General features: G+C 36.1%; 4 protein-coding genes and 2 pseudogenes across 5 annotated transcripts; 2 read left to right on the forward strand and 4 right to left on the reverse strand.

Annotated features, from left to right (window-relative positions):
* Positions 1-125870: 125870 nt before the first annotated feature.
* On the reverse strand, positions 125871-126310 carry LOC129504605 (ubiquitin-conjugating enzyme E2 D3-like). The gene has a single exon (XM_055317383.1). It carries the CDS (start codon positions 126236-126238, stop codon positions 125909-125911), a length of 330 nt encoding a protein of 109 aa, XP_055173358.1. The 5' UTR covers positions 126239-126310; the 3' UTR covers positions 125871-125908.
* A 91857-nt stretch (positions 126311-218167) lies between these two features.
* LOC129504608 (pre-mRNA-splicing regulator WTAP-like) lies at positions 218168-220090 on the reverse strand. The gene is given in 4 exon segments (XM_055317385.1): positions 218168-218560; positions 218562-218931; positions 218934-219074; positions 219638-220090. Coding segments are annotated over 4 exon segments (1185 nt in total). The 5' UTR covers positions 220089-220090; the 3' UTR covers positions 218168-218337.
* Positions 220091-285272: 65182 nt separating this feature from the next.
* Positions 285273-957753, forward strand: NBEA (neurobeachin). Of its 2 annotated transcripts, XM_055317362.1 has the most exons (58): positions 285273-286071; positions 365461-365692; positions 369204-369304; positions 369545-369640; positions 374794-374915; positions 376436-376562; positions 385172-385291; positions 387955-388101; positions 407309-407506; positions 408186-408319; positions 426877-426985; positions 436985-437137; positions 438287-438455; positions 442311-442390; positions 443096-443158; positions 443249-443346; positions 447407-447499; positions 469602-469710; positions 476896-476977; positions 477857-477980; positions 478802-478994; positions 480744-481760; positions 483725-483942; positions 487156-487309; positions 495465-495645; positions 497997-498127; positions 502004-502111; positions 508149-508317; positions 509742-509837; positions 527326-527764; positions 538843-538997; positions 541231-541357; positions 562126-562253; positions 603095-603156; positions 623496-623560; positions 652871-652979; positions 656592-656758; positions 718645-718769; positions 734416-734559; positions 754583-754719; positions 831503-831620; positions 831939-832041; positions 836964-837079; positions 849679-849791; positions 866336-866476; positions 876688-876807; positions 888465-888617; positions 905888-906055; positions 923652-923714; positions 924036-924125; positions 926571-926763; positions 928543-928614; positions 930699-930854; positions 931372-931542; positions 950787-950888; positions 952768-952964; positions 953958-954109; positions 955904-957753. In XM_055317362.1, exons 1-58 carry the CDS (start codon positions 285772-285774, stop codon positions 955992-955994), a joined length of 8901 nt encoding a protein of 2966 aa, XP_055173337.1. In that variant the 5' UTR covers positions 285273-285771; the 3' UTR covers positions 955995-957753. The 2 variants fall into 2 exon arrangements, with proteins under 2 accessions (XP_055173337.1, XP_055173338.1); XM_055317363.1 differs by lacking the exon at positions 923652-923714.
* Positions 309407-309971, reverse strand: LOC129504594 (chromobox protein homolog 3-like; annotated as a pseudogene).
* MAB21L1 (mab-21 like 1) lies at positions 757301-758380 on the reverse strand. The gene has a single exon (XM_055317364.1). It carries the CDS (start codon positions 758378-758380, stop codon positions 757301-757303), a length of 1080 nt encoding a protein of 359 aa, XP_055173339.1.
* Positions 957754-1001761: 44008 nt separating the features above from the next.
* Positions 1001762-1002524, forward strand: LOC129504516 (40S ribosomal protein SA-like; annotated as a pseudogene).
* The last annotated feature ends 21897 nt before the right edge of the window (positions 1002525-1024421 follow it).

Here is a 1024421-nt window from a genome sequence, read left to right on the forward strand (position 1 = left end):
AAATCTTTTCTTCCTATTTTCCTTGTCAATCATTTCAGGTGATGCAAACTTCGTGACTGTCCCCAAAGCTGAGAGCCACATTCCACCACAACCTCCCACTCAATGCCACATCACAACCAGTCTGGGAGTAAATCTTGCTAATTCCTTCTTCTTCTTTTTTTTTTTTTTAAGATTTTGTTTATTTATTCATGAGAGACAGAGTGAAAGAGAGAGAGAGAGAGAGAGAGAGGCAGAGACACAGGCAGAAGGAAAAGCAGGCTCCATGCAGGAAGCCTGATGTGGGACTCGATCCCAGGCCTCCAGGATGAGGCCCTGGGCTGAAGACAGACCCTCAACCGCTGAGCCACCCAGATGTTGCAATCATGCTACTTCTCCTCAACATTTCTCTTTGTAACCTTCCCTCACTACCTTCCATCAAATAGCCTCAATTCCCATTAGACTCTGTGATTCTAAATGCAAATTTTAAAAATCCATTTTTTCATTCAAGTATAATTAACATTGTGTTATGTAAGTTTCAGGTGTACAAAATGTTCAATAATTCTACAAATTTTTTAAAACCCAATATTTTAAAATAATGTCCCCCTATTTTTCTTTGCCAAACATCTATTCAGCATATATCTTAGTTTGGAATCTCCCCAACGCAGAGCTTAAGGAAAAATCCGGGTACAAGTAGTTTATTTGGCAAGTGATCCAAAGAAGCAGATCATAGCTCTGGGGAAGCGAGGCAAGGAAAACAAAAGTCAAATGAAGAGCCTTTTAGTAAGTGAGTTACCACCGTGGGCAACTGTACCTCACTCCAGCTGGGGTCCTTGTGAAATACTGCATTTCACATCCCAGAATTGTCCCACCAGGGACCAGTTATCCACCAACTCCTATCTCTCATTGTTTGAGACTTATAGCTGAGATTTTCTGAACTCCCCCAGAACTTCTGGCCTGGCAGGTACACAAATAGTGTAGCCAGAGAACATCCTGCAGCAGAAGCCCCAGACGCTTGAGGGAGAAAGTCCTCAGTGTGGTTGGAAACTGCCCACCAAAGCTGCAGGTGACCTTCCGAGAAGCTAAGGGGATGTAGACGGTGCTCCTGCAATGGTGCCTCCTACAACATGCTCCTGAATCACCCCAAATGCTGAGCTGTGCACACAGTAGGTAGTTGTGTTTACCAAATTGATATCCAAATATTCTTTCCTCTTTTATGCTCTATTGAATTATGATGCCTCCCTGTATCTTTTCTGGAATACAACCTTTAGCCCAATCATTCACTTACACTTTTTTTAATCTGTACAAAAAGCTTCCTGTCTCCATTCAGCAAACACTTGTTTTGAACCCAATTATCTCAGTGCTCTTCTCTCTCTTATGCACTGTCAAGGCAATTTACTTCAAATGAGCAAATAGCTCCAGCTCATGGCCTTGCTTTTGAATCTTGCAAAAAGAAACGAGGGTATCTTTCCCAACCACAGGGCTACATCAAGGGTTTTTCCTTTTTCAGAATTCTAAAAAAAAAAAAAAGTTTTAATTATTTCAGATTCACATTATTTTCTACATCTTCTATTTACATAAGAAAAAATGAAACATGTTCTTTTATACATTAACCTCTTACTCAATTGGCAAATATGAGGGCAAGAAATTTCATTACAGCAAATTGTTGGTTTTATATTTAAATCACAGTTGCCACTTTGTGAAAGAACTTATAGTAGAATTCAGACAGAACTAGAAAAAAAATCAAGCATTTATCCCAAATCTGAGCTATCGTCTAGAAACTCATTTTGTCTTTCATATTAGATACCTTCTTTTTCCTGCCATATCATCCTCCTCTAATAACCCAGGATGGTTTGTTAACCCCAGGTTCTGGAAGCTGTACCACCCCATCAATCTCCAAAAAGTTTTTCCACCGACGGTGACTTTTTCAAGGTAACTATTATATCTAAGATTTTGGGGTGCAAACTTGTGTTAGGGATTCAGAGACACCAGTTCTCACCTTCTGGTATGGCCAAAGTACTTCCTCTTCTCAAAGGTTGGAGAAGTCACCTGAAGGCTATTGATGGGAATATGCTATGGTGTCTTCTGTCTGACTCATATTTGTAATGAAGCTGCTTTTGGCTTGCTGGCAATAAACAGGACATAATCCTTAAGGAGGTGTCAGAGAGGCTCCACTAATTTATGTGGCAGGACCCAATCTCATGTGAGGGTTTATAGAGAAATGCACATGGAAGAAAGTGTGCCTGGCATCTGTTACAGAAGATAGCTCAGGAAAAAGTAGAGAAATGCCTTATGTGAAGAACATATATCCAGACTTTTTTAACTGACAAGGATGACCGTAGTAGAGAATGAGGGAGATCAAGGAATAACAACCACAAAAGCCTAGTGTGGCAAATAATGATGCATTATATACTTTCTGGTTATTGTCATAGCCTCCAAACGTTCCCCCACAGCAAAGCATGACATGGATAATTTACGTGCCTATTGAAAGGAATCTTCCAAGCATGAATGGCTGAAGGATTATAATTTCTTCCCCACCCCCCGTCATCATAGGTCTCCCAGAGGTCGTACAAATAACCAGCATCCTTTCATCCTAAACACTACTAAGCCAAGGTTGAGATATGAGCCTATTAAATCCGGTTTAAAAAGAATTTTATTTTGCCGATGATCTCATTTATTAATTGCTGACTGCTTTTAAAACCTTCGGTGGGAGACAAAGAGACCTTCAAATCCTTTTCTCTGAGAATTAAAGCTTTCATTTACGGAGTCCAGATGGGCTGTACTTTAAGTAGTAAAGTTCAAATGCTTTAACCACCAACAGACGAAGAGATATTTTACCCAGGGTTGTTCCACAATCGCCACCCAGTCGTTCTTCCAGCCTGGCCAAGTTAAGCATCAGTTTAAATCAGATTTACTCACGGGACCCTCGACCATCACGATCAGCGCAAGATACTAGGGAGTTTAGGAAATGGGTCTATTAAGTGACAATTAAAGCTGCCAGCCTTGCAGAGCTTATTTGCAGCTACCTCGATCCCCGGTGGACAGGCGTGTGTGGCCGCGGGGACAGCGGGGTGCGACAAGGACGTCAAGGACGGTCAAGGATGGTCAAGGACGGTCAAGGACGCGCGAGCCCCGGGGAGACCCGCCTCGCTCTCACGTCCGGGGCCTCGGCCGCTCCTCCGGGCAGGGGACTTCGGAATCGCCTCCTGCAAGACTGTTTACGTCCCCCTGAAAGTCCTAACATTCCCCACGAAGGCATTTAGCCGGTCGGTTGCGGAAACGTCGGCCAGACTGGCGTTCCCCGCGGTGTGTGCGGCCGCGGGCATCCCGCAGGACCAGGCGCTCCCGGCTGCCACCGAGCAAGCAGGGCTTTTCATGGAGAACGGGCCTGCAAGAGGCTGCCAAGTCTTGGATCATCCATGTCCTTCGATGTGGTATTTTTACTTCCAGGGATTTATCCCAAAGAAATAGATACCTGCGCAGAGATTTACCAACTAGCACGTTTGCCGCAACATGAGGCATGAGCAAAACCTAAAGCAAGTTTGTTGTTTCCAAGCCCCGCACCTCATTCTCCTTCACCACCACCACCACCACCACCACCCCCGCCCCCCGGGCCAGGCCGGTTTTCCTTTCCTTGAAAAAAGCCTTGAGTGCCACTTCCTCTTAGACATTTACCTCAGGATCTGTGCCCTCCGCAGGACCAGAATTCCCAAGATCCAAGCCCTTCTTCATCAAACCCCAACTATGTTTCCCCATTCCTGCAACTTCATGCTCGCTGCAGTCCTGTGGGCTAGAAAAATCAGACACATTCTTCATTCTGAGGTATTAATGGATTAATGTTACCCTCTACTGGGTAGTATTCTATATTTTAAAATGAGATCCTCCTGAAGACAATGCTTTCAACCAAAAATGGGATTATAGCAGGAATTTCAGGCTCTACATAAGCTTGGCAGTTAGTATGGGCTTAAAATTCTCTTTAGAATATATTTTCAGCGTGTGTGCATGTGTGTGTATGTGTGTGTCTTATTCATTACGTTTCATTATGGAAAGATATTCAAGCTTATTATAGGAAGTGTTGAAAATAAGAAAAAGTGAAAGGAAGACAAATTCATCCATATTCCCTACGATGCAGAAATGACATTTTTTAACATTCTATTGTGTTTCTTCCCAGTTACAGTAATATGCACAAATGTGTTTGTTTTCTGGAGTCATAATTACCCATGTGTGCAATTTCTGCATTCTTTTTTTCACTTTACACTTTTATTTAAGAATGTCAGAATAGTTCCACCCCAAAAAGGCTTTACAATAGTATATACCCTTTCCTTCCACTCACCATTTTTCCTGCTGAGAATACTTTAAAAGCTTGCCTAGTCTTTCTGGACTTCTTATCCTCTACAATCTCTAGATTCAATCTGAAGCCTTCGCCATATCTGGCTGGTAAATACATTTCCCAAAATAAAAGCCCTCTAATCTACTTCTAGAACAGGTATGTATTAAAACAGTGTGGATACAGTGGACGCAGGACACCAGCAGGAAGTCAAGGTCATAGTCTGCAGGAGTGGGAAGAGCCACCCTACCACAGCGCCCCTCATGTGGTTGCTTAAGGAAGTGGGCTACAGTCCTCACAAGAGCCAGCCTCTGCACCCAGCTGTTATAAGCATCTTTGAAGCATCTTTGGAAGCACCTTGTGATAGCACCCAAGGGGTACAGAAACTCTCACGTGCCCCACGGGAGGCTCATTCCTACTACCAAAAGAAGTATGTATCTTCTCTCTACTTCTTTGCCCCTCTCTTCACTCAAGGGCTTCAACTCTACTTAGCCACACCTACTTCCTTGGCTCACAGACAATGTAGAGTTGGGGGCCCTTGTGGTGGTTGTTGATCTGGTGAGCACACTGACATTTCTACCTGTGCTATTTCTTTCTAGTGTTGCCACTGACCATGTACCAAAGGCTAGCATTTACCTTGTAAAATCCTACTTGGTAACTGGTAATCATTTTTATTGCAGCTTCAGATTAAATTTTAAAAGTACAGCCAAATGTTTCTTAAGGAAACAAGATGGAAAGATCTAACATTGTTAGAATCAGACCAATTAGTCATATTTTTTTGAATAGTGTTCAAAAAAGACATTACAAGGAGAATGGATGAGAAGGGATGGGGGGAATTATTAGACCTGAGTTGATACAAGTATTTTATTTGTAAGTAGCATGTCATTTTACTAATGGAATTGAATTACATCTAACTTTCCTATAAATGTTGGTTTATATTAAATTGAAACATGTTATAAAGAGCTTTTTACTGTTTTTGAGCAAGCAAGACTGCCCTGCTATTAATAAACACTTGTAAGGAGTATCAGATTTCCCATAACTAACAATACGATTATCTACCCAGAGACTTGGAAGGAGCTAAATTTGCAATGTCTGATGATTGGCATGCTAGCTTGTCTTTCACACAGGATACTAAGCACGTAGCATGGTAAAACACTAGGGGAAAAGAGCTGCTTTTGGGATTCACAGGAAGTCAGAGCTTTTTTCTTGGCAGTGACATCTGTGTGAGTCATTGAACTGGCCATCATTATTCTTATTGATCCCCAATCCAGGTCTATTCAGCCTTCTAATAAAAGCAGCTGAAGGGGATGGTCAAATCAGAACACAGAGGCAGAGGGAACTGAAATGGCCGAGAATATGCACTGTTATCTCCATAAGTGACCTAACAGATATGTAGCTCAGTAGAGTAAAATGAATGGTATATTTCCTTTTTCCATTCTCTTATTAGTCAGAAGAAATCTAGGAAATGGTATAAATCTCCATTTTCAAAACAAATAATTATTCCATTCCATTTTTTATAGGTATCCTTACTTATTTTTGTCCTGTTTCTATAAGCTTTTTCTCCATGAAGAGTTCCCTGTTAAAAATGTTATTGCACATCTCTCTAATGAAAGTATTATTTCAGCTTTTTCATTATTCATCATTTTATAGGATGAATTGACCTCTTCAGTTGTTGTAAAAGTGATGCACTTATATATTTTACCACTCTAATTTTTTTTTTTTAATGATGCATGAAGAGATGCCTGAAATTCTTTTTTAGAAATTCTGGGAAATGAGGGATTTGGAGGAATTATTTAAATCACAAATGGTAAAAAGACCCATCATTTACTGGTTAAATGTTGGCATGCTTTAATAATGTTGCAAGGTTTATAGGTTCTGAGACCCTTACACTGTCTTTTTTTAAAGGCATAAAGTATGTTCAGGGCTTGCCCTTCCCCAAATGATTCAGGATTAAGTAGAGAAGAGCAAGCCTCTAATCATGGGCAGACTTCAAAGAGAGTCATCTTCTGACATCTTCCCTTGGAACTGGTTCCCAGCAAGCAGCCATGCTATGGATCTTTCAATGTCTCAAAAGACACCCACTCAATCACATTCACGTTCAGTGCGTTTGATTTTTTTCTTTGTAGAAACCAATAACTATTAGCACTTAATCTGAACCACACAGTAGCAAAAACCAGAAAGACAAGATAGATAATCTGAACCTCCTTCATTAAGCATTGGTTCTGTCAAATTTCAATCTTCATACTGATTTCTCTTTAATCCTTTGTAACACTTATAATATTGCACCTTGATTTTCATTTTGTGGTTTCAGGATAGATGAGTCTTAGGCCAAACCCAGCCAACCAACACTCCCAGCACCTGATCTAAATATATGCCATCCTGTTATCCCTAAAATAGCACTCTCTTGAGATCAGGACTATGTTTAATTCACATATATACAGTAAGGCGCAATAATTGTTATGAAAGAAGGGAGAAAAGAGACTGGATCTAGACATATAGAATAAGTAAATGTGCCTCATTCAATGAATTTTTGAAACTGCGTCCTTGTTCACATATCATATGTTGGATTCTTTTTTCACCCAAGAAAAGATTGTAAGAAACTGCCAAAGACCATAGACTACAGTACTGATGTTGGTAGAACAAAGACCAATAGTAACAATGACAAAAATAGGATTTATACCTCAAAGCTCTTTATTCTCACCCTTATATTCCAAATTTTTTGACATATCTTTATTAAGACTACTACATGTTTCCACTAGCACTTTCTTTTTTCATCAATAATTGATTTTTTTTGGGGGGGGGAGTTGTAAGTTCAGAGCAAAATTGAGAGGAAGGTACAGAGATTGCCCATAGACTCCCTGCCCCACACAGGCATATCCTCCTCATTATCACCCTCCTCCTGGGGAGTGGCACACACATTATAATCTCCCAAGGTCCACAGTGTACAGTATGGTTCATTCTTGGTGCTGTATATTCTGTGGATTTAGACAAATGCAAATTGACATGTATTCATCATTATGGTATCATACAAAATATCTTCACTCCCTAAAAGTCTGTTCTCAGACTGTTCATCTTTCTCTCAACACGAAGAAACCTCTGATTATTTTTCTCTCTCCATAGTTTTGCCTTTTCCCAAATGGCATATAGTTGGAGTGTGCAACCTTTTCAAATTATTTTCTTTCATTTAGTAATATACACCTAAGTTTCCTCCCTGTCTTTTTCATGGCTTGATAACTCATTTCTTTTTAGCATTGTCTGGATATACCACAGTTTACATATCCATTCACTGACTGAAAGACATCTTGGTTACTTCCAAGTTTTAGTAATTATGCATAAAGCTGCTATAAACACCCGTGTGCAGGTGTTTGTTTAGGTGGACATAACTTTTCAACTCCTTGGGTAAATACCAAGAAGCATGATCACTGGATCACTTGGTAAGAGTATGTTCATTTTTCTGAGAAATTGTCAGACTTTCTTTCAAAGCGACTGAACCATTTTGCATTCCTACCAGCAATGAATGACAGTTCCTGTTACTGTACATTCTGGCCAGGATTTGGTGTTTTCGGTTTTAGGGATTTTGGCCATTCTAATAGGTAGATAGTGGTATCTCATTGTTGTTTAATTTGAATTTCCCTAATGACATATGATGTGGAGCATATTATTATATCCTTCTTTGTCATCTGTAGATTGTCAGATGTGTTGGCTGTCTTTGGCACATTGTTTTAATTGTGTTGTTTGTTTTCTTATTGTTGAAATCTAAGCATTCTTCATATATTTGGACATATATCAGATGTGTCTTTTGAAAATATTTTCTGTCAGTTTGTGGCTTGTCTTGTTATTCTCTTGGTATTATCCTTGCAAAGCAATTTATAATTTTAAGCAAGTTCGGTTTATCAATGACTTATTTGATGGATTGTGCCTTTGGTGTTGTATCTGAAAAGTCACTCTATACTCAAGGTCATCTAAGTTTTTTCTATGTAATCTTCTAAGATAGTTTTATAGCTTTCCATTTTATATTTAGTTCTGTGATCCATTTTGAGTTTTTTTTTTTTTTTGAAGCATGCAATGTCAATGTCTAGATTCAGTTTTTTGCATGTGGGTGTCCATTTGCTCCAGCAGCATTTGTTAAAAAGTATATCTTTGTTCCATTGTATTGCCTTTGCTTTTTTGTCAATGGTTAGTTATCCACATTTATTTGGTTCTATATCTAAGCTCTCCATTTTGTTCCACTGATTTGTCAATTATTTCTCCAGTACCACAGTCTTCATTACTGCAGCTTTATAGTAGGTCTTAAAGTTGAGTAGCATCAGTCCCCCAACTTTATTCTACTCCTTCAACATTGTATTAGCTATTCTGGGTCTTTTGTCATTCTATATAAAACTTTAAATCAGATTGTCGATATTTACAAAGTTAGTTCTGGGATTTTGACCGGGATTACATTGATTCTCTAGAACATATTGGAAAGAACTGATGTCTTGACAGTATTTAATCTTCCTATCCATGAACCTGAAATATCCCTCCATTTATTTAGTTCTTTGATTTCTTTCATATACTAATATTTTAGTTGCAAAAATCCAAAGATATTGTTGTATTTTTCTTTTTAAAATAAAAGCATCCTCAACAATTAGCATTTTAATTTTTTTAAATTGAAGTATAATTGACATCTAACACTGTATTGGTTTCAGGTGTACAAAATAATTTGATATTTGTGTATATTGCAAAATGATCACCACCATAGGCCTAGTGGACATTTGTCATCATATATGGTTATATTTTTTTTTCTTGTGATGAGAAATTTTAAGACTATTCTTTTAGCAACTTTCAAATATACAATACAGTACTATTGACTATAGTCACCATACCATACATTACATGCCTATAACTTATTTATTTTACACAGGGAAGTTTGTACCATGTGATCCCCTTCAAGTCTTGAAAAAATGTCTATTTCTTGACATTTTATTTTGTAATGTATTAACTCTTAATTCATAAAGATACAATGGGGATCCTATTTTATCAAAATAGGATTTTTTAATATATTAATATAAAATGAAATTGCCACTAAGCAACTATGAAAAAAATTCAAAGACATTAAGTAAACATGATGAGAAACAGTATGTTTATATAATCTTGAAGTATCTCCCCACAACATACTTTTCGATTTCAGAGGGGATAGCAGTCTATTTACAGTGGTAGATACCACTTTAAACAAGTGATCAAAACTAACATCAAGAGTGAGACATATCAACATTGTGTTTTCCCCAGTGTGATGCACTGGAAAGGATGCAGTATCACCATTGTGATAGTCTTGCCAAAGATGCATAATCTGAATTTGATATGAAGAACATACAGATAATCTCATATCAAGGGAGATTTTACAAAATAACTAACTGGTATTCTTCAAAAGTGTAAAGGTCATGAAAGATAAAGAAAAACTGAGAAATTGTCCCAGATTGGAGGAGACTAAGAAGTCAGGACAACTAAATACAATATATGGCTTTGGGCTGTATTCTAGATCAGAAAAAAGATGTTAGTGAGACAATTGAAAAAATTGATCTATAGGCAGGTTATAGTATCTTATGTTCGTTTCCTGACTTTGATCATTATACTAAGATTATGTAAGATGTTTACATTTGGGGCAACTGGGTGAAGGGTATATTGGATTTTTTGGTACTAATTAGCTACTTGTTTTGTAAGTCTGGAAGTATTTCAAATAAACCATTAAAATTTTTAAATAAAAAATTCTAAAGATCTAGGTACTGGATTTCAATGCATATTTGTGAGCATTTAATGCATCTCTGAGAAAAAGGAAATAAAGATCACAAAGTTGCTTGCATTTACTTCAGATCACTGGGTAACTTGAACATTTTGTCATTTTAATTAAAGAGAGAACAAGATACAGAGTGGCAGAAAGACACCCTACATTGGTATGTCTGCATTGATGAAGCATTTCAAACAGAGCCACAGCTTCATTGGGAGCCACACCAAAGAAGCCATTGCTGTCCTTGTCACAGCCACATCTATGCTACCAGAATCAAAGGAAGGCTTTTCTCCGATTGGTTGGGTCAGGCTGCTAATTAGGTGGAGGTCATGGATTGGATCCACTATCACAGCCTGCTGAGTATTACTCTGTCTCTTGGCATTTTGCTGATCACAGGGAGCCAGGTAAGAAAGCTTGACTGCTCCAGTGCGAGGCCAGCTCTACTGTAAAGAAATAATTAAAACACACACCCTCCCTATGGCTACCTTTAAATATAATGGACACACTTGAATAGAATCCCTGTCACCTAAATATGACTCTAAAAATAACTGCACCAGGGAAGGGATCCCTCATAAGATTCACTTTTCCCTGTTGAACCTATCATTAGGAGACCTGGAAGGATTACATTGATTGGCCTCCTATGCAATCCACAGACACACAGAAATTCTTGAGAGCTCGGTTATGTTAGCAGAAGGATGTGATAGCTTTGAAGGCATGTTCTCTGATTTAATATCTCTTAGGCAGACACCAAAGTACATAAAGAAAGAAGCTTGCTCCTGACAGACATTCTTCACCTTTCGCATTCTAAGAACTATTGAGAAGGGGGTTCTTTCAACATGATTTTTCCCAAGCCTCATGTTTACTAGGAGAGCTTCTCTAAAGTACTTAGGATTTCCAACTTGGAGGGAAGCATGAGATGGGAAATTCTCAGCTCCAAATATCAGTAAATTTTAGAGCCAAAAGCAGCTATGGAAGTAGAATAGGTTTAACCATATGATTAATTTTGGAACCATAAATAAATACAGCAATCAGACAGTAAGTTTACCTGCATGATGAAGTTAAAAAGCAAAGTTAGTGGGCTTCACTCCCTTCCACCCCATAGTTAGAGGAATTCAATCTATTTATGTCAAAAGTTATTTCTCAGATATTTTTTTTTAATGTGAGGATTTGTGAACGTAACAGGGTTAGATGATAGGGAAGTACCTCTGAGTGGCAATGCTGCCTCCCTCTCTCTTTCTCCACTGAACAGTGGATTTTCAAGTTCTGGACTTACTGGGCAGAATGAGGTTTAGGGGAAAAAGCAAACAAACCAACAAAATGTTTCTAATCCCTCTTGCTTCTCCTGATACCAATGTACTCAGTATATCTCAAGAAAATCAACTGTTTCACTAGGTTGAGACTTGCTGGAAGTGTTTTGTGATAACAAATCAAATAAAAACTAGAAGCATATTTTCCATCTACAGTTTGGGAAACTGGAGTCAAACCACTGTTCTGAGTAAAACTGAGGACAGCTACAGAAATCAACGTGAGAAAAACTAACAACTGTGGAATAGAAGGGAAGTAAAATCCCTCAAGACTCCAGAACCACTGGGTTGTAAATATTTCTAAACCCAGGCTTAAAAAACAAAGATACCAGCCCGTATTTTACTAAAATGGTTGTGTCATTTTTAGAGGAAGCAATTCACATTCAACCACTCCATCTTGATCTATGTTCTCCCATGGGCAGACTTGAATAGACATCTCTGTGTTCCTTCTAACAGACTTTAAGAGTCCAAAGAATAGTCTAATTTTATATTTCTATCACCTAATTCCTTTACCAGCTATATCAAACACAGGAACAAGCAGTCTGAATTATTTTTCTCTCTGGAAATAGTTATAAAAGTTTATTTCACTACACATATATACATTTTTTCAGGGAAAAGTGGGGGAAAACATTACATATAACACATTGGTCCATGAAATAAGATACAACATTGCTGTCTCTGAGAAAAGCATAGAATACGTTAAAGGCAAAATTATCCATGATGCTTGTTAAAGGATTGTTAAGGCAAACTTTATTCAGGACCTTTGCAATACATGCAGGGATCACTGACATGGATTTTATAGTAAGAGAGAATGCTTGGGGTCAAGTCAGTATATAGCTAGGAAAAGTAGAAACTTTATAGCCAAGAAGCTAGGTAGAGGGACAGTGGATGAAAAATTATTAAGAAGGTAGGGTAATTTTTGCTAACCTAACCTAACAGATTCCTAAAGGCAGGCCAAGGTGCTCAGATATTATGTGGGGGGTAGTGAGGGGGAGGAACCCAATTAAGGGTGATCCAATATTAAGGTTGGAGGAATCTAGCTAAGCCAACTTAGCAGGATTCACACCTAGCACGGACCCAATGCAGGGCTCCATCTCACCACCCCGGAGGTCATGACCTGAATCGAAATCAAGAGTCAGATGTTTAACTGACTGAGCCACCCAGGCATCCTACATATTATTTCATTTAAAGTAAAAAGTATGACTATTATTTTACAGACGAGAAAGTTAATCATCTTTTTTCTAAAGATTTTTTTTATATTTTAAAGATTCTATTTATTTATTCATGAGAGACAGAGAGAGAGAGAGCGAGAGAGAGTGAGAGGCAGAGACACAGGCAGAGGGAGAAGTAGGCTCCAGGCAGGGAGCCCTACGTGGGACTTGATCCCAGGTCTCCAGGATCAGGCCCTGGGCTGAAGGTGGCGCTAAACTGCTGAACCACCAGCGCTGCCCCTTTTTTAAAGATTTTATTTATTTATTCATGAGAGACACACACACACACAGAGGCAGAGACATAGGCAGAGGAAGAAGCAGGCTCCATGCAGGAAACCTGATGCGGGACTCAATCCCAGGACTCTAGGATCATTCCCAGCAGGCGCTAAACCACTGAGCCACCCAGGGTTCCTGAAAGTTAATCATCTTAATAACATAATGACCTTTGTTGGAAATAGAAGTGATTTTACAACCTTACTTTTATTTATAAAGATTTTATTTATTTATTCATGAGAGACACGGAGAGAGAGGCAGAGACAGGGAGAGGAAGAAACAGACACCCTGCAGGGAGCCCAATGTGGGACTTGATCCCAGGACCTTGGGATCACACCCTAGCCAAAGGCAGACGTTCAACCACTGAGCCACCCAGGTGCCCCTAACAACCTTACTTTTAACCATGGGACTGACCAACCAAAAGAGCTCACATACAGACAAGTGCATACATAATCCCTAAATACACCCAGACCCACAGAATCAGATTTCCAGGACAAGCTCCTGAGAATCTATAGTATTATAAAGCTCCCCTGGGAAGGGGGAGGGGTTCTGATGCCTGCATTCAGTGACAGAATTTCCCCCACCATAGGAGAGAGCCCAGGGGAGAAGTGATGTGCCCCACACTGCCTACCTACCACTTTGAATGCATGCCGGACCCTTCTCACCATGAGACACAGAGATGCTAGAGGGACCAACAAAACCCACCAAAATGGCATAAAAACTACTTCAAAATGAAAACACCTGCACAAACATCTAAGAAAGAAATCTCTAAACTTCCCTTGTTTCAACAGAGTTTTCTGAAAATTCAGCCTCCACTGAGGGATAAGCCTAATCCTTAGCACCTAGAAAATGTGAGGATTCTGCTGCCATAAATCCCCTTGAGGGAGCGTCCAGTAAGGAAGGAGAATGACCATCAGTACCAGTACCTGGATGAGAAAATGTGTAAATGTGTAGCAAGCCTTATCAGAACCTCCCATACTTTCCCACTGAAGCTGTAATCATCAACACCTGACTATTATGCTTATATATAAATCTCTATCCCTGCTTCTTGGAGAGGTAGTCTTTCTGGAATACTGCTGCATGCATGTGTAATACAGTTGTCCTCTGTCGATTAAAATTAAACTTGATTGAAATTTCAGATTGTCAGTTAATTCACAGGCCCTAACCATCACTACTCAGACCTTAGTTGGTAGAGGAAAATTTTGCCTGACAGACTTCCAACATCACCAAGCCACAGAACTGACCTTGCTACTCCTCACCAACAGGACTCCTATAATAAGAGAAAAATACAGCCTGATTTGTTTAAGTCACTACTAGTGGGATATTTTCAGCAACTTAAAGCAGAAAGGAGAGCTATCAATTCACCCTGCTCATTCTTTTGAGCCAGGACACAAGATACTGCAACCCCCTCCAACCAATGTAACAGGAAAAGTCATCATTTTGAATTGGACCCCAGAAAAATTGTACCAGAAAGTGCAGTAGCATCTGCTCTAATCTAGGTTTTAACTCCTACATATCCCACTCCATGAACTAATACAAGTTAGCTTCTTGTACTTGTTCCTCAAACAATCCAAAGCAACCCTGGATTTATCTGATAAAATGGACAAGAGATTTTTTAAAACACTGCCATGGTTTTAATAAACTCCTCGTGTGGCTCAGTCAGTTAAGTATCTGCCTTGAGCTCAGGTCATGATCCCAAGGTCCTGGAATTGAGCCCACATTGGACTCCCTGCTCAGTGGGGAGTCTGCTTCTTCTTCTCCCTCTATCCCTCCCCTTGCTTGTACTCTCTCTCTCTTAAATAAATAAATAGGTACTTTAAAAAATACACTCTTTTGTCTAATTCTTCCTGTTATGAAAGAAAATGTTCAGATACAGAGGGTAAAACTATGTTTTCATGATTAAATGGCACTTTCTTCCACAAAGTCCTCACTACGTTGGGGAAGTTTAGAGCTAGGGGATGGTAAAGGATGGATGGAAAAACTAAAAGGAGTCTTTGGGATGAATGCAGGTTTCTTCCAGAGTCCACAGGAGAGGAGGAGGCTAAGGTAGGAGTGAGCTGAGTTCTCAGTAAGTGGGTTGAAAGACGCAGGATGAAAGGATAGGAAACAATGAGCACCACCCTCAGACCTGTATCCAAGTGGAAAGGGTTCATGAACTTTGAGAAATTAAATGGGAACTTGAACTACAAAGCCCAAACCTTTAAATGAACCTGGCAGTTGGCAAGACTAAAAGAATATTTTCAAATTATAGAAGCTATGTGGAAACTATTCAAATCTTAGTATCTTCATCCACAGAATAAAAGAATGGAAATAAGTGGGTTTCAAGATTCTCTCAGCTCTGAGATCTCATAATTCTATAATTTGTCTTCACAAGAGGATTCTGACCATAGCTGTTCAAGTTAACTCCACATCTCTTCCTCCAGCCTGAAAAAGAAAGTCCATGAGCTTGAAAAAGTAATTCTCAAATTATCCCCAACAGAATAGCAAGTGTATTCACTTCCAGCCCAATAATTAAGCCTCATAAATCAACAGGTTCAGTAATTCACTCTGTAACTTTTTTTAAAGCACCTGGCATGTATCAGACACTGTGGGTGTATCCAAGATGCAAAGAGAGATAAGATACAACATCTGTTTTTAAGTTACTCAGTTTAGCTCAAGCCAACAATTTTTCCAAAATCTATTCCAAATATTATTAAATAAATGAATGAATAATTATGGTAACTCTGTAATAATTATTCTAAGAGGAAGATTCTCCTCCTCTTCCTAGCACCCTCTAGGTTGGTAATATAAAAAATGTTTTATTCTTGTCATTCCTCTGGCTGGGAGTTTGTGTCTTGGCACCCAATTGCCAATAGTGAGAGTGTGGACCAATGTTTGATGAATATCAGAACAGGGCACACCTACCCATTCCAAATGCTTTCTTGCCCAAATACAACTAAACAATAAAGGCTTACGTAGTTCTTTGTTAAAAGGTTCAGGAAATGTTTCCAAAATCTAACAGAGTAGGGAGTGATGGTGATGAATGGGATCAATGACTATACCACTGGCCACCTCACTCTCTTTAACTCCCAAAAGGAAGTGGCTCTTCCACCTAGTTCATTCAAAGATGTTCAGCATAGATGGTTCATTGTCTTTTCCAACTCTGTTGCTTCCTACTGTCTTCACCCTTAAAGCTGCATCCCTAACCACTGACCTAGAATTACCGTCTCACCCCCAATCCCAGGGTATCCCATACATTCCTGATAAGTAAATAAGTTTCAGAACTCAGGTTAATTTCTGTTTCTGACAGATTTCACAACCTTAGGCACCCACTAAATAGCAAATGCTTTCTCCCAGACATAATTTCTGTTGGCATACAAGTGAAGAAGTGGTTTGCTAGCTCCACTCTAGGAAATGATGAGCTCATGACCTTTGGATGTGGGTAGGTGTGAAGGGAGATAAAGAGTAAAATTTCCTTATCTTAGAGTATTCATTTATAACAGTAACAACAACCCTAGAAAAAAGAAATATAGTGGGTTAATTTCCTTCTATGGGCAGTGTGTATTTTTCCTACTAACATTACTTTAAGAGTTAGTGCTTATATCATCCACCAACTGAGAATAGAGATGTACAATCAGTTATTGATAAATAGCCCAAGAAAAGAGTGACTTCATTTGTTAAGATCAAGAAAGACTTCACAGACAATGTGATATTTAACTTGATGTTTGAAGGAAGTTCACCAGGAACAGAGGTGTAATAAGGGTAGAAAAGCTTGAGGTCATGTTGAAGGTAAGTGGAAAATATGAGCAAGGCACAGAGGAATGAATCTGCCTGGTGTGTTGAAGACACTATTAAAAGTTAGCCATTTTCCATTAAAAAAAAAAAAGTTAGCCATTCTAAAAGTGTTTGGAGGAATCTTAGACCTGTTGTTTTTCCCCCAGTCACTACTCTATGAAAAGACTTCTGAAGGCCTACATTACTTTTGAGAAGTAGCAATAAAAAATGCTGAGCTGATCCCGAGCTAACTTTATAAACATCCTCCTAGTGTTAAAGTTGTCTAGAGGATAACAGATGCAGAGTCAGGAATAAAAGAACAAAGCCGTGTGCAACACACTTTCTACATTCTATGTCCCAGATGAAAAACATAAAATCCAATCCCATCTGTCATTCTGTAGCTTCTTAAAGCAAATGATTTAATCTAATCCTTTTTTTCCCCTTCAAACCACATTTAAATTGAAAGGAGGAAAGGAAGGAAGGAAGGGAGGGAGGGAGGGAGGGATGGAGGGAGGGAGGGACAGAGGGAGGAAGGAAGGAAGGAAAAGAAGAAGGAAGGATGGAAGAAAGGAAGGAGAAAAAAGTTAATTAGGGGACCACTCTGTAGGATGTGCAAGATCAAAGAGTCTATAATACATCAGGAAGGAAAATATCATGGAAGTAGAGAGAGACTATGAGAAGTACCATAGGAAAAGCACATCTAAGAAATGAAGGATGATATCTAAAGAGAGGAATCAGTGAAGACCTCGTGAAGGAAGTAGCAAACAAGGGCATGAAGCCTGGGCAGGAGTTTAGCAGGTGAAAATGTGAGGGAAAGGCAATTCAAACAGAAGGAGTAGCATACAGTAAGAAAACCCAAGACGTGTGGAGTTGTCCAATAAAACTTTCTGAGATGATGGAAATATCTGCATTGTCCAGTATGGTAGCCACCAGCTACATTAAACCACTGAGCACTTGAAATTTGGCCTGTGCAACTGAAGGACTGAAATTTTAATTCTATATAATTTTAAGTAATTAAAGCTTAAATAGCCACCATGGGAATAAGCAAAGACCAACCAAATGAAAACAGTCTAATGCTATTTACTCAGAATTTGCTCTAGCAAGGGAGTCAGCCACTATCAATTGTATTGGCAGAGATTCAAAGGAAGGCAGAGGAGTAGGGAAAGAAGCTTTACAATCAAGAAAGGGAAAGCTCCAAGTATGCCCTGATTGGAGGCTATTGGCACAGAGAAGCTGTAAGAAAGCTAATTATAAGTGTGGCATCCTTTGTGTTTGATTAAGGATGCATATTTGGCTTTCTCTAATTGGTCCTTAAGTTAGAAGTGGGGGTTAAACTCAGAGAGGCTGTCAGTTGTGAGTCAGGCCTTGGCCATTTGGAGAAGTTGTTACAGGGCTTATTGTCTGACTTCCTGTAGTGTTGCCATAGATAGTGGTCTGACTTCCTGAAAGTTTCACTTATAGATCACAGGCTGGCTTCTTGGGCTGGTTACTGTAGACCATGGGTTGGTCTTCTAGGCTATTATCTACACATTGTGGTTTTGAGTTCTACTTTTATAAATGGTCTATCCGTTATCTGCATATTTGCTCTCTCATTACTAATGGCCAACAGCTACTGCATTAGACAGTACAGTTCTATAGTCACAAGAAATTCAGTTGGGTGGAACACAGGATGTGTTTCAGAAGACAGTAGGAAATAAAGCTAACAGAGGTAAGACCAGAATGTGGAAACCAGTGTGTTAATATAAAGAATTTGTATTTGTTTCAATATGGATAAAGTATCATGGAAAATTTGAGGAAGCTACATGATCACAGTTTTGCTTTATAAGGATTAATCCAATTTTAATATGCAAAATGAAACTAAGAGGAAAGCTCCTGGAAACAGAGAGATGAGCTCAGTATCCTGAAACAGTTCAGGAAAGAGGGAATGAGGTTGCAGGATTATAAGAATGTAGATGGAAAAGAACAGGGGTGAAAATAATCAAATGTATAATATGAAGGTCTTGAAAACTGATTGAATATAAGGAATTTTTAAAAAAACTTTCCAAAAAATAATAATAATAATAAATTAAATTAAATTAAAAAATCTTTCCAAGGGATTTTTGAGCCCAGAGAAGATGGAAGATTATAGATCTTTTAAGGACTAAGGAAGTGAGGAAATAACAAGGTTGGAGAATAAAGTGCAGGGAGAGTAAACAATGAGAGTGAATTTCAGACTAGTAAACCTCAGCAGATTGAAAACAAAGAAAAAATAGGAAAAACAAATCTGAAGAAACCGAAAGAAAATATGCCTTCAAACAAGAGAGAGAACCTAAAAAATATTATTAAAGGGATATGCCAATCCTAAATTACATTATTTCATTAAGTAAGCAATTATGCATTCTACTTCAAAACCACAAATTATCTCTGAGAGACAGTTTTCAGATGGTTGTAGTTATGTCGGAAGAGTTCTGTTCAACATAAGCAGTAATAACAGATGTCATTTTTAAAGAAAAAAGACCTGATTTTGCTCTCTGCTCTGCTTCCACTTTATTAGTTAATTAAAATAAATAAATTTAACAAATGCCCTTAGTAATTATTTATTTATAAAGTCTTTATAAAAGAGGATGCTCACTCTTTTCAGGATTGTAATCAAAGAAATATGCTCCAGCTTCACAAATGGAGAGACTGACCATTCCTCAAGACTTTGGGATCAACTAGCATCTCCTCTTCCTGGTTAATTAGTCCAAATTGGTTCACAGTAACTTTGTCTTCTCATTTCATTGTATTCTTTACCTTGGTACTTTTATTTCAAAAAAATATTCACATTCAAGTTTATCAGCTCCCTGTTTAGGTGACACCCAAGCAATCAAGGCTTTTCCTACTGTCACCCTATTCACCTCCCACCATAGCTATCATTGTTCCAACGTCTCAAGTGGAAACTAATCAAAGACAGACCAGATTGTTCAAAGACAATTGACAAGATTAAGAAAGATGTCCCCTCCCAACTGGTCATTGCAGTATGAGATTGCAGAAGGCAGGGACTCCTGCTTGATTCACCACCATCTATTCGGTCCCTGATACAAACTATTGCCTCAAAACCACTTTTGCTGAATGAACTACTACAAAGAAACAGAAAGAAAAATAAAGCTACAAAACAGGGTGAAAAACTCAACGTAGGCAACAAATCCCCAACGATAATTACCTTGTTCATTTATTCATGTATTTGCTGGGTGCCCACACACCGGTCAGAGTATGCTAGCCACATGCCTGATATACAGAGATAAATATTATATAGATCCACCCTCCAAAAATACATTAATTTAAAATCCTCGTCATCTATAGTTTGTAAAATCTATGTAAAATTGACAATATATCATGCTTAATTCCTGTGTTGCTTAATGTATAGCATTGCACAGATAAAGTATCCAAAATCTTTACTGGAAATAAATAGTGCTGAAGGATACCAACGTCACTTACCAAGAATGCCTCGCCCTTCCTATTTTCCAGATCTCTCACTCGATGGTTTTTACAAAAGATTTGATCGAAAAGGTAAAATCACAACTCAGGTATTTTATAATCAGAAAGTAAAGGTACCAGGTTAGAGAACATGGCTTCTAACAGGCTCATAGCAAAATCCAAACAAACTAAAAATCGAATCGAAATTCCTCATCCCACTAATCCTCCAAGTGAATCTTTGGAGACCAGACATATAATTTCACTAGCATTAAGTTTGCCAGCATGATTTCCTCCAACTTCATCTCTCCTTAAAATTAAGATACTCTCTAAAAACCAAACTTAAAGAAAAATTGAATATTTAATCAATTGTTATCAAAAATACATACTTCAAGAGAAGTAATTAAGATGTTCTGATAATAAATGCAGAATAATAAAATTGGGGTCATTTATCTTTGGCTGTCTTTTCTTTCTACATTCTGAATAATTCAGATAGCAATGCACTCACAAACAGAATTTGGTTTGAGTCTGTCCACATATTTTCAGAGCAATTTTAGTTATCACCGGGGGTAATATATGCTAATCTGGAGTTGAATACAGCCTCAGGTATTATAACATTCTTGTTCTCAACCTGAAGGAAAGGCATTAATTAGCCACAGTTCTGATTCCCAAAGCCAAAATAGAGTACCTCACTGTTGTGGTGATCCAGAAAACATTAGTCCTATTGAACATTTTCAAAATTCCAAAGGAGATTCTAAAATTGGATATCATTATGAAGGCAATGACCCACTGCCTTCCTCAGTGGTAAATTCTCTCCCCGGGATTTTTGCCAGCCTGGCAAAAAGATCAATACAACATTCAGATAGATTTATTTCCAATAGACAAATAACTCACATATGGGAAAGTCACTTAATGCAATTCTGAGCTTTCAGACTCCTCCACATCATTCTGCTCCCATGATTGCATTTCTTGGAAGCAGGACAGTCCTTAAGGGAAGTCGCTGAAGCCCTTGGATGACCCTTCTGTGTTCTGATCCACTGTTCAGAGTGCTCTGCTTCAACCCTCCTTTGAAATCCCATCATATGAATGAATGCTTATCTATCCCCCTGGGAATGAGGTCAGCACTTTCAGGGAAACAGCATGTCTGGTAAGTTCAGGAGAAGTGGATATTAGGTTCCTTCTCATTTCAAAGAGACTATCTATATCTATCAGGAGGTTTTAGGCATGGGGAACAACCCAACTCAGGCTAATGTAGGGAGAGAGGAGACTTAATCAAAACACACCACAGGACTGGGGAGACCAGAAAACCACGCCTGGAAGAGAAACAAATACAGACCCTTTCTTGCATAGGGATGAATCATCATGAAAAGAGCATGAGGGTATTGCAGAAACAGCCCTCCACATCTACCCCCTTACAGCCAGCCTGCTAATGCAAGCCCTGATTCCTCTTGGCTACACTCGGTGTTGTGATCCCAAGCTGGAGTAGCTCTCAGACCCATGGTAATACCAGAAGAACAGGACAGTAACAGCATATGAGCCCAAGGTGAGGCATAGAGAGCCATTCCACAGGCCTAAAATGAAAACAAACATAATGACAGGAGCAGAATTGATGCTGTGAAAAGCACAATGAAGTCCAAGACACAGTTAACAAAGGTAGTTTATTCATAAATTTACAGCAGGAAAACTGGCTCTGTCCTCATTTTTTTTTTATTTTTTTTGGTCTCAATAAGGGTTCAAGGGTGTCAGAAGGAGAGTAAGCTTTATCAAATGAAAATAGGAAATACCAAGAGCATGTCCAATTGGGAAGCATTCTATTAAAGTGATATTTTTGGAAGTGGGGAGATTTTCTAATTGGTCTTTAGGCACACCTGATGGTCTTTGGTTAGATGCAAAGGGACAAGAGACATTAAAAAAAAGAGAGAGAAAGGGTGAGAGATTTTTCTGTGCTTTTTATGAATCAAGAGTGGGTCTAGGTAGTCAAGAGGGTGCTTTTACAGCAATAGTCCTCATGATGAGGTGACTACCAGAACAGGCAGTTTCTCAAAGTTTAGGAAAGAAAGTGGGTCAGGAACCAAGGGTGTCCTCACATAGCACAGATACAAACCAGAGGATGCAGGTGTCAGGTTTCACTGACAATTATTTTATAGCAGCTATCTGCCACCTCACCTGGATTTTATATTACTCCAGCCAGAGAGGCAGCAGCTTTCCTCAGGAAAGTATCTTCATCTTCCTTGTCTTGCCTGGGTTTCCAGATATTCCTACTGCAATAGTCCCATCACTTGGGATTATGAGCTCCTGGCCAATAAGAACCACAGATGGCTTTGTTGCTTATGTTTTCCTCAATGTGGTCAGAGAAAGAATGATTTGACATGGAAGTAAGATGCTACACAAAACATGTGTTATGTGTTATGGACTGCATGTTTGTATTTTCCCTCACCAGAAAATTCTTATATTGAACCCTGATCCCAAGTGGGATGGTATTAAGAGGTAGAGTTTTGGGACATAATTAGGATTAGATGAGCTCATCTTGCTTCCTCTCTGCTCTCTGCCACATGGGGCACAAGTCAATAGTCTGCAAGTCTAGAAGAAGGGTCTCACCAGAACTTGACTACACTGAACCTTGACCTTGGATTCCCAGCCTCCGTAACTATGCAAAATAAATTTGTGTTGTCTATAAGCCACCCAGTCTACGGGATTTCTGTTACAGCATCCCAAATGTACAAAGACAATGTGTTTGGACTAACTACCATTGAAAGGATAAAAGACATCAGGCAGCCCCTGATACTGATCCAATAATACAAAATTACAGAATCATTCTTCAAATTGACCTGAGGGTACTAAAAGAATTCACATTAATAGTTGATCCTCTATCACCTCTCCTGGTACTACTGTATGTGTACATGTGTTGCGTGTACAAGCACAGGCACATTGAGGCTAAGAATCAAGGTTGGAACGGATAGAAAGAAAGGAAAAAAAGAAAAAAAAAACAAGAGCTTTTTGTAAAATAACTGGAAAAAAAGTTTGTGCTTTCCACATAGCTGGATGTAAATATGCATATTTGGTTCCTATTTAGCTTAGGGTAAAAACCAGGTGATGATCATTAGCTTTTTACCACATTCCTCATGAAATTTCCCAGCCAATGTTTTCATGCATAATATATCTTAAATGCTGAACACCAATCTCTTTGATTAAGTGCCTCCTACAAATAACAAAAGAGAGAGAGAGAGAGAAAGATATGTAAAATTGTTCAGCCTGTCCACTTGTGAAAATTAAAATTCAAACTTCTGGGAAAAAGTATCTCAATAAAATGCTCATCACACTGAGAGTTTTAAATAAATATTAAATATCACTGTATATGAAACACCTACATCTTTGAGAGAAAGGACCAACAAAACCACCTATCAATTCAGCAAGGTTTAATATATAGTTTGAATGGCATGTGTATATTTTCTCTGATATTTTCTGAAAATGTAGAAGAGAATGTTAATTTTTCCAAATACATTTTCTTTTGCTTCCCAGCAAAAGTGAGCTTGAACAAAGCAGCTTTCCATCTTCTTTTTTTATTAAATTCGCATCTGTACACAAATTGTCCCTCTCATTTGGAGTTTCGGAGTTCCCATTATTGTTGCTTTCTCTTTGTTGTTTTGCAATTGCATAATGTGATGGTTGCCTTGGTAATAGAAAAGTAGGCTCAAACCTTTTCAAATCATAACCATCTCTATTCCATGCTATTTATTGGATTTCATTCAGGTATATTCTCCTTTCTATTTTTTTTCTCTTTATGAATTTAAAGTTACTCCTTTCTTTGTCATCCTAATTTCCATTTCCTAAATACTTCTCAAAATGCGGATATTTCTTACCTTTTCTATTCAAAAGGAAAATCAAGCTCATGATTTTATATGCAATTGAAAAATAGACACTTACATTTGCATTTCAATCAGTGTTGTAAGTGAGCACCATATCCCAACTACACACACAACTATTCATGGTTACCTTGTCTGTGAGCTACACTGGTGTGCAGATTCTAAGTGGACTATGGTCTGGGGAGCAGGACAATTGGGAATGGTGGAATTGGGCAACACCTTGTCAGGGAATTCCATGGAGCCCTCAGCCAGCTTCATTCTGTAGGTGGACAGAACTGCTGGGAGCAATTGGCCTATGCTTTGAACTGCTGTGTGACTAGAAGTAAGGTTCCTTCAGTGGCTGGTCAAATCTCTCTTTTTTTCACGGGTGGTTATGGAAAGAGGCTGCACCTTACGTGTAAAGTAATAAAGTTCCTTAAGACACCAGGTTCTCATTTGCAGCCCAGGGTTGAACACTTAGAGTGGGAACTGGAACTGTCCAGAATTGTGCCAATAACTCATGATTATCAGCATATCAGACTGATGAAATTATAAAATTTTAATGAAGGAGGAATTTGGGATAATTTTGTCCAGGACATCTTTCTTAATCTAAGAGAGTAGATCCCGAAATTTCCATACAGTAACTAGGAACTGGGTTAATGGACCACTTAAATCATATGTGAAATGTAGGCTGCTTGTGTGTGTTTCTCTAAAGAGAAAGTCTAGGGCTCTTTTCACATTCTTGCAGAGGCCTATGATAAATGTAGCCTAAGTCACAGCTTACCTGGGACAGTGACATTTATGCTCGTATCCTGGTATAATTATTAATAGTGTCCCATTTCATTTTCAAAAGTTTAGTTTAGTTGATAAATTGTATGGTCTCTCCACTAATTTAGTACAATGTTCCACTTCCACACAAAAACTATTGTATAGTTGAAAGTTGCTGTGAGAATAAATCTTTAAATTTCTCGCCACACATATATAACTATGTGAGGTGATGGATGTTAATTACCCTTATCATGGTAATCATTTTGCAATATATGGGTATATCAGATCATCACATTGTTCACCTTAATCCTACACAGTGTTGTCTGTCAATTATATCTCAGTAATGCTAGGGGAAGAGTGATTAATTCTGAGAAATAATTTTTTCCCTTTAGAGGTATATATACTCTGATTTGAATTTACCTGCTGATGTCAGGAATTGGCTTTGATTATAGTTTTTAATATAGAAAACAAAAGGAAATCTCATTTATATACCACTGTCTTGGATGTTTCCTAGCACTTTCTCAAGAAGATAACTGGAAAAATAATTGGCAAACTGATGATGCCCCTCCTCTGCTTTAAATCTTGTACTTGTTCTCCAAAGTTTGGGGAGTCAAGTTTAAATTCCCTTCTTAAATACACAGGCCTTTAATTACCTCTCTGGCTTCATTCTTCCCATTCCTGACTCATGCTCTTCAAGGCAGTCATTCTCAACTCTGGATTTCCCCACCACACTGCTCTTTCAGGCCTCTCTTGCTTACAAATGATGTCCCTGCTATTCTCAGGGCCCTTCTTTCTCTTTTTCCTTTCAAAATTTATCTCAGGCATTCCCTCCTCTAGTGAATTTTCCTCTACTCTCCAATGAATTAACTACTTCATTTTGATATTTGTATAGCATCTCTCACATAAAATCATCATGTTTAATATTATAATAACCACGTCTTGATAAATAGACTATAAATTTCTGGAGAAATTGTTCCTTGTGATAGTCCCAGCATCTAAGACCATACCTGACATGTACTTGCTCTTAAATGTGTGTTGAATAAATGAATGTATACATTTTGACTAAACAATTAAAAGGAATGAGGGGAAAGTGTGGGGAGGTAGAGGGAAAGGAACATAGGCGTGAGAAAAGATGGATTTGTGAAGAGAGGAAAATATTTAAGAATATTTACCCTAGGAAAAACAGGCTATGAGATACCCTATTTTCACATATGTCACACATTATCCCAAATATAAGAAGGCATATTTGAAGAGATGTGCTAGAATTGTATCAGAAGAGTATCCCTAAACATCAAGAAATATTTTTACCATAATGGTGATGATACAAAGACTTCCTTAATATGTTTTTTAAAAATGTTATCCCAAAAATACTTAAAAATTAGATGAAAGACCATCTTGCTCAATAGTTTGGGTAGATGTGTGAGATGGTCTTATATGGTCTCACAGAATTTTAGAGTTGCAAATATCAGTGACTCCACCAACCTGAGCGAGGACAGCAGAGTGGTAAGAAGACTTGCAGTCTAAGAGGATTGTTTAATCCTAGTTTCACTACTTTCTTCCTACTTACTTTACTATTTAGTAGTTATATGGTTTTTATTATCATCAACATTTATTGTCTCACATATAAGGAAACTATGGTCCTGGGAGACACAGTGACAGATCCAGGGTCATATAACCAGTAAGTGGTCAAGCTAGGACTAGAATCCAATATTCAGATGTGCATCTACTCTGTCCATGACAGAGGGGCTGGGAACTAAATGAACCAAATGTTGTCTAGCTCCTATACACTACAGTAGCATGTTAAGTGATAAACTGCATTAGGAATCAAAACTGGAATCAAGTAACCTGTAGCCTTTATTAATGAAATGATTAAAGATCCGTTTTTGTTAGCCTAACTTTTTTTTTAAAGATTTTATTTGTTTATTTATGAGAGACACACAGAGAGAGAGAGAGAGAGAGAGAGAGAGAGAGAGGCAGAGGGAGAAGCAGGCTCTATGCAGGGAGCACGACACGGGACTTGGTTCCGGGTCTCCAGGATCATGCCCCGGGCTGAAGGTGGCGCTAAACCGCTGAGCCACCCGGGCTGCCCAGCCTAAATTTTTATACAAAAACTAAACCCTTTTCTTGTGGTAGGTTATTTGAAACCCTCCTTTCAAGCCCCCCAAAGCTTTCACATTGCTTTCTTATTTAAAGCTGGGACTTTTTGGGGTGCCTAGATGGTGCACTCATTTGAGCTTCCAACTCTTGGTTTCCACTAGGGTCATGATCTCAGGGTCTTGATATCAAATCCCACATTGGGCTCCACACTTAGCTAACAGTTTGCTTCTTCCTCTCCCTCTGCCTCTACCCCTCCCCCTCCTCATGCTCTCTCTCTCTCTCTCTTTCTCTCTCTCTCTCTCTCAAATAAATAAATAAATCTTAAAAAAAAAAAAAAAAAGCTGGGACTTTTTAAGGCAATTGAAAGTTAAATTGTCATTACAACCTCCAAAAAAGAACTGAAAAAAATTTGGCTTTCCAAAATTTATTATATTACATGCAAGAAGCTTCATATCTATTATTTAGAAAAAGTTGATTGATGGAGTATTTCTGCTTCCACCTGGATGCTTGATATCAAGTAGATCGAGGGAAAGCCATGTGACTATAGTTCACAAAGTCTGCTTAGGATACATGTGTGCTTTGTTAGACAGCTGGAGGCCCAGAGCTAGGAGGTTTAATGTTTAATATTTTTCTTTTGCTGAATACATTTGGAAAGCGATTCCTAGCCATCTTTTCAAATCTCATTTTTACTTTGTAAATTTTTTTCTTCCAGAAAAAAAAAATTGTAGCTAGAATTTAGCTATAAGATGGAAACTAAAAGATTATAAATAAAAATCATAAAGATTCACGGAATCATTAATCCATTTGTATTTATAGAATTCATGTGTCTCTAGTATTTTTTGAATGATTATTTCACAGCAAGAGTGGTGGTTTTCTCTCAGTTATCTCTGTCCTCTAAAATTCAATTCATAGTCATCTTTTTCTTCCTGCATTGCATGGATTAAGTCTTCTGCTCCAGTGAGAGGGACTTTTTTTAAAAAAAACCTAATGACTAGGTGATTGCAAATCTTGTGCTGCTATTAAAAATAATACCTCATTTTGGGCTGAATATTAAGAATTTGCACTGTGCTTGCTGTTTAAAATATCTTTTAAATGTCCACAAGTGAATTAAAGCCTTATGTTCAATCATGAACCATGAGATTAGTTGGTATAACCAATGTTCTGCAACTCAAGACCTGAAAAAAAATAAAAAGACTGTAATTCAAAATTACTGTAAAGTGTCTCACCTAAACTAAGCTCTTGTATTTTCTAAAGACCTTGATCACATTAGTTACTCTATCAAAGGGTAAAACAAAAGACAAAATAATTCCACCCACATACATGATTATTTTATAAAACTAAGCAAACTTTTAAGCCAGGTAAAATGGATTTTAGCTACAGAGAATGTCATAAACTTAAGTCTCTTTTTAAAATGAGAGTTGAGTTTTTAAAATTTTTTAATAAGAGTTGAGATTGTGTTTACATATCAGTACTTGTTTATATTTTGAGTGGATTTCTGGTTCATTCAGTTAAGTACTCATCATTTCACACCAACCACAGTCTATTATTATCAAGCAGACTACTGCTTGATCTATTATCAAGCAGACTACTCCAAGATCTTAATTGACTTGAAAGCCAGCCCATTCCCACAGCATGGGTTCTTACCCAATGACACTCCCACTGTGTGACAAAAGCAGTCAATAGGATCTGGATCTTTGCTACTCAGTGGAAGTCTGCAGAATGCAAGGTAGACATTGTCTGGGAGCATGCTAGAAAAGCAGAATCTCAGATCTTACCCTGAAGCACAATCCACATTTTAACAAGATCCCAGGTAAATCAAATGCATGCTCGGTAAGCTTTGAGAAGCACTGATGCAGTTTATTAGCCCGAAAGCATAAATTTCTTCCCTGATTGCCCAAAAAATATCTAGGAAGTAAACTGCACAAATTTTAGGAGAAAAAAGTTTATGACATCTACCATGTGCAACTTTAGACTTTACCTCATTTAATCTTCATTAAAAACCCTGCAAGGCAGTTTATTGCCATTTTTATAGGGGAAGAACTAAGCACCCTGTTAAAGATTACACAGCTAATAAATGTTGGAACAAAGATCTTTGGATCAGTCAGGCTCCACACTCTTCCTATCTCTTTTCCATTATAGTACACTACCCCTTATCTTGTTCATTTTTTATACCACTTGGAACCATTAAATGTCTTCAATAGGGGCCTTAGATTGAACTTTATCATCAAAATCCATTTATTAAACTCACTTGGTTTGTCACTGCTGTTTTCGCATTTTGCGTCCAAGGCTGTCCTGTGTTGATTATATTTTCAATGCAGCAAACTGAGCTGTTTGTCATACTGCCAAGGTCCATTGATGGCACATCCCTTACCCTTGACCTCAGAATTTATCTTTTCAGTAATTTATGGATGCAAATATTTTCAAGGTTTATTGCAGATAAAATGTTCTCAAATCTTATTGTTAAACATCATGGTTAAAAATTACATACAAATCCTGCAAATGGTCCCACTAGCTCCATGAGTGAGAATTATCAATGTTTCCTTTTTTAAAAAAATTTATTCATGAGAGACAGAGAAAGAGAGGCAAAGACACAGGCAGAGAGAGAAGCCGGCTCCATGCAGGGAGCCCGACATGGGACTGGATCCCAGGACTCCACAATTACTCCCTGGGCCAAAGGCAGGGTCTAAGCTGCTGAACCACCCAGGGATCCCTCAATGTTTCCTTTGGAGGGGATGTATATGACATAAAAAGTTCCATCATGGTCACCAGTCAATGCCAATGCCCCTCACCACCTGAAGATATATTGCAATTCAGTCATCCAGCACATTAGATTCTGGATCCAGTTTTCAGAAATCTGTGGCACATAAGATAAGAATTTCTTCTAGGGAAATCATAGATTTCTGGTGAGTAGGCTGCATCTTGAATTTAAATGTCTGAGTTCATTTTTTTTTTCTAAAAAAGAGTCAAGTTCACCAATGAGTGAACTTAGAAGCAACCAGTCAAACCTATTATATTCTTTATTCATAATAAAATGTTCTATGGCAACAAATGAGCAGTCACTCAAAGATTTACCTTCTTTTTACAGGCACTTGATTATAAGAGGAAACAGGTAAAAGTTTAATTATTTTCCATGTTCATGCCATGGCTTTTAATGCCTCCTCTCTTTACCTATGGGAACAAGATCATCATTGCCTTTATATCTAATCAATTTCAAATAACTCAGAACCATTTCAGAGACTCCCTTTCTAAGGTCAGTTCTTCTGGAACTACTTCTAGTACTAATTTCTGTGTCAATTAAAAAAAATGTATAGATTATTCTTCTAAATTGGGTTCTTATACTACCTCCTTCCTTTACTTACTAAGCTAATGCATATGAATAGACAGGTATTATTCCTAGACAACCTTTCATACCTTCTCTAGTGATACCATATTTTGGCTCAGCCTATATGAAAGTTCCTCTCTTTAGTTATGTTCATTAATATAATAAATATATGTAACTCAAGTATCAATTTTGGAGTGATTTATTAAGCTTCATGTTTTGAGCAAACCTTTCATTCCTAGTAAGAAGTCAAATTGTTTCATTTATGAAATGAAACAGGTATATGTTATCTTCAACTGTAATCACTGCTTGTAGATTAATTCTAGGTAGTAACATTAATAACAATAAAACTTATATCAGACATAGCTATTTACAAAGTAATTTCACATGTTTTAGATGCTACTTCAGGTAGTTCAAAAATTTAAAAATATAAGTAAGAAGATCAAAAAATGTTTTCCACTTCGGTTTCCACATTTTAGACATCTGAATGAGTCTAAGAAGATAAAAATATGGAGCCACTCTAGCTGAATGTTCACTTGTGCACATGACGGTCCCCTTAATAAACAGTTATTGCTGCAGAACAGTGAAGTGCTACAATTGCCTTGTTTATTCAAAGCAACACAGAATTCTATTTTTAGCTTCATTCAAAGTGAACTCAGAAATGCAAATAGAGATTTGAGCAATCAGAAATGCTTCCTGTTGCCACTAGAAAAGTTGAGTTCCTGATGAAAGCAGCTAGGTCAAGTCTCTATACCGAGTAGAAGCTAATCATTCCATAAATATATAATTTAGCTTCAAGTACAACAGATCCCTATACATTTTGAAGTTCTATATTTAACTTTGGATTTCTACAGCCATTGAGAACCATCATGATTTTAGAACCACTTACTTCTCCACTCACGGACAACAGTGCATCTTATGTGAGGAAAAAGGATCCCTAGCATGCTGTTTGTGGGAATTAAAGCTGGCATGACCACTGTATGAAGGAAAACAGCATGAAGTTTCCTTAAAAACTTAAAAATAGAATTACCATATGATTCAGTAATTATACTACTGGATATTTACTAAGAAAACAAAAACAAAACCACATTAATACATGAACCCTTATGTTTATTGAAGCATTATTTATGTTAGCCAAGATATGGTAGCAACCCAAATGTCCATCCATAGATGAATAGATTAAAAAAGATATACCTCTTATATATACATACAATGGAATATTACTCAGCCATAAAAAAGAATGAAGTCTTGCCATTTGCAACAATATGGGTAGTGAAATAAGTCAGAGAAAGACAAATACCATATGTTTTCATTCGTAGAATTTAAAAAACAAAACAAAGAAAAAAAAGAAAGAAGATAAACAAACAAAAAAAGACTCTTAAATATAGAGAATAAACTGGTAGTTGCCAGAGGGAGATTAGTAGGGGGATGGGTGAAATAGATAAAGGGTATTAAGAATACACTTATCATGATGAGCACTGAGTAATGTTTAGAATTGTTGAATCATTATATTGTACATTTGAAACTAGTATAACCCTGTATGTTGATTATTCTTGAATCAAAAATAATAAAAAAATAAAAATACAAAAAGTGCATCTTAAATATACACATTTATGATAAGAGAGAGCACCATTTATTTGCCTAGTAGTATACTAGGAAGGCAAATATTAATCTATTAAATGCTGAACAATTTCAACTCTCCCCATAATCACAAAAAAGGTTTGACATAAGATAAAGTGCTGATTTAAAGAAAGAAGTGTTGAAAAGTGACAGCCCGGTATCCAGGGTCACAAAAAGTGCTCTGACAAGAACATGGTGGACATTTTGTGGAATACCCAGAGACTCTCTTTGTTAAAGCCAACCTCAAAAATACTTATTTCACAGATGCTATTGGTGCCCACCCAGATGTGCTTCTTCGGTGCAGTTTATTAATTTCCCAGATGTGTGGGTGTTGGCTACTCATGGCTCACACCTCATTTGGCTCTAGAGATTTCCCTTCACTGGGGGAAGCCAACTGACCTGAAGATTTCTGGGAGTTGACAGTCTCCCTACAGAGGTGGTCCATAGCCAATCACAACTGACTTGAGGTATAACAGTCCGACACCCTTACTTCTGAAGTAAAACCATATCTGTGGTACAATTCTTGCTCCCTGTGGAATTAGGCTAAGGTTAGATTTCTCCTGAAGCTGTGTTTTTGCCTTGCTTTTTTTCTGCTCCATCCTGCTTCCCTCAGTTTTTTACAGGTTACTCCTAAAAGCACACCCTTGATAATTAATTTACATAAAAACCCTCATCTCAAGCCTCTCCTCTAAGGACACCTACAAAGAAGCACCTCATACTCTTAAATTTTCATTGCTGATGACAATTAAAACTGGCACTAAAATGTAACATGGCATAAATAGATCAATGGGACAGAATAAGGGGACTAGAAATAGATCTACAGTCCTATGACCAAATGAATTTTAACAGCAGCATTAGAACAATTCAGTAGGAAAAGAAAAATCTTATCAAAAAATGTGCTACAATAACTGCATAGCCATATGTGAAAAAAGGTGGACTTTAACCCCTATCTCATGCCATATACAAAAATTAATTTGAGATGGATAATAGACCTAAACATTTATAAAATACTCAGAAAAATCTTATGAAAATACTATCTAAAAAATCTATTAAAATTATAATCAGGGTGGTGGATGGGAAGAAGGAAGGAAGCATTGATGAAACAAGACTGGCAGAATGCTGATAGTTATTGAGCTGGGTGATGGGTGGTTGAGGGCTTATAATACCTTGCTTATACATGTACATGCATGTGTATAAACCCATATATGGTGAATTGATTTTTCAACAAAGATGCCAAGGGGAGCGAATAATCTTTTCAACAAGTAGTAATAGAACAACTAGATATCCATACAAAAAAATAAATAACAACCTCCACTGACATCCTACAAAAATTATTTCTAAATCATTTTCAGACCTAAACATAAATCCTCACACTACAAAACTTCTAGAGGAAAATATAGGAGAAAACTAACGCAACTTCTGCATCGCAAAATTCCTAAGATAGGATACAAAAATATGAACCATAAAAAAATTTGATAAGTTGAATCTTATCAAAATAAAACACTTCTGCTCTTCAAAAGTCACTGTTAACAAAATGACAAGGAAGCCCAAGACCAGGAAAAAATATTCTCAGTATACATTTCTAACAGAGGACAAGTATTCAGAATATATAACAAACTTCATAATATAAAAGCCAAAAACCCAATAAAATCATAGACAAATGTCTTGAACAACTATTTCACACAAAAAAGATATTTGAATGGCCAATAAGAACATGAAAAAGATATTGAACATCATTGTCATCATACAAGTACAAATTAGATTGTGAAATATCAATATAACCACTAGAATGGCTATTGGAAAAAGCCTAGGGGTGTCTCAGTGGCACAGTCAGTTAAGTGGCTGACTCTTGGTTTTGGCTCTGGTTGTCATCTCAGGGTCCTGGGATAGTCCCACTGAGTGGGGAGCCTGCTTCAGGATTCTCTCTCTCCCTCTGCCCCTCTGCCCACTGCACACATGCTCGCTCTCTCTCTAAAATAAATAAATAAATCTTAAAAAAGAAAATGCCTAACATTTCCAAGTGCTGATGAGGATATGGAGCAACTAGAACTCTCATGCATTGCTAATGAGAATATAAAATAGGGAGGAGGGGCAAGATGGCGGGAGAGGAGGGTCTCCAAATCGCCTGTCCCCACCAAATTACCTAGATAACCTTCAAACCATCCTGAAAATCTACGAATTCGGCCTGAGATGTAAAGAGAGACCAGCTGGAATGCTACAGTGAGAAGAGTTCGCGCTTCTATCAAGGTAGGAAGACGGGGAAAAAGAAATAAAGGAACAAAAGGCCTCCGAGGGGGAGGGGCCCCGCGAGGAGCCGGGCTGAGGCCGGGGCGAGTGTCCCCAGGACAGGAGAGCCCCGTCCCGGAGGAGCAGGAGCTGCACCAACCTTCCCGGGCGGGCGGAAAGGGGCTCGCAGGGAGGTGGAGCAGGACCCAGGAGGGCGGGGATGCCCTCGGGCTCCCGGGGACACTAACAGACACCTGCGAGCGCAGGGAGAGTGCTCCGAGCTCCCTAAGGGCTGCAGCGCGCAGGGCGGGCCTGGAGCAGTTCGGAGGGGCTCGGGAGCGGCTCCGCGGAGGGGGCTGCGGGGCGGGAGCGCGAATCCCACAGCGCAGGCCCCGGAGCACAGGGCGCCGGGACACAGCCCGGGATCCGGCCTCCCCCGGGACAGGCAGAGGCCGGGAGGGCCCAGGACAGCGAGGACGCTCCTGCCCGGAGCTGAGCAGATCAGCGGCCCCGCCCCGGAGCCTCCAGGCCCTGCGGACGGAGAGCCCTGTAGTTCCTGCGGAGGCTGAATCCAGGGCTCCAGAGTTGCCATAGCAACTGCGGCTGTTCCTCCTGGGGCCTCACGGGGTAAACAACCCCCGCTGAACCCTCCAGCAGGCAGGGGCAGAGCAGCTCCCCCAAGTGCTAACACCTGAAAATCAGCACAGCAGGCCCCTCCCCCAGAAGACCAGCTGGACGGACCAGTTCCAGGGGAAGTCAAGGGACTTAAAGTCTATAGAATCAGAAGATACTCCCCCGTGTTTTTTGTTTTTTTTTCTTTTTTTTCTTTTTGATTTCTGATTGCTTCCCCCACCCTCCCTTTTTTTTCACCTTTCTTTCTTTTTCTTTCTCTTTTTCTTCTCTTTTTTCCTTTTTTTTCTTCTTTTTCTTTTTCTCTTTTCTTTCCTTCTCTCTCTTTCTCTCCTTTTCCCAATACAACTTGTTTTTGGCCACTCTGCACTGAGCAAAATGACTAGAAGGAAAACCTCACCTCAAAAGAAAGAATCAGAAACAGCCCTCTCTCCCACAGAGTTACAAAATCTGGATTACAATTCAATGTCAGAAAGCCAATTCAGAAGCACTATTATACAGCTACTGGTGGCTCTAGAAAAAAGCATTAAGGACTCACGAGACTTCATGACTGCAGAATTTAGATCCAATCAAGCAGAAATTAAAAATCAATTGAATGAGATGCAATCCAAACTAGAAGTCCTAACGACGAGGGTTAACGAGGTGGAAGAACGAGTGAGTGACATAGAAGACAAGTTAATGGCAAAGAGGGAAACTGAGGAAAAAAGAGACAGTCAATTAAGGGACCATGAAGACAGATTAAGGGAAATAAATGACAGTCTAAGGAAGAAAAACCTACGTTTAATTGGGGTTCCCGAGGGCGCCGAAAGGGACAGAGGGCCAGAATATGTATTTGAACAAATCCTAGCTGAAAACTTTCCCAATCTGGGAAGGGAAACAGGCATTCAGATCCAGGAAATAGAGAGATCCCCTCCTAAAATCAATAAAAACCGTTCAACACCTCGACATCTAATAGTGAAGCTTGCAAATTCCAAAGATAAAGAGAAGATCCTTAAAGCAGCAAGAGACAAGAAGTCCCTGACTTTCATGGGGAGGAATATTAGGGTAACAGCAGACCTCTCCACAGAGACGTGGCAGGCCAGAAAGGGCTGGCAGGATATATTCAGGGTCCTAAATGAGAAGAACATGAACCAAGAATACTTTATCCAGCAAGGCTCTCATTCAAAATGGAAGGAGAGATAAAGAGCTTACAAGACAGGCAGGAACTGAAAGAATATGTGACCTCCAAACCAGCTCTGCAAGAAATTTTAAGGGGGACTCTTAAAATTCCCCTTTAAGAAGAAGTTCAGTGGAACAATCCACAAAAACAAGGACTAAATAGATATCATGATGACACTAAACTCATATCTGTCAATAGTAACTCTGAACGTGAACGGGCTTAATGACCCCATCAAAAGGCGCAGGGTTTCAGACTGGATAAAAAAGCAGGACCCATCTATTTGCTGTCTACAAGAGACTCATATTAGACAGAAGGACACCTACAACCTGAAAATAAAAGGTTGGAGAACCATTTACCATTCAAATGGTTCTCAAAAGAAAGCAGGGGTAGCCATCCTTATATCAGATAAACTAAAATTTACCCCGGAGACTGTAGTGAGAGACAAAGAGGGACACTATATCATACTTAAAGGATCTATCCAGCAAGAGGACTTAACAATCCTCAATATATATGCCCCGAATGTGGGAGCTGCCAAATACTTAAACGAATTATTAACCAAAGTGAAGAAATATTTAGATAATAATACACTTATACTTGGTGACTTCAATCTAGCTCTTTCTACCCTCGATAGGTCTTCTAAGCACAACATCTCCAAAGAAACGAGAGCTTTAAATGATACACTGGACCAGATAGATTTCACAGATATCTACAGAACTTTACATCCAAACTCAACTGAATACACATTCTTCTCAAGTGCACATGGAACTTTCTCCAGAATAGACCACATACTGGGTCACAAATCGGGTCTGAACCGATACCAAAAGATTGGGATCATCCCCTGCATATTCTCAGACCATAACGCCTTGAAATTAGAACTCAATCACAAGAAGAAGTTTGGAAGGACATCAAACACGTGGAGGTTAAGGACTATCCTGCTAAAAGATAAAAAGGTCAACCAGGAAATTAAGGAAGAATTAAAAAGATTCATGGAAACTAATGAGAATGAAGACACAACTGTTCAAAATCTTTGGGATGCAGCAAAAGCAGTCCTGAGGGGGAAATACATCGCAATACAAGCATCCATTCAAAAACTGGAAAGAACTCAAATACAAAAGCTAACCTTACACATAAAGGAACTAGAGAAAAAACAGGAAATGGACCCGACGCCCAGCAGAAGAAGAGAGTTAATTAAAATTCGAGCAGAACTCAATGAAATTGAGACCGGAAGAACTGTGGAACAGATCAATAGAACCAGGAGTTGGTTCTTTGAAAGAATTAATAAGATAGATAAACCATTAGCCAACCTTATTAAAAAGAAGAGAGAGAAGACTCTAATAAAATCATGAATGAGAAAGGAGAGATCACTACCAACACCAAGGAAATACAAACGATTTTAAAAACATATTATGAACAGCTCTACGCCAATAAATTAGGCAATCTAGAAGAAATGGACGCATTCCTGGAAAGCCACAAACTACCAAAACTGGAGCAGGAAGAAATAGAAAACCTGAACAGGCCAATAATCAGGGAGGAAATTGAAGCAGTCATCAAAAACCTCCCAAGACACAAGAGTCCAGGGCCAGATGACTTCCCAGGGGAATTCTATCAAATGTTTAAAGAAGGAATCATACCTATTCTACTAAAGCTGTTTGGAAAGATAGAAAGAGATGGAGTACTTCCAAATTCATTCTATGAGGCCAGCATCACCTTAATTCCAAAACCAGACAAAGACCCCACCAAAAAGGAGAATTACAGACCAATATCCCTGATGAACATGGATGCAAAAATTCTCAACAAGATACTAGCCAATAGGATCCAACAACACATTAAGAAAATTATTCACCATGACCAAGTAGGATTTATCCCCGGGACGCAAGTCTGGTTCAACACTCGTAAAACAATCAATGTGATTCATCATATCAGCAAGAGAAAAACCAAGAACCATATGATCCTCTCATTAGATGCAGAGAAAGCATTTGACAAAATACAGCATCCATTCCTGATCAAAACCCTTCAGAGTGTAGGGATAGAGGGAACTTTCCTCGACATCTTAAAAGCCATCTACGAAAAGCCCACAGCAAATATCATTCTCAATGGGGAAGCACTGGGAGCCTTTCCCCTAAGATCAGGAACAAGACAGGGATGTCCACTCTCACCACTGCTATTCAACATAGTATTGGAAGTCCTAGTCTCAGCAATCAGACAACAAAAAGACATTAAAGGCATTCCAATTGGCAAAGAAGAAGTCAAACTCTCCCTCTTCGCCGATGACATGATACTCTTCATAGAAAACACAAAAGCCTCCACCCCAAGATTGCTAGAACTCATACAGCAATTTGGTAGCGTGGCAGGATACAAAATCAATGCCCAGAAATCAATGGCATTCCTATACACTAACAATGAGACTGAAGAAAGAGAAATTAAGGAGTCAATCCCATTTACAATTGCACCCAAAAGCATAAGATACCTAGGAATAAACCTAACCTAAGAGGTAAAGGATCTATACCCTAAAAACTATAGAACACTTCTGAAAGAAATTGAGGAAGACACAAAGAGATGGAAAAATATTCCATGCTCATGGATTGGCAGAATTAATATTGTGAAAATGTCAATGTTACCCAGGGCAATTTACACGTATAATGCAATCCCTATCAAAATACCAAGGACTTTCTTCAGAGAGTTAGAACAAATTATTTTAAGATTTGTGTGGAATCAGAAAAGACCCCGAATAGCCAGGGGAATTTTAAAAAAGAAAACCATAGCTGGGGGCATCATAATGCCAGATTTCAGGTTGTACTACAAAGCTGTGGTCATCAAGACAGTGTGGTACTGGCACAAAAACAGACACATAGATCAATGGAACAGAATAGAGAACCCAGAAGTGGACCCTGAACTTTATGGTCAACTAATATTCGATAAAGGAGGAAAGACGATCCACTGGAAGAAAGACAGTCTCTTCAATAAATGGTGCTGGGAAAATTGGACATCCACATGCAGAAGAATGAAACTAGACCACTCTCTTGCACCATACACAAAGATAAACTCAAAATGGATGAAAGATCTAAATGTGAGACAAGACTCCATCAAAATCCTAGAGGAGAACACAGGCAACACCCTTTTTGAACTTGGCCACAGTAACTTCTTGCAAGATACATCCACGAAAGCAAAAGAAACAAAAGCAAAAATGAACTATTGGGACTTCATCAAGATAAGAAGCTTTTGCACAGCAAAGGATACAGTCAACAAAACTCAAAGACAACCTACAGAATGGGAGAAGATATTTGCAAATAACATATCAGATAAAGGGCTAGTTTCCAAAATCTATAAAGAACTTATTAAACTCAACAGCAAAGAAACAAACAATCCAATCATGAAATGGGCAAAAGACATGAAGAGAAATCTCACAGAGGAAGACATAGACATGGCCAACATGCACATGAGAAAATGCTCTGCATCACTTGCCATCAGGGAAATACAAATCAAAACCACAATGAGATACCACCTCACACCAGTGAGAATGGGGAAAATTAACAAGGCAGGAAACAACAAATGTTGGAGAGGATGTGGAGAAAAGGGAACACTCTTACACTGTTGGTGGGAATGTGAACTGGTACAGCCACTCTGGAAAACTGTGTGGAGGTTCCTCAAAGAGTTAAAAATAGACCTGCCCTATGACCCAGCAATTGCACTGTTAGGGATTTACCCCGAAGATTCAGATGCAATGAAACGCCGGGACACCTGCACCCCGATGTTTCTAGCAGCCATGTCCACCATAGCCAAACTGTGGAAGGAGCCTCAGTGTCCATCGAAAGATGAATGGATAAAGAAGATGCGGTCTATGTATACAATGGAATATTACTCAGCCATTAGAAACAACAAATACCCACCATTTGCTTCAACGTGGATGGAACTGGAGGGTATTATGCTGAGTGAAGTAAGTCAATCGGAGAAAGACAAACAGTGTATGTTCTCATTCATTTGGGGAATATGAATACTAGTGAAAGGGAATATAAGGGAAGGGAGAAGAAATGTGTGGGAAATATCAGAAAGGGACACAGAACATAAAGACTCCTAACTCTGGGAAACGAACTAGGGGTGGTGGAAAGGGAAGGAGGGCGGGGGTGGGGGTGAATGGGTGACGGGCACTGAGGGGGACACTTGACGGGATGAGCATTGGGTGTTATTCTGTATGTTGGTAAATTGAACACCAATAAAAATTAATTTATTAAAAAAAAGAGAATATAAAATAGTCCAACTATTTTGGGGCAAGGTTTTACAGCTTCTTATAAACCTGAATACACACTTACCATACAACTCAAAAACTCCACAATTATGTATTTATCCCTGGAAAATGAAAACCTATCATTTTAAATAAATATTTTTATATGAAAAAGCACAGCAATTTTACTCATCATAGCCAAATCGGAAGTAGTTCAAATATCCAGCAGTTAAGAACTGGATAGACACATTGGCGTGTAGCCACACAATGGGGGAAGAGAGTGGAGCAGAGATGAAACACCACTGGCAAAGAGTTATAGTCAATGAAGCTGGATAACAGAGATATGGGGTTTCATTATACTATTCTGTTTACTTTGTCTATGTTTGAAATTTTCCATGATATTTTCAAAAATTATAAAAAGCATTTATTCATTGACCTAGGAATTTCTCTTTTGAAAAACTTATTCTTAGAAAACAATTGAAAAGAGGAAATACACTACATGCATGAAAATATTCATCTAATCTGATTTACAATGTTGGAAAAGTTGACAAGAACTCAAATATATACAAAGAAGTGCTCAAGAACACGTATTTCATAGGATATGATGCAGATGTTATTATAATCTATTAATATAAAAAATAGCTAACATTCATTGTGTACTTTGGATGTGGTAGACCCCGTTTGAGCACTTTAGTAGACTTAAATTATTTAATATGAATAATATGGAAGAACAATAGTTCATTTTAACAAGTATTACCTGTTACACACATGACTGTGCTAGGCACTAAGGAATGTAAGAGTGAGCAAGAATAAATTATCTTAGTCTCATAGAACTTTGAAAAGCCTATCAGAAGATATGAATAACTAAAGAAACAATGACAAAAAGATAAAAAATGAAGAAACAATTACAATGCAATGCAGTAAGTGCACTGAGAGGGGGAAAAATGCTTAACTTTTGCTTAAAGCAGCAGAGTGAATGTGTAAGTGTATTTTCTCCATGGCAGCAAGTATTTAACTTCTTCAAGTGATATAATTACAAAACTATTTCATTTTAATCTAGAATTCCCTTCATTTTGCTACCATATTTTTGGTGTAATATAATTAAGTCACATTTTTATAAATCAGTTTAGTAGGGAGTAGGGTTTGTTACATATAATTTTACCATCATTTTTTTAATCGAACTAGTTTGTCAAATCTTTCTCAGGCTTCTGCTACTAATCACTGTTAACAGAAAAAGTATTCACTGGTCCTAATTCTCCATATACTGAAAATCTGATCTAGTTACAGGAGTTCTCAACCTGGCTTCCTGTTAGAGTCACCACAGGAACTTTCAAAAGCTAATGATGTCTGGACCCCACCCCAAGCCAATTGAACCCAAATCTCTGAAGGAAGGACCCACTGATCTAGTGGAAGGGTCATAGGTCACTTTCTCCATTTTTACCTAGGTTTCTGTTGAGCTCTCTCTATTCAGGAAGTTGGATTTCCATAATTATTCCATTTTTGGCTGGGAAGATAATTAAATTTACTAATGTAGATACTTTGAAAACTGATTAAACAAAATATAGGTTTTTTATTCATTTCTCCATATTATAAACCCATCTGCTCTGAGGAGTGTGCATTTTAGATGGCTTAACCACCCGCAGCACTGAAACAGGGTGCCAAGCACAATTAAGAAAACAAAATTAGTTATTTTCTTCAACAAGGATTTCCATCATTTCTCAACACACAGAAAAAAATAGCGTATGCAGAGAATGTAGAAGGCATGGGACCTAAAATAGACATCAGAGCTCAGAGAGGTGGTTACAACAGGCTAACGTGTGGATGGTCCGTTGCCAAGTAAAATGACAAAGGACGATTCTCCTGGTCCATTTCCCCCACCTGTCCTTCCAAACATCCTGTGTGCCAACTCATGCTTCCACATGAAGAACTGAGATGACTCAAAAAAAAGAACTAATTCAGAGGGGTGAGTAATGTCCATGTATCCTCATTCTTTGTGAGCTACTTTCTCTTCTTACCTTTATTTTCCCTCCCTGGGGTGCATGGAAGTGGATCATGCAGCTGCTGGCCCTCTTCTATGTTTTATGCAGGTTGTTCTGGAGCATTTTGGGGAGTGCTCATGTGGAAGGGAGGGATAATAGCAGTTGAACTTGCTCAATACAGTACTTAGCACAGTAACACATGCATGTGGATGCCTAATAAGCCATGGAGTAAAATTAGCCTAATTCTGTTCAGATTCCTTGTTTCATCAGCCTTTGGGGAGACAATGATAATTAGTTGAAATAGCTGGAGAATAACAGTTAATCATAGAAAACCAATGCAGAAAAATTACCAAAAACAAATTGCCTTTGCCTAAGGTACATTTCTATCTGAGAAAAAGAGCAAGATTAAACAACCTTGAAGTCCTACAAATCTTGTGTGCCAAAATGTTGGGATTTTTTCCCCCCTTCTTTTTAGTATAATCACTCTGGGTGGACATTTGACTCAAATTCTCAGATGGGTCAAGCTTTCCTCTGACCTTATCAAATAATTAATGTGAGATTTTTACAGAAACCTTCACAGTTTATTTTATGCATTAATGTGAAATATAATTAAACGCACAGCAATGACTCTCAATTAATTGCTCAATTCTTTCAAGTGTAGAGATAATCACTTTTTCTTAAATACATAGACTATTTTTGATACATTGACTTGCATGATGTTCAATAAGGTAATTAAAAACAAAAGGAAATAAAGCAAGCTTTGTCTAAAATAATGAAACCATTTTAGCTGCTTGTGTTCAAATTAAGCACTTTTCTGAAATTGAAAAGTATGATTAAATAGAGTATGGTCATAAAGTGTGGGTGGTTAGATCCTCAGAAGTGCAGAATAGGGGATCCCTGGGTGGCTTTACGGTTTAGCGCCTGCCTTTGGTCCAGGGCGCGATCCTGGAGTCCCGGGATCGAGTCCCACGTTGGGCTCCCGGCATGGAGCCTGCTTCTGCCTCCTCCTGTGTCTCTGCCTCTCTCTCTCTCTCTCTCTCTCTCTCTGTCTACCATAAATAAATAAATAAATAAATAAATAAATACATACATACATACATACATAAATAAATAAAATCTTAAAAAAAAAAGAGAGAGAAGTGCAGAATAGTTACAAGCTGTGCTTTTCCCAACCTGGGCTGCCCTTTAAGGTTTGTCAAATAATTAAGATGTCAGTAATGGAAAATCAGCGCCTGGGGTGCCTGGGTGGCTCAGGTGTCTGCCTTTGGTTCTGTTCATGATACCAGGGTCCTGGGATAGAGACCCGCATCAGGCTCTCTGCTCTACGGGGAGCCTGCTTCTCCCTCTGCCTGTGGTTCCCCCTGCTTGTGTTCTCTCTCTCTCCATAAAATAAATAAATGAAATCTTAAAAAAAGAAAAGAAAAGAAAATTAGCTTCACGGTAAAACTCACACTCAAGGGAGAGAAACTTCATACATTTCAACTATACAGTGGTACTAAAACACAAACCCAAAGAATTTTAGCTGCAACGCATTTAAGTTTTTTTTCTAATTTCCATGCTGTCATTTTGTAACAGTGATCACTTCCAAGGGATGCACTTCACATTCCCACACAGAGTAGGTGTGGGAACTCAGGGCTGCCTCTGCCTGCAGGCTTCTTCTACCCTAGGGTTGCAACTCTCCTCTTGAAGAGACTCAGGCCTGGATGGCTGGAACTGTGCTCTTGTTTCCCTTTACTTGTGTAAAACTCATCAGCAAGATTCATGGCAGCTTTAGCTTAAGGGCTATGCAGAATTATGACTTTGGTTCTGCCTCCCTGTTGCCTTTTTATATGATCTTTAATAAAGTAGTATATTGTAAACACCAAGCCAAGTAAGGCAAGCAGCCTGCGTTTGTGGAGCACCTGTCACTGCACACCTCTAGGGTGAGAAAAACAGGAGTAAGAGGCACACCCACAGGATTGCTAATCAGTGAGCCAAGAGATGTAGAAAATGAAATATATGCCAGGGAGCCATCTGCCTTTGACAGAGAACTTGCAACCATGTCAGCAGTGAAAATCATTTCAGAGATGCAGGCTGAAAATCAGCTCTGACCTCTCAAGAGCAAGGATCAGCATCACTTCTGCTACAACTGGTTTAACGTAACCCCCCCAGGTAATGTTTTCAGAGTTCTAACTTCTTTTCATTTGACTTCACACATCCTTTTGCCTTTGAGATATGAAATACACTGGACTTCCTGAAGCCTGGCTTTCAAAGGAATGGATCTGAAGTTCTTTCTCTCTCTCTCTCCACTGTGTCTTGAAGTTTAAAGGCATACACACTTGGCTCTTCGAGGATGACTATGGGGCATTGTATTCGGTATTTAAGACATCGATTGTATGAATGGGCCATGCCTTGAACTACACTTGACAGGTGTCAGCCGGGGTGGAGCTAAAGCCAAAAACCTAAAATAGTGAGATTGGTCCTGCAGAGTTTACACAGTATCTGCACAGTCATTGTCCAAAAAAGTTTGTGAAGAAGGAATGAACAAATGAATCAACTTGGTCCAAAAAGCTAAGTGGCGCAATCACCCACCACTTACCATTTCCACATGCCTGGGGTTTAGCTCTATACATCTGCTTCAGACCAGCTTTTCTTTCCCTCTATATCTTCATAGTAGATCTCCAGGCCTGGGGTTCTTGTTTTTCAGGCCTGCAGTTTCTCCCCGACTTTTCCTGAAATTCTTCCACACCCTCTTTGCCTACTTCTCCAGAAGGCCAGGAGCTCCTTGCCCTGAGCCTTTCCTAGTCCACCTCATATAATGCCTCCAAAGGGACCGTCTGAAGATTTGGTAAACCCTTGGCTTATGCAATTCAGATTAACCTAAAATAAATCAAGTCATAAATCACAGTCCCTGTCAGTGTCAATTTTATTTCTAACAAATGTATTCCTAACAAGCCTCTCATATTATCCCATTTTAAACTATTTTAGGTTGCTTTTATGAAATAATTTATTACTTGAGCATTTTAAAAATAATGGTAGCATTTATCTTTTATAAAATCCATAGTCTATGTGGTTGCTATTTTACCAACATTTTTAAAATGCTGTTGTCCATCTCTTCCCTAAAATGTGGCTCCAGTTCACAGGACCCTATAGTGCATTGTAGGGAAGCCTCCACAGAGCCTTCAGAAAATAGAATCACCGGAGTATTTGGTGGCAGAGACAGACATATGACAAGACAATTTCAAAAAGCTGCACCTGAACTGTCGTGTAAGTAATGCATTGAGCAGCGTTCTTTACTTTGATTGAACAAGTGTGCTTTGAGAAGAAGTTTTTTTAAATGTCAAGCATCAAATTCTTCAAACAATTCCACACTTCCTTGATTCTGATTCCAATTTTCATCTGGAAATCAAACAGAAGAATCTATTTCAAGGCAATATCTGTTGCCTCAAACAGATACAATCAGAAAATGACATCCAACAACTGTATCATTTATGCTTTGGAGTCGATGATGATTCCACAATGGTGAGCCATTGATGAGAAAAGAAGAAACTCAGCTTCCCAGGCTGAGAATATACTTGGCTTATTCAGTCAATTAGGAGTTTTATATCTGAACCTTAGCTTTCACGTGGACCCTCATCTTTTTAGTTGCTTCTCTTGTTGGTAGCAGGGAAGGTTCCAGCTCAAGCACAAACATGATTCAGCCCTACACCAGCAAGCCTGGGGTTAGAGAGGTGCAACAGGGTTTACTTGCATGAAGGTTTGGGGACACTCAGGCTGGAGTTGAGGGGTAGCAACAATTAATACTTGGAGGAAGTGGAGAGGTTGTGGGAGGGGCAGAAGTTTGATTCAAAGATAAGAGGCGAGTCATTGGACTGGAGGGAAGCACAGTGTGACAGTCAATAAGCTCCATTTTCCTGGGGGTCAGTCAAAAGACTATGAAAGAGAACCGATGAAAATCAAAGGGTCTAGATTTTTTTTTTTACTACAATTTAAATTGGCATGAAGAGGGCAAGGTTGTCCCCCATATTTGTGCCAGAAGCTGCTCCTTGCATTTCAGAGCCAGAAATTGATCAAAAATCTTCTGTAAAATAGGAACAACAAGAAAAAATACAACTTTTGCTGTGCTTATCTGGCTGTTGGCAGTGAGCTAATGCTTTATGTACATTGTGTTTATCTAAGAGATACCAGCAGTCTCCACTGCAAGAATTCTCAACTTTAGCCTAGGCACCAAATGCAGCATCTACACATAGCTCTGGCCATGTATGAGAGGGCCTAGTAGCAAGACATCTTCAGTGAATTTCAATGCCAGAGATGCTGAATTTGATAACTGGTAGTAGCCAGCCTCCAAGAGAGCCCTCAATGATCTCTCCTTCCTGGTATTATATGTCCTTGTATAATCCCCTCCCATGTTGAGTAGGATTGACCTGTGGAACCAGTAGAATATTACAGTAATGTCAGTGTCTGACTTCCCAGGATAGGTCATACAAGACATTGTGGCTATATATTTTTCTTCTCTCCTGGATCACTTGCTCTGTGAAAAGTCAGCTGTCATGAACACTCGAACAGTCCTATAGATAGGATACATAGTGAGGAACTGAGAGCTCTTGCCAAAAAGCCAGTGATAGTGCGGGGCTTCCTGCCAACAACCTTATAAGTGAGCCATCTGGGAAGCAGACCATCCAGCCCCAGTCGAGGCTTCAGTTGACTTCATCCCAAGCCAAAAATTTAACTTCAGCCTCATTAGTGATCTCAAGCCAGAACCATCCAGCCTAGCTACTCTGCATTCCTGACCAACAAAAATGATGCAATAATAATTGTTAATTAATTTAAGGTACTTAGTTCTGGAATATTTTGTTACACAGCCATAGATGACCAATATTGATTTTGGTACTCTCATACTTGAAGATGAGGTACCAGAGTAACAAGCAACTAAAAATATGGAAGTGGCTTTGAAAAAGACAGTGGGCAGAAGCTGCAAAGACTCTAGGGAGGGTATTAGTGACAGCCTAAAATGTGCTGAACAGCCTGCTGGTGGAAGCCAGACTACCTTTGAGGAGGAGATGAGTGGGGGATTAAAGGAGATAGACAGCTTATTGGAAACTGAAGATAAAGGGATGCTTGTTATATAATGTGAGGAAGTTTAGTGACACTATTTTATGCAGTTATGTGGAAAGGAGAAAGTGTATCATGTCAAGGGGATGACCTAACTAAGGAAATTTCAAAGCAGAGTGTTGAAGGTGCTGCTTGGGTGCTTCTTGCTTCTTAAAGCAAAATGCAAGCATAGAGAGAAAAGCTTAAAGGAATGACTTTTAAACAAAAAGGAGCCAAGGACATTCTGGTTTTGAAGAGTGTCAGCCTCTCAAGCTGACTAACACTGCTAAAATTCAGAATAGCTTCCAGGCAAAGATGAAGTCCAAGACATTACTAGAAAAATATGATCTTGCAATAAATCAAGGGTGTGGCAATAAACACCTTTGTTAAAACTTCATCTAGATCTAACATGGTGCCTCAGAGAATTGTTCAAACAATAGGGCTTCTAAGAAGCTTAAGGATGAATTTCTTCAACAATATCAGCAGAAGCCCAAGAGAAAGGACTTAGCTGAAAAAAAGATTTGCAGACGTGGCTTTTGTCTAAGGGGCCCACAAAGTTGTTAAGACAATTATATTGGCAGAAACACCACTAGCTTGGACTAAAAAGAACAGAAACAGCACAAGATGAAAACAAGGACTTCAGACTTCCAAAATTCAACTTCCAGCAAGCAGGCTTGAAAGCGTCACAGCTACAAACCTGGCTTACTTTCTTGGAAAAGGATGAGTGACTCAGAGAGCAAAACCAAGAGCCCAGAGGGCAGATCCAAGAACCACACAGAAGCAGGATTGCATTCTAATCAGGCAACTTCCCAAATATACCCAGCTAGATTTGAGACCACTGACATTGTACACTCCTTGTTTTCCACGTTTTTAAATGGAATGGCTAGAGCAGTTATTGTACACCTAACCCACCACTGTCTGTTGGGGGTATTCTGGGGAAATAGCTTGTATCTTTAGGTTCACAGGTGTTCAGATCAAAAGCAACTGTATTCAAGGAGCCGTACTTAAGAAACTATATCTGAGAAGCTGGTCTGTCTGAGCCTGATTTAGGTGATGAGATTCTGGACTTCAAGCTGAGTTTACAATAGAATGAGACTTTGGGGGATTTAAGGTGCAGTTTGAATATATTTTGCATGTGAGAGAGTCATGAATCATTGGGGGCCAGGAGGTCCATTTTGGACCATAGTAATCTCCCTCCAAAATGGTCCCCAATGTTCTCTGACTCCTGGAATTTACATCCTGTGTAATCTCCTCCCATACTGAATAGGGCTTACCTATGTAACCACTAAGATATTACATAAATGACAGTGTGTGACTTCCAAGGCTGGATCATAAAGAACTCGAAGCTTCTACTTTTACCCTTTCTCTTGGCTCACTGCCTTAAAAAAGTCAGCTTCCATATTATGAGGACATTCAAGTAGCCTTATAGAGAGGATATGTGGAAGAGAAAGTAGTATGTTAATGTGCTGATAAACACTTAACATCTGGCTTTCCAAAAAAATCATGTGTGTGTAATTTTATCATTATAAAGGATGTATAGAACACAATTTACACTTTCTAAAGTCTAAACAATCAACAAAACAATAAATCAAGTTCCAATTTGTAGTGTTTGCTGATATCCAAGTATAAATATTCCCACCTGACAGATACCAAAATAGTATCACTGAATGCAGAGATAAGACAAGATGAAGACGTGCAATAGAACACAACCCCATAATATTTCTGCCATACAGATACAAAAGACATAAATAACCACAAGGGCATCAACTAAAAGGAAAATGTAGGAAGTCATGAGTTTTGAGTATTTATTACCCTGAGATTTAATGCAGTTTATTTAAATTTATTTAGTTTAATTTCTAATAATGGTTGTATTTCACCATTGGCTTACAAACATTCTTAAAATTTAACAATTAGCTCTTTTTAAAAAATATTTTATTTATTTATTCGTGAGAGACACACAGAGAGAGGCAGAGACATAAGCAGGTTCCCCTCAGGGAGCCTGATACAGGACTCAATCCCAGGACTCTGGGATCACCATCTGAGCCAAAGGCAGATGCTCAACCACTGAGGAACCCAGGTGCCCCACAATTAGCTCTAAAAAGCAGGTTTGAAACAGCTTCAGTACACCACTGAACTGAAAGCTCCTGTCAACAGCTCTGTAAGTGAAACTCATGGAAGCAGACCCTCAAGCCCCAGTCAAGTCTTACAATTACACAGTCCAAGCTTACATCTTGACAGCAACTTCATAAAAGACCCTGAGCCAGCTAAGTCACCCAGCTAAGTCACCTCTGAATTCCTGACCCATAGGCTCTGTCAGATAACAAATGTTTACTGTTTGATCCATAAAATATTGAGGTAAATTGTGGCGCAGCCACAGATAATAACGTATCAGCAGCCGTTCCAGTCATAGGAGACATTGCCACTTTGAGGTAGAGGAATACAAGAGAGAAATTGGGAGCCCTTAGGGAAGTAAGAGAAAAACTGGATGGGGTGTCCTTGGCACCTCAGCAGGCATAGGACTATTTGGGGGAAATTCAAGAAGGAGCTTGAGTTTTTCCAGTGGTGTTTTTATTTTCATTTCACCAAAGAAGTAACTGAGTCTCAGAGAAGTTAAATAGCATAACTAAAATCACACAGTCAATAAGCCAGGCCTCAAGGTTAGAACTCAAATCCAAGTCTATACTCTACCAGGAGATTGTAACAAGATTTTTAAATAAGGAGCTGTTGTTTCTACCTTATAAATTTAAAAATGTATTTTTGTACAGCTATTAACCAGAGCTGAAATTAGAAAGTCTTCAAGTTTCAATCCACTATATTCAAAAAGACTAAAAATAGGGATGCCTGGGTGGCTCAGTGGTTTAGCGCCTCCCTTCTGCCCAGGGCATGATCCCGGAGTCCCGGGACCGAGTCCCACATCGGGCTCCCTGCACTGAGCCTGCTTCTCCCTCTGCCTGTGTCACTACCTCTCTCTCTCTCTCTGTGTCTCTCATGAATAATAAATAATGATATAATAAATCTTTTAAAAAAGAGCTAAAATAAAATAAATAAAATCTTAAAAAAACTATGTAAAATAAAAGACTAAAAATAAAAGTTAATATGAGTATAAAATACAATCGTGTATAATTGTTAAATTTTGTAGGGTAGAAAAGTAAAAATTCAGAATTCAATAGCCTTTCTATATTTTACTAGTTTTTCTAATTCACAGTGAGAGGCAAAGAAGCAGGTAACAAACTAAGCTTCTATGGCCAATAAATATAGATAATATTTTTTAAATTTATTACAATTCTCACTTGTTCAAAATCAAATTTCTTTTGGGCCTTATCCAATTTGATCCAGGATCAGTGGGCTCCTATTAATTTGCATGATTGCCTCATATAGTATTAATATATTTCCAAGCTCCTCAAATTATTCATTTTAACAGCTTTCCATAAGCACTTCAAATGAATAGCAACACAGCTTTGTTTTCCAGATGTCATTTCATGGGTCTGAATAATTCTACCAGACTTTTATGATTACATCAGTTCAGAATAGCAAAGAACAAACACCAAATTTAACTTGGAACAGTTTTAACAAATGCCATATTCACTTTTCCTCTTAAGATTTTACTATTTATGTATTTGGTACAATAAATGCAGTGATGGAGTTTCCATTTAAAAGGCCTGGATTCAAAAGCCTGGGATGCTCTCTGGGACTAAGTTTGGGAAATAGTAACCTAATGGCCCACCCTGAGAGGTGGACTATAAATGTGATGATTTGAGAGATAGATTGTATCCAAAATCCAATCACACAGAATGTGGTTGCAATCCAAACTGATTAGGGTAGGTAGATTAAGGTCTGAAGAAGATTGTGGCCAAAGGAAACTGCACCTAATCAATTGTACCATAATTTGTAGGAGGAGCTGAGATGGTCTTCACAAGAGTCTGGAAAAGGGGAAGCAAATATTCAGGGAATCAGGTGAGGATTCTAGGCAGTTTATAGCATAAAATACCTTCAGTCAGAAGCTAGAGAATGGCCTCTTTCAGAAATAAAATGGACCCTTTCTTCTGGATTGGTGATCCTCAAACATTTTGGTTGTAGGACCCCTTTAAAGCTTTAAAAATTATTGGGGTGCCTGGATGGCTCAGTTGGTTAAGCATCTGAGTTCAGCTTAGGCCGTGATCTCAAGATCCTGGCATTTAATCCCGAGTTGGGTTCCCTGCTCAGTGAGGAGTCTGCTTCTCCCTCTCCCCCCACCGCCCCCCACCCCTCGCCCAGCTCATTCTCTCTCTCAAATAACTGAATGGAATCTTCTCTTTTTTTAAAAGATTGTATTTATTTATTCATGAGAGACACACAGAGAGAGAGCCAGAGACAATAGAGGGAGAAGCAGGCTCCCCACAGGGAGCCCAACGCGGGACTTGATTCCAGGACTCTGGGATCATGATCTGAGCCAAAGGCAGGTGCTCAACCACTGAGCCATCCAGATGCCTTAAATGGATGGAATCTTAAAAGAAAAAAAAAAAACATTAAAATTGTTGGAGACCCCAACGAGATTTTCTTTATATGAACTATATTTGTAGGTATTTACCACAATAGGAATTAAAAATGAGAACATTTTTAAATGCAAAATATGTAATCATACAACCTATTAGTTGTCAGACTGATGACATCATCACACATCTTGCACTCTGGTAAATTCCACTGTGTATTCATGATAGAGAGTTTAAAAAGCAAATTGGCTCTAAATATTACTATAAAAATAGTTTTGACCTCACAGACTCCTAAAAGGGTTTCAAAGATGAGAAGAACAACTGACAATTAACTGTCCTAGAATGTGTTGACTTTCCGTGTGAAATTTTCTACAGAAGAGAAAGAAATTTATGTTATCAGAGGTCTACTCACCAGCCATCTTTCTCACTAGCATTCTGATTTCTATGCCAGATGGGGGTGACTTGACTTGGGTGCACGGTCTCCTCAACTCTAGTAAAACTGCCTCATACTTTCTCAATGTTGGTGCATCATAACACTTCCACTTGTAAAACTCAAATTCAATCTTACTCTTAAACCTCACTGGTCAGGACTCCAAGAAACATGTTAAGTCACATGTTCACTGGTTGGAGCCACTGAAGAAGTTACAGAAAGGGAGTGTATAACCTTACTGAGCACTTACATATCCCAAGTTCTATGGTCAATAGTTTTCATAATATGCCATTAATGCCCATCACAACCCTGTGAGATAGGTCTTGTAATCTTCCTTTTAGCAATGGACAAACTGAAGGGTTAAGACTGCACTAGATCATACTGGTATGTAATAAAGCTGGAATTTGAACTTTTTAATATTCATAATTACAATAATAAATGGCAATTGATTATACTTGTGAGTGGGTCAAAACATTGCTCTAAATACTTATGTGTGTTATTTCTTTCTCACAGCAATTCCATAATGTAGATACTATAATTAATTTCCCAATTATACTTGAGGAAACTGAGGCACAAATAGGTTGAGTGAAATATGCAAGATTACACATGTTGGTGGAGATTGAATTTAATTGAACTCAGACAGTCTGACTCCAAAGCCCAAGCTCTTCACCCCTACCTTCTATTACTTCTATCAGTCTTCCTCATTCTCAAAGCTACACTCTTACCCTCTTATGTATTATCTCTCTGGAAACCTCCAAAGGAAAGACCTCACAAAGAGACCCTGTTTCCTGGTTGCAGAGTATAAGCTAAGGCTAATCAGATATAATAAGATCATTTTCATAACACAAATGTATATAAGTATTGCAGCAATAGATATTTAGGAGTAGATACATTAAATATCCATATGTTATAAGGAACAAACCTAATAGAACAACCATTGATTAATTTAACAAAAGCATTAACGAATAAAAAGTAATTTTAGCATAGGGAATCCCAGACTCACAATTACAAAGGAACATGAATATAATGTAAGTAGAAAGGGCAGAAAGACTATGAACAGAGAGAATATTTGAACCCACATTGTGCTTCAGGCTACCTCCACATTATGAAGCAAGGATTTGGGCTCAATAGGAATAATTTCAGGGCACTCTTCACTACCTGTCTCAAAAGTACAGGTGAGGCTATTGGCCAGTTTTTCAACATCCCTTCATTTCCTTATGTACTCTAATTCTGGCCAGTTATAAAGCTGCTTCACTTTTTATTAAGAAAAAAAAGAGATATCACTATTAAGACAGAATTAAGAACTGCTCCTTCAGCAATGAATTTTTGCAAAAAAAATACAAATATAGAATTTTTTAACAGGATGACTGAAATTTTTCTTTTTTTAAGATTTATTAATTTTAGAGAGAGAAAGAGAGGGAGAGAGTGTGTGTGTGCATGAGTTGGGGGGTGGGGCGGAGGGCGAGAATCTTAAAGCAGACTCCTCACTGAGCATGGATCCTGACCTCAGGACCCATGAGATCATGACCCCAGCCTAAACCAAGAGTTAGAAGCTTAACCAATTGAGCCACCCAGGTGCTCCTATTCTTAAAGGTATAATTAATATATTACACTTTGTTTTCATCTATATGGCTATTTATTTACCCATTTGCCAAACTTGATGATTTAGCGCTCTGAACTCTTGCCAAATAAAACTTCATTTTTATTGGTAATGTTTTCACAAGTTCTTTTTTTTTTAATTTTTATTTATTTATGATAGTCACAGAGAGAGAGAGAGGCAGAGACACAGGCAGAGGGAGAAGCAGGCTCCATGCACCGGAAGCCCGATGTGGGATTCGATCCCGGGTCTCCAGGATCGCGCCCTGGGCCAAAGGCAGGCGCCAAACCGCTGCGCCACCCAGGGATCCCCACAAGTTCTTTTAAAGACATTTGGGTAGAAAGATGAGCTTAGAAGTAATTCCTTTGATATTCTTTGATAATTTCATAAAGAAAGAAATTTGGAATTTGCTTTTAAACTAAAAAAAAAAAAAAAAAAAGTACCAGTCAGAACTGGTTAAACTCTCCTGACATTCTAGACATTTGAATACTCTTCTTCCAACCTAACTCACTTTGCCCTAATCAGATAGAGACTTCACTTCAGAGTTGATCAGGAGAGTTCATGTGCCACTGTACTGCTTGTAATACGTTCTGTTTGCATGTAGTTGTAAAAACAAAAACTCTCATTCTCTCTCTCTCTCTCTCTCTCTCTCTCTCTCTCTCTCTTTCACCATTCCTCCTCCTGTCCCTTCTTCCCACTCTCCCTTGGTCTTCTGAGCACTTCAGATATTCTGTTCTAATGATCAGTTTGCTTACTGGTTATAAAAATGTTCTGCTCCTATTTGGAGAGAGAAGCTAGAGGTAGAATGCTATCTTGGATTCAGCTGAACCTGATTCAACCATTTTCTGACATAAGCCATATTATCAAAATTTATTTAATAATGATTTTTAAGCAACAAATACATTTAAAAATAGTGCATGATAATTTGGGTCACATTTTTTTACTGCTTCTGTTTTAGGCTGATACAGATATGGCCAGGGGATTGAGGAAAGTTAAAAAAAGAAAAGAAAAGAAAATTGACATGAAGTTTTAAAAATTAATCAACACATTATGCCCACATGCTTGTGTATATGTATGTCAGGCAATAAGTGGCATATAAAACATTGGACAGCATGAACAACAGAATTCAGTATGCAGATCATATAGAGAATGTACATTTCAAAATGTTAAACTGAGTTTGGTTGTGTAATTAATTATCCAAACAGCAACAGCTGATAGACCCAGAATAGAAAGAGTTCAAAAGAACTAGGATAAACATGTAAGAGTTTATAAATAACATCCATCTGTTATTAGTTATATCTCATAGATGGAGCAAATCAACAGTTCCTCATATCAGTTACTGTTTGTCCCAAAATATCTCTCTTGCCAAAGCACCTTGGTACACAGTGATTGAAGATAAATAGGCAGAGAGAGTACTCTTCAATTTTTAGTTTGTAACATTTCTAGATGATGGTATGTTTTCTCTCCTTCCTCCTTTTACAACAGGCTTGATATGTTATCTTTATCTGAAACCACAATGCCAACACCAAAAACTGAAATGATGGATGTAACGGGTCAGAGTCAAGCATTTTTCAATCTGTTGTGTGAAACTTCTGGGTCCCGACACAGTTGCAGAGCCTGAAGCACTAGAATTCTACAGGAAGGTTAGGGACGGCAGTGCCTGCAAAAAAGAGCCAGAGGACTCAGCAGCAGAAGAGATCATCAAGGGACTTCTAGAGAATTCATGGAATGAAAAGATTTTAAAAACATTGACTTAGTGGATTCTATTCTAAATCAAGGTCTTGCCTCAGCTTCTGCTAAGTTTTAGGTCCATGGTCAAATTATTCTCTTCAACTGGTTTAACTCAGACAGAAATAAAATTAGTAGCGTCAGTTTTCTCAGAGAGCATTGTTTAGAATAGTTACTACTGGGACATCTGGTGGCTCAGTGGTTAAGCATCTGCCTTTGGCTCAAGTCCCACATCGGGCTCCCTACAGGGAGCCTGCTTCTCCCTCTGCCTATGTCTCTGTCTCTGCCTTTCTCTCTGTGTCTCTCGTGAATAAATAAAGTAAAAAAAAAATAGTTGCTACTTGTGAAAAAGTTTAAGCTTTAATGAATGATTGAATGAATGAATGAGTGATTCAGAAAATAGATGCTATGTGAGAACATTGCAGGAGGACTGGGCTAATCAGTCCAGGGCAGAGGTCTTAATGCTGATGAGCCTCCAACAAGCCTTGAGGTGTGGTTAGAATTTAAACAGGAGTGATGCCTGGGTGGTTCAGTGGTTGAGAGCCTGCCTCCAGCCCAGGGCATGATCCTGGAGTCCTGGGATCGAGTCCCACATCGAGCTCCCTGCATGGAGCCTGTTTCTCCCTCTGCCTATGTCTCTGCCTCTCTCTCTCTCTCTCTCTCTCTTTCTCTCTCTGTCTCTCTCATGAATAAATAAATAAAATCTTAAAAAAAAAAAAAGAATTTAAATAGGAAAGCAGAAGCTGGGAAAACATTCCAGTCAAGGAAAATAGCAGGATGGAGGAAGGGAGACAACGATCTAAAAGACGTGTTGGAGAAGCTAGGAAGACCAATGAAGTTTTGCTCTGACAGCCTAACACTTTTGGAGCCAAATAAATCTTTCAAGAGGATGATATTGAGTTTTCCTTCCTAGACTTCTGATTTGTAACTCTTTGACACTAGAAACCATGATCCACTGAATCTCATGAAGAATCACATTACAGACAGAAGTGTGGAAGATACTTCTGAGAGCATAAGCACTAACAGCTAGAGTACCTATAACACTAAAGAGGGAAATTTGTACTTACCATAGTTGATGCTCCCTGTGCTTTCTATGCAACATGGCCATATATTACCAGATGCGAAAAGAGATTATTTTTCAAGCAAAAAAAACCTTGCCAAAAATTGGATTAATAAAGCATTAGTGAACTATTTTTATGGTATCTATTATCTAATGACTAATAATTTATCAATGAAATTTTTATCATCTCGTTTAGCCCCTAATTTATTTAGATACAAAATAAAGGAAAATGGTATATATATGTTGAAATTTTTTCCTCTTTGAAATTGATGTAATGGCGAGATGAGTGCTCAGAAGACTCTCCATTGACCCCTCCCTTTTAGAATGAGTGGGGCCCTTCTATCATCAGCAGCCAGATGCACAGAAGATATGATGTAACACCCACCCACCTGCAGTCTCATAGCATAGATCTTGATGCCTTAGGGGAAGTGATTTGTTCCAACTCCAGGGTATTCACCATATCTTAAATGTGATTAGTTTTGGTCTTCACTATTTTTGTGTGTGGGTGACATACACATAACATAAAATTTCCCATTTTAACCATTTTTAAGTATACAGTTCAGTGACATTAAGTACATTCACATTGTTGTGAAACCATCATTACTAATTCCAGAACTTTCTCACCACCTCAAAGTGAAATTCTCTATCTCTTAAGCAATAACTCCCCCATCTCCCTCTTCCCAAATGTAAGTGACCACATTTCTACTCTCTATCTGTATGAATTTGACTATTCCAGGTACTTCACCTAAGTGGAATCATATATTAGTTGTCTTTTTGTGTCTGGCTTCTTTCACAGAGCTTAACATTTTAAAGGTTCTTCCTTCGTGGTCTTTCACAGCCTTAAACATACTTTATCCATGAAGAAAGCCATGTTCTTTCTTAAGCACGTGGAATTGGTTTGTATCTTAGTATATATAGAAGGAATAAGGGCTGTATACTTTTGAAATAGAAACAGAGAGAGCTGGTCAGTTGACATTGCCTCCAAGGATGTGGGCAATAACCTACTAATGGAATCCAGAAGTAGTAAGCAGGAGCTGGGGGTGAGAAGGGTTATGGATGTTTCCCCTCAACCATCCAACTTGCACATTTATATGTTTCTCAATGAGGGAGAAAATTGAGACTTGATTTTCTGCTGGTATATCCCTATTATTACAACTAAGGAGAAGAGAGTAATGGAGAAGCACATATTTCTTACCTGCCTTGTCAAGAAGTGATTTTCATCTTTTCTGCTTATAGTCCATTGGCCCAAACTAAGTGCAAAGGAGCTTGGAAAATGCCGGGAGACATGGATTTTTGCTGATCACCAAGTATCTCTGCCATAACCATCATATTACGCTTGGAGTTATTTAAGGAGGAAAAGATTGTACTTTCCTTTTGATATTATGGTCTACACATACCATGTTCTTGTGTTTGAATACACACAAGATAACAGCAAACCCATGAAACACAAAATCTATGTCTTCAGTTCTTATCTGCATTCCAGGTTCCCAAATACTCTGGAAACCAAAGTTTCTACCAATAACTAGTCCAATGGAAACAAAAAAAAAAAACTGACCTAAACTAAAGTGAGGCAATTTATAAAAATATGTGGACCTAAGGATTTATTTAAAGAGTTGTGAGCCTGAATAAAACATATATGAATTAGGAGTAAGAACAGGGACTAAATTGGAGTAACAATTTAGATATATTCAATTTGTCCCTAAGCTTTTAGTCATCTGTCATGTAAATCTATTAGCCAACATTTATTATTTCCTGTGTAAGAAGCATTGTTCTAAGTGCTTTGCATTTATTAGCTCATTTAAGGTTCTCAAAAAATCCTTTGGTGTGCTATCATCATCTTCATTTAGCAGACATGGAAACAAAGTCCCAGAAAGCTTAGGTAAGGCCACCCAGCTAAAAAGGGCAGTTAGGGATAAACACCAGGTAGCCTTCCTCCAGAAGCCCCTACGTACTATACTACATGGCTCCCACATCATATTTAAAATCACATGAAGAAAATCTCTTCCCAAAGCAATATCAGTAAAATGACAGTATAGTAGTTTTCTACCATTTCCTCCAAAAGAACACTGATTTTGGACAATCACTCACAGACAAGGATTCCTTTGTGGAAGTCTGACAGTCCAATGGAGAAAGTTCAGGAACATCATTGGAGCTAAATAAGATCCAAGATGGGGCACACTGAAGAATGTTAGAGCAACACTTTCATTTTACCTATTTTATCCTTCCCCTATGGTAACAGAGCTCAATGCAAGAGAGACCTCCTCTGTCCATGATTTTTACCACAGGGGAAAATGAGGGTGTGTGCATGAACTTCTGGCTTTCCTAGCTGTGTGAGACACTGCCCGGAAGACCCGTTTCTTCCCCATCCCACTGAGAATACTAAGTGGCAAACTGTAGGAGTGGGAGGTAGAGAGCAGCTGGGAGAATAGCAGCCAGGACTCAGCATGGAACATATCAAAGGACACGTGTCCTACTTACTGCCTTACAGATTCCATCAGGATACCTGCTTAAGAGCCACTAGCAATGCCACACCTGCTGATTCCCCCAATTGGCTTATGGACACCTCAGTGTTCTGAGTACCTCACCTTAATGACACCCTCCCCCTTGGCCAGCTCTCTCTGTGTGTTCCTGAGGGCAAAGGTGGAGAGAAAGAGCCTTTGGAAACAACTAGTGAGCACGTGCAGAACGTTAGCCGAAATCTGCAGTGTTTGTAGAAAACACAAGCTTCAGCACTCAGTATCACCCTAGGGAAACCAGACAAAAGGCTATTGGTGCCCAGCCTGGCTTTGCACGATTGACAGAAGGCAAATAATCTTACAAATTCCCCTCCAAGTGGAAATAAAAAGTGTGGAGCAGGTATCCACTGGAAAGGTCTGAGAAAGCCTCAGAATCCCTAACAGGGAAGATTCTAGAAGCCAGTCAGTAAAGACTGATGGAGGTGACTATTTCTATAAATGCCAAGACAGCAATGCAAGTCTTCAAGGAACATGAAAAATCAGGAAAACATGACATTGCCAGAGGAATAAAGTCATTTTCCAGTAACCAACCCCACAGAAAGAGAGAATTCAAAATAGTTGTTCTAAGCAAGCTCAGTGAACTATAAGAAAACGTAGAAGGCAATTCAACAAAATCAGGAAAACAATATATAACAAAATGAGAAGTTTAAAAGAGAAAGAAGTCGTAAGAAAGAACCAAGCATAAAATGAAAAATGCACCAAACACCAGCATCATCAGACTGGATCAAGCAAAGGAAATAATGTGAAGACAGGTCAATTGAAATTATCCAGTCAGAGGGGAAAAAAAAAACTGAAAATGAGTAAGGAAAGCCTACAAGAACTACAGGATTCCAGTAAGAAAACAATCTATCGGGATCCCTGGGTGGCGCAGCGGTCCCAGTGCATGGAGCCTGCTTCTCCCTCTGCCTGTGTCTCTGCCTCTCTCTCTCTCTCTCTCTCTCTCTCTCTCTCTCTGTGACTATCATAAATAAAAATAAATAAACTTAAAAAAAAAAGAAGAATCTATCCATCACTGGAGTCTCAGAAGAAAAGAGAGTGAAAGGAACAGAAAGCTTATTTAAAGAAATAAGGGCTGTGAATTTCCCAAATCTGGAGATTTGGACAACCAAGTTCATTAAGATTGTAGGTCCCTCCAAAATTTTAGCTTCAAACCATCTTCTATAAGATACACTATAACAAAATTGTCTAAAAACAAAGACAAAGTGAGATTTTTAAAGCAGCAAGAGGAAAAAGATTCTCACATACGAAGGAACCCTAATAAAGCTATTAATGGGTTTCTCATCAGGAACAGAAGATTGTGGCCAGGTCAGGAGAGAGTGAGATGATAAATTCAACATGTTAAAAGAAAAAAAAAACCATCAATAATACTTCATCCAGGAAAGCTTTCCTTCAGAAATAAAGGAGAGATTAAATATTAAAGATTTTCCCGAACAAGCGGAGGGAGTTAATCACCACTAGATCTTCCCTACAAGAAATGCTGAAAGCGGTTCTTCAAGCTGAAAAGAAAGGATGCTAAGTAGTAATATGAAAACTTACCAGACAAATCATCACGTTGTATACTTTAAATATATTACAATGTCATTGGTCAATTATACCTCAGTACAGCTGGGGGAAAAAAGAATTTGCTGATTACCCGTGGCACCTTTACTCCCCCTTGCCATAGCACTTACTTCGAGAGTCTCCATTTAACAAACATCTCCTGAGCACCAATCATACATCAGTCTCTATTGAAAGTATGGGAGTAAAGCCCTAAACAAAGCAGACTCAATTGTTAGGATTGCCTACTACTTGTTTGTGATTTTCCATAGTAGTTAAAGTTCCAGGATGGCAGAAATACAATCTTTCTTATTTGCATCTCAATCTTCAAAGCCTAGTACTGGGTTTGATATATCATAGGCTATTCATAAGTATTTGTTCAATGAATATTGTTGAATGACAAAGGCATATATCACTTTAGCATATAATAGCATATAATAAATCTCACATCCTCAATTAAAAATGCATTTCTTTCATTAAACTCTGCTATTGTGAAATAAGCCAGTGATCACCGAAAACACCTAAATGTTCCCTGATAACAAAAATTCATACATCTTTGGTGTCATATGGATTTAGGTGCTACACCAAAGGAAAAGGGGGGAAAAAGTATAAGGAATATAGTTAGAGAAAATCTACTTTATATTTCCCATTCTTTCCCCCTTCTGAGAAATAAGCCTTGCAGCAGCCATCACACAGATAAAAAGGATGTCCAAACATAATATACATATCTTTTAATATCAATTATGTGACACCATATGGCAATATTTCTCTTTACCCAAGTCTACGTGACACCAAAGATGAGTGTTAACTTAGAAATATGCTTTGGGATTTTGATGATTCATCCAACAGGGCCCAAATCTTCCTATAGTTGTTCCTCCCACAACAAAGGTGGAAAGTACCCCAAATTCACCCAGCTAGAACTCTGCAATAAACAGAGCCAAAAAGCACATGTTTCTGGTAACCTAACACAGTTAAGTTCCTTCCCTGTAAGAGAATCTCTTTCCAAATTCCACTTCATAAAGATGGGCCTAGAGACCATGCTACACACCCATCAGCCGGGCACACACAAAGGCTCACCCATACTTTCCTCATTTTGTACTTTAACTCTGGCTTTCACTTTTTATTTTTCCCTATTTCTCTTCTACCATTTTTTGTTTAATGGACCCCCTGTGAGCTCTTCATGGACATTCTTAAAACTAGGAGGAAAACTGATTACTAAGATTTATGAGGTTGTGATGATTTATTCACCTCTCAGGGAAAGAGGCAATCTATCACATTTTGAAAGGTAGGACAATCAAGTTCTGCCTGTATTTATATGATATCATAAAGCTGTTTTCTTGAAGAACGACTAAGCTACTAACTTAAAGATGAGGCTGCCTTGTTCTGGGCAGAAGTTTTGAATAAAAAGGTTTTAGAAGCTAATGTATTTATTCACCACTGAGGACATTTTCAGTGGAAAAGAAACTCAATAGTGTGATTACATTGACTCAGGGTTACTTACTTCTAAAAAATTTTGTAGTTAGTGGCACCTGCGTGGTTCGGAGATTGAACATCTGCCTTTGGCTCAGGTCATGATCCTGGGATCCTGGAATCATGTCCCACATTAGGTTCCCTGTAGAGAGTCTGCTTCTTCCTCTACCTATGTCTCTGTCTCTTTCTGTGTGTCTCTCATGAATAAATAAATAAAATCTTTAAAAACATTTGTATTTAAAATCAATGTAATTAACATAGATCTGTATTATTAGATTCAGAGGTTGGATTTAATGATTCATTAGTTGCATACAACATCCAGTACTCATTATTATTTCAAATGCCTGCCTTAATGCCCATCACCCAATTACCCCCTTTCATCATTCCCCTCCTCTCCAGCAACCCTCAGTTTGTTTCCTATAGTTAAGAGTCTCCTATAATTTGCCTCCTTTTCTGTTTTCATTTTATTTTATTTTTCCTTCCATCTGTTTTGTTTCTTAAATTCCACATATAAGTGAAATAATATGATATTTGTCTTTCTCTGACTTATTTTGCTTAGCTTAGTATGCTTAGCTTAGCATACCCTCAGGTTCCATTTACATCTTTGCAAACGGCAAGATTTCATTCTTTTTAATGGCCAAGTAATATTCTTGTGTGTGTGTGTGTGTGTGTGTGTGTGTGTGTGGAATTTGTCTTTTTCTGACTGACTTATTTCACTCTGCATAAAACTTTCCAGTTCCATCCACATCAATATAAATGATAAGATTTCATTCTTTCTGATGGCTGAGCAATATTTCATTGTATATATACCATATCTTCTTTATCCATTCATGTGTTGGTGGACATCTGGGCTCTTTCCACACTTTGGCAACTGTGAACATTGCTGCTATAAACATTGGGGTGCATTCAATGTTACTTAACTTTTTAATAAATCCTTTTGGGCCAGCATTTTCTTCTGGACTCTACCATGGGTCAGCTCATGGAATTCCTCACTTGGGAATGGGGAAGGTAGACAGGCTGGCTGCCACCAGGGTATGGTCTTTTCTCAAGGTCCTTCCTCCTTTCTTTTGGAGGTGATTCCAAACACCTCTCAATCTGTTGTGCCCAAGATTGCGAATCCAAGAAACCACCAAGGAGCAGACACTGATGCAAGCGCACGAGGGTTTATTTGCAAGCTTGAGCTTGGGTCCAAGTATACTCGACACAGCGGAGCAGGGACTTGGACCCCGAGGTTAAGAGGCGTAGCAGTTTTATAGGGGTCAGTGGCCAATGAGATTGTAACACACACAGAAAGTTGCATAGTCATGTCGGTTCACACGCAGGTGGCCAATTGAATTACAACCTACCCTATAGTGACTGTTTGAACTAGCCTATCACTCTGGTCAGAATTGGTGTGCAGGTTTGGCGGACAAAAGACAGGGTTTACATTCTCTGGCTAGGGGTTCCACATTCCTATATGAGCCGGCTTCTGGTAAGGGTGTGCTCAGCGGCTTGACTAGGATGGGGGAGTGCCTTAGTTAGTCCTGCTCTGCTTGTCCAGGGGTAGGGGATTTTTGTTAAATTCCTTGGGTCCCACATATCAAGGTCAAAGGCCAGGTCAGCTCACCTCTTCTTTCTGCTTGCAAAACCTGAGATTCTCTTTCTCAGAGCCTCTCTGCCTCTTCTGGCTCTCATGGCTGGGTTTTCTGGGCCACATTTGCAGAAAAAAAGATGTCAGATTGTGTGGCTATTTCCAGGAGAACAGGAGAAAGGAATGGTCCCTTCACCTCTTGTACTGAAGTTTAAGCTCCAGTGAGGCCCACCTGTCCAAGGCATTGGTGCCTACTCACAAAGACTCCTTGCTGGCCTCAGGTTCTTCTACCTCTATCCCTTTTCCTTGCTATGCTCCTGGTGCACAGTTCATGGCAAGAAAAGCAGAAGCCAGGCTCTGCTCCCAGCTCAGTTCCTGGACCAGTCACACTAAGATGTTTACCAGAGAAATAAAGTCCTGTTTGTTCACACACACACACAGTTTCTTATTTTTCTGTATTTTACAATCTAACAGATTACAAACTTAATATTTATCTTTAATACATCTTAGCAAGTTTGCCTGTTTCCCAATCTAGTTTCTTATTTACTATCTATATTTAAAATATCCCATGAATTTTGTCTCTGTCTTGTAGGCTATCAGTTCATCTATCTATAAATTTTATCTAACCTTTTTCTTCTTTTCAGAAGAATTAAATATTTTCAAATATGTATCAAACAAAACAGAGATATCACACAAGGTACATAGCAATGAAAAATCTAAAGAATTAAGAAGACGACTTTGAATATTTGAATGATGACTGAATTGTTATCATAGATCCCATCTGATTATAGATCTACAGGTCACAGCATCTAGCAGTTATTCCATTAAATAGCTCCACTGAACTGATATTTGCTGCCCAATATTTGCTTCTTCAATAATCTGAGTCACTTTAATTGAATTCTGGGTAGAGCCATCAGGATGATATTCAACTGAATTTTTTTTTTTAATTCACCAAACAGTTCCTAGTGTTTGTCTTCAGTCAAGATTTGATTATTTGATTTAAGAGAATATTTGTCAAGGAAATCCTTATTCACTATAGCAGTGATGTCAGGAGAGGACTTCTCAGTCCAAAGAGAATATTTTCACTGATGGACATCATAGCCTCAACTTCTTGCCCCACACAACAGCACCTGGATCTGATGCTCTGTATTCACACACACAGAAACAGATACCACACCAAATGTTCCTCTGCTCAGGCACCCAGTGACAGGCAGTGTGTTCTCATACACACTTTTTTACTAAGCATCTGCTGTGGGCTATGTGCTATGTTAGATGTCATGGGTTCCCTACCAACCAGGGACTCACAGAAGCTCACAGGATGATAGAGAAACACTACATAATTATAACAAAGCATTAAATTGCTAAAAACGAAATTGAAGCCTTCCCAAACTGAGAAGTTCAAAATCTGGCTACATAAAACCAAGAGCCTGAGTCATGTCCATTTCTGACTGTTAGCATTAAAGGACTTTCAATCTTTTACAGAAGAAAAGGGATATTGTAGGAAACTCCAAATATGAATGAAAGATCTATTTTCAGTACATTTTTTAAAAAGGTATAAGAAGTATAAAATATGAAGCTAACTGGTCAACTCTCACACTCTTGAGAGCTTTCTACTTGTGTGTACTAGCCCATCACAGCCAGTGCTTATATTAGAAAACAATCTGATAAGTGAAACTCTACTAAGATGTTAATGGCTGGTAGGCTAAGACATCATCATACTGGAAGATTTGCATACTAACAGGTCAGTCAGAAATAAAAGCCTGAATGCACTATAACGAATTACTAATTTTAGATTAGTAAGCAGTGTATGAGTTTTATCTCTACATCTGAATATTCTGCCCTGATTTGTTCACAGTAAAATACTCAGGCATTCATCAACTCTATCCAGATGATACACTGGTCAAAGCCACATGTATTCAGAAAATAATCATTTGGTAGATCACAGTTTTTAATCTAAACATTTGTGATACGGAATTCACAATAACAAAAACATATGATCACTTTATGTGAAACTACTACCATCAGAAATCACAGCAATCATGGGGAAATTAGTTGTATTTTTTTAATGTCCTAAACCATATTTATGTTTTCCATTTTTCCATTTCACAAGAAAACTCAAGGCTCTGATAAGGCAACTTTTAAAGAAATATCTTAATATATTCACACCCTTCACTAAGTATATACTTATATGCCTCAACTAAGTATAACCTTTGCATGTGGTAAGATGTCAGCCTTTAAACAGCAAAACTGCAGAGGAGAAGCAGCTGATAGTATATATTTCAAGCAGCTGCTGCTAAGCAAAAATGTAATAAATGCACTCAAGATGAAACTAATGGAGTAAAAAAAATCTTTTGATTTAGAAAGCAGAGTTCTCTAGGTACCTCTCAGATCAGAAGTTCTATTAGCGTTTTTTATAGGTCATCCACAGCCAAGGGTCATCCAGAAATCCCCTCCTACAATAAACTGAAAGAAGCTGCCCAATTGTACCCCTGGAATATCCAAAGCCCAGTCATACTTGTGCTGGGAGTTTGGGAGGGTGAGCCCAAGGGTGAGGTGGGTGAGTCAGAGTCCTCAAAACAGGAACATAAAGGAGATCAAAAAACAACTTTCTAGGACAGTCAGAGTTTTAAGTCTAAATCAAGTGTCTGACCAGTCTTAGCCATAGAGGTGAAAACTCTATGCAAGACATTGGGCTGGCCCTCCAACCACCAAGACAGGAGCAGAGAAGATGTGCTAGAAGAAAAGCTGACACTCCCTGACTTGGTTCTTCCTTGTACCCATGACCTTCACTGTTGGGGGTTGGGGAGGAAGCAAAGACAGAGCAGATTTAAACAGAAGGCGGCCTTCTAGGCAGCAGCTTCAGAGAATTCACTTTGAGAGAAAATGGCCCCAAATTAAGATATGGAGTGGACATTAGTGGGTAAAGCTCAGGAAGCCCAAAGAGATAGAGTGAATATTAGACTTCCTTCAACTTGGTTCAACACATTTCATTTCCCAAAGTGCCATTTTATTTTGGTTTCAGTAGAACTTAATCTCAAATGTAAAGATTCAGTTCATTAAAACAGCAACACCTAATGCTCTCTGAGGCTAATTCAGATGGTTTCAAACCTTCAGCAAAACCCTTTTAATAGTTTCAAGCAAATTACACATCAAAACTGCTATTGGGGCTGCCTAGCAACAAAGCTAATTGCATAACATAAATTCACTGCAAATCCTTGGAAAAACAGATCTTTATTCAAATATGAAAGGTCCTCCCCTACACACACACACACACACACACACACACACAATTTTAATGTGTGGTTTGGAAATATCAGACAGAATATCCTATTAGACTATCATGTTTAACACACTAATTTATGTGAAAAATCAATTTTCCTCTGCAAATTGCATATTCATCATGACTAATGCTTAATAAATCTCTTTGTTTACCTTTCCCACTCCCTCCATGTCATAACATGTTTTCTGATTTGTGAACTGGAGTTGATTTCTTTCTAAACCATAAAGAACTCCTTATGGCAACATCCATGGCAGTATCAGCCCTGCTGGTTAGTACCAGCATCCTATTCATGGCACTGGCTTTGCTGGAAAGCCTTCAAATTAGCCATGTCAGAACTCATTCTTTCTGGCTTATTCTTCTAAGGATAAAGATCATAGTCTTATTTATTCTGGAAAAGTATTTGCTTACATGCTAACAAATCTACAGTAAAAATCAAGAATATTCATACCAATTGCTGCTGGACTATTTTTTTATGAGTCAGATTAATCCTAAAACCTCATTAATTTTACTATCATGAATATTAATAGATCATCCTATGGTAGTGATTGTGCCTTCATAAATATCAAATACACTTTAATGGCATGTTCTCTAACATGAAAACAACACAAAAGTAAAATCATATTTTATTATAGCCTTATAACAATTTCTATATAAGGCCAAATAAAAATGTGACCAGTTTTTATTTGGAAACTTTGAAGATTAGGTACTCTCCCCTTCAAGCTACAAGTTTTGAGATGTGATGATAAGTAATTAATGCCCTATTAAGTCATTGTGCTAAGGATTCATTAGTATTCAATAAATACTCATTGATAATAGTTTTTCTACTTCTCAGTATATATTAGCACCTAATAGCTTTCATTTATTCTTTATTACTCACTTGAAAAAAAGATTATAAACAAGCTATTTTATTCCTCACAGTTTCAAATACATGAAAAACACTTTGGTGGGAAAATGACTACTTTCTTTTCTTTTAAAAGTAAGCTTTGGAACTTAATGTACCAGTTTTTCTGAAGCCTGCATATTGATCTGCGGAATTGTTCATTCTGCCTACGATCATTTAATTATATTTTAAATCAGTATGGAAGCTTCTCACTATGTTGTTTTAATTTATTACCTCAATCTGTACTAAAGATTTATAAGATAACCTCACCCCTCCTATTCTGTCATGAGTGATAAAAGCTTAAAATAATCTATTAGGGAAATGCAGCCCCAGACACCTGAGTAATGCTCCACATTTTAGAGAAATTTTACATATACAGAATTCAGAAAGCAAGATGTTAATCATCCCTATGACATTTCAGAAATCCCCAATAAGTGACAACATTTTCTATTTGGTAAACCGAACAAGGCTCTTAAGAAACAATCACCATACACCCTGGCTAGACTATGAAGAGCCAATCTCATCAAGAATAGACAGACCAGCGTGTAAAAAAAAAAAAAAAAAAAAAAAAAAAGAATAGACAGACCACTTCTGGTGAAACTTTAGGGAACTGTTTTCGACCACAACAGTGGGAAAATAACTGGACCTGGTGAGCAAATTGGAATTGGCAGAATATGTCAGAGCCATCCCATTCAGTAGTACTTATTACAGTACTAAGCATAGCCAGAACAGTAAAAGGCTATAGGATTTAAAATTAAAAAGTCAACATAATGATCTCTGCCATTCTTGAGGCTGTGATGAAACAGTCTGAAACACTCTTAAAGTCAAAATAAATATAAGCCTATTTCCACTCTCAGAATAGGCCCTTTCTGACACATACTAATCCCAACAAAGCCCTTTCTGACACATATTAATACTAGACTTCCTGAGTGCTTCCTGTAGCTACTGCTGTCCTATCTTACAAACTGTGAGGTCAGCTATGCATTCCAAATATCTATGTCTCTTCTACATAGTGCAAGTCCTTTATAAACAATTACCATTCTCAACCCATCACTAAAAACAAGAATGTGCCCTACTGGAAGAAAATTGTTCAATGATGTGAAGATCAGCAGCACAACCTGAACAAGAGGCTGACTTTGTTAATCCCTGGAAAGTTAGTGAGAAAGTGGATATTTTTAAATCAAGAAAGAACGATTTTGCTTTTTGGTTTGGTCACTGCTGTGTTTCTTCCTGTCATGTTTCTTCCTGCACTATGCATTTCCTCCCGAATCCATATGAGAAGTTCTATGCCAGGGGCAATAGGGCAATTTAACAGAGAGTTCTCTAGAGTAAGATGGTTTAGGTTTAAATGTTGCTTCCACAATTTCTTTCTAATATTTTGGAAAAGTATACATTCAAGATCCTCTTCTATAGAATGGGGGTAACTAACAACACCATCTTGTAAGTTTGTCATGGAAATTGAGAGAGAGCACATAAATTTCATGGCACAGGGGCTGGCACACAATCAATACCCCAAAAATATGGTAATTACTACTGCTTTACACGTGTAGATGCTCAATAAATGCTGATGGGGTGGACAGATGAATACATTGTTGAAATAAAAGAAAACTTGGTGCCTACAGGCAAATAGCTCAGTTGATGCAGACACAAGTCTTCTATTCAATCTGTTCACCATCATTTATCTGTCTGGAAAGATTATTAATACCAGACACATTGAACCAGAAGATATCCAGAGAAACACCAGCCCTGCAGACCACTGCAAGAGAATTGGAATAACCCAGAGGTTCATTCCTTCCAGTTCTGGGTCTAATATGCTAAAATTTTGAATTCATACAGTGTTTTGAAAAGTTTCCCGTAGAAATTCCTCAATTCAGGGGAGTTTCCTCACAGTCTTTCAGTACTGGAGATTTAAAACCACCTAAAAATATTTTTTTTAGATTTTATTTATTTATTCATGAGAGACACACACAGAGAGAGAGAGAGAGGCAGAGACATAGGCAGAGAGAGAAGCAGGCTCCATGCAGGGATCCCGATGTGAGACTGAATCCCAGGACTCCAGGAACATGCCCTGGGCCCAAGGCAGGCACTCACCTGCTGAGCCACCCAGGCATCCCTAAACCACCTAAAAATATCAGGCTAATAATGATGTATGTCTCATTTTTATCATGAAGCACTGGCACATAGGTATTATTATCTCTAATTTACAAATTAAAGTGAGAAAAATTTTTGATAACTTGTCCCAATCATATATCCAGCAAGTGGTAGTCAGGACCCAACCCAGATCTTAAATCATCCTTGTGGTGTGATTTGACCACTATTTCAACAAAAAGATATGTTCAATACCAGCAGTGTGTCAGGCACTGTTTATGTACTATGGATATAAATATTATAACATGACTCCATCAAGATGTTTACAATTTAGGGGTACTTGGGTGGCTCATTTGGTTAAGCAGCCCAACTCTTGATTTTGGCTCAGGTCATGACCTCAGGGATGTGGGATTGGGCCCCACATTGGGCTCCATGATTAACAGGGAATCTGCTTGAGATTCTCTCTCCCTCTCCTCCTGTGCCTTCCCTTTCTCATTCTCGCTCTCTCTAAAATAAATAAATACTTCTAAAAAATGTTTATGAATTAGTAAGAGACAGAGAACTACACTCAAAAGCCCTCTTCCATATTCTATACAGCTTATGAAAAAAGTGGATACCTGGGTCCCACCCCAGAGCTCAAATTTAGTAAGTCTGGGTTATAGGCCAGGAATCTGCATGTTTAAGTCTTCTTGGGGGTAATTCAGACCACACTTGGAGACAGGTTATAATAAGGGCAAGTTGAGAAACAGAAAGGAGGAGTTCCTTGGAATGTGATTCCTACACTGGGGATTATAGGACCCACTGGAGTTTCCTAAGAAGAAAAGGTGGGAACAAAGACAGAACCATTCCCACAGAAAAACAGAATTGGCCAAACTTTTGAGAGATAAAATTCATTTGTGAAACTGTGGCACTTCAGTATAACTAAACTAAAATGGAATAGAGGAGAAAGGGTTCAGAGGAAGTAACCCTAGAGATAGACAAGCTCAGACCCCTGGAGGCCTGTGGACTAGGCCCAGAGCTGGAGAACATAGAGAAGCCAGGGTAGCAGGGACAAACCAGAAGCAGAAGCAGTTGGTATGTGTGTGGGCTGCTGTCTCCCCACTCCTCAGATCCTCAGTTTGTACTATCTACAGAATTGCGGGAGTTTATTCCTGAATAGTTAGATTTCCATTGGAATGACCTGTTTCTGTTAAAATGTGTCTCTAAGGAGGGTTTGAACCAAGCAGGCTTCAACATACAAAGCACATATTTTAAGATGAAATGGTGAATCTCCAATTGCTTTTAAGTCAATACAACCTACAAAGCTAATGAAAGTGCAGCAAAGGCAAGACCCAATTAGTAGCTCTTAATCTTCTGCACTTTACCTCACAGATCTGAAGTTCTTTCCCTCAAGTATGCTGAGCACATGTAAAATCCTTATATCAAAGACCTTGGACTGCTCAGAGGCCTCCTTAATCTAAACTGCTGTTGATATTCCCTGGGCTGCGAGTAGAAAGAGCCAGCCTCTTACACCATGTCTCCTCCATTTCAGTCTTGCAGAATAACATCGGGGCTCGATAGTCTTTGGGTTGAGTCGAGTCAGAGGGACGAAATGGCTCTATTCAAGCCACCTGTGAGACTAGGAAACAACCAGGTTAGACTCTCTGTCAACTGGCTACAGGAATCCTGTCACATCCTCTCTTCTCCCAGGAAGGGCCAGAATAGAAGACTCCAGGAAGCAGGCGACATCACCTCAGAGGTGGTAGCCCTCTGTCTCATGGTGTTTCTCAGTAGGACACTACTGTCTTCTTGTTTTTTCTGGACAATTGTTTCTTTTGTAAGACTTTACCATTTACTCTAAAATTTTAGTCATTTCTGGGGCCTGCATACTAAATGCCAAAAGTGATGTCCTTTCATTATGCCAACCCAAAAACACTTCCCATGTTTCCAAACTCTCCTTAATGGCAGTGGCATCCCCCTGTAGAAAACCACTGAGTAGAATTTTAGATCCCTGGAGGGGATCTTCAGTGCCATCATGTTTCCCCATCCCCATCTTGTAGAATGTGAAATCTTTTGCAGACTTTTTAAGTAGGAAGAGGCCCAGAACTCGATTTTCATGGCTCTCAGGCAGACATCCCCCAAATCTCAGTTCTGTCAAACTCTAAAAAGAGTCTTCAACTTCCCTCTCATGTCTCTCATTGATATCCTTTAAAAACTCTTTCTTGACCACAAAGAAATATAAATGTCTAGTAACTTCTCCCTTTGGCAATATGTGTCAGCCTACCTTTTCTCAAACTTAAGGTACTGGCTGGCCCTGAAGCCAAAGGCAAAATCTATGCTTGGAGCTAGAAGAAAACCTAAGAATCGTCAGATGGAGAGTAGGAGCAAGATGAAAAGGAGGGAAAAAATACACACACACACACACACACACACACATATATATAGTATAATGTATGTACATGTATATGGAGAAAGCTAACATTAAGAGCTACTCATTGGGTCTCACCTTTGCTGCACTTTCATTAACTTTGTAGGTTGTATAGACTTAGCAATTTGAAGATTCACCATTTCATCTTAAAATATGTGTTTTGTATGTCAAAGCCTTCATCCTCATGAAGTTTGCCAAGGATAAAACAATAACTTAAAAACTTCTAGAAAGGTGAAAAAAACAAATTTCTTCAAAGGAATAATAATCAGATTGACATCATAATTTTCATCAGAATTGAGTACCAATGGTACCAGTAAATACCACTACCTAGGAGGTAAACAAAATCTTCAACATTATTTGGTGAGGCAAAATATTTTGAAGCTAAAATTCTATATCACTCAAATGAGAAGATAAAATGAAATGCATATATATGTATATATATATGTGTGTGTATATGTATATGTATATTTGTATGTACATATATATAGGCAATAAAAACGTTTACCTGCTGTACAAAAAAATACTCCAAGATGTGTTCCACCAAAAGAAAAAAATGGAAAGACTAGAAAGACTTTAGTTTCACAATATAACCCAGGAGTTCAACAAAAAGAAATGAAATCCTGCATAACCAGCCATACAGCACACCTAGAAATCTACTGGCCTTGGTGCATCCAGGATGCTTTAGGACTCAGTATAAGGAGGCTACTCCCAGAGAGAGGAGGGAGAATGGCTCCCTGTCTTGGCCTCTTGTTCACAGAGGGGTGCTGATTCCTTCCTCCACGTGCAGGGTGTGCACGTGGTCACAGAGATACACTGATGAGACCAAACTCTTAAAATTTTTTGATGATTTGAGCTTCCTTCACAGAAAACTTAAATAACAGTAACTTAAATAATGTAGGAATTAATTTTTTTCTTATAAAATTAAAAAACCCTGTGGTTGGCACCCCCTAAGGCTAGCCACTGTAGTAGCTCAATGGAGTCCAGGTTGAGGACTCCAGGAATGCCTAGCCTCATGAGCTTGCTAAAGTCTTACTGCAATATATTAGGCAAAAAAAAAAAAAAAGGAATGAGAAAAAGGTCAAGGGACAGATGCTAACTGAGTTTGCTCTCCCTGGGGGCAGCCCGGTGACTCAGCAGTTTAGCACCACCTTCAGCCCAGTGCCTGATCCTGGAGACCTGGGATCAAGTCCCATGTAGGGCTCCCTGTGTGGAGCCTGCTTCTCCCTCTGCCTGTGTCTCTGCCTCTCTCTCTGTGTATCTCATGAGTAAATAAATAATAATAAAAAAAACCTCAAAAAAAAAAAAGTTTGCTCTCCCTTAAAGAACTGTGCACAGATTTCCTCCAGACAATTTCCATGTACATCTCATTGAGCAAGCCTCTCTCCTGGTCTGTAACAGAAGCTAGGCAATGCCATTTTTAAAAAACTAGGTATAGTGCCATGCCAACAGAATTATAGTTCTACTAGTAAGAAAAATATTATGTAAATAACTCAATTTGGGTATTTCTTTTTATAATAGGTTTTAATTTTTATAGCAATTTTAGGTTTACCAAAAAATTGAACAGGAAGTACAAATTCCAATACATGCTTCCGCCCTCACCCCTAACACACAAGCACTCAATTTCCCTTATTATGAACATTACTGTGGTTTGCTTGTTACAATTGATGAATCAATATTGACACACTATTATTAACTAAAGTCCAAGTCTTCATTAGGGTTCACTCTGTGTTATGGGGTTTTACTAAGGTATAGTGTCATATATATGCCAATTTTTTTAAATATATTAGAGCCCACAAAGAAGTGGATGTGACCTAAAATTTTCTTGACCTCAATTAAACTCTGCTAAGAAGACCATCTTAAAAAAAAAAAAAAAAAAAAAAAAAAAAAAAAAAAAAAAAGGTCTTTTTATTTCAACAGTGTGGTAAGCAAGTTATACAATATCTTAAAAAAAAAAAACAAAAACCTTTGTGTTACCATGAAAGAAGAATGACAAATAATTTCTCTAAAGGGCCTGACAGTAATTTTTTTTTTCAGATTTAATTATTTACTTGAGAGCGAGAAAGAGGCACGTGTGCCAGTGGAGGGAGGGGCAGAGGGAGAGAATCTTCAAGCAGACTTTGCAGGGCTCAATCTTATGACCCATGAGACCATGGCCTGAGCCAAAATCAGGAGTCAGATGCTCAACCAACTGAGCCACCCAGGAGCCCCAGCCAGTAAATATTTTAGGATTAGTAGGCTGGATGTCTCTGTTGTAATCTACTCAACTCTGCCATTATAGCACAAATGCAGCTATACATAATACATAAAAGAATGATACTGGCTGTGTTTCAGTAAAACTTTGTTTATAGACACTGCAATTCAATTTTTATATGTTTTTCATGTATCATGAAATATTATCTTTTGATTTTCTTAAATGATCTAAAATTGTAAAAACTATTCTTAGCTTACAGGTGTACAAAAACAAGAACTGGCCAGATTTGGTGCATGGACTACGGTTTGCTGGCTTCTGACATAGGAGAAAGTTAGAGACAAAGTACAAATGATTTAACTTCAGATTTGCAGAACCAAAAGTAAGTTTTATAAACCTTTATGTAAAAGTAGGCTAATGTTAGTACTGATAGAAATGAAGAAGTTAAGAAGAGATGGGCCTGAAGGTAGGCAATAAAATTTTACTTGTGACTTCATAATTATGCAGCATTTGAAAATTTTCTTAATTTAAGAATAATTATAGTTAATACCTATAGAGCGTTTTTTAATCCATGGAACATGGAGCTATAAAATCATAGAAGAGCTAGTAACATCAGCATGATAGGACTTGCTGAACTAAGTATGATCAAGTGTTAACAGAACTCTTACGAGGAACCTGGGAGATTGTGGAAAACTAAAATGACCAGCGATGGACTCAGGGAGGAGTTGGCATGGATCATAAAGGATCCTAGGATATAGATAGCAGATAGCATAAGAAGGGCATTCCAATGCTGCAGTGAACATGAGAATGAAGATCTGGATTTCACTTCCATTACACATATACTCAGAAGTAGGATTGGGTCATACGGTAGTTCTATTTTAATTTTTTGAGAAACCTCTAAACTGTTTTCTACAGTGACGACACCAACTTACATTCCCACCAACAGTACACAAGAGTCCCCTTCTCTCCACATCCTTACCAAGACTTGTTACCTCTTGTCTTTTGACTATAGACATTTAACAGGTGTGAGGTGATATCTCATTGAGATTTTGATAAATGGATAAAGATGTGGTATATCCGTTATATCACACACACACACACACACACTATATATATATATATATATATATATATATATATATATATTAAATCATGTGTGTGGTTGTATGTATATACACATATATATATGATATATGATACACACACAATGGAATATTATTTAGCCACAAGAAAGAAGGAAATCCTGCTATTTTTGACAACATGGATGGGATTTGAGGTTAAATAAGTAAGACGGACAAAAGAAAGACAAATACTATATGATCTCACTTATATGTGGAATCCACAAAAGCCAAAATCAGAGAAACAGAGAGTAGAATGATAAATAAATGGGGACAGAAGGGTGGGAGAAATTGGGAGATACTGGTGAAAGGGTACAAACTGCCAGTTATAAGATGAATAAGTTTTCGAGATCTAATGTACAGCACAGTGATTATAATTAATAGTACTGTTTTATATACTTGAAAGTTGCTAAGAGAGTAAATCTTAAAAGTTCTCACCACAAGAAGAAATGGTAATTATGTGACATAAAGGTGTTAAATAATGCTACTGTGGTAAGCATTTTGCAACCTATATCAAACTAACACGTAGTACACCTTAAACTCACACAGTGTTATGTGTCAGTTATGCCTCCTTACTACTGAGCTTAAAATTCCCTAAGGGGGAGGGTGGCATAAATAGCAGGGGACAGATAATCAATCAGTCTTCACAGAAGAAGAGTAGAAGGTCAGGATAGGCATTCTAGGGCTGCAGGCCTGGGACCAGCCACTAACTACACAGCTACTGTAAGAGGTTTGTAAATCTAGCTGAGTATCAGGCTCCTGGCAGATAGACCAAAGAGTACTCCTACACATCAATAATAGTATTTTTCAAATGTATTAACTTCTATTATAATTATGTAAATTCATATTGATTTAAAAGTATTCCTAAATTCAATTATAGTATCTTATATTTTCTCAGGAAGTATTAAAATATAATTCCTTCATACTTAGAAGGGTGCAATCTTTTTAATTGTGAAAATGAGATTCTCATACTTGAAAAGCTAAGAGCTACTGGGTTAATAAGTTTTGGGGGCTACATTCCCTGACTGCAGTGTATTGAACAAAAGGTAAGGGAGGCAAGGAATATGGAGCAGCCCAGGCACACCATGGAAAGCTAAAAACATTCTTCTGAGTACTACTTCTATTAAAGAAAAAATCGAATAAACATTTTATAAAAATGAATGAGAAAGTTATGTATTAAAACTTCTAAACTTAAGATCAATTTTGATAATTTGTATTCCTAGAAGACTATTTCTGAGAAATAGAAAATAGAAAGTTATCAAAATTGATTTTAAAAGAAATAGAAAAACTGAATGTTCTTTAAACATAAACAATACTGAAAAAGATAACATTCCAACAGAGCTCTCCTTAAAAGAACGATAATTCCTATCATATTTAAACTGTTACAGAAAAGTGAAAAATACAATTTTCCAACTAATTTTTCAAGTCTAGCATAACACAAATACACAAACTGGGAGACAGTGCAAATACATAGTACTTTAAACAATAATAAATTACTTTCACCCTTCTATTAAATAATAATAACTAAGGGGGGAATATCCTAGGATGTTTTAATATTAGAAAAACTTCCATGAACAGATTAAAGGAAAAAAGCTTGCAGTGTTTTTTTTTAAGATTTTATTTATTTATTCTCAAGAGACTAAAAGAGAGAGGTGAAGATATAGGCAGAGGGAGAAGCAGGTTCCCTGCAGGGAGCCTGATGCAGGACTCAGTCTTGGGGTCCCAGGATCATAGCCTGAGCCAAAGGCAGATGCTCAACCACTGAGCCACCCAGGCATCTGACTCAGAGATTATTTTGAAAGATGATAAAAAACATTTAATAAATTTCACTTCACTTTCATGATGGAGGAATTATATCTTAGTACTAATTGATTGAGCAAATATAGGATAAGACACCATAAATGAATTCAATAATACCTTTAAATGAATTTGTCTTTCCTTAATCACAAAAGCTAATTTGATAATGGGCAACAAGCAGAAGATTTCAGCAAACAGAGTGAAATGTTAGAAGAGTTGCTATTAATTTCAAGAATAAAATAAATTCTGCATACCCCACGTGGTGCTAAAGTGACAGAAAAGACCTCTAAATCTCAATTTTTTACAAGAATATAGGTTTACTGCTCACATCTCATGACAATCACTTGTCAAATTTGGCTTTGCCCCACATCATTTTTTTTGACTCAAACATTCACTTCCTTGTCCTTTGTCACACAAGCACATTAGATATCTGTATGAAGATGTTCATTGGAGCATTGTTTATAGTAACAAACTTTTGGAGTAATTTAAAATCTATCACCAGGGGAATCATTTTAAAAAATTGGTAAACTCCTACTATGGATCAAGGAAGTTTATTTTTAGGGATTGATAAGATCTATGAATGCTAAGAAAAAGGTCTGGAAGGTTACATAGAAAACAATAGAAGTCATTCTGGGCAAGTTGTAGAACTGGAGAAGGGTGATGGAGGTATTCTCTTTTCTTGCTTTACACTTCAACATTGTTTAAACTTATTGTAGAGTAAGCACATATTACATTTTATTTGAAATTAAAGTAAGAAATTTAAATATTATATATCCTTGTATCTTCTTGTCTTCTTAACTTGATGTGTACTTCTGATTGCTTTATCAAGTTCTTGCACTTCTTAGGAGATTTTATATGTTTTCTGCTACATTGTTTGTTACATAAAGGTTTAAAAATGATGGTAACATCTTGTCTTTGTAGATTATATTCTTCATCATAATATTATCACTTTCTATATCTCATTTGTCTCTTTGAAATTTGAATTCTACATTTTAGAAATGTGTATTGTCACTCCTGCTTTTATTTTGTTTGCACTTGTTGACTATACTTAGCCTCTCACTTTATTTGTACCCTTTCCTGGTTACCTTGATACTTCTCCCAGATATGATATGGCATTGATCTAAAAAGTGTAACTGAAGCCTGAAACTTCAGTTTTAACAAAATCTTGAAACAGTGAAGTATGATTCAATTTGGTTCTTCAAGAAAGAAAATGCTTAGCCATTATGTCTCATTTGACAAGGAAAATGCTAGTGAAGTTTTACACACTTGTTACCGAAAAATTTAAAATAAATATATGCATATTCTTTAACTTGGTATTAGAAAGTTGAATTTCTGTGTCAGCCTGTTTGCTCCCAAGAGAAAAGAACAGCCCTAATACATGAGTTTGCTTTAATAGTTCTAAGAACTGTTAATTTGTAACCCTGACTCAAGACTTTTCTATAGGAAACTATATATTTAAATTGTTTTTTATACTTAAAGAAAAAAAACTATGTGTTGTATTATGTGGTAAACCACATTTGAAATAGGAGGTGAATTTCAACTACCAATTTATATGTCACTATGAGGTCACCAAACTAGTGCTAATTACTCCTTTAAGGGAATGTGCACGTTTTCTGAAAATAAAACACATTACAATTTTTTTCTCCCAGTATAAATTACTTTAAAATAAAACACAAGTGATTCTAACAGACTAAAACACAGGCAGAGCCTCAATTTGCCATATCATTAAGACTAGAATGACGAAAGCAATAATTTAATATTATCTTATGGGTTACTTTCACAGAACCTGCAAAGGATGAAGAATGGAAGTAAGAAAAAGAATCATGGACAGCTCTAGCCCTCTTTCACATTAGGATTCACACCTGCTAACAGGGTAGCTAAGTTAGAAGAAATTCAAGTACTATACAACACACTCTACCAAAAAGTCTTGTCCCCCAGCAAATCAAGGTTTCATGATCATATCTGAATTTGTATTCAAGAGCAAGATTATATGGTGAACTAATCCTCTTTCAAGGTCCAGGCACTGTGAAAGACACTAGAATACAGGAGGACACCTGTAAACCCCACCCTCCTAAACTTACAATTTAATATTACCCAGCTTTGTTCTGTTCAATATGGTAGGTAGCATCAGCCAAATGGAGCTGAGCTTCTTAAATTTTTTTCTTTTTTTAAGAGAGCTTCTTAAATTTTAAAAAATTTAAAATTCAATTTATCAGTCACAATGACCATATTTGAAGTATAATTAGTCAAATGTGGTTAGTAGCTACTTTTTGGGCAGTGCAGATAGAGAACATTGCCTTCATCGCAGGAAGTTCTAATATATATACATGTATTATTTTTATATTATACATATATATATTACATAATGAAAGGAGCCTGGTTCTTGAATAAATCATCATGAAACCAAACACCCCATAAACCTGGACATTTACCGTGGGATCTTATGTGAAAGAGAAATAAACATATTTCTTGAACCAACTATATTTTGGGGTCTCTTTATTACAGCAAGTTTAAAATTAAGTTTTATCTCAGCTGTCATCAACTCTACTTTCATACACTCTTCTATTCCTTTAACCTTAATTAAGGCAATCTATGCCCTTGTATCTGTCCACTCCTCCATCCCAGAGGATAGCCATCCATTAAAATAATTCCCTCTATGGTGTTAATGACTGAATTCCAATGGCTACTTAAGTATTGTGTTAACCTCTCACAGAATCTTTTTTTTTTTTTTTTTTTTTAAGTAATGGAGAAACCAGAAAAAGGGGTAGGAAGGAATCTCTGATGGAGAAATTTTAAGCATTAACCACACAATGGTAGAGAGATAGGTTGGAGTCTGAAGCTTTTTTGTCATTTCCCCCCTACATTCATAGATGAATCACCTATATATAAGGGCGGCATTCAAATTCAGGATTTAGTTGCAAAATATACTCATGAGGAGAAAATAAAGGCAGAGAAAAATCCATTTCTGTGTTGTCTCTTTGTAAATTCTCAGAGAGTTAATACTGAAAGGGGTAATCCAACTCTTCTCAAGCATCACCATTCCGTGGCTACAAAGGAGGCCATGTTACATTTATATCCTTGTTAGATCCATGAAGGAATTTGGCAAGAATTTCAGGTATTTTAATAAAGTACCACACCTTGCATGTAAAAATCGCTCGATAAATATTTGTTTGAACAGTCCCCATGAGGTGCCTTAAATCCTTGAATTAGTCCAGTCAGCCAGTAATCTCTTTTGATCTGAGTCAAGATGCTCTCACTAACTAGCATTTTTCTCTGCAAGAATCTACCTACCAAAGGTCATAGCTGTGGCCCAACTTTATCACCACAATAGCCAATACAAAATGAGGAAAATCTTCTTCTCCTCTGTTATACTTAGGTAAGGTGGAGGGGCCCATATAGCAGGTTTGTTAGGTTCTCTCCATTGACCCAGATGCTTTGTTACTGAGCCTGAATCTGGTTATATTGGCCAGATCTTATGGGGGAGCTCTCTCACAAGGATTTCATCATCCCTTCTGGCAATGTGACTTCTACTGGCCAACTCCCATCCTCACCCCCCAGCTCCCTTCCTTGGGCCCACCCAAACTGTCTAAAGTTGATGTGGTTCAACTTATATTTTTCTACAAGAGGCTACTGAGCCTCAACCTAAGTCTTACATTGATTGTGTCTTATAATAGCTGTTGGTCGATAATGACATAGCTGTGCCTTACAATCTTGGTCAAAGTTGTTCATATTTTGTCACTTCAGTTAAGTGATGGGCACTGCTATATAAGGATATTGAGTTGAACTGCCATTTAGGATGTCTTCGGGAAGATTATACTATGATTCAGCTTTGATATGAAATGCTATTGTGTACAAAGAAAGGAACATAAAAAAGCAATGGAACATAAATTTGATCTTAGTAAAGCAAAAATTTGTCATTGGTGGATGACTGAAATTTATATTTTCTTGCCAAAACAGCAACCAAGTTCTTTGTAGGAACTAAGAAAGTAGTACACCCACAAATAAATGAATCTATGTTACATTTTGTTACTGAGATATGTGGAAAAGAACTGATGACAATCACACCCAAGCAATGCATGTGAAGGCAGGAGAAATGGCCAAAACCATCAGAATGGATGAAGAAAATTTTAAAGCAATGAGAGGGTAATGTGTGTGACTCATGCATCCAGCAGGACTAGTATTATGGTACAAATACTATTTTGTCAGACATTTCCTTCTGACTTTGAATGGGAACTACTTAACTTCCAGTACAAGTGATTTAATTCAGAAAAACACGAAATGGAATTTAATCAAATAGGAAACCCTAATGAAACCAGCATGTTTTGAAATTACATTATCAATGCCATGAAATCAAGAAATCAAAATTGTGAATTTGGGTAACAAAGAGTAGCTTATTGCTGTAATACTGTACAAGATTACCAATGGCCAAAAGTTTGACTCCATATTTAACTATAGGCCACAAAAATCTAAGAACATGAAATTTCCCCCAAAGAACATTAATTCCTCTCAAAAAAGATGCACAACAGCTGAGCAGATGGAGGACAGGAGACTAAACTCCATCAAGGAGGACCAGAAGCGCTGAGTAACCCATCAAGCGTTAGTTTTGGAGGTTTTTGAGACATATGTGTAAACAATTATAGCAAGGAATAGAATGATAATATCAAACTTGTGGTGGATTGAAAGAAAATCCCAGAGAAAATAATGGAGAATTCCTTAAGAAACAATGCATCATTAAGGCTCGTGAGGGGGGGGGAATCCCTGGGTGGCGCAGCGGTTTGGCGCCTGCCTTTGGCCCAGGGCGCGATCCTGGAGACGCGGGATCGAATCCCACATCGGGCTTCCGGTGCATGGAGCCTGCTTCTCCCTCTGCCTGTGTCTCTGCCTCTCTCTCTCTCTGTGACTATCATAAATAAATTTAAAAAAATTTTAAAAAAAAGGCTCGTGAGGGGATAGAGAAAGATATTGTAAAGGAAAACACAGGTGTTGATAATTCTGAGTCAAAAGTTATTGAAGTCAGACCCTGAAAGAGAAGAGTTTTAGGAATACTTTAAGCAATCCATTTCATTTTACTTTCCTTCATAAAAGAAAGAGTGATACCTGATTTTTTTTAAAAACTATGTTAAGTCTAAAAGTCTCTTCAGTATCTTTAAGCACAAAATAAATGTTTAAAAATCAGACAGATGCATTGTGCCATAGTTTAACTTAAAATGTTTTATCTTCCTTAGTAGTAATGAGATAATGTTGCATCTTTGAATCAGTGGCACCTTCAATTTGATGAAAAATAATGTACTTTTTGGCTCCTTGCAGTTCTTGTTAGTTGTAACAAGTTAGACAACCTCAAGTATGATTAAGAAGTATAGCCATTTTCAGTGGTGAAAATTAAACTCCAAACCCTCAATCCTAACTTTGCTGAGACTGGCTTCTCCAGGCATTGTGTATACACATTCCAAAGGGCAGTAGTTCTCCTTCAGCACCAAACCATGGTCTCCTATAATACGGTTCTCCTTAAAGAATGGGATTATTTGGTAACAAAATAAAATATCTCTTAATAGCCACAAATACACCAAAATAATTTACATTTTTTCCTTTGTTCAATAAGCATTTTATATATGTTCTAGATATGACACTAGCCAACTCTCATTTGAAGCAAACTTAATTTTTGGTATGGTCTTGCTATTTTTACCCTAACTCACCATTAGTCAAAATATTAAACCTCAAGATGTCTAATTAAAAAGGCATATTTTCATAGTTTCTTAATCTGTGTAAGAAATATAATCAGGTGAAGGCATAACAAAATGTAGTCATTCTTTCATCGAATGTCATGGTGCTCTCAGAAGCAGCCTGCTGACAAGAACGATAAGGCTATTTTTAGCACATCACCTTTTTAGAACATTTGTGTTTGTTAATTATGACCATTTGGAGCTCACAGATGGTATATGAAATTGTAGTGTTCTGCTTTAGATAATGAGGATGGTGGTATAATAAATAAATCATTGTGAAATCAAAGGACATAGTTGGTGCACAGCATGGTGTATTTGGTTATTTATTACACACAATACCTTGGTTGTTAATAGTGCTTTATACTTGATTTCTAGCCACCATTGCATCTGCCACTCTGGTCTCCCTTTGACATGGCTTCCATCATGTTACCTCTCTCTTTATTCCCTGTGGTGTCTTCTTTTTGCTGCCCCATCAATCCTGAATTCCTCATTTAGATTCCAAAGCTCCCTAATCAGACACAACTTTGCCAATTGAAATATTTTCCCATAGCTCCCAACAGGCAACTTTCCTCCAATTAGTATTTCTTCACCCTGGTTCCCCATGCCTTCTGCTCATTGCCAGGCATAGTCCCTCTGATGGTCTCCCCACGTGTAATGCCTATTTTCCTTCCTTCTGCCCAACAACACTCCACCAGTAGTTATTAGCTTAGATCCATGCTCCCACAAAGCATGTGTTTACTTCACCAAGTGTTATCATTATCCCCCCTGAATTCCAAGTGCACAATAAGTATCATATAGTTTTACATTAATTGGTCCCTGATTATGTCACCATATAGGTCTTAGCTCAACAAGATGGCAAGATGCAAGTAATGGAAAGATGGAAAGCCTGGCATGCTCTTACATGGCTTTTCCACCACACCAAATGAAAATGCAGGGAAGGATGAAGAACAGATGTTAATAAATAAATACCTGTTGACTGTCTGACTAATACAGAATCTCCGGCAAAACATCAAAAGATAATGCTTGTAGGTTCCTTCTCTTAAAATAGAGGAAGCTGAATATAGCAGCTGGTATAGTATAGAATGTTGACTCTAATAATATAATAAAACAATGTTCAGAAATTTACCTTTCTGTAAACTGCCAGCACCTCTCTAAGCTTTATGTCTCAGCAATCTAATGTTCCAAGGCTCAAATAATCAATTTTACAGTTGAGGCTTTCCAGGGCTAAGGAAGACTGTGCAACCAAAGAAGGGATCTATTTTTTAGAAACCATTAGCTCTTTGTTAAAATATTCAGTGCCTCATTTCATGTTGACTCAAGTATTTGGCACAGTGTTTTGGTTATTATTATTCACTTAACACTTTGGTAGTCCTACCACTGGGATGATAAAAATCACATTCATACAATGAATTATCAAATGTTACTTGAAAGCAAAGAATTAGATTTGATTAGCTACAAAGTGATTTACAACCGGAAAACAAATTTTCAAAACAAAAGTTTACTATGAATTAATATAAACAAAAAAAGAGAGGGACGATAAAAAACCCAAGTTAAAAGAGGTTCAGGAAATTGTCAGTGAGATAAAAAGTAACTTACAAATTGTAGCATCCATTTGTCACATTGGGTCTTGATAGGCTATGTCTCAATGGCCTTAATTTTGCTGATGTAAAAAAGATGGGGAGCCCCATAGTCTTCCTAGGTATGTGTGCATTCTTGCTGAGCAAACTGAAAGTGTAAAATGCATACTCTGTGGGTGATTGATTGCTTGAGAGAAATTAATAAATTGTGTGTATAAGAAAAATCAGAGACTAATCTATTAAAAATCTAATTGCTTTTTAGCATTCCCTACTCAAAATTTATCCTAAGATATCAATTTATTTGATAACTTTGATATTTTCCGCCTCAGAGATTTCAGATAATGAAGGAGATACATTGAATTTCAAGGTAGGTAGAATTTATTTTATTTCATTAATTCTCTGCTTCTTTTTTCTTCATGTTAATTTTTTCTATAAGTATTCACACAAATTTTGGGTGACTCTCTTCAACAGTTATATTTTTATTCAGCCTTTGAGAAACACTAGATGAGAACCTAAGTTGTGGGCACTGAGGATACCAACAAATAAAACAATTTTTTATATACAAAAATAGCACATGAGAGAGTTTTTGTACAGTTGAATGAAGGTAAAACTGCTGTTCCAGGAAACTAACTTGTGCAGAAGAATTTTTTGGATAATCAGGACTAGCTAAAGTGCTACTATTTCCCATTGTCTCCTGTGTGAACATACATATATTTTTTCTGTATCTCTCCAGTCATTCTTTCAAAGACAAAAGATTCTATAAATGGGATAACAGGTACATAAGCGTGGGTGTAATTATGTCCTAATAGAGGTTTCCTTGTCTATAAGAATTCTGATGACTGAGTGCTTGGTATGTGGTTTGTTTTCTAATTACAATCAATCATTTTTTTCCTTGAAGTCATTCTAGTAACACATCTCTGCCATTATTTTTAAATCTATAACAAATCATATATTTTGTACTTATTCAGAAATGTTTTTCATTGAATAGCTCTCATCAAATGCTATTTTAAAGAAGATGCAAACAGTTGTGTGATCCCTAGGGTTGGCTTCACTTCAAATAGAAATGAAATTAATCCCATTATGCCAGTTAACCCATCAATGATTGCTGTGGGGAGGGCTAATCTTAAGCCTACATAAAGAAGTCAATTGCTGGTGTTGGTAATGGATCCACATCCCCATCTATAATGGCTTCCTCATACAGTTATTCATTCTTGAATTTCCTTTAATAAAAGACGGTTTTCATTTCTAAATTCCTGTTAAAATGCAAATAGTTCTGGAAGAGGCAATATACAGATCTAAGTTCACACAAGAGTAAAAATATCTGTTATCAACGTTTATCTGAAAAAATTTCCTCTATTGCACAGCTGACTCTAAGAACTTGGTGGAATCCATCACAAAAGGAGGAAAGGATGCAAGCAATCTGGGATGTGCCAAGGACAAATTTCTCTTTATTTGCAGTCTTGCCTGCATTCCCATTGACTGGAAGGTTAGCAGAATTACTCCCCAAAGTTTTTAATCCTAAACCCTATGCTCCGTCAGTTACTTGAGTCTCAGGCAGAGATTGCAGCTGATATCCAAATGAACATGTATAATCAAATCTTTACAACAATTATAATTTGCTGTATATATACTTGTGTTTAAATTAAATGTTGAGGCACCTGGGTGGCTCAATTGATTAAACATCTGATGGGTTTTCAGCTCAAGGTCATGATCTGAGGGTCATGAGATTGAGCCCAGCATTGGGCTCTGGCTTAGTGTAGAGTCTGCTTGAGATTCTCTCTCTCTCTCTCTCTCTGCCCTTCCCCCTGCTCAATCTCTCTAAATAAATAAATAAATAAATAAATAAATAAATAAATAAATAAATAAAATCTTAAAATTAATTAATTCATTAAGTGTTTAATGACATTTCTAAAATTCAATCCATAATGTAAACTCAACCCAATTACCTTTCTGACAAGTTGGGGAAAAAAGAAAGTAAGCCTCCTCAGATGGTCTTGAATTCTATTAACATTATCTAGGTTCTCCAAGCTATGGAGAATGAACAAATGAATAAGTAAAAGACAAAGAAAGAAAAGAGCATGAAGAACAGTGGAAGCAACCTGGTGAGTAAACAATCTGATTATAGTAAAATCATTCACTGTAAGTGACTGTTCAACAGCTATATAGGCTTTAAATAAAATTAAAGGTCCTTTGCATCAGACCCTTCACTTGGTAAGATAAAATATGACGTCCAGAATGTCTAGGAAGAGTGATGGCACTTGCATTAAAAAGTAGCACCTTCCAATCTATCTCTTCCAATAGTGTCAAGTGAACCTGCTTTGGGTTTCAGCCTTCTTGCTCATCACAGTGAGAAGGTCTGAGACCAATGGGGAATGATTACGTGGTGGTATAAGACATTATTTGAAAAGCCCTTGTGTTTCAATGTGTTTGCTTTCACTGGCTTGTGGAAAATGAAAAGATTGCTATTATGTGGTGCTCTGCGGTGAAACTTCTCATTTCACAAGATATACATGTGTGAGTTTCAACCAGAGGAGTTCTAGCTACACAAGTGCTAACTACTCCATATGACCTAACCTCTGATTTATCACATAAGAAATAATGGTCACACTCTTCATAAAATACAGAACAGTTTTTGCTGGCTAGGGTTTATTCTACACAGGAAGAACAAGAGGGAATTTGATAGAATCATAGTGAGAATATTCAAACAAAATAATTACTTGTCTGAATTATTCAGGATAAGAAATTTCTCCCCTTAAATAATGGCTTTACCAGGCCTATTTAAATAGCCCTATCACTACTTCTAAGTGAGGCTTTATTTTAACAAATCTAAAAGACTTAAGGGAAAGAGGGTTAATTTTTTAATCACTAAAGAAATAACCAGTTAACTAAAAACAATGAAATAAAATGCTGAAATACACTTACATAGCAGAAAAAAATGCTCATTGAAGATATAGATGTTTCAGCACCAAGTAACATAAAAATATTTTTGGCCTTAATTTACCTGGAATCTTTTGCTGTCACTTAAAAGACTTTCATGTAGTCTAAATCAATTTCTCACAGTCCCTTGGACCATTTTGTTGATTTTTGACATCTCACATATGCAAAATCATTTACTCAAAGTGACTAGAGAAGTGGAAAAATTAGAGTTTCATGGTTTACGAATTGGAATTTATACAGATTTTACAGCTTTGCTTTTAAAGAAAGGAAAATGTTTTCTGCAGTTAAGAAATCACTCCAACAGATGGGCCTATCTCCTCTATTTTTATTTCTAGTTGGCTTACGGGTGAATTACCCTGGACATAGTTATAAATTTGAAATTATAGGAACTGCTGAGGGATGATTTTTTTTTCTGCCTATAAAATACAATGAGGACACAGCTGCACCATCTAGAAAGTGAGGAAAGCTAAAACCATAAAAATAATACTATTTCCTCTTCCTTGTTTTGGATTCAAGCTCTGAAACAAGAATGAGCTTATCTGGTTTCCCAATATTTATAATGATTAATCTAAGGCCACATTCCCAGAAGAGTAATGAGCCAGTCAATTACTTCGGTGTGAACCCAGGATTTCTGCTTAAGTGTAACTTTACGAATAGAAGTATCAAACACCCAATAAAGCATGGTAGAGGGTATCTTTTTATACTGAGGTGGGAAGGGTATGGAAGGAAGCAAAGTATGAAAGGAATAACTGGTTGATATAACTCCACTGAAAAGAGATCTTAGGATAATTGTGAATCACCTACTGAATATGAGTCAGCACTGAAATTCTATCTGCTTATCTTACTATATATATATATATATATATATATATATATATATATATGTTTGTTGGGTTCTTATGTGTTTTACCTGCTCCGTGCTCAGACTGTAACTACTTTGTACATTATCTTCAACAAGTTATTCATTAAGAGCTGATTCCAAAAAAATTTTTTTTTAAAAGAGCTGATTCTTCTGATATCTGATTTATTTCAGGGCTACCCATTTCCCCACTATCTCCCAATTATCCTATATGTTGGTGTCAGTAGACCTCTGAATAGCCATTTCCTTTTTTCTTTTTTTTTAATTCAAGTATAATCAATTAATTTTTAATTAATTCCAGTATAATACTGTAAGTATAGTATTATATTAGTTTCAGGCTTATAATATGATGTGATAAGCTTATAATGTATGTGATACATTACTCAATGCTCATAATGGTAAGTGTACTCTTAAGCCCCTTCACCTATTTCACTCACCTCTGCACCCACCACCCCACTGGCAACCACCAATCTATTCTCACATTTAAGAGTTTGGTTTTTTTTTATTGTTTGTTTGTTTGTTTGTTTGTTTGTTTGCTTTCCTTTTTTTCTTTGTTCATTTATTTTGTTTCTTTTACTCCACATACAAGTGAAATAATTTGGTATTTGTATTTTCTGACTTATTTCACTTAGTTATACCTTCTAGACCCATCTATGTTGCAAGATTTCATTCTTTTTTCATGGCTAAGTAGTAGTTCTGTGTGTGTGTGTACATCACATACCACGTCTTTATTATTCAACTACAGATGGACACTTGTGTTGCTTCCATATTTTGCCAATTGTAAGTAATGTTGCAATAAACATAGAGATGCATATATCGTTTTGAACTAGTGTTTTCATTTTGTTTGGTAAATATCCAGCAGTGGAATTACTAGATATTTCATGGTAATTCTATTTTTTAATTTTTTGAGGAACCTCTATACTATTTTCCACAGTGGCTGTATAAATTTACACTTCCAACAAGAATGTACAAGGATTCCTTTTTCTCTATATCCTCACCAACACTTGTTACTTCTTGTGTATGTGTGTGTGTGTGTGTGTGTGTGTGTGTGTGTGTTTTAATTTTAGACATTCTGACAGGTGTTATCTCAGAGCTGGTATCTCATCATGGTTTTGACCTGCATTTCCCTGATGATGAATGAGGTTGAGCATTTTTTCATACGTCTTTTGGCCATCTGTACATCTTCTTTGGAAAAATGTCTACTCAAATCCTCTGCTCATTTTTAATTGGATAATTTAGGGATTTTTTTAATGTTGATTGTGTAAGGTATTAATGTATTTTGGATATAAAAATATCCCCTTATCAGATATATACTGTGTACTTTCATCTCCTATTAAGTCTTTTTGTTTTGTCAGTGGTTTCCTTCACAGTGCAAAAGCTTTTTTATTTTGGTATAGACCTAATAGTTTAATTTTGCTTTTGCTTCCCTTGTCACAGGAGACAGTCTAGAAATGTTTCTATGGCTAAATTCAAAGAAATCACTAACTATATTTTCTATAGTTTCAGATCTCACATTTAGGTCTTTAATCCATTTTGAGTTTATTTTTGTGTGTGCTGTAAGAAAGTGTCCGTTTTCATTCTTTGGTGTGTAGCTGTCCAGTTTTCCCACCACCACACCATTTTTTGAAGAGACTGTCTTTTTCCCATTATATATTCTTGCCTCCTTTGTCATAAATTAATTGACCATATAAACATAGCTTTATTTCTGGGTTCTCTATTCTGTTGTTGATCTATGTGTCTGTGTAGATCTATGTTGATCTACGTGTCTTTTTTTGTGCCAGTACCATATTGTTATGATTTTTTTTTTTCCTCGAGAAGGCTTAAAGTAATTACACAGGGAAGGAAACTCAAATAATGGCTTACAAGGGAGTAAGATAAGTCGTGATTCTTCATTGGTACCTGACCTCAGTACCCAAACTGCCTTAAACCAGCCCTTCCAGACAGTGCTCCCAGCTGCCCGCTGGCTAGGAGGCTCTACAGAAGGCCTGAAGGCAGAAGTGGGAAAGGGCTTATTTGCTACAGTGAGAAGGGGCTTAAGTCAGGACTGCAGACCTGGCTAAGAGTAGCAGCTGTACTCCCACACCCCCAAGACTTCTATCACATTTACAAATACATACATAAATACAGCTTTGTAGTATATCTTCAAATCTGGAATTGTGATACCTAGTTTTGTTCTTCTTTTTCAAGATTGTTTTGACTATTTGAGTCTTTTGTGGTTCCATACAAATTTTAGGATTATTTGTTCTAGTTCTGTGAAAAATGTTGTTGGTATTTTGATAGGGATTGCATTAAGCCTACATATTGTTTTGGGTAGTAGGGACATTTTAACAATAATAATCCATGAGCATGGAATATGTGGCATCTTCAATTTCTTTCAACAATACTATAAAGTATTATAAAATTTTCAGAGTACAGGTCTTCTACCTCCTCAGTTAAGTTTATTCCAAGGCTATTTTTTTAGTCCATTTGAAAATGGGATTATTTTCTTAATTTTTCTTTCTGCTATTTCATGATTAATGTATAAAATATGGACTTCTGCATATTGATTTTGTGTCCTGTGACTTTACTGAATTCATTTATCAGTTCTAATACTTTTTGGTGGAATCTTTAGAGTTTCCTATATGCAGTACCATGTCATCTGCAAATCGTATGTTTTACTTCTTTACCAATTTGGATGCATTTATGTCTTTTTTCCTCTGATTGATGTGGCTAGGACTTACAGTACTATGTGAATAAAAGTGGTGAGAGTGGATAACCTCATCTTATTCCTAATCTTAGAGAAAAAACTCTCAGTTTTTCACCATTGAATATGTCAGCTGTAGGTTTTTTATACATGTAGGTATGTTCCTTCTAAACCTACTTTGTTGAGGGTTTTTATCAGGAATGGATGTTTTACTTGGTCAAATGCTTTTTCTGCATCTATTGAGATGATCATATAGGGTTTTTTTAAAAATTATCTCTTGTTAATGTGATGTATCACATTAATAAATTTGCAAATACTGAACCACACTTGTATCATTGGAATAAATCCTACTTGGTTATGGTGAATGATTTTTTAATGTATTATTGGATTTGGTTTGCTAATATTTTGTTGAGGAATTTTGCATCTATATTCATCAGAGATATTGACCTATAGTTCTCTTTTTTTAAATAGTGTCTTTATATGGTTTTGGTATCAGAGCAATGGTGGCTTCAGAGAATACATTTGGAAGGTTTCTTTCCTCTTCTATTTTTTGGAATAGTTTGAGAAGAAGTATTAACTCTTCTTTAAATATGTGATAGAATACCTGTGAAGCCCTCTGGTCCTGGTCTTTTGTTTGTTTGGAGTTTTTTGATTATGGATTCAATTTCATTGATAGTAATTGGTCTGTTTCAATTTTCTATTTCCTCCTCATTCAGTTTTGGGAGGTTATATGTTTCTAGGAATGTATCTATTTCTTCTAGGTTGTTGGCATATGATTTTTCATAGTATTCTCTTATAATCCTTTGTATCTCAGTGGTGTTGGTTGTCGTTTCTTCTCTTCCATTTCTGATTTTTATTTGAGTCCTTTTCTGTGTGTGTGAATCTGGCTAAAGTTTTATCAATTTTGTTGATCTTTCCAAAGAAGAAGCTCCTGGTTTCATTGATCTATCCTATTTCATTTATTCTGCTCTAATCTTTATTATCTCCTTTCTTCTACTACCTTTGTGCTTTGTTTGTTCTTTGCCTTGCTTCCTTAGTTGTAAGGTCACATTGTTTGAGATATTTTTCTGCTTGTTGATGTATGCCTGTACTGCTATAATTTTCCCTCTTAAAACAGTTTTTACTGCATCCCAAAGATGTTGGACTGTCATATTTTCATTTGTCTCTATGCATTTTTAAATTCCCTTTTTGATTTCTTGTTGATCCATTCATTGTTTAATAGCATTATATTTAAACTTCATATATTTGTGTTCTTTCTAGATTTTTTCTCGTTATTTCTAGTTTCATATCATTGTGGTCAGAAAAAAATGCATGGCATGATTTTTTATTTATTGAGACCTGTTTTGTGCCTTAACATGGTTGATTCTGGAGAATGTTCCACATGCTCTTGAAAAAAATGCATATTCTGCTGTTTTAGGATGGAATGTTCTGAATATATCTGTTAGATCCATCTAGTGCAATGTGTCATCCAAAGGCACTGTTTCCTTGTTGATTTTCTGTCTGGATAATCTGTCCATTGGGTGTTAAAGTTCCCTACTATTATTGTATTACTTTTAATTTCTTCCTTGTTGTCTATTAATAGTTGCTTTATGTATTTTGTACGTGCTCCCATAAAGGGTGCGTAAATATTTACAATTGTTAGATCTTGGTGGATGGTTCCCTTTATAAATATGTAGTGTTATTCTTTGTCTCCTATTACAGTCTTTGTTTTAAAATCTATTTTGTCTGATATAAGTATTACTACCCTAATTTTTTTTTGCTTCCATTTGCATGATAAATGTTTTTCCATCCTTTCACTTCCAATCTGCATGTGTCCTTAGGTCTCAGATGAGTATTTTGTAGACAGCATATAAATGAGTCTTTCTTTTTTCATCCATTAAGTCATCCTATGTCTTTCAACTAGAGTATTTAGCCCATTTACATGCAAAGTAATTATTGATAGGCATGCACTTATTGCCATGTTGTTAATTGCTTTACAGTTGATTTTGTAGTTATTCTCTGTTCCTTTTTTCTTTTGCTCTCTTCCCTTGTGATTTGATAGCTTTGTTTAGTGATATGCTTGGATTCCTTTTTCTTTATTTTGGCACATCTATTACAGGTTTTTGATTTGTAGCTACCATTAGGTTTGTATATAACATGCTATGCATGTTTCAGCCTATATTAGGATATTGGTTACTTAAGTTTAAACTCATTATAAAAATACTAAATTTTTGCCTTCCACATTTTATGTATATGATCTCACACCTTCTTTTATTATCCTTACTTATTTTGTGAATCCTTTGACTGATTTTTATAGACATAATTGATTTTCTGCTTGTGCTTTAAACTGCATATTCATTTTATAAGTGATTAACTTATTTTATTATTATTATTATTTTTAAAGATCGTATGTATTTATTCATGAGAGACAGAGAGAGAGAGAGAAAGAGAGGCAGAGACACAGGCAGAGGGAGGAGCAGGCTCCATGCAGGGAGCCTGATGTGGGACTCGATCCCAGGACTCCAGGATCACACCCTGGGCCAAAGGCAGGCACCAAACTGCTGAGCCATCCAGGGATCCCCTAATCTATTTTATTATGTTTGTTGTATGTACCTGTGAAATTTTTCCTTTCCTAATTTTCTTACTCCTGATTAGGGCCTTTTCTTTCCACTCAAAGAATTCCTTTTAATGTTTCTTATAAGGCTGGCTTAGTAGTGATAAGTTCCTTTAACTTTTTCTTGTGTCAGAAATTTTATTATTTCTCCTTCTAATTTCAGTGATAGCCTTGGTGGATAGTGTAACTAATTTAAATGCAAGGAGAAATGGACAAATTCACAATTATAGTCAAATATTTCAATACCCCTGTCAATAACTAAGAACAAGGCAAAAGAAAATTATATCAAACAAATGACCTAATTGTCATATTTAGAATACACCATTCAAAAACAATAGGATACACATTCAAGAGCACATGGAAATTTTGTCAAAATAGATAATATTCTAAGTATTAAAATAAATGATTCTCAGTAGAGTCATAAGTACACAAGTAATGGAAAGTATATCCCCTAGCTAAAATGAAATAAAATTAGAAATCAATAATAGAAATAGATCTAGAATATTCCAAATGTTTGGAAACAATACATCTCTAAATAACCAATTGATCAAGAAGAAATCAAAAGGGAAAATTGAAAGTATTTTGAACTGAATGGAAAGGAAAATACAGCATATCAGAATTTGTGGGTTGCTACTAAAAGAAAAACTACGTTAGAAATTTAGAACGATCTTAAGTCAATGATTTCAACTTTTACCTTAAGAAACTAGAGGAATAAAAGATGCTCAAAGTGAGCAGAGGAATGGAAATAAAAATCACAGTTGTAATCAATGAAATAAAACAGAAAAAGATTCTGGTTTTTTAAGACCAATAAAATTAATAAATCTCCAGCTAGACTGATTAGAAGAAGAAGTGTGAAGACACAAATTACCATTGTCAAGAATATGAGAGCTGACATCACTACTGATTTCACAGATGTTAAAATAAGGAAATATTATAACAACAATTTGAATTAAAAAGACAAAGTCTTGGGGATCCCTGGGTGGCTCAGAGGTTTAGTGCCTGCCTTGGGCCCAGGGCGTGATCCTAGAGTCCCGGGATCAAGTGCCACATCAGGCTCCCTGCATGGAGCCTGCTTCTCCCTCTGCCTGTGTCTCTGCCTCTCTTTCTCTCTTTTTCTCTCTCTCCATGTCTCTCATGAATAAATAAATAAAATCTTAAAAAAAAAAAAAAAAGACCATGTCTTTGAAAGACACAGAATATCGAAGCTCACTTAAGAATAGATAACCTGGGGATCCCTGGGTGGCGCAGCGGTTTAGCGCCTGCCTTTGGCCCAGGGCGCGATCCTGGAGACCCGGGATCGAATCCCACATCAGGCTCCCGGTGCATGGAGCCTGCTTCTCCCTCTGCCTGTGTCTCTGCCTCTCTCTCTCTCTCTCTATCATAAATAAATAAAAATTTTAAAAAAAAAAAAGAATAGATAACCTGAATAGTCCTGTCTTCTTTTCTAATTTCGTTGTTATAGTAGAATACACATAAAATTTACCATATTAACCATTTTTAAGAGAACAGTTCAGTAGTATTAGATATAATATTTTATTTATATATATATACCACATTTTGCTTATCCATTTATCCATCAATACACACTTGGGTTGCTTCCACATTTTACCTATTGTGAATAACACTTCTACAAATATGGACATACAATATCTCCTTGAGGGATCCCTGGGTGGCGCAGCGGTTTGGCGCTTGCCTTTGGCCCAGGGCGCGATCCTGGAGACCCCGGATCGAATCCCACATCGGGCTCCCGGTGCATGGAGCTTGCTTCTCCCTCTGCTTGTGTCTCTGCCTCTCTCTCTCTCTCTCTCTCTCTGTGACTATCATAAATAAATAAAAATAAAAATAAATTAAAAAAAAAACAATATCTCCTTGAAACCCCAATTTTGATTATTTGGGGTATATACCTAAAGTGGAATTACTGGATCATATGTTAATTCTATTTTTAACATTTTGAAGAAACACAGCACTGTTATCTAATGGCTGTACCTTTTCTAATTCTCATCGATAGTGCACAAATATTCCTTCTCCAAATCATTGTCAATACTTGTTATTTTCTGAGGGTTTTCTGATAGTTAGCCATACTGAGTGAGAAGTATATTTCATTGTAGTTTTAATTTGCATTTCCCCAATTATTAGTAATGTTGAGTACCTTTTCACATGCTTATTGGCCATTTACATATATCTGCTTTGGAGAAATATCTATCCAAGTGCTTTGCTTGTTTTTCATTTAGGTTGTTTGTTTCTTTGTTGTTGAGTATAGGAGTTTTGTATACATTCTAGATATTAATCCCGCATTAGATATATGGTTTGCAAATATTTCCCCCATTTATGTAGATTACCTTTTTACTCTGTTGATTTTGATGGACAGGATTTTTTAGTTTTCATGAGGTCCAATTTGTGTATTTGTTTCTTTTGTTACCTACACTTTTGGTGTTATACCCCAGAAATCATTCCCAAAGCCTTGAAATCTGAAATCCATAAAATTCTTGCCTTATTTATTTTCTTGTAAGAGTTTTATAGTTTTAGGTCTTACATTTGAGTTTTTGATCCTTTTAAACTAAGTTTTATGTGGTATTAGATAAGAGCCCAACATTTATTTATTTATTTATTTATTTATTTATTTATTTGCATATGAGTATCCAGTTTTCCCAGAACCATTTGTTGAAAAGAGGTTCCTTACTCCATTGAATGGTCTTGACACCCCTGTCAAAAACCATTTGGCTATATATGGTTTATTTCTGGACTCTATTACATTCCACTGGTTTAATTTGTCTGTTTTTATGCCAGTATTACAGTTTGATCACTGTAGCTTTGTAGTAAATTTTTAAATCAGGGAATGTGAGTCTTCCAGTTTAGCTCTTTTTTTTTTTTTTTTCTAAATCGCTTTGATTATTCAGAGTCCTCTTGAAAAATTTTATGAATTTTAGAATGGGTTTTTACATATCTGCAAAAAATGTCATTACAATTTTGATAGTAATTTCATTGAATCTGTACATTATTTTGGGGTAGTATTAACATTTTAACAACAAAAAAAATCTTAACAATATTAAGTCTTTCTATCAATGAGCATGGAATATGTTTCCATTTATTTGTGTGTTCTTTAATTTTTCTCAGAAATATTTTTCAGTTTTCATTGTATGCCTTTCCTCTCCTTGGTTAATTCTTAATATTCTATTCTTTTTGATGCTATTATAAATGAAACTGTATTTGTAATTTCTTTTCAGATTGTTTATTGTCAGTATAAAAAATGCAACTAACTTTTGTGTTATCCTGCTACTTTGCCTAATTCATTTATTAGTTCTAGCAAGTTTTGTGTAATTTTTAAGGTTTTCTATGTATAAGATTATATTATTAATGAATAGAGATCATTTTACTTCCTTTCCAATTTGGATTGCTTTTATTTCTTTTTCATGCCCAATTGTTCTGACTAGAACTTCTAGTACTATGTTAAGCAGAGTTGGTGAAAGTGAGTATCCTTGCATTATTCCTGAGCTTAGGGGAAAATCCTTCAGTCTTTAACCATTGCAATATGATGTTTACTTGAGTTAGTTAAATACTACTTTTATTATGTTGAGGTAATTTTCTTCTATTCCTAGTTTGTTGAGGGTTTTTATTATGAAAGAAAGTTTTGAATAATAGCATTTTAGGAATAAATCCTACTTAGTTATGGTGTATAAGCCTTTTAATGTACTGCTGAATTAAGCTCATTAGCATTTCATTGAGAGGTTTTTCATCAATATTTATAAAGTATATTGGTCTGTAGTTTTCTTATAGCATCTTTGTATGACTTTGGTCAAGTTCCAGGGTAATGCTGGCCTCATAGAATGACTTAAGAAATGCTTCTTTCTTTTCATTTTTGGAAGTTTGAGAAGGGTTGGTATTAGTTCTTCTTCAAATATTTCATAGAATTCATTAGTGAGCCATTAGTTTAAAGCCTCTTCTCTGTTGGGAGATCTTACCACTTACTGGTCTATTCAGTTTCTATTTCTACATGGTTTACTATTTGGTTTTGTGTTACTATTAGGTTTTGTGTTTCTATGAATTTGTCTATTTCATCTAGGTTATCCAATTTATTTCATAGTACTTTCTTACAATCCGTTTTATTTTTGCAGAATCAGTAGTAATACTTTCACTTTCATTTCTGATTTTAGTAATTTGAGACTTTTCTCTTGTTTTCTTTTCTTTTTTTTTAAGATTTATTTATTTATTTATTTATTTATTTATTTATTTATTTATTCATGAGAGACACAGAGAGAGGCAGAGACAGGCAGAGGGAGAAGCGGGCTCCAGGCAGGGAGCTCGACTCGGGACTCAATCCCTGGTCTCCAGGATCACACCCCGGGCTGCAGGCGGCGCTAAGCCACTGTCCGCCACTGGGGCTGCCCTCCCTTGTTTTCATAGGCTATCCAGCTAAAGGTTTGTAAATTTCATTAACCATTTCAAAGAACCAACTTAAGTTTTCATTGTTTCTCTATTGTTTTACTAGTGCCTATTTTGTTATTCACTGTTTACTCTTTATTATTTCCTTTATTATTCTAGGTTTGGGCTTAGTTATTCTTTGTTTTCTAATTCCTTAAATTCTAAAGCTGCCTATGTCTTTTTAACAAATTGAATTTGTAGGTTAAAACCTTCTCACTAAGAGACTTCAGGCCTAGACAACTTCAGTGATGACTTTTACCAAGCATTTAGAGGAGAAATAATACAAAGTATATATAAACTTTTCCAGAAAATTAGAGAAGAGAGAATAACTCTCAATCAATCTAGAAGACTAATATTCTAACACCAAAATTGGGCAAAAATATTAAAAGAAAAATAAACTACAGACCAATATTTCTCATGAAGTTGCAAAAATTGAAAAAAAAAGTTAGAAATTGATTCCAACAATGTATTAACAATCAAAACCAAGTAATTAGCTTTTGAATATCAATCATGTAAGTCACCATAATAACATTAAAAAAATAAAACCATATGCTCTATAGAATAATTTTTCCAACCCAACATCTATCATAACAACAAGATTCTCAGCAAACAAGTAATAGAAGTGAATTTCTTCAACTTGGTAGAAGATGGCTATACAAAACCTACTTAACATTGCACTTTATTGTAAAAATTGAATGCTTTCCTCCTAAAATCAGGATTAAAATGAGAATATCCATTGTCATCATTAATGAATCACAGAGCTAAAGGTAAAACAGAAAACTATCAACTTCCAGAAAAACAAACATAGGAGAAAATCTTTGCTTAATTTGGATTTGGCAAAGATTTCTTAGATTTGACACCATAACCATGATTTATGAAAGAAAAAGATGATATATTGGATTTTATCAAAATTTATAATGTATGCTCTTCAAAGGCACTACTAAGAGAATAAAGACAAACCACTTGTCTTGGAAAAACTATTTAGAAATTCATATAACTGAAAAAGGACTTGTATCCAGAATATATATTTAAAACTCTCAAAACTCAATAAGTAAACAAAACCCAATTTAAAATGGGCTAAAAATGTGTACACTTCTCCAAAGGAGATGTATGGATGGCAAATAAGTATGTGAAAGATTTTTTTATAAAACTTTAATAATAAAATCCAAATACCTTAAAAAAATATGTTCAACACCATTAGTCCTTAGGCATATGCAAATTAAAACTACAATAAAACCACCCTAAATGAAAAGTAGATGATACATGCATCAGAAAGGACACTGAGGAACTAAAACTTTCATACACTGTTTGTAGGATGTAAAATGCTAAAATCACTTTGGAAAACTGTTTGGTAGTTTCCTAATCAGTTAAATATATACCTAACCCATGATCCAGCCATTCCATACATAGGTATTTACAAAAGAAAAATGGAAGCATAAATCCATATAAACACTTGTATCCAAAAATTCACAAAAGTTTTATTTGCAATAGCCCCAAACTGGAAATAACCCAAATGTCTATCAACAGGGCAATGAATAAACAAATGTTGATACAATGATATACTTTCTACTCAGGAACAAAAATGAATTAACTGTATATATGAAGATAACATAAATGAATCTCAAAATAATTATGCTGTACATAAAAAGTCAGACAAAAGAGAGTACATACCACATGATTCCATTTATATAAAATCCTAGAAAAATCAAACTTATTTCTAGTCATGTTAAACAGATTAGAGGTTGATTGAGGGAAGACAGGGAAGAGGAGGAAGGGGGATTTACAAAAAAGTGCAAGGAAACTTTTGAGGAAGATGGATATGATTTTATCCTGATTGTGATTATAGTTTCACAGATAGATATAGATACACATCAAAATTCATCAAATTGCACAATTTAAATATGTACAGTTCATTGTGGACCATAAGTCCAAAAAGCTATAAAAATTAGAGCTAATTTTAAGAAATCAATAGATCATTAAGGGTAATATTTTAATAGTTATTTTTAAATCTTCACTATTATATACATAAAAGCAATCTTTTTGTTTTTCAAACAGGTAACACACATTAAGTTACTTTGAATTTGCTATGTGAGATGAACACATATATTAACAAATTTAAAGAAATATGTCATGTTTAGGAGACAAACGAAATCTTAAAATATAGATCTAAGTGGGATCCCTGGGTGGCGCAGCGGTTTGGCGCCTGCCTCGGGCCCAGGGCGCAATCCTGGAGATCTGGGATCGAATCCCACGTCGGGCTCCCGGTGCATGGAGTCTGCTTCTCCCTCTGCCTGTGTCTCTGCCTCTCTGTGTGTGTGTGTGTGTGACTATCGTAGATAAATAAAAATTTAAAAAATATATATATACATAGATCTAAGTATACTTACAGCTCAAAATGTACCAAAAAATGTTTTGTTTAGAATACTTGGGATCTTCATATTTGGGAAAAAATAATCAACTGCCTTATTTTTACACATATTATGTTCTATTTCTAAACAAATACAAGAGTGACTGAGTGACTAAGTCATGAGTTCTATGATCCAAATATATTCAGAATCTCACTGTTTCTCACCACCTCCATTGTTCCCACTCTAGTCGAACACCATCATCTGTCCTCTGGATTATTACAATACTTTTCCAACTGCTCTTCCTTCTTCCCTTGCCCTTCCTATCCTCTATTCTTAACACAGCCCCCCAGCAGCTTATGTCATTCCTTTGTTCAAGTATAGCCAATAGCTTCCTCATAGAAGTGAGAATTCTTACAATGGTTTTCAGGGCATTATCACACTCTAATCATGCTGGGCTTCTTTCTGCTACTCAGATATGCCCACCACATTTCTACTTCAGGTCCTTTGACTTGCTCTGCCTGAACATTTTTTAGCTTGCTTCCTTTTCTTCTTCAGAGGTTTCCCAAATATCACCCACCTTCACTCCCTACCTCATTCTCTGCCTTGTGTTTCCACATAACATTATCTGATACACTATGTATTTTACTTATTTAGTGTACTGTATTGATTGTACCAAAGACCCTAATTATTGCTTTGGCCCATAAAATGCAAAGAAAATGACAATGAGGAAGTTTCAAGTCTTCAAGAGGCATAATGCACTTGGCTTTTCTCTTCTGCTTTCACCATGAATAGAGACTTGGCACAGATCAGAGCTGTACAAATGAGCAAGCCCAGGTGAAAACAGCCAAGCTCAACTCTGACAGCTCTTAGGTGCATGAGAAGTAATAATAAATAATGGTAGTTTTAAGCTGTTAGGCTTTATGGTAATTTATCATACAGCATTATTGTAGCAACAGACAGAATATGTTTTTCTGTTGTCTTTATCTCCCAATTAGAAAATAAATTCCATGGGGGCAGGAATTCCTCTCTGTTTTATTTCCTGTTATATCCCCGGGGTTTTTAAAAGTGCTTGACTCAGAAGACTGCTTAATAAATGTTTCATGAATGAATAAATGAATGAACTCAATATAACTCAGTAGTCAATATAACTATTACAGGTGCTCAGGTGAGGACAAACCAAGTGAAAGATGGATTCATGAGCTTTGCTTATCTGTTCTCTTTCAACTGCTGGGCTTAATATCTATTAATTATTTATTGCTGTGTAACGAGTTACTTCAAAATTTAGCAGCTAAAAACAATAAACATTTATTATCTCATAGTTTCTGTGAATCTGGATCTGAGAGTTGTTTAAATGGATAAGTTACCTTTCATGAGGCTGCAGTCAAGGTGTTGACCAGAGATGCTGTTATCTTAAGTTTCAGAGGAATGTCTCACAATATGGCAACCAGCTGGCATCCTCAGAGCAAGTGATAGAAGAAATAGCTAGAGACAACACTGAAGACATAAACAGTTGTTTTTATATACTACTCTCAGAAGTGTCATCCCATCCCAGAAATGTGGGATGAATATGAATCAATAAGTTTAGCCCATATTCAAGGGGAAATGACCACCCAAAGTCATGAATATTAGGAGTTAAGAACCACTAGAGCCTATCTTAGAAGCTGCCTGCCACATGCACAAAAAGGCTCTCAAATCCCATTTTTACTTTTTTTTTTTAAGATTTATTTATTTATTTGAGAGACACAGAGAGACGGGGCAAAAGGAGAGGGTCTTCAAGCAGACTCTCTCTTTTTTTTTTTTCAAGCAGACTCTCTGATGAGCACAGAACCTAATGTGAGGCTCGATCTTACAACCCATGAGATCATGACCTGAGCAGAAACCAAGAAGTGGACACTTTAACTGACTGAGCCACCCAGGCACCCCTCAAATTCAATTTTTAAAAGGACAAGATTTAAATGATAACTTTTCTGCTTGATTTTTTAAAAAATCAAATTTGCATCCAATGCCATTATTGCCTTTGATAATGTGAGTCCTCAAGAGATTGGAAAAATCTGAACATTAGATTTCCTTGCATGCCCAAGATTTTAGAGACAAGTATTTAATTCAAGGATGATCAGAGCAGTGTGACTTAAAAGTATGGAGTAGAATTTCTTGACAATTTTTTTTCTCTTATGAAAACTAACCTTTCACTATCAGTCATTCATCTCATTTGGTCCAAAAGCTCTGTTTTCAAGAGTTAACAATTTCATCAACTAAGAATCTCTAAGTATTAAATTATATCTAAGTTAAGAGCATTATAGGAATTAAAAATGTTATATCCCTGCCCTCAAAAGCTCAGAGTTTACTTGCAGTAAAATATAAGGAACTCCAAGAGGGAGGGAGAGTCCCTAAATGATCTTCAGCAAAGTGGTCCCTTTTTGTTTAAAAAATAAATGGCAGGCAGCCCCTGGTGGCTGAACGGTTTAGCGCTGCCTTCAGCCCATGGTGTGATCCTGGAAACCCAGGATCCAGTCCCACGTCGGGCTCCCTGCATGGAGCCTGCTTCTCCCTCTGCCTGTGTCTCTGCCTCCCTCTCTCTCTGTGTCTCTCATGAATAAATAAATAAAATCTTTTAAAAATAAATAAATATAAATAAAAAATAAATGGCTAAAATAGTTACTAAGTATTTATCTTAAAGGATTTTAAAGTAACTCTTCCATATCTCTATGCTTATTTGGGTCATGAAAAGAGAAAAGAAATTCCCCTAAAATAATACTCCCATTTCACTGACTCTTCTGGCAGGAGCAGCAGGCTACCTGCCACCACCAGGCTCACGACTTCACATTAGTTAAATTATGACTGTTCTACTATTATAATCTTTAGTTATGCAGAATGCCAAGAAAGTCAAAAACATCATTAGGATAAACAAGTGAAAAGTAGAAAAAAAAAGTCTAAATCAATGCTTATCCATGAAAAAAAAACAAATGATGCACATTTCATTTTTGTACTGAATAAATGTGAGTCCACTCATGCATTGGCACATAAACGTACTGGTCTGATCAAATAAGCTCATCATGTCGGAGACATCAGCACCCTCTAAACAATACAGCCAATATATAGTTGCTACAAAAAAAGATCCTGTAGCAACTAAGTTTTATGATCCCCAAGTATGAGTTCCACATCAGTAGGGTATACAGTCTTGGGTTAAAAGGGCAGGGACCCTACCAGATGAGAATGGAATGATGCAAGGGAGATGGAAGTTACTGTTATCAGAGGTGCCTTGTCTTACACACACACATACACACACACACACACAATCTTTCTGAAAATCAGGAAAAGGAGAGAAAAATAATCACATATTCTGTGGACATACATGATTTTATTTCTCATAAGACGATAAATTCCCCTCAAAGGACTACTCTATTTATTTAAGTTGTGGAGAATCATTAAAATCCTGGTTGATAGAGAAGATATGGAGAGCTATGTTCACTTCCATAAGACTTTCTAATGAGACTACATTAAGCCAACGAAGCACTTACTGCATGAAACCATCAAAAAAGTACCTTCTCTTTAATTGAACCCTACCATTCTTACCTCAATAGAGTAGTATCCGTGAGATTTTTTCCTCACATTTTTAAAGAATCTATCTTACACTTCTAGACAGAAAGAATTTATTTCTTGAGTGAGGAAAAAAATTAAGAAGTAAGCTCATTATCTGTGTAATTCAAGCAAAATTAAAACAACTGTACGTCAATTATCTGACCAAGATAATAATCTTCACTCTCTGCTTCACTTCACCATGTAATGTGTCTGTTTTCTAAAATATAAAATTTTAAAAAATAATAAAGTATTAAAAATGCCTACCTCATAGGAGTTTATGAAAATTAATGGAATTTAAGTTAGGAGGAATGTAATTAGATTGCCTGGAATTTTGCTAGTCCAGCTAAATTAACACTAGAGCTTTTTCAAAAATGTGCCACAAGACCCATGAGGTTAAGGAGTACAATAGCTACTCATGGCCTCAAGTACAAATCGCCTCAAGAAAAGGTCCTCTCAAGTCAGGTGCAACCCCTTCTGTAATGCACATGACCAGTCACCAGCTACAGGCTAGTGGAAAGAATAGTCTCCATCTCATTTACCAAAAATTCCTCCTGTACTAAATCAGTGAAAATGTACTTAGTGCCTTGTGTGAAGGAGGGTCTGCTCACGGAGTAGTTAAACTCAGCATTGTATCCCTGCTTAAAAACCCTGACTTTAAGCTGTGTGTTCAGAAACTCTGTAACCCTTAACATTTGGATCAATCAGAATTCCTAAAAGCCTCCGCTAACAACTTTGTCCTACAAATTACTGCTTCTTCTTAAACTACATATCACAGCATAAAAACTAATAATGTTACAAAATTATCCTTGGTTGGATTAATGAAAACATTCATATGACTCTCTGAATGCTGTCTTTGGACCATGAGCTTGGAAATTTTTACACGTTCTTTTATGTTTAAGAGTGAATTGGATACTGGTCTCAATTCTGCATTTGAAAAGTTTGTCTTTGACTTCATGACCAGGGGCTTTTCTCCTGGGGTTTTCTAGATATCCATTAACCCTTGACATTTTAAACAAAATTTGGAGTAAAAGATAATAAAGAATTTGTCTTGCTTTGCATTGGGTTCCTAACACGTAGCTTTTAAAACTCAGAAAGTCCTGAGTGATAAGAATGTCTTTATTATTCATGAGCCTGTTAGATCACACTTGAGTTTCTACTAATGTGATGACTCAGGATGGAGGCTCTTACCAGAAAAAAACAGCCATGTGATTGAAGGCTGTGGGCTTGGACCCAGCCCAACTTCTGGGGTAGGAAGAGGGCTATAGGGTTCAGCCCTATGGCCAATGATTCAATCAATCATGCTCATGTAATGAAATATCAAAAAGACCCTCTGGACACTAAACCATAGGTTAGTTTCCTGGTTGTAGAATACATTGATGCATCGATGTGGAGGAGGTGATGTACTTTGACTCTGTAGGAAGAAGACAATCAAAACCTATGTCTGAAATTCTCTCAGATACTGCCCTAGGAGTCCTTTCATTGGGCTGGTCCTCAATTGTATCCTCATTTGTATCCTCTATAATACAATTGTGCTTGTAATTACAACACTTTTCTGAATTCTATAAGTTGTTTTAGTCTAGTGAATTATCAAAATCCCTAAATTTGTAACCAGTTGGTCAGAAGTATGGGTGGCCTGGGGTCTCTGAGCTTGCAATGGGCGTCTGAAGGGAGGAAGCTTTGTGGGGATGGTGCCTTTAACCCTGTGGAGTCTGACAGTAACTCTGGATGGTTAACATCAAAATTGTACTACAATACACTAAGGATTCATATCTTTTGTCCGATTTTCAAAGGGCTCTTTGACCCAAATAATTACATTAAAAGCAACTGCTCTACAGAATCCTAAGCCAAGAGTTTTCCAAATGAAAGAAAGGTTCTTAAAAAGAGAACTAAGAAGCCTCATTTAGCTATGAAGAACAGTCAGATGGCTTCCAAAACTTACAAAAGATGGCTATTAAGTCATCAGAAATACTGCAGCTGCTTAAAAGCCAGAATAAGGCTTAAATCCTCTCCTATTTTAAACTTTCAAAATGAAAAAAAAAAAACATTAAAATGAAAGTGGAACACAAAGTTTCCCAACACAGAAAATTCAATATCTAACTTTTAATCTTTTCTACCAATACTTTCTTCCTGCTCTATTCTCTAGAAGCCTTCCCACTCTACCCCATCTCAGCAAATATAACACCAGTTGTTCAGGCCATCAACCTTGAAATCATACTTGTCTCTTGTATTTTTTTTTATGCCCCACGTCTTCAAATCCTTCAAGATGTATTCAGTAGCAGACAGTATCTCATCTTTTACTGCAGTGGTTCTCAAATTTTGGTCCATGAATTCCTGGGAGTCCTCAAGATGTTTATAGGGTCCACAATGTGTCCACTAAAGGGACAGCCCAAAAGAGTAAGCCCATCATTTCAAGGGAAAAATTTTCCTAACACTCAAACATTGTTTGGCTTTTTCTCCACATTGATGCTTGCAATGATGATGCAAAGACAATGGTGGATAAAACTGTTGGTGCCTTCACACAAATCAAACCAGCGGCACCATATGGTACTAGTGCTTTTGAATTCCTCACTGCCACACACTCAGAGAAAAGGAAAGGAAGAGGTAGTCAGTTTCATGTAAGAATGCCCTTAAAGAAACAATACCAATTTTTAATTTTAATTTTATTAAGTATCAACCTTTGAATAAATGCTAAATGACAAAATGGAAAATATACATCAAGCACTTTGTTATATACAACACTGAAATACACTTGTATAATTATTTGTCACAAACTCAACCAACCACTTTTTTCATGGAACACCACTTTGATTTAAGAGATTAACTGATGGGGATCCCTGGGTGGCTCAGCGGTTTAGCACCTGCCTTTGGCCCAGGGAGCGATCCTGGAGTCCTGGGATCGAGTCCTGCGTCGGGCTCCCAGCATGGAGCCTGCTTCTCCCTCCTCCTGTGTCTCTGCCTCTCTTTCTCTCTCTCTCTCTCATAAATAATTAAATAAATCTTTAAAAAAATAAGAGATCAACTGATAGACAAACTGTTGTTCACATTGGTTATTTGTAGATATTTTCTTGAAAAATGAACAAAGTGGGCCTGTTACTTCAAGGAAAAGAAACCACAGAAATTGGTGCTAATGGTAAAATTGAAGATTTCAGAGGGAAATTGGAATTTCTGAAAGCTTAGATCTATCACTGTGGTCTTAAAATCTTCCCAATGCTTGCCTAAAAAAATTTTTGATAAGATTGGTGATGTTATTAGTGAATACGATTTTCATATTGTACAGTAAAAAAGTGCATCAACTTTTGGAAAATCTGCATAACTTAATATTCAGTATTTTCCAAATGACTACTTCATGATGTTCTCTAATCAGGCATGTGTAAAGATTTATTCACAGTGTGAAACAGACCAATGGGTTTTAAGGTAACAGAGTACAAAAACTTCACTGACATAATTTCAATGAAACTAAATTGCATATTTCAGCTATCCTTGAAGAACTATTACTTACAAATTTTGGTAGAATATCATAGAATATCCACTACTAATGGAAAACTTCCATTTTCCAAGTATATAGCTCTATAAAAATAGGTTTTCTTCATAGACTTCAATCAGAACAACATATCAAAATAGATTGAATGCAGTAGCAAATATGAGACTCCAGCTACCTTTAATGAAGCCAAACACTAAAGAGAGTTGCAAAATTCTAAGGCAAGGCCAATAACCTCACAAATTATTTTTCTTTTGAAAATACATTTATTTTTCTTAATAATATTGGTATGTTATAGATCTATTACTGCCATTTTTACATAAATCAATAGACATATATATTTTTTAAGAGAGGGAGAGAATGAGTGCATGAGGCAGGGGAAGGGCAAAGGGAGAGAGAGAGAATCTCAAGCAGGTTCCAAACTCAGGGCAGAGCCTGAGTCGGAGCTTAATCTCAGACTGTAGGATCATGACCTGAGCCAAAATCAAGAGTCTGATGCTTAACCAACTGAGCCACCCAGGCCCCATCAATAAATGTATTTTTAAAGCCCTCAGCTTTAATTTCTAATATGGTAAATATTGATAGATGTAATCGACATCAACAAAAACTTTTTGCTTTCTTCAATAATTCTCAGGAGTGAGTATAAATAGGCTCTGAGACCAAAATGTTTGAGAGATATTGACTCATTATTGCCACTCTGTTCGAAGCCATTATCATCACTCTCTGAATTTTTGTGCTAACCTCTCACAGATCTCCCTGTTCCCATCTTGTTTCTTTGCACTGTATTCCCAAACCACATCCAGATTCTCTTTAAAATGTAAATCAGGTCATGTCATTCCTCTGATCAAAATCCTCCACAGGCTTCCTTCCAAAATCGTTTAAGGCAGAGGGTGAAGTTCTCATTGGCCTACTAACATTAGCTGTGATCTTCACTCATATTTTGCTATCACGTCCTCCTCACATCCACCACAGCTGCACAGCCACTGTGGTTCCCAGAATAAAACTAAGTACGCTACCATCCAGCTCTTTCCTCAGGTTAGAGCTCATATTCTTCACGTATCTACACAGACTGTCTCTTTGCCTGCTGTAGGGCTCTGCACACACCTACCTCACTTCACTGACGTCTTTCAAGACCAGTGTGCCTTCTACAACTGCTAAAAACCACAACTCTCCTTGTCCTGCTTTTTTTCCACCACAATTATTACCATTTGATACACTACCAATTCTTTCTTCAGTGTGTTACCTGTTTCCCTCTAGTAAGAGGCAGGAATCTTGCCTGTTTTCTGCATAAGTTATACCTGGCACAAAATAGGTACTCAATGTGTATTTGCTAAATGAGTAAAGGAGTGAGCAAATGAATGATAACATATGGGGAGGGTAGAATGTCTCCAAAAGTTCCAAAGAGCTGCAGTCTAATCAAAAAGATTCTTTGGTGGTATCGTGGAGTAATACAATCTTCTTTCAGTCTTATCCAGTCTTATACTAAGCAAAAGACTAAGCAAAGTCATGAGCCTCTCTGCATCACATATTTATGCATTCCAGTCTGATGACCAGCCCACCCTCTAGAGGCTTCCCCTGTATCCAGTTTCTTGGTTTTGTTCCTAGCTTTGTCAGTGAATTCTCCCAGCAGTGATCTGCCACATGTCCATCCCAGCTTTGACCTCTGGGTGCACAGTCCTACTTCAGGCTAGATACCAAGTGTGGCTTCAGAATCACAAGGTTGGAGATGACAGTGGGGGTGCCATGCAATGTTAGCTTCCAGCCATTCTGAAAGCTGGACCTAGCATGCCTCAGAACCCTGCTGAATAGGTTGCAATACTCACAATACTCACAGGTTGTTTGTTGTGATAGCTACCTGCCCACCTGGACTACCTGGAGGACTTCTTACTGCTTCTGCTTGATAAACATCCAAAACTTTGGCCTTAGCTGGATTAGCCAATAATACTGTATTTCCTCTCTCTTTATCTTTTTTTTTTAAGATTTGATTTATTTATTCATGAGAGACACAGAGAGAGAGGCTGAGACACAGGCAGAAGGAGGACACAGGCAGAAGGAGGCTCCCATACAGGGAGCCCAATGCAGGACTCAATCCCAGGACACCGGGATCATAACCTGAGCTGAAGGCAGACGCTCAACCACTGAGCCACACAGGTTCCCCTATCTTTACCTTTTAAAGGGTTTCCTGAATCACACTCCACCATGTTCTATGACTCTTTATGTCGGTCCCTAGAGCAGTGCTGTCCAACAGAACTTCCTGAAGTGATAAACATAGTCATCTCTGCATGGTCCAATATGATATCTACTTGCCAAAAATGTCTGGTGAGCACTGAAAATGGGACTAGTACAATTAAAATTTTAAATTTAATTTAATCTTAATTAATTTTAAATTTCAACAGTCACATCTAGCCAGTGGCTACTACATTAGACATTGCAGCCCTAGAATTACAGACCAGCCTCACACTTCAGATTCTTCAGAACTTCTAGTCTGGGACCACAGAGGTCTTTCTCTACCTGCCTTAAGTCATCCAAGACATTAACTTAGGCTTTATAATGCAAAAGCCATCTGCATTTTAACAGTGGCCTCTTAAATACCTTATGGTTCAGGGATGAAGGGAATAGGAACCTTATATTGAACAAACAAAAAAAAAAAAAAAAAGAACTAGTTTCCACACATGGGAGATTAGAATTGTCACTAGGAAATAAAAACTTTTAACTTTCTCCATGACTTCCTTCCACTCTGAATTTGTATTTGCATCAGCTTATTTATCACTATCCACATCAGAAAAAGTATTTGGTTTATTACTCTTCTAAATCACTCTTGCTTTTTTTTAAGCAACTGATCCTCTCTTTCTAGTATTGATGTTTTAATGGATGAATTATTACCACTTTTCCAAAGTTAAAGAAAATTGATCCAAACATTTTAAATGTAAAAATCTATATATACAACCATTGAACTGGAGAGATGAAATGTCTATACAAATGAAACAATTAAAAATGAATTTACCAGAGGTCATCTGAAACCTTATTTGGATATTCAGAGCATATCCAAGGACATATCTATACAAAGAATTTTTTAAAGATTTTTATTTATTTATTCATGAGAGACAGAGAGGCAGAGACACAGAGAAAGAAGCAGGCTTCCTACAGGAAGCCTGATATGGGACTCGATCCCAGGACCCTGGGATCATGACCTGAGGCGAAGGCAGACCTTTAACCGCTGAGCCACCCAGGTGCCCCTATACAAAGAATTTAAGTCACATTCCAAGAAATTATACTCTGTCCCTTTAAGATTTGTATATATTATATATGTGCATATACACATATATATGTAAATGGATAAACCAAAACAAAGAATTCTGAAAGTCCTTTATGCTGAATGATATAAATAAAAATCATGACATGAGGAGGCCCGAGTATCTTACAAACACTCACACACACGCACACATAGCTGATTAATGGAAATAGTGATGATAGTAAAACAGCACCCTGTCTTTACCCATTGATTGTTGAATTTGCCAGTAGTTGAAACAATCCAAAATGGTGAATGATGTCATCCTGTCACTTGTCTATCCCCCTGCTTCCCTGGAAATTTACTTCTGCTATAGCTATTATTACCACTTTCACTAGGAGCTCTCTTTTGATCCCAGAGCTCTGTTATTCTCATCATCCCTGAAACTACAACTTTGGAGTCAATTTATTACTCTGCATGCTCTCTGGATGCAATTGTTGGAAATGAAGGAGCATGTTAGGAAGGAAAGTCCAGGGAGTGTTTTCAGTTGCTGGGGTGCTGGCTAGCAGAGGACTTTCCCTAAAAGGGGAAACTTTGAGCTATATCTTCAGGAAGAAAGCCCTTGGGCATAGCAGCAAGACATGTGTGAATATTTCTTTATCATTTTTCCAGCAGCTTCGCTACTTTTTATTAAACAATTTTATGGAAAAAAAAAAAGAGGAGTTCTACCTACCTAATGTCTTATTATCCTCCCAACAACCCAAGGAGGTAGTATTGGTTATTCCCCATTTTACAGAAAGATGTGGAGTTTAAGCAACAGGCCTAGAGCCCCCAGGCTAGTAAATGGTGGAGTTAGTTCACAGAGCAAGTTGACTGACCTGGAAATTGCTTTCCTCCTCTAGGCGGATTATCTCATCATACAAATAATGTGCATGAAGGTCATTAGGGGTCATCTAAGTATCTTGCTTCATTTCCTCCTGTCTTATCATATGACTGAATGAAGAGAAGGAACAGCTGGGTTAATTCCTAGGCAGCAACACCCAGGAGAGCTTTCAACAGAAGTCTAATTTTATATGAAAATGCTACAAGATCACTTATGGCAGAGACATCCCCCAAATGAATATATCTTAAAGTGAACACATCAGCAAATTATATTCATGTTTAAGGAAAAAGGTCTTGTAAAGACACACCCTCAAATATGCCATTGCATTTCTTTGGAATGTGTTCAGGAGGTGAAAATAGCTAAAGAAATTGGCCAGTGTTCCTTATCACACGATATTCCTAACCATCTGCTGCATGTGCTTATGAAGATGGTACTCGGTGCTTAAAATTCTCATCAAAGAAAATGTGAATAACCAGTTTACAACCTGTGAGAAAATGGGAAAAGGATGCCTCCTTCCCACAGCCACGAGTTCAGATTTACAGTTAGCACGTGTAGCTGTGGGTGGCTGTGCTTGTTTCTTAAAAGAAGATAATTGCACACACCACCAAATAACAAAACAAAAGGGGAAAATGTGTGTGGGAGGTGGGAGTGAGATGTTAGAATAATTTAATTACTGTCAGGTGGTCCTCAAGCTGCACTAGGGGGAAAAAAGGCTTTGGAAACAAGATCTATTACCCAGAAAACAATCTAAGCTTCCATCTCTGCTCATTTTTACCAAATGATCTCAAAGTTTTCAAGAATTTAACAAACTTTAGATTGATCTATGAGGCAGTTGCCTCTTGCTCCGAGCACAAAGCTAATGAGGTTAAAGTCCCAAGTTCAATTAAGGCCCTCACCGCTAATAACTTTCACTCTATTCTAGGACTACTAACTGCATATTACACACTTGTGAACACTGGAACCACCATTTATAAAAACAACTCTCTAGCCTCCTATGAACAGTATGTGTGGCCCAAGGTTCAGAGAGAGACTGGAAATTAACCATCTATTTACATGAGGCCCAAAGAAGAGGCAACTCATCTTACAGGGGTAATAAGGAAAGTGAAAGCAGCCTCTACAACAGAAAGGAGAGGCTTTTAAAGAGAGAGAGAGAGAGAGAGAGAGAGAGAGAGAGAGAGAAAAGACGTGTCTCCTTTCAGCCTAACTAGGACCTATGGTCTGTGCCAGACTTAAAAGGCCTTCAGGTTTAAGGATGGCATAAAATGTATCACAGGTATAGCATGTGGCAGGCTTGGCCTGTGCCCTGCACTGAAGAGATACAACAGGAAACAAGATCCCCCAGGGTATCTTGCAGGGTACCCCTAACCTGTGAGAGCTCAGAGGCCAGAAGTAGAAGAAGACTTGAGGGAGAGGTCCCTGTGTGCTAGAGGCTGCTCAGACATGAGCCCTGCAAGGAAGGCATTCCATGTTCTGGGAGTGGCCTGGAGCTGGTGTCAGTATGGACGTAGCAGTTCCGTGACAGTGACGAAAGTTGTAGCAGCAGCAATGCTCTGGTGAGCTCAGGAATGGACAGCCCTAGAATAGCAAAAAGCTGTCATGGAAAGAGGTAACCAGGTCATTTGGGACAGGCCTTGGCTAAGAAGCATGGTACATTGATTCAAATCATCTTTGGAATGTCAGCCAGCTGAAATATAGGCCAGCGAATAGAGTCCTGAATCGAGAGTACTGGCCTGATGGACTGTCTAGCTCCACTCCCTGCACCCCGCCGTAACCATCTCCAAACCCCACGCTCCAGCTTTGCCTCAGAACTTGAAACCAGTTGAAGAATACAAATACAATACATACATACGTATGCACTGTGCATACTTTGCGCAATGGAATAAATACACCCATCACTGCTCGCTGTCAACATGATCGCAGATGTTGGCACTAGCCATCAAAGTGTTAAAAGGATATCACAAACTAGTTATAACACTGAGGCCTGGGCAGCCCGGGTGGCTCAGCGGTTTAGTGCCTGCCTTCAGCCCCGGGTGTGATCCTGGAGACCTGGGATCAAGTCCCATATCAGGCTTCCTGCATGGAGCCTGCTTCTCTCTCTGCCTGTGTCTCTGCCTCTCTTTTTCTCTGTGTCTCTTATGAATAAATAAAATCTTTTAAAAAAATACTGAGGCCTGTGCATCTCTGAATGAACACAAAATTGCAACTGTCATCTTGACACACTACAGAGTTAATTACATACTAATAAAAGACAACAACTGTTATACTATTACAGTTACTGAAATCCAAATGGCATTGTTTGTTTGTGAATTATTGGATTAAAGATATTAGGGCCAGTGAATTAACCTTTGCATTCCTTTTCTTATGCACAGCACAGTAAAGTACTTGTTTACTTGGCATGCTCCCTATTAGTCAGGGAGAAGTACTTGGGCTGAGCCCAGTCCCTTGGTTACAAGTACGTCATGCACCACACTTACACCAGGAAATACAGAGCTCTCAGGAAGTGCATTTGATAATGAAGCACTGAAAGCCAAAATTAGACAATAATCAGCATTACTCTTCATCCTGAAATGATGCAATCATGTTTTTGATGCAATCATTTTTACAAGGTAGTCAAGTGGTAGAGATCGGCATGGTGGACATATTAGATCTGTTTCTTAGCTTTGTTGCTGGCTGGATGATTTTAAACAGCCAGGTTTTAATGACTTCCTGGTGTTTCAGCTTCTCTTTTTGAAAATCTCGGATATAGCCATCAGTGGTAAGATTTGTAAGTTCATATGGTGGCAAATATTCTGGACTATAGACTCTTTAATGCAGGCCTTAATATTCGATTGATGTTTTCTAAATTATTAACAATGGGAGACTAAATGAGCCCTATTAGTCACTAGCTGATTGGACAGGCTTTCTCGTTGTTCACTACTAGCGCTCGTACGCACAGAGATATGAATGACTGGCCCAAGATCACTTACAGACTCACACGGAAACGCTGGGGTGACATTCTAGCCTTTGGAGACTATAAGCCTGCCCAAACAGGACTACCTCAGTAACGCACCCTCTCCTTCTACCAACACAAAGAGAAAAACAGCTTTGTTAGATCTTCAAGATTCTGAGGCTTATTTCTGATTACTTGTTTTTGGCAGGCTGCATAAATTCCAAAGAAACAGTGCTGAAATTGAAGAGATTTTCATCTTCATTCCTAGAAAATTCATAGGAATTATTGTGTCTTGTGGTGGATGAGTACAGCTGGAATTCTCTCTGTCCTGGAAAGCACACAGCAAATATACTGAGGCACCATTCCCAGGGAACCATAGAATCCTATTTCGGTCCCCTAGTGATTTACAATCTAACACTTGAGTGACTCTTGCATTAAGAAACTGTTAATGAGCGTGTAGGGTTGCACAGGCTCTGAAGTGAAAAGAACTGAATTTGAGATCTGTCACTTACTAGCTGTGTGATCCTAGGCAAATTGCTGAACCTCTCTGGACCTCGGTCATTATAAATAACTATTCCCATCGCTCAGCCTTCCTGTAAGACCCAGATGAAACCAGGTATATCATGAGAGGCTCTGTAAACCATACGACAAATTGTACGTTACTCATTACTATTTCTTTTTTTTTCCTTTTTTTTTTTCATTACTGTTTCATAGATGCTTCTTTTTGTTAATCTAGAAGGTAGACATCTAAACTGCAGGGAAAATGTCCAATTTAAAAGCAGTAATTCTAAAAGACATAACTGCAAATTGGAATGAATGCCAGTATGATAGAGTGAGTGAAAATCAAATCCTGGATTTAGCTAGGTGTCCAGAGATAACAGTGCACACCAGGAAGTTAATAATGTCTTTCTGCACAAGTGTGTTTAGAAAACAAAAGGATCTGGCTCTCAGTTCTGGTGTCTCCAATATCAGAGTGATTTTTGACACCCAGAAATGATAAGAATTGGCATTTGTGCAATGTCTATCACATTTAATTATTTTTTTCTTTAAATTTCAACCCTATTATCTATTCCATAGGCAAGTTTGGGTCTAAAAATCTAATGTATAGGTCTAAAAATCTAATGAGACAACTTTGCAGATGTGTTTGTGTGAGAACTACCGCTATGGGTAGAAACAAAAAAAAGGCTGAAATGTTCAAAGTGTGAGACCCTCCATAGCAATGGGCTGTCGGCAAATTTATGCTTTCCTATAAACCCGGGTGCCTTCTCTATAAAATAAGCAATTTTGTGGCATTTTTAATGGCCCAGTTCCTCTAGTCATTAAGAAACAAATTCTTTATGGATTTTAGTACTTTTCTGTTCAGAATAATTATGTATTTTATGGGGAAATATATACAGAGTTGCCATATATTTCTCAGGTGTCTAGTTAACAACCTTTCCCTTGTACAATTGGACTGCTGGTGTCAGTTTGTTGGAAAAACCTTCATTTTTTTTTTTAAATCTTATCTTCTATCTCTCTCTCTCTCTCCTTCCCTTTGAGTCTTCCTGACAATCTTTGCAGCTCTCCTGACACTGAAAAATGGAAAACAAATGGGGCCCCATCTCTCCTTTCAGGTCTTTGTCGAGTTACATCTGCAGAACCACCAGGGGCAGAATGTAGGTCCCAAACACATTTTGCTCCTCTAAGAAGGGATATCTTTGCCTTTCTGCACTGCAATCAAAGGGAAGCTGCTCCCACAGAAGGTCCGGTGAGGCATGCCTCTGGCTACTGTGCCCAGTTCCTTCCTCTGAGCAGTCTGTCTCCATGGAGACAGACATGTAGGAGAAGAATCAAGATGGGGCCAGGTGGGGACCAGGAGCAGCAGGGGAGATGCCAAGAGTCAACAGATGGGAAAAACCAAGAAACACTAAGTGGGAGCCTCAATTGTTTGGGGGAGAGAATTTACCCTCTAGCTGATTTTAAAAATATTTCCTCATCTCAAAATAAGAAAACAAACAAGACTGTCCTTAGGTGAGTAAAACTAAAGCTTTAGCTGTTCACCTCATTTCGTATAATTTCCTCAGGGTCAGAATATTCTGTAATAATCATTGCAATGTTTATCCTTGTAGATCTGCTTGATTTTCATTAAGCAGCATTAGTGAGCAAGTAGATGATCATGAAAACTGTTGCATTCACTTGGCACATGATCACATCCCCACTTAAAGCCCTCGTCAAGTTGCACACATGATATGATCTATTAAGCTCTTGGCTTTCTCTAGCATCTCATTAATTTCAGAGAGTGATTTCTAATGATCACATTTCAGAAATTGTCAGGAACATTTTTCTCCTTTTGTTGCTTGTCACCAAGTGAGAACAATCATGTAATGACACCACACATTTCAACATGCCTTTTCCTAATGAGTCTTTAGGGGGAAATTCAATTTATGGAATTAAGAAAACAGTCTGCTACTTCCCATAACATCAAAAACATAGGAACATAGCTTTGCATGCATAATACCACATGACTATAACGTCGCAATGGAGCAGTTCTATTCTACATAGAACTGCTACCCCTGTTAATCAATAGAAGTACAATATTGCTTGCAAATGCTAAGATAAAGTCTTCAATAACATATAATTTGTTCCCACTTCTAAGAACTGAGGAATAAAAGGGAACTGTAAAAGATCAAAGCACAAGGTTTCAGTTTTGCCTCTGAACAATTCTATTACATGCCACATGTCACAGAAAGCAAATGTGCTCAACAGTACTTTTAAAAGTAGGAATATGTTCATTTTGCTCCTCCGCCACTCAGGATTAACCTTAGCCATTAGTATTGTTCTCAATATAAAACAGTGAATAATAATCAGTGCAGGAAAAGTAAGGTACTAAATGAGGCACCTTTATCTAAAACCTTCTGTCCTATGAGACTGAGTGTGACTTACCACTTGGGACGTGAAGAGCCTGTGTGACAGCAAATGTCACGGTAGCCGAAAGTGAAAGGAAAGTGATAGTCCCAACCACATTCCCAAGGTGATGCTTTTTAAAGAGATGCCCTTGAGTTTATGTCAGTGACACAACACCTTTTTTATGATATTGCAGTGCCATTCTGTTACACTGTGAAGATTCCTTGGATGCAGCCAGACCTCTAATATTACAAAAGGCCTAATAATTCATTTACTTAGGAAGTACTCTAACAACCAAGACATGAAAATAATCTAATTTTTTGTGCTCAATGTTGCAGTTTAGTTTAATTCATAATAATCAAAGTCAGTCCTTCTGTATGATTTGAGTCAAGTGACAAGATCTACATGCTCCAAATAGAACTCTTTTGTCCACCAGGAGTCCTATTAGAGTTAACTGTAGATTGACATTATTTCCAGAAGAACCCTAATAAACTCAACATTCCAGAGGCACCTGGGTGGCTCAGTTGGCTGAGTGCCCAACTCTTGGTTTTGGCTCAGGTTATGATCTCAAGGGTCAGGGGATCCAGCCCCCAGTAGGGCTCTGCACTCAGTGGGGAGTCTTGAAGATTCTCTCCCTTTGCCCTTCCGCCACCCATGCTCATGTTCCCTCTCTCCTTCCCCCCCTCTCTTAAATAAATAAATAAATAAATAAATAAATAAATAAATAAATAATTCTTTTAAAAGTATTAAACCTAAAATTCTATCATCAAGAATTAATTGAATTTGGGTAGGAAAAAACAAAAACAAAATGGTTAGCTGAATGAAGATCCTTCAGGAAATATAACCAGAACAAATAATATAGGTAAAAAGATATTGAGATTAAGGAAGAAAGATAAACAGTTACTGAATGCATGCCATGTACACAGAATTGAGGGCTTTCCATGTGTTATATTTTTTAATCCTCAGAATGAATTAGTATTGCTCCCAAATTACATAGTAGTTCACACAGCCAATGAGGAGCAAAGCCTCAAATCCAGCTCTATCGATAAAAGAATACAGGTTGTCTGTGGGTGTGGAGAAAAGTCTGGAGAAGGTACAGTGCATGAAGCGGTCACGGGGACAGCCAGGACAGTAGTAGGCTAGGCATCAGAGGAAAAAGCTCCAAGGCAAATCACACCTAAGGGATGACTCAAATGGAATCCCAACAGTGGCTCTGCTTTATATCGTGATCATGTTTAAAATTTTTGAAGAACAGAGGGGAGAGTGAGTCACATAGAGGAAATTACAAGTGTGCTTCAATCTTCAGATATTTAAAAAATAGTAATTAAATGCTCTTAGGGGGGTTATTGTAAAAATTAAGTGAGGTAGTGCTTCTGAGTGTGATGAGTGTGTGTATAGAAATGTGATGTGTGAAAGTGTATATGCATGTGGGGGGTGTACGCATATGTCAAGTTCTGTGTGTATGTGTGTAACTTATCATTGCTTTATGATCCTCTACTCACTCACCTGGGAAAATAAGCAACTCTACTTAAAACTGTCTACCTACTCTGAGCCTGCCCCTTAGAAAATGAACAGAGCTGTGCTAACTGGGCTCCCTTTAAATTCAAAATGGGTACCCAAAAAAAAAAACCCAGCAATTCTAGCATATATTTTAGAAGCAAATTTTCCCCAAGGGGTCCATTTAACGCCTTTTTATATGCTTTCTGACCTCCAATATTCCCTCTAATCCACTCTAACTTTTAACTGTTGATCCGAGTTCAAGCTAGCTACAATCATATAGGGATCACCTCTACCTGTATCTATTCCCAAATGTTCTGCCTTTCTTCCTGTAACCTCAGAAGAAGTTTTTATCTTCTCATCAAAGGCTAACTAACACTTTTATGCTCTGGATCCCAACCTCTCCTTCCTTCTCAAGGATTTCTGCAACTTTAGTCTTTATTACATACATCAGCATGCAAGCATGCTCTAAAATTCCCACTTCCCACTTTAACAAGTGTTCCTGTGATCTTGCATCCCTCCCCAAAGACTGCTCATATTTCTCTGCCTTACATTACAGCAAAACTTATGAAAGTAGTTCTCTAATATTCATTGCCTCTGTTTTCACTTCTAGTCATCCTTTTGACCCCTTCACTGGGACTTCTGTCTTCCCTTCCAACCCACCATGCCTGCTCATAACCAACCATCAACAATGTATGTAATACTAAGGAAAATCTTCATTTCTTTGACCTCATGTTATTCTCAACAGCAGTCTATGGAGTTAGCACTCTCTTCTCCATGAGAAATGTTTATCTCTTGGCTTTCATGAAACCGACTCTTTAGGTTTCCTACTATCTCATCACCCCATTCTTTCTCAGTTCCTTTCCTGGCCAAAACACAAATATATCAAAACACAAAAACACAATATATCAAAACTTATGGCAGGCTGAGAAAGCAATGCCCAGAGGGAAATGTATAGCTTTAAATGCCTGTCTTAAAGAAAAGAAGATCTCAAATTAATAAACCTGACATTACAGAAATAAAAAAGATTACAAAAGTATACTATGAAAAATTGTCAACAGTTTCTTTTTATTTATTTTTTTTATTTTTATTTATTTATGATAGTCACAGAGAGAGAGAGAGAGAGAGAGAGAAAGAGAGAGAGGCAGAGACACAGGCAGAGGGAGAAGCAGGCTCCATGCACCGGGAGCCCAATGTGGGATTCGATCCCAGGTCCCCAGGATCGTGCCCTGGGCCAAAGGCAGGCGCCAAACTGCTGCGCCACCCAGGGATCCCAACAGTTTCTTTTTAAGATTTTATTTAAACATGAGTGACACAGAAAAAGAGGCAGAGACATAGGCAGAGGGAGAAGCAGGCTTCCTGCAAGGAGCCTGGTGCAGAACTCGATCCCAGACCCCAGGATCATTCCCTGAGCCAAAGGCAGACCTCAACCACTGAGCCACCCAGCCTTCCCAGTCAACAGTTTGATAACTTAGATAAAATAGTCAATAGTTTGATAACTTAGATAAAATAGGCAAATTTCTAAAAAGACACAAACTATCAAAACTTAAGAAGAAATGAAAATTTCAAGTGGACTTATAACAAATAAACAGACATAAAGAATAATATTAAAACATACTACAAAGAATGCCTAGGTTCAAATGGCTTCACTGATGAATTCTGTCAAACATGAAAAAAAAGAATACCAATCCTTCACAAACTCACTCAAAAATATTAGAAAACACTTCCAATTCATTCTGTATGGCCAATATTTTACTTTTGCTCAAATCAGAAAAAGACAACATAAATAAAACAAAATTACATCTCAATGTCTTGTGAATACAGAGGCAAAAATCCCCAACAAAATTTTAGCAAACTAAATTCAGCAATATGTAAAAGGACATACACCATTACCAAGGGGATTTATCTCAGGAATACAAAGTTGGTTCAAGATAGGAAAATCAATGTAATAGACCATTTTAATAAAATAAGAAACAAAAATGACATGATCAACTTAATAGATGTGGAAAAAGCAGTCAACAAAATCCAACACCCTTTCACAATTAAAAACACTCAATAAAGTAGGAATAGAAGCAAACCTCCTCAAGCTAATAAAGAACATCAATGAAAAATCTACACCTAGAATCATACTTAATGGTGAAAACCTGGATTGTTTCTAAAATCAGAATCATAACAGGGATTTTTTTTTTCCTGATTTTGCCCCTTTTATTCCATGTTGTACTGTTTATATCCAGGCAACAAAAGAGAAGCAATAGATTTCCAAATTAGACAGGAAGAAATAAAACTATTTGTGTGCAATGTATAAATGATGACAGCAAAGAGGCAAAATACATGATCAGTATACAAAAAATCAATTATTTCTATATATATGAACAATGAGCAATTTGAAAATGAAATTAAATAATCCCATATATAACACTGTGAAAAAGAAAAAAAAATTCTTAGATATATACTTAACTAAAGAAATTTAAGAATTCTACATTGAAATCTACAAAGCATTACTGAAAGAAATCAGAAAAGATCTAAATGGAAAGATATCCCATATTCATGGACCACTAGACTTATTGTTAAAATATCAGAAATCTCAAAAGTGATCTTCAGATTCACTGGAATTCTTAAAATACTGTCTTTTAGCAGAAATTGTCAAGTTGATCTTAAATTCATATGGAAATCCAAAGTACCCAGTACAAGCAATCCTGGAAAAGAAGAACAAAGACGGAAAACTCATACTTCCAATTTTCAAGACTTATCACAAAACTACAGTAATCAAAACAATGTAGAACAATATAAGAATAGATATGTACATGGATTCAAAAGAACAGAGAATCCAGAAATAAACTCATCATGGCTGATTGTATTTCAAGGCTGCCAACATAATTCAAAGGGGAAGCAATAGTCTTTCAATGGTACTAAGACAACTGGGTACCCACATACAAAGTAATGAAGTTGGACTATCTCACTTATATACAAATGAAATCAAAATGGATCAAAAATCTAAATGTATGAGCTAAAACTATAAAACCGTTAGAAAGAAACAGAGGAGTAAATCTTCACGTCATTGGGTTAGTCAATGGTTTCTTAAATATTACACCAAAACACAAGTGAGAAAAGATTTTAAAAATAGATAAATTGAACTACATAAAGTTAAACCCTTTGTACTACAAGTGATACTACAAAGAAAGTGAAAATAGAACCTGCAGATTGGGAGAAAAGATTTGTAAATCATATGTAAACATCCTTACAAAATATATAAAGACTCTTAAAACTCAGTAATAAAAATATAAAAGACATTTAAAAAAATTTATTTGAGAGAGAGAGCACAAGCAGGCGAAGGGGCAAAGGGAGAGGGAGAAGCAGACTCCCTGCTGAGCAGGGAGCCTGACATGGGGCTCCATCCCCCCCAACCCCCCAGGATTTTGGGATCATGACCTGAGCTGAAGGCAGATGCTTAAAGGACTAAGCCACCCAGGCACCCCTATAAATGACATTTTTAAATAGGCCAAGGATTTATGGTATTTTTTTAAATTTTATTTATTTATGATAGTCACACATAGAGAGAGAGAGAGAGGCAGAGACACAGGCAAAGGGAGAAGCAGGCTCCATGCACCGGGAGCCCGACGTGGGATTCGATCCCGGGTCTCCAGGATCGCGCCCTGGGCCAAAGGCAGGCGCCAAACCGCTGAGCCACCCAGGGATCCCTAGGCCAAGGTTTTGAATAGACATTTCTCCAAAGAAAATATAAAATTGGCCAATAGCATATAAAAAGATGTTCAAGATTTTTAGTCATTAGGGACATACATATCAAAACCACAATGAGATACCACTTTCTACTCGCTAGGATGATTAGAACAATAACTTCAAAACAAAAACAAAAACCAGACAATATCAAGTGCTGATGAGAACACAGATAAACTAAAACCCTTCTTTTTTGTAGGCAGAAATGCAAAATAGTACAGGCACTTTTGAAAACTGTTTGCATTCCTCAAATTGTTACAAAGGAATATCACTTAATAAAAAGAGCAATGCTATACAGAAGAGATGAATCTTGAAAACATACTAAGTGAAAGAAGCCAGTCACAAAAGACTACACAAGGTATGGTCCCATCCATTTAAATGCCTAGAACAGGTAATCTATAGAGACAGAGAGCATATTATTGATTGCCAACAATCAATATTGATTGGGAATGGGACAAAGGGTAGTGACTACTTAATTGTATAAGATTTTCAGGGGAGGGTGAAAAAATGTTCTAAAATTTTATTTTGGTGATGATTGCACAACTCTGTGAATATACTAGAACTATTGAATTGTATATTTTAAATAAGCAGATTTTGGGCAGCCCCGGTGGCTCAGAGATTTAGCACCACCTTGGGCCCAGTGCGTGATCCTGAAGACCCGGGATCGAGTCCTGTGTCAGGCTCCCTGCATGGAGTCTGCTTCTCCCTCTGTCATTCTCTGTGTGTGTGTGTGTGTGTGTGTGTCTAATAAGTAAAAAAATAAAATCTTGAAAAAATAAATAAATAAAAGAAATAAAACTTTTAAAAAAAGAATTAAATGAGCAGATTTTATGGTATGTGAACTATATCTTAATAAAGGTGAAAAAGTAATCTGGGAGCCAAATGCCACATATTTAAAGGGGAAAGACACAAGATTCCAAGATAAGATGCAAAGCAAGAAACATATGTCACTTAAAAATATTTCATCTGGGGGCAACTGGGTGGCTCAGTGGTTGAGCGTCTACCTTTGGCTCAAGACATGATTCCAAGGTTCTGGGATTGAGTCCCACATGGGGCGTCCCGAAGGGAGCCTGCTTCTCCCTCTGCCTGTGTCTGCCTCTCTCTGTGTCTCTCCTGAATAAATAAAATCTTAAAAAGAAAAATTTCATCTGTTGGCAACAAGGACTAAGAGTACATTAATCTTAATTTGAAATGTACTGATAATTCTTACACAGAAAATAATTCATAAATTATATGAAAGAGCTATATATTCATGGACCCCCTTCTTAAAAGATTTATAGGTAGAATGAAAATGAATTCAGTTATAAAAACACTGAAAGCTTTCTCCTAGGGCTTGCATTGCATCCTCAAGAGACGTAAAGATTACATCATAATAAAGATGATTATAAAAGTAGAGGGAAGGTTGGGTTGAGGATTACATCTAAGTTTGCCCAAAACAGCAATTCCAGGTTATTGCCAAAATATCTATGAAGATATAGTACTTTAGGCAAAATATAGATATCCTAGTAGATATTTTTTTATGTACAAGGAATTTCACTGGTTTGTATTTTTTTTTTAAGAAGACATTTTTTAGGGCACTTCTAAGTTCACAGCAAAATTAAGCAGAAGGCATAGAGATTTCTACATACCCCTTGTCCCCACATATGCACAGCCTGCCGCACTGTTAACATCCCACACCACAGTAGTATGTCTACTACAATCAATGAACCTACATTAACATATCATTTCTACCCAAAGTTCTACCCATAGTTAAAATTTTGGTTCACGCTTAGTGTTGTATATTCTATGGGTTTGGGAAATGCATAATGGCATGTATCTGCTATTGTAGTATCATACAGGAGAGTTTCATTGCCCTAAAAATCCTTTGTGCTCTGCTTATTCCTCCCTCCCTCCCTACAAACCCTAGCAAACACTGATCCTTCTACTATCTGCACAGTTATGCCTTTCACAGAATGTCATAGAATTGTAATCATATAATGATTAGTCTTTCCATCAGCTTCTTTTACTTAGTAATATGCCTTTAAGCTCCCTCCACATCTTTTCAGGGTTTGATATAGCTCATTTCTTTTCAGCACTGCATAATATCCCAACATCTAGGTGTACCACAGCTTATTTATCCATTCACCTTGCTTCTAAGTTTTGGCAGCTATAAATAAGTTGTTATTAACATTTGTGTGCAGGTTTTTGTGTGGATGTAAGTTTCCAGTTCATTCGGGGAAATGCTAAAGAGAGAGATTGCCGGATTATATACTAACAGTATGTTTAGTTTTTATAGAAACTGCTAGAATTTCTTTAATTTAAAAACTGTGAGATTCACAGCCTGAGTGGCTCAGTCGGTTAAGCATCTGCCTTCAGCTCAGGTCATGATCCCAGGGTCCTGGGATCAAGCTGCCTGAGCCCCTGCATGGGGCTCCCTGCTCCCTGAGGAGGCTGCTTCTCCCTCTCCCTTTGCCCCTACCCCTCACTCATGTGCTCTCTCTCTCGTAAATGAATTTTTTAATCGTTTTTTAAAAACCTGAAAGATTCAGACAGAAGTAATAAGTTTATGTAAAGGGGAAAACATCTGTTCTAAATCATATTGTCAGATGACAAGAACTCAAATTCTTTTTTTTATTTTTTTATTTTTATTTTTTATTTTTAAAGATTTTATTTATTTATTCATGAGAGATACAGAGAGAGAGCCAGAGACGTAGGCAGAAGGAGAAGCAGGTTCCCTGCAGGAAGCCCAGTGTGGGACTCGCTCCCTGAGCCGCGGGATCACGCCCTGAGCCAAAGGCAGATGCTCAACCGCTGAGCCACTCAGGTGTCCCAAATTATTTTTTTTAAGATTTTATTTATGTATTCATGAGAGACACACAGAGAGAGAGAGAGGTAGAGGCAGAGGCAGAGGGAGAGGCAGGCTCCCTGCAGGGAGCCCGATGTGGGACTCCATCCTGGGACCATGGAATCACGCCCTGAGCCGAAGGCAGACGCTCAACCACTGAGCCAGCCAGGCGTCCCAAGAACTCAAATTCTAAAAGAGCTTTAAAAGAGGGAAATTCTAACTTCAGACTTTTCTGTACAAGTGCTGTTGGTCATTTATGAAAGTGGAAGACAAATATTCTGGGAGATGCAAGGGCTCTGACAAGCTGTTACCCAGGTAATCTTTCAAATCTACTTGAGATGAACTCCAAGTTTGATCAAGCAAATTAAGAATTCAAGCATGGAAAACTATTATGTAAGAAGAGGGGTGATAAATATCATTTTCCCTGTCCTGCCTGATTAGAACATAATCCTGCACTATAGGTTCTAAAGGACTCTGTACCTCCTGGATGACATTCGTCACAGTTGCTGGTGTATACATGTTGTTGTAACTGCTTGATCTGTCTGTCACCCTCGCTACTAAAAAAACTCCTTTTTTTCCAGTAATTTAAAATTTATTCCAGCTATAATGCAGGTTATTCTGACTTTAAGGTAGCATCACATGGCATACTTCTGAGTCCATTTCCGAGATACTCTGTTGTACTTATCCCTGTCTGTTTTATAGATCCGTGCAATCTCTGGCACTAGGGGGTCATCTGGGTTTGGATCACATAGCAGTGAACAAATGGATAAAAGAACGTTAGAAATAGTTAAAGCAGGAGACCACTGTGATCTTACAATATCGAGACAAATGCCATTACTGTTAATATTTGGATGATAAATTCTTGTTGTAAATGCAACCTCAGGTGGTTTGAAGGGGTAGTCTGTAGGAAAATGAATTGTCAGAAAGAATACACTACCTTGATATGGGCTGTCATTAGGTCCCATAATTGTGGCTTGTCAATGAAACTTATCATCCCCAAGTGGACCTGCAGAACATTGTGCTGGAAGGTCACGGGCCAAATCACTAAATTGTGTGGTCCTTGCAAACAGGCAGTGTGTGCTATTTCTCACCTTTGTAGGTTTCCCTGCCAACAAGATGATGCCTGGCATGGGAGCAGATTCTCACTTCTTTGTGAAAAGAAAGAACCCAACATTTCTTCTGTTGTTATGCTTACTACGTCTTCACCCAAACGTAATTTATCTGTGACCTGTGTCTCCTTTGTTAATGCCTCAAGTACTGGACTAAGTTGCATTTATCCCAGCACCCTATACGTGTCTCTGCACAGTGCCCAGGCTAAATAGTCACCCAAGTCATATTTACTAAGTTATTGAACACAATCCCTTGCCACACTCTCTGTCACCTTTACCCCTGCCACACTATACAGTTAAAGGCCATATGCTTTTTCACACTTCCATGCCTTTATAAACATTGCTTAGCCGCTGATTCTTTGTCCCACTTCCTCTGCTTCATGAACTGCCAGAGCCATCCAGCCAGCTCCAGCACTGTCTCCTTTGTCAACATTCAAGCAGAACTTGCTTTTTCCACAGCAGTTTGACTATGTCATATTAAGATTATTTGCTCCTTTGTTTGCCTTGCACATGAAATGGTGGGCTTCTGAAGGCTATGTTTTTTACTTTCCAACTTTGGGTGCCATGTTACCTAACTCATAGTAAATGCTCATTAAATAGTTGTTTTTTTAAAAAATGAACCTTCCAGGTCTGGTAAATATAGCTAAGCTCAAGGTTTGGGTCCATCACACTGAAATTTTCTGCCTTTTTGTTATGGTCATGAAGTTTTACTGCTTTCAAGCTCCTTCCTCCACACTGAAAGATGAAAAGAGGAAAATCCTTGTGTCTCAAACTTTTTAATTAATAGTTAAATCAAGAAATTCCCCTTATCAAAATTTCCCTTGATCTATTATACTAGACTAATTTTCCCTGTCATGTGAAAGCCATAATTTTTGGTACTTAATGGACTTGTAATGGGAAGATTTTGTTAATCTTTTAAAATCTGGTTTTAGTTAATATATAATTTCTTAGCTATAGACACTATAGTTAGATTTGCTTGGTCTATAATTGGTCTCTCTTTTTTTAAGTTATTTTTGCTGAGTTTTTTGTTTGTTTTATTCCTCTCTTGAAAGAATGAGATCATCTAACTCCACCTGCCTATTGATGAGAGTTTTCATGTACAGTCATCTTTTAAGTAGCACTCCTGCTGAGAAACTGTTCGCATATAAGGGGAACTGAAGTATACAACCTTCCCTGAGAGAGCACAAACAATTTTGGATGGACAAAGGGATCTGAATAAAATGAGAAGCAACATAACCTAATAGACCCATGGGTCAAAATACGCTAAAAAGAATTCAAATTGCTATTAGAAATTCATCTGGAAAATATTCCACAGAAGTCAGTGCTTTCAATCTCACATAAAAGCATCCTATTAAAACAGGAAATGCCAAGGTATTACAAGAACAACTGCACCATTCCTTATAGCATAACCAAAATATAAATGTCCTAGAAAGCAGTCCTCAAATCCTATCTTTCACAATGTCAAATCCATTTTATTAAATTTGGAAAGTTCTAGAAGCAACAAACATTGGAGTAAGGATTGCTTAGGATACCACTTCTTTTACATAGGAAAAGGTAAAATATGTTGGATTTTGCCTATAAATGCAAGAAACAGAAATGAGAAATTGAAGTTCCATTATTAATATCACCCAATTGCTATCACAATTATTACTGATATTTAATTACTGTAGTCACTTCTGATTTGACCTTTGCAAAGTAAAGCTACTAAAATAGGAGTTAGGGGTTCAGGAGCCTCATTGCAATGCTGCTATGTGCCCATAAGTAAATTATTTCATCTTTTTGGGGGTTTCAGTTTCTCTAGTTATAGTTAAGAGATTGAATAAAATTATTCTAACTTTGGTCTTGTGTCTAAAGTTAGTTATATAAAAATGAGATTTAATCATGGAAATAACAAGATCTGGAAATAAGATGAAAATTTGACAAAAGTTGAGAGGATATTTGTCTTAAAAGTCAAAAAGCAACATTCAATTCATTGTTTGCCGTGTTACCATCCTTAGATAACACTGGTGTCAAAGGCACAAAAAGAAAAATTGTAAAACTTTAAGCCAAGAAAGGCAAATAAATCGCTGATGGCATGGCAATACTACCTGATTGGTAGAGGCTGTCTAGAGAAGGCTATAGAGGGTTTTAAGCCAAGTCTGAGTTCGGGGGAAGGAATGCTGTGATTTATTAGTCCTGTCTCCTGTAGGCTCAAAGGAGAAGACTGGTGGTGTATGCAAGATATTTGCCACATCAAACAGTATCCTAACTGTGTATAGTGGCTTCCTGTTATTTGTGTCTAAAGACTTAGAACAGCCTCTATTCTCAGTACAACAGCATATCATTTGTCACCTGAAATATAGTAAAATAGAACTTTAAAATGGAAGTAACTTCTTTCAGGCTCTTAGTATATGTGCTGCCGAAGCGAGCACTCTTTCAGGCTCTTAATTATTGTATAAATATAAGATTAAAGCAGAAACGTGAGTTGCAGCTACATTCATCTGCTGGGTAGTAGTAATAGTAGTGATAGTAGTTGTAGTAGTAATAGTAGTAGTAGTAGTTGTTGCAGTAGAAGCCTAGCCTAGAAATTTATTGGGCATGCAGCTGCCCAGAATAAGTACTCTGCCTTCAGCCTCTCTTGCAGATAGATGGGGCTATTTGACTAAGTGCTGACCAATGAGCTATCAGAGGAAGCTATGGGAGCATCTTCCAGGTTGTACTCTTCCCCCTTCCTTTTGGTTCCAAGGACAACTGGGTGAGGGTGAGCCAAGAGGGAATGACGGTGAGGTAACACCTGCAGTCACTATATCAAGCCATACACTGCCGACACATGGAAAGTTACTATCTTGCTTATGCTACTATAATTTCAGGTCTCTGTTAAAGACTCATACCTTACCTAATAAAATAGTTACTTTGGGGTATGGAAATGTGCCCATGAAACACATACCTTCTTATAGGAAGTGTGATTTAGAAGAAAATCATTTCCACTGTGTGGATATTCCCAAGAAGCAGCAGGAGGTGAAAGTAGTATACAGCTATAGGAGGAGGTAAAGGTAGCGGCGTAGCTACCAGGCAGCCCTTTGTAAATGTTTATTTCTTATGCTGGGGTTACACGGGTCAAAGCCAGACAGCCACCTGTTTATAAACAAAGTTTTATTGGAACACAACCATTTTCATCTGTGTGTTGTCTAGGATTGCTTTCTGAGCTACAACAGCGGAGTTGAATAGTTCTGACAGAGACCATATGGTCCACAAAGCCTAAAATATTAACTGTATGGACCTTTACAGAAAAAGCTTACTTGCCTCTGACTTAAAAGATAGAGGCCTCTCACCCACAGGAACTCTAACTGAACTAATTTCATATATCACTTAATTTTTTTTTTGCTTCCGTATGGCCATTTGTTACATCTCTGCATTAATATTCCATATCATATTATCAATTTATCCAAATTCTCTCTTTTCTATCAAATAACTATTTAAAACTTTTTAACTTCTCCTCACTTCCCTCTCTAGTAGGAATTGCACTCAAGGGCCACTTAACCCAGGGGTTATTTTTCACAAAAAGAAAGCTATCATCTCTTCCCCAGAATGAGTGCATGACAAAGGGGAGCTCAGAAAACCAGGACAGTGAGGCACCATCTCATAGTGCTTCTTAGTGACTGACTGCCACACCTAGTCTCACAACCAGTGAAGTTCTAAGTCCACTCCCTGATTTCAAAGCTCACTTAGAAATAGTGCCTTTTCATCACTATTAAAGAACATGTGTCTACAATATTTAAAGAAAATAAGATTTCATGTTAGATCCACAAATGTTATGGGTTTATTCTAGAGAAGTTTTAGGAGATAAGTCAGTCTAAGTTTTCAAAGGTGAATTTGACTTGAAGGGATTTTTAAATGGAAAGAAAAAGTGAGATCAATGAAGAATGTCCTGCATTTAGCTCAACAGCAGTCAGATAATCAAAGAGAAAAGCAAGTGATTGTGTTTCTAAATGTAAATTAAAAACCACACATGTCAGAAGTGAAATAGTGAAAGGTTCATAATGTTGCCTCTAAAATTGCTAGGCTCTTGAATTCATTCTTTCAATATATGTTTTAAAAAATTAAGAATCCTAAACTATTAAGAGGTGATGAAGTTTTTGCAAAAATAGCTATAGATCAAAATTAAGAAAAGACAGAGAAACTCAGTTGATAGATGTAAATAAGCCTACATGTAAAAAATAAAAGTTGTGCCTATATTTTAATGCATTTTTAAATTAAGTTTATTTCATATAACCATCACCTATAACATGCTTACTACCTATGAGACTTCAGAATATAAATAAAAACAAAACATTCATGTTCAGAAAATCCAACATTGTTAGAAGTAGGAAATGTTTTAAAATTATTTATAGTTACGTATATATTTAGACCCTGCACTAATTTTATTACACTTATTATCCTCCAGTGCTGTGCTATCTAACATGGTAGCTACTAACCACATGTGGTTTTGAAATATGGCTAGTCCAAATTTAGATCGCATAAAATACACATTGAATATTGAAGATTTAGTGCAATAAAAAAGTGTAAAATATCTCCATTTTTTACATTTTGATTACATATTGAAATGATATTTTAGATACATTGGATTAAACAAAATACACTATTAAAATTTATGTATCCCTTTTTAGCTTTTTTTATGTAACTACTAGAAGATTTTAAATTATATGTGAGGCTTGCATTGTATCTCTGTTGGACAGCACTAATCTGGAGTATCTCAGAGTACTTTCTTGCTCAGAGAAACCTACCACCACAGCAGTGGTAATCAATAAATGTAAATTGTGTACAGGATATTTCAATGAGATTAAAAAATCATTCTGACTACCCCCAACAAATCTAGTAAATTTAGGGACTCTAACAAGAAATACAGAAATAAGCTGTTCAAATCCCATTGTTCTCCTTGCTTTCTCTATCTGAAATTCATGGATTCCAAAGAGAAGACTTTGTACATATGCAGAGCAAGATGGCCCCAAATAGCACAATCAACAAGAGAATGGTGCCTATGTGGGATACAATAACTATACTTGGGATAAAATTTGACTCAAAATAACCCCTTTTATAGAACAAAAACTTGGGCCCTTCTATTATTTCTTTAGAGGAAAACTGTTTCTAGTGTTTTACCTTCACAATCAGCCAAGAGTACTAGCGTGGTATAAAAATCGATGAAAAAAGGCTTCTACAGAATAAAGGTTTCTTATTGCTTCCTAAGGTTCTTCACTGACAGGCTCTCCACAAATAATCAAGATAATATTGCTTAGAATATGAATTCTAAAGCATCATATTACAAAGTACTCATTTTATTGTAGCAGTTCTAAAATGCTGACTTGATTTCCTAGCCACTTAATTTTACCTTAATGAACTATTTTATTCAATGAATCGCTATTCTTGTAAATTCTTCTGCTTAACCGAACAGAAGGTGACAGCTAACAGCATGTGCCAGCTGACAGCACCGACTTGCCTCTAGCCCTGGTGCTTTGAATGATTTACTCAGGATAGAGATATTTGACCCTGCAGAAAGGCAGTCCTTTGGATTTCCTCCTAAGGCCCACTTGAAAGTTATCTCCCACTGCTCTTTCCATGTCAAGCCTTGCCAAGAATAAAAGTGCTGTGTCACTCACTCCATTGCTTCTTTGTCCCTAAACAGATGAAAAGTCCTTGTTTTCACTTCTAAGATGTCAGAGAATGAAAAGAGAGAAAAGTAATTTCAGTGCCCAGGGTAGAAATGCCTGTGTGATCATTTCCAAACAATACCAGTTGCTACTGAGGTCAACAGGAGAACATGAAGGCTAATTCTCTTGTTTCTGATTCACAGGTAAAGAAATATTTCACTTGTTAAAAAAAAATCCATACTTTATTATGATTTTTTAACTTATCAAGAAATCAAAGGCAAAAAGAAGCTGTGTTAAATGTTCAGAACATGGTTTTACTCATTAATAGGGAGCATGATCATGGGAATAACAGCCCTACATTCTACCTGTAACCTGCAGCAGGACCTCCCAACTATGCCTAATGTACAATTGCTTGGAGGCTTTTAATACTTGGACAAAGGTGAGAAGTGATATGCATGGCAGCTTTTAGTACTTGGATTGATGAAGACGAGAAGAGTTTGTGCAGGGGCCTTGGGGATAAACAAAGTTGGAAAAGACAGAGTGTGTGTGTATAGAGAGAGAGAGAGAGAGAGAGAGAGAGAGAGAGAGAAGATAAAATGGTATCTAATCCCAACCCATCTAGGAGACTCAGACTAACCTTCCTAAAAAAGGGAAGGGGGTGCCTGGGTGGCTCAGCGGTTGAGCGCCTGCCTTCGACCCAGGGCGTGATCCCGGAGGGCCGGGATCAAGTTCCATGTTGGGTTCCCTGCATGGAGCCTACCTCTCCCTCTGCCTGAGTCTCTGCCAGACTCCCCCTCTCTCTCTGTGTCTCTCATGAATAAATAAATAAAATATTTTTTTAAAAAAGAGAAGGGAAGGGAATGCCATTTGGATGCAGAAGCTTATAAGATTCTGGTAATAAGCTGGAGAGTGTGAGGAATAGAAAGTGGCTCCACCAGTGTCCAGAGACATGACCAGGTTAAGACTTGATGGAGCAAGCAGGGGCAGCCTGCTGTGGTGGTGGTGGTGGGTCCTTCAATCAGTGGTGGCTGAAGGAGTGAGCATACATAGGGGAAGCACCACATGTACCTATTTCCTCTGTCTATATCAGTATCTTGCCAACACTTTCTTCCTCTTTTTCCTGCCATCACAGTCTTAACAACCAGTGTCAGCATAATACCTGTTGTTTTTTAAAGTTATTAATCAACAATTTTGGAGAATGTGATGGCTGGAAATCACTGTTTCCATCACAACCTCTGTGTAGCACTGGTGAGCTAGAAGATGAGAATGGACACACTGACAAAAAGAGTGTTGTGCTCCCACCCTAACACACTGAAGTTCTCACAAGTGCTACCTACAGCCATAGCAGCCAGATGCCTCCAGGGTAAAGATTCCTGCTGTGGGCAGAGAAGCAAAAGATTAGAGGTCTTGATCAAGGGCACAAGTGAGACAAGGTTTAAGAGATTTTGAAGAGGGACTGAGGTCAGCCAACATGTTCATGTGGCCTCCTCCTTGATATGCAAAGCCTGGAGGGGCCTACATGCATTCAGATCTCATGCAATTTTTCGACTGGAGGATGAAGCACGAACCAGAGCATGAAGTGGGAATCCCCAATCTAGGAGTGATGTTATTACTACATATTTGGAACAAGGAGAGAGAGAATAAAGCTGGTTCCTCATTTTAGATGGGAATTTTCCAATGGAATATGTATTCCAGTATTAATCTCCTATTACTTAGTAAATGTATTCATGAACATAATAGTACATTTTTTTGAAAATTGAATTATCTTTTAAATTCTCTAGGAAAGATCATATTAGAAGGAATCTATAGTAATATCCCTCATTAAAACGTCACCTGCCAAATGCCTCTATTTTGTATGATTGGATTTTTACATCCCTACTTGAAATATAAGTTACATTAAATTCACCATATTTTATCAGATACTTGATATATGTCATGCTTTGAGCTAGGTCCTAGGAGTTCAAAGATGGATATAATGCAGTCTTTATCCTTAAAGAGGTCATGGATGGTCAGAGAAGATAGTTATGATAAAATATGGAACAAAGCATTTAAAAAAGAAGTGATTAATTCAGCACTAGTGGGAAGAAAGTTGGGAAAGCTTTATGACTTCGAGCTGGATATTAAAGGATAATGAAGAATATGCCAGGTAATTAGAAAGAAAAGGATATTCCAAACATAAAAAGAATATGTACCTCTTTGCATTATTATTTATAATAGCCAAATTATGGAAGCAGCCCAAGCATCCATCAATAGATGAATGAATAAAGAAGTGGCACATCTATATACAATGGAATATTACTCAGCCATAAAAAAGAACAAAATCTTGCCATTAGCAACAACGTGGATGGAACTAGAGAATATTATGCTAAGTGAAATAAGTCAGTCAGAGAAAGACAAATACCATATGTGCATTCTAAGACACAAAACAAATGAACAAGAGGAAGAAAGAGAGAGAGAGAAACCAAGAAATGGACTCTTAACTAGAGAGAACAAACTGATGGTTGCCAGAGGGAAGGTAGGTAGAGGGATGGGTGAGATGGATAATGGGGACTAAAGAATACACTTAACATAATGAGCACTGGGATCCCTGGGTGGCCCAGCGGTTTGGCACCTGCCTTCAGCCGAGGGTATGATCCTGGAGTTCCCAGATCAAGTCCCGCATCGGGCTCCCTGCACATGGAGCCTGCTTCTCCCTCTGCCTGTGTCTCTGCCTCTCTCTCTCTCTCTCTCTCTCTCTCTCTCTGTCTCTCATGAATAAATAAATAAAATCTAAAAAAAAAAACATGATGAGCACTGAATAACATATAGAAATGCAGAGTCACTATATTTTACACTGGAAACTAATACAACACTGTATGTTAACTACCCTGGAATTAAAATAAAACACTTAGAGTTCAAGAAAAAAAGTGAAAAGATAAAAAAAATGTAACTGGCAGAAACTGGATGAAGGATACACAGGAGCTCTCTGTCAAATAGGCAAATACCTGGGGATCCCTGGGTGGCGCAGCGGTTTCGCGCCTGCCTTTGGCCCAGGGCGCGATCCTGGAGACCTGGGATCGAGTCCCACATCGGGCTCCCGGTGCATGGAGCCTGCTTCTCTCTCTGCCTCTCTCTCTCTCTCTCTCTCTCTGTGACTATCATAAATAAATAAATTTAAAAAAAATAGGCAAATACCTGTGAATCCATATTTCAAAATTAAAAATATTTCAATATGCTAATCCTCAAATGTATGAATATGCATGATATTTAGGAAAAATGGCAAGTCATCCCATCCGGGATGGGAGGATGCTGGATAGGAAGTCAGAAATCAGTTTGTACTGCAGAAAAAACCAGCTAAGTGGAAACATCCTGCAACAATGGAAATAGGAGCTAAAAAACTTAAAAGGTATTTTTGAGATATAAGCAGAAGTCTTCCATGGTTCTGATAAAGAGAGAGGAGAGATAAAGAGCATTTTCAGATTGGGGTAGAAATTCGTGTCATTAATCATTATAGACATAATCCAGGAAGTTTTTATAGTGAAAGCTGATGAGTTCAGCTTGAAGCTACTGATATTGAGTCTCAATACCCAAGTGCAACATGGAATTGGAATTCAAGATCCAGGTCTTATCATGTGCACGTCCCATGTTGTTTGAGAATATTCAGTTCTGCTGTGGAAGACGAAAAAACAAATAGGGTGTACTGAACTCATAAGAAATGTCAGGTATAGGGGAATCCTGGATGGCTCAGCAGTTTAGCACCTGCCTTCAGCCTGGGGCGTGGTCCTGGAGTCCCCGGGGTCGGTCGAGTCCCACATCGGGCTCCCTGCATGGACCTTCTCTCCCTACCTGTGTCTCTGCCTCTCTCTCTCTCTCTGTGTCTCTCATGAATAAATAAATAAAAATCATTAAAAAAAAAGAAATGTTAGGTATAGTATAAACTTTAATAGGCAAAACTCATAGGATATGTTATTTTGTGCACATAATAAGTTAGCAAGTAATTTGTGAGACATAGGTAGAATTCATGTGGTATGTTAAATTTAGACAGTAAGTTAGTAAACTGTAAGATGTGTCAACAACCAATTAAAGGAATAAATAAAAATCAAGAGTTTTGTTTAGAAATAAAAAGGTGTAAAAAAAGACCAAATCAAGCCACCCCTGAGATGACAACTATGTCACTCTCAAAATCAATCACCCAGTGGTGACATTCAGGATAGCCTCATGCTGACCCCACGTACACTCTACCCAAAAAATGCACGTAAGACTTATGGCTACTTAGCAGGCTAATTGACAAGCTACAGCTCATTACGGATGTTCTTAGCCCTGAGTGGCTTCCCTAGAGTGAATACATATCATTGGCCCAGGATCCCTTCTTTCTGTGAACCCCTATCTCAGACCTCACCTCTGGTCCTCGTAACACAACTTGCTAGCAGGGAGGAGAAGATGGTAGAGAGAGACAGAAAGGATATGTCTGACTCCCAGGACTCAGGGTTTAGAGTTTCTCCATCTGCTCATACCCTAATCCAGGAATGTTAATTTGCCTCTTCTCTCTGGCCTTGCTTGTTATTGTATGTTTTAAATTGATTTAATAAACCATGTGACTCAAGCATTGTAATTTGATCTGTTTACCTTTCTGCCCTGTGACTTCTGAGCATGCCTCATAGCATACTTGAAATACACAAGGTACTTTTCCATCCGATAGGTCTGAACTAGAGGATTATAATCATCGAGGTGGTTGAGATAATCCAACTAGATCCCAATTACCATGGTTTAACGTGATTAGTTTTCTGGTGTACGCCAGCTTTCCACAAATGTAAAACCCCATAAAACAAAATCAAGCATCCTCCTTTGAAAAAGTACAAGTTGCTATATCTAAAATTACAAGATCTGTACCTATTTCTGAAACCTTAAAGCAAATCTTATGCAGACAAAAACCATGCCCCACTTACCTTTGTGTCTCCACATCTAACCTGTCACTAGCAACAGGGCAGATACTTAAAAGCATTTTTGCTGAATTGAAGAGGAAGTTATAGAGCATTTTCATAACTCAGACATTTACATGCTGATATTTATATGTTGACTCTGACAAAGCTCATCGGTGGAATAAATAAGCAATTTTATTAAAAATTGTGTGGATTAGTTAATTTATCCAAATGGAGACAGTCATAACAAAATACTGACTCCCTCCTGGGCAGAAGTGACAAGATGGAAACGATTTCCATGATACAGTGGTTCAAGACTCCTAGACCAATGAACTTCACCTTAGTTTTCAACAAATTATGACAAAGATCCCAAATCCTCTATTCATTGTCAACGTGAGTTAGCAAATAATTGAGATTGTGGAAATGAAGAAAAGTAACCCCATGTCATAAAGATTGTTTGCTGGGGCAGAGTGTGGCCGAGAAGTGACATACACGTCATGACGAGCCAAACCCCACCACACAAAATAAAAGGAAGAGAGAAAAAAATGGAAGTGTTTCTGTTTATTTATCTGCATGATTATTAAATCAAAATCCTGTTAGATAAATTATGGTCCATTCATACAACCGAATATTTTACAGATTTTTAAAGAGATGAAAAGCAAATTATAAACTACTATGAAACAATCTACCAGATACACTGTTTAGCAAAAAAATCAATGTGAGGAGCAGTTTGAATAGCTTGCTTCTATTTTGTGTTTAAAAAACAAAGACAGATACTTGTATATGCATAAGGTTGTGGAAGGATACATGGCACCTTGCTTATAGTGGTTGACTCTAAGAAGGGGAACTGGGAATTGTAATATGTAGCAGAAAGCAGACTTGTTTTCCATTTTTCTATATTTTAAATTTTTTGTAAGTTTGTGTTCATGACATTTTCTGAAAATAAAGATAAAGTAAAATTATTAAAGATAAAATTATCTATGTCAGATTTTTTTTCTAAAATACTCTTTCATCAAAAATATGTAAAACTCAGTATTGTAAGCAAACATTGTTCTATTCATACCAACAGTGTACAGTCTTCCACTGTGAAGTGGAAGATTTTACATTCGAAACTTACTGTAACTCTCAAAACTGGATAAAATACTACAGATTCTAATTCTGTTGTACATTTGATTCCATATTTAGAGCACTTTTCTTTCAAGTTCATATATGTCACAAGAAGCTATTAGCCTATTGAGCTCTGTCAATTCTAGAGTTTAATTAAACTCCAGGTTAGTTGAAGACACAAATTTCACAAATCAAAAAAATTATTTCCTGACAGTAGGAGGTGGTACTTCAGAGATGGTTCCATTAAATCTTAAATTGTGAATTTTACTCTTCAGAAGTAGAACTGAGAATAAAATGAGAGATATGCACCTTGGTTTTCTCATCTATGAAATGGGAATAATAAGAGTAACCAGCCTGACAATACATATAAAACCCAAAATAAGTGGTAGTTGTAACTGTTTGATAAATGAAACAAATGAAGATATGCTTGTTCTATGTAAATATTTATGTCTAGAAAACAAAAGTTTATTGTCTTATTTAAGTGAAACTGTAAATGCCTAATGATGCTGGTGATCACTATTATCCCTTATCACAGCTTGCCACACATCTCTCCCAAATATCTGTGATTCCTCATTTTAATTGGAAATGGCTCATATCCCAGTATATTCACAATTAACTATTTCCAATGGCTTTGGTAAACAAAATAACCAAATTATTGTTCAAACTTCTTACACAGTTGTAAAATTCAATTCATCTAAAACAGCTTTTTAAATGTTGGTGAAAAGGAAAGGAAAAGAGGCATGCTGTATATCTACTTTGAGTGATGAAAAACTTGAACTAAGATCATAAAGTTAACAAGAATACACATTTGGGAGGGGGAGCATTAAATCCATCTTCCTAAGGAATGATATAAAGATTAATTTAAAAGCAATGTATCCTGATTTCGCTAAATTGGCCAGATAATCACCTGTAGTCCTTTTTTTTTTTTTTTTTTTTTTTTTTTACTGATTTTGTAAACACAGGCAGGACATCATTTATTTGGAGCTTTAGCAAAGAATCATATGTTGGTGTCTTAAACATTCCAAAGAAGTTTATATTTAAATTTCTAGTCCTTGAGAATAAATATAAACCAGACTAAATCATCCTCAGGTTTACAGCTGTCAACCAGCAATTACCTAACTGATTTTTAATTTATGCCTATAACATCAACTACTTACTTTGAAAACAAATAGCCATAGTTGTTCTATGAACATTTAGATCGATTGTCCTACCAGTCAGGCAGGGAAAAACAAATGGATCTAAGAAAAGATTGAAGATGCACAATTGGACAAGAAGGTAGAGTATAGCATGAAACACAACAGAGTCAGTCATTAGAGAACAACTGCCCATGCAAACCCAGACCTCTTCCAGCCCTCCTCTGAAGCTCATTCTCCAGCCTGCTCACTGCCTCGACGGGAAAGAATGAGTTGCTGCTCCAAAAGGCTGCTCTTTACCTATCGGTGACCTGCCTAGAAGTAATGTGTGTGGGTGTGGGTGTGAGTGGGTGTGACAGAGCAGAGCAGAATGCCTATGCAGGTCTCCTGTCTGTTACATACAGGAGGAAGGGGTAGGAGAGGGAGGGCGGAGGATCAAAGACATACCCAGAGGATGATGAAGGCCCACGTTTGGCAGGAGATCTTTATTGCATGACTCAGGGAAAGAATCAGGATGATTTTCAAATTCAATTATTTCTGAGACCTTAGCTTATTTTCAGTCCACTGAATTCCATAGCTGGAGCAAACAAACAGTGAACTCTGTTCAAGTTAACAATGAGATAGTATCAGAGCACATGCTTTTGAAAGAAAGAAAGAAAGAAAGAAAGAAAGAAAGAAAGAAAGAAAGAAAGAAAGAAAGAAAGAAAGAAAGAAAGAAAAGAAAGAAAGAAAGAAAGAAAGAAAGAAAGAAAACAAATGAACAACAACAAAAACCAGAAATCTCATCAAGTACTCTGGAGGCTGAAAAGATCTAAGAGAACACATGTGTTTGAAATGAGGAAAATTAGTCGCAACCATCCTTATTTCATGTAAGCTTCCCTAAAAATGGTTGTTTTATTCTATATATTAACTTAATCACACATTTAATGTGATAAAAGCCTTGTTCAAAGCTGGGATAGAAGTAGAAACAAGCAGCTAGGGAAACCCAGGCCTTCTCTCTGCATGGAGATGCTTGCCAAAGGCTGCAAAAGCAGGCAGAAAATGCATGGCTCTGTTGTCAGTGAGAGAGCAAGAGTGAAGACATCAGGCTGGCCACTCCTTCCTGTGAGGAGAGAGTGAAAGAGTTCAAGTTTAGAGGCTACTGGCAACTGATAGGTAGAGGCCAGAGATGCTATTTCCTTGATGCATTCCTGAGAAGTTAGAAGTGTTGGTAGAGTCCCTATTATCAAACGAAGAGTGGGAGAAAAGTGTTTCCCCTCATGAGCCCTAATTCTAATTCTAATTATTTAAGTTAGGGTTCCTCATCACCCATGTGAATCTCCCACTAAAACTCTCCTGTGGCCTGTTCCCTAAAACATTCTGGGCACTTCCACACCCCGGCTCTTGATTCATGCTGTTCTTCCCTGAATGTATTCTCATTCCCACCCATCTTGTCTTCCCTAATTGTTGCAATCCTCTTCATCTTTGAGGTGATCCACAGTATCCTCTCCCTTTAGAATGTTCCCACAACTCCTTATCCCTATGGGGAAATCACATTGTGATTTCCTTTTATAGCCTATGCCTTTCTCAAAGAATCAAATGTGCAAAGCTGAGAATTACGTCTTTCGTTGGCACACATACAGAGATTTAAGAAAATGCATTGTCTAGGTTGGCGAGCGAATCATTTCAACACCGTGCCATCACTGCAGAAACAGGTAGGTTCAGCCAGCGGGAGCACTGATGAAGGAGGATCACACCGTATGGGACACACGGAGGCCTCTTGGAAGGCCTCACTGAGAAGGCCCTCTCGGAAGCCAGCGATGGCCAGTCACCCGCAGGAGGGTGTGCAGCGGGTGGCCCACGCCTGCGGCTTGCCATCCTGAAGGCATCTGCAATGTGCCTGGGCCAGTGTGAAGAATATTTACAATTCTTCTCCTCAATGTGCCTTATGAATATTGCTGTGATGTTCTGTGATGGAGAAAACTTTGGATAGTCTTGCCACAAAGCACTCTCCGTTGCTTTGTAAACTTGGGCTATGGAGCCCTACCTTTTTCCATCTCTAAAGCAGGAATAATAGTATTTAACTCCTCAGGGCCAGTGTAAGGATAAAAGCATGCAGTCATACCTGGTTGCTAACTGGAGTGTTCCCTTCTGAACTCAGAGACTGAAACTAAATTAATTTCCTGTCTTTTTGTTAAATAAGCCTGGGACCAAGCATATATTCCTGTGATGATGTTAAAAAATACTGAGACAAGCAAAAATAACTTAGCTGTCTGCTCTAGGAAATATTTGTTCCTGGAAGATATGACTGTGAGCCAACTAAAATAGTTTACATATCAAGACAGAGTTTACTCATCAAGACTCATTTCAATCCCCTTGCCTCACTGTGCTTACCAATCCAAAACTATTATGTTGTAAAACCCTGCACACTGCTAGTTTGACTCTGTTTGTAAACCTAACTTTGCTTAATCAACACATCGTTTCAGAGATTTGACAGTCGACACCTCTTTGTCTTAATTGAGATTCAGTAGCACTTTGCTTAAACCTTTATTATAGCATTATGCTAGGGGGGAGGGGCACGATGGCGGAAGAGCAGGGTCCCCAAATCACCTGTCCCCACCAAATTACCTAGATAACCTTCAAATCATCCTGAAAATCTACGAATTCGGCCTGAGATGTAAAGAGAGACCAGCTGGAACGCTACAGTGAGAAGAGTTCGCGCTTCTATCAAGGTAGGAAGACGGGGAAAAAGAAATAAAGGAACAAAAGGCCTCCGAGGGGGAGGGGCCCCGCGAGGAGCCGGGCTGAGGCCGGGGCGAGTGTCCCCAGGACAGGAGAGCCCCGTCCCGGAGGAGCAGGAGCTGCACCAACCTTCCCGGGCGGGCGGAAAGGGGCTCGCAGGGAGTTGGAGCAGGACCCAGGAGGGCGGGGATGCCCTCGGGCTCCCGGGGACACTAACAGACACCTGCGCGCCGGGAGAGTGCTCCGAGCTCCCTAAGGGCTGCAGCGCGCACGGCGGGACCGGAGCAGCTCGGAGGGGCTCGGGAGCGGCTCCGCGGAGGGGGCTGCGGGGCGGGAGCGCGAATCCCACAGCGCAGGCCCCGGAGCACAGGGCGCCGGGACACAGCCCGGGATCCGGCCTCCCCCGGGACAGGCAGAGGCCGGGAGGGCCCAGGACAGCGAGGACGCTCCTGCCCCGAGCTGAGCAGATCAGCGGCCCCGCCCCGGAGCCTCCAGGCCCTGCGGACGGAGAACCGAGAGCCCCGAGCCCGTAGTTCCTGCGGAGGCTGAATCCAGGCTTCCAGAGTTGCCATAGCAACTGCGGCTGTTCCTCCTGGGGCCCCACGGGGTAAACAACCCCCGCTGAGCCCTGCAGCAGGCAGGGGCAGAGCAGCTCCCCCAAGTGCTAACACCTGAAAACCAGCACAGCAGGCCCCTCCCCCAGAAGACCAGCTGGACGGACCAGTGATACTCCCCCGTGTTCCAATACAACTTGTTTTTGGCCACTCTGCACTGAGCAAAATGACTAGAAGGAAAACCTCACCTCAAAAGAAAGAATCAGAAACAGCCCTCTCTCCCACAGAGTTACAAAATCTGGATTACACTTCAATGTCAGAAAGCCAATTCAGAAGCACTATTCTACAGCTACTGGTGGCTCTAGAAAAAAGCATTAAGGACTCACGAGACTTCATGACTGCAGAATTTAGATCCAATCAGGCAGAAATTAAAAATCAATTGAATGAGATGCAATCCAAACTAGAAGTCCTAACGACGAGGGTTAACGAGGTGGAAGAACGAGTGAGTGACATAGAAGACAAGTTAATGGCAAAGAGGGAAACTGAGGAAAAAAGAGACAATCAATTAAGGGACCATGAAGACAGATTAAGGCAAATAAATGACAGTCTAAGGAAGAAAAACCTACGTTTAATTGGGGTTCCCGAGGGCGCCGAAAGGGCCAGAGGGCCAGAATATGTATTTGAACAAATCCTAGCTGAAAACTTTCCCAATCTGGGAAGGGAAACAGGCATTCAGATCCAGGAAATAGAGAGATCCCCCCCTAAAATCAATAAAAACCGTTCAACACCTCGACATCTAATAGTGAAGCTTGCAAATTCCAAAGATAAAGAGAAGATCCTTAAAGCAGCAAGAGACAAGAAGTCCCTGACTTTCATGGGGAGGAATATTAGGGTAACAGCAGACCTCTCCACAGAGACGTGGCAGGCCAGAAAGGGCTGGCAGGATATATTCAGGGTCCTAAATGAGAAGAACATGCAACCAAGAATACTTTATCCAGCAAGGCTCTCATTCAAAATGGAAGGAGAGATAAAGAGCTTCCAAGACAGGCAGGAACTGAAAGAATATGTGACCTCCAAACCAGCTCTGCAAGAAATTTTAAGGGGACTCTTAAAATTCCCCTTTAAGAAGAAGTTCAGTGGAACAATCCACAAAAACAAGGACTAAATAGATATCATGATGACACTAAACTCATATCTGTCAATAGTAACTCTGAACGTGAATGGGCTTAATGACCCCATCAAAAGGCGCAGGGTTTCAGACTGGATAAAAAAGCAGGACGCATCTATTTGCTGTCTACAAGAGACTCATTTTAGACAGAAGGACACCTACAACCTGAAAATAAAAGGTTGGAGAACCATTTACCATTCAAATGGTTCTCAAAATATACCCTAAAAACTATAGAACACTTCTGAAAGAAATTGAGGAAGACACAAAGAGATGGAAAAATATTCCATGCTCATGGATTGGCAGAATTAATATTGTGAAAATGTCAATGTTACCCAGGGCAATTTACACGTATAATGCAATCCCTATCAAAATACCATGGACTTTCTTCAGAGACTTAGAACAAATTATTTTAAGATTTGTGTGGAATCAGAAAAGACCCCGAACAGCCAGGGGAATTTTAAAAAAGAAAACCATATCTGGGGGCATCACAATGCCAGATTTCAGGTTGTACTACAAAGCTGTGGTCATCAAGACAGTGTGGTACTGGCACAAAAACAGACACATAGATCAATGGAACAGAACAGAGAACCCAGAAGTGGACCCTGAACCTTATGGTCAACTAATATACGATAAAGGAGGAAAGACGATCCACTGGAAGAAAGACACTCTCTTCAATAAATGGTGCTGGGAAAATTGGACATCCACATGCAGAAGAATGAAACTGGACCACTCTCTTGCACCATACACAAAGATAAACTCAAAATGGATGAAAGATCTAAATGTGAGACAAGATTCCATCAAAATCCTAGAGGAGAACTCAGGCAACACCCTTTTTGAACTTGGCCACAGTAACCGGAGAAGGACAAACAATGTATGTTCTCATTCATTTGGGGAATATGAATAATAGTGAAAGGGAATATAAGGGAAGGGAGAAGAAATGTGTGAGAAATATCAGAAAGGGAGACAGAACATAAAGACTTCTAACTCTGGGAAATGAACTAGGGGTGGTGGAGGGGGAGGAGGGCGGGGGGTGGGGGTGAATGGGTGACGGGCACTGAGGGGGACACTTGACGGGATGAGCACTGGGTGTTATTCTGTATGTTGGTAAATTGAACACCAATAAAAATTAATTTATAATAAAAAAATAGCATTATGCTATAACTTTGTTATTAGTGATTAGCCAATCATCTTCCTTCCTCTATAAAATAGTAAGCTTCTAGAAAGCAAGATCATGTCCTTTTGTCTTTGTGATTCCAGTGTTTATCTTCACAGTTTGCTAATAGTTGGGCCAGAATATAAAAACAACACATTTTTCCTTGAATGAACGAATGAAGAGTCATTCTTGAGATCACATATCCACTCTTAACCACCACCTAGTGGTTTCACTGAGAATGCTCTCCACAGAACACTTGGCAATGTCTGGAAACATTTTTTTTTTATTGTGGTGACTAGGGGAAGGGGGACATCCAGTGGGTAGAGCCCAGGAATGCTGCTAAACCTCCCACAAGTACACAGCTTAGCCTGCACTCAAAGAATTAGCCGGCCAAACTGTCAGCAAGGGCCAAGGTTGAGAAATCCTGCCTTGACCTGCCTTAGGGGTTGAGAAATCCTGTCCTACCCTGTCGCCTTCTTCATTCTGCTTTGGATCTCAGGAGGCTTATCTGGAATGCATCACACCAGCTCCCTGCCCTCCATCTCTGGTCGGATTCAGCCAGTGGGGAAGTCCCAGCAAGGGATCAGAACATAGTGGAATAATAGGGACGCACTTAGTTCCCCAGCTGTCTGCCTGCCAGGTCACAGGTGCCAGAGGCTACTCTACCTATGGTTCATCTACTGAAGCCACCATCCCTCCCCAGAGGCCTCTCTGACAGCTATAGCGCTCCCCTAATAATTATTCTCATCCCTTTGTCCCTAGAGGCTTTGGCATGGTAAGTACTCCCCCAGTTAATAACCTTCAATATCCTTCGTTGGTTTCCCCAATGCTGCTTGCATCCTGGTAATTAGCCCCTTCATTAAATGCCCCTCAATTACTCTATTTGGGTGTGCCATCTGTTTCACAAGGAACTATGACTGATACACCTAATAGGAATAGACACATCATATAAAAAGATTGCTGAACACATTCTGCATCCGGCTGGTATGCTCTCATGATGCAAGAGTAGGAACTCTGATTCTAAATACATTAATAGTGTCAGGACTCCTTAGAAGGGACATTTGTACCTCTGAAAAGGCTGTTTTCATTTATATCTGTTGGGAACTAATGTGGTCCCTAACCATGGAAACTCAAGGGTGCATTTTAAAGTTGTTCCTGAGGGGGGAAAAAAAAGCTTCAGTTCTGAGCCTTAGCAAAGTGATTTTAGGGCAGTAAAAGCCATTTCGCTTTAGCAAAAACAACCACATCAAACTGTAACATTTGTATTGACTGTTGAAAACCATTCCAGTAGCCTCTATAGTATGTTGGAATTGCAAAGAGAAAAACTAGGAAATAAAACGTTTGATCTACTTACCTCAATTCAGAAACTACTGATACTCAGACATTTGTAACTATATTAGGAGAAAACCAACAGGAGAAACAGACTTTTCTCATAGACCAAAAGAACCTATGATTTACTCTGACTTTTAACTTAATTTAGTATGTGTTGCAATACTTACTGAGGCCCTTGTATAACTAATATTCAGAAAAAGAGATGTTATTTGAAATGGGAAAAAACAACCTAACGTTTTTACTGGCATATGGAACTACAAGTCCAGGTATAAATCTTTTTAGTGCTGTCAAACCCAGAAAGGGAGAATTATATAATGGCATATACAAGAGCAGGGCTGGAGGTCCTTATGCAGACACAAGCTGATTAAAATTAGCACTTCATGAAATTGCTTTCTTTCTTTCTTTCCTTCTTTTTTTTTTTTTTAGATGAAAAGTGATTCTAAGTGGGGCACAGTTCTAAAAGTAAAAAGTCCTCATTTTTCAATCTATGCTAAAGGTTCTTTCCATGCACGACCTTATTTGGGGCTTTAACCTAAGAATACAATATGAAAAGGACTTTTAAAATTGTTTTTCCTGTTGCTTGTTTGGTTTTAATGAAAAACTGCCAAGATTATCTGAGGGCAGAGTAACTAGGGGGGCAGAAAGAGAATTCGAACCCTAAATTGAGGACTTCCAAAAGTGGCATAGCTTTGGAAAGTAGGCAAGTTTTGGAGTCGTGGGCTTATCTTTACATTTGAGTCCTAAAATTGCTGAGGGAATTAGGTGAGAGCACACGTACAGAGCACCTTTCACAGTGTCTGGCACTCAGGAACAGTTACTCATGATTCGTGTCCATGAGTCACATTTCATTTAGCGGCAGTGCTGTACTCCATTCAGCAAACTGGAGTGATGCACTAGGTGCTACCCAGGTGCCTGCAAGGAGTTTCTAATTGTGTAAGTACGAAAATAGCTTGAGTCAATTTGATTTGAAAAAGAGAGGAGAGGTGAAGGTCCAGCAGGAATTTTAACTGAAATTGAAATTCCCCTCGGATTGCTGATTCAGATCTATTGCTACCATAACACTGCCGAGGCTGTGACCTGGGGCTTCTGAAAACTCATAGTGAAAGATGTAAAGGGTCTGTCTTAAGACTACTTTATTCCATTAGTATTTCTAAGATGAGACCCTCTTCTGAGGTATCTTCTTCACATTATCAAGCTAATTGGTTGCACTACCCTACTAACTTTGTCAATTTCTCCCGCATATCTTCTGTCAGGGGCTTGGGTTGTTTCTGCTTAAGCTGCTCTGTTCTGCTGACTCACCATCATCATCAGAAGCACACGCTGCCTATCACTGACATTTCTCAGAGACACGCAAATTGGACTGAAGCACCAGCAATTAATATTTCCACTTTTCTCTGCATGACATATACAATATTACAAGTGGTACTTTAAGTATAGAAATGAAATGAAATTATGGGAAAAGATGGGTTTTTTTGAGACCAAAATCAATGACAGGTGCACTTTACTTCCAGACAGGCTTATAAAGGAGAGGAAAAGACTAAGGCATAATGTAGTATAAGGCGCATTTTTTAAAAAAAAAATCACCCGTCTTTTCCTTCCAAAAGGGCTTGAGCCAGGAGGTAGAATAGCATCTGTGCCATTAAGAATATGATGATTATTTTGCCATTGAAATGTTTTTTATCATATACAATTAGCCAAATATAATTTATGATTCAAAAGTCATATTTTTATTTATTTTTTTAAATCACATTTTTAATGTAAGCTCCAAACCTACCAGCCACAGTCTAGCCCTAATCTTACAAAACCTCTCTAGAACCATGCAATGGACTTAATGTATGGTTATCATATTGAATGTAGCCACACAATGGTTATGATGATGGGAATAAATCCAAAGCTCTCAAATGGCATCCAGGCCCACACTTGGCTGTGAGGAGTTTCTCTCTCCAAGTCCCCCTCTTCCTTGTTTCCAGAACTCAGCAGGGGTCTGGAACACAAGGACTCTTCCCCCACTTCACTCTCCCCCAAGGCACCCTCCCTCCTCACCTCCTCCAGCTCTTTACTCAAATGTCACTTCCATGAGTGTTTTCTTGGTTTCCTTTACTAACATTCCCTACTCCCCTGCCTGCTTGAGTTTTCCCCTTAGCACTTTCCATCATTTAACATATTATATCACCAACTGCCCTTTTCTCCATTGAATATATAAACTTACCTTGCTTATTAATTTTTACCTCCCTCTACTAGAATGTCAGAACCACAGGAGAATTTTGTATGCTTTGTTCATTACTACAGCCCTAGGTCTAGTGCAGTGCCCGATACCTAATAAATGTCATATATTGTTGTTGAATGAATGAAAGAGACCTTCCCCTTCCTAAATTTGGAAGTCCACATTTCCTTGCAAGTTCCCTGGGGCCAACTATAAAAGCATTTTGTATTAAGAAAATTAACAAAAACTTGGAAATTTTTTCCAAGGGAAAGAGGGAAAGAGTGTCTGCTTGTCCTGATTCAATGTCATATTGAATCATTGTCTGTTAGATCCATGCAGAGATTGTTTAATTCTCCAGGGCCATGTATCTTGATTTGTCGTACCATTTACTATTGATTAAGGTCCAGAGTCTATGAAGTTATATGGTAACAATCAGATTTTTGTTGGAGAGAGATTAAATAATTTCTGTACAGAAGAAAAAATAACCCCAAATGTTACATTTTTATTGCATCATCAGACCTAATCTAGTTTTATATCTAACCTAGCAATCTTCTTTTCTGCCTTGCCTTTAAATGCATTTTGAACCAGCTCTATCACTCTGCTGGTTCTCTCATCAATGAGTTAAATAAATCTTTAACATATGCTTACTCTTTATTTGTAGAATAGTCACATTTTCATTTTTTTTAAGAGAGAGAGTGGGGGTCAGGTCCAGCACAGAGCCTGAAGCAGGGCTCTGTCTCATAATTCTGAGATCACCACTAGTAAACTCAGCAACTGCTAGCTCAGAACAACTTTTATATAAAACCCAAGTTCATGTAATCAAAGTGAATCCCAGGATGTTAAACTTGTTTGATCACTTTGGTTTGAAAGCCGCTATATAAAGGGCACCCGGGTGGCTCAGTGGTTGAGCATCTGCCTTTAGCTCATGTCATGATCCCAGGGTCCTGGAATCGAGTCCCCCATTGGGCTTCCCACAGGGAGGCTACTTCTCCCTCTGCCTATATCTCTGCCTCTCTGTGTCTTTCATGAATAAATAATTAAGATCTTTCAAAAATAAATAAAAGCAGCTATATGTCTGCTTCCTCATTTTCTCTATGTGGAGTATATTATGAGAAAACATGTCACAATAGGTCTCTATTTGTTTTCTCATGAATATACTATTTAATCTGAATTCCCCAAAAGTTTTGTACTGGTTTACTGATGAGAGAAGACAACATATTTTCACACAAGGTTTTGGGTTATGAAAAATATAACATGATGTATTAAATTACAGTTACAATTCTGATAAATTTTTACATCTACAATGATTGTGTTTTTTTTTACAATGATTGTGTTTTATAGTACATCAGCTTATATATAACTTTCAAGACCTTTAGTTTACATTAAGAACTGAAGATATTATTAAGTAGAGTTAGTTAATGAATAATCTTTGAATATCTGGATAATTTCCAATAGGACAGACTACTATAAGATTGGCCAACAAACATAGTTATATATGTGTGTATGTATTTACACATACGTATAAACAATACAAGTATACATACCTACAAACACAGCTTTGCCTCTTATTATAATGTGTTGCAATATGGCTATACTTTGAGGTCATGTTAAGCAGTTTCTCAACAGAGTTACGATTGGCATTTCAGATCCCGTAATTCTTTGTTGTAGAGCACTATCCTATGCATTGGAGAATATCTATAGCCATTAGCACTGCCCACTACCTCCAAGTCATAAAAATCAAAATTGTCTCCAAACATTGAAAAATATCCCCTGGAAGAAAAATTGAGATCTACTTTATTAATGAAAGTGTTCATTTTTGTCATTTTAACCATGTGGTAAAATGATCCCTGTGACTGCTGGAAGTCATGTTAGATTTACTCTGACTTTCTAAAATGTTCAAATGCGACAGATCTACTCCCCATCCTCCCACCTTGTTCTCTCTGTAAAGTAGAAGTTAGTAATTCAGTTAAGAGTTAAAATTAGTATGAGTGATTAAGACTGGTAGGAACAAGAGTGGCAGAGAAATGACAATGTGTTTAAAAGATAATGGAGAGTTTTGTTAGGAAAAGGAATTTTGCTCTAAAATTAAGTCTGCTGTTCCAGAATATGAATGACAAGAGTAAAGGTTCAAACTTGAATGGATAGATAACATGATAAAAGGAATGCAGAAAATGGTTTTGTTGCTTTGGTTTATAATAAATATGAAAAATGAACTTAAACATAAGCATTGACTTATGTTCACAATTTGGCAAAGTTGGGGCAGTTTTTTGTGTTTTTTTTAAAGATTTTATTTATTTATTTATTTATTTATTTATTTATTTATGAGAAACAGAGAGAGAGAGAATGGCAGAGACACAGGCAGAGAGAGAAGCAGGCTGCATGCAGGGAGCCGGATGTGGGACTGGATCCCATGTCTCCAGGATCACGCCCAGGGCTGAAGGTGGCACTAAACCGTTCAGCCACCTGGGCTGCCCAGTTGGGGCAGTTTTGATAAAATAATTCATATTTAGAAATAAGAAAAATTCTGTTAATCCTTCACAGCCAAATGTTATGTTAACATAAAATTAGATTTTGGTCTTCTTTCCATTAAAATTGATCTTTCCATTAAATTGGAATGTTTGAGGGCACCCCGGGTGGCTCAGCAGTTTAGCACTGCCTTCGGCCCAGAGTGTGATCCTGGGGACCCAGGATCAAGTCCCATGTTGGGCTCCCAGCATGGAGCCTGCTTCTCCTTCTGCCTGTGTCTCTGACTCTCTCTCTCTCTTTCAAGAATAAATAAATAAAAATCTTAAAAAAAAAATAAAAATAAATAAATTGAGTATTTGATCTGCTCTCAACCAGGAGTAGGAAAGATTATTAGTATTGTCTATGTACTCTGTTCAGATACTGGAGATTCCATGTCTCACCAGAAAAACTTTTTGTGCTTTGGCTGATTTGGTCATGTCCTTGATTATTTTTTTAAAATCCTCCTTCAGTGAGGAAGATTTTAAAAGATCGTTGATAACTTCTTCTGTACTTAATTTAATATATTCCATTGTCACTTTGATTAATAAGTAGTCTAGCTAAAACTATCCGTGTACTCAGGCATCTGATTCTCTTAAGCAATGGCCCGACTTCCTCTCTTTTCATTTTTGTATTTTCAGTATTGGATTCTAAAATTGAGTAACAAAATGTCAAGGTGCCTTTTTTTTTAAGATTTTAATTTATTTATTCATGAGAAAGAGAGAGAGAGGGTCAGAGACACAGGCAGAAGGCACTGTCTTTTTTTAATTGAGGTATAATTGACATACAATATTGTATTGGGTTCAAGTGTACAACCTAATTTTGGTTTGATATTTGTATACTTTGCCAAATGCTCACCACAATAAGTCTAGTTACCATCTGGCACCTTATAACATTTATATAATGTTATTGCTTCTATTCTCCATGTTGTATATTACATCTCTGTGACTTATTTTATAACTAAAGTTTGTTTCTTAATCCCCTTCATTCCACCGCTCCCTCTAACCACCTTCTCTGGCAACCAGCAAACTGTTTTCTATTTATGAGTCTTGGTTTTGCTTTGTTTTGTTTTGTTTTTTAGATTTGACATGTAAGTGAAATCATATAGTGATCATCTTTCTCTGTCTTATTTCACTGAGTGTAATACTTTCAAGGTCCATCTATGTCATCACAAAGAGTAAAGTTACATTCTTTTTTTATGGCTGAGTTATATATATACCAATATATATACCATTTCTCCTTTATCCATTCATCCATCAATGAATACTTAGGTTTTTCCATGTCTTGATTGTAAATAATGCTGCAGGGAACATAAAGGTGCATATATCTTTTCAAATTAGTATTTTCATTTTCTTCAAGCAGATACCCAGTAATGGAATTGCTGCATCTTATGGTAGCTCTATTTTTAGTTTTTTGAGTAACCTCCATACTGTTTTCTATAGTGGCTACAACAGTTTACATTCCCACCAACAGTGCATGAGCAAGTCTCTTCTCTATATCTTCACTGACACTTGTTATTTCTTATCTTCATGATAATAGCCATTCTGACAGGTGTAAGGTGATATCTCACTGTGGTTTTGATTTCTATTCCCTGGTGATTCGTAATGTTGAGCATCCTTTCATGTGTCCATTGGCCATCTGTTTGTCTTCTTTGGAAAAATGTCTATTCAAATCCTTTGCTCATTTTTTTTCCTTTGCTCATTTTTTAATCAGATTGTCGTTTTTTGTTGTTGTTGCTATTGAGTTGTATGAATTCTTTATATATTTTGAATATTAAGAGATTCATGATTTACAAATCAATGAGTTGTACTTTCTTTTTGTTGATGGGTTTCCTTCACTCTATAAAAGCTTTTTAGTTTGATGTAGTTCCATTTGTTTTTTTATGGAGTGGGGGAGCACTGCAACGACCCGCACTTTCCAATCTCAGCAAATGCTATAGCCCCTGGCCCCTGCCCATCCCAGTAAGGTGGCAGGAAGATGCTGTCTCTGAGTTTATACTGGCAGGCTATGTAGAGATTGCAACAATAGCATCAACCTGTGCCTCTGTCTCTGGGGAGCATTTCACCTGTCCTCTGCCCCTCCAACCAATGCCACAGCTCAACAAATGAATCACCTTCATATATAATTTAGGTGCTTTTCAAACTGCTGGGTTTTTTTTTTACCGGGTCTCAGGTGAGTGACACTGCACATGATCCCTCCAAGAAGGGAATCTCAGTTTCCCATAGCACTTTGGGTTTCCTCCCCTGAACATCAGCAGGTTGGTTTTCCAAGCCAGACATTCTGGGGGATCATCTTTCTGGTACAGATCCTAGGGCTGGGGTGCCTGGTATAGGGCACAAATCCCGTGGTCCTCCTGTCTGGTAAGATCCTTTCTATTTTGTTGACATTCTAGGGATGGGTTTTTATGTGACACCATGTTTTACCTCTCCTACTATCCCAGTGTAGTCCTTTTATCCTTTGTTGTGGAGAAGAGTTCATCTAGTTTTCCATCTTTCTCAGAGAGAAATGATCTATATACAGCTATAGATTTGGCGTGTACATGGGAGGAGGTAAATTCAGGGTCTTCCTATACCACCATTTTGGACATCTCTTCTCAAAGTGTCTTTTGTACCTAAACTACCTTTAGGATCTTTTGTGAGAAATCACAAAGATTTGGGGTTTTATTTAACTAATGTATTAATGTTATTACTGCCAGTGTAATAAAGCACTATAGTGGCTTAAAACAACACAGATGTATTCCTTTGCGGTTCTTGGAATCAGAAGCCCAAAATGAGTTTCAGTAGGCTAAAATCAAGATGTTGAAAGGAATGTTTCTTTCTGGAGGTTCTGAAGGGAGAATCCACTTTTTAGCTTTTTCAGCTTCTAGTGGCCACCTATCTTCCTTGGGCATATGGCTCCTTCTTCCATCTGCAAAACACATCACTTCAATTCTATCATCCCATTACATTCTCTTCTCTTCTATCTTATAACCCTAATGATCATATTGGGCAGACTTGGATAATGTAGAATAAACTTCCATCTCAAGATCCTTATTTTAATCATGTCTATGAGGTACCTTTTTTCATGTAAGGTAGCATATTCAAGGGTTCTAGGGATTAGGATACAAAGATCTTTGGTGGACCTGTTCTTCAGTCTACCAAAACTTATTTAAAGAGGAGTACCAGAGAGGAGCCTCCCTGGCTCAGTTAGTGGAGAGTGTGACTCTTGATAATGAAATTTTAAGTTTGAGCTCCACTATAGGTTTAGAGATCATTCTAAAGAATAAAATCTTAAAAAAAAGGATGGGGCACCTCAGTGGCACAGTTAAGCCTCCAAGTTTTGATTTCAGCTCAGGTGGTGATCTGTCTCTCAAATAAATAAATAAGTTGTAAAAAAAAAAGTATCAGAAATAATTAGAGTTTTTTTTGGTAAACTCCATATTTCTTAAGTAGCTCCACATCAATGTAAAAGCTATAGGGGAGGGGATCCCTGGGTGGCGCAGCTGTTTGGCGCCTGCCTTTGGCCCAGGGCGCGATCCTGGAGACTCGGGATCGAATCCCACATCAGGCTCCCGGTGCATGGAGCCTGCTTCTCTCTCTGCCTGTGTCTCTGCCTATCTCTCTCTCTCTCTGTGTGACTAGTGTTACTATTAAATAAATAGGCAAAGACATAGGCAGAGGGAGAAGCAGGATCCATGCAGGGAGCCCCATGCGGGACTCGATCCTGGAACTCCAGGACCATGCCCTGAGCAGAAGGCAGACACTCAACTACTGAGCCACCCAAGCGTCCCTCAATCTGACGCTTAAATCATAAAATGCAGATTTGTAAGATAACAATAAACAATATCTAAGGGTAAATAACATTTCTCTAAAGGAGAGGCATGGTGCAATTGTATGTCAATATAGCTTAGATGAAGTATTTATATTTCATCTCCTTTTTATGTTGTAGTTCACTAGACAAACAATTACTAAATTGTATCTTCTAATTTGAGCACATTGCTACATATTACAATATGATATACTCTTTTAACTTAAGAGCATTTATCTCTAAATTTCACATGCTTCTTTCCATTTAGTTTTTCATTTTAAAAATTAGCTTTAACAGTGTTTTCCATTTATTCAGATTTATATTTTTACAAGGCAGATTGAAAGATTTTGAAGATTTTCAGTGACTATGCTCTTAAGCCAGAGGGAACATTGGTCAAATCCTTATGGAAGAATTAGGTAGTATATATTCTCCAGCAGAGACCTTTAATCTCCTTTATTCTGTTTACTGGTTACAGAAATAAATTAGCTACATTCATTCAGCCTCCCCATCAATATAGGGTTTCTGCTTTTCTTTATTTATCTAAAGAAATAAGTAAAGACTACACACAGAAATTAACTCTGAAAAATCCAGTGTTAGAGCCATGTAGAAAGAACTGAACCAGGTACTGTTCACTATTGATATTTCTTTTCTTTCTTTTTTTAACTACTGATATTTCAAGACATGTACTCATGGGAACAGGCTTTGTAGTTTAACATTAGTCGACCATGAAACTGCTAGAAAACTGAATCAGAATATCTTAGATGATTTTGAGTTCAGAAGCAGATGACTTCCAGGAAAATCATTCTGCCAAACAAGATCCAGTAGAATAAGACTTAAGTGAAAGTAGGATGTGTCAAACTAATGAGGGAAATGTCATGTGGTATTTGGTGGGGGGGGGGATATTTTTGGTATTAGTCTTAATGTTCTGTTATCTGATACAGATATAAGGTAGTCCTTTATCTTTTAAAAGTCTATAATTCTCTAATTATGCTTTTGCAAACTGAAATTTAACTGAGACTGAAATTTAAGATTCTTTAAGTAGTACCTAGTTCTTATAGTTCTAGATTTTATAATTCTAGTCTTCAGAATTCAGTAACAAATAATTTAATTGACTCTCCATTTCATAGCAATGTAGTTATTTGCATCAAGTCAATACAAATTTATCCTTCTTTGCACAAAAAAATCATTTAACAAATATTTATAATCAGGCCTTACTAGAGTTAGGCCATATTTGAGAATAAAACATTATTTAATGAGCTTTGACAAGCCCATCATTAAAGAACAAGGATTGTACTTCATGTGTGGAAGCAATGCCCACAAATCTCTCTTAGGAAATGGTCTGGTACCTGTCCCATGGCTTTTAGGTTCTTAGTCTTAATAGCAGTGGAGAAGATCAGGGATCTTAGCAGATTGAGGAGACTTTCAGGAGACAAGAATTTAGCCTAATTTATAGATATTGCATGTTAAAACGGTGGAGATTAATTTCCTACGTTTGGTTTTCTAGAGTCAGAATATAAGAACCAGTAAGACCTTTTGCTGAATCTTTGGAATAACTGAAGCTATTGAAGATGCCACCTGAGACTCCTTATATTACTTCTAGACTGAAGTTAATTCTGTGGTTTTGTTACTGTTCAGCACCTGGAAGTCTAGATTCACTAACCACACTCAGTGGCTCATATCTTTAAATAAGACTTCTTACTAAAGCTATGTAAATTAATCAGGCCAAAACACAAAGTGATAGCCTTTTTTTGTGTATGTGATCAAAAATAATCCCTATTTATGATAACTTGAAAACTCCCCTGCCCTGTATATAGTTTGCTGTGGTCTTTTTTAAAAGTAAAATCATAACCCTCATACAAATATAAAATGAACATATAGCAAAGATTCTACTTACTGTATTCATTAATTAGAGATTAGCAACATATTCCAACAGTGTCAAAGAAAAATTCGAAGGCCAACATATATGTAAACAGGAAGGATGCTGAAGTAGTTACAAATAAATGCAAATTGGCTTCTTTTGGTATAAGGCTCGGTGATGGGAAATCAATTGTCTCTCCACAAGACAGAATTCATTTGCATGCTTTAGAGAAAGTCATTTGCATTGCTAGTTATCACAACTAACAGAGTTGTAAATAGCTCAGTCAATGAAAGGTGAAGATAACCCTGAAAGGTGCACTAGAAAGGATACTTAATCATCATTAATTTATATATTTAGCCCATTTCCAAGTCTTTCAGAATTTTTTTGACACCTAGGACATCACATTTTCCCTTTTTGTAGGCTTCTAAGCTCATTTAGGAAGTGTGAATTCCTTTTTTCCTCTGAAAAGACTTCTTTAACCACACTAGTACTAAGGAATCCCAATAGAAGTACTTCTTTCCCACTAATTTCTTCACAGCTGAGCGTGGTTTCCCCAGGGACTGCCTCTAGAGTCTCACGTACCCTTCCTCTGAGGTTCCAGTTGGCTGGTTCCTTGGGGACCCTGAGCTTCAAAAGAAAATATTGACATGAAGTAATAAACCTCTTAAAGGCTCATGTCTCCGTTGGTGACAAAGAATGAAACTCAGTGTTACTTTAATAATTTAGCCCCATTCAGGGGGTTATCCAATTAGACAAGCACCCTAAAGTTTGGGCCACTCAAAAGTAGTGTGCAGACTGGGGAGTGAAGAAGACCCTGGTGCTCAGGAGCCTGGCCTTTTCTCTACACTTTCCCTAAGGAGAATCCTTAACCCTATCTTATCTCTGCCCTAAGGCACTTCCTTCCGTTCTCTGTAAACTATTTTAAAAGCTACTTTCTATTTCAGTGATATTAGGCTCAAAAGGCAAGGTTTGAAGTCAGCTGAAGTCATCTTAGAGTCCTTAAAGGCATCGCGTACATGCATGCAAATATATGCAAATAAGGTACACAATGGATTAATTAAAATCTAGTAGCCTTAAATAGACAGCAAATAATAGTCCTAGGAGAGGCAATTAAGTCTATTGTTTACAACCACTCCCTTTGTTAGCTGATTTTTTTTCCACAAATGAAGAGGCAAATCATTTTCTTTTTCTACTCTGAAGAAAGGCAAAAAACATTGCATTTATTATCCACATCATTGTCTTCTGGAAAAACATAGCCGAACGATGTTTGTTAGTTAACAAGAGAAAAAATAATTCAGAAATGGGGCCATGGCTAAGAAGGCTTTCAGAGTCTGACCACTGCTCACCACTTCAGCCTCATCTCATCCCCCTACTCCTCCACCCCCTATCAATTTTCAGTTCCTTGTATACTGAATTTCTGGCAGTCCCACCATCCAATCAGCTCCTAGTCCCCCCACTGCCCCTCCACTCCCCCAGAGCTCTCCTCCAAGGCTATTCCTTCTGCCAGGAGAAAGAACACAGTACCTGTCTTCAGGAGCATTCAACCCAGTCAGAGAAAGTGACAAACAGCAGGCGATTATATAACCAGCATGTTGAATGCAAAGATGGAAATGTGAACAAAGTATGATGGGAGCCTGAACTGGAGCACCTGTGGGAGGCAGGTGTGGTGGTCAGAGAAGAGCCTAAAAGATCTTACACTTGAGCTGATGACTAAAGAACATCTAGGAAGCAAATGCTGCCAGAAAGGACACCTAAAATATAAGATTTTATAATCTGTATTTGGAAGAGCTACATGGAGTTATGGGTGCAAATAGGTGTGAACTGCAGGACTCAGGCCATTGTTATAAGATAAACTGACGCATGTTAAATTTTAAGAGTTATCTAAGCAAAAATCAATTACAATTAGGCAGCAACAAACCAGAAGCAGTTAGGAGCTCACTCCACCACTAGGAGCTCAGGCAAAGACTTTTATAGCGAAAAGGCAGAAGCAAAGTAAGGAAATTATTGAATGGTTATTGCATAAAGCCTACTTGGCTGTTTGTGACTGGTTGTCCTTAGGCATTTATTGGCTTAAATTTTTGTTTGCTTACATAGACTATCGTGTCTTTAGAGCCACCTCTACCTAATGGCCTCCTTGTTTAATTAACTTAACACCACCCTAAGGAGCTTGCACTTATTTCATCAACTCGGGAAAGGGAGCTATTGAAGAGTTTTCAGTGGGTGACAGAATAACTTCTTCTAGAGTCGAGGCTGCCTGTTGGCATCGTCACAGAAGGAGAAAGAGCAAAAAGTTGAGGAAGTGATACCAAGTTCAAAGGCTGTTACAGTAATACCTGGGAGACTGGTGGCTTTCATTAAGGCAGTTGCTGTGGTCAAGAGAGGGGGACACATTTTAAAGATATTAAGGATGGAGAGAATTAACCGGACTGATGACTAATTAGAATATAATAAACAAGGGCTCGGATGAGAAAGAACTGGCAGTTAACTCCCAGTTTTTGTGCTTGGCAACTCTGTAGATACAGGTGTTCTGCACTGAGGTAGGGGGAGAGGAGGGGAAGATATTGAGCAGTATAGTAAATGTATTGAGAAATAAGGACTTGATGTCCAGGAGGCAGATGGAGTGTCAGTTTAGTAATGGGGCAAATAGATCTCATAAGAGATTAGTTGCCAACACAAGAAAAAAAAAATAATGTTGGCTAAAGTAGGGCAGTGACAGCAAAGATTTAGAAGTGACACATTTTAGATGTATTTAGGAAGCAAATTGTCTTTTCCTCTTCATTCTTTAGCCATTCAAACATTAGTCACTAGCCCAAGGCTATGTTAATTGTCTTTATGAAGTGAGTAATCACAAGCCCTGAAGTTTTGGATGGTGAAGACTTCGGTAGGTGTTATTAACATCTTTTTCCCTTCTGTTATCTAGAGCTTTCTTAAAGTTCTTGCAAGTTCTTGGAAGAAAGTTCTTGCATCAAAGCTCTCCCATTTCATGGGCACAATGGGGTGACTTACCCAAATAGCATAGCTAATTGGCAGCAGAGGTATGATACCCTCCTCATACTGTACCGTTTCACCAGACTATGCTACTGCTGACCTCTCAACATGGTGTATACTTCTAAGTATTTAAAACAGCCTTCTAAAAATCTACAGAACACCAAGAAGCCACACGTTGAGCCATCCATCCTTATCCCCCAAGGTACATTAGAGTCCATATCATGAAATTAATAGTTACTTGCTTACTTAGAATCAATATATTCCCTGACAAAGAGGAGTGATTGTTTTTGGAGATAACATAAAAGAGATCTTGAGTGAGTGTTGTTGAGTATTGCTGACAGATGGAAAAGTGAAGCCAGGGAGAGGGAGACCTGCAGTAGAACAGGGACAAGAGGGCCAGCTTCGGTCAGGCCAATCCTTCAAACCTGCAGTATGGCTTGTCCCAAGGAAGAGTGGAAAAATGGAATTAGGGATCCCTGAGTGGCTCAGCAGTAAGCACCTGCCTTCAGCCCAGGGCGTGATCCTGAAGACCCGGGATCCAGTCCCGCATTGGGCTCCCGGCATGGAGCCTGCTTCTCCCTCTGCCTGTGTCTCTGCCTCTCTCTCTATCTGTGTCTCTCATGAGTAAATGAATAAAATCTTTAAAAAAAGAAGAAAAGAAAAAGAAAAATGGAATTAATAACTGAGCCCTTATGATTAAGAACCGTGAGTTTGGAAATATTCAGGAAATCTCATTTCCTAATCTGAGTCCCCACATTCTAGGTGTCCTCTGAATTTGGATCATCTTCATCAAACAATTTTTAATTAATTAACCTTATGTATGTGTCCCAAGTTGAGAGTAGATATCCCCCCAAGAACCTGATATTCCAAAGGAAAAAAATCTATAATTGAAAGAGTAATATGGCCCTACATTAGGGTTCAAACCACATAATGTTATCACAAATCCCTCAAGTTTATTCAAATTATTTTATCATGAAATGGAAAAATGAAATAGCCGAACTAATATACTGCATCTAAATTAAAATGCTGTATTCTTTATGAGCCACTTCTTCTTTCAAACTATGTCAAGAACAAGTGTTCACTAAATGCATTCCTTTTAGAAGCTGTCTTAATGTGGAAGTGAAATACTGTATATACTCACTATTTCCATGGTAACTATTTTCTTACTAAATGGAAATAGCGTAATCAACATTTAAAACCTTCTCTTTCCTGAAGTATTCCTCATGTGTGAATGTGTTTTATGCATAAGTTACACACAAAGTCTCCCTCTTTTAGTTTCTTCTGTTTTTGAGAAAGAGAGAGAGACAGAGCACAACAGTAAGCAGGGAAAGAAGCAGAGGGAGAGAGAGAATCTCAAGCAGGCTCCACATTCAGTGTAAAGCCCAATACAGGGCTCAGTCCCACAACCCTGAGATCACAACCTGAGCAGAAATCAAGAGTTAGAGGCTTAACCAACTGAGCCACCCAGGAGCCCCTATTTTCTTTTTTTAATTAAAACTAATTTTGTTAAATTTGGTGGCTATGTATGGGAGGAATGATATACTATAATTGTTGCTCTGTTGTTTATAAGATGTATTTCTTTTGTATTTGAATATTTTGCTATAAAAACTAACATTATTCTTTTCTCAAAATGTTGAGAATTCAGAGCTTTGAAAAAGATAATTCAGTTAGTATTTGTCCTAGATGTGTTTGGTCAACACTACAGGAAATGCTTTGTCTGTACTAAAAAACAATTTTTAGAGAAAGACGAAATCATATCTCTCATACAGATATGGAAATGAATCTGTGTTAAAAATTTTTATTTTACACTTTATAAAACAACTAGGTTATAAAGGTTCTCTCTGCAACCAAACTTCACTCAAGTTCCTCTGAGCCCTGTTCTCAACTAGGCCTCAGCCTTGAGCCCTAGTCCTTCAAACCCCAGCATCTTCTAGTTTGCAGTGTTGGCCGTGAGGCCAATGGTATCTACTAGTTCTCTTGTCTTTTGCAGCCAGATAGGCATCCACTTTCTCTGCTTTGCAAAGTGAGTTATCACCTGTCCATCTGCTTCCTGACTTTCAAAATGTGATTCACATCTCCAATCAGCAGTCCACTTTCCTGTTCCTTTTGTCCTTGTGTTTCATTCCTGTACCTTCCTTTATTGTCATTCAAAGGTGCTTCAAGAAGAAACAGATAAATGTCTGTATTCAATACACCATGTTTAAATAGCTTCTTGATGATTGGTTAGTACTGTATATTTTTAAGGCATCAATCTTCTTTTTTGTCTCTAATTTTGCAAATTTTCCCTCAATTTGATATTTACTTTCTAATACTGAATATAATTTTTTGGAGTACAGAACTTTTTTTAATGCAGCAAGACCTACCATTCTTCTTCATAATAGCACTTTAAAAAGCCCTCTCCACACCAAACTCAGATAAACATTTACCTAGAGTGATTTCTAGTTTACCTGAAAGTCAATTGGTTTGTTTTTAACTTAGCTAGTGCTAGGTTTGGGGCGAGTTATTTCAGACTGATTATCTGTGTCTTGTTTTGTTTGAGCTTACAATGTACTACAATTTTAAATTGCTAGACACTACTTTTTTATACTTAAAAATCAATTTGAACACAAATAACACCATCCCCCAAACATGGAACACTTTCCAGAACCCGTAGCCTGAGGAAACCATGAGACTCATACCCTCATTTTACCCCCCACTCTCATATTCCAAAGAAAATGCCAAACAATTGCTAAGTATACTTATAATAAGCTTCTAATTTTTCTCGTGATGAATGCATTAATATTTTTAACATCCAAAGTAGTCAACCAAAGACACTTAACTTCCTCAAAGGTCACTTTCAATTCAAAGAGAACTAAACCCCAGCCTAGAATACTTCATAGGCATTATGAGTGGAATGGATAATTCATAGTTGCCAGAGACAGTTCTGTCACCCAATTCCTTTCTAGAAAGGAACAGTAAGTGAATAAATAGAGTGTATAATTAAATTGTTGTTAGATAATGCCATCCCACCAATAGTTAACAGAATGTGAAGGAAAATTTGTTTTCTCTACTCACAATACTTCAGACACCAAACGTGTAGGTTTTTCTCTCACATCAAGGAATTTCCCAACCAGACACCCAGGGGGTATTTTACAATCCAATTCTGACACTACCTATCTGGAATTAAAGAGGATCCCATAAGTTAAGGGCTCAGTCCCAAGAGATTACCTTCAAACACCAGTCAGAAGTCCAAATTGCCACCTACATTACTAAATTGAAGATTCCCATAGCCTCCTCCTCACATTCAATAATATGCTATAACTGCTCACCGAACAGTTATTTATGTCACTTCTTAATTATAAAACATACAGATGAACAGCTAGATAGAAATACTAGGGAGAGGACCAGAAAAATTCTGAGTGTGAGAGTTTCTGTCCCATGCAGTTTTTGTGCATCAGCTTCCTGGCGCAGGGATGCTTTCCCCAACCTGGAAGCTCTACAAACCTTATGGTCTGGGGGTTTTTAAGGAGGCTTCATTACATATGCATGACTGAGGAAGCATTTGGACATTGGTGAGTAAGTCAATCTCCAGCCCTGCTCCTGTTCCTGGAGGTTGGTGGGTGAAAAATTCTAATTACTTGGTGGATTCCTCTGGCAGTCCTCATCCTCCAAGGGCCACTTCATTAACATAAACTAAGATATAATTGAAAAGGTTTTATTATAAATAGCAAAAGATACTCCTCTCACCCCTCTCAGAAAATTATAAGGGTTTGGGCAGCTCTGTGCCAGGAACCAGGGAGACCAAATATGTATCTCATTATATCACAACATCATGGGATGTGAAACAAACATTTAGCTGAAATTACTATAAAAGGTACAATGAAAACATGTCAGAGACTACTTTAAATAAGGACAGATGACATACTTAATTACTCATGCTTGAGTGAAACAAGCCCTTCAAATCGTTTCTAGAAGACTAATCCTTTAATGATCTGATGGGGTACTATTAAATCATTGGAGATAGGATGACAAGCATGCTTCATATCCATTTGAAATATCCCAGAACTGTGCATGCACTCTGAAATGTTGATGGACAGTAAAATAAAGAGGGGGAAACACTCCAAGACAACTGAAAGGTTTAGGTGCTTACCAGGTAGTACACCTACAATAGATTAAGTTAACAGGGAAGTTACTACAAGATAAAGAAGAGACACTAAGGCTGTAATACTCCTCCCAGAAATCACCAATTTACTCCTTGAACTAAAACCTAGCTATCAAGTGAAGTAACAGGGAGCAGGAAGCCGATAGTGATTGACATGCAAATAAGCACTCCAGGCAACCCACACTGAATTCTGCACCAGGGAGGAATGTTTGGGGTGTCATTTGCATGTTGGTTACCAAAAAGTATTTTCAGTTCACAGCCATTTTAAAGCACTCTCTGTCAGAGCCTGGGAACAAACTGAAGTGTCTGAACAAAAGTGACCAGGCAATGTGTTCCCTTCTGTAACTCCTAGGAAGACAATATATCTTCTATTGGGAACATAAATATTCTCTTTAGATGTTTATCATGCAAACGGAGCAGAGCCTACCCGCTAGTGTGAATATCTGTTGTTGAAGAAAAGATCTCTGACCACATTGACTCTTTTCTGCCTTAATCTCTGAATTCTGATGTCATGGAGCATCTCAACTGAGCCCCACTTCTCTGAAAGAGTAATATCTCACTCTTCTTTGCTGCATCTGCTTCCTATTTATAAAGAGTGCACTTTGAGAAAAGAAATGTTTCTTTCTTTAATCCACAGCAGTATTTATTGCTTCAGGGGAATTCCGGTTTTATCCTTTAGAAAGCTCACAGCTCTCAATTTAAACAAGCAAAGCGAATGCATTTTCTCTCCTTCATATGAAAAGGCTGTTGTTAACAGGACTTTGTCTCTCAAGTATAGTCATTTTGATTATTTTAAAACAAACAAAAATTAAACAAAAAAGATCATCTTCATGTCCGGAATCCACCCTAGAAGTTTCTTTTCTACAGCATCTTTGTAATCACCACAATTCAATCAACTTCCATTATCAGTATTCTTTAAGTGTCCCACTCTGGGTGAGCTGCACTAGTTGTGGTTCAGGATACTCACTTCTAGACACTAGCCTCCAACATTACCAGAAAAAAAATACAAGGCGGGTCCATTCAATAATGTACATTAAACAATTTCTAACAGAATGTCATAAATTGGATACAGTTTTCTCCTTAAGGACAGAGCACCAGGAGAACTGCACGTTGTATCATGGTGAATAGAGATGTAATCCAGGATGATGTGCTTATAAATAAAATAAAACAGGTGCAATGATAACATCTTTTTTCTCCTTACTAAGGGAATGCTTTATAATAATGGCCAGATTTTGGCAATGAATACAGATGAACTAGGAGCCTCGAACTTTTTCTGTCTCTTTGGTATGTACAAGGCTAGTTCTTCAGAAATGTGTTCTTAAGAGTGGGAAAATTATTTTAGATATGCTGCTGTAATGGATTTCATCAGTATCATTCACAAAGCTCATTTCAATGTGCATCTATTACCATCTATACTCAGAAGATCTTCTGGAGTCCAATTCCAGCCACTTGTACACTGACACTTAAAAGGTTTCTCAACCTCATAATCAAGGACTATGCAAAGAAAATACATAGATCACACAATGATTGTTTATGTACAACAAACTGCAAATACCACCTCCTTAAGGAATGTCTAGGTATGTATCTATTGCTTTTAATTCCAACTAAGTCATTTCAGTTTATTAGTTCTGTTCCACACAAGAGCAATGCAAACATTTTTTCAAGCATGCAAACAGTAAATCACATCTTCCCCACTCTTACACCCCAATGCAAATATTTAACAGTTATGTTTCTTATCATCAAAGTACCTTCTATCATGTGAGAGAAATATATTTTGTTTTACACCCTATATAAGTGAAAACATAGAGATACAAAGAGAAAAATAACTTAGACTAATATGTAAGTCTATGACATCACTGATATCTGAGTTCAGAATTTCTAACGTACATTTTCATAAATGTAGATATAGCACATAGAGGTCTCGGCCAATTAGAACCATAGAATGAATATTATCTGCTCAGTGGAAAGTGTGTACCTTATAAATGTCTTATCAGAATCTTTTCCCAGAAATCATATGTTTCCATATTCTTCACCAAATGGTCAGAATAAAATAATTAATTGCATAATTATTTAAGACCTTTGAAACAGTTAAAGAGAATCTGATGAATGGATTAAAAATTCTGTCCTTTTTATGAGTTTCATTATCATAAATCTGGTTATATATGGAGTTTTTTGAGCATTATTAATCATTCTTAAATGCTAAGACAGAAGATTTAGACTTTTCTTTTAAGAAGTTATCTCTTAATATTTACCAGGCCACAAAAAAACTACTAAAATATTCATTATATTTGTAATTAATTAGTAACCATTAACATATCAAGCTATTTGAAATCATATTTCTTAGACACCAGTTGTTTTCCAAAAGAAAATCTTATTCTGAGAAAATGATCATTTTCATACTAAAATTGTATGAAATCAACTCCCTTCTTAAGGCAAAATCCTGTCCAAAGCCACTATGATTTTGAACTCTAGAAAAAAAAAATCAATCCCAATTGAAAACTGCACTCTTCTGTACAATCTTATTTTGTAGGGAATATCTCCTAAATTATGTAGTTTGATTGATTGTAGTTTGGTAAGCAAGATGTTTACCAAAGACCTGGGATAGATACTAGAACCAAAATAAGACAGAAAGATGGAGTTTACTATCATATATTAAATAAATGGTGAACTTTGGCTACTTTTTTCCTATTTCAAAATTTAAACACATTTCAGTTCAACATTGACTAAAATAACATAAGCATTTTTCTCTCATTTTATTTTGGCTCCCTATTATTGTCAATATTTCTTGGTCTGCCAAGAAACAGGACTTCAGAGACAAATTACAGAAGAAATAGGATGGTTGTGAATCCCAGAGAAAGGATCAGAGTTGAATGGCATGAGGAGATAGGGTTGGGAGAGAAACCAAGTGAATTAAACAAAGGGAAATGTTTAATTAGGCATATCTAGAAATGTAAATCTATTCAAGGTAGCCTAAATAAAGAGAGGTATCACAGGATCTAGGGAACAAAAAGATCACTGGGAATGGAAGATGGGCACTGGGAATGGAAGATGGGCACTAAGATAGCTCTTCATCTCTCAAACCACATGGTTTCCCTCAATTCTACTTCTTTGCTCTCTTCTCTAGTTTTCTAATTTTCTCTTCAGAACTGTTTTTTCTTCTTTTCTGAATCATTGACAGGTAGGTGGTTCTGGTTCTACATGGTACAGATTCCCACTCAAGCTCTCTAAAACTAATTATACCAAACATTTCCTCCATTCTGATTGGCCCATTGTGGGTCAAGTCTCCATCCCTTTCCAGTCAGCTCTGGTCAAGGGCAGAATCATATGTCAATAAGGTTGCCCCTTCTGGACTATGTATGTAGCAAGATATCTAAAATTGATTTGTAAGAAGGAATAAAATGGTCAGTGTCTGTATATTATGGAACAGGATAAACTGTGGGTACTTACATAGAAATAGCTACTTGTTTATCAGGCTTAATTGTTAGCTTGCAGGGCTGAATTTGAGACCAGGCAGTGAAGAATGAAAACGAGACTGATGTTATAAAGTAATGAAATACATTTCTGTAAGAAATCAAACTCTCCTGAACAACCAATACATCAAAGAACATACTGGAACATATGGGATGCAGCAAAATCAATTCTAATAGCAAAGCTCATAGCAATAAAACCTAACTCTCTGCCTTAAGGATGATAAGAATAAACAAAGCCTAAAGTTAGCAGAAGCAAGGAAATAATAAACACAATCGACAATCCTTTAGTTATACTAATCAAGGGGGAAAAAAGAAAGGACCCAAATCAACAAAATTATCAATGAAAAAGGAGACATTACAACTGATACCCTAGAAATTCAAAGGATTATTAGAGGCTACTGTGAGCAACTGGGTGCCAATAAGCTGGACAACCTAGAAGAAACAGAAAAGTTCTTAGAAACATACAGTTTACTAAGACTGAATCAGGGAGAAATAGGAAATCTGAATAGACTAATTAACTAGTAAGGAGATTGAATCCATAATCAAAGATCTGCCCGTGAAAAAAAAAGCCCAAGACCAGATGGCTTCACTGGTGAATGTTACCAAACATTTAGAGAATTAATACCATTCTTTCTCAAACTCTTTAAAAAAAATGAAGAGGGAACAATCCCAAACTCATTGTATGAGGCCAGCACTTTCCTGATACAAAACCGGAAAAGGAAACTACTAGAAAAGAAAACTATAGGCAGCCAATATCCCCAGGTTGGTATAGATGCAATAATTCTCAATAAAATTCTAGTAAACTGAATTCAGCAGAATTTTAAAGGATCATTCACCATGATCAGGTGAGAGTTAGTCCTGAGATTTAAGGATGGTTCAATGTATGCAAATCAACCAATGTGTTATGCCACATTTATAGAATGAAAGAAATGAATCCTATGATCATCTCATAGACACAGAAAAAGCATTCAACCAATTCAACGTCTATTCATGATAAAAATTCTTATCAAATTAGGCATAGAAGGAACCTATCTCAACATAATAAAGACAAGCCTCAATGGCAAAAGGATGAAAGTTTTTCCCCTAAGATCAGGAATAAGACAAGGGTGCCCAGTCTCAGCACTCCAATTCAACATAGTATACTGAAAATAGTAGCTAGAGCAATTAGGCAAGAAAAAGAAATAAAATATATCAAAATCAGAAAGGAAGAAGCAAAATCATCTATTTGTAGATGAATTTTATATATAGAAAAATCCTAAAGACTCAACTAAAAAAAACATTAGATATAATTAATGAATTCAATAAAGTAGCAGTATACAAAATTAATGTACAAAAACCAATAGCATCTCTATACACTAACAATGAAATTTCTGTAAAAGAAATAAAGAAAATATCCTATGTATAATAGCATAAAAAACAATATAATACTTAAGAATAAATTTAAATAAGGAGATAAAAGATCTCTATACTGAAAACTATAAGACACTGATGAACGAAATCAAAGAAGATACAAAAAAGTGGAAAAGTATCTTGTGTTCATGGGTTAGAAGAATTAATAATGTTAAAATGTCAATACTACTGAAAGCCATTTATAGATTAAATTCAATCTCCATCAAGATTCCAGTGACATTTTTACAGAACTAGACAAGATATTCCTAAAATTTATATGGAACCACAAAACACCTTGAATAGCCAAAGTAATCCTGATAAAGAAGAACAAACTAGGAGGCATTACACTTCCTAATTTCAAGCTATATTATAAAGCTAGTCATCAAACCAGTATGATACTAGCATAAAAATAGACCAATAGAACAGAATTGAGGGCCCAGAAATAAAGCCAAGCATATATAATCAACTAATATTTGACAAGGGAGCCAACAATACCCAATAGAGAAAAGACAGTCTCTTTAATAAATGGAGCTTGGACACCTAGATATTCACATGTAGAAGAATGATGCTGGACCCATATTTTATACTTCTCACAGAAATTAATTCAAAATGGATTAAAGACTTAAGTATAAGTCCTGAAATCATGAAAGGACTAGAGGATGTGCATAAAATTAAAAAAAAAAAAAAGGACTAGAAGAAAGAAAGGGCTAGAATCAAACACAGGAACATATCTCCTTGACATGGGTCTTGGTAATGATTTTTAGATATGTTACCTCAAGTACAAGAAACAAAATAAAAAATAAACAAATGGGACTACATCAAACCAAAGAACTTCTGCACAACAGAATAATATCAACAAAGTAAAAAGACAACCTACGGAATGGGAAAAATATTTTCAAATCATATATCTGATAAGGGGTTAGTATCCAAAATATATAAAGAACTTATACAATTCAATAGCAAAAAACAACCAAATTAAAAAATCAGCAAAAGACCTAAGTAGACATTTTTCCAAGGAAGATATACATAAAGCCAACAGGTACATGAAAAGAAGCTCAGCATCACTAGTCATTAGGGAAATGCAAATTAAAACCACAATAATATATCACCTCATGCCTATTAGTATGGCCATCATCAAAAAGCAAAGAGATAACAAATGCTCACATGGATTTGGAGAATGGAAACATTTGTGCACTGTTAATGGGATTGTAAATTAACACAGCCACTATGGAAAACAGTATAAAGGACCCTCAAAAAGTCAAAAATAAGACTACCATGTGATCTCATAATTCCACTGCTGGGAATATATCCAAAGGTAATGAAAACACTCAAAAGATATCTGCACTCCCATGTTTATAGCAGCATTATTTACAACAACCAAGACATGGAAACAACTTAAGTGTCCCTCAATAAATGAATGAATAAGAAGCTGAAATATATATATGTAATATATATAAATATGTAATATATGCATGTAATATGCATGTAATATATATGTATGTAATATATATATATATATATATATATATATATGCACAGAATGGAATATTGACCATAAAGTTTGAGGAAATCCTATTATTTGCAACATCACTGGATCTTGAGGGCATTATGCTAAATGAAAAAGTCAGGCAGAGGAAGACAAATACTGTATGATCACACTTGTATGAGAACAAGCAAACAATCAAACTCATAGAAAAAGATCATATTTGTGATTACCAGAGGTGGGTGATGGGGGAGGGGAATTGGAAGAAGGTAGTCAAAAGTTACAAACTTCTAGTCATAAGATACGTAAGTCCTAGGGATGCACTGTACAACATATACAACATGATAACTATAGCTAACATTGCTGAAAGTTGTTAGAAAAGGAAATCCTAAGAGTACTCATCACAAGAAAAAAATCTTTTTTCCTTTTTTTTTTTCTTCTTTCTTTTCTTTTTTATTGTGCATATATAAGAAGATGGATACTGGTCAAATCTATTGTGATAATCATTTTACAATATATGTAAATCAAACCACCATGCCCTTTGCCTTACACTTATATTGTGATGTATGTCAATTATTTCTCAATAAAACTGGGGGAAAAACATAATGAAACTGCACGGGTTTAAAATCAAAGGGTTAAAAATCAAAGGCAGGATTCTTTGAAGAATGGGTATAGTGACATTCACAGGAAAACGTGTATTATTTGTTTAGAACAGAACATTAACCATAGCTTTGCATTTTATACATGGTAGAAATGGAAAAGAATGCCAATATTTATGCCTTGAAAACTATAATGCCTATATGCTATGCTAAAGAAATAACTTTTTACAAAATACCATAAATAAAATGAATGATGGTATTTCTATTTAAAGTGATCAATCAGGGGCAGCCCTGGTGGAGCAGCGGTTTAGCGCCGCCTGCAGCCCAAGGCATGATCCTGGAGACCCAGGATCGAGTCCCGCGGGGGGGGGGGGGGGGGCTCCTCTGTATGATGCCTGCTTCTCCCTCAGCCTGTGTCTCTGCCTCTCTCTCTCTCTCTCTCTCTCTGTCTCTATGTATAAATAAATAAATAAAATATTTTTTAAAAAAAGGAAAATACAGGATATATACTATCTGTGGTTTCAGCCTTCTACTGTGGGTCTGGGAATATATCCCCCATGGATAAGGGGTAAGTACTGCAGAACTCTTTGTAAACAACAAAATCGGTAACCCCCCAGACTTTAGGTCACCTTTATTTAGTATATACAATATATATTTTACAAATCAAGAGTACTTACTTTCTTGTTTTACCCAGCATTTATTCAGAGCAAAAATTTGGTTAAATAATTCTCCATCCCAACAGTTTCAATAGTTTCCAATGTGCTTTAAGCAACAATAAATAACTTGGAATTGATATATTAATGGAAGACTTGAAGGGAACTTTTTCTGGAATGCTTTTTTCCAGATCTACGGCTTTGAAATTTCCTTGACATTTCACATATTGACCTAGGATGTACATAAATAAGTTTACATATATTTTATACTTAATATACACATGATATGCACATATGCAATACTACATATATTTTAGGTATGCATATAAGTGAAATAAAAGTTATACAAAACAGTACTTATTCTTTCTATACACAATATTCTCTATTTTTACTATATATCCTATTCTGTTTCCTCTTAAAATATGCTGATCACAACCCGCTAAATTGATTTCACAAGCCATTAATGAGTTGCAATCTATGGTTTGAAAAACACTACTCTCAGCCAATTAAACATTGTACTTTAGGTTTCTTCAATTAATTTGATACATCTAAGGACAGACTGTTTCACTTAGGAAGTGATAGCCAAGACCAATATATGACTTATATTGGTCTACCAACCCATAAATGTTCTTCCTAGTAACCCATGCAGACTTTCTCTATAAATTAGTATGGTTGGTGTCATTGTTAATCTTATAGGCATTTCCTTTATCTGCAGGAAGTATCTATTTTCAAATGGAGAAAAGAATCCCCACTGAAAAGCAAACTAAATCACACAGTAAATCTAATAGAAAGTGATTAATGGGATTGGTTGTCAGCATAGTCCAGCTCCCTTCCCTCAAGAAGTGTGAATAGGACCTCAAATCCATCTTCATTAATATGTTACCGCTTAGTGTAGAGTTCTGGAGATACATTTACTAGTTAATAATTAATCAGAAGAGTCTTTACTAATAGTGGCAGAAGGGAAAATGAATGAGTAGATCTGCCCCACATAGAGAAAGATTTCCAACAACACCATAACATAATGCCTTAAAGATATAAGAACAGCCTTTATGAAATCTGGGTAGCATGATATATATTTAAAAGTACAATCTTCTTTGGAAAAACAAGCTTTAATCTCACTGCATCAATAATACTCACTATTCCACAGCACCTCCCCCTCTGTCTCAAATAACCCTAAACCTTTCCTATCATGAACACCCTGTAGAATGCTCATCATGACTGTAATTAATTATTTCATCATCATTCATTTTATGTCTGCTATTCCACTTAGCCTGGAAAATTCACTATGAAATCCACAGTGCCTCGTTCAGTGTTACCATGTCAACAGTTCTTGATAAATACTTGTTGAGTGAAGGAGTGAGTGGAAGGATGAAAGTGAATAAACACACTATAAGGTCAATCATCACGTATTTTCTACTTTCTAGTAGAAGTAGATACTAGCACCACTGGCATACTCTCTGTATTTACAGAAAAGTATGTTCTATCTCCTTCTATTCACCCAAGCCAAGAACTCTTCATCATGCTCAACTTTCCCTCGTTGCATTTCATTCAGTTAGTGTTTATTGATCAGGGCTTCATATCAGCAACTACAATCTCTCTAATCCATCCACTCTACTCAGTTCCTTGTGCCATGGCCTCACCATTTCTCTCTTAGATTATGGAAATAGCCTCTTACATCTTCCCTGCATCCTACCTCCAAAAGGACCCTCCCTCTATTCTACATACAGCTGCCCAAGTAAGTAATCTTCCTGAAACATGTGATATTCTCCTGCCCCAAATCCTCAGAGCCAAACTCCTAATTCTGGCATATATGGCTCTCCCTTTTTCCCCTGGGTTCACCTCTCTGACCTCAATTCTTTACCCCATAAAAATAGCAAAACCCTTACACTTGCTGAATGCCCTATGCTGTTTCCTCACTCCATATTCCTTCTTCTAGGAATATCCTTCTCACTTTCTTTAGCTGAGTTACTTCCATTCATTCTTAAGGATAGAGTCGCAAATGTTACCCTTCCTACGGACTTTCTCTGGTCCAATTACCCTTCTTGACTGATTACCCTATTAGTCCATTGTTCATTTTCTGTGCTCCTATTTCACCATGTATTACACATCTAAAAGGCTATCTAATAAATTGTACTGTTACTGTTTGTTTACATGCCTATTTCTGGCTCCCTCCACAAGACTGCAAAGCCCTTCAGAATGATCATTCATGAGCAACTTTGAAAAATTGGGGCATACATTTATTTCTCTATCTATAATACCTATCACAAATGTTGACCATAATAAATTGTGTCTGTCAAAATCCATAGTTTCCGGAAATGTTATCTCATTTAGCTAGTCTGTGCCAAAAGGGAATTATTACAAGGGAATATTATTATTATTATTATAACTAGGCAGCTAATGAAATGTCTAGGAGAGGCAGGTTGTGTAGCTTGGTTACTGCTCAACCAACAATACTCAGTTAACTGAGTAGAACATTCAGTTCCTTAAAGTCCCTGTTCTGGCTGAAACCTCACTGCCCCAGGCCAATGATAGGATCTGTAGTTCCTTTGTAGTTCCTTTGTCAAAGTTTCCCCAGAAGAACCAAACATTTCACTGCCAAACTTGCCAGAGGATTCTTTCTCCCTGCATATTTATACCAACCACTCATTACTCACTTCTTCCTTCCAGTCTCAGCTACATGATAGAGACCATGCAGAATTCCAGAAAGTGTCATCACATAACGCAAAGCCGGTAAGCCATACAGTGAGGCTCAGTTCACACGAGTTACACATGGCTGAGGAAACGGCTCACATGTGAAATCTTAACTGCAAAGGAGTCTGAAAATGTAGTTTAACCTTCCTGCCTCAATGGTTCAGCAAGCCAAGCTAAAAGGGGCAGGAGTGGGTGATGAGTGAGCTGCTTTGCAGTTCCTCACATACATGCCTCATAAATGGTAAGGAAGGAATGAAGAGATAGAAGATTGAAATGTGAAGGTCACCTTATCTCCTCTATATTTGCTATTTAAATAATTCAAATTTAGCTTTTTTTATTTTTATTTTTTTAAGATTTTTATTTATTTATTCATGAGAGACATAGAGAGAGAGAGAGAGGCAGAGACACAGGCAGAGGGAGAAGCAGGCTCCATGCAAGAAGCCCAATGTGGGACTCAATCCTGGGACTCCAGGATCACGCCCTGGGCTGAAGGCAGGTGCTAAACCGCTGAGCCACCCAGGGATCCCCAAATTTAGCTTTTAATTAACAAAATGTACCATTATTTCTTCAAAAATATTATTTATGTTCTTCTTTTCAGGCAATTATTTCCTTTGCTCTGTCTTTAGTATATCACTTATTTTTAAATTTTCCTAATGCTCATACCATCTATGTGTTTTTTCCAGTTAGCTTGTGATTTGAAATATATTGCATTCCTTTTTATTTGTATGAGAACATGAACCCTCTGATTATAACACATGACTCTGACTAACAACAACAACAAAAGATTCTCTCAAATGTGAAATCATAATTCTAAGTTATTTCTATCAGAACAGATCAATTGAACATAATTTCGATTTCTTCTTCTGTACTTGGTATCTTTATAGCACATTAGAGATAACAATTATCTATTTTCAGTATATTAAGTATAGAACTCTTCTCAAAATTCGTAAGCCAAAGTAAATTCATTTTTTACCTGTGTTTTACTTTTTGTCTCCCCAAGATCAAGCCCAAAATTAGAAATCTTGCAGGGAATTTCCAACTCATGGCTTTTATGTACCCAGACTGAGCTTCTAAGGATAAAAATAGGCTTTAGTGATAGGACTTACTCTATCCCAATTCAGCCACTGACTTCTTGCGTAATACAAGTGAGCTATGTAAGATCTAGTACTTTGTTTAATTATAGCAAATAAACTATAGGAAGTGTTAGAGACTCACCCACAGAACAACCTCCCACAATAAAGAATTATTTGATCCAAAACATCAACAGTGCTGTTGTCGAGAAACCTTGATAAGTTGAGTAACGGTATGTGACTAGGTATCAGCGAGGTGAAAGGAAAGGGGAGGATAGAGCAAGGTTGGAGGAATGACAGAGGACAGTGCTCCAGGGAGTGAGAACCACTTATGTGAAGGACCTCCACACTCATTGATTCACCAGTTTCTTTTTTATTGTTGTAAATACGCATAATATAAAATTTACCATTTCAGCCACTTTTAAGTATATAGTTCAGTAGCATTAAGTACATTGTTGTGCAACTGTCAACACCATCTACTTCTGGATCTTTTTCATCTTCCCAAACTATAACTCTGTACCAGTTAAAGAACAGCTCCCCATCGCCCTCCTCTTAGCTGCTGGCAAGCACTATTTCACTTCCCTACTCTGTGAATTGGACTACTCAAGGTACATCATGTAAATAGAATCATACAGCATTTGTTCTTTTGTGTCTGGTTTATTTCACGTAGCATAATATCCTCACGATTCATCCATGCTGCAGCTTGTGTCAGAAAGGCTGAATCATATTCCATTGTATGTATATACCATATTTTGCTTATCTATTTATTCATCAATAGACACTTAATTTGCTTTCACCTTTTGGCTATGGTAAATAAGGTTGTTATGAACATGGGTGTATAGGTATCTGTTCCAGTCCCTGCATTCGCTTCTTATGGATATACGCCTAGAAATCATTCACCAATTATTTTTATGCACCAACTAATTTCCTGGCATTGCTGCAGTTCTTGGTCTATGGTAAGAACAACACCCAAGATCCATCCTGTCATGATACTTATATTCTAGTGAAGGAAAACAGTACATGAACAAGATCATTTCAAGGGAGTTCTATGAAGAAAATAAAAGGAGATGATATGGAGTTGAATATGACTGGAGCTTAAGTGCTAAGAAGGGAGCAATAAGTAGGAAAGGTAAGAGGAGCTTTATAATCAGGTAACCCAGGTAAGAACCCTACATATTATTATATGGGCAATGAAAAGTTCAGGGAAGCTAAATGAATTGCCCAAGGTCACACAGTTAATAAATTCTACAGGCCAAGACAGAACTCAGTAATACTACCTATCCTATCCTTACTGGACAGATTTTCTTTAGAGTAGCAAAGTTGGAAAAGGGCATATGTTTATCAAACACAGCAACCTGCACCCTACCTCTCAGACATCTGATCTTTTCCATCTGCTCTCATGATTCCTCCAGACTCAATTCTGTGAATGGTAAGAGGACATTTTAATTTTCTACTCATCTACATTTATTTTATACCCAGCTTGTTGCTGGTATTCCTTTTTGCTTATTTACAGAAATCTTTTACAAGTACAAGATAAAATAGTATTGATTCTAAAAAGAAATGTCACAGTTCTCCATAACTCAGCTTTAAAATAAACAACTTCCATTCTGTTAAAAAAAAATCACATATGACCCAAGTAAGTAATATCTGACAAAATTGAAAAGCATTCTGTTGAACAATAAGAACACGGTTTCTTCTAACCCTTGCTTTCAGTCAGAGTCATGTGCCACTTACATAAATATTACATGAAACCTGTTTTGCAAGAAATCACTGTCTCTGACGATTTATAGAGACAGAAGTACATTGGCAGAGTCTACCTTTTCAAATGCTATGAGCTTTTAATTTCTACCAGGAGGAAGAAAATGATCCTTTCTCACTAGGTAAACAGAGATATTTTTTCATGTAGGATTAAGACCTTAACAAAGCAAATATGTGCAAGTTAGATTTATCAAAGCTTCTTTGTGAAAGAATGTGTCAGATGACAAGATGTGTTGTAATTCATTTCAAAATGTGCACCTCATTGGTTGGATAGGCAAGAATAAGTTATAATGCAAGTCTATATCAAGAAAAATAATATATTTTTCTTTTTTATTCTCATTTAATCTTTTGCTGTAATGTGAGCTATTATAGAATTATATGACAAGTAGTTATTCTTAGCCTTAAAAGTGCTTTATAAAAAGAGGCCAATTTTGCTGAATATATTTGCTCCATCAACAATTAGTTGCTGAACAACTATTATGTGTAAAGCACTTTAATAGGTGCTATTAAAATTGTTATATGTCATTGTGAAGCAAAACATTTTCCTACATATATTAGATGATTGGCCTAGTATAATAAAGAAAAATACCCTGTGTGAGAAGATTTAACAGGCTTTAAAGAAGTTTTACATTATTATCAAAAATCCCATAATTACTGCCAAGGGACCTCTTATTTTTATCATTTAGAATCAACTTCACATATAGTACTTTGAAAATACATTACTTAATGCATTGCTACAACATGTTAAAAGGGCTTTCCATGACCTTGTTTATCACAGAATCTCCTTCCATCTCTCTTAAGGCTCTGCAGCCTCCTTTTTGTTTATTCAATGCTCCATTCATTTTTGTTAAGTGTCAGGCACTGTGGCTACATTGAGGATACAAAAGCGAATTAGAATGACAAGTTTATTCTTTTGTGGAGTTGACAGTCTGGTTGGGGTGACGAATAACATGAAGTTCACAGACACCGTGAGAGAGACAGTGGGTGTTACTACTGGGGCACATAGCAGGAGCATCAAAACCAGCGTAGGGTGGAAAGAAGGAAAAAGGGAAAATGACAGGGAAAGCAATCCAGAGAAAGATACAAGTATCTCACCCCTTGAGAACTTCTCTATAGTCTCACCATTACCACAGGAAGAAGGAAGAACCCAGATTTTGAACCTAAGTTTTGAACCCCGTTCTATGTGACTCTTCTGTAGCATAATGCTAGCTAGCTACTCTCTTATTCCCATTTGGCTCACTCTTGAGTTGGTCTTTCTTGCTTTCTTAAATCCCTTACTTGATGAGCCTAAAAGAGCCCCAAGGATTGTGCTTCCCAATGTATAATGTTATCTCCATTACTCTCAATTTTTTGCTGTCTTGATTTGAGGAGTGAATTTCAATTTCCAGTGAGACTGGAGCACTTTCCTGAATCTCAACCGGTTTGTCCAGTTCCCTGACCTTCTGTCTGGTCCTTGCCAAATTCTCCCAATCTCATTCCTACCCTTCCCAGGGATCAAAGTTTCCAGTGACCCATAACTTGCATTATGGGGCAGGGCCCAGAAAATCCATCCAACTGAACCTCAAGGAAACAAATACCATTTCATCAGAAAAGTAGCCTCATCCTCATAAACATAGTAATATAGCAGACACTGCTAGATGTCCCTCACTTGGGGTGGGGATGTGTATCAGTTGTGCAAGCAATACAAATCATTTTGAGCTTCTTTAATGGAAGAAAAATAATTGGAAAGAACATGTGTAGCTCAAAAAGGAAATAAAATCTAAAACACAAGTTCAGGGGACGCCTGGGTGGCTCAGCGGTTAAGCATCTGCCTGCGGCTGAGGGCGTGATCCTGGAGTCAAGGGATCCACTCCCACATTGTGCTCCCTGCATGGAGCATGCTTTTCCCTTGCCTATGTCTTTATCTCTGTGTCTCTCATGAATGAATGAATGAATGAATGAATGAATAACTGAAAAAAACACTGAAGTTCAGAAAGACCAGAAACCCAAAGCTGTTCTGGTTCTGGGTACTGAGGTAAGTAGGAATGAAAGGACAATCTCTTCAAGAGGCCACTACTGAGATGAATACATTCTCTCTATACTTCTACTACTTTGAACGCATTCTCCAGTACTTCAAGTTTAGGGAGAAGGCATCAGATTGGCTAAACTTATGCCACATGCCCACCCATTGCCAGAAGAAGGCAGGTATCACTACTGACTATATCCTATAGAAAAGGAGTGATTTTCCAAACCACATCTGGAATGTTGTTATCACAGAAAGAGGGAATGAATACTAAGCTGCAAAGATAAAATTGTCAGGGGACTATAGGAGTCAGTCTTATTGCTGGGTGAGTTCTCAGAGTCCCAGTCTTGTGTTCCTAGTTTATATTCTTCTCTGCACTTAACTGAAAAAAGTTTCAGCATGCCTTCTGACTGGTTTCGTGAGTTCCCAAACTCTCAACATATGAATATCAGGAGTCTTTGAAATAACCTTCCACTAAGAATTAAGCATAAATCATGAAAGAGAAACTATTTTTCTCCAGAATGGTAGATTTTAAAATACTAGCCCTATAAATAACAATGATAAACCACAAAGATATCCCTCTCATAAAAAAAAACAGTGTATTCATATCATTTATAGAGACTCAATAAGGAAAAAAGTCATGCCCTATGCCTTTCCCAGCACTCAATAGTTAATCAAAATATTAACTAATAATCTTTCTGCCTGTTAAGAATTATTTTTTTATTTTATTATTTTACAGTATTAAACAGTTGTTTTGTTTAAAATTATAAATACAGAACACCAGATAATTTTACAAAGATTAGTGATATCTAATTTCCATTTTTCTGTTTTGTATATTTAAGTTTTGTAAATATCTATTGGCTCAACAAGGTATTATGTGTTTTAAAAAACTAATATCCAACACACTGTCTCTTAATATTTACATTAAATATTGATTTATTCTCCTATTTAACTATTTACAGCTCTTAAATTTGTCCAGAAAATTAACAACTCTCACAATTATCCATTGTTCTTGCATTGTACTTTGGCATTGATAAATACAATGTATACTTCAATTGATTGAATTTTTTTGTCAAAACCAAAACTTTTTTTTAAGTTTTTAATTTTAATTCCAGTAGAGTTAACATACAGTGATATATTAGTTTCAGGTATACAATACAGTGGTTCAGCGATTCTATACATTATTCAGTGCCCATCATGATAAGTCTACTCTTTAATCCCCATCACCTCTTTAACCCATCCATCTGCCCACCTCCCTTCTGGCAATCATCAGTTTGTTCTCTATAGTTAAGAGTCTGTTGGCACCTGGCTAGCTCAGTCAGTATAGTATGTGACTCTTGATCTCAGGGTTGTGAGCTCAAGCCCCATGACTAGATGTAGACATTACTTAAAATCTTTTTTAAAAATGTTTCTTGGTTTGTCTTTTTTTTTTCATTGCTCGTTTATTTCTTAAATTCTACTTATGAGTGAAATCACAGGTACTCATCCTTCTCTGACTTTTTCACTTAGGATTATACTTTTTAGCTCTATCCATGGTGTTGAAAATGGCGAGATTTAATCCTTTTTTATGGCTGAATTATATATAATATATAACATTATATATATTTATCCATTCATCTATCAATGGACACTTGGAATGCTTCCATATTTTGGCTGTTGTAAATAATGCTGCAATAAACATAGGAGTACATGTATCCCTTTGATTAGTGTTTTTGTATTCTTTGGGTAAATACACAGTAGTGAGATTACTGGATAATAAGATAGTTCCACTTTTAACTTTTTGAGGAATCTCCACACTGTTTTCTACATTGGCTGCACCAGTTTACATTCCCACCAACAGTGTATGAGGGTTCCTTTTTCTCCACATTTTCATCAATGCTTGTTGTTTTTTGTGTTTTTTATTTTAGCCTTTCCACCAGCCATTCTGGTGTTCTGTGAGGTCCTATCTCCACTGTGATCTTGATTTGCACTTCCCTGATAATGAGTGATGCTAAGCATCTATTCATGTGTCTGCTGGCCATCTGTGGATAAATGCCTTCTTTGGAGAAATATCTGTTCATGTGTTCTGCCCATTTTTAATTGGATTATTTGTTTGTGTGTTGAGTTGTATAAATTCTTTACATTTTGGATAAAACCCCTCGATCAGATATGTTGTTTGCAAATATCTTTCCTCATTCAGTAGGTTGTCTTCTAGTTTTGTTGATTATTTCCTTTACCGTGCAAAAGATTTTTATTTTGATGTAGTCCCAATAGTTTATTTTTGCTTATGTTTGTCTTAATTCAGGTGTCATATCTAGAAAGATGAAGATGTTGCTATGGCCAACTAAGAAGAATTTCTATTGTGGTATAGTTGATGAATAATATTATATTAGTTTCAGGTGTACAGCATAATAATTTGATATTTGTAAATATTGCAAAACAATCACCATGATAACTCTAGGTAACAACTATCATGTATACATGTATACATGTATGTAATACATATATTATTACATATGCTTTTTTGTGATGGAATTCGAGATCTACTCTCTTAGCAACCCTCAAATATGCAATACAGTATTATTAACTATAGTCATCATGCTGTACATTAAGCTAAAAATTTTTAGTTATTTTTTACTACTATTTTTAGGATTTTTCCAAAAAAATATTATGAGGGCAACACTTAAAATTATACCTTTTCTGTTGGGCTCTCCCCATTTACCACCATGCAAGCACAGATATCTTGAGGTGTCAGTTCATTCTGTCTTCCTATGTATTTCTTTAAAGAATATTCACAAAAATTCTTTGATCCTGGGCCTAAATCAATAGTTGAGGAAGCAACACTACAAACTTCTTCTTTTTTTTTTTTTTTAAGATTTTATTTATTTATTCATGAGAGACACAGAGAGAAAGAGAGAGGCAGAGACACAGGCAGAGGGAGAAGCAGGCTCCATGCAGGAAGCCCAATGTGGGACTCAATCCTGGGACTCCAGGATCACGCCCTGGGCTGAAGGCGTCGCTAAACCACTGAGCCACCTGGGCTGCCCAACACTACAAACTTCTTAAGTTAGGGTGTACCTATGCTGTATCTGCAGTAGGAGGCACAATGTCTGGAATAGAGGAGATGCTTGATAAATATTTCTGAATGAATTGATGAATAAAGACATGGAATAATGAATAAAATTTATGAAATTTTATATATAGTGCAGATTTCTGATTTTCCTTATAAAATTCTGTGTCACACATGTGTGATGGTATCATACTTGGCTTTAGACAAAGCTTCTACTCAAAAACCAATAGGATTCTCCCAGACTTCTCAGAAGGATATTTTCACTAGGACTAAAAATGAAATTTTTAATATAGATAGATAGATAGATAATATTATGTATTATCTATAGACACTTATAACCATATCCTTCCTTATCACTTACTGTCTTGGTATGAGAAATATTCTAGCAGTAAGTTCTTCCATGAGCCAAAGTCTGCTGGAGTGGTCACTACAAAATATGTTCTACTCTCTTTGTTCCAAAAAGTTACCTTAGTTGAGATGTGAATTTAGGTCACATAACTAATGTTGGTCTCTGTTTACCTGTGCTGTGATTCAGCATCTTCAACCAGGAGGTGTTCTCTTTTGGACCATGAAGGTACTTAGTATACCCCTTGGATTGCCCAAAAAGGTCCAGATTTGACTTTTCATTTATCAAAAATCCTACCTATGCAACCAGAAGCCATCCACAGCTGCTGCTATTTCAGATAAGCAATGTCTTCGTTTAATACCTTAACCTTCTCTCTTCCAGATAATCTTTGGCACACATAGAAACTCATCCTCAGAGGAACAGCTTGTGTCTTACTTGATGTCCTCAACACTTAGCATGTTATCTGTTGAAGGATTGAACACATGATTGACTAATGAATAAATATTGAATTATTCTAATGAGTGACCCACTCTAATCATTGGAATTCAATCTCTGTTCCGTGTTGTGGGAAAGGCAGCAACTGAATATTTATCTAAATGTCTGACCTAACTCTCAAGCATAGTTTAACAGTCTTTCCCCCAAGAATTAACCACACACTACAATTGTCCTTCTAGCCCAATTTACTCCCACTCAGCAGAAAAAAAAAAAATCAAATCACTTAGGGAATCTCAGTGTCTAGCACTGACTGTTCTCAACTAAGAGAGGGCAAAATACATTTGCTGCTTCTTCCAAACTCTACAATTTCTAGAAGGCAGCTAGTTTCAATTTTCCTGGAGCAGATCCTTAGTAATAACTTAATGGCATCTCCTGTACATGATTCCTCCTTCTAACACTTTCTTCTGTAGGCTACATTAAGTTTGAAATGCTTTTAACGAAGTGCCTGGGGAAGTGGGTAGGTACAAGCTCTGGAAATTATGTCAAGCACTACTTCCTTCTGATAGTTATAGATTTTCTTCATTTTTGTTAAATATCAAAATCAAAATAAGCACTACACAGCCCCAAATCGTAAAATAATCATAATGTTCTACTTTCCTATTTAGTTCAAACATGGGCCAAATTCAATATTTTTTCCAGTACAGGCAAAGTACAAGAGATTGTAGAAGCAAAGAACCCCAGATTATAAATCAATGTAGAGAGATTCTGTTCTAATATTCTATTTTCCTTGATTTAGGGAAAAGCATGTAACTTCTTTCACAGTTTTTTCCATATTGAAAATAAGGCATTTGCTTCCTAACTAATAAAGAAGTGTGGTGATTTAGTGAGATGATATTCATAAAACTTGTGGATCTTAATAACACTGAGTATCACTTTACTTAGCCAATAATAGCTTCTTGGCATCTCCTCTACACGATCGCTCTTTCAAACATTTCCTATGGTAGAGTCTACATTAAGGATGAAAAGCTTTTAACTAAGTGCACAGAGAAGGGAGGCAGGCAGTCTTTTTAATCATTTATAGAAAGGAATTAATAACAAACATTTTAAAAAATCTATAATTAAAACAAGTAATGTTTTAGGGAGAAACAAAGCCCATTCCATTACTCTCCCAGGGAAATAGGCAATGAGCCAGTTCTGAGCCAATTTCTATGAGCTAGGCCTTCTCCCAGGCTCTGTCCACTGTTCTAATTTGAATTCTCACAACATCCCTTTGATGCAGTTTTATTAGCCTCTCCCCTTTATATAGAGTAGATGCTAAATTGTCAAGACACCTAGCATTGTATTTTAATAAAATACAATTAAATATTTGTAGTACTATGGCTTTCAAATATAATATAGTAAGATTTTTAGATCTCCTGTCATCAGAAATCTGGCTTCTCTTTCAGAATTCTATCTAACACTGTGGCCCAAAGGCAGATGGAGGGCAAGCCCACCTCAAGGAAGCAGGGACCTGGAGGGTAACACAAAGGCTTACACATAGAATCACCATAAAGACATCCACTCAGAAGGAAGAAATTTGAACATTTATCTACAAGCAATAGCCTTCTCAATCATTTATAAAATCAATTAATAGCAAATACTTTTTAAAAATCCATAATTAAAATAATCCATGCTCCAGACACAGAGGCACCACTCTATACACGATATCTGATGAAACACTGGGAAATCACTTATTATTACATGTTTAAGACTTTCTCTGCAACACGGTAGGGTTCATGATGATGACTAGATCTGTTTTAGGAAGTAAAGCATTTAGGAATCAAATTACATTTTTCTTTGCACATTTCAGACATAGTGTGAGTAAATACACAGGCCAACTACAAAATGATTACAAAGACAGCCAATGCTCGGGGCATGAAGTCTATAAATCAAAGAGACCACCTGGAGATTTTCCTTCTATCAACCAAGATCATTGGCTTCAGACAACTATATTAAAGCCAAAAACGGGGACCCCTGGGTGGCTCAGCAGTTGAGCCTCTGCCTTTGGTTCAGGGCATGATCCAAAGATCCTGGGATAGAGTCCCACATAGGGCTCCCTGTGGGGAGCCTCCTTCTCCCTCTGCATTTGTCTCTGCCTCTCTCTGTCTGTGTCTCTCATGAATAAATAAATAAAATCTTAAAAAAAAAAGCCAAAAACGAATACACCCTCATTGCTTTCCTGCAGTGTGGTTTTGGGTGATAAAACATTCATTTTCAGTTGTACAGTCTTAACATCCTCAGAAATGAGACTTTACCATTAAGAATATTTTCCTTTAGGTTACATTCTAGACAGCCAACTCTTTGCATGTGTGCCACCAAATTTGGCCATTGAGTAAACTTTTCTTTTTTCCAGTCAAAGTCCTTGATATAAAATGAAATGTTGAGTTAAAAGGATTGTGAGGCAATGCAACAGATTGGACTTCAAAGATAAAACTTGCTGTGAATAAAGAGATAATAGTTATCATCCAATTATGACTAAAGAAAAAGTGTGTACTTACTAAAACAGATGGGAATTTTGCTATAAATTATACAGGATAGGAAACTGCTCTATTCAAATTGTGACATAGACTCAAAAAGCAAACAGATCCAAGGAAACAAATTGTAGATATTTTTGTAATTTCTGAGAGACATCACTCATTAATTCATTCAGCAAACATTTACTGAGCCCCTACTATGTTCTAGGCACTTCCCTAGTTACTAACAATGCAGAGGTATAGGTATAGAAAGCACTTTTCCTCAAGGAATTTATATTTTGGTTGAGAAAACAAATAATAAATAACTAGACAAAATATAGGTCAGAGAGTTGTAAGTACTATGAAGAAAATTCAAAAAAATCAAAATAAAGCAAGGTAAGAGGAAGTAGGGAGGGGACAGGAATTTTATATAGAGTGGACAGGGAAGTTTTCTCTGATAAATTAATATTTGAGTAGGGATCTAAACTAACAGAGGAAGAGACTCATGAATATACCCAAGGAAAAAGAACATTAGATGCAGAAGAAATAGTACAGCTCTGAGGTAGACACAACTTTGGTATGTTTGAAGAATAGCTAATAGGCCAGTACAGCTTGAATAAAATAAATAAAGGGGTGACAGAAGATAAGGTCAGAAGTGGTCTAGGGTAAGTCCATGTGAGATCTTGTAGGACAAAGTAAGACATTGAGTTGTATTCAAAGTGTGATAGAAAGTCATCAGAAAGTTTTGAGCAAGAGAATCACTGGGTTGTATCTCTGTTGTTTTTTTTTAATCACTCCAATTGCTGCATGGAAAATAGACTAAATGAATTAATTACCTAACTATACACAAAAATCAATTCCAGATGCATTAAAATCTTAGATGTGGAAGATGAATTTTAACTCTTCTAGAATAAATTGTGAGAATATATTTATGATCTTAAGATACATTATAATTTCTGAAACTAAGCACATCAAAGGGAAGAAGATGGAGAGAGAGAGACGCACACACACACACACACACACACACACACACGGAGAGAGAAAGAGCCATAAAGGAAAAGATGGAAATATTTGACTATTTCTAATTTTTAAATTTATGTTATTCAAAAGATGCCAAAAACAAAGTGAAAAGGCAGCCACAGACCAGAATAATGTATTTTCAATGAATATAACTGATAATATTCTGAATATATTAAGAATTCCATGTCAATCAGAAAAACAGCCTAATAGAAAAATGGGCCAAAGCTTTAAGTAGGTATTTCAATGAAGAGGACAGCCAAAAGGCCAGTAAACATATAATAAGATGCTCTGTCTCACTAGTAATCAGGAAAATGCATATTAAAACCATACTAAGATAACTTTTCACCCATCATATTAGCAAAAAACAAAAAATCTGACATTATCAAGAGATGACAAGAAGGTAGAGAAGCAAGAACATTCATTCACTGCTAGTCGGGAGTGAAAAATTGGAACAGCCTCTCTTGACAACTAAATATCTTGTTGAGTCAAAGATGAGTGTACACACTGACTCAGCATTTAACTCCTATATATCCCAAAGAAACTCTTACAGGAGTGTACATGAGGCCCAAAGAAACTCTGACAGGCGTGCACAATGGGGATACACAAAATAGTGTTTGCTGTGAGTTACAATACTAAAAAGCTGGAACAACAATGTTGTGCATGAACAGGAGAATGAATGAATAAGTTATAATATATTTGTATAATATACTAATATAGCAGTAAAAATGAATTGTGAGTTACATATTTCAACGTAGATAAATTTTAAACAAATGTCACTGTGTAGAAAAAGAGCAAGTTACAGAAAACTAGGCACACAGTTTAATAACATAAAAATATATGAATATGTAAAAAAGAGACAGACAGACATGACAATAATGAATACCAAAATCAGAACAGTGTCTGTGTTTACTTTGGTTCTTGCCCACCCACCATCTCTCCAACCACACAAGAAGCAGACGCCAAGTTGGGATTAGATAGCCAGACACTTTTTAGGGAAAATGGCTGTGAAGGATAAAGAGTAAGGAATAGGAGTAGGCAGGTGGATTTCACACCACGACTCACCTGTGGAAAGTGGGACGAGGTGGGAAAAGCTCAGAATGCAGCAGCATTTAAGAATGTTGTAGCCAGGCCAATGAAGAGTCCTTAAATCAGAGTCATCTGCTAAAGAAGTCCTGCCCTGCACACAAATGGGCCTGAACCTGTATTCCACCAAACTCAGCCATTGCTAGGAGCAGCCTGGGAGAAGCAAATACAGTGGTTAATTCAGAGGAAAATCATCTGGACCATCAGCACTATGCTTTTGCAGCTAGGGATCTGGGTGGTCTAGTTTTCATGGGTGTCACATTGGCTATCTCTGAGCTAGGCTATACGGGAGAAGGATATAATCCAGGAGAGATGTAAAAAAGCTCTAAATGTATTTGTAATATTTTACTTCTGAAACTGGGGAGCAGGGACATAGATGTTCACTTTGTTATCTCTTTATATCAGGGTGAGGTGGGCAAATGGGAGGTTAATAAGTTGATAACATTGAATTTAGACAAGGCTTTCTTTTGCTGTCATATGGAACATGGCAACAGGATTGAGGGATGAGAGGTAGTACAGCCTTCTTGATCCTAATCCAATTTATGGGCAAATCTGATGCATGAAAAGGAGGAGAAGATGAAGGAGCATAGTCCATAACTGCTGCGAGAAGATGGGCCCATACACAGGAAGAAGGAGTCTACCCTAGATAGGAACATGGTTAGTTTCTATCCTTAAAAAGTCAGGCTGAACTTGTGGTAAAGATGCAGGTAGAAGAATAGATTTTTGTGGTGGGAAAATGAGGAAGTTCTCTAATGACTGCTTTTATTTTCTCAGTAAAATAAGAAGCCAGCTGATCAGCTGACAGTAAGGTAGAGGAAAGTGGTTTTGGAGGTTTGAGAAGACTGAAATTGCCAAGGAGTCCCAAGGGCTCACTTGAGGTTTGTGGTCAGAGATTCAAAATGAAACCGGTTGGCATGGTTGTGTGCTTTCTACCAGCCATAAGCAGGTAGGCTTGTAGTTGGCCCAGCAGATGGAGGATTGGATTTAACCAAAGTGGGTTTTTGCCAGGCGAGTACAATGAAGAGACATAAGAAGGAGGGATTTGGGGTTATAGGGAAAGGCAGTATTACAGTGATGGACTATGGGAAGTGAGCATACAGCATATTGTAACTTTTTCCTTTACCCTGTATTTTCTCAAAGATGGAAGTTACAGCTAAGAACTAGATAAATTTCAGTTAAGCATTTTTGGCAAGATTACTTTGTAGGCGATGCTTGAATTTCATATTGCAGCACATTAGGAGGCACATAATGTCTGGCCGTCCCACTAGTTTTGATGCTAAGGTTGCTCTCCATGAGAAAAATAAACAACCAGGGTAATACCTTGCAAATATCCCATCTCAAATATGTAAATCTCTTAACTGTGTACAAAAAAAAAAAAAAAAAAAAAAAGTCCGGTACTCAAAAGTATGCTGCAAACAGAAAAGCTTGGAGACCTGCTGTTTCAGAAGGTTACAGCATTTTTGACATTGAAGGACTCACAAGTCGGAGTGAATTTCAGAGTCATTGTTATTGGAAATGCAGGACCCCACTGTGGGGGGAATCATGGAGAACAGGTGGGTGCTTATGCCTCATTTTATCCCCCTCCTCACTCTCAGTCTGATACTAAATGAACCTACCTTCCGAATCCAAAGAGCCTACCTCTTTGTGGTTTTCTTTTTTCCTCTACATAGTGAGATTTTTCCTTCATTTATATGCCAGAACTCTGGGCAATGGGTGGTCTCTTTTCCAGTTCATCTAGCAAGTTTATAATTTTGGAAATTATGAGGGGTTGGGTGATACCCTGAAAGTCTTTTTCTATGATCTTAATGCATCTCCTTGAGAGTTCTCATTATATATATGTTTATATTATATATATATTTATATTTATATTATATATATATATATTTTTTTTTTTGGTAAAATTTTTTCAGTCTTCTGTTAGCTTGCATTACCTGGTTACTGATCTATGGACTTCCTCCATCAGGCCACTGTAGCTTCTTAAGGAGGGTATAATTTTCCTTTGCCTTCTCTACTTCCAAAACATACTCTCAATTATAATCACTTCTCACCCTCTCCACTGCTAACACCCTAGCCAATTCCTCATCCTGTCTTGCCTGGATTTCAGCGACAGCCTTATAGTGTCCTGGTCTCCAGTTTCTACATTTACCCTGCCCCTCACTATAGCAGCCTGAAGGATCTTTTTAAATTCAAAGTCAGATCCTGTTACTCCTCTGCTCCTTTTCCTGTAAGGGCTTTCCAGTTCACTCAGATAAAAGCCAAAGCTCTTACAATGGCCTACAAAGCCTTACAAGATGTGGCCTGGGTTATTCCCCTCGTCTTTCTCTGCCTCAGCCTTATGCCACGAAAGAAGTGATACATCTTGTTTATCTGAAAGATGCTAGACGTGCTCCTGTGTTAGGGTCTGTGCACTGCTGTTTCATCATCCTAGAGAGCTCTTTCATACTCGCTACTTCCTTGCCTTCAATTCTTTGCTCAATTGTCATCTTCTCAATAAAGCCTGCCCTAACTACCCGATTTAAAACTAATCCATTCTGCCCACTCAGGACTTTTATTTTTTTTTTTTAAGAATTTTTTAAATTTTATTTATGATAGTCATCACAGAGAGAGAGAGAGGCAGAGACACAGGCAGAGGGAGAAGCAGGCTCCATGTAGGGAGCCCGACGTGGGATTTGATCCTGGGTCTCCAGGATCGCCCCTTGGGCCAAAGGCAGGCGCTAAACCGCTGCGCCACCCAGGGATCCCGGACTTTTATTTTTTTATGTAACTTTATGTGTTATATTTTCATCTTTACCATCCTACCTAAATTACATATTTATTGTTTATTATTTATGCATTATTTGTCCCTCCTGCTAGAATATAAGATCCATGTGACAGAGAACTTTGTTTCATTCACTGATGTGTCTCAAGTGCTTAAAATAGTATCTAGAAGACATTGGATATTTAACAAATATTGGTTGAATGAATATGGAAGAAATGGTTTTTTAAAATTATCCAAGATTTATTTGTTTGTTTTTCTTTTGGCCACTAGCTTCCGCTGCTTCTCCTTGTGCTGTTTCTTCAAATATCTGCCTGTCCTGAGATATCCATTTATGTTTATGAATGAAGGCAGCTAGGATCCTATATCTCTGCAAGTACAAAGGTCTGTTTCTGTTCTATTCTGTTCTGTTATTTATTTGTTTGTTTGTTCATTTTAAAGTCTGTTTCCTTTAATGGGAGGGCAAATAAGCTTTCTCCCAAACCTACCAACCCACAGAACCCTGTCATCAGGCTGAACTGATGAGGGCTATATCCTGTTTGCTTTCACCAATCCCACACCTCAACAGAACAATTAAGTTCTTTTAAGTGCAGTTTATCCTGAGGGTAAACAGATGAGGCCAGGAACTCTGTATATTGCATCTGTCATTTAAGTGGGCCCCTCCTTCACCTTTCTTTCTGGCTATATCCTGTCTCCAAGACTGCTTGAGGAACTGTTCTTTCTCTCCAAGGATAATTCTCTACTTCAGATGTTGGCACATATTTGGCATGAAGAATTCTCCAGTCTAGTTTATTTCTCTGTATAACCCTATCTTTTTTCATCTTCTAGAAATTCTCTACCAAATTGACTAGCCTGTTGCCCTAACCTACATCACCTTCTTCTCTGCCTATGATGACTCTATTCCCTTTTATATGTTTTAACTAGCATCTTCATGGAATTTAGTGAAAAACGTGCATAAAGAAATGATTAGTTCTCTTTCTTGAACCAGAGCCAGAAGAATCTCTGAGGACACAGTGGCACTTGTTAGGAAAAGGAGAAAACCATTTATCTCAAGTAGAGAAAACTCTTAAGTTTCACTTTATTTTTTCCTTTTTTAAATTCAAGTAAAATCACACTTCATATGTTGAATTTTAATTTAATGCTTTTAAACATCCAAGCAGAAACTTCCTCTGTGAACACCAGAAAATATAGCCACTCTCATACAACAGAACATGGTCATCATCTATACCATCTTCAAAATGATGATAGAAAGGCCTGAGAGATGATTAAAGACATCAGAATGTTTCTACCATTCATCCACAAAAAACCATAGACAGATATCTGGTGTATATGTCATACAAATTCACGTACCTGCTTTATCCCAGAATTCTTTATAAAGATTATATAAATCCCTTACTTTAATATGATCTTTGTATTTGCCATACCCAAAAGACAATGGCAAGATGAATGGATAAAGAAGATGTGGTTTATGTATACAATGGAATATTACTCAGCCATTAGAAACAACAAATACCCACCATTTGCTTCAACGTGGATGGAACTGGAGGGTATTATGCTGAGTGAAGTAAGTCAATCGGAGAAGGACAAACAGTGTATGTTCTCACTTATTTGGGGAATATGAATAATAGTGAAGGGGAATATAAGGGAAGGGAGAAGAAATGTGTGGGAGATATCAGAAAGGGACACAGAACATAAAGACTTCTAACTCTGGGAAATGAACTAGGGTGGTGGAAGGGGAGGAGGGCGGGGGGTGGGGGTGAATGGGTGACGGGCACGGAAGGGGACACTTGACGGGATGAGCACTGGGTGTTATTCTGTATGTTGGTAAATTGAACACCAATAAAAATTAATTTATTAAAAAAAAAAAGACAATGGCAAAATTGATTTTATAACTCACTCTGCCATTTAAAAATACAATGTATTTTATCCTTGGTAATAACTACAAAATGATAAACTGACAGTTTTTAAATGTATGTCAAATTTCTTTTGTTATCACCAAATTGAAAAATATTTCTAAATGCATTCCTGGTGATAACTGACAATGACTTTGGTGTCTTTAAATCTTTGATTCAACTATGTCAGGAATCTAAAGAAATACACTTCAGGATAAATTTCTTGAAAATGAAAATTTTCTTATACATTTAATTCATTCCGGTGGTTAAACCATTTTGTGTTTCCCCAAGTTAATTGTAAAATAGAATAAACATGAACTGGATTACATTACAACAAAAGTGATACAGGAGACTATGATGTTATACATAAATTGTTACTAGGGGCATAGTCTCTAGAAAAAGCAAGGTTGTTACAATGAAGTTAGGGCTGCTTTTTGAAGAGAATACAAAGCTCTCCAAGTGATAATAATTTACAGTGTTTCTTCAAGGCATTGATCTAAATAATACCTACCTTAAAACCAATGAAACAACAACATACATTAACAAAGTAGGTGGCTGCCTACCTGGCTTAATTTGAAGGTTGCCCCAAGATTTCTCTTTTAATGGAGTGCCATGGCTTAGAATCCACAAAATCTGACCCATTCTTTGAGACTTTCAGAAGGATCCTAGTAAATAATGAGAAGGTTCTTGGGCAAAAAGTTGGAGCTTATAGCCAGGAGAGAGTCTAACGATCATATATACCTGATTTTTACCTCCAATAACTGTTTATACAATCTCTAGCAATAAACTCTTTCATTTTTTTCTTCATTTCATTTCCTCATCTTCAAAACCTGGACAAGCAAGCAATCTGCTCAAAATTTTTTTATGTGGGGGAGGGGTGTAGTATTTTGCTGACTTTTTACTTAAATAGGCTTCAAATGGCATATTGCCCTTCTGTGCTTTTTTGCAAATGCCACTACTTTACTCATTTGATGTAGTTGATGTCACTGATGGTAGTTGTCTTCATATTTGATCTTCATTGTTAGCATACATGAGAATTGGCTCCAGAGTACATAAACATTGCCTGAACTTTCAGAACATCTCATTGAGACTAACTTATTTAACTACGGGTATTTGTAGAACATTTTATAGTTTACAAAGTGCTCTGCATTGACACCATCGTGTCATGTGGCTATCTATGGTGGCCACATACACTGCACAGGATTCCCTTCCAAGGCATTATGTTCCTATTTCTGCTGCATCTCGGTTGCTTTGAGGCCAGAAGTCTGCTCACCTGGGTCTCAGGTATGCTGGTGCTGCTCCTTTAAGACAGAAGGCTGCCAAACACATGATTCATGATTCAATTTTGATTGTTTTAAATGATAAAAATAAATCTATAGGTGAGCCTAGTGTTTACTGGAGGAAAACTCTCAAGATGGGAGGAGTACTCTGGGAATTCAGGGAGCTGAAGAAGCTATGGCCTCATTTTAAAGTAAAGCAGAAAACTTAAGAGATTAATACAGTTCAATTCAAAAACTGTCTTGTAGTTTCCTGATTAACCAAAGATCAAAAATTTGCTCCTTACTCTTCCTTATTTCAAACTTCTTGATTTTTTGCACTATGGTTCAAAACCTTAGATAATGGGGCACCTGGGTGGCTCAGTCATTTGAATGTCCAGCTCTTGATTTCACGTCAGGTCACAATCTCAGCGATTGTGAGATCAAGCCCCATGTCAGGCTCTGCACTCAGCTGGAAGGGGAGTCTGCTCAGAGACTCTCTCTCCCTCTCCCCCTGCTGCTGCCCCCCACTTGCTCGTGCTCTCTTTCTCCTAACAAATAAATAGAATCGTCTTAAAAATCTTGTATAATAACTACCATATGTGCATGACTTTGGAGTTGAAAAGTAGCTTGTATTCTTCTTACATGTGTTTTAAAGAAGCAGGTGCCTGACAAAGGTGACTGTTTTAAAGCCCCACCCACAAATTATTGCTAAACTCCCCTGTGAGTTCTTCCTATTCAAAAAAAATACTGCATGTAATTGGACCAGTGAATTGTATCCAGGATTCACCTTTAAGTATAATTTTTAGGGAGACAGTATAAAAGCAATCTAATAGGAACTTGTGTTAGATGTGTTTCTTATCAGCTTCTCAGTTTCCAAACTCATCAAATATTGAAGTTCTTGGAGCCAAAACCAACCCTCCAGAACCTGAAACATTTATTTGGAACTATACTCAGAATATAAAGAGCCAGGACAGGAAAAAAAAATAAACAAGTCAATACGACCACAGTATTTTGTTTCTCCCAGAATGTGTGTTCTGAATGAAATACTGAGATGTAGTCAAAGACTGAAAGTCATATTGATTATTCTCTGGTTCCTGGGACTACTCCTGCCCCTGTGCAAGTGGTAGCAAATGCTACCTTCTCCTCATTGGGGGAAGCCACCCTCTGGAATCAGGATAATGGGAGACAGATCTAGTGCTGCCCCTGCCCCTGCCTCTAGATCATTGTGTGGCTCAGCTTCTTATCTTAGAATGGGATCATATAGTAATATCTGACCTGCTTACTTCAATCGGCTGTTTAAAGTATAAAATAGGGGACGCCTGGGTGGCTCAGTGGTCGAGTGTCTGCCTTTGGCTCAGGGCGTGATTCCAGAGTTCCAGGGTTAAGTCCCATATCAGGTTCCTTGCATGGAGCCTGCTTCTCTCTCTGCCTGTGTCTCTGCCTCTCTCTCTGTGTCTCTCATGAATAAATAAATAAAATCTAAAAAAAAATAATATTAAATAAGATCACATATATGAAACTATTTTGAAAAGCTAAGAACTACTATAATCAGGAATGAAGTAAGGGTAGGCCATTTTTGCTCAGAACCCAAATGTTGTTTCTGCTCTTAGCCACTACAGAGAAGCCTCCAACTAAGTAATTTTCTTTCCTTGGATATAAACAATTGGGGAAAGGATGTTCTTACTATGATGTATTCCCTCACCACCAACCCACTAGGGCTTTCTGAATTCTGCTGACATTTTCCTCGACATATTTGAGGATTTTGCTGACATTTTCCTTAAGGCCTTTTCAGCTTCTGACGATTGCACAGTCCCAGAGCCAGTGCCACACATCTTCAGGTTTTGTTACAGTGGTACCCACTTCTAGGTACCAAAATCCACTCAGGTTATCCATCACAGCATTAACAAATCACTCCAAAACTTAGTGGCTTAAAATAATAGCAAACACTAATTTTTCTCACAGATTTTCAGAGATAACTAATCTTTACTTCACAGCATCACTTGGGGCTGCTTGACTGAAATCTGGGGGGCCCACTTTCAAGATGACAAACTGATGCTAGCCACCACCTACAGGCTCATCAGGGCTATGGAGCTCCTTCCCTTGCAGTGCAATTGACTTAGGTTTCCTGATGGTATGGTGGCTAGGTAGCAAGAGCATCCATTCAAGAGACAGGAAGAGGAAGATGCTAGTTTCTTAAGACTTGTGCTCAGAAAAAAAAAAAAAAAAAGACTTGTGCCCAGAAACTGTCATAGGATCCTTCGTACCATATTCTAGTTTTCTCTTGTCTTGTTGCATTGGTAGAACCACTCAGAACAGTGATATATAATGATAATGATTGTGTGAAGATTTCTTAGTTTATTCCTGACTTTAATGGGAATGCTTCTAATGTTTTCAATTAAGAGTAACAATGGAGTTAGCATTGACATATGTATGTTTTATTATGCTAAAAAAGTATCCATCTATTTCTATTTTACTAAAACATTTTACCAAAAATAAACATTGAGTTATTATCAAATGCTTTTCAGCATCAGCAAGGATGATATGATTGTTCTCTTTTAATATATTAATCCCCTAAATTAAATTAAGATATTTTCAACTACTGAATCCTCCTTGAATTCCTGGAATAATCTGATTTGATAACAGTGACTTATTTTTTAATACTTTACTGTATTTATTTTATTTTATTTTATTTTATGTATCTGTCTTTCTCACACCAAACTAAAAGGTCCTTTAAGTCAGAAGACATTTTGTTATTGTTTTCCCCAGGTCAAATAAAGTGACTGATAGCCACTAGGTCCTTAGAAATATTTGTTAATGAATTAAATAAATTACAGCCGTTCAGTAACTATTTATTAAAGTTTTCTCAATCCTATTTCCAGATAAACATTACAACCATGATTAGCATAGTCTTGATCACTTCCTTCTCTCTGTTGTGTGCATTACTTGATCAAGGTTAATGTATCTGCAACGACAATGCTGCAGATATAGACAGATAGCTATTTCCTATGAAATCTATTAATAGGGAGTCAAATCTTAGTATATGCCTCCCCCCAACACACACACAGACACACACACATACCTATGAATCAGCAAATTTTAGCATCCTTTTTGAGATAGCTCACAGGACCACTTATAGTGGTGGTCAGTAGCTCCTAATTATTATTACTAATAAATGTTCCTTAATGTTTTTATTCCTAGATGGCTACCTTCCTTAGTACTAAAGGTTCTGAATCTCTGACTCCTTTCTTTATGCCCTGGTAACCTAACAGCAAGGAACCAAATTCAAATTTTAAATATATTGGCCAAAATTTATTGTGCTTTTATGGCCAAAGATATGCTGATAGATCTAAAAAGTAGTATTACTCACAATCATCTTAACCATTTGGGAAAAGCATGACCAATATTAATATTTTGAAAATCAATACATGTTTCCTTTTAAATAAAACAAATGAAATCCAAATAGCCAAATTCAAGTCCTGATTCCAAATCTTTATTCGGAGACTAACATGTAAATGTTCAACACCACTGTAACTTCCATTGCAGATTACCTTTAAACATTTAATAAAACTCAAAACACAGAAACTGAGAACTAGAAAGTAAAGGCTTAATAATACAAGCTTATAGAATTCTTCAAAGAAGTCATTTAAATTATAAAATTTAGAGCTGCTGACCTAACTTCTAAGCACAATTAATACTAAAACCTAACTAGCTTCATCATCTGGAAGCTTGAGTCTCTACAAACGTGTGTCTTCCCATGGCAGACACTCAACAATTAGACAGTCTTAGAATTGGAAGGGAATTAGAAGAACCCTAAGAGTACTAAGTGGGTTAATATAGGTGAAATACATATATATATATACAAGAGCCTAATACAGAACCTGGCATTTTGTAAGCACCCAATAAATATTTGAATTAAATCTATTTCCATTGTCAGTGATTACAAATAAATATTTCAGATAAAATCTCTACAACAAGAACACTTTTCACCATAATTCAGAGAATCCAGATAAGCAAGCATATACTTTAAACACACAGTAACAGTATTGTACAAGTAGAAAGGAAGCAGCATGGATATCAAGTCAGAAAAACTAAATTCAGGGGATCCCTGGGTGGCACAGTGGATTGGCGCCTGCCTTTGGCTTAGGGCGCGATCCTGGAGACCCGGGATCAAATCCCATATTGGGCTCCCGGTGCATGGAGCCTGCTTCTCCCTCTGCCTCTCTCTCTCTCTCTCTCTCTCTCTCTCTCTCTCTCTCTCTCTGTGACTATCATAAATAAAATTTAAAAAAAATTAAAAAAAAAGAAAAACTAAATTCAAATCCCAGTTTTACCACTGATCAGTTGTCTGAAGTTGGAAACTTCATTTAACTCGCCCAAATATCTTTTTTCTTATTTGTAAGAATGGGAATAACATCTCAATCACATACTGTGCACATTATTATAAACACAATGTCAAGTGAGATAATTCATCAGAAAGATAAATCTAGGATATTAATGTAATTGCTGTTATTATACAGTATAGTTTCACTCTCTGGACACTCTGAAGAGTAGGTTTGGAAAATGACACACAAGTTCATCTGCAATATTATAGGAAATTTCAAGAGAGATATGGAAATTAATGCTTTTGGAAAGTAGTTTTCCAAGGATATACTATATTGTAAAAATAATAAATCACTACAAATCAGATACAACAGATAAATTTTGCACTTAACACAGTGAATGCTTCAGGGTCCATGCAGTTTTCCTCAAAAAGTTCAACTTAGGGTTTATAACCAAACAGCTCCACAGAGGCAAGTAGAGAGGAATATATCAACCACCTTAAAACCATCCAGTGACTCACCAGAGAGGTTCCTCAATTCTGGAACAGTTTTGCAAATATTTTTTAAAAACCAGATAAATTGGCTAAGATGTAAATATAAATCAGCTTTGGGGAGGCTGATATAAATAATTTTGAAAAGAAATTAAATATGTGCCCTTAATTCATCATAAAATAACCTTCAGAAAAACATGAAGAGGCTTTCAACATAACAGGCTAAATCACATATCAAGATACCTTTGCAATAATTGGACATTTTATTCTTCACAATAAAATGCTAAACTATGAAGCGTGGTTTCCTAGTAACAGCAGTAATACTAGGTAAATAAAATAGAATTCAGCTTACAGCAATCAGCAACCATTCAGATTCCAATGAGAGGTTGAAATCATTTGAATGCTTGCTTTTTCATTTCCATTATCATAAAAATGAAAAAAAAGAAATTGACTTTCTAAGTGTAGAATTATTTTTTCAAAATTTGGAGGAGACATTGAAGTGGTGCCCCAGTGTTCTCTGGACAATCTGGGCTCTTCTTGGTCAGTTTATAATTATCCCCAACAAGGTTGTTGTCCTTACCCAGTGAGTAAAGGAAGCTTCCTACATGACATAAATTTTGAAGGGCTGAGACCAACCTCATTTCTACTTACTGATGTGTGAAATACCACACTTAAAGTGCTTATTTTTGTTTGCCTGGGGTTCTTTGTTTTGTTTTGTTCTTGCCTTTTCTGTAAGGCTTTCTGGTCCCAATTTCAAAAATGCAAATGTTCTAATATGTACACTCATGTCTCCAGCATAAACTCTTCAACCAAATAAGATGCTTGGACATATATGAGAATTGCACTAGGAAAAAGAAGCAGAAACTGATACATAGAGATGTCTGTATAAGTAACTCAATTCAACTTGGTAGCTACTACTACTGAAATGTAGTGGGTCTATATTGCCCCATAATATCAAAGGAATGTAATGCTAAAAATCACAAGAAAATTAAGATATTTATAGATATATAAGATACATCTAAGATATGTATAGATATATAATTAAGATATATAGAGACAGAACTTCTCTACTCTACTTAAAAAAATCTTTGATAGCCTTACCCTTATTTACAACCAATCACTAGCAGACAGCAAGATGGTAATTTAAAAAATAATTGTGGAAAAACTTGGAAATAGGATTTCCTATAAATTTTATATGTATTGCTTTTGACATAGAAATAGGCAGAGATATAATATTTTATACTACAAAAATTACTGCTCCTGGAAAGTAATGATGTAACGTATGTTGTTTTGCAAAACATATCATGTTATATAGGAGGCATGCCATATGTTCATGTTTTGGAACATGCTATGCCATAGGCAAGCAATCTGTCTTGGTTATCTACCAAAAATCTATTTCCCCAATCTTCCTTCCCGAAAGATCCCTTTTTTTGTTTTGTTTTGTTTTTTTTCACTGGCCTGCCCTATTTCCTATAGTCAAGTGCTTAGGAAGGATAGTCTAATTCTTGGCTGGGGAGTAAAAGTTCATTAGTCCATGCCAATCATGGTAACCCTTTGCCAGTGACTGCTTTAGAAATAGGCATGTGGTGCAATTCTGATCAATGAAAGAAGATAGAAGTCCACTGTGGAGCATTCTTTACTGATTAAAAAAAAAAATAAAAAGATAGGGGTATCTGGGTAGCTCCATTGGTTAAGCATCTGACTCTTGATATCAGGGTTAGGAGGTCAAGCCTCAAGTTGGGCTCCAGGAGCCTATTAAAAAAAAAAAAAGACACAAAAAAATACTCTCTTCTACTCAACAGTGTTTTGTCTAGGTGCAATGGAACTACTGCAGGTATTTTGTGACCACTAAAGATGATCCAATATACTCAGATGGCAGAGCATAACAGAAAAAGCCCAGATCCTTTACATCATTGAGTGGCTGAATTAACCAATCCTGGAGTACTCTTGCCTCTGGATTCTTTATTATGTAATATAATACATATTATTACTGATTAAGCCAATTGAGTTGGGCTTTTTTTTAGCCAAAGTACTCTACTACAGAATATATGTTTATCACAGCAAAGCATTTGAAAGGTCTCTTGCAATATTTTCCTGTATATTCAATGAAGAAATGTGGGTTGGCAAATAATTTAATTGGGCCCATTAAAAGATGGTTACATAATGGAAGGAAGTATGGTAGTATGTCTGAGTTCTTTTTGCTTTTAGCTTCTTCTGCTGAACTTTTTTGCAATCAACACAGAAGGCATAGCACATGTAGATAATTTAGCAGAGCGCAATAATGTGCTAGATGACAGAATCAGAACTGAGAAAGATTTCTCCCAAGGAATGATATGAATGCCCATGTTTCTATTCTACCTCAAGAATATTTTCAGCTCTGCCCCAGCTTATCTGTGAAGCTTTTCCTTATCCCCAACTCATAGGCACAGTTTAAAACACATATTCCATCCCAGTCCCAGCCCTTGTCGCTACCACCATCATAGCTTTCATATGTTTGTTTACATATCTATGCACATGAGCTCTTAGAAAACAGAAACCATGTTTTTGTTTTTGTTTTTTAAAGGTTTTATTTATTTATTCATGAGAGGCACAGAGAGAGAGAGCGAGAGGCAGAGACACAGGCAGAGGGAGAAGCAGGCTCCATGCAGGGAGCCTGACGTGGGACTGGATCCCGGGTCTCCAGGTTCACGCCCTTGGCTGAAGGCGGCGCTAAACTGCTGGGCCACCCGGGCCGCCCTTTTCTTTTCTTTTTTTTTTTTTCTTTTTTCTTTTTTTTAAGATTTTATTTATCAGAAACCATGTTTTATTCATCTTTGTACCTTCAGCCTCCCAATTGGTGCTATTGGTGGGATGTCCGCATAAACAAATAAGTGAATGAATGAACACGTAAATGGATTGATTGTTAAGAAACAGCTTCATTTAGGTGAAACTGAAGGACAAGAATAAAGAAACAAAATTGAAAAGTTAATGGAAACTAATGAAGAACAGGTACAATCTGAGTTTAGACTCACTATGACACATTATTTGGAAACATTTCAGGAGGCTTTTGCCCTCCTTACTGAGCCTTCCTTTCTTTCATTTGTACTTTGTCCACACATGTGTGTACACATGCATGAATATACAACATAACATTATAGTTGGCCACAATTTTTCACACTCTTTAAGACTTCCTTTGCAAGTGCCCTAAATAGCTTGAATTATGCTTTGAACAACAACTATGCTTTTGAACAACTTGTACTTTTGCAGTTATTGTAGAAATCACTGGTAGCCTATACAGAATAATTTGTGTTTCAGTGTCTGAAAAGTCCTTTGCCTTGATGGTGGCCATGTAGAATACTTGGACTTAAAATCTAATCCCCATGTAATTTTCTATTCCTTCAACAGACTATTGAAAATGTTTTACTTCCCACTGTCTTCTCCAATGCTGCTCCATGTTCCCTTCCAAATACATGTCAACATATAAACTGGAGATATAAGATTTATGCTACTTCTTTACCCGACACAACTAAATATCTATTTTGGGTTCTATAAAACCTAACAATTAAAAATAAAGCATATAGGTGTGTTAAGAGTTAAAAGGATCTATCCAGTTAACTCGAGGAAGAAATGGAGATGCATTGTTCTCAGAGTACAGCAAGAAAGCCAAAGGAATGAGACACCAATGTTTTCTTGGAACTCAAAGGCACAGCCACTAGAAATAAAAAAACAGGCTAATAAAGCCACTGACCAAATAAAAAAAAAATACTCAAATTTTATTTCATTATCAAAACCAAGTTCCAAGTTAACCCCTGGACATGGAATAAGCTCTTGCTAAACGTTCTTGAACAAACTCATTTAGATCGCGTTATAAAATCAAACAGAGAATTGGTATAAAAACTGAACACCCAAAAATTCATGTATAAGCCTTAGAGAAGACAAATTTAAATTGTCATTTAGAATTTAGAAAATGTGACTATAAAGCACATGAGTAGTTATTTTCGCCTAAACAATCCAGTCAAGAGGTCTACCAGCCTCTGTTCTCTCAGACTATGGTAACCACTGCTTCCTTCACCTCCAAATAAAAATTATTTGTAAGAAATATAGTGTGGGGAGATAGCCAGGATAATAGCTTCTCTATGTTATGTCTTTCGCAATTCTTAGAGATTTGTGCTTTGTTACGGTGTGTTAAATACAGAAAAGGGAAGAATGAACATTGTACTAACCTACAAGCATATATGTGATAGAATACAGGAGAAGTTTAAATACTAAATTTTATTTATTATTTTTTAAAGATGTTATTTATTTATTCATGAGAGACACAGTGGGGGAGGCAGAGACCCAGACAGGGAGAAACAGGATCCTCACAGAGACCGGGATCACGCCCTGAGCCAAAGGCAGATGTTCAACCCCTGAGCCACCCAGGTACCCCTCAAATAGTAAAGTTTAAAACTCAATTCAGTAATAACTGACTGAGATCACGCTTCATGTACATATTTTATGCTTTGCTATATATTTATTTTTAAAAAGTCACATTTATGAGAGTCCTGTACTCAAAAAAAATCTTATCCTTTTAAGGAAAGTATAACTGAATGATAAAGAAAAGCATTTCTCAATGTATTTTCAACCATAAAATATTCACCATGAACTAGTCACATCATGATCCTATGGACTTTGGGTCTGAGCCTGATGTCAAATGCAGTAAGACATCTGGGGAGCATGCAAGTGGTGGAGTGTATTTCACATATGTCAGTTAGGCTAGAAGGCAGAGGGCAACCTCTGGAGGTTTTGAATATTGGCTCCAAATTTTTTGACATGTCTCGTGTCAAGAAGTGGGGGTCTTTATCCCTACCTTATGATTCTGAGTAAGTTTGTGAATGTTTCAATCAAGATGAATAGAGCGAAAATGATCCTGACTTCAGAGACTAGAACCGAAAAGGCCAGGCAATTTCCACCTGATTCTCTTTTGAATTCTTAGAGTTTCTTTAAGACCTCAAGGGCCATGTAATGATAAGCCCAAATCCAGGAAGAGGCAATGCATAGGCACTCTTGTTGATAGCCCCCATCTGACTTCTTCCTTTGAGTCATCCTAGCTGAGATGCATATATGTGAGAGAAGAATCCTCTAGATCAGTGGTTCTCAAATACTAGTATGCATTAGAGTCAACTATGAGACTATTAAAAACATAGATTACTGAGCACCACTGCTAAAGTTTCTAATTCAGCACATCTGGGATGAGACTAGATAATTTTTATCTAAATTTCCTGGTGATTTGAGAACCACTGCTGTAGATGATTCAAGTCAGCAACCATTGGCAATACCGTAACATCATGGAGCAGAGACAAACCATCCCTGCTCTGCCCTGTCTGGATTCCTGGCCCACAGAACCTCTGAACAGAATTACTCCACCTTTTCCCATTTAAGAAGGTACATTAGAAAGAAAATTAGTAAAATGACATTATAGGACACTTTTAATTAATTCTAATTGATTCCAAAGTACAACATTCACAAACTTACATGCTTTAATGATTAGCTTTAGTTATTAATGTGATGCAGCACAGTTCACAAGTGATTGCAAAATATCACTGCTTACTCATCACATCTAGAACACTACCCTGTTTAAGACCATGAGCTTTGAAATAGGCAGAGCTTGTTTTGAGTCTCATCTCTGCTACTTAAATGCTAACACAGCCCCTATTGGGGAAGTGGAGAAGCCTTCGGGGTTTGTGTGCCTGGGTTTAAATCGCATCTCCCACCCTCCAGCTGCGTGTGATCTGAAACAAGATACTTAATCTGTGTAAGCCTCTGCTGCCCCATTCCTAGAATGGCCTGAGAAGATTGTTGTGGTCATTAAATGAGATAATGCTCTTACAACAGGGCCTGGGACTGAGAAGTCACCCTCTAAATATCTTATGAAATTGTATCTTTCCTTAAATATTAAGGGTTTTTAACACTTAGAATTAGAGCTTCCCCTACAAACCATGGTAACAGCCGATATCAACCTCATAATTTGATGGTTAGGATTAAATAATACATAACACATACCCAATAAAAGGCAGATGATGATGATGATTACACTGCTATGAAACAAGACACCACCAGGGACAGAAAGTATAAATGAGCAAGTTCTAATCCAATAAAAGAGAGCTTACATGCAGGGTTGGGGTGATAGCAATAAACAAAATGCTAAGGCCTAGCACCGGTCAAACAGTAAAGGACTGTGTGTTACTAAAAGTTCCATGATTGCAAGGGATTCCTGAAAGTCTGTTCATATACACTCTGAGCTAGAGTAAGAACAGCATTAAATCATCATATATTCTGGCCACCATCCTGTTAGCATCAGATCTCAAGAGCTGTGAACCAAGCAACATCCCAGCAGCTGTGAATCAAGACATTTCTCAACCTTCAGCATCTATTCCTCTTTCTTCTCTCAGCACCCAAAGTACAGGTTTTAGGTAGGTACTATTTTTACTAGACCTTGCACTAATGGATTATTAGGCCAGAAAATCTGAAAGAATATTAATCTGCAATGAATATGTTAGCTAATAGCTCTGAGACAATGCCTTTCAGTAATGAAGAAGGACTTTAAGAAAAAGGGCCCAACAAAATATATCTATTATAATGTAACAATGGGTGAGGAGATTGCCATTTAATGCAAGATTTTCTTAGTTCAGTTAAACCACAGATGACACAGGAGGCTACTTTCCTCTAAGGCTGGTCTGATGATTACAGATTTTACAAGACATGGACATGGCTTTCTTTAAAAACTGTTTCTTTTCCATGTTTTATTCTTTGTGTAACAAGAAGAATGCTGAAAGAAAAGTTAGGTAAATATTTTCCTTCTCTCTGGGTGGGGAAGAACTTTCTAAGCATAAAGATATAAAAGGGGTCACAAAGGAAAAGATAAAGCAGATTTGACTCCATAAGAATTGAAACCTTCCTTATGTTAGGAAACACCATAATCTAGATGAAAACTGAGAAACATCATCCACAAAGTATTTATGTCCATAACATACTAACCAAAAATAAAACTCTAGCATCTGAATAGAAACATAGTCTAGAACTAGACACAGATAAATTGTTATTAGTGGAAAAAAGAATTGCAAACTTAAACTATGTACATTTTTTCCCTCCACAAATTAGCAAAGATTTTAAAATATGTTGATATTTTATGGTGGTGAAGAATGTTAAGACCAAGATTCTAATAACCTTCTGATGAAAGTGGTCCAATTTTTCTGGAAAGCAATTTGGCTAAAATAAATGAGAAGTAATAAAAATGTTTTCAATCCTTGATCCTGTGAATCCACTTCTTTTTTTTTAATTTTTTTATTTATTTATGATAGTCACAGAGAGAGAAAGAGAGAGAGGCAGAGACACAGGCAGAGGGAGAAACAGGCTCCATGCACCGGGAGCCCGATGTGGGACTCGATCCCGGGTCTCCAGGATCGCGCCCTGGGCCAAAGGCAGGTGCCAAACCGCTGCGCCACCCAGGGATCCCTAGTTTTGTGTTTCTTATGAATATTATGCAGTCATATAAAAATTTCAAATAATTTTAGTGATTTGAGAAAATTCATACCAAAAAATTAACAAGAAAATCAAGATACAAAACAGGATTCAGTAGAGATAGCTTTTGAAATGGTTCGGTAATGGCTTCCTGGAGTGCTGCACTGAGGTATATTCTGACATAGTGTCTGGGCTCTGCAGGAAAGAAGCCTGTGATCAGTAATATCTGCCATGGGCATTAAAGGTAGGAAGTAGTGGCACATACGCACTGTATCTGCAATCCCTACTAGTATAAGCAACATAGTCCCAATCATTTGTTAGCATATACTTGTGCCATAGTGTGTGCACGTGGATGTATGTAAAATCACTCCACTGTAACTGTGAATATCTTTATCTTGTGATATTAGGGTGATTTGGTTTTATTAAAAATATTTTGGTATTTTTCAAATTTACTACACTGAGTACATATTGATTTTGTATTATTATTATTATTTTAGAGTTTCAAATTGTTCAAGTGATTTTTTTTAACAACATACTGCATTGACTCTGGGGAAGGTGGCAGCAGTAAAGGAATAAAAACAGGCAAATAAATTCTAAAGAGATTTTGTAGGTGCTTTCATTTTTCTTTTTCTGGGAGGTAAATTTATTATTAGTTAGGAATATCTTTCCCAGTACAGGTTAGCTCAAAATGTCTTTAAATTTGATTATGAATAAGAATGTGACCTTTTGTCTCCTATGGAAATCCAAGCACTTGAAGGAAGATTTCTATGAATGAGCTAAAAAAAGAATCAATTTTTGTCAGTATAAATAGCCAAATGTCCTGAAACTAATAAGACCACCTTTGAAAAGGCCAGTCTTGTGGCAAGCTTTTAAAATTTTTGAACAATTAATGCCACTTTTATTTTGCTTTACTAATTTGTATACTGCTCAGTCATCCCCACTCTCGAAGCTGATTTTGATATTTTCAAAGCTCTGATTTCTTTGCAGAGAGTAATTACCAGGTGAGGGAGGAAACGGGTATGGTTTCTTGTCTGAATTTCTTCCACCTTAAGAGGCTGTCTCAGAATTGGAAGCCATAAGCTTCAGGGAGTCAGAGACAAAGGGCCCAGATGCAGCTCTCCCTTTAATTAGCTCTGCGACATGAGACAAGTCATTTTCTCTGTTTCCTTTCAGAATTTCCACACTGCTAATATGAGAAAATAGTGTTACTGTCCTCCAGGGCAGGATATGTGAGGATAAATTGAGTAAAAGATGCAAGATGTATAAGTCGACGGGAGGCCATCCTTCCTACTGGGTCTCTCTCCCACATGACAGTGTACAAACCCCTCCTAAGGTGTTAGCTGATAATTAGGATGTTAACTAGCAGCCAAAGAGTCAGTGATATTTGAGTTTTTAAAAGTAAATTAAGTGAGATTGTCCCAAATTTCAGAAGTGGACAGTGTTGGCAAGATGTCCAATGCTGACCACAGGGAGTTTTAGGGGACGATGTCTGGCTCTAATTTCCCAAATCCTCACCCAGTTCTCTTAAAACTAAAATCCATTATGACAATCATATATTGCCTTTTATTAAGTCCTATTTGACTGTGGCTGAGTAAATTTGTCACCTTGCTGACAGCTGATGCTTGCATTCCTCTGCTCCTTCATAATGCATTTATGTTCCCAAGAACATTGAGATTAAGTGTTAAGGCACTGTTAACCACCAGTACTGGGCACAGAAATAGACTGTGAGAAGTAGTTATTGAATGGGCTCCCAATAACTGCTGTCTTCTTGGAGAACACCTAAATATGCCAAGGATACTTCCCAAAGTGAGGACTCTCACTGCATCATTGCATAGGCTCCTTTATCTTTTCTTCCTTACCATGTCATTATCCGTTGCAGGTTTAACATGTTTCCTCTGTGGAGGCACTGGGCTACTCCTCCCTATTCATGAATGGACAAAAGAACAATATGTGAAGAGATTGCATGGGCTTCATTACATCACTTTTAGAAATATTTATATTTCCAAATTGTGGACTCTCAAAAAAATGATCTAAGCTCAAATAATGAAACATGAAAAGTCTTGCTTTGCACTTACTTAAATTTTTGATGAAATACATAAGGTAGATATTTTGCTTTATATAAAAAAATATAATTGCATGAAAACTACATTCTATGCTCCCTTATTAGGTTGAAAGTTTTTCAGGAAAGCATGGTCCAAGATGCAGGCATAGGAAGACTTCAAATTTGCCTCCCATGGACACATAGTATGTACAGCTATACATAGAGCAAATCCTGCAGAAGAACTGAGGGCTGATTGAACAGCTTCAGCACAGCAAATGATAGAAGGACCACATAGAGAAGGGTAGAAAAAATGGAGACATGGTAATAAGGGGAACCTCACCCCCTATACAGCAACCTGCAGTGGAGAGAGATATCACTGAGGGCCAGCCTCACCTGACCTGAGCCACAGCAAAGAATGAGTTTAAAGGACAGCTAGACTATAAGTAAAGGAAATCTACTCACTCTAACCCTACAGCATCCACATTTCTGCATCCCCAGAGCAGTTGAGGGTGGCAAAGTTCACTGTTGTCTTATTTTATGAAATTGCCACAGTCACCCCAACCTCTGGCAATTGCCACCCCGCTCAGTTAGGAGCCATCAGCACTGAGGCAAGACCTTCCAACAGTAAAAAGATTATAACACACTGAGAGCTCAGATGATGGCTAGCATTTTTATATTTTTAATCAAGATATGTACATTGTGTGTCACCTATGTGGCTCAGTAGGTTAAGCATCTGCATTTGGCTCAGGTCATGATCCCAGGGTCCTGGGATTGAGCCCTGTATCAGGCTCCCTGCTCAGCAGGGAGTCCGCTTCTCCCTCTACCCCTCACCACATTCATGCTCTCTCTCTCTCTCTCTCTCTCTCTCTTGCTCAAACTCCCTCTCACTCTCAAATAAATAAATAAAATCTTTTTTTAAAGATAGGTACATTGTTTTTAGACATACTGCTATCGCACACTTAATAGACCACAGTATAGTGTAAACGTAACTTTTGTGTGCATTGGGAAGCCAAAAACTTCATTTGACTCACTTTAGTGCAACATGTGCTTTATTGCAGGAGTCTAGAACTGAACCTCTAATCTTTCCGAAGTAAGCCTGAATTTACAATAGCAACCCAAATGTCCACCAAGATGAATGGATAAAGATGTGGTATATATGTACATGATAGAATACTACTCAGTCATAAAAAAGAATGAGGTCTTTCCATTTATAGCAACATGGATGAATTTAGGGGATGTTATGCCAAGTGAAATAAGTCAGGCAGAGAAAGACAGAGGCCGTATTGTTTCAGGATCTTTGCGTGCTATGGTCAAGAAAGAAGTCTTGAGACATTTTTCTCTGCAACTTAGTAAGTTTATTCAAGTAGCACAGGGACAGGACCAGTGGGAAGAAAGGATTGTACTCTTGTTGTGTGAAGCTGGTGGTTATCTGCTTAGTGCTCAAGGGGGAGGGGATTTGCAGGGACTATAAGATTATAAATGTCTTCTTCGAAAATTTTACCCATAAAAGTACTTTTGCAAGATTTCTTTGGTGTCTATCATTCAGTTCAATATCAACTATCAATGAGATTTACAGGCAGTCATTCAGAATATAGCAACCAGGGACACCTGGGTGGCTCAGTGGTTGAATGTCTACATTCTGCTCAGGGTGTAATTCTGGCAACCTGGGATCGAGTCCTGCATCAGGCTCCTCAAAGAGAGCCTGCCTCTCCCTCTGCTTCTGTCTCTGCCTCTCTCTGTCTCTCTCATGAATAAAGAAGTAAAATCTTAAAAAAAAAAAAAAAAAAAAGAATATAGCAACCAGCACTTATTTGATCCTTATCAAAACTATGCACGCTATAAGTCAGCCTTCTGGGCTAAAGGTGAACATTTTTCTGCTTCTGTCCCTCATCAATATGATTTCACTTAGATGTGGAATCTAAACAACAAAACAAGCAAACAAAACAAAACACAGACTCATAAATACAGGAAAGAAACTGCTGGTTACCAGGGGGCAGAATAGGTGAAGAGGATTAAGAGTTACAAACTTCCAGTTATAAAATAAGTAAGTCATGGGGATGTAATGAACAGCATAGGGAATATTGTCAGTAATATTGTAATAACTTTGTATGATGATAGATGCAAACTAGATTCATGGGGATCATTTCATAGTGTATAAAAATATCCAATCACTCTGATGCACATCTGAAACTAGTAGCATATTGTTTGTCAATTATGTTTTAATGGAAAAAAGCAGTGTAGGCTGTATAAATATAATACTTAACCTGGCTGGTGGGGGTGTAAATTGTGTCCACCATTCAGGAAAGCAATCTAGCCAAATACATTGGCACTTTAAGTGTTCTCATGCCATTTGATCCAGTACATTTTCAGGAGTTTGTTCAAATTAAATGATCATGTATATAGATAACTATTCTTAGTTAGAAAAGTATTCATACATATTATTTGTAATAATAAAAGGGGCAACTAAATGTCCATAAAATAGAGGAGACCGTGTAAATAATGGTACATTACACATTATTATATGTATTATGCATTCTAATGTAGCCATTAAAATGATAATTATATAGACTTTAAATAAGCAAACATGCAGACAATATCATAATAATTACTCTAAGGTTATAAAACTATATACATAGGATAATCTCAAACTGGTTAATAGTCAATATTTGCTGTAAAAAACTGAAAGAAAATCCACAGAAATGTTAACAAGGTTATTTCTGGGATTGGGTGAATTTTGTGTGTTTTTAAAACTTTTTTCACATTTTTTAAAAAATTAAAATAATGATATATAATGTCTTCCAAATAAAAAAATTCTCCACCTCCCCCCATAAAGAAAGTTTTTCTTTGGAGAGATTAAAAATTTTTATGTAATATCCACCAAAATATATGTATGTAAGATATTGCTGAAACTTGATTCTCTGTCCCAAGGGTAGCCATTTTTTTGTGACTACAGTTAAAAATGTCATTATGGTGCACTGAAAAGAAAAGCTTATCTAAAATAAAGAATATTTTAAAAATGTTTAAACGTCACCTGTGTATGCCTTTAAAAATAAATACTTATCTCTATTAGAATAAATTTATTAATATTTATAATTTGCTTGACAGAAATTATGCTTTTCCAGTTATTCAGTCTTTTCACCAGTGGACATCATTCTCCATAAAAGGAATAGTAAACCTAAAATTTCCCCCTTCTTTTATTTTTTTTCCATTAATATCTAGGTATTACTGTGATTTAGTAAGGGAAAAAAATCTTAAATCATCTCCTTATGATCAAGTCATGAGTGATTCAGAAATTGTTTCATTTACATTGTCACACTGTATCATGTGATATGATTCTATACTTACAGTGAGGTAGGTGATCCTGCATCTGGCCAGCTGGGCAAGAGCTTAAATACCTCGGCCTATGTTGTCCTGAAACTGCTGCCAAACAGGTACCGATTAAGCTCAATGAAACCATAGGAAGATAGCATAATTGGCAGCAGGCTTCTGAGTCCCCAGAAGGTGCAAGGGTACAAACTAGCATCGCAGACATACATGAAACAAACAGAAGTGGGACAAGAAGGTACGAAGAAGAAGAAGAAGAAGAAGAAGAAGAAGAAGGAGGAGGAGGAGGAGGAGGAGGAGGAGGAGGAGGAGATGTACAGACAGATGTAAGGCTGAACCTGGGCCATGGTGCAATGGTTCTCTATGTTAGTGGCCTTTCTCAGTTGGAAACTTTCGTCTCACTTTGTACTGGTAGCTATTCAGTTGAAGTGACATAGTATGCAACCCTTGGTATATTGCATAAAACTATAGACATAGGCTTTCTTTTCCTACGTGGCCAAATGGTAAGACTTTATAGCATGTCTCTTCTACAATAGACTTGGGCTCCAGAAAGGAGTAAATTCTCCCCTTCTGATTTTTACTTTTTTTGCGCCATTTCCTACTCTGATCAGGCCCAACTTTTCTGGGTGAATATAAAGGCAAACTTAAACATTATTAGAAATACCTTGTTAAATTTTAGTGTGACAAATTTGGAGAGCATAGTCAATGATTCAGGAAATAGGCTTAAAGTCTTTAACGTTTAAGACACTATGGAGACAAGTCACACATTATTCCTTCATTTATTACATCTATATACCTATGTTTGTATCTATATTTCTATGTATCTTTCAAAACAAGCATTTATTGAGCATCTACTATGTGCCAGGCCCTATCTAAAGTTCAAAAGGCATATGATTTAGTAGAAGACACAGACATGTTAATAAAAAGGTATTTACCCAGTGTGTGATGGCTGCAACATTATATCAATATCAAGTTGCAAGAAAACATGGGATTAATCTAGATGTAACCAGGATGTGTAGGAAGGCTCTTCAGTGTGATCTTTTAGTCAAGCTCTTTAAGTTAAACAGAGTTTTCCCCGAAGGGGGTGGTGGTGGTGGAAGGGAACTCAAGGCAGAGAGAGAAGTATTCATAGGTACAGACACATGGAGCAAGGATGAGGTAATCAGGAGCTCCAGGTAGTTCAATATAGATGATAGAGTGTTATGGTAAAAGATGTGATAAAAGACTGTGTTTGCCAATCTAAGCCTCTATACTTCTTTCTGTAAGTGAAGAATATCTGTTGAAGGATTAGAAGGAACCAATCTGCAGATCAAAATGAATATTCTGGAGGCAAAGAGGGGAGTAGATTGAATGGGATGTACACTGGGAAACCAGTTAAGCGGGCAATTGTTAAAGCTCCTATGGGAGATGTGGGAAGCCTGACATGACTTTAGACTGTAAAAGGGTGGTTTCAAAAAGACAAGCATTAGACGTTTAAATTTCAAAATCTGTTGTACTAAAGCTGAGGGCTACACGGGGTTCAGAGAGATGGACTAGGGAGGCTGGGATGCAGCCTTCATAAAGAGAGAAGAGAGGAGAGGGGGTGAAGGTGGGATCTATATGCAAAGGCATGCATTGCATTGCATCTAATTGGAAATGATGCCCTTTACCTGAAACTAAAACCTATTACCATGGCTTGCCTGGAAATAAATGTAGCAATAAATTCTGATGTTGCAGAAAAAAGAAATAGGAAGAAAAGAGAAAATCTCATTTTATATAGGTTAATCTTCTATCACTGGGTCTCAGGCCCTGCTGTTTAGTAGCAGGACTAAATCTCTCTGTTCTCAGATCTCTTTGGCTGCAAAGGCTCACACTTGGCCAGTCTCAGAAGCAAGGAAGATTCAAATCACCTTTTCAGCTTTCATATAATTCCTCCAGGGACCAGAATGAGCATCAGATCCTTTTACAAACTCACATTCTACCCTGCCCTTGACCTCAAGAATTCCAAGTCATTGTGTTCTGATCTTCCCCCTCTTGGCTCCAGCCTTATATGCCCAGATGGAAGGAACCCCTGTGATAACTGTCTCCATTTGGACCTGAAAGATGCAGGTAGGCCCCTAGGTACTTGCTGGTTCCCTTAGGATCAGTACTTTAGGAAGCTAAAATGGATACTGAATGACGATGAATTTGAGAGAAACAAGAGCAGCAAGCAGGCAGTGGTTGCCTGGACTAGATGGTGGCTACAGAGGAGAAGAGAAGAATAAAGATTTGAGAACTATTTGTCAGAATTTTAGGGGTCAATTGAACGTGGGTGATGAAGGAGAAGGAAGAATCAAGGAAAACTTCAGGCTTTTGATCTAAACAGTTTGGTAGGTGGCGGTTTCATTTATTGAACTAGAGAACACAGGACATAGGATGTTCAATTGCAAACCTTGTGAAGTTGAGGCACCCATGAGGCCTCTAAGTGGAGATGTCTGGTGGTCTGGACATTCATGTTTGGGGTTGGGAGAAAAATCTGAGCAGAATAAATGATTCTGGTATCATCAGCATGTAGACTGCAATCCTAGCATCTCCCTGGGAGAATGAATTGAACACAAATAGCCAGAACCCAGAGGAAGATCCATATTTTTTTAAAAAATTAGAGAACAAAGGAGCCTTTGGAGAAGTAAAGGAGAGTCTACCAGAAGGGACAAGACCAGTCAGGGAAGTAAAATGTATGGAAAATCACAAGGAGCAGGGTGTGGTCCACACTATAAAATACTGCTGAAAAATGAAATAAGATAATTACTGAAAAGTGTTCATTCATTTTAAGGACATGGAGGCTAGTGGTGACCTTGGAAAGAGCAGTTTCAATGACACAGCAAGAATAGTATACAAATTAGAGAGGAGAAAGAGTGAGAAGAAAAGGAGAGACCAAGTACAGAAAGGCATCCACTAAGTTTACCTGTCAAGGGTAGGGGAGAGAGAAAGCACAGGTGGAGAAAGACATATAATGAAGATAAGGTATAACTGAGAAGATGAGGCATCATGATAATAATTGGAGAGCAATTCTAAGACAGCCGTGCAAAACAAACATGAACCAATGTGGAACAGACCGTACCAGTGGGGCATGGAGGAAGTCAGAGGAAGGGACCGATTGTTGTGAATCTGCATGATTGCAGAGCAAGTACCAACACGACTCAGAAATCAAAAAAGTTGGGTTCAAACTCTTGCTCTGGCACTTGCTAATGTTTCTTGTGTGTAAAATGTGGATAATCATTACTTTTTTCAAGATAATCTGCACCAACGTGTTCTTGCCATATAGTAAAAACTTAGCACACATTAGTTTTTTTTTTCTCATTTGCAGGCTAACACAAAGGAGCAAGAAGACTTTAATAGTAGAATATAGTTGTGTAAAATATAGAAACCTCACATAAAAAAGAATTTTTGTATTTAAAATACTCTAAGCTGAAGTCCTATGATAATGTCAATACCTTATATGTCACACCACTTTAAAATTTGTTCTGATGTCTCATTTTAGTCACAAAACAAGTCTATGAGGGAAGTAGGACAGGTATTCTTATCCCTTGTTAAAGATTCAGAAACTGGGGCATGCTGAGGTTAGGGAACAGCCCATCCTTGCTTGTTAGCTGTGGAGGCTGGGCTCGAACTCATCCTGGAGTTCAGTGCTTTATATAGGAGTCCATAATATGCAGATAAAACCTAATTGCAGTCTCAGTAGTACATCTAGAACAACATGAAATGGGAAATTATTTGGTACTTACTCTTCAGTTTTTAGAAATGAACACATTAGTTTAAGTTTCATTCAACTGCATTTCCTATTAAGACTATAATAATTAATTCTCTTGTATTGAATCCTCCATGCCTCTGAGACTAACCAAGGATTTTCCTTTAAAGCTAAGGAGATGTGGAAGTAGAGAAGTTTAGTAGCCCAGCAGCAGGACCTGAGCCCAGTGATGGTGTGAAGAAAACAACACATCTATCCAAGGATGACACAGGAATCAGGGAGAGGAAGCTTGGTTAAAACATCCAGAAGAGGGATGCCTGGGTGGCCCAGTGATTGAGCATCCGCTTTCTGCTCAGGTCATGATCTCAGAGTCCCAGGATCGAGTCCCACATCGGGCTCCCTACATGGCTGCTTGTCCCTCTGCCTTCGTCTCTGCTCCTCTCTCTGTGTCTCTCATGCATACGTAAACAAAATATTTTTTTAAAAACATCCAGAAGAGAAGATTTCTAGCAAAATGGAACTGCAAATGAAGACAACAATCAACCCAAGCCAAAATATTACTACATTACTACTACTGCTATTACTAGATATGCACCTGCGAGGTACATATAGATATCTAGGTATATGTAGCACCACCACCAGCAGCAGTAATGGTACTACCAACAACAGTTATAGCAGTACATGGGAGAAGTCAATTTCACCATTTCCTCCACTTCCCAAAGAAAGACATAGAGAACACAAATCTATGATTTTCAAACTTTAAAAAAATGAAACCCAGATGGATAACCTGGAAGGTCAAGTGGAAGCAATCGCTGGAAAATTTCTATTCAAAGAGCTAGAAATTATGAAAGAAAACATGAGACTAGGTAGACAGACTTAGGGTACTAACACAAAAATGATAGGAATTCCAGGAAAACAGTTACAGATTGAGGAGAGATGGTAGTTGTTCACATAAAAGAAAACTAATGTCCCTGAGCTGATGGAAGAGAATAGATTTTAAGGGCTTGCTGAGTTGCAAGCAGGGCATACATTTAACATATACAAGTAAAATGCCTTAACTTAAGAGAAGTTAAAAACAAAATATTAGGAAGACTTGGCTTCTCATCTACACATAACAGAGGAGCCCAGAAAATAATAGATTACTATCACCTAATCTAGAGAGAAAAGGACACCAACCCAAGAATCCTAAAGTCCTCCAAGATTCCTCTAACTAGCTAGGTTAAAGGAAAGATATTTGCCAAAAAGAAGGAATTCAGGTGACTTCCGTTTGAAAGAGTACTAGATATATAGCTACAACCAAAGAGCAAAATTATTAAGGAGGAAGACCTCAAGAAAAAGAAAGATGAAGATAAAGGTGATTTTAACCTTGCAACAGCATACTTAAATTTAAATGGACAAGAATCAGGAATGTGTAAAATATATCCTATATAAAGATATTTCAGGAGAAAAAAACAGTTATGCTACAAGTGAAAACCTAATAGTTTGGAAAGTAAAAAATTATCTCCAGAAAATCAAGGACGTGAGGTGGTAGTGAAGAAAGGGGTAAGATAAAAGTTTTCTGGATATTCCATTTATATGGGGGAGACTAGCGTGAGAAAAGTAAAAACATTCTAAAAATGCTTGTTGCATGGGGCAAAAGTCTTGGAGTAATTGGGGGAAATAGTCTCTTATTGTCACACAATAATATATAAATAGGCATTTATTAGTGTTGGGAGAAGGATAACTACTAATTGAGTGGAAAATTGCAGGAGAACCTCTAAATACAAGGGGCAGGGGTGAGAAGTAACTTCATCAAGTAACATCACCAAGTCACAAAAAATAAGGAAAAAGAATAAAGAAATCTTAGAACAAAATTAATGTTACCAAAGTGAGATGAAAGAATAAAATATGATAATGATAATATATAAAATTCTGAAGAAAAATATAAAACATGAGATGCAAAAATTCATTTTAAAATATTAACAAATAGACTCCAGCATTGTATCAAAAGAAAGTAATTTCCTCTGATTAAGTAGTATTTATTCTGGGATTTCAAGAATTGTTCAAAATTAAAAGGGATTAGTATGTAATATAATATAAATTTAATGGATTTTATAAATTTTATGAATTTAAATGGATAATAACTCAAAATGTGTAAAATTTATCTTAAATAAAGATTCTTGAAATCAAATAGTTATGCTAAACTGAAAGAGTATACTCCCCTGTCATATAATTCTTTACACAAAGGAGAAAAAGACAGATGATTCTATCAGTAGTTGCTGTAAAGACTTTGATAAATTCAGCAGCTATTCTTTTTTTATGATTTTATTTATTTATTCATGAGAGACACAGAGAGAGATGCAGAGACATAGACAGAAGGAGAAGCAGGCTCCTCGTAGGGAGCTGATGTGGGATTCAATCCTGGGATTGGGATCACATCCTGAGTCAAAGGCAGACACAACCACTGAACCACCCAGGTGTCCCTCAGCAGCTATTCTTAAGAAAAACTCTAGGTAAAATAGCAATGAAAAGAAACAACTTGAATATGATAAAAACTTCTTATCAAGGCTAATCACAAAATATGATTTCAAAATTATAAAATGATAGACTTTTTCATTAAATATAGATAAAGATGCTTGATAACATCGTTATTCATTATTTAAGATTATTATTACTAATTATTAATACCATTGTTATTTAAGATTCTAGAAAATGTAATAAGACAAGAAAATGAAATAACCAGTATAAACTGAAAAAGGAGAGATTAAAAACTTGGTTTCTATTTACTGATGACATTACTGTATACCTAAGGATTCCAAGAGACCCCAGTAAAACACTAATAGAATTTAGTAAGACATATAATAAGGTGGATGAATGCATAATAAATGAAAGTAAGGCTGAATCCATAATAAATGTAATAAATAATAAATGTAAATAGTATATACTAGTTTTTTCCTCCATTATCAGTGGCTACTGGAAATATTCCATTCACAATGATAATGAAAGGTAATAAAACATTTAGAAATAAATTTAACAAGAACATAAAACCTGCATGAAGAAAATTATAAAATGTTATTGAATGATATATAGCTCTGAGTTTATATCCATGGATAGGAACACAGTATCGTTAAAATGCCAAATCTCTTCAAATAAATATATACAAGAAATTTTGAAAGGATAATGAGTTTGTATAATATAATATTAAAGTCAGCATAGATGAATTAATGTCCAAGAATAATGAGGAAAGTTATTTATAAGGAAAATGAAGGGGAGAGTTTGTCTAACTGGTGGATACAAAAATATATACTAAAGCCACTGTATTTTTTTTTTTACAATAAAAATCTTTATTTAGGTTTGGTCAGTACAGGTAAGATATACTGGAGTCACAGAGCAATATGCATTAACAGGATACAACAGTTCATAAAAACTGAGTAACCATGCACACAAATTTCTTAAACATTCAGTCACCTAAAGAGAAAATGCACGGATGTATGGTGGAAAAAACTGTATCTAACACTGAAACTACTATAGGACTCCATCAGCAAGTCCAACTTTTAGTGATAAAACTACTGTACCGGGCAAACTTGGCAGTCATAAACCCATATCTACTCTAACAAGTCTGAATGGTGCATAAGTATAATAACAGCATGAGTAAGAATGCCCTTACACAACACAGGTTCTAGGACAGACACAGATTTATACAGACATCATTGTGTTATACTTTAAGGAAAGATTTCCATTTACGACTTCACATTAACTCATATAAAAATAACTTGACCCTACACAAAATGTCCTGTTAGCAACATTCAAGGTAATTAACTGTTAGAATTTCCAAAGTGGCAGAGGTATTGAAGCAAAGAAAGAGAGGGGGGAGAAAAAGGGAAAGAAAAAAACCACACCCACAAAAAAAGGCAAATTGTGACAAAAGTATGCGTTAATTTTCTGGACAGTATCCTCTCCCAAATTAAATGACACTGTATAAAAATTTGCTGGAAAAAAATATTACAAAACTGAACCCTGTACATTTACATTTGAGTCCAAGCCATTCTGAACGTGGCGGGAACCCGCAGTTCGGTTACCTTTCCCACTCACTGTTTTCTCCTCTTGAGGGTCATGATTGGAGTCTGTGTCATTTGAGTGGTGTGTGAGAGAGTTTTCACTGCCCGTGGGAGAGTCTACACTTTCATACCCTGCACTGAGTTGATTTACGTAACTACTACCCCCTGCCAGTTCTCTCCTCTGAGCTGTTGGAGGCCTTATTACCATTCCCTGGAGAAGAAGGAAAGTCATCTTCGGCTGTGTCCCCCTCCCTGTGAAATCCAGACCCAGACGTCCTCTGCCGGGAGGAGCTGCCATTACTTGGTCCGTTGGCCAGCCGACTGCAGTCTTTACCTGTGGCCTCCGCCTGTCCTACAGGCTCAGAAGATGTAGTCCTGCTGGTACTTGGGGCTGGAGCTTGAGACTGCTGCTGTTGGTACTGAGCCAACTGCTGGCACGTCTCTTTCAGTTGTGGTTGAAGAACTAGAATGTTGCTCTGCATACCCTCTACTGCTTCGTCAAGTTGAATGGTGAAGTCATTCAGTTCATCTTGACTGCTTTAAGCTCCTCACTATATTTCTTCTGTAAAGCCAACTCTGCTTCAACTTGTGCAATATGTCCCTGGGACAGCTGCCTTCCAAGCTCTTGATTCTCCTGGATAAGCATTCGACACTTCGCCATTAACTTTTTGCCTGTTTGGCCCATTTGAGTTTTGACCCAGAAGTTCAACAACAATCACGAAGTCCACAGTCTTACTGGCAAACCTGAGATACAGTGTCCCTAAGTCACTATGCTCAAGGTTAAGAGTGATGCATATTCCATTTTTACATTTTACTGGAATTTTACATGTTCAATTCATGATTTTAAATCTCTAGGTTTTCATTCCTCCAAACTGAAGACACAGTGTGCCACAGACTTAAGACTTCTGTTTCTCCCTCTATTTTCTTCAAACAGAAACATTTCTCAAGTGTCTACATGTTCTAGAAGGGGAATTTTTCGGAGGTGGCCACTTCTTCCGAACAGTCCGATGCCATCAGGCCTCTGAAGCAAGGGGAGGGGAAGAAAAAAAAGCTGAAACACAAGGTTCATCTGGTAAGTTTTACATTAACCATTACAAGCTGGATAGTATAAGAATGTGGCTTTTTTTTTTTGGCTCAAAAAGTCTGAGTCTTGGTGTGGAAACGAGTCCTTGGCTGTCCCACCACAGCTTTCTCGTAGTGGGACTGTCAGGGAAGTCTTGACTGGGGAGTATGATTTGTTTACCTATCAGGCATAAACTTCCAGGCACTCAGTTCATTTTGGGCTTGTTCCAGTTTGTCTTTAGTCTGTTCCAGTTCACCTTTCATTTTTGGGAAAAACAAGTTGATCGCTGGGTCTACCATTGTTGATCTCAGTTGGGCAACGCTAGGTTGCTGGACTTGCTTGAGGTACTGGATTTGAGTAGTACACTCTTGCATCTCTTGCTCCTTGGTTGCCAGTCGCACTACAAGGATGTTTTCTCTGCGAGCAGACTCTTGTTGTTGTTGCTTTAGTTTTTCTTCAGACTCCCTTAACCCAGTTGCATCATTAGAATTAAGATCTGTGTACTTGCCCTCCAAAGCTTGGACATATGCTTCATATTGTTTCCACCTTAGAATTAACTCATCTCGTGCCATAACTTTGAAGTCTGTTTCACTCAGTCGAACCTTTTTGGGAAGAGGCTGCTCGTTGGTCATCTTGAATCGCCAGTCACATAGACCGAGGCTCCGCCGCCCGCTTGCAGCCCAGGCCGCCCGCCAGGCCGCGCCGCCCCGGCGCTCCCCTTTATTTGCAGGTCTCGCTGCCACAAAATGGCCCTAAAGCCACTGTAATTAAACAAGATAGTATTGACACAGAAATGGACAAATAAATCAGTGAAACAGAAGAAAAAAACACTGAAATACATACAATATATAGAAGAATTTATCTATTATAAAGATAGCATTTCAATTCTGTGAAAAAGGCATAGCTTAAACAACTAATAACATAACATTGATTATCCATCTGAAAGAAATAAAGACCTCTATCATACAACCCTGAAACAGGATCTAAAATGGATAAAAGACTTACATGTAAAAACAATATAATAATGTTTTCATAAAGAGGAATTTAAGGGTTGGGAAGACTTTTTAAACCAATAGAAAGTCCAAAGCTCTAAAAGTAAAGATAGATATATCTAAGTGTGATGGTTAATTTTAATAACCATCAAGAGATGCCTAGATAGCTCGTAAACCATCATTTCTGGGTATACCTGTGAGGATGTTCCACAAGAGATTAGCATTTGAATCCAGTACACGAAAGAACTGCCCTCACCAATGTAGGTGGAAGTGATCCAACTTTGGAGGGCCAAAATAAAACAAAAAGTGAGAGGAAGGGCAAATTCTTTCTCTGTTCTTGAGCTGACATGTTCATGACTGCCTTTAGACATTGGACCTCCTAACCTTTGGGCTCAAACTCAATTATACCACTGGTTCTCCTGCAGAGAGCAGATCATGGGACTTCTTAGTCTCCATAACATGTGAGTGATTCCTGTAATAAATTACTCTATCTATCTATCTATCTATCTATCATCTATCCATCTAATCTATCATCCATCTATCTTATTGGTTCTGTGTCTCAAGAAAACCCTGCACATTTATAACAGATTAATATCTTAAATATAGATCTCATAGAAATTCATGAAAACATAATGGGAAAGGAATACAAACAAATAATTTGCAGAAAGGCAAATAAAATCATTAGTATACATATGAAAGGATGTTTAGCCTCCAAAGAAGTCAGGGAAATATAACTAAAGTAATAACCAAGGGCGCCTGGATGGCTCAGTCAGTTAAGCAGCTGCCTATAACTCAGGTCATGATCCCAGGGTCCTGGGATTGAGTCCCACATTGGGCTCCCTGCTCAATGGGGAGCCTGCTTTTTCCCTTCCCTCTGCCTGCTATTCCCCCTGCTTATGCTCTCTCTCTCTCTTAAATAAATAAATAAAATCTTTTTAAAATCCAAAGTAATAATCAATTAACAGTAATTTAAACTGGTGATGATATCTCCTGCTGTTAAAGATCCCATATAAAGTTACCTTCAAACAAATCGGTAAAAATACAAACTGTTATAGTATTTTGACACTACAACAGGTTTGTCTATTAAAATTTAAAATACACATCTTAGGCCCAACAGCAACAATCCTACAAAGCAAACATTTCCAGTATAGGATGTTTATGTAACATTGTTTTAGTGGCAAAGATGGAAACAAAGAAAGACCCATCCATTCAGGAATAGCTGAACAAGCTAAAGTGCATCTACAACATGAAATACTCTGCAAACTGTTAAAAGAATGAATGAGATCTTTACTAATTGATTTGGAGGGATTTTTCAATATGTATAGTTAAATGAGGAAAGCACAGTAAACAATATATGATAGAATATCATTTTCTTGAAAATGACTCTCTAAAAACCCTGGGTACTATCAACTGTGTGTGCGTGTGTCTATGTGTGTATTTTTTATGTTCCTCTAGCCTCTGCACATGACATTCCTTGTTTGGAATACTCTTTCCTCCAATTCTCTCTTTGCCATGCCCATTGGGAAATTGGTAGGCCACTTTCTCAGGAAGGCTTCCCTAGTGCTCAAGCTGAGGTTAGGTCCCTTCTTGTCTTCCTCCTTACATCTTCTCACTCTACCACAGATCTGGCATATTATAATAATTATTTTAATTATTTATATTTCCCATTAATGTGTATGCATGTATGATCAGGGACTGTCCATCTTGTTCATCCCCAGCTTCTGCATAGCTCCTAAACATATACTAGGGGCTCAAAGTTCAATCAATATTGATTGAATGAATGAACAATTCCCTTATAAGGTTCTCAAGGATACAGTCAACATCGTTTACTTCATATGTGTTTTCCTCCACTTCTAGAGATTGGAATCTAGAATCTACTGCAAGGACTACTTATTGAGTGAGTATATAAATAGATGACAGGAAGTATCATAGTTATGAGAAAGATCTAGATACCGTCTACATTAGACTTAGATTATATTCAAGATGCTAGGCCACTTACATTATTTAAGAGAATAGGAGGACTTTTAAGGACTGGGATATGTCATACTTAAGTCTGATTTGAGACAGATTTATTGTATCACTTTTTCTCTCGAAAAAGAAGAACACTTGAGTGTTGATGGATGAATATACTTATAACTAGAGCTATTGCTGAAGAGCTGGGTTTACACAACCTTTTATAGCCTATGACAACCCATCCCCCTCACCCTTGATCTGAAGATAAGGCCTGGACACCAGACCCAGATGTGTCTGACTTTATTCTCTTTATTAAATTTGAAATCGGGAAACTGAGAGACTCTGGAGCCAAAGAACATATAAGATCAGGACCAAATCATTGCTACAGCAGGACAAAACCAATGACAACCATAACTTGAGAGAACAGAAGGGCCTATGCATCGCACAAAGAAGCAGATGAATGGAACAAGCACGCAAGGATGACAGATTATCTAGTACCATAAGAAATGAAGAGGGCAGCCTCATTTATCTATGTATCCATTCAAATACTTCTTGAGCAAAAAAAAAAAAACAAAAAAACAAAAAAACCAAATATTTCTTGAGGATTTAACAGCAAATAGGACAATAAAAGTTGTTGCTTTCATAGGGCTTGAAGTCCTATAAGAAAGAGCGGTAGAAACTGATCATGATGAAGTTTCACAAATGTTATGACAGGGAAAGTTCAGAATGCTATGGGAACATAAAACTGGGGAACCCAACCTGATATAGCCCTTGGTCAGACTTTCCAGATCCAATCCCTCTGTGGCCCAGTTGTATCTTATTTCCTGCCCTTTGGTATCTATAAGATTCCTCTTTATCTCTTTAAGAATAAGCTCTATTTTCACTTGAACCAGTATATTAGATATCTGATACATTTCATCTGTCCTGTCATCTTTTGAATGGTGTCATCTTAGGAACTGTCCTTGCTTCTCCAGGTGACTCAGAATCATTTTGAGGGGACTGATAGAAGAGAACTGCGAGAGTCTCTGTACTGGGATGTCAAACACAACGGACCTTATAAGGTTGGAGCTGCTAGGACCGCTCTTGCCACACTTGGAGACAGCTTACCTGAGCATGAAGACACCGCAGAGGCGGGCAAAGCTGAGAGATTCTGAGTGACAAAGATTCCCAATGAAGTATTTTAAGTACCTCTAAGGCTTTCTAGTTACATGAGCCCATAAATTCATTTTGTTTCTAAAATGAAACAAGTTGCATCCAGTCACAGCTAAAAACATCTTCATTAATATAGCTATTCTGATAAATTTCTGTCCTGTACACAAATCATCCCTGACCAAATGGTTTGGTGTGTTTAGGGACAGGGAGGACAAAACTGACTTGTCCTATTATCCCCTACTCTTTCCCACGATATAACTCATTTGCAGAATACTTGCTGTGACAGTTCTTCACATGGTTTCCTGTAGCCCTCCTGCTATTTCTGGGAAGTGGGTATTATCATCCTTATTTTGCAGTGGTGTTCCACGGTTGATTAGCTACAAAGTGACTGATTTGGTACCTGGAATGTCATTCTGGCACCACTCCACATCTCCAATTCCTGTTCCCTCTGAATCCCATCCCTTGCCCCACCCCATGCCAGTGGCACTGTAATCAGCCACCAGCTCCAGTTCTATTCCCTTGAGGTACCAACTGGAAAATGCCCACACAAAAATTATGAATCTATTTAATTATCTTTTTTGGAGAATTAGAATCATAGCATAAATTTTATTACCCAGCTAGAGTTTAATTTTAATATGCAATTTTTTATAAGTTAATGCTATAATCAGATTTTTAAAGAAATTTAAATCATGCCAAGTTTTTTTTCTAATGCAGTGGATAAATGCATATTTTTCAAAAGTGGCAAAAATATCTGGAAATAGCTACAGAAATAACAGACATAGGTATTCATCAGATGATAGGCAGAAATACTGTTCTCATCTAGATTCCTTCCTCTTAAGTATGCAGGTCTCCTGAGCAAAAATAAAATTCAGAAAACTGCAACTATTTATTTGTAAATGAAGAATTTCCTTTGCTGCTAAGAGATTGGTCCTTAAAGCTGTGGGATTTAGGGGAAAGAAATAATTTTTTGCTCCATTACCCTAAAATATGCCAAAGAAATAATAAATTTGGATTAGAACATTTAAAATACTATTAATTTAAAATTTCACTGATGATTAAATGTATATTGAAATTCACTGCACTTTATTTTCTTGACAATCTAATAAAACTAAACTCTCTCTTTCCAATTCCATTATATTTTTGTCCCTCAGAATTCCATTTGAATACTGTCTTGTTTTTTTTTTTGTGTGTGTGTGTCGGTCTTTGAAGACTGATACCAAGAGTTTTGCAAATGCAAGCTTTCACTAAGTCACCTGCTAAAATAAGCCAGAGGCCATCACTACTTACTGCATTTTTACTTTGATGAACTATTCACTAAAGCTTTATTTTAAAGTGCAAATGTTGCTATTTGTTGCCCATAAGATATCCTGATATTTATTAAATCTTCTTATTTGTGTTCATGAACCACAATTTCCTCATTAAAATAATAGCATATGAAGCAAAAGAAACAAATCTAGAAATTTTTTCCAAGCCCATTCTGAAAGCTTTTTTGGTTATTATAAGCTAAATCTAAGAATTGTTCTGAACTTATTTCCATCTCACAAAAAGATTAATCATGAGATAATATACAGGGACTGTAGACTCAATTATCTGTGCAAAGTATTGTCAATACAATATGATTTTGAAGATTCCCCATCTTTCAAAATTGAAAGCACCTAATACTGTTGAGAGTGGGCACTTTTGTAGCTCCTTGCATGATCATTGTCAATTGCTAACACTTGGTCATGGATTAACAAACCAGATTTCCTATTAGCATGAAATACTAAAGGAATGGAACAGGGCATCGAGGCATTTTGGTAGAAAATTGGAGAGACAGGAAGGAAAGTTCAGAATGATCCCCTGGAACTTTTGAGCAGCCAGGGACCATCAGGAAAGCCCTGGACCTCTAGACTCAGAGTAGGAAGAGGCTACAAGGGGAGCGTAGAAGGACCTAGAGAGAAACCCACAAGCAATTTCAGCTGTCTTCACATTTCAGACAGTATTCATCCTATTTAGTGACATTTTCAAAATGTCTATCAGGATCAAGAGGACAGACCCTGGAACTAAGGAAGGGGGGAGGTGGGTTATTTCCTTAAGCTCATGTAGATAGCTGGCTAACTTTGGCAATGAAATGTAATTTATTCTTTTCTACGTTCTCTCCCATGCACACTCTGCTGCACCTTACTGAACAAGCTGAAAATGCAATAAATAAATACATTCATTAATGATTTAATGTGACTCAAAAGGAGAGGGAAGCAGCCAGAGCCACTCCACCAGTCTCCCACTTGGCCCGGACCAACTACAGTGGGGTAGGTAGAACTGCCAGCAGGAACCCATCTGCGGGAGGCCCGGGCTGCAGGGGTGCTGCTGAGGGCTGCGGCTGCCCTGTGCAGCTGCTGCTGCTGCTGGAGCCACACTGGAGGAGCTGCTTCTTTGGCCTTAGAATTGGCACACCCCCGGTGACTGAGAAAAGAGAAATTTAAATGTTAAGGTTTCTTCCTTCTTCTTGTTCATTATGCACCAAGATATGTTCTAGTAAAATTCAAGACATCAGCTTAGAATATGTTAATGCTCATAAATTAAATTGCTCACAGAAGGTGATCAATTTTTAATGTTTACACTCAAGATGTTCTTTTTAATTAACACTTAGCTACATTTGTACTCTCTGTTCACCTCAGAAAATGTCTGAACTTGCAGAGAACTGCAATAAGTGGTAAGACATCAAACTGCACTAATTTTCAAAGTTGCACCCTTCCACTAAAGAAAAGGGCTGAGCTTCAGAGGATTGACATTGTAAAGAGACCTAACTCACTTTTAGGAAGTAGTGGGAAGCTCTTCTAGATATTTTTGGAAAGTCACCTACGTTCCTCACATGGAAGTGGAAATTGCCCATCAGTAAAAGCCAGTGATACATTCTGAGACATATATGTGAAAATTAAAAGTGATTTCCAAATTTAATGAGCAAAAGCTCATTAATTAAGAATCCAGTGATTCATACATAATGTTAATTGATCACTTGTTAGCCATACAAGACTCTAAAAAGCATTGTTTACTAGCTGTGTGACCTTTAGAAATTTATCTACTTATCAGAAAAAGTGGGAAAAATACCTACATAATGGTTTCCTATGATGATTAAATAACATTATGTGGGGTGCTTATCAGTGCTTTGTGTATATTAAATACTAAATAAATATTTGTTTCTTTCCTGATATCACAGTACATATTTGCATTGTGCTTCTTAGTACTTTCTCTTTAAAAATGAGAGTAACAGTAATGCAGGAAAATATGTATCTATCTCACTGTGGAGAATATTGCTTCTGGTATGATCTGGGGTCCTGCTCCAAGATAGGGACAATTCAGGGAAGCAGACCCAGGACTTTGAAGTATTCTGCAAAGGAAAAGTATTATGTGTCATTTAAAGAAAAACTAGTCTCAGTAGAAAACAGAAATCTATGGGCCACAAAGGTCAGAATGGCTTTAACGGTCGTGGCACTGCCAATTCTATAGAAAATAAGAACAGAAGAGTGTAAAGAGAGAATAAAGAATAATCTTTGAAAATATGATAGAATCTTCTCATCCTTATATTCTCTCTGTCTGAATTGCAATTTTTTAAGGATCTGTAAGAGTCTCTCTCCTGGAGAGATATCCGTTTGTCCTAGTTTTCTGGGAGAGGACATTTCAGGCTTCGAGAAGATAGTAACAGAGAAGAATTGGCACCAAAAAGGGTGAGTGGAGCCAAGATAGATTTTGCAAATGATGAAAGTGTGATTTTGGCAAAATGGGGGGAAATTTTCATCTTTGCATATGCTTGAACTAGCTGTTGGATTGGTAAAATATTAATTTATAAACATGTAATTTTTGTATTGGTGCACTAACCTGCCTAGGAAATTCTCAACATCTATTTTAGGGATAAGCATCCTAAAGTGTGACTTTCTCCACCCATAAATAATTTCTCCCTAATGTGTAATTCCAATAATTCACACAAGCCTTATTTTCAGATAGCTATGGAAAATTTTGGTTTATGACTTATTCAATTACTATTATTTAAGCCCTTAAAAAAAATCAGTGGTCCACTAGACAGGACAATGAGATTATACACCCTTGTAATACTTAAACCCAGAGAGAGCTTCCTGGTCCACTGTTTCTGGGGACGGTGTTAAACTAGAAAAATGTTAAACTAGATAATGTTAACTAGATAATGTTAAACTAGAAAAAGTCATCTTAGCTAACCAAAATTAATCTTCTTGTATTTTACCCAATTTCTCAAGTACTTTCCGAGTATTGCAATGTGAAAAAAATTCTGACAGCAGGACAGAATATAGCTAGGTGAAGTTTTATTTTCTGAAGTAGATGGTTTGAGAGTGGTAAGAAAGTAAGCCTCCTGACCACTATCAAAAACAGACTTATCAAAACAGACTATCAAAAACTGACTTTTTTTTTTGTTAACCTGACACCTGAAAATGCATTTGAAATCTGGATATTTGTGGAGGGAATGACGATACTTTACAAGGATGTTAGGCCAGCAAGAATTCCTTTAGCTTAGGACTTTCAGAGGTTCACCCAATTTGAATGAACACCCAATGTTCTTTGAAATTTTGATTTTTCATTTTGTTAAGCTATTTCAGATTTACTTTCTGAATAGTTACTGAATAGTTACTGTAAGTCAAACTGGATAGTTATACCACCTAACCTCTAGAAGAACAATAGCTGAAGTATAAAATAAGAACCTTGATCAATGCTTTATAACCTTGCTGCACAAGAGACTCAGCTGAGTAGCTTTCAAAAACATGCAATACCCATGTCCCACACAAGTCATGTCCTAGTGTTAGTAATTTTGATGACTCTACCCAGCTGATTTTAACATGCAGACAGAATTAAAAACCACGGCTTCTGCTACAATCTTTTCTTTCTCAATAGAAAAGAGCCTTTCAAAGGGCTTTGTCCACCACTTTTCCCTGAATATGAAGAGTGGTCAATAACTTAGATTCTCAACTGTTTCAACCCACTGGGGGTTGGCAAACTTTTCCTATAATAGGTCAGATAATAAATATCTCAGCTTTTGCAGGTCATAAGGTCTCTGCCACAACTACTGGATCCTGTAGAAACTCTGTTGGTCTCCATCACAACTACTTGATCCTGTCATCGTACTGCATAACCAGCCATCAACCAGATGAAACATATGGGCCTAGTTGTGTTCCACTAAAAAATTTATTTACAGAAACAGGTGGCAGGATGGATTTGGCTTGCTGGCCACTGGCCATAGTTTGCTAAACCCTGCAGTATATCACCTTGCAATTCAACTCTTGCAGCCTTGTGCAATTTTATTGTTGTGCCTTTATTTTATAGTTTTGAAATATTATTTCTTGCAAAAATATTGCCATGGACTAAATAAGTAACTATTATACATGATTATTAAAGAAATTGCATAATTAAGAATGACCAAAATAATAACCTCCGAACTTTTGATAAGATTACCATCTTTAATGATGTCAGTTATTAGTGAATTTCATTACATTTAGTAAATTTCATTTCTAGCCTGGCTAATATAACTTTATAAAGTATGCCTACTTGGTATAAAGTGATTAAATAGAAATTACCTAGTGCTACGACTACTAGAGGAAATGAACTATTTGTTTTTGTAGAAAGTACCATGGTCAATGGGAGGAAATACTCAGTATTCATGAGGCCCTTTCCCTTTCCAGGAAAAACACTGCCAATCAGTTATAGCTAAGCCTAGATGTGGCCTCACAATATTTCCTGATATTGCTCTAGGCAGTCATCACAAATCAGTTAGCAGACAGGATGAAATCTCTGTGACGTTCTCAGCCTAGTAGGAGATGTTTTTTCCAGCTCAGACAGCAAGCAGGAAATTATTCTTCTCTCCAAGGGTATATACGCCCTTCCCATCACCACAGGAAAAGTGTGCTGATCTCACAGAGGGAACATAGAGCTGCATGTGCATGTTAGAGATGCAGAAAACTGCAGCAAGCTGCATCTTATCCAAAGCATGTAGTCGGCATTTCACGGAGTATTGGGAGAAGAGCAAAGAATTCCATAGAAATCGATTGGTACAAATTCTGGAATTAAAGACTATAATTTGAGCTCATGTGAAAGGAAATAGCAAAAACCTTTCTACCATTTATATAAAACAAAGCCCGAAGCAGAAATCTTTGGGCAGCTGGTATGAAACTAGAGAAATGTGGGGCACACAAAAAGTGACTCAGATGGACTGCAACTTTTTCCTTAGCCACACGCTCAGAACTGGTAGTTGGCATTATCACCTGGCAACCTTGATTCTCCTCCATGTGGCTTCTCATCCTCCAGTACATTAGACCAGTTTCCTTACATGGGGGTCTTTGGAGATATTCTAAGAATGCAAAACTGAAAGCTGCAAGCCCTTTGAGGCCTAAGATTCAGAATTGCTCACCACTTTACCCACATTCCTCTAATCAAAGTAAGATTCAAGGGGGTGGGAAAGAAGACTCTACAAGATGGGTAGCTTTTGATGGGTAGCTCTACAAGATATTGGAGACATCTTTTCAATCTGATGCTCCTGGTGAAGCTGTAGCTTTATTTAATACATTCTTCTGTTCCTTCATAAAATCCTAAATTAAGCTCTTCAAATTATTATGGATAGGAGGACCAGATGGCCTCTCTGACACATCTAAAGATTCTGTTGCCCACAGTAGCTTCAATGGATAAGAAGTTGGTTTAATAAAATTCTGTCACAATGAAGCTCATTTCTGTCTGAGTATATCACACACATTTACCCTCCTTTCATATTTGATTTTGTACAGCCCTAATATTAAAAAGAAGAAAAGATTTTAGGTCTCATTTAATTCCAGGGTAAGCAGGATTTCAATTCAGAAAAAAATATATAACTTTTATTTTATTAAAATAAGAGATTAAGGCCCATGGGGGAAAACTATATCTTTCTACAACTACACTATGTTTGATTTTTGGTTTGGGGGTGGGCGGTAACATTGCAATGCAGTATTTGGAGGTAATTAAAGGTTTACTATCTGGTTATAATTAAGAAGCAAAGTTAGGGAGGCACCATGACCAATTCCCTGATTTCCTATATGAGAAACAGAAACAGGGAAGTTAAAGCTCAAAGTCAGAAAACCAACTAATGATAGAATTGATGCCATAAGACAATATTTCCCACTTCCAAAACAGTGTTTTTCCCATTGTTCCATTGTCACAGTTACTTGGATTCAAGAAAAGTGTATTCATTTTTATCCATAGGCCTTGATGCTCTGGCAAGATCAGAGATCAGCACTTTTTTTTTTTCTATAAGGGCCAGATAATAATCATTTTAGGCTTTTTAGGCCATAAAGCCTGAAAGTGGCAGAGGTTCCTGTCACTCAACTCTGTTATTTCACAAAAGAAAATACAATTAATATATTAAAAAATGAATATGCTGGGACACCATATGGCTTAGCGGTTGAGCATCTGCCTTCAGCCCAGGGCATGATCCTGGAGTCCCAGGATCGAGTCCCACATCAGGCTCCCTGCATGGAGCCTGCTTCTCCCTCTGCCTATGTCTCTGCCTCTCTGTGTCTTTCATAAATGAATAAATAAAATCTTTAAAAAAATGAATATGCCTGTATTCCAATAAAACTTTATAAAAAACTGGTCAGGGATCTCTGGGTGGCGCAGTGGTTTGGCGCCTGCCTTTGGCCCAGGGCACGATCCTGGAGACCCAGGATCCAATCCCACATCGGGCTCCCGGTGCATGGAGCCTGCTTCTCTCTCTGCCTATGTCTCTGCCTCTCTCTCTCTCTCTCTCTCTCTCTCTCTCTGTATGACTATCATAAATAAATAATAAAAAAATCAAAAACTGGTCAATGGGTCATAGTTTGTCAACCCTTGTGCCTGATTTAAATTTTAGACTAGTACGACCCCCATTATTAACCCCTTCCTGCATTCATACTCTTGTCATGTCTTCATTTGTGGGAGGGTGTATAATCCCTTTACTTTGGGTTTGAATATATATTATGGCTTAAACTGTGGTCTGCTCCTCCTCTCAAAATTTATATGTTAAAGTCCTAACCCCCAATACCTTAGAATGTGACTTTACTTGGAGATAGGGTCTTTACAGAGGTAATCAAGTTAAAATGACTGGGTGAGCCCTTATATAATATGGTTGGCATCCTTATAGAAAGGAAAAATTTGAAGACAGACATGCACACAGGGAGAGTATGAAGATGGCCATCTACAAGCCAAGGACAGAGGCCTGGACCACATCTTTCCCTCACAGCCTTCAAAAGAAATCAACCCAGTTAACACCTTGATTTTTGGACTTCTAGCCTCTAAATTTCCATGTACCACCTAGTCTGTGGTACTCTGTTACAGCAGCCATAGCAAACTAATATACCGTGTTATTTGCTCTACCCAGTGATGCATAGCTGGAAGTAATTGTGTGCCAGTCCCCAGCCCAAGCCTTAAAAAATTTCACACTTTTCCACTAGCCCTCTTATAGCTCTTCCACTGATAATGAGAAAAATATACTCTGAAGCTCTCCTGCTGGTCTAAGCAGCATGAAAGACATTTGAAGCAGAGCCACTCTAGTCAAGCCCAACTACCAGGTGACCTGCAGATACAAGCAACAATGCATTATTTTTGTTAAGCCACAGAGTAACAGTTAATTGATTTAAAGATTATATGTAACATTAGATAAATTCTCTAAATAGGGCTGTTAACATCCAGTATAGGACTATGACTTTCTTTTCCTGTATGTGCTTTGCCTATTCCACTGAAAATTTCAGTCAATAATTAAAAACATTGCTCACCACCTTCACCTTCACCTCTACCCCCATTTCTTTTTCCCTCCAGTGAAAATAGAAATGAATGAGCACTTGGATGGATTAAGAATCTACTTGCCTACTTTCTTTTAATGCAGGCGAACAAAATTGCCCTGCAATTCCACACCTTATTGCAGTTGCAATATTTGCACTGTTATCAGCCATCTAACGTCATTAGCCAGGTTGTTTCTTTTTCTTTTTTCGTCCAATTTTATTGATGTATAATTTACAAATAAAAATTATACATATTTAAGGTATATAACCTGCTGATTTGATAAAGGCTGTTTCTTTAAAAAAATATTTAATTAATTTGAGGAGAAAGCACAAGCAAGGGGAGGGGCAAAGGGAGAGGGAGTAGCAGACTCCCCACTGAGCAGGGAGCCGGACTCAGGTGATCCAGTAAAGACTGTTTCTTAAGAGATGTATCTCTAAAGAGATGTTTTGTTTTTAACTGAGTAATGCAATTCATTTAAAACACATGGAATTAGAAAATATTCTTTGAAAAGAGATATAGTAGATTCTTAAACTCTTTAGTACTCTCAGTCTTTAAGAAGTTGCCTATTGGGGTGCCTGGGTAGCTCAGTCAGTCAAGCGTCTGCCTTTGGCTCAGGTAATGATCCCAGGGTCCTGGGATCAAGCCCTGCATAGGACTCCCCACTCAGCAGAGAGTCTGTTTCTCCCTCCCTCCCTCCCCGTCCTCCTTCTCATGCTCTTTCTTTCTCTATCTCTGAAATGAATGAATGAATGAATGAATGAATGAATGAATAAATAAATAAATATTGCTTAACCTAAAAAGGTCTTAGTTTTTGCCCACCAGGATGAAATGAGACTGATTGGTATAATTAGTTTTCTAGCGTAGCATGGTACCAAATATTAGGTGGCTTAAGACAACATAAATGTATGGTCTCACAGTCCAGAAGATTACAAGTGCAAAATCAGGGTGTCAGCTGGGCTATTCTTCTTCTGAAACTCATAGAGGAGGATCTATCCTTGGCTCTTTTGGCTTCTGGTGTTTGCCAGCATTCCTTGGGGTTTGTTGGCTTGCAGCTGCTTAAAGTGCTGCCTCTATTTTCCTTCACAGAGCTGCCTTCTCCCTGTGGATCACTCTCCCCTTCTTGTAATGATACCAGTCATATTGGATGAAGGAGCCACTATATACTGCCTTCTGCAGAATGACCTCATCGGACCTTTTACCCAAGAGTATCAACCAGAAAATAGTTTAAAACAGAACTGCTCTCTTTGGAGAAACAGTAGGCAGATCCCAAACCTGCCTATTCACCCACCAATTTCCCTTTCCAAACTCACATCTCTAGTGATGCCTCAGAAAGCTTAAATCATTATCTTTAAAATCACTGGTCTGGGATGCCTAGGTGGCTCAGCGGTTGAGCGTCTGCCTTCAGCTCAGGGCATGATCGCGGGGCCCGGGATCGAGTCCCCCATCAGGTTCCTGCTTCTCCCTCTGTCTATATCTGCCTCTCTCTGTCTCTCATGAATAAGTAAATAAAATATTTTTTAGAAAATAAACTAAAGTCACTGGTCTGTGTAAATTCTGGCTTTGAAAGAGTTTTCTCAGAATATAAAATATCCTAAAAGATTATATTTTTCTCTTAATGACTGTCTTAAATAAACTTTTCCTATTGGAAATCAAATTTCATGTTCCTCAAAACAGTTACTATATAAGTCATTAATTTTTTTCTAAGAAGCCACATTATATTATATTGTTAATTTTATTTCATCTAGTTTCTATGTATACCTGTTAGATTTATCTTTTTTTTTTCTGTTAGATTTATCTTAACTGTGCAGTGAAGAGTTAACTTAGCAGGCTTGGGATATTCAAACACTGTACCTTTCAAAGAAACAACTGTCCTCTGACCAGCTCTGGGGAGATAATGTCTAAAGCCTTGAAATATCCTGTCTAGCAAAAGTGTCTGTAGACCTACAGCCTTGGAACTTGCCAGAAAATTGATGCTAATAGTGTGATTTCTGGTGAAACCATATTGAATCAGGGTGACCTCTGGAGGTCCTGGAGACTGAATGAAGCCAAGAGAATTAAGCACTGTTTACATGATTCCACTGGAAAAGGATGGCTGGAAGTTTACTGTTGCTCTCTTCTTGACTCTACTCTATGAGCCTCTTCTCTTACTTTTGCTCACTTTTTCTGTATCTTTTAGCTGTAGTAAACCATAACTGTGAGTATACAGCTTTTCCAGGCTTTGTGAGCTTTTCTACAAATCATTGAAAATGAGGTGATCTTGGGGACCCCTGAAGACATAGCTCTTTTTGAAAATATACCTCATGGGAAAATGTAAGACTGTGATTAGTAACTTTTCCACAGAGTACACACATGATCATTGTACATATTACATTTGTTTGTGTGTAATATGTAAGTGAAAAGTTCCCAAGCCCACATGTGCAGTGGGCAAGCCATTGAAACTGCTGAGACCTTCAGCCAGGACCCCATTTTGATGAAAGGATATCAACACTACCATTGGCTTATCCAATCTTTACAGTATGTGGATCTGTCCTTAACCAGTCACACAGAAAGCTTGTCCTCCAAGCTCTTGAAAAACCAGAGTTGGCAATGCCAGCTGAAGCATTTGCTAGTTATAAGACTGAGAAAATCTTATAACCTCTGAACCTTAGAGTCCTTTTTGTAAGCAGAAAAACCAATAAATATTACACTGGATTATTATGAAGCTTAACAAAGATAATATACACATGAATGAATAAAAATAACAAAGGATTATTCTTTGCCAGTAGACTTGCTGAAGAGGATCTTGTCTTCTTATCTCATCTTCTTTCTCTTCCTTATCCTTCAAGGAGGATTCAGTCTTTGCCTAGTTCATTATCTGGAATTTGATGGTACAGAATCAGAAAAGACAGAAAGAGAAGAGGTACATAGATTAAGGCTGGGGAACAAGAGTTTCAGGGAGATTTTTAAAAAGATAAGTCTAAGAGCCCCTGCAAAAGGAGAGAAAGCAAATGGATGACAGAGGGGGGTATTTTAAGAAGTGTTGAATTCTCTTCATAATAGTTGTGGATCACAAGTATAGACCTGAGCAACCTCAGTTTGCTTCCCAATTTCTATCAAAACCCTATGTGAGAGAAATGATACAGAAACCTGCCTAAAGAATAGACTTTCTATTTTTCTGTAGATTAGGCCAAATCAAAACACAGAAGATTTCATAAGCTGATATTTGTCTTGCTCCCCAGAAATTCTTTCACTGAGTTCTACTTGAGCTAGATGTCCTTAACTTACATCAAGGGAATAATAGAATAAAAGGTATACTGTACTTCAGGACACTTTTTCAGTGTGATGTTACACTCTGGAAATTTTCCTCAGAATCTGATACCAGAAAGATTTGTTTCTCTAAAGATCTAATATATTTCTCCCTTCTGTACACTGATAAGCACTTAATTAGGGCTATCATTAAAATCAGTCAAATTTCTAGTCCAACTTTTGTAATGACCTAACTTCTAAGTTTTATCTATTTGCATTTAAACTGCCTTCTTTATCCCTACATGGTGATCAAATCAGGCTATTGGGAGCAGAGGAATACCACCGGATTAGGAAATTTTTGAGGTTGTTGGGAGAAGACAAAGAAGTTAACAGACTTCTTTATGCATGTGTGGGAGAGGACATCAGTGGGAGTAGCCTTAAGACAGGCAAAAAAGTAAATCAACACAAATTTAGGAGTTCAGTAGGCCAACAAGAATAGGGGAATTTGATGGAGCTTTAAGAGTCAAGGCTAAATGAAAGAAACTTCTTATGAATTTGACCCAGCTTAAAAGATCTGAGCAATAAAAACAAATATAGTGTTATGGTTTTAGGATTTATGCAAAGAATTCCATTTATAATCAGGTAGCTGTGAAGTGTACAGTTTTGATTTTTAAATACCAGGTGATTGAACCTTGGAGTCCCACCAGAAAAAACTAAGTGTGCTTAAGGTTTTAAAGAGGTTTAACCAGCTGGGGGTAAAAAAGTTTGAAACTGAACAATCTAGGTAGTTATGTTAAGCATTGTGCCATGCAGAGTACTCATAATCTATTTCTGCGATTATAAGATCAACCCTAGACCTTGATTTTTAAAAAAGAATATTCTTGAATCATTATTGACTCCAGGAGGCAATACAGTGAGACTTCTTTCTGAGGGTCTTCTTATTGGTTTCATGAACAAAGTTCAGAATGTTTGTGTCAGTCCATGTTTATTTATTGATCAAATAAACTAAAGACACAGAAAATCACACCCAAGAAGAGCCTTAGAAACCATCTAGCCCTGCTCCCTCAGTTTATTGGTTTATAACTGAAATTCACAAAGGCCAGAATTATACAGTTCAGCTAATGGCAAAGAGCTGAGGCCTTTGGATTCCAGCATATGTTCTCTGTTCTGTGACAAGAACATCAGTCTATTCTGCCCAAAACATTACCAATGCAAGCTCTACAAATAAATTTGAAGCTATTTCTGGTGCAAAAGCCAAGACTCACAGCTCAACTATTCCTCTTATAGAATAATAGTTCACATTTGCTTTTTTCATATAAATTATTCCCATTTTAACTCTTTTAACTTTCAAATTCCAATATAATTTGCATATTCCATAAAATTCCCAAGTGACTTTACTGAGCATATATGTTGACTGTATAGACAAATCTCATTTATAACTTGTTACTGTATGCCTTTCTTTATGGATCTCCTCTTTTATGACTCAAGATTTCCTTTTAAATCTCCTCGGACCAGTATATCTCTATTTTCACCAAGGTTTGGTTAGCTCTTTTAAATTCAAAAATGTAATCTGTAACTATAAGTCTTTTCCTCAACAAATAATCATACTTTGTAGTTCCTTAGTAACTTACTTTTTTGTTTCACTTCCTTCCATCCCAGGATATTTACAAAAAGTCTTATTTGTCCTTATTTTCATCTCATAAGTATCTTTTCTACCTATGGAGCATCTTCCTTCAAGGAAAGAAACAAAACAGAATAAAAAATGTCTTATAAGTATAGAAGATACATTTTTAGGATCATTATGAATCCTTATTTTGCTTAGAAGTTTTGTGCACTATTTCAATTTTTAGTAACACAAAAATCATCATTAACATATTTTCTATTTTTCCTATGGTAATATGGCCTATTTTTCCCCTTCTTTTTTTGTAAGATTTATTTATTTATGGATCCCTGGGTGGCGCAGCGGTTTGGCGCCTGCCTTTGGCCCAGGGCGCGATCCTGGAGACCCGGGATCGAATCCCACGTCGGGCTCCCGGTGCATGGAGCCTGCTTCTCCCTCTGCCTGTGTCTCTGCCTCTCTCTCTCTTTCTCTCTCTGTGACTATCATAAATAAAAAATAAAATAAAATAAAATTTTAAAAAAGATTTATTTATTTATTTGAGAGAGAGAAAGAGAGAGCACAGCTTTCTCTGCAAGTGAGTAGGTGGCAGGGAAAGAGGGAGAGGTGAGAGAGAATCCCAAGCAGACTCCATACTGAGCACAGAGCTTGGTGCAGGGCTCCATCTCATGACCTTGAGATCATGACCTGAGTTGAAACTCAGAATCAGATGTTTAATCGCCTGAACTACCCAGGTTCCTTTTCCGTTATTTTAAAAAAAATGGTACTTTTGCTGCATCCTGTATAACAGATAACATAAATAAATTAATAAAGAATGATAAATATATATATTTTTGTGATGAAGAATTAATCAAAATAAGTAACTGATTTTCTCACTCAACCTCTAAAACTATGGAAGACCTTTTGTAAGAATTAAATTCAAAGTCTTAGATGAACTCAAATCTGCAAACTTTGAGCAAATACAGTCAGAGCAGTGAGTAGGAATTTCTCAGAATGGCTCTTATCTCTTCTATTCATTAGATTATTTCTATGTAATTGACTATAACATATGAAGTTATTAGAGTCAATTTTATTGTTTCAATCCCCTGCTCTCCAAATTGGTCACCATTCAGAATTCACTATAACTAAAATATGGATTATTCTTTTAACACCAAAAAAACATTTCTACATTTCCTACCACCTGTTTAAAAAAAAATCCCTTTACAAGCCTTAGAAAAGATCAAATTCACCATTAGGCTAAATTTTAAGTGCATGATTTTAAGCCATCTTCCTGGAGCATTTCAGGGACACATGCCTCAAGGATATACTTTCTGACTTCCAGCCAGTGTAGCCATAGCCCAAACATTCCTGGAGTTATTTTAGTGTTCTGTGATATCTGCATTCCTATTCTTTTTTCCTCCTTTCCTGTAGTATCACAGCGAGAAAGCAGTCTGCCTCTGAAACTGTCAAAGGGTGTTCTTTTAATGCCTATTTTTTCTTGAGTGAAAACCAGATATTCTGTATGTTTTATTTTTTTCTGGCTCACACCATTCACAAACACAACCCATTTCCTTTACAGTGTCCATTTACTGCACATCATGAACATTTTGAAAAACCTTCTGTCCTAGGAGATCCTGGGTGGCTCAGTCCTAGAAGCGACTGCCTTCAGCTCAGGTCATGATCCCAGGGTCCTCCGAACTAGCCCTGCATCCTGCTCTCTGCTCTGTGGCAGGGAGTCTGCTTCTCCCTCTCTCTCCACCTGCAGCTCCCCCTGCTTGTGCTCTCTCTCTCTCTCTCTCTCTCTCTCTCTCTCTCCCAAATATACAAATAAAATCTTCAAAAAAAGAAAAATCTTGATGAAGTCCCAATAGTTCATTTTTGCTTTTGTTTCTTTTGCTTTCGTGGATGTATCTTGCAAGAAGTTACTGTGGCCGAGTTCAAAAAGGGTGTTGCCTGTGTTCTCCTCTAGGATTTTGATGGAGTCTTGTCTCACATTTAAATCTTTCATCCATTTTGAGTTTATCTTTGTGTATGGTGCAAGAGAGTGGTCTAGTTTCATTCTTCTGCATGTGGATGACCAATTTTCCCAGCACCATTTATTGAAGAGACTGTCTTTCTTCCAGTGGATCGTCTTTCCTCCTTTGTCGAATATTAGTTGACCATAAAGTTCAGGGTCCATTTCTGGGTTCTCTATTCTGTTCCATTGGTCTATGTGTCTGTTTTTGTGCCAGTACCACACTGTCTTGATGACCACAGCTTTGTAGTACAGCCTGAAATCTGGCATTGTGATGCCACCAGATATGGTTTTCCTTTTTAAAATTCCCCTGGCTATTCGGGGTCTTTTCTGATTCCACACAATGTGTGGGAGATATCAGAAAGGAAGACAGAACATAAAGACTCCTAACTCTGGGAAATGAACTAGGGGTGGTGGAAGGGGAGGAGGGCGGGGGGTGGGGGTGAATGGGTGACGGGCACGGAGGGGGACACTTGACGGGATGAGCACTGGGTGTTATTCTGTATGTTGGTAAATTGAACACCAATAAAAATTAATTTATAAAAAAAAAAAAAAGAAAAATCTTCTGCCCTAAACTTTCCCTCTCTGCCTACCTTGGATTTCTGTGTCTTTCCACACACAAAAAGGAAGCATGCCATCACTCTTTAGGAAACTAAGATTCTAAAATCTCTTTCCCCTCTTGACAATTTCTTACATAGATTCTGAATATTCGTAATCTCACATACAGAAATAGTGATATTAAAAATATTTTTAAGTAAAAGTTTGTATTAGTTATATGGTTATTTTGCTATATGTCAGTAATATGTCCAAATACATCATTATTATCTACAATGATATTTTCAAGTGGTCCAGGTACTCCTTCCAGCTCAAGAAAAATTTCAATTTTTCCTCAAATGAGACTTCCTACACCACAGAATTTTTAAATTTTCATTGGCCACCTATAATATTTTTTACTAGTTTTTGTAAGATTTTATTTATTCATGAGAGACACAGAGAGAGACAGAGACATAGGCAGAGGGAGAAACAGACTCCCTGGGAGAAGCCAGAGGTGGGACTCGATCACAGGACCCCAGGATCACTACCTGAGCCAAAGGCAGACGCTCAAAAACTGAGCCACTCAGGCTTCCCTGTAGACTAAATTTTCTTAAACTGTTTTCTAGGCCTGTCATATTCTCCTGTGTCATTGTAATTACGTATTGTATCCATGGTGGGACACACTGTTCTGGACAGCTTTTTTTAGTTGCTTTATATACTGCTCTTCACAGCCTCCAGAAATATGTGTAGTTTATCTGTAGCGTTAACTGGTTTAGAACTTGTCTTTCATTGTCATAGCTAATTACTTCTTTGCAATCCTTGTTTTCTCTTTCATTATTTCTCAAGAATAGTGAGTATTAACTCATTTACAAGAACAGGTCAGTCTTCAGTAATTATTTCAGGCATCACAGGTTCCATCTCCAGGTTGACTCTTTTTTCCCCCTTTGATGCTGCAATAGTTGTTCACAGAGCATGGAATTTTGAACATGCCTCATTGTTTTTGGAGGATAAAATCTTGAATTCTGCTATTTTCTTTTTTAGCTGGCACCTCTTTTCTTTCTTTCTTTTCTTTCTTTCTTTCTTTCTTTCTTTCTTTCTTTCTTTCTTTCTTTCTTTCTTCTAATGCTATGGTGCTATTTCTTCCACTGCACCATCTTTCTGGAACATCATGTATCACCAAATACAGTGATTTCTTTTTATAGTCATGCTTGATTTTTTCTTGTTAACCTCTTATGATGATCATTGCACAGTGTATTAAAATAGATGAACACATCATATTATAAGTATTTTTTAGTCTTTCAACAGGAACTGCCTGGTGCTTAACGTTTAGACACTAAATGATAATGGTCTATAAGATAATTCATGTTCATAGATCTCTACACATAGAATTTCCAGGTAAATTAGAGGCAATCTTTTTCAACCTAGCAACTTTTCTTAGCTAGAGCTCAGTACGGCTACCATCCCTTGCCTTGATGCTGGCAGTTGGAGTGCTGATGTTAAGGGACATTCCTGAACCAGTTGGAGCTCAACCTTTAACCTTATGGATGGTGGAGCTTCAATCCTAAGCTATGTGGCCATGTAAGCAGGAAAGCTGAAGTGCCCTTTCTCACTGACTGTGTTTCCTCTTCATTCAAACTATAGAGAACAGTTGGAGTAACTATAAAATATAGACCCTGTTCTAGAGGTTAAAATGGGCGACACCCATGGTTTGATTTGCTTTTAAATGGCTTATTTTGTCTTTCATAAAAAGATCTCCTGCCTCTTTCTCCAACAAGCAGAGAACGTGACAAGTCTGCTCCAGATCACTGTGCCCTTCCACATGCTCCTTCCCAAAGCAATGTAAGCTCCTTTGGCCGACATCTCTATTTTACAAGATGTTTTCTTTATATTTGCATAATTTAAAAATGTTAATCTCCATAATAAACAGCGTAGGAGCTGTATTGGAGTTTCCATCTCCCACTTAATAAAATAATGAAATTTGAGAGATTAGGGACATTATACTCTGTCATCCTGCTCCAAGATTTTTTCAAAATTCATGGGGTCTGGGAAACCTGATACAAAGTCCTTGAGATGCACTGCAGCCACATCCTTTTCATCCCCACTCAACAAATGTCTGTTGAGTAATTTCTCTGTTTGTGGCTCTGTCTAGGATACGTCTATGAACAACCAAGACAAAACTTCTCCTTTCATCCAACAATGGAAGGAACACCTACCCCAAACAAGATTATTAAGTTAAATATATGATAGATAGTTAAAAGCGCTAGGGGAAAACATTAAGGAGGAAAGGGAGATGGGGAGGCGAGGTGTTGATGGTTCTGAGACATCACTCCAAGCCTTAAAGGGAGAAAGTGAGTTGTAGGCAAAGGGAACAGCAAGCTCAAGCCTTGAGACCAAGTGAGGGGGCCAGAAATAAGAACTCTGCCTCTACAGCACTTAAATCTCCCATGACTAATACTTTCCTCAAATCAAGAAAAAACATGACATAAGATAAAAGTAGATAATTCACATTTTCTTAAGATTTCCTGACCCTTATTGTATGTGAGATCACTGAGCTGTCTTAAGAACTCCTTAGCACACAGAGGGCCTTGAAACCTTGCTTTAACTTTTCCTGCAGCTTAGGCCAGTTATTCTAAAAGCAGCCGTTTTAGGTCTACTTCTCCTAAATATGTAGTCCATAATAAAACACTTTTTGGATCTATTTGGGTTTTCTTAGCCCCCTCTCCCTACCTCCTGCTGTGATCTTAATTGCTTAGAGGTGACATCTCATTGACAGCTGCAAGGCTGCAGACCCCATGCCAATCTCACCAAAATGAAATCATTCTTACCCCGAGGGGATCTCGGCCTTCTGGACTCTTCAGTTCTGGCTGAGAAATGCGTGCCCTACTTTGACAGTCTGAACCACAGGGGAAGAAGCTAACCAAAGGAGTTTCTATTACTCTCCTTCCTCACCTCTGAAGTTGCCTTAGCACCACAAAAGGGCCTACAAACCCTTCCTCCTTACTTCTGAGCCGGCAAATTCTGAGATCAAACAGCATGAAGGGCCAGGGGACTTAGAGTCGCAGTAGAACAAGGTGGAGGTATACATTCGAAATTCAGCATGTAAATGAGCCAAATTGGATGAGTGGTATCCACAGCAAATTTGTGAGCTTACTTAACTTTAGGAAAATGCCAGTTCTAAGATCCAGCCAGTTGTTGCCATGTGAGAATAAAGCCCAGTGTTGCCAAATCGGATTTTTAAAGAAAAGACAGAAATCCAAGTATTTGTATGATTTCCTGACATTTGAATGTTGGCAACTAGTAATTTTTAAAAAATGCAGAATGATCACTGATCCCTTCAGTCGCTGCCTATTTCATGGCATTCATGGCAGACTGAAATTCAAAAACTAGAGGTAGAGCAATGATAGGAAGTAATTTTTTAAAAAAGATATCAAATAGGGATCCCTGGGTGGCGCAGCGGTTTGGCGCCTGCCTTTGGCTCAGGGCGCGATCCTGGAGACCCGGGATCGAGTCCCATATCGGGCTCCTGGTGCATGGAGCCTGCTTCTCCCTCTGCCTGTGTCTCTGCCTCTCTCTCTCTCTCTCTGTGACTATCATAAATAAATAAATTTTAAAAAAAGATATCAAATAATTTCTAAATTACACACCAACTCTGATATATTAGTTGTGGTTACCCTAAGCATTGTGTTTAGGATTCGGAGGCTATTTCTAGGTCAGCAGAGAAAGTACTGTGTTGCATTATCAGCGTTGAACGATGGTGTGCAACACATGTGTTTGCCATTCTTCAGGCAGACTCTCTCGGGATGGTTATGATGATGGTAGGATAAATGTTTTCAGCTGCCCCTACTTCCTTAACTCTTCAGTTTAGGTGTGTTTCTCTCAAGTTCTCCAGAGCCTGGGAAAATGGAGTGCTGACTTTCAATAAACACAAGAGCCCTGCCAAACAATCAGGTGCCTTTGCTTATAATTCATGATGCACAAATCAAGCTAACACATGCAGCACTAGAGCTGATGGAGGATAATCAATGTGATCTATCAGTAAAACACCTAAGATATAATTTATTCAGAGTTCTTGTGATGTAAAACTATCCGAGCAGAGTTTCACTCCTCTAGACTAATTGGGTGTCAGATCATTAAATATTTCAATCTGTGTTGATAGTCTAGCTGATTTTATTTTACAAAAACGAGTTGTTCTTTAGAATTAGAATGCACATTAAAACAACAAAGTCCAAATATTTTTATTTTAAAGAGAAACAATAAAATCCAATACTGGAAGGCAACCCAAAGACAATTATTTTTAGCATTTTAATTCTTGACAGGGAGACCGAAATCAAAAAAGTAATTGAAAAATGTTATCCTCTATGAGGTAAGGCCATTTTAGTGTTTAAAAATATATTTTTAAACATACATCCATTTATTTTGAGCTCCAGAAGGAATTTCTTTATAGAAAAACAGCAGCAAACCTATCAGATAGGTTCTTATCTGTTAATTCACTCAGTTTTCCTTCTAATAAAACCTCTACCAAAATTCTATTCAAAATAAGGGAAGGTCCACAAATTCCATTTCCAATAGTTACTAACTCAGTACTGAAATAAACTCCCTGAGTAAATTGAGTAGGTGGTAATGGCCTCTATGATGAAGTAGTTTGATATAACAAATCCTCTTCCAAACCCCCAAATCTCTTTCCCATCAACATGCTGTCGAGGCCTGAAATTCATGGATCAGAATCTTTCTGACTATATTTTTTTTATTATTTTTTTAAAGATTTTATTTATTTATTCATGAGAAACAGAGAGACAGAGAGGCAGAGACAAAGGCAGAAGAAGAAGCAGGCTCCATGCAGGGAGCCCGATGTGGGACCCGATCCTAGATCTCCAGGATCACGCCCTGGGCTGAAGGCTGGCACTAAACCTCTGAGCCACCCAGGCTGCCCCTGACTATATTCTAACAATTTCTTATTATAATATCATTTAATCTGGAGTGTCAAAATTTTTAAATTACAGTATTTTTGAGGCGTTAAGGAAAAATTTGCAGTTCTATAGAAAACTATGCATTGTCTGTAGCATACTCTTCCACTTACTTGATTCTGACTCTATGGGAGATTTATCTCCAATTGTGTAAGCGGTAAGCAACTGACAGCACTGCAAAATAATTCTTGTCTGTAGACATACAAGTAAACTCTGATGGAGGGATCCACCCTCCCACCTACGGAAAAAATCTGTTTCCATTGATATATTCATCTCAACAGTCCTTATCTAGCAATGTATCTATTCTTTTGGATTCTTCTTTGAATTGCTTATAACATCTGTTTTTTCTTGATCCATGAGTTAAGATTTTTAACCCATGTTTATTTTATATTTGTATAAGAGTCATGATCTTCCTTATTTTTGAAAATTATCTTTTAGCAGTATTTACCTATTAGATCAATGTAATACAATTCCTATTAAGTAATATCAATATTTACTCACATTGATAAAAGAAAATTAAGCCTTCAACCCTAATGTGGGTTTTTTTTTTTGTGATTTTCTTTATCCTATCAAAACTTCCGTTGCAAAATTTTTCCCTAAAAAGTTTATTTTGCCACTGAGCAGGTTTCCACTCTTTTTTATATATAAATCTTATTTCACTTCATGGTTTAGACAAAGTAAAAATATAAACAACTTGTGGGGAAAGAAACATTAAACAGATAATTATTGAGCATTGTTCTGTTCAGATCTTACTCATTGTTATAGGCTAGTTGTGGACTCTTCCCCTAACCAATAAATATGTTGAAGTTCCAATCTCCAGTACTTCAGAATGTAATCATATTTGAAGTCTTTAAAGAAGTGATTCGGGGGCAGCCCCCGTGGCACAGCGGTTTAGCGCCGCCTGCAACCCAGGGTATGATCCTGGAAACCCGGGATCAAGTCCCACGTGGGGCTCCCTGCATGGAGCCTGCTTCTCCCTCTGCCTATGTCTCTGTGTCTCTCATGAATAAATAAATAAAATCTTTAAAGAAGAAGAAGAAGTGATTCAGTTAAATGAAGCCATCAGAGTGGGGCCTGAATCCAGTATGATTAGCATCATCATCAAAAGGAGAAACACCAGGGGTACAATGCATGCACAGAGAGACAATCATACAAAGAAGCAGAAAGACAATGGTCATCTGCAAGCCAAGGAGAGAGGCCTGGAATAGATCCTTTACTTATGGCCCTTAAAGGTACCTGATGGTACCTTGATATGTATCTCTGGCCAGGACTGTGAAAAATATATTTCTATTGTTTAAGCCATCCAATGTGTGGTATTTTGTTATGGTAGCCCCAGTACACTAACACATTCATATCTCAGACCAAAGGGTCCCGTGTGTGTCTCACTATTGAAGATCTCTTTTAAAGGCCCATCCAAGAACAAATTCACCTCTATGGCATTCATCACCCCAGGCAAAGTTAGCTAATCAAAGCTCATGCTCTAAGTCCGCAAAGAGTTTCTCTCGTGTAACATCAATGTTAACAGGATGACTGGGCCAGTGTCCCAAGTTCTCATGCCTAATTCTTCCTTTGGTAAACCTGCCTTCCAATTCAGCTTAACCTGCAGTCCCTCCAACATCAGCTACCAGGGCAGCCTCTCACTCAGTTCAATCCTGCCTTCAAGTAGGAAGAGCAATTCCAGATGATGGAGAAATCCATAGTGTGGTGAAAGCAGTGAGTTGCAGTGATGTAGGACTGAAACTGAAGGTAAAGACCATCAATTGACTAGCCACAGAAAATAAAAATTCCCCAGAATAAAGCAGAATTAGGGGTGAAGAGAAAGACCTAGAGCCAGAGACAAGAACACTTTCATGGATATGTGAGAATAACTTGAAGGTTGAGTGTGAATAGTCTGGAAACAGCAAATGCAAGCAAGATTGGCAAGATGACAGCACTCTTGCTCTAAAGGTATTATAGTCATGAAGGGGATGTACAAGTAAGCAGGTAACTAAAATACACTTTTGATCTATACATGATCAGAGCATGCTAAGACAACTTATAAGAGACATATGGATCCTGGTCTGCATCAGTGCAGAGCATAAAGAAAGGTAGCATTCAGGGACACCTGAGCAGCATTTATTCAGCATGATCCAGAGAGAAGCACCAAATGTGGCCAAGATGAACTTTCCAGTCACTGGAAAAGCATCTCTCTAAGTGGAGGAGAGATGATTGATCAGGCCTTGTCACAGACTAATGAAATCTTTCCTGGTGCTCACTAATCAATACTCTGATTATCATTTTATCTTTCTGAGTATCCTAATTCCAGCATAGGAACACCCCAGATAGAGAATGCACAAATTCCAGTAACTAGAATTAAATATCTCACACTGAATTACTTAAGTCTCTTGTGAGTAGATTGCCATGAATCATCTTCCTAGGCTTTTCAACTCAGAGAACATGACAGAGCTGAGGGCCAGACTGGGTACCTTGCTAAATTCACCAAAGGTAATGTCTCCTATGAGCCTTCTTGACAGTCTTTCAGCATTCTCCTGGAAGGACCCTAACCTTCTCTATAGCCCCTTTGCAGCTTTTAACAATGGGCATGGCAAGTATGAATTGAATGTCACAAATAAGCCCTGTGGAAACATAAAACTCATTTTATTTTTATGACTACACATTTTCTCTGACAAGCTCATACCAGAAAAAGCAAATTTGGTCCAATCAGAAATCTTAACCCAAACCAGTAAATTTTCCAGTTGCTTGTGATTTAAAATTGAGAACTATCAGGTAAATATTCAATCAGATGTAATTATCAACAATGATCACTGTCCAGTTCCATGTTTCTCTGCCTATAATCATCCTCCTCTGCTATGAACTGCATGTCCGTGGCCCCTCAAAATTCATATGCTAAAATTCTAACCCCCAATGTTATGGTACTAGAAGGTGGGTCTTCGGTAGGCCATTAGGTCATGAGGATGGAGCCCTCATGAATGGGATTAGTGCTCTTATAAAAGAGATCTTCCCCTTCACATTTCCCACCACCACCCCCGAGCTTCCTAGAACCTTACACCCCATGAGGACTCAGTGAAAAGATGGCCATTTATGATCAAGAAAGCAGGCCTTCACCAGACACAGAACTGACCATGCAGGGACCCTGACTTCAGGCTTCCAGCTTCCATACTGTCAGACATAAATGTGTGTTGGAAGGCCTGAGTGGCTCAGAGTTTGAACATCTGCCTTTGGCTCAGAGCATGATCCCAGGGTCCGGGATCAAGTCCCACATCAGGCTGCTTGCAGGGAGCCTGCTTCTCCCTCTGCCTATGTCTCTGCCTCTGTGTGTGTTTCTCATAAATAAATGAATAAACAAAATCTTTTTTTAAAAAAGAAAGAAAAAAAAAAAGAAATGGGTGCTGATTGTGAGCTACCTGGTTTGTGGTATGTTGTTATAACAACCAAATGAACTGAGGCAGTCTTTATTCATCTCTCAGGACACCTGTGAGAGGCTCCTACTCATCACCCCTTTGGTTGTAAAACCCAAAATTAAGACCCAATATTACATGTGACATGTGATAAAATTAGGAGGGCCTCAGATAACCTAATCTACAAATTCTCCTCCCTACTCTGCTTCCTCTGCTTCATGTATAAGGTCCCCTAGCCGAAAACCCTCCTTATTAAGAGGACCAGGCACAGCTGCTTCTTATCCCTGAGCAGTGGGTAATTCTGTTCCCTGCCTGTCCCCAGAAGTATTCACGCCAATCACATTTTCCCATAGGAACCAGGGTCACCTCATCTTCTCGACACTATAAGGGCTGCCTCCCACCTGCCTCCCCACTATCTATTCTAGTCCCAGTTGAGTACATGTAAATAATTCACTACTGGCATTTCAGCTGCCAGTGTCAGGTGTCCCATGTTTGGTCATCCCTATAACTGTAAAGCAGGAATCCTCTCACCAACAGGATCAATAAGAGGGAATTAAGATACCCAATGGCAGCAGCAGCAGCAGCAGCCAGAGAGGAAAGGAGATTCAGTTTCATGACCTACTGCACTTGGTACCCGGACGTTTCTACAGCTATGTATCACTGCTGTATCCTTATTTCGTCTGTGCACTGACAGCGGTGTTTTATTACTCCTGCTTCCTTGGAATGGTCCTATAGATGGTCTACAGCAGCTTAGGAAGAAAAGGCTTGGGGCAGCTTCCTGGTTGGATAATACCCAATGAGTGGGTCTACACCACCAGCTTATCATATGAGGCCTTGTCTCACCTTGGAAGCCTCTCGTTGTAGCGTAGCTAGGTTGCCAGCAAAGACCTCAGCTACTTTCCCTAGCTGACTCCAAGTCTACAGGAAACCTCCAAATATCCCCAAGCTGAACTTGACTATAGAGAAAGCTGAAAGTGATCTCTGCCTTCTCTTGATTCACCTTGCTGTCTCATCAGGACCCTTCTTGCTCTAAAGGCAACAGAGGGCCTTGCAAATTCTGTTGCTCAGAAAACTCTAGAAATGGTATGTCAGTTCCTTACTTATTTGCCAGTTGCTGCAAACCTAAGAGCGATGATTTAGAGCATATTCCCTCTGTGTAGATGTGTGGGCAGATACATGTGCACTCAGATGCCTTTTTTTTTCTCCTTTGCATTCCCTCCTGTAGCTTCCCTTCCCAGTGAGTGATGGTGTCAACAGCAGCCTGCGCTCACTTTCTTTATATCCTCTGCTCACATCCACCCTTTGCTGCAGTCTGATTCCAGTCCCTTAAACCCCTCTCTATAAAGTCACATTTATCTTCAGATTGTCAAATTCAGTAACAGTTTCCATCCTGGTCTCATTTGACCTCACTGTGGTATTCAACACTGCTGTCCATTCCATCCTTTAAACTCACCTTGGGGAACACTGGGTAGCTCAGTGGTTGAGCATCAGCGTTCAGCTCAGGTCGTGATCCCGGGGTCCTGGGATTGAGTCCCACATCAGACTCCTCATAGGGAGCCTGCTTCTCCCTCTGCCTGTGTCTCTTCCTCTCTCTATGTGTCTCTCATGAATAAATAAATAAAATTTTAAAGAAAATAAACTCTCATCTTAGCATTAGTGACATCACCCTTACCCACTCATCCACCTCCTTCTCTGACCATTTTTCAGTCTCTTGCATACAGGATCTCCCAATGATGCCTCCATGATGCTACTGTTGCTGCTCAGAGCCTGACTCTTTGTTCTGTGCTCTTCCAGCCATATATAGCCTCCTGGGTGGCTGTGTTTAAGGCTCTGCTTTCCTTCAATGACCACTGATGACCCAATGCCTCTGACACCTTGTTTTCAGCTCAGACATCACTTCTGGGTTCTGGACCCACAAAGGGGACCCACAAAGGCTGCTCTATATTGGACATTTCTACCTGAGTGTTACCTACTCACTTCATACTCAACCTGAATTAAGATCTCTTATTCCACTGTATTCTCCTAGTTGAAGGCATAATCAGTTACCCAATAACTTAGTGTTTCAATCATTCTAGACTCTGTCACTTCTGTCCCCACCTCCTAAGAGACTGATTTTCCCTCCTACGTATATGTTGGGCTCTCTTCAACTTCACTGCATTGCTGATTTCAGGCCCTCATCATTTGTTTGCCTGATTATTGCCTCTCGGCCTCTAGATTGCACAAGGCTTTCTTCTACCCAAGCTCCAGAGTGATTTTCTAAAATGGTCAATCTGTTCATGTTAGGTCACTTTCCTGCCTAAAACCCTTCAGTATCCCATGACTTTCGGGATGAAGATCAAATTCCTTAGCCTAGCACCTGAGGCCCGTCATGATCCAACGGCAGAGAGGTTAATACTCCAGCATCATACTTCACTTACTAGAGGTAAGAATACAGACAAGTTACTTAACCTTCCTATGCCTCAGTTTCCTCCATGAGAAAAAGATAGAAACAGCAGTTATGTAATAAGATTATTGCAAGGATTGAGTGAGAGGAGGCATGTGAAGTACTTATGGCAGTGCCTAGCATATAATAAGCAACTTATTTTTAATAGATGTTATTACTACCATATTTCTAAACTTTTTCTTCCCTTTTCTTTGGCCATACTGGTCTACTTGACGTTTGTGGAAAAAGCTAGTGATTTGATTCTTTTCGCTTTCCTACCACGTTGCTTCCTTTGCTTGTAATGCCTATCTCCCATTCTTTATCTAGTTAACACACACTCAGTTCGGAAACTCTTCTCATTTCACTATTTCCAGGAAGCGTTCCTTAACATTTCTACTTCAGTCTAATTTAGCTTGCCCTGTGCTTTCATAGCCCTTTATAGATACCTTTATCCCAGCACTTAATACTCTGCATTAGACTATGATTATTAATGATAAGATTCAACATTCTGTCTGTGGTTCCAAGAATAAGATTTGATGCTGCTGAATTAGGGGTTCAGGAAATGGTTGTTGGGTGAATTAAAAAAAAATGAATCATTTCATTTCATCAGGTGCTCAGAGACACCAGGCCAACTTTGCTTCCAAAAAACATCTTCAAAATTATTCTTATCTCATTCCTTTCTCTATTAAAAATCCCAATTTCTAAGCTGTGCTATTAGCTCACTGTCAATGGTGAAACTGAGCTAGTTACCTGATAATTATAGTTCAATATATATCTAAAGGATATCTGTATTTTCAAATGAAGCACTTGTTAAGACATTGAAATGATTGTTTACTCATGAGACCTAAAGAAATATAGCAGTAGGAGGGGTGTAGCATTGCTAGGTGGGGAAGACAAGTTGCTAAGATTTCTTTGCAATCTTCAAGTAACATTAAGTGGGTATCCAGCATCTATAGGGAAGGAAAACTGAGAGCTATGCTATGCAGGATTAAGCTAGGAAAACATCAATAAACTTTATAATTAAGCTAGTTGCCGAGATACTTAAGCAATATCAGTAATAAAAAAGTTACATGACCATATAAAGGGATAAAATCTTGATATACGCTATAGCATGTTAAGTGAAAGAAGCCAGATACAAAAGGTCATATATTATATAATTCTTTTTATATGAAATGTCCAGAATAGGCAAATCCACAAATATAGAAAGTAGAGTAATGGTTGCCAGGAGCCAGAAAAATAGGAAGTGACTTCTAATGAGTGCAGGTTTCTTTTTGGGCTAATAAAAATGTAGTGGTGATGAGGGCACAACCTTGTGAATATACTAAAAGCCACTGAATTGTACCACTTTGGATGGGTCAATTCATGGCATGTGAATTATATTGTAATAAAAATGTATACAAAAAAAGCGATTCACCAAAAATTATTACCAACAGGAAAAAAAAACCAGTGAGGGTTATTAATTGTTGCTATTAGAAGGTCCACAAATAAAATCACATTTCTAAATATGAAGGATTATGTAGCCAGCCATTTTAATAGCTTATATAAAGCATTTTTACATTTCTTTTCCTCCAGTTTCCCAGAAGTCTTCTGCTGTATTGTAACCATTCATTCACAGACTCTAAAAACTATAATTGTCATTGGTGTTTTTATTTCTGCTCTAAATTTCAATTTTCTTTAAATAATTTCTCTTAGTTTATAATCCTCAATTTAGCTCATTCAATAAAAATAAAAACCTGCACTATTTTAAGTTAAATTCAGATGTTCCTTTTGACCATTAGGTAAACTTTTAAGATAGACATTTTAACTCCTCATTCTAATGCCATGATACACTGTAACTAATAGCATTTTATATTTTTTTATTTTCACAGTGACATAACATTATTATTGCTCACTGTAAATGTCAATTGTAGCAAGGCATAAATTGAAACATTCTTTAGGTAACAAAAAAGATATAATGATGCTTTGTTGGTATTCTCCAACCACTTAGATAATGCAAAGTTGAGCAATTACTGAATAAATGTTTTTAAATTGTCCACTATGTAAAACTATGGCTCTCAACCTTTTTGTGCCTGAGGGGCTACTTGAAAGCCAGCTATTTTAAGCAATACATTTGAAGAGATTAAACGTACCATGCAAGTTAGCAGTAATCATTCTGCAGTATATTATCCCAGAATATGACATCCCATAGTACTATGAAAGTATACAGTCATTATCACCTCATACCTGTTAGGATGGTAGTTTATTAAAAGAGTAAAAGAACAAGTGTTGGCAAGAATGTGGAGGAAAGGAAACCCTTGTGCACTCTTGGTGGGAATGTAAATTGGGGCAGGTGCTATGGAAGACAGTAGAGAGGTTTCTCAAAAAAGAGAAGAAGAAGAAGAAGAAGAGGAAGAAGAAGAAGAAGAAGAAGAAGAAGAAGAAGAAGAAGAAGAAGAAGAAGAAGAAGAAGAAGAAAGAAAGAAAGAAAGAAAACCCTCCAAAAACCCCCACAGAATTACCATATGATTGATCCAGCAATTCCACTTCTGGGTATATATTTGAAGGAAACTAAATCACTATCTCAAAAAGATATTTTCACTCCCGTGTTCATTACAGCACACTTAAAACTAATACTCAACTAATAAGTGTATAGACAATAACTTTAGTACACCTGAAACTATTGAGATAATCATATCTCAGTAAAACTGGAAAAAAGTATATAGTCATCACACCATGCAGAATAACAATGTCTACCAATAGTCTATTCATGGCAGTGTCAGCTTTTTTTAGTATGCACCTCAAACCTCTTCCAGCCTTAATACCCACTCCCCACTTCCAAGGTCATTTGTACATTTTTAGGTATTTGTTTACAGCAGCATCATATCTCCCAGTACCAAAATTATGTATTATATATTTTATATACATATGTACATATATATAATTCATTATACATTTATTATAATTTGGCACACATGATTATAGAAGCCAAGAAGTCCCAAGATCTGTAGTCAGCAAGTTGAGGAACCAGGAGAGCTCCAATCTAAAAGCCAGTAGGCTCACGACCCAAGAAGAGCCAACATATCTGCTGGAGTCCAATAGGAAGAAAAGCCCAATGTCCCAACTTAAGACAGTCAGGAGGAAGAGCCCCAACTACTCTCAGGGAGGTTAGCGTTTTTGTTCCATCCAGAGCTTTAACTGATTGAAAAAGGCCCAGCCACAAGGGAGAGCAAACTGCTTGACTCAGTCTACCCATCTGATGTTAATGTCATCCTAAAACACCCTCACAGACACACCCAAAATAACGTTTGTCCAAATATCAGGCACCATGGAACTCAATCAAGTTGACATGTAAAATTAACCACCACGGTTTCTCAAATAGAGGGAATGTAATACAAGGAACTGGTCACAAAAATGTCAGCAGAGGTAAAGGAACAAAGTTGGAAAGATCTGTTTATCCATGGGTGGAAGAACAAAAGGGGAAATAGTGTTACATAGATTAACATGCTTCTGGGAATTGCTATGGCCATTGCTGCTGGTAAGTTGTACTGCTTCCACTCTACAGGAAACCAAGCATCTGCATTCCCACTGTCACCACAGGAGCACAGACCCTGGGAGATGCCCATCACTGCTTCTGCTACTGAAGCCAGAGCCCATACACACTATGTTGCTGAAATCACTGCCTGGGCAGGAACTCAGGAGCCTGAATTTGCGTGCTTGCTGCTGCTTCTGTCCAGAAGTGCTACCATAAGAAGGGAAAAAATGGCTTCTTTCCCCTTCCACCCTTCATCCAATCACCCACCCAGTGGCTTCCGTGGGCCACACGCAGGACTTTTGAATAAGCTCTCAAGCAAGAGAACCTGGGAAATATCGTTTGCCATCTTTCAATCCCCCGTGATTCAAAGGAGATAGGAATGGGGCAGAGAGCCAACAACCACATAACCAGAACAGCCCCTATGATTACTCTCTTTTTTTTCATATAACTTGTCCCACATGGGACATCAGCTCTGCTCTTTTATTCCCCAAACCCCACTAAAAGCAAGCTGTTGTGTGCAGCACACTTTTTTGAAGGTTTTATATAATTTATATAATAACATAGGGGAGAAAATCTCAAAGTTAGGTACTAATTGTGATTATTCCCACAAACCAAGGGGAATAATAAATATGAACAGTTTCATAGGGGTTCTCTTGTGGTCACACTGTAGGTTTCAGCCTTGCTTGTTCCTCTGTGCTCAGGGTCCTACACCTGTCTTTTTTCCTTGCAGCCCCATGTCTCCTCTTCTCCAGGAAGACTGCAAACCAGTCTTCACTTGACAGAGTGGCTCAGATTTCTTTGTTTTCTTACTCTTACCTGTCAAGGTAATTTTAAAAATAAAATATCCATCTACCCGAGAAATGAATTTTGCCACTGCTCTAGATAGAAAAAGCAGTTGTAGTCAATTTTTGTTTTAAGTGATCATTTCTTCTTTCAGTTATTCATATGATCTTTCTTTGATGCAGTTTTGATAATGTCAAGCCTCTTATTTGCAGCAAATGATACCTTGCCCTTTACTGTAGGGTCCCATGCACTCAACTCTGTTTCATCTCTAGACATTCCTATTACAATATGCATCCTTAATTATACAGTAAAATAATTTTTACACATCGTCCAAAAGTTGGTGGCATACCTGTGAAGGTTTTCAGCATACCCACCGAGATCCCCTGAAGCATCAGATGATCACAAGTGTGGCAGCAAATACAATGAATCAGACATTTATTTATTTTCAAGGCATTTCCAATCCATGTTAGGAAAACAAGACCTACATATAAAAACTATAAAATAGGGGTCCCTGGGTGGTTCAGTCCGTTAAGCTTCTGCCTTTGGCTCAAGATCTCAGGGTCCTAGGATGGAGCCCCACATTGGGATCCCTGCTCAGCAAGGGACCTTCCCCCCTGGGGGGTATGCTTCTCTCTCTCCTTCCTGTTCATGCTCTCTCTCATTATCTCTGTCTCTCTCTCTCAAATAAATAAATAAAATCTTTAAAAAAAACCCTATAAAATGAAGCAAGATACTTCAAGGTCCATGATTTTTTTAAAAGCCAAGTATAAATAAATAAATAAATAAATAAATAAATAAATAAATAAATAAAATTTAAAAAGCCAAGTACATGGGAGGTTGGAAATAGCTTTGGTTGGAAGTGTCCTCAGAGCTCAACCTTGCAGGATAGGTTTGGAAAGACAGGGAGAGGGAGGGAAAGGAACGTGTAGGTGGAAGCGTGCCATAGAGGAGACATGGATGCACCAGGGTGCAAACATCTTCGAGGAACTGGATGATTTGCAAGTATCTTCTCCCATTCAATAGTTTTCCTTTTTGTTTGGTTAAATGGTTTCCTTCACCATGCAAAAGTTTTTTTTTTTTTGTTTCATGTAATCCCATTTGTTTATTTTAGCTTTTTTTTTTTTTTTTTTGTCCTTGCCTGAGGAAATTGTTCCAAAAACTATTGCTAAGACCAATGTCAAAGAGCTAACTGCCTATGTTTTCTTCCAGGAATTTTAGGATTTGGTAGGAATGCAAATCAGTCAACCGCTATGGAAAATACTAGGAAAGTGTCTCAAAAAATTAAAAACAGAACTACCAGATGATCCAGCAATTCCACATCTGGGTATTTATCTGAAGAAAATGAAAATACCAATTCAAAAAGATACATGTACTCCTATATTCACTGCAGCATTGTTTATAATAGCCAAGATATAGAAGAAACCTAAGTGTCCATTGATAGATGAATGGATTAAAAAGATATGGGATATATTTAAAACATGTATATATATATTATATATATACATGTATAATAGAATATTACTTAGCCATAAAAATGAAATCTTGCCATTTTGGGTCTTAGGAATGGACTTAGAGGCTACTATGCTAAATGAAAGAAGTCAGACAAAGATAAATGCTGTCTGATTTCACTTATATGTGGAATCCAAAAAATAAACAAAACAGAAATAGACTAATAGATACAGGAAACAAACTGTTGATTACCAGACAGGGGCAGGTGACACAGATGAAAGGAATTAAGAGATACAAACTTTCAGTTATAAAATAAGTAAGTCATGGGGAGGCAATGTATGGCACAGGGAATATAGTCAGTAATACTGTAATAACTTTGCATGGTAAAGATAGTGAATAGACTTGGGATCATTTCATAATGTGTAAAAAATACTGAATCACTATGATGCACACCTGAAGCAAATAGGATACTCATGTCAATTCTACTTCAAAAAAAAAAAAAAAGAATCTGTGAGTAGTAAGCCTTGAAATTCTCATTGAACTGAATGACTTTTATTCCTATACATATTTCTCCATAGAGTTAACAAAAACTACCTTAGTGATAAGCCACACAACTAGATGGATTGCTTTAGTCTCATCTACCTCCTTCAGATCCTGGAGGTGGAGGATTAAAACACATTTCATACAGGATCAGACTATTTGCAAAATACCAGAGTACCCCCTGGGGGTAAACTAGGGTGCTAAAGCAAGCAGGGTTCACCAATGAATCTGGGTCAGGTTGAAGAAGAAAAGCCTTGGGATACTTAAGATGCTTCATTTCTCTTTAGTGCTGGTAATAAGCTCATCTCACCTTATTCATTTTGAGCCTATAAATCTTCCTCACCTCTCTTCATTGGCTTCTGATCTTCCTAAAATTGGTTAGGTTGACTCTGCTTTCTTTTGTGTTTCTAGACTTATTTTTTTATTCGATAATTTGCTTGATTTAATACCCTGGCATCCATTTCTCATCTCACATACTGTTTCCAAATATAGCCTAAAAATCTAAAGTAGATTCATGACTGCTTCTCTCCTTATGGTAGTTCACCATGCTGAGGTGGTACTACCCTCACAGGAGGTATCTGGAAATGGAAATGAGTAGTGGTTTGTGTTGTCAAAATGATTTTGGGGTAAATAGCATTTACAATAGCATTTGAGAGTGGAGGGCAGGGCCAGTAATGCTAAAAGTTCTACAATTTGGGGGAATATTCCAACAATAGTTTTCTCATCTAAGCTGCTAATAGTCCACTTCATGGAGAAATATTGCTTTATTTTGATGTCTTTATTTGTAGGTGTTTTATTACAGAGGGCCAAATACTTCAGCAGAATGGAATCAAATTATTTCCCTTACAGTCTAGCATCATGCCTTGTATATATATATATATATATATATATATATATATATATATATATATATACTTGTTTTTAATGAGAAATTGAGAGAAGCTTGTTGATATGATAATAGATTTATTGCTGTGGTTCAGGAAGGCAGAAATTCAGACCTAGATCCTCAATTAGTCACTCCCTGCTCAGCATACTATTCCCCCCCCCCAAGGGCTTCATAAGCATTTTGCAAATTGTCTTTATCAATCAAGATAACCTGCTCCCTCTCTGCCCTCTACCCCACAAAATGTGTGCAACACAGAAAGAACCATAGCAAACTGGAGGCCAAAATATCACTTCATATATGGCTAAACAAGTGCCTGATATATCAAGGAGAGGTGTTCTTAAGAGTTCAAATTGGAGACTAAAGTTTATATAAGGTAGCCTATGCTGAGCTTTCTATTCCTATTCCACTCCCATACACAAAGACATAACTGTCCAAGTGGCTGAATTGAGGAAGAAAGTAAAAGAAGGAAGATATTGGCTATTTAGCTAGGATGAGTTTTAGTTAGATTTATTAACTTGGTCTCATTTATTAGCCAGAAACAATTGTAGAATGAATCAGAAATGGAAAAAGAAAGACGTGAGTCTGGCAGCCCAGGGACACAGGTCCCTTCCAGTCTACATTGTAGAGAGAAATGCAAGAGACAGAATGAACAAGACAGTGAACAAGGCTGAATTCCTAGTCCTAAGTGTAGAGTTTCCTAATGCTGTAGTAATTCTGCTCAGTAGAAAACTATGATCTAAAGAATGACTTTGTCTTTTGAGATTTCATTTTCTTTCTTCTTTCTGGGAGATTGAGAGCCAAGAAGAGAGTTGGTAGAAACAGGCCTTGAAAAATGAATGGAAGAATTTTCATGCCCTACATCTTAAGCCTTTATGTACTTTTTGATCAAAAGTGGTCATAAATAGTGTTATAGGGTGTCTTGAACTGAAATTTGACTTGGAGGTGTGAGATACATCCTGGAAAAAATGAATCCATATGAAAAATTATGAGGGATACAGTGAAGAAGAGAAAGGTTGATGATCTACGTGTAGAATTGGCAATATTTGGTTACAAAGCAGATGCAGAAACCGGGAAGAGGAGGCAGTCAAGCTGATTACCAGTTTTCAGAGTGGACCTGTTCATTAAAATGCACAGATAGGATGAGGAACATGTTTGGGGCAAGAAAATTTTTTTCTGATAGGATACTGAATTTGGATGAGGTAGGATATCCAGATGAAGATATCCAGGAGGCCATTGATATATGGGTCAGGAATTCAGTAAGAAGTCTACACCATTTATTTCTTTGTCTAACAGTAAACTCCTATTTATTCCCCAAAGCCCAACTCAGATGCTTGCTTTTACTAACCCATACAGGCAGAATTCCACGTAATTGTCCCCAACACACTTTATACCACTTCTGACAAAGCTCTTCTCAGATCTTTTGTTCCTAATTATGTTCGTGTTACATAAAGCCCTAAATCATGATTTATGCATCTTTACATCCCCAATGCTTTGCACAACCTCAATAATGCCTATTGAAATAAAATTAATATATATTTTCTTCCATGGTTGAGACAGTTCTGGGAAATTTGGTAATATGTATGATACTTAAGGCAACTGATAGGTTAGTATGTAGTCAGTACTCTAGTCATTGGCCTTCCTTTAGTTCCCCTGAACAAGCCAGACTGACCCCCATTTTAGGTCTTGGCACTAACCATTCCCTCTGCCTGGTATGTTGTTACAGCAGTTCTTCCTTCCTTACTTCCTATAGGTATTCCCTATTTATATGACCTCCTCAGAGGGACACTCCAATCTAAAGGAATGTCAACTCACCCATAACTCTGTAGCTTGTCATCATGTTTCACTTTCTTCATCACACAAATCACTGTCTGATATATTTATTTGCTCGTTGTCTGATCCCATAGAGTGTTAGGTCCATGAGAGTAAGGAATTCCTCTGTCTTAGGCACCACTAGACACTTAGTGCCCTAGAACAAGTAGGCCTCCAATAAAATTTGTTGACTGAATAAAGGAAGCAGGTCATTGCCAAGGGACAAGAAGAGGTTGCAATAAACATTTGCAAAAAACCTTTGGATTTACTCTAATTTGGATTTGCACATTGAGAAATACAGACTCATGTGGTAAGTGACCATGTCTTTGTGGGATTTTTTTCTCTACCAGCAGTTTTCTCACTTTGGTGAATCCTGAAGCAATAACTCAAAAATCCACTGTCCTTTATTTTCAAAGCTGAGTTGCTTTGATTACAACTTCTATGACTAGATTCTTTAATGACTAGATTCTTCAATGACTAGATCTCTTTGTTAAAGATTTTATCTTATTTAGCAGTATGAATATGAACAAAAAAAAACAGGTATGCCATTACTGCAGTTCAAGAATCCCTTCTACTATTACAGGAAAATACAATATCTGAAAGAACCATATGCGATACAGTCGTTGCTGCCTGCAGAAAGATGTGACCAAGACTCTGTAACACCCTGACTGCACAGTTTGTAAATTGCCTAGTTAAGTCTGGACTCAAACTGTGTTACCCACTTTTAAACTGTGTTAAATTTCTTAATACTTTAGAGTTGCTAGGGTGAGCCCATTTACTGTGACAAGAGGATTACCTTTAATTTGGTCTTTCACTTTAAGTAAGTAATATTTCTTCTTTAATGATTCTAACAAAAGAGGGCTATAGTTTATTACCTATGAATGAGAAAAAGAGGACTCTAAGGCATACTGGATCCTAAGAGGAGACACCATGAGTACATGTGCATTGCAGCCATAACAACTTGGGAGGCTGGGATCATTAGGATGAAGGGGGTCTAGAAACACCCGTCTCAGATTATTTATAAGTTGTTCTAAACATTTAATATTATATTTTAAAAATGATAAATACTTCCCCTAATTTGCATTATTAAAGAAAGTTTTGCCTTTTTGAATAATCATTTTGAAGTAAGTCCTCATTAAAGGGCTTCCCAATCATAGCATTAGCTATTAAAGAGTGATTTTTTTTTAAGTACCAAAAGGATATTTCTTTTCAAATTGCATCATTTAATTCATTTGCACACATTTAAAGATCCTTCTTCAACATTTTTTGTATTCCTTTTGTTGATAGGGACTAGCATTCTCTTTTGTTGTCTGTGTATATTGGGGGTGGTGAGAGTATATGTGTGTGTGTGTGTGTGTGTGTGTGTATGCTATTCCATTTCCATCTTCTTCTGGAAGGTCAGGTCTACAACAGCAGCAGTCTTGAAATTTGTCTCTATCTTCCACATTTCTGTCTTCAAGGATCCCTTGAGATTTTTGGCATCTATGCTCCACTTAATTTTGTTTTAGAATCTTTAACTAGTGGTCTAGTCCCAAAAGATCCATCAAACTTCACATGTCTCTACTGACAAATAGACATTGGATTTCTCATTGATTTTAGTGATCTCTTGGGAGGTGTGCTCCCTGAAGGCAGCACTTTTCTTTGACTGAAAAAGGCACAGCTAAGTGGTATGGAAAGGTATAACAGAATTTTAAAACTAGCCATAAAATTGACATTGGGTCAGTACTCTTTGTAGAAAAGATGCTACTTTATTTACAAAGTGACATTACTTTATTCTTTATAATAACATCCAAGACAATTTTGCTGTTATTTACACAGAATTTTAAAATGGGCTTGCATGCTTTTAGTTTAACATTGCCTATTCCTAATCATTTCAAGTCATTGTTCCTCACCTTTGTGTAAAAACTCCTTCTTTGAGGATCTTTCCAACCAGCTGTGTCATCTTCTAACAACAACCACCAACATTAATTTCCAGAGCCTCCTTTCTTCCCAAATCCCATCATTGTCTTATTTACTTTTCCTTCTATGCCCATATGGCTAACTCATCTAACATCTTAATCTCATATTTCCTTGATTCCCTAAGCTTTGACAACCTATACTTCTTGAATTCAGCCTCCTACCACCTGTATCCTAGACATTTTTATCACCCCCACTGCTCCATGTCAAAATTTATAAGCTATAGTATCCTTATTCTTTGATTGTTATCTTGATCCTTCAAAATATCTTATTCCTTACTACAATTTAACTTGCTTTCTGAGCTGAAAGTGATCTAGACCTTTTTTCTATTTTCCAAATTTATCAACCGTCCCTGTATTAATTTCTTATTTGACTAAATTGCATAATATATAACACAGCACCTGATACAACTGTGCTTAAGCTAAATATCTTTACCTTCTCTTATCATCTAATGTGGAATGCCTGGAAGAGTCCTAATTCTGCATCGATACTATTGTCAATGCTTCCCTTCTTATACTGCTGAGTATTGCTAGGGAACATCTAGGAGCCAAGAAACTGATGCTACTACAAATACACAATCTCTAATCTCATCAGCACCCCCCAGGAATGACAAGAATCATTTCATCCCATACTGCTTCTCCCAGCCCCATTCTCATATTTAAAAAATTGTTTTAATTAATTAATTAATTAATTAATTAATTAATTTGACAGAGAGCACGCGTACAAGCAGGGTGTGTAGCAGACAGAGAGGGACAAACAGACCTTGGGATCATGACTCAAGCAGAAGGCAGATGCTTAATTGGCTGAGCCACTCAGGTGCCCCAAATCTCACTTTTAATCCTGTTCAGGGTAGATATCCAGGAATAGATAGATCTTTGGAAAAAAGTTATTTTTTGCCAGATGAACTTGTAAACTGCGAAGTAAATGCTTATGTGTTCTCAATTTTCTAGTTTTGCCCTTAGTCCAGAAAATACTTCTAAAAAAGTAACGGAAAATTTAGTATGAGAAGTCTCTGCTTTGTGAGATCCTTCCCAGGGACTTTTTTTTAACTTTTACTAGAATGCTTTTTTTTTTTAAGATTTTATTTATTTATTCATGAGAGACACACACAGAGAGAGGGGCAGAGACACAGGCAGAGGGAGACGCAGGCTCCATGCAGGGAGCCCCACATGGGACTCCATCCCAGGTCTCCAGGATCAGGCCCTGGACTGAAGGTGGCGCTAAACCGCTGAGTCACACTTCTTTGTAGTCTCATGGCATAGTAATTGAGGAGAGTCTAAGACTTGGAATCTTTCTTCTGAATACCCAGGAACCCATCTAAAAACTGGGGTTCTATTACTATAAAGAAGGGGGAAAACACATCTTGACACTTACTTGTTACAGCACCTCTTTAGCCACTCACTCAATCCCTTCCCTTTGTACCTAAATATAGGATACAAGAATGTCTTTCCCAGTGATTTATAGTCTCCTTATAAAGTCCAGAGGTGGCTCTTTAAAAGAATAAATTATCAGCTCTTGTCCATATTCAACCATATATAATAATCATATAGTATAAATACAATGCTTGTAATAACTCCTTTTGGAAAGGAAAGACCAGGAAACATAAAAACAGCTCTGGTTTTTATTAATTATAAAAGTCTTGAAATTATCAACTCCTTTAATGTCTTGCCCTGGACATGTAGTAGAATCCCTTGTTACATCTCTGGTTTTATTCTCTGGAGGAACTTGCTCATCTGTTGTCCTCCATGATTCCTGGTTTTACTTTCAGAGTACAACCATTATTATGGGCTCCCAGAGTTCATTATCCATCATATCTGTATCTGAATAGACAAAGGAAATAGATCCTTGGTAAAGGAGGGTGGGAGTGCACAGATTTTTTAGCTGCCTCCTGATGGTGCAAATTTGGTATTCATTTGCTTTAGGGAATCTAACTATCAACATAGGTTTTAAAGGTAGATTTGTCATTTCTTGGGCAATATAATTCTCTCAAAACTGTAGCAGACTCCCAATCTGTTTGCTTTTGTTCACTTATGTAAACAAACCAAAGATCTTAAGTAACATTTTTAAGCCTGAGAACTTCTTGACTTTTATGTACTGGGCTTTGGGTTCTGTCCCCCTCTTACTGCACCTACAAATGTAAAGGCAGCAGCTTGAGGCCAGATGAAACAATTGTCTTGAGTGGGATGGCACTCTTAAACTATACTTTAACTCTCTTAAACTAATTTTTCACTCCTGAGTTGGATCTCACTGTTTGGCTGCCATGGCTTGGAGCCACAATTTTATCTTCTGCTAAGGTTCCCTTTAGGGGCCACCTGTCATGGCTGCTTCAGTGTGCAGAAGTGTTGACAGGATGCTGTGAGGCTCCTTCTAGACTTTCAGTCAACTTAGATGGCAGATCATGGGCAGAGTGCCTTTTAGTGGTTGTAATCTGCCCTGTTTCAAGTTGACTAGCTGTAGCCAGAGTTCCTCTCTTTGAAAGGCTTTGCTGAAAGCAGCAAGAAGCAGCAGCTTACTTCAAAGATCAGGAATGGTTCTATCTGCTCTCTTTGGAGTTATAGGCTCAGGTGGTGTGTGGACTGCCTTCTATGACATCACAGGCAATAGTTTTACCAAATATTTTTTCATAACCTAGCTAGACTCACCAGTTGTATCATTTTCACCTCTGGGGCACTCTAAACTAATGCCATACTTTTCAGATTCTGTTCTTGTTCTGTTCATTCCCTTTTACAAGTCCCAAGTTCTATATTAGTTATGATATAGGTTTTGCGGTTATGACAGAGGTTCAAAGGAAGAGTGATTTAAATAAAAAAAAAAGACTATTTTCCTGTTATATAATAAAACAAGCAGGTAAGGCAGTGAAACTTCATGTGGTGGTCAGTACTCAGACTCCTTCTGTTCTGTTTTTATCCCAATACTAGAGTGTGATTCTTGTGGTACAAAAGAGCTCACCATCACATCTACATGCTACCCACAGAAAAGAGAAAAAGGACACACTTCCCTGACATACACCAGTCACCAAACTTGGTCACATGAGTATTGAGAAGCTTCAAGGAGGCTGGAGAAACCCAGTGCATTCTAGTAGCCAGAATTTGGGGGTGGGTGGGAGTGGGGAGGAGTAACAACAATGTGAGTTGGAACATTAAAGAAAAAAATAGGGCAGCCTGGGTGGCTCAGCGGTTTAGCGCTGCCTTCAGCCCAGGGCACAATCCTGGATTGCTTGGATAGAGTCCCATGTGGGGCTCTCTGCATGGGGACTGCTTCTCCCTCTGCCTGTGTCTCTGCCTCTCTCTCTCTCTCTCTCTCTCTCTCTCTCTCTCTCTCCCTCTCTGTGTCTCATGAATAAATAAATAAAATCTTAAAAAAAGAAAAGAAAAAAAAAACACCTACAAACAAAACTAGAGAATGTTTTCCATTCTATTCATTGATACTTTGCTGGAGTTTCAGTCTGACAGAGATGACAGGCAGAAGTCAGCAGGATAGGAAGATCTGGATTTGACTTTATTTCCAAAAGAGTCCCCTAATAACTGAATTTAAAAAAAAGAACAAAAACCCCGCCATCCTTATGTTATTTAGTCCTTCCCTCTGTCTCTAGGCAAATATGCATTTAAGATATGGATAATTTTCATTTAAACATCTTTAAGAAAAGCTATTTCACAGATTTCCTCTATTGAATTTAGTGTATTTCAGTTGTCTAGCCAAAACAAGCCCCTCAAGCTGTATATTTTCCTTACATAAGGTTCAACCCTCATGATAAACAAATTATATATGGGGCTGACCTAATACACCAAACTCTTTGAGAACTGAGATTGCACATTTTTGTGTTAATAGATGCTGTGCAATTCTATTGTTAACTTAATGACCTTTTATATACTTAAAAAGTTACTCGGGTACATGCCATCTCATCTTCTATTTTTGCGTATGCCTGAGGAAGGATAATGGGACTCTACCAGTAGAAGGGACCTCAGATTAAGTTCAACACCTCACATCCTGTTTTAGCCCTACACCCTACACCAAAAACCCCACTTTTAGGTTTTCTGTCTATTTTTAACATCCTAGCACTGGAGAACAGGGACTACATGAAACATAAAAGGAACAGACTTTTATTTTTTTTACATTAGTACAAAGTTTATAATGGGAATGGAATGGATAGCTTCAGAAAACAGAGGAATCTTACTGAAGAAGCCATAACAGGGGAACGCCTGGGTGGCTCAGCAGTTTAGTGCCTGCCTTCAGCTCTGAGCGTGATCCTGGAGTCCCACATGGGACTCCCTGCATGGAGCCTGCTTCTCCCTCTGCCTGTGTCTCTGCCTCTCTCTCTTTCTCTCTCTCTCTCTGTTTCTCATGAATAAATAAATAAAATCCTAAAAAAGAAAAGAAGCCATGACAGGGAGCTTCATAAGAATTTTGCTCCTAAACCCATGCTCTTACTATATACTTACATGTTGGACTCTTCAGAGGTCCTGCTATTCATTTTGCAAATAATTCATATCTTAATATATTTACATAAGTAGTTTACATAAAATTATTTCTAGAAATCATGATCATTTTCAACCTGACTATGGTTTAATTTCTGTGAAAAGCAATTAAGTCAGTCTGGACTCTAGCTTTAATGATCTCTAATTTTGTAGATCTCTAACTTGTTCACACTTTTAGAATATCCTTCTGTTTTTTTCATCTATGGTATCTTCTACTATTAGATGGTTTGGATTTAAGAGCCCGCAAATACATAGGGCTTGAAATATATAATAAACAAGTATGAAAAAGGGAGGGTAGAAGTTGATGGAAGAAGTAATAACACACAGTGTTCTCAAACACTCTACCTTGGTTGACTTCTTGCACTTCTACTTTCATATTTCATAATGCAAAATTCTAGGGAGCTGTCTATGGTATGTTTCTTTTCCTGGTCATAAAAAATACCTATAACCAATGTATCAGGCAATACCAAATATTTTTAAAAATGAAATAATGAGTAGCCTCAGAAAAGCAGTAGCTTCAACTTACTTGAAGATTGTAGTATATAAATATACATATATACAAATATATATATATATATTTTTTTTAATCCCAAAACTATAAGATTGTGAACTGATTTTAAGAATCACACAATACATTAGTGCTACACTGGTCTGCAATCATTTGTTTTATTTGCATAAAATCTGAGTCAGGGACACCTGGGTGGCTCAGCAGTTTAGCACCTGCCTTGGGCCCAGGGCATGATCCTGGAGTCCCAGAATGGAGTCTCACATCAGGCTCCAGTCAACACTTGCACAGATGTTACTGTCCACGTCCTGACCCTAGTAGGGGGGTCCCACCGCACTGGGAACATCCATGGCCCCTAGAGAGCAGTCTCTTTAAACCTTCCTAGGATAGTAAGAAAGCCCTTCATCCCAACAGGATGGAGCTGCTGCTCACTAATGCAGTGCTGGTGCACGTGCTGTGGGATTCCCGCTCTCCTCCCTTCTCAGGGAAGGTTGGGATGAAGTAGGGCAAGGGTGCAGTGGAGTTTTTGTGAGCTACAGTGACCTAAGCGCATAACCACTGGCCTGACCTACCACTCCAGGTTTAGTCTGTACCATCCAGACAAGAGCCTCCTTGAAGCTTAGCCACAGCCTGCTGGGAAGGAGGAGCTGGCAAAGAGTGCAGAGTGAGTTGCAAAGGACAGGACACAGATTTTATTTAAAATCTTTAAAAGAAAATCTGAGTCATATTCAAAGAGACCATTTAGTTACTTTTTAATCAGGAGGAAAAAGTTTTAGATACTAGGTGAGGAAAGCACAATATATAGCTGGAGTTTATTTTCTTTGCCAGTTGTTACTTCTTAATTATACTAATTTGCAGGCCATAAAATGCAAATTAGTTTCATTTAATGATGCCATGAAGTACTAAACATTCAGTTGTTCATTCATTCATTTTATACATCTCACTAGTGCCTACCAGTCAATGTAGAGCCACAGATGAAAGGAGAAGTAGCCTCACTGCCATATGAGAGGAACGATTGCCATTCTGGTTCCAAGGGCTGCAGTGGACTGAGAGATGAGTGAACTAATGAGTTTTCATTATGTCCCAGTTACTGTGGTTGATGTGACTCATAAAATTAACTCATTTAATCCTTATAACAACTTCTTGGAAAAAATATTAATTCCAAAACAAACTAAAATTAAGAGCAATTAAGTGACTTTCTCAAAGTCACAAAACCAATACGCAACAGAGCCATAAATTCATTTCAGGCTTGTCTCAATCACAGTTGCATTCTATCCACACCCAGTGACCTACCTGAACTTTGCAAAGTTCCACAGGAGCCAAGATTATAACTCTACTGAAAGAGATAGAGAAACTTCCATGAAAATGGGATAGCTGAAATGCCTGGGTGGCTCAGCGGTTGAGCGTCTGCCTTTGGCTCAGGGCGTGATCCCGGAGTGCCAGGATCAAGTCCCACATCAGGTTTCCTGCATGGAGCCTGCTTCTGCCTATGTTTCTCCCTCTCTCTCTCTCTCTCTCTCTCTCTCTCTGTCCCTCTGTGTCTCTCATGAATAAATAAATAAAATCTTGACAAAAAAAAAAAGAAAATGGGATAGCTGGAGTCAAGTCTCATGGGATAAGCATGAGTCCTACAGGTGGGAATGGCAAGATTTCACTTTTTGATGGTAGTGTAGTATTCTATTGTGTATATGTATCATATCTTTATCCATTCATCAGTCGAGGGACATCTGAGCTCTTTCCATAGTTTTGCTGTTGTGGACATTGCTGCTATAAACATTGTGATTTGCAATGACATGGATGGAACTAGAGGGTATTATACTAAGCAAAATAAGTCAACCAGAGAAAGACAATTACCATATGATCTCATTCATATGTGGAATTTAAGGAACAAAACAGAGGATCATAGGGGAAAAGAGGAAAAAAGAAGACAAGACAAAATCAGAGAGGGAGACATACAATAAGAGACTCTTAATCATAGGAAAGAAACTGAGGGTTGCTGGAGGGGAAGGGGACAGGCAATGGGGAAGCTGGGTGATGGACATCAAGGAGGGCACATGATGTAATGAGTACTGGGTGTTATGTAAGACTGATGAATCACTGACTTCTACCTCTGAAATTAATAATACATTATATGTTAATTAATGGAATTTAAATAAGAAAATAAATAAATAAAAATAAAGATAAAGCTAAAAAAAAAAGAAACTGTTGTGAAAGGCTTTCCAAACAATGGAAGGAGCATGTGAAAGACACACAGACTTATGACAAATGTCAAGTACTTTAGCACAGAAAATGACCTCTTTTCTTAACTATAAAGTATGGGTAATAATAGGACCTACCTAGTAAAGTTATTGAGGATTAAAATACATAATATATATAAAGTATTTTATACAATGACTGAGCCCCAAGGAGAGCTCCATGAATATTACATATTCTGAAATAGCTGGAATATAATGTGCAAAGGAAGTAGTAACAGTAGACAAGTTTGAGTTGAAAGGTCAAGGCCGGATCATTAAGTGCCTCCTATTAAATATAATTGGGAACGTCACTGGCGATTTAAAGTGTGTATCTATGTGTGTATTTGTTTTGTATAAAATTAGAGCTCTAGTTCATTAAAAAAATATCTTTGTGATATCAGCATGAAAAAAGATCAGAAGAAATGAGACCCGAGTCAAGGAGGTTAACGCTTTAATTAATGCAATAACCTAGGGAAAATACCGTGAGGATCTGAACTTGAACTTAGTCAGTGGCGATGAAGAGGAAAGATAAGCCTAAAAAGTACTTAGGAAGTAGTGTCAGCAGGACCTGACTAACAGGGAACGGAAGAAAGCTGGAGGGGTTGGTGGTGCCAATCAAGAGGTAGGAAATAGAGGTTTTGAAAAAGCTTTGAAAACGGTGCTTATATAGCAAAGCACCTTATGTCATGTTAAAACAGTTACATAAATTAATGTATTCAGTTGTAAAATATAAGTACTATTCTATTTGAAAGGGTGAAAATTCTGCTTGGGGTTTAAAGTTAAAAAAGAAAATTCCTGTTACCAAGTAATTTAGTTATAGAAAAAAAACCTCACCTAAATTAACATTTTATTGGATAAAACTAATAACTGGTTTAATGTCATTCACATTCAACTTATATATTATACCTACTCCAAACACAATACCTTCTAGGTAAGGTATAAATTCACAAGAGAATACACACAGAGATTAGATTATATTTATGATTTTATTAATCAAGAATGCAAAACTGGGTGTTCATATCAAGCAGGAGTAACTGCTGCATATCCCAGTATAGAGTCCCTTGCCTCCTAAAATCCCCATGTGGGCATATAAATGCAGATGACGCTGTCTGACCAAGATAGGGTCTCACTAGATCTGTAATGTTCTATTCTTGCTATGTCAATGATTCATGCTTACTCTGGGTTTACCTATCCATGGAGGAATGACCCTAACAGTTTATATACTTCTATTTATTGAAATGCATAAAGGCATCGCTATCTCCTGACCCTTACTCAGAATCAACAAAACAATTCTCTTAGGGGAAGCCCATTCTACCACAATTCTAAGTCATTATAAGCACTGAACAAGTGCTAACTACCTGTAACCAAGTGGGCTATTATACACTTAGGGAATTTGATTGCAGGTATTTATTTTTAAAACAAATCCTTTAATTCTGACACATTAAATCAAATGCTAGTTAACATATGTACTAAAATTTATTTGAACTGTTAATTATCTTCCAGAAAAATTTCCAATACTAAAGATGGTAAGAATAAGTAGAATATCAAATATTAATCTCATAATCATTAATCATGATGTTAATGTATGAAATTTAATATTCTGTTAAGGTATTAACATTTATCCTTCATAATTTCAATTAAAGGTATGACTAAGAGAAACAGTTTCATTGTTCAACTGCAAGGACTACATAGAGCAGTTGAGCACCAGGGATAGTAATCTTCCCAGATAACACTGAATACCATGAAACAGATGAGTAAATGCTCCATGCCTAAATTCAAATTAATTGCCAGGTTTATAAGAGTGAGTATGATAGTTAAGAGCACAGGCACAGAGGACAATTTTTTGTTGTTGCAATAAAAAGATGATTATATTTCTTTAGTTACAAATACGAATAAAATATGGAAAATTGATTACTTTAATTAAATATTTATTGTCTTATAAATATTAATTAAAAATACAGCACAATCGATCACCATTTCTTGATACTAGCAAATATAAGAAAGAAAAAAACATAAAAATCATGAATTAAAATTTTCCAATCAAACTAAATTTCATTGCAAAAGGAAAAAAATAAAATAATTTAAATGAATATTATATTTCCAAATATAGTCATAAGATTCCTGTGTATTATAAATTTTCATGAGTTTTCACTGGTATGTTTTCCCTGCATGCTTTGAAAAATAGAACAATTAGTGAATTGTTGACGAACTGTAGTATGTTATTTAATATCATGTGTATTTCTAAATGAGGGTGAAAAAAACACCAAAAGCTCTAGAAAGTTAAAATATATTAATAATCTACAGAAATTATCAAGAGGTGTTAATGCAAACCCCCAAAATGACTGCAAATTCATGCAATTTTAATGTATAATTATTCTGAAAAAGTTTACCAGTTTGGAAAAAAAAGCCATTAATATATAAATAGATATATTTGAATTAGTATATATTCATCATTAGAAACTAGGTAATCTGGGTTTTGCACAATTTTGCACATGGCCATTTATTTGTTTTTATACTAACAACGAATATAAAAAATTTTTGAGGCCATCAATACCCAACATATTTGTAATGGATGGATCCACATCTATGTTGCTATATCATGGTTATTTTATCAATTTATAGTTAACAGGCATCTAAGTGTAATACTGGATCTGGGAAACTAGTACTCAAAAACCCAATTGCCAGGAATACATGATGGAATGGTCAGAATTCAGTAAACGCAAAGGTATACAAGCCAATGGTTCATGAACCCAACAGCCTATAAAATATCCCATGAACTGAGGGGCATAAAATTTTGGGGGGAATAGATGCACAATACTTGCAGAAAAAACTTAATACTAAGGCCTGACCCTTCGTGGCATGACATTTCTCCATCCTGGTGAGAACCAATCCTCAGTGAGGCTGGGCTGAAGTTCATTGGTGATCAGTACAAACATCTAGCGAGTGGCAGTGGTTGTTCACTATTTAATGGAGAGACAGATACCTGATGTCAGTAATTTGTCCTTATCTAAAGGGCATGATCACAAGGGTTTTGCCTCGCATTCACAGCACAGTGTTACGGTACAATTTATCTATCAACTATTTTTCACCAGTAAGTTGGTAAACTTGGGACATGGAAAATGAGCAGAGTCAGCAATTTCAATCTGAAATGAAACCATACATATTGAGCATCTAGTAATGAGTGCATAAATCACTAATTTACAGGGCTTTTTTTCTTTCAAAATATTTCATAGTATCATGAAAACATGATGCAAATCCCGGAGGAAATCTATTTAGAAATTTGACTAAGCTTTACCTTGCTGTCCAATTAGAAAATGGATTATAGGAAAGAGTCCTCTAACTAGCTAAGATATTTACTGGAAAAACTTTCTGGAGAGAAACTGGCTGTTTGGCTTTACCTATATTCCCTACCTCAACCATGTACTCCTGAGTATCTGTTCCTGAGGGACCATGTTTTCCTCCAAAGGAAATATATAAATGCATTGAAACTGAGGCATAAAGGTGCTTTAAGATATTTTGAGAATCTCAAATTTGGTCTTATGTTCTCAGATTTGTGGCCATTTGCCCAGTTTTGGATTGTCTTCTTGATGTGTTCTTGAGGATTCATGGTTGCTTTGACTTGCCTTTTCAAGTTGCCCCAACTGTAGTTTATCTCACTAATTTTGATTTCTAACCATTTGATTCCTGACTACTAGCTCTGGGCATTGAGCTTCTCTATCCTCCTTCTAACCACTCCCACAACTTGTCATAAAGTATATGAAATCAGTTTTCCTGTTCTGAGCCCACAATCATGACTCACTATTGCCTGCATTTCCAGAACTGAGAGAGTAGTACTCATTCCAGATTGTTGCCAGAATTAATGCTATTGTTTCCTCTGTAATACTCTACTTTTCAGGGGCACCTGGGTGGCTCAGCGGTTGAGCATCTGCCTTCATCTCAGGTCGTGATCCCAGGGTCCTGAGATCAAGTCCCGCATCAGGCTCCCTGCAGGAGCCTACTTCTTCCTCTGCCTACATCTCTGTGTCTCCCATGAATAAATAAATGGGGTCTTTGAAAACGAAAACTCTACTTTTCAAAGCACGATCATGATTTATCTCATTTGTTCTTAACAACAATCACATTGTAGAACAAGAGTTGTTCATTCCCATTTTATTGGCAAGAAATAGTTTACTTAATACTAAATAGTGAATATTCAATAATGTGAGTGCTAGTTTTAAGGAATTTAACCTTCTTCAAAATTCATGTCCTGAGGAATTTAACAGTCATTTAGAGAAATGATTTTATTCTGATTTGAAGTCTTTGTTCTTCTTTAATTGTTGAGATAAGCAATTATTGCATCAGATTGTTGAATTTATTGAATTATTAAATTTCTGCCTTTTAATTTATTTCTTCCTTTCCTTCATCCAAACGTTTATTGAGTACTTACCACGTATCAGTTCAGTCCATGATCATAGTACATGTGGAAGATTTTTAAGAAAGATATAGTCCCTGCCTTCAAGTAGCTGCCAATCCAATGAGGAAAACACACATAACAAATGACTATACTACCACATATTTTTAATTTAAAAATGTCATCTTCTGACAGCATATTATTTACATAAATTATGCTAAGTTATTGTCTGTGTCCTTTATTAGAATGTAAGCACCATAAGGACAGGGACTTTGTCTTATTCATCAGTATATTTCCTGTGCCTGGGAACCATCCATGGCTTAGAGAACACAATAGATATGTGGAGTAAGGAAGAAGATATTCCTGGGTGCCTGGGTAGCTCAGTCTGTTAAGCATCTGCTTTTGGCTCAGGTCATGATCTCAGGGTCCTGGGACAGAGTCCTGCATTGGGCTCCCTGTTCTGCTTCTCTCTCCCTTTGCCCCTTTCCCTGCTTGTGCATGTGCTCTTTCTCAAAATAAATAAAATCTATTTTTTTAAGAAAAGAAGATGTTCCTTTTCTTTTAGGCTTTTAAAAAAATAACTGACCATAGGGTTTCTAGTGAATAAAGACTATCAAATATGTAAATTCAAAGTATTTCTCCTAAAGTTTTGATTTTTTAAATTTCTTATTTAAGTTTTCTCTCCTTATCAAACAGGCCATTTGTGTTATATTATCTGATAGATATACAATCTTTTAAATATAGAATACCTTTCATTTATTTAATGAGAAATATTTACTGTTAGAAGTATATAATGTCTCCTTGAAGTTGTCCTACTTCATGGTTTCATTACTGGATACTATTTAGTTGCTTTTTAAAGGCAATTTTGTAATGAAATTATAGAGTTGCTACTTGTTTACATAATAATATTGGAGAATTAAGTTCTTATAAAATTATTAGTTGTATGAAATTTCATTTTCTTTTAATGCTTATTGAGTAGTAGATGGCCAAAAAGCTAAAAGGATTGATATTTAAATTATATTCACTATTTTATGTTTATAGTTGCCGTATTCTAACTTCCACTACATCTCAGCTCTGTTCTGTTTTTTAGGTGATTCTATTTCCTTTGGCATTTCCCTTATTTAAACATTAAATAAATTACATTTTACAATTCCAGAGTACTGAACCTATGTCTCTCTAGTTAGCTTTCAAAATAATTAACAGTATTGTTTACATGTGAAAAGGTGATATATGTTTTACATTGATTCAGTATAACACATTTTCAGTTCAGGCATTAGTAGAGGTATTGAGACAATAAAAGACATTTTAAATTTTATAAATATTCTGAGTTAGGACAATTCCAAAGAACCAGTAGGACAAGAAAGTAGAATTATAGAAATATCCATTATCAGTTCACATTTCAATACCTGAAAGCCAAATGGGTAAATTTAGCAATAGCTAGGAAATTTATGGCACATGAATGATGCCAATCGTGTTACGGGTTTCTACCAATGTTAAAATTAAACACTCACACATAAGAAATAATTTGGAAAAATTTATCCCATGAAGTCTCACTGTCCCTTTAAAAAATAAAAATAAGGAAGGCTCTGTCTTGGCAAGAACTTAAAGTACTAAACTTAATTTACCAAAAAAGCAATAACACAAAAGTTTAATGAAAATGAAAGGTAGAGAAAGTCAGATATTGAAACAATGAAATAAAAGTCTAGTTTAAAACTCTGGTGCATTTTGGTTAATTGTTTACTTCTGTAGCTTAGTAAATTATAAAGGATTATTTTGTTATTATTTGCTTATTCTTTTGGCTTTCTTACTTTTATAAGGTCTCAGAGAAAGATTCCTATTTCATAATATGTCTTCTCTTGTTATGCCCAGTGAAAAACAAAGAAAAAATATATAGTTAATTTGGTTTTGTGTTCTTAACAAAGATCAAAGACTTAAGTTTGAGATAAAAAGTAAATTGTTAAGAGCCTTATGAAGTAAACAAATATAGTATATTTATTATATGTATGTCTTTCTGTGTATGTGTGTATGTATATACATAGTTATTTATTTAAAAAACTGAAGAAGATACTGCTGTCATATTTGCTCTTTGAAGAAAGGGAGGTCAGGTCAATGGATAAAAAGATACAAGTGGATTTTAGTGTACTTAATTATATAATCTGAAAACTCAGAATTCTACTAAATCTTTTCGTATTAATATAGAAGCAGAACTTCTATCATCTGTGGAGTACTTATTAAAAACATTGCTTTCAATGTTTTATATGCTTTATCTCTTTAAATCTTCCAGGCAATACCTATGTGACACTTATTTTACAGGTGCAAAAATAGGTTCAGAGGCAGTTTGTCTGGATTTGAACCTAATCTATCTGATTCCAAAACCATCCCTTTAGCCACTATCCCATACTGCAAAGGATTATTTGGAATTAGGGTGGAAATGGTAAAACAATAAACTATTTTTGGGAGAAATGCTGTATTTTATAAGGTAACCATGTGAGCTTTCTGTTGTGCTCATGAAAGAAAACACTATGATATGAATTATGAGGGCAAATCATGTGGCCATGACCTTAATGTGCTTGCTGAATGTGACTAGTCCTGAAACATGCTATTATGTTTTCTTGCTACTGCAAAATAAATAAGGCTGAGTCTATTTTAATATAAACCAAAATACTAGCGATAATGCTATGGCCAACAAATGACATTCCATCTACTTCTCATGAGTGCAGATTAGCCAAACAGAAATAAAGTTTAATATACACACTCATGCATATTTAACAGATACTCAAATGCTAAATGTGATTAAGCATCTGGATCATTTAAGATATCCTTCAACCTTATGATTATGAGATTTAAGAATTGTTTTCACACTAACAATAAAGAGGCTATATACAATGTATATCTCAAATTGTATAAGATTAAACTCTCAGGAAGAAGTGAAAAGAGATAAATTAAAGCCTCAGGAAATCAAAGCATAAATCTCAGATTGTCTTGATGTACTACTTGCTAATTGATGAATGAGGTAGTTGTTTCAAGCCATTCTTCCACTGGTTAATCCATAGCTGATGGCACCAATACAGAAAGGCTGTAATCCAAAATTTCATGCACTAGTACTGGGCTGAAATTGATTCTATACACCGTCTTCTGATTGGTTTAAAGTTTCCTAAAAATTCTATCACTTAGAAGAAATTCTATTAAGAAGATAACTATTCCAAAGGACTCTTGGACATTTCCTCATAGCATTCATTTCCTGCTTGTACCCAGAGTATATGCTTTTTGTTACAATTAGATAGACATATAATGATAATACTTTCAATAGGGACTAGGAGATTAATAGTGAGATACGTAACAAATCCTTTGCCACAAAAGCATAATAAGGAGTGATATATTAATGGGGCTATTAAATTAAGTTTAGGTTAATCTTAATGAATATAATTTAAAAACTATTTATTTATCCCATGTAATTTTTGTCTAGAATTAAAGTGATTCCCAGGAAACAGAAAGGCTAGTGGAGTTTTTTTTAACCTTCATAGACATAGAGCTATAAAATCAGATGGACTCTAGAGATGATCTTTTGGTGGGTAGCTTTCAACAAAACATGCAAAAATGAGATGACTTTGTTCTTTAAAAATCAACTTCGCCAATCTCATTATCTTTCTTCTTGTAAATTTGGTAGAAATGAACTAATGGCCTCAGTCCAGGTCCCAATGTAGAACATGTAGGATAGTGAATACACCTGAGGCTTTAGCCAGCTATACCTGGGGGGATCAAATCCCAATTTTGTCACTTAAAGTATGACTTTGCCCAACTCACAATCTCTTCATATTAGTTTCCTCATTTGAAAAATGGGAATGATGAGATTTTACTTGCAGGACTGTAGTAAGGATTAGTACTAGTACATGTAAAAGTGCATGCAGATAGTAGATCAACAGTCTATCATAGCTATAATGGTTGACAACAATCAACCATAAACTCCATCTTTAACATACTTTCAATGTTTATTAGTGTGAAAATAATTACATATATTCTTTTAAAAATTTTTTTCAGTGAAGGAATTATAGGGATTATATGATTATATATGATTATATATATATATTATATATATATATATATATATATATATATATATATATAGTCCGGACTGTGAATTTCTTACTTTTGGAAAATGATAGAGAAGATGGAAACTATGTAGGTGAAAATTTGTCAACTATACTACCTGAAAACAACAAAAAAGTTAGAATCTGGGACACCTGGATGGCTCAGCGGTTGAGTGTCTGCCTTCGGCTCAGGGCGTGATCCTGCAGTCCTGCATCGGGCTTCCTGCATGGAGCCTGCTTCTCCCTCTGCCTGTGTCTCTGCCTCTCTCTCTGTGTGTTTCTCATGAATAAACAAATAAAATCTTTAAAAAAAAGAAGTCAGAATCTGTTTCTTTTTTTTTTTTTTTTTAATGCTGGAAATGGCTACCAATTTCAGATCCCTTTCACCTAGGTGGTATTTTGAATGTATTCATGAAGGTGGCATTTAGGCTGGAAGGAATTTCAATAGGATGGGTAAGGAGGACAGTGCTATAGATAGAAGGAAGAACATGAGGAAGCTACCAAAATAGGAAAGCATAATGTATTAATTGGGAATATAGTGATTCAGTTTGGTTAAAGCATTATTTCCCTACCTGGGGACCTCAGAATTACTGAAAGTGATCCATGAATGCTTATATACATCAGGTATTGTTTATGGATAAATACAAATACAAAATGCAAACACATTTATCTTGCATATATGTCCATTAGTTTTGTAGGGCTGCTGTAACAAAATGCCATAGACTAGGTGGCTTAAAACAATAGAAATTAATTCTCTCACAGTTCTGGAATCTAGAAGTTCAAAATCAAGGTATCAACATGGCCAGGTTTTTCTGAAGGCTCTAGAAAAGAATATTTCCTTTCTCTGTCTGACTTATTTCATTTAGCATAATACCTTTTAGGTCCATTCATGGTGTCACAAATAGCAAGATTTCATTCTTTTTTATGGTTGACTAATATCCCATTGGATAGACAAATATCATACTTTCTTTATCCATTCATCTATTGATGAACACTTGGATTGCTTCCATATCTTGGCTTTGTAAATAATGTTGCAATAAACATAGGGGTGCATGTGTCTTTTTGAATTAGTATGTTGTTTTCTTTGGGTAAATAGTAGAATTATTAGATCATATGATTTTTCTCTTTTTAATTTTTTGAGGAATCTCCATACTGTTTCCCATATCAGAGAAAGACAAATATCATTGATTTTACTTATATGTGGAATCTAAAAAGCAAAACAAAGGAACAAACAAAACAAAACCAACAGACTTAAGTACAGAGAACAAACTGGGGTTGTCAGAGGTAAAGTATACGGGGAATGGGAGAAATAGGTGAAGGAGACTAAGAGATTCAAACTTCCAGTTATAAAATAGGTAAGTCATGAAAATGAAAAGGACAGCATAGGAAATAAAGCCAATAATATTGTAATAATGTTGTATGGTGACAGATGATGACTATATTATGGTAGCAAAGTAATGTATAAAATTGTCAAATCGCTATGTTGTACATCTGAAACAAATATAACATAGTATGTCAAGTATATATCACTTTTAAAAAAGTCCTTCCTTGCCTTTTCCTAGCTTCTTGTGGTTGCCAGCAATCCTTAGATTTCCTAGGATCAGGGCAGTGTAACTTCAATCTCTGCCTCTGTCTTTACATGGCTTCTTTCCTATGCCTGTTTTCCCATCATCATCCTTCTGTGTGCCTAGTCAGCTGTGTATCTCTCCCCCCCCTTTTTTTTTAATAAGAATACCAGTCATATTTGAAGGGCCTACCTAACTCCAGTAGAACCTCATCTGAATTTGATAGTATCTACAAAGGCCTTACTTCCAAACAAGGTCACATTCCCAGGTACACGGGGCAGGACTTGAACATATTATTTAGGGGGGAACACAATTCAACCCACAACACAGTGTGTGTGTGTTTGCATTCAAATATATAAAAATGTTGTGATTTTTAAAATGTAAACATTATTTGAATAGCATTATTTTATTGAAAATAGCTTTTCAATACTGTATTTTTCTCGATGGATTTTAAATTAATAAATCTCTCAGGTAGGAGTCCAGGAGACTATGGTTCTTTTTCATGAAAAATAATTAAAAATGTTAAGAGCTATTGCTGCATGGTTTTTTTGTCCAGAGCAGAATGAGGTAAACTAGAAAGTAAGCTTAAGAATGGAGGGCATTGGGTACTAAGATATGGACTCTCGGCTTCATTTATTAGGTAAAGAGAATTATGGGTGATTTTTTTGAGCAGATGACATGTATGCACGTAGAAGTTATTATGATTAATAAGTTAAAAATTCTGACCACACTACTTCTTCCACCAGGATGGAGCCTTAGGAAAATTACTGTGTACAGGGTGGACTGGCGAAGAATGAGAGTGGAGACAAGAGCACTTATGAAGTGAGCAGGATCTCACTGAGAATGAAAAGAATGAGATACATGCTGGGCATGTTGGTGAGGAAGAAGGGGCAGAAGTATGACTAATCTGATGGTGAACATGGATGTGGATGTGAATCTGTATGTATGTTTATGCGGATATTTGAGGGTATACATATGCGGTACGCTGTTTGCATGATGTCTACATCCTTCGAAATTCAAGAGTACCTGTTATTTCTGTAGCACTCATTTGATACTTTTAATGTATTGACTTGCTAATTAAATGGACAATTTGAAATAATTCATTTTGGTGGGTCTACTTTCTTGTACACAGTAGGCCCTCAAATATGTGTTGGCTGGTAAGCATCAACATTTTAGCCATTACAAATCTGGGTCAAATTTGTTAACAAATACTGAATTTCTATTTTGTGCCTGTGTTTTCTGTTCAGGAGAAAAAGTAGTGGGGTGAAAAAGGTAGAACTACATAGCTGGAGGAAAGTGAAATTAAGATTTGGTGAAGAAATTGTAAAAAGGCACTGAGCTAGTCTAAATGATTTCAAGTTCCTAAGGCAGGACAAATTATAATTATTGATCCTGAAAGAATCTGAAAACTAGATCATGTTGAACAATTCTCAGGGGTCTTTGAGAAGTCTTGGGGAAGGGCCACAGATTAAAGTGCCAAAGGGGAGAAAGAGGAGATAAATCTTGAATAATCACAGCAGGTAGCTTAATATTCCCTGCAGGTGAGATTATAGAATGGTTCATTACAAAAGGGAGCAGTAAGTCATGTCATAATATTAAGCACATTTTCTTGTTTATGTTGTAGTTATTTGAAAAAACAGTAACAATTCACATCCCTCTATAGTATTTACTTTAATTTTGCCCACAGAGACAGCGTATCCAGACTTTAGCCAGTTGTCGAGTTCTCTCATGATATTCTCCTGCACAAGTTAGAGAAACATGAGCTAGCTGTTAGCACAGGATGGTAGCTGTTTAATAGTTGAAGGATTATGCCAAACAGGTGCTTAAAAACAACTTAAATCAGTGATTTTCAAACTTTTTGGTTATGTTTACAGTAAAAGATACATTTTACATGATTACCTAGTAAGCTCACATGTACATAAATATGTATATATGTGTGTATACAATTAAAATAATAGATGCATTTTGATATTTTCCATTCTGTTTCATTAAACTGCTGGTTGCAACCTACTATATCTATTTCATGGCTCACTAATGGGTTGAGGACTATGGTTTGAAAAATGTAAAGTGATTTCAATCAATGTATCTAGTGAATATAGAGCTGTTTTTATCCTATTCAATCAAATATTTGGTTGAAGACATAGAAGAATTGTGCTCAAGTATGCTGACAATCTAATAATAAGACAAATTTTTGCGTGATATAAATAGGATTAAGAAATTCCCAGCAAATTTTATTTATTTATTTATTTATTTATTTATTTATTTATTTATTTATTTATTTTTTTATTTATGATAGTCACAGAGAGAGAGAGAGAGAGAGAGAGAGAGAGAGAGGCAGAGACATAGGCAGAGGGAGAAGCAGGCTCCATGCACCGGGAGCCCGACGTGGGATTCAATCCCGGGTCTCCAGGATCGCGCCCTGGGCCAAAGGCAGGCACCAAACCGCTGCGCCACCCAGGGATCCCCCAGCAAATTAAATTTAATAGAAAATTAAATAGAAAAATTGAATAGATAATAATGGAATTAAACTAAATCTGAATATGCATGTACAATTCTGCACTTTATATTTCAAAATCTATATGTAGGGGTTGTGTTGCTTTTTAGCAGCAGCATGTCTATAAACAAAACAAAATAATAAAAATGAAAAAAAAATCTTGATATTCCAGTTGATAAGAATTTTAACATGAGAGGATAATGGAATTGAAATTATTTAAGAACTTACTATGTGCCAAACAGGAATCATTAGCATTATGTTGCCATAAAACCTAGAACCAAACCATAATGAAGATATGGGGTTACATTAACAGGAGTTATATTTCTAAAGGTTGAGTTTTGGGTAAGAGTTACCCTCTGTTTTGTACTGATCTAAACCTACTATATACTTTTCAGATAAAATTTAGAGGATAACTAGAAACCTTTTCTTTAAAGAACAAGTCAAGGGAATCGGGATATTTAGCCTGGAGAATTGCTATTTTTTATTTATTCATTTTTGAACACATCTATTCAATGTAAATTATAAGTCAGCCATGTTAGGTGCTGAAGACACAGAAATAACTACAACATTGTGTTTTTTCACAGCCAATGAACAAAAACATATTTATTGAAGCTTGCTACTACATTAGTACATTAAATACATTAGCTCTTCTCATCCTTTAATCCTATGAATCTCAACTCTGGGTAGGATAAACTATGGCTTTGAGGAGGTCATTTGCCCAAGATTACATAGATAAGTGGCTGCAGGAACTGGAATCCAAACTCAGGATCTACTAAACCTGGGGCATGTGTTCAAAATCACTATGCAATATTGCTTCTTGATACATCATTTACAATGCCAAATCACTACAGTGTGCACCCGAAACTAGTCTAACAATGTAATGTTAACTATACTGGAATTAAAATAAAAAAAATATTGCTTCTTAAAACTCAGATTCATGGGGCGCTTGGGTGGCTTCAGAGTCTGCCTTTGGCTCAGGTTGTGATCCCGGGGTCCTGGGATCAAGTCCCATATCAGGCTCCCTGCAGGGAGCCTGCTTCTCCCTCTGCCTGTGTCTCTGCCTCTCTCTCTCTGTGTCTCTAATGGATAAATAAATAAAATCTTTTAAAAAAACCCTCAGATTCATGGGCTTATCACTGAAAAATGTCCTTTGGAAGTAGGGGCATGCATATATTAAAATAAAAATGTTTCCAAAACTAATATTCACCACATAAAACATTTTATTTTATTTTATTTATTTATTTATTTTGTTGCATAAAACATTTTAAATCTGGAGATTTAAAAATATGAACTTTTTAGGTAGCTTCTATTATGTAACGATCTTTTATTTCAGAATATTGTTAATGCAAACACTAATCTATTTGTACATTTATAGGGAAATAGGCTTTGTAGGCTAAAAGGAAACTAACCTGCTGTCTTTTCTAAACTTTATGCTTTCGGGGTTAGTATTGAAAACATATAACTGTGCAATTATAAAGACTTGTATGTAGTTGTAATTGGTTTTACACATGTTTACAGGTCATTCAACACATATTGTGCCTGTATACTAAGGATACGAGGACACATTTACGATGTGCTGGCTGCTGAGTTCAAGTAATTTCACTGAATTCTCCCTTTCCTATGGGATAGGTATTCTCATTCCTGTTAGTGAATGAGGAGGCTTAGCTCAATGAATTGAGTAGGCTGCACAGGTAGTAAGTTGTGAGGATGATTCCAAAGACTGTGCACTTTCCATAGTATCACACTGTCTTCAAGGACCTGACAGTGTACTGAGGAATGCTTTTTAATTGGTAAGCTCTTTTAAATACTTCTAATATTGAATTAAATCTGCAACAGAAGCTGGGTTTTCTTACTTTGAAAAAGTAACACTCTTTTTACCCACTCCCTATCTCTGCTAAAGGAAAATGAACAAATATGAAATGAACAAACAAGAAAAACAAAACCAAAGGGCCACACATAGTGCTTAAGAAGCAAAACAGGGAAAATTAAAGTGGAGATATTAAAATGATGTTAAGCTATTCATTGGGAAAGGAAATAGAAAGTTGAGGCTGTCACTGTCTCTCAAAGCACTCGTGCAAGACATCTAAAAACAACAAGAGGTACAACCTGGTGCCATTTTTACACACAGCAAGGTGAAAAAAAGCTAGTGTGATGATCTTTCCATCTGGATTTACATATTCAAGATATATTATTTTAGATTTACAAATGAAAATGGTGCTCACAAAAATAGATAACACCATAAATGCTACCGGCATTTATAGCACAAATGCTATGTGTCACAGGATTTTTAAATTAGAGCATATCTAAGTCAGACTACTAAAAGTTATTGGTTTTATAAGCTTTCCCCTACAGTTTCAATCATTATAAGATTTTGTAATTCAATTGTTATTAAATATAAATGGACATAGCAATTATCACTTCTTTCCAAAGGATTTTTTTTTTTGCTTAATAATTCAATCAATTCAGTGCAAGTTTAAACAAATTCATACACAATTAAAAACTAATCATAAGTACTGGTTTTGAAGAGCTTCATTACACATAACCTATACTATTTTAGAACTTTACCATGTTCCAGTATCCTGACAGATAACTTGACTAGCTAGTCCAATTAAATGTGAATAATCACAAAACAAATTATGATAGATTTGTATATTGACTCTTTTTTTATTTGAGATGACAAGTAGAATGACTTGAATGTACCTCAAGATACGGAATATTTCTGGTGGCGTGTAATATATCTTTATTGCAAAGGGCATACTTCATGAAATATTAAAGAAAGCACATCCTTCATTTCAAAGGAGAAAACAGCAGTCCTGCTTGTTTAGTAATCTAGCAGCCAGATTACTATACACATTTTAATTTTCTTAAGCAGTAATATTTTCGCTTTGACATTTATGCAGATAGAGCGATCTACTTTTTTCTTTTTTTTTTTTTAAATTTTTATTTATTTATGATAGTCACACACACACAGAGGGAGAGAGGCAGAGACACAGGCAGAGGGAGAAGCAGGCTCCATGCACCGGGAGCCCGACGTGGGATTCGATCCTTGGTCTCCAGGATCGCGCCCTGGGCCAAAGGCAGGCGCTAAACCGCTGCGCCACCCAGGGATCCCCAATCTACTTTTTTCAAGATTAAAGGTGGCCATGAAGATTCCCTATATTCTTAGATAATTTCAAAAATCTTTGAACTGTGCATGACTAAGGAGAAGGGAAGCATCATTAGTTGGCATCATACCTGAAGATCGCAAGGGATTTTTGAAATGTGGGATCTGTAGCTCCCACCGAACTACCCTCTAGTGTCAGTCAGTGCAGCCTTCTTAGGCTGGTAGGTGAGCTCGAGAGCTGTTTGTTGTTCAGAGCTCCATCCAGAGCGGTTCACCGTTGGACAAGTTCTATTTTAAGTCGTGCCTGTGTGTGCAGGTGTCAGCCTCTTTCATGGCTGTAGAAAAAGACCCATTACATTCCATCTGCATCCTTCCCCGACGATGCAAGATCTAGCTCCACGGCCGGCGCGCTGGTTTCTGCTTTGCCGGCCCCTTCTCATTTGGGAAATTAGGGGCTTGGGGGTGCGTGTGTGGAGGGGGCGGGGCAGGCGGGCAGACCTGCGAGGAGGGCGAAGAGCGGCGGAAAGCGGCCGCCTGCCACTCCCCTACCTTCCAAGGCATGTGGCCCTGGCCGTGGCAGCTGCTGGACGCGGTGATGAAGACGAAGACGACGAACCTCCTCTTAGCAAAAGGATATTGAGGGAAGAAGGAGGAGGCGGCGAAGGCAAGACACGCTCACTGTGTCCTTCCCCACAGGGGGAATCCACCCTCAAGGGAAAAAGTGCGAGGAAGCCACCGCGCGCCCCGCCTCTACCAGCTCGCCCCAGGGCCTGGCAGCGGTCCCCGTGCACCTGCTCACCTGTCTGTCCGTTCTGGGTGGTTGGGGGAGGGACGGGGTGTCGGGGAGGGTGGGTGGGAAGGGATGGAGGGCAGGGCGGAGGAGGGGGTGCAGCGGGGCTCCGCCCCCGGAGGCTCTGCGCAGGCGCGGCGGCCGCTACCGCAGGCAGGGGGCGGCAACATGGCGGAGTGAGCGGCGGCGTCGGGGCTGCACAACAACAGGGGCGCCCGTAGCAGCGGCGGCAGCAGCGTCAGAAGCGTCGGCCGCAGCCCGAGCTCCAGCACCCGCCAGCGTCGTGGCCAGAGCTCGCGCCCCAGGGCTTTTCGGAGCGTCGGCCGCATCCCCGCGGGGGGCGGGCCGGGCCGGACGGACCGGGAGGGGGAGAGCGAGGCGGCGGCGGCGGCGGCACAGGCACAGGCACCGGCACCGGCACCGGCACCGGCACAGCTGCTGGGCGGGCACTGCCGCGAGCCGGGCGGGCAGCGGTTTGCGGCGCAGCCACCGCCGGGAATAAGCCCGGGAATAACCCGCCGCCTCTGCGGGGGAGGGCGCCGGAGCGGGCCGGGCTGACGCGCAGGCGGGAGCGGGCCCGGCGCCGCGGCGCTGGTGGATGCTCGGGCTCCGAGGCGACGGCCGGGGGGCGGGGGCCGAGGCAGGTGTAACGGAACCGGCGGAGGCAGCGCCTCTGCTCTTGCCTTCTCCGCAGAAGGGGGTCAAATGGCGAGCGAGAAGCCGGGCCCGGGCCCGGGGCTCGAGCCTCAGCCCGTGGGGCTCATAGCCGTCGGGGCCGGAGGCGGAGGCGGAGGCGGCGGCGGCGGCGGCGGGGGCGGCGGCGGGGGCAGCGGGATGGGCGAGCTGAGGGGGGCGTCCGGCTCCGGCTCGGTGGTGCTGCCCGCGGGGATGATTAACCCTTCGGTGCCGATCCGCAACATCCGGATGAAATTCGCAGTGTTGATTGGACTCATACAGGTCGGAGAGGTCAGCAACAGGGACATCGTGGAGACGGTGCTCAACCTGGTAAGGGAAGAGGCGTGCTCCCCATCTGGCCCCCGGCCCCCATCGCCGTGCTCCCCAGCCTCTCGCTCCCACGCACCCCGCACCCGCGCCCGCGCCCCCACCCCGGGGTCGCCCTCGCCGCGCGTCCCCGGGAGCACCGAGCGTCCGGCGGGTAGTGCCTGCCCAGCGGGTGACCTGCCTGCGCGCAGCCGTAGCCGCGCCACCTCCCTGCGCCTCTCGGGTCCTCTCCTGCCACCTGAGTGCGGTGCCCAACTTGACACCGCTTATTATCACTTCTCCTGGCTACGAGTAGAAATCATTCCTTGCCCTGCAGGTTTTGGGTCGGCTTGAGAGTTTCGTTAGGGGGAAGAGGAGGCCTCCTTTTCTCTGGGGGTTCTTTCTTGTACACTCTTAATTGTCTGTGGTGTCGCTCTCCGAGGATGGAAGCCTTGCCCCTGGAGCCTAAATTACCCCGTGCTACTGAAATGGGAGAAGCGCATTAGCTCTAACTTGAGCAGCTGGGGTGTGATGTTTTTGCATGAGAAAAATGATGCAGTTTTGCATCTGCCTTTAAATATATCCAGAGGGCCGTCAAGGAGAGTGTTGTGGCTCCATCCCCATCCCCATCCCCATCCCCATCCCCACCCCCATCCCCATCCCACCCCCCACCCCCTCGCCCCGTCTCCTCTTAGGCAGCCTTCTTCCCTTGTAATATGGCCCTGAATATGCTGACCTCCTAGTCTTTTTGTTGTTGTCGCGGTTTTTTGTTTTTTTGTGCACCCGAGATGTGAGGGCACCGAATCATACAGGTTGGTTTTCTACGTTGCCGTCTCAGAGCGTGGCATGTGGATAAAGGCTAGAGGAAAGGTGGTAAATGCAGCCATAGGTTTGGGTTTCTTTCGTGAGAAGAAAGAGTTACTGCAGAACTGTGTATGACTTAATGTTTTGCGCTATATACAGAGAGGCTGAGGAGTGTTCAAGATGTCAGGGGAAGAAATGAGAAGAAATAGAGGAGAATCATAAACTGCGGATAATTAAGAGTAGTTCATTTTTAGTGTTTTGCAAATGCAGTTTTTTGCTGCAGCAAAGATTTTAAAACAGTTTCCTCTGCAATATCTAGTCTTTGACATACTGTTAAGGCAGGGTTTTGGAAGACCAGGCTTAAATCAAGACCAGTCTATTGATTGTTGTATTTGGTGTGGAGTCACAGAAATATAAAAATATGCTTACAGGGAGATTTTATAATAGTCTGATTTTTCAGCCAAGCAATTATTTTTATTTGATTTACTGGAAAACTGAAAGAAAGCTGCAGCTACAGCAGTGGTGTCCTGAGATATGGATTAATGTCTATGGCTTATTATGAACCTCTTAAATTCACAGAAAAGTTAAAGCTGGTTTTTTTTTTTTTCTTTTTTTGCTAGTACCTCAAGTCAGAGATAGGAGAATGTGTCTTTGCTTTGTTATATTTATTACTGTTTAAATAGAATACACCTCTTTCTAACTCTATGTACCCTTAAAATAAATCACTATAAAAGTCATTGCAAGTTTGGGGAAATGTCACCTCAATATAACCTAATTCTTTTCAAAACAATACCAGAAATAGTGTTTCTTGATAGTTTTGATTTTAACCAGCAGCAAGTAGAAGGTCAGTACTTGCCTTTTCTTAAAATAAACAAGGTGAAAAAAAAATAAACAAGGTGAAATATCAAAATACAGTAGTATGTTAGCAGGTACTGTATTTCTGTAAATTCGAAAGAACACATTTAAAGTTTTCCAGCTTTCACCTAACCAATACCATTTTTACTTTAGATGATGTGATATTAGGTTATTTTAATACGTATTTGTATGCTTACTTAGCATACAAATACATTTTAACACGATGAGAGGCAATAGAGCTCTCCCAAGCTGGAAACTGATTTGAATGTGTAACCAGTTTGGACTCTGCAGCACTAGTGATGTATGCCAGATCAGTTCCTAACAGATGGGGTTCTATAGATATACAGTAGGTTAAGAAAGGAAGCGAAATACTTCTTTTGAGATAGAAAAGAAATTTAACTCTCCCTCAGTGCAATGAAAATCTGGCGTGAAGTCTCAGTATGCAAACATTATGTCAGAGACTAACTTTACTGTTAAGCTTAATTAGAGTAATCAGAAATAAGGTAATGCTGAAAGGTTACATCCCAAATCCACATAAAACCTTGTAACTGCATTGATTTTGGAATAAAAAAGGTTAGGTTTAAAATATCTTTGTACGTATTTAAAGAATGCAATAGGTCTTTAAATGGAAAGTTTTGGAGAAAAGAATATATGACAAAAGGAGCTATTTACTGTTAGGTTAATTATATTGATTTCGGAAGACAAATTGATCACTTGAAGGGTAATATTTCTTGAACCGTAGGTTTAGAGCTTTATCTTTCTAATATACTCATGATAGAAATGTTATGTGAAAATTTAAGCTGATTCTGAAAATATTTGGAAATCCTAGGCATTTAAAAAAATAATTATCAAAACTTAATTCTATTTACTTAAAAGATAAATCAGTACAATCCATTTGGGGAACTCAGTGACTGGTTAGAATTTGGAAGCCTCTAAATATTATTAGTATTATTATCTCTAAAATGAGTTTTTTTTTTTTTTTTACAATTTTCAATCTTAATTTAAAACATTGAATTTAAAAAGTGGTGGAAATAGTGAACGGAGGGGAAGAGAAGGGAGAGGAACTAATGAAACTTGAAAACAAAACAGTTTCTATGTTAAACAGTCTCAGTCACCTTTGCCAAATATTTTTCTGTTTTTCTTGTACGTTCTTTATCTCTGTATGAGAATACTAATACTTGGTTTTCAGGTGCTATTTCTCTCTAACCTTGCCCAAAGAATTAAAAGTTTTGCTGAGTAAAGTTTAAGCATGCAGTGAAAAATAGGACTCTACACAGCCATGGCTGTAATTTTTCTGCTTTTTGTTTGCCAAAGGTAGAGCTATTTCCATTACTCAGGTGGATTGTGAATTTGTGGAAGAATCATCAATGCAATGATAAATAGAATGAATAGTTTCTATTGTAGATGGGTATATTTTTTGTATAATGATACTTTTAACTTGAAGCATTAAAATATAGCACTTACTATAGCATCAGGAAGATGAGTAAATTAATTTGTAAATAGTGTTACAGTGAGAGTATACTGTCAAGAATTTTGCAGTGTAGCTGTGAGAGAAGCTGATCATCAACAAACTTTGGCTTTAGGAAGATTTTTTTTTTTTTAAGATTTTATTTATTAATTCATGAGAGACAGAGAGAGGCAGAGACATAGGAAGAGGGAGGAGAAACAGGCTCCATGCAGAGAGCCTGATGTGGGACTCGATCCCCGAACTCTGGGATCACGCCCTGAGCCAAAGACAGCCGCTCAACCTCTGAGCCACCCAGGCGTCCTTTTAGGAAGAATTATTTAATGAGGTGGTATAAGAGAGACTAACTGTAGATAAGGCATTTGGTTGCCTGTTTCAGTTAGAAAATAGGCATACTGCTTAATCCAGTGCTTCCTTTGTAAACGCCCTTAACATATGTTTATATAAGATTTTTCTGTCCTTAAAGTAAATGCTATGTAAGTATCATGTGTTGTTTGTTTATAACATGAAAGTTTCTTTTTATCAAAGATTTTAATATAAATATAGTTTTAGAAAAGATAAAACAGAGAACAGATATTTACTTAATGGAAGAATTCACACCAGGTTTGAATAGCTGTCTCGGGTAGTATAATTCTATAGCATTTAATTTGTAAATTTTTATTTGCAAATTACAGTGCAATGTTAGTTATCTTTACTTGTAGAAAATATTTCCTCTGATCATTTCATTTTTTAACGTGTGAATGGCATATTGTATTGAAAGCAATACAAGATACTTTTCCTGGGATTTGTGAGCAAATTTCCTCTACTGCTGTGCATATGGGTTATAGTATTTTTGTTAAAACGGAATTTATAAGTGATTCTCTCATACTTGAATGTGACAGTAACTTAGAGTTTTTCATTTGTAGCGTGATAATCAGAATCATTTTCACTTTAAAGATACTTAGAATTTCGCAAACAAAAGGTATGTTTTGCATCTGAACTAAATTTATTTTGAAAATAGGCAGTTGCATCAGGAAAGTCCTTAATATTAACAGAACCACATTTACTTATATTTAAAGATGATTTTCTGCATTTTAACTTATGTTGTCATGTAAGTCTTTTCATATTAACTTGAATTATATTTTATTTTTGCTATTGGATATTGAAAGTTAAATTAAGAATGAATTTGTAAACTTTGGAAGTTGCACTATCTAGAGTTCTGAGATTTTCCACAGAAAGATTAATTTAGTCATGTAATGACACTAAAGCAGTCTTGATGAGCACTGAGAAATGCATAGAATTGTTGAATCATTATATTGAACACCTGAAACTAATGTGACACTGTTACGTTAATATACTTGAATAAAAAAAGACAGTAAAGAACAAATATTCTATAGCCAGATTATGAACAAGGTATATTAACTCTGAGTATTTCATATACTGCTAGTCAGTTTTTGGCAAATACTGTGCTGTTAAATAAATGTATCTCTTTGCCATGCTTTTCTGTAAACACAGTGTGGTCCTAACAGATTCAATCCCCATTTTGGATCACTGATGTAGTACTGTATCATAAAATTCAGCCATCTACATTTTTGACTGTTTATTTTAAATATTTTGCATCGGTCTCATAGGCTTCTAATTTCTTGCTTGTACTTTTCATATTTTGTGCATTGTCAACTTACATCTTTTCAAAAGTTGGTGTTTTGCCATTTAATTTTTACGAAAGATCTACATTACTACCTATTTTTGTTAGCCAAAAGAAATCTGAAGAAGATTTTTGCTTTTACAAAAAAAGCCATTACTGTAGCTGTAATAGGTCTTTTGTAAAAGCAAAGTAGCATATTGCCAACTTCTGGAGAGTGGGAGATACCCTTTGCTTTATGCCATTTTGGCTTATGAAAAGTTTCATAGGAACACTCTACTTTTGATTAGTGGGGAAACCAGTATCTCCTAATAAAAAGACACACCTATCACTCTCCAGTATTGTTATTTATTTATATGTCCAGTATTGTTATCTATCTATCTATCTATCTATCTATCTATCTATCTATCTATCATCTATCTATTATTTATATGTGTTGCCCCTCCTATGCTGTGAACGCCATGAGGGCAAGAGGCTATTTTATGCATACATACAGTCCCTGACTTAACTGAATTCAGCTTATGATTTTTTTGACTTTACAGTGGTGCAAAAGTAATACACACTTATTAAAAACCATACTTAGAATTTTGATCTTTTCCTGGGCTAGTGATACACAGTATGATTCTCTCTTGTGATGCTAGGCAGCAAGTCATATCTCCCAGTTAGCCCACTGGATCATGATGTTGAACAGCTGATACACTGACAGCCATTCTGTACCTGTACAGCTATTCTTTTTTTTCTGTACTTTCAGTACAGCATTCAATAAATTGCAGGAGATATTATAACTTAACTATTTTATTATAAAATAGGCTTTGAGTTAGATGACTTACCCAATTGTAGGTTAATGTAAGCATTCTCAGCATTTTTAAGATGGGCTAGGCCAAGCAGTGATGTTCGGAATGTTAGATGTATTAAATGCATTTTTGACTTTTGATGTTTTCAACTTAAAATGGGTTTATTAGGATCTAATATCAGGATTTGAGGATTCATATTCATTTTTTATGTTTTTGGCTCTTGGGTAAGTTAAATGAATTTTGAGTAGGCATGACCCTATTATTAGGAAGTAGAGGACCAGTTTCTGAAATTATGATCAACAGTAAGGTCCAGACCCAAGATCCTGAAATAAATGAGACTCATTTAATGTATTGTCTAGTTCTATGACTAGAAAAGCGTGTTGAGAATATGTATTCATTATATAGGCCTTACTACACATGTAAATGTTATTTTAAACTGGAATATTAGGAGAAGTAAGAATCTGATAAGACTTTTCCTTACAATAAACCTATGTGTATGTATTCAAATATATAAGCACATGACAAAGATTATGTTATTATTAGCAAGGAATGCATACGGTGCTTTGAGTAGAAATTAAAAAGTGTTCCAATATGTCATATTACCAGGAGTAGTGGACATCTCTTGTTTTTGTCTGTCTAGCATACATATTTCCCTTTTTGGTAAAGATATTGCATTTGCCTTTGAGGAACCACTTATCCACCACTTTTGGTTCAGCTGTTTAGGTGGGTTGGGCATATTTACACAGGCATGGCTAGAATCCCTATGATTGGTGCAGGGATGAACATTTCAACTCAAAAGGAGTCACAGGGTCAGTCATAGGACTTGTGCTGAAACTCTATAGGGGATGCTGAACGTAGATTCATCCTATAGCTATATTGAAGTGCCTATATTAGATTTTGACTAGGTATGAAGAGAGAGAGAAATATTATATACATATATATATATATATTTAAGATTTATTTATTTTACAGACTGTGAGCATGAGCATTTGCATGAAGAGGGGTAGGGACAGAGGGAGAAAGAGAACCTGGAGCAGACTTCCTGTTGAGCGTAGAGCCCAATGCTGGGTCAGAGCTGGACTTGATCCCATGATCTCCTAAGGTCATGCATGACCTGAGGTGAAATCACAAGTTGGATGTTTAACTGACTGAGCCAAGAGAGACAGAAGTAACATTCTTGAGCCCCTGGAGTTCCCTGTGATTATCTTCTAACCATCATTAAAATTTATTATTATTTTAGCTTGTGATTATCTTCTAACCATCATTAAAATTTATTATTATTTTAGCTTAAAGTCATTTTAAATTGGAACTTTGTCACTTGTAAATGGAAAGAATCCTTACTAGCATAGACTTTAGGAAATGGATGTTGTCAGGAACAGACCTTAAACGTTGAAATGGAGTATAAGGCAATGAGGACTTTGCTTTCCCCTAGAAGTTACTTTTAAGGAATTGCAGAACACCTGTTTTAAATTGTCACCTGTGTTATCTTTGCCTATGGAATTACTGAGGTGGTAACTTTAGTGATATTGTAGTGTTTTGGCCACTTTTTGTGGCCTTCATTGATAATGTTTCATAAGAGGGCAACTAGCTTTGGTACAGGCAGATGTCCTTGAAAGCAGAGAGAGAAAATACTGTCTTGCCAAGTAAGAGTGGCCTTTTCTGCATAGCAGAGAATCAGAATATCAAGAACTTTGAAGGTTGAAAAGACTTTTTTTTTTTTTTACCCCATCCTAAAGTTGGTAAGAGGAAAGGCAAGAGGTTAAATTAGAATCACATAAAATTCTGTTTTATAAGCTTCTCTCAAGCACCTCATGCATTCCTGACCAAAGTAACAATCCAGTTACTAAAGAGCTTTAAAAGAGAGCGCTTCCAGGGAATGAGTAACAGTATAGCCTGTGCCTCCTCACCCAGGTTATTGTTTCAAATTGCTTCAAGGAAAATCACTAAGCTGAGGGTGAAGGGAATGACTACCATGAAAGTCTATTGCTGGGAGACTGAATATTGTTAGGAAATTTTTAGAAGTCGGAAACCTTTTTTTTTTTTTTTTTTTGGTATTTTTTTTTGGAGTTTGATTTGCCAACATCTAGTATAACACCCAGTGCTCATCCCATCAAGTGCCCCCCTCAGTGCCTGTCACCTAGTCACCCCATGCCCCTGCCCACATCCCCTTCCTACCCCTTGTTTGTTTCCCAGAGTTAGGAGTCTCTCATGGTCTGTCACCGTCTCTGATTTTTCCCACTCATTTTCTCTCCTTTCTCCTATAATCCCTTTCACTATTTTTTATATTCCCCGTATGAGTGAAACCATATAATGTTTGTCCTTCTCCGATTGACTTACTTCACTCAGCATAATACCCTCCAGTTCCATCCATGTTGAAGCAAATGGTGGGTATTCATCCTTTCTGATGGCTGAGTAACATCCCATTGTATGTATAGACCACATCTTCTTTATCCATTCATCTTTCAATGGACACTGAGGCTCCTTCCACAATGTTGCTATGGTGGACATTGCTGCTATAAACATTGGGGTGCAGGTGTCCCGGCGTTTCACTGCATCTGTATCTTTGGGGTAAATCCCCAGCAGTGCAATTGCTGGGTTGTAGGGCAGATCTATTTTTAACTCTTTGAGGAACCTCAACACAGTTTTCCAGAGTGGCTGTACCAGTTCACATTCCCACCAACAGTGCAGGTGGGTTCCCCTTTTTCCACATCCTCTCCAACATTTGTGGTTTCCTGTCTTGTTAATTGTCACCATTCTCACTGGTGTGAGGTGGTATCTCATTGTGGTTTTGATTTGTATTTCCCTGATGGCAAGTGACGTGGAACATTTTCTCATGTGCTTGTTGGCCATGTGTATGTCCTCTTTGGTGAAATTTTTTTTCATGTCTTTTGCCCATTTCATGATTGGATTGTTTGTTTCTTTGCTGTTGAGTTTAATAAGTTCTTTATAGATCTTGGATACCAGCCCTTTATCTGATAGGTCATTTGCATATCTTCTCCCACTCTGTAGGTTGTCTTGTAGTTTTTGTTGACTCTTTCTTTTGCTGTGCAGAAGCTTTTTATCTTGATTAAGTTCCAATAGTTCATTTTTGCTTTTGTTTCCCTTGCCTTCATAGATGTATCTTGCAAGAAGTTGCTGTGGCCAAGTTCAAAAAGGGTGTTGCCTGTGTTCTCCTCTAGGATTTTTATGGATTCTTGTTTCACATTTAGATCTTTCCACCATTTTGAGTTTATCTTTGTGTCTGGTGTAAGAGAATGGTCTAGTTTCATTCTTCTACACATGACAGAATTTTCCCAGCACCATTTATTGAGGAGACTATCTTTTTTCCAGTGGACAGTCTTTCCTGCTTTGTCAAATATTAGTTGACCATAGAGTTGAGGGCACATTTCTGGGTTCTCTATTGTGTTCCATTGATCTATGTGTCTGTTTTTGTGCTAGTACCACACTGTCTTGATGATTACAGCTTTGCAGTATAACTTGAAATCCAGCATTGCGATGCCCCTGGCTCTGGTTTTCTTTTTTCAATATTCCCCTGGCTATTCAGGGAAAAGATTGGTAAACTGTACCTTGACAAGATTCTGGCTTTGATGCTAATTCAACCAGTTGACTGAAGTTAATTGGTCAAAAGGTTATTATGATTTTAGGAAAACTACTTCTTTAACTGACTGTAAGTCTGGTAAATGAAGACTTGTGTTCTTTTCCTTCTAAGGCAGTTCTAAGCTTAGGTAAGAGGAAGTAGGCTGCTAAAGCAGTGTAGCTGCTGGACAGAAAATCTAAGGCCATAAGGGTAGATGGACAAATGAGGTCTTCTGATCTAGGAGAAATGAATACATCTGAACTGGCTGAACAAGGAACTTCATTGCTGGGATAAGAAATTCTTGCCACTCTAACTGGTAGTGTATGTGCTGTGCTTCAGATTAAGGACCATGGTTTATCTTTGCCACTCTTCTAAGTAGGAATTTTTATTTATGTTCTTTTATCATCCTATGTTAAGTATCAGGGAGATAAATTTGTTATATAGCTATATGTTGTCAGATAATGACATACCACCAAAAAGAACACACATTTGGACCTGACCAATTCATAGCACAAAGATTTTATTTATTAGACTTGTAGCCTGATGCAGTAACTTGAGTTATCTTTGTCTATTCCTTACCTCCTCCTCACCCTGCATCCCCTTAAAGTGATGAGTACCTTTTTTTTTTTAGTATTGTGGCTAAGGTAGTAACATTGTTAAACATGGGTATTAAAAATTATGTATATAAGAAGGAAGTGACTGTATAAGGTGTATGGGGCTAGAATATTACAATTTTCTATTGGTTTTGGCTGCATAATATCCATTCTTTCTGCTGCTAACAGTTCTAGATTTTTTTAACACTCCTTTGAGGAGTCATCCCTTCTTGACTCTGTTTATATGGTTTGGAGTTTCCCTGGATTCCTTTCAGCTTTCCTGAATCAGAAACAGAATCTGGACCTGGCTCATCAGTAACAACTTTTGGTTAAAAATCTAGCTGCACATCTGAATAGCTTGGTAACTTCTTTCATTTGTCAGAGGAAGAGAAAGATACCATTGGAGTGGATACGACGTTTAGAATATAAGTCAAATATAGACTGGCAGTCTGTTGCCATGAAGCAGAGTGTACTTGAGAATGGACCTATCACAGAGGCACTTAGAACCAAGAGAGATTACGGATGACATCTATGAAACCATTCGGGCCCAACATATCCCCAGACTTTTCAATGTATTAATAAGCAAATATATTTCCTGTTTTATTTTTTTAAGCTAGTTTGAGTTGGGTTTCTATCCATTGCACCCCAGTGATTCCTGACCAATATTCTAAATTAAATTAAAACAAAACAAAACAAAACAAAAACCTTAGGTGTTAGGTATTACAGGACAAGTCATAAGAAAAATATTAACTTGCCAATGGAATTGCTCTATTTCAAGAAGAAATATATATTGCTAACTAATACAGAAATTTATTTTCACCAACAACATAATAGTGATTATGGAAAACAAATGATTAAAGAGAAAATTACCATTGTTTCCCAGGCATGCTAATTTTTTTTTTTTTTTTTAGATTTTTTTAATAGAAAACGTGTGTGCATAGGTGGGCACGAGCTGGAGGCGGGGCAGAGGGAGAGGGAGAAGCAGAGTCCTTGCTAAGTAGGGAGTCTGATGATGGGGTCGGGGGCAGGGGCTCGATCCCAGGATCCTGAAATCATGACCTTGGCTGAAAGCAGATGCTTAACCTACAGAGTCACCCAGGGGCCCCACTAAAGTAATCTTGAATGATGTTGTAGGGCATGTAAAATGTTAACAGCTGTTCTGAATGACATTTTAACCTATGTCTTAAGAGATTTCAAGAGATTCTTGTTATTAATCCTTAGTTCTTTAGACTAAGGAAGAATTACCTGTGGACAAGTATGAGCAATAAATGTAATTTTATGACATTAAGAAATTGGCAACAACATAAATGTTCAACGATAGACAAGGTTAAGGTTAAATAAATTATTTTACATCCACATTATGATATCATATAGCCATTAAAACTTTATATGCCTCAGCTTCCTTATATGTAAAAGGGGATATTTAACTCAAGGTTGTTGGGCAGATTAAATGAAATAATATATGTAAAGCATTTGATACACAGTTTATTTAAGGCTTACCATTGTTACCTTTATTCTTATCTTGAATCTGAGGATAATCTGATCATAGAGAAAAGTTAATGATCTAAATAAAACCGAGCTATTCTCTTTTAGTTTGGAGTTCCTGAGCCCTGTGAATCTGTCAGAGAAGGGGTCTCAGGTACTCATAGATCAGGCTTTCCTGGTGAATCACAGGAGGTCTGTTCTCTGGCATTCTGCATAGTCTTTAGTAGTACCTGAGGTAGTTTTTCCTAATTACCTAGTTTTGTATAAGGAAGATGGAAAACTGGGGAAGGAACAGACATGAAGTAACACAAGTTCCTTTGCCTGGGATCACTTCTATCTCTTCCTTCCCTCACATGGCTGAATTTTGCATACAGATATAGTAGGATACAAATGGTGATCCTAGTAAATAATTCCTCCCTTTGGGAGTATTAGCTTAAATATTTAGGAGACTACTTGAGTAATAAGTCTAAGGGGCAAGTTAGAGGATTAAAAACTATTTTGTGATCAGTTTTTTGGGAAAATATTAATAGCTCTTAACTGTTTAAAATACACTTGTAAAATTGTACTGTGTTAACTAGTCCTCAGAATAACTTCTTGTTCAGATACCATTCCTTCTCTACAGATGTGGAAACTAAGGCTGCAGGAAATGTGAAGTAGTTAGATAAGGCTATGTGGGTATTAAGCAGCAGAGTTGGGACTCATGCCTTCATATTCAAAAGCTAGAGTCTTTTATATTATTAAACAAAGTGAAGCTACTTAGAAATTATTCTAAAGGCCAGCATTATATGAAGAGATGATGTTGGAAGGGAGGGTCCAGCCAACCTCAGTGAGTTGGTGTTGTTGTAGGGAATGCTGCCCTTGGATGACTCAGGACTAGCAGTCTACAGGAAATCAAAATGAATGCAAGACAATTTGATGGATTTGTATACAAAAGTGATTTTAGCAAAACTATATTGTGAACTATTTATTTTTGAGTTTTGGGGAATAATTGGTTATACAGTATTATAAATGGTAACTAATTTTGAATTGTTTACCTTTTCTTAGGCTAAATGTTGGTACTTTGGATATTACCTTGAACCAGAGTAATAGCATGCATTAATATATTTATTTTATGTAGAAAAAGTAGATTTGTTACATATTAGTATTAATTAAATGAACCCTCACGTATATTATGTTTGTTTGGGTAGAACAAGTGAGTTATAGAAGGAGTTATTCTAGAGCCTAGGTAACATAATTTCCAGTTTGTAAAGCAAACATTGATAAATGGCAAATTTTATGGAAGTGTAAATGTCTAGATATATTTGTCTTTAGCAAATACCTTCATTTTTCTTAGAGAAATAACCTGCAGCTGATTTAAAGATGGCATATACATATTTTTACTGTTACCTTAAAAATTTTTACTTATGGGTAGGGAATTGGCATTTAATAGATTGGGTTTGGTTTCATACCTTAATGTTTTTAATATCCTCTCCCAGCACCTTTGAAGTAATTGTGATTTTACTTTAGTATAATAAGTAAACGACAGCTGAAGTTAAGTGGCTTGTTCAAGTTTGCAAAAAGAGTTTAGTTGCAGAAATGAGACTCAAAGCTGGATGTTCCATTTTCAGGTTCATTGCTCTTTAAAATATACAGAAGCCTTTAATGATGATGATGACAGTGATAGCAGCTTGCACTTACTGAAGCAGTATGTTAAGCATATGATGTGTATTATCTCATTTTATCATCTTGATAAATGTAAAATCTTCAATGAAATAAAATAGTTGTCTTTCTGAGTTAAACTAAGTCTAGTATCCTAAAAGAGTTATATAAGCAATATAAGCTTATAAGCAATATTTTATTATAAAAGGTCATAAAATTATTTTACTTGATTTGTACTAATTCTGTATAACTTGATTACCCTTTCAAAGTCCTTGAATGTAAATTATTTAAATTAGTTTAAAAATCGTATGAGATATGAGTAATCCCTGGAAAATTGTTTCTTTTATTATACTGTATTGACTGTTACTTGCTAAATAATTATTGCATTTCTCAAGTCATCTTATTCTTCCACCTTTGTCTAAAGAACACCTACTTGTGTTTCAAGATTTAATTCTCATCCCTTCCATAGGCCATACCTTCTTTGATCTTTCCCTAAAAGCTCTTCCTGCCATCTTGTGCTCTCCCATATCATTTTGTACATTCTTCAGATTCAGCACTTGCACATTCTATTTTAAAGATTTGTTTAAATATTCAAACTACTCTAGAGCCTCTGAATCCCTTGAGATCAGAACATTGTGTTATTCACCTTGGTATCATGAGTACTTATTGTAGAATCTGGAATTTTGTGCTGCTTATTGAACTTGTTTTTGGAATGAGAATTTTTTCACATGTGATATAGTTTGCTTATTTTGGTCACTTTTGACTTGGGTATAAATTTTGTCTTTGCAGGCTTTTGTGATTCTCCTGATTTCTATGTTTGCCTCTTTTTTAACATTTCAATTTTTATTTTTCTCGGTGTGTGTGGGGAAAGCTAAAGATATTTAGGTGTATATATTCATGGTTTATGTTTAAAATAAAGTTTAAATTTGAAAAGGATTATAGAGTCTTCAGATCTGGTGAAGTAGCCTGATTCTATCACTTGCCTAGGCAAGGAAAGAGAACCAGATAGGTTAAGATCCTGCGGTTTTAAAGAGACTAGGACTTAACACCTAGATTCCCTGACTCTTAGTTCAGTGCTGTTTTTCATTTGTTCCACTTTGCCCCAGCTCATTTCAAACAGAAGCATGCTTTTGTTTTGTTTTGTTCTGTTTTTTGTTGTTGTTGTTGCCCCCCCCCCCCCCCCCCCGCAGGCTCAGGATATTTAAAGTAATGATTAAAGAAATTACTGAGTAATCCTAACCTAGTGTTCTATTGCCAGAGTAAAGATACTCATTGGGCATATAAAAAAGAATTGCATAGTCCCTCCCTTCAATTAACTGAAGTTTCAGCACAGGAAATAGAAGAATAAGCAGATAAATTACAGTGTTAAATAGGGATATTACAAAGATTTAAATAAAATGCCATAGAGACAGTGGATCCACTAACTTTTCCTGAAGGATTCTAGGAAGGTCACATTGTTAAGTGACTTTTGAACTGGATCTTAAAGGACAAGCAGCTATTTTCAAAGATAAAAAAGGGAAGAATGGAAAAGCTTTCTACAAAGAGGGCATAGCTTACATAAGGACTCAGATCATTAGGGAGTGTTTCCATGGCTTTGTCAATGTTAACTACAATCTATAGTTAGGTCAACCTTATTTCTTCTTATTGAAATCCCTCTGTTTTAATCCATGAATGTTCACATTTTTTTTTCCCTTCTCAGGCGTACTCAGGAGATTAACATTTATTAAAGTCCAATTCAGTGAATTATTTCAGGAGTTCTGTATATGTCGGTAACTTTTTTGTACTCATCCAGACCTCTGATAAGTTGACTCTTTAACATAGAAGGGTATACCTTTTTCCTGTCAACTTTTACTTTCTTTTGACTGTTGAAAGATATAATATTTGTTATACTGTTGTGTAATAATTATGTACACATAGTAGGCATTCAATAAATGCTAGATGAATAATGTATAAAAAAAAAAGGAATGGGGTGCCTGGATGGCTTAGTTCTAGAACATGTGACTCTTGATCTTGTGATTGTGAGTTCGAGCCCCACATTGAGAATGGAAATTATTAAAAAAAATAAAATCTTTAAAAAAATAAGGAAAGATTCATATAGGCAGAGGATAGAGGAAACTTATTTTGAGTGTATGGTACCTGAGAAGAGAAACTTAAGCTGAATAGATAAAATTTAACTGATGGCATTGACTTCTATTTCTAGTACTTTTTTTTTGTAATAATAAATTTATTTTTTATTGGTGTTCAATTTGCCAACATACAGAATAACACCCAGTGCTCATCCCAACAAGTGCCCCCCTCAGTGCCCACCACCCAGTCACCCCCACCCCCTGCCCTCCTCCCCTTCACCACCCCTAGTTTGGTTCCCAGAGTTAGGAGTCTTCCATGTTCTGTCTCCCTTTCTGATATTTCCTACCCATTTCTTCTCCCTTCCCCTATATTCCCTTTCACTATTTTTTATATTCCCCAAATGAATGAGACCATATAATGTTTGTCCTTCTCCGATTGACTCATTTCACTCAGCATAATACCCTCCAGTTCCATCCACGTCAAAGCAAATGGTGGGTATTTGTCATTTCTAATGGCTGAGTAATATTCCATTATATACATAAACCACATCTTCTTTATCCATTCATACTTCGATGGACACCGAGGCTCCTTCCACAGTTTGGCTATTGTGGACATTGCTGCTAGAAACATCGGGGTGCAGGTGTCCCGGCTATTTCTAGTACTTTTTGAAATGTGTAATTACTGTCCTTCTAAAGATACTGATGCTTTGTTCGTACTACAAATTAATTATTTGGATATGAATTTCATATATGTGCATTTGAATAATGTTTGTTTTCCTTAGTGCTTAGCTTGGCAGGTATTTCTATGAGTGGTAAGATAAGTTGGGTTTTATGAGTAGCTAAGGAGAGCTACACACAAAAAAATAGTTTGCAAAATCTCCAGTTATTTGAACTCTTACTAAAAGAAATGGTCTTTTCCCTTTAACACATTGTAGCCATATGCATGAGACTAAGAGAATAGACATAAGGTATGTTACCAGGTATTTTCTAAAACCTGTTATTCATGTTATTTCCAAATTGATGTGTTCCCCTACTATCCTAATCTCTGAAACTCCACAGATCATTTTTGGGGAGATGCCGTGTAGTTTTTATATGCAGTATTCTCTTAAAGCCATAACATTTTAAAAATGTTCCTGTATACTATATCCAACTGGGAAGGAATATGCTTTTGTTGGGAAATGAATATCTCCAAATAAATCCTTTTATTATTAACATTTAAAATCTGTTTCTGATATGCTATATTTAATTTAGCTATATTTTAGTCAATTTTTAAAGATAATGTTAGGCATCCAGCACACTTCAACAAATAGGCTTGAGTATCTTAAAGAAAATGTATTTTTAATGGTGGTAAAATGTGGCTTTAGAAGTCAGTAGAATTTATTTTTATTTTTTCAAATGTCATTACTTCTAGGTTTATTTCAAAGTTAACTCTGTTTATTCCAAGTCTTTATGTCCTTTATTATTGTGATAAAATATACAATAGGAGAAAATTCACCAGTATAACCACTTATAAGTGTGCAGTTTAGTGGCACTACTACAAGTAAGTACATTAGCACTGTTGTGCAACCACCACCACCATCCATCTCCAGAACTTTTTTCCATATTCCTAAATTGAACTCTGTACCAATTAAATAGTAACATCCAGTCCTTTTTCCTCAGGCCCTGGTGACCACCATTATACTTTTCTGTCCCTGTGAGTTTGACTGTTCTTGGTACCTCATACAAGTGTAATCATATAGTATTTGTCCTTTTGTGTCTGGCTTAATTGCACTTAGCATAAGTCTTCACAGAATAAGAGTTTTTTATTCAAGCCCGTCTCCATTGACAACACAGATAAGATACTCTGGAGACTATATTTGTATGTTACATTTATAAATTCATGATCTGCATGCATCACTTTCTTTGTTGATGTAACCAAAAAAACACGTCTCCAATAAGAAAAAGTAATTTCTATATGATTCAGGTTCTTTACTCCTATTCTTGAATATTACATGGACTAGAGATGTACAGACTATAGTAAATAGTTTTTTTAAAAAAATATACTCTCTTTCTCTCATTTGCTTCTTTCCCATAATACAGTTGCTCTTTGATCCTTTTATCCTGGAACTTGTCAAAAAATCAGCCCATAGTTCTAACCCTGTAAATTCTTAGTATTCCTCTTTCTTCTAAATTACAAAGCCTAAAATAATTTCCATTTAGATTGGTAAGACAGTCTCAGAGGGTGGGGGAAGTGAAGGCCTTCACTTCTGCAGGCCAAGCCAGAATTCTCTTGAGTAAGTATAGAGAAACAAAGACCAGAACACTCACATGTGAATAATTCCTGTCACCTAAAAAATTAATTAATTATGGAAGACAGCAGCTAATTTGTTACAGTGACTTCAGTTTCTTACGGAATATTCAGTAGTGATTTTGCCTCAATTCCTCCTTCATTAAAAAGAAAACAAAAACCTGTAATTTATTTTTCCTTAAGAGTTTTTTTTTAAATGTGCTTCCATTAAACAATCTGTTTTAAAAGAAAAAAAAAAAACCTTTTCTCTAAAATTTATCTATCATGTTATCTACCTAGTTACAAGCTTTGAGAGAGCATGCCCTTATCTGCTTGAACTCACTTTATATGGTACACAGCTTCTGAAGATGATTAGTTTTAACCCTTTTTTCCTTTGTCTTAAAGAAATAACATAATTTATTCATTTTCTTTTATACCGTTGGCCTAGTTTATCTTTTTCTTTTAAAGATTTTATTTATTAATTTATTAGAGCACATGCAAGCTTGTGTGTGGTGGGGTGGGGGAGGCAAGCCGACTCCATGCTGAGCTTGGAGTCCAGTGGGAGGGAGGCTTGATCTTATGAATCTGAGATCATGACTTGAAACAAAATCAAGAATCAGGTACTTAACCAGATGTGCCACCCAGGTGCCCCTAGGCCTAGCTTATCTTAAATAACTTACTAAAGATTTATTAATCATGGCTATACTTATGTCATTTTAAAGTCTACTGAAAACTTTGTCTCTTGTAAGTTTGTCTTTTTATATATTTACTACTTGTTTTGAAGTGCCATTTCTTTGCTTGTGTGTAGCTATACTATCCAGTGTAGAAGCCACTACATTTTGGGGCTATTGAGCACTTCTTACAATGTGGCTAGTAAGAATGTAGATGTGCTTTAAGTTTAAAATACATACCATTTTTAAAGACTTAGTCTGAAAAAAAAAAGAAAGTAAACTATCTCATTAATTTTAATATTGGTTACAGGTTGAAATGAAAATATCTTGGTCATGTTGCCTCTTGGGTTATTATATTATAAATAAGATATGTATATATATTAAAGTTAACTTCACCTGTTTCATTTTACTTGTTTTAAGTGGCTATCAGATAAACTTTTAAATTATATAGGGTCACATTATTTTATTTTTTGCGTACAGCTATCTTAATTATTAGGTATATAGCTAACTCAGTAATTAGGTCTCGTATTGAAAACTTTGGGAAGTAAATTACACTTTGCATGATTTCCTAAACTTACCATGTAGTTACCCTTTATCTTTGAAGACAAAAGGATTCACTCTTAGAGTATGTTCTAATAAGTAAATATTAGTAAGTATAAGTTAAGTAAGTAGGGGATGATGGATTCAAATTTTAAAGTTGTGGTTGAGGGAAGGGACAATGAAGAGATTTTCCCAATACCTGATGAAGGTTCTCATACATACTAAGTACTCAATATTAATTTTAAAAAATGTTTAGGTTGAGATTTGAAAAGGTGGTTGATGGTAGGGTATATGACACCTATATTTTACGGGGTAAAAGCTGTAGTTTACACCTATGTAAATTTGGGCCCCTTGGAGAGAGGAGGTGAGTTTGGTTTTCATTGCCTACCCTCTTGAGGTGAAAGAGTTAGATCTCTGTGGGCATTTGTAGTTCATGAATAAGAGAGAAGGTGGAGGAAGAGAAGTGAGGATGTTAGAAATTATTTTGATTTTCATCAGTCTCATAAAATCAGAATTCTAAAAATTTTATCAAAGTAAAGTTAATGGTTTTCTGAAATCTAGAGGAAAATTCAAGCTGGCTTGATACAGTTCAGTATCAGGATCACCATAAATAAGTCTTTTTCTTTAACCGGTCTGGTATAAGTACTGTTTTGAATTTTTCTTCCTCTGTAAGGAAATTCTGTTCCCTCCCACTGCTGAAAAGATGCTGATTATAGTTTTTTCATAGAGTTCCAGAATTGAAAGAATGTTCCAGAAAAAAAAATGTTAGAAGTTAGGTCAAGTATAATTATTATATGTAAAAATGCAGTAACTATTTATAAGGTAGCATATTTACTTGTCTAGGTTTTTAAGAGTTGAGATTTAATGTTCATCTTTACCAAAGTTTGACTTTTCACATTGTTGTCTTTGGAGTATCTGTTACTATGAATAAAATATGCTAAGGTGTGAATTATTTTTTGCTAGTGGTTAATCTGTTCACATATTTGTTTCATTGCTATTATTGTTGAAATCATCTCCACCTGGCAGGCAGCAGACCCTAATTGAGTGGGATTGTAGGCTCATTCTTTTAACCATTCACTCTACTAAGTTTAGATTCAAATGGAAGTATAACCCATTTTCTTGGTCTCATTGGTACCACACAGGGCCTGAGTGAACTCATTGGTCACAGTTCAACAAGATTGCCTAAATGGTCATGAAATTGTTTTGAACTATTAACATTTTCTCATCTGGGATCAAAAGCATTCATTTTTAGGATGATTGGCTTATTTTAGGGATGGGTTGAGTAGCTATTGAAGGAACATTTTTCTCTGTGAAAATACTCTTAGAAACTTCTATAGGAATTATGTTGAGCAAATATATTTTAGTCAGATTTACTGATTTAAGTTAATTATATTGGGCTCTTTTTATTTTAGAAATAATGTTTAACCTGATTAGTGATTGCACTCTGAAAGGTAAACTAATATATTTTAGTTACTGCGTGACAAACTGTCATTCAGAATGACAGCTGAATCTAATTACATTGAAAATTATGCTGCCAAACTCTGAAATAAATTGAAGATGACCTGCTTAGGAAATATGGGATATAGACATTTACAACATAGATTAGTTCCAAGGAGAGAGTGGTTGGGGTTTTGGATCAATATCATAAAGTGTTTTGTATCTTAGAGCTCTAATTTATTATCTATGTATGTAAAAGGAATAAAGATATATTAATAGAGAGGTAGTTTATTAGAATACAATTTAATAATTAGATGTATCACATTTGTGATATATGTTATTATTAAGAAGGGCCTCTATTGGGGATCCCTGGGTGGCTCAGCGGTTTAGCGCCTGCCTTTGGCCCAGGGTGCGATCCTGGAGTCCTGGGATCGAGTCCCACATCGGGCTTCCTGCATGGAGCCTGCTTCTCCCTCCTCCTGTGTCTCTGACTCTCTCTCTCTCTCTCTATGTCTATCATAAATAAATAAATATTAAAAAAGGGGCCTCTATTAATATAGTTTATTCCTGAAGAAAAACCAGAGTTCTTATAAAAGCTTTGTTTTGTATTGTGATAGGCAGATATTAATGTTTAATATGCACTGTTACTGAATTATATAGCATTCTATAATTGACTTAATTACTTTTCTTTTTTTTTTTTTAAGATTTTATTTATTCATGAAAGACAGAGAGAAAGAGAGAGGCAGAGACACAGGCAGAGGGAGAAGCAGGCTCCATGCAGGGAGCCTGATGTGGGACTCGATCCCGGGTCTCCAGGATCACACCCTGGGCTGAAGGCAGCGCTAAACCGTTGAGCCACCCGGGCTGCCCTAATTTGTTTTCTAATTGACTTAATTAGATTAAAGATTCTCGAGTACTATGTTTAATTTGCAGGTAATCTAGTTTTTTTTTTTTTTTTCTTTTGTTTGCCCTTACTCCCATTCCCTAAATAATGGTCTACTGGGTCTGACTGTATATACTCATTTTCAGCCTAGCCTCCGTATCTGACTACATACTCATTTTGTTCAAACAAATATTTATTGAATACTCACCATATATAGTGCTAGGCACTGAGGATACAATGATCAAGACAAGTCCCTGCCTTGGAGTTTTTAGTACTGTAGAGAGTGACAAATACAGGCGATTAAATGTATAAACTCCGTGATAGAAATAAATTAGGATATAGTGGGCCACACTGAAGGGGCGATGTACTATTGAAGTCAAAGGAGTAGTTCATACAACTGGTGATGCTTGAGTTGAGGTTTGAAAGGTGGTGAGGCCTGTCTAGAGCTGTGCAGTCATATGGTAGCCACCAGCCATATGTGGTCAGTGACCATATGAAATATTCTGAAAGCATAAAATACACACTTTATTTTGAAGACTTGAATAAAAAAATATAAAATTAATAATTTAAACATATTTGTTACATGTTGAAATGATATTTTAGATATATTGGGTTAAATAAAATGTAACGTAATATCTCCTATTTATGTTTTCCTCTAATGTGGTTAATAAAATTTAAAATTACATATGTGGCTTATATTATATTATTGAGCAGCACTGGTTTAGAAGGAAACATCTCAAAAATAAATGAAGCATTAGAAATATAGAAGTAAACTAATATGCTAGCATATTTTCTTTCTTTATATGTATGTGTATATCTGTGTCCACGTATACTTCTACATATAGACACATATATATATAATCTTTATATTGTTTGAGCCACTCATTTTGGGTATTCCTGTTATGTGTCAGTATACCTCATCCTAACTAATGCATTGACTTAATAGCAGCAATTTAAAAACCACATTTCATTGGGGAAAAACTTGTTCTCCCTACTCTGGTAAAAATTGCCTAAATAATTCATGGAAATCAATATGGCAACAAATTAAAATGCATTTTATTGTCAGCAAGTACTTTGAAAGGCAAATTATAAAACATTGCTTCAGAGTTGAAGAAACAATTATAATAAAATGTAGGAATATGTTTTGTAGGAATTAGATGAAAGTACTATTACTTCTAATGTGTTTTGCTAGATATTTGCTTATATTATTTGCTAGACTGTTTTTTTTAAAAGGAATATAAAACTATTTATTGACCACTGTTTACCAGTATTTACAATAAAGTAAACAATATACAGTTGGATAACATTCTGACTACAGAGTTATCGTTTTTCCTGGTTTCTGCTGAACCAGTAGTTCAAATACTGAGAAGATTGAGCCTACATGTTAGGAATGAGTTGGGGTGAAGAAAAAACATGCAGGTCAAGAATTTGGATTATAGAAGTATGTCCACCCATTTATTCCAGCAGGTGCTAAATTGCGAACATTTCTAACCACCTGGTTATGATTAGGTTTCCATGAACGAAGTCTTAGATGCTCCATGAATCATGACCTTTTAGTTAATACAGCACAAGGGTTTTCAACTTCTTGAAAAGGAATGGTTCACTAGAAGGAACCTTTAAATATCCATTTAACTAAGTTTTGCTTACCTAATTAAAGTACACCAAAACTTGTCTAGTTTTGCCCTTTGGGTGGGGAGGTTGTTGGTGGTGATTAAAATTTTCCTTTCAGGGATCTTGCAAATAAACTTCCATTTATGTGACTGTAACTAGGGATATTGATTCTGGTATGGCTGCTTTTAAATTGTCCAATTTAGACTCTTTACATTATATTTAAATTGTCCAATTAATTACAAAATTTGAAAGGTTAAGGCTTCAGGAAAAATTTCAATGTAACTTTAAGTGATTTATTTCTTAAATTGCTGAAAATGATAGCATTCCCAGAAACATGGTCTTATCCATGGTTATAAAATGCTGTTTTTGTTTTGGTGAATGTTTCAAAAATAACGAAAAGAAAACCACTTATGTATGTACTTTTAAGTATACACACAAAAAGCCCTAAATAAACAAAAAACCCAGAATGGTTCTTAGGCATATAGGAGTTAAACACAAATTCTGACTGAGTAACAACTATGAAGATTTCCCCCAACATTTAGAAAAGGTGTTCTCTGATGCAGGGGGATAATATGCCATGGTCTCAAATATTCTTTTCTGATGAAGGAAACAACTACAGAAAGCTTTTATTTGTTCAAAGTAACCAGTGCTATAGATGCAAAAAATCCCAACAACTCCCCCAGTACTACTTCAAAACAAACATATCAAACTTGATTTTCAGGGATCCCTGGGTGCCGCAGTGGTTTGGCGCCTGCCTTTGGCCCAGGGCGCGATCCTGGAGACCCGGGATCGAATCCCATATTGGGCTCCCGGTGCATGGAGCCTGCTTCTCCCTCTGCCTATGTCTCTGCCTCTCTCTCTCTCTCTCTCTCTCTCTCTCTCTCTCTCTCTCTGTGACTATCATAAATAAATAAAAATTAAAAAAAACAACTTGATTTTCATTAGAATGTTATTTCTTCACACTAATAAACCAAAAAACAAAGACCCAGATTTTATATATATATATATATATATATATATATATATATATATATATATATGCAACACAAACAATTATTGAGCTTCATCTTCTGGACAAGAATGCCAAGTTAGTCTCTCTTCATAAAATGCAATTACAATTTGAGGACACTTCGTATTTGCCTCTTTTGCCAGCACCAAGTCTACCTCATCTGAATCTTTCCATTTCATGAGAAACATTAATTCTCTACTGCTGTCTGTGGCACCAATTATTCAATTATTCGTTCCGGATCAAGACCTCTGACAAAGCCTCTTGGTTTATCAGCAGCATCTCTTTTCTTCTTTGATTTGCTATCATCAGATTCGCTGTCAGATAAAGATTTTTTTTTTTTTAAGATTTTCTTTTTGTACCATCTTTTTCTTTACCAGCTTTTTGAGAATTAAGAAATGCTTCAATTAACTCTGGACAATCTAAATTTTCTTCAGGTTCCCAAGTATTGTCAGCATCTGTAAATCCCTTCCACTTCAGGAAATATTCCACCTTCCCATTCACTACATGGCGGTCCACCACAAATTCTTCAGGCTCCGCCTCTTCTACTTTTTTAATCTTTCCATTCTGTTTCTTTCCCATTTTTTGCAATGTTGCTTTATTGGAGGCCATTTTTATTGCAGACTTGAAGAGCTATTATTCACCGCCTACTAGCTGCTCCGGATCCCCGGCTAGACTGTTTCTTAATGAAATACATGACTGCTTTTTGTGAGTTACTGTTAAAAAAATATATGTGAAGATACACTTTCTGGAAATTAATGTTTGTCCTATTTATCATAACCAGAAATTGAGAAGTAACATTATCTTAACCTGGAAAGGAGAATACATGGTTTGTTATTTACTTGATTTATCAGAATCAGGGTCCCCTATTCTATTTAGATTGCTAATTTTAGTATTAATTATCAGGAGTACCATATTTTAAACAGGACCCTGAATTAAAAACTAGGATTCTGGAATGCTAGTGAATGCTCAGATTTCAAAGATTATCTGGTTTTCAGACATTGAAACCTAGCCCCAAGGAAGCTACTGATTTAATCTGGGCTACACAGTTTTTAAATTGCCATACTTTAAGACTAGATAAAAGGTCTCTGAATTTCTAGTCTAGCAATTACTTCTATTGTATTCAATTTGAGGTTCTTTTTTTTTTAATTTTTATTTATTTAGTCACACACACAGAGAGAGAGAGAGAGGCAGAGACACAGGCAGAGGGAGAAGCAGGCTCCATGCACCGGGAGCCCGACGTGGGATTCGATCCCGGGTCTCCAGGATCGCGCCCCGGGCCAAAGGCAGGCGCTAAACTGCTGCGCCACCCAGGGATCCCTCAATTTGAGGTTCTTGAGTTTGGCTAGTGTATTAGTTTGCCAGGGCTGTTGTAACAAATGCCACAAAGTGGATAGATTGCACAACAGAAATTTATTTATTCACTTTCTTGTGAGGGAAGAGCCAGGGGAAGAGCATTATTTAGTTTACTAGGTAGTTAGTAGGCAAACACTTGATACCCTCTGGATCAAATTAATACTGGAACAAAATTGGGACTGACGGGTGCTAGAAATACTGGATTGGGCAAAGAACTGTTGTGAGTAGCTTCTTGGTGATTCACAGCAATGTCCAGAGTAAAATACCCATCATAGTAGTGTTCTAGGGCTGACTTGCCTAAAAGCCAGTGCTGTACATTTGGATAATTGTTTAGTTTTTGAGAGTTGGTGGTATGTGTTGTCTTCCATTGTAATTTTAGAATATACATCAGCAGCATCCTTGGATGCTCTTAACCCTGAAAGAGTTCTAAATAGTTGATGGAGAGGAAAAGATTAATTTCAACATTTTTATTTCTCGGTGGTGTTTGGGAGCTAAGTTGCCTATTCCTAGGGATAGTATGGTTAAATCTGGGATGGAATGGTATTGGAAAGATGATTCATTTCTTTAAGGACTTCAGATTCTAAAAAGAGAGACTGATGTGTAAATTAAATCATAATAAGTAATGTGATCAGGCCTTTGTGGTTTGACTAATCTGAATTCAAATCCTGGTTCTGTTTTTTATTTCTCCTGTGATCTTTAGTAAAAAAAAATGTGTGTTAGGATACAATATCCTAGAAGAGAAAGTGACAAACTATTTGCAGAAGTCAGGAAAGACTTTAAGGTGAAGGATTCTTTTGAGATTGTCTTTGAAGGGTGAGCAGGAGTTTGCTGAGTAGATAGGGTGGAGTGAGAGCATTCTACATCTGGAAATTTCAATCAGCATAGTGTGTTTACACTAGTACCTTCTTTCTTCAGTGTTTTTTTCTCCCAGCAAATTACTACCTATCTGATATTTAGAATTTAGCTTAAGCTTCTATGTCTACTATGGATTCTTCTCTAACTCCGTTAATTCAGTAACTCCATGACACAGGCACTTCTGTACCCTTATTACACATGAGACCAGTGGGGCTGGGTGAATTTGAAGCTAAGGACTTTGGGCAATGTGGAGGAAGAAGTTTTGGAAAGAGTGACAAGAGCAAAGCAATACATACATTCCATGTAAGCTGATCTGATTAGATAGACTAGTGTTGTCTTACTCTCTCAGTATTTCTTGTGTTTCTCTCCTGAAACAAGAAGTTCGGTCAGAGAGGACAGCTTGTTCACTGGGGAAGTGTGTATAAATAGTGGGTGTTTCTTCTAGCTCCATCTTGTACCTGTTCCTTTTAGGCCATTTATACTATGAGCTGATGTATCTGACTATATTTAGATTTATGAATTAGTGTGTAAATGCTATATGACTCAAATCTGTTTTTGTATCCTGGTTTTCTGTAAAGAGCTTGGCCTTTGTGGTATGATTAATCTGAATTCAAATCCAGGCTCTGCCTTTTCTTTGCTTTGTGACCTTGAGCCAAGTACTCTATCTCTCTGAGCTTCTGTTTCTCTTACTCTTTATATTTGTATCTACACTGGATGTGTGTGTGTGTGTGTGTGTATGTATGAAAATACATATATATGAAATGAAATAGCTGTTATTTTCCCTTTTATTACTTTCAAGTGGTAACTGTGTATATGAATCATATATATGATAGTTCATTATATTATCAACTGTTTCTGCTTCTGTACCAAATGTTCATTTAGTACATTGCTATTGAAAAGGTGGCCACCAAAGCAGACTGAATATTTGTGAAATGTTTCTTGGTCTAAGAGGAGATAAGGAGCTTGGGCCAGAATGTAAATCAACTTTGTAAGCACATTGTTTATTTCAGATAATTGTTTTTTTTTTCCCATAACAAAGCTTTCTTTATGAAAGAAGCAGTATGTTGATTGATGTTCTGTTTCAGTCTCTTTATTCATTGGCTGATACTCTGAATAGCATGAATAGAGAGTACTTTTGGGTGGTACCTTTTGAACAAAGTGTAGTTTTACTTATGTTGTTATTCTTTTTCCACTTGTTAAAAAGGTTTGCTATTAGTGAAAAGATCATTGATTTTGGACTTGGATTCTAATCTTGGTTTTGTTACTAATTAGTTGGGTAAGTCATTTAAGTGTTCTAGACTTTATTTTGCCTGAAAATACTGAATTAGATAATGTTTGTGGTCCTCTCAGGCTTTCGCATGCTAATAATCTGTGATCTTTCAGTGGTCTTTTTTTTTTTTTTTTTTTTTTTTTTAGAATCAGAACATAGGTCTGATATTAAAGTAAAAAATAAAATAAAATACATTTGGATAGAAACATGCTTTCAGAGGCTTTTTTAAAAAAATGGTGTTTTTATTAAACTTCTGTCAACTGTATGTGAAGAAGTTGGTCCTAAAGATATAATGATAAAACTATTTTTTGTTCATAAGTAGTAATATCCTGGAGGAGATAGACAAATAAATATATAAACATAATGGGTAATGTGTTAGTGATCTGTACCATAAATGTTGAAATAGGAGGCAGTGAGAGACTAATTCTCTAAAATATGAGTAGGCAAACATTATCTATAAAGATCCAGGCATTTTAGGCTTTGTAGCCATGTGTTTCTATCACAGCTACTCTGAGTTGTAGTGGAAAGGTAGCAAAATTATTTTTTGACCTCAACTAGGTGTCCATTACTTCAATTCAATTTTGACACTAACAACTCAGAGTTAGTGCAAACCATATTACTGACTTCATAATTGAACTCAGTCTCCAGCCCTCTAGTCACATGCTTGAGACTGACCATGAGTCACCTTGTTAGCATAACCTTAAGTATAACCAAAAGGGACTAATTATAGATAACAAAAGACGGCTATGAAATGACAAGGGTTTTGAAAGTATGTTCCAGAAACTGGGGGCAAAGACCAAATATATATATTTAATTATACTGTAGTCAAACAATATATATCCATGAATAGGCATGGCTGTGTTCCAGTAAATTCTCATGTACAATAAAGCAGCAAGCTAGAATTGATCTGTGGGCAATAGTTTATAGACTCTTGCTCTAGGAAAATAAGAGTAGCTTCACCGAGAAGATAACATTTGAACTATATCTTCTGTTTCCTTCAGTAATTTTTTGTTGAGGTTATACTACTTTATAGAGTTTTTTAAAAAAGATTTTATTTATTTGAGAGAGAGTGAGAGCCGCATGCATGAGAGTAGGGAGGGGTAATAGGGGAGAGAGAAAGAATCTGAAGCAGATTCTGCACTAAGCATGAAGCCGGACTCAGAGCTTGATCCCACAACCCTGAGCCAAAACCAAGAGCTGGTTCCACGTTTTGAGAGCTGTGCAACTAGAGAATAGAAATTTGGCACTTACTGCTGTGTATTGGAGATTAAAGCATGAATATTAATTTAATTTTATTATTTTTTAAATATTTTATTTATTTATTTGACAGAGAGCACAAGCAGGGGGAGTGGGAGAGGGTAGACTTCCTGCTGAGCAGGGAACCCAATGTGGGGCTCTGTCTCAGGACCCTGGGATCATGACCTGAGCTGAAGGTAGATACACAACTGACTGAGCCACACATGTGCCCCAAGCATGAACATTTAAAAACTTTTGGTTTTTGCCTTTTCTTTCTCCTTTTTGCTGGAGTATAAAAGGCATATTTTCTTGATTGGAGGTTTCACATTGAAAGAATTATGCTGATAAGAATGTATCAATTTATCATGTTAATTTATATCTTAGTATGTTTGAAGTTTCAAATGTGCATAAAGATGATCATTAGGAAGGCCTCTAAATAAGGAATATCAGAAGTGGACCAGAACTGACTATTGTAACAGGGATGAAAAGAGGAGGGGTTTGGATTCACTATTTCCCAGGTGCTTGGGTGTTATGGCTGGAAGTTTAGGGTAGAGAGTGAAGAGAATTACGCTTAGAAATCATGATGAAAATGAGGGTGATGGAAAAATAATCTAATATTTTTGGGATAAAATAAAAGTAAAGTTCAGAAGAACCAACGTGAAGCTCATTTTTTTTTTATCTGTAACTATAGTGAGTTACTAGGATCATCCTTAAACAGAAAGGGCAGTTACTTAAGTATGTTTATATATATGGGCCACAGCAATAGTTTATCAGTCAATAACACATGAATAGTTTATTCACTTGGTCTTTCAACTGAGATATATTTTTAAAAATTGAATATCTGTTAAATATTTTTGGTACTGAGTTAGGCTCATATGGAGATAATAGAATAATAATAATAGTAATTTTTATTCAGTACTTTCTGCAGGAGACTAAGCATAATAATCCTTATAATAACCATATGAGATAAAGACCTGTTATCCACAATTTATATGTGAGGAAACAAGATTAAGAAATTTATCTTAGGTCACACAGGTAGAGTTGGCCTCCTGATGCCCAATTCTTTTAACAGTTTTCTCTTTCCTAGTAGACATAAATTTCATGAGTCTTATAAGTAAAATACTAAGAATTATGGACTTTCTAAAGAGGCATGGATAACATTTTTGGGGATTAGAGCCACAGGGAAAGCTTCATAATAAAGGAGACATGCAAGATGACATGAAAATATAAAGTATGTCTTGGGTATGGAGGGCACTGAATATCAGGTCACAACATGAAGAGTTATCTATCTTAGTCATAAAGCTGCTCCATTTATTCTTTGTGGCCATTTGGAAACTATCCCATGCTGCTTTTTTCTCCAGAAAAAAATGTTCATAATTTTGAGGCTTTATAGTTATGGTATTTTACTTATAGAGGACTTCCTTACTTCTGCTCTGCTTGTTTGTGTGCCTTTCCTTATGTATTTAAGTATAAATATAAGTAGATGTAAATTATATTTGATTATCTTAAGCAGAATAGGTGCTAATATTAACCGGTACTTCAAAGAAATACAATCCATCTTGATAATTGGGAGTCATTTTCCTTTCCTGACCAAGGTTCATGAATTTCAGGATTTTGTTTCACATTTCCTGTGCCTGTCATTCTGCCACTTAGATTTTACAATTTACATTTTACAAAACTTGTTTCATCCATCAATCCATCTTGTTTTTGTTTGTTTTGGTATGCATTTCAAATTAGGTTGTAGCCATACATATATACCTATTAAATAAAATTCAATATTTGGTTATGGTCTCCCTTATACCTCTCCCTGTCCCCTCAGTTACATTTCATGAAAACATCAATCTTAAGTATAATCAAAGAGTTTTGAGAAATGCTTATACATGGGTAACCCTATCAGGATAAAGAATATTATGGTCACCTCAGAAAATTCCCTCATATGCTCTACTAGTTAATCTCTACCCCATATCCTCAGAGGCATCCACTTTTGAGTTTTTTCCCACCATAGTGTTGTCTATACATAGAATTTGTATAAATTGGATCTGACAATACGTATGAACTTTTTTCATTAAAGCGTTTTTCTTTTTCTTTTCTTTTTTTTTTTTTTAAGATTTTATTTGAGAGAGAGAGAGCAGAGCAGGGGGGAGGGGTAGAGAGAGAAACAGATTCCCCTAGGAGCAGGGAGCTGAACATAGGACTAAATCCTAGGACCCTGAGAGACCATTACCCAAGCCGAAGGCAGACACCTTAACCAACTCACCCACCCAGGTGCCCTTAAAGCTTTTTTTCTTTTAACATAGTACTTTAGCATTTGTTCATATTCCTGTGTTTTTCAGCAGCTTGTTATTTTTTGCTGAGTAGCAGACTGTCTTGTGAATATGCCATAGTTTATCCATTCTTGTGTTGAAACTCTGGGCTGTTTCCAGTTTGGGGCCATTATGAATATAGCTTCCTTGGACATTTTTACAGAAGTCATTTGGGATTTAGAGTTTATTTCCATTGGGTAAATAGTTAAGAGTGTAATTGCTGGGTCAGAGAGATGGAGTATATTTGGTTTAACAGGAATCTACTAGACCTTTTTCCAAATGGATAAAGCATTTTCTACTTCCAGCACTGTCTGAGATTGCCTTCTCTTACCAGCATTTTATGTGGTTAGTACTTTTCTGATTCTTATGGATGTATAATATTTCATTGTGGCTGTAATTTGAGTTTCTGTGATAGTTAATGATGGCTAACACTTTTTTATGGTGATTTATAAATATTTTGTGAAGTACTATTCAAATATTTTGCCATTTTCAAATTTAAAAAATATTTAGAAGTCCTTTATATATTTTAGATACCATTCCTTTGTCAGATATGTTTTTTGAAAAATTTTTTCAGTCTTTAAATTTTTTATTCATCTATAGCTGTCTTTTCATGAACAGAAGCTTTTTAATTTTGGTTAAATTTAATTCATCATTTTTTTCTTTTTGATTATTACTTTCTATGTCCTTAAGAAAATGTCCTCACCACAGATGATGCATGTATTCTTCTCTGTTTTCTTCTAGAAGCTTTATAGTTTTAATTCTCTTGCTTAATTGATAATCTATATAAAATTAATTCTTATCTGTGGTTTGAGTTATGGATTCAGGTTTTATTTTTTCCCCCATATTGATAGCCATTTGTTTCATCATTATTTGTGGAAAAGACTTTCCTTTCTCTGTTGGATTCTTATAGCACCTATGTAGAACATTGAATGATGTATATGAGTCTGTCTTGTTCCAGTGATCTGTTTATCAGTTTTTATGCCAGTACTATGATATTTTGATTACTAGAGCTTTATGATAAATTTTGAAATTGGGTAGTTTGTATATTCTCTATTTTCCTTTTCCAAGATAGCTTTGAATTAATTTTCGTTAATTTTTTCTTTTTCCAAGATATTTTGTTGTTGTTGTTTCATATACATAAACCTTTTAGAATCCAGTGTCAGTCTATAAGGAGGCCTGGGGGATTACAAATAGATTTGTTAGATTGTATAGTTTAGTTTTGTGAGTTGCGGGGGGTGACTTCCTAAAAATAACCGAGTTTTTCAATTCATGGTGTATCTCTTATTTACTTAGGTTTGTAAAAAATTTCTCCCTAGCAGTGTTTTATAGTTTATAGTTTAGAGGTGTTGCACATTTTTGTTATATCTATTTCTAAGTGATTTATTGATGCTACATACTATCATAAATAGACTTAAAATTTCACTTTCTAATTGTTTGATACAAAAAATCAATTTTTTGTATATTGATTTTATAGTCTCCGACTTTGCTAAAATCACATATTTGTTTAAGTAGTTATTTCTGGATTATTTAAGATATCCTATGTAAACAGTTAAGTCTCTACATGTCTCTAGTAATAGGCAGTTTTACTTTTCCTTTTCTGATCATTATTTTTTTTTATGCTTTATTATACAAGCCAGGATCTTCAATACATTGTGGACTTTGTGATCAGAGTCAGCATCTTTTACTTTTTCAGTATATTAGGAGCAAAATATTCATTAGTTGACCATTAAGTAGAGTCCTCCTTAATATGTTAGTTACAGATTTTTGTAAATACTATTTACTTAGAGTTGAAGAATTTCCTTCTATTCCTATTCGCTTAAGAGTTTTCTATGAGTGGGTAGATTTTATATGTTGATTGATGTGCTCATGTGTTTTTTTGGGTAGTATTAGTATGGTAATAAGTATGTTTTTTAAAGTATCTTTCATAAGTTATAATTTACTTACAGAAAATTAATCTGTTTTTTGCATAAAAGTAAATGACTTTTAGTATGTTCCATGGTCATTCATCTATAACCATAATGTACTTTTGTAACGTTTCCATCACCCCCCAATGAAAAACCTCAAGCACACTTACATCACTTCCCATTCGCACCTATAGCCTGCAGCAATCCCTAATTTATTCTCTCTGTATTTGCCTTTCTTGGATATTTCATATAAAGGGAGTCATACAACATATCATCTTTTATATGTTTGACTTTTGTCATTTAGCATATGTGGTTCACTCATGTTCCTTTTTATTGTCAAATACTATTCCATTGTGGTGATATACTACATACTGATTATCAATTTACCAGTTTATGGACATTTGAATTGTTGCCAATTTTTAGCTTTTATAGTAATGCTGTTTTGTATATATTTGTACAAGTGTGTGTGGACATATATTTTGTAGATAGGTAGCGGTAGAATTGCTGGGTCATATGATAAATGTGTGTTTAACTTTTTAAAAAACTGCCACATTGTTTTCCAGCATGATTGTATCATGTTACATTCCCAGTGGCAAAGCTACATTGATTTTTGAGTGTTAAAACAACTTTACATTCTTAGAATAACTCTGCTGTGTTTTCGATCTTATATATTGCTGGATCTGACTTGCTTACAGTATTTAAGGATTTCTGTGTCTGTGTTCATGAGAGACTTTGGTCCATAATTTTTTTTCTTGTAACATCCTTGTCAGGGTTTGCTATTGGGATTATCATAAAATAGGTTGGGAAGTATTTCTTCCTCCTATATTATGAATGAGTTTCATAGAATTCACCAATGAAAACATCTAGGTCTATACTTTTCTTTATTGGAAAGTTTTTTGTTAGTGGATTTAACTTTTTGATAAACATGGGCTATTTGGATTTTCATTTATCTTGTATCAGTTGTGAAAGTTGTGTTTTGCAAGAGATTTGTTTGTTTTAGCTAAGTAATCAAATTTGTTGGCATACTGTTGTTCGTAAACATTTCTCTAACATGTCTGTAGGATTTAATGTCTGTAGGATTTGTAGTGATAACCCATTCCAGACATTGACAATTCACATTTTTTTCTTTTTCTCTCTCTCATTTGAGTTAGTGGTTCATCAATTTTATCCATCGTTTCAAAGAGACAAATTTGACTTTGTTAATTTTTTTATTGTTTTTTATTTCATTGAATTCTGTGATGTATTTCCACTCTTCTATTTGTTTTGTTTTTCTTTAAATTTACAAAATGCAACACTGTATGATTGTAAGAACTGTTTTAGCTCATCTCACAACATCTGATAGGATTTTGATAAGAGGAATTAGGTGTATTGTGTTTGGAGGCATTCCTAAAATTTTTACTGTTAGTGATTTTTTTTTTTAAGATTTCTTGATTTTAGAGAGCGCCCATGCTAACGGGGGAGGGACAAAGAGAGAGAGAGAGAGAGAGAGAGAGAGCGAGAGAGTGAGAGAAGAAGACTCCCCGCTGAGTGTGGAGCTTGATATGGGGCTCAATCCCAGGAGCCTGAGATCATGACCTGTGGTGAAATCAAGAGTCAGATGCTTAACCGACTGAGCTACCCAGGAGCCCCTTATTACTGATTGCTGTAAATATTTTTACTCTTCTATTACTCTTTTTTTTTAATTGGGGCTGCATTTATAACTATATTAGATCTTTGATTTTGTCTCAGGTTCCTGAGGTTCTATTTGTTTTCTTCCAGTTTTTTTCCCTCTCCTTTTTCTTCAGGTTAAATAAATTGATTTATCTTTAATTTTACTGACTCTTTTTTTATCTAATCTACTGTTCAGCCTATCTTGTGAACATTTTACTTTAAATATCATACTTTCTGTTCCAGATTTTGTATTTGGCTCTTTGTACTTCTCTACTGTGATTTCTGATCTTTTCATTCATTATGATTTTTTTTAAGCTTTCATGAATACAGTTATATTAGTTGATTTAAAATCTTTACTTGATAATTCAGGCATCTGGGTCATCTCTGTGTTAGTTTTTATTGATTGTGTTTTATCTCATGAATGGACCACATTTTCTTTTTTTTTTTTAATTTTTATTCTTTTATTTATTTATGATAGTCACACAGAGGGAGAGAGAGAGAGGCAGAGACACAGGCAGAGGGAGAAGCAGGCTCCATGCACCGGGAGCCTGATGTGGGATTCGATCCTGGGTCTCCAGGATCGCGCCCTCGGCCAAAGGCAGGCGCCAAACCGCTGCGCCACCCAGGGATCCCTGGACCACATTTTCTTGATTAATTATTTGGAGGTTAAGTAATTTTGGATTGTATCCTGAACACTGTAAATAATACTGTGTAGAGATTCTGCATTTTGTTATATTCTTCTGAATTTTGTTGGAAAATTTTAAAGTGTTTCTTTGGATAAACTCAAACTGCAGAACATAGTGGTTGTCAGCGTTTAAATCTCACAAATGCGAGTAGTTAATGCTTCAGCCAGACATTTGTCCAGAATTTATTTGGGGCTTCTTCTCTCTAGTGATTTTGTTTCAAGAGTTGCTTCTGTCATGTTCAAATGCTGGGATTGTCCCTAACTTCTGGTTCATGATGTCGACTGGGGTGTTTTCTAAATAAAAAGTTCTAAGAAATAAGGAATTTTATATAATGCCATTACTTTTTTTATACCTGTCTGCTTCATTTCTATTCTTTTACATGTCTGTCTTTGGTTGCTCTTAGCACTTTCAGAAAACTGTTTCTAAATATTTTGTCCAGAGTTTATGGTTCTGATTTCTGCTGAGAACCATGTCACTATTAGCAGATTCTGCCTCTATCCTAAATTAAAAAAAAAAAAAAAGTCTAACATGGCATTAGTCACTCAACAAATACATTATCTCTTATGTGTGCTTCACAAACACTGGAAATCTTAAAGAAATATACCCCTCTTCTCAGGGTTTTCATCTGTCCATAGAAGAAATAAATATAAACAAGTGTGAGAAATACAATAATAGAAATACTTGCTTGGAAAGAAGGTAGCAGAGAAAGTGATTGATTCTCACTGGACTAGGCAATATGGACACACTGGTAGAGAATTAAGGAATGCATTCTAAAGAAATATATCCTATATTTGAAGGATTAATAGGCGTTCTTAGGCAAACAGGGAGGGAGGATGTATGAACTATGCTTTTAAGTTTCCATATAGGGACAAAAGAGATGATGTAAAACATAGAGCCAAGTTCAGCTGAAAACTTTAAAATCATCCTTATCTTCTCTTGACTTTCCTCCTTCTGTAATGTCTGACTTTAAGATTTTCCCTACTTAAATCATTGGGTAACTGCCCTTCTAATTTATTAAATTCAAATGTGACCTGGCCAGTTGTCTGTATGGTCTACAAATATTGAATATTAGCTCTTTTACTGGGATAAGAAGAATGTAAATAAAGCTTTACGTTTTACCCTGGTACTGAAATCTGTCAGCACTTTAAACACCTGAGATGACAAATGGACCTTGATCACAGAGGAAAGCTCCTGGTAAGAATTAATTTTTGTTTAAGAATTGATTAATCAACAGTATTAAGTCCCACTATTAGCTAGTCTATTTTAATGCATTTACTTGCGTCAGGGATTTTTGTTCTATTTGTATACCAATTTTAACAGATGTGCATTAGAGGCCTATTCATTCTACTTTTGCTAATAGTTCCAGACTCATCTTAATGTCTGGATTAACGGTCCACATTAGTAGTTGCTGGGTCCCTCAGAACATTGGCACTAAGAATCAAGAAAATATTAACCTTCCATTTGAGGAAGGGATTAGACTCAAATAATTTTTAAACCTGGCGTCCCTTAAATAGGGAGAAAAGTATCTAAGATGACATGAACAAATCAGGAAGTGTTAAATTTTTGATTGAGTAATAGGTGTTGGAGAAAGGAATGACCATTCAGTGGTTACCAATTGCTCTTGAAGTAAAGCTAAAGGTGAACATTCTTAACATGACCTGTAAGCCCCTACATGATCTGATACTAGCATAGCTCACTTGTCTTATCTCTAGCTTCTCTTCCATTCATTTTCCTTCCTCTTCCCCCTTGCTCTCTGCACACTAGCCATATTAGTGCTCCTTTATCATCTTTATTAGAGTTTCTTATTATTCTAGGGCTTTGGTAAACTCTACTCTCCTTGCTTAAATTCTTTTTTTCATTTCCCTTTATCTTCTTTTAGTTACTTTTTCCTCTCCCAAATTAATTTTTCAGATATTTTGTGGCCTCTCAAATAAGGTTATATGTACTAATAATCTAACTCTACTAGAATGTAAGTGTTATGGCACCAGAAGTTTTCATCTTAACTATTTTTTTTTAAATTTTTATTTATTTATGATAGTCACAGAGAGAGAGAGAGAGGCAGAGACATAGGCAGAGGGAGAAGCAGGCTCCATGCACCGGGAGCCCGACGTGGGATTCGATCCCGGGTCTCCAGGATCACGCCCTGGGCCAAAGGCAGGCGCTAAACCGCTGCGCCACCCAGGGATCCCTCATCTTAACTATTGTATTTTGAATAATATAGGCCTTTGCATATGGTTTGTGCTCAGTGAATATTTGCATGAATACCTCAATGAATAAATCCAGAGATGAATTGATGATTCAGTCTCATTTAGTTAATTTTCAGTGAGAAGTAAATCTGCCAAAAATTAGTGTGATGAATTTATTCCTACGACTTCCTATTAGAGTGAGGAGGTAAATTTCTAGAAATAAATAACCATTTCCTTTTAGAGATTTATTGTCTTATTGTTTGAGTATGATCTCTGGTTACAGTATAATGAGTAATGCCTACCAAGCTGTAGTACTTATTGTATAGATGATGCCAGTGTATACACTAAATTGAACTACAATGAATAAATTATGTCTGACTTTTCACTCATTCTATACAAAGATAGTTATGTATAAGAAGTATTGTAATTTTTTCTGAAGTCTACATAAGTTAAATTTCTTAAGATTTAGGTTTTTCCTGAGGTGTTTGAGCACCATTTTGATTATGGTTCTTGTAAACAGATGTGTAGAAACCAGTAAAAGATCACACAGTTTAAGCTATTAAAAATAGTTAGATGAAGTTTGGTAGCTTATATGAAATACTTCGAAGTAGTGCCTATATAAAATTAAAGTGCCTATATAAAGTAGTGCCTACTTTAATGAAAAGATGAGAAAACATTTATTTCAGATGAAAGAAAAAAACATTCTGAGGGTTAAGAGTGAAACAGACTTAGGGATATTCTAGGAAGTGGGGATGTTGACCGTTCATTCTTGAAGACCTTTTAAAAAGAAAATAGGTGGGATGCCTAGGTGGCCCAGTGGTTAAGTGTCTGCCTTCAGCCCAGGGCATGATCCTGGGGTCCTTGGATTGGATCCCACATCGGGCTCCCTGCATGGAACCTATCTCTCTCTCTCTGCCTATGTCTCTGCCTTTCTTTCTGTGTCTCTCATGAGTAAATAAATAAAATCTTTAAAAAAGTTTTAAAACTATAGGAAAATATTAGTCATAAAAATATTTATCTCATGAATAAAGACAACTAGCTTGGACAAGCCCTTCCAGTTATTTTCAGTTGTGATTATGTGATTGCTAGTTTTATTTAATGTATTTTTACTTGAATTTTTGAATTATTGGCTCAGTCACTTTTTTTTTTTCTTTTTATGTGTGCGCAGGAGAGTTTGATTGCCCCTGCATAAGTGTTGTACTTTCTCTCTTATATAGTGCCTGGCATAAGGGGCTTGTATTTTAAGATTTTCACATAATTTTTATTCTCTTTGGAGAGTCATAGCTGCAGAGGGGGCACTTAGCCTTTGGGACTTCTGTCCCAAAGAAGAGCCTCTGCCAGAAGATATTAGTAATTAGAAATAGATTGGGATTAGAGACCAGTGGAGTCACAATATTTTTTAATTAAACATTTTTCTGATTTTAAAAACATGCTTCCTTAGTGAAAAACTCAGGGTATTAAGAAGTAATAGTCACCCATAATAGTGTAATCAAAAGTATTTATAAGTTGGTATCCAGTTCCTTCTCGGTTCTTTTACTTTTTTCTTTGGTAGGCATTAGGTAGAATAAATACCTCACTCATGATGGTATGTATTTGAGATGTTGCAACCATGATGCTTTGGGTTGAATTTACTGCCCTCTCCCCAACAACAATAACAAAAAGGTACATTGGAGTCTTAACTTCCAATAACATAGAATGTGACCTTGGAGATAGGGTCTTTAGAAAGATAGTTAAAATGTAATCATTAGGGAGGACCCTAATCCATGTAGAGTATCATGTCATTGGCGAAGAGGGAGAGTTTGACTTCTTCTTTGCCAATTTGAATGCCTTTTATTTCTTTTTGTTGTCTGATTGCTGAGGCTAGGACTTCTAGTACTATGTTGAATAGCTGTGGTGAGAGTGGACATCCCTGTCTTGTTCCTGATCTTAGGGGAAAGGCTCCCAGTGCTTCCCCACTGAGAATGATATTTGCTGTGGGCTTTTTATAGATGGCTTTTGTTGAGGAATGTTCCCTCTATCCCTACACTCTGAAGACTTTTGATCAGGAATGGATGCTGTATTTTTTCAAATGCTTTCTCTGCATCTATTGAGAGGATCATATGGTTCTTGTTTTTTCTCTTGCTGATATGATGAATCACATTGATTGTTTTGAGTGTTGAACCAGCCTTGCATCCCGGGGATAAATCCTACTTGGTCATAGTGACTAATTTTCTTAATGTATTGTTGGATCCTATTGGCTAGTATCTTGTTGAGAATTTTTGCATCTGTGTTCATCAGGGATATTGGTCTATAATTCTCCTTTCTGGTGGGGTCTTTGGTTTTGGAATGAAGGTGATGCTGGCCTCATAGAACGAGTTTGGAAGTATTCCATCTCTTTCTATCTTTTGGAACAGCTTTAGTAGAATAGGTATTGTTTCTTCTTTAAACGTTTGATAGAATTCCCCTGGGAAGCCATCTGGCCCTGGACTTTTGTGTCTTGGGAGATTTTTGATGACTGCTTCAATTTCCTCCCTGGTTATCGGCCTGTTCAGGTTTTCTATTTCTTCCTGTTCCAGTTTTGGTAGTTTGTGGCTTTCCAGAAATGCATCTATTTCTTCTAGATTGGGGAGGACCCTAATCCAATATGACTGTTATCTCTATAAAAAGAGGAAATCTGGACCCAGACCTGCATAGAGGGAAGCTGATAAGAAAAGACACAGGGAAGATCGTAAGATGGTCATGTATATGCTAAGAAGGGAGGCCTGGCATAGATCCTGCTGTCACAGCCCTCCAAAGGAAACAACTGTGTTTGATACCTTGGTCTCAGATTTTCAAGCTGTGAGACAAAAAATTTGTTGGTTGAGCAACCTAGTTTGTAGTACTTTGTTAACACAGCCTTAGCAAACTAATACATCTGTATCAAATTGCTTTATAGCAATTTTATAATTACTTTATATCTTGTTTTTTAAAGTTTTTATATTTGTTTCCTTGCTTATGTTGGGTTTAAAACCCAAATAAATCATACATTTTTTGAGATCTGGTTTATATTTCCCTATCTTTCCTTTCTCTGTAGTATTTTGTATAAGATATGAAAGATATTTGAGTGATGCAAATAGGCATGCTTTTGATGAAAACAATTTATGTTATGTAGAAGCAACAATATGTTCAATATAGGATTGGGGAGTAAGTCATTTTAGGCTTTTCTTTTTTTTTAACTGAATAAACTTGGTTATTTTATAGTTTTGGAATCTGATTATATATGTATGATACAATATTTATATATATAAAAGATTTGTGGGTTTGGATTATGTCATTAGAATTTTTTAAAAAATTAATATAACCAATTAGGTTCTAAGGCAATTAGGATGGGAAGAAAACAAGATGACTCATTGTTCCACCACTGAAACACTATAACCTAATATTTTTGTTGTTTTTTTTAGATTTTCACCTATATGGAGAACTGGTTTATTTGTATAATTAAGTTGTGTGTGTGTTTGTGTATATGAATTTAAGATTTTTAGCTAACATAGTACAAAAATTTACTTCTTATACAGCTTTATGAACTAATTTAGAAGGATGTATAATATCTTATTTATATATATAATGCCCTTTTGTAACTTTTTCTATTTTTGGATATTTAGATTGTTTCCAGCTGTTGGCCATGCACAGGCATGCTTCAGAGAACATTTTTGTGCATAAAAATGTTTCCATCATTAGGATTATTTTTTTGAAGTTCAGTTTAAAAAGTAGTACTTATAGGTTAGAATAATGAAATATCTTTTTAGGCTCTTCATACATATTAAAATGTGTTTTACAAAACTGTTGTACAGTTTTCAAAGGAATTATTTCTTATATGTTCCAATGTGGAACCCAATTTGCGATACTTATTGATATTTATTCCCCTATGCACAATTGGTTTTAATGGTTGTTTTTCAGCTACAGCTTACCATATTTTAGTTAGTAATTTTTTCCATGATTTCAGAAAAAATACTCCCTTTACCATTACATATGAAAAATGACATATATGTGTGTATGTATATGTATATGTGTGTGTATATATGTATATGTGTGTATATAATTAGCATTACTTACAATTCTTGACCATCAGTTATCTACCTCAGTGATGAGTTGGTATAGGAAGAGACCTTGTGCAACAGGGAATTCAACTGAAATGTAGAAAATGGTAATTTTGATTGTTGGCAGAGGGCTAAAAGTTCAAATCACTGTACTTCCATTTCTCGTGCATTTGAGTTGGGTTTAGATTAGTTATGCTACCCAAAGTGTCTGACGTGGTGGGAAGTATAAACAAATGATAATGTTTATATTTGAATAGTTGGTAGTGTAATGGTTACAAAGAATTATTATTACACATTGAAACAGAAGTTCATGGGCTAGAGATGAATGCACGCATCCAGAGATAAGGACTTTTGAGAGCTTTGTTAGGTGTTTGGGAGAGCTCAGCTGTAGGTTTTCTCTGCCCCAGAGCTTCTGGCAGGGAAACTAGAGTTAGCTCAGGAAGCCAATGCAGAATTAATTTTTCGAGAACTAGGTAAACCCAGTGAGTATTAGAGGTTAAAAGTTTACTCCTCCGAATATCTAAATTAGAACACAAAGCAGAAAGACTAATTCTCAGTCTTACTTGCTAGTGGGACCTGAGTCCTTAATACTTTGCTAGGCTGGAAGCTGACCCTTTGTTACTTGAGGCTCTTGGGGTTTGGAAAAGCAGAGATTTAACCTTAGATAAATTAAGTGACTTGCCCAAGATCATATTTTCAATTTGAGATGATTTTTGAATTGTGATCTAGGTCTTATGCTTACTTCTCTTCTAATCTAGTGCTTTCAGCTATATAACAGTATATTGAATCTTAAAATTAAGTTCAACCTCATACTTTAACAAAGTATGATTATTGCTATAAAATCTAAAAAAAACCCCTTGCTACTTGGAGAAACATTTTTGAATAGATGAATCGATAGGACATAAATATAAAGTTGCATAAAATTAAAAATTGGTATGGTTTTATTATTTATTGTACTTTCATTTTCATCCCATGGTAATTAGCTTGCCACATTTTATTGAACTTTTAGCAAAATTAGGGTTAAATGTTGAATGAATGCTAATGGTAGGTAGAAGAGTTGAGCCTTTTAAAAGTTATATATCTGTGTAATCTTGACCATGCTGGAATTTGTATTCTAGTGTAACTCAGCTTTGTTTTAGAAGTGATCCAGACTTACTTTTGCAATTGTTCTTTTGAGTTGTCAAGGTAATAATTAATGAAACATAAAAGTGAGAACCTGCTATTGTCCTTATTTTATAAAGGAGGAAACATATCCAAAGGTTATGAGAATGGAGTAATAGGGGCACATGGGAAAATCATGCTTTTGAATTTGTATGATTTGTGTGTCTTTTTTTTTTTATTTTTAAGATTTTATTTAGTTGAGGGAGAGTGAGAGAGCAAGAGCGAGCACAAGTGGGGGGTGGGATCACAACCTGAGCCAAAGGCCAGTGCTTAACCAACTAAGCTACTTAAGTGCCTCTTGAGTTTGTATGATTTGTAGAATTAACAGATTTGGTTTTAAAAAAGGTTTCTCTTAAGTGTATGTAAGAATGTGTAGATGTGTTTTCTGGTTATAATAGGATATATGTTTATTGAAGATCATTTTGAAAATATCTGTGAAGAAGAAATTAAAAATTAATCTATCACTCTATATTAATCATTGTAAACACTTTAGTGTTTGTTAATATCATTATTTATGTTACTATTCAGAGTGCTGCGGAAGCAAGACTATTGGACTGCAAATAAGGAAACCTGTATGTTCTGCCTGTCAGTTACCTTAGTTGTCAGTTTTAGTTGTAGGGTTTCTTTCTTTTTTCTTTTTTTTGTAGGGTTTCTTTATTACTCTTTTTTTTAATCATGAAGGATCCCTTTTTTTAAGTCTCTCTTCTTTCCCAACTTCTACTAAATTACTTTTAATAAATAAATATTACATTGATTAATAGGGGATAAATAGTTTAACAATACTGTCTTAATCTATACTCAGGGAAGAACAAAGGAAGATGATGTTTAGGTTATCTAAGACACTTTTAATTCTAGGGTACATAGTATGTTAGACTTTTTGAAGTATTGAGCATAGATTGAGTGTTGCCCATTTGACTCTATAAAGGCCTAAGCTTTCCATGAAGGGAGCATTGGACAAGATGTTAAAAACACTTTTGAAGTCTAAAATGCTGATACTCTGATTCCTTTGCACATCGATATGAACTCTTTCTTCCTTATTATTATTCCCCAAATGGTAACTATTTTGCTTTACAGACCAGTAAGCTAATATAACAAAAACTGTTGCACATAGTTATTTTAATGTAAATAATTTATGAGTTACAGACATGGTATCACACAGAGTTATCATATTCTTTTGCCTGATATCCATTGCCTGAAAAACTGAAAGTAGTTATTCTTTGTATTGTACCAACCTTTTCACAATCAAATATTACTGAAGTTGTTATAAAAAAATGTTTTTACTTTTTAAGGTTCTCACTTTTGAGACTGAGTACTATGAAGCTGTTATGCAAAGTTGCATTCATTGTTGTAATTTCTGGCAGCATATCAATCAGTTTCTACTATCTGTTGCTTGTATGTCTTACTAACAGGTTAAGTACCGACAAAATGGTTTTCTGGTATTCTTACAGATTTTGATTTTCTTGCTTAGTGCCAACTCCATCTGACATTATTATAATGAAACCAATGAGATACATCATGGTACCTTTTGCAGAGTGCCTTTTGGCTTACTTTTATTTCTGTTTTGTAGACGCATCTCTAGTTTCATGCTTATCAGATATTTTTCAGTATAGACTTGATAAAGTCGTGTAACTAAAAACATCTCTTACCTCAGTGTGATATTAGACAAATATTGTAAATGCTTATTCTGACAAAAATTAAATAAAACTGAGGTAAAATTTAGTTACGTGTTTATTCTTTAATAATTTCTTTGTAAGAATAATATTTTAAAATATTTTTGCTTAATGAAAGTTATTTAACCCATTGTTTGTGTTCCTTCACTGACTCAGGTTTGACAAAGCTATATAAAAAGTGGGCATAGAAATTAAGTTTACTGCTTTAGCAATTTTAATTGATACTTTAATAATAAAATAACATTTTAACTAATACTTTTGATATTTTTATTAGTTTTATTATTACAGTTTTTTAGTTTTACTTTTTATTAAGCAGCTTTTTAAAATGTGCATTCAGATTTGAGAATTAAAATATACTTAATAATTAAAATGAGTTGTAGGGGATCCCTGGGTGGCTCAGTGGTTTAGTGCCTGCCTTCGGCCCAGGGCGTGATCCTGGAGTCCTGGGATCGAGTCCTGCATCGGGCTTCCTGCATAGGGCCTGCTTCTCCCTCTGCCTGTGTCTCTGCCCCCCCCCTCTCTCTGTGTTTCTCATGAATAAATAATTAAAATCTTTTAAAAAAATGAGTTGTATTCAGTTTGACAGAAATGCCATTCTACTGGTAACACTGGATACCTGGAGGTTAATTCTAAGCCAATATATTCTTACTTCTTGCAGTTCTACATGTCATTCTTCCATGGGCAGGACTCTCAGGGTCTCAACATACAACCTCTTCAAACAAGTTTTCTCTCCTGTCAGCTTGCTTTAGTGCAGTGATTCAGCATATGGTCACCAGTTATTGCATGCTTATTGGCCAGGCACTATGATGGGAAATGGCAATTAAATACTTGGCCTTTACCTAGATCACATTAATCTAGTTATAGACAGAAAATGAAAAATAGCAATTACACATGGATAAATGCTTTCATAGAGATAGGCACAAGATATTTACACATGCTTAGGAGATGGCACTGAGTTGGGGGGGGCGGTGGGTTAGAAAAATATTTTCCTTTGGGATCCCTGGGTGGCGCAGTGGTTTGGCTCCTGCCTTTGGCCCAGGGCCCGATCCTGGAGACCCGGGATCGAATCCCACGTCGGGCTCCCGGTGCATGGAGCCTGCTTCTCCCTCTGCCTGTGTCTCTGCCTCTCTCTCTCTCTCTCTCTCTCTCACTGTGTGCCTATCATAAATAAATATAAAAAAATGGATTTGGGCTGTATTAAAAAAAAAAAAAAAGAAAAATATTTTCCTTTAAGAAATAACTCCTGAGCTGAATCCTGTTACCCAGATCAGGGGGATTAAAAAGGGCATTTCAAGCATGTGCAAAAGCTTAGAGATGTGAGAAACCATAACTTCTTCTTTGTCCTGTTCTCTCTCATGGGGTCTTTTTCCATAAAAAAGTTTCTTTGTATTCTCACCCTTTCCCTCCAGTACTTTTACCTCCTTATGAAATCTAAGTGCTTTTTCTTTTTCCAAGTTCAGTGTGGCCCAAGATGAGCAAAGCATCTGATGTTCTCCAGGTATTTTGCTTCTTGATCACTTTTTTAAAGTTACCTTTTTCCAACAGTCCCTTTCTACTTTGAAATCTGTGCTATACCTGCTATATCATCCTTTTACCATTATCTGTTACCCTATAGAATATTCCTTAGGGACTTTTGTCACTTGGCTCACCATTTTCCTTTGTAGCCAGTCTTCTAAGCATCATGGATAATTTCACCTCACAGGTAAAATTTCCTGTAGAGCAAGCCTCTCTCAGTTCATTCCTGTTCGAGTGATTTACATTTTCATGCCACTTTTGCAACTGGCTAGGTAGACATCAAACATTGAAATCACCAGAGCTGTTGTTTTAGAAATCTTGAATGTTATAATTTATTTTGATCTCAGTGTATTTTTTAATTTATCATTTCTTATAACCTAACTTTTGCCCTGATAATGGTTTTTAAAATCTCTTTACTTCATTCTTCTTTCTACCTTATCCCATTAAATATTGTTACAGTAATGCACATATGTGAGAGTCTTTGGCTATTTGATCTTGGCACTATTAATTTTTAATAATCCCGTAAGACACACACATATATATGTTCTATATCTTAAGTGTAAGCCTAGCCATGCTGTGGAGGAAATTCCATAATCATCTTGATTGGTTTATTAGAAGCCCATATTTTTATTATATGTGCTGCTGAAGCAAGCACTAGAAACTCGTATTTTTAAATATTGTCTGGCTTCTTGGTGTCTCCCAATAATTTTTTAATGGTTTTAATTTTGGTGTGTATGCTCTCAGACTTTTTCCAGTGTATGTGAAGACTGGTGATCAGGTGTGCTGCAGTAAGATAAATTCAGATTTTATGCATTTGGCAGTTATCTTCTATTTCTCATCCAGTCCCCATTCTCAAAAATAAAATAATACTCATGAGTCACACTCCCAACTTGTTGATCTAGAATAATACCAGTATTGTTGAAGCTCTGTGTATGTTACTTCCCAGTCCCATTTTCCTCATCTTCTTCAGAGTAACTAATTTATCATCCTCATCCTCTTCCCTTTCATATAGTTTTAAAAACATGTACCTGTGTACATTAGCTGATTGTTGCTCAGTTATGATTTTTAAAAATAAGCTTTATAAAATGGCAGCCTATACGTGATTTTCAGAAAAAGTTTTTTTGTTGTTTTGTTTTGTTTTGTTTTGTTTTGTACTCAGCATCATGGGTTTGAATTTATTCATTTGACTATCTTTCTTAAACGTCAGGACAATACTATGATATAGATGTTATTATTATCCAGACTTTACATATGTAGAAGCTGAGCAGATGTGTATTTCAGTGACTTGCCTATGGTTATACATCCAGTTTAGTTTCAGTTTCATCTAGATTATAACTAGTTTAGTTTCATCTAGATTTTAACTCAGGAAGTCCATCTCAAAGTTCAGACCTAGCATGGTGTTTACAATCATTGCTAATCAGGGATATGTCTGTGTTTATCTTCTTTCTCTCTCTCTCTCTCTCTCTCTCTCTCTATATATATATATATATATATATATATATATATATATATGCACACATGTATTTAAAATACTAACAGATATCTGCAGGGAACTAAGAATCAGATGGACAGTATATTTCTTTATCAGTAACATCCGACTGTACACTAATAAAATGACTAAGGAAAAATGACTTTGAATGTACCAATGTCTTATCTAGACAGATTAACATTTTAGAATAAGATAGAGATAAAGACAATTTCAGGCATACAGGGACTCAGAAACTACTACCCTGTCTGTTGATCATTGCTGAAAGAACTACCAATGATGTATTCTAGCAAGAATCAAGATAAAATAGTGGGATACAGGATGTAATGATGCACAAAAGAAAGCTGTAAAACTTGTTGTTAAATCTAAATAGAATTGAAAAAGTTACACAGGAGTTAGGAGAGGAAGAAGTGTAGAAGAGAACAAAATTGTAAGCTATGTTTCTGGTCCTGTTTGGTGGGGAAGGATAGATATACTTGATAATATCAGATTTGGCTAGAAAAAAAAACAATAGCATACATTTTACTAAGCATTTAGTATATAGAAGCTTTTTGTAAAAATTTTACATGATTATAAGATACATACATATATCTTGAATATGAGTACACACTTGTGAAGATGTGTAAGCTTGCCCTTCCTACCTTTGTTTACCTCTGTTTTAGACAACCAGTGTTTTAATTGTGCATTCCAATTCTCCATCAAACTGTTACTGTGATGAGGATACCTCTCTGTCCATTGTTGGATGTTAAGGGGCTGTAAAGTGTGTATTCCTTGGTCTGAAGAAATTACCATCAGCTGTGCAAATTGGTGCATATCATCTATCCTGGTTCTATTATAGCACTCTGAGCATTTGCATCTATCAGTGGGTAGCCCAGTCCAGAGGCAGTGTCTATTCCTGTAAAGACCCACATTTGTAGCCTCCAGTACTGTTAACATCACTCTGATTTGCCAGCTGTGATTAGGGTCTTTCCACTGGGGAATCTGCCACATAGCCATCTCTAGTCTCTACCTCTCTCTTTGGCCAGCAGAACAGTTTTTATTGTCATTTTATGCCTCAGAGGATTCAAGAGTAACGTGTTTAGATTCAGCCCATCTCTCATTGCTGTAGTGCCCCCATGTCTCCTCATTTCATGGGCCCAGATGGCCAACCAGACTAAGTGAGCACATAGTGATATCTGCCTATCAATTCCTGTCACCTTCTGAATCTGGAAGAGATTTCTTCTAATGGCCTTCAGTTTGTTCTACTCTAATGCATCCCTGATATTCTGATAGTGATTTCTATAGGGCCGTGTCCAATGTGAATATCCCTCGTATAGGCCATGTTTCCACTGCCCTCCGGCCTGACCACAGGGGCAGGCTATTGGCCATTGCATATCGGTCAGTAAATATCCGAAAATAGAAGGTTTTACCAATGCTCAGTTCTTCTATCACTGCTAGGAAAAAATGGAATTCAGCTTACCAAACTGCTGTATTTTTACCTTTTCTTCACTCACAGTGATGATCTTCCAAACAGCATATTGTCCATTCACCTTGGAATTGCTGTCCACGAATCAAGCAGCTCTTTGGTGATCAGTCAAGAACTGTTAATATGGTACTGTACAAGGGACAGTAGAATCCAGCACCTTTCACACAGTTTCTGAGTCCGTCCTAGGGGAAAAGAGACCCCTCTGCTTTATTATTTGCTTTATTCATATTTTTAATACCTGTTTAAAAATTTCCGCCTTGGTTGGGAAAAGTCCCTTGACTCTTCCTTCAGCCTCTTCTCATTCTCTCATTAACCTGATATTTTGATTAGCATCTGTAAAACACATAAGGAAAGCTGAGTCACCAAATTTAATAAAGCTTCTAGAACTGTTTTTCACTTTTGCAGAAATCAGTTATATGAGGTGGCCACCTTAATCACATTTCCATGACCTGGGTAATGGGTATATTCAGCAATGAGTATCCTGGTCAGCATAAAGCCAGTCTAGTATGGTTTATATGTGAAGCATATCAGCTGCTTCATCTGGGGTATCCCACTTGGCATTTATGCGATGTTGTAGGCTGTCCCCTTTCTGAGAGTAAACAGACCTTTATAGTAGCTTTTATCTAGTCTAACATGCTGGCTGTTCCCTCAAGAATAACTTCCTGTGTGTGTCTGGATTACTGATAGTGAGCTGTAGGTCCTATATCAGCCCAGATATGCTCTACTACTCTGTTTATCATTCAAGACTAGACACTCCTAAATTAGTCATTCTCATAATCTGTTTTAATAAGGTTCTTCAGGATCCTGATGATACCACCTCACACTATTTTTAGAACTTTCCTCATTTTGTCTTCCCTCCATGTGGACTAGCTTTTTGGTGACCAGAGATCTTAGAGGTACTCTCTGTTGTTTCTGCATAATTTTTCCTTTGGGGAGTGGATTTGAGGCTGGTGGCTTAAGCCCAGACTGACTAAAATTTGAACTTGGTCTATCATCAAGGTCTGTCTCAGCACTTTTAATGTTTTTTTTTTTTCTATTACAAATAACAACAACCAAGAGATTGAGTATTTTGTGTTTTTCTTATTAGTTTGCATTTCTTTATGCATCCAGTGAACCACCTCCCATGGAGTTGGATTCATCTGTAAATTCCTTTGTTAATTTTTTCTTTAGCATCTGAGCACAAGCATAGCTGCTGCTCCATACCATGAGTGACCGTATGGCCACCCAAGAATCAAAGGTTCTTAATCCCTCACCCTTTCATCCTTTACTTTCCCAAACTACAGGTTTCTGTGAGCCATGCCTATTCTATCAACTCTCATTTCTCTGCCACCAACTAGAATTCTGACACCAATTCAGATGTGTGTTTTTCCCTATACCACAAAGCAGTTGACTCAATTTGGACATTATGTATGTGGAGATAGTGTCAGATCCCACAGGTTAAAGACTCAGTTCTATAAGACTGCCTGCTCCTTACCTGCAGATGCCAGTTGTTAAGTCCAGGTTGTCACTTGTGCATCTCATTAGCTAGCTATAGGTTGGAGGCTCTAAAGACCCCTTTCTTGGGTTCAATTAATTTGCTAGAGTGGCTCACAGAACTTAGAGAAACAAACAGTTTACTTGCTAGATTACCAGTTTATTATAAAAGAATATAACTCAGAAATGATCAAATGGAAGAGATACATAGGGTAAGGTGTGGGAAAAGGGGCATGGAGCTTCTTTGGTCTCTAAGTGTGCCACTGTCCCTGAATCTCTGGGTATGTTGAAGTTCTGTGAACCACATCCTTTTGGGGTGTTATGGATGCTTCATTACATAGTCATACTTTTTTTCTTTTTCTTTTTTTTTTTTTTTTAAAGATTTTATTTATTTATTCATGAGAGAAAGGCAGAGAGAGAAGCAGGCTCCCTGTGGGAACTCAGTCTCTAGCCCTTCTTCTCTCCCCTGAGATGTGTTGAAGGGCTGGGAGGTCTAGACTGAAGAGCCCTAATCCCCTCTAATTCCAAAATTGGTTCTCCTGGCAACTAGTCCCCAAGATTAGGTTTCTAGAGGCTTCCTCAAGTCCCCTCATTAACAGGACAAAAGATACCTTAAATATTCTCTTCTGTTAGGAAATTCTAAGAGTTTGAGGAGCTCTATGCCAAGAATTGGAATGAAGCATAAATATATATGTATTTCTTATTATAAATCACAATATCACATCAGGTTAGCTCTCAGAAAGCAGAACCTGTAGTACATTCAAGGACAGGGACAGACGCATAAATAATTGGAGATTTTAACACTTCCTTCTCCATCCAAGACAGGTCATATTCATGTAATTTAGCAAGTATATTGAGTACCTTAAATTATGATCAAGAATGGATCCTATTCTTTTCAAACTCTAAACCTGGCATTAGTGGACCATATCTTCTTTTTAAGTGCACATGGAACATAAATGAACATTGAATGTGTTAGAAGCCAACTCATGAATTCCAAAGAAGAGAAATAGTAATAATGCAAACTTAATCCAAAAACAGCAAGGAGAAGAATGATTCACAGAAAACCCTGGATAAGTACTGTCAAATGACAGTTAAACTAAAATAATTTAGTAATGAATTTGATATCCTTTAATCAAAGGAAAACAATCCAGGGATTGGGGGAGTAAAGTACCTCATAAACAGTGGAGCACCTTTCCTGAGGAATTTTGGGTTAAGAGGGATTTTTAGAGTATTAATAGCTGTGTTTTGGAAACGGCATGATTGGCTGGAGTTGCATGTCTGACTTTATTTTGAAAAATTAAGGAACAAAGAAATAAATGTAGAGTCCAGAATTGGCTTGGCATTTGGGGATGGGCTGACTGGATATACTGCATTTCTGGTCAAGAGTAGCATTTACACAAACACAAAAGTTCCAGTTTGCTGAAGTGGTGTTCTGGGCAGTAATGCCTAGAAATAAGTTTATGATTTTTTCTTTCTTTCAAAGATTGTTTTTATTTGAGAAAGAGAGAGAGAGAAATCACAAGGAATTGGGAGAGCTTGAGGGAAAGGGAGAAGCAGAAGCAGCCTCCCCCTGAGCAGGGAGCCCGACTTGGAGCTTATGCCTGGACCCTCAGATCATGACCTGAGCTGAAGGCAGATGCTTAATTAACTGGCTAAGCCACCCAGACACCACTAGAAATTTATTTCATCTTGGGCCTAGAAATTTATTCAACAATAAAAAAGCCCCATAGATGATAGGAAAAAAATTGATATATTAGTGATCAAAGTAAGTGACAGGACTCTGAGTGTGTCTGTGTACGTATATAACTACATGACTGAGATTTTTGTGGGTTTTTTTGTTGTTTGTTTTAAAGATTTTATTTATTCATGAGACACACACACACACACACACACACACACACACAGATAAGCAGAGACACAGACAGAGAAGGAAGCAGGCTCCCTGATGCGAGACTTGATCCAGGGACCCCAGGATCATGACCTGAGCCAAAGGCAGACAGGCGCTCAACCACTGAGCCACCCAGGTGTCCCTCCATGACTGAGATTGTAATGTGAGAAATAAAATAAAATTCTGTATATGCTTTTTCAAGATATTCTGAATGGTAAGAGGATAGCAAATAAACCAGATAATTAGCAGTCCTCCTCATTCCTCCTCTTTCACCCCCCCCAAAACACTGCCTAACTTTATTAAAAATATACAAATATGACTTTAAGATAAAAAGGATAAAGGTGGTCACTAACTGATTACATTTTCATTTATTCATGTGGAAAGAATGTAAGTGATTTTAATTCCACCAAGTATGTGATTGTTTGTATGTTCCCTTATGGTTACACCATGAAATTTTCATCCACGTACATTTTATTCCTTAACTTGAATTTTGGTCTGATTTAGAGTTAGTAGGTTGCTTTATCTTGTAATCTAGATCAAAAGACTGTGTCCAAATCTTCTGTGAATTGCAGAATGTTTGAAATAGTTTGCTGTGATGAGAAAGGAAATTAAAGGAAAAAACTCAACAATGGACAGTTAGATTGGCATATGTCACTATCCCTGACAAGCTTTGTTATTGAAGCTTGTTACTTTTGAAGAGTTACTTGTTTTGTTAATGTCCTTTAAGGCCATCTTGTGCCATTTGGGAAGCAATTCTTGTAGGTTAGGGATATCTCCATATTTTGCCTCTATAGAAAATACTAGTGCACTTATTTGATTTACACAGTAGCTTATTTATTTCAGCAAGTCTACCATTGAATAAAACAGTCATGGTATTTCCAGTGGGTGCATGACATGATAAAGGACCTAGCTAATTGAAGATCCAAATAGAAGTTAGAATATAGTGTTTACCTAGACCTTAGAAGTTTCTCATAAAAAGAGAGTAATAAAACAAAGTATGTGAATTTGCAAAGTAGATGCAATGCAGTTATGTACATGATAGAATCAAAATAGAGCTATTATTTTTATTTTAAATAAGCTTAAGAGAATTAAAATGATTGAATGTTTTATCATAACACTTATTGTCTTTCCCAATTTTCCATTACTTCATTTATTATATACCATGCATTCTGCTAATGTTGATTATTATCTGTGTGCGAGGTGCTGTGCTGTTACAGGTAAAATGGTGAACTCTATTTTGGGACTTTTTTTTTTAATTCTTTAATCAGGGTTTGTTCTAGAGTATCTTCTCAAGGATTTTTGTATAGTAAATAGTCTTGAGAGAGATATTTAGAGAACAGAACAGACTTATTTCTTTGCCATGATAATTAAGGTATTTCCATCTAAAGCATAAATTGTTCAGGCTTGCTACAGCCCTTTTAAAAGATGAGAGTTTCTGTGTGTGCCCTATCCACTTGGGCTTGCCCCTGCATCAGCCCTGTGGGATTTGGAGGACAGAAGGAACCAATGCAAGCAGGAAGCTTATACAGCCTATTGTGCTTGAATGATAAAATCTTTGTCTGTGACCTGGGAACCACCTGTCTTTTGCCAGACTTTAAGAAATAGGCTAATTTGTTAGCTTGAGAGTAGGGGAAAATCACAGACCTTTCATAGTTTTGGACCCAGTAGAGACTGGATTTTTGATCTTACGGGATTTGTTTGTTAGTGGAGGAAACAATAAAACAGTTAATTACTGTATACTGTAATAACGGTTATGATGAAGCAGCACAGTTTGTATGGAATAACTAACAGGAGCATTTTATCCAGTTAACCTGGTTAGGGAGTCGGGAAAGCTTTTGGAGGAAGTAACATGATGAGAACTGGAGGATGAGAGAGTAAGCTAGCCGGGCAAAAGACAGGGATGGGAAAAAGTTTATACCTCTTAGGATGTATGTACATAATTGCCTTAGGCTTTTCTTCATTTTGTGTTTATGAGTTATTTTGCTATCACATATTTTTTTAAAAGATTTTATTTATTTATTCATGAGAGACACACAGAGAGAGAGAGGCAGAGACACAGGCAGAGGGAGAAGCAGACTTCATGCAGGGAGCCTGACGTGGGACTCGATCCCGGGTCTCCAGGATCACACCCTGGACCGAAGGCAGCACCAAACCGTTGAGCCACCCAGGCTGCCCTTGCTATCACATATTAAACTCCTTTAAGATGGGCACCATTTCAAATCCCCCACAGGTTTCATTCTACTGGATCCTCATATATAAGGTATATTTCTTCATTTCTTGTAGGCTGCCAGTTGAGGTTTTTTTGTCTTAAAAATATATCCAATTTGACAATCCTTGTTTTTAAAATTAGAGTGTTTAATTTCTTTACATGTAATATTGATGTGTTTGGACTTAAACATACCATATTTGTCTTGTCTGTTCAGTGCGTTTTTCTCACCTTTCTTGACTTATTTTGGATTTAAATATTTTTCATAAGTATTCAACACCCCTCTCTTACTAACTTTTAGAAATATATTCTTTTGCTATTCTTTTAGTGAGTACCCTGGATATTATACATTTTTGATTAATGAAAGGTCCATCTGGAATTATTTTCTGCCTAAAAAATACATTTTAGTATACTTTCTTTGTTGAAAATCTCCTGGTTACAGTCTTCAAGCTTAATTTCTTTAAATAGCTTTGAAAACTTCTTTACCATTATATGTTCAAATAGTGTTCCTGCTTCATTTCTTCTTCCTATGCTTCTGGAGGTCTACTTAGGCATATAATAGACCTATTCATTGTATTCAACATCATTTCTTCCCCTTTCTTTTCTCCCTTACTTTACTATTTGCATATGTCTGAGTCTTTTGATACATCTTCTAGTTCACTAATTCTTTTTCCAGTTGTATGTAATCTGCTGTCAAACTCAGCACTGAATTTTTAAATTTAGTTATTTTTCAGTTCTTGAAAGTATGTTTTATACTCTTAGGGTTTCCTATTAGCTGCTGCCATCCTCAGTCTTGTTTTTTAATTCCTGGAACATACTAGTTATGATTAATTAAAATTTTGTGCCTGTAACTCCATTTTCTCTTTATGTCTGTGTTCACTTCATTAGCTAGTTACCTAATAAGTCTTTTCCTTTCTTTGGCTTTCATTCCCTTCTTATATTTTCCTAGTACGACTGGCTATCTTTGATTGAGACTCGAGTAAAGTACATCGGAAGTTGTAGAGCTAATTTGAGGCTTTGGTCGCTGTTATCTTCCTCCAAAGGTGATAACTTTTGGTTCATGGTGGCACCTAGGCTTGAGACCCTAGCAGTCTAAGATTGCCGGAATCCAATCAGAAATTGAGAGATGGTTTGAACTGCTACTTGGTCTCTGTAAGGACTTGTTTGTTTCTTTTTTAATTGATATAAAATTAGCATTACATATAATTCATCATAGCCATTTTAAAGGGTATAATTCAGTGGTTTTTAGTAAATTTGTAATATTGTGTAGCCATTAGCACTGTCTACTTCCAGAATATTTTCATCATCCCTCAAAGAGCCTCTTGTACCTCCGAATCCCTGAGTCTTCCATTCTCTGGCAACTACTAATTTATCATTTGTCCCTATTCATTTGTTATATTCTAAATATTCATGCAGTGTGTAGCTTTTTGTGACCGGCTTCTTTCATTTAGCATGTTGGGATATTTTTTTTTCTTCCACACTTACTCCTGGGGAGTAGCTCTTCAGGGTAGCAAAAAGCTTGGGGTGTTTGAAAGAGTTCTTTCCTTGTAAGTCTCTAAACCATAGTTTTAACATGGATATGTTATAATTTATGTTCAGGTTCTCAGCCTTTCGGCTGTTGCTTTTGCAGTGAGCATTTGCCTCGAAGGGAAAAATGCCTCTAATTTTGGGCTGGGCTTATTTCTGTGAACTTTCTTCCTCTCTGGATCTGGCTTTGTAATTCCTCATTGTCTTGGCTGCTCTCTGATATCTTCAAATATTGTTTTTATGTTTTGTCTACCTTTTAAAGTTCTGCTTGGGAGCACAGTGGGATTGGGCTCTATAAATTTTGCTGAAGGACTAAATTCATTTATTCAACTGGTATTTATTGAATGTTAAATATATACCAGGTACTAGAGGTCATAGAAAACATACAAAGCAGGTAAAAGTCTCAGCTGTCATGGAGGTGGCAGTCAAAGGAGAGGCAGTAGGAAATAAACACACACCTGAAACACATAGTATGTCAGATGGTGAAATTTTCTATGGAGAAAAATAATATGGATAAGGGTAGATTTCTGGAGTGTTAGTTGCCTTAAGTAAAGTAGTTTAGGGAAGGCTTCTTTGATAAGACATCAAAAGAGAGACTTGAGGGGAGAGAACCAAGTGGATACCAGGGGAAGACCATGATAGGCAGAGGGAACAGCAAGTAGGCACAAATGAATGGAGGGTCAAGATAAGATTGTGCCTGAAGCAGAGTGAAGATGAGATCGAGAAATGAAGGATGGAGCAGGTTATATAAAGTGCTGTAAAGGTTTAGATTTTATTGGAACTGAGTTGGGAAGCCATTGGAATGTTTTGAACAGAAGAGAGACATTGTCTGCCTAACACTCACATTGATTCTGTTAAAATAGGTATTGAGAATAAACCTTGGGTGGTGAGGGTAGATGGGAGAAACCAGTGAGGAGATTTAGTATCCCAGACAAGCGATAGATATCGTTTCAGATTATGGTGGTAACAGTACAAGTGGTAAGAATTGATTAGATTCTAGATGTCTTTTGAAGAAAGAGCTAACTGGATTTGCTAGCTATTTTGGAATTGGGCATATAAGAAAAAGAGGAGTCAAGGATGAGTGAAACTTTTGGACTGGCTAACTGGAAGGATGGAGAGTTATCACTGAGACTGGGAAGTTTGCTAGAGGATGTAATATGAGGTGGGATGGGGGAGAAGATCAGAAATATGTTCTTGACTCTATTAAACTTTAGATGTCTATTATCCATATAAGAGAAGATGACAAGGAATTATTTGGATATATGAAGCTGCAAGTAGTCGAGCTAAAGATATACATTTGTGAGTCAGTAGTATCTAGTTGATATTAAAAGCCATGAGATTGAATTAAGTTATCTAGGAATGAGCATGGACAGAGAAGAGATACGAGAACTAGGACCAAGGGCAGTTCAACTTTTTAAGTCCTAGGAATGAGGAGGATTCAATAAAGAAAAGTGGAGAAATATTCTGGTGACTTGAAGGATGAGGTGGAGACAATGATTATTATTTTTTTAAGATGGTTTAGGTTTTAGTGGATTTGCATGCTGATGAGACTGATCCAGTAGAGGGAATGATCCAGTCCTTGATGAAAGAGGTGATACAGATGTAAGTAACAATTCTTAGGAGCTATTTACTTGAGAAAGGGAATGGGTGTGGAATATAGAGAGAACAGGTGGAAGCATTGGCTGTTAAAAAGGTGGGGGAGGAACAGTTAAGTATCCCCCAAAACTAAGATGGCACTTTGAGACCAGAAAAATGAAGCAGGAAACTCCATACCATTTACAGAGAGTTTTATTCGGGTAATTTACTGACAAGGTAATCAGGTGGATGGCAATCCGTGGTAGCTGCATAGTTACTCTCCGCAAAGTCTGGACCTTAGTTCACATATTTTATTGAGTGAGAGGACACACAGAGAGCATTATAGTGAATTGAAGGGTTAGTTGAGAGCTAACCTTTAATTAGATCTTGTGGTATCACCTGTGAGTCAGGAAGGGGAAAACTATATTATCTCTGATAGATTCATGGAAGACCAGAACATGTCTTTCCCATCCTGACCTTGGAGGGCATTTTTAAGGTATATGTAATATTCCTAAGAGAAGTCATGGAGCCAGCATGAAGATGGAAGTCTAGAGATAGTATTATTAGCGCTCTTGCAGTTGGCTTTATACAGGAGTCTGGATAGTTCATCCATAAGAGAGATGAGGAGGGAGATTATATGGGTATACCTGAGAGTTGATGTGATAAAGGATGACAAAGTCATTTTCTAAATGCTTTTATTTTGTTAGTGCAAAGGAAGCTAGCCATCACTAGAGTAAGGATGGGGCAGGTCTTAGAAATTTAAGCAGAGAAGGGAAGCTATAAAATGATCATATAGGAAAGTAAATAGACTTGGGAAGTGTAGGATCAAAGAGGAGCACTGAGATAATGTCACTTTCTTATGTATAAATTGGAAGAGTTTAGATCCATCTCTAAAGTTTTTAATTATGATACTGTTTGAAAGGAAACATTTTCCCTCTACTCTAAGGTTCAGCAGTTTGGGGTTTGTGAAAAATTAACTGACAAAAGAGATTAACAGGAGAAAATAAATACAAAATTTATTGGTATTTTTAACATGCATGGTTCACAGAAATGAAGTGAAACTCAAAGAGGGGTTATTACCCTTCTTGACAAAGGAAAGAGGTTTTGGGATCCAAGAGACAATGCATTGTGGGGAAGTGATTAGGAAATACATGGGAGAGCTAATGGAAGATAAGGGTTATTTTGGTAAAGTTTGTTTATGCAGACTCATTTTGGTGTGGGCTTTCCATCTCCAGTGAGAAGAGTTGCTCTTTTCAGCACAGGAAAGGTGGGATATTTATACCCCTTTCACAAATATAAATTTATGTCTTGCTTTTATAGACAGATTACAGGAGGACAGAATATTCTTCCTCTGACTTTTGCTTCTTAATTGCCTTTAGGTTAAAATAATTCTTATCCCAAAGTGGCATATTTTTGGGTGGCATTATATGATCTGCTTCAGTATGAATAAGTGTTGACAACAACACCCCGAATACCATATAGGTTATTGCTGTTATTTGCTGTGACTTATTTTTCAAAAGTAAAATTTACTCTTTGATACTGATGTAATATTAAACTGAATTATATGTAAGTATATATTAGTTGATGTAAATGTGACATAAAATGCAAACTTTGTTTTTAGCAAAACTTTGATAATGATTTCTATACATAGTTTAAGCTGTATATTAAGAAAGTTTATTGGCCACTCAGAATTCCCTGTGTGAACTAAAGACTAAATACTTCTAGGAATTTCTAAGAGATACTTACAGAAGCTGAGCTTAGGTATATATATCTTCATTTCAAGAATTTTTCATTTTAGGCTGAGTGATGTTTTACTTGAGCTTAATTCCTCATGGTTATATCATTGTACTTACAAGGAAAATTACTAATTTTTATGCCTGTGTATGTAATGTGTGTTTGTGTTTTCTAAAAACAAACACGGAACACCTGGATGGCTCAGTTGGTTGAGCATCCAGCTCTTGATTTTGGCTGACGTTACTATCTCAGAGTTTGGAGATCGAGCCCCACTTAGGGCTCTGTACTGAGTGTGGAACCTGCTTAAGATTCTCTTTCTCTCTCTCTCTCTCTGCCCCTCCCCTACTAAAAATTTTTTTAAAAACCCAAACACATTACTTTGATTTTTTTTACTATCTTTTGTTTTCTAAATTAATATTCTCCTGATATTTGTAATATTAACCACTTTTCATTCAGACCCTTGATAGTGCTGATAAAGTTAAAGTCATGTATGTTATTCCTCTCTGAGCTAGTAAGTATTCTCTATTTTATTTTATTTTTTTGGCAGTCCATATTATATTGGAAAAATAAGGTAAATTTAACATTTATTGAGTACCTAGTCTAAGCTGGTAACTGTTGGATACTTCATGTAAAGTAGCTTCTTTAATCATCCATCATCCCTGTGAGAAAGATTGTGTTAAACTGATAAGTTACCTGGCACGTCATGAATTTGGTAAGTGGCAGAGTTAGGATTTGATCCCAAGTTAGCGGATCTCCAAAGATTTGTGCAATAATCAATTGTGTCAGTAAAAAACATTTTTTTACATAATATTGAATAATAAACAGCTATTTTGGTTTATTCACTAGTCCTGCACTAGTGAATTGTTTCTTCTCATCTTGTTTAATGTCTTTTTAATCATTATCTTCTTGGAATCTGTCACCTTCCTTTAATTATTTTTCATTTTATTTTCTGATTGGGAACTTGATAAACTTCCATGTTATAGAAAGAGATTTATAAGGAAGGGACTGCTTAGGATACAATGGAGGGAAACTGGAGTTGGAAAGTTGAATGACATTAGGTTTGCTCTTGATTCTGTACCTCTAAGAGATAGGTGGTTATTTTTGTAGAAGAATTGGCAGAATTTCTTTTATCAAATAGGCCATACGGCTAGAAATTTGAAAACTCTGAAAATGTACATATTATTTTAAATCTCCTTTTAAGTATACTGATATCACCATAACTATATTCAATATTTGTTTAAGAGATATAAGATAGTTTCAGATATTTCAGTGTATGCTATATAGGTGTTGTTCATGGATTGGTCGGTAGGACAAATGTGGTCCTATCAGGCAGTTTATAGTCTAGTGTTTATATATAACCCCTGATACTGAGAGTTATTAAACCCTCCTTAATCTTATATTTTCTATGATTATAAAAGTAAAAAATTATTTTTAGAAAGTATCATAGAATCAGAAAATATGTAAATATAAAATTTTATAAGCCCATAACTGAGAGCTACATTTTGAGAAACATTTTTTTTGAGAAACATTTTGATTCAGTTCCTTCTCTCTGTGTAAATTTAGTTGTACAGATTGAACATATGTCTTATGAGATTAAAAATCTACTTACTTGCTATATCTCACTCTTAATTTTCAGTCTTTTCTCTTTGCACATATTACTCATTTTCCCCGTAAATCACTTTATGGATTTTGTAACCAAATGTACAATTTTTAAGTTTTCCAACCCATGAAATTCTGCTTTAACCTTTATAATTTCTTTTTCCATAATTATCTCACGCTTGTTTTTAAAAATGGCTTCCCAACTTCTTGAGTTGAATGCTTGATTCATTTATTTTTCTTTGTTGCTTCTTAATTACAGCCTTTTAAAGTAGGAATGCCTTCTCATTGGGGTATAAACATTCATTTGGAAAGTTCAGTTCTTGTCCTGGTTGTTGATACCAATAAAACTTTTTTCATCTCAAGCAGCTTTGTGAACTCTAGGGATCAGAGGGTAATGTTTTATTGTTCTAGTCACATTTTTTTTTTTTTCTCAAACAAACTGGTTGAAATGGTGAATCTTTTCCTTTGTTTTTATCTTATTAGGTAATTTTGGCAGTTTATCCAATGCCTTATTTACAATAATTTAAATGTTATTTTACCCCCTTTGGATCTTTAGATTCTATATTCTGTCCTTGCTTTATGATACCACAGCTGTTGCACACATGGCTGTCTTCTCAGTAAAGATTGTAGAACTTTGTATCCCAGAACCAGAAGATCTTAGAGATAATTTTCCTCTGTTCCTTTATATATAATGATGTGGGAATGGTCTCAGAGAGAAATAAACTGATGTACCTGGAATACTAAACTAATGTACTTCTGCTCAGAGGTTTTAGCAGAGCTTTGATTTAACAGCAGAGGTCTCCTCTCTCATTTTCTCCTTTTGGGCCTGATGAGTACTTCCGTGAGAAGCTATTGTAGGATTTCATATAGTAGATTCAGATAACAAGTAAAAATTCATTTAGTAAGAAGATTATCGAGAAACAGTATTATGATCTAAATGGTGTTTTAGGAAGATGAATTTGACAGTGGTATTCAGTGGTGACTTGAAGGAGGAAGATATTGTGAGGAGGCAAAGTAGGATTTTGAAACTCCTTGATGTAGTTGTTAGGGAAAACGAAGGGTTGAAACTGAGATAGAAGAGCAAGGAAGAAATACTAGGGTTTGACAATTGGAATGGAGAAAAAAAACAGAAAAATCTAAGTTAATATGAAAGTATTAAGTTTGCAGGGATCCCTGGGTGGCTCAGTGGTTTAGAGCCTGTCTTCGGCCCAGGGCATGATCCTGGAGTCCCGGGATCGAGTCCCACATTGGGCTCCTTGCATGGGGCCTGCTTCTCCCTCTGCCTGTGTCTCTGCCTCTCTCTCTCTCTCTCTCTCTCTCTTTCTCTCTGTGTGTTGCTTGTGAAACAATAAATAAAATCTTAAAAAGAAAAAAAGTATGAAGTTTGTATGAGGTGGGAAGATTAGGTTTCCTTTTTAAGGAAAAGGTTTAATTTTAGGGAGATAGATTTTTTTTTCCTTTTAATTCACTATGGATTGCAGAATGGGTGATAGCCCTTTTCCAAGAAGTTGAAATTTTGAGGGATGTGTTCCAATACACATATGCATTCTGTACTGCTAAAAATCAACTCTACGGTTTAGTTAAAACTTTTTTTGTTCTTGCACTTTCTATTTTAATTTTTCATTCAGATATAGATCTTATTTCCATGGGGGAGAAAGTTGTAAAGAAAGAAATGGGATTGGTGAGGTCTTGTGAAACCTTGAGCAGTTCAAGAAGATTGTTCTGTTAAGGATATTTTAGGTAATAATTGATTACCAATAACCCATGATTTGGATTAATACACATTAATAATTTTATTTTTATAATATTAACCCAAGTAGCACATGTAATTAGTGAATTTTTTTTATTTGGAGTTCTAGAATTCCAAGATAATTTAATCATCTAAGACATTAATAATAAAGTGATAATGAAACATGTTTGTATTTTCCTATCACAGACTAAAGCTTCATTGTACTTATGTATACAAAATTTACTTTAAAATGTAGATGTTAGGAGCATCTGGTTCAGTTGATTAAGTGTCTAACTCTTTTTGTTTCAGCTTTGGTCATGATCTCAGGGTCATGAGATCCAGCCCTGCAGTTGGGCTCTGAGCTCAGCACGGGGTCAGCTTGTCCCTCTCCCTCTGCCCCTTTGCCCGTACTCTGACTCTCTTATTCTCTTTCTCATAAATAAATAAATAAATAAATAAATAAATAAATAAATAAATAAATCTATCTTTAAATAAAAATGTTTATTTTTATAAATGATTCTAGCTGTTCATGAGATGTGTTGGTTTCTGTATTTGATCCCAAGAACGCTTAGAGAACAAATACTAAAAGCCAATAGAACTGCTTTTTACTCTTTTTCAATTTTAGTGTTTAGTTTTCTTTTATGTGAACTAAAGCATTATATCACAACTAATGTCATTAAAGGATATATGATGAATGCTATTTAATTCATCATGTGGCCTGAAAAAACAAAAATCATGAAAAAATAAGCCTTAAGAAAGATGAGATTGGCTCAGGTTTTTTTTTGTTTGTTTGTTTTTTTGTTTTTCTTTGAAGATTGGCTCAGGTTTAAGAAGGATCTTGTGAAGCTCAAGAACAGTTCTATTACAAAAATATTTTTTCTAATTGTAAAAATATTTTAGAATTTAAATTCCAAAACTTCTTGATATGTATGAGTAAGACTCATACTATAAAAATTCTTCTATGTGTTGTTAGAGAACTTAATTAATATTTGACTATGTATAACAGATATATGTGTGCAAATTTTGTCTTTTCACAGAGTGAAGGTATATTTATGACCGGATTTTGATACTTAGATAAGAGCATGGAATATAGATGCTTTTCTTTTTATATAATCTTTGGTTATCCTTTATTCATCCATGTAAAAGTCATCATTCATTACACAGTTATAAGTAAATTGAAGAAATAATTAGAATATATATTTTTGTATCAAAGTAAACAGCTCTTAAAAAAGTCTTCAGATTTCAAGTGTTATTTACAATTAGGATTTAAAATTTAGAAATGAAATGCAAAAAAAAAGAGAAATGCATATAACTTTTGTAAATTAGAGTTTGATGTGATTTACTATGCAGTTTTCTTATAGATAGATACTGCCATGTCTGTATTTGTATGTGTACATGTACAGAAACACCATAAAATATCTAATGATTATTTTGAAGAGATTTTTAAGTTTTATTGTACAAAATAGAAATTACTACTTTACATTAGAATCTAAGTATTAGGGCCGCCCCGGTGGCTCAGTGGTTTAGTGCCACCTTCAGCCCAGGGCCTGATCCTGGAGACCTGGGATCGAGTCCCATGTCAGGCTCCCTGCATGGAGCCTGCTACTCCCTCTGCCTGTGTCTCTGCCTCTCTTTCTCTGTGTGTGTCAATCAGGAGTAAATAAATAAAATCTTAAAAAAAAAAAGAATCTAAGCATTAATATCTTATTGGGAAACACATTTTTTTAGGTAATTGGTTCTTTAGCTACTTGAATTTCTTGGCCCTCTTGCATGAAAGTTACATGTTGTACTAGGCACTGAGGAGGGCACTAAGAGATACAATGAAGAGCAATACTAGGACTCTTTTATAGATGTGTGTGTTTTTTTATGGGAGACATAATATACACATAAATACTGTAATTAGTGTTGTGAATGGAATAATTTTTTATTTAAAGATTTTATTTATTCATGAGAGACACACACACAGGCAGAGACACAGGCAGAAGGAGAAGCAGCCTCCCTGTGGGGAGCCCAATGTGGGACTCCATCCTAGGGCTCCAGGATCACGCCCTGAGCCAAAGGCAGACACTCAACCACTGAGCCACCCAGTTGTCCCTGGAATAATGTTTTTTGATACAGAATAACAGAGACTCACTTTAGGTATACTAGCCAGTGAAAGAGTCCAAGGGAACAGTGAGCAAAAGGCTCAGGAGTTGGGGTGGAAACAAGGCCTGTCTAGGAGCTGATCAAATCTGAGTGATTGAAGCCTGTAATGAGCAAAGAGAGCAATATAAGATAAATTTGTGAGGCAGATGAGAAGATTTATTCAGATTTTAATTGGAATAGCTTGGATTCTGTTACAAGAGCAGGGGGAAGTTGTTGAAAGGCTTTAAGCTATATGTGTGACATTTATGTTATATAAGATTATCTGGCTGCAGTGGAAAGATATGGGAGCAAACAGTGAGATCTGGTGTAGTGCTTTGTTTACACTACACTATGTAGCTACATAGTGATTATTACTAAAGTGATGAAAGTAGAATTAAGCAGGAGAGTTTTTTCCATTTGTAGAGTATTAATAAAAGTGGGTGAACCTAGGTTTTCCTTTTCCTTTCCTAAATATCTAAGAGTAGAATTGTCAGGATGAATGGGTAAATGTGTTTAAACTTATGAAAAACTTACCAAATTGTTTTTCAAAGTGGCTGTGTTACTTAGTTAGTATTCATTCACACAAGAGGCATGTGGGAGTTCCAGTTGTTTTATTTCCTCTTCAACATTTGGCATTATCAGTCTTTTTTTATTTGAATCTAGTGGGTGTATAGTGGTAATTTACTATGGCTTTATTTTGCATTTTCTTAATGTCAAATAACATCAAGCATCTTTTCATGGGCTTATAGGACATTTTGAAAACTATTTTATTTATTTTAGAGAAGGAGCATGAACATGTGGAGGGGCAGAGGGGGAGAGAGGCAGAGAATCTCAAGCCCGACTCCATGCTCAGGTTGATTTCACGACCCTGAGTTCATGACCTGAACCAAGAGTTGGATGCTTAACTGACTGAGCCACTCAGGCACCAATTTTAAAAAAGTGCAATGTCTTTTTATTATAAAGATGTGAGATCTCTTTATATTACATGTTCTGGATAGTCTTTTTTTTTTAAGATTTTATTTTTATTTATTCATGAGAGACACACCGAGAGGCAGAGACATAGGCAGAGGGAGAAGCAGGCTCCATGTAGGGAGCCCGATGTGGGACTTGATCCCAGGACCCCGGGATCTCAACGTGAGCCAAAGGCAGGCACTCAACCTCTGAGTCACCAAGGTGCCCTATATTCTAGATAGTCTTTAATCAGATATGTGATTTGCAAATATTTATTCTGGGGCTGTGGTTTATCTTTTCTTAATTTATTAGTTTACAAAAGTTGAAATTATCAGTTTTTTAATGTAGTTTGTCTTTTTGTGGCCTGTTTAAAAAATATTTGCCTAATCTGAAGTCAAAAAGATTCTTTCCTAGATATTATAGAAGTTTAACTCTTACGTTTATGAATGGTATAAAGAAATAAGTTTCATTTATTGGTATATGAATATCTAGTTGTTCCTCACTATTTGTAAATACTGTTCCTTCTCCATTGTTTATTTTGACACCTTTTTCTACAATCAGTTGATCATGTCTTGATTTTGTTTTTTGATTTGTGTGGGTCTATGATTGGACTTTATGTTATGTTCTGTTAATGCATGTTTTTATTCTAATTGGAATACCATATTGTCTTGATTTATGTGGCATTGTAGTAAGTTACAAAGTCTGGTAGTTTAGGGCCTCTCAGGTTTATTCTTCTGGTTCAGAATTGTTTTGGCTATTTATATGCCCCATTATTTTACATATACATTTTAGAATATCTAAATTCCTAAAAAGAAAAAAATTCCTAACAAAATGACAGCCACAGTTGTGGCTTGGATTGTATAAAAATAGAGTGGAATTGACATCTTCCAGTCCTTGAATATGGTATGTTTCTATATCTGTTTAGGTCCCCCCCCCCTTTTAGAAAAAGAAAACAAACATAGCAGTGTTTTGTAGTTGTTTTTTTTTTTTTTTTTTTAAGATTTATTTACTCATTTCACAGAGAAAGATTGCGTGTGTGAATGAGCAGGGGGAGAGCCAGAGGGAAAGGGAGAGAGAATCTTAAGCAGACTCCCTGCTGAGTGTGGAGCCACCAACTGAGCCACTCGGGCACCCCATGTAGTTAAGTATACAGACCTTACATGTGTTTAGGTGAATTTTTGTCTGAATATTTCATGTTATATGCTATTTTACTGGTTTTGTTTTTTTTTAATTTTTTTTAAATTTTTATTTATTTATGATAGCCAGAGAGAGAGAGAGAGAGAGAGAGAGAGAGAGAGAGAGAGAGGCAGAGACACAGGCAGAGGGAGAAGCAGGCTCCATGCACCGGGAGCCTGATGTGGGATTCGATCCCGGGTCTCCAGGATCACGCCCTGGGCCAAAGGCAGGCGCCAAACTGCTGCGCCACGCAGGGATCCCTGGTTTTGGTTTTAATTGTTTCTAATTGTTCTTTGTTAGTATAGAGAAAACAATAGATTTATGTGTACAGATCTTAAAATCCTGAGACTAATACAATTTTTTATTAATTTGAGAAGCTTTGAGTAAATTTATTAGGAGTTTCTATGTAAATGATTATGAGGTTTGTGAATAAATGTTTTATTTCTGCCTTTCCAATATGTAATGCCTTTTATATATTTATTTTTCTTGGCAATTTGCATTGGCTTGGATGTCTAGGATAATGCTGAGTGGAAGTGGTTGGAGGGAAAGATATCCTTGGCTTATTTCTGAAAAGCATGCAGTCATTCAGCCTTAAGTATGATGTTAGCTGTAGGTTTTCATAGATGACTTTTTATCAGTTTGTGGATATTCCTTTATATTCCTAGTTTGCTGAAAGTTTTTATAAAGACTACTTTTGGATTTTGTCAAATGATTTTTATGTACTTTTTGAGATGATCAAATGGCTTTTGTTGTTTTAGTGTGTTGATACGGTGAAATGCATTGTTTGATTTTTTGATTGGTAAGCTCACCTGTACTCTTGGGATAAAATGTACTTGGTCATGATGTACAATTCTTTTGTTGTTGTTCTTATTGTTAACATGCTGCTGTATTTGATTTGCTGTATATTTTATTAAGGTTCTTTGTGTCTATGTTCATGAGAATTATTTGGCTGTAGTTTTCATTTTCTGATATTTTCTCTGGTTTTATTACCATGGTACTTTTTGGCCCATAAACTAAGTTTGGAAGTGTTTCCTCTTTTAAAGATTTCTGAGAAAGATAGTGTAGAATTTATGATAATTTTTTTAAACTAAGAATTCATCTGTGAAATTGTCTGGATCTCTGGTATTGTTTCTGGGAAGATTTCTAATTACAAATTCAACTTCTCTAGTAGACATAGGACTGTTTAGATGACCTGTTTCTTCTTAAAGTAATCTTTGACAGTTTATACCATTTAAATAGTTTGTGTTTTTCATTTAAGTTGTCACATTGGAAGACATAAAGTTATTAAGAAGAATCTCTTATTAATCCTTTTAGTGTATGTGGAATCTATAGTGATGACTCTTTTGTGTTGATGCTAATTTGTATTCCACTTTAGCCTTTCCCAGAGCTCTCTGCCACCTCACCTTTGATTCATTGGGCTAAATAAATTGAAGAACCATTTAGTTTCATCATTATTCTATGTTGTTTTGGCTGGTTTTTGTATCTTTGATTTTTCTTTTCTTGTTAAATTTTTTATTTGTCTTTATGTATAATTTACTCTTTCTAGTTTCTAAATGTAGAAACTGAGGTGATTGTTTGAAATTTTTATTCTTTAGTACACAGATATTTAATACTATAAATTTCCTTGAAGCACTGTTTTAGCCATATCCCATGAATTTGGTGATATGTTTTCATTACATTCAGTTAAATTTTTTTCTACTTTCCCTAATGACACCTTCTTTGATCAACAGGTTAGCAAGAATAAGTTGTGAGATACTTTAGTATTTTTTTCCTGATGTATATCTAATGATTTTAATTTTATTGTGATCAGAATTTTAACCTTTTTGAGATTTCTTTTACAGCCCAGGTAGTCTTACCTTGGTGAATATTCGATATGCACTTCAAAACGTTTCTCTGCTATTGGATGGGAGTGTTTAATATGCCTACATAACAGCTAGGTTAATTTTATTTAAGATTTCTATATCCTGGGACGCCTGGGTGACTCGGTGGTTGAGTGTCTACCTTCGACCCAGAGTGTGATCTTGGAGTCCTGGGATCGAGTCTCACATCGGGGTCTCTGCATGGAGCCTGCTTCTCTCTCTGCCTGTGTCTCTGCCTCTCTCTCTCTGTCTCTCATGAATAAATAAAAAAAATCTTTTTTTTAAAAAGACTTCTATATCCTTACTGATTTGGGGGGTCTGTTTTCCCAGTTGCTGAGAGACGAGTATTAAAATTCACAACTAAAATTGCAGATTTGTCTGTTTCTCTTTTGCTCTCTTATTAGATTCCTTCATATTTGGGATTGCTATGTCATTCTGATGAATCTGCCCCTTCCTCCTTATGGAAAGCTTCTATTTTTCTTTTATAAAATCTACTTTGTCTGATACCAGTATCACTATACCACTTTTTTCTTAATTGTGTTTGCATGGTGTATCTTTTTTTATCCTTTTGCTTTTAACCTGTTTCTCTGTATTTTAATTCTGGGGTCAACAAATCGTTGCCTATGTGCTAGTCACCTGCTTTTATACATTTTTTTTTTATTGGTACACAGCCATACCATGTCATTTATGTGTTGTATGTGGCTGCTTTCATATTACAGATACAGAGTTGAATAGTAATGATAGAGACCATAAGGTCCTGGAAGTGTAAAATCTCGGCTCTTGAAGAAATTTGCTGACCTCTACAGCTTTTTTTTGTTATGTGGAATGTAATTGGGTTTTGCTATATTTTATACATTCTTATAATCTCTGCATTTTAAGTGGTGGTTTTATATTATTTACATTTCATGTAATCATTATGGCAACATTTCAGTCTGCTAGTTTTGCTATTTTATATTCACATCTTTTTTTTGTTTGTTTCTCTTTTTCCTATTTCATGTCTGGTTTTGGATTAATTGAGAATTATTCTATTTTACAGTTACTATTGATTTATTAACTATTCCTAGTTTTTTCTTTATTATTATTATTTTTAAGTATTTATTTATTAATGAGAGACACAGAGAGAGAGGCAGAGACATAGGAAGAGGGAGAAGCAGGATCCACAGAGTCAGCCTGATGTGAGACTTGATCCTCTAACCCCAAGATCACATCCTGAGCCGAAGGCAGACGCTCAACCGCTGAGCCCCCCGGGTGTCCCTAGTTTTTTCTTTAAAATAATTTTTAAAATTAAGACTAAGTTTTTAGAGCAGTTTTAGATTAACAGCAAAATTGAGGGAAAACTACAGAGATTTTCCACATATCCTCTGCTTCTACATGTGCATAGTCTTCCCACTTACCAACATCTTCCACCAGAGTGGATATTTCTTACAATTGATGAATGTGCCTAGATACATCATGATCATTTGAAGTTCAGTGGTTTACATTGTGGCTTACCATTATAAATCATACAGAGTATTTTCATCGCTCTAAAAACCCTCTCTCTGTGTTCTACCCATTCCTATGTTCTTTCACCAACACCTGGCAATCACTGATCTTTTTATTGTCTCCATAGTCTTGCCTTTTCCAGAATGTCATATAGTTGGAATCATACAGTATGTAGCCTTTTCAGATTGGCTTCTTTCACTTAGTGAAATGCAATTAAGGTTCCTCCACCTTATCATAGTTTGATAGGTCATTTCTTTTTAGTGCTGAATAATATTCTGTTGTCTTTATGTGCCACGGTTTATCCATTTACTTACGGAAGAGCATGCTGGTTGCTTCTAAGTTTTGGCAATTATGAATAAAGCTACTATAAATATCCGTGAGCCAATTTTTGTGTGAACCTAAGTTGTCAGCTCCTTTCAGTAAATTCCAACAAGTGCAGTTGCTGGATCATATAGTAAGAGTATATTTAGATTTGTTAGAAACCACCACATTGTCTTCCAAAGTGGCTGTACCACTTTACATTCCCATCAGCAATGAATGAGTTCCTGTTGCTTCACATCCTTGCAGCATTTGGTATTGTGAGTGTGTACTGGATTTTGGCCATTCTAATAGGTGTGAAGTGATATCTTGTTTAATTTGCATTTCTCTGATGACATATGATGTATGGAACATTTTCTTACATGCTCTTTTGTCATCTGTATATCTTCTTCAGTGAGATGTCTGTTAAGGTTTTTGACATTGTTTCTTTTTTTTTTAAGATTTTATTTATTTATTCATGAAAGACCATAGAGAGAGAGAGGCAGAGGGAGTAGCAGGCTCCATGCAGGGAGCCTGACGTGGGATTCAATCCAGGATCTCCAGGATCAGGCCCTGGGCTGAAGGTGGTGCTAAACCGCTGAGCCACCCAGGCTGCCCAACATGGTTTCTTTTTTAAATTTGGTATTTTCCTAGAATTTACAATATACATTATTAATTTATTGTTCTCTACCTTCAAATAATATATCACTTCAGGTATATGTTAAGAACCTCTTAAAAGTATACTTATATGTCTTCCTCTTCTGTCCTTTGTGCTCTTGCAGTCATTGTTTTTACTTCTACATGTTTGTAAATCCCCCAAAACAATTTTGGCATTCCTCAGTTTTTGTCATTTCAGATTTTCATCTGGTATCATTTTCCTTCTGCTGGAAGGACTTTCTTTAACAATTCTTGTAGTAAAACTCTGCGGCCAATGAGTTCTCTCAGCTTTATTTGTCTGAAAAAGTTTTTATTTTGCTTTTATTTATGAGGTGGATTAGGGTTTTCAGTATTAGGCATGGGGTTACAATTTAAAAATATATAGTGGTTTGGCAAGACTTAATTTTTACTTCCTTTTACTCATTAGTTGGCAGCTAGCAGCCAGGTGTACTTATCATCTGCTTTGTTATAATCTTATTAAGTAATCATAAAAGTGGTTATACCACTTTTGATAAACTGCATGTTGTTTTAAATATATTTTAAAGAAGGTACTTAATTGTATGATAGTCATTCACTTTGTTTTCTCTTCCATTCCCTAGAGTTTTTATGGACTATATTTTTAGCAGCATTTGTTATACTCTTGGGTATAGTTATTTCTGTACCACAGAAGGATTACTGATTCAAATTACTTGAAGACAGGACTGCTGTGAAAGAAATAGGAAACAAGTAATTTTCTATTTTTCTTGCCTTAGTTTGTCAGCTGGGCTTAGAATCATTAACTTTTATTATATTCATGTCCAAATTATAAAGTATTTTCCTTTATGTACTAAAAATTTACCTGAAAGTCATGTATAATGCATGCAGCAGATCTATGACTGATGCAGGTACATATTTATGTATGTATTGGGGGTGGTCTTTTTAGTATTTGTATACTTCTTAATCCTATATAAAATTGACAAGATACATTCTGATGCTGACACTAGCTTTGGAACCTTGGGCTGGTTACTTAACTTAGGCTAACCTCAATGTCCTTGTTTGAGATACTGTCTTACAAAATTGTGAGAATTAAATGAGACTATACACATAAATTACTGAACACATAAGTGTTCACAACATGGTCATTCTTAATGATCATGTTTCCACTTTATTTCTTTGTGAAATAACAGATACAAGTTTATCTCAAAGATTTCCTTCTTTAGAGGTTAATAATTCAATACCTTTAAAACTTGGATTGTATCTGCTTCTTGAAATAATTTGATTAACTTACTAGAAAAGGCTTGTAAGAGGAAAAAAACAATGTAAGCAAGAGGACAGAATAGAGAAAGGAGATAATCAAGGCAAATATAGTTATCAGATTTTGAACATTATTTTTTTTTCTCTTTAGATGAGCCATACTTCTTATTTCTTTGTATGTCTCATACTTTTTTGTTGAAGACTGGACATTTTGAATATTGTCATGTGAAATGCTGAAAATCAGATTCTTCTTTCTTTTCCCTTGTGTTTGTTGTTGTTTTGGATTGTTTACTTAGTAATTTTCTAAAATATGTTTCTAAGTCTGTACTCTTTGTCATGTATAGCCCCTGAAGTTCTGTTTGGTGGTCAGCTGATTTTTTTTTTTTTTTAAGATTTTATTTATTTGAGAGTGAGAAAAAGCACAAGTGGGATGAGGGGCATAGAGAGAGGAAGAAGCAGACTCCCCACTGAGCACGGAGCCCAGTGCAGGGCTTGGACCCTGGGATCATGACCTGAGCTGAAGTCCGATGCTTAACCTGCTTGGCCACACAGGTGCCCCTTAGCTGATGTTTTGATAGAGTTGTCTTAAATGCCTGGAGCCAGGGAAAGAAAAAATGAAGAATCGAAAAGTACTCTTAACTGTCTTTGCAGATTTGCTCTTTTGGAGTATTCTTGCAGTGCTTAGTCAGGCTGTTTATATCTCTCCCCTAGCTTTTATTTCCTTCTTGTGTAGAACCTAGAGGCCAGCTGCAAGTGAAAGCTTAGGGTCTTGGGAACGCCTGGGTTGCTCAGCGTTGAGCGTCTGCTTTTGGCTCGGGGCATGGTCCCAATGTCCAGGGATCGAGTCCTACATCGGGTTCCCTGCATGGAGCCTGCTTCTCACTCTGCCTGTGTCTCTGTCTCTGTCTCTGTCTCTGTCTCTGTCTCTGTCTCTGTCTCTCTCTCTCTCTCTGTGTGTGTGTGTCTCTCGTGAATAAATAAATAAAATAAAATAAATAAAAAAGAAAGCTTAGGGTCTTTTTAGGCTTTTTCTGAATGTGTAACCTGCCCTGGGGATGCATGTGACTCTCTCTATTTCCCTGTATATAACAGGAGAGCCTTTTAAAAGACCTTATACCCACATATATATATATATATATATATACCTCTTTCCCCACGTCTTCCTTCCCAGGCTTCCAAGTCTATTTATTACTTGTCCCAAGTGTTGTCTCTAGCTCAGGCTGCTGTAGCTAACATCTGTGCCTTTACATGCTTTTAGCAGAAGTGCCCCAGCCCTAGAGATATTCTATGTTTGGTGAGAAACAGTTCTTTGCGCCTATCCTTGAGGGAGCTGCCAGGGAGGTTGAGACCCACAACCTTGATTACAAGGTTCCTGCTGCTTCCTCTGGAACTAGAAACCCTCACCACTTGTGCAGGAGGTTGTCCTCATGACTGTTGCCCTCCAAGGTGTGGGGAATTATAGGTGGGGCAGTGCTTTTTACCAGAGAATAATAGCTGCTTCTTCACTGAGTCATCCCCGGATTGGTATACATTTTTGTCTTGATTGCAGAATTTTTCAGAAGTTGATTTTGACAGTTTTTGCCAGCTCATTAGTTTTCTCTAGAGAACATAGCCATAGAGTCGCCCATTCTGCCATTTTGTGGTGATGTCATTATTTTTCAAAGGAATGTGTTGTAAACTGATTTCACTTGAAAATATTTAGAAACTGGAAGTGGAAATACAATTAAGCCTGATTTAAAAAAAATGTTTTATTTATTTATTCATTTATACATTTATTCATTTATTCATTTATTTGACACAGAAAGAGCAAAAGCCAGGGGCAGAGGGAGAGGGAGAAGCAGGCTCTCTGCTAATAAGCAGGGAGCCCAGTGTGGGGGTCATGACCCAAGCTGAAGGTAGATGCTTAACTAACTGAACTACCCAGGCGCCTCAAGCCAGATTTTAAAAACTAAGAATTGTGTGTGGTTTACTTAGCACCATTGTGGGCCACTTTTCTTGTAGAGGCAATACCTTTTAGAATTTTTTTTTTTTTAGAAAGATTCTTTTTTTAAATTTTTTTTTGTCTATTTATGATAGTCACACACAGAGAGAGAGAGAGAGTGGCAGAGACACAGGCAGAGGGAAAAGCAGGCTCCAAGTCAAGAGTACAAGTGTTCTGAATTGTACTTATTAAACCTTACATATTTTCCAAGTAATAATAGAAAAAAGAGTAAGGCAACTGTGGGCATAGTCAGAAAGGAGAAAACATCTCTGGCTTTTTTTTTTTTTTTAAGATTTTATTTATTTATTCATGAGAATAATAAAGAGAGGCAGAGAGAGGCAGAGACATAGGCAGAGGGAGAAGCAGGCTCCATGCAGGAAGCCTGATGTGGGACTCGATCCTGCGACCTCAGGATCATGTCTTGAGCCAAAGGCAGAGATGCTCCACCCCTGAGCCACCCACGTGTCCCACATCCCTGACTTTGTAATCACTGGAACATTAAAAAAGTTGTATGGCAGTTAAGAGCAATTCATTGCTGAAGGAGAAAACCTGAATACAGTAGAAAGTCTGGCTTACAACTTGGTGACTGACCATGAAATAGACCCTCTCTCCCTCTCTCCTCCACTCCCATCTGTATTAAATTAATCTTCCCATTCTATATTAAACACTGAATTTTTTTCATAGGTTTGGCAGTGTGCTGGAGGTGTAGATATATAATGGATAGGTAGTTAGAAATAGTCCTTACCCTTAAAAAGCTTATTGTAATTTGGGATATCTGTGAACATTTATGCTGTGCAATGACTGCTATTGCATGCATGGGTTGTAATGGGAATTCAGGGAAAGGCCATCTTTATGGGTACTGGGAAGGCATTCTGGATTAAGTGGTGTTTAAACTGGTATTTGGAGGTTTAATGGAAGTTAACAAATGTAAAAGTTGAAAGAGAGCTCTGTCATATATAGGGAATACCATATATGAAAAATTTTAGGTCAAGTGAGAGATGTGCAGTGTAGAAATGTTCCTATGACAATAGTTAGGAAATGGGAAGTAGAGGAAATTGGAGCTGGGGTGTTAAATGGTGACTTTATAGGCAGTGCTATCTAGTTTAGAGTTTATCCAGAAGGATAAGATGCAAAGGAATCCAAATACTTAATAATTGTCCAGTCTGATCCAATTAATGAAAAAGAATTATCCCATATAATTCTAACCAATAATCTAAGATTTCAAAATAAAGGTATTTAACATTGCTAGTAATTACAAACTTAGTCCTTTCAGAAGGTATTTTCCAAGTCAGCATTTTATATTCCAGATATTTATATAGTAACTTTTATTTCTTTATGTAAATAAAAGTTATTTCATTTAAAAAGCTCAGCTATGATATTTATTTTATATAAATTCTTTTATGATCATTTCTTGAGTAGGAAGCACCATTGTGGGCCACTTTTCTTGTAGAGGCAATACCTTTTAGAATTTTTTTTTTTTTTTAGAAAGATTCTTTTTTTAAATTTTTTTTTTAATTGTCTATTTATGATAGTCACACACACAGAGAGAGAGAGAGAGAGTGGCAGAGACACAGGCAGAGGGAAAAGCAGGCTCCATTCACCGAGAGCCTGACATGGGATTCGATCCTGGGTCTCCAGGATCGCGCCCCGGGCCAAAGGCAGGCGCCAAACCGCTGCGCCACCCAGGGATCCCACCTTTTAGAATTTTAAAGAAAAGGCCTAGAAGAAAAGAACTTAACTATGCAAATAGAGTATTCAGATTTATAGGAAATCTTAATTGATTTATAAATCTCTTTTATACTATGGTAACAGTTATTTTAGCTTGTTTTTTGGTTTAGCCTTTTTAGCTTTGTTATGTCATTTTCTTTGCTTTTTAAAAGGTTTCCCTGTGAATTTTCTTTTTCAATGTTTATTGCTAATTTTCCTGTAATTGAGCCTTCAAAGTCTTCTACTTTCTTGCTGAAAATAACCTTAAATAAATTGGTTGTATTTAAAAGTTTTTATTTACTACCTCCGGATATATATATATATATATATATATATATATATATATATATATATATTTTTTTTTAAGATTTCTTTTATTTATTCATGAGAGACATAGAGAGGGAGAGAGAGAGGCAGAGAGACAGGCAGAGGGAGAAGCAGGCTCCATGCTGGGAGCCCGACGTGGGACTTGATCCTGGGACCCCAGTATCACACCCTGGACCGAAAGCAGGTGCCCAACTGCTGAGCCACCCAGGTGTCCCTGGATGTTTTATTTCTTAGAGAAATTATTTTCTCTTTCTTTCTTTTATCCTACACACTGTTCATAAAACACTGATTTCTTTGTAGATCTACTATGATACATCCCATTTCTATATTTTTTAAGTCTATACTTCTTTTTTTTTAAAGCTTTTATTTGTTTATTCATGACAGACAGAGAGAGAGAGAGAGAGAGAGGCAGAGACACAGGCAGAAAGAGAAGCAGGCTCCATGCAGGGTGTCTGATGTGGGACTCTATCCCGGGTCTCCAGGATCACATCCCAGGCTGAATGCGGCGCCAAACTGCTGGGCCACCCGGGCTGCCCTAAGTCTATACTTCTGACTTAATAGAAAGTTGTTTAGGTTCATTTTTCAATCCAGATTAGAATTCTGGATCTGTCACTTTACTTATATGTGGCCTTGTTCATGCTGCTTAATCTCTTTATTTTCACTTTTATGAAGACAATTAATACATTTTCCTCATAAGATTGTTATAGTTTAAATAATGAAAGCCAATTGTTTCTCCTTTTTCTTACATGCTTTAGTTGGTAAATATGGAACCACTCATAAGTAGGGAATGAATATTTCTCTAATCTTGGAATCATAGTTTTGTAAGCATTTAGCCTTATTAACACTAAAGTATTAAAAATTACAGTGAAGGTTAGAAAGACCATCTGAAAATACAGGCCCACTTTACAACATTTACAATAAATATTCTTACAGATCTGGCAAAGAAATCAGAGAGCCAAACTGTATTCTTTTGTAATTAAATGATATGTAGAAAGGAGCATTGTTTTTTAACTGAAAAATAGTGAAAGATGGAACCGTAGCTTCACATAACAGAGTCTGATTGTTCAATTATACATATTAATTGTTGATTTCTTTAAATGCAGACTATTTTTTTTTCCTTTCCACTGAGTCCATCCCTGTTATTTACAAAATACATAATGGCTCTTGGTTATGCCAGACTTTACTGAAAGCACTTAACAATTCATTTAGGAGATTAATCTAAAAAATACCTCAATGTTGTCCCATTTTAGTATATACTAATTCTTACGTGTTTTCAGAGACTTATAGGCTTAACCCTATGTATCTATTTCTATTAGTTTAGTCAGTAAGCATCCACATCATTGATTTTCAAACCTGTTTTTCTTTTTCCTCTATATGGTTGCCTTTTAGGCACCCCTTCTGAGTTACTAACCACTGGTCTATAAGGTTCATAGTAGTGACCCAAGTCAATTGGACATATAATAGTGGAAAAGTAAGCAGTTCTTTGATAAGACCATGGTATGGTGAAAAGATTGTTTGAGTTGATTCTCATTGTTCTACAATTAATATCTAAGAGAGTACATGATCCACAATAGTTTAGCATTTGTTGGAAACAAGGCTTAAGCTAGCTGTTTTGTGGTACTTACAACTTACTTGTTCAGGTGACTACTTTTATTTTTTTAGGCTAGAGCTGGGGTCATTAGAGAACTGGTAATAGCTATCCTTAACTGAATGCTAGCTATATGCTTAACATTGTTCCTAAGCCTAATTAGTTTATTTAATCCTCACAACAAAAACACTATTAGGTAGGAATTTTTATTCTCATATTTAGATGAAGTAACTGTGACTTAGACAAGTAGTCATTAAGGTCACAGAGCTAGTGGTACAGCTAAAATCTGAATCCAGGAAGTTTGAATTCAGAAACAATCTCTTAACTGTTCTAGTAGCTATTTTTGTTAATAAGACAAATAGCAGGAGGAGTTGAAGTTGTTTCATACACAGAAGTAAAACCAGCCTTTAACCCAAGTGAGTATATAGGTCATTAAAAAAAGAAAAAAAAAAAGGTCAGAAGTTAGGATGAGGAATAGTTTCTCATAAGGTTGAGTTATAGACCTGTTACAGAGAAAAATACAGAGAATAATGTTTTAAAAATTTGAGAATATTTTTTAAATTATTAAATTTCAGAAGACTAAAAAATATTCTTAAATGAGATTTTATTGCTTGTATGGGCTTGTATGAAGACTTACTGGATTTTGATCCTGTATCCTCTATCTACTAGTTTTGTGATCTTTTCCAAGTTAAATTTTCTGTGCCTATTCTTCCTTCTCTGTAAAATGAAGATAATAATAGATTCTTTCTCATATATTGTTTTTTGAGAATTAAATTATTTAATATATGTAAATCCCTTAGAATAGTACCAAATGGTATGTAAGTACCTGATGGTATTATTAAATTAATCATATTTATTCCATAGCATGTGGTCATCTACCCTTATTATTGAACATTTTTCTTTGATAAAAAATTCTGCTTCTTGAATCTAATATCTGGTGCCTCTCTGCCCCTAATCTTATTTTCTTTTTTGTTTCCATTTTCTGAAATACTTAGAATTTATGTCTTCTTTTATGCTTTATGTAACTTACAAACCAATTTCAACTTTTTGGAGGATAGATAGAGTGTATATACATCTACATATATACATCTTTATTTCTGGAACTTTTTAAAAAAATTTAAAGTCATTTATTTATTTATTTGACAGAGAGAGAGAGAGAGAGAGAGAGAGAGAGAGAGAGAGAGAGAGAGAGAGAGAGAAGGGAGCCTGATGCAGGTTTGATCCTAGGACTGTGGGATCATGACCTGAGCTGAAGGTAGATGCATAACCTATGGAGCCACCCAGGCATTCCTAAATTTTCTGTTCTTTAGACCAGAAAGGTATCAGTTTTTCGATCTTTTTTCAGAATGGTACTTAAAATTAATACAGCATATGTGACTTGATCAGTAGAGAATATGAGTATCGTTATATCTTTTATTCTAAATATATTTGTCTATTGCTGTACTTAAAGTATCTTTTATTCTAAGTGTATTTGTCTATTGCCATACTTAAAGTATCTTTTATTCTAAGTATATTGGTCTATTGCTGTACTTAAAGTAGCATTTGAGAAGGACACTAATACTTTTGACTCATTTGACATAATGCCACAAGTCAAAACATTGCTATTATGTCATCTTTGTATAGCAATTTGCATTCTCTTAAGTATTATAGATAGGAGGTGTATTTCTTTTAATAATTTTTAACATAGATTTTGTCATTTCCACATTTATTATAAGTTTGCAATTATCACTTTGGTATTTCTTTATCTTATATGCATAGAGATAGAAGTTGTTTTCTGTTACATCTCATTTGTCCATCTAGTAATATCACAAAGAAAATGAACTTCATGTTTTAAAATTTATCCTTAGTGAATTTTGCATTTTCTAATGATTTTCACTTTTGAGAGCCAAATTCTTTTTTATAGGAATTTGTCCTGAATCCTACCCAGTAGTTCTATGTGCCATTTTTCTGCACATGATTGGTAATTAACTTTTGCCATTTTTTAAAGAACTTGATTTTTCTAGTTTTAATTTTTATTGCACCTTTATCTGTAGCTTTCCAATTTTTCTCAAAAGTAGTTTTATGCTTAAAAACAAATTTTTTAGAGTAGCTATGCTCTCCTGCTAGTTGAGTTATTTTATTATTTTTATTATATTGTTATAAATAATCTCTCGTGTTATCATTAGTTATTGTTTCTTTTTTGTTTTTCAGTTGGTTGGTGGAGAATTTGACTTGGAGATGAACTTTATTATCCAGGATGCTGAGAGTATAACATGCATGACAGAGCTTTTGGAACACTGTGATGTAACATGTCAAGCAGAAATATGGAGCATGTTTACAGCCATTTTACGAAAAAGTGTTCGGAATTTACAGACTAGCACAGAAGTTGGGCTAATTGAACAAGTATTGCTGAAAATGAGTGCTGTAGATGACATGATTGCAGGTATGAGGTTATCTCACAGGATAATATGCTTTAAATGTTTATAAAAATTCACATTTTTCTTTAGAGTCTATGGGTAATGTAGAGTTGTTGAAGCTAACTTGATTTAAAATAGATAAATAGAAATGTATGGGATATTTGCCTTGTATATTAAGGGAAAATTTGAAGAATGGAAGACACCTTCTTCTGTATTAGACAAAAATAATTATTGATTTTTCTTTTTCACGCTTTAGAAAATCTTAATTATGTGGGATAAACAACCATGAAATCTATCAGAAAAATAAACACTACCTTTTTACATAGTACTTAGTTAAATCTTCACATAATTAACATTTTGCAATGTATATTACAATTCTGCATAATGAACACTTTCCCAGCTTTTTCAAGCTCCATGCATTTCAGTTTGGCATATATGGAACTATGACAAGAGAAACTAATATCCTTAGGATAAGCATGTTGAATTTTTAGGAAGTGTCCATTTTACTTGATATTCTTTTAGAGAAACTTTTGTGTTAAAATAAACATGTAAAGTAGAACGTGAAATTTGCATGGAATTTCAAGATAAAAATACTAATTTTTGTGCTTGTTATGTTATTTGAAGTAACTTCGAAATCTATGATTATTCATTGTCAGTCCTTTGCCTCCCTTGAAAGCTTTTTCTCCTTTTCTCCTTTATTTTTAGATGGGCTTCAGTAGAAATGTTGTGAAAGAATTGTCCCAGAGCAACATTATTACCAGAAAATAAGTTTAGAGTTTGAAATGTTGATTCTTTTAGGCCATGAATCTTCTGCATTAAGTCTCTTTTGATATAAAAGGGTTTTCATAATTTTAAAAGTGCTAATACGACTCCTTGCAATATCATGCCTAATCTTTAAAAGTAGTTCAGACACCAGAGAATCCTCTATCATATTTTGATTTATGCACAATTAATTTTAATATTAGTAGAACAAAACCTTAAGAAATAATAGTTAAGAATAAGTTAAAGATTAATGTCTTTTAAATAATATTTAAAATTTTTTGTTTTTCCAATAGAGTATATTAAAATTAGTTCTAATTGCTTTCAAGGTGGCATCTATCTCTAGAGTGATTTAACATTTTCTGTGTTGGTTACTAATGGTAAACTTGATGAAAAATGAAATTCAAATTTAAAACATCTTTTTAATGATGATATGAACCATCTGTAAACCATTCTGTAAATTCTAGCATTGTTTAACAGGAATTTGTTTGCATAAGTATATATATATACATACACACATATATATATATGTATATATATACATATATACATATATATATATATATATAGTATAGAAGAACATCATGTGATTTTTGAGTCCTCATATCTGGGTTTAGTCCCTGAAGTTTTTTATTTGGTTTTTGAAATAAAAATGGCTACCACTTTATAAAGTGCACCTTAGAAAATGAGTCATAATTACATACATAGAGTTTACTGGTACATAATTCATGAACTTTGAGATAAAAGATGGTAGTAAGCTTGATTAGTACTGCAAAAAGTTCATGTGTTCATGTTTTCTATTATACAAAGCTCCTTGATTATCCTTCCTTCTCAATAATAATACTGGTAACACAAAACTTTCGCTTTTGTTATTTTATCATTATCAGAAAATTACCTCTACCTTACTTTTCAGTATAGAAAATGAAATTTAGATAACATACTAATGAAGCACCAGTAACCACCAAAACACTACTAAGTTTTCATTCTGAATATTTATAGCATATTAAGTTCAAAGAGGCACTTTTCATTTACTAATGTGTAGGTATTACTAGAAGGCAGTTAAATATCTATGCTAAGTTGATTAGAGAGTTTCATAGTCTGAGTATTTTTTCTCCTTTAAAATTTTGTCCAGAAAAAAACACCTGTTATGTTAAAATTAAACTGAGCTACTTGGTTATGTGATATGTACAATTAATAAGAAATTTTAATAATTATGTAATTAAATACAAATTTAATAGATCACTTTTTGTGGTACACATATAAGATAAGATAAAGGTTTGGGAAAAGAAGTATAATTTTTTAGGAAAGTATTTGTAGGCAAAGAAATCTATGAATTTGCCATTGCAGCTAATTGCTTGAAACTACTTATTAATTTAGGGATTTAAGGCACTTAATTTCCATCTAAAATTTTTTGTTAGAAACAAATCTTCTGACTAATATGTACTAACTATAAACTTTTATATTGAGTGATGAAACATTGTATTTCATTAAAAGATCTCAAAGATGACATATTAATAGTCACAATTTAATCATAGGGATTGCTTACTGATTCAGTTTATTGACAAAATAACCATACTAAATTGCTAATTTGAAATAGATATGTAATAAATATATTTAAAATCTCAAATTCCAGGTATTAATTTGTAATATTGAATAATAAATATTACGCATCAGTAACTATTTAAACTTATCCTAACACCTTTTTAAAATTAATTGATGATAAATTATTCAGAATGTATTTGTGCATTCTGTTCTATTCTATTAAAGATAGTACTATCTTTAATTCTTAGGAAGTGTTTTAGAAATTAATAAAGTAAATATTTAGATGCTTAATTTCTTAAAGAATGATAGAGGTACTACTCACAATGTCTAGATGAGAAAGAAATCAACAAATGACTAAATGTATAATTTTTCTGTCATCTCTTGAGCTGATGTCTCTCATATGCACATAAACACATGAACAGAATGGATATCACTAGGACTATATTTATGTCACATTTTGATTTAGAGATTGGTAGGTAACAGAAAGGGCTCTGGAGCCATACCGCCTGGGTTTTAATCCTGACTCTATCACTTAGAACAGTGTGTTCTTGGGCAAGATGATTAGGTTATTTATGTCTCACTTTCCTCATTTTAGTCACTTTCCTCATTTTAGGAAGGAGCTAATAATAGTACTTACCTCATAGGCTTGTTACGAGAATTTGTGCACTTAATAACTGTAAACCACTTGGAATAATGCCAGGCAAGGAGTAAGTGCTCAGAATTGTTGTTAATGGGGCAAGGGATGTTTCAATAATATATTTTATTAAGAACAGATAAGTCTAAAATAAATTTGGCAACTGTTACTTTTTTATTTGAAAAGAACCAGTTTACAAAATTAAATTGTTGTACTTTTGCATATTTTTGCTTTCCTTTCCCTGTACACAGCAGGTGTGTGTGTGTGTGTGTGTGTGTGTGTGTGTGTGTGTGTGTTTTCTGGGAATTTTAAAATCTATTTTATGTATTTGCTAAGGAAACTTAATTGTAATGGTAAATCTGATGAGAAAAATCCTAAAATTCAGGATTTTTGGTTATCTGATGACTTAAAAATTGTTAATTTGGTTTTTGGTTATCTGATGACTTAAAAATTGTTAATTGGAATAACTATTCATAAGGACATTTAGCTAAGTATATATGTAGAAATGAGAATTGATAACTTTTGCTCTTTCAAAAAGTATATTACCTTGACAGATGGCAGGTCATTACTAGAGTTCAGAATAACTTTATTTTCCTTTGAAGATCTTCTAGTTGATATGTTGGGGGTTCTTGCCAGCTACAGCATCACTGTCAAGGAGTTGAAGCTTTTGTTCAGCATGCTTCGAGGAGAAAGTGGAATCTGGGTAAGCTGTGGTCAGAGGGAACAGTTTTCAATATTAGTACATTAATACTTAATGTTCAACAATTTATCTCTAGAGAGCTATAAACTTGAATTTGTAATGGAAATTGTTCCCCTTAAAGAGTTTAGTAAATGATGTAAAATTAATTTCTCTCTAGTTAGAAAACAGTCCAGTGTCTAACATGATATATTAGGTATTTTTGTTGAATTTGTACAGTGACATATCTTTTTCTTCTTTCCTTAGCCAAGACATGCAGTAAAATTATTATCAGTTCTTAATCAGATGCCACAAAGACATGGTCCTGATACTTTTTTCAATTTTCCTGGTTGTAGTGCTGCGGTAAGTTTTAAATACATGTGTTTATTTTTATTTATTTATTTTTGATTCAGCTCTGTTAAGGTATAATTCACATAAAAGTCACCAATTTAAAAGTACAATCTGATGAATTTTAAAGTTGATAATCACTACTGCAATCATGATTTTGAACAATTCTATCACTTCCCAAAATTCTCTTGTGTCTCTTTCAAACCTGTTCCCTTTCCCTAGCCCCTGTCCCTTGCAACTTTTGACTTATTTTGTGTTTTTATGATTTTACCTTTTCTAGAATTTCATAGAAATAAAATCATACAGTATGTAATCTTTTCTGTCAGGCTTCTTTCACTTACCATAATATTTTTGAGGTTGTCCATGTTGTAGCTTACCAGTAGTTTATTCTGTTCCTTTTTACTCTAAGTAGTCTTATATTTTATCAGTTTATCCATTCACTAGTTTATCCATCTCAATATTTGAGTTTTTAGTTTCTGGCTATTATAAGTAAAACTGCCCATGATCTTCTGTGGGCATGTTTTCTCATCTCTTAAGTAAAAACATAAGTGAAATTGGCACGTTTTATGCTAAGTGTGTGTTTCGTTTCATGAGAAACAGGCAGATTGCTTTCTGTAGTGGAAAGTTTTGCATTCTTCTCATCAGTGTATAAGAATCCCAGTTGATCTGCATCCTAGACATTGGCCATCTTTTTAATTTGAGGCATTTAAATGGTTATGTAGTGGTACCATGTTGTAGTTTTAATTTTGTATTATTCTAATGACCAATGATACTGGCATTTTTTCAAATGTTAATTGGTTGTTTTTATATCTTCTTTGTGATGTTTGTGTTCAAATCTTTGTTCAGTGAAAAACATTGGTTTTATTAAGAGTTCATTATGTATTTGGGATATGAATTAATTTGTCAGATATATATTTGTCAAATATTTTTCCAATCTGGCTTTTCCTTTTACTTTCTTAACAGTATTTCTTAAAGCAAAACATTAAAGTTTTGATGAAGTTCAATTAAACTTTTCTTTTTTTATGGCATTATGTTTTTGTAATCTAAGAAATCAGAATGAACCAAGGTCATAACATTTTTATCTTATGCTTTCTAGTAAGAGTTCTTTTGTTTTGGTTCTTATATTTAGGTCTATGATTCTGTTTGTGTGAATATTTAAAGTATGATATGAAGGAAGGTTGGAGGTTAAAGTTTTGTTTGTTTTGCATATGAATATGGAATGTTTCATAACCATTTGTTAAAGAAAGAGTCCTTTAACCTTGAATTGCCTTGGCATATTTCTTGAAAACTACCTGGCCTTGTTTGTGTGGATCTGTTTCTGTGTTTGGTTCCTTTGTCTTCTTTTTCTGCCTTTATGCCAATATCAGATTGTCTTTCTTTCTTTTTTTTTTTTTTAAGATTTTATTTATTTATTCATGAGCGTCACAGAGAGAGACAGAGAGGCAGAGACCCAGGCAGAGGGAGAAACAAGCTCCATGCAGAGAGCCTGACACAGGACTCTATCCTAGGTCTCCAGGATCAGGCCCTGGGCTGAAGGCAGCGCTAAACCGCTGAGCCACCCAGGCTGCCCAGATTGTCTTTCTTTTCGTAGTTCTATTAGTAAGGAGTTCTTGAAATCAGGTTGTGTAAGTACTCCAACTTTGTTCTTCATCTTAAAATAATTTTGGCTATTTTAGATAGCATTTCAATACATATTGTGAATAAACTTGTAAAATTTATAAAATACTTACTGTGATTTAGATTTTATTCTGTTAAACCTGTAGAACAATTTGGAGAGAAGATTAGTGTGTCTTCCAGTCCATGAACACAGTATACCTCTTCCTTTATTTAATTTTCTGTGATTTTCCACTCTTGCAGTTTTAAGTATAAAGTCTTAAACATCTTTTGTTAAATTTATCCATAAATATTCCATACTGTTTTTTGCTAGTATATAGAAGTACAATTGATATCTTTTTTGTATATTGACCTTATATCCTGACACCTTGCTAAACTCACTAGTAGTTTTTTAGTAGATGCCTTAGGATTACTTACGGATGGTTTTGTAAATAAAACCAGTCTTATTCTTTTCTTTTCTTTCTTTTTTTTTTTTTTTTTTTACTTACAGTCAGTATGCCTTTTTATTTCATGTATTGCCTTAGTACACTGGCTAGGACGCCAGGGCAGTATAGAATAACAGGAATATCCTTGGCTCATTTTCAGCTTTAGTATTAGGCTTTAAGGTATTAGGCTTAGTATTAGGCTTTAAGACATGCCATTGTCAGAGAAAATTCTGTTCTGTTCCTGTGTACTGGGAAGTTTTTTAATCATTAGTATGTTGATACTAATGTTGAATTTTGCTGAATGCTTTTTCTGATTTTATTGAAGTGAACATATGGGTTTTCTTCTTAGTCTTTATTAACATAGTAAATTACAGTGATTGATATTTCAGTGTTAAACCATTTTGTGTTCCTGGAATAAAAACTACTTGGTCACTATGTTTTAACCTTTTCATATAACAGTGGATTTGATTGGCTAATATAATGCTAAGAAATGTTGCAACTATTTTTATGAGTGATTTCAGGATGTAGTTTCCTTTTTTATATAATATCTTTATCTGGTTTTGGTGATAGGGTAATCCTCATAAAATGAGTTGGGAACTATTTATTTCTTTCCATTAAAGAGTGTGTAGAATTGATATTACTTATTCTTAAATGAATGCTAGAATTCACTATTGTAGCTATCTAGGCCTGGAGTTTTCTTTGTGGGAAAGTTTTAAAACTATGAACTTAATTTCTTTAATGAATATAGGGAGGTTTTCTCTTTCCTATTTAGTGAGCTTTGGTAGTTTTTGTCTTCCAATAATTTGTCCAGTTAATTTAAGTTTTTGAATATATTGATATGTTTATCATATCCCTTTCTTCTCCTTTTAATAGCTGTAGGATATTTAGTGATGCCTCCTCTTTCATTCTTGATATTGGATTTTTTTTTCTCCTGATTAATCTAGCTGAAATTTTATCCATGTTGTTGTTGTTGTTTTCTTTTTAAGGAACTTTAATTTCATTTCATTGTTTTTATCATTGTAGCATTGTAGAGAGGATGTATAACTTTTGACTAGAAGAAATGGTTTTGATTTCTGAATTCTCTGCTTCCTTATTATGCAGGATAATCCCTTAATGTTTCTTGGCTTACTTTCATGTAAAATATTAGCACTTTTTCATGGAATAGTTTTACTGTGAACCAGTAATGAAATAATACACTAAATCCTGTATAAGTTGTTAAACATCATATAAACATTTCTTACTCTTTATTATTAGTACTTAAGCATCTTTGTAGTCTCCCGTTTCATCAACCATTCCCCCAATTTTATATTTCTTCCCTTAATATTTTGTTACTAACTTTTTTAAAGTTATAATTTTCAATTGTTACAAAATTGTGAAACAAAATAGGAAAATTAAAAATTGTGAAACAAAAAACAGTGTAATATTTTTCAGGGGCATAAAGCAGGCTCACATCTTGAAATAAAATTTGTCTGACCTTAAGTCCATTGTTTTATTATGTTTCGTTTTTTAACAACAGATTGATATGTTATCTCTACTATTGAACTACTGAAAAATTCAGATAAGAGTTGATTTTAAAATCCTTATCATTACAGTGTTTTTGATAATTTACTTCTGATTGAGCATGATAGTAACAAGTGGGTACATACTGTCTGGGACCACTGTCAATGGCAGTGCCTTTGGATCACTAAAATTATGATACTGCTTACTTTCCCTAATATATATATATTAGGCCTTCTGAATTATATTTTATACTGTGGACGTGCCTTTCTGTGAGCTGTGCTGCCTTCATATGAGCAATTTGGAATGAAATTCTATAGAGTGAGTTGTATAAGGTGAATGATAAATGTAAAATGACATTTTATATGATCTGTGATTTTAGTGACTATACTAGATCTGCCTTTCATGATTATCATCTGTTTCACGAATCTGCTGAATTTAGGACATAGTGAATTTTTGTATTCACTTAGTTTACTGAGAGTATTCCATCTAAACATCAGAATTGTTTCTTTTTGCAAATTATGATAGATAGGAACATAGATTTTGGAGTCTATTAGATGAGGGGACAATAAGGGATATAGATTTTGAGTCTTGTGGACTCATTGGACAGTGAGGAACATCCAGTTGTGGGTACCAGAATATTTTAGAAGGAAATATGAAGGAAGAGTAAAGACCACTTAAATCCAAAATCACAAAGGTATCCCAAAGGATATACCATTAACACCATGGGTTTAGCAGGAGTGTTAGAAATGAGTGTTGATATCAGGCACAGATGGTTTGGATGTAAATGTGCCTGAGTTTCACATCTGGCAGTAGTATACACAGCTAGCTTTTGTACACTGATTAAGGGAGTAGGTATGCATTGTTTAAACAGAGTAGAAAAAGGCTGGGGATGCAGTGTATACTGTATAGTAGGCTTTGGTTGGTACAGAAGTAGCAGCCAGAGATTGAGGAGTACCATCCAGAAATGGGCGATTTCAGGTTCCTAAAACATTCATTCTAGCTGTCATATACTAAATTTAAGAGAATGTCTTTCAGTAGAGGTAACTATCTTGTTGAAGAGATTGGCCATAATATAAAGATCATTATTTATCCATGGAATTATTAGAAGTCTGCAGTGAAACCGAGGAAAATGCTATTCTAGAGCCTCTCAGGTGTGTGTTTGGTATACCAGTTGTAGTAAGACCAAAGAGTATTATTATTTCATTATCACTCAAGGTTAGATTTTTCTTTTGTAAGTTTTTTTTTTTTCCATTGTAATTTGATTCACTCGTCTTTGCAACTGTATGGGATTTAAGGCTCTTTCAGTGGAGATATCTGTGGAGATCATAAATGACCTTAGACCAACTGTTTTTTCTTGGTGGAAGAGTAGGTCTAGAAAACTTGAAGGGCGGCTTGGCTTAAATTCTTTCCTTTCTCTCTTAGTTTAATGCATCTTTTAAGTTTTGATTTAGAGTGTAGTGGACTGGATATTGAAATTGATGATACAGAAGGTGCTAAGGCCATTGGCTGGGAATAAGTCCATGATTTTCTGATATTTATACCTTTATTGTTTTTTGATCTGATTTGACCTTGGTTAATACCGTATTTTTTTTAACTGATACTTTGGTATATTTTTTCATTGCCTTGTAGGCAATTGCATTGCCTCCTATTGCAAAGTGGCCTTATCAGAATGGCTTTACCCTAAATACTTGGTTTCGTATGGATCCATTAAATAACATTAATGTTGATAAGGATAAACCTTATCTTTATTGGTAAGTAATATATTTAATTTTAGTACTTTTGTCTTAGTATGTCAGTCTTATAAATGTGTGTCAAGGCAACATATTAAATAGAATGTGTATATATAGATTTGTATGTTAAAACTATAAAGATACATGTCAATTTATTTTATTTGTGTTTTGCTGTTAATTCTGGCAGTCAGCCTAGTTTTTTTTTTTTTCTCATTATGGTTTGAAACTCAAGGTTTACAAACCTCCTCTGTCCGGTCCACATCATTATAGATTAACTATGGGATTGCTAGTGGACATGTGAGTCCCCGATCCAGGGGAGGAAAAAAACAAACTCCTTCGATTTCTTTACTTTGCCTTTTTATTTCTTTTGTTCTATGATCATAATTAAGATATGATTTAAAAATATTAGTGATAATCACTATGTAAGAAAATGCAATCAAATAAAAAATTAATTATTTGATAGATAACTAACAGAATGGGTTAATAAACCCAATAGTAGGTTGACCTATAGGGACTGAGAGCTTGGTAATTTTAGTTTACCAATAACGCACAGTAATGAGAACATCAAATTTTCAATGATTGCCTTACTATATACTAGGCATTGTGTTTACATGTATTACCTTAATTAATACTTGCAATGTTCTGAAATAAGGCTGTTTGAGGTTGTCTTATCTTCATTACTTATTAATGATATGCTTTGGTGTCTTCAACTGTAAAGTGTGGATAATAATAGTACTTATCACATAAGATTTAATGAGAGAATAATTAAGTGCTTTTGTATATTGGCTCAAAAATGTGAGTGCAAAAAATGTGAGCTATTATTAGCTTGTAAGCTCTATTATAAAAGATCACATAGGGATAGTAATAAGAGGGAGTTCTAAACAAACATCTGAACTTCCAAACAAATGGGTTGAACTTCAGAATGATTTTGGCAGATCATACATTTATTTCAGTAATACTATTATTTTGCCAGAGCATTTACAATTTTTACAATACTGTGCTTAAATTCACAGCTAGGAGGAGTGCTCCATTAGAAGAAAATAACTGTTTCATAGACACATATTTTTTCTTCTTCTAAAACTGTACTCCTTTGTTTGATTACCTACATCATTTATCAAATTTAGCTCTGACTTTTTTCTTTTTAATAATTTGTAAGCTATTTTTAAGGGTATAATAGAATTGGGAATAATTTGTTTTTGAAAACAGCAGTGTAATAGTATAAATGGTTTTTGTGTTTGCTAATTTCAGAGGTCCTTGAAGATTAATGAAATACTTGGTAGTCTTTTATTGGCCATTAATTTGTCTTTGTGTATTTGTGCTATTTTACATTGAAATTTCAAAAGGTTCTGTAGTCTTCTATTTTCTCAAGGTTCTAAACCTTTTATAATATAGTCTTTATTTGGTGCATGTAAGACCCCTTCTACTCTGTGGGGAAATTAGTTTTGTTTTTATAATAATGTTTTATATTATTTATATAACAATTTTTGGATATAGCTTTTTGTATCAGAGGATATTGTACTATTCTTAGTTTTTCTTTACAGTTTTCGTACTAGCAAAGGAGTTGGCTACTCTGCTCACTTTGTTGGCAACTGTTTAATAGTCACATCACTGAAGTCTAAAGGAAAAGGTTTTCAGCACTGTGTGAAATACGATTTTCAACCACGTAAGGTAGGTATATGTTAATATTTCTATTGAGGATGACACAATTCGCCATTCCCACGGTCTTAAAATACACCTATTATGACTTCTGTAATATTCCCTTTTATTAATTTTCTTATGACTCATAATGCTTTTCTCTTTTTCTTCTCTGTATTTTCTTTTTCTTTTTATGTCTAACTTTTCACCTAAAAAGATCAGGCTCTTGACCACTTGCAGTCTCTGTCTGTCTTGCTTGCTCACTCTCTGGGATCTGTTCTGTGGCATTCTTTTTTTTTTTTTTTTAAAGGAGCAGGAATGGATAACTTTATTTGGGAACAAAGACAGTTGCTATGACAGTAGTTTGAGAATCTCAATCCCAAGAGTCACTTCAGGGTTATCTTAGAATGCAAAGCCAGGCTTATAAATGAAGCTGCCTTAAAGAAGAGGGAGCATTTAAGATAGGGTAAAGGAATATAAGAATAAAATAGACTGTAAAATCAGCAGTAGCATAAAGATCATTGGAAGACTCTTAAACAAAACCCACTGTGGCAGTTTGGAGGGGAAAAAAAATATGCTTAAATTTTGGTTCTGTCACTTTTACCCCTAAATCTGTTTCACTTATCCTTGGTATTTGAGCTTTCTTAAAACACAAAACAAACCAAAAAACTCTATCTTAGATTCTACTCCATTAGTAATCGTGGTGGGGATAGGGAAGCTACTGTGTTCTAGGCCTGGGGCTTTTTTAAAAAGTGTTCTGTGGCATTCTTAACAGTGAATACTTATTGAGTAATTTACAAAGTCCCAGACCCTGTTGGTAGGCACTGCAAATATGACAGTGAACAAAACAGATAACATTCTACTTTTATGGAGCTTGTATTTTGGGGGAATTTTTATTCAGTTTCATGATAGTTTTCCACTCTTACTCTTATCTCTGAGCTCTATTATTACATCCTTATCTACCAAAAGGTACTGCCCTGAGAAAGTCTTTCTGGTCCATTCACAGACTATGTAACACTGAATTTACATCTCCAGTCCTATATTCATTATGTTCTTAAGTACCCTGATTTTATCAAGCAGCCTACAGTCTTCATGATAGTGGATACTTGAGTTGGCTTTGTTCTTCCTCCCCTTCTTGATCATGAATGATATCAGTGAAATTTTCCACTTCTGTACTTTGTATCTCTGTAATATATGTCTTTAAAAATTCCCTTACTTCTTAACTTCTTCATATTGTTCTCTCTTTATCCTTGGATACTTTGTCTCTTCCTCTCCCAAACTGTGTTACACAGTAATATCTGATTTATATTCTTCTTGATCATATAATTCCACTGCTCAAACCAGTCATTTGCTTCTCATTAACTACAGAGTAAATTAACATTTTTAGCCTAGTCCTTCATGATTTGGGTTTCACTTTTAGCTTTTTGTTTATATCCTTTATTGTGTCAAAACTGAGCTACTGTACATGTTTCACTTTTTATCTTTTCCTTTTCAAATGTTCAATTTCTGGCATGAAAACATTTACATGTCTCCTCACTTATGACTGTACATCTTCAAATCCTGCCTTATTTTTAGGGTCCATTCCATATAACACCATTTCCATGGAATCTTTCCTTGATTTTCCTTGCTCTCAGATAGAATCTCATAGCATATTATTTCAGTATTTCTTATAGCAATTATTTCTTTTAAATCTTTATCATTCATTTATATGTACATTATTTAGTATCTATTGAGACTAAGCTATGTGTTGGATTCATCTTTTGTATTGCTTCACATACCTGCCATAGAGTTTTGAACTTGGTGGACTGCCAATAATAGATGTTGGATAAATGAATAAAATATGCCTTAACAATCAAAAGAACCCTTTTGTTTCCTGAAGGAGTAGGTTGTATTTATCTGGACAGCTAATTTCTATTGAGCAATTAATTTTCTATTGATATAAAATAAATGAGGTGTTACTGTTGATAAAGTGAGAAAGAAGGCCTGGGCCTTGTAGTCATTGTATCTTTGTAGGGCTATATGCCAGGGACCTTTTCCATGTGGCAGGAGGAAGAAACAGTTACCACAGTAAAGATAGTATGGGTTGTTACTGTGAGATTCACATTTAAAATCAAAAGCTTACCAACCCTTTTTGCTGTTCCAGCACAGTAATGTACACTGCAAAACCAAGTTAAGTTTTGGATTTGTAGAGGATTTGAGCATTATCCATGAGCATTAAGAGAGATCTTTTATGCTTTTTGAGAAAGTGTTTTGCACAAGTTTAATGGAAATAAGAATAGTTAGAATGCCAACTATTGACACATTCTTATATCTTTATTCAGATTCTAAAATTTTGGCATAAATGATACATAATTTTATATGATATGTCATATATAATAATTTACATAGTATATAAATTTGCTATGTGTTTTATAGAAATAAGGCAGTGTCTTTTCAAGTTTCAGCATATTTACGAAACAATACTAAAGAATTTTAACAATTACATTATTAATTTAAAGTTTATTCACAGGGAAACATCTATATGAATTTTATGTTACTTTAACTATATAGTTCTGAAGAATTAGTTTTGAAGAACATTTGCAGAAATTTTGCTTTAATTACAATTCTATCGTGCTTTTCCTCTTCCCCTCAAATTCTCGTTTCCTCCTTTACATCTAACTCCTTTTTTTGCTCATCCTTTTCATTTTCCCTTTCTTTCCTTTTCTCATCTCCTCCTTTTCTTGTTCTTCTTCCCTCTTTCTCTAATCTCATTTGATTTTGATAATAGAACCAGTCTTTAGACTGGACATTCAGATTTCACAGTAGTATATATATGTGTACATGTCATGCACTATGAATTTATAGGTAATTAGCTCTTTCAAAAGGTCAAGTGTTAAGCCTCCAGATTTGGCAATACTTGAGGGAGTTTTAGCTCATTCTATTAGTCTTGAGTCTTGTTTCCTGAGATTTAAAGTTACACTGATTCCTGCTTCTTCAATAATACTGGCAAGGAGGAAGATATTCAACAGTTAATGTTTTGGCTCATGAAATATGCCTTTGTTTAATATCCAGTAGAATATGGATATTCAGAGAACAAGTTGAAATGTGTTTTTAAAAGTTTGCTGTAAAGGTAAAAAATAACAAGAGAAAATGCAGAGCAATGTGCAACTAATTAATTAGAATTATAAAATATAATTCATTATCACCTGGGGTTTTTCTGGAGAGATGTTCCATTATATATTATATATAACATGTATATATATATGTGTGTGTGTGTCTGTGTGCATATATATATAATATAATAGGCCCCATCGTTGTGTTAGAGTAACTAACCATTTGAAAGTCCAGAATTTAAAAAACAAAGGAAGAAGTATAGGAGTTCCTATTTCCACATGTTTAAGGTCAGTTACTCTCCAGGTTCAATAGTCTTTTTTTGGATATATGACAATGAGATTGTCTACCGCCTTTAAGGCACAATCTGCCTTTTCTCTACAGGAATATTTATCTACAGGAACAACCAAAACAGAGATGATGAGCCTAAATATGGCAGAGGGAATGTCATTTCTTTTTCTTTCTTTTTGTTTGTTTTCATATTTGCTTATGATCCATCCCATGTATGTTTTCCTATATATTAAAGAAAACATGATTTAGGATGGGGTGTTCAAATATACATTTAAATATTTTACCTGAGTCTAATAAAAATGTTTGCTTTATGTTTAAGCCATAGTAATAACTATTTTTATTTAAAAATGTCAGTGTAACAATAATGCATTAATATATACCTAGACAATTGCTCAAAGAGCAATGATTCTAAATAAGTTTATACATTAGATTGGAGTTCTTTTTTTCTTGATACAAATCCTAGTTATTTTAATAAAATTCAATTGTTTCTTCTCCAGAAATTCTGATTTATTGGATTTAGGATGACACCCAGGAGAGTCCAAATGTGCCAAATTATTTTGACTTTCAGTGGGAACTTGTTATAGATACAAATTCTTAGAATTATAATTTTCGTGTTAGGAATATATTTTTAACAAATGCTCTAGGTGATTTTTTTTCATTAGACAAGTTTAGATAACAGTGATTTGAAGAGTATACATAAGGAAAATTAGGGTGAAGTTAAGAACCAAATAAAATTGTCACTTATCAGTTTAAAGCAGTTTAACCCATTTGTTGTTCTTTCACTCTTTTTGTCTTTATGCTGTTTCCTTATGAGAGATACATTCTAATTTGTAACCTCTCTATATACATTGATTCTAAGGAGTCTTGATAGGAGCAGGACCAGAGAGTGATGGAGGTTTTGCAAAACCTATAAGGATTCTCATATAATCTTTGAAAACCATAAATATTTTATTTTAGTGTTTGGTTATTCAAAATAAATACATTCTCTTTTCTTTCTTTATATTTCCAGAAGATGCCCTAGCTAAATTGTTATTCTTTAATGTGTTTAGCCTTTCACAAAGAAATGTTTATATTAAAACTTTTTTTTTTTACCTGTACCACTTATCAGATATTTCCTTGTGACAACAACGCATGTCAATTATTAGTATATTACCTAATATGTAGTAAGGACTCAATGTGTGTTAGCTACTATTGATTATTTGTATAAGTATCATGTTATGGGGTGCCTGGGTGGCTCAGTGGTTGACCGTCTGCCTTTGGCTCAGGTCGTGATCCCAGGGTCCTGGGATCGAGTACTGCATTGGGCTACCCTCTTTGCAGGGAGCCTGCTTCTCCCTCTGCCTATATCTCTGACTCTCTCTGTCTCTCATGAATAAATGAATAAAATCTAAAAAAAAATCATGTTATATTTTCCTATGAATTCTTATTACAGGTTTTTTTCTTGTTCCTTTTTTATAGATCTATTTTTGCAGATCTCAGTAGATGTACATAATAGCAATATACACACAGTTTCCAATTTTCCTCCCATTTCTTTTAAAATATAAGTCAAAAATATCAAGTCAAAGGTTGTGCTCTTTTGAATTGAAACGGCACTTGTCTATTATGTAAAGTATAGATTGACGTACCACAACAAGAGATGTACCACAAGAGAACAGAAAGGTTCATTTTCCTGTAACTACTGTGTGACCTTCACTGAGATCAGTTTATTCATTCAACATGCATTCTTTTATTCATTCATCATTTTTATCGGTTATCAGTTTTGATCAAAATCAACCTTATTGTAACTCCACATCTTATTATCTGACTAATCAAGTTACCTACTTATTAACTGTATTAATATTAATTGACCAATATTAACTGTATTAGTGATCTCAGGTTAGTGGTACTACAACCCATTTAAGTGAAAAAATGGAAACCATCTTATATTCCCCTTTTCTATATCATCACTTCTGTTCAGTTCTGTGAATTAGTCCCTATCCCCCTTCTTTTAAATTACTAATGCCTTTGTCTTAATTTAGATTTTATTAGTTTTCTTACCTGAACCTTGGCAGGAGTTTTCAAGTTTATATTTAACCACATTTGCCTAACTATTCTACCTACTCAATACTGCCAGTTATTTCCCTAAACTATGAAGATGATCATTTTACTTTCCTGCTCAGAATTCCTTAGTGATACCATGTTATGCAGAAACAAAGGCCAGTTACTAAAGGTGTCCTACCTGTCTCTTTAAAAGCTGGTCTTTGTTATTGCAGCTTGATCTAAACACTGAGAAAAGTTTTGTCATGCCTCTGTGCTATTATATAAAGTATTAGAATTCTTCTGCCTGGAATAAATGCCCCCACCCCCCTGTTTATGTAACAGTTTGTATTCATCCTTAAAGCTAAGTCTTAAGTTTCATTTTACTCTTTTAGTGATTTTCCTGTTTGCCTTCCTTTCATTTGTCTTTGCTTTTCCCCCCTCTCAAATTAATCATTCCTTCTTTTGCTCCCATATCTGTATTTTAGATATTTTTCATGGTTTTATAATTGTTTTCATATTTGTTTTTCTGGTGAAACCTCCATAAGGTATATTGTTATCTTGGTATGCCCACAATCTGGGGGATACTTGGCATGAAATAGATGCTCAGTAAACTTTTTAAATGAATGATGGACTCTGAGAAATAAATAATGTCAATCTTAGCAGAAAAAATCTCATCAGGAGGAAATAGTGGATAAAAAATAGATATTTAGTTAACTCCGTCTTATTTATATCTGCCAAATATGTATTAGGAACCATGTTCTTCATAGTTTTTATATATTATGTATTATCTGTAATATTCCCAATCACTCCACAAAGTAGGCATTATTATTTCTCCTTTTTTAGACATGAGAGTAGATTCAGAGAGGCCAAATAATTTGCCAGAAACCATAGAGCTTATAACCTGGGAACTCAGTTTATATCTGTATGAATTTAAAGTTTGTACTGTCCAGCCTAGCACACTATAAATTTTCTGGTATACAGGAGAAAGAACTCAATAAATATTTGTTAAATAAATAAGAACTCATATTAGGTATGTCAGTAACTATAATAATGTATCTAATATTACTTAAACTTGTCTTTGGATAGCGGGAAATCCTCTTCTATTTATAGACATTTATTTATGTGTATTCTATTTTGAAATTTAAAATTTCTTAAAAATTTACTCCAAAATATGAAGATTGTATTTCCTGTGTTATCTAGATGGCATTCTGGTAGAAAATTTTCAAAATCAGTGAGGGTAATATAGGTGAATTTGAAATCTTATGCATGCAAATAAACCATAAGATTTTTCTTTTTTTTTTAAAGATTTTATTTATTTATTCATGAAAGACAGAGAGAGAGAGAGAGAGAGAGAGAGAGGCAGAGACACAGGCAGAGGGAGTAGTAGGCACCATGTAGGGAGCCCGACGTGGGAGTGGATCCCGGGTCTCCAGGATCACACCCTGGACTGAAGGCAGTGCTAAAGTAAACTAAACCGCTGAGCCACCCGGGCTGCCTTAGATTTTTCTTAAATTTATTTGAAGCACCATTTTTATGGCTTCTTCTTGAGAATTTTGTAGTATTTAGAAATAGTTGTTAAATGACTGACTTTAAAGATTTTCTTCTGCTTTTAATCAGGACAAACATACAAATTGTCCTGATCAAGTGGAAGATTCAGTTTGCAATAATGAAAGATAATCTAAAATGAAACATTTAAAATAACTTGTGTTTTAGGGATTACATAGTTTTTACCTGACGTTTTATTTTTTTACTTGAGGAACAGTGTTTATGTTATTGTCTTCCATGAGTTGTTCAGTGCACTATTTTTCTTTTCTTTCTTTTCTTTTCTTTTCTTTTCTTTCTTTTCTTTTCTTTTCTTTTCTTTTCTTTTCTTTTCTTTTCTTTTCTTTCTTCTCTTCTCTTCTCTTCTCTTCTCTTCTCTTCTCTTCTCTTCTCTTCTCTTCTTTTCTTTTCTTTTCTTTCTTTCTTTTCTAAGATTTTATTCATTTATGCATGAGAGAGAGGGCACAGAGACACCCGGCAGAGGGAGAAGCAGGCTCCACTCCATGCAGGGAGCCTGAAATGGGACTCGATCCTGGGTCCCCAGGATCCCACCCTGGGCTGAAGGCAGTGCTAAACCGCTGAACCACCAGGGCTGCCCATATTTTTATTTTCTAAATAACATTAATAAAATTGAATTTTGTTCAGTGTTTTTCAGACACTTTAAATAACTGATATTTTAGTGGCTGAGAATTATTACAGCTTTATGTTTTTCAAAATATGCTAGATGGAATGATTGAATAGTGCTTAAGTAATTTGGGAAACAAAATTTGCATTACATATTTTTATTTTTTTTGGGGGGGGGAAACTAAGTCTAATTTTCCCTCCTTAATCCCTGAAGGCATACTTGTTCAAGTATCTGTAAATTATTTGCATTTTTTTAAATTTTAGAAAAATATTTCTGTATTCTCAGCCTTAGGTTATTAACTTTCAAAAGGGTAAGAGTTTAAGTAATTCTGTATCAAAATATACACTTAAAATGCTTTTGGTTGACCCTAGTAACTATAAAGATAGAACTTAATATAAACTCATTCCTTGATTCTTAATGTATATTCACACATTAGTAAGTTTAAATATGTAATTATTCTTGTACCTAATAAATCTAAATTGTGGAATTGAAATCACTTAAATTTTATTATAAATGTTAGTTAAAATGTTGTTTCTTTGGTAGGTATTTCCTGAGCATGCAATCCAAAGTAGAATCCTAGGTTATTCTTCCTCAGTTTACACTGTTTTTTTTTTTTTTCCCCTCAGAGTAATCTTGGTTATTCATCATCTTATATTTTTTTACTTGTCTAATCTGTGTCTTTTTCATTACATCATGAATTTCAGGATAGCCGGATCTATGTGCTCTGTCTGGTCAAACTTGAGTATTTGTGGTGCCTGGCAGGATATACATGTTGTTAAATGAATGAGCACAAATATAATTGTATTTCCATAATATTTAGATCTTAGTATAGTGGAAGGAATAGCATTCCTGAGTTCAGAGTGTTCTAGGTCTGTCTCCATCACAGATTTAATCTTTATGAATAAATTCTTTCATCTGCAAAATGAGAAATAAGAGGTGCAACTTGAAATGGTAATGTGTAATTGTTAATTCTTTCAAGCATTTCTTGTAGTGTGCTATGAATGTTATGATTGCTTTTTAGACCATAACTAAACATGACATATTAAGATCTTTAAATCTTTTTTTTTTATTTAAGTGGTACATGATCAGCATTGTCCACATTTATAATCGGTGGAGGAACAGTGAAATTCGGTGTTATGTTAATGGACAGCTGGTATCCTATGGTGATATGGCTTGGCATGTTAACACAAATGATGTAAGTTTTTTCTTTAACCTGTGCTTTAATGTATTTAAATATGTAATCTATCATTGTTCATAACATGAATTTTGTAATAGAATTGTTTTGTAGAAAATAGTTGTACTTTGAAAGTTTTTTTTCTGTTAAGTGAATTTTTAGGTCTCGTTTAATATAATTAAGTTGCTAAAATAGTGATACAAAGAAGGAAAATTGCTCAAATAAATTATTAAGGATTAGATCAAAACATCCATGCAGTATTCTATTCTTTCCAGAATTTCAAGCAGTAAAAACTGTGTCTTGCATCTTATCTAGATGTGAAAGGAAGACTTTAAACAATGTGAATAAGTATAACATGTAGTCATTGTTATTTACTAGATAAGTAGTGATAAATGCTGTGGAAAAGAAATTTAGTAGAAATAGTATAGAGGCTATAGGTGTAGGGAAGGGGAAGCTATATGGTATAGAAATGATCTTAGAAGAGTTGAGGGAAAAAGTCATGTGGATATTTGGGAGAAATATCCCATTTGCTGGAAGCAGTGAGTGCGAAGCCTATGAAGTGAACTGAAAAGTTAATTAAACAAAAAAGCAGCCAGGAATGGACAGAATAATGTTAAGAGATAAGGTTAGGCAGATAGTAGGTGGTGAAATCATGCAGAGTCTCATGTGTTAACATAATACCTGGGCTTTTCTATCTTACTCAGCATAAAAACTTTGGAAAGTTTTGAGCAGACAGGTGATATGATACTGATTCATATTTTAAAAATATCAGGCTGTAGAATTGAGAATATTTTGAAGGAAAAAAATAACAGAAGCAAGGAGATCAATTAAATGACTTATTGTGATAATAACAAACACAATATTAGTTTTGACTGTCCTGTTAGTAGTAAGAGAGGTTACACAGTTGAATTCTGGATAGAAAATATCTAGAGTTAAAACCTCAAGATCTCTGTTCTGGACTTTCCCTTGTCATTATCCTGGCCTGTCAGACCCAGAGTAAAAGATATTTTCTAATGCCAAAATATTTCCAAACCAATAATAGAAAACTATTCCAGGGTACCTGGTTTTATAAAAACTTGCCTCTTTTAAACAAAATTCACATCTCAGTATTGTCCATATCTCTCCAGACTATAATTTACTCAAGAGCAGGATCTCTTCTTGTTCTCTCTGGTATTCTTCTAAATAGTACTGTGTACAAAGTCCGTAGCTTTTTCCCTGAGTCATGAGTTGGAAGAATATACCCTGCAGACCATGTCTGAACCTTGATCTGTTTTTGCATGACCTGAGAGCTAAGAATCTTGGTTTCTTCATTTTAAAGTTTCTTCTTTTTTTAAAGATTTTTTTTAAAGGATCATTTTTTTAAACATCCAGACAAACAAACAAAATAGAAGATTATATGACAGAAACCACATGTAGCTTGCAAAGATGAAATTCTGCTTCATGTCTACCTTCCAAAGAGGATTTTTATTATATAGTGGAAGAAACCTAAGAGACTTTGTTGACTGTCACTAACTCTACAGTTTTATATAGATACCATTTTATATAAATATATATATATATTTAAAGATTTTATTTATTCATGAGAGACAGACAGAGAGAGAGAGAGGCAGAGACACAGGCAGAGGGAGAAGCAGGCTCCATGGAGGGAGCCCAATGTGGGACTTGTTCCCGGGTCTCCAGGATCACACCTTGGGCTGAAGCGGCACTAATCTGCTGGGCCACTGAGGCTGCCCTACAGTTATATTTAAAAAGAAGGAAGAGAATAAAGAAAGAAGACTTATTTTTGAATTATTTGCAATAGTACACCAAAAAATAGAGAGGCATGGGCAATAACACATATATACACATACGTTATGCAGTAAATTCTAAAGGCTCTTATAGTTTTAATTACAGATTGGGTATTTGACAAGGAGTTTCTGTCTTTGTAATTCATTCACAAATATTTTGTTATTCTCTTGAGGCACCAAAGGAATTCCATACGTATTTAATGTCTTGATGATCAGTACTAAGGTGTGGAATAACTTATAAGGATGAGGGAGGGAAACTGGAGCCTACCATTAGGGGAGATTTTAAGAAGTAGAGATGAGAAAGGGCTTGTTAAATATGGCTTCTTAGGTCTTGAAGTCTCCAGATGGAGAGCACTGTACCGTTTGCTTTAGGTTGCAGACTTTAGTGATTTGTTTATTTGGTTCTGCATAATGCCTACTCATGGAAGAGAGGGAATTGGTTTTCATTCTGTCCTTGACTTAGTGTGGAGAAATTAGATAGTTTCAGAAATTAGGCCTATGTGTTTATGGTTAAAAATTGGAATAGTCGTTCTCTGATCCATATGAATCTCTATATAGACAGTTATTAAATCATTAGAATTTCAAATTAGTTTTACTTTTATAAATAGAATTATAAGCCCTTTTGTCTTTAAGTATGACATTTGGAAAGTGGTTAAATGATTATTGAATAATTGGTTATTTTTGCTTTTCCATAGATACAAAATATTTAACTGATTAACTTTTTCTAAAAATCTATAGCTGGCCTTTTTATTATTTAAATACTCCATAAAGTCATAAGTGATGCTTTCTTCTATCATTATTGTTATACTGTAAGGTCTTCATGTCAGTGAAGGCAAGTATCCTTAAATATTTTGTCATTACAAAATAATACATTTTTTTATGACTTTTTAAAAATAGAGCTATGACAAGTGCTTTCTCGGATCTTCAGAAACTGCTGATGCAAATAGGGTATTCTGTGGTCAACTTGGTGCCGTGTATGTATTCAGTGAAGCACTCAACCCTGCACAGATATTTGCAATTCATCAGTTAGGACCTGGATATAAGGTAATAAAACTATTATAATTCTGGAAAGTTTTATATGGATTTTATGTGACATATGATACAATATAATATATAGGGATAATCTTTCTTCAGTGTGGTTTAAAAGTTGTCTCTATTTTTTGGAGCTCAGTTGTTCTTACACATTTCATTTTGTTTCAAAGGTGCTTTTTTTCTTTTTAATATTTTCCATTCACAAACTTTGAAAATTCTTTAGAATATTTCCTAATTAACATTAGGTTTTTTTTTTTTTTGAGTCATGGCTTTTGTTGACATTCTGAAATAATAAATTTTATGAAACCATATTGCTTAATGTGGTATTTGAAATCTCAGATTTTGAAATACATAATGAACAAATGAAATGACCATTACTGTTCAAATTAGAAATAGTTTGGAAAGAATAAAGGTTTAAAAGGAAAATAGTATAAAATTACATGTGGCTGAAATTAGTTTTAGTTTTTACTTTTTTGCTTGTCCTTTACAATAGATAAGAAAGGTAGTACAATACTGACCATATGAATTTTGCAAAATCAAGTATTTAATATGATTTATCATATTCTTCCTGTTTTTTTAACTTTCAAAATGAAGACTTATTAAGGCAAAATACTGTATTCACATATATGAAAGAGTTTTTAATATGCAGTATATCTGGCTAGGGAAATATATGAGTATTATTTAAATCACATAAGGAGCTGTGACATCCCAAACTCTTTGGAGCTGAGAGAATTATGCAGTGTAAGTCAAAGTATTTTTAATTTTGAAGAAGTTCATATCTTCCATTGAACAGCTATTTTTTTTAAAAAAACTTAGTGTTTAAATAATCAGTGCGAAGATTATATTATGAAAAAGGTGTACTAAAATATTTCTGTCCCTAGTGATTTTAAATCACAATGATATTAAATGACAATAATGCTGTCATTTTTATGTCAAGGTGAAAATACTTGCTTACCATCTTTTGTCCCTAACACTTTATTTTATCATTGCTAGAAATGAATTTGTGCTTATACAGCATTTTTTCTTTCATGAGTCCTTTTGTTGGGTTTGGGTTCTAGTTCTGCCATGTGTTAGCTTTGTGTGGGAATATTTCTGTAATTAGATTTTTGGATTCTGCCTCCTTTTATATTTCTTCAGCTTGGCCTAAAATATTTGAAGTGGCTTTCTTCAAGCACTGCCAGAATGTTATTAAGTGAATCAAAATCAGTGATCCACAATTAAGATAGAAAATTAAAAAAACCCCACAGATATGCAAAGTGTAAATCCAATATGATTGCTATAGTGAAATTTTAGAATTGATGGCAGCTTCCTGGCAGGAAAAAGGAAAAGGACTAAATATAAACAGGTTATGTAATTCTCCTATTTGGAAAGGAGCAAACATTGTCTTGAGCCACTTTGCAAACTTAGTGACTTGTCATATAGCTCTTTCTCATCCATAGTCTTTCATAACAAAAGTGAAAATGAGTAGTAACCCTGTGTCACCATATTCTATATGCAGATACTCATGTGATACAGAATGTATTCCTATCATAGACAATAGAATACCTCTATCAAAGTCGGAACTTTTAAAAGAAAATACCTCTAAATTTTAGGCATTTCACGAAAAAAATATTAAGTTTTGAAAGTTCCCAGCCTGTGAGGATAGCCATTGAGCCCTTGTTTTTTTTTTTTTTTTTTGTTTTTTTTTTGTTTTTTTTTTTTTTATGGCTGATTTATTTATTTTAGTGGAGGCGAGAGACAGAAAGAGAGCAAGAGAGGAAGAGAAAGTATGGGAGAGGGGCAAAGGGAGACAGAGTCCTAAGCTGAGTTCTTGCTTAGTGTGGAGTCTGTGGGGCTTATGAGCCTGAGATCACAACCTGAACCAAAACCAAGAGTTGTATGCTCAGCCAACTGTGCCACCCAGGTGCCTCCTGAGCCCTTTGTTGTTAATGAAAATTGACTGTAAATCTGTGAGTGTATATGTATTTTCTCAATTTGTAAGTATTAATAGTAGAAATGCTATTAGGAAATGCATCTGTAAAATTTTTTGACATTGAAGTTGTTTTCTAGAAATTCAGAGAATGAAGAGAAAGAAGAAAGGATGCAAATAAAGATCAGATTGTGTTATGACAAGGAAAAAAGCTGAAGTGGTTCACATATAATAGTCTCAATTTTCTTGGGTAAAGTAGGAAGTAAAGTCACTTTCTTATGAGTTGAAGGGGTAGCGAGTTACAGTGGAATTTTTATAATGTTTTGGATGTAATAGTTGCCATTTAGCTTAAATTACAAATCTAGAATTGTTAAATATTATATAATAACATATTTATATTCATAGATGCATTTTTAAAAATATTTATTCATGAGAGACACAGAGAGAGGAGAGAGACAGAGACAGAGACAGAGGACAGAGACACAGGCAGAGAGAGAAGCAGGCTCCATGCAGGGAGCCTGACATGGGACTTAATCCCAGGTCTCCAGGATCAGGCCCTGGGCTGAAGGTGGCGCTAAACCGCTGAGCCACCCGGCTGCCCTTGTTGATGCATGTTATATGGAACTTCCAATAAGTAGAGTGGTCAGATGGTATTCTCTGTGATTCTGGGCTTAATGTAGATGGCATGTCAACATCTGGGCCCTGAAATAAATTAATTCCCCCCAAAATAATGTCCTCAAACTATATATACTATGCAGCCTATTCTGTGTAATTATGATTTGTTGAAATAGAATTAGAATATTAGGTATTTTTCTCTGAAATGTCTGGTTTTGAGCAATATGGCTTGTCAGTGAATATTTTGTACTAGGCTCTTTTAGGTAAACTGTAAATAAAGGAGTATATTACTAATCAATTAAATCATTAGATTTGGAAGTAATTGGTAAAACACGGAATTTCTCACTGTAACTTTGTCTAGTATAGAAAAATTTACTGTGAGGTTAGTGTATTGAAGAGCTGCATTTGATGGGGTAATTCAGTGTCTACAAGATTGTAAAAAGTCTTATATATAGTGGTTTTTTGATATAAGCTTGCAAAACAGATTTTAAAGTTTTGATATTTTTTAATTGTTATTGGACATTTCCTAACCCTTTGTGGCAAGCAATTCATCTCCATTGCTAAATATTTCAATATTAAGCTTTGTGTTTTGTCTTCCATTCAAGAAAACAATAACATAATGATTCTGTATCAGTATTATATTATGATAAAGGCCTAACTGATACAGAGAAAATGTATAGAACAATCTCCAAAATTAAAAATCACTTTGGAGGGCTTCTGATTCTTGCTTGGATAGGCAAACCTAAGAGAGTGATATTCCCACAGTAACCACTTAAAACTCTGCACATAATACAGAAAACAGGTATGTGAGGGCTTTAAGAGTGAATAATTGTAGTCAGGTTTTAGAGAGGTATCAAAACATGAAACAAGTGGTCAGCATGGATTGAGTTCCCCATTTTTCACTCTGGCCATAAAAATTAAGATAAAAAACACTTGGCCAGTCAACACCATGGAGATTAATGGGCAGCCGTGGATAAGAGACAGCAAGGAAAGAATCTGAATCTGTATTTTAAAAAAAAACTCCGCTTGAATCTGCCAACCCCTGAAACCATGATCATGGAAAACTGATAATAGATTGTAAATACGGGTTCAAGAACTGAACTGAGATCCAAGACACCACACATAGGAGGTATGACAGTCTGTAATGTATCTAAACAGGAAAATGACCCCATGAAACAAAAACATAAATACTTTTCAGAAAAATATGGTCTCTACAGAATAATTTTCACTATGTCCAGCATAGAATCCAAAATTGCTCATCCTTTGAAAAGCCAGGAAAATGTGACGTATTCTCAAGAAAAGTGAAAATCAACACACAGCAACTTCAGGACAAACCAGAATCATTGAATTATCACATGAGGACTTCTTGGGAGCTATTATAACTAGTGAGGTTAAAAATATTGTTTGTAACGAGCTGAAGGTTAGGAATTATCAGCCACAAACATTTTTTTAAATGGAAATTATAGAACTGGTGACTGTATCTGCTTTAAAAAAAATCCACTGTATGTGTTTATTATTAGCAAAATTGATAGGATAGAGAAATAAATAAACTTGGATATATACTGACAGAACCATTAGAAAAGAGAGAAAAGATTAGAAGGGAAAGAAGAAAATGATAGAGATGTATGGGGTGGTTTTGAAATCTAATATGCAACATATAAGAGAAAAGGCTAGAACAAATATATGAAGAAATAATGGTAGAAAACTTCCCAAATTTCATTTAAAACAAAACAAAACAAACTCACATTTACAGATTGAAGGAACTATGTAAACTCAGAGGAAAATAAAGTCAGGGAAACCATAAAATCCATTCCTTTCTTGGGGAGAACGAGGATGTACATTATTATGGGAGGGGAGAGACAATAAAAAAGTAGATAGTGTGCTAGATGGTGGTAGTGCTATGGGAAAAATAAAGCATATAAAAAGAGGGAAAATGGTGGGCTACAGTTAGAGTGATAGCAGAGATTGCACTAAAGACTTCAAGTAGGTGAAGTTGATGCCAGCCTGGTGGGTTTTGGGGGATGAGCTTTCAGGACACATGAGAGAGCAAGTATAAAGGCCACTTAGTAGGATCTTACTTGAAAGATTAATGAATAGTCATTGTGTTTCTGTGAGTAGGATAGAGGGAGTTTAGATAAAGCTGATAGCAGTAGAAAGTAATGAAATTTGGTTGGATTTTTGATAAGGCATACCTAAAATAATACTCTTAAGAGGTCATCTTTTGGTTATATTTTGGAGGTAAAGCCAGTAGGATTTTTTGTCCCTATGGATGTGGACTAAAAGTGCAAGAGAAGATTCAAAGGTGATCCAGTGAACAACTGTATTGATGGGCTTTTTATTTAGAAATAGAAAAGATTTGGAAATAACTAAATTTTGGGGAGGAAGGTTAAGTGTTTGCTTTTGGACATTTGATGTTTGAGATGCTGATTAGACATCTAAATGGAGAAGCGATAAAGCCATGGAGTCTAGGGGAGAAGTCTGGGCTGGAGATGGAAATTTAGCATTGGTAGAATATAGACAGGATTTAAAGCTGTGAGACTGGTTTTAGATAACAATGAAGTGAGTTCAGAGATAAAAGATGACTGAGTAATGAGTCCTTGGAAAAGCCAATATTTGCAGGTTGTGGAGATGAAAAGAACCCAGCAAGGGAAAAATTAGAAAAAGAGCAAGGGGTAAGAGGAGAGTATGGTATCCTGTACATTTTTAAAGGAAGAGGAGGTGATTAAATGTCAAATGCTGCTAAGAGGTTGAGTAGATTCAGGACTAAGAAATGGCTAATGGACTTAACAGCATGGAGATCATGGGTAATCGTGATCATCACACTTTACAATTAGTTAAAATGGGGAAAAATCTTTCATTTAATGAAAATAGTATTTTTTCAGAATCGAAAGAGAAACATTAATTTATGTTTGAAAGTGTAGTTGTTTAGTTTTGCTTGTATCATTCTAGTACATTGCATACCAAGACTTTATCTCTGCCTTTGTAATATTTCATAATTCCCTTTCCATCATTTTGTCCTTTTGAAGAACTGTTTATATGTAATTGTTTTTTTTTTCTGGTTTCCTGATTATTTGCTTTTACTGTTATGTATTTATTTATGTTTCAGTATGTTTATAAATAAAAATTTTAAGGACGAAAAACCTCTGAGTAGTATGTATTTATGTGCATATGAATATAGTTATGTGAACTTTCTCTGCAAAATAGTGAAGCTTTATTTTTAAACTGTCACACTTAAAAATTTTTTTTTATTTGAGAGAGAGAGTGAGCAAGCACAACCATTAGCAGGACGAGGGACAGAGGGAGAAGCAAACTCCTCACTGAGCAGGGGACCTTATATAAGGCTTGATCCCAGGACTCTGGGATCTTCAACCTGAGTTGAAGGCAGATGCTTAATTAAATGACTGAGCTACCCAGATGCCCCTAAACTGTCATACTTTGAGTGATTTTTCATTTAAGTCCTTTGGATGACATGAACATACTCCAAGTATGCTACTATTTTTCTAGTTAGTTGCAGTTCTTTTGCAATTGCTTTTAAAGGGTCAATTTTTAAGTGACACAAGAAAACAGTTCTTCTTACTTTAGAGCTGTTATATTTTTGATAATTAATGGTTTTGTGACACCTATTAATTCATATGGCTTTAGGTTGTTTTTCTTTCTACAAAAATTAAATCCATCCCTTGAGGATGATGGTTTGTCTTCAAAAACATAATTTAAAATGCTATAGAGTTCGATTGATAATGAAAGTGGAGAGCTGATCCCAGAGAGCCTCAAGTAGCTCTCATGTCCACCTTCTCATGCTTACCAGGAACCACAGCTGCTGTTGCTTGTCCCATTCACCATCATTGCAACCTTTAGCAGTGAAGCCAAGACCTAGCCTTGCCACGAGCAGCAGCCAGGGTGGCCTCATATTGGCAGTGCGTGAAGGTCAAGTTCATCACAAGGAATATTTTGGGAATGGTAAAATGGTTCAGTGTAAGAAACATATGGTTTAATCAAAAGAAATGACACTAAGGAATATGCATTTGTACGTCAAGCTACCATAAAGAATAACCCCAGGAAGTACCTTTGCAGTGTAGAAGATGGAGAGGCTATTGAGTTTGTTATCAAAGGACAGAAAGGGTGCAGAGGCAGCAAATGTTGAGATTTCCAGTGCAAGCAGCACATGTGCAGCAGAAGATTGTGTAACCTGTTAAATTATTGATACTATCCACATGGCAAGAATCCTCTATGAAATTACCAGTAGAATTTCCAGAATAGTGAAAATGGGGAAAAGAATGCAGGATAGCCAAGAGCTCCTGAAGGGCAGGCCCTAACACAGGCTGCAGTGCCCACTTTACTACATGTGGAGACCCTATGGATGTTGACTGCAGTATTCTCACCTTCCTGTGTGGGGAGAAGTGATGGAAGGTGCTGATAGCCAGGGTGCAGGAGAGCAAGTAGACCAGTGAGACAGAATATGCTTTTGGGTTATAAATGACCATTTCACAGGGGCCCTCCTTGCCAAGGACATCCTAAACAGGATGTGAAAAGAAGTAAGGAAAATCAAGGAGATGAGACCCAAAGTCAGGAGCCACCTCTACAGCGTACTGCTGCAACTTCAATTGCTACAGCCTAGAAGGCCAGAAAACCGTAAGAAACAAGAAGGCAAAGAGACATAGCTGCTGGTCCACCAGTGGAGAATTAGTCTTCTTCTAAGGCTGTGCAGGATGGGGCTGAGTAAATACAGGATTACTATTTCTGCCATCATCTCACCATTGGTTTTGTCATCCAATATGAGGAAGTGAATATGAACTTTCTGTAATAAATAAATAAATAACAGAAGGTTGGAGTTGAAGACTTCAAGTACTTGCTTCTTGTCCATTGACCAGATAATTAAAACTTTCTGCATTTTCTCTGCAGACTGGAGTTTTTATTATCTTTACCTAAGATGTCTCTTTTTTTGAAAATGGCAAACAGTTTTTTTTAAGCCTGGGTTTCCTCAATACACTCGTAAAGTTTTTTAAATTGTCCCATATCTGGAAAAGTTGAGATTTTTAAGAACCTCGTTTTTAATTTGTACTAATGTTTACAGTTTAATTTTTCTCAAAAAAGTCAACGAACTGCAAGCACCTGTTAAAGGTCTTTAAAAATTCTGTAGATTGTGAATATCTTGTTTGAAAAATCCTATACATAAAGGAATGTTTTGAGTAATAGACCTCTATTATTTGTAAGTATTTCTAAGGTGATTCTTTTGGAAAACATATCACTTATGATCATATTTGTTTAGCTTTATTTGCTTTAAAATATCAGGTGTGGGGTGCTTGAGTGGCTCAGTTACTTAAGCGTCTGCCTTTGGCTCAGGTCATGATCCAGGGTCCTGGCATCGAGCCCTGTACTCAGCTCCCTGCTCAGCAGAGAGTCTGCTTGTTCCTTTCCCTCCACTCCTCTGCTACCCCCTCCCCGCTCGTACTCTCTCTCTGTTTCTCTTGTGTTCTCTCTCTCTCTCAAATAAATAAAGAGTTTAAAAAATATCAGGTGTATGGGGGTTCCTGAGTGGCTGGCTCAGTGGGAAGTCTGTCCCTTTTCTCCCTCCTCTTGCTTGTGTTCTCTCTCTCTCTCTCTCTCTCTCTCTCTCTCTCTCTCTCCCCCCTCTTCCCCTCTCCCTCTTCTTCTCCCTCTCCCTCTCCCTCTCACTGTCTCTTTCAAATCAATAAAGTTTAAAAAAATATCAGGTGTATTACTTTAAAGCTATGCTATATTTAAAGTATTAGAATTTCGATGAGTGGTAAGACAAGTATTCTACATTTCCAGTGTTCTTGTCTGCCTCTTGGCCTGGCCCATATAATGTCTTCAGAATTATTTTATTATCCACTTCAGGTAATTTTTAGTCACTGCTCTTAAAATAAAATGGGTAATTCCTACAAGTTTTTTATCCAGTTAATGAACATTTTTATGTACTAGCAAGTTTCTACTTTGACTCAGTCTAATAATGCTTCCTAATAATAGTCATGAGGGGAAATGTATAACCTAATGCCATTTCATTATTCAAAGATCTTTAATTATTGTTTTTAAAATTTCATTATAAACTCATGAATTTAAATGTATTTGAAGTGTTTAATTGTAGCAGTTATTATCCTTTTTGATATTAAAATTGTCCCAACTTTGAGTGATGAATGTCTATTCTAGATGGTTCCTTAGTCCTTTGATCGAACCCTGTAGTCTTTGATAACTTGCTATTTCAGATGACTCATCCTGAACATTTTGTTGTTTCAGTCCTGGAATCAGCCATTATTTTAAGAATCCTTAGTTTCTATTAGTGTGAAATTGAGGACTTGCTGTGTTTTAACTTGACCTTCGCTAGGTTAAATCTGGATCTGTTTTCTTCTATATCGAGAATATAGTGTATTTTTCTCATACTGTTTAGTATTCTGTTTCTTTGCTTTGGTTTTTTCAGAGACCAGATCATATATGTTAAATTGACTTTATCTTTAATATTTGTCCCTTTGTGTGCATATGTATTAAAATTATTTTTGGGATTTCTTTTTGTTTGAAGGATTCCATTATAACTTGTAGGTTGAGTCAAATAGCAGTAAATTATCTCCATTTTTTTTAATGTATATCAGTTTGTTGGATATAAATTCTTGGTTGAAAGTTTCTTCTTTTGCACTTTGAATGTTTTATTTCATTATGTTCTGGCCTCTTTTTTCAGATGAGAAGTCAACTCTTGATCTTATTGGTATTCTTTTCTAGGTGAAGAGTTAATTTTCTCATGCTACTTTTAAGATTGTCTCCTTGTCTTTGGCTATCAGCATTTTTACTATGATTTTTCTGCTTGTAGGTTTCTTTGCTTTTATTTTTCTTTGAGTTCATGGGCTTCCTGAATGTGCATTTTAGTGCTTTCTAAAATGTGGGGAAGTTTTCAGTTCCTCAAGTTTTTGGGTATTTTTTTCTCTTCTCTGCCTCTGCTATTCCCATTTTGCATATGTTGGTATACCTAGTTGTTTCCGACATTTCTCTGAGGCTCTAATAATTTTTCCTTACTCTTTTTTCTTTCTGGTTTTTGGATTACATAATCCCTATTAATTTATTTTTATATTTGCTAATTCTGTCTTTTACTTGTTCAGATCTTTTGTTGAGTACCTGTAGAAAATTTCTCAATTCAGTTACACTTTTCAACTCCAGAATTTCCATTTGGATTGTTTTTATAGTATTTCTCTTGTTATTGGTATTCTCTATGTAATAATTTTTTCAAAAGATTTGTTTACTTATTTTAGTGAGAGAGAGAGTGCAAGGGCACAGGAAAAGGGATAGAGAAACCTAGGTAGACTTTGTGCTAAGCAGGGAGCCCCACATAGGTCTCCATTTCATGACTCTAACACCCTGAGCAGAGCGGAGCCAAAACCCCAGGAGTCAGGCACATAACTGACCGCGCCCCCCAGGCCCCCCTTATTCTCTATTTAATATGACATTGTCATCATACCTGCATTTACTTGTCTATGGTTTCCTTTTAGTTCTTTGATTGTATTTTTAATGGCTAATTTGGAGTCTTTTTCTGTTAAATCTGACAACTGTTTGCTCTCACTAGCAGTTTCTGTTGCCTGCTTTTTTCCATATGTATGGGTTATATTTTCCTGTCTAGTTCCATTTCTTTCATTGTCTGGTTGGGAAATGTCCCTACTCTTTTTCTCTTAAAAACTTATAACAACTTTATTGAAATGCAATTTACATATCATACAATTCACTCCTTTTAAGTGTACAAGTTAATTATTTTAAGTAACTTACAGAGTTGTGCAGATATCACCACAATCCAAGTTTAGAACATTTCTATCACTCCACATGCCTATTGGCAGTCACTGCTCATTTTCATCCCCATCCCCATCTTACTCATACCATTTTATATAAAAATTCTGCTTCTGAAAATCTCTCAAGGAATGATTTAGTGACTATTGATATTTATGTGTAAGCATGCTTATCATATCTTAATATATAATTTTGAAGTGTTGGAAGTAACCTAAATACCAAAAGTGGAATAAATATAAGAAAATTATCATATTTTAATAATGGATTCTTTATAATCACTTAAATTGCATCATAATTTTTTAAAAAACTAAAAATGATATATTTAATTAATTATGATATGAGGGTGTCTTGCTCCTAACAACCAAAGTAGGAAATGTGATATTTGCATTGTGGACCGAAAAACTTAATTCCAGTTTTTATTTTTTCCTCAAATAAGAATAGGTTTTATTAGACTTATTACATTATATTTCACAAAACTGTTTTATAGCTTTCCAGAGAATATATTAAACATTATTTATTTCATTGTAAGCAATATGAATAAAATGAAAGTAAAGACAATAGAATGTACATACATTTCAGAATTGTTAAAATGCCAACATGGAAAAGCTAATTATAGTATTTAACAATACATCATTTTTAGGATGCAGAGTTCTTAAGCATGACAGACATATGAAAAAAAAGATAAGAATTAATGAACTGTTTTTGACATGTTTTAAAAGAATAGTAACCATGAGCCAGAGTGATATCTTCAGTGTTTTCTAGTACTTTTCACTTAAATTCATTGAAGATTATAAGAATGAATTATATTATAATTATTGGTATAAGACTTTTCAGCCCAAAAAAATACTTTTTTTTTTCTAAGTTAAATGTGTGGTAAAGAACATTGGTGATTTCATATTCATGCTTAATGGATGATGTATTTCTCAAAGCAACCAACTTTTTTATATATGTAACAAGGAAAGGGCTTAAAAAAGAAAAAAGAAGCAAAAGAGAGCCAAAAAAGAAACAAACAGATATTTAAAGAAATAAAAACTGAAGAGTGGTAGGTTTTGGCAATAGAAAGCAAAGGTTTTAAGATTGAAATGAATACAAAAAGAAGACCAAAATCAAGGAAGAAATAAGGTAGTATATTTTTAATCTTAAAGTACGTAATTAAATATAAAGTGGGTGTATACTGTCAAAAAAAGATTTAAAAATAAAAATGCCAAAATATTAAAAAGCGGAATGGATAATTTTATTCTAAATTCTGAATTTCCCCTGAATAAGGAAAAGTCAATAAAAAGTAGCTTTAAAATGACTAGAGGAAAACCTGAAATGATTCTGTTTGGGTGAATTTCCTCAAACAAATTTAAAATTCAGAGAATATTTGTTAAGGCATTTCTATGCATGGAACACTATCACAGGCATTATGGAGCATGCAAAGCTATAAATTACCTTTAAGGAACTTATAACCAAGTAAGGAGAAAAACATACAAAAAGCTAAAAAATGAAGTTGATTGAATTTATACCATGTTCTCTGAGAACAGTAAGTCCACTGGGATCATGGAAAAGGATTCTGATTGTAGGAACTGAGAAGTGTTTCATAGAGAAAAGATAGCTTTAAAAACCAGTTCAGCTAGGCTTTGAAATTGTAAGAAGCTTCTAAGATTACTTTGAAATTCATAAGGAATAAGTGAGTTGTTTATTTTGGTAGGGAAAATACGTGTTTTCATTTTCTTTGGGTAGATACTCAGTAGTGGAATTATTGGATCATGGGATATTTCTATTTTTAATTTTTTGAGGACCCTCCATACTGTTTTCTACAGTGGCTGAATATAAACTCAAAATGGAATAAAGACCTAAATGTGAGACCTGAAATCCATAAAAATACCTGAAGAGAACACTTGCAATATTTTCTCAGACACTGGCCTTAGCAACATTTTTCTAGATATCTCCTAAGGCAAGGGAAATGAAAGCAAAAATAAACTATTAGGACTACATCAAAATGGAAAGTTTTTGCACAGTGAAGAAAATCACCAACAAAATGAAAAGGCACTCTATTGAATGAGAGAAGAATTTCACAAATGACATATCTGATAAGACGTTAATATCCAAAATATATGAAGAACTCATGTAACTCAACACCAAAAAGACAATCCAATTGAAAAATGAGCAGAGCACATGAATATTTTTTCAAAGACGACGTACAGATAGCCAACAGACACATGAAAACAGACACATCACTAATCATCCGGGAAATGCAAAGAAAAACCACAATTAGATATCACTTTATACGTTTAGTCAGAATGGCTAAAATAAAAAAGACCAGAAGTAAGTGTTGTCTTAATTAATTTCAGAAAATATTCAACCAGATTTCTGATTTTGTCCATTCTGGAGTAACTGGTACTGAATGTGCCATAATACTGTATAGAACTATAAAAATGGGCAAAATTACAAAACATCTGGTTTTTAACTTTTGTCAATACACATACCACAGGTCTGATATCCTTGAGAGTAGGAATATATTTAAGATGAGCTTGGCATTTATTCTTGATATCTGGCTAGGGCTTATAAAAATATTTCCACATATTCCAGCTCTGGAGGCAGCTGAGTTAAGGAGGTTGAAATCAGAATTCAGAACAGCTGAAATATCTAGAATATGTGGAACAGGGTGCAGAAACAGGAGCAAGCTGTTGGGGTAGGGACAAAAGTCTTCCTGATAGTTTCCTGTGCATTCTTTATAGTTGGAGGCTTCATAAACTCTAGCAGAAAGCAGATGTTAGAAGAGAGGTAGTAGAGGTTACGTAGTTGTTTGAGACTATGGAGTGTTAGTCCAGTGAGAAAAAGTTTATGTCCACATCCTTAAGTGCTTAGGATGAAGTGCCATTCATACAAATGAATGGCAATAGTGGTATAGAAATTTTGGAGTTTTACTCTACTAGATAGAATTACTAGATTATAATTATTTATACATGTATCCAACCAAATCATTTCTACAAAGTGTATCTTTTATGATATTATAATGATTGCTTTCGCAGTTTAATTTTTAAAATTTCTAGCCTATCAAAGTATCCATTCTGTGCAACTGCATGCATGTTAAAAATTTATTCATATAGGAGAATGAATTACACAAAATTGATATTGGCAGATGATTTGCCAGCTTAATTTGATATAAGCTGTTTCTCAGTATCCTTATGTTAAATATTTCTTTTGGATATTGGTTGATATCAGTGATACATTTCTTTTATTTAATATTTGAAATATTGTAGTTATTATAGTGCTGATACTTGGTACTTGTGCTAATTTTATACATGCCATTATCATAATTTTTAAAGATTTGATTGGGTGAGGATGCCTAGGTGGCTCAAGCGGTTAAGTGTCTTACTTCAGTTCAGGTCATGATTTCAGGGTCATGGATCAAACCTCATGTCTCAGGCTCTGTGCTCAGTGAGGAGTCTGATTCTCTCTCTCCCTTTGTCCCTGACCCAGCTTATGCCCGCATGCTCTCTCAAATAGATAAATCTTTTTTTTAAATTTATTCATTCATTCATTTATTTATTTATTTATTTATTTATTTATTTATTTATTTATTTATTTATTTATTTATGATAGTCAGAGAGAGAGAGAGAGAGAAAGAGAGAGAGAGAGAGAGAGAGGCAGAGACACAGGCAGAGGGAGAAGCAGGCTCCATGCACCGGGAGCCCGATGTGGGATTCGATCCCGGGTCTCCAGGATCGGGCCCTGGGCCAAAGGCAGGTGCCAAACCGCTGCGCCACCCAGGGATCCCAAATAGATAAATCTTTAAAAAGATTTGATTGGGTGAACAATTATCCACTGTGTTGAAGTACTGACTTTATGTATCAGAATTTTCTGTGTTGATTCGTATGTCATTTGTTGGCATGTTTGTGACTATATTGTTTTCATTAAGCTTGTTCATAAGGTATATCAAATATTTATTATATTCAAGGAAGTGTTCTAAGCTGTAAAGATTAAAAATGATCAAACTTACGCACTCTTTATGAGAATAATTATAGACGTAAATGTTTATACTTAAAAGTCAGTATGTATATCAGAAAGGAAATATAATGCAAATACTACTAAAATTTTGTGGAAAAATGATTAATTTCAGCTACAAAACTTTAGGAACTCTTCATCGAATAAGAAATTTTTTAAGGTTCTTGAAAAATACATTAATTTCAGAGGATTTACAGGACATGATGATAGAATGTGAGAGGGCATGATTACAGGGATAGAAACAAGGGAGAGTAGGATGCGTCTATGGATTAATCCACATCAGTTGTAGCTTCATAGTAGAATACAGAGTAGGCTGAGTAGTTTATGGTTGAATGTGAAGATGATAATGATAGGCTGAAACCAAGTTTTTGAAGACTTTTGAATATCAAAATAGTGAATTTTGATTTTCCAGTCATTTGGAATTATTAAAAAAAAAACTGTAGCAGGAGAATGGATTGATGCTATTTATGTATTTTCCTAGAGAAGTTTGGAAATGTAGATATTAGAGTGAATTAATTTTGATGAAGTCAGATGGATTATTCATTTTGAAGTGAAAATTCTACACAGTACAGGTAGCAATGCTCTCTTATATATCAGGAAATATAATTCATGGAATGTTGCAATATTATTACCTATTAAAATCAGTAACTCTTGTCACATAATGATACTGAGAAGAACAATAAGTATTGCCATATGTATGTCATTCTTAGATAATTTCAATGGAAAATGGCTATATTCTTGATATTGGTGAAGTGTTTAGATATTAGTATTAGAAAATAACAAATCTCTCCTCTTGTAGCAATTAGATAAATTTAATTTAGTTGAGTTTAGTAGTGTTCTGGAACATTTTCTCATATTTACGCTAAGTAATTCCTGTTTGGGTTATTAGGGTTCTACTCATTGAGGCTTTGCCTCATTAACCAACTATGTTACAGATATCTGAATGTTCACTGTCTTAAGTGCAATATACCATTATATAAAATTTATGGTAAATGTTTTATGAGTGATATTTATGAAAAAATATTGAAGATAGAGAAATATTTGTATAATACTTAGTAGAAAAGGACACAGTAATAACAGTTACCATTTTCAGTTGCTTTTAAAGGTCCATGTATTGTTCAAAGTGCTCTGCTTACTATTTTATTGTTAGATCTATAGCATAGGAGAGGTAAATAACTTGTGGGTGGATACACATCTAGTCAGTGATAGAGCTGGGATTCAGACTTAAGTCTAAGTCATTTTGAACCTAATGTTGTTAACTATTTATTGCACTATATAAAACTAACAATACAGTATTTTACTTTTTTAAATTTCAAAGCTTTATTTTCAAGTTTTCCTGAGATGTAATTGACACATAACATATATTAGTTTAAAACATACAACATATGATTTGATATATGTATATATTGTGAAATGATTACCACCATAAGGTTAATTGACACATCCATCACCTCACATAGCCATAATTTTTAGTGTTGTACTGAGAACTTTTAAATCTACTCTCTTAGCAATTTCCAAATATAAAGTATTATTAACTATAATCAACATTTTGTATATTGTATTTTCTGAATTTATTCATCTTATAAATAGAAGTTTATACTCATTGACCACGTTCACCCATTTTATCTACCCCCACCCTCCACCTCTGACCATTATTTCTGTGTTTAAGGTTCAACATATATGTAAGCTCATATAGTATTTTTCTCTGAGTTACTTCACCTAGCATAATGCCCTCAAGGTCTGTATGTTGTTGCAAGTGGCATGATTTCATTCTTTTTTATGGCTGAATAACATCCCATTGTATACATATATGTGTATCACATTTTCTTTATCCATTTCTACATCTATGGACACTTAGGTTGCTTCCATGTCTTAGCTGTTGTAAATAACGCAGCAGTGAACATAGGGGGTATATATATCTTTTCAAGGAAATCTTGATGGTTTTGGGGATAAATATCTAGAAGTGGAATTGGTAGATCATATGGTTCTAGTTTTAAGGTTTTTACATAATTTTTTCAAGTTTTCAAAAATTTATTTGAGAGAGAGTGTGCTTATGCATGAGTGGGGGAAGGACATAGGGTAAGAGAGAGGGAAAGAATCCTAAGCAGACTCTATGCTGAGCATGGAGCCCAGTGTGGGGCTTAATTCCAGACCCTGAGACCATGACTTGAACCAAAATCAAGAGTCAGACTCTCATCCCACTGAGCCATCAGGTGCCCCTGTATTTAAGTTTTTGGGAACATGTCATACTGTTTTCCATAGTTGCTGCGTTTCTATTCCCATTAACAGTACAAAAAGATTATCTTTCCTCCACATGTCTGACAACACTTGTTATATATTGTCTTTTTTGGAAATAGCCATTCTAACAGGTGTGTAGTGGTAGCTCATTGTGGTTTTGATTTACATTTCCCTAATTCATGATACTGAGCATTTTTTCATGTGCCAGTTGGCCATCTGTATGTCTTTTTTTTGAAAAATATCTATTCAGTTTCTCTGCCCATTTTTTTAAGCATTTTTTTTGTTGTTGAGTTGTTGAGTTCTTTATATATTTTGGATAGTAACCCCTTGCCAGGTATATGATTTGCAGATATTTTCTATTTGATAGCTTGCTTTATCATTTTGTTGGTGGTTTGCTTTGCTGTGTGGAAATTGTTTAGTTTGATGTAGTCTTGCTGGTTTGTTTTTGCTTTTGTTGCCTTTGTTTTTGTCAAATTAAAAAGAAAAAAAAAAACCCTGAATAAAAGGTAGCTCTACTAGCTAGAGCATATGTTCCTCTTTCTCCAGTTGCTGTTCCCATCATTTACACATTGCTTTCCTACATATAATATCATTAACATAAGGAAGCGCCACTACTCTACTTGATTCAACTCCAGCTTGCTCTTGGGTCATCCAACTCCTTGACTCCCCTCTTCCTTATTTGGTCTGCTTTTCCAGTGTAATGTCATATATACTCTTCTCCCATACTCCCTCAATTAAATACTTTTATTTCTATAAACTAACTCATATATTTTATTCCTCTAAAGTAATTAAATCTACTTTTGATCAGTGCTTTGCAATATAAGTAAAAAATCTAGTATATTTGTCAAATTTTATTTTAAAATGATTGGATTAGAAAATAAATATTAAACATTCTGAACATGTATAATCCTACTGAAATACATACTAAAATGTTTATTTTATAACACCAAGGCAACTAATGAAGGCAAATTAGTTTTATGTTGCTAATATTGCTACCTAGTATAGTTAACTCATAATTTCATTCAGATATAACTTTTTAAAAATTTCTTTTTTATTGTAATTGTCATCTATTTTCTAGTGCAAGAGCGACTGAAATATAATCTTTATTTTTAAATTAGAACATGTTTTAAGCCCAACTGTTACCTCACGATTGGACAGTGTGAATTTTTTAGTTATATAAACTCAAAAATTTTGAAAATCTGAGGTGGTAGATAAAGTTCTACATTCCATTTAATTGAGAAGAGGAAGCAAGATCTGATCCAAAGTACTGTAATTTTGTTAGCTTTTTTCTTACATTAAAATATGTAAATGTGCTTACATTTGGAAGACAGAAAGTGGCATCCATAGTCACATAAATAAAAATTTTCATTTATTCATTTTGCTCTTGTATTTGATACATGGCCGATCAATGGTTTGTGTCCAGGTTCAAGGAAGGAAGGCTCTCTGGATACTAGTTTAAAAGCAGAAAATGGGCTAAATTTGGCCTGCCATGTTTGGTCTGAAAAGTGTTTTTAAATATTTACATTAAATTACAAATTCTGTGATGTTTTTAAAGGAAGTCCCAAATTCATGTTTCTTTGGAAAGTATTGAAGAACTGGCAACATGGTGCATTAATTGACTTGAGCAGAACAGTAAGGGATACGTTGAGACAGGACATGCACTATCTAGTCTTATGAAATCTCCATGAGGCCTGCTTAATTTATACGTATATCTATTTGCCTTCTGTAAAAATCTGAGTTTGGAACATTTGATTTAATCTTACTGTAACATCAGAGTAAGGAAAAGGAGCCACATTAGTTAAATGATTTCTCTGACACTAAATAAAGGCCTAGAGATAATTAGAGGTAGAGCCTGAATTACAATCCAGATTGCTTCACCATTAATACATTAATACTCTGAGCAAAAGACAGGGCATTATGTCCTCGCATTATCCCTTCCAGATCTTAATTTCATTAACATTTGGTTTGCATAGTTATAAACTGAAAATAATAATAATAATATCATGTGATTGTTGCAAAAGTTAAATATTATTTCTCTTTATCAGAAGTTTCAACCATTTCTAACAATATCTTTCTTATTACAGCTACTACATCTTTGTTATTTCTCTGTATAAAAGGGTGACATGTTTTAATGAACTTTTCTTTTGGATTTAATATGACTTTCTGATACTTTTGTGGATAGTATTGTTACTCAATATGTTGATATACTTTTTATGGTAGAGACATAAATCTTTTTGCATAAAAATATTTTTCATAGTCTTAAATGATGATCATTTTTCTATATAAGTAATTAATGTACCAGGCACTGTTTACTTATGTAAATACTTTTGAATGTCTAAACAAGAAAAATTAATGTTCCTAGGCATTAAATCAAAATCTTTTTACCAGAAATTTAATAACATCTGGCTTTATATTTTTTTCTAATAAAATATTTTATAAATAATCCAAAATGCAATAAAAACAAAGATATGAAGATCCAAGTGTGTTTATTAACATGATAAGTAAAATTTTAACTCACAGAACTGAAGTGAGAAAACAAAGTAATGTAATACCATTGACTAATGCCTGACACTTGAAAGGGTCAAAACAAATTGTTTATTACCTTAAATATTTCTATGCTTTAAGACTTGAGAGTTTTATTAGGTTGTCTTTAAATGAGTATTTAATTTAGTTTTATTTTTTCAGAGTACCTTCAAATTTAAATCTGAGAGTGACATTCATTTGGCAGAACATCATAAACAGGTGCTGTATGATGGGAAACTTGCAAGTAGTATTGCATTTACATATAACGCTAAGGCCACTGATGCTCAGCTGTGCTTGGAATCCTCACCAAAGGAAAATGCATCAATTTTTGTGCATTCCCCACATGCTCTAATGCTCCAGGTAGGTGATTAGTAGCTTAGTTTTATATTCTCATTGAGCATTAACATTAAACATAGCTAATCTATAGCTCTATAGTTGCTAGTTCTTTTTTTGTTTTCTAGTACTGTGACATTTTTGCCTTCTCCCTTATTTTTTTATTTTTATTTTTTGGCAGTATACTTTACCCTGGACTAGTCTCCTTAGTAAGGATTCTGACAGCTCTGTTATCTTATCTGTTCTATATCCTTTGAAATAAAACCAGTTGACTAGCTCAACAGATAGTTGTTAGATACAAAAATATACCTTGCTTTAAGAATGTACTACTATTATACCCCCATATAAAAATTACTTGAATGACTTTAAATCTGCTAATAGTATTTCTTATTCTAAATTGTTTTTGATTTATAGCTTCATATTTTCAGTATAAAAACCTCAATTTAAAATGCCAATTTAAAAGTGATTTACAATGTTGGTAAATTGAACACCAATAAAAATTAATTTATAAAAAAAAATAAAAAAAAATAAAAGTGATTTACAGAGATAATCAAGTTTTTATTTTATATGTGAATCAAAAATTTTATAATTGAGGGCTTTAAAGATGTCTATTTTTTAAGATTTTTTACAAAGTTATTTGGAACAAGGAAATAATGATAACTTTATGCTTCAGGAATTTAATAAACATTTTTGTTTTTGAACATAGGATGTGAAAGCTATAGTAACACATTCAATTCATAGTGCAATTCATTCAATTGGAGGGATTCAAGTGCTTTTTCCACTCTTTGCCCAACTGGACAATAGGCAGCTCAATGACAGTCAAGTGGAAACAACTGTCTGGTAAGTTTTTTTTAAATGTGTAATTTCTTGTAATTTTTACACACTTACATTATGCCTGGTATAGTTGATGCTGTGTAAATGTTTTATAATATTTGGTTTTTGTCCCTGAAGTACTAATAAAAGTTTCTTTAGGACTAAGGCATATATCTATTTATACTATATTAAAACCTGACACAATCATTAAGGAATGACTTCCTTGATAATAAATCAAAACTTCTTACCAGATGTTGCATAGGGATTATTATACAAATTGAGGAAAAATTTAGTCCCAGTCTTATCCTTTGGGAATGGTTATGGTTTGGATCATCCATGAAATCCTGTCAGCTTAAACAAAATTACTAGGGTTTATTCTGAAGAACAGTAGTTGATAACAGTTACATAGTTTATATATTATATATTAGTATTTTATAATTCTGTTATCAAAGACAAGCATAATTTTAATTTATATTAGCTCTCTTTTACATACAGTTCATATATGAGAGTGCAATCTACCCCATGGGATATCCATGTATATATAAAAATTTAGTTATTTTCTCATTAGGTCAATGTCACATACAAATCTGTAGCTTCCTTCGTTTTTATTAAAACAGACCTCATGCATCAAATGCTGATACAATTTTATATCTTAGAATCATTTACATAAGTTAAATGTGAGTTTTATCTTTTTATCTTTTTACTGTGTACATTGCTATGTTTGGAGAATTTAAAGAGAAAAATATATAGGTAAACATTCATTTTTACTCCAAAAGCAGTATAGGAGCGCTTCACTAGTATATACACATATACATGAAGTTTTTCATGGGTCACCCAATTTTGAATTGTTGGAAAACCTAGTGAATAAAGCAAAAATGGGAAAAATTTTAAGTCCATTGAAATGTAACATGATTTTCTTACATTATTAAATAAGCTATTAACAAAATTCTATTTTAATTGCTAATAATATTATCCCTGTATTGAGACCATCTTTATGTACAGTTTAAATATGAATATAAATATGACATGTACAACAGCCAGCTCCTAATCCATTGGTCATGCTTTCTTTTATATCAATGTAAAGGTTGGAGTCTTGAAGTAAAAAGGTATCTTGACATCCTGCCCTAATGTGATACTACTTTGCTATAAGATCTTAAATAATTTCATTGGGAGGCATATCAACCTAGTGGAAAGATAAAACTTTAAATTTCAGTTCTGGATTTAAATTCAAAATGTTTTGCTCTTTATCATCAAAGTAAACCTATATACATTGTAATCAGTAATTAAAAACTTAGTAAGATCTATGAAAAGTAGTTGGAGATGAGGTAGTCCATAGAAAACTCCCATGTGTAATTTAAATATTCCTTATGAATTAATATTGTCCATAATTATTTTAACGTGAAATGGAATTTGTTGCTTTGTGAAGAAAAATTAGAAAGGTTATGTAGTTTGCAAATGTTCTAATTAAAACCATCATAATAACTTATACCTACATGAATAGCCATTATAAAATCTTAGTGCTAAAATCATATTTTAGCAGGTTATCTGGTCCATTCATCCAAGGCACATGGTTTTTTTTTTTTTTTCATTGCTTGTCTTCAAAACTCATTTTAATGTTTACATTTTGGTATTTAAATTGTATTTATTTCATCGTGGATATAGAAGATAATGTAAGAGGTCAGCATTCTGATTTTCATTTTGTTTTAGTTCTATATCATCTAAATTTTTCTCTGTAATAAATAACTTCAAATTTGCAGTGATATATATGTTCTTAGTTTAAATCCAATAGAAAACATATAAATAAGTATCACGATGCTAAGAATAATACATATCCAATTCCAAACTACCCTGCAATTCAGTTATGTGCTATTTTGAATTCTTATCTAATACTTTTGCCGTAATTGTGTCAAAGCCCTTAATGTGTGAGACTGGGTCTTTTATGGACAGTTGTATCTACTAGTAATACAGTCTTTTGTTATTTAAAATTTGAAGGGGGCCATCACAGATAAGTGTGTACTTCAGTGATGTAGTCTTTTGGCTTTTAAAATGTTAAAACCAAGTAGTTAAATGGAACTTCTCCATCTACTTGAAGAACCTAGATTCTTAGCTGTAGGGCAGGGGTCAATAGGGTTTCTTGTTTTCTGGCTATATCATAAATTCATATAGATGAATGAGACCTTGGATATCTCATCTTATTTTCAGTTATTATTCAATTGTTCTAGATAAATGAGACTCTATTTGAAGTTTTAAATTTCCAGAGAAAATTACTTATATTCTTTTTTTTGAAAATCTGTTTACATAATAACCATATGCCAACAATTATAATATTATCTAATTTTTAATTTTTGGAGAAATTGAACTAAGCTATAAAATCAGTTATTTCTCTGTCTTCTGTGTTTCAAGCTGAAGCATTTAGTTTCCGTGTTCTTTCTTCCACTTGTAGTCCTTTTTTATAAAACTTTTTATTGTTTCTGTGGTGGCACTGTTACACTATCCTTATAAATCTTGATGATTTTTACTCTATAGAGGGGGCTTAGTATTAAAATAATTTATTCAAGGAACAATCTTATTTCCTGGAGCATATAAAAATAGGCTTTGTGCAGAATTTGTGTGGCATTGTTTTATCATGAAGGCTATGTATTATGGTTGTTATATGTGTGGACTTTTAAGTTAGATAGACTTGGGTCAAATTTCAATTTTACTGTATTATTAGTGTACTTTTGAATATGTTAACAATTTTGTGCTTTAGATTCCACCATTATAAAATTACAGTAATAGTAGCACATTGAATTATTTAGCTTAACCATGGTAAAATACATAGATCAATATAGTAAGGACTCAGTACATGCTGGCTTTTGTTATCATGATGACAATGGGATGGATGACCAACAAGAGTATCTCTAATACTATGGTTTTATATTTAAAAAATTATATATCATTAATCTTGGAAATCGATTGTTATAATATGGGCTTATATATTACCTTATATTTAAACTTCTTTCTGTAGGTGATAGTATTTACAATAGAGACTTAAGTAGTTAATTAGGGCTTATATTTTGAACTTCAGTTGTAGTGATGAAAACTAGTTTTGAACTACCCATTTTCTAGATATAGTGGATTAAAATGGAGGATGTGTTAACTCAAGTTCTGAAGCCAACACCTAGTCAAAGAAAGCCTGGAAGGGCTTAAGATGTCTTTTCTTTAGCTGGTTTTTGGATTTGGGGTAGCTGCCCATTAGTACTTAAATCTCTAGGGATAACACTTTTTATCATCTTTCTTTAATGTGTAGTTTTAGCTTTTATCATGGCACAAAAAATGCAATAAAATGAGTAGATAAATATTATCGAACTGAGTTATAAATAACTTGTGGCAACACAGTTTGGATGTTACCTGTTTTTGATAAGTAATCACAATGGTAACTCAGGCTAATATGTAGTTACCATTGTGATTTCATTCATTCATAATGATTCTCAAGCGCTGTGATCACCTTGAGCAATTCTGCCAGGTGATCAAAGATTTTTGGATATTTTGTCATTCCTCAGGAACTAATACTATTTTGTATTGCACTCATCAGTCTTGGTCCAGTGAATATTGCGAGCAAGAACTAAACAAATTGCCTTTCATTAGACATTTAATAAATAGTTAATGACTAAAAAGAATGAACAAATGATGAATAAATTATTTCAAGAAGTATACCTCCGATCTTGAAATAATTATATTTTCTGTATTTTGTATCTCAGAATGACTCAGTAAATTAGAAATTTCCTTTTTCTTTGATTTGGATGATCAGATAAATTATGAATGACATACATATCTTTCTCCTTTGGTCCACCCTCCTTTTTTTCAGAACATATGTTATTAAATTCTTCAGGTGATATAAAATAAACCTTCCTTGTATGATATGGGAAGAATTTGCTTTGAAAAAAAATATGTTTTCTGGTGCAAGATATAATTAGGTTTTTATATATCAAACAGTTGAAAATACACTAAGCAAGAAATTCTCATTAGAGACAGTGTGATGCAATGAGCTGGACATTTTTTGTGTCAGACAGATTAAGACTCATACCAATGTTCTGTTATATACTGTCTGAACTTAGGTAATGGGGATGTTCGAAGGTGTATAGTAGTAGTGGTAGTACATGGCATTTACTGAATACCACTATGTGCCAGTCTCTGTAACTGTATTATTTCATCTAATACTTCCTGCTGATGAGGGAGAGAAAAACTGAGTAATTTCCTCAAGCCATAAGACTTAAGTGGTAGACTAGAACCAGGGTCCTAATCCTGAAAGCCTGACTTCAGAGCCCTCTCTCTAAAACCACTATGGACAACTCTGAGAATCAGTTTTTCCAGCTTTGGAATGATTTTAATGATGCCAACTTTTTCTGACTGTGAAGTGAGTTAGATAGTATATGCAAAATATCTACCATAGTGTCTGGTACATAGTAGACATTGAATGTGTTTTCTTTCTTTCTTCAGTAAATATTAGCCTATAGATGTGATACAATTTTGTATTACTAAAATTTATTTTTAATTTTGTTTTAACTCTGAAAAAATTTACAAACCAAAATTCAATCTCAAGTTGCAGTTTAAATGAATTCTTTTAGGTATATAAATATTTTTCTCAGAAAACTCTTCTTTTTGTTTTTAGTTATGATACAAGTTGTTTGGTAGAATGCTCGATGGAATGTGAGATATAAAAAATTTAGAGAATCCCATAAGGAATTTATATCAGTGACTATCATTAATAATCTTCTTATAATGTAAATGTTCGTGACTCAGCAATTAGTTTAGTGAACTTAAATGGAGATTTTTTTTTTAATTTGTTAAAAAGTTTTATTTGTTTTTTTTTAGAGAGAGAGAGGAACAGCGACAGGGACAGGGATGGCAGAGGCCAAGGGAGACAAGAATCCCAAGCAGGCTCCTGCCCAGTTTGGAGCCTGACACAGGGTTGGATCTTAGGACCCTGAGATCGTGATCTGAGCTTAAATCAGGAGTCGGACACTTAACCGACTGAGCCTCCCAGGGGCCCCAAAGATTTTTTTTCTTAAAATATATTTTGCCCATCAGTTATTCTAATGATTTATTATAAAATCTTGAATTTTATAACCTCCTTAATAATGAAGCAGGTTCCATTAAATAAAAATCTCATTGTAAAGTCCTGATTAGCACTACTGTAATATGTAAACCAACAAAATTGCCTGGAAATTTCAGTATTTCAGTGCTTACCAAAGCAGATTTTCCCTTAACATTTTGAAGTGACTTAAGAATCCTTTGTCCAGTCATGTTTTCTGATTGTAAGTTCAGGAAAAGTTACCTATTATACATACAGTGTCAAAATTTTATTACATTGTTTTAACCCAACTAACAAAAAAATGTACATGATTGACTCCAGTAGGCAAAAGAAGTGAAATCAGTATCTGTTTATGATTGTGTCTCTTGTGAAGGTTATTATTAATATATGTAGAATATAATATTTTGGTTTCCAAAAGTATTTATTTTTAAATATATAACTATTGAATTAGATCCCTTTATATTTTTTTCAGAATGGGTGTATGTGTGTCAATTCTTAATATATATATTTGCTAGTTTACCTTTTTTATTTTACTAAATTATTTGAAGTAAAACAGACACAAGATGTATATTTGACATATATGTATTACTACTATTAGAGGAGAAAAAAGCAATTAATATTTTATTTAGTGAGATTAAACTAAAATGGAATTTATATTGAATTTACTGTGAAAAGTAGTTTTTAAGAAGTAAAAAATAAAATACATTAAGTATCCTACCTGAAACATAAGGAAACAATATGTTCAGATAGCTTCCTCTTGTCAGGCAAGTCCTCTTTACTCCGTGGAGTTAGCAATTTAATAAATTTGTCAGCTGTCAAGAAGAATGGATATTTTGTTTTATTCTAGAATTATGACTTAGGATTCATTGAGTTTTCAAATAAACTGGTGTCTTATGGTTTATTTTAAAGTGTTTTGTACATTGAGTGATTGCTTTTTACAATAATTCTTACAAAAAAGTTTCCTTTAAATGTAGTGAAATCCATTTTTAATGCTATATTGCTTTGTGTTATTTCAGTTTACAGCAGATAATTTTGCTCTGTAAAAGACAAGGCTTTTGCTTACCTTTGCTGCCCTTCCAAAGTTCAAGATAGTTGTTTCATCAAAGGGGTAACTGCACATTATTTGTTGCAGAAATCTCGGCAACCATGAGCACACCTTTAGTGAATTCATTACCTTAATTTTCCTCTATTTTATATATCCATATCCTTTCTCCTTCGATATTTCAATCTTGTCATAATATTGCTATTTTTCACATAAAATAGCATTCATTTAACTTTTCTGTCTTTATGTTCCTTTTGAAAGTAAGAAAGAAATGCTTCATTCATTTTGATTTTATGATAACCATAGAGTCTAAAACTAAAATAAATATTATTTACTTTTACAAGAACTATTGCCATATGCTGGACTCTTCACTTTCAGAAGCCCAGATTTTCTAATGAAAAGTGATTATAATACTAAGAGTCTCCCCAGTGTTGAGAGAGAGAGAGAGAGAGAGAGAGAGAGAGAGAGAGAGAAGAGTGAGCATGAGCAGGGGGGAAGGAGAAGGGCAGAGGGAGAGTGATAAGCAGGTTCCCTGCTAAATGGGGAGCTTGACTTGACTCGGTTCTTGATTCCAGGACCCCTGGTTCATGACCTGAGCCCATGATCAATGCTTAATCAACTGAGCCAGCCAGGTGCCCCTAGCTGTAAGTTTTTTATAGATAGTTTTTATAAAGTTGAGAAAGCCCCTTGTTTACTAAGAGTTTTTACCATGAATGGTTATTGAATTGTGTCAAATACTTTTTATGTATCTATTGATATGAGCATGTCATTTTTCTTTTTTTAGCCTGTTGATATGATGGATTATATTAATTGATTTTTGAATGTTAAACAAGCCTTACATGCTGTGGATAAATCCCACTAGGTTGTGATGTATAATTTTTTTACACGTTTTTGGATGCGTTTTGCTAATATTATGTTGAGGTTTTTTGCATTTGTGTTCATTGGAGATAGTGGTATGTAGTTTTCTTATAATGTTTTTGTCTGGTTTTGATATTAGAGTGATGTTCAAAGAATGAGTTAGGAAGTAATTACTCTGCTTCAACCCTCTGAAAGACATTGTAGATAATTGATATAATTTCTTCCCATTTAAAGTGTGGTAGACCACCACCAACACCACCATCTCCACCCAAGGGCCTTGGGATCAGAGAGCCTGGCGGAGGGCTGAGGGCCTAGAAAACGTGTGCTCTCCCTTGGGTGGGAGTCCTCTACTTGGTGGTCCTCCATGACATGGCTGGGCTTTGGTGGCGTCTCAGACAGCCAGCAGCCAAGTGGTAGGAGTTGCGTTAGGCGGCTTTGGCAGGGCCTTGAGAGCATCTGTTTCGGAGTATGTCGGCCAGGCCAAAGATTGAGCCAGTACTCCTGGTGGTGTGTGGTGCCCCCCTTTCAGGGCCAGGCGCCGCCGGTGTACAGGTGGACTCCCGACAGGGCACGGAGCAATCTCTATCCGAAGCCTCTGTTCCGCGTTCTCAGCTGAGAGCTGAACAGGGTTGCGGGAGGACAGGAAAGACACCAGATGGGTTCGGTGCATTTGATAGAGCCGTAATTCATCTGAGGCCAGACAAGGACGGAGACACACAACTTGCACGCACACACGAATTCACATACAAACATACAGAAGCACATATACAGTCACACACATGCTCACACACTTGTAGTTGCATGCACAGGCATGCAAACACACACACACACACGCACACACGCCAGGAAAAAGGAAAAAAAAATAAAAATAAAGTGTGGTAGAATTCACTAGTGAACCCATTTGAGCCTGGTGCTTTCTGTTCTGGAAAATTGTTAATTATTGAGTCAGTTTCTTTAATAGGTATAGGTCTGTTCAGAATGTCTGTTTCTTTTTGTGTGAGCTTTAGCAGGTTCTGTCTTTTAAGTAACTCATTCTTTTCACTAGGTTATTAAATCTGTGAGCATAGAATTATTTCTAGTATTCCTTTTTATCCTTTAAATTCTATAGGATCTGTAGTTACATCTCTTCTTTCATTTCTGAAATTAGTATTTTGTGTCGTTTCTCTTTTTTCTTAGAATGGCTTAATGATATTTTATTGGTCTTTTCAATGAACTAGCTTTTTGTTGCATTGATTTCTAAGATGTGGTTTCTGGGTCTGAATGTGATCTAGCTTATATTTCCATGTGAGCTTGAGAGAAATGTGTATTCATCTGTTGTCAGATGAAGTCATGTATAGATATCAATTATCTCCAGTTATTTGTTGGTGTTGTTGAGTTCAGCTATGTCCTAACTTATTTTCTGTCTGCTGTATTTGTCTATTTCTGAGATAGGGGTGTTGAAGTCTTCAAATGTGACAGTAGATTCATCTGTTTTTTCCTTGAAGTTTTAACAGTATTTGCCTCACATAGTTTGCTCTTTTTAGGCACATACACTCTACAAAATGTTACGTCTTCCTGCAAAATTGACTCCTTTATCATTATATAATGCCCTTCTTAATATCTGATAACTTTGCTTTGAAGACTACCCTGTGTGAAATTAATGTAGGTACTTTTACTTTTTTTGATTATTGTTAGCATGGTATATATTTTTTGTAGTTACTTTTAATCTGTACGTCTTTATATTTAAACTGGGTTTCTTATAGACAACATATAGGTGGGTTATATTTTCATTTCATTCTGACAGTTTCTGTCTTGAATTGGTGCATTTAGACATTGTCATTCAAATTGATTATTTATATAGTTGGATTAATATCTACCATATTTGTTACTATTTTGTATTTGTTGTCTTGTTCTTTGTTCCTATTTTTGTCTTCTACTTTTTCTGCCTTTTTTAGTTTAAGCATTTTATATAATTTCACTTTCTCTCCTTTCTTAGTGTATCAGTTATACTTGTTTTAACCTTTTTAATGGTTGCCATAGAATTTGCTACTAAAGTCTACTGTCAGCAGCATACTACTTCATGTGTAGTGTGTGTACTTCATAACAACAAAATAATCATTCCTTCTTCTTGTCCCTAGTATTTTTGCTGTCATTAATTTCATATGTAAGTATACGTAAGCATGTATATATGCAAAAATGAATAAGCATTCATTATGTATATAATGAATACAGTGCTGTTATTATTTTGAACAAACTGTTGTGTATTAGATCAATTTAAAATAGAAAAAAATTTATTTTACCCTCACTATTCTTTCTTTCGTGCTCTTGCTTTCTTTATGTAGATCAAAGTTTCTTTTAAAAATTTTTTTATTAAAAAAAATAAAATTTTTTTTATTTATTCATGAGAGACACAAGAGAGAGGCAGAGACACAGGCAGAGGGAGAAGCAGGCTTCAAGCAGTAGGGAGCCAATGTGGGTCTTGATCCTGGGACTCCGGGATCATTCCCGGAGTCAAAGGCAGATGCTCAACCACTTAGCCACCCAGGTGTCCCTAGATCAACGTTTCTAACCTATATTTTTTCCTTCTCTCTAAAGAATTTTTGTTAAGAATTTTTTTTTTCAAGCCAGTCTACCAGCAGCAAATTTCCTCAATTGTTGTCTAAGAATATCTTTATTTCTCCTTCACTTTTAAAGGATAATTTTTCAGGGTAGAGACCTTGAAGTTGGGATTTTTCTTTTCTCACCACTTAAAAATTTTCCCTCCATTCTCTTCTTGGTTGCATAGTTTCTGAGGAAAATCAGATGTAATTCTTATTTCCACTATGATACTGTATTTTTTCCCTTTGGCTTCTTCTAGAAATTTTTTGTTATGTTTGATTTTCTGTAATTTGAAAATGATATACCTAGGTAGTTTATTTTGGCATTTATCTTGATTGGTGTTCTCTGAGCTTTCTGAATCTATGGTTTGGTTTCTGACAAAAATTTGAGGGAGATTCTTAATCATTGTGTTTTTTGTTTTATTTATTTATTTATTTATTTATAAATAAATTTATTTAACATTTCTTCTATTCCTTTCTTTCCTTTCTAGCTTCTCCTTCTGGTATTCCTATTATTTTGTAGTTGTCCCAGTCCTTGGTATTCTTTTTTTTTTTTTTTCTTTCAGTTTTTGTTCTCTTTGGTTTTGGGTTTTTGAGGATTCTGCTGATATATATTCTGGTTTATAGATTCTTTCCTCAGCCATATTTAGTCTATTAGTACTCCCATCAAACACGGCCTTCATTTCTTTTACTGTATTTTTTACTGCTAGCATTTCTCTTTGTTTCTTTCTTAGGAATTCCATCTCTCTGCTTTTACATTGTCCATTTGTTCTTTTATGGTGTCTCTTTTATCCATTAGAGCCTTTAGCATAGGGCTCAGCATAATATTTTTCTTGATAGCCAGACACTATGTACTTGGTAAAAGGAATTGCTATAAATAGGCCTGTAGTAATGTGGTGCTGAGGTGTCAGGGAGAAAAAGCATCCTTAACCCTGTGATTAGGTATTAGTCTTTTTTTTTATTTTTTTAAAATTTTTATTTATTTATGATAGTCACAGAGAGAGAGAGAGAGGCAGAGACACAGGCAGAGGAAGAAGCAGGCTCCATGCACCGGGAGCCTGACATGGGATTCGATCCCGGGGCTCCAGGATCGCGCCCTGGGCCAAAGGCAGGCGCCAAACCGCTGCACCACCCAGGGATCCCAGGTATTAGTCTTTTAATCAGCCTTGCCTTTAGACCCTGAACTTTACAAGTGTTTCTCAGGATTTTTTCAACCCCCTTTGGTGGGAGAAGATGACTGTAGTTGACTGTAGTTGGATATTTCCCTTCTCTAGGTCAGTTACGCTCTTATAATACCTCAGCAGGTTAGGATTGGTAAACTAGTTTCTTCTGAAGGCAGGTCTTGTTAACAGATTGCTCTGGTATATTTCAAGTTCATTTTTCTTTTCCCTTGCAAGTCTGAGAGGATTTTTCCAATATTTATTATGAAAACCTGGTTAATCACCTGGAAATAAATCACACTATAAATATAGGGACCTATAACTGGAGGGGTTGAAAGCGTGTCTCCATTACAGTTCAATTTTCCCTACCTGGTCACTGCCACAGTGATTTCCACTTGTGTGTCTCTGCTCTGATGACCCATGATTCCCTAGAGTTTGCTTTGTATCTCCCCATTCTTGGGGGCATCAGTTTGCCCTGTTCTTCTCTCCTCTCTTTGGATCCTAGAAGAATTCTTGGTTTATTAGTCCTTTCAGTTTTTTTACTTGATAAAAATGATGGACTCATGGATTTCAGGATTTTTGCTTTTAGTACCAGAAGCCTATATATTGGTTTGTTTTCTCTCTCTCTTACTGCTGATTTGCCCTGGATTTGAGCAGCATTATAGGTGTTCAGCACAGTGAGGAAACTGGAGCACTAGCATTTTGATAGAAATGAAAAGAAGAGCCCCACAATCAGAAATTATTAGAGAAATCATGCGAAGGAAAGAACTTGGGAAGTAGCTCAATAACATAATGTATGAATTCAACTCTGAGCTGTACCTTTGTGGTTCTGATCCAATCAAAGGTCTAACTATTGCAGTAAGGCAAGATAGAGAATCAAAAGTCATTCAGGTTGTAAAGGAAAAAATAGAGCTATTCCTTTTACAGATGACATGATTGTCTACGTAAAAATTCTTAAGAATTAACACACACAAAATTCTAGTAAGTTCAGGAAATCTGCAAGAGACAAGTTTCTTATGCAAAAGTAAACTTTATTTTTGTGCATTAACAAAGTATAGTAGGAAACCAAATGAAAAATACCTTTAACAGAAGCTCCAGAAATTTAAATGTTTAAAATATAAATGTCCAAAACATGTAAGGACCTGTGTGCTGAAATATGCAATTGCTGATGAAAGAAATGAAAGTATTAAATAAATGATGAGGTATATTGTGTTCATGTATAGGAAGGCTCAACACAGTAAAGATTTCATTGAATTGATCTGTAGATTTAACCCAATACCAATTAAATCCTGGTTAGATTTGTTTGTTGATATACGCAAAGTAATTCTAAAATTTAAATGGAAAGATAAAGTAACGAGGATAGCTAAAATGCCTTTGAAGAAGAATAAAGTTGAAGGAATCTTACTTGCCTGGGCTTTAAAACTTACTATAAAGCTCTAATAATGAATACAGTATGTGATATCAGCAAGATGATAGACACACATGTCTCTGCAACGGAGTCTAGAAATAGTCCTACACATATATGGACAATTGATTTGTGGCAAAGTTGCAAAATCAGTCTAAGGAAGGAAGGATAATTGTATGCCAAAAAAATGGCTCTTGACCTAAACCTCCCACCTTGAAAAAATTAACTCAAAATTAACTCTAAATGTAAAATATAAAACTATAGACCTTTTAGAAGAAAACATGTAGGAGAGAATCATTGTGATTTACACTAGGCAAAGTCATTTTAGACCTGACAATCAAATCATGTACATAGAAGACCAAAATTGATAAATTTGACTTTGACTTCACCAAAGTTAAATTTTTTTAGTTTGTAAAAGATGTTACTGCCTAAGGAAAGATGGTAGAAAATCTATTTGGCAAAGGTTATATCAAGAATATATAAAGAAATCCCTTAAACTTAAATAGTAAAAAAACATAAAATCCAATTAAAAAAAATGGGCAAACTTGAGCAGACACTTCATCAAAGAGGATATAAGGATGTCAAAATAGCACATGAAAAGATGTTTAGCATTATTAATCAATAGGATAATATCTATTAAAACTAGTGTAAGATACAACTACACACTTTGTAGAATGGCCAAAATAAAAAATACTCATGGTGCCAAGTGCTGGGGAGGATGAGAAACAACTGTAATATATTAGTGATGGAATTGCCAAGTGGTACAGCCACTGTGGCAGTTTGGCAGGTTTTATTACAAAGTTAAACATACACACTTACCTTATAATTCAGCTCTCTACTCATTCATACTCTCTCTACTCTCAGTTTGTATTTATGAGAAATGAATGAAAACCGTGTTCACACAGAAGCCTTTATATGAATGTTTATAGCAGTCCTATTAGTAATTGTTAACTAGATACAAATCAAATGTACACAGACTGTGGTAATCCATTTATAAAATGGAATACTATTCAGCAATTAGAGGAATAAACTCCTGACATGTGCAGCTACTTGGATGTGTCTCAAAGGCAATATTTTGAGCTCAGAAAGACAAACTCAGAGGGTTCCATACTATATGATTCGATTTGTATGACATTCTTGAAATGTCAAATCTGTATTGAAAAATAAGATATGAGAAGTTATTCAAGATTATGGGATTTGGAAGTATGTGATTTAAAAAGCTCGAAAGGGATAGGATAAATGATGATTTTCTTGGTGTGATGGAACTGATGTGTATCTTGATTATGGTGGGGTTACACAAATCTACATATCTAACATTTTCAGAATTGTGCACACACACAAAATAAGAAATAAGAAAAGTCAATTTTATTGCCAGGTTATTTAAAAAATAATTAAAAATAGAAAATTTCTGTTAAGGCTGAGTACCAAATAACTACTTCAGCCTTCTGTATACAGCTGTTTTAATATTTGTTTTCTTTATTGGATAATTTCTTTTATTGGATAATTTCTTTATTGGATAATTTTACTTCCAGGGTATACTTTATAATCCTGCTTCTGTTAAATAGGCTGTGCTTGGCTGAAAATGCCATTGGGCCTCCCTTCTGTGGCATATTTTGATCATGAAAGGCATTGGAGGATGCTCATAGTTAAGGTCACACATGTGTCATTATAAACTCTCTATTTTAATTTTGAAATTTTGAACTTTTTAGGTGTTAAGTTATATCATTAAATTTCTAAAGTATTCATGTATCCATGGATTATACGTGGTTACTGTAGTGGTGCTGCCACTTGTAGGATGTCCACTAAATTTTCATAAAGGGACAAGAACAATAGAGCATTGTAAGTAGTCATTTTTCGATTGGGATTAAATTGTAAAGTAGTAGGCTCTGAGAGTTATTTCTTCTACATTAGAGTCTTTTTAGTAAATATCTATTGGCTATTTATAGAGTTATGAATGGAGCATATCAAAAGGCTGTTTTGTACTCAAACTATGTAAATACCAGGATATACTATATACTAACATATAACTGTGTCAGAAGTTTAGAATAAATTCCTTTAAAATTAAAAAAGTTATTTTTTTTCCTAATCAAGACAGATTTTGAGACATTTCAATCACAAGTTTATAAACTTAGATTTTTTTTTGGTTATATTTTGTCAGAGATAAAATAGGCTGATAAAACATAAAATCTGTTACCAGAGGAAGGTAAAAATGTGTAACAGCCTGATTAACTTTAAAATAGGACCTTTAAAGAATACTTTTAAATAGCCATGAGAGTGGTAGTAAAATCAGTTTATAAGACTAAGCCGGTCTCCTTATCAGGCTGCAAGAAAAGGTAGACATTACTGAGAGATATCATGGCTAAGGGCAGGCTTAGTGATTTCATGTGCTACCAGTGTATTCCATGTGTCCTTACATTTTACTGTGCTGCATCTCACTGTTTTCCTTATTTGACTCTGCAGATAAATGTATTTTACTTATTTCGGCATGTATTTCCACTTGATGTCTGAACTGATGAATGTGACAGTTTGTGTATCAAGTTCATTGTGTATTAGGCAGGTAGACAGTGTTCTTTTAGAGTGAATCCTCAGAAATACATTGTCTAAAAGTAACCATTAAATGTACCTGGAATTAGAAACTTTGGTTTAGACCTTTCTAATTTTGAACTGTGAAGGAACTTAACTCTTCTAACTTCTGTGAGATTTTTTTTTTTGCATGTGTATCACTAGAAATTAATTTTGTTGAATGAGAAATTACCTTGGGTATGAGACTTGAGTTGATTTCTTTTACAGTTTTGTTCCTGCTTGATCACTCTTCATCTCAGAAAAGTTTTCTAGTCAAAGAAATAGCATAGAAACAATGGTATTAGATATTTTATATAATTTTAATCGTCCTTTGCAAGATTTCAATGTATTTCCGTACCAAATTAGGCTATATAAAAGAAGAAACCTTATGAAAAAGTCAAAAGATTTTCTCCCTTTCCTGGTACCTTAATTTTAATGAAACTTAATCTCCTTTTGAATTTATTCTGGCAATTTATTCTGGCAATTGTCTGTAGTGTTTCTTAAGATATTAAAAATATCCTTTTAAGAGGGGAGGGAGTGTTGGATCTTGGGCAGTCTTTAATTTTGTAACTTATGAATGCCATTCTTCTCAATATACTTAAGCAGTTCATCTAGCTGAGATACATGGCTTGTTTCAGTACAAAGCAGATTGAAAAGCCAGTTTCTGAATCCTAGGAACTGTCTTGAACTGAACTTTGGTTATGTATTCAATTTAATCATTTCAGTTATACATTAGGTCTGTCTTTTGATATATGTTTAAATAATCAAATACCTCAAAAATAAAACTTTTAGGATCACATGGCATGAGTTATTTACATTAGTTATTTAAAAAAAATAAATAATGGACAATTTCAAATGAATAAAATTATATTAAAATCAAGTCAAAATTTATATAGAAATTTTAATGGAACCTAAATATAGTACATATTTTATATTAGAAATAGAAATTAGTCATGTTCATATATAGTTATTATATATTCTCAGGTGATTGTGGGCCAAGATTATGTGGTATTCCTTAATAATATGGACGAGAAAGTTCTAGAGAGATAATAAGTATGCTGAGTCATTAGAGATATTATTATACTATTCATTTTTTTCCTAAGGTCTAGCCCTTTATGAGTATGTTCTTAAATATTACTTTCTAATTTAATAGAAGCTTATTAAGAACTGGAAGATGGTAATTATTTTTAAGATTAACCTTATAGATTGTTAGTGTCATTTTCCTTAAAAGGAGACAGGATTATTAAACACTCCTAACTATTCCTGAAGTAGAATTGCTACATATAGAACATGATATGTTATAGTACTGTCTATTGAAAAGTTTAGCAATTTTACTTTATGAGTGAAGTCAGTATACTTTTTGTCTATCAAGTAAAATATTCCTATGAAAATCTGTTTCTAGCTATACTTTTCAAGAGAATCTTCTATGTTGTATATACTAGTTTTGGCCAACACAGATATTGGTTTTTGGTTATCCTATGTACATAGATCCTCTACAGATGAACTGTTGTGTCTAGACAGGAAGTGGTAATGTAGGAGATATAGGAATGGGCTGAAGTATCCTTTATATTTGCCTTTGTATCTAGGGGAGTTGGAAATAGGCAAGAATGGAGAGAAATTTTGTATGGCAGTACACAGAATTTTGCAAGTTTATTGTGAGCCCTGCAGCAATCCGATGCATTTTAGTTACTGGTAAGTTTGTTAAATTATGTTTGAAAATGTACCTCTTCGAAGATGGCCATCTATTTACTCTTACTCCACCATGTCAATTATACCTATTTTAAAGATTTTTTTGAAAAGATATGGTATTGCTATTGCATTCAGTTTTAGGAATAATTTAAAATACTTTTGTTAGTGAATGCATTTGACTTTTCAATTGTTGTCATAGTTAAAACTGAAGTGAAATTAACTTTATGTGGGTAGCATAGTCATGTGTTAAGATTTTGGAATAAAATTCATATTTTTGATTTTGTAATGGAACTACAATGTGATTAGAAGTCTGGGTAATTACTTAGATGTTTGAGAAAGAGTAGCCCTTCTGACATAAAAGAGTAAGCATATCCATGGCATCCTTGTAATTTTATATAGTTCTACATAGGAGGGTGATTTATTTTAAGTTTTTTTTTTTTTTTTTTTTTGCATTTTTTTTCATGGACCATGGGGACCATAGGCATTTCCAGTCTTTTCTTTTTAGCAGTGTTGATGTTTAGGAATTTAGTCCTCTTTCCCCGTAGTCACTAATTCAGATGTAGGTAAGAATTCCATGAAAAGATTAGGACATTGTGTAATCTCTATGCAGTAGATTCTTTATTCTTCTCAAACATTTAGGGAGAAGTATTTTGTGTAGTAGTACCTATGCAATTATTTGTGAAGTGGCTTTTACTGTTGACACAATTCATTAAAAATGGACTAGATTGTCTAATAGCTGTTCTTCTATACAGAAATATTTTTAAAAATCCCAAAGGATTCTTTGGTAGTTGTGTTTAATTTGTAAATATCTAACTTTAGGACAAAGTAAAAGAACATTGTTGACTTGTAATACTAGTTTACTTTTTTGTGTGGTTTAAAGAAATAGGGCCAATTAATGTAACTGAATTTTAATTTCCTGTAATGAAGTACTTTATTTCCAGAAATACTATATTTTTTCTACCTGATGTCATGTAACCCATTAAACTATCAATTTTTATAATAATAATAATTTTGCTATTGATTCTTTTAATGAGAATATTTCTGATTTGAACTAGAATAGCCACATTATCAGAAAAATGTGTTGTCAATTCTATTGAAACCAGAAAATTTAGAATAACTTGAGAGAATAGAATCACTTTTGGACCTTAGTGATTTTCAAGTTTTCCTCATTAACGAATTTTCTTAATTCCTTGAAGAAACGAGTGCTTATGAATTTAAAATATATTTGGAAAATTGTGGTTTTATACTTTCTTATGAATATAAATAGGCAATTTAGAGTACAATATAAGGCACAGTAAATAGATATTTTAATTGCTGATGAAGTTTGGCTTGTTTATTGTAATAAACTACAGTAAGCATATACAGTGAAGGAATATATATTTTCTTAATTAGAAATGCCATCATGTATTAATGCTGTTAGTTGAAAATTGTTCAATGTAACTTTGTGAAGTAGTATATTATCAAAACTTAATCCAATGCAGTCATTTATTTTTCTTTTGTTTCTTCATTCAACAAACATTATCAAGTGCTTTATCTTTGTCTGGCACTTATCTTTGTGTGCTTTTATGTGTTTGTGTATACATTGTGTAATTAATTGCCACTTCCATTTCAATATTATACAGATCATTTGTTTTTCTGCTCTCATGAGCTTTCCTGAGTGAATATATGGACACAAATAACATGTTGTATATTTCTCTGGATATTTTCTAAAAAATAGAAAGTCTTTTTAAAAAATAGGTATAAATAAAAAGTTTATTTCAAAAACAGGTGTGTTCTTCCAAAGCAATGTTGCATATGTATTTAAATTTTCTAAGATAGTATGTTCTTCAAAAGAATGTTATGGTAAAAGTCTTTATGGAAATACTGTGGAGAATTGATGTATTTGTAGATGTGTTTCTTATGTTATATTTACTTAAAACAGGTAATGTACATATGTGTAGGTGAACTCCAGTGTTTGGCTTTGGGATATAAAAAAAAGCTATGCATTTATGTTTGATTTTTGATATTTAATTCTAAAGAGATGAGACTAGTTTTCTCATGCTTGTGAGAAAATATAGTCATGTACAATATAAAATATAGTAATCATTGTCAGCAAAGTAGAGATTAGTTTTGAATTTGGTTTTTATCTTTTGGCATAATAAAATTCTGAAACGGAACACTATGTTTATAATCAACATTTGATGATTACATAATGAAATTGTCTGTACTTTACATGCAGTGCTACTCTTTTGGCATTCCTGGTTGAACTACTTAAAAGTTCAGTAGCCATGCAAGAACAGATGCTGGGTGGAAAAGGCTTTTTAGTCATTGGCTACTTACTTGAAAAGGTAAGTGATATGTATTGATGGTTTTATTGTGTAGTATTCATAGCTGAACAACTCGACAACCCCTAATTATATTTTTTCTATAGTTTTTCTTTTCATAGACTGTTCATTATAGTAGGCTAATCCACACATATTTACTTTAATATATTGCTTTTAGATTTAAGCGTAAACATTGAAATAAATTGAGTGCAGGGAAATCTGTGTATTTAGGAATTTTGAGTAAGATAGAAAATAAAGAAACTTTTTTCCTCTACACTTAAAAGTATTTCCCCTTAATACTTTTTTCTTATTGTTTCTTCACTATCTTTAGATTCAAGCTAAGTTTTTTAGAACCTTTGCCAATTTTATTTTAAGTGGATTTTTATTTTTGATTAATTTTCCAATTTTAAGGTAAAAATATCTTTATTTTGTAATAAGCAAAACAATTTGTGATTTGTCTCTGCTTTTAATATATTGGAATATTTAAGGTAGCTTTTCTCAAATCCCTACGTAATATAAATAATAGAAATTAGATGGGTTTAATTTTCCCATCTGTGTCATTTGTCTCTTGTTTGTTTTTTTTTTTTTTTTTTACCTTCTTTGCTTTAGTCATAGCTGTACAATTCTGGTAATCATGGATTTCTGATTATGATCTCAAAGAATTTGGTTGTATCATATGATTTCTTTTAAAAATTAAAAGGGGAAGTCATGAGTACAAATACTGGCTTTTTTTCTTTCCTAAGGAACTATCTGTTACCCTCATTAGCTCTCTCAAGCCTATTCTTTAATCACTTAACTCTAACATTCAGCTGCTCTGAAAATAGAACTCTATGAGAAATAATAGAGGTGAGTCCATGAATAAGAGGAATAAACTTATTTTTCCCTTTCGAAATAATTTTGAGGGGACTCTTAGGAACAGTTTTTTCAACTCAGATTGTTCACCTCTGAAATCCTTGTATCTTATCTTTGCTTTGAAACAAGGATTCTTCTTTTTTGAAGGATTGGTGATTGAGGACTGGTAGGTTATTACATAGATTGATCATTGGCAGCATTTCTGTATTGAAATAATTTTTTCAGTAACAAGATTATCATTCATGTGTTTAGTTTCATGGAAAACTTTTTATGTCTAGAGTACTTAAGAATCGTTTAGAAGATTTATGTGAAATTACATTTTACATGAATTAGATATTATGAAATGCTTTGTGTTATTACTATGTATGATAAGATCACTAACAAGAACTACCCCTTGAATATACTTTTCATCTATTTGCTGAGATTTGATCAGCATAATTCTAAAGTGAGCATTCTTTTACACTTAAAGCTTAGTAGTAATAATAAGAAATTCAGTGAGAGATTCCTGGCTGGCTCAGTCAGTAGAACATGTGACTCTTGATCTCAGGGTTCCACATGTGAGCCAAAAGTTGGACAGAGATACTACTTAAAAATAAAACCTTAAAATTTTTTTTAAAGAATTAGAAATTCATTGAAAAGATTGTAAGTCGGGATCCCTGGGTGGCGCAGCGGTTTGGCGCATGCCTTTGGCCCAGGGTGTGATCCTGGAGACCCGGGATCGAATCCCACGTCAGGCTCCTGGTGCATGGAGCCTGCTTCTCCCTCTGCCTGTGTCTCTGCCTCTCTCTCTCTCTCTGTATGACTATCATAAATAAATAAATAAATAAATTTTTTTTTAAAAAAAGAAAAGATTGTAAGTCAAGTAAAAAGACATACTCAGTTTTTCCTTTCCCTCAGAATTAATATCCTTAAAATTCTATTGTCACCTTAGGCATAAAATATTATCTCATTTTGGCTTTCATTTGCATTTTTGGAAAATTTGAATAACATTGGATATACATATGTATTCATAGCACATCCACACTTTCTCTTTTGTATGGAGTAATTATCCATGTCCTTTGCCAGTTTGCCCGATTTCCTTTCAAGACCCCTACTCCTAGGCAATCTATAATCTACTTTTGACTCTGATTTTGTGTATTCTAGATATTTCATATAAGTGAGATCATATAATATTTGTTTTTTTTTGTATCTTGTTTCACGTACCATAATGTTTACAAGATTTCATCTATGCTATAGCATCTATCAGTACTTTATTCCTTTTCATGGCTGGATAGTATTCTCTTGTATGCATATAATACATTTTGTTTATCTATTCAAATATCAGACATTTTTGTTTTTTCCATCTTGCATGGTATGAATAATGCTGCTATGAATGTTCTTGGACAAGTTTTTGTGTGGATATATATTTTTATTTCTATTCTGTAGATACCTATCTATGAACTCATTTGCTGGGTCCTATCATAGCTCAGTGTTTAACCACTTAAAAAACTACAGATTGCTTTCCAAATTGGCTCCTTCATTTTACATTATCATCAGCAGTATATGTGGTTTCTAGTTTTTTCACATCCTTGGCAACATTTGTTGTCTGTTTTATTCTAGCTATCCTAATAGATGTGGCATATCATTTTTTGTTTACAATTCTGTGATGTCTAATCATGTTGAGTATCTTTTTATGTGCTTATTGGCTATTTATGTATTTTCTTTGAAGGAATATCGATTTAGAACTTTTTCCCATTAAAAAATTGTGACATTTTTCTTTCTATTATTGAATTGTAGCAATTTTTTATTCTGCATACTAATTTTCATTAGATATATGATTTGCAAAGTTAGTCTTACATTCCGTAGATCCCATTATATTTTAATTTGCATTTCCCTGATGACAGATTGAGTTGAACATTTTCATACATTAATTGTATTTTAGTAGTTATCCTCTTTTAGTTAATACCTATTCAAACTGTTTGCCCTTTTCCATTTGAATCGTTTTGTCATTCTTTTATTGATTTGTGAAAAATCTTTCTTAATCCTGGATATAAGACCTTTGTTGGGTATGTATCATAATATTACTTCCCCTGTGACCTGCTTTTTCATTCTCTTAATGATCTTTTTGATGAGTGGAAGTCCTTTATTTTAATATGGGTCACTATTTCATTTTCTTTTATGATTATCCCATTTGGTTGTTTTTTTTTAAGATTTTTAAAATTTATTTATTCATGAGAGACAGAGAGAGACAGACAGAGAGAGAGGCAGAGACACAAGCAGAGGGAGAAGCAGGCTTCATTCAGGGAGCCTGATGTGGGACTCCATCATGGGACTCCAGGATCATGCTCTGGGCCGAAGGCAGGCGCTAAACCACTGAGCCACCCAGGAATCCCCGATTATCCCATTTTGGATCTTAATGTATTCCAAAGCCATGAGACTGATTTATGTTTTCTTCTCAAAATTTTGTTTTACTTTTCACATTTAGACTTATAATCCATCTGGAATTGAGTTTTGTGTATGGCATGAAGTATAAGGGTCAAAGTTCTTTTCTCCCCCCCAAATATGTAGATAGCTGGCCTAGTACTGTTTATTGAAGTTGACTTTTCACTGCATTGCAATTTAATTTTTGCCTAAATGCGATAACCATATATGAAGGGATCATTTCCAGAATTTGTCTATTGTAGGTTTTTCTCTTTGAAGCAATACATCACTATCTTAATTTGTATGCATTTTTAGTATATTTTGATATGTCATCTAGGTTTATTGTTCTTCAAGATTGCTTTGGCTATCCTTGAGTTTTTGCATTAGTATATCTATCAGCTTGTCAATTTCCACCAGAAAATGCAAGGATTTTCATTGTGTTATATTGATATCTTTATATTGAACCCTCCAATTAATGCATTTAGTGTATCCCTCTATTTAGGTCTCTTTGGTAATTTTCTACGTAGAAAACTTTCTTTTGCTAGATTTATTTCTAGATACTTGAGGTTTTTCAAATGTTAGTTTTTTACATCGAAATATAATTGGCATATATATTGACCTTTTATGTACCAGCATTGCTATTCTTCTGTTATTTCTAGTAGTTTGTTAATTTTTCAGATACATTTCTTTGTAGAAAATCTCATCATCTAAGAAATGCAATTTAATTTTTTCCTTTCCAGTATTTATTTTTTATGTCTTTACCCCTTGATATTGCACTAAGACTTCCAGAATGGTGCTGAACAAAAGTTGTAATAGTGAGCATCCCTATCTTATTACAGATCTCATGTGCAAAGCTTTCAATAATTAGCCACTGTGTATGGTATATGCTGTAGATTACTTTCAGTAGATTTTTTTTAACGATTTTATTTATTTATGAGAGACACAGAAAAAGAGGCAGAGACACAGCCACAGGGAGAAACAGGTTCCATGCAAAGAGCCCGATGGGGACTTGAACCCGGGAATCCGGGATCATGCCCTGAGCCAAAGGCAGACAGATAGATGCCCAACCACTGAACCACCCAGGCATCCCACTTTCATTAGATTTTTAAATCATATTAAAAAAAACTGTCTACTATAAGTTTGCTTAGAGTTTTCTTTATCATAAACAGGTGCTGAATTTGATCAAATGCTTTTTTGCATTATTTGTGATAATTACGAGTTTCTTCAGTTTTTTCTTAGTGAACTACATTAATTGATTTTCATATATTAAACCATCCTCATATTCCTGGAATCCTATTTAGTTTTAGATCCGTTCCTATTACAGTCAGTCTTTTTTCCTTAAAATGGCTCATGCCAATGTCACCAGTAGTCTTAATATTCTTACATCTTAAGGTTCTCAGTTTTCATCTTATTTGACCTATTAACATTTCAGTTCTCAAAGTCCTTCCTTGTTGAAATGCTTTCTTCAGTTGTATTTTTGTGACAGTATTATTTTTTTTAAATTTTTTAAATTTATTTATGATAGTCACAGAGAGAGAGAGAGAGAGGCAGAGACATAGGCAGAGGGAGAAACAACCTCCATGCACCAGGAGCCTGACGTGGGATTCGATTCTGGGTCTCCAGGATCACGCCCTGGGCCAAAGGCAGACGCTAAACCGCTGCGCCACCCAGGGATCCCCATGTGACAGCATTCTTTCTTTGTTTTTTTTTCTCACCTCCTTGGTCTCCTGTTTTATTCTCTCCTACCAGTGTCTCCTCCTCTTTCTAAATTTTAAAGACTAATTTTCCTCTTAAATCTTTCATCCCTCAATTTTCTCTTAGAGATAACTATTGGTTATCCACAATCTGTTTCCCACTTGGAGTCACACTAGTCTTCCTAAAATGTATCAGACCTTACTGCTACATCATTTGCAGAGTAAATTCACAATTCTCTTACCTCTGATTTCATCTCTTTATCATCCTCCTTCTTAATTTCTCTCTTGGAGCTACACTGCCCATGTAAAGGCCTCTTTGCCTTTTTCCTAAAACTAAAGTGGCAAGTATGAATCCATCTGAGGACTTTTGCATTTTATCGCTCTTTTTGTAGGTATCCATATGGATTGAAATTCTACACTTCACTTAGGATTTCACTTGTGATACCTTATCAGAGAAGACTTTACGTATCACTCTAAATAGAAAAGTACCCCTTCTATAACCATCACTATCTCCAATCTACCAATTTTTTACAGCATGATTTTGACTTTTTTTTTTACTTTATTTTCTGCCTCTTTTCACTAGAATATAAGCTTCAGCTTCATGAAAGCAGGGACAGTATATTATTTGTTCTCACTTTATTGCTGTATCTTCAGCACCTAAAAAAGAATGCCCACCTCAATAAATATTTGTTGGATTTAATTGAATTAGTGAAAGCATTTGCATGCTTGTTTTTCACCTTCTCAGATGAATTTTATACTGTTTTATTTTTGAATGTCAGTTGCTGGGTAAACAGGATAGATAATAAAGGGTCCATTTTTATTTTATCATCAACTAATAACAAGTTAATGGTTAAGTGTTACTTAACTTTATCTCCTTGTTTTAGAAGGTATAACTTAGTTATCAAGGAAGGTAGTCTAATAAGAGGCTTTCTTATATATTTTTTTAAGATTTATTTATTATTTGAGGGAGAGAGAGAGCATGAGCAGGGGATGGGAGAGGAGCAGAGAGAGAGGGAGAAGCAGATTCTCTCCTAAGCAGTAAGCCCAACATGGGGCTCAATCTCAGGATCCTGAGATCATGACCTGAGCCAAAGGCAATCACCCAACCAACTGAACCCCCGAGGCACCCCTAGTAAGAGGTTTCTTTATTCATCTCATTTAAACTATTTTATGAACAACTTTTGTGATCCTTTTTTTGTTTGTTTGTTTTATTTTGCCAAAATATGAGTTTGAAGGACTTGGAGGTTTTCTCGGGTGTTCAATATTTTTGGGTGTTGTTATTTTAAAAAATTGAGTCAAAGTGGTTCAAACATTTAGGAAATATGCTTGCTAATGTAACTGGAAGTCTAGTGACAGGTGGCTTATCAGTCATATTCTTGGCGGGAAACAGACATCATGCCCAAACCTGGTTATTGAAAAGAGTTTAATGCAAAGTTCTTTAAAGAGTTGTGAGCATTTTTAAGGGAAATCAGCAAAGTTTGCAGAGGTGAGAGAAGTGTTTATCATAACTCAAAAAGAAAGTTATTGTAGTTCTAGGAGAAGTTGTACCTGATAGAGTGTTATCTTTAGTAAAAAAAAAAAAATAGTCTGTTGGCCTGAAGGGGTGAAGCCAGGGCCTCCCCAACTTCGTTTTCTTCCTGTCCTTTAATTTCCTACTGGTGTCTCCACTAGTCAAACCCAGTGGGAAGCTAGTAGCCAAAGGAGCCTCCCAAGCTCAGAAATAGGATGGGGAAGGTTGGGGACTAGATCAGTGTGGCTGATAAAACATGTCCATAAAGTTGGGCTTTAGGGTTTGGTTGTCTGAGTCTCAATTATGTCATCAAGGACCCAGGGTTTTTCTGTATGCCTCCTCTGCCACATATTTCATGATTTTATTTGCTGCTATAGCTACTGTCTTTTCAGAAGAAGATTGCCAGGTCACCTTAGTGCATTAGACTTTCATATCCAGGTGGGGGCGTGGGCAGAAAAACTTCTTTCTCCCACTTTTGAAAAACATCCTTCCCTCCAATTTGATTGCTCCGGTTAAGTCTTGACCTACTTTGAATTATTTGTTGCCATGAATATTTTGATGAATCACTGTGTACCTGTCTCCCCCAAGCAACAGCAACAGTAGCAACACATAAGTGATTCATATTGGATTAGGCCATTTGTTGCTCAGTTTTGGTATCTTGGAAGGAGTGAAATGGATGTACCTCTACTAATTAAATTAATTTCCCATAATTTACTTAATAATATATTATGTTATCTATAGATATAGATATAGATATAGATAGAGTGGTTTCTGCAATAAAAAAGAACACTACTAGTGGTCTATTCCATTGTGGCCTGTTCTTAATGTGGGAAGACCTCTGTTTTTACTGAATGGCAACTTCTCCTTATAACATCAATTACTCGAGTTTGATTTAGTTACTTCTGGAGTGGACATTAAAATATAATTGTTTTTTCCTAGCTTCTGAAATTCTGTTTCCAAATATGTTCCATCACAATTCATATAGCACTCATCGTACAAATTATATCTTATATAGTCATTACATAAAAGTAATGTCATAAAGTTTAAATTTCAGAGCATGCATTTTATAGATTTCTAACAATCAATTACAGAGAACACTTTTTAAAATAGCTTTACTGGAGAAATTAAAGCAAATATCAAAATAAGGATTTTAAAGCAGTCATTCAAACTAAACACCCTAAAACAGAGTTGGCTATCTTCTTTTCTCTTAATCTGTGATTTGTCTTATCTGTTCTCTTCTTACTCTGTTCTTGAATTTGCCATAAATTCAATTCAACATCTGCTAAGGAATTATGGCAGGACCAGAGAGAAAAAAAGATGAATAAGATAGTATCTTCTTTATATTGAAAGAAAGATATGTGAATAATTAACAGTAATGCAAAGCAGAGGGAAGAAGTAATACAGTAAAGGTAACATGCTGTTGAAGGGAACTTTCATTTTCTGCCTGGCAGGATTTCTGAATAGGCCAATAAAAAAACCCCACACATTTAGAAAGATATTTCCTAAAGATCAATTTTAGAATAAAAACTATTAACTGAGTACTATGAAAAAAAAAAAACTGACATTTTTTTTTTTTTTTAGTAATGTGGATGGAAGGCTTCATGTGATACTTCCAGCATGTCTTTTTTATAACAGAGCAAAGTTAAAAACTTGTTTCCAAATTATGAATTTTTTCGTCAAATGAATATGTTCATAATGGCCAATCTGATTTTATATTGCTTTAGTGTTCTTTATAAACACATGACAATTTTATAGGATAAAATCTGATCTCTGAAAATGTTTATCTAGGAAGAGGATGTGACTGCTCTATTTCATAGTTTTAAGCATAAAAGTGGAATTTACCAGATGATGTTCTCAGAATCATTATTACTGGATAAAAATATATGATAAGCTGTGTGAAATTATAGCTACTGAAGGAGGGGCTAAAGCTTTATATAACCATTGATCTCTTGTTTTAATTTTATTCACCTATCTATGAATAAAATGTTTTAGAATTTAAAAGTATTCTTTCTATAAAAGTTTCTTTAAAGTGAGCTTTGGTTTTTCTCTTTCCTTAAAGATTAATTTGCTTTGTCTCCCATTTCCCCCACCTTAATAATTATACTACTTGTTAGGATCATTTTTTCCAGTTTTTAATGAAATTTTCACATAAAGTTATATTCCTAGGCTTGGTTTGAATTTTGTAGGACTCTTGCTTATCTACTAGCCACTGGTGTTTCGTCAAACATAACAAGCGTATTAATTAAAAAAATCATTGCGAGCCTTATATACTTCAAAGTAATTAATAGCCACCTATTCAGTAAAACCGTTTCTTAATCACCCTTTTACAAATTTGTTATCCACTCTGTTTTTTTATGCACTAATATTTAATTTGTTATATATTTTACTTTTTTATGTTATTGTATATCCCTGTCTACTACTCCTTTAGAATTTAAGTTCTGTGAGGCAAGGCTTTTTCAGTTTTGTTAACTGTTCTTTCTACAGTGCCAAGGAGAGTCAAATTTGATAATGTATTTATATTTAACCTTGTATATCCAAAATCTTACCACTTCAACATATACTCAATTTAAAAATTATAAAAGATATTTTGCATTATTTTTTATTTCATATCTTCAAAATCCAGTGTATACATACTTATAACACTTACCACCTAGGCCTAGCCACATTTCAGGTGCTCAGAAGCAACACATGACTAGTGGCTACTAACTATATTGAACAATGCAGCTTTAAATTCTCGGATGAATTTTGGAAGGTCTGTCATTTATCTAAATACATTGGTAGTAGGCTATGTATTGGTGATGGCAGTTGAACATCTTGATGGGAGTGAGTGTTTAGCATTGAGATATTGTTATATAAAGCTGTGGAAATGTAAAATATCATCTAGGGTGAGCGATTTTATGGAAAAAAGAAGCCATATAAATAAATTTTAGCAGTTTCCATCTTTTAAGCAAAGGGCACTGCGAATAATCTGAAGGTCATGAAGCCGAAGGAGGGTGAGATTTGTTTCTCATATACCATGGTAGGTTGAAGGTCTTTGCTGAATAAGGTGCATTGTATTTGTCCATGTGCAACTCATTTGTGGTTCAGTGGAATGGTGGAATAAATTTATTTGCTCATTGGTTTGGATCTCATGAAAGCACTTCTCTTTCCTGGTATCGTGTGTCTGTGCGTGTGCCTGCATGTGTTTGTGAAATTGTGGTAATTTTATTTCATTTTAATTTCCTTTGAGATCTCTTCTGTAGTTAATTTATACAAAAATGGGTTGAAACCATTTTTTTTTGTAAGTTATATTTCTTCAGTTTGCATTGATAGTGGCATTATTTAACCTGTTCTGGAAAGGGCTTCAGATAACAAACTGTCACTCAGAAAATTATCTTAAAATAGTATGTTCCTGAATATAATTAAATTTTGAATAGCAAAGGGAATATATGATTTTATATTTTATTTAAATTTTTAGGGATGGCATATGAAAAATTCAGTCAGCGATCTTAAAATTTGATATTCTGGATATTTTTAGCTTGAAAATCTTTTCTTTTCTTTCTTTCTTTCTTTTTTTTTTTTTTAAAGTCATCAAGAGTTCATATAACTAGAGCTGTCCTGGAGCAATTTTTATCCTTTGCAAAATACCTTGATGGTTTATCTCATGGAGCACCTTTGTTAAAGCAGCTTTGTGATCACATTTTATTTAACCCAGCCATTTGGATACATACACCTGCAAAGGTATAAATTTCATTCTAACTCATTTTAGTGTAATGTTAATAAATTATAGCTATGGATCTACACTGTGCAGTAGAAAGCATTTGGATTTTTTTTTAGCTTATTTTATAGTCAACCTGAAGCAGTTGTATTACATAGAATCAGCAATCAAAATATTAAATATGTAAGTATTAAAATAAATGAAACTGTAATTTAAACTTGAAATAATAACTACATTATGAAATTAGTAGTTATGATTCATATCTGATTCAAGAAAGAATCTGGTACACTGATTATTAAGACTAAGAAGAGAAATAATAACTAATTACATAATGATAATTCAGTCATTGTGACTGGAATATGACTTGTATTGTGAATATGCAGTTTATATCATGATTGTAAATATTATTTGTTTAAAAATAAATATATACATTGTTTTTTAGATGTCAACATAAAATTTTTATTATTTTGCATACCTAAAATTAGTCCTGTTACATTCTAGTGGAAATCAGTAATGAGGGACAGGCTTCATGAATATGAGCTACTTTTTACAGTTTTCAAATTTTCCATATAACTTTGGTTCATTAATATAAGATCTGATATTTATTATTGTTTAGTATGTTGTCGTGCTAAACTCAAACTTTAAGTTTATTCACTTTTTAAACAAGATGTTTCACTTGTTTGACTTGTTCCTCTCTATATACATGGTTAGATACTGATACTTTGACAGTGAGTTAAGAAAATTTGGAATTATATAAACTTTTAGGTTATATGACTATGTATATCTTTTCCAAATATGATGTAACTGACTCAAGTTAGTACTGTTCCTTTGAGCTACTGAAATGTACTTTGATTAAGGGCTTTAGACTAGCTAACTTTTTAAATAATTTAATCTTTGTTTCAGGTACTGTTGATAGATTAATTCACTTAAATGATTTCACTGTTAATAGCTACATATTGCCTTTATTAAAATAAGTTTTATTAGAATATGTTGGCTACAGATTGTTTTCTTTTAAAAATATAAATAATATTTAATAAATAGTTATTTTTAACCTCATAATAAATGGTTCTTTCTTGGCCTTTACTAATTTGCATTTAAATTAGAATGTATATAATATAAACACTTGAGGCATTTTAAATTTATTTTAATGCTCTGTTAATATTCTGTATTAGGTTCAGCTTTCCCTATACACTTACTTGTCTGCTGAATTTATTGGAACTGCTACCATTTATACCACCATACGCAGAGTAGGAACAGTATTACAGCTAATGCACACATTGAAATATTACTACTGGGTCATTAATCCTGCTGACAGTAGTGGCATTACTCCTAAAGGATTAGGTAAGTACAACACTACCACTGCATTCATTGTACTATTACTGTTCTATGTCCTGAGAACTATTATAGGCAACTTGTTATAGGCAACTTTGTTATAGGCAAAGGTGCATGCTTATAGAAATACCACCAAACTGTTGTCTTTTCTTATATAGTAGCCTTGAATATTGAGAATTTTTTGTGATAGAGAAATTTATACTTTTACAATATAAAGTATCGTTGGAATAAATGCAGGTAAAAAATAATATTCTACCTTTTAGTCTGTATGCTTGTTGTGACTCAGGAAAATATATTCATAATATTAAAATCCGATGAAATTGATCATGACCAGTGTATTCTATTATAGTTGTTTCAACACTTTGAGATTGTTCCCTTTCTTTATATTATTTCCCCAGACTTCACCTTTTATTTTAAGTATAGAAGAAACTAATGTAATTCTTCATTGTGTTGTTTAAAAAAATATTGCCAGAATGCCTGGGTGGCTCAGTGGATTGAGTGTCAGACTCTGGTTTCAGCTCAGGTTGTGGTCTTGGGGTCCTGAGATTGGGCCCCATCTCTGGCTCCCTGCTCAATGCAGAATCTGCTTGGGATTCTCTCCTCCCTGTGTCCCTCTCCCAGCTTGTGGTGTATGTGCGCTCTCTCTCTAGAATAAGATGAGTAAAATCTTAAGATACACATATATACATATATGTATATATACATACATATATTAGGAAAGTTGGCTATATATATAATTATATAAATAAAAATTCATACTTACTCATCATAGAAAATAAAATGATATTAACCCATCCCCAGGAATATAAGTTTGGTGTGTGTTCTTCCACTGTTTTTCATTGCGTTAAATGTGTGGAATATTTAAACTCTTTACAGAGTTAAGATTTCCATTATTCTTTTTCCTGTTTTATTGTTGATTCTACATAATAATCTAAAGGAATGTACCATTTACATGTTTCTAAAATTTTGATTCTAAAAATAATGCAGTGATCTATTCCTTTGTATATAATTATTTACTTCCATTATTGATTTAAAATTACTGAGAGTAATTACTGTGTAGTATGTTAGAATGCTTTTCTCAGCATGCTAAAAGTAGCATTGAAAATTATTGTTTTATAAAAATCTTGTTAATAAGGGAAAACAACATTTTGCTATTTTGTATTCATTAGCTTATGTTATGTCATTTATTGATAGGACTTTAGAAATTGTGTTATTTGCAATATGGTGTATTATTCTGTCTTTTATGGCTTTTTTCTGTTGCTTTTAGTCTTGATAATGCCTAAATTACTGAATGTTCACCCTGAGTTTGAATGTACATTAGCATCCTGTTAATTTTATTTAATCATTTATATGTAATGTAATTATATATGCATGGGCATGTTTACACATACACATCTGGCTGTATCTATATATAACTGTGTTGTCAGTATCACTGTTATTTTGTAGGCTAGGAAACAAAGTTGGTACAAAGTAACAGAACTAAAATTTGAATCATGTCTGTGTGAGTCAGAGCCCTTCCCACACACAACACTCTGATAGTTTTCTCTACCCCAGACACATCATATATTCATATATATTCATTTCTGCTTCACGAAACTAATTTCTAATTTACAGAAAGTTGCAAGAGTTACACAAAGAATTATCATAAACCTCAGCATGTTTTCCAATGTTTTATATTTTACCAAAGACTTTTTCATTCTCCATTTTTGTGTAAATATCATACATACACATACATGCACAAATTTTTTTGAATCAATAGAGAATAAATTGTAGATATAATACCTTATTACCTTAAATATTTTACTATTTATTTCCTAAATGGCATAATCTTAAATAACCAAGGGCAACCATTGAAATCAGGTATTATATATATATATATATATATATATATATATATATATATATATATATAACACTGTATTGTGTTATCTACTCCAAATATTGGATATAAATTTCACCAACTTTTACAATAATATTCTTTCCAGAAAAGAAGGTCTTTCTTTTTCTATGAATCCCAGTAGAGGATCATATATTGTATTTAGTTGTCTTATCACTTCAATACTCTTCAATATAGTATAGTTTAAGTATTTCTTTGTCTTCCATTACCTTGATATTTTTGGAGAATACAAATTACTGTTTAGAGTGTCCCTTAATTTGGAATTTCTTGATATTTGCTAATGATGAGCCAGGTTTTTCATTTTTGGCTGGAATCACATAGAAATCATACCGGTTCTGTCACATTGTGTTATTCAAGAGGCACATGACATTGAGTTGTCTTACTCCTGGAGATGTTGACTTTGATCATTTGATTAATATGGTGTCTGGTTGTGTAAAATTACTTCTTTCTCTTTTGGAATAATATTTGATGGCGAAATACATTGACACTATGAAAATATGTAAATTTCTTCAACAAATTTCTTACTGGTTTTAGTTCATAGGTAGCTCTTGTCAATATTGACCTTTACTATGATTGATACTAAATGACAATTTCTAAGACATTTATTAGATTGAATTCTATTATTAGAAAGAACTTGTTTTTTCTATTCCATTTATTTTTGTGTTCATTTTATATTAGCATAAATTCCATAGATTTCTATTTTATTCTGAGTATTATATCCATACCTGACACATTGTCTCTGCAAAGGGCCATACAATATTTTAGGCTTAGAGAGCCTTAAGGGCTCTGTTGCAAGTAGTCAACCCTGCCAATATGTTGCAAAAACAACCATAGACAGTATGTAAATGCATAGATATATTTGTTTCAGTGAAACATGAAAAATGTTTAGGTTTAATAGATTTAGCCCAGAGACTATTCCCTGGGTTGTGTCATTATTTATTTGATGTTAAAATTGTCCAGATTTGGCTTGAGATCTCACATGAGATCTTGAGTCTTTATAACAAATGTTCATAATTTTTTAGTACTTGCTCTCTGCTACAAGATGTCTGTGATTTATTTTATACTTAACCATTCCTGGAATCAACCATTTCTCCAAAGAGCCCTGGTTTGTTTTTGATGGATGTGGTTTTTAGAAACCAAGATTTGGGTGTTGGGTGTTCTTATTGTGCTTAATGCTCTTTGAATGGCTTTGCTTCTAGGCATTCTTCATGCATCTAAGAAATACCTCCCTTTCCAATTTGAAACCACATGGTTCAATGTAGCTTCAAGCTTTTAGAGCTTTCTTCCATCAACAGTGAAAAATCTGCTTACATGATCTTTAATATATTTCTATATTTGCTTATTCTACTTTATAAAACAGTGTTCTTACATGTGCACCATCACCTTCTCAGCTTTGATGTTGCCAGTCAGCCCTGCCTGGGCAGCAGAGGCCAATGAAACAGGAGATGCTGGCAGAGCCAAGGAGGCAACTAAGTCTGGCAGGGCCTTCAAGGTCAGGGTGAAAAGACTGCAGGGGCCAGCAGGGTGGTCAGCAGCAAAGAAACGATCAGGGCTTGGAGGGTGACCAGGACCAGCCAGAATTAGAGGTTAAGAGATTTGGATTTGGAGGGAAAAGTGTACCTAATAAATCAATAAAAGTAGGAGAAATTATTTATGTAAACACTTGATGATTATACACGTATGAATGGATAGTAAGATATTATAATTTTTTTAGAATTATAATTTTTTTAAAAGTAATTCTTTCCCCCAAATCTGGCATTTAGTGAATAATTTGAAATTGCCAAAATCTGAAAATTAATGTTTGAATCCTCTGATAGAATTGAAATTATATAATACTAACAATATGATCATAAAATAAATACAATTTTTAAAGAATTTCATAGTATTCCCACCTAACTGCATCAAGCTTATTTAATATAATGAGTTTTCTCCCCCTTTTCTTCTTTTTGTTTTCTGTTTTATTCTAGATGGTCCCCGGCCATCACAAAAAGAAATTATATCGCTCCGAGCATTTATGCTACTTTTTCTCAAACAGCTCATACTAAAGGTAAAACAATTTTATATAATTTAGAATTACAATATATTAGGTGAAGAATTTTTGGCATTATTTAAAATCAGTATTGTAAAGTTAGAAGTAACTATCTTTAACTTTTGAATAGCTTTTCAAATCCTTAAAGTAAATCTTTAACTGTTGTTAAACTTCACTTTTTGTTAATCCTCTTTGAGATCATGTATTTTAAGGGATATAGGAAATGGACAAGGAACATATGCATAAGAAATGCATATAAAGTTTTAATTCCAGGAAATGGTCTATGTGCCTATTTGAGAAGACTTACATTATGTATTTTATCACAGTAGGATTTTTAAAAGATTAAGATAAAGAAAAATGGTAAATAAAGGTAAAACATACTGTAATTCTATATACTAATTCTATAAAGTTTTGCATTCTTTAAGAATAAATGGCTAGAAAATAGCAATATGAATACAGTTAGATTATCAAAATATACTAACTTTCAATAGTGGTGGTCAATTAAATATTAGCAACTTTAAAGGACTAGATGCAGTTTTCCAAATATTTACTTCTTTAAAAGTGAAAATATACAGTCTATGAACTATGATGAAATATTTAAGGATTTTATTAAAACATCACTACTTTTACATTGTTCTTATTTACTTTTAAAATGATCGTTTTGATGCCTGCCTGTAAAGTTTTAACTTGAGATTTAAATAATTTATATTTTTTAAAAATTAGGATCGAGGGGTCAAAGAAGATGAACTTCAGAGTATATTAAATTACCTACTTACCATGCATGAGGTAGGATGGTCTGGATCTTCTATTTTAATTGTTTTATGCAAAGCACTAAAAATATTAACTAAACAAATATTGGTAATCCTTATTATACAGGATGAAAATATTCATGATGTGTTACAGTTACTAGTGGCTTTGATGTCAGAACACCCAGCCTCAATGATACCAGCATTTGATCAAAGAAATGGAATAAGGTATGATTATAATATTTAGTATTACTAGTAGAATTTAATTGAGTACAGTTGTGCTTTCTAGAATAACTCCTAGAAACTTTTGAATAAATACAGCAAAATCTTATACACAAGAAGGGAATAAATGGAGAAGCTAATATTAATCTTCTAATATTCAAGGCAGCCCAAGTGCCACCTTTGGCCCAGGGTGTGATCCTGGAGACCCAGAATTGAGTGGAGCCTGCTTCTCCCTCTGCCTGTCTCTGTCTCTCTGTCTCTCTCTGTCTCTCTCTCATGAATAAATAAAATCTTTACAAAAAAGTCTAATATTTAAATTTATGAAGTATATAAATAATGTGTCTTGGTCTCAAGAAGAGTAATTAAATTGTTGATACTATAGTAAAGACATTTCAAGTAGTGTGAAGAACAATTTTTTTTTGTGATAAGACAAGAGAGCATTGTATATTTCAGCAAAAGAGAGCAGAAGAAAATTTTATGAATTTTAGGCTCAAGAACTAGATAGTGAAGGTCCACAAGAAGTTGAGATTTTATTCTGTTGGTAATGAAATAAAGTATTTTGAATGATACTGATTTGCTCAGATTTCCATTTTATTAGATTTACAGTCAGCAGTGGTGGGAAAATGAACTGAAGAAGGATAAAGTTGAGGTAGCACAATAAGTAGAGAGATTATTTTATTCATCAGTATTAGGGATGATGAGTTAGGACAGTAGCAACACAATTAGAACAAGAGGATAAAATGAAAAGTTTGAAGACTAACTTTAGTTAGAATGATGTAAGTAATTAAGTAGGTAAGTGAAAAATAGTCCTTGTTAGTAATCTTATGAACTTCAACCTATAACTTAGCCCCTTAGGGATTCTCCTTTTGTATTTTTCTGAAGTCTGAATTACTGGAATGAAGAGAAAGAGGAATTCTAAGTTATGTTATGTGCAAGTCAATGAACTTCCACCGGTTATAAAAGAATTTGGAAATAATATACCTGCCGACGGGTTTTATTAGTGCTGCCTTTAAGTGGCCATTTATATAAACAAATGACAATTCTCTAGATTTGAAGGACTCCTTTTCAGATAAGAGAAGCGATTACATCATTTTTATTAGATGTCCTATTTTAGTTATCACTGTGACCTCTGAGTTTACAATCCATGAAGTTGCTACTTTAGTTGCAGATTTAATTATTAAGACCTACAAATATTTTCTTACTGTGAGATGAAACTATATGAAATTGCTGATACTTAACTGTTCACTAAATAATGTTAGTTTCATATGGTTCAACCTAATCGTATAATACAGTAATACTTATTCTTCTTAAATTATATTATTATATTTAGCTGAACAATTAGTATCCTTAACCTTAGATCTTTGTATCTCCTGTATTTATTATATTAACTCATAAGTTAAGTGAATAAATTCAAAATATCCTCATCATCCTTGTGGATGGAACCAGCCTTAGATTGGTTAATAAGAAATTCAGATATAAAATTCTGCATTTCTTTGACACAGTGAAAATACAACCTTACAAAGGAGAATGGTATTTGGTTAGCTCTTTAGGGTACTGAAATAGTAATTTAAATGTATAATATCAATGGAATGATTAGATACAATGATACCAAGGAGGCAATTGGTAATGATTGACACCTGCCAAACATATCCTACTTCTACCAGTGTGTTAAAAACAATAACAGAGATGGAAGATTTTCTACTTCAGTTTTTCCATTTCAAAAAATGTGGAGAATATAGGCTTTGACTAAAGATATAGAAAAAATAAGCTTATTAGAACACCTAAAGATATTTAAGGATAACAGTTATATATAAAATATTTTCTTGGGAAAATTCTGATTAATTGTAATTTATACACACAAAGAATGAACTTAATTCTGATGACATTTTAACTGGTTTTAAGAAAGATCATGTGATAACAACAACGTTGAACTGAGCAGCTAAAAATGTGATATTTTTATATCTGAGAATGAAGAAAAGAGTAAGTACTGTCTCAAGTAATTTAGATCATTTGCTGGCTTAATGTAGTAAGCTCAAACAGATGAATTAGGATTCACCTATCTTATTATATTACAGATAAACATTCATTAACTGATTTGTCAGTTAATTTTGCATTCATACTGTATTGCTATCCTGTGTTCATATCTTACTTTGTTCAGGAACATTTGTCTAGTTGTAAAGAAAATCCTATGTCATGTAGAGGAGTGATGGCCCTAGATGTTTTCATGTTTCAGTTGTTAATCATAATTTCTGTTAGCCCTGGGTGGGTTTTATACTCCTTATCCCTACAATTTAAAGTTATTTCCAGAAAATAGAGATTCTGTGGGAGTTTCTGATTGCATATCTGAGTATAGTCCCATTTTTAGGCTGTGAACTTTTACTTTGGTTCTCAGGATTATTTTTGCTGTTGAATATTCTTTCTATGATTTCCTGAATATTTTTTCTTATATATATAGCTTTCCTATTCTCATACCTGTTTTTTTTTTTTATTACTGATCTTGGTCCATAAAAATTCTGAAAATAGGTTTCAATGTAGATACATAATTATTTAGGAATTTGAGCCTTTTGGAAAAAAATCATCTTCTAAAGGAATAGCTCTAGTGTTTACCTCAGTCTATTCTTCAGTTGAGTAACACACAAATAAGCAATATCAACAATATAGCATTTTCTTTTTTAATAGCATATACCACTGATAAACATAAAACAGATGTCAGTAGCTTTAAGTTATTTGTTCCCTTTAGTTAATATCACTGAAATGATATAAAAATTATACTTGTATCTTCCAATACCAACCTTTTTGTTGATTCTAGATTACTTCTTCTTAAAAACATAAAATGATGCTTTATTTTTTAAAAAGAATTTAGTACAGTAAAGCACATCCTAATTTTATAGTCACCCCTATCACCTTCAGAGAACTATCTTGGGTTCTAGAATTAGTTGCAAAGAATATAGTTGTTATTGTCCTTTACTACCTTATCGAAAAAAATACTTCTGTATTTTGAAAAAGACACAAGATAAAAAATTTTAAATATTTATGAAAATTATAATGGATATAGCCTTGTTCTTATATTTAAAATGACTATATATGTTAGGTTAGATTATGTGTTAGTAGAGACTTTTTTTGCTCCAAGTAACAGGAACACTTCTAAAACCTATTTAAGTAAAAACAGAATAATATGTTTGTTATAGAAATCTTGTTAGGGTAAGAACAAGGAATTGGAAAGCTATAAGGAAAAACTTTACTTTCTCTGCTACTTCCTATGTGGTTGCTTTATTCTACCTTTTGTGTATAGAGTCATCTTTATAAACAAAATAAGACTACCTTATAGTTTCTGTTTTAAATAATTTTCTTATTCAACAGCCCAAAAGCCCAACTACTCCAAATGCTCAGAAAAAGAAATAATTGGGCAAATATCTATTCCATGGTCCAATTAGCTATAAACAAGAAAAAAAGGTCATCAGGGGGATCCCTGGGTGGCTCAGGGGGTTTAGCGCCAGCCTTCGGCCTAGGGGGTGATCCTGGAGTCTCTGGATCAAGTTCCAGGTCAGGCTCCCTGCATGGAGCCTGCTTCTCTCTCTGCCTGTATGTCTGCCTCTCTCTCTCTCTGTGTCTCCCTGCATGGAACCTGCTTCTCTCTCTGCCTGTGTCTATGCCTCTCTCTCTGCTTCTCTCTCTGTGTCTCTCATGAATAAATAAATAAAATCTTTAAATAAATTAATTAATAAATTCTTTAGAAAAAGGTCATCAAGTAAAAATGTCAGGGGCAGTTTTAATAGAAGGGGAAATACAGCCTAACTAAGCATGTATCTTAAAATATATATTTTTTCAATGTACATGGAAGGCAATAGTTATGAGCAACGGATCGCTTTGAACTTTTGAATATTTATTTGAAGGCCACATAAAAGAAATATTAGTAAAATGTAATAATTTTCCGGTTTCCAAAGAATTTAAAATCCTGAGAGGTACTTTATATTTTTTATTTTTATAATTCATTGTAAAGTATATAGATCTTATAATCTTAATATTTGTAAGTGCTTAAGAGGTCATTTATTTTTGTATTTTTTAGAGTAATCTACAAATTATTGGCTTCTAAAAGTGAAAGTATTTGGGTTCAAGCTCTGAAGGTTCTGGGATACTTTCTGAAGCACTTAGGTCACAAGTAAGTTGACTTTTTTCATAATTAATTGTGGAAATATCTGTTGAAATTGTATTTTTAGTAGTTTTGTATCTAGTGGAACATGGAATTTGACTTGAATAATCTTACAGCAGAAAATAATAGCTTCCTGTTGTAAAAATTGTAAAATAGTTTTATAAAAGAAAGTTTTTTAAATAATAGATTATAGAACAAATTATCAATTTAAGTAATATAGTTTATTTTTATTTGCTGAAAGAAAATATTGTTCATTTTAAGGATATAATAAAATATTTCATCAAATAAAACAAAACACTGATGGATATGATTTAAATTCCTGACAGAGAATACTGTATTATGAGAACTGCTCTTCTGCTTACATGCTAAGTCAGTATTTTATTATTTATATTCTTTCTAACATTGAGGCTTATTATTTTTGTGATTTAGAGATCTTATAATATTTGTTTTTCCCCAAAGTCCAGAATTTAGATAGTTTTAAATGTCACTTGCTGTTATAATGAATCTTTTTCATATTATGTTGTCCAGTGAAAAATTATTCTTTTTAAAATTCGTTTTCTATACAAATGAGCCCAAGAAGGTATCATTTTTATTGCTAGATGGGGTTCCTCTCAGAAACCCACTGTTGCCATTTCTTTTTGTTGTTTAAATATACCAGTTGATAACATTGATGAAAACTACACAAGATCCAGATAAGACATCTCTAACTTGCTAAGTAGTTTGGAAGAGAAGATATGATTTTTATTTTGGTACCAAATCAGTAGTCAAGACAGAGAGAATAAACATATTACAAATATAGGGAGTAGTTCAACAAAACCTGGATTGTAGGAAAGAATTATGCATATATGAGGAGCCATAAATTGAATAGTTGAACAAATAGTTGATTGAACACTGCGAATGAGAAACAAATAGTTGATTGATCAAATAATTGATTGAACCCTGCGAGTGAGAAACACATTTTCTTTTAATGTTAAGAGAGAGGGACTACTCATTTAATTTTGGTTAAAAGTAAACAAAATTGGTTAGGAGAAATTAAATCGAGGATTCTATCCCTAGATGCAACCTCTTAAAAATTGTTAAGGAAAAAATATAGAAATGTGGAAAAGATAAGTATAACCAGCAAATAACACTCACTGGAAAAAATAATGTTAGAGAGTAATTATCGCGATTAGAAATTTTACTGTAAGTTTAAAAAGTAAGAAATGAATTGCTTCTGAGGAAGGACAACTACCAAGTAGAATTTCAAGAAATTGGAAGAAATGGTAGGATAATAGAAATGTTGGATCACAGACTAACAAAACTTGGGAGGAAATTTTCTATTTCTGCTGAAAAATTTTAAACAAAAATGAAATCAGAGGAAGCCTGATTTCCTCTGGGAAGGAGGAAGATAAAACTCTGTGGTAGGCATTGTAAGATACACAGAAGATACAAATGAAGACAGAGCAAATAATATGTGTGGATGGAAATAAAAGAGTTCAGGAGTATCAAAGAGAAAATGATTGATATAGAAAGCACAGAAGTTCCAACGATAAGTCCCAAGTAAGAAAAACAGAACATGGAATTAAACAAATATTTAATGCTATAAAACAGTGAAGTCACATAAGATTTTGCCATCCATAATAAAAAGTCATGCTGTGTGCCAGGGAGAATTTTCCTAGAATGGTCAGCACAAAAAGTATACTCTTGGATTTAAATGGAAGTCAAGAATTCTTTGTTCACAAGTGTGCAATACAGGGAAATTTGAGTTGGGCTTGAGACTTTTCTACAACATTTTCAATAAAGAAAACATAAAGCAACACCCATAGGATTTTGAATTTATAATTACAGAGATAATTTTGGCAAAACTATATGCTTTCAAGATATTAAAGAACTATACAAATAAGACTAACAATAATCCATATAATGGAATCTTTAAAAATCTATACAAGATGGAAGCATAACATGACATATCTCACACCACATATCTGCCATAAAAATAAATGTAAAGGTTTTTTGTAAATCACCTATTTTAAGAAAAAAAAAAACAGTTTACAGTAATAAAACCCAGATCTATATGAGAGAAACATACTAAAATAAAGTGATTTGGAAAGGCTGAAAATTAAAGGATACCTAAAGGGTTATACAGCATACATACAAATGAAAAAAGCAGGAATCATGATCTTAGTATTAGACAAAATAGAAGTCAAGCTAAAAAGCAATAAATTAACATAAAGAAGGACACATAATATTAAAGGGTGAAACTTTCATGGGAAGGAAATTACAGGAAAAATAATACAATTACCATTAATATAAAACATTAAAACAAATTTAATTCACCTATCTTGAAAAAATCCTGGGGGAAAGCAATATAAATAACAAGGTAAATCTGTTTAATATAGTTTCAAGTCTGTATCATGTTAATAAAGAAAATAACTTCAACGCCATAGAACATTTATGAAAATTTGACATAATATAGTAGACTTCAAGGAAAAAGTCTAAAATGTAAAAACAAATCAGACAAGATTCTTTTATTAACATACAGTAAAATTAGAAAATAGGAACAAAAATCAGAAACCAAAGTTTCTTCTACCTAGAAATTTAAGATTTATTAGACAATTTTTGTGTCAAAGAGAAAATGCACACAAATTGCAGATTTTTTTCAGAATTTTATTTTATTTTATTTTATTTTATTTTATTTTATTTTATTTTATTTTATTTTATTTTATTTTATTTTATTTTATTTTATTTTATTTTATTTTATTTTATTTTATTTTATTTTATTTTATTATTTATTTATGATAGTCACACACAGAGAGAGAGAGAGAGAGAGGCAGAGACACAGGCAGAGGGAGAAGCAGGCTCCATGCACCGGGAGCCCGATGTGGGATTCGACCCCGGGTCTCCAGGATCGCGCCCTGGGCCAAAGGCAGGCGCCAAACCGCTGCGCCACCCAGGGATCCCTTATTTTATTTTTTATTTTATTTTATTTTATTTTATTTTATTTTATTTTATTTTATTTTATTTTATTTTATTTTATTTATTTTATTTTATTTTATTTTATTTATTTTATTTATTTTATTATATCTTTTTATTTATTTTATTTTATTTTATTATTTTATTTTATTTTATTTATTTTTATTTTATTTTATTTTATTTTATTTTATTTTATTTTATTTTATTTTATTTTATTTTATTTTATTATTTTATTTTATTTTATTTTTTGTCATAAGTGTACTCCTTAATCCTATCCCCTACTTTGCCCATCCCCCTCACCTGACTCTCCTCTGTAAACCATCAGTTTATTTGCTATAGTTAGAATCTTAGTTTCTCTCTTTGTTTCTTTGCTTGTTTGTTTTCTATCTTAAATTCCACATGAGTGAGATCATATGGTATTTGTCTCTCTCTGACTCATTTTGCTTTGCTTATACTCTCTAGCTACATCCATGTTACTGCAAATAACAAGATTTTATTTTTATGGCTGAACAGTATTCCACTGTGTGTGTGTGTGTGTGTGTGTGTGTGTGTGTGTGTGTGTATACATCTTCTTTATCCATTCATCTGTCAGTGGACCCTTGGGCTGCTTCCATAGCTTGGCTATTGTAAATAATGCTACAATAAACAGGGGTACATGTATCACTTTGAATTAGTGTTAATGTATTTTTTAGGAAGATACCTAGCACTGCAATTCCTGAATCATAGTATAGTTCTGTTTTTAGTTTTTTGAGGAACTTCCATGCTATTTTCCACAGTGGCTGCACCAGGTTGCATTCTCATCAACAGTGCAAGAAGGTTCCGTTTTCCCCACATTCTCGCCAAGAGTTGTTTTTTGTGTTTTTGATTTTAGCCATCTTACAGGTATGAGGTGATAACCTCATTATAGCTTTGATTTTTGCATTTCTATGATAATGAGTGATATTGAACATCTTTTCATGTGTCTGCCATCTGTATGTCTTTAGAGAAAGGTCTATTTATGGTTTTTACCCATTTTAATTGGGTTATTTTCTTAGGTTGAGTTGTATCAATTCTTTATATATTTTGGATACTAACCCTTTATTGGATATGTCATTTGCAAATATCTTCTCTCATTCTGTAGGTTGCCTTTTAGTTTTATTGATTCTTTCCTTTGTTTTGCAGAAACTTTTTATTTTGACGTAGTCCCAGTAGTTTATTTTTGCTTTCATTTCCCTGGTCTCAGGAGACAGATCTAGAAAAGTGTTGCTATGGCTGATGTCAGAGAGATGATTGCCTGTGCTTTCTTTTAGGAATTTTATGGTTTCAGGTCTCACATTTAGATCTTTAATCAATTTTGATTTTGTTTTTGTGTATAGTAAAATAAAGTGGTTCCGTTTCATTCTTTAGCATGTAGCTGTCCAGTTTTTCTAGCACTGTTTATTGAAAAAGGTGTTAGTTTCCCGTTGTATACTCTATCCTCCATTATTGATTACAAAATCAATGTACAGAAATTTGTTGTTTTCCTATACACGCTAATAATGAAGCTGCAGAAAGTGAAATTAAGAAAATAATCCCATTTACAATTGCACCAAAACAATAAAATATCTAGGAATAAACTTAACCACAGAGGTGAAAGACCTGCAGTCTGAAAACTATATAACACTGATAAAAGAAATTCAAGAATATGTAAAATAATGGGAAGACATTCCATGGTCCTGAGTTGGAAGAACAGTATTGTTAAAATGTCCGGAAAAGTAGGAATTAATGATTCAGGACAGAGAAATTCATTTAAAAAGCTAATTTTTTAAAAAAGAGATTTTATTTAATCATGAGGGGCACACAGAGAGAGGCAAAGACACAGGAATAGAGAGAAGCAAGCCCCATGCGGGAGCCTGATGTGGCACTCGATCCTGGGACTCCAGGATCACACCCTGGGCCGACAGCAGATGCTCAACCATTGAGCCACCCAGGCATCCCTAATTTTTAAAAATTCATGATATAGATGGATAAAACATAATTAAGCAATTCAAGACAGGCAAAAATATGAATGTAAAAAATAAATTGTAATTTCCATAATTAATATACAAACTGAGAAAATTAAAAGAATCTTACATGATAGTTTTTGTTGCACGCGCTGCAGCAACATAATCAGGGTCCCAAGGATAAGGGGATGAGGAAAATAAAAGTAAAGAGATGGGGACAGGAGGGACACAGTGGATGATGTCCAAGCAGTGCCAGCTTTATTCAAGGTTCTACAACATTTTATAGCATGAGCAAAACAAAGCTAAGAAGGTGTTTATCTTTAGCATGTTTGTGAAACCCTCCAAAGTTCCCCTTTCTCAACATGCAAGACAGACTCACAGGTGCCAGAAGACCTTGGTAAATAGATAAGCTTGTTGCTCCAGATGTGCATACTTCAAAGGAATATTAGATATGGTAAACAGACCAGCAAGGACAGCACAGACCCTTATTTACATTTATGACCAGGTCAGAATAAGTTGTATCTATTGTGTTACGTGGGCGATCACGTATAAGTGAGCCCTGAGAACCATTGCTCAAGCCCTTTCTCAAGCGTTTACCAACTGTTAACCCTTTAGGCTCCCGAGCCTTTTGAGTGAATGAGGGACACAAGTTCGGGCCTGGTTTGGTTCAGTTACTCCAGCTAGTCTGTGGTCGCCCACAAGTTTTGCCCTAGTAGAAAAAGAGGAAAAGGATATGAATAAATGGTCAGTTCATAAAGAAGAACAGGCACAGAGTATAGACATTTGCAAAGAGCAGTCCTACTGGTAATAAGGGAAGTATAATCTGAAACTAAAGTAAGACCTCAATATATTAGTTGGTTATGAGGGGAGCAAGCATTCTCACACATTGGTAACTGGAGCATAAATTAGGGTAGTCCCATTTGAAGTGCAGTGTTAATTTTGATCAGTATCTGTCAAAATTATAAATACACCTTTTAACCCAGGAATTTATTGCTTGTACACATATGAAATGATGGCTCTTCAGAGTTATTCATTGTTTTGTTGTTTATAATTGTAAAGGTTAGGAGAAATTGTAAATTTCTATTAATAGGAGATTTGTTAAATGTATGGTTCATTCATTAAATAGAATACCATGCAGTTGTAAAACAAAACTAATAGGTTTTAGTATATTGATGTCACAAGTACATTGTTGCATGATTAAAAACATAGTATAGATGAGTATGTACAGGGTGTGATTTTGTATAAAAGGAGGATATAAGTATATAGTAATTCCTATAATATATTAAGAAACTCTAGTATCATATATAAGAAACAAGAGATTAAGAACAGTAGCTCCTAATGGGGAGTTAGTGGAAATGAAGGTGAATGTGAATCATTTTATTTTTTTAACTACGTGAATGTTAACCTATCAAAACAAATTTTCAATAACACTGTTTAGAAAAAAACATATTTAAAAATAACAAACAACTTAAAAATCTTTGATTAAATATTTTATTGATGGAGTTGGATTGAATAACATCAGTGACTAATTAGTTAAAGTGAAGAGTTCTTGATTGATGCAATCATGTAGTAAAAGGACTGAGATAACACTGAAATTGTTTACTTAACTACTTAGTTTCAAAGGGAATTAAGTCCAAATGATTTCTATTTGTATGATTATAAAATTAAGTCTAATAGTAAAATATAATATTTAAAACAAAGCATATGATACTTGATGGGGAATAGAGATAATGGTTAGTAAAATACATGTAATTCATTGCCTTTGAGTTGGACAACATAGGTTTGGATCCTGGCTTAGTCACAGATTTTCTGAATGGTATTGTAAACATTCTTGAGCCTCAGTTTTTAACCTATATAATGAATAAAACCATACTGCTTCCTCACTGAATTTTAAGGATAAATGATAAAGTAGATTTAAAATGGTTAATCAAAATATATTACAATGTGATCATTTAAAATGTTAGCAAAAAGGTAATGGGTACAATTTAACATGAAATTCTGGTAAAAATGGAATATATCTTCAGTATGATATTTATCTTAAATATAAAAGTTAAGTATGAAATACTAGAAGCATTCAGATCAGTGAGATAAGTGTTTCTACTATAATAATTACTATCAATTATTGTTCACGATTTGAAACAAATAAAGCATAATTATTGGGGAAGAGGAAATAGGTAGTATTTGTAAGGTTTGAGTATATATCTAAAAATGTAAGAAAATCATCTCTAAAACTGTTTAGAAATGAAATATCACCAAAACTCAGTGTCTCATTTGTGTATAGAGCAGTTACCTGGCAGGGAATCTGAGATTGGTTCATGGATAAAGGTAAACTGAAGTCTGGTGAGTTGTTCCCTTGTAAGGCCTAGGTTTATAATTTCTGTCAGGTGCCTGGAATACAAGTTGTTTGATCCATACACTTTATTTTTTAAAAAAGATTTTATTTATTTTTTCATGAGAGACACAGAGAGAAAGGCAGAGACCTAGGCAGAAGGAGAAGCAGGCTCCCTGCAGGGAGCTTGACGTGAGACTCAATCCCAGGACTCTGGGATCTTGACCTGAGCTAAAGGCAGACACTCATCCACTGAGTCATCCAGGTGTTCCCCAGATCTATAAACTTTAATTGTCAGCTGAACTAGAGATAGATTTGATATCTATCATTAAAATTGAGAAGCCTGTTCCAAATGATATATGCATGCAGCAACTTTCCCCCCTCAGGATGGAACTTGAATCTCCTCTCTTTGAGTGTGAGATGGACTTACTGATTTGCTTCCAAAGGATAGTAAAACCTAGCAGTTACTTTCGCTATTGAGTAAGGCTAACATCAAAAGTCATACATCATGTTGATACCATGTAGTCCTTGATATGATGTGATGGGAAATTACTTCATCTCTGTGGTATTCTTCTAAAACACATAACCCAAGTCTAGTCCAGAGAAGGTATCATACATCCCCAAATTGAGTGATATTCTACAAAATACTTGATAAGTACTCTTCAAAACTGTTGAAGGGCATGAAAAACCAGGAGTGGGAAACTGCTATAGATGAGAGGAATTTAAGGAGATAATGATGACTAAATGAGAGGTAGTATTCTGGATTGGATCCTGAACAGAAAAAGGACATTAGAGAAAACTGGTAAAATATGAATAAAAATATATAATTTAGTTAATAATATTGTACCTATTTTGACTTCTTAATTTTGACATATGTATCATGATAAGATATTAACATACGGAGAAGCTGGGTGGATAATATATGAGAACGCTCTGTACTATCTTTTTAACTTTTCTGTAAATCTTATAAATTTCCAAAATAAAAAGCTACATAAACTTGAGAAACCTGGGGTGCCTGGTTGGCTCAGTCAATTAAGCATCCAACTCTTGATTCTAGCTCAGATCATGATCTCAGGGTCATGAAATTGAGCCCTACATCAGGCTCTGCACTCACTGGGGAGTCGGCTTAGGGTTCTCTCTATCCCTCTGCCCCTCATGTCTCTAAAAAAAAAATGAGGGATCCCTGGGTGGCGCAGCGGTTTGGCGCCTGCCTTTGGCCCAGGGCGCGATCCTGGAGACCCGGGATCGAATCCCACGTCGGGCTCCCGGTGCATGGAGCCTGCTTCTCCCTCTGCCTGTGTCTCTGCCTCTCTCTCTCTCTCTCTGTGACTATCGTAAATAAAAAAAAAAAAAAAAAAAAAAAAAAAAACCTTTAAAAAAAAAAAATGAGAAACCTAACTTGGATGTATGAAGCCAAACTATTCTTACGTGGAAGTGATCTAGGAAAAAAAAAAAAAGGAAGTGATCTAATTACAGTTATTTATTTTCAAAACAGAATCTAACAATGGTTCAGAAAGATTATCAAAATGTCTAAATGGCTGTTCTATAATACAATTATGATAATATTAGCTTGGACAAATATTTAAACATGTTATTTAATGTTCACTGTGGAAAGATTCTCAACAACTATATTTGTCTGATGTCTTAACTTCAAACTTTGTAACTTCTGGGTAAATTCTCCCAAGTTATTCAGACTATAAATGGATCAACTTGCTGTCTATAATGTTGGCTATAGACCTGTTATATATTGACAGTTGTTCGATCTAATGGTTTATTTCTTTTTGGAGTAATTGAATTAGTCCAGTTTTACTGACAGAATCCGTTGTCTGTAGTGAAGTAGGTTCTGCGAGTACGAGAGTTGGAAAGAAGTTTCCTTTGTATCTATTCTCTAAGGTTTTTGGCTTTCATCAGGCAAATGTTGGTTCCTATGTGTACCTGGGGTAGCAAGAGAGAAAACAAGATAACTGATGAGGGGTTTTCTCTCCCATGGGAATGACAAGCAGCAGAAGAACTGTGTTTGAAGCCTAAGGAAAAGCAAAAAAAGCAGCAAATCTTGAGGGATCACGTTACTCTGAAAGATCTCTGCCTCTTATTCTGTCTCCTCTGCACCCCCTCCCTCTTGAATAATGTTAACATTATCTTCTATGTAAGTGACCACCAAAAGGGCAAGAGGTACCTGAAGTGATGGGATGAATCTTACCTGTCCTTGACCTTTGTGGGAGCATGGGAATATTGGAGTGCCATAATGCTGGCTCCACGACTCACAGCAAGCTAAGTTTTGTACTACAGATCAGTATACTTAAAAGGTCCTCTGCCTTACAACACCTGTGGGGATCCCATCATGTAAAAATCACAGCAGTGAGATATGACCTCAGCTGTATAAAAATGAAAAATAACAACTCATCTAAGGCCAGTAGCCAGCGACAGGAGATGAGAGAGAATCATCAAACCATATACTCACTGAAGGAGAACTAGTGGTGGAGGCTAGGGTGGAACCTTTGAATTTTATTTTTAAAAAGAACATTTGAGATTCAAGTAGATCACCACAAATGATAATCTGTCTTTTTAGCTCATAGTTTGTCTTCTAGTTAGTCCAAATTACTAGACTAGAAGTTCCCAAAGCATGGACCAAATATATAAAGCGAAAGAAAAAGTAAAGATACACAAAATAGGAGACTAGACATGAGTAATAAGAATTCTTGGAGGAGAAAAAATGAGTATAACAGGATATCCTGAAACATGTTGTAATACTAAAAATGTATAAATTTTGGAAAAAATACAACAAAAATCCTTTTAGATGTATAACTGAGCACACAAAAGTAGGTAAATTCTCATATGCCAAAAATGAAAAGCTATAGTAGAAGAAATAATCCTTAAGAAATACTATAATATTAAATAGTGCAGCTTTCAAAAGTAATCTGAATTAACTTCTGGAAATGAAAAGGTAGCAATTAGAATTAACAACTCCATGATCATGTTAAACAGATTAGATAAAATTTAAGAATTGGTGGGGTACCTGGGTGACTCACTTGGTTAGGCATCTGACTGTCAATCTCAGGGTCTTGATCTCAGGGTTGTGAGTTTGGGCCTCACATTGGGTGGAGCCTACTTAAAAAAACAACAAAATAAACTTAAGAATTGGTGAGCTGGAAGATAGAAATGAAACTATGCAGAATGTAGCAACAAGAGACAAAGATGACAAATAAGAGGTTAAGACATGAAAAAAGAATGAAAGTTTGCATAGAATAAAATACTCAGGAATAAATTCCACCAAGGAAATGAAAGATATATAAACTGAAAACTGAAAAACATTAATGAAAAAATTAAGAAATAGGTATCCAGGAGGGGGAGGGGCAAGATGGCGGAAGAGCAGGGTCCCCAAATCGCCTGTCCCCACCAAATTACCTAGGTAACCTTCAAACCATCCTGAAAATTTACGAATTCGGCCTGAGATGTAAAGAGAGACCAGCTGGAATGCTACAGTGAGAAGAGTCCGCGCTTCTATCAAGGTAGGAAGACGGGGAAAAAGAAATAAAGGAACAAAAGGCCTCCGAGGGGGAGGGGCCCCGCGAGGAGCCGGGCTGAGGCCGGGGCGAGTGTCCCCAGGACAGGAGAGCCCCGTCCCGGAGGAGCAGGAGCTGCACCAACCTTCCCGGGCGGGCGGAAAGGGGCTCGCAGGGAGTTGGAGCAGGACCCAGGAGGGCGGGGATGCCCTCGGGCTCCCGGGGACACTAACAGACACCTGCGCCCCGGGAGAGTGCGCCGAGATCCCTAAGGGCTGCAGCGCGCACGGAGGGACCGACCGGAGCAGCTCGGAGGGGCTCGGGAGCGGCTCCAGGGAGGGGGCTGCGGGGCGGGAGCGCGAATCCACCAGCGCAGGCCCCGGAGCACAGGGCGCCGGGACACAGCCCAGGATCCGGCCTCCCCCGCGACAGGCAGAGGCCGGGAGGGCCCAGGACAGCGAGGACGCTCCTGCCCCGAGCTGAGCAGATCAGCGGCCCCGCCCCGGAGCCTCCAGGCCCTGCGGACAGAGAACCGAGAGCCCGAGCCCCGTAGTTCCTGCGGAGGCTGAATCCAGGCTTCCAGAGTTGCCATAGCAACTGCGGCTGTTCCTCCTGGGGCCCCACGGGGTAAACAACCCCCGCTGAGCCCTGAAGCAGGCAGGGGCAGAGCAGCTCCCCCAAGTGCTAACACCTGAAAATCAGCACAGCAGGCCCCTCCCCCAGAAGACCAGCTGGACGGACCAGTGATACTCCCCCGTGTTCCAATACAACTTGTTTTTGGCCACTCTGCACTGAGCAAAATGACTAGAAGGAAAACCTCACCTCAAAAGAAAGAATCAGAAACAGCCCTCTCTCCCACAGAGTTACAAAATCTGGATTACACTTCAATGTCAGAAAGCCAATTCAGAAGCACTATTATACAGCTTCTGGTGGCTCTAGAAAAAAGCATTAAGGACTCACGAGACTTCATGACTACAGAATTTAGATCCAATCAGGCAGAAATTAAAAATCAATTGAATGAGATGCAATCCAAACTAGAAGTCCTAACGACGAGGGTTAACGAGGTGGAAGAACGAGTGAGTGACATAGAAGACAAGTTAATGGCAAAGAGGGAAACTGAGGAAAAAAGAGACACAATTAAAGGACCATGAAGACAGATTAAGGGAAATAAATGACAGCCTAAGGAAGAAAAACCTACGTTTAATTGGGGTTCCCGAGGGCGCCGAAAGGGACAGAGGGCCAGAATATGTATTTGAACAAATCCTAGCTGAAAACTTTCCCAATCTGGGAAGGGAAACAGGCATTCAGACCAGGAAATAGAGAGATCCCCCCCTAAAATCAATAAAAACCGTTCAACACCTCGACATTTAATAGTGAAGCTTGCAAATTCCAAAGATAAAGAGAAGATCCTTAAAGCAGCAAGAGACAAGAAGTCCCTGACTTTCATGGGGAGGAATATTAGGGTAACAGCAGACCTCTCCACTGAGACGTGGCAGGCCAGAAAGGGCTGGCAGGATATATTCAGGGTCCTAAATGAGAAGAACATGCAACCAAGAATACTTTATCCAGCAAGGCTCTCATTCAAAATGGAAGGAGAGATAAAGAGCTTCCAAGATAGGCAGGAACTGAAAGAATATGTGACCTCCAAACCAGCTCTGCAAGAAATTTTAAGGGGGACTCTTAAAACTCCCCTTTAAGAAGAAGTTCAGTGGAACAATCCACAAAAACAAGGACTAAATAGATATCATGATGACACTAAACTCATATCTGTCAATAGTAACTCTGAACGTGAACGGGCTTAATGACCCCATCAAAAGGCGCAGGGTTTCAGACTGGATAAAAAAGCAGGACCCATCTATTTGCTGTCTACAAGAGACTCATTTTAGACAGAAGGACACCTACAACCTGAAAATAAAAGGTTGGAGAACCATTTACCATTCAAATGGTTCTCAAAATATACCCTAAAAACTACAGAACACTTCTGAAAGAAATTGAGGAAGACACAAAGAGATGGAAAAATATTCCATGCTCATGGATTGGCAGAATTAATATTGTGAAAATGTCAATGTTACCCAGGGCAATTTACACGTATAATGCAATCCCTATCAAAATACCATGGACTTTCTTCAGAGACTTAGAACAAATTATTTTAAGATTTGTGTGGAATCAGAAAAGACCCCAAACAGCCAGGGGAATTTTAAAAAAGAAAACCATATCTGGGGGCATCACAATGCCAGATTTCAGGTTGTACTACAAAGCTGTGTTCATCAAGACAGTGTGGTACTGGCACAAAAACAGACATATAGATCAATGGAACAGAACAGAGAACCCAGAAGTGGACCCTGAACTTTATGGTCAACTAATATACGATAAAGGAGGAAAGACGATCCACTGGAAGAAAGACAGTCTCTTCAATAAATGGTGCTGGGAAAATTGGACATCCACATGCAGAAGAATGAAACTGGACCACTCTCTTGCACCATACACAAAGATAAACTCAAAATAGATGAAAGATCTAAATGTGAGACAAGATTCCATCAAAATCCCAGAGGAGAACTCAGGCAACACCCTTTTTGAACTTGGCCACAGTAACCGGAGAAGGACAGTGTACGTTCTCATTCATTTGGGGAATATGAATAATAGTGAAAGGGAATATAAGGGAAGGGAGAAGAAATGTGTGAGAAATATCAGAAAGGGAGACAGAACATAAAGCCTTCTAACTCTGGGAAATGAACTAGGGGTGGTGGAGGGGGAGGAGGGCGGGGGGTGGGGGTGAATGGGTGACGGGCACTGAGGGGTACACTTGACGGGATGAGCACTGGGTGTTATTCTGTATGTTGGTAAATTGAACACCAATAAAAATTAATTTATAAAAAAAAATAGGTATCCATTCTGTGAAAACAGATTGGAAGAATTAATATTGTTAAAATGCCCATACTACCCAAAGCAATCTACAGATTGAGTGCAATCCTTATCAAAATTCCAATGGCATCTTTCACAGAAATACAACAAATAATCCTAAAATTTGTATGCAACCACAAAAGACCTCAAAATACCCAAACCATATCCTCTAATGGAGAAGAGGTCAGTAGTGCTCAGGGCCTGGAACTTCAGGGGCTGTCTCTGGTGAATGCTACATGCTCTCTGTTGTTGTGTCTTGGCTGCTATATCCTTTAGGCTGCTCTGTCCTCTATGCTTTGTCTGCAGAGACTCTCTTGCCTACTGTGGGAATTGTTTAGTCTCTGGCCTAAATGTGAATTTTAACTAGATGTACAGTGTTTTTAATTAGTAGATGTGCAGTGTTTTAACTAGATTTGTAAAATGAGACCTAACACCAACTCTTCCAGAACTGAGGCTCTGCAAAACTCACTGGTTGGGAGATATGATGTGGGCAGGTGTTTGTACTGGTCTTCTAGGGGAGAGATCTGCTGCTCTGGGACTGAAGTAAGCTTGACTAAGAATCTAAGGGCCCAAGTGTCCATCAACAGATGAAGGAACAAAGAAGATGTGGTAGATTTTTTATACATATATAATGGAATATTACACAGCCATAAAAAGAATGACATCCTGCCAGTTGCAGTGGCATAGATGGAGTTAGACAGTGTCATGCTAAGGAAGGATGTCTGTTGGAGAAAGACAAATACCATATGATTTCACTTATATGTGGAATTTAAGAGACAAAACAAATGAACAAAAGGGAAAAAAGAGAGTCAAACTATATTATAAAGCTATAGTAATCAAATAGTATAGTGCTGTCATAAAAAGAGATGTGTATTAATGAAACAGAGTAGAGAATCCAGGAATAAATCCCACATATATGTGGTCGGTTAATTTATGACAGAGGAGCTGAGACTCTACAATGGGAAAAAGACAGTCTCTCCAGTAAATGGTATTTGACATTCCCACCAACAGTGCAGGAGGTGGGAATGTGAAATGGTGCAGCCACTCTGGAAAACTGTGTGGAGGTTCCTCAAAGAGTTAAAAATAGACCTGCCCTACAACCCAGCAATTGCACTGCTGGGGATTTACCCCAAAGATACATATACAATGAAATGCCGGGACACCTGCACGCCGGTGTTTATAGCAGCAGTGTCCACAATAACCAAACTGTGGAAGGAGCCTCGGTGTCCATCGAAAGATGAATGGATAAAGAAGATGTGGTTTATGTATACAATGGAATATTACTTAGCCATTAGAAATGACAAATACCCACCATTTGCTTTGACGTAATGGAACTGGAGGGTATTGCTGAGTGAAATAAGTCAATCGGAGAAGGACAAACATTATATGGTCTCATTCATTTGGGGAATATAAATAATAGTGAAAGGGAATAGAGGGGAGGGAGAAGAAATGGGTAGGAAATATCAGAAAGGGAAACAGAACATGAGGACTCCTAATTCTGGGAAATGAACTAGGGGTGGTGGAAGGGGAGGAGGGCGGGGGGTGGGGGTGACTGGGTGACGAGCACTGAGGAGGGCACTTGACAGGATGAGCACTGGGTGTTATTCTGTATGTTGGCAAATTGAACACCAATAAAAATAAATTTATTATTAAAAAATAAATAAAAGAAAAAAAGAAAAAGTAAATGGTATTTGAAGAACTGGACAGCTGAATGCAAAAGAATGAAATTGAACTTCTATTTTACATTATACACAAAGTCAATTCAAAACGGATTAAAGACTTGAATGTAGGACTTGAAACTACAACACTCCTAGAAGAAAACATAAGCAGTAAGCTCCTAGACATTGGTCTTGGCAATGAGTTTTTGGATTTGACACTCAAAGCAAAAGCAACAAAAGCAAAAATAAAATGATCAAGACTACATCAAACTAAACTGTAGACCAAAGAAAACTACAAATACATGAAAAGGCAACCTACAGATGGAAGAAAAACTTTCAAGTTACATATGTGATGAGGATTAATACACAAAAGATTTTAAAAATCCATGCTACTCAGATGAAAATAAACAATCTGATTTAAAAATCATGGAGAGAAGATCTGAAAGACATTTTTTTCCAAAGAATACATACAAATGGCCAATAAGTGAATTAAAAGGTGCTTAGCATCACCAATCATCAGGAAAATGCAAAGCAAAACCACAGTAGCTAATCATCTTAAATAACAAGAGGTAACAAATGTTGGTAAGGATATGGAGAGAAAGTGAACTTTTGTGTACTGTTGGTATGAATATAAATCAGTTGCAGCCACTGTGGAAAACAGTATGGAGTCTCCTCACAAAATTAAAAATAGAACTACCATATGATCCAGCCATTCTTCTGGGTAGATATCCAGAGGAAGCAAAAGCATTATCTCAAAGACATACATACCCACATGTTCATTTCAGCATTATTTACAATTAGCCTAAGACATGGAAACAACCTGTGAATCTGTGTATCCACATTTTCTTCACTTATTCATCTGTTGATAGACATGTAGGTTGTTTTATATCTATATAATGGAGGAAATACAGCCCTTTCAAACAACATGAGTGGATCCTGAGGGCATTATGTTAAGTGAAATAAGTCAGAGAAAAATACTATATGATTTCATATGTGGAAATAGAACCAAACTCATAGAAACAGAACATAGAGGTGGCAAGCGGGGAATATGGTGAATGGATGAATGTGGTCAAAAGGTACAGACTTTAGTTCTAAGACAGATAAGTTCTGGGGATGTAATGTATAGCATGTTGACTATAGTTAACAATATTGTATATTTGAAAGTTCCTGAGAGAGTAGATCTTACAAGTTCTCATCACAGGAAAAGGCTTTTATACCTGTGTGATGATAGATGTTAACTCACCTTATAATGGTAGTCATTTTGAAATTTATGCCTATATCAAATCATTATGTTGTATACCTTAAACTACTGTAATGTTATATGTTAATCATATCTCAGTAGAACTGAGACTTGAAACAAGTTGATAGGCAGTTATAACAAATGTACTACTCTGTGGGGGAATGTTGGTTTTGGTGATTGGTGGAACCCACAAGTACATGGTATATATGGGGCTAAAGGATATGTGGCAACTCTCTGTACTTCCTGCTCAGTTTTGCTGTACACCTAAAACTACCCTTAAAAAATCTATTTAAAAGAGTGTGTGTAATATGTAAGCTGATAGGGAAATAAGAAACCAGGAAAAATATTTACCTGTATGTTCAGGGTATGGATTGTGAATGATGGTATGAGTTAGATGTGAAACCTTTCTGCATCTTTTTATGTTTTTATGTTGTTATTTTTTATCAAAATAAAAGTATTATTTATTTTTAAAGCTAAATGTTAAAAATTGATAGATCAGTATTTAAATAAACTATCATAATATATTTTTGTCTTAAAAGACAAAAATCAGTGAGGCTAAGAGGGGTACCATGTAAGGCAAAAGGTTCAATTCACCAGGAGGACAAAACAATTTCAAATACATTTATACATAACAGCGTAGGTGAGGTATAGAAAGCAAAATTGACTAAATTTGAAACTGAAATAAAAGATTTCAGGTTTTTTTTTTTTTATTATTCATGATAGTCACAGAGAGAGAGAGAGAGGCAGAGACACAGGCGGAGGGAGAAGCAGGCTCCATGCACCAGGAGCCCAACGTGGGACTCGATCCTGGGTCTCCAGGATTGCGCCCTGGGCCAAAGGCTGGTGCTAAACCGCTGCGCCACCCAGGGATCCCCAAGATTTCAGTTTTTTAGAGATTTGAACATATTCTTTTTAAAGGAGCAGTCACCAAAAACCTTAACACAGTATAAATTTGAACGGAAAATCCAGTGGCTTGGTTTATATATACGTTCTTATCAAACTCACACAAAACTGTAAAAATTGCCAATTGAAGCCATAAAATTGTCCAAAATTTAAATGAATTATTGTCATAAAGATGATTTCTCACCTATAGTGCAATTATGCAAAAAATCAATGAGAATAATCAAACTAAGAAATGGAAATATATGTATTTTAAATAACTCATAACAATAAATTATTGTACATATTATAAAATGATTAGAATAAAAAATATTGAAAATTTTTTGTATGTACACTTCTAAGAATTGGCTTAATTGGTAATGGAGGCAATTTATAGCCATACATTTTTATTTCATTTTATTACCTTTTTTTTTTTTTTTTTTTTTTTTTTTGAGATAGAACACAAGTGAGGGGAGGAGCAGTGGGAAAGGGAGAGGGAGAGAGAGAGAATGAGAATCTCATGTAGACTCCCGGCTGACTGCTGAACCAGACACAGGGCTCAATCTCAAAACCCTGAGTTCATGACTTTTCATGACTTGAGCCAGTATCAAAGGTTAGAAGCATAACCTACTGGGCCACTGTGGCACCCCAGCCATAAATATTTATATTAAAAAAAGAAAGTTTTTCTTCTAGATTTTCAATTTTATGGTGAATGTAAGGATAGTTTAACATTGGATAGTTTAACATCCTTTAATATGATCTCCTTGTTAACACATTAAAGAGTAGCTATATAATTACACAAATGGATACAAAAAATTGGGTAACGTTCAGTATCCATTCATCATAAATATTCTTAGGAAACCAGGAATAGATGATTTCTTTAACCTGTTAGGGTATATCTTCTGGAAACTCACCCATAGTCCATTTAGTAGTAAAATATTAGAGCATTCCCTTTCAGTAACTTAAAATTAATGAAAGCCTGTTTTCACCACCACTCCCCCATTCAAGATCATAATTGAACAGTATATTGACATTCACCTAAAGTTGGCAAATTGTTTTCAAATATAAGATATATTTAGGCTGGACTATAAAACACAAGACAAGTTTCAATAAATTTAAAAGAATTGAGACCAAACAAAAATTTTCTTTGACTGCCACAAAATTAAATTTGAAATAAAGAACAGAAAGAGATTTTATAAATTGCTTGATAATTTGGAGAGTAAACAACACATTTCTAAGAACCCGTAGGTCAAAAAAGAAATCACAGAGAAAAATAGAAAATGGTTTGATTTGAATAAAACTGAAACATATACCATGTAACCAGAACATATAACAACTTACTGAATTCTCATGCATTGCTGAAGGGAATGTGAAATACTCCAGCCATGTTTCAGAAGAGTTTTCTAATTACTTAAAAAATGTGACCCTTAGCACATACCCTGGCATGTCCATGCTTGGATATCTACTCAAGAGAAATGACACCTGGACTTGTACTTGGACATTCTTAATACTATTTATCTATGATAATTCAGAGCTGGAAACAATCCAAAATTCTATCAGTTGGTGAATGGATAAAGTATCATATGTTCATACAATGAAATACTAGTGTACAGTTAAAAGGAAACAAACTATTGATGCATAGTAGGACATTAATGAGTCCTAAAAATCATTATGCTAAATAAAAGAAGCCTGATGCAGAAGACTTACATATTATGTGAAATATCCAGAATGTAGATTAGTGATTACATTGGGGTAGTGATGAGGGTAGTTATGGGAGTGGGAATTGACTACAAATGGCCACAAAGGGAACTTTTTAGAGTGAGGAAAAATTTCAGAACTGGAAATTGATGATGATTACATCACTCTATAAGGTTTTTGATAAATTACTAAGTTATATACTTATAAAATATGAATTTTATGTTTATGTTGGTGAGTGAAGCTGCTGGTAAAATGTGTTTCCGTTTTGATGGTGGAAGTATGAATGTACATATTTTTGGAGGTCATAAATTGCAAAGTCTCATAAAATTAAATATAAAAGCTTCTAACCGCCATCATTTCAGTTATAAGAATTTGTTCTAAGGAAATAGTCATGGATATACTCAAAGATTTACCTATAAGGGAAAAATTTTGTGTATGGTAGGAAAAAGAGAGTGGAAATAGCATAAATGCCAACAGTAGTGAATGGGTATATTATGCTACATAATTTACAGGAAAAAAAGCTATAAATTACCTTATATAGAATTATTCTCATTGTATTGATACCATCTATATTTGTCATCTATATTTATATGCATCATAATTCATCTAGAAGAACATAAACTGATACTTTATAATGATTTTCTCTAGGTTATGGAATTATGAGTTGCTCTTACTTTTTTATTGTTCCAACATATGGTCTGAGTTTGTTACAAGACATATCCAAAGAAAAGCTAGTTTGTTTTGTGAAGAAGAAAATCGGAATATGTTTTCATTGGAATGTTTAGTAAGCTAATAAATGTGTAATTTGTATGAGATTAAAAGGTTATTCTTAAAAAGATTGCATTCTTAATCCAAGTGGACAGAAATCCTATGAAATTCAAAGGTATGCAAATAGGCATTAAAAGCCTGAAGTCTGTTTAGGTCTTAAGGTTAAGTGGGGTCATGATGTTAGTTTCTCTCATATATGCCCTGTAGAAGCTTTTCAGAGCCCAATGCATAGAGTTGGGTCTTTGATTAGGGATTCTGTGGGAAACAAAATCATGTGATACATAACTCACCCATACTCTGCCTGAGATAACAGGTGGCATTTTTGGCTATCTCTTGACTGCTTTGCAGCAAGATTTATTGGTAAACATGGTTTTAAAGCAAACTGCAAGAAGAAGCTGACCCATTTCTTCTCTGGTATATGCAGAGCATTCTTCAAGTCCCCCCAGAAGCCTAGAATATAGCTGTACTGCAGACATTTACATCCTAGGAGCTCATCAGGAAGGCATTTATTTCTTTAGTAGCTGAAATTGTACTGGTGCAAGTAAGAGTTTACTGTAAATTCCTAATTAGGCTATTCCAGATAGCCTAATTTGGATAACTTTTACCAGCTTTATGTATCAGAGAGATATATTAAGGAATACACATTGGCTTTTTTCTTTCTTTCTTTCTTTCTTTCTTTCTTTCTTTCTTTCTTTCTTTCTTTCTTTCTTTCTTTCTTTCTTTCTTATTAGGAGCAAATGAAAATTTCAGTCCTCCTTGCCTTGGGTGTAGCTTGAATTGGAAGAGACTTATAGCCTTCCCCTGTATAATCCCATAATACTCATCAGTCCTGATTTTTTTTTAAAGACCAGTTGACCTTTTTCAATCATGTTTACTAAGTATTTGGCAAACACAGCCACAAGATAAAGCCTGAGCTTTGGGTTTACGTTATTTTGCTGTTTCCTTCCCTGGACTGAGGATTAGGTGAGGGGAGACAGCTGCCCTGTCTTTTGTTGTGCAGTTTGGAACTTGGAGAGTGATGTTAGTAGAGAGGATTTCCAGGTGAATGGTATCCAGATAATGGTTCATTATTTGATATCTGTATTAATTAAGGTAACAATGGCTGCTGTAACAGACAAACAATGAAATTTTAGTTACTTAACAGACTAGTAGTTTCTTTATTATTCACTGAAAATCCAAATGAGTGTTCCTTAACAGACAGTTTTCCTGTAAGCTGTGATTTAGAGATCCAGGCTGCTACTTCCATCTTGTGCCTCACTGTCTTCACCATGTGGTTCCTGTTTTCTGCCTTGGGGAAAGAGCATGGAAGACATGCATGAGCGCTGTTCTATTGACCAGGTCTAAAAATGGTTCATGACTTCCTGCTCACATTCCACTTGCTAAAACTCTTAAGTTTAGTGGCCAAATCGGGCTGTAAGAAAGGCTAGAATTCATAGTATAGCTGTGGATTCCTGAAGAAAGGAATAAGAATTGGTTTATATCATAGTTACCAGATCGGAACAGGAAATAATAGAAAATCAAGGTTGAGAGCTAAGAAGATCAGATTTTGAATTCAAAGACAGAGACACTAATGAGAGGCCTTGAGTAGAGCCTTCTGTCCTATTTATAGATTTGGTGTTGGGAGCAGGGGAAGACATAAATGAGCCAGTAGTAAGTAACTAAGTTTTTTGGTGCTTTTTTTTTTTTCCTTTGTTTGGTTTTAAATACCATGGCAGACCACAAATACAAAGCAATAATGAGTCCTGTTTACTTCTTTTGAATTATTTTGCTGTGTAATCCCAACATAAAACTAGAGTACTCACTTTTAGCTGTAATTTTAAATGCTTGATAATAAAGTTTAGCATAGATTATTTTATAGGCTTAAAAATAGATTTAAAAATTCTGTGGTCTTTGTTAGGAGAAGCCAATAGTTTTAACCTAATAAAAATAACTCCTAAATAGTTAATTAGAAATTTGAAAATAATCGCTGTGATTATTAATAATTTATAATTTGTATATTTCACATTTATTTAAGAAGTGTTTAAATAGTATTTTTGGATATTTAGAAGATAGCTGTGCTATAAACTGTTATTTTTTTATTTTTGCAGTTGGAAGTTAGTAAACATAATTACCTATATGATTCTGTATCTGCTTAATAGATTGTACTTTCTTATTCCAAAGTCATGAGATTAGAAAATCCAATGTATTTCATAGTATTTTGTTTTTCCCCCCTTTTTTTCCAGGAGAAAAGTGGAAATTATGCATACTCATAGTCTTTTCACTCTTCTTGGAGAAAGGCTGATGTTGCATACAAACACTGTGACTGTCACCACATACAACACACTTTATGAGGTAAAAATTTTTAAAAATGTGTAATGACAATTTAAAATGTGTTTAATGGGAACCTTCTGTATAATTGGGTTCAATAATTGGTCAATTAATCAAAAAGCCAGTAATCATTTTTAAATGAATACTTACATTTTAAAAATTTATTTTAAAACAATGCATGTATATTTATTTGCTAATCTTTTTGCATTTGTCCAAGGACTTTTCTCTGAGTACGGGTTGGCTGATTGGCTTTGTGTAGTTTTTTTTCAGATGAACCACATCCATTATGTATTATCCATTCACTCTCTACATCCCCCCTTCGTTGACTCTATCTCTGTCTTCGTTGGAATTGCAATATTAACCTAGAGTTAATAGGATAGATTGTAGCTAAAAATTTGTAAAAGAACTATCTGAAAGAAGCCTTAGATCTCATCATTTGAATTCAGAAATCCTTTTCTCACCATTTCTAACAAATGGTCATATAGCTTGGGCTCAGTATTTTCTATGAAATGCATGTACTACCTCCTAAAGTAACTTTTTATTTTTAAGTACTGGTAAAATATTAGTGATATTACCATTGTTAACCTAAAACCTTGATTCTACTATTCTGCAACTGATCTTCTGTGGTCCTAGTTCCTTTCTCTGATGCAGGGATTAACAAACTACTAATGCTTGTCTTTGTGTGGCAAGGAGCCAAGGATAGTTTTTATATTTTTAAATGTTGAAAATAATCAAAAGAAAAATAAAATATGACGTATAAAAATTACATGAAATTTAATTTCAGTGTCCTTGTTGGAACACAGCTTTGCTCATTCCTGTGCATACTACTTATGATTGCTTTTGTGTCATAGTGACAGAGTAGTTGCAACAGATATTATTTGTCATGCTCTCATCATCACTTTGCATGCTGCTCTGTGCACTACAGATCACAGTGTGCAATAATTTGATAGTGTTTCACAAACCATATGTATTTTGAACCTAACTTTTTTAAAAATACCAGTTCATATCCATCATGTCAAAATAAGAAAAATAGACTTCAGATATCGCACTTTTAAAATGCAAGGGTGTGAAATATTTTGTTACAGATTTAGATGGCAAAACATTTTGTCTTTTATAAGAGGACACTATTATGCATTGGTACCAATAGGTTAAACACTTAGAATAATATCCTTAACTTAGGAAAACAGTGGTCAGAAAATATAAAATACCATCATTGCAAATTTCTTCACAAAAATAAAAAAAGAAATGAGAGACCTTGAGGAGGGCAGATGCTGAAATTCTGAATGAGATTGTACTACAATTTTAAATTAACATGAGATACATTCAGACTCCTCTAATATTAGATTTTTTTTTTCATCTAAGTCACAGGCTGGATATATCTCATTTCTGTTTTTGCATGGTTCACAAGCAGAGGATAGTTTTTACATTTTTAAATGATAGGAATAAAAAATAAATATTTTATGATATGTAATTTTATGAAATTCAAATTTTGATATTTGTAAATAAAGTTTTATTGGATCATGGTTATACTTATTTAAGGTTAGTCTGTGAGTGACTTCATGCTGTAATGACTGAATTGAATTTTTAGAGAGAGACCATATGACCCACAAATCCTAAAATATTTACTGTCTGACCTTTCTGTAAAAATTCTGTGGCAAAGATAAAATTTCTTTCCATGCTGCAGCATAGAGAAATGTCTGTCCCCTCTTGTTGTTTTATTAAAAATTATATCTTAATCTGATAACAGAATTAATATGCATTCATTATAGAAATTTAGAAAATACAGAAAAGCACCAAAATAAAATTTACTTATAATGTCCCAATTAATACTGAAAAATATGTTTATAAAGTTTTTTTTTCTCAAGATGCCTGGGTGGCTCAGTGGCTGAGCATCTGCCTTCGGCTCAGGGTGTGATCCTTGAGTTTGAGTCCCACATTGGGCTCTCAGAGGGAAGTCTGCTTCTCCCTCTGCCTGTGTCCCTGCCTTCTCTCTGTGTGTCTCATGAATAAATAAATCTTTAGAAGTTTTTTTCTCAACTCATATACATGTACAGACATACGTACAAAGAGTTCTTATGAAATATACTCAACATAGTTTTATGTTACCCTTTTTTCACTTAACAGTATACTGCAAATATTTTTATTACAAAATGTTCATCATAGCCAGGGAGGGCAAACTTTTTTGGCAAAGGGCCAGATAATACATATTTTAAACTTTGTGGTAATCTTAATTTGTCAGGGCTAACACAGAATACTATGTATTCTGAGTGGCTTATAAACAGCAGAATTTTTATGTCACAGTTCTAGAGGCTAGAAAGTCCAATAGTAAAGCAGTGGCAGATTTGGTGTCTGGTGAGGTCTCACTCCATGCTTCATAAACCATCTTTTCACTATGTCCTCACATGGCATAAGTGTCAAGGGATGTTTTCAGTTTCTTATACTAATCCCTTTCATGAGGGTTCTGGAGCCCTAAACACCTCCTAAAAGGCCCCACATCTAATAGCATCACACTGGGGATTTGTTTTCAATATAGGAAGTTGTGGGGACACAAACATTCAGTCTATAGCAGCAGGCTATGTGATGTTTATGGAACTACTCAACTCTGCATTTGTGGCTCAGAAGCAGCCATAGACAATATGAACCAAATGGGTGTGCTGTGCAATGAAACTTTATTGTATCTGTTTTTTAATAAAAATTTATTTATTTATTCATGAGAGACACACACACAGAGAGAGAGAGAGAGAGAGAGAGAGAGAGAGAGAGAGAGAGGCAGAGACACAGGCAGAGGGAGAAACAAGCTCCATGCAGGGAGCCCGATGTGGGACTCGATCCCGGATCTCCAGGATCAGGCCCTGGGCTGAAGGCGGTGGTAAACCACTGCGCCATGGGGGCTGCCCATGTATCTGTTTTATTTGTATCTGATTACAGAAACAGATGTTATCCTGAATAATATTTTGACCCCAGATCTGTAACATTACTTTTAGCTGTTTTATTTCATCTTTTTTCTGTTTTATATTATCCTCAGTAAATTTAAGAGTGGCTGCCTTTTAGATAAATTAAAAAACTCTTTTGGCTACTATTTCTTTCATTTCTAAGCTTAATATTGCAACTTTATGTCAGCCATTCTCTGATTACATGAATTTTAAGTTCATACTCCAGAACACAACTTTTGTGAGCAAAAGTTTTTTGTATTGTTTTAATATTTATAAACAAAAATGTTTACATCTATAAAGAGAACTGAATAGAAAGGCCTACCCTATGCAAAACATCTTGATTCTGGTATTGTATTTCCCTAATAACAGTAACTATTTTGGGGGGTATATTTCCTGTGACAGTCACTTTGGAATAAATACTTTATATACATTATCTCAGATCCTTACAACATCTCTCTGAAACTGTTTTTTGGTTCTTATTGTTGTCTTGTTAAACAGACAACCTGAGAATCACAAGTTAAACAATTTGCTTGGTAACATATGACTAATTAACGGTTGTAAAATAAGCAGATTCCATAGTGTCTGTGCATAAGGCAAAAAAATGTCCGTATCTACCTTAATGGACAATATTAAAGTCCTCTAAATCAAAACCTTGCTACAGTATTAGATTAGAGCTCTATCTATTTATGTTTCTATCTTGGTTTTCTTAGACTAGTCCATTTGGTTGATGATGCCTATACATGTTTTTTTTTAATAATTTTTTGCTTATATTTCTGACCCTCTGCTTGTCAAAACAATTAGTCTCAATAGAGTAGAATATCTTTGTATTCAGTGAAACCTATTAAAATAAGTATGTAGCATAACAATGTAATACATTGAATTTGAAAAATCATTTTGTACTCTTAACCTTTAAGAAAATGTTCTATGTATATATACATATATATTTATTTCTGTGAATCTTCCTGAAAAGTGGCTCAAAAGCAAGTGCAGTATCATTTTTACCTACCATCTATACTCATATGCACTCTCTTAGTATCCAGATTTTAGTCTCTAATGATACTCTACAAAGCCAAGCTGTTGCCGATTCCATGTCTTAGTTGGAGAAAGTCTGGATAAGTTTGGATCTCCTGATACTGGATGTTGGATGTTGCAGATGAAGGAACTAACCTGCAAGGTCTCTGACCAATTTGGCAATAATATATGCTTTTAAAGTAGAATAATAATAATCTTGGTTAATTGGAAAGATGGACTGGATTAAATATAATACTCTGAAAAGAAAAATTAACATAAGTATACAAAAAGTCAAAAAAGAAAGATGGTTATGATATGATTGGGTAGCACAGTTGATCCCATAAAAAAGAAGAAAGGATCTTCAGCATAAACTTTAATACTAACAGACCAAATTATATTATCAGACAGGATGGTGGATGACTAATTCTAGATCACCAAAGTTAAAAGATTGCACCATTTTGGATGGTAGCATCTAGTTGCAGAAAATTAACACTTATGTGATAGGTTCGAATTTAATTCTCATTAACATAGTAAGTGAAGTTTAACTATAAAAAGAAAACAGCCTCAGAACCTGCAGTGTGAGTTTGATTCCCTTTATGAGCATCAATCAGGGCCTGCACCCCTGGTGAGAATCACTTGGTTGATAATCTTCAGTTTGAAAGCTCTTTGTACCTTAATTTTCTATTTTGGTTTGATAAATAACCTTAAATTCAAACAGTGTCAAAATAAATATCGCAACAACTGTAGGAAAGTATAAAATTAAGTACAGAAATAATAAAAAACTATGTCAAACTTATGGTTTCAATAATGTTTCAGAATGTGAGGTTTTTGCAAAGTTTTTGGAAAGCCAGTTAAGATGGGTTCTATGTCATTGTGATCTTTAAAATTCTAAATCTGAAAATGCTTATAAGAGAACAAACAATATTAAAGGACAAAGTAAGTTAGATCTTTTGGCAGTATATAGCAGACAATGTATAAAATTTGTGAAGATGGCTATTGGAACACTTAAAATGTGGCTAGTGTGAATTGAGATGTGTTCTACTGGTTCAGTAATTTTGGATTTCATGTTCATATGTGGTTCTAACCCTTTTGTACTATTTTGTTTTTGTAGAGGCTGGAGTTACTTGCTATGCATACCTCTAATCAATACCAGTCAAACCTTCATAGCCCATCTTGAATCATAGCTTTTCATTAAGATGTTTACATCTATATTCATCTCTTCTTATTTATATGTCATTATTTCCCTCTCCCTTTTAAAAACTCACATAGGTTTTATTGACAGTATACCATGTTTTATTATTTAACAGGAGCATGCATTTATGCCTGTCTCTGGAGTATTAATTAATAGAGTCTTAAAATATAGTTCCACCTAGCAACTATGTTTTCCTTTCCAATCATGTAACAGAGTGTGGGCACATAAGTGGCTCTTTAATGCATGCTGGATTGAGTTTCTGAATATGTTTTTGTAATTAAAAAAACCCTCATATTTGAATATGTGAGAATTTTAAAAACACTTTCACATATAGAGCCTTTTGATCTTCATAGCAATTTTATTAAATAGGCAAGGCAATTACTATCCTATCTTTAGAAGATCAAGTAGGGACTTAAAAAGGACAATATTAAATTGTAGATTCTTTGAGATAAGTTTTGTTGTCTATATAATGAGGTTTCTTCTTTTTAGGGTAAGGAAGTTTTGACTATTCTCTATCATGGAGGAGTGTGGCCTGGTCTTTTCCAAGCTTGTCTATAGTTATTTTGAATCTCTTTGTAAATAGAATTTTAGGGATTTTGTCCAGTGGGCTGTAGGTCCACACCAGGGCTTTTTGGGGCACATCAGTGTGAAAACTTCTTGTAAGCATATACCAACCACTGAATATTCTCTGGCATTTTTAAATGCTTTGAGTTTTCAAAGAAATTTCTGTCCCATGTCTCAACTCAATCTGATTAATAGTGCATGTCTATAGTACTGTGTTCAGAAAATTCTGAAGGACTGTATAGTTTTAACAACAAAATGTTTAGTCTAAACATGTAAGAGTGAAGCAGAGAGGTTCTTATGCCCTATGTTTATCATTTTAAGTAATAGTTAGGTTTTTATTTCAAGTCAGTACTTTTTTGATAAACATTCCTAATGTACGTACAGTAAATCAGTTTCCTGTTTTCTTTTTCTTCTTCTTCAGTGAGGGTGAGAGTGGGTCAGACAAATGCCACTGCTGAATGTCATGCTTTTTTTTCTAATCAGATGGGATCGTCTCTGGCTTATGCCTAATTTTCTTTCTCCATCCCCAACTTTTGAAAAAAAGCTATGTACAGCTAGACTCTCAACTAACTTTTATGGTTTTTCCATAGTTTTTGTACTTTACTAACCTAAGTTGAACTAAAAGTTTCATTCAGAATTTATTAGCATGTTAAGTTAAACAAGAAGTTAAATCACTATTATAAAATTATATCGTTGTTAGGGTTAGTCTCATTAGATTATTTGTATATGCAAGAATAGAGGTATCCACAGAATGAAGCCTAGAAAACAGTGAACAGTCACATATCCATTCTTTAAATATAATTCAGTTATCCATTCTTAAATTTCACAAATGTTTGAGTACTGGCAGTGTGTCAGGCACTGTGCTGATTGCTAGGAATATAACAGTGAAAAAGATATGTTAAGAATCCAGCACTCATAGAGACTGCATTTTAGTGGAAAAATTAGAAAATGTTTTGGAATTTTGATTTTCATTTGGCCAACATTTTGTCCTTTTTTGTTATTAGAAAAAAGTTTATAGAAAAATTCATGGATAGATGACAATAGACCACAATTTTAATAAAGATTTTTCCCTTATCACACTTCATTTTGAAGTTGGCACCCAGGCTTAGACATATTTTTATTTTCTTTTTTCTAAGTTTTTTAAATTAATGATGACATAAAGAGTCAAATGTTTACAATATACAACACAAGTATATTAAGGATATACACACTGTGAAAGTATTTCAAACAGAATAAATTTTTGGATTTCCTAATTAATCTTTCCTACTGTAGATATTAGTTCTTTTTTTGTCTTTATCCATAATAAACAAAATTTTAAAACTAGAGAGTTGAAAAATTTAGAAGTATGTGGAATGACTGAATGACCCTTTGGAAGAGGGTTTCATTTGATTTTTGACAGAATTGACATTTTTTGTAAATTCTTTGTTTATTTTGAAATTATGATTTAAATTGTTTTCTAAATGAAAAAAAATTGTTTTCTAAATGAAATTCAAATTCTTCATCTTTCAGATCTTGACAGAGCAAGTATGTACTCAAGTTGTACACAAACCACATCCAGAGCCAGATTCTACAGTGAAAATTCAGAATCCAAGTGAGCAAACAGCATATATATATATATATATATATATATTCTCTATGTTGTACTTTTCATTTGTGTGACTTACTTATTTTGTTACTGGAAGTATGCTACCCTTAATTACCTTCATCTGTCTCATTCACCCATCTCCCTACCCCACTCTCATCTGACAACTGCCAATTTGTTTTCTGTATTTAGGAGTCTATTTCTGTTTGTTTTGTTTTTTAGATTCCAGATGTAAGTGAAATCATACGGTATTTGACTTTTTCCAGTTAGCATAGTACCCTCTAGGTCCATCCATGTTGCAAAAGACAAGGTCTCATTCTTTTTTATGACCAAGTAGTATTCAATTGTGTATATATAGTACATCTTCTTTATTTATCCACCTATGGACACTTAGGGTGGTTCCATATCTTGACTATTACAAATAATGTTGCAGTGAACATAGAGGTGCATTTATCTTTTAGGATTAGTGTTTTAATTTTCTTTGGGTCAGTACCCAGTAGTGGTGTTATTGGATCGTAAGGATAATTCTATTTTTAATTTTTTGAGGACCCTTCATACTGTTTTCCACAGTGGCTGCACCAAATTACATTCTCACCAACAGTGCATGAGAGTTCCCTTTTTCCTCATCCTCACCAATCTTGTTATTTCTTATTTTTTTGATACTAGCTAGCTAAACAACAGTTCTTCATTGTAATGCAGTCATAATGTGGTAACTTGGAAAACTAAAGCAAAACTTTTCATAACCACCTTAATCATTATGATGATTACCATAGTTCATGATACCTATAAAACTCATCTACCCCTAAAGCTAAGATGAAAATGAGTAAAACTTGAGTGGAAAATACATTGTAGTTCTAAATCTTGACCTTTTTTAAAATTCATTTACAGTGATTCTTAAGGTGGTGGCAACTTTGTTAAAAAATTCTACACCAAGTGCAGAACTGATGGAAGTTCGTCGTTTATTTTTATCTGACATGATAAAACTTTTCAGTAACAGCCGTGAAAATAGAAGGTAAGCAGTTTCAATACTATAACAAAACTTTATTGTATAATTCTCTTCTTTATTTCAATCTCTTTAAAAAAAGTTTTCAAATCTTTCCCATATTGCTAAGTAATGGTAACTATCAAAAAAAGCATTTTATGTTTCTTTGATATAATCTACATTCATTACATTTGTATTTATTTTTATGTTTTTATTTGATTATGTGGCTATTACATTTTAATTGTATCTGTGAATATTCACAGACCCTTATTTAAAATGCATCATTCCTTTTGGTGACACCCATCTGTTGTAATCATGTTGGATTTCCTCATATTCATCTATGCTTCTCTAAATTTTTGTCTGATAACTGATTGCTGTCATGCATTTTTGAGCTAGTTAGCTAAGACAGGAGGTAAAGTCTATTGCCATCGTTGCTTCCTGAGTTTAATTTCAGAAATATTTATTTTGTATCTGGTATGTATAAAGCACTGTGCTACACAAGTTGTCTTAGCATCCAGTCTTGGTACAATTTAGTGGATAAGATAACCGTAAAACTCTGATTAATATATAATGTATTAAGTGCATTGTGAGTGCTACATGTGATGAAGGAGTAGAGAAACAGTAGCTAAATCTGACTGGGAGAGTTAGGAAACCAATTTGAAATGATAATTTGGATTTTTCCAGGTAGAAAAATGGGAGGAAATCATTCCAGGTATAGAATATAGAATGTGCAGAATGACAGTGCACCTTGCTTTATCTAGGTCAGATCATATTTTCATTCTTTATCTAAATTTCCAAATAGTAAATACTAATATAAATTAGGTATTTTTAATGAGTTTTTTTCCCACTAGATGCTTATTGCAGTGTTCAGTGTGGCAAGATTGGATGTTTTCTCTTGGCTATATCAATCCTAAAAATTCTGAGGAACAGAAAATTACCGAGATGGTCTACAATATCTTCCGGATTCTGTTGTATCATGCAATAAAATATGAATGGGGAGGATGGAGAGTCTGGGTGGATACACTCTCAATAGCTCATTCCAAGGTAAAAAGAGATTTAGCATTTTATATCATCAGGGTTATAGCTGTGGAGTGAATGGTTGTAAACACACATCTGGTGCCATCTTGTGGCCATTTCACATTATGGCCATTCCTTTATCTCACCTTTCTTTTTGTTTTTGGTTATATTTTCTCTGTGTTCATAAACTGTTAGCATAAAATATTTTATAAATCATTTAATTGAAATTCCAGGTTTATGAGTTAGGAATTTTAGACCTCGAAGTGATACCACACATATTTATAGCTTAAGTCTAAGCCAATAGCTCTTTTACCTAAAATATAGTTCTTAAAAGAATATTTCATGAAATACATTCTGAAATATATGTTTTAAGACTTTTAAAAAGTAGTCAGAAGTTGCTTTTATTTCCAAGTGAATCATAAGTAAGTGTTTTAATGGTATTTTTAACAGCATTATCTTTTCTTTTTAGTTCTAAAGAATCTATCTATCTATCTATCTATCTATCTATCTATCTATGTATCTATCTGATCTTGGTAAGGGAAAGTAGTGGATTAAAATGAAGAGTTATGTACACATTAGATTTTGAGAAATCACGGTTAAGATTTTTCATGTGGTGTCATAGGAAAAGCATGGGTGTCAGAAGTTTGGCTTTTACTCCAGTCTATGCCATAATTAAGTTTTGTGACTTTAGGAAATTCATTTAGTCTTTTTGTGCAGAGGTTAGAAAAATGGTTTTTTTAAATGTTTTTAAGACATTACAGAAAGTAAATATCTTAGTTTTGGGGGGCTATATAGCCTCTGAAGCTACTGTTTAACCCTGCCATGTAGTGTGAAAATAGCCATAGGCAGTATGTAAAAAATTAAATATGGCTGTGTTCTCATAAAACTTTACTAAAACAAGTGATAAGCAGATTTGGTTCATGGGCTACAGTTTGTCAGCCCCCACTTTTGAGACTTGATTTCCTCTTCTGTAAAATAAAGAAGTTTTGGATCAAGATAATCTCCAAAGAAAGATCCCTCTTAACCTAAAATATTGTTATCATTTAAGTATAAGTTAATATCATATGTGCCTATCAGGAAAGATTTTTATTACTGTTAAAACTTATATTTTACAACATAATTGGCACCTTTTATCTTTATATTAACAAATTTTAAAATAGTATTTTCTAAGTAAAAACTGCATTTTTTTGAAAAAATATTCTTAACCATTCTTATTCTTTATTCTTGTAAAGTAATTGGTTACTTATAAAGTAACCTATTAAAGTAGCCTATATAAATATAAAATTGTGATGTTATAACAATTTAAAAATGCATATATTTATAGATATATGTTATTTTTAAACAATCTTAGTTGTTGGTAGTAGGCACACATGTGAGTAGATGGTGAAAACTGATATAGCAATAGTAATTTGGATATTATATATTATTAGCCAATTTTCTGTGGTAGCTGAAGTCAAATATGCAGGACTTCAACTGGCATATTAGGTTAGAGTAACATTGAAATACTTAATCTGAGAGAAAAGCTTAATGTACTTAAAACCTTAATGTTTCTAGTTTACTTGATTGTCTTTTGGGACAAGTTGTATAATAAATCATATCTAACTTTTTTTGATAATTATCTCCAATTATTTAGTGGAACTTATCTTAATATGTGCTACATTTGAAATCTTAATTTTTTTTTACTTCAGTTTTACTATTATACAGAACTTTATTTGGATTTTCTTCTTTTCAGTATGTATATAAAATGCCTTAATGTTTTCTTTGCGTATTCCTAAGGTCACTTATGAAGCACATAAGGAATACCTAGCAAAAATGTATGAAGAATATCAGAGACAGGAGGAGGAAAACATTAAAAAGGGAAAAAAAGGGAATGTGAGCACCATCTCTGGTCTTTCATCACAGACTACAGGAGCAAAAGGTGGATTGGAAATTCGAGAGATAGAAGACCTTTCACAAAGCCAGAGCCCAGAAAGTGAGACAGATTACCCTGTCAGCACAGATACTAGAGACTTGCTCATGTCAACAAAAGTGTCAGATGATATTCTTGGAAATTCAGACAGACCGGGAAGTGGTGTACATGTGGAAGTACATGATCTTCTAGTTGATATAAAAGCAGAAAAAGTAGAAGCAACAGAAGTAAAACTTGATGATATGGATTTATCACCAGAGACTTTAGTAGGTGGAGAAAATGGTGCCCTTGTGGAGGTGGAATCTTTGTTGGACAATGTATATAGTGCTGCTGTTGAGAAACTCCAGAACAATGTACACGGAAGTGTTGGTATCATTAAAAAAAATGAAGAAAAGGATAATGGTCCATTGATAACATTAGCAGATGAGAAAGATGAACTTCCTAATAGTAGTACATCATTTCTCTTTGATAAAATACCCAAGCAGGAGGAGAAACTTCTTCCTGAACTTTCTAGCAATCATATTATTCCAAATATCCAGGACACACAAGTACATCTTGGTGTTAATGATGATCTTGGATTACTTGCTCACATGACTAGTAGTGTAGACTTAGGCTGTGCCTCAAGTATAATAGAAGAAAAAGAATTCAAAATCCATACAACTTCAGATGGAATGAGCAGTATTTCTGAAAGAGACTTAGCATCATCCTCTAAAGGGTTAGAGTATGCTGAAATGACTGCTACAACTCTGGAAACTGAGTCATCTGGAAGCAAAACTGTGCCAAATATTGATGCAGGAAGTATAATTTCAGATACTGAGAGATCTGACGATGGCAAAGAATCAGGAAAGGAAATTCGAAAAATCCAGACCACTGCTACAACACAAGTGAGTTGTCCTACATGAGTTCTAAAAATGAATTCAACAGATACTGAGTTGTTAGCACTACAGCAAAAAGAGTAATTTCTACCAGTTACACCACGTTTATACTTAATTATGGTATTATAGTGATTTATAGAATCAAATAATGTGGTACTATACATAAAAGACATTTCAAATATCTGAATTGCATTTCCAACTCTGCCACATTTTGTCTGTGTAACTTTGTTGAACCTCTCTGGGCCTGAATTTCCTTATACAATACAAGAGGTTATACTAGATGAAAATAGGACCTTTAAGGGCTCTTTACCCATTTTAATAGCTTGTGACTCTTTGTCTAAATTTGTACATTTTGTACTAAGAGCTTTATTCTGAATAATTGATTAATTTTAACCTTTTAAGCTTCAGGCCCAGCCTTGTTCTGTGGATTATAGGAAAGAGGACTTGGAGCCCAGATTGAACTGATAAATGAAGTGAAGGGGAAGGGGAAGGGGAAGAGGAACTGTTATTTATCAAGTGCCTACTATGTTCCAGGCACTGTGCTATATGTTTTCAAATTTAATCCTCACAACCACCCTGTGAGGTAGGTAATATGGCTGTGAACATTAGAAATGAGAATTTTCTTTACAATTACATGGGTAAGAATCTGTTATGAGAAAATTAAGGATTCTTAGGCCTGGTATTAAGGAAACGTTAGTGCTGCAGTTCTGGCCTCGCCAGAATAAAGCTAAAAAAGAGATGTTGTTTTCTGATATGAATTTTTATTATGGAGCTTTCAATTTTAAGACTACTTACTTATTTTGTAGGCTAAATTACCTGATGGTTAAGACTTGAAAAATACTTTTATCCTTAATGATTCAGTTTTTTTGGTTGTTCTCTGGGTTTTCCACTCACTTTTCAATGTCAACAAAGATAAAATTAACATGTTTCCATTACAGTTATACTATCAAGAGTAAACTATAGCTTTCTAGTGTCTTTGTACTCTAATAACTATTAATAATGTATTCTGTGTCTGGAAAATAAAAACAGAAACAAAAAATATAAAAATGTATTTTGTGTGTGGCAAGGGTATTTTTTTTTTCTCTATTAACTACCAGTTTCCATTTTTGTGGCAATTGTGCCATAGAAGGGAGTAGAGATAGTGAGTCTGGTAAAGACCTAAAAGAAATAAAAGCATGGTGCATTATTTATTGAACAAAATAATCACTGTGCTTGCCTGGTTTTCAGTCAGAGTTTGTAGGCATTTTTTCTGGTTTTCTAACTTATCAAATGTACTATTTTTCTTTCTTTTTTTAAAAAAATATTTATTATTATTATTATATTTATCTATTAATATTTATTTATTCATGAGAGACACAGAGAGACAGAGACACAGGCAGAGGGTGAAGCAGGCTGCATGCAGGGAGCCTGATATAGGACTAGATCCTAGGACCCCGGGATCACGCCCTGAGCCAAACGCAGATGCTTAACCGCTGAGCCACCTAGGCGTCCCATGAATGTACTATTTTTCTAAATTGAAGTATTGTGAGTGAAATAGACTTTTGAGTTAACTTGAATCTGTTCAAGTAATATTTTTTAATCTTGTGTTTCCAGTTATAGTTAATGACATACACCAATTATACTTCAATTTATATGTTCACTTTCCTAAGGAAGAAATGTGGTCTAATATGAAGACTTCATAAACAGGAGTAAAGAGGACTAGGTTTTCAATGTGAACTTTGGTGTTAGACCTGAGGTGTTTGATTACCTTGCTTAGTTTTTGGAATAGCAAAATAAAAGTAGTAACAGTAGCCTCTTCAGCTCAAAATGGTTTCTGTTCAGGGAATCCTCTGATGATTAATATATGTAGAATATATTAACCTATCAAAGTCCTATGCAAAAGCTTTACTCCCTCACTTGACATGCATGCTGTTTTCCTTTTGAAATGAACTATTTCTTTTGCAGTCTGCAAAGTTCACCTTTTCTTTCTCTAGGCTGTTCAGGGTCGGTCTATTACACAGCAAGACAGAGATCTCCGTGTGGATTTAGGATTTCGAGGGATGCCAATGACTGAGGAACAGCGACGTCAGTTCAGCCCTGGCCCACGCACTACAATGTTCCGTATCCCTGAGTTTAAATGGTCTCCAATGCACCAGCGACTTCTCACCGATTTACTATTTGCATTAGAAACAGATGTACATGTTTGGAGGAGGTAGAAATATTTCTTTTCTTAAATAAGGCAATTTCCACTTAAAATTAGTATTTTAAATTAGTGACATCAGTTGATCAATAGGGAATTATATCATTGAATAATCTCACAATTAAATTTATTAAAAATAATCCAACATTGAAATTTTATATAGAAACATGAATACTTTTGCAAAGGTTATAGGTCTAAGGCTCAAAACAAAAGTTACTGAAGAACTTAGGCTTAAGACAATTAAAAAGCAAAATTTTGAAGTCTGGTATTGCCTATTCTATATATAAAAAAGATTTAACAACAATAAAAAGGTTCATTTTTGGTTCAAAGCTGTTTCCACATTTTTATTCTTTTTCTGTTAAAGTTAATACTGTATATTAAATATATTCTTGGTAATAAGATTATAACATATAGTATTAAAATAAAATTTAAAATCACCTTATGACATCTATTTTTAGAGCCTTTACCAGTAGTTTACATATAATCACTTAAAAGTCTATATAAATTAAATCATCACTTAAGGAAAACTGCATAAATTAAATCAGTACCTTGCCTCACTTTCAGTTAATTTTCTAATAGCAAATATGCAACAAATTAAGCAATTATGAGAATACATCATTTGTGCATGTACATAAATTAGGAGGTTGATGGCTTTGACAGAGTACCCCACTGTCATTGACTTAAATAATCAGTGGCATGGTCTTCTCTGGACTCAAGGAAGCTTCCCTGCTTCTCCTACTTTCCTTCTAAGATTCAAGGTGACTGATTCAGCTCCCAGCACGAATTCAACATAGGGAACTTGCTCAAAGTAGAAGGCAGGGACTCTTCTTCCTCCTTTATCCCTTTCTTCATTCCTCCTCTTCCCTTTTTCCCCTCTCCCTCTTCCTCTTTCTCCTCTTTTCTTCTCCATATTTTCTTCTCTTCTGTCTCTTCCTCTGGTCCTCTACTTTTCCTTTTCCTACTCCTTACCTTCATCCTCTTTCTTCTTTTCTATAAGAAGCCCCTCAAAAAATCTCCCCCTTACCTCTAATGTGCCAGCAATTGATCACCAGCAAAAGGGAATGAATGGTATTATGATTGGCCTATGTAGAGCAATACTGGTTAATAACCTAGTTAGCTGAGGTAAAGCTACCTTTTCTATACCTGATCTAGTTTAACAAGAGAACAAAATCTAGATTGTGTTAGGGAAGAAGAAATAGCTATAATGGAAAACAGTGTCTGCCGTAGAAAGTTTCTACTTCTATTTTTCATCAGTTTTGTCCTTAGTCTACTCATATGATGGTAACAATGGTGTTTCCATTGCAAGTGTTATTATATGCTAAATTACCTATGAATGCTATATAAGGAAACTGGAATACAATGACATATATTACTGTTAACATGACTATCAATGGAGGTATATAGTGTAACTTACTAATTATAGTATTAGTAGTCCCCAAATGAGAGATACTCAACTTTCCTTTCTTTAACATAGGATGGAAACATAACATAAACAAGATACCATGTATGCCTATTCTCTTTCATGAGTTCTCATAAAATTCCCCAAACAGAATTTTACTTAATTTTTTAAAATATTTTATTTTTATTTATTTGAGAGAGAGAGAAAGCACACAAGTGCATGCACAAGCAGGAAAGGGGGAGAGGAAGAGGAAGACTGCAACTCCTCACTGAGTAGAGAGCCAGCTTGGAGCTCTTTCTCAGGACCCTAAGACCATAATCTGAGCGGAAGGCAGACACTTAACCAACTGAGCCATCCTGGAGCTCCTAATTTAATTTTTTAAAAGGTAGCTCTCTATTAAGGATTGGGCAAACATCTTGACATCTAAAATATCATAGATGATAGTTTACAGTTGCAAAGAGTGAGAATCATTGACTTAAAATTGATCATGCTGAAGATTGAATAGCTACACTTAAAGAAGATGACGAGATATCTGGCCTTCCATTCAGTTTCTGATGCTTTGTCTTCAAAGAATTTATCCTTAACCAGTGTTAGACAAGCATGTTCTCTCGTCTTGCCCCCATCATGAGATATGAAAAGAAGCATGACTAATTGTTTCTGCTATTAGTAAGATATATCATAAGAAGTGGTGGAAGGTCTTTTTCTTATTGTGCATATCATGAACATTACTTTATACACACACACAGAAGGAAGTGGTCACATACCCTCTAGTGAACTAATGCTGAGTTCTTAGAGTGAATGACACCTCAGTTGGTTTCACTGTCTTCTTGACTGGACCTATCACAAGCATTGGTTAATTGGTCCTACTTCCAGCATTGGAGTAGCCACTGCATACCAGATACCATTGAATTGGTGTAAAAAAGGATGACGAGTTTTTGTTTCAGTCTTTCGTAAAGTTGAACCTTTTGGTTTACAGAAGTAGCTGTTGGCATCAGTATGGAAACCAACTGGCAGCTTTCCTTGTTGAGCACTTTGATGTGTGGACAACAATTTCATGTCTACAGCTGTTTGTGGATTGTTGGAGAAACAGTGAAACTTCAAAATTGAAAAACAGACCAAACTTGAGAAATTAAAATTGAACAAAAAAAATCCAGCTAATTCTGGAGTAATCTCTTTTTTCCCCATTAGAAAACAGTTTATATTCTTGGCAGACATCAAACTAAAGCAGTGTATTTTTCTGGGTATATCTAAGTTTTGTATGTAAAAGTTGTACTGCTGACCTTGAAGGTCTTTTTTCCGTTTTTTATTCAATAAGTCCTTGAATTTTCACTTATTTATTAAATTTCCCTATCATGTCCCTTCTGTGACTAGCAGTATACATTTTCAATACAGCTGGTTTCAGGTGGGGCTGCAACCTGGTGATGAACAGAAACTTCCTGAAAGGTACACTTAAGAGTTAACTATCCAGTTGTTCTAGATTACATGAGGATGGTAAATAGGGAAAACTTATTGTAACACAAAAATAACCAGCTTTTGTGAAAATAAACTTTTTAAACTAAATTCATTGACCTAATAATTTGTCTTTGGATCCAGTTAATGCACTGTATTCTGAAGGCAGAAACCCAGATATGACTTAATATACTTGGATTCAAAGAAAACCTGCAAGGATAAATGTTGAGTTTTTGGTAATATATCTCAATTGTAAATTATTTTCTAATAATTTGATTTTAAATTGTCCTAGCTCTTCAATATTTTTTACTTTATAAACATTAAAAAGTTAACTACTTGAGCTAAGAAAATGTTCGTGTTTTGTTTTTCTGTTTTAGCCACTCCACAAAGTCTGTAATGGATTTTGTCAATAGCAATGAAAATATTATTTTTGTACATAACACAATTCACCTCATTTCCCAAATGGTAGACAACATCATTATTGCTTGTGGAGGAATTTTACCTTTGCTCTCTGCTGCTACATCACCAACTGTAAGTACTTTGCTTCCATCTAGTGGTGTGTTTTATAATTACCTGACTAGAGCATGTCAGCAGTGTTCTCTGCTGTAGACAGATTTTAACCAGACATGTTCACCTTAGGCCACTTTTCCCCTTTTCTTTTTGTCAGTGTTGGGTTTCAACTATGTGTGTTTATGAAAATATTTCTCTGGTGATTTTGATGAATACTGTTGAAGGATAGCCAAAGCTTTAAGTAACTTAACTTTATTTTCTATATATTGTCTATTTCCTCAAATATATAGTAAACTTAAAGTTTTTATTCTGTAACCCTTGAAATTCTAAATTCAAGTGCATGGTTATTGTGTAAGTAAAGTTTTACGTCTAAATTTAGAAAAAAATAGAGATGCCAAACCTCATGTGAATTGCTTGAAATATTCTAAACTTAATACTATTATAAACTATGTATGGGAGTTTTACATTCCTGTTCTCTGAGATTTAATCTTGAAACCAACATTTTGCTTCCAAAAGGGTTCCAAATTAATGAATTCTTTATTAAAACTTAGGTACCTCAGAAAGAAAAAAATATAAATAACATACCATTTTTATGATATCTAAAAAATTTCATAATCCTTAAAAACATCAAAAACCTTTTTATAGACATATGGACTGTAATTGCATTTGCATCTGACTTTACTAGGTAAACATTTAAAAAATACAGCTATTTTTCTAGATAAAACATTGAAATATATTAATAAGTTTAAGAGGAATTTAATGTTAATTATATGTTTAAAATGTAATAGGTCAATATTAACTTTCTTTTTTGGTTGTAATATTTAAAAATCTCCGACTTCTGTATGAAAAAACAAAGACTTCATAGCTGCTTACTCAGATAGGACAGAATGTAGAACTCTGCTTTGCATATTGTCTGTGTTCCTGCTACCATATTGGAAACTAATTCATGAACCCAAAAAGTATATTCTCTCCACAGAGCAATTGGCTTTTTTGTTAAGGTGACTTTAACTTGGTGCATTAGTCCCTGGCTTTAGTGCATTATTAATAGGTTTTCTTACATGACTCCTTTTCTCACTATAGTTTTGTCAATGCCATCACCCCCAAAGCAGCATTGAAACTTAAATATTGTCAGCAAAAGATTGTATGCCTGACATCTCTCCCCCCTCACAGGCATATATATCTGATTTCATGCATGAATTTATTCAAGAAATTGACAAACGCAAGCAGGCTGGTTCAAGAGGGGGAGAAGCAAACAGGTTATCATTATTAGGGCCTTAACAAAATGAGCAACTAAGCAAGGAAATGGAACCAGGAAGAAACATAGTTGACGCCATGTGAGGAATGTAGATATCCTGTGAGATTAATCCTATCCCTTTTCTTTAATCTCTGATTTTCCCTGGTGATTTACACCAAATTTAGATGAATCAAAAGTTTGTTATGATTTTAAAAATTCATTCTGATATTGAAACAGGGAGGGATTTTCCCCCCTTCATTAAAAACTGAATAAATTAATATTTTCTTCTGACTTTTTCTTCATTATATAAATATTTTAATATTTTCTAAATAATCATTTATCATCAGGAAATTTTAAAGGATTATATTGAAATTCATTTTATAGTATTGTTTTAAAATTTTGTGCACTGGAAATGATCTCCATATAAAATTAGAAGTAGGTATTGAAATTTCTATAGGCTTGAAATATTCATATTACTAAATAGTTTTCCAAATTTTAAAACCAAAACATCTCCATCAAGATAGAGAAAATAGGAAATTAGTGAAATAAATTGTCAATAAATTTTATGGTTCATATACTGTTTCACTTCCCAAATTTGTTTATTTTGTATTTTATAATGAATATGTAATAAAGATACATTTTGAAGTTCGACTTCCAAAATTATTACCTTTACAGTTTGAACCACTATATTTTGCAGGATTTCCTAGAATATTCTTTAACAGACTTGGGGATTCATTCAGTTGTAGAAATTTTTCTTCATTATCTGTTTTTCTATATTTCTGTCATTTTGGTTCATTAACTGATTGTACCTATGCCTGGTTCTACAACGTAACTGATTTTGTGTTCTTTGAACAAATGCTTCCTTAAAAGAAACATCCAGAACCTTTTGTCCCACTCATTGGTTCTGACTGCTGAGTATTGTTTTCTCTTACTTGATTATGTAATATTCCTGCTAAAAATTGTAGCACAGTAAAGGGAGAATGTTGAGAAAGAGGAGATTGAATAAAGAAGAAAATTAGAACTGAATATATGTAGAGCTTTTATGGCTTACATAGAACATGTAAAAATCCAAAAGTGAAACAGCAAACATTGACAGTATACAGATTAACAAAAAGAAACAATGTCATGTAGATGGCATTATAATTTCAATCTTAGATTCATGAAGAAAGAAACATTTGATACTGATATTTGAGAGACCTCATGATTTTGTTTAGGTTTGTGTAGTTTTAAAAATATTTATTCATTAGATGCATAAGTGCATTTAACCAATACATGTGAATAATGATGAATGGCTGTGACTGGCAAATTTTTCTGTATGGGTCAGATGATGAATATTTTCAGTTTTTTTGGGTTATATGGTATCTGTCTCAACTACTCAACTCTGCTCTTATTGTGCAAAAGCAGCCATAGACAGTTACATAAAGAAATGTGTGGGTTTGACTCAATTAAACTTTATTTATAAAAATAGGCAGTGGGGCAGATTGACCTGTGGGTCATAGTTTACTGACCACTGATTAAGAGCATAATCCTCACAAAGAATACAAATGTCAGAGTGTAATGTTTTAATGTGAAAACTATTATTTATTACTGACCATTGAAAATTCAGTGATTAGAGCTAAAGATAAACTCATTATTTCCTATTAGAGAACTTGAATTGACTTACTGAATATTGATTAGAGTTTAATTTTTAGAACAATTTCATTGAACTTTGTGGCCATTATGTTCTCTTAGAAGATATATAACTTTTCATATTCAGCCATACTAATTTTTTTTTTAACATTTGACATGTCTAATGTTGAAATTGTATTTAATTTTGAGAGGGTAAGTAGAATGCTAAGTATTCTTTTTTTTTTTTTAATTTTACCAAGGTGAAAAACAACATTAAGAATGTTTATTTTTACTAGCAATGAACCTGTGGACACAGAAATTAAAAATACAATGCCATATGTAATCACTTGATTTGAAATACTTAGTTGTAAATATAACAATAAGTATATGATGTTTTTATTCTGAAAACTACAAAAGACTGGTAGAAGCAATCAAAGATGGTCTAAATAAATGGAGACTGTACCATGTTTATGGGTTGGAGTCTCAACGTAGTAAAGGTAACACTTGTCCCCAAATTGATATTTAGATGTATCACAGTTCCTCATAAAATCCCATCAAAACTTTTTTGTAGTTATAAACACTATTTTTTTTAAATTCACATGGGATAGTTAAAACAATTTCAAAAGAATCATTATATATTAAACACAGTAATCAAGACTGTTTTGTATCTTAGAGAGACATAGTTCAATGGAACAACAATGAAAACACAGAAATGGATCCCCAGTTAAATGCACAAATTTTTTCCCACATAGGCTAAAACAGTTCATTTAAGGAAAGGTATCCTTTCCAAAGACCAGGGTAATGCTTGGTTATCTTTGTAGTTCTCCATTGAAAAATATCATGACAGTAGGTTCAACTCAGGAATATGTCTTTCCTATTTGTCAGTTTAAATGTGAATTTCAGATAAGTATGGAAACTTACTCCTTTTCATTAAAAACAAACTTGTTTCCCGCCATCAGTGAGATTCAGACACAATCTTTTTGAAATTAGGATTCAATATAAAGTATTTAGATTTTGGCTTAAGATAAATCTGTGTTTTAATCTGGGTTCTATCACTTACTTGTTATGATCTTGCCCTCATTTTCTTCATTTATGAAAAGATGTTAATTATGCTAATCTAACAAGGAGTTTCTGAAAATTAGGATAAATAATGTCTGTAAAAGTTCATTAGATGGAAAAGGCTCTTAATGTTTCCTTCATTTAGTTCCTTTTGAAACAGTTTTTTTTTTCAGAACTGTATTATGATAGGGTAATTTTCCTATTTACAAAATAATCCTGTCATATTCAGAATTCTAAAATAAGGTATTTGAGACAAATTTATTTATAATGGGAGATTTTTTGGTGACAAAAGACTTACAAGTCTTTTTGTCTGCTATCCCATTGGGATTGGTGATCTGTTTTCTGCCTTGGGATCTTACATGAATGCACTAATTCCCACTAAATAAGAAAAGTTGAACGTTTAGATTAATCTTACTTGTAAGTGATAGTTCAGTGGAAACTTTAAGGAAAAAAAGTATACGTATAAAATATTAGTAAACACCTTGAACTTAATTAAAGAAGCAGGACTTTTGGGGATTTTAGTTTTGCCCTGATTATTTATAAAGTCCTATGAGCATAGAATATAAATTATAAAGATAGTTTCAAGTCTATAAATTAGACCAGCAGTTTTAACTTCAGGGCCCAGGGAAAATTTTAAACTTCTTAGTATGTAGTTTGACCAGTCTTTGGTTTGGGAAAGAGGCATTATTTTTATTGTTGATGTTGGATTTTTAGAGTTAGTGTTTCTGTGACTAGTCAGTTGAACCTTCTCTTTCATTCTCTATACATTGTACAAGTTGGTCATGAATGAAAAGAAGTTGTAGAAAAAATGAAGAGAAGCAAAGAACATAGATCAACTACAAGTTGCATAATCACTTTGTGATTTTAAGTTGATCATTTTGGTCAACCATCCAGAACACTGAATGTTTAGAATTTAATTCTGTGTCATGTATAGTTTCATTTTCTCTGTCAAAGAAAATTATAGTGACTAATATTTCTGGCTTTCCTCATAGTTTCATAGTCATGAAAGAAGAGCAATATTATCTGTCAAAAAATAATAAGGCCTTAAATTTAGTTTATATTTCCTTGCCATTATCAGAATGTTTAGCTAATAGATTTGGAAAAATTACTAATTTTTCTTTTGTTTATCTCATAATACTGATCATTATCTAGTATTCTCAGGAGTCTTTTATGTGTTTTCCTATACAGTGTACCATGAAAATGGTGTTTTTTTGAAATTTATGCTCACATGTATAAAAATCAGAGTGGTTGTGGTAAAAAATCAGAGAATAGGAACAGTTGATGACTTTTATTGTGAAACTTAGTTCTAGCCAAAATTTTGAATATATTGAATATAATTCTTAGTTAAGACTCTGAAATTTAGTGTAATATCTATGTAATTTATCTATATAATTAACTTAGTTGACATGCAGGCCTCTTTAGTGTATCAATAAGTTTTTTTCTAGCAAAAGGGAAAGTGATTCTTAAGTTATAATCACTACAGAATTTCATTCTTTGACACCTGGGGATATTGATCTATAGGAAGGACTCCATGTATTTTAGAAAACAAGTTATAACATTCCTTAATAAAAATTCTAGAAGGTTGGTATAAATAGTGTATTTCCTTAAGTCATCTCTGCCTAAACCAATACTGAGTTAAGACTTTTACAGAGACATCATATTAGCTTATTTATTAAAATGCTTCCTTAGGCATCTGCCAGGAAAATATATTTATTTTATAAAATAGAATATGCATAATTTCTAGTATATGAACTATGTATAATATATATTATTGGGGCAGAGTTACTCTAATGAAAAAAAATAAACATTAGTTTAAATATTTAATGTTAACCATATGTAATTTATAAAAGGAATATTTTTTCTAAGAACTTATAATAAAACAATAAAATATAATTTTAAAATATATTATTTTATCTTTCAATTTTACATTGTATTTTCATTTAATTTTAATGATTTCCTTTTCTTGTACTTTTTGATCTGTTGTCTGTTTTGTCTAATGCATGTCCAGGGTTCTAAGGTTAGTATTACCTCAGTAATTTTCAGGTCTTCAGTTTTAAGCTTTATTTTTACTTTTTATGAAATTTTTGACTTGGTTATGTTTTGAGTTCCCATACCATCTTTAACGTTACACATATCTTTGGTATATTTAAAATACTCATTAAAAGGATTTTTTTCTCAATGCATTGATGAAATCATATTATTCACAATAACCTTTAGGCTAAACTATTATAAAATGAAAACATATTTCAGTCATATGTTCAATCAAATGTTAATTGGTTCAAATGAAAGGAAATTGGATGGGATATATGTTATTTTAAGATTTAATAATAATCATATGTGAGTGATCTTTATTGTTAAACTTATGTTACAATGTTTATATAACATTTCATCAAAATTATAAATTACTTTTATATGGAATTAATTAAGAGCTCCCTTTTTGGTTCTTTGTGTTAAGAATGCTTTATTATTTCAAAGTTTTATTTTGTTTAGTCAAAAATAACAGTTTGGCAAGTTACATGGATGATTAATAATTCTGTTTATAATTTCTGTATGTAATTTAGCCATTTAAAAATGAAAGCATATTTTGGAGGTTAGGCCTGGTAGACCATAAAAGGCATGAAAATAAGACCATTAACTAATAAAATGACAACTAATAAATACATCTTATAATTTGAATAATTCATAATGGTGAATTTCTTTGAGAATGCATCTATAGATATTTTAAAATTCTAATATTTTTAAAAATTAATTTAGAATATTTGATAGATCTAAGCAATGGCCAGATTTTCCATTCCATTATGAGATGCTTACACTGAGATTTAAAAGAGGTCTTATGTAAAAATTTTTTCTTTTTAATATACTATTGTGCTGTGATCACATTTTTAATTCATGCTATGAAGTAATGTTATATATCAGTGAAGTGCTAGGAACTTGCATTTAAGAACTCCAAGAGATGAATTAATTATTTCTTTAGGCCACAGATACTAAGTTGGCATAATGTAAATCAACAATCGAAAACAAAGTTCTGTTTTCAAGCTCATTTTAGAGAGAATGGTTTTAACACAATTTTGCTGTTAAATGGAAGGAAGAAAAGTTGTTAATTTTATACTCCATTTAGAATCGAGTTTAGTTATATGGTGCTTGCAGTAGTCCCCTATCATTTTTATTACCCATCTTGTGCTCAAAAAGTGTTTAAGAGGTGGGTTTTTTTTTCTTCAATTAGTGCTTCCTGCTGACATTTCCATTTTAATGTGAGCAGGAATATATTTAGGTTAAATGATGTACATCAACAATATCAAAATGGAACACTAATTAGGAGTAGATACCTGTAATATATGCTTACCTTGTAGTTGAATTTATCATTTGGTGGAAGAAGTAAGGTTAATCAATATGGCTAGTGTGCCCATTTTCAGAAAATGTAAGCAGTAGTATTTTTTTTTTTATTCATTATAGAGAGAGAGACAGAGACAGAGACAGAGACAGAGAGCGGAGACACAGGCAGAGGGAGAAGCAGGGTCCATGCAGGAGCCCGACGTGGGACTCGATCTCGGGTCTCCAGGATCACACTTCTCATTGCTAGTGTCTTATAGGTCACAAGTTAATGTCTGCAGAGAAATTAATGGTCTTTTTTATTATTTTTACCCTAGATTTTTATTGTATATATGAGATTCCTAGTAGCTTAGTTTATTCTGAAATGGGTAAGAAATTATCGTGTGTTCTCATCTGATAGTCATCTCATTTTGAGGCCAATTGGAAGTGCCATGTATCTTTACTATTACTCATCATGCATTTATACTAAAGAAAAAGTAAAGCATCTCTCTTAGTAAAGAAGAGTGAAGATTTTAGGAAAGTAATAATTTTATATCTTTGTTAATAAAATAAGACAAAAGTAGCATAATATAGATGTGTAATTATTCCTAAGTATCTTTGTGAAATGATCTTAAGTTCGAAATATGTTTTTACAAGTGATGACATTTATTTTTAACCTTCATTTTAAAATGGATTTTTTCTTTTTTCAAGGATAATTCATAGGTAAACTAATTAAATTTGACAACCAGCTCTTTGATATGTAGAGTTAGTTTCTAATTTATGATTTATTTTGTTTAGAAAATATGCTAAGTATACTGAACTACTATTTACCTGTAGTATGTATGTATATGTATTATATTTCCACATTTTATTTTATTTTATTTTTTTTATTTTATAAATTAATTTTTATTGGTGTTCAATATTTCCACATTTTAAACAAGGCTTAAATCTTCTATTTTCTTAAAGACGGAATTGGAAAATATTGAAGTGACACAAGGCATGTCAGCTGAGACAGCAGTAACTTTCCTCAGCCGATTGATGGCTATGGTTGATGTACTTGTATTTGCCAGCTCTCTAAATTTTAGTGAGATTGAAGCTGAAAAAAACATGTCTTCTGGAGGTTTAATGAGACAGTGCCTAAGGCTAGGTAAGTCTGTTAAGAATAATGGTACATGTTAAATAATAACCTACAGATCAGTTTTTTGATGCTCTGTAGTATGTATTGATGATACCAGTTAATAATTATGTTGTATAGAGATAACCTTGTAATTCTTGAGAACTACTAAATTAAAAAATTATGGTATCTTCACCTTAGAGATTTCAAGAAGTTGATCATCTTTAATGGGTTATAAATTTGAAATGAAGTCAAATATGTTTTGAATTGTTTTAAAATCAATAGCACTATAGCATTTTTCATTGACATGATCTTAATGTCAATCCATTTAGGATTCCTTTTTTGGTAAACTAATATAGAATATAGTTGTCCTGACCCACAAATATGTTGGAAGGCCAGTTACATAATTTTTATGCACAGAATGCCAAAGGATAAAACTGACTATTCCAATGTCACTGTTTCTCAGAGTAAGCAGTTAACACTAATAAACATACTTATATGTTTATTTACTCTTCAGTGTGGCAAAGAAAAGTTAGCACTAAAAACGCTTTGGTAAATTTAGTCCATCTCTTTACATCTATCCTTACACATCTTACCTTTTTTAAAGGGGAAATTTATTTATACTGTTTAGACTTTATAAGGGCCCAGAAACAATTGTTTTTATACTTGCCTAAGTATGAGTAGGACACAGGAAAGTTAGGCATTACAAATAGGAAGGAAGTTCCTGATGTGTACTCTTTTTAACCATAATTTTAAAAATTATATAAAAATCTACAGGTGTATAGTTTCAGGGAATAAATTGTTTTGATCCAAGATAGGAATAATAACTTGGTTTAAGAATGATGGAATGAAACCTACTTTTTTTCTTTGTATTTTTTAAAGATGGGCAAGTTAGGTGGAATCATTCCATCATCATTCTAATGGAAAGATTGACCACACTGAGCTGTTTCTGACTACTGATAGGTGTAGTATAATTTACTGTGGGCACTATGGACATATCCAGTGACATTTAACAATAGCTGACAGAGTGAACTTTGTGAGACAGAGAAATTTTTTAAATACCTCAGTATCTTAAAACCAGCATTTATTGGACTCCTGAGTGGCTCAGTGGTTGAGCATCGGCTCAGATCGTGATCCCGGGTCCTGGGATTGAGTTCCTCGTCGGGCTCCCTGCAGGGAGCCTGCTTCTCCCTCTGCCTATGTCTCTGACTCTCTCTCTCTCTCTCTCTCTCTCTCTCTCTCTCTCTCTCTCTCTCTCTCTATGTGTGTGTGTCTCTTATGAATAAATAAAATCTTAAAGATCCCAGAACTCCGGGATCATGCCCTGAGCCGACAGTCAACCACTGAGCCACCGAGGCGTCCCATAAATAAAATCTTTAAAACAAAACCAAACCAGCATTTATTTGGTTATTCTGAGCTTTTAGTTCTGAATATATTTCAAAGCTGTACTGTTAATTTCATTTTTATCCTAGTATTTCCTAGCCAATTTGTTTTTTGTCATCTCCAGAAGTTTTAGGAGTGAATAATAATGAAGCAAACAATTTATGTATCAATATGTCTTGTCTACTGTTCTAAGCACTTTATAAATGTATTAATTAATCCTTAGAGCAGTCCTCGAAGGGAGTTAACTATGTTTATATTCATTTTACTTATGGGGAAGCTGAGGCACACATAGTTTAAGCAGCTGGCCCAAGATCACACAGCCAGGAGTAAAATTCAGGCGATCAGATTCTAGAACCTGTACTGTTTATTACTGCATGACTTCTTAAAATAATAAGTGAAAAGCTTGTGCATATTAAATGCTTATTGACAAGGCTGTAGACTTTCCCACCACACAGAAAGGTGGATATTGGGTTGTGAGACTCCCTGCATTGAGGTGCTCTGTTACTTCCTGAAATGGGGAGCTATGCTCAGTATAGTCACCAGGTAGTCCTATTACTAAAGAAGTCTTGTCAATAAAAAACTTTATCAAATATGAATATTAAGTTCAAAAAAATTTTATTGATCTGTGAAATTCAGAATTTTAAACAATGGAGGGGGATAGAATAAGGAAGGGATATATTGGGAGTTTCAGTAATAATTCTCTTCCTGCAGTAGGTTGGTGGTATATGGGTATGTTGTTTTTATTTTTTAACTACGCATATATTTTATATGTACTTTTCATTACTGTATTTCATAATATTTAAAAATATTTGATCTAATTGATTTTAGGAATAATGAATGGAGAAAGGGGAAAGAAAGAAAAAACCACTTTTTCACCATGTCAGAATCAAGAATTTATATTAATAATCTGCTTTTGGTTTTTATTTTTTTAATTTTTATTTTTATTAATTTATTTATTTACTTATTTACTTATTTATTTTTTGCTTTTGTTTTTTAAATAGTTTGTTGTGTTGCTGTGAGAAACTGTTTAGAATGTCGGCAGAGGCAGAGAGACAGGGGGAGCAAATCTTCCCATGGCAGCAGTAAACCTCAGGAAGCCCCCCAAAGTGTGACCGCCACAGCAGCTTCAAAGGTAATTAAACATTTTCTGTGTTAAATATAATGTACCTTAAATTTTTGGTTTTGAGTATGGGAAAAAAGTGACATTGTATTGTGTAATGAAAGAGCAAAGATCTGGAAATCATACGGCTGTAGGCTTTGATGCTGGCTTTTCTTCTTCATTATTGTGTTACTAAGATTAACTTCTCTGAGACTTGCTATTAAGCGAAGATTCTAATATCTACTTCATAGAATTTTTTTTTGAAAGTTTTTTTTTTAATTTTTTTTTTATTTATTTATGATAGTCACAGAGAGAGAGAGAGAGAGGCAGAGACACAGGCAGAGGGAGAAGCAGGCTCCATGCACTGGGAGCCCGACGTGGGATTCGATCCCGGGTCTCCAGGATCGCGCCCTGGGCCAAAGGCAGGCACCAAACCGCTGCGCCACCCAGGGATCCCTACTTCATAGAATTTTTATAAGGATATCAGTACACATAGCTCCTTTAAGCTCTTTGTTATTGCTAGTTAACATATTTTCACGGAGCTCAATATATGAATAATGCCCTTTTTAAATGGTTGTTTTTGGTGACAGGTATCAACATAATATGAAATATATATATATTGATTGCCCAGGAAATGAACGAATAGTGTATTATGGGTATATACCAATAATTCTCATTCTAAATTAGCTCTTTTTCATATGTTTAACTGCCCTATGCATCACCTCCAAACTTTTATTAACATGACCTCTAAGATCCTACATGACTAACCCTTGATTCTCCAGCTGCAGCTTGCATCCCCTTATCCTCTTGCTTTTGCCTTTTTAGTCACATGATAGACTTTATTTTGTTCATCAGAAAATCTTTTTTTTCTTTTCCTGCCTTCAAACTTTATCATAGGTTCCCTTTACATGAAGCATCCATCCTTACTTTTCATCCACTTAAAATCCATTAAACTCTTGGCTTTAGCTTAAGTGCTCCTCTTTGGGAAAAATGTTTTCAGATACCCGAACCGCCATCCCAGTCTAGGGTAGTTTCCTCTATTTTATATTTTCATAAAACCCTGTTATGTTTTTTAGCACCCACCACACTTGAAGGTAGATGTTTGCTATTGACAAACTTTTTTTCTGCTCAATAAGTGAAGACATGAAATAGAAGTTTAATTCATTTTAATAGTTTTATGGCTTCAAACTTCTGCAGCTTTTAAGCAGAACAACCACATATTAAATATATCTGTATTGCAGCCTCTTTTTAACTTGTGTAGAAAATATTTCTAAAATCATTAGATCATATTTTATTGCTAACAAGTCTTCAAAGTGTTCTCCATTGCTTAGAAAATTAATTATGAACACAACAACAAGAATGCCTCATGTTGGGATCCCTGGGTGGCACAGTGGTTTGGCGCCTGCCTTTGGCCCAGGGTGCGATCCTGGAGACCCAGGATCGAATCCCATGTCAGGCTCCAGGTGCATGGAGCCTGCTTCTCCCTCTGCCTGTGTCTCTGCCTCTCTCTCTCCCTCTCTCTCTCTCTCTCTCTCTCTCTCTCTCTCTCTCTCTCTGTGTGTGTGTGTGTGTGACTATCATAAATAAATAAAAATTAAAAAAAAAAGAATGCCTCATGTTATTTGTGTAAGCATAGTAGACCGTAAGTAACTTGAGGACATGTCCATATCTTGTACATCTTTGCAATTGCAGAGCATGAATATATAACACTGGCAGTACTTTGTCAAAGGAGCACTAACTTTAGATTCAAACAGGTCAGTGTTTGTATTCTGGCTCTACCCCATTACTAGTTTTGTAATCCAAGACAAACTCCTTAGTCTCCTGTGCCTCAGTTTTCCAGTCTTTTAAAATGAATACAAATCTTAATTAACAAGGTGTTTATATGAACTAAATGACAAGCAGTAACGTATTAAAGTTTTTAGTTAGTTTCTGACACAGTGAACTTTCAATTTATACTAATTCCCTTCCTTTACCAGGTAGCCACTCAGTTTATATACTCATAAAATGAATAAATAAGTGTTTTTGAGAAATTTGATCTTAAAGGTGTCTGTAGTTAATTCACTAGAAAATAGGAAGCTTCTCAAAACTGTCAAGCCAAATATTACTCTGATTGTAGAACATAGAATGAAAAGTCCAATGGGAAGGAGTTTTCTAGTAATTTAATTGAGCTAGTCACTGTCTCGCTAGCAAGAACCTTGGCAATGAAAAATGGTTAATAAGCAATGGATATAGAAATATTAGGGAAAAAGTGATAAGAAAACACATATCAAGGAAGAGAATTAGTGGACCTGGTTAGTGAGGGTCTTTGTTCTTTTCCATGTGTTTATGAATTTTTTTATGTGACTTTAGTAAGTAAACCATAGATAATTTTGGTGTAATATTAATTTCTGTAGACTTGCCTGGGTAATACATCTTCACTGGGCCTCACTTTCTGTACTTTGTAAAAAGAAACAATAATATAAGCTTTACTCATTAAAAAAGGTCTTTATAAGGATCAAATTCGATTATGAATTTATAAACACTATATAAAATATAAAATTATATATATATAAGAAAAAATATTTATAAATTTTTTCATCTATACGCTTTTCATTTCAGCTGTAAACAATGTGTTATTTTCTTTAAGCATCCTGTGATAAGTAGTATCAGCTTATTATTTAGATTATATAGCAGAGGTCCAGAGAAGTTAAGTATCTCACCTAAGGTCATATAGCTGGTAAGTTGTGGAATTATAATGGAAAACAAATACTAAGTATGTTCTTTTCACTATTCTGTGCTGCAAAGGAATCAGACATCTTAATTTAGAAGTGAAAAGTCGTAATTGAAATATATAGAGGATTTAGAAGGAAGTTATTTATTTTTAATTAGTTGGATAACAACGAATTATTCTATTTGCAGGAATTGTATTTGGTACTCTATGTATATGATCTGATTTAATCCACACAATTCTTTTTTTTTTTTCTTTTTTTTAATCCACACAATTCTTAACGTTGTATGAGTGATAAAGTACTGGACTGAATTTCAGGAAACTTGGCTCTCACTAATTTGCTGTGTCATACATTACTTAAAATTGGTCAGTTTTTATATCTTCAGCTATTAAAAGGACTTTTGGTGGTTGTGATCTTTTTTAAAGATATTTATTTATTTATGAGAGAGAAGAGAGAGAGAGGCAGAGGCACAGATAGAGGGAGAAGCAGGCTCCATGCAGGAAGCCTGATGTGGGATTTGATCCCAGGTCTCTAGGATCAGGCCCTGGGCTGAAGGTGGCGCTAAACCGCTGAGCCACCCGGGCTGCCCAGTGGTTGTGATCTTTAATGTCTTTCAGCTTTAATATTAAGGCTACGACTAATTTTTTTGTTTACAGTTTTAGCTTTTTGTAGATCATAAAACATACTTATACATATAAAATCTCATACAATGTCGTATAGTAATCTCATATGTTATAAAAGCATGATGGATAAAAATAAAAAAATAAAAAGAAAAAAAAAAGCATGATGGATAATAAATGAGCCCAGTGACTCAAAGAGATATTATGAGTAGAGATTGGGAAAACGAGGCTCAGAGAATGTTAGTATTAGTAAAAAGCCCAAGGTCACACAGCAGAGTTTGAGCTCAAACATTCTGAAGTCCAAGATAAGTATCTTTTCAGTCTTATTACTTTTCTAAGTCTCTTGTGGTAGCTGTGGTGATGAAGAGCAAGAGCTTTATAAGTAAGTGACACTGTGACGAGCAGAGAGGAGAACAGAAGTGGTGTCTTATAATAGAGTACTATTGTCAATAAATGTTACTCAGTGATAGGGAGGTAAAGACCATGGCTTATGTAACGCCTAAAGATACTAGAAGTTATACTTCTATATATGTTTCTGTATTATGCTATTTTCTTTTTAACAATTCTCTTTCTTTTTTAAGACTCCATTAGAAAGTGTTCCAGGTAACCTTTCTCCTATTAAAGATCCTGATAGACTTCTTCAGGATGTTGATATTAATCGCCTTCGTGCCGTCGTCTTTCGTGATGTGGTAAGTTATACCTGCTTCTTTTCCCAGGAAAAAAAAAACTTCCATTATCATTTGTGTAAAATACTTTAAATGTTACAAGAAAGCTACAATTACAACTAAATGTCCTAATGTCAGGAATTTAGGTTAGAACATACTTCTGATTGTAAAATGGTTGAGCCTTTGCTTTTTTTGAAAGCTTATTGATACATCATTTTTTTAGATGATGTGAAATTTTAGTTTGTGTATATACTAAGACTAGGGATAACCTTGAAAAATTATGATTCATTTTGTGTTGAATCACCTACTTTTCTCTTTTGTATTCCTTACTTCATCCCTAGGTATTTACTATTTTATTATAGATGTTCCTTGTACTATGAATAAAAGAGATTAATTCAGTAAGGAGTTACTGGCAATTACTTTTTTGAGGGGCAGCAATTACTTTTGAAAGAAAATCTACATTTTTAAAGTAATAGATATTTATGAGAATTTGAGTTACAGAAGTAGCATTGTAAAGCTTAAGGAAAAAATAGCTTGTGGAGATAGTTTCTTGAAATACCCCAGTTATATGATCACTTACTGAAGTTGAGTAAAGATAAGGTCAGCCTTTTCACAAATCACATAGAAACATCTGTGTTTCACAGCAGATCCAATAATGACAGTACTCTTTAACATAGTTATTATTTTCCGGCCACTTTGGATTCTGTTTGTCTTATTTTAATTGATGATTTATGAAACACAAAAGAAAATTTAAGTATTTATTTGTTTTAAATAGGCTCCACACCCAGTGTGGGGCTTGAACTCTTTAACTCTGAGATCAAGAGTAAGAAAGTCTATATTTTAAATTTATATTTAACAATTAGTTGGCTAAGTACTTTGTACTTTAGAAAGTGGTTAAAACATACTTGAGTGACACAGCATAATAAAGCATGGTAAGAATATGTGACAGAAAAATTGTCACTCTCTTTAATATGTATCAGTTCTTATAAATTATTAGAAAATTATAAACATACCAACAAAGTAGACAGTGGACAGAAAATATAAAAGATAAGGTAACAAATATATGATGAAGTCAGTATCACCAGTAGTCAAGGAATGTAGAAAAAAATAATGGTGAGATATATTTATTATTAGATAAATAGAAAATTTTAAATAATAGTCCCTAGCATTGCAAGGGTACATTGAAACATGCTCTGTCATATATCACTGATAGACATTTAAATTGGATAAACTTTCTGATAGTTCTTTTTCATAATGTGTCAAAACTCTTACAAATATTGGTGCCCTGTGACCCGGTGGTTTTACCCAGAAGTTATGTGACTTCATGTACTCATCAAAGATGCCTACAAGAGGGATCCCTGGGTGGCGCAGTGGTTTGGCGCCTGCCTTTGGCCCAGGGCGCGATCCTGGAGACCCGGGATCAAATCCCACGTCGGGCTCCCGGTGCATGGAGCCTGCTTCTCCCTCTGCCTATGTCTCTGCGCCTCTCTCTCTCTCTCTCTCTGACTATCATAAATAAATAAAAATTAAAAAAAAAAAAGATTCAAAGATGCCTACAAGAAAATGGGCAACATTACAAATATCTAACAGAGTTTCAGCTTAATGGACCACAGTATATTCATTCAGTGGGATAGTGTGCAGCCATATAAAGTCATATTTTTGAGGGAAATTTAGTGACATAGAAAAGTGATCATGGGATCCCTGGGTGGCGCAGCGGTTTAGCACCTGCCTTTGGCCCAGGGCGCGATCCTGGAGATCCGGGATAGAATCCCACGTCGGGCTCCTGGTGCATGGAGCCTGCTTCTCCCTCTATGTCTCTGCCTCTCTCTCTCTGTCTCTCTCTTTCTCTCTGTGACTATCATAAATAAATAAAAAATTTAAAAAAACGAATAAAAAGTGATCATGATATATTTTAAGGTAAAGCAACAGTACACAAAGTATTTATATTACATAAGTACTGCATTTTTATGTGAGTGTATGCATGTGTACATGTGCACCTTCAAAAAAATCATAAAAAACATACTAAGTGTTACTAATGATTATCTCTAGGTAAACAGTCTTTTATACTTTTTTATGTTTTCGGATGTTCTGTAAAAAAACCATTTTTCTTTCCAATTAATAAATAATAAAATAATTTTTAATATGGAGATAAAATGCACTCTACTATAAAAACCATGATTTAACAGTCTTACAATAATCTGGACTCTAATCCAGACTTGAAGAAAAAAAATTACTAACAGATTAATCATTTAAAAATGAGACTTGAAATTCATCCTGAAAAAATGTGGTATGGAAAGAATGTTTTTTAAATGAAGAATGATTAAAACACAGAGCATACCTCATCTCCAAGAAGTACAGACAGACCTAACATAGAATGGGTTTATGTTAATTAAGTGTAACATTGTATTTAAATTGTTAGGAAATTCTGCATTAGGTTTTTATGGTAGATTAGGATTATTTTTTCTAAGACTCCTAGACGTTAAATATGTTGGATAATACAGCAATGGTGGTGCCTAGCTTTGTTCCTGAAGGATGGGAATTTAGTGTTCCCAGATGTACCTTCCAAACATCATTAAAGTAACAAAACTTGTGTTTGTTGAGTTTATAATGCGTTTCCGACACTTAATGTATATTATCATAAACTTCCATTTTAGGGTAAGAGAAATTTGAGATTCAGAAACATTAAGATTATCCAGGTAGCATGAATTGGTCAGAACCCTAAAGAGCTCCCCAAAGCATTCTCTTTTTCTTTTTCTTTTTTCTTTCTTTTTTTTTTAAACATTTTGTTTATCCATGAGAGGCAGAGAGAGAGAGAGAGAGAGAGAGGCAGAGACACAGGCAGAGGGAGAAGCAGGCTCCGAGAGAGAGAGAGAAAGAGAGAGAGAGAGAGAGAGAGAGAGAGAGAGAGAGGCAGAGACACAGGAAGAGGGAGAAGCAGGCTCCATGCAGAGAGCCCAACGTGGGGCTCAATCCAGGGTCTCCAGGATCATGACCTGGGCTGAAGGTGGCGCTAAACTGCTGAGTCACCAGCTGCCCGCATTCTCTTTCATCATCATGTTTCATAGATTGTAAGGCACACTTTTTTTTTTTCACTTTTATTTATCTGGTTTTTTTTTAAGTTTTTATTTAAATTTCAGTTTGTATACAGTGTAACATTAGTTTTAGGTGTACAGTATAGTGATTCATCACTTCCATCAGCTGGTGCTCATCACAAAAGGTGCACTTCTCTTGGAAGTATTTGACAGTTGATATATTTTAAAGTCAATTGTAGATATCATGCCAAGAATTGTACTTGACTTTTGAAATTTTTGTGAATCAGTAATTATTTTTAGTTGCCTTAATTTCACAAATAAATGAAACAAAAAATTAAGTTTTTAAGGAAAAGTATATGTACATTATACATATATGCATATATTATGTAATATATATACATATCTTGTTTATTTTCTATTATGAAGACATTGCTGATTTAAATTCACATGAACTGTTTAAATCTCTGCAAAGCATTGTGTGACAAAATTGCTATGTGGTAAGAATAAAAAAATTGAAGGGTACCTGGGTGGCTCAGTGGTTGAGCATCTGCCTTCAGTTCAGGATGTGATCCTGGGGTCCCTGGATTGAGTCCCACATCAGGCTTCCTGTGGAGAGTCCGCTTCTCCTTCTGCCTATGTCTCTGCCTCTCTCTCTGTCTCTCATGAATAAAATGAAAATCTCTCATGAAAATTTTCTCTCATGAAAATCTTAAAAAATTAAACAAATTAAACTTTAAAAATGAACATTGTTTTCAGTGTTCCCCAGTAAACTAAAATGTGAAAGCAGATTCATTATGCTTCTATATTAGGTTCCTTCTATATGAAATTATATAAACTGAAGTAATTTTAATCCTTGAAAGTTGAATTTAAAAGTTTTTTTAACATCCTGGTTGAAGCATTAAAGTTTTTAAAGGATTTCAGAATTAATTATATTATTATCGATTCAAAATTGAATAGTGGAGGAACTCATATCTTAAGTAGATGGGGGAAACATAAGAGTTTGTCTTCATAATAATAAAATATGTAGGCAAGACAAATTAATTTGTATACAAATTTAGTTCTCCAGCTGTTTAGCCTATATGTATGTTGTGCTTCATTTTTAAAGACAGAACTAGGAATAAGCAGCACAATTGGTTTGCTGATCTGGATTTGAAAAGAAAAGGCAACTGTTTTCATGCCATACTTACGGGAGATTTTAGCTTGGCTAGGACAACACTTCACAGTATCTGTTGTTTGCAACTCTGCAGCTTTGTAGTTGACATAGGTTCATTCCACACATGCTTTTTAATTGCTTGGCACTGAGTTTCCAGTGGTGGAAATATAAGTGCTACAGAATATTACAGCTTGAGCTGTGTTTGAATTCATTCCTGGTCAGTATCTTTGTTGATATGATTGCACTTCATTTTCCTTTATAATAACTTTATTTGATTTTTTCCTTCTCCACATATTTATTCCATCAGCATTATAATTCAGAGTATGCATTACAAACACTTTATAAGAAACTATATTTCTAGAAAAGCTATCACTCTCAGAGTATGAAATACTAAATTTATGATATTTCAGAATAGATTTGGTTTATTTCAGTAGTTTTCTGTATTAGCTGTACTAATTCCATTTGATAGTATCAAATTATTAGTAAATATCTCTTGTTTGCTCTCTTTTCTGACAAATGCACATAAATACTAAATCTTGTTTACGTTGTGCTTAAATGAAGTAAAAAATAGGTGCCTTTAATGGAGTTGCTAGGCTTTGATTCATGTTTGCTTTCCTTATTCGTATAATAGTATTTTTTATCTGTTATTTGTGGGCCACAATAATTACTTGCAGTTTCCTATGAAGTGTTACTTTTACCTAGCTTAGAAAAAGGGCTTTATAAACCATTTACATTTAATTCCTTCAAATATGGTCTAATGTGAAAGTGGTATTGGAGGTTATAAGTTTGCTTCCTTATCAGTTTTTTCCCTATAATATAGTTATTTAGGCTTTCAAGGTTACATGCAGCTCTTTATATTTTACAAAACATAATTACAGAGTTATCTTTTCTACTACAGTCTGCTTTTTAAAAAAATTTACTTTTTAGAGAAGGGAGGCATGGGGGGAAGGGCAAAGGGAGAGAGAGAGAATCTAAAACCAACTTCCCTATGAGGGGAGAGCCTGATGTGGGCCTCCATGACCTGAGCCAAAATTAAGAATCAAATTTGAGAGTCAGATGGTCAACCAGCTGAGTCACCAAGGCACCCTTGCAGTATGCTTTTTGAAAACTATTCTTTCTATATCCTACCTTCACCAGTTGTTTTCATACCTTTTACCAATTTGTTGCACTGGAAAAGCTCCCATATTGTCATTGAGCTTTTGAAATTCAGAGCCTCAATATTGGCAGTATTTTAGAGGTCATTTTTCGAGTGTAGAATAGTGGGACTGCTACTCATTTTTAACTATTTATGTAGTCACAGATTGCATTAGTTTTTCTTAAGCTGCAATATCACACTTCTAGCTCATACTGAGCTAATATAAAGTTCACATTTTCTGTTCCCTCATTGTTTATGTTTCCCCTATTTTGTACTCATAGAGTCTTCTGAGTTAGTAATATGTTAGAATTGTAATGTAGCTCAATTATAGTTTTATTCTATTAATGTTTTGGTTATAACATTTGGAACTATTGATTTTTATGCAGATATTATTCTTTCAGCCTTTTGCTGTCTGTATATTTTATAAATATACATACTCTGTTGTTATGGAAGAATTGAACAGTAATGGTGAAAAAGACAAAGAATAAAATTTTGTGGCATATTCAGCAAAATTTTAACATTCTCATTTTTTTAAATTAAATTTCAACCTATAACTTAGGTGATATATTCTTAGAGCTTTGTATTTATACTTAAATGATACTAATTAAATAACATGTATACTGAGAAGTTTTAATTAAAGTTAAATGCCATATTTTGGGTCCATAAAAAAATAAAATAGTTTCTTGTACCCCGATAACTTTAAAAATTTGAATGTCAGAACTGCCTTTTCATTTTATACAGGATGATAGCAAGCAGGCACAGTTCTTAGCTCTAGCTGTTGTTTACTTCATTTCGGTTCTGATGGTTTCCAAGTATCGTGACATATTAGAACCCCAGCGAGAGACAGCAAGAACTGGAAGCCAACCAGGTAGAAACATCAGACAAGAAATAAATTCACCAACAAGTACAGGTACTATTTTTTTTAATTATTTGAATTCTTATCATCATTTATCTCTTTATTTCATTTTTACATCCAGTTTTACACTAATCCTACTCATAATCACCTCACATATTTATAAGTAGGTGGTATATAAATACCAATTTAATATTCCTCAATTCCACAAAAATGTGTGAATTTCTATGATATTTGCTATATTCTCTTTTTATCAGCGCAGTTTTGGTTTTAATGTCCCATCTCTTAATACAAATCATTTACTATTTAATATGCAAATAACTGTGTTTTTAATGTATTATTTTTTAAATTTTATGAACATGAAAGTAGAAGATTCTTAGAGAGTAGTTCAAAACCAAGGATAAGCCTAAATATAAATCTTTATAGCCAAGTTCAAAGATAGCTTCTTTCTTGCTGGCTTATTCTCTTTCTCCTTGCTGTGTATAATTATTTAAATATCTAAATATTCTGTCAGGGATTCAAATAAACAAACATACATTCTAAACTTTATACTAAAGTTGCTTCAACTAAACTCAGAGACGTACAGACAACAATGAACCATCTTGGATCATATTTTTTTATATTATTTAGAGAAGAAGCTCATGTTGTGGGAGTTCTTGCATCATCAGCTCTGCCTACTTTGCTTGAAAATGATAAACACATTTTCTGGCAACTAATATTTTAACATCATAGGATGCTTTCTGTCAGTTGCATTTCCTGCCATGTGTTTTTATCAAGATTATTTCTTGGTTGTTTGCAATGTATCCTTGGTAACCTAGTGGTTATTTCATGTACCAATGGATTAATCTGTAGTTGAAATTGTCTTACCTAAATAAATGCATATGATATATAAATAAAATGGACATTTAAAAAAGTGAGTAGAAATTAGTGGTCAAATCTCTGTATCTTGTTTTCCCTGAGCATATCATATCTCCTTTACCTTGCTGTTGTGGAAATGTGAATTATGTTTTAGATATAATACTTTATTGTTGCATGAACACATAAACATGATATTATTTCTTTGTAGTATACTTTTAACTTTATTCTTCAAACTAAACATTATCCTACCATTCCAGTTTATGTCTTTTGACCATTTAAAACACTAAGACCCTATTATGTTAACCAACTCTTTCTTCATTTTAAATGCATTCATGTCAGCTTTAGATGTATAAAACAAGTAATATTTTAGTCAGCCTTCCAGTTCTGATTTTGTGTGTGTGTCTGTGTGTGTCTTTCTGTATGTTGCTAAAATTACTCTATTTAACAGGTGTATGATTTTTCCTTTCTCAATACATAACCTCTTTCCTTCCTCCAGAGATGAGTCTTTATTGCTAGTACTGTTTGCATGTTGCAGTAATATAGAGTTTTCATGGATCTCCAGTGGACCATGTTGCAGGTTGTTACATGCTGGCTCAAATTTGATTCGATGATTTTCTCTACAGTTGTGGTCATACCATCTATCCCTCATCCAAGTTTGAACCATGGATTCCTTGCCAAGTTAATTCCTGAGCAGAGCTTTGCCCACTCATTTTACAAAGGTAATATTGACCTCATCTCCTGACCTGTTTGGGTATTTGTATTTCATTAATTGTTATACAATAAATATCCATAATGTAATTGTTTATAAACAAGTATATACCTCAGGTTTCATGGAGATATGTTGTTTTTATATTTGGCTGTTCAGAGCAAAATACAGTTTTTATATTTGTATTTAATTATATTTCTTTAAGTATCATTTGCAAATTTAAGAATATTTAATTATATATATAAGAATATTCAGTGATAGCATTCGCTAGAGATTGCAGAAGAGTCACACCCTAGTAGCAGAACTAAATCAGCCCTAGAGTAAAAGCTACTCTAGACTCACAAGAAAAAAAAAGCTTAAAAACAAATCTTGAAAATTGATCTGTAGATCACTTAATTTACTGTCAGAGCAAAGTTCTACCTCTTTTTAAAGGAATACAAAAAAATTCTTCACCAAACAACATAAAATTCAATGTTATGCATTTAATAAAAATTATTAAACATGTAAAGAAGCAGGAAAATGTGATATATAAGCAAGGGGGAAAATCATTCAGTAGAAACAGACTCAAAAGGTAGAGATAGCAGTATCAGCAGATAAGAACATTTAAATGGCTTTTGTAAGTACCTTGAAGGTATTTTTCAATCTAAAAGAAATAGTGAATGTAATGAGGGAAAAAAATGGAAGATTTTTTTAAAGGAGCCAGAAAAAATAAAATAGCTGATATGATGTCTCTGGGTAAAGGTAACATGGGATTGCTCTCTGCAGAACAGGATTATAGTGGGCCGAATTCTGTACTTCCCCCTCGCCTGCCCTGCCCCAGATTTTCCTGGGTGTATACCCTGGATGAGTCCTGGGACAATGAATAGCATAGATTTTGATCCAGTGACTGTGTTGTATTTCATAGCACAATTGCTTTTAAGAGAAAGTGATGATCCATATAGTCTGGACCCAATTACATAAGCCTGATAAAGGCAGAGAAGTTTTCTCTGGCTTAATTACAGAAAAGGAAGCCAGAGAGACTGAGAGTGTGAAAGTGACTTGACTAGAAGAAAGTCCTTTATTGCTGAGATGAAGGTGACAGGAGTTCAAAGATCTGAGATCAACATGTAGGAACTTGAGATCACTACCTGGCTGACAGCAAGCAAGTGGGGGACATTAGCCTGCAACAACAAACAACTGAAATCTGCCAATAACTTGAGTGAGTTTAAAGAGATCCCTGAGCTCCAGATGATACCATAGTTCAGTGTTTTCCATATATTGGCTAATGATATGGAAGACTAATTTATAGAACAAATAAAGCAGTGAAATCCTTTTTTTTTTTTTTGCGACTTGAAAAATGCAGACTTTTTTTAAAAACAAATGTGCAACCTTTGAACATCATGATGAAATAAAGGAAAAATCCTTTCTTTTCAGCTTTATTGCTTACTAACATCCAGCTGTGAACTAAGAAGTTAGATTAAAAGTCTGGAGTTTGTTTTGTGTAAAAGATGTTCCAAAGGTTTAGCCGTCATGGTGGGAAAATATTGTAAAATAGTTACCCAGATCAAGGAGCCTATGTCAGACTATCAATGCATTGCTTTCTTTATCAAGGATATTTTCTTGTCAAAACAATATTAGCTGAACTGCACAGTGTTCTTAGTGGCTAATAAAGTTTTGAATTACTTTAAGACTGATGTGGTGAATTTGCTATTTTCTTTACTATGTGATAATATGTAAGCTGATCATAAGTCCTTGTTACTGTATGCTATGGTACATTGCAAAGTCCTGTTGATGACGTTGGAACTAGAAAGTCAACTCTTGGTGTTTTTACAGGATAAGAAACCAATTTGATTCCACTCTTTAAAGACTAGTAGAACTGGCTTCTTTGTCAGACATGTAAAATATCTTTAATGGATTAAGTACTTAAAAATGGGGAATGATTGCAACATGTTTTGTTTTGTTTTGTTTTGTTTTGTTTTTTTGAGTTAGCAGAAGCGATCAAAAGACAAAATGAATCTTGGAAGTTTATGGTATCTATGACATTTTTCATTCCTTAATTATTATTTAATATCATTATCAAGAGAGTATCTGGATTTTTAAGGATGATTGATTTTGCTTACTGTTGAAAATTTATCTCCTGACATTTTATGTATTTGATAGAATGTTTTGTGTTTAATTTTCTACCAAAAGAAGATTCATACATAAAAGATTCATGGAACTGGAATCCATTGCTTTCATTGAAATATAATTTATATTTGATTATAACAATATAAGATAAGTTCCTGGAGCTGGGCGTTGATGAGCATTGAGAGTACATTTTGAAGATAAAGCATTTCTAGTTTCATTTTGGATAAAGCTTTACAATGAATATTCTGAGCTCTCTGATTTTCATTCTATTAACATACTTCTGTGATACTGCTTTCTTTTTTTTTTTTTTTAGTTAAAGATTTTTATTTATTTATTCATGAGAGAGGGAGAGAGTGTCAGAGACATAGGCAGAGGGAGAAGCAGGCTCCAAGCAGGGAGCCAGATGTGGGACTCAATCCCGGGACTTGAGGATCATGCCCTGAGCTGAAGGCAGATGTTTAACCGCTGAGCCACCCAGGCGTCCTGACACTGCTTTCTCTACTCCGCATGATATTAAAATAAAACAAAAGTAGGTTAACTATATGTTATTCCCATGAGTGACATTATTGCCAGTTCAACTTGGATTAGATAAGTTAATAAGCAAAAAGCTGCCACTGTCATATTATCAGCTTTAAATATTTATATTACCAGTGTTGATATAAAACATTTATATATGCATCTCATTTGGAGAATCACTCTTTTGCTTAAACTTTTTGTTTGTTTGTGACATGTAATGGGAAAAAGTCACAATATAACAACATTTGTATATATTGGTCACCTGTACACACACTTTCAGTGAACAACATGAACAGTTTTATAATTATTTTCTTTTTCCCATTGTTATCTTTATTCTGATTAAATTGAATTTTATTTTTTGTTTATGGAGTCAAATAAAACAGCTCTGCTTTTATTTTGTGTACTTAATTTTTAAAATTATTTTTAATTCATTTTCAGAATGTCAATCAGTGACAGATTGAAAGAAAAAGGTAAATTTTCACAATTAATTTGAGAAGCACTGATTTGGACTACTCTTCAACTTCACACTTCACTTTTTTCTTTCAGCTCATTATTGATAATATGGATTTGGCCAGGCTAAAATCAAGGCTTTGACAACACTGTGTGGATTTCTGGAAATTCTTGAGGAGAATTCATTTTCCTTGCCTTTCAGCTTCTAGAGACCACCATATCCCTTGGCTTGTGGCATTCTTCCTCTTTCCTCCATCTTTATAACCTGGACCAATGCATCTTTCAGACTGTTCTTCTGTATTTACATTCTCCTCTGAGCACAGCTAGGAAAGGTTTCTTTCCTCTAAGGACTTCTTAGATTGAGCCCACCTGGATAATCCAGGATAGTCTTCCTTTGGCAAAACCCTCCCACTTGATGTCCATCTTGCTAAAGTAAGGTAACAGGCATATGTTATGAGAGTTAGGACATGGATATTTTTAAAGAAAGTGTTCATAATTTGATCTGCTATAAGTATCATAATCTGGCTTACAATTTTACAAGAGTAATTTGGGTATAATGAGGGAATAGATTAAAGGGGGCATTAAGGAAACCTGGATAAACCAGTTGGAGGCTATTGCTCTCTAGGTAAGTGATGCTATTGCATAGCACGAAGGTGTGGTGGCAGTGGAGATTGAAGAGGAAGAGAACTTAGACATAGTATGGAGGTAAAAGTGAAAGTATATGGTAACAGATTGGATGTGGGGTATAGGGTGTGCCAGGTTTCCAAAGATAATGCCTGGCTATCTGTCTGAAGTTCTGAGATAGAATGGCCATTTATCAAAGCAAACAGTACTGGTAAGTCAGGTTAAAGAGAATGACCAAGACTTCCATTTTCAGTATGTTAATTTTTTTTCTTTTACTTCTTTTTACTATATGACTCCCTTTACCCATGTCTCCCTTGCTGCCCCAGCAACCACAACCTATTCCTTCTTTGTATCTATGAGCTTGATTCTTTTAAGATTCCACATATGATATCTATCTTGAGATCATATGATATTTATCTTTTTCTTACTTACTTCACTTACCACAATGCCCTTGAGGTCCATCTGTAGTGTCACAAATGACAGGATTTCATTCTTTTTAATGGCTGAATAATATTCCATTTTGTTTGTACACCACAGTTTCTTTAACCATTCATCCATTGATGGACACTTAGGTTGTTTCCATATCTTGCTGGTTGTAAATAATATTGCAATGAACATGGGAATGCATTCATCTTTTCCAGTTAGTGTTTTTGTTTTTTTCGGGTAAATTCTCAGTAGTGGAATTGCTAGATCATATGGTGGTTCTATTTTTAATTTTTTGAGGAATTTCTGTACTGTTTTCCATAGTGGCTGTACCACTTTATATTCACACCAACAATGTACAAAGGGCTCTTTTCCCTTCACATCCTTACCAAGATGTTATTTCTTGTCTTTTTGATAGTAGCCATTCTGACAGGTATGAAGTGATATCTCATTGTGGTTTTGATTTTCATTTTCCTGATGATTAGTGATGTTGAGCATTTTCTTATATATTTGGTGACCATCTTTATGTCTTCTTCAGAAAAAATGTCTATTCAGATCACCTGCCTTTTTAAAAAATGGATTTTCCTTTGCTTTTGAGTTATATTGAGTACCTTATATATATTTTTATATTAGTCCCTTATTGGATATATAATTTGCAAATACTGTCTCTCATTTAATAGGCTGCCTTTTCATTTTGTTGATGATTTCCTTGCTATGTAGAAACGATTTAGTTTGATAGTGTCTTATTTTGTCCTGCTTTGTTGCTTTTGCTTTTGGTATCAGATTAAAAAAAAAAACATTGCCAATACCTATGTCAGGGAGTTTACCACGTATGTTTTCTTCTAGGAGTTTTATAGTTTCAGATCTTACATTCAAGTCTTTAATCTATTTTGAATTAATGTTTGTGTATATTGTAACACAGTGGTCAAGTGTCCTTCTTTTGGATGTGGCTGTCCAGTTTTCCCAACATCATTTATTGAAGGGACTATCCTATCTCCCTTGTGTATTTTTTAGTCCTTTGTTGTAAATTAACCATATAAGCATAAGTTTATTTTGGGGCTCTATATTCTGTTCCATTGATCAGTATGTTTGTTTTCATGCCAATTCCATACTCTTGGATTACTGTAGCTTTGTAATATAGTTTGAAATCAGGGAGCAATGGAGCCTCCAGCTTTTTCATTCTTTCTCAACATTGCTGTAGTTCTTTGAGGTCTTTGTGGTTCTGTACAAATGTTAGGATTATTTATTTACTTCTGTGAAAAATGCCATTAGAATTTTCATAAGGATTGCATTGAATCTGTAGATTACTTTGGGTAGGGTGGACATTTTGACTGATTCTTCTAATTTTTTAGCATGGAGTATCTTCCATTTATTTGTTTCTTCATTATTTTCCATTAATGTTTTGCTCTCAATATACAGTTCTTTATGGTCTTGGTTAAATTAATTCTTAAGTATTTTATTCTTTTTGATGCAATTGTAAATGGGATTGTTTTCTTAAATTCTCTTTCTGATTGTGTATGATTAGTGTATAGGAATGCAACAGATTTCTAGATACTGATTTTGTATCCACAGCTAACTGAATTTCTTTATCCTAACAGGTTTTTGTTGGAGTCTTTAAGGTTTAATATATATAATATGTCATCTGAGGATAGTGACAGTTATTCTTCTTCCTTTACAATTTACATACCTTTTATTTCTTTTTCTTGCATATTTATTCTCGCTAGGACTTCTAATACTGTGATGAATAAAAGTAGCTAGAGTAGGTATCCTTGTCGCGTTTGTGATCTTAGAGGAAAAGCTTTCAGCTTATTGCTACTGATGATGTTAGCTATGGATTGTCATATATGGCCTTTATTATGTTGAGGTCTCTGTACCCATTATGTTGAGAGTTTTTATAGTAAATTAGTGTTAAGTGGTGCCTGGATGGCTCCTTTGGTTAAGCGTCTGCTTTGGGCTCAGGTCATGATCCCAGTGTCTCCCTCTCCCTCTGCCCTTCCCCCCTCCACCCCAGCTCCTGTTTGCTCTCTCTCTCTCTCTCTCTCTCTCTCTCTCTCTCAAATAAAAGCAATAAAATCTATCTTAAAAATCTGATGTTAAATTTTGTCAAATGCTTTCTTTGCATCTATTGAGGTGATCATATGATTTTTATACTTCTTTTTGTGAACGTGGTTTATCACATCAACTGATTTGCAGATGTGGAACTATCCTTGTATCCCTGGAATAAATCTCACTTGATCATGGTATATGATCCTTTTACTGTGTTGAATTTGGTTTGCTAATATTTTGTTGAGGATTCTTCCATCTATGTTTATTAGGGATATTGGCCTATAATTTTCTTCTCTTGTGGCCTTCTTGTCTGGTTTTAATATCAGGGTAAATGCTGGCCTCAGTAAAATGAGTTTGGAAGAGCTCCCTCTTCTTTGATTTTTGGAAGAGTTTGAAAAGGTACTAATTCTTTAATGTTTAGTGAAGCCATCTGGTCCTAGACTTTTGTTTGTTGGTAGATTTTGATTACTGATTCAGTCTCTTACTAGTAATTAGTCTATTCAGGTTTTCTGTTTCTTTAGGATTCAGGCTTGTTAGATTGTATGTTCGAGGAATTTGTCTCATTTCTTCCAGATTGTCTAATTCATTGGCATAATATTATTTGTAGTAGTCTATGATCCTTTGTATTTCTTTGATTTCAGTTGTTAGAGCCCTTCTTTCATTTGTGATTTTGAGTACTCTTTTTCCCTTGATGAGTCTAGCTACAGGTTTGTCAATTTTCTTTATCTTTTCAAAGAACCAGCTTTTTTTTTCCCCCAGCTTTCAGTTCCATTTCTTCTCTTTGATCTTTTTAGTCTCTGTTTATTTATTTCTACTCAAATCATCATTTCCCTTTTTTTCTGCTGACTTTGGGCTTCATTTATTCTTCTTTTTATACAGCTTTTTTTTTACACCTTGAAATATAGAGTTAGACTATTTGAGAATTTTCTTCTTTCTTGAGGTAAACATTTCTTGTTATGATCCTCCCACTTAGATCTGCTTTGGCTGCATCCCACAAATTTTGGTATGTTATATTTCTTTTTTTTAAATTTTTTTATTTAAAAAAAATTTTTGGTATGTTACATTTCCATTTTCTTTTGTCTCAAGGTATTTTTTTTTTCTTTTTTGATATCTTCTTTGACAAGTTGATGGTTTAGTAACATGTTAACTCTACGTATTTGTGAATTTTCTAGTTTTCGTTGTGTAGCTGATTTTTAGTTTCATAACATTGTGGTCAGAAAAGATGCTTGATACAATTTCAGTTTTCTAAAATTTATTAAGACTTGTTTTGTGGCATAATGTAATCTGGAGAATGTTCTGTGTGCACTTGGGAAGACTATGTATTCTGTTTTCGTCTGCTTTTGGATGAAATGTTCTATATGTTATCTGTTACATCCAACTGGTCTAATGTAGTGTTTAAGCCTGATGTTTCTTTATTCTCTGTTTCTCCTATAGGTCTGTCAATATTTGCTTTATAAATTTAGGTGTTACTGTGATGGATAAATAAATATTTACAAATATTTTATCCTCTTGTTGAATTGACCCCTTTATCAACATGTAACTACCATCTTTGTTTCTTATTGCAGTCTTTGTTATAAAGTGTTTTTTCTGATATAAGTATAGCTACTTCACCTTTCTTTTCATATGGAATGTCTTTTTCCATCCTGTCACTTTTATTCTCTGCATGTCCTTACATATGAAGTTAGTCTCTTGTAGGCAGCTTATAGATTGGTCCTTTTTTTTGTTTTTGTTTTTTCAATCTATTAAGCCATTCTATATCTTTTTATTGGAGAATTTAGTTTATACATGTATGTTATCCTGATTTTTATGGCTACTACCCAGGGAAAACCTCTTGACCACCTGGCTCTGAAGGCCAGAGGAGCTTGTATTTGTGGTGTTACAGGATTGTAATAATCTGTGTCACCCAGAAAGGAGTGTTCCAGTCCAATGTCCCATGTTTGCAACTGCTACTAGGGGACAACTATATATCACCTGACTCTGGCAATTTATGCTTATGAATCTAACAGGGCTGTAACCAATGGGGAAAGAGTTCTGAAACATTTCCCACCCACAGGGCACAGCTAGAGGCAATAGACCCAGGAAATCTGTCTTTCTGGGAAGAAGGCTTATTAGCTAATCATCACGGCTACACCCTGAGGGGCAGGCTTCTAATTAAACATGCATCTAAAGGCTGACTTTATCAATCGGAGAAGGACAGACATTATATGGTCTCATTCATTTGGGGAATATAAAACATAGTGAAAGGGAATAAAGGGGAAAGGAGAAAAAATGAGTGGGAAATATCAGAAAGGGTGACAGAACATGAAAGACTCCTAACTCTGGAAAATGAACTAGGGGTGGTGGAAGGGGAGGTGGGCGGGGGTGGGGGTTACTGGGTGGCAGGCACTGAGGTGGGCACTTGACGGGATGAGCACTGGGTGTTATTCTGTATGTTGACAAATTGAACACCAATAAAAAATAAATTTATTTAAAAAAATAAAGGCTGACTTTAATCATTTCCAGTGACCTTAGAAGACAGGCACCGTATTTGGACACTTCCTCTGCTACACTCTAGAATTCCAGTGTCTCCCGGAGGGGAGCTTTACATGTCTCTGGTGCCCTGGTTTTTCTGTGCTCTGTTTTCTGCAGCTGCCACCCAGGGAATGCCCCTTGATCACCTGGCTCTTCTGGGTATGGGAGCTTTTATTCCTGGATCCTACAGGACTTTGCCAAGCTGAGTGACAGTTCTTGGCAGGCTGCCACTACCAGGGTACTACCCAAGACCACAGACTGGGACACACCCTCTAGTCTTTTTTTGTGAAAGTGGTCTCTCTGCTCGTCCTGAAACTTGGCCTTTGGCAAATATCTTATGGCATGTGGAGTTGATCCCAAGGCATATAGCCTGTGGATGCCACCTTGGTGGCATCTTTTCGTTTCCTTGCTTCAGGTTTTTGGTACCTCTCAATAAAGAGCATGTGCACTCCTCCCAGAACCCCCCCCTTTTTTTTTGCATCTGCCACTCAGGGGACACTGCCATACCATCTGGCTTTTGTGGCCAGTGGGATTTACATTGTTGGTTCCATAGATCCATATATATTTTCATAATTTAAGGTGCTGCCGCCACAGGGTCTGTCCTCTAATTAATCTGAATCAGGATTCTTCCTTTAGGGATACTGGCAGGTCTTAGCACATCATCAGTTACTGGGAGCTACTAAAACATAGCAGGCTGCTTGGATAAGTGCAAAGGTTTGAGAGAGAATAGCATTTGGGTTGAATGCAAGATTCATCTCCTATAGGAGTTTGCTCCTTTGAGCCTGGGAGAGGTGGTTATTTCATACAGTTCATTAGAAACCAAGACATAGAGGCAAGCAAAATGAAGAAACAGAGGAATATGTTCCAAATGAAAGAAAAAAACCCCTCAGAAATAACATTAATGAAATATAGATAAGTAGTTTATCTGATAAAAAGTTAAATGGTCATTGAGATACTAATTGAACTGGGAAAAAGAATGTGTGAGCATAGTGAGAACTTAAACAAAGAGATGGGGAAAATAAGAAAGATACTAGTTAGAAGATACAGAGCTGAAAAAAAAAGAACTTAAAAATTAAGGTGGTTCTGAAACAGACTAGATGAAGCAGAAGAAAGGATTTGTCAACTCAGAGACAAAATAATAGAACTCCTATAACCCAAGCTGCAAATATAAGAAAGAGTGAAGATAATTTGATGTTCTTATGGGACAACATCAAAACATACTAACATTTGCATTATAGGATTTCCAGAAGGAGAAGAGAGAAATTTTACATGAAGAAGGAATGGCTGAAAAATTCCCTAGACTGGGGAAGGAAGTGTATCTAGATGTATTAATTTTGAGATGTCTGTGGAAGTCTTCTAAGTCTTTGAAAAGCTCAATCAAAGAAAGGAGAGTAGTGGTGATAGACTAACAAGTGTCTTAATCCTTACAGCCTACTTAAGATATACATTTTTCAAGCACAATCCCTGCAATTCTGAAAGCTAATTTTTCCAAGATCACATGGAAAACTAGCAAGTTATGAAGCCAGAATTGGTACTTTGATCAATTTGATTGCATCACTATCATCTTTCAGTCATGACGTATCCCTTCAAAAAAGGAGAAGTAACCAAAGCAGCTTAAGGGCTAGAAATATAAGGGGCTGTGGGGCTGAGAAGTTGTTCTATTAGGATAGGAGATACTGGTCTGCAGATAGAGGGGCCAGAGCTAAGAAAGACAGGAGTTGATGAGTAGAGAGAGTAACTGATAGATGGTTTGGCTCTATTTTTTCTTACAGGATATGGTGACTGTGATAATGATAACAGTAAAATCAATAATGGCAGCAGTAGGTACAAAAACTTAGGTTACTTGGTGCCAGGCACTATTTATAAATTATGTTCTTTAATCATCACAACTGTAATGTATAATGTGTACTTGATGTGTGTTCTGTTAACAATGCCAGTTTTACAGGTAAAAGATTGAAACTGAGAACGCTTAAATGGCTCATTTGATATCCCAAAGCTAATAAGAGGTAAACAAGTCTACACTGAAAGTCAAAGAGTCTTCATTTCAAAGCCTGAACTCTTAACCTTGTATATAACATGCAAATTGTGGCCTATCTGATAGATGGTAATAGAATTATACTGTTACCTAGCTGTTTCTATTTTCCTGCAACTGAAGACAAGTTTTAGGCTTATATGTTGGCATTTTGTTATTAGTGCTAATGGTTGTCCCTATAACACTATGGAAGTGCTTGATGTATGTCAATGGGAAAGTGTTTTTTCTTTGAGAAGAAAAGCACTAAAGAGTACTACAACAAGATAGGGCTAATGAAGAGCAAAATATGTATATATGAATATTTTATAATTGATAATTGATACTTTACTCAAAATGTACAAATAGGCATTGTAAACATCAGTCAAAGATAGGAATTCTGAAAGAGTAGAGTAAGGACCTCCAAAGAACTGCTCCTCCAAAAAGCAATAAGAATGCTAGCAAAAATTGTCAAAATCATCTTTTGCTCACATCTGGACAGTTGTCAAAGGCTTGCAACAATCCAGAGAGTGCTAATTCAAGAGAAACTGCAGAATCTTTTTAAGAATATCAGGCTGTTTGGTGATTTAACTTGCACTATTAGTATCCAGTTCTCCTCACTTCTGTGGTATCCTTGAATATCTGCATGCAGACAACTGTGGTAGCTGTGAAAACCAGCAGCCTAGCAGCACTGGAAGGAAGCCAGTTAAGTTTGGAAATTTCAGAAAGTCCACTGAGCACTGTCACTCTGACCTGTCTGGAAGCTCCCTGGGAAAGCTTTGTTCACAGAGCTTGTCATTATTTAACCTGATCAGAACTTAACTTAATGAGAAAAGCCCTAGATGTTTTTTGAAATAATTAGCAGCAATTGATTTTTTTTTTTTTTGCAGCAATTGATTTTTTAATATTGCAGTTCCCCGAGGTGGCAGTACCAGTTGGGGCAAATAAGAACCTTATCAAAAGCTTAAAAGGAAGACCTTCCAGGAAGGGTCTGGGAAGGCCCCAATAATTTACTTCTGGGTAACCTTGAAGGCTCTGTGCAAGCAATAAATGAAGGCTAAGGCAGATTGTCAAAAGCATGCCCTACCACACACCCAGAGCCTCTGGCAAAGAGTGGAAGGTGTACTGGTACAAGATAATTAAGGCAGTCTCTGTCTAATCATTAGCTGATCATTGAGCTAACTGAACAGAAACTTCAGCGACTGCAGGTGTTATGGGGATATCAAAAAATATCAAATATCCAACAAAATTCTGTAAAATTTTATAGTAGAATTGTATAGAATTTTTTTAAGAATGTCAATAAACAGAGTAACAATGAGCCCTATAGGAAGAATCTGATTTCTAAAAGTCATACGTTATCTGAAAATGTTTCAGTTTTCAACAAAATTTTTTTGACACTTCTAAAGAACCAGGAAAGTATAGCCAAGATAGAGGGGAAAAAAACAGTCCATTGAAACTGCCCCTGAGGGAGCCCTGTTATTGGACTGACTAGAAAAATCTTTTGAAACCAGTTATTGTGCAAATGCTCAAATAACTAAAGGAACACTTTTTTTTTTAAGGAACATTTTTCTAAAGAAAATATGAGGGTGCTATCTCACCAGAGAGATTATCAGTAAAAAAAAAAAATTATAGAAAAGAATTTAAAAAGAGATATGAAGTTGAAAATCATAATAACTAAAATAATTCATTAGAGGGGTTCAACAGAATATTTGAGTTGCAGAAAAAAGATTCAGAATACTTGAAGGCAGGTCAATTGCTGTTATCTTAGGAATATTGTTCTGAGGAACAGAATGAGAAGAAGAAGGAAGAAAAGTGAAGAGCCACAAAGACCTGTGAGACACCATCAAGTGAACCAACATACAAATAATGGGAGCCTAAGAGAAGAGAGGAGACAGAATTGGGAAGAAAGAATTTTTAAATAGTGGCCTGTGGGACGCCTAGGTGCCTCGGTGGTTAAGTGCATCTGCCTTTGGCTCAGGGCGTGATCCTGGAGTCCTGGGATCCAGTCCCCAGTCAGGCTCCCAGCATAGAGCCTGCTTCTCCCTCTGCCTATGTCTGTGCCTCTCTCTCTCTTTCTCTCTGTCTCTCTGTCTCTCATGAATAAATAAAATAAAAGGAAACTCGCCTGAAAACTTTCCAAATTTAATGAAAATCATTAGTATTCACATCCCAAAAGCTAATCTACTCCAAGTAAGATAAGATAAACAGATCGATATATCACAATCAATTAGAAGTACCTTTCTGGATCTTAGTTGTTTATTCTGAATTATAATTTTGTCTCTTGCGAGCATATTCACTGGTAATACTAAATTCCTGAAGTTGTATTCTTATACATTTAATGTAACAAAAAATAAATCATATATAAATAAATTACAAAAAATTATTCAGTGCAGTGTTTGTTGTGTAAAATGAATAATAATGATTTATTATTATTATCTTTTTATATATGGCAGCTTTTTTCTTCATTGGAATTCAGGTCAATTTTTGTGTAACTTGGCATTTTGGGATTTAACATAAAACATACAAGTTAGTTATATATCGGTTTTTATATTTTAAATTACTCTAATGTGATTTAGTTTGCTTAGTATTACTACTTGAGCAAATAACTAATGTAATTTTAGTGCTATACTAAGAAGAGGCTATATGTTCCTTTTATGTCATTTCTCATTTAGTTTGGAAAATAGCAATTTGAATAATTTAGAAAGTAAGACATTGAAACATTTTACACATCACTGTAATACAAGATATTTGGAGAAAAGTTTGTGATAAATGAGGTCCCCATATAGAATCATGTTATTTGTTGAAGTTAACCCCACATTTTTCCTAAAAAGTATTTATTAGGTGAACTCATTAGGTTCAATGAAAATCAGTAAGAAAACGAGGCATCTGGCTTGCAGCTGCCTAATTTCATAAGGTTAAGATCACTCAGGCCAGTCATGTTTCTGCTTTGTGTATTAACCTGGCCTCTTGGTACAGACACCGATCGAGGAAGAACAATTGAAAAATTACAATTCTGTTGTCACTGATACAACTGATGCAGCTGCGATCAGTTGTACTTTTTCTCTTGTTCATGCTTAACATCCTGTTGAAGTCCCTTGGGTTAAATCCTCAAAGTACTTTAGTGTCCTAGAGAAGCAGTCTGGAAATATATGTTATCCAAACTGAAATTAATGCTATCAACTGAGTATGTTATGTAAAAAATGTTAATGCATAATGGGAAATTAAGGTAGGCCTTTGAACTAATCTGTTTTTTACTTGCGAGTGCTATTATAAAATATTCCATTGGTGTTTATTTTTATTTCTACATAATATCACAAAATATGCTTTATAATGCTTATTTATGTGAATAGCATTCTTACTGAAATGTCAAAATTACTGCTTCATTTTTGAAATTGTTGGCTTATCAATCACAGTAAAAATAATGTTAAAATTATATTACTGTGTAAATATTTTGATGAGGCATTAGAAAGTATTCCAATATTCAATTTTTATACCTTAATTGAATTTTAGACAGGTCAACATTTATTTGAGGTTAAAGTATCTGATTAGTGAGTTATAGATTTTTATTGTTCTTTGAGAGTCAATTGAACAGAAAAGCAAAAAATTACATAGTTGGTGTAAAAAATCTTTTTATATGGTAGCTTGTGGACACTAAATCAAAGATATTAACTTCTTATATATTCTATTTGTAGCAAAATGCTTATATTTCAGGTCATATTACTTGAAAAGTTTACATCTTTATGTAGCTCTTAATGTAAAACATGCCATAAATAAAGATATTGAAACATCACATTAGGATAAAGCCAAACTAGGCCAAATCTGTAGATCAGCCAAATTCAGACTAAGTGCTAGACGTGACTATATGCCTTTTTAGAATTAAATTCTGGAAGAAATTTTAACCTATGCTGGTAACCATGTCACTGATTTGTTGTCAATGTTAGAGTCCTTATTTTGTTTCTGCATTTACATTCTCTGTCCTATTGTGCTGTTTAATTTTCTACTGATTTTCTGCCACAATTGTTTTTGCTCCCCAAATATATAATATATAGGTGCAAATATGTGTTGAATAAATTCAATAGTTACCTCTAATAATAGCAATAAGTGCCTAATAGTTGTATTCTCATTCTTTATTCCTAGCTTATTACATCAACTTTTGAAGTATCAATTATCATCTCAGTTTGAATAATCTCAAAATACATGACTATATTTCTTTTTACTCAACAGCTATAAATCTTTCAGAGATTCTACACTCAATTGATTTCAAAATTCATTACATTTCTGAGCAGGGGTGCTGGAGTGGCTCATTTGGTTGAGTGTCCACCTCATGGTTTCAGCTCAGGTCATGATCTCAGAGTTGTGAGATAGAGCACCAAGTAGAGCTCCTTGCTCAGCAGGGAGTCTGCTTGATTGTCTCTCCCTCTACCCCTCCCCCACTCTTGCACATATGTATGCTGTTCCTCGAATATATGAATAAATCTTTTAAAAATATATCTTTAAAAAAAAAAAGATTTACTTTAGAGAGTGTGAACGAGATGGGGGACAGAGGGAGAGAGGGAGGGAGAAAGGGAGAATCTCCAGCAGACTCCTCCCCCCTGAGTGTGAAGCCCTATGGGGAGCTCTGTCTCACAACCCTGAAATCAAGATCCAAGCCAAGATCAAGATCCAAGCCAAGATCAAGAGTTTGATGTTCAACTTACTTAGCCACCCAGGCACTCCCCTCACGCCGCAAAAAAAATATTTCTGAATAAACTTGTTAATCTTTTGCTTTCCTCCTCAGTTAGTGGCATGTCTCCATTCTCTTTTTTTAAGATAGATATTCCAGAATGCTTCTCAGCTTCATTCTTTTCCTTCCTGCTTATTCCAAATGCTATTATTCTAAATCTTAATTTTCTGTCACAAGGTTTTATTAAAAATGTGAAACTGTTACCTTACCTCTTATTTTTTTTCCTTCTCCAGTGATTTTCCAGGAGTATTATTAAAATTATCTGTCTTCTCAAAACTTTCATGCAGTTACCTTAATTTTTAATCTTGGAACAACAAAGAATAGGTCTACCTTGTTTTTCATGTTTTTCATGTTGGTCATCCAGTGTTTGAATATTATTGTCATGTTCTACTGATTAATCTTTTCTTTCAATTCTGACATCCTTGAGAAAACAAATAAATCTATGAAATAAATATGTGGAAAACACTCAAGTCTGAGAGATGTACATTTTTAGCTAATTTAAGTTGTATATTAGGTTGAATAATATGAAGATGTTATATTTTTAAAGTAGTGTATGTATCTAATACAGTTTGAATCAAAAGAAAAGGAGAATCAAAAGAAAAAAAGGTATCTTCTTTTTCTGAATCTTGGTAAAATTATTCTGAAATTTAGAAAAAATAAATTCACATGCTCAGTAAATTTGGATGTCATGACATTAATCTATAGTTAAGAAACTAGCAAAACTGTCTAGTAGAGTCTAAGAATTAAGCACTGTTGCTTAAGAAATCCCTTCGTATTATGATTAATCCTTTAGTGTGTGTGTATAAATCTTTGAACAAATTATTATCCTACCCCAAGAATACTATCACCAAAACAATATTTCTTTGTGTTTTACTAGAGACTTCAACAAAGGTTTTGTGAGATGTCTTGCTGAAATCAAAATAGTCTATTTCCTGTTGGGCAGTCACCTGATTTCCTGTCCTAATAGTATTTGAAAACAAAGAAACAACCAAAATAACAAAAATCTAAGGACAGTTTTATAGAACTTACAGATGTTCATTTTTAAAGAGAACTTAAAAATAAGTTAGTGTGCCCTTCTTGTTTTACAAAGGATAAACTTAAATATAACTCAGAGTAATAGAAGTAGCTAACATTAACTAAGTATCTACCTTATATAAGACCTGAAAGTAATTTCCCTATAATATCTTATTTTTTTCTTCAACATGACTTTATTAAGAGCTATTATCCCTAATATACCTAGATTACATAAATTTTTTAGGTTATCATTTAGAACTTGTTAACATTTTATTATATAGGGAACTTCATCATGTTAACATTTGCATAATGAAATTTGATAGGCATTTAGCATTTGAATTTTTTAAAATTTAGTTGGTAATATTGTATGTATATTTTATATCTATATATATGTTTTATCTGCTTCAATTTTCACAAATTGAAATTTATATTTATTCACAAAGAATAAATACTCCAAAATAATTAATCTTAAAGGCATGTATAGGCCAAATTCTCTAGGACATTATTTTTTATTAAAGTATTTATCTCTTTAAAATAATCATTTTGCATGTTTTTTGCTATTAACTTCAGAATTTTAGGTTTGATATGTATGTGATTTTAAAGTAACATCTTTCACTAGTTTAAATATTTTAATTAGATATTATTTATTGATTATTGAAGTACCAAAAGTATAAAATGACTTCATATTGTTAAGGTAACATGAGAGAAGTATAACCATTTCTCTTGTATGATTGGTAGCTAACAATGAAAGAATAAAGGGGAACTTCACATAACAATTTTTATAAGCTGCTAAAAGAAATTGTTGTGGGTACAGTTTCTCCACATTTTTAAAGACATCAGTTTTGAAATGCCAGATGGCTTTTAAAAGAAACAGGGTTCTGCTGATGCTTTCTGAACAAAATGGCAATGTACATGGATAGTATTTTATAATTCAGTTTTGTTGTTATGCACATCCATTTAGCAATTTTTTTGTTTCTCACAGGTCTTATTTTCTTTATTCTAATATGTGAGAATATTTTATTAATAAATACTAGATTTTCACTTGAGACTTTTTGTTTAAACCAGTTTCTTTTATTACAGAAACACCTGCTACATTTCCAGACACTATAAAGGAAAAAGAAACACCCACCCCTGGTGAAGATATTCAGCTAGAAAGTTCCATTCCACATACAGATTCAGGAATTGGAGAGGAGCAAGTGGCTAGCATCCTGAATGGGGCAGAATTAGAGACGGGCACAGGCCCTGACGCCATGAGTGAACTGTTATCCACTTTGTCATCTGAAGTGAAAAAATCACAGGAAAGCTTAACTGAGAACCCCAGTGAACTGTTGAAGCCAGCACCATCCATATCTAGTATTAGTCAAACCAAAGGCATCAATGTCAAGGAAATATTGAAAAGTCTTGTGGCTGCCCCAGTTGAAATTGCAGAATGTGGCCCTGAACCTATCCTATACCCAGATCCAGCATTGAAGAGAGAAGCTCAAGCTATTCTTCCTATGCAGTTTCATTCCTTTGACAGGTAGGTACTGAACTTATCATTCATAGTGCTCTAAACACAGAAAGAAAATTCGAGTTTATTTTAAAAATATTAAGAGGGTCTCAAAAACCTTATATTTAGTAATATAAATTCTTACTACAAAGAATATCAGTGATAGGTCAACCAGGTTGATCTCATAGTAGGACACTTAAAAAATACATCTCAAAAAAGGAGTTTCAATAGGAGATGCAGAACAGCACATTAAATTAGAAAGAGGGAAAGCCAGATTCTGACTGTAATTCATCATCAGTGACTACATTGAGGAAGTGATTTTATCTTTGGGAATCAGTTGTTTCATGGATAAAATGGGGGAGGGAATAGTCCATATCTCCTCAAGGTCTAGTCTATTCTGAAATTCCTATATCATAATACTGAAAACTATAAAAATTGCCAGAGATTAAATAGCTTGCTTTAAGTAATAAATTCAAGTGTTCAAATTCAAGTGTTAAGTGCAAGTATGGAAAAAAATTTTAACATATACATTATCATCTGAAAATATGCATGGAATTTTCAGAATCAATGTAAAGGCCATAGTTTGAGGCATGTATTTGAAAGTATTGTTGAAAGGCATTTTAGATTTCTAAACTTTTTATAACATGGCCCATATATCTGCATTCAAATGTTAAATCTTACAAGGGGTTTTAGTTAAGAACAACTAATTTTTTTTCTGTCCCACTATATACCATAAAAATGATAGTTTACAGAAGCAGGATAAAACATTATAGAACCCAAGATTTTGCTCATGTAATTTATCCTATTTAAAAACTTACGCAGCATTAGAAAAATATTGTAGGATAGTCATAATTACTAAAAATAGTACTTAATGTTGATATTGGGACTTCTATTTTCATATAAGCATATAAAATAATGTGTTTACCATTTGAATTAAATTATTATGACGTTGAAAACACTTCCTCCCATCCAAAATTTATATTGTGTGTGTGTGAGATGATTGGTAAACAATTGTTTTTTGTTTTAAAAAAGATCAAGCTAGGAATTCAAATGTTTCTTAAGCCAGAATGTCAAAAATCAACATATAGTCAAAATGTAATACCAATTCTGTATTACTTTTCCAAAATAGCTATACTGCTTTGTGCAAATTAGAGACAGTCATTTTTTAGTGTTTAGGGCTAGAGGTATGACAGTAAAGGCATTTTCAGTTAAGACAGGTTATCTTTTTTATATATAAATTAAACTTTACCTTTAAATATTTTAGCTACTGTCCTTCAGATATTTCTTGAAAATTTATTGGGAAAACATAAGTAACATTCATCATCATATCAGATACAAAGACAGATACAAACAGTGTTGTCTACACTGAACTTACAGAGTAGTAAATGGAGTTGAAATGTTTGCAAAAAACTGTCGTACAAGATAAAATGTGTTAAGTATCAAGATTTAAAAATACTAAAAAAAAAATGGAGGGGCTATAAAATGTAGGAAAATATTTCCTTTTTTCAACGGTTTGTGCTAACATTATGTTCATATAGTTTATTGGATGTTCCTTATACCGTCTCAGATTGATGTCCTCTCCTTCATCTATTTGATTTATGTTCCCAGGATATATGTGTATGTGTTTTTATGAGTGTATGTAAACATATGTATGTAAGTATCTATAATTGTATAAATCTACAAAAATGTTACAATAATTCAGTTTAGGTTCATAAAATTTTTGTGTTCCACTTTTAAATTATATATTTAAATTTTGTTAACATAAACAGTAACTACCGAGTATTATTGTGATTTGCATAAGAGAATCCAATAAAATAAAAATTAAGTTAAATATTTTTATTTTAATTTGGATTATTGATAGAAAAATTTTTTCATTAAAACTTAAGAGAGCTATCACTTGAGTGCCAATATCCTCAGCTACTCAGAATTTATTACACTTTGTGAATATTGCTTTAAAAAATAGAACTTTCAAAAAAATAGAACTTTCCATTTGTTTCCAGTAGCATTTGTGCAAAATGCATTGAAAGTGGAGCCATTATTCTAAATTGCGTAAGTAGAAATGAAATTGAGGCACACAAAGCATATTTCAGTTCTTTTTAGGAAAAGGGTCTCCAGTGTAGTTAATATATGCAGTAGCTCAAGTACTATCAAATGTAAATGATGAGGTGATAGTGATGAAAGGAGGGGATTGAGGTCTCAGGGGGCGCTGATGACGGATGGAACAGAAGCGGCCTTGCACGGCACGTAACTCAAGTCTGTCGTCTTCACTGCTCAAAGCCATAATGGGAGGTGGCAGTCTGAAATGAGTTGCCACGGCAAAGAGTATTATTTTTGAAATGCTTTCACACAAATCACTAGGCCCTGCATACAACTTAGTTTCATGCTTTAATGTCATCAGGAGGCACAAATTGGTGTGTCTAATTGTTTGCCACCTGCCAGCAAAATGAGCTGCCAGCCAGCCAGACGGGTTTGATTGTCTGTCAGCCATTCAATAGATTGAGAGTGACAACATCAAAAATTTAACTTCAAACTCTAGAGCTTTGAGCAGCTTTTCAGAGACATCATCCCCAAAGTGCTTCTGGACAACTGCATTTTTCAATTATATTTCCAATATATTGCTACCATTTGCCTCATCTGTCTTAAGGTAGCTATAATTACATTATGAAGTATATAAACATATTTCTGAAACAGTAAAGTCTGAAATCCAAGTTATGACATGTCTTTTAACATCAGTTTGAATTCCTTGAAAATAGGATCCAAGATGACAGGCTTTAGAAGCAAAGTCCTGAATACCACAGTTTCAAACACCGAATTATCATGGGTCTTACTCTACCAATAATGTATTTTTCATTTTTATCTCTAGTTGAAAAATAGCTATCAACTCAGTTGCTCATTTCTTTGTAACTAAATCATACTTCCTAATAATAATATTGTGCAATCCCAATGGAGATCACCTGGGATTTTACTTTTGTTAGCCACCAGTTTGTTGATTTTATTGCAGACATGCTAACCATGTATTCTTTATACTTCATTTCATACTGTAAATTTGAAAATAGCTTCCTAAAACAACTGATGTAATTTGATGCTAACTTATGTTCCACATAGGATGTTTTTCCCTACTTGGGATGGAGCGTTTATGAATTTCAGTTGTGAAATTTATAATATTATCTTCTTTAGGTAGATTACAACATCAAATTTTAGAAACATTTAGACTTAACCTAAAATAAAACTTTTTTTTCAGTATTGTTTTATCATGTTGTAATATTAAATATAAATATTCACATCTGGAAAGTGCTGATTCTTTTTCTTTCATTTCTTTCAGTCATCTGTGCAGATTTACATATATGTCTAATTACATTGAGTGGCTCTAACAAATGTATGTTTATGAATTGTAAAGCACTGAAAATGCTAGAGATTTTCTAATACTGGTCTATAGTGAGAAAGCACTACGTATATAGAGGAAATACGGTTATGAAATGATAACTATATCATTGTTTTATTTCTAACAAAAGCATTTAATAATCTCATCATAGAACACATAAACCAAGTTGCAAGGTTCCCAACAATGCAGTCTCTTTTGATAGATTTAAATATAGATCTGTAGTTTATAAAATATTCTAGCCAAGCTGTATTTTTCATATATATTAGTATCTGTATAGCTTTTAGGTCAGGGTAATACTTTTCTCTAACATCACCAATTAAGTTTTATCCTATATTTTATGTTAAGATTGTAGTCTTGTATATCCACATGATTTTAATCTTTGGAGAATTTGATACATATCTGTGATTTATGTCAGTTTTAATTCCCCAGGGATTTCTAAGATATCTGCCCCCCCACACACACACACCTTAGTTTGGACAAAAGAAAAAAAAACGGGGGACAGTATGTTTCCTCATACATTTTAATATTTACTATATTTTAGAAAATTCTTTTATGTCTGAGATATCACAAAGTTCACAATTGTGTTTCTCTGGCTAACAGATATTGATCTTGCATAATTTATATTTCATCCCTTTTGGTTTTTACAATCCCACTTATGTTTAAACTACTGGTTTAATAAGTTCAGGCAGACTAGACTGTATATTCTCCCCCTCAAACTTTTAATTTCCGTGCTTTCAAGTGTTTTATTCTCTGAGTAAGAAAATCTCTAAAATAGAAATTTTAAGTATCATAGGACTAAAAAAGCAATAATAGCCTTCATATTATTAAAGTCTAAGATGAGACAATCTATTTTCTCTCTAGCTTTTTAATATTAACACTTTTAACATTAGTAGTAAAGATGACAATTTAGGGAAAATAATAAATGTATGATAGAGATTATGGGATCTTCCTACACTGATTTAAGAGTATAAAAAAGTATAATTACTGCTGAGGACTTAATCTCTTTTCCTTTCGTTTTCTAATTTTTGTGAAGTGTTTTACTTGTATCACTTAAAGGATGAACAAGTAATTGTAAACCAGATTGATTTAAAGTCTGCCAACCTTTACATTTCAAAGCTTCTGTGATGTATAGCCATTGAAATTCCAGCTTTTATTATGCTCCAGGAGTCCTGGGTGTACTAGTTTAAGGCCAGTTGCCGGAATATTCAGTTTTGACTGAGCATGGTGGTATCCTAATGTCCCCAATGTTCCCTTTGTCTCTCCTGGCATTTACACAGACAATTCAGTGAGCTGAAAAAAGTATCTCTCTTAAAAAATGGATTAATGAAATAATTATTTCTTACATATATTTTTTCTTTAGTATTCTAAATATTTTATGTAGAGACATACAGAACATGAAAATGTCAGCAGTAACCTTGTGATCTTTGATGAGCTGCAATAAATTGTAATATCACCCTGAAATCAGTAACAAATTGTTTTTTTTCCTAAGCTTCGATTTTTTTCTTTCAAGATAAATGTTTAGCATTTATATAAGCCTTGTTAGGGAAAAATGTGAATCTGGAAATTAGAAGAACTGGATATTAATCATGGATCTCTTTGTAATTAGTTGTGTGATGTAACTTTTATTCTCTTTGGCTCTCTGGGAATCAGTTTCTCAGCATATAACAATGCATTATTTCTTAAAGGTCCTATAAAAATACTATCAAAAATGAAATGGTTTTGTAATTAGTCTCAAAAAAGTAGCAGGTAGCTATTCTTGAAGTTGGTTAAAAGACCTGAATCCCAGGAAAGATAGGACATGTCTATTCCCAAAGCTATCACCTCACTTTAGGCCTTCAGTATCTTTCAAGTGGATTCCTTCTCCTATCCCCTAACTGGCCTCACTATTTCCAGGTCCCTCCCACTGACTGACACAAGTGTATCTTCTGCATTTATGCCAAAGTAATTTTTCTTAAATGCAAAACTGAAAAAATTCTGAAATGATTTTTGATTACAACATAAAAGATGAATTTCTTAGTTTGGAATGTCCTCACTTTTTACCGGTCATAAGGATGTATTTGCAGTTCCTTTAGTCTACTGTTTTTTTCCTCTCTTTGCCTCACTAAGGTTTTACTATTGAACTTTTCTCCTCTTGGCCAATCCTCTTTGTGCTACTTTTAGATTCAGCTCACTGTTCTCAGATAATGCACATCCTGTGCATAATTCTGATCAGAGCAAGTATTAAAATATATTGTACAGTTGATTTCTTGGTTTCTTGTATTTCCTTCAAGTATCTCTAAGACATGGATTATATCTTACTTTCTTTTTATTACTCAAACTTGTCAGTGAAGTTGTATTCTTTTAAACTGTCAGTGCTCAATAAGTGTTACAGAAAAGATGGAGCAGAAAGAAGGGACTTTTTCTGGGTACCACAAATGATTATGAAACTTGCCTTGATGAGTCACTATTGAAAAATCCTTATCTTCACTATCTTACTTTATATATAGGCCAAATCTTGAGGTATACAGATAAAGTAGGAACCTATTTATAAAATTCACAGAACTAACTAATGGACACCCCAAGACTCTGTACTTGAACCACTTCTTCTATCCATTTGCATTCACTTCTTTGGTGATTTCATCAACTTTCCTGGAATTAAATAGCATATATGCTGATGATTCCTAAATTTATGTCCCTAGTCCTAGTCCTCTCTTCTCAACTAGAGACTTATCTATCCAGTCGCTTATTCAGCATCACTGAATGATTAACAACTGCTCCAGCCATATTTGTCTGCCCTTCATGTTGCTTAAGGCAAAAATCTTTACATCATCTTTGACTTTTCTCTCTCACCCACATAAAATCTGCAAATCCTGTCTTGTGCCTTCTTAATATAGTCAAAATTTGACCTACTTTTCACCACTTTCATTTTGCCATTCTGCTCCAAACTACATATCTTGCTTGGCTTCTTACAGTAACTCCTAACTAGTCTTTCCCTACTTTCCCTTTAAGAAACTTAATACAACAGCCAGAATGGTCCTACTTACCTTAAGATCATATTTTTCCCTTCTTCTTAAGCTTTTAATTGCTTTTGATCCCACTATAAGGAAAAGCCAATGTCTTTACAATGGACTCAAAGGACTTACAATCTGGACCCCTTTTACTCCTCTGATCTCTCTTCTCAGAAGTCTCTAGACTCACGCTAGCCTTCTTCCAGGTCCCACTGCCTGTGACACTCTTATACTCTTCCCTGGATATCTTTATAGTTTGCTCTTTCACCTTCCAGTGTTTCCTCAAATACTACTTTTTTTAAGCAAGTCTTCTCTTTAGCTAGTGTCATTATTCCTATCTGTATTTTATTTTTCTCATGGCTCTTTCCATCTCATATACTATTTTTACTCACTCATGTTATTGTATCTTCTTCTGTCTATCCATATTGGAATGTAAGTTCCATGAAGGCAGGGATTTTGTCTTTTCTATGTATATGTCAGAATTTAGAACCACCTCTTGCATATCATAGTGCTCAATAAATATTTGTTGAATATGTGAATGAATCAATCATAGATTACACCCTAAATCTCTGGTTTTGAGATAGGATACATTCAATGATGGAAAAATTTACCCTTATACATATATATCACTCAGTGTATTATAAAACAACACTCAATGGAACATTTTGTTGTAGTGAGTTATACTGAATAATTTCTTGGCTTGTGCTGTTTTATTGATAGCTTTTACAACCTTAGAGTATGTGTGAGTTTTATGTAGTATAGAGGAATCATCTACTTCTTTTTTTTTTTTTCATCTACTTCTTTATAGTTTGTAGTCTTAAGGTATGGAACAAAATTCCCACAGAATTTTGAAATTGTGTGGGATAATGTGGAAAGAATATTCTTGAGATGGAAAAATGCAATTGCTGAAGTGTGTGTAGTATAGAGGATTCTATGTATGCATCTGTATGAATAGCAGGTTTGGAAGGAGAGTGGAATATCTTAGTAGTTTAGATGGTAACTCTTAACTCTTTTGTTGGCTGTGTTTTTGAAATCCAGATAATTATTTTCTCACCCTAAAAAAAGTATATGTGTCAAAATTTTATGTATACTTAAGGGGATTTATGGACTTGAAATAGGTACCCACAGTAGTTATGTAGACTACTAGGTAAGCCTTTTGGTACAGATGGAATAGTCTACCAAGTAGAACATCCTGAGTAACAGTCTGATAGAAGATTTTGTAAGAGTTGAAAATTTAACTTTTTCATGTGTAAGTAATTGTAAATATATAATAACGTTCTAAAAGATAACAAATATGTTATAAACACATATTGATAAATGTAAACTTGCAAATTATCTGTAAGGTAAATTGTTTGGACAGAGTGGTTTGATGTGTTATGTTTAGGGAATCAGCAGTGTTGAAGAAATGATATTAAGGACAAGAATGTACAGTACTCTGATTTTAGCAAACTATCTGACCATTATAATCAAAGGAGAAATAGTAGGCTGCATAAAGTTATAGGCTGAAAAAGAATCTGAGAAATCAGTCAAATCCAGCTTCCTACCTCTCTGAACACAACCCTGATGATGTGACCCTCCCAGTCATTTGAACACATCAGTAGTTGGAAATTGGAACTCATAAAGTTACTAGATTCTTCCTCCTGTTGGTTTTTTTTTCCCTCCTGTTGGTTTTAATTTGATAGATTTATCAGAGTTTCAATCTTCTTTCCTTTTCCTATACCTTCAGATTTTTAAAAATTTATTAATTTTTTTACACTTTTCACTATAATTTTCTAGTCTCTCAGCCTTCTCTCACATGACTTGTTCTCCAGATCTACTGTCATCCTAACTCTTCTTTCACAGACATGATGCTGTTTGTCATTATTCTTGAAATATGATGCCTACAACAGCACACAAGATTTTGTTAATGAGGTCTAACAATCACAAAGAGTATGAGAACTGTTGCTCCCTCAAACTGCATACTGTTGTTGATGTAGACCCAGATTGCATGAGCACTTTGGGGATCCATAGCAATCCTAACAATTGATAAAATGTATTGATCATTTATGATATTCCAGGCAAAGTGCTAAACGTTTTATATGCATTATATCCTTTTATCTTTTTGACAGTCTTACAAGTTGCAAACTATTACGAGTCTCATTTTAAGAGGAAAATGGAGCTTAGAGGTGTTACTTGCCTAATACCACCCAGCCAGTAATTGTGGGAGGTAGAATTCTCAGATCTGTCATTGTAAACTGGATTTTTAGCCACTGTGCTACTATATTTAAATGCCATGTTGCACTACCAGATTCTGTTGATTGAGTCTGCTGTCAATGAAATGTGGAGGCTTTCACATTAATTGCTATTGAACCAGATATTTTCAGTTCTTTAGTAGATTGGTATTTAATGTTGTTTGTCTTTATTTACAAGCTGTCATTAGAGGTTGTTGAGATTAATTTTTTCATTCATTCATATAACTAATTTTTCATAACATATGCTGCACAATTTCAGCACTTGACAAGATGCCTATAGTAGTCTATTAACAGAGTTTTTGCCCAAAGTTAGTAAGGACCTATTAACCAGGAATTTTTGGTGATAGTTTTCCTGCAATCTACAAATCTGTCTCACAGCACTATAAACCAGTCTCTGTTTCTTATTTTATCCACAGGGATTTTAATGAGCTGTAGGAAAAAAGTATTATCGTTCATTTACTAATGATTTTTTTTCAAATTGAGAGTTAATAATTGTTTTCTTTCTGGATAGCCAGTGAAATAGTGTTTCTAAGGTTAGTTTAGAAGTTTAGAGAAAGTTCTGATGATAAACGCAAAATACTAGTTCATTTTTTTTCAATTGATAGATCAGTATAACCAGATAACTTATATAATGTAGGCAGAGAATGATTTCATTTTACACAGTGGTGATAATCATTAACATTTATAAGATAACTTATACTTAAAAATCCTTTTAAAAACAATCTCATTTAATTTCCCCATTTATATGTAAAGTATGTAGCATTCATCTTGCAGTTTTTGAAATGAAAAACTGAAATTTAGGATCACACAACTTAAGGGATTTCTGGGTGGCTCAGTGGTTGAGTGCCTTTGGCGCAGGTGGTGATCTGGAATCGAGTCCTGCAGCAGGGGGTCTGCTTCTCCCTCTGCCTCTCTCTCGGTCTTTCATGAATAAATAAATAAAATCTAAAAAAAAAAAGGTCACACAACTTGAGAATGATTTAGGTCTCGAGACTTAGTTTTCTAGTTCTATATCCTATATTCTTTCCATAATGTCACACTGCTTCTCAATGATTTAAATGAAAGCATTGGATGAGGAAAGGCCAGTGAAGGGGTTGAAAGCATAAAGTGTGCTTTTGGTAATTAAATAAAATAGTTGAGAGTTCAAGGTTGAATCTAATGAATTAGATTCCACCTATAAAGAGAAAAGAAGAAAATATCCAGAAAGAGATAATGAAGAAATTTTCTGACACAAGTAAAATGATTTAAGATCATAATATATTTGGTCACAAAACGGTTTTAAATACTCCTAAAATTGAGAGTAATAATTCTTATAAATTTAGATTTTTGACATTGAAGAAATTGGTGTTATTTGGGATGTTTAAGCTATAGACTTACTTGAGAATGAATCACTAATATAATTTTCTTTAAAGCTTTTTAATGGGACAATTAAATTTTTTTGTGTGTCTAGGCACATTTAAAAGTACTAGTTTAGATTGAAGAGTTTTGTACTGTCAGTCATTAGCTTTCAAGTATTAAATTTTAGCTTATAGCATCTCATATGTCTACTTTCTAGATGAAAAAGTTCAATACTGGTTGAGTAACACTGGTAAATATTTTTTCTATGAAGTTGCAGTGTGTAAACTTTAAGAATGAAGCTTCACTACTTGGAAATGAAGATATTTATTATTCTAGATAAATAGTTTATCTCTTAAAATCATATTTATAATTTAAGGTTAACACAATGCCAAATTCAGAAATTTTTTTTGTGAAATTTATCTAAATATATTAAAGTAACTTAGGAAATCCCTTTGTTCAAAATGTCAACGTGTATATGTTCATGTATTTACAGGTAAATGATACTCATGTAACAGCTGCTATGTATGTGACTTGATTATCAGTTTCCTTGATATCAAAGAAATACTACAAATAAAATTAAAGATTCAGCAAAAAAAAAAAGGGTAAAAAATGTCAGGGCTTGAAAGCTAAATAATCCTTAACTGAGTATCTAGTGTATCAAACAACTAAACTATTCTCAGAAAAATAAAGTATAAATTTATGCCATTAGATATTGCTTAGTATTTCCTGATTAATTTTTAGCTTTACTATGAAGAAGCTTCAGAATCTGACTTTTGGAATGGTTTTTATGACAGTTTTACACATGGAGAATATAATATGGATAAGAAGGACATTTTATGCATATTTTGCAAAAACTATGCAGATGCAAAATATTCTAACTTGAGCATACATTTTCACAGGTTTTCCAGATTCATATAGCCCACAAGCCATCTTAAGAAAGTTCTGTATTCTCCAGATCCTACATAAACCTCTGCTAAGTGAATTAAAGTCAACACACTTCACAATATATCCTAAAGTCCATATCCTTTTCACCAATGAAATTGGGCTCAGAAGTTAAAAAAAAAAAAAAAGGAAGAAAGATAATTGAATGTTTACTGTATATGTCACAGCAGAGTTGGATTTCATCTTAAACCTTGTGTTTGTCACTTTTCCTCATTTCTTACTCTTCAGGAGTGTCGTGGTACCTGTTAAGAAGCCACCTCCAGGTAGTTTGGCTGTAACCACTGTGGGAGCCACTGCTGCTGGAAGTGGGCTGGCAACAGGCAGTACCTCTAATATATTTGCTGCTACTGGAGCTACACCAAAAAGTATGATAAATACAACAGGTATTGTCCTTATATATTTTTGTGATACCTCATCTTTTTCTTTCTGTTTTCTATATCTCCATTTTTCTGCTTATTTGATCTTAAAAAAATAAAATGCCCTGATCATTTAAGATTATCATAACCTTTAAGAAGGTTCTATTTTATGTTACTACCTTTCAGAATTTGTCTGTACTTCTAAGACATATTTTTTTAGTGGTCATTTTAGAGGACACTATTGGTTTTTGTTTTGAGTCTTCTCAAAACAGTGCTATTTACTTTCAGAGTTAAATAAAATTGCTGAAAGGTATTTGGGGAGCAAAACCAAAAGATAATTTAAACACTGCAGTTTGATATATAAAAATCAATAAATTGTATCAAGAATATCATTAAATACGTTAGTGAGTGTAAATAGATTTAGTGATGTTTACTAGCTGAATCCTAATATATCTTTTTATGAAATCCTCTAAGGAAAAACAGAGCTCCCTTAAGAACCTTGACATATGCAAGAGCCTCAACGGGGGAAAAAATGCATGTGAATAAGAAACATTATTTGACATTGAATTACTTTATGTACGTAGATTGCAGTGGTATCCATATCCAGTTCATTGTCCAACATTTTCCTAATGATTCTAGGAACAAAAAATTCCAAATCACTACAAAATTTTAAAGCCTGCCTAAAATAACCATTATTTTTTAAATTTCCAGAAATGTTCCTGTTGATTATTAGCTAAATAAATCCTTACCCAAATCTTTGTGATTCCATTTTAGGTATTTATACAACGCAAGATGATCCCTGACTTTTCTTCCCTGACTATAGTAGCCTTCTCTTCTCCAAACTGTATAGCCTTGAACTTTACCATCTATTATCATTACTTAGAATCTTCCCATTTTTATTAATTTCATAGCTCTTCTATGTGCTTTCTGTATCTATCTTGTTTATCATACCACCTGAATCTGACATACCATGAACAACACATTTATGGGGTTGTAGTAAGTAGAATATACTCTATCAAGCATATTTACATTAGCAAATAAACATTATAGATGGCATTGTGTTAAAGAACATAACATTTTTGGTTTATCTATATTGTAAATAAATATATCCAACTTGTCTGAAGATTTTAAAGTTTTTCTACACAGTTTATAACCTTATTTTTTATATTCATTCTGTTTTATAGAAATAGGAAGAAAAATACTTTTCTTTTACCAAAATATATATATGTTAAGATTTTTCAAATATGTCAGTGTAGTAAAAGATATCTACATTTAGTGTCTATTGAATAATTCCTTATTTTTAAAAGATAGGTTAAAGGAAAATAAAATTACCTCATTACCTCTTTTTTGTCTTTATATGAAACAAGTTATAACATTTTCTTATAATTTCTATTTTATGAATAGATATAGGAAGTGATCATAGCAAGGAGCCTAGAGATAGTATAAATTATATAATTTTACAGTGGAAAATAAAATGTAATTAAACATCCTCCTCAGAAATATATACAAACACACACACACACACAACACACATTTTGTATGCCAACACCTAAACTGGGCCTATTGTCCAGTTTAGATTTTGGCAAGTAGATGCTATATAAGTTTTGCGGCAGAAATCCCAGTAAGCAATTCAGTTTTATGGGATGTAGTGTGAGATAAGATAATATTCAGGAACACTAGATGTCCCTCAACTCCACAGCTCTTTAATATACTTACATGGTGTATTCTAGAAAAGTCTGTTCCAAAGTGGCATCTTCATATCGTTGAGGAGAACTCATTATTTTAAAATCAGGTACAATTATATTCATTATAGCCCTCCTTAAAACCATCATTTTATCAAAATAAACATTTGATGCTCCAGTGCCACAAATTTATGCTCAATTTATTGTGAATTGTATCTTAAGTAGTGAAAACTAAAAATATTACAATATAGCAATAAAAACATAAATTTTTCATCTAAATTTGAATTGTCTTAGCCTCATTTTAGCTAAAATTATTTTCATTTCTTGATATCTTTTATTTATACCCCCTTTGTGTTATGTAGTTGTTAGATTAATTTAAGTAAGTCAACTAGATTTTAATGCAACAACTATTATTTATAATTATAAAGAGTTATTAGTGTACTAATGGCCAAATGATTTTTTTAATTGTTGAATTCTGTTTGACATTCATATGAGTAAGTCTTCAAATCAGATAGTAATATAATAATTATTTTAAGTAAGTTTATGTTTAAGGCTAAAAATTATTATTTTGGGAACAGGTGCCGTGGATTCAGGGTCCTCCTCCTCTTCCTCCTCTTCTAGTTTTGTGAATGGTGCTACCAGCAAAAACCTTCCAGCTGTACAAACTGTTGCTCCAATGCCAGAAGACTCGGCTGAAAACATGAGGTATACATAACTATTTGTTTATACTCATTATACAACTCTACCCTCAAGCATTAAAATACAGTAAATACAAAAGTATAGTTAAGAATTCTTGAGAATGGTTAATTATGAATTTTGTGATGACATTTCATAATTGTATTATCCTGATATTTTTAAAAACCACCTGCTTTATTTCAGAGCCTAAACAGAGATGGTGAGTGGTTTTCAGACATTGACTCTGGTGAATTTGTAATCTATTGTCATATGGCATATTACTATTTCCAATAAAGTAAAAATGTGCACAAATGGTAACATGAAAATATTGTGCATCTTTGTGGTGGAGATGAAAAATTTATAATATAGACAATCTGCAAAGTTATATGTAATACATATGTAATTGAAACTTGAGTAAACAAACATCTTTTTTATCGTGCTTAATGGATAAAAATTTATAGTAGCACATCACAAAGCATTCCTAGAAGAGACTAGTCCACACACTCTTAGAGTTAAATTGTATACATGTAGGTGTGGGTGTGTGTGTTCACATTTTAAATTCAAGAATTACACAAATACAGTTTAAAAGCTCAGTGAAACAGTGAAGACATGATACCATCACCCAAGTCAAAAAATAGAATATTCCAAGTACCCCAGAACCCCCCAGCTTGTGTTCCTTTTCCTGTCAGTAACCTTGCTCCTCTTCAGATTCATAAACTTGACTTTTAATAAGGTTATCTTTGTCTTTTTTGAATTTTATGTAAATGGAATTGCATAGTATGTGTTCTTTTGTCTGTAGGGTCTTTTGTTCACCTTGTTTATGAAAAACATCCATGTTGTATATAGTAATAGTTTACTTATTTTTATTCCATTTTTATTCCTTTGTGGGTGGATACTATAATTTATTACTCTGTTTTACTGATGATGGACATTTGGAATTTTCTAGATTTAGACTGTTACACATGTTGCTTTTTATATAGTGATGCTGCTTGTACATTACTCTTGGGTGTATCACACATATATTTGCACTCATATCTGCTGATTGATTTGATTGTGCATGTTCAATTTTATTAGATAATGCCAAATAGTTTTCCAAAGTGGTCATGAAAGTTTACTAACTTACCAGCAGCATATGAAAGTTCCTGTTTCTTCATATCTTTAATATTAGTGCTTAATAATGTCACTCTTATATTTTAGCCATTTTGGTGGAAGTATTTTATTGTATTTATAGTTTGTATTTTCCTTGTGATTAATGGCATTGAGTAACTTCTTACATATTTATAGGTCTTTTCATTTCATTCTTTTGTGATTTGCCTGTTGAAATCTCTTGCCCATTTTTAAAAATTGAATTGTTTTTCTTCTTATTCATTTGTAAGGTTCTTTATGCATTTGAAAACGATCCCTTTGAAGATTATATGTTATATCTATATTGATATATCTATATCTATATCTTTAATTCTGTGACTTTTCGATTCATTTATGTTATCTGTTTTGGTCCATAGAAGTTGTTTTGGTCCACTTAAACTCAGTTTGTTGTCTGTGTTAGTGCTTTCTCTGTGGTAGATGAAATCTTTGCCTAATTTTCCCTGCCTTATGTTCTGGCTGCTTTATCTTTTATATTTATATGTATAGTCCATCCAGAATTGAGTTTTGTGAATTTAATGAAGTAGGAGTAATGTGGGTGTCAGGATGACTCAGCATTGTTTATTTGAAAAACTCTTACTTTCTCCCATGCTCTGCCACTTCGTCACAAATCAGGTGCCCCTAACTGCTGGATTCTGGTTTGCCAGTCTGTTCTGCCCCATTTCCCTGCCTGTATGTGTATCCTTGTGGCATACTGTCATAATTAGTTGTAAGTTTAATAAAGATCTGGATCTGGTTGATTAAGATCTTTCCACCTTGTCCTTTTCTTTCTCAAGTAAGTCTGAGGTATTCTTGATACTTAGCATTCTATTTAAATTTCAGAATCAGTTTGTCAGTTATCCATCTTAAAAAAAATCTTGATGGAGTTTTGGTTAGGAATGGAATTCATAGATCTGTTGCAACTATAGATATTCAATATTGAAATTTTCAAACTATAAGCATCATATATTCCTTTCATTTCTTTGTTTTTTAAAATAATTTTCCTAGTAACAATATTTAGTTTTCTAGGTAGAAAGCTTACATGTTCCTATTTCATTTATTCTTAGGATTTTAATAGTTTGTATTTGTATCTTATTCCTCTAGTTTTCAAATCAATATTGAGGCCATTTGTTTATGTTGTTCAACTCAATAAAAATATTCATTTTGATTGTATATTTTTTAAGATTATATTTATTTATTCATGAAAGACAGAGAGAGAGAGAGAGAGAGAGAGAGAGAGAAAGAGAGAGAGAGGCAGAGACACAGGCAGAAGGAGAAGCAGACACCATGCAGGAAGCCCGATGTGGGACTCAATCCTGGGTCTCCAGGACCACAACCTGGGCCGAAGGCGGCACTGAGCCACTGAGCCACCCAGGCTGCCCTGGTTGTACATTTTAATGAGTTTTGATCAGTTTACATACCTATATAACCACCTATCACCCTAGAAAGTTTCCTTTTCCTCTATAACCACCTATCACCCTAGAAAGTTTCCTTTTCCTCCATATGTAATTAATCCATCTTTGCCTCAGGCAAACACTTATGTACTTTTTAATATTATAACTTAAATTTGACTCTTCTAGGGCTTCATATAGATGGAATCATATAGAATATACTTTTTTGTGTCTATCTTCTTTTACTCCCAGCTTTTAAGTTTCTGAGATTCATCCATGTCTTTTTGTTTACTTCTGTGGACATTTGAGTACATCTTGTCTTGGACATACATTCTTGGATAAATAACTTAGAGTAAAATTGCTGGTTGTATAGTAAGTATATACTTATCCATATAAGAAACTGCTATTTTGTAAAGTGGTTGTATCCTATTATATTCCTGTCAACAATACGTAAAAGTACTACTCTGTTCTCCATTCTTGTCAACCCTGGTATTGTTAATCTTTTTAATTTAAGACTCTGTAGTCGCTGGGTAAGCATCTCATTTGGTTTTATTTTCTATTTTCCTAATGATTAATGATGAGAAGGCTTTTTAAATACATAACTCAATCATTATAATACTGTCTATAGTTTATTATTTTCTTTTTTTTAATATTTCAATTTTTTTTATTTACTTATGATAGTCACACAGAAAGAGAGAGAGAGAGAGAGGCAGAGACACAGGCAGAGGGAGAAGCAGGCTCCATGCACCGGGAGCCCAACGTGGGATTCGATCCCGGGTCTCCAGGATTGTGCCCTGGGCCAAAGGCAGATGCCAAACCGCTGCGCCACCTAGGGATCCCCTCTTTATTATTTTCTATGTTTAAGAGTCATTTGTAGTTTTAGTTACATTTATCCTTGAGTGTTTGAGAATTCATCAATGAAGCCAAATATAAATGGAATTTTCTTTATGGGAGAGTTTTAAATTACAAATTAAGTTTCTTTAACGGATAAGTGACTATTCAAATTTTTGTTCTTTGGGGAGTTTTTTGTTTTTTTTTTGTTTTTTTGTTTTTTTTTTTTTTGGCTTTTCTCCATCAGTTTTGGTCATTTGTGACTTCTAGGAATTTAGCCATCTTATCTAAATTGTTGGATTAATTGCCATAAAGTTTTTATTTTTTTTCATTATATTAAAATATTTGTAGGAGGCATGCCTGGGTGGCTCAGTGGTTGAGCATCTGCTTTCAGGCTAGGGCGTGATCCCAGGGTCCTGGGATTGAGTACTGCTTTGGGCTCCTCTAAGGGAGCCTGGTTCTCCCTCTTCTTATTCCTATGTCTCTGCTTCCCTCTCTCTGTGTCTCTCAGGAAAAAATTAAAAATCTTTAAAAAAAAGAACACTAGGAAAAAACATTAAAAAAATAAAATAATAAAATAAAATATTTGTAGGATCTCAGGGCACCTGAATGGCTTAGTCTGTTAAGCATTTGCCTTCAGCTCAGGTCATGATCCCAGAGTCCCGGATCAAGCCCCACATCAAACTCCCTACTCAGCGGGGAGTCTGCTTTTCCCTTTCTCTCTGTCCCCCCCTCAGCTCATGCGTTCTCTCTCTCTTCCTCACTCTCTCTCAAATAAATAAATAAAATTTTTAAAAATAAAATATTTGTAGGATTGCTAATGATGTTCTCTCTTTCATCTCAGATTTTGTTAATTTGTCTTTTCTCATTTTATTATTATTAGAATAGCTATTGATTTTTCAATATTAGATTTTTTCCAGAAATCAGCTATTAGCTTCTTTTATTTATTTTTTTGTTTTCTATTACACTGAATTTTGCTCTTATTAATTCCTTTTCATTATTCAAGACTTACTTGCTTTTTTCTTTCTAGTTTTTTTCTCTTTCTAGATTCCTAATCTAAGTTTCCACTTAAACTATGGCCCATGAGCTAAATCTGCCTGTCATCAGTTTATATTAAAAATAAACTTGTATTGGTATATAGTCATATCATTTGTTTACAGATTGCTTGTGCTTGCTTTCACATTACAATGGCAGAATTAAGTTGTTACAACTTCTGTATAGTATTGCTTAAAATATTTAGTACCTTTAGAGAAAGGTACTTACCTTTAGAGAAAACATTTGCTGACCCTTTGCTTAAATCATTGATTTTTGGTTTTTCTTCTTTTCTAATAAAAGCTTTTAAAACCACAACTTTCCCTAAAGGATTGTTTTATCTGTATTTCACAAATTTCATTATGATGTTTTAACTTTCATTCAGTATTTTTTCAACATTTCCCTACATTTTCTTCTTTGATTCATAGGTGTTTCAGAGGTGCATTTTGAAATTGACCTTTTCTCATTTTAACATAATGCTGTAAGATCCATCCAGCTTGTTCAGTAGGTTCTTCCATTTGTATTTCTTAGTAGTATTCCATGGTATGGATATATGACAGTTCATTTAACCATTCACCCACTGTAGGCCATTTAGGTTTTTTCCAGTTTTTGGCTTTTATGAGAAAAGTTGCAATGAACGTTTGTTTTTTGTAAACATAACTTCTCATTTCTCTGGAATATGTTCAAGAGTGAGATTCCTGAGCTGTATGCTAAGTACCTGACTTGTTTTATTTAAAAAAAAAAATCTGTACCAACAATGTATACATAGTCCAGTTTCTCTCGATTTTTACCCACTTTTGGTGTTGTCTTTTTTAAGTCATTCTGATAGGTATCAGTACGAGGCACTGATATCTCCTTGTGGTCCTAATTTGTCTTATCATATTCCTAATGGATGATTCTGAACATCTTTTTGTATGTTTTTGTCATCAGTATTAAAATACCTCTTCATTGAAATAGCTGTTCATGTTTTTTGCCCATTTCATACTTGGATCGCTTTCTTAATTTTAAGCCTTGAGAGTTCATTATATTTTCTAAATACCAGTCGTTTTTCAGAAATGTGCTTTGCAGTTGTTTTCTTCTAGACTGTGGACTCTTGTTTCATCCTTTTAATAGGTTCTTTGGCAGAGGAAAACTGCATTTTTGTTGTAGTCTAACTTACCATGTTGTCATGTCTAAGAATTCTTCCCCCCTCTGAGTCCTAAAGATTCTCTCATATGTTTTCCATTAAGTTCTATGGCTTCATAAACAGTTTCACTTTTAAGTCTGTGTCCCATCTTGAGCTAATTTTTGTATAAGGTATGAGATTTATATTGAGGTTTGTCTGCGATTATTCAGTTGCTCTAGCACTATTTATTCAAAAGGGTGTTCTTCCTCCTAAGGCATGCTTTTAAGGTATTTAAAGGCAAGTCTAGAGTTGTTTTTTTTTCCCTGGGCTAATATTGTCACACTAAGAAAATGAGCTGGGATATCTCCTGAATGCTCAGTGTATTTAATGAGGTCTTTACATCCTGGCCAGAAAGACTAGACACTTCTCAGACCTGTGTGAGAGATAGGAAACGTTTATGCTATAGCTTCTTCATAATTGTTCTTTCATCAGAATTTGTTCTATTTTAACCTTGAAAGCTTTCAGGTGTCACATACATAGATTGTTATTCAGTGAAAGTCTCTGATTATTGGAATCATTTCTCTTTATAACTCTTTCCTCTTGGGTATTCTATCCTTCCAATTCTATTCACCTTGACCTGCCTGAACTATGGTTTTACTCTTGTCAACCCAAAATGGTTGCTGGATTCTGTATTTGCCTTAAAAGGGGAAATACCTCCATGCAAGAAACGTAAATAATGGTGAAAATCATTTCATTTTTTTTCTTCCCTTGGGTTTTATGGTCTTGTGCTATCTGTGTTGTCTGAAAATATTTGTTCTCTATATTTTGTACACTTTTCTAGTTAACATGGGAGGTAATTCTAAACCATCTTATTCCTTGAAAGTGAAAAATGGAATTTGATATTTTTATAAGTTATTTCTTTCATAAATTTCAGTTTTTAATTGTATTGCTGTCATATACAGACCATTTTGGTATGTTGAACTAATATCCTAAAACTTTTAACTACTTATTCCTAATTATTTATCTATAACTCTTTCTAAGTAAATGTATGTACACAGTCATTTCATCTGAGAATATTGGCAGTTTTATCCTCTATTATAATCCTTACCCTTTATTTGTTTTTCTTGTATTATATTACCACCTAGTACCTCAAATGCAATTTTCTTTAAAAAATTCTATATAAAAAAAGCATTATTTTCTTCATTTCAGAAGGAAAGCTTTGAACATCATTAATTATGATGTTTCCTATCTATTTACTATAGATACTTTTATCAAATATAAGACATCTCTTGTGTTTATAATTAACCAAGAGTTGCTATGATTAGGTTTATTGAATTCTATATTGTATTTTTTATTTAATTTTTTTGTGTACTCCTTTTTCTGCTAAATGTGGTCTATTTGATATATTTTTAAATGCTACACAAATTTTGAGTTCCTAGAAGAAATCATATATCTTATATAATTCTTTATTATCTCTTTATATATATTCTCTTTTTGTGTCTATCTCTCTCTGTCTCTAACTCTGAGTATTTTTTTAACCTTAGTCCATTTTACTAATTCTTTCTTTAGTTGTTTCTAATCTTCTGTATTGTTAATATAAATTTTTTGGTTAAGTACTGGAATTTCCATTTTTTAATAGTTTTTCTCTTCTAATGGTCAAACCTGTCTATAATTTTCATGAGTATGTGAAATATAAGTACTTTAAAGTTTTTGTTTCACTATTTGGCTTCTGGACTATCTGGGTGATTTTGTGTTTCTCTTGGTATTTGATAATATTATTTTTCTCTACTTTAATGTCTTTTATTTTTATTCTAGTTTGAAGAATCTAGTACATTAAAGAATATAAATGTACAAAACGGTGGATTTTTCCAGAAAGAAATTACATTTGCCTCTTGTAGGCACTATTAATTCTACATGACATAATGTAGTCAAGATTATAGTGCTACTCTTTTTCTAGTTTACCAGCATTCTAAGGTGTAGGTCTACAGCATCCTAACTTGAATTATATGAGTTTTTCTTAACTCTCCTTGCCTTTGATGGGTCCTGAACATCAGTTTTTCCCCATAGGTTTGTTAAAAATTTTGTTCAACCGCTGGCTCATTGACTGCTTCTTCTAAACCATGCTTATATGAGAAAAATGGCGCAAATACCAAAATCACCTCTTTTAGGATTTCTTCCTTTTAGAGATCATGATCAAATAATTGGTCCCTGTCTTAATGTTCTATTATCCTTAAAGAAGTATTTTTCTTTTGGTTTGGTTTTTATCTAGTTTTGTTCTCAACAGGATGATCAGTTGATTACTAACAGTAGAAATCCAGATTATGTTTGCATAGATAGTTTATTCTCCTTTATTAAATTGAGTATAAACCTTAAAATGGTTTATTTTTTCTTTTTAACCACTGCTTTCAACTAGATTATGTCATATCCATTCTGGCCCTTAATTACATCATGGGCAAATTTGATTATGTTGTAATCTTCAAATTATAAAAAAATTAGTTGAGTATAATGTAAATTCTAATATCGCATCAAATAAAAACCTCTTCAGGGCAGGCCGGGTGGCTCAGCGGTTTAGCGCCACCTTCAGACCAGGGAGTGATCCTGGAGACCCAATCGTGGCCCGCGTCAGACTCCCTACACGGAGCCTGCTTCTCCCTCTGCCTGTGTCTCTGCCTCTTTCTCTCTCTCTATGTCTATCATGAATAAATAAATAAAACCTTTTAAAAAAATGTTAAATAAATAAATAAATAAATAAATAAATAAATAAATAAATAATACATACAAACATCTTCAGCTCCTTCTTTCTGGCTCTCTTCACATTAGAGTTTTAGTGGCAGTTCTCTTTCCTATATTTTCCTTAAGCTTATCTATGATTTTATTTTTAAAGCAAGATTTTCTTAGTGTATCAGTGGACACAGCTTTTTTTTTTTATCAGTTTGACAAACTATAATTGATGCTTCTATGTAATTTACATTTAATGTGACTACTGATATGGTTGTGTTAATATCTATCAACTTGCTCATTGTTTTCTAAAAAGTATTATTTTCCATCTGTTTTTTACTTCTTTTCTTCTTTCTATGCCTTATGTTGGATTGATAGAGTATTTTGTATCATTTCATTTTTTCTTCAATATTGGCTTATTTACTTATCTTTAAAACATTTTCAGAGTTGCCCTAGAGTTTACAATATAAATCTTTAAATTATTATAGTCTTTGATAGTATTATATTGTTTCATGTTAGTATAAGATTCTTATGGTTTACCCCTAATTACTCTTTCTCATCCTTTGTGTTAACGTTGTCAGGTTTTACTTTCATATATCTTTTTAAGAAACAGCACATAGCTATTATTTTTTGCTCTTTATAGTTCATTATCTGTAAAGCAATTAAAATAAATGAATTTTATATTTACTCTCAATTATCATTTCTAGCACTCTTAATTGTAGAAACAAAGTTTATGTCAGATATTACATTCCTTATACTTGAAGAACATCTTTTAAAAGTTCTTGTTAGGGATGCCTGGGTGGCTCAGTGTTTGAGCATCTGCCTTCAGCTCAGGGTGTGATCCCAAAGTTTGGGGATTGCGTCCTGCATCAGGCTCCCTGCAGGGAAACTGCTTCTCCCTTTGCCTGTGTCTCTGCCTCTCTCTCTGTATTTCTCATGAATAAATAAAATCTTTAAAAAAAAAAAAAAAAAGCTCTTGTAGTGCAAGTCAAATACATGAATTCTCTTAGTTTTTCTTTCTTTGGAAGAGTTATTTACCTTCATTTTTGAAAGATTTTGCATTTTGTTTTTTGTTTTTTTGGCTACGTATAAATTGTGGGCTAATATTTTTTGAAACGATTAAAATAGCCACTGTCTTCTGCCCTACCTACTTTCTAGTGAGAATGTCATTCTTTGCATAATGAATCTTTATGCTCTGATAGCCTTCTTCAAATTTTCTCTTTATATTTGTGTTTCAGTAGTTCATTATGTCACATATGGGTTATGAATTAACACTTATTTTCTGGTCTTCTTACATCCTTGGTTTGAGGAACTTTAATCATTTCGGGAGAATTCTTACTCATTATCTCTTAACGTACTTCGTCTGCCCTATTTTCTCTCTCTCCTTGTATTAGTTTTTTATTGCTAGCATGATAAATTGCCACACTTTTAGCAGCTTAAAACAATACTAATTTATTATGTCATGGTTCTATAGGCTAAAAGTCCAACACAGGTCACACTGGGCAGCCCAGTGTTTGCAGGGCTACATTTCTTATTGGAAATTTTGTAAGTAAACAAGATTCTCTCAGACTGTTGGCAGGATTCAATGCCAGGCAACAATAGAATGATGGTTCCATTTATTTGCTGGTTGTCATTCTGGGACTACCCTTAGCTTCTAGAGTCCTTTTTTTTAGTCCTTGCATGTGGCCCCTACATTCAGAATCAGTGACAGTATATCACATTCTCTTCACACTTGGGACTTCTCTGGCTTCCACTTCTGACATATATTTTATGCCTTTCTGTTTGCTACACCTCTCTGACTCCATTGAGAGAATTTTCTGCTTTTTATATTATACTGAACCCACCTACATAATCCAGTATAATCTTCCTATGTTAGTGTTCAAAATGTGAATTTCATTTTTAGAGTCCCTTTTGCCATATAATATAACCTACTCACAAATTCCAGGGATTGTGGTTTAGGCACATTTGAGTAGCCATTATTTGGCATATGACGTTTCTACTTCAGTGACTTTAATGACTTTTATATAAGATTTTTTGATACTCTTTCATAGATCTTAATAAGGCTGGCTAATGGTTTATCTATCTTATTAATTCTTTCAAAGAACCAACTCCTGGTTTTGTTAATCTGTTCTACAATTCTTCTGGTCTCTATTTCATTGAGTTCTGCTAGAATCTTTAACAACTCTCTTCTGCTTGGTGTAGGTTTTATTTGCTGTTCTTTCTCCAGTTCCTTTAGGTGCAAGTTTAGTTGTGTATTTGAGTTGTTTTTTTTTTTTTTTTTTTTTTTTCAATTTTTTGAGGGATGCTTGTATTGCAATTCATTTCCCTCTCAGGATTGCTTTTGCTGTATCCCAAAGATTTTGAACGGTTGTTATCTTCATTCTCATCAGTTTCCATGAATCTTTTTAATTCTTCTCTAATTTCCTGGTTGACTCTTTCATCTTTTAACAGGATGCTCTTTAACCTCCACGTGTCTGAGTTTCTTCCAAATTTCTTCTTGTGATTGAGTTCAAGTTTCAAAGCATTATGGTCTGAAAATATGCAGGGGACAATCCCGATCTTTTGGTATCGGTTAAGACCTGATTTGTGACCCAGTATGTGGCCTATTTTGGAGAAAGTTCCAAGTGCACTTGAGAAGAATGTGTATTCAGTTGCGTTTGGATGTAAAGTTCTGTAAATATCTGTGAAATCCATCTGGTCCAGTGTATCATTTAAAGCTCTTGTTTCTTTGGAGATGTTGTGCTTAGAAAATCTGTCATTTGCAGAAAGTGTTGTTTGAAGTCTCCCAGTATTAGTGTATTATTATAAGTATGTCTTTACTTTGGTTATTAATTGATTGATATACTTGGTAGCTCCCACATTAGAGGCATAAATATTCATGATTATTAGGTCCTCCTGTTGGATAGATCCTTTAAGTATGATGTAGTGTCCCTCTTCATCTCTTACTACAGTCTTTGGGATAAACTTTAATTTATCTGATATGAGGATTGCTACCCCTTCTTTCTTTTGAGGACCATTTGAATCGCAAATGGCTCTCCAACCTTTCATTTTCAGGCTGTAGGTGTCCTTAGGTCTAAAATGAGTCTCTTGGAGACAGCAAATAGATGGGTCTTGCTTTTTTATCCAATCTGAAACCCTGCGTCTTTTGATGGAATCATTAAGCCCATGAAGGTTCAGAGTTACTATTGAAAGATATGAATTTATTGTCATCATAATATCTCTTCAGTCCCTGTTTTTGTAGATTATTTCTTTGGGTGTCCTCTTTTACAGAGTCCCCCTTACTATCTCTTGCAGAGCTGGTTTTGTGGTCACATATTCTTTCAGTTTCTGCCTATCTTGGAAGCTCTTTATCTCTCCTTCTATCCTGAATGAGAGCCTTGCTGGATAAAATATTATTGGCTGCATGTTCTTCTCATTTAGGACCCTGAATATATCCTGCCAGCCCTTTCTGGCCTGCCAGGTCTCTGTGGAGAGGTCTGCTGTTAATTTAATATTTCTCCCCATGTAAGTTCGGGATCTCTTGTCTTTTGCTGCTTTAAGGATTCTCTTTTATCTTTTGAATTTGCAAGTTTCACTATTAAATGTCAAGATGTTGAATGGTTTTTATTTTATTTTAGGGGGGACCTAAAGATACCTCTCTATCTACTGGATCTGAATGCCTGTTTCCCTCCCCAAATAGGGAAGTTCTTAGCTATGATTTTTTTCAAATATGCTTTCTGGCCCTCTGGCCCTCTCAGCGCCCTCTGGAACCCCAATTATATGCAGATTTTTCCTTCTGAGGCTGTCATTTATTTCCCTTAACCTTTCCTCATGGTCTTTTAATTGTTTTTCTCTTTTTTCTTCAGCTTCCTTCCTTGTCATAAACTTGTCTTCTATGTCACTCACTCTTTCTTCTACCTCATTAACCCTTGTCATTTGGACCTCCAGTCTAGATTGCATCTCATTTAATTGATTTTTAATTTCAGCCTGATTGGATCTGAATTCTGGAGTCATGAAGTCTCTTGATTCCTTTATGCTTTTTTCCAGAGCCACCAGTAGCTCTGGAAAATTCCAGAAGCCAATTCAGAAAAGTTCTGAATTGGCTTTCTGAAATCAAATTGCAATCCAAATTCTGTAACTCTGTGGCAGAGACTACTGTTTCTGATTCTTTCTTTTGTGGTGAGTTCTTCTTTCTAGTCATTTTGGTTAGTACAGAGAGGCTGTATGAGCAGGCTGCATCAAGAATATCAACCATGACCTAAGTAAATTTCACCCTAGATGATTCTGCCATGGTCAGAGACCAGAAATTGAAAACAAAGAACGAAATAAAACAAAAAGTACCACTAAAGTGAAAAACAAATTTTAAAACAAAGTAGTAAAAAATAAAAGTCCAGGAATCCTAAAGAAGGAGAGAGAAAAAAGAAAGAAAAGAAAAAGAAAAAAAAGAAGAAGAAAAAAGGGGGAGAACTGGGAGATGGTGGTGGTGAAGTTGTAGTAGAGGGAGAATGTAGTCTATCTGAGGGGTTCTAGAGGGTGATCCTCTTGTTTCTCAGTATATTTAAGTTCTGTATATTAGAAGATGCTTAGTCCCAAATTCATATAAACCAGAAGTACTTGTAGAAGGCCCTAACATTGACCACCAAAACATAAATGAGATAAAAGAGGGTGGCAGAATGGGAATGAGGAATCTCACGAAATGAACCAGCACAGTATACCACTTGGTTCTGGGTACATACTGGTCATGTTTTAGAAGGTATTAACTTCTGCCATTGTAGAACAAAATGAGGCAGAGAAAACAAAACACACACACACACACAAACATATCTTGTATATCTCCAAAAATTAAGTTGAGTATGTTGAAGGGAATCTAGAAATGGAAGATATATCTAGGACCCATAATTATAGGTCCTAGATATATGAAATATATCTAGGAGAATATATCTAGTAGAAATATGAAAGTCAAAAAGGAAGAATCTTAAAAGAAGAAAGGGAAAGAGAGAAAAAGAGGTGGCAAAATATTGTAGTTAAGGTGGGAAAAGAGAAAAAAATTGGAAATTTACAGTCTGATATAAAAATGAGTTGTACTGGAAAAAGGAAAAAAAAAATAAAGGTGTGGTATCCTCTGGTTCTGTATACTGTAAATCCCTCGACTTCCCCTGGAGCTTAACAGCCCTGCTTGGTCAAGAACTTGCTCTTCCCCTGTCCTTCCAGCTGGTCTTCTAGAGGAGGGGCCTGCTGTGCTGAGTCTCAGATGTGTGCACCTGGAGGAGCTGCCCTGCTCCCCACTAGGTGCTGGGCTCAGTGGGAGCTGTTTATCCTGCGAGGCCCCTGCTCCCTGGCTGCCCCACCTCTCCCAGGCACAGCTGACACGAGGAGGAACACCACCACTGGTGGCCCCTGGCTCTCCAGCCCTGGAGTCAGCTCCGGCAACTCCCAGTCCGCACTGGCCTGGATGCTCCCCGGGGTGAGGGGGCACTGATCTGCACAGCTTGGGGGCACCAGGAGGCAGGAGAGACCTCATTGTCCTGGGCCTCTCTTGCCTCCACTGTCCCGGGGGAGCGTAGGAACCTGGGCTGTGTTCCCTGGCGCCCTGGGCTCTGGGGCCTACGCCGCTGCAATCACGGTCCTGGGCCGCACAGCCCCCTCCACGCGGAGCCACCTCCTGAGCTGCTCCCGAGGCCCCGCCGGGCCGCGCTCCAGCCCTTTCCTGAGATCAGCCTGCGGTGTGTGTGTGCTCCCCGCCGGGGCGCACTTCCTCATTAGTGCCCCCAGAACCTGGGGGCCCCACTGTCCCTCCTGTGGCTATGCCTGAGTTCACTGCTGAGTGCCTTTCCCTCTGGGAAGAATCTGGTGCAGATTTTTAAAGCTCCTGCTTCTCCGGGGCTGGGCTCTCCTGTTCCAGGGGCTTTCACCCCCACCTTAGCCCAGTTCCTCGTGGGGGCGCTCCCCCCACTGGATTCTTTTTAAATTTTTTCTGCCTTCCTACCTTGTTAGAAGAGAAAACCCTTCTGTCTGTAGCGTTCCAGTGGTTCTCTCTTTAAATCTCAGGTCGAATTAATAGATTTTCAGGATGATTTGAAAGTTATCTACGCAAGTTGGTGGGGCCGGGTGACTTGGGGACCCTATTCTTCTGCCATCTCACCCTGCCCCCTCCTCTTTCATAGTTCTTAAATGCACTTGCAAACACACTCTTCCCTCTCTTCCTCTGTCATTATAAACATATTCTTTTTTTGTTGTTGTTTCAGCATGCCTTTTTTTATTGGCCTATCTTCAAATTCATTGGTTCTTTGTTAACTTTATTGAGTCTATTGATAACCCTGTTGAAGGCATTGTTATCTCTTTTACTGTATATATTTCTATCATTGTTTCTTTTTTACAGTTTCTTACTCTGTGCTAAAATTCCACTCTGTTTATGTGTGGACTTATCTTTTCAAGTATTAATTAACTCTTAATATGGCAAACATAGTTTTTAAAAATTCTTTGATAGTTCTAACAAACGATTTATTTGTGATTCTGATTTTGTCAGTTTGTGATTCTGACTTTGTCAGTTTTTCTTCTTTGGATGTCTTACACTTTTTGTTTGAAAGCTGGACATTATATAGAAGATGGTAATAAGTGACATTCATAGTATTTATTCTGGAAATGGGCTTGCCTCTATGCTAGGCCTTTACTGTAGGTTAAGTTATTCTACCAAGGAGTTGAGCTAGGTTTGTTTTCTTGTTTTAGTTACTCTCAATGCACCACATGCCTTAAATTTTTCTACTTGTACCTTGTCTTTATCTAGAGGCTGGTTTGTCAGGATGTTTTACTCAGTGTTCCCATTCTACCCTTATTTTTAGGCTTTCCATTAATGCTGCATGTTCAAGAGGTTCTCTACACTGTGGCCCCTACTACGATAGTAGTCTACTGTTACTTGTTACTGAGTACTTGCGGGCCTAGTGTACCGTGGACATGGAGTTGTTTTCTGTTGTTCTCATTCAGAATTGATTTTAGGCAGGTACTGCCCTGGGTCTTGGAAATAGGATTTTCCACCGATCTTGGCCATTTCCAAGTGGTTGGAGAATCTCTGATTATCAGGACTCAAAATGTTTTCTTGCCTTCCTTCAGAACAGAGTTGTTTCTGCAAAAGACTCTGGTGGCCTGGAAGTGACAGGTTTGCTGTCCTTTTCCAAAATATGTAAGGCCTTTGTTCCATAAGGATTACAAGTAGAAAGCCCAGGCAGAGCATTGTGTCTTTTCTGCAAGAGTCACTGCTCCCCGCCCTTCGCCTGCAACAGCTTCTCAGCTCCCCATGTTGCCCCCAGTCTCTCTCATGAGTAATGGTGAGGTGTGTGGAGAAAATCCTGCAAATTACCGCAAACTCCCCTTGTTCTTACAGCTCTGAGGATTTTATTCTTTCACATTAGCTCACTCTTGGACTTGAACAATTTATTAAAAGCTGTTAGCTGTTTTCTCCTTACCAATTTAGGTGATACTCAGTGTTTCTTCTTCCTGGGTCCTGCCCCAGTGAAGCACGTTCTTCATTTCTGTCTTCTCTCCTTAAAGGTCTGTTCTTCCTTCAGATTTCAAGGCTAGTTGGTTACCCTGCAACCTCAGCTCTCTAATGGGTTCTAGCAGTGTACATAGATTATCTGGCTTCTTCTTGTGACTAGTGTAGGAGTGACCATTTCCAGCTTTCTGCATCTTAAATGGAAGTTCTCAATTCTTTTTTAAAATTAAAATTCCTAACTCATGATTTTTCAGTTTGGATTTTCAAAAAATATTATATGAACCAAGTATTATACTAAAAGCACTTATCAGTAGACTACCACCCCAGGAAATATATTCTCAGAACACTTTATACAGACAGGTTTTTGGGGAATGTTCTCAATCATGTCACCGTTAAGGAAATGGGAGGGAAAGATTGGTCCAAGGAAAAGTGATACGATTGTAATGGAAGTGCTAGGTCATTCTGGGGAAAGCTCTATACTGGAAAGTCCCTGAAAGATATCCTCAACTGAATCAAGGGAGCTGGGCCTTTCTGTCTCCTCCTTGACTGGGGTTTGAATACAGAGTACTCCTGATAAGGTGACTTAATATTGGGCGAAACAGGCCGCTTCTTGGGGAAGGATTCATCTGTGAGCCACCACCCAGCAGTCCTCCTAAGATCTCATGAGAACAAACATCTCTATACTACAAGGGGCATCTTATTACTACTGCCATACCTACCATATTAAAATAGTATTTATCGGGCAGCCCAGGTGGCTCAGCAGTTTAGCGCCGCCTTCCTGTGATTCTTTTTAAAAAGAATAAAGAGAAAATGTCAGGGTTTTTTTTAATTTAAAAGAACATGAGGAAATAAGCAAGAATTTTTTCAGCTTCATGTTTTGATTAGTGTAACCCTAAAAAGTTACAGTTGAGAAAAACCATTTAACAGTACAGTAGGTCACAGGGTCACAGAATCTGAGATTCATGATGCATTTACTCATCAACTATCTAGTCTGTGAAATTATATTTCAGGGATACCTTGGTGGCTCAGTTGGTTGAGCATCTAATTCTTGATTTCAGCCCAGGTCATGATCTCAGGGTGGTGAGATCAAGCCCCAGGTCCGGCTCCATGCTCAGGAGGAGTCTGCTTAAGATTGTCTCTTTACCTCTCCCTCTCCCCCCCTCATGCTCACTCTCCCTTAAAATACATATATATACATTTCACATTAGCAGCTTAGTGAAAACTAAACAAAATAATTTTAAGTCAATGTTTGTCATTTTCCAGTCATAGTATATAACCAATTAAGAATTTACCTTTACAATTTATGGTCATAAATTAAGATTTTCTTAATATAAGCAAAAGCCAATATATAATTGTGCTTTTTAAAACCATAATAATAAAACTCTTGTGTTTTAAATCATGTTGTTTTAATCCAGGCATTGACACTTTAAAATTTCATCTAAGGCATTATTATTTTCTTTGAACATTTTGTTTTTATAGTTAGAAAATTTATGAGAGTGGTTGAGAATTTACTCAACTAGCAATAGTAGTGTTCTTTTTGGAAATTAGGAATTATGTTTGTTAAAAGAATTTACACTTAACTGTAAAGAAAAATAGCCAATGTCAAAATAACATCATAAGCATCATTAATGTGACTGAAAGGAATGCAAAAGAATTGAGTAGGGAGAGAGGGATGAGAAGCTTGAGAGAATGCATTTCATCCTGGAGTTGGCAAATTTCAGGCCCAAGAGCTTTCCTAAATACTAAGAATTTGCTAGACTGTTTTAATCTCACTTAAGACTATGTAGGGTAAATTCCCCATCTAGTGGACCTTCATATTATTTCTGTGTATAAAATGTCTTAAACTGAATGAATGTTTTTTGAGTAAATGAAAATAAGTTTTCAAATAAAACTAAAAAATTATTACTTAATATTTTCCCTAATCAAGTAGAATATGCTAATTTTCTTGCAAAATAATTTGCCAAAAAAAAAGTGTTTTCTGGTCATTTTTACATGTGCTATTAAAAAAAATTAGATTCAAAATGAAGAGGATAATTCTTTTATTTTTATAGGAAATAAGACCAAGGAGTTCTCTTGTGTTAAAATGTTTTATTTTTTTACATCTTATCAGATAAATTTTTCATATATGCTTTGGGAAAAGTTTTACATTTTGTACTTCTCTCAGATGAGAATTGAAAGAATATAGGCAGGACGTTTTGGGTTTTTTTTTTTTTTAATTGGTGATCGAGGAGGGTATAAAGCTGAGATCTATGTTTGTATCATGTTCTTTGAGAATTTAAATTGTGTAAAGATGAAGATCACATACTTTATCCTTTAAAATACATTGTGAGGAATCTATAAATACCAACGACAACAACAAAACCTGTACATTTTCTTCACTGTAAAGTGATCATGAAACTCTTACACTTAGAATAGGCTATTGTTTGATAGAGAAATCTGGCAGTATTATTCAATGATGATTTTCTGTACTTAAAACCTTTGATCTCTTGCTGGGCAAAAAGTTACATTGTTCCCCATTAGAAAATTAAAATTATGGTTATAGAATGATATGTAAGAGCATTATTTAATATTCTGTTGAGTTTTATAAGAAAATAGTTGCTTATTAAAATACTACTTTAGAGAGTCACTCATTGAGAAATAATCTTTTTTTATCCCTTACGTTCAAGTCAAGGTAATTAATACATATATATCACGGTTATGTAATTGGTTGTTTAAATTAAGTAAAGTTTCTGTTTGATATGTAAGTTAACGGGAATAATATTTTTGCAATTCTGAAGCTTCTAAATCTTACAGAAACCCATAAATTATGGGGAAAAGTCATAAACTAGGGGAAAATATATCTAAGTTTAATTAGGTAATAGTATATTACAGTAGTATAACTGTGATGTGAACCTTTATACATCTAAAATTTTTCTAAAATAATTTCACTTTCATTGATTAATCTTAAATAAAATATTCATGCTTCACTCAGAATTCAAGTACAGAAACAAAACAATAACATCCAGACTTTTCTCTTCTTCATAGATTTGCTCTTAACATTCTTACTCTTTCCTGAGAGGAGGGGATTACTTTAGCTGGGAAGTTATGGGACACGATCCTGGAAATTAGAATGAATTAAATAATTGATAGATATAAAAAAGGAATTCTATCTATATACACTAAAAGTCAGAGATAACTTACGATTATTTTATGACTTCAGGTAGCATTCACCTTGCTGTTTTACAATTTACTAGTAGTAAATCCTCTCCTTAAAACAGTGTTTCTTTGATCAGCTGTAGCAAACCACCTGAGACTTTGTTAGAAGTGTGAATTCTCTCAGTACATCCAGACCTGCTGAATCAGAAGTTATGGGGATGAAATTCTAGGAATCTCTGTTAAACAGCATCACAGGTGATTCTGATCTACACTAAAATTTGAGAACCATTGGTTAGCGAAGGTGTTTGTTCAGGAACAACAAGAGTAAGGGAGAATATTGAGAGTTCTGTTTATCTTTAGCAAGTCCTCAAAGCCCCACCCAGCTCCCTTTTTTTTTGCCTAAAGTTATTCCTCCAGAATATTCTCTTTAATATTCGTGGAAGCACTCATACCAGTTTCCTCTCTGGGTTCTTGCTTTGAAGCTGTTGACCTAGATAAGAAGAGACAAAGTCAGATAGAAGTGCTAGTGGTGAGGCTTTCAGTATACACATGATTCAGATTACACTATTTCCAAGTTAGGAAAGAATGTATCCTAGATTATTCCCTTATCCCTGTTTAGCCACTTAACAATGCAATACTTTAGTTTTAAATGTTAGCAATAGGTTGAACATTATTCTATAATTAATAACCTTTTTGTCACTTATGTTCTCCTCACATATAGCAAAATGTTACTTAGCTTTGTGGCAGAACTTTTATTATTTTGAAGCATTGTTTAATTTTTACTTTATATATCTTCCATGTAGAACAATGTGTGTTCCTCTAACATATTATTATATTCCTTTTTTTATCAGAGCCACATTCTGTAAGAGTAAATATAGTTTTATTCAAAAAAGCTATTATAAGAGCTACCATTATTGATCTCTCACTGTGTGCCAGTTGCTTTTCTATGCAACTTTATATGCCTTAGCTCATTTAATCCTCACCAGCACGTACTATGGTCATTTTCATCTTGTATGCAAAGGAAGCCTAATGCCCCAGCTCACCTAGGTAGCATAAGAGAGAACCAGCATTCCAGTCAAAGCAGTCTTATTTCAAAGCACTTATTTCAAAGAGATAGATATTACCAGATCATTTATTTGCTTGAGAAAATTTTTTTCTTTACCCCTGTTTATGTATACTACTTGAAATATTTTCAAGAATTTCAAATAGTGCTTCCTTGAGGCCATATAACTTAATATTTAACAGTGAAGTAATACAAATAATAATGCAAGAATCGGTAAATAATTGTAAATGGGCTTTTGAAATGAAGATACCTCCTTGAGCAGAGCAATTTCATTGTATTACAGTGAATTTTAGTTATTCCCTTATTTGTCCAGCTTTTCATGGAATTTTTAGGCAACCCTAGAGAACAAAGGTTAATTCTTTGTAACTGACACAGTGATCTATGTAGTAAGTGTTCAAAATAGTTCTCTTTCATGGATAGGATAGTCATGGAAGACATAGAGCTAGGAGCAGAGTTTGTGTCCCTTGCAGTTCATGGAATCCCAATTCCATTTCACAGAACAGTCATTCTACCTTTTTTAGAGGATTTATTTATTTATTTGAGAGAGAGAGAGCGAGCGAGCGAGAGCATGATGAGGAGGGGCAGAGGAAGAAGGAGATAAGGAATCTCAAGCAGACTCCCTGCTGAGTGTAGAGCCTGCCTGGGGCTGGATCTCACAACCCTGAGGTCATGACCTGAGCCTAAATCTTGAGTACAAGGCTTAATCAACCGAGCCACTCAGGCATCCCTGGTCATTCTACGTTAGCTACAGTCTTTAGAGCAGCCTTATGAGTGATGTGAAACTGTACAGTGTGTCCCTTCTACTGAAGCAGTTACTATTCTGTGTGTTAGATACATACTTCTATGATTTTTTCAAGATTTTAATTTGGAAGTTATAATATGACTTTTTATATTGAATTATATTTACTAGTCTTTATGTCTTAATTTCAACAGCATCACTGCAAAACTTGAAAGAGCTTTAGAAAAAGTTGCTCCTCTACTTCGTGAAATTTTTGTAGACTTTGCCCCATTCCTATCTCGTACACTTCTTGGCAGTCATGGACAAGAGCTATTGATAGAAGGTATGATTTCTCTCTATATTCTAATTATTTTAGTTTCCTATAATGTATCTATTACTCATGATAATTTGTACTTCTGGAGGAATATTTATTACCAAAAGAATATAAAGATCTTGCTTCCACAAATTCTGATAAGATATTCATACATGCTTTCTTCTTACTCATTTTTAAAAATATCATGTTTTCACAGTCAGTGCTAATAACAGAGTGGAGACCTTTGAAAAAGTGTTGGACTGGGAGACTATGGCTCTTATAATCCTAGTCTTAGAGGGCTGCGGTACATCCTTCACAAGGATGGTGTGTTTACTAAGCAATACCCTCTAAAATTTCCTTCTAACTCTAAGAGCCATGCTTCTGTAAATGACTTCTTATTCATATAACATTTGTAATAGGAGAATTCTTAACTGAGAAAATGTGAAGACATACTTAACTTGGAATTGATGAAGCTATTGTCTTTTACTCAACAGCAGCTTAAATGGAGTGAGGTGGAAAAGCAGATTAATTATTGTGAAGAGTTAATTAATGCACCACTATTAAGAGAGCAGCTTTTAACAAATGGTTGTCTGAAGCTTTATTTCTTTAAAAAGTTTATTTTATAAATATTCAAAAGCTTCATAAAGGGGTAATCAGTATCTAGTAGATCCTGTGAGTAAATAATGGCTTTAAATACTATTCCTTGGATTTAGCAGCCTTACATATATATTTTTGCTTTTCACTTTCTATTTATTGTCGTTTGCCTATGACTGTTCTTTGTCTCAAGTGCTTTTGCACAATCTGTTTCTGTTAGGAATGAGTAATAGTTACTGGGTTTAAATCCTTGGGTTTAAATCCTTGTTCTACTACTTTCTTAGCTCTATGACCTTTGTGAATTACTTAGCGATTTTGTAACTTATGTTCTTTCTATAAAATAAAGTCAGTGATAGCACCTCCCTCCCAGAGTTCTTATGAGGATTAAATTACATAATGTCTACAAAGCTCTTAGAACAGTGACACACAGGTGAGCTATTCATTAAAAAACAAAACAAACAAAGAAACCCCACTGAGTTCTTGTTCTAGGCCAAGCATTTTCTTAAAGTACTTGGAATATATTATTATATAACAGACAAAAACGTGGAATCTAAAAAAGAAAACAAATGAAAAAACGAAAGCAGAGAATAAACTGGTGGTGGCTAGAGGAGACAGGAATGGGGGAAGGGCAAAATGGGCAAAGGGGAGTGGCAGACACAGGCTTCTAATTATGGAATGAATAAGTCATGGGGATGAAAGGTTACAGCATAGGGAATATAGTGAATATAATAATAGTATTGTACAGTGACAGATGGAACCTACATTTGTGGTGAGCTTAGCATAACGTATAAAGTGGTCCAATCACTATGCTATACACCTGAAACTAATGTAACACTTGTGTCAACTATAGTTCAAATAAAACAAAACCTTAATTAAAAAAAAATCCCTGATTTGTAGAGCTTAATAATAAATATAATAAAATGGCAGGATCAGGTTGCAGTTTATTTAGAAAGTCACCGTCTTTAAAAGTGTAGCCTGCCATTTTTATTATCCCAAACCCCTGTGTTGGATTTATCCTTTAACATAGCATTTATCATCTTCTAACACGCTATAGACTTTTAAAGAGACCAACGCTAAAAATTACATTTGAGCAAAGACTTACAGGTGAGTCATACCGCGTACTAGGAAAGTACTCTAGACTACAAGAATATTTAGTGTGATGACCCCATGTGTGACTTAACAATAAGAAAAAAAATAATAAAAATAATTGAAAAAACAAATCTTAAATGTTTCCTCATTCACTGAAGTCTTTTTTATGTATTTATATATATTTTTCCTTAAATGATTTGACAAATTTATACAAGAAATATATAAATAGTGGTTCAAGACATGCTAAAATAAACATAGAATAAATTTATAAATGTTGGTATTGGATCCTTGTAGTGTTATTAAAACTGGGACACAAATCAGCACTAAGTTTTCCAGCAGCCAAAGCAAAGAAGGAATTATTTTAAGTTATTAGACTTACATTCCTGGTTCCTCAGTGATGGTTTGTGACAATTTTAAGCTCTAAGGCATTACTGTCAGTTAATTTGTAACTGCCCTGTATTAATCAGGCAAGACCCCACATAGTAGCTAGCCCCTTTCCAGAATTTTTCATGATTAGAATCTGGCCCCTTTCTTATGTCTTCCCAGCACTGCAGAGAGAAGGTAAGAGAAAAGGCTGCATAGGTAACTGAGAGCGGTTTTTCTTGGGCTTCCCTAAGTTGACCTTATATATTCAAAATTGAGTTGAAAGAGTATTAAGAACACACCTCTTAGATTTTTTTTTAAAAAGTGACCATGCAGAAAAAGAAACACTGGAACAAGTTATATATTGAAAATTCACTTTTCTGCTTCCAAAGAGTTTAATGTATCCCATTTTTACAACTATGTGGGTATAATGTTCATATCCTTTTTTGTGTTAAAAGTATTGTCCTTAATAAAATGATGATAGCAAATTATAGAATTTTAGATTTTGAGTTATATTTTTTAAATAGAAAGTTAACACACTTATGATATATCCTCCAAATATCTGCTAATCAATACAATCCAAAAATCTAGAAACATCTGCTGTATAACAGAACAACATTCTGTATCCCTAGAATTTAGTTATAACTTTTCACACTCAACTGGTCTCCATCCTTTTATATAGAAGACATTAATTAAACATGGAAACAAGTTACACATTATCACATTTCCTTGTTTTTGCACAACTCTTCTACATTAGATCTTTTTCCTTTTTCCCTCCCCCAAATTATTCTCATCCTTGTAATTCCTCTTCAGATTTCTTAAGTCTAATTAGTATCTTCCCTGCTGTGTTCCTGTGCCATTTTATTTATACAATTTTAACAAAATTATTTACTTATAAATAGGAAGTATCCTATTGTTTATATTATATTGCCTAGCTTTATTTGGTATGTAATATTCAGTTATTTTTTCTTTATACTTGTCTAGAATAATATTTTTGTTACTAATATTTTTGGTAAAGGTAAGTTTTGAAAATAAGATGGTAAGACGTGTAAAATGTGTTCTGTGGTTAAGAATTCCCAGTATCGATCAGTCATCCACGTTCTCTTCTTGCTTTCCGCCCCCCAGCCTCTGGAAATACATGTCCTTCATATTCTTATTCTTGAACATGTACTCTTGATCATTCTTTTTCTCTCTTCTCCATTTCCCTCCTTTCTCTCATTTGAAACACTGTTCCTCTACCCTGAGAAGAAAAACTGTCAAACTATTCAAAGGACTCAGATTTACATGATAAAAATAACTTTATGCTAGCCATTGAATACTTAAATATAGTACTTATAATGAATAAATCCCATTACTTTTGACTTTATTATGTATATCTAAGTGGTAAGAACAAAGCTGGATTTAGATAAATGAATACATTTTAATGTCCTATGAAAAGCGAAGGCAATTATTCTTAATTTCAAATAATCATAAAATGTATTTGAATTGCATCTTTTTTGTTGTTTTACATTCATTTGTTTTTAATTTACACTTGTATTCATGTAGTTTTTTATAAAATAATCATTGATACTTTGTATAGTCTATATCCTTTAAAATACAAGCTAAAAAAGTATTTCATTTTCTTAATTTGTTCATTACTTTTTATTAGTCTGTGTTAAATTACTATTGCATTCAATATAGGGTACTCAATATAGTTATACCTTTTAAGGTAACTCATTGATGGTAGCTATTTTTATATACCTTTTAGTGTATAAAACCATGCCATGTTTCTCTTGGCAATAATTAAGAATTTTTGGAGACAGTAGTTATTTGGAGCTTAGTGAACTTTCTCAAAGAAAATTCTAGCTTTTAAATTTGCAAACTAATGGATAAAAATTAGATTAGATATATATGCAAGTATCAAAGTCCACCAGCCCAAGATGGCAAAACAACCTTTGGTCCAGTGGTTATATTAATTTGTTTTGCTGCAGCAATGGAAGATGTACTTCAGAGGAATTGTAGGGCTTCTTTTAGAGTTGAGATTTAAAGAAGTAGGTCCAGTTGTCGATTAGAGGCTGTCAGGAAGCAGATTAGATCTTGCTAATTTTTATTCGAGTCCTAAGAGCCTAGAGTTATCATTAGTAACAAAGAAGCAGTAGTCACCTAAGTTAATTAGAAGAGAAAATGTTTAGGGGTGTGAGTGTGTGTGTGTGTTAGCCTAATGTTATGTGTGTGCATGCGTGTGTGTGTGTGTGTGTGTGTGTGTGTGTTTGCCAAATGTTCTGTACTCTGTCTTATTCCATCATAGCAGAGTGGCCCTGAGAAATCACTGTTTATATTCTGTGAGCATTATTTATATTTGATTGAGAGGAGAACTCACAAGAGTAGTAAAGGTAACAATTACGATGAGGATACAGCAGAAAGTCTTATAGTATCCAAAGAGAGGAAATGAAAAGCAGGTAGAAGTCAGGCAACCTTGAAACGGGAGAGGAGAGACTGTATCAAGGCTACTCCCTTGACTCTCAAGGCAACATTACAGCAAAGTTAGACCTTTGCCTCTTTCTGTGTATCAACTCCGTTTCTTCACTTCTTTCCCTAACTTCACTTTCTTAATCATTGGAGCATAGCCAAGTATAGTATACAACCCTGACTCCAAGTGTTCTTTTAATGTAAATATTTGTCATCAGTTTACCTATAGCCACTATTGTATATCAAGGGAGGATCTGAGTGGCTCAGCCTTGGATTTGGTGTCTATGTCTGTTACAATCAGCTAAGATTGGGGTGGGTGGGAAGGGTGAAACTGGATGTAATATATAGGCTGCCTCTTTTGGAAGCTGTGTATAAAAGTTGAAACATCTTAGAAACAGATGGTAGCAGTGCAGGAACTGTTATACTAAAGTGTCTGTTATACTTTTGGTGACATTAATAAATGTTTTATTAAAGTCATATACTACTGAAGAATATTTAAGTTTCCAAGACTAGCATTTTTTTAATAGCATGGAATTTCCACTCAACCAAAAGAGAACATCATTGAAATGTTATTATAAATAGAAAGACCCTAAGCAAGAAGCCCAGTTCATCCTTGGATCACTCATGGTAACAATATGGCCATATAATTAGAAAGGCTTGCAAATATTTATTTTAACTCAAAAGTTATAGATTGAAATATATTTTCAGAAGTTATTTTTAAATGGCAATAATACAAAAAGAAGGATATGACAGATTGAGTAGAGATGGTAATGAGGGGCATACTTTTTAAGTAACCTTGAATTCCTCCTTGAAAAACAGACAGAACAATAGATGTTGAAACAATAACTACAGCAACAATGAATGAACAGTTACAGCAAAACTAGGTGATAAGGTATCCCATTGATACTCCAAAATATGACTGGGTTGAGATGCAGCAGTTGCAAGATAACATATGGATCAGCAGAGGAAAGGGGGAAAGTGTTGGGAAACAAGATGGCCTCTGAAGAAACTGGTCTACAAATACTCATTGGAAATTTGAGAACAGCAGCTAAGATAGAGAAGAGAGGGCTTTTATATACTATAATAGATAAATCCAAGGGTTCCATTTTAAGGCTGAAAGTTTCTGAGCCATCTAGGCCCCATGAGTGATTAACCAACTAGTGTTCTCCCAAGACGAAGCCCCACATTGAGAAGAAACTACTATGAATAGAATCCAAAATAAGCAATAGAGGGGCAAGAGACATAGAGGGAAAGTCCACATAGAACTGGGTTGAGGACAATCAGAGCTGATAGTTCTCAGAAAGTAGGCTGCCGTATTTTTGGACATTACATGAAAACGAACAAAAGAGGGACCTCTAGAACCTGAAGAGGGAAAAGAGTTGTCCTAAATGTATGAGTAACTTCATTTCACATAAAATAATAACAAAAAGGATCATAATCCCACATATTACAGAAAGAAAAATAAGAAAGAATATACTCTTTCAGACCAGGAATGCAGGCCAGAAAAGGGATGAAAAGTATTTAAATGAGGTAAAAATACATTAGAAAAGATAACAGGATATGAAAGGAAAATTTATATCAGAATTTAGAGAATCTCACAAATGCGGTGATGAAACTTAGAAAAGTAAATAATGATAAAAATAATTTTAGAAATGAAAACTAAGAGATGCCTGGGTGGCTCAGTGCCTGCCTTTGGCTCAGGGTATGATCCTGGAGTCCCAGGATCGAGTCCTGCATCGGGCTTTCTGCATGAAACCTGCTTCTCCCTCTGCCTATGTCTCTGCTTTTCTCTCTGTGTCTCTCATGAATAAATAAATAAAATCTTTAAAAAAAAAAAAACTAAGTTAGAAGAAATAAAGAGGCATATATACTCAACTCATATATACTCAACAGATAAAATTGTAGGAGAAATATAAGATAAAAAAGAAATTATAAACTTAAAGAAATGAATAAAGAGACTAGAAAAGAGAGTAAAAGGAAGAATTTAGAGTATTAAACATATATGTGAGTTTCCCAAGAGCAAAACCAAAGAAAAGAACTCCAAAATAATGGGATCCAGGAAACTCTGGAAATTGAAAAAAAAAAAAAAGAGAGAGAGAGAGAGAGAGAGAGAGATTATTAAAACATATATTTAAAAACACACTGAATATCTGAGAAAATTACTCGGGCAACCAACACTGAGACATAGTCTAATAAAATTAATGAACTTTAAAGGAAAAGAGAAACCATTTATGGCATCTAGATAAAAATGCAAACTAACTTACAAGGGAAAGAAAATCAAATTGTCATTATACTTTCTTGAAAGACATATTTTCTTTTTTTTTTAAAGACATATTTTCTACCAGAAGAAAATAGAGTAGGATATTTAAGATATTCAAGGAATGAAAATGACAGCCAAACCGACTTTCATGTATAGAGATTGCCAATAAACTGTTAAATTGCAAGAATTCAGAAAATATTATTTCTTTGAAACTCTCCTGAGGAATCTACTGTAGTAGAAGCATCAGGCAACCAAAGTGACTGCAGAGTGTAAACATAAGGACTCAATGATAAACATCAAATATACATGTATTATGGAGAATTAACCATTTAGTTATATGGGAAAGAATATAATATATAATGTCTGTGTGCTCTGGAAACTGAAAAAAGTAGGAGGACAATACTTATATATGTAGTGGCATTATTGATATTTTTATAAAACTTGCATAAGGTCATATAAAGCAATTAGTAATTATTGATATTCTAATTATTTTATCTTGAGAATCAGGATTCTTATTAAAGGAACTTCAGATAAAAATACAGCTTAAGCAAAAGCCTTTAGTTTTGAATTTGAATGGGATATTATAAAAGTTGATTATGTGTGCATACACACACACTCATACTCACATATGTACTCTAGTCCTGTGTACTGTTTTGCCTAGGAACATTGACCAATTTAGTAGCAGCGTGTTTATCTGGAGTCCAAGTTGTAGTCTTGAAATATCATTTGCCACTGAAAGAAACCAGTTTCTTGGAGAAATGGGTGATGTCAAGGCTAGACCAGTAAATGTTCATGATTTGCCTGCAACATTTGGTGATACAAAACTAAGGAAGATATCAAACAAACACTGTTAGAAAGACTCAGGATCTAACTTGAAGACACTCTTATTGACCAAAGATAGGACATTTTGAGTATCAGTAAGTATAATTGCTGCAAGACATCAAAATGCATGGATGCGTTTAAATCTGTAAGTAAAAAGAATGATTTTTAAAATAACTTGGTTGACTTTAGAAGATAATCAACTCATTATTTTGAAAACTGATCAATAAAGGGAAAAATATGTCCTGTTATTCCTTTGTAAGTTATATCATTTATGTTACCAAATCATTAATGAAGGAAGTCTTCTTTTTATTTTTTGAAATATAAATGTATCTGATAAGTGATGATATTTCGGTTAGATCATTAACATTTAGCATCAAGAATTAATAGATCATAACATCAGTTGTTGCTAACATAACAGAGGGAGAGACAGACAACCAGATGGAGAAAACACTATCATACATCAAGACTAATTGTCAAACTAACTAATTAATTAATTGTTAAAGCTGACTCTTATTGAATCTATATATCCTACATGTTAATCTGTGCCATGAGAATTCTGCAATCAAAATTAACACTGGTGGAAATTCTGCAGTACAAATGTCTTGGTTTTTTAAAAATAATTTATAGAGGAAAAGAAGAGATGGGAGGACTGTAGCTCAAAAGAGCATTAAACGATGTCTTAAAAAATAAGTAAAATTGAGAAGTTTATAGATATGACTCTATCATTGGGTGACAAACTTAAAAAAAAACAAAGGGATTATCATAAAAATTAGATAATGGTTTGTTAAAAGTACAGAGAATAGCACAAGACACAAGGAGAGCTTCTAGAATATTTGGCAAAAGTCTGTTTCTTCAGCTATATAGAGGTTTTAAGAGTATTAATTTTAAAATAACTCGTTAACCTGTTTTATGCTTTTTTACTTATCTGTTATATTTTATAGAAGTATTTTAATGTTCTCTAAGAAGAAAGTTATAGAAAATTCTAATGACATTAAAGATACAAGTAATGATGAACTATATCATGTTCATGGTAGGAAGATTATATCAAAAAGAAGTAATTTCTGTCCATGATAATCCATCACTTTCAATAAAAACTTGTTTTCAAAAAATCTCAAATTATTTTCATGGAATTTGATGAGTTTTTTCCTCTTAAATTTCTATGGTTGAATGAAGTGTTGAAAATAACCAAGATAATTTTGAAGATGAGCAAACTTTATCTGTATCAGAATAAATATCCAAAACCAGATCATAACTCAGAGGGACAGGGTTGTGACAGAGCGGTCATTGCAAAAAGAGATGAATAAATGCAATAAATGCAGCTAGACCAATTGGAAACCTTTTTGTTAATTAAAATAATTGAATCCCTTCTTCACTAAATACACAAAAAATCATACTAAGATGGTTGAAAAAGCAAAACTTCAAATCCTATAGAGGAAAATACAGGACAATATCTGTATTGCAACAGTCTAAATTTTTCTTTAACTATACCCCCCAAAAAAGCCTATAAAATTTAGAGGTTGATAAATTTGACCATCTGAAAATTACTTTGATTTATCAAAAGATACCATAAAAATGTGAAAAGATGGAGAGTGACATCAGCAAGATGATGAACCCGAAAGCTTCCGACCCTCACTTCCCTATAGAAACACTGAATAAACAACAATATACAGACTAAAAGAGCTTGATTAAAACTGCAGGAACCTGGCAAGAAGCTGCAGCTACCAAGTAAATACTCCAAAAGTTAGAAATCCCATGGAATTTTGCTTGTCTTTGTGCCAGCTCCTTCCCAGGAGGACATCACTGAATTCCCATTTCTTCCCTTGGAATGACTAGAAAACAGCATTCTAGATTATCTAGTGGTTGCACAAAAAACCTGATTTCTGTCTTGCCTGTCTCAAAGCACTGGTGGAAATGGTGGCATGATTTCAATAATAGTTTAAAGGCTACTAAAAGCAGTGGTAGGTAGGCAGTGTGGCATGTTATTGATGCAGGAGGTATGCAATCGTGTATGGTGCATGAGATTATGGGGAAAGTTTTGAGAGGAAACTTTGAGACTTTAAGCCAGCTGGTTAGTGGAGATCTTCCCTTAACAAAGGCAGTTCATAAAGATTGGAGGAAGTGATTTTTATCAAATGGCCAGATTTCAACAAAAGTTCACAAGTTTTGCAAAGAACAGGGAAACATGGCCCTTTCAAATGAAGAAATATTAGTTTCCAAAAACTGATCCCTAAGAAATGCAGTTCTCTGATTTATATGTAAAGGATTTTTTAATTTACTCAAATATGTTTAATGAACTAAAAGAAAACACAGACTGACAACAAAATCATGAAAATATTTTGTTAACAAAAGGAGAATATCAGCAAAGAGATATTTTAAAAGAATCAAACAAAATTGGGGGCTCAATGCAATATCTCAATTGAAAAATTCACTGCAGGGGTTCAAGAACAGACCTGATGAGACAAGTGAGAGTCAGTGAACTTGAAGACACGTCATTTGAAATTAAGCAAAAATAGAAAAGAATGAGACAAGTGACCAGAACCTAAGGTAGTTCTGGTACATCAATAGACAGACCAATATAGGCATTATGGCAGTCCCAGAAGGAGAGAACAGAAAGGAGCAAAGAATGTATTTGAGGAAATAATGACTGAAAATACAATTTCATGAACACACACACACACACACACACACACACACCAAGATACATTATAATCCAACCAAAGAAAGAACAAGGAGAAAATCTTGAAAGCAATGAGAGAAAAGTCACTTGTTACATACAGGGAAGCTTCTCTAAGATTGTTGGCAAATTTTTCAGCAATAACCTTCTACACTAGAAAACAGTAGGGTACTATATATATATTTTAAGATATCATTAATCAAGAATGCTGTATGTAGCACAAATATCTTCAAAACTGGAGGAGAAAGAATTGCCAAATAAAAACAGAGTTCGTTATCACTAAACCTAATCGAGAAGAAATGGTAAAGACAGCCCTTCCACTTAAAACAAAAGGATGCTAGATAATAACTTGAAGACTCAAGAAAATGTAAAGTTTTGCAATAAAGGTAAGTATATGGACAAATAGAAAAACTTGTATTGTTATAATTTTGGTTCATAAACCCACTTTCAACTCTTTTATAGAATTTGAAAGACAAAATCATACAAATATAAATCCTTGCTAATGGGTACACAAGAATATAAAGATATAATTTGTGACAACAAATCATGGGGGAGAGTGGCAGTGATGTAAAGGAGTGGAGTTTTTGTATGCGATTTAAGTTATTCCATTTAAAACAGATAGTTGGGCAGCCCTGGTGGTGCAGCGGTTTCACACCACCTGCAGCCCAGGGTGTGATCCTGGGGACCCTGGATCAAGTCCCATGTCAGGCTCTCTGTATGATGCCTGCTTCTCCCTCTGCCTGTGTCTCTGCCTCTCTCTCTCTCTCTCTCTCTCTCTCTCTCTCTCTCTCTCTGTCTCTATGAATAAATAAATAAAATCTTTAAAGAACTATTTTAAAAAATAAAAAATAAAAAAATAAACCAGATAGTTATAACTTTAAGATGTTTTATGTAATCCCTATAACTACAAAGAAAATATCTATAGAACTTATGCAGAAGAAATTAAAAGGGAATCAAAGCACATCATTTAAAAAATTAAATGCAAAGAAAGGCAGTAAGGGAGCAAATAAGGGAACAAAATGCTTTTAAAAAAAGAAAACAAAGCACAGTTCACAAAATGGCAATGGTAAGTTCTTCCTATTAGTAATCACTTAAAACATTACGTGTATTAAATGCTCCAATCCTTAGGTCCTTAGATGTAAATTGGCTGAATGAATTACAATGGAAAATGGAATTCAATTAAGTTCTGTCTATAAGAGATCCACTTTAAATCTAAACACACATGTAGATAGAAAACAAAAGGATAGGGGATCCCTGGGTGGCTCAGTGGTTTAGCACCTTCCCTCGACCCAGGGCTTGATCCTGGAGTCCTGGGATTGAGTCCCACATTGGGCTCCCTGCATGGATCCTGCTTCTCTCTCTCTCTCTCTCTCTCTCTCTCTCTCTCTCTCTCTCTCTCTCATAAATAAATAAAATCTTAAAAAACAAAAAAAGTTTAGAAGAAAGGTATTCCATGCAAATAATAACCAAAACAGAGCAGAAATGAATACACCAGTATAAGACAAACTAGACTTTTAACTGAAAAACTGTTATACGAGACAAAGAAGGATAATATGTAAGGATAAAAGGGTCAATTTACTAAAAACATGAAACAATTACAAGTTTTTAATGTGACAGACATCAGAGTTTCTGAACTTATCAAATGGAAATTGACAGTTGAATCAAGAAGTAAGGAGGGTCTACAATATATTTTTTTAAGATTTTTTTTATTTATTCATGAGAGACGCACAGAGGCAGAGACATAGGCAGAGGGAGAAGCAGGCTCCATACAGGGAGCCTGACACTGTCGATTCCGGGACTCCAGGATCACACCCTGGGCTGAAGGTGGCATTAAACCACTGAGCCACCTGGGCTGCCTGGGTCTACAATATTAGTAGGATATTTTAGTACCTTACTTTCAGTTATAGGTGGAAGAGCCAGACAGAAAGTCAGTAAGGAAACAGATGACTTGAACAATACTTACAGAGCAATTAGACCTAACAAACATGTACAGAATGCTACCCACAGCAATAGAATATTTTTCTCAAGTACACATGAAGCATTTTCTAGGATAGACTGTAGGTTAAAACAAAAAACAAGTATTGATATATTTAAAATGACTGAAGTCATAGTATCATTTCTGATCACAGTGGAATAAAACTAGAAATCAGTAACAGAAAGAAAATTGGCAAATCCACAAACTTGTTGGAAATTGAACAACACACCCTATATAACCATGATGGCAAAGAAGAAATTAGAAAAGGAAATTAGAAAAGATCTTTTTTTTTTTTTTTTTTTTTTTTTAGAAAAGATCTTGAGACAAATGAAGAGTGCAACATGACATACCAAAAGCATGGTATGTGCAAAAGCAGAGCTCATAAGGAAATCTGTAGTTAAAAAGTTTACATTTAAAAGAGATCTCAATGACCTAACTTTTCACCTTAAAAAACTAGTTAAAATATGAGCAAACTAAACCACAAGCTGACAGAAAAAAAGGAAATAATAAAGATTAGAGCAGAGACAAAATAGAAAATGGAAAAATAATAGAGAAAATTGACAAAAGTAAGAGTTGATTCCTCATAAAGACTAAAAAAATTGACAGACCTTTAGTTAGATTAACCAAGATCAAAAGAGAGAAGGTTTAACTAAAATGAGTTGAAAAAGAACATTCTGTGTTACTAACTTAAGGATAAGAGAATACTATGAACAATTGTATGTCAACAAATTTGATAACCTAGATGAAGTGGATAAGTTGTTAGAAACACACAGTTTACACATACTGAATCACAAGAAAATAGAAAATCAGAACAGTCCCAATATGAGTAAGATTAAATCAGTAATCAAAAGTCTCCCAACAAAGAAAAGCCTAGAACCAGATGACTTCACTGGTACATGATTCCAGATGTTTAAAAATACAACCAGTTCTCAAAGTTTTCTAAAAAGTTGATGTGAATACATTCAGACTTCTTATGAGGCCTGCAGTATATTAAAAAGGATTATACATATGACCAAGAGGCGTCTATTCCTAGAATTCAAGGATTGTTCACCTAGGAAAATTGATAAATGTAAGACACCACACTAACAGAATGAAGGAAAAAAAAACTTAATATCATTTAAATTGATGCAGAAAAAGCACTGGACAAATTCACACTTTCATGATAAAAACAAACTGGGAACAGAAGGGCACTAACAACGTAATAAAGACAGGGCACTAACTCAACGTAATAAAGACCACATATGAACAACTCGCAGCTAACATGTTTAATGGCAAAAAATTAAAAGCTTTTACTTTAAGATTAGTAAGAATGAAATAAGGATGCCCACTTTACAACTTCTATTCAATATAACACTGGAAGTCCTAGTGAGAGTAATTAAGTTTTAAATAAGATAAAAGACATCAAAATTGGAAAGGAAAAAGTGAAATTGTCTTTGTATGTGACATAATCTTATCAGTAGAAAACCCTCAGAATTCTACAAAATACCTGTTAATGAATTCACCAGTGGTTGAGGATAGAAAATCAACACTCCAAAAATCAGTTGCACTTGTATAAATGAATATTGAAAAATATAAGAAGGAAATTAGGAAAACAATTCAATTTATAATAGCATCAAAAAGAATAAAATATTTAAGAATAAACTTAGCCAAGGACCTAAAAAAGACTTGTACACTGTAAACTACAAAACACTGGTGAGAGAAGAAACAAATAATTAGAAAGACAGCCCACATCTCCTACTTCCTGATTTCAAAACTTACTACAAACCTACAGTAAACAAATGGTATGGTACTGGCATAAACATAGACATAAAGACCAATGGGACAGAATCTCTGGCCCAGAAATGAACCTTACATACATGATAAAATAATTTTCAATGTGGATTCCAGGTCCTTTCAATGGGGGAAAAGTACAATATTGTCAAGAAATTATGTTGTGAAAACTTGATGTCCGTGTGTGAATGTAAGCCCTTAGCCTTAGACCTTGTGCAAAATTAACTCAAAATAGATCAAAGACCTACATGTAAGTCCTAAAACTATCAAATTTTTAGAAGAAAGCATAGAGGTAAAACTCCGTATCATTGGATTTGGTGATGGTTTCTTGGATATGATACCACAAGCACAGGGAACAAAAGTAAAAATAGATAAATTGGACTTCATCAAAATTAAAATCTGTACATCAAAAGGCACAATCAACAGTGTAAAAAGGCAGCTAACCAATTGGGAGAAAATATTTGTAAACCATATCAATTGAAGGGTTCCTAGCAAGAATATATCAAGAACTTGTACATTTCAACCAAAAAAATAATTTTAAAATGGGCATTTTAAAGCCACAAGGTAATCACTTCACACCCCTTAAGATACCTACTATCAAAAACCCAGAAAATAACACGTTGGCAAGAATGTGGAAAAATTGGAAATCTTGCACACTCTTGGTGAGAATGTAAAATTGTATAGCCAGTATGGAAACAGTGTGGTGATCCCTCAAAACATTGGAAATAGAATTATCAAATGAATCAGCAATTCTGCTTCTGGGTATATATCTAAAAGAAGCAAAAGTAAATCTCAAAGGTATATTTATCGACTCATGTTCATAGTGGCATTGTTCAAATATCCAAAGGGTAGAAGCACCCCAAGTAACCACATACAGATAAATGAATAAACAATATGTGGTATATACATATACAATGGAATATTATTCAGTCTTAAAAAGGAAGAAAATTCTGACTTGCTACAGTATGGATATACCCTCGAGGACATTATGCTAGGTGAAACAAACAATTCATAAAAATGTATAACTCATAAAAATGTAAAAATGTATATTTTTAGGAAATATCTAGAATAGTTAAATTTATATAAACAGAAAGTAGAATGGTAGTGGCCAGGGATGAGAGAGAAACGGGGAATTGTTTAATGGTAATAGTTTCAGTTTTGGAAGATGAAAAAGTTCTGGAGGTTGTTCACACAACATTATGAATATACCTAACACTTAAAAATGGTTCAGGTGGAAATTTTTATGTTATATGTATTTTGCCAGAATTTTAAGAAAAGTAAAAACTTTACCCACAGACTGGGGGAAGATGTACTTCTAACACCAATAATTGAAAGGTTGTTACAAGTTTACACAGAAAAACTACAAATCAGTAAGAAAGTCATAATTCCATAGAACAGTGGATAACTTGCAGATGAGGAAAATGCAGATGGCCAATAAACATTGTAAAAAAAAAAGTTTAACCTAATTTTTAATCAGGTAAATGCTACAAAATGTGTATTTCTATTCAATTGGTTAAAAATATATTTAAAACCTATCCCATTGATACAAAATGTATTATTAGAATCCATGTATTAAGGATGTAGAGTCTTCTACCAGGTGTATAAATTAATGCAAATACTTTGTAATATAATTGTACACTATCTTATAAATTTGAATTTGTAAGTTACATTGACTCAACAATTTCGTGTGTATGTATGTATCCTAAAAAGTAATTTTTGCATTGTTACACAAGCAGATGTAGCTATAAATGTTTATAGCAATAGTGTTTTTGCCAAGGACAAACTGGGTGCAAACTAACAAAAGAGTAGATAAATGAATGGTGTTAACAAGCAGTACTATGCAATAGTGAAATGCTATTTTATAAAAATAATATTGACCAAAAGAGCTTAACACATGGATAAAGATAGTACTATATCTTACTTAGAAATTAATTAGTATATGGTAAAATTTTTTAAATGTGACTCAAGTTGGTTAATTTATAACAGCTGTTTATACTAGAGAAATGGGATCAGGGAGGGTTACAGAAGTGACTCAAAAGTCTATAAATTTTATTTCGTAAACTGGATGTTATCATTACATTAGCAGGGGTCAACACATTATGGCTTGACACCCAAATATACCAGCCATCTGTTATTTGAAAATAAAGTCTTATTAGAACCCAGATATGCCCTTTTATGCATATCTAAACTGCTTTTCTGTTGTAGTAGCAAAGTCAGTTTATTCAATCAGAGACTAACAGTACACAAAGCCTAAAGTATTTTCTGTCTGACTCTTGTAGAAAAAAAATTGCTTACCCTTGATCTATACCAAAATACCTTTCAGTATTCCTGTCAGCAATAACAAACAGAATAAAGAAATAATGCATTATGATTGTTGATTTGTGTACTTTTGATGATATTATAAAGGCTGTTTGTGGTCCAAGATGAGCAAAAAGTAGTGAATAAAGTTGATTGATCCCCAGTTATTTGTTTTACACATGAAAATTTATCAGGTTACATACATTATTTTCTTTCTCAAGATTCAAACCATAATATTATCAATTATGCCCTATAATTTATGTCTCTTCTGTAACCAAGTCCTTCTCTAAGTTTTTAGTTAGCTAAAAATAATAAATTAAGCATGACCATATTTCTCCCATCTTTTTGAGTAAATGATAACAATTACACATGTAAGAACTTTATTCCTAGATAAAAATATGTATTGTTGTTTATTCTAACTAGAATCTTCAGGAGTAATATTTTTATTATAAAACTCTTAAACAACTCTTAAACAATTATATTGTAAAGTCTTAAAAAACATAAGTTTCTATAGTTGTTATTCCTTTTGATAGCAGTATCAACATAAATCATGGGAGTTTTTGTATTCTTGAAATCAGCTAACAATTTTTTTCTAAGTTAAAAATATAATAGTTTAGCTTTCTTAATATTATGTCCTTTGCTTATAATTGTTGAAATACTACTTTTAGTTCAAATTCTCTTATTTAAATTTAAAAATATTCAGAGTTGATGCAGCAAATATATTTCATCCCTGGGGATAAAAAAAGGGTGCTGTTGCAGTGTTATATACAAAAGTTAAAATAGATAAATCAATAACTGGATTCTTTAAGTCAAATGTTTATTAAAGATTGTGGATGTTAATATATTTTTGATGCTAACAGTCCTGAATTTCCAGTTTTAATGTTGGTGATTCTTGCCAATACCTTGTAACCCATTTAAAATACTGTATATATCAGTAATTTCTGTGCTGTTTCAGGGAGGTGACATGGTGCAGTAGTCTTCTAATTTTTCTCACAAGATCTATTAAAATTAACATTTTAAAAATAGCAATGGATGTGACAACTTTGGTTATGTCTAGTGACTAATTGAAATATTTTAAGAACATGTGGTTAGTTTGAATTTTTGCACAAATATGACTGATTTTTTAAAGCCCAAGGAAAATGGTGTAGTCTGAAGGAAATGGAAAGCAAACTTAGGTAAGTCCTACTCTAGACATAGATGGATCTAACAATAACAACAAAAACACTTTGAGAGAAGTTATATGTAAAGGTTTAACTTTATTTGCAGTTAATTCTTTAGGAATAAAAAAATGGGGGCAGCCCCGGTGGCTCAGTGTAAACCACCGCCTTCAGCCCAGGGCCTGATCCTGGAGACCGGGATGGAGTCCCACGTTGGACTCTCTGCATGGAGCTTGCTTGTCCCTCTGCCTGTGTCTCTGCCTCTCTCTCTCTCTCTAATAAATAAATAAAATCTTAAAAAAAATAAAATAAAAAAACGTAGCATTGACCTTGTGAATGGTAAGATGGATTTTTTTTTGTTTCATAGAGATCTGGATTAATAAAAGACGTTTAATAAAGTCTATCATGTAAAAGGAAAAATCTACAAAATTTTTTTTGTATTTGAATGAATAATTATAATTTTCCAACATCAGACTGTGAAATAACAGCCTAATACCAGTTATCTTATGCAGGAAGTTAACCTTATCCATTAGCTCAGAATTCACATTTCATCTCTTAGAAAATGGGATTATAAACACCTTTTATAGATTTTCATTCCTAATATTTATTTCTAATGAATTTTGCATATAATGCAAATTTTCAATTAAAAGAATTCAGCATTTCCTTTTGTTTTCAGGATATATCTTAAGTCCAGCAGTACTCTAGAACAAGAGTTTGCAGACTTTTTCTTTAAGGTCTAGATTATAAACCAGCAGTCTCTCTCATATATTCTTTGTGTTTCTGTGTTGTTTGTTTCACAAACCTTTAATGGTATAAATTCTTTTCTTACCTTACTGGCTAATACGAAACAATCTGCAGGCTGGATTTACCTGATGTTTGCCAACCCCAGATTAGAGTAAGAGATAATGGCATCAACAAAAGAAAAATTTAATTTAGGCAATAACAATAGGTTTTTATTTTCATTTAATTGGCTGTGATTATTATACTGTATGATGGTGTAGCTTGAAAGTCTCATATAGTATCATAGGTTCCTTTCAGTACTAAGCACTCACAGGTTTTCCTTAATAAATGGTTATAAGAAATTATTTTTCTCCATTTTAATTACTTGGTAACCTGAATACCAGTTCTTTTTTGTGAACTTTGTTTAAAAAGTTAAGTGTTTTTTTTTTAGCTGAAAACCAATATCAACTAGTATAATGTTTGAGCCAACCACAACTCAGTGCTGTGTTGTGCAGCAAGGTGGTACAGTTGATTAAGCATCCCACTCTTGATTTCAGCACAGGTCCATGATCTTGGTTGTGAGATCAAACCCTATTTGGGGCTCTTCACTGGGCATGGAGCCTGTTTTTTTTTTAATAAATTAATTTTTATTGGTGTTCAATTTACCAACATACAGAATAACACCCAGTGCTCATCCCGTCAGGTGTCCCCTTCAGTGCCCGTCATCCATTCACCCCCACCCCCCGCCCTCCTCCCCCTCCACCACCCCCAGTTCATTTCCCAGAGTTAGAAGTCTTTATGTTCTGTCTCCCTTTCTGATATTTCCCACACATTTCTTCTCCCTTCCCTTATATTCCCTTTCACTATTATTCATATTCCCCAAATGAATGAGAACATACACTGTTTGTCCTTCTCCGATTGACTTACTTCACTCAGCATAATACCCTCCAGTTCCATCCACGTTGAAGCAAATGGTGGGTATTTGTCGTTTCTAGTGGCTGAGTAATATTCCATTGTATACATAAACCACATCTTCTTTATCCATTCATCTTTCGATGGACACCAAGGCTCCTTCCACAGTTTGGCTATTGTGGACATGGCTGCTAGAAACCTCAGGGTGCAGGTGTCCCGGCGTTTCATTGCATCTGAATCTTTGGGGTAAATCCCCAGTAGTGCAATTGCTGGGTCGTAGGGCAGGTCTATTTTTAATTCTTTGAGGAACCGGCATGGAGCCTGTTTAAGAATCTCATCTCGGGATCCCTGGGTGGCGCAGTGGTTTAGCGCCTGCCTTTGGCCCAGGGCACAATCCTGGAGACCCGGGATCGAGTCCCACGTCAGGCTCCCGGTGCATGGAGCTTGCTTCTCCCTCTGCCTGTGTCTCTGCCTCCCTCTCTCTCTCTCTGTGACTATCATAAATTTAAAAAAAATTAAAAAAAAAAAGAATCTCATCTCTCCCTCCACTCCTTCTCCCTCTGCATACATACTCTGTGTCTTTTTCTTAAAAAAATATTACTTAACAAAGATTGACTGCAGAATGCATTTCTCTTCCTATTTTTGATTATGAATTTTGATAAATTTGGTGTACTGACACTTAGATATCATTGTCCATTCTGTGCATAATTCTATTTAAGCAGCAGTGTGTATCATTTAGTTCCCAGATTTGTTATTGATGTTATTTTAATGGTCACTAGCATTTTTAGGAAAATTTCACAAATATACACCAGTAATGTTTTCTATAACATCCCATGTTTTTGCAAATGACCCACTTTTATATTAGAGGAAAAGTACTTCACATATTGTGCTAAATATTTTAAAAATAGGAATTTATAATAACCACTTTAAGCAAAGTATTTTATGTGAATTTAGAAATTTTTATCTTTCTAAATTATTCTTTGGAGGTGTTTGTGGGTATATGGGTAGATGATCACTTGAATTTTTACAAATGAGATAATTCAGTAGCATTTTATCAAGGGATCTTACTACAATTTTCAAGTAGCTACTGAAGATTTTTGGATACCTGAGTAATTTGAGCTGTCAGGATGCCAAGAGATCATAGTATAATGGAACTTTAAAGAATTGATCCTTCAGAAACGACATCTTCAGAAAGGTTTTTGTATGAATCCACAAGATGGAAAAGGGATGTGCATGATTGATCAGGTGTATCACTTGAGTCAGCATCGATAATCAATGCTTTAACAATGGTGACAGCCGATGGCCTTTGCATAAAAATTATAATCTATTGTGAAGATCAGAATATCTTTTAGTATCTGTTCCATAGTATATGGTATACTATGGTTATAGTATAATATATAGTTTAAGGATTTTACGTTAAATGCATAAGGTCCTGTCTTTGCCTTCTCTGTGCTTTCAAAAAAGGGGAGATCATATTAAAACCTATGAAATAACAAGGTGTCTTTAATCAGGATTAAAACTTTTCTAGTATTGTTAGTCCTTCATACGATGTTGACAAGGAATAGAAAGAAAGGGGAAGTGACATGATGTTTTGAAAGAAAATTCTAAAATATTTAGCATGATTTCCTTTTTTTCTTTTTTCTTTTTTTTGTCATGATAGAATGTCAGTGAGTGGACTTGCCCTCCAAATGTAACCACTAGAAAACTGAACAAAGTATAGAAATCAACAGTTTTTAGATCTTGGACAGTAAGCCAATGCGAATTATAATCCCTGAAAAAATGGAAATAATTTGAGTTGGGTTCAGTGATTTCCATTAACATTTTGCCTGGACGATATTCTGGAATATTGTATAGAAGGGGAATCTGAAGTAAAACACAGCAATCTTGGTGAACTGGGGAGACAGTGACCAGAGGTCAGGAAGTTGTAGAGCACAGTTCCATGGAGGAGGTAGCTGCATAGTAAAATAGAAACCTGTGAATGGGCCTCTTGAACCTTTGCTGAATATTAAATGTATAAAGGAAGAAATTTCATGAGACTGGCAAAATATGATTAAGGGGCTTTGAAGTGAATATTTTTTTTAGTTCACAGAAGAGAGAGCATTGTTTTAGCTCTGCCAGCCAGAGTGGTGAGTCCTCACATTACTGGAGGCAGTGAGTAGAGAGCTCAGAAAGGTAACACATTAGTAGTAGAGTTGAATTATTTTTAGAGTACAAGATGCTCTAGTGTAGATCCACCCTTAAAACAAAAAAAATTAAAAATAAGCCTCTCAAAATAATCATCTTGACCCACCAATAATTCAACTGTCAGAGCAAACCTGACACACTTTAAAGGAGCAGAGCAAAATGCACACCCTTAACAATGCAATAATCACAATTACCAGTATCCAAATAAAATTACTAGACATAGGGTAAAGCAGTGTAGCACAAGCCAGAAGGAAAATCAGTTGATAAAAATGACAGAGATGGTGATGAGTTTAGAAGACAAGCACTATCAGCTGTCATAAAGGTGATTAGGTATTTTTTTTAAAGATTTCATTTATTCATGAGAGACACAGAGAGAGAGGCAGAGACATAGGCAGAGGGAGAAGCACGCTCCTTGCAGGAAGCCTGATGTGGGACTTGATCCCGGGACCTGGGATCACGACCTGAGCCAAAGGCAGACGCTCAACGACTGAGCCACCCAGCTGCCCCGATGATTAAGTAAAAGGAAAACAAGAACCCAAAGTAGAGAGAAGTGGACAGTATAAAAAAGAAAATCCATTTAATGGAATTAATAGTTTATTATACATTGACTAAGACAGTAATCATGAACTCTACAAGATACAGAATTGTATCTTTCCAAACTGAAGCTGAAAAAAAAAAATAAAAGGGGAACAGAAAAAAAAAAGAACAGAGCCACAAGAGCCCATATATAAATCAAGCAGTTAAATATATTTGGAATTGGAGTCCAAGAAGAAAGAAGTTAAGACTCTATATATACATATGTGTGTACGTACACATATACACACATATATACTATATACATGTACATATATATATACACTATATACATACTCATATATACTATATACATGTATATATAGTAATTGCCAAATGATTCTAAAACTATAACTCCTAATATCCAAGGAATTTAGCTAACTGCAAGCAAAATCAACACAAATATGCATCATCAAAATTAAGGTATTCAAAACTAGCGCTCAGGAGAAAATTTCAAAGAACAATCATCAATATTAAGCAAACCAACAACTTATTTAAAGTCCTTTGAATAGATTAACATCACCAATAACAATATTAGGATGTCAAATAAGCACGTAAAAAGATGGTCAATATCCTTAGTAGGTAAATGCAAATTAACACCACAATCATGCAGCACTACAAACATATGGATAGGAGTTAAAATGAAAAGTAATGGTAATACCAAGCATGGAGGAGAATTTGGAGCAACTGTCACTCATTTTTGGCTTTGAGAATATAAAGTGATGGCCACTGAGGAAAATACTTGGAAGTTGCTTATTATTCAATTACCCGGTAATCCCATTTCTTGATATTATCCCCTAGATAAGTGAAAACTTATTTTCACATGAGAACCTGTATACAAATGTTCTTAGCAGCTTTATTTAGCCAAAAGCTGGAAAACTCAAATGTGCTTCATTGACTAAAAGAACAAACTATGGTGCATACAAACAATGGAATACAACCCGGCAGGAAAAAAAAAAAGGAACAAAGTATCGGTAAATCTTTCTACTTGGATAAGTCCTTTTTTTTTTTTTTTAAAGATTTTATTCATGAGAGAGAGAGAGAGAGAGAGAGAGACAGGCAGAGAGAGAAGCAGACTCTATGCAGGGAGCCTGATGTGGGACTAGATCCCCGGTCTCCAGGATCACACCCTGGACTGCTCTACTTGGATAAATCCTAAAAAATAAGAAAAGCTTGTCTCAAGGGGTTGTTTTTTGGACATTCTCAAAAAGACAAAACTGTAGTGATTGAAAACAGATAAGCAGTGGCCAGGGGTTATGGATGGGGAAAGATTGTCACTACAAAGGCATAGTACAAGGGATTTCTTGAGATGATAGAACTATTCTGTGTGCTGATGGTGGTGACCATACATGAATTAATATATGTGTAAAATCCCATGGAAGTTTCTATGCCAGGTGAAAAAAGTCAATTTTAATATATGATAATTTAAATTTTAAATTAAAATTTTAAAGAGCTGTCAGAGGAAAAACACATTACTTACAAAAATAAAAATTATTACCAACATTTAGTCAGAAGTTATACAAATTATGCAAATGGAACATCATTACAGTGCTAATAGAAAGACTTACAACTTGGAATTTTTTTATCTAATGAAAATAATCTTCAAAAATGAGGGAGAAAGAAAAGTTTTTTTCAGATAACAAAAGATAAAATTCATTGCCAGCACATCTGTGCTATAAGAATTGTCAAAATAAATTTTTCAAGCAGAGTTAAGGATACCAGATGGAAACTTAGACACACACAAAGGAGAATACAAAAATATGTAGATAGATTAAAAAAATTCTCATTTTTAATTGGTATAGAATAAGCATTTGTTAAAATTCAACACCTATTCATAATAAGATCTCTGAGAAAAACAGGTCCCAAAGAGAACAACAAACAACCTAAAATTGGTACCTACTAAAAAACAACTGGCGATTGGAGTTATAGGTAATAGTGAAAAACCAATGAGATTGAGAAGGGAAAGATTTTGCCTTTGTAACTCTATTTATACCCTTTAATTCGTCTTTTACTGAAGCATCGAAATACTTCAGTAAGGCAAAAAGTAAGAATACAGGACATACAGATTGGAGGAAGTAAAACTATTTTTAAATGCAAGTGAAATTACCAAGTATGTAGAAAATCCTAAGTATAGCATACATTGCTGGTTGAGAATGTAACATGGTACAGGTTTGAAAAACAGTTTGGTTTTGTTTTTATTTTTAAGATTTTATGTATTTGAGAGAGAGAACACAAGTGTGAGCATAAGCATGGGGAGAGGGAGAGAGAGAGGAAAGGAAGAAGCAGAAGCAGACTCTCCGCTGAGCAGGGAACCCAATGCTAGGCTTATCCCAGGACCGCAAGATCTTGACCTAAGCTGAAGGCAGATACTTAACCAACCTAGCCACCCATGTACCCCTAGTAGTACTTTATAGTTAAATATTCAATTGAAATTTGATCCAGAAATTCTACAATAATTATTCAAGAGAGATGCAAACATATGTCCACATACTTATAAAGTTTCATAGCAACATGCATAGCAACCACAAACTGAAACAACTACTCTATTTCTCAAAAAGTAATAAATGCTTGTGTGTCTATATGATACAGATTACTACTCAAGAATAAAAAAACTCTGATACTCATAGAAAAATCCATGAATTTCAGAAATACTGTGCAAGAACAACCTGGCTCAAAGTTCATACTGTGTGATTTTATTTTTATGAAATACTGGAAAAGAACACATCTTTTTTATTGTGTAGAATGCAGGAAAATGGTTGCCTGGGGTTAGGGATGTATAGAGGTTTGATAATAGGCACAAGGGAATTTGTGGGAATGGGGAGCAGGCACATTGTACTGATGACCACGTGGACACATAAATTTATCCTGACTCAAAGAAGTGTACATTCAGAATGGTCACATTGTATTCTGTGTAAACCAGAAAGCTGAATCAAAATAGAAAAATAACATAGTCACTGAATATGGAGGATGCATATTTATTTATACATGGAAATAGTAGGTATTCTATAGAAGTTAAGAGAAAGTCTAAAAATAGACTCCTTTATTCCATAAGTCACTTTTGATTACCTTGAAGATAATTAAGAAGAGTTCCAGGAACATATACAGCATTATAGAATGTGAAAGTGTTTGGATAGTCTGTTCAATGTAGACCAGCAATTGGAAAAATTTAATGATGATATGAAAGGAAAAATTAATAGAGTTTCATGTGACTATAAGGGATTTTATTCTTGGTTTGGAAATCTATGTCAGGAGATAGAGGGGAAAAAATCCTTCTGGAGATGTAAAAATGAAGATGCTTGATAGGAATAAGAGAAATTAATGCAGAAAGGACATCAAGAAGAGGTCAGACCAAATAGAAAAGTGTGTTTTGGGAGGGAGCCAGGGACACTTCTAAACTTAAAGGATAATTTATAGGATAGAAATAGACATGGGTTGAGGGAAATTTAAATGGAATTTAACTTTTCCGCATCCCTTGTTTACTCAATTTACCTTTTAAAGATGTTCTAATTTAGTTTTAGTGGATTCTGTGTTGGAAGGCATAGCTCTTTTCAAATTGGATCTAATGTTCTGAGCATCTTGTTCCAGTTACTTTTTTCCTTACAAAGAGGAAGAAATTAAATTGTCCAAAAAAATAACACTAATGTTTACTAAATGTAGATGGTAACAAAGATTTTTTTCATCATAGATAGCTTCTAATGTGGAAATAAAACTCTCTAAAAATAGAAATGATAATCTTTTCATCTTAAATAAAACATCTCAATGTCACAGTTTAGTGTTTCAATATGGAAATTTTCTTTTAGCCAATAGAGATATTAACATAAAAAAGACATGCTTTGTCAAATAAAAATGTCAGCTTTTTACTAGTCTTCAAACTAGTATTATTTTTTCATTCATTAAATGACTTTTATACTCATTGACTAGCTGAGCTAGAACTATATTCCAACAATTTAATATAAAATTAAGCATTGATAAGATGTCAGAGAAACTGTGTTTACTAAAGAGTTTACTTAAGAGATATACTCAAAGGTAACATATCATCTTCTAGTGTCCCAGGAGAGAAATTAGGAGGATACAGAAATGCATCTTCTTCACAGAGACAGGATACATGAATAGCAACATACAAATGGAGAGCCATGAGTAGTAATCTAAAAGTCACAGATGGCAGAGCTGAACTGTTAAAGGAATAACTGAATACAAAGAATTTGCCATCAGTGGCAGACAAGTTTATCCCTTACTAAGAAATGGATATCTACTTTGATATGATGATTGAAAAATATTTTTATTTCACAAAATAATAAAGTGTAGTACCTGTATCATACATTACATGATAACTTTAGAAAGGGAGTTTCTCTTTAGTTCTAAAAAAGTTAAGGTATTCATATAATTTTTCATGCAAATAGCACATTTCAATTGAGAAGGGCCTGTATTTAGAGTTACACCCACACAATTGGTATGAGCTTGGAAAATAAGGATGTATGGATGCTTGATATACAGCTAATAATATGAAGACAGGGTTCATATACTCCATGGAACATACGACATTTCATAACAAGTCCATTTTTGGAAGGTACACATTACGTATATATTGAGGCAGAGAAGCATTTTTATATTGTGAAAAAATTGCCTTCATATTGATTTAGATGTAACATTTACCAGTATAATAAACTATGTGGGATCTTCCAGAAACTAAGCTTGAAATCAGTATAGGCTTTTATTTTTTACTTTCTGAAATATTTATGCATAAATATGTAAATAATTGAGAAAGAAAAACTAAATTGGAAAATTTAAATGGGGAAATATATCACTGAGCAGTTGTATCATGTTATAGTGGTTATATTTTCCAGTATTTCAAACATATTTTTATATTTTTATTTTGGACATTATAGTTCTAAAATATGAGTATTTTACAGTGTTAATCCTGAGTTTCTTTAGGCTATCTGTGCCCTTTACATTACTGTAAGAAAAATCCACATTTTTATTGAATTCTGATTATATTAGAGCATAAAAGTTATACACTTTAATTTTATAATATTAAGGTACATATTTTAAACAACTTTTGAGAATATTATATAGTTTTTCCTTCTATTTTAATAGATTCATGCAAAGCATGCACTCAGCAAAGTAGAACCACAGCACCTGTGGCCCTACATGGCAGGGATGTAAAACTCCAGTAGATTCCTACATAAGAAAAATTGACTATTGTTTTAAATTATGGCTTAGCAGCATCTGGCAATGGTGGTAGAATGGCAGGGACAATGTATTTGCCACATATAAATATCCTTGTGTGCCAGTTGGTAGGGTGATTGATTGAAATAGACGCCAATTTATGGATTATTTATGAAATCCTTTAATTTCATATTATAGAATCAGCAAATGAATTCGTTGTGTTTCTTTCTAGTCATGGAAGAATAGGAGAGATTCAGAAAAGTCTTTCCGTGATTGAATGCTTTTTTAATGGCCATAAAATGCTTTCCATTTACCTGGACTTGCCTGGATGATCCTTTAGATCCTGTATCATAGACTTGCTCTAAGAAGACTACCTGATACTCTGAACTAAGTTAGTTTCCCTTGTTATAACCTTAATAGCACAGTGTGCTTTTTCTCTAAAGCATGTGTTAAAATTATAGAAAGTCACCTATATGTGTTTAATTACTTGGTAATGTCTCTGTCACCTACTGGATCAGACTCCACAAGGTCTCTGGGACCTACCAGAGTACTCCCAAAAACACTTGTGGATAGAACAAGTGATATTGTTTTCTATAGTCAAGAAGATTTCAGTATTTGGTCTTAATAGAGACAAGAGTATAATTTAACATTAAACAAGCAAAAATTCCTAGATTACCATATTGCAATATTAAGGATTTAATGAGTGATGACATGACCAATTTTTAATATTACACATGAAGTAACATATTTCAGTATAATGCTTGAAGTTTTATTTGTATTCTAAAAAAATGATACTTACCTTGACATTGCTTTGTTCCCAACTGTATTCCTGAAACAAAAGTAAAATAATGGTACGACATGCACAAAAATACATTGTGGTTGACATGTTGGTCAGGTTTAAACCTGATGGAGAACCAGGGACAGAAAAGTACGTATTTGTTCATGACTACTTTTGAAAATTACGGAAAGGCAGGGATATTTACTGCCAAATACATCTATTCTGCAGAAACAAACAGCTAGCTCCTAGTCATCCTTGGAAGAATTTTGAACAGGGAGGGACAAAATCAAATGTGACCAAGAAATATCTAGCAAACTTCCAAAGGCTAAAAGAACAAAAAGATTTTACTGAAAGAGATCTAGTGCTTAAATAAAGGTTTAATGTGAACAAGGAAATATTTAAAAAGCACAGTTGGAAGTTTCAACTCAGGTAAAGAATATTAAAGTAAAGAGAAGCCACTGGCTTCACTTCCTCTACCCAATACCTATTTAATCATTGTGAATTTGACATATGCTTATGAATACAATGCAACATAACCGGCAACTTTAGTTCCAAAACTAATCCTTGCTAAAACAATTACCAGCCTTTACTGGGCCCATCATAAAACTGATGGATTAAGAGCTTCAGTGTTTCAGATGAAACACTTAAGAGCTACAAGTTAAAGCCCTATGGACTCACAGGAAGAGATTCTATAAATGATTTTTCTCTTTATACTATTACTAAATACTGCCTGTCAATTTTCCCACTTTTCATGCTTGTTTCCAAATATGGAATGAAAGAGAAATCTAATGCCTAAATGACCAAGAACCCATACTTTTCTACATCATTTCCTTTGTACTATCATGCATCTACTTCCCACTCTGTTCCCATGTTAACCCAGTAAGACATGAAGCACTTAGAACCGTCTATAGCCAAGCTAGAAAGAACTATTAGTGTTCCTTTATCACAGGAATCAGCAACTTTTTTCAATAAGAGGCCAAACATAAATACTTTAGGATTTGTGGCCATACAGCCTCTGTCATAAGTTCTCAATTTTGCCATTGTCATGAGAAAGTTGCCACACATAATATATAAAGGAATGAACTTGGCTATGTCCCAATAAAGCTTTATTTATGAACAGTAAAATGTGAATATTAAATAAGTTTAAGTGCCATGAATTTTTTTTTTTATTCCTCTTTTTTTCCCCAACTATTTCAAAATGTAAGAAACCACTTTTAGCTTGTGGGCCATATAAAAACATGAGGCAGTTCAACTCTAGTGACATTCAGACTGCAGATTGTGTCCCGTTAGTGGTATGGTATAATCAGTAAAGGACACCCTGGTAGTGTTTATTAATGGCATATCATGACATAGCATAACATAGATCAGAGTATAGCACACAGCAAGAGCAAGTGTTATTTTGTAAAACATTTCTTTCGATTATATATACTGAATCATGAAGTAAAATGTATTGCCTTAGGTTGTACTTTTTTAAAGTTTTAAAATAATTAATCTGCTGTTACCAGCAAAGAGTTTTAGTGCCAAGGAAGGCAAGTGTCTTAACTGAAGTTTATGTAGCTATTTAGATTGTCCACTAAAACCAGATCTTCAGAGTTTTAGTCCAGAGCTTCTTTGACTTATTTAAAAGCTGAATTCAGATTAAAGGATTCTGTAATGCTAATAAAATTGGGTAAACCTCAATGTTAAAATATTTAGAAAGAAGTGTAAAAACTGTTTGTTACTAACATTCAGATAATTAATAGTGTCCACCTACATTGTGTTTGAAACACCAGTGTACAGTCAAAGAGAATACATACATGCACACTTTTTCCTGGCCCTTGATCCCTGCTATCCAGATCTGTTGTTCCTTGTCTCTAGTTTCTGATAGCGAGGTCAGGCACAGGGCATGTCACCCTTGACCATCAGCCTCCAGTCTGTCCTCCTCAGGTTTCAGAACACAGTTTTCCACATTACAGATGCTCCTTAATTAGCTGGAGTTGCTGCAATTCAGGGACTCTGTATCACAAGAAAAATAAGCTTTTCTACTCTTTCCCCAGGAACCTCCTCATTTACCAGTGAGCATCTTTGGTTTCCTGTAACTACTTCCTAGACCTTACCTCATATCATTCTAGTATTCTTCTACCCAAATGGACTCCATTTCGTTATGTTCCCCAGAAATTGTAGTGCTTCATAAATCTAGTTTTTAGTCCCATTATTGCAAAGGACAGTAAGATAATGATTTCATTATTAATGTTTCTAGAATACAGAAATGCAAACCAAGATTGTAAGTTTTGCCATACATGGCTGGATTTCCATCAATATGATTTTTTTTATTTCAATTATTTTTAAGCCAATAAGTGTGTAGAGCTGTTGCCTCTGTGGATATTTCCTAGAAGATTAAGATTTTCTCCTTGTGTCTCTTTCAAAGTTATTTTCCTGTGTAGCTCTTTGTTTTCACTGCTTTCTTTGTGTGCGCACCTCCTGTCCATGTAATATCAATGCTTTTAATCTATTTTTGCCTGGTATCTAGCTAGCAGAACTTACTAGATTGTATATAAAATAAAATCTAATGTGTGTAATAGAATCCATGAAAGCTACAATTTAGGCTTGTGACCAGTTTTAACTGCTAGAAGTTGATTTTCTCCTTTTCTCCTTCATTTGGAAATATTGCCTGTGATGCATAATGTACATGCTGTTATCCATGCCTAAAATATTGTCCTCTTCATACTCAATAGGGTTATTCTAATTACAGTAAATCCAAACAAAGATAGTTTTCTGTATGGATATTATTTTAACTTTGAAGCTAATTACTTGAAAAGTCTACACAGGTAATTTCAACAGCTGTACTTTGCAATGTTTAAACTAGAAAATATCCTTACATTAACATGTTTTCTATTTACATATTTGTTTTGATATAGAAAGACATCGTGAGGCTAGATACACTGACAAGAGTAGAGTTGTTCATATCAAACATTCTGTTTTACAAATTTAATAATACTATTTGTGATTGCTGATCTTGGAGTGATCTCTAAGTCATTTTTCTTTTCTTTTCTTTTTTTTTAAGATTTTATTTATTCATAGAGACACAGCTAGAGAGAGAGAGGCAGAGACACAGGCAGAGGGAGAAGCAGGCTCCATACAGGGAGTCCGATGTGGGACTTGATCTGGGTCTCCAGGATCACACCCTGGGCTGCAGGCGGCGCTAAACCGCTGCGCCCCCGGGTCTGCCCTCTAAGTCATTTTTCTAAGATTAGTATCTACATTACTTCAAGTTAGATATTTCCTGTTGTTATTTCTCAATTCCAATATTTTTTGTAATTACAATAGGAATTACTTTAATGACATCATTGAATGTCGTTAATTCTTGGAAATTACTAACTCTACTTTTTGACAGACTCTTTTTGTGGTTATTTACTTGATACCACTTTGTAGATTTCCCCATTTATACTGTTTCGAAACATAATTGTTGTTTATAATAGATCTATTATTGCAGAAAGGTTTAGAAGAAGAAGCACAGCTTGCTTTTAGTTTATAAGTAGGTTTAATACTTTATACTTAAAGTGTTTTTTTTTAATTGCAGCACAATGCACATGCTGATTTCTTTACTGCATTGTTATTTGACTGTTCTATAATTTGACTCCCAATTATTGTTCTGAATTTTAGATTGGTGTGAGTTTGATGTAGGATTTTCTGATATAAACAAAATACTCTTGTTAGTTCAGTGATCTGTTTTGTTTTGTTTTGTTTTTGGTATAACCCATGACATATATTCCCAATACATTGTTGCTTGGATGGGATCATATGCTTACAAATAATTTCTGTAACTTTTGAGACTATCTTCAATATTGTAACATTTAAGGAACTTTCAAGTTCTTCCAAGTTTTCAAGAACTTCCTATTTTTCTTTTTACTAAGAATGAATAAAACTGAATTGATTACATGCCTGTTTAATATTTTGCCCTAAATGCAGAATTTAGTAAAAATCAATTTTGGTCATATTGGAGAATTTATTTCAGCACAGATAAATAACTTTGTTAAGGTCTAGTTTATTTTCTCAGAGTACTTCAATAATCTAAGCCTATAATTACTGGATAAAGTTTATGTACTTTTGAAAATAAAGGAGGCTCATCTGACTAATCTCTAATTGAGCCTACTTTAACTTTTTTTCTGCCATATGCCATAATCACAATAATTGTTAAATGATTTCCTTTTACTGATTATTTCTTTGTTTTTTTAAATTTTAGATTCATAAGTGCATTATTAAGAAATGCATAACATTTCTGTTTTGCATTGCATTTAAGTATTTGAAAGAAAAAGAGCCAGTGTTTATCTGAACCCAAGAATAAAGGACTTAAAGGTGTATGTTACCACAAAAACAACTTTAAATTTATTGAAATTTCTGAACCTAAAATTATTGAATGTACTTATTTGAGAATCTAAATCAATGAAAGTCAAAATTTGGGTAGTTTAGAACTATAACTAAACAAATTGTATATTTATATACACTGTTTAAAAAAGGAGAAACTCATATTTTGGAATATCAGTTTTTTTATTTTTTAATATGAAGGCATTAGGATAGCCATTTTTATTTGACTAACCATGTGGTTTAATTATATGACTAACTTGGAATATTTTCTGTTCTTTCATTTCTTGAAATGAAATACAGAGTTAAAACAAGTATCATTCTTCATGATTATTTGGGACGAGAGAGTCTTTTCTTGGGCAATGTCAAAATCTGGACGTGACATACTTTAGTAGTTTTAGAATTTAATTGAGGTTTTTTGGAATTTGAAGGAGCATGGGGAAAGGAGAAAAAAAATGGTGTAGGGAAGTGGGATAGGAATAACAATTGGTTCTATAATTAAATTTAGCCCAAAGAGAATTGAGGGATTCAAATGATTTATGGTACTGAAAATGTCTCTTATTTCCCTTATTTCATCCTTTTTCATTGCTGTTGTGATTAAATCAAGAAGTCAAGAAAAGGGCAAGACAGTCAGGTCAATCTTTCCTGTAGTAGAAACAAGTCTGATACAATGAATCAAAATATTTAATGAAAACTTCAAAAATAATTATTTTAAGTTATTTTGAGGCATAGTGCTTTATTATATTTTTTTTTCAGTATAATGCTCTCTAGAACCCTTCATAAATATCTTTGTAACGGGGCTGTTAGCTCCTTGTGGTCAAAGATTGTATCATCTCTGTGCATACAGCAGTGGCTTACTTATAGTTCCATAAGTAAATTATTTAAATGAAAATGTCTCAAGAGAGAGCCAACTCAAAACTTAATTAATCCCAAATGATTTGGAAGTTGTAATCTTTTTTAGTATGTGTAAATGAAAAATGATACTTAAATGGAACATGCAAACAAATGTTTAAAGTCTCATGGACAAGAAAAGAATGACATTGGACATTAGGAATTTGCCAGGATGTTTCCCCTGATATGATGTTTTTGATGAGCTAGCACAAAATGACAGTTTCTAAAGCATAAGTAACAAAAGAGTAAATTTGTGGCAGTGTTTTATATTTAATAGGTGTTAATGGTACCATTAGAATATTCTCTTCAGTTTGGCTCATATAATCAGGTCACTAGTAAATATCAGTGTATTAAACATCACTATAGATTCATTTTTTATTATAATCTATCGTGTGAAAGAATTATCTATGAGTTTTAGAAACTTCAGCCCTATCGTTATGCAAACATTCTAAGCAGAAACAAAACTATAAAAAAGAAAGAAATATCCACAGTCTATAAGACTCCTAGGCTACATCAACACACTAACAACAAAAAGTAGAGCTTTTTTAAAAAATAAATCAGTCAAAATGATTATTTAGGTATTGTGTAACTATGATTACAATTAATTTTATTGCTGAGTGATCTACATATTCTAGATTTCCTGTTTAAAAGCCCTTAGCCAACCATTCCCATATGGAAATAGATTTTTTGTTCTTCTGAAAATATGGAATTTCAATTGGGAAAGATACAATATCAAATTGCTTTTAAATTATTATTAATATTAATTTCTTTATGAATATTTCAAAATATTTTGTGTGAGAGTACCACTGATTTCTCACTTTTATAAAGCTGTCACATTTTTAAATTTTTAAGAAATGCCTAAAATGCCTTATTCAAAACCTTAGAGCTAGATGTAGATACTTTGGGATTTAAGAAAGATAATAGGTACCTATATGTTATTTCATAGTATCTTTGGAGGAATATGGGGTGTTTGTTAATCAGACACATTTAACATGTCTGTAGTAATACATAGGGCTATTTACACTAAGTGGCATAAAGATTAAAAAGAACATCATATTATGTAGGTGAAATGTTGCTGATAATTGAGTTTGTGGCAATCTTACAAGAAAGCTTTTATTCAGAACTCTTTGGATTTGAAATTATAAAGCATCATAGGTATATTTTAGAAATAATTTCCTCTGCAGTTTTAAAAATCTGTAGATGCGTATGTGAGTATATGTGCATATATATACATGTTCTCTCTTTTTCTTATACCCAGGCATACACACATGCACATGTACCCACATACCTTGCACAGAGTAGGGTTTTTTTTGGAAGACAGCCAGGTTCATTTATTTTATGTGTTGTGTGGCTGCTTTTGCACTACAGTGACAGAGTTGAGTAGTTGTGGCAGAAACTTATGGTGCCATCAAAGCCTAAAATACTGTCTGTGCCTTTTACAAAAGTTTTCTTACCCCTTCAATATGTGCTATACCCAGAGACTTCAGTTTTGTTCCTTAATTATAAAGACATTAAGAATGCCATAAGTTGGTGATAACCTGATTTTTAATGAACTAAAATAAGTTAGTGAATGAATGAATTCTGTCTCTAGACTATTTTGAGGGGTTTTTTTCACTTAAAATTTATAATCTAAATATAAAAATAAACTAGTGGTTTAATAGTACCTAAAAAGGCTTCTTAGAAAATTAGCTTAATGTTATTTTAGTTTCTATAAGGTAATACTATAATTGTTTACATTGTAATGCAGTTTTAAATTAAAATCTTTGAATGAACATGTAGGCAAATCTTGAAATGTGACAGTAAGTATTACCTGTGCACATATTAATATTAGTTCCAGCAATAGTAATTAATATCAATCCATTATTGTTGTTTCAAAGGATATTTAATAGTGATTTTTTTGTTTGGTTTTGGTTTTTTGGTTTTAATTTAGAAAGCCACACAAATTACTTGGTTTACTAATTCTTAAGTTTTGACCTAAGTTAAGATGACTTAAATGGTAAAACCGAAAGTGGTCTTTTAAATACTGGAGCATACACAGTGATGACATAGAGAAATAAATTGTATATTGCAGATAAAAAAGTAAAAGGCTGATGTAAAACAAAGGAAATTGCTATTATGCTGATAGAGATGTGTAAGTACTGCAGAGGTCATCAAAGACACTTTATGGTTATACTGTATTTTAGAATGCTTTATATAACACAATGCAAAAACTACATAGAACAGAGAGTTTTGAAGAAATTACCAACTGTACACCACTGACACTAAAGCAAGTGAAGAAGCATAGTGACCTTGTACAATTCCTTTCAAAGTCTATAGTTCTAACATTTATTACTGAGAGATGAAGCTATTTCATTGCCACTCAATCTCTACTAATTTTGGAATTTAAGAAAGTTAAAATCATTAGAAAGTTATTTAAAAAGTCAGTCCTGGGAAGACTGACTTGATTTTTAAAATTCAAATTACCGGAATAGTCCTGTGTATTTGATGGAAAACTAACTTGCATATTTTATTGTGAGGAGAAATAGAAAAACTAGATCTTTTTTTATTAAATTATTAAATATTTATTCATAGAGACAGAGAGAGAGGCAGAGACACAGGCAGAGGGAGAGGCAGGCACCATACAGAGAGCCTGACGTGGGACTCGATCTCAGGTCTCCAGGATCACGCCCTGGGCTGCAGGCGGTGCTAAACCGCTGTGCCACCAGGGCTGCCCAGAAAAACTAGATCTTAAAAGTACTTGTAGGGTCAATACTGGTAGTCTACTAATGGGACTGTTATAAAAACTACACAATTATATTTTCTTCAGCACCATGCTATTTGCCAGACTTATTTAAACCCAGTTTGTCAGAGTTACAGCATATGTACCTTAAAAAACAAACACTCCTCAAAAACAAACACTCCTAAAGCTCAACATTATTTTTTTTGTCTATATTCCTAATTTTGTCCAGAATGAAAGCACTTTCTCTCCACATACCTACTTCATCGTTTGCTTTCTCTAGCTCTGGTAAAGGTATCATCATGGACACTTCCATTGCTCCTTCACCCTACCCTTTAACCTGATATTCCATTGTCTAAATACTGTATTGTCTCATTCCAAAATGTTTTTCAAATCTGCCTTTGCATTGCCACTGCCGTCAGCTCAGGCTTTCATTATCTTGACTAGACCCTGCAGTTCCGGATCTCTTCCTATGCACTGTCAGAAAAAGGATCTTTCCAAAATTGATGGGATTCTGTCTGTCCCTTGTTGCCACGAGGAATCCACACCATATATGGCACTGCTTCCTGTCTCCCTCTCTGTTTTCATTTCCACTCATTGCATTTGGTCCTCTGCACAACCCTACATAATTGTCCAACTCTGTTTTACTAGCTATTTCATGTTTCTTTATACCTCTGATATTCCTGTAGCCTCAGATGACCTTCCTTTCTTTCTTTTTGCCCAGAGAAGTTCAACATCATCCAACTCAGGTATCACATACTCTAAGAATTCTTAGCAGAGTTTCTCACTACCTAGCTGCACTTCTAACACTTGATACTCTCCTTGTATCTCCTAGGATTCCATGTCATGATTATTTGTTTACAAAATCTGTGCCACTTTCCCCTTTTTCTGCTTAGTACCTGAAATGATATTTAGCACATTAGATATTACACTCAATAAATGTTTTTTTAATGAATTGGGCTCTTGTTCCCCAAAAATACTTTTTTCTCAAAATCTTATTTTTTTTCCATCAAATGTAGCAGTTGCTCAGTGAATGGTATTCTCTAGATTTATTCATTTAGTTGGAATCTATTGAGTATATACTCAGAGCCCTGCCCTCGTCATAGATGTCTATATATCTCCTCTTTTAGAAGAGAAACCTTGCTGAAAGAAAACTCTGACACTGCTTAAAAGATGAACCCCACCTATGGCTGTGATTTCTATTCTTTTTTTTTTTTTTTAAAGATTGATTGATTGGAGAGAGAGTGCATGAGCAGGGAGTGAGGCAAAGGGAGAGGGAAAGAATCTTCAAGCAGACTCACTGCTGAGCATGGAGCTTCAAGCAGACTCACTGCTGAGCATGGAGCATTAAGCCCAAGCATGGGACTTAATCCAAGGACACAGATCATGACCAGAGCCAAAACCAAAAGGCAGCCACTTAACCAGCTGAGCCACTCAGTTGCCATTCTGTTAATGCATGTGATTTCTTGCCCTTTCTGTAAGGCTTCATACCCTTTTCCTCTTACTGTGACAAACATCCTGCTAAAGCTGGAATTGTTGTAGATTATTTTAAAGCTTAAGGGCTCTTTCAACTTTATCTAATTCTACAGATACATAAAGTCAGAATCTCAGATTGACTCAGAAGAGTCTAACAGCTCTGTAGTAAAACAGCATCACTGTACCTTGCTTGCAGTATTCCTTGTGTTAAAGAAAGAAGCTTTGTCCCAAAGGTCAAACTTCTAACTTCACTTTCATCTTATATTTTAGTGGGGTTTGGTGGTGTTCTGTTTTGTTGTTTATGGTGAGGAAGCGTAGTTCTGAAAATAAAACTGACTTCTTACACCTAGGAGCAGGGAACCCAAAAGAACTGCCAGTGTTTTGGATGATGGTTTACTGAGTTCTGTTCATTCTTTGCTTCCTGCATCTGGACCACCTCAAATTTGTCCATCTAATTAATCATCTCAAGTGCTTGTATGTTAGCCACTCAGTGAGCTGACCTTATCTTTCAACAGTGTAATTCACAATATATTCAAAAGCTCTTACTAGATAGCTTTCTTCACTGTCGAATACCTCCTTTACATACAAGCCTCCTTTGCTCATGTATTTATTGTATTCACTCCAGAAGTTGATTTTATACTGGTAACTTAGTTTTAGTGTCATTTCCTCCATTTTATAACTTGCACTGAATTCTTCCTTTTTTAAAAACATGTATAATTTTACTGCTTTCGATCTTTATCTTTGAATTTTACTGTAGTCCTAAGCCTTACGTTCTGACACCTCCTATACTCTACTCATCATCCCCCAAACAATAAAGGGGGATTTATCAGATATTTTTGTTCCCTTCTTCCTCTGCTTTGCTAAAGATAGTGCTTTTTTCCCCATGTCTGACCAACACATGCTGCCTTCTTCCAAGAAACTGTCAAAATCACCCCACTTGGACTTAACTATTATGACCTTTCTCACAGTAATGTATTGCTGTCCTATTCATGTTTAATTATTTAAATAGCTCTGCAGCAAACATCAAATGGACTTTCAAATTAAGTGACTTGAATTCGGGTTCCAGTTCTACCAATGATGATAATCATTGAATCTTCATGTTTTATCTATCATATGAGGCAATAATAAAGAGTTAAAAGAGAATCAAATGAGAGGGCATCTATAAAAATGATTTGTAAATGATAAAGCTCCAGGTAAATGTTAGATAACCTTATATTTAAATTAAAACATTGAGTACATGGGAAACTAGATAATGTCTTATGCATTACTATAAACTCCTCAGAACTAACACAATACTTTGTTCATATGAGTAGATACCAAATGAGTTGGTTTGATTATGAATTTCTTGCCATACACACAAAGCATAAAATCAATGTATTTGAAGTACACACTTATAGAATATTTGCCTTATGCTTATACAGCCTGCATTATTTATAGCATTACTAGATAAATGCGGCTTTCTTGAACTTATGATTAAAGTTAATACAGAATGTTTATTCTTACATCTTAAACTTTCAGATATGGGTACTTCTTTATTTAAAAAGTGTGCAAGGATAGTATCATTAAACATTGCTTTATTTTTAGTATCTCTAATTAAAAAACATTGGAGTTTGCCTATTTGTTTTAGTAATACTTATGTTGACACCTAGAAGTACTTCCAACCAAAGTGATTGTGTAATATTTGAAGGTTGATAAGTCTTACAGAATTGCCTCTGCTTGTGTTCTCATTGTCAAGGTTAGATTTTTTTATCCTTTTAAGGGGAATCCATTAATTCATTCTGTTCAAAACTAACTAGAAAAAACGCAGTAGTAAAGGGGTGTGGATCTATGGAGTTGAAATCACAATGGCCATATTGCTTGCAAATGGCAGTTTTGCTGTGCTGTCAATTTGTTGTCATGTCCTTTGAACAAAGCATTGAGGGAACATTTGTTTGTATTTCCCTTATAATAGAATTTGTGAAAAATTATAAGCATTCTTGTTACATAGGAATTTTTAGAAGTTCATTTAAAAAATCGGTCTGTGAGAAATTAATACAAATGCATGCTTTTCCTAATTTTTACTTCAAGTTTTTATCTATTAAAAAATTCTATACACAAAATAAATATGTGAATAATTCTTTAAATAATTATTCTTTATATAGTCTACAGTCAAATGTAAATTGATATGGAGTACATATCATAATTATGATTCTTTTGCTATGCATAGTCCTTTAGCCTTTTACTTAGTTTTTCAGAATTTGAAATAGTTGAGTAGCCAACAGGTGATAAATGTCCCATTAATCTTTTTGACTCTCTAGCTCCTGAGCATGAGAATTGCTGATCAATTACAGCAATTGTCTCTTAAATGAGCTTTTCACATCTGTCTCTTATTTCATTAGCTAACTGTCTCCCCAAAGATCTGATAGGATGGAATGCTAGTGCCTTTTTACAGCTTTTTCTGTCATGTGTACAATAAGGATAGGGCTGTTAGCAGAGTAGGCACAAAAGGCTATTTATTCACTACCTACAATAAATATACATGCTAGAGCCTAGAAGGCATTTGAGACTATTTATTGAAATCACTTTAAGAAGAAAAAACTGGTTTCACTTCAACTTTCCATTTAGCAACAACTAATGTAAGACCATGGCATTTCTTGCTTTCCAGTGCTTTTACTGATTACTTTTACCTCATTAAAAAGAAAAAGCAAACATTATTTTTTTAAAGTGAAAAAAAATTAAAACTTTTTTTTCTTACATTTAGTAACTGTTATGATTACATACTCTCAACCCAGGATTGCTCCTAATCCTTAGTTACATCTCCCTCCATTGTTGGCACTTAAAAAAAACCCAAAACACCAATCATGATCTGCCATGATCTGCTTTCTTATTATATGTTATTCAGGAGTCATCCTTTCAATTGGGAAAGTCTTGATGAATAATTAATGTTTAAACTGTTTATGGGAAGAATATTTTCTTAACTGTAGTATGGATATAATAATAGTATGTAACAGAATAGAAATAAGAATTAAATGAAACTATGAATATAAAGCAATCAGCACAGTGCCTAGCACACAGTAAGTGATCAATGAGTAGTAGCATTATGTACAAATTATAACAGTTCATTCTTTACCCTTCTGATATCTGTTCAGAGACATTGGAAACAGAACCGTAGAAGATTTTATAAACATCATTTAATATTTTGTTTGTGAAATTCATTTTTTAATATTTTAAAAACATTTAACAACTGACAGTCTATGGGGAGTTATCTATTTGCAAATTATCTTAATTTTATCTTTTAGAAGAAAATTTAGGTGGATCTTCACTGATTATTGTACTTTGCTCCAGGAGACAATCACACAGCAAATGTCATTGGAATAAAAGTAGCCCTAACAAGCTCACCAATTTTGATAACTACCCTTAACCACCTTGTCTAAATATAAGAAATGCCTTGACCAAATAAATAATCCAAACATGAAGTCAATTTTTAGTATGTTTTACATCTTCTTGAATATCTGAATATTTTAAAATTAATGCCCTAAGAATATTTTAGTGAATATTGCCATTTGTTTTACTTTAGTTCTGTTTTAAAGAAAGTTTTTGCAAGTTAAAATTACTTAAGAAATTAACTTGGAATGATCATTTCTACCATTGTAATTTCATTTTGTTCAACCTTTCTTTGTTGCAGGCCTTGTTTGTATGAAGTCCAGCACGTCTGTGGTTGAGCTTGTTATGCTGCTTTGTTCTCAGGTAGGAAATCTCTTTCACTAGATTACGTTAAACTCCATGAGGTTTTTTTAAATTTCATTAGCAGTAGAATGCTTATGTGCATATAAATGTATATGTTTATATATTTTTAAAACTTCCCATTTCTTACTGCATAGATGAAAAAATAACTTATATTAAGATGTATTTTTATGTAGATGATCATAACATGTAAATATTGATTCAATCTCCCTCTCCCTTCTGCTTTCTTTAGCTATCTTATTCTTGCCCACCTTCCTATCCTTCTGTTGTCCTCTATCTGCATATATATATATATATACACACGCACACACACACATATATATAATCTGTTATAGATCTTTTGATGCTCTTCTTTACATTCCACCTTTTAAAAATGGTACAGTGGAATTTATAATTTTGACATTTATTGTTATATGTTTTCTTCTATTAGAGATAATGAAAACAAAGTCTTTTTTTATGCAATAGCCTGAGTCTAAAATATAGCTCATTAGTGAGTGTGATCTTTGATATAATACCTTGTTGCTTTCTTTTTTTATGTAATTCATATATTTCAGTGTAAATTCTAAAAATCTACTTATGCTATTTAATAATCAGATTTAAAAATAGAATTTGTATTTGTTGGGTGTTCTTTTTAGCAGTTATAGTAAACTAAAAATACATTTAATACACTTTTCTTATAACTAAAATTAGGGATCCAGTGATCCTTCTTCTTACCAGCTCTGTCAAGAAACCCTAGTGATCCTGATTTTCATATAAGTATTAAATATTTTGTAATGTGAAAACAAGAAAAACAGGTTATGTATGTTTGTAATAGGTAGCTATTACTTTTATCCCTAGTTTCCTCAATAAAAATAAAAATACATGTAAACTGTTCCTAGTTACTGACCTTGAGGTCTGCCCAAAGCCACAGCTAACTTACAAATAAACAACAATATCGCTTCAAGTGATTCTTCAATAGATTAGCAAACACAAAATAACCAAAACTTACCTATTGAGTTCCAGTCTTCAGGTTTACTTTCTTCAAGAATATATTCATAGGGAATCCATTAGGTCCATTTCCTTCTTTTTCAGCCAGAAAAAATATGAAGAATATTAATAAAGAAGAAGTTAAAGAAAACAGCATCTCTGGCAGGGGTTCATCTGCAGAGCATTTGAAAATTGTTACCTAATGCCAGAGTCCTGAGTTCAAGAGACATTCTGAGGGAGCTGTTCGGACCTTTTAAGTTCTTGATAATGCACATTTATTTAAAAAAAAATGCTTTTGCGGAAAAAAAACGTAGCTTAAAATTCCTTCTTCTTTAGCTCAGGGTTTTACTGCAGTTCAGAGATATAAAGAAGAATGTAGCATTAGGGTCTAGTGTCTTTGATGGCCTCATCATCTAATCATAGGTTTAACATTACTCATTTGCTGGCTCCAGGAATTCCTGCCATTAAGGGCCCTAGAGATGAAACTTTGCCTCAGATATTGATTGAAAGGAAGAGTGAGAAATTTAAGCACTCTGTGCAGTGCACTTTCTTTCAGTGTTTCAGCAAAGCAATATTATAAACATGTCTCTCAGTTTGATTTTTAAGTTGAATTTCTTAAATAATTTAGAGTGTATTTAAATATTTCAAGTGGTTAATTGATTAAATATACCTCATTTAAGGGGCTGCAAAATGTATGTCTTTAAAAAATAGTTACGGTTTTTTTGCTATTTTGTAAAGGGAAGTGTTGCTTTCCACAAAATACTTTTAAAGAAACAAAGGAGTAATAATCTTCCTTTAATACAGTTCAGGTAAGAGGAGTTTATTATTCTGCTGTGAAATTAGCTTATAAAGCCGTCTTTGATGATCATTATTTATTCCACAGATGTATAAAATCTTGGTTTTAAGACCCACAAAAATTACACATGCATTTAAAATTTCTTAAAATAATCTGTCATTTTCTCTACTGCTCAAATCAAAAATACTCTATATCCTATTTTCATCCATTAGCAGACAACTGTAGCAGTAGCTGACTTCTGATAAAGAAAAATACAGTTAATGATACTATGGAGTTTTGCTTGGCCTAGCTAGCACTCTCCAAAGCTGGGTTCTCTTCTACAGGCCTTAATGCATCTCTTGGACAATGGAGCTGATCCCAGGTGAATTAGCAAAGTTTTTAGGGCTGTCTGTGCCAACGTGGAAGGCAAACCTGAGGAATCTTTAAAGCTACAGACTTCTGATACGTTCTTTTATTTTATAGTCAGCTTTTTGTAAATATTGATAGCTCTATGCTGTTATGATTTATTATGGCATTTTGACTATATTACATTATTAAATTTCCAAAGCAAATGGAATTTTCCAGTTTATTTATTTGCTTAAAAAGGGTTTTTTCTTTTTCCAAATTTAGATAAACTATTGAAGGATAAAACTTTGGAGAGAGTAGGTAGCAAAGGGTTGAAAAAAGAAAAAATGCAACATTTCTCTCAGTATTTGTTTTCCTTTCATTTGCTACAAAACATTAGATGCTTTTATTTTTATGCTTTTCATTTCGGAAATATCATGTTAACAACTATTATTAAGGATATTAGTTTCTTCTTCCCTTCTTATAGAGCTCCTGAATAAACTTAGTATTGCCACTGGTTTGTGTGCAAAATATGGTCTAAATTTACATGAGAGATCATATTACAAGTGTCTGAAGGTACTTGTCAAGGATAATTCAGTTCATATGGACAGCCTTTTAAACTCCAAGGGATATGCCATCCAGTCTACCCCCCAGTGGAATTTTAGGTCTCTGTAGAGAACATATTTTAAGTTTTAAGAAGCTATTAGCATTATCATTATATAGCATTTATTGCTCCAGAAATACCCAAAATATTTTTTACTGTATTTTGGATACTTTTCTTTTCCATGCAGATGTTATGACATAGGAGTAAGTTTTAAGAATTAACTATTAATTCTTCTTCCCTTTCAATTTGTATTAAAGTTGCACTTAGTTGTATCTTTTTAAAACAATGGTTTCTTGTCATTTGGAAGTAAAATGAACTGAAATAAAATAAGTAAAATAATTAATATGTATTATTTTAACAAAATCATTGCTTATTCAGTTAAGTGCAGTGTTTCCTACAGAGTTCTTCAGTAGTTTCACAGGTCTAATACTGTCTTCTGTCAACCTTTTTTTTTTTTTTATGTTTTACATCAGATTTGGTTGAGGTACTTTATGTTATTCTATATGTGTACCTTATTTTTCCATCATTATTCTGAGTGTATTATGTTCTTTGATGAATAGCAGATTTAGTTTCCAAGTAAACTTTTTAAGGTACTATAATAGTTTCTAATTATTTCCAGATTTTTTTTTTTTTTTTTTTTTTTTTTTTTTTTTTAGGAAATCTCCATCGGAGGTACTCCAGGAAAAATTGAGTGATGTTATCCTGTAGGATTTCTTTAAGTTTTCCTAAGTAAAGCTTAGCAGATGTCACTTGGATTTTTCTGTCTCTTATCTGTCAATAGAAAATGTTTTATAAATTGAGAAACTTTTATGTAAAAAATAATGCCTCTCAATATTCAAGTATTTTCTGACTTGAACTACTGATTAAGCAAATAAATCACTTTTATTCTCATTAGAAACCTTAAAATGTATAAGTAACATAAAATTGAAGTCAGTCTTGAAAGTGTCTTTAGGATTAGTGTCTGAAGTAACTAACATGAATTAATTTGTGGTTTGTTTGCCTTTATTTTTTTTCTAAATACTTCATATACTTAAATAAAAAGGACTTTGGTGACTTCACTGATGTGATCAAGGCTCTGACCCAGGATTTCTAAACATAGCACTCACAAAAGAACCACAACTGAAGAATAGTCTTCCTTTTTCAAATGATTTGGCCTTTGAACTCTGAATTTTTCATTTTTTTCTCCCAATTTGATACAGTTTATTCAGATGGTACAAAGTAAAAGGCATACTTTTCTTCTAACTATAATAAACTGAAGAGGGAAGTTAAGAAAACCTAGATGAGATAAATATGGAGACCTAGCATATTCGCTAATGAGTACCCAGTGCTGAAAAAATTTTGGATGTGTAAAATAAGATTATAAATGTAAGAAAATTAGGGATGAACTAGATTTTATAAAAGCATCATGGGAAATATGAAATCCAGTTCTCTGATGAAATTATTTCACATTTATTTAATGACTGCTCTTTTATGTTAGCATTGTAATGGTTACTTAAGATTTATTGATAATATTCTTCCATTTCTAAAAGGAGTCTGGTATTACCTGTGAAACTTTCCTGCTTATATAGCTGAATTTGAAATCAATCACAAATAAAAAATTGTGACATGATATTTTATAAGTTGAATATAATCAAATACTACATATGGTTCAGAAAATTAGTCCTATGAACTGACAATAAGACTTTTATGGGTAGCTTTATTGAGATGACTAAAGATCGACCCACTGCAGCTAATGGACTTTCTACACAGCATAAGCAAGACAGGAGATTCAGGTCCAGAGAGAGACAAAGGTCCAGAGAGAAACAGACCTGTGACATGCTTAGAACAGTTGTCCAGACTCATTTAAAGCACATCAGAAATTAAGTAACCATGTGTTTATTGGGGTTTAATTTCTGTTGTGGGAAGTTAATACATTTCCAGGCAGTATATGAAACAATATTTCCTCAAGGGTCTTTTCTAATATAAAATATTATAGTATGTTACTAGCATAGAATAGAGGTTGATAATAAATTTCTAACTTGTAATTAGTACTGGATAGTTCCTGCTGTTTGTTTGCACAAGTTCTACCTCTATAGAAGGAAGAAAGCCATGTTTCACTCCTGAATATCTAATAAATCCCTGTCGTGTCCTCTGGACAATACCTGATCCCAACTTTAATTTGTGGCATACCATCATCTCAAAGTTAAAGGGGAAAAATTAGACATTTAAAGTTTTTAGAATTGTCATGAGTATGTCATCTTTCATACCATAAAGTTTGTAATATGTCTAAAACATAAATAAAAGTTTAGTAGGAAATTGGAAATATAGTTACGCATAAAGATTACTGTCAGGGGATCCCTGGGTGGCGCAGCGGTTTAGCGCCTGCCTTTGGCCCGGGGCGCGATCCTGGAGGCCCGGGATCAAATCCCACATCGGGCTCCCGGTGCATGGAGCCTGCTTCTCCATCTGCCTATGTCTCTGCCTCTCTCTCTTTCTCTCTCTCTCTCTCTCTCTCTCTCTCTCTCTCTCTCTCTCTCATAAATAAAAAAAAAGATTACTGTCAGCTTAGGTTATAATAAAATTATTAGAGAATTAAAATTATTAGAGTATGGAGAAGCCTATACAGTAAAAACATAGACATTTTGAAGGAAAAAGAAAGACCACATAAGTAGGAAATAATAAAAAAATTTCCATTATATGTATCTTGTATTATATATATTATCTACTGCATAATTGCAACAGGAAGGAAGACTCAACTATCTGTTATTTACCCAACTATTTATGGCAATCCTCAATGAAAATTTAATCAGAGATTTAAAGAACATACAATTCAAATTACTTTTGATTATTTCCATCTGGTCTTTTGTTATTGATTTCTTTTATTTCAACTCCTAGAGGAGTTAGGAGGTATAATAAATTTTGAGTCAATCACTTTTTTGTTATAAAATATTTTCTAAGCTACTTATATGTGATACTCATACATGATCTAACAGTTTCATCCTTGTATATTAATTCATATCCAACCCAAATTGTAAACAGAAGAAAAATAATGAACAGAAATTCTGAGGTCATCTGTATGTAAATGGTAAAATATAAGAGAAACAATAGTCCTTTTCCCATGTGTGAATTCTTATAATTTTACTATAATCAGGACACAAAGAAATCAGTTAGCCTTGGCCACCTGTAGAATAATCCTTAAGAGCTATAATTTCTGTAGGAGAGGAGAGAGAATGTAGCATATTCTGAGGTAAACCAATTTCCCTGGGTCACTAACCCAAAACCCTCCCTAACCACCCTCCCTAACCCAAAACTCTTTCTCATACTTTGCCACAATATCCACCCCTTTACTTATTTTGGCATGTTTGTTTTTCTGGTGTATTTGTTTTCCCCCCATGTCTATTTTTTTATGTTTACATTATATAAATTCTTCAGGCATATTACCACAACTTTGAAATATAATGAAAACAATGTGCATGCATTTCACAGCCCTACCACTATTATGCATTCTTGCTTTTTTGTGTTGTTCTGTTTTTTTTTTTTACTTTTGTCTTATGTATATTTAAACGTACTTTACTTTTAAAGACTATTACAAGTTAAGTAATTTTTGGTGTCCTCTTTTTCTTCTATTGTTTAAATAATTAGACTCCCAATAAGTTGCAAAAATAGTATATAGAGTTCCATGTGCCTTTCCCATAGCATTATCCAGCTTTCATTATTTCACTATTACATGCATTCATTTGTGTTTATATATATCAAAGCAATTCCATTCCTTATATTGATGTAACCACCACCATTGTCAACATACAGAATTATTATTATTACCTCATATTGTCCCAATTGTTTCCCAACTCTTCTCTTTCATGTAGCTTTTTTTCATTTATGATTATATGATTCCAATCACTCCATCATTCCCCTTAGCATTTGTAAGTACATATATTTAAATAGTAAATATAGGTACCCGTTTACATGTTTTAATTGGATGCTGTTACATGTGATACAGGCATGATTGTCTTTATCCATTTCGTTGGAATTCCCTTTAGGATAAGCATCATGTCCAGTATTTCCTCTCTTTTTGAAGCATTCCATTCAGCCAGTGGAGATAGTTATGTGTAGTGTCATTGGTGTATTTATTTGTTGTTTATGGAGAGTATTTTATTTTTTATTTTTTTTAATTTTTAATTTTTTTATTTTATTTTATTTATGATAGTCACAGAGAGAGAGAGAGAGGCAGAGACATAGGCAGAGGGAGAAGCAGGCTCCATGCACCGGGAGCCCGACGTGGGATTCGATCCCAGGTCTCCAGGATTGCGTCCTGGGCCAAAGGCAGGTGCTAAACCGCTGCGCCACCCAGGGATCCCATGGAGAGTATTTTAAATTATGGAGTATCTATTTCAAACTTTACAAAAGGAAAGACTTCTTAAGGATGATACAAAGCCTTAAAGTCTTCAAACATTACTTTATGGATGTTATCCATTTCAGTTACATTACAAATTTACACCTTAGTAAAGTTCATTTTATTTTTCTGTTCACTATTATGTTATCCACACCTAGCAAACTGTCCAACATAGTATATATCTTTATTATTACTTATTAAGCTAATGCATGACTAAAGAGAAAACAGTTCCCAGGATGATTTGATATACATATTTTTATTGTGGTGAAACATATATACACAAAACGTGTTTTAATACGTTGTTTTATTGTGGTCATCCTAAGTGAAAGAGAAGTGATATTTCATTGTGATTTCAATGTGAAGTCATTTCCCTAATGACTAATGATGTTTAGTGTCTTTGCATACATCTATTGGCAAATTATGTATCCCCTTTGGAGAAACATCTATTCACATCTTTTTTTGTTTTCTAATTGAGTTTTTTGTTGTTGAGTTTTAGATGTTTTTTATTCTGGATATAAAATCAGGCATATATGTGTGTGTGAGTGTGTGTGTGTGTGTGTGTGTGTGAGAGTGTGTGTGTGTGTGTACACTTATCAAGTATATGATTTGCAACTATTTTCTCCCTATACTGTGGATTATTTTCATTCTCTTGATAGTGATTTTTGGTACACAAAATTTTTTATTTCAGTACCTTCCAATTTGATTATTTTTGTTGTTATTGCTTATAATTTTGGTATATTTTTGAACCCATGGCCAAATCCAAGGTTATACAGATTTTGCCCCTATATTTTCTTCTAATAGTTTTATTTCCTAAATTTAAGTTTTTGATCCATTTTGAATTACTTCTTATATACAGTCTGAGGAGGGATATAAATTCATTCTTTTGGTTGTGGATATCCAGTTTTCCCAGCACCATTTGTTGAAGAGACCATTCTCTTTCCCTTGACTGGTCTTGGTACCCTTGTTGAAAATCATTTAAGCATATATGCCCAAGATGGTATCTAATTCAAGAGTAGTTCCTGTACATTAAAAGAAAGTTTTAGACTATTAGAAGGTTAAATAAAGTTTGCCCTTATCTCATATTTTCACTATCCAGAAGTGATAACAATCATGGAATGAACAGTCTTTCAAACTACATTTCTACACAAAACTGCAAAGTTATTTCTGTTGTTATTAGTATAAGCAGAATTTGCTCTCATAATAGCAGTGGTTTACAAATTGCTTTCCCAATTGGTACTCTAGAGCAGCATTGATGAAAAAATGAAATGTGAGTCCTATACAATTTAGAATTTTCTAATTACCACATTTAAAAAGGTAAAAAAAAAACCAGGATGATTAATTTTAATAATACATTTTATTTAACCTAGATATCATTTCAGCATGTGATCAAAATGAAAATAAATGTGATTTTATATTCCTGTTTTTTTATGCTAAGTCTTTCAAATCAGATAGATACACACACATACATGGACTCTTTTTTTGTTTTTAAATTAGTTTCATGACCTTGTTAATAGCCTGTGTCAATTTTAATAACAAGTAAATTTTACTCAGAAGTAACACTTACCTGAGGGACAAGTCATTGTTCAGAAGTCTAAACATCACAGAAGTTTACCAGTTATTTAAAATTAATCAGGTATATACTTTATAGTTAGAATCTATATCAGTTCAATACTAGCTGCATTTCAAGTAATTGTAATAGCCACATATGAGTAATAGATGCTATATTGGTCACCACACCTTCTCCTTCAGCATATGAATACCTGTGCTTTTCTTTTTTAATGTTAATGTAGTCCAAAAGTAGAACAAGCTTTTTCAGAATCCCAGAATATTGCAGAACTTCAAGCAAAAATCAGCTAATTGTGTGTGTCAAATATTCTTGCAAGTGGGCTAAAAATGATATCCAAGTTTCTGTGACACTAACATTCTTATACTGGCTTATATACCTATTGCTACATGATTATTCATGAATAAATATAAAATATTTAATATAACCGTACATAATTTTGCTTTATGCCAATGAAGTACACCACGGTCTTAGCATTCAGTATTTAACAATGAAAGTTCCTTCTGTTTATAAGTGATAACATAGATAACTGGAAGAGTGTAATTTATTATTTTCCAAGGCATGAACTGATACCATGTATGCTATAAATTCAGTATGTAGAAATGAATTAGCCAAGCAGCAGCAAAGCATCAACAGCTCAAAGCAGCATGGTTGTTTTCTGTTTATTCTTGAAAATAACGCAGTTTTTTAAATAATCTTTTATAATAATCTTTTGTTGCTGTATAAACAATACAGGATATAGTATAAGCCTGAGTGGTGGTCTCAAACATGACTAGGTCTTATAATGACAAAGACAAAGGTCTTATAATGTACATCTTGAGAAATATCAAATGTCTGTTGTATCATTAGGCTATATTCGAACATTTTTTGAGAAACTAAATTTGCAGAGTAGCTTAATAATACCCAGCACTTTTATACCATAGGTGAATACAATCTAGAGCTCTTATGCAAATGGTGTAATTTCCTTTATATTCATATTTTACCATATACTTTTCATAAGCTATAGTTGGAAAATCAATCTACTGATATGCTAATTCTTAGCTCTAGAAAAATTATTAAAAGAGTGGTACTGATATTAACAGTATAGTGTAACTTAAGATAAAATAATAGTACATCAGTTATGACTCAAACATGTGGTAAGCTTTCAAGAAATGAATTTTGTTGAACAAAAGTAAATATCTTTTTCAGGATAAATCTTGGAAATTAGAGAAGGATAGTCATTGTTCTTTCATTTTACAGACCAGTACAGAATTTTGTTTTATTGCCAAGTTTTAAAAGTTATTCTATCAAAAAGAAGTTCTTCAAAACAACATTAATATTAAATCTTAAACTGCCTATCTGAATGTGATAAACTCTAATATTTTAAATGTTACATATTTGGTTTTAGTTTTCAATTTGAATGCTTATTTTTTAATTAAAAAGGCACAAATCTGAAAGTTAATTTTAAAAAATATCCTATTCTAGTCTTTACTGTTTTCCTACCTAAATAGAAAATGTGAACTATTTCCTATATGTTTGTATTTGATAAAGTTATTATTTCTTGATGTTTTTCTGATAATTTCTAGTAGCACATGTTTTCTCACCAAGGAAGAAGTATCCTCAACAACTTAACATAGCTTATAAATATGCTTGTTTATATTATATATTAACAGTTACAGATAATACTACTTAAAAATATCCTGTAAAACAACCTAGATTATTTTTCATTAGAAATACAAACACCAGTATATGCATATGTGTGTAGGTATATATGCACACACACAAATAGTTGTAATAGAAAGTTGTGCTAATTTTATGTACATAATACAGTGATCTATTATGATCCAGGGAAACTTCTTTATGTTTATATGATAAACCAACTGTTAGTAACCTACTAGATATATTTCATATTACCTAATGGTTTTTCTGTGATTGACTTTTATGTCAATAGTCTCTTTGAGATTATTCTTTTCTCATATCCAATTTTTCCTATGATGCTTTTAGTAAATATTCACAAAAATAAGCAATGAAAATGAAAGCAAATGATACATTGAATATTTGCATATTTTATTTTCATTAGTTTATTTTTGTATACCTTGAAAACATGACATATCTGGTTTTCTCTATATATAGCATATTTTTACTTCAGTCCTTATACTTGTTAATTTCTCTAACTTATTGCAGAGAATTAATAAGCATGCCACTTATAATGAACATTCACTACGAAAAATTTTGAGGCATATGCCAACTTCTTTTAGTGGCTGTTAATGATAAGTAGACAGTACAGATATAGAAAGTAAAGTAAAAACTCAGTTCTGGTGTTTCTGAAGACAAAATCTCAGAAATATTTTTTTACCTTGAAATATTTTCCCTTTTTACCTTGAAATATTTTCTGTATTTTCAAAGATTTTGAGATGGATTGAGTCTCCTAAGGACATTAAGTTGGTTTACCTAATTGTATACAAAGCAAAAGGGAATGAGAAATATGCATTGAGTTGATATAGAAGAGGAAAAACTGGTGGCGAAAAAAAATTATGTCCTGTGTCTGAGATTTCTACTAGGTCATCTAACTACCATGAAGTGATTTTTTTAAGAGAACATAGGGATTTCATTGTCATCCTTCTGGAACCTATTTGTCTTCAAAGGGTTTAGTTTCAAAGGATCCTTAACTTGATATCCAGTTCTCTGAAAAAATCCTTCATCTTGAGAAAATTTTATGCATCCCTATAGAAGAGTTAAAAAATTATGACAAAACTGTCTAAAGACTTGGCAGCTCTCTGCAGGCATTCAAACCCAGTTTAGTATGTTTCCCATGAAGACAAAAACTTGATACCTATGTTTAATTTACACCTTTTCTTATAGATGTTCACTTTTATTCAGTAGTTGAGTGAGTGTGTGTGTGCGTGAGTGTGCATGTGTGTTTATTTTCTCAAATGGCAAAAGACTTTCTGGAATGACTTGTAGACACAATTTTAAACTACACATTTTTTCTTGTCATTGCCAAAAGATTGTCTTTGTTGAAATGACAAATTATTATCCTTTTGTATACCTTCTTATGTATCCATTTCCCTTGTTTTAAGTAATTTCTCTAATAAGTCTACATGTCAGAGAGAATGGTTAGAAAGCTGGGGCAGTGATTAAAGTATCTTCCCTGTCCAACTATATCCCATTTATCAACTCTGAATGTAATTTAATTGTCAGCAGCCACAGCAAACACTTAGTTCCTCTCTTTGCTAAGTACTTTTCTTATCATCCTTTCAATATTTTATCGAATTATTCTCTTGAAACTCCTAGAATCAGTTACATAGTAATATAGAGTTAAACACTTGTTGGAGCATCTGGGTGGCTCAGTCAGGTAAGTATCTCACTCTTGGTTTCAGCTCAGATCGTGACCTCAGGGGCATGAGATTGATCAGGCATTGGCTCTGTGCTTAGCATGGAGTCTCCTTGGAATTCTCCCTCTCCCTCTGCCTCTTCCACTTGTGTGCTCACTCACTCGCTCTCTCTCAAAATAAATCTTTTTTTTTAAAACCCACTTTTTCAAATGCAAAATCAAATGTGCATCAACGTAAAAAAATATGATCATCGTTTAGCCTCATTTGTTACATTTTTTTTTACATAGTCACTCTAAGTATAAGTTAACACTTTCAGTCTTACAAAAATACCATTTATGGGAATGAAATGCCGTATCAGAGCTGAAAAAGGCCTTAGTAATGGTGTTATTTTAGAGATATGGGTCCTTCAATGATTATGGTCTAAATTATGATGTAATTATGATGCAATAATATACTATTTTATGGATGAGTCGAAGGAAATTTAAGTAATTGAACCATTCGAAGGAAAATATATACATCACTTCATAACTAAGTTACTCTGTGCTGGCAAGTTAACTATTTTGAGGTTTGTATGTGTTCAGTCTTGTTGGGAGAGAGGGATGACCTTAAGTCAGCAGTTGTCTGACTTTACATCAAAATAATTTGGGAACCTTTAAAGTAATACCAGATGCCTGGGTCCTATCATTAGAGATTATCCTGTTATGATTGGTACTTTTTAACAACTCCTCTGTTGATTCTTTTGTTCAGCCAGATTGAGAACCTTAGATTTAATGATACTTAGGACGATTAAATTCTGTTCAACAACAAAAGTACATGGAGTCTGTACAGTATCCAGACACTTGCTACTTAGTAGGTATGCATAGTTAAAACAAGATCCTTCCTTTGATCAACACATTTATGATCCGCTGGGTAGATGTATGTGAGTCAGTCACTACAAAATATAATTACATTTCAGATGGAATATTTTCTGATTAAATTATCAGGTATTGAGAAAATAATGATCTAGGATTGATCCCATTTCCAAAATTTTCAAATAATCATTTCTTTTTACAGACTTTAAGAGTTATTGCTTTGCCAACATAAACTGTTGTTACAAGTTATACTTTTCCTATAGGATACTTTTTCCTTCACATTCTAGTTTTTTTCTTTGCACTTCTACATTTTTGTTTATATTTAGTACTGGATACCTTATTTTACTGAGAATACAAAGTATGAAATTTTCAAATAAAGATGCCCAAATAATTATTTGTGCTACTTTTACAACTATCACTCAGAAATTATTAAATAAGTTTTAAAAGCACATTCAATCCTGACATTTTCTGAGAGGGAAAATATACTTTATCTTGTGAGGAATATTTATTATCCCTTTTTCTCTCTTTCTTAGTGTTCTTTTTTTTAGCAGTTGAAAGAAAAATTGTATTTTCCTCATTGCCTTATGAGATCTGATTAAAATTCACCCAAACCAGGAGAGACTGAAGTCTCATGCTAAATCCCACACAACAGCTGATGAAAACAGGTTTAAAATTTCTAATTTTAGTGCTATTTGTATGGATTAGGTCATTACTTCTCCAAATCTTTTATTGAAGCAGCCTCTTGGGAGGAGTGGAAAGAGTGACATAACTGTACCCCTATGCAACCTATTGTTAGCACGAACATTCTGTGTTCTTCTGTTTTAAAATTCATGTTTTACTATAATATTCTTGCATTACTCATAATTTTGAATTAAATTAGTTGACTTTTTTTTCTCAAGATACCAGAGGTATTCTGTGTATATATCCCTGGGACTTAGTTTATCTTCTGCCTGGGACTTTTATATCTCATACCACAATTTGAAAATTGAAAACCTTAAGCCCTCCTTCTTAAAGAAAGACAGTTGGTAACAAATTTGTGACTTCATATATTATTAATATTAGTTAATATGGTTAACAGAATAGCAGAAATTGACTTGATAAATTACAATTATGCAAATTGTTTATTATAGTTGTTGAGGAACTTTGAAAACCTTCAGAATTTGAATTATACTCATCCAATGTCACAGAACTTCTAGAATTGACCTCTTATTGCCTTAATGCTGTAGTGTAGTCATTGTAGAAATTAGACCATTGGTTTCTTCTGGTCTTTAGTTGCTATAGATGAATAAAATGTGGCTCCTCCTTCAAAGATGCAGTACCTGAGATCTAATCATATAATGGGCACATAAAACATGTAAAGCCTAATTGAGGTTTAGAGACTTATAGAAAAAAATACCTTTAAGCTGGCTAGTGTTGAACTCCATTTTGGAAAATTGGTATTTCAGTTAATGTTGTTTTAAGATTCTGTATCAGAATCTATTTGACGTAAGTCTGAGGAAAGAAAAGCAAGTTAGTTAGGAGTGACAGAAGAGCAAAGAGAGGCTCTTATGTGAGCTCCGATGCAGGTAAGAATTTTGAGAAAAGAGCAACTCACTTCAGCCTTTCTGAGGAATGAGTTGTACTCCAGTAACAAAGCCTACCATAACAAAGCCTACCATTGTCATTAGACAAACTCAGAAATTATTGCCTACTTATTTACAAAAACAACTCTGAAGTCAAAAATATATGCATGGCAGTGATAAATTTTTATTCAATACTTTTTACTCTCTGTAATCTGATAAAATTAACTATTTCCACTTTGGTTGCTGACAGTGTTCCAAACAATTGGCTGAGGCTGATGGTAATGTAGAGGGGAACACCTGCAATGGACATGGAACTTTGTTTTTTAAGCCCCTAAGGTTCAGTAGTTGTCACAACATAATCTTGTCTCCCACAGGAGAGACAGCCTCGTTTTGGCAGAGTACACCAACATTAGGTTCTTGAAAGAGAGTGGATGAAAAACAAATGTTTATGCATGTCTGAAAATGTAACTAGTCTATCCTCAGATGGTATTGATAGTTTGGGTAGATACTGTGTTCCTAGTGCTATGTTCTCCATAACTGTGCAAGCAGTGTTTCCTTTTCTTCTCTTTTCTAGCTTTGCTGTTGAGAAATTTCGTTTCATTTTTATTCTTGATTCTTAGTACAAACTTTTTTTTTTCCTGTTAGCCTTTTCCTTAACCCTCATGTTAAGGAAAATTTTATGATGATGTGCTTTGGTAGGGGTTTTATGTCAGATATCTAATTTCTGGGAACAGTTTTAAATTTATTTGATAATTTTTTTCTCTTCCATGTTCCCCATTCACTCTTCCCCATTCAGTCTTTCTATAGTTTTTACTCAATGGATATGATCTTTCGATTGGCGATCCCCCAATTTCCTTATTTCCATTTTTTTTGTTGTTACTTTTGTTGGATCCCTTTATCTTCTTGTTGTCACCTTATCTTTTTTTCTGTATTTTGGGAAGATGTTTGCAACTTTGTTTTTGAAGCTTCTTTTTTTGATGTTTGCAGTATCTTCACATATTTCAACTGTGTAATTACAGTTTTTTTTTTCTGTTGTTTCACTGTCTCTCACTTTCCAAGTTTCCTTTTTTGCTATGTTGTTATGGTTCCTGGTTTCTCTTTTGTATTCTTGTCTTGACCTGTGGTTTTCATGGCAGGTTGCAAACTCTAAGTAATGGCTTCAAAAGTGATATTAATAGCTTAGGCACCAGCTCCAGGACCTGTAGAGTTTGGGCCAGCTCTTGAACAAGCTCTAGTGCTTCACACAGCTTTGGGACATCCTCCATTTCCAGTGCTGAAGGCAGGCTAGAATCAGCTCCAGACCAGCTGCAGAGCTAGAACCAGCTCCGGGGGAGAGGTAGTTCTGTCAGTAATTGTAGCACTGGTTCCTGCAGCAACTACAGAGTTCAGGCCAATTCCAGAACTAGTTTTAGCAGCAACTCTGGAGCTAGAGTCACCTTCTGCATTAGCTCCAGAAATACTGCCAGGGCCAACTGCAAAGCTACAGCCTACTCCAGCATGAGCTCTTGTACCAACTCCAAACTTATTGCCAGCTCCAGCTCTAGCTGTAGAGCCACTGTCAGCTTCAGATGCAGAGTCATCTCAATCACCAGTTTTCCTACCAGTTCTCACAACAGTGCCAGACTTAAAGTCAGCTCAGAACTAGTCAGTTCAACAACAAGCTCTAGCACAAGTCTAAGATATAGCCAGTGTTAGCATCAGCTCTTGAGCTAGATTTAGCTACCCATCTAATGCCAACTCCATTACCATATCTACCACCAGCATCAGAAATAGTCACCTCCAGAGCTGCAGCCACCTCAGGCATCTGCTCCTGTGCCAGTTCTAAGCTATATAGCCAGTGCCAGTTCTAGCTTTCATTCCCTGTTTGGAATGGCATCTTTTTTATTTTGTCCTTTTTTTTTTATTTTTTAATTTATGTTTCATACACTTTGTGATTTACCATATTTTATGTCTTATAATTCATATACAATAAAAATTAAATTCTTAATCACTAAAAAAAGAGAATGTTAGTGATTAAAGGGTCTTATATGTATGTTTTTATTTTGTCAAGCCAGTGTAATAAGTGAATTATTTTCTTTTAAAAGGTGCCATAACATTTTGCTACTATTCTTAAATTTTGTTATTTTCCTATCTCTGTTAACTGCTTCTTTTTCTAATCTTGAAAATGTGAATGATGCCCAAAATTCAGCCTAGGTCTTTAGATCCTCTTTCTGTTTCTTCTTCTTTTTAAATTTTTTATTTAAATTCAATTTAATTAACATCCAGTGTATTATTAATTTCAGAGGTAGAATTTAGACATTGACCAGTTGCATTCCATCTTTAGAGACTTTTGCCTAATAGTTAGCCATAATCAATATTTTGCACAAATAATTCCAAATTTCACATTCTATTTTGATATAGCATCATCACTCTAAATCCAGCAAATATGAACTTAAAATAACCCTATGATCTTCCTCAAATGTGTATCTTTCTTATTTTAAGAATAATATTACCATTCTTCCTGTCGTCATTCATGCTAAACTTTTAAACCTTATATTGTTCCACATTTTTTACTTTAGCCCTCAAATCCAATTTCTTATCCAGTCCTGACATCTCTTGTTTGTATCATCTCAATTTCCATTTTCCTGTTCAAAATACCAGTGCAGTGTAGGCCTCTATCATTTCTCAGAGAAAGGCATATAAAACAATCTTCTATTTCCTCTTGCTCAAAACTAAAAATTACTCTCCTAAAACATATTTCTTGAGTGACGTCTTGCAGTCATATACTTTCATTGGTTTTCCCATCCTTTAAACTCTAATGTCCTTGACTTGGCTCAGACTTATTTCTGCTGTTCCTTTATCAAAGATTGCAAATTAGTGTCTCATGGGCTGAGGCACCTCACAGATATTTTTTGTTTGATCTTTGATCTGAACAGAGTTTTTAAAACATTTTACTCTATGATCTTTTAGATACAGTATAATTTGGGATGCATAAGTACTTTGAAATATCTTCTTGAAAAAATCCTTTGCATATTAAAGTTTCAGCTGATAAAAGACCCTTGGTGTACAAACAGTATCATAAAGAAAATCATGTTTAAGAAGTTGTCTGTAAGAATTTATTCTTCGGAGTGTCATGGTTCTTGTTATATAAGAATCAGTTTTCTGTTTAAGCTAATATCACAATAAATGTCAGGTATTCCTGAGAAATTTGCACATTTTGTGAGATATTGGTTTGCAATAAATATAGGATATATAATGAGAATGTACAAAATTTATAAAAGGATGGTAATATAAACCATTTTATTAAAATATAGGAAAAAGAGTTCCCTGTAATTGTTTTCAAAAGAAATGATTTTTAAGTTTTAATAAGCATATAAAATGCAATAGTGACCTTGTCATTTCGATGAAGTTTTGTTAAAAGCTATGTATGATAGCTAAAATACAGTGGCTTTGCTAAAACCGTTTAACAAACCATAGAACCATTTAGGCTTTTATTTTTTTTATAATAAATTTATTTTTTATTGGTGTTCAATTTACCAACATACAGAATAACACCCAGTGCTCATCCCATCAAGTGCCCCCCTCAGTGCCCGTCACCCATTCACCCCCACCCCCGCCCTCCTCCCCTTCCACCACCCCTAGTTCGTTTACCAGAGTCAGGAGTCTTTATGTTCTGTCTCCTTTTTTGATATTTCCCACACATTTCTTCTCCCTTCCCTTATATTCCCTTTCACTATTATTTATATTCCCCAAATGAATGAGACCATATAATGTTTGTCCTTCTCTGATTGTCTTTCTTCACTCAGCATAATACCTTCCAGTTCCATCCACGTTGAAGCAAATGATGGGTATTTGTCATCTCTAATGGCTGAGTAATATTCCATTGTATACATAGACTACAGCTTCTTTATCCATTCATCTTTCGATGGACACCGAGGCTCCTTCCACAGTTTGGCTATTGTGGACATTGCTGCTAGACACATCGGGGTGCAGATGTCCCGGCGTTTCATTGCATCTGTATCTTTGGGGTAAATCCCCAACAGTGCAATTGCTGGGTCGTAGGGCAGGTCTATTTTTAACTCTTTGAGGAACCTCCACACAGTTTTCCAGAGTGGCTGCACCAGTTCACATTCCCACCAACAGTGTAAGAGGGTTCCCTTTTCTCCGCATCCTCTCCAACATTTGTGGTTTCCTGCCTTGTTAATTTTCCCCATTCTCACTGGTGTGAGGTGGTATCTCATTGTGGTTTTGATTTGTATTTCCCTGATGGCAAGTGATGCGGAGCATTTTCTCATGTGCGTGTTGGCCATGTCTATGTCTTCCTCTGTGAGATTTCTCTTCATGTCTTTTTCCCATTTCATGATTGGATTGTTTGTTTCTTTGCTGTTGAGTTTAATAAGTTCTTTATAGAACTTGGAAACTAGCCCTTTATCTGATATGTTATTTGCAAATATCTTCTCCCATTCTGTAGGTTGTCTTTGAGTTTTGTTGACTGTATCCTTTGCTGTGCAAAAGCTTCTTATCTTGATGAAGTCCCAATAGTTCATTTTTGCTTTTGTTTCTTTTGCCTTCGTGGATGCAAGAAGTTACTGCGGCTGAGTTCAAAAAGGGTGTTGCCTGTGTTCTCCTCTAGGATTTTGATGGAATCTTGTCTCACATTTAGATCTTTCATCCATTCTGAGTTTATCTTTGCATATGGTGAAAGAGAGTGGTCTAGTTTCATTCTTCTGCATGTGAATGCCCAATTTTCCCAGCACCATTTATTGAAGAGACTTTCTTCCAATGAATAGTCTTCCATTTAGGCTTTTGTAAGATCATTACTGCCCCCAGGCTTCCACATCTTTTTTCCCAAGTTGTTGATTGTCTCTCCTGGGGAAATGTAGATTCATGATGTGTTCTTCTATAATCCTTCACAGATTTACTTACAGCAGAAAATATTTACACACCAAGTACCTACTTTTGGGGACCACATTTATTCCCAGCATGTATGCAAAGCTTTAGAAAGGCAATATGATCAAGAATTGAAGGAAGGGTTGACCTGGAGACTGTTTTTTGTGAAGCTGAATTTGTGGTAAGACAGCTGACTACCTTGGTGTGTAGCAATTCATTTGTAGGAAAATCACAGGGGAAAAAAAACTATAGATGAGTGATGTGAGTGATCAATAAGGATTTTTTATAAAACGTATTAAAGAAGCATTTATTTTTAGTACTATTGAAAGGGGTATGATTTTTAATCCAAAAAATACAATTTATCATGAAAAAGCAAAAAATTGAAATTACTAGAATAAACAAATATCCCTTCAAAAAAATTCGTTAAGGCATGTTTTAAATATGCCATAGAAAGGGCATAAAATAGGCAATATACTTCCCTAATCCGAAACACTGTTTAACAATCACAAATTTATAGTGATGACATTGTGGATTAACAAAGGGAGATTACATTTGGACATAGTTTTAATATTGTTTTCTCCCCCCCCTTTTTTTTTTACAAATTCAAAAGAATTTATTTGTAATGTTTGTACCTATTTTTCAGTCACTTGGAATGCACATGTAACTAGAACATTTAAGATCCAAATCAATTTAATTATGTTGTATATATTTCTGATTTTCATTTTACGATCTCAGTGAAAAATCCCTATATTCAGGGCTTATGTTTTCTATCCCAGATATTTTTAGTCCTTGTGTATTTGCATTACTAGTTATTTGTTTTCTTTGAGAAGGTGACTTTGCTCTGAGAGCCTTCTATACCTGTGTCTCACTTTCTTTCTCAGTCTTCATCAAGCCTGAAATTTACCTGGGAATTCAAAAGCACCTTCTAAACTAAGTAATCCAGAGCTACTTTTAAAAATTTGATCTCATACAAAATAAGAGTTCTTAAAAATATTTTTCAAAGACTTGGAAATCATACCATGTGTGACTTGTTAACAACATTGACATGATCCTTAAACCACATGTTAGTTTTGTTTACATGCTTATTTTTTCTTATACTTGATTTGGTTTCTTCTTTTAGGAATGGCAAAATTCTATTCAGAAGAATGCAGGACTTGCATTTATTGAACTCATCAATGAAGGAAGGTAATTAATTTTACAATTCTTAGACAATTAGTGTACATTTTATTCTACTAGGCAACTGTTCTCCTACCATCTGTTCCAAAAATGGGTAAGAAAATATATTTGAGTTAAATAATTTATCACACAGGTCATTAAACTTAAAAGGAACAAAGTTTAAGATATTAATCATACTTATTTTAAGGCAGGGGAAAGCATATATGAAATAAAGGAACAAACTTTATAAGGATTTTGTGAGATTTGAGCCACATCATCCTGGGTAGTAAAGTTGTTTAACACAGATCAAGTGAACCCAGTCTGCAGGCCCATCTGCCGCTCCATCTGTTTTTAGAATCGTACTCAGTGCTTACTCCCTCAGCCCATCTCAGTTCTTGTGAAGTAGTTTTATCTGAACATCGTGCTCTCTGATGTCCAACTGAAAATGTGAAGAATGTTAAATATGGGAAGTAGAACAATCAGGTTAGGAATTTATATATCCCATTGTTAAAATAATGCTGTAAGTAAACTTATGTTTGAGCACATTATTGTATTTATCACTTTATGATAAAAGGTGGTTCACTGTGATTTTTCCAATACATTATTGGCAGTGGATACATTGAGACAGATGTTAACTGTCACCATTTTGAGATGTATAGCTTCAGTTAGCCAACAACCTCCATCCTTTACAATATCTTTTCTATGATTTAGTGTATTCTTTGGAAAATAATAACTGAATACTTGATATAATTCATTTATTTCTTACTTGAAACTATAATTAAATTGATAAGGGGAAAATACTTACTGTATATAAAACCTCTCTTTATTAAGGGAGGTGTCATGAAAAAATATTTTATAGGATATTCCTCGAAAATTAATTTATATGTGGTATAGAAACCTATTTTAAAAAAATTAACTTAAATGCAGTTTAGTATTCCTTTTTAGTATTAGTTTTTTCCATCAGTTTATTATAATAATTCAGCAACATAACATCTTTATAATAATTCATTTTATTGTATATTTTTCATTTACATATTCTATGACTGAATTATTTTTAATCATAATAATACAACTCTAAAAGTCTAAATAAATTTACATTCACTGCAAAGCAAAAGATGCAGAATATCAGAATATCAGTTTTCTTTTGTAACAGAAATACTGACTTTAATAATAATAACATACTATACTTTTTATAAAACTTTTTTGTGATAAGAATTGATAATACTTATTATCCATCTTTTTTTTTTTTTTTTTTACTTATCCATCTTAAGGTGGTGAGAAACAAAAAAAAAAAAAAAAATTTGCCCGGACTGTTCATTTTCATATCAGTTATAGAAATTTCTCAATTCACATACTTGCTAATTTTATCAATTTCTTTCAACTGTAAAGGATAAAAACAAAAATTATCTTGTCATCGATAACTCTAAATCTTCAGCACTTAAGATTATAGCTATGGTCTTAGAAAAGGAAAGGGGGAGAATTTGTTAATACCAGAGGTTTTATCTTCTGGTATTATTTTTATTGTTCAATGGTAGAGTTTGGAGTTCATTTTGTTTTGTTTTAGGAAAAGAGTTGGAATCATAGAAAATAGTCATAATTTTTTTTAGAATTCTAGTCCATAAAAATCTTCAAAATGCTCACCATAATGTTCTTTGTGCCATTCTAGATTTTTGTTTTTATTTTTCATACCAGTTGTTCCTCCGGTAAAGATGATTTTGGAACAAAAATCAAAACATGACTAGCTATAAATATGAAAGAACAGATCATGTGTACATTAGTACAGCAAATGTCTATTCATTGCTTACCCTGTACCAAATATGAATATAGGAGATGAGAATAGAGAAATGAATAAGACAAAAATTGCTCTGAATTTTTGGAGATGGACAAATATTCAAATAACACATACAATATTATAAGGATGCTGTGATAGAGATGGTATAGGTATTAGTACAAGTGTAAGACAGGACATTTAATCTAGACTGAGCATATTCTCCAGGTGGTAGGACTCTCAGGGTTTTCAAAAAATGTGTCCATGAAAAGCCAATACAATAGAATAAAAATGCCCTTTTCAATGAATGGTGCTGGACATCCACATGCAAAAAATAAATAAATAAATTAGACACAGACTTTATACTCTTCACAAAAAATTAACTCAAAATGGATCAGAGATCTGAATGTAAAATGCAAAACTATAGAACACATAGAAGGTAAGATAGGAGAAAAAAGAGATGACTTTGGGTTTGGTGATGACTTTTTAAATAAAATAACAAAGACAATGATTCATGAAAGAAAGAGTTGGTAATCTGGACTAAATTAAAATTAAGGACTTCTATAAAAGTTGGGTCAAAAGAATGAAAAGACAAGCCACAGACTGGAAGAAAATGTTTGCAAAAGACACTTCTGATAAAGGACTATTCCCTAAAATATACGAAGAACTCTTAAAATTCAAAAATAAGAAAATAAACAACCTGGTTTAAAAAAAATGAGGCAAAGTCCTTAATAGACACCTCAGCAAAGAAGATCTGCATATGGTGATTAAGTTTAGGAAAAGAGTCTGTCACTATAGGTCTTCAGAGAAATGCAAATCAAACCAACAAGGAGATACTACTACACACTTACTAGAATGGCCAAAATCTGGAACACCGACAATCCCAAGTGCTGACAAGGATATAGGACAACAGGAACCATTCATTGATGGTCAGGATACAGAATGGTACAGCCACTTTGCAAAATAGGTTGTGGAGTTTTTTATAAAACTAAACATATTCTTACTGCAAATCTAGCAAACATTCTCCCTGTATCTACTCAAAAGAGTTGAAAACTTATGTTCATATAAAAACCTGCACACAGATGTTGATAGCCACCTTATTCATAACCAAAACTTGGAAGCAACCAAGATATCCTTCAGTGGATGATGAGTGAGATACCCAGTATTCATGTGCTATAGCCAATGGAATATTTATTATTATTGATAATAAGAAAGGAGCTGTCTGGGTGTCTGGATGGCTCAGTCACTTAAGCATCTGCCTTCAGCTCTGGTCTTGATCTCAAAGTCCTGATATCGAGCCCCACATGGGACTCCCTCCCTACTTCTCCCTCTCCCTCTGCCACACCCCCCACTTGTGCTCTCTCGCTCTCTTTGTCAAATAATTAAATCTTTTAAAAAATAAATGTGCAGTCAAGCCATGAAAAGACCTAGAGAAACCTTAATTGCATATTACTAAGTAGAAGAAACCAATCTAAAAAGGCTACATACTATATGATTCCAACTATATGACATTCTTGAAAAGGCAAAAGACTATGGAGGCAGTAAAAAGATTAGTAGTTGCCAGTGGTTGGCATAAATAGGCAGAGCACAGAGGATTTTTAGGCCAGTGAATCTAATTGTGGATACATGTCATTATATATTTCTCAAAACCCATAGGATGTACAATACCAAGAGTGGGCCCTAATGTAAACCAATGGACCTTAGGTAATTATACTATGTTTAGGTAGATTCATCATTTGAAATTAATGTACCACTCTGGTGGGGGATGGTGATAATGAAGGAGAGCCTGTGTGTGAGGAAGGGATACCTGGGAAGTCTGTATCTTCTACTCAAAGTTGCTGTGAACCTAAAATTGCTCTAAAAATAGTCAATAAAATTAGCAAAACACAAAAAACTAAAAACACAGGAGGTTCAAAAGTAAAGTATATCCAAATAGAATGCCATCTTAATTGAAAACTGAGAGATGGTTAGAGATAGCTAGGTAAAAGAGAAAAAATAGAGGAATAAAATTCTGGGCCAAGGGAATAGTGTGATATCAAAGCCTGGAAGCAAGAGTTAGCAAAACATGTTGCTGGATAGCTCTTGTTAGTCAGTCAAGAGCTATTTAAGTGCCTGTTGTATACCAGCCACTTAGAGGCAAAGTCATCCCTCCCTGGCAAGGATCACTGGCAGAAGTCATGCCATGAAGGGGTTTATAAACTATGCTAAGGGTGCTGTGATATAATTGAAGACAGGCATAATCTGCTGTGTGATTTCTGTGACAAATGGACTTTAGGGGCTCTAGTCTGAATCTAATCTGAAGTTCAGTGATCTCACTGAAGATGATGGTGTCATAGACTAATAGTGGCTATGAAGAAGAAAGAAGTGGACAGATTTAAAGTGTCCTTTGGAAATTAAGTCTAGAGAATTGCTGATAGATTGACTTATAAGAGGGAAAAGAATAGATTAAAGATAACCTGATCTCTGGCTTTAAAGCCAGATGGTGGGCAGCCCAGGTGGCTCAGCGGTTTAGCGCTGCCTTCAACCCAAGGCCTTATCCTGGAGACCCAGGATCGGGTCCCAGGTCGGGCTCCCTGCGTGGAGCTCGCTTTTCCCTCTGCCTGTGTCTCTGCCTCTGTGTGTGTGTGTGTGTGTGTGTGTGTGTGTGTGTGTGTGTGTCTCATGAATAAATAAATACAATTTTTTAAAAAAAATAAAGCTAGATGATTTATTAACTCTAAGTATAATTTACTTAGGGCGTTACATAAGGAAGAACATGGGCTGGATGGGAGATGGTTTCACCTTTGGCCACACTGATTTTGTAGCACCTGTGAAATCTCTGAGTGGAAATCTTAAATAGACATCTTGAATTTGGATCTCTACCTCTCCAAAGAGACAAGTAGAATGGGGATTTGGATTTAGCAGTCCTTAGCTTGTATGTGGTAAATGGTAGATAAGAACGAAGATATGATTCTCAGGGAGCCTGTGTAGAGGGAGCAGAGACCCTGAGGCCACTTTACTGTTGTTTCTGCTGGGAAGTCCTCTTTCCCCACAGCTGTACATCATTGTCTGTTTTCTGTCATTAGGAATCAGCTTAAATGCCACCCTCTCAGAGAGGCTCCCTTCACCTTCTTACAGTTACCACACTTCCATCACATGACTCTGTTTTAACATTTAATAACATCATCTCAAATTATTTTCATTGCTTATATCGATCTTCCCCACCAAAATGTACTTTCTTTAAGAACTTGTGTCCTCTTTACTGATACATTCCTGGTTTCTGGAATAATACCCAACAAGTAATTCACAATTTTTATTACTTTGTTGAGGGATTAAAGAAAAGAATGGTGACTAGAATGTTTGAGAAAGAAGGAGCAGGTAACAAAAGAAAAGGACCACTGGATTCAGTGACCAGAATGTTAGTGTTGATTTTATTCACATGTACCTGTGTGCTAAAGATGCTGGGTGTAGACCTGGGCCCTTCTGTAAGAGAGTTGACAGTCTCATGGGGACAACAGTCTTACAATTACTGATAAAATAAATGTGCCAAAGTCGAGGGTACTATAGGAGCAGATAATTTATGGAATGTCTTCTGAGAAAGCAGTGGTTTAATGAGAGAACTAGGGGCAGGAACTAGGGCTGTTCTGAGCTGAGGAATGAGCTAAGGAGTTGAGTATAGCCAGCAAGTACACCAGTTCTAAGGAGTTTGGCCAAGAATGGAAAAGATGGGATGGTTGCTGGAGATGGATTTTTGGCACAGTTGGGGGGTGGGGCACGTTATTTTTTAGAAGGAAGGACTTGAGTATTTTTATTTAAAAAAACTTTTTTTAAAGATTTTATTTATTCTGAGAGACACACACAGAGAGAGAGGCAGAGACATAGGCAGAGAGAGAAGCAGGCTCCCTGCAAGGAGCCTGATGTGGGACCCATCCCAGAACCCCGGGATCATGCCCTGAGATGAAGGCAGATGCTCAACCACTGAGCCACCCAGGCGTCCCAGACTTGAGTATTTTTAAACGCTCACTGAATACTCTGAGAGAGGTGAGACAGAGGTGCCGGGATTGGCCTCTTGTGGAAGAGCACCGAGAAAGGAGGCGGACAGTTAAATTGGCAGCAGGACTCAGAGGTTTTTTGTTTGTTTGTTTTTGTTTGTTTGTTTGTTTATGATACCTTCTATTTTCTCTATAAAGTGACAGGAAGGACCATTGATTGAGAAAAAAGGAAATTTGAAGAGGTGGGTGTCCTATTTGAGAAGAGAAGAGAGGTTTGAAATTAGCCACTGTAGAAGAACAGGGGAGAAAACAGGCAGAAAAACTAGGTCTCCAGCCAGAATGTTGGGGAACCAGATGGAATTGCCATCCTTGATACTGGAATGTTTTTCCCAGCAGTCCACAGTACAAAGAAAATGGACATTTGTTTTCAGACATTTGCCTCTCATACTTCAGAGAAAATAACCTCTTCACTGAGCACCAAAACCCTCTCCCATCCCTAGTCCAGATTAGGTGCCTTCCCGTGTTCTCATAGCACCTTCCAGTTAGTGCAGGGCCTGTTTATTCATCATGTGCTTCTTGGGGCTCTTTCTACAGTGCCTATTATAGCACATTACATATATGTATATCATTTGTGCAGAGTTCAAATACCAGTTCTTGTATTGATAAACCGTCAGACTCTAATCATGTAACATAATCTCCTTCTGACATAGTTTCACATCTGTGGAAGAGTGTAACACCTTTCTTGTGCATTTACTCTGAAGGTTGGAAGTAACATATTTATTATAACTGCTGTAATATAGACTTTTAAAAATAGAAGCTTTGTTGTTGTCATTAGTTATAATGTATATTCAGAATTTTGCTGACCCTCACGTTTAGATTGCTTCATTTCCTTTCAGTTTAGACCTTTGTCTTTCATAAATTTGAACTTGGGAGTTTCAGATCACAAAAGGATCATATAGAGGTAGTTGGGATGTAGTTACAGTAAAGGCACATTACTCCCATTTATCTAGCTTCTATTTGTTGAGGCCTACTATGTGCTAATGACAAATTAGATTCGTTTTAGAGTCTTTAATTACACTCTTATCTCATTTGCATGGACATACAGCCTTTTCCCTAACTTTTTCTAATGATTGAAAATGAAGCATATAAAAAACACTTTTTCTTTGTCATTAGAATATCAGTCTTTAATTTGTCCTTGTGGGACTGAAGTTAAAAATCTTTAAGTGGAAATTGTTATAAATGTTTATCCTTAACAGCTATACTCATGAATATAATTCATCAATCATAGGTAGAGAAAGCAATTGTGCAGTTGTCTACAATTAACAGGACAAAAACAGTTGATAAATGTGCAGCTGAACTAAAGTACTCCCTAGGACAGGCTGAAATTATAAGCTGGATCATTTAAATGAATCTAACAAAGGATCTTTATAATTAAAACAAAGCAAGGTTAATGGGATGTAAAATTGCCTATAATATCTTGGCAATAATAATTGGATTTTAAATTATTAAAATATGAATTGAACTATAAAGCAAATAGGAAAGACTTTTTTAAATTATGGAATTTGAGTGATCCTTTGAAATAAATTAATCATTTGCCTAAAATAAATCTTTATCCCTCTTTTGAAAGCATATAAGATATAATATTAATGAATATACATAAAAAGCCAGTGTGTATTTGTTTTTAGTACTGAATTTAACTTAAGATTCCTAAGATTCCAATTTTCATTTTGTTCTTTAAAATAGTGAAAAATATATAGCTTGCATTTCTATTGTTTTGAAAAGGAAAAGGATATTGCAACTAAGCATAATTCTTTAGTGATTATATGGCCCTGACTTGAATATCTTATTTATTAACAAATGCTATTTATAAATTAAACCAGCAAGCTTTAGTTTGACTTATTTAATAAAGCAAAAACTTTGAGTTTATCTGTTTGTTTTGTGTCTTTGATTTGGCAAAAACCTGTATTTAAAAAAAAAAACAGTAACTTCCAAAACTGTAAGATAAGCTTTTTTTCATAGAGTTGAGACTCTGGTTTAATTTTGAACCAAGAATCCCTGAAAACTTCTGGAAAACAGAAGTTCCCAACCTAATCTATACCTTTTCCTTTCTACCTTGTTATTCATTTTACTCACGTAATAAATTTTTAAATTATTGTGAGTTTTGTTAATGAATGAGGGGGGAAATTTTTGTACTTTAACAAAATTAATTGTATAGATCTTAAGCGTATTGCTAATTTATAGACTTAACATTAGATGTTGATTATAAATAAAACATTGTTTACCCAAAACTAAGATAAGCAACCTATCTAATAATGGTTAGATTTCAAGGAATAAGAAAATAAATTTAGAATTTAATGATCATAAATTTTATTTGAATTAATTTTAACCATGTTTAAAATATGTCTGCATGTATAAATATATACTGAGATTCTTTTTGTCTTTTGAGGACAACTTTAAATATATTTTCTTCCTAGGCAGTATTATTTTAATTTTGGTAAAAGTTAAGTAATAATTCATAAAACACTCACAGTTCTTTTTATTAAAAGACAAAAGAAAGGCACAAGAGTCCTCGATTTTTAGTATATTCATTTATATGCCTTATTTCCTGCTTTCTTATTTTTTAAAGACATTAATTTTTGTTGCTTTTCTTTACTTATTGCAAGCAAATGCCAGTCAAAGTCAGATGATCCATATCTTTATAGGAAAGAAACTTTGATTCAGTTTCTATACCATTCTGACATAACTTGGCAACACAGGAGCCTAGAATCGGCATTTGTGGCTCCTGTTTATTTAAATAACAGCTAGACGCGTAAAGTAACAGGTTGCCAGTGGGCCTAAACTAACATGAAGATACAATCTATATGTCCAGTCTAAGGATACACTAAAGGTTAAAGGTGAGATGAAGGAATAGAATGAGCAAGGGAGATAAGAGGATAGCCATGGGCCAGGCTATAGATTTTAGTCTAGAAGCTCTTCCTAAGGTGCCAAGGGAATTGAAGTGTTGAGTATAGGCTCATTATTTTTCATTTCGGTAAAGTGAGAGCACATAAACTATATTCTTTAGCTATTGTTGTATAGACAACAATTTGTCTATATTTAAAAAACAGAATACTTATTTTATGATATGTTGTCATAAAGAGTCATAGCCCAAGCTGGAAGAGGAATAAGGAAAAGTTCATTGTTTATGTTTGCATATATTAAATGTTCACATAGTTTTTTAAAAAACCACTACTCCTACTTACGAATCAGACTTCAAAACATTCCTTTATTCAAAGTCTAGATTTTTTTCATTCTTAGCACAAAGGAAAACAATAGACTTAACTTACTTAAAGTAGATTGATACTAAAAAATGATTTAATATTTCTAGCAAATATTTAAGGAAAAACTAATACCAATTATATTCAGTCTCCCAAAAATAGAAGAGGAAGAGCAGGCAATATATTACAGGGAGATTTCATCACCCTGATAACAATAACAATTACAAGAAATAAAATTACAGATTAGTATCCATCATAAGCATAGGCGCAATATTAATATTACCTTTGTAAAAGTTGACAAATCAAATCTAGAAATATATGAAAAGGATTACACCATAAGTAAGAAATGTTTATCCCAACAGTGCAGAGTTGGTTTAATATTAAAAAATATCTATCAGTGTAATATGCAGTATCAACAGATTAAAAAAGAAAAAATATGTATGGATATTTTAATAGACATAAAGGAAACATTTAAAAAATTCAACATATATTCATAATAAAACTCTCAGTAAACTAGAAATTAAACTCCCTCAATGTAATGAATGCTATCTACAAAAAGCATACAACTAACATCCTACTTAATTTTGAAAGACTAAATGCTTTCCCACTAGATCAAAAGCAAGGCAAGGATGTTCTCACCATTTTTGTTCAGTATTGGGCTGGAGGTCATAGCCAGTTCAATAAGGCCAGTATAAAATTCTAAGATGGCTGAGAAAAGGTACTATAATAAGTGAATTTAGCAAAGTTACATGATACGTGATCAGCATTTGAAAATCAATTATAATAACATTTATAATATATGTAAAATATTGGAAGCTTAAATAAAGCAAAACCATTATAATAGTATCAAAAACAAGAGCTACTTAGGGTTTTACTTAATAAAATTTATGAAAGATCTGTGTGATAAAAACTACAAAAAAAACACTACAAAATATGTCTGTAAAAATTAACAATAAAGAAATGCAGAAATCCATATTCATGGATCAGAAGACCTAACATGATTAAGATGTTAGTTTTCCCCAGACTAATCAATCAAAATTCCAGCAGGCGATTTTGGGGTTTTTTTTTTGGTAGAAATTAGCAAGCTGATTTTTTAAATTTCTGTGAAAATACAAAGGATCTATGATAGTCAAAGCAAATAAAAAATGAACAGAGTTGGAGGATTGGGGTAAAGATATATCAATGGAAGGGAAGAAAGATGATCTTAAAACTCAATTACAAAACAACAAACTTGCCAGTATAAATCGGGCAAATGTTTTGAACAACACAATAACAAAGAAGATACATGGATGGCCAATCAGCATATAAAACTATGCTCCACATCATTATTCATTTGAGAAATTTCATTTTAAACCTAGTGAAAAAGCATTATGCATATTACAATTCTGTAATTGATACAATTCAGTAGATTGGCAATACTAAGCATTGAGGAGAATGTGGAGGCACTGATTGTAGCTTGCTGGTAGGAATGCAAAATGGTACATCCACTTGGAAAATTTTATTAGTATCTTACAAGGTTAACCTACACTTAATCATTTGACCCAGTAATTCTAAGTTTACATAATTTCCCAAGAAAAATGAAAATATTAGTCCACACTAAGACCAGTATGTGAATGTTCATAGCAGCTTTATTTATAATAGCCAAACATTAGAAAAAAAAACAATATCCATATGTAAATGGATAAACTATGATATAGCATTATATTGAATAATACTCAGCAAAATGTTACGAGCTACCAATATGCACAATATATATGGAACTTAAAAGTATTTTGTGAAGCTAAAAAAGCCAAACAGCAAAAATATGCTCTGTGAGGGATGCCTGAGTGGCTCAAGTGGTTGAGTGTCTGCCTTTGGCTCAGGGCATGATTCTGGTCCCGGGATTGAGTCCCACATCGAGCTCCTTGCGGGGAACCTGCTTCTCTCACTGCCTGTGTCTCTGCCTCTCTCTGTGTGTCTCTCATGAATAAATAAAATCTTTTAAAAATATATGCTATGTGATTCCATTAACATGATATTATGGAAAAGACAAAATTAGAGGGACAGAAAACATTTCAGTACTTGCTATGGATGGCAGGAGAAGAGCACAAAGGAACATATTTGGGTGATGGAAATGTTCTTGGTTGCAGCAGTCCCTACCTAAAATATGCAGTTGTCAAAACTCATGAAAATGTGCAATTAAAAAGTTAATTTTATTATATGTAAATTATATCTCAATAAACCTGATTTAAAAAAGAACCAAAGTAGTGCTTCCTTGCTTGCAAAGTTCTGTAACATGACCTGCAAGACCTTTGCTTATCTGGCCTCTCTTACCTCCCCACACTGATCCAGGATCCCTCCATTCACTCCTAAAGCACCCCTATGTCACCTTCATATTTCATTGTCCTTTACCACAAAGAAGGCCCTCAGGAAATTGAATGAATGAATGCTTTACTCTGTATTTCAATCTCTGGAATACCCTGTCAGAAGCCACACCAAATTGATTGTTTCCTAAACAAGTCAAACAAGTCAATTGCCTGTTTGTGTGACTTTGGGCAAGTTACTTAATCTCTCTAAGCCTTAGTTTCTTCATCAGTGTAATGAACTAATTATGCTTACCTAATAATATATTAAATGAGGTAAGAATCAAATGAAACGATACCTATTATTTATGTACCTAGCCTGGTAAGTAATCAATTCTCAATGTTCTTGATACATAATAGGCACTCAAGAAATTATCATTTATTTTTATTATTATTTATTTAAGTGGCATTTGAGCTGGATTTTGAAGACTATGGACAGAGAAGTTGAGGACCCTAGAGTACCTTACACATCCCATAAGAATCACTAATAGGTTTTTGTGTGTGCTCAGTATGATAGTATCACTACTCCCTCCCTGGCTCAATCACATTTTATACAGAACACTATTACACACACAAGTGGTAGGATAGGGTGGTAATAATTGACCTATTGAGAGGCTTTCTAGTGTATTGTGTTACTTACCAGTCAAAGCAGTAAATAAAAGTCCTATGTTACTTGTTCTCTCCCTTCTTTTCCAAAAGAAATGTATTTTAGATTTCATTATTCTGTAGCTCCTAGAATTCTTACTGGTAGATTCAGCAATAAGAAATTGTATCTTTAAAAAAAAAAAAAAAAGAAAAGAAATTGTATCTTTAACCACAGGAAAGCTCTTCCTGGGACTTGTAGTCATAATATTTGCAATACCTTTGCAACCTTTTTCTTTTAGAAAAGGAACCATGCCATTGAGGGGGCACAGAACTTGAGAAAATTAATCAAAGAGACTCTCCTCAAGTACACAGTTCTTCCTGGCAACATTGTATTATATTGTGGCTAATGGTGCCATATGCTTCATTTGCTTCCAAAATTTTCCCCCAAATTTTCTTCGTATGCCATCAATCCATGTGTATCTACTCCTGTTATCAGAAGTTAAATAGATTAAAATAGCTTGAAGCAAGGCTTCTTTCCTTTACTTACTGCCACATCTCTGACCTTGAACTAGTATTTCTCAATTCACCAAGTCCTATTCTATTACTTTTTCAGATTTGTGTTCCTGTTAGCATTGACTGTCCTTCTCCTGGACATTACAACATTAAGCTGTTTACTTGGAATCCCAAAATTTAAGCTAGGAGCTTGATTGCTTGGCCCAGGATTAACACTAATAGGAGAGAGTCTTCTGAATAGTATTTTTGAAACTATTTTATCATTAGTAGCATGTGAAATCAGTTTATTGGTTTGCCATTAGCATTTTCAAAAAATAGGAAATAGGAAAAAATGGGTAATAGTAAATAATAGAAAAAATAATTTGGATATATCTGTTCAGGTAAATATTGTTTGCTGAAGTGTTTGTTGTGTGGGTATAGGATTATGATATGAAGTGTATTTCTCATATTTTACTGTGATACGTAGTTTAAAAGCCACTCTTCTATGCTAATTTCTCAGTTTATGTGTCTTAAAACAACCTTAACATATCCTATTCTGATATCAGTGTTTTCTAAATCCATATTAAACTATAAGTTGAGTAAGTTATACAAATCCTCCATGATGGTATTAGATTGTTGAGACTGGTTCTACATAGAAGAATAAATAACTAAGCTACTCAATACTGAAGAGATTGGAAAGGAGAAAAGTAGGAGATTTGATATAAATTGACCTTTCTTGCCTGTGAACAAATTAAAATTAACTTTGTATATGTACCATAAAAGTTGACTTACTTAATCTAGCAACCAAACCCATATTAGAATACTTGGGGATTCGTCTTTAAAAATGACCCTAATGTACAATGTTGAATTCTGTGTATGCTCTTTGTAGTCCTTCCTTCTAATAATGTTCTCTCTGAGCTAGTTAACTTAGGAATCGATTTTGGGACTATGTAACTAAATGAAGTTAACTAAGCAGTGCCATGCTCCCCACATAAATAGAAATGAAGCTTGGCTAAGAAATCAAATTGAGACTTTACCATCATTCACACTGGATGAAGTCAGTGGTCCTCAAGTGTCAATGTGCATTAGTATCACAGGGATGTTTATTAAACATGTAGATGCCCAGGTCTCACCTCAGACCGGTGCAGTCAGAATCTCTGGATGGGAGTTATATCACCATTTTTAATATGTTCTGCACAGGATAAGGATCTTTACACCAAAATTTGAGAACTAAAAAACTATTACACTTCATTCATTCATTTTAGGAGCTGTGTCAAATTATCACCATCTTTACCTATAACTGGAAACATAAATATGATCATAAGCTGAGTATTTTTTTCTATGCTACACTCAGAAGTATAATAACTGTTTAGGTTCATGGTAGGTTATCATATAAATTTCTACTTTTATGTGTTTGAAGTGATAAACCTCTTTGAAGCCCTAAATAGGTGATAATAAAATGAAATGCGTATCTGTGGATCCTTTTTTTCATCCAACATATTTACTTTGTTCCCAGAGCTTTTTCATAACAGTTAATTAGATGGGGGGGGAGGTAGGTTTTCAACCAATGCTAATTTCCTCACTCTTTCTCTCTTTGATGCCTCCTCCCATATCAAGTCCTTAGATACCAATCTCAAGCTCCAGAATTATCCTTTAGGTTTTATCTTCCTCTCTACTTGCCCCCAATCAAAACTCCAGTCCTCCAGTGAATCTGAGACAAGAATAGGTCAGATTATATTTTTATTTAATAGGCTTTCCTATAACAAGTTGATCCGAAAGCATGAATAATTTGTAGATTTTATTCTTTGAGAAAGATTTAGTGTTTTAAGAGAATAACATGATACCGTATATATTTTTTTTCCTAACAGCGATATGTATAGAGAGATTTTCAAGTCTCTAGTGTCCGTTTTTCCACTTTTCCTTCCTTTGCACCAACAGACAGCCTCAGGATAGCTCACTACAGAGAACTACTATTCCCCAGTTTTCTAATCTTTGTATTTTACCAGTCATATTAATTGAGTAAATTGGGTCTTGCCTAAAAAAATAAATAAGTAAAGTTTGATTAATAATACAGTTCATAACTAATATGCTGAATTACAAATCTAGGTTTGAATATGCAGAATCATTTTGAAAGTCTCACCACAGCCTGGTGTGAGGGTCCATAGACAAATGTTAAGATCTGCCACTGTTTTTCCTTCTAACGAATGTAAAAGAACCAATGTATCAATGTATACCTTTCAGAAAAGTCAACTACTCTTTGGTGAGGAGAAGGGGCAACTAGTACCTGTCAAACATTTTACAAATATTATCACTTGTGCTCATAACAACCCTATGAGGTCTTTTCCCTCTTTAAAGGAAATGTAAAAATAAATAAATAAATAAATAAAGGAAATGTACTTTTGGGCAATGTAGGAAAGTTAGAGTCAGAGATACACTTCTCAGGAACAACATGGTATTTATTCTACTCTTTTCATCAGGTGAAGACTTGTTGGGATTAAAATGTTTCAAGAACCAGTAGAACCCAAAGCTTGTAAACATTTTCTAAAATAAAGTTTTTAAAAATTTTAAATTAAAAAATTAAATTGTAAGCTTTTCCAAATTTTTAAATAGTCTATTAAAGGACTGTAGCACAGGAGACAATTGAGCTTCTCTGACCCAATCAGACTCCACCTTGCAGTGTCACCAGAATCACTATACCTTTCTTTTCAGATTTTGGGGCCAAAGGGAATTCTGCTCCAATGCTGTGTGGCCACTTAACTTCCAGTCAGAGTCTGTCTTGTTGGCTAAATAAATCAGAATCTAAAAATCTATTCTTAGAGTTTGGGGATACCTTCTTTCTCCCATTTTATAAAATATCTGAAACAGTTCACCCTCATTTTGTAATGAGGAAGTGAAACTCAGACACAAGGAAAATTGTTTGCCCAATTCATAACACTGATAAAAGGCAGAACGTAAATATAAACTAGATTTGCTTTTGTTCCCTCATTCATCATAGGTGATGGAAGACTAATTTTTCTGACCTCTCATATTGCCTTTTTTATTGATTTTTATTCTTTCATCAAATTATAGAGATTAAAATTCAGGATCTGTTAATCCTAAATCAAAGACAAACAAATTATAGGATAATGCATAAAATTGGATTCTTCCTAGAATATCAGAACTTGGCCTACTGATATCTATTCCATTGGAATAGAATACTTTGTTTTGTCTCCTGACTTCTTTCTTATGTTCCTATCTGTTTTAGTATAGGAATAAATAGGATTGAACAAATTGGGATTTTTTTCCTATATTTTTGGAAAATAGGCACATTAAAAGATGAAGAGTACTTGGAGCACCTGGGTGGCTTAGTCAATTAAGCATCTGATTCTTGATTTTGTCTCAGGTCATGATCTCAAAGTTGTGAGATGGAGCCCTGTTTTGGGCTCCATGTTGGGCATGGAGCCTGCTTAAGATTCTCTCTCTCCCTCTCTTTTTGCCTCTCCCCCACACCTATCTTTTTCAAAAAAAAAAAAAAAAAAAAGAAGAAGAAGATTAAGACCACTTCATTCATGTCCTATATTATATAGATACTATGAGGAAGAAAATATTCTGTAATAGATATTCCTGAGTTATCCAGTATTTTTTTATTTACCTCATTTTCTGTGTGCTGAATGTACCATAGAATTTCATGGTGTTAAGAAACTACCTTAAAATTAAAATTCTATTTCTTCTTTGTCCCTCCTTCTCACATAACATATTCATGTATTCACTCAGCCATTCATCCATTTAGCCATATGTTATTGGTGAGTCCATATTTCGTATCAGATACCTTGCAAATACATCATGTTGACTATATTGATAAATAGGCACTATACTTAATTTTACGAACTTCACAGTCTTAGAGACTTATTAAAAAGAAAAAAAAACATAAAACGATGTGATAAATGTTATAATGCCAGCACATTCGAGAAATTGGGAGGTCTTTTAGCTTTATTGAGAGGAAGGGGTAGTAGGGTTTACAGGAAGTAATGGCACTTTTAAAGTTCCTAGAGAGCATGAGTCATTAAAGAACCACAAAGATTTTTTTCTAGAACATGGAATAAGTATGTTAAAGAGGTGGTTGATAAGATTAAAAAAGTAGGTATCTGTATATAATAAGTTTGACTATTATTGCTTCCGTTAGTATATATTGAAGAAATTTGAGTGTAGATAATACTAATGGCAGAGTGAAAAATATATTGAAAAGATGGAAGATGGGGCAGGGGCAGAAAAATTAGGGAGGTTTTATAATCCAGATTATTAAATTAAAGCAATGGCTTAATATAATTAATGGCTTAAATGAAAGCGATATGCTGTAACAAATGAAATGGATTCAAATATATTGAGGTAAATTTGACAAGACTTGATGACTAACTTGGTATAGGATGCTCTTAAAGTCACATTTCAATGGATTGGGAAGTGAACAGGGACTTCTGTTAAACCTGTATGGGCTACTCAGTGATCTGAAGTTGTCTTCTGCAGCAGAATATTTACATCCTACATGAGAGCACTCTTTGGAGCAACACAAGTCTTATAAGTGGTTTAGGAGTTCTCTACACACTTTCCTTGCCCTTGTAATTTGGTGCCTCAAGGAATAGGAATGTTCCAGGAGCACACAACTAAAGCAGCAATGCTATTGATATTTTAAGCCTATGGCAAGAAATTAAGTAGAGAATCTAGCCTAGAACTTTTAGGATAACCCAAGATCCTTAATAGAGGCTGATATGGCTCTAGTGGGTTCTCTTTGATATCAGCAGAAAGCAAACCACTTACCCAAGTTATCCGTTGAACTCTTCACTCATTAAGGTTAGAAGTGAGGTAACAGTCAAAGATCACTAAGTGCATGAGCATGAAAGATTCTATGTGTGAAAATTAACAAGGAAGAAACAACAACAACAAAATCAGATCTCTAAGGACTAATAAGTAGGAAATAAAGTAGCGCAAAGTTGAATGAATAAAAAGATTATCAAAATGAACAGGAAGATTTGAAAAAATTGAAACATAGATTTAAAAATACATTTTGGAAAAAAATCTATAGATTCATCAGATTAGACAGAGAAAGAAGAAATTAATGATTAAGATGTTTACCCACAATGCAGAGAGAAAAAGAAATGAAAAATGAAAGCAGTGCTAAGAGATATGGAGATGGAATGAGAATGTTTAATTTATAAGTCATAGGAATTGGAAAAGTGAAGAATTCAGAGTTTATAAGATGAAGTATTTTAAAATATGATGATTGTGAATTTTTAAGAACTGATTAAAAACATGAATGTAAAACTACAGGAGTTGGGGTACCAGGGTGGCTCAGTTGGTTAAGCGTCCATCTTCAGCTCAGGCTGTGATCTCAGGGTCCTGGGATCAAGCCCCATATCAGGCTCCCTGCTCAAAGGGAAGTCTGCATCCCTTTCCCTCCACCTCCTCACCCCTGCTCATGCACGCGCGCGCTCTCTCTCTCTCTCAAATAAATAAAATCTTTAAAAATAAAAATATAGGAATCATAATGTACCTCAAGTAGAATACATTAAAAGGGACCCATGCAGGATACATGTTACTAAAACTGGAAAACACCAAAAATAAAGAGATAAAAGCACCCAGAAAGAAAGAACAGATTATCTACAAAAAGAGAAGTATTAGAATAACCACAACAAAGAAGGCTAGAAGAAAGTGACATCATACATTCAAAGTGTTGAGAAAAAATAATTCTCAATAATTGTATATAAGCAAAAAAATATTTTCAGAAATAATGGGTAGTGATGGTAGAGTAACTTTGTGAAATTTTAATTTATCCTAGTCCCACCCTTTGCTGCCCAGTTCAGAGGAAGCCATAAAACACAAACACACACTAGAAGTACTATACCAGAGGGAGCAAAATAGACCACATTAGCAAATATTTTTTTAAGATTTATTTTAATTTTTTTATGATAGAGAGGCAGAGACACAGGCAGAGGGAGAAGCAGGCTCCATGCCGGGAGCCTGACACGGGACTTGATCCCGGGACTCCAGGATCGCGCCCTGGGCCAAAGGCAGGTGTGAAACCGCTGAGCCACCCAGGGATCCATGCACATTAGCAAATATTTTTAATGACTAACTTATTTTGATCTGTCTGGTGGCTCCCTAAAAGACTAGCTTAAAAAATCTTGTCTTATTTTGGCCTAATGTGGAACTGGCCTAGAGTGGAACAAAAGCTGCTTTCCTGGGGATATTTATTGAAAGCATTTATGGGCTAATATCATAGGTTGCTGCTGCCTGAGGTGATAGAGAACAGTTGGGGCAAATAATAGGCTCACCAAAAATCCTTGGCAGGATCAGTTGAGTAATGACATGTACACAAGGGCTTTGAACAGTTTTGACATATTCCTCAAAATCTAAAAGGCTGTGCATATGCTTAAGGTTGTCTGTATGCTCTGGGAAGACTCAAGAAGGTTCTACACTCTCACCTCTTGCTGACAATGATGCACTATGAAAGCAAGAAGTAGATGCAAGATAGAGTTGAAATATGCCTGGCTGAGCTTTACTCAAACACATATAGCATCTTGGGGAAACCTGGGAGTTATTTTTGGATGTAGGCATTTAAAGAAATATCTATCTGATCATTAGCTATTACTAAGGTAATGAAACAGGACTTCAGTGTCTACACATGACAAAGAATAACATAATTAACAAAATTAGTTTAGAAAAGACACTCAACAAATAAGCAGACAACAAACAACAAAAACACATCCTGGAAAGAGAAAAGAATGGGATTTCAAGAGTTGCCACATTACAATATTAAAAATATCAAATTTCCCACAAAAAGTTACAAAGCATGCAAAGAAACAGGAAAATATGACCCATACACAGAAAAACAAATCAAGTGAAACTGTACTTGAGGGAGCATAGATATTGGACTCTATAGACACAGACATTGACTGTTGAAGACATATTCCATGGGTTAAAGGAAGTATATTTAAAGAAATAAACATATGAGAACAATGTCTAACCATAGATATTAGGATGAATAAACAAAATATGGTATAAACATATAATGGAATATTATTTAGCCATCAGAAGGAACAAAGCACTCACACATACAACAACATGGATAAACCTGAAAACCATTATGATAATTAAAGGATCCAGACATGAAAGGCCATATACTGTATGATTCCATTTATACGAAATGTCCAGAATAGATAAATCCATAGACACAGAAAGGAGATTATTTTCCCGGAGATGGAAGGAGTAAGAATGAAAATATTGTAACTGCTAATAGTTAAGGGGGTTTTTTTTGTTTTATTTTTTTAAAAGATTTATTTATTTATTTATTTATTTATTTATTTATTTATTTATTTATGATAGACCTAGAAAGAGAGAGAGAGAGAGAGAGAGAGAGGCAGACACAGGAGGAGGGAGAAGCAGGCTCCATGCCAGGAGCCCGACGTGGGACTCGATCATGGGACTCCAGGATCACGCCCTGGGCCAAAGGCAGGCGCCAAACCACTGAGCCACCCAGGGATCCCCTTTTGTTTTATTTTTATTGCAATATAACACTATGTAAATTTAAGGTGTACAACATGTTAATACATTTATATACTGTAGTATGATTTCTACCATAGTAATAATTAGCACCACTATCACATTTTATTATAATTATCCTTTTAGTGGTTGCAGTCATTAAGTTCTCTTAGCACACTTGGTGATTACAAAACAATATTGTTGTATCGTCATTATAATGTGAATTTTTATTTTTTATGTTTTTTTTAATAATGTGAATTTTTAGATCTCTAGGGCTTATGCATTGCGAGTCTATAGCCTTAAACAGTATCTGTCCTATACCTCCATCCCCCATCCCCTGGTAACCACCATCTTACTCTTTATTTTCATGAGTTTAGTTTTTTTTTTTTTTTTTTTTTTAGATTCCACATGTAAGTTATATTATACAGTACTTGTCTTTCTTTGTCTGGTTTATCTCACTTAATATAAAATGTTCAAGGTCCAGGGACGCCTGGGTGGCTCAGTGGTTGAGCGTCTGCCTTTGGCTCAGGGTGTGATCCCAGAGTCCCAGGATTGAGTCCCACATCGGGCTTCCTGCATGGAGCCTGCTTCTCCCTCTGCCTGTGTCTCTGCCTCTCTTTGTCTCTCATGAATGGATAAATGAAATCTTAGAAAAAAAAAAAAATGCTCAAGGTCCAACCATGTTGTTGCAAATGGCAGGATATCCTTCTTTCTTGTGGCTGAATAATATTCCATTATATATGAATATATATGTATATATATATATATATTACATCTTATTTATCCACTCATTCATTGATAGACACTCAAATTGTTTCATTTCTTGGCTGTTATGAATAATGCAGTAAATATGGGAGTGCACTTATCTCTTTCAAATACTGTTTTCATTTTCTTGAGTATATTCCCAAAAGTGAAATTGCAATATCATATTGGTGTAGATTTTTTAGTTTTTTGAGGAACCTTCATATTGGTTCCATAGTGTTTGAACTACTATATGTTTCCACCAACTGTGTACAAGTGTTCCCTTTTCTCCACATCCTTGCCAACACTTGTTATCTCATATTTCATTGTGATTTTGACTTTAATTTCCCTAATTATTAGCGATGTTGAGGATCTTTTCATGTTCCTGTTAGCTATTTGGATATCTTCTTTGAAAAAAAAAATCTGATATGGGGATTTTTGAAGAATGATGGAAATGTTCTAGAATTAGATACTGTTAATGGTTACACCATATAATGAATATACTAAAAAACACTAAAGTATACATTTTAAATGGTATTATGTGAAATATATCTGAATTTATAAAATGCTGTAAAATTTAAGCTAAAATAAAATTTTGTGATAATCAAAATCATATAAAGTTTACCACAGAAAATGGCAGCTACTAAATTTGTAAATTGTGCATATCAAAATCAAAGAAATAATCCCAGGAAGACAGAAAGAGACAAAAAATGTTCAAATAAATTGCATTTATGTAATAAGCATGCATATACATCTAATTAGAAATTGTCTTTTTAAAGTGATAATGACATATAAGGTGTGAGTTTTAACTGGACAATAGTGGGCAATAGTGTGTAAGTCAAAAAGGGATCATTAAGCCATATTATTGCGGAAGAGGGCTATGATATTATCTTTATTCATTGTTAACTGTACCTGATAAAATTCCAAGAATAGCAGTGAAAAGAATTGCATGAATACATTTCCAATTAATGGAAAGTAAAAAGAATAAAACAAAACATGAAAAAACTAAGACTAATAGAAATAAAGTTTGCGTTAGAAATAAGTACATTGCATAACAATGTGCATGATAAATGATAAATGCAAATGGACAACAATTTCCATTAAGAACAGAATTTCTGATATTGAATTTAAAAATGTTTATGTTCTATTTACTAAAGTCATTCCTAAAACCTAAGGAATGTTGAAAGCAAAAAGAAAGATATATACTGGGCAGTAACCAAAAGCTATGTAGTTATGCTAATATTTTAAAAAAAAAGATTTTAAGACAAAATTAATTATTATTAATGAACCAGTTCATCTAGTTTAAAAAAGGTTGAATTTACCAGTAAGGTACTATCAGCCTACACTTGTATGTTTAAAATAAAAATAAAATGTCATCAAAGTATGCAATGCAAAAATTGATGGAAAATCAGGGAGAAAATGACAAATCTTCTGTCTTTATGATTTTAATACTCCTATATCAATCATCAAAATATCAAGCACAAAAAAATTAATCAAAATACACAAGATTTAGGGCACCTGGGTGGGTGGCTTGTTCAGTTAGGCATCCAACTCTTGATTTTGGCTTTGGTCATTATTTCAGGGTTGTGAGATAAAGCCCTGCATCAGGCTCCATGCTGGTCATGGACTCTGCTTAAGATTCTCTCTCTCCCTCTCCCTTCCCTCTAAAAAATAATTTTAAAAAGTGAATATATAAGATTTGAGTAACATAAGCTAGCAGGTTTGACATTATTGTTACTGGTGGGAAAGTCTGCATTGTTTGAATGAAGGTCTCCGTTCTTAGATTTCCCACAAAAAGATTTATGTGACAATCAGTGCTCCTGTAAAGACAGCCAGAAGGAAAGCAGGCATAAAGCAGTTTGGGGATTGGATATTTGTTGGGTGTTTCTGGACTGGGAGGAGCTGTGGTGTAGAATAGGGTGGTCTCTAATGGAGGCTGCTTCCAGTCATTTGGGAGACTCTTCCCACAGGTTGGGAGCGGGTAGTTTTTGACCTAACAAGGTTTGTACTGGAATATCATGGCAGCTTTTCTCCTTGGAGGGCTGTCCTATAACTGCAATACAGGTGCATTATAATGAGTCTAGGGGTTACCCTGGGGCAGAGATGGAAGAGGAGAGTGTGTGCTCTGCAGCTGTGGCTCTTGATCTCTTAGCCCCAAGGTCTTGGAAGCCTTAAAGTCAAGATGTTGTGCCTATGGTGTTCTAATGTGAAATCTATTTATCACCCTCCTTGCCTCCAGCCCGTGTTTCTATCATTCCCCCTCAAGGGCTTAAGACACTGCCTTGAGGCATTCCTTCCACTGCTCATATCTAGCTTCTACCTAACATTATCTACATATATAGAACTTTGCCCCCCACCACAAAGAATACATATGCTCAAGTAAATAAGTCACATTAATGGGGGATTCCCAGGTGGCTCAGCGGTTTAGCACCTGCCTTCGGCCCAGGGCATGATCCTGGAGTCCTGGGATCGAGTCTCATATCGGGCTCCCTGCATGGAGCCTACTTCTCCCTCTGTGCCCCCACCTCTCATGAATAAAATAAATAAAATATTTTTTAAAAAAAGTCACATTAATGGAATCTGATGACACAGCCAGTCATAACACAAGTCTCATCAAATTTTAAGAGTGTTACCATGATATCTCACAGTACATTTATATTTAAGGACAAAAAAATTGAAAGAGCCTCATAATTATGGAAGAATTTTAAATATCCAAGTAACTTCTATTTTAAAGAAAAATCAACAGAAGAGTATTTGGAATTGGACAGTAATGATATGCTACATGCTAAAACGTATGTAATGCAAAGAAAATGGAACATAAAGATAAATGTATAGCTTTAAAAGTTTATATTAGGGAATCCCTGGGTGGTTCAGCGGTTTAGTGCCTGCCTTCCACGCAGGGCATGATCCTGGAGACCCAGGATCAAGTCCCACATCAAGTCCCTGCATGGAGCCTGCTTCTCCCTCTGCCTATGTCTCTGCCTCTCTCTCTCTCTCTCTCATGAATAAATAAATAAAATCTTAAAAAAAAAAGTTTATATTAGAGAATAAGCCTAAAACTAAGGAGCTGAAATTACCAGATAGAAGGAGAATGTCCAAGTTAGAAAAAGAACAGAATAAGCTTCACAAAGTAGAAGGAAGTTGATAATAAAGACCAGAACAGAAATCATTGAAACAGAAAAGTAAGATATAACAGAAAGGATGGACAAATACAAAGGTTTTTTTTCTCTAATAATACAGGTAAACTATCCAAAGACTGATGAAGAACAAAATAGAAAAATAAACATCAGAAATAAAAAGGAAATATAATCATAGGTTTAAAAAGCTTAGAAAAGATAATGAGAGTGCTACAAAATGTTTTACATTAAAATAAAAAATTTTAATAAAATGGGAAAATTCCTAGAAAATATAGAAGTTCCACAGCCTGAATAATAAGTAACAAAACCCTAAAGTTCTAAGTATGAAGGAAATTTAATCAGTGAAAATTCTTCTTACAGTAATAGCTTACAGATATATTCTACCAAATGTTCAAATAAAACATAATTCCAACCATATACCAACTATTAGAGAACACAAACAAAAGGATTGCTCTTAACTCATTCTTTGAGGCCAGTTTAATTGTGGCTACAAAAACCAACAAGATGTGTGGGAGAAAGGAAAATCACAAGCCAGTCTCCATTAGAAATGTAGATGCATGAATCCTAATTAAAATACTGACAGAACCCAGTCCAGCCATGTATATAGATAACTATGTCTGGGGGAGGAAGCTGATGGGAAGTTAACCCAGAAATGCAAAAGATGTTCATCATTTTAAAATGCCCAAAAATGTCTTTCACTTACCATATTAAAATTAAAAATCCTTATATCATCTCAGTAGGTACAGACACATCAAATAAAATTCAACATTTATGATTTTTAAAAAGTATTCTTAGCAAATTAGAAATAGAAAAGAGTTTTCTTAATCTGAAAAGAATGCAGAAAACCTGCCACTTTATTTCTAAAACTTATAAACAAGTTAATCTGGACAACATATTGTGGCATATACATATATTAGATAAAACAATGAAGTGTCAAGAGAATGATAAACACAAAGTGCTGCAGAGTCTCTGGTTAATATATGTGTGTGTATGTTTATATGTTGGATAAATACATGTCAATATAAACATACTTTCAAATAAATATAGTATTTTTTGAATAAGGAAAAATTTTCAGTTAATGAAGTTAGGACACTAAGGACGTTTATGTAGACTCTCAAAACACAAGTACAAGAAATTAACTGTGAAAAAGAGATACTTCATCTTCAATGAAATTTAGTTTTGTGAGTTTCCTCAGCAGTCCAGATGTAGGACTGAGGAGAGAGACCAGTGTCTTAATCTAGGGTTGCTTATTTCCTGAGCAATTACAGCAGATAGATAGGAATTAAGTGAAGTTGCTGGCCAAGAGAGTAAAAAGGTGGAACTGTGTGATGGCAAGTTTGATGGGAAGGAAGTGAATCTGAGCAGTGGATGAAGCATTAAGAGAAAATAGAGGGATTAAACAAGTGGAAATTAGAAGAATCAAGAACTTGTTTTTGCCTGGGTCCAGGGGAGGGACAAGTGAAGGCAAGAGAGAACATTAAGGGTTGGGAGGTTGCAACCAGAGAGTAGATTGCTGGGGGCTAAAGACTTAGGAAATGAAAACAATTAGGGCCAGTAGAGTGATTTCCTGAAGTAAGGTAAAGTTGAAGTTTCTAAAGGAATCATAGATAGATTTAGGTATTTTTAGATCCCCTAAAAAAGGGATCGAATTGTGAGCTTCTCTGGGGAATGGTTTTTCACGTGAATGATGAAGTCACCCAGAATGATACTAAGAGTCAGATAAGTTTCCTTCTCTCTGTGGAAGTAAAACAACTGTTCGTTTGTTGATGTATAACTCATAAGTATCTGAGATAGGAGGACAGGCTTTCAGAAATACTGATACAATTTCTCTGGTGTTCCTGAGGCGAGTGTTCCGTACCCTCTCCCCTTCTCTGCCACCCTACCTCTTTGCTTTGCCAATCCACTGTTTTGCTTCTGGGAGTCATTCCTAATAGCCAGCCAGACCCAGAGCCTCTCCCTTCCTGCTGTCTTCTGTTAATCTATTTAAATTTTATAATCCACACTAATTTGCACATATTAGATTTCCTCCTGGTTTTCTGCAGCTTTCATACACTAGACAAAGCCATTGAAGAGAATATTCCAATATTTCACATCTCTTTTCTCTCTCTCTTTTTTTTTAATTTATTTATTTATGATAGTCACAGAGAGAGAGAGAGGCAGAGACATAGGCAGAGGGAGAAGCAGGCTCCATGCACCGGGAGCCCGATATGGGATCCGATCCCAGGTCTCCAGGATTGCGCCCTGAGCCAAAGGCAGGCGCCAAACCGCTGCGCCACCCAGGGATCCCCTCTTTTCTCTTTTGAAGCCAATCTAGCAAATATAGACCAATGATTTCATTAAAACTGAATATTCAGAGTTTGTTGTAGTCTTTAACTTCTTTTATTTTTCTAGCTCCCTTAGTGAATTAAAGATCATCTGTATGATTTTTTGCCCTCTCACATTATAGAGAGGTCTGAGCCTTTTTTCCCAAGTATGATGGTTTCAAACAGGTTTGCTCTAACCTTTTCATTCTTTGAATAATTTGTATTATCATTAACTTTTGTGCCAAAAAACAGACAACATTCCCCTTAGAATGTGCCTCTATTGCCCTTATGTAATTGGAGAGATTATTGCTGCATGTTTCCAGGTGATATTTCCACTTACCCTGCTGCTATGCAAGATTTTAACTGTGTCTAAGTCATGCCAGGAAGTCCCAGCTCCTCTGAGAATAATAGTCATTATTTAACTTAAATCTCATCATGGGGTAATGAGTCAGACAACACATGGACTCTGGATGAAAAGGTTTCTACTGAGAACTATCTTGAATTCAGTATCTACATTACCACCTAGAAATAAAAAGATCATTCACCTGCCAATTTTTGTAGAAGATTCTGCACAGATATTACACATGATTTGGTGAAAAGATATTAAAACTTAGTGCTATGTAATTCCACCCTAATACATTACAATGAAATAAATTCGATAGAGGCAGACTCATTTCAAAGACCTCTTGAATAGCTTTTACAAATTATATTTAAGCAAATAATTGAGAACTATCAGGATACCCGATAATATCCTTTTGTTTGCTTATATATGTTTATCAGTGAAGAAGATGAATTTGCTATGGGTAGACAGAATGTAGTGAACCACTAATATAAGAAGAATTACAATGGGTTGCTATTTAGTATATACAAAAGTTAAAATGAGGTTCAGTCTTTCCCATTCTGATTAAAATTTATGAGAACCTGAGTGAGAGAAGAAATAATTCATTTTGTTAATGAGCAGTGAGAATAAAGAATGGCAATCTTGAAAATAGCACTCTTGTTAAAAATCTACATAGAGAAAAACTGGACCATGAATGAGGATGAGTGTTAGAACTGAATCTTAAAAGGATGCAGATAAAAGAACAGACATTATTTTGTAAGTTTGCCCTTTAAGGAAAACCCAGAAAGACTTAAAGTTAACTTCAAATGTCCTTTGGCTATTTTTAACACAGTAGTTGCTTATTGCAAAAGAAAACATTTTAAAAGATGCAAAAGAGCCCACTGACTGTTTATAACTAACAAAATGACAAAAATTAATGTTAGAATGCCCACAGTGGGGCACCAGGGTGGCTCAGTACCTGAGCATCTGCCTTTGACTCAGGGCATGATCCCGGGGTCCTGGGATCCAATCCCACATTGGGCTCCCCGCAGGGAGCCTGTTTCTCCCTCTGCCTATGCCTCTGTCTCTCTCTCTCTCTGTGTCTCTCATGAATAAATGAATAAAATCTTAAAAAAAATTTTAAAAAAAGAATATCCACAGTAGAGAAGGGCAGTATTAAACACAAAAGGTTTTACTTCAAAAAATATTATTGGATGATGAAGATTCAGTGCAAAATGTAAAATTATGAGTATTTTTTAAATGACAATCTGAGGATCCCTGGGTGGCACAGCGGTTTAGCGCCTGCCTTTGGCCCAGGGCGTGATCCTGGAGACTCGGGATCGAATCCCACGTCGGGCTCCGGTGCATGGAGCCTGCTCCTCCCTCTGCCTATGTCTCTGCCTCTCTCTCTCTCTCTCTCTCTCTCTCTCTCTCTCTGTGTGACTATCATAAACAAATAAAAATTAAAAAATTAAAAAATAAATGACGATCTGAGGCAAAGAACTTAATTTTTCTGAGCCTTAGTTTATGTTTAAAAATGAAAATAATACATATCTCTGAGGATTCTTGTAAAAAATAAGTGTTATGTGTAAACTTTTATTACCTACCTTTCAATAAGTGGTTTGGTGACAGTTGTTATGATCAATTTTTTCTCTTTCTTCTCACTCTTCCTCTCCCCCTCCATCATCAATCACCACCACCATCATGTGGCTTAAACAAACAACCATTTTTAATCTCTCATTATTCTCATTGACTGGGCTCAGCTAGGCAGTTCCTTTGCTCCCTGTGAAGTTGTCTGGCACTTAAGTCACCTGGGAATCTGGCTCTGGGCTGGGAGCTTATCTAGGCCTGAGATCCTGAGGTCCTGTGTTCTCCTTGAGGCTGTCCACATAATGTGAGCTTCTCTCAGCATTGCAGGAGAGTCTAGAAGACAGAGTTCGAAGAGAGAAAGGCAAAAGGTGCAAGATATGTCCTCGCCTCAGAATTCACAAAGGATCACTTCTGCTACATTCTGTTGGTCACAGGAAGTCACTAGGCAGATCTAAGCAGAGCAGAAAACAACCCCTCTTTTTGATGGAGCAGTAGCAATATCACACTGCAAAAGAGCATGTGGCAGCCATGTTTGGAAATAACCTCTGTCTCAATGCTATAAAGAAGTATGAAGCAGCTCCCTGTGTGTACATGAGAAAAGATAAGGAAAGAGAGATCTTCAAGATGTATTGCTAAGTGAGAAAAGCTAAGTACAGAAAAGACTTAGAATATACTAATCATAATGTAAGGATGTGGGGGATAAAAATGTATTTGTATTTTTTAATATTTTTTTAAAAAGTCTCTGAAAACATGCAATAAACTAAAAGCAGGTGCCTGATGAGGTTGGAAATCAGATGGCTAGGTGATATAGTGAGGCTTTTCACTATGTGTCTAATTGTACCTTTTAACAACAATTTGAATATTCAAGTAACTTCTGTTGTTTAAAAATTCAGTTTCTAGATTTCCTAATATATGGTCATCTAGTGTTTGTGTGAAAATCTACTTCCAAGATAGTGAATTCTGTTGTTTTAACCATTTACTTCAAAGATGGTGAATTCTATTGTATTAACCATTTAAGATACTGTCAAAAAGCCTTGTTTGTTTGGTTTTTTTTTTTTTTTTTGCATTAACTTACTTTAATTAACTGAATCATTCATTCACAAGACACACAGTACTTAACAGAGGCATTATTGTAACAATTTTGTGGTATATTTCTATGTTTCAAATGTCATTGAATTCTAATTTCAACTATGTTAATTTCATAATGTAACTTTACATTTTATGCATAATTAATATTTCAAATACTAAAATGTGATTATTGAAAAAAGTTGGATTGACTGAAGTTAATAAGAATAATAATTCTAAAGGTATTTTCCTTTTTAGATTACTGTGCCATGCTATGAAAGACCATATAGTTCGTGTTGCAAATGAAGCTGAGTTTATTTTGAACAGACAGAGAGCTGAGGATGTACATAAACATGCAGAATTTGAGGTAAGATTTTGATGGCAGATTAAAATCTACTTCTCCATTATAAGTCAGCTGTCACTGATAGTAACCTTACATAAGAGGGTTTTTTTTTAAGAGGAAAATTTCATTCAAGTCACTTAGTTCTTTTTTTTTTTTTAAGCTTTAGTAAATGCCAAACTCAGAGCTCTAATTTTTACCTCACAGCATGCAGAGATTCTTCTTACCCTGTGCCTAACCCTTTGGTAGGCTGAAGTTGTTCTCATGTACTCTTAAAAGCAAATAACATTTTATGATGCAATTACTTTAGTAATTTTTAAACTAGTTTATACACCATTAAAAATGGGTATAGCAAGTAGTAATATGAAGAAACTCAGCTTTACTAAATATTCAGTAATTTATCATTTATCAATGTATCCATCTTTAGAGTGACCAAAGATCACTTTATGTTTTATTGTTATAATTGATATTTGACAATGAAGCATTGCTTTTATAGGATATGCATGTATATCTGTACATATATTGGGAATATAATAATTTTAAAATTCTTATAAGTACCTAACTAAAGAAAAAAATATCATTTCTATTTTATGTGCAAAAACTAAAGTATATTGAAATATTGTATATTCTAAATTCTATGCTAATAGGTTTTATAAAAATGTGTTACTTTTGTATTTCCAGCATGTCAATAATTATTTGCCATTATTTGAATTGCCTCAACTCAATATTTTAATTTCAGTGTTTTAAATAACAGTGATTACTTCAGTTCATTCAGTTGGCAAAAAAAAAATTGGTTTCAGAAATATTCAGGTGACCTGGTATTTGGCTTAGCTTGAACTGTCAGTGGCCTTAAAAATAATAAATAACCATCAATTTATTTTCCTGATGCAACATGTGAACATATGTGGTATGGCTGGAAATCAAAGCCCAAGATTTCAGTTTTTATGAGGTTTTTATCTCAGTAAGCCAGCTCTCTTAGTTGTACAAGTTGATGCCCTAGGTCTTGTAATCTCTGACCTAGCTAACTGAAAAGCATGAGACAGAGAAATAACGGTTGTCACTCTCATACTCTTAACCTGCTTCATTTGTCAGATGAGACAGCACATACTTGGCATGAGAGATTGCAACAAACTCATCTTGAAAAAAATACCAAATATTTTAAACTTTGATAAAAGTACATTGACAATTGTTTATCAAAGTGAAGCTTCATATCCCTTCAACAGTAAATACTATTGGATATTTATCAAGGTATCCTGCTATAATCTGGATGTCAAGAAAATTTTGAGTTATCTGTTCTTTGAAGAATATGTTTTGATATGAGATATGTCAGGAGTCTAAACAAAATAAGAATATTCAGTTAACTCTTGACTTCTGTTAGTAAATAAGATTTAGAATATTAGTTGAATTCCCTGCAGGATGAGTTTTGAGTCATTCTTATTTCTACTAAGAAAATCAAGATATTTTGTGGGGATATAAGAAAATCAGTATTTGTCATGTGAAAATATTTAAAATAGATTTTCAAGCAGCTAGATATTAGTTACAAGTTTTAACACATATTTAGCCAAGATAAAATTAAGCTGATGGCAGTGTTTCTCAGCCTGTTTTTCATTATTGTCCCCCCATAAGGAATCTTTTTTAGACCATTTTCATTCAAGAAAGTTGAATCACCCTCTCCCAGTAAAATTTTATTTCTACAATATGCTGTATAACTGTTTGTGTAGTACATATGCTTCTGTGCTTTCTACATAAAAGGAATGTGATTTTTTTTTCACACTCCCAATACCACTTTTTTGCCCCCTGGGTAAATGAGGTCAATCCTATTGAGGATGCATGGCTAAAAGTGATAAGAGGCTATGAAGTGGACATGAAAATTCAGTGCTTTTTAGATTATATAAATATAAAATAAAATACTAACATAAATCAAATTTTGAGTATTGTCATTGTTATTTAATGACTGTACATTGTGGGTTTTTTTTTTTAACTAAAATGTTTAAATTTGCTCTTTTTAGGTTAGAGCTGTGTTGGTAAATGCATTGATGTATGTGTGTGTGCTTGTGGTTTACCAAACACCTACCGCTTTTAAATTATAAGAGATTTTATAAAAGCTATGACATTTTCTTGGACTTTTGGGGGGAATTTCTCTGTCTCTCATATAGGCCTATAATTAAGAGATAAAGTATATTTAATTTGAGATGGGTACTTCACAGTTCAGGTTTTTTTTTTTTTTTTGTTAACCATTGTAATTGTTAAGGAAGAAAAATGAAAATTTAATTTTGCTCTCCGATGAGCTAATGAAATATTAACCTCATTATGGAGGCAGATCATTGTACTAATTGGTGATTCCCTGTACAAAAAGATAAATTGGAAAATGAATTAATCCTTCTTAGACTACTTTAAGGGTTATTTCTCTGAAAGAGATGACTTGTGGTAGTAGTCTATATCAATAGATAGACTGAGGGGATATGTTCAAATACCTTCCATGAAACAAATTTTTACATAGTGGAGATGAATGTGAACCAATTATATGTATTTTTAGATGTGAGACTTTTTTTCTTCTAGTTATAGGATTCATATTACATACTTGGTAGTGTTAGAATATATGGTCAGTCCACCCCATATAAAAATTACTCTACAAAAAAAATCAAACTTAAGTTAAAGAGATGTTCATCCTGATGTTTATATTGAGCCTTTTTGATACACAGTGAGATTGATAAGCTATATTGCTAATACTGGTGAACATGAATACAGATAGCTGACAAAACTGCTGATCTTTAGGAAAGATGAGAATAAGATAGTTGTTATCATGAGAACCTTTCAACACATTAAATTCTAGAGTTGGGAGAGGTTATAGAGAAAACTTTCTCATTTAACAAATATGAAACTGAGTATGATGGGGAAATAAAAGAATTTTCATAAAACATGGAATAAAATCCAAGTCTAAATCCCTAAATCATTGCTTTTCCTTGTAAACCACATTGCCATTCATGAAATGGAAAACTATAAATTAAATAGCAAGCTTTGGATCTCTGTATAATTATCAAGAATGTAATTCTCATTTTAAGTGTGATATATACCATATTGGTTAAAATAATAATTAGGTTTACATTTTTAATAAACCATTATTCTAAAATGATTACCTTGAGAATATATTAAAATCAGACTCAGAATTTTAAGAGCCTTAAACATCATCAATTACTTTATGTAATATCATCTGAATTATTTTCCAAATACTTTATATATAAGCACATAAAACATTATTTTTACAAGTTTGAAAAGTGATTGTAGTGACTATACTCTTTAGAAAAAAAATTTCAGGGCAGCTCCGGTGGCTCTGCGGTTTAGCACCGCCTGCAGCCCAGGGTGTGATCCTGGAGACCCTGGATCGAGTCCCACAGGCTCCCTGTATGAAGCCTGCTTCTCCCTCTGCCTGTGTCTCTGCCTCTCTCTCCTCTCTGTGTATTCTCATGAATAAATAAATAAAATCTTAAAAAAAAAAGAAAAATTTCACAAGATGGTATTAACTAAGTTTTTAAAATTGAATTTTCATTACTCTTTAACTTAAGGTCAATTAGTGTTCCTTACTTAGAGCAGAAGTTGTATGTTGTTCAACATTATGCATTGTTTGTATTTTTTTTGTAGTCACAGTGTGCCCAGTATGCTGCTGATAGAAGAGAGGAAGAAAAGATGTGTGATCATCTTATAAGTGCTGCTAAGCATCGAGATCACGTTACAGCAAACCAACTGAAACAGAAGATCCTTAATATTCTCACAAATAAGCATGGTGCTTGGGGAGCAGTTTCTCATAGGTGAGTTATCACAAATTTACAATTAAATAGTAACTCACAGGTTATTTATGATAGTTAGATGTTAAAGATGATAAACTTTAAAATAATTTAGAAAATATGATTTAAAGCATAAAAGTTATTTGAATTTTCCCTGATATCTTTAGTAATTCCTCTTTAGAATCCTTTAGAAGAAAATCTTAAAATCTAAACTTTTAAGCTCCAGAAGTCATTTCTAATTTAATAGTAATATGTAATACAAAAAAATTTAAGGCAAGTATTTTAGACTGCCATCTCATGTAATGTATGTTAATTGTAAGTGGCTCTTTTTTTCATCTTTCAAGAGTCAGCTCTACCTACTTATTAAATTTATAGCATTCTTATTTTTTCTTATAAATAGGTAATAATACAAGCATTTACTATTGAGAAGTAATACGTTCTTTTTAAAAATCTTCTTCCATACTTTTCTATTCACTCTTTCTTAGGAAAGGTTTTCATTGCCGATTAGAGCATTTATGATATAATACAAGTAAAACCAAAATTGGTTGTTTATGAATTACAGATGTTCTCCTTGCTAAAGTTTTGTGGGCATAAAATTGTTTGTTTTTTCCTCTGTAACATGAGGAAACATTTTTTCTAGAAAAATAATAGTGAGTCAGATCACTATATTTCTATTGCAAATGTTCTTCATTTTTATATTTTCATTTTATTTGATCCCATTAAATGATTTTAAGTCTCTGGCACAGTTTAGGAGTTGGTTAATTGTGGACAGACGAGAAGAATTCTGATAGAAGTGATTTGGTTAGTTAAGGAAGAGCATCGAGAATATGGCCATGATAGTGTTTGACCATCTGTCCTGGTATTTCAGGTGTGAGATAGACTTAGTAAAACTTTATAATTTTTGTATTTAAAGTAAAATTATAACTTCATGACTTTAAAAGTAATCAAGACTCAATATATATTCTTATAATAATAGTAATACTGTGACATCCAGCTTTTATTGAATATTTATTGTGTGCCAGGCATCGTACTAAGAACTTTACATGAATTATTTCATTTAACCTTCAGAACATTATTCAAACATCTTCCGTATTACATTGAAACTGGAGCTTTCAGAGGCTAAATTAAAACTTACATAGTATCAAACAGCTTGTACAGGGAGAGACAATGTTTCACTCATGGTTCTCCAGAAAACACAAAAACAGAACCAATGGGATATATGTGAGACATAGATAGAGATAGAGGTACAGAAGTATAAATATACATATAGACAGATTTATTTTAAAGAATTGGCTCACGTGATTATGGGAGCTGGTAAATCTGAAATCTGTAGGATAGGCAGTGAGCCTGGAAACTAAGGCACAATTTTTGCTATAGTCCTAACATGGGATGCTGTCTTTTCCAGTTTTTTTTTTAATTGGTTTATTTTTAAGGCCTTCAACTAATTAGATGAGGTCCACACACATTTTATCTTCAATGTATAAAGATGTACGTGAGTTTGGGGTTTTAATTATTTCATCATGTAATTAAAATACAGCTACCAGTCACCTCCATAGCAGCAGTCATGTGGTAATGTGTCAAATGCATCCTCTGCTTAGTTGATCCTATACTGTGTTTCATTGGATTGACAGAAAGACTGGCAGCAGGACCCCTCAGATATAAAGGTAGCTTCTCTTCTTTCCTGCATATTAGTTCCCGGTGCTAACTAAAAACACATGATTTACCTGTTACCATCCTTTACCAAATAGGTCATTGAACTCTTAAATCTTTAAGGATGGGTTTTGTTCCCCATAATCTTCCTTAGTATTTGAGTAATTAATAAAGCTCAGTCATTAGATTGCTTCTTTTTTTTTCTCATTCACTCTCTGGGTAATTTTTATTAATCTTATGGCTTAAAAATACAACCCTTATGTTGATAACTTGCCAATTTATAATCCCTAGTCTAGATCTTTCACTCACCTCCAGACCTGTATATCATCCATCTACCTACTTGGTGTCTTCTACTTAGATAGAGTATTTCAGATGACAAAACACTTCCTAAGACTTTGTCCCAAACCATCTCTCTCATCCAAGGGCAACCCTATTCTTAGAGTTGCCCAGGCCATAAATGGTGCTTTTATCCTAATTGCACCTAACACATTACACACTGAGCCGTGCGGCACATCTTAACTGACTCTGCCACAAAATATGTCTAGAATGTCTTTGCTATCCGAAAGGATCTAAAATGATGCCCAGCATTTCTCACTTGTCCTAGCAGCGTTTTCCCTAGTCTTCCTGCTTCTTCCTTGATACTCCTAAAGGCCATTCTCAACACAATAGCCTGGGCAACTTTTATTAAAATATGTATCCTTTTCCTCCTCTGCTCAGAAACCCCCAGAACCGTGCTGTGCAAGATGGTAACCACTAGTCATGTGTGCTATTGAAATGTAATAAAAATTTAATTTAATGTACCACCTTTCAGGTCCTCAGTAGCCACATATGGGCAGTGGCTAGCACATTCGACAGCACAGAACATTTCCATTATTGCACAAAGTTCCATTGGTCAGTGTTGCTTCAGAAGTTTCCTGTGTCACTGAAAGTTAAAAACCTTACAGTTACCTACAAGGAAAGAGTGTGCTGTTTTTGATAGAATGGTCGAAGAAGTCCATTCTGATAAAGGATCACTTGGGCAGAGAACTGTCTGAGCATTTCAAGCCAAGGGAACAGCATGCAAAAGAAGAAGGGGGCTGGGCCTGTCCAAGAACAGGCAGAGACCAGTATGGCTGCCATGGAGTGAACCATGGGATGAGAAGGTTATTATCTTTTATAACTCTTCGATAACTCCTCTCCTGCTCCTCTCCCGTTCCTCTCCCCTGGCTCATTTTATTCCCATCACTGTGGCTTTTTGCTGCTTTTCAGGCTTTTAGGACATGTTTACTCGACTTGGAATGCCTTCTCTCAGATAATCTGTGCAGCTAGCTCTCCCATCTTCTGTTTTTAATTTAAATTGTACTTTCTCAAAAAAGCCATCTATAGCCACTTCTTACCCCCAATTATTTTATATTATAATTATATATATTATATATCTTATATATTATATACTTATTTATCAGTTGTATTGTTTTATTGTTTTGTCTCCCACCAGAATGGAAGCTCCATAGTGGAAGGGATTTTTCCTCCCTTTTGTCCACAGTAGTATTACCTCACACTTAGAATAATCCCTGATACAGAGCTGGTGCTAAATAAATATCCACTGAATAAATTAATAAATGAATACTTGATGTATACCCTTTTTTTTTTTACAGTGATACCGGTGATGGAATGGAAAAATAAATTAGCCTATTGTCTGGGACAATTTTATATTTCAAATGAAATTATTTTATTAAATGACAAAAAGTACTTATCCTTGCATAAAACCAAAGCTCAGGTTCATCTGGAAAGTGAGATGAACAATTCCTTATTCACTGGGTTAAATGGTAAAATGAATTATTATATGAAAATGCTTAACACCGTGTCTGTCACAAAGTAGACTTCTTGTATTTGTTAGTCTCTTTTCTTTTTTGTTAGGTCTTTGAGAAGAGCCTTTTAAAAAATATCTTATTTTTTAGAGGAGTTTTAGGCTTAAAATAGAAATTTCCCTTATATCCTCTCCTAACACACATATATACCCTCTCCCATAATCATTCACCCAAAGAGTGCCTTTTTTTTTTTTTACCAAGACTGAACCTACGTTGACATAGCATAGTCCCCCAAGGTCAGAGTCTGCAGAGAGCTCACTCTTGGTGGTGTGTCTTCTGTGGGTCGGGACAAATATATGGTAACATGTATCATCATTATAATATCATGCGGCATATTTTAACTGCTCTAAAATTCTGTGTTCTGCCTATCCATCCTTGTCTTCCCCTACCCCTGGCAACCACTGTCTTGTTTTGTTTTGTTTTGTTTATCTATAGTTTTGCCTTTTCCAAAATGTCATATAGATGAAATCATACAATATGTAACCTTTTACTTAGTGATATGCAAGAAAGGCTTTTCCATATTTTTTCATGCCTTGATGGCTGATTTTCTCTAAGCACTGAATAATATGCCATTGTCTGGATGGACCATAGTTTTTCCACTTACCTATGAAGAGCATCCTGTTGCTTCCAAGTTTGGGCAGTTATGAATAAAGCTGCTATAAACATCCATGGGCAGGTTTTTGTGTGAACACTGGTTTTCAACTCCTTTGAGTAAACGCTAAAAAGCATGATTGCTGAATGGTATGATAAGAGTATCTTTAGTTCTGTAAGAAACCACCAGAGTGTCTTCAAAGTGGCTGTGACATTTTGCATTCTCACTACCAATATATGAAAACTGGTGTTGGTCCACCTCCTCACCAGCATTAGGTATTGTCAGTGTTCCAGATTTTGGCCATTCTGATAGGTATATAGTGGTACCTCATTGTTTTGATTTGCATATTCCTGATGACATGTGATGTGGAACATCATTTCATGTGCTTATTTTCTATATGCGCATCTTCTTTGGTGAGGTGCCTGTTAAGGACTTTGGCCTATTTTTTTAAACCAAACTATTTGCTTTCTTCTTATTGAGTTTAAGAGTTCTTTGTATATTTGGCATAACTGTCCTTTAACAGATGTGTCTTTTATACGTATTTTCTCCCAGTTCGGGTTTGTCTTTTCATTCACTTGATAGTGTCTTTTGTAGTGCAGAAGTTATTATTTTTTAAAGATTTTATTTATTTATTCATGAGAGACACACAGAGAGAGAGAGAGAGAGAGAGGCAGAGACACAGGCTGAGGGAGAAGCAGGGCCCACGCAGGGAGCCCGATGTGGGACTCGATTCCGGGTCTCCAGGATCATACCCTGGGCTGAAGATGGCGCTAAACTGCTGAGCCACCCAGGCTGCCCAGAAGTTATTATTTTTAATGAAGTCCAGCTTATGTTGTTTCTTTCATGAATAATATCTTTGGTGTTCTATCTAAAAAGGCACCACCATACCCAAAATCATCTAGGTTTTCTCTTATGTCAGCTTCTAGGAGTTTTATGCTCTTCCATTTTACATTTAGGTCTATGATCCATTTTTACCTAATTTTTTTAAAAAATGTAAAGTCTATAGTCTATTTCTGGGCTATCTGTTCTATTGACCTATTTATTCTTTCAACAATACCATATTTTCTTGGTTAATGTGGCTTCACATGAGTTTTAAGTCAAGTGGCATCAGCCTTTCCACTTTATTCTCCTTCCAAAGAGCCTTTTTAAAATAATTTTCCTTGCCACTTAATCACCCTCTAACTTGCGATATATAGATAGCTACAATCTATTGATTTTATTCCTTTAATGAACAGATAACTCTTGTTAGCATAGTGGTAAAGTAGACTTACTTTCTGCCCTCACATAGTTCCTAATAGTCAAATAGAAGAGACTGATATTAAACAAAACAAATGATTATAGAAATAAAAGATGTGAATACAAATTTTGATAATTACTAGGAAAAAATTACAGAGTACTCTGAAGGGAAGGGTATAACAGAGAATCTTCATGTTAGATTAGGAAGTCAGGGAAGAATTCTGTGAAGAAGTTCTGTTTAAGCTAAGAAATGAGCAGGGAATCATCATAACAGGCGGAGTGTAGAACATTCAGGAAAGAAATATTACAAAGACTCAGAGCTTATAAATAATAAAATGAAATGAAATGAAGCTAGTATGTCTAGAGCTTAGTGAGCAATGGGGATATTGGCTTGAGATAGGCTGGAGAGTAACATATGAGCCTGATGATTTAAAGTCTTATAGATCATATTAAGGATTTGTGACTTTATCCTAAGTGGCATAAAAATCAGTGAAAGATTTTGAATAGAAGAGTAACATGATCTGATTTATGTTTTAAAAGATCAGTCTGGCTGCTTTATTACTGGGAGTAATAGGGAAGTGTGGTCACTCCTATTTGTAGTTCAAATGTCACCCTTTCTATTGCATTCCCTGGCTTCCCCTATTTTCTTAACCCAACCTCCTCCTATTTTGTTGGTGTCTATATTGCAATTATCTATGATACACCACCTAATGTTTTATAGCTGTTTGGATGTACGTGTCTCTTCCGGTAGACTTGTAACTTCCTAAGTGGAGGAATTAAATGGTACTTACAGTTACATCTCTGTTATCAAATATATGTTAAATCTGAAGGAATTTCATTTCTATAATGTTATACTTGCTGTTTTACCCAAGCAAATAATTGAATTTTAATGTAAATTTACTTTTATTCTTCTTTTTAAGATTTTATTTCTTTATTTGAGAGATAGCAACAGAGATAGTGAGAAAGAACACAAGCAAGGAGGAGAGGGAGAAGCAGGCTCCCCACTGAGCAGGGAGCCCAATGCGGGCCTTGATCCCAGGACCCTGGGATCATAACCTGAGCTGAAGGCAGATGCTTTTTTTTTTTTTTAATTTTTATTTATTTATGATAGTCACACACAGAGAGAGAGAGAGAGAGAGAGAGAGGCAGAGACATAGGCAGAGGGAGAAGTAGGCTCCATGCACCGAGAGCCCGATGTGGGATTCGATCCCGGGTCTCCAGGATCGCGCCCTGGGCCAAAGGCAGGTGCTAAACCGCTGCGCCACCCAGGGATCCCCTGAAGGCAGATGCTTAACCAACTGAGCCACCAAAGTTCCCCAAAATTCCTTTTACTTTTATCTTTTGACTCAATGGTCATACTGACTGTAATTATTTTAGCTTTTGAATTAATATTACTGCTCTTTATTTTGTCCTGAGGAGGAACTAGAATCTGACAACTCTTTAAAAATGCATATTCAAGAATTAACATTTTAAAATAATACTTCATATGTACAAACAGTTTTTCTTTATTTTATATTTTTGGGTCATATTTTCAATTTCTTAAACTACATAGCTAAATTAAAAGTTGGGCAAAGGACTCGATTGACATTTTTCCAAAGAAAATATGGGGAAATGGCTAACAGGCACATGAAGAGATGCTCAACATTATCCGTCATTGGGGAAATGCAAATCAAAACCACAATGAGATATCACCTCACACCTGTTAGAATGGCTGTTATCAAAAAGAGAGAACCATGTGGAGAAAAGAGAACCCTTGAGCACTCTTGGTAAGACTGTAAATCGGTACAGCCACTATGGAAAATAGTTTGGCGGTCCCTCATAAAATTACAAATAACTACCATATCATTCACCATTGCTATTCTGGGATATATTTGAAGGAAACAAAAACACTATATTGAAGACATAACTGCAGCTCCATGATCATAACAGCATTATTTACAACAGCCAAGACATGGAAACAACTTAAGTGTCCATCAATTCATGAATGGATAAAGTTGTGAGTCATATACATACATACATATATATAACATACATATGTATAACATACAAATATATAACATACATACATACATATATATATATGATGGAATGTTATTCAGCCATAAAAAAACAAGGAGATCCTGTCATTTGCAACAACATGGATGGTCCTCACATGATGCTAAGTGAAATAAGTCAGACAGAGAAAGACAAATATTGTATGATCTCACTTACATGTGGAACCAAAAAGAAAGAAAAAAAAAGTCATAGAAAAAGAGATAAGACTAACGGTTACCAGACGTAGATGTAGGGGTTGGTAGAGGGAGAATTGGAGGAAGGTGATCAAAATGTACAAACTTACAGTTATAAAATATATAACTACTGTAGATACAATGTACAGCACAATGACTGTAACTTACACTGCTATATAGTATATATGAAAATTAATGGATTTTCATCCATTAATGAAATCAACTCTAATGGATCCTTAGAGTTCTTATCACAAGGAAAACACCTTTTTTTTTCTCTTTTTCTGTATCTCTATGAGATGATGGATGTTGACTACACTTACTTTTCTATGGTAATCATTTTACAATATATGGAAGTCAAATTCTTATGCTATATGCCTTAAACTTATATAATGTTCTATAGTGATTATATCTCAGTAAAACTGGGGAAAAAAACTACTTTTCATACAAGCATTATTATTGAGATTTTGTATGGTAGAAGCTATATTTATTGATAGAGCAGGTTTGTATTGGCAGCATCTCCATTGATACTTTACACCTAATATCTTATTTTCATTCTAATAACTTTTTAAAGTAGGTATTATATTTTCCTTTTCACACATAATAAATGTGAGTCTCAGAGAAGTTGAATAGCTGGCCCAGTGTTATATAACTAAATAATAGGGACAGGATTTGTATCTAGATCTATGTAACTAACCCTAAAGCCCGTGGTCATTCCAGTGACAAAATTAATTACTGTATTTACTATAAAAAATTGTTGATTGGAATAATGAAATTAAAATCACTCATTAAACATAAATAAGACTCAAAAGTCTGGGGCTTTAGAAGGTATTTTTTAAAGCTTTACAACATCAAGATCTGGTCTAAATAGACAAGAGAACTACTGCCCACAGAGACAAGATAGAACTTGCAGTCTGAACCTAACAGGGTAGATTGACTGCTAAAAGAAAAATAAATAAACACACATTTTTGGTAGGATGTTAACAGGATCCAGTGTCCTACAACATAATATTTAAGATATCCAGGATATAATCCAAAATTACCTAATATACAAAGGACCTGGGAGATCTTAACCATTTCTCAAGGAAAGACAATTAATGAATACAATCCCAAGATAACCCAGATATGAAAACTTTGATACAAATATTTTAAAGCAACTGTTACAAACACCTCCATGAAGTCAAGGTAAACACTTTTTAAATGAATGGAATGATAGAGGATCTCAAAAAAGAAAGAGAATGTATATGAAAGAACCAAATGAAAAAGAAAAATGTAATATCTGAAATAAAAAATAATCATTTAATGAGCTTAATAGTAGTAAAATAAAGATGACAGAGAAGAGAGTGCATGAACTTGAAGATAGATCACTAAAATTATACAAGTGAAAGACAAACAGAAACGGCAAAAAATGGAAAGTGCTCCAGGCTCCTGTGGGACAATATCAAAAGGCCTAAAATTCATATCATTGAAGTCCTACAGAAAGTTAGGAGAAAGATTCATACAGAACAATTATTTAAAGTAAAAATGGCTGAAAACAAATTCGGTGAAAGATGTCAAGTTAGAGATCCAAGAAGCTCAGGATAAGCTCAGTAAAAACTATCCCTAGACATATCATAATCAATCTCCTAAAAACGAAAGATAAAAAAAATCTTAGCATAATCCAGAGGAAAAAACAATACATTTTATATATAGGAAAAACAATTCAAATAATTACAGCATTTTCATCAGAAATTGTGGGGCCCACTAATTGCCAAACCAAAATTCTATATTCAATAAAAATACCCTCCAGAAATGCAAGCCAAATAAAACCGTTGTCAAATGATAGAAAACTAAGAGAATTTCTCTCTACCAGGCATGTTCTCAAAGAAATGCAGAAAGATGTCCTTCAGGCACAAGAAGGAAAAACAAAAGGGGGGAACTTGGGAATTGAGAATAAAGAAAGAATTGTTTTGTTATTTTTTTCCCACAAAGATGCAAAGGCAATTTAGTGGAGAAATGATAGTCTTTTCAGCAAATAATACTGTAGCAATTGAATATTCATCTGCTAAGTTTGGACACCTGAACCATGACTCACATTCTTATGTAAAACTTAACTTAAAATGAATGATAGACCTATATGTAAATTATAAAATTTCTGGAAGAAAACATAGGAGGAAATCTTTGCATTCCTGTTTGTATTGGGCAAAGTTATTAGATACAGCACTAAAAGCCTGATGGATAAATAAACAATCCTACAGTGGACTTTCTCTTAGTCTGCTTGGGCAACTATAACAAAAACATCATATGGTGGCTTATAAGCAACAGAAATTTGTATCTAACAATTCTGGAGGCTGAGAAGGCCAAGATAAAAGCACTGGCAGATTCAACGTCAGGTAAGTCCACATACTGGTTCACATAGATGGCAATCTTCATGCTATGTCCTCGCAAGATGAAAGAGTTGAGGAATCTTCTTAGGGCCTTTTTATTTTTTATTTTTTTAGGGCCTCTTTTATAAGGGCCTAATCTCATTCATGAAGGCTACACCCTCATTACCTAATCACTTTCCAAAGACCTCACCTCCGGATACTACCACATTAGATTTGATTTCAACATAAAATTTGGTTAGGGGAGGCATTCAATCCATGGCAGGCTTTACCAAATTAAAAACCTTTTTGTGTGTGAAAGAGACTGTTGAGAATGCACCACATTCTCTCAGACTGGGAAAAAGTATTTGCAAATCATACAATCTTACAAAGGTCTTACAAATATAAATGTTTAGAAGTGTAAGTATATATATTTATCTAAGTGTAATACTATACAAGGGACTTATAAGTACACATATGTGTATATGCATTTGTATATATGTAGTATATATGTATAAGGAACTTTCCAAACTTAACATTAAGAAAAAAAAAACATACAATTAAAAAGCAAGCAAGCACTTCAACATAGACGATATATAGATGGCAAATACCTACATAAAAAGATACTCACTATCCTTAGCTATTAAGGAAGTTCAAATTAAAAAAACAATCAAATGCTAATATTTCTCTCCTACAGTGACTAAAATTAAAACAAAAACCTTACAATGCAAGGGCTGGCAAAGAGGTGAAGTAGCTGGAACTTGCATACATTGCTGGTGGAAGTACAAAATGATGCATCCTCTTTGGAAAGCTGTTTGGCAGTTTTCTTACACAATCAAACATCCGCTTACCATTTGACACAGCAATCCTATTCCTAGATATTTACACCAAGAGAAGGGAAAACTTACATTCATGCAGAAAACTTGTACATGAATGCTCATAGCTCTATTAATAACTGTCCCCAAATTGAAAATAACCCAAATGTTCTTCAATTGGTGAATGGATATACAGTACATCCATATAATGGAATACTACTCAGCAATATAAAGGAATAGACTTGATACATGTGACAACCTGAATGAATCTCAGGTGTATTCTGCAAAATGAAAGAAGCCAGACTCAAAAGAATGCAAATTGTATAATTCCATTTATGTGACGTTTGGAAAAAAGCAAAACCTTAGGCAAGTAAAACATATTGGTGGTTTTTAGGATTTAAGAGTAGAAAGAGAGTTTGGGTAGAAAGGGACAATGTGAGGAAGCATTTTGGGAAGATTGAACTGTTCTGTATCTTGATTGTTTCATGGCTCTGTTTTTGTCAAAACTTATAGAAATGTACACCAAAAAAGAGTGAATTTTTCTGCATGTAAATTAATAAATCTTCAAAAACTTAAAAAATCAAAGGCCAGAGAAGTCTTTATATTTATCAAACTGTATTATATTTTCGTTATCGAGAATTACAATTGAATATTAATTTACTGTTTTAAAGTTAAATTAATTACAACTCGGATTATTTCAATTATTTTCATGCCAACAAGGTATACTGGTCATATAATATAAAGAACAGAAGTTAGGGGACCCCTGAGTGGCTCAGCGGTTCAGTGTCTGCCTTTGACCCGGGGCATGATCCTGGAGTCCTGGGATCGAGTCCCGCGGTGGGCTCCCAGCATGGAGCCTGCTTTTCTGCCTCTGCCTGTGTCTCTGCCTCTCTCTCTCTCTCTCTCTCTCTCTCTCTCTCTCTCTTTCTCTTTCTATGTCTATCATGAATAAATAAATAAAATCTTAAAAAATAATAAAAAATTAAAAAATAAAGAACAGAAGTTAGATTTTTTCTATAACTAATACCTGTTGTAAATGAATTTTCACTGTATGTAGTTTTTTAATTATATAGCTTTTAAAACCCTAAAATAAATGTAGTAAATGTGCTATTCCCTAATAAAAATTATGAAATATTCAGAGGGAGAGAAAAAAGAAATTTTTTCCAACAATTTTTAGGTAGTTTAAAGTGTCAAGATTCAAATCAGGAATTGTGGGGGCTCCTGGGTAGCTCAGTCAATTAAGTGCCAGCCTCTGGCTCAGATCATGATCCCAGGGTCTTGGGATCCAGCCCCACATCAGGCTCCCTGCTCAGCAGGGAATCTGCTTCTCCCTCTGCCCCTCCCCACCCTGCTCATTCTCTCTCTCTCTCACTCTCTGCCTGTCTGAAATAAATAAATAAAATTTTTGAAAATAGGTAAATAAACCAGGAATTGTGCTCTGCTCTCGGTGCATACAGTTGTTACAAGCTGATCTGCCAGATGTGTGGAGCGTTACAGGGTTAGACTAAATAATCTACTAATTGTGACCTCTATAACCATGTGAGATACAAAATGGAAGAAAAACCTGTGTAGAAATCACATATCTTTATACCATAGCCTGCATTGGTTTAATGGCTGTGAAGTTTCATAGAATGCTTATCCCATAGCTTCCTTCCTAAGAGCTATGTAAATGAACAGAACAGATTCAAATGGGAAAATGACATACTTACTGGGTTTCAACCTGATATTCTACACCTTCAAAACAAGAGTTCTCATACTCATTGTATCATAAATTTAAAGTCAAAATACTCACTTAAGATAACATAAAGAATGAGCTGGTAGTGCTGTGGAGTGAAAATTGGAAATTCTGACTTTGGAATACTCTGAAACAATCACCTTAACTGTCACTTCGTGGCTTCACTTCTGTTTCCCTTATCTTTAAACATTCACTATTGCTATTTATACTGGATATGACCTACAACCACTACACTCAGGTATTTATTTAATTTCAAACTAATTTGTTCTGAGTCCCCTCCATGGTGCTATTGGAAAATTCAATCTCAATTATTAATAGGACCCTACATATATACTCCTGGATTATGCAAAGATTCTAGTAATCTTATAAAGCCCTGGGATCCTCATTTTACTTGAGCTCTACAGATATGCTTAATTTATGCTTGGAGGGGGGTCTGTTTCTGGACAAAATGAGACATTAATTCATGGAGCTGTGGCACCAAGGATACAGCCATGTATATTCCTGCTGTTTCATTGAGAGTACATGTCCCCCACCCCCCTTTCAGGACCCTCTTCATACACCATCTTCTTAGTCTTGGAATAAAGTCAGACCTTGGATACTTCAGTCTCTTCACCCCTCAAGCCTCTATGGTCCATAATTATCTCTTTAAGGATAGTTGTGCTACTTTTTTAAAAGGAGTATCTCTTATGCCACCTGAGAAGATAAGAGTAGCCTCAAGTCTCCTAGATTCGAAATGCTGCTTTGTTTTGGAGGGATTGCCATAGAGTGAAGTGGGGATTTTGCTTATTTTTTTCATCCATTTAGATTCCCTGGCCCAAACTTTTCTGCAGCTGTCCTGGGACATCTGTTTGATGCAAAGTGTCTGTAATCATGGAATGTATTTTGTTTTTCATTGAGAATTTGAACCTTTGACATTGGACTCACTGTGTTCTAATTGTTGTTACTAATTCTAACTCCTTTAATAGAAAACATAAATCTAAGAGTCATTATGACTTGATGATTGTCTGGATAGGAAAGAACCAAGGATGTTGCCAAGTTACTCTCATTATTCAGTGGGTGCATGGTAGGGCCATTCTTAGAATTGAAAAACACTCAAGGAACTAGTATAGAAGGGAAGATGATTATTGAGTTTGACTTGAATGTGGCATATTCTAGTGTAAATGTCCACCACAGAGTTGGAAAATAGAGCTCCAAATTATACTAGGTCACTAGTTATATTTATAATAACTTTCTCAGATATGGCCAAAACATATTTTCCAGTGCAAATTTCATCTCTCCACCCAGTAAAGGGCATCTAGGAGACATCCTTGATTTACTTGTTTTAATCCTCCCTTTCCCCATACAGCACACATACACAGATTGTCCATCAACAGGTGCTGTTTGCAACGAATTTGGGATATATGGTTTCTTCTTCCAAGTACTGAAAATAGTAGATTTTTCTAGGGTTGTGTTTTGTTGGATATGTTCATTAAGGGAAAGGAGCAAGATATTAAGATGTAAGAAAATGGTTGAAGTGATAGATTGTGTACTTAGTCTAAGGTAGTTTAGGAAGGAAAGTAAAGAAAGAGAGGTATTGATAGGCAGGTAGTAATGGAGTCAAGAAAACAAGAGTTGGTAAGCTGAAAGAATGGGAAGTTTAGGATTTTAGAACAAAAGCAGTACAAGGTTGACAATGTGGTCCTGAAAGTGGTTAAGTGGGGTCCAGTAGAAGATCATGGTAATGAGGAGGTCAAGAAACAGAAAAAGAATCTTGCATGTAGCACGTATGGTGAATTACCCAAGATAATTTCAGTATTTGCAATGGAAATGAAGATGGTCAGCATCTTTTAAACCTTCAGTAAATAAAAGGAATGGCCTTGGAAACTGGTATAGGATTCCAGGTTGGGAGAGGAATAGGTAGTATTGCCAGATTCAACAAGAGCTTAAAGGAGTCTCAAAGTTCATCTTCCCTAAGTGTGTGTGTGTGTGTGTGTGTGTGTGTGTTTAAAAAGCAGGTCCAGGGATCCCTGGGTGGCGCAGCGGTTTGGCGCTTGCCTTTGGCCCAGGGCGCGATCCTGGAGACCCCGGATCGAATCCCACGTCAGGCTCCCGGTGCATGGAACCTGCTTCTCCCTCGGCCTATGTCTCTGCCTCTCTCTCTCTCACTGTGTGACTATCATAAATAAATAAAAATTAAAAAAAATTTTAAAAAAAAGCAGGTCCAAATGAAAGGAGTAGAAAATATACAACAGGATGGCAGAACTCTAAAAAGCCTATTAGATCATTTTCCAGGATAGAAGTCTAATGCAGATCACATAGGGAAGAACAATGATTTGAAAGGATAAGGTAATATAAATCAATAGTGATTGTATAGGTCAAGACTAATAATGTCTGTAATTTGGCTATGAAGGTGATCACACTGTAACCTTTATAACCCAATTGATTGCTGGGCAATTATTTCTGATGCTTTTTTTCCTAAAATATATAGACTTGTAAAAAAAAAAAGAATGATTATTTTAATAAGTCTCAGAAACAAGACAGTTTATAAAATGCTTAATACATAGAGTTATATAAAATATCAAAATGAAGAAAATCAGTAAGTAGATCATAAAATTAAAAATCTCACAAATATTAGGCTACTTTCTTAGCGTGGAAGTTTTAAGTTAGGCTTAAAACAGAAAATAAAGTTTTGGATCTTCACATAAATGAAACTTCTATTTGATTTACAAATGGCATAAAGTTTAAAATTTTTGACAATTTGCAACAAGTGCCTGGAGTTAAAGGGTGATGATCACAATCCCTCTGCCATTCATTGGGCTGCTAATTAAAATATGCATTTGTGAAACTGTAGGAAATATTTCTCAATCAGTAACGTCTGCTGTCTTGGCAGATCACATTTTTGCTGGAATCACTGAAGATACTACCTTACTAGGCTGTCAAGAAAAATCTCTGGACTTCTTTAATGTTATTGTTTTTATAATCTTGTATTTTAGATTAAACATTTTTCATTAAATATCACTGTATTCCCTAAAATAATATGTTCAATCCAACTTTTTGAAAATCACAAACATATAAAAATATTTCATAATTTGATTTCAAACAGTATTTTTCTCCATAAAGATCCTTTTTCAAACAGTATTTTTCTCCATAAAGATCCTTAATACATATAATATATATTTTTGTTTTTCTAAATGGAATCAGTATATTAGTTTACAGTGATGTTGCTCTATATTTTATGCACACTAAAGTCTTATGCATTAGATTTTGAGGTGTTTTTTGCTGTTTGTGTTCACAAGTAGTTTACTGTCTTTTGTCAGTAATAAGGGCTGCCTGTTTAGTTGGAAAGTGCCATTGCCCTAGAGTGCTGTATTTTGAAGTCATCTGTCATGGATACATTGTAGAGAGAAGACTATTTATGTTTATGGCATTTTAAATAACTAAGTTAAACCCTTTGGAATATAGAGAAATGGCTTGTTTACTGTCATCACTGTACACTTAATCTTGTGACCCTGTCATGATAACATTCCCATAAATCTCCCTGTGGGTAGTTCAATAAAACAGATGAACATCAAAATGTAATGATTGTTTCAGCTTTAGGAATTAGGTATGTGATGGAATAAATACGGCCTGGATAATACAGTTACAGAAGCATTTTACCACTCCCTTTTTCTAATAAGCAATACTGGAAAATAATTATAGATGATAGTTTGTATTCTATTTTAAGATAATATTTGCAATATCTCATAGTCATATCATTAAAAGAAACAGAAAATGGATAAAAATAATATGTATATTGTGATATTTTTAAAGCAGTTTAAATTTGTTGGTATCTTGAAAACTGTAAAAATAATAAAATTCTTTTCTGCAAAGATTTTAATGTAATTTTATATTGTGTTTTCATTATATTACATCATTATTTTCTCTATATTCACTTTTTTAAAAATACTTGCAATTATACAATTTTTCAAATATAAATTTTTTACTTCAGTATTTTTTTTAAGATTTTATTTATTTATTAATGAGAGACACAGCGAGAGAGGCAGAGACACAGGCAGAGGGAGAAGCAGGCACCCTGCAGGGAGCCCGATGTGGGACTCCATCCTGGGACTCCAGGATCACTCCCTGAGCCAAAGGCAGACACTCAACCTCTGAGCCACCCAGGCGTCCCTTCAGTGGTTTTTTTACCCTGCCCATTTTGTAAGCAACTATTGAGGCCTTCAGGGAAGAAAATTGAGGACATTGAGGCTTTCAAGAAAAAAAATATATATAATATATAAAATATATTATATATGAAATATATATATATTAAATATATATATACACACACACATCACTAATATAAATTAATGGAAGAAACTAAAAGAACTTAACACCCATGTCTCACTATATTGCATTTCCAGAGACCATGTCCACAAGTGGAAGAAAATCCCAACTTTGTTTCACCATCCTTTGAACAGTGGAATGCTGTTAATCCTCTCATTGCTTAGATAATAGAACTATAGGATGAAATGATCTTAAAGCAAGTTACATTTGTCTCCCAATTTCCATATGTAAAAAACTTTTTGTCAGTTTAGTTTGGTGTGATGAAACCTCTAATCCTTCTTTCCAAGAGGATTTTGTACTTTGGCTACTATTAATCCAATTTGCATGATAATGATAAATTCTAAACACCAGAAGTGTGCTGTATAATGTCAAATCTGTGGGGGGAAAGCATAGCATTTGTATTTTTTACAGGTTATTATAAAAATATATATCACAGAAGATCTATTAAAAAAACAACTCTCCTAAGCATTTTCAGTACCAATCCAGGCAGAGAACCAAGAAAAATGAAAAATTCTGAAGCCTGTCAGAAAAAAAAGGCCAATTACTAATATAATATAAGACCCCAGAAAAATAAGGAGAATGAGATATCTTTACTACTTAAATCTTTGACCATTAGCATCAAATTGAAAAATAATCTTCCATAAAGAGAAGGATGATGTCTATTACTACATACATGATCAGCTACTTTACTTACAGTTTTGGCAACTAAGTCCTAGAAATACTTTCTTTTATTTTAACAACTTTTCAAAGTGATATGAGCCCTAAAAATTTGATTGTGGACAGTGTTAAGACAGAAAGTGTTTTAAGTAGGATTCTTTTCTGTTAGCTATTAATATTCAGTAAATAGCTACCAAATTGCAGTGAAGCACTCTATAGATGGACATACTCTTCAGAGCTAGGGAATGAGGTATTACATGAAAGGATTTTTATGCATTTTCAAAATTAACATAAAACTTAAAAATTAAGTTTGGCTGGCTAGGCAATAAAATATAGCAAATATAAACTATTATTTAGGCATTTTTAAAGTGAATATACTAGATTTATCCAACTGAGTAAACTGAATGGTTTTTTAAGAACACATTAAGGTACATTTTTAAGTAGTAAATTAACATATGCAATAGCTATCAAAATACCTTGTTCACTTTTTTTAAGAGCATTTATTAGGTATATGATAATTAAGTAGATAATTAAAGTTTCACCTTACTATAAATATGATGGTGCCATAATCAAAGTTAGGTGAGTATTGATTTCAAATATTAACAGTTCAAAGGAACTTAAGTGATGATGACCTTGTAATTATTCCCCTGAGGAGGAACATGTATGTGATACTTAGTTTAAAATAAAATCAAGGCTTTCTTCTCTGGTTAATACCAACTACTTTTTATTTATCATCTCCCAGATTATCTTACATTAAACTTCAACTTTTGTGATTTATAAAATGACAGTCACCTCACAACTTTACGTATGCTCCTAAGTCAGACTTTGTGACTGCTCTCTGCTCTTCTAATTTGGGTATAATTCAGGACCTACGCAAATAAAATATCTTGCATTTGTTTCTTCATATACCTTGAATTTCTTCAATATCTATCTCTATTCTGTCCCACTTGAAACCCAGCCATTAAAATGCTTTTCATTTTGAAATTGCACTCTCATCCATCTTCCTTCCACCATACAAAATTGCTGGTTTTTATTCTGGATATTATTATAAATCCCTTCACCATCATTAACACTAGTATTGTTTGCTCATATTTTGAAAACAGTCTGAACTCCAGATACTTTAAAGAAGCTCTTTGATCTATTTTGAACATTGAACATTTACATTATTCTTAATACATAGTATTACAGCTTTTTAAGTAGGTTGTGAAGATTAAAAATATCGTAAGTACAGATGTTAGTTATTATTATTATATTTAATCATTTAACCTATTTTAGGCCCAAAACAATTACAGAGGGCTTAAAGGATATCTTTCTTGTTCTGATTTCTGATAATTTATCTTATAGTTTTCATTTATACTTCTCACTGTTACCCAAGTGAAAACATTAACTCATTGGCATTGTACATTTACAAATACACAGAAATAATATGGCTAGCGTATTTAGTAGAAATAACTTTCCTGAATAAAACTATGATAGGATTCTTCGTAAATACTGTTTTTCTAAGAGAAAGAATATTGCCTATAATGCTGTAAAGTCAAAAATTCTGCCTTTGATTTTAAAACTTCCTGGAAGCTTTTAAAAAATTATTGAAGTTAGAATGTGTATAGATTTCTTTTTTTCTATTTCTCAGTGGTTAACTATTATTAATCACCTTGGTATTACTTCCCTAGCCTTTCAAAAAAGTACACACACAACTTTTGGTGACTTCTACTGGATTATATGTTTGTTTACATAGTTAAAATATGATTTGAAACTCATGGTATATATTAATTTCTTTTGGTTTTTTATATTTATTTCTTTCATTAGATGAGGGTTGCAGGGAGAGACAGAGGGAGAGGGTGGAAAGAGAATCTTAAGCATGCTCCACACCCAGCATGGAGCCCAACACAGGGCTTGATGACACGACCCTGAGATCATGACCTGAGCCAAAATCAAGAGTCAGACGCCTAACCAGCTAAGCTACCCAGGTGCACCAATTTCTTTTAATTTTTGATTGGCACCTGAAACATCTATTTTGATTCTAGAGTTTTTAGTCATGCCATCTCAACTCCAGGCCATCTCATACCCCATATTCATGTGCTCTTTAACTTGCTCAGCAGATTCTTATTAAATCTGCCAAGTGAAATTCAAGATAGTTGTACTGTTTTTTTTAGTGTAGTGGTTTAAAAAAAGAAAATCTTAGAAAATCGTCTTCTATTTATTCAAAGAATAAGATTATATCAAACCTTCATCCTCTTGACATGACACATTTACATGTTTCATTCTTTACTTCCACTGCATAAAAGATATGTGCAACAGTGGTTTTATATAATACAGACAAGGGATACTCCTTATGTCATTTTGCAAATATCTAGAAAGGTGGGAAGTTAACTTATGTACCAAAAAACTATATATGGAATCCTAGCATTGGGAAGGTCGAAATTTGTAATACATGATAAAACTTTGGCTTTGTAAAACAAGTTATCTTGTTGTTAATATGTTGTCAGAAAAATTAAGGAACTTAGGGAAAACATTAGGCATGTCTCCTAAATTACTTTTTTCATTCATAGTTAACTGAATTACTATGGTTGTTATTTCCAGTTACTTAGTAGATAAATTGCTGTATCTTGACCAGTTGAAAGGTAATGATTCTGTGTCTGCTTGTTTGTTTTTGTTTCATTTTGTTGTTTGTTTTTTTTTTTCCAGTCACTTCGTTTTTACTACTTCACATTTTCAGCAAACAAATAAAGTTGCAAACAGGGTTTATTTCACATTAATATATTAACTGTTTTTTTGTTTTTTTTTTTTTGTTGTTTGTTTTTTTGGCTTAGAAGTATTTATAAGGGAAAATGTCTGACTAGAATGCCATTTGTCAGGAACTAATTGGGTAGCATAACCATAAACCTTTTGTTGTTGTTTTATTCCTTTTTTTTTTTTTACTTTTGTTTTTGGTCAAGAATAGGGAAAGAAAAATGACTCCTTATTTCCATGATCTAAAGGTTTTACTGCGACAGCTGAGCAGCTCACTTTTATTCAATGCTACATTAACTTTTCCATTAAGGGCCCTGTTGTAAAATACAGTCCCTTAAGCATTATGAAGTTGCTGTCTGGTATTAGTTCATTGATATGGCTGCTACATTTGAATGTTGGAATCATTCCAGAGTGAATGTCTTCATTACTTTTTAAGAATGGTTTTTCTTTCATCTTGAATTTGGTTAAACTTAATTTCACTGCTGTGGATTAAATGTCTATAAATATTTTTATAAGCCTAATTTTTTTTTCCTCATTTAGAATTGCTGTCACATAAAAAAATATATAGAATTGCTGTCACATAAACTACAACATAATTTTGATGTTACTATTAGTCACAAAACCCGGATTTGCATGTGACAAATCCTACTTGAGGAAAAAAGCAAATACTTTGGTGTCACACATGGCCTAAATGTGGTTCATTTTTCTCCTTTTCCTCCATTTCATTCATTCCAGAAATTATCCCAGTTCTCTAGAATTCTGCAAGACCTAAGGAATAGTCTTCAGGAGGCTGGAGTCTTTAGGTGACACTGAGGATGGAAGAAATAGGATGTCCTCCCCATGAGTGGTTAGGCTGTTGAAGCAGAGAGGGATTTAGAGTTGCAGAGTACTTAGGAAAAGGGGTTACGATGTTGTGGGCATGTGCTCTAATAAAGGGAGGCTGTAGAAGAGTTGTTACAATCCTGCTCAGGATGGACAGGTGGTACCCCACTAAGAAGTTTGGGGTGCTCATATACAGAATAGTATGTCCAGCATTTCTTCCTAGCAAATTTTCGGGCCTCATTAATTTTGGTAAGAGGATAAATTCTATGGTGATAAGAAGGCTGTGGCAATCAGGTATCCTGTGTTTTCATGTTTAAAGGAATTTTGTATGTTGACAGGTTGGTTTTGTGTTTTGGGATTTTACTTTATTTCATCTTTTTTTACCTTATTTTATTTATTTTTATATTTTACCAAACAGATTAAAAGAAGAGACAGGCAGTCAGAAGTCCCTACCATTTGTGGGAGCAGGCTTAATGATGTTGATCAAAATCAGTATCAGGCTAATGAGCAACAAGGACCAGCTGCAGAGCTGGTGAAACACTTAAGTAGAGAAAAAAGGTGATTTAAACACTGACCAGTGATTGTGGAGGGAGACACACAGCAGAAGCCATCCCCCTCCCAGTGAAGGACTAAAAACTTTTGAGTCTGGCGGTGAAAAGGAACTATACTTTGGGGATTAGGGTTTGATATGATATTCCCTTCCTATATAGCAATAATGTCTATTCTCTATAGTTCTAATGGTTAATTTCCCCAAAAATGCAAATGTTTCTAAACTTTTACCTCTGAAACACATAACCATCATGAAAGAACAAGGTGCTGCCTCTCATTCCATAACCGTGTTAAAATTTACCTCTTTTCATGAGTAAGCCTTTTGCTCAGATCCCAGTTGTCTTTACCTATCCATTCCAAATATTTAGGCTTCCATCTGTCCATAACTGATTTTAAATTATTTTCTCGGCCCAGTGCTTTACCATATCATATTGTCTTGGAAGCCATCTGACTCCTGCCTTTACAGTAATTTCATAGTAAATTCTGATACATCCACCAGTACAGGCTTATCTTTATGACTTCTGTCATACCTGTCTTTCATTTATGATATCAAAACAAATAAATAACCACAAACATATACATAGAGTACACAAACTCACTCCCTGCCAAAAACAAGAACACTGATTTGGGTCTTTTCATTGAAATTCCTTATTCTTATTCTAGTCTTTACAAATTATTTATTAATCACTCTAAGAGAACAACTTAGAGGAGAGAATATCATCCTATCATAGTATCTTTCCAGAAACCATCATAGTTATTCTGATTTCAGTGTAGCTTTCAGCTTAGAACAAAATTGGAATAACAAAATAATAATTCTGATAATGTTATATCAAAATTGAATTGATTTATCATTGAATCTCACTCTCTTGGGGAAAAAAGAAATCTACAAAATGATGAATGTGCCTACATATGTATATGTATGTACATATGAATCTAGGAGTAGGTCTACACAAATGAAGTTAAATCTATTTTTCTTTCATTCTGTCTTGTATTTCACAGTCTCTCTTTCCAGAGATTTCTCTGGCCCAGTTGGCTTGGCATGGCCTCTGAAAAAAAAAAAAAAAAAACCCTAATAAAATAAAGTGTCTCTCCCTGATAGGTATAAATCTATTTTGCTAGTGGAAACTAAAAGATAGAGAAAGCTTCCTAACTCACAGGAGTGAATGTCTGTGGTCAAACTAGAAAAATACAGCCAGTTATTATAAACATCTTTTGGAGGTTCCCTGGTATATTTAAATTATATCATGACATTGGCTGGCCATTGCTTATTAAGTTAGCCTTATAATTTTCCTTCATGTGTTGGTAAAGAAAGTGAAGTCGGGATTTGGGGGATCTTGGGTAGATTTTATTTTATAAGTAAATCAAAATGATAGATTTGTATTTCAAATAAGCAGTGAAATAGACCGTAGATTATCACAGAGTGAAAGAAGAAGGCAAATGGAGACAATATTTTTTTTTACTTTAAAGTGTGACACATACAGAAAAGTCCATATATCATAATGAAACAGATCAATGAATTTTCAAAAACTGAAAACATCTATGCAGTTATCTTAGTGAAGAAACAGAGCATTACCCAACCTGAGAAGCCCCACTTGTACCTCTCACCCACCTATCAATGACCAGTACCCTAAATTCTAAGACCATATATTTCCTCTGCCTACTTCTATATTTATATAAATGAATCACATAGTATGTCTGGTACCTTTTTACTCAGTATAACATTTGTGAGATTCTTGCCCATTGTTGCATATAGTTTTAGATTGTTTATTCTCATTGCTATATAGTAGTTCATTTTGTGAATATACTTGAACTTATCTATCTATTATACAGATTTTGACTAGTATGAGCCATATTGCTGTGAACAGTTTAGTATATGTGTGTGTTTGTTATTTTTTTGATGGAAAATTAAATACATATTTGTTAAGATTATGTCTAGAATTGGTCGTTAAGTCAGAGTATTACCTATGTTTAGCTTTACAGCATTAACGGTTTTCCAGAGCATTTTCTTAGCCATTCTGCATTCTCTCTAGCACTTGGCATTTTTGGTTTTTTTCATTTTAGCCATTCAGGTCAGAGTTCAACATATCACGTGACAGTCTTCATCTGCATTTGCCTGATGCCTAATAAAGTTGAGTACCTTTTATAATGACCACTAAAGGTCTGCGCATCCACTTTTGTCAGATATCTGTTGTCTGTTATTCTACTGGATACATTTTTATTCTTACTGATTTGTAAGACTTCATTAAATATTCTGGACCTGAGGCTTCTTTTTTTTAAGATTTTATTTATTTATTTATTCATGAGAGACACAGAGAGAGTGGCAGAGACACAGGCAAGGGAGAAGCAGGCTCCATGCAGGGAGCCTGACATGGGACTCGATCCTGGGTCTGCAGGATCACGCCTTGGGCTGAAGGCGGCACCAAACCGCTGAGCCACCCGGGCTGCCCATGGACCTGAGACTTTTTTGTTGGATATATGTATTGCAGAAATCTCCCATTCTGTGGGTTGCCATTTGCTTTCCTATATCTTGTCCAGATTATCCATTTTTTCTTTTATGGTTAGTGATTTCTGTTTCTTGTTTAAGATATCTTTGCCTACCCGATATCACAGAGATTCTCTCCTAGGTTTTCTTCTAAAAGCTTTATTGCTTTGTCTCTCACAATCAGATTTGAAACCCTTCTGGAATTGTGTATGGCAAGTGGCAGAAGTCAAGATTAATGTTTTACCATATGGATATTCATTCGACACAGCACAATTTATTGAAAAAAACATTCTTTTCCCCCACTGTACTAAGATATCTATCTCAGGGTCTGTCTCTGGACTTTCTGGACTTTCTTTTCAATACTTTTGATCACTTTTTCTCTTCTTGCACCAGGCCCACACTGCCTTAATTACTGTTACTCTATAAATAGATCTTGACACCTGGGAGTACAAATCCTTCAGCTTTGTGGTTCTCACAGACCCAGAAGGTTCACTTGACCATTCTTGGCCTTTGCATTTCCATTGTAATTTTTTGGAATCAGCTTTACCAATTTCTGCAAGAAAAAAATGTTTTGGAATTTTTATTAGAATTGAGCTGAATCTATAGAACAAAGTGGAGAGAATTGACATCTTTATAATACTGAAATATGCATATCATTTATATGACCTACAACTCTATTTATAAAGGTCTTCTTTAACTCTCTCAGTAGTAATTTGTAGATATAGTGTGGAGGTGTTGTAAATCTTTCATAGGATTTATTCTTAGGTATTTGATGTTTTTGTGAAACTGCTGCAGATATTTTAAAAATTTAACTGTGACCTTGAAACTGATAAATAAAATTCAGTTGTTTCTTTGCATAGACTTTTACCCAGTAACTTTGCCAATTTCACTTACTAATTATAATAGTTTGTATATATTAATTATAATAGTTTGTATATGTATTAGATTTGTGAACACCTCGTATCATCTGCAAATAATGACAGTTTTAACTCTTTTCATTCTGCATACCTGGTTGGTTGGTTTGTTTTTTGGTTGTTTTTCTTACTTTAATGGCTAGGATCCTCAATATAATGTTGAATTGAAGTATGATAGCACTTACCTTGTTCCTAATGGCAAGAGGAAGGTTTTAGATATTTTGCCATGATTATGATATTTGCCAGAGGATTGTTTGTTTGTTGCTTAGTAGATATTCTTTATCAGGTAAGAGAAAGCCACTTCCCTTCCCTTTCCATTTTGGTTTATTAAAAGTCTTTAGCATAAATAAATTTGTAATTTTGTCATATGTTTTTTATCACAGTACTGAAATTTTCTCCCAGTGATTTTTTTCATCACAGTGATTTTTCTCCTTTTCTACTGAAATAGTGATTTAGTTGATTGGTGTCATAATATTAAGCTATCAAAGGGTGATTATTAAAATAGAAAACAAGTGTTTAGACTGAAAGCTTAAAAATTCAAGTGCCAACCTCTAGCAGTGTGTTTGGCAGATAGATTGCTGTGTTTGTTAGCTACTTGGTAATTCAATTAATATGTCATTTGGGGGAATATGCCTTCTTCCATCCAATTAATACATATTAAACAACCATTCTGTGATACAGCACACAGCAGGCCATTGTCCTATATGTTATGTAGAATATAAAGATACGTAAAAATTAGTCTCAGCCTTAAGTAGCTATAGTTTAGTTTGTGAGATCATACCAAGGCTTAGGTAATTATAATAGTCATATAAAGCAATATTTAGTTATGTTTAAGTGAAGCATTAACTAGACTGTATGATTTATAAAGACATAAATGAATATTCAGATTTTTCAGTCCCAACAAATAGCACAGGGTTGAAACAGCCCAGCTTGTCTCATTACATTAAATTATCCAGAATAAAGTATGAGAATGGAAGTAGTTAAAGATAAGACTGCAAAATAGAGTTCAAATTCAATCAAGGAAGATCTTGAATGCCCAGTTAAAGATTAAACCTGGTTATGTAGGCAACTCAATTTTACAGATAAGGAAATATGTCTTGAGAGGTCATGACCTGCCTTCAATGATACTAAATCAGAACTGGAACTCCGTATAAGAAAAAGAACACAGCCTTCTTGATTCCTGATGAAATTTTCCACCCTTTCCAAATAAGTTTATTTGACTAGTTATTACAATGGTATTACTTTATATTCATAAACAGTTTGTTTCTTTTTAAAATTCTTTTTTATATTCTTCAATGTCTAATTACATTTAATACTCTGTTATAAAAATAAATGGATGAGGAGCAGGGACAAAAAAAACAATTATTCTTTAGCCATGACAGATATAATAGGCATTCATGTCATATGATACTGAATGTTAAAATGAGGTCACAGGGCACTAGAGAAAAGGAAACAAGCAATATAGTACCTCAGGGTGATGAATGTGAGGGGGAAACATCTTATATAGGGTACTAGCCAGGATATTTATCATTTAGTGCTGAAACTCTGATGACATGATAACAAGGTTTTTCTATAATAGTCATGATACCAGAATCCCATAGAATCTCTTCATGATGTCTTCTTTATCCCATTAGCTCAGCACTTTCTTAAACAAGAAGCAAATGGACACAGCATTCATTGGGAATGGCAAAAATGTCATTACCTATTACTTTTTTGGTACTGTCCGTGTTCTCTTAATATTCAGAACAGATCATGTAATTCTCTTCTACTTAGCATATTATTAAGTACCACAAGGTTAGCCTTTACTTTATAGTCAAAAGTACAGCAAACCTAAAAGGAGAAGCAAATACTAAATGGATTTCAAGTTAATAATTTGTTGTTATTTTTATGTCGTGTAATGCCTTTGGGTAGTAACTTATGTTTCAGAAAATATTAATGCACATGAAAATGGTCAATAGATAATTGTAAAATGAATGAATGAACAAAGAAAATAGCTGAATTGTTACTAGTATTCCTATACAAGCCTGGGAGAAAGGAAGGCATGATTCCTTTCTTATTCACTCTCTTTTTTTTTAACTTTGCAGTGGGTTTGCATTTCCAAAAAGTCTTGGCAATCCACATTAATACTAACAAAAATATCTAAATTTTGTAACACCAACTAAAAATTCATAAGCTATGTTGAACTGAAAATGAAAATGCTGGACTTTAGCAACAAAGGAAACCTCTGTTAGGTTTAGCCCCTGGTTTAAACTTTTATGGGCTATATTTCAAGTTTGAACTTTTACTAGAAACAAATGACTGATCAGTCTGGTGTTAATACTGCCATCTTAGCACACGATTCCCTCATGCCATCTGCCTTTATATAATCTGTGGACCAGTAGGTACAGATTAATAGTAGAGTTAACCTTTCCCTCTGTCCTTAACAGCATTCATACTGGCAGGATATATAGATATATATCATTGTGTAGTAATCATACATACCAACACCAGTACCTTACCGCTTTGGAGAAGTTTGAATTCTAGGAGAATTCAGTGGAAGACAAATGTTAACATAGCCTTTAGAAGAGATAAGTAAAGCATTCATCAGAATTGTCCACCTGGAAGGCTCCCAGAATCAGGTGGCCTTACAATGAGGGTAGTTAGATGGCTGATAGAATGTTTAAGAGCAATCACTGTTGAGAAGAGAAAAAAAAAAAAAAAAAAAAAAAAAAAAAAATATATATATATATATATATATATAGTTTAAAGTCAGGAATTAAAATTGTGTCAGTTAGGAGTAAGTTATGCCTAATCATTATATAAACTATAAATAACATTAATTAGGGGGAATACAAAAATAGAATAAAAGTCCTTTTTAAAGCTTGAGTAAAAACAATGAGTCTACTTAAGAAAATTACAACTTTCGGGATCCCTGGGTGGCGCAGCGGTTTGGCGCCTGCCTTTGGCCCAGGGCATGATCCTGGAGACCCGGGATCGAATCCCACATCGGGCTCCTGGTGCATGGAGCCTGCTTCTCCCTCTGCCTATGTCTCTGCCTCTCTCTCTCTCTCTCTGTGACTATCATAAATAAATTTAAAAAAAAAAAAGAAAATTACAACTTTCCACATGGCTGGGGGAATTGTCAGAATGTGTGGTTGGAGAGAGTGCCTTTAAGTGAATTTGTAAACTGAATAGAAGAACGACAAAAAGAGCACAGAGAGCACGGAGACTGCCACGGGCTAGCAGGTCAGGCTGTGGCCAGGAGATGAGACTAGTCTAGTGTGGGCATTCTCCTGGCTCAGAGACCACAGTCAGTACACAGATATATTTTGAATAGCTCTTTTGTTCAAAGAGACATGGAAAGGGATAGGAAAAATATAAAAGTTGAGAAAGCAGGGGTGCTTGGGTGGCTCATTTGGTAAAGCATCCCACCTTGATCTCAGCTTATGTCTTGATCTCAGAGTCATCAGTTCAAGCCTCATGTTGAGCTCCACGCTAGGCATGGCACCTACTTAAAAAAAGTTAAGAAAGTGGAAAATAAAATTATTCATAAGAATTGACTTTGATGACAAAAATAATGATGAAATGTCTATCAGTATTTAAAAAGAAAAGGGAAAAGAATTTCAGGAAAAGACTCAAATTGGTGCGTGTATATGTTTGAACATATTTTTTATGTTGGTGGTAAATGCATATGTTCTTCTATGGTTGGGATGGTGATAAAGCAGCCAGGCAGAGAAATATTGGTCTGTGATGTGATGGGCTGGCCGTATGAGAGTCCCATCTGGAAAGATAAATCTAACACGACGCCCAGGTGTTTTTTAGAAGTAACTAAGATAAAGATTGAAAAGAAAAGAGATTCTAAATCCAGGCCCCACAGATACATGGATTGGGACTACATGCCGTGACCTAACTGACCAAGTCATTGAAGACAAGGTCAGCAAATAAAAGAAAAGCTATGAACATTATGAGTATCAATTCTAAATGTTAATGTTAGTACCTTGTTAAAGAATCATTTGTCATGTTCTAGAGAGTATTTACTTATCCTTAACTTTTATAACTAAATGGATTATTTCTACCCTTAGTAAAATTTACTAAACAGCAAATTACAACTCTTGGGCATTAAGTAGAACCCTTGATATATGCAAAGGTAATACATCTCCCAAAGTGCCTGATACATAATCAAAAGACAAATGATCTTATCACACAATAGGTTATAACCTATTCTTAAGAGTCAAGGCTCTCTTATTTATGCTTCTTTACAATTTGGAGTATGTTAGCACCTACAATCTAGAATTGTAAAATGTTTTAAGAAATTACTTATTCACTTTGAATCACGCCAATTATGCAAATGGCTACCTTTTTTAGAGAGATAAGACTATAATATTGTGCCAATCCAAAGTTAATTATGGGCTCACTTGAGGATCACCAAACAATTCAGTTTAAAGATTTTATCTACTTTTTCATGTACCTTTCTCTTTCGAAAATACACTTCTGTCACTTTTGGCTCAGATATCTTATGTTTGAAACTCTACATTGATGGTATACATTTTCTTCTTCTAGCATTATCTTTGTTCCTCGAGTAAACCTTTTTGAGTCTTTTTAGTAAGTTCTACGGTAGCTCAGCTTTATTAATTTACGCTTTGGTAAATTAAGTTGACATGAGTGTATACATGTATTTTCTACAGAGTACTTTTTTTATTTTTTTACAATGTAAATTTTAAATGTTTTTTGTTTTAACTTTACAGTTTTTCATAGTAGTTGATTTTTTTTTTTTGCTTTTCTTTTATTTTAACCATTTTACTTCTTCCTAGTTAAAGAATACAAATTATATGTTTCTGGGTTTACAACTTTAAAAAATGAAAGTTGTAAATGTTAGTTGGGAATGTTTTATCTGTGATATATGCCTAATACGATAAAATCTCTTTTGATGTTATCTGTTTTATACAGAATGGGCAGGGACTGAATCCATTTATCTGGCTTTGTATATATAACTCAACCATAATGCCATGCACATTTGGAAAGGGAATCTTAATAAATAATGGTTAACATGTGTGATTTACTTCATTTCCCCATCCTTTCCATTTTCTCATAATCTTTTATATAATTATCTTTAGAGATCCACAGTAAATGAGATAGTATTCCATGTATAAAATAATTATTTTAATGTGGCAGGTTTTTAACATAAATATATATTTGATAAATATGTAATAGAAAATATATAATGTTTCTAAAGGTAAAACATAAATATACTAATTTAAAATATATGATATAATTTGCATGCTTTCATTTTGGAAAGTTTCTTAAAGGCAGGGCTATTCCATGATAGTATCTCCTTCTACTCATTTCTTCTAGATTCTTAAAGCACTTAAACTAAAACGCTAATAGTGTGATAGCAAATACTTACACTTTGTTTGCAAAACATATTGCTTTTTACTTTTTTCTACTTTGAATCTTCCAGAACATTATGGATGACTTTGAACAAAGTTCTTATTTTTTTTAATTAGCAGGATTTTCATCTCTCTAGTTATAAATTCAGAAATATTTAAGTCCTCTGTGCTGCAAAAGTATTTCTACTGCACAGTCTGAAATTCTTTCACAATGTCTTTTGTCATTCTCTGCTGTCACTTTTAGCTATTGATTAGAAAATAAAAGCATTTTGTATACTAAGTAGTAATTCACTGTATAATTTTTTTTCTCTGCTTAAGTGTAAATATTTAGAGTAACTTAGAATAGAATAATTTTAGGATAATCTGAAAGTAAGAAACCCAGGAGATAATGCTGGACTAGTTAAAATTGAGAACAAAGTGAAAAGTAACAGTTATTTCTTAAAATATAAAAAAGTTTGACTCAATTTCTTGATTAACTAGATTAAACTATGCTTGGTAACAATGAATAACCAATAAGGCAAGTAAACCTGAATTTCATTCGATCATTTTATTTTCTGAACCTTTATTTAAAAATGGATTGAGCTTTTTTTATGATTGTTGATAAATGTGACTGTACTAAGCTTATAGCAGAAGATCAATGTTTTAAAAATTGAAACAGTATAGGTTTGTATTGATTAATGTGGCTAAATCAAAATGAGAGGTTTTGTAACGGCTTTCTTAGACAGGCTACTCCCCAGTAATGGCAACCTATCAATTTTAGCTTTCTACTGATAAATCAGCTTGAAAATTGGATGTCAAAATTTTTTTCACTGAAGGAGTGATTTTTCCATGCCCTTTAACCTTTTCTGATATATTAGATTGGTTTATAAGACTAAGCTGTATCTCACAAAAAGCAGTTGTCAAGTTGACACTTGGATAGATTTTCAAATGATTGTAACTATTTTTATCCATGTTTATAAAATAAGCATATATACAACTATCTATGATCCACTTCCTTAACTGCAAGTATTGTTTATCTTGAGAAAACTTCAATTGCACATTATAAAACTGTGGACTGCTCTGTTAATGGAACTTACAAGTTCAAAGGTCAGAGCCTCAACTGGAAGATTAGGAAGCATGCTTCCAGAAGTACTTTACTCTTCACTGAATAGGGATATTGATTGTTTTTACCTTATAAAATGATTTTTTCTTTTCTTTTTTTCTTTTTATTTCCTTCAAAAATACTAATGGGTTAAATAAAAGCCATTCTCCTATGTTATATGGTCAGTCGTAACTTGGTATGGTCTTAGTGGCAAAAAACAAACACAAAACCTGACAACACTTTATTTCTAAGGAACTGGTATTGAGGACTTGAAATAACACTGGGAAAGATTTGATTAACAGCACAGAAGAACAGGCTTAATTTGGATTTAATGGGGTAGACTTCAGTGACAGCTGACAGTACCATACCTTCATGCTTATATAGCTGACTTTAAGTTAGCCTAGGAAGGTATTGATTGTGAAGTTTCTGTTGTATAATTACTTTTTGCTAAGGGGAAAAAAAATACCCATGGTATATTGATCTAGATGGGAGCATTTGAGTAGCAGTTTCCCTTGGCTAACAGTGAGTGTCATCTTTCAGCCATGATAAATTGTAACGTTCTGGCTCAGTATAATTGCTTTGTGGTGAAATGAACCTCCTATACCCTTCTCCTTTTCCCATCAAGGAGATATAGTAATCATCTTTATCTCAAAGCCATGATTTACTGAACTAATCATCCCCTTAATAGAGGAAAATTTTCCCCCCAGAGTATGTCCAGTTTTGCTAGCTGAAACAAATGCATTATGAAACAACAGAATTTTTTTTAATTTAGATTCCACAAGTATATATCTTTTTAATCAACTATCAATTATTCCTGATCTGCAATTTTACCGCTTTCTTTATTCCCAACCTGGTAGGTAGCCTTTCATCTTCCACTGAATGTAAATTAAAAAAGAAAACATAGAAATAGTCAAATTTTATGCGCTTATCTTGACAATAGAAAGACTCAATAAATTAAGTCCAGTTTTCTCAAATTTACTATATTTGGCAAATATTAAAAATTTAGTTTATTTAGTTAAAACATGTTTTGGAAAGCCTTTCTCTGGATACAATACCTTTTTTTTTTTTTAGAATTTTATGTATTAAACATCTCTATTTTTAGATTTTTTTTCCTATGATGCTTATCTCCATTAAAAAGCATAAGATGCTGTGAATGTGAAAATCACTATACATTGACAAAGGTATTTAATGTGTTATCAATTTTTCATTATGCCTATGTTATATTTTGCTGAAAATAGATCTGTAAATACTTGCCAGTACTTTAATATTGCCCCTGGGTAATGACTTTTAGTTAAATAATGTTATTTAAAGAATATCTGGCAGTCATTTTAGATCATTTTAAGACTGCTGTGAAGGGTTTGGATAAAGGTCATTTTCAATGATTGTGCTTAGTTAAATAAATGTGAAAGGTTTCACAAAGGGAATCTTGCTTTTCAGTGTGCTGTCATAAATTTCCTCTTAGCACATCTGGGAATACCAAGTAAAATGTAGTTGTTTCTGCCTTGAAGGCAGTATATTTTATATTTTCCTTCTCTTTGTTTATTTTCTCCCCATAATACTGTTTATTCCCACAACTGAGCACAAAGGTTTCATTTTGTCCTAAATTAGATTCACCACTTCTGACAGTTTGTGGAAACCCTTATATGTATTTCTCCAAACATTTACAAAGAGTAGTTTTTTAGTAAGACTTACTAAAAAGCATTATCTTTTAAAAAAAAAAAAAAAAAAAAACAGTCCCCCTCTAATGTAACCCTGGTTCACAGTTTGCTCCCACTCTGGCCACAGCTGGCCTCTTGCTGTTCACAGCTGAAAAGTGAAATCAATGCTTGGTCTAACAAAATGCAGATGAAAGCCATTCTAGTCATATATAGTCATTTCCCGTAACTTTATCAGCCCTCAGTTACTTATGTGATCTCTGGAAATCATTGTTTGTTTGTTCACGTAAATACAGTCCCAACTTCTGTGTTGAGATATGCTGTCTTCCAGGAAAATAATACTTCCTTAAAGCCAAAAGCACTATGAGAATAGCTCATCATTACAGTTTCCTAAAATAACTATTACTTCCCCTGAAGGAAACATTACAAATCTAATCAAATCATTTATCATTTGGATTCTGGACATTTAAACTCTGAGCAAAGATGTCTCTTTATTCTTAATGTTGGCGCAATTTAAAATTCTGAAACAAAAAAGACTAAATTACCTAATCCCAGCTATCATTGATCTAGTATTTTCTTGCATATTTATTTGAACAAGATTGGGTGGAAAGCTGTATTGTAGCTGAATGCTTCAAAGATCACAGAACTACAATGAATTTGATGGAAAAGAGCCTTTCTCCTTCCTATTTTAAATAGTTCCTACTTTGATTACAAGCATTTATTATAATTATCAAGAGATTAGGCTGTTGTTATAGAATCCTTGTAATGGAACCATTTAGGAAGAATATAATGGCAGTTTACTGGATTCTACCAAAGAAAAGAGCACAGATAAAGTGGTCCTTTTTTGTAAATAGTTCAACTGTTAGCTAAGTATACTAATTTGGTTATTCTGTCTTAGTTCATTTGCTTCAGTAGTTTATGTGACTAAGGGCACAATTTTTTCTAATAAAAACCTGTCCTTTAATCTCTTCTATGGTTTATTTCTTCTGTAGGGCTTCTGTATATATTTGTGTGTGTGTTTTCTGGAAGAAGGACGAAGGTCCACAAACAAGTAGCACTCAATAATTTCTAATAATTTGTTTTAAAATTTACATTTGTACAATTATCCTTCCTAAATAAGATGGCTTTTTAAATTAATTTATATTTTTATGTTTAAAATTAATTGGTGTATAGGGTGAGTCCATTCATTCACTTCTAACTCTTACTCTTCCAGCTCAAGTAAAATGGGCCCAATGAATAAATATCCAGGAAGTTGGCAGACTTCCGACCTATTCAGTGCTAACATCTTTTCTATCAAAATCTTTACATTTGGCACTTAGGTTAAATGCATATTGAAACTTTCTGAATTCCTCAAAAGCAAAGATTTGGACCTTAAACAGCCCTCTTGCCTTTGAGACTTTATCTGTTTGGAGCCAGACACAAGAAAATTCAAGATACAGTATTTTGAAAAATACTAAATTCAGTGAAGTAGATTTTCTTTTTTTTCCCAGACTAGCAACTAGTGAATTTGCAGTGTTTGCTAAACTGCAATTAGCAGTAAGGAGTAAGCCAGCAATTAGGGAATCCATGCCTACAGAGAAAAGGAACTAAGGCTGTAAATATGATCTGCTCTGCCAGTGGTGCCAGGGTAGATAGCAGGCTGACATTCAGGAAAAATGGTTCTTGTGAAGCAGGTCACTGGCGTGGGGCATGATAATGCTATTTTAGAGACTATAAACTTCCTGAAACAAAGATTGCCTGGTTAAATACCTTGTGCTGATAGGTATCTTGAGCATAATCGGTCTTCAAGAATATCTTTTAGAAAATTGTGGGTTCTTTTTTTTAATCAAAGTAGTAAAGGACGCACCACTTTTTAAATCACAGATTTTATTTTTTATGAGTATAATTTAAGAAAAGAAAAATATGATTTAAAAATGGTGCTTCCTTTGCTACTTTAAAAAGCAACACTTTTTAAATAATAGATTTTTTATGAATGCAATTTAAGAAAAAAAATAAAATCCATTGATCATATTTAATCCTCAGTTCCAAACAAAACAGATGAAGATAGTGGAAGAGAAGGAAAAATAAAATAAGATGAAAACAGAAAGGCAGGGATGCTTGGGTGGCTCGATGGTTAAGCCTTTGGCTGAGGGCATGATCCTGCAGTCCTGAGATCGAGTCCCACATCGGGCTTCCCGCATGGAGCCTGCTTCTCTCCTTCTGCCTATGTCTCTGCCTCTTTCTCTGGGTCTGTCATGAATAAATAAATAAAATCCTTAAAAAAAAAAGGCAAATAATAAGAGACTCTTAGCTATAGGGAACAAACTGAGGGTTGCTGAAGGGGAGCTGAGTGGGGGATATGGTAACTGGGTGATGGGGATTAAGGAGGGCATGTGGTATAATGAACCCTGGGTGTCATATACAACTGATGAATCACTAAATTATGAAACTAATAGTACACTATATGTTAACTAATGAATTTAAATTTTAAAAGTAAGGGAAATAAATAAATAATGTATTTTGTATATATTTGAAGAGTGTTGAATTGTATTATTTCTACTTCTACATATCCCATGTTATCAGTGTCTGTATTGTTATTTTGCTGATATTGTTGATATACAATAGGAGCAGTGGTTTGATTCCACAGGTAAGTTACCTGTGAAAGTCTTAAATCACTTTTTATATACCATAGAAAGCTCTAATTTAATTTAAATGTTTCTAGAGATAATAGCTCAGTGTGAGGATGTGCCTAGCCTTCTTGTCTTAATTAATGAGTTTCATGTACATTGTACATACTGGAGAACTTGAAATTCCAGTTATATGCCAGCTAACATAGATATAGGGTGAAATAAAATTGAAAAAACACAATCTAGAAGGACTTGGTGAATAATGAGGATAATTAAGAATGTACAATATGAGGGGCACCTGGATGGCTCAGTTGGTTAAGTACCCAACTCTTGATTACAACTCAGGTCATGTTCTTGGGGTTGTGAAATTGAGCCACGCCCCCCTTGAAAAAATGTTCAAAATCATTATACATTATATAGATCTACCCTGCTTTGTTATTTAATTCCATATTAATACTAAACTTTGCCTAAAAGAATATAATATGTATGTATATGCTTGTATATATGCCAATAGTTTTCATAGATGTATATTGATAAATAAGAATTATAGGTACACAGATGTATGTAGATAAATAAGATTTGTGGATATGTGGAACATGAAGGGATTTCAAAAGGGAAATTTGTGTTCTCATAATTCTTGTAAGAACTACACCTAAAACATTTGAAAAAGTGAAATGAAAATTTGCACGTATGAGTTAAAGACTACCTCTGTCATGGCTGTCAGACTAGGTCACCAGGAAATTATTTCTTAATTGCTACTAAATCTTTAAATATTATTATATATATATATTAGTTTCATAATTTTTATATGTGACTGAATTTAGTTATTCCTTAGATCTCAGGCATATGCATATCATATATAATGCCACTTTCATAAATATGACTGTAGCCATTGTTGGTACTAGAATCTGTGTAAGAGAGAAATAACAATAGCAAGTGGGAGGTATCACAGGCACTGTTTCTCTGAGATGTTATATGACAAATCAATGAAAATAAACTTTTCCACAAATGCCATTATTCATACTTCATATGCAATATGTTTTATTAATTTTGTTTAGAGGAAGCCAAGGAGGCTAATAAGATTATGATTTCATCATTTATGAAAATAAAAGCAAAAAAAAAAGTTTAAGTTTACTTGCTAGGACTCCAATATTGGCAACTCAGTTATTTATTGGAAAATAAAATAAATTACATCCACGTAACATTTGGACCAAATGAGAATAAAAGTTTCATTCTAGGATTTGTTATAGATCTAATCATTTTAAAACTCTGAAAACCATGAATTTTTTATATGTTTATGGAAAACATATTGGGTGATAAAACAAACCAGCATGTGACTATTTGTTGTCTTTATCCCATTTAGTATAAATATTTGTACATGTCTTTGTAGAAATATTAATTTATTTGATTATAGAGTACTAACCCAAATGAAACACTACCGGGAGTGATCCATAAAACAAAGAGCTGCACCATACTATTTCTCTAACATCTAAAAAATTATGGTTCACAAAACATAATATATCTCAAAGGTTTTTTTTGTTTTGTTTTGTTTTGTTTTGTTTTTTTATGATAGTCACAGAGAGAGAGAGAGAGAGAGAGGCAGAGACACAGGCAGAGGGAGAAGCAGGCTCCATGCACCGGGAGCCCGATGTGGGATTCGATCCCGGGTCTCCAGGATTGCGCCCTGGGCCAAAGGCAGGCGCCAAACCGCTGCGCCACCCAGGGATCCCTATCTCAAAGGTTTTGGATAAAAGCTGTACTAACCATAGAAATAGATCAAAGTTGCCATGAGACCTAGAGAGATCTGAAGGTAAGTAAGAAAGTCTAGTATTTAGATACATGGGATTTTCTTTACCCTGCATAATTTCATATTAAGAAGGGTAATCTTACCCAGCACACAATTAAAGACTCAATAGAGTCAGCAATATTCAAAAGAGAAGTACAAATAGGGTACATTGTGATTATTAATGACCTTCTAGGTCACAGCTGAACATTCCATTGCTTATTTCCTGTTGCAGTTGTATTGGTTGACTCTCAGAGCAGAGCTAGCAATTCTAGCTAGCTGAGTCTAAATTCAGTAACAATCCATATTCTTTCTGAGAAGTTGTTTCTTTACAGCCCCTCTAAACTATCCCTACCACTACGACTGGCTTCAGATTCTACTTAATATAGGTTGCCCAGTTATCCTAAAGTTGAAAGAGAGCAAGTGAAATATATAAAAGCCAGGTACAGTACCTTAGAGAGTTAACCTGAAGCAGTAGTAGAAGCTTCCTCAAACACACATTCTTAGCATATTAAAAAAAAAATAGATTTTGAAAATTCCGATAGCCTCCTAAACTTAAAATTGTAAAGTTCCCACTAGATTTTACCTTCATACTATATGAAATGAATTATTTAATTCATTTGGAAGCAAAACTCCAAAATTAGTAATTATATGTCATAGAATAAGTAATAAATGATAACAGGTTTTAAGATCAAACTTTTAATTAAAATCCTTTTGTATGCTTTTTTCTAGGAAGCTTGGTATGTTGTAATTCAACGCATCATTGAAATACTCATTGTTTTAAAAAGTTTTCTGATTATCAAATAATTTAGATATTATCTGATTATCAGATAATAAGATTATTTAGATAATTTAAATTTAGAGGCCCTTTTTATTTAGTTAGTTTTAAGCATTTGTGGAAAATTAAGGTACCTCTAAAATGTCCTCTTTCTTATTTAAAATTTTAATGTATAAATACTACTATTGATATCCTGATTTGCAGCTAAGAAATTCCTAAAATACTGAGATAATTAGAAATACAACGTTAGGGCAGTCCCGGGGGCGCAGCGATTTAGCGCCGCCTGCAGCCCAGGGCCTGAGACCCTGGATCGAGTCCCACGTCAGGCTCTCTGTATGGTACCTGCTTCTCCCTCTGCCTGTGTCTCTGCCTCTCTCTCTCTCTCTCTCTCTCTCTGTCTCTATGAATAAATAAATAAAATCTTAAAAAAAAAAGAAATACAACTTTAATTTCCCTTTTTCAAATTAAAGGAAACAGCAGTGTAAAACCCTTGTCTATCCTTATATTCTGCCTCCCTTCCATTTAGATGGGTTTTTTTTTTTTCTTGCTCCCTGTCACTCAAAGATTGGTCTGTCTCCACCATAGGAAGAAATATTTCAGTGGAACACTATACAGATCTGAAAGCACTGCTTCTAGGAACAAAAACTTATGTGTTTCTTTATCTTTGAAGAAAATGACTGCCTCCTCAAGATACAAAGGGAACATAATTATCTCCTTCTTTTCCTCTACTCTCTTTGCTTTCCTTTTTTTTTTATTATCTTAGAGTAGAGCTTAAAGTATATACATGATCATTGATGAAAATTTATGTCACAGTAAAGCTGTAATATTATAAAACTTGCAGATTTTCTTTAGTTGTTTTAAAGATTTTCCAAATCAGATGAAAAAGGGTTCAATACCAATTAACCAAGAAACTCAAAGAATTAACATAAATTGATTTTATAAAAGCAAGAAAGCTCCAATTACCCAAACTCATTATAAAATTGGGCATTTTCTTTGTGCTAATGGTTCTAGATCCTGATAACTCCTCCGCATGACATATGTATACACATAAACACAGAACATAAACTCAGTTCTTGAGAGATTTCCAAATCAGTGCTAGACTTGGGTCTGGCTAGATTAACAAATTCTCTGCCAGATAATAATTTGTGACTTCTGCTCTCACGTTTATTGTTTTTTCTACTTATATTAGGTTTACTTTGCTCTTATTTTTCTAATTTTTTTCTTTGAGATGTAAGCTTAGGTTATTGGTTTTCTAATGTATCTTTTCTTTCTTTTCGCATGTAAGTATTTAAAGCTGTAAATTTCTTTCTATTATTGTATTAGCTGCATCTCACATACGTTGTACGTTCATCATCGTCAAGTTTAAAAATCTCTTTTATTTCTTTAGTAACAGGAATACATGTGTTGTTTAATATACAAGTATTCGGGGTGTTCATAGATCCTACTATTATTTATTCCATTATAGCCAAAGAACATACTCTTATAATTTCAGTTATTCTAAATTTAAAGATTGTGTTATGACTCCATAAACATGGTGTATTTTTGTAGACATACCATATGCACTTGGAAATAACGTACATTCTTTAGTCATTGAGCATAGTGTTCTATAAATTTAAACGAGGCCAAAGTGGTTGATAATGTGCTTGAGATGGTCTGTGCCTTTACTGATTTTTTTGTCTACTCTCTGCCTGCTGAAAGAGAGATATTAAAATCTCCTGACATTATTATGGGATTACCTATTTCTCCTTTTAATTCTGTCAATTTCGCTTTGGATGCAGGTATATCTCATTTTATTGTGCTTTGCTTTATTATGTTTCACAGCTACTGCTTTTTTTTTTATATATACAAATTGTAGGTTTGTAGAAACCCTGCATTAGGCATGTCCATTGGCACCATTTTTCCAACATTTACTCACTTAGTGTAACATTTTGGTAATTCTCACAATATTTCCAATTTTTTCATTATTATTATTTTTGTTATGGTGGTCTCTGATCAGTGGTTATGACTTGCTCAAAGGTCAGATGATGGTTAGCATTATTTAGCAATAAGATATCTTTTAATTAAGGCATGTACTTCTTTTAGACATAATGCCATTGCACACTAAATAAACTACAGTATAGTGTAAACATAACTTACATGCACCGGAAACCAAAAAAATCACTTGACTCACTTTCTTGTAATACTCTATTTTGTTAAAGTGGTATGGAACTAAATCCACAATACTTCCAAAGTATGACTGTATTTTGAGGTCCTGATATTAGCTAACTTCACATGAATGTTTTGTATTCCTGAAGAATTGATCCCTTTACCGAGAAAGTCCCCATCTTTATAGCAAGTAATATTTCTTGTTTTAAAGTATACTCTGCCTGATAATAATTTAGCTACTCTAGCTGCTTATGCTTATAGTTTATATATCTTCTTTCCTATTCATTTGCTTTCAACCCAGCTGTGTCTTTGTATTTTTTATGAATGCTTTGTACATAACATATAGTTGCATATTGCTTTTTAATCCATTTTAATCTCTACTTTCCAGTTGGAATAATCTGTTAATATTTAATGTAATTGTTAATATGGTTGGGTTTAGCTTTACAATTTTAATGTTTGTTTTTCATGTGTCTTCTGTTTTGTTTTCCCTTTCTGTCTTCTTTTGGATTATTTGAATTTTTATGTGAATTCACTTTAATTTACATATCAGCTTTTTAGCCATACCTCTTTGCATTATTTCTTTTTTAGTAGTTCATCTGGGGATTATTTTACTCATCTTATTTTTTAGTCTACATAGATTTGATTGTCTACCACTTTTTGTAAAATATAAAAAGTTTGCAGCCCTATATATCCATTTACCTTCCCCATTCTTCATCCAAAATACTTTGTGCTCTATATGTATTATGACACGTACATACATTATGAATCCCACAAAAGCATATGATAATGTTTGTTTTGATATCAATTACATGTTAGAAAAATTAAGGGAAAAAAAAGTTCTTTATATTATCCAGACATTTACTATTTCTAGCACTCTTCAGTCATTTCAGAAGATTCGAGTTTACATCTGGCATTTTCCTTCACACTGAAGAATTTTCCTTATCCTGACTAATAGTGCACATATCTTGTCAGTGAACTCTCATACTTTTCCTTTTGCTGAAAAGGCGATTATTTTATCTTTATTCTTGGAGGATATTTTTGCTGGATATAGAATTCTGGTTGATAGTATATTACTTTTAGTATCTTAAAAATGTCTTCTTACTGTTTTCTGCCTTCTGTATTTAACCCCACATGTAATTCATTCCTTCTCTCCAGTCACTTTCACAGTTTTATCTTTATCATTAATTTTCAGCAATTTGGGATCCCTGGGTGGCGCAGCGGTTTGGCGCCTGCCTTTGGCCCAGGGCGCGATCCTGGAGACCCGGGATCGAATCCCATGTCGGGCTCCCGGTGCATGGAGCCTGCTTCTCCCTCTGCCTGTGTCTCTGCCTCTCTCTCTCTCTGTATGACTATCGTAAAGTAAATAAATAAATAAATAAAATTAAAAAAAAAATTTTTCAGCAATTTGACTAAGATGTACCTAGGTGTGGTTTTCTTTATCTTTATCCTCTGGGAGATCACTGAACTTCTTAAAACTGTGTATTTATATCATTCTATGTGTGGGAAGTTTTAGGCCATTCTTTCCTCAAATATACTTATATTTGGGGGACTCCCAATTGCATTGTATGATATAGGCCTTCTGATATTGTGCTACAGGGACCTAAGGCTCTGTTAATTTTTTTCAATTTTTTTTCTTTCTTCTTCAGGTTGGATAATTTCTGTTGATCTGAGCTCATGTTCATTGAGTTTCTCTGTATTTCCATTCAGCTATTAAACCTATCCAATGAATTATTATTTTTACTTTTGCAATCTGAAGTTTCTGTTTGATTCTGTCTTACATTTCTATTATTGAGATTTCCTATCTTCCATTAATTATGTATTTTCCTTTACTTTATTATACTGTTTTAAAGCCCTCATCTAATAATTCCCACACCTGAATTATCTTGTGGTTGATATCCATTGATTACCCTTTTTCTTGAGAATGGATCATGTTTTTCTTTTTTTTTTTAATGTGAATTTTTTTAAAGATTTATTTATTTATTTATTCATGATAGAGAGAGAGAGAGAGGCAGAGACACAGGCAGAGGGAAAAGCAGGCTCCACGCAGGGAGCCCGACATGGGACTCAATCCTGGGACTCCTGGCCAAAGGCAGGCACTAAACCACTGAGCCACCCAGGGCAGGGATCCCTGGATCATGTTTTTCTGACTCCATAACTTTTACTGTATCCCAGAAATTGCAAGTGTTATGTGATGGAAACTCTGGGTTCTGATACATTCCTCTAAGGAATGTTGAGATTATTGTTTTAGCAGGCAGTTAACTAGATTAGACCCAAATTCTAAATTCTGTCACATATCCAGTGGGTTGTGGCTCAGATCTTACTTAGCTCAGATTGTTTTTGTTTGTCCTACTCATGCAGTTCAAGAGCCAGCAAGAGACTTGAATACTTTTGTTTTTTTTTTAAGATTTTATCTATTTATTCATGAGAGATACAGAGAGAGAGAGAGAGAGAGAGAGGCAGAGACACAGGCAGAGGGAGAAGCAGGCCGCACGCAGGGAGCCCGTTGTGGGACTTGATCCTCGGACTCCAGGATCACGCCCCAGGCCAAAGGCAGATGCTAAACCACTGAGCCACCCAGGGATCCCCTTGAATAGTTTTTAAACATAAAATTTGGCATCCCCCTTCACAGGCACTGTCTTTTCCATGGTTACCACTTCACTCTTCAGCATCCCTGTGTACCTCAAGCTCCTTCCCCTTGTTCTCATGTCCAGAAGCAGACTTTCTATCAGAGTTGCACCATTTTCCTGACTGTATCTCTCCTCAAGACAAACCTTCAAAAATGAAGAAAATGCTCCCTATGTTGAATACACCCCAAGTTTTAACTCTCCTCCAAAAACTGTACTGCTTTTGTTTAACCTCAGATCATCGTTATTTCTGCTTTGTCAGATTTTATAGTTGTTATCTGTGAAATACTCAATTTGTTAGAAGCTGACTCCTCCAAATTAGAGGCAGAACTCCAGTTAAGAGTGCTTTTTCAGGCACCTGAGTGGCTCAGTTGGTTAAGCTGACTTTGGCCCAGGTCATGGTCCCAGGGTCCTGGGATCGAACCCTGCATCAGGCTCCCTGCTCATCAGAGAGTCTCGTCTCCTCCCTCTCCCTCTGCCCCTACCCAGCTCATGCTCTCTCTCTCTCTCAAATAAGTAAATAGAATCATTTTTTTAAAAAAAGATTTTTCATTTCCTTCTTTTTCTCACCATTCCTCCAGTGCTTCTGTTTCTGCCTTTGCATTATATCAGCTCATATTTTGACGGTATCTATAAAATATATCCAAACTCTGACCTCTCTCCAGTTCCCCTGCTGTCTTCCACAGTTGTCTCCATCCTGGCTTCTCCAACATCCTCCTCACCTACTCTAGTTCCACTTAACCTTAAACCATTTTTTCCTCACAGAGCAGCCAGAGTGAGATGAAGTATAAATCAGATCCTATTACTATTCCTTTTGTAAATGCCTTCAAAACCCCAAATGATCCTGTCCCTGCCCAGTTTTGGAACACTTTTTATCTTATTTTCTAAGCTTAAATCTCACTAGTATTCATTTTGTTACTCAGACATACCAAGCTCATTTCCAACCCAATACCTTCTCTGCAAAAACTATTGTCTAGAACCTTTTATCATTGGCTGGCTGCTGGATCCTTCTCATATGTTACCTTCTCACAGAGGCTTTCCTTAACCATTGTAAATATAATATACCAGGCTATATTTTCTTCATACTGTTATCATTATCCAAAGTGAAATTTTTGTTACTTTATTTACACACTTATTGTCTATTTTACCACATGAGGCTGTAAACTCCATGAGGGCAGAGACCTTTTTATTCTTGGTCATTGTTGAATCCCTAGTTCCTAGAAATAGTGCTTACTTTAGAAGAGGCATTGAGTATTTTATTTTATTTATTTTATTTACATTTATCAGTTCAACCTGGTATGACTTTCTGAGCCTCGTTTTCCATCTATAAAATTTGAGGTTAATACCTGTTTCATAGACAGTATTGTAAAACATTAGCAAATGTTTTATGGTCTCTATCTCTATCTTGAGACAGCCATAAGAGAAAAGTTTCTTGGTATTTTGCAAAGAGTTATTGCCATCTTTAAATAATCACTTTAGAAAGGATAAGCTTTTAGAGAACGTGGAGGCCTTTTATTATCACCTAAATTGCACATTTTATCCTCATTAGTTGTTTTTATATTCAAAAATACTTCTGTTGAACATCAAGTCAATTGATATGGATTGGTGAGTTGTGAACTGTGTGCTGAATTTTCTAGCCATATGTTTATGTCATGATTTCAGCATATAAGCTGCTGTTATGTAAATGAAGCAATTTAAAATTGAGTAATACTGAATAGCAACTGTCCATCTGTAATTATAGGATCTGGATATGTATATAGCAAATATTATTTTTTAATATGTCCAAATTATTAAATTTACATGAACTATTTAATTTTGAAAATTGAGTCAAAATAAAAGTAAAATGTCATGCAAGAAGGTTAACCTAAATTAACTTTAGAGGGCAGCCCCGGTGGCTCAGCAGTTTAGTGCCGCCTTCGGCCCAGGGCCGGATCCTGGAAACCCGGGATCGAGTCCCGCATCGGGGTTCCTGCAAGGAGCCTGCTTCTCCCTCTGCCTGTGTCTCTGCCTCTCTCTCTCTCTCTCTCTCTCTCTCTCTCTCTCTCTCTGTCTCTCATGAATAAATAAAGTCTTTAAAAAATAAAATAAAGTGAAATAAATTAACTTTAGATTAGGGTGCCTGACTTCTCAGTGGAGCATGCAACACTTGATCTCGGCATAGTGAATTCAAGCCCCACATAAGGTATAGAGGTTACTTTAAAAAAAAAAAACTCTTAAAAAAAAAAAAAGAAAGAGGGACCCTGGGTAGCTCAGGGATTAAGCGTCTGCCTTCAGCCCAGGGCGTGATCCTGGAGACCCGGGATCGAGTCCCACATCGGGCTTCCTGCATGAAGCCTGCTTCTCCCTCTGCCTGTGTCTATGTCTCTGCCTCTCTCTCTCTGTGTCTCTCATGAATAAATGAATAAAATATTTTTTTAAAAAAGAAAGAAACTTATCTAAATTAGGAAAATAGTTTAAAACCATTCCAAAAATGAGTAAGAAAAAATTTCAGTTATTCCATTTTAATTAAAAATTAAATTTGAATGTAATTGTAATAACTGAGGCATGAATATTGGGGTGAATATTTAAGCACAGTTATGTAAGTGCATGGGTTATGCTACCCTTTAGAAAAACATTGTATTAAAAAAAAGAAAAACGTTTTATACCTGGACACAAAAAATGAATTTAAAACTAAATGTTATATTTAAATACTAGTTTAAAATAATTTAAAAATTATTCCTCTACTCAACTAGTGGGCTGTTTTTCTTTATTGTCTGTCACTAAAAGACTATTAGTGTGACAAAAAAATCAGGGAGTTAAAATTACTTTTTAAAATATTTTTAAGGATCAATATTTATAGGAAAAAATCAAAAGGAAAGAGTATTGGATTTGGTTGCTTTCAGAATGGACAAAATTAAAAGTATCAAAAAAGTTGAGAGCTTTTGTAAATAGAAAGTTAATTATTAATAAACATACTTTCTCAATTAGTTTTAAAGTAAATGTGTTAGATAACTTTTTTTGGATGTTAACATTTTTCTTTGGTGGGCCTCATAAATACCAGAAAGAATCAAATATAAATACAGTAGCTTGCATTTGATTACTGAAATAATTGTATAGCCTAAAGCAGACTTCACAGAGGCAGACTAAATTGTCACCATGTTCTTAATTTACTATGTTATGTTTTACTATTTGGGTTAAATATGTTACTGGCAAATCATTCCCTCCTACAAAGTGATGGTAAGCTACTAAGAAAGTGATATTTTTAGTGCCATTATTAGTAGTTTAATAACTACTCCCCTTACACTTAATGTGTATTGATGGAAAAGCCAAATGGGCCATATACGGCTTTGTTAAAATTCTTAAACATGTTTAATAATTAGTAGCTTTGCTCTGCCCTTTAAGACTTGTCTCTGTTAAAATTTGGTTTAAGATTTTAAAAAGTTTATTATTTTGTCACAAGAAAACACAATAAAAGAACAATCAGATTAACAAATACTGTTGCATACCTGTTATTTGTAAACACTGTTCTAAAGTACTGCAGGGTTACAAAGTTGCATCAAACAAATATCTTGATCTCTTGTTTATGGTCTACTAAGAGAGTCAAGGTATAAGTGCATGAGATATTAAATGAAAAGTTGAGATTCACCAAAATACAATAGAATGTTTAGTTGACAAATTTACAAGCAAGGATATTTTAAGAATGGCATGTGATATAAAATAATCATAGAAACATAGCAAAGAATAATGCACAATTAATTGCTAGTTGGATAGGCATGAAGATTTTGATGAGAGGAAGAGCAGAAATTTGGAGGAAAGTCTGGAGAGATTCTAAATAATGTGATGGGGTGATGAAATTGCAAAAAGGGTCACTCTGTGACCCTACAAAGCAGGATAAAATAATTTACTTCTGTATGTCTATCACCTCGATTAAATGTTGCATTAAAAAAAGCTAGACTTAAAAAAAAAGCTAGACTTTAAAAAACGCATCTGAATTTTTTTTAATTTATTGTTTTAGTTTAATAGAAATGCAAGACAAAATGGCCTTAGTTTATATACCAAGTGCTATAATTACTATTTATTGGTAAACTTTTAGCAAACAAAAGGTAAAAACATTAACAACTATTACTCTCATATAGCTAAGAAAACTAGTACCCAGACAAGTTGTCATTCACATAACAAGTGACAGGGCTGGGATTTGAAACGATTAGTTTCCTAACTATTCTTCCTTCGATTGCTGCCTCTTACTTATATGTAACATGCACTGAGTTGAATGCTTCACATACATTCCTTATGACAATTATATGAAATAAGTTTTATTTATCCCCATTTTGTAATGGAGGAACTGAGGCTTAGAGAATGCAATAGTGAAACCATAAACTTGAATAATTTTATGTAATACCAGACTTATAATTGTTATATAACAAATGGAACCCCTTTTATATAAAATATTTTCTAGGATTTAGAAAACATTTATTTAGCAGTAATAGATACAATTTTAAAGATAATTGAAAATTATACAATTTAGTATGAGGATGTCCCTCAAAGTTAAGTAAATCCTTTTCTGTGTGATTTCTTGTAGTGATAAATTTCTGAAGTCTTATAGGGAAGAAATTTTTTATTATAATTTCTAGAAACATTTAAGCCTATTCACCATATCAGTAATTATTAGGATCGTAGAATATCTCCTTTCTTCAAGTGTGATAATTGCTGTTCAGAATTAGATGTTTCACAAGTAATTTTACAATTTTCTCAATTAAGATTAAGATAATTATTTCTGCCCTAAGATTGCTTTAAATTGAGAGTCTAGCTCTACTAGAAGAGAGAAGAAGAGGAGTGTTAATAAGCTCAAAAAGCTTGGAATATTATTGCTTCCCTTCCCCCCAAAAAAAGGATGAGTCAGAAGAATAGTTAAGGTGCAGAAACAAAGGATGAAAATGCAATTAAATATTTGATAATCATGTGGGTAATAGCTCACTGAATGAAGTTCTTGTTTTCTTCCTTTTTTTTTTTTTTTTGGAGGTGATTTCTCTACTCTTCAGCCTTGCCTCCTTGTTTAATTGTTCCTAATATTGGAGCAACTTTTTTTTCCCTCCACAAGCATTAATAAAGTAAAAAGTATATCAAATTGTCCCTTAAACTGTTTAACCATTAAAACCTTTCCATTCACTCCAACCAAACACATTAACAGGAATTGAGGCAACGGTGCCCTAGTGGGGTGGTTCTTCCTCTTTAGCTATAGATTAAGGGAAACTCAGAAACCAACTCTACTGCTCTGTGTGATTACTCGACTCCTAATTTTGTTTCCCTTCATTTGGTTGAGACTCACAGTTTAAAAGCTTTGTAAATAAATATTTTGTGAGACTTGAGCCCAATTTCCTGGACAACATACTTAAAATAGCTGCTCTTTGGTCTTATGGTAACATACAGGGCCTGACCAGATGCTTACGGGCTTGTTCTCCTCATCTATCATTTTCACACTGAAAATTATCCCTTAAAGTCTATAAAACCACTTTATACCTTATGATAACAGAAAATGAGGTTCACAGGGAGTAATGGTTCGCCCACAAGGCAAAGTAATCATCTAAATTTTTTTTTTTGTCTTCAGAAAATTGCTTTCCCTGAAGAAAAGAAAAGGAAAAAAAATTAAAAAACCAAATAAAACATCCAGTACTCTATCAGGAGACATTTTTTTTCTGCAACATTAAAAAAAAAAAAGTAGTATATGCTCTTTGATGTGATTAATTATTTTGAGGACAGAATGAAGATTTTTTTCTTAAATGATTTGCTCAGCCCTTTTTTATCAGCTAGGCCTGCATTCTACCTTCAAGCTTGCAGTGTAATATAACGCTCTTTTAAAATTACCAGGTAACATTAACATCGCTTTTCAAAGCTTACTCTGAGTAAATTAAATGTTTTTTTGTATAGTGTTGCTTATACCAAAAAGCTTTACTTTTCATGTTAAGTGACTAAGATAATATTATCATATAGTTAACCAAATGATACTACTTTTTTTTCTTCCCATTAAAAAAGTAAATTAGGACCAAAAGTAATGAGAAGTGCAGTGGGTTGTCACTTCAGTAAACAATACCAGGGAAAAGGAAGGCAGAAGGTAGCAACAGTTTAAACGAGGTCACCTAGAGAAAGGAGCAACAGAAGCAAAAAGTTAGATTGTAACTCAGGTAAAAATTAGAAACCCGTAACTGGAAGCAAATTGTAAGCAAAAAGTTTTCTTTACTACCCACTTTCTTTTTCATGTCTTAGCTGTTTGATTTGACTGCTGACAAAAATATTCTAATTGTTAAGTATAGCGTATGCAATCCAACACACACTTTAGTAATAGTCGTTATTTTTTCATCTGAAGTTTCATCATAGTTAATTGGGAACCTTACTTCATTCACGTACATTCATTAATCACTGCCTCCCTCCTTTGTGAATGCAAAATGTTTCAGAGTTTCTCAAGACTCATCATTGATAGTAACTACTCCCACTGATATTCATGGGACCAAATGATATAGCCAAAAGGTTGGAATGCATCCCCAGTGGTGTATTTGGCATCCTTGTTATAGAATCTTCTTTCTTTCCAGGTTCAGTAATCACGTGGAGGGGGAGCGGACTAGTCAGGCTGAAAAAGAGTGGGCTGAAGACTAGGATTTGGCTTTCTGAACTTTGGCTTTATAAGACCAGAATGTGAATGGACTTTTCAAAGACAAGAAGGATACCTTTTTCAGGAGTGTCACCAATTAATTTGTAATTTAAATGACCAGATAGAATATACAACCTCAGGTTAGAGTAGATGGAAACATGTCAGAGAAAGAACAAACTTCGGAAGAATTGCTCAGTAATACATAGGAAAAGAGAGAACAGTAAAAATGGCTTAAGATATATGTGCAGATACAGAATTTGGGTAAGAGTATGTGCACACATAGATGCATGCACTTATAGCATGAAGACAATATGTATCACTAGGAATTGACTAAACACACGATAAGAGACATGATTTTTCTTATGGAGGAGAACTAAGGGTACCAGTAAATACAGACTTCTTTTGGCCAACATATTTTGTAATTGTGCTTCATTAGTATACTCACACCTAGGTATATACATACATTCACTTAGGCAACCAGTTGGTTGCCCTGCTTTTATTATGACACCTCATCTCTTTCTTCTTAACACTTAAAAAAATTAACTATAGATTTATTTCCTTATTTACACTATGAAACAGACTGAAAACTGCACGATGGCAGGAATCCTGTTAGTTTAATCATGTCTGCACACCTAGTACTTAGCCTATGGCCTGGCTTCTATAGGTGTCCAATAAATATTTGCTGACTATATGATAAGCTTGCACAATAAGCACACAGCATTCTGTGTTATTTTATGGTTATTATTTTTCATTCACAACAATTAGTTCTGCTTATAAAGAAGCAGGAAACAGCTGTGCTGGTGCCTTCCATGTAATATCCTCAAGATTGTCCATTTCCTCATTGCTTTCTTTACAGTTTGAGGCAGAGTAGCAGGAGTTAGGAAGTCAGCCATCCTGGACAAGTACTTACTCTGCCATCTACTGGTTGCATAATAGTGGGCACATTTTTAACCTCTGTGCCTGCACTTCATTCGTAAGATGGGTTAATAACAGTACTCATTTCAAAGCAAAGATATCAAGAGTGAAGAACTGTACATGCACAGTGCTTAGAAGAGTGTCTGGAACATAGTAAGCTCTCAGGAAATATTAGACCTTGAACAAGTATTGTTATTCTAGGAATTTACTCAGTTGGGTTAGATTATACTACAGTGACATACATATGACCTTCAGTTCATCACAAGAAAAGTTCATTTCTCACTTATGCTACATACCCAACATGGTCTGCAGGCAAGTTTTGTCGTTGAAGTCACTCAGGATGCAAAATTATGGAAATTCCCTATCAGTGCATATTTCCCTGATTACTGCAATAGAGGTAAGGGAACATGGCAGTTTGTTCATTGGCTCTTAAACTTTTGTCTGGAAGTGACTCACTTCTCTCATTTTATTGACTGAGAAAAATAACATAGACATGGTTTTATTTCAGAATGAATGGAGAAGTACAGTCTCCAGTGTGTCCAGCGGAAAAGAAGATAACAATTTTTAATTATTAGTCTGCCAGGTAGTGTTAGCATTTTCTTCGATCTTGATAGGGTTAAAAATCATGCACAGAAGTCCTGACCTCAGTGATTACCACAAATTCTTTAGCCAAGTAGAAATTCAGGTTCTCATTATATTTTGTGTGTATATTTAGCAAAATACTCCTTTTTTCCTTTTACTCTTTTCTCAGTTTCATGGGATAATTTTTGTAATCAAATAACAAGTAACCAATGAACAAAACAGTCATGGTTTACCAGGTAAATTCAGTTTTCTCCCTAGCTTATGAAAGTATCCGTGCCTGAGAGGGCAGGAGGAATCCCTTTTAAGGAAATGTAGGGAATTCTCATGAGTCTAAAATATAATTATCAAAAATTTTGTGGAGAAAAATTATGATTTCCTAAACTCTATTTATGCTAATATAACATCAAAATTTAATTTAATGAATACCATTACATCCATAGTAACATCAATTATCATAATACAGTGTAAGTGGTGATTTTCTCTTCATTAATTACTGGCTGTTTACCTACTCTTTTTTAGCAATTATGCACTGTCCTTGTAAAACCACAGTCATGAACAAAACATACATGTAATATTCCATATTTCTATAATTCAGTCTTGAAAGGTAAAAACAAAGTTACAAAGACATAAATAAATAAATAAATAAATAAATAAATAAATAAAATACATATGATATCATATTCACCCTCCAAGTTGACAAATTGGAGGGATCAGGCATGACATTTTAACTGCTATAAACTAGCAAGTCCAAGCGAACTTCAGTGCAGTGTGACTACCTATACAACTTTGTTGATGCTAGCACAGTATCCCCTGTATGTGTTCACCTGGCGGCTCACCAAGTGCAGCAAATCTAAGTTAGCCCTCCTTCATGGAAAGAAACATTTGTACACCTCACTTAGGGTATTAAATAAAACTCAGAGCATGCAAAATATACTGACCTAAAGAGGTGTATCCCGGAGTACAATTTTTTATCATACTTGCAAGTTATTACTGATAGTCATTTCTGGAGTTATTCTGAAAAACTTATTGGAGCAGTTTTTTGTTTTGTTTTGTTTTCTGGAGTGGCTCAGGTTACAGAATAATATGGCAAGGAATATGTACTTACACTGAAATTTTATTTTTTATTTTTAATTTTTATTGAAGTGTAGTTGATACACATGTTACGTTAGTTTTGGTTATATGACACAGAGATTCAAAAAGTCTGAATGTTATGCTATACTCACCACAAATGTAGCTACCATCTGTCACCATAAAACACTACTACAGTACCATTGACTATATTCCCTAGGCTGTACCTTTTAACCCTGTAACTTATTCATTGCATAACTGGAAGCCTGTATCCCCTAGTCCCCTTCACCCATTTTGCCCCCAATACCTTCTCCCCTCTGGCAACCATCAGTTTATTCTCTGTATTTATGGGTCTATTTTTGCATTTTGTTTTCTTGCTTATTCATTTGTTTTTTAGATTCCACATAAAGTAAAAATCATATGGCATTTGTCTCTGTTTGATTTATTTCACTTAACGTAATACCCTTTGGGTCCATCCATGTTATCACACATGGCAAAATCTCATTTTTTTTATGACTGAGTAATATTCTGGCATGCACACGCTATATCTTCTTTATCCATTCATCCATCAATGGACATGGATTACTTCCTTATCTTGGCCAATGTAAGTAATGCTGCAGTAAACACAGGGATGCATATGTCTTTTTGAATTACTGTTTTCATTTCCTTTTGGCAGATACCCAGCAGTGGAATTACTGGATCATATGGTAGTTCTATTTTTAATTTTTGAGGACCCTCCATACTCTTTTTCACAGTGGCTGCACCAGTTTGCATTCCCACCAATAGTGCCTGAGGGTTCCTTTTTCTCCATGTTCTCACCAACATTTGTTATTTCTTGTCTTTTGATGCTAACCGTTCTGACAGATGTGATATCTCATTGTAATTTTGATTTGCATTTTCCGTGATGATTAGTAGTGTTAAACATCTTTACTTGTGTGTTGGCCATCTGAATGTCTTCTTTGGAAAAATGTCTATTCGGTTCTTCTGCCCATTTTCTAATTGGGTTATTGATGGGTTTTGGTGTTGAGTTGTCCAAGTTCTTTATATATTTTGGTCAGTATACCCCTTATTGGATATATCATTTGCAAATATCTTTTTCCATTTAGTAGGTTGACTTTTCATTTTGTTGATGGTTTCCTTTGCTGTGCAAAAGCTTTTTATTTTGGTGTATTCTCAAGAGTTAATTTTTTGCTTTTGTTTCCCTTGCCAGAGGGCAGGTATCTTTAAAAAAATGTTGCTAGACCAATGTCAAGAGTTTACTGCCTATGTTTTCTTTTAGGATTTTTTTTTTTTTTTTAGGATTTCAGATCTTGCTTTTAGGTCTTTAAATCACTTTGAGTTTATTTTTGTGTATACCATAAGAAAGTAGTCTACTTTCATTACACTGAGATTTTTAATGGAAGGAGTGATAGAGGAACAATTTAGTTAAGGAGTCTACAGAATTGTGCATTGATGAATTTCAGTGGGAAAACAGTGAAGAACATGTAAATGAGAATAAAAGGAAAGGACTATACATATATTATGTAGGTTTTGCTACTAGAATATATCTTCAGCACCATGAACATTGCCTAACATGGATAAATGATAAGTTAAATACCCTCTTGAATGAAAACATTGAAGAAGGGAAGAAGTTAATAGGAATTTGTAAAGAAAACAGAGCGATGATCTCCTAAATTGGTAACCTGCCACAGATATAATGGTTTTAGAATATAAGCCTTTTGTAAGCATATCATTATACCAATGGAAGCACCTCTACCAACTCTTCACTTGCTGGTAAACAGTATTGTCCATCAGAAAAAAAATGGACACACAAGGAGAGAATGATTTATATACTCTATACTCTTTACAAGATTTCTAAACAATTTTGGATCAGAAACTGTTCTGAGAAAATTTGAAACCATGGACCTCTTTTCTCAAAATACATATGTACATATCCCAAAAAAATTTGCATGCCATTTCAGGAGTTTTGTGGACACCTAGAAACCCTGCATGGATTAGTGATGAGTAAATCACTACATATTTCTTTCTAATAATGGGAACACTAGATATTAAGTAATATAAGAGAGCAGATTTCAGAAATTTCAAGAAAATAGGTACAAGTCTCATGACCAGAAATTCAACAAAGAAAAAACTTCCAGTATTTATAAGAGATTTTAAAACTATAATTGTGAAAATACAATAGAGAAATGCCAACAAAAAAGAAACCATCATGAGTGAAAAACACGTACAAGGAAAAAAAAAACAGTGAAGAGGAAGCTGGGTGCAAAGGAACAAACACAAAACTATGAGATAAAAGTCAGAAAGACTAAAACCCAGAATAGGTAGTGGTGTAGTCTACAAAACTAATCATAAGTCCTCCATCGGGTTTCCTAGTGGCAGGAAAAAGACTTTCTTCCTCTGCATTGACCTAGGAGTCCACTGAAGGTGCAAAACACTGCTATTCCTTTTATACAGAGTATGCAGCTTGTCTATATAATCAATCTGCTTCTGGTTCCACTGTTTCTGGTTCTTCATCCTCTTTTACACCATCTGCGTTCTCCTCCAGGAACATGGCTTTTTCCAGATTATATGAGGCCAAAGCCATAGAGGTGCTTATTCTGGTCTCTTGTTGAGTTTTCTTGGATCAGTGTAACTTGCACATTTTTAGGGACCTCGTTTGTGTTAGGATTTTCAGACTCATCAGAAGGGAACATCTATAAAAGAAACCAGTGTATTTTTTGCTAATGTTGACTATCTCTCAGTAAGTGATTACATTTTAAGAAAAGAAAGTGAGGGGAAAAGTCCTCTTTTCTGCGAGGGTTGGACAGGGGAGGGAAAGAAGACCCAGAGAGGTGGAGAAACTAGAAAGCTACTTCGTGCCACACTATTGTGGATTCACAACGAGGACAAGGAAGGTGTTGCTGGAACATTTCACGAGTTCAGAGGTACCATTCCCATCACAGTCTAGGTAAGGTTACCCATGGGATTGGCCTGTTGTCAAGAACTAATTTTAGATGATCCAAAGAAAGCACAACTTCCAATACCTACTGTTATTTCATCAGTTGTAGTTATCAATAGTTTGTCTTACTTTCCTGCTGAATAGTATTCCATAGTATGGATGTACCACATTTGTTTAACCATTTACCTGTTTGTTTGTTTTTTTTAACCATTTACCTGTTGAAGGATATTGGGTTGTTTCCATTTTGAGGGTATTACAAACAAAGCTGCCATAAACATTGACATACATGTTTTTCTGTGAACATAAGCTTTCATTTTTCTAGGATAAATGTCCCATCAGTACAATTACTGGGTCAAATGATAATTGCATGTTTAGTCTTTTAAGATTACTGTTTTCCATAGTAACTATTCTATTTTACATTCTTGCCAGCAAATAAATGAGTGATCCAGCTTCTCTGTATTTTTACCAGCATTTTCTGTTGTCACTTTGTTTTATTTTAGCAATTCTGATAGGTGTATAGTTATATTTCATGTGGTTTTAATTTGCCTATCCTTAATGGATGATGATATTGAACACCTTTTCATGTGTGTATTTGCCATCTGTATATCTTTTTCAGTGAAATGTCTCTTCATATCTTTTGCATATGTCCTAATTGTATAGTTGGCTTTTTTTTTTTTTTTTTTTGCTGTTGGGTTTTGAAGATTTTTCACATATTCTAGATTTTAGTTCTTTGTCAGATATGTGGTTCGCAGATACTTTGACCTACTCTTTTCATCTTCTTAATATGTTCTTTTGGAGAGCAGTTGTTTTTAATTTCTATTTAGTCTACTTTATCAATTTTTCCTTCCCAGGCTTAAGCTTTTGGTGTCCAGTCTACAAACGCTATACCCTTATACAAAGATTTTTTTCCTTTTCCCTCCAAATTTTTGTACTTTTAAAACTATTTGTGTTTCTGAGCCATCTTGAGTTAATTTTTTTACACGATGAGATTTAGGTCAGGGTTTTTTGTCTCTTGTTTGAATTTTTTTGAGAGAGGGGTATCATTTTTCTTTTTGCCTGTGGATGTTTGATTGCTCCAGTGCAGTTCATTGGGTATCGGTAATCTGTCTTTCTTTTTCCTTTGTCAGTTTTATTGGTATTTTTTAAAAATCAGCTCTTTGTTGCATTGACTTTTCTCTATTGTTTTTATGTTTCATATTTCATTGATTCCTACTTTTATCTTTATTATTTCCTTCCTCTGCTTGCTTTGCTATTATTTTTCTATGTTCTCAAATTGGGAGTTTAGAGTATTGAATTAAGATTTTTCATTTTTTCTAATATATGTATTTGTACTTTAAATTGTCCTATTGTTACTATTTTAGCCATGTCCCACAAACTTTGATATATTTATTGAAGTTTTTATTCAACTCATTTTTTTTTTTTTGTTTTCCCTTGAGAATTCTTTTTGACTCATGGGTTTTTTAGTAGTGTGTTGCTTTAGCTTCCAAGTGTTTAGAGAATTTTTTCTATTGTCTTTCTGTTATTGATGTCTATCTTTATTCCTTTTTTGTAGGAGAGTACATTGTATCATTTCAGTTCTTCTGAATTTGTTAGATGTGTGTTGTGGCCCAAGATATTGTCTATCTAGGTAATGTAGGTGATAGAAATTCCATAGACGCTTGAAAACAATGTGTATTCTGCTGTTAGTTGGAGAGTTCTAAAAATGTTGATTGGTGTTAGTATTGTGTTCTTCTGTATCTGTGCTGATCTTCTGACTAAGTGGTCTATCAGTTGCTAAAAAGAAGGGTGTATATACTTCACACCATAGCTATGTATTTGTCTGTCTCTTTCAGTGTACCAGTTTTTGCTTGACTTGTTTTGCAGCTCTGTTGTTTAGCACATACACATTTGGGATTGGTGTCTAATTGGTAGTTTGGCCCTTCTGTCTTTACATAAGGTCCTTCTTTGTCTCTAGTAATTTTATTTTCTCTGTAGTATGTATTTATCTGATATTAATATAACCATTCCTGCTTTTCCTTTAATTAATGATTGAATGATAGGTCTTTTTTATTCTTTTACTTTCCACCTGGCTGTATTATTTATATTTGAAGTTGGTTTCTTATAAACAGAATTCTTTTAAAAACATTATTACTTATTTTTTGTTTGTTCTCCTTGTTTTTTATTGCTCTGTTTTTTTCTGTCTTCCTGTGGGATATTTGAACATTTTTTGGAATTCCATTTTGATTTATCCATAGTTTTTTTTAGTATGTCTCTTTATATAGCTTTCTTAGTGATTGTATATGTGTTTTATCACAGTCTACTGGTGGTATCATTTTACCAGTCTAAATGAAGTATAGAATCTTTACTTCTTTACATTCCTTTACTCTCCCCCATTTATTGTGTATCTGTCTTAAATATTACCTCTACACACACTTAGAACTACAGAAGTGTTAAAATTTTTGCTTCAATGGTAAAGCATAATTTAGGACACTCATGAGGAAAAGGAATATTTCCTCAGATTTTGCTTATCATGTTCTTTCTTCCTTCCTAGTGTTCCAGTGTTTCTTTTATTGCTTGCTTTGTGTTTATAAGACTGCCTGTAGCCATTTTTTAGACTTCCTTTGTGTTTATAAGACTGCCGTTAGCCATTTTTAGACTAGCTCCAATGGCAACAAATACTTCATTTTCCTTCATCTGAAAAATCTTTATTTTTTATTCCTGAAGGATATTTTCATAGGTTGTAGGAGACTGAGTTGACAATTCTTTTTTTCAGCACATAAAATACTTGGCCATTTCTTCTGGCCACCACAGCTTTTGATGTAAAATATGCTGTCGTTCTAATTGTTTATATCTGTAGGTGAGATGTCATTTTTCTCTGGCTACTTTGTAGATTTTTTTCTTTGTCCTTTGTTTTCAGATGTTTAATCATGATGTGTCTTGGCATAAATTTCTTCGGGTTTGTTATGTATGGAGTTTAGTCAGCTTCTTTAAATCTGTACATTATACTTTTTGGCCAGATTTGTAAAGTATTCAGCCATTATTATTTAGGAACTATTTCAGACCTGCTCTCTTTCCTTCCAGAACTCCAATGACGAAATGTGTTAGATGCTATAATCTATACATTCCCGCAGCTTTGTTCATTTTTTTCAGTCCATTTTCTCTGTTATTCAGATTGAGCAATATCTATTGTTCTATCTGCGATATAACTAATTTTTCCTTCTATCCCTTCCATTCTGCTGTGGAGCTCATCCACTGAGCTTTTTATTTTGGTTGTTATCTTTGTCAGTTCTAAAATACCTACTTGATACTTTTTTACACCTTCTAATTTTTGCTCTAGATATGTTCATAATTGCCCAGTAAAGCATTTTTAAAATCATACATGGTTTAGAATCCTTTCTAGAGGGATGCCTGGGTGGCTCAGTGGTTAAGCATCTGCCTTCAGCTCAGGGCGTGATTCTGGAGTCCTGGGATCAAGTCCCTCATCAGGCTCCCTGCATGGAGCCTGCTTCTCCCTCTGCCTTTCTCTCTCCGTGTCTCTCATGATAAATAAATAAAATCTTTAAAAAAAAAAAGAAGAATCCTTTCCAGAAAATACTAACATCCATCACCTCAGCATTAGCATCTATGAATGACTTTTTACATTCTGTTTGAGATCCAGGTTCTTGCTATAATAAGTAACTTTAGATTGAAGCAGGATATTTTCTTATTCTTCTCTGAGATATTCTGTATCTTCTTTAAGCCTATTTTGGTTGACTTTCTCTGAAATTCATCCATTAGGAGAAATTGGGAAGTGTTGCATTTTTACTGCCAGGTGGAGGTAGAAATCTAGATTCTCCACTTGGACTCTGCTGATATTCAAAAAGTTAACAGCTTGTCATTACTGCCTAGCAGGGGTGGGAGTTCCAGTTCTTGTGTGGTGTCCACTAGTGGGGGCCAACTTAACTGGTATGGATCAATGGTGAAAGTCTTAATTCTTTACTAGGCCTCCCCGGATACCACCACAGTGGAGAGGAAGAAAGATACCTCATTACTGTCTAACTGGGCAGGGGGAAGGGGGAGAGATGGATTCCAGGCTCTCCACATGGTCTCCACTGACTTAGTGAGAGTAGGATACCTGTTACCAGTCAACAGAGATGAAAGTACTGGTTCCCTATTTGACCCTCTCTGATACCATCCCAGTAAGGATGTTAGGGTACCACATTATATCTTGATTATAGTTCAGATGTTGGCTTCTCACTTAAACTTTCTGGTGTGAGTAAGTAGGGCCACGGTTTCTCTGTGTCTAAAATAGTTGGGTAGGGACACCTGGGTGGCTCAGTGGTTGGGTGTCTGTCTGCCTTTGGCTCAGGGCATGATCCTGGGGTGCCAGGATGGAGTCCCACATCAGGCTTCCCACAGGGAGCCTGCTTCTCCCTCTGCCTCTCTCTGTGTGTCTTTCATGAATAAATAAATAAAATATTTTTAAAAATTAAAATAAAATAGTTGTCTAAACATTTTTTGTCTTGCTGAGCTGCATCTTTCCTGGTTCTTTGTCTAAAGAAACGGGGCTTTTGTTGGGGACTTTTTTTTAGTCTCTCTGGATTGCTAACTAACCTCTTTGCTTCAAAGTCTAGGATGCATGAGGAAAAAAGATAATCCTGAGAATACTATGTTGTTTCTTAGGCTCTGGAGTCTCTTGCCAGTCTGCCTTCTACTTTCCACCTTTTTTTTTTAAGATTTATTTATTTATTCATGATAGACATACAGAGAGAGAGACAGAGACAGAGACAGAGACAGAGACAGAGACACAGGAGGAGGGAGAAGCAGGCTCCATGCAGGAGCCCAGCGTGGAACTCGATCCTGGGACTCCAGGATCGCACCCTGGGATGAAGGCAAGCACTAAACCGCTGAGCCACCCAGGGATCCCCTACTTTTGACCTTTAAGAGTCTTGTTATATTTGTCTTATATATAGTGTCCAGATTTTTTCAACAGTACTCAACAGGAGGAATATAGAAAAGTATGCGAATGGTAAGAAATTTGAGATAAAATTAGATCTGCCCTAATGAATTCAGAACTTGATTTTATCTTACGCTTAAGGAAAATCTTTATAGCAAGATTTTAGCAGGGTCTTTCATAAACCACTAGGATTAGTTTATATTTCTAAGGATAGAAATTGCCCTATTTTATTTCATTTTATTTTAACTTAAGAATTAATTGATTGATTGATTGATTGATTGATTTTTAGAGAGAGAGAGAACAGGAATGGAGGCAATGGGGAGAAGCAAAGGGAAAGAGAGAGAGAGACTCTCAAGCAGGCTTCAATTCATGCCAAGCATGAAGTCCAACACAGGCCTCCATCTTACAATGCTGACAGCATGTCCTGAGCTGAAATCAAGAGTTGAACACTTAACCAGCTGAGCCACTCAGGCACCCCAGAAATTGTCCTATTTTTTTTCCTATTTTAAATTAGTAACAGAAGCACTAATAACAATTTTTCTTAGGTAATCTTATTTTGACTAAAAAATAAAGTTGTAATAATTATTATATATAGAAAAACAAGTATGTTCAAATAAACTCCAAATGCTTGTAATTTTAATGTCCTTTTTATATATCCCTTACCTTGTATATTCTTTTACAATTAAGTGGTGGAAAACAAAATCATATAGTTACAAAATCCAAAATGTTTTTCAAAAATAAATTATTGTTCTCAGTGACTATTCATGTCTATATATCTCTAAAGTACCAATTTGTATAATTCATTGCATATATATTTAAAACAGTGTATAGAAAATGGTATGTTCTGGCATTGCACTAGAGATATAATGATGAGCAAAACACACACAGTTCCTGCTTTAATCAAACATAGTATCTTTTTACAATCAAATAGCAAAATAAAAATGAAATCAAATCATCTATGAAAGCATTTTATATGTTTTTATGAATAGTGCTGCTCAGGAAAATTAGAATATTATCTCTTAAGTATATTACTCCAAATACTGTAGATAGAGAAAAACAGACTTCTCAAACAGTAGCATTTATCACCAGTGTTTATTGAAATTAAATTGAAAACAAAAATTATATCATGAAACATTCCACTGATATATTATGAACAAATTTCAATAGTTTCTGAAATATCTTGTGGATTTTTAATACTGGTTTAGAGCATAACATGGTGTAGGCAATGTTACCCAATGAAGGGTGTGATTGTTAATGGTTTATATTAGCTGAAAGTGGTAAAATCATCCAAGGACTCTGTTAGTGTTACAATAATAATTTACCAAGACAATTACCACATAGTGGAATTTTTTGCAGCTGTAATTCAGTATTATTAATAATGGATAAAATTGCACTTTTCTCAGGTTGCTGTGGGCAGCAGGGAATTATTTCAATGAATATTTCAGCACATTATTTTAATCATTGTTCCACCAAATCCAACTGGGCAATATTTTATGGTTCTTAATTCAGTCTACTAAGAAACCATGGTCATTAAATTGCAAACTATTTGTAGTGAGGTCTATCCTGTGATTTACAAGCCTTATTAAAAACAGTGTAAAAGAATGAAAACTGTGCCATTGATACTTGTAATTTGATGCTGCATTTGTTACTAAACTCCCCATTATTAATGTTTTTTAGTAGAAGGAAGAACATTGTAGAGAAAGCGGAACTGGGTATTACAATGCTTAAAATATGAGAATGTTACTATTTTAAGTTTTGGTCATTTGTATAGGAAACATATGTATGTAGACACAATTGTAAAATATATATATCTCAAAAATCATCTTGGTTTTCCATTGAGATCAAGAAAATAAAACTTTAATGTTATGTAAAAAATGTATTTCCCATTTTACATTGTTATTAATAGTGACTACTGTTTATTTACTCATTCCTAGTCAACTGCATGATTTCTGGCGCTTGGATTACTGGGAGGATGATCTTCGTCGAAGGAGACGGTTTGTTCGTAATGCATTTGGCTCCACTCATGCTGAAGCACTGCTCAAAGCGGCAGTAGAGTATGGTCAGTACCAATGCCTCTTACACAAAAATACTCTGGGTATGACAACTCTTTATGGTTGATAATTCATTTTTTTTACTAGCGTTTAAAATTGTCTACGTCATAAATCAAAAGTACCATGTACTGCTTTATCCTTCAGCATCATATAGGTGACACTTAATCAACCCAGTATTTCACCCATGATATATTTTAGACCTTTCAACTTCTTAATAGAGTACAGTGTCTATATAACTAGTTATTACCCACATCCGTCTCATACAGCCTAAAACAAGAGTAAAGCTTTGGTGACCAAGATGCAAGGTATAAAAAATATATACAACTGTAACTGAATACTCAGACTTAAATATTTTCCTGTATAATTTGTATATGTGTACACACACACTCATGCATACTATGTGAATATTACATATATATGTGAAATATATACACGTATGTTTAGCATTTCTACTTGTATATATACATACACATGTTTGTGTATTTAACTAAAACAAATGTCTTATTAATAATCTCATTACATGACATTCTCTATTTTACTATTATACTATTCCTTTCAATCTAAAATAATAATAATAACAATAAATCCTGCTATAATATGTCTAAGTTCCCAGTCCTCCATTGGGTTGCAAATAAAGTTTAAAAAAGACCATCTCACATTAAAGATATTACCAATATCATACTACAGTAGAACTATACCCTAAATTGTCCTTTAAGAAATGTATAATAAATAGAAAATATCAAAATATTTTGTGATTTAATGAAAATACTGCTATATTAAATATCTGTCTGCCAATAAGTATAATAGGACTATTTTATCCCTTTTTAAGTGCTCTAACAGGTTTAAGTGTGATTTATCATCTCAAAATTTTATAAACTCTGTACACTCAGAAAATACCATTAGTGAACACTATTTATACATTTTTGTTATTAACCACTTTTATTCTTAAAATACTTGTGTTATATTCTCATGTTAATTTTCATTTACTTGAGTATAAGTCAGCCATATGTTTTAAAATTTACCATAGTTTATAATATTCATAACTATTCATGTTCTTGATGGATTAAACAGAGAAAATACTTAATCCTGATAAAAAGAAAATGTGCAAAGCTTTTAAAATTTGTTGTGCAAATAGACTGTGAATTGATATAACTAAGTAAGACTCAAACATAATTAAAGACATAAGGATTTCATATGAAGCTATTACGCCTAAGATAAAAGTTACAACATAAATTTACATAGAAAAAAATTAACTGAAAGAAAGAAAATGCTAGAAAAAAACCTTAGAGTTGACCAGTACTATAGGGGATTTCTTTAATCAACAAGAGAATCCACCTATGGGATTTGGGCAACTAAGGATTTAAACTTGAGTTGAAGTATTATTTTTATGCTTAAAATGAGGTGTTATCTTTATGCTCTGTAGAAGAGATTTTACTTAAAATCTACTTAAAGTGCCATACTTTATAACATGACCTTAAAATTATTAAAATTTCATTTCATATACCCAGTAATTTAGACTTTTAACCAACTTATTCCAATGCATGCCATTTGAAAACAGAAATATCTAAGACAATTTGTAACAGACTTAGGCTAAATTGACATAATTAGTGATACTGAATTGTCAATGGATTAATTATATAGGATCTACATTATACTGTATTCAGCATTCTATAGGTTGCTTTTAAAGAGTCTCTTAGAAAAAAATATTTTGGTTCTCTGTAAAAGTGGATACTTTGTTTAATTTATAAAATATCTCTTTTATTAAACCATTGTTAAAATGTCAGAAACAAATTTTAAAATCTTTTACCTTAAAATCTTTTAAGACATCTGATAGAATATTCAAAATATGTAGCAGTTTATAAATTTTAAATACTGGATCACCATCATCAATATTCAGAACTTACTATCTCTCTTGAGTTGGGTTCTTTTATACAAGGAAAGAAAGGTATGTTGTTATTTTATTCATATTTAGAACAAAGACCGTATGTATGCCATAAAATATTCAGGAAAGCTATATGGTACCTATACAAGAGTTATTGTCAGGTCGTTCTCAGGATTAAGGTCATGTAATGGAAGACAAAGGAGAACAAAACAATTGTGCCTCAAGAGCATACCCCTTCAATCTTCATCACAGTTCACATCAGTGGATTTTTGGAACCATGTAGAGAGTAGGGAATAAAACATGGATGATTGTGAAGAATGAGTAGGAAAGTACTCCCTGGTGTGATCTTTTTATAGAAATAGGAGGCAGGGCGCTGGGGTGGCTCAGTTGGTTAAGGGTCCAACTTTTGATTTTGGCTCAGGTCATGATCTCAGAGTCGTGGGATTGAGCCCCACATGGGGCTCTGCACTCAGCAGGGAGTCTTCTTGAGATTCTCTCTCCTTCTGCCTCTGTCCCTCCCTCCATCTTTCTCCCTCTGCTCAAATAAATAAATCTTTAAAAAAAGAAAAGAAAAGAAATAGAAGGAGGAATTACAAACTGCCAAGAGAAAAATGTAGTATTGAATCATCCTCCAAACTTATAATTTGCCTCCTAACCTATATATAAATTAATTTCTTCAGAAGAAATAGGATGTAAATATCAGTAATTATTACAAAGCCCGTCATCCAATAAAATAAATGTTAAAAACCTTAATTGAAAAAATATTTGTGTGTTTTAAATAAAGCTTTTGTATCACATATTGCTAGAAGATCCATATAAAAGTCAGAAATTCAGCCCATCATCTAGCCACTGTGCCTGCCATTTTTAAACATGTAAATGTGTTTAAGTGTCAAAGTCTAGCAGTGTGTAGACTAACATCCAAATGATTGAACTCTTTCATTTGTGTAGATATAGACAAGGTATATTTATTGTACAAACCTTCACATTTTGAGAGGGCTCCTAGGACAAATTGAAATTCATTGTGTTCCTTCCTCTGTTAAATAATCACACTATTTCAATCTCCCTATACATTCTACCTTGAAAGTTAGGCATTTAATGTTTAGGAACTGTGCTATAATCTTTCCTTTAGAATAATTTTGTATTCATCTACGTTGTGGCAACAAAATTCTTTTAGGGACAGAAGGATATTTAATAAATGGACCTTTTGATATGGCTGGAAGTGTTTGAGTCAGTGATCAAAGTTTTCAGAATTTTAAACAAATTGTACACACTGAGGAAATAACTTTAAATTACTTAAACAGGGAATATTTACATGGCCATCAAACCAGTCCCTGAGATTTGAACACTGGTCAGGTTGTTCCTATGGTATACTAAGTTTCAAGATTTGAGCCTATATTCATGTAATAGAACTGAAACTGAATTAGTAGACATGGTATTTTATTTAAAATATTTATATCACTTGATTTTTCCCTAAATTCAAACATTTAGATTAAATTATAGTTAAACTCTCACATGATGGGCAGGGACACTTATCCATAATTTGGACATTCTTTTCAGACAATTTATGTGAAGCCACAAGGCAGATATATTGACAGTGCTTTCTTTTATATGAGCAAATAATCAGAATTAAATATATTTTCAAAAAGACACAAAGGATAATAATTTTGTTTCATACTGACTTTGAAAAGCTTTCCCTTCAATTTCATTATTAAAACTTTTGGTTGACCTTTTTCTGTTGGAAAACATCCTTAATACTGATGGAGTTTTTCATGCTTCTTAGTAATACTAATGAGTTGAATAATTTATGAGGTTGTCATGTGCAAAAGATTTGGTGTGATTTGATGTACTTTCAGCCTTGGTGTTGGAATATGATTAATAAAAACCTAGAGGCATGTGATTTTCCTGATGTTTAATGTTCTAATTGTGTATGTATTAAATATGTTATGTAGGTGTTTTCTAATTGTAAAATTTCATGTAAGTGCAAATTTAACCAATCACTAGGAACTTTATAGATCATAAGGGAGAATATAAGGAAAATATTTTAAAACTCATAAATTCATCTTCTGACCTGCAAGGTGTTCTTCAGGGCAAATTAGCTAATGAGGAAATGATTGAAGAGGGAGGGTTTGTATATTGTTTATACGTTTAAATAAAAGCTAGACTAGTTAACTTCTGGTGCATTTCTGGTGCTTAAAGATTATGCTGGCAAAAAATAGTGCAAAATCTTAATAAGTTTGGTTGTTTTTGTTGACTGTCAATTATCATTTAGGACTCTGTTTCCCTTCCATAAAATTATAGTGGAACAATGTTTCATCAAAGCCTAAGTTTTTGCAAGTTCCCCCATGTTTGTGATCAAAGACATCATCTTAAATAGGTCTGATCAGGCATCACAGAAGAGGGCAGGATGCTTCAGCTGGAAGGAAAAAAAAACATGGAGCAAAGATGACAAAGTTAATCAGTCATTTCTTTGGCAATAAATAATAAGATATGCTGAGAACTGCAAATGAGAATATCCTTAGGTTCCTCAGAGATGTGTCTGCTTAACACCTGATTTATCTAAGCTTGTGAAGCCATCAAGATATGACCTTGATGAATAAAAAGCACCTCTGTAATGAATCTGGAATTAAATTAGTTTTGATGGTATATGCATGGCTACAGTAACGTAATACTTGCAGAAATAAGGAAACTGCTGAGAATAAAAAGTACTAATGCATCTATAAAAATTGTTAAGAAGCTAATTATCTGACTTCTCTTTTAAGAGTTTACATATTTGAGAAATATGATTTAATTTTTTTTACTTAATAACGTGTTTGCCTTATGTAAAAACACTAGTAAACATCTTCTTACTGTTCATCAATAACTCCATTTTAACTGGCATATTATTAACTGATGCTCCATGTCTGGAATGAACTAGGTGATCTGATTATGTGTAAAATAATCCACTGAAAAGTTAATGATATAAACTCTTCTAAAAGAGAGGGAGAAAAAGAAATGCAGGGAGCCGTCTTTTAGCTCTTTTTGGTGCCAGCTTCTTATTTTAATATCATATGATTGTCTAACCCTCTGGTTCTTTTTTTTAAAGATTTAATTTTTTTATTCATTTAATACAGAGAGAGAGCAGGTGAAAGCATGAGCAGGAGGGAGCAGTCAGAAGGAGACGCAGACTCTTAAAAGCAAGAGCATTATTGAAAATGTCCCCACTTTCAAGCTTAACTGTTAAATTTTGGCTTACTCTTGTAGCCTATGAAGTTATGTAATCCATAAAGACATACCAGTACAGATGAATTTCATGTCATTTACAGCATACATTTCCTGTGTCATTTAAAAAATGTATTTTAAAATGCTCTGTGTGTTTTTAAAAATGCTCTAAATAACCTATATCAGGACCATCTCATAGCTATTACATTCTTTTAATAATTAAAGAGAAATTTTTGTTAATTTTTTTCTTTCAGTCTCTGAGCCAGTTCCTTATCTAGCCAAAATATCTCCTACTCCCATTTCTGGGGGTATTAAAGTAAACTTTCCACACTGAATTGTGTGACAGGCTTTTCAAAGAAAAACCTCCCCCAGGAGGTTCATCATTCCCCCAGGTTGATGCCACCCACTGCAAGGGGAAGTGTGCCCACCCTCTCAGCCCTCTTTTAAGTTGTTTGAGTCATCTTTACTTTCATTCCCAGGATTGCCAAAACTTTCTTCCTTCCATTCTGCTACTTATCTGCCCTCTACTCCTCTTGAGTCATGACACAAGTTTTCTTTAGTTCTTTTCCCTTTCCTTCCTTCCTTCCGAGAAACATGCTCGTTGTAGAAAATCTAGAAAGTGCCAGAAAAGTACAGAGTGGGGATGAAAGTCACTTATAGCCATGTAAAGTAGCTGCCTTTGCTGTTTTTGATGGACTTATTTCATGCTAGTCTTCTTCTAAGTGCACTTTAACACAGGAGCCAAACCCTATGCTGTGTACTCAAATAATCACAAAGATGAATAATGCATCATCTCTTCTCTATGTTATTTAAAGTGTTCCAAACTGCCCCAAGTTTTCTATATTCCCCTCAAGCTTTTAGCACTTTTTTCCACAAGTAAAGTGTGCCATGTGATTTTTAATATAATAAAATCCTAGTTCAAATATTTAAAAATTACCCTAACTTCATGACTAATCAAAACCCTACCAAGTAATATCCAGTCTAAAAATGCACAGGGATTCTACATTTATCATCATGTATATTCTTAAAATGTGGTTTATCAAATTTCCTTTAAAGAGCACAGAATGCAGTTTTCTACATTCAGTCCATTAGGCAGCTTATTAAGTTAACCTCTTATACTTACATAGTGCTGCACTTAAATTCAATAATATTTTCTTGCACCTTTTTTAATTGCATTTTTTTTCAGTCTAAAAATGCTGTTTGAGAATATCCCCTTTGTTGGTCCTCTCTAAGAAATATTGCTTACATATGAATATTTTGAATTAGGAATAAATGAAATTCCAGTTTTGCTGTCAGAACTAAATTGTAAAAATGCATTGCATGTCTTGGAAAATCAGTATACTCTATTAGCAGGCCTGTCAATATAAAAAGTGCATTCCATTTCCACCTCTTGCTCTAATAACCTTTTCTCTGTTACTCTGAGGCAGTTCACATAATCAGGGTATATTGTCAGCTTACTGGAGTTGGGGAAGCATGAAATGAAAATCACGTTAATATTGATCCAATTCTTTTACTTGCAAGTGTCCTTGCTGTCCTTTTCCACTGAGCAATAACTGTTGATGTTAGGTGGCCATTTTCTTATTTTATCTCTTATAGTCCAGTAAATCGTTTACAAGCATAACTAATCTGAATAAGAATTTACCACTTAGAATAATTTCTACAAACACTGTATCTTAATTAACGCCTATACTGCTAATTCTACATTTTGCTATATCACTGAACATTCTCCTCGAGCTTTTCAGAGGACAGCTTACCTGCAGATACAACGTTTGTCTAGTTTAAAGCAAAAAGAAGTCTGTACAAGTTCTTCACCGGTAAAAACACAGAGGATGCTGCACTCTAATTTTATGTGATGTAAGGATGTGCTAATATGGACCATAAGTAACATCAATTATTGATTCAGGCAAGGATTTTGATTTCTGAATAAAGTTTATTATAAATTTGAATCTGGTATCTTGGGTTTTTAGTTTTTTGGTAGTTTAAAATAATATCTATTTTGAAAATAAAATAAAATAATATCTATTTTGGATTGTTCAATATATTCTCAATCAACAAAAATGAAGTGAGAACCATGGTTAAATTTAATGCATTCAGACTAAAATACCCAACTAAGAAAGGAGGAATTTGATGTCTGAACTGTCCAGATTTCTTATCTGTGTTTATGAAATCTGGCCAATAACCATTCAGATTTTTACTTAAAGTGTATTTGAAACTGCAAATAGAAACCATCCATTTCATTTGTGAAAAAACTTGCTTTCATTAAATGATTTTGTGTTGATGAAGTGAGTCTCCTGACTCAGCATCAGGTATAAAAGAGAAAAAAGATACTTGAAATTTGTAGTAGTGTTTTCATTCAGTATCACTAGCAGTTTTTATTGTGAGGATGTTTCTACTGGAAAGTCTGGATTTTTTTTTTAAATCCTGTTCTATATAAACCATGATTCTTTTAGACCTTAATCTCTGGTAAGTCTTTCCTTTTATGTAAGCATTATTTATGTTTCTTAACGAAAGAAATACTATGTGCTATCAAGTCAAAAACAAAATTTAATTTTGAATTTAATTATTTACAAAGAAAAATATTTACTTTTTAGTAAACTAATAATGAGTATTGTGTATATATATGTATCTACTGCTTTCATATCATGTTAAGGTCAATATAAAATATTTTTGAGTCATAGGTTTCCCAATATAGTAAAAAACATTCTTTTATCTTATTTGAAATGTTCAAAATTCTAAAGTCTTCAGTAATAGATTTGTATGTATTATTGCATGAAAACATGTCACCATATCTAATGTAATTAGTTGAGAGGTATATTTATCTTAAAATCTTTTCCTTCCAGTGAAAATTAAATAATATCACTTAGAGGCACTAAAACCACTATTCTGTAAAAGTATTCGTTGCTCATATTTCAGCTTTAATGAGGAAATTTTATTTATTTTAAAATATCCCAAGGAATTCATACATCATTAATACTTCTAAAGGAAAGCATTTAGTTTTGAAAAGGAATTGCAGCATTTTTTTATTGTTGAAGTATAACTGACATTGAATTGCAGCATTTTATCTTATTTACATAGGGGTAGATTTTGTCAAAACACATTTTACAGTCTATCGTGAAGTGGTGAATATTGAAAAGAATTTCTCTTTCACAAAAGTATGTCATTTTGTGAAACTGACTTCCAGATGTTTAGAAACATTAGAATTTTTCCTAATGTTACATTTAGATGAAATTGAAATGAGACTAAATTTCCATTCTTCCTATTCTCTTCCAATGATGGAAGACAAGTATATATTAAATGCATTTTCTATATATAATTCTCTAAAGCAAATTTTGGTAACACCTTTGCTGAGAAAGCTGTTCTTCCCCTTCAGATTTGTAAGATAGTAACAATTTTTATATTTTTAACATACTGGTATACAAAATCAAAAACACATGTCAAATACATAGATGCTTGTGTAGTTTTATGTAATAATATCTTTAGATCAATATTATGGTTATTGGGAGGAAATAATATTTAATATAAGCTGTTTACACTCCATTCAATTTCACAGGCACTTCATGGCACCTGCCTACAAGCTAGCCTTCCTGGCTTCAGCGAGTATACAATCAATGGAGGAGCTGAAGGCTCGTATTTCATTGTAGTGAATATAAACAGAGTAATGACAGCATGGCAGAGGGAAAAAGATTAATCCTAACTGAAGGAAAGCAAACCGTTATTTGTTGAATACCTGTTGTTGGTTAAGCATTGTATTGAGACCTTACATGCATGGATTATCTTGAGTATTTTAATTCTCACATCAGCCTGCCTTCTTCCTCCTTTATATAAATTTTAGAAGAATCATTATAAACAATAAAGCACTGGCTGTATTCTTGTTCAATTTTAAGTTATACTTAGTAAACTTTTCTAACAACTCTTGCTAATTTATGTATTTTACCAAAATTTTAATAAGCACTTTTGAAAGCTTATTATGTAAATAAGCTTCACACATTTCAAAGTATTTTAATATCCAGTGTCTCATTTTACCATTGCAGTAACCCTAGGGGAGTGTGGTTGATAAATACTTATTCCTCTTTCACGGATGGAGTAACTGAAGTCAAGAGATTGGTCTAAATATCTTTTTAAAATGTTCTTGGGCAGCCTGGGTGGCTCAGTGGTTTAGCGCCGCCTTCAGCCCAAAGCCTGATCCTGGAGACCCAGGATCGAGTCCCATGTCAGGCTCCCTGCATAAAGCCTGCTTCTCCCTCTGCCTGTGTCTCTGCCTCTCTCTCTCTCTCTCTCTCTCTCTCTCTGTGTGTGTGTGTGTGTGTGTGTGTGTGTGTGTATCTCTCATGAATAAATAAAATCTTTATATATATTCTTAATAAATATTTGAGGGAAAAATGAAGTTAGAATTGCAAATCTTGGGGCACTGGGTGTCTCAGTTGGTTAATAAGCTTCTGCCTTCAGCTCAGGTCATGATCTCAGGGTCCTGGGATCGAGCCCCTCATTCTCTGCTCAGAAGGAGAGAAGCAGGAGAGTCTGCTTCAACATGTATGGATTGCCACTCTGTTTGATATCTGACACGTATCTGATAAGATAATACCTAAATAAAAGACTCCAGAAAAAATATCAAAAAATCAGGATAATAAATTGTGATTTATTTGTAAGGTAAACAGTTTATACAGAATAGGGAATGATCAACTACACTGAGCCTTGAAGAACAAGGCAAGTAAAAGAATTCCATGTAAAAGAAATTACATATGTCAGATTTCAAAGCTTGAAAAAGTTTTGCTTGTTTGGGAACAGAAGCATCCAGCTCTTGGGGAATATAAGATATGAAGATACCAAGTTGGTAAAATAGTGAGGTTAAAGAAGTAGCGGCCAAATCATGAATCATAGACCATGTATTTAGTTGTACAGATCAAATAATGTTGAAAATGTATTCTTACATAATAGGTTCGGATTAGATAGATAGACACATACACACATATATTTTTTTTTAAAAAAAGATTTATTTATTCATGAGAGACAGACAGAGAGAGAGAGAGAGAGAGGCAGAGACACAGGCAGAGGGAGAAGCAGGCTCCTCGCAGGGAGCCCAATGCGGAACTCGATCCCAGATCCTAGGATCAGGCCTTGAGCCAAAGGCAGACACTCATCCACTAAGACACCCAAGTGTCCCCATACATATATAATTTTTAATAAATTAAATCCATATTTCCATACTTAGTGCAAAATAAATAGCAATAGTATAAAACTGGTAAGAAGATGATTTTTTTGTATGAGTTTTTATTGGAGTCCGATTTGCCAACATATAGCATATCACCCAGTGCTCATCCTGTCAAGTACCCCCCTCAGTGCCCGTCACCCAATCACCCCCACCCCCCGCCCACCTCCCCTTCCACTACCCCTTGTTCGTTTCCCAGAGTTAGGAGTGTCTCATGTTCTGTCACCCTTACTAATATTTCCCACTCATTTTCTCTCCTTTCCCCTTTATTCCCTTTCACTATTTTTTATATTCCCCAAATGAATGAGACCATATAATGTTTGTCCTTCTCCGATTGACTTACTTCACTCAGCATAATACCCTCCAGTTCTATCCACATTGAAGCAAATGAAGATGATTCTCTGCTAAAATTGGCTTGTTACAGATTTATATCTTTTCTCTGTATACATTAGCCACACATATAATCTACAGCTTCCCTATTGCTGTAAATTACATTTTATCTTTATTGGTATAAATGTTGTAGAGCTATAAAGAGTATGTATAGAATAATTCCTCAAACTACTATGTAGTCTTTTTCTTTATATTAACTGTTTATAATTATCAGTTTAAAAAAGACACATAAAATAATTTCTTTGCCTTGATGGTCCCAACTTTCCAGATAGACATACATTCTCTGAATATTATTAAGATAACTTAATGTCAAAAAAAAGATAACTTAATGTCTCCAATTTGTCATTTCTATATTTTGACTTACTTATTTTTTTAATAAATTAATTTTTATTGGTGTTCAATTTACCAACATACAGAATAACACCCAGTGCTCATCCCGTCAAGTGTCCCCCTCCGTGCCCGTCACCCATTCACCCCCACCCCCCGCCCTCCTCCCCTTCCACCACCCCTAGTTCATTTTGACTTATTTAAAAGATAATACGTTTTAATTCTCTTGTTACTGCAGTTTTAAAATATACTTTGTTTTACATGGTTCCTGTTTATTAAGATAAATTTAATAAAAGAAGAACTTTATTTAGGTTTGTGTAACATTATTTTGTATTAGATAAAACATTTTCATATACAGAGCTATAAGCATATATATTTACTAAGAAATCTAATGGGTATAGAATGCTTGTAGTTGTTATTTGTGACATGATGTGGAAAATAACAAAAATAATTTTGGATTTGGATTAATCTATAACTTGGTGGCATTTTATTACTCCTGAACCTTTCCAATTTATGGCATTTTGATGTTTTCTGAGAAAACAAGTATATATGCCTATACTATCCAATTTTACACATAATTCATATTCTCAAATTTAGAGAGTTCTGGTGGTTTGTAGTATTCGCTTGTTAATTTCTTGATGAATGGCTAAAGAGGCCAAGAAGTGCACTCAGTCCAACATGTCTTCTGAAGATAGATGATCTCAAATAAATTCTCTTCCCAATCAGATTTTGATTTGTTGGGTGTTAAACCAATTCTTTCTAAGGACAGTGTTTATAAGCCTTGTAATGAGACAGCCCTTTGAGACCTTACCTCTTTTTGCTTGTAATTTTGATGAATGAAACTCCAATTCATAAAAGATATTGCAATTGAAAAGCACCTTTGGATCTTGTACACTTTAATTTAGATAAATGTTTCATGCAGTACCATAAAATCAGGAATTTTACTGAGCTCCAATTATAACACTACAACAGGGATGGAAAGTTCAGTATGTTGGTATGGATCAGTTTACCATATGCCTTTTAAAGACATAATTGTTTTATTGTTTTAAAACTAGAGAGAATGAAACTGAAAGCTTAATATACATTTCAGAGCTCACCTTCCTTTGACTACGTTTACTTTATTTGTAGATTTCAATTTTAACAATGTAAGACTAATGTAAAGCTTTTTTCATAATGACAAAGCAGATTAAACATGGATGGTTGTGCACAAGGAAAAATTTGTTTTATCAGGCTGACTCTACTTAAAGAGTTTTATTGATTATTTCCTATAAAGAACCAAGCTCCCTTTCGTGTAAATATATAAATTCTCTAGTTTGTCCCCACACTGGAGGCAAATCACCAAGACTCTGAGAAAGCTTAGCCTCTTCAGATTAAGAAATACCCAGAGGTAACTTTCATGTCTCAGTTTATTCATTTATTCAGCATATGTGAGGGCTTGCTCTGTGCCAGGCAATGTGCTAAGAACTGAGAATACGAAGACAGAAGCAGGCTAGGCTGGCAATAATCGGGGAGCTTTCAGGCTGTGTGGAGACAACAAGCAAACAACCAGTTACAATACCTATAGCTCCAGTAATAGGATTTATAAGGTGTGGTGCAAAAATCAGGGAAGGAGCACACAAACTTACCCTAAGAAATCAGAGAAGAGAACACAGGGTGGGTAGACTTGAACTCCATTCAGTAAATCTTTGTTACACATCCCCTGAGTGCCCCACACTGAGGCTGCAGAAATGAAGCTGTAGCCCAGTGGAGAAGACAAACACATAACAGATGACACTTGTACAGCAGGGTGGAGTTCTGTGTAAACTGTGAAAGTGCAGAGCAGTTGGCTTGGAAAGGCACCTAAATATCAGATAGGACAAGCCCCAAAAAGGAGGAAGGAAGGAACATACCATACAGAAGAAATACTATTAGTCCAGGTAAAAAGGTCTAAGGGCATATTTTGGAAGCTATAAATGGTGTAGCATTGCTAACAGGGGAGCAAGAAAAGACACAAAACTGATGATGAGAGGATAAAAGGTCTTGACCAGCCACGCTAAGGAATTTAGATTGGACTCCCATCATATAAGCCTTGCACTAAGTGTTCTTGATTGGGAGAAAATATTATACAGGAGGAAAATATCTTCCACTTATTTTTGCTTTGTAATAATCACTCTGACAAAAATATGGGGGATTCTCTGAATAATGGAGCTCCTGAAAACCTCTAGACCAAAAGAGTAGTGGCTTGAGCCAGGGCCATGGTGGTCACCTTCTGGGATGACCCCTAGGCTTGTGGTTTAGATAAGTGGGGTTCATCAAAATTTGGGGAGGTGGAGAAGCAGTAGATGATTCATTCAGTAAGGGAAGTGTAATTAGGAATACCAAGCTGCATATGTCTAATAGAAATATGGCTATAAAGACCTCAGGAGAGGCTTCTCAGCTATTAATGATTGGACTTGCCTTTTTTGTTCTCAGATGATGTAAGCTTTGAGTGTCTCAAATTAAGTTACTACCCAAGAGGCAAACAAATTACAAAGATAGCTACCCCTAGAAGAGTTCTGTTTTCCTGGCTTTGTATCATCAAGAAACCAAATAAAATTAAAATGAAGTTCTGGAGCATTCAGTAATGAGTCCTCAATCTTTTATTCCAGAAGTAAGAATCCTCTGGGCCAGTGGGAGAAAAATATACATATAAGCCATTTAATGCCCCTGACATCCCATGTAGCATTGAATTGTAATAATACTGTTTGTTTCTGGAGTATTTATCAAAATATATATTTAACAATCTATTACTTTATGTTGTTAAGCTATATTTTAACCATGCTTTCCAAATGCTATTATCCAGTAAGAGTTAGGATGATAGACTATACCTCTCTGACAGTAACATTCTGTAGGGCTTTTGTGACATGATGGTGTTCCTCACGTGTGTTTTACTCATGTATGTGCTACTTATGAGCCAACTTATTAATGTTCTAGCAAACAGAATTGGCTCTGAAATCCTGACAAAAGAAGTGTGCAAGTTGCAATGAAAGAGGCTAATAGTTTTATAATGCAAGCTTTAGGGCAGCTAGATGTACTTCCAAGAAAATGGTTGGGTAGATATCACAGACAGTAATGGACTGTCAGAAGTCCTACACTGAGCCCGAGAGAATGCACCAAAAGTATTGTTAATTGTTAACTGGAGGGAATTTTGGCAAAAGGCATGACAAGATTAGGAGAGTGATTGCATATGTACACAAACACCTTAACAGTCCCTAGATCTATGATACAACACCACCATCCAGAAGTGATTTATTAGGCTCCCATTTTCAGGAATATATCCACCACACCTAATGAAATGTGTAGGTATTTTCCCAGGAAATGTGCTTCCTTGATACCTATATACTACCAGTATAGCTAAAACACAGTAAATTACATTTTCTTCCAGTTTGAATTCCAACTTCAAGTGATAGGAAATAAGGATATTTTTAAGCCATATATATTTATATATAATTTATATATGATATTTATACATATAATTTATATAATATTTATACATATAATTTATAATTATATATATAACTTATATATACATAAGTTTACTTACTCTTCAGATAATTTTAGAGACATCATCCCCTGCCAAAACAAGTGGCTGAAGTGGCTATTCTTAAAATACTGAAATATAATATTGAAATATAAATATTAACTATATCTGTTGAGTCAAATGCATGAGGGATTCAAATGCATTTTAATTTCTAACCTTTACTCGATTGACATGTTAATGCTAGGTCAGCCTTGGCTGTATTTTAATTTTTCTGACTGACTTTGTTTTTGTACTTTTGGCCTTCTCTGCTATTTTATTTTTTCTTTTAGATTTTATTTATTTATTCATGAGAGACACACACAGAGAGAGAGAGAGGCAGAGACACAGGCAGAGGGAGAAGCAGGCTCCATACAGGGAGCCTGACGTGGGACTTGATCTGGGTCTCCAGGATCATGCCCTGGGCCAAAGGCAGGCACTAAACTGCTCAGCCACCCAGGGATCCCTCTCTGCTATTTTATATAACAAAATAAGTCTATCAGTTTAGAAAAACATTATTGATTTCACTGACTGTTAAGGAATTAGCTCTTGTCCAGCACATTTTAGGTCTGCATCATGCCTAACTCCACCCAGTTGTAGCCTCCCAGGGACAACCACTTCGCTTTTCAGATATGGGCATGTTCTTGTTTTCTTCATACTTAACCTATCTTCAAAAATGATCTGACTAATTATCTAATTCACACAAAAGTATAGTTGAGCAAAATTGTGTGCTTTTATGTATCAGAAAACCAAGTTTGTGATGAGATGCAAATTTTTTATAGAAAAGTGATCATCTTAGAGCCCCAAAACATGGATTTATAGAGTCAAGATTTTCTCAACCATCAGCCAACTCTTGGTCACTCAATGTGGAATGAGCTTTCTCAGCCTGTTTCCTCCTCTGTAAATAAGGGTCAGTTATTGATTACCACCACCACCACCTCCCCGCCTTTCTCAGTTATTTTAAACACTGAACAAGATAAAGAAGGTAAAAAATGTTCTGTAATTGTAAAGTCCTATGTAAATGTTATGTAATTATCAGAAAGTAATAGGTTATTTTTAATACTGAAAGCCAAACAATCATAATAACCTAAATTCTTATATTTCCAATGTGATTAGGCACTGAAGAAGATGTGGTAAAGTCCAAGAAAACCTTCAGAAGTCAAGCAATAGTGAATCAAAATGCAGAGACAGAACTTATGCTGGAAGGAGATGATGATGCAGTAAGTCTCCTGCAGGAGAAAGAAATCGACAATCTTGCAGGTAAATGTTTAAGTATCTTTCTTCTGTTTGTTGTAAGTAATAATTACACACAAAGTTCCTCAATTTAAGATCGATCTCTTGGCAAATGAGTTGGTGCCAGTGGTTGGAACGATGCTGAATCATGTGAACATTAATAATTTACTTCATCTCACTTCTAGCATTAGAGAGAGGAAAGTACCTACCAAACAAATGTGTGTTTTACTAATAATAAATGAATCGCTGCATCTACTTTCTTTGTAATGAGGAACAACTTTTTCATACAGGAGAAATAGTACATAGCATAAGTTGTCCCATCTAACTGCCTAAATAATTGGAAGGGGAGACAGAATGATAGATTTAATGACTTACCTGTGACTCTAGCCTGCTAACAACTATGAAGAATGGCCACTTCAGTCAGCTGACACTCGAATTTGCCATGTCTTCCCTGCTACTGCCACTCTTCAGAATGTCCCTGGTGCTTTTCTGTATACCCACACTGCTGGTCTCCACCATTAGCAGACATTCTTGTTTTCACCTTGTCCTGGTGCTGCTCTAACTAAGGTCAATTGAAAGCAGAATCTGCAACAACCATGTGGGATATGTGAATATGGATATATGTGTTGGCCATAACCTTGTTTGGGTTTTAAACCATCCTTGAGAACCTGATGAAAACCGATTGCTTCATGAAGGTGTACATATAATTTTGTACACAACTTCAGAGCGTTCACTGACCCCTGGAAACAGTCCATAGAATCATATACTATATCTCAAGTTAAAAACTCCTGCTTCAGAGTCTCGAAAAGTGGCTGGGTTTTACCTCAATTATGTATTTTCAGCCTGTACAGTGTTCGGGTGGCAGATGGCAATAGAAAAGTGGAATTATACTCATCATTCGGTTTACAAAATAGCACTCTTGTTTCCAGAAATGTGCTCAAAATTATCTGGCATGCTTTGTGAAAACCTCCAACGATGTTTCTGCCAGTTAGAGATTTCTCTTTTGTATCGAAGAGATGTTCTTGTTAATTGTAAACTAGAGATAGCACTTTATTCTCTCTCATCTAGAAATGTTTAGTAAGGCCACTCTAATGCCATTTCCTGGATATAACTATGTCACTAACATTTCTGTATCATGAAAATAATTTGTCCTGTTTAAAACTAATTCTAAGTCTATGAACAAATGTTTGCCTTAAATTCCTAAGCAAATGTTGAAGTTTTGGTTTCTTGTTTTTGTGGTTTGTTTTAAAAGTTCTGAGATTTTCTCTGAGGCCATTTGGAAATTTAAGCAAATGAAGTCTGTGGTTTCATTTTGCCCACAGATTTGTTTTCTCTTTTCTTAGTCTTATTCTTGATTTTAAAGAACTAAAGAAAATTTATAAACATGACTCATGACCTTTTCAGATAATACGTTGTCTTTCTCCATCCACATAAATAATGTGCTAGTAAATATGCTCAGTAATTATACAATTTAGTTTAGACTCTGGTCCTTAGTTCCTGTTATAAAGGTAATTAATTAGTTGATACAAATTTGGCTGGTACCATAAAGTTTATTATAATAAGATCTGCCCCATACTATCAGAGGCAAAATCCAGTAAAGACTCATAACTTCTTTATGTTTCTTTCTTTTAATGGTAGCTAGAGTCATTATTAATATTATTTATACTTATAAGGAAAATTCCCAAAATAACATTAAGTTAAAATATCTAAAGAACAATGAAAGTATGTTTACAATAAATTGTTTAAAAATGTAATTGTGTGGCTCTTGACCAATTCATTCTGTCAAGACTTCTCTAATTTCTCTCTTTTTTAAAAGAATTTTTTAAATTTTTATTTATTTATTTGAAAGAGAGAGTGAGCAAGAGCAAGAACAAGGAGAAGGAGAGGGAGAATCAGGCTCCTCACTGAGCAAGGAGCCTGACATGGAGCTCAATCCCAGGACTCTGGGATCATGACTTGAGCTGAAGGCACTCAACCTACTACTGAACCACCCAGGTGCCCCCTAACTTGTCTTTTAAACAGATTTTTCTTTGAGCAGATTCACTACTATCCATTTCCCCCTGGTTTTAATTAATACTCTTTTTGCATAATCCTTGTGTCTGATAAATCTTACAAACTGTCCTAAAATATTGATCCCCTATCTAGTCTATAATGTTCCTCTTTAAAACAGCAGTCCACAAATGTGACTCTGAGCTTTGAATTCGGTAGAAAAGAAGGAAAGGATGGATGTTTTGTGAAAGGAGAAGTAAGGGTAACAAATAGTCTGCATGATATATATGATATATAGATATAGATTTATTTTGTAAATGCTGAAGCCTATTAACTAGACTGGTGTGACAGTGACAATGTCACATAAAAATCATTTTTAGAAGTTAATTATAAACAAGTATTCTTAGATTTTTTTAAAAATCAGCTGTTAATGAAATTTCAGACTACGAAAATATGTAACTGTTTTCATTGTCTTTGTCTCAGAAATTAAAATTTGTTAAATGATAATGACTTTCTTATATGTAATTTATTGTTCTAAATAACCAAATAGTACTATGCTACCTAAGGAACACTTATCTATTATCATAGGAGAGCTAAGTCCACATTAAAATCCAGGAGAAAAAAATAAAATCCAGGAGATCCTAAAATCTATGCACAAAATGAATATAATCTAATACTTGGTGTCTGGAAATATTATGTAAAATAAAAAAATGCCCACTTTCTACCTCTGAGATGAAAATTACAGGTTTATCTTTTCTTGACTTAGTGATATAGCTTACATATTAGTAGTGTAAGAAATATACCTTCAAAAATATAAAAATAATTAGAATTCATAGATTTTAGATATTCTGGGAATGAGGACACTATTTTTGTAATAATAATGGTAAACCTAAATCTGCTGATTAGCATAAATCATTTTCCTCTTCTTACAAAGCTCTGTTTTGCTGACAGACACACAGATGAGGAGACCATGCATAATAATTTGTCATTATGCAATATTTCTTAATAGTCAAGTTAAATACCAGGGGGAAAAAAGATGCTAATAAGAATAGAAAACTAAGGGAAGTATTAATTTAGTTAAGATATTTGGAGATTTAAAAGCTAGGATCAATTTCTGTTTATAAAAAGAAAAAAAAGAGACAGAAGAGTAACTAGCATGTCTTACTAAGAACCAGGAAGTGTTCAAAGAGCTTTATATGCAGTAACCTATTTAATATTCACAGTAACTCTATAAACTAGATACCATTATTACCCTAATTCTACAAATGAGGCTACAGAGACCAAGAGAGATTAAGTAGCTTATGTAAGGTTAAGAAGTAAATAAAATAATGTATTTCCTTTAAAATACATAGTTTATGGTTTGAATTAAAATGTACAAATAGTATATTTAAAAATGCATGTGTATAGGGCAGCCTCGGTGGCTCAGAGGTTTAGCGCCGCCTTCAGCCCAGGGTGTGATCCTGGAGACCCAGGATCGAGTCCCACGTCGGGTTCCCTGAATGGAGCCTGCTTCTCCCTCTGCCTGTGTCTCTGCTTCTCTCTGTGTGTGTCTCTCATGAATAAATTTTTTAAAAATAAATAAATAAATAAATATAAAAATAATAAAAAATAAAAATGCATGTGTATATACTTAAAGACTCTTCTACAATATTGTAAAAACAAGACCTTATACGTCAATTTTTACACTGGTTCCATTATACTATATCTAGAAGTCTGTGAATATGCACAATAATTAATTTCAGTTTTATAAATCTGTTCTCTGAAGTCATTCTGGTAAGTTAAAAAAATCTGATAGAGGGGGGTTTTTTAGCACCACTTTATTTAAACATTGACTCTTGTGTTTTTTTCCCATTGTCTTTGAGTTTTTTAGTTTTAATAAAGAGAAAAAGGTCCACAAAGTTCTACAGCTTTAAATGTCATACGATTTTCTGTTTCACTTTTAGTTCTTTTTCTTCCCAAGCTGTTCATCTCAAAAGGCAAGTTAAATGTGTGTGATTATTAATTAGTCCATTTATTATGCATTGTAGCAAATGGCTAATATAATATAGAAGAATGTGAATGAATTAGTTATTATATTAATACCACCTAACTTAATTTATTTTAATTGCTTTTTTAGTTTATAGTGATTCACCAAAGTGAATTAGCACCTAAGATCCATCCCATACATAACTAAAAAATTTCAATTTACTAATTATGTTGTTACTTGAAGCATTGAAATTAATTAGTATAATTCAACTGATTTTAATCTAAAATCCCAGTATATATTTTAATTTGAAACTCAGCTTGGCAGATTATTTCGTGAAATAATCATTAACTAAAATTTAAGATTAACTCAAATTTATATGAATTGACAAGTGAATGATTTAATTCAACTGATAGAATTGTGTCCCACTGATAAAATGCGCCTCATTTTTTTTAGAGTGATAGTTCTGTCACATACACCAAGTGACAGTAGAAATATTTTCTGTAATAGGTATAGAATTGTACAGACTTCTATATTGCTATTTCCAAATATTACAAATTTTGTCAACTTAGGGAATTCTGAATTCATCATCATACTTATGGTCCTTTATGGCTTACCGATTCTGAAAATTATTGAAGACAAATTTTTTGTTTATATATGTAAACTGTTATTACCAATAATCCAACCATCCATTTAATATCAAATAACTTTGTAAGATTTTCCACAGGCCTACACCAGTATCCAAACTTCTTTCTTTACCTGAAATATCCTTCGCACACTCTATTCTGCATCTTCCCTTATCACCTGTCAAAATCTCTACCCATTTTTTATAACTATATTAAACACTTTATGAAGTATTCACTAGCCACTTTTGTCACCCCATAACTTTTTTGTGGTAATAATTTTATTGACACATAATTCATATACCATACACCAGACCCATTTAAAGGACACAATTTAATGTTTCTTAGTATATTCACAGTTATGCAACCATCATCACAATCTTAGAACATTTCATCACATCAAAAAAGAAACCTCCATATTCTTTGGCTCTTCCACCGAATTCTCCCATGGCCACTCCACAGCCCTGGTGGGCCACAGATCTCCTTTCTGCCTCTGGAGATTTGACTCTTTGGGACATTTCATATAAGTATAATTGTATAATATGTGGTCTTTTGTGACCAGCTTCTTTTACTTCACATAATGTTTTCAAGTCTCATCCATGTTCTAGCACGCATGTCCTTTTTATTGTGAATAATATTCCATTATATGGATATATCATATTTTGTTTATCCATTAATCGATGGACATTTGGTGTGTTTATACCTTTTGGCTGCTGTAATCTTTTTTTTTTAAGATTTTTTATTTATTCATGAGACACAGAGAGAGAGAGAGGCAGAGACACAGGCAGAGGGAGAAGCAGGCTCCATGCCGGGAGCCTGATGTGGGACCTGATCCTGAGACTCCAGGATCACGCCCTGAGCCGAAGGCAGGTGCCAAACCATTGAGCCACCCAGGGATCCCCGGCTGCTGTGATTAATGCTGCTATGAATAGTCATGTACAACATTTTATGTCAACATTTGTGTTTTTGTTTCTCTTGAGAAACCTAGGCATGAAATTGCTGGGTCAAATAACTATTTTTTGCTTTTTGAGGAGCTGCTAGACTTTTTTTTTTAAGATTTATTTATTTATTTATTTATCATAGACAGGGAGGGAGAGAGAGAGAGAGAGAGAGAGGCAGAGACACAGGAGGAGGGAGAAACAGGCTCCATGCCGGGAGCCCGATGTGGGACTCCATCCCGGGACTCCAGGATTGTGCCCTGGGCCAAAGGCAGGCGCTAAACCGCTGTGCCACCCAGGGATACCCCCTGTTTGTTTGTTTTTTAAGATTTTGTTAATTTACTCATGAGAGACACAGAGATAGAGAAAGAGAGAGGCAGAGACACAGGCAGAGGGAGAAACAGGCTCCATGCAGGGAGCCCGATGTGGGACTCGATCCCAGGTCTCCAGGATCACGCCCTGGACTGGAGGCAGAGCTAAACTGCTGACCCACCTGGGCTGCCTTAGACTGTTTTCCAAAGTGATTGTATCATTTTACATTCCCATCAGCAGTGTGTGAGAATCAGACTTCTCCACATCCTTAATGCTGGTTATTATCTGTCTTTTTTATTATAGCCACACTAAAATTTTGATTATATCATTCTTAAGATGCTTATATAAGATGCCTTTCTGTATGTTTTCTCTTTCCTCTTAGACTCTAAACTCCTTAAGTATAGTGACCATATCCCATGTACCTTTGAACCATGAAGAAATCTTCTAATACAATTACCTGTCCTTAAAAGGTTCCCATTGAAAGAGTTAGTGTAGGATGAAATATAGAAACCTGAGATTATTATCTAGTTCCTTTATACAAAACCAAGAAATAAAAAATTTTAAGCTATTAAAATTAAGTATGTGGGGGCTTGAATATTAAATCATATGCTCATACTAATTGAATTATTCAAATTACTCAACTCATCACTTGACTTTTCAAGGTAAGAACTAATCTTTCTTCTACCCCAGCTGCTACTAATTGTATCATTTTAACTAAATATCTCCTAAGGTTCCCATTTTTAAAGTCAAGATACCACCGTGACTCTTAAACAAAAAATGTTTTCTCTATCACATGAAAGAGATACTGTATAACCAATGGATCATAATATTATTTTGCATATTTAAAAAGAGTAACTAGTATAGAAAACTAGCGACATGGGAAAGAAGTGTTGGAATATGAGTTGGATATTTTTAAGTGGCCTTTTCAAAGTGCTAGATTTGTAATCCTTTACACACACACACACACACACACACACACTATACTACCCACAAAGTCAAAAATCTGCAACTCAGAAAAAATGCATTATGTGAATTTAAGAATGAAAAAATATAGAAATAAGGAGGACATCTAAGAGAAACAGGATGTAATCAGAAGGAAATTCTCCTGTGTGACAGGTTCCCTGCAGGGCACACCTTTAATGCCCTAAGGAGTTCTCAGGTATACTCGCACTGATGTAAGAGGGCTATATCTTTTCAGACTGCTTTTCTTGTTGTTCACTAGTCAAATTTTTTGTCTGTTTTCTGTTATCTTTATTCTACTGATTGAAAGTAAAAGTAGTATCAAATAATTGGGGGCTGGAAACTTGCTTAGCATTTGTTTTAAGGTTAACCATTCCTACCTCCCTAAGTCTCTGTTTTACTGCATTCACACGCTGATTTGCTTACTCACTAACATCTCTTAGGATGCAGAACCCTGGGACTCAGAAACTGACAGAAAAAAAAAATCATCAGGATAATTAGCCCTGCCACCACTATCTCTCAGTAGCTTTGGTAACCAGGAAGTTACAACCTAAAATAGGTCTAGCTTAATAAATGAAAGTTGACAATTAAGATCATCAGATAGATACTGTAGGTCTTCAGATATTCTAACTTGGAATGTCCAGATAACAGAGGCAAAGTTGTTTATATATAAGTTGAATGTTACCTAAAAATTGAGGATAAAGTAAAATATATAAGCATTTAAGAAGGAAGAACTCAAGATTCTAGAAAATTCCAATAAAAATACAGAAACAAAATTCTAAAAGCTGCAAGTTTTTCAGAGAAAAATATTATTTAAAAAAATTCTAAACTAAACAGAAAAATTTTATTATAATTGTTCAATGGAATAAGAGAACAAGTGCTATAGAAGCAACAAGTTCAATGTTGTATAGATACAGATAAACTCATACTCAGATCATATCTGCTGAAGCCTAACTACTCTGTGCAATACAGTTTGCATATGGTTAATGAACAGTCTTTCCCTAATAAAACTAGTAGTTTTTACAAGATTTCTCCATATTTATTTTATGTAGTTTTAGTTACAGAATGTAACTAGGAATTGAATCAATCTGACATTTGTATTTAGGGGGAAAATGTCTTTTAAACATTCTGGATTCTCTAAAATACATTTTGCTCAGTATTTTCCCCTTAATTTTTAAGCCCTTGTGTATTTCAAGGGAAATTTAATCCATATGTCCCTGACTCACTCACACTTAACTCATCAAAATATTGTTTAGTAAAAGCTATTTGATGTTGAAAAAGCCTTATGAGTCTTTATAAGTCTTTTTTCTCTCTCTTTGAATTAGGAAGTTGCTTTGCCAGTCATAAATAGTATACCCAAAGGGTTCACATTCAGCTTCAAACAGAGAATTCACAGAGCTCTTGAAGACAACATTAACAACATGCTCATTGCCTACAAAAGCTAAAATATTTAAATTTCTGACTTAATTTTTTTATTCAGTTAAAGAGCTATACAAATAAAAGCTTTACCTTCACTAGCCTTTTTACTCTGTCCTCATTATTTTTACAATGTGCACAAGACCATTTTAGAGCCTATAACATTTTGCTATAATCCATTATTTCATCAGTTCCAAAAATGTATGTTTCTTTCAACCATGTAGTCTATAGGAACACTTTTAAGGTACTCTTAATCATAACACATTCCTGCTAACCAAACTATGTAAATTTAAAATATAATAAAAAGACAAATGCAACTATTATTTAGTAGACCATCAGCCATGCTTCAGATGATATATAACATTCTTACATCTTTTCTTCAGAAGCCATCCTTTGTTATGCTGCAAGTGTTTCATGAACCACAACAATGTCTATTCTTCCTAATACAGTGTTCTAGCTGAGACTCATTTTTATTTTTTACTTGTTTCTCTGTACAGAGGATTTCCCATAAAATAATTCCTCTAAGACTTATAGTTATACTTATTTCCAACCTGAAAAGCAGGAGAGATCAAGAACAGAGCTAACTTATCAGTACACCAGATCTCTCCTATATGCAGGACTAAACTTTCCTATGCTTTTTTAAAAAAGTATGTGAATGAGCATATTAATCATCTACTGGAAATATATGGGTCATCTTGTTTGTCACACTGGAAGGCAAAGAAATGGATGATAACAAAACTTTTCTTATCGTCAAACTGTGGATGTTGGCAACTTAGAGAAGAGGAAGAGTTGAGTATTCATCATCGCACACTGCCATACCTGTGAGACCTCTGATTCTCTCTCTAGAAGACTTTGGAACTAATTCAAACATTATATATAAACTGATTTTATCACTACATTTAGAGACATACTATACAAAAGGACAAATCTTCTCATAGTGCAAATATTTTATTTATTTGATTATTTTATTTCCGTAGCTTGGTGCTACAGAGTCAGAGTGATAGCCTACAGGTCCTTAAGCAGTCAGCACTAAGAACATGCATTTACATGGCCATCAACCTATAAGTGGTTATCACAGTAGAATCTACTTCATCAGTTCAAATCATCAGCTCAATAAATATAAGAACTTTTTAATCAGCAAAAAAGAAGGGAAAGTAGACGGAGTTGCTCATCTAAATATTGTTAAGTGTCCTTTTCCAGATAGAATGTGTAGGCAGTTTAGTTGATTAGAATATGACCAATTACAGGACACCTGGCTAGTGTAGTCAGTAGAGCATGGGACTCTTGATCTCCGGGGTGAGTTTGAGCCCCACATTGGGCGTAGAGATTACTTAAAAATAAAATCCTTAAAAAAAGGCGGGGGGGGGGATGATGACTGATTGCAGTGTTTCATGCTTTTTTAATCCAAAATTCTGTTGGATTTTTTTTCATTTTAAGTTATTAATGCTAAATATAGTTGTAGTATTATTCCTTCAATTTCTATATAAAATAGGAAAGTTAAGAACCAGATATCACAGAAAAAAATCTTCCATCTAGGATTAATCTAGGAAGAAGAATCTCAATGTACCAACCAGTTTTCAGGGGGAGAGCAAAATGAGTATGATAGGTAGTAAAGAGGTATGTGTGGGTTGGGCAAATGAAGCAGGGAGACATAATTTACATTTTTCGAAAGAAAACAATACTACAGGTGATAATTTTAAAACTGAATTAGATATTGTAGTTCATTTTAAGGTATGGAGATTAGAGTTTAGACATTATGGTATTTACTAATGATCACATCACAAGCAACCACTTTTCTGATTCTGTTAAAGCCCTTGTTCATTCCACCATATCAGTGTTTGCTTGGTTTTTAATTCCAAGTTGCAACCCATTGGTGGGTAAGCAAATCAGCTATGTGTATCATTACCAGCATATCTTTGTTAAGTTAAATAAAAAAGAATAAGTTCAAATACAAAATGTCAAAATTCATTGCACACAGTAAAAATTAAGAGCTGGAAGGACCTGCCAGGTCCTTATTTTCCGATGCCAGATTCCTACTTGGTGGAGGTTGGATGTGGTTATCCAAGCAAAACAAATGTAGATATTGAATATTTACTATATGCATGACATTATGGTGGTGCTTGGAGTAAAAAGACACGTATGATTAAAGTTTCTGCTTCCAAGGAGGTTATAGTCTAGAGGAAAAACAGACAATGAAAAACAACAGCAACCTAGATATACAAAGGAAACCACAATAACACAAAACAGGACCCTTGACCACCATGTTTATTCTGGAAAGCCTTCCTAGGATAGGTGTTTCCTATCTTGAGTCCAGAAACATAAGTAAAGGATTTAGGAAATATAAAGAGTTGTTGCCGACTGTGGAAAACATCATATGCCAAAATATCACCTTCCCTGTGAAACAGTAGTTCTAAGTTATTCAGGTAAAAGTATGAGGCAAGGAGTCTCTGAAGTTGAGCCTAACAAGCTTGCTGGGGGAGCTTTATTTGCCATAAGAAACCTGGATTTTTATCCTAAAGGCCATAATGAGGCAATGAAGGACTTTAAGCATGGCAATGATAAAATCCAATTTATATATTTTTTTCAAAAATCACTCAGGCCACTGTGTAGCTCAATGTTTTAGGATGCCCAAACTTGAGGTAAAAGGCTGTTGTCTGAACTAGAGGTGATGAGAGACTGAACGAAATTTAAATTGGTGGTGGCAACAAAGCAAAGGGGACAGCTTCAAAAAAAAAAAAAACAAAAACAAACAAACCAAAAACACTAATATGTCAGGGACTGTGATAATGGGCTGGTTGTGAGGAGTAAGAATGAGGGAAACCTGTCTTGGGAGTAGAAATGATATAGGAACTATCAAATGTGTTTGAGAATGTGAAGACCGCTGGGTTTCAGGGGAGAGGAGATGATTGGTTCAGCTTGGTCAAATATATAAAGGTTTGGAATTTGAGAGCCAAGTTGGACATGGAGTTTACAATTAAAACCACTGAAATCAGGCAGCGCAGCGGTTTAGTGCTGCCTTCAGCCCAGGGCCTGATCCTGGAGACCCGGGATCGAGTCCCATGTCAGGCTCCGTGCATGGAGCCTGCTTCTCCCTCTGCCTGTGTCTCTGCCTCTCTCTCTCTCTTTCTCCCTCTCTCTCTCTCTGTGTGTGTGTGTGTGTGTCTCTCATGAATAAATAAATAAAATTTTAAGAAAAAAAAGAAACACTGAAATCACCCAAGAAAAGTGAGACTATCTAAGAAGAACAACAGTCCAAAGTCAGAGCCCATCAGGGATACCAAGAAGGAAGTCAAGCAGGAAGAGAACAATAGAGAGTAGTGTGCTCTATAAGTCAAGGAACACTCGTTCAACATTTTTCAAAGTGATATTTCTAGGAACACAGGTGTTTTGAAATATGTTAACAAGGGAGAAAAAGTATAACTAAGTGTGTTTGGAAAATTTGGGGTTTAAATATAAATGTTACACAGGTGTGTTTTTTTTTTAATTGATGGATAGAGTTTTCCAAGCTTTTAACATATTAATTCATATATATTCCCCTACCACTTTGGCCTAAGTAGAGGATGAGAGTGAAGCCAAAAGGAGTGAATAGGAGTGAGGAAGAGGTAGAAACTGATACCTAGAAGCTCAACGAAGGAGGGAAAAGGACAAAGAGAAGACAGTAGCTAAAGGAGGCAGCAAGATGGGTAGGACCAAATCCCAGGTAGAGTGATTAACTGGTTTGAACAGAATGAAAGATGGATTTTCTGAAATTGGAGAAAAAGAGGTAGTGACTAGTGCAGAGATGGAAAGGTCTTTAGGGCACCCCCAGTGGCGCAGCGGTTTAGGGCCGCCTGCAGCCCGGGGTCTGATCCTGGAGACCCAAGATCGAGTCCTGCGTCAGGCTCCCTGCATGGTGCCCGCTTCTCCCTCTGCCTGCGTCTCTGCCTCTCAGTCTCTCTCTCTCTCTGAATAAATAATTTTTTTTTAAAAAAAAGGAAAGGTCTTTAGATAGAGGAGGGCATCAAGATAAATGACAAATTTTCATTTTTCTCCAAAATACGAATCCTTCATTTATTATACAGTACAGATGCACAGATGTTGATATGTGAATTTTCTAGGAAGGAGCTATATATTTAACTATCTTCTCAGCAAGATGTGTGACCACCAGAAGGGATAAACACTGCTGCCCCACACACTGTAATAACTGAGCTTTAATATTTGATTCCTTAAACATTCCTGAAACAGCTCACATTGGCAGCTATGTGGGTGTTTTCAGTTGCATCTCACACAGGCCCCTGCTTTACACATCTTAATCACTGGCCGGTCCTACTTACTCCTGTTCACGTGCTGCATCTGTGTGTTTGTGCATACTCAACTGCCCTGCTCACAGTGCTCTTCCCTTGCATATCCACCTGTATGCATACTACCCATCCACTATGGCTCACTTCAAATGTTGCTGCTGTCATCCTGTCCCAACTACACCTACTCCCAAGAAAGACTGGATGGGAATCATCACAGTTCAGTGAATGTCGATGAATATTTTTCTGCCCCTCTCTTGTTGGGAGGCAGTGTACATAAATTAAATGCCCTGACTTTGAAGTCAGATAATCACATCTGAATCTTGTCTCTACCGTTTACTAGTTGTATGACCTTCCCTAAATTACTTCAGCACTTAGTCGCATTTCCCATCTGTAAAATGGACACAAATAGCAGTACCTCTCTCGTAGGTTTGTTGTTATGAGGAATAAATGAGATCAATTCATATAAAGTGCTTTAATAATCCTTAGCTACCCTTCCTCCCTTATGTCCTCTTCATTCCTATATGTTTCTTATCTTTACTATGTCCTATAAGCTCTTGAGTAAAATTCATGTCTCATACTTTACTATATGCTCTTAGTACCAAACCAAAAACAGTGAATAATTTTTGTTGACTACATGAATGAAGGAATGAATGAATGAATGAATCCTGAGTTAAATATATTGCTCTAAGCATTTAATTTACAAAGAGGGAACGACTTGGTAGGAAAAATATGGCAGTTATAAAATTATGCCATTTAAAAAATAATAGTATGCATGTGACCTAGCTAGAATGACCAATTACATTATAACTCGTGTTGGTTTTCAGCATTTTTATTTATATTTTCTCCAAAATGCACTTTCATGTTTTTAAAGAACAATTTGAAATCAATTCCAGAAAAATGTAAAGGATGTGATCTGTTCATGTAAGTGACCTTTTTACTATGACATGCAAATGGGACAATGGTGTATATCTTTTTCTCTATGCAATCCCATAAAGACAGATTGCAGGGGCTTCCTGTGTGGCTCAGTGGTTTGGCGCCTGCCTTTGGCCCATGGTGTGATCCTGGAGTCCTGGGATCGAATCCCACATCAGGCTCCCTGCATGGAGCCTGCTTCTCCCTCTGGCTGTGTCTCATGAATAAATAAATAAAATCTTAAAAAAAAAAAAAAGACAGATTGCATAGTAGTGACAGATACTGTGTTAGATAAGAAGATAATGCCCTTTTCTGTAAGTACCTATGCCAAATGGTAGAAACAGACTTCTATACACATATATTTAATAAATTATAAGGCTACAGTAAAGATGTACCCAGGAAACTATAGGAATAAGAAAGACAAGGCATTTACTCCAGCCAAGGGATACAAAGACTTGGTTCTCCTAGTCCCATAGATTTAAATCATCTCTTCTGGTTTATTCACTCATCTAGTCTAGTAGGAATTTACTCTTCTCAATCATTAAATGATATCCTAGTGCCATAAAAGAGTCACTACCCTTCCAGAAAGTGAAAAATGCATTCCATATGTTGAACTAAATGTGATATAAGTAGAAACACAAATCTCATCTGGATCACCTATTGAATCAAAAGGCAGAACAAATTATCACAATGGATATTAAAACTATCACTTTTTTAGTATATTTTTGTGCTAAAAAACCTCAGTTTTATTTTACTTAGACCACATATGCTGTTTTTCCTGTGAAATCATTGTCTTCGTGGAAAATGCACTAGTTTTTGTTGATTTATTTTTAACATAGGATTATCTGTTCTATAGTAAATTGGAAAACTCAAGTGGCAGGTTAAAACTAGAGCCTATCAGATTATCTCTTGTACTTTTAAAACTTATTTATTATAAACACATTAAATAAGATGAGATGTTAGATAATAGTAGTGCAAAAATAAGTGTTCTGCCATGATGAACAAATATTTTGTTAAAATTCAGTCTTCATTTGTGCTTGTGTAGAGAAGGCTCTATTCCTTCTGTTTCTGTTTCAGACTCTGTTGAGTTTTACCAGAAGTAGATTTACTCAGCTCTGAAAACATTGATGTGGTTCTTAAACAAATGTCTCATTTTGTACAGTAATAATCTAAGGAAATCAGTGCACTATGGGGATGAGTGGTTATTGTCCATCTCAGTCTAAAGATAGATCATGAGCTTTGAATAAATTTGGGTTTGTAACAGATAGTGTGTGTGTTAGGGAGTGAGGGAATAATGCTGGAAGTTAAATTCATAATTCTTGAGATACGTATTCTGTTAGTGGTTCATGTTGTATTTTTTGACTCAAGCATAAACATCATAAACTCAGGCATAAAGTATTTTCATTCAAGTTTTTGAAAACTTCAAAGGATTATTATTTTGGTGGTATGTTTGGACCACTATCAATATTTTCTGTACATGAAAGAGTCATTGTCTAGAGATTTTGTTACTATACTTTCTTTTTTCTTGGGGCATTTCAAATGCCTGAAACCCAGGGAACTATTCTGGATAATAGAAATCTCAGATCTTCTGCAGCATTTCCACCAATTCCCTCTCCCCCAGGCAAACACACAAACAACTCCATTTTCTTCATGCCTAAAGTTTCCCTAGGATTTCAAAACAAGTTTCAACTTTCTTATACTCTTCATTAGTTTAAGTTGTTTTGAAATTAAAGCATGTTATTCTTTTAATTCTATGGGACAAATGTTTATTTTTTAACTATTTATTTATTTATTTATTTACGAGAGAGCAGGAGCAAGAGCAAGAGCACAGGCAAGGGAAGGATCAGAGGGAGAGGGAGAAGCATGTTCCCTGCTCAGTGGGGCTCCATCCCAGGACCCTGGGATCATGACCTGAGCCAAAGACAGATGCTTAGTGGACTGAGCCACCCAGGCCCCCCAAGAAATGTTTTCTTTAAATTGATATTGCCATACTTAAAAATAATAGACATCCAATGCAGGCAAATATTTTACATATGTTCAGTCACTCGTGCTATGAGTCGTTTTCCTACAAATTGTATCAGAGTATAGAAGTAATTTTAAGAATGATTTCTTTTTTATGTTTTTGTCTAAAAATTTTTTTGGAATGATATCCTTTTGGACTAAATACAAAGAATTTCAGATTAGTTCTATTTCTTTGAAACAATGTCAGGATTTTAAGTTGAATAATTTTATAAAAAGTAATCAGTGTTTCTTATCCCCAAATAATTGTCTTTTATCACATTAAAGTGTTCCTAAAGCAAATTGAACATGTGGTTTCAAAGTAATTGAGGTTGAAGAAAATCTGTATAGTTAATAAAACTTTTATTCCTACTAAACTAAGCTTAGAAAGCATTTAAGTAATTCTATAATACATTGTAACTTCATGTACACCACATACAGGTTTGGCCAACTGAAATTCATCAAATAATTATATGATGCCAATTTTAATTAAACTTCAACTCTTTCTCCATGTATTTACTTTGTTGAACTTCATATTGAAACTCAGAATCTTAGCCTTATTTGAAAATTTAATTGCTATAATCTCCTGTTAATACCTAGAATGCTATTGACACCCCCAAAAAATGACTAATTTCTGTATGTGAGAAAAAGAAAAGCAGTCCTTGACCTCTGGAAACTTGCCTGACCCTTAAAAGGAAGCTCTGTATTGTCAGGAGCTAGCCTGAAGTTCACAGCTAGGCCCTGGTGTCCCCTTGGTCATAAAGAACCTCACAGAATACCAGGATCAAGCAGGGTCTCAGGATGATGTGAGGCAAAAAACAGCTTCATAATTTAGTGGAAGCATAAACAAAAGCAAGGTCGTCCTGCATACCACCTAAATACCAAACATCCCCCTTCCCCCCATATGAGGGACTACTGCTTCTATGCTAATTACAGCTTTAGCCTAGATCTGGTCCTCCTTCCCTCTAAATAAGATTTATTAAGACCCATAATCACAGAATTATCCCTGCTTCCTGACAGAGCCCAATCCAGAGCAAAGTCGTACGCCTTGAACCCTTCCCAGAATCACTTAGCCAAAGCCCAGATCCTACAAAAGTTCTTCTTGACACTCTTACTAGGTTGCTGGTGTCTCTGTCATTGCAATGAGCAGTAAACCCAGCTTCTTCAGCTACAGTTGTGTTTCTGGTGGTCTTTGACAGGAGAGTATCCTTACCCCCCAAAACTGTGAATATTGAACTAGTAGTTAGGTAAAAATGTTGTTAAAGAACCTTGTAAACTGTAAAGCTCTATTAAAAAGTTGATATATTAGTAAGACTTCCAGACTTGGAATTTTGTTTTCAGTAGAATCATCCAAACCCACAAGTATTTTTTAACATTCTACTTTTAAAATATATTTGATGAATAGTTCCCTTTTTCAAATATATAACATATGTGTTTTCGACTCTAGGTTTACCATCTCAACTGATTAAAGATGCTGTTACCCTAAAGAGTTCATTCACTTGAAGATTCTTTCCCTTATGCTTGGGTGATCTTTGTTCTAGTTCAGATTTTAAATTAGCATTTAAATTAATGTCAAGTAATATCCCTGTCCTTTCAAAAATAGTAAGGGATCAATATTTCTGAAACATCATGTTGCCAATTCTAGGAGTAAATAAAGCTTATTGTTCCTTTAATTACCACTTTGCACCGTGGCATGTTAAAGACTATTGTCTGCATCAACACGGGGAAGGAGGTTTTGTCCCATCCATTTATTTAAGTGGCCTTCAGTAGCCATCACTTTGCTTCAGTCTGTGCTGAGAACATTGTCATGATGTATCCTTTTATTGCTCTGGTAGTGACTGAACTAGATATACCTACGTTCAGTCGGGAACTCACTACATCAAGCAGAATTGGGAGGTTAAATCTGTACCCAGTTATCTTCTAGGAGAGAATCTGCTAGATCGCCGTCTGTCTCTCAAGCATCAGAGATGACTCTGCCCTTTTTCAACTATTTTTATTTGGAAAGGGCTCCCAGGCTTTCAATTAACAAGACCTTCCATGGAAGATCTGCTGGTTTGTGATGGTGCCTTATGTAAACATTTTAATATTAGATCCCTAAAATCCAGAGGCTCCCCCAAAGGGGATTAAAACATAATCCCCTCTCTCTATTGCTGTAGTGGATTAACTCTGTATTCTCTCTGCGGCTGGTTTCCTCCCCGAAGGCCACAACAAAAAGACTCAGTGCTCCTTAAACATGCTATGGAATTGGAAGTTGTAATTGGAGATTTCCAAAGGACAGGGGTAAAAATGACACACGATGAAGGCCGGGTATTTCCTGGCCCGTCTTTCTTAAAGGAGGACCAGTTCGAAGCCCTCTTAAAACCCCCAGAAAATCTCAATTCAGTAGACTAAGATTGGAGTACGCGCGGGGGGAAGCGCAGCCTCCTTTCAAAAACGCAGAGAATCAAGCAGAGAGAATGTGTTCCCCGTTAAAAGTTCGCGGGAATGTGTACTGAAAAGTGCGTTAATGTATTTCAGTAAAGCAGCGTGTGTGGTTTTGATCATGTGTTTCGTGTTTTCGTTTTTTTTTTTTTCATTTCACCCCCAATTTAATTGGATGTTAAGTTACTCTTTGAGAGGAGTAGTTCGCCATCTTCAGTGTTTCTGACCCTTCCTCGCCTCCCAGTGCCAGAAGCTTCCATTAAACCAAATCCCCGGCCGCCCGTGTGCGGAATGACGCCTCCTCCGAGGCTTCAGCAAGGCCCAGCGGCGCCGTTCGCGGCGTCAGGCCCAGCACCTTCCTTCTCCCTTGCCCCAGCCGAGAGTAAACCCGGATTCCTGCAGGAGGGAAACAGAAGCGGCGTCCAGAGGAGCGTCCCGGCGGCTGAAGGGTTAAGGGAGCGGCTCGAACCGGCCCAGCGCCGGGGGCCTCGGAGGAGGGCGCGGAGGCCGAGGCCGAGGCCGGAGGCGGGAGGCGGGGGGCGGGAGGCGGGAGGCGCCGCGCCGCGCGCACAGACCCTCCAATAAACACAAAGGAGGGCCTGGGGAATAGAAACCCAAATCCACTTGTAATCGTACAAGAGATGCGGGCATAATTACTCGAGCAACCTAGATTAAGATTGATGAGCCTTTAAAGCGGCGCTTCGGATCGACCGCCTCGCCCTTTGGAAAGAAAACCTCGTGCGGGCGAGACGCACCCGGCCCCGCTCGGCTCCGCGGCGGCGGCGGCGGCGGCGGCGACCCAGGCCCCGAGTCCGCGCGCCCCGCCTCGCCCCCCCCCGCCCTCCCCGCCCGGCCCGTGCGGGCCCCGGGGGGCACGGAGCAGTGACCTCAGTGAGAGAAAGGGCTCGGCGTGGCCCGACCCGGGCGGTCGGCGTCGCGGGGGAGGCCGACGCCGACGCCGTCCGCTCCCCGCCCGCCCCCGTTGAGCGCCGCAGGAGCGGGCCGCGGCTGTGCGTGCCTCCCGCAGCGGGAGCGGCCGGGCCTTGCGCAGGCCCGAGCGGGGGGCGGGGGCGGGGCGGGGCGGGGCTACTCCCCGGAAACCTGAGCTGCTCCGCAGTCCCCGCGCGCCCGGCCGGGCCCGGCCTGCTGGCGGCGGCCTTGGCGGCGGCGGAGGTGCCGGTGCGGGCGGGTGTCGCCGCCAGGAGCCGCGCCGAGGGGCCTGAGCCCGAGCGGCCGCGAGGGACCTGCCTTTTAATTGCCTTTATCCCACCGTTGTTGTGACTCCTGCGACTATATGCATTTCTGGGCGGGGGGGGGGGGCGGAGTTGGAAGGGAACTTAATGCGCCCCTGCTACCAAAAAAAAAAAAAGAGAGAGAGAGAGAGAAGGAAGAAAATTAAGAAAAGAAAGAAAGAGAAAAAATTCCTGATTTCCCTGTCTGTATTTTAAGTACAGAATAGCAAAGAACGCCTCCGCTTTCGGGGAGCCTAAAAGGGGCAGTTGAGCGATCCCCTTTGAGTTTATGTGATTCAATACGGAATTTTCGGCATTGACTCAATCGCGGGAATCGAAGTAAGCACCTCAGGAGGCACACTCCCTGAAAATCTTTACTGAGCATTAGTCCCTCTAGTTTCAGAAGTTGAGAGATGGTACCTCTCGGACGCTTTTCTGAGAATCGCCTTGTTCAAGCGTCTTCCAATTTCGTCACTTTTGACTGATTCGCGGCGGAAAAAAATCCCTGCTACGATTTCCGTTCTTTTCTACACAAGACACGTATTTAATATCCTCGCGCGCGTGGATGCGGCGCGGTATCAGCCCTGCCGCAAACTGCAGCCCGGTCAGTGCAGGGGGACTCATCCACCCCCCGCCCATCCGCGGGGACCGCCGCCGCCCAGAGGGACGGCTCCACCCCGAGCCGGAGCTGCCCTAAGGGAGAACCGGGGCATTTGTAGGATTTGTAGGCGGAGGTTACAGACTGCCTTGCTGAGGGTCACTTACTGGGTATTCTGACCTCTCGGGGTTTTGTAGAATCATCCGCCTTTACTCTCGCTGTAAGATAACGTGCCCGAGCTAAGCAGACCCCATCTCCCGTGAAAGAAGCGGGCCGCGGGACACAGGCTCCACGGTCTCGGTGCATCCTTAAAAATAAGGACCTGCGGCACCTTTTGGGAGGGAGCGGGCGCGGGCGCGGGCGCGGGCCACAGGGACTGAGCCTGACTCCGGTGCCCTTGCCTTTCAGGCCCAGTGGTTCTCAGTACCCCAGCCCAGCTCATCGCTCCTGTGGTGGTGGCCAAGGGGACTCTCTCCATCACCACGACAGAAATCTACTTCGAGGTAGATGAGGATGATCCTGCCTTCAAGAAGATCGACACGAAAGTGAGTTAGAGTAATTCATATACAGTACTAGTGGCTTTTGTGGCAGGAAGTGGTTTTCAATTTTGCCTGGTTTTAAATGACAGCGGGGGAGGGGAGCACATTTCCATTTTTGTCAGAGGAAATAAAATGAATGAAATGACACATGCCCTATCTTACGGGGCTGAGGAGTATATTAATGATTCTAAGTCCTGTGTTACCAGAGCGTGCACATTTTAACAGTCTCTCCATGAGTGCCTCTGTGTGCACTTGAGTAGATTTGGTAGGTAAGCCAACTGTTCCAAAGTCTCTGGAGTGCAGCATCCCAGGCTCCCTGGGAAAGACTGGGAGGGGTCTTCTGAAATATCTTAAGATGACTTTCAGTTTCCAAAAGTCTAAATTGCAGTGTGAATCACCATTCATTGAAAAGTTGTAAGGAAACTGGGGTGGGGGCATTTTAAGTATAAATTCGTCTCCGTTATTACATGCGTTTTCTCATCTCCTGAAGTAAGAATGAGTTTTACATGTGCATTCAAGAGTAAGAGAAACTGATCCTCTGAGAAGCATTGATTTAAAATGTATATAGGTAGTATATACTAGCAATCAGATGTTTTGTGTTCTTCTGTGGGTGTAATGCCAGAAAAATACAAATTGGGACAATTCGAAATACACAGATATTTATTTGTTTATGATATCTTTCCGTGTGGATTTTTAAAACCTGGTATTAGGACAGCGCAACACCTCTGCACTTTCTTTCAAAATCGGTCTGGTTGTTGTCTTAACTTGTATGTCACTGTGCAGTTTGTAAACTTTTTTCCTGAGGTTAAGAATCCAGTGCCATGCTAGACGTTCAAGCATCAGTTTACAAAGATCTTTCTTTGCAGTATTGCTCAGAAGCAATTATTCGAAAATAGTCAAAGACAAATGCGCCCACAGATCCAGAACTTTATTATTTATGTGTAATTTTTATATAAAGTATTGTAAAACACTATTTGTAGAAGAACAACAACTAAAATCTATCCCTGCCTGAATTAACTATCTGCCTTAAGGCCTATAGGTGATTAGCACTTTCAGCACTTGTTGACTATTAAAATACTTGGAAGGACAGTCATAGGACTTCTTGCACTTCTTGCTCCCAAAGGATGCAGTGTTTAAAATGAATCTGAATGTAGTGTATTTGCTTTTTAAGTAATTGAAAGTTTGTCTTGATGCTTTTATCATTAGCTTGCCCTGTGAAGTAAAAAGAAATTTTGGATTTCTGATGAACTTATTCAGCTAAGGGAACACTTACTGCATTAAATAAGATTTGACATAGAATGGTCAGAAATAATCTTTATTTGATTAGCATAGTTACACAAACTTTGAAACTTCCACTGTGACTGTAAGTTCACTTTCTCTCAGTCTTTACCTTCATGACATATTTTTGCCTTATGTTGTCAGAAATGCTACAGAACTACCAATCCAGCAGAGTAAGCTTTCAAGGGTAGATTTAAATGTGTCTGTTGTCGAAAGAAAGAGTCTCATAAGTAGACCATTATCTTCTGTAGCTGTACAAAGAGTTTTCTGCAGTATGGTGGGGTTTTGTTTTTAATAATTTCATTAGCACACTCCTCAAAATGTCTAAAATACTCAAGATGGAGCATTCCATCTTTTGATAGGAAAACAATTTAAAGTGAGACACAACAACTTATATTTTACTTCATTTATTAGCTTCTAATTAAATAAAAACCAGCAACAGAAATTAAAATCTAAATCACAAAAGTAGTTATCCAGTGTATTTCAAGTGCATTTTTCAAATATATAATTCAGGTATTCAAGCGTTATTATATAAGCTGAATTCAGATTTCTTTGAATATATTTAAATAAAATTTCAAGTATATTTATGGAATGTTAGAAATAGAACAAGCATTATATTCGAAACAAAATGTAAACTTTTTAAAGTTCAGACACTTTCAAAGACAGATAAAAGTACCAGGAGGAAAGCTACCTTTCAATGGTATATCTTTGTTAGTGGAAAACGTCTGGAAGTATCCAAGAAACGGCAATTTAACTTCTGTTCACCAAATCACAAAACACCAACATCCACACTTTCAAAGACAATGTGAGATCACAATATTTGTTACAAATCAAAATATACATTACACATTCCTTCAGATGGTATATCCAAATCGTGTTTACTCACAGACAGATGCACCTAAATCACCAGGATTGCTATAATCCATTGATACTCAGGCAGAGTGTTCGCTGTGGTCTTGCAGTACAGCCGGGTTGTTTTCCGGATATTACGGTGTACTTTTCAAGGGAGATATGAAATCCGTCGCAAAGAAGTCTTGTAATACTTGTGGGTTTGGGTTTTTTTTTTGTTTGTTTGTTTTTTGTTTTGTTTTGTTTTGTTTTGTTTTCTCCATCCTCTTTCCCTACTTCTTTCTCTCCCCTTGGAGGGGTGGGTGAGATGATGCCTAAACATTGTATTGTTACTCCTTTTTAAGGAAGACATTGTTTGCACTGACAAGTGGAATAGTAGATAGGAATCCAACAGGAAGTGTACACTGAATTAGGTCTTTGAGAGGAGTGATCACATTTCGGCTTTTGATTAAATCATCCTCTAAAGTTTTTCCAAACTTTTCGGGTTGGTCAGGATCTCTCTTGCCAGTCGCCACGTTTGTTTGGCAGCATTCTCCAGAGCCGAGTGAGGTTTGCCTTGAAACAGATCTAGGTTCGGTAGGAAGTAGTGAGGACACCGCCGGCACTGCAGGCAGGAGATAAGTTGCAGCAAAATCCCGTTAAGCCGATCACCCAGGCAAGACTCGTCCCAGTCCGACTCCCGGGGGTGCTTTTCACACTCGTAGGAAACCAGAGTCTTCATGTGGTAATTGTTCAGGGGCTGGCCTGGCAGTTCTAGGTGGCGATCCCGTAAGGTTTTGAGGATGGAGAGGCATTTCTTCCGGCAGCCCCCCATCTGCAGTCTGTTCTCTGCTTCGGCGAACTGCAGCACCCAGGCGTCGCTCTCGGCCGAGCTCTGTTTGCCGGCCAGGGAGTGGCACTCCTTGGACAAGAGATTGAACCCTTCTGCCTTGACCTCTGCCACCCGGTTGGGTCCCGGCCAGGGGATGTGGGGGAGAGGCCAGTGGGCAGCACTCCTCGGCCAGATCCCCGTACATTTAAAAGCCGGGGTGATCTGCACCACGTACCTATCTCGGATTCGCAGTTTCACTTCGCTGGTGTCCGCCACCATCTTTACCACATCCCTGTAGCTACATTTGTCTACGGCTTGAGCCACCAGCGTCTGAAACCTGGACCGGATTTTGCGCGCCGAGAGGTAGCCGGAGGCGGTAATGAATTCCACCCAGAGGGACATGCTCCTCTTGCGCCCGTCGCTCAGCTTCAGCACGGCACAGCCGGGCAGCGAGCCGTCGTCCACAAAGTTGAACACCCCCATTTGGTTCAGGTAAAGCACCACCTCGAATTCGGTGGGGGAGATGACCTCGAGGCCCTCGTAGCGATTGTCCATCTCGTTGAGGGAGCTGATGAACCGGGGCTCCTGCACTTCCACTTCTTTAAGCACGTCGGAAACTACTTTGCAGACTTCCCGGATAGTTTTCGCAATGGCAGCTTTCCTGGCTTGGCATTTTTCATTGTAGTATTTATTCAGATGGTACACCAGCTTGGCCTGGGCTGCGATCATGTTGGGGCAGAGATCCGGATTGTACACCGGAGTCTCGCAGTAAGCTGTGGGATCCAATGCGGCTGCTAGAGCTGGAGCCAACTTCGGTGGAGAAACGGGCCGCCGCGCTCCGAGATGTAGGGAAAGGCTCTCCGACGTGTGGCAGCGCTGGGCTCCCCGCCGCCGCGCTCCCCTTCCTTGTATCTTTGAGCCCAGACGGTCTTAAAGTGAAAGATGGTCCTCCCCCCTCTCTCGCTCTTTCTTCCTCTTTTAAAGAATCCTTGTGTGAGAGCAACGCTGGGAGAGATCACCTTCTCAGGAACGAAAACAAAAGTTGCGCTGAGACCCAGCAAAGCTCTTCCAGTAGTCAAAATAATCAGCCCTTTCCGTATTTATTTACGCTTTCCCGTAATCATTGTGTGTGCTGGACTGTTAATCAGATGGAGGAAAAGTGTGCTGAGTGTGTCGGGGGTGAGCGTGCGTGTGTATATGTCAGAAGCTGCTGCTGTTGGTTTGTCTAAGAGCCCAGATGCACTCGTGTGGAAATTATAAAGGCAGGGCCAGGCAGGCTGGCGGCCAATCGCCACTGGGCTCGTCACGACAGCCTCCTTCAGCTCCAGCCCGGCTAATTAATCCCCCCTCGTGCATATAGGCACACAAACTAAAGGTAGGAGGCTGCTGCCGGCAGAAAACCACCCAGGCCACCTAGACAGCTTTGGAAATCAAGAGGAATCTCTCAGCTTTGGTATTAATTGAAGCATATTGACGTTTTGAAAAGACTTGGCAAAGCGGTTCTCTTCTGTGTTGAAAACCCTGCTTGTCTTTTGACCGCGGAAATGCAAATACAGGTGTATTAATGGTCATCCATCAATTAGTGAACTAGATGGGGTCTTCTAAGACAAAAGTCAGTAACTTGCGTTTAGAGGAAGATAATTAATGTCTGTTAATCCTTGAGGTCTTTTTAAACGCAGGTTGAAAGTTTGCTCTTTCATGTATCTGCAAGTTGGCCTTAGATGGACCGGTGCCTGTGTAATTTGGGGGATGTTTGTATATGTTAGCATGGGTTTGGATTTTTTTTTTCTTTTTTACATTACGCCGTGTTTTATCTCTTTTTCCTCCCCCTCATTTGCAGTTGTTGAAAGGAATCTGGAAATTATTGCTTTGTTAGATGTTGTCTACTCCAGTTTAAGTTAGGACGTTTAAAAAATGTTTAGTGTTACTCCCCCTCTCCCCAACTGCAGCCCTCTTTGTACTTTGATAGTCTTGCCCAACATAATCAGGACAGTAAGTTTTGTACCCATTGTAGAAATATTTTAAAAATAACTTATCTTTGTGATGGAGAGATCATTACAATATGAGTTCATAGTGAGCTGTATTTTAATATGTGAAATCAAGGCAAGATCCTAGAGATGAGACCTACTGGCAGATAACTGTTCTGAAAATGTTCAGGTTTAGGGTTTCTGGCTTGCTGGTTGATGTATGATTAAGGATATACCTCTTTCTCAAGTATCCTTAGTGGTGACCGGACAGTAGACTTTCAATTGTATATGATTTCGTGTGATTTGGTTGAGGGAAAAAATCAGGTAAGATTTTGAAAGAAAACTAATTTGCAGTCATCCAGGCTTTTTAAATTTAAGTATCATTTTGGAAGACTTTGAAAGAAATCAACATTTCTACATTTTGGAACCTTGAAACGGGGAGGGGGGAATGGATTTCCATAGAACATGTTTTTTGTTTGGGTCCCCCCCCCCCACCCTGGTGATACCAATTGTGTCCTTAATGCACAGGAAAGGAAATAAATACCATTTAGGGATTATGTAGTGGTTTTAAAACCTAGGCAGATTTTTCTTGCCTACCTTAAATTTAGATGCCATGTCTTTAAAATTAAGAGTATTTCCAGCAAAATTTTGTAACTCCGACTAACAGGGTCTGTAGGCATTTTCTTTCGGAGCCACTTTCAACAAGATCTTGTTCAGGGCTCCCACGTTTTTTTCTCCAGCTTTCGATTAATTAATTAATTAATTTTGCACAGGTACGAGCATCCCAGAGCCACATATTATTTACTTTCTCCTTATCCAAGAGTGATAGATTCTGATTTAGCTTAAAATAGTACATTAGATTTGGGGCTCAGGGCATCATCTCCTCTATTCCCCAGGAGCCTTCCATTCCCCTAGGAGCAGGGACTGGGAACACCCGAACAAACCCCTCCCCGTTTTGCAGGCTTTGCGGGTGAACGCACTGCTACCTTTTGGCAGCTGGAAGAGGAAGAAGAGGCAAATCCGAGGCGGAGAGCCCGCGCGGCCCAGAAGGCGAAGACGTGCGGGGTCCCTGGGGAAAAGCCCTCTCGGGCCCGCACCCGGCGCTCGCCCGCTCTCCCTCGCGCCCGCCGCTGCGCGCTCCCGGGCCAGCAGCTTCTTACCCCTCCCCGGCCCCGGGGGGAGGTGCTGGTGGTTGGCTGGTTCCCCCCCCCCCCCCGTTGTGTGCGCGTTACTCCCTACCGCCCTCGGGGTCCTCGGGGTCCCCGGGGTCCCCCCTGTGCTGCAGGCCCCGGCCCCCGCCCGCCGGCTTCCCGCTCCGCGGCCGCCCGCCCTGCGCCCGGCGCGCCCTCCCTCGGCGTCGGAGCAGAGAGGCTCCGCCAGGCCCTCGGCCCTCGGCCCTCGGCCCTCGGCTGCTGGGGCCCCTGCGGGAAGCCCGGGGCGCGGAGGCCGGCGCCGTCGGGGGCCGTGGCGCGGAGGCCGGGACGGGCGCGAGGGGCGCGGGCGGGTCTCGCCGGGGCTGCGCGCAGGTGGCGCGTCGTCGGGGCTCGCTGTGCGGCTTAATTGGGTTAAGGCGAAGCTAAACACCGGAGCACTTGGTGCAAGCTAATTGGTGTAACCAGGGCCTTTTCACCGACGATTTGCACTTTGAAGAAGAAAAATGGATGGTGAGAAAAGGGCCAAGAAACTCGTGCGTCCTAGAACGTTCCAGGGAAGCGAAGTCCTTCTGTTTCACGGACACCGGCCCCGCGCTCTGCGGGCCGCCTCCGCCGGCGCCCTCCGCGCCGGGAGCTGACAGCGATTTACATAACACAGGATTCCCCGCCCGCTGCGCCACGAGGCGCCACGAGGCGCCCCGCGCCCCGGAATAATGCCCAGTGCGAGTACTCCTTGGTGCTGCGACACAGTGTCTGTCTGTCACACTGAACACGTGAAGTGAATTGCCTTCTGTAGCCGAATCCTTTCGGTGATCTTGGACGCCTCTCATTGTGGAACGGAAGGTTGAACTATTTATTGGAGGACTGTGTTTTTCCGGCCCTTAATTTTTTTTTTTTAATTGAAATGACCTATGGAGAGGAATTTAATATATATAGTGTATTTTTATGTAATTCGGCCGTTTTTCATCTGGGCTCCGGAGATAGTTTTGTGATAGATTCAAATTTCCTTTGCAACATCATTTGACCTATTGAACTGGTTATTTCACAGGATGATGCACTACCTGGAGATAGCTTAACATCAATTTATTTACTTAATGTGGGAAGTTATAAAACAACTCCAATGATTCCAGTCTTACTTATATTATTTTCTTGTTATAAATATCATCTTGGTACTTGGATAGAAGCTTGTGTGTGCCCCATGCTTTAGGATATGAATGCTTAATTGTTTTCAGTGGTATGCTGTGCAGGCATCTTTGACATGAGCTAATAATAGAATGATAATTGAAGAAAACTGACCTAATCGAAGAAAAAAGCCAAGAATCTCATGATTTGATGATAGTTTGAGCTGCTTACATTTGAATGATATTTGGGATTTTAAGGTCCAACTAACTTGCCTTTTTCATTTCATTTACTTAGGTTACTAGGCAACGTTGATTTAAAAATGCACCATTTAGGAAAAGAATCCCAAAAAGTCACAAACACACCATTATCATAAATGTTAGTAGCATTAATGAATATAATACTATTAAATGTTGTGATCCTTAACATTTCAAAACATTCAAAATAATAATGGCAAAATAATTTTTTCCTCAAGTACTGTTGCCCAAGTAACTTATTCCCCCCTTCTGTAAACCTACTTAATTTACATGGGATACACAATGTAATGCATAAATAGTCACCTTATTAGGTTTAAAGAAAAACTATTATGTTGAGAAGTGTAGCAATGCAAGGTTTCTGTGTGTTTTTTTTTTTTTTGACTAGTTTAAATTTGAATTACATGTTCATAAATTTAAGCCATTTCCTCTGGAAAAATGTATCTGTTAGGGAATATGCATATACATGTTAAATGCTCACATAGATACTGTTTTGTGTTTTTTCATATTTGCTGGCTGCTCTTCTATTCACAAGTATTCATGAACTTAAAGTTTTATTTTTTTAATATGTGCTTATTACACTGGGGAGATAAAAAGAATATGAAGTTGAGTTTATTAAATTATTTATCCCTACTGCTGGAGTGGCTTTGAAGGCTCATTGTGCGCATCTGATTTCTGCCTCCCCCCACTTCGTTTTGTAAATGCACCCAGGCTATTTCATCTGCTTCATTCTGCCAGACACAATATATTTCTTTTTTTACACTAGAGAAATTAAAGACAGATATTTGTGCAGGGTTTTCTTTATGTGTCACATTAAATAAAGTAAAATAGAGGGAGTTTTTCTGGTAATCTAATTTGATGGCATCTCTACCTTTCTTCCAGTTGTAACTCCTTGTATAAGAATACTTGAAACAAAATAGCTTGAGAGCTTCAAAAGTTTCAGTGATTTCTTAAAAACAGTTATTTTATATTTTAATATCAGGTTTTTGACCAAAAAAGCAGAGAATTGAGGTCACTGTTGACACAGTTTAGGCCTTGTTTTGCTGTTTCAGCTGGAGCACCCTGATAATTGAAGTTCTTCGAAACATTATTTCCTTAATTCTTCACCTGAATGATCAGGGCTGCAGCCTCAGTTTTGCTCAAACCCTCCCCCCCCCCCCCATATAGGTCCTCTAGTCAACATTTGTTGCGGGGACTACTTCCCCCCCACACACCACAGTAAATTTGTTATTGTTGGAAAGAAAGTAACTTTGAGATTAAAGATGGAAGTTCGAAGAGTACTTTAAAAGAATTGTGACCACTGCCGGATTTGCAGATCTGTAGTGATTCTGGGTAATTCCGACCAAAGCGTTGCTTTGGGTAGAAAAAGAAATCGAAAGCCTGGGTTATTTACAGAATCTTCTCCATTTCCCCACTTCATTTGAATGTGCGTGTACATGGAGGTGTAAGATGTTTTAAATGTTGCATCTGTAAACTTAAGAATTTGAGGGAAGGCTATCAACCAAAAAATTTTCTTATTCAAAATAGACTGTGATCTCTAACTCTTTACAGAAATTTAAGGATTTTAGGGTCATTTTTTTATCGAGTGTTAGGGAGAAAGTATTGATTCCAATATTCCAGTTCCTCACGGACCTGTCAGAAAGTCACTGTCATCTTTATGATGTAGAAAATTCAGATTCATTTTGTTAGATTTCAGCCTCTCTTTTTCATTTGGATATTATAGAAATTTTTGACAAGATAAATGGGCTCACGCGATTCTTTTCCTTATGAATATATGAAAACCAGGTATTCCTTAACCCCTAAATCACGCGGATTCACAGACGTTTGTGTATGTAACCACAGCCTTAGTACTCTTGGCACATTACAGTTTTATTGCACTTAAAGAAAACAATGGACTCAGATGCAATTAGTGTCTTAATCTGTACATCTGTAGTGGGTCATCCAGGACTGCACAGTTCTCATTACTGTTCCATACTGTATGTGATTAAGCCACTGAAAATATTCAACATGACCTTGAGACTAGAGTATTGTATGTAGATAATCAACATTCAGCGATTGCATGTCTAATCTTTTCTATGTCTAATTTACAGTTCGGAAGCTTACTTTTTAATGAACAAAGCAATTCCTCTAAACGAAGATTTTTTTTTTTTAATGATCAGCAACTGGAGTAATACTTTAAGAGAATAATTACATTAAATAAAAAGCTATTACTTTTTATCATATATATTTTATGTAACAAAATAAATGCTTTATAGAAAAAAAAGGTAATTGGTTTATGAATAGGAATTTCCTTTATAGTTTTACATATAGATATAGAGATTATAAATATCTGAGAATACACCATCTAAATAATGATTTCATTTCCACTTTTGTAGGATTATTTCCACTATTCTAATAGTATACATTTTAGTATACAAATGCGTATTATTTCTAAAAAGCCTGATTTTCCATGATTTGTCAAAAATATCAAGTCAAAGTACTAATGAGTAGTTAATACTTTTTCATCTATGTGTTTTTTCAGTCTGTCTACACATCTAGATCAAAAGCATGAAGAGCATCAAGAGTTTGCAAGACAATACTCTTTCTAATAAAAAATTGTGAAACCAATGAAATAGAAAGTATAGCTTTATTTTATCTTTATGTGAAATCTATGTTTTTATTATTTAAGTCCGGTTTATTGATATGTATTTTGTGTACAGTACTATCTGGTTCTATGTTTTTTTTTCCAAATGAATGTACCATTCTCTGAATTTTAACAAATATATATATATACAGTCATATAGCGTCTGGCACAGACATAGAACATTTCCATTGCCAGAAAAGTTTCCCCTTGCCCCAGTTTTACTTTTTAATCCATAAATTTTAAGATTCATTTATAAGCATCTGGATGTTTTATGTCAAAAAATCTTTAGATGGTAAATCTTTATTTATTCCTCTAGAATTTATTATTTCATCTTGCTTCTAATTTAAGGCTAGTTTTATTCCAATAGCACTGATATAAAGGCAGAGTATGAAATGATATTTCAGATAGACAAGCAATAGGTTCACAATTTTTGTTTTACATAAAAGTTGTTTAAATGTAATATATGTCACCTTAATGCTTGGTAAAAGATTAATTTTTCAAAGGAACCACTAATGTTTATTACACTAGCATGAATGTGTGTATTAGACTTATGAATACAGTTTATATTTGCACATCAAAATGCATATTAAGGAACTGGGATTCCTCATAGAAATTAGCAACATTTGAGGTATATTGATTATGTTACTAGTTTTATGTCACTGGAGAAATGAATCTCCTTTCAGTATTTAAATTACATTGTACTTTACATGTTCAGTAAATTAATCCTCCCTTTGAGTGGTGGGGGACAAGGCCAAGGAGTTTATTAGAACTAATATTAATTAACATATACACGTTCTTGGAACATATGCTTCTAATCCTAATTTTATATAAATATACATTGTCATTTAAATTTAGATGATTATAAATACTCCAAACAAAGAGTGCTTCAGTTGTAGGAGAGCAGACATATTCATTGACCATGGTGCTCTTTCAAGTATTTTGCCTTTTTACAAGTTGGAATAATACAACTAGTCTTGTTTTTCTTTCCTCAAAATATAAAATTATTTAAATGCTTTCTATTTTATATTTTTATTTGGCAATTACAATAGAAATGTTAATGTTATGCATGTTTACAGGCCTATTAAGAAAGAAGTTATTGCTTTCTTAATAATCTTAAACCATTTTTATAAAGTATATTCTTTTTATGGTTTGCAAAATAGCTGTGCTTGTACACACACACACACACACACACACACACACCAGTATTTCAAAAAATAAAAGACCAAATTGGCCTCTATACATTTATTTTACCTGTTAAAGGGAAACAGCTACTAAATATAGGATTCTTGGGGCCACCAGGTTGTAATATCCCATCTTCAAGATTGGATATGCATATACACATATGCATGTGTATACATAAAAACACTTTCATGTATTTAAAATTGCTTTCCGCTTTCCTGCAACGGACAATGGTTAAATTTTTTGCGATCCCAACCTGTGTTTGGTAACCAAATCGCAAAATTTACTGGGGGTTGGAGGAGAATTTTAAGGGTTCTTTTTTTTTGGTTTGGGGGTTTTTGCTTTTTTTTTTTTTTTCTTTTACTAGCAAATTCAGTTCTTCATTTGTTTTGCTCTCCACGCTGCATTAGCACAGTTTTCCCCTGTGTACATCTGCCAGTGTACAATTTAGCCACGGGCATCTGTAGACCTTGTGGTGATCAGTATTGCAGGCAAAAGCCATATGTGTTTAAATAAAAAAAAAAATCTCTTTATTTCATTTGCTGTTTTAACTGGATGGATAACTTTTGTGCCTCAAGACAGAAGAAGAAAAAATACAGAAATAATTAATTGCCTCTATTCTTGAGGCAGTTCCATTTCCCCCTCCAATATGGAATGCTTGTCAGCTTTCCTGATAAATGACTGCATGTATTTGCATAGATTTTACATTAACACAAAAATTAGTTTTATTTGTGGAAAACTAGTTTACATAATAATATAAAACCTAGTATTATTGATTATGTTTGCAAACATTGATGATTTTTAAAGGGGTTGTAGCATTCTTATTTTTCCAAAGATCCAATCAACCTGTTTTTTTAGCTTAAACTTTCTTTTGCTCTATATGGTTTTGCACTAACAAGATAAACATGTATAAAATTGTAAAGTCCTTAAAAATTCTTTTCCGGATGTGTTCATCACAACTGTTTCAGACTTGTAGTCAAAACCCCCAAATGATTCTGATTTAAACTTTGGCTGAGGATTATTTTTAAATACTTAGAACCAATTAAATCACCTCAGACAGTTGGAGGATTGCATCTGGATGAATGATTTTAATTTTCATGTTCGTGTTATCAAAAGGAGGGGTACAATAATGGGTGTGTGCGGTGGAGGTCATTCCTAAGAAACTGTGCATTGTTTACAGCTAAATTTAAAATACAATTGAAAACTATTCTCTCCATCTTCAGTTTGTTTCTTTGAGTATACTCAATCATTGATCACCCTGATCCAACCTTGAAAAAAAACCCGGTGTGCTGGAGCTCTTTGGGTGCTGCAAACAATTCTCCCTCTGTAAGTGGCAGGCAGTAGATGTTTATTCATACTGTAATCTGGCATCTTGTTGTCTAGAGGCAACCTGCTAATTATGTGCTATCATTGTATTATCCATGTTAAGAAAAATTCAAATATGTTCACTGCTGTTAGTTACATCACAAAGCTTTTCATAAAATATACTTGATCCTCCAGAAACCTACTACACTTAATGGCAACCTACACTGAGTCTCTCTGCCACTTCTTGATTCTGGGACACCCTGGGTGCCAGCTGTCACAGCTCAGCTAATGATGACAAATGCCCCTCTCTATGCAGATTGCAGAGCTTGCAGGCTGCCGTGAAAGGCAACCAGATTACCTTTCTTCAGATAGTAACTTAACCTTTTAAACTCATGTCAGAATGAAATTATCAGCTATGATAGTTTCAATATCTGTATCTTTAAAAACAAAAATCAGAACAATATCAAATAACAGACTCACTTTTTAAAATGTTTTCCAATTTTGGTATCATTGACATTGTTTTATCCTTGAAGGCTGTAATATTCTTAAATGAGAAACGCTAGGGAAAATATACTTAACAGCTGCACCAGAATGTGTATTTGAACTCTGCATATAACTCAGGTAGTGTGAATTATTGAGAGAATTATCCAAATTGCTTAGGCTAGAAAATAGGCTGGTGGAATTTTGAGGGAAAAATGTATTCTTTCTTTCTCTTCACCTGAGTGAAGAGTGGTAAAGCCTCTGTTCTCCCACTGGGTGTATAGGCCTAGCCGGTTCTAGATAAATAGTTTAAAAAAAAAAAAAAACTCTGTGGATTATTCCAAAACAATTTAGGGAATCATCGTTGCTAATGATTGTTTTCCCTATTTTCCAACTTGAGCTTTTGATTCAAGTTGCTCATTTGTTCTATAGAAATTTGTCATTATATTATGATACATACACCTACATGGATTATTCAAAACAATAATGGTGCCTGGGTGGCTTAGTCAGTTAAGTGGTAAGCATCTGACTCTTGACTCTTGATTTCAGGTCAGGTCATGATCTCAGGATCCTGAGATTGAGCTCGGCCTTGGATTTGTCACTGAGCATGGAGCCTGCTTCAGATTCTCTCTCTCTGGCTTCCTCTGCCACTCCCCCCTCACCCAAAATAATAATAATGATCACTATTAACCATGATGTAACCCAGGGGATAAATTGTCTATTAAATGAGATGATACAATTGCAACATTCTTTTAGATTTACAAAAGACTTTTATATGTGTTATTTTCACTTGATACTTAAAATAATTCAATGAGTTGAGACCTCGCAGGTGGTAAGGAATGAGGACCAAAACTTAATGAGTATTTGATCACATTTAATCTTCACAACAAATATTAGTTCCCACTTGCAAATAGAGACTGAGATTTAGAAAGGTTAAGTGTGTTAGCAGGGGTCACAAAAGTAATTGCAGAACTAGGTTTGTCTGCAGCTGCTTTCAGCACTGCAGCATCTAGACTGTATATTGCAGACATGTAGATGTACACGTGTGTGCGAAGGCATGTATGCATGTCTGTGCTGTCGTTACCTGGAGGTAATTTTTAGCAATTACTGATGGGGTATAAGTAAGTGCTATTCTGAAAAGAAACTACAGGCTTACATTTACATTAAGAATATGATTTTTTGGTGAGTTTTAAAGATTAAGCACTTTGTTAGGAGGCTTTTAATTCAGTAAATAGTGAGGCAGTTTTTATATTACAAATTTTCATCTTATGGTAATAACATATTGCTCTATCACATAGGGAGAAACTATTTAGAAAATATAGGTACTGTTTAATGAACATCAAATTGGAAAAATTCACCTAAAGAAACCTTTCATGATAAAACCTAAGATTAATGGGATATACCTTCATAAAAATGATGAAGAGAAACAGTTCAGAAATTACTTGAATAAAATATCCATATATTCTTATACATATGATTTTACTCTGTGACATCAGTGGGTTATAGAAGCCACAGCATTGTATGTCTTTCAGTTTATTTATTTTTTTTTAATTTTTTTTTATTTATTTATGATAGTCACACAGAATGAGAGAGAGAGGCAGAGACATAGGCAGAGGGAGAAGCAGGCTCCATGCCCTGGGAGCCTGACATGGGATTCGATCCTGGGTCTCCAGGATCGTGCCCTGGGCCAAAGGCAGGCGCTAAACCGCTGCGCCACCCAGGGATCCCGTCTTTCAGTTTAAGACACGTTAAGAACTCCGTTATCATGGATTAAAATACAGTTGTTTCCAAGAAAGCTATTTGTTTGCCAGGTGCTTTTTTTTATTCAGTATAGATAACACAATTTAAGAATTTTTATCAATGATATGTCTGTTCATGTTGTGAATGCTCCATCTTTATATGTTTTAATTTATAGAACGCTACGTACAATTACTCATCAGTACTAATGCTTATTGTTAAGTTGTATTTTACTAGAATTTACAATGACCATTTCACTAAAATATATCATGCAATCAGAACTGGGAGGAAGAACCTAATTCTACTCCATGAGTCGATATTTTCTATCAGGGCAAGAAGAAAACTTTAGAAGAGAACATAATGCAGCCCTCTTCGTTAATTGCCCAAACCTTCCCTAGAACACTACTAAAGGGATGGTCATCCAGCCTCTACTTTTACATCTACTGATGAGAAATTCATTATCTACTCAGAGATCTACTCGCACTTATAGACAGTTCTGATGGTTAGAAAGCTCTTCTCTTTTTTTTTTTTAAAGTTTTATTTATTTAAGTAATCTCTACACCCAATGTGGGGCCCGAACTCACCACCCCGAGATCAGGACCACATGCTCTTGCAAACTGTGCCAGCCAGGCACTCCAGAAAGCGTTTCTTAATACTGAGCCAATATTAATATTAAACTCTAACCTTTTAGTATCTTCTGTATAGCCTTATTCCTTTAACAGAAATAAGTCTTTTTTTAAATTCAGTATCTAAGATACCAAATTGAGTATGCTCTGACTTTCAGCCATTACATCAACAGCATATTTTAAGTCACCTCACCACTCAAGATCCATTCTCATACATCATTTTTTTTCAAGTGTGTTGCCTAAATCATTACTCCCAGAGTAGATTGGTGAATATAGAGTGGAGAGGCCTTTGTCATACTCATTTTGGGGGGGCACCTCCATAACCCTGTTGGTAATTGCTGAGCTATATGCCAACAAATACCATATTTGTTTAAACATATGTTATGGAATCCTAAGTACGTGTTTCCAATTCATTGTATCTTACCAGTTTTAGCTGTTTTTTCCGTGGTTTGACTTACAATAATAAGTTATGTTACTGTTTTGAGTAAGAATTAACAGGCATAAATAGTTCTTTCTTAAAAGTTGTTATGGGCTGTACACAGAACATTCATAACAAAATGGAATTTAACTATAATGAATCTACTATTTTTGCTCAGCTAGGTATATAAAGAGGCTAATCCACTTAAGATATGTGGATAGATTAAGTTCACTAAGTATTCCACAGCCTTTGTGTAGTTTTTTGTCAAACACTTGAAATCCTTTAAGTTTCTTACAGCATTATCAAAATACGTAACTAATAATCCCCATTTGGTATACAGTGTGCTTTATATATTTTGACGTATTTATCGTTTTGCTTTATCAACCATTTTTTTGTCTACAGATGGACTCTACAAGTTTCCTATATGTTTGAACAATGCACAGAAAAACTGATATATTTTTAATATAAATAAACATGTTCATAGAGTCGTATAATGTTATTGGAATAATTTTCATATTGATCCACTAATTTCATATTGATCCCAGTGATAATTTTTTATAACAATAGTTTCTAAATAACTCGATATGAACAGGAGCAAATGCTTTTTTAGAGTGATATATTTAATAAAATAGAGTCAATGAGAAAAAATTTTATTAAGCTAAAGTAGTTCCACCAATCAGGACCTGTTCTACTCTAGTATTTTCTTCAAAAGCAATGCCTAATTTAGAATATATAATAACCCAGAGTGAATTGCTGAATGTAGAATAAATGAGCTTTCTCTAAGTAATGAACACATTGCTGGAAAACCATAACCAGAAGATGAAATAGGAAAAGGTAACCAATATTAAGTATTTTGATAAAATGCGCAGAGTCGTTAAAAAAAACACACCTTTTTATGTGATGTGTTATTTATTTTAAAGCCTTAAATTTCTCTGAGTGTAAGCTCACATTTTTATTTGCCAAGTTTTTTTTTCTCTAAATGAGGATATTTTATTAATACATTATTTACTATTGCTGTGACATCTAGGCAATCAAACACAGAGAGCTAGCCTCAGATTTGGCTTTCTTGCAGTTTGTGTCTCGAAGGGGGAATAAGAAGTCCAGTATTTTTACAAAAGAAACATTCTCAAGTGTAGAGCGGCCCCATCTGTTTCATCTGGTGGCTTATGCAATAAGAGGTGTTATCACATGAATCTAAATGCACAAGCGGTTGTTTTATGAACTCTTTCTGTGCTTTGAGGAGTTTATAAGTTGCCTACCCTATTGTGTGTCAGTCCCAGCTGACCCAAGTGCATTCTGCTGAGCATATTTGGGGGATAATTAGAACTAATGAAGCCTGGAACATAGCTAATTCTCTAAATGATTTATTCGTATGCTCTTGTCTGAGTCCTGAGAATTATCCAAATCATAATATACACCACTTTTTTTTGCTGGCACTGTGTTGATACCGCCACCCTATTTTTTGTTTGTTTGATGGGCATTCAACATAACTTAGGTATTTGAAATGCTGAGAAAAATATTTCAAAGTAAAAGTTTGTAGTGTTTGTTAGTCCCCAGAGTTGAGGGGAATGCCAGTTCTTCACCATCTTTTGTTTTTGTGTGTATCTCAAAAAGTTAATGGCACCTGTGAATAGATAAGGGGATAGATGGTATCAAGTGATAAGAGCCTCTTAAAAAATATATATGTATATATGTATCCCTGGGAAATAAACCTGTAAGAAAAATATAACTGAAAATCACTAATGGAAGATTCCTATTTCTGAATTAGGTTTCCAAAGGAAATCCAAAGATGTTTTTAAAAATCCTTATGAACAGCCTTCATGTTTCCAGACTGTTTCATTGCTGTGGCTACGCGGTGCTAGCCGTGTTGAGAATGACATTTCTCTACATGCCCTCACCCAAGTAGTCAGTGATTCAGTGGCTTGTAACACTTTAAATCCCATCAACTTGCTTTCCTCTCCTGTTATAACTGTTTCAATGAGTGGCATTTCTGTTGTGCAGGTTAAGATCTGGTAGCTTACTGAGGGCGTAGTAGAATGAGGACAGACACGATTGCCAACGCACGAAGGCTATAACTTAATTAAAGCCTTGTGCTCAGTAAATAAGATCCTGAAGTCCTTCAGGTAGGTAGCTTTTGTAGCCTGTGCCATACTCGCTCCCCTGTGGTCTAGAAACTCTAGCATAATTCCTTGTTGAGTTCTTACTGTTATCTCGTGATCCCAGTATTTAAAATTCACCCTCCGCTAGAGCCCAGATAAATACTTTGAGGGCAAGTAACACTTCATCAGAGGCACTGAAATACCTAAATGAGTTAGATCACCAGCTCCACTGCCTAAGTAATGACTTAGGAACCGGTTAGAGGTTCCCTGATCTTCATTACAAGACATTAAATGCTGCCTCTGGTATCCTAGGCTTAACTATATGCCTCAAGATGAGCATATAGTTCCTCATCTTCCTCATCTCTAACCCTCTGCCTGAAAGTCACCTAAACACTCAAATAACATGTCTTAGAACGTTGAAGGAAAAAGTTGCAGGTGATGATTATTGCCTGGGCTCGAAGAACAGCTTTTTTTTTTTTTCTAATTCTTACATCTCTGAGAGACAAATGGGCTTGATATAATTAGCTAATAGTGAGTTCTTATGATATGCTAGGTACTGTGCTTGATCCTTGAACTGTGTGTGACTGTGCCTTCATCTTCTGAGCAGCATCTGCAGTAGATCCTGGTGCCATCATTTCATTGTTGAGAACCTGAGCACAGGGACGTCAAGTAACTCCTCCAAGTTTGCAGATTTAGGAACTTGCAGAGTTGAAACTGTCCAGCCAGCCCCAATGAATCCAGGCTCTAGGGCTCACTTTTTTGGTCATCACACTAAGCTTATCCTAAGTTCGTTTTCTCTTCTGTAATGTAGGAGTAATAATATCTACACATCATTGTTGCACATATTAAATTAATACATATAAAAAAAGCTTAGAATGTTTTCTTAACTTGTATTACCCACGTCTATACAGAACTGCAGAACTAGGATTCTAATCCAGCTTTTTCTGTCCCTAGACCCCTGAGCTTACCTAGCATCGTGAGTGTTTATTGATGAATAATGAAATCAGTATCATCTGTCCTATACTTCCCAGTGAAAAAATTTAATTCTACTGGTTGTTTTGATAGCATACAGCAGATACTCAGTGGTGGCTGAATGAGTGAATGATTATTCTGTACCCCCTAATAAAATAAAGATATCGATGATTCTCAAATTTGTAGCTTCAGCCAAGACCTCTCCTCTCAGCTGTCTCCCCAACGTCTTTTCACACATGGAAGGTGTGTATCAGACATAACCTATCCAAACCTAGCGCCTGCTCTGCAACCCCAGCCTGCTTCTCCTGCAGTCTTCGCCTCAGTAAAGGACAATCCTTTTCTCCAGTTGCTTGGGCCAACAGGTTGGCTGCCATTCTTAACTCCCCTCTTGCTTTCATACTGCACATTCAGTGCATCAGCAAATCCTCCAGAATCTGATTGCCTCTCACCAACTTTATAGTTTCAGTCCTGGCCAAGTCACCATTATCTCTTATGTGTGCTATTAGTTATGCAAGAGGTGTCTTGGTTTCCTTCCTTACTCCATTCTTGCTACATCCTTTTTATTCTTTTCTTGACATAGCAGCCAGAGAGATCTGTTAAAAATGAAGGTCAGATCATGCCAACTTTTTTAGAATTCCCTGATGGCTTCCCATCTCAGAGTAAAAAAATCTAGATTCTTATTAGCTCTACAACCAGCACCTTGCCATTCTGTTTCTCCCCCCCACCCTTAACCATCTTACATCATTGCCTAAGACTGTTGCCATTACTCTGTCTTCACCAAGCACCCTGGCCCCCACTCGCATCAGGACCTGTTGCATTTACTGGTTCCTTAATAATGGAGTTCTCTCTGCTTCCAGTATCTGCATGACATTTTCCCTTATGCCCTTCAGGTGTTTACCCTAGCTAAAAATGTAATACATCCCCACAAAGACTCTCTCTGTCCCCCCTCTGCTGCCTTCTTCCCCTACCACTTATTGTATCTAACGTACGTTTTTACTTATTTATCATGATTAATGTCTTTCTTCCCTGATTTAACTCTAAGCTCTTAATGTGGGCAAGGATTTTTGTGTCTTCATTGCTGCATACCTAGAATCTCTAACAGTGCCTAGCTTATAATGAGTGCTCTATAAGTATCTGTTGGTGGGAAGGGAGGGAGGGAGAGAGAGAAATGGGTAGAAAAGGGGAAAAAACAGGAAAGAAAGAAAGAAAGAAAGAATGAAAGGAGATCACCAGTTAATTCTGCTGCATATTGTGTTTGTCATAAAGCTATGGAAACTACTGAAAAGTTGTAACCTAATTCACAAATCCCAATGATGTCTTAACATCAATTGACCTCTTCCTCTTTTGAAATTGTAGTCTCTTCATAAAAGGAATATTAGTTATTGAACAAATATTACCTATTCTGTGGAAGGCCCTATGCTAAAAAATTTTATGTATGCAGCAAGAAGTTGAGCGGGATTTTTTTTTCCTGTGGTCCCAGAATTGATAGCTGGGGCCCAGAGCTGATAGCAAGGATGCATCTAAGATCTCATTTTTTAAAGAGCCCAAAACATTTGAGGCTGGACAATGAGCATACATTCCAGTGGGGAGATGTTAAGTTAGCAAATAAATATATAAGCAAGTACACAACTGTGTAACATGGCAGTTGGTGATAAATGCTCTCAGAGATAGGTATTATTGGGGAGGAGGGCGGGGGTGGGGGTGAATGGGTGATGGGCACTGAGGGGGACACTTGACGGGATGAGCACTGGGTGTTATTCTGTATGTTGGTAAATTGAACACCAATAAAAATTAATTTATTTTTTTTAAAAAAGAGATAGGTATTATGATCCCCTTTTTGGAGATAAGAAAAGTGAAACTTAAAAAAGTTAATTAAGGCCCTCTGGTTGGAGCTGGGACCTGAAACCATTCTTTGTGATTTCGGCACCCATGCACTTAAGTATTGTGCTCTACTCACTACGTCCTTTCATTACCCTGTTTTGCCTCTTTCCTCACTGAGTTCTCACCATTAACGTTTGACTCTGCTTTCTCTTTCTTCTCTAACCCCTTAAATATGGGTGTACTGTTTAGCTTCTTCTTGTCTTATGTTATATAACTTGAATGATCATCTCTGTGTAGATGTGTCACAAATCTATGCCTCCAGTCCTGACCTCTGTTCACCCTTCATCATCATTTTCTTCTTCTTGGTGGAAACTTTCCAGATTGATGCCTCCGTTCTCCCCGTGTTGTTATACTCCTTCTCAAGTAGAAGTCAAAAGCTTTTCTTGAGAAGTGCTATCTCTCATTTCTCACTTACTGTCATTGACTTGAGTCATTGTTGTAATTGCAAAGCCTTGACATCCTAACCATCATTGACTCCTTTCTCGCCCTTTGTTCCTTCTCTACCACCCCTGTGCTCTGTTCATCAGCAAGTCTTGTGGATTCTCATTCTTTCCTAGTATCTTGCACATCTATTGCTGTCATGCCCACCACCATCACCCTAGTTCCGGTCTTTATCACTTTGTTACTGGATTGTAGCTCCCTGTGCTGTCTTTCCCTTCTCTAACCCGTCATAAAGAATGCTGCTGGACTGACTTTCTCAGACACTTCTATCATGCTACTCCCCTGTTAAAAACCTTAGTTTGACTCCCAAATCTCATAGGAGGAAGGGAGGGAGGAAGTGGAGAAGGGAGGAAGAAAAGCCTCCTCTGGTATTCAAAGCACTTCATTCACTATCTGGCCACAGCAGTATCGCAATATTAACTTCTTGATACCCGTTCTTGAATTCTCTGTTACAGATTGATTATTTTCCAAACATAATTCTTATATTTCTTTCTCTACCTTTTTACCTCTCACTCTTCACCTATCAGAATTGCACTCCTAACTTTAAGAGCAAATGTATCCTTTCTATGGTTTTCCCAAATAAAAATGATCTTTCCTTCTCAGTAATCTTATATCACTTGACTTTTCTACTATTTGGTAAAGTGTAGATGAGTGCTATTAAAAAATTATTTAAAGGGGATCCCTGGGGGACTCAGTGGTTTAGCGCCTGCCTTTGGCCCTGGGCTTGATCCTGGAATCCCAGGATTGAGTCCCACATTGGGCTCCCTGAATGGAGCCTGCTTCTCCCTCTGCCTGTGTCTCTGCCTCTCTCTCTCCCTTTGTCTCTCATGAATAAATAAATAATCTTAAAAAGAATCCTTTAATAAATAAATAAATAAAATAAAAAATATTTAAATTTGTAAATGCCTTTTGTCTCCAAAATGGATTTAAAATTTCTGGATGACATGCAAAAATTTACCTTTTGTATTCTTGCCCCAAAATGTCCAGCATAGGAGTGCATGCATAATAGATGGTCCACACATAAATGGTGAATGGATAAAACTTACCTTAATCTTAAGGTATCAAGCACCCTGGGTGGCTCAGCGGTTTAGTGCCACCTTCACCCCAGGGTGTGATCCTGGAGACCCGGCATCAAGTCCCACGTCAGGCTCCCTGCATGGAGCCTGCTTCTCCCTCTGCCTGTGACTCTGCCTCTCTTTCTCTCTCTGTGTCTCTCATGAATAAATAAATAAAATATTTTAAAAAGAGTACAAAAAAATCTTAAAGTATCAAAAAATATAGAAGGAAGATTAGGACAGGTTTGGTGATTATAAGAAAAACTGATGACAGTGAGCATAGTACCCATTGCATCTGTAGATCAATCACATGTAAAATGGACAAGCTAATTTTCATACATTATATTTCATCCAAGATTACTATGGTAATATAGCATAATGTATTGAGTCCATTGGACAAGCTGGCTGGCTTCTGTTTGCTTTCCTGATAATTGTTGAAAACCAAATTTGGTAAGGAGGTTGAAATTCCACACAATCATCTCAAAATGCCACTGTTCTCCTGGTGCTATAAGACTGTATAAGGGAGGGCAGCCTCAGGAGCTCAGCAGTTTAATGCCGCCTTTACCCCAGGATGTGATCCTGGAGAACTGGGGTCAAGTCCCACGTCGGGCTCCCTGCATGGAACCTGCTTCTCCCTCTGCCTGTGTCTCTGCCTCTGTGTGTGTGTGTGTGTGTCTCATGAAAAAATAAATAAAATCTTAAAAAAAAAAAAAGACTATATAAGGGAGCAGTTCCTGGGGCTCTTTCTTGCCTTATATTGCCACTCATAGCAGTCCCAAACCTTCTTTTATTGATAGATATTCTTCCCTAAGGACACTTATTGCTCAACACACTTCAAATAAGTGTCTTCATTTAGGAGAATTTAGAGAGATTTTAAATAAATATTTTTAGCACTTTAGTATACATGAGTTATGAAGCCTCCAGTATTAAATATGTATATAAGCAGTATTTGAAAATTATAAAATTACCATCTGGCCGCTCAGGGCAAATGGATATCTTACCTTGGCATGAGCAACAACTGCACAGGCTTGCCCTGTTTTTATTTGTGTCTGTAGAGAGTGCAATGAAAAAAAAACATAGCTGTAACGCTATCTAATTGTTAGCTCAAGAATATGCAAAAACATTCCTTTATAATTCCTTGCAGGGGACACAGATAAAGAATTGTTTAAGTCATTTAGTTATCAGATACTCATTGAGTATGTTCTTCACTACATCCTGATGGTGCCATCACTGCCTTCACGGAGTTTTTAGGCGAGTAGGAGATTTAAAAAACAGCTGAGCCCACAACTAGAATTCAGGGAACCAAGTTCTAAGTGATTAGTGATTAGGAAAGAAGAAATTTCTAGGGATTGTAAGGGAAGGGTATGTAAACACAATCCAGGAAGGCTTTCTGAATGAAAAACCTGAAGGATGAATAGATTGGTCCTATCGGCAGACCATCTACCAAGCATATTTTTTTTTCTCTTTCTGTCCTTTTGTTCTCAGGTACTATGCTAACTAAATCAGTGGATATGTAGCTCCTAACTTCCACTGTGAATGGCAATTGCATGGAAAATATAGAGAAATCATAAAAGAGTATTTGGGAACATTTAAGCTGATTCTCAGGTTTCTGCCTTGAGTGACAGATACAGAAGCTCCACCAATTGAGATATAGAAATATTGGAGCAAAGACATGTTTTCTGGGAAGATGAAGAATTCACTTTTAACCATTGAACCTTCTAGGTTATCCAGGTGGAAAGGTTAAGAAGGCAGCTAAATGTATGACTCTAGGGATCCCTGGGTGGCGCAGCGGTTTGGCGCCTGCCTTTGGCCCAGGGCGGGATTCTGGAGACCCCGGATCAAATCCCACGTCGGGCTCCCGGTGCATGGAGCCTGCTTCTCCCTCTGCCTATGTCTCTGCCTCTCTCTCTCTCTCTCTCTCTCTCTCTCTCTCTCTCTCTCTCTGTGTGTGTGTGTGTGTGTGTGTGACTATAATAAAATAAAATAAAAAGTTTAAAAAAAATAAAAATAAAAATAAATGTATGACTCTAAAGCTTAGGAGAAAGTTCTAGTTTCTCATCATAATATTTTGTGTAGTTAGAAGCATGAGAGTGCTTGAAAGACACCAGGAGACAATGTAGAATGGAAAAGGATTCAAGGACATTATCCCAAGGAACACCAACAGAAAAAGATGATCCAGGACAGATGATTGAGAAATGATGGTCAGAAAAGTAAGGAGGAAAACCAAGAGACAGGAGTCTCCCAAAAGCCAAAAACAAGAGAGTTTTAATTAAAAAAAAGGTAGTGGATAGCTGTTCAGCTACCACACAGTTTTATAAGTAAGATGAGAAATTCCTTGTCACTCCACATCAGTTTTTGCTGAACTGAGAGACAGAATGCAGATTCCAGTGGGGTGGAAGAGTAAATGGGAGTAAGTGAAGTGTAAAATACACTTTCAAGAAAACAAGATACAAAGGAAATGTAAGAGATATTGTGTCAATTATGGAACAAGGCAGGATAAATTTTAAGAGAGAGTTTCACCGCTTTAGGGCAGAAAGGAACAATAGAAGCAAGGTTAAAGTCGGAAAAGCGAGGGCTAATTAATGGAGGCCTATCTCCAGGACCAACAGAAAGAATTGGTATCATTTTCTTGAGGCTGCAATTGAGAGATTGCTCGGTTTTCCTTGAAGGTAGCCTCTGCACAGTTACTAGCATTACATTTTATTTATTGTATTCCATATGTAATACAAAACAATGGGGGGTGAAGGTGTTGGTTTGGGATTGGGGAAGGTCTAGAAATATACCAGGAAGGGGAAGGTCTAGAAATATACCAGGAAGAAGCAGTTACATGGTGCAAGGTAATTGTGGATAGAAAGAAGTTGAAAGATGGTTGTTTAAATGGTTGGTGGAGTGTACAGTTTTCTCTTGGCAGTAGAAAGCACTGGGATGTCAGTAAGGATTGAGGGACTTGGATGTTTAAATCATCACTAAAAGTATGTATAGGAGGTAATACACTGATCAAAAACAAGTAAAAGATTGAGGAGGAATAGCAAAGACCCGCCATGAGGGGAACCATGAATTTGCAGTGGTGTCAGTTTAGATAAAGTCAAAATTATCCATATCACTTAGCCATCCAAAGGTAGAAGAGGGGAGAGACTAAATTGCAGAATGAGGATTTATGGAGAGTTTATGGCTGAAGGATATGGATGCAAAAAAGTGAAGTACTTACATGGTTAGACTGACAGACTACTGGTTCTAAATTGGAGGGAAGAAAATGTAGTCAGGTTGATAAACTGGCAAAAAAAAAGAGGAAAGGAATGTTGAGGAAACTAAAAGTCTTGTTGGCAGTAGCATATGGCAATACAGGACTTCTTGTTAGCATACAAAAAGGTTCTTCTCTTCATCTCCACCTAAAATCTTAGCATCTCAAAATTAGATTTAATTTTCAGGTAAGCTTTTTTTTTTTTTTTTTAGGATATGATTTATTTATTCATGGGTCAGAGACATAGGCCAAGGAAGAAGCAGGCTCCCCATGGGGACCCCAATGCTGGACTCATCCCAGGACCCCAGGGTCCGACCTGAGCCAAAGGCAAATGCTCAACCACTGAGCCACCCAGGTGACCCTTAGATAAGCTTTTCATTGTTTGCCTGAACAAACATACTGTAGTTGTAGATCAAGGAAGAGCCTAAGTGGATGAGTTAGTGAGACCAGTTAGAAGTAGGAAGCCGAGTAGATCATAAGGCAGAATGTGACCATGCATAGACATAGGTTGTTGGACTTCAAAGAAGTCAATGAACTTTAAGATTAAACTGGAGTAGATTACAGAATATATGAATATTGAATTCTCTAACAGTGATGATAAGATTGGGGGGGGGAGGGGCGCAGAGAAACTTAGGAAAAGAAAAAAACCACAAAGAATAGAATGAGTAAATAGAGAAGAAAACAGGCTGAGTCACCAGAACCTGCACAGAAGGAAACAGATGAGCCTAAAAGGGGTTGCTAGAATATTGGGAGCCAAAAAACTACTTCATAAAATCACTTCTGATTTAATGCTTTGAGTAGTACTTTTTGAGATGTTTAGTAAAACATTATTTTCATCAACAGCTGATGAGTTTTTATTTACTTTATGTATTGTAGCCAGAACAATCATAGACTCCTTTAAAAGACCCTGAAACTCTATATGAAACTCTTTTTAGGGGTCAACTCAAGTCTTTTTTTTTTTTTAAGATTTATTTATTTATTCTAGAGACAGAGAGAGAGTGTGTGTGTGTGAGCACACATGAGCAGGAGGAGAAACAGAGGAAGAGGGAGAGAGAGAAATTTAAGCTGACTCCTCACTGAGCACAGAGCCCACCACAGGGCTTGATCCCATGACCCAGAGATCATGACCTCCGTCAAAGTTAAGAGTCGAATGCTCAACCTACTGAGCTACTCAGGTGCCCCAGGAATCAACGCAAGTCTTAATAAACTTGGCATATCTGTAGTACTTCTGGAGTCTCAGGATTTGATAGGAGTCAAGCATTATCTGTCTTTAGTTATCAACTAACTTCCTTTGATTTTGACGTAGAGTGAGAATAGCCCTTGACTTGAAATCAGAACACTTGGGTTCTAGTACTTGCTCTTTTTCAAACAAACTGTATGACCTTTATTAAGGGGTCCAGGTAACCTCTGTCCAGTTTCTTGCTGTATATGATGAGAGCCTTGGGATACATGATCTCTCAAAGCCTGTTCTACACATCCACTTCTAAGTCATTCAGCTCTCAGTATTTTATTTAACTTAGAGGTCAGCACAAAATGTCAGCAGTTTTACTTTTGAAAATATAGTTCATTATATGCAGCATATATATCGCTGGAAAGTTAGCTGTAAATCATATTTTTATTATTTGAGTTATATTTAAATATATTTGAGTTTGTTCTCCAAGGACACTTATAATGAATCTCTTATAAACAAATTGTTGTTTTATACTTTTAATGATGTCTTCTTAATGTAACTTTTTTTAAGATTTTGTTTATTCATGAGAGACACAGAGAGAGAGAGAGAGAGAGAGAGAGAGAGAGAGAGAGAGATCGGCAGAGACACAGGCAGAGAGGGAAGCAGGCTTCATGTAGGGAGCCTGATGTGGGACTTGATCCTGGGACTCCAGGATCATGCCCTGAGCAGAAAGCAGATGCTTAACCAATGAGCCACCCAGGTGTCCCATAATGTATCATTTTTTAATTAAACCTTTAGTTACTAGAATTTTTTTAAATTTATCTTTATTTATGAGAGAGAGCAGGAGGAGGAGCAAAAAGTGAGAAGGACACACAGACTCTGCACCAAGCGAGGACCTGAAGCAGGACTTGGTCTCAGAACCCTGAGATTATGACCTGAACTGAAACTAAAAGTCAGACACTTAACCCACTGAGCTACCCAGGCACCCCTATTTATTAAATATTTTTTATTTATTTTTTATTTTTATTTATTTATTTTTTTTTATTAAATATTTTTTAAAAGGCAAGTCTAGTAATGCCTGGGTGGCTCAGTGGGTTAAGTATCTATCTTCAGCTCAGTTCATGATCCTGGAGTCCTGGGATCCAGCCCCTGGAAAGGCTCCTTGCTCAGCAGGGAGTCTGCTTCCCCTTCTCCGTCTAATCCTCCCCCAGCTTGTGATTTCTCGTGCTCTTTCTCTCTCAAATGAATAATTTTTTTAAATCTTTAAAAAAAATAAAATTAAATGAAAAGACAACTTCTACGGATTTGTTTTTACGTAGCTTTGGGGAGGATATAATGAATATGATTAAGAACAAGAAATAATGAAAGTTAAAAAAATAGTAAGAAAGTAAGTAATCACTTTAAATGAATTCATTATTTCAGGGCACTAAAAGAATTTGTAGGCATGAATGAAGAACCAGTCATCATTGAGGAATTACAGAGAATGAAATGTGTCAAAAGACCAGATTACAGGCAAAATACTAGGAAATTTTGTACTTGACACTTTTCTTAACATTGTTAAGAAAGATAAGATAAAGACTTAGGGACAAAATTCAAGATTGCCTCAAATCCTTTTGATAAGCAAATAAGATCTAATTTTTTAAAATAAATTTGTATTCTGATGAGATAGATATTGTAAACCCTAGAGTGACCTCTAAGAAAATAACCTAAATATATACAGTTTAAAAAATTAAAGAAATTACAGTGTTGGACTAGAAAATACTATTTAATGCAAAGGAAGGCAAAGGAACAGATGAAGGAAAAGACGTGAGACAGGGACGCCTGGGTGGCTAAGCAGTTGAGTGTCTGCCTTCCACTCTGGGTGGGATCCTGGAGTCCCGAGATTGAGTCCCGCATCGGGCTCCCTGCATGGAGTCTGCTTCTCCCTTATTTTTATTAAAAAATAAAAATTTTTAAAAATTAGACCTACAGAAAACAAAAACCAAAATGGCAGACACAAATCCAACCACACTAATAATAACAACAAATGTGAATGGATTAGATAGCCAGTCAGAAAGAAGACTGTCAGGTTGCTTTTCTTAAAAATTTTTTTTAATTATTAAAAAAACAACAAAATCTAACTATGTTCTCTCTACCTGCAATTACATGCTATCAATTACACTTTGATTCAGTATTTTTTTTAACGATTTTATTTATTTATTCATGAGAGACACAGAGAGAAAGGCAGAGACACAGGCAGAGGGAGAAGCAGGCTCCATGCAGGGAATCTGACGTGGGACCCGGGTCTCCAGGATCAGGCCCTGGGCTGAAGGCAGCGCTAAACTGCTGAGCCACCAGGGCTGCCCATTGATTCAGTCTAGATTTTAAGATAAAGATTGGTTGAAAACAAAAGATGAAGAAAAAGATATACTATGCAAACAGCAATCATGAAAGTGCCATAGTGTACTAATATCAGAAAAAATACAGGCTTTTGACCTAAAAAAACAATCGTAGGTCAAAGGGTTAATTGGGACTGATTCATTGGGAATGATTCATTGGGAATGATTAATGCTTTGGGAAGATAAAACAATTATAAATGTGTATATACCGAACACAAAACCCAAAATACATAAAATAAGAACTGACTGAAATGAAGGGAGAAATAGCTATTCAGTAATAGTTGGCGACTTCCATACTCTTTCAATGTTCAACAAACTAAGCAGACAGTAGATTAACAAGTACATGGAAGACTTGAACAACACTATAAACTAACCAGTGGACATCTATAGAACACTCCACCCAACAACAGAATTTTTTCTCTAGTGCACTTACAACATTCTCTAGGCTAAACCCCTATGTTAGGTCATTAAAAAAAAAAAATCTCCATAAATTTAAAAGCATTTAAATAATTCGCAGAATTTTCTCTGACCCAATGAAATTAAATTAAAAATCAATCTACAGATGGCACAAAACTAAGTTAGTGAATACTTTGACACCAAGATATATGAATGATATGGAAACCACCTCATGTTACTTGAAGGAATTAAGGCTGGGTTGGCCCACTGAAGAGATTAATTTGGATTCTTTTTTTTTTTTTATTAATTTGGATTCTAAAGATAGGAATGGGGTAGCACATAATAGTTTCCTCCAAAAAGCCTGTCATCTATAATAAGCCTGTATATTTATATATGGTCCTCCAAAAGACACAAGAAGACCAATGAATGGAAGTCATTGCACAAAATAAAGAAGAATATTCTAATAGTACTTTCCAATGAGATATAGGCAGTCTTGTACTTTTCATATATCGTGTCCCTTAAAATGTGTCTTAAAAATCCTACATTGGAAAGTGAAGCAAATAACTTAAAACAATATTTTAAAAAGGATTCCATTCCCAGAAAGTTTAAAGAATTATGCATATGATTCCTAAAAAAAATATCTTTTCTTAAAAAGTCCAAGAAAAGCCTAGTAGCAACAGTAGCTTGTTAGGCAGGCAGTTTCCACCCCTCCCAGGGTTGGATCTAAGAGCCTAAAACCTGAGTCAGCCCATTTCACCTCTTTCTCAAAATAGAGAAAGACCACATACACCACACCAAATTTAACCAATTCCTAATAAATTCCTGTGTAATTTCCTTATGCTTTAGAACTTCTTAATTTTATCAAGCCAGTTCTTCATTGTCTGAATTTCTAGGAAACCAAACCATATAAGCAACTCTCTCTCCTTAATCTATGTTCCAGTCATACAAATTGTGAATTACTTAAACAGCAATTCAGAGTCTAATTGTGTTAATACAGAATTTTCAAAAATGCAGATTTGTACCAAAATTAATGATATGAAAGACCAAGATCACCTCCAATACATTATCTTATAAGTAGAGAACATTGTCACTCAAAGAACTCAGAATGCTGAAGAACCTTCTGTGGGGAAACTGAGAAGGTACTCCTCCTATGCATGATTTTGTACACACGCACACAAAAGGACTGAAAAGTATAAACCTATTTCGTCATTCTTAACTTTTATATTTCTTTCCATTCAGTGTTTTTGTCTAAGAGCAGAATTTTCAAAAAGATTTTAATAAGAAAAAGTGTTTCATTAATCATATTCTCCCAGAAAATAAATTACACTGGTAGAGTAAGCTAGGCAAATTCTTTTATACCCTAGGGTTCCTTTAGCATATTATTCTTCCAGTGAACTAATTGATGCCCTTAGAGTGCTGAGAAAGCTAACACCCAAATTGTCTCATGTACCTGTAAGATGCTAATTTACATACCAGGAAGGTCTGTATAAATCTGGGCACAGTGTCTTTCAGCCATTCGTCTGTTTCCAAAATATCGGCCAGTCATTTTAGATAGACCCAGAACCTTAGAAATGAAAAATATGTTGGTTCATTATCTCTGAATGAGGGCAATGAGATTTCACCTTAGAGAAATCTGAAGTCTTCAGTGTATCTAGGAGACTTTAGATTATTTATTTATAGTTTTATATATTATATAACTAACATATTTATGGTTTTCCATTAATTTGCTCTGAGATGTTTAGAGAAGTCTGTTTAAAATCCTCTTGAAATGACTTACTAAGCTTCCCTTTGTAATACTGGCTCTTATTTTTTTTACCTTGAATATATTGTTTTATATATTCGTACTCTTTCTCCTGAATATGATTGTTATTTTAGAAGCAAAATTATTTAGTCGTAGATTTATAAAGCTGTGGATCTTGGCATATTCTTATTTGTTCAAAAACTCTATTTTTTTAAGGGTCATGTAAATTAGATTTCATGAAGGAAATGCATTGGAGATGCTTAGTAGACATTTTCCTGAACATTAAGAATTATTTGTTAATGTGAGAGATAGATATTTCACTTGTAACACCCAGTCCTCCCTGGGTTGAAAACTTTTCATTGCTCATCTTGTCTTTTGTGTGTCCAATAAGAATTACCAAAATATATTCCATGAGGTGCAGCAAATAAGTGCTAATTACTATTCAGTCTCCTCATCCCCTAGGCAAGTCGGTTCCTATCTAGTTCCCAAAGTAAGGGGGCCAAAGCAAGGGTCCACTGGGGTCGATGCCTGGTGGAATAAGGTACCCTGACACGTCACTACTGTACCACATGAAGACACCACAATTTATTTATCTTAGAGGTGGTTGTAGCAATATCAGATAATGAAACACTCTTCCTAAGACACTAGGAGCCCAGGGATTACACTTAGTATTTTTTTGAAAAGCTTCAGGATAATTAGAAGAGAAGAAGTTAAAAAGAAAAAAGAAAAAACCTCCAGTCTCTTTAATAAATTGTACTTTCTCCTTGACTATTTAACTTACTCAAGTACACCTGAAAAATATTTTTGCCTCAAATCTGCATCTTCATAAGAAACCTTGTATTTACAAATACTAAAAATATATTTGTCGGCTACATACAATGTTAGTTCCTGTTACAGTTTAATTAAATGCTCTCTGTCTTTACTAATGGAAATGTAGCGTGCCAAATGCTCCATTAATTTCTTTTTTTTTCCCTGATACCTTGCGGTCAGCCATGCCTAATACGAGAGACAAATAGACATATTCTTTCCTCATATCATTGATGAGTGGTTCCTGACCTTGTGGTTGAGATTTGCATGTTGTTTCGGTATTTAAAGAAAGCATACTTGGTGGAATGTATGTGATCACACCGGGCAGTTTAAAAGTCGGTATTATTCCTGGCTTGGATCTGAAACATAAGTTAATCAGAGTCACTTTTGGGGGGAAAAAAATAGTCCTGCCATAAGCAAAGCTGTTTTGTTTTGTTTTGCTTTTTTTTTTTTTCCCCTCCAAATGAGAGAAAATGGATGTAATGCTCTTTACCATTGCTTTTTCCAGAAGAGCATAAGATCTGTTTACCTGGTTGAAATTCAAATTGTTTTATTATGGTGTCAATTCTTTGGCTTTGGCAGCACTTCTAAAGTGTCTCTTCACAAAAAGACTACCATAGTGAATGAATGCTAGTGTTGACACCACCTAACAAGCAGGGATTATGTGTTTACAGAAGAAGTAATATGATAGGTCAAGTATAAGAGGCACTTCTCAAGAGCACTTCAGCACATAATAAGTGACTGCCTAGAAAGTGCGGAGCTGCCACTCTTTGGCTTCGAGTCCCTGTTGATGCCTGCCTCTCTTCTCCCAAGCTCTCTTGATCATGTTCAGCTGCTCTGTTCTCATGTGGGGAATAATAGTAGAGTAAAGCTGCTTTTCTGTCTCATTTTTCTTGCTAATTTACACATTCAAGCCATTTTTTGTTTGCTCCCCTTATTTGCTATTCCCTTTTGTCAAAGCACTGTTCTCTTTTTTGCCTCAGGCCTAAGAACTAATTTGAGCTTCTATAATTACTTCATGTTTTACACCTGTCTGCATATCCTGCACCCTCCCATCTCTGTACTTAAGCTGTATATTTCCTTGCAGAAAAGCTAGTTTTCATATACAAGGAACCCTAAGTTTCTCTCCTCAGACTTCCTACCGAAAAAAACACAATTAAACTGTTGAGATATCCTCAGAATGCGGCTGACCTCTGGAGTTCATGAAGGACAAATGAACGCTGTCTGCTCAGACAGTTTGTGTTAAGACATTGTTGAGCAGAGAGCCTGAGCTTTGTTCCTCGTGAATGAAGCAATGGTTGTAGTCATTTTAAAATCATTAAGACTCTGAATGCACAGTATCATTCTACAGTGTTTGCTCTACAGCTGCTCTTCTGCTTTAATAGCAGCTTATTAAATTTGGGTCAAGCGTACTCTGAAGAGTATCACAATGAAGAAACTGTTCTAAAAGTTACCTGTTTAAAAAAGGCAATTGATTAGATTTTTAACTTAAGTGACAGCTGCAATTCATTGCCTATTCTTTGTGATGTCCTGCAGCCAGAGCAGCCTTTTGTAATTTGGGCTTCATTTTGTAAGGGCGCTCCTGAATAATCCAGGGTTGCTTTCCACTCAGAGCCTGCTTCAATCCAATTAGGAGTTTAACAAGGGTCAAATTAAGGAGACTTTATACTTCATGTTTGCATCATTAGCCATAAGACTGTTACGGGAGTGCATGACTGTGTGTCAGGGAAGAGGGGGAAAGGCTGCAGAGATGGGACAGACACAAAGCTGTCATCCACCATGTGGTGTGCCCCTTCGCTGATGGAGGCTCAGCAGGCTAGCAACAACATTTCCAGTTGTCTTTGGGGTTGTTGCCTTGTCAAATCAGCTGGTATATAGTTGTTTGGAGGTTACGGGTGCTGGCTGGGGCTGATGAAGAAGTGTTTTTTGCCCACTCTTTTCTGTTCGGGCAGCCTTATTGTGATTGGACCAATGACTGGGAAGACATGAGGTTGAACCCTCTTGAGCATTCATTATTTTTGATAAGATGACAACTATCTAGGTTCGTGTTCTCACTCCTCGTGCTGTTTCCTGCTGCTGCTGCTGCTTCTTCTTTCTTTTTTTTTTTTTTTGAAAACATAATTGTTCATTCTGTAAGATATTATCAGAGGGAGTGGAAACTCATTTTTTCAGAGAGTAGTTTGTTAGAGGCCCGCAAAAATGCGTTTTTTGCTACTCAAGAAAAGAAGGACCTCGTGATAGTCCCTTCAGAACTGCAGTACTCAGGAAAACTTTCGGTTTAGTTGGTCTGATGTCATCGAGCTGTAGTTATGTTTGCTAATGTCCTCTAACTATATGTGATGTCGCTGTGAAGAAAAGACAACAAAATTCCCCTAATCAGCGCTTCCACGCATGGGCTATTGCTACAGAACTGTTGCTGTGCCCTTCAGCAGAGCTTTGTGCTGCTCCACACAAAGTAAAGATTTATCTAAAAATAACACTTTCATTGTTCCTTTCTTACCTTCTCAACCCATTAATAGGTACTTTAGTATCATGAGAGTTTTCATAGTTTAATCCCCTTTCAAAAGCTTTTCAGAATAAAAGCTCTAAATGGTCCTCAGTATTAATTTGATGTGACTTCTGTACAATATGGTTTAAAACTCTCAGAAGCACATTTTTACCGCTTACCCTTTTTCATTGGAGCAGTGCGAGGAAAATACCGGCTAAATGTTTAGTGGAGTATCTAATGTGAATCATTTTTGTTACTTTCTAATAATATACTTTCCCGATTTAAAAAACTATCATGATGATGTAATTCTTAATCCTTAAAAATATTATTTTGAGTTTTCCTTTGATTTTTTAATTGTAAATGCCGTCTTAATGTTGGCATTTTTCAAAGCTATATTTTTAGTCCCTGAGTTGCTAACAATTAGGAGCCAGTAATAAAGTCAGCCTGGTAAATAGCAATCAGGCTAGATTATATGTAGTCAGTTACATCTTTGTTTATGTTTGGACCACAGTGGCCTCAAACACAAGAGCTTCTAGTGCTAATAACCACTCCACCCTTTTTGTGTGTGTAGTTCCTTTTGAACACACACGGGTCTTTCTAAAAAAAAAAAAAAAAAAAGTAGGATATGGTAAATATAATTCTTGCAGTCCATAATCTCATAGTGGACCCATGCATTCCATGCCAAGTTCCAGTTCCTCAACTTCTCGTACATCTGAGAAGCTGCCAGTATGTGGGGTGGGGCGGGGGAGGGGACTTAATTCTTTTAAATTCCAGATTCCTTCACTGAATTTTAACGTTCACATTTTCCAAAGGGTTGTGTGCGTATGCACTCATACAGATGAGTATATGCAAGTAAACATCTTTCTGCAGCAAACAAGTTATTCATTTATTTTTAAAAATATATTTGAATTGCTTCCTAGTGGTGGAGAGTACTCTTTCTGGTGAAGCAGCAGAGAGAGCGAAAAGAATACCACCCTGCCCTTTGGAGACTTAGTGTAATGGGGAGACAAGAAATCAAATACGCACACAAATAAATGTAAATGTAAACAATCATGAATATACTCTTGTTGGAGAATGTGATCAGCAAGTTTGGGGAAGATTTTCCCAATCAAGTGACTTTGAGGTGACCTGCTGAAGACACCTTGCCATAAACGTATTTGTATTTATTTATTTTCATTCCGAAGAACCGAGAACACTTGCTGCATGTACCCTTGTGACTCAACATTTACAAACATAGTGAATCTTTGTACTGAAAATCTATTAAATGAACATGCAGAAGAAGGCATCTGAAGAGATACAAGTGATTATAATTTCAGGCTAGCCTTTCAGACTGTGTTCATGGGCAGGAAAGAAGTGACTTCTCTCACAAGGTTTCGTTCTTGGTTACATTTTTCTCTGGTGTTTTCTTTCTTTCTTTCTTTCTTTCTTTCTTTCTTTCTTTCTTTCTTTCTTTCTTTCTTTCTTTCTATTCATTCTACAAGGCTTATTATATGATTTATCTGCTTAACATGTGGCAACAGATTGGAATCCTTCAGTGTGGAAGTAGTGGTGCCCTGCAGCCACTCCTCTGGTCTCTAGGAGCCACATGTGCTCATTATTCCCAGCTCTACATTCAGTGACCTCACCTTGGCAGCCTGAAATCTCCCATGGTGTGAGTATTTATACAACAAGCATTGGCAGACCCTATAGAGGGGCCTCACCAACCCAGCTGGTTTCTCAGCACGTAGTTATATCTACTGTAGTACCTAGCATCCGGACCTATAAGATAGATTTGGGAAGGGAGTCCATGAATTCTCGCAGCTTCCCATCATTCCTTTATAGGAGCTGGGAATGGAAATTAGAAGACATCAAATCAAGTTTGTTTTTTTTTAATTATTTGAAGTTTTATGAACATGCAAAACTTAGTTTAAAAAATTCAGTTTCTCACTATGTAAAAATTTTGCTGATAGTATTTACCTTTTCAGGTTAACAGTTAATGACACCTATTCACCACGGATGAAATGATGATTCCCTTTTAAAAATATTGTCTTTTGCATATAAATGTTTACTGTTTTCCAGGGTAATCAAAGACAGTATAAATTTAAGGGTATATTGTGAGCCCACAGACTAACAACATTTAATTAACACTGTTGATTTTTTCCCTATAACAAATCAAAAGTTTGTTTTGCTTTCAAAAGTAATATATTTATTGTTTTTACTGCATATACATGTCATACTTGCTAAATGTTAAAATGTAGGCAATTTAAGATAGATTCTAAAAATTTGAGGCACCTGGGTGGCTCAGTCAGTTAAGTGTCTGACTCATGATCTCAGCTCAGTTCTTGACTTGGGGTCGTGAGTTCAAGCATCACATTAGGCTCTGCACTGGGCATGAAGCCCATTTAAAAAATAAAACTAAAACATTCCTTATCCAACAGCCCAGAGATAAAAATTGTTGACATTTATAATACCATACCTTTTAAATGTGTGTAACCACATATAGGTAGATGTATTTTTATAGATGATAGTGTACAGATTATTTCGTAACTTATTTTTTTCACACAGCAGTATAATATATATGTAGACATATATATATATATATATATATACACATACATACATACATATACACACACAGAGCTATATTTCTGTATTGGTATTTATCTACATCATTCTTTTTGGCAGCCATATAACATTTCATTGTGTAAATACAATATAATAACCAGTCACCTCTATGTGAACGTTTGAATTTGTCTCTATTTTAAACAATGAATAATTTTGTAAATACCCTTTTATACTCTGTTCACTTATTTCTCAGGACAATTTCCTAGATGTACAGTTGCTGGAAGGGAGAATTCCTGTTTTGTTTTGTAAAAGGCTTTTGAATGTATTGCTTTTAAAACTGTGCTCCAGGGCAACCCCGGGTGGCTCAGCAGTTTAGCACTGCCTTCAGCCCAGGGCCTGATCCTGGAGACCCAGGATCGAGTCCCACATCGGGCTTCCTGCATGGAGCCTGCTTCTCCCTCTGCCTGTGTCTCTGCCTCTCTCTTTCTCTCTCTCTCTCTCTGTCTCTCATGAATAAATAAAAATCTTAAAGTAAAATAAAATAAAACTGTGCTCCAGGAAGTTTATACCAGTATATAAAGTAGTACATACATCCATACATATTATTACTCCCTTATCGACACAGGGATAATTATCATTGCTATTAATTTTTGATAACCTGGTTATCAAAGGGGTTTGAATATACTTAAAAATCTTTATTTCTTCTTCATCAGTAGATTGCTAGCTTTAATTTGTCCACTAAAGCTATAATGCATTGTCCAATTACAATTAATCTTTCAGAGAAGGAAACAAAAACCAATTCAAAATGTGCAAGTCTTAAGTAAAGTAACGGGACTACAGTTTTAGGTGAAAGAGCTGGAAGGATGTATATTTTAATTATATTATCTAGGATGAAGGCAACAAATATGAATATTCATGTATAACTGAATTGTTGGGACATTTCACGTTCTTTATATATAATCCTGAATGAATATTCATCTTAAAGGAAATATTTTGGATTACAAAATAAGAATGTGGAACATTTGAACTATAGAATGTTGCCAGCTAAGTGGAGTTAAAAACAACAAAACAACCAAAAGCACAGCACAAGCCAAGTGAAAAACAGATCTATAGCAAACTTTGGCCTAAAGGCTGCCAATTTACAAACTCTGCCAAAGGTTTCGTGGCTTTCTTCCCATGCAAAATAGATTCTTAACTAAAACTGTTTTTCCATTGCTTTACCTGAAACTTTATAATGCTTCAGATATACACATGTGAGATTTTTCCCCTAAGTGTAAATACTATATAAAAAATTTCTCTAATGATGATGGAACTGAATCTCACCTACTGCCTGTAGACTGAGTATGCTCAGCTTGGAGGGTGCCACAGCTCAGACCCCTCCTCCTGGCTCACACCTGTCCCATCTCACTTGTTGGCTTTACTTGCAACTTCTGTTTTTTGAGTATCTAAAAATAAAACATAAAAATCCTTTTATTGAGAGGCACCTGGGTGGCTCAGTCGGTTAAGCGTCTGACTCTTGGCTTTGGGTCAGGTCATGATCTCAGGGTTGTGAGATCCAGCCTTGCTTAGGCCTCTGCATGCCAGGATTGGAACCGGCTTCAGGTTCTCTCCTTCTCCCTCTGCCCCTCTGCCCTCACATGTGCGCTGTCTCTGAAAAAAAAGAATCCTTTTATTGTTATACATTTTTCATTTTTAAACAGAATGTTGCTAATTTTTCAGTAATGAATAAAATATTACTATTCAGAACATCATTTATCTCAGTAAATTGGGGCTTGTATTAATTGACTTTTAACAGTAAATATATAAAAATAGATATTATTGCAATAAAAACATTACTGTTAAGAAAGCAAATGGGCAAAAATAACATTCAAATGTTATTTGAATAGCATTCAATAGCATTCAAAATAACATTTCTCTTAGAGTTATTTCATAATGAGACTAAACAGCATTACCATTCATACTGAGCTAAATAAAATATATATATTATTTGGAACTATTCTGTGTCCATGTGAATCTAGACATTTAGCTGAAAACTGGGTTTTTTGAAATTTAGTTTATAATATATAAGTGTAAATTTAGACTTAGAAATCACTATTATTGCAGTGATAGATATTGGGCCTTTAATCTTTGTTGCTTTAAGACCAACTCACTACGGCCCTGTGGTTAATCTAAAATGTTAGTGACACCAAAACAATGTGTTCTGGAGTTTGAGAATTAGAAGTAAAAAAAACGGAAAACTTTGAACTGGAAGTACAACCACTTGGTTTTTATTGTTTAAATACTCCATGTTTTACTCAATACTCTCTCAGCTTATTTTTCCATGTAATGTGCATTTAAAAACTTTTCTCAATTGTTTTCTTGTATCAAGAATACTTTTGGGCCTAACATGGGGTTAAAGCTATATTTTGAATGTGTGATCACATCTTACAAGAGATAGCCAGGGTACAGTCTTGAAAAAATGGGTTAAAAACTCATGGCCGCCAGTTTCCTTTGTCTCTTGGAAAAATTCCCTTGGCAACTACGATTTCCTCATCAAAAAGGTTCATATGATTTCACTAATACATGGAATATAAGAAATAGTGAAAGGGATTATAAAGGAAAGGAGGAGAACTGAGTGGGAAAAATTAGAGAGGGAGACAAACCATGAAAGACTCCTAACTCTGGGAAACAAAGAGTTGCGGAAGGGGAGGTGAGTGGTGACGGGCACAAAGGAGGGCACTTGATGGGATGAACACGGGGTGTTACACTATATGTTGGCAAATTGAATTTAAATTTAAAAGAATTAATTATAAAAAAAAATAAAAAATAAATAAATAAATAAAAATAAAAAAATAAATTCTGCTAACAGCAGCACAAAAAAAGGGTTCATGTAATAAAATAAATAATCTCAGGAGTATAGTAATTTTAGTATCTGGGAAATCTTTTGTGCACGGGAAGACTAAAAATTGTGTTGTAATCAATATTCAATGAATTCATTCATTTTAAATTAATTAGTTTTAAAGGTCGAAAACTTCTTACTTTAGTCCTTAAGTTCACCTTACAGACTTTATTTTGTTTGCATGTGTTCTAATTTGCATATAAAAATAATGTTTACTTTCAGTTGATCTTTAATTCATTTTAAATAACCAATAAGTTGAGAAATCAAATTCCTGTAATCATTTGACATGAGATCCATATTAATTCATCTGATTCTTTTAAATATTTCCAATTTTATCAAACTTATGTGTGATTTATTATTATTTATGACAGTTATTAGAAAGACTTATTAGATTTATAAATGTGCTTATTGGATTTTTTGTGGTGTTTGATAAAATATTTACATATATTATATGTATATATATATATAAATTTAGCAATAGTAATTTGAAATTATTACACAGAACTGTGGCATAAAGATGTCAAAGTTAAACTAGACCAGACTGCACATTTAGACAAGCTTGGATATAAAGGCACTAAAATTTTCAGATTTCAAGTTTCCTCTTCCAAAAATTGGGACCATTAAGACCTACTTCATAGGATCTTTGGAAGATTTAAATAGTACTAAGGACTAGCAAATGCCTAGCACCCAAAAGAGCACTAGCATTCTGTTATTTCCTCATTCATTCCCTGCAACATAGTCAGAAGGTAAATCCTGAGTAAATTACCCCTAAATATTTAGAGTTAGCATTTACAATAAAATATTTCATTCCAATTTTTTAGTACGAATAAGGCCCCCAAATTGTCACAGGTCATACAGTTAGTTAGAACTAGCACAGACCACTCTTCATTCCCAGCTCAGTGTTCTTAATGCCACATCATTTTTCAAATTCTAAAACCTTTTGCCATAGGATTATAAGGGACTCTGTACGTCATCTAATTTCACATTGCACGACTTCTTTTTAATATCCACCCAGCCATTTTTGGATGTGTAAACAAGGATCTCCTGTTAATGTTTTCCCTTATAGCTACAATACACTTTCCTCCTTCAGTTTTCCTTTTCAGTCCTCTTTGCCAAATCCTCCTACCCCTCAACCACGCAAGACTGGAGTACCTCAAGGCTTAGTTCTTGGACCTCTTCACAGTTACTCCCTTGGATATCTCACTCAGTCATATGGCTTTAAACATCTTCTATATCCTGAAATTACACAGTGTATATTTCTAGCCTGAATCTCTGTGTTGAACACTTATATTCAGCTGCCTACTTGTTGTTTTTATGTGGGTGTCTAATAGATAAATCAAACTTACCTTGTCCAGTGATAAACTCCTATTTTCCTTTCCTCTTGCCCCAATCCAGAAACACTCTTCTCCCCACCTACCTTTCGTATCAAAGGTCTTAGAACTCTATCAATCCAGTTGTTCAAGCCAAACCTTGCAGTTATCCTTGACTTCTCTCTCTCTCCCTCCTACCTCATATATATAGTCTCTTAGCAAATCAAGTTGTCTCTACCTCAAAATACATTGCAATATTTTACCACTTCTCACTACCTCCACGGCTACCACATGGCCAGCCACTTCTGAGCATTCTTTAATTTTAAATGCACCTCTTACTGTATAATGCACAGAAATAGCCTGATTAACATGTTAATTATATCCTTTTTTATCATAATAGTTTGTGCTGGAGGTGCTTAGGTGGCTCAGTTGGTAAGCATCCAACTCTTGATTTTGGCTCAGATCAGATCAGATCATGATCTCAGGGTCATGAGATTGAGCCCCAAGTGGGGCTCTGTGCTCAGCCGGGAGTCTGCTTGAGATTCTCTCTCTCCTCTCCCTTGACCCCTCCCTGCACTCATTCTCACTTGCTGTCTCTCTAAAATAAATAAATAAATCTTTTAAAAATAATAATGATTTATCCTAGGAATACAAGGACCATTTGAGTTATATTACAGTGTAAGCAACCAAAATTGTACAAATAGTCAACCAAAACTGTCTGATCTATCTATCTATCTATCTATCTATCTATCTATCTATCTATCATCTTAAAGATTTATTTATTTATTTATTTTAGAAAGAGAGCAAGCAAGTAAGGGGAGGAGCAGAGAGAAAGAGAAAGAATCCTGAAGCAGCCTCTCCACTGAGTGGAGCCTGATGCAGGGCTTGATCCCAGGACCCTGAGATCATGACCTGAGCTGAAACCGAGAGCCAGCCACTCAACAGACTGAGCCACCCAGGCACCCAGGGCTGCTGTTTTGTTTTGTTTTGTTTTTTTTTTAAATATTGTTGGTAGATTGGTGTCCCCATCTGAAGTAATTTTAAGTACCTATCATTTGCTGAGCATCTGCATGCACAACTTTATCACCACAACCCCTTAAATAGGATTATCCCAATTGGTAGATGAAGAAATAGAGGCTCCGCAACATGAAGTAATTTGCTCAATATCACAGAGCTAAAAATTAATAGAATTGAGCAGTAGAATTCAGATCTGTCCAGTTTCACTGCCTATTCTTGGGTGACCAGATATGGAGGCCTAGGGATGAGAGAGAAAATGGTACGTTCAAGAGTTTGAAAGGTTCTGTATATTAGGAGGGTGGAAGGGGTAGGATGCTGGCAAGAATTAGACTAGAGAAGGTAGTGCCAAACTATAAGGGAGATTATAAGCATATCGAGGAGTTTACATTTTCCAATCAGGCATTAAGAATGAAAAGCTGTTAAAGTATTTTAACCATATTCACTTTTCCAAATAATAATCACTCTGACTTTAGCATGAAGGAAGAATTGGAAGACAGTAATACTGAAGGAGTTTTTGATGGTTTAACCTAGGGTAATGGCAGTGAGAAGGAGTCATCTAAGGGGTAGGGTTTGCAAATAGTTACTCTAGGAGGGTGACTAAAAAGCAACATTGTTCGAAATTGGACCATGTGTGGATACCATTACTGAAAGTTATTTTAAGTCCAATGTAAACTTTTTGATATTTTTCTCTTCTTCTAGTTTGTTGTTTATTTTAAACAGTTTTATGATTATTAGCTTTGAAGTGAAAATCTAAAGATGAAATTTTTCTATCTGTGCATTATAGGGAATTCAGATGGATCTTTCCAAATGAATCTTAGCCCTGACCCTGGTTACCCAGAGTAGAAATGGAGTGTATAGTCTTCTGTTTAGGTAGGTGTTAACAAAAACAAAAAAACAAAAAAACAAAAACGGTGTTTCCAAAAGAGCTTGCCAAACTCACCCCTGTCTTGAACCATCAGTGAAAGCATGTAGTTTTGTTTTAATTTCTGATACACAGTAGTTGCACTATAGGTACCTGCCAGGAAGCAAAATCTTCACCCACCTCCTGACATCAGTTCCAGTTTGGGGTGCATGAAACATTAGTTATAGAGAATTGCCTAAATGCAAAGGAGTTTGTTCATTCCAAAATACTCCTTGGTCCTGGATTACACCTGATTAGCAGAAATTAGAAACCTGGATCACCATGTTGGCCTATTTTCCGGTTAAATTCCTTGGTTGCATGGAATATACTTCAAATTACCTCAAGAAATAGGAACTTTATTGTAAGGATATATGGTCTAGAGTTGTAAAACTAAAAAACTAAGCTCTAGGGACTGTTCTCTCTATCCACCTTTCATACACCAGTTGGTCAGCTAATCAACGAGCATTCTTTTCTTCTCCATAAACAGATAAGCCTCCTCATGCTTACTCATAGCTTTGGTTCACTTGAATTTTCAGCTTTGCCCAGATCCCACTTTGGGTCCCCTGGCTTCTGACTGCATCAGTTCCTAACTGCCAGGTACACAGTTCTTTCTGCGTTTTCATTTCCGTACTCTATGGGAATCTGATTCACTGACTCAAATTCTTAAGCCAGGCCAAACCATAGAGTATTGGCAACCCTAAGGATTAGCTGTCATTGATTCTGCCTAGGAGAGGTACCTCATGGTCCTCAGAGGTAGGCCCCTTGTACAGAAACTGTGGATGAGCCCACTGCTCTTAGAAAGCAAGTGTGGGGTCTCTCTTACTACCTCTCAATAGGATTCATTTTCTTTTAACTTTGGGAAATACTGTATAGCTTGAAATCTAGTGTAAGGATATTGTTAAGACATTATTTATTGCACAATACAGTGCCCTTTTTGTGAAAACCCTTGGCATCAATTCATTTCTATCTTTAGTATTAGAAATCATTGTGCAGTTATTCCTGAACCAGTCCATTTTTATCTTATTAACTTTGTAGTGAATTTATTACTTCTTTTTCCAGATTGGCTGTTGGGATTTCACAAATCTGCAGCCCAAACAAAAGAAGTTTAAATGACTCTATGGTATATTTTTATTATTATCAATCTTAAATCGAAGTTAATTTTCTCTTTTTGACATTGTTTATTCATGTATTTCTAATTCAAATCACATTTTATATACCTCAGCAAGTCACTTTACATCTTTTCAGAAGCAAGATATATATATATATATATATATCAACTTTCACACACTCAGGGACATGTAAAAGTTCCTAGCTAGTTTTTAGTTAAATGTGACCTGATTTTAAAGAAAGGAACAAATCATTTGAAAATATTAATATATCACATTTTTCTATATTTACGTAATTTTAAAATCATCCAGATGCTTTTCTAAAATATAAAAATCCCTGTGGGCTTAGAAATATCTTTCAAACAAAGTTTCAGATGGAAAAGATCTTATTACTCATTAATCTGCTTTTGGCACTTGTTAACTATTTGTAACGTTGTTATTGAGAAGGTAGATGTGTAATAAAATTAGTATACATTTAAAATTGTTTTCACATGAACCCTGTTTCAAAACAGCAGCCTCTACCCCTCCAACAGTAACATACTCCTAAAATTGTATCCTTTTTCTCCCAGACTTTACTTCTCAGCTACTCCTTTTTAAAAAAAGAAACTGACATCAATTTTATATAAAAGAAGCCCTTGAGGTGGAAGTGAGGGAAGGCTGTATGAGTTTATAGCAGACAAAATGTCGCTTACATTTTGCCATTCAGTAGTTTGATATACTCATTTGCTGATGCGAAATGACGAGGGCTTACAAAACAGGGTTTTGTTTTTTAGCTGCCTGTAGACCTAGTGGGGCCTAACAGAACCCAGTCAGCAGGTCATTAACTCTGGAGAAAACAGCTTGCATTAATATGCTCTAATCCAGTATAATTAGTCAAATTACTGCACGCCGACCAGCTTGTCATGTGTTGTCAGACTTGGCATGCACGCTGGATTGCCTGGGTCCCTCTGGAATGCCACCCTCAATCAGGGAAAACTGCTCATTTGTAGTGGTCTTGAACTCTTGATAGAAAAGCTAACTAAAACAGCAGTAATGGAGGAACTTTTATTAATTCTTTGGGTGAAAATATTTTCTCATCAAAAATAATTTAGTGTTTGGTGATTGAAATGGCATCTTTTCATTTCTCGTATTTTCTGTAGCATATCTATGTAATACGCAAAGGAAATTAACAATAGTGTGGAAAAAAAAGATTGAAAATGAGTAATTACCAGTTGGTCAGCTGTAGTTGCAGTATATGGGAGTGTGAGTTCATATGTGTTTGTGTGTGTGTGTGTGTGTGTGTGTGTGTGTGTGTAAGTGGGGGGGTCTTTTTCCAGTAGGGTAAGAGGTTATTAAACTCCAAAAGGGCTATATTAGCATAAATTTACAAGAGCTCTTGTTCTGGCAGCAGGATAAAAACCTGTGTTACCTTTGCATTAACACTGAATTGCTTGTTGTGCTTTTGGCAATGACAGATAAGTCAGTGTAATTCCCCATTGCAACAGAAATGATGCTCCAGATTCTAAACGCATCCTAAAGATGTCACTGACAATAATCTTCAAAGAACGGCCAGTGAAAGTGGGCTGTATGTTTGTAGGATGATATACTGCAAATGACAGGAAGAATTATGTGAGTGAAGACGAATCTGTAACATATTATTAAGCAATTTCACGAGAATAACAGGGATAAAAGGATAATGGATGAGGGTGTCATTATTACCTTCATGTAGAGGGAAAGCAAAAGCAAAGGTAGAGAGACAAGATTAATTGAGGAAGGGTGAAGCATTCATTGCTCATCAGCTCTTTTGTACTCTTTGCTCCTGAAATTCCAGACTGCGGTTGGGGGGTGGGGGGTGGGGGGAAGGTGCTCAGAGCTGCATTTTAATGCAGCTGGCAAGGAGGAGAAAACTGACAAGGCACTTTTTAGTCCCCTCCCTTCTTATCAAAAAACACATTATTACCATCACCTTTTGAATGTTCTGAAGCCACAACAAAAATCCAGCAGAAAATTTATTCTTCTTTTGGCTGCGGTTTTCATTATTAGCTCTACCTTGAAAAAGAAAAATTATAAAATTTAAAAATGCATTTTTCCCTGTATTGCCTCCTAAATTGCTCCAAATTAAGTTTAGAGATTCACATTCGGTGATGAAACATTTCATAATCCATGAGATTGTTATTTGATCATCCTAAAACCATTAGGTTAAGGAAACAATGCATTTTATAATTAACTCTGTCTGTTGCTTTCATATTCTCAGCACATTTCCCTTTCGTGTAAGCTTTGTTTTTCTTAGATAATAGTAAATATGTTTACTTTTCATTAAATGAAGGTGTAACTAAAAATTAAAATCCTAACATCTTCATTTATATTTTCCTCTGTTACCTGTTTCTTAGAACTTCTCATTTGGCCAATTATTCCAAGGCTATGTGTTCTATCACACTCAGTTAAGGTGTCCTTACGGTTGCAAAATAGTAGCACAGGTGTTTTGCTGGAATCTAAGAAACCTTTTGGGACATGAATTCATTCCCTCCTGATTGCAATTTACACCTCATACTGAGTTAACCTTAAATGTTGCAGAAACTTTAAAAATATTTTTTCATGTGTAATGAGCCTATAGAAGAGTCAGATGATCAAATTACATGCTTAAATATGCACCCAGTGGAGGTGCTCAGAGTCTACGTCTAATTTGAGTATAAGAAGCCTAAATTTCATCCTTGTCTACATAATGTGCTCATATATTCAGGAAAGGTAACAAAGGGTCACGATTCAGGTGTCAGTGAGAATTGAGAATTATTCGGCGTTAATATGCAGCTAGGAGCCAACCCAACCATTTAATATGTCCGTATATATACGCACATGCAGAGCAGTAAGGTTATCAAATGCTACATGTGTATATTATCCGGTGATACTATATTTTTATTGTATGATAATTTTCAGACTGCCTTCCTCTATGCCTTTTCACATTTGGTCCTTTGAAATAGTTGTTTTTGATGAGCAGAACCAAAATTCCTATTTCAGCTCTTTAAATGGGAGAAGCGAGGAGCAGAAAATTAAATTAGTTTATCCAAGTAATTCTGTGGTAAATGGTGCTGCTAGGAATCAAACCAGCATCTTCAGACACCTGATTCAGTGTTCTTCCCAGTTACTATTTGATTTTTAAATTCGTCATTAATGCCACACTCTGATCTTTGATATTTTTCTTCACTAGGGGAGCATCCTCTGCCTTGTGTTTTCCATAGAGCGACAAAAAGAAACTAACATTTGTCATGTTTGTAATGTGTACCAGGCACTGCATTAGACACTTATACACCATACGTTATCTAACCTAATATTCCCAAACAGCTGAGGGAATTAGGGATGATCATAACCACTTAACCAAAGAGGAAACTAAAATTCGAACATGTCAAGTCATTTATCCACGCTCACAACCAGGAAGTGTCAGGGTTTCATACCCAGGCTTTCCTGGCTCCAAAGCTCATAGTCTAAACACCGTATGGCCCTTTACTCCTCTCTATACTGTGCAGCCAAAAATCATACTGTCTTTTTGCATCAATAGCATATTTCAGATCTCTGAATGTCTAAATTCAGTGGCTTTTTTCTGTTCTAGCGTTCCTTGATTTCTGCATAAAATTTGACATGGAGTTTTCAAAATTCTTAGTAGCACTACTCCACTAATTCACTGTCCTCTGAAGTCTTTCTCACCGGCTGCTCTTCTTTCTGCTGTCCCCTCCATATAGATTCTCCCATTCTCAAAGGTGTGTTTTTTCCACCTCCTGAATTCTCTGCCATGGAGATTGATTCTCTCTCCATGCCTTAAACTATCTCTCTGTACAGATGATGCCAAACACTTCCTTGTAGTCATGAGAAGTCTTTGTAGCTCCATTTTCTTACCTACCTGTTCTGCTGAACAGCCCTCTCAGAATGCTTTGAATGCCCCAAACCAAACTCATCATTTTCCTTTTCTTCCCAAATTTCCTCTTTCTGATTTTGAAAGATACCATTTTCCTCTAATTGCCCAGTCCTTCTTTCCAATTTGAATTACTTAGAAGTTGTTTTTAATATTTTTAAAAATTCATTTATGAGAGAGAATGAGCATGAGGAGGGGCGAGAGAGAGAGAGAGAGAGAGAAGCAGGTTCCCCCGCTGAGCAGGGAGCCCGACACAGGACTCGATCCCAGGACCCTGGGATCATGACCGGAGCTGAAGGCAGATGCTTAACTGATAGGGCCACCCAGGTGCCCCTTTTTTTGTTTTCTTTAAAGATGTGTATTTATTTATTTTAGAGAAAGGGAGAGAGGGCACACATATGAGGAGGGGGGAGGCAGGGAAGAGGGAGAGAGAGAATCTCAAGCAGACCTTGCTGAGCACAGAGCCTGATGTGGGGCTCGATCTCAGGACCGTAAGACTGAAGCTAAAATCAAGAGTCAGATGCTCAATGGACTGAGCCACTCAGGCACCCCTAGAAGTTTTTTTAGTCTCACATTAAAACCTCTCCTTTTTTTTTTAATTTTTTTAATTTTTTGTTTTTATTTATGATAGTCACACACACAGAGAGAGAGAGAGAGAGGCAGAGACACAGGCAGAGGGAGAAGCAGGCTCCATGCACCAGGAGCCCGATGTGGGATTCGGTCCCAGGTCTCCAGGATCGCGCCCTGGGCCGAAGGCAGGCGCCAAACCTCTGCGCCACCCAGGGATTCCCTCCTTCTTTTTTAGGCTATTAAAAAGGCCCTGTATTCCTTCTCCATCTTTTACAAACCAGCCATCCTTAAAGGCCCTTATCAACTATTATTTTCAATAGGAAATTTTCCTCAAGGGGCACCTGGGTGGCTCAGTCGTTGACCATCTGCCTTTGGCTCAGGTGATGATCCCAGAGTCCTGGGATCGAGTCCTACATCCAGCTCCCCCCAGGGAGCCTGCTTCTTTCTCTGCCTGTGTCTCTGCCTCTCTCTCAGTGTCTCTTATGAATAAAATAAATAAAATCTTTAAAAAAAAAAAGTTTTCCCCAAACCCATGAGAAGTATATATTTCTCTGTCCTTTACTCTCCAAACATGTACTTTATACCCACGTTTTCCTGGCTCCAAAGTTCATGAAACCTAACAAGAAATTCAGTAATATTTATTGATTGGAATTAGATCAAGTTCTCTAACAATCTCAATCAAGTATTTTTAATTTCTATCATTTTACCTTATACTTGACTTTCCCATGTCAAAATTTAATATGAACCTTTTGGTTTTTTATTTTACATTTTGAAGGTGGTTTTTTTTTCCTGTTTTGTTTCCATCTGTACATCCTGATTTATTATCAAATAGTTACCATTTGTTGAACATGCACTTACTGTGTGCCTTACAGGGACTAGGCACAATGTTCAGTCCTGGGTACACAGAAGCGAACCAATCCCTGCATTTGTGAAGTTTCCCGCTTAGTTGGGAAAATAGTGCTCTTTTCAAATGACATTTGAATCAAATGAACATTCTCTTACAGGTACATTTGTGATATGGAGACAAGATACATATATAGGGCACCTTATTATGTTATACTTAGAAATATCTAAGTCTTTTTTCCTTATTACAGCCCTAAAATGTAGGCATTATTTATCCGCATTTCACAAATGAGGAAACAGACTCTGAGAGTCCAAATCATTTGCTTCAAATCACAAAAGCAGTAAAGCAGCAGGGCCGGAAGTGGAACCAAAGTTTGTTTAATGCCAGAGTCCATGCTTTTCTACCATGGCACACGACTCTACATGTCTCTGTCCAAGCAAAAGCAATGTTATATGACAGTCCTTAACTCTGACTCATGAGTTTATCCAGTTGCCCTAACTTTTAGAGAAGGCAGGAAGCGTTAGTCATAGTTATGCCACATAATGGGTAGAATGGTATTACTGCACTTACAGAAAACACACCCCTGCAGTTTTATGAGTGGAACTAAAACCACTTACTGCGTTTATGCACAAATGCCCACTCAGGGCGAGGACACATAGTTGCCCTGTTCGCTAGCACTAGTCATATGATTCTAATTACTGGTAGAATGTGAGTCAGGGAGAATGTACTCTGCTCCTACCAGGCATTTGGGGGAGTCATGTGTGGGAACCTCATAGAGGTTCACACTTTCTACCACACTTGCTGCCGCTCCAATGACTATAGGAGGGTGGTTAAGTGACCATAAGCCCAAAATCAAGTGCGGAAGTTGACAGAACAGAATTCACTTCTTTCTCACCTCTGCATTTAGCAAATTTTGAACTTCACTGAGAAGATGAGAAATAAACGTCAGTGGATTGACTGATTCTACTTAGCCCTTTAAACAACCTTTCAAACCGCTTGTTAGATTGTTATGCCTAGATCTCCTTTTCTTTCTTCAAATTCAGACTTCCCTTAAGTATCAAGCCTTCTTTTGTCTTTTGGACTTAAAAGCTGTTTTGTGAATCCAGCCTTTTTTGGGAGGAAATATAAAGGGGCACCTGGATGGGCTCAGTCAGTTAAGCGACCAACTCTTGGTTTCAGCTCAGGTCCTGATCTCAGGGTTGTGAGATGGAGCCCCACCTAGAGCCACACACTCAGCGCGGAGTCTGCCAGAGATTGTCTCTCTCCCTCTGCCCCCTCCCTTCTCTTGTGCTCATGCGCACATGACACGCACTCTCTCAAAATAAATAAAATCTTTTTAAAAATGTTCTTAAAAATAAAGAAATGTAGAAATTTTCTCATGGACTCACATCCAAATTTCAAAATTCTAGTGTAAAAAAAAATTTAAAAATTAAAAAAAAATTCTAGTGTACTTACCAGTACCCAAATGACACTCCTTAGTATCAGGTAAGTTAGGATTTTAGTTTTATTTAATTTTATATTCTAATTTTATATTTCAACTTCTAAGCTTAAAGGCGAGGTCATTCATGTTCTCTCTAATGGACGTTATATAGTGCCCATCACATGACATTCCCAAATATTTACATAGAAATGCTTTTGATAATAATATCATTTCCTTTAATATTCAGGTTTCCTGAGCATCTGTGAGTGAAGTAGTTTCATTTATTTTTAAAAATAATATTAGACTTTTAAGTAGCATTCACAATAATGTACACATGAGTCAGTAAGCTTTACTGACGACATATAGAGCTTAATTTAATCTGATGATTTGGTTAGATAGAAATCAAGCCTAAAATGCCTATACTGCCATGTAGAACAGTGCTTCAGTGATAAAAGGCATCAGGCAACCACATCTCTCCCTGTCCTGCCACGATTAGAATATTTCTTCCCCTTAGCTCCAGTGGCACTGAAGAGAAGAGATTCCTATAGAAATAGGGCCTGGAAACAGGTAGTCAGGGAAGAAGTGCCAGTGGTGTCACTAGTGGGGAGCAGGTAAGAGTATCCAGGGTTAGAAGAGCACAGTGCCGATAAATCTAGGACATCTTGTCAGCAAGGCTCTCAGGGACACCAACCAAACGACCAGTTGCTTTTTTTTTTTTTTTCCCTGACAGCTCCAGGAGGTGGTTCCTCCTCTCCCTTTTCCTAGAGCATTAAACATTACTTTCAGTCTGATTTTCTTTCCTTCTTAACCCCACAGGGGAAATGGGCACAGTCTTCTTGATTCTCACTCTTTTCCTTAAACCAGAGCAAAATTCTCTGGAAGTTCTAAGTGTCTTTTTCGTTTCAATTTGAGAGGGTGCCCTTGAAACTTATGGTTTATTTATGAGATTCCATAAACCCAGCTTTTTTTTTTTTTTTGACAATTTTTTACTGATGAGGAGACTAGGAGACTTCTGTTAAGGAGCTTTATTTCCTCACATCTCTGCTTTGTACACAGAGAAGAAACTTCTGCACAAGCTTTTGTTGCTCTTCCCATGGGAAAGGAATTTCTACTCTGATTTTCCAGAGCCAGAGTATTCACTGGGCCATAAAAATTCACTACTGGTAGGGTCAGTATAATGTTAAATAGTCAATGCTCCCATAAGGTAAACACATCTGGACAGAACTGATCCCTCAAGGTAGGCTAGCCAGCCTGTTTTCTTCCATTTTATTCCATAGAGTCATTAAGTTGAATAGGTTCCTCTTAAGTCTAGTCTAATATTTCCCCACAGGGATATTCAGGTACATATACCCCAAGATCTCTTTTCATGCTGGGCAGTGGGGGCCTTGCCTTGGCATCAACTCCGCACCAAGTTCTTTAATCTAACTCTTCCCAGAATAACCTTGCAATAAGAGTGGATGATATCAGCTATTATTTTTTTTTAAATTCTTAGTTTTGCATCTGGTCATTATTCCTTCTTGTATATTTTCTCAGTCAAGAACCCTACCAGAGAAAGCAGAGTATGATAGGATTTAAGCAGCAAAATGCTACCCACTAGTTCTAATCCTAATTCCATTATTACCATAAGTACAAACTTTCAGGGAGCATTTGGTTGCAAGAAATAGAACTCAAAGCAGCTTAATCTAAAAGATCGTTTATTTTCAGCAATTAAGAGTTGTTCAGTGACAAGTACAGCTGAGCTTGCTGAGAGCCTGGAACTGAAAATTGGAAAACCCAAATTACCAAAGAATTGGAAGTTCTAGATTTATCTCTTTCTTGACCAGATGGTCTCTTGTCTCTGCTTCTGCTTATTTGTCATTTATCTCCACACACCCAGTGTCCTTGGATCTCCCTGTGTAAAACCCAAAAGTAGCCACTACAGCTTTCTGCAATTCACTGCCACTCCAGTACCAACTAAGATTCCAATTTCACATGCCAACGAGAGGACATTTCATTGGCCAGCATCGCAGCCGGTGTTCACCCCAGTCTAAATCAGCTGTAGTTAAGGAAGGAGAAGCAGGGGCACACCTCAGTGTAACATGCAGAGTATATCCCTGGCAGTGTGGGAGAACTTCTCAGAGAAAAGGGGGATGGTGGGGACACAAGCTCCGAAAAGACCCTCTCTCGAACTATTTTGGTGCTTCCTTCCCTCAATGTACTATCCCAGAAGAAGAAAGGAGGGAACAAGCAACCCAGTTTGGAGGATGACAGGATTTTCAAATATGAAACTGTCCACAGTAGGTCAGGAAGTCAGACAGGGAAGCAGGACCTTCCAAACAGATAGAAGGAGCTAGGCTGCAAAAGCAGGGAGAAGTGAGGCACACAGGTTCTGAGGAGAGCTGAGCTTCAGTGGAGTGTGGGGCACGAGGAGAACCTGGAGGTGGGAGCTGACAGGCAGTGTAGCCAGCAGATGCCAGGGCTGGGGGTCAGTGTAGCCATTAGACCCCCAGGCACTCTGGAGGCAAGATTGGAGATCCAGGTGAGGGCTCTAGCAGTGGAAAAGGAGAGCAAAAGGCAGAGTTGAGAAATACTTTGGAGCTAGAATCAACAAGATTTAGCCACCTGCTGCATATCGGGAGTGAAGTAACAGGAGTGTTTACAGATTAAGTCCCAAATTTTAGCTCCGATGCCTCCATGAACAGTAGTGCTGTTCACTGAGATAGCAATAGGAGCTTACAGCGGTGACAGCTACCCCTTGTGCTGAGTACTTCTGCTGAGTACTTCTGTTGCACAGAAGTACTGTGCTAAAGACCTTTCCAGTCATTATTCAATTTAATCATCATAATGTCTCTGTGAATTTTATGTTATTTTCACTAGTTTAGAGATAAGAAATACAAGCTTCTGAGAATTTAGGTACTTTGCCGGTACTCACATAACTCATAAGGTGCAAGTGAATTTTCACACCCATTTCTGTCTGAGTTTGGAATGATCAAGCACTGAAGGTCCGGTGGACATTGGACTATGGGATTGCAACTTAAAAGCAGTCTGGGCTGGATGCTCAGATTCGAGTCCGTGGCTTAAAATGGGAGCTCTTGAAGGAAGGCTCTCGCTTTGGGAGAGGATAGCCACTTAGTTCCTAGGTAAAGCAGATGCTTGCCTTTCCTGGGAGCTGCTTGACAGTGTAAAAGAGAAATTATTTTTAAATACATACAAGTCTTCAGAGTATTCATTTTTAATTTTAAGCATCTTTCTATATTAGTTGTTGCAGCCCTACTTTTTTATGGTTTTTTTCTCTTTTTTAAAAGATATTTACCAAGGATTTGGTTTTTTTTTAACTTGTCTTTTCAAAGAATCCATTTTTAGACCTATAAAATTTTCCCTTTCTAATTTTCTAATGATTTTATTTTTATGTTAACTATTACCCTTATACTTTTTTTCTTTGGTATGTTTTTCTGTCCTTTTTTAAAGATATAAGTTGAATGCTAAATTCAGGTATCTTCCTTTTCTTTTTTGACGATTGAAACATTTAAAACTGAGAATTCATGTTGATGTGTTCATCATATTCCATGATAATGTTTTAATGTTTATTGTTTCTTAAATACTCTCTTGCTGTATTCATTCCTAACAGTGAAAATAATCCAAATGAACCTTGGTGGGATGTCTTTAGTAATAAGTTCTGCTGAAGCCTGGACAGAGGAGGCTTCAGAGTTTCACTCGTTTCCAGTAGGTACACTGCACATTGTCCGGCCAACTCAGAATCCATGAGGAGGATCTGGGCCATAGGTTAAAAAAGAAGAGAAGGATTCCTCTCTTTAAGAATATGTTCCGGGATGCCCAGGTGGCTCAGCGGTTGAGCGTCTGCCTTTGACTCAGGGGTGATCCAGGGGTCCTGGGATCGAGTCCCACATCGGGCTCCCTGCATGGAGCCTGCTTCTCCCTCTGCCTGTGTCTCTGCCTCTCTCTCTGTGTCTCTCATGAATAAATAAATAAAATCTTTAAAAAAAAATAAAATCCTTTCTAGGTAGATGCTTTAAAAAAAAAAAAAAAGAATATGTTCCCAAGGAACAAATCAGGTCTTTTGGACACATTCCACTAGTCGGCAATGAACAGTGTACTCTGAGTGAAGAAAGGAGTCCAGGGAGTGCCCCAGAAGTCCCTCCCCTCCCCTCCCCCACTTCCTCTTACTGCCTGCTGCACCCCCTCCCCCAAGTGTCTACTAATGTTTCCTGTAAACTCCTTTTAGTTGGACTGTCCTCAACATAGAAACTCCATAGCTTCTTTATTCTGTTAGAGAAGGTTCTGTATCAAGTTCTGTATCATTGAACAGTATTATCATTTTTAACTCCCTTTATTTCAATATGGTATATTACATTGAGTTTGTCATACTTAACCAGCAAACCTGATAAAGCTAAATATTTTCGAAGGATAACACAAATGGCGTAATAAATCACCTAGATTTTATTTTATATTATTTTATATTATTAAAAATAACATTAATTAGTAAATGTAAATTATACAACTAAATTTGCTGATTTGTATATCATAGAAAAGTATAAAACACCTCTTTTCCAAATAAAGTTTTCTTTACATGTTGGTAAGCAGAACTGCAGGCACTTATCTGGAAGTTCCTCATCAGCATGCAAGGTATTTTGAGAAAGACTACCTGCACGAATGAGTAGGAGGCTTTTACCTAGACAGCATTATATAGGTAGGGCACAATATATTCTGATCATTGATGTGGATTCCCCCCCCCCTTTTTTTACAAAGAGAACTAAAATCGATGTCATTTATTTAGAATTATGCCAAGTCACAAAATTTGGTAATCATTATTTTTTTGAAGGTCCTACCATATTTCAGAAAATAAATAAAATTGATGCTTATCAGAAATGAGTTATTATCAAAGTCTATTAAATATTACTGCTTAAAACATTTAGTCTCTTTGCCCTACTGCCTTGTATATTAAGTCATCAAATGTTTACCAAGACATGCATGAAATGATTAGAGAGATTGTTGGTAAATATTACTGTGTTAATGAAATAAATGCAAGAAGCCTGCTCATATTTATGTGGAAGTGTTACTCTATATCAGAACTCTGAGGTAGGGTACTTGGGTTCCAGTCTCAGCTCTGCCAGTGTTCAGATTTCTTGTGACCTTGATGGAAGTCAGTCAGCATCACTCTTTTCTTCCTCACTAGTAAAATGGGAATAAAAACTCCACCCCTACCCATTACATGGAGATTTTGTGATGATGAAATAAAGTTGAGTATTTGAAAATATTTGGTAAATGTAGATATAGATATAAAAGCACATAATCAGTACTTTTAATTTTGTTTTATTAATATTTTACATTATATTATTATGAAATAGTCAAATAAGCAGAAAAAAATCAAGGAGTAGTATAACCAATGCCATGTACCCAACACCCAACATATCGTAATATTATGTCATATTTCCTTCTGATCATTTTTTGAAATAAAGCATTACAGATACACATTGTACTCTTGTGGTTTCATTCTCTTTCCTTTTTCCTGGGAATTCAACATTGTTTTATAGATGCATTACAGGAATCTGATCCTGTTTGATTTAGACTTTCCACTCAATTTTTGCAGTTTTTCATACATCCAACAATTTTACTCCAAGAATGAATATATCCATTATGATGGCTTTTAACAGGAGGGCAAGCCAATTACATAGATTTCCAGAAACACTCTAGTCACCATCAAGAAAACCTATACTCAGACTCTGTTCTTCTTGTTTTGTTCCCTTTCTTGATGTTAGTTGATGCCAAGCAAGAACAAAGAAGACATTATTTTAAGTGCATTTATACAATAAAAAAGAGAGTTCATTGAAAGTACTTATTTTTCATCTGTTTTAGGGAATAGATAAACTAAGAACAGAAGCAATTTCATAACTTAATTAAGGTTGCAATCATAAGCAAATCTGGATGACAAATATGAATATTTACTGTAATGGGAATAAGGTTAATATTTTAAAACAAGGTTGACAGGAGAAAAATTGTCTTAGTTTGCAAAAAGGAAATTTGTTTCTTTAAGTGAAAATTGAGGTCAGTAGGCCATAGCTCTCCTTGCTCCTACATGACTGAAATGAATTAAATAATGCAGCAATAAAGCAGCACTGAGCAAACTAATGACAAAATTATACTGAAAGCTTGAGTAAAATCATATGCTAGAAACATGTATTTTGTGTAAGAAAATGTGAAATTTTATTTTATTTTTTTTTTGAAAATATGAAATTTTAAATGCACATCCACTTCACCTTGATTGTCTTAGGATAGAAAAACTAAGTCCTTTTCTCTTGTGTTCATGAAGGATGTCATGACCTTTTCTGGGGGGCAAGGGTCATAACCATCATTTGGACATATTCCAGTTTTGGTTGCTGCGTTCTATACACTTATTGTGATTTCAGTGTGATTGGGTTATTATGAAAGACTTGATCTTCATACCATAGAAGCAATATCCAGCCCCATATGCTTTCCAGAGGGAGTATTATTTTGTAGAGTGTAAACCTAATTTTGAATTATTTACTCTCCTCTTCATTCTCTTAAGTGAAATAATGGTAGTTAACTTTGTTCATTGTGTACTGCATTCTAGACAGTGACAGATGCCCTGTATCCACTATTTAATCCACAACAACCCTTTTGAGGCACACATTGCTTTCACTATTTTATAGATGAGGAAACAGGCTCAGAATGGTTATAGAAGTTGACTGAATTGGCCAGGCCAATAAGTGGCAGTTATTATATGCCAGCTACATATTTTCAGTAGTGACGTTTTCAGTAGCACATTTCAAATATCACATCAAATATATTAATATTTGATGTGATATTGCTCCCATTCATATTGAATCTTATGATTCATGACTTTAAAAATGAGTGGGAGTCTACTTTTAGTTAACAGAATGAGTAGCACTTTAAGCCTGTTCTAATGCATGTATGTAGACTGAAACACACACAGAGCACTGTTTTTGGCTCTTTTTGGTTTCAGTGTAAATGCTAGGAAAATATGAGTGAAAAACACTAATGAATTTAAGGTATACTTTACTATATAATCATTTATCTACATGTGGGCATATACTGAATGAAGTGTTAACCTATACATGTTACATGTAACTTTACTTTGAATACTTATATGTAAAGTAAACATATTTGTATGGTGAGCTACCTGATGCTGAAACAACCATCTGATTCATGGAAATTATTTAATCATCTAATCATTTAATCATTTTTGTTACAAGTCTTCATTCTTTAGTTCTTTATGTCAAATTATATAATATAAACACAATCCCAGTTGCAGTGTTCTCAGTGGCTCTTTTTTCCCAACATCACAAAAGGCAAAAATGTGTTATAACCATCTGAAAATACTAGTTTTATCCTATTACTCTCTTCATGCATATTGGTTCTCAGAACACAAGAAATAAAATCAGCACTACTGCTAGCTGGTGATCTTTACAAGAAAATTCTTTGAACATAAAGGATTACGATATCAATAAACTGATTTGAAAAGTATTAAACTTCTGATACGATATAGCTTCTCCATGGACAGAGACAGCAGTGGTCTTATGTTCCTTTTTTCTGTGCCTATATTATCAAGATAACCTTTATGTGTGTGTTTCTCTTTAACGGTGACATTTACACTTTGTTGCATCAACATGAAGTAACATGGATTGCATGTGTTAGTAGATTACTTTTAATTGCTGTGTAAAAATGATATGTAATTGAAACAAAAAGCATTGTTTCCAGTCCTTTTTTTTTTTTCCTCAAGTCCATCCTGTCAAGCTGAAAGCATGAAAGTTATTTTCTGGTGGTGTGATTAGATTGGGGCTGGACTCTCCAGCTGGCAGGCCTGTCTATGACTGGCGGCGGCCTGTCCCCAGTGCTTGTCATTTCCTGACATGCCTGACAGGATGGGGACAGCCGCCCCAGACAGGTTCATTAGATGGTGTTTTCTACAGCTGGGCTAAAAATAAATAAATAAATAAATAAAAAGTCTGTGCTTTGTCAAGGCCCAAGCTGTAGGGGCCCTTCTTGTTGGTTTAAACCAGGGCCTTGTTTTGACAAATTTTGATCTGTGCCGTTTTTAGATTTTCTGACACATTTTTGTTTCCTTCCCCTTTGGCCTGCACTTTGTGCACTCTGCCTTGTTGCTGCTTCAAAATCCTAACATAGTCTTCCCAAGAGAAAAGAAACCTCAGGTATTGAGATCTTAAAAGGAAAAACAGTGCAATGCTCTATAAAATAGCAATAGTTAATTTATTGCCATGGTGATCTGCACAATGATAGGACAAACAATCTCAGGACTTGGGATAAGCCAATTACAAAAAAGGTTAAGAGTTTTTCTAGTGCCAGAAACATGCCATCTACGTGAGAACATAGTATCATCACTAGCAGTCTACACTCTCAAATACATTGCTCTTTAGAACTGCCAGAAATTTAAACAATCTTCCTTCTTAGGCTTTTAGGAAGCTGACAGAGTTTTCCGCCTGTGCTGATAGGCTTTGATGTCAGGAAGAGAAATTATAGAAGATTATGGAGTACCTGCTAATTAAAACCAGAAATAAATTCCAAAATCAGATTTAGAAATGTGTTTCTTTGTCAATGATAGGGACAATTTTAAGGTGAAGTGGATTTGCCAAAAATTGGTGCACATTTGAAGTGTACATGCATAAAGAGTCATGATTTATCATTTTCAATTTATCAATTTAAACGTTTACAACTGTAGTGTTGGAAAGGGAAAAAAATATCTTTGGCCAAGAAATTATTCTTTCTGGGTTGTACCTGCAATTAAAAAGCAAATATCGACATCTTTATAAACTTGCTAGCCATGGTCTCTTTACTGTCCTAGTTTCTGATAGCTGCTATCTGTTGGGAGAAACATTTGATCTTTAATTTTTAGAAAGCAGAGCAAGCCCAAATGGAAAACATTTGACATATATGTTGATGTAATCTTAGTGATACTGTCGTTAACTATCTTTCCATTCACAGGCAAAATACACACTGTAATAGTGTTTATATCTCTTGTACTTTGTCATTGGTGTAATAAACAGTGTTGCTGAAAAAAGCAAGCTTCTCATTCACAGAAATCTTAGCCCTTACCTTTCCTTTGTATTGTTAGTTTCTGCTGCTTTAGTTCCCCGTCTCTATGACAACTGTTTAAATTGGGATGGGCAACTGTCATCTGGAGTATTACTGAGAGAAAAGTGTTAGTGAGCACACAGTTCCCATAGATAGAGCATTTCAATATAATCCAATTTTAATTGAGCTCCAGAGACTTTGATGTGCTGCAGAAGGTTGGGAGGGAGCTATTCCAGGGAGAAATTAAAGCAGCCCAGCAAGGCTTCACTACTCCAGACTGTCACCATTTTAAGTAAGCATTAGCATCAGACTTAACCTGCCCCTATGGAACATCTCACTTCTTTCTTCAGCTTTTCACCGATTTATTTTGCCATATGTAAAAGCAAAGCACTTTCATCTTTTTTATATATGTTTTTACACCCATGTGATTAGGCTTGAAAAGCTTGTACTGGTGGACCTGAGATTCATCCTATGCTGTCTTTTGGACTTTGCTTCAGTGGTTCATAAAAGAAAAAAGAAGGTAGAGTAGGGATTAGTTTGAAATTGTCAGCTATCACATATATTAAACTTTCTTTTTAATATTACTGTGTAAAACCCTATCTTGGAGCTAAAAGTTGAAGGTAGTGTAATTTTTATTTAGCTTTGATTTACCATTGAGTTTCATTTTGATGCTTAGATGCTTAGGCATTTATTCAAGGCTTGGATTTTTATTTCAAAATGCATTAAAATATCTTTTCCTCATCACATGAAAAATACCTTTCAGGCAAAGCTAGTTTAAAGCAGCTGAACGCAGGCACATCAAACCTTCATAAAGAAAGCGTGAATCTTTTTTTTTTTAATGAGGAGAAAAATGGATATTTTCCCATGTATATTCAAAGATCTTTTAAGTACTTTGAAATGTAATGTTGAATATACATTAAGTATTTTATTTATAATTAAAATTACATAAAACCACAATGTAAATTAAAATAATTAAATGAACATTAACTATAATGTTTGTGATGCCAAAAAGCTTTGTTACAGATATGGTAAACTTAAGGAAGTTATTACCTGTTTATGACAGATCTGAGATTTCTAATCTATATATATTGGTACATTTAAAAAATAAATTAAAATGTACGTTGAGAAATTAAGTAAAATTACGACAGTAATTAGAAATTAGCTTAGTATATGCATCATCATAGATACTTCTAGATTTTCTTGTAGATTTACTGTAAAGCTAATGAAGCTTGGGCATCAGGGTCCCTTAGTCCATAGAGCTTGTGAAAGATAGAATTTTCTGGGAATTGTGTAGTGGACTGTTTACTCAACTATTTTAAGAGACCTCAAAAGAAAACAACGTTAATGTCCAAGGTTCTAGTATTTGTTGTGATTTTTTTCTCATTCTAAATAAGTATTCACTTACATAATGTACCTAATTTTTTATTTGTAATTTTGTGTTCTTTTTCTTTGTAAAGGCATCCTAAATAATATAAGCTCATTCCATATTTTTTTTATTACTTTACTGGATTAACTGCCTCCCTCACTGGTGGGCATTTCCTTCAATTTTTTAGTATTATAACCAACCAATAAAGAATCTAGTACATACTTTGTGTTGCTTCATCTTGCACAGGATGAATTCCTAGCAACCAAATTACTGGGTCAAGGGTGTATGTATTTGAAATTTTGATAGATAATGCCAAAATTTTCTCAATATAAGTTATACTAATTTACACTCCCACCCACAATATAGTGAGTGTTTTCTCCACAGCAAGCTCAGTATTATTAAACTTTTAGATTTTTGTTAATCTCATAGATAAAAATAGTATTTCTATATCTCCATAGAATTTTAAATCTTCTATAAAGTTAATCATGTTTTCAGCCGACAAATAGCTATTTGTACTGTTTTCTGGGCTTTATCTTTTTAACTTTTTTTAAGCAAAATTTTACTCTATCACAATGTCTAGAGGAAGCAATTATTGATAAATATAGTACAGTTTGTCTCATGTATTTTTGTATATTAAACAGCATATGGACCTCTAATATATATTATGAAAATTATATGCATATATATGTAATCTCCTTTTTTCCCTACTTCCCATCTAAATTAATTTGTTATTCTACTATGGAATGCCCACTCAAATTTTAGTGGCATTAGTTATAACGACAAGAATCAGAACACCTGGGTGGCTCAATGTTAAGCATCTGCCTTCGACTCAGGTCATGATACTGGGGTCCTGGGATCAAGTCCCGCATTGGGCTCCCCTCAGGGAGCCTCCTTCTCCCTCTGCCTATGTCTCTCTCTCCTTCTCTGTGCCTCTCATGACTAAATAAATAAAATCTAAAAAAAAAAAAAAAAGAAGAATCTTTTAAATTTGCCCAGCTCCCAATAAGAATTTTTCTGCTGTGGCATAAAAACAAAAATTGTTAACTGCCTGACATTATTTAAAATATGGGTTGTACCTACAATTAAAAAGTAAATATTGACATCTTTATAAACTTGCTAGCCATGGTCTCATTACTGTCCTAGTTTCTGATAGCTGCTATCTGTTGGGAGAAACATTTGATCTTTAATTTTTAGAAAGCAGAACATGCCCAAATGGAAAACATTTGAAATATATGTTGATGTAATCTTAGTGATACTGTCATTATCTTTCCATTGACAGGCAAAATACACACTGTAATAGTTTTTGTATCTCTTGTACTTTGTCATTGGTGTAATAAACAGTGTTGCTGAAAAAAGCGATATTATAATATAATTAGCTAAATATATTAATACATCATGGTATATTTACAGTATAGAATTCTGAATCACCAGGGGGGCCACCTTCTTTGTAAATTAGTTTGCTGTGTGAATGTCTCTGGTTTACAGTTTTATTTATTTACTAAGACATGAATATTGGAGAAACATACAGTGGAGTTCCACGGGAGCCACATGCACTTACTGTGTGCCACACACAATGCTAAATGCCAGTGAAAACATTCTGTGTTGTTATGGGGTTAAGACTGAGACTCACAAATAACCTCTATATCTGGGGAAAATAATATTATTAGGTTTACTTACACTATTAGTGGAGAGCAAAACTCGAATAAAAATTACGTATTTTAATTTGTTTGTATGCTATTCATTGGCTATCAGTTCTTTGAAGTAGCCAAGTATAGATAGATTGCTTTTGTTAACACATTTTATTTGTACAGGTTATGTTGATATGAGTGATGATGAACATAGTGATTGCATTATCTAGAGTCTGGACTGAACCTCTTATCTTTTTCTCGGTACTCATCATCCACCAGTAACCCTAAACCTAGAATATGGTAGAGAGCACTATTCTCCAAGTCGCTGGAGGCAGAAACTCTTGCAAATGTTTAATTCTTTTCATTCCTTTATGTCAGCATAAAATGAAACAAAATACACAGGTCTTATTAATTCTGCCTCATAAATATGTTTACTATTTTCCCCTTCCTCTTCCTGTCTTCAGCAACTGCCTTAGATTAGACTTCCTTTACTTCCGAGTGGCATAGTTCATGTTTCCAGTTTAGCATCTTTCCAAATCCTTCTCACCACTTATAGAAGTCTTTCTAAAATGCAGATTTAATGCTATAACTGTGCTCCTTTCACTGGTCTTAGTGGCATCAAAGTCCATCGTTAAAGCTACTGTTTTGTTTTTTTTTTATTTATTTATGATAGTCACACACACAGAGAGAGAGAGAGAGAGAGAGAGAGAGAGAGAGAGAGAGGCAGAGACATAGGCAGAGGGAGAAGCAGGCTCCATGCACCGGGAGCCCGACATGGGATTCGATCCCAGGTCTCCAGGATCGCGCCCTGGGCCAAAGGCAGGCGCTAAACCGCTGCGCCACCCAGGGATCCCAAAGCTACTGTTTAATGAGAGCTAAGTTTAAAATCAATGTATCTGCTGATCTTTTCTGCAGTAAATGCTCTGGACGGCCTCTTGCCTATAGCCGGGTGACCTCTGGTACTTATACTGGAGACACCTGTTAAATACAGTAACCTATCTAATGTTTTGTTTTTTGTTTTTTGTTTTTGTTTTTTTTTTTTAGCAACCCAGTAAAATCGAATTATTATATCAATCTATTATCAAGGCTTTCTAGAAATAGAAAGTAGGAGCTGTGTAAAAGGAAGGTCCATCTTTCTCTTGTTCACTAGTGTATTTCCATCACCTAGCACAACATCAGGAACCTAGTAGATCCTGACTGCATTGTTCTTTGATAAATGATATGTGATGCTAACAGCCTTGCCTGGGACAGAGTACTTGCTCATGATGTTCAAATGAAACACATAAATGGCAAATTCTTGGCAAAAGAGCATGTTGCTGCAAATAGCTTTACAATCAAGGAATATAAAGTAAACAGAAGAAACAAATATAGTGTTGGAGCATTATGGTAATGAAGAAGCAACTTTGGAGGAGGGATACCCAACCCTAGAAGTCCCCTTTTCATTGCCTATAAAAGCTGAGAGGTCTCTAAAACCTCTTTTACACCCCCCCCATTACAAATAATTGTATGAAAGACATTCCTGTGTAAACAAGGGGTGTTTACTGAGCTGTTTACATTTAAATTGAGTTGCATTTCTTGAAGAGCTGTTAATTATCCTGTAATATAGATATCTGAGCGTAGGAGTAAAAATACCACAGGAAATTCAGTTGCTTAATGTGTCTAACTGAAGCAGTAAGAAGAGTTTGGATCAGAGAATAATGGACACTAGAGAAGGGCCCAGGCCACAGCGGGGACTGGCTCTCCTCACTCCTGAGACTTTCACAAAGATCCTTGTGGGGAAGGATTGGGAGTTTGTTCAGCACATTTACATAGCACTGCCTTTGTACCAACCTCTCCACTAGACACTTTATATGTTATTTCACTTAATACAACAGCCCAGTACGTGGATATGATCTTTCCTATTTTATGTGAATGGAAACTTTGTCTCAGACATTGAGGAACGTTCTCAAGTTACACAGCTCTGAAGTGGTTGCATCAGACTTCAAGTCTTTCTTTCTGTCATCCTCTAAAATCCAAGTTCTTTCTACTCCGGTCTGGCATACAGATTTATTTAAAAAAAATTATCACAGTCTACCAGACTAAGTGCTAATAAACTACATACTTTTTGGTATGGTACTGGTAGTGTGAGGAAATGTGTCAAGGGTAACACTAATACTGCGGTGGGCAGATACATACGGAAATAACCCTCAATCTAAAGAACTTCCTGAACACAAATTCCCTATGTAAAGATTGGACTTCATTCTATAGCTGCTCTTTGAGATCATGATTCTCCAGCTTTGAAAAAGAAAAACAAATTTTCATAAACCCCAAGGTTGTACCTGTGAGTGCCCAAGAGTTTTCAAGGGAAAACCTTATACTTATAAACTGTACTTGTATTTTATGAAAATGGCTTTCAGTTGCTAATTACATTCATATTGTCTTTCCTGTCCCTCATGAGTCTGGTACCAATCTGACAGGTATGTGATAAAAGTTAAATATCTTTTGAGGAAATGCTCTTTTGAGCAGTAAGCTTTTAATACAGAATAAGACTTTATCAGGCAGACAAGGAAGGAAAGCTATTCTAGAACATATACAAAGTTTGGAAATATATAATGTTTGCACATTTAAAAAATTTTTAATATATTTTTGAAACTATTTGGCTTTACAGACACTTGAGCAGATGGTACAGTATTTTGTGTGTGTGTGTGGGGGGGGGGTCAGTCAGGTTTTTTCCTTCTTCAAATAAAACACAAGAAAGGAGGCTCATTCCCCATCTCCATTCCGACATCAATGGTTTGTCCTCATTCTTACACTGATAGCAATGTGTGGCTTTAACATTTCCCCAAGTCAGTGTAAGCCCAGCAATGTTCACAGGAGGAAGAGAATGTCTTCCATTGGTTTCCTCTACAGTATGGAGACACTTTTACAAACTTGATCTACCTCTGGGACTGGGTCTGGGGTCAGTGTGTCCCGACTCAGAAGTGCATGGGAGAGGAGTCAATAAATGAACACAATCAGGGTTCTGTTAATTAGGAAAGTGGAAAATTGGGGAAGCATGAGTAGATTCTGAGTGTGGAAGCAATAGTGTCTACTAATGAGTTTATTGTCAAAAGCACGGTAACATTCAAATGGGAAATTTTCATCAGGCCTCTGAGAAACTAGAATTTCATCCAAGTTCCATGACCCAATTTTTTAATGTCCCTTCAACCATAGACATCCAATAACATTACAGGGTCAATTACTCTCCATCTTTATTTATATTTTTTGCTCCTAGAGACTGACTCTAAATAGACCTTTAATCTAATCATCCAACAGGTTATTTATTGAGTTTCTACAATGCAACAGGCACTGTGCCAAGCAGTAGAGAGCAGAAACAAATGGGCAAAGAGTAGATTACATGAATAAAATATGTAATAAATTTGCAAAATTTGTAGTAAGTGCTGTAAAGAGAACTTTTCTCAGATGCTATGAGAGTACGTAATGTGGGGGGGGTGAGGTGGTGGAGAGATTCACCTAGCAAGAGAGGTCAGTTGAGAAAACAGAACATATAGAAAGCTCAAGGATGAGTAGAAGTGAAGTAGACAAATAGGGGAGGGAAACTATTTCCAGAGAAGGAAGAATATGTGCATTGACTCTGTGACAGAAAACAACATGGTATGGATAAGAGATTGAAAGACCAGTGGAGCTGGATCCAGGAGAGCAAAGTGGTACCAGATGTGTCTGGTACAGGAGATAGTTAGATCTACCATTAGACTTTATCTCTTTTGGTTTTGGCTTCTGCTTTCTTCGAATTCCTGCTGCTTATGATTTCTGGTGACTGCCTTCTCTGTCTTCTAGCTTCTTCCCACCTTCCTGTTAGAGGTGTTTCTGGATATCTCACATTCAGATCTTTAAGAGAGATTATCTAATGGTGTCAGCCAGTCAACATTCATGATAACATGGTTCCAATGGACAGACAGATTTCTCACAGCTACCAGTTGTGGCTATCCTACTTAGATAACTACTTTTATATTACATGTCCATCCTAGTTCAATCTAATGGCCAGAGTTGTGGGGCCATAGGTAATTAACCTGGTGAAAATGAACTTTACAAGAGAGGACCCTTACCATGTCCTGTCCAATACACAAAGAACTGGGAATCAGCTCTGGACTGTCTTCACATAACTGCTTTTTAATTAATACAGACCATGTAAATGATAACTTTTCTATATGTGTGTATTACTATTGATCAACAAAGGCATTTATAATTAATTACTACTGTTAAATTACTGCTATATGCTGGGCTCTGTGCTAAGTATGAAAAATGCAGAGGTGCACTGAGAACTTTTGCCCTTAGTGAGCTCACAGGTTAATAAGAGACACCAACAAGTAAACCAACAACTGCAGTAATGGTCTGGTAAGTGTCATAGGTAGGTACAGGGTTCTCAGAGGGAGCAGCAGGCTCTTCTAGCTCAATCATTAATAGGAATTAACCAGGAGAACAAAATAGGGAGACATCTATGAGGCAGAAGAAACAGCATGTACAAGGACACAGAAGCATGACAGAACATGGTGCATTTGGGAGTTGGAAAGTGTTCGGTATGGGTAGGATTGAAGAACTAGGCATAATGCATTATGGCTAAATATAGGAATTTTTTGCTACTATTAATAATAGTAGTCAATACTTATTAAATACCTATTGTGTACCATTAGTATATATGATTTGTATGTGTGGGTGTGTATATATATATGTATATATGTGTGTGTGTATATATATATATATATATATAGCATTATGATAAAAATTTAAATAAAAATCTTTTAATTTGTGAAACGATTTCTCTCATAGCATAATTAGATTTTCAGTCAAAAGCAGTTCTCCTCTGTGTCCACTCTGCAAGTTAAGAATGATTCCACTGTTGCAACAATTACTGCAAATGCCCCATCTAATCTTGTATCATTTCTGACTACATCTAGAACTTGAATATGAAATATCTGCAAAAAGGGAAAATATTTGTGCTCCAATTAAGAGTATCCACAAATCAGACCCTATTACAAAAAGGTTCAAAGAAAAACCTGTAACCCAGAAACCCAAATGATCTCATATAGAAGAAAACTGGAGAAGTGGGGATCCCTGGGTGGCTCAGCGGTTTGGCGTCCGCCTTCTGCCCAGAGTGTGATCCTGGAGTCTTGGGATCGAGTCCCATGTCGGGCTCCCTGCATGGAAACTGCTTCTCCCTCTGCCTGTGTCTCTGCCTCTCTCTCTCTCTCTCTCTCTCTCTCTCTCTCTCTCTCTCTCTCTCTCTCCCTGTGTGTGTGTGTGTGTGTGTGTGTGTGTGTCTCAGGAATAAATAAATAAAATCTTTTAAAAAATAAATAAATATATAAAAATAAAAACGAGAAATACATATACATAACTTGTTTAAAGCTCACCACCATGCAGAATAATACAGAAGTTAACATACTCAGTATGTAAATGAAAGTAAATTCTGGAATTCAGAAGTAAGCTTCTTTCCAAGAGTGTTGAGTTCTCCCTCCCCCTACTCAATTCCTCCCTTTTGTTAAATAACAGCAGAGGGACAAATACAAGATTTTAGAGTTTGCCAAATTTGCGAAAATGAGCAAACACAGCCAAATATATAATAGTTATGCGTGGGGACATACATAAGTAGGCCAAAAATGAAGCAACCTTGCCAATATCATTTTTTAATTTTGAGAATTTTACTGTAATTTTGAGAGTGTGTATTTGAAGATGAAGTAGGCACAGAGGACTCCAGCTGCAACTCAAAGTTTGTAAGTTAAATTTTCAGTGTTTTCTTAACAAAAGTTAATTGAGTTCTTTTCATGTGCACGTTCTGTAAGCAATACAAAATAGAAAACAGCCTTAGCCTCTACCCTCAAGAAGTCTCCAATTGTTTATGGGATGTATGTAATAAAATAAGTGAATTTAGAAGTATCTGCCATGGTGTGAGATACCATTGGGGAAGTACAGACAATACTCTTTTTGAAAGAGTTCATGTTTTCTACTAATGACTATAAGATGGCATTCACACAGATTATCGGGACGCCGTCTACCCTGTAGCCACCACAGCAATTTCAAGTGCAAATTTAATCCTCTCAATCATCTCACCTCCTTGTTTAGTATAAGGCCCTGTTCCTCTCAGACTGCAAGTTCAGACGCTAGCATGAATTACGTATTTCCTCATATCCTGGTTTGCTACCCACCATTCATTATTCTAATTTTATCTTTCACCTCTCTCCTCTCTATGATGTATGTTCTGGATGGCCTGGACCCATTCCCCAAGGCACCATATTTACATCCTTGTTCAGCTTGAGACCCTCTGCCTTTTCCCTTTCCCCACTGTTTGTGATTCTCCAGCAGACCTCAAACTCCTTCTGGTGAAGGATTCTGCCTCTCTTGTTCACCATCATGAAGGTCAACCGATAAATATTTAATAACTGAGAGTCCCTGCAAGTAAATAAGATTGATACGTCATGAGGATAGGCCTGGAAGAAAAGAACTGGCCTATTTACAGATAGACAGGAAGAAAGGATAGGAAGAGGCCTCTCAGAATTGTCACTATTGCTGATGAGAGTGGTAGCTTCATGTCCCAAACAGTTGGGCTTTCTTCTTGGAGCTTAGTGTGATTTGGGGTCGTTTCTAGAATACAAACTGCTACTAAGGAAATGATAGCCGTGACTGTTAGCTTAGTACTGGTTCACTGTGGTCCAGCTTTTCTTCTCCCGTGCTGAAAATGTTCTGTGTTTGTCTGATGGGCAATAGTTATAGTTATAAGGTAACATTTGTTTAGCACTTCCTGTGTGCCACGCATTTTAAAGAAGTTATTCCATTCAGTCCTCATGATCACCCTCTACAAATCTTAAGGTAAGTAAACTAAAGAAATGAAAAGTAACTAACTTACCTGAGGTCTCACCGCTAGTGAGTAAGAAAGTCAGACCCCATGGTGACTTTAAATCTAGGATAGGTGGATACATGAATTGATGAATTACAGCAAAAAGCAAGGTTATTAAATAAAAAGTTCTCTATGGATGAGCTACCTAAATTTCCCCCAATTGGAGGATGTTGCAGTCCTGCAGTATTAATCCATTTACTGATAATGGCTGTGTTTATGAATATTTAACCTGAGAACTTTAGCAGTGATAATATCTGTTGTTTCATTTTCACTGAGAATGTACTTTCTGTAAACGCTCATTTTGCCATTTTTGCTTATTTTGCAGTTAAGCCCCATTTTCAGTTTTATATTACCAAATTATTTATTTTCATCAAGAAAATATTTACAAAAAAAATAAAAGATTTGATTTCATGAGCAGTGTTGCTGTCTATATTAGGTTTTACTGATTATGGTGCCTGCCCTTGACAGTTTTATTTTGATGATTTTATTTGTTATTAATTGGACAAGAGGCTAAAGTGAGACTCTTCCATCAGCTATTTGAGGATTTCTTTATTGTGTGAGGCTGGTCTATCGCAATTGTCCCTAACTTTTTTTAACCTATTCTGTAAAAAAAAAAAAAAAAAAAAAAAAGGATCCTAGAACTATATACCACTTAATATTGTATGTCAACTATACTTCAATATAAAAAAACCTCCTTGCACATATTTAAGTTTACATCTAAAATTTCTAAATTACATCTAAAATTTTTCAAGCTCAAACATTTTTAAAAGATATAATATCCAATATGTTCTAAATACTGATATTTTAAGGTAAAATTGTTACATCACTGTTGCATGAAAGGGAGATGTATGCTAAATGACTTCCAAAGGCCCAAGAACCCTAAGACTGAAGAGAAAGGCCAACAAGTCCAGCTTGATGAGAAATGGTTTATGAAGTAAAATCATGGTGAGGGTCTTGGGCAGCTGCAAGAGGAGAAAAATTCCTGCAACCCCATATCCCTTTAAGACCCGTTTTTATAGCCCTAGAGGCTGGGAGTACACAGTGAGGGACCGCCCAGGAGGAGAAAGTTTAAGAATAGGTGTACCTGTCACAGTCCTATCTCCAGGGCAGATCAAGAGTCTTATGCCCCAGAGACTGTACTTAAAGGTGTGGTTAAACAAAAGTAAAGAATGGGGGGGGGGGGGAATGCTGCGCTCATGAAGTTTTAAGGTCACAGAATGGTCATCCTGGAGGATTTCTCCCAGATGATTAGCCTGGTTCACACAATCACTTTCCAAATGTATTCAGTAGAATCAAATATATCCAACAGAATAGTGATTTGATTTCTGTCATCACCCATTTTAAAATACATGAATAGGGATCCCTGGGTGGCTCAGTGGTTCAGCTCCTGCCTTTGTCCCAGGGCGTGATCCTGGGGTCCCAGGATCAAGTCCCGCCTCAGGCTCCCTCCATGGAGCCTGCTTCTCCCTCTGCCTGTGTCTCTGCCTCTCTCTCTCTTTCTCTATGTCTATCATGAATAAATAAATAAAATCTAAAATACATGAATAATCTTTTTTCAAATGGACATTTTATGTAATTCCTCTTTCTCTTTGAACTCCTATTTCCATTTGATGCCCTCTCCAAAATTTATCTCAGATATCTTATTCCTGAAGGTATTTTATTGCTTACTATATTATACTAATCTGCAAAACATATATATCCACTTATGAATTAAAGTTTTTAAAGTTTTTTTTTAATTCCTAGGACCATAGAATTTTAAGTATTTAATATTTTTATTCTGGAAAAAATTGTTATTATAAATAACATCAGCTTATCAATCATACAGAAACAAAAATATATTGTGGACTTGGAAAAATAATTATTAAACACAAAAATAAAATGCTATTGGAAATGCATCTCTTAATGAGATGAATGGTTAATATTTCCACATATGAATATCGCTTGGACAATACAGGATCAATATTACAGCTCCTCCTAGCTTTCTTTATGTAGATATGTTGAAAAACCTTGTTCACATAAGTCAAGGATATTGAAGTTTTATATTAGTAGTTACAGTTTTTTGTACCACTTCTAAGTTTTATGCTAAAAATCAGTCATCTATAATCAATAATTATTTTTAATTATCTCTCCATTGTCAGCTCAATTAGATCCAACATCAGTCTGAAAGTGGATTGAGAAACCATCTGACTTACAAAAGGATTTTTTAAAATCTAGTTATTGAGGACATCGGCTTTTCAACATCTCCATCAGTATTTTGACTTCTCCCTTATTCGAGGCTCCTACCCCCTCAGCAGATGTTATACCCCAGGCAATACACCCTAGAGAGTGTATATATATATATATATATACATTTAGCATACATCTCCCTTTCATGCAACAGTGATGTAACAATTTTACCTTAAAATATCAGTATTTAGAACATATTGGATATTATATCTTTTAAAAATGTTTGAGCTTGAAAAATTTTAGATGTAATTTAGAAATTTTAGATGTAAACTTAAATATGTGCAAGGAGGTTTTTTATATTGAAGTATAGTTGACATACAATATTAAGTGGTATATTTATATATATATGTATATATATATATATATATTTTTTTTTTTAATGGGAAAAGGGCAATGGAAAAAAGTTACAAGAAAGAGAAACTGTACTTCCCGGTTCAGTCTTAGCCAGATAGATTTTAAGAAGTTGAGAATCTAGACATTTATTCTGTTAAATTACGTGTACCCAAGGATGCTGGGTGGCTCAGTGGTTGAGCATCTGCCTTTGGGTCAGGATGTCATCCTGGAGACCTGGGATCAAGTCCCACATCTGGCTCCCTGCATGGAGCCTGCTACTCTCTCTGCCTGTGTCTCTGCCTCTCTCTTTCTGTGTGTGTGTCTCTCATGAATAAATAAATAAAATCTCTTCTAAAAATTGTTTTTTAATAAATAAATAAATTACGTGTACCTAACTTATTTCTTGGAAAGTTACTGCATTGCCCACTTAGAAGAGGCTGTTCCGTTGCATTTCTATGTCAGTCCTTCCATGCACATCTAATTATTTCTTGCATCTTCCACTTCTCCATGCCTTGAGTGAGGAAATAACATCACCAAGACATTGTGGCAGGAACAGTGGGGAGAGGGTGTCAGACGCCTGGCTGTCTCTGCGGCTCCCTACATCCTCACCCTATGTGCCACCACAGCAATTATCAGTCTGATGGTCCATCTTGCATGCGGGCCTTGTAGAAACAAAGCTGCTTCTATCTTATGGTTGGGCTTTCCTTCCTGGCCTTAGAATCCTCTCCATTCACCTGGCAGATGAGAAAAGAACACACATTGTCACATCTGAATGTAAACATGAAATTACTTTTGAATTATTTCATCTTGAATATATTTGTTATATCCCAAATCCTTGAATGTTTATACGGAATTATTAAAGTCATGGGGACTTGTAATTGTACATAGTACTCAACCTCTTTAATTAAGCTGGAAGGGCCAGTTGGTTAGATATGACGGCCTCCTGAACGCTAGAAAGGGCATGTCTGTTCAGCCTTCCGCAACGTTTTCATCAATTCTTAACAGAAAATATAACCTGTGGCACAATTCAGATCTTCCATATTCAAAGAAAAAAGTATTTGTAATACTTGTTCTAACATACATGTTCAATGATTTCAGATCAGCAAAGAACCACTAAACAAGTATTTTTTAGGTGATACAATATTCGCTGCCTTAAAAAGGGGGAAAGAAAGATAAAACTGATTTGACAGCCCTATACGTGTTTCTGACAACATATACATGTCTGATACACATGAGTGCACCGCAACCCGATTTTTCTTCAACAGGATCATCAAATAATCTGTGTTAAGCACACATTTGGGTGAGATGGTTTACAAGGGTCTCTATGACATTTGTTTTATATTGCTTCCTGAATGCTTCAGTTCATAAGTGAGAGGGGCAGCAGACCTCAGCATAGGAGGCCAGCATGAACTCTTTCTTCCTCCCTTCACTTCTGGATGGTAAGCAGTTGGCTCAAGATATTTCAGTGGTCACTTAAGAAAATCACAAAGTTCTATAAGCTTTGGGATCAAGATGCTTTAATATTCTTGTTTATGACCTATGTGATGTCATAAAAATTAGATTTATTCAATTTTCAGAAAACAAAACTGAATTGGGGTATTTAGCAACTGTTGATTAGATTTCAATATATTGAAGTATATTAGATTGAAATCTAATTGAAATATATTCAATATATTAAATAATTTGGAGAAGCAGGCAATGTCAATCTTCCTATATCATCTGGTCTGTCCCTCCCTGCCTGCTGAGTTAGCACAGCAGCACCAGGAAGGAAGCCAGGGCCTAGTCCTGCAGTGTGTGATGTCTAACAGCACCTAGTGACTCGGAGTTTTTTCTAGTACTTTCCCCTGCCTTAGGCAGTTTTTTAGCAGAGTGCCTCTCATGAGAAGTCCTCCCATGAACAGTTTTACCAACACCCTAGACGGTGTATTTCTGGAAAGTTCTAGAGGATAGAGCTCTGGCAAGTACCCCTGGCAGAGCACCAGAGTGACTTCACCCTACAGTGAGCTACAGCCATACCTATACCTTCCTCCCACATGCTGAGTGAAACCCCCTTCCTCCCGCATGCTGTTATTTCTTCCGTGTCCTTTCCAGACAAAGTTTAACATCATGCAGTTAGTGAAGTACGAATAAAGGGTACAGACTCATTTCACAGAACAAGCAATTAAGGGTGAATTTGGGGTAAAGTTGGTGAGACAGTCTTACAGGGAGTGCTTAAGAAGTCAGACTAACTCCTGTGTGTTTGTGAACTACCTGCCTGCTATAAGTAAAATAATGGAAAGGAATACCTGGCCAAATATTCACTACATAATTCCCAAAGAGAAAAATAAGAAAAAGAGAAAAAAAGTAAAAATAAGTAAACATGTAAGTGAATGTGTGTGTGTGTACATGTGTGTGTCTCTGTCTCCTGGCACAACGATTTTCCTATATGAGTGCCAGTACAGCTTTCATGAAAAGATTTTCTTTTTTTCTTTTTCTGAGTTTATACTTATAGTACTGTGTGGGCTTTCAAATGACCTTACTAGTTTTATTTTTTAGTGAAATAATGGTGCGGAAGATTGTTTTCTTGTTTTGGCTGTTTTATTTGTCTTAAAATTTCCCCTACTTGACAAAAAAGGTATCAATCTTGTATCAGTACTCTTTCCATTAAAGACAAAATTATACTGATCAGTGAAATTCAAGTCTGGAGAACACAGCACCCAACTAAGTATTTATTAATATAAACTGTGGTGAGTCTCTATAACCCTTTTATGAAAGTATAGATTTACATTTAGTTTTACATTTAGAAGTCAAAACAATAGTTGTCGCTTTTTTTATGCTCAGCGATAAAAACATGTAAACTTATAAACAGGACTTAAATAATAACTAAGGCCAGGCACTTAAGGTTCATTGTCTCTACTTAGACTAACTAGCCATAGTATTATTATCACTCTTTCAGATGATGAAAATCAGATGGAGTTAAATAATTTTTCCAAGGTCCTATAACTGCTACATAGCAGAGCCAAGATTTGAATAGGAGTCTGATTGGCTCCAAAATGTTTCAGGATTTAAACAGATGTCTGACTGCCTCCAAAAACATTTTAGCATCTAGGGAAAGACAAAAACTGAATTAAGGAGTTAGAAAATGGAATTTCCAAAAAAAATGCAAGACTAATGGGTCATTTTTTTCTAGAGAAAAGAAATGTAAAAAAAATTCACAACTTGTTTGCAAAGCTGAAGGAATATCATGCCTGTAGAATTCAACTAGTTTTCATTTCACCAAAACAAATATACATGGAGTAGATTATACAGAGTATACTAATACAGGTAGAAATGTGTTTTGTATCATTAATATACGTTGGTGTACCAGGAGAGAATGTGTTTGTTGCAGATTTGACTGCAGTGCCTTTATCAAATATGGACTTATGTGTATCATGTAACAAGAAGTGCAGATGTGGTGGTTGCCAACTTTGCTGCAATTCCCCGTGGCCTTCCTCTCATGGTTATACAATTGCTGCTACAGATTCTGTCATTACATCTCCACTCAAGAAAGAAGGAAAAAGGAGTGTGCCAATTACATAAAACTCATTTTGTCAGCTGATACATCCCCATCTAACTTTGCTTTTGTTCTCATTAGCTCTGGGTCAAGTGTCCTTATCGCCAGGTTCAGGGGAATTTGAGAAAGCAAGGAATAACTTTGCTATGATTGGCTTAGGCTGGGGATAGGCCATATTGGCCCAAGGACCAAATTCAGTCCACCCCTGTTGTTATAAATAAAGTTTTACTGGAACACAGCCACACCCATTCATTTATATGCATTGTCTCTGACTGCTTTCACTCTATAATGGCATAGTTGAATAGTTGTGATAGAGACCATATGGCCTTTAAAGTCTAAAAATATTTGCCTTTTGTCCTTTTACCACAAATATTTACTATCCCTGCCATAGACTAATCATGATCCATTGCCTGGTGTTGACCACATGGACACTGGTACTAACTGGGCTTCTTGTTAAGAAGGAAGAAAGAAGAAAAGGAATATTAGAAGAGAACCAATGGCATATGTCAGGTTACCTTATCCAACTAATTATATATAAAACCAAAAAACTATAATATATTTTCTGTTTTAAGTCACAAGATCACTTGAGACGTATAATTTTCCTGCTCCTTCATTTCTTCATGAGCCAACTAAGAAAGTTTAGAAAGGTAGAAATTTTGCAAATACTGTATATGGAATCAAATGATGACAGTGTTGTGATATATCATGAATTCAGGAAAATAATCCTTAATTTACTTTCATATAGCACTAAGATATTGTCAGACTAAATCTTAGACACACATTGTACTGATTGATACTTCCCTTTAAACTCATTATTTTAGGTTCTTGCATACACTGAAGGACTTCACGGAAAATGGATGTTCAGCGAGATACGAGCTGTATTTTCAAGACGTTATCTTCTACAAAACACTGCTTTGGAAGTATTTATGGCAAACCGAAGTAAGACCCTTAAATATTTTGAAAGGAAATGTGTTCATATTTGGATATTGTTTATTTACACGGTGTGATACAGTCTTCATTTTTCCCTGCTGTATTTCTCTCTTTGATATGCCCTCACTAAAACAAAAATTAAAACTAAAATTAGTTTGAAAATGTTAATCCTAATTTCTTATGGATAAAGTTATACAGAAAGCTGATTTTCCATGAAGATTCATTACTTCTACAAATAAATCATGATAGGCACTTGAAAATTATTCCTAAAATTGGTGGTTGGCTCTCCTGTGGTTTTCTAAATCATGTTTTTTCTTCTTACCACAGCCTCGGTTATGTTTAATTTCCCTGATCAAGCAACAGTAAAAAAAGTTGTCTATAGCTTGCCTCGGGTTGGAGTAGGGACCAGCTATGGTTTGCCACAAGCCAGGTAATTATATCGTATTACACATTATCTATAGTTCATTAACATATTTTAATCTCAATATGACAGAAATGTAAAAGGTTATGCAATAATTATTTTAAGAACCAAGAAATTTTCTTTCTCTGCAAGCCATTTGTAGGGAAAGAGGTTATGAAAACCGCTATTTTAAGAATGACAGAATAGTTTGTGTATAGTTTTATTTAACACATATATAAATGAGGAAGTAAAAAAGTTGATTGCATATTATGGCTAGCATATAACTAAGACATTTTTGCTTAAGATATTACAAAAAACTTACCAAAAGCCTCATGATATTTGCAATTAATTGTTCTATAATGACATATAAATTGTTTTTGCAAATGCTGTGTATAGATGCTTCTTCATGAAATTAGTAAAACTCTTAGAAATTGTTGAGATTAACAGTCTTGAATGACAATGTGGTTTTAACCATTTCCTAAATCTTTCATCCTGTTATTTTAAAATATCATTTTGAAATCTTATTGAAAGATACTGATCTAATAGATAACACAGTCAGTAATTATGTGTATCACTAAATTCATTTAGTCAGTTTTTAGCTCCAAGTAACTGAACACCTGTCTAAAAGTGACTTAAAGGGGTGTTTTGCTGTTTGAGTCTTATTTTATAAAAGGTCTGGAGTTAAGGAGTTGCCAGTACTGGCTCAGGTTCAATGATGTCAGGACCCTCAGTTGACCTCATGTTCATAAAATAACCACTAGTGCTCCAGACACCACAGTTTCACCAACTGCATGAAGGTGGGGAGGAGACATGAAAGATTCTTCCTCAAGCTTCTATGTTTTAGGAAAGAATACATTTGTCAGACACCTCCACAATCTTTATCTCAGGTCCCTTTGGCCTGAGTGGGGTCACCTTCCCGTCCTTAAAACAATTACTGCCAAAGTTGGATGAGTTTAGGCCAATCATCCTCCAAGTAAAATTCAAGGTAAACTGTACCTCTGAACTCCAGGCCACCTCGTACTTCAACAAAATAGGTTTCCTCTTGGTAAGAAAGGAAGATACCAGTGTTGAATAGACAAACAACAGTGCATAGTTTTTTGTGTCCATGGGAATTATTGCAGAGCCCTGCATGGAAGGAAAGAAATACTAATCTTTGTCTTCCCTCAAATAGGCTACAGACATTTGAAGGACAAGGGCTGTGTCTTACTTATCCTTTCATCTACAGTACCCAGCACAGTGCCTAATTGCCAGGGTGCTTTGTAGGTGCTTTGCCACTGGAGTTACCTTGCATTGCGGTGCATCAGCTCTCGTATTACTAAGCTTACAGTGTAGACCAATCCACTGACATGTATGTACATGCTCAGGCTATTTACTAGTAGAAGGACAAGACGGAATTAAAACATTAGTGGATAATGAAGAAGGACTTATGTAGAATACAGGTCAAAGGAAAGATGCATTTAATCTATCCCAAAAGGATAATGAGGTTAGTTTTGCAAGACTTGTTCTTACTGAATTGAAGATGACTCATGCAATCACTACTTCCTTTCCCAGGTACTTACAGACTGTTTGTTTAATCATCAATTCAAGAATTTTTCCAGGAATTGACATTAAGAACTGACAAATAAGTCTCACTTTTTCCTTTTTTAAAAAAATGATCTTCTGCCTCCTGACATCTTTCTCAATGATCATGATTCTTCAGAGGCTATCAATAGGGGTTTCTCAGTGACATGTATAAGTTCCTTGAGTACTCTTGGACTGGTCTGGACCTGGATGCATTTAAAACAACCAGAAGCTCCCTTACTCTCTATTGTTTCCCTTTTACCACATTTGCTCTCCTTTGGCTTTTGGAAGATTATCCTTCTTGAAGGAAAAACTGGAAACAAAATAGATGTTTAATAGTTTTGGGTTTGCTGTTGTTTCAAACAACCATTCTATGTTAAAAACCATCTGGTTCTTTGTTTCGCACCTGCCCCCCCAAAAAAGGTTCAACTTGTTCTTAATTTCCTAATATTCTCAAAAGTCCAGTTTTACATATTTCCTGTTATATATAGGATGAAGGTAGGAGAAATGTTGAATCTAGACTTAGGCCTGCCACTTACTGGCTGGGTAACAGGAACAGAACCTGGTACTTAGAAGGAGCTCAATACATATTAGTGGAAAGAATGAAGAGCAACAGCACTAGGCAAGAGGAATGACGTTTTCATCTGTAAAATGGAGACAGTATCTTTTAAAAGAGATGCTTTATGAATGTCTTGAGATTGTAAACTGAAGACTTTGTAAACTATAAACACACACACTATACAAATATATGCAACATATACAGACGGAGGGATGAAATAAGGGAAATAATGCTTTATAAACTAAAAGTATAGTCGCTGGCATAGGGGCTGTTCTCAGTAAATGATAGCTATGGATATTAATTAATTAAAGAGGCATTCATTAGGCTATGCTAACTTAATGGATATATTCTTTTCCTTCTAAAAGGACATAGCAACAATCTGATTTGTAATGTGATCTCTTTGGTGGGCTTGCCCAAGAAATTGCTTAAATGATATGCAAAGTCAATTATTCTAGCAATATGTCCACCTTTGAATTTGGTAATTTTTTTTGTTTATAAATCTTATGGATTTAGCTTAGAGTAAGTTCCCTAGTGTTTGATAAACTCTGCTTAAACATTAAAACGCAATGTCAAGAAAACAGAGAATGAAGCTCTTCCTGATTCACAGATGGCCATCTTCTCACTGTGTCCTCACCTGGCAAAAAGGAGCTCTCTGCCCTTTATTCTTAAAACAACTACAATCCTAAAACAGTGTGATTATTATCCCATTTTACAGAAAAGAAATATTTGAGTTAGATATGTTCCTTATCCTGCCCAAGATCATAGCTCACTCTCAGTTTCTATCTTGTGTCATTTGTCATGGTTTCCCACTTTGGTCGTAAGAACACCACCTTCAACTCTGCATAATGATGGAAAAATACTGGCAAAAAAATGCACATATTCTGGATTCCATGCTGATTATCAGTATTCGGTTAATGTATTTTTCTATTCAAATAGTCAGTGCAATTATTAACTTTGGATTTAATCAGATGCTTCAGTTACTAAAGATATATGTAGTTGTAGCCATAGGGTTGGTGATTTTAAATGGTCATGTTTCATTATGATACTTAATAGTTTTTATCTCCGAGGGCAATTTTGTCTTCACCTTATCCCCCACTTCTAAAAGCATCCTACTATAGCCCAAATACATACCAACCATCCTCATTCTAACATCTAAAGTTGTTATGGGTTATTTTGGAAAGCCCTATAATTTACTGTTTCCCATTTTGTTTCTTCGTGTGATTGAATTATTTAATTTTTTATCATCACATCTCAGCTTCAGCCATTTTTTCTTTGAGAGTGAGCAATAAGTCAGGTCATGTAGTACGTACTTACTGAGACCCCCACTATATACTAAGCATTGCTAAATGCTAAGTGTATAACAGTAAATAAAACAAGATTCCTGCTCTCAGTGAGTTTATAGTGGGAAAGATGGAGCAGTAAATAGGAAAAACTGATTCTTTCCCTGGACCTGCTTATAATCAGCTTTTCTCAATTCATTTACCATAGCCACATTTTTCTCACTGTCATATACTCTAAGAGTGACTTTCTAAGAGTGCAGACTTCCTCCCATGATTCCCATTATTTATACTTAGTAGGATTTGTTTGATTTTGAGTCTGGGGGTATTTTTGATGGTCAGAATTATTTCCAGATTAGCAATTTTCTTCTTAAATTGTTTGGTTTCAAAATGTCAACAAAGGAATTCAGAACTTTATTATATACATTGCTTTTAGCAGACTTACCTGAGCATGCCACAGTTAAAATTTTTGGTCAGAATAAGCAAGAATATGATTATATTAGTAATACCATGCAAATTAGACCAGCATATGATTATAATAGTAGCACAATGAAAATTGGACTAAGCATAGTTTGTTAATTCCTTGATAATTCAGAGACTATTTTAGCATGTTGCCATGACAACATCAGAATCATGGCTAAAGCTTATAACAAAATAGTTGTGTGAGTGGAAGTATAGCTGGGAAAATTTTGAATATTGGTACCAGTATGATCAAAAACTGGAAGCACTGTAAAAATCATATTACAAATTAATTGAGAAGTATACTGAATTTTAGAATTGAAGTATGAAATACATATACCATTTACCATTACAATGAAGTGAATCATTAGGCTCATGGTTCCTTTAGAGTTAGTACAAGTCAAATATATGTTACTAGGAAAGTTCTTCAAAAATGTTAATACTTTAAACATTGAGTTACACCCAATTATTCTTGAAATTCTTAATTCAGATTTTAATTGGAGATAACAGGTTCATTTCCATCCTTCCTCTCTCTCTCCTTTTCCTCAACTAACGTGTATTTTAGCTCCTGTGCACAAGACAGTACCTAATAAGATTCCATGTGAATAGAAAAATTTGATGATAATACATGAAACAGAAGTAACCTTAAGCCTACGGGTCCCAAACTGAGCAGTGGCAGCCATTACTATATGAAATTTAAGTCAAATGCTTGTAAGCTAGTACCTGACTACCTATATCTACTTAACTTATTAGCATGGAAAAGATTTGCTGTATTATTTAAAAGCTACTTTACTTATCTTGAGTAGAGTTTTACCTTTTTTGCTCTTGTTGACTTGTAAAATACCCATTTGTAGTCATATTATACAAATAGGTGTTTTCATAATGGTTTATTCTGAGTAACTAAATATATCATTTCTATGGTAGAATTTTCAAAGATTGCTAATATCTGTAATTAAAATGTATTTTAAATTAGGCTAAGGATAAGCCATAAATTATTTTAAGTGGATTGGTATTAAACCAATGTATTCATTAATATTGATTTTTAAAAGTCATGAGTTAAAAGAGACTACGTTTGTTATGGTTTGCTTAATTGCTAGGAGGATATCCCTGGCCACTCCTCGACAGCTTTATAAATCTTCCAACATGACTCAGCGTTGGCAAAGAAGGGAAATTTCAAACTTTGAATATTTGATGTTCCTTAACACTATAGCAGGTAAGGCATCCCATCCTTTAATCTCATAATATGTTTGTGTTGAGTTGTCCAAATCATTGGTAATGTGACTTGATAGAATACATTTTTTCCTTGAAATTCAAATACAGCATTAGAATAAATATTGAAGCACTAATATTAAGTGTTGTCAGAAACTATACAAGCCAATACTGAGGTTTTAGATGCATTTGTTGTTGAAGAGGCTTTTCCTTGCTCTCCTTTTGCCATTTCCTTCGCTGACAGCTTTGTCTGAAGGTTTATTAGAGTCAACAAACCATTGCCAGAAAGTGTCTGGAAATAATAATGGGAAAATGTAATTTCCCTACTTTGTCATTCTCAGCAATAGCAGCTAGACAGGAGAATAACAACAGGATTGTGTCTAGTACAGATGTCACCTGGATTATGGCATGATTGGGTTACAGGATCTTTTTTTCTTAAAATCTTCAAATAAAAATACAAAATCAGATTGGATTTCTAAATGATGAGTAACTGCCATCCACCTCAGCAGTACCATGCTTGTAAATTAGAAGAAGGCAATGGCTTTGTTTTTCTGTCAAATCAGGGGCTGTCAGTGGTTAAACATGTTTATGAGATTTAAGTTTCTCTCTTTTTTCCTAAATTAAGCTCCAAAAGCCCTTTTTCACGTTGAATTACAAAAGTTTACTTCTATAAATCAGGCTCTACAAAAACTTTTTTGGAATCAGATTAACTGAAATAACTACAGAAATACACATGCTTCCCTTTGGTTTATTGTTCTATTATGAAGAAAGGCTCAGAACCACTAATTTAGAGCCATGTTCTCTGAATCATTGCTTAAAAGGATAACTGCTTAATATTACTCTTGAAATTGATCATGTATGTGTGAATGCGGATGCTATAGAGATATACATATTAAATATGGATGATACGGATATGTATTAGGCAAGAGAATGCAATTTGTGAACAAAAAGGGATAAAAAAGTTGTTGGAAATGGTTTTGCACTCCAATCATTTAATAAATATTGTAATGTTAATGCCTTTGCTAATAGGATACTAGAGGTATAGCTATAGGATTATTTCATAAATTAAATTTCATTATATCTTTATACACATGCCTCCATTTTATATATATATATATAAGATATATATGATATATATAAGATATATGTATATCTTCATGACACATTCATGACATATTTTGTACATATATATATCCGTATACATGATGTTTGTCATGAAACTTATTTACTCCCTCAAAGACACAGGAAATGGATTATACTGTTTAATTAGCACATATTACTTACCTGTGTAGATGGGGTGACTTAAATATCTGAAATGTAAAAAACTCCATTAGCATTTTCAACTAATAGCATGATGTAGGGGCGCCTGGATGGCTCAGCGGTTGAGCATCTGCCATCAGTTCAGAGCACGATCCTGGAGTCCTGGGATCGAGTCCCACATAGGGTTCCCTGCACGGAGTCTGCTTCTCTCCCTGCCCACGTCTCTGCTCCTCTCTCTCTATTTCTCTCTCTCTCTCTCTCTCTCTCTCTCTGTGTGTGTGTCTTTCATGAATACATAAAATCTAAGGAAAAAAATAACAGCATGATGTAGCATAAAGCAGCTTCAATACCTAAGGGAAGAAAGAATCTCAGATGTGCCTGCTTTGTCCTAGACCATAGGTGGAATTTCCAGTTTTAACCCTATCTTGGACTTTAATCTTTCAGTAACCAAATTTAATATGTTCACATTTGTTGTAATAAGTGATAACATTTGGTCTTACATCATCTCATTTTATATACTGTTGTTTTAAAAATACTGTTTTTTGTATTTTTTTGTTTTTTCTTAGCCTTACACATTTTTGCCCACTTTGTTAGTGATTTAGAATGTAGGCATCTTGTTATTAATTCTCCTGGAGATATGTATAAATTTTTAAGACCTTCTAAAATATATCTCTCTTATTTTTGAACTCAGAAATGAATGAATGGTTAATTCAACTTTAATTCAACATACTCCTCATTCATTGCCTATCTTTGTCAATATGATTTACTACCCAGAATCCATATTCTTATTGAACTCTCATTTTTTGGAGTCCATCTATTTTACACGTTATGAAGGATTTCAAACTCTATTAAGATTTTTTTTCCTGTTAATGTAATGTACTGCATTACCTTACTTTCAGCCACATCGATCTTTACCTGATTTTTAGAATAACATTTGTTCTCTTTACATTCTTCTGCAGTATTTTTCCATATTCACTGTGTTAGGCTTTTGTGTTATCCTTGAGAAATCTAGCAGTACTCATTGTCTACCATATGTCATAGATGAGTCTATGATTTTTTTCCCTTGGCTGTGCTAGCTATTCGGAGCTGTTGTATGTAAAACTGGAAGAGGAGGTGCTATACCTCACTCTCACAACTCAGTTTCCAGTTGAGCTGGCATTAATATTAAACTGTTCTGCTATTCTAAGATGGGATTCTATCTGTCTTTCTGGATGGAATGTGGTCTAGTTCATTGTTTCAAAGGACTCTTCAAGTCTCCATCCTTTCCCACTACATTTTACTGAAGTCAGATACACTTCCACAGTGTGGTACAGTATCACTTATAACCACTGCCTACTTCATGCCTGTTGCTTTTTGGGATTTTCTCTGTCAAACTCAGATAGATCACAGTCTGGATAGAGATAACATTGTGATCCCTTCTGAAAGCTACACCTTGATGTAGGAAAAGACGTTAGGGTTCAAAGCTGATGTCCAAGAAAGAATTCTTTTTTTTTTAATTTTTATTTATTTATGATAGTCACAGAGAGAGAGAGAGAGAGAGAGAGAGAGAGGTGCAGAGACATAGGCAGAGGGAGAAGCAGGCTCCATGCACTGGGAGCCCGATGTGGGACTCGATCCTGGGTCTCCAGAATCGTGCCCTGGGCCAAAGGCAGGCGCCAAACCTCTGCGCCACCCAGGGATCCCCCAAGAAAGAATTCTTCGAAACATCTTAGGTGCAAAAAGGTTTTATTAAAGCATGGGGACAGGACCTGTGGGCAGAAAGAGCTTCACAGAGGTCATGAGGAGTGACCCATTATATAGTTTCAAGTTGGGAGGGGGTTAGGGAGAGCCATAAGTCTCTAAGGAATTTCAGAAGCAAGACAGGACCTTGAGGGGCTGGCTAGCTATTGTTGGGAAAAGGTCTTTTATATTACTGTCTAATAAAACCTTAGTCATGAGATCCTTCAGATGTGTATTGGTGGGCCATATGTTTGGGGGATGATTACCAATTTGTATCTTGGGGGTTAGAGATAAAGGAAGTTTCCAAAGGAATTTTTATATGTTAAAGTAGACTTACAGGATCTTGGGGCCGGGCTATGATTGCCTTTTGCCCTTAGCAAAGTAGTAACATCGAGGCAGTTGAGTCTCTAGAGGAAGATCACTCTGCTTGTTTCAAGGACCTGTCAATGGACTCTAAGTAGTATGGAAATTTAGTATGTTTTCTTCTGCCTTTGTTTCACACATCACATCTGAGCAATATGGACACTGGTTGTTGTTGTTTTGTTTTGTTTTTTTTTTTTTCTAGTTGGGACAGTTTCTGAGCCAGAGCATGCAGGTCATAAGGGATATTTAAGTGCCATCCTGTTCTCTTTTGAATCATTGGGGTCTATTTTATTTAATGACATAAAGAATGTAGAGGCCACAGGCTTTTTAGAAAAAGAATTTAGTAGACTTTTCCTTTATAGTGATTGTAACTAAACTTTAAAGCCTGTCTGTTGGAGACAGTGGGATAAAAAGAAGTATAAAATTAGGACTAGAAACTCTAAGCACTTACAACTGGATGAGTAAATGAAATATACATAAATAAGAGAGCATTTTAAGACAGCTGATATAAGTGCTGAGTAAGAGCTGTAAATAATGAATGCTGTGCTAGCTAAGCAAAGTGGAGGAATTTTAAATATGTGTTTGTCTAGGGAGGAAGAAAAGAGTGGAGCTTCACAAATTTCTGCCAGTCAGATATGTGATGTGTTCAGTGGACATGAATACTGTATCTTGGCTGGAACAGAGAATAATAGAAGATAATACTGGAGCTATCAATAAGAGCCAGATTGTAAAGAGCCTGATCTTAGACTCTTAGGAGTCAGTATGATTTTGGAGTGGAAGGAGATACAGCATGGAATTTTAGGAAAATTTAGGTGACTACGTGTGGCCTGAATCAGAAATAAGGTAGCCTAAAGTTAGGGAGAGCTGTTGATAGAAGAATATTACAGGTCTCCAGATATGAAGTCAATTTGTTCAATTTTTTAGTAAATAGTTACTGAACACACGTTCTGGTGCTGACACTACAGAGAAAACTAAAGTATGGTTTCTGCCTTTGAAGAGATCATAATGTAGTCAGCAAAACACACAGGTGCACCAGCAATTCCAGGAAAAAGTGATAATTATTAGAATGGGAGAATATACAAAGCCACTTGGTGTTACAGATCTAGAAGCATTACTTTAAAAGATCAGGAAAAGCTTCTCATAGGTAACACTAACCTGGAAATTGTAATATGAGAAAGAATTTTCTAGAAAGTAAACAGAGCATTCCAAGAGAAAAGAAGATGTGGGGCAGCCTTGGTGGCTCAGCGGTTTAGCCCAGTGTGATCCTGGAGACCCAGGATAGAGTCCCATGTCAGGCTCCCTGCATGGAGCCTGCTTCTCCCTCTGCCTGTGTCTCCGCCTCTCTCTCTCTGTGTGTGTCTCTCGTGAATAAATAAATAAAATCTTTAAAAAAAAAAAGAAAGAAAGAAAAGATGTGGGGTGAAGAGCTGGATTAGAGTAGTGGCAGCAGGTATGGCACAAAGAGAATGAGAGACAGAAAAGTGCGTGACTCCATATATAGTGCCATTTTACAAAAAGTAGAAATCACTGTGATGTGCTCTAGTTCAGTGGTTGACAAGTGTGGCCCCCTGACAGGCAGTGTCAATGTCACCAGGGGACTCATTAGACTCCCCTCCTCAGACTCCTCCTCAGAACTACTAAATCAGAAACCCTGGGAGTGGGGTCCAGCAATCTGCGTTTCATCAAGCCTTCTAGGTGGTTTTGATGCATATGCAGTTTGAGCACCATTGCTCTAGCCACTTAAGACCTAATTATCAGAACAATGCATATAAAAACATTTAGAACATACAAAATGGCATGCAGTTACATGCCGTTAACAGTCATACAAGTTTACAGAAGTGGGAGATGAGGATGAGCCAGTCTACTCAAGGGAAGCCTCATAGAAAAAGTGGGGCTTTGAATTAGCTCTTCAAGGATTTTGTCTACATTAATGATGATCCAGGCAACATGAACTCTTATAGAGAGGTAGAATGACAGTTGGAAATAGTTATGAATTTAAATATCCTGAGATTCTCTCCCTGGATATATTCCTGCTAATTATTCCCTGGCCATTATCCTGAAGTTTTAAGTAGGCATGCCATCTTGTATTGAACACCAGTATTGAAGATTTAGATGATGGTTTTTTAGAGAAGCTTCACTAAAGCCAAATTGAATACATGTTAGGAAAGTAATTAGAATTGCCAATTTTCCTGATTTGCGGAGAAAAATGTATTTATTCATTTCTTCTTATTGGAACACTTTTCAGAGTTCTCTAAGGATCCTAAAATAAAGGACATTGGCAAAGACCTTATGTTGAACCAGTATCACTTTTACTAACATGGGTTCCACTAAATAGTCATATTGTTACAAAGCAAGGTTTTAGGGACACAGCTGTTGCCCAATAAATACTAATTTTAGGTAATCGATTGAAACTTAAGATTTATCATTACTGATAATGCTAGTGTTCTTAGTGACAAACTGTATTTCATTTCCTGGGTAATCCAAAACCAATACATGGTTGGCTTATAGTATTATAGTCTTTTGAAACATTTCTTTTAATATTCTTAGTATCAGGAGTCAGAAAAAATAAGTATTATTTTTATTATTTCTTTGTTCACCATTACGTCTTTTTGAGACATTTCTTTAATATTAACAATAACTTTCAGGAAAAAAAACGTAAATAATAGTTAACATTATTGAGCAATTTATAATATTCCAAACATTGTTATGTGTTTTATGAGTATTTACTCATTTAATCCCAATAATAGCCCTGAGAGTTATGTTCTGCTCTTATCCCTGTTCACAAATGAGAAAATAAAGGTACAAGGAAGTTAGATAACTTATCTCAGTCACAGAGCTAATAAGTGACAAAGTCAGGATTCAAATGCAAGTAGTTTGGCTCTAGAGCCTTCCTCAATGACTGCTTCGGGATAATCATGGCACCATACAGTGTTTTTCTCTCATCATCTTTATTCTACTGACTGCTTAAAAACCTAAACAGTTAAAGATTTTAAATAATTTTATTATTTTCTTTTATATTTCATCAAAAGAACCTTGTTGAAGCTAATTTGCTGTCGTGACTTTTGTAGCTGGTGATATTCTAGCACTGGAACTGGGCCTGGAATTTATCACCTTTAATGTAGAACCTGGTACTATTTTCAGCTAGGTCTCAGATCCAGAGAAACCATTTCTGAGACAGAGATTTGCTTGCAGGAAGTTTATTAGAAAGTATCTTTGGGATCACATCTGTTGGGGAGTGAGGAAAACAGAACTGTACAGAAAGAGAAATTGAACCCCAAGGTGGTGTAGCAAAAGCTTCAGCAGGTCCCACAGGGAGCCAGGAGCTAGGATAACCCTTCACAGTGGTCTTGCCTGAGCCAAGTGGCCCAGGCCTTCATTACCTCCTCCACACTGCTGTCTTTGGATTCAGACTCCTGAGAAACAGATGAGACTTTGGGTGAGAGGGCTTTCTTCTGTTGTGGTAGTTCCTGGGGAGGAACTTAGTACCACCGGCCACAACACCAACAACATAGTCAGTAACCCAGCATTTAGGATACTTGTGGTTCTCAGAATCACCTGGAGGGCTTGCTCCAGCACAGATCATTGGGCCTCATCCCCACAGGTTCTGACTCAGTAGGTTGAAGGTGGGACTCAAGAATTTGCACTTCTAACAAATCTCCAGATGATTCTGATGCCACTGGTCTAGGGTTCACTTTGAGAACCACTGCATTACATCTATATTCCTTAAAGGACATACCTAAAGGGGTACCTGGGTGGCTCAGTCCATTAAGCATCTGCCTTCAGCTCGGGTCATGATGCCAAAGTCCTGGGATCAAGCTCTGCTCTGTGGGGAGCCCGCTTCTCCCTCTCCCTCTGCCTGACACTCCTGCTTGTGCTAGCTCTCTGTCAGGGAAATAAATAAAATCTTAAAAAAAAAAATAAAACAAAAGACATACCTAAGGGGAATTAATTGTATTAATCTTCTGAACACTCACATCTTCTATAGCACTGTCTGTGTCACACATTTTGGCATGTATGGTAGTGTGTGTCCTTAGCATTTTATGTCTATATTTCATCTTTCTAATAAGATTATGAGATCACTACAGAAAAAAAAAAGTTTTGCCAAGTAAATGGCCATCAGATTGAACTGATTTAATACTTTGGCTTTGCAAGTGTTTTGCTTGATTGTGTGATCTATTATGTGATTTTACTAGAATTGCTGGTTGAGAGATTCTTTAAATTTCCTGGATTAAAGAGAAGGGTTGCAGAGTGGGAATCTGGAAAGGTCAAACAGTCTTTCTTGGCTTCACATTTTTAAAAACACAGACTAATGTGACTTAGTAAATCTACATTTTCTGTAAAAAAACCATTTTGGTTACTGACTTAAACTCTTAGACTTACCTTTTTTCTCTAAAATATTATTTTAACATGGATTCAAAGTATATTTATGCCCCATTTCTTGTTCGCCATTTTTTTTGAGGTCTTTCTTACTTGGCCAATTTTACTTTTCTCCTTCCTAGATCCTTTTAAAAATGAGGTTCTGTATAAAGCGTATAGCAGCAGTGTCTTAGTATTAGTACATTATTAGATTTTTTTAGAGCCTCATGTGATATATGTGTGTGTGTATATATATATGTATATATATTTGCATATAAATCAACAATTTTATTGTATATAGATGAGTTTTGTAAAAATACATAGTAAAGGAAGTTATTGAAAATTCAGAAAACATACTGTTTTTAAAAGACACCTAAAAGCCCACACATGTCTTCATGGCCTTTGGTTTGTTCTACTTATAAATTTAATAAATACTCATTATAGAAAGTTGGAAATATGGGAAAGAGTAAATAAAAAATTAACTCACTCTTAAGCCTAGCGGTGAATACATCCCAGCTAACAATTTTGGTGTTTTTCTATTTTTTTCTTTTTCCATGTGTGCTGTCTCATTGGGAACCTGCTACACATACAGGTTCAGATTCTACTCTATTTATTTCATTAAATATTCTTGGAAGACCTTATTTTAAAAACTACATGAAAGTCTAGCTCAGGACTCTGCTATAATTTATGTAACTTTTTGAAACTTTTTTATTGCTTTCAAAGAACATCAAGTTTTGGAAGATTTATGTAGAAGTTTTTTTTTTTTTAACTTGTAGAAGAATTTTGATGATGCTTAGAATTCAACTAAAAATGTGGTTTCAACCTCTAATTCCTGGCTTTGACCCGATTTCTGTTCATTGTGTTCTGAAAGATACAACCTGTGCCTAATTTTATACCTTATTAGATACTACAATGAACAAGACGTTAAAACTTGGCATTCATGCATTTAAGAAAATAGCGGAGTGATTGCTAACATAGCTTTCTGTAAATGATTCCGTTAGGTCTGAGATTTTTTTTTAAAGGTTTTCAAGTTGTGTTTCATATGATCAGCTAATGAATTCAGCACAACTTCCCCAACCCCAACCTTTTTCTCCTGTTTAGCATTTTCCACTTTTTTACTCTGTGATGTACAAGCCCTCCCTGGTTAATTATGTATATATTTAGCTACTGCATGTGTTGGGCTTATTATTGTCATCTAATTAGATGTAACTTGAACTGCTTGCTTCTAGAAAAATCATTAAAAATTCTTTCCTAATGACCTAGAGATGACAAAATGTCTGTAAAGTGTGAAGAAGCAGACAAGCACAGGAACATCGCTCTTAAAGAGTGTTAATCCAGATGCTGCAATCATCTAATTAAACAATATTTTGCTGTCATTAACATTTTCACCAAGGAATTGCAGTTATAATTTCTTTGTCAGCTGTCTCTAGATCACTTTACCTTCAAAACTAAAGTGCCATATAAAAACATTAAATTGGATGGTTTAATTAAAAAGTTTTTTTTAAATGAAGAAATATATCCAGTGTTTCTGAGATCTCATTTACTGCTCTTCACTTTTATTATTTGAGTAGATTAGTGTCATAGGCTTACAATATTTAATATTCATCTTCTAAGATAAAACCTTATAAGCATAGTTAGTTAAAATATATATTTTTTAATATTTTATATATATATATATATATATATATATATATATATATATATATAATCACTTACCACTGCTGGAAAAAGAAAGAACCCTACCAATTACAGCACAGGGTTATTTGCTAAACTTCAGTTATCCTAAAAAAACACAAAACATAAAAAACAAAAAACAGAACAGAATACTTGATAAATAGGTACCTTCAAGTTACAGGTATTACTTTGGAAATACTTCACTTTTTTTTTTTTTTTTTGCTAATTTAGTAAACAGTCCTTTTTTTCATTTGTTTCACAAAGATGTTCAGTAAAATAATTAAGTAACAATACTAATTTATGAATGAAAAATCCCAAAGTACCATTTAACTGTTCTTTTTCCTCCATGTGATTTTTAAATACATTGTGCATTTTTAATTTAAATAAAAAATATATATTGACCTGCCATATTGTAATGCTTTTCTGTGAAAATCTCTATTAAGAGAGGTTTGACTTTAACTGTGTAAGTACATCTATTTGTACTTACATTTATTTGTATTTGTAAGTACATTTATTTGTAAGTACATTTATCTGTAATATTTATTAGAACTTAAGTGGTGCTATCAGCTTATGAGTAATTTTAAAATTGCCAAATTTTCCTTTGAATTTATTTTGAAAGAATCTTCCAAATATTATTGAAAGTGAATTACGAAAAATGTTGGACAGAGCAATTGCCATAAGCTGTGACTGTTGGTATCTATCAATTTTGTGTGTGTTTTAAAGATGATGGTTACTTTCTTTGTATTTTTCCAGAAATACCATTCTATGTATTAGGTAGATATTAGAAAGTCATTTCTATTAAAAAGCTGGTACCTTCAAATATGGTCTCTGTTTTTATGCTGTTTGTATTTACATGATACATTTAAGGACTGAATCAATAGAAATTGGCTTTTTAAATTTTTATTTTAACAGTTTTTTTCCCTTAGTATATCTGGGATAAAATTTCACCAGAAGATTTTAAAACAATTATGATATCTAATTTTCAGCTATTTTATTTATATAAATAATATAAATATGTTATATAATAACAGCAACATTAGTCTATAAAAATATACTTACTTACTGGAAGACCTATTTTTCTATGAAATCTACAGATTTTTAAGTAGAATGGTAACCTAGAAAAATGACAGGCCCTAATATGCCATGGGCCCACTTAGAATCCCAGAAATAGCTCCGCCAGCCAATCTGGAGTCTCTGTATCTATACATATATAGAAAAAATACTGATAGTCATCAAGTGTCCTAGGTTAACATATACATGAGCTATCAGTAATGCATTTTAAATTTTAGAATTTTACATTTTGTTCTTTACAGTGATATTGCTTTAGCAGAACATTCTCATGCACAAGACATTAATAAAGTTTCCGAATTTTTGTTTCTTCTTATCAGTGTTACTCTTCACTTATGAACATAAATCAGGGGCATTCATTGGCTGAGCTGTCTAGTTGCAGACATTCCCCTCTAGCCTAACAGGCATGTTCACAGTGTCATTCTCTTATATATATATATATATACTGCTATGCCTTTACATGGTCTTCATCTGCCAAAGAAACTGACCTGCAATTTTCCTTTTTCACTTGGCTGTTGATTCATCTTTTAAAATGTGATTGATCTTATCCCATTTTTATCACCTATGTATTCATTCCTTCAACAAACATTTATTGGCAGATCATGTTTGAAATTAAAAATGAAACAAAACCCTAGACTCTAAAGTCATGTGTTTACAGAGTAATGGAGAAGCAAACAGCGATGTGTATTAGTGGCAACATACATCTGCATGAGTGCTGTGCTGGGAGAACAAAGAGGGACCCTAACCTGCCTCTCACCTCATTCCAGGAAGTAACATTCTGCTTTCTAGCAGTTACCTACATCTATAGCATATTCCTACATCAATTTACACATTTAAAACAATAGGTCATTTTGTTGTAAAATGCAGATTTGTATAATTAACAGATAAAATAGTTACCCAGTAAAATATTTATGAAATAGATGTATTAATGTGATTTGGTGCTTATAATAGCAGGTTTAGTTCTCCCTTGGATTATGGTTGTTTTTTTTTTTCCTATTTCACAACCACATTTACCAATCGCTACAAAAAGTAGGTATCATTTAATGACAATTCTTAATGCCAAACAAGATAACATATGCATATCTACCTTACTGCTATGCTATATGTGATGCGTGCTCTAAAGCATTCTAGATGAAATCTATATCACTGAATATGGTGAAATTGTTCTTTGATATGAATTCAAATGGAAATTCAAGAAGTTACCTATGATCAGAGTATAACATAATTTTACAAAACAAAACTCTTGTCCAACAGAAGTTTTCTTTGGATGCTGTTTCTTTAATAGTGATTCTCTTAATTTCATCTGCTCCTGTGTTATTTCAGGACCAGTTTATGAGGGTGAGCCAGCGCTGTGCATTCCTTAAACTTTTACCTTCCCACTATGCTTGGAAAGCCTACCTGAACCTCTTAAGTTATTCTATCAAAAAATAAACAGCAAACCCAACGTAAGGTCCAGCAGCTCTCCAACATTATACAAAAGAATATGCATGGACCTAAAGGAGTGAAAGAAAACACATGAGACATCTGCCTCTGAAATTTCCCATACTGGCTTCAGAGTACTTCTGTTAACTTATGCATTCATAACTCTTGATATAAGTTCGATATAGTCATCTGTACATTGGGAATATATTTCTGGATACATAATAACTGTAGTAGAATACCATCACATAACCAGCAAGTAAAGGTCATCAGGATCCCTCATCCATGATCCCTTTCAGGGATCTTCACCCACAAAGCTCTGCTTTTCAGATGCCAGTAATATCTTCATCATAGCCATGGAGATTGCAGTAGGTCAAGATTGAAAGTGTGACGTATCACTTCCGCTCAGATTCTGTAGATTTGAACTGAGTACCATGCCCATGGCTGCTTGTGGAAGCTAAGAAATGTGGTCTAGCCCAAGAAGAGAAATGAATTATGATAAATGGCACACAGTCTCTACCACAAGCTTATATTATAGAAAGTAATTTTAGCTATTCATTTCTTAATTATTATTGAGTGAATCCACTTGAAATACATTTTATTAGGGTACTTTTGATTAAAAAGACATAGTTCAATAAACATGTTACTCTTTTGTGAAATCCAATAGTTTTCTTGTAAAAGAACAAGAATAATTTCATAAACAATTAGGCCATACAGATTTTCATTTCTCTTTTTCTTTACTAGGACGGACATATAATGACCTGAACCAATATCCCGTGTTTCCATGGGTATTAACAAACTATGAATCAGAAGAATTGGACTTGACTCTTCCAGGAAACTTCAGGGATCTATCAAAGGTAATTTTCAAGTCTATAGAAGTCAATTTTCTTCATAAAACTTTATTCTAAAAGTATTTCTACTACGTGTGTGTATGTGTGTGTGTGTGTGTGTGTGTGTATATATATATATACAAATAATGTTTGTAAGAAAGTAAACCTGGGTCTTCTTTTGTAGTCAACATTTAATTCTGAATTGTTAGCATAGGTATTAAGCTACCAGAAGATAAATTAGTACTAGCGTAGACAAGATGAAATACATATTTGAGAAAGAGCAGGTGTAAGGGGAGGTTGCTGAGATATCCTTGGTTTTAAAGGTCAAGATTAAAAAAAAAAACCTGCAATGAGAACAACATACGGTTGCAAATTATTTCTGTGATATATTTCTAAGGTGATAGGAAATGTAATCTTCACCATAATGCACATACACATGCACACACAACACACACACACACACACACACACACACTGTGTAAGGAAACATACTAGTGAAAAGAAAGTAGGGGACAATAATTTATCAAGAATCTCTTAAGATACAAGAGAGAAGTTTTGGCCCCCAAAAAATGGCAAGAAAAAATACATAATGGTGGAAAGAATAAAAAAGCAATTTTGTGGTTAGCTTATCTCATTTGTCCAGAGGAAACTGAAGTAGAATACTAAATTATTGGAAGCACAATGAAGGACTAGGAACAAAGCCCCCCAAAAGCTTCTCTATAGCCCAGGCTGATGTCAGGGCCAGACCGTAAAGTTTTATATATATACTTCAGCTGTTTTAAGCCTCACCTCATTCACTCTGAATTTCATTCTCTTTTCTATCATACTTAGTTGCTTGCTTTAGCATTCCACAACAGGCTATGTGGCGTATGTGTGTATGTCTGGTTTGAGTGCGGTGGGGGGCTGAGGGCCTCGTGAACCAAAGTAACATAAGCTCTGTGGGTCAGGGAAATATGCATTGCAGCTGATCTAAAGGTGACCTCACAGATGGTTTTTAACTCAGCACACCTTCTCTTGCCTCCTTTCTTACTTTTGAAAACTAGACCTACCTAAGTTGAAGTTTTGTATTCCACTGCTTACTAGCTGTGTGACCTGAAATCACTTTCCCTTTACCTGGGTTTCCACATTTGTAATACGAGAACAGCACTACTGTCTTAAGCCACATAGTTGCAAAGATCGAAAGACATATGCATTTAAAGAATGTGACATGGTTGGTACTTGGCACATGGAGGCACTTCATGAATATTAGCTATTACTATCCACATGGAATATTTCTTAGCCTGTTTCTGAAGCCTGCGTACTACTATTTGCATAGTCTTATCTGTCATTCACTTTCTAGTCTGCTATTTTATGTGACTTCCATATCAAATTTCCATTGCTAGCTCATTGCTAATTTTTGTTATGATATTATAGGTATGAAAGAGACGTAAGAGGTCAGTTAGCTGACGCCTCACTGAGAGTCTTACATCTGGGAGAAAACAAAAAGCTAGCAACTGAATTCCAGTATGGTTTCAAATATGGTAATTTTTCCAGTTCAAATGAACTGAACAAAAATCTTGCATCATTTACCATGGGCAAGTAATCATTCAGTCCCAGGTAGATGGAAGCATTGTAATTCATGGAGCCTGCCCTCTGGGAGCAAATCTAGTTATAAAGTATCTGAATCATAAAACCAATCTCTGCAAAATTAAATAATTAGGTACAATATTATATAGAGAGAACTACATGAGAGGCCGTAAGTAGTGGTTAGGAACGAACACTCCAAAGCTAGATGGCCTGGGTTCAAAACCTAATTGTGCCACTTACTGGTTTCAGGGTCTTAGATAAGCAACTTTCTCCTTGCCTCAGTTTCTTTACCTGTGACATAGGGACAATAGTAAAAGGTTTATTGTCAGGATTTGATGAGTTAATAAGTATAAAAAAATTGAAAGTGGGGAGGAGAACTTAGGATAGTACTTAGCATATCAATATTAGCTAATACTGTATGTGTAAAGATGATGTAGTAAATCATTGATAGAGGTCTTTTGAATATTGATGACAAATACATGCTGTTAACATTCATATTAGAATTTTAAGGTTTGAAGGTATGCATTTTGGCATGACTTGCCAAGGTTGCAGTGTAATCTTTGAATGTAAAAACAAAACCAAACTAACTCATCAGTGTGAGGATGAAAACTGTCAAACTAGTTCTTTAACATAGTCTTGTCTGCATATGTTTTATTTAGCATTATTCAAATGACTGTTATGTACTGGTCACTGTACATATATGATACAATTTATAGTAGATTCTCAAGTAGCGTGATGCACAGTATTAAAACTTCAAAAGCTGACTGCAACTATGGCCATTTTAGATTTTTTTTTTTTTAGATTATTTTAAGAACAGGGAAGGAAGGCCTTTTTCTTTGAAATCAACTGGAATTTTGTGGTTATAAGAAGACTCTCACTTAAGATTCCTTTACTTCCTCCATTTACTTATTCATTTTTTCAGTCAACAGATGTTTATCACACACTTCCTATATGGCACCTTACTAGATGAAAGGGTGTACAGGAGTTAATAAAATAAATTTAGTCATAGCCCTTCTTGGAAAAAGTCCAGTCCAGAGCTGAGATGAAGACTTAGGTAGTTGGGACGTCTGGGTGGCTCAGTGGTTGAGCGTCTACGTTTGGCTCAGGTTGTGATTCCAGGGTCCTTCAATCGAGTCCTGCATCGAGATCCCCGCAGGGAGCCTGCTGCTCCCTCCGTCTTTGTCTCTGCCTCTCTCTCTCTCTCTCTGTGTCTTTCATGAATAAATTTTTAAAAAACTTAAAAAAAAAAAAGACTCAGGTAGTTACCAGAAGTCTGAGACCAGTATTTCAGACAGTTGGTACAGTGGGCACTATATCAAATTGGAGAGTTCATGCTTAACTATGAGAAGGCATTGGACTCAAATGTTCTTGAAACACTTTCCCAGGCAAAGGAAATACAGCCTTCATTATGATTAATATGGATTAGAGAAGACATATGATAAAATATTTGCTAGTAATTGTAGATTTTTAGTTTATCCATACGGAAAAGATGACATAAATTAACTGAGGTAATCACTGTTTTTAAAGTAACCAGAATATGTAAACATTCTTTAGGATTTTTAATGCTGGTCCATGTGATCTGTGTTTCCCTTTATAACTCACATGTGCTCTCCAGATTTTATATAATGTTAAATAAGTGGAAGAGGTAAACAGACAAGGCAACGGTGAATACTAACTCCACTTTTGCAAGCATGGAGTCCTTCATGTTGTGAACAATTGAACGCATCCGTTCTTAAAAGATAGATAGCTTTTTTTTCCTTCAGTTCTGCTATGTTCCATGGTTTAGTAATTTGTTCTTTATATTCTGTCAGACTAACATGATAGGAAAATGTTAGCAAATTAAAGCCTCCTGATGTGTTAATAAATTACTCTTGCATTGTTCCCATGCTTCATTGAATTTCTTAATAGGAACTTCTTACAAATGGGCTAGAAACCCAAAACTATCCTGTTTAAAAATCATTAATAAACAAGATTTTAATGTATGAAAATATATCGTATTATACACTTAATGGGAAAATGACATTTGCAGTATAATATAACTGGAAGGACAAACTACTAATAATGAAATATTATTGTAATGAAATGACTGCTAAGAAGCACATGAAATTCTTGTAGGTATAATCAATACTACAAATGAAATTTTTAATTAGAGAGTTTGTTAATTTTTAAGAGCTCAAGGAAGAATTAGAATTCCTGAATGACATTATTAACCAGGAGCCATCCAAAAGCCCCCTAACAGCAAAAGTTGTTCCCAAAAAAAGATTGGACCCATGAAATTATTTCTAGTAGTGAATGATTCTAGAATTTGTTTCAGTAAACATTTGAAGCCCCAAATAGTTTTTATGTTCTTTGCTGCACAAAAAAATTAAGAAGCTGTGAAATATACAATCCTAAAAAAAAAATCAAAAAACTTTCTTCTTTCTACCTCCATATTACACTGGCTTCATGAAATTCTACATTGTCAGTTAAAGCTTTTGCACAGTATAGTAGTAAAAGGGGTGCGTCAGTTCCAGACCTCACATCATACAGCCCAAAGGAAGAAAGAACATATCACGAAAGTCGTGTTCATGGAAGACAGGAGAGACTTCTTTCCTAGCAATCCCAGAAAATGTCTCCTTATGCATCATTAGTACTGCTTCACAGGGGCAGAATATGTTCACTGGAAATGCGATAAGCCAGTCATTTCCCCTGGTTGGAGCCAAAGGTAGTCAGAATCACACAAGACTCCTGTCAAGGAATAATGGGGTGAAAGTTGACCAAAGAAAATTTGGATTTCTGGTCGCTAAAGAAAGGGGACTTAGTTGTGGTCAGCAAATAGCTCTCTGTTTTAAAGTGAAAAATACAGTGTATTTGAGAGTTTCTTCTTTTTGATTTCTAACAACCTAAAGAATAGCAAATAAACTACAGGTCTGTAGGCACATAACTACTACATAAAAGGAGCTTTGCAAGGTGCTCTTAGACTTTAAAGTATAGTCCTTAGACTTTAAAATATAGTCCTGACCCTCAAGGAATAGTTACTGGTTATGAGGGGGGAAAGCCAATAGCCGGTAGCTTTTTATTACATATATACATTTTTTTACATTGTTTAATGTATGAACATTAGGTGGAATCAGAGATAGATTTGCCATAAAGCTAATGAAACCTAAAGTTCAAAGCCTCTCATGTTTGAGGGGCTTCTTATACCTTGCCTCTCATTTGATGTTCATAGTCCCAGGTTTATTTTCTTAACCCCTCTCCAACAAATTCCTAAGCTCTCTGAACTTCTCTTACCTCTTCTTTAAAATGAACACAGTAGTATTTACATAATAGGGTTGCTGAAAGAATCAAATGCACTAATGTGGGAAAAGCACGTAGCATAATGCCTGACACACAAGTGGCATTCAGTGGCTGGTAGCTACAAAGCAGATTTCCATAACTTTCAGCTGAGGGTTCACTGTCTTTGGTATGATTGAAAAAATATATAGAGAAAGATTGCTTGATTTAATTTTGTTCTAATAAAATAAAAAGCAATACCCTTTTGTAAAATATAAAGTCACATTTCCATGCAATAAGCAGTTGCTTTTTCATCTCTTTAAATTGTCAAATTATCAGAATCATAAACATCAAGATACTGAAGTTAAATATTTATTGAAACTTGAGGTGCACATTTATTTAGACTGAAATATTTTACTCTATTTATAATATTCATATTCTTTCCTTAACCCAGTTAATTGAACAGAAGAGCACAGGAACAATGAAAAGTTCTTTATCAGTAAAATTAATCAGGCCCCTCATTTGATTAGACCTCATAGTTTCAAGTTTTACTTCTTACGTGTACAGGTTAGAGGTTATGTTTGTTGTTTGGCATGATGGACAGCAAATGAAACAGTCTGTCATTGACTTATCTTTTCAATACCCAACCAATGGTGAGTGTAGACAATTTTCCCCTCCATGTATCAAGATTTTCCTTATGGAGATCTGACCTCTTGGTGAAATATATCTTAACACATGATATACACCAGTGCTCCAGTTATTTACATATACTATTCATATGAACTTTGCTCTTAAATTACAGTGGTTACATGACTTTGACATGAAGCACAGCCTCTGCTCATTAAAGTGTAAATGAAATTTTCCTATTTCTCAGCCATGCCCTCTGATAAATGAAATAGTTTCATCACAAAACCAAGTGCTGCTAATATTGACATGAGCCTAAGACATCACACACACACACCCATTCACTGAGTGGAAAAAATATATTGTGTTAACACAGGAGTTGTTTGACTGACAGATGATGATAAGCAGAACCATTTTCCCAAATTATTATGCCACTTAAAAAAGGAAGTGATAATGCCTGGAGGCTTTGAAATGTGATAATGCAAATGGATGCACTGAAGTGTGAATACTCTTCAGCCATCCACCCTTGATACTACTGCAAAATGTCTATATACCACATAGAAAAGCCTTTACGTTGTTAAGGTGGGGAATGCTCAGTTTGGCAATGTGGTGCAAGTTTCTATTTTGTCTTTCCTTTTTCATCTTATGTTAACAATATCTAAAATGAAATTAATCCTATTTACATTAATATATATAATCTCCCTAGTGCTTAGGTTTTAACAACAAAACATGAATGGGCAAAACTCTTAAGTGTATTAGTAGCTATGATGATATAAAACTTGGTAGAAGATAAAAATGGGAATCTGTGCATTTATTCTATATCATCTGCCAAAATACCTACTGCCAAATTTGAAATATTCTAAATGTATGTTGAAAGTCACCTTAACACAGAACCCAACTTGAAAACTCTTTCTTTTAGCCTTGCTTATATTGCATTGTTGAAGGAAAGGTACTATTTTAAGACAGAGTATTGATTGGCAATACTTGGATACTGTCTTAAATTCACGGAAGAATCCAAGCTGAGGGTACAACTTGCAAGGGGGAAAATGCAAAAAAAAAGGTACCAAGTGCAGAATTGGGTTTTGATATTTAAGTTGATATTCACTTACTTGTTCTTTCCTTACAAAAACTTTTATCCCTCACCTATGCTGTGCCAGGTACAGGAGATAAAAAGACAGTAATAACTGGTCCATACTCTTAGTTTACTCAGTGGTATATTATGTTCTTTTCCTTCTAATTAAAAGGAAGAACCAATGAAGTGTAGACAAAGAGTTGATTCATAGGCACTTTGGTAACCAGAAATAGTCAGGTGGTGTTGTTTTGTTTTATCTCTGCTGTTTGTTGGAGATACATAATAGGGTGACAGGGAGCTTTGAGGATTTACTCAAAATATCCATACCGGCCCCATACTACACCTACTTTTGCTAAATGTATCCTTAGTCTCTTTCCTAGTTCCTTCCCATTTAGCCAGTTGTTCTACCCTTTCAGAGAGAGAGAGAGAGAGAAAGAAAGAAAATACTAGAGGCTGTCTTGCTTTGTAAACTTCAAGCTGTCAGGGGTGCCTGGCTGGCTCCATTGGTACAGCATGCAACTCTTGATCTCAGGGTTGTGAGTTTGAGCCCCATTTTGGGTGTAAAGATAAGAAAGAAATAATTTTAAAAAGAAAAGAAAACTAAGTTGTTAGAGAAGGAACTGGGAACAATCAGAGCACTTCTGTAATAATATGCTTTTAGAATCCTACCTATAGAGAAGGAAGGAGAGCGTGCATATGCACTTCTGTGTCACATCTGAAGCACAGCATTATCAAGGCACACCTAGGCCAGAGTCAGTCTCCTTTAACCTTTCCAGCCAAAACAAGATCCAATAGAAGTGATCTTGAAACTAATTTATAAGGTTGTCATTCTTCTGCTACTTAATACTTAGAAAGCTTTTAGAACTGACACATGAAGACTTAAAGCATTTAATTTTACCTCCATTGTGTTTATGTCAACATTGGTTACTCTTCACTAAAATATTTAAGACTGATTTTCTTAGGAATTATCTTGGGATAGTGATAACACCACCAGTCAACAGTTGACATGCACTTACTATATAGTTAGGCATTGTGCTAATAAGCATCTTCCATAGATTTTTTCACTTTATCCTCACAACTTTATGATGAATTGCACTGATTTTATAGGTTGCATATCCTTAAGTTTGTTACCTATTATTTCTCTCTAATAAGTAAGTAGGATATACTTTTTAAAAAGACCCAACAAACCATAGTGATTAATTAATCTTCTAAGTGCCCTCCACCTGTCCTAAACGCCCTGCCTTGTGGACAGGCATGTGATAGGGACAGAGGAGGCAAAGAAATGTATTGAGTAAGCCATTCTGTACCTTCAAAGACTTCAGTCCTGTGTGAAACTGACATACCTATAAATATGCTAATAAATTTTGCTAATCAAAATTCAAGTTTGGCTCAACTTTAGTTTCTTTCCTCATAAGAACTAACCATGTTTATTCACCCTACGAAAAATATAAAAAAGAACTACACTAAAGGATAGCCAGCAAAATATAAATCTTAACATTTACCTTTATTAATGCTTCATTACTTTGGGTTCCATTTTTTAGGCATGTATGTGGGGATTTTATGGTGATAGCAAGTTCACCTGATGATGCCATATAGTGCATAAAATTGCAGAGGGGAGGCTTCATCTGTTTAAGAGAACACCATTTTCACACATGTTAAAAGCACAAATTTTCATATTAAAAACATTCTTACCTACAAGAACAACCCAGAGCATAGGCACAATAGAAAGGACTTACAATGAATTTGAAAGATTTTGCTTCATTTTTACACCCTGCTTTTATTTTGACTTTTTGATTAAAAATTTTCAAACATAAATAGAAATACCAATAATAACTAATACCCATATACCTAGTACTTAGATGTTATAATTATTAATATTTTAGCTTTTATTGTTTTGTTGAGGTATTTTAAGGTAAATTAGAGATATATCATACTTTACCCATAAATACTTTAGTATGAAAAAGGCATTTTCCTAAATAACCAGAACACCATCATCACACCTAACAAGACTTACAGTTAACTCCTTAATATTATCTAACATTCTACTTATAATCAAATTCTCCCAGTCATATCCCATATGTCTTTAAAATTTGGTTTGATTAGCCAGGATTCAGTTAAGGACCTTACATTGCACTTGATTTTTATGCCTCTTTAGTGTCTTTTAGGCTAGCATGGCTTCTAATCAGCAACCCCCCACACAATTTTTTTCATAATATTGTCTCACTGAAGAGATATTCCAGTTACCCTATAGATATCTCAACTTCGTGATTCATCTTGTTTTCCTCATGTTGTCATTAACTTGTTTTAACTAGTGAAGTTTTGATATATGGTGATTCAAATATCAGTGACAATTAATAACAGGAATTTGTATTTGGAGATATATGGTCTATATCATTTGCTAACTAAAATATAAAGTTACCATAATTTGATTAAAATTTATACTAATTTAGGGGCACCTGGTTGGCTCATTTGATTAAGGGTTGGACTCTTGATTCCCCCTCAGGTCATGATCTCAGGGCCTTGAGATCAAACCCCACTGAGTGTGGATACCGACGGAGATTCTCCCCCTTTCCCTCTGCCCCTCGCCACTCACACATACTCTTTTTCTATAAAAAAAAAAAATTGAATTTATAAAAGTTTAAATGTTCATATTTGAAAGATTTTTCTGGGTCATATAATTGAAAAAACCTCCAACATTCTATATACAGGCTAAATCAAATTCTTAACCAAATAGTAAAAAGTTGTTAGGGAAGACTAAAAATCTCCATTATTCTCACTCCCCAGAGGCGACTATCATTGTAGTGTTATGTATATTCTGCAAAATTTTTTCTCTGAGTATTTAACAAAAGTATATTACTATGTACTATATAGGACTTTTAGAAAGACATTGATAATGCTATGATGCTGATAATCCTATGATGCAAATGGCTTTTTTTCAACCCTAGTACTCAGAATAATAATTTAATATTACCTGTAATCCATTTTCCACAAAACTATTGGAATTACCATCTTAAAGCCTAACTCAGATCTTGTTTATCTCTTGCTCAAAAGCATTCAGTGACTCTCCTCTTCCCTTACCACAAAATATGTTTCATTTTCCTGATCTGCAAAGTCATATGATATGCCTCTACCTATTTTGTCATGTTATCTCTTCTTCTCACCTACTATGCTTCAGTCACACTCTCTTTCTGTTCTTTGAGCATGTCAGTCAGACCTCCTTAGAGTGTTTGTACTAATTCTTCCTGTCTTGAATTCTCTCATTTCTAAATTGCATATGATTGACTCCTCTGGTCATTCACATCTCTGCTTAGAGATTCTTCTTGAGAGATGCCTCCCCTATCACCCAGACGCTACTATCCTGTTATTCTAATTGTCAGTAAAACACTTATCTTTGGTATTTTATCATTTACCTAATTGTTTATTTAGATTCCATCTGTCTCTGCCTCTAAAGACACACACACACACACACACACACACACACACACACAAATGCAAGCATCATGAGAACAGCAACCTCATTTATTTTATGGTAGAGTCTAGAGTAATTTCTGACACATAGTAGGCACTTAATAACTGACTGAATTTACCTCGGAATTTTTTTCAAATCATCCTTTTTGATTAGATGGATATTATGCAGCAGTGTGGGTATATCATCATTTATTTGACTAGTGCCTTATTGGATACTTAGACTACTTCTAGTTTGGGGGGGTTATTTTGTTTTGTGTTGCCACTTCACACAATGTTTGGAGAAATAGAAATATATCCTTATATCTGATTCTTTCCATATTATAAATTCCTCAAAGTGGAATGATTGGATCAAAAGGAAGTGCATATTTTAAAAAATATTGCCAGTTTGCCCCATGAGGAATTTATACCAATTTATATTCCTACCAACAGTATTATGACATATCATGTTTTGCTTTACCCTGGCCAACACTGAATATTGTGAAATTTAATTTTTTACAATCTAATGAATAAAAATATTTTTTATTTGACATTTTAAAACTGCCAGTGTACTTCTGACTTTTGACTATAAGGAACTATAAGGAAATCAACTTAAACTGGCTATATTTTAAAATATAAAGTTTTTATTGACCCATATAACTAAGGAATCAGGGATTGATTTTAGGAAAACTGGATTCAAGGGCTCACCAGTCATAGGATGCTAGATCTCTGGTATTTTTCCTCATGGTTTCATTTTCAGGCTTCTTCCCTATGTTATAGCAGTGATGTCTTTGTAATAACCCCACTAGAAGAAGAGAAACCTTCTTTCAAGGTTTTAGGGAAGTTTCATTGGAATAACTTAAATCATCTGCCCATTTTTGTACCAATCTTAGTACTCATATGGATAGAATATGATGATTGCCAGGTGTGGATCACATGCCCACCCAGGGGATCAAGTAATGGAGTCAGCCTGCCTGAACCAGGTATACCAAAAGTAGGGAAGGAGTGGTTTATAAAAGAAAAGGAGTAATGTATGCTGAGCAGAAAAAGAATAGATATCCATTATATTGTATGAACTGGTGCTGTTTTTCCTACATGTACTGGAAATTTGCATCTGTAAATTGCCTGTTCATCTCATTTGGTCACTTATTCAACTAGATTATTCATTAGTTTCTTAATGACCTGAAAAGCTCACTTTTTAAGGAAGCTAGCCCTTTATCATATGTGCTATAAATATTTCTCACTTTATTTGTCTTTCGATTTTGCCTGAAATTTTTGTGTTTAAGTTTCCATACAGAAATTTGAATGTTATATGATCAGTAACACCTGGGTGGCTCAGTAGGTTAAGTGTCCAGCTCTTGATTTTTGCTCAGATCATGATCTCAGGCTTGTGAGATCAGGCCCCATGGCAGGCTCAGCACTCGATGGGGTGCCCGCTTGAGAGTCCCTCTCTCTTCCTTCTGCCCACTCAATAAATAAATAAATAAATAAATAAATAAATAAATAAATAGGGGTACCTGGGTGGCTCAGTGGCTGAGCATCTGCCTTTGGCTCAGGTTGTGATCCTGGGGTCCTGGGATCGAGTCCCACATCAGGCTCCCCGCAGGGAGCCTGTTTCTCCCTCAGCCTATGTCTGCCTCTGTCTCTAATTAATTAATTAATTAAAATCTTTCTTTGAATGAAAGTTATACGTCAGCCTTCATTCATTCACATTTATTATGTACCTACAAAGAGCCAAGTAGTGTATCAAGAGCTGCGAACATAGAAGTGAGTAAAAGCCATTTCCTTAAAGGACTAGACTTTTGGGTAAAAAGAGTTACAGTACTTGCCGATTACCAGAGAGTGTCATGTACGCCTTCACAGATGAAATTTTAAGCTACTTCTGGAAGAATGCATTGAAATTCCCTGGCCAGATAAGAAGAGAGGCAGGGAATTGCCTTGAGCACAGAAGCACTTGTACGTATGATTTCTATATTGTCATCGCCGAGAATTTTGAGGATGATGATATGTAGCTCATAACTGAAAAAAAATAAAAAGACAAGAATTCTTGAAGCCTCTTCTCAGGATTCCCAAGCCCTTGGTTATTCTAATGAAAAATAACAAGATAACTTCAATATATTAGAAGCTCATATGTGTTGAGAGCATTGAGATAATGAAAGCAAGCCAAATAGATTAACTGTATCCCGCATCCATCTCAGTCTACCACAGAGCTTTAGCTGGTTCTGTAAAATATATAGTGTTCAAATAGCAATAGAATCTTGATTGGACTTTTCTTCATTATGAAGAAAAAGTGAGGGAGTTAGACTTGTAGGCCTGTAGGGGGCATTCCATTTTGAAGATCTATGATGGTTTAGGAATTAAGTAGGCAGTTATAGAAGAAAAACGTGATGACAAGATCAGAATTTCACATTTAGCCATGAAGTGGTAACACAATGCTGTGGAAAGAGTAGAGACCCAACCTCTTTCCTCATCATGAATTTCAGGATGAATGCCTTGCCCACCTCAGAGACTTATAAAAATCAATCTAGAAAATGGATGTGAAAACAATGTTTTATATAAATATATAGCACCATTAGCATTTGCAGAAGAGAACACTAGCAATAGTGAGCTCACAAACATTTTACATACAAAAATAGAATCCTAAAGCCATGAAAATGATGAGCATTTTCAAGTTTTTTTGAAATACCAGAATTCAGTATCATTATTACTTTCATTGAATCTCTGTTGCCTCTCGAAAACCTTTTTTATTCTTAAAAATGTTAATGTTTTAATGACATTAACTGCCTCAAGTCAATCCACATTTATTTTTTATTTATTTATTCAAACTAATCCATATATATGCCCAGACTTTCACGTTCTCTAAAGTATTTTCTAATGCCTCATAAGGGACCATTTACCCAATTAGTATTTTTTTATTTAAATTATCTTTGTTCTTCATTTTCACCTCTTTTATTTAATTTATACACCTATTCCATAAAATGCTCTTGATAAAATTTGTAGGGTTTCATACAACAGAAAGGTATTAGGAGATCATAGATCAAGGCTGAGAGAAAAGGAAAGGAAAGAAAATAAGAAAATGTAACCAAAGAAAAAGCTCACACTCAGAAATACATACCATATGGATTCTAACCAGAACTTTTGAAGAAGTACTCGTTCTGTTGCCTATTAATAGTTATGAAAACAAAAAGAAGGATGAAGTTCTAGTAAAAAATAAATAAATAAAAGGTAAACATTGGAGTGAACAAGATTAACCAATTCTATTTATAATAATATTTCTGAGAGCCTTTAATGATGTAAATTTCCATGAGTATCTATCAGGATACTTCATATAATAAAGTCACAGGTGTTTTGTGTGTGTGTGTGTGTGTGTGTGTGTGTGTGTGTGTGTGTGTGTTTAAAGGAAAACAAAGCTTTTTGTGATATTTAAGATGGAGACAAATTTCCCTCTCTAATATTCAAACAGGGGAAATTGAGTGATAGAGAAAATCCTCAACACCGTTTCTTCAGTAAATTCAGTGATTTTATGTAGATGTGATAATGTTACATATATGATTTTCCACCAATTTTAAATTAAAAATAGTTCTTTTTTGCAAGCTAAGTAAGCTTTATAGAAGTTTTAGAGACTAAATTATAATAATAAAGTGCTAGCAAGGTGAAATTTTTAATTTTTGCATTGTTATCTGCATCATTTCCACTTGCCTGTTAGTGTCAAGTTGTGGCATGCAAACAGACAAGAACAAAATCATAATATATCTGATAGCAAGTTCTAAACTTCAGTTAAGCTTTTTCATGTGGGAGGGCACCAGGGTGGCTCAGTGGTTGAGCATCTGTCTTTGGCTTAGGTCATGATTCTGGGGTCCTGGGATCAAGTCCTGCATCAGGCTCCTTGCAGGAAGCCTGCTTCTCCCTCTGCCTACATCTCTGCCTCTCTCTGTGTGTCTCTCATGAATAAGTAGATAAATAAAATCTTTAAAATAATTAAAAAATAAAAATAAATTGTTTCATATGGAAACCTTTAAAAGCATAGAAATGGATGTTCCTAAAAGCCTATTACTGTTTGAGAGAAAAGGAAGCTGGTAATAATTATTATGATAATTATGGTAAATATTGAAAAAGATTACAAAATAAACTTACACATTTCATTAAGTGGAGTTTTACTTTTTCACCAGAATTCCTACCATATTCATTTGCTAAATCCAAATGGCTTTGACATTGCATTATTTGCTCAAAATTTAAAAGGATAACAAATATAGCCATATCAGTTAATACATTAGGTAAGTAGATTATAGGCAGGTAGATGATAGATGGACAAACAGATAGATAATATATGTTTAGATCCATAAGAAAATACGTCATCTGTAATGAAATTTTTGTTTTCAAGACATTTTCAAGCATTTTTTCTTCAGATGACTTACTGCTTCTTGATTACTAGAGCAAAATAAAAGAAAAATAAGTAGTACAAACTAGATCATATACATTTTATTGTAAAAAATTCATTTCTAAATGCATGAGATAAAAATTCAAAATTGGAAATGCATTTTAAGAAGTTACTAATGAAACCATATACACACTTTAATACTGTGCAACTGTTTCCTACAAAGTATTATTCTATCAAACATTCCAATAAAATGACTTTAATGAAACATGATTAAAATTAAATGGTAGATATTTATTTTATCCCTTTTCCAGTGGTTGGGGAGAAGGCTGGAAAAGATTAGAGGAAGGGCCTTATTCCTTTCTCAAGAATGTTTTGTGAGGTCTTGTAGAACAAACAAAATCTCAGATAAGGTCAATCCTTACAGATTGTGCAGACTCTTATGCATGTGAAAGAGCATTAGCATATTCAAGAGAGAACAAAGTATTAAGCATTTTAAATGCTTTCAAAATAGTCTTTTAATATTGACATAGAAAAACAGATGTCTGTACATATAGAAAAGTATAGAATGTGTTGTCCATCTTTTTTTTTTTATGTTGGCCATCTTAAATGAAAAAATATTTCAGTTCAGTAACAGCTCACATTCATTCCACTATAGTAAGTATCCTTTTACCAAAAAATTAATTGTATATTTATTTTTAATATTATCAATATTTTATGTGACATCTAATGAAATTACATTGCCTTTTTATATCTATGTAAAAAAGATTGAAAGGTGAACAGTGAAACTTAACAGAGTAAAATGTAAGCCTTAGAACATTTAAAAAATATATTTAAACCAAAGTTCTTAAAAATTTTTTTAAAAATTAAACCAATTTTTTTAAATTTTAAAAAATAATTAAATTGTTTAGTCTTTGTTAAGTCATAATTAAAGAATAATGAAATGAAAAATGCTTACAAACAATTTCAGTATTAAGGATAAGAGCCTTTGCAAATAAGAGTTTATTATGGAAATTCTAATTCTAACTGCTGACATCATTGTGTTCTTTGAATTAGTCCCATGAGGCCAAAAGAAAAAAGCTTACAAGCAATTTATAAATGAATCTTTCCCTCTTGTGTAACATTATTTGTCCACTTGAAACACTGATTTTCTACTACTTCTTTTGTTAAAATTAAGCCCTGGGGGGAACTTCATAGTTAACTAGTTAATATTAAATTTTGAATAAAGGAGTTCTGTATTATACTTAGTATTCATCTTTCGTTTTCTCTATAAATATTTGTATATATAATATGCATTCTAAAACAAAATAATGTAGCTATTGGGTATCTTGAAAATGGACTCCATGTCCTATAAATCAAAATCAGACAGAAACTGAAGCTGAAAAGAGTTTATTTGAAATCATGAGGTCTATGCTAGAATTTCTTAATGATTAGGTGTGCTAAAAAAATAATGATTAGGTGTGCTAAGAAGTTTGAGGCAATGATCCAATTAATACATGCTTTGTTGAAAAAGAAATATGTATATATTGTATACATACATATATACACCATGTATGTGTGCTCCACCATAGGGATTAACATCATCATTGGGAGTGTGGTGGTACCGATAGGAAAGGTCTTAGTGGCCTTACAAAATGCTTTCTAGGGAATCTGAATTGTCTGGATTATTTTCACCAGCCTTAGGTTTGAAGTTTCACTTAATAAAAAAGCTGTATGCTCTGTTTGTATAATAACAGAATGGAACCAGCATTCCAACAAGGTTTCCATATTTCCATACGGATGATTCTTAATCTTTCACACAGGGGGTGACCCTCTAGTAAAAGGTTTTTTCTAATATGGCCGTCACATGGTCAACTACTTCACTTTCTCATTGAATTTCCTGTGATCAAGCCAAACGTTCATTATAGCTATACTTAAGTAGGCAGGAAAACGACATTAAAAGTCTTGGTTTTGCCTTGACAGTTTAAACTGGATCATTTCTAGTAATCCAGTTTACTGAAACTTTTAGTAAAATCCAGAAACTTCACATATATATAAATCATCTTCCTGAGAGATTTTTAGCAGGTGTAAATGATCTGTAATTAATATTAAAATCAAATTTGATACAATATAATACAAAATAATTTATGCTCTATGGTTAAAATGCATTAATGGTAAATACTTCCAGGATAAAGAATTATAATATAGAATGTTTAGTATAACTGTATTAAGTGAAAAGCTTCTTTTCTGTTTTTATAGCCAATAGGCGCTTTGAACCCAAAGAGAGCTGTGTTTTACGCAGAGCGTTATGAGACATGGGAAGATGATCAAAGCCCCCCCTACCATTATAACACGCATTACTCAACAGCAACATCTACCTTATCCTGGCTTGTTCGAATTGTAAGTATCTTCATTACATTACTATACTTGTTATTTGTTTTCAACATAGATTAGAGGCCAGTGAAGTATAAACAAGAGATTACAAACTAGCAAAAACCTGAACTTTTTTTTTTAATGATTTTTCTCATTTACGAAATTGCGTTGGGAAGATAGATTATTGTGAGCTTCTTAAACCTAAACCAGTTATAAAAGGAACCAGACTCCTGGAGTGCATTCTTAAAGTACACTGTTTCTTTTGTTCACGGATGGCCACAAGCTGGCACTCTCCTCTGGCCCTCTCAAGCTTGCATCTTGGGCAATATACTCTAAGAACAGTTTCTAAACATTTATGAACACATATGCATGCATGCACATGTGTGCATGCACGTGCGCACACACACAAACATGCATGCACACATATACGCACAAACATGCTTGCACACACAAACACACACACACACACACATTCCTTGCCGCCCCAACCAGCCCTGCAGTTACTTTCCAGTTCTCTCCCTTCATAGTCACATGTAAGCACAGCCTCCATGAAACTGCAATGTGCTGTGCTAGTCTCTGCTATCTCACCTCCCATTTGATCTTTAGCCTGGCTGATTTAGGTTCCATACCCATCCCTTTATTGAGTTTTTTTTTTTTCAGAGTCACAAATTTCCCATTTCTTACCATAATGTATCTGAAGCACTTGGCACCATTGCTCACTTTCTCCTTCTTGAAATGCTCCCTTCTCATGGCTCCTCAGACAATATCCTCCCTTGGCTTACCTCTGTCATCCTAATTGCCCTGGCCGGTTTCATGCTCAGATTTTTTTTTCTCGATGTTTGTGTTCCCCAGGTTTTTCTGTATACTTTATCTGAGCACTGCCATTCAATTATAAGCTAATGACTTCCAGCTTCTGTCTTCATTTTTCTTGGTCTCCCAACCTTTATCTCTGAGTGCCTACTAGATATTTCTACCTGAACAGCTCATGATATCACGTACACCATTTCCAAAAATGAATTCCTCATCTCCCTTACAAGCCTATTGTGGTTCTTCCTGTGTTTCCTATCTAAGTAAATGGTATGATCACTCACCCAGTTACCTGATAGAGATATGTTCTCTATTTTCCTAGCCCATTACATCCAATCAGACCTCACATCAGCTGGGTTCTACCAACTGAGTATCTCTGCAGTCTATCTCCTTGCTCTATTAACTCTGGCATTTCCTTAGTTTAGGTTCCCATTATTTCTCTTCTAGATTATTGCAGAAGCCTTTGACAAATCATCTTGCCTTTAGTCCTGCCTTCTTCAATTGAGTCTAGTTAAGAGCAGGTACTAGACTCAGATGGTCTCTCTCTCTTTTTTTTTTTTTTTTTTTTTTTTTTTTACTATAAGCAACTGAGGAGGATTATAGAATTCTAAACCAAATCTATAAATCAATATAATCAACAATGTCTTCTCCCCTTACCAAAATCTACCTCAGGCCACTCTGTTTCATGAGGCTGATTTGCCTCAGAAACACATTGGTAGAGTTCATAAAAATGTGTGTACATGGGACCGCATCTTATATTTTCAGATATTTTTCTCTCTGCTTTAGTTTACAAGTCTTTCTCAAATATTCTCTCTGTTATGTTGAGAAGAGAAAAATTGAACTTACCAGAAATACAGTGAGTATATTTTAAGTAACTTGTAAATCACATAGGTAATATGCTACAATTGCTCTTATTACAAAAAAGATTTGTCAAAATTATGATTCAGTTTAACCAAACAAATTTTATATTTTTATAATCTTAAAGGAGTTTAAGTAATTCTAAAAAGTTTAGATCTAACTAGCCTATGAGAAAATAAACCCAAATCTTATTTTAAAAATAAACTCTGGAATTATAAACTAAAGGAAAATACATAAAACTTTCTCTTTTAGACCAAAGTTATTAGTCTAATTTGTCCAAAGATTCACCTTAATTACATGAACTTGAATTCTTTTTTAAAATTGTTCCTGAAATAAATAAATAAATAAATAAATAAATAAATACATTTGTTCCTGAGCCAATAGTTTCTTAAGAAATATTTTTTGAACTCTAGCACTTTTAAAGAATAATTTCTATCTATTTTCTGTTCCTTTTTGAAGAATATGATTTAAATAGGTGCCCAGTTACCCCTATAAACCAGTCAGAACAGAGCACTTTAGTTTATAGGTAGTAATAATTTTTTAATACTCTCCAGATATAGGAAAATACTTCACACTCATGCAAGAGTTAAGGGCTTTTCTGAATTACAGACACACAGATATGTTGAGACTTATAGCTTCTATCCTGAATTTCAGCCATAGGTCAAAACAAAACACAGAAACACAAAAAATTACCAGTTAAGATCTCAAGGAGCTGGTGTCCTTTACAATAGACACAAAAGATGTTCATATTTGATTTGAGCTCACAAATAGGCAGACTAAAAAACGAAAAGACTAATAAATTCTCTGATCACCAAATGGTGAGACCATAAAACCAAGTTCTCAGTCATTACCACCACCAATGAGAAATGACTGATGAGCAGTGCATGTTATAAATGTTATAACAAAAAAAATCAGCAAAGAGAGTTAAAAATAAATACAGAAAAAAATGCATTCGAAAAGTTCAAGTTATGTTTGCTGCTCAGAATCCACTCTACAAGACAACAAAAGACATACCCAAGCTTAAGCAGCCCATGAGATATACTTCCTAAGCAGCACGGTCTATTTGGCTTCATACAGATCACTCTCAAAGGGACTTCCAAAACTGTTAGAGAAGGAAGTTTTTAGAAAGCATTGGAGCCAGAGATATTCATCCCGGGAGGCCTTTTCACATCACCTTGGGTTCCATCAAGGACAATCATTGCTGTAGTTAAGCCACTGCCATGGGGAGGGTAAGGCACTCTCTTAGGTATTTTTGGGATTAAAAAAAATTTTTAAGGTCAGAAATCATTTTAGAAAGAACATTATCATAAAACTGGTTTGAGAGTTGAGAGTATCTAGGAAATAGTATTCTAAATTATAATATATATATATACCAATTGGCATAATATATATATATATACCAATATATTGGTATTCAGTAGTTTATGTGTAATCAGATTAGTCTGAAGTCAGATTTATGAGTTGTTTATGTGAGTCCATAAAAATACTTGCTATTGGGGCACCTGGGTGGCTTATTTGGTTAAGCGTCTGACTCTTGGTTTTGGTTCGGGTCATTATCTCAGGGTCCTGGAATTGAGCCTTCAGGCTCCACACTCAGCAGGGAGTCTGCTTGAGAATGATAGATAGATAGATAGATAGATAGATAGATAGATAGATAGATAATTATATATATAATCAATAAATAGAAATAAATTGGGGCACCTGACTGGCTCAGTTAGTTAAGCCTCTGCCTTTGGCTCTGGTCACGATCCCAGGGTCCTGAGATCCAGCCCCATGTTGGGTTCCCTACTTGACAGGGAGCCTGTTTCTCCCTCTCCCTCTGCTGCTCCCCCTATTCATGCTCCCTCTCTCTCTGTCTCTTCCAATTTCTGTCTCTCTCTCATCTCTCTTAAATAAAAATTTTTTAAAAAAATTAAATATGTAAAAAAAAAATACTTGCTATCAACAGCTTGATTTAACTTAAAAATCTTGTAGTTTTTAAAAAAGATTTTATTTATTCATGAGAGGCATGAAGAGAGAAGAAGAGACACATGCAGAGGGAAAAGCAGGCTCCTCACAGGAAGCCCAATGTGGAACTCTATCCCGGGTCTCCAGGATCATGCCCTGAGCCAAAGGCAGATGCTTAACTACTGAGCCACCCAGGCATCCCCTAACTTAACAATCTTATATCCTTGATAAAGCTAAATACTTTCTCAAATCATAATTCATATTTAGTTGATTTACTATTCCAGTGAAATGGAGTGCACATTTGAATCTGCACAAGAGTATGGCAGAAATTATATACATGTTTATTCTATAAATCCCCTTTCAGTATTATCTGTCACAGGGCTGCACAACAGAAATATAATGCAAGCCACTTATATAATTTAAAATATGTAGTAGCCACATTCAAGAATAAAAAGAAATAGGTGAAATTAATTTTAATAAACATATTTGTTAACCCACTATATTCAAAATGTTATAATCTCAGCATGTAACAAACATAAAAACTTCCAAGGGTATATATCACTCTTTTCTGGTTCTAAGTCTTTGAAATCCAGAATGTGTTTTTATATTTATAGCACATTCAGTGTGAAGGAGCCCTATTTCAGGTACTTAATAGTCACATGTGGCAAGTGGCTACTGTACTGGACAGAACAGATATATAGGATTGCTTTTATGCTTTTATAGGGACTCATTTAGCCAACACATCTTATGTTGTGCTGTTACAAATAGAAGTATCCCAGTCTAATAGCTTACTAAATGTTTAACCTAATGGTCCAGGGAATTGTGATTTCCTCACTCCCATCCCATGAAGTTTATGAAGTAGAAAATGCATTAAAATTCATGTCACCAAGAATTTGTCCATAAAAACAAAATACAGAGTAAGTAATTATTTGCTCTTTACCTTTCAAGTCTTTTGACCTAAAGTCATTAAACTCATTATTAGTTTCAATCATTATATGTAGTACAACAATGATAACAACTGCTTTAAAATGCTAATCAGCTACATACTTCATTTTTTTAATTAAAAATATTATTTTAGACAAACTACCAGTGAAATCACTTGTCTGAGTTACAAGACTCTGAAAAGACTGGTTCCTTGATAGCTGCCATTGAACAAATGATGAATGAACTATTATAGTGGAGTTTGAAGTTTCTTCAGATATTGACTAGTATAAAAGACACATTTTACTTGGAATGTTTTTACTTTAAATCTTACCCTGAACATATAGCATATAACATACACACAGAAGTAATTAAATCTTACTTTCTTTTACATCCTTCAGCAACCTATTCACCTGTATTCCACCTACCTCTTCAAAACTCATTTGTCAAACATTTAATCATAATCTTTAAGGAAGTTAAATAGGTTGTATAACAAAAGTTCATTTATAAATCAGTTGTTTGGAATTTGAGACTTGTAAAAGCATATTACGGATTTCTTGGAAAGCCTCCCCAAGAGCCTATGTCTTTAAAAGTGTGTATTTGTAGTGAAAAAAAATAGTAAAAACACTTTTGCAGGCATTGTAATTAAAGTAAAAGATAATGCTACTGAATAAAATAGTGTTGTTATATTTACCTCAAGTACTGATGCTTAATGACAGTGCAGACTTAGAGGAAGATGAAGCATTCTGTTTTTTAATTTTTTTTATTGTTATGTAAGTTTCAGGTATACAGCTTTATAATATGACATATGTATTCACTACAAAGTGATTACCACTCCAGGTCCAGTTACCATTCATCACCATACAGATGACCTCTTCATTCACCTCACCCACTGCCCAAACCCCTTCTCCTCTGGTAGCTGCTAGTTCTTTGTATCTACAAATTTGTTTTTGTTTTATTTTGTTTGTTCATTTGTTTTTGTTTTTGTTTTATATTCCATATGAGTGAAATCATGCAATATTTGTCTTTCTCCATGTGATTTATTTTGCTTTGTATATAATCCACTCAAGGTCCATCCAAAGTATCACAAATGGCAATATTTCATTCTTTTTTATAGCCAAGTGGTAATCCACTGTATAAATACACCACAACTTCTGTATCCATTCATCTATCACTGGATACTTAAGTTGTTTCCATATCTTGGTTATTGTAAATAATGCTATAATGAACAGATGGGTACATTTATCTTTTCAAATTAGTCTTTGTTCTTTGAATACATACCCAGAAATGGAAGAGCTGGGTTATATGGGGATTCTGTTCCTAATTTTTTGAGGAATCTCCATACAGATGAGTTTTTGACCAAAAGCCTGTTTTATAATAGGTATATGGGTTAATTATCAGAGACTTTTTGATGATTCTGAAAGGTAGTTGTGGGTTCCTTCAAAAGGAATGGGAGAAAATCAACTTCTAGGGTTAGACAATTAACAATACAAATCATGGTTTCTCCATTTCCTAGAATGTAACCCTGATTTTCTCAGATGTGAAATAAGAATAGTTACACCTATTCTGAAGGATAATCACGAGGACTGAGTTAAGTGAAATAATACAGTGTTGAGCACAGAAATAGGTGCCCGGCAGCCTTAGTTCCCTGCCCTTTCATCTTTATTATGTTTTGTTATCAGTCCAAGATATACCCCTTTACTTTGGTAAAGTAAAATAGTGCTCAAAGCACCACCTGTTACCCATGAGTAGAGTTTGTTTCAAATGAAATGAAAGGAAGGCAAAGATAAAAAGTACAGCAGAGAGGGACTTAAGAAAAGATTTTTATGAGATTACTGAGCAAATACCAGAGAAGATAGAAGAAGAGGGGCAGGGGAATGGGGTTAGGATTGCCCAGGATAGAGTTCATTGGGCTGTAATCATCGGGAGGCAGGAAAGGTTGTTGGTGTCCTTGCAAGGGAATAAAGGCTATGGTGGAATTCAGTGTACGATTGCCCCATGCAGGCCTGGCTAGCTTGGTTTTCTTGTACTAAGACAGGGTTGGAAGATATGAAGTGACCTTAGGGCAGATGTAATTAGGAGAAGGAGGTCTGCCATCAGCTGTTCATATTGCAGGACCTATCAGGAAGCTCGTAAAGCCCGACAAATGCCAGCATTTGAATTTCTGAAATCTCTGCTTCATATTTTTTCATTTGTGCATCGTCCAAACCAAAAGCTTTTCTAGTATAATGATAAATTGTCTAATATGGCAATGTACACATTGAAAATGGTTCAATCAGCATATGATAAGTAAAAAAATAGAAAAGTTCCTTAGACTTATTAATATAGTACTTAATCCTCTACGTTAGTTGGGCCTGAGTCAGATGAAAAAAGAAAAAGCCTTCCACTGTGCCTTGAAGGTGATAAGGAAACACCTAGAAAAAAGGTAATCTCCACGGTAATCAGAGCTTGAAAGATCAATACTCACTTAGAAACAAATAGGTTATCAATTTCTGTTCGTACTCTACCTCCATCACAGCTGGAGGCCTTCAGGAATAATGAGAATATATGTCAGTAATTGTAGTATGTGACCCGAAAACAGTTGTTAATCAGATCTTTTTAAAAGCTACTTAAAACTGCGAAGTGTGGAATTCTTCAGTATCCTCTGCTGTTGGTTGCCACCAGTTTCATAAATTTCATGACCAGAAATAAAAGTAATTCTTTAATTTCGGATTTCTTTTCACTATGCCTATCTCTGCTATTTTGGGCATACCTTTGTTAAGGTTTGAAGACCAGGAAGGATTTTATAATTTTGGTCGAGATAGAGATAAACCAGCTTTTAGTGGCTGATGATAAAAAGTAAGGCTTTGCATGTATAAATGGATCTTCACTCACATCTGTGTAATAGATTAAAAAATCATAGAGACAAGTGCAATCTTTCTAAATTAATCTCTGCCTATGATCTGCAGAGAGAGAGAGTGCAAAAGAAAACACGGGACATCGGTACCTGAGAATAATGAAGAAGCAGATTGTGCAGTTACAACTTTTTGGTCAAATGAGTAGTTAAGAACTGACAAAAGCTATTTTACTCTTACCCAGCCATACTTAATCTCTCAACGATACTTGTATGTTTAGGTGCATTCAAGAAACATTTATTAAACACTAACTGTGGGGGCACCTGGGTGGCTCTTTGGTTGAGTGTCTACCTTTGGCTCAGGTTGGATCCGGGGGTCCTGGGATCGAGTTCCGCATCAGGCTCCTCGCAGGGAGCCTGCTTCTCCCTCTACCTGTCTCTTCCTCTGTGTGTGTGTGTGTGTGTGTGTGTGTGTGTGTGTGTGTCATGAATAAATAAATGAAGTCTTTAAAAAATAAAAAATGAGAATAAACACTATGAACCAAGCATGGGTACTTGGTGCTACGGTTACAGAGATGGATGAGACCTAAGGCACTAAGAGTCTGGTCAGGTTGTCTGTTAGAGACTGCAGTCTAGTGTGAAACCCAGCAGTGAATAATTTACACAGTGCATAAAACTGTGAAGTGCATAAAACTGTAGTCATTTTTATAACTGTGTCAGGTGAGACACTTCAAGCTTTTCCATATTATTTAATTGTATTTAATTCCCATAATCATCCCCAAGATGGTGTCCTTCCCATTTAACATAGATGAAGGAAGGACCTGGAAGCAGGCACTTAACACAGCTACATAGGTAAGGTTAAATAACTTGCCTGAAAGAAGTTAATGGTTTGTCCCATCAAGATTCGAACTTGTATCTGTCATATTTCATTCAGTTTGCCATTGCTACTTCTAGAATGTTTTATCCCCACTTTAACTGAGTGATAAGAAATACCACATTAATATTAGGTAATTAACCTAATGTTTAATAGTAAGCTAAAACTGTGCAAAGCAGATTAATTAGAGAAGGACATCTCAAAAAAATTTTCTTCCTAACTTAATCTCAGTGATGTCTATTTGTCTTTCATACCACCTAAAATCTTAAAACAGCAATATGGGACTTCCTGGATGCATCTCTGATTTTCAGGTGAATCCATAATACAGCCCTTCTCTAAATATTGTTTTATCATTCTTCATCCTATCTCTTTAATCATGGTTTCCTGTTGTCTGATACTGAACATGAAAAATTGGTGATCTGTTACAAACTTATAACATTGATGACATCCAGCCACACTAAATTTCAGGAAGAGACTGAGGAAGATGAATGGTTGTAGCTGTTGCCCAACAGCTGGCCCCTATGGCTCATGACAACAAAAAAGTTCAAAGGGACGAAGTCATGTTTTATAGATATAAAAGAATTAATAGGGATTATATATATTAAAGAAAAATAGCTTTTCAGGAAAATGTCCTGTAGATTTCTCAGCATTATTGAACCTAGGGGTGACATGTCATTCATTCTAGACCTAAGAGAGAATTAAACCATGGAAAAGGAAATATATATTTGTCTGTGTTAGACTTGTGGTTAAGTAAGAAATCCTTGATGAGAATGAATGTTACTCAGAAGTAAATTTAATGATATCAGAAATAATGCCTCTCTCCCAACATAAAAAATACACAAAAAGCATTAAAATTCAATGGATTAGGATCATGTAATAGTTATTCTAAGGTTTCCTGCTACGGGAACATGTACTGGGTGGCAGATAGTGTGTTTCTGTGAGGTGACAGTGACAGAAAGGACTAGAGTTTATCTAGTCTTATTTGCACTTGATTTTATTTCATTCATTTCTTTGCCAAATTATACATTGAGCAACTTCTGTGTACGAGGCATTATTCTCAGTGTCGGAGATAAGACAGTGAACATGATAGATGATGGAATCTGTTTATATGGTGGGGGGAAGATAGATAAGTTACAAATCACTTATAAAACAGCGTGACAAGTGTTTCAGTGATGTATTTAGAAAGTATAGGTTGTATTTGAGTATACTGGAGAGCTTGGCAAATCAAGGAAGATATTTCAGGAGAAAAATGACACCTTGGCTGAGGCATAAAGGATAGAAAGAACTTAGCAAAGTAAGGTTGGTGAGGGAAAAGGATAAATTGGTACCAGGCAGAGGGAACATCACCTACCAAGGACAGGAAGTGAGAACAGTGTGGCACGACTTTAAAATGTGAAGAAGGGAGGGTGAGAGATAAATTTCCAGATCATTCGAGATCTTTTAAGACAAAAAAAAAAAAAGAGAGTAGTTTAGAGTTTCTCCTAAGAGCTCTGAAGAGCTACTGAGAGATTTTAAGCAGAACTTTGCATTTTAAAAAGATCATCAGACCGTGGTGTGGTACAAGTACTTTAATAGACTTTGATACGTAATCTCAGATGGCCATTCCCTACTTAATTCCACAGTGCAGTGAACAGTGCCGGAGTGATTTTCTAGTGCAGTGTTATTATATATGGCCTTAGTTATCAGAAAGAACATCTGAGTTATAAACTGATAATAATGCAGAAGCATTCATCATCAAATCACAGAGCACTAAAGCTCCATCGTCTTACGGATCAGGAGACTGGAGCCCAAGAAGCAAAATGGCCTCTGCCAAGGTTGCGGAGCGGCAGTGCCTGAGCGGCCCTTCAGGCGTGTCCTGATTCCTCAGCATAGGCATCTTTCCGGGACCTTGCACTGTTTCTACCTCACAAGGGGTTCAAAGACAGTCATATTTTACAGTGGAACAAGGCAGCTGTGTTCAGGCGGGTCAGATTCCTGATTCTTCTTCTTCTCGCTTAGGAACCTTTCACAACCTTCTTCCTCAATGCAAATGATGGAAAGTTTGACCATCCAGATCGAACCTTCTCATCGGTTGCAAGGTCTTGGAGAACTAGTCAGAGAGATACTTCTGATGTAAAGGTAGGTTCCTTTTATTTGTTGATGATAATTTAATTTCAAAATATGCTGACATCTTGATTTTTTTTAATTTAATTGGGTGTGTAAGACATTTTATGCTGCGGTTTTGTTCCATCATATTTTAAAATTATGCAGTACAACCAACCTAAAAGAAGCTAGAGGAAATAATTTTGAGCATCACAGAAAATGATTCAAAAATCATTTATTCAGTTAAGGTGTTCTCATAATTTCAAAAAATTCTATCTAATTTAGATTGAATAATCTGGAGATGGAAAGAAAAGGCCATAAATTGCCTTTCCTGCTGTTAACTCAATATTTGGCCCATTCCATGAAACACAGCAGGAATTGGATTTGACCTTAATGTGTCATATTGTTATAGCTTGCGCAGCTCTGGGTTTACGTAGCCTGGGGCAATTAATAAAGCATTAATGACAAGACCCATTTAAAATGTAGGCTTTTCTGTACAGCCTTAGCTTTTACTTGACTGTGCCTGAGGATACTATGCAACAATACACATTAGATTAAACCAACACACACACAATACCCAGGAACAGCCAGAGAGCAGAGTAATGTTGGTACTACTTAACTATTGTTAAATACAAAGATCTGTTATTCATTTATATGGGCTTTTGTTTTTTAAGAAAAGGTTGTATTTAAAATAATATACATTTGTTCTCTCATTTTTCTCATTTTTTTCTCTGATAGTGAGATATGATCAGGTTATTGCATGGGTATACATGTTACTTTCTAAGGCTTCTTTCTTCAAGGCAATTTTTTCCCTATCACTGTCACTCATATTGTTAAATGTAAAAATATTATGGTATTATTCCATTTATGGTCTTAATCCAACAAAAGGCTGTGAATTAAAGTCAAAATTATCATTTTCATAGTTATGTTTATCGCAAATATTTTTAAAGGCAATTACAATGTTACTGAATTGTAAGAAAACTAGATGAATACAACTTTGTTCTGTTCTTTTTGAAAGCAGGAAACAAACCAAATGGATCCAAGTAGTTTGTAGCTTCTCTATTTCGTTTGTTACCATCAAAGTTTGCATGAATGAATATTAATTTGTACATATGACATAGTCATATTTGGAAGTTAGATAATTTGACATACATTCTTACTATACCAGACTCATAAAGCATACAGTTTTCTCCTATCAGCCTTATTTCACTGAGGAATTAAACTCTAACATACCCATGAGCCACCATTTAAACTGACTTCCTTCCAATGAAATCAGCAAGAGAATCCATTTCTTATTTCATAACACTTTGAAAATTTACACAGAAAGTGAGGAGTCCAGCAGCTTCTAGAATTAGCCTAATATTCACAAAAAGCACTCAATAAATATTTTGTGTTTGTTTGAATTAAACATTATTGTCTATATTTTAAGGCTTTCTATCATATATAAGGTTATACATATCTTAATTCAGAGAGGTATACACACTGTATCAAGTTATTTCAAGTGAGATGCCTGCTCACCCTTATTAGACATCATCACAAAAAAGAAAATTGGCTTTTCAGCTTAATTCAAAGATCTACCCTCACAAACCCACACACAGATCAGAGTTAATCATTCTAATTTACATAAGTAGATACAGGTTTGGACTTTACTTTCTATCCTGAGAACTTTATTGATGCCTCCCATCACCAAAAATATCTCACCAAGTTACAGGTCAGTCTCTGATGATCAGTGTTCATACCAGGCTTTTCCTTCTAAAACTGCTAGGATATTTCCTACCCAGAAAGGGAGACAGAACATGAAGACTCCTAACTCTGGGAAATGAACTAGGGGTGGTGGAAGGGGAGGAGGGGAGGGGGTGGGGGTGAATGGGTGACGGGCACTGAGGGGGGCACTTGACGGGATGAGCACTGGGTGTTATTCTGTATGTTGGCAAATTAAACAATAAAAAATAAATTTATTATTAAAAAAATAAAATAAAACTGCTAGGATTTCTCCTGGAGTTTTCCTGTTCTGGAACTTTAAAAAAACACTTACGTTTTGTTACCAATTGTGTTCCTTTGGTTCCTGGGGGTCACATCATAAAGGACAAATACCAATGTGGCTGTCACTAACTGGGGTGGTTTTTATTTTTTATCCTCAAGCAGCTGTGCTGAGTATAAACAGGACCTATTCCCCGACCCCCGGACTTAATTAGTTCATAAGAAGCTCATTTCCCTAGCTTGACATTGCACGGATTTTTCCCATTTTCAGTTCTCTTTCATATTTTATGATAATCTATCTTGAATATCTTTCCACGTAGACCCTTGCTTTTTCAAGGCTGCACACATATATAATAATTTATGTAAACAATCTCCTATTTATGAATAGTTTGTCTTTCTCTCTGTTACTATTAAACACAGGGCTGCAGTAAACACCCTTGCACAGTGATCTTGATGAACTTTGTGTATATGTGTAAAGGATAATTTCTGTTAATAGCTAAATGGCTATATACATTTTTAATTTTGAAAAATATTGCCAAGTCATTATTCTCAAAGATGATAATCATTCACTCCCTAGAGCAGTATGTGAGGATGCCTCCTTCCCCACGCCCCCCTCATCACTATCATAATAAACAGTATAATTTTTGCTAATCTGGTGAGTAAAAATGGAGTTGTCTTTGTTTGGGCTTGCATGTCATTAATTGTGAGTGAAATTGAGCATTTTTCATATATTGATTGACCTGTAAACGTACTCATATCTTTCCCCTTTTTTTTTAAGTTGGGTCAAATATCTTTTTCTTACTGATATGAAAAAGATCTTTGAAATTGCATCAAGTTGCATTACAAGTATAGCTTCTCAGTCTTCTGCTTTGCTCTATTTCAAATATGTTTGTGTATGTGTCTGTATGTCTCTGTGACCAAATATATTGATCTTTCAGAATTTGAGGATTCTCACTGAAGAAGTGTTAGAGAGATTTTTTGGTAATACTGGTAGTAACTTGAAATTTTCTAAATTCATGTTTAAATATATTGATTAAAACACGTATTTTTTTCCGCTAAAATAATACTTGATTTAACAGGGAAGAGTATGTTACCAAGAGTAATAATAGTTTTGCTAACTGGGTGTTAAAACCTAAGCTTTTGATTTCTTATCCCTAAGCTGTTGAATAAAGCACTGGATATAATTTTAAGGAAATGCATTTCCATTTGTGAAGAAAAGTTTATCTGCAATATCTAGTAACTTAGATATTCATCTAAAAAAGAACTAGAATAGAGTAGAAGGTTTCATTCTGTCTCTACTAACATCAGTCTCTTCTTACAGTAATGCATACAAGCTGGGCAGAGATGGAGTGTTGGTGAAGTGACCTTTCAGGAGCCAGGTCCCCTCTGTTAAGTCAGACTAGTTAGTTTTTACTTTTTTTTTTTTTTTTTTTTGTATTTTTCTTCCCTAGCATAGTCTTGGTAACAGTGACATTCAACTTACTGAAGTTCTTACACTAAGATTCCTTAATGCCTTCAAAAGTTGTTATATGACTTTTGAATAGCTATGGAGATGTCAGAGAAGGTAGCTGTGACAAAATGTCATTAAGGTGACATAGTGTAAATTAATACAGTTAATGGAGGTGCTCACCACTGACTCATTGACCCATTATGAGCTCTTGTGGAATTAACGAATGCCAGGGCATCAATCTTTTGAAAAAAAAGGAAGAAAAGAAATGGCAGCTTTAAAACCTTTCAGTGAATTATATTAGAAAAGTGAAAACGTCTGTGTTGGATTTGATTTCACTAGGAAGCCATAAAATGGTGCGCTTTCTCAGGAAAATATATTAAACCGAAATGTCAGATTTGATGCAATAGGTATACAATTATCATAGTGTTAATAGTGGTCTTCTATCACTCTAAGACATATTTTCAAGTCCAATTTCTCAGCAGCTTGAACTTGTCAGAAGCTTGTAAATTAGAAATTGTGTTTGAGGATATTTTCTTATTATTGACAGAATGCATATAACACTATTAACTGTACCATGGGGTTTCAGTAGAGCTGTTAAAATAAACCAGAAATCACATTTACAGACACAAAATGCCTGTTATAATATTCATCTTGCCATTTCTTTGATAGTATTTGATGTCTTTCTGCACTGTTTTTCATTTAGGAAACCCTAAACTACTTAACTACTTGGGCTCTTTCCTTAAAGAGAATGATTAACAGAGATCTATCAAAGGGAAGAGAGTAATAAGCAGGAGAGCTGTTATCCAAAGTAGGCAAGTTGGTGCCTAAAGTACCTCTGAAGGAGCACACTTGGAAGAGTTCATGCTTTCTGAGTGGTTCTCAAGTTTTCAGACGTGCTTTTTTTTTTTTCCTGTCATTTACTTGATAGTCTTTAGAACAGCCCTGTGAGATAGCTATCATTATTCTTGTTTTTGTAAAGAAGATTCCCAGATATTAAATGGCCTGCCTGAGTTCACATAGTAGGTAAGGAGGAAGCCAAGGTCTATTAGCACCAAGGTCTTTTAAGTTACGTGTAGTGCTTATTCATTGGCGGCATGCTGCTTTAATTCTTCTGCATGATCGTATAGTCATATCCAGCCACTTTGACTAGTTTGGAATAATTGATCCATCAAGTTTTACTTTAGTCATTTATTGCTGTGTAACAAACCACCACAAACCTTGTGGCTTAAAAAAAATAGCCACTTATATTCCTAGATTTCTGCAATCAGAGTAGGGTTCATCAGGTACAGTGTCTCTGATCCATCTGGGGTCAACTGAGGTGGCCTGTCTGGATCTGGAGGATTCAAGATGACCTTACTCACTTATCTGTTGCCCTAACAAGGATGGCTGGAACTTCTGGGGCCTGGCTGGTCCTCTCTTTCTCTATATAGTCTTTCTAAGAAAATCACACCTTTTTTCATGGTGGCTTGCTATCAAGAGGATAAAAAATGAGGGGGGACCTGCAAGTTCCAGAGACAGATGATGGTGATAGTTGCACAACACTGTGAATATGCTTAATGCCACTGAACTGTACATTAAGTGGTTAAAATGGCAAATTTCATATATATTTAGCTATAATAAAAATTTATGGGGGAGGGACAAAAAGGGGGAGGAGGGGAAAAATTATTAAATAGTCTAAGAGAGGTGAGGAACTTTTCTAAAATGTAGTGAAATATATCTACCATTTCCTACCCAATTCTTATGAAACCCAAAGCAGGAAATTATGGAAAAGCATCTGTTACTCTTTACTGAACTGTCCCCCCTCTACCAACTGTTAGATAAAAGGAGAGGAGGCATCTATGTATTTGGAATAAATTGCCACTGAAACATCAAAAAAAAAAAAAAAAAAAAACAAGTCAAAACAAGTCACGGGGCCAGCCCAAATTAAGGAAGGGGAGAAATGAACTCTACTTCCTGTTGAGATGAACAGCAAAGTCACATTGCAAAAGGACATGGAGGTTAGAGGGATTTTTTATGGCGCTCTTTGGAAATAGTCTGCTAAAGTCCTCTCTCTGATCACAATTCACATTCCTCCTAGATGCAAAATATACTCAACTTGCTAGCCACATTATAGCATCAGGATCAAAATCTAATATCTCATGGTCTGTATCAGGTCCAGATACAGAAACAATGCAGAAATTTCTAATTTGAATACCTGGAAACTAGAGAGACAAGTTATCTGTCCCATGTACACTCACCATATGGTGGTAAGCCAGAAACAGGTAAACCTCAACAGATTCTATTCCAAAGGAGGGGATGTGGAACATACAGAGCAGTGGCTAGTTCATGGCAGTTGCAGCCAGGCACATGTTGCCAGTTTCCTGGACTCTGGGTACAGGTCCTCTGGGACCTTGACTTTGTTCTCTGAATCAGCTTTCTTTTCCATAAGAAATCACCCATGTTTGCACTTGGGTGATTTTCTCTAAATGCTTCCTGATCGTAGAAAGTTGGGGCAGAGGCATCTTTTAACTGCTTTAAAATAAAATGGGCTTTCTATGTATCAGATTATAGTTCATTGTGAGAAAAAAAAAAAAACTTGCACCCAAAAATCCTTTTGAGATAGGATCCTCATGGCTGTAAGTTAAGATGCTGTTTATAATGCCCTTAAGTTTCTTAAAATCCCTTTGTGTAGCTGAATGGGTCTACAAACCTTAAATGTTTCTGAGCACTTATAAAGGGGCTTATAGTCATGCCCTTTACCCTCTGGCCACATTTGATTTGTACCACCTTGGAATCTCTCCCTCTCTTAAAAAAATAAAAGATTCTCTATCTCCCTCACCTCACCTCTCCCCCTGCCCACTCCAAAAAAAAAACAAAAACAAAACAAAACAAAACAAACCCCCCCACACACACACACAGCAACTATTTATTTGTTGACAGTTACACACTTGGAGTTAAAGCCAGCAAAGACCACTCAAGGCTGAGCTGTGTGGTGACAGCTGGAGGGGTGTGGCTGAGCGAGAGAACCCAGCATGGCTTTCTTTACTCAGGTGTTTTGTGTAGCCTCGGAGCTAGTCAGGATAGCTAGGGACTGTCCTGACATGTCTGTCTCTTTCCCCGATCATCCCAGCATGGGCAACCCAGGTAGCTCAGTGGTTTAAAGCCGCCTTCAGCCAGGGCATGATCCTGTGGAGACCCAGGATTGAGTCCCATGTCGGGCTCCCTGCATGGAGCCTGCTTCTCCCTCTGCCTGTGTCTCTGCCTCTCTCTCTCTCTCTCTCTCTCTCCCTCTGCCTGTGTCTGCCTTTCTCTCTCTCTCTCTCTCTCTGTCTCTCATGAATAAATAAATAAAATCTTTAAAAAAAAAAGTCAGCCAAGATAGCAGAAAGAAGAATCAAATTAAAAAAAAAAAAAAACGTTTAATCATCTGAACTATCTACACAGGTATTCCTTCAAACAGAAACATCCGAAGTGACAGTTTTGTTACTGGTTTACAGGGTATGCTTCGGTAGTGGGTAACTCAGCAGCAATATTTTTGATCTGCATCAAAAAAAGTTGATTGAATAGCTTCTAAAAGGTATTTTGCAGACAGCTGCTAAATGCATTGTTTTACACATTATCACCATTTAATCCTCAACATCTACCCAGTGAATTCATTGCTATCATCATCACAATTTTGCATATGAAGAAATTGATTTTTTTTCAAAAGGTTAAGAAACTTGTCCAAGCTGGCAAGATGTCCAGATTTAAACTAGGATCTGTGATTCTGATGCACATAAAGTAGCACTTCCTGGTAGAAGGGATAATCCCCAAACTGCCTATCTGCTCTGTCTCCCTCTTACCTTCAACTCACTGCTTGCCCTAAAGACCTCTGCTTAAACTGACACAACTTGAAAATGATGGCCTGCAATATTGTTTTTATCACTGTTTCATGCCTGAAATTCAGGAGATGGTAAACACACAGCAATAATTGATTTTTTTGTATCTCACACGTTTGCATTGAGCATCTTTTATGTGCTAGGCACCATTCCTAGCAAGTGAGTGGTGTGAACCAGTGAGCAAAATAGACAATGACTCCTACTGTCATGAGATTTCCAGTGTAGTAGGACACAGGAGCCTAATATATAAAAGAAGAAAATTATAATTGCTATGCGGAAAATCAAAATAGGATAAAATCATATAGAATGACTGGGTTGCTACTTCAGAAGGCAAAATAGAGAATATATAACAGTAGAGACCTTGGATTTATTTTTTTTATTTTTTTTAAATTTTTATTTATTTTATGATAGTCACAGAGAGAGAGAGAGAGGCAGAGACAGAAGCAGGCTCCATGCACCGGGAGCCCGACGTGGGATTCGATCCGGGGTCTCCAGGATCGCGCCCTGGGCCAAAGGCAGGTGCTAAACCGCTGCGCCACCCAGGGATCCCGAGACCTTGGATTTAAAGTGACTGATTTTGATTTAGGGCATTACCACCTATTTCTAGCATAGTCATTAACAAATTACTTACCTTCTCTTTGCCTCAGTATTCATGTCTAGAAAGTGGGTAGAATGGGAATACCCTCCTCATGAAATTTTTCTGAAGATTAAGAAAAAAAGATATAAAGCACTTAGGACAGTGCTAACACATAGTATAAGATACAAGTAAATTCTATCTTCTGTTGTAAGATTGAACGAGCAGAAATAACATTTCAGCTGACACAGATACAGTTACTGTCCTCTTCTTGGACGTCACAGTTGAATCTCAGAGATGAAACTCTCTTCATTGGCTCTATCCAGTCTTGAGGCATTCTTCCAACCATCTGCTTATTGCCCCAGAAGATTTCTAGTGATATTAAAATAACTTTGCCTAGTATCTTCAATAGCTTAGTATTTAATGAGTGCCTGCTGCATACAAAGTATAACACCAAGAGCTATGAGGGATTCAACAAAATAAGATGAACCTCACAAAGTAAGGCTTGAAAATCTGCCTTTGTCCAAAACGTTATTAATACAAAACCCTAGGGCTTTGTTGTCTTTGTGAATCTAATTTAATGACATTCAGAAAAATACTATTATAGTGGTAAGTAGGTTAATAATAACCACATAGTTTATGTGCCTCTATACCAAAGGAAAAAATGGAAAATAATATATTTTTTATATATTGAAAACATTATAGAGCACCAAAGCAGTTGAAGATAAATTAAGACTCTGAGCTGTTTAAACAAAAAAATAAATCTTTGTTGCTGTATCCATGTGGGTATATCTGTCCTCCAGGAAGCTTAGATAGTCCAGTTCTAGAGATGAGACATGAACACAAATAACCTTTGAAAGGCAGTAAGGGAAATCCCTGACTTATGTGAGTCTATGACATATAAATCACCGTCCACAAGGAGCGACTGCATGAGCTTACATTCTTTCCCCCCGCTTCTGGACCATTTGCAGTGCTGTTGTTGTGCTCTGCCACATAAAGGATGGGTAATGTGCAAATAACCATATTCTTTACCTTTCTCTACACCTTTTACTAATTGTCTTGTGTGTTCCCAAACTGCACAGTAATATCAAAAGAAAACTATAAGTTTTATCTTAATACATTGAAATAATAAGTTAATAATTATTGTCTCGGTCAGCTTAGGCAGCTGTATTTTACCATAAATTAGGGAACTTATAAACAACAAAAATTTATTTCCCACAGTTGTAGAGGCTGGAAATCCAAAACTGAGGTGCCGCAATAGTCAGGTTCAGTGTCTGGTGAGTGTCTATGTCCTGGCACAGGGGGCCATTGTCTTGCTGAGTCTCACATGGCTCCTCAGGGCTCCTATAAGGACACTAATCCCACTCATGATGGCTCCACCCTCTTGACCTAATCTAATTCTAATTACCTTCCAGAGACTCCTCCTCCTAATACCATCACAGAGGATAGAGTTTCAACATTTGAATTTTTGAGGGACAGAAATGTCAGATCATAACAATTATGGACTTCTGATGTGTACAAATCAATGAGAATAGCAATGATGCTTCACTTCTACCTTCTGATCAGCGATCATACACCTTTACCAAATTGTTCCTTCAAAGCAATATAATATACACCACCGTGCTCATTCAGTCCAGAAATCAGCTCATTATGGTTACTGCTGATAGAATACTTCTGAAGCAGTCTTCAGCTCCTGTCTTGCCCACCAACTAAACTGTATCACGATTTGCAAATAAGGATGTTTGTTCATCTACTGGTTTTTATTTCAGCCCCTTCTGAATTTTCCCTTTTGCATACAGGTCACTGAAAATTTACACAAGTTTCTATTAATCTCACCATAATTTTCCTTTCCTACAATCTCTTGTGGCCTCGATGCCTTGTACATAGTTTGTTGTTAGTGGATGCATCACACAGTGTGAGCCACTTAATTCCCTCTCTTCTTTGCACACCCATCCTCTCCTCTGTCACAGGCTACCCTCCCTGCTAAAGTCCCACAACATGTCCCCTTACCACAGCTCACACCTGCCTTCCTCCTGTTCCCCTTGCTGCTTCCAGTTCCCCTTCTCGCTGCATATACATAGACACCCCGTCTCTCTTCTCTCCAGCCCATCCTTTATTTTAACACCTAATTTCTTGTTGTAAAACAAATATGCCCAATAATACAAAATCCAAATAGCTTAGCTTGGCGTAAAGCTTCCTTCATCACCGGGCTCCATATAACTCTCAGCAGCCCACCTCCCATCTCCCTCATCCTGACCTGTATCCTCCAGTATATCTATACTCCACTGTTCGTCCTTATCACTTCTTGATAATACTTTCTGATGATCCTCCTGCCGCTTCCCCCTGCCTTTATCTTAGCTGTAGTGAATTCAAATGTCTGGTTTCCAGTGAACTCTTTCCACACTTGCCTTGAGTTCTCTGCCTTCTCCCCTGTGCTCCCTCGTCCTTGGTTTATACTTCCTTCAAGCTATTATTATTGTGTATTATAACCATCTGTTTGTGCATTTACCCTGTAGACAAGATTATAAATTACTTGAAATAAAACCATGTCTTGTTCATTTTTTTTCTTTCTTTGTACCTGTCGCAGTGCCCCATACTCAAATTTTATTATGTTTTACTTTTCTTATGGTTCACATTTATCATCATCAGAATGGATAATAATCAAATTCTCACAGAGCATTACTAAGATAAACACCCACTTATGCTATAACAGACAAATGTTGGTTTTAGCAGGAGAACCCAGGTTTTGTGTATGCTTTTCTTTGAAAGTTAGTAATTTGATTTATCTGAAGGCATTAGTGTTTGGTGTTTTTTGTTTCGCTTTGTTTTTTAATTTTTCTGTGGATCCCTAGAGAAGACCACAGCAGGAGTTGAATTTCAGGCACTACATTATCAGTGTTGATCATGTTACACAAATAAATGTCCTTTCACTTTCACAATACAAAGTTAATTTAACCCTCATCTTGATATTTGAAAAGATAATTTTTTAAATCATTGTATAGATGGTATACATAAAAATTATAATGGTTTTTGTCTTCATTTTCTCCCTTGCATAAAAAAAGGATCATAAAAGCAGTTCTTTTGTATATCAGATTTATTCTACAGAAGCATAAGCCTCATGTTAGACATTGTGCATCAAACACAAGTTTGCCTTGAATCAAGTTGTTTATGCCATCTTTATATACATGTAACACAGGTTGTCTTTGCATCCAATTTATTAAGAACCATTCCATTCAGGTACCATGTGTTACCTATTTAAAACTTACTGTCACGTTTTATATAATCTTTTCATCGTGCTTAGTGATAGTACAGAAGTAATTAATTTTGCCAAATTATGAAATAAAACTATTAATCTTTTATAAAAATCATGTAGCATAATTGCTAATGTGATCAAAAGGAAGAGTAGAAGCTATTACATGATTTTTAACCACTACTGGCAACAACTTTTTTTTTAAGTTGGATAGTTCCTTAATATTCAGAAAAGGTTGTTGAGCACGAGAGACTTGTAGATACAGCTCTACATATTTGTTTAATAATGATATTGTGAACTACTGTTGATCCTCTAACCCATTTCTCTAAACCAATTATGGCAATATAAGATTGAAAGTCTTATAAATTATCAAATAAAATGTTCAAGAAAGGTATTTGTCTTCTCTTTCCTTCTCTCTTTTTCTTTCTCTTATGTAAAGAAAATAAATTGGAGAATAGAATTAGATAATAAAGAATTTAAGTAAAGAAATTGTTTAATTCAGTTTATAGTTAACAAGTTACAATAGTTTTATTCAGCCCATTTTTAAAGTGGTTTAATACACCATGTTTTTATTCCTGACAGGAACTAATTCCAGAGTTCTATTACCTACCAGAGATGTTTGTCAATAGTAATGGATACAATCTCGGAGTCAGAGAAGATGAAGTTGTAGTAAATGATGTTGGTCTTCCCCCTTGGGCAAAAAAACCTGAAGACTTTGTACGGATCAACAGGATGGTAAGAGATTCTGTTTTTGCTTGAGTAGTCTTCAGGAAGTAAAAATATTCTGTTGTTTTCTTTTGTTTCCAACTATTAACAAATAGCCATTTAACATCCATAAATACAAGTTAAAAATTTAAGAAAAAATAAGCCAAGCATTCTACTATTGTCTTTTGACATCTTTCTTTATTGTGAAGTGGATTTTTCTTTCATGAAGACTAATAAAGGAATGGTAATTCAGTTATATTTGCTCCCTTAGGAGAAGACAATCAGATGAGCATCTGTTGAGATATTCTAAAATGCTTGAAATAAATGTCCATTTCTTATTTTTGTCTACTGGCTAAATCTCTACTCTTTTTTCACTCATAAAATATTCAAAACAAAATAATTTATATTTAGAACATATTTGCATGCAGGAACTCCTAAGCCATGAGACATACCTTAAAATATACTTGTGGGGACCTGGGTGGCTCAGTCAGTTTAGGAGCTGACTCTTGATTTTGGCTCAGGTCATGATCTCAGGGTTCTGAGATTGAGTCCTTTGTTGGGCTTCTGTGCTGAACATGGAGCCTGCTTAAGGTTCTCTCTCTCCCTCTCCCCTACCCTTCACCATCCCCACTTACGTGCTCTTGCATGCACACAAGAGCGCGCTCTCTGTTTCTCAAAAAAATATTTATGTATATATAATATATTTGTCTTTAAGAAAACACCCATCTAGTAAACATTCTTACATTAAAAAATGTCATTACTTTTTAAATCTGTATGACATATCTGAGTGTTCAGATAAAAAATGTGTAAATAGAATGTTTGCATGTGGAAATTTTATAGATTTTGATATATTTTTATTCATATTTAAGATTTTATGAGTAAGGTTTTTATTCAATATGGTTATGGTATATGGCAATGAACCACTTTGCCAAACAACTTCCTAGGATACTATTATTCTTAGTAAATTGAGGAATTATATCAAGAAATCCAGTGGCTAAAAATACAGTTTTAACTATTTCACTAACTCCCAATTTTTTCCAGCTGTCTTATAAATGTATTTTATTTTGTTTTTACACTGTATGTATTTGAATCAGAATCCAAAGTCCACATTTGCAATGGAGCTCACCTTAGTCCATTTTTTTGGTAAGACTTACATAATTGACATATGTCACATAGATAGATTTCACATACCATACAGTTCACTCATGTAAAGTAAAAAAAAAATGGATTTTAATTTATCCACAGAGTTGTACAACCATTACCACAATCAATTATGAATATTTTTATCACCCCATAAAGAAACCCAGTACCTTCAGCATCTTCCACAATTTTCCCTAGCCAGCCCTAGGCAACTAACCTTTTGTGTCTCTATATATTTATTCTGGACATTTCACATAAACAGGATCATATAATATGTGGTTGCTCCCTCTACTCCCTGATTGTGTGTGTGTGTGTGTGTGTGTGTGTGTGTGTGTTTGGATTTCACTGTCAGTCTCATGTTCCCTTCAATTTTGGAACTATATTTTCTGTCTCTCAGAAATACTTTACTTTTAATATATTTTATTTTAAAGCTGTTGCTGATGTGGTCGGCCTGTGCTTAAAAGAACTGTATATGTAATCTGCAAACTGGTCTCCCCCTTTTGAAGGAGTGTCATATATTCCATGACTTGTAGGTATTATTTCTCTCACCTTTTAATCTATAAATTGGTACTTCCAAATAAGTGGAGTTTTATCATACTATCTCCTTATAATCTGAATAACAGATTTCTTCAATTTATATTTTTTAATGTGAAGGGTTTATACTTAAGTAATGCAATTACACTTCTAAAATCTCTACTTATTTTTAGATTTGGTCATCCATTTCCATACGACCCTTACATATTTGAGTGCTGGCTATACTATCAATGTAAGGATACCAAATCTACAAATTCAACCCTAGAAACCTGCCACATATCAGTAGCTCTCAGTCACATCATCACGCTGTACGTTCGTAGCGCCCAGAACTGTGCCTGACAAAATGATTGGTCAGTAAATATCTGCTGAGTGAATGAATGAATCACAGAGGGATAATAATCACAATGATTTTAACATGTTGTCTAGTTATGTCCAAACTAGTTAAACTGAATTCTATCTCTGAAACTAATTAAAAATAAATAAATAAAATGAATGAATCCTACACTCAGGCAAAAAAGGAACCAAAATTGTTGGACTAGATTTTTCTCTTATTCATGCTGTTGTACCCAAATGATTAAACAGAAGTTTTCATGTGGGTGCTAATAATAAATACTATATTGGAAAGAGTATGACTTAGAGTTTAGTAATTTCCTTGAACCTGGGTTCTGCCATTTACTAGCTTCATTGCCCTGGGTAAATTGTGGAGCATCTCTGGTCCTCACATTTCTCATATTTTAAATCATTATCATAAAATTCATTTGCTTTCAGTGTACAACTTAATGATTTTTAGTAAATTTATAGAGTTGTGTGACAGCCACCACAATCTAATTTTCCAAAATTTCCATCATCCCAGAAAGATCACATGCCCATTTGCATCCTCAGTCAACCTACACCTACCTCAGTCCCTACGCCCACCTCCATCCTCAGGCAACCACTAATCTACTTTCTATCTCCACAGGTTTTCCTTTTCTGGGCGTTTTATATAAATAGAACTGAATGATGTGTGTTCTTTAGTATGTGTATTCTTTCACTTAGCATACTTTTGGGGATTAATCCTTGTTGTAGCATGTATCAGCACTTTGCTCTTCTTCCTAATACTATTCCATGTATGGATATGCCATGTTTTTTTGATCCATTTTATCAGTTGGGTTTCCACTCCTTGGCTTATAAATAATGCTGCTACGAATACTCACATACAAGTCTCTATGTGGACATATGTTTTCATTGCTTTGGGGCATATACCTACAGTAGAATTGTTGAGTAATGGTAAATTTATGTTTAACTTTTTAAGAAACTACCTATTTTGCAAAGTGATTATACCTTCTTATATTCCTACTAAGGATGACTCTTTCAGTTCCTTTATATTTTCACCAACACTTGTCATTGCCTGGTTGTTGTTTTTTTATTATAACCATTCTGGTGGATATGAACTAAAATCTCATTATAGTTTAGTTTCCATTTTTCTAGTGACTAATGATGTTGAGTGTCTCTTCATATGCTTTTTATGCTAGAACATTTTTACATATATTTTAAAAAAACATTAAGTAGTGATTTGTTATAGATACAACCTTTGTGTTCCTCATTAATGAAAGAAGTTCATGTGCCCCTAGAATTAGTAATTTCATTAATGATATGCCTTTTTCAATAAAAAGAAAAGGCAGTTGTGCTCCTAAAAGCAAATCCCCAAGATAGCATCATACACAGAATTTATTGAATATAAGAAAAGATAATTATTATGGTTAAGAAACCATCAGATAATTAGTATTATATAAACTGAATAACCAAGATCATACACACTTGACTAAATTTGCAGAAAAATCACAAGGCTTCATTCATCTAATAGGATGGATAGTAATATAATACAACTAAATAAGCATTCCAGATAAAGGAAGTTTCTAGATTTTTATCTAAATGAAAACTTTTTTGGAGATTTCTTATTTTTCTAAACTTTATCACTACTTGGTTCCCTATCCTCTTATACAAAAGAGGAAGCTTCTCTTTATTATCATGGGTATCCATTATTATTCTATGAAGGATACATTCTATATTCTTTTTCTGTTTCCTTCTTGAAATTGTCCACCATCAGCACACTTCCTTTTATAGCCATAGTAATTAGAATTTGTTGTTTAAAATCCCCTCTAGTCTATAAAACCAGTGAACCAAATGTATCAAATGATAAATATGAGTCAGTCAAGTGCTAATTGGGGCCCTGAGGAAAATGTAAACTTTGTACCTTTGGTAGAGTGACTGTATCTTCTGCTTCAGGTCTCATTGGTCACTGTCTGATACCTTCCAGTTTAGAAGTGAAATACTGAAACATGAAGTGACAAAATTCTACCTTTAGTAAGTGGAATGTTACTATAGACCATAGCCAGTTTATACGTAACCGTCCTTACAGCTATATGGCTTTCCTAGTACATCCTCCTTAGTTCTCTGAGGTAGCTGCTTACATTTTTTTTCTCTACTGTCCTCATTCCAAGACTTACTGTTTGCATCTGCTACTGATCAGGATATATATACCCTAATGTTGGTCAACTCACCCCCCACCCCAATCATGGTCCTCAGGCATCCCAATATGAGGGTCAACCAAGATACAATAATGTCAGTGATAGTCCATATAACCTATGGCATTTTTGAGTGTTTATTCTTTGTCAGTTACTATGCTAGAGCTTTAGGCACAGTATTCTTTGAATCCTCAAAAGTCTTTTAGGAATTATCCTGAAACCCAGGGAGGTAAATCACCTTCCCAGATATCACCTACTTACCAAAGTGGCAGTGTTCTTATCCAATGTCCAGGATATAATAGTGATTTAAGGAACGTGGAGAAGGGAGAGGAGAGGGAAGGGAATCATGTCTTCTAACAGAAAGCCAGTACCTTGCAGTCAGTGGAGGAAAAGAAAGGAACAAGTGGGAATTGACTCAGAAGAATGTTCCAACCCCAAAGGCCATGCAGACCTGACTTTCTGGGATCCCATTTCTACCTCTTTCTCCCCCAGCCCTTACCCTGAAGACTCTCTTCCAAGCTGGTAAGACCTCTGCATAGAAGTAAGAAGTCCTAGGTCCCACTGCATAGCAGTTGTGAGAAGAAGGCTATCCTTTAACTCTGCAGATGGTGGAAAGGTACACTTCAGAGTTGCACACAGGATTTTAGAGCTAGGACAGACCTTTATTTGAGTAAGGAGACTGAAGCCCAAAAATCCAAGTGGCTCACCCAAGGTCTTAACCCAGTGCTTTTTCTAATGCCATGCCTGGCATTGCAAATTGGACTCAATGTAATATCCCCTAGACACATTGATAGGCTCTAAAACTTTACCTGCAATTTGAATTAAAGGTGGCTTTATAGGGACACCTGAATGGCTCAGTGGTTGGATGTCTACCTTTGGCTCAGGTCGTAATCCCAGGGTCCTGGGATCAAGTGCTGCATCAGGCTCCCCTCAGGGAGCCTGCTTCTCCCTCAGCCTATGTCTCTGCTTCTCTCTGTGTGTCTCTCATGAATAAATAAATCAATAAAATCTTTTAAAAAATAAAATTAAATTAATGTGGCTTTATAGATTGACTTGAGAACCAAAGCCAATTAGACTAATGCTGTTTTCAAAATACCACAAGGAACTTAGGAACAGTTATCTGTAAACTATTAATATCTATTCGTGAATGACCCCCAAACACCTAATTTTGACTGAGACTTATAATTGAGTTTTAAGTTATCTGAGTTGTTCATATGATCACCACATAAGATTTTTAAAAATCTATTTTCCTTAGAAATACTTGATTCTCACCAAATGGTTTCATATCATTTAGATCTTAAGAGAATTTAGCAGACTGTTCATTGAACGATACAGCCTGAGAAATGATTCTGACACTCTAAAGACAAGTTAAACTCTAAAATAGAATAAAATAGATTTTCCCTGTTACTTTAAGAAAGAAATAAAATTCATAAATACAAATTTTCAGCGGGAAATTATAATTATTCAGAGTACTTCTATTGCATATAAATAAAATACAAGAAATCATTTACTATCAGATAACATAATTAATTACCTGACTTCTGTTTACATACCTCTTATATCTTGTCTTTCTGTCAGCTTAAGTGCTGCTGAACAAACTTTAAGACAAAATGCAGTTCTTCTTTAAAGTAAATCTCACTGTTTACTATCAATGTAAATACATATATATCGAGTCAAGTGTGTCATTAAGCCAAGTACCTATAGCGTACTAAGAACCATAAAGATTGCATATAATATGTTAAATTAACTGTCCCTCAAAGATTTGCTCTCACATATTCAAAAGAATTAAGTTTTATAACTGACAGAAACATAAGGAATAAATATGTGTGCATTTCTGAAGATATCATAAAACATTTTCAGAAATGCATAGTACTTATTTGTAGCTCTTTTTTTAATTGAGGTGTAATTGGCATATAACATATTGTTTTTATATATTATATATTTCATTTTATTATAGTAACAAGTTCCAACTTGTTTTTGTGAAGAAATGAAAGAAGCAAGGCACTCTTGTCTTCTAGGCATTAAAGAGGTAGGACTTTAACAAAACCCTACTCCACGGAGTGAGAGGCTCTACACAAAAATCTGTATATTTGGGTAAAATCCAACTGCCCCAGTCTTGGTTCTCTGCAGCACCAGGATGCAATGCCAGGTGAAATCGGCCATATGTAGGAAGTGCCTGCTGGCACAGAATAGGTGGCTTGCAAAGTGTTTATTCTTCCTGTCTTCTTTTTCTGTCTTTTCCTTGAAGGAACCCTACAGAACAGGAAGGGAAAGTTGTCATGGTATCAACAAGGTTCTACATCTGGAGCTGCAATTCTAGGCTGCATGAGCATTAGAGCTAATGGGGCAGTGGGTGAGTGCTGCCACTGAGAACAGTGCTAGGCAGCAGAGCACTCAAAGGACATCTTATGAAAAGTAGCTGTGTGTCTCCTGTACTGCTTTCCTTAGCTCACAGTGGTCCTTCTCAGTACCCTGATCATACTTTCCTTTGCTCCAACTTCTGGTCAGTTTTCCCGTCATCCTGATGGGAAACGATCACCCTGTTGTCATGCAGAAATAATGTCAGGCATCTGTGTTAACACTAGGAAATGTAATCAATCATGTACATCTCTCTTTCCCTTTTTTTTTCTACTGAAAGAATAGTTATTTAATGAATATGCCTCTAATACACAAAGCCTGAGTAGTAACAGAAAATATAGAAAGGTTTAAATTTTCCACAAATTTCATGAGTACAGCCTTCATTCTTTTATATTGTTTCGTAACATTAAAAGTTTCTAACTTTGTACCAGCTGAGTAGCTCACACAGGATTTAGTTCTTAGGAAATAGGTTTAGAGAAAATGTGCTCTAGAATATTTATAATTTGTGCTGGGATTATCTTCCGTTATTTGAAGGGGTTCTTTGTAATGAGCCTAAAGTATAAAATGAAAATATCATATGTCTCAAAGAAATAACATTCACAGTGGTCAAAAATGTTCATCTCTTTGTATGGATTAGTATTCTGTATCCTTGAGCATTCCCTCCTTCTTCTTTCAAGCTGTCATTAAGAAATTCAAGGCAAAGAAGACAAAAGTAATTTACAAAAAGGGATGATACCATTGGTTATAAATCAGTTTTATTATCCCATGGCAGCAACTGAAAAGGTATTTTGATACATTTGTAGGAACTTGTGTATGTCTACAACCTAATTTCCTTCTCTGATTTTTAAAAAATGAGAGTACTTTGATTTTTAAACATGAATTTTTTTTAGTTAATTGGTTTTCTAGTTGTTGGAAATAATATATATAATTAAGTACCATTGTTTATACTTTGTAAATACAGTGACAAGGATTGTGTTTTACTGAAGAACTGTGAAACTCAAAATTTGGTCTCATTAGAAAACCTGGAAAAGCGATATGGACACGTTGGATAGACATTTAAATAAATTTTAAGTGCATTGAGTTCATACATCAAGAATTGGTTTAATTTACCCACACCCAGCTAGGCTGATTATAACCGACTCACTCATGAAACATTAATAAAGCACTGTGTTCACTTCTAACATGATTAGAATCTGACCTCTCCACAAAGGACAGAAATAGAAAGTATCTCTGATAACATTACCCTAATGCTGGGTTCATCAATCATAATCTGCCCTTTTTTAAACTTTGTTTTAGAAAAAGGCCTTTCACGGATGTGCACTGATAATCTCATCCGGCGCTCAGCCCAGCATAGGTACTCCTGGACCAAATGTAGAACATTCTCCGTCTGTGGAGCAGAGCGCAGTGCCCGAGGCAGAGAAAGCAGAACTGATTGTGGTTTGCTTTTACTGCATTACATCCTTTGCAAGATTTTCATATTTGAAAGAAAAAGGCTCTTTCTGATAGATAACAATTTGCACTTGAGGTATGCTTTTATACTACAAAGCACCCTGCTCTAAAAGAAGTTTCAGGAAATGAGACTCGTGGAAGTAATTTATAGCAGACTCAGAATACTGAGAAAAGTATTTTGTGTTTAACCGCCTGTTCTGCCACCTGTTAGCTGTGACACCTTGGACAACTAATCTCATAGAGTTTCAAGGTCCTCCTTATCTCTGAAACTGGGGGTTTGTTTATTCCATAAATCTTTGAGCCAGCTCTGAGTAAAGCATTATGGAAAACACAAAGAATTAGATATGGATCCCACTTGGAAGAAAGCTAACGTAGAGAAATTCCTTCTTTCCTCCTATTCATTGAGGGCCTGTTACAAAGTTCCGACTGCTCTGGGCTCTGAAAACACAAGCATGAGCACCACAGTGAATGGCCCTCAGGAGGTCACACTCCAGTTAGGAACATTGACAAGTAAACATCAGTCACAGCAAATGCCGATAGATGCTCTGATCCATGCGTTCAACAGGTAGTTACTGAATGTCCTGGGTGCTGTTTTATCTGTTTGGAGTGAAACAGACAAAGATCCCTGCCCTCATACAGCTTACTTTTGATCAAAGGGAAACAGACCGTAAAATAGAAAATAAATAAGTAAAATATGTAACATGTTATAAAATAATCAATACTACGGAAGAAAGTAGTAAAAGATAAGGGGATCGGGAATATAGGGTAGAAAGTCAGGATCCCCTCATCGTGAAAGTAATATTTGCTTTAGACTGGAAGGAGATGAGAGAGTGAACCAAGTGGCTGTCTTGTGGAAAGACTTTCTGCAGCAGAAGGACCATCTGGAGCAAATGCCCCATGGCAGGGATCTACTTCCCAAGGAAGCCATGGAGCTAGGGCAAAGAGCGTTGGGGGCACCTAGTAGAAGACTGAGCAGCAATGAGGCCAGGTCACATACGGCCTGAAAGGCCATGGTAAACACTTTGCATCTTGGCTCTGAGTGAAATAGAGAGTTGTCACAGTGCTTTGAGCAGAAGCAAGCCATGATCTTCCATTTTGAAGAGATCATTCTGGCTGCAGTGCTGGGAATGAACTGTTGAGGCACAGTGTAGTCAGGCATGAATCTGTTATTTGTGAGAGGTGACGGGGGCTTGGACCAGGGTGGTAGCAGTGAAGGTAGTAAGAAGCTAATCAATGAATAATACTCATCCATCAAAAAGAATGAAATTCTGCCATTTACAAAGATGTGGATGGAACTAGAGGGTATCATGCTAAGCACATTAAGACAGAAAGACAAATATCATATGATATTTCATTGATTTCATTCACGTGGAATTTAAGAAACAAAACAGATGAACATAGGGGAAGGGGAGGAAAAATAAAAGAAGATAAAAACAGAAAGGCAATACGTAAGAGATTCTTAACTCTAGGGAACACACTGGAGGTTGCTGGAAGGGAGGTGGGAGGGGGAATGAGGTAACTGGGTGATGGGCATGAAGGAGGGCACCTGATATGATGAGCACTGGATGTTATATGCAATTGATGAATCACTAAATTCTACCCCTGAAACTAATAATACATTATTATGTTAACAAAGTTGAACTTAAGTAATGTTTTTTTAAAGAGAGAAAAAATAATAAAGTTCCAACCAATAAACAGTCTTTCTCTGCTGCTTCCTAGCTGTAATCATTTTCCCTCCGATTTCTCTGTCTTATAGAGGCAAGTAAATGGTAGGGGAAGCATTTGTAGAGTGGTGATGGATAGAGCAGCAGAGATGCATCATTATATTTAGTAACTTCTGCTAGAAATGTAATAAGGACCTTTAGTGCCTATGGTCAGCTTAGAGTTGGAGGAGGAAAAGCCCAAGTTGACATGTTTCTCTTCTACTGGACTGTGATCTTTGTGAGGACACGGAATCCTTATTCATCTGAATATCCTCCAAGGCTAGTTTCTAGCATAGGGTGGATGGTCAGTACTTTGGAGCTTGAGAGAGATGAGAGTATTTTCACATTGTTTATTTGCATTTCAAGGGGACATACTAAAAAAAAAAACAAAAACGAAAACCAAGGGGACATACTCCTGGAGATGAGAGCTTTTGTCCTGTTTGTCATATTATCTCTGGGGCCTAGAGTAACTCTCTGGCACATAACAGATGTTCTGTATTGAATGAATGAGGGATGAATGAATGAGTGAATGAGGCTGTTTGAAATCCTCTTCTCCTAGATGTGTTTATATTTCACTTCCTTATTGTGGTCCTTAATTGTCACAAACTCAAAGAAGCCTTCTCTGACCACCTACTCCAAAATGGCAGTCCACTTCCCATCCATCCATACTCCTTAACTTTCTTTTCTACCTTTCTCTTTTCTTTAGCACTTACCACCTTCTGTATCTTACTATCTGGGGCTGTATCGATCTCCCCCCACTACAATGCTGAAAAGCAGGGATTTTGGTTTCTTTTATTTACTGCTCTAATCCTAAAATCTAGAATAGTGTCAGTGCATAGCAGATGGTCCGTCAATATTCACTGAGTACATGAGCTTCTTTCCCATTCCTGACATTTCTTGTTACCAACACATCTTTCCCATTGCTTAATTAATTAACCAATAATATTTATTAAATATTTAGTATCTAATACTAGGTTAGGAGCTATGAAAAATGGAAGAGGGCAGCCCGCGTGGCTCAGCGGTTTAGCACCACCTTCAGCCCAGGGTGTGATCCTGGAGACCCAGGGTCCAGCCCCACATCAGGCTCCCTGCATGGAGCCTGCTTCTCCCTCTGCCTGTGTCTCTGCCTCCTCCCTCTCTCTCTCTCTCTCTCTCTCTCTCTCTCTCTCTCTGTCTCTCTCTGTCTCTCATGAATAAATAAATAAAATCTTTAAAAAAAAGAAAAATGGAAGAGAAGCACTAGATATGTTCCCTATCTTAGAAACGTTTACATTCTAATTGAGGATACAGTATTGCAGGTTTGAAACAAGTGCTAATTGGTAATAACCCCATTTGTTTGTATAGCACTTCCCAGTTTATATACAAATCGATTTTCACAAGTAAATGTGTATACATTATCTTGCTCCATTAAATAGGAGGGTACTGATTTCAAGTGCCATAGAAATTCATAGAAGAATTCATAGAGTGTGACTGGAGAACTCAGGAAGCAAACATTGAACTTGAGTAAGAAGGATGGCTAAGACCTGAAAAAGAAGCAGGAGGATGAAATACTTTCAAATAAGGAGAAAGGAGCAACAGAGGCTCAAAGGTTGTACTGGCTGCTCTGTGCCTGGGCTGTGAATTGTCTGCGCTACTTGGAGCCAAGGATGTATATCCTGAAGTCCGAGGAACTAGTGGGGTAGGGTGGGGTCAAGGTTTGTAAAAGGCCTTAGGAGTCAGGTAAAGTTTACCCTAATGTGTTTTGCTGAGAAGAACCCTCAAAGATGTCAACTAGATGATGACAATAGGAGCATGATGGTTTCAGAAGTCTGTCCCCCCGGAGCAGGATGCGTGCAAGATGGGTTGGATTAGAGAAAGAGGTTGAGGTCTATTGCAGTTGCCCATGTGGAAAGCAATAAGAGCTAAGACCAGAGTGAGGCCAGTGGGAACGGAGTTATATTCCTTTATTATACATCCAGTAAGCAATCAAGGAATAGAATAATTTAAGCTCCCTACAGAAGAAGGAACGCTATGATTTCTGATGGTCTACTTGACTGTATGCAACTCTCTTCAGAGAATTTTTTCAATATCAGAAGCAGATTTTTGAGGCAATAGGAGAAAAGGCTTGGAAATATTCTTACTCTAGTCAAGAAGAGGAGATGGAAATTCAGTATTCTTAAATAAAAAGATTTCAGGAGAAATAAATATTTTTTCCTCAGAGTTAATTCCACTAGCCTGGTTTCCTTTTTCATAAGTTCAGCGATGCTTTGTCCTAAACCTGCTGGAGAAAGAATTCTCTAGCATCTAATGCCCATGGGACAATATGGAAATTAGAATTAGGTAACTATTATCCATCTAAGAGATATCCTCTCTGGTTTAAATCTCACTCTTTATTTCCTTCCTCCCAGATCCCCAGGGTAGAATTATGGATTGGGAATTGGTTTACCTAGGCTTAACGCAATTGCTTCTACTTTTAGATATGGAAGTAGAGGATAAAGAGAGCTATTAAGACCATTATAACCCTAATAGCTTAGGAATCAAGTATTTCCTGATATTTTTCCATTGTAAGTATTTGCAATAAAATCTTGTTTCAAAAAAAAAAATCTTGTTTCAGAGTCCAAAATGGGATTGCATAAGAAAACATAGTTCTGTAAAGAACAAATAAGCAGGTAGCATGTATTTAGTAACAGATTGATACTATTTAGAGTACAGTTCAGTCTCAGTGTCAGGCTTTAGCTTTACATAGGTCATTATGCTTCCATGATGGGATATCTAAAATTCAATTATCAGGTATACATTTGATTCAAAACCAGGACTGGCTTTTATATGTTCTAAGTGGATTTTCTTTTCTCTCTGCACAGTGACTAGCAAGACAGACAATCCATGAGACATTCATTATCTGTTGAATCTGCTCCCTTACTGTTTCTTTGTCATTTAATTTTATGACCCCTCCCAAAAAATCCTGAGGCAAAATTATTTAAACAATTAATTATTAATTGATCCACTCTGCTGTCATACAGAATAGGATAGAATAAATAACTATTGACTTAGAGATTTTTTCAATTGAATTAAAGTTTGTTATAAACAAATTTTTTAAACTGAGATGAAATAAATCCTGAGAAAAATATATAAAATGTTGAAATTGAGACAAAAGAAATAGAGACTTAAAAGCCTTAAAGAAATTTAAATGGTGTAAAATCTTCCATCTCCAAGTTATCTAAGGCCATATTCTCAAATTTTCAAGAGATAATAAAGTCATTTCTTAGGAAGTGGTGGGAGAAAACATGGCAAGCCATCCATGAGGCTAATGTGATCTTGATTCCAAAAGTTGTTAAAGGGAGAAAAAAGGATAAAGAAATAGGGCCATTACATGTATAGGTATAAATACAAAAATTCTAAGTAAAATATTTAACAACCCATATAATTATATATGTAAATTAATATTGATTAATATTGATGTAGCACACATATACACACTCATAATCATTTAAGATTAGAAAAAAGACAGATGCTTCATATCATGACACTATTGTTTAATGTCATCATCAAAGTTGAGAACAATTCTATAAAGAAAAAATAAAGAAGTTACAGTTATAACTAATAAGACTTGCCAGAAGCAAAATCAGCTTGAAGAAATCTGTGTATTTTTTTTTACATCATCAGTAACCATATTAATGGAAACATAATTTTGGAAATGTTATAATTGCAACAAAACTTACAGACAGGGTATTAACCAAGATTTCTCACATCCTTTATAGAGAAAATATTAATTTTTAACTCTAATAAAATACATACAGAAAATCAATATAAGTAAAGAGATATTCTGGGACTCTGGATGGGAAAACTTAATATCAATTTTCCCAAATAAATCCAAAAATGTATTGAACCCCAATCACAATTATTTTGATGTATCTATGTACATTTATTGTAAAAGTTATAGGGAAGAATAAGGATCAGAAATAGCTGCAGTGACTGAAAAACAAGAATACATCCACCATATATAAAGATATATGAGAAATAAAGATAATTAGGGTAAATTAGGGTAACAAATGAAATAAAAAGAGTGGAAACACCTGGAGACTCACACATATCCAGATGGATGAATGGATGGATAGATGGATGGATTATGAATAGATAGATAGATAGGTAGATAGATAGATAGATAGATAGAGAAAAGGGAAAGGAAAGGAGGAAACAGGGAATAAAGACAAAAAGAAAGAGGGACCTTGCAGCCCTTTTATTAGTTCTAATATGTTGTTTGCTGATTGTATTGTTTTTTCTAGGTAGATTATCATATCTGTAAACACTAGCAATTTCATATCTTTGTTTCAGATATACACACACTAAAGGTGGCATCATATACCATTGAGGAACGTTGTATTTGTTTAATAGATGGTATTGGAAAAATCGACTATATAAACAAAAACAATACTAAATCCCTATTTAATACCACTTACACAAGTAAAAGTAGACTCTAGATGGATTAAAGATCAATATATGAAAAGTAAAGCCATAAATATAAACCTAATACATCAAAATTATAGAAAGTCATCATTGTAATTTCAAAACAAAATCCCAAGAGTATAAAAAATAAAGAGAAAAAATATCTGATTCGCTCAAAATTAGGAATTTCTGTTCAACAAAGAACAACATGGATAAAAAGTTCATAGACACATGACATTTGGAAGAATGCATTTGCAATGTTTAAAACCAACAAGGAACTATTACCTAAAACATTCAAAGAACTTTTGCAAAGTAACAGAATAAAGACAGGATGTAAACAAGAAATTTACAGAGGAGGAAACCCAAAAGGCCGTATTTTAAAAGATGTCAAATTCCTTATTAATCAGAGGAAGACAAATTAAAACAATGAGGTATTGTTTCATACCTATTACACTGGCTAAATTAGAAACCTGGGTAATACTAAGAGTTGATGAGGATGTGAACACATAGAACCCTATGCACTGCTGGAGGGAGTAGAGACAGGGGCAGCCATCCTGAAGAGCATCTGGGCACTAATTACTGCTGAGTCATTGTTTGTACACATCCACTACAGTGACACAGCAGTCCTACTCCAGATTATAAATCCCAAAGAAATTCTCACAAAGATCCAAAAAGAGATTCAAGAGAAGACACTTATCACAGCATTCTGTCATAGGGAGTTAGAGGCAGTCTAGAGCTCACTGCTGGGGGCAGTTCTGTGTGGTTAGTAGAAGCAATGGACTTCCTATACACACAGCGACGTAGGCTGATCTTCAAAAGCAATACTAGGTGGAAAAAGTAAGAAACTAAATGAAATCTATAACTATACCATTTTTATGAATCAAAAATACACAAATAATGAGTGATGTTTTATAAAAACAGATGAAAACAAAAGGAGAAACATCAACCACATTATAGATGTTGCCTCTGGTAGGGGAGGGAAATGAAAGTAGAGGATGGAGATAAAGATAACAAATCCATTTTTAAATTCAAATTAGTCAAAAATCATGATTCCCTCCATCTCTCACACCTGCATTAGGCATTTTATTCAATAATCATTTCACTCTAACAGAGTAATAGTAAATTTCATCAATCCTTTCCAAATATGTGTAGTGATATCAGTAAGATTTATTTGAAATGATTGCTGCTTAACTGATTATGTGATGATGTTGGTAAAATCCTCCTTTATTTTTTTAAAGATTTATTTATTTATTTTAGAAAAGGGAGAGAGGGAGCAAAAGCATTCTTGCACAAATAGGGGGAGGGGCAAAGGAATAGAATCTTCAAGCAGACTCCGCTTCAGCAGGGAGCATCTCCCAGGGCTGGAACCCAGGACCCATGTGATCATGCCCTGAACTGAAACCAAACTTACTGAGCCCCACTTACTGAGCCACCAGGCACCCCTATAAATCTTTATGTAATATATCTGATTTCGCTACTATTTTGAATTCCCATGAATACATTTGGACGGTAGGTACTCCATAATCTTTTGGTTTTTATCCCTTACTGTACAAGGCACTGAAAACTATTAAATAACTAGGCTGACTTTTTTATTTATTAACTAGTTACACTGCACTTACAGAATCATTTATACACATCGACCAAACCAACATTATTGACATAACCAATACAGAATTTTTAATCTCCTTCCCTGTATTCTGATCTGAACTATTATGTCAATACCACTAAGATACAGAATATATAAATTCTTTTTCATTTTGGTACAGAAACTATCCTTTAATAAAGTCTAATTGTTTATATTTCTGAATGAGAAACAGTCACAATAATTGGTATAAGTAAAATACCAAAACTTTTGAAAGAAAGAAATTAAGAAGATGTTGAGGGGAATAAAATAACTAGTAAAATGTGATCACAGGAAAAGTTAAAAAGTATTCAGATATTTTATAGATTAAAAAAATTAAATGGAATTCTCGGAGAGCTAATTTGAGAATTATTTATTAATTAAGTGAATTCCAAATTGGTGTCAACACCTTAGAAATCAGGGTCATGAAGTCAGAGAATGACTTCATTCACGTATCTAGTTACAGCTGTAATTTAGAAAATTGTTTAATATGGCTACACTTAGTTGAAATTTAAGAAGCTAGGTCTACAGCTTTTGTTCATGTTGCTGAAATCAGTGTGCTCTTAAAATCAATAAGAAATTGATGACAAGTGGATATGGTAAGTGAGAGGCATAGAGAACCATACAGTGATTGGCACTGCTCATGTCAGGTATGAACAGAACCCTGTGCCTACAAGTCAGGATACCTCCAGGAAGCTTATGATGGCTTCTTAGGAAATGAAAAGGCCTTTTTTTTTTTTCTCTTCTCTTTATGAAAGCTTAGTAAGCTCATTGACTATTAGTAATTTGCATTCATTTCCTACTAGCTAGCAAACATCTAAAATTGCCCAGTGATTCCTAGACTATATAAAAGCAAGAATTCATTTGTAGCCAAAGGAAGGCATCCCCTTTTAGTAGTGTTAGAGGCAAATTTGAAGATGTGAGGCAGGAAAATAAGCATATATCAAAGTTTCTAGTGAAATGGTTTCGTTTTAAACTAATGTTTAAAAATGAGAAATGAAGGGGCACCTGGATGGCTCAGTCAGTTAAGCATCTGCTTGGGCTCGGGTCATGATCTCAGGGTTCTGGGGTCCAGCCCTACATGGGGCTCCCTGCTCAGCAGGGAGTCTGCTTCTCCCTCTTCCTCTGTGCCTTCTCCCGCTCATGCTCGCTCTCTCTCTCTCTCTCTCTCTCTCTCTCAAAGAAACAGATAAAATCTTTTATAAGAAATAGAAAAATGAAATTTTTGTAAAATTAAGACAGGTACTTCAAATTATTTTTCTTTTAAACGTGTTTTTTTTTAAGAAATCTATTTAATTTTTAAAAACATATGCCATACATAATGGAGCCACAAGAAAGCTAAGCATTTTAGAGCGAGTAAATTTTCATTCAGGCCTGTGTTTTTAATAAAGTCTAATTGTTTTATTATTTTGCCATTTCTAGGAACAAGATATCTAATATGTAGATTAAAAATATAGTAATGCAAAGAGCATAATATTTGTACTTCTTTGTATAGAATATTTCAAAGTAAGAAAAAGAGAGATTTGCTAAGTTTGTATGGTCTCTTATTTCTTTTTTAACTCCTTGCAGGCCCTGGAAAGTGAATTTGTTTCTTGCCAACTGCATCAGTGGATTGACCTTATATTTGGCTACAAACAGCGAGGACCAGAAGCAGTCCGTGCTCTGAATGTTTTTCATTACTTAACCTATGAGGGCTCTGTCAACCTGGATAGTATCACTGATCCTGTGCTCAGGGAGGTAGGTGTTAAGTCCCATATTATTCCAAAAATTTCTGTCATCTCTGAGACACAAATTTGGCTTTCCATCACTTTCTGTATAAATTTCTTTTCAGCATAAATTTTTATAAAACATGAATCTCAGGTTTTTAACAAATGTTGGAAAATGAATGTTATATCTCAAAACCAAGTAATGAAACCACTGTGTTCTTTTTTGAATTGTACACACAGATAATGTACTTCAGTATCCTTCGTTTACTTGTTTTATTTCAGCATCTTCATTAAAATGCTTAATGCCCTATGTGTGTTATTAATGAAAAGCTAGTTGAATATTTGAATAAGAATCATTCACATTAAAATAAGCTGCCAGTATGTATTTTCTTAATAAATGCAAAATTACAGACTTCTAGACAGAATGCTCAAAAAATGCATTGATAAAATAGATGAGGGTAGAGTATTTTTATTCCTGTACATTCTTATCCTGAAAGTTTATAGTTAGCAGTTGGGAATTATGTGCTCTAGTATGTGCATAAGTATTTTTAGTGAAAGTATTCATATAAAATATTATTTAAATCACCTCCACACTGCACAAAATGACTTCAGATAGGTGAAAGAGTAAAGGAGCAACAGCTGCTGGGTGAGCATTGCTGCCAGGAAGCCACATCCCAGCCTCCATTCCGCCCAATAGTGGCCATCTGCTGTGTGCAAAACAAGCAATCATGGCTACATTTCCCATCAGTGGAATGCTTGTTTTATTTTTTTTACTTTTAATTTTAGAGGTGGAAAACTTGTAGATTTGGGAAATAGAGCTCTCTAAGAAAAATTTGCTTCCATAAAGTTACTTCTTACATACCTCTACCAAAACTGGCTCCATTTGTATGGCTTCAAGCAGGGAAGAAGAGAGGGAAGAGGCTCGTGATTTGTGCTCTTGGACCCTTAGGGCTAAATATTCAGAGAACACATTGTAAAAATGTTATTAGGTACAGGGTTATATCACATTGTATGTGGGAAGAAATGAATTAGTGCTTGAAGGTGGGAGAAGGGAATAAAGACAGAGAATGAATGAGTGAGAGAAGCCAGATATTAGGAAATTCTGTGGTGAAAGAAGGGGATTTTCTCAGCAAACCATTATACTCCCCTGATTTCTTACTCCCTGTAATCAAATTATTTTATAGGAGGTAATTCTGAGCTTACTTATTTTTTCACATTACATCTTTGCCCAGTTCTGTAAACACCTTAAAAATTATATTTTTCTTTTAGAACCAATACCTGTAGAATCAGAAAAATATAATTGGAGTAGTGTATCCTTTTATTCCAAGACCATCTCCAAGTTGATTTTTTATTTTTAAATGCCATAAACCTTTTTCCTCCTGAATTATCTTATCATACATTTTATCCATTATAGAGGTCTGTCCAAGTTAATCCTGTCGGGCAAAATAAACTATTTTAAGCATAGTGAATGTAACAAAAGTGCATGACAGCATTAAAATTGACAGAAAAATAGCAGATTTTTCATTTTTAAATGAGAGTAAAAAAAAGAGTAAGTAAAATGATAAGTGGGAATAAAAAATGGAATTAGAATTGTAACTTTCTTTATGTGGATATAGTATTTATTATTTGAATTCTATAAAAATACCAGCTTCTATTAAAAAATCACACTGTTGCTTTGGACAGTATGTGTGTGGCGGGACTATGTATGGGCCTTAATCATCAAATTATAGGACTTTCCCGACCCAAAAACTCTGACATCAGTTCTCAAGAATACTTGCTAAGGGAGCACATACCTAGAACACTGTTACCTTCCTTCCCCCAGCCCGCAGAGGCCCAACCATACACCAGCAGAGAGAGAGAAATTTGCTCTGACCCTGTGGACCTGCATCCACTCAAGACTGCTCAGGAAGATACTTTATCTCCTTAAGACCACTAAGGGAACTGCTTATTATGTCGTAGCCATAGCAGATTAATGATATCAAGGGCTATGAGTTAGCTGTTCTTCTCCTCACTCCCCACCCCTATCTCCTCTATTCCACAAAACCTAATATAATCCCAAAAATGTACTACAGTATCGTTTAAGAACCTGCAACAGATGAGAACCCCCCTAAAATCTGTGAGCTCTTTGTGAACTAATGCTGGCCAAGACACTTGATCTCCCTCTTCAATTGCTGTCTTCACAAAGGAGGAATAATACATGACAATGTTTGCCAACCTGAAAAGCGCTTAGCATCTATGGTCACCCAAAGAACTCTGTAGCTAAGGGGAATGAAGTGCAGTATATTCCTTATTTGGTAGCCATTTATATCCCCTTACATATACATTTCCCTTGTGAGGAGGGCCCTCTGGGAGGCACCACATCTTTTATGAAAACATCAATGTTGAAATCCCAGCAGTCTGTACCATGATACCATGCCTTGAGAAAGTTAATACCTACTTAAATGGTTGGACATAAACTCTTGGGAAAGGCAGTGTTCAAAACATTAACCATCTTACCAGTTTGGTGCATTTCTTTTATTCGATAACATTTGTCTTTGTATTTTTTAAATACTACATTACATTTCACATAAATAAAACCAAAGGAAGGCTGTGGTTATCTTATACTAAAGTCCAACTGGCCTAAGGGAGATAATTTTTTTGATGCTTAAATTAAACATGGATTTAGGGGATGCCTGGGTGGCTTCACGGTTTAGCGCCTGCTTTCTGCCCAGGGCATGATCCTGGAGACCTGGGATCGAGTCCCGCATCGGACTCCCTGCAGGGAGCCTGCTTCTCCCTCTGCCTGTGTTGTGTCTCTGCCTCTCTCTCTCTCTCTGTCTCTCATGAATAAATAAAATATTTTTTTTAATTTTTTAAAAAAATAAACACTGATTTAAACAATAAATATTTAATATATGAATATTGATATATATCCCTTTAAAAAATATATATATATATATATAAACACAACACATATCCCACAATCTGCCTATAACTTTGAATTTTGAAAGTTAGTGCTAAAATTTGAGAAATGGCTTAAGGTTATTGATTCATTCTTCCTTGACAGGTGAAATCATGAAGCAGCACTAACCACAGCAATTATGGCATTAAAATGTCAAGAAATTAGAGGTCAGAATAACAGATAATTTTCTTCTCTATGTCAGATTTAAAATTGACATTCTTTGACAGCTTAGGATCTTTGCCTGAGAAAAATATGACAGCTTAACTTATTTTATACTTGTAAAGCAGTAACTGATAATAAACTTTATCATGACAGCCTCTGGGCAGAAACATGACAGAACAGTTCTGGTACAAAGCTCTTCTTAATATGTAAACACTAGATCTGTTGGATATTAGATATTATTTAAATTGTCTTAAGTCTTGGCTTATATCATAATCTTCTAGACACATTATTTCATAGATGAGCTCAACTGACTATTTGAACAGTAATTTTAAGCCTAGTAATGAATATTCTTTCTTACCATTTTTACATATTAATAAAAATGATGTGATTTGCTTTGTTTTTTTACTTACCAAATGATGGCTGAGAAACTCCATCCTCTGACCTGCTGAGGAAATAGAATATTCTAGTTGGTAATTATCTGGTCCCATGGTATTCTAACTCCTGTCCACTCAAGTGTAGTTCATAGTCCAACAGTATCCCCATCACCTGGGAACTTGTGAGAACTTCAGATTCTCAGGCCTTCCCAACTTACTAAATCAGAACATGCACTTAAGGAGATTCCCAGTGACTTGTCTGAGCCATTGAAGTTTAAGAAGCACTGTCTACTAAAGGCATATAAAAGATCTGGAAAGCTTTTCTCCAATTCCTGTAAAGGTAGAGAGAATTGTGTGATGAACTGCCATGTACCTCTCACCTAGTCTCAGATTTTTAACTCTAATTTCTACTATATCCCCAACCCCTCAACTCTTTTCAAACACACCTACCCTATTCATCTAACCCTGTCTAACTCCCTATCCACTGTCCCATTTCCCATCCCATGGGCATCTCAGGACATCCAGGCTTTAGAGTTCATTTTGAACTCAATAAACCAAGCAGGTTTATTTTGAAAAACAAAAACGGAAAAAAAAAAAAAAGAAAAACAAAAACGGAAACCTTTCCAGGCATTTCACATACATCCCCATACATTAACCATACATTAATGGTTAAAAACCATTAATCTAGGCTCTTATTAAATGATTTTTTCCAAAGACACAGTCTATGTACCATCCAAGTCAGATTTAGGTGAGGTCTTCTGGTTCTCAGTCAGGGTTACTTTAGTCTCATTACATTCTAGGAATTTATAAAGAACAGTATTTACTAATACTTACTAGTTTTAGGGATGACATTCTTCTTACTTTCAAAATGATTCTTAAAAATGAGGGACACCTGATGTGTATTCTAATTTAACTTGTAAGGTTTTTCTGTTTTGCTTGTACTTTTGAATTTCTTAAAACTCTTGACTCTGTAAAACTTCCAGGAATTATACAGGAAATTTTAAGACGGCTCTGAGAAATCTTTCTCAGTGCAGTGTCTGGGTGACTCAGTTGGTTAAGCGTCTGACTCTTGATTTCAGCTCAGGTCATGATCACAGGGTTGTATGATCCAGGCACGTGTCAGGCTCAGCGCTGGTTGTGGAGTCTGGTTAAGATTCTCTCTCTCTTTCTGACCCTCCACTCACTTGCACTCTTTCTCAAAAGAAAAAAAGAAATCTTTCTCAGCCATTTTGTTCATTGTTTATTCTAACCACTTCCCAGGTAAACACTAATCTTTATCAGTCTTCAAGAGTTCCAAAGGCACTGGGGGATTATGCCATAGCCAATAGTTGGTTAGTAGAGATTACAAATTAAATGTCACAGATTTTTTTCTTTACTGTACTCTTATAATGAGTGAAAAACATTTCATTCTAAAACTGTTCTGAAATTGATCACTCTTAGAATCATGGATATAATTACTCAAACCTGTCTGCCTTAGAGTATGATTATATGGCATGCAGTAGGCAATAAAAGATGATAGAAAGTTGGGAACCAGATAATAGGTTTTATCATAGCCAGTCATTACAATTTGAGTAATATTAAGTGAATCACTTAACTTTTATATTCCCTGGTACATAAAATGATAACAATTGATACCTAACTCATAGGTCTGATTTGAGAAACATGTGATAAAAGATGGGAAGGTACTTTGTAAACCATAAAGCAGTCCACAGACATTGGTTATTATTATCGAAGAGCATAATTAAATGAAGTATCTTGGAAGAACTTTTGTTTTAATAATTCATTTCTCTATATCACATGTACATATGATGTATACACATACCATATGTACATCATATGTATAGTCAACACTGCCAAACTGAAAAAGGACTTAAACGATTTCTCTTCCGCAGTGAGAGGTATAAACACAAGCCTAACATAAAAGGCTGTTTTTCTGTGCAAACTATTAGAACATTTGGGCCATGCAATATTTATTTATTTGTGCATTTATACACATTCATCTATGCTGGAAATATTAAAACAGTAAATACTAAATTATAATACTGCAAAAGTGTAGTATTTTTTTAAAAACATTTTATTTATCCATGAGAGACACAGAGAGAGGCAGAGACATAGACAGAGGGAGAAGCATGCTCCCCATGGGGAGCCCAGTGTGGCACTCAATCTCAGGACCCCAGGATCTCACCCTGAGGTGAAGGCAGCCGCTCAACTACTGAGCCATCCAGGCATCACCAAAAGTGTGGTATTTGTAGTCTGATTTTTTTTTACTAATATTTCTTGGTCTTCTTAGATTATATTTTCTTCACTTATCTCTTTCTTTGATATGACAGGGATACCAAAACATTTCTTTGGATCTGCTATAGTGAGAATATGCCCAAAAGAAGTAGAATAAATTCCTTCAGTTTTCACTTTATTTATTTATTTATTTTTTTTTTTTTGCTGAACCATTCCTGCTACTACAGAAACCTGACATGATAAGGCTGTCAAGAACCAACAAGACAGATGTGTCTTTATCCAAAACAGCTGCAATGCTGGCTTTCCTAAAAGATGAACTCATAAAATTTATAAGGAAAAAATTAACCCACTTTTCCTCCTGATGGTGTAAATGAAGGTATTTGTAGTGACGGCAATGATGGCCTTTGGTCATTGCTTATTCTTTCTGTGAGTTTATTATCCCTTGTCTTTTCCTTCCCCCATTTCTGACTCATTTCTTCTATCTGACAAGACATACCAACGCCCCACTTGTGGATTGCTTGAGTAGGTTGTAGCACACTGTTGTCCATTTACAAGGGCCATGATGCCTAATTGTCTTCATATGGGAAATGTTCAGGGTTTTTCTCCTGGGCATTTATTCTGAGACATGAATTGCAACAAATGATCAACAAAATGGCTGATAAAGATTTCTTAAAACCATTTTAACATTTAAAATGTTAGCAAATTCAAAAGCTGAATTAAAATTGAAAGGAAAATAATAAAAGAGAAAGAAAACCCCTACATTTGAAATTATGGGAGTGGAAACACACATTAGGTTTTCTTTTAAGCTTAAAGAATCATTTGGGGAGCAAGAAGAATATTATGATCCCTAAAACTAACAAGAGTATAGATTCAGCTGTGTCTGTGATGTGTTCCTCATCCCCAGCGATAAGGCTTGCATTGCAAAGAATCAGTGAATAAAGTTTCTATATAGAAATTAGTATCAAGAAAATTAATGACACACATTTAATTTTGATTAGTGAATAAATCTTTAATTTAGGTTTATCTTTTCTCCCTATAATTACTGCAGTCCTTAGCTGGTCCATGGTCATCAATCGTCCACTAGAAAAGCATAAATAATGCAGCTAGTCAAAGTGGAATGTGTGTCATTTATGTGAGATGTGTTTTTTCTCATCTTTGTGTTATTTTTATTGCATACTGTTGAGAAGTGCTAATTATTGATTTTCAGAAATTAACAGCACATGCTTTCACAAGCCTCCAAAGTCATATTTTACACAAGGAAGAAGGGTGAAAATTGCAGCCTGCTGTTTGTAGTAGAAATAGCTAGAAGGGATTTCCTTATCTTCTGTTAACATAGATTTCAGTTATATTACACAGTTGTTACCTTAGCATAAATTAACAATTATTCAAAACATATTGCATGCTTCAAGTTGTTGAAGTAGATATTACTCAATCTAAATACCTAAGCATTTCAGTTAGATGTGAAGAGCTCATTTTTAAAGGTTTTAAACATATTGATAATGAACCTATTTAAAGCCATTTGAAATCTCAATATAGTATATCTAGATTACTGTTTCCCATTTATGTCAAAATCAAAGAAGAGCACTTTGTTCTGCCAAATACATGCAATACTATTTTTAATTTGAATTTAGCCTAATAAAAGTGTATGATTTCTTTTTTGTAATGTTTATACCACCACCTGATAAACCTTTGTCTTGATGTCATTCCATTTCCAAGCAAATCTTTTCAGCTTTTGTTATTTTCATTATTTTCTTTCCAAGATCAGACACTCCAAGTGAACTTATTTTGTATGGTGATAAAAGGTCATCACCAATACTACTACTTGTCTCTCGTTCCTCCTCCACCACCACCTTCCCCCAACTTCATGGCCTGAATCAATGAGCATAGAGTTTGTTTTATATAAACTTATTCAACCAGGAAGAATTTGGCAGGGACATTGTACTGATTCTTCTCACATTTCATTAAGCATTTCTGGGTTGACTCCTTTACCTACGTGCTATGTAATAATCAACCCAAAGTGAGCAAAGAACAAAAAACCTGAAGAGTTCTTAAGACATCATCTGCTAGGGCACCTAGGTGGCTCAATTGGTTAAGTGGCTGACTCTTGGTTTTGGCACAGGTCATGATCTTAGGATCCTGAGACTGAGCCCCACCTCAGGTTCATGGAGTCTGCTTGAAATCCTCTCCCTCTCCCCCTGCTTGTGCTCACTCACTCTCTCTCTCAAAATAAATAAATGTATATTTTTTAAGAGATCATCTGCTAAAACTCTTGCTTCCAGGTAGTTAATCCAGAAAATAGTGTTTTGGTTCTCTTCTTGAGGATTTATGAGCATAGATTGCAAAGAGTCTCTGTGGCCTCCCCCTCAAAAGGCTTATGATAATATTTATTCCCAAAATATTTTAAATCTTCAATAAAAATGTCTCTTACTTGTATATAATCATATTTTGGTCAGTCTTGAGAATGAAGCAAAAATTAACCATCATTTCTCTTATATACCTAAATATCAATTCTGTTTATATCTGTCACAGCACATTACCCTCTCAAAGGAATAATGAAGGCTCCAGAAAAGATATACAAATGGCCGACAAGCACATGGAAAGATTCTTAACATCACTAGTTGTTAAGGAAATGCAAATCAAAACCACAATTGTATACCACCTCACACCTGTTAGGTTACCTACTATCAATCCAACAAACAGAAAATAGCAAGTGTTGATGAGGATGTGGAGAAATTAGAAGCCTTATGTGCTGTGGTGGGAATGCAGAGTGTCTTCTCTGCTAGGTAGATATGGGAAGACAGGATGGAGGTCCTTGAAAAATTAAAAAGACTGCCATATGATCTAGCAGTTCTACTTTGGTAGATTTCAAAATAATTAAAGGGAAGATTTTGAAGAAATATTTGTGCACCCATGCTCATAGCAGCATTATTCACAATACGCAAAGGGTAGAAGCAACCCGTGTCCATCAGCAGATTAGTGGATCCATAAAATGTGGTACATGCACATGTACATGCCATAGAATATTATGCAGCATTCAGAAGGAAAGAACTTCTGGCATTTGCTACAACAAAAATAAACCTTGAGGACATTATGCTAAGTGAAATAAGCCAGTCAGAAAACAAATACTATATGATTCCACTTATATGAGGTACCTGGAATAGTCAAAACCATAGGGACAGAAAGTAGAAGGTTGATTTCCAGAGGATGGGGAGAATAAGTAAATGGGGAGCTGTTAATGGGTACAGAGTTTCAGTTTTGCAAGATTAAAAAGAGTTGTAGAGACTGGTCGTAGAACATTATAAATGTACATAACACTCCTGAACTGTACACTTGGAAAATTGTTAAGGTGGTAAATTTATGTTCTCTGTACACAATTTTTTAACAATGTGATTGGTAATAGGACGTTTAATAATGATCCTCTTTACAAAGATATGGGCAGGATAAAGTGGATGAACAAGGGAAAGTGAAGCATCTGCGGATTAAGATCTAGGTACCACCCCAAGGCCTACACAGAGAAGGGGCCATTACTGGAAACTGCCAGGATAAGTAACCCTGGGAAAGCAGTCACCCAACAGGAGCCATGGCCTTAGATAGAAGACTGCAGCACAGCCACTGCTGACCTGGGACCTGGCAGGGAAGGATCATACAATAAGTCTTATCTCCCTTTCCCATCTCCTGTCCTGAGCTCTCATTGGCCGAAAGAGTGGGAAGGTAGAGAACAAGAGAGTACCAGTGATGCAGTCTCTGGAGGCCAGTACCCCCAGGGGACAAGGAAGATGATCCAGCTCACTCTGTATTCCCCCTGAGTTAGTCACGACTTTAGGCAAATTTATTGAAGACATCCAGGGTAGAACAGCCACCACCTGCCACATTAAAATGCATGTAATTTTCCCACCTGGGTTGACTTATATTTATTTTTAAATATAAAAATTAAGTGAGCCTGCCACCAGTGGCCCTGACCTAATGTGAAGAAAAACTGTTGTGGACAGAGCAGTTTTTCTCCAAAGGACACGGTGCTTGCTTTTCACATTAACTGTTCGCATTTATTTGTTAAGTCAGATATGGAATGTCATCATTATAACTCATCAGTCCGAGGAGGAAATCAGAGTCAGCAAGAGGATAATTCTCCTTTTTATTTTTTTTTTTTAGCTTTATACTAAAAGAATAAAACCAAGCACTGAGGCAGGCAAATGAACAAATCAAAATCCTCTCCCTCAATATGGTCTAACATAGTCTGATAGTTACAACAAATGTGGTTCTTTTTTACTTGAGTTATTAAGTATTTGCTTGAATATTCTAATAATTCTGCTCATATAGACTTAGCCTTAATGCAGCTGACTGTTAAGAGGAAACATGTTTGTTCTTCTATTGTGTAGTTTCTATGAAAAACTAGAAGCAGTTGAATATAAAATAGCATTTTAATTTTTTATATAGTTTAATGTTTGTAAAGCAAGAAATAAAATGCAGATATTTTTCTTGATTTATTTTGCTCCTGTTTTTCTAGCATTAAAAAGTAATGCTTTATATGATCTTGTTTTATTATAACAATAAAACAAAAGCAAAAGCATATCAGTTAAAATACAGTCTGCTATTAAGTAATCTTTTATCATTTCAGACTTCTCAAAATTCCACTTTTTTTTTCTATTTGGTATAGAATTGGTAGAATTGGAGGTAGAACAGAAAGATGATATAAATCACATATATATTTTTAATTGTTGAAATTGTATTTTCTGGTAAAAAAAAATACCCACTTTCAAGCATTAAAATCATACTAAGTATGAGCTATAAAATAAGATAATACTATCCTAAGGAAATTTTGAGGAAATCCTTTTCTGTGTTCCCAAGGAATCACTTTTGCTATTTTTTTCTTGAATTTTCTGAAAATGATCAATAATTGACTAGTAATTTCAACATAATCTGATAATTGCATTGTGGATAGCACAAGCTATCATATTTTATAAAATGCTGACTCTTCTGGAAAACAACTTTAAAAGATAACAGAGACCAAGCAAAATGGATGAAATCGGTCATTTGACAGCTTCCCGTATGTGCTTTCTCACACTTCTTCTCGTGGCACTTAGACCTTATGACATTTCATCAAAAAGACAATGCTAAATTACATTTACAAAATAGACTAGAAGTTGTAAAGATTCCAAAGGAGAGAAATGTATGTGGGTTACATTTACCTGCATTGTGGAAAAGACAAGATTAACCAGAATTTTTTATCTCCTGGGTACCAGAGGAGGTCGTGTGCTATCTAGCATACACTAGTTATCCAAATAGTAAATACAAGTGGAGGGAGAAAGCATGCTTATTCATCTAAATAGTAATTTCTTTCTTTTAGAGTATTTTGAATTTATTGGTGATTTGAACATCATTCTGAACTATCACTTATCCGTCGCCATATGTAGTTTTACCTCAGCTATGAAATCTTTCATATTAACAGGCATAAGCATAATGTACATAAACCACAGCATATTTACTTCCTCTTCTGAGGATTTCATTCCAGCAATACATCTGTGTTCATAAAGGAGGTAGGATATCGTGGGGGACAGATAAAAGCAACTAAGAAGAGGTACAACAGGTCAAAGGAATAAGGTACATGTCACAGCCATGGCTAATGCATATGGCCCCTTTGTGCAAATTTAAAAAGATGCCCTCATTAAAAGGATGAATAATAAAAGGTGCTTTGGCACCTTTGGCATTTGAGGTAGATGCTGTCCCTCATTTGCCCCTCGACTGGGCACCTTTGTGCAGGGCCTAGATGATGCAGCCATACACCTAGCCCTGACCTTTGAGTAACATAAGACTAGAGAGAGCTTGTTGAAAATAAGTGAGGAAAAAAGGAGAGCTCGATGAAGATGTGGGTAATTTCATAACTCAGTAAGTGGGTCCTGGAGGATTTTACAAAACGAGCCTATCAAGAGAGTGGGGAGGGGAAAAAACCAGGAAACTGTCCCTAACAGGAACTTTCCCTAAGAGGAGCTTTATAGTCCATAGAAGCAGATAAAACTGAGTTATGTGTCCTATGTGTGTATGAAATCTGAAAGTCACTGTTCAGGTTTACTTATTTTGTCCGACTAATCGTAACTTAGATCACATTTTTCTTTACTTCTCTACTTACCCCCAAAAACATCCATATTTTAGAACTCCCTCCAAAGTTTAAAAAAAAAATACTTTTTTTTCTAATTTTATGACCTGCCTATTTCTTGATGGGTCTTAGCTGGGGAGAAGAACAAATGCTAAGTATATGGGAACTGCTCGATATTCAACCAAATGATTTTTAGAAGAATAAGTAAGCATCCACATAAGAATTAAAATGTAAAACTCTTAAGAAACTAACTTACTTATCTTTCCTATCTGAACAATTCCTGATGAAATAAAGTGGCATTCCTTACATGATTATTTTTTTTGAGATAAAGTTGAGTTTGATATGTAAGAGTTTCATCATATCAGTACCCTCAAAGATAGTATACTCTTTATAAATAAGTAAATATTTACAGCTTTGGCCCCTGCATTCTGCATTCACAAATGCTTATGCAAATAAATACACAAAATCAGTATAGTCACTTTGGAAAACAACTCGGCAGCAAAACAAAATACTCTTACCCTATAACTTGGCAACCAGTACATAGGTTATGCACCCAACAAAAATGACTGCTTACCTCTTTCAAAAGATATGTGCAAGAATTTCCTAAGCAACTTTGTTCATGATAACCTGAAACTCTTGGCAGCCCAAATATCCATCGACAGAACTGATATATTTTGGGAGGTTAATACAATGGGACACTATATATAGATGATGTAATCAACAACAACAAAAAAACCATTGTTATACAGAACAGCAGGGATGAATCTCTCACAGACATGTTGATCCAAAAAAGGCAGACACTAAAGTAGGTACTGTGTGATTCTACTTATCAGAAGTTCAAGAAAAGAAAAAGTAATAGATGATAATTTTTGACGGTGTAATTTAATTATCATCAAAATCGTGATTAGCCTGGCAGAGGGTAAGGCATGGGAAAAATTGCTGTGGAGGGGCAAGAAGGCAGTATCACCACATATCTATGCTCCCATGTAGGCACCACCCAGATCAAGAAGTGGAGATTTCCAGTTCCATGTCTAAGCCCTCTGTCTTGATCTGAGTGGTGGTTTAAGGGAGAAAACAGACACGTAATTAATTAAAGTGGATGGACATAAGCAGCTTTAGTCTAAGATACCACAGTCAGCGATTACAAAGGCCTAAGAGGGAATACTAAGTATAAGCAGATCCATGTTTTCATGTTATCCCACCAAAGACCATAAATAGATGGTCTTTTCCTAATTGTAAAACACCAAAGATTTTGTCGGTCACATTTGTTTTGAAAAATCTATTGTTTTAAACCTATGACGTATGCTAGATTTATATGAAATATCTAAAACTCACTGCTTATTATATGTAAAAGTATATTTATAATAACATAGAATATTTACAATAATGAACTGTTTCTGAGATGCTTATCATCGTTCTGTCTCAGCACTCCAAATTACAGTGTCTTATAATCAGTAGTGAATCATAGTTTAATTAGTAACACATTTTTACTTCTTAATAGTATAGAAATTAATGACGCTTCTCACAATGGATAACATCTTAAATTCGATGAAGTTAGATTGACAGATTTATTTCCCAAGTTGTACTCTTTTGCTATACACATTATAAAAATCATGAGTTCACACATACAATATCAGTTCATTCTTGCTTCCATGGAAAGTGCAATGCAGTAGTCACCCCATATCCACTGTTTTGGCTTTCTACGGTTTCAGTTACCCGCAGTCAAGATGGTATGGAAGCAGTGATGCTGACCTAGTGTCAGAAGGTCTGCAGTAGCTTAATGTTAAGTCACAGTGCCTACCTCACTGGCTCACTTCATCTCATCAGTTAGGCATTTTTTTTAAGGTTTTATTTATTTGAGAGAGTGAACATGATTGGGGGCATGGGGCAGAGGGAGAGAGAGAACCAGGCTCCCCGCTGAGCAGGGAGCCCGATGTGGGGCTCAATCCTAGGACCCGGGGATCATGATCTTAGCCCAAACCAGACGCTTCATTGTCTGAGCCACTCAGGTACACGTCATCAGAGGCATTTTACCATCTACACTGTCATCATAAGGAGAAAGGTGAGTCCAGACCATAAGGTATTTTGAGAGAGAGAGAGACCACATTCACATCACTTTTATTGTAGTATATTATCATTGTTCCAGTTTATCAGTAATTATTGCTGTTAATCTCTATGCATAATTTATTAATTAAACTTTATCATAAATTTGTATAAGAAAAAACAGCATACGTAGGGTTCAGTACTATCCAGTATCAGGTATTCTTTGGCATCTTGAACCATATACCCCGAGGATGAGGGCAGGACTACTGTAGCGATAGCTTTTTTGTAATACAAATTAATGTTTTGGTAGTAGATTTTAAAAGGACTAACAAATTCCGAGAAGTCTTTAGGAGTTGGACAGGGAGGAAACTTGTGAAGCAGGCCAGAGGCAGTGCATGCCTGGGTCCTGTGAGTGATGGGCATTACAAAAGAGCCCCTGTGCCTTGGCACCAGACAAGTGTTGCTGTGCAGAAATGCTGATGAACCACCTCTTCTGTTTTTTTGTTTTGTTTTGTTGAGAGAAGCCAAAAAATCCAATTTATTGTATGAAATTTTCTGACCTATAAATGTTGGCTCAAATAGAAACCATGCCTATGAGCGGATTCTAGCCCAAGGATGCTGGCATGTGCTATCTGGCCGAATAATAAGCTCCTATGCCATCCTGGCTAGAATACAACTTCTACAAGAGCCCAAATCTCTGCTTTGTTTGATGAGTATTGCAAATATCTGAAATGGTACCCAGTACATAGTAGGTGCTCAATAAGTATAATGTTTTCCGAATAAATAAAGCTAGCATTAAGTCTCTTCAACCCAGGCAGAACAATGTATGGAAAAAGAGAAATACGTTGAATTTTTTTAAATGCCATTTCTGGTTATCTTTTTTTGCTGTTGACTGGCCTATTCCTATGTGACATTCAGACCTCAGCTCATGTCCCTTTTCTCAAAGCCCCTTTCCTAACAGCCGTCCTCTGTGTGCACCCTGCTCCACTCTGTGTCTGATGTAGACATCACTCCTGGGCCCCCTTGCACTTGAGGCTGGCCTCTGCGTGGTTCTTGACCTGATTGCCACTCATCTTATGTCCTCATGAGCTGAAACATCTTGAGGGCAGACCGGTATCTGATATTTTATCCCTTGGCATAGACTAGGCATTTAATGTTTGTTAACCTGATTGTTTTTGTGGTATTGAACTGTAAAGGTAAAGCACTCTGATGTGTTCTTTACTATTGATTTTCCTTTTCTGGGCTACCTTTCAGTTTTGCACAAAGGCCTCACCACTGCCCCACTTCTATAGTCAGCGAATGTTTTTGGACTCTCTTAAGACTAAGTCACAGCCTTGACCTGCAGAAGATGAACAGTTTGAGCAAACAGACCTATGTAAAGAACTATGCGTTGAATGTCATGATAAAGGGGGAAAACGTGCTATGAGAATGGAGAACATTTATTATGATTTAGGGGGCCTGGGAAGGATTTAGAACCCTGCCCAAGGTTCACATTAAGGGGATGCATTTTCTCCTACGTCAGGGAGTAGTTCTCAGAATGAGGAACAACCACTCAGCTGCTATGCTTCATAGATTCCAGAATGGGTTGTGTATATCCCTGGGCACCCTCCCATGCAAAGTACCTTCCTCTTGACAGAAGACACTGATGACTCTCTAAAAGTGGGGGAGGACAGAAAACAGGATGGGGGAGAGGTGAAGAAAATCAGTAGGTGCTCACTCCCTATCCAAATATGTTGGTTATGACGAGCAATAGAACTTAGAGGAGGCAGCATGCTTTTTCAAGAACAGAAAGACCTGTATATATTTTTTAAATTTATTTATTCATGAGAGACATAGAGAGGCAGAGATACAGGCAGAGAAAGAAGCAGGCTCCCTCTGGGGAGCACAACGCGGGACTCGATCCTAGGACCCCAGGATCACCACCTGAGCCAAAGGCAGACGCTCAACCACTGAGCCACCCAGGCACCCCGACCTGTATATTTTTAAATCAGAGGTTAAGGAACTGCCGCTAGACAGGATTACAAGATAGCCAAAAGGTAAATATTGGAATAAGAACGTGAAGGCATGTGATGTGGATCCCAAGGAAGATGGATTCAGCTTAAATTATTAAAAACAAATAAATAAATGTTAAATGTAGGGAATGTACTGTCTTAATGAGAGGATGAGACCACAATATTAACTTGATCATAGCTTCCTGTATATCCTGATGCCACTTGAGAGTCGTTTAAAATAAATACGTGTGTGTACTCTGCCTCAGTCCAAAAAGAATCAGAGGTGGTCCCCCTGAAGAGAACTGTGTAGATTTCTGGAAAGTAAGTGGGTATCCTAAGATTTTCTAGTATAGTTTTAAAACTGCCCTTTCAGAACAAAACTAAAGTCAAGCAGAGTATGTTTGTGGACTTGGTCCTTCTGTGGCCATTTAAAGGCTGCCTGCTAAGGAGAGGTACACTGACCAAGAGAGGCTATATTATATTTAATTTTACCTCTGTCTCCCTATGCCAGCCCAGCCCCTTTCTGGAGGAGTCAGAGCACAAGCCCAGGTACCTATCGTTTGAGCAACTTTAGCTGTTCTGATACAGTAAGCGAGGTACTAGACATTTTCAAGCCAGGGCAGTTTTAACAATGAAATCACTGGGTTTTTTTTTTCTTCTTTCAAGTTACTCTTAAGAGTTTATTGTTCATGATGTGAACCTAACCAGAAATGGTCTCATACCTCTTTTATAATCATAAATCTTGCACCGGGGAGATAAAGTATGATGGTATCTATGTGAGTGCGATTTACCTAAACAGTCACACTTCATGTATGGGTGGACACCATGCAAATAAATGGATACATAAAAATTGGACAGCTCTTAAAGAGATTTAATAATTCATCCTATTGCCTCTGCAAATAAAAGAACCAAAGCCCCATTTGTGCAATTGCTAAAATATGGCAGATAATGATGCATTCATGTTTAATATTGCTAATAAATTTGAAAATCCACATTTTTATTGATAAACATTTTCTTGAAATGCAGTCTAGGCGGACAGATTGTTAAATTTAAGTACTTTATAAATGAGATTTGTAGATAGTGATGTGATTAGTGGCAGCGCAGCGTCGAGAGCCATCTACCACCTTACCTGCACTCCTCAGCACTCAGCAATGAGTTTCGTATTTCATCTTTATGTGCAACCAAATTGCACACAATTTTAGGGGAAAAATTAGCATGGTAACAGAGTAATGACCATTGTAAATATTGTGCTTCCCCTTGTTGACTTAAATTACATGCTAACAGTATTTTGGAAAAATATTTCTGTTAGTCTAGTTTAATATATTGAAATCTTTTTGCCTGTGGTACTTATATAGAGAAGAAATACATAAATCTCCTATTAGATTATGTCTTTGACGTACACACAGAAAAAGGCATATTATACAGTCCAGACAGTTTGAGGTCCAAAATTATTTTTATTCATTGGAAGCCATACAATCTCATTAATATTTCTATCTGCACAGGCTTTAATAAAATATTGCATAGCTCAAGATGCCCAAAGAATTGTTTCCTCCCTGGGTTAGTTATGTCTAAAATTTCAAAAAAATTTGAGAGAAGTGAATTCATACATTATAGACATTACATAATATCTCGACATTCATGCTAAAATATATTTTTGTAGCAAAAATTTGCCCATGTTTAATCATAACAAAAATCTTGTGATTACTCTCTGTATTGACTGGATTGTATGATTTTCTGAATTTTATTTCATATCATTGTCGGACTTTATGTATCATTCTTTCTCCCCCAAGATCCCAGAAGCTTATTTCATTAGAGATCCCCATACGTTTCTTCTTACACAGGACTTTATCAAGGTATACATGTTGTATTTAGTGTTAGAAGTGTTCTTTGACCTTAGCTGCATGCATGCACTCACAGGTTTAACACTTCCACATTTAACCCCAGCTTCTAAATAAGAACAGTGACTTGGTTAACAGAAGCACGTTTAGAAAGAGAAGCAAAACCTGTCTGCAAAATACTAACAGTTGGATGATTCTGCACCCTGAGAGAACACCCACTGAATTTTCTGGACTTCTTTCATGGCTGACTTGGGATACACTTGCATTGTCGGGGAGTGTGTTGACCTCTCTCATTGATGCATATTGATTATGACAGTCCCTCTCCTTCCCCTGCAGGCCATGGAGGCACAGATACAGAACTTTGGACAGACGCCGTCTCAGTTGCTTATCGAGCCACATCCGCCTCGGAGCTCTGCCATGCACCTGGTAAGACATAGCAGCCTCAAAGGAAAGATTTTTGCTTTCTTTGTACCTGGGTGCATGTCAAATAAAATTGTGGTTTCAGCAGCAGTTTTAAAGGATTCTCGATTTATTGGGTAGCTCTTCAGGGTAAGTATATGCTGAAATACAGGGGAGAGGGGAGAGCAGCTCTTACCCCTGAGTGCTGCTACGCCGGCCTGATTTGGGATCCACGACAAGGGCCCGTCTTCCCTGACTCTGTAGGCCTCTGCATAAACTCACCCATACACATGTAGGCACCAAAATTAGATTAAAGTAGGATGAAAATATACTCTCAACACAATATGATATTGCCCGATGTAATCTTCTGGGGCAAGGTGGAGCAGAGGGAGTAGCTCGTTTTAAGGAGAGGACAGAAATATACAGGTACTCTGTAGGCACCGCAGAGAGGCCGAGGGTTAGGAACAAGGGCTCCAGAGCCAGTCGGGTCAAGCATCAGCTCGGCCTCTCACTAGCAAATGACTTGGGCAAGGGATTTAACCTGTCTGCTATGTTACAGCATCTGTTACACGAAGGCAAAAATACCACCTGCCCTGAGAATTTCATGACTTAATACTGTAGAGCACTCAGACCAGCACCTGGTGCACAATACGTTCTCAAGAAACGTTAGCCGGTGACATCAGCTCCACTAGCTCCTCATATTAAAACTTTTATTCTAGTTTTGCCAGGGAAAAGGTAAAATTCTTTTCATTTTAATCTGAATTTTAAAAGCTCCTTTTCATAACAAAGCAGTCCCTTTTTTGCAGCTTATTAGCAAATTGTATAACACCTCCCTCTTCAATTTGAAGAAGGTAACTTTTCTGAGAAACTTCTTTAGTGGAAATTTAAAACTGGTTTAAACTGATTTTTAAACTGTGGTTTTTCACTGATTATTTTTTTACTGAAGTGAAAAATGCTTAAAGGTAAAAAAGGTGTCTACAAAAGGAATTAAAGTGCATCCATTTCTCTAGGCGGTTATCAAGGTAGCAAGTACTCTTTAAGTTTGGAGTAAAGAGCTGTGAAATATGGTTCATAATATATGTGCGAACAACTTATAAGCTGTTATATTGTGGTGGAACCGCTGTTCAGACCTTTCATGTGTTTTTTTCAGTTACTTAACAAATTCATGTCAAGTTCCCTTCTATGCATCAGATATGATGCTAAGCACTGTAACACAGAGGATCTGCATTCTCTAGACCTTCAACAAATCAATAATCAAACTGCTAGTGAAACACATAAATAAATGTGTTTGTTTGAAAATATGTTTCTTCTCTCCACAATGGCTCAAGAGAGTTCTAATGAACTCTTCTGATTGAAATGGGTCCCTGTATGTGACAAAGCAGAAAGGTTGACACCAAGCACACAGTTCCTCATGAACATGCAGTCATGGTGTAGACGTGGGGACGTGGCCTTGGAACCTCAAGCCTTGAGATGAAGTATTTTTGATAAACTGTCTAAGAGAATATTTCTAACACTTTATTTTATGAAATGCTTTGACAGAAGAGTTTTATTCCCGTGTTAGTTGTCTCTGTTTAATAATAATAATAATAATAATAATAATAATAATAATAATAATACTTATCCTGGAGAAATGCCCAGTCAGGATTCATTGCTTTCCTGGGGAAAATTGTTAGAGACTAAATTGGCATGGAGCTGCTCATAATGGAAAGCTCAGCCTTCTAAGTGCATGGAGCAGACAATTCATATGTATAGAAAACAATTACAAAACATTCACAAACTCTACATAGTGGTTATTTCCAGAATCCCCCCATTTTGTGTTTTCGATGCAGTATTATTTATGGTGTTGGAACAGTAGCATTTACAGTGTCGCTTTCTATCAGATCACATGCTAGACTTTTGAAACAGATTAAAGGAAGGAAAAGGGTTAGCCCTTGGTAAGCGCACAGTCTAGGAAGAAGACCTCAACCTTAACCAGTCAGTGGTGCCACAGCAAAGATGCGTGCAGAGGTCTGACAGGGAAGGCTATTATATTATATTTATTATATTTTATTATTATTGACATTGAAGCCATGACCCCAGATGAACCAGCTAACAAATGGAAGTATCAATTAGTTCATGTAAACAGTGTCCGTGACTGACTTGACTCATTCTTCCACAAAACTGATGCTTTCACCACACTGAATAACGACACTACCTCCTGAGACAGATCTGTGAGCTCACTCCTCACACCACAATCTGGCAAGGCTTACACTGAGGCCACTCATCAGTGAACTCGTGTCACCTGCCAGCCACTGCACAGAGGCCTTGCCCTATCCCCTGTGCCATCCTCATCATGGGTTGGAAGTTCAGGTTGCTTTGCTCTCTGCTCGTGCTCGCCTCATCTGTGTTGACCTCTGTCTGTCTCCCCAGAGCTTTCACTAACTCTGTTATCCCTTCTGTTTTCTTCTGCTCTCTTCTCTTTCTATTCAACAGTGTTTCCTTCCACAGAGTCCACTCATGTTTAAAGATCAGATGCAACAGGATGTGATCATGGTCCTGAAGTTTCCCTCAAATTCTCCAGTGACCCACGTGGCAGCCAACACCCTGCCCCACCTGACCATCCCCGCAGTGGTGACCGTGACCTGCAGCCGACTGTTTGCAGTGAATCGGTGGCACAATACAGTAGGTATGTGTGTCTAAGCACGGTGCTTACCAAAGGGGTCTTAAAAACTGCAGTGAAGTTAAGGTAAGTGTGCTGAGGGCTAGCTAGTATTCCAAATTATTGGCAGGAAGCAGCAGAGCAAGTAATTGCCAGACCTAACTAGATGTGTCTTGTCTCTTGTTCACTCTGCTCTGTGTGAGGGCCTCACAGAATGCTTGGCTGATGGTTAAGGATTCAATAAATATTTGATAAATTGAAGCAGGTCTACAAATAATTCAGGTCCTTCCACCCTATTATATGCCTGCCCCACAAGGAAAAAAACCAACAACAACACTTTTAGCCCATATTAAACAAAAGTGAGGGGTACCTGGGTGGCTCAGCAGTTGAGCGTCTGCCTTCGATTCAGGTCGTGATCCCAGGGTCCTGGGATCTAGTCCCACATCAGGCTCCCCATAGGGAGCCTGCTTCTCCCTCTACCTGCCTCCCTTTCTGTGTCTCTCATGAATAAATAAATAAAATCTTTAAAAAAAAAGTGAGTTTGAATCTGGATTTCTTAGAGGGTGGTTACAAATCCTCTTTCTTCCACTTCACTTATTTCTTCAGCAAATATTTAAATGGCCACTATGTGTCAAGTGGGAGCACAGCAGTGAACAAGACAGGCACCCCCTCCCTCCTTGTGGAGCTGAGAGTCTTTGAGACAAGACAAAATCTAAATTGTTCAGTGATTTTATATGTGTTTTCTTTAAACTCCTTTCCAAAAGTTCCAGCTAGTACATCTTGAAGTGATAGAATTCTGTTATAAAAATCAGACATTGATACATCTACAGAAGTAGATATGACCAAATGATTTAGTTGGCCAAATTCACCCCTTTCAGTATCCTTGGAAACCCCAGGACCCTCACTATCTCCAGGACTAGATGGATAAGCCATGGTAAATTCACCTGAATTTTTCTATTCTACCACCTTCTGTGTTGCTCTGAAAACAGTCTCATTTATATCATAGCTTCATCTTGTAAGAGTTTCTAAATACACTATGTTTATTGGTGATACTGTCAACTGAGGTAATTCTATTACCTTGAGGAAATTCCATTTGATCAGAAACCTGCAACAAACATCTTAAGAAAAAATACAACTTTATTATTCACAGAAGTCTGAGTCTCTAGAAATACTTTGTGTTGAGAAAAAACTATATTCATTTTTTATTTAGCATTATTCATAAGTATTATATATGTTATATAATCACATGTAAAAAATTATGACTAATGAACTCAATCAAGCCCTAAATATTAATCCTCTGATAGTAGCTTTTCCTGAGCTTAAGATCTTTGGTGTGGCTCAATTTTTTACCTTCAAATGATTTGTCATGTATTGAATGAAGACGGAAGCCCCATCATCCCCTCTGCCCCAGCCCAGGTGAGCCCTGCCACATTCACATCCACCCTTGCTTGCAGGCACACAACCTTTCTTAGATTTCAAGCTCACTGGTTGCCCAGAAATCTTAGCTCTTGGAGGGGTTCAAGAAATGTTATGATCTTCTATTTTATGCAGGCTTTTTCTTGTTAGGATGAAAACAACACTCTTTCCAGCTTTGTACATCTTCCATGGAAACCAGCAGTCCCTATTGTGATGATTTCATTGAGAGTATCTACAAAGATGTGTAAATGACAATCATTCTTATAACAACTTGCCAAATAATTTTTAAGCAGTATACCTTTTATACAATTATCATAAAACACTGTTTATTAGGAAATTCCTTCTTTCTGAGAATATTGCAGTAGTTTTCTCCTTCTGTTTAACCTTTAGGCCTCAGAGGAGCGCCAGGATACTCCTTGGATCAAGCTCATCATCTTCCCATTGAAATGGACCCCTTAATTGGTACGGTAACAAGAAACACATTTTCATGAATGCTGACTGTCCAGATTCCTATGTAGTTATTTATTACAAAAGGTATCCAAATGATCATTTTTCTGCCATAAAATTAATGTGCAGATAACATCGAATTGCCACCAAAGAGCTATATATATCATAATATGCCATCTCAAAAATTTTTTGGTATTAAAGTGATTATTTGTGGCATTTTCTTGATATTTTAAGTTGGATAATTTAAGTTGGTTCTAAACAAGGCAAATCATTCCAAACTGTCCTTTTTTTACCCTAAACTATTCTTTAACAACTATATATTATTTAAAATATTTGAAATACATAAGGACTCAAAAAAATCATGAAAGAAAACTAACACAAAGGACATCTTTTCTAGAAATCTCCTTCCAATAGGACCGATTTTTTTAAATTAAGGATTTCATATGAATTGCAAACTTATGAGCTGTACCTCTTTGCAACAGAGGATGGAAATACTTTTAATCACATGCACATTTATTAGTATATGATCCAGAACAAGTCCCTTCCTGTTTCTAGGCCTCAATTTCCTAGCTGCAAGATGGTTGATCAGGATATTTGTCCTGCCTTTTTTGTGGGATCATGTAGAGAACTAAATTAGGAAAAAAAAATTGAAAATGGCATGAAAAATAAAGCCATACACAAGTTACGGTATATCTTTTCTTATGTTTCTTAATTCGCCCTTTATCTTTGAACCCAGAAATAAGTTAAAAGGCAGTCATTCAAGTTAGTTACTTACAATAGCAGTTACATGTCTTTGAGAACAGCTAAGGTGTAGGACTGGGAATATTGTCTAGTCCAGCTATTCCTTCACCCAAGAGACATCGATAATGTCACATACAGCTGGAATGTAACCATGGAAAAATTAGCTCTATTCTTATTAATCAAGGATCAGTTATGTAGTTTTCAAGTGACTCAGAACCTTTGATTGTCTTTTCTTTTGCTACCTTTTTCTGTATAATTTTTGGCTTACCGCCCTAGCCATTATTATGATAGCATTAGTGGGAATCCACAAATAGTTGCACTTCAGTCTAATTGGCGTTAGGGAGTGTGGGTGATGTGTGCATCTCCTGTTTAAGAATTCAGCCCAGGGATTTAGCCTGAAAGGACAGCGCAGAGTACGGGACAGGCTGGCATGCAGACAGACACTAGGGAAATCAGACGGTGTCTCCGAGTTCCTGACTTTTTTCAGATTCAATCCCAATGCTATCTATTGATTCTCTGCCTGTCTCATTCCTCCCCAATCCCTCTCCCATCTTTTTTATTCCTCTCCTCCCCTGCCAGCCCATTCTGGAAAGTCCTTCTGTTTGTTGACAATCCAGGTCTTTAAAGCTGCTGACCTAAAGCTCCCTGTGGGGCTGCCCACATAACAACATCCCTTGCTCAAACCTCTCTCCTGTTTTTTCCACATGAATTGTAAATGCCATCAGAAAATGACAGATTGGGGTGAATATTAAGATTTTTTTCTTTTACATACCATACCTCACACAATATTTGTTCCTCCTTATTATAGAACTTGAAGGACATTAATGAACCTGTGTATAGTGAACCTAGGTAGAATTAAATCCATTTAAATATTTTTATTTTAAATTCAGTATTTGAATTCTTCATATTTTTGGAGGAGAAGGAATTGAAATCTCTGACAACCTTTAGATACCTAATGTAGTTCATAACTAGCCACTGCTACTAAAAATTAAGCTGATGCTCCTCATGGGGATATGTTAGAATGTTAATCTGAGAGCCTTAAAAACTCATTTATAGATAAATGAAGCATAAAAATATTCCTTCCATTAGTGCTTGATGAAACTCTTGTGGAGCGACGCCTGGGTGGCTCAAAGGTTGAGTGTCTGCCTTTGGCCCAGGGCATGATCCTGGAGTCCCAGGATCGAGTCCCACATCAGGCTCCCTGCATGGAGCCTGCTTCTCCCTCTGCCTGTGTCTCTGCCTCTCTCTCTGTATCTCTCATGAATAAATAAATAAGATCTAAAAAAAAAAAAAGAAAGAAAGAAAGAAACTCTTGTGGAATCCTTCTTTAAACTCTTTTTTTTTCTGTGTATGTTTAGCCAATAACTCTGGTGTGAACAAACGGCAAATCACGGACCTTGTTGACCAGAGTATACAAATCAATGCGCATTGTTTTGTGGTCACAGCAGATAATCGCTATATTCTTATCTGTGGGTTCTGGGATAAGAGCTTCAGAGTTTACTCTACAGAAACAGGTAAGCCTAACTATGAGATACCTTAATCTCTCCAAAATGCCTGTTGTTACACCCAGACCTTAAAATAAAATCATACTTAATAACGTAGGCATTTTCATCTTGAGTGCCAAGATTCAAATTAAATATTCACATTGTAAGTAACTCATTATAATTCTGTTCGTTCCAAACCTTAGCATGAGTCCTGATTTCACAGGACAAATGGGACTATTGTCCTGTCTCTGCCCCAAATTAAGTCTGGTAAAAGACTAAAACCATCCCTTAGTCTGGCCCCAATCCTGAAGAATAAAAATCATGATTGTGGTGTTTGTAAGTCATTTTCCTTGAAAATCCCAAGTAACATTCTTGTATCATTTTTCAGAAGAAACTCAAGAAAGCATCTGTAGCTCAATTTGAATTAGCTTATAACCTTCCACGTTTAACAGATACACTTTTCACAACTCTGGTAAAATAAAGTTAAGCTTATTGCCATTTAAAGAACAATAGCAAATAAATTAAACCTCCCATTTCTGTGTTTCAGGGAAACTAACTCAGATTGTATTCGGCCACTGGGATGTGGTCACGTGCTTGGCCAGGTCTGAGTCCTACATAGGTGGAGATTGCTACATTGTGTCTGGGTCTCGAGATGCCACTCTGCTTCTCTGGTACTGGAGTGGGCGACACCATATCATAGGAGACAACCCTAACAGCAGTGAGTATTTGTCTCAAAGTGTCCCATCAGACTACAAGTTTATGTAAATATATTTTGTCTTTCATAGTTTCCTAGCAACTTTTCCTAGGGTTGTAAGGATTTTATTTTATTTTTTTTTGTATATTTTTTTATTGGAGTTCGATTTGCCAACATATAGTATAACACCCAATGCTCATCTCGTCAAGGGCTCCCTCAGTGCCCATCCCCAATCACCCCATCCCCTACCCACCTCCCCTTCAACTACCCCTTGTTTATTTCCCAGAGTTAGGAGTCTCTCATGTTTTGTCACTCTCTCCGATTTTTCCCTCTCATTTTCTCTGCATTCCCCTATAATCCCTTTCACTGTTTTTTATATTCCCCGTATGAGTGAAACCATATAATGTTTGTCCTTCTCTGATTGACTTACTTCACTCAGGATAACACCCTCCAGATCCATCCACATTGAAGCAAATGGCAGGTATTCATACTTTCTGATGGCTGGGTAATATCCCATTGTATACATAGACCACAAAATCTCATTCTTTTTATCCATTCATCTATTGATGGACACCAAGGCTCCTTCCACAGTGTGGCTATGGTGGACATTGCTGCTATAAACATTGGGGTGCAGGTGTCTTGTTTTTTCACTGCGTCTGTATCTTTGGGGTAAATCCCCAGCAGTGCAACTGCTGGGTCGTAGGGCAGGTCTATTTTTAATTCTTTGAGGAACCTCCACACAGTTTTCCAGAGTGGCTGAACCATTTCACATTCCCACCAACAGTGCAAGAGGGTTCCCCTTTCTCCACATCCTCTCCAACATTTGTGGTTTCCTGTCTTGTTAATTTTCACCATTCTCACTGGTGTGAGGTAGGATCTCATTGTGGTTTTGATTTGTATTTCCCTGATGACAAGTGATGCGGAGCATTTTCTCATGTGCTTGTTGGCCATGTCTGTGTCTTCTTTGGTGAAGTTTCTGTTCATGTCTTTTGCCCATTTCATGATTGGATTGTTTGTTTCTTTGCTGTTGAGTTTAATAAGTTCTTTGTAGATCTTGGATACTAGCCCTTTATCTGATATGTCATTTGCAAATATCTTCTCCCATTTTGTAGGTTGTCTTTTAGTTTGGTTGACTGTTTCTTTTGCTGTGCACAAGATTTTTATGTTGATTAAGTCCCAATAATTCATTTTTGCTTTTGTTTCTCTTGCCTTCATGGATGTATGTATCTTGCAAGAAGTTGCTGTGGCCGAGTTCAAAAAGGGTGTTGCCTGTGTTCTCCTCTAGGATTTTGATGGAATCTTGTCTCACATTTAGATCTTTCCACCATTTTGAGTTTATCTTTGTGTCTGGTGTAAGAGAATGATCTAGTTTCATTCTTCTGCATGTGGCTGTCCAATTTTCCCAGCACCATTTATTGAAGAGACTGTCCTTTTTCTAGTGGATAGTCTTTCCTGCTTTGTCAAATATTAGTTGACCGTGGAGTTGAGGGCCCATTTCTGGGTTCTCTCTTTTGTTCCATTGATCTATGTGTCTGTTTTTGTGCCAGTACCACACTGTCTTGATGATCACAGCTTTGTAGTACAACTTGAAATCCGGCATTGTGATGCCCCAGGCTCTGGTTTTCTTTTTCAGTATTCCCTTGGCTACTAGGGGTCTTTTCTGATTCCACACAAAACTTAAGATTATTTGTTCCAACTCTCTGAAGAAAGTCTATGGTATTTTGATAGGGATTACATTGAATGTGTAAATTGCCCTGGGTAGCATTGACATTTTCACAATATTAATTCTGCCAATCCATGAGCATGGAATAGTTTTCCATCTCTTTGTGTCTTCCTCAATTTCTTTCAGAAGTGTTCTGTAGTTTTTAGGGTATAGATCCTTTACCTCTTTGGTTAGGTTTATTCCTAGGTATCTTATGCTTTTGGGTGCAATTGTAAATGGGACTGACTCCTTAGTTTCTCTTTCTTCAGTCTCATTGTCAGAGTAGAGAAATGCCACTGATTTCTGGGCATTGATTTTGTATCCTGCCACAGTGCCGAATTGTATGAGTTCTAGCAACCTTGGGATGGAGTCCTTGGGTTTTCTATGTACAGTATCATGTCTTCTGCAAAGAGGGAGAGTTTGACTTCTTCTTTGCCAATTTGAATGCCTTTTATTTCCTTTTGTTGTCTGATTGCTGAGGCTGGGACTTCTAGTACTATGTTGAATAGGAGTGGTGAGAGTGGACATCCCTGTCGTGTTCCTGATCTTAGGGGAAAGGCTCCCAGTGTTTCCCCATTGAGAATGATATTTGCTGTGGGCTTTTCATAGATGGCATTAAGATGGTGAGGAATGTTCCCTCTATCCCTACACTCTGAAGAATTTTGATCAGGAATGGATGCCGTATTTTGTCAAATGCTTTCTCTGCATCTATTGAGAAGATCATATGGTTCTTGTTTTTTCTCTTGTTGATGTGGGTTGTAAGGATTTTAAAATATGAAAGCTTTCAGTGGAAAAAAATTCTTTGCTAGAATGTCACTATGTTCAAAGTTGGAAAAAAAAAAAAAAAGAGCAACCACTCTAATCTTCAACGAGGGAAAGTCCCGGGTCCCCTCTCTTTGACCTTGTAGTTGGCTATCCTCCCTGAATATCTCCAAATGTCTCTATCCTTCAGAAATGTCCTCCAGTATCATCTGGTCCATTAAACTTTGTGTAATTTCTCTCAACTGAATATATTCTCTCCCTTCTCTGAATTTCCATAAGGTTTGATTTGTGCCTCGGTGAGGACACTTACTTAGTACTTTCTACCATACAGTCTAGTAAATATCTCCATTTATTCATTTAACAATGATTGAGTACTCCCTTCAGACTAAGCATTGGGACAGCAAAAACAATATGACCATTTCTTTGCTTGTGATGATTCCTAAGTATTTTTTCTTCAACAGTGCTCCCTAAGATGCCCTGTAGGAAAAAAATGGGGGATGGGGGCTGCAGAGTAAAATAATTTTAGAAAACACTGCATTTATTCCTACTCTCTGGGTAAGTTCTCAAAGTCTTACTTGCACAAATAAATCTGTTGAAATTTGTTTAACCCAGAACTTCTCAGACATGTTTTTCCATTCAATCTTTTGCTCACAGCAGAACAGCTATTATTCTTTGGAAATGCTGTTCTGAGGAAACACTAAAATGGATCATGAATTTCTCCCTTTCCATTTTAAGTTTCCAGTTCCTGGCCTAGTGACACAGCAAATAGGATTTTTAATAAATATTGTTAAATGAAGAACTAGATAAGAGGTTGCCTAGTAATAATCACTATTTTTAATTACCAAGCTTTCAATAGTTTCAATGCAAATATTTCCTTAAAATAGGGTATGCTGTCTGTAAATTGTTGATGATGGCAAGTACTAAAACCAGGGTGATTCTGATTATAATTCATATATTGGTCACAGCATACACGGTACTCTGAAACAAAGTGAAACATGAGTTTGGGTCATATTTATGACAAGACAGAGATAAGAATTTTCCAGGAATGCTGTGTATCTGCCACTGAAATATTGTAAGAGTAGATGACAAGTGGACGAGATGCCACGTTACTGCATGGCTGGAAATTGCCACCCCTGGTCTGTTCACTCCAGCCTGTGAGAAACCTGAGGATGGAAGCCCAGTTGTATATCTGTCTACCCTTCAAAGTCTCATCCACTTCCACCTCTTACACGTTTTGACAGGAATATTGCAAAAAGAGGAATGACTTTTGATTGATAGGAGCAAAGGCCCTATCATAATGGAGAAGAAAATGAAATATGAAATATATGCAGATTCATATATATTTATATGAATGAAGGTAGTGGGAAATGAACTAGGCGACCAAATTACATGTGAGGTTTCATTCTTGCTGCCCATAGCTGGAACTGAAGAACAGTGATGTAGAAACTTGAAGTGTATTGTGGAGTAACTCTTAGCATAGATACTAAGAGAAAGTATGTGCATTATGCATATCAGCCTCTGCTCTAAATTGTGAACTAAGATATGATGCTGGTTTTGGGGAAAAAATATTCAGTGTTGTTTGATTTCCAAGCAGCTCAAATAATTAGCTACCAATTCGACATTATAACAAATACCATACTCTAAATACTGAAAAGTTAACCCCCTTGTTTACTCTTTTCTAAAATCCTATCCTTAAAAAAACAAACTTCATTTTTAGCAGAATTCTAGTGTATGTGTGTTTGAATGTACATGTGTATAAGACACTTGATCTACCATTGGTGGCTTCCTTATTCTCAAACATGTTACATTATTACATATATTTTATCTAAATTTATTTTTGCATATTTAAAAATCTTCATTTTCACAGTAGTGTAGTAATCATTAGAGAAGGTTAATTAAGCAGCAGGTCTGTGTAGTATCTTCCATCTAAATTGATGAAAATTAGAAGTTTTTAGATAATGAAAAAAAATTTTAAGAAAAAGAGTAGTGCTTTTAATCTCATTAACTAACATCTTCAAACTGGAGCTTAAAAATGATGAAAATGGTATTTCCAAAAAGAGGATTCATTTCTTAAAAGCAATCATACCGCTATGAGGTAAAGAATTTTTCATGTTAAGTTATAGTAATTGTCTGTTAGGTACTACTTAATTTATGTGATTTTCTAATAATCTTTTAAATAAAAAGATGGTTAACAGTTTAGTCCACTGATTATCAAGAAAAATTAAATGTAGTAATATTTAGAGTGTTTAAAGTTCCATACAGTAGGAGCTATATAAATAAAAATGTTTATATTAACCCTTAAGAATAAAATTGTGGCTATTGTATTTGTTAAAATGCAGCATTTTATTTAAGCTTTCAGTAAAGACAAGATTATTCTTGAGAAATTAAGAACATTATCAATACATATTTTTTATTACTGCCTCCATTTATAAGAATTTATTTTTGGTCAGAACTGTTGTCATCATTCTGACCCTAACCGATTTAACAAAGCCCCATTAAGACTTTCTTGGACATTTATTATTAACATATGTCATATGGCTTTATTTCATTCATTATCCTTAAGGGGAAAAAAATGATCACTAAAGTATTAGGTAAACAGTAAGCATGTATTGAATGCCTACTAGGTGCTGGTCCTATCTTAGCAGCTGAAAATGCTGGATAGTTGAAGTCTCTGGCCTTCTGGAGTTTACAAAAACATATATTATACTAATCACCAAACTGCTTTTTCCACCTGACTGTACTGAACACATTGAGTATTTATTACATGAATCACAAATTGCTTTCAGATAATGTTTGGTATCATACAAAATGTTCAGTCTTACGTCTTAGGTACAAAATAAAAATTATGTTAAAAACTGGTGTCATGGGGGAAAAAAATGGTGTCATGGGATGCCTGGCTGACTCAGTGTTGAGCATCTGCCTTTGGCTCAGGGTGTAATCCTGGTCCGGGGATCGAATCCCACATTGGGCTCTGTGTGAGGAGCCTGCTTCTCCCTCTGCCTATGTCTCCACTTGTCTCTGTGTCTCTTAGGAATAAATAAATAAAATCTTAAAAAAAAAAACTGGTGTCAGCTTTTTACCATATGGATAATTATAATGGTAAAAAATCAATAATTAGTCATATATAGTATTCGTTAGACTTGACTGATTTATGACTTCAGCTTAATCTGTTGAAATAGCCAACCTGGACCACATATATATTGGTCAATTCACTCTTTTTGTAAAGGCAGTCACAGCACACCCTGAATTGACTGTCACATCAGGGATCAGCCATGGGTGTTGACACAGAATAGTCCTTGCCATCAGAAAACTCACAACCTGAAAGAAAAAGATTTTTTTCCTGTCCCAGTTTAATCTATTCTAGCTACCAATTCACAGGTCAGAGAATCAGGCTATATGTGTTTTCTATCTTATAATGCATTGCTACTCAAGACCAAAAAGCTAGTTATGTGTAAATTCATTTTAAAGTGTGTAACACAATGCCCTTATGTTTTTAGGAGTTGTATATATTAACCTAGACTTGAAGGGGGGAAGTCCTAGTGTGAAATATAATATGCCAGTAGCTATTAGAATTGGTCCTGGTGTGGACATTGAATTGCTTTGTATGTCAGAGGCTGACTCATATTTATTCAGTACATATAATGATAGGATTCATTTATTCACTTTCTCAACATTAATTCAAGTGGCTCTCTAATATATTTATGTCTCTTTTGCATTGTCATTATTCTTTTTTAATGGATAGCTCTATTGGTACCACAGAGAAAATATAACTAATGTTTGTGGATTTTTTTAGGTAGGTGCAGAAAGAGTTTATGGTTTCATTGAATCAAATATATTACTGTGACTAATTCAGATATCTCAGAAATTATTTTTCAGATATCTCCTAATTATTTTTATAGTTTTAATGAATTTGCCACAAAGACAATGAACATTTACAAGCAGATTATTACAAAGAGTTTCAGACCATAAAAGAAATAAGCAGGTGCTACCTACTATAGGTTACAGTTGGATTACAGCTGTTTTATTCATATATTTTATATACCAATATCCAGTGTTACTCTTTCAAACTTAGGACTTTGAATATAGAAAATTTTCTTGGAGATTTAAATAGGTCCCTGACTAGATAACAGAATTGCAGAGATGTGAGGGACAGATGCTTTCATCTGAAACACTCTTTTGCACAAATTCTGAAACTAATTTGGAAGTGATAAAAATTAATTTGCGCACTTTAATTGGAAGCAGCCTACTGCATGAAAAAAAAGGAGAGCAGAGCAGGCAATTTGTGCTAAAAGCTGATTGAATTTTTGTCAGGTAGGTATCTTGGACTTGGCCGCTTATCCTCCTGAGCCCCTCTTTGCAATATATTACAACCCATCTCTGACTGGTGTTCTTTAAAAGGATCAATGCTATTCCTGTTGAATCCCTGGAGCCCAAAATTTCATTGATCTTGGGACTTGACATTTCTCATTACGTGCTGTAGCTTCCAAAAAGATAGTCACAAGAGGGGCAAGTCAACATTGTTGTCTCTTCAACAGACACCTAAAATACACTGGGACCTCAGCTCAAAATCCAATTTGCTTTTAAAGTGTGTGGTTTTAATGTTTCTGCCAGATATAAGGTGCTTTGTAGAAAGGTTTGTTGATATATACATACGATGTTTTTAAAATCATAGCAATAGGAAACTTTGGAAGAGAATTTACTGTTCATCTTTTCAGATCAAATCTACAGATATTCGAGTAAAATGCATAAGACATTATTATGCCATTCCAATTTCACTTTTTTAAAAATAAGTATTTTAACTGATGTTGTATGAGCATTATGCAAACTATGAAACAAGAAGCCTATTGAAAATGAGGCTCTAGCTGTGCACACATCCCTTCCTTGGGCTCCCATTGTGTGAGCTTCAGCTCTGGACACTGACCCTCCTGCCAGCTACAACCTGTCATTAAACATCTGCCAAATCATATCCCTCTCTTTGTTTGCATCCAGCCTTCTCCTACTTTGGATGTCCTGGTGCCCAGCTCCATGACCACCACTAACCAGTGTATTGTACTGGATGAAAGAAGCCTGGACAAACAGCCCAGAGATATTTTTAACTTATACATATGCTTGCCTCACTTCTCAGAACTAGGGATCTTAGCTAGGGCTTATTAAATGTATCAGAGGAAGCATAGTTATATGTGAACAATTCCTAACTCCTAGGACTTTCAAAAGTGATGTCCGTAATGTAACATTCCCTTCTCAGCCTCCCATCCCCTCAGCCTAATATTAGGAGACTTTGTAGGGTTCATGACTACGGAAGGGACTGATTGCCACCCTGTTCCCTTTATGGAACTAAAGCTGCAGGGTTCTTTGGCTTGAGTCAAAAGAAATATTTATTAAAAAAAAAAAAAACACACAAGAGTTGACTAATAGGTTCTTGTGATCAGAGAGCTTCAGATCCATACCAGGAGGGTTAAGGGTGTCTCTGGGCATTTATGCAAAACTCTACTTCCTTGGATTATACTGTTGACTGTTTGGGGAAGGTAATGGCAGGACAGTAATGTACCTTGACCTAGATCCAGGTTCAGGACTTTAAGGGAGGAGATTCATCCTGCCACAGCAGTGCTCAGAGGTTGTTTGTGTCCTCTCTGCAAGAGAAAAAGAACATAGAGTGAATGAATAGCTATCTTCTATTTTTCAGTGAGTATTCTGTGAGTAATAGATTAATATTACTACTATAGATTGATATAATAAACGAAACCACATCATGGGTCATTTTCCAGCCCTGGGGATATTTTTATATGGGTCACCTGTGGCCTGTGGAAAATGCGGGCCCAGGCATTCTTGATACTTGGGCCAGACCTGCAAGTGGCTGAGGATGCAGAGTCTCAATAAGGGACTCCTCTTGGACACAGGTCTTCTGAGCTAATCTTAACAATTGTCTGACAGTTTTTTTAACATAAATCTTGAAATCGCAGTAGTGATTAAAATACTTATTCTAGGATTTCAAGCCATCCTATTTTTATGTAGGTATAAACATGAATGCAAATCCTTTCCACGGGGATTCTGCAGGGAGCTAACAAAGGTTGTAGATAAAGTCTGAACATCATATATCATCAAGACGTTCATCTTCTGATTCCAGCAGAACTGCATTGAGGGTCATAGATTGTACAAACTCTGCTGTTTTTATTTAGATCTTCATGCAGAGGAACCAAAGCTTCCCGCTACATATTAGTAGTCCTTAGAATAAGGTTTAAAATAATAAGAACCATGAATATCCTTACTTTGATCATTTCTCTAAGACCAGAGACCATTTCACTGAAAAAGTTCTCATCAGTTCCATGTGACTAACAGCATCTAATATCTTTGTACTGTTTTTATCATCCATTTTTAAAATATTGAAATGACTTTTGCTTAAAAATGAGATGGAATCTGTTTATAATAAGCCTTTTATATTTGGAGTTTCCAAATGGCTTGCCTATAAGCAATCTCAAAATCGGGCATGTTTGCTCTTTATCTTCCATGGTAATTCCATCACATGGAGAGGTCCTCTGTTGAGGAGATGAGGGCGATGGCGCTGTGTTGAGGGGGGGCAGACATGAGGGAGGGGGAGCGCTCACCTCCACCTCCCTGTGCACAGGCCCTTTAACCCCCAGCCACATCCATCAGTTATGATGTGACAGTGACAGGATAGTCCCAAGATTTTGAATGATTGTTGGGGTGTGTGACATCTGTCCCTGGCAATGAAATGTCCCTGGCAGGGAAATATGCTTCCTCTTGCTGCTAGTTTCCCAACTCAAAAACCCCTGAATAACATTTTATTTACTTTTCTCTAGTTTAAAGAGGGAAACAATGCTTTCAGGGGCCCTGAACAATATCCCCTTAACAGTTTCCATGGTTTATTCAAATAATCTGGGGAGATGGTAATGAAAAAAATTTTTTGACTTTCTAAATCAAATGCAAGCCTTGGAAAGGCTTATTTCCTTTTTTTTGTTTTTTTTTAATAAATTAATTTTTATTGGTGTTCAATTTACCAACATACAGAATAACACCCAGTGCTCATCCCGTCAAGTGTCCCCCTCCGTGCCCGTCACCCATTCACCCCCACCCCCCCTCCTCCCCTTCCACCACCCCTAGTTCATTTCCCAGAGTTAGGAGTCTTTATGTTCTGTCTCCCTTTCTGATATTTCCCACACATTTCTTCTCCCTTCCCTTATATTCCCCTTCACTATTATTCATATTCCCCAAATGAATGAGAACATACACTGTTTGTCCTTCTCCGATTGACTTACTTCACTCAGCATAATACCCTCCAGTTCCATCCACGTTGAAGCAAATGGTGGGTATTTGTCGTTTCTAATGGCTGAGTAATATTCCATTGTATACATAAACCACATCTTCTTTATCCATTCATCTTTCGATGGGCACCGAGGCTCCTTCCACAGTTTGGCTATTGTGGACATGGCTGCTAGAAACATCGGGGTGCAGGTGTCCTGGCGTTTCATTGCATCTGAATCTTTGGGGTAAATCCCTAACAGTGCAATTGCTGGGTCGTAGGGCAGGTCTATTTTTAATTCTTTGAGGAACCTCCACACAGTTTTCCAGAGTGGCTGCACCAGTTCACATTCCCACCAACAGTGTAAGAGGGTTCCCTTTTCTCCACATCCTCTCCAACATTTGTTGTTTCCTGCCTTGTTAATTTTCCCCATTCTCACTGGTGTGAGGTGGTATCTCATTGTGGTTTTGATTTGTATTTCCCTGATGGCAAGTGATGGAGAACATTTTCTCATGTGCATGTTGGCCATGTCTGTGTCTTCCTCTGTGAGATTTCTCTTCATGTCTTTTGCCCATTTCATGATTGGATTGTTTGTTTCTTTGGTGTTGAGTTTAATAAGTTCTTTATAGATTTTGGAAACTAGCCCTTTATCTGATATGTTATTTGCAAATATCTTCTCCCATTCTGTAGGTTGTCTTTGAGTTTTGTTGACTGTATCCTTTGCTGTGCAAAAGCTTCTTATCTTGATGAAGTCCCAATGGTTCATTTTTGCTTTTGTTTCTTTTGCTTTCGTGGATGTATCTTGTAAGAAGTTACTGTGGCCAAGTTCAAAAAGGGTGTTGCCTGTGTTCTCCTCTAGGATTTTGATGGAGTCTTGTCTCACATTTAAATCTTTCGTCCATTTTGAGTTTATCTTTGTGTATGGTGCAAGAGAGTGGTCTAGTTTCATTCTTCTGCATGTGGATGACCAATTTTCCCAGCACCATTTATTGAAGAGACTGTCTTTCTTCCAGTGGATCGTCTTTCCTCCTTTGTTGAATATTAGTTGACCATAAAGTTCAGGGTCCATTTCTGGGTTCTCTATTCTGTTCCATTGGTCTATGTGTCTGTTTTTGTGCCAGTACCACACTGTCTTGATGACCACAGCTTTGTAGTACAACCTGAAATCTGGCATTGTGATACCCCCAGATATGGTTTTCCTTTTTAAAATTCCCCTGGCTATTCGGGGTCTTTTCTGATTCCACACAAATCTTAAAATAATTTGTTCTAAGTCTTTGAAGAAAGTCCATGGTATTTTGATAGGGATTGCATTGAATGTGTAAATTGCCCTGGGTAACATTGACATTTTCACAATATTAATTCTGCCAATCCATGAGCATGGAATATTTTTCCATCTCTTTGTGTCTTCCTCAATTTCTTTCAGAAGTGTTCTATAGTTTTTAGGGTATAGATCCTTTACCTCTTTGGTTAGGTTTATTCCTAGGTATCTTATGCTTTTGGGTGCAATTGTAAATGGGATTGACTCCTTAATTTCTCTTTCTTCAGTCTCATTGTTAGTGTATAGGAATGCCATTGATTTCTGGGCATTGATTTTGTATCCTGCCACGCTACCAAATTGCTGTATGAGTTCTAGCAATCTTGGGGTGGAGGCTTTTGGGTTTTCTATGTAGAGTATCATGTCATCGGCGAAGAGGGAGAGTTTGACTTCTTCTTTGCCAATTTGAATGCCTTTAATGTCTTTTTGTTGTCTGATTGCTGAGGCTAGGACTTCCAATACTATATTGAGTAGCAGTGGTGAGAGTGGACATCCCTGTCTTGTTCCTGATCTTAGGGGAAAGTCTCCCAGTGCTTCCCCATTGAGAATGATATTTGCTGTGGGCTTTTCGTAGATGGCTTTTAAGATGTCGAGGAAAGTTCCCTCTATCCCTACACTCTGAAGAGTTTTGATCAGGAATGGATGCTGTATTTTGTCAAATGCTTTCTCTGCATCTAATGAGAGGATCATATGATTCTTGGTTTTTCTCTTGCTGATATGATGAATCACATTGATTGTTTTACGAGTGTTGAACCAGCCTTGTGTCCCGGGGATAAATCCTACTTGGTCATGGTGAATAATTTTCTTAATGTGTTGTTGGATCCTATTGGCTAGTATCTTGGTGAGAATTTTTGCATCCATGTTCATCAGGGATATTGGTCTGTAATTCTCCTTTTTGGTGGGGTCTTTGTCTGGTTTTGGAATTAAGGTGATGCTGGCCTCATAGAATGAATTTGGAAGTACTCCATCTCTTTCTATCTTTCCAAACAGCTTTAGTAGAATAGGTATGATTTCTTCTTTAAACGTTTGATAGAATTCCCCTGGGAAGCCATCTGGCCCTGGACTCTTGTGTCTTGGGAGGTTTTTGATGACTTCTTCAATTTCCTCCCTGGTTATTGGCCTGTTCAGGTTTTCTATTTCTTCCTGCTCCAGTTTTGGTAGTTTGTGGCTTTCCAGGAATGCGTCCATTTCTTCTAGATTGCCTAATTTATTGGCGTAGAGCTGTTCATAATATGTTTTTAAAATCGTTTGTATTTCCTTGGTGTTGGTAGTGATCTCTCCTTTCTCATTCATGATTTTATTAATTTGAGTCTTCTCTCTCTTCTTTTTAATAAGGTTGGCTAATGGTTTATCTATCTTATTAATTCTTTCAAAGAACCAACTCCTGGTTCTATTGATCTGTTCCACAGTTCTTCTGGTCTCAATTTCGTTGATTTCTGCTCGAATTTTAATTAACTCTCTTCTTCTGCTGGGCGTCGGGTCGATTTGCTGCTTCTTCTCTAGCTCCTTTATGTGTAAGGTTAGCTTTTGTATTTGAGTTCTTTCCAGTTTTTGAATGGATGCTTGTATTGCGATGTATTTCCCCCTCAGGACTGCTTTTGCTGCATCCCAAAGATTTTGAACAGTTGTATCTTCATTCTCATTAGTTTCCATGAATCTTTTTAATTCTTCCTTAATTTCCTAGTTGACCCTTTTATCTTTTAGCAGGATGGTCCTTAACCTCCACGTGTTTGAGGTCCTTCCAAACTTCTTCTTGTGATTGAGTTCTAATTTCAAGGCGTTATGGTCTGAGAATATGCAGGGGACGATCCCAATCTTTTGGTATTGGTTCAGACCCGATTTGTGACCCAGTATGTGGTCTATTCTGGAAAAAGTTCCATGTGCACTTGAGAAGAATGTGTATTCAGTTGAGTTTGGATGTAAAGTTCTGTAGATATCTGTGAAATCTATCTGGTCCAGTGTATCATTTAAAGCTCTCGTTTCTTTGGAGATATTGTGCTTAGAAGACCTATCAAGGGTAGAAAGAGCTAGATTGAAGTCACCAAGTATAAGTGTATTATTATCTAAGTATTTCTTCACTTTGGTTAATAATTCGTTTAAGTATTTGGCAGCTCCCACATTCGGGGCATATATATTGAGGATTGTTAAGTCCTCTTGTTGGATAGATCCTTTAAGTATGATATAGTGTCCCTCTTCGTCTCTCACTACTGTCTTCGGAGTAAATTTTAGTTTATCTGATATAAGGATGGCTACCCCTGCTTTCTTTTGAGAACCATTTGAATGGTAAATGGTTCTCCAACCTTTTATTTTCAGGTTGTAGGTGTCCTTCTGTCTAAAATGAGTCTCTTGTAGACAGCAAATAGATGGGTCCTGCTTTTTTATCCAGTCTGAAACCCTGTGCCTTTTGATGGGGTCATTAAGTCCGTTCACGTTCAGAGTTACTATTGACAGATATGAGTTTAGTGTCATCATGATATCTATTTAGTCCTTGTTTTTGTGGATTGTTCCACTGAACTTCTTCTTAAAGGGGAATTTTAAGAGTCCCCCTTAAAATTTCTTGCAGAGCTGGTTTGGAGGTCACATATTCTTTCAGTTCCTGCCTGTCTTGGAAGCTCTTTATCTCTCCTTCCATTTTGAATGAGAGCCTTGCTGGATAAAGTATTCTTGGTTGCATGTTCTTCTCATTTAGGACCCTGAATATATCCTGCCAGCCCTTTCTGGCCTGCCACGTCTCTGTGGAGAGGTCTGCTGTTACCCTAATATTCATCCCCATGAAAGTCAGGGACTTCTTGTCTCTTGCTGCTTTAAGGATCTTCTCTTTATCTTTGGAATTTGCAAGCTTCACTATTAGATGTCGAGGTGTTGAACGGTTTTTATTGATTTTAGGGGGGATCTCTCTATTTCCTGGATCTGAATGCCTGTTTCCCTTCCCAGATTGGGAAAGTTTTCAGCTAGGATTTGTTCAAATACATATTCTGGCCCTCTGTCCCTTTCGGCGCCCTCGGGAACCCCAATTAAACGTAGGTTTTTCTTCCTTAGGCTGTCATTTATTTCCCTTAATCTGTCTTCATGGTCCTTTAATTGTTTGTCTTTTTTTTCCTCAGTTTCCCTCTTTGCCATTAACTTGTCTTCTATGTCACTCACTCGTTCTTCCACCTCGTTAACCCTCGTCGTTAGGACTTCTAGTTTGGATTGCATCTCATTCAATTGATTTTTAATTTCTGCCTGATTGGATCTAAATTCTGCAGTCATGAAGTCTCGTGAGTCCTTAATGCTTTTTTCTAGAGCCACCAGTAGCTGTAGAATAGTGCTTCTGAATTGGCTTTCTGACATTGAAGTGTAATCCAGATTTTGTAACTCTGTGGGAGAGAGGGCTGTTTCTGATTCTTTCTTTTGAGGTGAGGTTTTCCTTCTAGTCATTTTGCTCAGTGCAGAGTGGCCAAAAACAAGTTGTATTGGAACACGGGGGAGTATCACTGGTCCGTCCAGCTGGTCTTCTGGGGGAGGGGCCTGCTGTGCTGATTCTCAGGTGTTAGCACTTGGGGGAGCTGCTCTGCCCCTGCCTGCTGCCGGGCTCAGCGGGGGTTGTTTACCCCGTGGGGCCCCAGGAGGAACAGCCGCAGTTGCTATGGCAACTCTGGAAGCCTGGATTCAGCCTCCGCAGGAACTACGGGGCTCGGGGCTCTCGGTTCTCTGTCCGCAGGGCCTGGAGGCTCCGGGGCGGGGCCGCTGATCTGCTCAGCTCCGGGCAGGAGCGTCCTCGCTGTCCTGGGCCCTCCCGGCCTCTGCCTGTCCCGGGGGGAGGCCGGATCCCGGGCTGTGTCCCGGCGCCCTGTGCTCCGGGGCCTGCGCTGGTGGATTCGCGCTCCCGCCCCGCAGCCCCCTCCGCGGAGCCGCTCCCGAGCCCCTCCGAGCTGCTCCGGTCCCGCCGTGCGCGCTGCAGCCCTTAGGGAGCTCGGAGCACTCTCCAGGGGCGCAGGTGTCTGTTAGTGTCCCCGGGAGCCCGAGGGCATCCCCGCTCTCCTGGGTCCTGCTCCAACTCCCTGCGAGCCCCTTTCCGCCGCCCGGGAAGGTTGGTGCAGCTCCTGCTCCTCCGGGACGGGGCTCTCCTGTCCTGGGGACACTCGCCCCGGCCTCAGCCCGGCTCCTCGCGGGGCCCCTCCCCCTCGGAGGCCTTTTGTTCCTTTATTTCTCTTTCCCTGTCTTCCTACCTGGATAGAAGCGCGGACTCTTCTCACTGTAGCGTTCCAGCTGGTCTCTCTTTACATCTCAGGCCGAATTCGTAGATTTTCAGGATGATTTGAAGGTTATCTAGGTAATTTGGTGGGGACAGGCGATTTGGGGACCCTGCTCTTCCGCCATCTTGCCCCTCCCCTCGGAAAGGCTTATTTCCTAATAAAAAATAGATTACATACATAAGGAGTAGTTTTATACATGTTTTTCAATTCCCTGCAAGAGGACTAGATAGCTTTTTACTTTTTTTTCTGTAGCATATAAGGGAAATAGTTTAGAAAACTCTTTATTTAATGTAAATTTTATTAAGCATATAATTTCATAATTTTTTTTAATTCACCAGTCTCTCTGACATATAATAATCAGGAAAATTAAGGATCACATTACACAGAAAATCTTCATTTTCATTTTACCAGGGAACTCAAGGCATCTTTAGAGCATAATTTTATAAATATATTTCAGACAAATCCAGGACTGCCAACACTATAAATGGATACTTTGTCAATATTCAAACCCATCATAGTGGTATACAAAAACTTAGAAGATGACACACGGGCTGCCACCCTGCTTCTCCCATATTCCAGCAAAGAGAGGCCCCAAAAGCAAAATGGAAACTGATGGATCTGGGGAAGGTCACAGGAAACTGAGCGATTCCTGGAGAGATAAGAGGATGATTGGGTCTAAAGGAGGAGGTGTTGGCAAACCAGAGGAAGTACATTGTGCATCTCGCAGTATAGGCATCTTAGTTATGCTCTTCCCTCCCATTTTCCCAGGCCTATTGTTGCCTTCCCTCCAGCCTCTGTGGGGCATAGAATCAAAGCACCAGTGCAGCTTCTCAGTGCTGCTGGTGCCAAGGGAGGGGTGATCCAGGGAGGCAGGCACAATTGCCAGCTGGTGAACATTCGCTGCCCCCACCCTGCCCCCTCCACAGTGAAGACCAGGCATCGCAGCCAGGTGGGAGCCATCAGAGCAGTGTCCACCCCAAAGCACAGGGTGGTTCTCTGGGAGAAAAGAATTGGGGCTGGGGGCACCCTACCCAGAGTAGGATTGACAGAAAAAAACAGGCCAGCATGCAAGGAACTCAAGCAATGTAAGAAAAGATCACAAGCTCAACAACCAGGTGAAGCAGAATGAATAAAAGAAAAATACAGAACTTTTTCTTAAAAAGGCATTTGTTTGGGATGCTTGGGTAGCTCAGTCAGTTAAGCCTCTGACTCTTGGTTTCAGCGCAGGCCATGATCGTGGGATTGAACTCCAGGCGGGATCCACAGTGAGCGTGGAGCCTGCTTGAAATTCACTCTCCCTCTGCACCCCCCCCAGGCCCCCGCTCACATGCGTGTACACACACTCTCTCTGTCTCTCAAAAAAAATTTATAGATAAAAAAGCATAAGTCTAAGGTATAAGAAAAGGAGAACCAAAGTTACTGAGTACTGTTTTATATTTCTTAAGCTAGGAAATGAGTACAAGTGAATTTATTTTATTCTCTTAATTTTATACAAATGTTATAAATATTTAATATGTAACTAATTTTTAATTATGTCTAAAAACAAAAGAAGATCAGATAGCTTTGTGGAAACTACCAACATGAAAAGAATCAGTGACCTTGGAGGAAAAAAATTAATCTACAGTGTTCCTCAAACTTAACTATTACGCTGATCCCTTTTAAAGAGAACAAAATTAAAAAAAAATAAAATAAAAATAAAAAAAATAAAGAGAACAAAATTAAGGAGGGCACTTGATGGCAAATTGAATGTAAATAAAAAATACAAAATAGAACAAAATTATCATTAACTTGCCCCCCCCCAAAAAAAAAAAAAAAAAAAAAACCTGACTCTGAGGAATCTGTTCTTGGACCCCATGAACAAGTTTGAGAAACACTGAATTAATTAGTTCATCTTAATTGTTAAAGCATAAGTCGATTTTAAATTGCCGCAGCATAAATTTTTTACAGCAAAGAGAGAGCTCGTCTTTATAACTGGTTAACAAATATGTTTAGAGTATCCTCAAAGTATAAATCCGAAATTTAAAATTTTCATAGAACTTTTCACTCCCAAGAAAACATCTACAGAGGGAGCCTGGGTGACTCAGTTAAGCATCTGCCTTCGGCTCAGGTCATGATCCCAAGGACCTGGGGATTGGGCCCCACTTTGAGCTCCCTACTGCTTCTCCCTCTTCCTCGGCCTGCTACTCCCCTTGCTTGTGCTTGCTCTCAATCTCTGTCTGTCTCTCTCAAATAAAATCTTAAAAAAGAAAAGAAAACATGCACAGAGCCCAGGGTACGAAGACCCTAGTTTGAAAAACACCAAGAATTCTGGAAGAATAGGAGTTACAACACCAAGTTCCTACATGACTTTTCAAGGAGAAAAAGTAATGGCCAATAATCCTGATAACTTAAGATGAAATAATACATTCGTACTATATGCACAGAGGCATATTTATGTATCCTACTTACTGTTTGCTAAGATAGTACTGTAGAAAACCACAGCTAAACCACACATCCAGATAAAACTGTCATACACTAGGAGTCAGCTAGAACTGTTTAAAAATAAAAAAAAAATAAAAAAATAAAATAAAAATAAAAACAGAAGGAAATAGGCAACACAAGACATTAATAAGTGTGTTATTAATGAGAAATAGAAATAGTGGGGTGTTACAAGGCATTGATAAAATATTTGTTGAATCTGATGGGCTGATTCAGGTCCAAACTGTATTGTTATTAAGTGTTTCACATCCTCCTTTCTGATCACAACCTTCAACCTTCAATAGCATTTCACCTCAATGAGTCTCTTAGAGGTCCTCACATATGCCCAGGATGGCCAATACTGGCTTTTCCTATCCACCAAAGGAACCTGTGAGAACCCTGCCCAGGTTGGCACCATAGCCCATTCACCTTCTGCAGTGCCTCTGTGACTTGCTATTGTTTCCTTTTCTTTCACGATCTGCACCAAAGCCTGTAGAGACACCTCGTTTCTGTCCCAGACTGGCTTTTCCAAACAGTTTGCCACAATAAGACAAGCTTCAGCATGATGCCCTCTTAACTTTGCTGATCCTTCTCACGCTGTCTTTGTGCAGGTTACTCACCTGATATTCTGATGTTCTCTTCGTATGGAGGTCTTTTGATCCCTACTACATATACTCTGCACATAATCTGTTCTTCCTCACACTTGGTATTGTGGAGTGTGTCCAATGGCAAGCCTGGGGAAGGCCGAAGTTGTTTGATGAGTTCTCAAGAGTTCCAGGTTATGCCTTACACCTCTTTACAGTCCCAGCTCCTAGCCTGCCTAGAAGAATGGAAGAATGCCAATCATTCACTTAATGATTGGGAAAGCACTTAGCAGTGAAAATGCTTGTGTCCTGTAACACAGCTGGACTTTTTAGCTAGGTTCGATTTAGCATTAAGTCAAGTGGAAATTTAAGATGGTCATCTCTTTCCTTCCCTACCTTCCTCTCCCTCAAAATCAAAGCACCTCAGCCTGTTTTGTTGGAGATTTTAAGGAATGTTTTTAAATGAGTAAGAGCATGGTTTTCAAAATTAGATGGGTCTGGGCTCAGTCCAGTGCTTGCTAGCTGTATGAAATTGTACAAGTTGAATAACCTTGCGAAGCCTTGGGTTTCTTGGCTATAAAATAGGGATAACAACAGTACCTGCCTCATAGGAATATTGCCATAATTAAATGAGATAATACATATAAATACCTTGGCAGGCTTGGTGTCAGTTTCATAACAATGGTCAGGAAAAGAATAGCTATCACCACTGTCATAATGTTGTAGGCACGTCACATCTGTTAAGGTACTCAGTCATCTAAACGACCCACAGAGTGGGATACAGTAGTAGTAAAGGTCAGGAAACAGGTTAAGGCACTGGCTCATGGTCACACATCTAGTAAGTGCACTCAATAAATATTAATGATTATTATTTTAAATGTCTGAGTTAATGGTGTAGCTCTTCATTTCTAGCATTGGTCTGTGCTAACTCACTGCTCCGGTTTCCTTGCAGGTGACTATCCTGCACCCAGAGCTGTCCTCACAGGCCATGACCATGAAGTTGTCTGTGTTTCCGTCTGTGCAGAACTTGGACTTGTTATCAGTGGTGCTAAAGGTCAGAAGGCATTTCTTTCATTTTAGGTCTTTAAAAACTGTACTATTTTCTCAAGTGAACCATGATTTATGATGTCTTTCCTTTAGCAGGCTCTCTATAGACAATGTAATCCCCTGAGTTCCTTGCAACTGTTTCATTTTATTAGTAATATTCACTAGTATTAATATAAAATATATGTAAAATGTTATGTAGTATTTTGTGGCCACCAGCATTCTAGCCAGAACACTGGTAAATTAAACTATAGCATGTCCCTGCGATGCAACTATTAAAAATAACACATAAAAGATGGGGGGAGGTATCTGTGAGGCAGTAGGGAATCTGGGGGTGGGGCCGGTCAGATTGCTTCTCAGTCATAGCCTTGGACCCACCTCCCTCAAGAAGCCCCTTCCTTTATAAGGCCCTAGGCTTGTAGAGGTTGGTGGGAAAGGACACATGATTACCTGGAGGTTTTGACTTTTTGTGGAAGTGTTTCAGGAAAAATCAGGAAACTTGGATTCTACTTCCGGATCAGACACCCAATTCTCCATGGGAGAGTCTGGGGCAGGAAGGAGCCTCATACTTGGGAGAAACTGCAAGAAAAGCAGAGGGGCTGAGTGGATGCTGTCGCAGTGGAGTTAGGGAGAGAGAAAGTTGACAGGAGGGAGGGCCCATGGCACAGGGATTGATTGCCACGTGTATTTTATTTCAAGCGTACTGGAAAGCCACTGAAGGTTTTTTAAGCAAAGTGATGCGATGATCAGATTTGGTTTTCAGGAGCTTGTCCTGGCTGCTTTATAAAGAATGGATATAATATCTGAAGGTTAGGGACTGTGTTTTTTTCACTTTTGTGTCTAAGAGTAAATAACCCTATGAACACATAGAATATTTTCAATAAATACCCTTTTCTAAATATTTTTAAAGTAGCAATTTGTGTAATATTATCCTATCTTGTAAAGTGAAAAGGAAAAAAAAAAGACAGGTATGGGGGAAAAAACAACACTTTCTAAAGATGATGGGTGATATTAGAAGTGATTGCTATGTTCTTTTTCTCCCTGATTTTCTGTATTTTCTATCATTTTAGAAATCAGGAAAAAAAATTAGGTCTAGCCTTATAATGCTAAGTGTTTTGTAAAATATGTATCTACTGGAGTCAACTGGAAAATAAAAATGTAATTCATTAATTGTTTTCATGAGGTTGTTTTGTTGAGGGGCAAGTAATATCAAACTATATTAACCAAGTTATTTCTATCAACTTGGCTAGTGAAACTTTTATCTTATCAACACGATTTCTGCCAGGGGAGAAAAATCAGAGCAAAATAAGTCACTCCCCATACTAGTTTTGCACTCTTGCCTCACTGATCATGTTGACAGACAAAAAGTGTTTGTGTAGTCTGAATTACTTCATTAAGTATCTTAATTTTGCCTTTTACTAAAATTTATGGGCTGTAGACAAGATAAAACTCATTATTTGATATTAATGTAGCTATATGGTACAATGTTAAAGTTTTGATGATGCTAAGAAAATTAGCAGTTGTTTTGATAATTCTCCTAAACTTTTGAGAAACACAAACTAAAAAAACTTCGGAACATAAGACCTTTTTGTTGTCACATTATCTGTGAACTGTATCCTTTTTTAATGAATATTATCTCATGAAGGAAAAGACCAGATATTTCCCTAGATAAAAAGTTGGGGAGATCTGTATGTGGTAACAGCTTCCTGTATTTGATCTGTTTAAATAAAACATCAGTTCTTGGCTCCTGCTAGCGTACCTCTTTTCTTCTCTGCCTTCTTTGAACAAATCTGAGTGTACGTACCGAGGTAGGGTTTGTGGGTTTGTGAGAGCTCATATGTGACTTGTCATCATGAATGACTCCAGCCCTGGCTGTCCTCCTTCTGCAGAGGGCCCTTGCCTTGTCCACACCATCACTGGAGATTTGCTGCGAGCCCTAGAAGGACCAGAAAACTGCTTGTTCCCCCGCTTGATTTCCGTCTCTAGTGAAGGCCACTGTATCATATACTATGAACGAGGGCGATTCAGCAATTTCAGCATTAACGGGAAACTTTTGGCTCAAATGGAGATCAATGATTCAACCAGGGTAAATCTGCATGTTCAGTGCTTAACAGGGACTGAAGCCACGAGACCGATCGGCTACCTTACATTAAAGGATTCGTAATAGAATTTCCCTGGTATCCAGATAAATGTGTGCTGTGTTTTGTTTGTTTTAGATTCTATTTATTTATTTGAGAGAGAGAGTATGGTGGGGGGGGCAGAAGGAGAGGGAGAAGCAGACTCCTCACTGAGCAGTGGAGGGGGAGTCTCAAGGCGGGGGCTCAACTAGGGGAGGGAGGGGGTGAGTGGGACCCTGAGATCCTGACCTGAGCCAAAGGCAGAAGCTTAACCAGCTGAGCCACCAAGGTGCTCCAAATGTGTGCTGGTTTTAAAAGCATGTAACTTCATGTAGATTGATGCTTTGAACAAACCCAAAATTCATTTAATCCCAAGTAGTTAACTCAGTGGATTTAGAGATGATAGCTTTTGTTTGATTAGAAGTCAGACCCCTAAGGAGGTCTTGCTTCAGCTCCTTTATAAACAGTTCTGCACCATCTGACATTAAAAGTGAGTTTCTTGTCAAAGAATGTTACCGTTAGAACCGTAGACCAAAATTACATGTACCAGACTGCCCTTCACTCATAAATGAATTGTGATTGTTGGTTTATCATTATTAAAAACCGTTTTTGAAATATGCTTCTGCCATTTGTTCTGAAAATCTTGACATTGTTACTATTCAGGACTTAACAAAACATCATGTTACTTAATTCTCAAATTCTTCCTGGATTAGATTGATAATATTCTCTTTGGGACTTCTGTTATTTTGTAACCTTAATTGGTTTTAATAAGATCCTTTGTTTATGTAAGAACTCTGATGAATTCCACATTGGAAATTCTGTGGAGTGGACTTTAGGCAACTTGGACAAATGGCTAAAAGTAGATAATAATTATGAAGGAACTGTGTTGAGTGCTTTTGGGTAATGACCATTGACCATCTGGGAAAAAGAGAGAAATTGTTGTTTTTCTGCCTTTTCTGAAGGCCATTCTCCTGAGTAGTGATGGCCAGAACCTGGTGACCGGAGGGGACAATGGTGTGGTGGAGGTCTGGCAGGCCTGTGACTTCAAGCAGCTATACATTTACCCAGGATGTGATGCTGGCATTAGAGCAATGGACTTATCCCATGACCAGAGGTGAGCCACGCCAAGGGGAAACGTAATCACTTGAGAACTGTCACTGAAACTTCTTTACATTCTACCAAGGGTGAAATGTGCTGTGAATATGATTCCAGCATCCAGATGGAAGAAAGACTAGCACAGAAAAGGATAAATTGAGAAGGGGAGTAAGTGCTATAAGAAAGGATTCTGGTAGGAAGAAAACAGAAAGAGAATAATCGGCGGGGAGAACAGGGTTGCATAAAGGAAGAAATGGGTCTTTTGAAGAATAGGCACATCCAGACACTGCTCCAAACAGAATTATTCCCACCAACGTCTCTGTTCCGAGGGCCTCACCTAGCCTCAGACAGAGCCCCCTGGCTTCCATTCTGGGAGGGAGACACATGTTTCTCAGCACAGGTGTGTTTCAGCTTGAGGCATCCTTGTAGCCAGCAACTCTCAGCAAAGCTGGCCTCTGTTTTAAAAGATATAAAACACTCACCTGTTACTGAGACAATCCCTCCCTCCCACTTTCTTATTCACACATTTCTCATTTGTGTTATTTTTTTGTATTTTATATATTCCCCTAAAACATTATAATCTTTTTTTAAAGAACTGATATGAGAATTAATTAATAATTTTCCCTTGTGCCTCAGTTGGCAACAGGACCAGGTGTTTATTGTAAAATGAAAAGGATACTTGGAATATAAAGTCTAAAATTTCTAGATTCAAAAAATCTTAAACTCTGTAATCTTAATGTGGTATATAATTTCTCCTTTTTTGCTGTATATTTAACAGAAATAAGAAAAGTGTATTAACCAACGTTTTTCATCTACATGTATATTCTTTATTAAAGTATGGTTTCAAAATATAAATACTAAGGCTTATATCACAAATTTAACAAAGCATCTACACAATCTAGTAAAATTGTACTGAAGTCATCAAGAGAAGTAACATAATTTAAGAGCTTGAGAAAGGGATATTTTTTGATCTGCTGCCCAGCCTGTTTTTAAAGAAAATGTAAGCAGGTGATTTTAAGAGTATTCCAGAATGCTGTAGTCCGTATTCATGAATAAATGGGAATGCTTTATTATGTAATTACGTATAGATACATGAGCATTTCTAAAGTATTTGATATCAAGTAGTGAAATCAGGTTGAAATGTTCTCCCTGACATTCTTACTCATTCATGTTGCAAACATTCGCTACCTACCACCATCATAGATGACGCACCACCAAGTACTAAGATTAGTGACTCCTCAGTGCCCAAATAATAATCATCATTGTATGGGAGGGAAGTAGGGACAGCATGTCAGGAGAAGGAAGTGATTGACTTTTCTTGAAGAGTGAGGAGGGCAAGAGAAGCTTAATTCACTAGGCATCAGAAGAGAGAGTAGATGGGGAGCATCTGCAGAGTCACATTAATGTCAGGGGTCTCCAAAGAGGAGGGAAGAAAGAAACTGATCAAGTTCCTATTTCTAGCTCAATCTCATCCCTCATTTCCATTATTTTTGTGTTTTATAATGTCCCTGATATGTTAGAGCAGTAGCACATGCACATAAGTTACATGCACTTATTGAGGATGCTTACCCATAAAGTGTCTATCTGAGGAACTATCTTATCAAAAGCCACACAACACTCGGTCTGGCAGTCTGGATCTGAGCAGGATTGGTTCAAGTTCTCCCAGGAGAACCAAGAATAGGTTACAATCCTGTGTCAGTGAACACAAAACTAACACTTGGGGAACTCAGAACGCATGATACTGTCTCGTAGAAAAGTAGCAAATGCATCAGTGATTTTACATCACTCTTAACCACTGTCTCTGCTTTTCCAGGACTCTGATCACTGGTATGGCTTCTGGTAGCATCGTAGCGTTTAATATAGATTTTAATCGGTGGCATTATGAGCATCAGAACAGATACTGAAGAAAAACGAAGACCCAAAAGCCAAGTTAAAGCTGAGAGCACAAGTGCTGCATGGAAAGGCAATATCTCTGGTGGAAAAAACTCGTCTACATCGACCTCCGTTTGTACATTCCATCACACCCAGCAATAGCTGTACATTGTAGTCAGCAGCCACTTTACTTTGTGTGTTTTTTCACGACTGAACACCAGCTGCTACCAAGCAAGCTTATATCATGTAAATTATATGAATTAGGAGATGTTTTGGTAATTATTTCATATATTGTTGTTTATTGAGAAAAGGTAATAGGACGCGTCACAAGAGACTTTTGACAATTCTGAGGAACCTTGTGTCCAGTTGTTACAAAGTTTAAGCTTTGAACCTAACCTGCATCCCATTTCCAGCCTCTTTTCAAGCTGAGAAAAAAAAAAAACACGTTTGATACTTTGTACATCAGATGCATCTTATTTAAAGGGATACTTTTGTAAAAGTAAAACCTTGTATAAAGAACAAAACGTTTCTTAATTTTATTGTGGAGTTACAACTTGCATGTTCTTTAATCCTGATGTCTTGATGGAACAGGTGCATTCACACTATGAAACAGAAAGATATGTCCAAGGACACAGCTCGTATGAAAGGGTTGAATTTGGGCTCAGTAATTTTGGACATATTCACCAAAATATGGTTTGCACTTTTTAATCTACATTCATCCCTTCTAAGTGAAATTTGCTCATAAAGCATTTGGATACTAAGCCATTATTTGCCATTTTTGCTACTTTATACAAAGAAAATTCAGCCCTACCCTTCATAATTTGAAGACACAGCAGAAAGGGGGCTTAGGGATGAGGTCTTGGTTTTTATTGTATAAATAGGAGTCATGATCGTTAGTTCCATAGTAATGACTTCCCAACTCCTGGACATCTCTTCCAGAGTCATCCTGCTGGCTTAGTGTGTGTAGGGGAAGAGAATCTGATGCTAACTATTTTTAGTTTGGTTTGATTTTGTTTTGGTTTTTTCTCTTCGGTTCTCGAATAGCTTAGTTTCTTTAATAACGGGTCAGACTTTATTCTAACAATAACTGAGATTATTCCTTTAGGTTCTTGTGCAATTCTCACCTAAAGCCACACTCTTAGCCTAAGGCACTTCATCTTTTTATGGTATAAACTGATGGGTATCAAATGATTTTCCATACCTTGTACTGATCAAGTTACACACCCAGGGGTATATACACTTATTCATGTTTCTTCTTTGTATATTTGGTGGCTGTATCGTCATAGATGTACATATTGTGTCGGTAGGGCTATGAGGCATGTTCCAGGAATGTAATTTTCTCAGAATTTATACTCACTTGCAGTCATTTATTTAAAAAGATACAACAAGATAATGGGTTCTTTGTATTGGCACTTTGCACCAGAAACATATCATTATTTATTGACGTGATTACTTCTTTGTCATCCACCTTGTATTAGTAAGTTTTAGCACTGAATTCCTTCTTCATTGTTGTTTGTATTTATGATATTCTGAAATTCTGGGGGATCAGCGTAATGATTAAGTTATTCATCACCAGGCTGTAAGCAATATCTTGAGTTTGTAGCTTAGAATTGGGAGGATACCGAACATCTGGAAGACAAGTTCATTTCATCTTGAGATCATGGTGAAATATTTTGGATATATAAATTCCTTAAGCTATTGTAACCATGTTTTATTGCAAAGATGTAAAATATGCCAGATGTGTGTGAGTTGGAAATCAAAAAAAGAAAAATAAAATATGCAAAGAATTCACTGATTGTTTCACATTTCATTGGACACTTCACTAACATGCATTCATTATGTTGTCATACAAGTTTAAGGAATCAGCATCACCTCATATAAAGGCCTACGGCATCTAAAAACATGAAATAGAGTCCTAATGAGGTTCCGTAATTTGCTGAAACATGAGCTGCTCTGCTTGACCATCTGGCAAGGATTTGGGGGCAACAGTGACCAGAGGGAAACAGCCCTGTCGTTTCTTCCACATAATCCACTTTTTTGGGTTATTTTTCTTTTATTTGAAGGGAACTAAATGCATGTGATGGTGAAGAATATAATTGCTCTTTACATGAATGTTACCAAATAATGCTGTTCTCATTTGAATCATGCTTTCTAGAATTTATCATGGGCCAGGCATGACACAGGCAGGGACAGAGTGACCGGCATGAGCAGAGCAGCTGCCAGCAGGCCGGGGGCAGTGCTAAGAGGGCTCAGTCACCCTGGGTTAGCAGAGGCAGTGGGGTAGCAGCCCAACAGGCCCAAGGAGTGACTGGACCACAAGCAAACTTCCATCTGCATAATGGAGACCAAAAGGACAACCAACAGCAGCCTGAGAAAGGCTTGCTCCTATCACTTTTCACCTGGTCCCCAAGCCAGTCATGTCGGTCATAAGTCCAGCCGGCTCCCTCAAACCAGCCTTCTGGCAGCCCATCAGTCACTCAGGCTGGCTACCAGCAGCTCTTTAAAACAACTCCCCGCTTCTAGAACCATCTTCCGAACTGTCACTAAAACCTCCTGACCATTCAGACCTTCCCAACACACCTCACTCTGCTACCAGAAGCTCTGGTTCACCACCACCCCAATCATCCACCCAGTCATCCCACTGCTGAGCAGCCTACAGTGGCTTTCCATGTTCTTAAACTCTGGTGGGGGAAGACATGGCTGCAGAGTAGAATCTAGGCCCCATCCCTCCCAGGTGATTCCATGCGGATCATCCTTGGGCCCATTTTCAACAACACTAATGTGAGGGATGAAAGCCTCACTCAGGAACTGAGCACAGAAATCCTTCAGGAGGGAAACATTCTCATTCTCCTTCCCCCGGCACCCCATACCTCAGGGGAATCCACCTATTTACAAGTCCCTGAAAACTCTCTGTGCTATGGCCCTAGTGTTTTTCCACCCGAGAGGACCTCTTTGCCAGCACTATCTGGTCAAACTTGTTGCAAATTGACCTAAACCAGTTTGGTAGCCTACAGTCTTTTGGCAGGTGCAGGTGGTACCCAGACTCCACATGCTTACTATATTATGATGCAAACGATTCCTAGGAGCAATTGCTGCCACATGTTGTGATACCTTTTCACCAACATGGAGCCCCATGTGGGGCTGGAACTCATGACCCTGAGATCAAGACCTGAGCTGAGATCAAGAGTCACATGCTCAACTGGCTGAGCCTCCCAGACGACCCTTTCACCAAACATAATTTAGCAGGCAAGTACAAGACCAATCATAGAACCCTGTGAGCTTGGTGAATTCCAGTGCCTTTTTAGATGATCTGACAACCATTAGTGTCTGCTTTCAGACACTAGAAGTAGCATCTAGAAGTAGCAACATTCTAGAAGTAGCATCCCCTCTGCCTTGTGATGCCATCAGAATCCTCCAATCCAAACATTTAGGTCTCAGCCTTGGGCACCCAAACTAAGGGTATAGACTAATGGCTTCAGTGGACTCTTACACCTGGTGGTGGAGAGGTAGGAAAGGTCTCTAAAATACTGCAGCCAGTGCATATTGAATTCACATATACTACATACCACAAATTTCATCAATGAGACATCATTTATAGCATCCCTTATGCTAATTAAGAAAGCAATAATTTCCCCCACTGAAAAGCCATTTTAGCATTCACTATTTTGACATAATAAAAGCTTCTGGTTTCTTTTGGAATAAGGAAGCTGGAGTTCTGGGCCTTGACTTATATTGAGACCTTTCTGATTAAATGACCCGGAGTAGAGATTTCTGATCAGAGCAACTGACCACCCCTTAGAATGCAGTATAAATTAGCAGATACTATCACAATGCTTATAGTGGATATTTTCAAGTAAATGACAACATCATTACCACTTTTTCTTTTTCTTATGGATTGAGCTCAGGTGCTTCCTCCTCTGTGAGGCCTTCCCTACCTGCTAAGTTAAATTCCTCATGCCTGTTATGTCCCTCTCACAGCACTGAGTGGTATATTGTGATGGGTCACTTGACTCTCCTCCCTAGTGGCTGTGAGCTTCTTGGGCAATGGCACTCTTTTATCTTGTATCTTTAGGACTGTGTTGGATTTATATAGACCGTCAATAAACGTAGACTTGCCAAATATATGGATAACCGATAAATACCAGAACCCTGGGTAAAGTGACAATGGCTAGGATGCTCAAAAGCCTGCCAGCCTACCTCTCCTCACTGCCTGGGCTACCTTTTCCTGCTCTGCTCTGTGGGCTTTCCAGAGAGTATCATGCTCCAGTCACCACCACTGTCATGGGCTTTTTCCATCAGGGCTCAAGGAATCACTGATAATAGCAATTTCCGTAGCTATAAAAGAAGGAATACATTTTAGATTCCTGCATTTTACCTACATTCATCCAGTTGGAAAAAAGGGAAGGCTGACAGACGATTTGGGGTAAGCACTTTTCCTGGTATTCTGGTCAATTCAAGCACTGACTGGCTCCTCACTCTGGAAGTAAACCATGAGTTCCCTCATCAGTTAAAATGGGCATAATAACATCTACATTACATGTTGTTTCTGACAATCAAATTTCATAACATGTGTCAAACACCTAGTCGAGCAACTGGCCCTCAGTAGAGTTCAGATGGTCATCGCCTTCCACAGTCTAGGGAACATGTTTCATTTCATCTGTTTGGCAGCCTTTCCCTTTGTCTTGTATGCATTGGAGGGGAGGAGGTACTTCTCCTCCTCTTCCTGTAATGTGATTTACTGGAACCCCATCCCTGGGACCTCCTGGACTCAGGTCTGTGCAACCATATCTCCCCTATTCTGGTGACTCCAGTGATTGGGCCAGGGATGGCCTCCCAGAGCCTTCTTTGAAATGTGTATATTCTGAAGTGAAGGAGAGAAGTCTTCTCCTTTGGTGTCACTTATCTGTCACAAAGAAACCAGTGATTGCTAGCAACCACGCTCTCTGTTACATAGAGAAAGCCATGAGAAATGAAAGATCATGTGCACTCGTCTGCCAGCCACAAGCCCATGAGGACCTATATTGCCCTCATTCTTACAGGTGGCCCAATTCTGGACCCTGCTTTACTCAATAACCAAGAAACATCTACCCCTCCCCACCTTAATTGATCAAAGCTGTATTTTTGGTGCTTGAGATCAAATAAAAGCAGTCTTGACTAATACATTTCCCTGCCCCCCAGCTCCCTACCTCTGCTAAAAAAAAATGTGACACAGAACACATTTAGTAGTAAAACTAATCATATTCCCAGCCTATAGTAGGATCTGGCAATCCCACGTTAGGTAAAAATCCAAATGAAAGGCCTTCATTTTTCCAGCAAGAGGATCTGGGGAAAAGTGCCCTTAGTACTATTGTTCCTAATAACCAAACATGGATGATGACTAGAAAAATCCAGCCACAAAAGAGTACATGCTGGACTCACCTTGTGAAACTGCCCCATGCCCCTATAAATCAGAACAGTGGCTACTTTCAACCAGAGACCGTAACTGGTAAGGGCCATGGAGAGGGAATCTGGGGGGTGGGCATTCTATCTCGGGGCTCTAGGTCCTCTCTCATGAGTGGGATGTGCTACCCAGGGGCCTTCACTGTGTAAATATTCGTTGAGCTGTATGTTCAGTCATTACTTGTGTACTTTTCTGCCTGTATGTTACACTTGAGTAAAAAGTATACTTTAAAAATCTAAACACACTGACTCTTGTGACCACTCTGAATTTGTCAGGCCTAAGCTTGTCCCAAAGCCAGAACAGTGACCAGCAGCAGCAGCAGCAGCACAGCAGCCTCTTTCTCCAGAGGTCTGTAGGTCTGCCATCTTGGCTGCCCTGTCTTGACGAACACTTTTTTCTTCTAATGACGGCCATGGTTCCAGTGCCATCTCCTCCGGAAAGCTCCCTTCCCCGCACAGCTGGTGCCCATCTCTGTGCGTCCACACCCCTCTCCATCTGGCCCCATCTCCTGTCCTCCCACTGCTCACTGACACGGATCTCCCCTCACTACAAGACAGCTCAACTGTTGGATTTTTCCTTTTGCTGTCTAGGACATTTAGCACGAAACTGTTTTGTCACTGTCATTTATGTGTCTGTCTTTCCCCCTGGATTGTGAACTTACATGCTATGCCCTTGAAAATGTCGAGAGAATGAATGAATAAACCAAGGAATAAGTAACTGCATGAGTCATGCAGGGAAAAATAATAATAAACTTGGGATTTGGAGACTTGGGTCTGAGACCCAGTTCTGCTGCTTACCAGCTCTGTGATCTGGGGCAGGTGACCAAATGTTTCTGAGGCCAGGCCTTTCAGGGGTACGAGAGGTAGAGCCCTTGCGGAGGATGCGCGCTTTGCAGATCATGAATCGCCACAGAACCGCGAGGCATCACTGCTGAACGAGGAAGCCCGCAGGCACCAAGTCAAGTGCTCTTCTGACCCGGGGCAAAACTCATGGGGGGGTGGGGGGGGTAGAACTTTGTTGATGGAATCTGAACTCTCCATGGAAGAGGTTGAGGCTGGCAGCTTCCCACCACCACGTGCAGACATAAATTTGGATTTCGGCTCTGTTTAGCACCTAGTAAGAAAGAAAGATTTTGTTTGGTTTAGGTCTGATTTGTTTGTTTGTTTCTATAATGCCCCTTCACAGTCAGTTACAGAAACTAAAACAAGAAGCCACTCAACACACCAGGAGATCCGGCTTCTTAGCAGGGCCTTCTCTGAGCGATGATTCTCCTGGATAATGACATGTTTTCCCTCTTTGCCTCTAGAGCCAAAACCCGAGTAAAGAAAGCTGCGGTTAGAAGCTTGGACACCTCTGCACAGACTTTCCTCTCCTCTGGCGGCAAGATTCCCATGGGAACTGCAGAGGGGCTTTGGCTGCTGCAGGCCAGAGGCCCTGGGTTAGACAGGTCTGAGGCAGAAGGTAGCCTCAAGTTCTCCAGGCCTGGGGAAGGCTGGGGCCCCAAAAGATCCCCTCCAGTTTTATTTAAAAAAAAAAAAAAAATCCCCTCCAGCCCTTCCTCTTTGCCTTAATAGGAAGCTGATGGACAGAGAGGTCACAACCCCTGCCTCAGTCATTCACACCTGCAGTAAAAGTGACAGGGTTCCCACCCTGCTCCCGTACTCTCCATCCAAAACCCAATATAGCCAGAAATGGGGCAAGCTGGAGAAGGGCTGGGCATCTTCCATGGGGGCAGGGAAATGAAGAGGTGGGGTGAGGGAGGCCCTGGGTGGGTACTGCCCCGTCACTGCTGCAGGCAACAGTGGTCAGTACCCCCCAGAGGGCACAAGAGAGCGTAGGCCTCGAATCACCCCCTGAAATAAACCAACACTCCCCCAAGCATGACTCAAAGGCCCAGGACAAAGATACCATTAGTCTAAAGTGAAATCAGACAAATAAAACCTAATGAGGAGACTTGTCCTAAAGCTGAAGTCACGTAAGCATTCTGATTCTGAGACTCTGCCTTCGTGCATGCCCAACACTTCCTTTGGAATGAAATTAAGGAAACAGTAAACAACCATTTTTCATGTCTTTCTTGATCAAACAAAATCGGTGTCCAAAATGTCTTTGAAATGCCATTTCCTGACATCCCAAAATACCCGATTCAGAGCTGGCATTTGCCCTCAGATGCAGAGCAGACAGGGAAATCCAGGAAGAAGCAGTCTCAAGGCCAAGAGGCTGAAGGTGCCGTGGGCAAGGGTGCCATGCATTGCCCAGGATGAAACCAAAGCAAACCATGCTCAAGTAAACCGAACCAAACTAACGCTTTCTCCCCAGCTAGCTGGTTAAACAGCACTTAGATCCCAATGTATATCTATAGGAGATAGCAGAGAGCCGCTCTCAACCTTGCCCCCAGAGAACATATGTTTCATCAAAAATCCCCTGCAGCTCCGGTGAGGACTCCCCTGCCTGCACTGCCCCCCAATCCCATCCTGAGTGATGCAGAGCCAGGGGAAGGGGCATGAGCGCTCCCAATCCTGGCTCCATGTGCAAATTCTGCCCTCACTTCTCCCCCGGGTCACCCACAGTAGAGGGAGCCCCCAAAAGCCTTGGAGAAGGAGTCTCCTCTCCATCAGCCAAGCTTCTTGCATGTGAAAACCCAGCTCTGGTTAATTAAAGCAGAAAGAGAAGGGCACCTGCATGGCTCAGTCAGTTAAGCAACTGCCTCAAGTCGTGATCCAGAAGTCCTGGGATTGAGCTCCGTGTTGGGCTCCCTGTTCAGTGGGGAGCCTGCTTCTCCCTCTCCCTCTGCCCCTCCCCCACAGCTGATGCTCACTCTGCTAACTCTGTCTCTCTCATAAATAAATAAATAAATAAATAAATAAATAAATAAATAAATAAAATCCGAAAGAAAGAAAAGTGATTTATAGGAGTATTGGAAAGCCTCCTCTGTCTCAAGCTGTGCAGCGAGCCAGCCTCCCCGAACACCCTTCCCAAGTAGAACAACTAGAAAGTTGGGTCAAATACAAAAGCTCCAGTTCAAATGCAGGTGCCAAGCTGGCACAAAAAGAAGATTCCCCAGAGGCTAAGCCCAAAGTGAAAGCAGGAAGACAGGTCATCTGCAATGATTGTTTGGGGGAGGACAGGAGGTTGTGAGGCAGTGTCCTCAGCCCAGTGGGTGGCCCAGCTTGGCACGGGCCCCAGTGTTTGTCCTGAGGACCTGGTTGTGGTGAGGTTTTGTAGGCGTGCTGGTTTCTTGCTTTTGCTGTGTTTTGTCTTGTTCTGTGGAGGAAGCGGGAGACCAGTAGCTTCTTCAGAGAGCTGGAGTGGTTAAAAGAAGCCTAAGGGGGAGAATGATAACAGACACAAAGCACATGCCCACACCACAGGGATTTACAAACAGAGAACAATAAGAACCTGGAAGAGAAGCAGCTTTGCTAACCAGGAGGGCTGTCGCTGCTGTGACAGAACATCAGATTACTCGTGAGCTTTCTGGCAGGGCCAGCCGAAAACAGGAGGGGAGAAGCAGCAGCAGCAATGCACTGAGTCATTATTAACAGCCCTACCGAGTGCCCACTGGGTGCCCTGCACCGCTGTGACCTCAATGCATTATTTCTCACCCTCCCAACAACGGCCACGTAAGGAGATGTTATCATTTGTATTTTCACGTAGTAGACCCAAGGCTCAGAGAGATAGGTATACACATAGAGGAATCCTCACCATAAAATCTGAAATTAATTCATCTTTAAATGTGAGACACTGAGAAATCAAATGAGCACTGCTTTTACAGTAGCACAGGCAAATGTGGTTCTTATTTGACTTTTTCTATAACGGTACTGGGTAAAATCCAAGGATTTAATGTAAAAGCAGCTCAGTAAGGGTAACCCTCAGAAGCACTCAACTAGCAGGACTAAGGTTTGAGGCCTCCTGGAAATCTCATCTCCACTGGCACACTGCAAAGCACAGTCCTGCCCCGCAGAGGACCTCCCAGAGCAGAGCCAACTTGGTGGTGAGGGCAGATCTGGAAGTTTTTGAAAATCACGAATAGAAGAAATGGGGACCATGATCTCCGATGAAGGTCTAGAAGCTTGCCCAGTATTTTTGCTGGGAGTGAAGGCCACCCTTTCGTTAGCTTATTCATTCACGTAACAAATAGTTTCAAGCCTCTACTAGTTTTGTGTGAGGTCCCAGGGTTCGGAGCATAAGCAAAACCCTCAGGTCAGGGTGCAACAGTTCAGTGGGGAGATGGAGGAGCCACTTATTGTTTCAATAACAAGTGTAACTGGACTAGTAATGGTAAAAGGGGCAAAATGACAATACAGCTCTTATTCCAGGGTGTTATATCATGGAGTCTCCAAGGAACTGTGGCAGTGCTATTTTATTTTTAAGTATGTTATACCCAAACTATTGCACCTGTAGCTAAATAACCATATTCCAAATTGGTCCTTAGTCTCTACTTTTGCCAAGAGAGGCCTAGGGCCCAGGCCTAAAGTTCTTCTCCACTGCTTTCTTCATGTAGAATCATCAGGGAAGAAGATCCAGGCTAAAATAAATGTCCCTAGGCAGGAGAGATAGAGCCCTAAGGGACTGGCTTTGGCTGAGAAGGAAAACTGAGAGGGATGGGGATGAGAGGCAGGGAAAGGAAGGAACCCACCTCTGGAAGAGGGCTTGATAGTGTGTGGCTCCAGGTGAAGACTTAGAAACTCCTCCCTCTCCTGTCCTTCCCTAACTCCTCCTCCTCCCCTCCCTCTCTTAATCCCTTCCCTGCATCCCCCACTTGTTTGCTTCATTGACTTTCCACCCCGCCCTCATTCTAAGTGATTCTCCAGTCTAGTGAAATAAATTGGAATCCAAAACTGCCTTGAGGAGATGAACAAACTCATAATCATCAGAAAAGATGGGAATTAAAGAGAGATCTTTTGGAAAGGGTTTGATACCAAGGAGGGATGCAATTAGAGCATTTTCTCCACACTTGAACCTTTGTTGAACTTGACATGTCATGTTTTATTTTACACCACTGCATATCAAGGTATAAATGAATATGACTTCAGAATAAAATTCTGGAAAGTTGGTATTATACCAACAAAAGTTCCATAACCCTGTCCTTAAATATCACATAAGCTAGAATGCTGGAAACCAGTAGACTTTGTGATCACTACCTCAGGATAGCTGAAGGAAGAGGGCAGGGAGTACAGAGCGGGGATCCCTGCCAGGGCTGGGGCTGGGGCAGCCTTCCTGGAAGACCTGGCAGGAAGCTGAGGCCTGACAGTTGGGATTTTAGCTGACAAAATATAACGGAGGAGAGTAGATGATTCCCATGCTTGGGGAAGTGCTACTCATTCAGTGTCATGGTGTCACATGGGGTATACCACAGGCAAAGCTGAGGTGTTCCTCAGGAGCTGGACCTGCTACACACACAGCTTAGAAGAGGCGATTCCAATCTGGATGATTTTGAAAGCAAATATTGTATAGTGCTTACCTCAGTCCCTCAGAACTTCAGAAGTATTCCATGATGCTTTGGATTCAGGCAGCAGAGTCTCTGCCATGTCCCCCAACTCTGAATGTGTGACTTTACTTTAGGGACTCTGAAATGAATGTCACAGACGTGGTTGCCTGTGTTGGGGTGGGAAGTTGTTTCCTAATGCTTAAATTTCACTAATATGTTATAATACAGATGGAAACAAGCTCTGTATCTGTGTTTCTGATTATAAAAGTCTGTTTCCATCCTTGTCATTAGCCTGGACTCTGGGCTTCCCAATAGGAACCTCCTAACTGGTCCTGAAAGGGATGGGGAAGACAGAGCTCTGGCTCCTTGGCTGGACAGATCTGGCTGTCTTACTCTTCTTATCATTAAAAAAAAAAAATCTAAATCATTGAAACATCTAACCATACGCCTAGCTCTGCCCCTTAAAGCAGAACAAACTAGTGTTGGAAAAAATAAACGGTTCCTCCATACCAGGAGTCTCAGTTTTCCTTGGACAGCATCTATTGCTTATAAAATGGGCCTCAACAACAAAAACCTTACCATTAATTAATAGAATACCACATTCCCACTTAATCTGACAAGGGAGCCTACAATCAGTTCATCTAAAAGTGAGTCCAGACCGCTTATTTATAAATTGAAAATGAGGGAGGTAAAAACAAGCCCCCAAATCCCTGTTTCAGAAAACTTCAAACAACTGTCTACAAAGTCAAGAGATCATGAGTGTCTATATTGATTTTTGGAAGTAGAATCCAGATTTTATAATGGTACTGATGTTTGGTCCATAGATAGGCCAAAGAAAAATGCAAATAGTTGCTGTGTTATCCTTGCCAGATTTCTTCATAATGTAAAAGGAAGTAAGGAAGTGGCCAATGTTTGGAAATGAGATCCAGTTGTTCCCCATATAGTATAATGAGAAATCCAGACCTAAAGTTCTAAGGAGAAAACTGGCACAAGTTTAGAGAAGAAAAGTATGTAAGTAAATGAAAAGGCATGTGAACTATTGGCACAGGAATATTGGGGTAACCCTTTAGGAAAATTGGGTAAATTATACTTTTATTTTATAAAGAAAGGTACGTAATCAAAAGAGCAAATAGAAGTAAAAGTTTTGGCAAAAATCAGAGCAAATCATTTAGACTCTATTTTGGAAATATGGAGATTTAGCTATTTAAAAACCATTCTACTACAAAACATCTAAAAATATTGGAGTTGACAAAAACCTAAGGGAGGTCACCAGAGGCCAAAAGCAAAGCTGAGTCATGAATCCAGAAACATAAATTCTTCAAATGACCTAAAGGTCATTTGCAAATCCCCAGTTTTTAAGGGCCTGTAGGGAACAAAAGGTAAGGCTTGGATGAATCAAAGCAAAGAGCATGAACAGAGCTGCACTCACCCCTATAAACCCAGATTTTCTATTCTTTAAGTGAAAGGCTATTCTTAAAATGACCAGGAAAAAAACAAACAAACAAAGCCAAGAAACTTTTCTGTCTTGCTTTGGCTCTGTGTAGAGAGGGAAAAAAGTCTCCATGAGCAATTTATAATCACAGTCCAGCTCATTACCTGTGTGATGCTGAAAGCCCCAAGCTGATGCTTCCATTCAAAGAGGTTCTAGGGGTACCTGGGTGTCATAGTTGGTTGAGCATCTAACTCTTGGCTTCAGCTCAGGTTATGATCTCAAGGTGGTGAAATTGAGCCCTGTATTGGGCTCTACACTCAGTGTGGAGTCTGCCTGAGATTTTCTCCCTCTCCCTTTCCTCTTACCCCTTTCAAACAAATGATCAATCTTAAAAAAAAAAAAAAAAAAAAAAAAAAAAAAAAAAAAAAAAAAAAAAAAAAAAAAACACACACATGCAAAGAGGTCCTTGTTTGGTATTTCCCTGACCACCAAAAATATAAAACCAAATTGCCCCTGGAGAAATGGACAAATGGACTCTCAATCTGAAGCAATTTCTTATGGTTAAATTTGCATGGAATTTAAGCACACACACACACACACACACACACACAAAGGGAACATGCCCACCAGAAACAAGGACCAATCACCAGTAGAATTAGACTCCTAAATATTACAGATATTGGAATTGTCAAAATCAAAATGGTTGAAATAGTTTAATATGTTCTACATCTTTTAATATGTATTTTTATATCCCGAAATGCTCATGGTTATTTTTTTTAAACACCAAAAGGGGAAAGGAGAATGAACATAAAAATGTGCTATCCAAAAGACCAAACTGGTTTCAAAAAAAAAAAAATCAAACTTCAAGGAAAGAAAAAATGCAATTAGTAAAATAGGAAGCTTAATGGATAGGGTATATATGGCAGATTCAACTTAGCTGAAGAAAGAATTAATGAACTGAAATTTAGATCTGAGGAATCTACTAGGATGATGCAAGATAGAAAGATGTAAGGTAGAATGAGAAGTTCTACATGGCTAGTTGAAGTTCCAAAGAATGAGAGGAAAACAATACTTTCTAAGAGATAGCTGTTGAGAATTTTTCAAAATTGATGAAAAACGTGAATCTGCCAAAGCAGGAACTGGAATGAATTGCCATAAACAAAATATCTCAAGAGAGAAAAGATATATCATCCTTCATGACAATAAAAATCAGACAGGAAGTAGACATCTCAACAAGAAAAGCAATGGAACAACATTTTCTAAGTACTAGGAGGAAAACAATTAATGAAATATATTTGCAAGGCACAACTCATTCGAGAATGAAATAAAGACATTTTCAGATAAGCAAATACATAATTATAACAGACTTTCATAAGGGAATTTAATTCTTCAAGCAGAACAAAAAGAATCACAGAGAGAAAAGTATGAGATGCAAGAAAGAATCCTGTGCCTTTAACACGAGTAAATGTGAACAGGCATTGATTGAATATTGATTGAATAAAACAACAACAATAATAATATCTAATTTGTGGAGTTAACATAAAGGTAGAAATCAAGTCCTGGATGAGGTATCCTGTTAAGTGGATAGGGCAATGATTGGTGGTTGTATTGATTTGCTAGGGCTCCCATGCTAAAGCACCACACACCAGGGGATTTAAAAAACAGAAATTTATTTTCTCACAGTTCTGGAGGCTACGAGTCTGAGGTCAAGGTGTCTGTAGGGTTGGTTTCCTCTGAGTCCTCTTACAGATGGTTGTCTTCCTTTTGTGCAAGTCTGTGTCCTAATCTCCTTTTCTTATAAGGACACTAGTCATTGGATTAGGACCCACCCTCATGGCCTCACTTAACCTTAATTATCTCTTTAAAGGCCCTAATTCCAAATACAGTCACATTCTGAGTACTGGGCGCGTTAGGACTTCAACATAGGAATTTGACTGTGTTGGAGGGCCGGAGGTGGGGTACGCACAAGTCAATCTATAACAGTAATAAAGCGATCTAGGCTCCTTGTATTGTCCTCTGAGAGGCTGTTCAGGGCCACTCAGTTCCTTTCACTGGCCAGACCAGGCACTTCTTCATCTGCTTCTTCATCTGCGGAGGCCATTTCCTGCCTGGAGGTATGAAGATCCCCAATCCCTTACCTTGGGCTACAGAGCTGCCCTCCTCTTCTCGGGTGCATAGAGCAGCAACAGGAATAGCATTAAAGCTTGCTCTTGTCTTCCTCTTTAAAAAAAAAAAAATAAATAAATAAATAAAAAGAAAGTGAGCCAATAAATAGCTTAAATACAAAATTTATATCCTTGGGACTTTGTGGCTGATCAAATGAGGAAAGGTGATGGGTCCCAGAAGGACAGTTGTCTCAGGATCAGTGAGCCTTCAGAATTGTCAGGGGGCATCATCTCTCTTTCCAAACCTCTGTTACTGAAACTATATCACACTCCACCATATGCCCAATTCCACTCTGATAGTTGAAAAAAGGCAAAGTTTGGGCTTCCACTTGCCATCTATTGTACATTGAAAGTTTGACTTAGGCAAAAAAAAAAAAAAAAATGTAACGAACTCACAAGAGGCTTCTTGAGTGTTGTACTTGGCATTGTATTATCTATGACCGTCTCATGCTTGTTTTTATTTCTGATTGTTACCAAACCCAGAGACTGAGACCGTGTACACAAAGAGAAGGTCCTTACAGGACTAGGGAAAGGAAAGCACTCAATGACTCAACATCAGTAGGCTTGGCTTACATTTTCCGCAGCTGTTTGGAAAGCATTCAGGATTAATAATGAAGAGCTATCTTTCTGGACTTCATCAGGGGGTGGCTTATAGCAAACGGGCACACAATGGCTTTTAAAAACATCTCAGAATGCCTGCAGCTGAAGGGATGTGCAGTTATATCACACAGGGAAGGCTTTGGCTCAGATAGGAGTTCTGCTTTCGGAGACTCCCATCAGGAGTTGCTTTTGGGCTGAAGACCTGATGAAGTAAAGCAGGATATCAGATGGCAAGAACAGGAATTGCCAGGCTGACTGAGAAGGAAATAGTGGATGCTCAGTTTCAAGCGTTTAGCAGAAAATATAGTAAGGTGGAAATTTCCTTAGAAATATTGTTGGTAAGATGATATCCTGAAAAAGAACCCTAATAATAACACATCTATGAATCAAATTTTTCTGCAAGGAAAGAACATCCGATATATAAGTGAGCCATTCTGATATGGGCTGGACCAGGACAAGAGTGGGGGACCCTCAGAGAGAGTGAAGAGAAGTTGCACTTGAGTCTCATCAGAGTAACTCCCTAAGTCACACGTGCAAAGAGTTTCACTGGTTTTTCAATCAGGCAAGAAATAGAAGTTAATTTTATGATTTTTTACATTTGTTGTATAGTACTTTTCACATTGTGTGATTATGGCTCTCATTTCCAAGCATGGGTCTCTATCATTGATTTCTTCCATGAAGTCCTAAATTCAAGAAATTCTCCAGGTTTTATCATAGGGGCCTCTGCTCAGAGAGAATTTTTTTTTAAGATTTTATTTATTTATTCATGAGACAAGGAACTTATATGGCTATAATATCGATCATTTTGGGATAAAACAACATGAATCTATTTCCAGAGTATTTCAAGGTTAGTTAATTTTCTCATTGTGCTTCCCTTATACCAAAATCTGAATAGCTGGACTACCAGAAATGCCATCCTTTGCCCTATTATCCAAAACTGCCTTCCTTTTCCTTCCAAAAGTGAAAAAGGATTAGGATTAGCAGTTAGATAAACTAGTGCATGTGTGTCTTTCATGGAAAGAAAGCAGAATTCACTTACTCAGTCATTTTTCTAACAAACACTCTATCCTGAAGCCCTTTAAACTGATATTGTGTTGAATGATGTCACTAATGTTAATTGACAGTTTGCTGGAAATCATCTCTGTAAAACTCTCTTTTTCTGCTCAAGACCTGTTTATTTTGTTACAGAATTAGAAATCAAGGAGGAACTTCCAGAAAGAAAAAGTGTGTATGTGTGCGTGCATGCATATGTTCTGGCTTTTATACTAGGAAGGTCATTTGCAAGAGAGAGAGGGAAAAAAAAAAAACCACGAAACAAGTAGAAATGAAATTAGACCTGTGTTTATACAGTTCTCCACACTGGCCCAAGACTTATTTTTGAAAGTTTGTAAACTAGCCTTCCAGTTTAAATTGAATAAGTAGGTGCAGCTGAGTAAATGGAGAGACCTGGTTTTGAGGCCATGTGTTTTCACTTTAAAATTACATTGAAGAGGAACAGAGGGGGTTAGAAACAAAAATAAGAAAGAGATATAAGACAGACTATGCTTAAAGGGAAAATGTGAGAAAATGAAGAGTCAAAACAGAAGTTCTCTTTGCTTGGCCCTAGGGGAACGGCAGCCACTGTACCCTGAGGGGTGAGGGGAGAGCAGCCTTCTGAGAGCCATCCCCACAGACCTGAAGCAGAACCTTAGAGAAGAGACGGGATCCACACACCAAAAGGTGAGGGGCCTGGGTGGGATAGGACTTTAAAAGGTCAGGAGACATTTGAGGATGGACTGGATTAAGACAGGTCCCTCTGGGAGATGCTCCATAGCTCCTCAGGGAAAAGCTATTCATCTGCTCATCTTAAAGACCAAACTTAAAACTACCGGGCTTGTTCCTCTATGTCAGAACAGTGACTTCCTCTAGAGCTGCTCGTCATAGTGTGAATGGTGTCTGCCCAAAATTCATTGGCTCAAGTCTTGACCCCCAGCATCTGAGAATGTATCCATATTTGGAGATAAGGTCTTTAAAGAGATAACTGAATTAAAATGAGGCTGTTAGTGAGCCCTAATCCAACAGGACTGGTGTCCTTACAAGAAGAGTAGAACTAGTTGTATGTTTCTGCCAAAGAAAGGCTATGTGAGGACGCAGTAAGAAGGGAGATTTTTGCAAGCCAAGGAGAGAGACCTCAGGAGAAACCAGCCCTGCCGACACCTTGATCTTGGACTTCCAGCCTCTAGAACTGTGAGAAGAGAGATTTCTGTCGTTTAAGTCACACAGTCTTTTGTTGGCATTTTGTTACATCTCCTTTAGCAAACTAGTTTTACTAAACTAAGTTCCCTGCTTACTGAAGAACACTACACCCATGGCGCTGAGGGTGGGTGGTTTTCTTGCCTGCCCCAACATGAAAAGAATAGGTTGGCTTCTTAACCTACTACCAGTGCAATTGCTTAGTTCCTGAATCCTTAACCACCCAGGGTGAGTTGTAAAGGCCATCTGGGAACTGTGTAATTATCCATGGACTTCTGGGTCATTCTAAAAGACTTCCATCTACTAATCCTTATACTCTGCAGTGTCCCTGTTATGAGTTGAATTGTGTGTTCCCCCATTCCCAAAAAAGGATATGCTGAAGTCCTAATCTAGTGACCTTATTTAAGAAATAGTCTTTACAGAGGTAATCCAGTTAAGATGAGGTCATTAACATGGGTCCTAATCCAGTATCACTGGTGTTCTCATAAAAAGAGGAAATTTGGCCACAAATACAGGTAGAATACAATGTGAAGATGGAAGCAGAGATCAGAGTGATGTTTCTACAAGTCAAGGAACACCAAAGATCACCAGCAAACCACCAGAAGTTGGCAAGAGGCAAGGAATAGATTCTCCCTCATGGCCCTCAGAAGCAACAAAACCTGCTGATGCCTTGATCTCAGACTTGTGGCTTCCAGACTGCGAGACAGCAAATCCCCATTAGTTAAGCCCCCCAAGTCTGTGGTACTTTACTACTGCTGCCCCAGGACACTATTACAGCCTTTCTGTGCGGTGGTTCTTGGCTCATCTCTTAGAAATGTGATGAGAATTACCCTCTTGTGGTTCCAGCTGGCTTCTGTTGTTCCAGGCAGCTCTGGGGCTTGGTAATTTGACATATTTGGTGTGCAAGAATAGATCTCTTCAGACTCCTCTCTCCCCCTCCCTCATCTTTACACTCACACCTAATGGCTCTGATTCACTCTGCCCCTGACCCCGTAGTTGGCTTCCTCTCTCCAGAAGTGCCCTTCCTCCCTACACCTATTACCCACTCCTCATTTTAGGCTTTCTTTCAATTGCCTTTTTAAGTCTTCCTTTGGGGCATCTATGTGGTTCAGTCGGTTAAGCGTCTGCCTTCGACTCAGGTCGTGATCTCAGTGTCCTGGGACAGAGCTCCACATGGAGCTCCCTGCTTAGCGAGGAATCTGCTCGTCCCTCTGCCCCTTCCTCCCTGCTCCTGTTTTTTCTTTCTCTCTCGCAAATAAATAAATAAGATCTTTTTTTTTTTTTAAAGTCTTCCTTTGTCCTTTCTCACTCCCACTCATGCTGCTTGCAAGCCCTCTAGGGATTCTGTCTTTTTTGGATCCCCTAGCTCAAACCCTGGCATGTATCAGGTACTCATTTAATGTTCATTGAAGGGATCCCTGGGTGGTGCAGTGGTTTGGCGCCTGTCTTTGGCCCGGGGCGCGATCCTGGAGACCCGGGATCGAATCCCACGTCAGGCTCCCGGTGCATGGAGCCTGCTTCTCCCTCTGCCTGTGTCTCTGCCTCTCTCTCTCTCTCTGTGACTGTCATAAATAAATAAAAAAAAATTAAAAAAAATAATGTTCATTGAAAAAAATAATAAATGAAAAATAATATTGAATGATGTAATGTAAAGACAGATGTATTAATCTATTTCTATATTATGAACTACCCCAAACTTTATAATTTATTCTCTCACAGTTTCTATAGGATAGAAATTACAAGCAGCTCTGCTGGGTTTCGGGCAAGATATTGGCTGAGGCTGCCTAAAATAAAATATGAAAATTATCTAAATGCCTGCTGGCAGGCTTCAGTTTCTTGCTGGACATGAACATCTCACCACCGTGTGGGCCTTTGTGGGCCACCTGAGCATCCTCAGGACATGGGGACTGGCTTCCCCCCAGAGCAAGTGACCAAGACAAAGCCAAGATGGAAGCCACAGACTCTTTTTTTCCAGCTTTATTAAACGATGATTGACAAATTAAAACTGTATGTATTTAAGGTGTGCAAATTGATATGCTGATATATGTAAATATTATAAAATAATCACCACAATGAATAACAATATCTAACATCGTTATCTTGTATGTATATGTGTGGTGAGAACACCTAAGATCTACTCTCTTAGCAAATTTCAAGCATACAATGTAATACTTTTAACTATCATCACCATCTTGTTTGTTAGATCTCCAGAATTTATCCACCTTGTATAACTGAAACTTTGCACCTTTGAGGAACCTCCCGGTTTCCTCCACCCTCTCCTGGTGCCACATTCCACTGAGTCTGAGCCACAGACTCTTACAACCTAATCTGGCGTCATCTTGGAAGCTGCTACCACAGTAGACCTAGAGCTCAAATCCTAGACCTTCCTCTGACTGACTCTGAGCAAGGCTGCTGCCTTTATGAGTCTTCCTTAGTTGATTCCCATCTGCATAATGATATTAATAATTGCAAGGTGACGACTATTTAAGTAATTGTATATGCTGTCTCATTTAATCCATACATCAATCCCAGAGGCAGGGGTTACTATTTCTATCTTCATAGATGGGGAACCACTGGCTAAAATTCTGGAGGTCACCTAACCAGTAAGGTGACAGAGGCTATGGATTTGTACTCAGGCCTGTCTCTTTTTCGAGCTACCATGTTTTTCACATACAGAACTGAATTGTGGGGCTCCATCATCCTGATGCTGGGGTGCACATGTTCTACTGCACCCTGATCCTCCTGTGGCCTGGAGCACCTTAACTCTTCTGAGACCCATTGTATCCTTAGGCAGTTCACACACTGTCGTCCTTGGAAAAGAGTCTATCTTCGAACAGGGGTGGGCTATTTTGTCTGTCTGTGAGTAGGACTGCAGGGATCACCCCTAACCTGACTGCAGGGTTTCCAGGTGCCCCTCGTCTAACTGGCTGTGACATGTGCCTAAGTTTGGTCACAAGCTGTTACTCTCATTGCCTCTTCTTTCCAAACATTTCTTTCTGCTACTTCAAGGAGAAAGTTCTAGACAAAACAAACCTGTGGTTTGGGGCCATTTGCTACAGGTCAGGGACACCTCCTGACTATTGTGGGCCTGTGAACAGAAGTCACCTTCCTCTGCACTGGCTGGGTAGAAGGGACAGGGCAAATTACATTTGTGTCCTCAGCCTGGGCTCCCACACATCAGGGAGGACCACAGGCCCTGAGCTTTCACACCAAGGATCTCATCTCCCCAGTCCCTTGGCGATTGCATTTCAGGATGCTCTTGATTTCTTTTCAAAATCTGCCCCATCCACTCCTCATATAACCGGAGCTGGCCCCTTGGCAGAGGCTGGAACTGGCCTGCAGGGCCGTGCTTGCTCCCCACCATGAGGCCTCCTGGTGTCTGATCTGCTCTTCTCACTCTCACGGAGAAAAATACAACTGCCACAGAACCGTGTCTATGCCCCCGTGGAACTGAGTTTGGAGAATTTTACTTGACATGACTGCCACGCGCCCTTCCTTCCTCTTTCCCCATGTGTCTTCCTCATTCCTAACTCTATTTATTATTATCTGAAGAAACAATAGACCCACATTTAAACATAAAAGAAAAGTAGGAGACCTGCATTTCAAAAATCTGCAGCAGCCTCAGCTTGCGGCTCTATCCCTCCCTCCTCATAGCTCTGGGGAGCCTGAGTCCAGAGCACATGCCCCCCCCCCCCCGGCCCAGCATGCCAGGCCAAGCAAGGTGAAGCTCAATCTGTGACCCTCCTGAGGAGTTCGGGAACCTCATGGCACCCATCAGGAATCTCATGAGCGGCCCTCGCTCTGTGGGAGGACTTGAGGCAAAGGCCTTTGGGAGATGTGGGGTGGACTTCTCTATGTTGGGGTACTGCTCCCGTGATAAGGGTGTGGGAACAGGAAGGTTGAATAGCTTTCGGGACCCAGGCTTCTCCCACCACAGCTGCATTCTTCAGCAGGCCAAGCAACTGACCATCAGCCAGTGTCGTGTGCTAGAGCCCAGCCACGCCAGCTGGCGGCAGGACCCCGGGCCCATCACCCGTGGGTGCTGAACCCCGGCCCTCCCTATCCGTGTAATCGAGGGTGAGTTAGAGAGCCCCTGACACTGGCACCATTCTGCCCCCCGCCACAGGTCCTGGAGGCACAGCTTCCGGGCCCCCCGTTAAGTCCTATGGTGCATGTCTTCAGTCCCACCCTGTGAGTACACTCACTTAACCACTGATTTCCCTTGCTTAAAAGGGCCTAAGAGGTGGAGGCAGATTGGTGGGGCCCTTGTCTTGTGATGCCAAACGGACCTCCAAACCTGCAGCTCACATGCCGGGGCCAGCCGTCCAGAAGATGGTGTGGGACCACTACAAAGACCTCCACTCTGACAGTGGCGGGGTCCCCTCCGTTCCTAGCGGTGGCACTCTGAGCAGGGCCCACAGGATGCTGAAACTTTTTGCTCAACTCTACCCTAGGGCCAATAGTATCTACTTGGCAGGTTTAGTGGGGGGGACAGAATGCATGTGAAATGCCTCGCTTGCAGCCCGTGTGCAACTTAGCAGCTTTCCTCTCCCTCTTCTGCCTCCAACCGATTCATCCAGGTGGGGCAAGGAAGGGACTGTAGCCACGAGGTCATGTGAGACATGACAAGTGTAGACATCCCTGCAACTTCTGTTCTTGTCTCCTCCTGTTTTCAAATTCCACAGACACAGCCTCACCATGGGAGGCTCGGGACACCCCAGAGTGAGCTTCTCTGAAAAATAAAGTCGCCACTCGCTGACCAGCCCACATTGCATTTGATTACCACATAATGAAATGATTTTCCTTCCCTCTTTTATTCCCTCTCTTCCCTTCCTTCTGAGACAAATGGAAAAATAATTTGATCCCCTTGAATCTTTTCACCCTGGGTATTTTCCCCCTTCACACCGAGCGCCGCCCCTTGATAAATGAGAACACATGTGCTGAAAACCTGGCCTTCACCCTCTTGACTCAGGGTCCTCCTCCTCTCGGGACTCAGCTTTGCTTTCAAACCTCCCGAATAAATTCATCACAGCAGGAAGAACATTGTTTTTCTTCAAAACTTGGGGGGGAAAAGCAAATCCCATATCACAATTATTCCATTTCAGAGGAAAAATGCTACCCTTTAATCTCGAAAGTTCTTTTCTCCAACTCTGAAGCCTGTGGCCGAGGTGACTTGCAGGCTCAATACAGCTGCTTTTGCAAAGTCTGCACTGATTCATTTCCTTAGGGAGCCAAAGAGTGACACACACATATTTTGAATATTACCCTGTGGGCAGATCTGCATCATGGCTTGACTGAGAGAACTTCTACTTCTTGATGTGTTTGCAGGCAGATACTTTCAATGGAGTTTTTGCTTAAAAAATAGCCCTCGATGCAATTCTTCCATTTGAAGGTTGAACTTCCTGACAAATGTGCTGACAGTCTAGCCTGTTGTTCCCCTAACATCTTAGCCCCCAGAAAACAACCCCCTTTGCCTTGAACAAAACACACAATGACCAGTGCCCAATGCCACAGAAATTAAGCTCTTTGGTTTGACCATCTTCTGTAGCAGACATCAGAGAAGCAGGATGTCTTCTTGAACCAAAACATCTGCTCAGGAATTCCTATACATTTCCTTACACTTCATTTTAAGAAAGTCTCCCCGACACTGAGCTTACGTCTCCCTTGCTGTCAGGCGTCTGTTTATGTAGCTTTTGTTTACATGTTAATAAAAATCCGTATTTATCAAATGCACTCAAGCACCTTGGAAACTAATTTTCTTTCAAACTCAAGAACTTTCTGGGAAGGAATAAAAGGGAGCGGAGAGTCGTGTTGGGAGCCCTCCATCGCGTGACCATTTATTGACTTGGAATGTAGCAGAAGACGGCTCCTGCTATTTCCTTTTGATTTCACTGTGTAAATCTGCTCTCACCTACAGCCTGACCACATGACAGTGCAGACACACATTAACCTGATTATTTCTGTCTGAGCTGTGTGTAAAATGTGCACTCTAAATTGCACATTAAAATGTTCCCCAAAACAGTACCACCTGCCGCAGGAGTATCATTTTCTTTCACCAAGACGACCCAAATGTGTTTCTGGGATTCTGCAGCCTCTGGGCAGTTGAGGATTGTCACCTTGTCTGTGTTGGGTATGAGCCCTGGCTGGCCTAGGGCTTCCCTACCCCCGTGCAGTCCAGGCAGGGACTCTAGAGCCCTCCTGGGGTGTTTTGGGCTTTGGCTCAGAAGACTGTTTCAGATACCAGGGAGCAGCTTCTCTCTATCCAAATGGGAGACAATAGAAGGCAGCAAGGTGGCAGAAGTGTGGGTGGGAGGGGCTGAGGTAAAAGGAGTAGAGAGCAAAGAAGCAGGAGAAAGGTACAATACAAACCACCATAACCCATGGAAGACCTTTCCAAGAACCAGAGAGATGAGCCTTGGGGAAAAAGAGAAAGGACTGTAAAACTAAAACTAAAACAAAACAAAAACAAAAACAAAACAAAACGAAAAAAAAAAAAAAACAAGAGTTGTTTCAGTTTTTAAAAGGCACACTGAAAGCTGAACCCAGGACAGCAACATCAAATTATTGTGATTCCTCCAGATGAATGAGCGAAGTTGCATTTCAAACATCTGCCACGACCTTGCCAATTAAAAGAAAAGGTAGTTCAGAAGGAGAAAGAAAGGTATTTTGCCCATGTAATGGCATGGCTATGAGTTCTTAGTCTCAAAATAGCTCTTTCCTGACTTAACAGCTTCTTTCCCCAGAGAAAAGGGTGTCATCTCATCCTGTCTCTGGAGGGTCAGGTTTGCACATGTGCTGTTTCCTAATATCTCAGGAAGAAAGAAAGAAAAGAGAAAGAAAGAAAGAAAGAAAGAAAGAAAGAAAGAAAGAAAGAAAGAAAGAAAGAAAGAAAGAAGAAAGAAGGAAGGAAGGAAGGAAGAAAGAAAGAAAGAAAGAAAGAAAGAAAGAAAGAAAGAAAGAAAGAAAGAGAAGGAAGGAAGGATGAAGGAAGGAAGGAAACCAAGCAGTAGAGTATCTTCGCGGTTAGGGTAGAGTCATTCAGAACCATAACTTATCCATCGATGTCTTTGTTAGCTCAGAAGGCTGGAGAGGGTAGGCAGTGTTCTCACATGCTTTGGTGTTGCCTACACTCCCAACAATCTGGGGTTCTTCATCCTCATCCCCAGACTGTGGTTTTTGCTCCCATTTTATTTTGTCTTTTTTTAAAAGATTTCATTCATTCATTCATGAGAGACACAGGTAGAGGGAGAAGCAGGCTCCCTGCAGGGAGCCTGATGCGGGACTCAATCCCGGGCTCCAGGATCACGCCCTGGGCCAAAGGCAGGCGCTGAACCACTGAGCCATCCAGGGATCCCCTGCTCCCATTTTCATATTAATCAAGCTCTTCAAAAATAATCGATGTCCCTGTCTTCACATCTTCAGCTCCTATACCAGACCCTGCAACTGCCCCTGCCCCGGCAGTTTACCGACGATAACCTCTGATTGCCAAGGTAGAGGAGACTTTACCATCCATCTCTTGTCCTCTCCGTGGTGCTTGCGGATGTTGACCTCTCCTTTCTAGAATCTCTCTCCTCACCAACCTTCCCAACGTATTCTCTCCTATTCTCCTCTGCCTTTTGTGACTCCTCTGTTTGGTTTTTTGTTTTTTTTAAAGATTTATTTATTCATTTGAGAGAGAGAGAGAGAGCACTCATAAGGAAGGGGAGGAGCCGAGGGAGAAGAAGAAAGACAATCCTCAGAATCCCCACCTAGTGTGGAGCCTGAGGTGGGGCTGGACATGGGAGTCTATGTAGGGCTCCATGCGGGGCTCAATCCCAGGACCCTGAGATCATAACCTGAACCAAAAATCAAGAGTCATCTTTTGTGACTTCTAATTTCTCCTCTCCCCTGCAGACTCTTATTCTTTAGTCCATTCCCAGGTGTTGGCTTTTCCCACCCCTATATCTCCCACACAGTGTCAAATGAGTCATCCAGCCAGGGTCCCAGCCAATATCGGCCCTCTACATTCTGCTGCTACACCCCTGTTTCCTCTGCTATGAGGAAACTGTTCTCACCAAGGTCTTTGTGGGAAGCTGAGTAATGGCCCCCAAAGACATTCACATCCTAATCCCTGGAATTGGTGGATGTGACCTCACATGGCAAAAGGAACTTTGAAGACATGATTCAGTTAAAGATCTTGGGATTGGGAGGTTATTCTGGATTATCTGGATGGACCCTAAAAGCATCAGTATCTTTATAAAAGCTGGACAGAAAGAAATTTGACACAGAAGAGGAAAAGGCACTGTGATAGTAGAAGCCAACACCAGAGCGGCCAATTTCATCACTAGCCAAGTAACATGAGCAGCCTCTAGAAACTGGAAGAGGCAAGCAAGAGATTTCCCTGCTAGTGCCTCCAGAGGACCCAGCCCTGCTGACACTTTGCCTCTACTGCAAAGAGACTGGTTTTGGACCTCTGACCTCCAGAACTATAAGAAAATCGATGTGTGTTGTTTTAAGGCACCAAGTATGTGGCAGTTTGTTATAGCAGCCACAGGAAACCTATACAGTCTTCAAGCACTGCTCAGTAAGACATCTGTTGGATATCTTTTAGTCTCCATGTCTCCTGGCAGAAGGATTTGGTACCACTGATCATGCCCTTGGAGTCTCATTTACCCACCACTCAATCAAAAGCCAGGTGCAGGGGCTCCACCCACCAAGCCGTGTAGGCTCTCACTGTCTCCTGCCTGCGCCCTTATGTGTCCTATGGACTATTTCTAGTCCCATATTAGCATCCAGTTTACCCCACAACTCACTGCTGCCAACTTGTCAATGTCATATAATACAACCTTGGAATAATGCTGGTGAAAAAAATAATTCTCGGATGTAAACATTTCTAATATGGCAGAATGTATGTGAGCTTATTTCAACCTTCCCCTCCCTTTTTGCAAGTATACCAGAGACCCCGATAAAGTGGCTGGTGTCCCTAGAACTCTAAGGAACTGGCTGGAAAGGTGACAGCCACCCCGCTTCTTCTCTTCCTCCCTGTCCCCACCATTACAGATTGTCATTCCCTTTTAGCTTCTTAGTTCTCTGGTCAAAATTGTTTTCCTCAAAGTCACCATGCAGTTTGCTTCAACTTTCCATTGACAGAAATTTTCTCGTCTCTCTTGGAGGCCAGTGTGGGAATCCTCCAACCCCAAAGAAAGAAACTATACCTCCTAAAGATTGGATCTCCAGACCCTTTAGCCAGATCTCTTTAGCATGATGAAGAAACTCCTCTTTGCCCTCCCTTCATTAAAGGTCCACATTTCATTTTAATTCCCACCCAAGCACATTCCTCAGTTATCTGAGATCAAATAACAATTGTTATTGTTGTAGATACAGACATCATTATAGCTTTTCTTTCTTTCCAATATTAGATTTTTTTAATAAAAATTTTTTTGTTCTAAATTTTTGAAAAGATTTAATTTATTTGAAACAGAGAGAAAGTGAGCATGCAAGCAGGAGGAGGGAGAGGGACAAGCAGATTCCATGCTAAGTGTGGAGCTCAATTTGGGGCTCAATCCTAAGATCAAGATCCTAAGATCATGACCTGAGCTTAAATCAAGAATCAGATGCTTAACCGACTGAGCCATCCAGGTGCCCTTCCAATATTAGATTTTTTTTTAAAAAAAAGTCTATAATAAAACCATGGAGACTATAATGCCATTGGGCAAGTTCACAAAGAATCTTTGTATTGTTTTCCATTTCTATCACTTCCTCGCTTTTGCTTCCCCCTTGTCTCCTACATTATTACCTATCCATCCCTGCTGGTCAAATCATCTGTCAAAAAGCTCATCTGATTGTGTCTCTGTCCTGAGACTCATGACTTCCCATAGCCTTCAGGATATCCTCTCTGCCACTGGTCCCATCCCCTTTCTCACACTCTGGGTTCCAGAAACACTCAGCCACTTACAGGTGCCAGAAATACTAGACACCAAGCCTTGGTGTTCATGCTTCCCTGGCTCTCAAACATTCTCCACCTCTTTGAACCAATGGCATCTCATACACATACACTTACAAATTTGGGGGGTAATCTTTAACTCCTCATTTTGTAATAATTTCAGACATAAGAAAGTTGGGACACTAATAAAAGAATTCCCCAAATGTTAACATTTTACAGGAAATAGTACAGTTATCAAAGTCAGGAAAATAACATTGATCCAATGTTATTATCTAATCTACATGCCTACATCAAGTTTCAATAATTGTCCCACTGATGTCATTTGTGTGTTCCAGTTTCTCATCTAGTAGTACATCTTACATTTGCTTGTCATGTCTACTTAGTTGCCTTTATTATAGCCCATTTTTTTCTGGCTTCCCTTTTCTTTCACGGCCTTCAGACTTTTGAAGAGTGCTAGCCAGTTGATTTGCAGGGTCATTCTTAATTTAGATATGTCTGATATCCTCATATTGAGTTCCAGTTATGCATTTTTGGCAAGAATGTCACAGAACTACCCTGATACCACATCTAGCCAAAGACATCATAAGTCAAAAAGAAAACCAACTCAGACCAATATCCCTTTTCCATACAGATGCAAAAACCTTAACAAAGTACTAGTAAACTAAATCCAGCAACATGTATACAGGATTATATACCATGACCAAGTGGAATTTATTCTGGGAATGGAAAGTTGGCTCAACATATAAAAAAAAAATCTATGTTATAAAAAAATGTTAATAGAATAAAGAACAGAAAACACATGATCATTTCGATAAACAGACAAAACATTTGACAAAATCCAACACTCCTTCATTATAAAAACACTCAATGTGGGGCACCTGCGTGGCTCAGTTGGTTGAGCATCTTCTGCCTTTGGTTTGGGTCATGATCCCAGGGTCTTGGGATCGAGCCCCAAGTCAGGCTCTCTGCTCAGCAGGGAACCTGCTTCTCCCTCTCCTTCTGCTTGCCACTCCCCCTGCTTGTGCCCTCTTTCTCAGTCCCTCTCTCTCTGCCAAACAAATAAATAAAATCTTTAAAAAATACTCAATGTACAAAAATCAGTTGCATTCCTATACACCAGTAATGAACAATTTGAAAATAAAGTTAAGACAGCAACTTCATTTACAATAATAGCATACTTGGGCAGCCCCGGTGGCGCAGCGGTTTAGCGCTGCCTGCAGCCCAGGGCATGATCCTGGAGACCCTGGATCGAGTCCCACGTCAGGCTCTCTGCGTGGAGCCTGCTTCTCCCTCTGTCTGTGTCTCTGCCTCTCTGTGTGTGTGTGTCTTTCTCATGCATAAATAAATAAAATCTTAAAAAAAATAATAGCATACTTAAATATAAGTTTAACAATATTTAAGTATAAATTTAGCAAAATAATACAACACATGTATACTGAAAACTGCAAAACATTGTTGAAAGGAATTAAAGATCTAAATAAATGGAAAGACATTCATGAATTATGAGGTTTGATATTATTACGACAGTAATACTCCCAAAATTGATTTACAGCTGTAATACAATACCTACCGAATTCCTCATGGCTTCTTTTCCTCCTCCTCCTCCTCCTCCTCCTCCTCCTCCTTCTTCTTTTCTTCTTCTTCTCCTTTTTTTTTTTTTTTTACAAAAAAAAATTTAGAGCAGTTTTGGGTACACAGCAAAATTGAAGGGAAGGTACATAGATTTTCCATACATTCCCTGCCCTGCATGCACATAGCCTCCCCCACTGTCAACATCTCTCACCAGAGTGGTACATTTGCTACAACTGACAAACCTACAATGACACATCATAATCACTCAAAATCCATAGTTTATACTATAGTACAGTCTTGGCATTATACATCCTATGGTTTGGACAGATATATAATAATATGTATGTACTATTATAGTATCATAGAGAATGTTTCCTCTGCCCTAAAAATCTTGTACTCTACCTATTCATGACTTCCCACCTCTACTCCCTACCACTGAGCTTTTTACTGTCTCCATGCTTTGCCTTTTTCAGAATGTCATATAGATGGAATCATATAGTATGTAACCTTTTCAGATTGGCTACTTTCACTTAGTGATATGTATTTGAAGTTCCTCTAGTCTTCATGGCTTGACAGCTCATTTCTTTTTAGCACTGAATAATAGTGCACTGTCTAAATGTACCACATTTTATTTATCTGTTCATCTACTGAAGGATATTTTTTGGTTGCTTCCAGGTTTTGGCAATTATTAGAAAGCTGCTATAAACATCCATCTGCACATTTTTGTATAGATGTAAATTTTCAACTCCTTTGGGTACATACCGAGAGTGCAATTGTTGGATTGTACGATAGGAGTATGTTTAGTTGTAAGGAACTGCCAAACTGTCTTCCAAATTTCTGTACCATTTTGCATTCACACCAATGACAATTTAGAGTTCCTGTTGCTTCACATATTTGCCAGCATTTGGTGTTGTCAGCGTTCCATATTATGACCACTCTAATAGACGTATAGTGATATTTCACTATTGTTTTCATTTGTATTTCCCTGAGGACATTGAAAGGAAGTGGAGCATCCTTTCCTACGCTTATTTGCCATCTGTGTATCTACTTTGGTAAGGCATCTCTTAAGGTTTGTGACTCATTTTTTAATTGAGTTATTTTTGTTTATTGTTGAGTTTTAGGAGTTCTTTGTGTATTTTGGGTGACAGTCCTTTATCAGATGTGGTTTTTGCAAATATTTTCTCCCAGTTTGTGCTCGTCTTTTCATTCTCTTAACACTGTCCTTCACAAAGCAGAAGTTTTTAGGTTTTTTTTAAGATTTTTAATTTATTTATTAATGAGAGACAGAGAAAGAGAGAGAGAGAGAGGCAGAGACACAGGCAGAGGGAGAAGCAGGCTCCATGCAGGCAACCCAACGTGGAACTCTATTCCAGCTCTCCAGGATCACACCCTGGGCTGAAAGCGGTGCTAAACTGCTGAACCCCCCCCCCCCAGGCTACCCAGAAGTGTTTAGTTTTAATGAAGTTCAGTTTGCCAATTATATACTTCATGACTTTGGTGTTGTATCTAGAAAGTTATTACCATACCCAAGGTCATGTAGGTTTTCTACTGTTATCTTCTAGGAGCTGTTGACTTCTTTACAGAAAGTGACAAGCTGATCCTAAAATTCATATGAAAGTTCAAGCTACCCAGAATAGTCAAAATGACCTTGAAAAATAAGAAAGAACTTGTGAGACTCATGCTCCCAACTTTAAGACTTGTAACAAAGAGTAATCAAGACTATGTGGTACTAGCATAAGGATAGATATAGAGAATAATGGAATATAATTGATAGTCCAGAAATAAATTCATACATTTACAGTAAATCGATTTTCAGCCAGGATGCCAAGACAATTCAATGAGGAAAAGAATAAAATCGGATCCCTACCTCACATAATAAATGAAATCACAGACCTCAGTGGAAAAGCAACTACAACTATGGAACACTTAAAAGAAAACTTAGGAGTAAGTCTTCATGACCCTAGATTAGGTAATAGTTTTCTAGACATGGCATCACAAGCATAAGTGACAATAAATAAATAAACAGATAGATGGATAACTTAAAACTACATCAAAGAACATTTGGAGCTGCAAATGATACCATCAAGAAAGTAAAAAGACAGCCTATAGAATGAGAGAAGATATCACCAAATCACATATCTGATAAGGAACTTGCATTCAGAATATACAAAAAACTCTTACAACTCAAACATTAGAAGACAAGGAGCCAATTTAAAAATTGAGGTATAATCCACACATATACAACTCAATGTTTTCTATGAAATGCACAGGTTTGTGCAAGCATCATTACAATCTAATTTTAAAATATTTTTCATGGGACGCCTGGGTTGCTCAGTGGTTGTGCATCTGCTTCAGCTCAGGGTGTGATCCTCAAGTCCTGAGATCGAGTTCCACATCAGGCTCCTCTTGGGGAGCCTGCTTCTTTCTCTGCCTATGTCTCTGACTCTCTGTGTCTCTCATGCATAAATTTTTAAAAAATTAAAAAAAGTAAATGTTTTTCATTACTCTGAAAAGAAACCATGTACCCATTAGCAGTCACTTCTCATCCCCCACTCTGGACCATGCCAAGCACAGTACTGGCCCTGGAAGACACTCAGCTCTGGTTTGTGGCTGAATAAACAGGTGAGGGAAAGAATAAAGGAATGAACAAATCTTGCTAATGAGTGCTCAGATGCAAACTCATAAGAATACTGCCTAAGAAACTCAAAGTTTAATCTTGTTTGCCCTCAGAGGTGGTTGCCAAGTGTCTTGTATACTCATTTTCTTTCCAGACTGGATACAGAAGGAGAAAGAAGGAAGAATCAAATATATTTCTTAGGTTTCTGGTTATAAACCTATTGGTAGAAAGTGGTACATGCACTTAGCCTTCAGACCTGTCTAGAGAAACTCCGTGGGTTTAGCTGTGAAGGGTTGAGGATTCCCTCTTTCCACCCAGGAAATTCAGGGAAGAGCCTAGGAGGCAGTTTCAGGTCTGGTTGGAGCCCCCAGGAGATGGTTGGCTGGGGAAGATAATGCTTTGGGAGTCATGGGCCTACTCAGAAGGGATTAAACCACTTGAGCGTGACCAGAGAGAGAAGCAACGAGGACGAGAGAGAAGAGAACGAATGAGAAGAGAACCCTTACAACACCAAGGTATCAGACGCCCACGGGGGAAGCTGAGGAAGAGCAGCCTGAGAAGAGTTTCAAGGAGAAAACCGTCAACAGAACCAAGAACTGGAGTGAGGTCCAGTAAGATTGAAATGGGTCACAATGTAGGTAGGCATTGCAGGGAAGGGGTTGGAGCAGGTGGCATGTTTTTCTTTTCTTTTCTTTTCTTTTTTGTAATACTTCACATTCTTTTTGTTTTGTTTTGTTTTTAAGATTTTATTTATTCATGAAAGACACATAGAGAGAGAGGCAGAGACACAGACAGAAGCAGGCTCCATGCAGGGAACCTGACATGGGACTTGATCCTGGGTCTCCAGGATCACACCCTGGGCTGAAGGCGGCGCTAAACCGCTGAGCCACCCGGGCTGCCCAGATGGCATGTTTCTGAGGCTTGAATTGTAAGTGGAGCATGTGGCAGTGGAAGTTTACCTATGGCTTATTCTCCGGTAATTTGAGTGCCAACAGGACAAGGACCCGGTGATACTTCTTGGAGGTTTAGGGGCAGTGGGTAATTTCTTTTAAAGTCGTGTAGGATCTTAAGTACAGAGCCAGCAGAAAGGAAGTGATTTGGTAAGAGAGGAAACCATTGTAGCAGGAGACTGAAGATATGGGAAGAGGGAGGACTGGGAGTCCAGATGGAAGGAGGACTCTCCGACCGACCCGGAGGGCCGCATGCTCATCTGAGACCAGGGGGGACGGGCGAGAATGCAGAGGCGTGCCTGAGCTGGGCAGCCTCCTCTGAGGGCCTCCCCACCTTCTGTGTGGCAGCAGGTGGGCTCACCTGCCGGAGGAGGAGGAGGGAGGGGGAGCTGTCTGGAGACGAGGGCCCCCGAGTGGCTTTGGAAGGACAGCCAACCCCGGGGGGGAGGGGGTCCTCTCTGACTCTGCACCCCAGTCTTGTGGGCGTTGCCCCAGCAGCCCCCCAGTGCGACGCCCTAGGTGGGTGCGTGGGTCCCAGGTAAAGGGGTCCGAAAGGCTGAGGTGCGGCCGCCTGCGAGGGCGGTGGGGTGATGACGAGGCCGGGTGCGGCCGAGGCTGGGGGCTGGGTTTGCCGAGCCCGCAGGGTGCAGGCAGCCGAGCGGGGCATTCCAGGAGCCAGAGCATCCCCTGGGAGACCGTAGCTGAAGCCAGCCGGGGGCGCCGCGGGCAGGACCGGGGGGGGGGGGGGGGGGCGGGGCGCGCGGGGCGGGGACTGGGCCGGGCAGGGCTGCAGCGCCCCGCTTCCAGCACCCGAGCCCCGGCACACCCGCGTTAACGGGAAAGGAGCCTGACGGAGCCCCCCTGGGAAATCTGCAGAGGTCGTCAAACTGCACAGACACGTTATGCTTTTAAACCAGCCGTGCGCGCTTACGTGCGTGGTGGCCGGGGAAGGGCGTCGGCTGCCTCAGAACAGCCCAGGCTCCGCAGCGCAGTTTTTCCTTCCTGTGGCTTCTTGCCCTTTGCCCCCGTGAGAACCCAAATTCTTCTGCCGCTAGGTGCTGTCTGATGGAGGTGAAACCTCTGTGCAGTGAGTTCCTAAGGCACCTGGCTTCCTCCTGACAGCCAGGGGTGGCTTCTACGTGCTGGACTGGCTGGGGGCTTACAGCTCTCAGCTGAACCTCTCACGCCAGGTTTGACCTTGCTGAAGAGCACTGCCCTGCCCAAGGTGACACCGTCCAGGCTCCGCCCACATCCAGCGATGGCTCATTTGGGGGGTGTAAAGCCCCAGCCACCCTTCCCTCAATGTGCGGCAATTTTGAAGGATCTACCCAGCTCCAGAGCTCCCTGGAGGGTGGGTTGAGGTCTTTGTTGTGACTGCATCTCAGTTCAACTTTTTCTCTGCCCACTTCTGCTGGCTTTGCTCCCCCACAGGCATCAATCCCCAGAGCACTCCCCCATGAACTTTCTGCATGCAAATCTCCACCTCAGAGTTTGCTTCTATTGCAGTTGCCAGATTTAGCAAATAAAGCTATGGGGATGCCCAGGTAAATTTGAATTTCAGAAGAACGATGAATAATTTTCTAATATATTGGGCATATTTTATCTGACACCACTGCTCCTTAGGAATCCCAGCCTGGGCTATGAAGTGAACATTCATGGCTGTTGTAGGTTATGGAAGAGGAGCCCAGTGGCTTCTATGGCCATGAAGGAGCACAATGTTTATTAAAGGCTTGAGAACCAGGGACATTTCAAGGACAATGAATCACCACATCTGGGGGGGGGGGGCTGGAGATAGGCATTGCTGGTGGAGCTGAACTATTTTCGGGGATGGAGATTTAACTGAACATTTCTCCAAGAACCCCCACACTGCCTATGTGGAGGTAACCACCTCAGATGAAGCTGCCTGCAGAGCAGATGGAACCAGACTGAGCCATGCAAGGCCAGGGGCACATGCCACCATGACAGTCACCTAGGGAGACTCTACCTCCTTCCTGCACAACAGTCTGGAAGCCAGCTCTTACTGGAAGGAAAGCGTCTCAGAGCCAGATCACACTGCCTCCTCCTCTCAAAGCAGTGATAGCCCTAGTTTGAGAAAGAGGACATTTTAATCATAAAAACTAAGCTTTAAATGCCAATAGGGAACTGTTTTAGTAGCCAAAAGTGATGGAAACTAATGGGATGTGGTCAGATTGGTGTGATGAGGGCACCTTGTCTTTAGTTAGAAAGAAATAAAACTATTTCATGCTTCTATCCAATGAGTTATACCCCCAATAAACCAGTTACAATTATTGCTATCATCCCAAAGGGCTCTTAGCCTGAGAAACTAAGTTTTCTAATATCCTGAGCAAAGATGCCTGTTATTCATTTTAACTGGAGAAAGAGGAGAAAGGGTTGTAGCTCAGGGAAAGGACCATAGGCCCTCATCCTCATCCAGCCCACCCCATCCTCCTGGGCTCTCAGCCTCTTCCCACTGCACTGCACTCCCTGGGGAAGTCTTTTGTACCCAGAAATACATCCAGGTCTTCCTAAAGAGCTGCCTCATTCCTATGACTCCTTCAAGCTCTTCTCTCTACCTCTCTACCCAAGCCTGCAAGTCACGGGGTTGTGGTGCAGCCAGTGGGGCTATTATGGGGGGCATTGATGACCTGGTCAGTTCATAGCCCTGTGTATTGGTCTGGATCCTCCTTTACCACTTAGCAGCACCTAAAGCAGCTGCCTGTTGACTTCTCCTCCAGAGTCACTCCTCTTCTGAAGTGTAAAAGATCTCATAAAGGTATTCATCTCCCAGAAGTTGCATTCTCAGGATCTCAGCATCCTTGCCAACACCTGTTATTGTCTGTCTTTTTTTTTTTTAATTTTAGCCATCCTAGTGGGGCTACAAATAATATCTCATTGTGGCTTTAAGTTGCATTTTCTAATGACTATTGCTGTTGATCATCTTCAGATTTTATTGGACCTACTTTTCCATTAGGTTACATGTCTTTATTTTTGCATAGTAAGAGTTATGTAGATATTCTGGATGAAGTTTTCTTATCAGATATATGATTTGCAAGTTTTCTTATCAGATATATGATTTGCAAATATGTGGCATTTGTGACTGGTTTCTTTCACTTAGCTTTTGAATGCTTTTGAGATTCATCCATGTTGCTTTGTGGATGGTTATTGTTCCTTTTTATTACTAGGTAATATCCCATTATATGGATGTACATGATCCATTTATCCATTTACGACTTGATGCACAATTTGTTTTTTTCTAGTTCTTAGCTATATTTTTTTAAAAACTGCTATAAATATCAGTGTACAAATGTTTCTGTGGCTATTTGTCTTACTTTTCTTGCATCAATATCTACCTTTTGACTTTTGAAACTCAGGGTGGCAGTGAGCCTAGTTAAAATCACAAGTCCTAGTATAACAGGAGAAGGAAATAAATGCTTGGAACAACTAGCAGAGCACAATAATAATCCAAACATAAAACCCTGTCTTTTGTTGTACTGGTCGGAATTCAACCAGGGGAGCAGAATCATTAGTACACACACACACACACACACATACACACATACCCCTTGAGATTTATCATGAGGAATTGGCTGGCTAAGCACATAAGAAATCCAGAGAGCAGACCCTTAGAGTGGAAATTCAGAAGCGGGCTGGATGCAACAGGCATGAGTACAAGCCATTGTCCAGGGAAGGCCTAAACCTTTTTTTAAGGACTCCCAACTGATTAAATTAGGCCAACTCAGGATAGTGTCCTCAACCTAAAGTCAACTGATCAGGGGCTTTAATTACATCTGCAAAATCCCTTTATAGCAGCACCCAAATTAGTGTTTGAGTGAATAACAGGGAGAAGGCATGTATATGCTACAAAATGGCTACTACTTCCCTTCTGTCCTTCACATCTCTCAAAAGAATGTCTCTTATAGCCTGACCTGTCTGAAAACATACTGGAAAGGAAATTTTAGGATATGTGGTTCAGTACAGTAGTTCACCACAAAGCTATCACATCCGCAGTAAAAGTCTGCAACCAGTCCAGGTTGGGTTACATGACCACTCCAAGACCAATCTTGGCCACCAGAGAAAGGAATAGAATGATGGATCCTGAATGTCCTGGCCATGTCCCAACTAGGAAGGTATGAACTTGTGATGGATAGCTCCATGGCATCACGTGATTGGGGGGGCGGTAGTGGTGAGGAAGAGGTACCCAAAGGAATTGAGGGCATTGAAAAACCAATGTAACCTATATCTACCCATAGGGCTGATCGTTGTGCCTAGCACTCAGATGCACTCAGTAGGTGCAACTGAAAACCTTAGTAAGGACCAAAGTGGAACATATAGGTGGCATTAACTCTATAGCTTGGCCAGTCGATGCCTTTGCCTGGGCTGGGCTGAGACCCAAGAGAAGGGCAAATCTGTTAGTCCCTGTGACTGCCAAGCAGGTCCTGGTTCCTGCATCAGGATTGGCTCCTCAGCATGTTAATGCCTTTCCAATTTTCTGAAACAGTTGTTATTTTCCAAGACATGTTACATATCACCACAGCAGCACTGCTGCTTGTTCACACTCAGTTTCCTCTGGAAGTCTCTGGCGAGCACCATCTGGCTTCAGGGAGGGGACTGATGGTGGGTCTTGCATTGCTCCACCACCTCCTCCTCAGGGGGCTTTAACTTCTCCCTTGGGCCCCGAGGAGAAGGGACCCCACCACGTCTGTTGGTCCGTTTCAACCAAAGCAGCAGGTTTGTAACTTCAGTCCCTGCGGCATCATCCTGTTGCTAAATCTGGGTCAGCGGAAATAGTGATTAGCTGCCTCTCACATGGACTCATCAAAGTTTCATAATCCTTTTCATGGAGCAGTCCCAGCAGGAAGAGGTGCTATCACTGTGCATGCATCCTGGTCTCATCCTCTACGTTGTCGTAAACCCTCCAGCAGGAGAAGCATGTCTTACTCCTGTGTGTGTGAGTCCTTGGAGCCCAGGACAGCAGCCTATTTCTAAAGGGCATCAGGCAAATGTTTGCTAATGAATAATGAATAAAGGGGAAATGAATGAAAGACATCAGGATGGACTGCTATTCCCTTCCTCTTAAGCATAGGCAATAATGGAGCTGACATTAGAAATGCTAAAGTGTTATGGGGTGGGGGGGGCACCTGGGTGGCTCAGTGGTTGAGCATCTGCCTTTGGCTCAGGGCATGATCTCGGGGTCCTGGGATCCAGTCCCACATCAGGCTCCCCGCAGGCAGCCTGCTTCACCCTCTGCCTATGTTTCTGCCTCTCTCTCTCTCTGTGTCTCTCATGAGTAAAAAATTAAATCTTAAAAAAAAAAAAAAGGAAGAAAGAAATACTAAAGAGGTATTCCAGTGCACTGTGAGCTGGCAGTGCCTGCACTGTGGTACACTCTCCCCTGTCCTCCTTTCTTTGGTGGCACTCATTAAAGTTTGTAATTACACACACTGCCTGTACTCTCCTACAAGACGGTGAACTCCATAAGAATGACGGGAATGGGCCTGTTTTCCTCATGTGGTACTCAACAGGCACTCAATATGTGTTGAATGAATAAGTGTATTCTTCGTGGCATCTGGTCAGCATATTTGATTCAAAATACCAGAACCATTGAGAAAGACAAATGATCTCCACTATGATCTCTTTCAGTTTAAATTCTAGCTCTGATTTCCCCCTAGGCTTTAAATTGGTGGTGTTTATTGAGTACCCGCTATGTGGCAGGCATTGTGTGATGCTCTTTACTGGGCATAGTTTAGAAAATCCTCACACCATCTCTGCAAAGTAGGTGCTATGCTCATTTTAAAGTGGAAGGAAGAAAAGCATAGTGAACTTAAGTACTTGCCCAAAGTCACGCCATAGATAAGTGGTGGAGCCCCCTAAAGACACCCGCCCCATCCCTATTGTCCAGACCAACAAAGCAGTAATTCACTAACCTCAGGCCTTGGAAGGCAGGACAGAGCCCAGAGCTGAGCTAATGCTTCTTAAAGTCTCTCGCCTTGATACGTTACTCCCTGTATAAGCTACCCAGCAACATTCTCAGACTCCCCTCATCTTCAAAAAATCTTCTGCATATACTTGCCAAATGGCCCAGCAGTCCCACTCGTAGGTATTTACTCCAGATAAGTGAAAACATATGTTTTCACCAAGACTTGTAAACAAATGTTCATTGCAGCTAAAAACTGGAAACAACCTAAATATTCATCTACTGGTGAATGTACATACAAACTGCAGAGCGTCCACCTAAGGGACGCTGCTCAGCAGTGAAAAGGAATGAAGCGCTGGTACACAGAGCAACGTGGATGAATCACAGAGGCATTGTGCTGGGTGAAATAAACCAGACGCCGAGCACTAGATACAGTGTATGACTCCATTTAAATGACATTCTAGAAAAGGTAAAACTGCGAGGACAGAAAACAGATCGATGGTTGTGGAGGGCTGGGGTATAGGTTGTGGGTGTGTCAGGGGACACCGGGAACTTCTGGAGCGGGAAAGGAGTGGAACCTTGATTGTGGCTAACACCCAACTGTGTGTATTTGTCACCCGAGTGTACACTGAAGAGGACATGTTCATTATACCTTAGTAATCCCGGTTTTTTGAAAAGCAACATTTTCTTCTCTATCCCAATGTAATGAACTTTTTAAAAAAAAACCTTTCTCCTTTTAAATTCAAGCAATAGTGGCATTCTTAAATATACATAATTTTTAAATAACAATAGGAGAACCCAACTTGAAATGTGGGTGCTAAACCCATCCCTCTGGGCAAGCAAAGTGAAGTGACCCATATTCCACCAGGCGAGAACAGTTCCCGCTGCCCAAGGGGCCGGGTGACTTGGGAACCATTTAATCCACCCGGGCGTTTCTGCAGCTTTGTGCTAATCAGATTCCACATGACCACTCTGACCTTTGTTCTCCTTCTGGTGGAATCTCCCACGTGTGTGGGGGGGGCTGTTTAGTTTTAGTGAGTATCACAGGGTAGAAGCTAAACCGCATTCACCCCGGGATTCAGATGTGCCTGAGAAACCCGGAGGGGAGGGGCAAGCATTGCTGCGGGCTGGCAGGTCAGCGGCGCCTGGGCGGAGAGCGCTGTCCCCGCGGAGCCCCACCCCTGCCGCCGCTGCGGGACTGGTGCCCCGGCCCCGGGCAGCGCGGGCAGCAATGCAAATAAATAGAAGAGCTGTTTCATTAAAATCTCCCGAAGCCGCAGGGAGCTTCTGTGACCTCTGGACCAGAGGAGGCCACGCATCGAAGCCGAGTTTGCTCCTGAGGCCAGTCTCGGGAGCAGCCGGGATGGGCAGCGGGGGGCAGCCGGGGGGGGGCAGCCGGGGCAGCCTCCAGCCGCAGGCCCGGGCAGGCCTCTGCAGCAGCAGCAGCAGCAGCAGCAGCAGCAGCAGCAGCAGCGCGGCGGCTCGGGAGAACTGGGGCAGCGGGGAGCTGGTGCCCACCGCCAGACAGCAAGCCTGCGAGAGGTCCCCGGGCCCAATCATTACTGGGGGAGGGAAACTGAGGCAGGCTGGGCTTCCTACAAAGAGGGTAGGTCCGGAATTGTGGTTTTTAAAAAATAGTTTCTTAGGGGCACCTGGGTGGCTCAGTGGTTAAGCATCTGCCTTTGGCTCAGGGCGTGATCTCAGGGTCCTGGGATCAAGTCCCACAACAGGCCCCCTGCAGGGAGCCAGCTTCTCCCTCTGCCTGTGTCTCTGTCTCTCTCTGTGTCTCTCGTGAGTAAATAAATAAAATCTTAAAAAAAATAACATAGTTTCTTACTATTATATTTACTATTATAATTGTCCACATCCCTCTACATGTCCTCCATCCAGCTGGCGTGGAGCTGGGGGTAGCACAGTCCATGGACACTATTAAGAAACTTGATTCTGTGCTGTATAACATGGTTGTGCAACCGCATTCCTCCCCTCCTCTTCTAAAATTCCCACCTGCATTATATATAAATCTCCTTCAAGGTTCTGCCTCTGCATGCATTTCCCCAGAGCTCTGGTGCATAGCAACTGAATTAGCATCCAGGCCTGCTTAATTAATAAAATGAGTCTGGGTACATCTGCAATCCTTCCAAGCAATTACGGCTCTTCTCCCATTTCTACATGGAATTCAGCCTGTTAGCACAAAAAAACCCACAGTGCACCAAATGATTATTTTGCCTTAAAAAAAAATAATTTAAAATACAATTTACTTTGACTGAGGCCTTTCAGTAATTTCTTCTTCTTGATTATACTTGCTTTGCTTGGTATCTGAGAAGCCCCAGGCTTAGCACAAAACGGAGCCCTCATATTTTTGTTGAACAGGTTGTGACCCCAGGTCTGTTGCAAAATCTCTCCCAGAGCGTGAATTTTGCCATCCTGCAATGAAGATAATAATACCACTCCTATAGCATCGAGGCGAGGTTTAGAGACACATGTGAAACATGCAGCGCATCACAGCAATAAAGCACAGTTAACATTTTATACATCACTCAAACGCTGGGAAGGAACAGAGACCAGTCCTTTAATCCCAGATCAGCCACTAAATTGTCGGTTGACCTTTAGGAAACCCTTTAACTCTCTACCTTTCTGTGGAGATACTGATATGGACACCGGCAGGATTTTTCAAACTTTCAATGAGATGCTATAGAGTCAAACAGGTTGTGTTTCAAGTCTTGGAGCTGGGGATAATTCTGCTTCCTTCAAAGTGAATCCAACTTTTCTTGCCCTGAGAACTAACCCCTCTTTGGCTATGGAACTGATACATGTTTCCAGAAAAGCCCACCTTGTAGAGTTCAGACACAGCTCATCTTCACATTCATCTCCACTCTGCTGCTTTGGTTCAGCAGGAGCATTCCCAGCCTAGTTGGGGTCTCATAGCACTTCTGAAAAAAAATAAACATGCCCCGTGTGTCCATAAATAAACACTTGTCCTCTTTTTTCCCTAGGAACTGCTGCCTTTTCTGCACCTCAAGATATAGGTAACAGCACTGCATTCATTCATTCATTCATTCAGCTAATCCCCTCTCATTGGAGGTGGTTCTCCTCCTCATCTCTTGGAACTGTCAACTTTTGTAGATCATTCTTATTAAGCATTAACTTGGTGAATGGATAAACGTCACTTGGGAACAGCTCTAGAATATTGCAAAACATAAAGCAGTCAGTGCAAACATCTGCAAAACTTGGCAATCTACTGTGGTTTCAATGAGCTCAGGGCCAAGTCCTTGACAGGCCTTGAGGTCCACCGAGAATGCAGTGCAGGAAAGATTTATTTGGGGAAAGGGTGAGAAATGTCACTTTGTGCTTCAGGTATGAGGTGGAATCGGTCAGTATTTGCAAGCATGAGTCACTGTCTCATCTTACCCTTCACAGATGTCGTCTAACTGCCCTCACCCTGATTCCATCAAGTCCTGGTGGTGCTTTGAAAGAAGCTTAACACCCAGGGCCATCCTCCGAGGGGCTTGGGGATCAGGACCCCTCTGGGGCAGCCCATGCTCTCTGGGTTCCACTGACTGCCCTACCTTTCCAGCACCTCTGGTACCAGTGGCCTGGCAGAGAGTGCATCCCCCTCTCCATGGTCACCTCCTCCTCAGACCACCCAGTGCTCTGGACTCCAGTTTTGGTGCCTCCTCTGAGTCTGACTCCCCAGCCAGAAGCCAGCAAGGCCTCCTGTGCCCACTGACAAGCAGCAGAATTGGAGCAGGTGGGATGGGGCAGCTTCCCTTTCTCAGCCACCAGTGTGGATCAAATGTACGTGTTTCCAGATATGGCTTTTGCTCTTGGCACTTTGCATCCTCCCTTAGGGCAGGGAGAGAGATGGGGCCCCATTCTTAGCAATTGATTCCAAATAATTCTAAGATTTGGGACACAAAGTGATGCTATTTGGGGTCCAAGAAGGGGATGCTGGTGTTTATTTTTTTTTATTTTTTTTTATTTTTTTTAAATATTTTTTTATTTATGACAGTCACAGAGAGAGAGAGAGAGAGAGAGAGGCAGAGACACAGGCAGAGAGAGAAGCAGGCTCCATGCACCGGGAGCCCGACGTGGGACTCGATCCCGGGTCTCCAGGATCGCGCCCTGGGCCAAAGGCAGGCGCCAAACCGCTGCGCCACCCAGGGATCCCATTTTTTTTTAAAGATTTACTTATTTATTTATGATAGACATAGAGAGAGAGAGAGAGGCGCAGAGATACAGGAGGAGGGAGAAGCAGGCTCCATGCCGGGAGCCTGATGTGGGACCCCATCCTGGGACTCCAGGATTGCGCCCTGGGCCAAAGGCAGGCACCAAACCACTGAGCCACCCAGGGATCCCCCGGATGCTGGTGTTTAGATCTTTCTTTCTTTCATCGGTCTTATAAGGACAAAATTTCATGGTTCCAACTTTGTTTTCTTCTGTGTTGGACCTTGAGATGGTATGATCATTGATAAAACATTGCCCCAAGTTTCAGAGCCAAGTACAGTTTTTGGTACCTTATAAAATCCAGTATGCATTGAACATCTAATTTGGCCACCACAGTAGAGCCGTGACTTTCATGGGCTGTGGGCACTTTTGCTTTCATGAGCTCCTACCTCCATATAAGTAAGTAAGCAAATAAACAAGTAAATAGTTAAGTAAATAAATAAATAATTAGGGGACCTGGGGGCTCAGTCTGGTTAAGCTTAAGCATCTGCCTTTGGGTAAGGACATGATCCCCAGAGTCCTGGGATGGATGCCCACGTTGGGCTCCCTACTCGGTGGGAGTCCTCTGCCCCTCTCTCCTCCTACTTCCTGCTTGTGCTTTCTGCTCTCCCCCTCAAATAAATAAATAAAATTAAAAAAAAAACTAAATAAATAATTAAATAGATAAATAAAAAATTTTAAATGTCTGTGTTGGCATAAGACAAGTATATAATCCAGGCTGAGGTCATTCCTATTATCAAATGTATTGTTTTTCTGATTTAAAAGAAAAGTAAAGACATTTTCAGGACCCTTTATAATATTATGGGTCCCAGGCACTCTTCTTGCTGTGCCTGATGGAGAAGTCAGTCCTGGATCGAGGCTGCCCAAGGCTGCTCACGGGTGGTCGTGTCTTTGTGACCTGGCTGGGGGCTCAGAAGATTCCCAGTGCCTGCACTATGGCACAGAGCTGGTTTGAGTTGTTTTTCTATTCCTTGCTCTCCCACTTCCTCCCACACATGTCAGAAATTTCCTCAGGCTAGAGATCATGTCTTACTTATCTTTGAATCCCACCCTCACACCTGCCTGCTTTAGATATTCAATGCAAATTTGTGGAATTAAGTTCATGTCTCAGGTAACATTTCACAGCCACACCACAATTGTGGAGATTTAAAAAGTCAGGCAGTCAATGACACTAACTGCAGGCCAGGTGTGCGTGGTGCTATGGAGATCTTGAGCCACAAATGATGTTGCTGGCGCTGCTTCTCTCAGTTGTTCACAGCAGAATGAACGGTGGAGACACAGAAGGAAAACTTGTCTGGTCAAGACGTGCGGCACCCTGGTTAGGAGCTTGGATTCTGAGTCCTTCAGTTTGACCTTGACCCTCATCATCCCCACTTAAGCTCCAAGGCCTTGGGCAAGTTCTTTAACTTTTGTAAAGTTTTCTTACTTTTGATATGGGATAATAATAATAACAACAACAACCTCATTAGAAGAGATAATGTATATGAAAACATAGGATATCACATGGCCTGGGACATGGAGTGCTCATTATAGTAACTCTTCTTGGTAGGAATGATCTTGTCCCCTATCAATGTCGAATTATTATCTATATCTTACTGGTTCCATCTTTAGCTCCAGAAATTTCTGCCGATCAAGTTCAAAACTGAACTTCTTTTTTTTACATCAGAACACATGTTATGTGTCCTTTTCTCCTGCACTGTAAGCTCTTTGAGAGAGGCAGAGACATAGGCAGAGGGAGAAACAGGCTCCCTGTGGGGAGCTGGATGTGAGACTCGGCCCCAGGACCCCGGGATCACTATCTGAACCAAAGGCAGATGCTCAACCACTGAGCTACCCAGGTGCCCCAAGCATAGTCAATAATCTTTTTTGTTCTGTTTTTGTGCTTCTCAACTTTGTATTTAATTTTTTAAACAGTTTTTATTTATTTATTCCTAAGAGACCCACAGAGAGAGAGAGAGGCAGAGACAGAGAGAAGCAGGCTCCATGCAGGGAGCCTGACGTGGGACTCCATCCAAGGTCTCCAGGATCACGCCCTGGGCCGAAGGCGGCGCTAAACCGCTGGACCACCGGGCTGCCCTCAACTTTGCATTTAGATTCTAGTTAGTTAACATACAGTGCAATATTGGTTTCAGAAGTAGAATTCAGTGATTCGTCACTTACATATAACATCTAGTGATAGGATCCCTGGGTGGCTCAGTGGTTTAGCGCCTGCCTTTGGCTCGGGGTGTGGTCCTCGAGTCCCGCATGGGAGTCCCTGCATGGAGCCTGCTTCTTCCTCTGCCTGTGTCTCTGCCACCCTATCTCTGTGTTTCTCATGAATAAATAAATAAAATGTTTATAAAAAATAAAATAACATCCAGTACTCATCACAAGTGCCCTCTTTTTTTTTTTAATATTTTATTTATTTATTCATGAGAGACACAGATAGAGAGAGAGGCAGAGACACAGACAAAGGAGAAGCAGGCTCCATGTAGGGAGCCCGATGCGGAACTTGATCCCGGGACTCCAGGATCATGCCCTGGGCCAAAGGCAGGTGCCAAACCGCTGAGCCACCTGGGAATCCCCAACAAGTGCCCTCTTTAATGCCCATTCCCCATCTAGCCCATCCCTCACCCAACTCCCTCCATCAACCCCTAGTGTGTTCTCTATCCTTAAGAGTCTCTACTGTTTGCTACTAGTCAATTCTCTTTATTGTGGGGATGGAGGGCTGCGTGGTGAGATAGCTGCATAGTGACATTCCCAAATAACTGTAGCCTACAAATGTGTGGTGATTGATTTACCCAGAGAAGTGTTGGGGGAGATGAGGGTTGTAGGGATCTGGTTAGCCCAAATTTCTCTGGCATTGAGGCCTTTCCAACAGGCTATATTATATCTAACCCTCTGTTGCCTTGGTGCTGGGAGACTTACCATCAGAGAGACAGGCATAGGTTTGGGGGAGCAGAAATAAATCTGGAAGCAACCTTTTTGCAGAGCACATTGGAGCCACACAGAGCCAATAGATGAAACACTGTTCTTAAAATGAACTTGGAACTTTGTCTATGCAAGGATTAAAAATGCCTTGATGTGGTACAATAACATCTTTGATATTTTAGTGGACATATTACCTGTTTTTTAAAATCTCTCTCCTGGTAATCCTCCTTCTTCCCTTATCTCCCCTCATTCTGCATCTCCTGGGGCCAGGTAGACCACACAGCCACAAGGTGTGGAAGACACCTTTTTGCAGTACCCAGAGAGGGGTCCATATAGTGTTGCTCTGGGTGCCCCTGATAACATAAAGGGAATCTTTCACAATGTCTGGAGCCCTTTATGTCTTACAACCGAAAGGGGGAGGCTGTCCACCTAAATGGCACCAACCGTGACCTCCAAATAGATGAATATGTCTACAAAAAGAAGAGAGATGGCATGTATGTCATAAATAGAAGTTTCTGCTCCCAGCTTGAGCCGCTGTTGCCATTGAAAACCCAGCTGATGTCAGTTGTCACATCCTCCAGGACTACTGGCCAGCAGGCTGTGCTGAGCTTTGCTGCTGCTGTGGGATCTGCTCCTACTTCTGGCCACTTCACTCCTGGAACCCTCACCGACTAGGTCCAACCTTCCTTAGCCTCTCAATACAGGCGCCTTAGGTTAACCTGCCTCCCATTGCTCTGTATGATGCGGACTCTCCTTGATGCTCTGCAGACATTGCCATCCATGCAACATCAAGGGAGTTCACTCAGTGGGTCTGATGTGCTGGGTGCTGGCTGGAGAAGTTTAATGTGTGCATGGCACTGTCTCTTTTGAACAACCATGAGTGGTCATGGCCTGATGTCTATTTCTAAAGGGATCCTGAAAAGATTAAGGAAGAGTAGGCTGCTGCTGAGAAGGCCTGGACCAAGGAGGAATTTCAGGGTGAATGGACTGTTCCAGCTCCTGGGTTTACTGCTACTGAACCCAAGGTCACAGGCTAGTCCGATGGCACAAGTGCCCTCTTGTGCCTGTCTAGTAGTTCCCTACTGCAGCCCGAAGTGTCCAGCCTACCACTGAAGGCTGGTCTGCAGTTTCCACTGCTCAGGCCACTGGAAGGGTATGAACTGTTCAGAGTCTGTTCTTTCACAGACTCTTAAACAGAAAATGGAAATAAAGTTGAAGGAAAATAAGCACTTTCTTTAAGAAAAAAAAAAAAAGTAGAAGGTAGAAGGAATAACTGCCTCCTACCTTGGTTTTCCGAAGCCTAAACCCATAGAGTATTGTTTCGTGCTTCCAAAGCAGACCTAAAGGTACAGGAAATTTCTCTGAGAGAAAAACCTCAAGAATGAAAAAGGATTTCCCCTTCTAGCTTCTTAAAACAATGCTCCCAAGGAATAGGAATGGAGTCCCAGGGTGGCTGCCTCAGAGGATGCCCACCTCAGAGGAGGCCCTGATAGTTTTCCTGGACAGTCTTAAAAGTCAAGACCCCAAAGAGAGCTTTCAGGTGTGCCTGGACCCCATGAGAGCAGCAGAAAAAGCTTATTTCTATGTCTCTCATCAGTGAAAATAGCCTCGACCTGAGAGGCTGTGTGGACAGGCTCAGCTGACACCTCAGACCAGACAGATGACTCAAGGACTAAATTCCCTAACCCTGCCCCCAAACCCTCCTGCCTCAATGTAACCAAGTTCATGGAACTTCAGCACTACTCCAGGAAAAGTGGAGAAAGGAAATCCAGAACAAATGTAAAACCTGATTCTGACCATCAGGTGGAACAGGAACTCGAAATAGAAATAAAGTTATAAAAAAATTCAAAAATTTGTATTTTGTAGATCACTGACTTTGTGGATGAGACTCACTCTAGCTACAGTAGTGGGGAGCCATGTCAAAGATGCCAGCCCCAGTAGAGACAATCCTCCAGGATAGCCGATGGCCTGGACCCAGAGGAAGAGCAGGATGCTTTGTCTCTTAGGCCAGGACTGGGTGGCTTCTACTTGACTATTGGGACTCAGGATTTTGGTGTCTAATGTGGGCACCACTGGGTGAGTAGGCTCCCTATGTGATGAGAAATGCTGCCCAGCCTGGCTTATTTTAGACTTGTTTTGCTGCCTGGCATGTAGTAGGTACTCTAGGAAATGCCGAATGAATAAATGAAAGTCTGAGCTTCTCCAGAACCTGACTGTCCCTTGTTGCTACAGGGGATGAGAATTGCTCCTCTATAGCCAGATTCTGGTTCTGGCCCAGGCTACTCAGATGCCACAAAGGACTGGCTAGGTGACTCATCCTCCAGGACTCAGTTGGAGAGTGCCTGATTTTGGAAGCTCTTGACCCTAAGCTCTTGCCAAAACGCCCTGTTTCATAATGGCCTGTTGACTTGACTTTCTTCCCTCACTAGTCTGTAAATTACTGGAGCATGACGAATATATCCCCAGCACAATGCCTGGCAAATATTTGCAGAATTAAATGATAATGTGCTAAAATCACGGCAGATGAGCCTGACAAATCAAAGCCAGGCAATGGCTTGACAGACTCAGCTCTAGATCGTCTAGTGGCAGTAAATTGATAATCTCGGATCTGCACTACTTTTCACAAGGTGCTTACGTTGTTAATAACCTCGATTTCTGAAGTCTTCAAATTTCCAGTAGGAAACGTCGATATCAAGCAAGTCAACCTGGCCCGTGTTCCCAGATGCTAAGGCCAGAACAGGAGGCTGAAAGCCCAGGGGTCAGGCAATCCCTCTGCCTTACTGTCCACTCAAGTGCCCAGAGAGGGTTAGAGAGGAGCCTCTGTGTATCTTCAGTAGATGCCCGAAGCTAAGAGAAGAATCATGGAGCTCAGCAAACAAAATGCGGCGGAGCAGATGTTACAGGCCCTGTGAGCTGCCTCTTGAAGTTTGATGGGGTGGGGGGGGGGGGGGTTTGCCACTGCAAGAGGGATCTTGTGGGTCCTTGCTGGTCCATTCCCTGGGGAGTGGGCATGATGCACAGCTGCCCCCTGGTGGTCTTCCTACAAACTGCAAGGCTCCGAAAGCAGGGTGGTCTCTAGCAGAGAGGGGCATGTCCACCTAAGAGGAGCAGCATCACCTGTTAGGCAAAGAAAAGAATCAATGTGGGGCAGGGAGCCAGAGTGCCTTAATTAAGTGCCTGACATTGTGGGATGTCTTCTTAGTGAGTCTATGCCCAGTTAGTCTATGTGGATTGATTTTGTGATTACATCTTGAAGTCCAGCCGCCAGGAGCCTTGATAAAATCTTTACATCTACATTAATCAGGAATCCAGGTAAGCACCACGGAGCATTTGCCAGATGTGTCCAGCAGATGAAGGCCTCCACAGGGGAGATTAGTGCACCCAGGGTCAACATTAATTGCCAAGTTCAAGAGCCAGAAAGAGCTGAACAGTGAGAATGGAGGTAGGGAACTGGGTGGAGCTGGTGTGGACATGCCTGGAGAACTTGTCGAGAAACTGCGGAGGCCAGGTGCTGGGGAAGGGCCTTGGGCCTCCCTTCCTGAGCTCCCAGAAACAGGAAAGCCTCCTATCATAAGAGTGGGGAGATGGGGTCCTGACCCCGGCTGCTGGTGGTTGGCTGAAAGAGCATCAGGACTTTCTCAATGAAGTAAGAATTACTTCACAGATTAGGACTTACTCTAAGGGGTTCTTTTCACCCCCATAGACAGACGAATCATCCTATTAAGTAATAAATCTTTTTGCAGCAGGTGGTTATGTGTTATCTTGACATCACGTGTTTAACCAAAAGGATTTTAGAGAGCAAGGCACTGCGTGCTTCATAGATGGACAAGACACGAGGGCGGATGATTTTTCTGACCATAAAACAAATAGATTAAAAATCATAACAATTTTGTACACCAAGCCCTGTTCAAGAATCTGGAGCCCCAACCATCATGTAGTTCAAACTGTTAAACTGTTTCGTCACAGAATCATAGCCTCTATGCCTATCATACCCACTGAACGGGTGACCACACTGAGGCTTTTAGGATCTTGCTGTTATGTTTCATGATAACCGAAATGGGGAGCAAACAAAGAACCTGGCTTTCCTCCACCCGTTCACATGGAGGATGCACGATTCACCATGTGGGGGCCTCACTCAGTGCCCTTGAATTCGTGGCCACAGCAAACATACCTCTTTCGTCTTCTTGGAAAAGACAGACTTTGAGAAGTGATTCCTGAGAAAAGCAATACCCCTCAATGAAAAACTGGTCATAAAACATAAAAGAGAAACTCCCTGGCTCTCCCCAGCAGTAATGCGTTTTCTACTGTATCCTGCCTTCTAAAGGCTTCAAACAGCGAAGGAGCCGAATTTGAAACATTTGCCACATTAAGGCAAAATTGAGCTTAGCCAGGATCTTTATGGGTCTTATAAATATTTATACTTAATAACATCTGGGCTGTGCCTTAGTTTCGAAGCTCATGTTTGCTGAACGAGTCTTTCTCCCTCTCTCTCTCTCTCTCTCTCTTTTCTTTAAATGAGAAATAAGGTTGGGGAGGACACCTTTGGTTTGGTATTTTACAGTTTTTGTATTCGTTTCTCTTAGCGTATTTCATAAAAGCCAGACAGGCTCTGTGTGATTTATTCATTTTATTGCTAATCAAGAGGCACAAAGTGAAGCAGAATGGGAAAAAAGGGGCAAATCGAAGGTGTGAGCTCTCCCAGGACCAGCTCACACAGCTGAGGGTTGCACAATTATCTGCAAATGTCAAGGCCCCAAATCCACTTTTGCCTGAATTATGTGATTGACTGTCCCAAAGGTCCCAAAATTTCTTCTAAATAATTGCATAATGTCCTTACTTTGTTTTAGCTGAGGAGACTTAGTCATGAGAGTAAAACAAATGTGGTTGATCTCTTCAGGTTCTCCAAAAGCTTTTCAAGGATGATTTATTAGTTTTGGACAGGTCAAAATCAGCCTGTTTGCAGAGCCAGAGAACAATTACATCCTTCAAATTCAAAGGACAAAAATGTGTGAATGCAAATGAAGTCAATGCAATGCAGTCAGTTTTCTGCACCAGGAGAAGAGAAGGCTATTCAAAACTCACTGGTATTTGGTTTGGAAATGGGTTTGTGTTTCTCTTCAAAAGCAGGGCTTTAAAATTCTGTGAACATTCCCTTCCAGCAAAGCAAGGAATCTTGCTTTGAAGACTGACTCAGAAGGTGCTAGAGAGAGATATCCTTGCCCGTCTCCTCTCTTGTTTATACCTCAATAAAGCCTGGGTGGAAAACTGGGCTGTCTCTTAGGCTCTGAAAGGTTTTAGGCAAAGCTGTACTGCCCTTTCAAATGTCCCTGGAGCAAGAATGGGAGTGTAATTTATGTTGCAAGGGGCTTCCCAGCAGCGATGAGGTAGAGCAAGCGAGAACTAAAGAGACCTACATGTCAGGAAAGTAAGGAATTAACATGTTAGTGTTTCTTGCAGAACGAGGGAGCTGTCAACTTGGAAAATAATTAAATGGTGAGGGCTGTCAATGAACTTGAAAGATTTGCCTCAGGTAAACTCAAATGCAGGTAATTGATACACGTACACGTGCGCAGTCCCACAAACCACAGATAAGAGGAAGGCTATTCTGACTCTGGGAAGTGAAGTGACTTGCTCAAGGTCACCCAGGGATTCGCTAGGTCCCTTGCCATCAAGTCTCTGTGAGTGCAGCCCCCTGGCACCAGCAGTTGCATTGCCTTGCCTCGAATTAGTTCCACAAGCATTTGCCTTGTTTTCCGCTCACAAATGAGCGCAAGTGCACAACTTTGAACAATTCCACTCTCAGCGCTGGCCTTTTCTATCACTAAGCTCCCTCTGGGTGTCACATCAGCTCTTTTGAAAGAAGAGATAAGCCTGCACTCTATTATTAGAAGCAAATGGTTTGAGAAAGCCCTTTTTTCCCACCCTCAGCTTGTCATCCAAAATGTGACGGGAAGCGAGGGTGAAACAGAAGATAAATGTCCCACTCCCTGACTTGGAAGTTGGTTCTTGTCCAAAGGTAGAGGAAGCCTTTGGAATGAGATAGCAGGTAGAATTACACCTCATTTTCCTAACGATACAGGCACTATAATAACCTTGGAAAAGTAATCCTCAACATGATACCCATAGGAATATTTCTAATAAGTAATTTGAAATCATATAACATTCCGGCTGTGGTGCTGTGCAAGGGAACCGTGAGGGATTAGATTTATTTTCTCTTGTTTTTCTAAATGAGGCCGAGAGGCAGGAAGAGGGACATCGCCCACTTAATGCTAATACTCTGACATTGTGTGACTATGTTCTTAGGCCTGAATCCAAAGGGTCCTCAGGCTGAGAGAAACTAAAGCTGAAAGCTGAGAAGAGCCAATCTCAGAGGCTGAGAAAGCTCAGCCGCCTCTTGGAAAATTGAATATGCGCACGATGACCAGTGCATCCTGTGATTTCTAAAAGGCAGGGGGACTCTGGGAATGCGCTGATGAAAGGAAACCCCAGGGGGAATCGGCAAAATCGAGCCTTTGAAAGGGAGACTCAAATTGCAGAAATGAAACAAATGATTTTGCTTAGAGCAGTTAAAAGAAAGCAAATGCTACTTTAATTTTTGAGTTCCACAGAAACTCATTATGCAAGTTAGAGAAAAGGAGGATATAAAAGCCTCCAGTTGAGAATTTTAAATATAACAAAAAGTGACATTAGTGAAATATGAGGTCATGGCATCTGGTTGAGGAAAGAGTTACATTAATAGTTTTCACTAAATGGAATGGGAACCCTTTTAAGTCATGACTCTTCTGCTGGATGCACTCTCAGAATGCGAGCTGCCAAGTGTTGGGCACTGACTAGGTATCAGACACTAAATCGGGTATTTTACAAGCATTGTCTTGATTAAGTCTCATGAGGTAGGAGTTATGCTTCCCGTTTTCCAAATGGGGATGTTGAGGTTCAGGGAGGTCTGGCCCTGAGATTGTGCGGTTGGCATGTGGAGCAGCCAGCAGGGTCCCAGGCCAGGCCTCTGGTGCTGTCAGTGTGCTGCCCTGCCTCCCAGAATGCCCGTGTCCTCCACCCAAACAAGAGGCTGATGTCGAACAGGTGTGCCTAACGTGGTCCCAGGGGAAATCCTGGGTCCTCTGCCAAAATCCAAGCTGACCAGCCACCTGGGAGCCCCATGCTAACAGTAGACTAATGAAGAGCCGGGCTCAGTAGATTTATCAAAACAAGTATTTCTAGCATGTCCTCAGAATTGGACAAGAAGAAGTGACAAGGCATGTGATCATTCCACATAACGCCCAGAGCATGAACCAGAAAGGCCAAGGAAAAGATGTTCACACCAGACTGAACTCAGCCTGAGAAAGCAACAGAAAAGAGCTCTATAATTAGGAGCAAGTCGTTCATTCAGGGAAAGCAAAAGGGAGCATTTCTGACAAGCCCTGGTGCCAAGACCAATATTATCTTTTATTAAAAAAAATAATTGACGCCGATACAAGGCTTTTACAGATCCAAATTCACCATGACCAGAAGAAGAACAGGGGGTGGGGTAAGCAGTTGAGATAGCAACCAATTTCAGTAGCCTTGGGAAGGAGAGAAGCAAATGAAATTCAATATTCCAGAAGTTAAAGCTCGGTGCTTGTAGAGAACAAAAGAAAACACGCCTAATGGAGTAGAATAATAAAGAGAAGGCTCCGCATTCAAGGAGTATTGGGTCCTTCAAAGATCTTTGCAAATAGAGGGGAATCCATTGCCATACACCTGTGAGGCATTATTATTTGCAAGGTGCTCTGTAGTGAACCTGGTCACCAACAATGGTTAGAAAAAAAAAAAAAAAAAAGCAAGGACACAATGACTGCATTCCCAGCCTTAAAGGGATTAGGCTCCAAAGCCACCTGGGAAGAGCACAACGCAGCCGTGGCTGGGGCCCCACAGCCCAGCCCCGGTGCTCTTTTTGCCAGTGGGTGGGGTACTTCCAGTGTGGTCTCTGGAAAGATGAGGTCACTTGCCCCCTTCTCTCTCCACACTCTTTGCAGAACACCGAAGGGATGGGTGTGTATGGTTAACAGGCAATCAGATATTTTTCATAGATGACCAGTTTTCCGAGAATAAGAATATGCTAGAGCAATGATCTCTAGACTTCTTGATCGTAAACTTACGTAACAGCCAAGAATGTAACTTCTGGCATATTGTAAAATTTGACAATTCAAGATTTAATTGTAAAAAAAAAAAAAGATTTAATTGTAATGAACTCTTGAAAATCTGTCCAATTAGATAATTTAATAGCCTCCAATATCCATTTTAAACAGAACTGCAAACGCTTCTCTTTCCTCATATTTCCCTTCTAGCTTCCTTTAAGAACCATCAGATGGCATTAAATTTGTGTGCTTGTCCTTTTTTTTTTTTTTTAAGATTTTATTTACTTATTCATGAGAGACACAGGGAGAGAGGCAGAGACACAGGCAGAAGGAGAAGCAGGCTCCCCTCAGGGAGCCCAACGTGGGACTCCATCCCAGGACTCTGGGATCATGACCTGAATCAAAGGCAGATGCTCAACCACTGAGCCACCCAGGTGCCTCTGTGTGCTTGTCTTTTAGGAATACTCTTTCTGGGCAGCCCCGGTGGTGCAGCGGTTTAGCGCCGCCTGCAGCCTGGGATGTGATCCTGGAGACCCGGGATCGAGTCCCATATCGGGCTTCCTGCGTGGAGCCTGCTTCTCCCTCTGCCTGTGTCTCTGCCTCTCTCCTCGCTCTCTCTGAGTGAATGAATAAATAAATCTTAAAAAAATTAAAAAAAAAAAGGAATACTCTTTCTCATGTTTCTGTGATAGATACAGATGTGTGTGTATCTGTTTATTTTTAAGTTCATAGGCTTAATTTTTTTATTCTGGATAGAGGTATTATTATAATTCTTAATAAACAATTGATCATAACCAAATAAAGATTTCACAAATTTTTAAAAATAAGAATAGGGAATCCCTGGGTGGCTCAGCAGTTTGGCGTCTGTCTTGGGCCCAAGGCATGATCCTGGAGACCTGGGATTGAGTCCCATGTCGGGCTCCCGGCATGGAGCCTGCTTCTCCCTCTGCCTGTGTCTCTGCCTCTCTCTGTGTCTCTCTGTATCTTTCATGAATAAATAAATAAATCTTCTTTAAAAAAATAAATAAATAAAATTCTTAAAAAAATAAAAATAAATAAAAATAAGAATAAACATACAAGTAAACATTTTTACCGGTCATATGTCTTAATGAGATGGTGATGGGGACATTTATAGCCTTTTGACTTGTTCCATTGTTTGGTGCCCCGGAGATTTTTAAACCTGGAACAATACAGCAGAGGACGATTTTGTTGTGGTTGTGTCTTTTTGGCTATGAGTTTCTTTTTCTTTTTTTTTTAAAAAAAAGATTTTATTTATTTATTCATGAGAGACATAGAGGCATACAGGCAGAGGGAGAAGCAGGCTCCATGTAGGGAGCCCAATGTGGGACTCGATCCCGGGACTCCAGGATCACACCCTGGGCGGAAGGCAGGGGCCAAACCATTGAGCCACCCAGGGATCCCCCTTTGAGTTTCTTCTAAAAATAGAAGAAGGAATATTGTGGCAGATGAAATAGCAAAGGGAAAACACACAGGCTCGTTCTCAATTAATTTTTAGGAGCGAAAATTCATGGAAGTGGAGGAGTCAGAGATTGAGTTCCTTGAAATTATCCACATGCAGGTATCAGATGGAAAGACTTGGTTGCAGGGGTCCAGAGGATATGTGTTCTTCAGTTTGAAGACAACTGTCCTGCATAGTACTGTGAGGACTAACATTTCCTCTTTCTTTTTTCTTTTTTTTTTTAAATTTTTTTATTTTTTATTTTTATTTATTTATGATAGTCACAGAGAGAGAGAGAGAGAGAGAGAGGCAGAGACACAGGCAGAGGGAGAAGCAGGCTCCATGCACCGGAAGCCCGATGTGGGATTCGATCCCGGGTCTCCAGGATCGCACCCTGGGTCAAAGGCAGGCGCCAAACCACTGCGCCACCCAGGGGTCCCACATTTCCTCTTTCTCTGGGGAGTCAGAGGCCCCAATCTTAAAGCTCAGGGTAAGAGTGGGGATGTCAGCCAAGCTCGCTTTACCACTTGCTAACAATGTGACTTGGGCAGAAAATAGATTTAGGTCTCTGACCCTTAGCTGCTCCTTCTTTAAAGTGCTTTGCTAAAGCTGCTTCCCTCCTAGGGCTACTGAAAGGATTGAGTGACTCGTGTGTAAGAGTAGACGCTCGGTGCCTATGTGTTACCTTTCCTACCATAGAAATATTGATTACTGGGATTTAGCTACATGGGGCATTTATGATCTTCTCATAACTCTTAGGGACAAAGCCCCTCACAACAGTCCTCTGCTACTAGGACTCAGTCAGGATGATGTGAAAAGAAAGTAGTCACTCTATGTGTCTACACCCCTTTGTCTTACTGCATCAGACATCTTTAGGGAACCAGCCCTGTCCTCAGCTCCTCCTCTCTGTGGGGTTTTCCTTCTTCTCCTCCCACTTCCTCCTTTGTTCTTACGAATACTACTCCTCCTCGCTACTCGTGGCATGCAGAGGGTGGAGCATGTCATGATTATTGAGACCTGCAATGGTCAATCTTGAAGTACTGTCTTGGCAACCCAACAGTCTGGGCCTGTGGTTCATCTTGAAAGGCATTTGGGGCCCTCCTGCCCTGTCTCCACTGGAAGGGTCAGAAGGGTCCCTTCCTAACTGAGCGTAAGCTTTGGTTTGGCAACCTGGCAAGTGTAATTTAAGACCTTGGGCTGTGGAATCTAACAGATGCAGGTTCAAATCCCAGGTTGAGTTGCTGACTAGGTAACCCGAGTAGGAAACCTGATTTGGTTGGTAACCTCAGTAGGTCGTTTAGCCCTTCAAAGGCCAAGTTAGCTGGTCCATAAAGCATGGTTGATAGTGCCACTTACTTCATAGGATTGTTTTGGAGAATTTAATGAAATGAAATGAAGTGCATAGAACACCACACAGCACCTGGTCTAAATATGTATCCAGCAAGTACTGGAGGTTCTAGCCAGGGATACTAGTCAAGAAAGGGTAATCAAAAGTACCAGAATGGAAAGGAAGAAGTAAAATGATCTATCCTTGCAGATGATAGACTTGCCTTACGATATTCCCATGATTTATCCTGGTTAACTTCACATTTGAAGTATTACTTCTTTTGGATACATCCCAAAGTGCAATTGGCGAAACAATGCTAAAACATAAAAACTACCTGTTTTCTTTCTTTTCTTAAGATTTTCATGCAACTAGTAAGCAAATCAAGTGGGCAAATCGCTCTGTCCTCAATTTTTTTCTGGTTGAGATCGAAGCAGGCCCCGCAGTTTACAAGTGATGCCACATGCACCTACTCTGTTCCCAGGCACCCATCCCACCAGCAGGAAACAGAAAGAAAATCAGAATTAGTGACTGACATCTTGTTTGGGTCTGATCCTAGGGCTGTTAAGGGAGAATGGTTCCTGTAATGAGTTGAATGTCCCTACTGAGGGGTGTCACCCAGGGGGTTTGGGAACTCAAGGCAGCAGGTGCTCAGAAAATGTCCCATAGGCCCTGTCAGGTGCAGCATATATCCTGTAGGGAAGTCTTCCTTGACCACCCTCCACTGTCCTGACCCAGGGGAAAGTGCGAGAATGTGAGGCCCCTGAGTGCAGGGATTTTGCTCATCAGTGTATTCCCAAAGCCCAGAATGGCACTGCTGAAGAGAAATATAATTTTGGTCACAAGTATAATTTATAATATGTTCTTAGTAGCTACATTTCAAAAATGAGAGGAAACAAGTGAAATTCATTTTAATATATATATCCAAACTATTATCATTTAACACAATATATTTAAAATATTATTTCAACATGTAGTCAATATAAAGTTGTTAATGAGACATTTTACTTTTCTTTTTGTACAAGAGCTTTTAAATCCAATGTGCATTTTACACTTAGAGCATATCTCAATCCACACTGGCCATATTTGAAGTGCTCAATAGTCACACGTGGCTAGTGGCTACTGTATTGTTGCCATTGCAGAGCTAGAACCTATTGTTGGCACATGGCAAGTACCTTGTACATATTTAAAAACTATAATTAAATCAGGGTCTCTGGGTTTCCTAGGGCTGCTGTAACAAATTTCCAGGAACATGGAGACTTAAAACAATGGAGATGTATTTTTTCAGAGGCTGGAAGTCCAAGATCAAGGCATCAGCAGGGTTGGTTCCTTTTAGAGGCTCACAGGAATAATCCTTTCTTCTTCTTCTTCTTCTTCTTCTTCTTCTTCTTCTTCTTCTTCTTTCTTCTTCTTCTTCTTTCTTCTTCTTCTTTCTTCTTCTTCTTCTCTTTCTCCTTTTTCTTCTTCTCCTTCTTTTTAAATATTTTTATTTATTTATTTTGAGAGAGCGAGAGTGAGAGAACACAAGCAGAGGGGAGGGACAGGAGGAGAAGTAGAAGCAGATTCCCGACTGATCAGGGAACTCAACACAGGGCCAATCCCAGACATTGGGATCATGACTTGAACTGAAGGCAGATGCCCAACCAACTGAGCCACTCAGATACCCCAGGAATAATCCCTTCTATGCTGTTATCCCAGCTTCTGGTGGTAATTCTGGACATTTCTTGGCTTGTAGACATGTCACTCCAATCTCTCCCTTCATCTTCACTTATTTCCTATGTTTCTCTATGTCTTCTTGGTCTCTTATAAGGAACTTTCATTAGATTTGGGGTCTACTCTAATTTGGGATGATCTCATCTTGATCATTGCCTTAATTATATCTGCAAAGATCCTTTATCTAAATAGAGTCACATTCTGAGTTTTCACGTGGACATAAATTCTGGGGCTGGGGAGAGTGAATTTTTCAACTCATTCACTTTAGGAAACTAGGCACTTATATTTCTGACAGCTCTATGCAGGGTGGGCTAAGGAAACCATCACATGACTTTACTGAATCCTCAGCAGCCTTGCAAGGGGGGATTATTATGTCGCTTTTACCAAAGAGGAATCTGAAGTTGGAAATTTAAATAATTTGCCCAAGTTCTTGTAGCTGGTAAGTTGCGGAGTTTGGCCTTGAACTCAGGTCTATGTGACTATAGAGTACATATTCTTATGACTTGTATTCAACTCTATCTCATACCTTCCAGGTTTACAGTTTCTTATTAACTGCCCTGCTTAGAAGTCCTTTGTAAAAATGTCTCCTCAATTTCTAGTCTTCAAGTCAGTGGCTTTACATCATAGTGCACTTTTCACATTGGGTCAGAATGATTTACTCTGTATAAGAAGCATTTACCTTGGTGTAAAGATGTTACCATTGTTGCAAAGGGCTAAGAAAAAGACTTTTCTTTCTAAGGTTGAGGAGACCATGGGGAAAAGGGAGACTGAATTCAGTCATGCATTTGGCATTCCACTGTTTGAAAATGATCCTCAGATCTGGGAGTAACATTCTGAGTTTGTGTCCAGAGGTAGAAACCGCTCCTGGGACAGGGGTGTGTGGAAATGTTTGTGACACGGATCCAGTATTCTGAGGAAGTTGCACAGGATTACTCCACCGAAGGGAGCACTTGTTGATCCTTCCTTCCAAATGTGTGCTTAGTATTTAAGAGACAGAGACTCATAGGACAACTAGGAAGGGCGATTCCAGATAGTTCTAGTGTGGGAGGGTGACCTGGCAAAAAGCATTCAGCTGGGAGATGGGGTTACTCTGTTTCCTTTTTCACATACATGTGAGCATAAACGCAGCTCTTCTCTTCATAATCCCGTTATTTATTACCAGATTTTTATTTGCCAAAATAAGAACCACCCCAGCTTTGCAAAATGACCACAATGAGGAAGGTTAGGTGGGCAGGGCCATGGTCAGATCAGGATTATCTTTTGGTGAGCTGGAAGCCTGCTGTCAGCTCTCAGCCTACTGGCCTAGTGCATCGGTATTCCAGTGTCCCCTTTCCCTGTCCCTCACTCTGGAGCTGATGAGTGGAAGTCCCCTCACTCATAGCAGCAGCCACACTCTACAGGAAGAGGAAGATCTATCTCACTGACAATTGCAAGCTTGGGATTGGTGTCTACACTTTGGCATTTGGCTTCAAATTTGGTGGAAGGGGCCTTGAGAGGATATTGATTCTGTGCCTCTGCCTTATCAGGACAAAAGGCCACAGGACCCATCTAATACATGTGGGCTGCGGTTTAAAACAAAACAAAACACAACTAAAGCAAAAGCAAAGAAAACCAAACTAAAACCCAAGTGCAAACAAAGCTCATTGTGTTGAGCTACTCCCCTGGGGGAAAACTGAAACTACATGACTATGCTACACTGGAAAATATTCATTCTGTGGTCTAAAATGTGGATTCTTGTTTGCTTTTTAACTATTCTGATAAACTGCATGCTCTGTGTCATGGACTGAATGAACATTTGTGGCCTCCCCTCCAAATTCCTATGTTGGAACTCTAACCCTCAGTATGGCTGGCTTTGGAGATGGCCTCTAAAGAAGTAATTAGGTGACATAAGGTCACAGAGTGGGGCCCTGATCACATAGGATTAGTGTTGTTGTGGGTAGAGACACAGGCAGCTGGCATTTTCCTTCCCCCTGCTCTTACTCTACCCTGCTCTGGGAGCATGCCCAGAGGAAAGGCCCTGTTAGCACACATCTGCTCTCACCACAAATCAACCTGCTAGCAACTTGATTTTGGATTTTCCAGGAAGTCCAAGAATGACATTTTCTGAAAAATAAACTTATTTATTTTTACTCTGAGAAAATAAATTTCTGTTGTCAGCAACCCAGTCCGCAGTATTGCCTTAGCAGGCTGAACAGATGAACGAACGTACTTGGACAAATGTGGACAGGCAGGAGGGCTAGGTACAAAGGACTCTTAGACTCTTCTTAGTCCTGAGTCCTTGACCTGACTTGGCCTCGGTTTTGTCGTGTGTGGCATAACATTGACAGGGCTGCTGATTATAAGCCCCCCAACCAAGTGAGATGCTTGCAGGTGGGAATGTATTGGAAGAGGCTTTCTCTCTCAGCGGTTGTACTCAGCAACCTGAGTTCCTCTTCCTCCCCACTCAGTGGGAAGGGAGACATAGGCTTTTATTTTCCAGGGAGTTCTGCTTCACATGGGCAGATGGAGTATGTTCTCCAGGTCACCAGACTTTATTTCTCTCTAGACTCACATGTAAATTAGGGACATTAAATTTTCTTTTGGGTCCTCTAAGAGAAAAATCTAAACCATTTTTTCCCTGGTAGTATTTCTTCTTACTCCTCTTTTAAGAGACATCATTTTTTAAGGGGAAAAAAAATCTCCAAACCAAAAGATGAAACCAACCATATGAGAATAGAGTTTTCTTGAAATGTTGAGGAAGTACAGTATACACAGGTATGTGGATGTGAACCGACCCAATAGCATGAACACTGCTGTACTGGGTATTAGGAATATAAAGACAAATAAGACGGTCCCTACTTTCAGGGGTTTAGAATACACTAGAAAACATTCAAATAATTGGTCTTCCTTTTTGTTTTAAGCTTTAAAAAAAAAAAAAGAATGAACTATAGTGATGTTTTGTTCTACCTTTTTTTTTTTTTAAAGATTTTATTTGTTTATTTGAGAGAGCTAAGAGCATGATCCGGGGAGGGGCAGAGGGAGACACCCCTGGAGCAGGGAGCCAGATGTGGGACTCCATCCTGGGACTCCAGGATCATCATCTGAGCCGACGGCAGACACTTAACTGACTGAGCCATCCAGGCACCCCTGTTCTACCTTTCGCTCCCTCACTTACAAGGCATGCCTCAATGTTAAGCCTCTGGAAAATATTAGCAAAACATGAACGAATGCCAAGTGTGTTTCAACAGAGCTGAGAACAGTGTCCAGCTCACACTCTAAGTGCAGGCATTGTACCCCTGCATTAAGTTATCACCCATTAGTACACGAACCTATCTAATGCACATAGTGAGGCCTCAAGAAAGCAGTGACTAAGCCCAGCAAAAGCTCGCTGCCATTCTACAATTAGAGGGGGGAGGTGGTTGCACAACATTATGAATGTACTCAATGCCACCGAATTGTACACTTTAAGGGGGTTCATTTTATGCTATGTGAATGTCACTTCAATTAAAAAAAAAACAAAACAACATCAATAGCTGTTGCCATATGGGCCTTCTGCTGGGCTACGGTGACTTAAATACCTGAGATTCAAGGCTGAGCGTTACCACCAGAAAGGACGAAGGAACTCACAAGGTCAAGGCCCAAAGGCATCCATATATCTGCACAGGAGGACCTCGTGTCCAGTGAGAAGGGAGGCAGGAGGAGCTTACATCCACACTTGTCTGGAAATGGCTGAGGACACGCAGGGGAGAGGTGAGACTCCAGTAGGAGAGGACTGTCGGGCAGAGCCTGTTCTTAGCCAGCCTGGCCTGCACCTGCAACTTACCAGGCATCTGATGGGGCAGAGTGGATTTTATTATCTCGACCTGCCTCCCTCAGGGTTACTCTTTCCTTCACCTTTATCACACGATAGCTCGTCTCCTCCTCCTCTCTCTCCTCTCATCCTCCTCTGGCCCAGTCTGTAACATTTTTCTAGGTGTGAAATGCTTGGCAGTGTGCAATGCAATATTGCTCTGATCATCTCGTTGTTACCATTTGCCCTTGGAAGGCCTTCTGAAAATGCCTTTACTATAAGGGTAACGCTTTATTTTCATGCCTCCAGACCCACCTCCTTCTTCCTCTTGGATTCCTCCCAGCTGGGGGATTAGGCCTTGGCAATTTAATCACCTCGCCTCATTGACCCAGTGTCTATGGCCTGAGTAACATCATCGTTTCCTTTTATGGCATAATGTGTATTTTCTGGCCAACTGTTCTGTTTCTTCTCTTCTATACAATTATGGGAAGACAATGCAATCAACATGCCTCTAAGCTCTTGTTTCTTTTCTTTGAGGGAGTATTTAGGCTTTCTTCTTAGCTCCCTGAACTGCTCATTTCTTTCTGGTTCAACAACACTTACTTGTCCATGCGCCCAAAATGATCCTTTTCTCCTGCCTTGATATTCTCCTTATTATTCGCACTCTGACGTTTTGTGTGATGGTGTGTCCTCAACCCACCCCCACAAGGGTGTTCTGTGACTCTCAGTAGATACAAGTACATTTAGGTTTGTGGCTGCCCATCAGCGTGCGTACACAAGCTATTGGATCTGTGATTCATATCCCGATGTTTTTACGCACTGGCCTTCCTGAGCCAAAGGCAGACGCTCAACTACTGAGCCACCCAGGCATCTCTGGGCTGATTTTTTTTTCTGATTTTTTAATAATAGCTATTTACCACATTTGTGAGCATTCAGTGAGGCTGTGACTGGGGAGGTATAGAAAATACATCTGGAAGATAGTAGGTGTTCCATAAATGTTTGTTGGATTTAGAGTAAAATTATTTTGATCTCATGAAATATTTTCTCTGATCCGAATCTCTGAATTTAAAAATGCACCTGAGTGCAAGAAAACAGTCACTCATTGTGGTGGTGGGAACATAAGTTGGTACTTTTCTGGAGAGAGATTTTACCATATATATCAAACATATGTAAACGCTCCATACCAGCAATTCCAGTTTGAGAAATTTAAACTAAGAAAATGGTTGATCTGCACAAAGATTTTATTCTGAGGATATTCACTGAAGTCTTGTTTGTGGTCATAAAATATTGGAAATGCCTAATTGTTTATCAGTAAGGGATAATGAAAAAGATCACGATATACCCATAAAAGGAATAGTGCAATTATTTAAAAAAATGTAAAAGAATACTGGATGACAGGCATGATATACATGACATTTTAATTGAGAAAAGGTTAAAATGTACTTGGATATTTAATAGACAAAAATTAATCTTGATTATTTAAAAAATATGAAGTCCTGATGTCCACCCATTTGCCAAATAGGCTTTACCTATAACCACTACCATGGCAAATGGCAACTCCCTCCTTCCATTTGCTTGGAACAAAACTTTGGAATCATCCTTGATTGTCACAGCCTGCATCCAATCTCTCAGGAAATTTTTTGACCCCTACCTTCAAAGTGTACCTAGAATCTGAGCCTCACCAGAATCACTGCTATTGTTCTAGTGCAAGCCACCATCATCTCTTAGCTGGTTGGGTACAACAGTCTTTCCTCTGGTCTTCTTGCTGTTATACCTCACAAGCTCTCAACACAGCGGCACAGTGACCCTTGTAAGGCATTAGAGCTAGGCTCATAGCTTCCCAGCTCACTAGGAGTCCAACACATAAAGTATCCTACAAAGTCCTCCACACCTCACTCTTCCCTCATTACCTCCACCACAACACACTTCTCATTTCTCCAACACACCAGGCAAACTCTTGCTTCAGGCCTTATCTACTGGCTGTTCACAGATACCTTCGTAACTCCTCCCTCAGCTGCTTCCAGTCTTTGCTCAGACCTTCTGGGTGACCTTGACTGCCTTACTCAAAACTGCACCTTGCCTCCCAATTTTTTTTGGTTATATCCCTCCCAATCACCTTTCATGGTTCTCTATTTTTCCCATAGACTTATGACTTTCTAATTGCCATTTTTCATTGACTTATGAGGTGTTATGATTTCTATAGTTAACATTGCTGATACTGAGATACAACTGACAATCACTATGTCTTCCAACTTATGGGCAGCTTTTCTCTTTTATTTTTTAATTTTCTTAAGTAAACTACACCCAACGTGGGGCTTGAACTCATGATCCTGAGATCAAGAGTCACATGATCCACTGGCTGAGCCAATCAGGTGCCCCATTTTTCTCTTTTAGAGTAGTGTATAGGATGATGGTGCACGTTACAGTTGATGTATGATGGATTGTTTGCAGAAACTTTTGTGATTATTCCCTTCTTTTTATCCCCTCCCCTCTTTTATTTTGTAGCCCCTCTATTTCCCTACCTGCCTGCTATGCTAGCTAGCTTTGATAGATATATACTGTGGCAGGAGGGGCCAGTTCTGAGCCTGGTTCTTAAGAAGCCCTGGAATTCTGCTTCTGCCATATGAACAACCCCAAGCTAGTCTGATGGATGACAGACAAATGGCCCAGTTGCCTCTACTGTCCCAACTGACAGAAAATGCTGAAAGCAGAGCTGGCCAGCTCCTAGGGAGCTAATTGTGAATTAGAGGAGTAATCTCAGAAGAGGTCATAAGAACCACCCAGCTGAGCCCAAACAAGTGACCCACAGACTAGTGACTTAAATAATGTCTTTTGCTTTGATGTCTTTTATTAGGCAATAATAACTAATACCAATGGTGCCTGAAATTCAACAAAGTACATGAATAATTTTCTTATTATGTTGATAGTGTATTTCCCTCCAAGTAAAATATAAGCTTCAAGAGGGAGGGATGTTTGTCTCTTGTTTTATTGATATATGCATCTCTTCCACCTAGAAGCCTCAATAAATATTAGTTAAATGTCTTGAATGTATGTAAATATGGGATAATTCTATTTTTTTAAAGATCAGAAGCATAATTGCTGACATCTTCATAGTACTTATCTCCCGGTGGTAGAATTACAGATGATTTTCCCCTTTTTGTTTACACATAATGTACAATTTTCAACAATGAACATGCATTTCTTTAGTCAAAAAATCATTTGGGTTGTACTTACACCTTGCAACAATAAAACTGTAACTCATCTAGCCACTACCCTTAGGGAGATATACCTCCTCACTGCCACATTGTGGGCTTAAGTATTTTTATTTTTGTGGCATCTGGAAGTTCTAAGGTTAATGATACAAGCATTTTCACTGCCATGGGAAAAATATCAACTCTGAACAACTTCCCACTTTAGGGCATGGGTCTATAGAAATTATTGTTACCCCAAAACTTTTCCTGATCTGCTTTTTCAGTTCCACATATGCTAAAATTTAGTTAATACCTCTCTTTAGTGCTAACTGGTCACTCCAGTTATTTGCAGCTATTAGCACATCGAAATGGTGCCTGTTGGTTGGAGAATCAAAATCCTGCCTGTATCTATCATCTATCTATCTATCTATCTATCTATCTATCTATCTATCTATCTATCTATCTAATCATATCATCATAATCATATCATATATGATTATCATAATAATAAATAATATTTATTTATTTATTTTATACTCAGGGTTAGTATGTATTTCTTGAACATCCCTTCTACATAACTAATAAAAGCCAGGTTTAGACTAACAAGGTAAACAACCCTTAGGTGGAAGAGGGTGGTAGGGCTGACACCCCCACAATCTATTTGTTCACTGTTGATGAATGTTCATCATTGGTGGACTTTAGTCAGTATATAGGCACAATAATTATAATTTCTTTATGTAATTTAACGTAAAAGCTAGAGTACTTTTTTTTATTGAAATATAGTTGACACACAATGTTACATTCATTTCAGGTGTACAGCACAGTGATTGGACACTCAGCCACTGTGCTCCCAGTCCAGTTGCTTCTTAAGGCATTCTTCTTGCTTCCATCCCTCCATCCTTTTGTCCCCAAACATTTGTTAAGCACCTCTTCTTTTTAGGTGCAGTGCTAAATGCTACAGAGAAAAATGTAGATGAGAGGAAGTGAGAGAACTGGCCTTCCAAAAAGGAGAGACAGGCATGCAAAAACATATTTGCCCTATAGCAGAGTGAGTTTTAAACAGTAAATAGTATGAAATTGTACAGTGGTGCACAAAGCAGAAATGCTCCAGTTTAATTACTGGGGGGTGAGGGTGGGAGTGGTTGGCAGAGTTCACCAAATGGAGATGCACTGGTGGGTCTCGCAGGATGATTAGAACTTGACTGGGTGGAGGAGGGGTGTTGGGGGCATGGAGGGGCACAGGCAGCAGATGAAGAAGGAGAGAGAAAACAGGGACATAGAAGTCTTAATTTTGAGGGGTACCTGGGTGGCTCCGCAGTTGAGCATCTGCCTTTGGCTCAGGTTGTGATCCTGGGGTCCTGGGATCGAGTCTCACATCGGGCTCCTTGCAGGGAGCCTGCTTCTCCCTCTGCCTGTGTCTCTGCCTCCCTCTGTGTGTCTCTCATGAATAAATAAATAAAATTTTTAAAAAAGTCTTAGTTTTGAAAAATAACCACTTTTCTAGACTATCATGGCTTTCGCTGAGTGTAGTGGCATTTCCATGCTGGTTGTCCCTTGCCTCTCTGGGGCTGACCAGTGTCGCCGAGCTGGAGCAATAGTCACCAGTTGTGCACAAGTTCCCTCACTCAAATCAGTAGCTGCTCTGTCTCACTTTGCATCTCATAGAAGGCACCCTCCTAAAGTGTGCAATTCAGGAGTTTCTAGTATCTTCAGAGTTGTGCGACTTTTACCACTGTATCATTTTAGAACACATTCATCGTTTCCAAAAGAAACCCCATACCTTCTAGCAGTCACTCCCGGCTACCAGCTCCCCCTAATCCTTGGATTTGCCTATTCTGGATATTTCATATAAATGGACTCATACATTATGGGGCCTTTTGTAAATAGCTTCTTTCTCTTAATGTAACATTTTCAAGGCTCATCTGTGTTGTAGTGCAAATCAGTGCTTCATCTTCTATGACAGCAGAATGCTACTGATGGTATGGACGTACCGTATTTTGTTTATACATTCATCAGTTAATCACATTTGAATTATTCCACTTTTTGGCAATGACGGATAATTCTGCTGTGAACGTTTGTGTACAGGTTTTTGTGTGAGCGTATGTTTTCAATTCTCTTGGGCATATACATAGGAGTAGAATTGCTGGGTTATATGGTAGCTCTATCACAGTCTGAAGAACTGCCACCCTACTTTTCAAAGTGGATGCCCCATTTTCAAATCCCACAAGTAATGTATGAGGGTTTTAACTTCTTCAGATGCCCTCCAACACTTGTTGGTGTCTGCCTTTTTTATTTAGTCATCCCACTGAGTGTGAAGCGGCGTCTCATGGATATTTGAGTTTGCATTGTCCTAATGAGGAATGACGTTGAAGCTTCCTGGGCTTTTTCTTTTGAAAAAAAGATTTTATTTACTTATTCATGAGAGACAGGCAGAGACCCAGGCAGAGGGAGAAGCCAGCTCCCTCATTGGAGCCTGATGTGGGACTCGATCCCAGGGGCCCAGGATCATGCCCTGAGCTAAAGGCAGACGCTCAACTGCTGAGCCACCCAGCTGCCTCCACTCCTTTTAGTCATTCCTTTCTCTCAATGTATCTGCCTGCTCTGCTTTTTAATACATAAGTGTTTCTCTGGATTTAAAAAAAAGAGAACACCATTAACTCATTCCCTTTTAGCCACGTTTTTATTTCTGGCTTTCAATTCTCAGCTGCAGCTCTCTAAAGAGTTAGCTATAACTGCCTGGCTCTATGTCCTTATCCTATACTCATCCCTCTGCAGGTCACCATGTGCATGGCTCCAGAATCCAATGAGATTGGTGCTGCCTTGAGCAGTCCAAGGGTGGCTGCCCTGCTCCTCACTCCCCACTCCCTCTGCAATCTGGCTTTTAGGGTGCATTGCTCTTTGGAAACTGCACTTCCTTGTCAGGCACAGCTTCTCAGGTGTGGCTGAACTCAAATGGAGGAATGCGGGTTTTCTCAGAAGAAGGGGAATTTCAAATTCCTCCCCTCAGTTTTCATCTGCTGCACAGAACGAGTCTCTGCTTATACTTACAAATGTGATCCGTTCCCTCCCGCGACCCCAGCAGCAGGCAAGGGGCATGGCAGGCTCCCTCTGCTCTCCAGGGACCTGGGAGCATTCCCAGCAGGCACACTAGTGTCAGCCAAACCAACAGGAAGAAAGAAAGTCAATAGCAAGGGCAACTGGCAGATTGTTAAAGCTGGGCCTCGCGTGGAGGAAAGATAATGGTCTGGTGATTTCACATGTAAACATTTTTAAGATGCCAATAGCCAGCAGGCAGCCTTTCACATCGGATATCTGTGAAGAGCATCAGCTCCAGGGGAAGGCCAAGAGGCAGGAAACTCTCACCCTGGACTGAAATATAGTAACTTGTATTAAAGAGAGGAGCGACTCATTTCCAAGTGCCAGATTGTGCCTTCCTGATTTACGGCAGGACTTTTGAGGCTGACTACTCAAATCTAAAGTTACTGC

This window comes from Nyctereutes procyonoides, unplaced genomic scaffold, assembly GCF_905146905.1.
Source record: "Nyctereutes procyonoides isolate TBG_1078 unplaced genomic scaffold, NYPRO_anot_genome, whole genome shotgun sequence".
Classification (NCBI taxonomy): domain Eukaryota; kingdom Metazoa; phylum Chordata; class Mammalia; order Carnivora; family Canidae; genus Nyctereutes; species Nyctereutes procyonoides.

Excerpts from the sequence above, each read along its gene's own strand:
- LOC129504605 (XM_055317383.1), bottom strand. The coding sequence starts at position 126,238 with ATGGGACCTAATGACAGCCCATATCAAGGTAGTGTATTCTTTCTGACA.
- NBEA (XM_055317362.1), top strand. The coding sequence starts at position 285,772 with ATGGCGAGCGAGAAGCCGGGCCCGGGCCCGGGGCTCGAGCCTCAGCCC. Across the intron at positions 734,560-754,582 it reads AGAAATCGACAATCTTGCAG|GCCCAGTGGTTCTCAGTACC; the intron begins GTAAATGTTTAA and ends CTTGCCTTTCAG. Across the intron at positions 837,080-849,678 it reads GTTCCTTAACACTATAGCAG|GACGGACATATAATGACCTG; the intron begins GTAAGGCATCCC and ends TTTCTTTACTAG.
- MAB21L1 (XM_055317364.1), bottom strand. The coding sequence starts at position 758,380 with ATGATCGCAGCCCAGGCCAAGCTGGTGTACCATCTGAATAAATACTAC.